Genomic DNA, 1,099,072 nt, shown 5'->3' with positions numbered 1-1,099,072 from the left:
ACTCTCAGGGGGTTAGGGGCCAAAGCCACCCTTATGGAGTTGGGGGGCGCTGGCATCCTCATGGGGTTGGCTTTCACAGCTACCTCACGGTGTCAGGGGTTTCAGGCACACTAATGGGGTTGGGGCGCTGGCACCCTCACGGGTCGGGGGGCTGGCACTCACTCGGGGTTGGGGTCCACAGCCATCCTCAGAGTGGGGCTTTGACTCTCACAGGGTCTGGGGGTTCAGGAACACTATGGGTAGGGAGCACAGGCCCTCTCATCGGGTCCGGGGGCACAGCCATCCTCGTGGGAGGGGGCACAGCCACCCTCACTAGTCGGGGATGCAGACATCCTCACAGGTCGGGGGCACAGCCATCATCGTGGATCGGGGGCCACCCCACCCTCACAAGTCGGGGGCACAGGCACGGGGTCAGGGACGCTGGCACCCCCACAGGTCGGGGGCACAGGCACAGGTTGGGGGGTGCTGGCACCCCCACGGGTCGGGGGCACAGGCACGGGTCGGGGGCACAGGCACGGGGTCAGGGGCGCAGGCACGGGTCGGGGGCGCAGGCACGGTGTCGGGGGCGGAGGCACGGGTTGGGGGGCGCTGGCACCCCCACGGGTCGGGGGCGCGGGCTACTCACCGGCGACCGGAAGGCCCCGCGGCAGCGGCGGCTGGGTCCTGCTGCAGTCCTGGAGGGAAGCGTGGGAGAGGCTGAGCCCGGAGCTGCTCTGAGGGAAGGGGCCGTGGGGCGGGCGGGGCACCGCGACCTGGAGCGCCCGATGGCTCGGCTGGGCGGGCACAGACGCGCTTTCGGGATCAGCGTGGGCCCGAGGAAGGGCTGGGCGTGAGAGGGCAGGGTCTGGAGGACGCGAAAGGAGGCCCTGAGGTGCTTTCTGACTCGACGAGGCCTGGGCACCTCGGGGAGGAGTCAGAAAGGGACTGTGCCTGCTGCAATGTCCCCGCTCTGCGCTCCGCGCCCACCTCCTGAGCCCTGGGGTCCGAGGGCCCCGGTGCGGGGGCGCCTGTGGCGAAAGGGGGTCCAGGGCGCGGGCCGGGGAGCGGCCTCCGGGGTCCGCCGACCAACTAGAATTCCGTGAGGGACGCCATGACAGCGCGCCCAGAAAGCTGCGTGCGCACCCAACGGAAATCCGCCCCGCCCCCAGAGTGGGCGGAGCTGGAGCTGCACGTGCAGCTCCCTTTTTGACGCCTCGGCGGTACTGGCAGAGACCTGACCACGCCCCTCTTTATTCCGTCTTTCTCACTGGCCAATGGGCTTGAAGCGTGGAGACCACGCCCACCCAGCCTCCTCGCTCTGCCCTGACCCGGCCTCTTCTGGCTCAGTCACACAGCTGCGCGGTAGCTGCCGGAAGCAGTTCGCATTGGCTGCCGGGATCGCGGTGATGTGGCCCCCCCTGCCCCCGCCCCCTCCCCGCCCCGCGATGTCGGAGGAAACCCGACAGAGCAAATTGGCTGCGGCCAAGAAAAAGGTAAACCGCTCGGGGTCGCCCCCCGGCCCAGCCCACTGCCCCCTGACGGCCGGCCTGTCGGTGGCCGGGGTCTGGGCCGCTCTGGACAGCACGGGTCGAGCCCCTCGACGCCCCCTGGCTTTGCCCACCCGAGTCTCTCGGCCAGCCCCGCCCCTCAGGCCCAGCCCCCGCCCGCGCTCGTGACCCCCAGGGGGCTTCAGGCCATTGGCTCCCGGGGCCCCTGGGCCCAGCCTCAGACCTGGCCTCCGGCCTCCCGAAGCCGGACCTCCTTGGGGTCCGTGGGCTGCGGTCTCCAGGGACTCGGGACCCGGCCCCGCGCTCCCTCCCCCTGCGCGGAGCGGCGACTCGGGCGTGGGCAGGGCAGAGTGGAATGCAGTGAGGCCAAGTCGCCCTCGGGACTGTCATTACCCCGGCTCGGGCTTTGATCTCCGGGCCACGTCCCTAAGAGGCCTCATCCCCTCTCTGCTTCCTCCCGCAAGGGGACTGGGACTTGGGGACCCCTTCCTAGCTGGGACACTGACCGTGTGAGCTGTGTCCGTTCGCGGGGAGCTGGAGTGTGGGCAGTGTTTCTGGGTGACCGCGGGAAAACTGGATTGGTTTCCCCCAGGTTTCTGCTCTCCAGAGACGTTTTGGGGGTGTGCGGGTTCTCAGGCTCACGTCAAGTTCCCTGGTCCTGGGAGCAGATGCCCCCAGTCAGGCTCTCTGGAGTGACCGCTGCGTGACCGTCTGTGGACCAGATCTTGGGAGGCCAAACTTTATGGCCTGACCCTCCCCCCGAAGGGCGTTTTTGAAGCTGGGGGAGCAGCGTGGCGAGGCCGCCCTGGGGCTTGGGTCGGAACCTGGCTGAGGTCCTAATGGGCCCTGGGCTGGGATCCTGCCTGGTTCTGCCCTCTCTCCTCGGTCTCCAGGGTTCCTCGGGTGACCCTGGAAGTGCTGTGAGGTTCTGATGTGAAAGAGAGGACCAATGTCTTGTTGCCAAACCACACAAGTACAATTGCTGTCGACATGATGTCTAGTCTTCTCCCTCTACCTCTGGTTTTGCCCACGGCAGCTGCTGGCCTGGCAGAACCCCAGACGTGAGCGTTAGAAGCTGATTTTAAATCCATCATTCCCTTCTATGAGAGCATGTTGTCAGGTCCTCAGACATAGACTGATGGTTCCGGCCCCTGCAGGGTAGTGGTGGCATGAAGTCCGTGGTGGACGTGAGCGTGTCTGGGGACACTGTGCAGTGGGAGGTGACCGCGGGGCTTAGGGCATTCCAGAGAATCCACTGCTGCTCCTCCCACAGCTCAGAGAGTATCAGCAGAAGAACAGCCCTGGTGGTCCCGCAGCAGGAAGGAAGAAGAAGAAACTGAAAAATGGCAGCAGCCCTGAGACAGCCCCTGCTGGGGGCTGTCACCCCACCGAGGATGTGAGTGGTGGCCGGCCAGGCCCCGGGGGTGAGGGCTGAGGGGCAGTGGGGTGGGGGTCGGGGATGAAGAGGACGATGGAAGATGGCGGAAGGCAGTGTAGACGCTGGGTAAGAATTCTGGGTTGAGTGCTCCCTTTCCCTCTCTGGGGTGTGACGTAAGGCAAATCGCTGAAGCTCTGGGGCTCTCTTTGCACATCTGTCACGTGGAGTGGGCTGATGTTTGAGTTTTTGCTGTTTTCGTCTTCATCCAGAGCACAGGGTCCTGTAACCACTCCTCGTCGCTGGTGTTTGCTACTTCCTCATCCCTGGCCTCGAGGAAAAGCCAGGCCAGTGAGAGCAGGCCCGGCCATCGGGCTGTCCCTTCGGCAGCCCCAGGCACTGGGCTGAGGCCGTGGCTCTGGGTGACCTGAGAAAAGTCCCATCCTGCCCTGGGCTTCAGCTTGGTTGCATTGGAACAGCGTCTCCTGATTGTGAGCTGTAGCCTCCGTGTTCCAGTGAAGGCTCAGGCGGAAGTCTGGCTTTGCACACGGAGAGTGGGGGGTGTGTCTGGGCAGGGTCTGAGAGCCGTCCTGGTCCACGACGGCACTTCCTGTGACTCTGGGGTCTGGGGACTGTTCCCTCTGTCTGGTAGGCAGCAAGTGGCCAGTGAGAGGATGGGGAGCTGGGGACCGCGGTCTCAGCTGGAGGGACCCCAGAGAGTGGAGCAGGCAGCATGGCTCTCTTCCTGTCGCTGCCCCCTCCGCCTCCTCTCCTCCAGACACCCCAGCTTGCACCCTGGCCACACTGGCCCTGGGATGGTGGCCTCTCGGGGCAGCACTGGCCATGAGCCGCTGTTCCCGCCCTGACTCCGGCCCTGACTTGAGTTTGAGTTTGGACAAGCGCCTCTCCTCACTGGGCTTGAGTTTCCCAAGGAGGTGGAAATGGCGGTTGTCAAAGGTCTCTCTTGGCTCTAAGAATCCAAGATTTCCAGGCTCCCTGGGACGTAAACCTCAGGGAGAAGGGATCTTAGCTGTGCTTTCCACTGCTGTATCCCTGCTGTTAAGAGCAGCCCAGCCCCTGTGCAGCACGTGCTGAGCTGTGGAACGACGCGCGCCTGTACATCCGAACCTAGCGGAAGGCCCGTCTTTTCTCACGTCCATTTCTGGAGCCTCACCTTACTGTCCCCCGAGGAGACTCCCGATTCAGACGAGCTCCATAGCTGTGAGCGCAAACCAGCAAAGACCCTCGTGCTCTTTCCTTGGGAGCGTCGGGACAGGTCCTGGCCCACAGGGCCTGAGAACGGGCCAATCCCGCCCTGGCCCCCTGCCCACCCCCTCTTGCTCTGGGAGTGGAGTCGAGGGGACATCCTAAGTCACCTTCCTCCCTTTGACTCTCCCCACAGAAACAACAGAACCAAGAAACTCTGGATCAAGTGGAAAAAGTAATGTGATTTCTATGTCTGCCCACTGCATGGCTGCTGGTCTGCACCCCCGCCCCGCCCCCCCAGGGCCCTGAGATCTGATCTCATCCCTGGGCCCGTCCAGGACCATGGTGGCATCTGGGGCCGTGTCCCGTGTCATGCCATCTGTGCTGCCCCAGTCAGGGAGATTCTTTTCTCTTCCTACAGGAGAAGAAAGAATGTCAGCAGAAGTTGGCCAAGGAGCAGGGGGCTTTAAGAGAACAACTGCAGGTGAGTGACCCGTGGTGACCCTCGCCTGCCCCAGGAGAGCAGTCCTTCCTCTGGCTCTGAGCCCGTGTTTGGCTTCCTCCTAAAGGTTCACATTCAAACCATTGGGATTCTTGTGTCTGAGAAGGCGGATTTACAGTCGGCCCTGGCTCACACCCAGCAGGCAGCCAGGCAGAAAGCAGGTGGGACTGAGCACCCCCCCCCCCAGCCAGGCACCTAGCAGGCCTCTGGGGGCCTGGGGCTCCATCTCGACCCCTCTGCTTCCAGGAGAGTCTGAGGACCTTGCTAATCGCCTGCAGACGACCCGCCAGCGCGTCGGAGAGCTGGAGCGGACGCTGTCTGCCGTCTCCACGCAGCAGAAGCAGGTGGACAGGGTGAGCCCGGCCACCTGCCCAGCCACTGGCAGCCTGGTTTCCTAGCAGGGAGTGAGTGGACAGGTCCCTTCTGCAGCCCGGAGTGGGCCAGATGCAGTCCGGGCCGTTTCACGCGGCTTTCATTGGTGCCAAAGAACCTGGGACCGAGTTGGGTGGTGAGTGGGGGTGGCTGTGCAGGGAGCACTGGAGACCAAGCGCTGGGAGCAGGGATGGGGTGCCCGGGCTGGGAAGGCGCAGAAGAGCATGCGAGTTAGCATCCGTGAGGGGCCGTGTCGGATGGGAGAGGGGCCCTCAACCCCAGGGAGGGGAACATGGGGCTGGGGGCGTTTCCCCTCTGCTGTGGCGAGGGTAGACTGTGTGAATGCTGCACCGTCCTTCAGCAGGTGACAGAAGCTTAGACACAAACTCGGTTTCCCTCCGAGTCTGCGCCCTCATCCCTGGGGGAAAACGGGCCCAGAGAATGCGACCAGGATGCTCAGGTCTCAGACAAGCGCTGCAGCTCTGCACTGCGTTTTGCTGTTTTGTGTCTCTCTGTTGAAGTGGATTTCTTCTGAGAGGGTTCGTTCTGAGAGGAGGAGCGTGGTGGGGGCAAGAGGCACGGAGTCACCACACAGACCCCGGGAGTTGGGGGAACGCAGGCCTGAGGCAAGCAGCCTGCAGACTCGTGTATTTCAGTTATATATTCAGCTTATATAGCCAAGACAGCCAATCCGGTCAAGGGGCGGTCTATGCCCTAACCAATCACAGCCTGTTGCCAGGCAGGCTGTGTTGCCAGGTGGGTTCCGAAGCCATTCCTGAGTAACTGCTGCTCGCTTGCCAGCGGCCATCTTGGCATGGCCTTCTGATTCCACCGCATTTTCCCCTTTTCGTTGATTTTTGAGCAATGGGAGGCATGAATCTTGGCCATACCATTGTTGACACCGTTTCCATGTGGTCTCTGGATGTGGCTGTGCCTTAGTTGTCCCCCAGGGGATCTTACCTGTCGTTGACTAACCAGCGCTCAAATCGGGAGACCACAGGAGTGCTTGCTCAGATGGGGGTAGGAATGAGGAACAGTGGTAATCAGGACTGGCGTGAGTGCACACAGGCTGTGGGCCGTTCGAGTGGCTGACCAGAGCTGGTGGAGTATAAAACAATAATGGATGTGGCTCTGGGCAGATTCTCAGGGTAGGATGATAGGGCAGGTGCATCTGCTAACAAGGCAGACTCTCAGTCTGGTTCAGCTGGTTCTGGTTGGCTGTCAGTTGCAGGTTTGGTGTTTCTGGCTGGTACCCAAATGGGCTGTCCCGCATTCTCTGGAAAGACACAAGCCTACCCTCCACCCTTGGTTAGCAGAAGCCTTTCCATGGGTGCTGGAATCCAGGGCCTGAATTTTGAGTCCACTTTGAGAGTAACGACAAACATGCGGATGGCATGGGAGCTAGCGGCTGCCCTGAGAGCCTGGGGTGCCTGGGGACTGCCACAAATGTGGGCTCCTCCCTGGGTGCGGATGGGATGACCTCACATGAGTTATCGTCTGGAGGTCCTCTAAGTTCATCTCACGGTGTGTGGGGGGTGGCTGACTAGGCATTGCTACATTGTTTGCTACCTTGTTTGCTACATTGTCATTTTCACTGTCCAGCTCTCTCTCCCTAAGTCATCAACTGTTATCTGTGAGACGGGGACCTGGAGTGTCAGGCTCTGATCACTCCCGGATTCACTGTCTGATTATCTGCATGGGATTCCGAGAGGGGGTATCTTTCCCATGTCTGAGCACTCAAGAGCAGCGTGCCACGCCAACTCTAGCCAAAGGAAAGACACGCACAGCACTGCTGCCATAACAAATTCCTAGCACCTCAGCGGCTGATGGCATTCTGCAGGGGTTCCCTATGTTAGACAAACAGACAGTGGTGTGTCAGATCATACGTATGTCCTGTGCTTAGTGGGGGACATCCTTGATTCGTTAGGTCAAGGCCGTATGCCACACGGTGTCTCCGGAGCGTCACCTCTCTCGAGTGAGGGAAGATGACTTGGTTCCGAATTCTGGGATGATCAGTCTCTGATGTGAATTCACCAGGCGAACCGAAAGTAAAAGGAGGAGCCGAGAAGCAGCGTACGCTTCTGGGCAGTGTGTGCCTAACCTGGCACGAGGACAAGGACAAGGACGGGGCGTAAGAGGGGGTTCTGTGCTCACCCTCACAGAACCAAACAGCACACAAAACACCGAGGGGCCATCTTGCTGAAATCAAGGGGGGGCCTCACCAAGTCCAACATGCTGTCTCTCTCCCAGTCACCTTGGCACGCCCGATGTTGAGGTTGATTTCTTCTGAGAGGATTGGTTCTGAGAGGAGGAGCATGGTGGGGGCAAGAGGCACAGAGTCACCACACAGGTACCACGAGTCAGGTGAAAGCAGGCCTCAGGGAGCAGCCTGCAGACTCGTTTATTTCAGTTGGTGCAACAGCTTATATAGCCGAGGCAGCCAATCCAGTCAAGGGGCGGTCTATGCCCCAACCTATCACAGCCTGATGCCAGGCAGGCTCCGAAGCCATCCAATCACAGCCTGTTGCCAGCAGGCTACGTTGCCAGGTGAGTTTCAAAACCATTCCTGAGTAATTGACGATCACTTGCCAGCGGCCATCTTGGCATAGCCTTCTCATTCCACCACATCTCTCGACAAAGAGGAGGGACAGTCACTGCCTCCTGGGGTAGCCGTGAGAATCAAGCGGGGCTGTGAGCCTGGGCAGTGGAGCACTGGGAAAGGGTTCAGAGTGACGCTGTAGCAGCAGGGCCACAGCAGTGCTGCCCGCTGTCTCTGAGCCTCCGCTAGCCAGCGGGAAGTCAGCTCCTTCCCTTCCTCTTCTGCCCTCACGAGCTCTTAGGAAAAACCAGCGAGGCCCTGGGCTTGGCAGGCCTTGCCGGAGAGCGAGGGTGAGCAAGCGTGGCTGAGGCGTGTGCCTGTGGCCACTGTGACCAGCGCCCCAGCTCCACCATGGACCTGCCCAGTCCTGACGGCGCTTTTCTGTGTTTGCAGCACAACAAGGAGTTGACCCAAGAGCGAGATGCTCTCAAACTGGAGTTATACAAGAACAAGTAAGAAGGGGAAGTGGGGAGGAGTCTGGGGGACTTAGCACAGGTGAAGAGGGGAGGGGTGCCGGGGAGCATGAGGAGCAAGCGGCTGTACAGGTGGGGCGTGTGCACACCAAGCTCTGCTGCCAGCTGTGCCACCGGCTCGTGCGATGGCCTCAGGCAGCTCAGGTCCTCTCTGGCCTGCCCCGTGAGCGAGCTGGTTGTCGGGGCCCCTCCAAGGCCAAGGTTCTTGGGAGGTGCAGCAAGAAGGTGGGTTGGTCACCAGCGTGGTCCTCTCTGTTGGCTCACTGCCCTCGCTGCCACCTCTCACGGCAGCAGAAACAACGAGGACCTGAAGCAGCAGAACTCTGAGCTCCAGGAGAGGCTTCGCGTCCTCGAGACAGAGAAGAAGGCCCTGCAGCTGGGCACGGAGGAGCTGCAGAAGAAGCTGGAGATGTCCGAGCTGCTGCTGCAGCAAGTACGCGCCTGTGCCGGAGCCCAGCCCCAGCCCCAGCCCGCGGGCGCCAGCCCAGGCCTGTCAGGGAGGCCCCGGCCAAGAGCTGGGACTTCTGAACCCTTGTTCTGGTCCTGCCCCAGAAGCCTCCCGGAATGGCTAGAATTCTGCACAGAGCCCCTGCCTGACCTACACAATCAGAATCTCAGAGACACAGCTCTTCAAACATTTGTATTCGAGCGTCTCGGTTTCCACTGGGAAGGCAAAGGCAGGCAGACAGAGATGGAGGGAGATCTTCCATGCACTAGTTCATGTCCCAGATCCTGCAAGAGCCAGGGCGGGGTCAGGCGGAAGCTGGGAGCTTGAAACTCAATCCAGACTCCTGTGTGGGTGTCGGGAGCCCTGGAGGCCGTCCCCTGCTGCTTCCTCAGTTGCACAGTAGCAGGAAGCTGGGTGGGAAGTGCAGTAGCCGTGACTGGAGGCAGGCTGTCTGCTATGGCATGCGGGCATGCCATGTGGCCACCCACACACTGCACCGCACACGCCCCCAAAACCTCGTGTCATCCATGCCTTTGGTAGGCTAGCCTGGGAGCCCCAGCCAACACTTGACCTCTTCAGTGACCCTGAGTCCTGCGTTGGCCCTGAGGGCTTCCAGTTCTCACCTTGTCCTCCCCACTCAGTTCTCTAGCGAGTCTGGCGCCTCTGACGGTAGGCAGCAGCTTCAGCAGGCCATGGAGGAGCGGGCCCAGCTGGAGAAACACGTGCAACAGGTGCGGCTTGGCAGGAGGAGGGGGGCTTGGGAGGAGACTAGAACCCGGGCGGCCAGGAGCAGGTGAGCATCCGCGATGCCTCCTCCAAACTTCTGCGTCCATTCTCGAAGCTGCTGGAGACGCAGACACACCTGCGGATGGACAGGGACCGCTACGCAGAGGGCCTGGAGGAGGAGCGTGCCCTGTGGCAGGAGAAGATGCAGCAGATGTCTGCGCAGGTGGGCAGCCCCGTGGACAGGCCCCTTCGTCTTTCTGGGTGTCTGTAAACGGGCGCAGCACGGGCACCTGCTGTGGCCTGCACCAGAGCTGGTCTGTGTTTGGGTTTGGGGCAGCGTCGTTGCAGAGGGAGGCGGTGGCCCCCGCTCACGGCTCTTTTCCCTGTCTCGGGGCAGCTGTGCACGCTGAGGGAGGAGAAGGAGCACGGCCTGAGTCGGGTGCAGGAGCTGGAGACCACCGTGGCCGAGCTCAAGAGCCAGAGGGGTGAGCAGGGGCGGAGGTGGCCTGGGAGCAGGACGGGGGTCGGGCGCCCGGCGAGGGTGTTGTGGCAGAGGGAAGCAGGGCTGTGCCAGGGGCTGGCGAGTCTCGTCATCTTCTGAGGCTCGGTGACCTCATCCGCAACAGGGGTGGCGCACCCACTGCCCGCCGTGCACGGCCCCTGATGGCTGCTTCCTTCCTCAGCGGAGCCTCCCGCCCCGGAGTCCGCAGCGCCCCCCGCGGGGCCGTCGGCGGCGGAGCAGCAGCTGCAGGCGCAGGCTGAGCAGCTGCAGAAGGAGCTGGAGAGCCTGGCGGGGCAGCTGCAGGCCCAGGTGCAGGACAACGCAGGCCTGAGTCGCCTGAACCAGCAGCAGGAGCAGCGGCTGCTGCAGCTGGAGCGGGAGGCGGAGCTGTGGGGCAGCCAGGCCGAGGAGCGCAAGCAGATCCTGGAGAGCATGCAGAGCGACCGCGTGACCATCAGCCGCGCGCTCCTGCAGAACCGGGAGCTCAAGGAGCAGCTGGCCGAGCTGCAGGATGGCTTCGTGCGACTGGTGCGTTCGGCCTCCCTGGGCAAGGCCTCTGGCACAAAACACTTCCCTCTGGGCCTTCATTCCCACCCCCCACCCCCCGGTCAAAGGGGACGGTGTAGGCCTAGGGAGGCGCCCTGGGAGCCAGGCCCCTGCTCCAGCGTCTGTTGGAGGGGAGGGCTGAGTCTCAGCCCTCCCGGCACTGTGGGAGGTGGCACCTGGTGCTGGGTCCCGATGCAGCCGCTTTGGGTGGCAGCGGATCGCTTCTGTCTGTGCAGAGCAATGACAACATGGAGCTCACCAGCTCGCTGCAGGCCGAGCAGCACGTCAAGAACGAGCTGGCCAAGAAGCTCGGCCAGCTGCAGGAGAGGCTGGGGGAGCTGAAGGAGACGGTAACGCTCACCGCCTGCGAGGGGTGGGCCATGGGCACAGGTCTCTGGGGAGGGGGTCTAGGCCCAGGAGGGGGCCGCTCCAGGCTGGAGCGACAGGTGGCCCCCACTGTCCTGCGGCTCTAAGAGCTGGTAGCCCCGGGCTCCTCCCGGGGCTGGACGTCAATGTCCCAGGGAGAGGCGTGTCACCCAGCTCCGCTGGTCACTGCACAAAGCTGCCCCTTGCTAAGCCTCAGGTTCCTGACCAGGGAACTCAGTGTTTCCCTCTCCAGGTGTTGAGGAGGAGCTGAGGTTGTGCTTGTAAAGGAGTAGGCACGGGCGTGCCCTAGAGGATGCCTTCCCTCTCGCGTTGGCCTCAAGTGAAAGTGATGGGAAGAAGGGGATGAGTGTGAGGCGGGGTGCAGGAGACACGGGGCCGTGCCTCCCCTGCAACCAGCGTCATCGGTAGCAACCCCCGCCTGCCCTCACGCTCCCCCCACCCCCTTGGGTCTCCCCGCAGGTGGAGCTGAAGAGCCAGGAGGCTCAGAGTCTGCAGCAGCAGCGCGACCAGTACCTGGGCCACCTGCAGCAGTACGTGGCCGCCTACCAGCAGCACGCGGCTGCCTACCAGCAGCTGAGCTCCGAGAAGGAGGCGCTGCACAAGCAGATTCTGCTGCAGACGCAGCTCATGGACCGGCTGCAGCACGAGGAGGTGCAGGGCAAGGTGGCGGTCCAGGTGGCTCGCCAGGAGCTGCAGGAGACCCAGGTGAGGGCTGGCGGGCCTGGGCGGGCCCCGGGGGAGGACCTTGCACCTGTGTGCCTTCTCACTCTTCCTGGCCCCCAGGAGCGCCTGGAAGCTGCCGCCCAGCAAAACCAGCAGCTGCAAGCTCAGCTGGGCCTCCTGGGCCTCCCTGGAGAGGGTGAGTGAGGCTCCCACGGGGGAGGACGCAGCTGTGGGGGAGGGGGAGGGGGCTTGGCAGCACAGCGTGGATTGAGAGAGACTCTGAGGACGGCTGAGCCCTCTCCTCTGGGCAGTGGCTGCCCTGGGCCCCCCAGGGAGGGTGGGCGCAGAGGGGAGCCCTGAGCTTTCCTCCCTCCCTCACCGGATCATCTGGGGTCCCTCTGGCTGTGCCCTCAGGAGATGGGGAGGAGGAGGAGGAGGAGGAGGAGGAGGAGGAAACTCCCCAGGCCAAAGTGCCCGTCCCAGAAGACCTGGAGAGCCGAGAGGCCGTGGTAAGCCAGGCTGTGCCCTGTGCCCTCTCCATCCCACCTTTCCCTGCCTCCCTCTGTGGCCCCTCCTTATATCTTGATTCCCCCCTCCCCCACTTTGATTTCTCTTGACCTCACACCTATCCTGGGAGCCAGTGGTGAGATACCATTCCTCCCAGGAACAGCAGGTGCACCTGCACACACGAACTCATTCACCTCTTGCCCGTAGGTGACGTTCTTTACGTCGGCTCTCGCCCGAGCCGAGGAAGAGCGGGCCCGGCTCCGCGGGCAGCTGAGGGAGCAGAAGGCTCGCTGCCGGCGCCTGGCTGTCCTTGCCGTGCCATCGCAGGGGGAGCCCGAGGGGACCTCAGCCGCTGGGACTGGGGGTGACTCTGTGTCTGGGGAGACTCACCAGGCCCTCCAGGGGGCCATGGAGAAGCTGCAGGTGAGGGGTTCTCTCCCGCCACGGGCCAGGAAGGCTGGGGGCTGGGGCCGGTGACCGCCGATTCCTGACCCCGTGGTTGTGGCTCCAGACCCGCTTTCTGGAGGTGATGGCGGAGAAGGCGGAGCTCCGAGAGCGGGTAGAGGAGCTAGAACACCGCTGCATCCAGCTCTCTGGAGAGACGGACACCATCGGTGAGCCGGGAGCGCGGGCCCTGGCAGGGGGAGCTGCATGGGGTCGCGTGGGCCCGCCTCTGAGCGCTGCCCGCCGCCCCGTCTGTGCGCAGGAGAGTACATTGCCCTCTACCAGAACCAGAGGGCAGTGCTGAAGGAGCGGCACCGGGAGAAGGAGGAGTACATCAGCCGGCTGGCCCAGGACAAGGAGGACATGAAGGTGGGGGCCCTGGACCCTCCTGCCGCTTGGGGCGGGGCCCGAGGCCCAGGGCAGGGGCGCTGAGCACCTCTCCTTGCAGATCAAACTCCTGGAGCTGCAGGAGCTGGTGCTGCAGCTTGTGGGCGAGCGCAGCGAGTGGCAGGGCCGAGTCCTGGCTGCCGCCCCGGACCGCGCTGACCATCCCGCTCCTGCGGCCCCAGCCCTGCAGGACGCTGCTGACCCGCAGGCTGGTGAGGAGAGCGCCCTGGGCACGGGGGCAGGCCGGAGCAGAGGCGCGGGCAGCTTGCTCAGAGCCCCCTCTCTTTCCAAGGTCTTGGCGAGGTGAGCCTCGCCGACACCGTGGAGCCTGCGCGAGGAGAGGCTGGGGAGGGCTCGTCCACGCAGAACCCTACCGCGCAGCAGATCATGAAGCTGCTGCGGGAGATCCAGCACCCCCAGGAGCGCCCAGGCCTGGGCACCAACCCCTGCATCCCCTTCTTCTACCGGGCTGACGAGCACGACGAAGTGAAGATCCTGATCGTCTAACCCCAGATGCCCTCAGCCCGGAGAGCCCCGCCCAGTCCTTCCCGCCCCTGCAAGCCACCCCGCCCCCTGCCCCTCCATCCCAGTTCCCTTCCCTCTTAGATAGAACCCCTGAGAGGTTGTGACCAACGTAGGCAGCGTTTGTGTGGCCCCCAGACAGCCCAGACCAGGGGGTGCTCCTCTCCTGGGGCAGTCAGCCAGGCAGTTTTCATTGCCCCTCTTGGGCCTACTGTCGGCCTGGCTAGGGCATACTTATGCCAGGGGCATCATGGGTGAGCATCATCTCTGGGTGGGTGTAACTTCCGGGCCAGGGGCATCCTTGGGTGAGGACATCTAGGCAAGGTGCAGTCTGGGCCAGGGGCATCTGGGTGAGGGTTGTCACTGGACAAGGGTCACTTCCTGGCCAGCGATATCTTCGGGTCATCTCCGGGTGGGGGCATCTGGGTGAGGAGGACATATTTGGGCAAGGGTCATCTTTGGGTGAGGGCATCTTCGATGGGGCATCTCCAGGCCCAGGGAGTTTGGGCAATAGCAAATGGACAAGGGCATGTTCGGGCGGGGGCAGGCTGGGTGAGGTTCCCTTCAGGCCAGGGGGCACCATGGTAGAGGGCATCTGGGTGAGGGTCATCTCTGAGCGGGGGCCTCGCTGGGCAAGGGTCCCTCCCAGGGGCATCATGGGTAAGGGTCACTTCTGGGACAGAGGCATATCGGGCGAGGTCCATTTCAAAAGGGCATCTGGGAGAGGAAAGCATCTGGGTGAGAGTCATTGCCCGGTGGGGGCACTGGCAAGGACATCGCCGAGCAAGGGTCACGCTGGGCAAGGTCATTTTCTGGCAAGGGCTTCTGGGTGAGAGAGGCATCTCTCTGAGGATCATCTCTGGGCAGGGACCCCTGGGCACGTCATCACTGTCAAAGGTCACTTTTTGGCCAGGGGCATCATGGGTAATGGTCACTCTGGGCAGGGGTGTCATGGGTAAGGGTCACTTCTGGGCCAGGGGCATCATGGGGAAGGGTCACTCTGGACAGGGGCATCCTGGGCAAGGGTCACTACCGCGCCAGGGGCATCATGGCAAGGGACATTTCTGGCACACAGGCATCTTTGGGCAAGGTCAATTTCAGGCAAGGGCATCTGGATGAGAATCATTGCTGGGTGGCAGCACCCGGGCAATGGCATCGGTGAGCAAGGGTCACTTCCGAGCCAGGGGCATCATGGGTAAAGGTCATTCTGGTCAGAGGCATCTTCGGACAATTTCAGGCAAGGGCATCTAGGTGAGGGTCATTGCTGGTGGGAGCACCCGGGCAAGGACATCTGGGCGAGGGTCACTTCTAACCAAGGGGACTCCCTTTCTTCGGAGGCACTTTGGGGCAGGGCAGCAGGCAGCATTCTGTCAGGCCCTGCGACCACTGGGGCTAACTGGAGGCCTGATGAGGGGACAAGGCTGCCTCCAGGGGGGCCCCCACCCCGCCCCCATGTACATATTGTACTTGTGTACATTTTGTATATTCTGGGGGTAGGGCCGCCCCCGTATCATAGCTGAGGCTGGAGCTCGCAAATGAGGAGGAGGTCTTAATACTTCTTTGGGGCTGGGAAACTTATTTATTGAGTCTATGGCACAGGAAAGAGGCGGAGACAGGGTTGTGGCACCCTGGTGATGTGGCTCCTGTTACTCTTTTTATCTTGAAATAAACAGATTTAGCCACACCGCTTGGCCCCGTGTGTGGCAGTTTCGTCGCAGGGCCCAGGGTCTGCTGTGCTGCGGGTGGGCACTGCACAGGGCGGCAGGGCCTGGCCGGCAGTGGGCAGCCTGCCGTGCTGTGCCGAGCGTCCGTCCAGTGGGGTGGAGAGGCCTCTTCCAGGCTGGTCTCCTTACACTGCGATGCCAGGGGCACAGCTCTGCCCTGTGGCCCCCAGGCTCTGAGCTCATGTTGGAGGGATGCAGGGAATGCCGCGTGCCAGCGCCCAAGGGTGCCAACTTCCAGCGCTAGCCCCGCCCTACCCTGTCCTTGCCTCCAAGCCCAGGCCTGCAGCCCACAGCCTGCCTCCAGGCTGGGTTTCTGGTCCTGCCCCCTGGTGGTCAGAGCAGGGCTCACAGCATTGAGAACTAAGCAACCTGCAGGCACTTCCCAAGCCGCCCAGGAAAGGAGGGGGCCTTGTCCCACCCCTTGCACAGCACCCTTCCCCGCGCTGCACCCCAAGGGGGAAACCTTGAAACCTCCCCTGCCCCGGAGCACCACAGAGAACACGAGCCGGCACGGGACGCAGTGTTCCCGTCGTGTGGAAACGGGCTTTATTCTCAGCCAAGAGACAGCAGGACTGGTGGAGACGGTCAGGGACCACACAGCTGCCACTACAGCACCCCACGCCGGGCGGGGAGGGGCCAGGGAGCAGGGCTGGCTGTCCGCAGGCTGGGCAGGGCAGGGCGGCTCACAGGAAGTGGCACACGCTGGAGGGGGCAGGGCAGGGCAGGGTGACAGCCATCCCTTGTCACTGAGCCACAGAATCCACAAGGACAGTACGGTGACCAGTTCCCAACATAGAGGCGAGGCTGTGTCAGCCATATATATATATACACGTATATATACGTGTGCGTGTGTGTGTATATATGAGTATTTATAGATATTTATAGAACAGGGCAGGAGCAGGACCGCAGAGGGGCACAAATTTCACCAAGGTCACGCCTGGAGGGGTCAGCTCACCACACCACAGAAAGTCACAGATGAAGGGGAGGCTTTGGGGCTGAGGGGCCACCGTGAAGTCACAGAACAGCTGTCCGGGTGGGCTTGGAAAGGGAGGTCTCCGAGGAAGAGGAGGGATCTGGTTAGAGGTCGAAGGGGGGCCTGGGGCTCTCAGGACGGGACGGACTTGCCTGACCCGATCGGCTGGCAGTGGGAGAGAAAGCAGAGAGAACAGCGGAGAGAGAGGAGGAGACGGGTAAGGCAAGAGCAGCCAGGCCCCCGCCTGGTGGGCAGGGCAGGGGCGGGAAGCAGCGGCAGGTGGGCACCTGGACGAGCTTTCTGGGAAAGGCGATGGACAGGCAGGGGAAGGAAGATGGGGGAGGAGCTGGAGCGGTGACCCGGGCTTCCGGGGAGTCGGGGTGGAGGCTGGGGAGGGCCTCCCCTGCACTCACGCCACCTCTCACACAGCACCCAGCAGCACAGCCCCAGTCCTGACACTGCCTGGCCCTCTCGGGCTTCCCTCCTCCCTGACGGCCCTGCTGTGGGTCCACTGGCCAGGGCCAGCACTAGCCTCGGGAGGCCCCCGTTGGCGGCCAGCAGGCCTGATGGAGAAAGTCAGGAGGAAGAACACTGCTCGAACCAGGAGCGCGGAGCTAAAACAGATGGCTGGAGGGGGCGCTGGAGGCCCCTGTGGGTGCTCAAAAAGCCCAGGCGTGCCCTGAGGCGACCCTGGGGAGGCAGGGCGGGCAGGCAGCCAGATGCCAGTGGCCACAGACTCATAAATCTAAGAGGGGAGCCTCGGCTGGTCGGGGGGCTGCAGGTCGTGTAGGCGAGGCTGGGCCCTTCCTGCTGGGGAAAGCAGAAGAGGGAGAGTCAGAGGCAGGGAGGAGTGGCAGGTGGGGCCCTGGGCCAGCTGTGCAGCCCGGCCGGGGAACTGCGAATAGCTGGCCTGCCCTGGCCACGGGGCTTCGTCTGGGGCTGAGCACCCGCCTTCAGCCAGTAGCAGGAGTGACACCGCCCGGGGGAGCCGAAGGCTGGCGTCCCTGCCTCACCTGGGCTGATGGGTGCAGAGGATTCTCAGGCTTGGAGGTCATCAAGCAACCGGAGGCCTCCCCCCACCAGCCACTGCTAACTGCACACCCAAGGGAGGAGGTGACCCCCAGCCGTCACTCCTGGCCTGTGGTGGGGCTCCCAGGCCGGGGGGCTGGACACCCCGCTGCCCCCTGCCCCCAGCAGCACAGCTCCGATTGGGGCAGGTGTGGCACGCCCAGGAGGAAGCTCATAGGCTGTCCCATGACAACACCCTCCACGTTCCCAGCCCCTACCCCATCCACCACAAGCTTCCTGGGCTCTTGACAGCTCAGAGGCACCCACGCCTGCCAGCCTGGGTGCGGAGCCTGTCCCGAGAACCCCCAGGCCCAGCCACAGAGGCCCTGGGCAGCGGCACTGAGTCCCGAGGCTGGCTGGGAAGGGAGAGGAGAGAGCCAGCTGGCGCCAGGACAGAAACAGGACAGAGGGAGGCCGCAGCTGCAGTGTGGAGAGGGCGGGGCCTGGCCCTGAGGCCCCAGGGCGCCCCCCAGCGTGCGGCTGGTGCAGCAGGGCAGACACAGTCATGCGACAGGCAGCGGCTGCACCTACCGTGGCTGACGCTCCTCAGGGCTCACTGAGAGTGATTCTGAAAGACAGCACGAAATCAACAGGGCAGTTCACACACACGGGGTGGGGCAGGCCTGGGGGGGGACACGCACACGCACACGCCCGGGCGTGCACACACATGCTGTGGGGCTCCTTGGCCCTGCATGCACACGCTAACACACATGCCCACAAACCACACGCGTACCTCTCCCTCCCCCTCCTCCCGGCGCCCAGCACCCTCACTGGTTGCGCGTGCAGCACGGATCTGGGCATGCAGCCACTCGGCACATGAAGCACACGCGTGGGCTGAGTCACGACACAGAAGCTCGCCCGCAGACAAGGCTGTTGCACCAGCTCCCTGCACACTCGTGCCTGGCGTGCTCCGAGGGCCACACCTGCTCCCTGTGGGTCGGGGCTGGCTTTTTAGGGCGCAACTCTCATTTCTCTACCCAAGAGCCCTCCACGGCTCCCTACCGCCTACAGCGTTCAGCCGCGAGTCAAACTCTTCTCAGACTCTGAAGATCCTCCAGCCCCCCCCACCCCAAAGCCCTCGATCGCGTTGTATCGGGACTCTGCGCTGGCCAGCAACTCTCCGCAACGCAGCCCGTGCCACACCTGCCGCTCCCCAGGGCTCCCGCCTGAGCCTCAGCTCAGACTGGTGGAGGGCAGGCTGCCCTGCGTGAGCTCTCCCAGACCGCTCCCTTCCCGCGGGCAGGGCCAGGACTTGCCAAAGGTCTCCGAGGTGGCGGGTCTGGCGTGAGTGAGGTGCCCAGGTGGCAGTGCCCATGGTCCCACCTTGGCATAGGCCTGGCAGTATGAAGCACCGGGGAGAGTGTGCACTCACACTGGTGGTGAGCAAAGAGCCACGTCTGCAGTTACAGCAGCATCGCGACAGGCAGCGTCTCCCGGGGCCCCACCTAGGCATCCCACAGCACCCCTGGGAGACAGGCAGGAGGTCACCACCGGCCAGAAGGAAAACACAGGCGCAAGGCCGAGCGAGCCCATCCCTGCTTCATTGCGGTGGACGAAGGCCAGCCCCACAGCCCCACCCTCCAGCCATCTGAAAACGTCCGTGTTCTGATGTGTTCTTCCTCGGAGAACGCGGCCAGTGGACCCAGGGCCGGCTCCAGAGAGCGTCACGCATCAAGAAAACCAAGCCGAGGGATCCAGAAGAATCCATTTCCCCGGAAACCTCTGGGAATGGGACCGCCGTCACCCACTCCTGCCCCTGCCCCCATCACGTTGGCCCAGGCGCGGGAGGCCCAGAGGCAGGGCAGAGGAGAAAAGCTGTCCGACTGCCCCACGGCCCCCAGGAGCCGCTCCCTGTCCTACCCCATGCCCGGGTGCCACTCACACGCACACAAGCCACACCCGTGTGCACGCCCACACACACATCACACACCCTGCTGGTCACGCAGTCACAGCCTGGCCTCTTCCTGGAGGGCCACACAGCCCCTGGGCAAGTGGGGGCATCAGGCAGCCCTGCCGCAGCTGGAGGAAATCCACACATCCAGAGAGGACCGGGGCTCAGACCTGAAGCAGGCTGCCAGGGCCCGGGAGAGGAGCGGGGAGCGAATGGAGGAGCAGAGGGGAAAGGCAAAGGAGGAGGCGCGCGCGGTGTGGGAGCCAGGAGTGAGAGAAGACGGTAGCCATGCAAGTGCTTGCAAGAAGGGGGCAGGTGGGACGCGCCCCACAGCCCCCTCCCCAGAGAACAGCACCCCCGGGACTCAGCGCCCGCTGGGGAGCAGGCTCCGCCGGCCCTCGGCCCGCACGTCCCGCGGCTTCGGGTCCCAAGGCCCGGAACGGGTGCCTGGGCCAGAGACGGCGGCTCTGGAATCCGGCCCCACCTCCCTCCTGGCCGCGGCCGCCCGGCGGCTTCTACCGGCACTTTCAGCCCCTACTCACCTGGGGACCCCGGGCGGGGCGCGGTTGGGGCGCGAGGGCACCTGGGGGGGAGGCCCGAAAGGGTCAGGGGAAGCCCCCGGCCTGGAGGGCACGGGGGGCGCCCCCCCCAGGGCGGACCCAGCAGGCGGAGGCCCAGGAGCAGGGCCCCGCGATCCGGGCCGGGCTGGCGGCACGGCGGGGGCTCGGCGCTGCGGCGTGGGGCTGGACGTGGGTGACCTGCGGGCGACAAGGAGCGCGGACAGGCAGAGGAGAGATGAGCGGCTCCGCCCCAGCCCGAGCCCCGCCCCCAGCCCGGCGCCGGCCACGCCCATGCACGCAAGCCCCGCCCCGCCCCAGGTGCTCGAGGGAGCTGGAGGGCGCCGAGTTCCCGCAGCCAGCGCTCCCAGGCAAGCCCCGCCCCGCGGCAAAGCCCCGCCCCTGTCTAAGCCCCGCCCCTCGCTCCAGGTGGGAGCCGCCCCGGGGACGCGGGCGCGCCGCTGCCCGGTCCCGGCCCTCCTCCCGCGGGCCTTTGGGGCCGTGGGGGCCGGCCCTGGTACCTGCGTCCGGCCGGTACGCTCTGCACCTGCAGCCAGGAGTCGTCCACCGGCGGGGGCATGGGCGTGCTGACGGTGGTCGTGTTGATGTCGCCGATGATGCCCAGCGCCTCCTTGAGCGCGTGGTACATGCGCAGCATCTCGTCGCGCCGCTGCGCCTGCTCCGCCGACTCCTCCATCAGTGTGTTCTGGTCCCCGCACGAGTACAGGTTGGCCAGCAGCTCCGAGAAGATGAACTCCTTGGTCTGGGGGCGGGCGAGCGCAGGAGAGGGCTGGGGCGCGACGCCGGGCCGCCCTGTCCGCCCCGTCTGGCCCTCCGAGGGCCGGCGCGCTGAGCCGGGAGCCCCGGCGCCGCTGCGCCACCGCCTGCACTCGGGGTCCCCCGCCCCCCGAGGCCGGGAGAAGAAGCGGCTCCCGGGCAAGGTCGGAGATCCGGGAGGAGACGCGGGGGTCCGTCCTGCCGCCGGGACGCGGCCTACTGGGCTCCCTGAGCCTGGGTTCGCGCTCTCCAAGCGCCTGCTTGCTCCAGCTGGCCACGCTCCGAGGGCCACGGCCGTAAACGCGTGGCCGTGGCACCCGGCGCAGCCTCTGGGACACTGGCGGAGAGATGCCTTGGACCCGAGCCTCGGGACTCTGTGCGCACCTGCTGTGTGCATTAACCCTGCACCGCGCTGTCGCGCGTGTCTCACCTCTTTGAAAACGGCTCTCAGGGGCTGGGTCCTTGCTCAGAGTCCCGGGGGAATTCGTGGCCAAAGCAGGACCCAAAGCCACTTTTACTTCTACTTCCCCAGAGGCCTTTTTTTTTTTTTTTTTTTTTTTTTTTTTTTTTTTGCTAAACTACGGGCTGTGGTAGTGCATTTCCAAACACCCGAAAGGCTCGGGTGCTGGCCCCTCCCGGAAAACCCTGAAGCCTGTTTGGAACAACTTGGATGTCCACGTCTGCTTTTCCAGCTTTGAATTTGGTGACTCTAAATCCAGATGAAGGAATTCCGTGAAAATTCAACGTCTGCATTGGATTTGGAGAGCAGTATGGAAAAGAGTATACAAGCTATCTTGTTTTTTTAAAAAATTGATTAAATATTTTAAAATATAGTATTTTTGATATATTGGGTTAAATACTTTTAAAATTAATTACATGTTTAAAATATTGTATTTTTGAAAAAATGATAAAAACAGAATAAGAAAAATAATAAAAAATAGAGCACATTGGTATATTGGGTTTAAAATATATATGAAAACTAATCGGGGCTAGCACCATGGTATAGCGGATAAAGCCGCCGCCTGCAGTGCCAGCATCCCATACAGACACTGGTTCAAGTCCAGGCCACTCCACTTCCCATCCAGCTCTCTGCTATGGTCTGGGAAAGCAGTAGAAGATGGCCCAAGTCCTTAGGCCCCTGCACCCGCGTGGGAGACCCGGAAGAAGCTCCTGGCTCCTGGCTTCGGATTGGCGCAGCTCCGGCTGTTGTGGCCATCTGGGGAGTGAACCAGTGGATGGAAGACCTCTCTCTCTCTCTCTCTCTCTCTCTCTCTCTCTCTGTAACTCTGCCTTTCAAATAAATAAATCTTAAAAAAAGACCTTAATGTTTCTTTTTACTTCTTTAACATGGTCACTAGAAAATGTAAAACTATATTTACGTTCTATTTCTGTTGGACAGCTCTGGTCTGGACAGTGCCTCCTTCCCTGGACTCGGTCCCCTAGGGCTGTGGCCAGGGCCTCCCCCGAGGCTGCCCCGGCTGCCCGCCTCCCTGCCCCACGGCAGCACACGTACATTGTTGATCATGAGGTGCATGATGGTCTTGGGCATGAGATCTCGCACGGTCTTGTTGACAATGGCCATGTAGGAGTCCACCAGGTTCCGGATGGTCTCCACCTGCCGCTCCAGCTGCGGGTCCATGGAGTGCATGAAGCTGTCTGAGCCGTTCTCCTCGGTCTCGCTGGCCTAGGGTCGGGACCGGAAGAGCAGTGCATCAGGGGCCACGCCTGCACAGCCTGGCTCCGGCATCCCCAGGGCCCCGCCCCTCCAAGGGGCAGTTCTGGAGGGTCCCAGGGCCCGGGCCACCCCTGAGGCTCCTGTCACTCTGTCTTGTCTTGGCTCTGACTCTACTGCCTAGAATTTGCCTCAGTTTCCCAAAAGGACATCCCCAAGGTCCGCAGTGTGGTGACCTAGGCCAGGGTTGCTGCCCGCAAGGGCGCGGGGGGCGGGGCGGGGTGTGCACTCACTTTCTCCTTGTCCTGGAAGGTCCTCACCAAAGCCACAGAGGCCGCCAGCAGCGGGCACAGCCCAGACGGACGCACACGGAGAAGAAAAAGGGGAGGGACCGAGTGAGCGCCGGGCACGCACCCCAACTCTAGGGCAACTCCAGACACTGTCGCGGTGAGCGGGGAAAAGAGGCAGTCACAGCACTTGGCACGGGCACCGTAGGAAAGGGGTGCAGGCAGGGAGGGGGGCAGACTTAGTTCTGCTCCTGCCCCTCAGGCCCAGGGCAGGGGCGGAGAGGGTAGAGGACGCCTGCTCCCTCTGAGCCTAGGAGTTGGCATTGCCCCAGGCCCCCCGCCGTGCTGCTCACCCCAACACGCTCAGGGTACACGCCAGCCCGCAGGAAGGAGGCCTTCCAGCTGTCCACCTCCTCCTGGGTCTCGCAGGCCAGTTCCAGCTGCCGGTAGTCCTTATAGACGTTCCTGCGAGAGGGGGCAGGGGTGAGCAGAGGGGAGGGAGGTGAAGCCCGCCTCCTCCTCCTCCTCCTCGGAGGCCCGTTGCATGTATGGACTTTGGGGTCCGCATGCTTGGGGCCCAGCCCTGGCTTTCTCGAAATTTCCCAGCTGTGTGACCCTGGGCGAGTCGTTTCCTCTCTCCAGGCCTCAGTTTCTGCATCTGGATGATGGGTTAATAACAAGTCCTGGGGTCATTGTGGAGATTCAGTAAACTGAGCAGCAAATGCCTAGACAGGGACTGAGCCCTCAAGGAAAGGGACTTCCATAAAAGACCCCCAGCAGCCCCCTCCCCGGCTCTCTGGGATTCCCTCCGTGGCACCTGTATTGAACCCTCATCTCTGGGTACCTTGGGCTGGGAGGGGAGAGGCCAGCACTACAGCCAGCCGAAACCCCAAGAGGAGGGGACCAGTCCAGGTCCGAGCAGGGCTCTTCTTTGTCCCCAGTGCCTGGCAGAGTCTCTCACGGACGGCAGGCACCAGACAAGTGACTGTGGGCAGAGGGGAGGAGGAGGGAGGAAGGTGGAAGGGAGGAGGGAGGAGAGAAGAGGAGGAGGGAGGAGGCGGGAGGAGGGGGGAGGAGTAGGAGGGAGGAGGGGGAGGAGGGAGGAAGGGGAGGAGGAGTAAGCAGGAGGGAGGAGGAGGAAGGAGAAGGGAGGAGGAAGGAGGAGGGAGGAGGCGGGAGGAGGAGTAGGAGGGAGGAGGGGGAGGGGGGAGGAGGAGGAGGAGGAGGGAGGAGAAGTAGGAGGGAGGAGAGAGGAGGAGGAGGCAGGAAGTTGGAAGGGAGGAGGGAGGAGGGGGAGGGGGAGGAGGGGGTGGAACAGGGAGGAGGGAGGAGAGAGGAGGAGGGAGGAGGGAGGAGGGGGAGGAGGAGTAAGCAGGAGGGAGGAGGAGGAAGGAGGAAGGAGAATGGAGGAGGAGTGGTAGGGAGAGGGGAGGAAGGAGGAGGAGAGGGGAGGGAGGAGGAGGGAGGGGGAGGGAGGAGGAGGGAGGAAGAGGGAGGAGGAGGAAGGAGGAGGGAGGAGGAGGAAGGAGAAGGGAGGAGGGGGAGGAGGGGGGAGGAGGAGAGAGGAGGGAGGAGGAGGGAAGGGGAGGGAGGAGGAGGGAGGAGGGGGAGGAGGAGGGAGGGGGAGGGAGGAGGAGGGAGGAGGGGTCTCTGCCCAGGGTCTAGCATGGAGTGGGGACTTAATAAACATCTGTCAAATGAATGGCTTGGTGTGGGACTCGGGCAGGTCCCGCCCCTTGTGCCTCGGGTAGCCCGAGGCTGCTCAGTGGGCGTGGTCTCGTGCTGGCAGGGGCTGGGGCAGGCAGGCACCTCTGCTCCGTGTTAAAGAGGGCGAAGATGTGCTTGCTGGACATGAAGCCCTTCTCCACGTCCCGCAGCTTCAGGTTGTCCACGGACAGCATGTACTTCTTCTCTTTCTCCTGGGGGCACAGGCAGGGGCGTGGTGAGCCTGGCGCCTCGCTCCCTAAACAGCTCCCTGCCGATGGGCCCCCGCCCCGCCCATTGCACAGGTGCTGCCTGACAGAAGCCTGGCCATGGAGTCCCAGGCCGGCTGGGCACTGCTGGCCCCTAGCGGTCCTAAGGCCAGTGCCACCATCCCCGTATGCACGCCAGTACCCACGAGGGGCTGGCAAGGGCTGCCGAGGCCAAGCGTGGCTCCCACATCCCACCCCCAGTGCTGGACACCAGCCAGGCCGGCCCCAGGCAGGGACAGCACAGCAGCCCCCACCCACCCCCCGGCCTGGCCACCTCTGACTTCACTTCCTGGCTGCAGAGACTGGGAAGGGGAGCCACCAGCCGCGGCGGCTTGAAAGGGCTGGCTCAGCCCACTGCCCCCGGCGCCCATGTGTTAGAAATGTGGCCCTGGAGCTGGGTGTGAGTGTGTATGTGTGTGAGGCAGTCCTGAGTACATATCCCGCCCCCACTGTGTGTGTGCTCACGTGTCTGTGCAGGGCACACGTGTGCCTGGGACGTGGCTGACATGACCGTGGGGATGTATGCGCGTTTGGCAATGCACGTGGCAACTGTGAATGCTGGCGTGTTTGCGTGAGCATGCCCATGGGATTTGCACATGGGGACACGCACACACCTGTATACAGTGTGCGCAAGGGGCTGCCTATGTCTGCTTCATCCATGGGTCGTCTGGCAGGAGCTGGGTGTGTCTGTGGACAGGTGTGGGGGTGCCAGGCTCCCAGGCTGATGTGTGTGTATGTGTAGGCTGCTGTGTCCCAGGGGAGGGGCTCAGGGATTTGAGGAGGAGGTCCCCCAGGATGTGGGTCTTGGAGGAGGAAGGGGGTTTCCACTGCCTGTGCCCCACTTGTCCGCCCACCACCATAGGAGTAGGGGGTCTGTGCGGGTGTCAGGGACTAAGCCTCGCCTAGGGTCTCAGGTGGGGGCTGTGTTTAGGGGACCTTGCTCCCCTCCTGCCCACCCCTTCTGCTCCCCCACCCCGAACCCGCCTGGCCCATGCAGCCACATAAAGCGCTCTTTATGCCAGGCGGGTGGCCGGGAGCCCCAGAGGCGGCTGGGGGAGGAGAGGAGGGAGTTACCAGGAACATCTGGAACCGTTCGAGGGAGGCCCCGCCGTCGCCCGCCCCGTGCTCGGGGTTGGACACTAGGTAGGAGCGGCCTCCTCCCCCCAAGCCCTCCCTTCCTGCCGCCGGCCCCCTCCCCAGGCCCCTCCCTCCGGCCCCAGCTCCCGCTCACCCTGCCACGTCAAAGGAGGCAGAAGGGGAGTCGGGAGCAGAGAGGGGACCACGGGCTGGCTGGGCTGGGGCTGAGGCTGGGGCTGGGGGACCTCAGATCTCCAGGGGATGGGGCCGAAGCTCCGTCTGGACGGACAGACACTGCCGCCGGGATGGACCAGAGGATACCTCCACTCCGTCTACCCAGTGTTTAGACTATCTGTTCAGGACTCCCAAATTGTACAGTAGTCTGCACATTGGTTAGGCTGGGCTGGGCTAGACCCTCGGCGCCGCCGCTGGACAGCTGGACCGACCCCTGCCCGCCGTCCCAGAACCGGAGCCGGGAGCCGGGGCAGGGGGCTTGGGGGGCACTGGGTGGGCTGGGAGGAGGCGCAGCATGGTCGTGGGAGAGTGGGGAGGGGAGGGGGCAGCAGAGGAAGACCGAGGAGTTGGGGGGTCAGTGGGGTTGGGGATGTGGGCGGCCGCCTGTCTGCCCAGAGGGGCCTCGCTCACCCCAGAGACCAGATGGCTGGTGACTGGTGGGGGAAGGAGACAGGCTCCCCCAGTCCAGACCACAGATCCTAATGCAAAAACCCACTCGCTCCCAGCATGCCCGCGCCGCGACACTCACAGCTTCCCACCTCACATCCATCCACACACCCATACCCCAGACACACGCGCACACCCCAAGTGCACGCACACATTACCCGGACACACACAAGCCCTCAGCGGAATCCTCCCCTCCCCCACCCACACATCCCTACCAGACACACGCCAGCACAACCCACGCTGTACCCCAAGCGCAGGCACACACACTCTGCCCCCAGACGCATCTAGATGCTTGCACCCCAAACACACTCCCCCATAAAACACGCGTGCGGCACCCACAAGCCACAGGCCGCCCCGCGCTCACACCCAGCACTCGGAGACCTGCGTTCACAGCCACTGAAGCTCAGACACGCACACAAAGCTCACAAAAGACCCTCACACGCAGGCACAAAAACAGGGGAGCCCGCCAAACGCAGGCTCAGCTCACTGACCCCAGCCCGGGCGGGGACATCAGGGAGATTTCTGGGGTGACAGTGCAGGAAGCACCCCCCCACCTTGCACTCCTGTCCCCTCCAGGGGCCCCCGGACCCGAGGAGAGGCCAGCGTTGGGGTAATGAGGTCCAGATGGCTTGGCGCCCCCACCAGTGACGACAGAGGGGCCCGCCCAGGGTGGGGAGGTGGGGCCCCTTCCCGGGGGCAGACACGGAGCAGACAGGGACCAGGGAGGGGGCACGGGGACCAAAATCACAGCCCCCCCGCCCCCGGTCTCACTCCCCTATGGAGAATGCCTCCACTAGTCCCCTCCCCCACTCCCTGGCCAGCTGGAGTTCATTACCACGAGCCCCCCGCCCCCCCTCTCTGGTCACCTCTGGAATCCAGATGTGGAAGCCAAATAGACTCATTCTTAAAGGAGACCAGCAGTGGGGGAGGGCAGTGCGGGGGCTTCTGTGTGCCGCAGTGGGCGAAGGGGGTCTCGTGTGGCAGCCCCAGGAGCACCAGCACTCGGGGCCCTCGGCTTGGAGACACCCAGGGCACTTCCTGGGACTGTGGGGGGTCCAGGGGCCTGGGGTGCAGGGGTTAACTGGGTGTCTGGCAACTGGACTCTTGTGTGTCATGAGCCTGTGGGGGCCACGGAGGAGGCGGCACGCCCTGAATGGGGAAAACAGGAAGGCCGCCGGGCTGGCGGCCTCGGGGAGGGGGGCCCAGCGCCCCTGCCCACCCTCCCCATGGCACTCAGCCCCCAGCCCCTGGACTCGCCTGCTCCCGATCCCGGCTTCTCACTTCCGCTCATGGGTCCCTGCTGGGACTTTTTTTTAAAGCCTTGTCCAGTTCACTCCAAGGCCACGGCAGAGTCTGAGCCTGACACTGCCCCTGGCCAGCCCCCTGCCGGCCAGCGGCTCGGTGCTCACCTCGTCATCCTTGTACCAGGACAGATTCTCGGCGGTCAGCACAAACCAGTACTCCTTGGAGCCTCCCTTCATGATGCCGATATTGTTGATGGTCAGCCAACCCTTGCGGATGACCTGTAGGGTGAGGGGGTGCGAGGTCAGCAGGTGACGGGCAGGCTTCCCCACGGAGGAGGGGGTGGGCCAAGAGAGGCATGCACCAGCCCACCCCTCCCCCAACTCTCAGAGGGAGGGCGGGGGCCAGACCTGCCCTGGTCTGAATCACAAGTGAACAGGGTGGAAGACAGAGGAAGACGCAGCCACAGCTGTCTGAGTGAGGGATGAGCTCCCCGTGGCTGAAAGCGTGCAAGCAGAGTTCGCGTGGCTGACCCGGCAAGCCAACTCCAAGGGGCTTTTTAAGGTCAACGCCCGATCTGTTCTGAGACTTGCTTCTGACCTCAGGGACTTCGCACGGGCTCTGTTGTCTCTGCCTAGAAAGCGCTTCTCGTCCCTTCTTGCCTGGCAAACGCCTACTCGCCCTTCAAGGGTCGGCTCTGATTCGCATTCCCATGCAGCCCTGCCGGGCCCCCGCGAGACATGAATCAGGATGCCCGAAATCGTCTTTGATCGCCCCCTGAAGTCTTGGCCAGCCATGTCTATGCTTCTGGTTGCCTTCTTGCTGCAGCTCCTCTGCTGAACTTGAACTCTCCCGCCCGCCGGTGCAGCCCAGCACCTCGCACAGGGCCCGGCAGGCACCGAGGGATCACTACCTCTTTGTGGCATGAATAAACGAATGTTATGCTAGCACGGATCTGAGAACGTCTGGCCTCAGACCCCCAGAGGCCGGGAGAAGCAGCTGAAGCAGGAACACTCCAGGCCCCTTCTTCCCAGGAAAGCTCAGAGTGACAGCAGAAACAGCAGCGCCCAGGGGGGTCCTGAGCCATCACTGACCAGGGCCTGGGGCTTCTACTCCAGGGCAGGTGCTAGCCCAGGCCGTGGCCGCGGATTGCATGGAGACGCAGCTGTCTCCGCTCTTCCTAGCACTGACTGTGGCTTCTCTCTGAGCAAAGGCCAGGGTGCTGTGGGGCTAGGCTTGCTTGGGGGGGGGGGCTTTGGAGCCACCCTGGAGTTCTCCTTACCCTCCTCAGGGCTCCCTGACAGCCTCACAGAGAACCCACGCCACACAGCCCATCAGCCGCTGAGTCGCGCACAGACCACAGCTGCCTGTGCCGGTGACCAGAGACACAGAGCCTGGTCCCACATGTCTCCCCTAACCTGTCCTGGGCAGGCCAAGGTCCCCTGGCTGTCTTTGCAGTTGACAAATCTCACCACCCTGCTCCGTGCCCTGACTTACAGCTGTTCCCAGCCCCCACCTTGTCTGGGGCTCCCAGGGGTCTTAGCTGTGCTCTGCCTACAAACACAGGACCCCATGGGGCAGGGTCTGCCCTCTGCCTGGGGGCACAGTGTAGGCACCAGGGACTTTGGCCCAACTGACACACAACACCTATTCAACCTGTCACTCTCTTGAGCCCGACTGTGTGTGCCAGGCACTGGGCTTGGGGCTGATAGACTCAGCTCTCCCCTGTGGGGTCTGAGAGGGAAACAGACATTAAGCCAATGATCCCACAAACACCTAGGTTCTTACAAAGCCGCTAGGGCCTCTGGAACCTAAGGAGAGAAGAGCTGAGGCCCTAAGGGTCAAGTGTACAACAGGGGCGGAGCAGGGCTCGCGACGACCAGCGGCACTGCAGACAACTGGAGGAGAGCAGCAGGCCAGGTGAGGAGGGTGTTTCTCTCCACTCATCTCCTCACACACCTGGAGGTGCAGCAGGCTGTCCGCTCCCTAAAAACATGTCTCTCTCATGCCTACCCATCTATCCACCCATCCATCCATCCATCCACCCATCCACCCATCCACCCATCCATCCATCCACCCATCCATCCACCCATCCACTCATCCACTCATCCATCCATCCACCCACCCATCCATCCACCCATCCATCCACCCATCCATCCATCCACCCATCCACCCATCCACTCATCCACTCATCCATCCACCCACCCATCCATCCACCCATCCACTCATCCATCCATCCATCCACCCATCCACCCATCCACTCATCCATCCACCCACCCATCCATCCATCTACCCATCCATCCATCTACCCATCCATCCATCCACCCACCCATCCATCCATCCACCCATCCATCCATCCACCCATCCATCCATCCACCCATCCACCCACCCACCCATCCACCCACCCATCCATCCACCCATCCATCCATCCATCCACCCATCCATCCATCCACCCATCCATCCATCCACCCACCCATCCATCCATCCACCCATCCATCCACCCACCCATCCATCCATCCACTCATCTACCCATCCACCCATCCATCTATCCACCCATCCACTCATCCATCCACCCATCCATCCACCCATCCACTCATCCATCCACCCATCCATCCATCCACCCATCCACCCATCCATCCATCCACCCATCCATCCACCCACCCATCCATCCATCCATCCATCTATCCATCCATCCACCCATCCATCCATCCACTCATCCACCCATCCACCCACCCATCCATCCACGCATCCACCCATCCATCCATCCACCCATCCACCCATCCACTCATCCACCCACCCACCCATCCACTCATCCATCCACCCACCCATCCATCCATCCACCCATCCACCCACCCATCCATCCACCCATCCATCCACCCACCCATCCATCCACCCATCCATCCACCCATCCACCCATCCATCCATCCACCCATCCACTCATCCATCCATCCACCCATCCATCCATCCACTCATCCATCCATCCACCCATCCATCCACCCACCCATCCATCCACCCATCCACTCATCCATCCATCCACCCATCCACCCATCCACTCATCCACCCACCCACCCATCCACTCATCCATCCACCCACCCATCCATCCATCCACCCACCCATCCATCCACCCATCCATCCATCCACCCACCCATCCATCCATCCACCCATCCACTCATCCATCCACCCATCCACCCACCCATCCATCCACGCATCCACTCATCCATCCACCCATCCACCCACCCACCCATCCATCTATCCACCCATCCACTCATCCACTCATCCATCCACCCATCCATCCATCCATCCATCCACCCATTCACTCATCCATCCATCCACTCATCCATCCACCCACCCATCCACTCATCCATCCACCCACCCATCCATCCATCCACCCACCCATCCATCCACCCATCCATCCATCCATCCACCCATCCACCCATCCACTCATCCACTCATCCATCCACCCACCCATCCACCCATCCACTCATCCACTCATCCATCCACCCACCCATCCACCCATCCACTCATCCACTCATCCATCCATCCACTCATCCATCCACCCACCCATCCACTCATCCATCCATCCACCCATCCACCCACCCATCCATCCACCCATCCATCCATCCATCCACCCATCCATCCATCCACCCATCCATCCATCCACCCATCCACTCATCCATCCATCCACTCATCCATCCACCCACCCATCCACTCATCCATCCACCCACCCATCCATCCATCCACCCATCCATCCATCCACTCATCCATCCACCCACCCATCCACTCATCCATCCACCCACCCATCCATCCATCCACCCACCCATCCATCCACCCATCCATCCATCCACCCACCCATCCATCCACCCATCCATCCATCCATCCATCCACCCATCCACTCATCCATCCACCCATCCATCCATCCACCCATCCATCCACCCATCCATCCATCCACCCATCCACCCACCCATCCATCCACCCATCCATCCATCCATCCACCCATCCATCCATCCACCCATCCATCCATCCACCCACCCATCCATCCATCCACCCATCCATCCACCCACCCATCCATCCATCCACTCATCTACCCATCCACCCATCCATCTATCCACCCATCCACTCATCCATCCACCCATCCATCTATCCATCCATCCACCCATCCACTCATCCATCCACCCATCCACCCATCCATCCATCCACCCATCCATCCACCCACCCATCCATCCATCCATCCATCCATCTATCCATCCATCCACCCATCCATCCATCCACTCATCCACCTATCCACCCACCCATCCACCCACCCATCCATCCACGCATCCACCCATCCATCCATCCACCCATCCATCCATCCACCCATCCACCCACCCATCCATCCACCCATCCATCCACCCATCCATCCATCCACTCATCCATCCATCCACCCATCCATCCACCCACCCATCCATCCACCCATCCACTCATCCATCCATCCACCCATCCACCCATCCACTCATCCACCCACCCACCCATCCACTCATCCATCCACCCACCCATCCATCCATCCACCCACCCATCCATCCACCCATCCATCCATCCACCCACCCATCCATCTATCCACCCATCCACTCATCCATCCACCCATCCACCCACCCATCCATCCACGCATCCACTCATCCACCCATCCATCCATCCACCCATTCACCCATCCACCCACCCACCCACCCATCCATCCACCCATCCACCCACCCATCCATCCATCAACCCATCCACTCACCATCCATCCATCCACTCATCCACCCATCCATCCATCCATCCATCTACCCATCTATCATCTATCCACCCATGCATCCACCCATCCACCCATCTACCCACCCACCCATCCATCCATCCACCCACCCATCCATCCATCCACCCATCCATCCACCCACCCATCCACCCATCTATCCATTCACCACTCCATTCACTCAACAGGTTCATCCGACAGACGTTTAGAGAGCACTTCCTCTGTCCCAGGCCTTTTCAGCCTCCCACCCCCACACGGTCTAGCCGGAAGTGGTGCTTGGCTCACGCACACTGACAGGTTCATGGCACGGCGCATGTAGCTAGGCCTTGCTCTGGCCTGACAGCAAGTGTGCAACACCCACGTGCTAGTGTGTACAAGCGGCCAAAGGGTGCCCTCTTGCCCCCTGCAGGTTCCCATTGCCGATGGCCCCCTCCTCCCCCTTGCTACACAAGCCAAAAGCCCCAGTCCTGGTACTCACCAGAATCTCATCCTGCAAAGAGGTAACCATAGCAACCACGAGAAGCATCGGGGAGAGAGGAGAGAGGGTTACTGAGGCACAGTGGGAAGCTTGCGGCTGGCAGCTGACGGGCTCCCTGGCCCCGGTGGGACCCTTCCCCTTGGGGGAGGGGGCTCTCAGAGCCTGGTGTCCGTGCGGCACCCTCCATCCCTCGGGCCGGGGCACTGAGGGCCACTCACCTGGTTCCCTGAAGCCTTCTTCTTGTTCATCTGGTTGCTCCTCTGCTGAGCACTAACGGGAAACGGGGGGGGAGTCTCAGGACCCTCCTCAAAGGCCCAGATCCAACGCCCACCGCAGGGCTAAGCCGGCAGGCCTGGGCTCCAGCGCCCACCCAGGAGGTGCCACCCTCTCTGCCCGGCAGCACTCACTTGGCAAAGCCTATGAAGTCCTCGTGGTTGGTGTTCATGTAAGCCAGCTCGATATCGATGAGGAGCATGACCTTCAAGGATGCCCAGGTCACGGGCAGGCGGGAAAGAAAGCACACGGTTTAAAAACGGTGGACACGCTGGAGAAAAGCACTCGTCCTATGTACAGAAGGTTCGAATCCAAAACATAGACACCAAAGACAAGACCAACAGGAAGCAACATAGCCCAAGGACAAGAAGAGGTAATCCAAGGAAGACATCCATACAGCCAGGAAGGATATGTACACAGCGCTCACGCTCACTGATGGCGTAAGTCGAAACAATGAGATCCCTTAAATGTCTTTTTTTTTTTTTTTTTTGACAGGCAGAGTGGACAGTGAGAGAGAGAGACAGAGAGAAACGTCTTCCTTTGCCGTTGGTTCACCCTCCAATGGCTGCCGCGGCTGGTGCACCACGCTGATCCGATGGCAGGAGCCAGGTACTTCTCCTGGTCTCAATGGGGTGCAGGGCCCAAGCACTTGGGCCATCCTCCACTGCACTCCCTGGCCACAGCAGAGAGCTGGCCTGGAAGAGGGGCAACCAGGACAGAATCCGGCGCCCCGACCGGGACTAGAACCCGGTGTGCCGGCGCCGCAAGGCGGAGGATTAGCCTAGTGAGCTGCGGCGCCGGCTTTAAATGTCTTTTCAATTTGAGAGAGAGACAGACAGACAAAGAACAAGCCCCCTTCTGCTCAGATGGCTGCAATGGCCAGGGCTGGCTCAGCCACAGCTGGGAGCTGGAAAGTCCCAGAGGGGCAGGGACCCAACCCCGTGAACCAACACCTGCTGCCTCCCAAGGTGCACACGGGCAGGACGGGCAGGAGGCTGGAGTGGGTGGGGCTGGGTCTCAAATCCAAGCACTCCACGGGGGATGTGGGCGTGTCTTAACCACTATGGCAGATAGACACCCCAGACGCTTTTATAACCTATGGAACTAGTAATATAAGATAATAATGGAACTAGTAATATAAGATAATGACTAGTAATATAATAATGTAAGATAATCACCTTCCTGCCCAACGCGATATTTAACCCTAAAATGCCCACATTTTCACTGGGAGGCAGCAGTGATGGCTCAAGCAGTCGCGTCTCTGCCACTCACGTGGGGGACCTGGCGTCACTTCCTGGTGCTTGGCTTCGACTTGGCCCGGCATTTGGGGGGTGAACCAGCACCTGGAAGATCTCTCCTTTCGCCTGCCTCTGCCTCTGCCTTCCAAAGGCAGATCAGTCAGAGGCACGTATTCACTTCTAGAATTATGCAGCATCGATAAAACTCATCAGGTGCGCAAAGAGGCGCGCACCAGGGCGTTCAGTGGAGTCCAGTTTGTAATCAGCAAAGGCTGGGGACAAGCCCGTGGCCACCACAAGGTAGGGGCAGTAAGCCCTGCACGGCTGTTGCAAACACCCAGGACCCTGCCCAGGTCTGGCGGGGACGAGCCCTCCGCTCCTTGCAAATTATGAAGCGGGGATTCATGAGTCATGCCGCCCGTGACTCCGGATGCCGACCGCCGGCTCCGAGCTGGCTGCTTCCTGTGAGCCGGGGTCCGCCCTCCCTGAGCCTCCAGTTCCAGAAATGAAACACTTCTCCCTGGCAGGGCTGCTGAAAGCCCAGGGAGGTGAGGCAGCTCACGCGCCGGACACAGCAGATGCTCCGCAGCTGTCAGCACCTACCCCGGTCTTTCGAGAAAAAGGGGAGGGCACGGCAGGATGGTGGCTGCAGAAGACAAAGATGGAATCGCGAGTGTGTGTGTGACGTTGTGGGAGGAACCGGGGTGTGGGACACTTACTTGTGTCCTTTTTTTTTTTTTTTTTTTTTTGACAGGCAGAGTGGACAGTGAGAGAGAGAGAGACAGAGAGAAAGGTCTTCCTTTGCCGTTGGTTCACTCTCCAATGGCCGCCGCGGCCGGCGCGCTGCGGCCGGCGCACCGCGCTGATCCGATGGCAGGAGCCAGGTGCTTCTCCTGGTCTCCCATGGGGTGCAGGGCCCAAGCACCTGGGCCATCCTCCGCTGCACTCCCTGGCCACAGCAGAGAGCTGGCCTGGAAGAGGGGCAACGGGGACAGAATCCGGCGCCCCGACCGGGACTAGAACCCGGTGTGCCGGCGCCGCAAGGTGGAGGATTAGCCTAGTGAGCCGCGGCGCCGGCCTTACTTGTGTCTTAATCACCTCTGCACTGTCTGCACGCTTTACTTAGCATGTATCTTTTTTTTTTTTTTTTTTGACAGAGTTAGACAGTGAGAGAGAGAGAGACAGAGACGAAGGTCTTCCTTTTTCCATTGGTTCATCCCCCAAATGGTCACTATGGCTGACGCGCTGCACCGATCCAAAGCCAGGAGCCAGGTGCTTCCTCCTGGTCTCCCATGCAGGTGCAGGGCCCAAGCACTTGGGCCATCCTCCACTGCCTTCCCGGGCCACAGCAGAGAGCTGGACTGGAAGAGGGGCAACCGGGACAGAATCCGGTGCCCCGACCGGGACTAGAACTCAGGGTGCCAGTGCCGCAGGCGGAGGATTAGCCAAGTGAGCCATGGAGCCGGCCACATGTATCATTTTTGAAATTAAGACGAGATCAAGGAGCCGGCGCTGTGGCACAGTGGGCTAAGCCTGTGCCTGCAGCACCGGCATCCCAGATGGGTGCTGGTTCATGTCTTGGCTGCCTCTTCCAATCCAGCTCTCTGCTATGGCCTGGGAAAGCAGTAGAAGATGGCCCAAGTGCTTGGGACCCTGCACCCGAGCAAGAGACCCGGAAGAGGCTCCTGGCTTTGGATCGGTCCAGCTCCGGCCATTGTGGCCATCTGGGGAGTGAAACAGCGGACGGAAGACCTCTCTATGTCTCTCCCTCTCTCTGTTTGTAACTCTACCTCTCAAAGAAATAAATAATTAAAAAAAAAAAAAAAACAGAAATGTGCGCACACGGAGCCAGTTCCATGGTGGAGAAGGAATGGTGAGGAGAGGGCTGGGAAGGGTGAGCCGGAGGTGGGAGTGTAGAAAAATATTTAAATTTTTGGAAGGTGGCATGACATAAAGATGAAGAGACAGACAGACAGAGATCTTCCATCTTCTACTTCACTCCCCAAATGCTCACAACAGCCAGGGCTGGGCCAGACCAAAGCCAGGAGCCTGGAATGCCACGCAGGTCTCCCGCGTGGGAGGAAGGGACCCACACACTTGGGCCATTGTCTGCTGCCTCCCAGGTGCGTTAGGGTGGACGGGGAGTAGCAGGGACTGAACCAGCACTTGGGTATGGGATGCAGGCACACCTGTGCCCCCGCCAAGCTGGCTGAGATGGGGGACGGATGGAGGGGAAAGTGGACCAGCAGGTGAGCTTCGGCAGGTCATGATCATGGAGCCTGCCCGTCTCTGCTCCCCCCAGGCCACAGGCAGCATTCAGTGACTGCTAGATGGGCTGAATATTTGGTGAATAATGACATAAAGGGAGGGATGGCCACGTGGTGTGAAAGGGGGCTCTGAGAAATGGTAGACCCGGAGAGAAAGAGAGAGAGAGAGAGAGAGAGAGAGAGAGAGAGAGAGAGAGACCCAGAAGCACAGACTGCCGGCAGCTGAGGAAGCCAGGTAAAGACAGGGAGCAGACGACGAGAAACATCACCCAGGCAGGAGTGCCAGGGAGAAACAAGACCAGGTGCACACGGAGCGGAACAGTACCCAGGCAGGAAGACGGACGGGGACTCTGGACACACGGCTGAGGCTTGAAGACGCTATGCGAGGGAAACTCAACCACACACGAAAGGCAAAGGCTGCAGGGCTCCACTAGCAGGAAAAACCCCGAGTCTGACGCGGAGGCAGGGGCCGGGAAGGGGAGCGTGGGGACGCAGTTTACGGGGAGTTCTGTGGGCAGATGGAGGTGATGGTGGCCGGATGGACCCCTCCAATGGCTACACTGCCACGCTGTGTTTTGGTATCTACCACCATAAAAAAGAGATGGGGCCACTGTTGTAGCACAGCCGGTTGAGGCCAGGGCTGCAACATGGACATCCCGTACGGGCACCAGTTCAAGTCCCGGCTGCTTCGATTCCAATCCAGCTCCCTGCTAATGCACCTGGGAAAGCAGCTGAGCATGGCCCAGAGGCTTGGGGCCCTCCCACCCATGCGGGAGACCCAAGTGGAATTTTGGGATCCTGGCTTCAGCCTGGCCCAGCCCTGGCTGTTGTGGCCATTTGGGAAGTAAATAGCAGATGGAAATGGAGCTCTCTCTCCTCTCTCTCTCTTTGTAACTCTGCCTTTCAAATAAATAAATCTTTTTAAAAAGATATGTCTTTAAAAAAAAAAAAAAAAGGCAGAGGCTGGCGCCGCGGCTCACTAGGCTAATCCTCCGCCTTGCGGCACTGGCACACCGGGTTCTAGTCCCGGTTGCCCCTCTTCCAGGCCAGCTCTCTGCTGTGGCCCGGGAGTGCAGTGGAGGATGGCCCAAGTGCTTGGGCCCTGTACCCCATGGGAGACCAGGATAAGTACCCGGCTCCTGCCATTGGATCAGCACGGTGCGCCGGCCGCAGCGCACCGGCCGCGGTGGCCATTGGAGGGTGAACCAACAGCAAAGGAAGACGTTTCTCTCTGTCTCTCTCACTGTCCACTCTGCCTGTCCAAAAAAAAAAAAAAAAAAAAAAAAAAAGGCAGAGAGTTACAGAGAGACAGAGGCAGAGAGAGAGAGGTCTTCCATCTGCTGCTTCATTCCTCAGATGGCCTCAACAGCCAGAGTTGGGCTGATCCGAAACCAGGAGCCAGGAGCTTCTTCCAGGTCTCCCATGTGGGTGCAGGGGCCCAAGGGTTTGGGCCATCTTCCACTGCTTCCCCAGGCCACAGCAGAGAGCTGGATTGAAAGTGGGGCAGCCGGGACTCGAACCAGTGACCATATGGGATGCTGGCACTGCAGGTGATGGCTTTACCCACTACGCCACAGCACTGATCCCAATAAATAAATCTGAGAGAGAGAGAGAAAGCAAGGAGTCAGTCTGAGAAGGGAGACAGAGACTGAGATGGAGGAGCTGGGCCGGCACTGTCAGAGTCAGCTAAGCCTCAGCCCACAGCATCCGGCATTCCTGGTTCCTGTCCCAGCTGCTCCACTTTCGATCCAGCTCCCTGGAAAGCAGAAGATGGCTCAAGTGCTTGGGCCCGCGAGGGAGACCTGGAAGAAGCTCCTGGCTCCTGGCTTCGGATTGGCCCAGCTCTGGCCGTTGCGGCCATTTGGGGAGTGAACCAGCAGGTGGAAGACCTTGCTCTCTGTCTCTATCTCTCTTTGTAACTCTGCGAAGGGAGGGAGGGAGGGAGGGAGGAGAGAGAAAGCAAAGAGATGGGGGAGACCAACAGGGTGGGAAGAGACTGGGGGGGCAGGAGTGGGGGAGGGGGAGGGGACTGGGCCTCACCTGCTCCTTAGTGCGCCCCTCGCGCTCCCGGATGTGGGTGGTCACGATGCGCTCCATCTCCTCCCGCAGCCGCGGGTACTGCTGGAGCTGGGGGCGGCGGGAGGGGAGAGAGCCGCGTACACGGGGGGCAGGGGCAGGGGGCACCCACCCCACCCAAGGCCAGGGCTGCAGGGCGAGGGGTGGGAGGCGCACACAGAATGCCCACAGCACAGGGAGGGGGCCTGGAGTCCCAGGAAGCTGAAGGCACAGAGCAGTGGCTGCCTCTTTCCCCCAGGCACAGGTTCCAAATGGAGTCCAAGGCCCTGTCCAGCTCCCTGGACAAGTCCAGGGCAGTTCCATGGGAACCGGCCTGGTCTGCCTCTTGGCCACAGCCCTCTCGGAACTGGCCTGATAAATGGAGGCTTTTGGGTGAAAGCTAACTTCCTGGGTTGTCACTGCCACTCTTTGCCTCCTGAGGCTTCGAGGGGACAGCCCGATGGGGGGCAAGGCGGGGAACAGCCTCCCAATTCCTGCCCAGGAGGAATCGGGGCGGGGCGGGGCCCGAGGTGCCAGGCGGCCTCCTGGGTGAGTAGATGCTCTTTGTCAGAGCCAGGAGGTGGGGTTGCGGGGGGGGGGGGGCAGCGGTCACAGCAAAGGCCATGCGGGAACCACGGGCGCAGGCATGCGAGGGGCAGGGCATGCGGAGGTGGGGTGCAGCAGCATGAGCAGTACCCCGCGGGGCCTGGCTGGCCCGGCCCTCGGCCCTCTCCGTAGACCCCAGCCAGCTCTGCCTCCCTTGGCATGCCCCCACCTCCACAATATCCCTACCCGACCCCCTCTGGGTAGGAGCTCAGCAGTCTCCACTGCCCTCCCCCCAACTCCTGTTCCTGAAACTGGAGGGGAAAGTTGGCCCAAGTCTATCCTCCTCCAGCCGTGAACGCTGCCCGCGGTCAGCCGGGCTCTGGACAAAGCCCAGAGTGGTTCACTCTAGGCCACCTCCTCCCGCCAGGCTGCCCTGATCACTCAAGAGCCGGGTTAGGGGTCTCCCCCTCCCACCTCCCTCCCCAGCAGCAGGGGCAGGGGTGGTATGTGTTGGGGGGAATGGGGATGAATGAGAATGGTGTGTTTGCCCCCCTTGCCGGGGAGAGCGGTCCTCACGCTCCTGAACGCCCTCCCCGTGGGTGGCGGTGGCGTGTGGGGTACAGACAAAGCTAGGAGGGCTCCTGCTCCCTCTTCCAGTGCCTGGGACAGGCCCCCAGGGGGACCTCCAGGGTGTGAAGACAGCCAGGGGTCGGTGCACTGGAATCGCGGGTGGTGATTCTGGGGGCAAGATGGCGGCCCAGAGGACAGATAGGCGGCTGAAGCAGGAGGAAGAAAGCAGCGCCCCGGACGCCAGCCCCGGAGAGGCAGGTGCCAGAGAAGCCCCGCCAAGGGTGTGACTGATGCGGCTCAGCGAAGGAGGTCTGGGGGAGGGGCCGCCGGCGACCAGCGGCTGGAGGGGCCACGTGGACCCCGGGGAGGACGCCCCACCCCTGGCAGGCAGATTTGGCACTGAGCCTGCACCTCCAGGCTTCCTCTGGGGTGGTCCCAAGTGCTCCTTCCCAGGGCTGGCCTGGGCTGGGGAAGCACGATTGGCCAGAGCGCGCCGGCTGCGCCCGCTAACCGCCTGGCTGTCACTTCTCAAGTTTTCCATGCGTCACGCGAGACAGGGCAGCCTCATCGCCTCGGCTACTCTGCTCCCTTTAGCATCTTCTCCGCTCGGGCTGCCCCTCGGCATTTCCAAGACTTGTTTTTCTTTTCCCCCCCAGTTTTCCAAACGGAACTTTTCCTCTCTCTGCCCATGGCCGAGTGAGGCAGGCAGCCTGGAGCCCTCTGGTGTGGCGGTTGGGGGATGCAGCCCCCGGAGCCACCTGGCCCTGGGTTCAAAGTCAGCCCCTGCCTGCCGAGTCTCCTTAGAAAAGTGACTCGCGCTCTCGGAGCCTCAGCTTCTCCATCCGTCAAATGGGCTAGTAATGGCGCCGCCCCCGTAGGAGTGAGGAGAGCACTGAGCAGCCACCTCCTGCCTGGCACCGAACTCCAGATACAAACAGAGGCCAAGCACCCACTCCCAGCCGGGCAGGAGCGACCGGAGTGGAACACGCGGCGGACCTCTGGCAGGAGGGGCTTCCTGAGCCTAGGAAGCTTGGAGACGGAGAAAGAAAGAGCAAGACGGGCACGTTTTGCCGTACGAAAGACAAAGATGGGCAGGCGCTTTGACACAGCGGGACTTGGGACGCCCACGTTCCATGTCGGAGCGCTGGTTCAAGTCCCAGCTGCCCCGCTTCTGGGCCAGCTCCCTGCTAATAACCCTCCCGGGCAACAGAAGATGGCCCAAGCAGCTGGACTCCTGCCACCCCCGCGGGAGACCCGGACGGAGTTTCTGGCCTCCGCTTTTGGCCTGGTCCAACCCTGGCTGTTGGGGCCACCTGGGGAGTAAACCAGTAGATGGAAGATCTCTCTCTGTCTCGGCCTTTCAAATAAATAAATATTTTTTTTAAAGAAAAACAATCGCTGTTCACTAAACAAATCAAACAGAAGTGCAATTTTCCTCCTTTTAAACCAAAGCTCTCCTTAAAGTTTTTGTTGATCAATTTGCCCACAAAAAACCACACAGACTTGTCGGAAAAGATCTGCACGTGACTCAGATTTCTGCAGTGGGGTGGGAACAGGTGCCTCTGTTCTTTGCCCTCTTTCCAAATGATGGTTAGCAATTTGGGGACTATGACTCTGGAATGTTATCAGTCATATAAATCATGTTTCCCAAACACATTGTTTCTGAAAGCCGTCTTGGGTTTTGTCAGGAGACTGTGGGAGTCCTGAGTGTTAACTACAGCCACGTCTGGCCTTGCAGCGGTCAAGGTCCCACAAAGCCTGTGCGAGGCTCTGCAGGTGACCGATCCCTCTGATGGACATCGGGCGGTCTCCAGAATTTTAGCATTCCCAGCAATGACTGCGTTCTCTTTAGGGTGCAATTCCGCCAAGTGTCTCACAGCTGTTTGATGATTATATCTAGCAGCCAATCTTCTAGGAGTGTATCCTAGGGAAATAACCCTCGAGGAACAGAAAATAAAACACTATCTATACAGATATTGTCAGACTTCAAAAATGTTTAATTTACTTGACAGGCAGAGAGAGAGAAAGAGGGAGAGGGAGAGAGGGGGAGAGAGAGAGGGAGAGGGAGAGAGGGGGAGGGAGGGAGAGAGGGAGAGGGAGAGAGGGAGGAGAGAAGGAGAGAGGGAGAGAGGGAGGAGAGAAGGAGAGAGGGAGAGAGGGAGAGGGAGAGAGGGAGAGAGGAAGAGGGAGAGAGGGAGAGGGAGAGAGGGGGAGGGAGGGAGGGAGAGAGAGAGAGAGGGAGAAAGGGAGAGGGAGAGAGGGAGAGAGAGAGAGAGAGAGAAATTTCCCATCTCTGAACGCCTACAGCAGCCAGGGCTGGGCCAGAGCTGAGCACGGCCCCCAGCCAAGAGCCAGGAACTCAGCCCTCCTGGGCTCCCACATGGGTGGCTGGGACCCGACCACTTGGACCATCGCTGTGCCTCCCGGGATCTGCAGTCACAGGAAGCTGGAGTTGGGAACCAAAGCTGGAACCAAAGCCACCAGGGCTGCCCTAGGAGGGGCTTGGGCACCCTAACCAGCACCTCAGCCACGGGGCTAAACTGGAGAACTGGAGCTACCGAGCGTTCACCAACAGGAAAACGGCTACGCACACCGCGCTGAACCTGCTCTACGGGCTCCCGTGCAGCTACCAGTGCTCACCTGGACTGCAATGGCATCTTACACAACGCACCGTTGGGAGAAAAAAGCAGGGTGGGAACAAATTTGTGGTGTGATTGCCTAAGAGTGCGAACAAGCCAAGGCGCAGAGCAAGAGATGAGGGCCGACAGGCTGCTGACGGCGTTCGGAGGGCAACCTTGCAGAAGTGCCCGAAGCTGGCCCGCCCTATCTAGAAACTGGCTCTGAAGAGGCTCAGGCACGCTCCAGGAACACCTGTGAGGAGGCCACTGTGGCACTGTTCGTGGACGCAAGGGAAAGAAGACAGCCGGACAAGCTGAGTCCATCGGCACCCAGGGACGCCAGGCTGACCGGCACAGGCACAGCGCCCCGCCCCGCCCTGCCCCGCGGAGACTCCACCCGGGCCGGTGGGCTGAGCGCTCTCCTGGACTCTGATCCACCTGGGGAGGGGGCACTGGGATTCTGGCAAAGCGCCCACAAGCAAGTCACTCTCCACTGGAAGGCACTGCCGCAGACGACCTGGCTCAAAATCCTCCATAGGCGACCAACAGAAAAAAGGCAGCCAGAGCTCCCAGACAGCTCAGAGGTGGCTGCCCCGCTGCACCCGTGGACTTCACTGTGCTCTCAGGCAAACTGACTTCGAGGGCCCTGACCCCAGAGCCCTCCCTGAATCTGCAGGCCCCTGCTTTTCCCTCCCGGGACTCAGTTTTGTCATCTGTAAAATGGGCAGACACTAGCCACTTCTTAGGGCTGATGAGGAAGAAGCCAGCGAGCCAGGGCGGGTGCTTGGCACACAGTAGGAGCTCCGGGCACAGCTGTCATCTCCTTAGCATCCCCGTGGCCGCAGTCAGGAATGAAAAAGGGGCCACCGAGGACGCTTTGGGGTAGCAAAGTCCTCCAGCCAGCAGGGGGTCTGGGTCCACGTGGGGGCAGCGAGAGGTGGCCAGGTCCGCTCAGCCACGGCCACCAGGAAGGGCCCCCGGCGGCCGGCCTACCTTCTCGCTACACTTCCTGATGGTGGCCGTGAGCTCACTGACTACCATGTCCACACACTTGATACTGGGCTCTTTGAGCTTCTGCACCTGCTTTTTCACTGTGGCTTCAAAAGCGAGGTCGGGCGTGAAGAGGCCCGTCCTGCACCCAGGCGGGGCGGGGGCAGAGGGGGAGCAGCAGGGGAGGGGGTGGAGGAGGGGAGTGAAAGCCAAGCAGGGCCGGGGAGAAGGCACAGCCATGGGGAAGAGAGAGAGACACCGACACAGAAAACGAGAGAGAACAGAAGGCAACGTGAGTGTGGGCCGGCGCTCCCTGCCGCGCCCGCCCCGGTGCTGCCGGTCCCCCCAGGGCTCCGTGGCTGTGGCCGGGGTCCGAGGCTCCACTGGGCCCTGAGTTCAGACCCTCTCCCCGGTGCTGGCCCACTCTCAGCCACAGCGAGCTGCCTGCTCTCTCCCAGTGCCATCTCCCACAGCTTGGGGTCCCTCCCAAGGAGCTGACCCAGCCCGGACAAGGCCAGGCCCCCGCCCACTCATCCTGTTCTAGTTTCCCAGTGCCCCCTGCATTGGCTTCATCCTGACTCCAAAGCCCAGCACCACTCCCTACGTCCACCGGGGTTACTGCGTCCAGCTGCCCAGGTTGTGCACACTGCACAACTCCAGGGGGCTCCACCTACATGGACCATGGGCAGCACAGCAGCCCGACCTACACCCTGCGGCTCCCGGCTCTGCTCCTGCCCTCTGCTTTCTCCTCAGGGGAAAGGAGTCCCTTGCCTCTCCTCCAAAGGGGTCTGGGAGAACTCAGCCCCAACAGATGGAAAGAGACAGAAGAGGAAAGACAGAGAGAGTAGAGGTGGTGAGAGAGGGGCCGGGGCAACAGTGGGGAGAGCGAGGGAGGCTGGGGGTGACTTGGTGAGCACCGGACCTGGGGTCCCAAGCCCTGGCTTGGACAAACAGCTCTGCCACCTCCTAGCTCACATGGCCTGGGCCGAGCCTCTTGACCTGAGCCTCAGTTTTCCTGCTGCGAAGTGGGCGCCATCCACCCCGCCTCGCGTGAAACTGGGGGGGTTCAGAAGACACAGCAGATGGGGCCAGGGCTCTGTTCCTGGCGGCCGGATGTGGATGGAGGGAAGAGGAGGGTCCTGAGGGAGGGGTGGGGTGGGAGGGGGGAAGGCAGTGGGGAGTCAGGGTGCCTGCTAGTCCTGGGCCCTCTGCTTCCCTCGGGCTGCCCAGAGCGGCACCCAGAAAAGCCCTCTGCTTCCCGTGCCTACACGGAAGACCCCTCCCTGGAGCCCCCAAAGATACCCCACCTCGGAGGGCAGGGAGGGGTCTCGGGGTGCCCCAAATGCCATCCCCCCGTAGCTGGAGGAGCTCCGGGTGGGCTCTCAGCCGCCCCTTGGTCCCCGGGGCCGGGGGCCAGCGGGTGGAGGAGCACTCGGCCCGCCCCCCGCGGAGGGGCCCCGTCCTGGCCCGCGCGGCCTGCCCCCCGCCCCGCTGAGGTCTGTGCATGCTGCCCACGAGGCCGTGGCGGGCTTGGGGAAGGAGCGCCTGGCAGCAGCGCGGGCAAGGCAGAGGCGGCGCCGGCCAGGCCGCCAGTTACCTTCTTGGTGCACTGTCTAACGGTGCTGGTCAGCTCCGAGATAACCATGTCCACACACTTGAGACACGGCTCTCGGGTCTTCTTCACCTGCTTTTTCACAATGGTCTCAAAGGCCATGTCTGGGGTAAACAGCCCCGTTCTGAACGCCCGGAGCGGGAGAAGGGCGCAGTGTCACAGGCCAGCACCGGCCGGGGGTGCCAAGCCAGGGCCCCGCCCCAAACCCAGGCTCCTGCCCGTTGGGTCCCCCCGCCTCCCAGGCCCTCTCCTGGCCTCAGTGTCCCCATCTGTAAAATGGCCGGGAGGATCTAACGAGGAGCTGTCCGTGGCTGCTCCACGGCCCGCTTCCTCTAAGAGCGTTCGGACGAAAGGTTCTACGGCCAGAAAGGATTTGCAAACTGCCCAACTGGGTCCTCCCTGAACACCCGTCCAGGAATGGAGCATTTCAGTTTAAGGCGGAGAGAGAGCTCTTCCTGGGTCTTGGCCCACGTGGTTATCAGCACGCAAACTGCTGAACCTTGGCGTTGAACCCGCCCGAGCGCAGGGCCGGTTCCGTCTCGCTCGCTGCTTGGCACGTGGCAGGTACCTTAGATCTTTCTGCTGAACGGAGTTGGCAAAGGAACGCAGGATAGGCCTGCGTCCCCCTGAAGGGTCTAAGCTTTCAAGGAACCTTCTGCTGCTCCATCTTCCTTCCTTGGAGCTGCCTAGCAGCCAGGAAGAGTGGCCCAGGGCAACTCTGGGTAATGGGAGTTTGGTCTACAGCAGGCGAGAAGCCCCGCCCACCATAAGGTGCCACCCTCCCTCAGTCCCCGGGGGGGAAGGGGCTTCAGGGAGCTGCCTCACCCCGGGGAAGGGGCAGGGCCCAGCCCCAGAGGGTACTTCCCAGGCCACCTGGTCCAGCCTCCTGGCCCTGCTCCTGGCCAGCGAAGGTGACCAGCAGGTTGTAGGGAGTGGAGGACCCAGGCCTCCCACTGCCTCCCCCAGCTGCAGCCTGTCGCAGACTGGGGGCCGGAGCAGCGTTGAGGTGCGAGGAATGGGGGCCCAGGGCTCATGGGTCCTTCCTGAGGGAGGCCCACTGCCTCATTTAGTCTGGCTAGGCTCGGCCCCCACCCGCCCCGGGCCCAGTACATGCCTAATGCCATGGATATTCTTGATGGCGTAACTGATCTCCCTCCGCAGCTCCTTCTCATCGAACTCCATCTGCAAGGAAGGCGGGGCGGAGGCGGGGTCAGGGCCTGCTGCTGCTGCCGGGAGCTCGCGACAGGGCCCAGCCCGCTCCCAGGGCCTCCAGGGGCCGGCAAAGGCACCCACTGGAGGCACCAGAGCTCTCCCGCCCTGGGCTGCCAACCGACCTTGACCAGCTCGAAGGGGAAGCGCTCATGGAAGATTCGGTTGATGCGGGCGCCCCCGGACAGCTCATAGGTGTCAATCTGGTCTCCGGAGCCTTCAATGCGCTTCTCGAAGTCCACCGCAAACTGCTGGACCATCCTAGGGGAGAGGGGGTGGTCTGAGGGGTGCAGCAGCCCCACGGAGGAAGCCCGGGAGGCCCTGGATCGAAGGTGCTGGCAGCTGGGGTGGGGGCAGCTAGGTGACGCCCAGTCGGGGGCGGGGGGCTCACTGCAGCAGGGCCTTGGTCTTGCGCGCTGGGTCATCGGGGCGGAAGTTTTTGTACTCCTCCACCTCCTTCTCGATGGACAGCAGCTGGCTCTGCAGCTTGTTCCGAAGCCCCGGCAGCGTGTCCCGGATGTGGTTGGTCAGTTGCTGGGGGTGGGGGTGGAAAGGTTAAGGCTCACAGGGCTGGGCAGGGACAGAATGCCAGCCAGGCCAGGACTTGGTGAGCCAGAGAGTGACGGAGGACAGCCACGGCCCTGCCCACTGAGGCTGCCGGGGCAGGGCCTCATGCTCAAAGGTGCTCACACAGGTCTATTATTCGAATTAATGAGCATGTAACTCAGTTTTCAATAGAATGGGGCCAGCACTGTGGCTTAGCCATACGGGCGGAGGTTCGAGTCCCAACTGCTCCACCTCCAATCCAGCTCCCTGCTAATGTGTCTGGGAAAGCAGCGGAAGATGGCCCAAGTGCTTGGGCCCCTGCACCCACATGGGGGACACAGAAGAAGCTCCTGGCTCCTGGCTTTGGATCAGCCCAGCTCCGGCTGTTGTGGCCATCTGGGGAGTGAACCAGTGGATGGAAGCTTATTCTCTCTCTCTCTTTCTCTCCCAACTCTGCCTTTCAAGTAAATAAATATATCCTTAAAATTTTTTTTTCAATAGAAGCCAGAACCCTGGGTTTGCACTGAGACTACGTGAGTTTTTGCCGACATCATAGCTTCTGCACATCTGGGATAGGAGTGGCTGGGGGCTGGGCTGCTCCCTTGTGCCTTCAAAGTCTCCCTAAAGTTAACTCTCAAGTTCTGGCTCCGGGCCTTCACAGCAACACCGTGAAACAGGGTCTGGCCACCATCAGCCCCATTTTACAGATGCAGAAAGAGAGGGGCAGAGTGCTGAAATACTCCCCACCAGAAGCAACAAAGCTGGGCTTGGAACCTACGTCTGCGGCACTCCCTGCCGACTCGCACCCACGCACACCTCATCCCCGGTCAGGAGCCCCTGGGAATGCTGGCCGTGGCCCCTCAGCCAGCGCCCCCTCCCCAGTTTCAGAGGGAGCCGACAGCTTTGCCGGAGTATACTCCAGCCCTGGCCCCTGGAACCAAGCCCTCATCAGTGCCACCCTGCAGGAGTTCCAGGGCCAGGGGCTGTGGGCGGGGCGCTCGGCCTTGCGGGAGGAGCGTGCTAACCTAGGCTGATCACCCGCAAAACACACCTGGTGCTGAGCCTGCCCGGCCCCTTTGTGGCCTGGCCGCCTACCTGGTTGAGGACCTTCTGCAGGTAGGGTGTGCCCATGCGGTCAGCCAGGTGGCGGTAGGCCGGGTGGGACAGGAAGAACTTGCGCTCGGCCGCCAAGGCGGCTGTGATGTCCTTCTTGCCGTCAATGTCTTTCTGGCTCCGGTTCACCACCCCGATGTAGCCTGGGGGCAGGCTCAGGGTCAGCAGCCGCCCGCCTTGCGGGGAGGGGGGGCCGGGGCAGGCAGAGGAGCGGCCACTCACCCCTGCGCAGGGGCAGCAGCTTGTTCTCCAGCACGTCACGGGCATCCGTGCCCTCGTCCATTAGGTCCAGCTTGGTGATGACCCCGATGGTGCGCTGGCCTGGGGGGCAGCAAGAGGGCTCTCTGCATCTGCACCCCTCCTCAGAGACCCGACCCTCCCCTTCCCTCCCTGCCCCCCTCATCCCTGGCCGGCTCCACTCCCTGCCTGTCCTCTCTCCCCTCTTTCATTCTCTAGAGTGGCCAAAATGGGTTTTTCTTTAATAAAGATTTATTTATTTGAAAGTTAGTGTTACAGTGAGAGAGGGAGAGACAGAAAGAGGAGAGAAATCTTCTATCTCCCTGGTTCTCTCCACAACGACCAGGGCTGGGCCAGGCTGAAGCCAGGAGCCAGGAGCTTCATCTGAGTCTCCCACGTGGGTGCAGGGGCCAAGAGCTTGGGGCATCCTCTGTTGCTCTCCCAGGCACATCAGCAGGGAGCTGGATCGGAAGTGGAGCAGCCGGGACTTGAACCGGCGCCCATATAGGATGCCAGTGTAGCAGGGAGTGGCTTAGCCCGCTGTGCCAGAGCACTGGCCCCCAAATTGATTTTTAAGGGCATCACACTGACCACACCACTATTGTACTCTGCCCCCTCACCTCTCTCCATCTTGAACTAGGAAGTGGCCACCCCGGGGCTTCGTACCCCAGCTGCTGGTGGGAACCTACCCTGCGGGTCCACTTCCTTGGCGACCTTGAGGGCATCAGAGTTGGCCAGGTCGGAGTTGGCGGGGGACACGGCCAGGATGAGGCAGTTCTCCTTGGTGACGAACTGCATGAGCATGTCCCGGATCTGGAACTCGATGTCCGGAGGCTGGTCCCCCACCGGCACCTTGGTCATTCCGGGCAGGTCCACCAGGGTCAGGTTCAGCACTGGACGGGGAGGCAAAGAGGGCGGGTTCAAGGCGAGGGGCGTGGCCGCGGGACGGAGTTGCCGCACAGGGCCGGGCTTGGAGAGGATCCGCTCAGGCGCGAAGTCGTAGGGGGGCGGGGTTAGGGAGATGGGCGGGTCGACAGAGGCGTGGCCAGCGGTGGGCGGGGCCGTGAAGGGTGGAGCTTGGGGCAGGAGGGCGAGGGGAAGTCGCTGGGGGGCGGAGTCTGCAGCAGGAGTAGGTCTGGATGACAGGGCGCCAGCAAAGGGGCGGGGCCGCCTCACCGTGCGGCGAGTAGACGCGGAGGTTGATGGGCACCGGAGAGATGCCCTTGTTGGTGCCGGTGACCCGGTCGGTCTCGGCCTCGATCTCCAGGCGCACCTCCTCGAAGTCGGTGAATTTCTTCCCCTTGCAGTGCAGGAACTCGGCATATTCTGCACCCCAAAAGCGGGCAGGGGAAGGGGAGCAGGCGTCGTAGCCTGGCTTCCCACCTGGGCCCCTCCCCCACGCCCCCAAACACACCAGCCCACGCCTCCCTTAGTCCAGCTGGGGAATCCAGGCCCAGCAAGGGGCAGCGGCTGCCCAGTCCCTCAGCGACCTCACCCTGGGTGGAGTTGGGCTCCTATGTACCTGTGGTCGCATTGACCAGCTGCAGGACCAAGGGGCGTCGGGTGACGATACCAGATCCTCGGGGCAGGAAGTCCCTGCAAGGAGTTGAGGTGAGTGGAAGGTCAAGGTCTGAGGGGGCTGCCCCTGTCCCCCGAGTGCTTCTCCTGCCGCTGGGAGACCCCAAAGCCTCCCCAAAGTGCTACCCCACCGCATCCTAGCCCAAGGGTGTTGGCCACTAAGGGAGATGGCGGCCCGGAAAGGCCCCCTGGGTCACGGGATTTATGCTGAGAGATGAGACCAGCAACTCCCCAGATGAGTCGCTGACGTCCTGTGCTGGTTTGGGCTAACAGGAAGTCCCTGCCCCAACCCACAAAGTGGCACGCAGCCCTGGAGAAGCTGGGGCAGCGGGTGCCCCACATGGCCAAGTGTCCACCGACAACAGACTGCATCCCGGGAAACAGAGCGGCACCTCCTCCCCTCCCTTCCGCCGAGGGGAGGGGGCAGTGCCTCACTTCCCCTTCCCCGGGCCCCAGCTGGCTTCCCCAGTGCCTGCTGTGGGCCAGCCGTCCTGTGGGCAGTACCCCCCGACACCACACTGGAGCCCCAGCAGGTGGACGCCATGAGCATCCCCACTGCTCAGATTGGAACACGGAGGCTGCAGCACCAGTATCCTGCAGAGCCCACCCTGGACTCAGGTCTGGTCAGCCCTGCAGGGGAAGCTCCCGGCCGCCCGAAGGGCTGTTCGAGGGACTGGACTGAAGGCCACCGTCACGGCCATCCCAGACCAGAAGTCCAGGCCTCAGACATCTGTGCACGCTGACGCCGGCCTCAGCGGCCCTCTGGGCTGACCGTTCTCTGTCTTCACACGGCTTCTCGACTCCCCACCCTCTCCAGCCACCGACCCCAGGCCGGCACAAGCCTGAGGGTGGAGGCCACTCCAGGAACCAGGCAGTGGAGTCGGCAGTCATGGGATCCCCAGGAAAGGGGAAATGAGCCGTAGAGCTGCAAGCGGCCACCTTGTCCGGGGTGGGGGGGCCCGTGGGGGCTGGGGCTGGGGGATACACTCAGGCTTCCTGCCTTCAGCCCGTGGCTGAATCACACTTCCAGGGCTCCCTGCACCCCAGGGTCAGAGGCAGAGGGCCCAGGGTCAACAGACAGGCCCAGGGCTCCTAGGCTCAAAGGCTGCTCTTGGGTCCCTCACCGTGGCCACCTCTGGGGGGAGCAGAGGCTGCTGGGAGGGCGGGCGGGAACTCCTCTCCATTCCTGGGTGCCAGGCAGGTGCTTTTCCTGCCAGGCTCTGAGCTGCAGGAGGGCAGAGCCGGTGTCCTCCCGTCCACCATGCAGGCATCGCGGCGCCCAGCCCAGAGCTCAGCGCCCAAGACCTGCTCAGTAGGTTCCGGACGAACTCCCAGCCCTCAAACGGTGCTCCGCCAGGGGCAGGCGCATTTTACAGCTGAGGGGCGCAGGGAGGCAGAGCCACCACCCAGGTCACACGCACAGCTGGGATTCGAACCCAGTGTCTGTCGGACCCCAGAGGCTGAGAACTTCCCCGCCTGGCTCCGCCGCCCTGCAACGCCATGGAGCCAGACGTGGGTTTTTTATGGAACGCAATTCAATCCGGCCTGTGCCAGGCCCTGTGCTGAGAGCCCTGGGGACGGGCGATGATGAGTCAGAGGCTCCCCACCCAGAGCAGCTCCGAGTGTGCAAGGAGGAACGGACCAATAAACAGATAATGCCACGCAGCGAGGCAGGCGCTAAACAGAGGTGGCCGGGGGCACGGGGAGGGCGGGGACTCGCTGGGGGCGGGACTTCCTGCCTGCATCCCTCCCATCCTTTACTCAGTGACGCCTCCCACGTCTGGGATGGGCGTGGGGGCCTGGGGTCCACTCTTGCCTCACCAGATCCTCACTCAGCAATACAATGGCAACCTCAGTTGCCATAGAAACCGTAGCAGGGGCCGGGAAGGATGGGACTCCCCACCGAGAGCCCCCCACGCAGGGACATGGACCTCCAAGAGAGGCCTCCCCCAGAGCAGATGGGCCCACCCGCCTTGGAGGGCTCTGGGGGGGCCACACAGAGGGTGGGGCAGCCCAGTGCCCAGCCACAGAGGGTGGTGGGCGGTCAGGGGCCAGGGCTAGCCTGCCCCAAGTTGCTGCTTGTCCCGGGCTGCTTAAGCGACAAGCAGCTTATGGCGGCAGAGATTAGAGGGCGGGCCCCTCCTCGGACCAAGATCTCCTGGGGCCATGCGGGGATGGGGGCGTGGGAGGAGGAGCCCCCTCTGCCGGGTCCGGTCCGGCTCTCTGCGCCCTCCACCAGGACTCAGCGGACAGCTGGCTAAGGCACACACCCCACGGGCCAGCCAGGGTCAGTCCAGAACCTGGACTGCAATCGGGACCCCCAAGGGCCTCGCATGTTCCTCTTGAAGTTTAAGGATCCCTGGCTGAGCAGTGAGGAGTTGCTGGCGGGTACAGGCCCTGAGTTCAAATCCCACAGCTGCCCTGCCCCAGCCACAAGGACAAGTCGCTCAGCACCTGGGCCTCAGAGCGCTCTGCTGGCGGCTTTGCACAGAAGAGCTGAGCCCCTGCCCGGCGCACAGGACGCGCTCAGTGGTCAAGGGGGCGCCGAGGAGAGACCCCATCCGCAGCCTCACCCTAAGGAGATTCCAGAATCCCACAGAACCCCCCGCCTCCCTCCCTCCTCTGGCTACTGCAATTGGATCTCAGGACCTTGACCGTGAAATGTCAGATGGGAAGCGAGGAAGAGAGGCCTACGGAAACCGTCTCATTCTCCCGGTGTCATCCAGGGTGTGGGACCAAGGCCCAGAGAGGGCAAGGAGCTGCGGGCGAGGGGTCCGAGAGGGGACTGGGACCCGGGGCCGGCTTCCCAGCCGCACCTGGACAGACAGTGGAAGGACCCATGGGTCCCCCCAGGTCCAGACAGTGAACCCCCAGCTCACGGCCGCGTTCCCGTGCCCAGCACAGGGCTGGCAGCGCTGCGAGGGACGTGTGCGGCTCGTTCTCACCTGGACGCACGGTCCCACCTGTGTGCTCTGTGAAAGGGGCCCCTGGGTGCCCTCCGGGGGTGCGGGGCTGACCCCCCACCCCGTACCTCCTGCCCAGACCTTGGCTAGGCTCAGGGAGCACACAGCAGGCGCCCAGAGAGAGCGTGTTGGGCCCACTGCCTCGGTGGTGTGTGCTGTGCCCAGCGTGGGAGGGCGAGGGTGGCCTGCCAGCACCCCCCACTCACTCTGAGCAGATGGTGGCTTCCCAGGGAGGCCTGGCCTTGCCATCTGCAGAGCACAGGGAAGAGAAATAAACATCTCTCAGGACCCGCCCCCCAGCCGCCCACTCCTGTCTGATTGGCGGGAAGCCACCCCAAAGGCTGCAGAGACCCCTCCTCTAGGACCTGAGACTGCGGTCAGCTCAGGGGTCCTGGGTCCCAGGCCCTGCTCGTGAAAACGAGGCCAGCAGGTCACGTGCTCGGTTTGGCACCGACCCAGAGGTGGCCGTTCTTCCAAGTCTCCTGTGTCTTGAGCCCTGGTGTCAGGCCCCGCACTGACCGTCAGAGCTACCACTAAGGAACTGCATGGCTCCGGACAAATGACCAGACTCTCTCTGAGCCTCAGTCTCCACATCAGTGGAATGGGTTGCACGAGTCAATGCCTAAACAGATGGCAGCCGTTATGACTGGAGCTCAGGATGCTGGGTAGAGCGAGCTAAGGCGGGCAGGACACGGCCAGAGGATGCGGCAGGGAAGGAGCTGGAAGGGGGTCCCCGGGCACAGGCCTGGATAATGCAAGGGGTAGGCCAGGGTTTCCAGCCAAACCTTGCCCCAGGAAGTGGATGGCAGGGGCTGGGCGGGCTGTGAGGTGCAGGGGCCGGGGCGAGGGAGTGGTGGGCCAAGAAACACAGCTGGGAGGAGGGGAGCTGCCCACAGGCGACAGGCCCTCTCTGTTCCCTCTTCCCAGGAGGCCCTGGGCGGGCCCACGGCACAGCTCATGAATTGCAAGCAGAGGTTTGAAGGTTGCAGGGTGGCTCCGGCCTTCCGTGACGTCCTGATGTGCCAAGAGCACGGACCAGGGGCCAGACCTGCTGCCACCACATCTCGGCACTCAGCGCGGCGCCCGCCCAGAGCAGCTCCAGGACAGCCCTGTTCCCAGCCGCAGTGGTCTGAAGCTTGCCCTGCCCATTCCCCCACCTCCAACCGCACGGCACAGAGGCTGAAAAACAAGAGTGGCCCAGGGTCCTGGGGCACGCTGGCCAGGGGGTGGGGCTGGGACCTGGGACTCTCCTCTCTCCACCCCTTCAAGGAGCACCGGGCCCTTTCCTGCCTCCTCGCCCTGCCGTCCGTCTACTCCCACCACCCCCCTTCTTCCTTCCGAGTCTTTAGGTATTCCATATGGACGCTGGTTCGAGTCCCGGCTGCTCCACTTCCGATCCAGCTCCCTGCTAATGTGTCTGGGAAAGCAGTGGAAGACGGCCCAAGTGCTTGGGCCCCGGCACCAGCGTGGGAGACCCAGATGAAGCTCCTGTCTCCTGGCTTCAGCCTGGCTCAGCCCCGGCCGTTGTAGCCGTTTGAGGGGTGAACCAGTGGGCAGATTTCTCTCTCTCTCTCTCCCTCTAACCCTGCCTTTTTTAAAAAAGATTTATTTATTTATTTGAAAGGCAGTGTTACAGAGAGGCAGGGGCAGAGAGAGAGAGAGGTCTTCCATCTGTTGGTTCACTCCCCAGATGGCTGCAATGGCCGGAGCTGTGCCAATCCAAAGCCAAGAGCCAGGAGCTTCTTTCTGGTCTCCCATGCGGGTGCAGGAGCCCAAGCACTTGGGCCATCTTCTACTGCTTTCCCAGGCCACAGCAGAGAGCTGGATGGGAAGTGGAGTGGCCGGGAATCGAACTGGCACCCATATGGGATGCTGGCACTGAGACCAGGGCTTTAACCTGCTGTGCCACAGTGGTGGCCCCATAAATAAATCTTATAAAAACAAACAAAACCAGCAACCTCATCCCAACATCTGGGGACATCCACGGCCCCGTCGTGAGCTTTCTTCTCAGGGTGGGAAACATTCCTAACTTCCGTAGTGGCGCTGGCTGCACAACTCCACGAACAGTCAAAGCCACTGGGGTGGGAACTTACAACGGGAGGATCTCAGGGCCCGTAAATGAGACCTCGGCCAGGCAGCCGCCTTCCCCGCGCCATCCTGCCGGGGGGGGGGGGCGGGGTGTCAGTGTCCCCTTCTAACCCAGGAAGAAACTGAGGCTCGGGGGGGGGAGGCGTTGGGGCACACAGCAGGGTTCGCCGCAGCTGGCCGTGTCTGCAGCCCATATGGGTGCCGGTTCGAGTCCTGGCTGCTCTGTTTCTGATCCAGCTCCCTGCTAATGTCCCCGAGAAAGCAGCAGAAGACCCGCCCACGTACTTGGGACCCCGCCACCCATGTGGGAGACCCAGATGGAGTTCCTGGGTCCTGACTCTGGCCTGGCCCAGGCCTCGCTGTGATGGCCATTTGGGAAGTGAATTAGAAGATGAAAGAGTGAATCCTCTTGATAGACAGATAGATGAGAGATGAGAGATGATAGATAGATAGATATCCCTCTCTCTCTGTAACTCTGCCTTTCAAAGAAAATTAAATAACTCAACCTAAAAAATAAAAAAAGACGCAGCCAGGTGCGCCTGAGCCGCCCTCACACGCACTGGGCTCCGCCCACGCCCGGGAAGCCTCGCTGCCCTCCCACCAGCCGGTTCCTAAGTCGTTCACGATGGAGCGAAGTCTGCGTCCATATCGCTGATCCCCAGCGGCTCCGTCACCTGATGACTCCCCTGCTCTGGGCCTCAGTGTCCCCGTCAATGACGCAAGACCCAAGGCAGCAGCCCCTCGCCCCTAGGGCTGTCGAGGGGGTGCCCTGAGATGCCAGCCGTGGCAGGACCTAGCCGAGGGCGTCCAGTCCCTGAGTGCGCGCCCCGTGCTGGGTGCTTTGTGTGCCCTCAAACTGGGGGCTCAGGGGGAGGTGGGTGTGCATTGCCTGCTGGTTTTGTCTCCCACCCTGGCTAGCGGCCTCCTTCTCTGTGCTAAGACCAGCTGCCCCTCGGCCTGAGGGACCAGAGAGCAGTGTGGGACTCAGGAGAGCTGCAGGTGACAGGGGCTCATCCCGGGAGGAAACACAGGCAGTCTCACATAGTGATCCGCAATGGCAGGAGTGATCTGGGAAGGCTTCCTGGAGGAGGCATTGCCAGGGAAGAAGGAAGACGAGGGTGCAGTGAGCGGAGAGAACAGCACCCAGGAGAGGGAGCGAGGGCACAGCCCCTTCTTTCTGGGAACCCCAAGATGCCTGGTGGACAGGGATGCCTGTCGGGGAGCAGCCCCAGGGGCCCCACTCAGGAGCTGGGCCCAAGAAAGCTTTGAAGCCGAGCTCAGGTGGGGGCTACAGAGAGCTCCAGCTGGGTGGAGAAAGGCCTGGGGGAGGGGAAGGGCCAAGGGCGGAGGCTGCCCCTCCCCGGGGAAGAGCAAGGTGAGAGCTGGACGGGCAGGCAGCAGGGTCCGCGGGCCTGGGACTGAGTGAGTGGAGGACAAAGGGGGTGGGGGTTGACCTGGGCCTCTAACCAGGGCACTGAGGAGCCGCGCTTAGGAGACGGGAGGGGGCGTCTTCCAGCCTGCCTCACTGAGGCTGACTTCTTATCTCTCAGCCAGACTTCAGTTCAGGGAGCGGGCAAGAGTGCAGCAGAGACCCCCGGGGTCGGGGGATGGAGGGGGATAACGGAGGCGTGGGGGGAGGGGAGGCGGATGGACAGTGGAGAGGTCTGGCCAGGAGGCAGGAGACGGCACCAGCTCCTGTTGCGCCTCTGGTTCGAGCGCTGTGTGGTTTCAGGCAGGTTCCCCACCCTCTCTGTGTCATTTCCCTGTCTGAAGGCCTGGGGTGGCAGTCACTTCCAAGAGGACACCAAGCCGTACTGCCGAGACCTGGGAGTTGAGGCGCTGACCCTGCCCTCACACTTTGGGGTTCGTCTGCGTGTCCTCTGGTCCCAGCCCCGCCGTGGGTGTGGGGTTCCCAGGGGCCCAGAGAAGGTGTCCCGTGGGGTCTGTGCACCCCTCCTGGACCACACTCAGGTGCCCACCTGCGGGGTCCCCCGCCTGCCCGCTGACTCCACTGCTGGGGGCCGTGGCTGGAGCGAGGTGGGAGGACCGGGGTGTCCCGGGTGAGCACAGAGGGCCCCTGTGGCACCATCTGGAGTGGGAACGGGGTGGGGGCGCCTGTGCCTGCAACTCCACATCCCCCACTGGCCCCGGGCCAGGCCCCCAGGCTGTGGGGAAGGTGTGCTTGCCCAAGTGGGAGGGGAGCAGGTGGGATCCAGCGACTGATCGATAGTGGGCATACTTAGACTCCCAGCACATGGCCCCGAATCTGCCCTTGCCCCACACCTGACAACACCGTGCCCACGGCTGGCCTCCTCCACCGCGGGCCCCGTGGTGCCGCCCCCCACCCATCCCCCCGCCCGGCGTTACAACGCCCTGACCCCATCAGAGGCCTGGGTAGCTCAGTTCTCCCGGCGCCGGGATCAGATGCCGACCGCCAGGGTCACCTTTCACTCCCATTTCACTCCCAGCTTCTCCAGGCCATCGGGAAGGGCACGGGATGGGCGCCTTCCCATTGGGCCTGCCCCAAGGTGGGTGGTCCCTAGGCAGCCTGTGCGTAGCTCGAGGCAGGTGCACGCTCTGAGCGTGGAGCCGAGAGCAGAGGGTGGCTGGCGGCAGCCGTCTGGGAGACAGGGGTGGCTGTGGCGCCCAGGGAGCCCCACCTCGCGGCCTCCCCAGCCTCTGCCCCTCCAGCCTCTGCCCCTCTCCCAGCCACACCCCCCACTCAGCCTTCCTCTGGGGTCTCGGGCCACTGTGCTCTTCCATCCCTGTGGCTGGGGGAAGATACAGCATTTCACAGAGAGGAGGGGGCCCGACAGAGAGGGGCTCTCAGAGGCCAGAGACCGGCCCTGAGTGCACGCTGGGCTGAGGATGCGGGGGGGAGGGGTCGGGGGCTGGCGGGAGGCGGAGGTGCGAGCAGGCATCAGGGACATCTGAAAACCCTGCCTGAGCTCAGGGCCAAGGTCTGCTCACCAGCCCCCAGCCAACCTGGATGGGGGAGACCGCGCCCCCCGTGCCCAGCCCACACCACCCTGAAGGGCCTGCCCACCTGTGCCCAGCAGGAAGCAACTGGCACTTCTCTCTGCCAGACAAGACCTGGAGTGCCCACGAGGGAACAGCCATTACTGCCCCACTTCACAGACAAGGAAATAGAGGCTGGCCAGGGCTTCGGAAACGCGCCCAAGGCTGCTCAGCTCGGAAGGGGCAGGGTGAGCGTTGGACCCGCAAGTCGGGTTGCCTGAGCCCTCCCTGCCCTGTCACCTCCCACGGGCCCTGCCCTTCCCAGAGGGCAGCATGAGCGAGGCCCGGGGCTGGAGCCTGGAGCCCCTCTTAGGAGGACAAGAAAGGGGCGCTGGGGAGACAGCAGGAGGCCCCTCCGGCCTCGGGTCCCAGGCACCTGTCCGTGCAGGGCAGATGGGAGCGTCTTGAGGTCCACAAGCGCTCCTGCGTCTACACTGGCTCATCTCGAAGGTTTGAATCCCATCTCTACACTGACACCTTCCAAATCGGCGTTTGCAGCCCGCCTGCCCCCTGAGCTCCGGACTGGAACCACTGAACTGCCCCCTGACCGGCCACTCAGCCTCAAGTTCAAAACCAAATCCCGATTTTCCCCAACTCCCCCCCCCCTCCAATCTGTTCCTCCTGTACTTCTCCCAACTCTGTTAAAGACACCAACCCAAGAACTGGGGTCAAAACCCTGGATTCCTCTTTGCGCACCGACCACATCCCCCCACCAATGGGCTTTCCCCCAAGCTACAGGGGTGTCCTGAACCCCGCCACTCTCCCTCTCTCTGGGGCTACAGCCCTGCTGCAGACCCCCCCCCCCCACCGCTGCAGCAGCTCCTCCCAGTCCCCTGCTTTCCAAATCGCACACTTGCCAAGCGCAAGGGAAGAAGCCCAAGACCTCGGAGCCTTGCAGACCCAGCCCTGCCTCCCTCTCTGTCTCATCCCCCCTGCCCCTGGCCCACCAAACCCCAGCCATTAGTGTTCCAAATGCCTCCCTGCCCCAGGTCTGGGAGTCTCCCCCTCCCCACCCCGGGGGTCGTGCTCTTCTCGGATGCCCCTGCTGCCGGAGCGTCCCTGTGCTCCCCCTCCCACCACGTCCTCTGCTTAGCTTTCTGAGTCCCTCCCTGCAGGGTGGAGCCTGTGTCTTTCCCACCGCAGAATCCCCCGGGGCCCAGACTGTGGACCCTCCGCGAGTGCTGGGCAATGTCCGAGTGAACTGGCCTCCGTCTGCCCTTGTGTGCAAGGGGTGCGGTGAAGACGTAGCCCGGAGCCCGACAAGTCCTAGCAGGGTGCTGGACAGCTGCTGGGCCACCTCCGTTGCAAGCTGATGGCGTGTATGGGTGTTGGGGGGTCCTCCTGGGTCCCCGGGAGCCCGGGCTGGCCCGGCACAGCCTGTTTCCTCTGATGCATTTTCCACTTCCTCTCCGTGGGGGGTTGGCTCCGGCAAAGGCCCAGGAGGCAGAGCAGCTGTTACCATGCGCACGGGTCTGGGGACCCAGCCCTCCGTGGAGAGGTCGGAGTCCACGCGGGAGCAGGCAGGGCTGCCTGGGCCCCCCACCCCGGAGCCTGTCTCCCAGGCTCTCCTCCTTCCGCTTCGGGCTGGGCCCGGACCTCCCCCACCCCACCCCACCCCCACACATCCCTTGCAGGGGTCCAGGCCAAGGGCACTGGGGTGCAGAGGGCAGCCCTGGGGCAGAGTCCACCTTGCTCGGGCCCTCAGCAAGCAAACACGCTGCGGTCTGCTGCAGCTGTGAACCCTAAGAGGGCCGGGGCCAGGCTCACGGAGGCGGCCTGTGAACATTCCCCGACCCCCCTCGGAGCCCACAGCCACTCCCCGGAAGGAGTAGGGTCCCCAGGCCCAGCGTGGGGTGGCTCTGCGGCCGTGCAGGGGCAAGACGCAATCCCTGGGCTTTGCAATCTGACAGACGCCGGCCCACCTGGCTGGACAAGGGTCTCCGTGTCCTTGCGTCTGTGGGCCTGGGAAGGGCTCAGCACCCTATGGGGGCACCGGCGGGGGCTCAGGAGACAGGAGCTGGGTCCCCAGGTGCCCCCCCCACACCACCCAGCACACAGAAGGGTCCACCAGTGTTCCCCGGATGACAGACAGGGATAGGGCTTGTACGCTGTCAAAGGGGGTGCATCCCCTCGGGTCCTCGGGTCCTCGCTCTGCTTGCCGGGCCCATCTGGGTCTCTGCTGCTCTGGGGGCCACGTGACCACGAGGGGGCTCTGCAGAGAGACAGGCAGCCTCCCCCTCTGCTGACCAGATGGGCACAAGGCACCCCCGCAGCGGCTTCAACAGCCCCCAGTCCAGTCCTCGGCTCTGCCCCTCTGGGGTTGGCCCTGGGCTTCCCGGGACACTGCAGGGCAGCGCGCAAGCAGCCAATCCGATCCGACTGTCGGTGTTAGAGAGGAGGCTCAGAGAGGGCGAGTGACCCGCCTGAGGTTTCACAGCGGCCCCTGGCTGCCCGCCAGGAAGTCACAAAACTGCGGTCCCTCCGTGGGGAGGGCCCCTGCCTCCCCGTCCCACGGGTCGACACTGCCTTACCCATGAAGGTCATTGGAGGAAGTGACGCGGGGTGGGGGCGGTCAGCGCCAACCCCCAGCCTCCCCAGCCCCCTCCCGCGCCTGGGAGAGCGCCACCCTCTCTCTCTTCTCAAGGGGGAGCCTGGGGGTCACGACCCTGCCTGCCCCCCCCAGCAACCCAGCAGCCTCTGTCCCTGCGGGTGCCGCTCGCCGCCACCTGGCCGGCGGGGCGCCTCGTGGGATCAGAGGCGCGCGGGATTAGGTCTGCAAATGGCTCTCGCTGCTGTCCAGTCATTTCTGCCCCGCGCCGCCTCCTCCCCGCACCGCGCCCCGTCAGCCAGGCCAAGGGGACAGCGACACTGACAGGCGCCCCCCACCCAGAGGCTGGTTTCTCCTGCCTCCACCCGCGTCCGCGTCCTGCAGCCGCGCCTCCCCCCCCCTCCGCCCAAGCCGCGCTGCGCACGGATGGCGGCGGAGCCGCAGAGGTGTGTGTGTGAGGGGAGGCCGCGCCGGTCCTGGGTGCCACGGGCTACGTCCTCCCCCAGGTGCTGGGGGCTGGAGAGGGGGCTCCCCGGCCACGACCCAGGCATTCCCTCGGGGATAAGGGACTGTCCTAGGGTGGGAAGGGCGCACTGCCCGCTCCCAGGGACTCCCAGAGCTGCAGGGAGGCGCTGAGTAATGCGGCCCCCTCGGGACACAGACTGGGGGTGGGGGCAACCCTTCGCGGGGGTCTCGGGATGAGCGCCGCGCTGACGGATGGGGCGGAGGAGGGGGCGTGATTCCGCGGCCGGCAGCCGGACGACGCCTGCAGACCAGCCTCGGGCGCTGCCCGCCCCCAGGGGCTCTGGCGGTGGGGTGAGGGCCTCCTCCCTCTGGCTGGGGTGGGGGCGCGCCCCCGCGGTGCAGCGCCCGCGACTGCGAAGTCGCCGCGCCGTCGGGGCCCCGGGGGGCCCGGGGCGGGGGTCTGCGCTCGGGGGCGCGCCGCTCCTACCTGCCCACGAAATTCTCCAGCACCGAGCTCTTGCCGGCGCTCTGGCCGCCCACCACGGCGATCTGCGGCAGGTCGAGGTCGGCGTTCTGGCCGATGGCGGAGAAGGCGTCCTGCAGCCGGTTGACCAGCGGGATGAGGTCCTCCATACCGCGGTTGCCCATGGCTGCGGCGGGCCCGGCGGGCTGCGATGCGGCCGCCGCTCCCGCTCCCGCTCCGGCTCCGGCTCCGGCTCCGCCGCTGCAGCCGCGCGCCCCGACTGCCTGCGCCGCGGGCCCCCCGCCCCTCGGGGATCAGAGCGGAGCGCCGCGCTCGTCCGCCGCTAGGGGGCGTGCGCGGCGCCGCGGGCGGGCCGCCCTGCGCAGGCGCGGTCCGCGGCATTTTGGGTGTTGTAGTTTTCTCCCTCTGCGGATTTCGGGGCGCCTTAGCTGTGGCTTGCTGGGGTGGGCGGCGGAACATGTTTCTGGACATGGACAGTGTCTCACCCCTAACGACAGGGTCTCTGATACTAGCCGTGGCTGCCTCACTCCATCTTACAGATAGGGAAACTGAGGCACGAGAGGCCTCTGCCTCCTCCAAGGTCACGAGCAACCCCTGACCCCCCGTCCTCGCTGCTCTCCACTCTGGATTCTGACGCCAGTGAAGCTCCCACGTGCCCCTTCCCGCCTTTAGGCCTCAGCTCCCCGCCCCTCCGCCCCACTCCTACAAGAAGAAAGCCCGAGGCTCCTTAGAGAACTCTCAGGAGGAGACTCTGCAGGGGGGTCCGGGCCCGCGGGGGCATTTCCCTGCACGGTGAACAGGGCAGGGGTCCTGCAGGCAGGGCAGAGGCCTGTGAGCTGGTGACCTCATTCATCCTTAGCATGCATTTTTCCAAAAAGATTCATTTTTTCAAAGAGTTAAGAGAGAAGAGACAGTGAGATCTTCCATCCCCTGGTTCACTTCCCAAATGGCTGCAAGGGCCAGGGCTGGGCCAGACCGAAGCCAGGAGCTGGGAGCTTCTTCCACGTGGGTGCAGGGGCCCAAGCACTTGGCCTGTCTTTCGCTGCTCTCCCAGGCACGCTAGCAGGGAGATGGATCAGAAGTGGAGCAGCTGGGACTGGAACCAGGGCCCGTATGGGATGCCGGCGCTGTAGGCAGCAGCAGTGCGGGCCCCTGGCATGCAAGTCGGGAGCTGTGCTGGACCTCAGAGACAGAGCAGTGAGCAAAATGGACAAAGTGCTTATGTGTGGCCGGCAGGCTTTTTCTAGCGGAAAAAGAGGGGCGATGCCCAGACGAGCGAATAAAAATGCCCGGTCAGATGGCGATGGCGTGTGCGAAAGCTGTGCGGGGCGGGGAAGCTGTGTCCAGGGAGGCCCGAGAGCCCCCTGTAACATGGAAGCCACCGGGGAGGGAGTGACCCACGTGGACCATCCAGCCAGGGATTTTCCAGGCAGCAGAGGGAAGGGGCAGCCCCTCTCCCTGGCAGCACCAGGAAGTGGGTTACAAACCTGCCCTGGGCCGCGGATGAGCTGTGTCATCAGCAGGCCCCTCCCTGCGTCTGAGCCTCAGCTGTGTAACCCGGAGAACGGGGATCATGATGGGTGGAGAGGCGTGGCCCGGGCCTGGTGGTCAAGAGCATCAGAGCCACGCGGCTCGTGCCCTGCTGTCGTGCTCTGGGGGCCAGGCAGAGCCTGGGTGAGCGGCACCACTACTGGGGAGGGGTCGGTTCACACACGTCCGCCTGGAGGGGTGCCATCGAGGCCGGCCTTTTATTGGTTCCAATAATTTCCCCCCTAATTACCAAAGGAACCTTATTGTACAAATACGACTCTGTGCAAATATCCGAAAAGTCCTTCTCCCACCTGGAGATAACCGCTATTTATAGAACTCAGGGTTTAGTCTCTGGCTTCTCCCCCAGATATATTTGTTCTGCTCCATTTTGGTTTTTTCCTAAAAAGGGGTCATCCTAGATATCCTTAGCTGCTGGGTCAGCGACGCCCAGCCAGCAGCCGGGGCCCCATATGGAGCTGGACAGAGATATGGGGTCTCGGGCCTCGCCCCAGACCTGCTGGGCATCACAACCTGCCCTTAACAGGACCCAGGAACTCCGCGACACTCCTGCACCCATCAAACTCGGAAAAGCTCTGCTGTGTGAGCGTACCCCCCCCCCGGAAAGCTCTGGAGGGGGCGGGCACCGTGGCACGGCAGGTTGAGCTGCCACTGGGTCGCCGGCTTCCTGTAACAGAGCGCAGGTTTGCATAAAGGCTCCTCCACTTCCGATCCGGCTCTTCGCTATGTACCTGGAGGCAGCCGATGATGGTGGCCAAGGCGCTTGGGCGCCTGCCACCCATGAGGGAGACCGGGTGGAGTTCCTGGCTCCTGGCGTCAGCCTGGCCCAGCCCTGGCTGCTGCTGGCACTTGGGGAGCACTTGGGAACATGCTCTGTGCGTGCCCCCAGCCAGGTTGCCAGGGTTCACTTGCACCATCTCCCACAGCTCAGAAAGGAGATGTTTTATCCACTCCCCTTGACAGATGAGGAAACTGAGGCACAGGGGAGTTTAGGACGTGTCCCAGGTCACAAAGCCTAGTAGCGATGGAGCCACGACGTGGCTGGGGCCAGATGTCACTTGGCGCTCCCACACGTCTGCCCTAAACTCTGCTGGCTCTGGGAAGCTATGCACAGAAAACACCAGCTCTTTCTGATAGTGTTTCTGCTGTGCATACAGCAGGCGCTCAATAAATGCCAGTTGCATGGGCCAGTGGCCTTGTTCTAGAGCTCCTGGGCTGAGCCATTCTACCGCTAAGTCTCCTGGGTCATGGCCTTTCGGGAAGGGTCCATGCCTCACCTCAAGGAAGCCACGGGGCATGGAGAGGTTCCTAAGATGTAGGGCTTGTCCCTGTGCCCTGGGAGGCTGCTTCAGTCTGGGAGGCAGCAGAGGGCATGGCTGCACTTGGCAATGGGGGGGTGCTGAGACCCCAATGCAGTCCTGTCCAGCAGAATGGCCCCTGAGTTTCCCGGGGACCCGCCCTGGGTCACCCGGAAGGAAGGGGCAGCAGCAAAGCTGTGCCCACCCTTTTGTGCCCCACTTCTGTCTTCCGTCTCCCTCACCCATTTATTTATAGGAAAAGGCACAGGTGGGCGACAGACACTGGCGAGGCCATGTGATAAACACAGTCTCAGATTTTTCTCTGCTTCTTTTCTGACTTGGAGCTGTCGCTGAGCCCAGCCTGTTGCCAGGGGTTCTGAGCTGGGGTGTCCGAGGGAGGGGCCCACTTACCAGGGTGCTGTGTGGGTGGGGTTTGCTGGACACGGAGGTCAAGGAGGCGAGAGCTGCTAGGATGAACACTAACTCAAAGACACGGGGAGGAAACTGCATCCTGGAGTCGTCCATCCACTCCCTCAGCGGGCCTTCCATCCGCTGGTTCACTCCCCAGATGGCCGCAGCGGCCGGAGCTGGGCTCATCCGAAGCCAGGAGCCAGGAGCTTCTTCCAGGTCTCCCACGTGGGTTCAGGGGCTCAAGGACTTGGGCCATCCTCTACTACTTTCCCATGTGTACTAACAGAGAGTTGGACCAAGAAGTAGAGCAGCCGGGACTCGAGCCGGCACCCATAAGAGATGCCGGCACTGCAGGCGGGGGCTTTACCCACTATGCCACAGCGCTGGCCCCCTCTACCTCATTCTTAAACTACAGACCTTGGGCAAACATGCCGGCTGTTCTCCAACCTAAACACGGGTGGTCAGGCAGCACCAAGCAAAACCCTGATGGAATTGAGGGGTAGGGGGGTCTAGCAAAAGTCTGTAATTTACCTGGAAAAACAAAAAACGTGATTGGGAATTGGCAAGAAAAAGATGAAAAAGAACAATAACCTCAGGCAGCTGTGTCACCTGCTGCACGGTGGCCAGCCCCAGGATCCGGGTCATGGTAAATGCACCTCAGAGCAGGGCCAAGAAAGAGGCTTCGAGGAGTTCGGACGGCTCAGGCCTCCCTGGGCCTGTCTTTCCTTCCGGGGAAGTCCGTGGGGACACTTGGCCTGCACGAGGCTGGTTAAAAGCAATTAGCCCCAGACAGCGTCCCCGGGTGCTGCCCTTGACTGCCTGGGCTGCTCCTGGGGAGGCGATGCAAGGTCACTCACAAGACAGCAAGCCGCTCACGCTCTCCCGTGATAGAAACAAACCCGCCCACGAGGCCACTGCACGCATGAATTTATTCTCTCCCAAACAGGCACCATAATGTGTATGCAGTTTTGTGCCCAGCCGAGTTCACTCACCTCCTATCGTGAGTGCTTCCGTATCCTTTGAAAACATCGTTTCTGATGGCTTCGTGCCACTCCTAAAGTTAATAATTGTCCAGACAACTATTAGAAATAATGCTTCTTCAGATAACCTAATGGCTTTTTTTTTCTTTTTTAGATTATTTATTTGAGAGACAGAGTTACAGACAGAGAGAGAGAAAGTTCTCCATCTACTGGCTCACCCCCCAAACAGACCCAATGGCCAGAGTTGGGCCAACCCGAAGCCAGGAGCCAGGAGCCCCCCTCCCCAGGCCCCTGATGTGAGTGCAGGGTGCCAGGCACCTGGGCCAAAACCTTGCTGCCCTCACCACCCCAGCCACCAGCAGGGAGCCGGATTGGAAGAGGAGCAGCCAGGACCAAACTGGTGTCCACAAGGGATGCTAGCGCTGCAGGCAGAGGAGGCCCGGCCCACCAAGCCAACTCCCTACTGCCTTTTTTTTTTTTTTTTTTAAGATTTATTTCTTTGAAAGGCAGAGTTACAGAGAGACAAAAGCAGAGAGAGAGAGAGAGAGAGAGAGAGAGAGAGAGTCTTCCATCTGCTGGTTTGCTCCCCAAGTGGCCACAACGGCTGCAGCTGGGCTGATGGGAAGCCAGGATCCAGGATCCTCCTCCAGGTCTCCCACGTGGGTGCAGAGGCCCAAACACTTGGGCCATCTTCCACTGCTTTCCCAGGCCACAGCAGAGAGCTGGATCAGAAGTGGAGCAGCCAGGACTGGAACCGACGCCCATGTGGGATGCCAACACTGCAGGCGGCGGCTTCAGCCACTATACCACAGCGTCGGCCCCCGACTGGCTTTTAATAATTTCATTTCATCATTTTCTTAGGCTGGGTTCCTACGAGGGGGCTTTCAGGTCAAAGGGCAGGACGTGTTGGGGAACCTTGGGAGAGATTTTGCACTCTTCCACAGGGAGAGGAGCCAGCCCAGGAAGCTGGCGCTGGCTTCCCTACCGTCACCAGCACCAGCATTATTTTTAGTGTTTTCACTTTGGCAATTTACTGAGCTTGTTCTGTGCCAGGTGCCAGCGCCGAGCGTTATGTAATGAAATCCTCACTCCCCCCTGGGAGGGGGCACCCACTTAACCGGCTGGGCGCACGCTCGCGGGGGGCCAGGGTCGCCTAGCCAGAAGGCAGGGGAGCCCGGATTCGAGCCCAGACGCGCTCAGCGGGCACCCAGGTCGCGGCGTCAACGTCTCCGACCTGGTGGGCAGCCTGGGCCATCTGGACGCATCCGCGCCTCGCCTGCCTGCGTCCCGGCTCCCACCACAGTTGAGTGTTCTAATCCGGGGGTTTAAAGCTCTCACACCCTTCCCTGGAGCTCCCCAGTCCTGGGGGATAAAGCCCAGGTCCAAAGCCCCCAGCCTCCAGCCTGCCTCCCCACCCGCGGGCGCGGACATCCCTGGGGTCCCGGGCACCTTGCGCGCTCCCGCCGCTCGCGTCCCTTAAGTCTCAGCTCTCGCCTCGGGGGCCAGGCCGACCGAGGCACCTGAGCCGGCGCCAGGGGCCGCGCTGGGCAGGCTCGCGGCTTTAGGGCAGCGCGCATCACGTGACTGCGGGGACCGCTGCCGGACAGTCCCCCGTGGAAGCGCACAGCCCGCGGCGGATCTGCGCTTTAGCGCGCGTCCGCGCAGCGCCCGCCGCTGCTAACACCGACTGCTCGGGGGAGCCCCGCACCCCGCTTAGTGACCAAGAGCTGCCCGGGCGCCGGCTCCCGGGGGCAGGAGGAGGGGGCAGGGCCGTTTTGAATCACTGAACCCACCCCTCCCCGCACCCTCCGGAGCCAAATCAAATGAGAAAACGCACTTTCAAACGGAGCCCTGCACCCCGTTCCAGGGCAAATTCCTGAGCGAGGGTCTGGGGCCCCCCCATTTACATCAACTGCGCAACCCCCTCCCGCCCCAGCCCCGTGCGGGCCTCCACCCATAGAAGCCCCCCGCGATGACTCAGACCCTCCTGGCGACAGAGGGACCTTGGGCTCAGAGCAGCCCGTTCGCGATGCAGAGGGTGCGAGGCGGAGGGTCTGCGCTGCTTTCGGCCCCCTCCCATCCCGGAGCGGCCCCGGTGCGGGGTGATCGGGTGCTCGCCCCGCAGCTCCTCCAGCGCGGTCCGCAGCCCCGGGACCTCCCGTCCTCCAGAGGGCGCTGTCCCGGCCGGACGCCAAGGCCCGGCCGAGTCGCGGGAGCCCGGGTGCCTTCGAGTCCGAGCCCCCGGGCCCGCGCGCGGCCCGCGCTTCCCGTGGGGCGACACGGTCGCCGCAGGGTGCGGGGAGGCTGCGCGGTGTGGGCGCCGGAAGCCGCGCGGGGCGCCGAGGTGCGGGGGTCCGTGGCGGCGGGGGCGGGGCGGGGGCCGGCAGGGTTGTGGGGGGGGGCTTGGATGGGCGCTGCGGCCTTCGCGGCCACGGGACTTGATGGGTGGGGTTGGCTGTGTCTGTAGATGAAGGGGTTAGCGGAGGTGGGGGCGCGGGAGATGCGGTTGGGTGCAGGGACGCTGTCTTCCGGGGTCCGTGGGGGGGAAGGTGGACGCCTGGGGGCGGGTGCTGCTGTTACTGACACGCACGGGCCCGGGGAGGGGCTGCTGGGGGTAGGGCGGTGTGTTGGGGGTGCGGAGGCGGCTCTGTTGGCAGGATTGGGGGGGCCGGCGGCCTGCCCCTGGTAGGACCGCAGGGGCGTGGCGTGGGTCTGGCACCGCCGGACACCCCTCCACCGCAGGCGTGCAGCCGCGCGCGTTGGGTGGGAGGCTGCCCAGGGCAGGGACGCTGGACCGCGCTGCGGGGTGGGGAACCCCGGCCTTACTCCCCTTCCTCCACAGCCGCCATGTTCACCCAGCAGCTCCAACAACAGCAGCTCCAGCAACAGCAGCAGTTGCTGCAAATCCAGCAGCTGCTCCAGCAGTCCCCCCCGCAGGCCCCCTTGCCCCTGGCGGTCAGCCGGTGAGTCCCGTCCGTGGGGGGTGGTCAGCTCCAGCCCACCATGTCTGAGCCCCCATCCCAGCCCTTTCTCCCCAGGGCGTCTCAGTGCGAGTCCTGGTGGTCAGCACCCTGAAGGGTGGGGAGGGGCTTCAGGAAAGAGGGAGGGTCTGTCTGTCCCAGTAACCGTGTCCCGTCCCCTCCCGGCGCGCAGGGGGCTGCCCCAGCAGCAGACACAGCAGCAGCTTCTGAGCGTCCAGGGCACCGGCTCTGCCTCCCTCCTCAACGGGCCTATGCTACAGAGAGCTCTGCTGCTGCAGCAGCTGCAAGGTAGGGCCCCCCAGTAGCCCCCGGCCACCCGCCGTGACCCCGAGAGGGAGCCAGGGTGCGCGGGGTCGCACGGAGGCCTCGCGCAGGTAGAGGCCCCCAAGCTGCTCAGCGGAGAGCAGGGGCGCCCTTGGCGGGCGCTGGGCTGGCTCCTTGGGGGCACTCAGATTCAGACAGGAGAAGGGGGGTCCTGGCACTGGGTCCCACGGCACCGCCTGGCTCTCTGGATGCCGTGCATCGAGGCTGTGACCCTGCCTCGGTTTCCCCACGTGGAGAAGTCAGTTCTTCCTTCCAAGATCTCCCTAAAGGGAGATACTCCCAGAATCCCGTGTTACGAAGGCCCCAGGAGGGATGGCGTGCCCAGGGTCAGGCCAGGCATCAAGTAGGTGCTGATGGGGTGGTCCCCGCTCCTCAGCCCTGCCGGGTCATGGGGTGCAGACGGTCCTGGTCCTGGGCTTCCAGACGACAGGTGCACGGATGGAGAGAGAATGGCAGTATATAGTATAGACGTGTGTTTTCCTCTTTTGCATTCCCTTCGTAGAAGTCACACCCTTCAAAGTGAAAAAAATATTTTAGCAAAGGGGACAGGAAAACCCGAAGTGTCACCTGGAGATCCACTCGCCGGCTGGAGAAAGCCCACGCCACTGTTTTTATACGGGAGGTTTCCTCCCCGGCTTCCCCAGGACGGCTCGGGGAGTGGTACATGGAGGCTGCACCCAGCTTCCGTCTCACAGGATAGAGTGGCATGGCCTCTTCCCAGGCGACTCCAGAGTCCGTGCCAAGGTTGTGGGGTGTTTTTGAAAGGATTTATTCCTGCAATCTTGTTGCCTTTTTTAAAAAAAAAAATATTTATTGAGAGGTAGAGTTACAGACGGAGGGAGAGACAGAGAGAGAGGTCTTCCATGCACTGGTTTATTCCCCAAATGGCCACAACGGCCGGAGCTGGGCCGATCAGGAACCAGGAGCTTCTCCTGGGTCTCCCACGTGGGTGCAGGGGCCCAGGGACTTGGCCATCCTCCACTGCTTTCCCAGGCGCATTGGCAGGGAGCTGAATTGGAAGTGGAGCAGCCAGGACTTGAACCGGTGCCCACAGGGGATGCTGGCATTGCACAAGGCAGCGGCTTAGCCCACTGCACCGCAAAGCAGCCCTGAGGTTTTTAGTTTGTAGGTTTTTTTCTTCACCGTTTACCGGGAGGGCTATGAAGTTACCTGCCTAAGCCTTCTCAGCTGTTTTTTCCTTCCTTTATTTTTTTTCTCGCTGATTTAAATGACATTGAGTGACTGTGATGTTTCTTAGAAGGAGCAGAATGCCGGCGTCGGGGTGGGGGTGGCTGTTTGATGACTCCTGATACATGTTGCCAAATTGCTTTCCTAAAGGACTGGACCAGTTTGCAATGCCACCAGCCACGTATGACAGTGCCTGTCTCACCATGCCCACGGCAACACTGGGTATTATACGCTTTTTAACAAATCTATAAATGTGTCTCGACGCGTAACTTACTGAGTCTGTTGGCAAAGAGTCCCCGTAGCTGCTGTTTGAATTTCCATCCTTGGAGCGCTAGTGCCGTTGAACATTTTCCTTGTTGTATTTCCTTGTTGTATTTCTGTTTGTGACTTGTCCATGTCCTTCGTCCGTTTGGTTTTTTTTTTAGAGCATTTTAGGGGCACAGTGGCTCTCAACACAAACACGTGCACCTGTTTAAGTTCACGAGAACTGAACGCTCACGGCGTGCCAGGCACATCTGCACCTCTCCCTGCACCCCGTACAGTAGCATTAGCCCCACTGCAGATGGGGCACTGTGCAGCTGCCCCGTGCCTCTCCCTTAGCAGCGCGGCGAGAGAGCCGACTGCTGCTCATGCTGCTACACTTCCAGGCTCCAGGCCTCCCCCGAGGCGCGGGGCTCGGTCAGATGCCGTGCCGCAGGAAGAAGGCAAGGAAGTTAGGCGGCCAGCCCTGAGGACGAGGAGGCTGAGGCCTGCGGGACGGAGGGGGTCTGCTCAGGCCCCTTGGAAGGGAGGCAGCTAAAGGGAAGTGAAAGACGGTGGGGAGCTAGCGAGGCAGAGTGGCCCCGGCACGGGGAGCAGCGTGTGCAAAGGCCCAGAGGCAGGATGTCTGAGGGATTGCGCAGGGACCTGTGCCAGGGTGGAGGGGGGCCACGTGTGGGAGAGTGGCAGTTCAGTGGGGTGGGGGCTTGGGGCAGGGCAGGGCCTGCACCGTACAGCTCGGAGCAGGAAGTGGGCCACGGGCAGGAAGTGATTTTAGAATGATGCTTGGGCCGTCCTGTGTGAAGGCCGTGACCAAAACTCGGGCGCGGGGTGACGTGGCTTTGGGAGTTGGTAGGATCCTTATAGACGGAGCGATCAGGGAGACCCCGAGATCTGACCGGGGCACTAGTGGCGCTGTCCCCACAGAGACCCCACCCCCAAACTGCTCCTCCACTTTGTGTCTCGGTTTTGTCAGGGGTGGGCCGGGTGACTGGGGTTGGGCCGGGTGACCACTGTGAGGCTGGAGCCTCAGCCCAGTGCCTGGCTCACTGCAGGCCCGTGAGGAGGGGCGGCTGGTGGGCTAGGGCGTGTCTTCCTACCCGAGGTGCTGGGTCTCTCGCCTTGCTCTGAAGCGTGGCGGGGTGGGGGGCTTGAAGGGGGCGGGATACTCTAGCCGCTGACCAGGGAGCCGAGGGGCCCTTAGACCTCCATCCCCCGTGCCCCAGGTGGGACTGAGCCTTGGGCTCTCATCTCGTCCCTCGGGCCGCCCTTGGGTGGGCACGGTCCCCTTGGGAGTTATCTGTGCTGTGCCCGTGGTGCCCTGGGGCCCTGCCGCTGCCTCCGTGCCTGCCCCCCGGCCTGGGCGTGACCGTCGTCCTGCCCGTTCCTTGCCCACAGGGAACCTGCGTGGGTACAGCCTGGCAGCCCCGAGCCTCTCGCCCCCGCAGCTGGCCACCCCGAACCTGCAGCAGTTCTTTCCTCAGGCCACGCGCCAGTCCCTGCTGGGCCCCCCTCCCGTCGGACTCCCCATGAACCCCCCGCAGCTCGGCCTCTCAGGGCGGACCCCCCAGAAGCAGGCCCGGACCCCTGCCTGCACCACCCCTAGTCGCAAGGTGAGTGGCGACGGGGCCAGAGGGGACGCTGGGTGTCCACCGCGGGGGCGGGCCACACGGCCTCCTTGGGCCTCAGCCCCGAGCACCAGCAGTACTGTTACTTAGTTAACGTTTCTCCGTAAGGCAGCACTGCCCAGGGGAGACCTAGAACGTGCAGCCTTCCAGTCGGGGCTGGTGTGACACGGTCTGCCCGTCTCCCCTCCGGGAGATCCATGGCAGCCCTGGGGTGAGCGAGGCAGCCCCGGAGTCCTGGCCTCCTGACCCGCAGGCTGCCTGCGCTGTGCGGCCAGGGAGCCGGCGAGTGTCTGGGGGTGTGGGGCCCCGGTGTGGTGAGCGGACTGCTGGTCCCCACTCGGCTCCAGTCTCTGGGCTCAGCGGCGGGTGGGGAGGCTGATGGCTGCCCAGGACTGGCCCAGCTGTGTGTGCAGTTAGCAGGCACCTGCAGGGCCTCCGCGGTGCAGAGGGGCATCTGGCCCGGCCCTCCAGAGGCCTGGGGTGCGGAGGGGTGTGGGTGAGACGTGAGTCCAAATAATGCCCCAGCCAATTAATGCCGGCCGGAAAATGCCACAGAAAGGCAGCCGAAGGCCCTCTGGGGACCTAGATAGACTCGGGGGCTTGCTCCCGGGCTGGGGTCAGCAGGACTTCCTGCAAGAAGTGACTGGAAGCTGCGGGTGAAGGCCTGGGGCCGAAGGAGACCAGAGAGGCCGGTGTGGGTGCCCAGAGGGCCAGAGGCTAGCAGAGACACAGGAGGCTGGAGGGGCCGGGTTGTGTGGGGCAGGGGGTGGCAGGTGGGGAGGGTGGCTCCAGGCTTGGGGGAGGGGCATTCGGGTGAAGCCTGAAAGACGAGAGACCCTAGCAGCCCTGCGTTTTACAAGGGTCCCCCAGGCTGCTCCGTGGGGGGGGGGGGGGGCTGTGGAAGTCGGCGCCGCAGGCCTGCGGCCCCCGTCCTGGGTTATTTAACAGGCAGCCTGGTGGGACTCCAAGACCCAGTTCCTGGGGTATTTAAGGTCATCTGCTCGGCAGCCCGGGGCCAGACTGCGTCCCCTGGGGGACGGCATGGCCGTGTCGGGCAAGGGGGCCCGCTGGGGCTGGGCGGCAGGTGGCAAACACGGCGTCTGAGAGGAAGCAGGATTCCTCTTCTCAGACGGTGCCCGGGGAAGACAGGCCAGACCCCCCAGAGGGGTCTGAAGCAGCTGCAGCGCCCCCAGAGGAGGTGCCTGAAGGTGAGGAGGAGGGGCAGGGGTTGGGGCGGGGGGGGGGGGAGGGTCAGCAGGTGGCTTGGGCAGATGTGGGAGGCGGGGATCCCTGCAGGGGGCTGAGCCCAGTTCCACGTCGTGGCGCTCCTCCCTGCTCCACCTGGCGCCTGCGTGCCCGCCTCTGCCTCCGTTCCAGACCAAGATTCGGCCCCCTGCCCAGACACCATCTCTAGGGAGAAGCACGCGCTGCCGCCTGAGCCCGAGCCCGAGCCCGAGCCCGAGCCTTGTGAGCTGTCGGAGCCCCCGGCCAAGAGGTCAAAGAGGTAACTGATGCTGCAGACCCGCCTGGAGCCCCCACGCCCGGTGCCGGCCTCCCGCACAGGCCGGGGCGGGGTGGACCCTCCGTGGGGCAGTGGGAGGGCCTTGGCCTCTGGCTTGGAGGAGAAGCAAACTTACTTCTGCCCCGTTCACTAGAGGGGCTCCCGACCAGACTGGATCTTCCTTTGGACTGACCCGAGTCGGGCTGGGGGTGCAGAAGCGCATTTGGGACCTCAGAGGGTGGGCAGTTTGCGGTGCTAATTGAACCCAGGTTAGCAAGCTGTGGGAGGTGGGAACAGTGCTCCCCAACTTAGTTAGGTGAGACCGAGGCCCAGAAAGCCAGAGTTAAACCAGTTCCCTGGCTTATGAGCGGCAGCACTGGGATTGGAGACTGGGTCTTGGCCTTTCTTGAGAGCCCCTGGCATCTTGATTTTTCTCTCTCCCAGCTCCGAGGAGCCCGCAGAGCCGGCGCCCACAGGACAGCTCAAGGTGAAGGTCCAGCCCCAGGCCCGGACGACAGCACCAAAGCAGACACAGACGCCGGAGCTACTGCCCGAGCCAGTGGAAGCCCGGGTGCAGCCCCGATTCCAGCCACGGGTTCTGCAGGTCCAGGCCCAGGTGCAGCCGCAGACTCAGCCACGGATGCCGCCAGCGGAGCCCCGGGTGCAGCCAAAGCTGCAGAAGCAGGCACAGACACAGACCTCCCCAGAGCACTTGGTGCCGCGGCAGGAGCAGGCGCAGCCCGGGCGGCTGCGGGAGGCAGAGCCCCAGAAGCAGGTGCAGCCGCCAGCACGCCCGCCGCCCCCGAGGCAGGCGGAGCCGCAGCCGCTGAAGCAGGCCCAGACGCAGACGTATCCACAGGTACTCCCCCAAGCACAGCCAGGGCTCCAGCCGCAGGAGCAGCCTGCTGAGCAGTTGCCAGAGCGGACCCAGCCACACGCGTCGTGGCCAGCACCGGAGCAGGCCCCGGTTCCGGTTCACGCCACAGCGCCGGAGACGCCGTCTGATTCGGGAGAAGCTGCGGGAGGTGAGTGGTGCTCCCGGGCAGTCTGGAGCTGGGGCAGTCGCCGGCACCCTCGGTTCCTCCCCGGCGCTGTCCGGCCCTGATTGGCTGCTGCCTGGGACGGAGGGCTGCGTCTGAAACCCGGGTCTGGTGCTGTGTGCAGCAGGGGCTCCAGGGTCCGATCGCGAGCCGGAGGCAGCTCTTGGGCTGGGCTCTCTCTGGGCCCCGGGTGGCGATGGGCTCTGGAGCACATCTGTCCTTGCAGACGAGGGCGAGGCCTTGCCGGAGCCACCGGGCGCCCAGGACGGCGTGGAAGAGAGTGGGGAGGAGCCGGCCCGTGGCCTGGACGTGGGAGAATGTGAACGAAGGGCGCGAGAGATGCTAGGGGTGCGTCGCTGTGTGGATGTAGTTGTGCGAGGGCGTGGGGTGGCCTCTGCTTGCCCTAGGGCCCCGCAGGGTCCCTGCGCGTGGCCCCACCTGTGACACGGACAGCAGCCCGCTAGTGGGAGCACGCAACAGGCCAGCGTGGGTTTGACGGGCTCTTCTGCACGGGCTCGGGCTGCTGTGTCGCCCTGCTACCTTGCTCAACAGGCCCAGAGGGAATCTGGGGGACCAGAGTCCACCCCTGCCTGCCCATCCCTGAACTGGAGCAGAGTGGGCGTCGCGGATGTGCCTGGTGCCGGGACGGGGCCAGCCCGGGAGCCTTTTTGGTCAGCTTTCCAGTCTGCTGTGGGAAGCCGGGGGAGGCTGGATTTCAGAGCCAGCCCTGTGTCTGAATCTAGCGTTGCACCCTGGGCGGCCCCCGCACAGCCCAGTCTCCGTGTCCCATCTGTCGAGACGCTTGGCTGAGCCGGTGCTCGCGGACGCTGGGCACGGAGGCTGGTCGCCTGGGCGGCCACGTGATGGGTGCTCCTGCTCCCCGTGCAGACGTGGGGCGCCGGGGGCTCCCTGAAGGTCACCATCCTGCAAAGCAGCGACAGCAGGGCCTTCAGCACCACGCCCCTCCCACCCGGCCCGCGTCCCGGCGGTGACGCCTCCCGTGTGCCCGCGGCCGCCAGCCCGCCCTCTAAGCCGGGCCTCCAGTTCTTCTGCTACATCTGTAAAGCCAACTGCAGCAGCCAGCAGGTACCGCGAGCCCGGGCAGGGGGCGGGGTGGGGGGCGGGGGCCAGCTTGGGATCTGCCCCCCCACGGCTGCCTCAGTGGCCACCCTGGGCCTGGGAGCTGTGCACCTGCTCAGCTAGGCGGCACCCCACCGGCCAGGAAGGCAGGTCTTCCCGATTCACATCAATCCCACCCGGGACCGTGGGCCCTGGGGGGCGAATTCCGCCCTCTGCCTCAGCTTCCTCTGAGCCCCCGAAGCAGCAGCTAGAGCCCACCTCACTGGGTGGTCCCGGGGACTCGGTAATCACCACCGAAGGCCCAGCCCGGGCGTGCTGGAGTGAGTGTCAGTACCAGCAGGGGTGCGCGCGTGTCATTGCTGCTCCCGCTGCTGCGTTAGGTCTGTTCCCTAGCCTCACCCGAGCAGGGCCCTGGAGGCCTGGAAGTCCCCCCACGGCTCCTCCTCTGAGACGCCCACAGAAGTGGCTGGGGTGCCCTGGCGCCGGGCCTCGTTCCCCCGCCCTGCTCTGCCCCCACAGCGCTGTGTGAGGAGCGGCCTCCCGGCGGTGGGAGCAGCTGCACGCCTCCTCCCACTGCCGGCTCACACCGCGCCCTGTGCCTGGCTCCCCTCACGCAGGAGTTCCAGGACCACATGCTGGGGGCTCAGCACCAGCAGCGGCTCGGGGACATCCAGCACATGAGCCAAGCCTGCCTGCTGTCCCTGCTGCCTGTGCCCCGGGACGTCCTGGAGAGAGACGAGTGAGTCGGGGGGTGGGGCTGTGCTGGGGGCAGGCAGTCTCGGCTCTGCAAGGCCCGCTTCTTCACTCGGGCACTGTGACGGGGGCCTCAGTTTCCCCATCTGTACAAGGGCCCGGCGGCGAGCAGTGCAGGAATTCAGGCAGGAACAGGGTGGCCCAGCTGTACGAGGGAGGGGGCTGTGGCACTGAGCCCTCCTCCCCAGCCCCCAGTGGTGGGGACCAGGGCACCCGGGGCTAGAGATGAGAGCCACCCTGCATCGGCCCTTCGATTTAGTTATCCTTTTTAAAGATTTATTTGAAATGTAGAGTGACAGAGATGGATCTTCCATCCACTGGTTCACTCCCCAGATGGCCACAGTGGCCAAGGTGGGGCCAGGCCAAAGCCAGGAGCCTGGAGCTCCATCCAGGTCTCCCCGATGGGTGGCAGGGGCCCAAGCACTTGGGCCATCTTCTGCTGCCTTCTCGTGCAGTCGCCGGAAGCTGGATGGGAAGTGGAGCAGCCAGGACTCGAACTGGTGCCCTTCTTGTTGTCTTGGGGGCTTCACTCAGAAGCCCCGCCCTGCCCTGGAGCCCATGACCAGAAGGCCTGGCCAGGAAGCAGGAGGAGCTCCCAGGACCCTGTGGGCGGTCACAGGTCTGTGGGGGTGGGGAGGCTCGGAGGGCGCAGCCCTGTCTGACGGTGACAGCTGGCTCCGCCCCAGGTCCCCTGCCTTTTCAGCACGGACCAGAAATCCGGATCCATAGCAGAGCTTCCGGTTGTAAAGTGTTAGCAGCTACTTCTGAGCGGAAGCAAAGCAGAACCCCTGGGGGCCGAGTGGCGCCTCCGCGGGGGCTCCCGGCGTGGGGCTGGCCAGCCTCTGCTTGCATGCCTCCTGTGTCGGGGAGCTCTCCCCCTGCAGGACACGCCCCTGTCTCCGTGAGCGTGGGAGAAAGCAGTGAAGGGAGCAGTGGAGAGACCCCCCTGGGAGTGGTCTGACACTTCCCCAGCGCAGGCTTGGTTGGCTCGGCCGAGGCCTGTCCACTTGGAATAACACTGCAGCGTCAGCGTGAACCACATCCCGGAGACCGACCTTCCCCAGCCATTGCCAGAAACCATGGGTGGGACCAGCCAGGCCCAGGGGGCTCCAGGATCGGGGTCTGGCCTCCTGGAGCCCACAGCCCAGCAGAGGCAGAGGAGGGGTCTGGTCCTCCCAGCCGTTGTGTGAAATGCTACGGGAGTGGGGGGCCTTTGTGGCCCCCAAAGTGGGTCTGGCTTCCTGGGACCAGGACAGGTTCAGGAATGGGGGAGGGGCAAGAAAAGCTTGGAGAGGGAGAGGCGGCGTTTAAACTGAGGGGCAGGTCAGCTCTCACGGCCGAGTAGCCTCAGCCGTGTGCCCCCACCAGCGGCCCCAGGGCCACGCCACTGGCAGGCAGAGGCACCCGTCCGTGCCCAGCGTAGCACAGCGTCCGCAGCAGTGTCACATAACCCTGCGGCCCCCGCGCTGCTCGTTAGTTTCTGTAGAGCAGAAAGGAGCGGCGGTTCTGACCTGTGCAACTCCAGGGGACACACTGTGGCAAAGCCGCCCGCGGTCCCAGCCCCCCGGCGCCTGCAGCAGAAAGGTAGTGTCCGGGAAATGCTGGGTGAGCCCACCGTGGCCAGGGCCGAGGCCTTGTGACCGCCAGGCGGAGGGCCAGTGCTGCTCACGAGGCTCCCCATGGAAGATGAGGGAGGGCCCCCACAGAAAGGCCCCTGAAGCCAGCACCCCACTGCTGCCTCCTGGAGCCCGCACAGCAGGGCCCCGAGACCACCGAGACCTCACCTGGCTCGGCCATCTGGGCGGCCTCCGGCGTGCCCTGCACAGGCCTGGACCTGTTCGGCGGCCAGGTCTCCCCGACTCGCTGTCCTCATTTAGCACGCTGTTGGACTCAAAGGACTAAAACGCACACAGAGAAAGAGCACGGTGGGCGCTGGCCGGGGGCTGGGCTGCTGCTCAGGACGCCGCATGCCTGTCGGACAGCCTGGGTTTGCGTCCCGGCTCCACTTCCGATCCAGCTGCCTGCTCGTGGGCACCCTGGGGGGCAGCAGATGGCTCAAGGACTCAGGTCCCTGCCACCCTCAGGGGAGACCTGCACGGAGCTCCTGGCTCTTGGCTTCAGCCCGGCCCAGCCTGGCTGTTGCAGGCTCTTAGGGAAGGACCCAGCAGGTGGGAGATCCGTCTCTGCCTCTCAAATAAAGAAAAAAATTATAGATAGATAGATAGATAGATAGATAGATAGATAGATAGATAGATTTCAATTCAAGCTCTACCAAAGCGCCTATTGGAAAGGACCCCACAGGAATGCTGCTGGGTGGTGCCGGCTCGGGCCAGACCTGTCGACAGCGCTACCAGACCGAGTGAGGACCGAGGGTCTCAGCCCCAATGCTGGGGACGCCCTGTGGCCGTCGTGCTGTTCTTTCTTTCCTGACTATAAAAGAACTCGTATTCTATCGGATTTTGAAAATATGGGGCCGGCGCTGTGGCATAGCGGGCTAAGCCACCACCTGTGATGCTGCCATCCCATGTGGGTGCCAGTTCGAGTCCCGGCTGCTCCACTTCCAATCCAGCTCCCTGCTAATGGCCTAGGAAAGCAGCAGAGGATGGCCCAAATACCTGGGCCCCTGCACCCATGTGGGAGACCCGGAGGAAGCTCCTGGCTCCTGGCTTCGGCCTGGCCCAGTCTCCGCCTTTGTGGCCATTTGGGGAGTGAACCAGTCAATGGGAGCACACACACTCTTTATCTCTCTCTCTAACTCCGCCTTTCAAGTAAATAAACAAATAAAAAGGAAAGGAAGGAAAATAGATAAGAACACGGAAAATGCATATGCAGTGAAAAGCCGCCCCCACCCCCGCCGGCCGGAGCACAGCTAAGACAGCGTGCCCCCCCCCCCCCCATCCCTGCGGCGCTCACTATCTACAGAAGTAAAAGCCGCAGTCACTGCCGATGTTGGTGACGCTGCAGCGTCAGCACAGGGTCCCTACCGGGGTCCGTCCACGGACGCCAGGGGGTCTGCGTGCCCCACGAAGCGTACGTGAAATTGTACGTGTGCGTATTTTCTAGGAAGTCCTTACTCTCGTGGATTCAGAACACAGCCTTGTATAATTTTGGTTTTCTTTTCTTTTTTTCCCAAGGTTGATTTTTTTTTTTTTTTTTTTTTTTGACAGGCAGAGTGGACAGTGAGAGAGAGAGACAGAGAGAAAGGTCTTCCTTTTGCCGTTGGTTCACCCTCCAATGGCCGCCGTGGCCGGCGCACCGCGCTGATCCGATGGCAGGAGCCAGGAGCCAGGTGCTTTTCCTGGTCTCCCATGGGGTGCAGGGCCCAACCACCTGGGCCATCCTCCACTGCACTCCCTGGCCACAGCAGAGAGCTGGCCTGGAAGAGGAGCAACCGGGACAGAATCCGGCGCCCCAACCGGGACTAGAACCCGGTGTGCCGGCGCCGCTAGGCAGAGGATTAGCCTAGTGAGCCACGGCGCCGGCCCGGTTGATTTGTTTTTGAAAGAGTTACAGAGAGAGGGAGAGACAAGAGATCTCAACCCTGCAAAGCCAGGGCTGGACCAGACTGGAGCCAGGAGCTCCATCCGGGTCTCCCACGTGGCTGCAGGGGCCCAAGCACTTGGGCTGTCTCCCGCTGCTCTCCCAGGCCATTAGCAGGGATCTAACGCCACGACACGGGCCCTCGTGGTTTTGGGTTTTTTGGCAAGCTGCCCCCATGGAGGACACGCTCTGGCTGCGATACGGCTAAGGCTTCGTCTTGACAGTCACAGGTTTTTCATTTTCCTTGGAAGTTTGGCTTGGAAGCTGTGCAGTCGGATGCATTGGTTTTGCCTGGCCTTGTTCTGTGCAGAGAGATCTGTCCCAGCCCAAGATTACATAGGGGTCCGCCCCCGCCCCAAGCATGTGGCTCGGACGGTGACACGTGTCTCCACGAGTCCAGTTAGAATTTATTTTGCAGGTAGGAGGTGAGAGCAAAAGGCTTTTCTTCCCGGAGTGGCTGGCAGGTGGCCCTGACGCCCCCTGTGCCACTCAGGCTGAGCCCTTACCCGAGCCGGGCTCCCGTTCCCCCCGCGGTCTTCACGCCGCAGCTTTGGTCTTGGTGCCGCCGCCTGGCGTCCCGCGGGCGTCTCACTCCCACCCCCACCCCAGAGTGCCCATGGGTGTCCTCGCTCGCGTTCATCAGATCACCCTCACGTCCATTCTGTTAGGGCTGCTGAAAAGACGCGGTTGGGATGGCGGTGCCGCCTGGTGCGTCTGGAGCCGGCTTTGCAGCCGCTCCGCCTCACCTTGCCCTCCCCTCGTCTCTCCTCTCAGGGAGCCTCCGCCCCGGCGCTGGTGCAACACCTGCCAGGTCTACTACGTGGGGGACCTGATCCAGCACCGCAGGACGCAGGACCACAAGGTAGGGGCCGCGGGGCGGAGGCCCGGGTCGACCGGGAGAAGTCGGCGGCAGTCCGTCTGCGCGACGTCTCGCTGTGGCCTCTGGGTGGACCAGTCACGTCCCTTTAGGCTCCAGGGTGCCCAGCTGCCCGCCGGGTGCTCATGGGGGGTCCTTAGGCTGCTGCCCCTCCTCCTGTCTTCTGTGTCTGCCCGGTCTCCACTGCCATCTGCACAGGGAAGTCCTGGGGCCGCACAGGGACGGGACGAGCTGTGTCTGCATGTTTTGGTGCAGGGCTACAGCATCGCCTGACTTTTGGTTTTGTTTTGTTGGTTTTTTTTGTTTGTTTTGTTTTGTATTTGAAAGAGTTACAAAGGTAGAGACAGAGAGGCCTTCCATCCGCTGGTTCACTCCCCAAATGGTCACAATGGCTGGAGCTGAGCCAATCAGGAGCCAGGAGCCCAGGCACATTAGCAGGGAGCTGGATGGGAAGTGGAGCAGCCGGGACTAGAACCGGCGCCCATGAGAGATGCCGACACTGCAGGCCAGGGCTTTAACCCGCTGTGCCACAGCGCTGGCCCCAGACTGCTGCTTAAATGAGCTGGGTGTGCAGGGGGAGGCGAGCTCCAGCTGGGCTCTGCTTGGCTCCGCCTTCCCGCCCACACGGCCTCCCTCCCTCCCCAGATCGCCAAGCAGTCCCTGCGCCCCTTCTGCACGGCTTGCAGCCGCTACTTCAGGACCCCCCGCAAGTTTGTGGAGCATGTCAAGTCCCAGGGCCACAAGGACAAGGCCAAGGAGGTAACCCCGCACCCTCAGAGGACATGGGCCCAGAGAGGTACAGAGCCCTGGCCAAGGCCACACAGCACGCTGGGCAGGAGCACAGCCTGCTCTCAGCAGGTCTGGAGGGACGGGACTCCGGCGCGTGGGGGCAGCGCACGGAGCCCTGGCTGCCTGCAGCTGACCTGAGCTCCTGGCTCCCTCCCCGGGCAGCTGAAGATGCTGGAGAAGGAGGTGGCTGGCCAGGACGAGGACCACTTCATCACAGTGGACGCCGTGGGCTGCTTTGAGGGGGACGAGGACGAGGAGGACGACGACGAGGACGACGAAGAGATTGAGGTCGAGGAGGAACTCTGCAAGCAGGTGCTTGGCGGGAGGGCGTGGGGGGCAGGCTGGCGGCTGGCCAGGCTGCCCGGCAGGGACCCCGCCCCACCTCCCAGGCACGCCCTATTCTGGGGGCTCTGTTACACGTGACCACGTAAACATGCGTCACGATGAAGCGCGCGGAGCCTGGCTGACCTCTGACCTGTGTGAGAGGGAGAGGGCATCCCGGGGAGGGGATGGGATCATTGAGGCACAGAGGTGGGGAGCTCCATGGTGCGCAGAGATGTCAGGACAAGGGGACGGGGTCGGGGACGGCTGCGGCAGCCGGCACTTGGAGCGCTCCCTGTCTGTGCGCCACCAGGTACCAGGCACTGTCCTAGCACAACCTCCTGAAAGTGGGCCCTCCCCGGCCAGAGTGAACTCTGGCTGGGGCCCGCCAGCTCCCCCCAAAGCCCTCTGGGCAAGAGAGCTGACACCCCCGGGCCCGTCCCTGCTCCATGGGGTGGGTGTAAGCCGTAGCAGGTGCGAGGACTCGGCACACACGACGTGCCGGGCACACTCGGCATGGTTTCTGGCCCAGCCGGGAACAGTAGGGCTTTCCAGAGGAGGGCGCTGGTGGGGCAGAGCCCAGAAAGTTCCATGGGCGAGGGCCTTCTGGGAGGCAGGGCCAGCGTGAGCACCTGCTCAGAGAAGGCCACCAGCCTTCTGGAGGTCACGGGGATGGCGGGTCCGGGGGCACGGGTGGGCTCCAGGGCCGTGACCCGAGTCTGCAGATCCAGGACCCCCACTGGCACGTTTCCAGGTGAGATCCAGAGACATCTCCATAGAGGAGTGGAAGGGCTCAGAGACCTACAACCCCAACACGGCCTACGGTAAGACCCCAGCCCTGAGCCCATCCGCGGGAGCTGCAGCCTTCGCCCAGCCTCCACGCGGCCCCCAGGTGGCCCTGTCCTCTTGTCATCGGCTCACACCCAGAGCAGGGGGACGGTCCAGCGGGGCTCCCGAGCAGGTGGGTGGCCTGGCCGGGACGAGGGAGGAGTGTGCAGACCCTGCCGTCCCACAGGCGTGGACTTCCTGGTGCCCGTGATGGGCTACGTGTGCCGCATCTGCCACAAGTTCTACCACAGCAACTCGGGGGCGCAGCTCTCCCACTGCAAATCCCTGGCCCACTTCGAGAACCTGCAGGTGAGCCCGACCTCCTGCCCGCTCTGTGCTCCGGACCGCTGGCTGCCTCCCCCAGGCACACGGGCCGGGCTCTATCCCTTACTCGCGGCATGCAGAGGGTCAGGCTGGTAACTCCTGAGCCCTGGCCCAGAGAGGCTGAGAGCATCCCACGGGGTCACACAGCACATCCATACTGTCCGAGTCGCGGCTGAGGAGGAGGGAGCTGCTGGCCAGGGGCACCAGTGGTTTAGCCCTCACCTGTACCTCCTGTGTCCAGAAATACAAGGCGGCCAAGAACCCCAGCCCCACCAGCCGGCCCGTGAGCCGCCGGTGTGCGATCAATGCTCGCAACGCCTTGACTGCTCTGTTCACCGCTGGCGGCCGCTCACCCATCCAGCCCAGCACGCAGGACACGGCCAAGACCGCCAGCAAGGTGACAGCTCAGCTCCCCAAACCGCCCCCTCGGCGCTCCACCCGCCTCAAATCTTGATAGAGGGCGCGCCCCGTGCCCGGGGGCCAGGTGGGCTAAGGCTGTCTGGGCTCTGCAGACTTTGACGTGGTTGGCGTTCTTACTTGACATCAATAAAGAAGGTAGTTTGGCTATGCGGTCCCCACCAACGCTTCTGTCTGGGTGGACAGGGCAGGGGGTGCCCCACCAGTGGCCAGCCTTTCTGGGCCCAGTGTGGTGGCAGAACCAGGAGGTAGGAACCAGGGACTCTCTCAGCCTCAGTTTCCCTCTTAATAATGCATCAGGCCAGGAGGCACCGTCAAGGAAGGACCTATTTAGTCTTCATGACGACCCCAGGAGACAGGCCTTGTTATCCCCGGGTGACAGGTCAAGACACAGGCCCGGCAGCGTCAGCTGACAGCCGCCAACTGGCTGGGATCCGGCCCTGGGCTGGGGTGCAGACCCCCCGCGCCAGCCTCTTCCCAGCTGCCCCCACGGGACTGACGTGCAGGGGCCTCGGGTTCTGAGTCCGCGGTTCCCGGCGGGGCCGCCTCGCTGGGCTCTCTTACGTTAAAGCACCCTGGGAACCGCTGGCCGGCAGGGGGAGCAGGCCCAAGGTGGGAGGGCAGTGCTGAGGCTGCCGCGGTGTGCAGAGGACGAGGGGGTCACACAGGGAAGCAGCTGCTGGCCAGGGACGCCCCAGGTAGGGAGGAGACCCCACCTCACCTGCACCTCACAGACAGCCAAGAACCCAGCCCCCTCCTCGCCCGTGAGCCCCACCCTGTCCCAGCTGGAGGCCCCTGGGGTCCTCAACCAGGACACAGAGGAGAGCAGCACAGTGGAGTCGGAGACCCTTTTAATGTGGACACTCAGGGCCCGGACAGGCAGGGAGGTGGGTGGTGGCAGGCCCCCACCTGGCCCCCGGAGGGCATGCGGGCAGTGGAGGGAGGCCCAGGCAGGCAGACTCACCAGGGGGCCCGAAGGCCAGCCCTTGACAGGGTGTCAGGCAGGTGACGCGTGCCCGGGCCGCAGCCCGGCCAGGGCCTAGGAGCCGGCCTCCCCCGGCGCCTCCCCGAGCCGCTGCTGGAACTCCAGGCGCACCTGCCGGTTGGACTCCAGCAGCTCGCGCAGGCGGGCGTGCAGGCGGTCGTTCTTCTCCTCCAGGTGGTCCAGCACGGAGTCGATCTGGTCCAGCATGGCGTTGATGGCAGCGTACTCTGGGGGGAGGGAAACGCGCAAGGGTCCTGTGTCTCCAGACGCCCCAGCCAGGCAGTGGGGCCGGGGTGGTCAGAGGGCGGGCCGCCGAGGCAGCCCTGCAGGTGCCAGTCCCCTCTGCACTTCTCCAGCAGCTGCCCGGAGGCCAGAGCCCACGCTGAGCCTGGCAGCCGGGGCCGCCCAGGCAGGTCCTGTCCTCCGGCCCCTCGGGACAGCGCGCCCAGGACCCCGCCGGGCTCTGCACCAGCTCCCCTCCCTGGCCCTGCCCTCCCCGCCTTTCCCCTCCTCTCACCCCTGCCCTCCCTCGGAACCTGCCGCTGCCTCTCCCCGGAGGGCACTGGCTCCTCCGGGGGGCGTCTCACTCGCCCCCGCGCCCCCGGCCCACCGGGCCCCTGTGCTGATCCCCTGGCCCCCTTCCCCCGGCCTGCCTGCTGTCGCTGTGTGCACGCTGGTGTGCGCCCCCACTGGACTATAAAGCTCGGATGTCTCGTACTCCTGGTGCCCTCACTCTCAGCCGCCTCCGCCTCTGGAACCCGCACCTCCACCACGGCCACCCGCGACCTGCCTCTCCCAGCAACACCGCGTCCCTCAGGACTCAAGGTCTGGGCCTGTGCCCACTGCGGGGCCCAGCTCTGAGCCAGCCTGTGACTCAGACACCCGCTGCCAGCTCGGGACCATAGGGGAAGCGGCTGGCACGGCAGGGAGTCGGCTCCGGGGGCGGATGTGCTGCGTCTGGGGAGCAGGCCCCCCTGCCCGAGAGAAGCCCAACGCCCTGCAAGTACGGGGAGGGAAACTGAGGCAGAGAACAGCGCCAGCCCAGGTCCTCTGGCTGCTTGGAGACGGAGCCAGAACTGAGACTGGGGCGTCAGGGCCTGTGGGTTTGAGTCCAGCTCTGCTCCAGGCCAGCGAAGTACCCCACTTTGGGGAGAGGGGGTGCTGCGGGGACCCAAGTCTGTGAAAACTTCCAAGTACCCATCAGGTGGCCGTCATGGTGGATGCGTCCCACTCTGTCCCGGGGACCAGCTGGGCAGAGGGGAGGAGGGGCGGGCTCTGCCTGCCACTCAGGGTCAGGCTTTGGCTGTGCCAAGCCTCTGTATCTGCCCGGGACACCTCCTCCCCGCCGGCCTAAGAATCTGCCAGCATCGGCTCTGGGAGGACCCCTCCCCCAGGCGCCGGGCCACCGATGCAAAGCCGGCCGCAGACCCCGAGTGGGGAAAATGTCTCCGACTGCTGGGGTGGATGCCCACGTCTGTGGCTATACCCAACAAGCGGGACGCCACACGGGCAAGCTGCACCGCGCGTGAGCCGCAGGCCCGGGCCGCCTGCCTGGGCCACGCCCTGCCCTCCGAGTGGGCCGCAGACCTGCATCACCCAGGACCCACCTGGTGCACCCTGCCCGCCGGCTCGTCTCTCAACCCTGACAGCTGCACGCAGTTAATCATGATTGCTGTCCTACCCACGGGGAGACTGAGGCTCGTCTCCGCACCCCAGCCCCCAGCCCCCAGCCCCGCCGTGCTGAGCCAGGCGCTGGGGAGCTGACTCAGCGCGGCGGGGCGCGCCCCCTCAAGCCCGACCCGCCCCTCGCCGGGGTCTCGGGCTCCCCACGGGCTGAAGGATGTGACTGAGGCAAATCCTAAACGGGCGAACGTCCCCAGAGCTGCCTCGGTTTCCCCCTGAAACGGGGCTGGCGTCCCATGGTTCACGGGTGCCGCGGCGCCCGGGGCCCCGCATCCCCGCGCCCAGCCAAGCCCCCACCCCGGCTGCGCCCGGGAGAAGCAAAGGTCGCTGCAGCCCCCCCCCCCCAAGTCACCTGCTTCCCCGAAGCCGTCGTCCTCGCCTTCCGCACCCGCCTCCACCGGCACGCCCAGGTCCCCGTTGGGGCCCGACATCGCGGGCTCGGGCGCCACAAGGGCCACGGGAGGATGGAACGCCGCGACCGTAGCGTCCAAAGCCGGCGCGGGGCGGAAGGCGGAAGCGGTGGATGGAAGCCGGGGCCGGAAGCGCGGAACGCCGCGGCGGAGGGCCCCGCCCCGCAGCCGGAGCTCCGCCTTCGCCCCGCCCCGCAGCCCGCCTCCTGCCGGAGCCACGCCCTGCCTCACAGTAGCCCCGCCCCCTCCCCAGGCCTCTGGGCGGGGCCGTCGGGAGCTGCCCGCCCTGCCCCGGGAGCCGGTAGGGAGCCGGCCCGGCGGAGTCGCAGCAGCCTGGGAACCTCGCTCTGCGGGTCCTGTGGGCGAAACCAGGCCCGCAGCTTCCAACGCCACCTGTGGCTGTGGCAAATTCTTGTTGCCAGGTCACCAGGGTCTGTTTCGGTCCCAGCGGAGAGGCCCCACCTCCCCTCCCGCTACGCTGGTCCTGGGCCTCCCCGGTCTCGTGCGCGCCCCTCAGGGTCACTCCAGTAGGGTCAGCCCTTTTTACGGAGGGCGCCTGAACTGGAGCAGCAGCAGGGTGTTGGGGGGGGGGGGTGAGGCTCCTCCTACCTCTGCCTCTCCAGCTCTCCCGGCACCACCAAGGAGTGCAAGTCTAAAGCAAAGTTGGCCGCTCCCCTCTGGGTGCTGTGTGGCAGGGGGCTACTAGGGCAGTCCATCAGGAAAAGCCTCAGATAAGGGGGTCCAGCGGCCAGCACCCCCCAGGTATGGGTCTGGGGAGGGAAGGCCAGCACCCCCCACCCTAGGAATGGGTCTGGGGAAGGAAGGCCCAGCCAGTCTCCCAGCCAACAGGCGTCCCTCCTGCCTTGGACCCAAGCGAACGTGACGTGCGTGGAGCTGGCACTTTGCCATCGTTTGCTCTAGTGGCTGTAGGAAGCTCACACCTCCGGTTACCTGGGAAGGAGGCACAAAGCTTTGTTTGTGCCCCTAAGAGTTTGATCCTAAAGGGCCCAGTAGTCCCAGGGGGCCATGGGAAGCTGCCTTGCTTGGACCAAGGTAAGAGAGATGGCATCTACTGCCCAAAGAACAGCCCAAGGGCCTGGCATGCCGGGTGCAGCTTCCACCCTTGGCCCAGTGAGTGGGGCTCTGGCAGTGGCCCTGGCTGCCCGTCTGTGGCCACTCGGCGCATGAGCGTGGCCCCATCCCTGCTCCGATCTTAGGCTGCACCGAACTCATCTCTTCCTGGAGTCTGTCCCAGGCTTGTGGAGGTTGGGCAGCCTCTGGTGGGCTCGCCCTCCCCTAGCCGAGGGTCAGTGGGGTCCTGTGTGAGTCTGGGGGGCTCCACCCACTCTGGCCTCTGACTTTGTAGGAGGGAAAGGGGTTCCAGCTCACGATGCCACATCCCATCAGGAGACAAGGTGCACCCCCCCACCGTGGTCTGGGAAGGAGGGATGAGGGATGGTGCCCCCCCCCACCGTGGTCTGGGTAGGAGGGATGGGGGGTGGCATCTGAATGTCCATCCGTGGGGAAGGGACAGCAGGCACTGGCCCAAAGACGCTGGCGGAGGGACAGGGCCCCCCTGCTCGCCCCCTGCCTGCAGTGGCCCCGGTCTGGGGAGGTCGCCGCCTCCTCCGGCCCTGGCTGTGTTTCCCCCACAGCCACAGGGCTCCCGACGAGGTGGAGCTGGCTGCAACTTCTGCCCGCTCTCAGCTCTGGCTGTGCCCCTGCCGTGGGACATGTTGCCAGTGGCCCCGTCAGGGCCACCAGAGGACTAGGCACCCTTCGTAGACGGGCGCAGGGGCAGGGCAGGCTGCCTCCACCCTGGGGACGAGCCCGGGGCTGGGGGCTGGGAGCGGGGAGCGCAGTGTTGTCCGCCTGGGAGGGACTCCGAGCAGTCAGAGGCAGTGTTGTCTGCTGTGGGAGGTGACGGCTGGAGTCCTGGAGCTGCTGTGTGGCCCTGACACCCAGACTGGGGACCATGGGCCCTGGGAGTGAGCTGGCCTGAGCCCCCACTTTGCCCTCCCTCGCCCCGTGGCCCTGAAGTCAAGCAGCACAGGCCGGTGCAGGGGCTAGGAGCATGTGTTTATTTAGGAGACGGATGAGCTCCGGCAGCAGGGCGGGGGAAGGGTCTCCGGCCTCTGTGTCTCTTTGTGCTGGGCTGGTGGGATGGGAGGTGGCACCCCGTGCAGACGCCAAGGCACCTGAGAGAGAGCCGGGGTGAACAGACAGCAGCGACAGTGCCGGCGGGGGACAAGGGGCAAAGGCAGGCCCGAGCCCCTCCAGCCCACCGCGCCCGGCCTCCCAGCGGCGCCCTGCCCAGCCATACTCACTGCTGGCTCAGTCATCAATGCACTGGTCTGGGGGCCGGGGGGGGGGGGGAGAGAAAGTCGGTGAGAAGGGGGGGTGAGGGGCGTGCCAGATTCCCCAGGACCCCTGCACACCCCTGGGCCACCCCGGGCCCACTGGGGGTTCCCTTCAGGGATGCGGCCGCAGAGGGGCTGGGGGACACAGGACAGAGGCCTGCGGAAGGCTGCCCCCTGGTCCCCCCTTTTCCCTGGCAGGGCAGTTTCAGGCCCGGTCCGTCCCCACGTTCCCTCCCTCTCCCCAGCAGCCATTACCGATGGGGGTGGGGAAGACGATGCGGTCGTCGGGGAGGCCCAGAGATTTGGCGAAGCGGGTGAACCTCTCCCTCAGCTCGGGGCTCAGCTCCTTGGTTCTCCCTGTGGCCAAGGTGACCGGCAAGTGGCCGGCGGACACTCCATGAGCGTTGGTGAGCGAGCGAGGCCTCCGACCCCGTCCCCACCGGCCACCCTGCCTCCCCTCCCGGCGAGGGCGTGGGGTGGGGACCCACCGTAGAGGGTGGTCTTGAAGAATTGCTTGTTTCTGGAACCCTTCCTGAAGAACATCATGGCATACTGGCTGTAGTCGGTGGCCACCACGCGCACAATGTAGTTCTTCACCCCAGGGTAACCTGCAGGTGCAGACGCCGCGGTCAGCTCCGCGCTGGCTGGGAGGAAGGGGCTGTGGCCTTGCTCCCCAGCCCGGCAGCACCGGCTTCTCCGCCATGGGACAGTGCGGCCCCCGGGGACTCACTCTTGATGTTGCCCAGGTTATACTGGCCGGGCCGGGACGTGGGGACGAAAGTCCTGATCCAGTGGTCACAGCGCTGGTCCCTATGGGCGGAAGCGGTGGAGGGCGTGAGAGGAGGGTCCAGGCTTGGTCCTGCTGGGCTGGACAGGTGGGGCCAGGACTGCAGCAGGATTTGGGTGATCCCGGTCCAGCCCAACCGGGGACAGCCCCCCTCGCCAGCCAGCTCAGTCGGGCCTGAGGCTCCGCCCCTCCCCCCAGCCTATTCCCGGCTATTCCTGGTCTGTTTGCAGTCTTTCCTCCAGCAACCTTCCCTGCCCTGGGCTGTCTCCCTATGCAAGGCCGGCCCCATGCCCCTCCCCAGTGTTTGTCTCTCCTGGGTGAGTTATGTCCAAGGCCCCAAGCACTCCCTAGCTCTTGGGCCAAGCTTGGCCCCTCTGAGTCTGACCCCATGCCCTGTCCCCTGGGGCTCAGCTCCCCAGACCTGCTCTTCCCTGGGTCTCTTGCTCCACCAAACGCCCCAGCCCCGACCCACCCAGCAGTCAGAAGCACACTGCAGGCGTGGGCTGTCCCAGGCTCCACTCCCTGAGCCCTAGGGTGGCTGCACCGCTGATACCCCCACCGTGACTGCCCAGCCAGGCCCCCATCCCCCAAGCTGCACCCCACCACTGGTCCCCACTGCTACGGGCGGCCCTGCTCAGACCTGCTCCTCACACTTCCGGTGCTGGGCCCTGGGGACCCCGGTGGGTGGCTCGGCTCTGACCTGCTGTGCACAGCCCAGGCCTCCTGGGACAGGCTGGCTCCTTCAAGGCCACCTGCTGGAAGCCCTCAGTGGAGGCTGTGGGTGGGGCCTCAGGCTGGATCCAGTGTCCCACCTCCCACTCCAGGACACCCTGCTGCCTCCAGTGACCGTGTGTGTGTGTGCGTGTGTGTGTGTGTGCAGAAGTGACTGTGGACACGATCTGATGAGTCAGAGACAGAAGGCAGAAGCGGATGCGTTCAGGGCAGAGCTGCGAGTGCTATGGCTTCCCCCAGCCCTGAGGCGTCCGCCGCCTGCCCGTTCCAGCCACCCGAGGGGCGGCTCTCACCTGAGCAAGGTGGAGGTGACGTTGAAGCTGCGATCTTCGTTCAGCTCGTAGGTGGTGCTGTACATCGGCTCCTGGCCTTCTTCCCTCTTCTGGACGGCATTGCCCGCCAGGCCCACGACGTACCACTTGCCCTGGAACTGCGGGGGGCTGCTGGCAGATGGAGCCCACCAATGGCCCGGAGCCCCACCTCCCGCTCTGTCCCCGCTGGCCTCTCTGGACAGCCCAGCCTGGAACCTGGAGCTCCTCTTTTGTTTTAGTTTGTACATTGATGGTCATATGACTTTATTTATTTATTTATTTGACAGGCAGAGTGACATAGAGAGACAGAGGGAGACCTTCCACCTGCTGGTTCACTCCTCAGATGGCCACAATGGCCGGGGCTGGTCCATTCCAAAGCCAGGAGCCTGGAACTCAATCCAGGTCTCCTACATGGGAGGCAGGGGCCCAAGTACTTGAGCCATCATCTGCTGCCTTCCTAGGCATCATCCTATGCCTGCCTGCATAGGCAGGCGCTGGATCAGAAGTGGAGCATCTGGGATTTGAACCAGTGCTGCAATACGAGATGCCGCATTGCAAAGCAGCGGCTTAACTCTGCTTCACAACGTCGGCTCCCTGGAGCTGGGCCCTGGGCTGGGCCGGCAGTGATGAGGTCAGGGTCAGGGTCAGGGTCAGGGTCAGGGTCAGGAGCCCTGGGAGGAGCCCTGGGGGAGGAGGCCGTCCTGAGTCTGGGAAGGTCTGTCGAGGTGACCCTGAGGGTGGGGGTGGGGGGGATGGGGCATGGCCGCCATCGGGGGACCCCAGGGCAAGGCAGCCTGAAGCCCATGTCACCCACAGCTGCCTGTCCTCCCTGTAGCCGCCCCCCGGGCCTCTTACCTGTTCATCCTGGAAGTTCCGCTGCAGGGGAACCCTGCGCAGAGATGGGGCAGGGATCAGTTTTGGGGTGGGGTCCTGGGCCTGGATGTGCAGGGCCCCCAGCAGGGTGAGGCCCAGCCACAGGAGACCAAGAGGCATGGTGCCAGGACAGCTGCAGGGCCCGGTGTGTGGACGAGGAGGAGGCAGTGAGGGCGAGGCCAGCCTGTGCCCTATTTATGGGCCCACCTGGGCACCGGCCCCCCTAAGGTGGGGTGAGCCATCCTTTACCAAATCCAGGAAGGTGAGGCAATTGCCAGCAACCCAGGCTGAAATTCTTGGCAAGATTTCTGCTCCCGGATCCCCTGTGGGGATTGTGCAAGAAAGAGAGGGGGAGGCTCCGTGGGGGGCATTGGAGGGACAGTCCCAGGACTCTGGCGGGGACCAGGGCTCCCTCCGGGCACCATGCATGCCACTGCCCTTGGCCTGCTTGGCCCTGTCTATGGGCCAGTGGTCCCCGGTCCAGGTGAACTCTCATCTCCGGCCCCCAGGGCCCCCTGCTCAGCCCGAGCCGTGGGTACTGGGGTCTGCACGTGGTGAGGCCACCTCCCGGCACCTTCCCAGAGCCAAGCATGCAGCAGGCTGTGAGCTGCTTTCTGCTTCTTATAGAGGCCAAGGAAGTCCAGGCTCTGAGCCCAGATCCTGGCTCCAGGCCCCATTGGCAGGGGTGAAACCAGACATGCCTGCTTCCTGGGGGCTTGGCCTGTCCTGTGGGTTCCAGGCTGGGCAACAGACCACAGGTGTGCCAAGGCCTCCATCCCAGCTCACGGGGGAGGCCGGGTAGGGGCTGGTGTGGGTGGGCTCCACCCTGCCGCTCTGAACGCCAGCTGCTTTGGGTCACAGGAAGTACAAGGACTTAACCGTCGCTGAGACCATCTCCCTGTCTAGCTGCAGCCTTAGGCTGTGGAGCCCAGTGGCCCAAGCCTGGTGATCCCGAACTTTCTGAGACAGCTGATCCTAGCCTCATCCTGGAGGGAAGCCATTTCCTCCCTGGGGGCCTGGCCAGCCTGCTTGGGAGGCAGTGACGGCCCCCAGGTCCTGTGCAGTGTTCGCCAGAAATGGCTCACCCACGAGGGGCCACACGGTCCCCATGCCTGACCCGAGGCTGGACTGTGGGTCTGCTGGCCTCAGATGGGACTGGCACGGCACTCACTGGCTCTGCACACCTGCTGCTTGGGACCCCCAGCCTGGGATCGGGGACGGTGGGCCCTGAGCTGGTGGTTGGGGTCCCAGTCCTGCCCTTCCTGGGTGAAGGAAGGGCAGGGAGTGAAGCTAAGCAAAGCTGCAAGGGCGGGGTGGCCGATGTGGCCACCTGGGTGCCTGCCCCACCTCTGCTGCGGTGTTGGATGTGGGGCAGACTGGTCAATGCAGCCCGTGGAACAGAGGGTGAGGGGTGCAGGTCCATGGTCTGAACCCAGCAGAAGGGCGTGAGAACCCCAGAGCCCACTGCAGGTGATGGCCCAGCTGGGGCTCCTGGGCTGGCGAGCCCCTGCCCAGCCCCCACCGCCAGCAGAAAGCTACTCAGCTGACCGCGAGGCCTGGGTCAACCTAAGTAAGTAACGGAGAGGGCGTCTCCCAAAAGGACCGCAGTACCCGGGGCGCAGGTTGCAGAGGGAACAGGTGGCTGCAGTCAGCCATGTGTGTCCCCCTGGGACGGTGAGGCAAGGGGAAATTTTGAAAGGTGAAATATGGAGGACACATATGCTGTTTTGAAACAACAATCCTTGGCCACAGAACTAATAGCAGGGGCCGGCACCGTTGTGCAGTGGGGTAGAGCCCCTGGCCTACAGCGCCCGCATCCCATATGGGCATTGGTTTGAGTCCCAGCTGCTCCACTTCTGATCCAGCTCTCTGCTGTGGCCTGGGAAAGCAGCAGAAATGGCCCAAGTGCTTGGGCTCCTGCACCCTCCTGGGAGACCCGGAAGAGGCTCCAGGCTCCAGGCTCCTGACTTCGGCCTGATCCAGGCCTGGCTGTCGCAGAGATTTGAGGGGCAAGCCAGCAGATGGAAGATTTCTCTCTCTCTCTCTCTCCTCCTCTCTCTCTCTCTCTCTCTCTGTCACTTGCCTTTCAAATAAATAAAAAATAAATCTAAAAGATGCTTTATTTATTTGAAAGGCAGAGTGAGAGAGAGAAAGAGATCTTGCATCATTGGTTCACTCCCCAAATGGCTGGAATGGCTGGGGCTGGGCCAGGCCAAAACTTGGAGCCAGAAACTCCATCCTGATCTCCCACGTGGGTGCAGGGGCCCAAGGACCTGGGCCATCTTCAGCTGCTTTCCCAGGTACATTAGCAGGGAGCTGGATCGGAAGTGGAGCAGCTGAGACTAGAACCGGTGCCCGTATGGGATGGCAGTATGGCAGGGGGCGGCTTCACCTAGCACAGTGCCAGTTCCCCTCTCTCTGACATAAGGGTCCTGCATCTCTGTGCTGGCTCAGGCCCGTCTCAGACCCACTGGCCCAGTCCCTGTCTCTTTGTCCCCCCCTCTGTTGACACCCGGTGATGAGACGCTCATCTGGCTGTCTTCTGCCTTCTCTCCTGGGCCAGCCCTGGAGGCTGGGGTCGGGGAGAAGGTGTTGAGACCCCCTGTGCGATCCGAGCCTCCGATGTGCCGTATCCCAAGCCATATCCATGGGGGCCCAAGACAGTCACTGTCAAGGCTGGGGAAAAAGCCAGGCTCGGTTGGGGCTAATCTCAGCCCACGAGAGCCCGGCACTGGGCTGGCTGGGGCTGGAGGCAGAGGACTCACTGGGGCTGCCTGCAGCTTTCTGCCCCGGGCGGGGCAGGTCCCTGAGGACGGGCTGGGGATCGGGGAGGTGCAGCCCTCCCCGCCTCAGAGCTCAGCAGGGCCGTGGGGAGGGGTCAGCTCACCACCACCGCCCCTGCCCCTGCCTCCCACAGCCATGACCTATCACTGGGAGAGCTCAGACCTGGACTGGCTCCAAGGGCTCCAGGGTGGACAAGACCCCAAATCCCCTGTGTCTCCCCTACCACTTCCCACAGGGGCCTGTTTCCTGGGTCCGGATCCCTGGCTATGGAGGAGGGGACTCAAGGGTTCACATTGTCCAGGGCTGGGGCCGGTCCTGGGGTCCTGGGCTCCCAGGATGCTCTGCACAGTGCATGGCGTCAGGCGTGGCACGCTGGGCACCTGCCTGTCCCCCTTTGTCCCATGCTGGCTCCTGCAGAACTCCTTCCTGCAGCCTCCCACTCTGTCCCTGGGAGCTCAGGCCACCCTGGGAGCCCTCAACAAGCCACCGGCAGCTTTGGGGCCATGCCCCTCTGGGTCTCCTGAACCCCACTCTGGGTCTGCCTAGCGACAGCGCACGCTTAAGAAACGGCCCACGCCGGGGTTTGCTGTGGTCCGAGCAGGAGGACCCAGCCCTGTCCCTGGCAGGCAGCTCTCCCCAGGGGACATGCAGTGGCCTGGCCCTGACCCCCCCACCTGTGAAGCTGGTGAGATGTTCTCTGGAATCCAGTCTGACCGGACCCCCTGGTCTGGTTTCCAGAATTCTGAGCAGGGCTCAGCCTGCCTGAGCGCCGGGCCTAGCAGGGCCGCTGCTGACCAGGACAGCTCTTCGAAGAGTCCATGGAAAATGCCCCTGATAAAAAACTGTGGGCTTCAGACTTTTTTTTTTGCACCAAAATAAACTTATCTTTTAAAAACTTGTGTATTTTAAAGGCAGAGAGAGAGAGAGAGAGAGTGATCTGCCCTCCACTGGCTCACTTCCTGAATGCCCGCAACGACTGGGACTAGGCCGGGCCAAAGCCAGGGGCCAGGACCTCCAGCCAGGGCTCCCGCCTGGGTGGCTCGCATCCTGTGCTGCCTCCAAAGGTGGACGTTAGCAGGAAGCTGGAATCCGGAGCAGAGCCAGCGACTTGAACCCAGGCCCTCCCCTCTGGGCTGAGGGCCCCCAGTCGCCATCTTAGCCACTGTGCTGAACGCCCACACCGCACCAGCTCTTCTAATTCCATTTCCCCATGCGCTTCTTGAAGCACCCTTGTATTTGAAGGGCTGACCGGCAGGTACTGGGCTGGCTTCCCAGAGCCAGGAGCTGAGCTTGGAGGAGACTATGGGCAAGCCGGGCAAGGAGCCCCCAGCGGCCCAGCCCTGGTCCCCGTGAGGCCCACCTGCAGGGCCTCGGTGCAGGTCCTAGATCCTGACCCCACCTCCCATGGCCTCCCTTGTCTGCCTCTGAGCAGGCTGAGCCTAGGCTGCGGTGCCGCTCGCCCCTTAGGCTCCCTGATCCCAAGCCTCGTGAGGTCATTTAATGCACCTTAGCCAGCATCGTTTCCGGAACTGGGGGAACACCCCCACCTGGCCGACTGGAGTCCACTTTGCCATTATCAGGATTCCCCACGGAGCACGTCGCTGACCAAGCAGAGCCCAGGAGCACTGCGGGCCACCCAGGGCCCGGCCCAGAGCTGAACGCACGCCCCTCAGCCCCAACCTCTGTCTGTAAGACCCCTTACCCCAGCCCCTCGTATAGCCTGGGAATGTGTTGATTTATTTATTTGAAAAGCAGAATTAGAGAGAGAGAGAGAGAGAGAGAGAGAGAGAGAGAGAGCGAGCTTCCATTTGCTGGTTCACTCGCCAAAAAAACAATGGCTGCAACAGCCGGGGCCGGGATCTAGGAACTCCATCCAGGCCATGAGGATGGCAGCGGCCCAAATGCTTGGGCCATCTTCCACTGCTTTCCCAGGTGCCTTAGCAGGGAACTGGATTGGATGTGGCGCACACATTGGATGTGTGGCACCATGAACCCATGCCCATGCGGGTCGTGGCTTCACCCGTTGCACCACCACGCTGCCCAAGTCCGGGATTGAGCCATGGCCGCTCCTCGCTGTGCACCTCTGCTTTCACCACTCCGGGTCAGTGATTGGCTGGCTGCGGGGACCCAGGCTTTGGAGACTGCAACACCCGCAGGTCCGGGCTGGACTCGCCCCCAAGCCCCCAGGGGTCGCCTGGTTGACTCTTCTGTTTCCGGAAGCATCTTTCAACCCCCAGGTCCCATCTCTCAGCCAGGGCTCCCAGGGGACTGCCTGGCCCGGCCTGTGGGAAACTCTGGAAGGCTGCCCCCCCAACGACACCCATGGGATTCCTCCCTCTGTGGAGGCCTCGGGGTCTGGCCTGCAGGGGGGTCAGGCCCCCTGCTGAGATCCGAGCCCAGGACCACCTGCTGGTTCTGGCCCTCAGGTGCCTGGCCCAGGTACGGCCCTTCCATGGATGCTCCTGCCTTGTAATCTGGAGCCTGGACTCCCACGCAGGTGAGAGGGCGGACCATGGCCATGACTCTGAGCAGGCTGGGGTGGAAGCTGGCTCCTGGGCTTCTGTGTCACGGGGCCTCTGCCTGGCATGGCCCTGGCACCAGACAGGGCCTCTGCATCTCCCAGCTCTGCACCCATCCTGCCTCGGCTGCAGCCCTTGACCCCCCAGGAGGCTGGGAGAGGGGCGTGTCTACTCCTGGGTTGTCCCCTTGCCCCTGCTCCCCAGGCGGCTGGCTGGGCGTCTGCTGGCCGCCATGGGAGGTGGCTACTGTGGGAGGACGAGGCCGGCTGCCTCCTCTCTGTGCCCGGAGAGCCCGCCCCGGCCTCAGGCCTAAGGACATCTCAGGGGCGACCCTGGCAGGAAAGAAGGGTCACAGGCAGGTCTGGCGCCAAGCAGAGGGCCTTTTATATGGAGTAGGGGCTGAACTGGGCTGGGGAGGAGGGGGCGGGGGAGTGAGGGGCGGGAGGGAGCAGAGCAGAAGACGCTGGGAATAGGCAGCCACGGAGACATTGGCCTTGGCCTGGCCATTGCCCCGCTGTCGCCCATTCTACAGGGGCCAGGTCGGGGGAAGGGTGAGTCCCTGGGACCTTGGGGTGGGGGAGGTCGGCTCCCACCTGCTTCCCAGGGCTCTGAGCATGCCCCGGGGGTGGGGCCTCTGCTTTGGCGCCAAGGCAGGTGCAGGGCTGGCAGCACCTTTTGCAATCTGGACAGGCCGAGAGTTTCCTAAATCATCAGATTTTCACAACAAATTACCACACTTGTTGGTTTAAAACAATACCTTGTGAAGGCCGGATGTCTGAAATCGGAAACTCGCTGGGCCCACACCAGGGTGCGGCCAGCGCCTCAGCCCCTCTGCCAGCTCCCTGGGCACCCTCGCTCACCCGCCAGGCTCCCCTCTGTGCCTCCAGCTCCCCCTACCGCCTCTTAGCAGGACGCGTGCGTGGGGCGCGGCCAGGGCCCAGCTGGCTAATCCGGGCCGTCTCCCCATCTCCCGATGCGGGGTGCAGGAAGGAGAGCAGCAGACGGGGGAGGAAAAAGGGGTTCCAGCCAAGATCTGCCTCCGGCTGAAAACACAACACGGGCGCCTGCGGAACAGGCTTGGAGGAGCCGCGAGAGCGGCCCCTGTGCCTGCCGCCCGTGGGTCAGCGCTGCGGGCGCTGCTTCGGAGAGGCTTCCGCACCTGTCAGTCTTCGCGTCGGGCTCAGGCTGGGGGCGGGACTTTAGTTCCGCGGTGGAGAGCCCCTGTCCCATCGCCCAGCCTGGGTCTGATTCCCAGCTCCGGCTCCTGACCCCAGCTTCCTGCCGGCGTGGACCCGGAGGCAGCCGTGACGGCGCGCGTGCTTGGGTTCCTGCCACCCACGCAGGGGGCCCTGAGTGGGTTCCCAGCGCCTGGCTTTGGCCCGGCCTAACCCCTGTTGTGGGCACGTGGGGCAGTGCGCCAGCAGGTGGCAGCTCCTCCTCTCTGCCTCTCAAACGGATAAAAACTAAAACAAACCAAAGCTGACCGCACAAAACTTTAACAGGAGGCTTTTAATAAAAGGGAAAGAAAATAGGAATATAAAAGCTAAAATCTGAGCCTTGGAGAAGACAAATAATACAGATAAGAAACGCGAGGGGCAGGCATTGTAGCAGTGGTTAAACCCCTACTGGAGGGGCTGTGTCCTCTATTACAAGGCCAGTTTGAGCCCCACCTGCCCTGCCCTTCTGCTCCCGCCTCCCCCAGGAGAACTAGCGCCTGGAAAAGCAGCAGGTGATGGCCCGGGTGCTCCTGCTCCTGCCTGGCTGGCGCAGGTGTTTTGAGAGTGAGTCGTGCACGGAAGATTCTCGGTGTGTGTGTGTCTCTCCCTCTCTCTCTTTCAAGTAAATAAATCAATCTTAAAAAAAAAAAAAAAAAGGCAGAAAATGTTCTCAAGACAAAAAGATACAAGGCCCCAAAAAGCAATACCAGGAACAAAAAGGAACTTAACACCGGATTCTGTGGGCATGCAAATGAGGAGATGAGGCTGCCAGCAAGGCCTGGGGAATCCCCCAGCAAATCCGAGCCCCAGGGTGGACTGGGGGGGGGGGCTGCGTCCTGTTCTAACCACTGGCAGGGGTGACTCAGCCGCAGCTCCTCTGCCGTGGAGAGAACGCCGGCAGTGCGACGCGTCTTCACGGATCCAGTGTGTGTTCCGGGTCCGTCTTGGATTCGCAGGACTGTGACGTTGGTAGAGTTCCCCCATAGCCCGCACCTGGCTCCCGCGACGAACGTCGTTACAAACCAGCACGGACCGGTCTCGAGTGCCCGCAGCCCACACCGCTCCCATTTCCTGAGCTTTGCCCCCTCTCCGCCCCAGGGTCCCCCCACCCCACGTACGCCACGTCCCGCTGTCATCCACACGGTGGCTTCCCACGCTCCCCTTGGCTTTGACGACTTCGACAGTGGGGGGGGGCTTTTCTGCACTTTTTTCCTAGTGTGTTACGGGTTTGAGGCAGGAAGACGCACCCCCTGCATCCAGCTGCAGAAGGCATGGCTTCCCCTGCTGGTGCTGGCCTGGACCCCCTGGCCAGCACAGCTCCCAGTCTCCACCTGGACGTGGGGCATTTGGCTCCACCTCCGGGGAGCTGTTTGGACTGGCTATTTGCCACCTTACACTGTAATCCAACTTCCGGGAGCTCCCAACATCCCAGCGCCACGGTGGTTTTTGATGAATTTGGCCCCGTTTCAACTTAAATGCCCACGCAGCCACTCCCACAATCAAGGCAGAGAACATATCCAAAAGATCCCTCCCGTTCCTCAGCACCCCCGGGCGCCTGCGGCCCTGCTTTCCGACGACCGATCAGCTCGCATTGCCAGCATACATGGAAACAGACCCCCCACGCGGTGCCCAGGGCGTCTGGTGGGTGCCCTTGACCATGGCCGGTACGGAACTCTGCAGCCAGGGGCACTTCCAGGACACGGGATCAAAAGATGAGTTTCTTTAGTGCAAAAATGTTTGAAGTTATGCATCATTTTTTCATATTACAATTTGCTATGAATTTTTTGAGAGGCAGGAAGAGACAGAGAGAGGGAGCTGCCGTCCACTGGTTCACTCCCCCAAATTCCAGCCCAGGGCTCCAAGCTGGCTCCTCAGTGCTTTGCCCAGCGCTGGCCACAGAAGGGAGGTCAGTGGCTGGAAACCGTTAAGGAGGCCGTGCAGGGACCAGGGCAGCACGAACGCCACACACCACACACCAAGCCCTAGCCAGAACTGAGGGAGGACGTGGCCAGGTATTTCGGCGGCGGGGCTGGTCATCGGACTCCTTCCCAGATGCCGCAAAGCTGGGGTGGGGCCAGGCTGCAGGTCCCAGCCTCCCTGGCCGCCGGCCTCTCCCATTCGTGTTCTCATCTGACGCTCAACCAGCTAAATGCAGCAGAAACCAGGCATTCCATGTCACAGACAAGGACACGGGGGTTCTGGAAGGTTCTTGGAGCTCACAGCTGACGATTCGCCTGCCCTGCCCGCAGTGCTGTGCACGCGTGAGCTGGTCGCTCTGGGCAAGCGGCCACACCGGCAAAAGTAGCCGCGCAGGCAGTCACTCGGCCACCAGCCAGCCCCTGGCCACCCGCGTCCCAAGGGGCCTCGATCTACCTAGGGGCTGACACACGTCACAGGAGGAAACCCCAAAGGGCGAACGTCCCCGGAGCTGCCTCAGTTTCCCCATCTGTAAACGGGGCCGGCTACCACAGTTCACGAATGCGGCGGTGTCGGGGTCCAGGGTGCTCGCCCTGCATCTCCGAGCCGGGGCGCAGCCACAGGAGGGCTCCCCGACTCCTTCCAAGCCCCTACCCCGGCTCCGGGAAAAGCCAAAGTCGCTGCAGCAGTTCCCCCCGGGTCAGCTGCTTCCGTCCTCGCCTTCCGCACGCACCTCCCCGGGGACGTCCAGGCCCCGGCTGGGCCCCGACACTGCGGGCTCGCGCGCGGCGGCGGCCAGGCCGAAGGCTAGCGCGGTGGACCGAGTTCACGGCGAGCGGAGCCAGCTGGAGCCCCGAGCCCCGCCCCCTCCTGTGACCACGCCCCAGCCCCGCCTCAAGTCTCCTCCCACTCTGGGAGCCCCGCCCCCGGCCGCTGGGCGGGGGCCTCCCGGGGCTGCCCGCGGAGAAGCCTGAGCTACAGAGGCTCGGGCGCGCGGCTCGGGCGGGCGAGTCTGACAGAGAGCGAGGCAGCTTGGGACCCCTACTCTACCCCACCCTGCCCCTGGGGGCCTGAGTGTGGACGAACCGATCATTCCGAACGGGCGAAGTCTGAGACACCTGGTTTGCAAGGCCCCCTTGGGGGCTTGGGAAAATTTTGTGGTTCGAGTCACAGTACGAAGCGTAAAGCAGTGCGGGAGGGCAGCCGGCAAGGTCGCGCCCAGCGGCGGCTCTATCTTGGACACTCAGCAGGCTTCAGTTTCTTTCGAGTGGGCGCATGCAGCAAAAATGCGCAACTACGCTTGACAGACGTCCACTTCGCACTCTGCTAGGCGAAGTGGCAGAGCGGGGCCAGCGTTCGGGAATACCCAGCGCTAAGCCAGGCCCCCGCCTAGAACCACACCGTTAGCCTTCTGCAGACATTCCCCCGGGAGCTTCCGCGGCTCCGATGGGTGTTTGAAACCCGGGCGCCGAAGCTCTTCCAGCCCCGAGGGGCCTGCTGGTCCCTACTCGGCGTCACCGTCACCCCGGCAACCTCCGCGGCTCCCGAGACGGCCCCTTTAAGGACGCCTGAGCGCCAGCCTCCTTGGTTTCTCGCGCCCGCCCGAGCCGCCGGCGGAGCGAACATGGCCCTGGCGGCGCGCGCGGCCCGGGCGCTGTGGCCCTGCCGGGGCCCCCCGGCCTGGCGGCTGAATGGCCGCCCGTGGCCACCGCTCCTCGCGGAGGGCCGGGCCGGCTTCGCGGGGGCTTCAGGGCCAGCTGCCGCCGCTCGCAAGAGGAGCTCGCGGCTGCTGGGGGCAGCGGCGCTGGCCCTGGGGGGCGCCCTGGGGCTGTACCACACGGTGCGGTGGCGACTGCGCGCCGGGGACCTCCGCGCCGAGAGCTCGGCCGCGCAGGTGAGGCCGGACGGTGGGTGGGGGGCGCTGCGGCGCGCGCGCGGAGCTCGGGGCTCCCGGGGGCCGCCGCCCCCGCCGCCTGCCCGCGGGTGACCTTGGGTGATGCCCGTGACCCGGCTGCGTGGAGGACCACGTGTCCCAGGCCAGCCTCTGCCCCCGTCCGCAGCCCTGGCTGTCACTCCCGGGGCGGGGCCCAGACAGCCCTCCCCTTGGAGGTTGGAGGGAGACCCCACTCTGGCCAGTGCTGGCCTAGGGGCTCTGCCCCCTCTCCCAGAGGTCCCTGGAGTTGGGGGCGGGGCGGCGGCCCCCTGGGCTGTCAGGACCAGAGACAGAGGAGCAGCGCCCACCCAGCGTGGGACAGAGACCTGCAAAGGCCGCGTTTCCCGCCGTGCGCCGGGCACTGGCTGGGCTGTGCGCGCCCGGAGCCCCCTCCCCAGCCCGCCCGCCCGCACTCTTCCCGCGATCCCCAGGGTCCTCTCACCTGCAGGGTGGGGTGGGGAGGGGGGCCTGGGAGCACAGGCCTCAGCAGCCCCTCCCCCCCCCCAGCTCTCCCTGTCCGGCCGGCTGCAGCTCACCCTGTACCAGTACAAGACCTGTCCCTTCTGCAGCAAAGTCCGGGCCTTCCTGGACTTCCACGCGCTGCCCTACCAGGTGGTCGAGGTGAACCCGGTGCGCAGGGCAGAGATCAAGTTCTCCTCCTACAGGAAGGTGCCCATCCTGGTGGTGCAGGAGGGCGAGAGCTCGGTGAGCCTCGGGGACCCCCGCCCCTACATCCTTGGCCCCGCCTCCCCACCCCCACCCTGCTCCCTGAGTCAGGCCCTGCTCTGTAGCGCTGCAGGCACCCTGTGATCCCTCTCTGGTATACAGGAGGCGCTCAATAAGTGTAGACTCCCTGCCTTCTCGGCCATTACCGAACACCCCAGAGCATAATGTGGGTTCTCAATGAGGGGGCTCGGGTTGGAGGGTGACGTGGGGCTCTGGGCTGGCTTAGCCGTGGGCAGGGAGCAGGCACTGCAGACGGGAAGCGCCCGGCTTGGGACTTGGCACCTGGCGTGTGGCTTCTGGAGCCCGCCCTGCCCCTCTGCACGAACCCAGCGGGGGACCGCCCCCCGCCTGCCCCCGCATTAGCACCCTGGGCGGCCCTGCTCCGGACAGGAGCGCTCAGTGGGCTAGGATCGGGGCAGCATCGTTGGGGGCCCCAGCTACCCCCGCCGTCCCCTCTGAGCCCGGCCTCTTCTCCCAGCAACAGCTCAACGACTCCTCTGTGATCATCAGCGCCCTCCAGACCTACCTGGTGTCGGGGTAAGGGCCCCTGCCCTGTGCCCGCGGGGTGGGGGTGGGCACCGCGTCTCCCCCGGCCCCCCGCTGCCCGGCTGGGGTGACGCGGGCTCTGTCCCCAAGGCAGCCGCTCCAGGAGATCGTCACCTACTACCCGCCCATGAAAGCGCTGAACGCACAGGGCAGGGAGGTGACCGAGTTCTGCAACAAGTACTGGCTCATGCTGGACGAGGAGGAAGCCCGGCGCGTGTACGGGGCCAAGGAGGCCAGGACGTGAGTGGGCCGGCGGGCGGGGCCTCCCAGGCGCGTGGGCAGCAGGGCCCCGCCCCAGCCCACGCTGTCCCCGCCCGCCGCCCGCAGGGAGGAGATGAAGTGGCGGCAGTGGGCGGACGACTGGCTGGTGCACCTCATCTCCCCCAACGTGTACCGCACGCCCGCCGAGGCCCTGGCCTCCTTCGACTACATCGTCCGCGAGGGCAAGTTCGGGGCCGTGGAGGGCGCCATGGCCAAGTACGTGGGAGCAGCCGCCATGTACCTCATCAGCAAGCGACTCAAGAGCAGGTGGTGCCCGCGCGTGCGGGGGGGGGGGCTGCCCCGCCCACCACCCTCGCTGATGCCCCCCCCCCCCGCAGGCACCACCTGCAGGACGACGTGCGCGAGGACCTCTACGCCGCCGCCGACAAGTGGGTGGCAGCCGTGGGCAGGGAGCGGCCCTTCATGGGGGGCCAGAAGCCAAACCTCGCCGACCTGGTGAGCGCGGTGGGGTCCTGCCGTGGGAGGTTTGGGAGGGGCAGATGCCCCAGTCGTCCCCCCGACGCCCCCGCTTGCCGGCGGGAGCAGCTTAAGGCGGCAGCTCTGTCTTGGTCCGCGCGCGCGGTTCGGGGCAAGGCTGGCTGCAGGCCAGTGGTGGGCGCAGGCTCTCCCGGGGTCTTCCTCTCGGGCAGGCCTGGGTCTGGCGCACCACGTGTCCAGCCGGCGGGAGGCCTGGATGGACGGCCTTGGGGTCTCCTCCCTAAATCGCAGGACCTGCTGGGGGTGTGAAGGCGGGCTGCGGCCCCCGTGGGGGCACCTATGCAGACTCCGCCCCCAGGTCCTGGGCGCACTCCCGACCCCAGCTTCCTGCTGGTGCACCCTGGGGGGGCGGTGGGACCACCTCCCCGGCTCCTGCAGCCATGTGGGGGTGGGAACTCTCTCTGCTCCTCAAATATTTAAAAGGAAGAGAGGCGGAGTGGGTGCAAGGCGCCCCCTGGCGACAGTGGCTGAGAGCTGCAGGGGCGGGGCAGGGCGGTCAGGTGACAGCCTTGCCGCCCCTCCCCCCTCCCTCTCCCCTCCCCCGCAGGCGGTGTACGGCGTGCTGCGGGTGATGGAGGGGTTGGAGGCCTTCGAGGACCTCATGCGGCACACACGCATCGGGCCCTGGTACCTGCGGGTGGAGCGGGCCATCGCCGACGCCCCCCACGCGTGCTGACCCGGGGGCCCGGGGATGCCGCCGCAGCCCTCTCTCGGACACGGAATGGTTCTCGGGGGCCCCGGGCTGCGAGGGGCACGGCCCGGCTCGGTTTCCGTTCCCACACCCCCCCCCCCACCTCCAGTCTCAGGGGTCCTGACTCCCCCACCCGGGCCTCTCCTGGGCACTCAGCGGCTGCACCCCCTGGTGGGGACCGGACCAGGGGCGGGGTGCACCGAGGGGCTGGCCAGGCGCCCGGGCCCCTGCCGTCTGCAATAAAGACACGGTTTGCTTGCTGCCCTGCCTGTGGCGCTCCGTGGGGCCGGGGGAGGGGAGGCCGCTGTGTCTGGGATCCGGACAGGCTGGCCGGGTCGCCCCGCGCGGGGCCGTGGGACTCCGGGCTCGGACGCCCCTCTCGCAGCCCGTGTCCTCGTTTGTCACGTGGGCGCCTCGCAGAGCTGAAGGGTCCAGCAGCGGGTGCGCCGCAGGGTGCCAGGGCGGGGCCACTCAGGACCGAGCCCGCCGGGTCCTGGCCCCTGTGGCAGTGGGTGGCTGCCTGGGCGTCACCCCGGCTGGGGTCCTAGGAGGAGCGCCCCCCATGTTTGTCCTGCGACCCGGCCCAGCTGCTCACTTGCCCGGGCCTGCCCCTTCCCTTCTGCCCAGCTCCCTGCTCCGAGGCCCCCGCCCCCAGCCAGGCGCCCCCAGCGGGGCTGCAGGGCCCGGAGAAGCCAGGCAGCCGCCGCATCGCTCGCTGGCCTCGGCAGGCACGGAGCCCACTCCTGGGGCCAGCGGGGGTCAGGGACCCCAGAGCCGCTGCTGTGGCCGCGGTGCCTGGAGTGTCCAGGGGCCTTTGCTCCCAGGACCCAGGCTGGCTGTGGACCCCAGAGACAGGCCTCCCCTGTGCCCACCTCCCCGTCTCTGCCTCCCCCCTCCCCCTCCCCGCCTCCCCCTGCCCTACCTCCCCCGTCCCCACCTCCCCTACCTCCCCCGTCCCCACCTCCCCCCATCCCTGCTTCCCCCTCCCCTACCTCCCCTGTCCCTGCCTCCCCCTGCTCACCTCCCCCTCCCACCCCTCACTTTCCCTCCACTTCCCAGACAGGCTTTCCCTGCCCCTGGCACCTGTGTGGGCCGTGCCTCAGTTTCCTCCCCTGTCTCCGTCCTGGTTCCCGAGAAGCCAGCTCTGACGTGCCCGGCTTGTTCTGGCCATGACCCTGTGGCAAGAGGAGGAACCTGCACCCCAGCCCCACCCCGTGCCCCCGCCCCCTGCTCTCTCCCAGGAGGCCCAGGTGCCGGCTGGGCCTCAGCTTCCTGGTGTCCACCCTCCTCGGCTTCACAGACTGCGGTCACGGCCAGCAGGGGCCAAACACCCAGCCGGGACTCTCCCCGCACTGTTGTGGGCGTCCTGTCCACTGCTGACCCCGTAAATCCAAGGACTGCGCTGGCTGGACCTCTTCCTTCTGAGCCTGGGCCAGAGAATGAATGTAGGGCGCCACCTGGGCCCCATTTCTTCCCGCCCAAAACAGGAGACACCTGCCTTAGTTTCCCCAAGTGTTTCTGAGTCAGGCCACTAGTTCCCCCACAACCACCAGAGGGCGCCAGAGACCGCGAAGCCTTGTAGGTGACGTCAACAGCCTGGTGCTGCCACCTTGTGACCAGTTCTCAGATTGACTGCAGTCTTTGTTAGGGGACCCTATTTGCCCATGTGTAGGGTGGGTTTGGGGTGTAAGGGGCAGAGGAGAGGCACGAAAACATGCCGCTCGAGGGAGAGCCAGGAGACCCCGCCTCCGTCACACTCTGGTCGGCGCATGCGCCCCATGGTCTTGGCGGCAGAGGCCTGAGTTCAGGACCCTGCCACTGCCCACAGGGCACACAGCGTAGGTGAGCTCAGGGACCGGAGAGTGTTTTGCACGGTGGTGCATGGTCCCTGTGTGTAGGGTCTGCCTTCTGTTCCCAGAACACTGGCCCGGGGCCAGCGCTGTGGCGTAGCAGGTAAAGCCGCTGCCTGCAGTGCCGGCATCCCACATGAGTGCCAGTTCGAGTCCCGACTGCTCCACTTGTGATCCAGCTCTCTGCTGTGGTCTGGGGAAGCAGTGGAGGATGGCCCAAGTGTTTGGGCCCCTGCACCTGCATGGGGGACCTGGAGGAAGCACCTGGCTCCTGGCTTTGGATCAGCCCAGCTCCAGCTGTTGCGGCCATCTGGAGAGTGAACCAGCAGAAGGAAGACCTCTCTCTCTCTCTCTCTCTCTCTCTCTCTCTCTCTCTCTGCCTCTCAAATTAATAAATAAATCTTTTACAAAAAGAAAGGAAGCTCAGAGGTTCTAAAAAAAAAAAAAAAAAAAAAGGCCCCACCGTGCCAGTGCGCTCAGGTCTGGGGGGGCGGGAATTCCAGGAAGCAGAGGGGAGGGGAAAGGGAATCCTGAGGTGAGGGCCAGGCCCTCCTCCCTGGGAAGGGGGGACTCGAACCAGCGCCCACATGGGATGGCGGCACTGCAGGCGGCAGCTTAGCCTACTACGCCATAGTGCCGGCGCCAAATTAATTTTTTTTAAATTTTTTGATTATGTAAATAATAAATACTTGTCTATAAATAAAAATTGTAGATAAAACACTGATACAGGGGCTGGTGTCGTGACAGCGGGTTAGGCCTGCACCAGTTCAAGTCCCAGCCACTCCACTTCCAGCTCCCTGCTAATGCTCCTGGGAAGGCAGTGGGAAACAGAACAAGCCCCTGGGCCCCTGCCCCCACGTGGGAGACCAGATGCAGCTCCAGGCTCCCGGCTTCAGCCTGGCCCTGCCCTGGCCACTGCAGCCATCTGGGGAGTGAACCAGCAGGTGGTTCACTCTGTGTCCTCTTCTCTCTGTAACTCTGCCTTTCAAATGAAATCAATCTTATTTAAAAAGCGAAGCTGAAGGCAGCACCACGGTTCACTAGGCTAATCCTCCACCTGTGACGCCGGCACACCGGGTTCTAGTCCTGGTTGGGGTGCCAGTTCTGTCCTGGTTGCCCCTCTTCCAGGCCAGCTCTCTGCTGTGGCCCAGGAGTGCAGTGGAGGATGGCCCAAGTGCTTGGGCCCTGCACCCCATGGGAGACCAAGAGAAGCACCTGGCTCCTGCCTTCAAATCAGCGCGGTGCGCCGGCTGCGGCGGCCATTGGAGGGTGAACCAACGGCAAAGGAAGACCTTTCTGTCTGTCTCTCTCTCTCACTGTCCACTCTGCCTGTCAAAAAAAAAAAAAAAAAAAAAGCAAGCGAAGCTGGTATCAATTATGTTGTTACCACCGGGTCCTCGATGTAGCGTGTACATGTGCACACGCGTGTACACAGTATGTAACATAAAAATTCCCCCCAGCACAGTGCGGCCTGTTCTGTGGCAGCCCTGTTTCGAGCACTTGACATTGAGTCCTCCCAGCCCCCGTGAGGCAGGTGCGAAAGCTGCCGTTTGGCAGACGAGGAAACGGGCACAGGGAGGTAAGGTGACTCGTCTGCCGTGGAGGACGCAGGATTTGAAGCCGGAGCCCTGGGTCAGGGTCCGTGGGCTTCACCACAGGGTCATTCGGCTCTTCTTTCTAGATGTTTTTCTATTTTAAAACTAAAAATTCGGGGTCTGGGGCTGTGGTGTAGCTGGTAGGGCCACCGCCTACAGTACTAGTGCCCCATATGGGTGTCTGTTCGAGCCCCGGCTGCTCCACTTCCGATCCAGCTCCCTGCTAATGCACCTGGGAAGGCAGTGGAGGGCGGCCCAAGTGCTCGGTGCAGGGGAGACCCAGATGCAGCTCCAGGCTCCTGGCCTCGGTCTGGCCCAGCCCTGGCCCCTTGTGGCCATCTGGGGAGTGGACCAGTGGATGGAAGATCTGTCTCTCCCTCTCTGTGACTTTTTCAAATAATCAAATCTTTAAAAATTCCAACCCTAGTGGGGCTGCCTGGCCGAGAACATTTCCAGGCCATTGCATTCCTGATAATCGCAGCTTCCACGGGACACTGCGTCCCACGTTATGGTCGCTCCCTAATCTGCTTTAACCACGTGAGGTGGGGAGGGTTTGATGGGCAGAGCATGTGCTGGGGAACAGTGTACGTGGTGGGGGAACAGAGCGGTGGCCCCGATACACCCAGGCCCGAGGCCCTGGGGCGCATGACTGTCACCCCGGGTGGCAGCGTTGTTCACAGGAAGGTGGTCTGGGTGGACCCTCGGTGCACCTGCAGGTGTGCCTCCCCGAGGGTGGGGAGGAAGAGGCGCTGTGACAGCCAGCGCAGGGTCTGGGGACGCGGCCGCCCGAGGATGGGTGACCCAGGGGCTGGACGCAACCCTTCCAACACTGCCGCCGCGGGTTCAGCCCGGCGAGCCGGCCGTGTGCGTGTGGCCTGCGGGAGACTCACCTTGTGTTGTTTTCAGCCGCGGGGTTTGTGGTCAGTGGTGGCACAGCCTCAGACCAGAGGCAAAGGAGGGAGCTCGGTGTGGTCGGGGAGGAGCGGGGGCTCGGGCCACGGAGGAGCGGGGGCTCGGGCCACGGTGCAGAGGTGGGGGGGCCAGGTGCGGCTACTGCAGTGGCGCCAGCTCCCCGCCGTGGGGCAGACGGTGCCCTCCTGTCTCGGCCTGTGCCCCAGGTCACAGCAAACCACTGGGAAGCCAGGAGCCCCGGGAACTGGGACGGGCCTCAGTTTACCCACCTGCACGATGGGCAGCTGTCCCCAGCCTCTGCCTGCTCTGCCCTACAGCCGACGGCTCGGGGCCCCGCACCCTCCCTGGCCTCCAGGACCTGCCACGCTGGACTGCTCTTGGCTTGTGGGCCCTGCGTGCAGGGAACAAAGTCCCCGGAGCACTGGGCCCAGCGGAGCTGCTCCTCCCCCACCCTTCTACCTCTGAGCCGCTCTGACTGGAGAAAACCGGATTGCAGCAGCTGTGGCCGCCACATGGCCACTTGACATTCACCCTTGGTCTAAACCTGGGCAGGCCTCCTCTCCTCGGAGCTGTAGGGAGAGGGACTGTGCCCGCCGGACTGGGGAGGAGACGAGACAGGAGCCAGGCCTGCCCGCCACTCCCGGGCCCAGGTGCCCCCCGCCAGAGGCGAGGCCGTGAGTGCCTGTCTTTGGGGCACATGTAACCTGGGGAGGGTGCCACTGGCGGGCTGGGGCGTGGTCCCAGAGCAGCCCCTGGGGACCCACCCTGTGCGCACCCCACGTGCGCAGCAGCCCACCCAGGGGCCCCCACCTGCATTCCAGGCCTCATCACCCACAGTGGGCTGAGCAAGGCAGGTCGCTTCCCTTCCTGGAGCCCTGGTTTCCCCATTTGTAAAACGGGCACACCCGTGCTCTCTCCCTGCTCAAGAGCCGGGGCTGGGTCAGGCCAAAGCCAGGGGCCTGGAGCTTCCTCCGTCTCCCACGTCCCCCACGTGGGTGCAGGGGCCCAGGTGCCGCGCTGTCCTCACAGCTGCCTCACAGGCTGCGCGGTAGCAGGAAACCTACGGAAGCCTGGAACCAGGACTGGGACCAGGCGCTGAAGTGTCCGACGCAGGCGTCACTCACGGCGGCCTCACCGCGGCGCCCCACAGCCACTTTTTTTTTTTAATGCAGGTATAATTTCTTTCCCTTTTTTAAAATGTAATTTCACTTTATTTGAAATACTGAGACGGAGATAGATCCTCCATTTGCTGCTGCTTTCCCCAAATGCCTGCAGCAGCCAGGAGCCTGGAACTCCATCCGGTCTCCTACGTGGGTGGCAGGGACCCAGCTCTGGGGCCACCACCTGCTGCTCCCAGGGGAGCCGGACAGCAAGTGCTGGGCTGCCAGGCAGACATCAGCCCTGAGGAGCTGCAGAACGCAGCGGGAGGCTGCGAGGCGGAGTGCAGCAGCCCAGGGAAGCGGGTCCTGCACGTCTGGTAACCTTGTCACCATCTGGTAACCTTGTCACCGCATCAGACGCACCCCCGCGGGTCCTTGCCCGACCCCTCCCCAGTCTGGGGCGAGGGTGAGCGGAGCCGCCCTCGCCCTGAACCCCGAGTTTGGGGGCCTCTTTCGTGGGCGACAAAGGGGTGAACACTCAGGAGCAGAGCTGGTGGGCGACACCCCTGACTGTGCGAGCCTTCTCCGGCCGGCTTCACCTTTGCCCATGCGCCCAGCGCTGTCCTCACCAGACTGTCGCCCGACCCGGTGCCGTGGGCCCGCTGGGTCCTGTTGGAGTTTGCCCCCCCACCCCCCCGCAGCAATGGAGCGCAGCCGCTTCCTCTCACGGGCTGCTACTGCCTCTGGGAAGCGCGGACCCCGTGTCCGATGACCGCGCCCTCGGTTCTGGAGGGGTCACTCGCGCCCGAGTGGAGGGAGGCGGGGTCCGGGCGGCAGGGACAGACCCAGGCGTGTTCTGAAAGCAGGGCCCTCGCCCCAAGCCCCCACCAGAGACCCTGGCTCACGTCCGTCAGCTTCGAAACAACTTTATTAGGCTGTTTGAAACAACTTCCGGCGCTTTCTTAATTTGCGTTTGGAGAACTCCAGTTGTAACTACAAGTATCTGCATACAACAATGATTTCCGCATTGATCTCTGCGTCCTATGTAAGCTTCCTCTCCAGGCCACTCCGGGGACCAGGGAGCCCGCGCTGCACCGGCGGGGCGGGGCCGGCCGCCCCTCCCCCAGCGAGAGGCACCTCCCCGCCTTGAAACTCAGAAGGGGCGAAATAAAGGAAACTGCTGATGCCACCTTCAGCCTCACGGAGGCGGCTCCGCCCGCCCCTGAGCTCCTAAGGCTGGTGGGGGAGCCCGCCCCAGGCCCGCAGGACACCCTCTCCTGGGCCGGCCCCTCCCCTCCCGCCTTGCTTCAGGCCTGGAGGAATGCCTGGACAGCTGGGGGCAGCTGGGGGCAGCGGGCGGCCACTCCAGAGCCCCCAGGTGGTGCCCGGAGGTGCAACCGACCATGAACATAAATATGAATAAAAAACGAACTTGAAAATGACCGGCTATTAAGTCAACAAATCTATAAAAATAGTTAGGACATAACTCTGTTCAAATAAATACAAAATAAATAGGCTCCAAGCAGTGACACGTGGCATCTGTGGAATGTGAGGCTGGTCCCACTGGGGTCCGGGTTGGGGCTGTGCGGAGGCCGGGCGCCCACTTCCGGTCTCGCGGCCCACTTCCGGTCTCCCGTCCGGAAGCACAGGGCTGCTTGCTTGTCCAGCTCGCCTCTCTTTCCCAACAACGCGTCGTCGAGGCCTGCGACACCTCGGCCTTTTCTCCCGGGGCACGGACCCAGGGCAGCCGCCTGCCCTTCGCCCCAGAACAGGGTCCTCGGCTCCCCAGGGCCGCCCGGTGGGGCCGGCGCTTGGGTCTGGGCGAGGCCAGGCAGAGCACACGCAGGACCAGCGTGGGAGAGCTCGGCAGAGGGCGGGCACGAAAGCTAGACCCCATCCTCGGCCCCGCACGGCGAGCGCCGTGGCCGCAGGAGAGCAGCGGGGACCGGGAGGCCGAGGGGTGGGGGCGCGGAGGAGGAGGGGTGGGGAGTGGGCCCGGAGCCCCTCCTCCCCAGCAACCAGCGGAAAGCGGGGAGGCCACGGGGACCGCCGATGCAGAGGCGGCTGCCTCCAAGCTGGCCGGCCTGCAGGCACTGCAGCAAACGCCCTGGCCCCAGGCCCTCGGCCCAGATCCCGCTGACCCCTGGGCCCTGAGCAACGCCCGCGGGGCTTCCCGGAATGGACGCAAGGGCCGGCCGGGGCAGCAGGACAGACCCCAGCGGCCGCCAGCTCCGCCCCCGATTCCACAGCTTGGCTCAGTCGGCGTAGGCGTAGTGTTGGCACATTCACAGAATGGGATGGTCCACGTCCGGGGCAGCGGCCCGGACCGGCGAGTCCGCGGCCCCAGGGCTGTCACCGCGACTGCACGCCCAGGCTGATCTTGAGGTTCTCGTACACCACGTAGCTGATGCTCACGGCCGGGATCACCTTCATGAAGTTGGGGGCCAGCCCCCGGTACAGCCCGAAGGCCCCCTCTGTCCGCAGGATCTGTCTGAAGAGGCTGCTCATGGTCACCTCGGGGGCGCCCTCGATGGAGGCTGCAGGGGAGAGGCCGCCGGTCAGCTGCCTCCCAAGCCCAGCCGGCCTGCGGATGCCCCGGGCCTGGCTCAGGGCTGGCCTTACCTTGCGCCTGCATCCGGGTCCTCACCAGGGCCAGCGGGTAGCTGGCCAGCTGGCCGCAGGTGCTGGACATGGTGCCACAGGCCAGGAGCACAAACACGCCGGGGTCGGCACTGTTCACCGCGTAGCGCTGCAGCCAGGCGTTCTTGAGCGTCTGGAGGGAAGGGGGGAGCTCTGGCGAGACTGGGGGAGGGGGTCACCGGATCCGCACTGGAGCCGTGTCCTCGTCACATGGGCACCGCGAGGCCCCACTGTAACTTGATTTGCTGGCCTGGGCCCTGCCTGCCTTGGGTTTCTGCTGTCACCGGATCAGAGAGGGAGCCGGCGTGGGGCCACGAGAGGCCGCCGCGCCCCTGGCGTGCAGATCCCAAGGACAGGCTGAGCAGAGCCGTGCTGGACTCGCAGTGAACACAGAGTGGGAAGGGGTGCAGCCCCTGGTGCCCCCAGCCCCAGGGTCGGCGGCCCTGCGCGGGCCTGGGCCTCACCTCGTAGACGGCGAGGTCGATGCCGGCGTAGGGGATGATCCCCAGCATGTTGGGGACGTAGCCTTTGTAGAAGGCGGCCACCCCCTCTCTGGCCAGGATCCGCCGGGCGCAGTCCAGCATGCCTGAGTACTGGCCGGTCTTCCGCAAGGCCATCCGGGTCTTCAGAACCTGCAGAGCAGGCCGGCGGGGAGCCTGAGTGCTGCCCCACAAGCGCTGCCCGCCCCCCGGGGACCCCGGGCGCCCCTCACCTCCATCGGGTAGATGCTGCTCTGGGCAATGGCCCCCGCCAGGGAGCCAGCCACGAGTCTCTCGTGGATCCTCAGAGTCTCCTGGTCACTCCCAACGAGACGCTTGATCTAGAACAGAGGCAAACAGACCCGTGGGTCCACCCGCAGACCACGGTCCCTGTGCCTGCCCACCCTTCCAGGGAGGGGGCGGGCACTCTCACTGAGACCCCGTGTCCTCGGCTCACTTCACACTGCCCAGAAACGGGAGGAACTGGTGGCAGACGGAGGTCAGGCCCAGGCCCCCTCGCCTGCTGCCGCCCCTAGGGGGTGAGGCTGGCTCTGGGGTTTCAGAAGCCTTGCGCAGGGGGAGGTCTTGCGCACCTGCCCGCAGGAGACCCTCACCTGCTCGTAGGCCATGAACTTGATGGCCGACTCCGGGGCGATCTTGAGGACGTTGATGCCGTTGCCCCGCCACAGGGCCCTGGTCCCCCCCTCGCGGATCATCTGGGTGAAGCCGCCCACAATGCACATGTTGTTGCTGCGCGAGGCGTGCACCTGAGGGGGAGAGCGAGGTCAGACGGCGCAGGGCTGTGCAGGGAGGGGCCTCTCCCTCCTGGGTATTCTGGAGAGCAGCACCCTGGGATCCAGTGGCACTAATCTGAGAGCTGAGTGTCCATTGTGCGCCAACACCGTGCCGAGCGCCTTTCTAAAGACCGCTGTACCTCAAATGAAGGAGCAACCTGAGCCTCCCGTGATGGACGCCGTCCCAAAGGCGCGCAGGTGGAGTTCCCGGAGCCCGCCCCAGGGCTGCTCCTCGGCTCTGCCACGTTCCTGGGGCCTCTGTGACAACACAGACCACCAGGACCACCACGGACCTGTTCAGGCTTTACCCTCGGAGGTGCTGGGAAGTCTGAGAGTGCACCCCGGGAGGGAGCCCACAGGGCACAGGGCTGGCCAGTCTGCAGACAGACATTGAAGTCCAGAGCACCCTCGTGTGGCTCCATTTCGCAACCGTGCCCCTGACATCATCCTCGCTTATCTGTGCCCTGTGGACGTGGAACTGCATGTCTGGCCAGGGCGAGGGCACTGCTACCCACTGACACCTGGGCCAGGGGCGGGGCTGGACTGGCCTGTGCAGGAAGCACACAGGGGAGGTGGCTCCTGCCACACCTGGTCTCACTGGTTTCACCAGGCCACCTCAGGCCGCTGTAATGTGACACCTGGCCTAAGTGCTCAGGCAGAACTAGATCAGCCACTCGCCAAAGGTCGCTGCTGCCTGAATGCACTGGTACCTTGGAGTGGCTAGAAAGTTCCGGTCAAAGCAGGGCCTGGCTGGGGGTGGGGGGCAAACCACCAAAGAGCCGCCGGCGTAGCTTTCAACCCTGGCTGCACGGTAGTCATCCGGGGCTGGGAATACCTGCTGGAACCCTGACTCCGGGTTCCTTTTCCGCGAGTGACAGCTGACCAGGAAGGGTTGAGCCCAGGGGTTTGTTGAGAAGAATCCAGTATCAAATGTTGCGCGTCCTCCTCGGTGTGTGTGTGTGTGTGTGGCCACACCGCGCACTAGAACGTCCCTACTACTGGGGACACTGGCCTGCGCCCACACCACAGGACGAGTTCAAGTCTTCGTTACTTCTTCAGTACAGGGGTGTTTTGCTGTCTGACACTGGCACGGCGTGGACGCGCCCCTGCCTGGCCCCATCATCCCCTACTGTCTCAGCAGCAGCACCAGCAGTCCATAAAGGAACAGCCGACCCACGATGCAGAACCTCACGGTGCTTAGCAGACGCAAGCCCAGTATGGACTTCCCATCTGCCGTGCAGTGAGACAGAGTCCTTATGAAGGGAAACAGTGTGCTTTTCAATCGGTGACTCAGACCAGAGTTCATGATCTAACCAACAGGAGGGGAGTGCTTTCTCCTAAACAGAACCCCTCACAGAAGACAAAGCCCAGAGGGCCTCTCACCTGCATGAGCACCTTCAGTCTGTCCAGCGGGGCCGTGCAGGTTCTGGACACGGCCCCCGCCCCGCCGCCGGCCACGAGGTGTCTCCACCACATCCCCGTCTGCCGCTCCTCCACCGTGAACTCATCGGGGACTGTCAGGTTCTCACCCACATCAAAGATCTGGGAGGAGGACAGCAGGGACAGAGTCAGGCCTGCACGGGCCGCCCCGGCCCCCGCCCCTCGCCTCCTCGGGGGGCTGTGCACACGGCCAGAATGCTGAGCGGGCCGGGCGTGAGGCCCTGGGGCCCTCCCTCCTGTCACACGGAGGGGCAGGGCTCTTATCCCAGCTTGCGGCCTCGGCAGGCCCAGCACGGAATCTAAGGTGGGCCCAGCGGGGGCAGACTGCTACAGAGCCGCAGGAGGGCCCTCTCCGCAGTGCAGGGAGCTGGGTCAGCGGCAGCTGGCGGCATCCCAGTGGGGGCGACCAGCCCGGCTGGACTGAAGGATCAGCCCCTTCAGGGGTAAAGCCCCCTGAAACCCGATGTCTGACCAGATGGCCAGGCCTTGGCAAACACTGGGGCTGCGCTGCCCAGGGATGCCGACTCCCTGGGCGGTGCCCATGCTGGTCACGGCCAGCTCTGCTCTGAGCCCAGTGCTGCAGGCGAGAGACCGGCCAGGGCTGGCGGGAGGGGCAAGCCAAGTGTGCTGGGGTCTCGGGAGGCAGGGCTGATGCCAATCCCATTTCTGAACAAAGATCACAGCCGGGGGTTCAGAGGGCAGCGCCGGGCCACGGTGAGGACACCAAAAATGGGTGGTGGGGGACAGCTCAGAGCTCTCCATACGTGCTCTCCACAGAGCTGTTTCTTCCCTGCCCCTCCCCACAGCCCTGGGAGGAAGGTTGCCCCGGCCCTGGGAAGACAAGAAGCATCCGGGGAGTGACACTTGTGGTGACCTTGGGGGACAGGCTGCTGGGGGAGGAGGGCGGCTGTGGCGTGGGGAGCGGGCCGGGGGCCGGGCTCACCGTGGAGTGCTTCCAGTACAGGATGATCTCGGGAATGTTCTCCACGGGGTGCAGCAGGTGGTAGTCCCGCCACTCGTTCCAGTCGATGGTCATCGTGCCGTTCTTGTCCATGCTGCAAGAGGGGCCACGGGTGAGGCTGTGCTGCCCGCACCCGCACTCCCCGCCGCGGGCAAGCGCACAGCCAGCCGCTCGGCGCGCCACAGAACCCTGCTCCCGTCGGGCACAGCGGTCAGAGGGGGGACACGGGTACTTACTAGGTGACAGGGCCCCAGAAGTGGCCCGTCCGTATTCTGACAGACAAAGGAGAACGCAGAGGAGAGAGGAGAAACAACACAGATAAGTGCCCGGAGCGGACGCCGCGAGGACAGTGCGAGGACAGTGGCGAGCAGGCGCAGGTGGCTGTGTCCCCATGGCCGTGGCCCCGTGACCGGCCTGCTCGGGGGCCTCAGGGTCTCAGCCAGGAGAGAGGGGGTTCTCAGGCTGCTGGGTGGGGTTTCTTGGCCGCAACGGCCCGCTAGCAAGCGCCCGTCAGCAGCAGTGTTCAAGGCAAGCCCCCAGCCTGGGAGAAGGGAGCCCCTGTGACCCAGCCCCTCCCTCTATTTTCCGGGCTTTTCACTGACTGGAACCCCCTCCCCTCCACACACACAGTGGTCATCTCTCTCCCAGGGGATTTGTGGCTGCACGGGACAGCTTCCCGCAAAGCCCGGCGTGTCCTCGCCCACAGGAAGGCCACGTGCGGGGGTGGCTGGAGGCAGTGGCGGGCGCCCCGGGGCGATCTGAGAGCCCCCCTGGGCCACAGGCCGGCTGGGGAGGCGGAAGCCGGTCGAGCGCTCACCTCCTGAGGATCTTCTCGGCCTGCTGCTCGGATATCTTGACTCCCAGGTCCCGCAGGGACTGCATGATCTCCTGGGCATCGATCCGTCCTGCGGCGACAAGGGCCGTGAGCCGGGGCCGGGCGGGCCGGCCGGGACCGAGGCGAGCCTCACTCACCATCATTCTTTTTGTCCAAGCTCTTAAACACCAGCCTCAGCTTCTTCTCGTGGTCCTGCAGGTAATGGACAAACTCTTCAAAGTCCAGCTGCCCGTCAAGATCCTTGTCGCCAGCTTGTACGATTTTCTAGAAAACAAAAGCAAGGCTCTGTGTTTGCCTCACGCGCCAGCTTCCCACGTCCCTCGTGCCGCTCCTTCTCCTGGACACAACTGTGCTAATCCACGAATGGAGGGGCCCTGGGACCCAAGATCCCTGTGTTCTCCTCCCACGGCAGCCACGGAAGCGAGTCACGTGCCAGAGCCACCACCCAGATCCCGAGCCAGGAGCAGAGGAGGCCCCAGACGAGCCCCTCGGGCAGTGGCCAGTGGCGCGGCCTGGTCTGGGTGCCTCCCAGGGTCAGGTGTGCAGCCCCACTGCGCGCTGTCCCTGGTGCCTGGCCGCAGGCCCATGTTCCTGGCTGAGTGCTAGGGGTGGCCCTGGATTCTGATGCCCTCAGCAGCTGTTCGTTGTGTCCTCAAAGTGGCGCCGGCCCAAGAACACCCTGGTGGCCAGGGTGAAGGTTCAGGGCACAGCCAACCCTGCTGATGCCTGCTTGGTGGAGACCCTGCCAGCCAGGAGCCCTCAGGAAGCTGTAAGAGGGGCAGGACCCAGAGGCACAGCCAGGCCCTGGTCTCCACAGAGCCGGCTGTCCCGACCAGGCCCTGAAAACCAGGACAGCTGTGCCTGGTGGGAGTTCAGTGAGCCCAGGAGGCTTTGAGAGGCTTTGTCCCTCAGTCAGAACTTGGCACCCGCTGTGCTCAGATGCGTGTTGGGTTTGGGACACGCACCTCCTATTCCTCCGCAAGAACTGGGCTCCACCTTAGTAGTGAGCGCCTTGGCTGCGGTGCAGACCCCTAGGAGCGGGGTCCTAGGAAACAGGAGTTCAGAGAGGCTAAGGGCTTGTGCAAGGTCACACAGCCGGGCCTGTCCGCCTGCTGAGCCGCCTCCCGCAGAGCCTGCTCCACCCCGAAGCCTGGCCTTGCGAATACGGGGGACAGACCCGAGTCCAACTCACTGACGCCCAAACTAGGACCGTGAGCATCCAAAGGACAACACCTGCAGCCTTCCGGTGCTCCCTGTGAGCAAGACATCCACTCACACCCACGAGTGTTCCCAGCCAGCGGGCTTTGGAAGCCATGGACCCTAGGCTACCTTGGGCTCTGGGAGAATCACCCCCAGGTTCCTCCTGCAGTCACACCCTGGACCTCAGCAGACTCTGTGACTAGACAGACATCCTGTAACCTGGCAGGCTAATGCATGAGATGTGGCTGGAACCCGGGGCGGATGCTGGGACACACTGGGGTTACGTTAACCTGCCAAGGACATCTGCGTGCGTCCAGGCCTGTCACTGCAGACTTCCAGCAGGAGCAGGACAGAGGCTGCACCCCATTTAGGGCGGGGGGGGACGCTACCCGTGGAGCTCTCTCTCCCCAGGGGCCTTACTGGCTGCCCTGATACAGACAACCCAAGGATGTCACTGCCGCTGACTTCCAATATTCTCCAAACACCTGCTTCCACCTTAAAGCCACTGGGCCTCCTCTCTGTCTCCTTCTGGAGACACACTCCTGACCCCCCAACCCCCACTGCCCCAGTGAGCCCTGGGGGACAAAGATTAACCAGTGACCCCTGCCTCTGTAGCTCAGCTTCCCTCTCTTCAAAAGGTCACACCACCTGTGGCCTCCCGGCTCCACGGGGACACCCTGGGATCTGGACAGGTGACCCTCACCGCCACACCCAGGGACAGCACTGCCAGCTCCGGCATGGTCAGCTCTACCCTGCAGCCCCAGTCCCACCCCAGCAAAAGCGCTCCATTCCAATATCCACCCCACCATGCGCCTCCCCTAGAATCCCCGACACGCTCATGGGGCACGGGAAAGCAGCCATCCCATGACGCTTTGGGTCGGCCACAGCCACAGGATGACGACGGGAGAAACTCCCACATTTCAGACATTCTTTCCTCCCGGCAGGGGGATGGGGCGCAGCTCATCCATTCATTCAACAAACGCGGACTCTCTGCCCCTCCGGACTCCCTGCCCCTCCGTCTCTCCCCTCCGTCTCTCCCCGCCCCCAGACCTGCTTCCACTGGCGGTAGGTGGAGAACTCCTGGGAGGGGATAAAGACGCTGAGCTTGAAGATGGACTTCAGCTCCGTGGGCAGCCCCTTGGATTCGAAGTACTGGAACTCGGTCTGGGCCTCTCCGATGAGCGGCATGTACAGGCACAGGCAGAGCATGCTGGCGGGGGCCCGGGGCCGGGAGTTCAGCTGCTGCGGGGAGCCAAAGTGCCAGCAGCCTCGGGACCCGGGAATGCCGCCTGCCCTGGGAAACTTGCATAAGATATGCCGGGCCCCAGCTGTCATTGGCTGCTCCAGCCCTGCCCTTTTACTTAATAGAACAAAAATCCACCCCCAGTGAGTCCTGCCCGTAGCCAATGAACGGCCCTGCAGGAGCCAGCGGCATCAGGTTGCTCAAGCGCAGGGGTGCAAAGAGCAGGAGTGACGTCATCGGCCTGCTGTCCACTCCCGCAGAGGCAGCGCTCTGCCCTGTGGGTCGTCCGGTGCCCAAACAAACCTTCACCTCTCCAAACAGACAGACTGCCATGCCTGCTTTCATACAAGGTCCCCGAGTGCGTCACACAATACTCTGTTTTTTCCCCTAGATCTTCCCCGACAGAAAGATCGACGGAGGGGAGACTGAACCAATGTCCGCTGAAGGCAGAATCCGAGAACAGGGTCCCTGGCGCCACGGAATGTGGCCCTCCCTGCGGGCCCATGCGTCCCACATCAGGGCTGGCGGCCTGCAGAGCCTAGTCTTCAGGGGTGGGCCCAGCCGGCTCCCACGCCAGAGCACGCTGGCGCCCTCAGGTGCACACATCCAGCACCAGGAACCTCTCACGGGCCTGGCGTGGAGGCAAGGGACTGACCAATGCGGGTGGGAAGACGACGCTGCCGAGAGCCCGTGGTCAAAGCCCAGGCCCGCTGGGCACACTGGAAGCTCAGGGCAGCAGTAGCTTCCTGGCCGGAAAGCTCCTCCACAGGGCAGCTTCTCAGATGTGATCAGTGACAGGCAACGCGGCCCCCGGCCACACGGGCATTTCCCAGATGCGGGGGCTCACGGGTTTTGCTAGCAGATGATGGCCCAGGCGGCCGCACTGTCCGGCCCAGCCTCCCCATGGATTCCCGCTGCAGCGGAAGGGATCATGGCACCAGGTGGGGGTGCGGGATTGGCCTCACTCGGCTGCTCCTACAGGCATTCCACGTCCTAGTGTTCGGCAGGAAGTTAGGTATGAGCTTGTGTGTGTGTGATAAAGGCCTCCGGAGAAGACTCCTACGTCCAGCATCTGCATCTGCATCTCCAAGTCATCCCGATAATGCTGCAGGGGCAGCCCAGTGCTCCTACCCGATAACCTGCCAGGTGGGGGCCCCGCCCCTTCTGCCTGACAAATCTTCCACAGTCTCCCAGGTGCAGCCCAGTGTCAGCATTTCAAACACCCTGCTCCGGATCCCCATTCTCTAGGGGTCCTGCTCACCCTTCCTCTGAACCCAGGATGGCCCAGCTAGGCTTCCTCCTGTCTGATACCTTCAGGGGAAAACTCAGATAGGAGCTTCTTAATATTTACAGCCATAAAACCCTTTGTTTCAGGAGGAGATGTGTAAAGACAAAGACCCATCTCCTTAAAACCCCCAGCCTCAACCGGACTGCGCGCTCAGCCCTCTGCCTCTCTGCTGAGCCGCCCGCCTGGTCTGGCCAGGTGTCATCTCTCCACAACCATGTAACCTCGCCCCCCCCCCCCGCCCCACCCAGTCTCTCAGGTCCTGTCTGGAGAGGTGCCCATCCATTCTTACAGATGTCCCTTCCCTAATAAACCTTGCTATTTTACCTCCCACTACTCTCTGTCTCACGCCTGAATTCTTTCTTGCGTGAAGACAAGAACCCTGCAATTTCTCTGGTAACATTAGTAGACGTGGACTCTCGTGGCCAGGGTGGGTAACAATGGATGCTGGTCACTCGGGGATCAGTGACATTGAAAGGACCCCTCCCTTCATTAGAAAGCTTTTTGTTGGGATGGGTCTGTGGCACAGGGGTGAGCTGCAGCCGGGATGCCAGCTCGGTTACCACAGCGCCTGGTTTGAGTCCTGGCTACTGGGCTTCCGATCTGCTTCCTGCCAAGGCGCACCCTGGGAGGCAGCAGATGATGGCTCAAGTACTTCAGTCCCTGCCGCCCACTGGGCTCCTGGCTTAGGCCCGGCACGGCCCCAGCTGTTGTAGGCATTTGGGGAGTGAACCAGTGGATAGAAGCTCTCTCTCCCTCTCTGCCAACTCTGCCTTTCAGATACACAAATCTCTAACTAACTAGATGGGCTTGCCGAGAGCCCCCGGGGAGGAGCAGAGCAGGCATCACACGGCGGATTCTGAGGAGGAGACTCGTCGGGGAGGGTCGGCAGGCCCTGGACTCTCGGAGAGGGGCCAAGGAGCCTCTGGATTCTCCGGGGACACTGCCGCTCAGGCTGCACGTGCCCCCAAGCCAGAACGCTGCATGCGCTGTTTGAATGCACACCTTATCTTTCCTGCCTGGGTCCCTACAGGCAAGTACAGTCCCTGCACCCCCTGGCCTGAAGGGACCTCTGGTCAGGATCACGGAAGTGCTCCTTGGCAGCTTCCGGATGAGTGAGCTGGCTCAGCCAGCCTCCGAGACCCCAAGGGACTCACACAGGACCCCCTCTTGATGAAGACCTGCTTTTCTGAGCATTTGTAAACAGTGTCTCCAGGGAATGTTATCCAACCGAACAGGATAATGTATTATCATGTTTTAAAAAGACTCACTTACTGGGGCCGGCGTTGTGGCGCAGCGGGTTAACGCTCTGGCCTGAAGCGCCGGCATCCCATGTGGGTGCAGGTTCGAGTCCTGGGTGCTCCAATTCCAATCCAGTTCTCTGCTATGGTCTGGGAAGGGAGCAGAGGATGGTCCAAGTCCTTGGGCCCCTGCATCCGAATGGGAGACCTAGAAGAAGCTCCTGACTCCTGGCTTCGGATTGGTGCAGCTCCAGCTGTTGCGGCAGATTGAGGAGTGAACCATCAGATGAAAGACCTCTCTCTCTCTCTGCCTCTTCTCTCTCTGTGTAACTCTGATTTTCAAATAGATAAATAAATCTTTTATATATAAAAAAAAGACTTATTTATTTGAAAGGCAGAGACAGAGGCAGTGGAGGTGGGGGAGAGGTCTTCCATCCACTGGTTTACTCTCCAAATGGCTGCAATGGCCTGAGCTGGGCTGGTCCAAACCCAGAAACCAGGAGCCAGGAGCTTCCTCCAGGTCTCCCACACAGGTGCAGGGGCCCAAGGACTTGGACCATCTTACACTGCTTTCTCAGACCATAGCAGAGAGCTGGATTGGAAGTGGAGCAGCTGGGACTTGAACCAGTGCCCATAGGGGATGCTGGTGCTGTAGGCAGTGGCTTTACCTGCTATGCCACAGCACTGGCCCCAGGGTAATGTATTATTATTATTTTAATAAGTTTTTACTTATTTTTTGAGGTAGAGAGATAGACCCTTCCTGATGATTCATTTCCAAATGCCTATAAGTGTCAGGGCGAGGCCAGGCCAAAGCCTAGAGCTGGAAACTCACTCAGGCCTCCTGGCTGCTTGAGCCACCCCTGCTGCCTCCCAGGCCCTGTGTTGGCAGGAAGCTGGAGTCAGGAGCCAGCGCTGGGCATGAAACTTGGGAATTCCAACACAGGACAGGCCTCAACTGCCGGCCAAATGCCGGCCCTGCTATTTTTATTTTAAAGGAAGTTATATTCATAGATAAAAGAGCCGAATCTGAAAATGTGTCTTCCTTCATTAAATCATTCATGTTTGCCTCTGGAGCTAAAATAACTCCTGTTGAAGTATCTCATTTTACTGTTGAGTACAGTCATTCCAATAAAAATGGCAAATATCTTGGAACGCCCAAGTTCTTCAGCTTGAGATGCTCAATCTCTAATAAAGACTATTTTCCAATCATTTTGGTAAATATATCTGTCCCCCTGCGTTTTATGATTTATTTACAAAATAATCTGAGACTTAAAACACAATCCAAAATAAAAGTGAAAGCTATGATCTATATTGTAAACAGAAATTATTAAAGTATTATCAAAGAAAGAGCCATTGTTTTCTAGAAAAAGAAGAATGGAATCTTGATCTAACAAAGCACATCACTCTACAGAGAAAACAGTATCGGGGTCAGAGGTCAGGGAAAGTTCTGAAACATTCTACGTGTCCTTGTTGACACATTGTTTGACAATGCTAACGTCAATTCTATTCCAACATTAGTTTAAAAAGGGTTCTAACTTATTTGTATTTTGTGACTGTGACTGAGCCCCACCAGATAAATTAAGCTGGTGTTTGCTAATTTACTAAAACCACCATTGCATTTGGTGTCACAGGTAATTCACAAAGCCATTTTCACACTGGAGTCAGGGATTCTTTCCAAATGAGGCAATCTCTGGGTGCCTGGTTTGTAGCAATTGCTCCCCCAACCCCCTACCCCACCCCCAGGGACCTGCACACTATGGGGCTGTTTGGGCTCTTGGATCGTCCCCTCAATCCGAGCTGAGGGTCATGGGTGCTGGAGCAGTGGGCTGGGCCATTTGCGACACGCACGTCCACACTGGAGAGCCACTCCAAGCCCAGTTGCTCTGCTTCTGACCGAGCTCCCTGCAATGCACCCTGAGAGGCAGCCAGGACGGCTCCAGAGTGTGGGCCCCCGCCACCCACACGAGACCCAGCTCGAATTCTGGGACCGTGGCTTTGACCTGGCTGTTGTGGGCACTGGGGGAGTGAACCAATAGATAAAAATCTCTGTTTCTCACTTTCTGTGCTGTGCCTTTCAAATACATAAAAATAAATAAATAAATAGAAAGATAGATAGATAGATAGACAGACAGACAGACAGACTCTGAGGGGGCCGGCACTGTGGTGTAGTGGGTAAAGCTGCTGGTTGGGAGCTGGTGCTGTGCGTAGTGGGTGAAGCTGCCACCTGCAGTGCTGGCATCCCATATAGGCGCTGGTTCAAGTACCGGCTGCTCCACTTCCAATCCAGCTCTCTGCTATGGCCTGGGAAAGCAGTAGAAGATGGCCCAATGCCTTGTGCCTCTGCACCACATGTGAGACCCACAAGTTCCTGGCTCCTGGCTTCGGATTGGCGCAGCTCTGGCTGTTGCAGCCAACTGGGGAATGGACCAATGGATGGAAGATATCTCTCTCTCTATCTCTCTCTCTCTCTGCCTTTCCTTCTCTCTCTGTGTAACTCTTTCAAATAAATAATTTTTTTTTTTAAAGGTGCTGGCTAAAGTGCTGGCATCTCATATGGGTACCGGTTCCAGTCCTGGCTGCTCCACTTCCGACCCAGTTCCCTGCTAATGTGCCTGGGAAAGCAGTAAAGGACAGCCTAAGTGCTTGGGACTCTGAACCCACAAGGGAGACCCTGACTTCAGCTTGGCCCAGCCCTATCTGTTGCAGCTATTTAGGGAGTGAGCCAGCGGATGGAAGATCTCTATCTCTCCTCCTTGCTTTCTCTGTAACTCTGTCTTTCAAATAAGTAATTTTTTTTTTTGACAGGCAGAGTGGATAGTGAGAGAGAGAGAAAGGTCTTCCTTTTGCTGTTGGTTCACCCTTCATTGGCCGCCGCGGCCGGCGTATCGTGCTGATCTGAAGCCAAGAGCCAGGTGCTTCTCCTGGTCTCCCATGGGGTGCAGGGCCCAAGCACTTGGGCCATCCTCCACTGCACTCCCGGGCCACAGCAGAGAGCTGGCCTGGAAGAGGGGCAACCGGGACAGAATCCGGCGCCCCGACCGGGACTAGAACCTGGTGTGACAGCACCGCAGGTGGAGGATTAGCCTATTGAGCCGCGACGCCAGCCTTCAAATAAATAAATCCTAAAAATAAATAAATAAAATTCTAATAAAAAAAAAGAATCTGAGTGGAGCTAACAGGCCTGGAAAGTTGACCTGATTGCAGCACGGCGGGGCTCCTATTACAACATCCACTTAAATCAGCACCCCAAACTGACACTGCCAGATTTCGGAACACTCCATTCCCGGGGCCAGAACTCCATTTCCAAAGACACCTGTGAGCCGGACTCCGGCAGAGTAAGCAATGCCTCATGCTGGGAGGTGGCAGGTATGTGGGAAAGGTGTAACTTGAACAAGTTTAGCTTCAGCTGAAAACAACACAAAGCCCTGTCTGACCATGGACATGAGCAGCACCTTTAGGAAGAAGCAAAGCTGGGCTCAGGCTGCATTCCTGCCATTTCGCACGGTTCACAGCCCCCGGGCTCCGGGGATGTGCTGCAGGGTGCTGACCACACCAACTCCTGTTCCCCTCTCAGCAGCCTTTTCTGTGACGGCCCCTAGATCCCTCAGAACACGGCGGCATCAGATTTCATCTCCTCTGTAAAGCAAGCAGTTCCTCTCATGACCATCACCTGCCAACTGGCCAAGGCCACCGTGAGCTTTCCTTGTTCTGCCACTCTGCTACATGCCAAAAAACCCCAGGCAGGTGCTTCCTGGGACGGCTGGGATGCCACGGTACCGTGAGTAAGAACGGGGCAGGTATAGCGCCTTTGGGGGTGTAGCATTAGGTCAGGAAGTCTCCCCTCCCTCTGCATGACTCAGGCTAAGCCTGCAGTACTGTGAAAGAGCCTCGCCAGCATCCGGCCGTGCAGGCCCCGCCCACCCTGCAGCTCTCCCACCTCATTCGCTGCTGCAGCCATGGTGTCATTTGATAGTCAGGTTGCCATGACAGCCCAGGGTAGCCCGGTTTCCAATGAAAGCTGCCTGCACTTGGTAATCGCACACACAATGAGCTAAATTCTCTGAGCTTCTAAGAAGACAGCCCCCTGGGATCTGAAAGCTTGCCGGCGGCCAAGGGCACCTCCCACTCCAGGGTAATGGCTGTCCATTCCAACGGCAGATTAGCTGTAGGACGATACAGGGGAAACTGGCCAGGTTCCTAGAATCAAGGTTCACAGGAACCTGAGTCACCAGCAGACATATTTACATGGGGGAGGTGAGAGCAAAACAGAGTAGGGGTTCTGGGACACAGAGAAGCCTGCGAGCCGGGGTGCACTTCTCTGCAGAGCGGAGACGGAGATGGGGCCTCAGACGCCCTCCACCCTCCCAGCCAGCCTGTCCTGCCTGGGGCCATCGGTGCCCAGAGGTGCTTTCTCTCCCGTTTCAGACTGGGCTTGGCCCCACCTCCCGGCAGGGAGCAGAGCCAGAGCCGGCCATGGGGCTCTGCAGTCTGCAGGCCAGGCGCTCAGCTGCTGAGAACATACAGTCCTAGCGAGGCGACCTCGGGCGGGCAGCTGGCAAGCGTGCAGGCTGAGGCTGGGAAATAGGGCAGTTAATTATTAAAGGGTCCCGGGCATCAGGCAAGAGTGTGCCCGGGGAAAGGTCCCCACAGAGCTGCCCATCTCACCCGGCCCAGCCCCTCAACCGGAGAGGCCCACCAGAAGGCCTCGGACTCTCCCAGGACTGCAAAAGTTCCTGTCTAGCAGCAACAGAAAGCGAGTGTTTATTTCTTAAATGCACATTCACATCAGCCAACACCTCTGGGGCATCTGCAATGTGCCGGACTCGAGCACCTCCTTCCCTTTCCCACTGATGCTGACCCTGAGGAAGGAGAAAGGGCTCGGAGGTGAACAAGGCCACTCCCACCGCAGGGGGAGAGACCCAGGCAAATGACAACCTCCGCTCCGCCCCTCAGCACTCAGCGAGTCCCATCAGAAACTGCGGTTCTTCAGGAAAGCAAGACAGCACAGGGCAAAGCCCCAGGCAGACCTGGGCTTAATTTCAGCTCCAGGACTCCTTAATTCCTCACCCCAGGCAAATCATTTGTCCCTCTGCACCTTATTTTCTTGCTCTGTGAAATGGGAGGTCATCACTCACCTTGGCTCCCATGAGGGTCAGAGGTGACAGCCGCACTCAGGGCTGGGGGAGGGTCACCTTCAGGCTGCACCTCCCCTCCCCCACCAGGCACTGTGGTCAACTGTCAAAGCTGCGTCTCCTGCCCCTTGGCTAGTCCTCCCTGCACTGTACAGATAAGCTAAGGCAGGCTTTACTGGCTTGTCCCTTAGTTTCCAATGGCCTTCTGTGACCACACTGACAAACCCCACAGCCAACCCACTGACCAGCCCTCCTGCCCTCAGCAGCCAGCCCCGCAGGGGTGGTCATTAGAGTGGGCGTGTCCGGGGCCCCTTCCCTGCCTAACACTTCTCCAGACCCTCAAAACCACAGCGACTTTTTTTTCCTCTTTGCTAAATCCTCCCCCCCACCCCCACCCCAGTGGCTCTTCTTCAGGAAAACCATGTGGGCCAGCCCCAGGCTGGGAGGGCCTCCCAGGCTGCCCTTACCTTAGGAAACTGCTCTGCAGGTCCGACCACCAGCAAAATGGTGGGTCTCTTTTCCATGGCCTCGGCCCTTCCGTCCTGCTTCCCCAAAAAGCTTGCCATCTGATCTCCCCGGGCAGGAGCCTGGGTGCCTCTGACTTCATGGTCATCCCCCTCCCTGGAGCCTTGGCACCCAGCCCCAGGGAAAAAGCCAGACAGAAAATGCCGCAGCATCTGCAGCATGCCGGCTTCCTCCAGACGCCGCCGCCGGGGACCGCTCACTTGCACGGGATGTGACCGCAATGCCAAGGGTCTCTGGCCACACAGCTGCTGGGAAGAGTGGCCCAGGAGTGCTCAGGCTGGGAGCTGTGCATGCAGGGGCTGCTTCCTGCCTTTTCAGATTTGCTAGCACTGCTGTCGTGCGCAGCCTGAGAAGTAGCTAGTCTACGGGAGTCTCACTGGCTGCTGGCATGGAGGAGAGCAGCTGGAGCTTCTTCAGCCAAAACTCACTTCTGCAGGTGGAGGATGATCAAACGTTTCCTTTCTAAAGAAAGTGGAGAGCCGGCTGCCAGGCAGACCTCTCCGTGAGGCAGAAGCAACTTCAGGCTCCCAATTATTCAGCTGTCCTCGCTCCTCTAGCCCAGGACCCAGCATCCAGTCTGCATTCTCACTGCAGCAGGGCGCAGCCAATCGCCTCTGCCGACACTACCGAGTTCATTATCTCCACCGGCACCGGCTCTCCAATCACAGGCAGTGGACTTCCTGCCTGCAGACGCGAGCTCCAGCCGAGGCACACAGCAGCCCCGGCCCCGGGGAGCTCACCATCCCGCAGGAGCAACTTCCGACTCTCCACCTGGGCCGCCGCGGGCCACCTGCGCTAAACGCGGTCCACGGTCCCTGGCAGCTCCTCTAAGATAGCTCTGACTGCTGCTCCTGTTCTCGCACTCCAGCCCGTGCCTAACAATGCGTGCCGGGCCACAGCGACCTCTCCAAGGTCTCCCTCTAGAAGAGGAGCTGCTAGCGTCGGGAAAAAGCCACAGAGCTCGCTGCCCCTGTCGCCCAGGACCATGCACGGGGTCAGTCTGCAGCCTGAACTCGGGAAATGATTAGGAGTTAAAAGGAACTCATCTTTGGTCATTTTCAAAAAAATTAAACTTATCTTTGGGTCTCCTTTTTTACTGAACTTTTTAAAAGGATTTGTTTATTTGATAGAGAGGCAGAGAGAGAGATTTTTCCACCCACTGGTTCATTCCCCAAATGGCCACAACAGCCACATCTGTTCTCATCCAGGCCAAAGTCAGGAGCCAAGAACTTCACGTGGGTCTCCCACATAAGCGGCAGGGGCCCAAGCACATGGGCCATCACCTGCTGCCTTCCCAGGCACATTAGTAGGGAGCGGATGAGAAGTGCAGCAGCCAGGGCTTGAACTGTTACAAGATTCGGGGTGTTGGTATTTTAAGTGGTAGCTAATCCGTTGCACCACATCGCTGGCCCTGGCTTATTGCTTTTTTTTTTTTTTTTTTTTTGGACAGATAGAGACAGAGAGACAGAGAGAAAGGTCTTCCTTCCATTGGTTCACCCCCTCAAATGGCTGCTACAGCCGGGGCTGCACCAATCCAAAGCCAAGAGCCATGTGCTTCTTCCTGGTCTCCCATGTGGGTGCAGGCACCCAAGCACTTAGGCCATCCTCCACTGCCTTCCCAGGCCACAGCAGAGAGCTGGACTGGAAGAGGCGCAGTCGGGACTAGAACCCAGCGCCCATATGGGATGCCGGCGCTGCAGGCGGAGGATTAACCAAGTGAGCCACGGCGCTAGCCCCTCATTGCTTTCTTACAGCAGAACAACGCAGTGACCATTTATTGTCATCCCATTATTTCAACAGCACAAGCACACAGACACAAAACTTCCGTAAGGAGATTACGAGGACACACACCCCTCAAACCTGCTGCCGGAACAGAAACCAGCGCAGGCTCTCGGAAGAACAACTCAGCCCCCGCTCCGGCATTCCGAAGCACAAACCCTCAGACACGGTGACCGCATCAGGATACATCCTGTAGCTATACCTGCACGTGTGGGAGGCCATACATATGGATGTGTGTGTATAAAATGAGGATGTTTGTGCATCCTTGCTTATGAAAGGACAACTCTGAGAATAGCTTAGTCATTTTTTGTTAAAAATTTTTTTGAGAGGGAGAAAGAAAAAGCGAGTACAAGTGTGCATTCCCGTCCTTGGTTTAGTCCCCAAACGTATGCAACGGCTGGGACCGAGCAGTGGAAGCTGGGGGCTGGGAACTCAACCCAGGTCTTCCGTGTGGGTGGCAGGAAGCTAGAATCAGGCGCCGGGGTGGGTATGGAACCTGGGCACTCTGCTGTGAGGCAGCCGAAAGTCTTACAGGGGCATGGTACACAACTGCAGTGCCCTAAGAAACTGCTCAAAGGAATGAGCATTGTGGCGTACTGGGTTAAGCCACCGCCTGCAATGTCAGCATCCCATATGGGCACCGGTTTGGGTCTCAGCTGCTCCACTTCTCATCCAGCTCCCTGCTAATGCTCCTGGGAAGGCAGAAGATGGCCCAAGTGCCTGGACCCCTGCACCCATGTGGGAGACCCTGAAGATGCTCCTGGCTCTCGGCTCCTGGCTTTGGATTGGCACAGCCCTGGCCCTTGCAGCCATTTGGAGAGTGAACCAGCGGATGGAAGACTCTGTTTCTCTAAATCTGCCTTTCAAATAAATTTTATTTTATTTTATTTTTATTTTTTTGACAGGCAGAGTGGACAGTGAGAGAGAGAGACAGAGAGAAAGGTCTTCCTTTGCCGTTGGTTCACCCTCCAATGGCCGCCGCGGCCGGCGCGCTGCAGCCGGCGCACCGCGCTGATCCGATGGCAGGAGCCAGGAGCCAGGTGCTTTTCCTGGTCTCCCATGGGGTGCAGGGCCCAAGCACCTGGGCCATCCTCCACTGCACTCCCTGGCCACAGCAGAGAGCTGGCCTGGAAGAGGGGCAACCGGGACAGAATCTGGCGCCCCGACCGGGACTAGAACCCGGTGTGCCGGCGCCGCAAGGCGAAGGATTAGCCTAGTGAGCCGCGGCGCCGGCTCAAATAAATTTTAAAAAATGTTAAACAAGCAAAAGAATGAGGCAGCTCTCACTGTTATGGGATGACAGAATAATTTGTTAAATGAAGAAAGCAGTGCGCAGAAAACAGGGCGGCAGCGCCGTTCCCATCTCAGCTGTGCGCATGAACCACCTCTGCCCAAACTGGACAGAGTTTGGGGCACGCAGGGGCCTCGGGGGTTGGATAGGAGCTTGATCCTCACTGAATATCCTCTCAGATCATGGGAAACTAAAGCATGAGCACACATGACCCAGGCACGCGTATATACACAATTATTTAAAAAGCAGGGCCGGCGCCGTGACTCACTTGGTTAATCCTCCGCCTGCGGCGCCTGCATCCCATATGGGCGCCGGGTTCTAGTCCTGGCTGCTCCTTTTCCAGTCCAGCTCTCTGCTGTGGCCCGGGAGGGCAGTGGAGGACGGCCCAAGTGTTTGGGCCCCTGCACCTGCATGGGAGATCAGGAGAAGCACCTGGCTCCTGGCTTCAGATTGGCGCAGTGCCAGCCGTAGTGGCCATTTGGGGAGTGAACCAACGGAAGGGGGACCTTCCTCTCTGTCTCTCTCTCTCACTGTCTAACTCTGTCAAATGAAAAAAAATTAAAAAATAAAAAATAAAAAGCAAACAGAGCTGCTTCCTATTCCCTGTGAGTGTTGTGTCCTGTAGTCTGGCGTGATGAAGGCCTGTGTGCTCTTAGGCGAGTTCTTCCTCCTCTCTTTACCATTTTGGCATTCTTCAGGACGTGAGCCAGCAGTGACTTCAGTGTGTTCTGATTGGTTGGTAGCCAGAATAAGAAAGAGACCCTTTGATAATGACACAGAAGTTAGAATTGGTGACATCCACCTGGGAAACAGCTGTCTCGTCACAAGGACGCTGTCATTCAACTACGAGTTTTCTTACCCTATCATTTACTGTGGAATCAAGAGATTTATATTCCAAGGGAATGATGTTTTCATATTATCTGAAATCAACTACAAACCTAGAGTGGAACCAGCTACACATTCCCAGTAGTTTGCTTTATGAAGAGGCCTCTATTCTCATCTCTGGGAACTTTTGGGTTGAATGGTCATGAAATCAATCTCTTGAGTGACAGCTCTCAAGTAAAAAGAGTGCGACAGTCATCGATTTTCTTCCAAAGTGAGAAACGCGAACCTGACTGTCGCAGTGTGCAGAAGGAACGACTGAATCACTGCATCAGCAATGCCTGTTATGACTTCTCCCTGAAACACAGGAGCAAGTGGCATGTACCTGTCTGGGAGCCAGGTTCAGGAACTCTGTGGTTCTTTTACCATTTAAATACCTTCTGAAATTCGAGACTGAAAATCTACACTGTGGCATTTAAACTTTTCAGTGAATTCATCATAAATGAAGCTATCTTGTATGTGAAATCAAGGTTATAATAAAACCACTGCTATATGAAGATTTGCTCAGGTGCAGTGTGAGTACTTTTATGACAGGTTTCATATGACTGAGCATTTTCAGGATTCGGCTACTAACTTTACACTTCTACCTATTACTCTTAGTAATTAGTGTCCAATACTGAAACATACTCCCCCAACTAAATCTTTCCTCTTTTATAAAGCTGGGAGAAGGGGAGATAATCTATGCTACCTGTATAGTTGCTTTAACAATTGGAAGACTTTCCCATAAGTCAAAAAAAAAAAAAAGCAAACAGAGAAAGCCGAGACAAGGCCCCTAATAGCCGTGCTGAAAGCTGCGCAGCCTGTGGCAGCTGCCCTCTGCTGGATACACCCGACCAGCTTACCCAGAGTCCTGTGTGCCGACTGCAGGGACAGCCTTTGGAGTCAGCTCCAGCTTACTGGCTGTGTGATTCTGGTTAAGTTACATTAGCTGTCTGTGCTTTCCATACCTCTAAGGGCCAAATGTGGATAGTAACAGAACCATGTTTAACAACTAAATGGGATCATACATAAAGCTTTTAGAACAGCACTTGGTAACCATTAGCTGGGACAGACTTAAGAGTGGTTAAGTTGCCACTTAGGAAGCCAGCATCCCTAAGTCGGAGTGCCTTTTTTTTTTTTTTTTTTTTTTACAGATAGAGTTAGACAGTGAGAGAGAGACAGAGACAGAGAGAAAGGTCTCCCGTTGGTTCACCCCCCAAATGGCAGCCACGGCTGGAGCTACACCAATCTGAAGCCAGGAGCCAGGTACTTCTTCCTGGTCTCCCATGCGGGTGCAGGTGCCCAAGCACTTGGGCCATCCTCCACTGCCTTCCCAGGGCCACAGCAGAGAGCTGGTCTGGAAGAGGAGCAACCAGGACTAGAACCCGGAGCCCATATGGGATGCCGGAGCCTCAGGCGGAGGATTAACCAAGTGAGCCACGGTGCTGGCCCCAGAGTGCCTGGTTTGAGTCTTGGCTACTCCATTTCTGATCCAGCTCTCTGCTAATGCACCTGTGAAAGTAGTAGATGATGATCCAAGTGCTTGGGCCCCTGTCACCCATGTGGGAGATGTGGATGGAGTTCTTGGCTCCTGGCTTCAGCCTGGCCCAGACATAGCTATCATGGCCATTTGGGGAGTGAACCAGCAGGTGGACAATCTCTGTCACTTTGCCTTTCTTTTTCTTTTTTTTTTTTTTTAAGATTTATTTATTTATTTGAAAGTCAGAGTTACCCACAGAGAGAAGGAGAGGCAGAGAGAGAGAGAGAGAGAGAGAGAAAGAGGTCTTCCATCCTCTGGTTCATTCCCCAATTGGCCGCAACAGCCGGAGCTGTGCCAATCCGAAGCCAGAAGCTTCTTCCGGGTCTCCCACGTGGGTCCAGGAGCCCAAGGACTTGGCCATCTTCCACTGCTTTCCCAGGCCATAGCAGAGAGCTGGATAGGAAGTAGAGCAGCCGGGACTCAAACCGGCATTTATATGGGATGCCGGCACTGCAGGCAGTGGCTTTACCCACTACACCACAGCCCCAATCCCACTCTGCCTTTCAAAGAAATAAATAGAGTAACAGGGATCAACTCAAGTTCCTGCCTATAACAACTGTAAGTCCAGACTAAATGCAGGAAACAATGTTTTCAAGCCATGGGAAGACGGGCAACAGAACAGCATTTCCTGAACAACATTTAGCAGTGAGGCAAGTCCTACCATTGCCCCTGCTTCCTGCCTGGACTTCCCCGGCCCCGTGGCCGTAGGGCCGAGGGGGAACCCAGGCAGGGCACAGCAGTCTGCCCATGTGGAAGAGGGAGGCTGGGAGGCCAGGGCAGCTAGAGTCTGCAAGAAGCGAGGGCTGCTGCGGGCCGGGCTGGAGACCCTTGGGGCAGAGGAGACCACCACCCACAAGGACCAGCTCAGCGCGAAGCTCGTCATAAAGGGGGCCAGGGACGAAAGCTCAGCCGGTGAGGCGGGCTCGGTGCCATTCTCATCCCACCTGACAGAACAAGCCCCGAGTGGCCGTCTAGTGGGGCTGGGGCTGGGGGCTGGGGGCTGGGGGCAGTGGGCCCCTCAGACACAGGCAGAACGCTCTTCACAAGCAAGCCGTCCGCCGTGGCTGAAAGCCTGTCTCCAGACCGCCTGGCGTCTCCCCTGCCAATAGCTTCTGGTGCTGCATGTGTGACCTTGCGGCTTCCATCACGCCTTCAGGGTGGGTGCAAGCTTTCACCCAGAGCTGGCCGGGGAAGGGGCCGAGCCCCGGGGAGAGTCGGACTGGCTCTCGGAGAGCCCGGCTATCTTGTGCGACCCTTGTGGTTTTAAACCATGCCTTCCAGTTAGCTGCCATCTTCCACCCAGAGCTAGCAGAGGAGGGGGCTGAGCCCCTAAGGAGACACAGTCTCCAGGAGACCCCCGCCGTCTCCTTGAGCCCCAAGCCAATCAACATACATACATGAAACCCCTGTCCGATGGACAACCTCCCCCCCATAGGATGACCCAGTGAGCAACAGTAACGCCTTAAGAGCCCAGGACACTTCCTCAACACCGGCGTCCTGCTGGGGCACTCCGCCGGGGCTCCTCTCAGGCCAGACGCTTTTTCTGTTGCTTGTCAAATAAGTTTCTTTTCTGTCTAATAAGTTTCTGCTGCTTAGCCAGTTGCTTCCCGGCTGTTTATCTCTACACTAAGCTGAGGAAAGGAACCACGAGACGGCTCCTGCAGCTGCCCTCCTCTCTGCAACCATCAAACCATTCCCCAGCAGCTGCACCCCAGAAAAAGTTCAAGAGCATCTACAGAGGGGCTGGCGCTGGAGCCACTCACTGCCTGAGATGCCTGCGTGCCACGTGAGAGCCGAGTCAAGTGCTGGCCGCTCCGCTTCCGATCCAGCTCCCTGCTGATGCGCCTGGGAAGGCAGCAGAGGAGGGCCCAGGTGCTTGGGTCCCTGCACCCACCTGGGGAGATCTGGATGGAGTTCCTGCTCCCGGATTCGGCCCAGCCTGCCCTACACTGTCTTGTCATTTGGGGAGTGAACCAGTAGATGGAACATCTCTCTCTCTCTCCCGCTCTTTGCTTTCTGTTAGTTGAGGCCACTTGGGGCCACTTCTCTTGCTATCATCCAACATTTTAAATCAATTAATAAATCTTAAAAAGAAAAAAAAATGCTCTAATTCAGTACATCACAACCACATTTCTGAAAACCAGTGATAGAGAGGAAATCCTAGAGACAGCCAGGGGAAAAAAGACCCATTCCATACAAAAAACAAAGACTGACAGGGGACTTCCTGCCAGACACTGTCCACCCCCACTCCCAAAGAAAGACCACGTCAACCAGAATTCTCTGCCCAGAAAAAGACTTTGTCAAACACAAAAGCTGAAAGCCTCTGGCATCAGCAGATCAGAGTTGCACCACGAAGGATGTTAGAGGAAGTCCTCAGGCACAGGGAAGGCGGTCCCAGGTAGAAACCTGGATCTGCAGGGAGGAATAGAGCACCAGCACCGGGAATTCTGTGGGTAACACAGAGGACTTAGCTAAGCACTTTCAATGGGGACACCTGCATGTCCCATCAGAGCGCCAGGGTCTGCGTCCCAGCTCCTCTCTCCATTTCCGTCTCCAGCAGTGGGCGTTCCGGGGGGCAGCCGTGACGACACAGGCAGTTTCCGCCCTGCTCCCCCGTGTGGGAGAGCCAAGCTCCTGGCTTTGGCCTGGCCCAGGCCCAGCTGTCCCCCAAGTATTTAGGGAGTGAACCAGTACATGGAAGACCACCGTCTCTGCTGTTCTTTCTTTTTCAAGATTAGTTATTTATTTAAATGGCACAGTTAGAGAAGAAAGGAGGGAGGGCTATCTTCTACAGCTGGCTCCCCCCCCAAATGGACGTGATGCAGGCAGGCAGAGGATAAGCTGACTAGGTGTGAGAGCTGCACGGCCACGCGCTCACCATGCCCTATGTGATCTCATGCCCCTACCAGATCCCACCTATACACCCACCTGCCCGTCAGGCTGTGTAACCACGCCCCTTTGGAAGTAGAGAAAAGACCCCTCCCTTATTGCCCTAGCTGCCTTGTTTCCCACGCCTTCGGGGCACATGGCCTAGTTGAAATCGGACATGACCTCCTAAAATCTACACTGAAATGTGGCCCCTTAAGTTTCCCAGAAGTGCTATCTGGGGTGCCACATGTGCTACCGGAATTTGGGGTGCCATATGATTTCACCACAAGCTTATTACTAAATCCCCAATATTAATAAGCCCAAGAGGGTTCTTGCCTAATATTTAGAGAAGAATTCTAAATACTGGCACAGATAAACGAGGCAGCATGGTATATTTTACGCTTTTATTTAGTGATAAAGATGCATAGGAGAGTGAGTGCTTTATTTAAGAGAGAGAGGTGAACAGGGGTTCATACCGAGCACAGGAACCAGCCACGCGGAAGAGCATCTAGGCCTGTATCTGGGCCAGGAAGCCTAGGGCGCGTGGCCCGAAGGAGGTGCAGGGCTACAGCAAGCCCGCCTCCTGGCAAGAGTCCAGGGAAGGAGAAGGGGCCGGGCCACACCGTGTCCTGGCTTTTAACCCACTTCCAAAGGGGAGTGGTTAATTAACCTGATTGGCTGGTAGGCACCCAGGTGTGGCCAGGTAGGGGGATGAGGACACACAGAGTGTGGTGAAGGTATCAGATAGGGTGTGAAGTCACACAGGGGCATGGTGAAGGCGTGGTCTTACAGCTCACAAATCTAATCAATTTTAGCCTGTATGCCTGCCTAGTTCACAGTGGCCTGCTCCCTGCCTTCTCCGTGGCTCGGTGGCCTGCTCCCTGCCTTCTCCGTGGCCCGGTGGCCTGCCCCCTGCCTTCTCCGTGGCCCGGTGGCCTGCCCCCTGCCTTCACCTCGCTGCTCTCTAAGCTACTTGTGATGCAAACGCTTGCTCCATGCGCCTCCCCTAAATGAAGCCCTCACTCTCCAGCACGTTTCTCTCACTGAATAAAATCTGTAAAGCTTACCACGTTGTCTGGTCTGTTTGAGCCAGTCTTCAGAATGTTCAGTATTCTCTGAATACGGGGCAAGAGCCCACAAGCTTAGTAATACTGAAAAAAAAATTTTTTTTTTTTTTTGACAGGCAGAGTGGACAGTGAGAGAGAGAGAGAGAGAGACAGAGAGAAAGGTCTTCCTTTGCCGTTGGTTCACCCTCCAATGGCCTCCGCGGCTGGCGAGCTGCGGCCGGCGCACCGTGCTGATCCCAAGACAGGAGCCAGGTGTTTCTCCTGGTCTCCCATGGGGTGCAGGGCCCAAGCACCTGGGCCATCCTCCACTGCACTCCCTGGCCACAGCAGAGAGCTGGCCTGGAAGAGGGGCAACTGGGACAGAATCCGGCGCCCCGACCGGGACTAGAACCCAGTGTGCCGGCACCGCAAGGCGGAGGATTAGCCTAGTGAGCCGCGGCGCCGGCCCAATACTGAAAAATTATTAATAAGCAGGACGGAATCAGATGCAATGGCTGGAGCTGGGCCAAGCCGCAGCCAGGAGCCAGGACTCCATCTGGATCTCCCACACGGAACAGGGACTCAGGCACTCAGCCATCACCTGCTAGTTCTTAGGTGCATTAACAGGGAGCTGGGCCGGGAGCAGAGCAGCTGGGACCTGGGATGGGATGGGAGCAGGGGAGTCCCCACAGGCAGTGTAACCTGCTGCTCCACAACGCCCAGTCCTGTTGTGGGTTTGCAGCACCTGCAGAAGTAAGACCTAGGAGAACCATAGCTCAAGGGCAGGGAGAAGTGAAAAATACACTGTTTAGGCTCCATGTAAAGCGGTGTAACATCAGCTGAAGTAGGCTGTGATAAGTTAAAGACATATACTATAATTTCAACAGCAATCAGACTAATAGGGACAACAAGGGACATAAAATGGAATCACAAATAAAACTCACTGGAGGCCGGCACCGCGGCTCACTAGGCTAATTCTCCACCTGCAGCGCCGGCACCCCGGGTTCTAGTTCCAGTTGGGGCGCCGGTTCTGTCCCAGTTGCTCCTCTTCCAGTCCAGCTCTCTGCTGTGGCCCGGGAGGGCAGTGGAGGATGGCCCAAGTGCTTGGGCCCTGCACCCCATGGGAGACCAGGAGAAGCACCTGGCTCCTGGCTTTGGATTGGTGCAGTCGCAACGCTCTGGCCATAGTGGCCACTTGGGGGGGGGGTGAACCAACGGAAAAGGGAGACCTTTCTGTCTGTCTGTCTGTCTGTCTCTCTCTCTCTCTCTCAGTCTAACTCTGCCTGTCCAAAAACAAAACAAAACAAAACAAAACAAAACACCTCACTGGATCCAAAAGAAGGCAAAAAGAGAGGAACAGGGGACAATGAACCCAACAGTAGCTGCTGCGAATGGGCTCAGCAGCCCACTGGGAAGACAGAGGCCTCAGACGATGAGACAGCAACACCCGACCACAGGTCACACGAGGGTCACAGCAGGCTCACCATAACAGGCGAAGGAAGCATTCACCAGTTGACACCAAGCAAAAGAAAACTACAGCGGCTACTGATCAGGAGGAGAGGATCATTTCATCATAAAAATGAGATCAGCTTATCAAGAGGATGGAACCACCCTAAATGTTTCAGGGAGCTCCAAAATGGAGGAAATGCAAACCACGCAAGGAAAAGGAGACAAATCCACAGTTACAGTCGGGTTACAACCAGAGCCACACCATCAAGCACCTTGGCCCACACGTTTGTCAAAAACACTTCTCCAGACCAGGGCAGACCCAGCCCCACGCCCCCCCCCCCCCCCGCCAGGTCCCCGCCCCTTGGTGGTGCCCTGGGCCAGGCGGTTTGAGACAGGGGTCCTCTGTTTTGTTTTGTTATTTTTATTATTAACTCAAACCTGTTGACTTGCACAGTTCCCTTCCTCATCTGGAGGAGCAAGGCCCCGGTGCTGTCTTCACTCCTGGGGACGGGGTGAGGCCCTGGACTCCCCACCCCAGGGCTGCAGGGGTACGGCCAGAATTGGAAACCATGGTGTGCTGGCTCCAGCCAGAGGGCCATTCAGGACCTCTTGAGAACCAAGCCACCCCTCCTAGGCCCCACCTCCCTGGAGCCCCGCCCCCGCTCCTGGGGCTCTCTGCTCCCCTCCCCCCATTCTGGGCAGGGACAGAATAAATGTTTGTACAGATTAAAAAAAAAAAAAAAAAAACACTTCTCCATAAATTGAAAAAGATTCAGCTCATACAAAGTATGTTTTGTGACCACAGCAGAATTAACTTAGAAATCGATTTAAGAATGATACTGGAAAATACCTAAATATTTGGAAACTAAATAACACAAATCTAAACAATTCAAGTCTCAGGGCCCCCACTGTGGCGCAGCAGGTTAACGTCCTGGCCTGAAGCCCTGGCATCCCATATGGGCGCCAGTTTGAGACCCAGCTGCTCCACTTCCGATCCAGCTCTCTGCTATGGCCTGGGAAAGCAGTAGAAGATGGCCCAAGTCTTTGGGCCCCTGCACCCACGTGGGAGACCCAGAGGAAGCTCCTGGCTCCTGGCTTCGGATCAGCCGTCGTGGCCAATCGGAGAGTAGATCAGCAAATGGAAGACCGCTCTCTCTCTCTGCCTCTCCTTCTCTCTCTGGGTAACTCTGACTTTCGAATAAATAAATAAATCTTTAAAAAAATAATTCAAGTCTCCAGGAAGAAATCAAAAGGAGAGAACGAATTTTTATTTTATTATTTTTAAAGACTGCTGCTTTCCCAGGCGCATTAGCAGGGAGCCGGCTCAGAGTGGAGCAGCTGGGACTGGAACCGGTGCCCTGCTCTGAGAAGCTGGCATGGCCAGCAGTGTCTTAACCCTCTGCACCACAACCCCGGCCCCAGTGCCGATGTTTTCCTGTTAAAACGCTTCCTGTATGTGTGATTTCCTCATGGCTGGGAGCACACCTGTGTCTCCTTGTATCACAGCATCACCTGACAGACCGCCCAGCTCTGGGTGACATGTCCGTAAGATGACTCCAGTCACACTTAGCCAAGTCCAGGGACACAGCTGGAAGCCCAGCCCTCCTGGGACCAACAGACTCTGGTTCCGAGGGCAGCCACCTGTGGAAGTGGCCCACTCTGCCAGGAGGAATCCAGAAAACAGACCTGATGGAAGGGACCTCCAGTGGGAAGCACCTCGAGGAACCGCCCAGGAAATAAAGGCCCCGGAGCACCCAGGACAACGGGACAGTCCTGCGGGGGTTCCCCAGCAACACCCCAGCCAGCTCCTGTGGGGACCCCAAGCAACCCAAGCCGCCTCCCACCCATTCAATGCCCCACCACCTATCAGCACTACTGGTAACGTTTAGAGACCCGTCAGAAGACCGTGAACTGAAAATTGAAAAGCGCAGCCAGGTTCCGTCTGACAGAGCACCACACTGGTTTGATCACAAGGACTGGCTCTGCCAAATCGGCACGCAGGGAAGACCCTTTCCACACACCCAGTGAGTCAGATCTGTGAACGGCTGTGACCGTCACCGTGAGCAGAGCAAAGCCCTCACAGGTGCTCAAGGCAGAGACGGGCGAGGGGCCGTGCTCATCGTCTGTCACTTCTCAGTGGGGACAGGAGGCAGCGGCTAGGAGGATCTTTCAGACGCTGTGACGGTGGCACAGCGTAGCAGGTGAACTTCTGTCTCCACCGAGATCAGTCTGAACGCCTGCTCCGGCCCTGGCCTAGGCCGCCCTTCGGGACCTCCAGGGTGAGGCAGGGCGCTGTCTCCTCCGGCCGGCCCCAGCCACTGCGGCACTGAGGGAGACCCAAATGCTGTGGGGAGAAAGCTGAAATCCCCTGACCTACTTTCATTTCGGGAAGTAAACCTAGCTTTGGGCAGAACTTGAAGAAAACCCCTATAGGACAGTGAGAGCCCGACCACAGGGAAAACACTCTGTCCCCGACAGCTGCTTCTTCCTGGTGAAGCCAGGGCTCCTCCAGGCCCCAAGGTCAAGGGAAATGCCTGTAACAAAGACGTCTTTTTCTTGTCTCTACAACAGTGAGCGGTGTACAGCATTAACCCAGATTTCTGAGGCAGGAGTCTAAACTGCTACAATTTCTCTTCATTTTCTGCTCTTAGAGGGACGTGGTTCTCCTTTGGATCAGATCTGTATCAGGTGAACGAGATGCGCTGAGATTGGTACTGAGGTTAGCAAGTAAAAACCCTAGAACATGGGGGACACCACCTGTGGCACAGACATCCCACTTGGGCGCCAGTTCAAGACCGAGCTGCACCACTTCCCATCCAGCTCCCTAATGCGCCTGGGAAAGCAATGGAAGATGGCCCAAGTGCTTGGGCTACTGCACCCACGTGGGAGATCCGGATGAAGCTCCTGGCTTCGGCCTACCCAGCCCTGGCCACTGAGGCCATCTGGGGGTTGAACCAACAAATGGAGGATCTCTCTGACTTTCAAATAAATGAATACACCTTAAAAAAAAAAAAAAAAAAAGACCACACACTGATTTCAGGGTGGTATCAAAAGCAGGTGGCTTGAATCGGTGCAAGCTTCACTCCCCCCAGCTCAGGCTCAGAGTTTTGTGACCCCTGCAAACTCCCCACCCACATGGCTGGTCGGGGTTAACCCCAGGTGAGTAACAAAAACTGGTTTAAACCAACCCAGTTTAATTGCTAGGCCAATCACTCACCCCTAAATTGACCTTTCTCTCTCTTTTAAAAGATTTTATTATTTGAAAGGCAGAATTAGAGAGCCAGCCAGCTTCCATTCATGGGTTCACTCCACAAATGGCCACAAGGGCTGGGCCAAGCGGAAGCCAGGAGCCTGGTCTCCACCCGGGTCTCCCGTGCGGGTGGCAGGCCCTGAGCACTTGAACTGTCTTCCGCTGCTTCCCCAGGCACAACAGTAGGGAGCTGCATCGGAGGTAGAGCAGCCAGGAATTGAACCAGCACCCACACAGGATGTCGGCATTGAAGGTGGCGGCTTAACCCACCGGGCCAGGATGCCAGCCCCTCCCTGGCACTCTTCTATTTGCTACAATCTCTTCTCTTACCTAGAGAAGGAAAGGTAGATCTGGGTAAGCAATTCAGTGGCTAAACATTCTTCTGGATGGCTTGTTCCGCCCGGCCCCACCCTGCCCAGCTGTGTGGTGTCTGCTTCACAGCAGGGGGTAGGGGGTTCACACCTGGCCCTGCTCACTCCCACAGTCTTCACACAACACAGAGCAAGAGCTGGGGAGGGCGAAGCTTGCACTGACTCAGGGGTCCGGAAATCAGCTTCCCAGATCCGCGCCTGCGTTCCAGTGCCGGCTCAACTCCCAGCTGCAGTTCTCTGCTGATGCTCACCCAGGTGATAGTTCAAGTACCTGGGTCCCTGCCAGCCATGTGGGAGCCCTGGATTGAGTTTCTGGCTCCTGGCCGGCCCAGCCTCAGCAGCTGTTGGGGGCAGTGAACCAGCCTCTCTGCCTCTCAAATAAAAATAAATTTAATTTTAAAGCAGCATTAACAACAACAACAAAAAAGATAAGTTTTGGTGAAAAAAAAAAAAAAAAACCCTTGAAGTCCATGCAGTTTTCCATGAAAATTTCTTTGAAGACTCCTTGTACAAGAAATGAATGCAAGAAGAAGAGAAGTTCAGTGTGTCCCGGGTGTGTCACTGTGGGAATCAACTTTCTCCCCTAAAACGACTTTGCAGGGCCCTAGACAAGTCGTCCAGTCTCTCTGACCTGCAAAATGTGGGAACTGAAGTGGACACACCTTGCAAATGCTCCAGTTCCACCCTCCTATGGATTCAAACTCAACCCAAAGACTCTAACCAGAAGCAGCAACAGGGTGTCGGGCATGTGGGATGAGGAAATGGCCACCAAGTTTGGCTAAGGTGGACACTGCTGGTTGGTTTTAACCAACACCACTATTCAACTGTGTCACAACTACAGACAAGGACTTAGCTGAATTTGGGTTTATTCTTGGTGATCTCAGCTACCCCGTCTCCAATTCTTTGCACTGTTATTATTTCAATGGCTTAAAAAAAAGGGGCCGGCCGGCGCCGTGGCTCAATAGGTTAATCCTCCACCTGCGGCGCCAGCACACAGGGTTCTAGTCCCGGTTGGGGCGCCGGATTCTGTCCCAGTTGCCCCTCTTCCAGGCCAGCTCTCTGCTGTGGCCCGGGAGTGCAGTGGAGGATGGCCCAGGTCCTTGGGCCCTGCACCCGCATGGGAGACCAGGAGAAGCACCTGGCTCCTGGCTTTGGATCAGCGCAATACGCCAGCTGCAGCATGCCAGCCGCAGCGGCCAATGAAGGGTGAACCAACGGCAAAAGGAAGACCTTTCTCTCTGTCTCACTGTCCACTCTGCCTGTCAAAAAAAAAAAAAAAAAAAAAAAGAAGAAGAAGAAGTGGGGGAGGAGGCCAGTGCTGTGGTGCAGCAGATTAACGCCCTGGCCTGAAGTGCCGGCATCCCATATGGGCGCGGATTCAAGTCCTGGCTGCTCCTCTTCCGATCCAGCTCTCTGCTATGGCCTGGGAAAGCAATGGAAGATGACCCAAGTCCTTGGGACCCCTGCACCCACATGGGAGACCCAGAAGAAGCTCCTGGCTCCTGGCTTTGGATCTGCGCAGCTCTCACCGTTGCGGCCATCTGGGGAGTGAACCATCTGGGATGGAAGGCCTCTCTAACTCTGCCTGTCAAATAAATAAAATAAATCTTTAAAAACAAAAAGATGTATTTATTTGAAAAAGAGATCATCCATCTGCTGGTTCACTCCCCAAATGGCCACAATGGCAAAGGCTGGGCCAGGCAGAAGTTAGGAGCCTGGAACTCCATCCAGGTCTCCAATGTGGGTTCAGGTACCCAAGTGTTTGGGCCATCTTCCGCTGCTTTCCCAGGTGCATCAGCAGGGAGCTGGATCGGAAGCAGAGCAGCCAGGATTGGAACTGGTACTCCTTTGGGATGCTGGTGCCACAGGTAGGCTTAAACCACTGCACCATGACACCGGCCTCATTTCAATGGTCTGTGAGGGTTCTGGTAGAGCCCACCAGGCTCTAGCGAAGGAGGAAGGGGAGAGGGAGGGCTGGAGAAAAGGCACGGGGCCAGGCCGAAGGGACAACAAGCGAAGCTTTCGGCACCAGCAGGAGCAAGGACAGCCACCGTCGCGTGACTCCACTGCCCCTGCTGGACAGGAGCCAGGACTCACCGCCTCCTCAGTCTGCCTGGAAGACCCAACCAAGGCAGAGCAGGTAAGCGGCCACTCTGGCCTGGTAGTCCTGCATGTGCTTTGCAGGAAGATGCTTCTTTAAGACAACACCTTCTTTCCAGGCCTCTTACGTACCTGTCGCTGCTTCCTGAGCACCATCCGAGCCTTAAAATGCTGAGTCGACTTATGCATGGATATGCCACTGTCATACACTCTGACAATAACTAGGATGATGTTTGGAAAGTACCTGGGGGCGGTGCTGTGGCATAGTGGGTAGAGCCACCGCCTGCGGTGCTGGCATACCACACAGGCGCTGGTTCAAGTCCTGGCTGCCCCACTTCTGATCCAGCTCTCTGCTAGGCCTAGGAAAACAGTGGAGGATGGCCCAAGTCCTTGGACCCTGCACCCACATGGGAGACCCAGAGGAACTCCTGGCTTCAGATCAACACAGCTCCAGCAGCTGCAGCCATCTAGGGAGTGAACCAGCGGATGGAAGACCTCTCTCTGCCTCTGCCTCTCAAATAAATACATAAATCTTAAAAAAAATCTTCCCAGTGTCTACAAGGCCCAGGCTTCCCACAACTGACCTCCGGCTCCCAGACCCCTCTGGCTGGCCACAGGCGGCGCTCACTGGACACTGAGCACCCTTTATTACCACGTCCTCAGACTACATCTCAGTTTTCATCAAAGCAAACTGGGGGCAGTAAGCAGATGCTTCTAACACACTGTGGAAACCTTTTTCAGAGTCCAAGGGGAGAAGCCTCCTGGGGAACTCCCAGGTGTCAGGCCCTGTACTAGGCTCTCTGGGCTCCATCCTCACCACTCAGGGTGGGGATGAGTCATCTGCTCAAGCTCACACAGCTACCAAGCCACAGAAACAACCTTTGAACCAGGTTGCATACCATCCAAGTCACCCCTTAGCATGTATGACCCAGTGGTTTCCAGCGTCACTGTGGGACCATCACCACAGGCAAACTGTGAACACTTCCATCCTCTCAAGAACCCCTACCAGCGCCGGATTCTGTCCCGGCTGCCCCTCTTCCAGGCCAGCTCTCTGCTGTGGCCCGGGAGTGCAGTGGAGGACGGTCCAAGTGCTTGGGCCCTGCACCCGCATGGAGGACCAGGAGGAAGCGCCTGGCTCCTAGTTCTGGATGGACACAGCACTGGCCATAGCGGCCATTTTGAGGGGTGAACCAATGGAAGGAAGACCTTTCTCTTTGTCTGTCTATAACTCTACCTGTCAAAAAAAAAAAAAAAAAAAAAAACTACCCAGGGGCTGGAGCTGTGGCGTAGCGGGTAAAGCCGCTGCCTGCAATGTCAGCATCCCACATGGGTGCTGGCTCGCATCCCAGCTGCTCCACTTCCGATCCAGCTTCCTACTAAAGCTCTTGGGAAAGTAGTGGAAGATGGCCCAAGTGCTTGGACCCCTGCACACATATGGGAGACCCAAAAGAAGCTCCTGGCTTCAGCCTGGCCCATCCCTGGTTGTTGCAGCAATTTGGGGAGCAAACCAGCAGATGGAAAATCTCTTTGTCTCTCCCTCTAACTCTGTCTTTCAAATAAATAAAATAGATCTTCCCCACCCCTACCTAGAAGGATCCACTATCGCATGGTCTTTTTTGGGCAGGACAGTCTGTACTGTTAGTTCCCAGGCCTCAGTAGAGGAAGCTTTAAAATGGGTGGATTGCACATGGTGTGAGGAGTAGCAGCAGAGATTACAGGCAGATAAAACAGCAGGTTTTCGGATACTTAAAGAGCCCCTGATGGGGCTGGTGCTGTGGCGTGGCAGGTAAGGCTGCCGCCTGCAGTGCCAACATTCCATATGGGCTTCAGTTTGGGTCCTGGCTGCTCCGCTTCTGATCTAGCTCTCTGCTGTGGCCTGGGAGGGGAGTGGAGGATGGCCCGGGTCCTGCACCCACAGTGGGGGGGCCCAGAGGAAGCTCCTGGCTTCAGATCAGCCCAGCACCAGCCAATGTGGCAGGTTGGAGGGTGAACCATCAGATGGAGGACCTCTCTCTCTGCCTCTGCCTGTCTGTAACTCTGCCCTTCAAATAAATAAACAAATACATATTAAAAAAAAAAAAAAAAGAGCCCCTGGGTCACTTCTCTGTGTTGACGCTGAAGGTACAAAGTATAGCAGGTACAAGGACAGCGGATTTCAGATCACTGAAAACTAAAGACCCTGCCCCCATTAGGTCCACAAGGCACTGGTCTGGAAGACGGATGCAGAATTGGTGGGAGGCATAATGACTGATAACCGGGGACTCTTCCAAGACTAACCATAAGATTCTGCCAGATTGACAACAGCACAAAAAGAAACAGCAGACGATGAGAAGTCGGGGGCAGGCGGCTGGCACACCACCAGGAGACGCCAGCAGGCCACACTGGAGTGCCTGGGTCAGTTCCCAGCTCCACTCCTTATCCCAGCTTCCTGCTAATGTGTACTCTGGGAGGCTGCGGATGGCTCAATTACATGGATTCCTGCAAATCGTGGGGAGACCTCAATGGAGTTCCCAGCCCCTGGGCATTTGGGAATCAGCCAGCAGATGGGAATTTTGTTCACTGCACCTATATTTAGTCGGATTAGAAAAATATCTGCATCTCTCACTCCCTGTGGTTTCTGGGAGACTTCAACAATGACTGAGCATCAAAGCATATCCGACTGAGGCTCCGGACAGGACGCACCCCAGCACAGCCTCGCTCATGTCGGTACCTGATGCCACCTTCCCAAATTATCGACTCATTAAAAAAAAAAATCTTTGCAGTTGACTTCATGGGCTTATCATGACTTTGAGCCAGGAACCAATTTTGCAATAATGCTCGTATCACACAATCAATCTATGAACTCAATCCAGGTGGCGAGTAGCACTTTTCCTTGCCTACTGGGCCATTACACTATTCTAATGCTGTCTATTTCTTTCTTTGAAAAAGGCTCTTTTTTTTTTTTTTTCTGTAGACCATCTCATCTAAGACTGGCTATTTTGGTAAACACCCTCCCCCATAAATGGTCAAACATTTAAAGGCATACAGTTCAAAAGTACTTTCCACTTAAGCAATACCAGTTTGACATTAGCGATCTCCCATTCAACTATTCCAGCCAACAGGGGTTGCCTCACGTTTATACCCTGCAAGGTCAAGGAGAGACAGGGCAGGCTGGGTTCCCAGTCTTTGATGGGGAAAGCTCTGGACGATCTTCAGACGGAAGACGTTTTGGGGAAAGGTTTGGTTCTAAATGCATCACTTCTTACCTTTCTCGGGCTCACCCAAAGTCTAGGTCTGGCAGTCTTTTTTTAGAAAGATTTAATTTGGGGGCAGGCGCTGTGGCGTAGTGGGTAAAGCCATCGCCTGCAGTGCCAACATTCCATCCCATATGGGCGCCAGTTCAAGTCCTGGCTGCTCTACTTCCAATCCAGCTCTCTGCTGTGGCCTGGGAAAGCAGCAGCAGATGGCCCAAGTCCTTGGGCCCCTGTACTCCCGTGGGAGACCCAGAAGAAGCTCCTGGCTTCTGGCTTCAGATCGGCACAGCTCCGGCCGCTGCAGCAAATTGGGGAGTGAACCAGCGGATGGAAGACCTCTCTCTCTCTCTCTCTCCTTCTCATTCTATGTAACTTTGCCTTTCAAATAAATAAATCTTAAAAAAAATTTATTTGAAAGGCAGAGTTTACAGAGAGAGAAAGAGGGAAACATGGGGAGAGACAAATATTCCATCTGCTGGTTTACTACTAAAATAACTGTAATGGCTGGAGCTGGGCCGATCCAAGGCCAGGAGCCAGGAGCTTATTCCAGGTCTCCCACGTGGGAGGCAGGGGCCCAGGGACTTGGGCCATCTTCTACTGCTTTCCCAGGCCATAGCAGAGAGCTGGATCGGAAGTGGAATAGCTGGGTCTTGAACTGGCGCCCATATGGATGTCAACATCACAGGCGGTGGCGTTACCTGCTATGCTATAATACCTACCAGCCCCTCCTTTTTTTTTTTTTTTTTTTTAAGGCTTTATTTTATATATTTGAAGGACTGAGTTAGAAGAGAAAACCTTCATCTGTTGGTTCACTCCCCAAATGTCTGCAACAGCTGGGGCTTGGCCAGGTTGAAGCCAGGAGCCAGGAACTCCATCCAGGTCTCCCACATTGGGTGGCAGGGGCCCAAGCATCCGGGTCTTCTTCCACTGCTTTCTTAGGCACATTAGCAGGAAACTGGGTTGGAAGGAGGGTATTCGGGACTCGAACCAGCGCTCCCATATGGGGTGCTGCTCTTGCAGGGACGGAACATCCCGGGCGTCCTCTTCATCTTCCTCAGAAACAAGGTAGAATTAACGAGGGTTCCAGTTCCTGCGCTGGAGTGGTCCCCTAGGGAGTCTAACGACCTTGGGGGCTGTTTCGTGTTCCTCCCGTGTGGAATGGGGTAAAGGCATTCTACTGCGCTGCCCACTTCCCAGAGTCATCCCGGGCCCCCACACCCACAGGGGCTCAGCCGGAAGCCACCGTGAGCAGGACGGGACACCTGGAGAGCCGGCTGTTTACACACAGCCCAGCCTGCCTGCTTCCTATAATTGGCTAAACTGTGTTTTCAATTTGTTTTAAGACAAAGAGTTTGCTTGGTCACATGAAAATGCCTTAAATAGGCGATGCTGTAATTACCCGGCTGAGTCTCGAAGCTTGCTCTGCTTTCCTTTCCTCGGCCAACCCTCCCCTTTTGTCCCGGGATTGGTTTCTTCCTCTCTCGCCCTTCACAAAGAAAATCCCCCTGGCTGGCCGCCCGGGGCTTCTCTGCCCACTTCCATCTTAAGTCATTTTATTTCCTCTCTGAGAGTCTCAGCCTCTTCTGAAATCAAGACAGCGAAACTTGCTGGTTCATCTTTAAAGAAAACTTGGCCCCAGGCATTAGAAGAGCCGGAGGTTCCGTGGAGTCACGTGGCCTGGGTTTCCGCCTCTCTCCAGCTGACTCCTGTGGGATCTCAAATGCTTCCCACGGGGCAGGGCACGCGCTTCCAGAGGTGGCTGTGGTTTCTAATTCTTCTCTCACTGCACGTGAGCCATCCTGAACCCAAGGGCCCCCAAGTTCTCCTCTGGCTCCTGCTTTTTCGGGAGGCGGCTAATCCTGAGCTAATTCTACAGGAAGTGGTGCAGGGGGTGTCTTCCAGTTGCCCAGTTACACTAACGAGGCAGATTTTCTCTCCAAAACGTGAAGTTTCCCCCAGGACTAACTGTGCCCTTGAAGGCAATGAACTCACTAAAGTGAATCATCCCTCTCAAAGGTGTGTATCAACCCAACTTGTCCCAAGGCTGAAAGGATTCTAGAAACAGTCCATGCCAAGGCCACACAACTCAAACAAACGGAACGCTTCCTGTCACAGAACTCAGGTCCAGAGTCCAGGGGGCCCCGGGGGGCCAGGCTCCCTGTGCTAAACACAGGCCTCCTTTCAGGACTGGGGAGAGAAAGACTCGCTCTCTCCGCTGCGCTGTAGGCAGATTCACTGCCCCCCAGGATAGACTGGGGGCCATCGATATCACATGTGCCACGAATCAATATCACATGTGCCACGAATCAATATCACATGTGCCACAAATCAACGTCAGATGTGCCACGAATCGCCAGCTCATCGCGACAGCTCATCGCGGAGGCAGAAAGCGTGGTACAAACACGGCCACTCCCGCAGCAGATGGCCTCAGCGTGCTTGGCAGGGCTGTCAGGGGCCAGGTTCACAGGAGCAGCCAGGGCCCGGGCCCACACCTCGCTGGACGTCCCCCACCCACCCAAGTTAGCCATCCCATCCACCCAAGTGACTTACTCATCAGATACAAACCGGAAAACCTGGGGGCTCACAGCAGTACTTTGTGTAATGCTGACTTTAACCTTTTATTCCAAAGCTTGTCTAAACCTCCTAGACTTAACCCAGCGATTCTATACAGCCTTTGGTCTTGCTAGGCTGATAGGAGGCAGGTGACAACCCTCGGATGTTGACTCAAGACAGCCCGGGCTGGAGTTAACCCCTTCGTACCTGCCCCCCAGCAAAGTGGCTGAAGTCGCTGGCGTTCGTGCTCAGCTAGGAGATGGCCAACTGCTGTACGCACGGCGGACCCGGCGAGCTAACAGGCTACCACGGGAAGCGCCTGGCAGTCTGAGACATCCCCGGCGTGGCCAGGGTGTCCACAGACGTCCCCGGCGTGGCCAGGACAGCAGCCAGGGCGTCCACAGACGTCCCCGGCGTGGCCAGGACAGCAGCCAGGGCGTCCACAGACGTCCCCAGAGTGGCCAGGACAGCAGCCAGGGTGTCCACAGACGTCCCCAGCGTGGCCAGGACGCGAGCGATGCGCTCCCCTTTCAGGTGGCCCCCACTTTCTCGTATAGAATTTCCCCTGGGGTTCTTTCCCTCCGTGCACAGTGCAACCCTGCAGGGGATCGCGCGGCGCCTCCAGCAGCAGAGCTGTCAGCCTCAACACCCACGTGCACAGAGCTGCTGAAACCCGGTTCCCCTTTTTCCCAGCTCCCACATGCTTCGCTTCGGAGAGGAACCCGCTGGCGGCCCGCGGGCGGCGGGGGCGCGCCGGGGGAGGTCGGAGCGTGAGGAAGGCACCCTCCTGCGTTTGGGGGAAAGTCTTAGCAGGAAGCAGCTTTTCGGCCACCAGAAAGCCCGGAGGGCGCCCACTGTGTCCGCAGAGCCCAGCCCCCAGAGAGGCCCGGAGGGAAGCCCACTGCCACCAGAGCACGAAGGGGGGGTGTCCACCTGTCAGTCACCGGCCCCCAGCCTGCGAACACTCGGGGTTCCGCCCAGGGCACGGCGCCTTCCGCTCGGACCCGCCCACGCTCCAAGGGGCTGCCCGAGACGCCCGGACTCCAGACCTGCCCCCCGCGGCCAGGACCTGTCACCCAAGCCCCCGGGGCCCCCGCCCCGCCCGCGCGGACGGACCGTGCGCGCCGCCTACCCGGAGCTCGCCCTCGGTGCGGTGCAGTCCGAGACGCCGCAGCCCCACGGCCAGGTCGTTGACACACAGGCCGCCGTCGCGGTTCACGTCGAGCGTCTGGAAGAGGCTCCACAGGCGCAGCCGGTGGTCCGGACCTCCGCAGACGGCGCCGCCGCACGGGTCCCCCACGGAAGCCGGCGACGAGGCGGGCGACGAGGCGGCGGCGGCGGCGTCCGGCGGCGGGGAGGCCACGCAGCGGCACAACACGCTGCTCACCATCGGGCGCGAGGCTGGGGCGCCGGGCGCGGGCGGGGGCGGGGGCGGCGGGCCGGCGGGCGGCGCGGAAGGCACGCCGGTCTCCTCGGACGGCGAGCGCGGGCTCCCAGAAGCCGGCAAGCTGGCGGGAGGGGCCGCTTCCGGGAGCCCCGCCCCGCCGCGCCACGCCTCCCGGGCCACGCCCCCGGGCCGACCTCCGGCCAGTCACAGGCCGGGACGGCGACCGGGACTGGGCGGGCCGCGGGGCGGAGCCTGCCTGAGAACTACCCGGATCGATGGAAAAGGCGGGGCCGTCCCTGCTCAGCCCGGGGCCGATTCAAACTGAGCGAGGCGGGGATTGGCTGAGCCGGCCGGAGAAGCATGCATTCACGCAGCGATAGGCCGAAGTCGTGTGATTGGCAGGCGGAAGGCCTCGTGTCCAATTTCCCTTGAGAGACGCAGTTTAAGGCTGCGGAAGCGTAAGGCTGGTTGGAGCGGTCGTAGCCTTCCGTGGAAAATAGAACTATCAGGAGAGCAATCGTGAACTGCAGATGTGAGGCAGTTTGTGCTTGTGGGTGGAATTAAAAATTAATGAGCGAAGGCACCAAGTATCCTTAGGATACCGGGTTTTGATAATCTAACTCCCTAGACCACCAATAAAATAGCTGAATTTAACGGCGTAATGGTCGTAATACTGATAATTGAACGACAGAACGACTTTCCAATAGAAGTGAATAAAGGCTAGGTGGGCGGAGCGCTCTCGAGCGACAGACATACCCGTAGACCAATGAAAAGGCTAATTCCAGTAAGTAGGCGTACTCTTTAGCTGAGCGACCGACCGAACAAGCCAGTGACCGACGCGATACTTGAGCTTCGCCCAATCGGGGGGGGCGGGTTCTCCTGGAGAAGCACTGGGAGGCGGGAAGAAGGGAAATGGGCGGATCTCCGCACACCCCGGCGGAAGAGGCAGATTCAGGAAGCCATTACGCAGCTGGCTGGCCGCGGCCGGGCGGGTCGAGGCTGGGCCCTACGCATTTTGCGTAGCGAGGGGGGTTACTAAAGTCCTGGTACTTGGCCTTGAGCAAGCCGAGCCTATCCCCTGTGGGGGTGGGTGGGCGAAGGGTGAGGCCGAGGAAGGAGAAAGGGGAATTGAGGCAGGTGAGAGAATTACAATTTTTTTTTTTTTTTAAGAGAGGAAGGTAGTGGCCATGGCCGTGCCAGCCAAGAAGAGGAAGATGAACTTCTCTGAGCGGGAGGTGGAGATCATCGTGGAGGAGCTGGAGCTGAAGAAGCACCTGCTGGTGAACCACTTCAACGCTGGGGTCCCTCTGGCCGCCAAGAGCGCGGCCTGGCACGGCATCCTGAGGAGGGTCAACGCCGTGGCCACCTGCCGGAGGGAGCTGCCTGAGGTCAAGAAGAAGTGGTCAGACCTCAAGACCGAGGTCCGGCGCAAGGTCGCCCAGGTCCGGGCCGCCGTGGAAGGTGGCGAGGCCCCGGGGCCCACTGAGGAGGATGGCGCCGGTGGGCCAGGGACAGGTGGTGCCGGTGGCGGCGGTGGCCCGGCGGTAGCCCCCGTGCTCCTGACCCCCATGCAACAGCGCATCTGCAACCTGCTGGGCGAGGCCACCATCATCAGCCTGCCCAGTGCCACAGAGATCCACCCCGTGGCCCTCGGACCCACGGCCACTGCAGCCGCGGCCACGGTCACCCTGACACAGAGTGAGTGACCTCTCTGCTCAGTTCGGCGTGGATGGGAAGGGCCAGCAAGCGCTGGGGCTGCCTGGGGAAGATGGGCTGCCGAGGGTCAAAGGTCAGAGGGGGCCCCTTCCGGGGGCTCCCCAAGGCAGCAATGATCTTGACCTCTTTGGGACCTCCTCAGCACGTGGAGTGGACTCCCTGGGGGCCGAGTGGCGCTCTCCTGCGTTTGGCCACCATTCATGCTTGTGGCTGAGCTCCACCTGCTGAGCTGTGTGGTCCCTGAAGACAGAGGCCGTGACAGGACGTATGTGTGGGGTGACTAGAGGGCAATCATAGTGCCCCAGGGACACAAAGACAGAGGGGTTCTGTGTTTCCAGGGCGGAGCAGGGAGCCTCCAGACTCCTGGAGCCACCTGCTCATTCATTCACCCATTCCGCGAGCGCTGGCTCTTACGCCGTGTGTGCTGGGAGTGCAAAACACAGGCCGGTTCAGGGCTGGGAGGACGGATGAGGGCGTGAGTGAGCAGGTCCACCAGCACTTGGGAAGGCCTGAAGACTCAGAAGAGGAAGGGGCTTCCTGGCTGGCGGGGCGGGGTGCACAGGTCCCTGTGCACTCAGGCTCCGGCAGCCCAGCTGGGATTCCTGGAAGTTCTGTGCTGTGGCTGACAGCAGATCTACCTCGGGCTGGGGCTTGGAGTTGAGATGAGGGGCTGTGCCCGTGGCTGTGACCTCTGCTGATGTGTGCCGGGCTAGGAACTGCATCAGCCAGTGAGTCCCAGCGGGGCTGGAGGAGCTGGCCGTGTGTGTGAGTGCCATCCCCCTGCAGTGTCACGTACAGAGACCGCGGTCTCGGTCAGGTCCTATTCTGGAACAGGATGGCGATTCCGGTACCCCTCTGACCAGGGTGACCAGAAAGACAGGGAGGTGTTGGCTGGGCACGCTAGCCGATGCTGTTCCATTCTCGCTTGTTTCTGTCTGGTTACGGGGGACATGGACGCCAGGAAGGCAGCCAAGGAGGTAGGACTGGTGCGGCTGCAAACAGCTTGTGCAGGCGCCTGAAGCCCGGCCTCTGATGCCCCCTGCTAGCCAGAAGCGGCCTCACGGCAGGTAAAGAATTCACAGATCCTGGCCCCTAGCGGGTGCCCTGCAACTTTGGGGAGCACCATTACTGGTGTCTTTGCGTCTGCCAAGTCCCCTTGGCGACCAAGGTTAAGATGGCAAACATCGGGCTCTCTATAAGCCAGGGCCTCCTCCCCACCCCTCACGGCTACCTGCATCCCTTCCAGAAAGTGACCTGCCCCTGCCTTGGCTCTTTCTCCCCCTGCAGTCCCCACAGAGACCACCTACCACACGCTGGAGGAGGGCGTGGTGGAGTACTGCACGGCTGAGGCGCCCCCAGCCCTGCCGGCCGAGGCGCCCGTGGAGATGATGGCCCAGCACGCGGACACGCCCGTCAAGCCGCAGGCACTCAAGAGTCGCATCGCCCTCAACTCGGCCAAGCTCATCCAGGAGCAGCGGGTCACCAACCTGCACGTGAAGGAGATCGCCCAGCACCTGGAGCAGCAGAACGACCTGCTGCAGATGATCCGCCGCTCCCAGGAGGTGCAGGCCTGTGCCCAGGAGCGCCAGGCCCAGGCCATGGAGGGCACCCAGGCGGCCCTGAGCGTGCTCATCCAGGTCCTCCGGCCCATGATCAAAGATTTCCGCCGCTACCTGCAGAGTAACACGCCCAGCCCGGCCTCCGCCTCTGAGCCCGGACAGGTGGCCCAGAACGGGCAGCCGGACAGCATCATGCAGTGAGGGCAGGGCTGTGATTGGAGGAAACCTCCGGGGTCTCGTAAGCGGCTTCTGTGATTGGTGGGCCATGTGGACAGCCCTCTCTCTGATGGACACGGAGGGTCTGCGGGTTTTGAGACATGAAGGAGACCAGGAAGAGGAACCTGTTGGGCTCCTGGGACCCCAACTCTCTCGCTCTCACCCCGCTCGATCCGGAAGATGGGATAGCTAAGGGGTCGCGCCCTGTGTGCTGGGGGTGGGACACGCCCCATACCGGGTCTCAGAGAACTGTAGAAGGCAGCCGGCCCTCCCTGCGCCATCTCCCAGCCGGGCCCCACGCTGGGCCGTCCGCTGCAGATGCCAGCCCTTTGAGGGAGCTCTGGCCAGCGGTGCTGCCGGACAGGCGGTAATGGCGTCTTCCCTGGGGAGGGGGCCCGGCTGAGCCTGAGGAGGGCACTGCCCCCAGCTGCTTCTCACTGTGCCTCTGTTCTCAGGGGATTCCTGCTCCTGCGCCCGGGCACGGCCTCCGCAACCCACCCAGCTGCAGGCAGCCCAGCTCGGGCCTGCCGTGCGCCGTGGGGGTGGCCGGGCGGCGCTCTGGTCTTCCGCAGCGTCTCTGGGCAGCCCGCTGGTGGCCTGCCCCTGCAGCTGCCGACTCAGGTCAAGCTTTGGGTGCTGTCCATTGTAGAACAAACCGGGGTGGGCGCTGTTGCCCTGCAGCAGGGGCCTGGGGCAACCTGGTAGTTCCTTCCGGAAGAAGTAGCTTCGAGCTCCTTGTATTTATTCTGAACCCCTCCGGGAAGGCAGCTCTGTGGCCAGCCCCTTTCTCCTGTCCTCTCCTCTGACCACGTTTCCAAAATCGAGCGCCGAACAGCCCAGCTCGGAGTCTCCTCCCTCACTGTGCCATTCAGGACCTCGAGTGCTGGCGAGACGCCCTGTGGCCGAGTGGACCCAACGCCATGAGGGTCCCTGCATGTGGGGGGTGGGAGGGGCGCAGCTGAGCTGGGGGCACGCTGCGGGAGCACTGCGCCCTGTTTGGAAGGACAGCACCCAGAGGGCATCTGCCTGTCTCATCGTCAGGCTCCCCTCGATTACCGGGGCCCCTGCACCTCCCCAGACCCTTCCTCCAGGGGCGGCCTTGTCACAGGCATCTTGGCCACGCGTGACCCACGGTCCAAAGAGAAGGCTGCGGGTCTCAGCTGCGCCTGCGCTGAAAATGCCCTTCTGGGCACAGTGTTGGAACTGTTCCGCTGCACTGCTACACACACTGGGAGGTGGCCCCCACGACAGCCGGGGGGGCACGCGGGCAGCACCAGCTCCGGCGGGGTGGAGGCGGCTCCGGCCCCACGAGGGTGGGCGGCGGAAGGCAAGCAGCAGCCCCCAGAGCTTGGGCATGCTCACTCCGTGCAGCCTGGGGGCCCCAGCAGGAACTTGCTAAGGCTCTGTGGCTTGGTTTGGTTTTTCTCTGGGGTTAGAAATCTGAGCCAGGATTGTGTCTGCTCCACGTGGGTAGAACGAGGAAGCCTGGGTCGCTCACATGGACTCGTTCCTTCCAGGTCACGATTTTAAATTAAAGGGATATCACTTTTCATACACACATCTCCGTGTCTTTTTTTTTTTTTTTTTTTTTTTTAAGATTTATTTATTTGAAAGGCAGTTACAGGGAGAGAAGGAGAAAGAGATCTACCTGCTGGTTTGCTCCCCAAATGACCTCAACAACCAGGACTGGGCCAAGCTGAAGCCAGGAGCCAGCAACCAGGAACTCCACCTGCGTGGCAGGAGCCCAGACACCTGGGCCATCTTCTGCCTCCCCAAGCGCATGAGCAGGAAGCTGGGTCAGAAGTGGAGCAGCTGGGTCTTGAACCAGGGCCCATGTTGGGTGTCCATGTAGCAAGCTGTGGCTTCACCTGCTGCACCACATTGCCGGCCCCCATTTCTTTATCTTTTTATTGTTTATAAACAGAAGAGAGCAGGAGCGGGTAGACTATGGCACACAGGCCAAATGTGGTCCAGCATTTATTCATTTATGTTGACAGGCAGAGTGAACAGTGAGAGAGACAGAGAGAAAGGTCTTCCTTTACCGTTGGTTCACCCTCCAATGGCCGCTGCAGCCGGCGCATCGCGCTGATCCGAAGCCAGGAGCCAGGTGCTTCTCCTGGTCTCCCATGGGGTGCAGGGCCCAAGTACTTGGGCCATCCTCCACTGCACTCCCGGGCCACAGCAGAGAGCTGGCTTGGAAGAGGGCAACCGGGACAGAATCCGGCGCCCCAACCGGGACTAGAACCCCGGGTGCCAGCACCGCGATGGAGGATTAGCCTAGTGAGCCACGGCGCCGGCCCCGGCATTTATTTTTGTGAATAAAGTTTTATTAGAACACAGTCTGGGGGAGAATTACCCAACCCAGGCCTCACTGGAAAGCTGAGACAGACTCCTACATAGACTCAAACGCAGCTGGGAGCCACACCCTGCCCCAGGGAGGACAGGTTCCCATCCGGGGACACACGCGCCTTGGCTCCCAAGGGCTCGGCCTCCCTGGACCCGGGGCCACGCTCCCCAACATCTAGCAGTGGTGACAGGGAGGGGACCGCCCTCCACCCAGCCTGAGCAGGATCTCACTGACTCCTCGCGACAGCCCCAGGACGTCGGTGCACACGGTGTCCTCAGTGTGCGGATGAGGGCACTGAGCATCAGAGAGGTCAGACAAGCTGCCCGAAGCCACACAGCCCCCGCTCCTCCCTCCTGGCCTAGCTCCTCCCTCCTGGCCTAGCTCCTCCCACCTCGTGGCAGGATGTGACAGCACCTAGAGTTGATTTGAGCCTGATCTTGACAAGCTGCTAGGTCACGCGGGGCTCCCAGGCAGCCCCCCTGGGAGCCCCCGGGGCTGTTTTCCTCGGTGCTTGACCAGGAACGTGGTGAGCTCTCCTACTCACCCGGGACTTCAGATGTACCGCTTCCGGGGGAAGTGAGGATCAACCCCCCCGCGCCCCGGTACCTGGATGGTGCTGGTGGGGTGCTGTCACTTAGGTTGTGCCTGAGCGAGTGCACAGAGGAGCACCACACACTGGTAAAATGTGGCGGTCAGAGCGGGCTCATACCCTAAAGAACTCGGCCCAGAAACTCAAAGCAACAGGGTTTATAAATGCAAAAACCGCAGGGAGGGGAGGGGGAGTACATGGTCGCCAGGGTCGGGCTGACCTAAAGCATATGCTAAACTCTCAGTTACAGTCCCGACAACACCTGTTACAGTCTGCACATAGTCAGGGTGCCGCCCACATCCTACGTGGGCACAGACAAATTACAATCTTTTTTATTTTTATTTTTATTTTTTTGACAGGCAGAGTTAGACAGTGAGACAGAGAGAGGTGCTTCTCCTGGTCTCCCATGCGGGTGCAGGGCCTAAGCACTTGGAGCATCCTCCACTGCCCTTCCGGGCCACAGCAGAGAGCTGGCCTGGAAGAGGGGCAACCGGGACAGAATCCGGCGCCCCGACTGGGACTAGAACCTGGTGTGCCAGCGCCGCAGGTGGAGGATTAGCCTAGTGAGCCGAGGCGCCGGCCGACAAATTACAATCTTAACATTAATCCAGGTGCAGCCTATCTGTTCCAAGCCCGAGCGATCACGCCAGGGGATTTCTATGTTTCGCCGAGCAGGATGCAGTGCGCGGTCGTTGTCTTAGGTTAGACTGTAGTTAGTCTCAGGCCGTGGTCTCATGGTGCGGGGTGGGAGTGGGGGTGGTGCTCCTCACTATGGAGTCTTGGGAGCTCTCAAATGGAGTCCCTCTTGTCAGGGTGTCCCTTCAACATCAGGGCGACACTGTGGAATTGTTGTTAAGGTTTATTTATTTATGTACTTGAAAGGTGGCGTGGCTGAGAGATAGTCCATGCCCTGGTTCACGCCACACATGGCTGCAATGACTGGGGCTGGGCCAGGCTGAAGCCAGACACCTGGAACTTCACCCGGGTCTCCCACTTTGGTGCTGCGGGCCTAAGCACTTGGGCCACCTTTCACTGCTTTCCCAGGGGTGTGAGCATGGAGCCGGAAAGAACCGGTGCTCATGTGGGATGCTGGCGTAGCCGACAGCGGCTTAACCAGCTGCGCCGCAGTGCCCAGCCCGCATCTTTCACGTTTTCAACCTTGTTGAAGGAAGCCTTTCACGCAGGTATGCTTGGTAACACTCTTTTATCCGCTGCACTCCAGGTCCCAGAGGTCATGCTGCCCCGTGGAGAGCACCTGGTGCAGGTCACACAGCTTTGACCTTGAGGTCCACCACATCTCCCCACCTCACGGGGCTCAGTGTCGTCAGCCCTAACTCTGGAGGGGGACAGAGTGGTCCCTGCTTGATTGGGGTGGGGGCATCCTGAGGATGTGATGGGAAGGATAACTACCACCACTTAAGAGCACCTACTGCGTGCATACTGCTCTAAGAATTGCATTGTGGGGCCGGCGCTGTGGCGTAGCCGTTAAAGGTGCCACCTGCAGTGCCGGCATCCCATATGGGCGCCAGTTTGAGTCCTGGCTGCTCCTCTTCCAATCCAGCTCTCTGTTGTGGCCTGGGAAAGCAGTAGAAGATGGCCCAAGTGCTAGGGCCCCTGCACCTGTGTGGGCGACCTGGAAGAAGCTCCTGGCTCCTGGCTTTGGATCGGTGCAGCTCCAGCTCTTGCGGCCAACTGGGGAGTGAACCAGCGGATGGAAGACCTCTCTCTTTCTCTTTCTCTGCCTCTGCCTCTCTGTAAAAAAAATTAAAAAAAAAAAAAGAATTGCATTGTGAAGTCATTTCATGAGCTTGTGCGTGTAAAACACTCAGCATGCGCCTGGGACATCACGCGTGCTGAACTCTGGCTGCTGACATCAAGTGACAGTGTCTGATCCTGCGAAGCGGCACTGGAGGCTTTTCTTGACGCCACCACCCGGTCTGAGTCCTATCATAAAAAGATGTGACCCTGGGACTAGAGGGCAGTGGGGACCCAGGGGCAGAGAGCAGGAAGGAGTCCAGGCAGGCTCCGGAAGTGAAGCCAGGCCAGTGCAGGGACAAGGCCGGCACCTGGAGGCCCCGGGCTGCAGGCTGTGTGGGTTCCGCAGCGTGGAGCTGAGCCGCCCGAGAACTTGCAGGCAATCCGGGAGGACAGTAGCCGTGCAGCCTGCAATCAGGGTAAGGACGAGCAGAAAACACCAGCCCCGCCCCCTGCCCCAAGGTGTGGGGTCATCGGTCAGGTGCCTGGCAAAAGGCTGCCGCTCCGTTACAGACTTGGGGGCAAGACTAGGAGTGGAAGAGTACTGCGCCCGGCCTCATCAGGATCCCCCCACCCTGCACCAGGGGGTCCCGGCAGAGGCGCCCGGGGAAGGCACCTGGCTAGGATTTCAGGTGCGCCTAAGAGCTGGCCGTCCTGGATGTTTGGTGGAGGCCTCAGAGGGTGGCGGGAGCAGCTGGCTGCTGGGGGAAGAGGAAGGGGCGAGCCACTCTCTGGGTTACAGGAGGAGAGACCAACTTGGTCTGGATGTGTGCGAAGCAGGAGTCGCTTCTCAAAGGGCCCTGGGGGTCTGGGGGCCGCGCTGGTGGGTGCTGCTATCTGCCGGCTCCAGGACCCAACTTGGCCTCACCTCTCTTCCCTCGCCAATGCCCACGCAGCCTCCAAGCCAGCTCTGATGATGTCACTTCCTCAGTGGGCTGCCCCGCCCCCGCCCCAGCTCCCAGCCCAGGCCACTGAGCCCTGCTGCCTCCCTCCCCTGGACATCTTTCTTGTACCCTCATCCTGCGTGGAGGAGCCTGTTCCACCTGAAGCCCTCACCGGGAGCGCCCTGGCTTGCTCCAGGCTGTGTCCAACTCCGGGAGTGGCACCCCAACGCTCAGCGGCCCAAGCTGGACCCCAGGTGCTGTCCTGGGTCCCTCGTACTCCTCGCCTCTCACCCCCAGGAGTTGAGAGGACAACACCGTGCCTCCACGCTCTGCCCTCCTCCAACCCCGCGTTCCCTCACCCATCCTAGGCTCAGCCAGCCCCGCACCGGCCTCCCTGCCCCCAGAGCCCGAGAAAGGACTCCCGGAGCCAACGTGCCCAGGACCGTCCGTGTTCAGCCTCAGTGACGGCCCTGCGCTGCCAGGACAAAGCCCCAGCTGCTCACCACGACCTGTGGGAGCCCACGCTGCCCCTCCCCTTACTCTGCATTCCAGCCACACCTAAGGGTTGTTTTGTTCTGTTTTTTAAGATTTATTTATTTACTTTGATCTTCCATCTCTTGGTGCTGGTTTGCTCCTCAGATGCGTGCAGAGAGCCGAGAGCCAGGAGCCAGGAGCCTCATCTAAGTCCCACGTGTGGGTGGCAGGGCCATCTTCTGTGCGTTCCAGAGGGAGCTCCAGGCTCCTGGCTTTGGCTTGGCCTAGCCCTGGCCGTTGCAGCCATTTGGGGAGTGAACCAGTGGATGGAAAATCGATTTTTCTTTCTCTCGCTCTCGCTCTTGCTCTCTCTTTTAAAGATGTATTTACTGGGGGCCACTGCCATGGCGCACTAGGTTAATCCTCCTCCTGTGGCACTGGCATCCCATGTGGACGCTGGTTCGAGTCCCAGTTGCTCCTCTTCCAATCCAGCTCTCTGCTGTGGCCTGGGAAAGCAGTAGAAGATGGCCCAAGTGCTTGGGCCCCTGCACCCACATGGGAGACCGGGAAGAAGCTCCTGGCTCCTGGCTTCGGATCAGCGCAGCACCGGCCGTTGTGGCCATTTGGGGATTGAACCAACAGAAAGAAGACGTCTCTCTCTCTCTCTCTCTCTCTCTCTCTCTCTCTCTGTAACTCTGCCTGCCAAATAAATAAATACATCTAAAATCTTTTTTTTTTTTTAAAGATGTATTTATCTATTTGGCAGGCAGAGTTACAGAGAGAGAGAGAGAGAGGGAGAGCAAGAGAAAGAATGCAAGCGATTGATCTTCCATCTGCTGGTTCACTCCCCAAATGGTCTCAATGGCTGGAGCTGGACTGATCTGAAGCCAGGAACCAGGAGCTTCTTCCCAGTCTCCCATGCAAGTACACAGGCCCAAAGACTTGGGCCATCTTCCACTGCTTTCCCAGGCCACAGCAGAGAGCTGGATTGGAAGTGGAGCAGCCAGAACTCGAACCGGCGCCAATATGGGATGGTGGCACTGCAGGCAGTGGCTTTACCCGCTACACCACAGCTCTGCCCCCACCCCCATCTCTCCCTCTCTCTGTGTCACTCTACCTTTCAAATAAATAAAATAAATCTCTAAAATAAATAAATAACTACCTCCCAGCAACATCGCTCTTACTCATAGTCACTGTTTGCGTGGCGCAGCCCCTTGCGAATATTTTACTGCCCCTTTTACTGACGCATTGGCTGAGCTGAAGGCTGGCAGTGTTGCTGTCACATCGTTTGCATTTCCCCCACGGAGAGATGAAGGGACCACAGCCGGGACCCAGCGGATGGCACATCTTTCGTAAGTGGCAGAGCCGGGCGTCCAGGCCGGGTGTGCCTGGCACACAGCCCCACCGTGTGAGTCAGCCTCCCGTGAGGGCTTGATCGTGAATCACTCTTCCGGAGCTGCGGCCTGGACCCTGGGCGTGTGACAGGTGCATGAGCGGCCCCGCCCCACCTGAGTGCTATGACCTTTGGCAAGTCCCGCCTCCTCGGGCTGCTGGGTGTCTGCCTCCCGCAGCCCAGCCTGTGGGGACTCAGGAGAGAACTCAGGGAGCCCTGGATGGAGAGTTTAAGGAGCGAGGCGCTGCATGTGGGTGACAGGAACCCCGGGACCCCACACAGGGCCGGGCCTTGGAGGGTGATGGGTGGGAAGCAGGCAGGGAGGGGCCCATCTGGGGACCTGTCACAGCATAGTTCTCCAAAGTTCTGCTGCTTCTGGGCTCATAAAGTGATTGGCCTGCAGCCTGTGCTCAGATAACCATCCCCTGACTAAGCCCCGTGCCTGCCAGAGGAGGCCACGCAGGCAGAACCTGACTCCAGGCCGTCTTGGTGGGCAGGAATGTGAACCTGTCCTGCCTGTCCCTCTCCACCAAAGACGCCGGAACGCCAGGTTTCGATGTGAACTGTCCTGGATGAAACGTATTGACTACTAAGCTTTTCCAAACTTCCTGTAAGCCAAACCAAAAACGCCCGTGTGCTAGATACAACTCCCTAGAAGTCGGCCGGCGCCGCGGCTCACTAGGCTAATCCTCCGCCTAGCGGCGCCGGCACACCGGGTTCTAGTCCCGGTCGGGGCGCCGGATTCTGTCCCGGTTGCCCCTCTTCCAGGCCAGCCCTCTGCTGTGGCCAGGGAGTGCAGTGGAGGATGGCCCAGGTGCTTGGGCCCTGCACCCCATGGGAGACCAGGAAAAGCACCTGGCTCCTGGCTCCTGCCATTGGATCGGCGCGGTGCGCCGGCCGCAGCGCGCCGGCCGCGGCGGCCATTGGAGGGTGAACCAACGGCAAAGGAAGACCTTTCTCTCTGTCTCTCTCTCTCACTGTCCACTCTGCCTGTCAAAAAAAAAAAAAAAAAAAAAAAAAAAAAAAAAAAAAAAAAAAAAAAAAAAACAACTCCCTAGAAGTCGTGTGTTTTTTTTTTGTTTGTTTGTTTGTTTGTTTGTTTTTTTTTTTTTTTTACTATTTTGCTTATTTGAAAGGCAGAGTTATAGATAGAGAAGGAAAGAGAGATCTGTCTGCTGGTTCACTCCCCATATGGCTCCAACAGCCAGGGCTGGGCCAGGCTGAAACAGGGGTGCAGAATTCCATACGTGTCTTCCACGTGGGTGGTAGGGACCTAAGCACTTGGGCCGTTGTCCCCCCTTTTCCCAGATGCATTAGCAGGGAGCTGGATCGAAAGTGGAGGAGCCAGGACTCGAACCGGTGGTCACATGAAATGCAGACATCTCAGCGTGCTGTGCCACAACACCAGCCCCATCTTTTCTCTTTTTGACTTTCATTTGTTCTTGTTTGGAAGGCAGGGGTGGGGGGAGATAGAGACAGACGGACAGCACTCCCAACTGCTGCAGGTTCGCTTCCCGAATGCCAGCAATGGCCTACCAAGCCCAGCCAGAACCGGGAGCCAGGAGCGCCATCCAGGCGTCAGTCGGGGGAACCACCACTTGAGCCATCACGGCCGCATCTCAGCATCTACATTAGCAGGAAGCCAGGATTGGGAGCCAGAGCGGGGGCTTGAATAGGTCCCAGAGTGTGGGGGCGGCGCCCCATCAGCAGATGAACTGCTCAGCCGAGCTCTGCCCCTGGCCTTCTGCAGTCATCCCTCCCTCCCTCCTCCCCCTGCTCTGGCCCAAGCCACCATCACTGTTTTCTGTCGCTGGAGACTGGCTTGCATTTTCCAGAATTCCATCTCATGAATCACGCAAGGCATGCTTTCTTTGTCTGGCTTTTTGAACTCAGCCTAATGGTTGCTTTCTGTATTTTTTTTCTTTGAAAATTTATTTTATTGGGGCCGGCACTGTGGCGTAGCAGGTAAAGCTGCTGCCTGCTGTGCTGGCATCCGATATGGGTGCGGGTTTGAGTCCCGGCTGCTCCACTTCCGATCCTGTTCTCTCTTTTATGGCCTGGGAAAGCAGTGCAAGATGGTCCAGGTCCTTGGGCCTCTGCACTCACGTGGAAAGACCAGAGGAAGCTCCTGGCTCCTGGCCTCGGATCAGTGTAGCTCCAGCCGTTGCAGCCAACTGGGGAGTGAACCAGCAGATGGAAAACGTCTTTCTCTCTCTCTGCCTCTCCTTCGCTCTCTGTGTAACTCTGCCTTTCAAATAAATAAATAATTTTTTACTTGAAAGGCAGAGTTAGAGAGAGAGAGAGAGAGAGAGAGAGAGAGAGAGAGAGAGAGAATGTTCCACTTGCTGGTTCACTCCCCAAATGGCCTCAATGGCTGGGGTTGGATCAGGCTGAGACCAGGAGCCAGGAGCTTCTTTTGGGTCTCCCACATGGGTGTAGAGGCTCCAGGACATGAGCTATCTTCTGCTGCTTTCCCAGGAGCATTAGTAGGGAGCTGCATCAGAAGTGGAGCAGGGGTCGGCACTGTGGCATAGCGGGTAAAGCCGCAGCCTGCAGTACCGGCATCCCATGTGGGCACCGGTTCAAGACCTGGCTGCTCTACTTCCAATCCAGCTCTCTGCTATGGCTTGCAAAAGCAGTGGAAGATGAGCCAGGCCCTTGGGCCCCTGCACCTGTGTGGGAGACCTGGAAGAAGCTCCTGGTTTCGGATTGGTGCAGCTCTGGCCATTGCAGCCAATTGAGGAGTGAACAAGTGGATAGAAGACCTCTCTCTGTGTCCGCCTCTCCTCTCTCTGTGTAACTCTGACATTCAAATAAGTAAATAAATCTTAAAAAAAAAAAAAAGAAAGTGGAGCAGCTGGGACTTGACCCAGTGCCCGTGTGGGATACCGGTGTCACAGGCGGTGCCCTAACCTGCTATGCCACCCTGGTGCCTCCGGCTGATGGTTCTGAGATGCACCCCAAGTTGTCACGGGGATCCATGGTCGCTCCTTTACTGTTAAATAGGATGTACCATAATTCCTTTATTCAGTCATGTGTTGATGGATATTTTTGCTGTTTCCAATATTTTGCTATCACAAATACACTGCTACGAATCCTTGTGTACAAACTTTAAAATTTTTTTTTTAAATTTTATTTGAGAGGCAGAGAGAGAAAGGGAAAGAGACAGGGAGTGCACATCTGCTGGTTCTCTCCCCAAATGCGCGCAATGACCAGGGCTAGATCAGGTCGAAGCTGGGAGCTGGGAGCTGGGAGCCCAACCCGCATCTCCCATAGAAGGGCAGGCGGCAGGATCCCAGTTACCTAAGCCATTAACAGAGAGCTGGAATCGGGAGTGGAGCCAGGACTCGAACCCGTGTCCCCACTCACACATGGAGGATGTCTGAACTGCTTGGCCAGCTGTGCATGTCACGGGTCCAAGCCTGGGGGGTGGACATGCACTTTCACTCCTCCCGGACAAACACCTGGGCGTGGGAGGGCGGGCTCCTGTGCTTGGTGTGCGCCGAAGTTTTAAAAACCTGCCGGCTGTTTCTAAAACGGTCACAGCACTCACTGTTCCGGTGGCTCCACGTCCCTGCCGACACCGGCTATGCTCGGCTGCTGTCACCATTCAGCAGGTGTGACATGGATCTCATCGTAGATGTTTTTTAAAAAGGTGTATGTCCTTTTTTTTTTTTTTCCCTCCATCTGACTTGAAAGAGAGAGACAGCAATCTCCCATCCGCTGGTTCACTCCCCAGTTGCCCAGAACAGCCAGGGCTGGGCCAGGCCGAAGCCAGGAGCCTGGAAACTCAACCCAGGTCTCCCACAGGTGTGGCAGGGACCCAAGCATGGAGGCATCACCTGCGGCCTCCCAGGGTGCAATACCAGGAAGCCAAGTTGGAAGTGGAGCAGCCAGGATTCGGACCCGGCGCTCTGAAATGGGACGTGAGTGTTCCAAGCACCGACCACCGGGCCCAAGCCCACCCCACGGTGGTTCCGATTGCATTTCCCCAACACCGAGGCCAGGGAGCGTCTTCCCCTGCAGTTATCAGGCCTCTGTCCGTCCCCCTGGTGACATCTCTGCCCTCCTACATCTGCCTCAGGGTTAACCTTCGATCCAGCTCCCTGCTAATGCGCCTGGAAAAGCAGCAGAAGATGGCCCAAGTGCTCGGATCCCTGCACCCACGTGGGAGACCTGGATGGAGCTCCAGGCTCCTGGCTTCAACCTGGCTCAGCCCTGGCCATTGCAGCCATTTGGGGCGTGAACCAGCAGATGAAAAATTCTCTGTCTCTATCTCTCTCTGTAACTCTGCCTTTCAAATAAATAATTTTTAAAATGAAAATTTCCACTGTACCCCATAAATATGTGCAATTGCCATATGCCCTATAGAAGGAGGGGAAATTGTTCAAAAGCCCAATACTCTTTGCTGCTGAGTCATCAAAAGAATCTTTAAACTCGGGCTCTTCTGACTCAGCAAGTCCAGTGTAGGAATTTTTCTGAGCCAATAAACAAGCAGGAGTGGCGAGGGCTCTGTCCCGGATCTGTGGTCGGCGGCGGGGGTTGGGGGGGTGTCAGCCGGCCTGGAACTGACCTGTCCCCTGTGGGGCGGGAGGAGGGCGCAGGCCCCACCTTCTACATTGGATGCAAGGGCTCCACAGTCAGGCCCTAGCAAGCCAGGGCCAGTGCAAACCGGACCCTGGGGCCACAGCTCACAGGGCTCCTGGGGCCCAAGAAGGGACAGGCCTTTGCTCTCCACGCACCAACAGTTTCCCCAGGGCTCAGGGTGAGGGTCCTGTCCGCGGCCTGGCCAGCACGGCTGTAGCCGAAGGTGAAAAAGAGGCGTTGGGTAGAGACTGGGCTGCTGTGCCACCTAGGGCGAGCCCCTCCCCTCCCTGGGCCCCGTGTCCCCTGCTGGACATGGAGGAAGTGGATCCTGCTCTTGGCAGCTCGCCCGTCTGTGTTGCTGTTACGAAGACAGCAGCTCTCTGCCTCCCCGACCCTCCGGCATGGCACGGCCGTGACCGCTAAACCGTTACGTCCGTGGGGCCGTGTGTTGGACTTCTGTGTCCCCAGTGGCGCCATGAGCCCCCTGAGGGCAGGCACGCACCACTCTTGGAGGGACTGTGCCTCCCGCCTCTTGCCTGGGCCTGGCGTAGAGCAGGTGTCCAACACTTCGGTTGAATGAAGTATTTCATTCACATGATTCTCCCTCTCACAGTTTAACTGGTAGAGTTTTGAAATTTTCACTTTACTTGAAAGGCAGATACACACACACACACACACACACACACCTTCCACCTGCTGATTCACTCCCCCAAATGCCCGCAACAGCCAGGGTCCATCCGGGTCTCCCACCTGAGCGGCAGGGCCCGGAACACCTGGGTCGTTCTCTGCTGCCTGCCCAGGATCTGAAGTGGAGTAGCCGGGACTTGAACCGACACTCCAATATGGTATGCAGGAATTGCCAGTGGCAGGGTAACCCACTGTGCCACGGTGCTGGCCCCAAGAGTGGTTTTCTTAAGAGGTTTTCCTCCGGAGGCGGGTTTGATTTGATTCGCTCTGTGCTGTGATTCCGGTCTTGGGGGTTGTGGCGTGGATGCCGGAGAGGCCCGTGGGGAAGGCAGAGCTGCGTAAGCCGGTGCCTTCTCAGCCAGGGGTCCTGGATTCCGGGGCTGGGAGAAGCGGTGTGGCCTGTAGTTCTCAATACGCCCTGTAGGTGGCGCGAGATAACCACAGTGGCGCCCGGCTCCCCGCGTTCCAGGCTGCAGGGTGGGCTGGGGTGAGGCTGGAGCCGGGGTGTGGGGTAGGGCCGCCCTGTGCCTGGTGGGGCGCAGGCTCTTCCTCCACCCCAGGGAGAGCACGCGGCCGGTTCTACCAGCTGGTCCAGCCCAGAGGCGGCTCTGGGTGCGGAGAGAGCTCGGGACCCGGGGTCAGGGGCCCGCCCTACTTGGGTGAGCTCCGCGATCCTGGGCCTGCTTCCCTCTCTGGGCCTCCACCTTCCCCGCCCCACCTGAGCCCTGAGCGGAAAGACTCTCGGGTGAGGGGGTGGTGGCTGAAAGGCCTCACTACCCTGCTGCCTGCCCTCCGGGTCACGGTGTCCTCCCGTCCTGGGTGGAGAGATTAGGTGACTTCCCCAAGACCAGGGTGGCTTCCCCAAGACCAGGCGGGGCTACAGCCAGGCGTGTAAGGGAGAGCTAGTTCCTCGCCCCTTCTCCCCGGAACCTGTGACAGCAGGGGTGGGGTGGGGGTGGGACATGACTGCCCCTGGAGAAATCCTGGCCAGGTGCTCCTTACGGAGGGGACGCCCCTCATCTGCCATCTCCCACGAGGGTGCAGGGGCCCAAGCACTTGGGCCATCTTCCACTGCTTTCCCAGGTGCATTAGCAGGGGGCTGGAGCTGGAGTGGGGCAACTGGGACACGAATTGGCTTTCGTATGGGATGTGGGCGTTGCAGGCAGCGGCTTGACCACTGTACCACCATGCCAGCCTGGCACTGATTTCTTAGAAAAGAGACAAAAAACACAATCCATTTAAGAAAAATATTGATGAAATGGACTCTATCAAAATTTAAGACTTTTCCCTTCAAAACCCATTGTTAAGAAAATTATCAGGCAAGTCAGAAAATATTTGTATTTTGTGTCTCTGACAAAAGGGTTGTTTTCAGAATACACCATAAAACGACTCAATAAGACAAACAGCTCAATTTAAAAGCAGACAAACTATTCCAACAGTTACTTCACCAGAGAAAATACACGTATAAACAGCCGTCAAACACACAGGAAGATACTCACAGGATATGCACAGTCTCAAATGTGGGGATGGGATTGGGTCACTTATTCAATGAAATATCAAATTGTGCATTTAGTGAATCAAACTTTCACGGCTGTTTGAGAGGCGGAGCCAGACAGACAGCTGCCGTCTGTGCCCAGGATGGCCAGGCACTCGGGCTGGTCTCGGATGTGGATGGCAGCTCCCAGGTGCTGAGGCACGGAGCTGGCGCCGGGCGTCAAATGCAGGCCCTCCCGCCTGGGACGTGGGTGTCTGAACCCGCATTTTAGCCACCAGGCCAAATGCCTACCCCGAACTGTACACCCTAAATATTTGTAGCTTCTTGTCTGTTAATTGTATGTCTGAAAAACTAATGAAAAGCAATGATTGGGGTGGGTACTGGGGCTCCCGGAGTTAAACCACTGCTTGGGATGCCCACACCCATATCAGAATGTCTGCGATTAGCCATAGATAATACTTCCATAGAAAATGCTTACAGGGCCGGCGCTGTGGTGAGGAGGGTAAAGCCACCGCCTGCAGTGCCGGCATCCCATATGGGTGCCGGTTCGAGACCTGGTACTCCACTTCTGATCCAGCTCTCTGATGTGGCCTGGGAAAGCAGTAGAAGATGACCCAAGTCTTTAGGCCCCTGCACCCACATGGGAGAGCTGGAAGAAGCTCCTGGCTCCTGCCTTGGATCGGCGCAGCTCTGGCTGTTGCAGCCATCTGGGGAGTGAAACAGCAGATGGAAGACCTCTCTCTCTCTCTCTCTCTCTCTCTCTCTCTGCCCCTGCCTCTCTATAACTCTACCTTTCAAATAAATGAATAAACAGTGCCGGCCCAAACTTCTTTAGCTTTCACAAACGGTTGACAGCAAGCAGTTTTTGTCTTATTTATTTTTGTAATATTTATTTATTTGAAAGGCAGTGTTATAGAAAGAGAGGAGAGACAGAGAGAAAGATGCTCCATCCGCTGGTTCACTCGCCAAATGGCAACAACAGCCGGGGCTGGGCCAGGCCACAGCCGGGAGCCAGGAGCTTCCTCTAGGTTGCCCACATGGGCGGCAGGGACCCAAGCACTTGGGCCATCTTCCGCTGCTTTTCCAGGTGCATTAGCAGAGAGCTGGATTGAAATGGAGCAGCCAGGACTCAAACTGGCGCCCCTATGGGATGCTGGCACTGTGGGCAGTGGCTTAACATGTTATACCACCGCCTGCAGTGCTGGCATCCCACAGGGGCACCAGTTCAAGTCCTGGCTGCCCCACTTCCCATCCAGCTCTCTGCTATGGCCTGGGAAAGCAGTAGAAGACGACCCAAGTCCCTGGGCCCCTGCACCCACGTGGGAGACCTGGAGGAAGCTCCTGGCTCCTGGCTTTGGATCAGCGCAGTTCCGGCCATTGTGGCCATCTGGGGAGTAAACCAGTGGATGGAAGACTTCTCTCTCTCCCTCTCTCTCTCTCTCTGCCTCTCCTTCTCTCTCTGTGTAATTCTAACTTTCAAATAAATAAATAAATCTTTTTAAAAAAGCGAAAGAAGTTGATGGGGGGGGGGTGCTGCGGCACAGTGGGTGGAGCCTCTGCTTGGGACGCCCACATCCCGTATTGCAGTGTCTGATGGGAGTCCCGCCTCTGCCTCCACGTCTCATCCAGCTTCCTGCTACTGTGCCTGGGAGGCAGCAGATGATGCACCCACGTGGGGGAACCAGATGGAGTTCTGGGCTCCTGACTCGGGCTTGGCCCAACCCTGGCTATTGTGGGCATTTGGGGAGTGAACCGGAGGATGGATGATCTCTCTGTCTGACTCACTCTGTTAGAAATTGAACTGCTGGCCGGCGCCGCAGCTCACTAGGCTAATCCTCTGCCTGCGGCGCCGGCACACCAGGTTCTAGTCCTGGTCGGGGCACCAGATTCTGTCCCGGTTGCCCCTCTTCCAGGCCAGCTCTCTGCTGTGGCCAGGGAGTGCAGTGGAGGATGGCCCAGGTGCTTGGGCCCTGCACCCCATGGGAGACCAGGAGAAGCACCTGGCTCCTGGCTTCGGATCAGTGTGCTGCGCCTGCTGCAGCGCACCAGCCGTAGCAGCCATTGGAGGGTGAACCAACGGCAAAGGAAGACCTTTCTCTCTGTCTCTCTCACTATCCACTCTATCAAATAAATAAATAAATAAATACAATTTTAAAAAAAGAAATTGATCTGCTGTGAGACAAGAGTGGTGGAAGCAGGAAGGGGAGGGACAGAAAGGGGTTAGATGAGAACGAGCCAGACCCAGCGGGAGGCGTCAGTTCTCCTGCCCGTAGCAAGGAAGGGTGGCTGTCATCTCGCGCAATTTATGATCTTTTCCAAATAACCGGAAGAGTCCGGAGTGGACAGGGAGGCCGAGGAGATGGCAGGCATGGAGCGAGCCTGGCGGGCCGCAGCAGGGCCCATCAGTGCGTGCAGATGCAACACTGTAAAGAAGAAACATCGTCCCTAATGAGGAGTGTTTTTTTTTTTTATCAGCACTTGGGGTATACAACGCGCACCTAAGGAGGCGAACGCCTCTGAAAGCTGCGTCATTGCTTTTCCGGGGGTGGGGGAGACCAGGAGCTAAGCCTTGGGTGCTGGTCAGTGCCGTGGGGCTCGGGCCGGACATGTGGGTAGGAGATAATGGCTACAGTGGGTGTTTTCAAAGATAGCGAGAGGTGTAGGTGCTGGGACAACACAGCGCGGGCAGCCTAGAGCGGAGGCTGCGGGCGGCAGACAGGGGACCTTGACCTTGGTGCACGCGTTCGCTCGCCCTCCCGGCACTGGCCGCCAGATCTCACCAGTCTAAGGCACCCACATACGCACATTAAAAAAAATCTTTACTTGAAAGGCAGCGAGAAGAAGAAACAGAGACAGAGGACAGAGGTCGCTCACTTCCCGAGAGCCCCTGCTATTGATTCTCATTTTTCTTTATTCTAAAGGCAGGGACACACACACACACACACACACACACACACACACAGCTCTTCCACCTTCTGGTTCGCTCCCCAAATGCGACAGGCTGGACCAGGCTGAAACCACCAGCTGGGAACTCAATCGGGGTGTCCCACGTGGGTGGCAGGGGCCCAAGCACTTGAGCCGTCACCACGCTGTCTCCCAGGATCCACGTGAGCAGGAAGCTGGACCCGGGCACTCTGATGTGGGATTTGGGGTCCCAACCACAGCCTTAACTGCTGGGCCAGACACTCGCCCTGTTTGTGCACATATCGGCGTCTTCAAATCGGGATGTACCTGCCTACAAGCAACGGCTCACCTGCCAATTATAACAGCCGCCGCCTGCAGTGCTGGCATCCCATACGGGCACTGGTTTGAGTCCTGGCTGCTCCTCTTCCGATCCAGCTCTCTGCTGTGGCCTGGGAAAGCAGTGGAAGATGACGCAAGTCCTTGGGCCCCTGTACCCACGTGGGAGACCTGGAAGAAGCTCCTGGTTCCTGGCTTCGGGTCGGCGCAGCTCAGACCATTGCGGCCATCTGGGGAGTGAACCAGCAGATGGAAGCCCCTCCCCCTCTCCCTGCCTCTCCTTCTCTCTCTGTGTAACTCTGACTTTCAAATAAATAAATTGACAGAAAAAAAGCTGGCAAGGCCTTCTGGAGATGGGGTCGTAGGGTCGTTGCGTGCGGCACTGCTGTGATAAACATTCACTGTAGGGAACAGCTGGGCACCAGCTCTCAGCGTGGGTTCTGCGTGTTCCACACAGCCCTGTGTTGTGGCTCAAACCTTTGAGACAGGACGTGGCTCAGAGAGGTTAGGTGATTTCCAGGATGTCATCCAGCCAGTAGGTGATAGGCAAGGGCCGTCTGGAAAGACCACCATCGATGGGTTTGCTCGAAACAGCCCAGGGAGGCCGAGCAGGGGCCAGGACGGACGGGTGTCCCTGTCCTTTGCCTGGACCTGGGCTCCCCCTGCCTGACTGTGGCCCTGACCGGCTGGACAGCACCGAGAGTGGAGACCGCAGCTCCTAAGTGGCCCAGGCAGAGCCCTGGGAGGCTGCGTGGGTGCCACTGTGCCTGGGTGGGTTTGGGTGGGGCGGGGGCTGCGTTTTCTCATGGGGAGGGGATAGAGCCTGTGAAGAGCAGTTGTCACCATTTCCCGGGCGCCATCTGCCAGCCCTGATGGCCTCGCTCTCGGTTCCCGGGAAGCCACACAGCCTGACTCCAGGGCCTGTGGGACAGCCAGGAGCCGCCCTGCCGCAGGGATGCGGGCGCATGCGCGTCTGATGCTGTCAGTCTGCGGCGGCCTGGGCCCCTCGCAGGAAACCCACATCCTGTTTGCAGTCCTGCGTCGGAGATACAAAACTGTGATAAGGGGTGCTCAGGCTGAGCTCTCCTGCTGCCCCCTTCCCTCCCTCGCTCTCTCCGCTCTGACTCAGAGCCCCAGCACCCCCTGCCCAGCACAGCCTAGAGCAGCCCCCTGCTGTCCAGTGGGAGGAGGGGCACGGCCCCGGGGAAGTTCCTCCGCTGGGACCCTGCCAGGCACAGGTGTGCAAAGGGAGCGAGCGGGTGGGCGAGGGTGTTCACGGCAGCGGGGACCCGGATGGGGAAATCTTGGGGGTCCATGTGGAGGTTCCTGTGGCTCCCAGCCCCCAGACACCTGCTGCTCATGGCCCTGGACATCAGAGTTCATCTCAGGGACCAAGGACAGTGCCGCTGCCCGCGTAGTCTGTCACTTCTGGCATTAGGTTATAAGATGGGTGCCGGGGTTAAGCCTCCATTTGGGGGGGTGCTCATCCATACCCGGGTGCCTGGTTTGAGTCCTGGCTCCATTTCCAGTCCGGCTCCCTGCTCATGTGCACCCTGGGAGGCAGCAGGTGATGGCTCAAGTTCCTGGGCCCCTGCCACCCACGTGGGAGACCCGGATGGAGCTCCTGGCTCCTGGCTCCTGGCTCCTGGCTTTGACCTGGCCCAGCCCTGGCTGTTGTGGTCATTTGGGGAGTAAACCAAGAGATGGCTCTATCTATCTTGATATCTTGCTCCTTTCAAATACATAAAATAAATTAATTTTTTAAAAAAGCCTGTGACATCCCCATTGGGCTCTGTCAGTACTCACTCGGGGGAGGCAGCTGCCAGCTCCCTGGCCCGGGGGCGGGGTTACTCAGCCAGGCAGTCCCAGAGCACACCCCCAGCTATGCCACACCCCTGAGCCACACCCCCAGCTGTGCCACTCCAGGATTCCTGGCCCTCAGACACTGCAGCATAACCTATGCTTGTTTTTCGAAGTTGCAAAGTGTTGGGCTCGTTTGTTACTAGGCAATAACTAACTCATACAAGACTCCACTCAGGGAGCAGGCGCTGGCGTTGTGGCGCAGTGGGTTAAGCCACTGTCTGCAGCACCTGCATCCCATATGGGCACCAGTTCAGGCCCTGGCTGCTCCACTTCTGATCCAGCTTCCTGCTAATGTGCGTGGGAAAGCATTAGAAGATGGCCCAACTTCTTGGGCCCCTGCACCCATGTGGGAGACCTGGAAGAAGCCCTAGGATCCTGGCTTCGGATCAGCACAGCTCCAGTCATTGTGGCTGTTTGGGGAGTAAACCATCAGATGGAAGACCTCTCTCTGTCTCTCTGTAACTCTGCCTTTTAAATAAATAAACAAATCTTAAAAAAAAAAAAAAAAAAAAAAAAAGGCCGGCGCCGCGGCTCACTAGGCTAATCCTCCGCCTAGCGGCGCCGGCACACCGGGTTCTAGTCCCGATCGGGGTGCCGGATTCTGTCCCTGTTGCCCCTCTTCCAGGCCAGCCCTCTGCTGTGGCCAGGGAGTGCAGTGGAGGATGGCCCAGGTGCTTGGGCCCTGCACCCCATGGGAGACCAGGAAAAGCACCTGGCTCCTGGCTCCTGCCATCGGATCAGTGCGGTGCGCCGGCTGCAGCGCGCCGGCCGCGGCGGCCATTGGAGGGTGAACCAACGGCAAAGGAAGACCTTTCTCTCTGTCTCTCTCTCTCACTGTCCACTCTGCCTGTCAAAAAAAAAAAAAAAAAAAAAAAGCCCAATCCACAACAGGAAGTGGTGGGCAGGAAGGGCTTGGCTCCACAGAGAGTCCCTGGGGTCCAAGCAGGGGGACGGCTCTGCTGTCTTCCCAGGTGGCCTCCCAGGTGACCCTGGGTGTGGGTAGAGCACCACGTGGGTCATGGTCCACAGGTCAGGTTTGGAAATGACTCCCAGTTGCTGCCACCCCCGTTCTGTTGTTAAGATTGATTAAAGCCGAGTGACACACAGAGAGACGGCTCCTCCATCTGCTGGTTTACTCCCCAAACAGCCATAACGGCTGGGGCTACATCAGTCTGAAGCCAGGAGCCAGGGTCTTTTTAAAGAATTGTTTATTGAGTTTCATTTTATTAGAAAGTCTGAGACATGGCGAAAGTTGGGGGTGAGAAGGAGACAAAGAGATCTTTCACTGTTGGGTTCCCTCCCCAAAAGCCCAAAACAACAGTCAGGGCTGGGCCAGGCTGGAACCAGGAGCCTAGAAATCAATCCAGGTCTTCAGCAGGGGCGATGAGGTCCCAAGTACTTGAGCCGTCACCACTGATTCTCAAGACCACCTTAGCAGGCAGCTGGACTGGCAGGGGAGGAGCCGAGACAGGCACTGGTGTGCGTGGGCCGTGGGCACCCAGGCAGCGCCGTAACCGTGCACCAAGCCCCCCCCCCTTTACTCTTTTTTTTTTTTTTTGGACAGGCAGAGTGAACAGCGAGAGAGAGAGACAGAGAGAAAGATCTTCCTTTGCCGTTGGTTCACCCTCCAATGGCCGCCACGGCTGGCACACTGCGGCTGGCGCACCGCGCTGATCTGATGGCAGGAGCCAGGTACTTCTCCTGGTCTCCCATGGGGTGCATCCTCCACTGCACTCCCGGGCCACAGCAGAGAGCTGGCCTGGAAGAGGGGCAACCGGGACAGAATCCGGCGCCCCGACCGGGACTAGAACCCGGTGTGCCAGCGCCACTAGGTGGAGGATTAGCCTAGTGAGCCGCGGCGCCGCCCCCCCCCCCTTTACTCTTACTGAAATTTTTTTTGGAATGATGTCTGCTTTGCAGGAAAATTGCAGCGGGGATACGGAGGCCTGCACGTCCGTCACCTGTTCCCCGAAGTCCCCATCTCCACGTCCCGGGGGACACTTGCTTCAGTTTGCCTTGTTCGGTTTCGGGCAGCTTCGGTTTGCCTTGCTCTCGGTGGCGCTGCGGCCTCTCCCCGCACCTCACGGCCTGTACGCCCCGGGCCCTCTCCTCGCACCTCACGGCCTGTACGCCCCGGGCCCTCTCCCCGCACCTCACGGCCTGTACGCCCGGGCCCTCTCCTCGCACCTCACGGCCTGTACGCCCCGGGCCCTCTCCCCGCACCTCACGGCCTGTACGCCCGGGCCCTCTCCCCGCACCTCACGGCCTGTACGCCCGGGCCCTCTCCCCGCACCTCACGGCCTGTACGCCCGGGCCCTCTCCTCGCACCTCACGGCCTGTACGCCCGGGCCCTCTCCCCGCTCTGGACCCTCCTGGGGACCTCCCTGGTCGCCTTGATTTCCTGCTGTGAGAGTTTCTCAGGCTTCCCACAGGCTGGAAGGTTTCCCCCAACTCAAGGCCGTGGCGTCATTGTGAGGGTGCTATTTACGTCTGTTACCAAAGGCCCTGCAATTTCTGTTTGCCCTTGATGTCACAGCCGGCTTGGGTCACGGATTCCGGGGAAGAATGCCACGGAGGTGAGTGACGCGCCCTCCTCTGACGTTCCAGCAGAGGCCTGTGACAGCCGTGGGACGTCACGCGTGGTGTGCCCCTTCACCGCTGCGTTAACGTGTCTGTCACGTTTCCCTGCCACAAAGTTACTGCTTTCCTTCTTTCTTTTAAAAAAGATTGATTGATTGATTTCAAAGGCTGAGCTACAGAGACAGAGATTTTTCTATCCACTTCCCAAATGGCCAGAGCTGGGCCAGGCTGAAGCCGGGAGCCCGGAACTCCATCTGGGTCTCCCACATGGGGCAGGGGTCCAAGCACGTGGGCCATGTTCTGCTGCCTTCCCAGGTGCACCAGCAGGGAGCTGGATGGGAAGTGGAGCAGCCAGGATGAGAATCTGCACCCGTATGGGATGCTGATGTCACCGGTGGTGGCTTTACCTGCTACTCCATAGCGCAGGCCCCCAACTTGGTTCCTTCCTTCCTTCCTTCCTTCCTTCCTTCCTTCCTTCCTTCCTTCCTTCCCTCCTTCCCTCCTTCCTTTCAGATTGATTTATTTATTTGAAAGAGTTATAAACAGAGAGAAGAAGAGGCAGAGAGAAAGGTCTTCCATCCGCTGGTTCACTCCCCAGATGGCCACATTGGCCAGAGCTGCACCAATCTGAAGCCAAGAGCCAGGAGCTTCCTCCAGGTCTCCCATGCAGGTGCAGGGGCCCAAGGACTTGGGCCATCCTCCACTGCTTTCTCAGGCCATAGCAGAGAGCTAGACGGGAAGTGGAGCAGCCGGGACTCGAACTGGTGCCCATATGGGATGCTGATACTGAAGGCGGCGGCTTTACCCACTATGCCACAGGCCCCCACCCCAACTTGGTTTCTTAATGAGAGGAAAACACAGAGTATGTGTTTGTATTTGCACAGAGCTATCCCTGGGGGGACACACGAGAAGCCCACAGCACTGGTTTCTCGGGAGACAGTGGAACCTACGTAGGCAGAAAGAGGGCTGCAGCCTCAGGCGAGGGACGGGAGGCGGGTCTTCCCTGTGGCTGGGGAGCAGAAGAGCCGCAGGCAGCCCCAAGTCCCTGGGGACCACGAGGGGCACCCGCTGCTCTCCACAGCACAGCCGCACGCGGCCAGCGTGGCTCTCGTGGTGGGGTTTGTGCTCCCTTTGTGGCCGCGCGGCGTTGTGGTCAAGAATGCAGGGCTCAGAAGCCCAGCTGTGTGTGCCCGGATGCCAGCTCTGAGCCTTCCCAGCCGGGCCACTGCGGGCAAACACACGCAGCTCTCCAAGCCTCAGTCTCTTCTTCTGTGAAGTGGGGACAATGGTATTCCCCTGCCTCACAGGTGGCCGTGGCAATTTGGCGATACACGGGAGGAACTCAGGGCGAGAACTCAAAAATGCAAGGTCACGTCAAGTTCATCCCTATGCAGGGAACAGAATACATAACTGATGTCACCCATGAGGCTCTCTGAGAGATTCCCCCATTTGTAAGGGGTCTCTGTGTAGCTCAAACTGGCGGACCGGTGGGCTCCCAGGGTGCCCATGGCTCCTGCCCAGCCCGGTTCTGTTCACGCACGGACTGACCTTACTGCCCCTCCCCCTCTCCCCACCCCACTCCCTGCCCAGGGCCTGAGGTTGGAGCTGCGCAGGGCAGGGAGTGTCTGTTTGTCCCAGCAGCCCTGGTGCCCAGCCTGTGCGTGGTACAGGCCAATGTTCAGTAAATATTTGGCGAATAAGGGAATGCAAGCAGATACAAATGAATGGAAACCCAGCAGTGACCCCGGTGACGGGGCCGACCCCTCCTGATCAGGGAAGCCTTCCAGGGGGCAGCGTGGCGAGGCTGCGGCTCCTGGAGGTGCTTAAGGCAGAAGGCACAGTGTGTACGAACGTTCAGAGAGCGGTTGGCATGGCGGCCCTCCCGGAAACTGAAAACAGGTTAGTGTGGCGGACTGTGCCTGGAGCAGCAGGGAGACAGGGGTGAGGAGCCGGAGCTGCATCCTCACCGTGCTGGCCACGGGAGCCATTTCTCCTTTTGGGGTCTCAGTGGGCACAGGGCTCTGATGCGGGTGGACACCAGGGTGGGCCGGGGCACGGCATGTGCGGAGGGTTTTGCGCCTCTGAACACGCGCTTAACCTTCAGCCTGGCACTTCCCGTTCTCAGCGCTTGCCCAGAGATAACAGCGTGAGACGGGGGAAGATGTGGCTCCAAGGACGCTGGTCAGAATGTGGCCTTTGAGGCGGAACAGTCAGGAGCAGTCAACACCCAGCGGGAGGGATGGAGGGCGGAGCTGTCCGGTCACGCTGGGAACTTCTCTCCAGGGACACGCAATGGTGCTTGTAGGACACACTTAAAACTCGTGGGCCCTGCGTTATGGTGCAGTAGGACAAGCTGCCACCTGTGACACCAGCTTCCTGTGTGGGTACCAGTTCGATTCCTGGCTCCTCCACTTCTGATCCAGCTCCCTGCCAATGCACCCGGGAAAGCAGTGGAAGATGGCCCAAGTACCTGGGCCCCTGCACCTATGAGGGAGACCCAGATAAAGCTCCTGGTCCTTCCTTGGCTGCTGCGGCCATTTGGGAAGTAAACCAACAGATGCAAGACCTCTCTCTCTGTCTCTGCCTCTCTGTAACTCTGACTTTCAAATAAATAAATAAATCTTGAAAAATAATTTAAAAAGCAGAGCGACAGAAAGGGAGAGACAGAGAGTGGCAACTTTTATCTGCTGGTTCACTGCTCAAATGGCTGCAACAGCTAGGGGCTGGGCCAGGACAAGGCCAGGAATTCCATCTTTCCCAGGCACATTAGCAGGGGGCTGGATCGGCAGTGGAGCAGCCGGGACTCGAACCCGGTGCTTGTATGGGACGCCGGCATCTCAGGCAGAGGCTTGACCCGCTGTGCCGCGGCGCCGGCCCCTGTGTGGCCGCTGTCAGCACACACATGTGTCGTGAGCCACGCCCTGTGTGTGTGAGTCCTGCAGATCAGCCCAGCTCCCTCGTGACAGCACGGTGAAGCAGAAGCCACGGTCCACTTCCCACGCTGGACACTGGGTGGCCTCCTGTTTCCTCCCGGGACAAACAGTGCCTCAGCAAATCCCTCCTCGTGCGACTGTCCTCGCTGGCAAACAGAAGCGCTTGTTTCAGATAAATTCCCAGAAGCGGGGTTGCTGGGTCGGAGGGCAGGCGCTGGGGAAGCCTGCGCCGATTCTGCCGAATCATCCCGCGAGGGGTCGTGCCGATCTCACTGCCGCCCACGGTGGGCTCGGGAGCCGCGCCAGCCAGGGCGAGCGTGAGCCGGGCCGTCACAGAGCGGCTGGGTGGGCTGGCCTGAAGATCCGCAGGGTCTGCCTCCCACCCCCACCTCCCCGTGGCCCCCTCCTGCCCTCCTCGCCGGGTTCCGGTTCCTTCCTCTTTTGTGTGTGCTCAGCACATCCTCTCCTACAAGGCTCGCCTCCTGGACAGGCCGCAGTTCCTCCAGCCTTGACCCCTACTCACCGTGACCCTCTGTTCAGAGAGGCCCAGCCCCAGCCCCTGCCCCTGCCTCCTGCGAAGACAGCGGCTTTGCACAAAGCTCTGACCTCCTCTGGGCCCATTTCTGCCTTTGCAAAAGCGTGGGTGAGAGCGATGGCGACCTTCGGGGTCTGTCCACTCCCTCGGCAGTGGGTTTGTCTGCTTATTTACTCCCTGTTCTTTCGGGGAGCATTTACCCTCCGAGCCGTCAGCCCGCCCAGTCTGATGCAGGGGGCCAAGGCCAATCAGGTCACCACACAGCTTTGTACCTGTGTATTCTTCTACGCTGGGTTGTATCGCCCGGAATCAAGGGCGGTCCGCACACAGGAGCCTGATGTAGCCAGATGACGGGCAGCCAGGTGGCCGTTGAGCAGAGAATGGAGCACTAAGGAAGTGTAGAGCAGGGTGGCTGCGTTCCTCGTGAGTGGGAAGGCTATGCCAAGGCCCTGTGGCAGGAAGGTTGCATTCATTTGTGGCACTAAAAGAAGCTGGGTGCAGGGAGACGAGGAGAGAGGGCTGAGTGAGGCCCAAGGGGTCAGCTTCGTGGGCTCCGGTGGGGACCTTGACCTTTACACCAAGACTACCGAGGGCCTGGTGCTGTGGCGCAGCAGGTTAAAGCTCTGGCCTGCAGCACTGGCGTTGATTCCAGTCCCAGCTGCTCTTCTGATCCAGCTCTCTGCTGTGGCCTGGGAAAGCAGTGGAGGATGGCCCAAGTGCTAGGGCTCCTGCACCCGCATGGGAGACCTGGAGGAAGCTCCTGGCTCCTGGATTCGGATTGGTGCAGCTCCGGCTGTTGTGGCCATCTGGGGAGTGAACCGTCAGATAGAAGACTTTTCTCTCTCTGTCTCTGCCTCCCTCTGTAGCTCTGTCTTTCAAATAAATAAAATAAATAAATCTTGAAAAGAAAAAAAAAAAGGCTACCAGGGAGCCATCCTCAGGACGGTGAGATGCTGAGATGATGAGACCACGTCAACTCCCTGACCTGTGGCTGCAGCCTGGTTACCGCTGCTGTTCTTGTCACCACCTTCTCCATCTTCCTGGTGTCAGATCAGAGTTCCCTACACCTGCAAAAGCCCCGACGAGACTGGGCCATCTCTGTCTCTTCACTGGAAAGGACCCCATAAATAGCCCCCACGTGCTCAGGCAACGGAGTACAAATCCAGGCGAACCACACACCTGGCCCCCAAGGAGTCCAAAAGGCAGCGCTGGGACTTGAACCCAGGGCTCTGACTCGAGGCCCAGGGCTCCCTCACCCACAGCTGCAAGCAGGCTCCCCACCTGCCCAGGCCTGCTCGGGGCCCTCAGAGGTTCCCCACTGCCGGCAGCCTGCCCCGGCACGCCAGGCCCCTGCTCGACTCTCTCTTGCACGGTGAGGCCCCGCGCCTGCACGCCGGACGCCCACAGCAGAGGTGTGCCCCTGCCTCCCTGCTGGCTGCGGCAGCCCCCATGCCCGCCGGCCTCCTGGATTGGTTCCCCTCACTGCTGTGTCAAGTTTCCGTTCACTCACACTTTGCGGGGTGGGAGTCCACCCTGGGCCTCGCTGGACTAAGGTCAAAGTGGCCCCGGGGCTGCCTCCTTCCTGGAGGCCATGGGGGAGAAGCCTTCTCCTGGTCTTCACTTCTTGGCCGTGGCCTTGCCCTGCTTCCTCACACTGCCGTCTCTCCCCACACCCAAGGGTCCTTGGGGCCACATCAGGTCCATCCAGGTAATGCAGGATCCTCTCCCGAGTTTTCAAGTCGCCTGATGAGCGTGCAGATTCTGCCTGCTACTCCGATTCCCCTTTGCGTGTAACCTAGCACGTGCACACACCCCCACCCCCCAATCAGGACACGGACATCTTGGGGGCAAGGTCATTGTTCTGCAGACCACACCCCATCCCCATCAGATCCTGCCGTCTCCAGTGCACCCTGGCCGGGCAGGTGCTCCCTGGCAGATGGCCAGGAGATAGCGTGCGTGGCCCCAAGACACACCTCTGCGGAATGCTTTTGAGTTTCTAAAGGGCTTCCACGTACCCGGTGGGGGGGGGGGCTAGGTTTATTTGTCCTACTCCACATCTGAGAAAACTGGACTTAGAGAGGGCAAGGTGTTAGGCCAAGGTCACAGGGTGAAGAATGGACATGGCCAGGTTCCCCCCACACCCAGGCCTGGGCCCAGCTCCTGCCTGCTTCCCAATCTACAAACGGCCTCACTGCCCCCACCCCCCTCCGCCCCCGCTGGCTCTCAAGGCCGCTCCAAGTGAGCCCTGTGGCCACTTTGCCCTTACTCTGGCGTCTTGCCAGAAGTCAAGGGGTCACACTTGAAAGACTTCCTCAAAGCCCATAAGTCATGGCTCTGGGGGTTCCTGCCTGAACTGCAAGCAGGAACTGTTTCTATTGGCTGCCACAGGGACTGAAAAGGGTTTCTAGGGAAGCTTTGACCAATGCATTTCAAAAGCCTGCGGAATGTGCCACGGGGAGGAAGCAGGGAAATGCGCGGGAGCGCACCTCTGAGGCCCAGCCTCACGCCCCGTGGGGAACAGCGAAACCAAACCCGCCCGGGAGAGCCCCCCAGAGGTCTGCAGTCCACGGCAGGGTGCATCCAGCCTTCCATGGCAGGTTCGACCAACTGCAGCTGGAAACCAGAGGAAAGAGACTGGGGGGCCTGCGCTGTGGCGTAGCGGGTAAAGCCGCTGCCTGCAGTGCCGGCAACCCCTGTGGGCACCGGTTTGAGTCCCGGCTGCTCCGCTTCTGATCCTGCTCCCTGCTAATGCGCCTGGGAAACCAGCAGAGGATGGCCTGCGTGCTCAGGCACCTGCATCCACGTGGGAGACCCGGATGGAGTTCCAGGCTCTTGGCGTTAGCCTGGTCCAGCCCTGAGTGAACCAGCAGGTGGACGATCTCTCTCCGTCTCTCCCCCTCTCTGTGTAACTCTTTCAAATAAATAGATAAACCTTTTTAAGAATTTCAGAAAAAAGATTGTGTCTCTTCTGAGTGTGCAGGCTTTCCTCTGTTGTTCCCCGGACAATACAAAGTAACAAACATTTACACAGTTCACACTGCGTGGGGCAGTGCAAGTGACCTGGAGATGAGGCAGGGTGTAGGGAGGACAGCGGCGGGCCTCTGGAAGTACGACCCCGTTTTACATGAGGACTGCGGCGCCCGCAGATGTAAGTATCCGCAAAGCGTCTCCAAACCCATCCTCTCTGGATACGGAGGTTTGGCTGCACCGTTCAGTCACTAAACATGATCCGATGGATTGCTATCCCCAGATGGTCTTGGATACGCACAGGCAAAGATGCCCAACTCCATCGTGTGAGAGTCAGCCTTCCAGAATGTTCCCTAGAACACCTGAGAGGAGCTGCCCGGGGAGGAAGCAGTGTAGTTTGCCTTGGGGTTTGGAGGTTCACAGTCTAAGATCAGGGGAGGGGGAGCCCGTTTAGATGAGGAGGGTGGTGGCCGCGGAACCGTGCAGAGGCAAGGCCATGTCACGAGGTGAGCCGGGAAGCGGAGAGGGACAGCAGGCACCCTCAGCCCACGTGACCCACACTTCCTCAAGGCCCGTGACCTAACGACCTCTCGAGGCCCACTCCCAGACGCCACCTTCCACCCATCAAGCCCTGGCATGGATCCATTAGCTGTGAACGTAAGCCTTTGGGGGTTAAGTGACGGCAAGGGTGTAGGGAGCCAGCTCCTGTTCGGATCCTAACAACCAGTCACCAGGGAAACGCAAATCAAGGCCCCTTGAGCTATCCCTGCACCCTGTTAGCACAGCTGAAATGGAGACCGCGGCGGCACCGACACCCGCGGGGGAGTGGAGTCACGGGCACCTGCCTGTGCTGGGGGAGGGGAGGGAATGGTAGTAACCACTTCAGAGCACAGTTTGTAGTTTTTTCTTTCTTTCCCTTTTTTTTTTTTTTTTAAGATGTATTCATTTATTTAAAAGGTAGAGTTGCAGAGAGAGAGGGGAGAGAGAGAGAGAGATCTTCTATCCCCTGGTTCACTCCCCAAATGGCCAAAATGACCAGGGCTGGGCCAGGCTGAAGCCAGGAAGTTAAACCAAGTGCATGGGCCCCTGCACTCATGTGGGAGACCCAGAAGAAGCTCCTGGCTCCGGCTTCGGATCAGCTCAGCTCTGGCCATTGTGTCCATTTGGGGAGTGAACCAGCAGACGGAAGATCTGTCTGTCTCTCCCTCTCTGTAACTCTGCCTTTCAAATAAATAAATCTTAAAAACAAAACAAAACAAAACAAAACAAAAAAAAAACAACCAATCAGTACATAACATGGGTGACTCTCAAAATAATTATCCTTAGTGAAAGAAGCCAGAGAAAAATATGAAGGATTCCATGTATATAAAACCCTATTTGTCTAAAATCCTGGGAGATGCAAACTGTTTGTAGTGACACACAGCAGGCCCTGTGCGGTGGGCAGGGCAGGGCAGGAGGGAGTCAGAGGGCGCGCGTGTGCTTGGGGCAATGGTCCCCATCTTGCCTGTGGCGATTGATTCATGGTGTATGCGTGAGAACCCCATACTTTGGGTACAGCTTATGTCACGGCAGTTACCCCTCGTGAAAGCTACGTTTTAGGAAAACTGCCCTCCGGACACATTGCTGAAGTCAGGAAACAAACAAAAAGCAGATTCCAACAGATTTCCTTTCTGGGGGGAGAAAGAATGTGAGTGTGAGTGAGTGTGAGTGTGCGCACACTTGTGTGTTTGCTGCGTGGTGGGATCAGAGGTGAGCCAAGCTTTTTTTTAGGCTCTTGGGCACTTGTGTAAGGCTCTGTAAAACCACCCATCTGCATCTGCATTGACGGTGAATCGAGCCATTTCCATTTGGCAAGAGGAAAACAAAGCAAATGCTTACACTAGGGCCGGCCGCTGACCTCAGGGAAGCTGTCCCCCAGAGGCCTGTCCCCTCCAGCCGGACACAGGAGTTGACACAGACTCCAGGGCTTCCGGTGCCCAGGCTCCAGAGCTCTTCCCAAGGGCAGTGGCCCCAGGGCACCGACGGAGCCGCCTGTGTGCAGATGCTTCCCGGAAGACTGGGGTCAGCCTCGGTCCCTCCGGTAAATCACTGGCCAGCTGGGGCAGGGCTGCAGCATTTCCTCTGCAGAGGGAGGGCCGCGGCAGGGTGGGGAATGCACGCACACACGCGGCTCAGATGAGAGCGGCGGCCCCTCTCACGCTCAGCTTTAAGGAGGTGAGAAAGTTGTTATGCAGAGAAAAGAGGTGACGGTGGAAACCCAGGGCGGGCGGTACAGCCCTGCTGCCCAGGGACAGAAAACCGGCAGGGCCCTGTGAGGTTCTTTGTGCCAAGGACTCTGCTTACCCCCTGCTGCTCTGGGCCCCTGGCTCCCCTGATTGGGTGCTTCATGTGCCAACAATACTGAGTCCAGAGTCCCAGAACAGAATCCGATTGGTGCATCTTGGGTCAGGTGGCACCCAGGCAGCTAACGGGCGGGGTCAAGTACACTAAGCCATCTTCCGGAGAATTCTCAAGGCTTCTCAGAGAAGGCTGGGCTGGGCTCGATGGCTCCCCAAATGCTGTGCACCACACTCTAAATAGCAAATCTGGGGCCAGCGCTGTGGCATGCCGGGTTAAGCCACCACTTTCAATGTCGGCATTCCATATGAGTACTGGTTGGAGTCCCAGCTGCTCTACTTCCGATCGCGCTCCCTGCTAATATGTCTGGGAAAGCAGCGGAAGATGGCCCAAGTGCCTGGACCCCTGCCGCCCACATGGGAGATCAGAATGGAGTTCAGGGCTCCCGGTTTTCTTCTGGCCCAGCCCCGGCTATTGCAGCCATTTGGGGCATAAACTAGCGAATGAAAGCCGTGTGTGTGTGTGTGTGTGTGTGTGTGTGTGTCTGCTCTCACCCCCACCACCGTAACTCTGCCTTTCAAATAAATAAAAAAACTTTGTAAAAAAAAAAAAAATAGAGTCAGGCCTGGTGCTGTGGTTTCCTGGGTAAATGCTGCTGCCTGCGGCGCCAACATCCATATGGGCACCAGTTCAAGTCCCGGCTGCTCCACTTCCGATCTAGCTCTCTGCTGTGGCCTGGGAAAGCAGTAGAGGATGGTCCAAATGCTTCGACCTTGCACCCCAGTGGGAGACCCGGAAGAAGTTCCTGGCTCCTGGCTCCTGGCTTCAGATCGGCCTGACTCTGGCCGCCATGGTGGCCATTTGGGGAGTGAACCAGCATATGAAAGACCTCTCTCTCACTCTGCCTCTCCCTAACTCTGCCCCACCTAACCTGGGAGACCCCCACCTAACCTGGGAGACCCTCACCTAACCTGGGAGACCCCCACCTAACCTGGGAGACCCCCACCTGACCTGGGAGAACCCCACCTGACCTGGGAGAACCCCACCTAACCTGGGAGACCCCCACCTAACCTGGGAGACCCCCACCTGACCTGGGAGAACCCCACCTAACCTGGGAGACCCCCAACTAACCTGGGAGACCCCCACCTGACCTGGGAGAACCCCACCTAACCTGGGAGACCCCCACCTGACCTGGGAGACCCCCACCTGACCGTGAGCAGGCCTGGCACCCACTCCAAGCACCTCACATACATTCAGACTTGTTTTTTTTTTAAAAGATCTATCTATTTATTTAAAAGGCATAGTTAAAGAAAGACAGAGAAAGAGAGAGAGAGAGAGAGAGAGAGAGAGAAAGAGAGAGATTGAGGTCTTCCATCTGCTGGTTCACTCCTCAAATGACCATAATGGCTGGATAATGGCTGGAGCTGGGACGATCTGAAGCCAAGAGCTTCTTCCAGGTCCCTCACATGGGAGCAGGGGCCCAAGCACTTGGGCCATCTTCTGCTACTCTCCCAGGCACGTTAGCGGGGAGCCGGATTGAAAGTGGAGCAGCTGGGACTCGAAGCACATGCATTTACTCTTGTAACCCTCCTACCAATGCTAATCATCAGTTAGGTACCATTATGCCCATTTTACAGATGGGAAAACTAAGGTGCAAAGAGATTGAGTGACTTGCCCTAGTTGACAGAGGCAAGACTCTGACCTAGGTTGTCTGGCCCAGAAGTCATGCTCACGTCCCTGGAGACACCCTGCCTCCTGGGCACTGGCATGCACCTGACGCTGTTCCAGGTACTGGACCAAGACACAGATTGCCCGGCACGGGCCTCAGCTCCTGGGGGAGAAGGGTGCAGAGCGATGGCCACAGGAGGAGCTGGCTGTCTTTAACGTGCTGCACAGTTGGCACCTGGAAGGGGCCATCCTTCCACAGGGGTCAGGGCAGGCTCCCCTGCAAAAACCACATCAAGGTCAAGGTCTTTCGAGGGACAAGGAAGGAGCCAGACGAGGCGCCAGGGGCGGGGTGGGCAGCAGAGAGAGGCCCAGGTGAGAGGCAACAGCGTCAGATCCTGCAAGCTTCGGGCCAAAGGTCACCCAGGCGGCCGTGACAGGCAGGGCAAGGACCTGCTGGCCTGCAGGTGACTGGCTTCTCTCTGGGCTTCTCCCTCGTCCCCGCCAGCGGTCACTGCCCGCAGCTTCCGTGGAGGCGACAGGGGACGTTTGCTCCCCGGCGTCCCGGAAGGGCGTGAAGCGCCTCGCGCCCAGCTCGCAGGAGTCACGATGATTCAGGGAAAATGCTGCCTGCCGGATTCTGGAAGGGAATTCAGCCACCACTGCTCCCGCGTGGAGATGCTAATCAGAGGCCAGAGGCCCCGCAGTCTGTGCCGAGCCGCTCTGGCCTCTGTCCAGGGCCGGCTCGGGTGTTCTTGGCTTTCCTTGATGGGTTATAAGGCAAACACCAGGGACCAGCGCTGCGGGGTAGCGGGTAAAGCCATCACCTGCAGTGCTGGCATCCCATACGGACGCTGGTTTGTGTCCCAGCTGCTCCACTTCTGATCCAGCTCCTGCTAATGTGCCCGGTAAAGCAGTGGAAGACGGCCCGAGTGCTTGGGCCCCTGCCACCTTCCTGGGAGACCAGGACGGAGTTCCCAGCTCCTGGCTTCGGCCTGGATCAGATTTGGCTGTTGTAGCCATCGGGGAGGGAACCAGCAGATGGAAGACCTCTCTGTGTCTCTCCCTCTGTCTGTAACTCTACCTCTCAGATAAATAAATAAATAAATAAAATCTTTTAAAAAAATTCTGGATGACAGCGGCAGGAGGTCACCGCAGAAGGCTGCTCTGGGGGGCCACGTACTGCCCGGCAGGGCTCAGGTCAACCTTCTGAGCCACGACAGCAGCAGCCAGGGCGAAGGGCGAGCACCGGGGAAGCTGCCTCCCTCCCCCTGCGGGAGACACTAAGGTCTTCTTGGCCCTGGCCCAGGGGCTCTCCTGGAAGTTACTCTGAGTCCCTCCCACCGTACACGGGGTGGGGGTGGGGGTGGGGGTGGGGTGGGGACAAGGGTGCTCGCTGCTATTCGGTTTGAGAGTCAAACTCTGCAGACCCCCAATATATACTGGAGGAAAGGGCAGAGTCCAGCGTGGGCGTCTTCACACCGAGGACTGGAGAGAACATTCTGGAAACAAACCAAAGTCTATCATAGTACCTGTTTGCTTGCTTGCATTTAAAACATGAAAAAAAATCAGTTGCATTTCCACACACTAAAAATGAACAATCAGAAAAACATTATGAAAACATTCTGTTTATAATAGCATCAAAAGGAAAAAGAATGGCAGGGTTAAGCCGCCGCGTGGGACACCTGTACTCCTCATCCGAGTGCCAGCTCAAGTCCCTGCTGCTCTGTTTCTGACCCAGCTCACTACCTGTGAAGGGAGCAGACGATGGCCCAGGTACTTGGGTCTCCGCCACTCACAAAGGAGCCCAGGATAGAGTTCCACGCTCTTGGCTTCAACCTGGTCCAGCCCTGGGTACTGCGGCCATTTGGGGAGTGAGCCAGCAGATGAAGACGTCTCTCTTTCTGTCTCTCTGTTACTTTGCTTTTCAGATCTTTTACATCCTCTTTGAAAAGCTGAGGAACTAACAAGTATTGGCAAGGACGTGGAGAAACGGGAATTGTGCACTGTTAGGATGTAACATGATACGGCTGCTCTGAAAGACAGTGCAGTGGCTTCTCGAAAAAATAAAAATAGAATGACGATGACGAGCTGATCCAGTAATTCCACTTCTGGTAAATATCCCGCATGATCGAAGGCAGGGATCAAAGAGGTATTTGTATACGTTCGTTCACAGCTACTCACTGCTGCTGAAATGTGGAAGTAACCCTGTGTATGTCAACGGAGGGATAAAAAAAGTGGGGGCCGGCGCTGTGGCGTAGCGGGTGAGGCTGCCACCTGCAGTGCCGGCATCCCACATGGGCACCGGTTCAAGTCCTGGCTGCCCCACTTCCGATCCAGCTCTCTGCTGTGGCCTGGAAAAGCAGTGGAAGATGGTCCAAGTCCTTGGGCCCCTGCACCCACATGGGAAGACCCAGAGGAAGCTCCTGGCTCCTGGCTTCAGATCAGTGCAGCTCCGGCTTTTGCAGCCATTTGGGGAGTGAACCAGCAGATGGAAGACCTCTCTCTCTCTCTTTCTCTCTCTCCCCCTCTTCCTCTGTAGCTCTGCCTTTCAAATAAATAAAACAATAAATAAATCTTTAGAGAGAGAGAGAATGTCTTGATTGCATGTGGTTCAGGGGCCAGGCACAGAATTCAAATCATCTGGATTTGAAATCAGCTCCAAGGGGCCCCAAGCACGGTGTTGCCTCTCTGAGCCTCAGTTTCCCCATCTGTGAACTGGGACATTCCTCCTGGGATTGTGAGGATTAGAAATGTCCCTGTACAGAGAACCCGAGCTCAGCGCCTGGGCGGACAGGACAGGGAGGGACAGCCGCCGCTGAGCAGCTGGGGTGTGTCTGCAGAGCCCAGCGTAGCAGCCGCAGGCCTGGAAGATGGGGTTCCCAGGGCTCCTGACGCCCACTGCCACGTCCCCAGGGGAAGAGCTGGTGTCAGCAGGGCTCGGCCGTTCACTTTGTTCGCTCATTCAACAACTCCCTCACCGGCCGTTCACTTTGTTCGCTCATTCAACAACTCCCTCACCGGCCTCTGTGACGTGCCAGGCACTGGGTTATGGGCAGATCAAGCTCTCCAGGCCTTCATTCCTCATCTGTGCCATGGGGAAGCCTGGACTTCAGTCTCTGTTGTTGTTTACAGACACAGAAGAGGGCACTGAGAGCTGATTGGAATCCAGAACCAGGGTAGGCCAACTCCACGGCCGGGGGCAGCGCCACGGAGCAGCTGATCCCCCCTCTCCACCTCCACCTCCAGCAAAACCTCGGGACCCTCGCTCACCCTTCTACCCCCAGCACCTACTGTTTTTGTTGTTCTAAGCATTTTGCTCATGCCTCCTCCTTGCTGCTCATAACCACCCCGTGGAATAGGGGGCGTTTCCGTCGTAGTGATCCGGAAACAGAGCACAGAGAGGTTAGCAACTTGTCCCGAGTCACACAGCCTTCCCTCCAGCTCTCTGCAGTGGCCCGGGAGGGCAGTGGAGGACGGCCCAGGTCCTTGGGCCCTGCACCCCATGGGAGACCAGGAGAAGCACCTGGCTCCTGGCTTCGGATCAGCGCGGTGCGCCAGCCGCAGCAGCCACTGGGGGGTGAACCAACGGCAAAGGAAGACCTTTCTCTCTGTCTCTCTCACTGTCCACTCTTGCCTGTCAAAGAAAAAAAAAAGTCACACAGCCAAAAGGTGGCAGGGCCGGGGTTTGAACCCTGGGCAATCTTTGACGGAAGAAGGCAGCAAGGAACAGGGCAGGTGCAGGTGCTGGGTCCTGTGGTCTGAAGTGCAGCATCAGGGACGGGGGCCTTTAGCAAGCACCCACCCCACCCATCCCTTGTGATTCCACAAGGGGCGACTGAGGCCAAACAGGAGATTAAAACCCAGGGCTCGGGGCTGGCACTGTGGCATAGTGGGTAAAGCTGCTGCCTGCAGTGCCAACATCCCATATGGGCACTTGTTCGAGACCCGGCTGCTCCACTTCTGATCCAGCTCTCTGCTATGGTCTGGGAAAGCAGTGGAAGATGGCCCAAGTGAACCAGTGGATGGAAGACCTCTCTGTTTTTCTCTGCCCCTCCTCTCTCTGTGTAACTCTGACTTTCAAATAAATAAATAGATCTTTAAAAACAACAACAACAACAACAAACCCAGGGCTCCCGGCTCCCAGTGCTGTGACCCTGGGTGGGCAGGCGTCTGGGATGTGTGGGAAGACCTCGGCAGTGCTAAGCACCCCACTGTCGCCGTGTGATGGGAGAAAAGGCAGCTCACAAAGCCTAGTGTGGCATTAACAGCCAGCTGGGGATGAGCACTTCCTCTTGGCAGGTAATTCATTAAGCCCTTTATAAACATGATACAACGTATACAACCTTTACAATGTGTACAACATACACTTTATATAATGAGTTATTTGGAGCCTTGTCAAATTCTCAGAAGGATTCCATGAGGCTAATACAGCTACTAAACCCACTTTATGGATGTAAAAACTGAGACCCAGAGACTGGTTCTTGGTCCCAAAGGCTGGGGCTCTCACCCTGGTCAGATCTCCAGCTCTGCTGCTCCCCTCTCCCCACAGCGCCTGTGACTGAATGCCACCACGTGCTTCTCACGTTTGAAAACAGCAGCAGGGGTCGTGTTTGGTGCTAAGCCCCGCTGGAGACACCAGCATTGCCTGGTTCGAGCCCAGGCTCTTCTGCTTTCGATCCGGCTTCCTGCTAATGCGCACAGGGAACAGCAGCAAAGGCCCGAGGACTTGCGTCCCTGCCAGCCACACGGGAGACCCAGCTGGAGCTCTGGGCTCCTGGTCTCAGCCTGGCCCAGCCCTGGCTGTTGTGGGCATCTGGGGAGTGAAACAGCAGGGGGCTGGAAGACCTCTGTCTCTGTGTCTCTCAGGTGAAATGAAAATAAACTAAAAAACAGTAGCTGTTGCTGGTAGTAACAGCAGGAACTTTGAGTAAGAACTGAGGAAACAGGCAGGACTCAGCGAAGGGCTGGGTGTGTGCAGAGCCCTGAGAGGCTGGGCGGAGAGCTGGGAAGACCTCGCAGCAAGCCCAGCCCCGGCCACTGGGTGAAAGGTGGCGGCTCCCGCCGGGTTATGCAAGCTCCTGTCCACCTGCCGACTCCTGGTCTGCAGCGTGCGGCTGGAGTGGCTCTGCAAGATTCGGTCTGGGCTCCAGAGGTCTCCTTTGAGTCAGGCCGCCCAAGAAAGGCCTCAGCCAGCCCTTCCTTCCCCATCTACTGGGGCCAGCCAGGCCCAGCGACCTTCCTAGAAATGGGACTTTTGCTTGAGCTTTGGGAAGTCCCTGTGGCCCCCTCTCGGCTTTGCTTGACCCGGCCCAGAAGGAACGCGAGCAGATTCCAGTTCCTAAGCGGCTCTGCACTGTGCACTTTCCCCTCGGAACTTATGTAACTGTGCGGAGAAGGTGTCATTATCTCCAGCGTGCAGGTCAGGGCACTGAAGGAACACGAGGTTAATCATTGCCTTGGAGTGATAGGGCCAAGGAGTGGCAGGGCTGGGCCTGAACCCAGGTCACCCCTAGGCTGGAGGAAGGCCCTGGAAGCCGTGTGTTCCTGGAGCATTCCGAGACCCACGTGGCAGGTGGAGAAGGGAAAAGTGAGGGCGCTGAATTCCGGAATCTACTGGGAAGGCCAAGGTCGTGCGGGGGCTGGCCTGGAATTATCACATCGTCCTGCTTAACACCATCCAGCTCCCTGCTGCCTGCAGGATAAAGCAGAGTCCGTCTTGTGCGACCGGGCTGCCCACCTCTCTAGCCCTGCCCAGCCATGCCCCCTGCAGATCCTGGGCCCCTGCGTTCTCTCCTGTCATGGGCCTACTCAGACTGTCCTCACCCAGCCGACGTCTAGCCATTCTTCAGGCTTGGGCTTGTGTGCCGCTTCCTCAGGGAAGCCTGCCCTGACCACCCACACCAGGTGAGGCCTTCTTGGTGTGCCCACTGCTCCCAGAAGTCCTGCCTCCACCCTTCCCAGCAGGTGCATCACGGCTTAGGCCACATCTGCAAGCTGCTCACTGCGGCCCCAGGCCCAGGGCAGCTGGTGGGATAGACACCTGTGCATGAAAGACGAATGGATGAAACACTTGGCAGATTTGGGGAGGCTAGGGCGGGAGGCAAACAGGAGGTGCGAGCAAGGAGGCTGCTGGGAGCTGACCAGCAGGTTGGACAGAGATACAAGGGCAGGGCCAGCTTCGACGCCGGGAACACAGGACTTTGCCCTGTCAGCGATTCGCAGTGTCTGCTCTGGGCATGCTGTAGCCAAGGCCTGGGTTAAGAGGGGAAAAGCCATCCACAGGCCTCTGCCCGCAACATGAACGGGTCCACCACACTGTCGCGTTTCAGCCTGGGAATCTGGCCTAACTTTGCAATGCTGGGCCAGCCGTGCTTGGAGCTGGGTTTTCACACACACTGGAGAGTAAAGTCTGCATGACGACCCCAGAAAGTGGGGACTGCCGGGGGCCCTCACTGAACAGACGGGGAAGCTGAAGCTAGAGAGGTGGAGCGACACAAGTCATGCCAGTCTCTGCCAAATGCAACTCTGTATTGCCCCTCACTTAGAGGTGTAGACCGTCTACACATGTGCTGTCCAATATGGTAGTCATTAGCCATGCATGACTGTTTAAAATTAAAAAAAAATTTTTTGACAGGCAGAGTTAGACAGTGAGGGAGAGAAACAGAGAGAAAGGTCTTCCTTCCGTTGGTTCACCCTCCAAATGGCCACTACGGCCGGCGCACTGCGCTGATCCGAAGCCAGGAGCCAGGTGCTTCCTTCTGGTCTCCCATTCGGGGCAGGGCCCAAGCACTTGGGCCATCCTCCACTGCCCTCCTGGGCCACAGCAGAGAGCTGGACTGGATAAGGAGCAGCCAAGCAAGACTAGAACCCGGTGCCCATGCGGGGTGCAGGCGCCGCAGGAGGAGGATTAACCAAGTGAGCCACGGCGCCAGTCCCGACTGCTTGCATTTTTTAAATGAAATGAAATTTCAAGCTCAGTTCCCCATTTGTCCACACGGCTACTATGTTAGATGCCACTCATCACTGCAGAGTTCTTCCAGACAGCCCCTTGGAGACTGCTGAATTCAGCGCTGCTCAGTGAGAGGCAAACAGGGGTCGGGTTCAAAGTTACACAGGGAGTCAGCGGCAGAGATGGAAGCCAAAACCTGGGCTCCCATCTAAAGACAGCTGATTAGGTGGGAGCGATGCTCTGACCCATTTAACCGTGGCTGGCATCCACCGTATGTAATAAGCTATAGCAAATAAATGACAAAAAGATGACCACCCCAGTTAAAAATGGACAAAGGACGTGGTTAGGTGATTTATCGAAGAAATTCAAACCGCCAAAAAATACGAAAAGATGCAATGCAAGTCCTGCAGGGCAGTACTTCTTTACAGATTCTCTTGGTCCAGCAGGGTGGCGGGGACATCAGTGGGTGTAGCCTTTCAGAAGGCAGCTTGTGGTGCCTCCCAACAGCGAATATGCAAATGCTCTGACTCAGTAATCCCCGGCTGGGACCCCGCAGCGGCTGACTCCAGACCTCGTGTTCTGAGCCATGACTACCCCGTGTGAGCAATGGCCAGGCTTGGGTTGGAAAGGGCAGGTCAAGGGGCAGGCCTGTGCACTGGGCAGTGGGAGGCAGACCGCCGTGGGCGGGCTCTTTGGAGCCTTTATCTTCTCGTGGGACGGGCTCAGCCGTTAGCGTGGAGCCTGGCCCATATCGATCTGCCCTCGGTCAGCTGCTTCGGTGGCTCAGCTGCCATTCCTGCTCGCCGAATCACTGGAGGCCAGTCCCTGGTGACTCAGCAGCGCCCGCCCTTGGCAAGCAGGCCTGGGAAGGCGGCTTGGCGGGACACGGCTGTGTGGGGCAGGCTGTGGGGTGTCAGGTGACTGCAAGAGAGGGCCAGCCTCAGTTTCCCCTTTTTTTTTCTCTATTTCTTTCCTGCCCTCCTGGCCCTCTTCCTTTCCTTGCAATGAATGCCAGCTATGCCCCAGGTGTTGTGTGGGGGCCCTCAGGAGACGGGGCAGGAGGCCAGGCCCTCATTTTCTCTGCACACAGATGTTTAATAAATTAGGGGCACACAGCAGGGGGTGGGTGTTGCACCTGCCAGGGGAGGGTGGAGGTGCTTCAGCGAAAGTCAGACGTTTCCAGGGGCTCCAGGTAGGCAGGGATGGGCCTGGGCCCTCTGGACAGCATGGCTGTGGGGGCCTGAATGTTAGTCTAAGAACCTTGGGCTCTACCTGGGGTGACAGAGACGGAAGGAAGGGCTTTGTTTATAATGTCCTCTTATTCACACATTGTTCAGTTACAGGACAAATTCATCCCATTACAAAAACCAAATTGGGGGGTCAGCATTGTGGCTCAGTGGGTTAAGCTGTTACCTGCAATGCTGGCATCCCATATGAGTGCTGGCTCGAGACCTGGCTACTCCACTTCCAATCCAGCTCTCTGCTGTGGCCTGGGAAAGCAGCAGGAGATGGCCCAAGCGCTCGGGCCCCTGCACCCACATGGGAGACCCAGATGGAGCTCCAGGCTCCTGGCTTCAGGATGGCCCATTCCTGGTCATTACAGCCAGGAAGCGAACCAGCAGATAGGCGATCTCTCCCTCTTTCCCCTTCTCTCTGTCACCTTGCCTTTGAATAATCAATTTAAAAAAATCTTTAAAAAAAGCCCACATTAATACCCAAGAATAGTCACTCAGATAAAGTGAGCGTTTCCCTCGAGGCGTCTTGGCAGAGAGAAGCCTCGGGAAGAGGTTGGGGCACATCCTCCCGGGCCGCTGCCATTTCTCCTCCTGTACACCCTGCTATGTGACCGCAGTGGCTGTCTCCAGCCTCCCCCTCAGCAGCGGCACGGCCCCCGCACTGCCGCCTCCCTTCACTGGACAAACACCCACCCCACTGCGCGCCAGGCGCTGTCCTGGTGCCCAGGATGGAGCAGAGAACAAAGCCGTCGCTTGCCCTTAAGGCCTCCCTCTCCCCAGGGCTGTCAGCAGGCCGCTCCCAACACCTTCCTGGAACACACCGGGGGCAGGACCATCTTGTTCCTGTACCTTTGCACACATATGGGTGTTGTTTTTTTTTTTTAAGATTTATTTATTTATTTGAAAGTCAGAGTTATACAGAGAGGAGAGGCAGAGAGAGAGAGATTGATTCCATCTGGTGGTTCACTCCCCAAATGCCCACAACAGCTGGGCAGGGCTAAACTGAAGCCAGGAGCCCGAAGCTCAGTCTACATCTCCCACATGGGTGGCAGGGATCCGAGCACTTTGGCCATCCCCCGGTGTGCATTAGCAGGAAGCTGGAATCAGACGCGGAGCTGGCACTCAGGCCTAGGCACTGACACGCATGTGGCCATCTCACGTGCTGTCTTAGCTGCTGCGTCAAACACCCACCCCAGCTCTCAAGATTTTCTGCACCGAAGTAAACGTCTCTGTCAATCCCATGTCCCATGGACTTCTTGACGTCCCCTGTGACATCCATGCATCCCTCACACTCCTCTGACAACCACGTATGGAGCACTGGGCAGGCCCTGGATGGGACTTGGGAACCCCTTGGGAGGGGTCTGACCCGGGGCAGCTCCTGCTCCCGTGGGAGGCAGAGCTAAGCAGCAGCGTCTCAGGTTTGTCCTGGGACAGGTGAGGGTGAGGATCTCTAACGTGCTCCCACTTTCTCCAGCTGTGATCCCGCCCTGGGGGCTAGAGTCTGTTTTTGCTCTTGTTTTTCGCTAAGATTGATTTATGTATTTGAAAGGCAGAGTGAGAGCGAGAGCGAGAGAGAGAGGGAGATCTTCCATCTGCTAGTTCACTCCCTAGAGTGAACTGCTGGCCACAACAGCCTTGGCCAGGCCAAAGCCAGGAGCTGGAACTCAGTCTGGGTCTCCCACATGGATGGTGAGGGCTCCGGTACTTGGGCCGTCTTCCACCGACTTCCTAAGTGCGTCACCAGGTCGCTGGATAGGAAGTGGAACAGCCGGGACTTGAACCAGCGGCGCTCTGCTCCGCTATGGGGTGGCACTAGTGACGTGGCAAGCGGCGGCTGGCGGCGGCAGTCACGGGGCCTCCCTTCGTTCCCGCATTCCTTCCTCACCCCACATCCAGTGCCTATGCTTGCTTCCCTCCCAGCCTCTTCCCTCTCGTGGCCATCAATCAAATTCAGAACGTGGGGGATAGTCAAAGGCCCGAGGTCCTCCCTGGGTTCTTCAGCTCCGACCACAGCTTTGCGCAACCATGACCTTGGCTCTGCCTGTTCCGCCGGCACCCCCTCTCTGAAAGGCGTCCCCTTCTCCTCTCATTGCTGGGTCCCTGCTCTGAGCCACCAGCGCCTCCTCACCTGTCTGCTGCTGTTGTGGGCCCCTGACAATCAATCCATTGACTGTCACAATGTCACCGCCCTGCTGACAACCTCCAACGGCCTCCCTTTGGGCTTAGAATAAGATCTGAGCTCCTCCCAGGGCCCCGCGCCAATCATTCTCCCTCACCCCCCCTTCTTCTCCAGACCACTGGTCTGAAGTGAAATGTTTGGTATTCGGTTCCTTGTATGCATGGTGGGGCCTCAGGGAGGTAGGCCAGGCCACGCTCTCTCGGGAACCCAGTGCAGGGGTGGGGGTGGCCTGGAGCTCTGGGCTGACCACGCACTCAGAGGCCCACGTCTCGCCGGGCCTGCACCCTTCCCAGGCTCTGCCTCTTGAGGCCCTTGCAACATCTGGAAAGGTTGATATTCTTCCTTCCACCTTACAGGCAAAGCAACGTGGCTCGGAGATGGAAGCGTTTAGGGACTACCCTTTAAGATGCTTTTCCATGCGTGTAAAACTACTCGCGAGGTGTGTGTGACGCAGGTGGTCAAGCACATGTCAGCCAAAGTGCAAACCCAATTCTGTTGGTTCCAGGGCGAGCGGTCCTGGCCGCACCACACTGAGTCCCTTCCCCACTGCCCCGCCACGACTCCTCTGGGTGTCCTGAACCAAGGCCACGGTGCCGGCACTCAGCAGAGCTAGGTTCCTACCACAGGCAGCATCCGGCCACCTGGGAAATGAGGGGAGGGAAACTTCCTGGGTTGCCAGCCCTTAGGCTGCAAGGGAGATAAATACCCCAAGGGAGCTAAGCCTGGCAGCAAGGCCCACCCTACTTCCTGTTGCAGTGCCCTGGGGTTACTCTGGGCCACAGCCCAGGAGCCAGGCAGGCCTGGGGACCTGCTTGGGTGGCTCCCTGCTCCTGGGGCCAGGCAGCCACAGGCCCTTCCCTGCGGAACAGGCCCGGCCGCCGGGATTACTGTGGGGAACTCAGAGAGCGCAGGGCAGCTCAGCCATCTGAGCCTGATCCAAACCCTCTAGACCTCAGCCTCTGCATCTGTACAATGGGGCCCAGGGCGGTGAGTGCTGAGTTGCTATTCTGTTTTCTCCAGTCTGGCGGTGTTTCTAAGGTAGGACAGACAGTGACACAGCTAGGAGGCAGGAGGGCCAGAAGTGGGGGCCCCGGCACCCATCCAGACTCCACTCCCCTCCCCATGTCTGCACCCCTCCCACGCCCAGCCTCATGCTGAGGTCCCGCTGCCTGGACCCTCACTGCAGGCCCCTCGTCCACGTGTTTTCCATTTTCTTCCTCTCCGCGCTACCTGAAGCCAGAACTTTTTTTAGAAAACGGAAAGAAAAAGGACAGGAAGCTAATCTGATCTGGTCCATATGGAGCTCAGGGAGTCGGAGGCCAGATCTGGCCAGATCCAGCCCCTGCGAGCCTTCCAGCCGCTCTCAGATGGCCACCAGGCAGGGGCACAGGCCACGAGGCCTCTGCCCGGCCCAGGGCTCGCATCTTGCGGGGCCCCCTCCGGTCACTTCTGAGCCCTTCCTCGGGACCTCCCGTGAGCGCCCCCCTACCCTTGTGCGTCCCTGTCTGCCTCCCCGCCCTCCTGAGCACCGCGCGGCTGCAGAAGGCAAGCCCGCCAGCTTCCCAGCAGGGCCCAGGGTGGATGGCCCCAAATATCTGGGGACGAGGCACGGGGCGCAAAACGCGGGGGGCCGGCAGGTCTCGGCCCCCCAGCGAGGACTGCCGCAGCTCGGCGAAGCCTTAACAGGCCTTCGGGAACTGCTGGGGGAGACGGAAGTTGGCTCAGTCACAAGGCTGTGCGATGAGCGGCTCCAAGCCACCCCCTCCTCAGTTGAGACCCGGAGTTGGGGGGGGGCAAGGGGCCGGCTTGGGCCTGCGGCCGCCTCTCTGGACATGACTTTTCTGAGGAAGGGGCCTCTCGGGCCTCAGAGTTCAACGCGCTCAGGGCTGGCGGGACCCTGGCTCCCAAGTCCTTTCTCCTCGTCATTGTTTCTTCTTGCCCCGCTCGCGCGCCCCTCGCCGGCCCACCAGCGCCGGCTCCCCGCCCCGCCAGCGCCGGCTCCCCGCCCCGCCAGCGCCGGCTCCCCGCCCCGCGACCTCCCACAGTCTTCCCGTGGCTGCTCCGCCTGCCCCCTCGGCTCCGCCCCGCCCGAGGAGGTGGGCCTGGCCGCGCGGCGCACCAATCCGAGAGCCCCGCACCGCCTCGGCCTCCCGGAGACGGATCCGCCCCTACGCAGCCACCCGCCAATCGCGCTCCGCGGCCGGGCCACCCAATCGCGGGCGGGCTGGGCCGCCGGCGCCCCGCCCCTGCCGCGCTCGGCGGCGGCTCGGCGGGTGGCCGCGCAGGGGCCTGGCCATTCTCCGAGCGGCGCGGCGCGGCGCGGCGCAGCGTCCGGTTCGGGCGGCCGCCTCAGGGGCGCGGGCCGGCGGCGTTGCTGCTCGCGGGGTGCTGGTCTGAGGCGGCGGGCGAGGCAGGCGCCACCGGCCGGGCCGGAGGGCGCTTGGGCTCCGCCGGGGCCCGCAGTGCGGGTCCCAGGACTGAGCAGGAGGCGGCGGCGCCCCCCCCCCCGGTGCCTGCCCACAGGAGGTCCGCAGCCGGACGTTGGCGGCCCGCAGCGTTCCCGACGCGCCTCCCGGAGAGGCCCCCAGAGCTCCCGGCCGCCCCCCGGGGGTGCCCGCAGCCTCCCCCCGCCTCACCTGCGCAGGCCGCGGGGCACCCAGGTGCGGGGGCGTGTGCGCGGAGAGGGCGCCACCCCCGGCCGCCAGCGGGGCGGGGGCGGGGCCGGGGCCGCTGCGGCCTCACCGGTCCTCCCGCTGCCCTCAGTCTCACCGGTCCGTCCGCTGCGCCCGGCCGCGCGGCGTGAGCTCCCCGGGGACCGCGGCTCGGGATGCTGCCCGCCCGCGCGGCCCCTGCCTCGCCGCCCGCCCCGCCTGCCCTCGCCTCCGGGGCCGTGCCCCGCTGTTTACATGCCGGTGAAGCCCCCGGCCGCGCCGAGCCCCGCCGAGCCCCGGCGCCCCGAGGGTGAAGCCAGCCGGCCCGCGAACTGGACTGGTCGCTGCGACCTGGGGCTCCGGACTCGGATCGCCGTCCGCTCGGCCGCCCCCGCCACCGTCTGGGCGGGATCCGGCGCTGGTGTTTTGAGGAGGGGGTGTGGTGTAGGGAAAGGAATCCTGGGGATTTCTGGAGCCCCCCTTTTTTGGCCTTCGGGGCTTCAGACTCAGGGAACTCGCTCATGGCTTTCTTGATGAAGAAGAAGAAATTCAAATTCCAAACCACGTTCACCCTGGAGGAGCTGACGGCGGTGCCTTTCGTGAACGGGGTTCTTTTCTGCAAGGTCCGGCTGCTGGATGGCGGGGACTTCGTCAGCTTGTCGTCCAGGTAGGCGCTGGGGCTGCCTCCCTGCAGGGGGGGGGAGCGCGATCCAGCCCCCTGATAAGCGTGGAAAGCCCCCTCCAACTCCTTGGGGCCAGGAGAGTGGGGGGGATTAGTTGTGTCTGGGGCAGGTTTGCACAAGGCAAGACTGGGCCTGAGCAAGCTGGCAGGGCGCCAGGCACTTGGCTGCAGGTGACCAGCCGGCGGCTGGGGCTGGGGGTTCCTTCAGCCCCCTGTTGGGGGTCTGGCGTGCAGCCCACGGTGGGCTTGCTCACAGAGCTGGGTGGGACTGTGCCTGAGCCGGGAGGGAGGAGTGTTGGGTGCTGCCTCGCAGGCCAGCTGGCCACTTTGGGTGCTCGGGGACTTAGAGCCCAGGCCAGCCACAGGTTCCCCCCACCACACACACATCTGGCAGCTGGGAAAGCCAGGTTCTCGGCACTCCCTGGCCAGGCTGCAGGGAGGTGGCCGTGGGCTGGCCCACCCAGCCCCCTGGGAGCCGCTGTCCTCTTTGGGCTGGAGCTGGACTGCTTTGCATTGCGAAGGCCACTGTCAGCGAGGCTGGAGGCTGCTGTCTCTGTCGGAGGCTTGGCAGGGTTGAGTTTTGTGTTCAGTGCCATCCTGACAGGTCCAGCTGCCCAGTGCACGGCAGAGTGCGGCTGCCCCTCGCTGCCTGGGCCCACCGGGGGTCACAGGGCCCTCCTGGCCTGTCTGGAGGGCACCTGGGGTTGAGTCCCGGCTCTGTTACTCTCTGGTTCTGGGAAGTGGGCCTGGCACAGAGCTGAGAAGTTCAGTAGCCGGAGTGCTGTGTGGGCCCATTGGCTGGAGCTGCCCCAGTGATGTGAGATGGGCGTGCATGTGGCAGGTGGGGGAACTGAGGCCCAGAACGAGGAAGTGGCTTGGCGGGAGACCGTTGTCAACTGAGCCTGGCCCGTTGGATGACTGCGGTGGCTGAACGGGGAAGGAAGGACTGGGCCGCACAGCCTGGCCCAGGTAGGACTGTCCTGTGGGCACCTTTCCCGTGCACCGGCTCTGGTTCTGCTGGGAACAGCTCACAGGGCTGCCCCTTGCAGTGGGGCGGTGTCTGTCCTGCGATGCCTGTGGTCTGTGGCTGCCCACACAGGGACCTGGTTTTCAGCGAAGAGCGGGCCCTGGCTGGGTGACTTTGGATGAGCGCCTCACCTCCCTTAATGGCACGCACCAGCGATGACGGGGCTGGCTCCCTGCTGTGCCAGCTGTATCCTCGAGCGGAGGTGGAGGTGGGAGGCCACGAGATTCTTGGTCCCATCCCCCGGATGTGGACACTGAGGCCTGGAGAGGGAGCCATCTGCCAAGATCCAGACTCAGGATGTGCCTTCAACCAGGCTGTCGTGTCTCCGAGCCTCAGTCGCCTCTTCTGTGAAATGGGGGAAGTCCTGCCCGCCCTGGGGCTGTGAGGAGAAAGGGCAGTGCATAGCCATGTCTGCCCGGCAGCAGCTGCAGCAGAGGGCCCACCCCCCAGCTCCTCCCGGGTCTTGGGGTGGTCAGCAGGGGGCCCGTGTGTGAGCTGGGGGTGAAGACAGAGTCCTGATCCCACCGAGGACTTGATGGCGGAGGTCCTGCCTCCCAGCCCCTGGAGCATTGTCACCTGTCAGTCTTTCCATCGCCCTGAGCTGCCCCCGCCTCTGGGAAAGTCTGGGGAGTTCCGGATCTGGGTTCACTGGGTCTGGATTTCACCTCCATTTTCCTGTCTTCCCTCCTGGCAAGGAGCCTTGGATTCCCGAAACCCGCTGAGGCCGAGTGGGCTGGGGACGGGGAGAAGCTGGCGTGGGCTGCCCGCAGGCTGGGCACCTGCTTGCTGCTGGCAGATGTGGCTGGAGAGCGGAGAGTGGAGCCAGGTCAGAGTGGCTGTGGCTTTGGCTCAGAGGTGGGGATTCCTGGGTTCCCACTCCCACCCTGGTCTGCAGCTAGGGCCTCAGCCCGGGCCCCGTTGTTTGCAAGTTGGGGTAGGGTCTGGGCTGCCTGGACCTGACTAGACCCTGGGCCCAGATCCAGATCGGCAGCATCTCCCCCCACCCTCCCCCCCGCCCAGCCCCAGAGAGCCCTCAGGTGGCCCAGAGGCCTGGCGCTGGCGCATGTAGGCTGTGCCAGAGTGAGCCAGGCCCCAGGCCCCACCCCTGCAGCGCCCGCCCTCCTCACTGGAGTGTTTCCCTGGGTGTTGGGTGCCATGGCAACAGCTGGGTACACAGCTCCACCTGACCCAGTTTGAGCAGGTAGAGCAGGTGGTACGTCGGCTGCTCCTCAGCCTTATCTTTCCGAGGCCTCCCGAGAGACGGTCACCCTCGCGGTCCTGTCCCGAGCACCTGTGCTGTGCGGCAGGCCCCGTGCCGGGTGTTAACAGATGGCATCTCTGTTAATCCTCTCGGCCGCCCAAAGAGGCACTGAGGCCAAGAGGCGAAGATGCACACCGCAGGTCGCCTGGGTGGTGACGGACAACCAGGAAAATTCTGCTTTTATCATGATGGGTTACCGCCCCGTGCGCGTACTGCGTGTGGGAAGTCGAGCCCCTGAGGTGCACTGTCAGCTCCGCCCTGCAGCCTCTCTGGGAGCTGAGGGCGTAGCCTCCGCTTAGAGAAGAGGGCAGATTGGGCCGGTGCCTCTCAGCTGGGTGTAGCACAGCTGTGCTTTGTGGGCAGGTCCGGCTCCAAAGCTCTGTCTGGCCTTGGTGGCAGTGGGTTAGAAGCAGACCATCAGGTGGAGGGGTTGGGGGCCGGGTACAGGCTGGCACAGGGGCACGCTGGGCATTTGCCAAGGTCTCCACCCAGAGGCCTCCCAGGCAGGCGCATGCGAATGGCATCTGGGTCCCGGGAGGGATGCCGAGGTCGCAGCCAAGTCTGCTGAGTGCAGAAACAGCGAGCCAGGCGCAGGCGTCCAGCCCTGAGCCAGCTTGTCCAAGGCGGCCTGCAGGCACGAAGAATCCCAAACATCCCGAGTGGACCCTGCTCCTGCTGGCACCAGTCCTGCGGCCTGCCCTGTGCACGTGGCTGGCCGTGTCTGGGCGGGAAGCACCAGGAGGCGCTGACCCGGCTCACCGTAGGGCCTCACTGAAGGAGAAAGGCGGGAAGCGTCCCCTCGGCCAGTGTGTGGGGAAGCAGGCCTGGGGCAGAGGAGATTTGCCAGGGCCACTTTGTGGGAGGAGCTAACGTGCAGCAGGGCAGACTCTAGACTGGCCCCGAACTCCTGCCCCCTCTGCCTCAGTTCCCCTGTTTGCTCAAAGGAGGCGGGCTGAGCCTTTTTTTTTTTTTTTTTTATGTTAACTTATTTATTTGAAAGGCAGAGTGATGGAGAGGGGGCGGGGGAAAGAGTGAGAGCAAGAGAGTGAGAGAGAGATCTTCCATTCACTGTTTCATTCCCCAGATGGCCGCAACAGCCAGGTCTGGGCCATACCAGAGCCAGGAGCCTAGAACTCCATCTGGGTCTCCGTGAATGGCAGGGGCCCTGGTGTTTGGGCCATCCTACGCTGCTTTCCCAGGAGCATTAGCAGGGAGCTGAATCAGATTGGCACCCTGGTATGGGATGCCCATGTCACAAGTGGCAGCTTGACTCCCTGGGCCACCACCCCGGCCCCAGCTTTGAGCCCGCAGTTGGCTCTCCACGGAGCTGTCATCTGGGCTAGCTGCACAGGTGCTTCCCACCTTCCGGGGGCTCAGCCTGGTGCCGACCCAGATGGGAGGGATGTTTGGGATTCTTTGAGCGTGAAGGAGGCCTGGGCTGGGTCAGCTCTGCAGCTGGAGGCCCTGTGCCCAGGCCTGGTCCCTGGGGAGGCGAGCCTGCTGGGTCTTTGCGTGCACACACTGCGTGCTTGGCCAGCACTCTGCTCCCAGGCCCAGCCCCGCCTCCTTGGGAAAGGCTGTGGAATGCCACTTGCACCCACCGCCCTGCGAAGCCCGCTCGGGGGCCCATCTTGGTGTGGAGCTGCGGGAGGGCACGTGGAGACAGACGATGGTTCCATCCCCTGGGGCTGAGGGGAACAAGGGGTTGTGCAGGTGCACAGGGGCCCCCAAGGTGAGCAGGGCGTCCACTTGGCCTTCCAGAGCAGGGACTCTGGACGCCGAGAATGCCAGGGAGGGAGGGAGGAATCCAGTAGGGCCAGGTCCCTGGTGCACTGCTGTCCAACACGCTGGGCCTGCAGAGGTGAATGGGACCAGGCAGCCTACACCCATGGCCCTCGCAGGCTGGGGCGTCCTGGAAACCTCGAGCCGGGCAGAGCCTGGCAGAGGATGGGGAGGCACTTCCGTGTGGTCGTCCGTCTGCTTTCCTGACGCGTGTTGACTGAGCACCCGCCCAGGCGGGCAGCACTGCCCTGGGACAGGGCGCATCATCACGAGAGGGAGGCTTCCCCAGGGAAGGGAAGTCTGGGAGGCCCGGGGCAGGGGCTTGCCCTGGAAGATTGGGCAGAGCCTTTGGAGTCAAGGCTCCTGGTCCAGGTCAGGGAGGGGTGGAGTCCACGAAGTTTGCCTGATAGGATGGTGGCTCTCGGCTGCAAGGGGCCCTACCCCCGTGCACAGTGAGGAACAGCTGGAGTTGGCTGGGCGAGCAGTGCTGGCCTGGCCTGGCTGGGCAGGGGGAGGCAGAGGCAGGAGAACTGACAGACTGGAGAGAGGGTCTGCAGGCAGAGTGGCAGGTGAAGGCCCGGCCCCTTGCCTGGTGCTTGGAACGTGCCGGAAGATGGACGTGCACGGTGGCCGAATGCAGCCAGGCTTCTGTTGATCCATCCAGTGTTCCAGTAGCTTTTGGTTGCATGAAAATCCACTCTGGGTTTCTCTCACATTGGAAGCTCTGAAGCAGAGTTGTGGGGCAGTGTTTGTCTCTGGGGACTCTGCAGCCACCTCCTGGCGTGTGCCGCCTGCCTGCTCAGGCTCCTCCCAGCCCCGGCACGGCCCTGGTTTCCTGGCATGCTCTTGCCTCCTGCGTGTTACTTGGTCCAGCCTGGTCCCCTGGGCCCCTGTGTGTTGGTTTTCAGTGGGCAGGCACAACAGGTTGAGCCGTCTGTGGCTAGAAGTCCCGCTGGCAGGAGGAGTGGGCAGGGCCAGGCTAGTGGGCCTCAGAGGCCAGCCTGGCAGAGAGACTGTGGCACCAGGCCAGCTGCTGGTGGCCTTGGTGAGGCCTGAAGCTGCCCAGCCTGTGCCTGGCCTTGGGTTTGATCTTGGGTCCTGCCTTTGCTGCCAGCTGGCCACACCATTGGCAGGTGCCACCCTGCTGTGTGCCTGGCAGCCTAGCGGCTGCCCTGACTTGAGTTGATCTGACTCTGTGACGCCAGGGCCGTCCCTTGAGGCCTGTTCCTTGCCTGGAGCTGTGTGCTGGGAGCCACTGTAGCCAGGGCTTCGCAGCAGCTGCCGGCTGCATGCGAGCAGGCCCTGCCTGGGGACCCTGAGCGACACTGAGCCCTGCTGTGCAGTACCAGGGAGTCCTTGCCGTCATTCGGGGGCCCTGCCTGGGTGTTGGGATGGCCGCTGGCCAGTCTGCTCCTGGGCTTGGGAGTCTGGTGACCCACACGATGACCTTGCTGCTGCTCTCCTGCTGCTAGGAACTAGCGGTAAGATCCGCGGCAGCCAGGTTAGGCTCCTCCTCATCTCACCAGGTCCCAGTAGAGAGCCACAGAAAGGGTTAAGCAGGGGAGAAACACCAGATGTGCTTAGAAAGATACCTGGAAGCAACCAGGGGTGGGGGGCGCGGAGGGTGCTCCTTAGTGTGCCTCTCGCCTGGCAAGTGCTTTGGAGTGCAGAGACCCCAGACCTGACCCCAACTCTGCTCGGGGACCTGTCAGCCACCCTTGGCCTGTGGGTCGGTGGGGCCTGGCCGTGGTGTCTCCCCGGGGCTGTGCAGCAGACCCTGGGTCTGGGCTCAGCCTCTTTCTGCACCCAGGACTTGGAAGAGGTCTCGCATGCAGGCTCAGCACTGCCCGGCCCTCTGCCCAGCCCAGATGTCGACAGGAGGCGGCCAGCCCTTGGCCCCAGCTGTCGGCTCATTTCCATGGGGGGAGGAAGCAGCTCCAAGAGGGGACTTTCTGCCCGTTTGGTTGCTGCCTTGCTGCCCCACCACACCCAGGGAGACATTCCATCCGCCGTGCCTCTGCCGCTCGGCGCCTGTGTGTTGGGCAGGGACTTAGCCCCCAGCCTGGGTGCCCCTGCACTGTGCTGTCAGGAGGATGTGGGGAGATGGGTAAGGTAGTGTCTGTTCAGTGGCCAGCTCGGCCCTGGCACACAGTGAACACTGTAGGACACGGTCTGTCCTCCCGTCCCTGGGCTGAGTCAAGGCCGGGGGCCAGATGATGATGTCACTTACCCCTGGGGGCCAGGACGCGGAGTGCTGCCCGGAGGAGGTCCTTCCTTTTCTGGGCTCTCTTTGTCCTCACAGGGAGGGGAGCCGGCGCAGAGCACACCTGGGTCTGAGCTCAGTGCCCAGTGGGGTCAGCCTGCCTGCTTGCCCTATGGGCTGCAGCCTGCCCCGCAGCGGTGTGTGGCTGCTTGCCAGCGAGAACCAAGTGCGGCCGCTGGTTCGGGCTGGGCTGACGGAGGCCTCAAGGAGGGGAGGGCCCTGCCCAGCCAGCTCTGGGACCTGCCGTGGCAGACAGGACAGCTCCCCTCGGAGCGGAGGGTCCCAGCTGCCAGACCACGGGCGGGCTTTGGCTCTCCTGGCCCTTGCCGCGGCCTCTGCCACCCCTCACGGCTCTGGTCTTCGTGCCTCTGCTGCTGCAGTCGCTGCCTCCTCTGCTCCCGCCCCCTCTTTCTCCACCCGCTGAACGCCTGCTCGGCCAGGAGCCCCTCCAGGAAGCCTCCCTGGCCCCTTTCGGCCCTGTCAGCCCTGTGGGCCCTTCCTAGACAGGAGCGGCTGCACTGCATCTTCTGGCTCGGGCCTGGGGCTTCCTGCCGCGAGTTGGTGCTGGTGCTGCCCCGGGCCTGGGACTCTCCTCCCCTGGCTCTGACCCAGTGTGGGTGTGGGTGTGGGACTGTGTGGCGGCCACCGCCAGCTGCGGGGCCCATCGCTCCCCCCGCCCCCGCCCTGTGGCTGAGTTGTCAGCCCGTGTCAGGAGCAGCCCTCGCTTGCACCCTGGACAGCTGGGTGGCCCTGTGGGCTCAGAGACAGCGATTGAGAGGGGTCTGGGGACTGAAGGCGTGGGCCGGGTGGACCCCTCCCAGCAGGGTAGAGGCTGGGGCCTGACTCCGAGCCCTGTGTGCTCTGACAGCTGCTCAGTTCTGTGGCCGTGGGCAAGGAACGTGCCTTCACAGCCTCAGCCTCCTCTTCCATAAAATGGGGCTCCCGCGAGGGGAGGAGGGCGAGTGGCCGAGCCTCGGAGCAGGGAGCTGAGAACACAGAGCGCGAGAGGAGCTGTGCGGCCTGGCGCTCTGCGAGGGCGGAAGTCTGGGTGCTCTTCACACGCCAGGTGCCCTGCCTCCCACTGCTTCCTGTCTGAGCGGCGATGGGGGCAGCACACCTGTGGCTCCTGCTCCGCCCAGGCTCCCCCTCCCCCAGTCACTCTGTGACAGTGTCCTGGGTACTTTCTGTGTGTGGCCTGGGCTGGGCTTCAGGATTCAGTCCCTGCCCCCACAGGGCCCCCTGCTGTGGGGGAGCCACAGGAACCCAGTCAGTGCTGTGGTGACAGCCCGAGTGGTTGGGAAAGGCAGCCACAGCAGAGCGGGGCTGGGGGGTGCAGGGAGGGGCTTGTGTACCCTGAGGGTGGGAGCTGTGGAGAGGTATGGAGCTCGGATCTGTTTCAGTGATGGGCTTGGCTGCTGGCCCCCAGCTGGCAGAGAGAGCAGGTGGCTGCCCGCCTCTGGGGTCACGGATTGGCTCAGAACTGAACTCGACGCGAGCTCTGCCGTGGAGCACCGCCGTGGAGCACCCACGAGCCGCTGGGCTAAGCTGGCTGGGCCACAGCAGGGGGATGCTCTTGGTATCCAGGGAGACGCTTTGGGGAGGGGGCCGCGTGGGGTTGTCCTGTGAGGAAAGGCTGTATCTGCAGGGAGTCAGGGCCTGTGTGCATCCGCCCCGTGGCCGCTGGTGTCGTGGGTGTGTCCTCCCCAGGAGCGTGTGCGCGTGCCGGTCTGTGTGCCGGGAAGAAGCGTGGCGATGGCACCGTCCTGGTGGTGCTGGACGGGGTGACAGTCCTCCCGACAAAGGGCACCTCTCTGGGTGCCTGGGAGCCCAGAAGAGGCCTTGGCTGCTTTCCTGGGACTTTCTGCCAAGGGACCCTGGAGGGGCCTGGCCCCAGGAGCACCACTCTTGTTTTCAGGGCCAAAGCTCCTCTCAGCAGCTGCCCGTCCTCTCTGGCTGGCTGTTTCCCTCCTGCCTCTGTGGCCCGCTGTGGGGCTTGGGAGTGCAGAGGGAGGAAGGCTCCTGAGGCTGGCTGACCGTGATCTCTCTAGCCTTGCTTCCCTCCTCTGTGAAATGGGGTCATGCGCTTCCCCATGGTGCTTGAATGAGATGGGTGTGTGCCTGTCGTAGCCCCTGGTGTGGAGTGGGCTGGCAGTGGTCGCTGTGCGTCCAGGGCGGCGACTGGAGGGACCCAGGGAGGATGAGAGGAAAGAGGTGCGTTCCTCCATTCTCCCGTCCAGCAAATCTCTGTGAGTGGAGCCCGGCCATGGCCCTGACCTGGGACCACGGAAAGAAGCGCAGAGCATGGCTCAGGGAGGGGGGGCGTCTCTACTCAGCTGGCCCTGGCCCTACCCTCTCTCTGGGTGGGCCTTGGGCTCACATGCCCCATTGCAGCTCCAGGAGCAGGCCTCCCTCTGGGGGGTGTGGCAGCTGAAGAGGACTCCCACGGCACAGCTGGGCCTGAGCGAGGCTGTCCATGCCCGTGCTGGACACAGGCAAGACCAAGGCCTGGCCAACTGGAGGTACCCCAGGGTCCTACTCAGGCCCCGCTCATAATAAACACTCAGTGAACTCGTGTGGATTGGCCCAGGGCCGATCCATGAGTCTGCAGAGAATCAGGTGTCCGGGGAGGAGGTGGAGACCAGTGGGTCAGGGCCTTGTGGTCCTGGGAATTTCTGGGCCTTCCTCCTGCGGTTGGAGTCCTGGGAGCTGCTGAAGTCAGCTGGAAAAACGGGTCCGAGGGTGTGCCGTGCTGTGAGGAAAAGTTACCACCATCCAACTCAGAGGTCCGTGATGCTGTGTGGACCAGTAGGAACACAGGGAGATGCAGGCAGTGATGGCGGTGAGCCCCGGCCCCCGGACTCTGCAGAGGGTGAGACCCAGCCACGGCCAGGGGCTGCCGGCAGGGCTGTGAAAGGCACTCACTGAGTCACAGCGCACTCAGTAAGCGCCTGCTGTGTGCCCGGCGCCACCCTTGGGGAACAGCAGTGAGCAGAGCAGCAGCGCCCGCCGTGTCCGAAGAGCCTTGCTCTGTGCTCACCGTGCGTACTGGGGCCCCAGGCCCAGGAGAGGAAGGTGGCTGGGGGCCGGGGGTCCCGAGGGCGGGGCATCCTCATGACTCGAATCCAGCCATTCGTGGCACTGGACCGGGATGGGGATCCTCCTTCCTCCGACCTTCCTCCTTGTGAATCAAACACCACCCGGGCATGAGTCAGCCAGGAGAGGCCCGGACATGCCTGGGCTGTCTGCCAGCCCACCTCCCTGGACGTTCCAACCAGGTTCAAGGCCTGATCCACGGTCCTGGATCCAGGGAGGGGAAAGGGGGCCTAGGCCAGGGACTCTGCGTGCCTGGCCTCCTGCTGGACCACCTGCCTCAGAGCGGAGCGGAACTTCAGGCCCCACCACCTCCCACCCCCAGGTACTTACTTCTGAAGGTCTAGTTCCTGCCCCCCTTTCGCTGTGAGTGCCAGGCTCTGTAGCATCCTGAGAGACAGGGACAGGGCAGTGACTGAATCAGAGTAGCCAGTAGGTAGCAGAGTGTGGCCTTGAACCCCGGTCTGTGCGTGAGCTGCCCTGCTGGGTGCTGCTGGGCGCAGGAAGGGAAGTCCCCTGAGCAGAGTGGGCCCTGCAGCCCTGTGTGTGTTTGCAGTTGTGGGTCCTGAGGGAGGAAGCTGCTAGCACAGCCCAGCCTCACACCCACTGTGTCTTCTTGCTTTGAGTTTCTGTGGCCTCTGGCCTGGCGTAGGGGCCCAGCTTGGGCCTCAGTTTCCTTACCTGTGACGTGGGGGTGATGGTGGGCAGCTCCCAGGGTTGGGCTGTGTATCACAGCGGGTCACGTAGGTGACACTCTTGGCACCTGATGCGTGCATACGTAGCGGATGCTCTGGAGGTGGGAAGCTGACCTTGGGGGTGTCGTGGGAGGGGGTTGCTTGCTGGGGAACGTTTTTCCCACTTCTCCCCCGACCCTGGATTGACCTGACTTGGTCCCTGACACCGGCGAGTTTTGGTGAGTTTGGCCCCACGCTCAAGCCTGGCCTCGAAGCTGCCTCCTCGGTGAGTGGGGACTTGCTGTGAGGTATCAGTCACCAGGGTCACCGGCCCGTGACGCATGAACACCACGATCCCCTGAGAACGCTGTGCCATGCTGGCAGAGTTCCCAGGGATCCTGCCGGGTGGGGCCCGGGAGTGAGACCACCCTCGGCCCCCGTGTGACCTGCGGCACATGTGGGACTCCCTGAGCGACAGTTTCCTGATCTGTGAAGTGGAAACAGGAAGTGAATGTTTTGGGAATCATCAGGCGCGTGGGAGTGTGCCGGGGAAACAGGAGCCGGGCTGGGCTGCCCTGGGTGGCGGGGCCCCTCTGCTCGGGTGCTTGGGTTTGGCCGAGCCAGCGTCCGCTCTCCTGGGCCGTGAGAGCAAGGGGCCCCTCGCTGTCACTGAGGGCCGCTCTCTCGGGGCTGTGCCTGGGAGGAGCCTGAGCTGCCTTCAGACCCGACTGCAGAAGGCAGAGCAGGGCGGCCATACCTGTGTCTGTGAAACTGGGGCGCAGGCGCCGCCCGTTCTGGGGTTTTTGGAAGGTTCTTTCAAGGTTACATGGCTGGTGAGGGCAGGATCCAAACGCAGGTGCATTAACTCCAGAGCTTTACTTCTAGCCCTGCCGCTTCCCCCAGCAAGCCCGAGTGACCGGCTGCCTCCCCACCCTCCCATCTCAGAGTTTCCAAAGCCCTGGCCAGCTGTCCCCTCTGCTTGCTTGGGCACTGGCTGACCCAGTCCCTGGGCCACCCCAGGCTCTCACTGCTGCGGTGGCCCCTTGGAGAGCTCCAGCATCGGTCACCCAGTGGCTTGTCTTCTAGGAACTTCTTGCTGCCTCATCGTGGGAGGAGGGGCGGGCCTGCCACAGCTGGAACGAGCCGCTTCCCCTGCACGCGGCCCTGAACTCCTGGCCGCGCCAGACGCTGCTGGGCTGCCACGTTGGCTCTTCCGCCCCGAGCCCCTGGCTGGGCGCCTTGGCAGGTCCCCGGGGCGGGCCCCTCCCCAGGCGGCTGCACTGTCTTCTCTCCGGGGAAGCACTGGCAGATGTTGTCGATTTAAATTGTTTCCTTATTAGACTCTCACTCTCCGGCCTGGGCTGCGTTCATCAGCCGGGAGCCTCGACTGCATCCCTGTGACTGACCACTCGCTCCTCCAGAGCCTGGCCAAGGCCTGGGAGATCTGGCCCTCCAGGAGCTGGCGTGGCCGGGCAGGGGCAGACTGGACGGCGGGGAGGGCCTTCTGCCACGGAGCCCTCCTGTCCCAGGGTTTGAGTGAGGAACCCTAGAGCACATGGCGTCAGAGCTCGGCCAGCCCTCGGCCAGTGCTTCCTCGGCTGTGACTTCCCAGCCTCCTGCGTCAGAACAACCTGGTTCCTGCCAAGGCCCACACGGCGGTTCTCAACCCGAGACGCTTTGGTGGGATCTGGAGACGAAGTAGGTCACCACCCCGGGGCTGTCCTACCGGCAGGATGAGGCTGCACTTCCCCCGCCCCAGCAGCCCCTCCCCTCCCCTCCACGAGAAACGCCGTGCTTAGTCTGTGGTTCACAAGTGTTTGTTCGTGAGGCTGGCTGCTGCCCGCCAGGCCGGGGGTCCGGGCTGGGCACACTGTGGACGGACAGGTGCTGCTGCGAACGGGACGGTCGCAGGTCACACTGGGGGCTGTACCGTGGCTCCACCCTGGCTGCCTGCCTCCCTAGGACCCAGGGTTCCCTTTCTTTATCTTTCTGCTGGGTGACAGTGCCAGCTGTGCCCATACCTTGGCTCTGGTTCTGGGAGGAGGCCCCATGGGCCTGCAGGTTCCTGGCAGCCTATGGCCAGGAAGTGACTCCCACAGCCCTAACCCCTTGTCACCTGCGTATAAGAGACCCAGGGCTGGGCTCTGGGGTCTGGTGTCTGTACTTACTAGTGGGCAGTGCCGCTGGCCTAGGCCAGGTGCTGGGGGGAAGGAGCGGTGAGCTGACTGTGGAGCCTAGACAGACTCCTGCTGGAAGCGAATTTCGCTGTCCAAGAGGCCAAAGGAAGCACCGTGCATGGCCTTCAAGGCCTCTTTGGTTGCCAGGAGCCTGCTAGGCTGTGTCCTCGACCAGGGTGGCCACTTACCAAGGGTGCTGCCCTGCTGCTCTGGGGCTCTGGGCCCCTGTCTGCTTGTTGAGGAAATGGGCGTGGCCAGGTGCTGGGGCACCTGTGACCGCCCCAGGAGCTGTTCTGACTGCTGAGTAGTGAGATGAGCCCATGCCCAGCAGCAGGCCCTGAGGGAGGACACAGCGCTGGCCCCGTACTGCCCCGTTCTGCCCAGCTCCGGGGAAACCAGGCTGACACAGAGGAGATGCGATCCTGTCCTTGAGGTGTGCTGTGAGCACACCAGGGGTAGGCACATGGCCCTCGGCTTCCCCAGGTGCCTCAGTACCCCGTCCTGGTCAGCTCAGCCCCCCGCAGCTTCTCGGCCTTTCTTGGGGCCCTCTGCTTCCTTCCTTCTGACTCCTCCCCTGGATGGCTCCGCTACCACAACACCCTCCTCCTGCGCTCCTAGCTCTGACATCACTGCCCCCTGCCCACCCCCACTAGGGGGCCCTTCCAGGAGGTTTGCTCGCACTTCCTGTGACCCTGAGCCAGCGCCCAGACCCTGGCTGTATCATGATGGCCTGTCTGGGCCAGGCCAGAGGGTGGCCCCAGCACTGGGCTGGCCTTGCTGGGGTGAGGAGGAGCCCAGCCTAGTTGGGGGGAGTGGCCCGCTGTATTTCAGGGCTGCATGAAAATAGCTGGACTCTCCTTGGTGACAGCCACTGCGGCTGCCGTGGTAGAGGGCCTGCCCTACCTCGCTGGCTTCGCACGTCTAATTGTACATCTTGAAGCTAAAAACGGAACCCAGGCTCTGTAATTACCTGTCCCCAGCCCTGGGGAGCCAGGGGAGCACGCCCTGCAGTCCCAGGCCAGGGAGGAACGGACACGGGCGCACTCTGCCAGCAGCTCCCGTGCCCCACGGTAACCCCGCAGGCGGTGCCTGGGGAGGCCGCGGGCTGGAGCCTTGGCTTAGGGTAGCTTTTCCTGGTCGCCAGCACCTAAGCGCTCTCCTGTTTCTACTTCAATTCTGAGTATAGAGACAACTCCCACCCCCGCATCAGAGCCTCGGCGAGCCTGCCCTCGGCCTCACCCAGGGTGAGAAGCCTCCTGCCGGAACCCGGGGGTCTTGGCCTCCTGGGCACAGACTGTCGCCCCCTCTGGGCTTGAGGGTTCTGCCATCTGGCCCGGGGCCTGGCCTGTTTTCCTAGTGAACACCTTATCCACGGTTTTCTTCAGGGCTGCTCGAGTGTTGTAGATTTTCCACACTCCCCTCTTTCTGGGACGGGTGGCTCCTGGGCCTCTGGTCATCCCCCCCTCCCTGGGGTCTCGTGGTGCTGGGGTGGCCTCTGTGCTCCCCAGGGACTGTTCCCCAGAATGGCCTTCCAGCCTCTCCCCACATTGCCATCCCCAGGACTGGTAGGCCAGTTAATTCTCTTGGCTTGGCCGACTTTAAAAGAAATTAAAAAGCAACTGATACTTGGACCAGGGAGAGAAAAAAGGAGGTAATGTTTCCTCTCCCCACCCACGCGTCTCTGTCCTCCCTCCTCTGTCTCCAGGAGCCCCAGCCACCACGGGCCCTGGCGGGTGGTGACTCGGGCACCTCCCGTGTCCCCTGTGCACCTGCACGCTCGCGGCTGCCACTGTTTTATTTCAGGAGACGCGTGGTCCTGTCGGAGGTCCCCGCCCACGTCTGTCCTGTGGCCTGGGGGGCGGTCTCTGACCCTTCTTTGGGCAGCTGCCCTCGGTGCTGTTGGGCGGCCCCCGTTACACATCGGGGTTGTGCTCGTTTTTGCCCAGGTGTCACCACTCCTTTTGTGGCCACACGCACACGTGGACACCTGTGGCTGCTGGCACCTCCACACGGGCCCTTGTGAGTTTGGGCCAAGACTCCTCTCCAGCCCCCTCCCCCCGCAACTCCCTGCTCCAGCCACACCAGCCCTGTGCCCTCCTTCACCTGTGAGTGCGTGCCCGCCTCAGGGCCTTTGCACGTGCCCCGATGGCTCTTCCCCGGGTGTCCGTGTGGCTCACCCTCCCTCCCCCAGTGTTCTGTTCCCATGTCACCTTTCCATTAAGCTCTTCCCTGGCCGCCCGAGCAGTGCCTACCCCCTTCCCCACTTCCTTCTCGCAGTGCTGGGCCTTTGCCGCCTCTCAGCCGAGTGCAGCCTGCTGTCCGTGTGGTTGACCGCTGCCGTCCAGGGCGCCTTCAGCAGTTCTGGCGTGTGGAGGGGCTGAGTTAAAGGTGTTGAGAGTCAGGTCCCTGGGATGGCCTGGCCAGCTTCCAGCCCGGGGCTCCAGCTGACCGGCCGCCCCCCCTCTTAGGCGCGTCCCTCACCTGGCCCTGGCCCCAGGCCCGTGTTCATCTGCCCTCAGCTCCACCCTCTGCTCGGGACCCAGCTTCCTCTGTGGGAGCGCTGGCTGTGAGGGGAGGCGGTGTGGGCTCAGGGAAGGGGCGGGACAGCCGTGCTGCCGCGGGCGAGCTTGGCAGCGTGTGTGAGCCGTGGTGGCAGCCACCGTGGGAAGTGGCCACTGTGCTGGTATGTATTTGGCCCGGGCTGCTGCTGTGTCCTGTGGGAGCGGTGACACGGAGCAGGTGACAGTTGAGAGCCCTATGGGAACTGGAGTGCAGCCCGTGCCCATCCTCCAGCCCTGCCCTGCTCACTTCCCCAGGGGGAGGGAACCCGCCCGTCACCTGAGCCCGGGAGGGCTCCATGTGGCTGTCTCTGCCCGGCCCGGCCTAGCAGGGCGGACAGGAACCACAAATGGGCCCGGGCTTCCTGGTCGGCCATTCCCACAGCAGCCTCCGAGGGGCGGGAGGAAGCCCCAGCGCACTCTGGGCTTCTGTTCACAGACTCCCGTCCTAATCCCTGGTGTGTCAACACGCCCGGAACACACAGCTTCCTCCTCGGCTCTCCATGGCTGCTGCCGGCTCTGGGAGGGGTGGGGGGAGGGGCTGGGGGTCCACATGGACTCCACAGCCACCCCCAGTTTTCTCCCCTCTCCAGCTTTGCCCCTCTGTCTGCAGCCTCTGTGGTTGCTCGTGGCTTCTGCCTAAGTTGCAGTCCATGGAGACAGTCGAGCCCTCTCAGATCCAGCGTCCGCCCTGAGGCTCCTGAGGCCCGTAGACCCGGCCCCTGCTGCTCACCCGGCCCCTGCCCTCCGCTCTCCCCAGGTGCCTTCTGCTGGTTTTCCATTTGCCGAGTGTGTCTGCCCCCAGGCCCTTCACCTTTTCTGTCCACTCCTCCAGCGTTTTCCTTTTTTTTTTTTTTTAAGATTTATTTATTTATTTGAAAGAGTTACACAGAGGAGAGGCAGAGAGAGAGAGAGAGAGAGAGAGAGAGGTCTTCCATCCGCTGGTTCACTCCCCAAGTGGCCACAGTGGCTGGAGCTGAGCCGATTCAAAGCCAGGAGTCAGGAGCTTCTTCCAGGTCTCTCATGTGAGTGCAGGGGCCCAAGCACTTGGGCCATCCTCCACTGCTTTCCCAGGCCTCAGCAGAGAGCTGGATTGGAAGAGGAGCAGCCGGAACATGAGCCGGCACTCATGGGATGCCGGGGCCACAGGCGGAGGCTTAGCCCACCGCGCGCGGCACAGCGCCTGTCCCATCCGGCCACTCTCGCCCCAGGACTTCTCTCCACGCCTCGCTCAGATGTCAGTGCCTTGACGCCGTCCCGTCCACTCACCTGAAGCAGTGGCTATCGCCTCTTCATCCCTGCCTGGCACTCCCTGCCCTTGCTCTCCATTTTCCTGTGTATCTGTCCTCCACGTAGTTTTGAAGGCAAAAGAGGAGTCGTTTCATTGTGACAGAGGTCACCTTCCAGCCCGCACGGTGTACAGTCCAGGGGGTCGTCAGTCCATCCGCAGAGCGGCCACCATCCCCACAGTCAGTGTTTAGGACCTGTTGTTAGGCCAGAGAGGCGTCCTGTGCCGTTAACCACCCTGCCCGCCCCCGGCAGCCGCCGCCCTCCTCTGCCCTGTGGCTCTGCACGCCCTGGGCGTGTCGTGGAAACACCTGACCTAGCACAGCGCCTCTTGGAGGTTGATCACATGTGGCACCCGTGGCTGCCTGGGCTCTTGTCCGGACACTGCTCCGTGGTGTGGCTGGACCACGTTGTGTTTAGCTGGTCCCCAGCTGGTAGACATCGGGCTGCTTTTCCTTCAGGCTGCTATGGGAACTCGGATGTGTGTGGTGTGAGTTGTGGTGTTCCCCTGAGAGTGGAATTGGTGGGTCACGTGGCAGCTGTGTTTAGTGGTTTCCACACAGACACGGGTAGGTGCCTTGGGCACCCAGCTGGTCCCACGCCCTCCGCGCGGTGCACCTGCCAGGCTCTCCCAGGCCCCAGGACTGTGTGAGTGGAGATACTGGCTGAGAGTTTTGCGTTGAGTCAGACAGTCCTGGCTCCCATCCTGCTTTTTCAGCCCGTAGGAGCGTGATGGGGGTCAGGGGCGGGGGTCTCTCGGCCCCTCTGCCCTCAGCTGTAGAAGAGGCTGCCTTGAGAAGCAAACACGCTGTCATTGGGGAGGTGACCGTGGCTCCCTCCAACCTCAGCCCCAGTCTGGCGGTTAACCCGCACTCCCGGGTCACCCTGGGTTAGAGAAGTCACTTCCCGAGCTGTCCAGTTGGGTGGGATGAGCTGGGGACGAGGCCTCTCACACAGCCCCTCCCTTCCTGAGCTGTTCTGTCAGGCAGGCCGCGGGGGGCCGGGGAGCTGCTGCCCGGGATCCCACCTCCCACAGCTGCTGGGAGAGGATTGCGTAGCCTCTCACACCCACTCCAGGGCACAGCAGGCCTCGTGTTAAAGGGGCTAAAGGGTGCCGAGTTTTCCAGTGTGGTGGTGCTCCGTGCCCAGGTGGGACTTGGGGGAAGCCAGGGCCCCGCTTTGCTGTCTGAGCACCCAGAGCCAGGCTGCCTGGGATCAGCCCTGCGGTGGGCGCAGGCAAGGCTCGCGGCCCCCAGAGCCCTGGGTTCTCCAGCCGGGGTCGGGCTGCTGCGGGAGGCTGCCGTGGGCCCCCAGAGCCCTGGGTTCTCCAGCCGGGGTCGGGCTGCTGCGGGAGGCTGCCGTGGGCCCCCAGAGCCCTGGGTTCTCCAGCCGGGATCGGGCTGCTGCGGGAAGCTGCAGGGTCCATGAGGCAGGCTCTGCTGCTGGCTTTTCTGAAGCTGTAGAACAGCTCGTGGACCATGGGGCCTGGACGCCTGGCCTGCAGGACCCGTGGATGGGCGGGTCCAGCAGTGTCCAGCTACAGGCCTAGGGCACCACCCACGCCTGTCGGGAAAGCACCATGTGCGCGGTGGCTGCTGGAACTGTGATGAAGAACTAGGGTTCGGGCCCAGCCCCGCCGTTGGCTGGCTGCCTGCAGCTGGGGAGTTCGCCTGCCTCAGTCTTTTCATCTGCACAATGGGCTGATAGGAATCAGCCTGGGAGGACTCCCAGGGTCCCCGAGATGAAGGTGGAAGGAAGCACCCGAGGTCACAGCAGAGTTGGGGGAGGGGCAGTGCTGGGCGCAGAGGTTGGGGGCTCCCAGGAGGTGCCGCTGCCCCAGGCCTGCGGTCCTCCCTGACTCCCCCGTGGCTTCCGCTTCTCAGTACCTCTGCTGTGTTTTACAACCACAGAAGCACAGCTCTGTGAGAAAGCAGTCCCTTTACGTCACAGAGTGAGGCGAGAGCCCCTCTTCCCTGGTTCCTGCAGGTGCCGGGCCCCTGCCCTGTCGCTCACCCAGGGGCCCACGCACTGACCACGCCGTGCCCGTCCCCCTCTGGCCTGCAGGGAGGAGGTGCAGGAGAACTGTGTCCGGTGGCGGAAGAGGTTCACCTTCGTGTGTAAGATGAGCGCCAACCCGGCCACAGGCCTGCTGGATCCCTGCGTCTGCCGCGTGTCCGTGCGCAAGGTGAGCGGTGGCGGGTGTGGGTCCTCCCCATGTAGGATGGAGGAAGGCGCTCTGCCCCACTCCGTTCTTAAGACTGTTTGAAGTGCAGAGGACAGAGACAGGCTTCCATCCCTGGTTCACTCCCCAGATGCCCAGAACGGGGCCCGGGGCTCCCACCTGGGTGGCAGGGCCCCGTGTTCCCAGCTGCGTCAGCGGGGCGCTCAGTTGGGAGCAGAGCAGCCGGACTCGAGCTGGTGCCCGCGTGGGACGCCGGCTGCGCCGCAGGGCCGGCTCCTCTGCCCCTGTCTTGTCCTCACCAGCACTCGTATCTGGGAGGACCGGGGACACCCTGAGGTCTCTGGATTCCCTGGTCACCTTGTCGCTTGTGTCTCCCTCCCCGTGCAGGAGCTGAAAGGCGGGAAGGCTTACTCCAAGGTAAGAGGGGCCCTGAGGGGCGGCCCAGGTCAGGCAGGGCAGTAGTTTCTAGAGTGTGTGGCTTCCTCTGCCCCCGCAGGACACAGCCCTGCCTGAGCTGTATCCCTCTCTGGAAGTCTCACAAGGCAGCGTGTGCTTGTCGCCACACAGGCGGGGTCCCCAGGCGCTGCGTTCCGCGCCCTCCTCCGCCAGGCCCCCGTGGGACCCCTCCATCGGCATCGCTTAGGGATTTCCCGTCGTACACACGGAGTGGTGCTTTCGAGCGCCGTAGGAGGCGCGCCTTGTGGTTGCCCTCGTGTGCACGGGCGGGTGGTGACTTCGTAAGATGCGCAGATGCGCGATTCCTGCAGCGGGCTTTTCCCACCTGTCACGTGACGGGCGCCTCTCGTGCAGGCAGATTGCCGTGTGCACATGCTGAGGGCAGCCACGGCCCCCCCTTGCGTGGCTGGTGACAGCGCCGGCTCAGCCAGGCCCACCGTGGGTTTGCACACACACACACAGACGGCTCAGCCCACACTGTCAACCTCTTCCCCGGGTGCTGGCTGTGAGGACGCCCGCCCTGCGGAGGACAGGAAGTGCCTCAGTCTCACCTCCTGCTCCGCTGCTCTGCGGGGACGCCTGGGGCGGTGCTGCCCAGGGTGGCACCCTTCCTAGTGACCCCAGTGGCCCCAGCTCAGGCGCCGGGCTGGGCTACGCCCTCTGCCCCAGGCCATAGAGCTGTCACAGTGGAGAGCGCCCTTCCTGGTGGCTGAGGTAGGGGAAGGCGGCCGAGAGAAGCTGCCAGCAAACAGCCAGGGCCTCCCCGGCTGGCACTGACTAGCACCTAGCACACTTCAGACCCCGCTGCCCCCCACCCCCGCCACTCTGTTCTGCACGAGAGCCCCCGGCACAGGCCCTGCTGGCCCTGGACCCTGAGCAGGAAATCGAGGCCCCGGGAGGTGGCAGGCGTGGCCCGTGTCAGTTCTGGTTCTGCCAGTTAAGTCGGGTCACTTGCCCTGCCTCACCGTGAAGGGGAGGTCCCTCTGTGAGCAGGGGCGGGGCTGGGGTCCGAATCTACTCCCAGGCACCAGGAAGCATCCCGCAGGGCCCAAGCCTGGCACTCCCCACCTCTGCTGTTTCCCCTGTGAGTCTGACCAGCTTGGCTGCGTCCTGGGTTTCCTCCCTGTCCTGGCTCCTCTCCTGGACGCAGTGTCAGCAGCAGCCTGAGTCCCCGACGGCCTGTCCAGATGTCGGCTCCGCCCACCAGATCCTCACTCCCACCTCCTCCAAGGGATGACCCTGGGGTGCCCGCCTGCCCGGCCAAGTGTCCCTTCCCCTCTACTCCCGGAGCCCCCTCCGTGGGGCGTCCCCTCGCCCCTGCCCGCCATCAGGTTCCCACAGGCCTTCCCTCCTCCCCGCCTGCTCCACAGCACGGCCTTGTTTCCTGGGGAACAATGCGTCTGTGTCACAGACAACAATGTCTTTTCATGTCAGGCGTGCTGGCCCCGGTGCACACTGGGACGCGGCACAAAGGCTGCTTTGTGCGGCTCAGGGATGTGAGCTCCTGGCTTTGCCACGTTGCGACCCGGGCCTCTGTCCTTGGGTCCTGGTTATGCAACAGTCAGTCTCAGTCAGGGCTGTGGGCGGGCCCAGGAGCTTTGCCGAGTTAACCCTCTGGGGCACCTGCCAGCCCTGCACCCACGCTGTCCTCCCCCTCCCCCCAGCTGGGCTTCGCAGACTTGAACCTGGCCGAGTTTGCAGGCTCGGGCTCCACGGTGCGCTGCTGCCTCCTGGAGGGCTACGACACCAAGAACACGCGCCAGGACAACTCCATCCTCAAGGTACCCGGGACCTGCTGACCCGGCTGCTGGGGCTGACAGACGGGCTCTCACCTGCACAGGCAGTGAGAGACACTGCAGGTGTGGCCGGGCGCCTGCCTCAGTTTCCCCACCCGTGGTCGGGGTGGACGCCATCATACCGTCCGGGTTTGGCGTGCACTTCCTGCGGGATCACAGAGTGCTGAAGACTTGTCTCACCTCGTGACCCCCAGCAGCCTGAGGGGTGTGGTGTCTTAGTAGCCCCATGAGACACCTGGATCAGGTTCATGGCCTTGGGTCACGAGCAGAGCTGGCACTTACCTCCAAGCCGTTTGACTCGGTGGCCTGGCCTCACGTGACACAGGCCGCCTGGCCCCTGGCAGCAGCAGCAAGTGGAGGAACCTGCCCTCCCAGACCTGGGTGTGCATGGGCGGCTGCCCGCCCTGCTGGCCACGTGCAGGTTTCCGGTGGCGGAGGCAGCCCCCGTGCCCCAGGCAGCGGCCTCTCTGGCCTCTTGGCAGCAGAGGTGTCTGGGTGGCTACAGCCAGAACACCTCACTTCCTCTGTCTGTGTGCCCTTCCCTGGTGGGGAAAACAGGCTATGGAGACAAGACCTCTAAGCAGAAGCAGTGCAGGGCCGCAGGGCCACGGGCCCAGGGCCTCTGTGACCCTCTGCAGAGAGAACTGGAGGCACCAGAAAAGCCCAGGCCGGTGGCACTGAGCCGCAGCACCTGTCCGCCTCCCCGCGCTGGGCCCACGCACCCTTAGCCAGGCCAGACCCCGGGGCCTGTGGGTCAGGGGGTTTCGGAGGCGAGGCCGGCTGCCCTGTGTCCTGCCGCAGGGTCCTGAGCAGTTGCTTCCGCTTCCTTGTTCTCCACGTGGGGCCGGCACTGCTCTGCGGCGGCTGTCCAGGCCAAGAAGCGATGCATAGAAAGCCTCCTACCCCCCCCGCCCCCCCGGCTGCTCCGTTTCCGGTGCAGCTCCCCGGATGGCCTGGGAAGGCAGCAGAAGATGGCCCAAGTGCCTAGGCCCCTGCACCAGTAGGGAGACCCCAGATGGTGTTTCAGGCTCCTGGCTTTGGCCTGGCCCTGGCCCAGCTATTGTGGCTGAACCAGAAGATGGGAGATCTCTATCTATTTATCCCTCTTTCCTTCTTTTTTTTTTTTTTTTTTTGACAGGCAGAGTGGACGGTGAGAGAGAGAGAGACAGAGAGAAAGGTCTTCCTTTGCTGTTGGTTCACCCTCCAATGGCCGCCACGGCCGGCGCGTTGTGGCCGGCGCACCGCGCTGATCCGATGGCAGGAGCCAGGTACTTATCCTGGTCTCCCATGGGGTGCAGGGCCCAAGCACTTGGGCCATCCTCCACTGCACTCCCGGGCCACAGCAGAGAGCTGGCCTGGAAGAGGGGCAACCGGGACAGAATCCGGCGCCCCGACCGGGACTAGAACCCGGTGTGCCGGCGCCGCAAGGCGGAGGATTAGCCTAGTGAGCCGCGGCGCCGGCCCCCTCTTTCCTTCTGTAACTCTGTCTTTCAAATAAACCTTAAAACAAAAGGCAAGGGGCTGGCGCTGTGGCACAGTGGGTTGAAGCCCTGGCCTGAAGTGCCGGCATCCCGTATGGGCACCGGTTCCAGTCCCAGCTGCTCCACTTCCGATCCAGCTCTCTGCTATGGCCTGGGAAAGCAGTAGAAGATGGCCCAAGTCCTTGGGCCCCTGCACCCCCCTAACTTCTTTTATTGAGATTTATTTGAAAGTCAGTTACACAGAGAAGGAGAGGCAGACAGAGGTCTTCCTCTGGTTCACTCCCCAGGTGGCCACAACAGCCGGAGCTGCGCCGATCTGAAGCCAGGAGCCAGGAGCTTCCTCCTGGTCTCCCATGCGAGTGCAGGGGCTCAAGCACTTGGGCCATCCTCCACTGCTTTCCCAGGCCACAGCAGAGAGCTGGATCGAAAGTGGAGCAGCCGGGACTCGAACTGGCACCCATATGGGATGCCGGCACTGCAGGTGGCAGCTTTACCCACTACGCCACAGTGCTGCCCACCCCCCTCTTTTCTTTTTAATGACATATTTATTTGAGAGAGATCTTCTGTCCCCTGGTTCACTCTTCAAATGGCTGCAATAACCAGGGCTAAGCCAGGCTGAACCCAGGAGCTAGAAACTCTGTCTTGGTCTCCCATGTGGATGACATGGTCCCAAGTGCTTGGGCCATCTGCTGCTGCCCTCCTAGGCACATTAGCAGGGAGTTGGAGGGAGGTGGAGCAGCCGGGACTCAAACTGGCACTTCATATGGGGGGCCAGTGTCTCAAGCAGTAGCTTAGTGAGTTGCACCGTGTCGGCCCCTTACAGCCGACTCTTGCTATGCACCTGTTGTGCTGGGCATAGCCAGGAGGCAGGCCTTGGGGTCACTTCCAACCTCCACGGGGGCCCAGGGCGGTCCCTCGGCAGGGGTGGGAAGGTGGCGGGGGCCGTGAGTGGCTGGTGTGGGTGGCGTGGTGGCTGATTCTCTGTCCCCCCCCCAGGTCACCATTGGCATGTTTCTGCTCTCCGGAGACCCCTGCTTCAAGACGTGAGTGCTGCTGGGCTGCAGGAGTGGGGTGGGATACAGGGCCCTCCTTCCTCCGGGCCCTGGGGCTCCCCTGTCGCCATCTGGCCCCGAGGTGGGGACGCCCCAGTCACACCCATGTGTCTTCCGAAGGCCACCGTCCACTGCCAAGTCCATCTCCATCCCGGGCCAGGACTCCTCCCTGCAGCTGACGTGTAAGGGTGGCGGGACCAGCAGTGGTGGCGGCGGCAGCAGCACCAGCTCTCTGACAGGGTCCCGGCCCCACAAGGCCCGACCCACCATCCTTAGCTCAGGTACTGTTCCCCGCCTGCCCACTTCCACTGCTTCGCTGTGCGCAGGGCCTGGGGGAGAGCTCGCTGAGCAGGGGGCGGTGTGGGTTCTGTGTGCACCGGCCGATGCCGTGTGTGCGCTGTGCATGCCGGCTGCAGTGCCGGGCCCCAGGGTCCCAGCACCAACACTGAGGCAGCATCCCTGCCCCCAGGCCCCCCGGGGAGACACAGGTGTTGGTCACAGCACCAGTAAATCGTGTGCCTGTCCACCTGCAGATGTGCAAGGGCTGGGGGAGACAGCCACAAGGGGCAGAGTGTGTCTGGGGCCAGGAAGGCTTCCTGGAGGAGGGGGTGTCTGAAGTGTAGTCCGGCGTGATGTGCCCCCCACCCCCGCCCCACCCCCGGATGTCTGGGAGCTCTCACTTTCCCACTTGCCGTGTGACCTTGACCGGGCTCATGCCTCTCCAGGCCTGAGTTCTCCTCTGAGAGACGGGGTCAGTAGTAGAATCACATGCAGGGCGGCCTTGGGGCTCAGCTAAGTAACGTGTGGGCCTGCACGCGTGGGCACGTATTGCATCGCCGTTAGGAATGCTGTGCAAAGAGGGAGGGAGCCAGGGTCCCAGAGGAGACCTGTGGGCGAGTCAGGCGGTGCCACCGGCAGGGGGAGCCCTGGGCTGCCCTCAGGGTTGGTGGGACCCCCAGGCCGTATGTGGTGCTGGGTGGCGTGAAGCAGGGCCCCCAGAGCTGTGAGCTGTGGCCCACGCGCTGCTCCCCGAGGTGGGCTCAGAGCTGGTCAGCGAGCAGACCGCACGCGGGGCCCTCGTGTGTGCGTGGGGGATGTGGGAGAGCGCAGGCCTCGGCGGCTCAGCCGGTGCCTGCGGTTGCTCGGTGGCTCTGCCCGCTCCGAGCGGCCTGGGGTCTGAGGGGCTCTGACACCCTAAGGCCCAGCTTCCCCAACTCCTGTCTTTGCCGCAGACCCCGGAGGCAAGACCTAGAGCAGACAGCTGGGCGCAGGGCCGCCCTGGAGCAGAGCTGCTTCCCGGCCCAGCACTCTCCAGCTGCAGCGTGGGGGTCCCATGGGGAGACCCGGCCACCCAGCGCAGCTCTCTAGTGGGGGTCCCATGGGGAGACCCGGCCACCCAGCGCAGCTCTCTAGTGGGGGTCCCACGGGGAGACCCGGCCACCCAGCGCAGCTCTCTAGTGGGGGTCCCACAGGGGAGACCCGGCCACCCAGCGCAGCTCTCTAGGGGTCTGGCTCCATGTGCAGAGGCCCTGTGTGGCTGTGGGTAGGCACAGCAGGCTCTGGGACACTCACTTCTGGAGAGGGAGGGTGTGTGCTTTGCTCCTGTGTCCAGGAGCCTGGGGCATGGGTGCTCAGCGGAGCCCTGACTGGGCCCTGCTGCTTCCCGGGGGTGCCAGGAACGTCTGCCTTGGAAGACACAGGCTGGCCGGCGCTGCGGCTCACTAGGCTAATCCTCCGCCTAGCGGCGCCGGCACACCGGGTTCTAGTCCCGGTCGGGGTGCCGGATTCTGTCCCGGTTGCCCCTCTTCCAGGCCAGCCCTCTGCTGTGGCCAGGGAGTACAGTGGAGGATGGCCCAGGTGCTTGGGCCCTGCACCCCATGGGAGACCAGGAAAAGCACCTGGCTCCTGGCTCCTGCCATTGGATCAGCGTGGTGCACTGGCCGCAGCGCACCGGCCACGGCGGCCATTGGAGGGTGAACCAACGGCAAAAGGAAGACCTTTCTCTCTGTCTCTCTCCCTCTCACTGTCCACTCTGCCTGTCAAAAAAAAAAAAAAAAAAAAGGAAGACACAGGCCACTCAGGACAGTCTCCGCCGCCCCCGCCCGACCCCGCTCCTGTTCACTTCGCTCTGGCTGCACCAAGCCGCGCTCCTTCCAGCCTCGGGCTCTTTCCTGTCCTCTCCCTCGGTCTGGAAGGCCCTCTTTCTCCTGGCCTAGCCGGCTGCCTCCCTCCCACGCGTCCCGAAGGCTGGCACGGTGTGGCACTTGCCGGGTGTCCTTCCTCTCCGCTGGCCTGTGGTGGGCGCTGTCACAGCTGCAGGATGGGTGAACGTGGGCCCCGAGGCCCGGGGAGGACAGCGTGAGGGGTGGCGGGGTGGCGGGCGCCACTGAGGAATCCCGCTCCTGCCTGCTGCCTCCCAGGGCTGCCGGAGGAGCCAGAGCAGAACCTGTCCAGCCCCGAGGAGGTGTTCCACTCTGGCCACTCCCGCAACTCCAGCTACGCCAGCCAGCAGTCCCGGATCTCTGGTGAGCAGCCGCCCCCTCCCGCCCCGGGGTCCCCGCGCCCTTGTGCCCCTCCCCCAGGCTGTCCATGACCTTGGCCCCCAGGCTACAGCACGGAGCACTCGCGCTCCTCCAGCCTCTCGGACCTGACGCACCGCCGCAACACGTCCACCAGCAGCAGTGCCTCGGGCGGCCTCGGCATGACCGTGGAGGGCCCCGAGGGCAGCGAGCGGGAGCACCGGCCCTCCGAGAAGCCGCCGCGGCCCCCGCGGCCCCTGCACCTGTCAGACCGCTCGTTCCGGTGAGTCCTGTGCTCCCTGGCCCCGGACCCCTCCCTGGGGCTCTCCGAGCCCTCACCTGGCACCCGGGGCACGGTGGCTGGCATGGGCTGGGCACGGTGCTGCTGCTGCTGAGCGCTGAGTGCCTGGAGCAGCCCGCTGGCCTCACGGTACTGGGGATGCGCCGGGGGCACGCGCCGCGGGCTTGCCGCTCGGACCACCCTCGTCCCGCACGGGCCCGGTCCTGCTCTGACTGTGCTGCCCCTGCCCCTGCCCCTGCCCACCAGGCGGAAGAAGGACTCGGTGGAGAGCCACCCGACCTGGGTGGATGACACGCGCATCGACGCTGACGACATCGTGGAGAAGATCGTGCAGAGCCAGGACTTCACCGACGGCAGCAACGCCGAGGGTGAGTGCTGCCCGGGCCGGCGCCGGGGGCTGGGCTGCCCGGGCCCCCGCTCAGCCCGCGTCCTCCTCTGTCCCCACAGACAGCAACCTCCGGCTGTTCGTGAGCCGGGACGGCTCCACCACGCTGAGTGGCGTCCAGCTGGCCAACAGGTGAGGGGTGCAGGCCGGGGGCGGGGGAAGGCCCTGCAGCCCCCAGCCGGCTCTGAACACCAGCTCTTGTCACCGCAGCCTCGCTGGGGCCAGTCACGTCTCGCTCAGCCTGTTTGCCCGTCTGTCGAGTGGTGTGGGCAACACCCACCTCCCCTGGGAACCCGGGACAAGGGCTTCAGGGCCGGGCATGGCGCTCCAGACTCCTGTGTCAGCTGGGAAAGCGCCTGGCTCTGCACTTGACAGCACCAGGGCTCACCAGCTGCTCATTTGGGCCCTCACTGTCCTTTCCCGGTGGTGGTGCTGGCTCATTGGTGACTGAGCACCGCCTGTGCTCCAGGCACCGGGGCGCGGGCCGGGCACAGCCATCAGCCACACGGTTTCTGCCCGCGGGACTCTCACAGCAGGGGCGTGTTAGGGTCAGGCTTTGGCTGGTATGCTACAGTTTGCAGCCTTCTCAAAAGGTTGGTGCGCAATGTCCCAGCTGCACCTGGCACACCACATCCTTGTCTCACGTGACCTGGGTACAGGGCTGTGCCGAAGGCTTTTCCCGCCTGCCTCTGGGCCGGGTTCAGATCGAAGTCCCAGCATCAGCGCTGGCTGGACAGCCTGGTGTGTTGCTCTGCTGACCCCTGCTGGCCGAGGCTCAAAACTGCAGCCACCAAGTCCTGGCTGGCCCCTTGGGCTGCCTCTGGTGGAGCGGGCAAGAAGAAAGAAGGGTCCCCCTTGGGAGTTTATAAATGCCCCGCCCTAGCTCCTGCTGAGAGTGAGGAGACCAGGGCTCACGACAGGGAAGAAAGCAGTCTGATCAGCCAGATCCGAGCCCCGGTGCCCGCACGCCCAGGGCAGGTGCTGCCGTGGGGGCTGCAGTGTTGGTAGCTCTCTGGCTGTCTGCTGCCCCCTTGGCAGACCTCAGGGGCCCCCACACACTGAACCTCGCCACCTGTGTCGCCCTGGGAAAGCGCGTCGACAGCTCTGAGCTCCTCTGTAAAGTGGCACCAGTGCCAGCTTTACCCGGGGCCTCCTGGGGCCTGGCCTGGGGGCCCAGGGGTCAGCTGACCTGTCCCCCCCACAGGGTCTCCTCCGGGGTCTACGAGCCAGTCGTGATCGAAAGCCATTGAGGAGCAGGTGTCCGGGCCGGAGAGGGGCCCTGGCTCCTGGGGGCTCCAGAGCCGCATCATTCCACGAGGAACCTCCCTGGACCTGCCGCCCGTGCACTCCAGCCCACACCTGCCCGCGCTGAAGTCATTCCATTGCCGCCCGCCCGCGCCGGGACCTCCTGCCCGCCAGGCCCCGGGCACACTGTGAATACGCTCCTGTGAACCACTAGAGGGCAGGACGGTGGGGCCACACTGCACGGGGGACACCGCCCAGGCTGGCTAGCTCCTACACAGTGGGGGTGCCTGTGTCCCCACGCACTCCAGGAGCGCCAGCCTTGGCCACGCCCTGGCAGGGCCTTGCTCCATTGCCCCTTGCCCTGGGGAGGCCAGTCCCCCCCGAGAACCCTGCACCTGTGACCCTCTGGCTGCTCGGCGCTTCTGTGTCCTGGGGGACCCGCTGGCGGCAGCCTCCTGAGAGCCGAGACCTCAGACCCCACCCACACTCTGGACTGAAGCCCCCGCCCCCCCCCGAGTTCCTCCTGCTGCCCTAGCAGCCTGCACTTTGCACGTGCTTGCCCCCAGCACAGCCCCACTTCCTGTCCACGAGACTGGCCGCTGCCTGCCGCGCAGCCGGAGGCCCAGGGTCTGGCAGCCCGGCTGGAACTCGGCGCTGCCCCCCCCCCCCCCCAGCTCAGGCCTCAGCCCCGTGCAGAGGAAGGGCCGAGCATCGTGGTGCCCTCTGCTCAGGGCTGGGTCCTGAGCGGCTGGTTTCCCTGCAGGAAGGTCAGGGGCCTGGCTGCGTGGGGGCAAAGCCCCCCTTCCTCTGCCCTCAGGTCAGCTGGCCCGGGCTGGGCCCGCTGCTGGGGACGTGGCGGTGGGGGCCTGTGACTGGACCGGCCCGGAGCTGGCTTCCTGGCCGAAGAACCCTCTGTCCCCTCTCGGGAAGCATGTGCCACTCGCGGGCAGCCGGGGGACGGGGCAGTCCGGCCCTGCACCCCGCCCCCGCCCCTGGAAAGCCTCAGCGCTCAGCACTTTGCCCCTGGCCCCGTGACTTGCTTGAAGGCGGGCTGTTGCTGCAGCCAGGCCCCGGCAGACGCCCTGCCCCTCTGAGAGTTCACTCATGTTGTAGAAACCCAGCGGGCTGGTGTTCACTTCACCTGTAGCTGTTTTTCTCCCCGTCCGCCCACCCTCCTGTTCTTGGTTTTGAGTTCCCAGTTCCTTTCCTGTTTCCTCTTCCCCCAGGTGAGGGAGGAGCTTCTATCCCCTGCCCACCTGCGGGCTGGGTCCCAGCAGGGCTGGGGCCTGGCCCGGGCTGGAAGGGGTGCTGGCGCGCTCCCCGGGCTGGGAGGGTGCCTCGCCCAGCTCTTCTGCCGGCCGGGAGACTCGGTTCTCGGTCTGGCGCCCCCTGGCCTTGGGACCAGAGCCTGTCTGGGGCTTTTGTTCCTGTTCTTGTTTTAATCACCTAACTCTGGTAGAAACTGAATGTTAGAAGGTGCCTGCCGGGACACGCCGGGCCGTTCGCACTCTGGTCAGGGTGGAGAGGCCCTTCCTGCCCCGAACCTACCTGGCACTTTAGCAGGAAGCTGGCCGCACTGCCCCCGGGCAATGGGGGAGCCCTGCCCTTGCTGGGGTCAGTCCGGTGAGGGGGTTCTGATGCAGAGCCCCGGGCCGCGGCCACAGAGACTCCTGCTGTCAGGAACCCCTGTCCCACCCAGCTGCCCCAGAAGGAGGCAGAGCCTGCACAGCCTCCCACGCCCGGCCCTGGGCTGGGGTCACTGGACTCAGAATTTGGCCACAACCAAATCTATGCTGGGGCCAGAGAGGCCAGGAGCCCTGGCCCCGCCCCCCGGGGAGCCCTGCCCGTAGCTCCTCGTCCCCTCAGGCTCAGTGACCTCCCACCAGGCGCCCGGCTCCTGGACTTCGGATTCTAGAGACAGAGAGAGTATATTAGAGCTATTTTTGGAAAGCAAGTGGTCTATGCAATGTCGGTTTAGAATCTTGGAAGTTTTAACGTTTTTACTAGGAGAGCTACAGGAAAATAAAGGTCTGCGATATTTTTAGGTGTTTTCTTTTCCGTCCAGTCCCCCACAGACTGACCGCCCGGGCGCAGAGCGTCCCTGCTCCTCATCTCTGGGTGCCATCGCGGGGTGCGGGAGGGAGTGCGGATCCCCCTCCTCTCTAACAATGCCGCTGCCACCACGCCCAGCTCCGTGGGCTGTGTTCTGTCCCTGTCCCAGCTTCTAGCGTAGAAGGTAACATTGTACAGGGAAATCAGCCTAAGAAATCAGCCTAGCATCGGGTGTCTCTGTTTTAGGGGAGAAAATATTAAATGTTGCAGTTTTTGTTTTTGCTGTTTTGTTTTGTACCTTGTGACTTCGCCACCTGACAACATTGCAAAGGAAGCCAGCTGTGTGAGGCGACCCTCAGGGGCCGGGGACATGTTGACATGTTAGCTGCAGCTTCGGGGGGGGGGGGCAGCCCCGAGGGTCGTTACCTGCTGGTCTCACACCCGGTGAGCTCGGGAAGCTGTGGCTGGGTGCCCACGGCCAGGCAGCCTCTGAGTGGCCCTGTGGATCCAACAAGAGCGTGGGTTAGGGAGGCCTGAGCTGGGCCCCTAGACGGGGCGGGAAGCTGTGGTGGGGATGGCCGAGCCCCCCCCCCCGGGGGGGGAGCGGGCTGTCAGATGGGGGAAGGAATTGGGCATGGGTGGAGAAGGGGTGCTCGTGACAGCTTTGGGAGGGCGACCCCCAGGTCAGAGGTTGGCTCACAGGCCGCAAGGAGATCAGTGTGGTGGGGGGAGGCAGATCCTGCCAGGCCCAGGCCCTGCCCTGCCTCCCCAGGTGCCCCTGCAGGGAGGCCTGGAGCCCCCAGATGCCCAAGCCTAGCATCCGGGACCTCGTGCGCGTGCGCACACACACAGCCCGCTGGGTCGCAGGCTGCTTGTTAAAGCAAGCCCCACTCAGGGCGCTGGGGGTACAGCAGTGACCATGTTACCAGTGAATGGCAGGGTTCTTCACGCAAGAAAGAATTCAGGTGTGAGGCAGTAGTGGAAAGTAGAAGTAGCAAAGTTTATGAGGGTAGGGACAACCGCAAGAACGGATGGGCACCTCTCCAGACAGGACCTGGGGGAGAGAGCCGTCGCTCGGACAGGGGAAAGAGCGAGGTTACATGGTTGAGTGGAGAGATGACACCTGGCCAGGCAGGTGGGCGACTCAGCATAGAGGCAGAGGGCTGAGCGCGCCGTCCGCTGACTGGTGGAGGCCAGGGTGTTTAAGGAGATGGGCCTTTGTCTTCACACATCTCCCGAAACAAAGGATTTTATGGATGTGAATATTAAAAGCTCCTATCTGAGTTTTCCCTTGAAGGTATCAGACAGGAGGAGGGTTCAGAGGAAGGGTGAGCAGGACCCCCTAGAGAATGGGGATCCGGAGCAGGGTGTTTGAGATGCAGATACTGGGCTGCACCTGGAAGGTTATCAGGCAGAAGGGGCGGGGACCCCCACCTGGCAGGTTATCGGGTAGGAGGGGGCAGGGCAGGATGCGAACACTGGGCTTTGGGATGACTGAGATGCAGATGCGTATGCTGGACATAGACGTCTTCTCTTTAGGCCTTTATGTCACACACACACATAAGCTCATATCTGACTTCCTACCTAACAACCACAGACCCTACACTCCGGGAGGTTGCAGTGGGTGGGCCGTGTAACAACCACAGACCCTACACTCCAGGAGGTCGCAGTGGGTGGGCCGCATGGACGAGTAAATCGGCCAATTAAAGCCCACTGTACAGTGTCCTGGTGGAGACACGGAGGAGGGGACTCGCCCCCAGCTGCGAGGGTGTCCCTAGGGTAGGACACCCCGGTGAGACCAGGTGGGTGAGGAGAAGCGGCGCCAAAGACGAGGGCGCCCCAACTCCCCTTGTCCTTAGAGGGAAGGGCTTCCAAGATTGGGGGGCTGCCCACAGGGACGCCCGGGGCCCAGAGGCAGCCCGTGAGGGAGGCAGGGGACACTGCGACGGCCGCCAGAGACGCCCTTTCCGCCCCATTCTCACCCCCTCCACAACAGACAGCCTGGGGCCTCGCTCACCTCCGAGGCTGTGTGTGATCTAAGCCTTCAGCCTCGACTCCCTTTTCTGAAAAATGCCACTTCCAACCCACCCGCGTCCCGCTCTGGCCTGGGGACCCTGGACTGTTTGGAGATGAGCTTTCGCGGGGGGTTGGGGGGAGGGTAGGTCCAGCAGGGCTGTGGCCTCGGGAGACAGGCGGTCTGGCAATCTGGATTCCCAACTCCGTCCCGTTCCCCAGAGTCAGGGATGAATTCCACCCACTATGCCTTTGGAAAACTACACTTCCCGGCATGCAAAGGGAGGCAGTGGGCTTGGGGGACTACGACTCCCAGCATGCCCCGCGGCCAAAGCCGGGCGAGCCCGGACCCGGAACCGGATGTGCCTTGCTGCTCCGGTGGCGGAGCGCTGGGGCCATGGTGAGACTGGGACCTGGTGCCGGGGAGTGCAGGGCGTCCGGGGGTGCGGTCCCGCGTCTGCTTGGGAGCTGGAGCTCGGGCATTCGGAACGCGTATTGCTCTTCCGACGGCACACGTAGGGCAGGAGACGCCGGGGCCGGGCGCTCGCTCCCAGCTAGGAACTGCCCCGGTCAGACCCGCGGACAGCCGTGGGCTGGGCAGTGCAGCGCGCGAACAGTCCTCCCTTTCCTCCAGGCCACGGGGACAGACCAGGTGGTTGGACTCGGCCTCGTCGCCATTAGCCTGATCGTCTTCACCTACTACACCGCCTGGGTGATTCTCCTGGTAGGTCCGCCTCCCCGCCCTCGGCGTCCGCCATCCTTGGGTCGGGGGCCCGGCGCTGCGCGTGGTGCTGCGTTGTGTCGATGGGAAAGTTGTGGCTCGGAGACACGCGTGGCCTCAGTTTGCTTTTTCTTAATTTTGAGTTTTACTTACGTGAAAAGCAGAGACAGACTGCAGGATTTTGCATCCTCCGGTTCACTCCCCCAAATGGCCGCAGCGGCTGGGGCTGGGCCGGTGTGAAGCCAGGAGCCAGAACTCCATTCGGGTCGCCTGCACCCCAGTTCCTAGGCCGTCATCCGCTGCCGCCCAGGGCGTGCGTTAGCAGGAAGCCGGATGGAGAGCGGAGAGTGACTGCAGCGGGGTGCCAGGGTCCCTAAGCCACGGCGCCACAGCGCCACAGCTTTCTGGTCTTTTGAAGACTTTATTTGTTTGAAAGGCAGAGAGCGAGCGAGAGATCCTCCATCCGCTGGGCGACTCCCCAGATTCTCTCAATAGGCCAGGCTGGGCCAGGTCCGGGCCGTGAACCAGGGACTCCATCTGAGTTGCCCATGTGGGTGGCAGGACCCAGATGCCCGGGCCATCATCTGAGCCTCCCGGCCGCATTAACCAATCAGGAGAGTTGGCGGGCCTGGGACCAGGATGCAGGGGTGGGGTAGCAGCGGCTTGCCCTCGTCCCTCCCGGCCGCTGATACCTGTTAGCTTTGCCCCTGAGGGAAGTCCCGGTCCTTCCAGCTAGCCTGCTGGCCCCTGGGCTTGGGGAGCACCCGTGGGCTTTTTCAGTTTCTCATGGAGATTTGGTGGCTCCTGCTTGGGAGGTGCAGGAGCCCAGCTTGGGAACGTGCCCCCTGCTAGGCTGTGAGTGCCTTAGGGCAGGTCCCCAGCCCCCAGTCTCGGGGCGGCTGGCACCAAGTGCGGGCCCAGCAAAACACCCATCAGACAAGGACGGCCAGGCACCAGAGCGCCGCCGTCAGGAAGCCAAGAAGCACCCCAGTGCTCTGGGCGGGGGAGAGGGGACGGTGTGGGGGCCCGGGGAGCGGTGCTCAGCAGAGCTCTGCCTCGGCGCCAGCCGTTCATCGACAGCCAGCATGTCATCCACAAGTACTTCCTGCCGCGAGCCTATGCCGTCGCCATCCCGCTGGTCGCGGGCCTCCTGCTGCTCCTGTGTGTGGGTGAGTGGTCGCCAGCCCTGCGCGTCTGAGCACGCCTCCACGCGGGACTCCTCCACCCTCAGGACCGCGTGCCGGTGCCGTGGTGCCGGCGGCCCCCTTTCCCTGCCCGCACCCCCGTCATCCCTGCGCTCACGCCTCGGCCCTCCCTCGGCCTCCTGCAAGCCTGCCTCAGAATTCTGGCACCTCTCATCTCTCGTGGCTCCCTGAGGGCTTCCCGGGGGAGGGGGCTGTGTCCTGACGCCAGCACGGGCCGCGGCGTGAATAGGGGCTCCAGAGGGTGGTTAGGATGGTGACTGGGTGGGCAGGTGGCTGACGGGCGAGTGGCCGCTGCACGGGTGGTGCTTTTTGAATGAGCATGCGCGCGTGCGTGTGTGCGTGCGTGGTGGAGGACTGATGGAGACAGCAGGCGGCCTGGAGGGTGGTGGGTGGGTGCCGGCCCTGGGTGTGGGTTGTCCCGCCCTGCAGCCCTGAGCCCTCGTCTTCCTGGCCCTGCCGACTGTGTGTTCCAGGACTGTTCATCACCTACGTGATGCTCAAGAACCAGAGGGCGGCCAAGAAGGCGCAGTGAGGACCCAGTGAGGAGAGGCCCGGGCAGGGCCGAGTGGCCGCCCTGCGCACCTCCCTGTGGGGCGGAGCTGTCCAGCACCCACTCCTGAGCGACAGGACCCAGCCCCGCCCGCCCTGCCGGAAGCCAGCGGCGGGAAGGGACCTGGAACGCGGCCCTGTCCTCCGTCTCGCGGCCTGACAACTGCCGCCCCCCCCCCCCGGGTTCTGCCCGCAGCCTCAATGTCCCCTCCTGTCACACACCAGCGTTGACTTGGCGGTTCTGGGGCAGGCGACCCCTCCGCGACGCAGCCCAGACCCCACGAGGACGTCTGGACTTGGAAAGCCCTGGGGGAGGATGGACGGACCTCTGGGCCACCCCCAGGCCCCCAGCCTCAGCCCCTGGCTGGCCACTGGGAGACTCTAACAATAAACACCGATCAGGCGCCGGGTCTGTGCTGTCCTTGGCCAGGGGAGCTGGCCAGAAGGGCTGGGCTTGGCGTTGGCCCCGGCCTTGGTCTCTGGTCGGGAGACCCTGGTTTGGGCAGTCTGCCTCTCGGCCGCACCTGTACTGGGAATGGATGAGGTTGAACCCCGAGTGCCCACAGCTGAGGAGTCACCCTGGCCAGGAGGGACTGGTCCCTTAGGGGCCCTTAGAAGCCCCAGCCTGTCTCCCATCTCACACCCAGCGTCCCAGTTAGCATGGCCCTGGAAAGCAAGGGCCGCCCCCAGTGTTTGGTTGACAGGGCCAGGCTGGGTGGCGAGCCCCCCGTGCCCGGGCTGCAGCCCTGTCCTTGACACCGTGCTGAGCTGACCCTCCATCACGAAGCCCTGCACGTGGTCCCCCGTCACACGCGAGAGGCTGGCTGCAAACACACTGTCCTGTGCTGCCCTCCAGGGCTAACTCCCCTCCCTGAGGGAACAGCCCCTGCCCTGGACCTCCCAGTGTCGCTGAGCTTGGTCCAGGGGCCCCCGTTAACCCAGCAGTTCCCTCTGGGTGTCTCCACCCCACCCCCCATCCCCCCTTCTCCAAGGGCTGCACTCACTGAGGCCGCTGCAAAACCATTTGTTTGGAGTGGTGGGAGATGGCGACAGCTTCCATCCGCGGGCGTTCGCTCCCCAAGTGGCCGCGACAGCCGGGGCCAGGCCAGGGTGAAGCCGGGAGTCAGGAGCTCTGTCCTGGCCCAAGCACTCGGGCCGCCGTCCTCCGCTGCGTTCCCAGCGCGTGAGCAGGAGCTGGGCCGCACGAGGAGCAGCCGGGACTCAGCCGGCGCCCCCGTGGGATGCCGTGACCACCCACGGCACCATGATGCCAGCCTCAGCCAGTGGCTTTTGAAGAACGCATAGCTGGGCATCGGACACTCAGGATCGCCTAGAACGCCCCTCGGGCTCCCGCCCCTCCTGCCCTCCGAGGCCCTGCGTGCTGGGTCCAGCCGCTTTGGCCGTTCACGAGGCAGAGCCCCCTGCGCACCGTACTCGCACCGCTGCAGCACACACTGCGCAAGCGCCGGCTCCTGCCAGGCCGCGCCTCAGACAGACCGACGTGGGTCCTAGTGGGAGGGGGGAAGTGTAGGGAACAAAACAAAAAGGGAACGGGACGATCCCTGCCAGCGTGAGGGGTGACCAGGGGGAGAGCAGGGGGCGTTGGTTAGCGGCAGGCAGGCAGGAACAAAGCACGTGGAAATCTGGAGGGACGGAATTTTTTAAAAATCTATTTTAAAGGCAGAGTTACAGAGAGGAAGAGGTGGTGAGAGTCTTCCATCCACTGGTTCACTCCCCAAGTGGCCACAACGGCCGGAGCTGAGCCGGTCTGAAGCCAGGAGCTGCTTCTGGGTCTCCCACGTGGGTGCAGGGGCCCAAGGACTTGGGCCATCTTCCACTGCTTTCCCAGGGCACAGCAGAGAGCTGGATCGGAAGTGGAGCAGCCAGGACTCGAACCGGCGTCCACAGGGGATGCCGGCGTGCTGCAGGCGTGGCTTTGCCTGCTACATCACAGCGCCGGCCCCAGAGGAAGGGTTTTCAGCAGAGGGAACCTGGAACGCAAAAGCTAGCAGTGAGAGTTGGTGGCTAGGGAGCAGCAGGGGCCGAGCGACTGGGTGGTGGGTGCGGGGGCAGGGGGCAGGTGCGCCTGGGGCCATGGCGGGGTTGAGGCCTTGTCCCAGCGCCCTGGAAGCCGCTGGAGGCTCATGCATTCGTGACATCATCCGACGTGTGCTGGCAGCTGTGTCCCTCCCTCCCGGTCACCACTAAACCACCGGGGCCTATCACTGCTCCCGGCCCAAAGTGGGTGTTGAAACTAGATGTGCGGAATGAGTGGACGCCCTGACTTCCCCTGCGACCTGGAGGGAGTCGCCTTTCACTGGATCTTGGCTTCGACGGGAATCTGACGCGTGGGTGGGCGGGATAGGATTTAGGATACCCACCTTCCCAGCCGGGCCCAGAGCCCCGAGCGCCCCTCTCGGGCGGGAGGGAACGCAGGGCCGTTGGGGGGGGGGGGGCGGGGACGAGTCTCCCTCCCGGAGACCCCAGCCAGCGCCCGGCGGCCCCGCCCGGACCGCGGTCCGAAGGATGCTGCAGCCGCGGGGGCGGGACCCGCAGGCGCTCGTCGGCGCCCCCCGACGCCGATTGGGCGCAGCCGTGACCGGCGCCGCACGATTGGCCAGTGGCGAGGCAGGGGCGGGGCCTGGATCCTGCAGCCGGGCGGCGGGGGACGCGGCCAAAACCCGGGCAGCTGCTGCGGGGCGATGGCCGCGCCGAGCCCGGGGCCCCGCGAGGTAAGTGCGGACCCACGGGAGAACAGGAGAGGGCAGGGGGCGGGCCTCCCTTCCGCGAGCGGCGCGAACACGCCCCCATCCCAGTCAGGGAGGGGCCCTGGGCCATACGGGGCGCGGGTATGAAGGGGGTGAGCTGGGGGGTAGCCCGCGAGGTCTTCCTCAGTTTCCCCATTGGGAAAATGGACATGATCATGGTGATAGAGGCTCCTTCCGAGGCATGCGGGGAGGCCACTTCTGGGCACGTGGCGAGGCCCACTGGTGACTGGTCAGCTGGCGCTAGACCCGAAGAATGGACTTGGAGCCCAGCCTGGATAATGACCACAGCTAGTGAGCACCTGTCGTTGTTTCAGATCTCTTAGGGATGAGAGGGTGAGGCCTGGAGAGGCTGCATGACTTCCCCCGAGCGCACACGGCTGGCGAGATCTGGCCACGCTCGGGGCGGGCTGGACCACAGCACACATTCCCCACCCACGGGCGCCAGTTACCATCAGGCTGTTTGGGTGCTGCCGGGCTGCCGGGTGCGGTGCCACCCCTCCCGACACCTGCCGAGACGGTGGCAGAGAGTGAGGGGGAGCGGACTCAAAAGTAGCAGAAGTGGGAATTGAACCTGGGTCTTATGCCCTCTGAGATACTGCCACGTGCTCTTTGCTTCCCGTGCCTTCCCCCACCAGGTGCTGACCCCCTCCCCAGAGGCTGGACACAGAACAGCCGCCTTGCGCTCCAGCCGCCGTGGGCTCCTCTGGCGCCTACGGGACAAGCAGGCTCGCCTGGGTCTGTTTGAGATCGGCCCGGGACATGAGCTGCATGGGCTGACATGTATGATGCAGGCAGGGCTGTGGGCTGCCACCCAGGCCGCCATGGACCACCCGCCCACGGTGAATGGCCAGCCTACCTCCCGCACCCCCACATCGACCGCGGGGCCCAGCTGATGGCCTGTCTCGCTGCTCATGGGGAGCAGAGAGGGTCACCACGAGGACGAGGGGAGGGAGGGAGGTCTGGGTGGAAGCCGGATGCCCAGGGTGTCCACAGCTGACCCAGTGTTTGCTGTGGCTGCAGGAGGGCCCTGCCTCTGTCTGGGCTTCAGTGGCCCCGGCGGCACAATGGGTGGAGGGGATAGTGACCTTGGTTTCTGGGCACCCCCACCCCAGCCCTGCCAGGGTGGACGATGAGAAGGGACCCCACCGCCACCCTGCCTGCCTTGCCCATCCTCCCTGAAGCCAGGCGGGGGCCCTGCTGGCTCAGCAGAAAGGGTCACCGTCTGCAAGCTCAGCAGCTGGGCAGGGCTGGGTGAGCATGCGTGCCCTGTGTGCATGTGTGTGTGTGCACAGGGCTGGGTGAGCATGTGTGTCCTGTGTGTGCATGTGTGTGTGTGTGCACAGGGCTGGGTGAGCATGTGTGTCCTGTGTGTGCATGTGTGTGTGTGCACAGGGCTGGGTGAGCATGTGTGTCCTGTGTGTGCATGTGTGTGTGTGTGCACAGGGCTGGGTGAGCATGTGTGTCCTGTGTGCATGTGTGTGTGTGCACAGGGCTGGGTGAGTATGTGTGTCCTGTGTATGCATGTGTGTGTGCACAGGGCTGGGTGAGCATGTGTGTTCTGTGTGTGCACAGGGCTGGGTGAGCATGTGTGTCCTTGTGTGCATGTGTGTGTGTGCACAGGGCTGGGTGAGCATGCATGTTCTCTGTGTGTGTGCACATGGTTGGTTATGTGTGTCCTGTGTGTATGTGTGTGTGCACAGGGCTGGGTGAGCATGTGTGTCCTTGTGTGCATGTGTGTGTGCACAGGGCTGGGTGAGCATGTGTGTCCTGTGTGTGCATGTGTGTGTGCACAGGGCCGGGTGAACATGCATGTCCTGTGTGCATGTGTGCGCGCACAGGGCTGGGTGAACATGTGTGTCCTGTGTGCATGTTTGTGTGCACCGGGCTGGATGAGCATGTGTGTCCTGTGTGTGCATGTGTGTGTGTGCACAGGGCTGGGTGAGCATGTGTGTCCTGTGTGTGCATGTGTGTGTGTGCACAGGGCTGGGTGAGCATGTGTGTCCTGTGTGTGCATGTGTGTGTGTGCACAGGGCTGAGTGAGCATGTGTGCCTGTGTGTGCATGTGTGTGTGCACAGGGCTGGGTGAGCATGTGTGTCCTGTGTGTGCATGTGTGTGTGTGCACAGGGCTGGGTGAGCATGTGTGTCCTGTGTGTGCATGTGTGTGTGTGCACAGGGCTGGGTGAGCATGTGTGTCCTGTGTGTGCATGTGTGTGTGTGCACAGGGCTGGGTGAGCATGCGTGTCCTGTGTGTGCATGTGTGTGTGTGTGCACAGGGCTGGGTGAGCATGCGTGTCCTGTGTGTGCATGTGTGTGTGTGCACAGGGCTGGGTGAGCATGCGTGTCCTGTGTGTGCATGTGTGTGTGTGTGCACAGGGCCGGGTGAGCATGCGTGTCCTGTGTGTGCATGTGTGTGTGTGTGCATAGGGCTGGGTGAGCATGTGTGTCCTGTGTGTGCATGTGTGTGTGTGCACAGGGCCGGGTGAGCATGCGTGTCCTGTGTGCATGTGTGTGTGTGCACAGGGCTGGGTGAGCATGTGTGTCCTGTGTGTGCATGTGTGTGTGTGCACAGGGCTGGGTGAGCATGTGTGTCCTGTGTGTGCATGTGTGTGTGTGCACAGGGCTGGGTGAGCATGTGTGTCCTGTGTGTGCAAGTGTGTGTGCACAGGGCTGGGTGAGCATGCATGTTCTCTGTGTGTGTGCACATGGTTGGTTGAGTATGTGTGTCCTGTGTGTATGTGTGTGTGCACAGGGCTGGGTGAGCATGTGTGTCCTGTGTGCATGTTTGTGTGCACAGGGCTGGGTGAACATGTGTGTCCTGTGTGCATGTTTGTGTGCACCGGGCTGGATGAGCATGTGTGTAAGGGGCCACTGTCCATCCCTCCACTAGTGGCTTCAGCCACCTGGGCCCTCCTTCCCTTGCTGGTGGCCATCAATGCTGTTTCCACCGCCATGATCACCCCTCCCTACTACCCAAAGGTGTCAGCCTAGAGGTCACCTTGCCAGGGAAGCCTCCTCAGAGCCCTCCCAGGCTGTGTCAGACATACCGATGACTTCAGGACTGTCCCTTTGTGCTGGGATGGAACCTGGCCTCACTTGCCCCTTGTGTGTCTGGGAGCCTGGAGACACGTGCCAGGCTTGCACACAGAGCCGGGTACTGGGGACACAGCATCAGACACCCACCCTCCCCAGAGGCCGGCTCCCCAACCCAAGCACCCTCAGGGACAACTTGGGTCCCTGTTTGCTGAAGGAATCCAGTGTGGGGTGGGGTCGGGGCAGGGAGCAAGGTCAAGTGCGAGACAGCTGGAGCCTCTGGGAGGGTAGGGCAGTGGGCTCAGCCTTGCCCTGACCTCCTCCACCCCTCCCTGCAGGGGCTGCCCACCCAGGAGGATTTCTCCGAGGTCCTGACCCAGGTTCACGAGGTAGGCAGTCAGGAGTCCTGTATGGGAGGGGCCTCATCCCCCACCCCCGCCCCCATTGCCTGTGCTCCTGGGAAGGGCGCGGCCTCCGGAGCCGGCTGCGCGCCCCTGGACCCACGGGGCCTTTGGGGCTCTTTTTCAGGGCTTCGAGCTGGGCACTCTGGCGGGCCCCGCCTTCGCCCGGCTGCGCCGCTCGCTCGGCCTGGTGGAGGAGGACTACCAGGCGGCGCTGGGCCCCGGAGGGCCCTACCTGCAGTTCCTCAGCACCTCCAAAAGCAAGGCCAGCTTCTTCCTGTCGTGAGCTAGAGGCAGGGGCGGGGCGGGGATAGGGATGGTGCCCGGGGAGGGGGAGGCCAGAGGGAGTCCGGTGGGGGAGGGGCGAAGGGCAGGAGGCCAGGCCCGGGAGAGAGAGGGCCACGTGCACAGGCGGGGCAGTGACCTCGGCCTCCTGCTCGCAGCCACGACCAGCGCTTCTTCCTGAAGACCCAGCGGCGCCGCGAGGTGCGGGTGCTGCTCGCCCACCTGCCCCGCTACGTCCAGCACCTGCAGCGGCACCCGCACTCGCTGCTCGCTCGCCTCCTGGGTACGCGGGGCCCCGCCCCCAGAGGCGGGGCCTAGAGGGCCGGGCAGGGGATTGCCTAGTCCTGGGGGCGGGGCTGCGTCTAGGGATGGGGTGGAGTCCAATCCCCCCAGGACCCCGGTTGGAGAGGGGCGTGGGGTGGGCCTGGCGGGGCTGGCTTAGGATCCGGTGGATCTGGTGGAGGGGGCGAGGCCCGGAGTTGGCGCCGGGGTGGCCCGGGTTGTGCAGTTTGGGGCCCTCACCTGGCGTCCTCTCCCCTTCCAGGAGTGCACAGTCTGCGGGTGGCCCAGGGCAAAAAGGTGGGTGAGGCCGAGGAGGGGCGGCTGCAGCGGGGACGCGCCGGGCTCCCCTCACCGCGCGCTCCCGTCCCCAGAAATACTTCATCATCATGCAGAACGTCTTCTACCCCGCCGGCCGCATCTCCGAGAGGTGAGTGTCCCCCGGCCCCGGCCCGGGCCCCGAGCGCCCGCGGGGCGGAGGGTCCAGGAGGGGGCCCGCGCTGCGCTGCGCGGATTGCAACCGGCCTCCCCGCTCCCGCAACCCCGCGAGGGTGGGGGTTGCCGCCCCTCCGGTTTACAGACGAGAAACAGGACGGTGAAGGCGAGGGCGCGCGGCGCTCGGGGATCCAGTGCCAGCCTCGCTGACCGCTGACCGGTCGACCGCACGCAGCGCGGTGCCTTCCTCGCTAGCCCCCCACCTCCCGTGGGCTCCCCTCTAGCTCCCTGGCTGGATCGCTGTGTCGGGAGGGCGGCGCCAAGGCGCCCCGGGGCAGGCTGCCCAAGCCCTGAGCGCGAGCCCCTTCCTCGCCGCTCGGCTGGCATCTCTGACGCGGGGCTGCGCAGACCCGGGGTGAGGTCCCCAGGTGGTTAGGCCCCCGGTGAGCCCGGGGCCCGCCTGGCCGCGTTGCCCAGGTGCCTGAGGCCACTAAAGCTGCCCCGTCCGCTCCACCTGCCAGGTATGACGTCAAGGGCTGCCAGGTGAGCCGCTGGGTGGAGCCGGGCCCCGCGGGCAGCGCCGTGGTCCTGGTGCTGAAGGACCTCAACTTTCAGGACAAGACGATGGAGCTGGGTGAGCCCTGCCTGCCCTGCTCCTCTCAGGGCGAGGGGTGCCAAAGTGCCCGGACCCTGCCTCTCCTAAGCCCTTAGGAGCCCAGATTCTGAGGCGGGGCTGCTCTGAGCCCAGCTCCCCGCTCCTGCCCCGCGGCGCTAGCGAAGGGGCACACCTCGGTGCGTGAGGCCGGGACGGTGAAGCCACACGCCCGCCCGAGCACCCCTCCCGCCCTGCTGCTCCCCAGGCCCCCAGCGGAGCTGGCTTCTCCGCCAGATGGAACTGGACACCGCCTTCCTGCGCGAGCTCAACGTGCTGGACTACAGCCTGCTGCTGGCCCTGCAGCGCCTGCGCGAGGACGAGCGGGGCCAGGCCGGCAGCCTCGTCTTCCGCGTGGCCAGGTGAGCCCCACCCCCACCCCGCTCCGGCCAGGGGATGCTCAGAGGTGAGCGCAGCCGCGCAGGAAAAGCCTCGACGGCTGGGAAGTGCCTTAGAAAGAGCCTTAACCCCTCCTCCCCCTGCTCACCCCTCCTCACCCCACCCTTCACCCCCTCCTTACCCCTCACCCCTCCCCATGCTCGCCCCCTCCTCACCCCACCCTTCATCCCCTCCTTCCCCTCACCCCTCCCCCTCCTCACCTCTTGCAGGCTGACCGTGAGCAGGGGTAGGGGTCCTTCTCGGTTTGGAGGCGTGAGGTCAGGCTCAGAGGGGCATGGCAGAATGGCTCCCGGGACTCGTGGGTCCTTGGCTAGCTGCATTTCGGCTCTCCAAGGCCAGCCTCCGGGCCTGAAGAGAATTTCCGGCCCACGGAGGTTCAGAGAGGCACGCTGAGAGATGAAAGCCATGGAGCTGGCGGGCGGTCAGGGAAAGGCGAGACCCCTGCCCCGGGGCGCTCGGGCAGAGTGCAGGGTCACGGCTCCACACACAGCCTGTGGCTGCCCAGACACTGGGGCACCTGCTGGGGTTCAAGGCCCCTGGAGTCCGCCCTCTCAAGCCAGGTCCGTTTCTCTCCGGCCCTTACCCCTAGCCAGGTCGCCCGGCTCCGGGTTTACACAGAGTCGTTGTTATCCTGAAATCCTCCTGCTCGCTGTGCCACCACCCAGCCCCCGAACCTCCCATCACCCAGGCCAACCCTGGCACCACCGTGGGCACCTGCACTCAGCTGGCTCCCGGGTCTCTGGGTTCTGATTGGTCGGCGCCGGGCCGGGATCCACTTCTCATTGGCTTGTGGTGTCCGAGTCGCGAAGAAACCGAAATAAAACCTCTCCCTGACTCCCACACACATGTCAAGGTTAGGGGTCGGGGGCTGGCGCTGTGGCATAGTGGATAAAGCTGCCGCCCGCAGTGCTGGATCCCATATAGGGGCCAGTTCTAGTCCCGGCTGCTCCACTTCCCATCCAGCTCTCAGCTGTGGCCTGGGAAAGCAGTGGAAGATGGCCCACGTCCTTGGGCCCCTGCACCTGCGTAAGAGGCCTGGAAAAAACTCCTGGCTCTTGGCTTCGGATCGACCTATGGCCAATGGAAGACCTCTTTCTCTCTCTCTGCCTCTAACTCTGCCTTTCAAATAAATAAATAAATCTAAAAAAAAAAAAAAGATTAGGGGCTGGCTCCTACCTCTCTGGGGCTGGGCACCCAGCCAGGGGCGTCTTCTGGTTTGGAATACCTTTTGAGGCAAAACTACATGTACCTGCAAACGAGGGTTTAGGATTTTTTTCAAAAAGCTGCAGCCCTGCGACCCTGAGACTTCCAGGGTTGGATAATTCCGTTCAAAAATTTAGCAAAAAAAAAAAACAGAAACTCACCCAAAGTCGTGGCACTTGAGGCAGAGCCAGGTCTGTGTGACCTGAGGGCTCCAGGCCGGCGCTAACCAATAGAAACAGAATTCAAACTAGGTCTATAAATTTTTAAAGATTTTTTTTATTTGAAAGGTAGAGTTAGAGAAAGAGAGAGAGAGAGATTCTGTCTGCTGGTTCACTCCCCAGATGACTGCAACAGCTGGGGCTGGAACCTGGAACTCCATCCGGGTCCCACACGGGGGGGGGGGGCAGGGACCCAAGCACCTGGGCCACCCTCCGCTGCTTTCCCAGGCGCAGGGGAAGTGGAGCAGCCGGGACTCGAACTGGTGCCCATATGGGATGCTGGCGTCAAAGGCGCGGCTAAACCCGCTACATCACAAACCGGCCCTTACATCTGCAATTAAAAACAAAAATTGTGGCTTTATTTGAAATGGTAAAAATGACAATATTTTTAATACAATGTGTTTAGCACATGCGAGATGCGGTCAGTTCCTCCCGGAATCTGCATACGATGAGTGAGGTGACCGTACACTGTTTTTTCGATCTTTCCTGGAACTTAGGTATGCACCTGTCGGCAGGACGTCCCCGCCGGGGCTGGCCGCGTCCTCAGCGTCCCGGTGGCGGTCAGTGCGGCGCTCGGCGTGAGTCACGCCGCCTCCCGCAGCCTCCCGCTCCGCTGTCGTCCCCAGGTCCGTGCAGGGGGCGCAGAGCCCGGAGGCGACGGGAGCCCAGAACCGCAGGCTGCTTCCCGACGGCCCCAATGCCCTGCACATCCTGGACGGCCCGGAGCAACGCTATTTCCTGGGCCTCGTGGACCTGGCCACGGTGTACGGGCTCCGCAAGCGGCTGGAGCACCTGTGGAAGACGCTGCGCTACCCCGGCCGCACCTTCTCCACCGTCAGCCCCGCGCGCTACGCCCGCCGCCTGTGCCAGTGGGTGGAGGCGCACACCGAGTGAGGCGCGCCCGGCTCGCCGGCTGCGCCTCCGCACGCCGCCAGGGGGCGCCGTCGCGCCGCCCCGCGCCCAGGACTCCCCCGCGTTAGCTTATCCAATCCTCAAAAAATGCTCCTGTTCCCTTTAGGCAGACCGTGGCCTGGAGGCTCGGGGACCGAGCGAGATCACTGAGCCGGAAATGCCGGAGCCGGGACTCGACCGTGCCTTTCGGGCTTCGGAGCCGGCGCCCTCAGCCGCGGGCTCCCGCAGTCCTGCCCTGCCCTGGGGGAGGTGGGAGACTGACCACCCCAGCGCAGATGAGGAAGCTGAGGCCCAGAGACCTTAAGGGGCTCCGGCACCGGTAAGTGCAACAGGGTCAGGTCCAAGAGCCCCGGCCCTCTGGTTCCCTGCTCGGGGCTCCTCCAGGGGTGCAGGTGGGAGGAGGCGGGGGCTTCCTGGAGGGGGGTCCCGCTGCTGATCTGCTCTGAGCTCTGCCCTCCGCCCAAGTCACTTTTCCCATCTGTGAAATGGGGGCAGGGCTCAGCAGTCAGACCCCTGGGCCCAGCTTCTTTGCCTCGCGCCCCTCCCCTCCCCGGGAGACTCCCTGGCCCCTGATCCCCCTTTCTCCTCCTCCAGGAAACTCCGGCCAGGCCTCTGAGCCCCAGCGCCCGCCCTCCCCCGCAGCCGCTCTGTGTGAGAGCAAGGTGCTGCATCTCTGTGCCTCAGCCTTGAACCTGTCCCAGAGGAGGGGAAAACCCGAGCTCGTGTGCGGGGGCCTGGGGGCCTGCTGGGCGGCCTGCACAGTCTAGGGCGCTTATGTGACCGATGGCATGGGGTGGGGGGGCGTGGGCTCGGACCTCTCGTCGGAAACCAGAGTCAGCCACGGAACCGGAGTCAGCCACAGGACGTGGGAGCCCCCCCCCCAGCACTGCAGGGGAAGGAAGCCTCGGAGTGGGAGGGGACGGCCTGGGGACAGCCCTCAGCGACAGCGCCACCCCGCTGCCTGTCGGGAGCGGCCACAGCCTGCCACGGGCAGGAAGGGCGGTGACGTGGCAGGGCCGGGGCGTGGGTTCCTGGAATACATTTTTTTTTTAAACGTTGACATCACTCCCGGGTTGGCCCTTCCTCGGGTGATGGTTACTCAACCTGTCCACGCGGCGTCAGCCACAGCAGGAAGCTGAGAGCAGCAGTGGCTTCCACGGCGGGCTGGGGAGACCCCGGGGGAGGGGCGGGCCTCGGGCAGGAACCGGGGTCTGCGGCCTCGTGACCCTGGGGGCTGGAGGCCCGGGGCCGAGTCAGCACCCAGAATCCTGCGCTCACGCACGGGCGTCACGGCCTCTGTCCTCCCGAGGGTCTCTGGCCGTGAGCCTTGGCGGGAGGGGGCAGTGGGGATCCGGGACGCCTGGCTCTCCTGACCTGTTCATTCGGCAGGTGTTTGCACCTCGTGTGTGCCGGGCACGTGCGGGGCCCTGCCTGCCTCCGCACAGGAGCCCACGCTGTAGTGGGCACGGGAACCGTCACACACAGGTGGCCAACACCGTGGAAGACAGAGTCGGGGTGAGACAAGGGGAGGGTGCAGTGGGGGGGGGTTGGCGAGGGCCTTGCCGAGTCGCTCGTGTTTGAGGGACGAGGAGTCGGCCATGTGACCAGAGCAGTTCCGGTAGAGCGGAGAACAAGTGCGAAGGTCCTGAGGCAGGGACGAGGGGTCAGAGGGTGAGAGAGAGAGAGAGAGAGAGAGAGAGAGAGAGGCAGGGGTTCACACTGTGCAGGTTCTTGTAGGCTGAGGTTTTTGTTTTGTTTTGTTTTTGTTCCCAAAACCGAATGGAAGAACTTACCTGGAGCTGCGGGACGCCTGGTCTCAGCTCCGCTGTGGCCTCTGGATCCGCATCTCCCTGGGCGCCCCTGCTCTGTGTGGCCCAGCGAGGAGAGGGTGCTCACCAGCCACTGTGGCCGAGGACTGAGTCCAAGGGAACTGCGCCCCGCGGGGCCCCCAGGGCCGAGTCCTCAAGAAGACTCCACGGACGAGGACACGGGGCCGGCACTGCAGCACGGGCTGAGCCTCCACCCGCGAGGCCGGCATCCCACACGGCACAGGTTCGAGGCCTGGCGGCTCCGCTTCCAATCCAGCTCCCAGCTGATGCACCTGGGAAAGCAGCGCCCCCCACAGGGGAGACCTGGATGGGGTTCCAGGCTGCGGGCTGGAGATTAGGGGAGTGAACCAGCGATGGAAGATCTCTCTCTCTCTCTCTCTCTCCCTGTCTGTCAGTCTGCCTTCAAATAAATAAAAATGAAATCTTAGAATAAAAGAGGACTTGGGGGAGATGGGAGGGGCTCGGCCTTGGGGACCCGGGTGTCCCCGCCTTGTGTGACAGAGGGGCCGTGGAGAGACTGAGCTCAGACTGCTACTCCCTGGGGCCGCCTAGGCTGGGGCGGGGGGCCGGGGACGACAAGGGGGGGCTTGTGCTGAGACCCCCCGCCCAGGGCAGCAGAGCGTACTGGGAGTTGCCGAGGGGGACCTGAACCCCTGCTGTCCTGCCTACACCTGCACCTGAGGGAAGGAGGGTGGTGTTTGCAATGGGAGCCAGGGCAGAGCCCAGCGGTTCCCAGCCAGGATCCTACAGAGGGCGGGGGAGGGCTGGGGATGCTGAGATGAGCTGTCTGGCCACCGCAGCGATTTGGGGTCTTAGAGACGTGTCTGCACCACCTCCCGATGCCTGGTCCCTCTCTCCTTTCTGCCAGCAGCCTGGCCCCTGAAGCACCTGCGTTTGAAAGCCCCAAGGGCCCCCTCCCTCTGAGACACAGCTCCGTCCGGGGTGGGGGGCTGGCTGAACTGGGTTTGGACAACACTCCAGTGGGGGAAGCCTCGGGAGGCCCGAGCAGGTGGTCAGAGCCCGGCTCTGCGCTGGCACCACCCGGGGTCCCTCCCTGGCTGCGCCATGAGCTGCCCCCGCCCCACGAGGACAGGGCTGCCACCCCCCCACCCCCACCCCCCACTGCACGGAGGAGAGAAGCTGAGACCCAGCCGAAGTCCACAGAGACGCGATCGTGATAAAATAGTTACACTGGGGCCCGTGTTGTGGCGCAGTGGCCAAGCTGCTGCCCCGGACGCCGGCCTCCCCTCCAGAGTCCCGCTCAAGCCTGGCCGCTCCGCGCCGGCTCCCTGCTCCCGAGCCCGGCAGGCAGCAGAGGGCTCAGCGCCTGGGCTCCTGCCGCCCACGCGGAGGACCCGCGCGCGGCCTGGGCTCCTGGCTGCTGCTGCGGCATCCGGGAAATGAAAAACGGAAGGAAGATGCCTCGAGTCCCCCACCCCGCCTCTGCCTTTAAAAATTTCTTTTTAAAAATTACATTAAAACAACTTGGGGGCTGGCTGGTGTTTGGCCTAGCAGTCGCTAGGCTCGCGTTCCATATTGGGGGGCCTGGGGAGACAACAACCAGAAAATCACACTTGCTTCTTCCTTACTTGAAATTCCAATTTAACCGGCGACCCTACCTGCCTGGGCCTTGTTTAATTTCCCCACGCGCCCCTCAAGTTTAGAAACGGGGACACCGAAGTTCGGGAGCCCGGGCAGCCGCGGCACCCCTAGGTCTCTGCTCCGCGGTTCCGCCACAGCGCAGGCATCCCAACCGCACCCCGCCTCGGCTTGAAAGGCGGGGGAGGCTGGCGCTCAGGCTCCGCCCCCGGCCCGGCGGCCCCGCCCCCAGCCTGGAGGCCTCCCCGCCAGCCACGCACGTCCCGCCCCCGCCGCGCAGACCCCGCCCCGGGTCGCGCCGGCTGCACTCGTAGGCACCGCCCCCGCGCGGAAGACCCCGCCCCCTCCCCGCAGGCTCCGCCCCACCCTCGGCGGCGCTGGGTAGGCTTCCAGTCTCAGAAAGCCGCGGCCGCAGCGCCGCCTCCGCCTCGGGTCCCTGCTTCCAGCCCGGCCCGCCCGGCCCGCAGGTCATGGAGCTCCGAGCAGCGGATCGGGAGCCTCTGGCGCGCCCCAACCAGCCCGCCCGGTTAGCGCCTGGCCGGGGGAGGGGGCGGCGGAACCAGGAACAGGGGTAGAAATCGCACACCCTGTCCCCCGCAGGCCTCTCGGTGCGCCCCGGGGTGGGAGGCAGAATGGATGGAGTGGAGATCCAGGCGCTGGGCTTTCTCTGCCTCAGAGCCGATGGGTGACCTTGAGCGAGAGGGCGCCGCCTCTCCTTCCCCGTCTGCGCAATGGGGACTGGGTTCCGGGAGGGCTCCCCCAAAGGCGGCCCATTCCGGCTCCTTTAAGGCGAGACGCGCTGTCCGGTGTTTGGAGACCATTCCCTGGGCGCCATCGGCCTGTCCACCCTCCCCTGCCTCGGTTTCCCCCTCTGCCCTTTCCCCTCCCGGATCTGAGTTCCTGGGTCCTTGGCAGGTGCCCAGCTTCCTCCTCCTGCCAGCCGCAGCCCTGGAGACAGCACCCCCCCGACTGCTGAGGCTGGGCGGCAGCATGAAGGCTCAGGTGAGTGGTGGCGCCCTCCGTCCCCGCCTTCGGACCTCACTTGCTCCTCCTGGTGCTGTGCAGCCCTAAGCGAGTTGCATGCCCTCTCTGGTTTCTGTGTCTTGGTCTTCTCTGTTGAGTGGAGATCATGGTGCTACAAGGTCACCCAGGTGACAGCTGCCTGGGCGTGGGGAGTGAGACGAGAGCTTAGCTCAGCTGCTGTTGGGTTTATCCAGGAGACCCCTGGGAGAGGCACCTCGTGTGGTTTGGGGGGAGGGGGTTTGAGCCTTGACTGCCTGCCGAGGTCTCTGGGTGTCTGGTTCTTGTGGGCTTGTGGGCAGCGGCCCAGGTGCCAGGCAGAGGCTAAGACCTCGGGGGCTGACTGCCCTCCCCCACACAGCTGGCCACACAGAAGAGCCCTATTTTTAGAAGCTGATGAGGCTTGTGGGCAGAGAGGGTGGGCCTCCATCAGGATGTGGGGCGGGGTGGGGGTTCCCTCCCCACCTCTGAGTTTTGATAGCGCCAGCTGGCTTTCAGATGGTTCCCGAGGGGCAGGACGGGGAGCCAGCTGGCTTTCAGATGGTTCCCGAGGGGCAGGACGGGGGAGCTGTGCCTGCCGTAGACCCAGGCGTTGGTAACCGGGGCGGCCCGGCACACAGCGGCACAGCCAGGGCCCTGTCACCCCCAGGCGGCCCCTGTTGGTGGGGGCTTTCCCAGCATCCGCCACCCCACGCTGGGCCCCGCCAGCACTTCCTGGTTCGTTGCCTCTGGTGGCAGCTTTTCTTACTGAAGGCATTTTTTCCCCCAAATCGCTGGTTGCACCTGGACAGGTGACCCCGATCCACCAAGCCAGGTAGGGGTGGGGATGCAGGCGGCCGAAGGTCGGGCCACCTGGGGAGTCGCACCCAGGGCTGCGCAGGCCCCGGGGCTCCCGGCTGAGGGCCTCGGCTCTGCAGCCGGCAGTCGGGCCCCATCCTGCTGCCCTTGCTCTGCGGCCTTGAATGCAGCTCAGCCCTGGCTGGTCTCTGTCGACTTGGGGAGAGCAGAGTTGTCTCTGGGCCTGGCGCTGCCGAAGCGAGCCCGGTGCAGCCCCCGGGGGCCCCTCGCTCACTCCCTCCCCGTGGCCGCTGCCTCCCTCCCTCAGGGCCGGCTCCTGCTCGTGGTCCTGTGCTCCGTGGCCTTCTCCGTCTCCTACATCCTCTTGTGCTGCTGGGCCTGCCTGCCGCTCTGCCTGGCCACCTGCCTGGACCACCACCTGCCCACTCGCGCCAGGCCCACGGCGCCGGGGCCCCTGCACTTCAGCGGGTACAGCAGCGTGCCCGATGGGAAGGTAGGTCGCTGGGCGCTGTGTTGGAGGCAGGGCCAGCCAGGATGCCCTCCCACTCAGGGCCAGCCAGGGTGCCCTCCCACTCCAGGGGGCCGGTGAGGCTGGGCTTGTGCCAGGCCAGCCTGGACCTTGAGTTTGGAGCTTGGTCCTTGCACATAGCAGCTGTGTGGCCTCACCAGTCCCTGAGCCCCTGAGTTGTGGGAGGCAGTGGGGTTTGGGATTAAGTGAGTCTTGGTTGGCTGCTCTTGGCTGGATGCCAGGGAAACAAAGGTGCTCCAGGCCACTGGCGGACAGACACATCCTGGCGCTGTGCACCTGCTGTGTGTCTTGTCCGTCCACACACAGTCCCGTCAGCAGGCATGTACCACTTGGGCAGCCTTGTGTTGATGGCTGCTGCGGGCAGGCAGAGGGGGCGGGTAAAAGATATGAGGGAGACAGGGAAGGGGTCTGGGGAGGGGGAGAAGCAGCTGTCTTGCCCCCCCACTGCAGAGCAGTTCAGACCCCTCTCCCTGATTTCAGTGGCTCCTACATTGCGGGCTGCATCTTTTTTTCTTTTTAAGATTTATTTATTTATTTGAGAGGCAGAGTTACAGACAGAGAGAGGGAGAGAGAGAGAGGTCTTCCATCTGCTGCTTCAATCCCCAAATGGCCATAACAGCCAAAGCTGGGCCAATCCTAAGCCAGGAGCCAGGAGCCTCCCCCAGGTCTCCCACATGGGTGCAGGGGCCCGAGCACTTGGGCCATGCTCCGCTCCTTTCCCAGACGCATTAGCAGGGAGCTGGATCAGAAGAGGGGCAGCCAGGTGTGAAGCCGGCGCCCATGTGGTGATGCCGGCACCGCAGGTAGAGGCTTAACCTACTACGCCACAGAAGTGCTGGCCCCTTCTTTTTTTTTTTTTTTAATTAATTTATTTAAAAAGGCAGAGTTACAGAGAGAGGGAGAGGGAGAGAGAGAGAGGTCTTCCATCTGCTGGGTCACTCTCCAAATTATTTCAACGGCCACAGCTGGGCCAGGCTGAAGCCAGGAGCCTGGAGCTTCATCCAGGTTTCCCATGTGGGTGCAGGGGCCCAAGGACTTGTGCCATCTTCTGCTGCTTTCCCAGGTGCATTAGTAGAGAGTTGGACTGGAAGTGGAGCAGCTGGGACTCGAACTGGTGCCCATATGGGATGCTGGGTGTCGCAGGCAGCAGCTTAGCCCACTGAGCCGCAACAGCAGCCCCGTGGCAGGTTTCTTAGTCAGGGAAAGCTGTGCGCAGGGCAGAAGGCTTGCAGTGTATGGTGCGCGCGATGGCGCTCGGGCTGCTGGTCTAAGAGGCGCGCCTGTCCTCAGGAGCCGGGCTCTGGGGAGACAGCGCCTGGGTGTCCTGGACTCTGGGTGTCCGGAGCCTGCCTCCGTGCGGGAGGATGGCCCAGCTCCTGGCTCTTTCAGCCGGCTCACTGGGGACAGCGTGTGCAACAGGTGCTGTGCAAACATTTGATGAAGAAATAAAGGGGGCAGGGGTGGGGGAGGCGAGCGCCCATGCCTGCGAGAACGGCGCGGGGCAGCAGGTGGCGGGTGGCCCGGGACACCGCCCGGAGTCTCTGTTTTCATTAAGAGAAAAGGGAAATCCGTATTTCGAGTGTTGGGGGAGTCAGATTTTATGCATCAGGAAATAATGAAAACGTGTAAAGGCCTTTGGAGAGTCCAAGGACTGGCGATTGTCAGGAGAGGCCCAGGCTGAGGGCGGGCGAGAGTCTAGTGCTTTCTCGCCGGGCACAGAAATTCTCCTGCGAATCCGGGCATCAGCGCCCTATCGCGAGGGAGCTGTGGCTGAGCGACAGCCAGCTGACGTCTTTCTTCCCCAGCCAACCCCTTCACCCGGTCCGTCTCTGGGAGCCCACACAAGTGCAGGGGGGCGCGGGCCCCCCGGGAATGTTCATGGGCACGTCGCTCCATTTGTGCCGCTCCGGGGACAGGGAGCCTGGCGTGGGGCCCGCGCTGCGCCCTCACCTGCGCCGTCACCCCCAGGCGCTTAGAAATCTTTCGTCAGCTTTATTGAGGTGTGATTGACATGTGACAGAACCCACCATTTGTAAGTGCACCCTCCAGTGGCGTGCGACAGGTGTGTGTGGCCTTGGAACCACAGTCAGAGTGACAGAAACGTTTTCTGTCTCCCCAGAGAGTTCTCTCACTTTTACATTTTTAAAAACAGATTTATTTATTTTTTATTTATGGGAAAGACAGAGAGAAAGAGAGGGAGAGACCTTCCATCCATTTACTTACTCCCCAAATGGCCACAACAGCTTGAACTGGGGCTGATGTGAAGCCAGGAGCCGGGAGCTTCATCCGGGTCTCTCATGCTGGTGCAGGGGCTCAGGCACTTGGGCCGTCTTCCACTGCCTCCCCAGGTGCATTAGCAGGGAGCTGGATCGGACTGGAGCAGCCGGGACTCAAGCCAGCGCCCGTATGGGATGCTGGTGCCGCAGGCGGAGGCTTAGCCTACTATACCACAACACTGCCTCCCCGACCCGACTAACTTTTTAAAAATTACTTAACTACTTAGGCAGAGAGAGAGTGCGCTTCCCAAGTGCCTTTGATGGCCAGAGCTGGGCTGGCAAAGCCAGGAGCCAGGAACTCAGTCCTGTCTCCCACATGGGTGGCAGCAGCCCAACGACTTGAGCCATCACCCCCGCTGCCTCCCGGGGTTGGAATTAGCCGGAAGTGAGTCAGGAGCCCCAGCCGGGCGTCTAGCTCCGACTTGCTGATGTGAGATGCAGATAATCTTAATTGCGAGGCCAAATGCCAGCCGGCGGGCAGATTTCAGAAAGTCTTGATAAGAATCACTGAACTCCACATGGGAAGCCCCGTAGGACTGGGGCAGAGAGCTTCCGGCTGCCGAGAACGCCGTATTCCGTCCTCAGCCTTCCTGGCAACGCCCCTGCCCTTCTCCACCTGTGTGTCTCCTCCAGGCGTTTCTCACGCATCCTCAAGCGCGCCTGGTAGCTGCTGTCTTCACCCCCATTTTACAGATGTGAACGTTGAGGCTCGCAGGGGCAAAGTGCCCAGCCTGGGGCCACGCAGCCGGGAAGCGCCAGAGACTCCCAGAGCTGTGGCGGGCACTGGTGCCCCCGCTTCTGCTTCCAGACTGGCACCTGGCAGTGGGGCTCAGGCAGGGGAGGGCCTGGCGGAGGATGGTCCTGAAGAGCGAGTGTGGCCGGCGCCATGGCTCAACAGGCTAATCCTCCACCTTGTGGCGCCGGCACACCAGGTTCTAGTCCCGGTCGGGGCGCCGGATTCTGTCCCGGTTGCCCCTCTTCCAGGCCAGCTCTCTGCTGTGGCCAGGGAGTGCAGTGGAGGATGGCCCAAGTGCTTGGGCCCTGCACCCCATGGGAGACCAGGAGAAGCACCTGGCTCCTGCCATCGGATCAGCGCGGTGCGCCGGCCACAGCGCGCCAGCCATGGCGGCCATTGGAGGGTGAACCAACGGCAAAGGAAGACCTTTCTCTCTCTCTCTCACTGTCTACTCTGCCTGTCCAAAAAAAAAAAAAAGAGCGAGTGTGTGCTTACCAACAGGCATGTCCGTGACTCCCGGTCCGGTCTAAGTGTGTGAGGAGTGTTTCCTCCTACAACCCTGGCAAGGCACCCGAGACATGGAGACCTGGAGTCTCAGACCAGCAACAGGGACGCAAGGGCTGTGATGAAGTCTGGGACTCTGAATGGCACGGTGGTAGCCGTGTGGTTTGTTACCAGTTCCTGCCCAGCCTGCAAAATGGGTTAAGAACAGCCCTCAAGGTGCCAGCGTCGTGGCGGAGCTGGTAAAGCCGCTGCCTGCAGTGCCAGCATTCCATATGGGCGCTGGTTCGAGTCCCAGCTGCTCCACTTTGAATCCAGCTCTCTGCTATGGCCTGGGGAAGCAGTAGAAGATGGCCCAAGTGCTTGGGTCCCTGCACCTGCATGGGAGACCCAGAAGAAGCTCCAGGCTTCTGGTTTCGGATCAGCCCAGCTCTGGCCATTACGGCCATCTAGGGAATGAACCGTGGATGGAAGACCTCTCTCTCTCTGTCTCTCTGCCTCTGCCTCTCTGTAACTCTGCCTTGCAAGTCCTTGAAAAGCCATCAAGGGACAGTCAGTGTGCCCCAGGGCAGCCAGCCACAGGTGGGGGCACCACGCCCACACCTCCCTCCTTTCTCTCCCCACCCCCTGCAGCCACTGGTCCGGGAGCCGTGCCGCAGCTGTGCCGTGGTGTCCAGCTCTGGCCAGATGCTGGGTTCGGGCCTGGGCGCCCAGATTGACGGTGCTGAGTGCGTGCTGCGCATGAACCAGGCGCCCACCGTGGGCTTCGAGGCGGACGTGGGCCGGCGCAGCACGCTGCGGGTGATCTCGCACACGAGCGTGCCACTGCTGCTGCGCAACTACTCGCACTACTTCCAGCAGGCCCGGGACACGCTCTACGTGGTGTGGGGCCAGGGCAAGCACATGGACCGGGCGCTGGGCGGCCGCACCTACCGCACGCTGCTGCAGCTCACCCGGATGTACCCTGGCCTGCAAATGTATACCTTCACGGAGCGCATGATGGCCTACTGCGACCAGATCTTCCAGGACGAGACCGGCAAGAACCGGTGAGCCCGGGGGCGGGCCCTGGGGGTCAGCAGTGCGGGAGGCAGGCCCGGGGCTGCCCCTCGCCGTTCCCAGTCCCCTCAGACGGCAGAAGTAAAGGTCGCGGAGACACTGGCCTCTCCGTGAGCTGGCACGCACTTACGCACTGTGCGTGCAAGATCCCCTCTCAGCCCACACCCCCAGCAGCACTGCTGGCTCCGGCCAGCCCCCACCTCCAGGCGCCTGCTCCTCCCCCACCTCCCCACGTGCCCCCCGTGACCTGCGCTGTCCCTGCAGCCGCCCCCTTGCGGGCCCCCTGCTGCCATCCTTGCCCCCTTGGATTCCGCCCTCAGCCCTCCAGCGGCTTGGCAGCTCGTGGGGAATAAAGTCCGGACCCCCTCTTCTCCGCCCCCGGCCCGCAAGCCCCAGGGATCCAGCCCCTGCCGGCCCCTCTGCCCTCCACTCTCCTTCACTCTCTGGGCCGCAGCCTCGCTGGCCGGCGTCTGGGGTTCCTTGGACATCCACTCTCTCCCGCCTGCCTGGAATATTCCACTCCCATGTCTGGCTGCTTCTCGCCACTCAGCTGGGTGAAATGTCACCTCTTCAGGAAGCCCGCCCTGACCGCGCCATCAGGAGCGCCTCGTGCCCTGCCATTCTTTTTCATATTTCTTGATCTTGTCCCTCTTGGACGTGGTCCTGTTTGTGGCTTTGTCTCCTGGCTGCCCCTCCCCTGGGAAATGTCACTGCCCAGCGCTGGGTCAGGAAGGCGTGCAGTTTGAACGCCAGGTCTGTAGGGTGAGGGGTGGCCCTTAGCTGGCGAGGTGCCCAGTGCAGCAGCCGTGACAGAGCCGAGGCCTTGGCCACCACACGTGTCGGGGAGGGGCCGCCTGACAGTGCCCCTCCCCCACCCCCCACCCCCCGCTCCCCAGGAGGCAGTCCGGCTCGTTTCTCAGCACCGGCTGGTTCACCATGATCCTGGCCCTGGAGCTGTGCGAGGAGATCGTGGTGTATGGCATGGTCAGCGACAGCTACTGCAGGTCAGGCCCGGCCTCGGGGGTGGGGCGGGCAGGGGCCCCCACTCCGGCCTCAAGCCAGAGAGTCCAGCAGCCGCGGGGGCACATGATGGGCGGCCTTGATGCCCCCGCCCCAGTTCTGGTCCTCGGGAGAGCGCTCGGCCTCGGGGACGGTCCCCAGAGGTGTCAGAGGCGGAGCAGCCCGCAAGGCGTCCAGCCCGCACTGTCCAGGCCACTGAGGGGGGCGCTTCCACGAGTTCATGAAAAACGCGGATCTTGGGGGGAAAAAACCAGCCGGATTTAAAACGCTTTCTGCACCCGAAGAAACTAATCTGTCCATCCCGTTTGCTGTGAACTTTCTGGGGTGCCCTTGTGTCTCAATGAGTCATTACAAATGAGTTTTTGATATTTCAGTCCTGGCGTCAGGCTCCCTGTGGGCCTGGCGTTACTTGGTAGCATGGTTCCTGGTGAAGGCCGTTGTACCTTCGAGTTCAGGAACGTGCCCCTGTTCTCACGTTCTCCCCAGCTGGTGGCTTTGGAACTTGCTGGTTGAGCAGGTGGGCAAGACAGCTGGAGCCCACGTGGCCCTGGCCGGACTGCTGGGCTGCATGGTGCCGGCTGGGTGGGCGTGCGGGCTGGCAGCTCTGTTGGGGGCTCAGCGCAGAGGCTTTGAGGTTCGTACCCTTTGACCTCTGTGCTCTCCTGGGAAGGTGGTGGTCCCCGTCCCCACTCACAGACAGGCTCCTGGGGCACGTGCCTGGCCCAGGGCCACCAGACTTGCGGGAGGCGGGACCAGGGCTGGAACCCTGGCCTGCGGGGGCCCCTGTGCCTCCCCTGTCTGTCCCCATTCTCCTGGGTCCCAGCATGGGTCTCCGGAGGCCAGCAGCGCCAGGGGAGGGGTGACCGTGGCAAGAGGTGGGCGCTGGTGCCCCACGCCGGTCCTGTCCCTGTCCCTGCAGGCAGCAGAGCCACCCCTCGGTGCCTTACCACTACTTTGAGAAAGGCCGGCTGGACGAGTGTCAGATGTACCTGGCGCACGAGCGGGCGCCCCGCAGCGCCCACCGCTTCATCACGGAAAAGGCCGTCTTCTCCCGCTGGGCCAAGAAGAGGCCCATCGTGTTCGCCCACCCGTCCTGGAGGACCGAGTAGCCCCCGTCTCCCGGCCGGCGGCTGCTGCGCCTCCGGCTTCCGCACTCCGCCAACGACATTAATTTATGAATGCTGCCACGTGGATTCCTTCCCGCCCCGCCCTGGGGATGCCTGGAGCCATCTCCGGCCTCTGACTTGAGGGGATCGGGAGGGGCCAGTGACCCTGGCTGCACCCCTCTCCTGCAGTCATCCTCATTTCGGGGTTCACACCGCCCCCCCCCGCCAGGTCTCTCAAGTGGCCTTTGCCCTGGGGCCGCCGCCGCCCCCACTCACCAGCATCGGGACCTGGGCCCATCCGGGTCCTTCCTGTCGCGTCCCCTGGCCGCGGATGGTGCCACACTTCTCAGGCCGGGCAGTAAGAGCCCGGGTTCGTTGGGCGAGGCAGCCTCTGGCCTTGTGCCGGGGCCGTCTCAGGAGCGTACGGGTAAACGTGATTTCTGGACACTGTCTCCTGCGTGGTCGTGCGTCTCTCTGGGGGGGGCCTGGCGATGGACTGCGTCCCCGCTCCCCCTACCCCCCCACCCCCGCTCAGGCCTCCTGGAGGCCTAGGACGAAGGCCCTGTCTAAGCTTTCTCTGGGACCCGCGTGCCCAGTGGGAGGTGAGCCAGGGCCAGGGAGGGAGGAACTGGGGTGGGGGTGGGGGTGGGGGCGAGGGCAGGGAGGAAGAAAATTCCTCCACCCCACGCTGCCTCCCAGGGCTGTGGGTCAAATTCCAAAGACTTTGCCAGTTAAATTCCCTGTTAACTCCAGGGCCGCACGCTTTGCGAAGCAGGAAGGCCCAGGGCAGGGGTCTCAGGCGGGGTGGCAGGGGGAGGGGCTTTCCTTCTCTCAGCTGCACTTTCTGCACCTGCGAGACAGGGACCCCTTGTGAGAGGGCGAGTGTTAACCCACCTGCAGAGAGGTGAGGCCAGCGGCAGGGCCGGGATGCAGAGGCCCCAGGGCCCAGGGCTTCGGGCTCTCAGCTGGGGAGGGGCCCTGAAGTTCTAGCTCGGGCAGTCAGGCCTGCTTCATGGGTGTGTCCCTGTGCGTCAGCCCAGACCCTGTGTCTAGCTTAATGTTCTACTGACATCTACCAAGGGGCCTCCTGTTTGTCGTGTCTGGTGCTCTGGGTGACCAGGTGCATACTCCCTCCTGCCACCCCCCCCCCCCCAGGATAGGCTGGAGAACCGAGCGCCTGGCCAACAGCCCCACCTCCCCTCCCCAGGCCTTGCAAGTGTGGGGGGAGGGGAAGCTGGGAGCCAGCTGGCAGCCAGGCCACCGCTGCTGACCTGGACGGTGGCAGGGGTCTCCACAGGGGCTGGGCAGAGATAAGGGTGGGACAGAACCTGGTCAGGGTTGGGGTCCGGGCTGGAGTCAGAGCTGGCTTCCTCCTGGCTCCACTTCCTGCTGCGGGTGGGGGCCCTGCACATTAATGTTCTCTGGGCCTCAGTTTCCCCTTCTGTAAATGGTACTGAAATATCCCTGCCTCTGCGAATTATACGAACTCAGAGATGGTGGCCCGGCCTTGGGGCTTCTGACGCACTTGGCACCTAGTGGGGGGGCCTCATTCAGGCGGCCCTGCCCGGCCCTGGGCCCCTCCAGCTGGCTCCCGGCTCACAGCCTCATGCTGGGAAGTTCCAAGGCCCAGGCTCTGCTGGCCTTCATGGGATTTGGGCTCGGCCTCCACCTGGGAAGTGGCTTCTTCCTCCAAAGGCTGGCCCAGCCCTGGGGCCCAGGACACAGAGGCTCCTGTTTGCTGGCCCTGCCCCTGTGTGGGGCGTTCACTGTTGAATTGGCCCACACAGATCCCGTGTCTTTGTGGGGTGGTGACCTCCCAGGAGTGAGCCAGCAGCCACTTCCTCCAGACGGGAGAAGATGACCCCTGGTGGGTCTGGTGGCTACTTCAGGGTCTGCTGAAAGCTCTGGTGACCATGACCATGGCCATGAAACTGAGGACCCTGCTCCTTTGCCAATGCGGGCCCTGCGGCTGCCAGAAGGTAAGTGGGGGCTGGGACCCTGCGCGCAGGTGCAGGGCGCTCTGAGGGCTCTGCTTCCCTGGCCTCTCTGGCTGGGGGCCCCCCAACTCCGGAGCCCAGGGGGGACACCAGGTAGCTTCAGCCGGAGGGGTCCCCAGGAACCCCTTCCTCAGAAGGGGCCTGGCACTGCAGCCTCATGCACCAGGCCTTAGGGACGGGTGTTGTGGGGTAGCTCCTGGTGGACGCCACATTGCCAACTACACCTCCCGAGAAGGGGAGAGGGAGGCGGGGTGCCCGGCCTGGCCCTGCCCTGGGCTTGAGTGCTTGGGTGTGCTTCCTGTAAACCGAGGCTGGGGCAGCAGGTTGGGGACGTTTGCAAAGGGGCAAGGAGGTGGAGCGGACGGGTCTCGTGGAATCGCCCCCGAGCACCTGTTCCGGGTGGCGTCTCGCAAGGATTCCTGAGGTGCTCCGTGCGGGAGCCACGATCAATGTGCAACGTTCGCTTTTCTCTCCTCCTTGTGGTCAGCACTGCTGGGCTCCTTACTGCTCCCGGGGCCTGGAAACACAGCGGGTAGCAGTGAGCCCAGCCCCGGGCATGGCGGGCCCGCGTGGCCCCTCGCACTTCCAGGGTCTGGGTCACTGGCCTGGGTTAGTGAGAAGGGCTGGGCCCCGGATGTTCCTACCCTGGTGCAGCCGCCGGTTCCCGGAGGGCTGGGGGGCCAGGGTCCCCCCTTCTCTGAAGTCAAGTTCCTCAGGCTTCCCCACCCTCTGGTTGTCTGTTCTGGGGTGGGCCCGCTGGGGTTGGGGCTGGGGCTGAGGAAGGGAATGGAGGTGGAGAGGAGGCCGCCAGCAGAGACCGGAAGCCTGGAGTCTGTCGTTTGCACCGCCTCCTTCCGCGCCTGATAGGCTGTGCTTCCCGGCAGGAGGCTGGGGGGGGGGCAGGGGGTGGTGTGTGTGTGTGCGCTGATTATTTTATCCTTTTTTTTTTTTTTTTTGAAAGATTTATTTGAGAGGCAGAGTTAACAGAGAGAGGAGGAGGGAAGGTGGGAGAGAGAGAGAGCGAGCGAGACCGCTCCTACCTGCTGGTTCACTCCCCAAATGGCTGCAGTGGCCTGGAGCTGGGCCAGGCAGGAGCCAGGAGCTTCTTCCGGGTCTCCCACACGGGTGCAGGGGCCCAAGGACTTGGGCCATCTTCCTCTGCTTTCCCAGGCCATCAGCAGGGAGCTGGATCGGAAGCGGAGCAGCCGGGACTTCAATCTGTGTCCATGTGGGAGGCACAGCTTAGCTCACTGTGCCAGAACTCCGGCCCCCTGGTTACTTTTTGTTTTAATTAAAGACAAAGTGTTATCTACTTACCAAATTAGTACAACATAAACAACCTGGCGTTTATGAAGCAAGAAGTGAGAGTCACATTGGCTCCTCCCCACCCCCTCTCCACCCTGTCTCGCCAGAACCTTCCCTGGACACTTCCAAATGTGCCTTGGTGCTTGCAGGGGGGTCGTGTGCCCTTAACGACATCAGCCAGGAACGCACCGCACCTTCTGCCCGGTGCCACTGCAGCCGGCATGCCTTGTGGAAGTGCACCCTCTGATGTTCGCACAGCAACGAAATGGCTTAGTGACGCACGTCCCAGTCGGTCCCCCTTCTTAAGCTGTGTGCCCTTGTACTGGAAAAAAAAAAAAAAAGGCAAAAAAAAAAATATCAGAGTCTAAACCCCCTTTGTTCTTAGAAACTAGAAACACTTTAAAATGTAATGACGTTGCATGGCCATTATCTTAACATTTGGGGGAAATACAAATCAAAAGCCGAAGAGCAGCCCCAAATTTCATCCTTCCACCTTCAACACTCTGTAGGCAAAAGCTCTCGAGATTCATTTGTCTCATCGAGCTACTCGTGTGCACCTTTCTCTCCTTAAATATTTACCTACTTTATTGGAGAGGTACCAGCGCCCGGAGGGGATGCGGGCGCTGCAGGCAGAGCCTTAGCTTACTGCGCCAAGCGCTGGCCCCAGCACAGGTGTCTTAGCCAGAGTCTTAGGTGCCTGGATCCAATGGCTGCCTCTGCTCGTTTCTCTGTAAACACTGAGATGCACCCCAGACGGCCTGTGCCACGCTTGTTAGTTTTAGAGCGCAGTGCTATCTATGGCCAGGACCTGCGGCCAGACAGTTACTGTAGCGTGCACCGTGCTGCTCCTCCCCCAGGAACTCTGTTTCTGACATTTGCTTTTAAAACTTTAATCACCCTGCTAGGGCAGGGCTCTCTCCTGGCTGCCGTGTGTAAACAGTATCCAGTCGTGCCCTCAGCACCCAAGGGACCTACATCCAGGGATTCAAACACCCGGGGGTCGAAACTACACATGGACAGACTCTTCTTGTCATTATTTCCTAATATAGTACAACTATTTATGTAGCATTTATATTGTATCAGCTATTACAAGTAACCTAGAGCTGCCTTAAACTTTATAGAAAGGTGTGCATAAATTATGTGCAAATGCTGACATTTTAAAAAAAGATTGACTTATTTATTTGAAAGGCAGAGTTACAGAGAGCGAGGGAGAGACAGAATCTTCCATCCGCTGGCTCACTCCCCAGATGACAGCAACGGCCACACCTGGGCCGATCTGAAAGGAGCTAGGAGCTTCTTTCGGGTCTCTCATGTAGGTGTAGGGGCCCAGAGACTTGGGCTATCCTCCACTGCTTTCCCAGGTGCATTAATAGGGAGCTGCATCGGAAGAAGAGCAGCCGGGACCCGAACCAGCACCCATACGAAATGCCGGCAGTGCAGGCAGTAGCTTTACCTGCTACGCCACAGCGCTGGCCCCTACGCTGAGCCATTTTATAGGAGGGCTTGAGCGTCCCTGGATTGGGGAATCTGCAGGGGATCCTGGCACCAATCCCCTGTGGGCGCTGAGGGACGATGGCATTACGTAGTTTTATCAGTCTCCCCACACTGTCTTCATTCCTGGCGGTGCTAAGAGTCACCTGGTACTTGTAGCTCATTCCTTTTTCCCTGTTACATAGTATTCCGTTGTGCAAATGTCCCCTACTGTCAACATGATGGCTCTGCGCGTTGTTTCCGGCTTTGTATTCTTTCTTGCAATGCCACTCTGCTGTGTACCTCAGTGAGAATTTTTCCAGGGTTCGTCTGCACTTAGAAGGCAAATGTTTACCACGTTGGTTTCCAAAGCGACTGTACAAGATGTAGGTGTGTAACCTCCTCCTCCCTGCGTGTCCTTAATATCCTGTGTACCTGTTGCTGCCAGGGCCTGCGGATGACCGTGTCCCTCATTTCAGCACTCACGATGATGAGTTGTGCCTTTGTTCCTTTAACCCGTTGTGTCCTCGCAATGTATACTCAGTTGTTTTTCCCCGTCGCGTCAAATGATGTTATGGATACCCAGGTAATCATAAGAAGTGACTTTTCAAAATACGTATTACTTTCTTTTTATTTGAAAGGCAGACAGACAGAGGCAGACAGAGCCCACAACAGCCAGGGCTGGGCCGGGCCAAAGCCAGGTCTCCCAGGTGAGTGACAGGGACCAGAAATACCTTTACGGCACCTGCTGCCTCCCAGGTGTGCGTTACTGGGAGCAGGGTTGGAAGAGGAGCCGGGTGTGAAACCAGGCACTCTGATACGCGATGTGGGCGTCCCGAGCACTTTACTCTTTTTAAAGATTAATTTTATTTATTTAAAAGGCAGAGTTACAGAGAGGGGAGATATTGTCGGTTCATTGGTTCATTCCCCAAATGGCCCCAACAGCAGAGGCTGGGCCAAGCGGTAGTCTCCCGCGTGGGTACAGGGGTCCAGGCACTGGACCATCGCTGCGCCTTCCCAGGCCATTAGCAGAGAGCTGGATAGGAAGTGGAGCAGCCGGGACTCCACCGGCGCCCCTAGGGGAGGCCGGTGTCCCAGGCGGCGGGCACAAGGCCGACCCCAGGAGGTGACATTTCTAGTCCTGGGGCGCCCTGGGAGTTTCCTTCCCCGTTCTCCCGAGGCAGGGGAGGGGCAGTACAGCGCCAGGGCCGCGCCCCCGCGGGTGCACCCGAGTTGGCTCCCCGGCGCAGGGAGCACAGCGCGCGTGTGCTTCGGGACTTTCCCACCTGGGGTCGCGGTGACAGCCGGGCGACACGGTGGGCCTGGCCCGCACTCCCAGGCTCCCAACGGCTTCTGCTGTTTTCGTGGTCCCCACGGCGGCCCCCGGGCGCCACCGATGAGCTCTCACGGCCTCAGGACCCGGGTCCCTCGCCCCTCGCCCCTCGCCCACCCCCGCGGCGCCGCCCGGAGGCGGAGCCACCTGCGGCCTCCAGGCTCCGCCCGCTTCACAGGCCCGCGCCCGGGCTGCGAACGGCGGCTCTAGGACCCGGCGGCCCGGGGCTGCGGCGGGGCCTGGGCGGCCGGAGGAGCGCGGACCCCGGCTCTCGGCTCCCGGCGCCATGTGAGGGGGCTCGGGGGCCGCGGGGGCCCGGCGCTCCCCGGCGGAGGTGAGCGGGGGCCGCGCGGGCGCGGGGGCGGCTGGCAGGGAGGCGGCTGCGGGTGCCGGGGAGGGGGCATCGCAGGCCGCTAGGCATGGGCATGGATGCGGGGCCCCGGGACCCCGGGACGCACTCCCCACCCTGGGTAACTACGCCCAGAGACCCCGGTCCTCGCGCCCAGGGCTGTCGCGGCTTCGCGGGACCTCGCTCCTGGCCCCTGCCCGGGCGCTGCTCACTTCGGGCCCCCCGGAGTGCTCGAGTTGGGAAGGGGTCGCCGCGAGCGGGCACAGGGGCGAGCCCGTCCCGGCTGGATCCCCGACTCGGTGCTGCCATCCTCTCGCAAGGAGGAGCCCCTCCCCCCTCCCCGAAGCCCCCTCTCCCACGCGGCTGCTGGGGGCGCCGGGGCCCCAGGGGCAGACAGAGGCGGGGCGCGGACCCCAGGGGCTCAGGGCGCAGCCCCCGCGCACGTCCAGCCAGGGACTGTTTGCGCGCCCCGGGGCCAGCGCCCCTGACTGCCGCCTCCCAGCCGGAGCGAGCGGCTTCTCCACGGGCTTGCGCGGCGCGCCGGGCCGGCTGCTGGACACGCACACGGCGGCCTCGGGCCCGCGCCGGCGGAAGACGAGCCCGTGAGGCGCAGCGCCGCGCAGCTCCCTGTAAACACGCTCCCTAGAGCTCTCTGGACCTCCTGCACGGCGCTGCGCCTGCGACGCGGTCTCCTCATCTGTGAAATGGGCCTAGGAGCTGCGCCCGTGCAGGAGGAGTTGGACACGCGTTCCCCGATGTTGGGGGAAGTGGCCGGGTTGGGTCCGGGGAGGAAGCTGGTGGAGGCCAGGCCTTGAACGGCCAGTGAGCAGCCGCCGGACTGATGGCCGCTGATCTCCACGAAGCCCTTCCAGCCTAGCGCCTCCTTGCCACGTCCGCCTGCATCCTTCCAACAACCCCGAGAGTCACTTTCTCTTATTATTCCCACTTCGCAGATGAGGATACTGAGGCTCAGAGAGGTCACATGGCTTGCTCGAGGCCCCCCAGCCAGTAAGTGGTGGAACCGGATTCACACTGGCGCCTGACACGCTGTCCTGACCACCGTGGCCTTCGGAGGGCAGGATTGTGATGGGCTGACCAGGGGGACGGTGGTCCTGGCTGAGGGCTCTGCTTGGGCCAAGGTGGGAAAGCGGGCCCCGGGGGCGTCGGCAGGGAAGGGCAGTAGCTGCAGGAGGCCAGAGAGGCGGCTGCCCCCGGCAGTGTCCCCGGAGGCCGGAGGCGGCGAGGCTGATGGGCAGCCCCCGGACTCTGGCCCACGAGTCCACGAAGGAGCGGCCCCTCCCTTCTGATGAGCCTCAGTTTCCCCATCTGTTGGCGGGGCTGGACCGTGGGCATCGGAGCCTCCCTGGGAAGGGCGGGGGAGAAACCCGAAGCCGGCCGAGGGGCGGGGGCGGAGTTAGCGGTGGGCGGGGCCCTGACAGCCAATCAGGAGCGGGGGTGGGGGCACCGCCTTTGGCCGAGGTTGGGGCTATTCCCGGTGGCTGCGTGGGAGTAAACAGCAGCTAGAGCAGGGGGCGGGGACCCCGGAGCGGGCCCGGCCGGGAAGCCCCCGTACAAGCTCCCTCGCCGACTCCTGGCCGGAAGTAGTCTGGGGACGGTGCTTACGCCCTTTTCACAGGTGGACAGGTTGAGGTCTGGGTCCTGCGGCGGTGGGAGCGCTTGGACAGCGGGGCTCAGGGCTGGGGTGGTGCCGGGCAGGCGGAGCCGGAAGGAAGGCTGCCTAGGGTTTTGCTGACGGCCACTTGGCCCGTGGCGAGCCCGAGCGCTGGCTGAGATTTCCAGGCTGGGACCAGACCTGGCCCTGTGCCGTTAGCCCCCAAGACCTTCCTTGCTAATGGAGTGAGTAATTCCGTGCCGCGCCGGCTCCCGCTGCCTCCGTGACGGGGCATGTGGACTGTGGCATCCGGGAGCTCTGAGCCTGCCGGAGGGTAGGCCAGGGTGCAGGAATGAGGGTGTCCCAGGCACACCCAGGACCTGGGAGGGAAGGGGAGCAGAGGAGGTCAGGGCCCTCCTGGGAGCAGGGCTTCCGATCAGGGCGTGTGTGGGGCTCCTGCCCAGTGGGGCCAGCTCTAGGCCTGCCTGGGTGCTGGCGAGCAGCTGGTGAGGGCAGGCCGATGCCACCACCGGGCTTTGTGACTTTAGGGAGTTCTCGCCCTTTCTGTGTCTGTCTGTCTGCAAAGTGCTTCTGGCCCTGAGCCTTCAAGTTCTGGGTGCAGAGAGCAGGTGGGGAGGGGGGCTGAAGCCTTTGACCAGCCAGACCCAGGGGAAGGTGGCCGGGCCGTAACCCTTTCTGGTGGCTTGCAGGTGTGACCCCACTTCCCTGCCCCCCGGGCCGCCTGTGGGACGCTGGCCCCTACCCCTCAGCAGACGCCGGCGAGAGATGAGTAGCAACAAAGTAAGTCCCCTGGATTTCTCAACCCTCCCCTCCTTTTTAAAGATTGATTGATTGATTTGAAAGGCAGAGTTACAGAGAGAGAAAGAGAGAGAGAGAGAGAGAGAGAGATCTTCCATCCGCTGGTTCACTCCCCAGATGGCTGCAACGGCCGGGGCTGGGCCAGGCTGAAGCCAGGAGCCAGGAGCTTCTTCTGGGTCTCCCACGTGGGTGCAGGGGCCCAAGCACTTGGGCCATCTTCTACTGCTTTCCCAGGCCCCAGCAGAGAGCTGGATCGGAGTGGAGCAGCCGGGACTCTGAATCGGCACCCATATGGGACGCTAGTGTCACGGTGGCTTCCCCGCCGTGCTCAGTGCTGGCCCCAGCCCCGCTTCTTAGTCTCGTTTTCCTCTGACGAGGAGCAGCTGATGTCTGGGAGGCCTGCGTGTGAGCCCTGCTTTGGCCTCTGATCTGCTGAGTGGCTCTGGGCAAGCTCAGGGTCCATCTGACAGGGGCGTCTGTGGTGCAGGACCGGCTGGGGAGGTGGGGGCGGGGCTGGAGGTCAGAGTCAAAGCTGACCAGGGGAGCACCCCCTCATCCATGCATTCGTCCATTCATTCATTCAAGCTGACCCCGCACACCCCTGCCCCGGAGCCGCTGCGGCCTGGGCTGAGCGGGACATTTCGGGGAGGGGAGTAGGCTGGTTGTATTTGTTGGGCTCTAACCCTGGGAGAGAGCCCATGGCAATGTAAACAGGGACGTGCAGTGGCAAGCGTGATGGGCTGCAGGCACGGGGTTGAGACTGAGTTACGCCCTGCCCTTGGAGGCTTCACTTGCAAGGTTCCGCCTTTGTAACGTGTGGAAGCCACAGGCGTGCAGTAGGAATGGTTCTTCAAGTTGTGCAAGTCTGTCTAACAGTAGGTGTGACCGCGCCCTCGCCTGCAGGGTGCCGCGTGCCTAGACTGGGCTGCTTGGTCAGCTCTGGGTCTTCAGTGCCTTTCCCACTTGTGACATGTTCGCCTTCCGACGGTGTCACGGTGTGAGCGGGACTTGGCTCCCCAGACTCGAACGAACGTTTAGCCCCTGAGTCGTGCGTTCACGTTAATGGGTTAATGGCTGGTGGCTTGGGGTAGAGGCTGTCTCCTGTGGCAGTGTCTGAGTGGGGCCTGCAGGAAGGGACGGGATTGGGTGAGGGTGTTGGGTGGAGCCCCAGGATAGAATCCTGGTGGCTTCCTAAAGAGAGGCTGTGTGGAAGGTAGTGGACAGGGTGTGCCCTGTGTGTCTCTCCTTCCAACCCACTGGGGCCTCCCGATCTTGGACCCCAAACCTTCAAATCCGTAGAGGGACTGACACAAGGCTGCACCATCAGTCCAGGGCTTCCGCACGGGAATCACAGGTATAAGGAATACCCCTCACCCCCCCCCCCCACACCCCCTACAGGCCTGACATCCAGGCCTTGGTGCTGCAGGTAGCTGAGTGGTCTGGGGGAGCTGTGATCCTGCAGGGGCCTGTGACCCTCAGCCCCAGGACACTGTAGCAGATGCCTGGGCTGGGGAAGCCATGGCTTTGAAAGGGGCTCCCCCTGGCCAGCCTACCAGAACCCAGACTGAAGCCTTTGCCCCTGCGGTGTCTCTCTGGCGCCCTCTACTGACTAAGCTTAATATGCAACTGGCTGGCAAGGGAAAAGATTTAAAGGGTTGGCTCTGTTTGCACAGAGCAGACGGGGTGAACTTGGAGCTTAGAGGGAACACGGGCGTCTGCTGGCATTTGTGGGCCATTGGATTCAGGACCCCTCCCCACCCGGAGACCCCAGAGTCTTCGGATGCTCAAGTGTCTTATTAGAAACGGCTTAAGGCCGGCGCCGCGGCTCACTAGGCTAATCCTCCGCCTAGCGGCGCCGGCACCCCGGGTTCTAGTCCCGGTCGGGGCGCCGGATTCTGTCCCGGTTGCCCCTCTTCCAGGCCAGCCCTCTGCTGTGGCCAGGGAGTGCAGTGGAGGATGGCCCAAGTGCTTGGGCCCTGCACCCCATGGGAGACCAGGAAAAGCACCTGGCTCCTGGCTCCTGCCATCGGATCAGCGCGGTGCGCCGGCTGCAGCGGCCATTGGAGGGTGAACCAACGGTAAAGGAAGACCTTTCTCTCTGTCTCTCTCTCTCTCACTGTCCACTCTGCCTGTCAAAAAAAAAAAAAAAAAAAAAAAAGAAACGGCTTAGCGTTTGCATGGCGCCTGCTCCTCTGCTCGCCTGTACTTGAAATCGTCTCGGGATTACTTAGAACACCTGAGGCAGTGGAGATGCATGGGCCGCTTGTTACGCTGTGTCGCTTAGGGGACAGTGACAAGGCAAGCCCGTCCGTGCTCAGCACAGACACAGCCGTCGTGGGCTTGGCTGTGTTTTTGATCTGCGGCTGGGTGCATCCCCACAGACGGAGGGCTGCCTCTGCATTGAGGAGACCAGGAGCGTTACTGCTGGGAAAGACCTGCCCGCCCGTCTCCAGGCACCTTGTACCCGCCTCCAGCCCAGCCCAGCAAACCCTCACTGAGATCCTGCCCAGCTCCCTGTCCTGGGATTCGGGGCACAGTGGGGTGCGAGGCTAGCCCAGTACCAGTCCTCAGAGCCGGTGGTCTATTTGGGGGTTGGCAGTTTGAATGCAAGGTGACCAGTGCTGTGAGAAAGGGGGCTCAGGGGGCCGGAGGAGGCCTTCCTGGGGGAGGAAGCGCCTGCACTGGTGTGGAAGGAAGAGTTAGCCGGGTGTGGTCGGCAGCTGGGCGCTCAGCAGCCTCTCCCGTCCGCAGGAGCAGCGGTCAGCAGTGTTCGTGGTCCTCTTTGCCCTCGTCACCATCCTCATCCTCTACAGCTCCAGCAGTGCCAATGAGGTCTTCCATTACGGCTCCCTGCGGGGTCGCAGCCACCGGCCTGTCAACTTCAAAAAGTGGGACATCGCCAATGCCTACATCCCTCTCCTTGGCAACAAGGTAGAGCGGCCCCTGGGGAGCCCCGGGAGCTGCCTGGGGCTGGTGCTCCCTGGGGACAGTCGATCTCTCTGTCCAGCTTCACTGCACCTTCCTGCTCCCGCTGACCCCAGGAGGCAGAGCCCTGGCCCCTTGCTTGCTGTGTGACCTTGCCCAAGTGCCCTGCCCGCTCTGGGCCTCAGGTCTCTCCCAGGTCCCACCCTCCGTGTTCAAATTGGAAACCGGATGCATGTTTCCACTGGTGTCCGTCTCTGCTGGGGAGACCAGGCGGGCTTGGGAGCAGGGCGCTGGGTGCTTAGCAACCCCGCAGCAGGAAGAACGGTGGCTGTGCTTTGCCAGGGCCCGCTGGCCAGGCCTGTGCTCCTCGGACGCATCCCGTGAGGGCAGCTCCGTCATCTCCCTGGGGGAGAGCGGAACCGCGGCCCCAGCTCCAGAGAGGGGAGTCGCTTGTCCAAGGGACCCAGCCCCTGCTGACTGGCAGCTCAGAAGTCATCCCTGGGCCCTGTGGGTGCGCTGGCTGTAGTCCTGGGGGCCGTTCTGTGTATCTGTGTGTCCCCACCCGAGGCTCTGGGCACTGCCGCATTGGGAAGGAGCCCCTTAGAAGTGTTTCCTTGAAGGAGGAATCAGACCGACCGACCCCGGGAGAAAGTGGGACAGCTCGAGTGTGGGGACGGGGAAGGGAGGCGGCCGAGCCTGGTGGACGGGGCACCTGGGACCCAGGAGCTCGGGAAAGTGGGCAAAGTTGTCAGTTGAGACACACGAGCCCTGCTGCTGCATCTTTGATGAAGGGCTCACGGAAGGCTGCCTGGAGGAGGTGCCATTGGTCTTAACCTCGAAGGGTAAAGGGAAATGCCATGGGCAACCATAGACCCCAGAGAGCTTGTGGTTCATTTCCCTCTGGGAGATGGGCTTTCTCCCCGTTTTTTTTTTTTTTTTTTTTTTTTTTTTTTTTTAAGATTTATTTATTTATTTGAAAGGCAGAGTTAGAGAGAGGGAGAGGCAGAGTGAGAGAGGTCTTCCATCCGATGGTTCACACCCCAGATGGCTGCAGTGGCCGGAGCTGGGCTGACCCGAAGCCAGGAGCTGCTTCTGGGTCTCCCACGCAGGTGCAGGGACTCAAGCACTTGGGCCATCTTCTACTGCTTTCCCAGGCCCCAGCAGAGAGCTGGATCAGAAGTGGAGCAGCTGGGACTTGAATCGGTAACCATCTGGGATACCAGCACTGCAGGTGGCAGCCTCACCCACTACACCGCAGCACCAGCCGCCTCCCTCCTTTTTTTTATTTTTTTAAAGATTTTTTAAATTTATTTGAGAGAGTGAGAGAGAGAGAGAGAGAGGTCTTCCATCCACTGGTTCATTCCCTAAATGGCCACAACAGCTGGAGTTGGGCTGATCCGAAGCCAGGAGCTTCTTCCAGGTCTCCCACGTGGATGCAGGGGCCGAAGCACTTGGGCCGTCCTCCACTGCTTTCCCAGGCCATTAGCAGGGGGCTAGATCAGAAGTGGAGCAGCCGGGACTCGAACCGGCGCCCACATGGGATGCCGGTACCGCAGGTGGAGGCTTCACCTACTACGCCACAGCGCCAGCCCCTCTCCCGGTTCCTTCATAACGAGGTGGAGTCTTGTGTGTGGGTGACGAGGAAACGTCACAGTGACCTCTTTGGGGAGTGGGGCTCTGTGGTCACCTGGACTGGGGTTCAGATCTGGGCCCTCCGCCCTTCCGCCGCGCGACCTGTTCTCCAGCAGGTTCTCAGCACCCTGCCCTGTGCTGCTGCTCCTCCCGCCTCGAATTCTCCCAAGCAGCTCCCTCTGCTCCTCCCCCGCACCCCCTCCCTGCAGGTCTGGGCTCAGAGACCCCCCCCCCCCAGCGAAGCCCCGGCTCGCGGTAGCCTTGCCAGCACCAGCCGCTCAGGGGCGCTGTCTGACCCGCAGCCGGGCGCTTCCCCAGGCCAGGAGCAGGGTCTCCGCTCGCTTTCGGTCCCCGGTAGCCGGCCGTTCGCCAGCTGGCTGGAAATAGCTGCTGAGTGTTGAATGACTGGGCTTCACTTTACCCCTCCTTAAAATGGGCGCAGTCATTCTTGGCTCCCCGAGGCCTGGATTCGCAGAGCACAGGACCCAGCCTGCAGCGGCCGTGACCCCCTCGCCTCTCGCCCCCCCCCCCCCCAGACGCTGCCCTCCCGGTGCCACCAGTGCGTGATCGTCACCAGCTCCAGCCACCTGCTGGGCACCAAGCTGGGGCCGGAGATCGAGCGGGCCGAGTGCACCATCCGCATGAACGACGCGCCCACCACGGGCTACGCGGCCGACGTGGGCAACAAGACCACCTTCCGCGTGGTGGCGCACTCCAGCGTGTTCCGCGTGCTGCGCAGGCCCCAGGAGTTCGTGAACCGGACCCCGGAGACCGTGTTCATCTTCTGGGGCCCCCCGAGCAAGATGCAGAAGCCGCAGGGCAGCCTGGTGCGCGTGATCCAGCGGGCGGGCCTGGCCTTCCCCGGCATGGAGGCCTACGCCGTCTCTCCCGGCCGCATGCAGCAGTTCGACGAGCTCTTCCGGGGTGAGACGGGCAAGGACAGGTACCGGCCGCGCGCGCCCACTCCCTGCCGCCCTCGGTCGGACCTCCTGGGGGCGTCCTCGCCGCTTCCGGCTGTGAACGTGGGCCTCTCCAGCTCTGCGGGCCTCTCCTCCCAGCATGCTCTGCGCCCAGCGAAGGGGGCTCCCGGCATGCTCTGCTCACCCCCCAGCCTCTGTCTCGTGCAGCTGCCCCTAGCGTCAGGCCTCGCGAGAGGGCAGGACTCTTCCCAGCATGCCTTGCTCTAAGCGTAGTTGCTCCCAGCATGCGCTGCGCCAACTAATGTCCCCGAAGCAGCTTGGCCGGCGCTGTGCACTGTGAACAAGCCACATCTGTAGGTCGAGTTCTGTGGCAGCCACGGGTACAAAGTGAACAGAGAGAGGCCGGCGCTGCCAACTTAATGTCTTTTCTTTGACTCCGTGTGTCCAGCATATTGCCGCTGGGTTTTGGTCGCTTTGTCCCTAAACACCTAACATTCTTTGGCGCTGCTCTAAAAGGCGGTAACGCACCTGTGCCCCTGGTCATCGCTAGCGCGCAGCTCCCGTGTGCGCCTTGGCGCTGGCTCAGCCCCCGTGTCTGGATTTCGGTAGAGCCTCTGAGGCTTTCTGTGCAGATAGTCATGCGTTAAATAGTCTTCCTTAAAAAAAAAAAAAAAAAAAAAAAAGATTTTGTTTATTTGAAAGGCAGAAACAGAGAGAGAAAGATCTTCTATCTGCCGGTTCACTCCCCAAATGGCTGCAAGGAGCTCCATCTGGGTCTCCCAGGTGGATGGGGGGGGGGGGGAGGGGGCGAAGCACTTGGGGCATCCTCCACTGTTTTCCCAGGTGCATTCCCAGGGAGCTGGGTTGGAAGAGGAGCATCCGGGACTCGAACCGGCGCCCTGAAATGGAGTGCTGGCCTCGCAGGAGGCTGCTTAACCTGCTGTGCCACAGCGCTGCCCAGATATTGCTCTTTATCAGACGTTTTTCTGTAGCAGTGAACAGGATCATGTGGTTTTTCACAGCTCACTAGGCTAATCCTCCGCCTGCGGCGCCAGCGCCCCGGGTTCTAATCCTGGTTGGGGCACCGGTTCTGTCTCGGTTGCTCCTCTTCCAGGCCAGCTCTCTGCTGTGGCCAGGGAGTGCAGTGGAGGATGGCCCAAGTACTTGGGCCCTGCACCCCATGGGAGACCAGGAGAAGTACCTGGCTCCTGGCTTCGGGTCAGCGCGGTGCACCAGCCGCAGCAGCCATTGGAGGGTGAACCAATGGCAAAGGGAAGACCTTTCTCTCTGTCTCTCTGTCTCTCTCACTGTCTAACTCCGCCTGTCAAAAAAAAAAAAAAAAAAAAAAAGAGTATTAATGGGTTCTATTTCTTAAGAATATGATGGGTTGTATTGACTGAATATTGAATCAAAAGTATTTGTGCCTCTGGAGTACCCCCTGGTTGTGGGTGTGGTTCCTCCTGTCTTGCTGGCAGGGCCCTGCCAGTATTTGGCTGAGCCTTTGTGCCGGTGCTGGTCTTGGTAACGGGGTCGCGCCGGCCTCTGAAAATGAACCGGGAAGGTCCCCCCTGTATATTTTCTTTCTTTCCTCCTTCCTCCCTCCCTTCTTTCTTCCCAGGTTTATTTATTTACCTGACAGGCAGTGTCACAGAGAGAGAGAACAGAGAGAGATCATCCATCCACTGGTTCACTCTCCCCAAATGGCAGCAGCGGCTGGGGCTGGGCCAGGCTGAAGCCAGGAGCCAGGAACTCCTTCTGGGTTTCCGCCGTGGGTGCAGGGCCCCAGCACTTGGGCCATCTTCTGCTGCTTTCCCAGGCGCAATAGCAGAGAGCTGGATCAGAAGTGGAGCAGCCGGGACTCAAACCGGGGCCCATATGGGATGCAGGTGCTGCAGGCGGTGGCCTCACCCGCTACGCCACGGCGCTGGCCCCTACTTCTTACATTCTCTAAAGAGACTGGGCAGCTGTTCGGCAGGATTTGCCAGTGAAGCTCTCTGGGCCTCCAGAGTTCTTTTCAGAAGGTTTAAACTCTGAGTAGTGTCGGGCTCTGCGGGCTCTGTTTCTCCTGGGCCGAGCTTCAGTGTCTGTGGGTTTTGGGGTTAGAGCGTTTCGTCTGAGTTGTGAAGTTTATGTGTGGAGTTGTGCATTTAATGTCCAGGCCAAAGCCAGGGGCTTCATCCCGGTCTCCCACATGGGTGCAGGGGCCCAGCACTTGGGCCATTCTCTCCTGCTTTCCCAGGGCATCAGCAGGGAGCTGGATCAGAAGTGGAGCAGCTGGGACTCAAATCCACGCCCATGTGCAATGCCAGTGTGGCAGGTGGCGACTTAACCCGCTACAGCCCCAGCCAAAATGTTTATTTTATTTTTTTAAAAAAGTCAAAATAGCCACCTCCCACCAAGTGTGTGTCGCAGACTCAGTTCAGCGTCTGCTCACTGTGAACTGTCCTCCGTGGCACAGTCAGACGTGGGATCTGAGACACCGCTGAGTGTCTTCCGCACACAGTGGCGAGTGCTCAGCGGCCACACGCAGCCGTGGGCTGGGAGGCAGGTGCCAGCCTCGCCCATGGTGCGGTCACAGCCATACGGCCGGCTCCGTAGGAGTCCACTCTGCAGCCTGCTCCGCTGTCCCTCCCTGCCTGCCCGATCCAACCAGGGCGCAGCATGGCCCGGCCTCTCTCTCCCCAGAGAGGATTCCCCGCTCTCTGCCTGGACAAGCCCTGTGCTGGTGCACAGAGCCCCAGAGCGGGGCTGGGCGGGGCCCCCAGGGTGGGTGGGAAGGGTTCCGGGCGGCGCCCTGGGCGCTCCTCCCTGCCTGCGCCCCCCATCCTGCCCCCTCTCTGCCCCCAGGGAGAAGTCCCATTCGTGGCTGAGCACCGGCTGGTTTACCATGGTGATAGCGGTGGAACTGTGTGACCACGTGCACGTTTACGGCATGGTGCCCCCCGACTACTGCAGGTGAGCCCCGGGCTGGTGCCCCTCCAGGATGGGCCTGGAACCTTGGCTGGGCAGGGGGTTGTGGCCTTGGAGGCCTCTGTATGGATTTCAGACTGCTCTGTGGGGCGCCACCCCCAGCTCCGCCAAGGCTTGTGTGTTTTTTTTTTTTCCTTTTTTTTTTTTTTAAGATTTATTTACTTTTTTTGAAAGGCAGAGTTACAGAGAGGCAGAGGCAGAGAGAGAAAGCGAGGTTTTTCATCCAAGGGTTCACTCCCCAAATGGCCGCAACAGCCAGAGCTGGAGCCAGGAGCTTCTTCTGGGTCTCCCATGCGGGTGCAGGATCCAAGCACTTGGGCCATCCTCCACTGCTTTCCCAGGCCACAGCAGAGAGCTGGATCAGAAGCCGGGACTCAAACCGGCGCCCGTATGGGATGCGGGCACTGCCTATATGGGATGCGGCTTTACCCCCAGAGCTTGTTCATGAGCGATGGGGATTGTGACTGCTTGAGAAACTGACAGCGGTGCTGTCCCGACTCTGAGCGAGTGCCCAGCACGCTTGCATTACTGTCTTTCTTCCTCCTTAAGTCGGCCGTCAGCGTAGGTCCTGCCGTTCTCCCCACTCCCTAGATGAGGAAGACTGGGGGTGTTTCGTGAGTACCCAAGGTCCGCCAACAGGAAGGGGTGGGCCAGGCTCCTAGACCTTGGAGAACGGAGATTTCCCTACATTAGATAATAAACAAGGCGCTAGTCCCACGCGCACCCCTTTACAGATGTGGACCGCGAGGCGGGGCGGGGCGGGTCCCCGCGGCGCCCGCCTGCCCTGCCGACCCGTCTCTCCGCCCCAGCCAGCGGCCCCGCCTGCAGCGCATGCCCTACCACTACTACGAGCCCAAGGGCCCGGACGAGTGCGTCACCTACATCCAGAACGAACACAGCCGCAAGGGCAACCACCACCGCTTCATCACCGAGAAACGGGTCTTCTCGTCCTGGGCGCAGCTCTACGGCATCACCTTCTCCCACCCGGCCTGGGCCTAGGCCACGCCTGCCGGGGCCACGCCCCCGGCCCGCTGCTGGCCAATCCAGGCTCGCTGCAGCGTCTCCCAGCCAATCGGGGCCTCGATGAGGCTGTGGGGGTGTGGCCTCCAGCCAGTCGGGCCCCGGGGGTATCTCTTGGCCAATCAGGGATGTGGGATGTTTGGGTTAATCAGAGGTGTCAGGGTCTGAGCGTAGTCAGGGTTTTGGGGTGCTTCTGAGTCGATCTGAGGCAGACACAGCCTTTCCCATGAGGCCTTGGTTCAGAGCCCCAAGAATGGCCCCCAGGTCTCTTGGTTTGTGGCTGGGACACTGGGGGTCCTGTCCCAGGGAGCAGGGAGTTTTGTGTTGCCCCTTCAAGTGCCAGCATCCGGAGGGGTTGCAGGGGTCAGAGCCCCGGGCTCCCGAGGAGGGAGGAGCCTGTGGGGAGGCCCCAGAGCTCAGAGGCTGCCGTCCAGCTCCTGGCTCCTGTGTCCTGGGCCGTGTTGGATAAGCCCCTTCCCCGGGCAGCTTCTGCGGGCCCGGAGACCCTCCTCCCCCACTGAGTCCCGCCGGGTCCATTTTCCCTGGGACCGGAGCCCCGCCCCCCGAGCCACTGCTGAGCCCCCAGTGGTGGCAGGGGGGACCTGGGGTGCCTCTCACCGCCTCCTTGAGGAATACTTTCAGGAATTTCTGTGTAAACTTCCCAGGCTTGGGGGACTCCACAGGGAGGGGACAAACTTTGAAACAGTCTTCTGGGCCCCTCAGCCCAGCTGCGGAGAACTTGGCTCTTAAAGGGCCAGGCCTCTCTTTTCCACCTGTCGGAGAAGCCTTTGGAGTTGAGACAGGGGGACCCTGACCAACTGGGGTTCCACGGGGTCTCCATGTGAGGCTGACAGGGGCTTCCGAGGATCTCCCTGGCGCCAGGCCTGGGACGGCTCTAGGGAGCCAGGAGCTGTGTCCCTGGCTCCTGGCCCTAATCAGGCACTTTACTGAAGTCGGGGCTCTGTGGGCGGGCGGGTGTGCGCCCTGCTCTGCCAGAGCCTGAAAGGGCGGGGCTGGAAGCGGGTGCACAGGGGTGCTGGGGGCGGCGACTGCCCCATCTTGGTTTTGTAATGATTCGTACGGGAATAAACACGCCTGAGCTCCAGCACTGGGTCCCGTGAGTCTGCAGCCAAGGGCCAAGCAGGACCGGGCGCTGCCCGGGTGGATCGCAGGCTCTCGGGAGGGGAGGGGGAGGAGGAGTGGGGTCCAGGGCCTGGGGGCCTGAAGAGTGGGCAGCGGACACGTCCGGGCAGGCCCCCAGGAGGGCGTGTGGCAGGCTGTGGGCCGGGCAGGGCCTGTGAGTGGGTGGGCTCCGCCGCTGCCTCTGGGCACAGGGCCTGTTTCCTGCAGGCTGGCACCAGGCAGGGGCTGTGCCTCTGAGTTTACAAGCTGTTGAGGCAGATAAGATGCCCTTGGGGACAAGGCCTAACAAAGGGTGACCGTGTCAGACAAGGGCAGGCGGCCGGCTGGGCTCTCCCAGGGCTGCCGCGACCGGGAAGGAGAGCTGTCCGCTGGCACAGGGCCAGCCGCGGTGGCTGCCGGGGGCTGGGGGCAAGAACCACCCTTGGCGTTTGCTGCTCAGTTCCCGGAGTCGGGGAAGTCGGGGAGGGAGGGAGGCTTAGCCGGGAGGAATGAATGGAACAGCAATTCCACTGGGGGACCCAGGAGGCCGCGAGGCCACAGCGGTGACAGGGAGCAGCGAGATGGTGGCAAGGGGCCAGGAGCATCAGCCGCGGAGGGGGAGGGCAGCGGAGCCGGCTGGGAGATGGCCCAGGGCGCAGGGGCCGGCCGGACGTGGCACAGGGGGCAGCTGGGGGTGGAGGGTGCTGGAGGATGGGAATTTCTCCCCCAGGCCTGACGTGGGGGCTGCAGGGCCCTGCGTGGGCAGGGGTGGGTGGCAGGGTGCATGTCCTGCCCCACGAAGGCTGCTGGGGACGTGGGACCAGGCAGAGGTGTCCAAACAGGGCCGTGGCCCCCAGCCCGTGGGCTGTGGAGTAGCTAATGCGGGAAGCGAAGATGTGTTCCAGGCGCGGAATGAGGAGGTCGCAGACGGCCACCGTGGCCGGTTCAGAGTATGTGAGGGGCTCAGAAGGGAAAGCGGCGCCTAGGGGCCCAGGACCCCCGACCCACCAGGGATTAGGGGCTCGGGAGTCAGCAGCCAAACTCCAAAACTGGCAGCGGACCCAAAACAGGACGTCAGAGCCACTTGTTGAGAACTCTGCTGAGGGACAGGTGATGGCTTGCTGGCCTCGTGGGTAGAGCCCAGTGCACTGGGGACTGCTGTGAGCTGGCAGCTAATGCGGTACCGCCTGGGCTTGGGATCCCAGTGTCTCACCGTCCGTGGTGAGGTCACCCCACTGAGGTCTAAAACCTGTAGGAGCTGGGGACCACAGGGGACCTGCAGTCACCCACGCCCCGTTACACCTGTCACGCACTGCAGGGCAGGCTCGTTGGCCTGGGGAGCCTCAGCAGGTGGGGCTTTGGTGGGGGACACTAAGGGCAGGAGGCCTGGGGGGCCTGGACCCCAGCCCCTCACCCCGTCTGCTAGTGGATCAGTGGATGCTGATCCCTCACGGCCAAGGTCAGCCTCCTGGGGCAGTGACCTGGGCTACCATCCAACCCGCTTCCTCCTTGGGCACCTGTGTCTGTGCCCCGCCCCCTGTAACCCGGGAGGCCGAGACCCCCACCTCCGGCACTGCAGACCCACGGGGGGGGGGGCGCCCCTCCTCCCTGCTGCACTTCCGCTGCAGCTGTTTCCTGCGGATGTCCTGATGTCAGCGGAGCCCCCAGCCAGGCCACCCGGGGCAGCCCCTGCCAGCCTCAAAGCCAGCGGCCCCTGCCCCGGGCTTGTTTTCAAGTCTCGGAGTTCTCTCTGTGACCAAAATATTTTTTAATTAAAAAAAAAAAAACAACACATAAACCCTTAGCTTTATTTTTCTATGTGTCTGGTTTTAGGCGCGACGTGAGCTCTAGGAATGGCGTAAGGTAGGAAGCAGGCCCATCGTCCGGCTCGCGGCCTCCGGCAATTTGGGATTGCAGGTCCGCAAGATTTTCACTGCAGAGCAGAAATGCAACAAAGTAAATAAAATAAAACATCTGGGACTAGACTTTGCACACCTGCCACACAAATACAATTCCTGCCCCTCCGCCCCTTTGTCCTTTGTTTAGGTTCTACGTCAGAATAAAATCCCCAAATGTTGGGGCCTGTGCTGTGGTGCAGTGGGTTAAAGCCCTGGCCTGAAGCACCGGCATCCCATATGGGTGCCGGTTCTAGTCCCCGCTGCTCCACTTCCGATCCAGCTCTCTGCTATGGCCTGGGAAAGCAGTAGAAGATGGCACAAGTCCTTGGGCCCCTGCACCCACATGGGAGACCCAGAGGACGCTCCTGGCTCCTGGCTTCAGATTGGCGCAGCTCTGGCCATTGTGGCCATCTGGGGAGTGAACCAGCAGATGGAAGACCTTTCTCTCTGTCTCTACCTTTCTCTGTAACTCTGTCTTTCAAATAAACAAAATAAATGTTAAAAAAAAATAAAATCCCCAAATTTTAATATCCTGACAGTGGTAGATACACAAATGAAATAATTATAGCATGTGCTTCAAACTGTCTTTTTGATCTTAAAGGTTTATTTATTTGAAAGGCAGAGGCAGAGAAAGAGAGAGAAAGAGACAGAGAGAGAGAGAGAGAGAGAGAGAGAGAGAGAGAGAGAGGTCTTCTATCCACTGGTTCACTCCCCAGATGGTTGCAACAGCTGGAGCTTTGCTGATCAGAAGCCAGGAGCCAGGAGCTTCCTCCAGGTCTCCCACGTGGGTGCAGGGGCCCAAGGACTCGGGCCATCTTCTGCTTTCCCAGGCCGCAGCAGAGAGCTGGATCAGAAGCCAGGATTCGAACCAGCGCCTATATGGTATGCCTGCACTGCAGCTGATGGCTGTACCTGCTGCGTCACTGCACCAGCCCCAAACTTGTCTTTTTCATTGACAAGGTTTATGTTGTTTAATTTGGTGAGAAAAGAGAAGCACAGCAAAGTGTTCCAGCTGAGCCTTCGGAGCCGCGGAGCTCTCGGGCCATCACTGGCCCCAGCTCCACCTCCCCCACTGGCCCCGCCCCCAAAGCGCTTCTCCTGTGTCTGTGTCTGGCGACTTCAGAGCCCTCAGAGGAGTGAAATCCACGGTGTCTGCCTGTGACCAACTTGTTCCACTTAGCGTAATGTCCGCAGGGTCCATGGCATGTTCCAATGGTTCTTTTTTCTTTTTAAAGATTTATTTGAAAGGCAGAGTTACAGAGAGGCAGAAGCAGAGAGAGAGAGAGAGAGAGAGAGAGAGAGAGAGAGGTCTTCCATCCACTGGTTCACTCCCCAGTGGCCACAATGGCCAGAGCTGAGCCGATTCAAAGCCAGGAGCCAGGAGCCTCTTCCTGGTCCCCCACATGGGCACACGGACCCAAGCACTTGGGCCATCTTCCACTGCTCTCCCAGGCCACAGCAGAGAGCTGGATCGGAAGTGGAGCAGCCGGGTCTAGAACCGGCGCCCATATGGGATGCCGGCACTGCAGGCGGAGGCTTCACCCGCTAGCCAAAGTGCCGGCCCTTCCAATGGTTTTCTTCATGAAGTGATCAATGCTTGTGAGAAGCGATAGGCTCGCCTCCAAACCAGGGGCCCAGGGTGACAACCGCCTCTCAGTTCCCCACAAGAGGCTGTGGTTTTTTTTTTTTTTAAAGAGTTTTTGTTTGTTCGTTTGTTTGAAAGGCAGAGTTACAGAGCAATGGTGATAATGGCGAAGGCTAGGCTGAAACAGAGCCAGGAGTTTTATCCAGGTCTCCGTTGTGGACGCAGGGGCCCAAGCCCTTGGGCCGTCTTCTGCTGCTTCCGCGGGTGCATTAACAGGGAGCTGGATGGGAAGTGGAGCAGCCGGGGCCCGAACACCAGGATGCTGGTGTTGCAAGCAGTGGCTTAAGCTGTTAAGGCCCCTGACGCTGGGCTCTGACTGTAGGACAGCAGCATTTTAACTTTGCAGAGTTCAGCAAAAATAAAATCAAAGATGGGACTAGACTTCAGACACTTAGCCACACACGTGCACACACACACACACATGTGCGTGTTATTTTTGTGCAGGTGGGATCGGAGCAGTGTGGTGGGGCTCTGCGCCTGTTTTCTCCAAAGCTCTGTCTGTCTGCGGCCTCTTGCCCTCCCCAGCTCCAGGGAACCCCTCTTCTTTTCTCAAGAGGGACCTTGGAGTAGGGTCACCACCCCCTCCCTCCCCCTGGCTTTACCGCTGTCCCATCAGCCCCTGCACCAGAGAATGTTCCTTACTTACACAGTTCTTTGAAACTAGCAGGCCATTTCTCTTTTGTTTTTGTTTTTAAAGATTTATTTATTTGAAAGAGTTACAGAGAGGGAGAGGCAGAGACAGAGAGAGAGAGGGAGAGAGAGGTCTTTCATCTGCTGGTTCACTCCCCAAATGGCCACAACAGCCAGGGCTGGGCCAGACCGAAGCCAGGAGCTTCATCCGGGTCTCCCAGATAGGTGCAGGAGGCTGGGACTTGGGCCATCCTCTGCTGCTTTCCCAGGCACATTAGCAGTGGGCTGGATCAGAAGTGGAGGAGCCGGGACTCGAACCTGTGTCCATATGGGATGCTGGCACTGCAGGCCATGGTCTTAATCTGTTGTACCACAGTACCAGCCCCCCCTTATGTATTTTTTAAAAATATATTTATTGATTTGAAAGGCAGAATGACAGGGAGAGAGAGAAAGAGGTCTTCCATTCCCCGGTTCACACCCAAAATGCCTGCAACAGCCGAGGCTGGGCCAGCCCAAAACCAGGAGCCAGGAGCTCCATCAGGTCTCCCCTGTGGGTGGCAGGGACCCGACCGCTTGGCCACTATCTACTGCCTTCCCAGGCACATTAGCTGGAAACTGAATTGGAAGTGGAGTAACCAGAACTGGAACTGGCACTTGGATATGGGATGCCAGTGTCGCAAGCCATGGCTTAACCCACTGCACCAGGACACCAGCCCCCCGGATAGTCAGTGTCCACACGTGCTTCTAAAAGTGGAGAGAGGGGCCGGCGCTGTGGTGCAGCAGGTTAGCTACCTGGCCTGAAGCGCCGACATCCCATATGGGCGCTGGTTCGAAACCCAGCTGTTCTACTTCTGATCCAGCTCTCTGCTATGGCCTGGGAAAGCAGTAGAGGATGGCCCACGTCCTAAGCCACTTCTTGGGCCCCTGCACCTGCATAGGAGACCCGGAAGAAGCTCCTGGCTCCTGGCTTCGGATCAGCGCAGCTCCGACCATTGCGGCCAATTGGGGAGTGAACCATCGGATGGAAGACCTCTCTCTCTCTCTCTCTCTCTCTCCCTCCCTCCCTCCCTCTCCTCTCTGTGTAACTCTGCCTTTCAAATAAATAAGTAAATCTTTAAAAAAAAAAAGTGGAAGAGAACATTTGAAATTTGGATTCACATCAGCGATTTCCTTTGCCCAAATGTGCTGCCTGCTCACACCCGTCTGCGGCTTTGCGGAGGGGAGGCCTTTCCAACAGCTTCCGCTGCAGAACCTCAGACTCACCGCCCCGCCCTCCCGAAGCCGGTCCCCAGCAGTAGGGACCGTGTGACGTCACTGGTGGCAGAGCTGGGTTGCTCTGAGACGCCGCCACCTGGAGCGGGCTGTAGCCCTGGGTAGTCGTACTTGCTCCAACACATTCCGTGGCCCCCTAGTGCCTGCAACACAAATCCCAAGTCCAACCAGCCCCACCACCTGGGGCTGCTGCCTCCAAGGTTGTTGCCTTGGTCGGGCGCGCGGGTGCTTGAGTTCTGCAGCTGGGCTCCCAGCCCTGCCCTCCACCTGTCTAAGCATCCACTGCTGGGTGCTGGGTGCCGGGTGCCGGGTGCCGGGTGCCGGGTGCTGGGTGCCGGGTGCCGGGTGCTGGGTGCTGGGTGCCGGGTGCTGGGTGCTGGGTGCCAGGCTCCTGAGCAAACACTGGAGAGGCAGGTGGCGCTCCACTGGCCAGCTCAGGCCTCACATTCCTCCTCGCGGGTTTCAGCCCCGCTCAATCTTGTCCCTCACCTGGGTCCCCACAGCTCTCTAAACATCCCATGTCCTAGCACTCCCTCCCATGGGGGCAGGGCTGGGCTCTACAGCCTGCTGCCCAACCCCCAGCTGGAGACGGATGTGTGGGTGGTCTCCCTCGGCCCCACTCTGCACCTGCCCCAGGCCCTGCAGGAGCTTTGTGCAAACAGCCTCAGTTTCCCCAGCTGGCACAGGGCAGCTTGCCAGCCCCCTGGAGTGACGTGGGCACAGTGCCGGGACCGCTGCAGCCAGCTGGGGTGCGCAGCGGGGGTGCCGGTCTTGGCTTCTCTTCGGGCTCGCTCGGCCCGGCCTCCCTCCCTCCTCTCCCTCCCCGCCTCGGGAGCGCTGGCTCCCGGCATGCTGCGCGCTGACAGCCTTATAAATAGTCGCCTTTGCGGGCGCCGGAGGACGGGCACGCACGGCCCTGGCGCCCACCGCAGCCCTCCCCAGGTCAGTGTGCCCCCCACCCGGGGAATGTCTGTGCATGGGGGAGGGGGAGCTCTGCAGGGCGCGGGGCCGCTCACGGCGGTGGGGGGGCGCAGGCGGGGTGTATGTGTGTGCAGCCGGCTTCCCCAGGGTTGTGCGTGGCTGCCCGTGCGATCCGTGGTTGTGACCTGTGTGTGTGCGTGTCGGCGCCTCCCGCTCGGGGCGTTCGCGCCAGTGCTGTGCCTTTGTGGATCTGCGTGTATGTGTTGCAGCCCCCCCTCCCTCCCAGACAGTCCCCCTTTGTCCCTGCCCCCCTCCCTAGGCTCCAGGTCCCTGTCCTTGGCACATCCCTGCTGGGGCCCTGGGAGGGGGGCTGCGGCCTGCTCTCCTGCCCCGGAGAACCCGCGCAGGGGCCAGCCCCGGAGCTCAGAGGGGCTGTCCTGTCGCGTCACTTCAGGAGTCAGGGGCACCCAAAGCCCCTGGATACTTGGCCCCTGCTAGGGCAGGGGGCTCGGTGGGAGTCCGGGGCCAGCACACTCGGCTGGCCACCCCCACTCCAACAGCAGCAGGCCAGGCCAGAGAGGGGACCCTGCCGCCCAAGGTCACACAGATGAGTGATGGGGCATCAGTCGGGTGCCAGCCACCGGGAGAGCTGCTCCCGGGTCAGGAGCTGGGGGATCGGGGCCTTACCCTGTGCACCCGGAACACCACCCAGCCCGCCCCGGGGCCGTGAAAGGCCTGGGTGCTCAGCTTGTAACCCAACTCTGCCTGGACCCCCAGCCTCCGCGAGGCCTCCTTGAAATCCAAGTTATTTTGGACCAAGGAAGCGGCAGGTGCCCGCACAGCAGAGGGGCTTGGGTTACCCGGAGGCGGGGTCAGGCCGCTTCTCAGGGCTTCGCTGGGGCTGGACCTGGCACGGGACACTCCCTCAGCCCCGGCAGCTGCCCAGAGCCTGGAAGGACCCTGCCCTCCTTCAGCGCACTCAGCAGGAAAGCGGCCATAACTCATGCCCCGCGGGCAGGGACCGTCAGCAAAGCTGTCTCAGGCCCCGCCAGGTGCCAGCCCCGGAGCAGCAGAAAACGCAGACCCGAGTCTGACCCCAGCCGGCCCTTGGGCCAGCCTGTCCTCTCCAAGCCTCAGTCCCTCCCCCAGCCCTGTGCTTAGCCCCGGTGCCAGGCCCAGGCAGGTGGGGGACACAGGCCCATCTACAGTAGAGGAACCAATCCAGTGTGGCATGCCCAGTGCTCGAGAAGTTCAGAGAAGGCGCCTGCAAGCGCAGAGTCCAGGGGGCCTTCCTGGAAGAGGTGACAGCTGAGCTGGCAAGTTGGGGAAAGGCACCTGCCAGGTGTGGAGGGGTCAGCACCATGGTGGGTTAGAGGGCTCCACGCAGTCCCTGTGGCAGCTCATGTGGCTGCCAGGGTGACCTCGCCCGGCCCTGCCAGCTCAGTGAAGGGGCCAGGTTTTGTCTTGGGTGTCGGGGGGGCCGCGCGTGGGAGACTGTGGGCAGGTGAGTGACATGGGCCGATGCTCGTCAGAGAAAGTCCCGCAGAGGTGGCAGCCAGGAGAGCCGTGCGGGGTGGGGGGCGACAGTGGCCCAGGCACCTGCTTGGCACCAGGGAGCGGCAGTGAGACAAGGGAGCAGGACTGGCAGAGGTGCTGGGGCAGAGGCTGGACCACGGGGTCAGGCCAGCGGCCGATGTGGGAGAGGAACTGTCCTGCTGACTCGGGCCTTCAACTTGGCCGGCTGTTCGGAGTCCGCGGGTGCATGGGGCTGGGAGGGGGTCTGGGCTCGCTGCGTGGGCGCCAGGGGTCCCTGAGCCAGAGGGTGGTGGTCCCGGGAGGGAGGGCCCGGGGTCAAGGCGAGGGTGGTTGTGACCGTGGCTGGTGGCACCAGGAGTGTGGGTGGGGGATGGGAGTGAGGAAGAGGAAGGCAAAGGCGGCAGAGGGTGGTTCTGAGGAGATGCTGGGGGCCTGGAGGGGTGGGGGAAGGGGCAGGAAGGTGAGGTCCCCCGTCCCCCGGGGCAAGCTGAGCCTGCAGGGGGAGGGAGCCTGGAGTCCTCACTTTGAAAGCCCGTGGGGGGGGGGCTGTGTCCCGCTGAGCGGCTCCTATGGATTCTTCCCCCTCGGGCCCCTGTGTCCCTTAGCGCATCCTGGTCCAGGACCGGGTCCCAGGTGAGGATCCACGTCCCTCCCGTCCGCCTCCCGCCTCCTGGCCGGCAGCCCTCCCCAGCGGCGGCCGTTGTCAAGGCGCTGGGCAGACGCCAGCCCCGCCCCTACTTTCTGGAGCCCCACGGGGAGCAGCCCCCACCATCCCCAGGGGCGCGGGGTGGGGGTTCCTGCTCTCCAGGGACAGGTGATGTAACGGATGCTGGAGGGGAAAGGTGACTTTCCAAGGTCACCCGGCCTCCTGGGCCCCCCCTCTGCCCCCAGCTTACGTGTGTGTTGGGCCTGGCACGTACCAGGCGCCCTGGGTGTGTCTTGGCAGAAGCTGAGTCAGGGGAGGGAGGAGAAACAACCCCCCCACACCTGTGCCCTTGTCTTGCAGAGGCCGACTCGGCTCCTGAGAGCGCGGCAGGATGGAAGGTACGCGGCTCCCCTCCATTCCTGCCCACTGCCCTGGCCTCAGTGTGCCCATCTGTTAAAAGGGTCTGCGCCCCGGGAGACACAAAGAGCCGGGAGAAGGCTTAGGCTGCCAGAGCAGGCCTGTCTGGGAGCTGCCAGCCCCTCCCAGGATGTGCCGGCTCCAAGATTAATTTCAGAGGCCTCCAGGCCTCCCTGTGGCTCCTGCCGCACCCCTCTCCAGGCGGTGCTCACCTAGGTGGTATTTATAGAGCTGAGTCTCACCTCTGGCTTGGGGGGGGGACCTGCGCTGCGGGAGCCCCACCCATGCAGAGTGCCCCTCTCCGGAGTCTGAGACCCGCTCCTGTCCCTCTCCGAGGCCTGGGCCCTCCTGGCTCCTGCGGGCTGGGACCTAGAGGGAGACGTGGGCAGGCAGAGAGCTCAGATGGCCCTTCCGCCCTCCCCCGCGGGCTGCTGGCTGCACCGGCGTCCAGCCCCTGGTGCTGGGCCTCAGCCTGGCGACTCTTCAAGGAGCTCGGCGGGCCTGGCACCACCTGCCGCTCCGCCCTGAACCGCAGCCACCACAGGGCTGCAGCCTCATCCCCAGCCCCAGGCTCCTGCCCTTCAGCCCCCGCCGGCCCCCGCCTCCCTGGGGGCAGGGCCAGAGAAGCAGAGGCCTCAGTTTCCCTTGGTCCAGTGGGGCCGTGGTCTTGCAGAGGGCGGAGCGGAGGTTGCTCGGCTCCCTGTCTGGCCAAGAGCTCCTGGCGCCCACCGCAGCCCTCCTCCCTGGCAACCGTCTCCATGGCAACATATGTTGTGGTTGCCAACGCCACATCAGCGCTGCTGGGGTGGGCGGGCGATGGGCAGGACCGGGCCTGAGAGGGGCAGGGCAGGGGGACCCAGCAGCGTAGGACCATGGGCTGCTGCTCGTCCACTGACCCTCGCAGACGGGCCGACTCGCGGGCCAGAGGTGACCTGATCCTGCCACCCAGCCACCCGCAGGGAGGCGCTCCCGGGGCCCGGGCTTTGCTCCCACCGCTCCCTCTGTCCTCTTTGCTTCCGCTCCCCGCCCTGCTCTCCCTGGGCTGGGGCCGCAGCAGGCCCGGGACCCCAGGGGAGCAGGGGGCTGATGGTCATGCCGGGGGCTGAGCTCTGCTGTCCTTTTCCGTCCCACAGAGAAGCTGAAAAAAGCCAAGATCATCTTCGTGGTGGGTGAGTTGCGGGCAGGCAGCGGGGCGGCGGGGCGGGGGTTGCAGCACTCCGGGCTCCGCCCCTCCCTCACTGGGACCCCCCTCCCCCCGGCAGCCCCTGCCCCTCCTGGGCCCCGAGTCTCGGTTCCTCAATGGGTGGGCGCTTGCAGGCGGGCCTGGCTCCGGCAAGGGCACCCAGTGTGAGAAGATCGTGCACAAGTATGGCTACACCCACCTCTCCACCGGCGACCTCCTGCGCGCCGAGGTCAGCTCGGGCTCGGCCAGGGGCAAGAAGCTGTCGGAGATCATGGAGAAGGGGCAGCTGGTGCCGCTGGTGAGTGGGCCCTGGCCGCGTGGGGGTAGGGGCGAGGGGCCCCGAGGTGCACCTGCCAGCAAAGCCCCCCACACACCAGCCAGGCTCACTGGGCCCTCCCTGGCCATGCGCCCTCCTGTGGCTCCCCACTGCCCTCCTCAGAAAGATCCTTCCAGGAGCTCCCAAGACCCCCGGGGCCCTGTCTGCCCGCCCACTCCCCACGTGTTCTGCCGTCCTGGCCTTGCTGTTCCCAGACACGCCCCCTCCCCCTGCCTGGCCTGCCCTCTGCGCCTCAGCTCTCGGCCTCCCCAGCCCCTCGTTTTATCTCCCGAAGCCCACCTCCACTTCTCTCCTGGACAACCTCGGGAGTTAAGCCCCCGCGTGCTGTCTGTCCCCTCCCCGGTCACGCACTTCCCCAGGGCAGAGGCCTGATTTGTCCCCGCTGGGTCATCCAGCCCAGCACCTGCCCTGGCTCGGGAGGGAGAGGAGGCTTCCTGGAGGGGGAGGCTTGCTGGGGACGCGGGAGGCCCTCCCTCTCCTGCCGCGGGGGGAGGCCCTCCCTCTCCTGCCGCGGGACCAGCACGAGCCGAGGCCGAGAGGACGGGGGAGCGCGGCTCCAGGCCTTCTTCATCAGCTGCTTCCGCAGGAGACGGTGCTAGACATGCTCCGAGACGCCATGGTGGCCAAAGCAGACACGTCCAAAGGCTTCCTCATCGACGGCTACCCGCGGGAGGTGCAGCAGGGAGAGGAATTCGAGCGGCGGGTAAGGGCCAGGCCTCCGGGGGCGGTGGGGCCGGCAGAGGTCAGGGCGGAGGGAGGGAGGCAGGCACTGATGCCCGGGTGGGGAGAGAAACCAGGAGGACTTCCTGGAAGACGTCTCTAGAGGGAAGGGAGGAGCCAGGCTGGGCACCCCCTGAGACCCTGGGCCAGTCCTGTCACCTCTCAGCCTCAGGTTCCTGCAAAACGGGAGAGGTGCGTGGCAGGGAGGGTGCGTCCTAGTGCGGAGCGCGGCAGCCCCCAAACTCGCAGTCAGAGGGGCAGGGAGCAGCGTGGAAGGGCGAGGCCAGCGGGGGAGAGCGGTGTGGGGGCCGGGGGTGGTGGCAGAGGAGCTCAGGCCCAGCTGGAGGCCGCCGATGCAGGGGCTCCGGCCCGAACGCCAGGCCTTGGCTATCTGCGGCTCTGAGCGGCCTCAGAGCAGGTGCCCACCAGGAGCACTGTGCGTGGGGTGGGGGCGCCTCATCCAACCACACGTGTGCACACGCACAGACGCACACGTGCTGCTCTCACACATGGGAACACACGCACTGCACACGTCCACGTGAGCACATGTCCGTGCACACACAAAGTACGTGTGCTCACAGGCACACACGATGCACACATACAAGGGTGATGCACACACACACGTGCACCACAAGGCCTCACAGGCAAACATACTGGTGGTGAATGCCTAAGAGGGGGAGGGCAAAGGAGGGGGGTCAGGGAGTTAACTGGGCACTGCCGAGACAGGGGCGGGACCAGGCTGCCATCCCCCACCCCGCTGTCTGTGGGCCGTCTTTGAGCTTCTGTAGTTCCAAGCCTCAGCCCAAACATTATTTTTTTTTAAAGATTTATTTATTTATTTGAAAGGCAGAGTTACAGAGAAGAGGCAGAGAGAGAGAGAGAGAGAGAGAGAGAGAGAGAGAGGGAGAGAGAGAGAAATGGCCACAATGGCCGGAGCTGGGCTGATCTGAAGCCAGGAGCCAGGAGCTTCCTCCTGGTCTCCCACACGGGTGCAGGGCCCAAGCACTCAGGCCATCCTCCACTGCTCTCCCAGGCCATAGCAGAGAGCTGGACTGGGAGTGGAGTAGCCGGGACTCGAGCTGACGTCCACATGGGATGCCGGCACCGCAGGCGGCTCCTTTACTCTCTGTGCCACAGCGCCGGCCCTCAGATTATTGTTTGACCTCCAAGTGTCTGCGAGGCCTCAAGAAAGTGCCCTGTGCTCAGCCTCAGTTTTCCTCTCTGCAGAATGGGGGTTGCTTGGGCTTCTCTCAGACCCCTGACCCTGAACCCTGTGGTCACCTCCAGGCGGCACTGAGGAGTGTCCTGGCCCAGCCGAGAGATGTCACCTGCAGCCCTCAGGCCCACATCTAGAAAGTGGGGTCAGTGGAATCCCCACCCCAGCACTGCTGAGGGCCCAGGCAGAACCAGGGCCCTGCAGAGGCCCCTGGGCCTTCGGGCAGCTGTGTTCTGAGATCTGGACACCAGGGGGCGCCAGGGCCTCGCTGAAGGAGGCAGGGTGGGCTGCAGGCCCGGGCTGGCGGGCCCAGAAAGAGGGGTGGGTGGCATTGTCCAGCTCTCTTCAGACTAAGTGTCCAGGTGCTGACTGGGAAACTGAGGCCCCACAGTCAGAACCCCAGCCGGGGACCCCTGCCCGGGGCCTTAGCTGCCTTCATAGACCCACTGCGTGCACTCGCATGTGTGTGTGTGTGTGGCCCCTGTGCATGGCCTGGGACCCAGAGGACGCCGAGGCTGTGGGTGCGCGCCCTGGAGAAGCTCGGTGCCTATGATGATGGCAGGTGGTGGCAGCTGGAGGAGCAGGTGGTGGCCCAGCCCTCCCGGCCCATGGTCAACAGACAGCCGGAGCCACCCTCCTTGAAGCTGTCCTTAACCCCGAGTCCTTAACCACCTCGGGGACAGGCGCGAGCGTGAGGGTGGGCTCAGAGAGGGCAAGCGGCCCGGCCTAGGACACACAGCTGGACAGAGGCAAAGGGGAGCTGGGGCGGACCCCGGGGTGCTCTGTGCTGGAGGGCAGTGAGGCAGCACATGCCCGGCCTCGGAGAGGGGCCTGGGCACCAACCCAGGCGGTCTGGAGCGGCTGCAGCGCCCTGAAGGCCGAGCAGAAGCCCTCGTCCGACCCTGAGGCTGTGGCGGCCGTGGTGGCTCTGTCCCGCTCGCTCAGCTGCCTGGCCCCTGACTCTGAGAGCAGACCCAGGGCCTTGTCTCACACAGAGGCCGCGCCCTGCTCCTGGGGACAGGTGGCCAGGCAGGGGCCACTGCGGGCCTTGCTCCTTCGCCCATGCGGTCAGCCCCAATGACGCGCTTCTTCCAGCGACAGTGATGCCGCTGACACCCCCAAACTCAGCAGCCCTCCCCCTGCCCTTTGCCAGGTCTGTGCCCAGCCCCCCAGGTAAACGTCAGATGCTCCAGCCCGCTGGGGACAGGGGCGTTAAATAAATAACTGGGGGGAGGAGTGAGGGGGCTGGGAGGGCCCTGGGGGGGACGGCAGGTGGGCTGGGTCAGGGTGGAGGGACCCAGGCGGGCGCAGGCCTGGCTTGGCGAAGGGGGCTGGCTCCCGCAGGGGAGCAGGGGCTGGTGGCCCCCGCAGGTGGCCCCCGGGGAGGGCATGGGCCTTCTGCGCAGGTCTCCAGGGAGGCCTGGGAGGGGCGGGGCAGGAGCCGGGTCCCTGAGCCGCGCTGGCCCCGCCCGCAGATCGCGCAGCCCACGCTGCTGCTGTACGTGGACGCAGGCCCTGAGACCATGAAGCAGCGGCTCCTGAAGCGCGGAGAGACCAGCGGGCGGGTGGACGACAACGAGGAGACCATCAAGAAGCGGCTGGAGACCTACTACAAGGCCACCGAGCCCGTGATCGCCTTCTACGAGAAGCGGGGCATCGTGCGCAAGGTGCGCCCGCGGGCCCCGCCTCCGCCGGGGTGGGTGGGGGGCGCCGGCCCTCGCCCTGGCAGCCCCGGCCCTCACGGCCCGTCTCCCCGCAGGTCAACGCCGAAGGCTCGGTGGACAACGTCTTCTCTCAGGTCTGCACCCACCTGGACGCGCTGAAGTAGCCACAGCCCCTTCCCAGCTCGGCGCCCCGCCCGCCCCGTCCTGCCTGGAGGTGGCCCTGGCCCCAGCCCAGCGCCTCCGCCCTGCCCGGCGAGCACAGACAGAGGAAGCCACTTTATCCTGTTTTCACAGACAGCCGAGCACTAAAGGAATTGCCAAGGACATTTGGTTTTACTCAGTTTTTTTTTTTTTTTTTTGCTTCCAATCAGAGTTGATTCACCTCGGGTGTGCCCTCCAGGCCGAGGACCCCAGCGCCACACCCCTGTGGCACTGGGGCTTCTCTGCCCACCTCGGCCAGCCCCCTCTCCGGTGGGAGACCCCATGTCAGGCCTGGGGACGGTGGTGACAGCCAGGCTGGAGCCGTGGGCTGGAGTCTCAGCCTGGGCTCCGCGGCACCCCTGCCGTGTGGCTTTGGCCGTGACCCTCATCTCTCTCTGAGCACATGTTCCGTGCCTGACCCTCCCTGGGGCCTGGCTGTGGCAGGCAGTGAGGTCACAGGCAGGGAGACAGGGAGACGGGGGGGGGGGGGACTTCCTGGGCAGCCGGGGTGGCGCTCACCAGCCTCCAACAGTGAAGTGGCCTCCTGTGCCTGTCTAACAAGGGCGTAGTGATTGAGTGGGGGTGGGGAGACCTGCTCAGGGTCACCTCCCTGGGGAGGCGTGGCCTGAAGGCCTCCCCAGTGCTGGCAGCCTGGCCTCTCTGAGCCATTTGCCAAGTCTAAGCCGGGCCCTGTGCGTAGATCCGACCCCCACCCCAGCCCCTGCCTCCGTGTTGGGCTGAGCCGCAGCGTGCAGCCCCCGGAACCCCAGGGAAGAACCCCCTTCCGCGTTCTGTTCTCTCTCCATTTCGTGGCCTCGTCACCGAGAAAGGCTCCGTTTGGTGCTCATGTGTCCTCGGCGCCCACCCTGGCCCTGGACGGGGCTCCCTGCCAAAGCGAGGGTGCCCGCGTGCGTCCCACAGTGGGGGGCCGCTGTGCTCCGCGTGGCCCCTTCCGATGATGGCAAGGGCCCCGTTTCCCAGTTACATTGGTTATTTAAAGTTCCTTTCAAATAAACGTATTTAAGTTATAAAAGGAGAGTCCATTGGGAGAAGCACATGAACTAAGCCGAGGGTGCTGGGGAGAGAGGAAAATGCAGGTGCCATGGCGGGGTGGGGGGGACAGCTGCTCCCCGCCGTGAGCCTGGGCAGCTGGGGGAGCAGGAGCCACAGAGCCCTGGCCACCTCGCAGCCCCCGTGCCGCGCGGGGACACGCACACGCCCCCCACATGCACACTCGTCACGCGTACACGCTGCAACTCCTCACACACTCCTGTCTCAGGTTGTCTGGGGCCAGTGCAAAGCCCAGCACAAGGATGGGGAAGAACTAGAAAGATCCGCCCGCGAGGCGTCCCCTTCTCTCCCTCTGGGTAGGCAAATCTCAGCTGACCCAGATGCTCAGACTGCCCGCCAGGGAATCCTCGCATTCGCTCTAGAAACACCGTAGGGGCGCGTTGTGGTGTGCGCGCCACTGCCTGGGGCGCCTGGCGCGAGCCCTGGCTACTCTGTGTGTCTCATCACGCTTCCTCCTGATGCACACCCCGGGGGCAGCAGGTGACGGCCCCAGGACTTGGGCCCCTGCACCCACGGGGGAGACCTGGATGGAGTTCCAGGCTCCTGGCTGCAGCCTGGCCCCTGCCCCGGCCGTTGCTGGCAGTAGAGGAACTCTGAACATCCCTGTCTCTGCCTCTCAAGTGAAAGGAGTAAGTACGAATTTTGAGCAACCGCAGACACTCCTCTCCTCCCTCTATGCAGCGACACAGGTCCTCTTTGTGGAAAACACAAAACGTCATTGAAAGCCGCAGCAACTCCTGTCCTGGCTGCTAGAAACCTGCTGCTCATCTGGTCTCTGGTGGCCAGCCCGAGGGGACCCCTGTGCTCAACCAAGACCCGCTCTGGGCAGTGGGGCCCACAGAACTCCCGGGGGACCCGTGTGCGGGCGGAGGCTCCTCTAGCTGGAGCTCTGCACAGGGCCTTGTGTGTTTCCGGGGGTCGCTCCAACTGCGTGGAGGGCAGAGGGAAGAGCCCCGCAGAACTGCAGAGGTGGGGAGGACCTGTTGGCTGTAGTGAGGGCAGAGGCCTCCGGCGGGCCGGGGTCCAGGCTAGCGGGGGTACAGCAGCCAAAGACAAGCCTGGTGGTGGCACCGTCCTGCAATGCCAGCCCACGCGTCTGACGTGTCTCCTAGGGACAATGGGAAGTTCAGAAAGTGGTGATTTTTGTTCTTTGAGATTTATTTGATTATTGGAAGGGCAGTGGCAGAGAGAGAGGCAGACAGAGAGAGGATCTTCCATGCGCTGGTTCACTCCCTAAATGGCTGTAACGGCTGGAACTGTGCTGATCCGAAGCCAGGAACCACACACAGGAGCTTCTTCCGGGTCTCCCACGTGGCTTTCTCAGGCCATCAGCAGGGAGCTGGATTGGAAGTGGGGCAGTGGGTTAAAGCCCCGGCCTGCAGCTCCTGTGTAACCGGGGACCGTAGTGGGGTTCTTGGCTTTGTGCAAGAAAGAATTCAGGCATGAGACAGAGCAGTGGTAAGCAAGACGGGAAGGTAAGCAAGACGGGGTCGGGCCCCCGTAGGAACAGATGGCGCCTCTCCAGACAGACCCTGAGAGCGCCCAGGCACTCGGGCCGGGAGAGCGAGGTTGCAGGTTGAATGGGAGAAAGCCCCTGGCCGGCCAGGCGCACGGCTCTGCGGACAGCTGAGCGTGCAGTCTGCAGTCAGACTGCGGCTCCCAGGAACAGGGGCCCAGTGTTTCCCACGGCCTCTCCTTCCCCTCCTCCTCCAGGACGAAGGCAGTCCCTCCCAGGTTTACTACCCAGGGCTGTCAGCCGGGAAGCCCCCTGGGCTGGCCGAGGAGCCTCCCCTGGCCCTGGTCGAGGAAGGCTGGGAAGGTTTTATCGCTCAGTGTTATCCGGCCGGGTGACCCGCATGGTGCTGAGGAGAGAGGAGTGTCCCGGGAGCTTCCCGTGGGGGGAGGGCTGAGCCCACCTGGAAAGTTCTCTGGGCCTGGGCGGGACTTTGCAGTGGAAAGCCTGGGCTGCTCCCAGGTGGGCCGCAGGCGCTGTTCTCCTCAGGCCTCTCTCACACACACAGGCTCGTGTCTAACTTCCCACCCACCGCCGGCATCCACGTGGGTGCCGCCTGGGTCCCGGCTGCTCCACTTCCGATCCAGCTCCCTGCTGATGGCCTGGGAAAGCAGTGGAAGATGCCCAAGTGCTGGGTTCCCTGCACCTGTGTGGGAGACTTAGAAGAAGCTCCTGGCTCCTGGCTTTGGATCAGCCCAGCTCCAGCCGTTGCAGCCATTTGGGGAGTGAAGCAGCGGATGGAAGACCTCTCTCTCTCTCCCTCTCTCTCTCTACCTCTCTCTGTAACTCTGCTTTTCAAATAAATAAATTTTTAAAAAAGTTCATGGAAAAATGGAACTTAAATTTAACGAAGCGGAGCAGTCGGGACTCAAACCAGCGCCCGTATGGGATGCCAATGCCTCGGGCGGCACCTTCACCCCTGTGGGAGACGACGCCGGCCCCACGTGTGACTCTTTAAAGAACACGGACGTTTTCCGACGTCATCACAATGCAGAGTTTCGGTGACGCCGGCTGAACCAACCCACGAAAGCGCTGATTCTCGGTGCGTGTGAATTTTTCCGGTTGTCCCCCAGGTGCGACGCACGGCAGGTTTGTGGAACCCAGGACGCGACCCAGGCCCACCCAGTGCGTCTGGTCGTGACGTGTGCTTGGCTAGAGCAGCACCGTCCTGTCTCGGCACGCTGGCCTGGGGAGGGACCCGATGTCTGGCCGATGTCTTCACCGAAGCTTCCTCGGTGCCCTTGAACCTGCTCCTCGCTCCCTTGCTGGTCTCGGGTACCGGGAGTTAGTTAGCCACTTCACAGGTCCCAGTTCAGTCTTGTGGCAAGAGCACCTGGTAGGTGCCCAGGGCAGGTTTTCCAATCGGATGGGGCGGGGATTAGCCCAGAGTGAAGCCGGGTCCCGACCCCAGCTTCCTGCTAATGCAGACCCTGGGAGGCAGCGGTGATGGCCGGAGCAACTGTGTCCCTGGCTTCAGTCTGGGGGAGACGCTGTCGCGGGCATCTGGGGAGTGAATCAGCAGCTCTCTGCCTCGCTCGCTCCCTCCTACATACGTGAATTTTTAAATAAAATTAAAAAAGAATTTTTACAACAAAAACCAGATAGGAAGGTCAGGTCTGCCACACGTAGGGCTCTACTGGGCCCCTGCGTCTCCTGGGGTCTTGTCCAAAGCTGCTTCTCTGGGCAGATGTGGGGCGGGGCTGATGTCCGGGCTGCTGCTCCAAGAGCCACACTGGGGGTCGCCTGGGGAGACCAGGCCGGTCTGGAGGACCAACAGGGCCCTGGATGGACGGGGAGCCTGGGGCAGACAGGAGGGGCTGGCCGGCGGTCGCACCCACCCCACAGCGCACTGAGCGGTGGGCGTGGCCGGGTCGGAGAAGGTCAAAGCTGTCACACCGTCCTTGGAGTCCTGGGTGTCTGCACCGCTGGGGTCTCTGAGAGGGCGTGCTCCTGGGCAGTCCCTGCAGGGGTGGGTGGTGGCCTCGGATGCTCCCCAGGACTGAGACCCCGTGTCTTGGCCTCACGGGCCCTGAGGGCCGGGGCCGGAGGCGCTGAAGTGGGAGAGGAAGGAAGCGGGGAGCAGAGGAGGCCAAGGCTGTCGCCTCCCAGCCGCGAGAGGGGCCTCGGTAAACAGGAAAGGCTGGCGGCTCCCCAGGCAGGGGCTCCGGAGGGCGGCCGGCAGGGGCCCTGCCGGGTGGGCAGGCGCAGGACTCCCTCACCGGGAAGCAGCCCAGAGAGGTGGTGTGGCCTGCCCCGAGGCACACAGCGGCCGAGGCGCAGGGCCCGACCCTGGCGGGCTTCTGCCCCTCCCCGGGGGTCTCCTGCCTTATGCGGTAGTCGTGGTGGCTGGGTTTCTGGGCGAGTCCCTCCCCCTTTCTCGGGCCCGTTTCCCGTCTGGTGAACTCAGAGCCCTCACAGCTCAGGGGTTCTAGAACTCTGGCCGGGTGGAACCTTTGCCACCTAGGGGGGCCTCACGGTTCTGCGACCTTGGGGAGTGGCCCCTCGGGGAAGTCCAATGGAGACAGCAGGGCCCAGGGTCCCTTCCTCGGGGGACAGAAGGCGACGTTCTTGGAGCAGAGCGGTCATTCTCTCTCTGCAGACACCTGGGCCTGGCAGCCCCCGAAAGCCACTCCCCAGGGCGCTCGGAGCCGTCCCCTGAGAACGTCCCCTGAGGTCTGGGGTCTGGGTCACCCCGAGTGGCCCAGGGCTGAGCCTGCTCAGTGTTCACCCAGCATGCATGGAATGCCTTCCCTGGGCCAGGCACCCTTACAAGATGGCATAGAGGGGCCGGCGCTGTGGCGCAGTGGGTTAACGCCCTGGCCTGAAGTGCCAGCATCCCTTATGGGCGCCGGTTCTAGTCCTGGCTGCTCCTCTTCCGATCTAGCTCTCTGCTGTGGCCTGGGAAAGCAGTAGAAAATGGGCCAGGTCCTTAGGCCCCTGTACCTGTGTGGGAGACCCAGAAGAAGCTCCTGGCTCCTGGCTTCGGATCTGCTCAGCTCCAGCCATTGCGGCCATCTGGGGAATGAACCAGCAGATGGAAGACCTCTCTCTCTCTCTCTCTGCCTTTCTTCTCTCTGTATAACTCTCTGACTTTCAAATAAAATAAATAAAATCTTAAAAAAAAAAAAAAAACAAGATGGCATACAGCCGGCGATAAAGCAATGCCCTTGACCTCATGGGACATTCATCCAGGGAGAGGAAACACAACAAATGAAGGGCACGCAGTGGGCCCCGGGCGATGTGCACTCCAGGGCAGGTGGGAGAGGGGTCATCTCAAACGCCAGGGCCAGGGGCCTCACTGACCATGTGGCGTAGGGCCAGGGGCTCAAAGGACAAGGGAGTGAGTGCTGCGGCTCCCAAGGGGGATAGTGTTCCAGTGAGCAGATACAGCAAGTGCAAAGGCCCTGAGGCGGCCATGCTGGACACAGAAGAGCAAGGGGCCAGTGGCTGGAGTTCACTGAGTTGGACGGAGAAGCCCGGAAGATGAGGCTGAAGAGGGGGTAAAGGGGCCTCCCCGGCCCTGTGAGGGGCTTTGGCTTCTGTTCTGAAAAGAGGGTTATGGGGGGAGGGTGCTGAGCCAACAGGGACGGACTCCAACTCAGCTTGGACAGCGGCCTTGAGAGCGTGGGGGAGGGGCTGGGGCAAGAGCAAAGCCAGGAGAGAGCTCCGGGAGGAGGGGACCGCCATGTTGGGGGGGGCTGTTGCCATGGCTACGGGAAGCAGCTGGGTCTGCAAACCTGGGCATTTGAACGAGAACTCAGCAGGAACCACCCGGGGCTCGGGGACAGCAGCCAAGGTCCCGGGGCTCGGGGGAGGGCGGGAGCACAGCCGTCTGTCCGTCAAGGTCTTCTCAAGGCTTGTGCGACAGGAGGGGTCAAGGTGTGGGATGGAGGCTGAGACAGGAGCAGCCTGTGAAGCCTGGAGCCCAGCTGTGGCCGTGTGAGGGCGGGGGTGGCGCTGAGATGCCCGGGGGCCTGGGGGCCGTTCTGGCTGGAGGTAGAAAGCTGGTGCCCTCAGCCCACAGACGTGATCCGAGGTCACCCATCTGGGCGGGCACAGTGCCACGCACGTGGGCTCGGGCACACCCCTCCCCCGGGGTTCCCTCCCATGGGTCTGAGGTTGGAGGTCCTGGGTCACTTACGCCTCCAGGGCACCGAGAGCTTGCCCGGAGCAGCAAGGATCTCACGTGTATGATTCTGGGACCCAGCGGCGGGCGGTCAATCACGGTGAACTTGACGGCCAGCGGCAGGACCTGTGGGACGGGACGGGCACTAGGGGAGGGCCTTGCGATCGCCGGGGGACGTGTGGGTTCGCAGCATGCATGCAGGGCTGTCAGAGCCCAGCCCTCGCCTGCTGGGCACCAGGGCCTGAGAAAGCCCCGTGTGGGGGTGGAGGTTGACAGAGGCGGGAAGCAGCCCAGGGACCCAGCACAGGGTAAGGGGAGGTTGGGGAACCGGTGGAGGGACAGAGAAGGCGGCCAGAGCAGTAGGATAGCCAGGGTGGAATGCTCTGGAAGCCAAAGGCAAAACTCACACAGGATGTGGTTTATTCTCGGCTCCCCCCAGCCCCGTGGCCACGCGCAGCTGGGCCTCGGTTTCCTTTGCTGTGGAATGGGGACGCAGGCGTCTCGCATGTGCAGTGCCGCGAAGTGGCGCCCAGCACAGGGCCGGGTGGGCGAGCCTGGTCCCTGTCCGGCCCTCTGGACTCTCCTGGGCCAGGAGGCTGCCTGCTCGAGGCCCAGAAGGCAAAAGGCCTCGCCCGGGGCCACCTGGCTCGGGCAGGCCAGCGTCTGGATTCTCTATCAGTGAGAGTCTGGCCCCGCTGTTATCAGCAGCCCCTGGCTCTGGGCCGGTGCTGGAGACACACAGCCGCCTGGGGGGTCCCTGGGGGCCTCCTCGAATTCCTTCGATGGCCAGCGGCCAGTGTAGACGTGCCGCATCCCTTCCTGCATCCCAGGCCTCCCCGGCCAGCCAGGGGAGGAAGAAGCAAATGTGCGTATCTGCTCACTGCCCCGTCCAGGCCAGGGGCAGCCAGCAGCCACGTGTCTGTCTGGCATGGACCAGAGCCCCAGCAGGAAGCGGATGGCTCCGGGGGTCCTGGGGGGCTCTGATGAAGGGGTCTGCTTGCCCAGGGGTGTACAGGGAGCAGGACTGGCACCAGGCATGATCCCCCAGGCCCGGGACCCCCTCGGCCTGCTCGGGGAAGGAGAGGCACCAAGTGCATGGCCAGCCAGGGCTATGACCTCTGCGGATGGAACGCAGGAGACTGCTCACGGGTGCGCTGCGTGCGGGCCGCGACCCGGCAGCGAAGGCGCCAGAGCTGGATCCCTCGCCTGCTCCCTCCCACTCCCGGCACGGCTGGCCCGGTGCTGGGTGCACAAGGGGCCCAGGGAGCTAGCCAGTCCCAGGTCTGTGCCCTGCTGTGAGGCATATGACCCTCGAGCTTCCTGGGGACCCGGCACGAGGCCCAGGGCGCTGTGCCTCAGTTTCTCTGTGCCCAGGACCCGCCCCACTGCCTTCCCTTCCGGGGTAGGTCATGCTTTCAACAAATGCATCCTCCGGGACCCAAGGCCCAGGCCGAACGCTCAGAACCAGCAGCCAGAGGTCATCAGAGACGCTACCTTGTGGGACTGTTGGTCAAGCAGACGGGTGCGGCCCCACCCCGTCTGGGCCTGGGCTGCCTGGGAGCAGAGGGGACTTCCTCTGCCCCCGGGGGTCCTAGGCTCTCCCTCCTCCCTTGCGGGCTCCAGTCTCTCCCATGGTTTTGGCTCAGTTTTTCTCTCCCTGTCGCTTTTCTGTAAGTTCCTCCTAGTGTCCTCCTGAAGTCTCTCCTGCTTTCTAGAGAATCCACTGGGTCTCGTTTATAACCCAGATCAGATCAGGGTGGAGTGCAGGGCATGGAGGGACGTGGGCGGGAGGGGACCTTCGATGTCTTCTATGAGGTTCTTCTTTCTGCTCTCGGGATCCCCACCCCACCCTGGACAGCACCCCCAGGCCCTGGACACCCACAGCCCATTCAGCCAGGCAGGGCGGGGCAGCAGCCGAGCAGGTCCTGGGTCTCCTCTTTCCTGCCGGGAGGCAGGTGCTGAAATATCAGGGAGCCTCGGGCTCTGTAAAATGGGGGGACAACGGCTTGGCCGATAAGGTGAACGCCTAGGGCGGGTCCTGGCGGAGACAGGGCTGGATTAACTGTCCCCGGGTGGGCGGGCCACCGCTAAGCCATCCTCGGCTGCAGAAAAAGGCGCTGGAGCTGCCCCGGGCCGGCGGCGTGGCGCGGGCGCCGCTGGGACAGGACGGGTCTCCCTCGAGCCCACTCCCATGCCCGAGTGGGAGCCCCCGGGCCTCCCCAGGGCTGGGCGAGTGACCCTCCCCGAAGCCCCCACCCAGGGAGCCCCGCCCCGCCCCCTCGCCGGTCAGCTCCTGCAGGGCCTGTTCGGGTCACTGGAGCAGGCCAAGGAGGGCCGCGGGCGCTTGGGGACCAGGTCTCGGACCCGGCTGGAGGCTCCCAGGGCTCCAGCCTTCTCCTCCCTCCCGTCTCCCTCCCGACCCTAGACAGGCACAGCGAGAAGGAACCCGGCTCCATCCCACTGCGGGGTCTGCCACCGCACACCGAGACTTCTCTTAAAGCCGAGCTCGGCCGGCGTCCTGCTCAGGAGCCCTGCACGGCTCCCACCGGCCCTGGGGCAGGGTCCTGGCACGGGGCCGGCTCGAGTCTGTCTCTGCAGGCTTCCTGCTTCTACACGCCCTGCTTGTCCCCAGTCCCCAGGGGCCTGACCCCCTCCTGCCCCCGCGCCAGCTCGGGCTGGTGCGGTGTCCAGCAGGCTGTCCTGGTCACTTCTCTCCCCGTGTCCCCCCCGAACACACACACACATACTGTGCCCTCCCCAGCGGCTGGCTCAGGTCCCTCTTCTAAGCTCCCTTGGGCCTGACCCTAGGCGCCACCTGTGACAAGCACTGTGGGTACACAGCAGGTGCTTACTGTTTGCACAATGAATGTGGGATGGATCTGGGATTGAGAGCAGGCCCCGGGAGCACTGACAGGGACTCCCCGTGTGTCTGGCCGAGGGTCAGCCTGGACCTCTCACAGCTGCCCAGCGAGGCCAGCTCTGCCAGGCCCCACTTGACAGGCAGGTGGCTGGGAGTTGAGGGCCCAGGCCTCCCAGCTCAGGGCAAGCAGAACAGGTTTGAACCCAGGCCCCCTCAGTGGGGGCTGTCTCCGGAGTCTTGTGGATTTTCCACCCAGCGAGGGGCGCAGCCTGAGTGTGTCCCCCGGGCCGAGACCCCGCCCCAGCTGCCTTGCCCGGCCCGGTCCTGGGCCTGTCGTGCTGATGGAAGACATCCTTGTGCCCGAGGAGACCTGCTCGGATCTCAACTCCAACCCCTTCTCGGACCACTTGTCTCACTGCCTCAGTTTTCCTTTTCCGCCTTCTGCATAATGGGAATGCTGAGTTTGTGGGGCTGATGGCGCCCGCAGGGCCCGGCTGGTGGAGAGTTGTTTTACCCCTGCATGCACCCCCACCTGCCAGCCTCGAGGACACAGCCCCGGAGCCTGGGCCCGCCCACCCCCACCTCCCCCCATCCCGGGGCCCCCCACCCAGCGACAAAGCCCGTGGCACTTCCTCTACCCGCCTGGCAGGCGGCCTGGGCCGGCCCCTTCTCTAAGGAAGCGCATTTCCTGCCTCTCTGGGCCGGGCTGGATGAGCCAGAGCTCCCCGCCGCCGCTGCCGCCGGTCATACCTCGGCCTCCCTCTGCATCCACAGGCCGGGACCGCCACGCCGCCACCGCCGCTGTCCCCGGCAGCCCAGCAGCCCTGCCCGCCCCACCACCGGCCAGAGCTGCCGGCCCGGCCCTGCGTCCCTGAGCCCACTTCTCCTGAGCCCTCGGCCGCCACCCCAGAAGGCTGGAGCAGGGACGCCGCCGCTCCGGCCGCCTGCTCCCCTCGGGTCCCCGCGCGAGCCCACGCCGGCCCGGGCGCCCGCCCGCAGCCCTGCCTCTGGACACCGGATAAAGCCCAGCGCGCACAGCTCCCAGCGGACGGCATGGACCGCGGCGCGCTGCCCCCGCTCATGGCCCTGCTGCTGGCCTTCTGCAGCCTTGGCCCCACAAGTAGGTGTCAGGGGACCCAGGGTGGGGACACTCGGCTCCCAGAGCCCAGGACCAGCCCCAGGTGTTCCCCTAAGCTCACCCCGCACGGGCCGAGCTGGGGTCTTGGGCCTTCGCAGGTCGCAGGACTTGGGCACACCAGGCCGATGCACTTACCTCTGCCCTTCCAGTGCGCCCACGCCTTCCCAGGAAGCCCAGGCCCCAGAGTGCTGTGCAGCCCCAGGAGACTTCCCCACCCTCTCTGGGCTAAGTAATGTGTGGGAGGCCAGCACCGTGGCTCACTAGGCTAATCCTCCGCCTTGCAGCGCCGGCACACCGGGTTCTAGTCCCGGTCGGGGCGCCGGATTCTGTCCCGGTTGTCCCTCTTCCAGGCCAGCTCTCTGCTGTGGCCAGGGAGTGCAGTGGAGGATGGCCCAAGTCCTTGGGCCCTGCACCCCATGGGAGACCAGGAGAAGCACCTGGCTCCTGCCATCGGATCAGCAGCGGCCATTGGAGGGTGAACCAACGGCAAAGGAAGACCTTTCTCTTTGTCTCTCTCTCTCTCACTGTCCACTCTGCCTGTCAAAAAAAAAAAAAAAAAAAAAGTAATGTGTGGGAGGTGGACCCGCACGCGGGTGCTCCTCAGTGTGCTCTGTGAGGACGGCCTCCGAGGCTCTGAGCAAGGTGGAGGGAGCGAATTGGCCCCGTAGGGGCGCGCTGGCCCGCAGGGGGTCGGGCCGGGCCGCTTTCCCGTCGGCTTCAGCTCCCCACGCCCTCACCTTCCCTGGGGCCTGTGGAAGAAGCCAGCGTGGCGATGCCCTGGCCCCCGCCCCGTGCCTCCTCCGGCTCCCCAGGAGCACCGTGGATGGGGGTGCGGGCCCAGCTTGGGGTTCCATGAGGCTCCTCAGCCCGGGGGCTTCTCAGAGGTGTCACAGCTGCTTTGGAAGCCAGTCAGAAGAGAGGCCGGGAAGGACCCACCCCCACCCCCCGTCCCACTCGCTGTGGGGCTCCTGGGGCCCCCGGCCAGCCCTGGGGACCCTTGACCCGCCGGGGCATCCAGGACCTCTCTAAGGGGCCTGCAGGGAGGGGCAGGAGGAGGAAGGGTCTGTGGCTGCGAGGCCAGCCCTTCCCACCTCACCCCTGCGCCATCCTGACCGCACCCCCAGGCCCCGGCTCCGAAGCTGTCACCGCCACCTCACTGAGTGCAGGCTGAGGCTCAGCAGCTCAGACAGACCCCAGACCCGCGGCGGCCGGGGCACTGCCTCCCACCCGGGCTCCCAGCCACCCTGCAACATGGCCGCCCTCATCAGCCCCATTTCACAGGCAAGGAAACAGAGGCTGAGTCCCCGGCCTGGGCTCCCAGATGCTCCCACAGGGCCGCTCAGCCTCCCCTCCCCGCTCCCCCTCATCCGGCTCTTGGAGAGCTCACTCCCTTCCTTTGGGTCTGGAAGAAAGAGCCGGGCGGGACCTGGAGTCCGGCCTCACGGGCTGCAAGTCAGCAGTGGGCAGGTCAGTGGGAGCCCGCGGGGCGGGGCTGACCCGCACCTGCGTCTCTCTCCCACCGCCCAGACACCACCCTGCCCAGACACGACCCTCCTGTCTCCCCCTCCCTGGAGTCCTAGTGCGCAGGAGTGGAAGGATGAGGCGACGGATACTGAGTATCTTTTATGTATCAATGTACTTCCTTCAATTGCCGGATCAGCGGTAGCCATGTTAACTCTTGTTTTGAAAATGCTGGGGCGATGTACCTGTGCCATCCTGGGAGCAGGTGGAAGCTGGCCCCAGCCTGCACGGCGGTGATACAGGTTCCAGGGCGTTAGCAACCACGCAGCCCAGGTAGTGGGCAGTGTCAGTGAGCCGCCTTGGAGCAGGATGGGGAACCCAGCTCCCCAGCTCAGGGCTGAGCGGGGAGTGACCCGGGCAGGCTCATTGAGGCTGCTCGGGCGGGTCTTCTGGAAACAGAGCTGGCAGAGGGTCCCAGAGCTGTCCCTTGTGCCTAACTTCTTGTCCCCACAACTCAGCCTTCCGAAGCCAGCCTTGGAGCATGACTTGCCCAAGTACGAAAAGCCGTGTGGCCCGTAAGTGTCTCAAATGCCCCCCAGCAGGGGGCCTTGGAGCCAAATCCTGAAGCCACAGGCAGGTGTCTGGGACACACCGCCAGGTGACACGCCGCGGGGACTCCGGTCCTGTAGCAGCCAAACGCTCAGAACGTACAGTGTGCGTGCAGAACGTTCTGGAAGGCTGTGCATCCCAGGTGCCCATTCTTTGGTTCTTTGGCATGGGGCTCTCTCGAGGGGATTTCGCTTTCTAAGACACACTTTTCTGTGTCAAGCTGGAACTTGTCATTTAAGCCCAAAGCTGAAGGGATTTTGCCAAAGTAACTTAACCTGGTCCTCCAAGCAAGGGGCCCTGTTAGCGGTGGCACCGGAGGCGAGCTGGGGTTTGTACTGGTTTTCATCGGCTTCTTAAGGTCGTTTGGGATCAGCGTTTGGGAGTCTTGTGCCCCAGTTTCCCTGTTGTCATGTGGACCGCATAAGTGTCGCATTGCAGTTCTAGAATATTCTGTACCTTCACTGCGCCATCCTTTGCCCAGCGGATCCTTTACTGTGGGATGTCCAGGTGGCTCCTCGCTTTGTTCTGGTTATAAATATCGCCCCATGCATGTTTTTGGTCCATGCACCTTTTCCGGTATCTGGGATTATTTCATTTGGATGGAGTCCCAGCAGTGGGCGAGCTGGGCCTCGGGGCCCGTGCTTGGTGGCTGGCATGGGAGGGGCAGGGGCATGACAGGGAGCCACTGGCCACCTTTTTTGAGGGAGGGGGACCTCGCTGAAGAGGGGGTGGTGACACAGCACAGGCCTCAAATGCCCTCCTCCTCCAGGCTGTCTTCCAGGGCAGCGTCTCCCTGGCCAGGAGGAAAGAGGCTGGAGCAGCAGCCATGTGAGAGGATGGGTCCCTGGGGATGGTAGGGCCATGACCACCGAGTTCCCCAGCCAGACAGAGGTGACCCTGGGACCACAGGGACAGAGGGACAGAGGCATCTCAGACGACAGCCTGGCCGGATCTGGGAGAGAGGAAAGTAAGTGGCTCTCCTGTGTCCTAGGCCACTGCCCAGCATCCAGCGAGGGGACCGGGGGCCAGGACAGGCGGCAGCTCCAAATCCCACCCCCAGCTCTCCGCTTCCAACCCGGCTTCCCGGCCTGTGCCTCTGACGGCTCACGCGCTACGCACCTGGAGACGGGTCACCATCTAGGCCCCGGCCCTTGGCTCCAGCCCAGGCTTGGGGGTGTCAGCCCTGAGGGCTCCCCCCAGGACGGAGCGGGTGTCACACCTGGGTCTTGTCAGGGGCGCATCCTTAGCCCCTGCTTGTGCCGCACCCCGCGGTTGCCTGCTGCACGTCCCCGTCAGACCCAAGTCTTGCAAAACCCTCTGGGGGCTGCACCCTGTCAGCCCCACCTTACAGAAGAGGACACTGAGGCACAGGCCGGTGGAGGGATTTGCCGACCAGCACAGTTCAGACCTGAGCAGCGGGGCTTGCGCCCTGGGCCCGACCACTGCACAGCTCTGCCACCGAGGTGCTGAGGCCCTGCGGGCAATCGGCCCCTGCCCCTGCCCCCGGAGTGGCCCCCCCCGAGTATGGCCCCCGGGACCCCACCTGCACCCTCTCTCTGCATCCCTGTCAAAGCCTTGCCCTCGACCCAGATGAGACCCCAGGACGCTGGAGCCCTGTGGGACCTGCCCCTCTGCCCCCCACCCCAGGCGGAAGCTGAGACCCAGGGTGATGCAGGGGCCCCACGCAGGCCACCCAGCGAGTTAGAGGGAGGCCTGACAAACCTATCCCACAGATGCATCGAGCCCCGGGCTGAGTGACCAGGACCCAGGGTGCCGGGACTTCTCCTGTCCTGGAGAACCTGTGTCCCCTGGGAGTGCAGACATGTGGCCCGGGCAGAGCAAGTCACATGGGCCTGTGTGGTTCCAGGACACTCAGCACTGATGCGCCTAAGAAAGGAGGCATGCATTCCCATGGGATTTTCTCATCAGGACTTTGAAGGATGAATAGGAGTTGGCTGGGAGGTCAGATGAAGGGTGGCCGTTGGTCTGGGAAAGGCAGGGGCCTGGAGCGTGGTATGTTTGAGGGGGAAGCCCCCTTGTCCCCTGCTGACTCAGCGCACCCACGTGTGGCAGTGGCTGCCAGCTCCTGGGCTAACCTTGTTCATCAAAGCTCAGCATCTCAGAGACTCGACCATCGGCGTACCCACTGTACAGACAGTAACACTGAGGTGTGGAAAGGGAGCTGGGGGCTTTGGCATCCGCCGATTCCTGTGCTGCATGCCAGCACCTGTGGGTCCCAGGCTCGCTCACCAGGAGACACAGCGCGCAGAACGGGTGCTGGGGCCGCGGCTTGGTCATTCATGTTCAAATTTGGGCCTGGCCACCGAGTGGCGGCCCCCCGCTTAGCCTCCCCAGGCCTCTGTCTGGGGGCAGCAGCACCCAGCTCCCCCCACCTCGGGCAGTGAGGACCCGACCTGTGGGTGCGGGCAGACCCCCGCTGTGGTCGGCAGTGACTGCTGTGTCTGCAGGTGGGGAAACTGAGGCACTGGGGGCGGCTGCTCCAGGTCCCCCTCCCAAGAGGCAGAGCTAGGATCTGGCCCAGGCTGTCCGGCCGGCTCCAGGGCCCCTTCCTTGAACGTGGGCTGGCCTCTTGGAAAGTCCCAGGGGATCTGCGTGCTCCCGGGTGGGGAAGGGGAGGAGGGGACGTGGCGGGAGGCGGCTCGGGGCTCTCTCTCAGGAGGCCAGGTCACCCAGGCCCCATGTGGCGCCTCGGCCGCCCCGGGTCCCGGGAGGCCCTGGCCTTCCCCCTGGTGCCAGGGGATTGTTTTCAGCCGGGCCTGGGCCCGCCTTGGGCTCCTGGAGACAGGCCCCGGCGTCACACTCCCTCCTGTCTCCCCATTCTCGTCTGCGGGGTGGGGGTGGCTGGGATCGAAAAGGCCCCAAAATAAATGGACCTCTTATCTGATCTCCCAGCCTGCCTGTTATCTGATCATTACATAATGGCCAGGCCCGTGGCCTCTCCCGCTGGCTGACGGCATGGAGGAGGCGGCCCTGGGCGCCCGGCACTCCGGGAGGAACTGGGGTTCCTGGAAGTCTGGGGAGGGGGCAGGGAAAGTTCAGAGGGGAAGAGGGAGGTGCTGCGTGGGTCTGCAGGCCGGCCCTGGGTCGTGCGGGGAGAGCTGGGTCCCAGGCCCGGGCACTGAGCCCAGTGCTGTGTGACGGGGGCCTGTCCCACCTCTCTGGGCCTCGGTCTCCCCATCTGTACAGTGGGGGCAGGAACTGGGCAACAGCCAAGGAGCCTGTGTTCCCAGCAGGAAGGGAGAGGGCACGGGACGGGGCTGTCAGGTGAGGGAGACCCCGGGACGTCCCTCCCCCAGGACTCTCACCTGCTGGCTGCCCTGCCCCCACCCCGCCCTTGGATAGTCACTTCTTTGACAGTGACTGAAGTCCCTTAAAGAAATGGGATGTCCCACACCGTCCTCCCGGGGGCCTCTGTGGGTTGTGGGGGTCCCCAGCTGTCACTCCACAGAGCAGGAACCGCCGCTCCGAGGGGGGACCTCAGTGACCAAGGCCGCCAAGCACGAGCCCTGGGGGTAGACAGGGGCCGTGCTCAGAACCCGGACTCCATGTGGCCCGGCCCTGTGGAGTGCCCGGGCACGCCCAGGACAGGCCAGCGTGAGGATGAGAAGGCCCGGGCACCCGTGGTGGCCAAGTGCCCCGTCCCATCTTCTTCCGGGGGCGGGGGCGGGGGCGGGGGAGCCGGGCGCGGGCTCGCTGGCCGCCACCTCGGGGCTGGCGTCGGCTGGACGTGTGGCCCGGCCCTCGCGCCCATCTTTGATCTCTAAGAAAACAGGAAGTGAGCGCGACAAGATGGAGACACAAACTTCCAAACAGTCTCCCCTTCTCTGTCCTCCTTCCCGCCCCGGCCCCCTCCGGCACATTCCTTGGGCCGAGGTGTAGGGGCCTCACTTCCTCTTCTTCCTCCGCCGCTCCGGGTGAAATTCCATTCCCTTCCCTCAGGACCCGGCTTCCTGGCCACGCAGGGCGGGCTCCTGGGCCTCCTACGGCCGCCTCCCTCCAACCTGGCCGCCCTCATGGCTCTGCCCGTCCCCCGGGGCCGCGGCCGGGCCACCCTGAGCCCCCGGGGCCCCCACTCCCTCCCCCACATCGGCAGGTGTCACAGGAATTCCAGACCCACAGTACACAGTAGCACAGTGTGCCCGGGGCGATACCTGGGGTGTACATATGCTTTCTACAAACATCCATCTTCTGAAAAACACTGATTTTATTTCAAAGGCAGAGTTACAGAGAGAGGGGGAGAAACAGGGAGAGAGAGGTCTTCCATCCACTGTTTGCTCCCCAGATGGCCACACTGCTCAGGGCTGGGCCAGGCCGAAGCCAGGAGCCTGGGGCTCCATGTGGGTCTCCTGCGTGAGTGCAGGGGCCCAAGGACTTGGGCCATCCTCCACTGCTTTCCCAGGCCGTGGCAGAGAGCTGGATCAGAAATGGAGTGATGGGACTTGACCTGGTGCTTGTATGAGATGCTGGCATCACAGGCCATGGCTTAACCCACTGTGCCACAACGCCAGGCCCCAAAATCTTCCTCTTTTATCTGAAATTCAGGCTTGACTAGGCGTCTTGTCTTTTTTTTTTTTTTTTTTTTTTTTGACAGGCAGAGTGGACAGTGAGAGAGAGACAGAGAGAGAAAGGTCTTCCTTTGCCGTTGGTTCACCCTCCAATGGCTGCCGCGGCTGGCGCACCGCGCTGATCCGAAGGCAGGAGCCAGGTGCTTATCCTGGTCTCCAATGGGGTGCAGGGCCCAAGCACTTGGGCCATCCTCCACTGCACTCCCTGGCCACAGCAGAGAGCTGGCCTGGAAGAGGGACAACTGGGACAGAATCCGGCGCCCCGACTGGGACCAGGACCCGGTGTGCCGGCCCCGCAAGGCGTCTTGTCTTTTATCAGTCAACCTGGCAGCACTCTGACCTTGGATGAAGGATGTTTCCTCTCTGAGCCTCAGTTTCCTCATCTGTGGAATGGATACAATGCCCCCCGCCTTGCAGCAGGGAGCAGCCCTTAGCGGGGGTCACAGGCCTAGGAGCCATCTGGGAGGCGGAGCCGTGGTCGGGACCCTGTTCTTACCCAGCTCTCTCTGCGCCTTCCCCAACAGGCCTGGCAGAGACTGTCCAGTGCGACCTCCAGCCCGTGGACGCCGAGAGAGGCCGGGTGACATACAGCACCAGCCAGGTCTCGGAGGGCTGCGTGGCGGAGGTTGCCAGCGCTAGCCTCGAAGTCCACGTCCTCTTCCTGGAGTTCCCAAACGTGAGTGTCCCCGGTGAGGTGGGGCGGGGGCTCTGGGCGATAGGGGGGTACACCAAGCAGTGTCAGCCCTAGGGCTCCCGTCAAGAGAGAGACTGGGCGTCTCCCTGGGCGTTTTGGGGCAGGGTCTGGGGGCAGAGCAGGTTCTGCAGAGGGTGGCCAGAGCTGAGTCTGGCAGGTGGCTGGTGAAGAGCACCTGTAGCCCCTCCCCCGCCTGCAGCCCCTCCAAGACCCCAGCTCTCCCCAGGAACGCCCGCCCCGGGCCCGCGGTCAGTGTGTTTGACAGGCTGGTCCCTCCTGGTGGTGACTGTGTGCCGGGACCACCTAGGGCTAGGCCCTGCTGTGTGCCGGGGATGCTGCACCTGGGGCGAACGAGGCCTCCCGGGGGCCCACCTGCCAGGCTCTGTCACTCAGCTCTGCAGAGGTGGCCCTGAGAGGCGAGGCCGCTGGCCCGGGGACTCCAGGCCCAGGCTGGGGATCTCACATTCAGGTAGCATCGGGCCTGCCTGGGCCGGAAGCCGCACCTGGCCGAGGCGGCCCTAGGTCCTGAGTGCGATTTCCTGGGGTCCATTAGGGTAAACTTGTGGCCAACCTGCCCTGAAAACAGTTGAGCTGCCCTGTGTTTGTGCTGTGATAAGAAGGCGCCCAGACCACCAGCGTCGGGATCCTGCCCACCGCCGGGGCTGCAGGCCGCGATAACCCCGGGCCACAGATAGCACCAAACGCGGCTCGTGTGGCTTGCGCCGGCTTTGTTGGCTGTTTCACACCGGGCAATGACACGGAACCGCAGACGGGCCGCTGGGAGCTCGTGCTATTCGTCCTGCTGTTCAGGGATGCCCTGCCCATGATCACGCATCCCTGGGCCACGGTCACCCAAAGGCCCCGGGGGGCTTCGCCCGTGGGAGACAGGATGTAGACAGCCAGCTGCGACGCAGGCGACCTGTTGTGTTCTCGGGGCCCCGGGGCAGGGGTACTCCAGCTGCCGCAGCCTGGTCTGGGGCTCCCTGGTGGGAGTACCTGCAGGAAGGAGGCCGCGGAGAGAGCAGGTGCGGACACAGGGGGCAGCTGGGGCCGGGTTGAGCGCGTGGCAGGAGGCGAAGTTCATGTTGGAGCAGGTCTAGCGAGATGCAAGGGGCCCAGAGCCACAGTGAGGAAACCGGCCTTTATCCTGCGGGCAAGGACAGCCGACGGCCGGGCTGGTGGGGCTGTGGCAGGTGCACTGTGGCCAGGCTGGTGGGGCTGTGGCAGGCGCACTGTGGCTGGGCCGGTGGGGCTGTGGCCGAGTGCACCATAACTCGTATCCTATCCCAAGGAGCCTGTGGTTCCGGGCAACAGAATCTCCCAGACAGCCTCCCGTCTCTTCCGGAGACCATCCACAGAGCATGCGACTTTAGCTCCAGGAGCTAAGCTGCAAGGCTGTTTGTTGGTGGAAGGGGCTGGGAACCAGGAGCTCTGGGGTCCAGCCCCAGCTGGGTCACTGGCCGGCACCTCCCCTGGCGCCCGGTGTGCACAGTCGGCTCCTTCTCCCCCGTGTCCTGCACACCCTTTGCTGGGCTCAGGAGCTTCGCTTAAGAATCAGAGTGGCGGGCCAGCACCGCGGCTCACTAGGCTAATCCTCCGCCTGTGGCACCAGCACTCCGGGTTCTGTCCCGGTTGCCCCTCTTCCAGGCCAGCTCTCTGCTGTGGCCAGGGAGTGCAGTGGAGTTTGGCCCAAGTGCTTGGGCCCTGCACCCCATGGGAGACCAGGAGGAAGCACCTGGCTCCTGGCTTTGGATCGGCGCAGCGCACTGGCCGTGGTGGTCATTTGGGGAGTGAACCAACGGAAAAGGAAGACCTTTCTCTCTCTCTCTTTCTCTCTCTCTCTCTAACTCTGTTTCAAAAAAAAAAAAAAAAAAATTCAGAGCGGCAGAGTCTGGCCCTGAACAGTTGGGTGTATGGAGCAGTGTGTAAGGAGGCACAGTGACCCCGGCGCATGAGTTAAGAACGCCAGCTGTGGGGAGGTGTCTGGAGCAGCAGTGTAGACGCTGCCTGGGACACGTGCATCCCATCTTTCTGGTTTCGAGTCCCGGCCTTGGCTCTCAACTCCAGCTTCCTGCTCGTGTGCACCCTGGGAGGCAGCAGGTGATGGATTAAGTGCTTGGGCCCCCGCCACCCACATGAGAGCCCTGGATGGAGTCCCAGGCTCCTGGCTTTGGCTCGGCCCAGCCCTGGCTGATGCGGGCATTAGGGGAATGAACCAGCCAGTGGAAGATCTCTCTCTCTGTCACTCTGCCTTTCAAAGAACAGAAATTAATTAATTTTTTTAAATGAGAACACAGTTTTGGGAGCTCTAGGTGCTCCGATGGGATGGACAGCCACACCGCCTGGGCCACCTCTCTGGGCCTTCACTGCCCAGGGACACCCTGAGCACCCTCAGACAGGCGGGACGCCCAGCTCACAGGGGCAGCGCCAGCCAGGTCCTGCGCCAGGGGCCCACTCCCGGCACCTGCCAGTGTCCCATGGGCCTGAGCTCCATGCCCACCTGCAGAGCCCTCAGCACTCCGGGCGTGTGACTGTGCACACATCTCCACGGCTGCCCACTAGCGGGCACCTCCAAGGGTATTGCTTCCGGACAGGTGGGCAGGGGCCACGAACCCATTTTCAGAGGGGCCGGCCCTCCCGGAGCTGGGCCTCCCCCCAGAAATTCCTGGTCTCCCCGTCCCAGGGTTGGGCCCACAATCCCTCCAGACCCTCCCACTGCAACCACTGAGGAGCCCGTGGGGGCCCTGGGTGGCACCTTCCTCCCCAGACAGCCCCCAACAACGGGGCCCACGGCCCAACAGTCCCCCGCCCCCAGGCCTCTCTGGGTGCCTGCTTTGCACCCTGGAGCGCCCCTTGCAACTCAGGGGGCTGAGGGGTGGGATTGGCAAGGGCGCTCAGGGGCTGTGGGGACCGGAGAGCGAGCACTGAACGTGCAGGGGAGGGTCCCTGGGGGACGGCTCCCGGGCTCTAAGCAAAGAGAGGGGTCACGGGCACTCCAGGCGCCGGGCACTGCACCAGCAAAGGCCAAGAGGCGAGAAAGCTGGGCCAGCAGCTGCCATGGGGTGATGGCCGTTCCAGCAGCCCGCCTGCCCCCTCCGGCCCACGGCCTGGCCCCAGAGCCCTCAGATTCCCGGTGGGCGGGTGGCAGGCGGCAGGCGACGCTTCAGGGAGGAGGTGCGGGGGTGGTCTGCAGACAGGCAAGGGGCCGCTGGGCAGGGTCCCCGAAGGGCAGGCTGGAGCCTGGATTCCGGGAGAGGGCCCAGGGTCACATCCTGACCCGCGGAGACAGGAAACCGGCCTGGTGTCTGCGCAGCTCTGCTGTCTTCGTAACACACTGCGCCAGCCGCTGATTCACCCCGCTCCCGGCAGGCCCGGGGGAGCCGGCACGCCCCACCCGCCCCGCGGCGCTGACTCACGCCTGGCCAGAGCCACACACAAGGCCGCAGAGGCTGGGACCCTGGGCTCCCCCAAACTCCTTTGTAGGGGCTCTGCAGGCCGTGGAGCCCTCAGACGCGCGCGCTCTCCGGCCCTTTTCTGCTTGCACCTGTCCCGCCGGGGTGGAGGGCTTGCAGGGCCTGAGGACCCAGCTGGAACTGCGCTTGCCCCTCCAGACCCTGCGAGGGGGCGGGGGCAGGACCCTGGCTTTCCTTGCCCGGAGTGCCCAGAGCTCCTCCCACGATGCACAGGCTCTTTCCTGTCCCATCCTCTAGGGGGCGCACTGCGGGGCTGCCGCGAGCTCTGGGCTCAGACGGCTGTTGCCGTGGAGGTGGGGTGGGGGAGAGGCAAAGCTTGGGCGTGTGGCCTGGGCTGTCCACGGGGGGACCGGGGAGCTCCCTTGCTGGGCGGTCAGAAGCAGGTGGAGAGACGGGGCCGGCTGGGGCCAGGGGCCTCCGCCTGCATTCTTGTCCCAGGCCCTGCCAGTGTCAGGCGGGCGTGCGTGCGTGTGCCCCCTGCTGGCCGCCCATCCCAGGGCTTGCTGTGTGTGTCTGGTCATTTGGGGATGGGGTTTGTTTTGCTCCCGTCCAAGTTCCTGAGGACAGAGTTGGAGCTGCCCAGTCAGGGGAGTTTGGAGAGCTGGGGAGGTGTGGGCTGACCCCAGCAGCTCCCTGAGCTGGGGGAGTCCCCTGTCTTTCAGGCATCCTAGAAGCCCTCCGTGGCCACAGGGCCGCAGACCAGGTCGCGGTTAGCCAAGGCTGGGGCAGCCGGCAAGCACAACCTCAGGCATCACTGAGCCCGGCTCTCCCGTCACAGGGGAGGGAGCCTGGCCCAGGAGCGCATGCCCTAGGGAGGCCTGGCAGAGCCCCAGCCTACCCCAGCCCCTCTGCCCTGGACCTCAGCCTCCCCCCGTGCATGGGCAGTGGGGGTCGGAGGTAGCGAAAGCCAGGCCACTGCCAGGCACAGTCATCACCCGGTGTCCTCGGGGACCGGTTCCAGGCCACCAGAATCTCCCACGGGTGTTCAGTTCCCTTCCGTGGAAGGGCTCAGTGACGTGCACAAAGCCCACCGGTCTCCTCAGACGCTTCAAGTCAGCCCTGGATGGCTCACTGCACCTGCGCCCACGCCAGTGCCACAGAAATAGCTTTGTGTGTGGTTTAGGAAATTCTGCCTGGGTACAGGGGATATGTCTGGAATGTCCCTGATTCTGTAGACGTGGAACCCTGGACCAGAGAGTGGACTGTGCTTAACTGGACACGGGACAGCCACTTTGTAGGCAGAACTGCACCAAAACCTCAAAAGTTTGCGGAATGGGTCTAGTGTTCAACCCATTTTCCAGACCAGGAAACTGAGGCCCAGAAAGGAGGCGTGACTGAACTGCCCTTGAATTCAGGTCAGCCAGGCTTTACCCACCCCTCCCCTGTTTGGGCCATCTCTGAGTCTGTCTGCCGGGGTGGACAGAGGGGCAGCTGGCTCCCTGAGGGCCACCTCCAGGCGGGCCCAGGGCGGGCGGGCTCCACTCCGGGAAGAATTACTGGAAGCGGCTTTCTATAAGTGAGTACGAGCGCTCGGGGCCTCCCCATCGAAATCCCCGCTGCTCGCCACCGACCGCTGGGCCAACAATGGCATCTGTGGGACACTGGCGTAAAAATAGAAACGGGCTCCCGCCCACCTGCTCAGCCGGGCAGGCCCGGGCTGGGAGGCTCAGGCTGGCTCCCAGAATTCCCAGAATCCCACTGGGCCGCCGGGAGCTAGGGGAGGGGCTGTGGGTGAGTCAGGGCCACGGTCGGTGGAAACCAGGGCCGGTGTTCCTGGTCTCCGCGGGTCTCAGCCAGGCCCGGGGGTTCAGGCCGCTCGGTGACAGCCGAGGAGGGGCCGGGTTCCTGAGCCCCAGAGCAGACGTCCGTCCAGTAGCTGCTGCCTCCGGATGCCCTCACCCCTGGCGTGACCGGGCCCTGACCTCCACTTCCCCTTCTTCACTTCCCTTACGCAGACCCCTCCCACGCCGGCCCGAGCCCTGTTTCCCAGGGGCCGCAGCAGGGCCAGGGCAGGACTGGCTTCCAGCTGCTCTCCCAGCGCCTGCGTGCCCTCGGCCCCCCTGGAGCAGGGAAGCCTGGGTCTCCTCGCCCACTGCAGCCCACGGCGCCTCCTGACCACCGTGCACCAAGCCATGGGGCTGCCTATTTGCCGCGTGTGTCCCATGGTGGGTGGGGACAACAGCTGTGACCTGGGGTGCAGTCTGGGAGGGGGTGGGGCTGGGAGCGAGGACCCAGGCCAGGCAAGCTGTGGGCTCCCGACATGGCCACTCACTCACAGCTCCCTCCGAAGCTTCCCTGAGCCTCTGTGGCTGCATCTGTAGAATGGGACCCCACCTGTGCCCACTCTGCCCAGACAGCACAAGCAACGCACTCAGCACAGGGCGCGGCCTGGGCAGGTGTGAGAAGTGACTTAGGGTCATTGATCTTCAACAGCTTTATGAGATAAAATCCGCCCACTGAAAGTGGATCGAGTGGTTTGGGTATAGACACGGAATTGTGCAACCGTAAGCGATTGCTTGCGCTAACAGTTCCGATGCAGTGAGGGTGCGGCGGCTTTCCCGGCACCACTGACGAACATCTGCGTCGTCTTGGTCAATCTCAGTGACAGTCGCAGTCCTGGGCACGAGGGAGCCGCGACACTTAGATGTACATTTTGCACTTTATCAAAATATGGTATCAAGCCCCACAGTTTGTTTTGGAAGTGCTCAGAATGCATATTTTCTTAAAAGCATTTATGTGTTTGAAAGGCACAGTTACAAAGACAGGGAGAGATAGGGAGCCCTCCCATCCGCTGGTTCACTCCCCAAATGGCCGCAATGGCCAGGGCTGAGCCAGGCTGAAGCCAGGAGCCTGGAGTGCCATCTGGGTCCCCTACATGCGTGCAGGGGCCCGAGGACTTGGGCCGTCTTCCGCTGCCTTCCCAGGAGCATTAGCAGGGAGCTGGATCGGAAGTGGAGCAGCCGGGACTTGAGCCGGCGCCCATATGGATGCCAGCGCTGCTGATGGCAGCGTAACTCACTGCACCACACTGCCCTCCCCTAGGATGCATAGTTTAAAAAATGATGAAACAAAGGAAGGGCTGGCGCTGTGGTGTAGTGGGTAAAGCCGCTACCCACAATCCCAGTGTCCCATGTGGGTGCTGGTTCAAGTCCCAGATGCTCCACTTCCCATCCAGCTCCCTGCTCCTGGGAAAAACACTGGAAAACAGCCTAAGTACCCTTGTACCCCTGTGGGAGACCCGGATGAGGATCCTGGCTCCTGGCTGCAACCTGGATCACCGGCCATTGCGGCCATTTGGGGAGGGAACCAGCAGATGGAAGCTCGCTCTCTCTCTCTCTGTCTCTCCCTCTCTCTGTAGCTTTGACTTTCAAATAAATAAATACATCTTTTTGTAAAAAATGATGAAACAAGCTAGTTTGAAAAGCAGAAGCTACAAACCCATCAGAAATCAGCAATGGAAAATGTGAACATGTTCGAATGTAAATCTGAAGCCGATCGTTCTACTATAAATTAGCATAAAAATGATTAATCATGGCCGGCGCCGCGGCTCACTAGGATAATCCTCCACCTAGCGGCGCCGGCACACCGGGTTCTAGTCCCGGTCGGGGCGCCGGATTCTGTCCCGGTTGCCCCTCTTTCAGGCCAGCTCTCTGCTGTGGCCAGGGAGTGCAGTGGAGGATGGCCCAAGCCCTTGGGCCCTGCACCCCATGGGAGACCAGGATAAGTACCTGGCTCCTGCCATCGGACAGCGCGGTGCGCTGGCCGCAGCGCGCTGGCCGCGCGGCCATTAAAAGGTGAACCAACGGCAAGGGAAGACCTTTCTCTCTGTTTCTCTCTCTCACTGTCTACTCTGCCTGTCAAAAAAAAAAAAAAAGATTAATCATTTAAAAATAACCAACCAGAATGGCAGACCCGGGGACGCTGAAAGCGAAGGGACGCTATTTGCTCCTGTTACATTTTCAAGAGCAGGCACAGGGCTGCTGAGCCGCGGAGATCTCGCTGGGCTGCAGCTCTGGGCCGCAGCGCATCCCTGGCTTTGGCACATCGGCCGCGGGAAGGACAAGGAGGCGGCGAGAAGCTGCAAACTCCCCACCGGCCTCTTGACCAGGCAAGGGCCTCCCCTGGGGGCCTGCAGGAGGCGTGGCCGGCAGCTGGGGCTGTGCTGCGCAGGGCCTTGGGGCCTCTCTCTCCCGCTGAGCTGGGGTTGGGGTGGCGACTGGGGCATGTGGCCTGAGGGGCTCGCTTGCGTCAGTCCCTGGGTTCAGAAAGTCTCTGTGCAGAGCGGAGCAGAGGTCACTCTGCCCTTGGATCTCTGTCTTTTATTTTCTTCTTGGGGCTCAGGTGTAGAAAAGGGTAGCCCGGGGCCAGCGTGGCGGCGCAACAGGCTAACCCCCCGCTTACCCTGTATCCTGTATCCGAGCTCCAGCTGGAGTCCCGGCTGCTCCATTTCTGATCCAGCTCCCTGACCACGCACCTGGGAAAGCGGCGGAGGATGGCCAAGTGCTTAGGTCCCTGTACCTGCGTGGGAGACCCGGGAGAAGCTCCTGGCTCCTGACTTCAGCACGGCGCAGCCCCGGCTGTGGTGGCCATTTGGGGAGTGAACCAATGGATGGAAGACCTCTCCCTCTCCCTCTCTCTGCCTCTCAAATGAATATATGAAAAAGAAAAGAAGATGTGGCAGGGAAGGGCAGTGGTGAGAGCCGAGGTCTACACAGAGCCAAACCCCAGGTCCTTACTTACTTGCTGTGCGACCAAGGGCAAATGACTCCGCCTCTCTGCAAGTCAGGGTCATTGGGAGGAGCAAATGAGCTAAGCGTGCCGCAGTCAGAGCAGCCCGGCTCGCAGGGAGCCGGGGACGGGTGTCGTGGTCGCGGTTAGGAAACTTCCAGAAAAAAGCACAGTGCTGGGGGACGGAAATTCTCCGTGCTGGTGGCACGTCTCCAGACGCCTCCACACGCTTCTACAAAATCGTGGTTTTATGCCCTCAAAAATGCGTGTGCTTGTGTGTTTCAAATAGTGAGGCAAACAGCATTGGTGCACACTGGGAGAGCATGTGTGGGCTGGCTGGCAGCGGAGAAGCCGCCTGGAAGGCTGGGGGTGGGGGGGTGGGGACGACGGGCACGAGTCACACACGGCAGGTGCTCCTGCGAAACGAGAGACCTCGCTTGGCCGGCTGCCGTGTGAAGTTCAGGTTCATTCCGTATTTTCCGCCTCCTTGGCTGTGCTGGGGCTGCCCTCGCAGCGCTCTGAGGACAGGCCCAGCTCTGGGCCCCGGGAGGCAGGGGCAGGGGCCTGGGGCCAGCACCGGCGCGTGGTGGCCCACCCTGTGTGAGTCTGACCCGTCCGCACGCGTGTCTGTCTCCTGTCCCCACCCAAGGAGGTGTCAGAGCTGGAGCTCACTCTCCAAGCACCCACGCAAAACAGCACCCAGCCCCGAGAGGCGCTTCTGGTCCTCGTCACGCGCAAGAGCATCTTCCTGCAGCTCCAGGCGCTGGGGATCCCGCTGCACCTGGCCTACGTGAGTGCGACCTCCGCCCTCCCCACCCCCGGCTGAGCACTGGCCCGGGAGGCCCCTGCTGTCCCCGTGAGCCAGGGCCTCCCACCCAGGGGCCCAGACAGCAGCAGGACCCGGCATGAGAGAATGCAGGCGTGGTCAGGTTGCTGTGCAGTTCTGGCCACCTGTGACCCTCTGTACGGCCTCTGGGTGCCCACCTGTCCGGTGGGACAACTGGGCTCCACGGTGGTCTCCGGAGTAATCCTTTCACTGGCTTTGAAGTTTCCAGACTGGCATTTGGGGACTCAGGTTCAAGTGCGGCGGGCAAGGGCAAGGCAGAAACCTAGTTGCGGCTGGAAGTGCGGTCGGGAGACTGTGTTTTGTTCGTTTTGTTGCATCCACTAATGGACGTGGCCCACGTGGGTGGAAATCCTCATTGTTTAAAGACACGCTCACCAGAGGACGGAGGGGAGGGGCCCCAGATGTGAGCAGCTGTGGTTCGCAGCAGGAGAGCACAGGGCCAGAGGAAGGGTCAGGAGGGGAGTGGGCCTGGCCTGGCATGGGAGGGGCAGACAGATGCAGGAGGGCAGCTCCGGGGGCCAGGCAGAGCCACAGGGGAGGGGAAGAGGAGCGGGGGCAGAGCCGGGCTGGCCGGGGGACAGTTCCGGAGACAGACGGAAGCTGCCGGGTGTGCACAGGGGTGAGGAATCGGGGTGGGGGTTGGGGCAGCAGGGACTGCCCAGGGACAGAGAGATGGACGCGGCCCAGCCAGCAGGGCCAGCTGAGGAGGGAAGGACCCCACGAGGCCCCGCCCACCCAGAAAGGGAAATCCAGGCGTCAAGGAGGGAGAGGCCTTGCCCTGGCTCCTCCAACTCCCGCCTCTACTCCTCCCGGGGAGGAGGGGTCCGGGGGGGGCCCAGGGGCGGGCAGGAGCAGGAACCCAGCCAGCTGGGGGTCGCAGCCGCCGGCTCCAGCCTGGGCCTGGGTCTCACCGCTCTCCTGGAGCTGGGAAAGTCTAGTCTTGGTCCGACCAGAGGTCCGTCTTGTGCCTTTTACATGGTAACGCCCTCTGCCGTCCTTTGCCTCCAGTCACTTGTCGCACATCTGCTTTCCGAGTGGGGACACTGCCCAGGTCATGGGCCTCCCCTGCCCATCTGTAAATCATTCATTCATTCACTCATTCATCCCCCCTCCCTCCCTTCCTCGTGCTAGGTGTCAGGGTGAAGCTGGCAGGTCAGGGCCCCCCAAAATCAGGCAGATGTTTCCCGAAGAGCTGGGCGAGCAGACACTGTCCCCTGCAGGCCCTCAGAGTGCACAGGGAGGCAGGGAGACCTACGAGCAAGGGTGTGGAAGGGCCCACCTTGCGGGGAGGCGGGGCAGTCTACCGGAGTGCTCCCAGTCAGCAGGCTGACGCCCCAAATTGCTCCCTGACCTCCCACATGGGACGGAGGGGGCTCCGAAGCCCTGAGCCTCACTGTGTCTCCCCAGAACCCCAGCCTGGTCATCTTCCACAAACCCCCGGGAGTCAACACCACGGAGACCCCACCCTTCACCACCAAGAGCCAGGCCCTCGACTGGGCCGCCACAAGGGGCCCCATCGCCTCTGCTGCTGAGCTGGAGGACCCCCAAAGCGTCGTCCTCCACCTGGGCCCAGGTCAGCTGGGGCGGCGGGGGCTGGCCCATCCCTGGGGCTGGGAACCGCGGGGGGGCTGGGTCAGCCCAGCCCTGCCCTCCAGCAGGTGCCACTGCTGAGGTCGGGGTGGAAGTGACTCCGCACCCTGTCGCTCCGGGCGTGGGAGACCCTGTAAGAAAGCCTCCAAGTATGGAGCGCAGCGGGCGCGCTCTTGGCTGCTCCGACGCGTGCCCTGCACGTGCCCGATGTTAGCCGGGTGTAGGCAGAGAGGGAGACAGGCCCCGATTCAGCGTGCGGCAGGAAAACCACAGGGGGCGCCGGACGGGGGTAACTTTTGCAGCTCCATCTCACCCGCCTGCGGGCGCGGACGGAGGGGACTGACACGCGCCTGTCTCTGCAGCCCCCGGCTCCCCGACCCGCTGCGTGCTGGAGGCCCCCCAGGACATGGGCCGCACGCTCCAGTGGTGGCCGCGGGCTTCAGCCCCGGTCCGCAGCTGCCGCTTCGAAGACGTGGCCGGCCACAAGGAGGCGCACATCGTACGGGTCCTGCCGGGCCCCAAGGCCAGGTAAGGGCGTCCGCTTCAACCCCGGGTCCCATCGTCCCGCCGCCCCGCGCTGGCCCGGTGGGCACGGCCGCTGCCCCGCACTGACGCAGCCGCCTGTGTCGCCACAGGCCGCGCACGGTGACGGTGCAGGTGGAACTGAGCTGCTGGTCCAGGGACCCCGACGCCGTGCTCATCCTGCAGGGTCCACCCTATGTGTCCTGGCGCATCAACACCAACCACAACATCCAGCTCTGGGTGAGCCCGGCCCCGCCCCGGAGCTGAAGCCCCCAGCGCCATCCCTTCGCCCACCCCCACCCCAGCGCCCCTCGGGGTCCTTCAGACCTCCCTCTCCAGGAAGCCTTCCCTGATCCACTGGGGACCCCCTCACCCAGCCCGAGAGGCCCCGCAGGCCCGCAGCGCCCCTGACTCTGTCTCGGGTTCCTCCCTTGCCTCTCCCTCCTCCCCCAACCCCAGACCACCGGCGAATACTCTCTCAAGATCTTCCCAGACAAGACCATCCCAGGTTTCCCGCTCCCAGACACCATCCAAGGCCTGTTGGGGGAGGCCCGCATGCTCAACGCCAGCGTTGCGTCCTTCGTGGAGGTCCCCCTGGCCAGTGCCATCCTGCTGCAGGCCTCCAGCTGTGGTGAGCACCGGCCACTGCCCGCCCTCCAATCTGTCCATCTCGCTGAGCCTCTTTGGGACCCCCCGGGACGGTAGGGAGCTAAGCACGGAAGAGCTGAGTCCCTGTGCGCAGTGGACGCTCCCTGACTGTCCCCCCCCCCACTGCCCGTCTCTGCTGCCCCGCAGATGGTGGGCCGCAGACCTCACCTGCGCCGGTGCAGACCACCCCGCCAAAGAACAGGTGCAGCCCGGAGCTGCTCATGTCCCTGATCCAGCTGAAGTGCACTGGCGATGTCATGAGCCTGGTCCTCAAGAAAGATCTTGTCCAGGTAAGTGCACGGCTGCCCCGGCACTCCGGCTGGAACCCTGGGCTCCCAGCCCGGGCAGGGTCGCAGCCTCAGGCGGGCACCTCCTGTGGGATGGGTCCGAGGGCGCTGCCTACCGGCTGCTGCTGCTGGCTCTTCGTCTGCGGTCTGACGGCCGGAGCCCTTGGCACAGCGAGCTGCGGCAGGCGGCGGTGCTGAGCTCATGGTGCCCGCACCGGGGAGCCCTGGGGTCGGCCTCCCAACCCGCAGCTTCCTCCACACGGATTCAGCCAAATGGGAACAGAAAAAGCTCAAGGGGACAAAAAAGCAAAATGCAAAAAGTACTTCTGCCCCGGTCATGTTCAGGCTCTTCTCGTGATTGGTCCCTGAACAATACAGTGGGGGCGGGGCGCTACAGACTGCCCCAGGCCCTGGAAGGGACCGGCACCTGTGTCTCTGGGGATCCACTGCGACCCACTGGGATCCACTGCGACGGCCGTGTGATGAAGTGCCGCTTCTCGCACCCAAGGGCGGAGGCTGTGGGCTGCGGTGCGTGTCCTTGGGGGGGCGTTCACTCTGGATTTCCTGTATCCGGGCAGTCCCAATGGACACATTCCTTTGCCTCCTGCTATTCCATTTCAGGTATTTTTATTTATTTATTTATTTTGACAGGCAGAATTAGACAATGAGAGAGAGAGACAGAGAGAAAGGTCTTCCTTCCATTGGTTCACCCCCCAAATGGCCGCCACGGCCGGCACACTGCGCCGATCCGAAGGCAGGAGCCACGAGCTTCCTCCTGGTCTCCCATGCGGGTGCAGGGCCCAAGCACTTGGGCCATCCTCCACTGCACTCCTGGGCCACAGCAGAGAGCTGGCCTGGAAGAGGAGCAACTGGGAAAGAACAGGCGCTCCAACCAGGACTAGAACCCGGTGTGCCGGCGCCGCAGGCGGAGGATTAGCCTAGTGAGCTGCGGTGCCAGCCCCATTTCGGATATTTTTAGAACTTTGGCATCTGTGGCGCGTATCATGTATTAATTAGCGCGGATTATTCCATCACATCGACATGCCACCGTTAACTGTCCCTCCCGTGTCCGGCATGTAGGCTGCTTCCGACTCCGGAATTCCATAGGTATGCAGAACCTGTCCCTGTGTGGGCAGCTTTTCTGTGTGCAGGGACTCCTTTCTTAGGCTGGCTGTGCCGGTTGGCGGGATCGCTGGGGCAGAGAGAGCAGCGACGGCGAGTGAAGTCTCTGTCGATGGAGCTTGGCTTTTTCGCTTGATGCTTTTGATCACAAGGATTTTGATCACAAAGAAAAAAAAATGTGGCCTTTTGTCCATCCTTTCTCCTGATGTGTTGTGCTTCACTAAATTTTGGCTACAATGGTTTTGAACTTTTTTGGGCATTAAAAAAAAAAAACCATCAAGCTAGGGCAGAGGAGGTGCTGTGGGTTAAGCCCCCACTTGGGACGCCAGCATCCGTCTCAGTGCCTGGGATCAAGTCCCGCCTCCGCCTCCCCACCCGGCGTCCTGCGAGGGCACCGGGAGGCAGCACATGATGGCTGAGTGCTTGGGGATCCTGGCCTTGGCCTTGTTCAGCCCAGGCTGCTGCAGGCGTTAGGTGGGTGAACCAGCAGATGCAAGATCTTTCCCTTTGTCTCTGTCACTCTGCCTTTCACATAAGCTTTTTTAATGAGCAAAGAAGCATCTTCCTAAAACTCAGGCCCTCTGGAGGGCCCTCCTCCCCCGTGAGTTCCTCCAGCCTTCCTGGGGCAGACACTGCCAGCCCTCTGTGACGTCAGCTGGGGCGTGCGGCCGCTTCTGGGTAAAGAGGCCTGGGTGAGCCCCAGGTGCCTGCTGGCTGCCTCCCCCTCTTCCTCCTCCTCCTCCTCCCCTGTCCCCTGGTCCAGCAGGTGTCTGGGAGGGCAGGGGCTCCCTCTGCTCCGCTTCTGCATCTCATTGGTGGCACTGCAGCGCCCCCTACGTTCTGTCCAGTCGCTCACAACTTGTTCCCTTGCTGGACAGAAAGGCAAGCTCTTTTCTTTTAAATTTGATGAAGTGTCTGCTACCCTTTCCATCCATACTTTTTTATTTTTTTATTTTTTTTATTTTTTTTTTAAATTTGAGAAGCAGAAGGCAAGAGCACCCATCCCCCGGTTCACTGCCAAATGCCCACAAAGGCCAGGGTGGGCCTGGCTGGGTCATGGCGGAAGCCGGGAGCCAGGAACTCCATCCAGGTCTCCCACACCGGTGGCAGGAATGTAGCAATTGGCTGCGGCCTCCCGGGGCCGGCACTGACAGGAAGCTGGACTCGAGCAGCAGGGGGAGGGACGGCAGGCACCTAGCTATCCATCGGCGGGGCCTAGCGGATCCGTCTGGAGTCTGCCCGTACAGACACGGAAAGCGGTGGAGACCAGATTGCTGGTGGCGCGCTGTGGCTGCGTGTGTTACACACACAGAGAAAACCCAGATCCGCACATCCTCCCAAGAACCGGATCTCTGTGGGAGATCACTCACCGAGAAGGGTCTGGGCCGTCACCCCAGACAAGGGTGCCTCCCACTGGCAGTGCAGAACCGGAACTCCCTGTAGGGCTCTTCCCAGCTGCCCTAGAGCCGCTTGCATTAGCTGGGGAGCTGAGGGCGGCGGCCATCAGGGGCGGCATCCTGGGGGAGTGACTGTGACCCGGGGGGCCCTCAGCAGCCCGCGGCAGTCTACGCTACGACTCTGAGATTCTTTGAGCCTAAGAGTGTGGCTGAGAAACCCTCCAGTCTGATTCTCCCGAAACAGGCTGGCAAATTCTGGCCCACCACTTGTTTTTTTTTTGTTTTGTTTTGTTTTGTTTTGTTTGTTTGTTTTTAATAAAGTTTTATTGGTGCACGGCTGTACCCATTCATTCATAGGCTGTCTATGGCGACTTTCCAGCTGTGACAGTGAAACCGAGTCACCATGACAAAGACCATACGGCTCACTAGGCCTAAAATATTTACATTCTAGCCCTTGAAGGAGAAGTTTGCCAGCCCCAGACCTGACATCGGACTATGCAGGTGGGGTGTGTGTGGCGTGTAGCTGTGAGCGGTGACTGCCTGCCCGCTCAAGCACATGGTTTTGGTTTTAATTTGTGTTTATTTTTAATATAGATTAGAAGAAAGTAAATAGCATTGCCTAGGACAAGGCTTAGAATACAGGCGGGCCGGCGCCACGGCTCAATAGGCTAATCCTCCACCTAGCGGTGCCGCACACTGGGTTCTAGTCCGGTCGGGGCGCCGGATTCTGTCCCGGTTGCCCCTCTTCCAGGCCAGCTCTCTGCTGTGGCCTGGGAGTGCAGTGGAGGATGGCCCAAGTGTTTGGGCCCTGCACCCCATGGGAGACCAGGAGAAGCACCTGGCTCCTGCCTTCGGATCAGCGCGGTGCACCGGCCGCAGCACACTGGCCACGGCGGCCATTGGAGGGTGAACAGCTAAGGAAGACCTTTCTCTCTGTCTGTCTCTCTTACTGTCCACTCTGCCTATCAAAAAAATAAAAATAAAAAATAAATAAAGGAGAGCCGGTTCAAGGAGAGCAGCACGTGTCCCGCCGAGTAGGATGGTGACAAATGCAGGGCGCGCGGGGGAGCTGGGATTCGAGGCCTCTGGGAGCTGAGCTGCGGTGGCCAGGCCTGAGGAGCCGGCGCCCCTCACCGTGCCCGCTTCCTCCCCGCCCAGGCTCTGCAGTGCACCATCCTGAACCTGACCTTCGGGGACCCCCGCTGCCAGGCCGAGGACAGCGAGGACCAGCTGGTCCTGCACAGCCCCTACTCCCGCTGTGGCATGGAGGTGACCGCCAGCATGATCAGCAACGAGGTGAGGCCCGGGCCGCACAGGGGGCTGCCTGCCGAGCCTCCAGGCTGGGGGGGGCAGGGTGTGGCGCTCAGTGGGAACACAAGATGAGGCTCAGTCTCTCCATCCATAAGATGGGCGTATTGGCTGGGCTAGCCTCCAGGGTCCTTTCTGGCTCTGACCAGCTCCTTGGCTCTGTCCCCACAGGTGGTTGTCCATGTCCTGTCGGCCTCGTCACCGCAGAGGGTGAGAAATGTGAGCCCCGTGCTGACCCACCTGGGCCAGGGTCTGCTGCCCGGGCGGGGGGCCCCTTCCTGGCCTGGCGGGGAGCAGACCTCGGGAAGCTCAGGCTCTGTTCCTCGCAAGCCACGTGGCTCTCGCATGCCTCCGTCTCCCGCTCTGTACAATGGGGGCAGCAGTACTGTCGGGGCCCGACCCTCAGACTCTTGGCCAGGGGTTCCGGCACTTCCTGGCTGTGTGGCCGGGGCAAACCACGGGAGCTTTCTGGCCCAGAGTCATCAGGCGTCGACTGTGGCATAAGCAGAGCACCCGCAGGTGCGTCTGAGGTGGCGCAGGGCGCACACCTGCCCTAAATACTCGGGTTTTGCAAAGGTGACCTGGGGCTGAGGCAGCCGCCCTGGGCCTCCGCCCAGCTCCTGCCCGCAGCTGACCGGGGCCCCACCTCCGTCCGCAGAAGACCGTGCACTGCTTCAACGCGGAAGGGCTCGCCGTGCACCTGGGCCTCTACGTGAGCCCGCACTTCAGCCAGGCCTCCAGCACCATTGAGCTGGGACAGCAGGGTTTTGTGCAGGTACTGGCCGTGCCCCACTCCTCCCGGCCTCCCCTCCCCCCTCTGCCCAGGAGAGCAGGAGCCAGCCGGCCCCGGTGCAGGGGGAGGCCGTGCGGTGCTCAGGGCACTGCTGGGAACGGGGCTCTGCACTCCTCACCGCTCCAGGTTTTCCCGATAGGTCCTGGCAGCACAAACTCTTCTCCTGGTTCATTTCAAGGGAGCCGAGGTGGGGGAGGCGAGGGCTCGCCTCCCGCCGTGCCTCACCCCCTTGCCCACCTGCGCAGGTGAGCTCGTCCCCGCCCCTCCCTGAGCTCGTACTCCAGCTGGACAGCTGCCGCCTGGACCTGGGCCCCGAGGCCGAGAACGTGGAGCTGATCCAGGGCCGGGCGCCCAAGGGGAGCTGCGTGAGCCTGCTGGCCCCGAGTCCCGACGGCCACCAGCGCTTCAGCTTCCTCCTCCGCAGCTACATGGTGCCCACGCCCACGGCCGGGACCCTCAGCTGCTCCGTCACTCTGCATCCCAAGAGCTGGTCCCAGGTGAGCGCAGCCTGGCCCAGCCCAGCTTCTGAGTGGGGTTTGCAGGCGTGGCCACCCAGGGCCGGGGGGGGGGGGGCACAAGGGACCAGGTGGCAAGGGGCAGAGCTCCCACACTGCTCCCAGGGCCTCCAGCAGTGCTGGGAAACCATCCCGCTGCAGCCAGAGGGGGTCCGCTGGCGCCCTCCCATGACCCAGCTCCCCCGGGACTGCCCAGGGCTCCCAGCCAGGGAGCTGGGCGGGGGGCTCAGAGCCCAGGCAGCGGGCTGGAAAGGCAGCACCACACCTGTGCTCTGCCCCCCGCCCCCAGGAAATCCACAGGACCGTGTCCACTCGCCTCAGCATCGTCAGCCCCGACCTGTCTGGTGAGTTCCGCACCTGCTCCCCGGGCATCAGTGGCTGGGGTCAGAATGGGGGGCGCTGGACAGCGCGTGGGGTGGGGGCCCGGGCACACAGCATGGGGGAGCCCAGGGACAGCAGCCCTGGGAGGAGGGGCAAGAGAAGCACGCCCCCCCCCCCGCACGCAGCTCCTACCCAGCAGGGGCCATGGCTGCATCAGGACAGAGCCCCTTTGTTCATGGCCACCCCGTGGAATGGGATTCTAGGCCCTGACTCCCTGTCCAGTGCTCCTCTGGGCCCCCCTGGCTATGGTTGCCCTAGCTACGGGGCTGGGCCCTGGCCTGAGGTGCCCTGGGTGGAGGCGGCCCCTTCTGCCCAGCGCCCTCCAGCAGGGTCACCTGCAGTGGGGGCTGTGGCGGGGGCCTCACCTACTGTCCAGAGCAGACCCAGGACCAAGAAATGGGGACCAACAGTCCCATTGCACAGATGGGAAGTCAGAGGCCTGTGGTCACATGTGGGCAGTGGGGAGTCTGGGAAGAACAAGGCCTGGGACAACCCAAGAGCAGAGCTGAGGAGCCCTGGCTGGCTGTGGGGCTGCAGGGCCGCCCGGCCTCTGGCCTCCTCTGTCTCTCGCATCCCACGCGTGCCCCTGAGGGTGCGTCTGGGGGAGCCGCGGGGAGCAGGGCGGGTCCCTTGGGCGGACAGTCAGGGTTCAGCATCAGATGAGGGTGTGAGGCGCCCACTTGCGAAGAGAGGAGACCAAGGGCCAAGCCCTGGGGCCCGGGGCAGCACAGCAGGGCAGGGGCCAGGTGGGTGGTTGGCGCCACTGACCGCAGCCGGCCCCGCCCCTTCCTCAGGCAAAGGCCTCGTCCTGCCCGCCGTGCTGGGCATCACCTTCGGCGCCTTCCTCATCGGGGCCCTGCTCACCGCGGCGCTCTGGTGCATCTACTCGCACACGCGTGAGTATCCCGGGGCCCCCCACTCCCCGGGGGAGCCGCGCGAAGCCTCGGAGGGGGCGGGGAGCCTGGCTGGGGCCCTGACCGCCGCCCCCGCCCCCGCCCCCAGGTCCCCCCGGCAAGCGGGAGCCCGTGGTGGCGGTGGCTGCCCCGGCTTCCTCGGAGAGCAGCAGCACGAACCACAGCATCGGGAGCACGCAGAGCACCCCCTGCTCCACCAGCAGCATGGCCTAGTGCCGGGCCGAACGCGCCCCTCCCCGGGGCTGCCGCCGGTGGGGACGCCCGGCCCACGCCAGAGCCTTCAGACCCCCCGGCTGCAGGCTGCGGCTTCCTGGAACCACGGAGAGAGAGGCCGCTGCCCCGGCTGTCCACGTCGCTGTAGAAACCCAAGGCCCGGCTTCCTGACCCCGGTCCTGCACTGAGCGGGCGGGGCGGGGCGGGAGCTGAGAACTGGAGACACGCCCGGCCCCGCCCACAGGCCCCGCCCCACCCAGCGATTGAAGGAGGGCCCAGCCCAGAGCCTCCTTGGACTGGCACAGCTGTGGTGCAGGAAGCAGAGGCCTCGGGGTGTCCGGCCTGGGAGCCCAGAGCGTGGCAAGAGCAGTGGGAGGGGGAGGGAGGGAGCCCGGCCCTCCCAGTGCCTGCCTGCGCATGGGGACCCCGCCCCGCCCCCGGGGCAGGCAGCAGATGGGGAGGGGCTCAGCTGCTTGCCCTGCACCCAGCCCTGTATATTCAGCCCCAATAAATCAGACCTTGAATCCAGCGTTGGCCGGGAGAAGGGGGAGGGGCCTGGCGGGTGAGGGCGGGGAAAGGCGCGGCAGGGGCTCGGGCAGGGCTGGGATGCAAGCAGCCCTCTCTGTCCCGCTCAGCACAGCCCCGGCTGCGGCAGGCACTGTGTCCGTCCGCGCTCTGGCTCTGGGGTCTGAACACAGGCCTTCCCGGCTCGGGCTTCCAACCCTGGAGCTGCCCCCTTGTGGTTTACTGTGGGCAGGACCGCTGGCTTCTGTAAAATGGGTATAATTCTACCAGAAGTCCACAAAGCAGTGCCTGGTACGTGGCCACCGGAGGGAGGGAGAGACTTGTCCCAGGCCACACAGCCCCCACCCCCTCCACACACAATCCAGCTCCTGTACCACTCCACCCCCAGCCCCTGCTACCTGCTGAGCGGGCCAGAGGTCAAGAGCCGGTGAAAAGCTTTGCCAGTTCTTTATAAAAGTTAAAGGCTTTAATTCACTCAGCTACTCTGGCCCCAGGGAGGACCAGACAGGGCCCCGTCCTTCCCCAGAAGGCACTGGGCGGAGGAAGTCTACCGCCTGGCAGCCAGCAGGACCTGGGCCTGGCCAGGCAGCTCCTGAGTAAGCTGGGCCGAGCCGGGGGACAGGAGGGCTGCCGCGTGGGCGCTTCCCGGCCCGGAAGGGGGCCAAGGGGGGCCTCCCTGCCCCCAGCCTCGCAGCAGTCAAAGGCACCAGGTGTCTGAGTTCGCGGGGAGAACGCAGGGCAGGCGTGGGGGTCCCCACCTCCGACCCCACGGCCTCGGCTACTGCGACAGGGAAGGGTCCAGCAGCTTCAGGACGCCACCCACCAGGTGCAAGCTGCCCGTGACCAGCACGTGGATGGCAGCGGCCTCGCGGAGCAGCCTGGTCTTGCTGCCAGCCACGGGGAAGGGGGGGCGGCCCCCTGGGGGGCTGGGGGGCTGGAAGACAGGGTCCCGGCCTTGGCTAATCCACTGCAAGGCGTGTGAGATGCAGCCGAAGACCAGGGAGGTGCTGCGGCCGGGGCGGGCCGGGGGCGGCGCCAGCAGCAGGGGCTTGGGCCCGGCGGGCTCAGGGCTGGGGGCGCTCCGGCCGCCGTCGTCCAGGCGGCTCCAGTGCTGCTGGTGTTCCAGGCAGCGGTGCAGCACCTGGTCCAGCGTCACCATGAAGTTCTGCTGGTCTGCGAGGGGCAGAGATGGGCAGGTCAGCGCGGGGCAGGCCGGGAGGGAGGCGGCAGGTGCGCCGAGAGCCCCCACCACGCGGCAGGCCCCTGGCGTGCATCATGGGAGCAGCCTCTCCTGGCACCGCCCACGGCCGGCGCTGGGGGGGGCCCAGGCTCAGACAGGTCCTGAGGGCCGGAGCCGCGCAGCCCAGCTCCAGGATGTGGGCCCACTAAGCGCCACTTCCTGCCCTGGGTCACTGTCTTCCTCTGTGAAAGGCACGTCCGTCCCGCTGCAGTCCACCACCAAGCAGGCGTCAAGTATTTCTGAGGACGCTGGTAGAAATGCAGATTCCAGAACTTTCCCCAGACAGTCCGACACGGGGCCGAGGCTCTGTGTCTTTTTAAAAGCATCCACTGGCTCACTACCCTGACACTGGCAGCAGCTGCGTGTCCAGGGCCGGGAGCCAGAACCCAACCCAGGGCCCCCACGTGTGGGGCAGGAACCCAGTGGAGCCATCGCCACTGCCTCCCAGGGTGTGCGCTGGGAAGCAGCGGAGCTGGGACTGGCAGCCAGGCCCCCCGCATGGGATGCAGGCATCCTCACTGCCCGGCTCAGTGGCCGCCCTGTTTTACTTTAACTGACACACAGTATCAAACACGCCACGCGTGTGCAATACACTGTGACACTTCAATCGGGAGCTGTCATTTTTACAACACAAAACATGCCGATGGATGTTGATGTGATGAACCCTCCTCGGGGCCCGAGCCCCGCCAGCCCCAGGGACCACACCTGTCCCCTCTCACCTGCATCGCCGGAGAGCGACCTCTCGGTCAGGTTGGGGCAGAAGACGGCATAGTCAAACTGGCAGGGCTAGAGGCCGAGGGGAGAGATGGGGCGTCAGAGCCCGGCCCTGGCCTCCCGCCCCCGTTCCTGCTGCCTCACCCCCACCCCCGGCCGTTAGCACCTCTTGCACAGACCGGGGAGCAGAGGCTGGGGAGAGGGGACACCTGCTGGGGGCTGGCCAGCCAGCGAGCGGCCTCCACGGCCAGGCGGGGGCTTTGCCTGCACAGCCGGGCGAGGTTCCGGCCAGCAAGTCTCAGCCTCCCGGCCTGTGAAATGGGACGGGACCCCTAGAAGCCCCTTCCAGCCCAGGGTGCCTCCATTTCCCCAAGGACCTGCACCCGCTTTATAGCAGACACCCACGGGCATCCCATTTTACGGACAGGCAAGCTGAGGCCCAGAGAACACGCTGATGCTCAGATGGGCGTACACGGAGTAGAGAGCCTGCACCAGCCACTGCCATGTCGCCCTCCCTTTAAAATCCTGGGCTCGGCTCTAAGCCGGCAGGGGCCCCAGGGCGCTGGCTTAGGGCGATGCTTCCCAAGCCCAGTGCTTCTCCAATCCTCACTATGATCAGGGCAGCGGGCATGGCCCCATTTTACAGCTGGGCAAAGCAAGGCAGCGACAGGGGCGGCACAGCTGCGAGCAGGGCTGCCCAGGCCACCCCAGGCCCCTCACCTGCAGCACCTTCAGCAGGGCCGCTGGGTCCCGGTCCCCGGTGGAGTTGAAGAGCAGCACTCTCACTTCAGGGCCACTGAGTCAGGGCCAGAGAGCGGTCACTCAGCGGCATCTCCCCTTTCCCTTCACCCCCGCCCCTCCCCGCTCAAGGCAAGGCCCCGCCCCCGCCCGGGCCCCGCCCCACCACGCCCCCCGCCGCTGCCCGAGCTCACGTGCTCTGCCTCTCCTGGTGCCGCAGCGCTGCGAGGAACCACCGCACGCAGGCCTGCACGCTGCTGGTGGTGTGCGCACCGTCCAGGTACCAGGTGAGGGGCCCCCGACGCAACACCTGCGTGCGGCCCAGCCACTCCGTGTCCCGAAGCCCTGGCGCGGGGGCAAGGCGGTCCTCGGGCAGCAGCCGCAGCCGGGAAGCCCTCCGAACCTCCTCCCACCCAGTCCTCAACCCTGAGCCCAGAGTCCAGAGCGCCCTCTCCAGGCAGGCCACGCCCCCAGCGCTCACGACAGGACCTGCCCACGAGCCTCTCACAGGCGCCAGCTAGGGACTGGGCTCTCCTGTCCCCTCATCTGCCGGAACCTTCCAGGCAACCTGGGCCTGGGCCGCCCTGGGCCCATCTGCCGGAGGGGTCTCACGGCACCAGCACCTGCTGGGTGCGGAAAGTCTGGGGGAGGCAAGCAGCAGCCGGCAGCCACCATCCCCAGGACCCCGTGGGCGGCTCAGGGTGGTGACAGTGACGGCGGTGTCACTGGCCCCACACCTGACACTGACCCAGCTCTGGGCCGCAGCCTTGGAGATGTCACCCGCACAACGCTCACGGCAGCCCTTGGTGCTGCCACCTCCAGGGCGGGTGGGGAAGCTGAGGCTCAGAGAGACGCGGGGACTCGGGGTCAGCAGGGTGACTGACCCTGAGTCCACCCTGGGCGCCACCTGGGACTGTCCCGCCTCCCAAGCAGGAAAGCACAGGAACCCCCGCGGGCACTCCTGGGCAGGGCAGCCCCACTCACCATGGCGCATGCGGGCTGTGGGCTGGAATGCGGGCGCCAGAGGCAGCTGCCGCATGACGCTGGGCCTGGACGAAGCCGTCAGCTCCCCGACGTCTGCGGGGCGAGCGAGAGCCGGGGTGCTCAGCACCCTCCAGGAAGGCCCCCTCCCCGGCCCCGCCCCCGGCCCGCCCACTCACCCTGGTGGTCTTGCTGCTGCAGCCAGCAGTGGGCCAGCTGCAAGGCCAAGGCGGCATTGGACCGTTGGTGCTCCCCCTCCAGCCCCAGGCTCAGCGGCGGCCCGCCGTCCTCCAAGGCTTCCAGTGGCGGGCACAGGTAGAGAGGACACTGCGGGCAGCCGGGCAGCAGCTGGCAGACGGCCCCTCCCCCATGCCCCCCAGCCCCCAGGAACCCACTTACCCTGCTCCCGGAGCCCAGGTGGCCCAGCTCCCTCACTAATCCACCCACGTACCCTCCGGCCAGCGCGCGCCCTCTTCCAAGCTGACTCACCGAAATCTGCTGGGCTCGATCCCGCAGCACCGCCAGGGGCCCGTCCGGCTGCAGCACAGTGAAGGCCGGGACACCACGCTGCGCAGAGCCAGTGGGGCCTGAGACGGGGCTGCCAGGGGCCCCCCACCTGCCCCTCCGCAGGCCTCACGCTGTCGGGCCCCTGCCGCCACGCCCACTCAGCCTCCTGCCCCTCCCTTTGCAGTGGGGACACGGAAGCTGGGAAGGGGCTCGAACTCGTCCGGGTCCCCAGCAGGGCCGGGGCCAAGACCCCAGGGCCAGGTCCAGGCCCCCCGTGCGCCTCCCCGCGCCCAGCCTGCCAGGTCACCTTGAAGATGCCCCCCTTCTGCCAGGCAATCTTCTCCATCGTGTCCCCCAGAATGCTGGTGTGGTCCACGCCAAGCGAGGAGACGCCGCACACCACCGGCTTCCTGGAGAAGACCACACGGCCGTGTCCCCCTGCCCCGAGCCAGCAGGAGAGGCCTGGGCTCCCGGTGGCCACCTCACCTGATGATGTTGGTGCAGTCGTAGGCCCCGCCGATGCCCACTTCCACCACGGCCAGGTCCACCTGCAGGAGACCAGGGGGCGTGGCAGGGGCGTGGCAGTGCCTGGGGCCCACCCAGGAGCAGAGCGCCCACCTGTGCCTCCCACACAGGCCCAGGGGAGCCGGCACGCACCTTCTCTTGGAGGAACACGTGGAAGGCCATGAGCGTGAGGAAGCGGAAGTAGGCGGGCATGGAGACGTAGCTGCCATCCTGCGGCACAGGAATCCGTCAGGGCCCATGTCCCCACAGCCCCCTCTCCACGCGCCCAGCCAGCCCCGCCCTCTGCTCGCGGCACCTTGGTCTCCTCCAGCCGCTGGTAGAGGCGCCAGAAGTGCTTGGTGAACAGATCGCGGCTGATGGGCTGCCCGTTGATGCGGATCCGCTCGCGCACCTGCACCAGGTGAGGGGAGCTGCCGGGAGACCTGCGGTTGTCAGGACCCCGGCCGAGCCCAGCCTGCAGCCTGAGCCGTCCGACCACGACCCGCCCCTGCTGAACGCCCTCCCGGGACCCCCGGTGCCCTCAGGCGAGTCCCCGCGGTTCCCTACGGACCCCCGAGCCCCGGCCTCTACCTCACCGCGCCCTGTGCCCAGCGGCTCTGGACTTGTCGGGGACCCTCCGCCTTCCGGCACCAGGCCTCGGCACCTGCCTCACCCCTCTTCCCTGGCTCACCTGACTCACTGCACAGGTCTCACCCGAGACAGCCCCTGCACTCCAAAAGGCAGAAGCAAGGCCCCTCGCGCGGGGCTGGTCTGGCACGGTCTCTGTGTCCCCGGGCTGTCCCATCACATGCCCGTCAGCCACTCCACTAACGTCTGCCCACAGTGTCCGTCCGTCCGTCAGCCCTCGACTTCAAGGTCCTCTCCTCTTCCTTCAGACTGCAGCCACAGGCCGCACAGGCCTAGCAGGTGCTGGGGTCCTGATGCGGTCGTGTGTCCCCACGACGCGCCCATCAACGGCAGGCCGCCCACAGGACAGCGGTCCCGCAGGACTGCAAGCCCTGGGAGCGTTACTGCCCTCAGTTTGTTCAGGGCACCCCGTGGTGGCCACGTGATGACGAAACCAGCTAATGACACGCCTCTCAGCACGCGGCCCCACGGCTGGGTGACTCCTGACCACTTTGAATCCGCAAAGTCCGACTCCTGCCCTCCCTCTCTTTATTCCGAACAAACCACTGTTTAGGGAAAGATGTTGGCCTGCGCCACCTTCGCCAGTTGGTCCGACGCGCAGAGGTGGCCCTCAGGACTGGCAAACAGAGAGGCAAAATCGTAGTGGCCCAAGGCCAGCGAGCAAACCCTGAGGAAGCAGCCATCGGGTTCATTCCTTGGTTTAGGGGGTGGCTGGGCTCCCCTCGGCCTGTGAGCCCTGGTGTCTGAGTGCCACCAACAGGAGGCGCTGCCTCCGAGGCCAAACCTTGGCGGAGACCCAGCCTGGGCCATGGGGAGGCCTCCGCCCCCTCACCTTCCGCCTTCACCGGCCAGAGCTCTGCTCCCGCGTGCAGACATCCACGCTGATAAAGACCCCTATGTGAGTTTCCAACTTGCACTTGGGATTGACCTGACTAAAGAGAGCCACTGACTACTCAGTATAGTCGGGCTGCCCTGCTGTGCCCTTCATTATGAAGACGAAACTGCCATGGACAGCCAACACAGGGGTGCCCACTACGTGTGCTGCGTGAACGGACCGTGCCCAGACAGAGCACGTGCGTGCGGCTGACCCCCGGGGTGACCCTGGCCCTGAGGGGCTGGCTGGTCTCCCCTCCCAGTACCTAAAGAAGCCCGTCTTCAGCCCATAGTTTCGGAGGATGCGTTCAGTGAAGGCACAGGTAGAGCCCTAGGAAGAAAAGGCGCGTCGGCACAGGCCCCGCCTCCTCGGCCCTCTCGGCCCCGCCCCCGTGGGTCCTGGCCCTCACCTTCCCCTTGGTCCCGGTGACGTGGATGATGTTCAGGCGGTCGAGGTCCTCCACCTGGACAGACAGGTAAGACCCCACCTGTCACGGGACCTCAGGCCAGGGCGGGGGTGGCCACAGCCCTCCCCAGCTTACCTGCAGGCCGCTCCGTGCCAGGTACAGCTCCATGGCTTCCAGCTGTGTCTGGGGGTCCCCCCGTTGGCGCTTCGCCTGCTCCAGGTAGCTGGCGTTGGTCTGCAGGGTGTTGAGCATGCGCACGGCATCCTGACAACCACAGTTCCCGAGCAAGGGTTAGCGCCCCCTAAGGGTCCGCAGGGACACGGGCGCCCGGCCGGCACCGGCCACGCCAGGGCACCAGGTCTGCTGCACTGGCCGTGTTTGCGCAGCCTACGGGTTAGCAGTGGCAGCAGAGACAGAAGTGGCACCCTGCCAGCTCTGGCAAAGACAGCAGCCTGGGGCCCTTCGCCCCACCCAGGGAGTGCCGCGCAGAGAACACGGAGGGAGCCAGAGGGAGCCGCGCTTCCTGCTCCTTCCAGGGGGAACCCACGGGGCGGGGCCAGGTGCACACCAGGCTGGGGGCTCAGGACTCTGGAATTCCTCACGTTCTCACCCAAACTGCAAAGAGGGGGAGGCTCAAAGGGAGGGTGGGCCTGGGCCACAGCCTCAGGAGGTCCTCACTGGCGCAACACTGGTGTGGGGACACTGGCCCGGGGACACTGGCCCGGGGACACTGGGTCCACACTGGCATGGGGACACTGGCCCGGGGACACTGGCATGGGGACACTGGCGTGGGGACACTGGGTCCGCACTGGCGCGGGGACACTGGGTCCACGCTGGCATGGGGACACTGGCGCGGGGACACTGGGTCCACACTGGTGTGGGGACACTGGCCCGGGGACACTGGCGAGGGGACACTGGCGCGGGGACACTGGTGCGGGGAGTGGCAGTGCCGCTGGCCTGCCTGGGTCAGGTTCTGGCAACTGGCACGGCACCCATACTGATTTTCTGGTTTCCAGATTCGGGGGCCCTCCACTGCCCCCCTAATTCTGACACTTGATCATCAACCTTCTTTTTTAAAAACAGAACCTCCACAGCACCTGGTTTATTGTTTTTTTTTCTTTTTATTTGAAAAGGAGAGAGGGACAGAGACACAGACCGCGCGCGTTCCACCCGCTAATTCACTCCACAAATGGCTGCAACAACCCAGCCCGGGTCCCGGCTGGAGCCAGGAGCCCAGAACTCCACCCGAGCCTGCCACGTGGGTGGCAGGAACCCAAGGACTTGGGCGTCTTCTGCTGCCTCCCGTGGTGAGCTTTCGGCAGGAAGCTGGCACTGCAACGGGGGTCGGGACTCGAACCCAGGCCCTCGGGATGCAGGCGTCCCAAGCAGTCTTAGCCCCCGCCCATCTTCTGAATCCGCGAAACCACCCCAGAGCCACCCGCGTGGGTCGACCGAGCCCAACTTCGGGATCCCTTCCGTCCCGCCTCCCCGGAGGGTCTCCGCGACCACCGGAACTCCGCACCTGCTGACCCCAGGCTCCAACCGCCAAGGGCCCCTTCCCACTGCAACGCGGGGCACCAAGCCTCAGAACCCCCAGCCCCGGCGGCCGAGCTCCACTTCCTGGTCCGCGTCCCGTCTCCACCCCTCCCCTCCCGCGACCCCCGCCCTCGACCCCTGCTCCTCCCACCCCGCGGCTGCAGGGCCCCGGATGCGGCGCGGCTCAGGCCCGGCCCAGATGTCACGTCGCGACCTCCCGCCGGCCCCGCCGGGTACCTGATACTCCATGCCCGGCTCCTGGGGAGCCGGCCGCGCGCTCAACTCCCGCCGCGCTGCGACCTCTGTGGTTGCACCGCGAGCAGAAACCGCTGCGAGAGCCAGGGCGGCGCGCAGGTGTCTCCGCGCCCACGACATAGTCCCGGCGCAGGCCGCGGCACGCTGGGCCCACACGGGAGACGCCCCGCCCCGGCACGCCCCGGCACGCCCCCCTCGGGACGCGCCCCCGCCGCCCACCAATCAGCGCCGCACCAGCCGCTCTCCCGCACCAATAAGACCCCGGCGCCTTGCGCTGGGGGCCATCTTGGTGAGGGCAGACCCCGCGCTGGCCGGCGGCTTCGCCCATGTTGGTGAGGGCTGTGGTCCTAGCGGGCGGCCTCTCTCTCACAGGCGCACGCGCCACTTTGGAAGACTGGGCCGCGCGTCCCAAAATACCCAGGCCCAGTCAGCAGCTCGCAACCCCTGCGCCAGGCTGGAACCAGCTCAGAGCTCCGATAGAATGACAGGGCTTTGCCGATGTCATCGGATCCTGGCTCGGCGGAGCACCAACTTAACGCGAAGACCTCTGCCCTCAGGAACCCGACAGCCAGAACCAGTCACCTACACTCTCGGGTCCCCTGACCGGCCCTGAGCAGCCTGGGACGGCTGCCTGGGGGAGGCGGCATCCGGGCCGAGTCCCGCAGGGTAGGGGAGGCAGGGCGAACAGAGGCGTGTGAGAAGCCGGAGACGCAGGCTCGCGGGGCAGCGGGTTGGCCCACTCTGGGGACCCCCACCCCGCACCCTATGCGGGACTGCGGGTTCGAGTCCCTGCGCTTCTGACCCGGCCAGCTCCCTGGGAGGCAGCAGAGGACGGCCCGAGTACCTGGGTCCTGAGAGACCCTGACGGAGTTCCTGGCTCCTGGCTGCAGCGTGGCTCAGCCCGGGGCTTTGCGGGGATTCGAGGCTAGAACCGTGGATGGCAGATCCTGATTTCTCGCTCTCTCTCGCTCGCTCTGCCTTTTCTTTTTCAAAGAATTGTTGGGGCCGGCGCTGTGGTAGCAGGTAAAGCCGCCGCCTGCAGTGCCGGCATCCCGTGTGGGCGCCACTTCCAGTCCCGGCTGCTCCACTTCCGATCCAGCTCTCTGCTGTGACCTGGGAAAGCAATGGAGGATGCCCAAGTCCTTGGGCCGCTGCCCCTACATGGGAGACCAGGAAGAAGCTCCTGGCTCCTGGCTTCGGATCTGTGCAGCTCCGGCCGTTGCAGCCAATTGGGGAGTGAACCAGGGGATGGGAGACCTCTCTCTCTCTCTCTCTCCTCTCTCTGTGTAACTCTGCCTTTCAAATAAATAAATCTTAAAAAATAAAAGAATTGTTTATTTGAAAGGCAGAGTTACAGAGAGAGAAGGAGAAAAGAAAGGTGCATTCCCAAATGGCCGTAACAGCTGGGTGGAGGTGGACCAGGCCAAAGCCGGGAGCCAGGGACTCCGCCTGGGGCTCCCATGCTCCCACGCGGGTGGCAGGGGCCCATGGACTTGGGCCATCTTCCCTGCTTCCCCAGGGGCATTAGCAGAGAGCTGGGTGGGTAGCGGAGCAGCCGGGACTAGAATCAAGGCTCACACGGGATGCTGGTGGGCGTGGCCGGCAACGGCTTAGCAGCCTGCACCTCTGCGCAGGCGCCAGCTCTGCCTTTCAAATAAGTAACTCTTTCTAAAGCATTGGATGGAAACAGTGGCTATCGCGAGGGGTGCGGTCAGAAGCCCCCTCCTGCCCTTGCTGTGGGGAGGGCTGAGCTGGGGCCCGAGTTGGGGTGGGCTGGGCCCCCACCCCCGCTTGTCTGCGAGCCTTCAGAAGGTTCCCAACTCTGTTGCCTGGGACAGCAGGGCGTGGCAGCGAGGGGAGGGGCCCAGCAGGCGGCAGCCCTGGGGAGACCCCTCCTTCAAAGCCAGGTCGAGCCAGGCCTTGGGACCTGAGGGGCTGGGGGAGCTCCCCGCCCCTCCCAGCTTGCGCCCTGGGGGCAGTTCGTGAGATAATTCGGGGGAGAGGTCCTGTGGGTCTTGGTTGCCTTCTCCTTTCGTGGCTGGGCAAGCAAGGTGACGAGACTCAACGTTTGGCCACGCCCCCAGGGCTCCTCCCGTAATCCTGTCCACAGCCGCTGTCCTGTGAGATTCCGTGAACCTGAATCAGGGCACACCTGGACTTCTACAGGGTCTTGCTGATGCAGTCAGCAATATTCCCTGCACCTTTTTTTTTCTTTGCAAAGCAGAATAATAGAGAGACAGAGAGCTGGAGAGATCTTCCATCCGCTGGTTCACTCCCCCAAATGGCCAAAAGGTCCAGGGCTGGGCCAGGCTTCAGCCAAGAACTCCATCCGGTTCCCCCCGTGGGTGCAGGGGCCCAGCACTCGGGCCATCCTCCACCCCCTCCCCAGGCGCATTAGTAGAAACCTGGATTGGAGCCGGCGCCGTGGCTCAATAGGCTAATCCTCCACCTTGCGGCGCCGGCACACCGGGTTCTAGTCCCGGTTGGGGCGCCGGATTCTGTCCCGGTTGCCCCTCTTCCAGGCCAGCTCTCTGCTATGGCCAGGGAGTGCAGTGGAGGATGGCCCAGGTGCTTGGGCCCTGCACCCCATGGGAGACCAGGAAAAGCACCTGGCTCCTGGCTCCTGCCAGGATCAGCGCGGTGCGCCGGCTGCAGCGGCGGCCATTGGAGGGTGAACCAACGGCAAAAGGAAGACCTTTCTCTCTCTGTCTCTCTCTCTCACTGTCCACTCTGCCTGTCAAAAAAAAAAAAAAAAAAAAAAAAAAAAAAAAAAAAAAAAAAAAAAAAAAAAAAACCTGGATTGGAAGCGGAGCAGTTGGCACTCGAACCGGCACTTCATTATGGGGATGTGAGCATTGCAAGCCACCATCTAACCCAGTGCACCCCAAGCCTGGCCCCTATTTATTTTCGCATCTTTTTAAAGATTTATTTATTTATTTCAAAGACAGATTTACAGAGAGAGAGGTCTTCCATCCGCTGGTTCACTACCCAATTGGCCACAATGGCCAGCGCTGCGCTGATCCAAAGCCAGGAGCCAGGAGCTTCCTCCAGGTCTCCCACATGGGTACAGGGGCCTAAGGATTTGGGCCATCTTCCACTGCTTTCCCAGGTCACAGCAGAGAGCTGGATCGGAAGAGGAGCAGCCAGGACTAGAACCGGCGCCCATATGGGATGCCAGCACTGCAGGCGGTGGCTTTACCCGCTGTGCCACAGCACCAGCCCCTTGTTGTCATCTTAACTCTCTTACTCAAAAGCCAGTTTCTGGCCGCCTGCTGGACATCAGCTTAGCAAACACAAGGGTGCTTCACAAACTTCGTGGAAAATGGAATTAAAAGATACATTTACTTTGGTGTGAAAAAAGCTTAGAATCCCTGTATAGTTTTTCATAATACACATTCCTGTGAGCTTCTGAAAGACCCCTGGTACTCGCTCATGGATTTGCAATTTTTTTGCACGAAAATAGACACTCTTATCCCCACTTCCCATGAGTTTTTGAAGGACCTTCATTCTTCATTCTTTTTTTTTTTTTAAGATTTTTATTTATTTATTTGAGAGGCAGAATTACAGACAGTGAGAGGCAGAGACAGAGAGAAAGCTCTTCCTTCCATTGGCTCACTCCCTAAATGTCTGCTACGGCTAGCACTGCGCTGATCCAAAGCCAGAAGCCAGGTGCTTCCTCCTGGTCTCCCATGGGGTGCAGGGCCCAAGCACCTGGGCCATCCTCCACTGCCTTCCCGGGCCACAGCAGAGAGCTGGACTGGAAGAGGAGCAACCAGGACAGAATCCGGCGCCCACATGGGATACCGGCGCTGCGGGCGGAGGATTAAGCTAGTGCGCCATGGCGCCAGCCCCAGCACTCCCGTTCTTAAGTAGCGCCTCTCAGGACAGACACCGCTTGGCATGCACGGATACAGGTGCTCCTTCAGGCCGGGCGCAGCCGGGCGACACAGGCCCCTGTCATCAGCATCTCCGTTTCCCAGGTGAGCAAGCAGGCACAAAGGAGAAAGCACGCGCTCCAGTCGCAACGCCAAGACTTGAACTCCAGGGGCCAACATTGACGGTGTTTCCATCCCGGCTGCTCCACTTCTAATCCAGGTCCCTGCTAATGCACCTGGGAAAGCAGCAGAGGATGGCCCAAGTCCTTGGGCCCCTGCACCCACGTGGGAGACGGGGAAGAGGCTCCTGGCTCCTGGCTCTGGCCTGGCGCAGCCCTGGCTGTTGCAATCATCTGGGGAGTGAACCAGCGGATGGAAGATCTCTGTCTCTCTTCCCGTCTCGCTCTGTAACTTTTTGAATAAATATATATATTTTTTAAATAAAGCACTTTGCATCTCACAGGTATCACATGCAGCTCTACCCTCTTTAGGGCGAGTGTGTGCTTGTCCTTAGCACCACTGGCGGCCTGGGCCACTCCTCCTAGCAGGGGGGCCAGGCAGGACGCCCTCCCCTCCCCGAGCACTGACGTCCAGGGAGCTCTCCCTGCGCTGTCACGGGCCCTCTGGGACGCGGGGAGCCCACGGTCCTGAGCACCTGCCCTGGTGAGGGAGAGGCCTCCGCCCCAGCTGCAGGGAGAAATGGACGGACGGACTCGGAGGAAGGGAACAGCACAGGAGACGCCAGGCTGCTGGATTGCGGACCGTGACAGGTGCCGGCCCGGCCCTGCTGACTCGGGGGCGTCAGGGACCCCATGCACAAGCACCCGACTGAGGGCGGAGAAGTGGGGCAGAATGGACTCCTCTTCCCCCGCGGTGGAGCTCATCACCCGGGGCTGGCGCTTGGCCTGGCGAAAATGTCTGCACCCCGGGGAGAAGGTTCCCAGTCCCCATTACTCCCGGGGGGGGCCTGCGCTGAACTGCACCCCAGGGTGAGGGTTCCCAGTCCCCGCCACTCCCGGGGGGCCTGTGCTGAACTGCACCCCGGGGTGAGGGTTCCCAGTCCCCATTACTCCTGGGGGGCCTGCGCTGAACTGCACCCCGGGGTGAGGGTTCCCAGTCCCCACCACTCCCGGGGGACCTGCGCTGAACTGCTGGCTCCTGGCCCAGTCGCTGAGCTGTGAACACCTGTGGTGTGCATTTGGGATCCCCACCCCCCCAGCTAAAAAAGGTACTCCTCCTTTTCTCCTTCGTCTTAAAAGTCTAATGACGGGCCGGCGCTGCGGCTCACTAGGCTAATCCTCCGCCTTGCGGCGCTGGCACACCGGGTTCTAGTCCCGGTCGGGGCGCCGGATTCTGTCCCGGTTGCCCCTCTTCCAGGCCAGCCCTCTGCTGTGGCCCGGGAGTGCAGTGGAGGATGGCCCAAGTGCTTGGGCCCTGCACCCCATGGGAGACCAGGAGAAGTACCTGGCTCCTGCCATCGGATCAGTGCGGTGCGCCGGCCGCAGCACACCGGCCACGGCGGCCATTGGAGGGTGAACCAACGGCAAAGGAAGACCTTTCTCTCTGTCTCTCTCTCTCACTGTCCACTCTGCCTGTCAAAAAAAAAAAAAAAAAAAGTCTAATGACGTTGGATGGCTGAAACACCGTGCCGTTCAAAGAGCCGAAGGCATAGCAAGGGGACGACAGAAGCCTCCCTCCCTGGGGGCTCAGGCCGACACTTCGGACCCCACTCCCCAAAGCCCTGGCTACAAGCAGATATGTGTGGGTTCCCCTTTCGTGCGCAGACGCCGGGCAGGTGTGAGGCCCCACTGCGCTTTTCCCTGGGGCCTTTATATCCAGGACCTCACTGCCCAGACACACAGCTGCCCCATTGGCACGTCGGCTTTTGCCCTTTTTGGAGCTGCGTAGTACTCCACAGAGCGAGGCACCACGGCAGGCCCAGCCAGCGTCTGCGGCCAGGTGTCAAGGTTGTTTCCAATGTTTTGCCATCGCGAGTGATGTTGCAATGGGTAGCACCTTGCCTCATCATCTCCCACGCATGACCACGTGCAACACAGAAGTTCCCAGAAGTGCATGTGCTGGGGCAGAGTGGTGAGCACGTGACATCTCGTAACTGCAGCCCCATTGTCCCGGGGAGGGGCCGTTCCCCCTCACATCGCCCTCGCACACACTGAGCGGGGGGAGACCTGCCCGTCGGGTGGATGGGAGGTTACAGTCCCGGGGTCTCCAAGAGGGGCTGCCGCTTCTTCTTACACCTGAAAGGTATTTGCATTTCCTCCGTAGCCCACCTGCCCCTCCCTTATCTATTTAGCTTTTATTGATTTGAAAGGCAGAGAGAGGGAGAGAGATCTTGTGTAGACCGATCCACGCCCCCAAATGCCCACCACAGCGAGGGCAGGGCCAGGCTGAAGCCAGAGGTGGGAAGCTCCATCTGGGTCTCCCACGTGGGTGGCAGGGCCGGCACTGCTGCCTCCCAGGGTGCGCAGGAAACGGGAACTGGGAGCAGAGCCAGGATTTGAACCCGGGGCTCTGATCTGGGAAGTGGGCGATGTGAGCGGGAGCTTAGCCCCTGGGCCAAACGCCCGCACCACTGCTGCTTCGCACCTGCGAATCCACAGGTGTCCGTAGAAGGAGCTAGAGAAAACCACAGAGCAGATGCTCAGACACCTGCATCGCACACCTGAAGAGGGAGCCTTGACCTTGGAGCCACCCGGAAGGAGGCCGGTTCTTGTCCTGGCGGGGAGGGGGTGGCCAGCAAGGGGGCCAACGTCCATCCATGTGGGTCGGATCTGCAGGTGCGTGAGGCGGGGGAGGGGTGCTGAGGCCCATGGGCCACGGAGGGACCCTGCTTTAACCACAGCCTCCCGAGGGGAGAGGATATCATTCATTCACTCCACTCATTCGCTCAGTGCGAAACTCCCTCCGTGGCAGACCCTGGGCTGCACTGGCGACACCGGGGAGCGGATTGCAAGGGGACACAAGGAAAGGAACTCACAGTAGGCATATCTGTAAGCCCTGGCCAGAGACACCCTCCTTGCTGTAGCCGGGTGGGGGGCCCAGAGACGGCCGGGAACAGCATGGGATCACACAGTGGCTCTGCGAAGGCGCGGGGTTGGGCCTACACCCCGACCCCCTGCCCGCCTCTTCGTGCCCCTGGGATTAGCGCATCCATGTGGCCATGCCCCGCCTGCTGCCTGGGACACCCTCCCCCAGGGGCGGCCCCTTTGCTCCCCAACGGGTTGGTTTTTCGTGGACATTCAGAAGTGTGCTGTGGTCAGCCTGCGGTCTCTCAGGAGGGGGGGACACTCATGGCGCGGGGGACAAGGCTGATGTCACCCTCATTTCTCCTCTGCCACCGCCTGCACCTTCTCCCCACCTTCCTCTGGGCAGGGCCCGGGCTGTGCCCCTCCCCCAGGGGGTCTCCTGCTGTCCCGGGCCTGCCATGCTGGCTGCCTTCCAAACGGCCCTGTTGGCCAAGCGGCAGCCCCGGTGGGGCGCGCAGCCTTCGGGATGTCTGCAGGCATGGTGACAGCCACACCCACAGCGCCTGCGCCCTGGGTCTCCCTGAGCCTGCTCCACCCCGGGCTCACTCCCCAAGTGCCCCCAGCAGTCGGGCAGGGCCCGGCCAGGGACTCCATCCGGGTCTCCCACATGGGTGGCTGGGGCCCCAAGCACTTGGGTCATCTTCCGCTGCTTTCCCAGGCACATTAGTATGGAACTGGATCAGAAGTGGAGCAGCCGGGACTCGAACCGGTGCTTACATGGGATGCTGCTGGGGGCGCCTTAGCCCACTGCACCACGACGCCAGCACGAGCTTCACTGGGTCATTTTTTAAAGAAAGTCAGATCTTGCCTCTCTCCTGCTGAAAAGCCTCCGGTGGGTTCCCACTGCACTTGGGATGAAATCCAGCCTCACCATCACCCCCAGCCCCACTGGCCAGGCTCACGCCCACCCTGGCTGAAGTCCACACTCAGCAAGCCCTTTGCCCTGTAGCTGTCCGTGTAACCCTCAGGGTGGCCTCCGGAGTGCCGGGACTGTCCTCAGTGGCACAGGGAGGTCACGCAGCCAGCCAGAGGCTACACAGCCAGTGCACGACACAACCTCGGTGCCTTTGCCCTACTGTTCCCTCTGCGTGGAATGTCCTTTCCCCAAGGGTTCACGTGACCGACTTCCGGTCACGCCAGGACTCTGCTCAAATGTCACGCTGTTGCCACATTTTTCTCAACCATCCGCCCGCGCCCCACTAGAATCTCCAGCCACGTGACTTCATCGCCATTTGAAAAGAAATGCTTTTTAAAGAAGGGTGCTGGGAGCCAGGATGTAAAAAGACCCGGGAGAGGAAACACCGCTGTGGGCGAGGCGGTGTGGACATGGGGCTGTTTCCTTACAGTCATTACAATCCCAAACCCAGGCCGGAAGTTGCTCCCTGACACGGATTGGCTCTGGGCGGAGAGACTGCAGGTGACTTTGACCTCCCCTGTGTTTATTTGTGGTTAGAAACTTTTCCCTCGGGAACCTGCATGTGCCGGACGGTTAACCTAACCGGCTCTGGCTGCACTGGGGGCTCAGGGCTGGGCCTGGCCGGGAGCCGGGCGTGGAGCTGGGCGGGGCGTCTGCTCAACTCAGAGACACTGTGCTACGGATTTTCCAAGGGAAAATGTGGACTTTTTCTTCCCCCTACTTTGTTAGCTGAGTCCCATTTCACAGGCCAGAGCGCTGAGGGCCGGGGAGGAGCCCCCTGGGAAGGGCCCCAGCCAGCCAGCGCAGGCCCACACTGGGTACCGGGATTACTGGGGCTAGGGAGACAGCCCTGGCAGGCCTGGACAGGGACCTCGGCCACTCAGCCCCACCCCTGCCCCACGGGGGAGGTTCTGCTCCAGATCCATTCCCCAGGGAGCCCACGGGAGCCCCAGGCTCTGCACCACCAGGCTCCGCCCCCAGGCGCCTGGCGAGGTGACTAAGGTCATCAGATCCGTGGGGCTCGGGCCTCGCACTGGCTAACGTGGGGGGGGGGCTGTGAAGCACCCACACCCCAGCTCCCCCACGCAGATACCTGTGCCCCGACTCCCCAAATGGCTCACACGTGCCCTTGGGCACGGCACTCAGCCCTCAGGGGTCCTGGTCTCCAAGGTGAGGGGCCTGGCTGACCGCGAAGGGGTCACTCTTCCCCAACCCTGGCAGGGCTTCTGTCTGTCTGTCTGTCTGTCGGGAGGGGATGCTGGCCCACTGGAAGTAAGGGAGTGGCTCTGCTGCTTCCTTATCAGACCAGCCCCCCCCACCACTACTCAGCCCTCCCACCCCCCCACTCCCGCCAGTTCAAGGAGGCCGCAGCTGTCCCACGCCCAGGGCTGCAGCGGCTGAGGGTGTGCTGGGCCCAGGGCAGAAGAGGCCCCGCACCTGAGCTGGCTTCAGAGGCCTCCCAGCCGCCTCATCCCCCACTCCTCTCTCACCTGCCCCTCCAGAATGTGCAATGCAGGGCTGTGAGGCGGGGTCCCCTGAGCCGTCGCAGCTCCAGGGCAAGTCTGTCGGATGGTGCCCCCCCCAAGCGAGGGGTCACAGCTACGCTCACTGCTCCTGAGGGAGCCTACAGGCAGGCAGGGCCCCCACCCCAGGACACCGCCCCCCTACCTGGAAGGAGGCAGTGGGGGCTGAGGGTGGACGTCCGGCCGGGCCCTGCTGCTCCATGGTCGCTGCCACCAGGGCTTCTGCACCACTGGCCCGGAGGTGGCCGGGCACCTGGCACCTGTCATCCCTCGGCCTCCCGGGTGGGGCACCAAGTGACTCCCACGTGTGGGCACCTCTGCCAAGGCGGCCCTGCCAGGCTCGCACAGGGGCCACGTGCCTGGCTAGGCCCAAGAGGGGACGGTCCCGAGCTCTCCCCCACGAGGACGGGACTGGCTGGCGAGCGCCAGGCTGCAGGCAGAAAGGTGGCCCCTGATAGGCCCCTGCCCGCATTCTGGGATGTGCCGGGAGCCCCCAGCCCTCCCGGCAGGTGTCCTGAGTAGGGGCTGGTCAGGACCTCCCCCGCGAGTTAAAGAACGACCAGCGGGGTTAAAGGTGAGCGGAGGCACGTGGTGGGGGGCAGACTGGGGATGGATTTGGTGCCTGCTCCTCTCACGCAGAGCGAGGCGCCGCCCAGCTGAGACCCTGTGTGGGGACGGGACACGGGGCAGGACGCAGGGCCCAGCGAGGCCACAGCTCCCGAGTCCACTGGAGGAAGTGGCTTCGCTTCACCACTTGGGTCAAAAAGCAGGGAGGACACAGAACCCAGCCCAGGGCTGCAGGGGACACGGACTCCTGGCAAAGGGGCGAGGGAAGGCCTCGCCAGAGCCCACGGCCGCTCCCTCCGTGGGCACGGGGCGGGCGCTGCCCAGGTGCTGGGAACTCAGTACCCCTGCCCCGCCCCCCTCCCAGGGCTTTCCTCCCCAGCTTGGGGTGGAGGCAGAAGCAGGACAAGAGCCCACCCAGTCCCAGCGGCTCCCTGGGCGGGACTTCGGGGAGGACGGGGTGGGGGCCGGGGGGTGGGGGGGTGGTGAGCTGGCGGCTCCAGTGTTGAAGGCCTAAGTTGTTTTAAAGTATGGTTTAATTACAGGAGTTAAAAAATGAAGGAAATGCAAGGAAACAGAAGAGCACCAAGGGGACTGGACATGCGTAATTGCACAAAGTCCCCTTGACCCTGTCCCTCCCGTCCCCCGCCACGCCCAGGTCCCTTGGGCGCTGTCCCACGCCAGCAGCCCTCTTGCTGCCCTGGGTGCACCTGGCAGCTCTGCCTAGCACGTGCGCTGTGGGGGTGGGGGTGAGCCACGGAGCTGTCCCCACTGCACCTGGTCTAGAACCCTCTAGAACACACCAGGAACTCAATGTTGGCTCAACGGGGAAGCCACCAACACCATCGGGGAGCAGCCCCGTGCCCGGTCAGCTGTGCCTTCCCTCAGTTACTTCGTTCAAAACCTTCACCAGCCGTGAGGACGCTCAGTGCTGCTGCCATCCGGCTCCCTGCTTACCAGGTTTTTGTCTTTTAAACACTTACATATCTGGAAAGCCCCGCTACAGGGAGAGATCGTCCCTCCATTGGTTCCCTCCCCAGGTGGCTGCAACAGCCAGGCCGGAGCCAGGAGCCAGGACTCCCGCGGCAGGGCCCAGGCACTTGGGCCGTCCTCCGCTGCTTTCCCAGGCGCATTAGCAGGGAGCAGGGTCGAAGCCGAGCAGCTGGGACTTGAACCAGCGCTCGCCATGGGAGGCCAATGCGCAGTGGCAGCTTCACCTGCTGGCCACGCCACCAGCCCCTGCTCGCTGGACGTAAAGCGTCCCCTCCCCCCAGAACCAGCCCTGTGTGGAAAGGGGTGCACAGGTCGGCCTGGGCGGGGCGGATGGGGCGCAGTATCCCAGCCCAGGGACGCCAAGGGCAGTCGGCAGCCCCCAGGTGCTGAGAACAGCACGGGGGTCCGAGCCCCCAGCAGGCGCCAACCCTGCCGACGCCCACAGGCCTCAGACCGGGCGGTCACAATGCTGGTGTCCGCGAGCGTGTCTGGCTGCGCCTCCTGGCAGACCCAAGGGAACAAACACAGAGAATTTTTTTCCGATTTTCCCCGGCCTTTTGTGAATTTGTGGAGTTCGGGTGCCACCCTGACCTGGCTGCAGGCTCACGGCGCCGGGCTGACCGGGCTGTGCTGCCCCACCAGGCCCAGCCTGACCCTGTGCGCCCGCCTGCACGCAGACTCTCCCTCCTCCGTGTCGCCCTGACCCGTTACCCCCAGCCACCTCCCCAGACCCCTGCAGCCCTTCAACCCGCTGGTACTCCCTCCTCCTCGCTCCCCAGGCCCCTCCAGCCGGGGCCCTGGGAGAGGACCTCACGTTACACGTCCGATCGTCACTCCGTGATTAACAGCCTTACAGTGGGCTGGCTGCCCCGGGCTAGGCCACCACCTGCACATCTGGGCTCCCATGGGAGCCCTGGCTTCACTACAGTCCAGCTCCCTGTAACCGCGCCTGGGGACAGCGGCGGCAGCCCCGGTGCTGGGGCCCTGCACCCACAGGGAGGAGCACGGAGTTCTCCTGGCTTTCGCCTGGCCCAGCCCCAGCTGCTGAGGCCGTTTGGGGAGTGACCCAGCAGACAGACCTGCCTCCCCCCCCAATTCTCTCAAATAAACAAACACTTTGAAAGGTCTGAAGTGACGCCGTGCCCGAGTCAGGCTGCAGCGGACTGTGAGGGCAGCAGCTCAGGCCCGCCTGGGTCAACACTGCGCCGCGGCTCCCGGGAGCCCCCGCCTCCGAGAACTCGCGCACAGGACCAGCAGCCCCCCAGCACCCGCTTCTTGGAGAGCATCGCGCCACGTGTACTGAGAGGACGGGAAAGGCCCAGAGCCTCCTGCGGCTGTGTCCGGAACAGCACCAGGACCCCGGGACCCGACAGCTGGGGTCTGGGTGCAGAAAACATACAGCCACCAGGTGGAAAAAAAAAAAAGCCAACTTTTAATTGTAACTAACCAAACTGCACGCAGGAACGTCCCTCAACTCAACCACGCAACCCGATAAAACACTCCTGCTCCCGCCAGCCCCAGGGCTCCCGGGGGGCGCCGGAGCACACTGTCCCAAGGCCAGCCGCTCGTCCCGAGGCGGGGTGAGCGAGGGACCGTCCCCTCCTCCCATCATGCTGGGAGCCCCTCCTCCCAGCCTGTCCCCGCCTCAGGCACGGAGACCCCCGGGCACCGTCCAGAAAGCCAGGGCCGGGGCGGCCACCCCCTGCCCTCCTAGCCGGGCAGCCATGCTTCCCTCCAGTCCAGCCGGCTGGGCATCCCGGCGCCCCGGGCAGGGAATAAATAAAACGCGCACTAGAGAGCCGCGCCGGCCGCGGGCTCCGCAGCGCGAGTCACAGCGGGGGGCGCGGCCTCAGAAGACGCGCTCGAACTCCGTCTGGTTGGTGGTGGTGGGGTTGCGGCTCTGGTTGGTCGCCTGCTGGGTGATCTGGCTGCCCTTCCGGCGCGGGGGCGCCAGGTACTCGAACATGGACGTCAGGTGGGTGGACAGCATGCCCTTGAGGTCCGACGGCATGGGGTCGGACCAGAAGAAGTCGTGGTTGAGGGCGTCGTCGCTGTCGATGCGCTGGGCGGGGTCCAGCACCAGCAGCTTGTCGATGAGGTCCAGCGCGTAGGGGTCGCGCACGTACGCCTTGAGCCTGTCCTTGACCTTCCGCTTCTGGCCCTTCACCAGGTCCAGCTTCTCGAACAGCTCATACTTGTCCACGTTCGGCCACACCTGCGAGGGGCGGGGAGGGAGGCCGTCGGGTGGGCGTGCGGCCTGGCCGCTGGTCAGCACCCAAAGGGATTCCAACAGCAGCTCCACACGGGTGCTCTGGGAGCGCCCCGGGATGGGGACCCGACCCCTTCACGTGGCATCAGAGGCATCGGCCACGAAACAGTTGGTGCCAGAGCCCATGCGGCTCCAAGAGGCAGGCCCCGCCCCTCTGCAGCCTCTCGACCCATCACTCCTCCAAGGCTCCTGTCCGTCAGTCCTCCCAGGCCCCCGTCCGCCAGTCCTCCCAGGCCCCCCGTCCGCCAGTCCTCCAGGCCCCCGTCCGTCATTCCTCCCAGGCCCCCGTCCGTCATTCCTCCCAGGCCCCCGTCCGCCAGTCCTCCCAGGCCCCCTGTCCGTCAGTCCTCCCAGGCCCCCTGTCCGCCAGTCCTCCCAGGCCCCCTGTCCGCCAGTCCTCCCAGGCCCCCTGGCCGTCACTCCTCCCAGGCCCCCGTCCGTCACTCCTCCCGGCGCCCGGCAGCTCGGCCACGCACGCACCTCAGGAGTGATGGAGCCGCAGAGCTGGCTGATGAGCGCGAGCTGGTGCTGCTCTGTGTTCCCCTGCATGATGGGGCTGCGGGTCCACATCTCCGCCATGATGCACCCGGCACCCCACAGGTCGATGGGGGGGCCGTAGTCCCGCTCCCCTGGGAACAAGAGCGCAGCAGGGGGCCCCTTGAGCCGTGGCCCCGGGAGGCTCGGAGCCCCGGGGCAGGTGGTTCAAGAAGCCCAGGCAGGTGCCTGGCCCCTGCCCAGCCTCAGCCTGCTCCAGGGCCTCACCCAGCAGCAGCTCCGGGGGCCGGTACCAGAGCGTCACCACGCGGTTGGTGTAGCGGTTGGGCTGGCTGTTCTTGGCCAGGCTGAAGGCCCGGGCCAGCCCGAAGTCGGCCAGCTTGAGGACCCCGTCCCGGGTGATGAGCACGTTGGCAGCCTTCATGTCCCTGTGCAGGATCTGCAGAGCAGAGCGCTCAGCGGGGGGGCCCCCCCGCGGCCCCCGCCCCGCCCACCTTGTTCCTGTGGATGTAGTAGAGGGCGTTCAGCGGCCCCCCCCGCGGCCCCGCCCCCGCCCACCTTGTTCCTGTGGGTGTAGTAGAGGGCGCTCAGCGGCCCCCCCGCGGCCCCGCCCCCTCCCGCCCCCGCCCCGCCCACCTTGTTCCTGTGGATGTAGTAGAGCCCGTTCAGCGGCCCCCCCCGCGGCCCCGCCCCGCCCCCGCCCCGCCCACCTTGTTCCTGTGGATGTAGTAGAGGGCGCTCAGCGGCCCCGCCCCGCCCCGGCCCCGCCCACCTTGTCCCTGTGGCTGTAGTAGAGGGCGCTCAGCGGCCCCGCCCCGCCCCCTCCCGCCCCCGCCCCGCCCACCTTGTTCCTGTGGATGTAGTAGAGGGCGCTCAGCGGCCCCCCCGGCCCCGCCCCCGGCCCCCCCGCGGCCCCGCCCCTCCCCCGCCCCGCCCACCTTGTTCCTGTGGATGTAGTAGAGGGCGCTCAGCGGCCCCCCCGGCCCCGCCCCCGGCCCCCCCGCGGCCCCGCCCCTCCCCCGCCCCGCCCACCTTGTTCCTGTGGATGTAGTAGAGCCCGTTGAGCAGCATCTGCATCACCCTCTTGATCTCAGACAGCGTGAACTTGACCAAGACGTTGCTGAGCAGCCCCGCGAGGTCGTGCTCGCAGAAGTCGAACACCAGGTAGATGCTGCCCTTGCAGCGGTTATAGGGAGAGGCTGAGGGAGAGAGGGGTCAGGACACCCCCGCCCCCCCGCGCCCGCTCAGGCCGGCCGGCCGAGCAGGCAGGGCCCTGGCCCCCGGCCGCCCGCACCTTTGGTCCGGCAGATCTCGATCAGGTTCACCACGTTCTCGTGCTTCAGCAGCTGCAGGATCTTGATCTCCCGCAGGGCCGTGATGGGGAACTGGGGGAGGGGAGGGGAGGGGGGCCGTGAGCAGGGGGGCCGTGATGGGGAACTGGGGGAGGGGAGGGGAGGGGGGCCGTGAGCAGGGGGGCCGTGATGGGGAACTGGGGGAGGGGAGGGGGGCGTGAGCAGGGGGGCCGTGATGGGGAACTGGGGGAGGGGAGCCGTGAGCAGGGGGGCCGTGATGGGGAACTGGGGGAGGGGAGGGGGGCCGTGAGCAGGGGGGCCGTGATGGGGAACTGGGGGAGGGGAGGGGAGCCGTGAGCAGGGGGGCCGTGATGGGGAACTGGGGGAGGGGAGGGAGGGGAGGGGAGCCGTGAGCAGGGGGGGCCGTGATGGGGAACTGGGGGGGAGGGGAACCATGAGCAGGGGGGGCATGATGGGGAACGGGGGGGGGGGAGCCGTGAGCAGAGGGCCCATGGCAGGGCTGTGATGGGGAACGGGGGGGGAGGAGCGGTGAGCAGGGGGGCCGTGATGGGGAACTGGGGGGACGGGGGCAGGGGGACCGTGAGTGGGGGGTGGGCGCCATGGCTGGAGCACAGGGGTGAGAGCAGCGGGCCCATCTCAGGAGCCGGTCTGAGCCCAGGACCGGGGACAGCCATCGGCGGAAACACCTCACAGTGTCGAGCTGCGAGGCCCGGCGGCGAGCAGGGTGGGGGCTGCCTGGGGGGGCAGCGCTGTCAGCCGCCCGCCCCGCGTCAAAATCCCTTTGAAGAACCACGTGCGCGTTTTCCCTTCCAATTAAACAAGATGGAAACTCAGAGGCTGAAAGGCTTCCGAACGCTCTGCGCGGACGCCAGGGCAGGCGTGAGCTCCCCACCGGCCCAGCCGCCGTTCCAGGAGAGAACCAGGCTGAGCCCGGGCCAGATGCCTCGCAGCATTTCCGAGGCCACCACAAACTCGATCTCAGCCCGGGACTGCCCGGGGACGCACGGAGCCCGGCGCGGGGCAGCGCGCAGCCCGGCCGCCCGGGGACGCACGGAGCCCAGCGCGGGGCAGCCCGGCCGCCAGGCCCGTACTCACCCCCTCCTTCTCGTTCTCCATCAGCACTTTCTTCAGAGCCACCTTCTGGCCAGTCTGGCGGTGCTTGGCCTTAAACACCTCCCTGCAGGCCGACAGGGAGACCCTAGAGCTCACCCGCCGGGTTCCGCAGCGCCCGCCCGCCCCTCCCCCGCGACAGGAGGGGCGGCTCCGGGTGGGGCCGGGGCCCGGGCCGCGCGAGCCGCGCCCCTGCCGCCCGGCACCTGCAGGCTCCCTCCGGGCCCCGGCGTGCACCCCCCGGCCCCTTCTCTCCCCGGAGGCTCGCGGAACATCGCTGCGCTCACAGGCCCCGCTCTGCAGCCCCTCCTAGCGCCCCCCCAACACCGGCCTCAAGCTCCTCCCCGCCCGCCGGCGCCGCGCGGCCTAGCGAGACCAGGGCACAAGCCGAGGAGTCGGCGGCCGCCCGACCTCCTCTGGCCGGGCCCCGGACGTCCCGACGTCGGCCCCGAGGGGTGCAGGCCCAGAGCTCCCGGCCCCTTGGGGCCTAGCCTTACCCAAAGGTGCCTTGGCCGATCTTAGCCAGCTTCTCGTATTTGGTCACTTCATCGCAAAACGGACACTCCACCGAGTCGTACTGCTTTGCCATGGCCGCTTCCAGCGCGCCGCCGCCGCCGCCGCCGCCGCCCCCCGCCGCAGCCGCCGCCGCTCCCGCCCCGGGCCCTGCAGCCGCGCTCCAGGCCCCTCCGCGGCCGCGCCACTTCCGCTTCCACGGCCACTTCCGGCCTCGCGGCGCCGACCCCGCCTCTTCCGCCCGCCGCCCGCCGCCAGGCCCCCTGGGACTTGTAGTTCCCGGGAGGCCAGGGGGAGCCGGAGCTGCAGAGGCGCCGCCGCCGCCGCCGCTGCCCCCGCCGCCGCCGCCGCCCGTGCTGGCGGCTGCCCCGATCGGGGGCGCCGGGAGCCGGGGCGCTGGGGCTGGGGCTCGGGGCGGTGCGTCCCGCTGCATCGGCCCAGGCCGCCGCTGCTGCCGAAGCTGCTGCAGCCGCTCGGGCGCCCGATCCGGGGCCAGCCGCAGTGCCCTGCTCCTCCTCCTCCGACGGCGCCGCCTCCGCCGGGCTGCGCTGGGCGGCGGGCGAGGGGGGGCCGCCCCCGAGCCGCGGCCTGGGGGCTCCCTGGCCGGGGCTCGGGCCCGGGGCTGCCGGGCGAGGGGGCGAGACGCGGAGAGCCGACAAGGAGGCGGCCGGAGAGCCCAGGAGGGGGCGCGTTATGAAGGGGGAGGCGCCCCGGCCTCGCCCTCCCCTCCCCCTCTGCCCGCCCCCTCCCTCCGCCCACCCTCCGCGGCCGCACCTGCCGCCGCCGCCGCCGCCGCCGCCGCCTGCCCGCCCGCCCGCTCGCTGTCGGCCGGCCGCCCTCGGCGCGTCACCGCCCGCGGCCCCTCCTCTGTCTTCGGAGGTGGGGCCCCGCGCTCCACACCTGGCTGCGGGGCGCCCTGCCGCGTGCCTCAGTTTACCCCCACTGCCGGCTGCCGCGCGGGGCCCCCGCCTCCTCGGCTCCGAGCGCTCCCCCAAAGGCGGAGGCAAGAGGCGCCCAGGGAGCGAGAACCACCCCCGCCGCCGCCGCCGCCGCCGCCCCCGGCCCCGGCCGCCCGCCGTTGACATGGCAACCGACAGCCGCCAGGGGGCGCGGCGACACTGGCGGCGGCTTCGAGCCAGGCCCGGTCCTCTGGAGCCTCGCCCCCCACCCCACCCCCGTTCTCCGGGAGGAAGGGTCGAGACCCCGACGAGCTGCGCCGGAGCTGAGGGACCTGGGGTCGGTACTCGCAAAAGCACCTAACGTGTATGTCTGCTCAGGGAGTGCTGGCCATTCCTGCCGAATCCTGAGTGCACGGCGACCCATTTTACAGAGGAGGACGTTGAGGCCCGGGGTGTTAGCCCTTGTCACCAAGTGACAGAGCTGGGGTCCGGACCCATCCTCCTGAACCTGAAGCCTTCTAACCCACGCCACTGCAGGCCTGCTGTCCCGGCACAGGCACCAAGCCCGCCATCCACCTGGCGCCCCTCCTGTCCCCGCCCCTGCCCGCATCCCACCCACTCTCTCTCCCTCTGTCTCCCTCTCCTCTCTCTCTCCCTCTCTCCCTCTCTCTCCCTCCCTCCCTCTCTTCCTCTCTTCCTCTCCCTCCCTCTCTTCCTCTCTCCCTCTCCCTCCCTCTCTCCCTCTCTCCCTCTCCCTCTCTCCCTCTCTCTCCCTCCCTCCCTCTCTCTCTCTCCCTCCCTCCCTCTCTCCCTCTCCCTCTCTCCTTCCCTGTTTCCCTCTCTCCTCCCTCTCTTCTCTCTCTCTCTCTCCTTCTTTCTCTCTCCCTCTCTTTCCCTCTCCTTCTTTCTCTCTCCTCTCTCTCTCTTTCCCTCTCTCCCTCTCCCTATTTCCCTCTCTCCTTCTCCCTCTCTCCTTCTCTCTCTTTCTCTCTCTCTCTCCCCTCAGGCCCCAGGAGCTCTGCCCAACGAGCAGCCCCCAGCAGAACTGGCTTTTGTGCCTCAGCTGCTCCCCTTGTCCCCTCCCCTCCCCCTCTGCCCTCTGCGTGGCTCCTGAGCTCCCCAGGCTGGCCTGCCTGCCTGCCTGCCTGCTGTCTCCCTCCCAGCCAGGATGCGTGCTGCAACTCCACCATCTACCATCTCCTGTTTAAAATCCCGAGTGTGGGGCCAGCGTGTAAAGCTGCCGCCTGGGATGCCAGCATCCCATGTGGTCGCCAGTTCAAGTCCCGGCTGCTCCACTTCTGATCCAGCTCCCTGCTGATGGCCTGGGAAAGCAGTGGGAAGATGGCCCAGGTGCTTGGGCCCCTGCCGTGCACATGGGAGCCAAAAATGAAGCTCTTGGCTCCTGGCTCAGATCCGCCGTACAGCCATGGGGGAGTGAACCGGCAGATGGAAGATCTCTCTCCTTCTCTCTGTAACTCTGACTTTCAAATAAATAAATATAAGTAAATAATTCTTAGAAAAGCCTGAGTGTGACATTCGAGGCTGTGGCCACGCAACTCCCCCTGGTTTCCGGCTCCCCAGGCTTCCGGCTCCCATGGTCCCCCCTCCCTGGCCTCTGTGCTAGGAGCCCTTAGGTTACCCCAAAGCTCCTGCCCCCACCGCGGTGACCCTGGAGTCTGGGGAGGGCCCTGGGCTCCAGGCAGCTGAGCCATGTGGGAGAGTGGTCTGAGCCGGCTCCAGGGGCTCTCACTCAGGCCCTTGAGGTGGTGCCATGTTTACTTTCAGTGCCGAAGGACAAACAGCCGGCCAGGGGGCGCCAGCATTCGAGCCGGGCAGGAGCTTCTCCAAGTCCTGACCCTGCTCACTGGCCTGGAAGCTCCCCCCACCCCGTGACAGGTGGGAGGGGACAGCAGCAGGGAGGGTTCTGGCTTGGCTGGGGTGGCCTCACCCGACACTTGCAGCTGGGGCGCCCAGCGTGTTTCGCACGAGCCCTCCCACGGTCACATCCTGTGGGCAGAGGCCTCAGCTCCAGTTCCGGCGCCGCTGTCACCGCCACCTCCCCATCCCTGGTCTGAACCTTGACATCCGCCAGTCACTTCCCCTTGGGGCCCTCGCGGGGGTGTGGGGAGGGCAGGAGCGGGCAAGAGCCCTTCGTCTCGAGCTGCCCAGGCCTGGGGCCCCAGGTCAGCACGGCTGGCAGAGCCTAGGTCGGGGCAGAAGCAAAGGAACCGATTCTGTGTTGCTGGCTGGAGGGGAGTGCCTCCTGCTTCCTGTGACACCGGCTGCTCCACTTCCGGCCCAGCTCCCTGCTGGTGCACCTGGGAGAGCAGCAGGAGGCCCAGTGCTAGGAACCCCGCCCACCGACGTGGGAGACCCCGATGGATTCCAAGCCCCTGGTTTTAGCCTGGCCCAGCCATGGCTGTCGCAGGCATCTGGGGAGTGAGCCAGTGGGTAGATCCCTCTTTCTCTCTTTCTCCCCTTCTCTCCCCTCCCTCTCTCTCCCTTACAGACAAATAAATCTTTATGTAAAGAGTCAATGGGTGTCGACTGACCGACCGAGCGTGAAGTCTCTGGTTCTGCTGTGGTTGAAGAACTAGGGAACCTGAGGCATGGACTAGAAGGAGCCTGCATTCGACCCTACACCTTAGTTGGATCCTTAAGAGGAACAGAGGAGGGTGGGGCATCTGGAGGGGGCAGGGCTCCCCGACTAGGCGCCGCGAGGGCACTGGCCCGTACCTCGCAGTACTGCGCATGCGTCTGGAGCACCTGTGCCGTGCCTGGCCCCGTGCGAACAGGTGCCCTCCCTCTGAAACCTCTCAGGTGGCTGTGACCCGGCCCAAGTGACAGAAGAGGTTCAGAGCGACGACGTGGCGGCCCAGGGCCACACAGCAGGGGAGCTGTGGAGCAGGGACTCAAAGCCAAGGGCACCAGGTCAAGCCCGAGGAGAGAATTCACGGTGCACCTGCAGTACAGCCCCACACAGCAGGGGCCAGCGGGGTGGGCAAGGCCCCGACCCTGCCCGGGAAACCCGCGGTCTATTTGGGACACACACATGAAGGCAACCGTGAGTGACGCGTGACGCTCCAAGTGGCAACGTCTCCTCTCCCTGCCACAAGGGAGAGGTTGTTCCTCCGTTTACCGCCTGCTCCCACCCACGTAACTTACCATGTGTGGAAATTAGCGGGAGCCAGCAGCACCTTAATGTAGCCAGCCCGCCGGCCACTACAGCCGGGCAGCACAGCCCAGGGCGACAGCGCGGCTGCCCGGCGTCTGCGCCCAGCACCACACATTGCGAGCCAGGAAAGCATCCCAATCCCAGCCTCGCCACGTCTGGGGTCTCCCGAATGTGCGTGGAAGATCCCAGATGGGACCATCACTCCCTGGGGCGAAAGAGGCTGGGAGAGATGACCCGGGCGGGGACCGAACTCAGCTTTGCCTGCCTGGGCCAATGCCTTTGACTGTGAAGAGCCCAGTGCCTGACGGTCCCTCCCTTGCCTTCTGCGAGCCCCCCAGTGTGAGACAAGGGGGTCCCCCAGAGTGATTGAGTGGCAGGCAGTGGCGTGCTGGTGTCTGGGGCCAGGCGAGGCCAAGGCCTGAGGGTGGGGGTGGGGGAAGCCCTCGGGGGTTCAGGCCCACAGACAGAGCCTGGCTGGGCTGGCCTCCAGGCCAGGCGAGGAGGGCCCGCGGTACAGCCACCGGCCAGCAGGTCTCCAGCCGCACGCCCAACGGCCACTTGAGACTGCACAAAGCAGCCTCTGAGCTCAGTGGAGCCACCACACTGAGCCCCATTCATGGAGCCAGGGACGCCAGCAGCTGCCTGGACGCCCCGGGCCAACGGTAGCACCGGCCCTGGTGGTGACGAGGCGCCTCTGCCAGGGCCACGCAGCCTCGGCCCATGCCAGGCGCCTGCCTGCCGGGCGTCCCTGGCCTGGGCTGCTCTGCCGCTCGCCTACACACCTGTCCCTCAGCCACAACAGCCGGGGCTTTCGGGTCCACAGTGTGCTGCTCTCCCTGCAGCCCCAGGAAAGAGAGCCGTCGTCACCCCATTTCACAGGAAAGGAAACGGAGCCGAGAGGCCACATCTCTCAGGCGGGGTGGGGATGGGGGGGAGGCCTGGCCAGGATCCCGCCCTCTGCCCTGCACTAGCAAGGTCCCTCCCCCGCTTCTAACAACAACCAGGAGATGGGAAGGGGAGCCAGTGTGGGAGTTAGGACGCTGGTTGTCTGTCCATCTGACGGCTGGGTTCTTTAGCCTCTGTTTGCCCGTCTGTGAAATGGGGGAGTAGCAGGATTTGAGTCTCATGTCTTTTTAGATTCAGTCGGTGACCTGTGGAAGCTTCCAGCTGCACACCTGGCACACTGTGAGTGCTCGGAGCAAGGGGCTGTGGTTGGGCCCTCCTCTTCCCAGTCCCTGGCCCGGAAACCCTACCCTTTCGTGAGAACCCTGCGCAGGCCCCTGCTGCCGTGGTCTCCTGGCCCTGGGCTGCTCTCCACCCGCCACGAAATTCAGCTGGACTCTTCCCCCAAAGGCATGGGAGTCCGCAGCACCTCAGGCCGCAGGGCTCCGCAAGTCCAGTTCTGGGGGGCGTGGCTTGAGGGCTGAGGAAGGGTGCGCCCCTCGCTCCCTCCCTCATAGCCCCAGCAGCCAGGCATCCGCAGGCAGATGGGATCTGAAGCCCCTGCTCCGGCAGCCTCCCAACCCCAGCAGCTGCTGACACGCCCCCTGCAGGTGTCCTGGATGGCCGGCGGGAGGGCTACACTTGCTCATCCTGTCCCGCCCACCGGGCACACGCCCAAGCAGGGTGATGTGTGACCCAGTCTGTGCCCCAACCCACTGTGGTCCTGGGGAAGCCCCCCTTGTCCGCTGTGCCTCGGGGTCCTCATGTCTGACCCGCGGGCTGGGTGGACCAAATTCTTCCCTGTCGCGTCCAGCTTGTAAAAGGGTAAGCACGCCTTGGCAGGCTCCGGAGTGCTGGGCCCTGGCAGGTGGGCATGCGAGCCCCTGCTCCCAGATAGGAAACTGAGGGACCGGGAGAGGAGCTGCCTAGTCCAAGGTCACACAGTGACAGAGCTGGACTTGGCTTCGGTGCTGCGCTGTCCATCTCCTGGGTCCCCGGCTCTGAACAAACCACCCTGGTGGGTGTTGGACCTTGCAGTGAAACCCCACCTTGTGGTATCTGGCTCCGGCTGCTGAGTCTGGCTTCCCAGCGAACCCTGGGAGGCAGGGTAATAGCTCCAATGACCAGGTCCCTGCCGCCCAGGTGGGGGACCTGGGTTGAGTCCCCGGCTCTCAGCTTCCGTCCCTCGACCAGCGGGGGAGTGACCCAGTGATGGGAGCCCTCCCTCTGTCTGCCTCTCAAATACAGAAATAGATAACCAACTAACTTCAACAGAGGACACTGCCCTGCAGGGGGCCTGTCCCCTCTCCTTCCCAGCCTGTGAGCCAGCCCCCCAACAGCTGCTGGCAGGTCCCCAGGGGCCCCCGGTCCAGTGGGCTCCATTCCCAGAGCCTGTGGTTTGCTCCTCAGCCCTCCCAGGTCCCGCGGGCTTGCGGACTGCACCCTGCCCCTGCTGCCTGCCGAGGCCTGGGGACTGGGGGAGGCCCCAGCCCCCGCCCCCTGTGGCGAGGGTAAGGGAGGGTGGGGCTGGTTTAAAAATACACAGAGGAAGCAAGCGCGAGAGCCCGAGGAAGGGGAAGGGGAGCAGGAGGCTCTTCAGCCTCAGGCCCAGAGCCTCGAGCCGCCGCGCGCTGGCTGGCCGGGCCTTTGCACCGCTCACCAAGATGGCGGAGGGGTCCAAGAAGGCCAGCAGAAAGCTGAGTGAGTGCGGGGACCGGGGCCCCAGCCGTGCCCCTCCGGCCGCCGCCGGCCGCTCTCCACTGCCTCCTGTTCCTCTTTCTCTCCATCCCTGTGTGTCCGGAGGGCTGCCCTCTGCCATTCTGGCCCGGTCTCCTCTCTCTCTCTCTCTCTGGCTGGGTCGGCCTTCATCTCTGCTCTCTCCGTGTCTCTGTCTCTCCCTTCCCGCTTCTGAGCCGCTGAGCCTCCGGCTCTCTCTGCCCCTGAGGCCGGGCGGCTGGAGACCCTCACGCGCTCTGTACCGGCCCCTGCCTGGGAGCACGCGGGATCTCAGGTTGGGAGCCGCTGGGGTTGGGGCTTGGGCACTTGGGCCGTGCCTTGGGGTGCCGTCCCTGTTCCCACCAGCAGTGAGGCGGGCTCCAACCCCTGGGGGAGGGGCCACACCCACCCATGGCCGGTCCCTTCCTGGTCCCGGTGAGCATGGGCTCCCCTGGTTCCTCTGACCTGGGGTGATGTGACAGCTGCATCCAGTGTCTGGCGTGGGGCTCAGTTTCCCTCCCTGTTGCCCCTGCCGTTCCCTGCAGACCAGGGGCGCCGGGGGAGGGTGGAGGCGGGCCTGGTGCTCCCGTGGCACGCTCTCTGCCCCTGCCCCTGCACAGCTGTCCCTGAGAGCAGCATTTTCAGGGGCTAAGACCGGGTCTGGTGGCCAGGGCTGGGAAGAACGCCCCGGAGCACCGACCCAGCAGTCAGGAGCCCCGCGTGCTCACCCGGCTCAGCCTTGGCCTGGCGGAGGTGGGGGGGCCTGGGCCGGTTCCTTCCCTCGCCAGGGCCGGTGGATGCAAGGGGACAGCCCCCCATACAGGGGTGGGGGGCCTGATGCACCCCCATGGAAATGGAGATGGTATCGCCCAGCACTGCTGCCCCTGTCCTCCTCGGAGCTCGGGGCTCAGCTGACAGGAAGGGGAGAACCACAGGCAGCGGGACCCGGGGCCTCCAGAGCGCAGCCCTGGGCGGCCTCCGCCTCCTTTCCAGGCTCTGGGTCTCTGTGCTCGTCTGCAAAAGGGCAGAGTTCAACTGGAGTCACTGAGTTATGGCAGGAGCAGTGTCTCCATCTCCACCAGCCCCGCTATCCGGGACGATATTCCGTGCCAAGCCCCACGCGACACGGTGCACAGTGTCTGTCGGTCCTCCCGCTGCGCCGGGGTAGATGCGTAACCCCTATTTCCCCCGTGTGCAGAACGGGACTCAGAGGGCCCGTGATGTGCTAGGTGTGGAAGAACAGCCCAGGGCCGCCACCTCTGAGAGCGTGGTCGTGACCCCCCGGGCTGTCGGGGAAGCCCCAGCCCTCCTAGGACCCTCCCCGGGTGGGATGGTGGCGCTTTGATTGTCTGCACTGCTGATGACGGGATCATTCCCTCCTTGCCCTGCCCCCACCAGAGTTCTTCAAGTTCAAGGGCCTTGGGAGTCTCTCCAACCTGCCTCGCTCTTTCACTCTGAGACGCTCCGTGGCCCCCATCAGTATCCGGTCCCAGCTGAAGCCCGACACCTTTGAGGCCACGCAGGACGACATGGTGACAGTCCCCAAGAGCCCCCCAGCTTACGCTCGCTCCAGTGACATGTACAGCCACATGGGCACCATGCCTCGGCCCAGCGCCAAGAAGGCTCAGGACCGACAGGCCTCCCGGGAGCCCCAGGAGGGGGGCCCCGAGCCTCACCTCGTACCCCAAGGTGTGCCGGAACCCCTGGGCCCAGAGGCGGCCAAGGAAGTGGCGGGGGCCGATGCCTCCGTGGAGGACACAGCGGCAGTGGACCTCAGTGCTTCCGCAGTGGAGGCGGAGCCTAGCGGAGGCCGTGAGGACCATACGGAGAACACAGAGGAGGAGATGGCTCCCAGGGATGTGCACCCAGAAAGGTAGGTGTGACCAGGGGCAGAGGAGCGCCAGACCTGCGGGGGCTCGAGTCTAAGACCCTCCCCCCTGACACTCAGATCTGGGCTAGAAAGAAAAAGGCCACGCCTTAGCCACGTGCTCACTACAGACCGGGCACTGTTTGGACTCTTCCCTTGTGCAATAAACTCTGAGAAGTTCACCAGCCAGGAGAGACCGCTGCTGCTGTCCCCACTGGACAGGTGCGTCGGCGGCCCCAGCCGGGCTGCACATCTTGCCAATGACAAAGCCCCGGGAAGCGTCCAGCACGGGCCCTCGGGGGTGAGCTGGGCACTGGATCTGTGGCCGGACAGCACCCCCTGCCCCCGGGGGGTCTACAAGACCGCCTGTGCCGTCCCCCAGGTTTCCTGTAGAACAGGCAGCGATGCCGGGGAAACGCTCCCATTAGCAAGCATGTGTGCTGGGCGTCACGGAAAGTGCTAGGGGGTGTCTCCTTAGCCCATCTACGGAGGGGCAGACGGGGACTCCCCAGGGTCACACCCAGCTGGGACCCGAGCAGGAACCTGCCTGCTTCCAACAGCTGCCGGGCTCACCCGCCGCCTGGTCCACCCTCAGAGCCTTTGTCTAAACCACTCCCGTCAGGTGAGCTTGGGAAATCCAGAGGGGAAAAAAAAAAAAAAAAGCAAGCCAGCGTAGCCGAGTCCCCTGGGGCTAAGGTTCTGGCCGCCGTGGGCTGAGCTGTGACGAAGTCCAGATCCCGTTCCCGGGGAGCAGGACCTTGCAAAGCTGCAGACTGGGCCCAGGCCAGACCCCGCCTCCGCCGAGTGCGTGACCTCCCGCGCAAGGCGGCTGCCTCGCTGAGCCTGTTTCTCACCGGGCAGAGGGGACGTGGGGACAGCACCTGCCTGGTGGGGTTGTGGGGAGAGTCCAGGAATCACAGACCCGCAAAGGCTTAGCGCGGGGCCGGACACCCGCTAAACGGGCGGGAATGCCATGCCTGCGACTGTGGCGGCCGCTTTCCCGCCATGCCGGGCTGCCCCCAGCTGCCGCCGCCTCCTCTCCGCGGCCTCGCGGGGGTGTGCGGAGCAGGGCGAGTCTGGAAGGAGGACGCCCCCAGGGCTCCGCGGCACCCACAGGTCTGAGACCGCGCTGGGAGCCTGCCCCTCCCGTCCACGGGACGCGGAGTTCGCGGGGGGCGGGGCGGAGCGAGGAGGAGCGTAGGGGCGTGTCTTTCCCCGTGCCGGGAAGCGGGGCGGGGCGGGGCGGAGGGTGTGCCCGGGGGTGTGGCTCCCCGTCCAGGGCGCTGACACATGCGGAGGGGGCGGAACTAGGGGTGTGCCCGAGGCGGGGCGTGGTCATCCCGCCTGCAGGCTTAGAGGACGGGGCGGGGCTGGGAGAGGGCGGAGGGGCGTGTCGGGGCGTGGCCTGTAGGTTAGGCCCCTCCCCGGAGTCCTGCTTTGCGCTCCGCAGCTGTGAGGCCCAAGAAAGGCGGGAGCCGTGGGGCTGAGGAGGTCGCCAGGCTGCCCGCGGTGACCACCGGGAGCCATGACTGCAGTGGGCCGAAGGTGCCCGGCGCTGGGGCTCCGGGGGTGAGTGACCGAGCTGGGCCCGGGAGAGCCAGCGGGAGCAGGAGAGACCCGGGGGTGGGGGAGCATGGTGTGTATGGGGTGTGGGTTCAGCATCTGCGAGTTTTCTAAGCCAGCTTTCTTGGGGGTGAGCGCCCTGCCCTGTCCCGGAGCAGGCGGGGGTCAGCGCACCCACTCCTCTCGGAGCCACAGGAAACAGGTACCAGTCTTTCCATGTTATAGATGAGCAAAGGAAGGTTTATTGTCCAGCTAGACACAGCGGTGCACGTCAGAATGAGGCTGGGCTCCCCCTTTCTGGCCCATGCCCTCACCTGCTGGCCAGCACGTTCCCCTGGGACAGCCCAGGGCCTCTGAGAAACTTGGTGCTGTCAAGTCTGGGACCCAGCCCGAGCCCACTGCCCCCGTGGGCAGAGGCCCGGTGGTCCTGGCAGTTCCCTGGGCATCAGGCCCGGTCTGGTGGTGACGTCTGAAGTGGACAGGCTCCGTCCCCGCCCTCCCATCATGCGGAGTGTGTAGGATGGGTCCTGAGCAGGGTGAGGGGTCAGCAGACCCCTCCCAGCGCCCGGCATCCACCTGCCCTCCGGGGACTGCTGGGTGCTTCTTCCAGGAGTCCTCAGCCTCTGCCCGGTGCCATGACAGCCCAGAGGGGTCCGGGAGGGTCTCGGGGGAGCCACCCAGCAGGGGGAGAGGGGCCCGCTCCTGGGCTTTCCGAGGGGGTCATCCCAGGGTCTGCAGCTGGGGGAGACGGCGTCCCTCCCCCACCCCCGGGGAGGCAGGGTGCACCTGGAGCTGGAGGAAGGAAGGGGAAGAGGTGAGGCTGCAGGAGCTTCCTGGAGCCCGGTCCCCAGGCTCTGCCGGGATCACGAGGGCGGGAGGAAGGAGGGAGGGGGCCGTCAGCTCCGAGAAGGGGAGCGGCAGCCTGGCCGGCCCCAGCCTCTGCAGGGAGACAGCAGGTCCCAGCGGGCCCCGCACCCTCTCCCCCGGTCGCTGCTACAGAAGAGGGGCCAGGAAGCAGGCCCCCACCCACTGCAGGAACTGCCAGGTGGGTCCTGCCGCGGCCTCGGTGGGCCGGCTCACACCCCTGTGGGCCCTGCCAAGGGGGGTCCCTGGGCTTCGTTTTACCGGTGAGAACAGGGCCCAGAGACGCTGAGAGGGGAGTCTAGACTTGACCCCAGGCCCAGACCACTCCCCGGCCTTGGGTCTTAACCACTGGGCCACATCTCACCTCCTGCTTTTTCTACCACTCTTTCTGTGAGCCGCTGGAGAGAAGGTGATAGCAGCCCATTTCACAGATGAGGACACTGAGGCTGTCGCCATGCTGGAGGTCACGCAGCTGACAGTTCCTCCGCCTTGAAATGTAGGGAGGTGCGCCTGTGCTGCGCCCGGTCCAGGCTCTGAGCAGACAAAGCCCTGTCCTCGTGGGGACTTGGTCTTGGGGAAGGAGGCAGTGGCTGCTGGTGGCGAGGTAAGCGCAGCCGGGACAAAAGTCCCAACAGAGGTGAGGAACGCATCCTCTTGTTCTCTGGGAGAAAGTGCAGCTGGCCACGGGGACAGCGTGTGCAAAGGCCCTGGGGTGGGAGCATCCTTGGCACGTTTGTGGAACAGCAGAGACTGGAGGAGAGGGGGTAAGACCAGAGAGGAAAGGCGCCCAGCTGATGGGGGCCCGGCTTCCACTCCGCGCACAGGAGCCGCAGCTGGCCGTCAGCACGGGGGCCTCTCCTTTGAAGGAGACCGGGACGCTGCCCTGCGTCACTCCAGTGCCTCACCCAGGGGTCCTTTGCCACCACCCATGGACACCGCTTCCCAGGGGGCAAATGGGACTTGGAGAAGGCAGCGCCCTACCCCCTGTGCTGCCCCGGCCCCAGCCCCAGCCCTGGTGCCAGGCACCAGGACAGGCCAGGCCCCCAGCCCGCCCCATTTCCTCCTGGAATGTTGATTCTGCTCCAAGAATTCCCCACTCTCCCCAGAGTCCCACGACCCTCCTGGCCTTGTACAGTGACGTCAGCCGCGGGGCATGTGGTAGCGATTACCCACTGGGGGAGGGGGCGTGGTGGGCTCCGGGCGGCGGGGGCCCAGCTGCCGCTGGCTCTCATTTCCTGTGGAGACTTTCTCACAGTCCCCGAGACCCCCAGACGCCTTGGGCTGTGGGAACGGGGAGGATGGGCCACGCTCCCCCAGCTGGAGCCACCCCCACCCCCCCACCCCCGGGGGACTCTGTGTGCAGGCTGCTGGGGCCGTGTGCAGTAGGGGTGGGGAGCAGAGGGTCAGGAACCAAGGCAGCACAGAGGCCCCTGGGCAAGCCCCTCCCTGCCACCAATCCTCAGTTTCCCCATCTGTAAACTGGGGATAATGATGGCACCGGCTGCACAGGGGTGCTGTGGGGACGGAGAGCGTGGCCTGGGGGCTGCTCCTGCTATAGTGCTGAGACTGCCCAGTGAGGGTCCTCACCCTCTCCTGAGCCCTGGGGTCTTTCCTGGGGCCACTGCTCCCCCTTTCCTCTTCCTGATGTCCACTCTGGGTGGGTCCACGTGTCCTTTTCTTCACCCTCCCCTCCCTGGCTTCCCCCATCTCTGCCCAGGAGTGCCTCCGGGTTCCTGGGGCTGGGGGGAAGAGAGCGGAGAACTTGACATTGATGAGGCCTGTCCGGTCCCGGAGCAGCCTGTGCCTTGCCGTGAGCTCCGAGCTCAGTTCTCAGTCTGCAAAGCAGAGCTTCGAGGTCTCGGCGCGCAGGCAGGGTCCCTCAGGGCCCCCCCTCGCTTTTTGTTCTCCCCCAGCAGGTTGGGGGTCTCAGGTAGCCTCTGGGCTCAGCACCCGGGCAGAACGGCCCCCGCCGAACCCAGACCGGTCATTTCTTGAGCTCCTGCTGCACGGCTCACCCCAGCCCAGAAGACCCGGGCGAGGACGGAGACAGAGACGCAGGGCCGCGATGGCTCAGTGGTGGTCCATCTCACGGGGCAGGGCCAGGGCTAAAGCCAAAAGCGTTGGTGGCCCGGAATCCCGCTGGCCCCGTGGCTGGGGGTTCTGGAGGCACAGGGCTCCCCCCACCGGCCCGGTTTCCCCAGGACCTTTCGGCACACAGGGCCCAAAGCAGGCACCTGCTGCTTGTCTGCCGGAGGAGGCGGGTCAGAGGGCGGGGTGGGAAACTGCTGCGGGTGGGGGCAGGGCAGCCAAGAGCCCCAGGCGGGCGGGGAACCTTGCGCCCCTCCTAGAACCCTCTGGGGGGGACAGTTACAATATGCCCACTGCACAGAGGAGAAGGCTGAGGCAGAGAGGGGGAGCCGGGGGCAGGGGGCACAGAAATCTCGAACCCCAGACCCAGGGGAAGAGATGGGGCTCAGAGGGGGACAGACAGGCCGCCCCGTGACTGCGAGGGAGGCCGGGAGAACAGGACCTGGGCACCCGGCCCGGCCCAGGTGAAGTTCCGAATTAACCGTGCACGGGGGATATAAAGGATAATGGGCTCCAATTAATGCCCATTAATCCAATTAATTAAGATAATGTATGCAATAAGGAGTATCAGTTATCAGAACAAATCAGTTAATACAGGCAGTTAAAGGGGTTGGTTATTTAAATAATTAATGTGGCTGATTCACGGGACTGATTGAGCTCGGCTGTCGCTCTGTATATTGATCGCTTCCCCTGCTTATATCAGAGCGAAAGTCTTTTTGTTGTTGTTGTTGTTTTGTTTGTTTTATTTTTTGACAGGCTGAGTGGACAGTGAGAGAGACAGACAGAGAGAAAGGTCTTCCTTTGCCGTTGGTTCACCCTCCAATGGCCGCCGCGGCCAGCGCACTGCGGCTGCCGCACCGCGCTGATCCGATGGCAGGAGCCAGGTGCTTTTCCTGGTCTCCCATGGGGTGCAGGGCCCAAGCACCTGGGCCATCCTCCACTGCACTCCCTGGCCACAGCAGAGAGCTGGCCTGGAAGAGGGGCAACCGGGACAGAATCCGGTGCCCAGACCGGGACTAGAACCCGGTGTGCCGGCACTGCAAGGTGGAGGATTAGCCTAGTGAGCCAGCGAAAGTCTTTCAAGTCCGCATGAGAAGGAACGCAGTCAATAGGTGATGGGTGGTGCTGAGGTTTTTCACAGGGATTTTCCGGATTGGATCTTCATGACAATGAGGAGAATGTTCTGGAAGTCTCCAAGTAGCTGATCTAGAAGTTGAGTAGGAGTGGCCCTGGCTCTGACAGGGAGAGGACATTCCAGGGAGCAGGGACGTCAGGTGCAAAGGCCCTGAGGTTGGAGCTCAATGCAGGAAGAAGGCCCAAGGGCGAGGGAGGGCGGCAGGGGAGGGGCCGGTAGGTGGCGGCCTGGTCACAGATGGCTGAGCTGGGGAGGGGGGAGGTGGTGACATGCATTTGTTTAACAAAGGGTCACTGGGTGCTGTTGGGTTCCCAGCACTGTTGTAGGAGGAACCAATCCAGGCCCTCACTGGTGCTGTAACGGTGCTGTAGCGAGCGGAGACGCCTGGGCGGCAGACCCTTGGCAGGCCAGATGGTGTGCGCGGAGCAGACCGAGCAGGGAGGGTGGTGGGAGTGCGGGGGGCTCCCGTCTCCAGGCAGGACCTCGCTGAGCTGGGGCCATGTTAGTGATGACCAGAAGGAGGCCAGGGAGGCGACCCAGGGCCGACGTGCAGGAAGCGTGTTCCGCGCAGAGGGAACAGCAGGCGCGGAGCCCCTGAGGCGGTGGCGTTTGGGGAGCACTGGGGGAGTTCGGCTGGGCTGCAGCAGCCCGAGCCAGGGAGCATGGGGCTGGGGACGGGGGCCAAGAGGCAGTGAGGAACCGCGGGGCTGGAGCCCAGGAAACCGTGCTCCTCATTCTGATGCTGGGAGAGGTGCAGCGGGAGGCAGGGAGGCCAGAGGCAAGGTAGGGACGGGCACCGGGTGAGGGCAGACGCAGGGGCCCCAGGAAACCCCGGAGCACTGCGGAGCGCCGAAGCCTGGTACCCTCTTGGCTCCAGCCACCCCGCCCGGCCCCGTCTCTGGTGCCATGCCCCAAGCCTGAAGGGAAGGGACAGGAAGCGGGAGGAAGCTCTGGGTCGTCCGGGTGTCCCGGCCAGTCTGCTCCCAACAGTGGGAGGATTTCCGGGCCTGAATGGCCGGAAGCGCTGGGATGGGTCACCTCACCCGGGAAGGGTGGGGGAGGGCGGGGAGGGGTCCTTAGGGCTCCTCCACCCGCCACCCCCAGCCCTGCCACTGCTGCTAGACAGAGAGATCCCAAAAAGCCTTCGGAAGCCTGTTTTTGCCAATCTACCGCCTGAGGGATTCAGGTTAGAGAGCAGGAAGGACTTCCCAGGAGGGAGGGCAGACAGCAGGGAGCCCCGGAGTTCAGCACGGGCAGGGCCCTCAGACAAGGCCTCCGTGAGGAGCCCGGGCGGCAGCAGCTGAGGCCACAGCACTTGCTTTTCGCTCAGCTTTTTTCCTTTCCTTTCCTTTCCTTTCCTTTCCTTTCCTTTCCTTTCCTTTCCTTTCCTTTCCTTTCCTTTCCTTTCCTTTCCTTTCCTTTCCTTTCCTTTCCTTTCCTTTCCTTTTTGACAGGCAGAGTTAGACAGTGAGAGAGAGAGAGACAGAGTGAAAGGTCTTGCTTCTGTTGGTTCACCCCCAAATGGCCACTGCGGCCGCCAGGAGCCAGGTGCTTCTCCTGGTCTCCCATGGGGTGCAGGGCCCAAGCACTTGGGCCATCCTCCACTGCACTCCCTGGCCACAGCAGAGAGCTGGCCTGGAAGAGGGGCAACCAGGACAGAATCCGGTGCCCCAATCGGGACTAGAACCCAGGGTGCCGGCGCCACAGGTGGAGGATTAGCCTAGTGAGCCGCGGCGCCGGCCAGCTTTTCTTTTCTAATTATTATTTTAAGTGGTTTTAAGTTTATTTGGGGGGGGGGGAGATCTTCCATCTGCTGGTTTATTCCCCAAATGTCCATGACACCCAGGAGCCTGGAGCTCCATCCGGGTTTCTCCTGTGGGAGGCACTTGGGCCATCTTCCGCTGCTTTCCCAGGCGCATTAGCAGGGAACTGGATCAGAAGTGGAGCAGCCGGGACTCGACTCTGTGCCCTGATACCGGATGCCGGTGTCGCAGGTGGCGGCTTTACCCGCTGCCTACACCACCGGCCCCGCGTCCTCTTGTCTTGAACATCTGGCATCATTAACCATGTAAGAACTTCCCATCTTTGAGGACATGCTTCCCGGTGTTCAACCTTCCCTCTCCCATTTCCCAGAAGGGAAGCCTGAGGCCTTTCCTAGCCTAACAGAAGTAACGTTTATTCGCTGTGTGTCCCTTTAACGGTGCTGTGGAGCTCCTACTGTGTGCTGGGCACTTTACCGGGGACTGAGACAGACTCCGCGCACTCTCAGGGAGGCGTCGGAGAACTTCCGGTCGGTAAACAGGTGCAGAGTGGTCCTGGCAGGCAGGGGTGTGGACAGGGGGGTGGTCAGGGAAGGCTTCTTTGAGGAGGTGACTTTAAGTAGGGCTTTGAACAAAGGAGGGGGTGCCCTGTGAAGGCCCGGGGGAAGCACATTCTAGGGCAAGGGAGCCCATGCTCAGACCCCATGGCAGGAGCCAGCCGGCTGGGGCGGAAGGAGGAAGCGGGCAGGGAGGATGGAGGCTTGCGGGGGGCTGCCGGGCACCACCGCGCCACGCAGTGCCTTGTGGGCGGCGGAGCACAGCACCGGGTTCTGCCTGTTCCTCTCTGGCACAGTCCTGGCGCCCTCTTTCCGCTTGGAAGGGCATGGAACGTTCTGCTGTGGGTGCTAACGCGCACTGCCCGGAGGGGAGTGGAGATCTTTGTTCTTGCAGCCACGGGAGCCCCAAGAAGTCTGGGGGTGGCTTGCGCGCCCTGATCTGTGATCTGCAGGTGTCAGCCTGGGGTGCGGGGGGGCCGGAGGGAGCCCCACAGAGAGACGGAGAGACGGGCGGGTGGGCCAGTGGGGTTGAGGGGTCAGGACGCACGCGGGAAGGAGAGCCGCAGTGTGCGAGCCAAAGACAGGAGGCGCCCCCGGCCCGCCCAGGCTGCGGGGAGGGTGGCGCTGACATCACCCGAGCCGGGGGAGCGGGCGTGGGGAGCGGGGGCGTGGGGCGGGGAGGGCCCGCAGGTCCGCCCTGCGTGTGAGTGAGAGGCGGCCGCAGGTTCTGTGGGAAGCAGCTGCGTTTGGGTCTGTGCTGAGGGAATCAGCCCGGGCTGCATCACTGTGGGGCTGGCGTTTAGAGTTTGGGAGTGGCCAGGGAGTGGCCAGCCACCTCCTCCAGGCCACCCTGCAGGCAGAGGGCTCTGCAGTGTCCTGGGCAGCCCCTAGGGGGCCTCTTTGTGCTGGAGAATCAGAGCTGCACAGAAGGGGAGGGGGCCAGGTCGTGACCTGGGGCCCCCAGTGTTCCTGGAGCGGAGGAGGAGGGAGGGAGAGCCCAGAGGTGGTGGCGCCCTGAGCCCGCGAGGCCAGCGTCCCCTAGGGCCCGAGCCCTGGAGACAACGCACTAAGACGGGGCTGTCAGTATCCGAGCTTCCAGACAGGAAACCCAGGCTCCCAGAGGGGACAGGACATGCCCAGGGTTGTCCAGCAGGGGGAGTGGGGGAGCACGGGGAGGGGGGGGCAGCAGACCCAGCAGGTGAGCCCTCCGGGTGGTGGCCCCAGCCGGGTGGGCGGAGATCGGCAGCCAGGAAGCCCCGTGGGGCTGGGGATGCTCACCCTTCTTCTCTCCTTCCAGGGCTGCAGAAGAGCCGGAGGCTGCGGGGGACTACGTGAAGGTAGGAGGGGCTGGGTGGCCGCTGGTCACTGTTCCGGGGAGTCTCAGCAGCTTCCTCCCGCGCCTGCGTCCTTCTGTCCCGACCCCAGACCCCGCCAGGACGAGGCCCCGGCGGCCCATGCAAAGGCTGTGCTGCCCCATCCTGCCGGGCCGCTGAGTAACCCACTGCATGCTCGCTCGTGCTTGTATAGCGGGAACAGGGCGGCGGGGGGGGGGGGGGGGGGACTCAGTTTCTTAGCTCGGAACATAGGCACACTCACTGGGCACTGGCTTTGGAAATGACCGTGAGATCTTGACTTCTTCCTTCGTCGCTGGGTTGGGCAGGCTTTCTTGGGCCCATTTATAGATGGGCAGCTTGAGGCTCAGAGAGGTGTAGGGCTTGCTCATGGCACGCAGCACAGGGTGGAGCTGGGCCAGCACAGCTTGACGCCACACTCTGGCCTCCCGCCCCAAGGGCCAGCGCTGAGCCAGGCCATGCTGAGTACTGAGCAGCCAGCAGAGGGCCAGGGACCCCAGGCCGTGCGTTCAAAGGGCTCCTAGTCCATCCGGGGGCCAAACAGGGGCCGCGCAGTGGCCCGGGCTTGTGCTTTGCAGTCCATCGCAGCCCAGTGTTGCTGCCAGTGACCTTGGCTGTGTGCATCAGGGTTGGCTTCCAGGAAGTGGTGTCTTCCACTCAGGGTGCAATGGATCCAATGAGCCATGCCCTGAAATGGGGGGCCTGAGCCTGGGACAGGGTAGCCTGGCCTGGCCCCTGACCCTGGGGGCGTTGCATCCCCCTGAGATGTTGCTGTGGCAGTCTGGGTAAGTGACTAGGGACGAGACCCTGTGGGGGGCGCTCTGAGGGCTGCCCCCAGCCGTGATGAGAAGACCCATGTGGGGTGCCAGCGCCGCAGGCGGAGGCTGAGCCTACCCCCCTCAGTGTAGAATGCTGGTTTCTGTGTCAGCCTCGGAGGGGGGACGGCTCTGTGATCAGAACTGCACCCCAGCCCCCGGTTCCCACCCTGGGAGAGCCAGCCTCTGGGGCGCCAGGGTGCTCAAACCAGAGAAGCCTTTGATTCTACTGCGGGGATTCTAGAATTCCGGGTTCCATGCAGTCACAGAAAAGAAACCAGCCTCCGAGGCTCAGAGAGGTGGCCCTGGCTGCCTGAGGCCGCACAGCCTGTGTGGGGCTTGGACCCCCGCGCTGCTGGGTGCAGGATCGGCTGTGGCTTCCTTTGTACCCAGCAGCCTTTGGTTCTGGGTCAACCAGTCCAACTGTGCAGACGCGAAGCTTGCAAACACTTAGTGCCTCGGCCCCGTCCGCCCTTTGCAGCTGATTTTAATGGGGCTCCCGGGGAAGGGGGTGGGGGTGGGGGGTGGGGGCAGCGGTAGTTAGGGGAGGGCCACAGCTGAACCCAGGTTTGTCCCTAACCCTGGAGGTTTGTGGCTGCAGGCGCTGCACCCCAAAGAGCCAAGATCCCCACATCCCAGTCCCTGGTTCCTGAGGCCACAAAGGGTCGGGGCCAAGACACAGGGATTTTTCCAGGTTCAGCTGTGACCGAATTCGTAGTCCGCCCGCTCCGGGGCAGCGAACCGTGCAGCTAGCAGGGGAGGCAGGAACCCCTTTCTCGCCGGTCCAGGGTCCCCACCGCATCTCTGCTGCCCACCCCCGCCGTGACGCCGCCCCGCCCCCCCGGCCCCCTCGCAGGTCCTCCGCTCCGCACCCCGGCTCCAAGCAGCCGGAGCGCGCCAGACTGGAGCGCGGGGGGCGAGGGGCTGGGAGCAGGGGGCGGGCGGAGGGAGGAACAATGGCCCCCTCCCCTCCCTGGCCGGCTGGAGGGTGGGGTCTCCCCGCCCCGCCTCCCCGCTCCTCCCCCGACAAGGCGATGAGGTAATCGCGCCGCCGAGAGGCACGCGCAGCCGGTGCCCAGCCCGGTCGGTCCCCGCGCCCCTGCCCCGCCGGCCGCCGCCCCCCGCACCGTCCCGGCTCCGGCCGCCCGGCCCCACCATGACCGAGCGCTGCAGCCTGTGGAGCGCCCTGTCGGCCGCCGCCTGCTGCTTCTACCGCGGCTCCTTCGTGCAGGTGCAGGTGAGGGGGCGGCTCGGTTCCCGCCGGGCGCGCGGGGCTGGGACCCCCGGCCGCTCCGCCCGCAGCCCGGGAGCCCGGGAGCCGGGGAGCCGCAGTCCCGCGGTGCCCTGCAGGCTCCGACCGGGCAGGGGCGGCGGGCTCAGGGAGGGGGCGGGGTCGCCCCAGCCTCACCTCTGGGTGCCCAGCCGCTCCGCGGGGTGAGGGTCCTGCGGCCACTCCCGGGACTCCGGGCTGCGGGGGAAGCAGGTCTGGTCTCGCCTCCTCCGCAGGAGGAAGGTGAACTGGGGCGTGGGGTCCCCGGCGCCCTGCCGGTCCTCCAGCTTGCGCTCCGGCCCCTGCAGCTGACCCGGGCAGTCCGGCTCCCCATTGTACCGGGGGCGCTGGGTTAGGGTCCGCAGGCTGAGTGAGGGGCAGGAAGCCGGCTGTGCAGGTGCCGGGGCTGGGGTCTGAGTGCCCACCTCCTTCCTGCCCTCTGGGTGGGCTCGGGGGCGCCGGGGCGCGGGTCTCCCAGCCCAGCCAGCCGGGCAGTGCGGGACGGTGCCGTGGCGGCGAGAGGGTTAAACGGAAGGGGGTGGAGGGGAGGACCCGGACCCCGCCTCTCTGCGGAGCATCATCTGGGGATGGCTCTGCTAGGAGTTGGGATACGGCAGGCAGCCAGAGGGGCTTTGCTGGGCGCGGGCTGACGGGAAGGGGTTAAGACCCTGACAGGGGTCTCCGCGCTCCTGCCTCCGGAGCCCCCTGGGACACGCCAGGCGCGTCACCTCTGCGCTCCCGGGGGCTCGCACACCCGCTCCGAGCCCGCCTGAATGACGGCCCCGCCGGCGGCAGAGCGCAGCATCCCCGCGCCGGCCAATCAGGCGCGCGCAGGCCGGGAGGCGGTGAGATCATCTCTGGCCAATAGCAGTGCGCGGAGCGCGGGCATGCTGCATTCGCACCCCAGCCCCCCAAACTCCTGGGAGCCGGCGACCCCCGGGTCGAGGGTGTAGGCGGAGGGTTCCCCGCCCTCGGGTGTGTGGGAGGGCCAGGGGGACCCCCAAACTCTCTCTGCCCGTTGGTGAGGGCTGGCAGCTCCCAGTGCCCTTTCACCCGGACCCGGGCCCAGCGAGGGAAGTGACTGGCTCAAGGTCACTCAGAGGCCGCGTCCTGGGGCTGGGGGTCTCAGCACGCGGCTGTCTCCCCCGCTAGCTCCAGCCTCCGAACGGGGACATTCTTGGAGAAAACAGGCGAGTGGGGTCCTATTTCCCTGCACCTGCCTCTCTCCCCTTCTGGGAGTCTGGTGTGATGTGAGGATGGGGCCGTAGGCTGGTGGCCGCGGCGCAGGGTGCCAGGGCCGGAGCCCAGGGACCCCCGTGGAGAAGTGGTATCCAAGAGGGCCAGTCCCGCCGAGCCCCTGGCGGCTCTTGCACACTGGCATTCTCTCGCGTGGGCAGCACGTGTACAGAATTCCCAGCCCCAGCTTCCCCCCACCCCTGCGCACCTGTACAAGCCCCCCACGCCGGCCGTCTCTGCCCACAGCCCCTCGGGCTCCTCTAGGGTCCGATCTTCACGGCCCCACCCAGCTCAGGGAGACAGCCAGCGTCTTCCAGGATCTCGACCTGGCGCCCTCTCTTACCCCTCCACCTTCTACCCCAAGCCTGGTCAGTGGCCATCTAAGCACGCCTTCCCTCACTCCCTGTCCCCACGCCCAGCCCCGCCCCACCTTGCCATCACCTGGAAAACACTAGGCCCCTCCCCAGCAGCAGACGGAACCTGCCCCAACACTTAAGAGCCCTCTGTGCTCTGCGGTGGCCGCTGGGTAAACCCCAGCTCCGGAGACAGCCTCCCACCCCTGCCGCACCTGCCCCGGCCCCCGCAGGGCATCCGCACCCTCTCCTCTGCCAGCGCTCGCCTCTGCCCCAGAGCCTCTTCCCTGCCCACCTGTCCCCTTCCTGCCCTCCGGGAACAGCGCCTTCTCAGAGCGTGATTCCCAAGAGCCTGGCCCCTAACTGGGGCTGGAGGGGCCACTGTTGGCCCTGCCTGTCCCCCACCCCAGGAATGTTCTGCTTGGCCCCAGTGCAGGATCAGAGCGGGAGCGGAGTCAGTTAGATGATGGCGTCGGAGACGCTAGAGCGCTCTGAAACTTGGAAGCCTGGTGGCCTGGGCCGTGTGGATCTGGGTAAATCGAGGCAGCGTGGGAGTGGAGGGGTGCAGAGTGGATGCACAGAGCCAGATCTGAGGTCTGCGGAGGAGGCAAGGGGTAGACCCTGGGGAGAGACCCGCCGGGGAGGGAGCCAGGCCCGTGGCTACCCTGCCGACCAGCTCTGGGATCTGTGTGTGCAGCAGCCGAGGTGGGGCCTGGAGTGGGGGCGGGAAGGGAGGCAGAGATGTGGCTCACTGCGGGCCAGGCCTGTCATTGTCTCCGATTCACTGAGAAAGCAGCTGAGGCCCGGGACTCACTGGCCCAGCCAGGATGGGGCTGGGTCTTGTGGTAGGGGCTCCCTGAAGACCCCTGGGACCAGTCAGCCTCAGGGCGCAGTGACCAGGCAGCGGTTGGGTCCCCTTTGGGCAGGCTGAAGGGGGCGGTCCTGGGCATTACCCCGGGTCGTGGCCTAGAGATCCTTGCTGGGCCACGTTTCCCATCTGGCCAGGATTGCGAGGGGGTGGGGCCTTCGCAGATGTCCCTCTGCGAGACTTCCTTCCCTGAGACCACCGGGAAGTTTCCTCGTCTCTCCAGCCCCGTGGTTTTGTCCGCGCCTTTGCCTGCAGTACCTCCTGCCTGACCTCCCTGGTTACCTGTAGACACTGCCCCTCCCCCATGTCCCTGGTGCATAATAAATGGGCTTTATTGCCACCTCTTCCAGGAAGGTTTCCCAGATCCCCCCAACCCCGGCCACCCAGACTTAATCCCCTCCACCTGCGGGCTGCCCGGCCCACTGCCGCTGTCCAGTACTGTGGTGCTGACCGCAGTCGGCTCCTGATGCTTCCATGCCTTTGCCTCACCTCTTGGCCTATTGGTGAGGACAGGGCTTGGCTGGTGGACCACCACGCTCACCCCGGTGCGGGCACAGGGTCTGGGCTGCCGTGGGCGCTGGTGGGACTGGCTGACATTCCTTTACTCCTGCCGGGTTGGGGACTGTGGGCAGGGACTTTCCGGCCCCTGCACCTTAGCGTTCCCCGCGTCCGGGGATGCAGGGCGCTCCCCTGGGTGGCTGAGGCGGGAGAGGCTCTGGGTGGGCGCCCACTCCGGTGCTGTCCCTACAGTTCTCCAAGGAGAAGTACATCCTGGACTCGTCGCCGGAGAAGTTGCACAAGGAGCTGGAGGAGGAACTCAAGCTCAGCAGCACGGACCTCCGCAGCCACGCCTGGTACCACGGCCGCATCCCCCGAGAGGTGAGTGCCCACGGGGCCAGCCCCGCCCCCCGCCCCCGCCCCCGCCCGCCCGCGGGGACCCTGGCTCCATGCCTTCAGTCTGGGTGGACTGAGGTGGGGTGAGGTCTGGTGCTGCTGTTTCCTGACGTGTGAGTGCGTCTCCGCCCCCTCGGAGCCTCAGTGTGCTCGTCTGTAAAATGGGAGATAGTAACGGTAGCTACCAAAGGCTCCTTGTGGAAGCCGAGTGAAATGTGCAGGCAAGGGCTTACCACGGCGCTGAGACCAGCGTGCTCCAGCAGTGCCGGCCACTGGGGCTGCTGCTGCGGTCTATGAACCAGCCTCCCATGTGTCTGGTCAGCGAGCGTCTGCCCTCGGGCTGCTCAGAGCTATTTATTTATTTATGTGATTTGAAAGGCAAAGTGACAGAGAGAGAGAGAGAGAGATCCCCCACCTGCTAGTTCACTCCCCAAATGGCCACGACCAGGGCTGAGAGCCAGGAGCTTCGCCTGGGCCCCCCATGTATGGCAGAGGTCCAGGCGCTCAGGCCGTCTTCCACTGCCCTCTTGGTGCCGTCAGCAGGGAACCGGATCAGAAGTGGGGCAGCCGGGAGTTGTACGGTGCTCATATGGGGTGCCGGTGTCACGGTGGGGGCTTCGCCCGTGGTGTGCTGAGGGCTGCCCGGTTTTGACAAAGTCGAGGTTCCGGGCTCATACACCCTCCTGTCACCCACGCGATCCATCCTAGCCAAGCCCCAGCTCCTCCAGGCTCTGTGCCGGGCACCGGGATGCAGAGATGGAAGAGGTGGCGGCTCCCCTGGGGGCTGCTGGCACAGGGCAGGGCTGACAGAGCCCAGGGGGAGAAGCGCAAGAATGGAGGTGAGGGGGCACTGAGTGAGGGGCTTTGGGGGGTGGATAGGAGTTTACCAGTGGGCAGGACAGCAAGGGTGTTCCAGGCAGGAAAGGCAGTGCAAAGGCCCAGGGTGGGGTGGGGGCACGGGGGAAGCGAGACTGGGCATTCATAACCACACGACCCTCGGTGCCTCCAGACCCGGGTCTCTGTGACATCTGTCCAGGGTGAGACAGTGCCCCATTCCTGAGCGTCTGTGCCCCAGAGCCAGGGCCTCTGGCTAGGGGGGCCCTCTGCATCTGGGTGGCTGGGTCCCTGCCCCCCAACTTCAGATGTCAGATGTCTCCAGTCGACCGGGTCTGGCCTGCTCATGGCCCTGCCCTGCTCCAGCCTAACCCCGCCCCGCCCCGCCCCGTCCCGCCCCGCAGGTCTCGGAGACCCTGGTGCAGCGAAACGGCGACTTTCTCATCCGGGACTCGCTGACCAGCCTGGGGGACTACGTGCTCACGTGTCGCTGGCGCAACCAGGCCTTGCACTTCAAGATCAACAAGGTGGTGGTGAAGGCGGGCCAGAACTACACCCACATCCAGTACCTGTTCGAGCAGGAGAGCTTCGACCACGTGCCGGCCCTGGTGCGCTACCACGTGGGCAGCCGCAAGGCCGTGTCGGAGCAGAGCGGCGCCATCATCTACTGCCCCGTCAACCGCACCTTCCCGCTGCGCTACCTCGAGGCCAGCTACGGCCTGAGCCAGGCCGGCGGCAAGGCTGCCAGCCCCGCCAGCCCCTCGGGGCCCAAAGGCAGCCACATGAAGCGGCGCAGTGTCACCGTGACTGATGGCCTCACGGCCGACAAGCTCACCCGCGATGCCTGCCCCGCCAGGTCAGCAGGGACCCTGGGCCAGGCCCGTTCTGCCCAGCGGCCAGCAGGGGCGGGGCGGGGGGGGGGCGGTGTCGGCCATGAGAGGGCTGGGGGCGGGGCGGCGGGAGGAGGAGAGGCCTGGCCGCCCTGGCCCAGGGCCAGATGGCTCGCTGGAGCCTCCGCATGCGGGAGGGGCAGGGGGAAGGCCGGGCTGTGTGGACGCCCATAGTCGGCCCCGGGGCGCAGTTCCAGCTCCGGCACCTGCTGGCTGCTCGCGCTTCTTCCTGCCCTTGCCAAAGCGGCTGTCCTGAACCCTGGCAGGGGCCACCCGAGGCCACGCCCCCCCACTGGACAGGCCAAGGCAGGCGGCCGAGTGTGGAGCCCGCTGGCCCCAGGGACGGCATGTCCTCAGAGCAGGCCCCAGGACCCAGGAAAAGCCCCAGCAGCTAGTGGCTCCTGCGCTGAGTGCTGTCCGGGCCCACGCCCCGCTCGGCGGGTGGAGAGGGGCTCAGAGGAGGAAGCATCTCCTTGTGGAGGGGTAGCAGCCAGCCTCCAGCTCAGCTCTGTGGCCCCTCGGGTGGGTCCCGCACGTCTGGCTTCCCCGGCCATTTGCAGAGAGATCGGCTGCCTTACGTCACCAGCACCGGCAGAGGCCCGCGTGGCCCCACCTCCCTGGGCCTGGGCTGGGTGCTGCTGGCCGAGGAAATCATGGATGCTGTGGGCAGCAGCCACTTGGCTGTGGTTTGGAACCCGAGGCGTCCTGAGCAGGGTGTGGGAGCTGCGAGCTGGGGCCCCTCCCCTCCCCACCTCCCAGCTCCTCTGCACAGAGGATTCTCCAAGTTGGAGAAAGATTCCTACGGAAGGGAACAGATGTGCGCGTTGTGGACTGCACAAGGCCTCTGGCCCAGGAGGCAATGGGGGGCCGACTCCGTCCCGCCTCTGCATCTCGGCTGAGGGCTCTGGTGCGGGTGGTGTCTGCTCAGAGAATGGGTGCGGTTGGCTGATCTGCACGGAGGCACCTTTGGGTGGGAGGCGTCTAGCCCACCTGCCCCTTCCTGTTCTCCCCTGCTGGGAGTGGCAGAGACAGAGGAGGCCGAGAGGCCTTGTACTCGCAGGCTGGTCTCAGCTCTGTGCGAGGGGCAGCGAGGAAGCGGGAGAGCGTGGGGGACCCTCTGCAGCCAGGGGGAGCAGGGTGCTGGCCCTGGAGCCAGGGCCTGGCTCCCCACTCTGCCCCGACCTTCTGTGTGACCGGCTCCAGCCCTTCCTCCTCCTGGGGCTTTTGTACCTGTTCCCTGGGAGGGCGCATCCGATGGTCAGGGGGAGGGGGTGGGCGGCCCAGATGGCCGAGTCCCCGCGCCGGGGCCGCCGCTCACGGCTGCCGCTGTCTGTCCACAGCGCGTCTCCGGCCCACCCTCGGGACTCCATCCGCAACTGCGCCCTGAGCATGGACCAGATCCCGGACCTGCACTCGCCCATGTCTCCCATCTCCGAGAGCCCCAGCTCCCCCGCCTACAGCACCGGTAAGGCCGCACTGACGCGCCGGGGGGAGCCTAGCAGCACCGCGATGCCCACGCGTGAGCCACGGACATGGCCTGTTCCTCCAGCCGTGGCTCACGGAGCCCCTACACGGGGGCGGGCAACGTCTCAGCCCCCAGGACAGCCAAGCCCGGCCCTGCCAAGGCCACCGCGGGTGGGACTCAGAGTTCAGTAACCACCGCAGGCTGGCTCCTGAGCTGATCGTCCGTGCGTGGCCTGCGGATGACGTGGTGAATATCCACGTGGCCCTGGGCAGAGAAGGTTCCGGGTGCCAGGCACTTGTGCAGGGGTTCCCAGAGTGTGTTCGGGCATCGGTGAGGCCTGCCAGAGGCCCCGTGTGTTACGGGCTGGGGCCCACGAGCTGCGGAGTGCACTGGGGCGGCTCCTGCCTCACCTGGGGTGGGGGCCTCTGGTGGCTGAGTGTGTCCCCAGTCCCAAGTGGCCGGCTCGGACAGGACTGGCTGGGCTTTGATTTTTTAAAAAAAATATGCTTTGTTCTTTAGAGCAGTTAAAGGTTCCAGCCATGCTGTCCACGTGGCCAGCGAAGCGTCAGGAGCGAGGAGCAGTCCCGAGGTCCCTCTGCCCGGGCTCGGTTGGAGTGTTTCTGTGTGTGTGTGTGTGTGTGTGTGTGTGTGTGTCTGGCCTTCCGGACAGAGTCCCTCCAGCATCCCCCATCGGAGTGCAAGTTCCAGGCCTGGCGCCTCGGCTGCTTTATTTAATTTTTTTTTTTTTTAAGATTTATTGATTGTGAGGGTCTGGCACGGAGGCACAGCAGGTTAAGCCGCGGCCTTTAGTGCCAGCATCCTATATGGGTGCTGATTCGAGTCCTGGCTGCTCTGCCACCGGTCCAGCTCCCTGCTAATGCACCTGGGAAAAGCAGCACAGGGTGGCTCATGTCCCTGGGCCCCTGCACCCATGTGGGAGGCTGGAGGAGGCTCCTGGCTCCTGGCTTCAGCCTGGCACAGCCCTGGCTATTGTGGCCATTTGGGGAGTGAACCAGCGGATGGAAGATCTGTCTGTCTCTCTTTTCTCTCTGTAACTTTGCTTTTCAAATAAAAAAAAAATCAATTTTTTTTGTTAAAGTTTTATTATTTACTTGAAAGTCAGAGTTACACAAAGAAGAAGAGGCAGAGAGAGAGAGACAGAGAGAGGTCTTCCATCCGCTGGTTCACTCCCCAGATGGCTGCAACAGCCAGAGCTGTGCTGATCTGAAGCCAGGAGCCAGGAGCTTCTTCCGGGTCTCCCACATGGGTGCAGGGGCCCAAGGACTTGGACCATCTTCTGCTGCTTTCCCAGGCCCCAGCAGAGAGCTGGATGGGAAGTGGAGCAGCCGGGACTCAAAACAGCGCCCAAATGGGATGCCGGCACTGCAGGCGGCGGCTCCACCCTCTATGCCACAGTGCTGGCCCCATAAATCAATCTTTAAAAATTTTATTTTATTTGAAAAGCAGAGTTGCAGAGAGAGGGGGAAAGAGAGAGAGGGGGAAAAAGAGAGAGAGAGAGCGAGAGCAAGAGCGAGAGAGCGCGCGCTTCCATTCACTGGTTCATTCCCCAGATGGCCGCAAGGGGTCAGCAACTTCCTCTGGGTCTCCCACGTGGGTGCAGGGCCCAAACGCCTGGGCTGTCCTCTGCTGCTTCCCAGGCGCATTAGCAGGGAGCTGGATCGGAAGTGGAGCAGCCAGGACTTGAACCGGCGCCCCTGTGGGATGCCGGCGTCACAGGCGGAGGCTTTACTGGCCATGCCACAGCGCCGGCCCCAATTTCTGTCATCTTAACACCCCCGAGGGGGATGAGAGTCCACACAGGCAGCCCTGGGGGACAGGCGAACCCGGTGCAGGGCACAGCCTGAGCCTGCAGGACGTCACAAGGGCTGCTGGCCCCGGCCTCACCCTGGAGGGAGGACGGCGTCCGTCCCGCCGACGCTGCGGTAACGAGTGCTCTCTCTCTGCCCCTCCGCAGTGACCCGCGTCCACGCCGCCCCCGCAGCCCCCTCTGCCACAGCACTGCCTGCCTCCCCCGTCGCCCGGCGCGCCAGTGAGCCCCAGCTGTGTGCAGGAAGCACCCCAAAGCCCCCCGGGGAGCCGGACAAGGGTCCTCACGCCAGCCCCTCGCACAGCCTCTGCAAGGCCTCGCCGTCGCCGTCGCTCAGCGGCTACAGCGACACGGACTGCGGCCACTACTGCCAGCTCCAGCCTCCGGTCCGAAGCAGCAGGGAGTGGGCGGTGCTAGATGCCTCCAGCCGGCAGGCCAGGAACCACGGGGAGAGGCCAAAGGAACTGTCGGGCCACGGGGCCCCTGAGCGGGAGCGGGAGCGGGAGCGGGGTGAGGCGTTCACTGTGCCCGTCGTGGAAGCCACCTCCTCCTTCAGCCCGGCCACTTTCCAGTCCCTGCTGATGCCCAAGGACAACCGGCCCCTGGAGGTGGGCCTCCTGCGCAAGGTGAAGCAGCTGCTGGCCGAGGTGGACGCCCGGACGCTGGCCCGGCACCTCACCAAGGTGGACTGCCTGGTAGGTGCGGGCGGGGGCTGCGCCTCTGGCCCCTGGCTTGGCCCAGGGGTCGGCGGGAGGAGCCTGTGTCTTAACCACTCTCTCCCTCCGGGCCTCCGTGGTCTCCTCTTAAAAGTGCAAACGCCAAGGGATTCTTGCCTCTGACCAGTGCCGGGTTGGCGCTAGAACCAGGCAGCCCCTGAAACGCAGGGCTCTCGGGGGCCGGATGCCCTTGGGGACCCCAAGAGTCCGAGACTGCGCCTGCGGGTCCAGGGACTGGGCAAGGCCCGGCTCCCCGCCCCCACGCCCCCTAGTGGCCAAGTGAGCAGCAGCCGTGGCTCGTGCAGAGCTGGGCCCTCGGTGTGTCGCGGATGGCGCTTGACCATCTGAGGACCCCAGTTTTCTCTGCGCTCCCCTCGACCTTCAGAGGAGCTGGTTGGTTACACTGGTCCCGGAGCTCGGGAGGCAGGAAAGCTGCAGGGTTAGGCCCAGGGTGAGCCGTGGGCAAGCTCATCTGAGCGTCAGGTACTTTTTACAAACATCGTGACATTGATGCCCCATTTCACAGATGGGGAAACTGAGGCGCCCTCCCGCGCTCCGTGCCACAGGGTTAAGTGGTGGAGCTGTGGCGTCCACACACGCCCCCTGGCCGGCTACACCCTCCAATCAAGCTCGGGTCGGCACCAACAGGAAATTAATCAGCGCTCTGGGCGTCCTTGCAGGTTGCTAGGATACTGGGCGTTACCAAGGAGATGCAGACCCTCATGGGAGTCCGCTGGGGCATGGAGCTGCTCACCCTCCCCCACGGACGGCAGCTTCGACGGGACCTGCTGGAGAGGTGAGGCGCTGGCCGGCCGGGACCCGGGGAGCCCGCGGGAGCCCTCGCCCCTCCGGCCGCGCCCCCACCCCGCTGCCCAGTCACGACCGCGTCATCTACAGCTCGGAGCGACCCTGGCTTCCCAAAGCCTAAGTCCGCGGTCGCATCCTTCGGACCAGTGGGCTCGCTGTCCGTCAGCCTCGGCCCCGCCCATCAGTCCCCCGTTCATTCTTAAAACCTCCACCATCAATCACAAACTCCGCCTGGCGGCCTGGTCCCGCCCCAACCTACACCCACCAATCAGAGGCCATCACCCTGGCCGCGCCTCCAATCCTGGGCCACCCGCGCTCCCCGCCCCGCCCCTTCTCCGCCCACCCCGGCCCCGGCCCCGCCCCCTGACCTGGCACTCCGACAGGTTCCACACCATGTCCATCATGCTGGCCGTGGACATCCTGGGCTGCACGGGCTCGGCCGAGGAGCGGGCAGCGCTGCTGCACAAGACCATCCAGCTGGCGGCCGAGCTGCGGGGGACCATGGGCAACATGTTCAGCTTCGCCGCGGTCATGGGCGCCCTGGACATGGCCCAGGTACCGTGGGGTTCGCCCGGCGAGGCTGGAGGAGCCTGGGGCGCGTGCCTTCGCGATGGCCGCGCACGAACCAGGAGGGGCTGGGGGGCTCCGGGCACCGTGGTGAAAGAGCCAGCGTAGAGCTGAGTTCTCCAAGGCTGGCCAGGCCCGCCCCTGCCCTGGGCCCCCGGCCCCCCTACAGACGGACGAGGGGCGCGAGTTGAGAGAGCGCACGCGCGCCCTGCGTGCTCGGCGCAGTGGCAGGTGTCCAGGCAGCCCCGCGAGGCCGTGGTCTCAGGCGGGGCGGGGTGGCAGGCGCAGCGGGCCGGGAGGGCTGCGGGCTCCAGTGGGGCGACCCCGGCCCTCCTCGCCCAGCACGGCAGGGGTCCGGCCCCGCCCCGTCCGTGGGCACGGCAGGGGCGGCGCGGGGCAGTCCGGCCGCCCCGCTGGCCCCTCACAGCGCGGTCTCCCCAGATTGCCCGGCTGGAGCAGACGTGGGTGACCCTGCGCCAGCGGCACACGGAGGGCGCCATCCTGTACGAGAAGCAGCTCAAGCCCTTCCTCCGCAGCCTTAACGAGGGCAAAGGTACCGCTGCCCACCCCCGCGACCGGGAGGCCCCCGCCCCCCCCGCGACCCAGCGGCCCCCGCCCCTCCCCCGCGACCGGGAGGCCCCCCGCCCCCCCCCCCCCGCGACCTGGAGGCCCCGCCTTCCCCCTCCGCGACCCGGCTGCCCCGCCCCCACCTGACCCTCGCCCCCCCCCTCCCCCGCAGAGGGCCCGCCGCTGAGCAGCACCACCTTCCCGCACGTGCTGCCCCTCATCACCCTGCTGGAGTACGACGCGGCGCCGGCCGAGGGCCCCCAGCCCTGGGGCAGCACGGAGCACGGCGTGGAGGTGGTGCTGGCGCACCTGGAGGCCGCGCGCACCGTGGCGCACCACGGGGGCCTGTACCACACCAACGCCGAGGTCAAGCTGCAGGGTGAGTGCGGGGCCCCGCCGGCCTGCCCCGCCGCCCCTCCCCACGCCCCTCGGGACCCCGCCTCTGCCGCCCCCTCCCCACGCCCTGCGGGCCCCGCCTCTGCCGCCCCCTCCCCACGCCCCGCGGGACCCCGCCTCTGCCTCCCACGCCCCGCGGGATCTGCCTCTGCCGCCCCCTCCCCACGCCCCGCGGGACCCCGCCTCTGCCGCCCCCACACCCCTCGGGACCCACCTCTGCCGCCCCTCCCCACGCCCCTCGGGACCCCGCCTCTGCCGCCCCCTCCCCACGCCCCGCGGGATCTGCCTCTGCCGCCCCCACGCCCCGCGGGCCCCGCCTCTGCCTCCCCCTCCCCACGCCCCGCGGGACCCCGCCTCTGCCGCTCCCACGCCCCGCGGGGGGCCCCATGCCTCACCCCTCTGTCCTGCCCGGTCCCCCTCGCCCCTCTGCCCTCTCTCGCTAGTTCAGGGAGCCGTTGTTAGCGGCAGGGGCCAGGTGAGGGTCAGAGCCCTTGGCTGTCCCTGACCTCCGCCAGCCTTGGTGTTCCCGTCTGTGAAGTGGGCCTCCTGGGCCCAGTTTTCAAGGAGCTGGGTCTGGCCAAGACCTAGAACTCCCTCTGCGCAAGAAGCCTCCCACAGCCCCTCTTTTGGTGCTCACTGCGTTATTTAAGTCATAAAAATTCACCAGAGGAAAACTTGGAAATTACAGCTGAGCAAAAATCAGATTAAACAACCGCCCGGAGCAGGGGCTGGTGCCGTGCGCAGGGGGTGAGGCCCTGCCCAGCGGTGCCCGCACCCAGAGGGGCGTCGCTGGAGCCCGGCGGCTCCACTTCCAGTGCAGCTCCCTCTGTGGCCTGGGAAAGCAGCGGAGGGGGCCCGAGTGCCCGGGCCCCGCACCCACACGGGAGACCCGGACGGAGCTCCAGGCTCCTGGCTTCGGCCCGGCCCAGCCCTGGGCACTGCGGCCATTTGAGGGAACCAGTGGCTGGAAGACCTCTCTCTCTGTCCCTCTGCCTTCAAATAAATCCATAAATCCTAAAAAAAAAATTAACCCATAATAACCCAGCAGTAAACGCTGCAAACATTCTAATGTACATCTTCCCCTTTTCTTTTTTCAGAAAAATACATATTTTTATATTTACTTAAAAATATGTATATATATATAATAGAAAACATTTGGAACTTATATAAAGATACAAAGGAAAACACCTAAGATCTCCCCAAAAGTTAACGTCAATCCTTGAATTTCTTGAAAATTACACGGTGCAGAGGGACAGAGCACCCGCTCATCAGGAATCCCGTGGCGCTCTGGGGGGGGGGGCCCTGCGCGTGGGGGCCGGCGGCCGGCGGTGCCCTGACCCCGCACCCCCTCCCTGCAGGGTTCCAGGCCCGGCCCGAGCTCCTGGAGGTGCTCAGCACCGAGTTCCAGATGCGCCTGCTGTGGGGCAGCCAGGGTGCCAGCAACAGCCAGGCCCGGCGCTACGAGACGTTCGACAAGGTCCTCACTGCGCTGTCCCACAAGCTGGAGCCCGCGGTCCGCTCCAGCGAGCTGTGACCCCGGGGACCTTGCCCTCTGCGGCTGCGGGCGGCACCGGGGGGCAGGGCTCAGAGCACCCCAGGGACACTGTGATCAGCCCAAGAATGTTCTGAGTCCAGCGCCAGGACCCCCCTGCACTTCAGGGTCCTGCGTGGACTCTGGGCACCCCCCCCGCACCCTCCCCGGGTCGCCCTCCGGGAGGAACAGGGACCCCTGCCCCAGCTTCTGCTGCTGCTGCTGCCCCCAGACTCCAGTTTGAGCCAGGGGAGCCCCTCACACCGCCTCCCTCCGCTCCAGGCCTCTCCCCTGCCCTGCTGGCACCGGGTTTACCTGTAAATACGTGTACAGAGCCACGTTCTCTTTCATATAATAAACTTTTATGACTTTCTTCTGTCCATCGGGGCCCAGGGTGGGAGGGAGCCTCTCTGGGTTGGGTGCCCGGCAGAGACTCCGCAGCACCGGGGACGTCGCAGACTGAGCCGGGGGCCAGAGCTACGCCAGTGCTGAAGTCATCGCCTGCCCGGGAGGGACCCACAGGCCCGAGGCGGGGGGAACCCCTAATCTGACCCCTTTCCCCCCTTGAGACCCACACGCCGGCTCCCACAAACCCACCACCAAGGACCCAAGGTGCTGGCCGGGGAAGGCTTTTCCGAGTGCAGGGGGCAGCTGCCGGCCCGGATTGGAGCCGGCTGCAGTGGCCGCCCCAGGGCGCACCCCGGATTGGAGCCGGCTGCAGTGGCCGCCCCAGGGCCCTCTGCACTCCCCAAGGGTGGGAGCAGCTACTCTCCTGCAGACTGAGCTGTGGCCCCGGAGTCTGTGTGTGCCTGGATGGGGATGGGAGGGCAGCGCGGGCCGCAGGACTCCGGGGCTCGCCGGGGGCCGCGGCGGGGTGGGGAGGGGCTGTCCGCAGAGTGGGGTCCCCTGGAGCTGGCCCTTCAGCTCCGGCAAGGCTGGCAGGTTGGGATGGGGCCCGGCGCAGCAGCCGGAGTACTAGCGGGTGATGGCTTCTCCCCTTGAGTGCTCCTCTGAGAGAAGGGGGCCATGAGGGAGCTACGTGTCCGGCACGGCCAGCCAGGTCCCGTACCTCGCGAGGGGTCAGTGATGACCGCTCCGGCCAGTGCCGTAGGGCACTAAGGGCACGCTAAGAGCCACCAGTGCGCGCTCTTTCGTCCTTTACAAGGAAGAAAAACAGCGTGGAGTAAGGTTCCGCACCAGTTCTCCCTACAATTGTCACGTCACCCTCCGAGGGCATCATTCTTTCTGAGCCACCACGACGGCACCTTAGTTACGGTGGCTACGGAAACGCGGATTGGGCGGCTCGCGGGCGCCTCCTAGAGGCCGCTTTCCGGTCCTGCTGCGGAACGACGGGGCGGGCCTTTTGAGGAGGGCGGGAGGGAAGCCGGGAGTTGTAGGCTGCGGGGCGTGGCTTCCTCGGAGCGGTGCACGCCGGGAGTTGTAGTTCGAGGGCGGGGCCAGGGTGGCTCCAGGTGGAGCGCGGGCCTCGCCCGGATGGCGGCTGTGACGCGCGGCCGCCGGCCCTGGGGCTCGCTCCTCGGGCTGCTCGGGCTGGTCTCGGCCGCGGCCGCCTCCTGGGACCTGACTTCGCTGCGCTGCAACTTCGGCGACTTTTGTGAATGCGACTTCCGGCCCGACTTCCCGGGTGAGGAGCCGCGGGAGCCGGGCCGGAGGGCGGGGGAGCGTCGGGAGCCCCGGGCTTGCTCCGGGCTTGCTCCGGGCCGGAACAGCTGTGGACCCAGAGGGCCGAACGGCGGGGAGGGACCCGCGGACTCGAGGGTGGCCGAGGCCGGAAGCCTAAGGGGTCCGGACCTGAGGCAGGGAGCCGAGGCGAGGGCCGGGGTGCCCTTTGGGGTCCAGGAGGGCCGCCGGGGTGGCGGGAGCCGTTGGACAGCAGGGGACGGCAGGGGGCGGGAGGCAGCCCCTCATCTAGGACCCTGGAGAACCGCCTGGCGGCTCCCGCAGCGACTCCCAGGGCTCTGTCCACAGCTGGGACAGACGTCTGAGCCCGGTTCCGGCCGGGACGTCCTGCTTGGGCCGCTGCCTTGTGGGGGCGTGTCCTGAGCGCCGCCTCCGCTTCCGTGGCCCTAGGTCTGGAGTGTGACCTGGCCCAGCACCTGGCAGGCCAGCACCTGGCCAGGGCGCTGGTGGTGAAGACGCTGAAGGCGTTCGTGCGGGACCCGGCGCCGAGCAAGCCGCTGGTGCTCTCGCTGCACGGCTGGACGGGCACCGGCAAGTCCTACCTCAGCTCCCTGCTGGCCCGCTACCTCTTCAAGGGGGGCCTCCGCAGCCCCCGGGTGCACCACTTCTCCCCCATCATCCACTTCCCCCACCCCAGCCTCATGGATCGCTACAAGGTACCCGTCGCCTGCGCCGCCCGGAGCCTGGGACAGAGCTGGCCGAGGTCTCTGATTCGCGGGGGGCGGCAGGGTGGCCGCGAGGGGTCGTGTGGGTGCCCGCGTTGCTGCCGGAGCGCGTGGACCACCGCCGTGGCAAACACGGGCTCTTGCTGCTGCTGCTGGCTCCGCCGCTCTGCACCGCTGACGGTGCGGCTGGGAGCGCTCCCGGGGCAGGGAGGAGCAAGGGCCCCAGGAGGAGCCCTGGACAGGGAGGCGGAGGCCGGCATGGCTGTGTGGCCGCGGGCAGCTGTCTGCCTCTCTCTGGCCCCGTGGCACCGTCTGGAAGGCTCTAGTCCCTGGCAGGGGCAGGCCCGGCTGGGGGGGGACGTCGGGGGCGGAGGGGTACCTGCAGCCGCCCTCCAGCTCCCGTCTCTGCCCCCCAGAAGGACCTTAAGAGCTGGGTCCAGGGCAACCTCACTGCCTGTGGCCGCTCTCTCTTCCTCTTCGACGAGATGGACAAGCTGCCCCCGGGCCTGATGGAGGTCCTGCGCCCTTTCCTGGGCCCCTCCTGGGTCGTGTACGGGACCAACTACCGCAAAGCCATCTTCATCTTCATCAGGTGGGCGTGGCCTTGCTGCGGGCGCCGTGGGGGAGGCACCTGGAGGCCCTGCCAGCCCTGCCCGAGCCCCTCCCGCTCTTGGCCGGTGACAGTCACTCTGGGTGGTTGACCGTGACCTCTCAGGGTGCACCTGGGCCGTTCTGTAGGTCCTGACCCCTTGCGGGTTCCCCCGTGGGGCAGCCAGGGGGACATAGGACAAGCACTCCCGTCCTCTGGTCCCTGCTAAGTCTCCTGGCTGTGTCTTCCCTGAGCTCGCTCCTCCTCCTCTGGACGTTGGCACCGGCATCAGGGCCCCATCGGGCTGCGGGAGGGAGAGTCAGGAACACGAGCTGCCCTGTGACGGGCATTGAGGTGGAGGACAGGGGCCGGGGCTGCAGAGCTGGCCCCGGAGAGGGGTCGGGGCTCCCGCCGGCAGGTGGCTGCGCTCCCGTGCGCCTGGGCCGGGTCTGGCCCCTCACTGCTCCCTGCTCAAGTCACGGCCTGGGTGCCCCACGGTTTCAGCAACACCGGCGGCGAGCAGATCAACCAGGTGGCCCTGGAGGCGTGGCGCAGCCGCCGGGAGCGCGAGGAGATTGGCCTGCAGGAGCTGGAGCCCGTCATCGCCCGCGCCGTGCTGGACAACCCGCACCGTGAGTCGGGCTCGGGCCTGGGCCCGGTGGGCAGGGCTCCCTAGGGTGGCTGGGGTCGCACGCTCCCCCCGCTGCCCTGGGCGCTCCCAGCTCAGGGCAGACTGCTGGAGGGCCGGGGGCCCGGGGGCCTGCACCTGCCATGCCCTGCGCTGGGAACACGGCTCCTCTCCTCTGGCCTCCCTGCAGATGGCTTCTGGCGCTCGGGCATCGTGGAGGAGCGCCTCCTGGACGCGCTGGTGCCCTTCCTCCCGCTGCAGCGGCACCACGTCCGGCACTGCGTGCTCAACGAGCTGGCCCAGCTGGGCCTGGAGCCCAGGGACGAGGTCGTGCAGGCGGTGCTGGACGCCACCCCCTTCTTCCCCGAGGACGAGCAGCTGTTTTCCTCCAACGGCTGCAAGACCGTGGCCTCCCGGCTCGCCTTCTTCCTGTGACCCTGCCTGGCCGGGCCTCCGGGACAGGGGGAGCCGGAACCCGAAGTGAAGGAGCAGAGGAGCGCTGGCCGGGCGGGGCCCGGGGCCCAGAGGGCGCTGGTCACCACAGCCTCGCCGCGCCCGCCGGAGCCTCCTCGTCTGAACTGGAACTCAGGGACCCGCGGGGCGGCTGCGTGCCGCCTGGGCCTGTTCTCGCGCACCCAGGCCAGGGCCCCACGGTGCCCGGAGTGGAGGGACTCGAGCTGCCACCGGGGCCTGGTTCGGGAAGTGTTTAATTTTCTAAGAGAACAAGTGTAATAAACTCAGCCGTGGACCAGAGCGGTGCCCGCGCGGGTTTCTCGTTGCCCTGGGAGGAGGCCCCAGCGCTGGGGGAGCGGGGCCTCCCCGCCTCAGTGAGCCTCGGGGGCGTCACTGGGCCTTTCGGGGAGCAGCGTGACGCCGGGTTCCTGACCGGCCTCGCGTGGGCTGGCGCCCTCGGTGGTCTTGGTGTTGCTGAGGTTGGGGATCAGGTCCCCGATGACCTTGGCCTTGCTAGAACTCGAGCTTGTGCTTGGACTCCAGCTCGCGGCCGCCTCCGTCCTGCTGGGCTGCTGGCCCTGGCCCTGAGTGACCGGGGTCTCGCCGGAGCTCCAGCCGGGGTCTTGGAGAGCCTCCGCCTTGCAGGAACTGCGCATGAGCCCCCGGCCCTGGCCCTCGGCGGGGATGGGTCTCCAGCTCCGGCCGTGGGCAGCCTTGGCCCTTCTGAATCTCCGCCTCGGATGCTGGGTGCTCTCGCCCTGGGCCTGGGCGGCCTCCGTCTTGCTGGCGCTCTCGCCCTGGGCCTGGTCCTGGCCCTGACCCTGGGTGGCCTCCGTCCTGCTGGCGCTCCCGCCCTGGCCCTGGCGCTGGGTGGCCTCGGTCTTCCTGGTGCTCCCGCCCTGGCGCTGGGTGGCCTTGACTTTCCTGGAACTCCCACCGGGGCCCTGGGTGGTCTTGGCTTTGCTGGTGCTCCGGCCCTGGCCCTGGGTGGTCTTGGCTTTGCTGGTGCTCCTGCCCTGGCCCTGGGTGGTCTTAGCTTTGCTGGTGCTCCTGCCCTGGCCCTGGGTGGCCGCGGCGGTGCCGGAGCTCCGGCCCTGGCCGGCCTGGGTTCCTCCGGGGCCGGGGCCGGGGCTGGGGCTCTGGGCCTTCTGGTCCTGGCCCGACTCCGAGGACTGGGTCTTCGGCACTGATGACTCCGCGGAGGCCGCGGCGGTGCTGGAGCTGCTCTGGTACTCCCGGCCGAGTGTGGGCGTCTCCGTCTCCGAGGTGGACGCGGTGCTGACTGGGAAGGGTGTGCCAAGGGCAGCCCTCAGGCCCGCCCCTCCCCGGGCAGCTCCAGGAGGAGGGGGCTTCCTGTCTCTGGCCTCCCAGGCACCTAGGGCCGTGGGGGAGGGGGCCCGGCCCAGGGCCCTGCGCTCCCTGCCCCCCCTTGGTGAACCCCCTCTTTCAGGTCCTTAAGCTCCCCGCTCCACCCCTCAGAATGGGGCTCGCTGCACTTGTGCCCGCTGCTGTGTCCCCCGCCGGGCCTCTGCCTGTCCCCCGGCTGACCGTTCACCTGAGCTGGCTTCAAACTCAGCCCCGGGTGAGGCCAGGCGAGGCCTGGGCCGTGCCCATCACCAGTACAGGTGCAGGCTCGGCCCTGGGCCCCAGTGCCTGTGTCGGGCTGCCGGCACGGCCATCTCCCGGCCAGGTGCCGTCACACCCGTGCGCGGGGCTCTGCCAGAAGCAGCCCTCCATGGGGGTCAGAGCCCCTGGACGTTGGCAGAGATAGGCCGAGGGGAAGAAGAGAGGCCGGCTTGTAAGGGGGGTGGCAGCCTGGAGGGCGCACTGAGGCCCCTGCAGTGAGCGGGCAAACCCCGCCAGGGCCTCCGCCCCGCCCCCGGGAGGCTGCGGCTGCCACTCCAACTCTGTGGCCACTGGAGCCACATTCACAGCCAGGCCGGCGACTCCCTGACCCCTAACCTTGGGGTCACTCAGGCCCAGCCAGAGCCCTGGGGACTCACAGCCCAGGACGGAGCTGGAGGAGGTCTGGCCCACGTAGCTTTCTGACATGGACGGCACCTTGTGGGTGGCGGGCTCGGCTCTCTCCTCCTGTGGCGGCAGACAGGCGGGGCTGTCACAGACCGTGGGAGGCCCTGGGCACAGAGCGCCGCACAGGCACCGGGCCAGGGTCGGGGAGGCACGGGAGAGGCTCAGACGGGGCAAGGGGAGACGGCCCAGTGCTGTGAGGAAGGGGCTGTTCACCGGGCTGCCTGGGAGCCGCAGTGCGTGGGGAGCGGCCAGGGAGGACGGCAGGCTGGTCCTTGTCACCCTCCAGCACGGCTGCAGGCAGAGCCCTGGGCGCGGCTCACAGACAAGCCGCCTGCCCAGGGCCACGCAGGCAGGGAGAGATGCGTTCCCACTGCTGCCACCAGCCGGCCTGAGGGCCTGCGCCCCAGGTAGGACCCCATGACATAGGGGGCCACACAGCTAGCGGTCTTATACCTGTGTGTGTATTCCACCATGAAATGGGGGACAAGGCGCCGGCCTTTCCCATTCCTGGCAAGGGCGCCCTCGCCTGCGTGATGTTCCCTCTGCCGGCATCAAGCCCCGGGCTGCTAAACCGTGGGACGAGCAGGGGGTGGAGGGTCCCACAGCAGTGATCAGGGGCGCGGCGGCGAACCGCGCCAGCCACCGTGGAGCCACAGGAGCCAGAGGCCGGGGCAGGGGCGTCGTTCACAGAACACCAGTGCACGGACTTCAGCGTTTTTTGCACCAAAACCCTCTTACCTTTGGGTCCCATTTCCCATGAACTCTTTAAGGAACGCTACTAGGAGTGCGGCCATTTCTTTGAAGAAAAGGCCAAACTCACACGTGGAGTTGGGGCTTGTGGGGCGGGGGTCCGGACGGGCCTGGGGGCCTCCAGGGAGGAGGGGAGCGCTCCCGGGTCGGGGTGTTTGCTCACTGGGGCCGGGGCCGCAGGTCGGATTTACGTTATAGCCAACATGGTGTTTGTAGAAAAAGATTTCGGAATTAAGGAAAGTCTGAGCCAAGGGGTGAGTGCGGGCAGCTGGCCGTGGGAGGCCTGCGTGGGAGGACCCGGTCTCCAGGCTCTGTCCCCCAGGAGCACCCCTTGGTGGTAACTGCCCGCTCGGCAGAGCCAGGCCCAGACCCCGAGGGCCACTCACTGTCGCCTTCTCCTCCTCGGGGCCCTTGGCCTCTTCCACTGTGCGTGGGGGCTCCACCTTCAGGTCCTCGGGGACGGCCTTCGGCTCTTCGGCGGTTGCCGCCAGAGACCGCTCCCGCATCCAGGAGAGGCTCAAGGCCTGGGCCTTCTGCCGCTCCAGTTCCCGCACCCTGAGCAGCCTGCCGCACACGGCCCCGGGTGCCGGTCAGCCCCGCAGACCTCCCTGCCGCCCTCCGGGAGCGGACGGTGGCCTGGGGACGGCAGCCCCTGCCCGGGGGCTCGCTCTCCCCGGCGGCTCACCCCACGATGCCCTGCAGGCTGCTGGGCTGCTGGCTGCTCTCCACCAGACGCTCCAGCTGCATTTTGGCCAGGTGGCCTATCTGGCTGCCAAGGACGTCCTCCATCGACATGCCCGGGAAGAGGTTGGTCATCATCGGGACCAGCTGTGGGGACAGCACCCGAGCCCATGTCAGCCAGAGCGGGGTGGGGGGTTGGCTGCACGTGGTCCTTCCCAGGGCTGAGGAAGAAACGGCTTGGAAACTGTTTCCATTTTTATTAAAAAAAAAAAAATGTATTTGAGATGGAGAGAGAGAGAGCAAGAGAGAGATTCCCTCCACTGGTTCACTCCCTACACGACCACAACGGCCAGGACTGGGCCAAGACTGAAGCTGGGGCCCAGGAGCCAGAGTAGGAACTGAAGCCAGGGGCCCGAATATAGGAAGCTGTGGTGGAATGAGAAGGCCATGCCAAGATGGCCGCTGGCAAGTAGCATCAGTTACTCAAGAATGGCTTTGAAACCCACCTGGCAACGGAGCCTGCCTGGCAACAGGCTGTGATTGGTTAGGGCATAGACCGCCCCTTGACTGGATTGGCTGCCTCGGCTATATAAGCTGCTGCACCAACTGAAATAAATGAGTCTGCAGGCTGCTCCCCTCTGGCCTGCTTTCACCCGACTCCCGTGGTCTGTGTGGTGACTCCGTGCCTCTTGCCCCCACCATGCTCCTCCTCTCAGAGAGCAATCCACAGCAACATCTGGTGCCCAAGGTGACTGGGAGAGAGACAGCATGTCGGACTTGGCGAGGACCCCCCCACCTTGATTTCGGCAAGAAGGCCCCTCGGTGTTTTGTGTGCTGTTCAGTTCTGTGAGGGTGAGCACAGAACCCCCTCCTATGCCCCGTCCTTGTCCTTGTCCTCGTACTAAGGGCCCCAGGTTAGGCACACACCACCCAGAAGAGTACGCCGCTTCTTGGCTCCTCCTTTTACTTTCGGTTTGCCCGGCGAATTCACATCAGGGACTGATCATCCTGGAATTTGGAACCAAGTCATCTTCCCTCATTGAGAGAGGTGATGCTCCGGAGACACCGTGTGGGAATATGGCCTTGACCTAACGAATCAAGGATGTCTCCCACTAAGCACAGGATATACGTATGATCTGACACATCACTGTCTGTTTGTCTAACATAGGGAAGCCCTGCAGAATGCCATCAGCCGCTGAGGTGCTAGGAATTTGTTACGGCAGCAGTGCTGTGCGTGTCTCCTTTGGCTAGAGTTGGCGTGGCACACTGCTCTTAAGTGCTCAGACATGGGAAAGATACCCCCTCTCGGAATCCCATGCAGATAATCAGAGTGATCAGAGCCTGACACTCCAGGTCCCTGTCTCACAGACAACAGTTGATGACTTAGGGAGAGAGAGCTGGACAGTGAAAATGACAATGTAGCAAACAAGGTAGCAAACAATGTAGCAATGCCTAGTCAGCCACCCCCCACATACCCGTGGGATGAACTTAGAGGACCTCCAGACGATAACTCATGTGAGGTCATCCCATCCGCACCCAGGGAGGATCCCCACATTTGTGGCAGTCCCCAGGCACCCCAGGCTCTCAGGGCAGCTGCTAGCTCCCATGCCATCCGCATGTTTGTCGTTACTCTCAAAGTGGACGCAAAATTCAGGCCCTGGATTCCAGCACCCATGGAAAGGCTTCTGCTAACCAAGGGTCGAGGGTAGGCTTGTGTCTTTCCAGAGAATGCGGGACAGCCCATTTGGGTACCAGCCAGAAACACCAAACCTGCAACTGACAGCCAACCAGAACCAGCTGAACCAGACTGAGAGTCCGCCTTGTTAGCAGATGCACCTGCCCTATCATCCTACCCTGAGAATCTGCCCACAGCCACATCCATTATTGTTTTATACTCCACCAGCTCTGGTCAGCCACTCGAACGGCCCACAGCCTGTGTGCACTCACGCCAGTCCTGATTACCACTGTTCCTCATTCCTACCCCCATCTGAGCAAGCACTCCTGTGGTCTCCCGATTTGAGCGCTGGTTAGTCAACGACGGGTAAGATCCCCTGGGGGACAACTAAGGCACAGCTGTGTACGAAGACCACATGGAAACGGGGTCAACAATGGTATGGCCAAGATTCATGCCTCCCATTGCTCAAAAATAAACGAAAAGGGGGAAATGTGGTGGAATCAGAAGGCCATGCCAAGATGGCCGCTGGCAAGCGAGCGGCAGTTACTCAGGAATGGCTTCAGAACCCACCTGGCAACAGAGCCTACCTAGCAACAGGCTGTGATTGGTTAGGCCATAGACCGCCCCTTGACTGGATTGGCTGTCTTGGCTATATAAGCTGCTACACCAACTGAAATAAACAAGTCTGCAGGCTGCTTGCCTCAGGCCTGCTTTCACCCGACTCCCGTGGTCTGTGTGGTGACTCCGCGCCTCTTGCCCCCACCATGCTCCTCCTCTCAGGAACGAATCCACAGCAACAGGATTCAGGCCAAACACCAGCCACAAATGGTGGTTTTTAGAGGGCTGGACCCTTTGGCCCAGGACAGGGAGGAGACCATGAGACAGGGACTAATCCCCACTGAGTCCAGCCGTGGGCATGCAACCAGGCCAAAGAGAGCCTGAGCCACCCTCCACGGACCTGGGGCCAGGGCACGGCCTCTCGGAGCCTCGCTGTCCTGCTCTGCCACCTGGGGGCCGTGTCCCCTCCTCTGGGGTGGGGACGAGGGCAGCCAGAGCCCGTTCCCTCCAGGGGCAGGGGGTCAGGCAGCCGGGCGCTGCCTCTGGACCCTCCCTCCGGCCAGCAGGGCCCCACCTTTGGCAGCTTGGGGTTGAGGAGCAAGGCGGTGGCGAGGTCCTGGCGGGCCCCGAAGACGTCCTGCAGGAGCTGCCGGCTCTTGGCCCGGTACAGGTAGTACTGGGCCTGCTGCGGGTTGTGCTGGATGGCGGCTGAGAAGTGGTCCTCTGCCTTCTGGAACTGCCTGCAGGACACAGGGGGCCCCAGGCCGCCATGAGGGGCCCACGTGGGCGCCACGGAGGACCTAGGGAGAACCAGGCAGCTCCCCCCTCCAGCTGCACCCTTGACGAAGCAAGTGAGGAGTTTTGTGATCTTGGGGAAGGGGAGGCTTCCTGGGAAGGCCATAAACCCAGGAGCTGTGTGCTATGGTGCAGTGTGGTAAGCCACCACCCACGATGCCCACATCCCACACGGGTGCCACCACCCATGATGCCCGCATCCCACATGGGCGCCGGTTCACTCTTGGCTGCTCCACTTCCAGTCCAGCTCTCTGCTGTGGCCTGGGAAACAGTGGAAGATGGCCCGAGTCCTTGGGCCCCTGCACCCGCGTGGGAGACCCACAGGAAGCTCCTGGCTCCTGGCTTCAGCCTGGCCCAGCCCTGGCCGTTGTAGCCATTTGGGGAGTGAACAAGTGGATGGAAGAGCTCTGTCTCTCTCTGCCCCTGTCTGTCACTTTGCCTTCCAAATAAATAAACATTTAAAGAAAAAACAAAGTGAAAATTCACTATCAAATTCCATGTTTTTGAGTAGTAAAAGCACCGCAATGAAAAGCAACATACAAGGGTATTTTAAGAGATTTTTGGAAAGTTGAATTAAAAGATGAGTTTATATTGGTGCAAAAATTTTTTTTTAAAGATTTATTTATTTGTTTGAAAGGCAGAGTCACAGAGAGGGAGATCTTCCAGCCACTGGTTCACTCCCCAAATGGCTGCATCGGCCAGGGCTGGGCCAGGTAGAAGCCAGGAGCTAGGAGCTTCCTCCAGGTCTCACGGGTGGGGGCAGGAACCCGAGTACTTGGGCCACCCTCCGATGCCTTCCCAAGCATGTTAGCAGGGAGCTGGATCGGAAGTGGAGCAGCCAGGACACAAGCCGGCGCCTGCCGAACCTGCTCTGCCAGAGTGCCTGCCCACGTGCAGGACATTTTTTGAAATGCATATTATCTAATAAGTTAATAATAAAGGAAGTGTTAATGAGCAACAGACAAATGGGCAGAAGAGCTGAGTAGGCCTCGGGCCTGGTACACACACACGGTGCCGGGCCGCACCAGAAACTCCCGCACAGGAAGTAATGGTGAGGGAGCGACTTTTGGCCCGTGAGATTTGCAAAGCTAAAGAATCGCGTTAGTGCCCTGTGCTGGGGGACTTGGCGTTAGTGCCCCGTGCTGGGAGACTTGGAGTTAGTGCCCTGTGCTGGGGGACTTGGCGTTAGTGCCCTGTGCTGGGGGACTTGGCGTTAGTGCCCTGTGCTGGGAGACTTGGCGTTAGTGCCCTGTGCTGGGGGACTTGGCGTTAGTGCTGTGCTGGGAGACTTGGCGTTAGTGCTGTGCTGGGAGACTTGGCGTTAGTGCCCTGTGCTGGGAGACTTGGCGTTAGTGCCCCGTGCTGGGAGACTTGGCGTTAGTGCCCTGTGCTGGGAGACTTGGCGTTAGTGCTGTGCTGGGAGACTTGGCGTTAGTGCTGTGCTGGGAGACTTGGCGTTAGTGCCCTGTGCTGGGGGGACTTGGCGTTAGTGCTGTGCTGGGGGACTTGGCGTTAGTGCTGTGCTGGGAGACTTGGCGTTAGTGCTGTGCTGGGAGACTTGGCGTTAGTGCTGTGCTGGGGGACTTGGTGTTAGTGCCCTGTGCTGGGGGACTTGGTGTTAGTGCCCTGTGCTGGGAGACTTGGCGTTAGTGCCCTGTGCTGGGGGACTTGGCGTTAGTGCTGTGCTGGGAGACTTGGCGTTAGTGCTGTGCTGGGAGACTTGGCGTTAGTGCCCTGTGCTGGGAGACTTGGCGTTAGTGCCCTGTGCTGGGAGACTTGGCGTTAGTGCCCCGTGCTGGGAGACTTGGCGTTAGTGCCCTGTGCTGGGAGACTTGGCGTTAGTGCTGTGCTGGGAGACTTGGCGTTAGTGCTGTGCTGGGAGACTTGGCGTTAGTGCCCTGTGCTGGGGGGACTTGGCGTTAGTGCTGTGCTGGGGGACTTGGCGTTAGTGCTGTGCTGGGAGACTTGGCGTTAGTGCTGTGCTGGGAGACTTGGCGTTAGTGCCCTGTGCTGGGAGACTTGGCGTTAGTGCCCCGTGCTGGGAGACTTGGCGTTAGTGCCCTGTGCTGGGAGACTTGGCGTTAGTGCTGTGCTGGGAGACTTGGCGTTAGTGCTGTGCTGGGAGACTTGGCGTTAGTGCCCCGTGCTGGGAGACTTGGCGTTAGTGCCCCGTGCTGGGAGACTTGGCGTTAGTGCTGTGCTGGGAGACTTGGCGTTAGTGCTGTGCTGGGAGACTTGGCGTTAGTGCCCCGTGCTGGGAGACTTGGCGTTAGTGCCCTGTGCTGGGAGACTTGGCGTTAGTGCTGTGCTGGGAGACTTGGCGTTAATGCTGTGCTGGGAGACTTGGCGTTAGTGCCCCGTGCTGGGAGACTTGGCGTTAGTGCCCCGTGCTGGGAGACTTGGCGTTAGTGCCCCGTGCTGGGAGACTTGGCGTTAGTGCTGTGCTGGGAGACTTGGCGTTAGTGCTGTGCTGGGAGACTTGGCGTTAGTGCTGTGCTGGGAGACTTGGCGTTAGTGCCCTGTGCTGGGAGACTTGGCGTTAGTGCCCCGTGCTGGGAGACTTGGCGTTAGTGCTGTGCTGGGAGACTTGGCGTTAGTGCCCTGTGCTGGGGGACTTGGCGTTAGTGCCCTGTGCTGGGAGACTTGGCGTTAGTGCTGTGCTGGGAGACTTGGCGTTAGTGCTGTGCTGGGAGACTTGGCGTTAGTGCCCTGTGCTGGGGGACTTGGCGTTAGTGCCCCGTGCTGGGAGACTTGGCGTTAGTGCCCTGTGCTGGGAGACTTGGCGTTAGTGCTGTGCTGGGAGACTTGGCGTTAGTGCTGTGCTGGGAGACTTGGCGTTAGTGCCCCGTGCTGGGAGACTTGGTGTTAGTGCCCTGTGCTGGGAGACTTGGCGTTAGTGCCCTGTGCTGGGGGACTTGGCGTTAGTGCCCTGTGCTGGGAGACTTGGCGTTAGTGCCCTGTGCTGGGAGACTTGGCGTTAGTGCCCTGTGCTGGGAGACTTGGCGTTAGTGCTGTGCTGGGAGACTTGGCGTTAGTGCCCCGTGCTGGGAGACTTGGCGTTAGTGCCCCGTGCTGGGAGACTTGGCGTTAGTGCCCCGTGCTGGGAGACTTGGCGTTAGTGCCCTGTGCTGGGGGACTTGGCGTTAGTGCCCTGTGCTGGGGGACTTGGCGTTAGTGCCCTGTGCTGGGAGACTTGGCGTTAGTGCCCTGTGCTGGGAGACTTGGCGTTAGTGCCCTGTGCTGGGAGACTTGGCGTTAGTGCCCTGTGCTGGGAGACTTGGCGTTAGTGCTGTGCTGGGAGACTTGGCGTTAGTGCTGTGCTGGGAGACTTGGCGTTAGTGCCCTGTGCTGGGAGACTTGGCGTTAGTGCCCCGTGCTGGGAGACTTGGCGTTAGTGCTGTGCTGGGAGACTTGGCGTTAGTGCTGTGCTGGGAGACTTGGCGTTAGTGCCCCGTGCTGGGAGACTTGGCGTTAGTGCCCTGTGCTGGGAGACTTGGCGTTAGTGCTGTGCTGGGAGACTTGGCGTTAGTGCCCTGTGCTGGGGGACTTGGCGTTAGTGCTGTGCTGGGAGACTTGGTGTTAGTGCCCTGTGCTGGGAGACTTGGCGTTAGTGCTGTGCTGGGAGACTTGGCGTTAGTGCTGTGCTGGGGGGACTTGGCGTTAGTGCCCTGTGCTGGGGGACTTGGTGTTAGTGCCCTGTGCTGGGGGACTTGGCGTTAGTGCCCTGTGCTGGGGGACTTGGTGTTAGTGCCCTGTGCTGGGAGACTTGGCGTTAGTGCTGTGCTGGGAGACTTGGCGTTAGTGCTGTGCTGGGAGACTTGGTGTTAGTGCCCTGTGCTGGGGGGACTTGGCGTTAGTGCCCTGTGCTGGGGGGACTTGGTGTTAGTGCTCTGTGCTGGGAGACTTGGCGTTAGTGCCCTGTGCTGGGAGACTTGGTGTTAGTGCCCTGTGCTGGGGGGACTTGGCGTTAGTGCCCTGTGCTGGGGGGACTTGGCGTTAGTGCCCTGTGCTGGGGGACTTGGCGTTAGTGCCCTGTGCTGGGAGACTTGGCATTAGTGCCCTGTGCTGGGGGACTTGGCGTTAGTGCCCTGTGCTGGGAGACTTGGCGTTAGTGCCCTGTGCTGGGAGACTTGGCATTAGTGCTGTGCTGGGAGACTTGGCGTTAGTGCCCTGTGCTGGGGGGACTTGGCGTTAGTGCTGTGCTGGGAGACTTGGCGTTAGTGCTGTGCTGGGAGACTTGGCGTTAGTGCCCTGTGCTGGGAGACTTGTTGTTAGTGCCCTGTGCTGGGAGACTTGGCGTTAGTGCCCTGTGCTGGGGGGACTTGGCGTTAGTGCCCTGTGCTGGGGGGACTTGGCGTTAGTGCCCTGTGCTGGGGGACTTGGCGTTAGTGCCGTGTGCTGGGAGACTTGGTGTTAGTGCCCTGTGCTGGGAGACTTGGCGTTAGTGCTGTGCTGGGAGACTTGGTGTTAGTGCCCTGTGCTGGGAGACTTGGTGTTAGTGCCCTGTGCTGGGAGACTTGGCGTTAGTGCCCTGTGCTGGGAGACTTGGTGTTAGTGCCCTGTGCTGGGGGAACTTGGTGTTAGTGCTGTGCTGGGGGGACTTGGCGTTAGTGCCCTGTGCTGGGGGGACTTGGTGTTAGTGCTGTGCTGGGGAGACTTGGTGTTAGTGCCCTGTGCTGGGAGACTTGGCGTTAGTGCTGTGCTGGGAGACTTGGCGTTAGTGCCCTGTGCTGGGGAGACTGGGGGGATCTGGTTTATGTCAGGCCACTGTCTTGGGAGAGCGACGTGGCAGTATCTGTAAAATGCCAAATGCCCACACTCTCAAGCTGAATGATTTAGCTTCCGGTGAGCCAACCTACAACCTGACCATTGTGAACGCACGCGGTCTGCCCTGGGTGCCGCCTGCAATAAACCCTGAAAGCGGCCCAACGCAGAGGACCGTCCAGGGAACTCACAGGAGCCCCGGAAGCCAGGCCGTCGTCCCGGGTGCATACCACGTGGCGCGGCGTGATGGCGCTTTCGTAAAATCATCATAAGCTGTGTTTATCTGCACAGCAAAAAGTCTGGAGGGATCTCTGGCAAACTCAGCGGGGCCGGGGAGCTGGGAGGAGGAGCCCCGCCCTGAGGTATACATCGCGGAACTCCTAGCTTACTAAAAGTAGCACGGTTACCGTAACTATGCCGGGGTGGGGGCGGGGAGGGGAGTGCAGGCGCCGCCGTGAAGACTTGGGAAATAAAACTGGTGTTTAGGAGCCGCAGCTGGGAAAGCAGCCTGGAGACCCCCCGCCCGCCCCGGCCCCGGGGGGGTCCCGCCGGCCCCGCCCCGCGCACCTGCGCCGCTGCAGACCCCGCCCCCGCCCCGGGGGGTCCCGCCGGCCCCGCCCCACGCACCTGCGCCGCTGCAGACCCCGCCCCCCGCCCCGGGGGTCCCGCCGGCCCCGCCCCACGCACCTGCGCCGCTGCAGACCCCGCCCCCCGCCCCGGGGGTCCCGCCGGCCCCGCCCCGCGCACCTGCGCCGCTGCTCGCAGAAGCCCAGCTTCTCCTGCAGCAGCCCCATGCGCATGTTGGCGCCCTCGTCCTCGGGGCTCAGCGCCAGCGCCTGCTGGTAGTCGGCCTCAGCAAAGGTCAGGTTGCCCAGCTGGAAGAAGCAGTCTGGGGACCAGGGGAGGGGGCGGAGTGTGGCCCCCGCCCCGACTTCCACGCCCGCGAGAGTCCCAGCCCGGCCCGCTGCAGCCCGGCTCCCTGTCCTGAGCGCCTCCCGGGCCGCGCGCCCGCCCGCAGCCTGGCGCGCCGCTCACCGCCGCGGTTGATGTAGAGCCCCTTCTCCTGCTGCTCATCCTTGAGGGCCTTGTTGAGCAGTAGCACGCCCTCCTGGTAGGCGCCCTGCATGTAGCAGTGCACCGCGAAGTCGTTGTAGGTCAGCAGCAGCTGGCGCTGCGCCGGCCGCACGACGTCCTGCAGGCTGCTGGGCACCATGTCCAGCGCCTTCAGGAAGTCCTCCACGGCCGCATCGAACTGCCCGAGCCGGCGGTACATGGTGCCCCTGCGGGCGAGGAAGGGGCAGGAGGCCCAAGCACTGCGGCGGCCGGGACGGGGGAAGCCCCACCTCCCGCACTGGGCTGTCCCGGGGGTCTGGCCCTGGCAAGCTGGCATTTCTCAAAAGCGGCTTCTCTCTTCCCCTTTGGAGGCCAGGCCTGAGCCACCCCAGGGTAAGGCCTTCTTCTCACACAGGACACGTTTAACTCCCGGGCCAGAACACCAGGCTCAAGGTTAAGTGACTTCGAGGCAAGTGGCAAGTCCCTGGGGAACCACCTTCCAGCCCGACTCCCGCCCCCTGCGCGGGGGGCCGACCCTCCAGCTCCCAGTGCTCGAAAGGCCTGGGGTTCCAGGAGCCCCAGGTTAGCCGCGAGGCTGGGCTGCTCTTCCAGGACCGGGGACAGAGACCACCTCTGCCATGCCCTGGCCCCAACAGACGCTGGCTGGGCAAACGGAGGCCTGGGGAGGGTCAGGGACTCCCCGCAAGACCACGAGCTGCCCCGGGGCAGGACAGTACCGGAAGAGGAAGAAGCTGGGGTCCAGGGGGTTGTTCTCGATGGCGCAGCTGATGCACAGCAGTGCGTGCTGCAGCTTGCCCTGCACGGCCAGGATCCCGGCGTCCTGGCGGGCCTGCTGGGCCTGCTGCACCATCGTCTTGAGCAGCAGCTTGGCCTGCACGTGCTTCGGGTTCAACAGCAAGGCGCTGTGCAGGTCCCGGTAGCACAGGCTGGGCTGAGGGGGGCAGGGGCAGCTTCAGCGGCGCAGGCCGGCCGGCTGAGCCCCACTGTGCCCAACAGAGGGGACGGAGAGGCGCCGGCCTCCGAGTGGGCAGGCAGGCGTCAGGCCACGCCCCTTCTCTGTCCACTGGTTCTGCCCCCTGTAGGAGGCAGGAGGCCCTGTAGGAAATGCCCACCCTGTGTCTCACGTTGCTTATTTACTTACTTTTTTTTTTTTTTTGACAGGCAGAGTGGACAGTGAGAGAGAGACAGAGAGAAAGGTCTTCCTTTTGCCGTTGGTTTACTCTCCAATGGCCGCTGTGGCCGGCGTGCTGCAGCTGGCGCACCGCGCCTATCCGAAGGCAGGAGCCAGGTGCTTCTCCTGGTCTCCCATGGGGTGCAGGGCCCAAGCACTTGGGCCATCCTCCACTGCACTTCCCGGGCCACAGCAGAGAGCTGGCCTGGAAGAAGGGCAACCGGGACAGAATCCAGAGTCCCGACCGGGACTAGAACCCGGTGTGCTGGCACCGCAGGAAGAGGATTAGCCTAGTGAGCCGCGGCGCCGGCCTTTACTTACTATTTTTAAAAATGTATTTATTCATTTGAAAGGCAGAGTGACAGGGAGAGATATTGTACTTGCTACTTCACTCCCCTAAATGATCACAATAAGCCAGGAGCCAGGAACTCCATCCAGATCTCCCCTGTGGGTGGCAGGGGCCCAAGGACTTGGGCCATCTCCTGCAGGGGCTGGATCGGGAGCAGAGCCGACGGGACTCCAGCCAGCGTTTGATGTGGGAGGCCGGCGTCACCAGCGGCAGCTAAACCCGCTGCCCCCAGGTCCATTCTTGCTGACCTTGGCCAGCCCAGCCTCACTGCTTCCTGCCTCCTTGTAGGACTTGTGCGGCGCTCTCCGTGGGGAAGGAGTGACCTCCTGACTGCAGCCGTCCCGTCCCCGTCCGTCCTGTCCTCCCCCTGCACTCCCCCTTCCACGCCCTGACCCGTCAGCCCGAAAACAACCCTGAGCGAGATGGATTCAGGTCTGAGTGCGAGCAGAGTGCATCCCCAGCAAATGCAGTGGGCGCAGGGCAGCGGGCACAGGGTGGCAGAGCAGCAGTTGCGGGGCGCAGGGCAGCGTGCGCAGGGTGGCAGAGCAGCGGTTGCGGGGTGCAGGGCAGCGGGTGCAGGGGCGCAGGGCAGCGGTTGCAGGGCGCAGGGCAGCGGGCGCAGGGGTGCAGGGCAGCGGGCGCAGGGGCGCAGGGCAGCGGTTGCAGGGCGCAGGGCAGCGGGCGCAGGGGTGCAGGGCAGCGGGCGCAGGGCCGCAGGGCAGCGGGCACAGGGTGGCAGAGCAGCGGTTGCAGGGCGCAGGGCAGCGGGCGCAGGGGCGCAGGGTGGCAGAGCAGCGGTTGCGGGGCGCAGGGCAGCGGGCGCAGGGGTGCAGGGCAGCGGGCGCAGCCGGTGCTGGCAGACCTGGGAGGTTCTGGAAAGGCAGCAGCTGGGGGCGGGGCTCTGGAGGAGCTACCTGGTCTCAAGGACACTGCCCGTGTGACCGTGGACAAGGTCATCCTGGGCTGACTCTTCATTGGATCAACCTCGGAGGGTTTCTGGAGCAGAACTATACACACCTCGGGGAAGGGCGGGCACTGCCTAGTGGACAAGTCACCGGTAAGGCACCCGTGTCCCGCCGTAGCAGCCCTCCTGGGCATGGCCCCCAGCTCCGGCTCCTGACTCCAGCTTCCTGCTGGTGGCCCAAGTGACTGGGTCCCTGCCACCCACGAGTGCCCTAGATTGAGTTCAGGCGCCCGGCTTTGGCCCTGGCCCAGGTTTAGCCAGAATGGGCATTTGGGGAGTGAACCAGAGGGCGGGGGAGCAGTCTCCGACATTCTAAACCAAACATGAGAAGTATGTGGAGCAGGCCTGGCTGGGCCGGCCGCGTGGACAATCACTGTCGGTAATTACTGCTCTTGGGCCTTTGAAGGTGTTGCGCCCTGAATCACCGGCAGGACGCTGGGGGTGTGGCCTGGGTGGGGGGGGGACAAGAGACACCATAGAAGGGCAGCGCCCATCCGCCCACAGAATTGCAGGCTCACAGTCCCAACACCCCAGGACACCCCCAGCAGCCGGAGGGAGGTGACCCCACCTCTTCCCTTCCTGTCCCTTCCTGTCCCCATCCCCCAGGCCAAGCCGGGACACCAGCAGCTGTTCCGGATCCTTCCTGGCACCGCCCTGTGGCGCCTCTGCTCAGGGACCTTTCCTGCGAGGGCTCGGGTGACACGGGTCGCTGACCTGGGGGTTTCCAGGGGGTCCAGCAAAGGCCTGGCTGGCCCTGAATGGGGACCGAGTGAGGACAGGACACCGCCCATGCTGGGGAGCTGAGTGGCCAAGGCTGATCAGGGTCTCTGCCCAGGGAAGACAGACCCCTCCCTGGCCCCCACTGCACCCTGGGGCATGACTGCCGGGCTGGCGGAGAGCCTCGCCTCCTCCCGGGGTCCCAGGCTGCGGGCAGAGCCGGCTCCTGCCCCCTGCCCACTCGACCTTCTGGAAGGAGTTGTAGAGCCTGGCCCGGAGGACGTAGACATCGGCGTTGCTGGTGCCTTGCTGCACCTCCTTGGTGGCGAGGTTCAGGCAGTCATGGTGGCGTTTGAGGGCCAGGAGACAGGCCATGCTGGGGGTGGAGGGCACAGGTGCTCTCTGTGTCCCGGGGAGGAGCAGGAGGGGCCGCTGGGAGGCGGGGCGGCCGGGACTCACCATCGGTACCGGAAGCAGGGCTTCTCGGGCTGGAGCTCGGAGGCCTGGGAGAAGATGTTCAGGGCGTCCAGGAAATCACACTGCTCATACAGGCACTGGCCCTGGGGGGCGAGGACAGTGGCCTCAGCTGCTGACCTCGGCTGTGCCCCTGGGGGACCGGGGCAACACAGGGCCGGAGCCTTTGGATCTGGGAGAGACTAACAGAGAGGCAGAGATACAGGAAGGCAGGAAGAAGTGGTGAGAGGCACAGGGTTGGCGGGAGACAGCAACAGAGAGCCTGGGAGGCGGAGCTAAAAGTTCCCGGCTCTGGGTGCAGGGCCCTGCACTTCTCTCACTGGCACGACCAAGCTGCTCCCTCTGGAACGAGGGAACAGAGGCTCAGAGAGGTGAAGCCACTTTCCCAAGGTCACACAGGAAGTGACAGGGCGGGAACCTGGCCCCCAGCAGACGGATTAAGCACACGGTCTGGGCAACTGTGCTATTTAGTACCACAGCCACTAGCCGCACACTGCTATGGGAGCGTCAATCAATCAAGTTAAGGGGAGGCTGGCACAGGGTAAGACGCCCAGGTCCCTTGTCAGAGCGCCCTGGTTTGCTCCCAGGTCCAGGGCCGATCCTGGGAGGCACCGGTGGTGCCCATGCAGAAGACCTGAATTCCCGGCTCCCATCATCAGCCGAGAGGGTGAACCAGCAATGGGAGCTGTCTGTCTGTCCGTCTGTGTCTCTCACATAAAAACAAGGAAATCAATTAAACTAAAAATTCAGCTGCTCAGTCCTACTTGCCAAAGCTCAAGGGCTCAGGGGTTCCACGCAGCGAGTGGGCGCCGCCGCAGGGAGTTCTACTGGGCCGTGCCATTGGACCTTCCCCACCCCGGCAGTAAGCCAGCTCTGCAGGTGGGGACGGACAGGGACACGGAGCCCTCGTGCGGCCAGTGCTGTGGTGCAGTGGACAGCCGCCCCTGCATGCCTGCATCCCTGAGCGCAGCTCCAGCCCCTGCTAACGCACCCGGGAAAGCAGCGGACGGCTCAAGGGCTCGGGCCCCTGCCCTGCGTGGGAGACCCGGATGGAGCGCCCGGCCCCTGGCTCTGGCCTGGCCCAGCCCCTGCTGCTGTGGCCATTTAGAGAGTGACCCGGGGGGTGGATGCAGATCTTTTTTTTTCTCTGTGTCTAATTCTGCCTTTCAAATAAAGCAATAAATCTTTAAAAAAATATAACGGCCGGTGCCGTGGCTCACTAGGCTAATCCTCCACCTTGCAGCGCCGGCACACCGGGTTCTAGTCCTGGTCGGGGTGCCGGATTCTGTCCCGGTTGCCCCTCTTCCAGGCCAGCTCTCTGCTGTGGCCAGGGAGTGCAGTGGAGGATGGCCCAGGTGCTTGGGCCCTGCACGGGCACGGGAGACCAGGAGAAGCACCTGGCTCCTGGCTTTGGATAGGCGCGGTGCGCCGGCCACGGCGGCCATTGGGGGGTGAACCAACGGCAAAGGAAGACCTTTCTCTCTGTCTCTCTCACTGTCCACTCTGCCTGTCAAAAGTAAAAAAAAAATATATATATATATATCTGAAAAGAGGATCCCCGGGGAAGATGGAGTTGGTTCCGGGAACAAGGAACGGCCCCGGGCTGGAGGGGGAGGCGGCCGTGCCAGGAGAGCGGCCGGAGCCGTGCGGGGCCGGGGAGCTCCGGGCACCTGCAGGTACAGCACGAAGGTGAGCCGCTCCAAGTACACGGCGTTCTCCGGCTGCGCGGAGTAGGCCCTTCGAAGGTTCTGGGCAGCCGACGAGAAGTCGCAGAGCTGGATGTAGGCCTCGGCCCGTAAGGCATAGAAGTCCACCTAGGGCGAGGGGCCCCGTTGCCCTTGGGGCTGGGGGAAGGCTCCCCTGGGGCGCGACACCGGGTACCAGCAGCGACTCGTGGTACCGGCACACTGGCCAGCGCGGGGGGAGTGCGGGCAGCCCCTGCCTGCGTCCACGCAGGCCCCTCACCAGCTCGGAGTCCAGGTGGAGGGCGCGGGAGCAGAACAGCACCGCCAGCTCCCAGTCCTCCTGTTGCAGGCACCTCTGGCCTCGGTAGTAGCTGTTGGGGCGGGGGAAACGCGGGCAGAGGTGCGGAGGGGCCGGCCCGGGCAGACGGCTGGGGTTCAGGGAGGGTGGAGGCGGATGGGGGTAGGCAGAGACCCGGGGAGGGCGGGCTGGGGTCCTTGGGAGACTCCTCTGGGCCAGCAGTCCCGGATGTTCTGGGGGGGCCACGGCGGAGTTCCCCGAGGCCGGGAGACAGCCGGGAGCTGGCTATGGGCTGTGTGGGCGGGACCAGGGTGCAGACAAGGCGGGCACTCACTACTCCCTGACTTTGAAGGGCACTGAGACCCCCGCGACCTTCGGTCTCGTCTCCTTGGACACGTGGAACACCTGGCTGGTCCCGAAGACCCGCTGCACATTCCCCTTGGGGGCCGGGATCACCCACGGCTTCTGGACGGTCTGGGAGGCCGCCTGGAAGATGGCCTGGTAGTGCTCCAGTGCGCTCTAGAGCCAGGGGTCAGCAAGTGGGGCGGGCCTCAGAGACACAGCCCCAGGCACTCTGCATAGTGGGGGGACAGTCCCCACTTCCAGCTCCTCCCCCCGGGCGCTCCCCCCTCTCCCTCCAGTCCTGCCTCTCTCCTCCCGAGGTCAAGGTCAGGGGTCAGAGGCCTTGCCAGCTCCTACTTCCAGCTACTGACACCCAAAGCTCCAATGCTGCCAGCTCAGGCCCCGCCCCCGCATCGCTGGCCCTTAGCTGTCCCGTGGGACCCTCACGCCCAGCAGGTCACTCGAGGCAGCCACTGCCTGCCCCAGGCTTTCCCACCCCAGGGAGGCCGCCTTCCAGACCCCCAGCCACGGCGGCCGGAGCCCTCTATCTCATCAGTCCTCAGGCCTGCCTCAAAGTCTCTCAGGTCTCGCGTCTTCCTTCCCCCAGGCCCCTCATCCGGGCCAGCGCGATCTCTGGACACCATCTCAGCCACGCGTCCCAGGCCGCCGTGGTCCTCACAGAGGCCAGAGCCCGCCCTGAATTGCACTACCGACCCCGCTCCGCCCACACTTCACGCCTTTGCCGCGAACGCAGCCCTGGCCCCTCCGCCTCGGCTCCCCAGCCCCCACCTCGCCGGAGTTGGTCATCGCGCCCCTTCCGGAGGGCTGCGGCCCCGCCCCCGGCGTTGCTAGGCACCGTCTCCAGGACGCTCACAGGCCCCGCCCAGCGTTGCTAGGCACCGCCTCCAGGACGCTCACAGGCCCCGCCCCCAGGGCCCACGGCCCCGCCCCCAGGACCCGCGGACCCTCAGGAAACTTTTATTAGTTAGAGAGGTTGAGGCCTACAGCCGGGAAGGAGCTCGCCGGGCTCCCGCAGCCAGGCGGGGCCACGCGAGGGGAATGACAAGGCTCCCACCTCCCACGGCGAGGGTCAAGCGAGGGCTCCGAGACTGCCTCGGGCAACCCCACAAGCCCCGGCCACGCCGCGCCCCCAAGCGCGCGGGGGCGCCCGACACGGCCCCGCCCCGCCGCTTCCGCCTTTCTGAGGCACGGCGGCCGCGCAGCCTGGCCCTGATTGGGCGTCTCTGGACAGGCGGCGACGCGATTGGCCACAGGCGGAATGACGTCAGGGCCGGGGTCCGGCGTGAATAGGGGCGGCATGGCGCCGCCCGGCCTCTTACGCTCCTGGCTGGGGCAGAGCCGGGCCATGAGCCTGGCCATGAGCCGGTGCGTCTTGGAGCCCCGGCCCCCGGGGAAGCGGTGGCTGGTGAGTAGCGCGGCGATGGAGGGGCTGGCGGGCCCTGGCCCCAGTGCTGCCATTGTTCCCAGGCAATTTCCCCCAATTGCCCGCTCGGTTTTCCTATCTAGAAAGCGGGTCAGATGCTGTCAGGCTCCCCGGTCTCCGGGGCTGTCCGGGCCCTCTCCAGCCCTGGTCTCCGTCTCCCCTCCCCTGCGCGGTCGGCAAGGCCAGCGTCGTGGGCCTCAGTTTCCCCGTGCCGCCCACAGGTGGCTGGCCTGGGCAACCCCGGCCTGCCCGGGACGCGGCACAGCGTGGGCATGGCGGTGCTGGGGCAGCTGGCGCGGCGGCTGGGTGTGGCGGAGAGCTGGGCGCGCGACCCGCGCTGCGCCGCCGACCTCGCCCTGGCGCCGCTCGGGGACGCCCAGCTGGTGCTGCTGCGGCCTCGGCGGCTCATGAACAGCAACGGGCGCAGCGTGGCCCGGGCCGGTGAGTGGCGGGCGCCCGGGGCGGGGGGCCGGGAGGGCCCCGGGTTCTAACGTGCGTTACGTGGGCTTAACTGCGGCCCCCCTGGGCAGATGGGCATTAACGAGGCCACCGTCTTCCCGTGCCAAGCCGAGTTGTTCGGGCTCACCGCCGACGCGGTCTACCTGGTGCACGATGAGCTGGACAAGCCTCTGGGGAAACTGGCCCTCAAGCTGGGCGGCAGTGCCAGGTGAGACCGGGGCTGCCCAGGGTTGGGTAGGGACGCGGGGCGTCCCGGTTCAGGGGGTGGCCCCTGGGAGCCCGGCCGGGGGTGCGGGTGGGGGGCAGCCCGGCAGGGTGGTGACAGGACACTCACCGCCCCCCCATGTCCCGGTACAGGAGGTGGCCCCTGGGAGCCCGGCCTGGGGTGGGGGTGGGGGGCAGCCCAGCAGGGTGGTGACAGGACACTCACTGACCCCGCCATGTCCCGGTACAGGAGGTGGCCCCTGGGAGCCCGGCCTGGGGTGTGGGTGGGGGCAGCCCGGCAGGGTGGTGACAGGACACTCACTGCCCCCACCATGTCCCAGTACAGGAGGTGGCCCCTGGGAGCCCGGCCTGGGGTGTGGGTGGGGGCAGCAGGGCAGGGTAGTGACAGGACACTCACCACCCCCCCCATGTCCCGGTACAGGAGGTGGCCCCTGGGAGCCCGGCCTGGGGTGCGGGTGGGGGGCAGCCCAGCAGGGTGGTGACCGGTCACTCACTGCCCCACCATGTTCCTTGAAGGGGCCATAATGGAGTCCGCTCCTGCATCAGCTGCCTCAACTCCAGTGTGAGTCCCCCCCGCCCCGTGTGCTGTATCGGGAGTGGGGTGGCTGCGTGGGGTCCCCAGTGCGCCTCACCCCCGGCTCCCTGACAGGCCATGCCAAGGCTGCGGGTGGGCATTGGGCGCCCCGCGACCGCCGACGCCGTGCAGGCCCACGTGCTGGGCAGGTTCTCCCCGGCCGAGCAGGAGCTGCTCCCTCTGCTGCTGGACCGGGCCACTGACCTGCTCCTGGACCACATCCGAGAGCGGAGCCAGGGGCCCGCCGTCGGCCCGTGACGCCACAGCCACAGCGGCCGGCCCGGCCCTGCCCTGCCCGGCGCCCACGCCCCAGCCCCGGCCACAGAGCCGCCAGGCCTGCTGTGCTGCCGCTTTTATACAACTTTCCCAGAGACGAACGGGGCCCGAGGTGGCGTCCCAGGCCCGACGTCGGTCCTCTTCGGCAGCCTACTTGGGGTGCAGGAAAACTTCGGGGAGGCTAAACTTCTTGAGCCTTTTTAGGATACTGGCAGTGTGGATCTGCAAGGGTAAAGACGCCTGCTTTAGATTAAAGACGGGGTGGGCACGTGGCCGAGCGGGGAGCACGCTGCTTGGGACGCTCACGTCCCACATCCGAGTGCCTGGGTCCCAGTCCCAGCTCTGCTTCCTGCGCATGCGCCAGCAGGGAGCGCTGCAGGCAATGGCTCCCACTCAGGAGACCCAGGCCAGCCCGGCCCCTGGCTCCAGGATCTGGCCCGGTCCGGCCCGGTCCGGCCCTGGCTGCCTGGGCTCTCTGATGTCTGTCTCTGTGTCTCTCTGCCTTTCAATTCAGTAAGTACCTTTTTAAAAAGCAATTCTTGGGGGCTGGCGCCGTGGCTCACTTGGCTAATCCTCTGCCTGCGGCGCCGGCATCCCATGTGGGCATGGGCCTCTAAGTCCCAGCTGCTCCTCTTCCAGTCCAGCTCTCTGCTGTGGCCCGGGAGTGCAGTGGAGGATGGCCCAAGTGCTTGGGCCCTGCACCCGCATGGGAGACCAGGAGAAGCACCTGGCTCCTGGCTTCGGAACGGGCGGCCATTTTGGGGGGTGAACCAATGGAAAAGGAAGACCTTTCTGTCTCTCTCACTGTCTAACTCTGCCTGTCAAATAAAAAAAAATGTTAAAAAAATAAAAAGTGATTCTTGGTTCACTAGAAGAGACATGGCTGGTTGGAAGGTGACGCGACTCGGTGGAGCCCGGGCCAGCAGGGTCCAGCAGGCCCCTCCAGGGGGCGCAGGGGTTGCCTCAGTCTCCCCCGGCACTGCCACACCTCTCTTCTGCCCACTTCACAGACAGGGCCAGCCCCAGCCCCAGCCTCTAGGCCACACAGCTACCCAGCAGAGCCCCAGCTTGCGCTAGACTGGGTCTGGGCACTCACCTCGGGGCTGCTGTGCGCACGGACTTTGCCCACGCGGGTGACGTAGGAGAGCAGCCTGAGGTCCTGAGGGTTGGGGGGGACGTGGAACCGGCGAGGAACCAGACCCAGGTCCCCCGGCTGGTAGGCCGTGATGCCGGACAGCTGCTGCAGCAGGGCGCGTGCCCTGGGTGGCTGGGTGCCAGGCCGGCTGCGGGGAGACGGGCAGCCGGGGAGTCAGCCGGCCGAGCCGGGTGTGGCCAGAGGTGCGCTGAGGACAGGTCCCCCCCACCCCCAAAGGGGCCGCCCACTCACCTCCCCGGCTGTGCGTCGAGGGGCTGGGCCTCCTGGACAGCCCCCCGCCCACTCACCTCCCCGGCTGCGCGCCGAGGGGCTGGGCCTCCTGGACAGCCCCCCGCCCACTCACCTCCCCGGCTGCGCGCCGAGGGGCTGGGCCTCCTGGACAGCCCCCCGCCCACTCACCTCCCCGGCTGCGCGCCGAGGGGCTGGGCCTCCTGGCGGCGGCAGGCAGGCACCTGGGCCGTGCGGACGGCGGCGGCGCTGAGCAGGGCCAGCAGCTGGCGCAGCATCTCCTTGCGCTGCAGCTGGAACACCACGTCAAAGTCGCTGTCGTCCCCCTCTGCTCGCATCTGCCGGTGGGGCCGGGGGTGGCATCAGGCCCGCGCTGGCCCCGAGACTCACCCACCTCGGGGACACTCCGTCCTCAGTGCCTGTTGGCTGAGAATCCCCTGATCGGGCAGGGTATACCCATTTTCTGTTTTGGAAGACTGAGGCCCAAGGCTTTCCAGAACCTCGAAGGAAGGAACCCAGTGTCTTTGACTTCACAGGGACCTTTGCGGTCCAGAGTCAGAAGACAGATTGGTCAGGAGTCCCTGGGTGGGGGGGCACCTGGGCCTGGCCGCAGCCCCGTCCCCCCGGGGGTCCGATCTCAGCTGCTTCCGTCCCGCCCCCGGCTTCCCGCGTACCTGCAGAATGTCCCGCAGGAAGGCAGTGGCCCGGGCCAGGGTCATCTCCAGCCTGGCCCGCAGCTCCTGCTCCTCGGTCAGCTCCTGCTGTAGCCGCCGCACCTCCCCCTTCTGCCGCTCCAGCTGCAGGTCCAGCTGCTCCTTCTGGGCCCTGGGCCCCGGGTGGGAGGGGTCAGCAGCTGCCAGCACCTAGGCCACGCCCCCCTCGGGTCTTTCCAGCCCCGGAGCGGGGGATGCCGGAGGCTGGCGCCCTCTGCGGGCCGGCGGGCGCACCTCAGTGCCTGGTCGTCCGTCTGCAGCTGCACGAAGTCCTGCTCCAGCTGGTTCAGCAGGAGCCGCAGCCGCCCGGCCTCCGCCGCGTCGCCCTGCTGTCTGCGGCACTTGTCAGTCAGCATGAGGATGATCTACAGGGGCGGGCGGGGGGCCGTGCCGGGCCACGGTGGGCTCTCAGCCAGCTCCGGCCCCCGCTGGCCGCGGGGCTGAGCCCCAAGGCCCCCAGGGGCGGGCTCACCAACCCACAGGGGCTTTGAAGGGGGTGAGGACAACGCTCCCAGGAGGAGGCTCCCGCCCGCACGGCCGCCTCCCGGTGGGCCCCCCCAGGGCTGGGTGCGGTGCGCTCGCAGGGCGCCAGGCGCACCTTCTGGTGGCCCCGGCTGTGCCTGGCCATGATCTCCTGGCTGCCCTGCAGCAGCTGCAGCTGCTGGCACAGCTCGGCCCGGCTGCCGTGGAGCTGGTCGTTCTCGCGCTGGAGCTGCAGGCCCTGCCGGGACACCCTGGCCAGCTGCAAGGTCACGCTGTTGTTCTCCAGGATGGCCCGCTTGGTGGTCGCCCACATCTGCTTGCTGGCTGTCTTGCGGAACTCGCTGGCCACCAGGTTCACGCGCTGGATGATCTCCTTCTGCAGTCTGCGCGGGTTGGGGGCCGGGGCGCGGGCTCAGGCGGCGGCCGGGACGGGTGGGAGACACCTGTGGGCTCGCCGGGGCAGGGAACCTCTCCCCGCAGCCCCGCCAGCCCCTTGCATCACTGTTCAATCAATAGAGTGCTTCCCCCCCACCCCCCACCAAATGGCAAAAGGACCCCCCCCCCCGGGACTCTGCTGGCAGCAGCGTGAGGACTGGGACCGGGCGCTGGTCACGCGCTCCCTCCCCAGGCGGGAGCAGCGGGCTGGGGGCCGGCGGCACCGACCTGTCCTTGTCCAGCACCGACTTCTTCTCCAGTCGGTACATGTAGTCCCTGTACTCGGTCTCCTGCCGCCGCAGCTGGTCCTCCAGCAGCGTGAACCTCTCCGTGAGCTCCTCCTTCTGCAGCCGGAACTCCTCCAGGGCTGCCAGCTTGCCCCCTGCCGACAGCCCCAGGGCGGGAGGCCTGATGAGGGCCCCCCCCCTCGTGGACGCCCCCGGGGTCTCCGTCCCTTCCTCCCGTGGCCCCCCCCGCCAGCTGCCTGCTCCAGGGCGGCTCTGGCACGCTGGGCCTGCCCCTGCCACACCCCTGGGCCCTGTCTGCCCCTGCCGCCTTCAGCTGGAATGGCCTCCGCGTCCCCTCCAAGCTCGCAAGGCCGGGTTCGGGTTCCGCCGCCTCCTGTCTCTCAAAGGGGACAGCAACAGCAGCCACTGAATTTCAGCTCCTTCTCTGGGCCTGACCAGAATCCATTCCGGCTGGGTGACCTTGGGCAAGGCACTTGACCTTCTAAAGGTGCTGTCTCATCTACAAACGGGGGACGGGGTGACGACGCTTCCCGCCTCGCTGGGTTGCGGGGACCATACGTGCGCGACCCAGCCCGAGACACCGTGCCCGTGTTCCACGCGAGAAAAGTGGGGGTGGGCGAGCGGCGCCGGGCCACAGGTGCAGTCGGGGCCCTGCTCACCGAGGGCGATGTTCTCCGACGTGAGCTGGTCCTTGGTCTCCTGGAACTCGTGCCGCACCTGGGCCAGCTGCGCCTCAAAGGCGTCTTTCTCCAGCTCCTTGGCCAGCTGCAGGCTCTGCAGCTGCTCGTTCAGGTCCGTGATCTCGTCCATGCGCTGGCCGAGCGTGCGCTTGAGGAAGGCCACGATCTCCTTCTTGCTGTTGGCCAGCTGCTCCAGCTCCTGGCGGAGCAGCTTGTCCTGCGCGGCCAGCTCGTCCCACTTCCGCTGGTACCTGGGCCAGGACGGGGTAGAGGTCCGGGCGGAGGCCAGAACTTGAACTCAGCGTGACCCTGAGCCGAGGTCTTGGCCACAGGCCCGCCGCCGCCACCGCCAGCTCTGCATCTCTACCCCCCCCCCTCCATGCACCTGTCACCGTCCCCCACCCTTGTCCATTGAGGAAGCCTGGTGCTGCCGGCTCGGACCCCCGTTGGCCCTCTCTTTGGTGACAGCGCGTGACAATGTCCCTCCCCTCCGCGTCTGAGGGCTGGTGAGCAGGCAGCACCCCACAGCTCCTCCTCAACCCGCTCCATCTGCTGCCTCAGTTTGGATTTTAAGAGCATTGCAAGCGACTTCCAGGTTTCCGGAAGAATAACCGAGGCCCTCCTGAAAGTGGTTTTACTTCGCTTATTCAGCCCCCATCTTTGGCATGGCACTAAGGGGGTGTGGACCACGTGGGGCTTTGTGGAGCGAGGAAGCAGCCTGGACTGGGGCTCAGGGGGCCAGGGCTCCCGCCTCAGTACCTCAGCTTCCTGGCGGGGGTGGGGGCGCCGCCTCCTCTGAGCCTCAGTCCCTCCCTCCCCCACCCCGTCCAGGCAGTGGGGATGGCACAGCGCCTCCCTCGGGCTGTTGCTATAAAGGTGGTGAGCATCCGCCCAGGGCCCGCCAGCTGCACACAGAGAACCCAACACCAGCTGCCCCCGCAGCAGGGACCACCTGGGAAGAGCCACTGCCCGCCTGTGGCCTTAAATGCCACTCTCACATGGGGACTGATGGCTCGTAGCTGGGAAACCAGAACAGTGAGAACCACGGGCAAGGGGCGGGTACTGGGTGGAGCCGTCCGCGTCCTCTGTAGGAATGCCTGATTCCAGCTTCCTGCTAACGCAGACCCTGGGAGGCCGTGGTGACGGCTCAGGTTATCGGGGTCCCCACCACCCATGTAGGAGACCCGATGGAGTTCCTGGCTCCCTGGTTTGGCCTGGCCCAGCCCTGGCTGTTGCGGGCATTTGGGGAGTGAACCAGTGGATGAGAGAGCTCTGTGTCTCTGTCCCTCAGCCTTTCAAATACATACATACACGAAGCTTTAGGAAGACGGGCAAGTGGACATATCCCCAGACGCAGGGTTCGAGGCACCCCCGCCCCGTGTCCTCATCACACCGGGTGCCAGCCCGAGGATGGAATGTCCCGGTGCGGGGAGAGAACCAGCCTCATTTCCAGGTGGGGGGACCAAGGGCTCAGCAGCTGGGTGACTCAGAGGGGTGCAGGCAGCAGCCCCTCTCGGGGGGCCAGGAGGACCGTGGAGCCCACCCCTGGCCAGGCGGCTGCCATCCCCGGCCATGCCACCCACTAGACTAGACTGCCCTTCCATAGAGGGCAAGAGTGCGGCTGATCTGGGTGGGACTCAGCGTTGGGGTCGCAGCGCTCCGGGAGCCCAGAAGGGGCCGGGAAATCTGTGCACCTGCCAAATCGCGCGGCTTCCCGCTGTTACCTAAAAGGACACTGGGGCTGGGGTGGGGATGGGTCTGTGCATCCCGCGGGAGACCTGGACACCCGTCCAGGGCCCCGGCCCACCCAGCAGCACTGCGAGCCCGCTGCGCGCCCACCCACCGGGCCAGCCTGTCCTCCAAGTCTCGGATCTGGATGAGGAAGAACTCCCGCGTCTCCTCGGACAGAGGCATCTCCGTGGGCTTGAGGGTCACGGGGAGATCCTTCCTGCCCCCTTTCTTCTTCTTGACCTCGGGCTCCTTGCCCACCCTGCTAGCCTTCTTTTTGGGAGCCATGGCTGATGGCGCCCACTGCTCCAAGGCCCCTTTAACAGGTCAGGTGGTTGCTAAGGAAGTTGGTCCTGTACATAGCAACAGACCAAGGCCATGCGGCTGGGCTTAAAGGGCCCCTGCCCTCTTCCTGGCCGGGCACCTGCGCCCTCGGAAGGCAGACAGCGTGCCTGAGGCCATGGCCCGGGTAGCTGGTGTCAGGTGCTCCTTCAGGGTCCGGGGAAACCCCTGCTTCCCCCAAGAGGAAGTAAGCTGCATGGGGAATACTGGAGAGTGCTGGGGCCTTGGAGACCACCAGCCTGCCCCCTGTGCTGACTAGAAGGGTGTGACTTTCCCACGGCCACCCAGGGCCGGAAGCAGCTGTGCCTGGCTCCAGCCGCTTGCCACCACCTTGTCAACTCTTTTTTGTTTGTAAAAGACCTATTTATTTGAGAAGCAGAGGGGCCAGCACTGTGGTGTAGGGGTTTAAGCAGCTGCCTGCAATGTCAGCATCCCATGTGGGCGCTGGTTCAAGTCCTGGCTGCTCCGCTTCCGACCCACTTCCCTGCTAATGCGCCTGGGAAAGCAGCAAAACATGACCTAGGTGCTTGGGCCCCTGCACCCATGTGGGAGACCCGGAAGAAGCTCCTGGCTCCTGGCTTTGGCTGGTCCAGCCCTGGCCTTTGCTGCTATTTGGGGAGGAGTTGAACCAGCAGATGAGTATCTTTCCACTCTGTCTCTTCTCCTCTCTCTATAATTTTACCATTCAAAGAAACAAATGTAAAAAAACAAATATAAAAAAAATGCACAGTGAGAGAGAGAGATCTTCTGTTTGCTGGTTCACTCCCCAAGGGGCTACAATAGGCAAGGCTGGGACAGGCCGAAGCCAGGGTCCAGGAGCTCCACCTGGGTTTCCCATGTGAGTGGCAGGGCCTTGAGCACTTGGGCCATCTTCTGCTGCCTTCCCAATGCTTCAACAGGGAGCTCGATCAGAAGTAGGCAGCTGGGACTCCAACTGGTGCTCTGGGGTGGGCACCGGCCTTGCATGCGGACGGCGGCTTCACCCGCCCCGCCGCAACGCCGCCCCGTCTTGCCAGTTTCTTGCTGACGCCCCTCCATGGCAAAACCAGCCTTCCTGCTTCTTCCAGAGGGGGCTGGGGCAGGCGGGCAGGTAAGAAGGGGCCTTTCATGGTGGAGGCTCCCAAGCTGGGTTCCTGGGGCACCCTGGTCGGGGGCTGCAGAGGGTCTGCCCATCCAGCAGTGACCAAGGCACACAAAGCCCATTTTGTGTGTTGGCAGCTGTGTGCCCGCAGGCTCTGCCTCCAGCCCTGCCCCTGGGCCGTGGCTGCGTGCCTGCTCCTGTCTCCCACTGAGACCGCGGCCAGGTCCTCTTTGTCCCTCTAGTCCCAGGTCTCGGCAGTTGGCAGGGGATGGCCTGGTTCCACCTGATAGTCTGATGCACAGGTGGGGGAGGCACAGTGGGCCTCAGCAAGTGTGCTGGGCTCAGGCAGGCAGAGCTGGTGAGCAGGAGGACCCTCGGGGTGGGTGGGTGGGAAGCGTGTGTTTGCCATGGGCACTGGGTGGGCCGCAGAGGGGCTTGCTTGCTTAAAAGTGGGCTCCGGGGCCGGCGCCGCAGCTCACTAGGCTAATCCTCCGCCTAGCGGTGCCGGCACACCGGGTTCTAGTCCCGGTTGGGGCGCCGGATTCTGTCCCGGTTGCTCCTCTTCCAGGCCAGCTCTCTGCTGTGGCCAGGGAGTGCAGTGGAGGATGGCCCAGGTGCTTGGGCCCTGCACCCCATGGCAGACCAGGAAAAGCACCTGGCTCCTGGCTCCTGCCATCAGATCAGCGCGGTGCGCCGGCCGCAGCACGCCAGCCGCGGCGGCCATTGGAGGGTGAACCAACGGCAAAAGGAAGACCTTTCTCTCTGTCTCTCTTTCTCACTGTCCACTCTGCCTGTCAAAAAAAAAAAAAAAAAAAAAAAAAAGTGGGCTCCGGCTGGGCCCTGGGCCAGCGTCCTGGACTCTCTGAGCTGTGAAATGGGGAAATCAGCTGCGGATGGAGCCGTACCTTCTTTTTTTTTTTTTATATAAATACTTGATTTATTTATTTGAGAGGTAGAGTTACAGACAGAGAGAGGTCTTCCATCCGCTGGTTCACTCCCCAAATGGCCGCAACGGCTGGAGCTGCGCCGATCCGAAGCCAGGAGCCAGGAGTCTCCTCCGGGCCCCCTACGCGGGTTCAGGGGCCCAAGGACTTGGGCCATCCTCCACTGCTTTCCCAGGCCACAGCAGAGAGCTGATTGGAATAGGAGCAGCTGGGACTAGAACTGGCGCCCACATGGGATGCTGGCGCCGCAGGCCAAGGCTCAGTCCGCTACACCACAGCAGCAGGTGGGCAGTGTGCGAGCTGCAGCTGCTCTGTGCGGTGGGCAGGCTCCGGGATTGCCAGCACGCCTGCACCGCACCTGCGCTGCTCGGTCTCTCCCAGGGTGCCCGTTCCCTGCAGCAGGGACCATCCTGGGAGGGCAGAAACGTGCCCGCAGGAGGCAGCGGCACTGGGATTCTGGCGTGAGCCGCACGTGCAGACCGCGGTGACACGGGGGTGGGGGGCGCCCCATGGGAGGCCTGGCCGGTGCCCAAGTTCCAGGACCTGCAGAGCGCTGCCCCTCCCGGCCTGTGCGTGGTCACTGTGTCCCTGCCTGAGCAGCTCCTCCTTGCAGAAGCCTGGCCAGGCCTAGGGGCTCCTGGGGCCCTCAGCCGCCCCTCTGCCTCCCCACGGAGCCCTTCTGCTTCCTTCTTCCCCGCCCTCATCTCAGGGCGTGGCTCTAATTTTCAGCGCAGCAGGAGACAGCAGCTCTGCCCCCCACCCCCAGCCTGGAGCCCACAGAGTCCTGAGGCCTGACCCTGCAGCTCGGGGATGCTGGTTCTTGAGCTGGAGGCCACACCTCCCCCACCCTGTAATCCTATCAACCCACCTGTCAATCAGACTACGTGACCACTCCCCTTTTCAAAACTCTGAAGCAGTTGGTGAAGGGCTGGGCTGGCCCTCGCCCCTCAGGGACCCAGGAAAAGCTGGGTGTGGACGTGGCTCTCCCCTTCCTGGCCCCCTCTCCCTGCACGAGGCCCTCGTGTTCCTGTGTCGTCGCCTCATCCTGTGATGGGCCTTATCAGGATCCACACCACGCTGTGCCTGCACTTAGAATTCTACTTCCAGTAAAAGGCAAGAGCCTGAGATAGGCCTTGGAGTCTAACCTAGCCCACAACACCGGAGGACAGGGCCAGGCTTACCAACACGGCTGCAGTCACAGGGCAAGAGTGACCAGCTGGGGGCTGGCGCTGTGGCGTAGCGGGTAAAGCCTCCGCCTGCAACGCGGACATCCCATATGGGCACTGGTTCAGGTCCCGGCTGCTCCTCTTCCAATCCAGCCCCCTGCTAATGTGCTCGGGAGAGCAGTGCAAGATGGCGCAAGTGCTTGGGCCCCTGCACCCACGCGGGAGACCTGGAAGAAGCTCCTGGCTTTGTTAGGCAGGAAGTTAGGTATGAGCTTATGTGTGTGTGACAAAGGCCTCCGGAGAAGACTCCTACGTCCAGCATATGCATCTGCATCTCCAAGTCATCCCGATAATGCTTCAGGGGCAGCCCAGTGTTCACATCCTGCCCTGCCCCCTCCTACCCGATAACCTGCCAGGTGGGGGCCCCGCCCCTTCTGCCTGACAAATCTCCCACAATCTCCCAGGTGCAGCCCAGTGTCAGCATTTCAAACACCCTGCTCCAGATCCCCATTCTCTAGGGGGTCCTGCTCACCCTTCCTCTGAACCCAGGATGGCCCAGCTAGGCCTCCTCCTGTCTGATACCTTCAGGGAAAACTCAGATAGGAGCTTCTTAATATTTACAGCCACAAAATCCTTTGTTTGGGAGATGTGTGAAGACAAAGACCCATCTCCTCAAAACCCCCCCCCCCCCCCCCCGGCCTCAACCGGACGGCGTGCTCAGCCCTCTGCCTCTATGCTGAGTCGCCCACCTGCCTGGCCAGGTGTCATCTCTCCACTCAACCATGTAACCTCGCTCCTTCCCCTGTCTGAGCGACAGCTCTCTCTCCCAGGTCCTGTCTGGAGAGGTGACCATCCATTCTTGCGGATGTCCCTACCCTAATAAACTTTGCTACTTTTTACTTTCCACTACTGTCTCACACCTGAATTCTTTCTTGCGTGAAGACAAGAACCCTCCAATTTTCTCCGGTAACAGCTTCAGCCTGGCCCAGCCCTGACCATTGTGGTCATTTGGGGAGTGAACCAGCAGATGGAAGATTCTTCTCTGTCTCTTTCTGTAACTCTCAAATAAACAGTTTTTTTTAAATAAAGAAAAGAAAGAGGGAGCAGCTGTGTTACCGGTGAATGGCAGGGTTCTTGTCTTCGCGCAAGAAAGAATTCAGGCGTGAGACAGAGTAGTGGAAAGTAAAAAGTAGCAAAGTTTATGAGGGTAGGGACATCCCCAAGAACGGATGGGCACCTCTCCAGACAGGACCTGAGGGGGAGGGTTTAAGGGGGGGGGGTTTAAGGAGATGGGTCTTTGTCTTCACACATCTCCCAAACAAAGGGTTTTATGGCTGTAAATACTAAGAAGCTCCTATCTGAGTTTTCCCTGAAGGTATCAGACAGGAGGAAGCCTAGCTGGGCCATCCTGGGTTCAGAGGAAGGGTGAGCAGGACCCCCTAGAGAATGGGGATCCGGAGCAGGGTGTTTGAGATGCTGACACTGGGCTGCACCTGGGAGATTGTGGGAGATTTGTCAGGCAGAAGGGGCGGGGCCCCCACCTGGCAGGTTATCGGGTAGGAGGGGGCAGGGCAGGATGGGAACACTGGGCTGCCCCTGAAACATTGTCAGGATGACTTTAAGATGCAGATGCATATGCTGAACACATGGCCTGTTACACACACATAAGCTCATATCTGACTTCCTACCTACCAGCTAGACCTCCAGGCCAGCCTCCCCGGGGTGGGGGTGGGGAAGGGGAGACTGCAGGTGGGAGAGTCTCCCCAAAGCACCCCATTCTGGGGCCCAGGGACATCCCTGTCGCCCTCTGAGGACTGATTCTGATGGGCCCAGGGCTGTGGGAGGCTGCCAGGCTACCAGCTCAGAGGGCCGGGGGTGGGGGGCAGGGCTGGAAGGGGCGGGGAGGCACCTCGAGTCTGATGAAGGCCAGAGACCCTGTCCTAGGCTAGAGAAGGGTGCCTATCAGTGGGTCAGCACCAGGAGCAGGGTGCAGGCAGGAGCTGGGAGGGGCTGTGCGGGGAACCTGTCGGGAGACCAGGGAGTCCACCCTGGAGCGACAGTCGCGGCTTTTTCTTTTCTATTTTTTTTTTTTTTTAAAGATGTAGTTATTTGAAAGTCAGAGAGAGAGAGGAGGGAGAGACAAGCCCATCTCCTATCTGCTGATTCACTTCCCGAATGGTGGCAATGGCCCAACAGCCAGGGCTGAGCCAGGCCAAAAGCAGGAGCCTGGAACTCCATCCTGGTCTCCTCCGTGGGTGCAGGGGCCCAAGCACTTGGGCCGTCTTCCGCTGCCTTCCCAGGCTCAATGGCCAGGAGGTGGATAGGAAGTGGGGCAGCTGGGTCTACAACCAGTGTCCATATGGGGGTGCCGGAGCTGCTGGTTCACGGGCTGTGGCTTAACCCGCTGGCTTTGTCTATGTGCTAGGTCCTGCCTTCGGGGCTCCACACAGAGGACATCCCTACCCCCACAGAGGCCCCTTAGAGGAGGCACTTGTGTTACTACAACTCTATTAAGAACTCCTGGTCACTCTGGGCAGTCAGGGGTTAAATCCAAGCCCAACTCCAAAGCCCCTCTGTCAATAAATCCTGCAATAAACTGAGGATTGCAGAAGAGGAGGCCATTGTTCTGTGGCCATGGTAACAGGTGCCTACCTGAACCAGTTCCAAACCCCGCTAATGCCTGAATGACTAATCCCTGCTACAGCCCCGCCTTGGAACTCCAACCAATCAGCAACTGTCTCCAGTAACCCCACCTCCACGGCCAGGGGAGCCAATCCCTAACCAGTTGTGCTGGTAGCGGCCCACAAATCCCTGGAGCCCTGGCTTCCTCGGACCTGTGGCTTCCATGCCTAGGGCAGCGTTTCCTGCTGCTTTGCCTTCAGGCTGTTTGTGGGCTAGAGCTGTGCCCGGTCTGCCGGGCTCTGCCGGGCTCTGCCAGCTCGGTGCCGGTTCCACTTGGGTTGGCGGGAGCGTGGTCCTCTGCAGAAGCTCTGGGGCCACCTCCAGGTGACATCCTGGCCTCCAGAGCCACCCTCCTCAGGGAGCGCTCGGGCCCCCACTCACTGAGATGCTGCGACACCGCAGGTTAATCCCGGGGGCGGGGACGGCTCTGGGGGAGCAAACTGGGCCTTGGAGCCCTTCCCTTCTGTCGCCTGTGACGCAAGACTCCGAGGGACCAGGAGGCGAGCTCAGCTCTGAGCAGCCCAGCAGAAGGCTAGGGGACAGCTCTCGCCCTTCCTGGGTCTCTTGTCCCCCTCTTGCCGAGAACTGCCTAGCGGGGGCCGGATGAGAGGGCCTGAGGGGGCAGCTGGGGCATGGGAAGCTGATACTGCTTTACTCGCTATGCCAGACATTTTTAAACATCACCTCTAGGTTACTTATGACACTTCATATGACCCACATAGTTCCGATGCTGTCATGTTTAGGGAACAGTGACAAGGAAAAACGCCTGCACATGTTCGGGACGGGCGCAATCCGGTTTTTTCCAGGACACCAGCACTGTGGCACAGATTTGCCAGCATCCCATGCGGGTACCAGTGTGTGTCCCGGCTGCTCCACCTCCAATCCAGCTCCCTGCTAATGCACTGGGAAAGTGGCAGAGGATGGCCCGAGTATCTGGGCCCCTGCACCCATGTGGGAGACCCAGATGAAGCTCCTGGCTCCTGGCTTTGGCCTGGCTCAGTCCTGGCCATTGTGGCCATCTGGGGGAGTGAACCAGCAGATGGAAGGTCCCCTCCCCCTTGTAACTCTTTCAAATAAATAAATAGGTCTTTAAAAAAATATTTCCTGGGGCTGGCGTTTGTGGCATAGCAGGTAAAGCCACTGCCTGCGGTGCTGGCATCCCATATGGGTGCCAGTTCAAGTCCCAGCTGCTCCTCTTCCAATCCAGCTCTCTGCTATGGCCTGGGAAAGCAGTGGACGATGGCCCACGTCCTTGGGCCCCTGCACCCGTGTGGGAGACCTGGAAGAAGCTCCTGGCTCCTGGCTTAGGATCAGTGTAGCTCCAGCCACTGCAGCCATTTGAGGAGTGAACCAACAGAAGGAAGACCTTTCTGTTTGTAACTCTACCTCTCAAATAAATAAAATCTTAAAAAAAAAAAAAAAAAAAAAAAGGAAGGGGCTTCTGACATAGCTACACCATTCGAAGACATTGTGCTAAGTGACATCGGCCATGAAAAAGACAAATACTGCGGGATTCCCCTTTGGCAAGGTCCCTAAAGAAGTCAGTCACAGGAACAGAAAGTCAAATGAGGGTAGGCACTCGGCACAGAGGTCACGGTGCCACCTGGAGGCCTGCACCCTACACCGCTCACGTCCTGTTGGGAGTCCCGGCTCTGCTCCCAGTTCCGGCCTCCTGCTGATGCACACCTGGGAGGCAGCAGGGGATGGTTCGAGTACTCGGGTTCTTGCCTCCCATGTGCGAGCCCTGGAAGAGTCCTTGGCTGCTGTGTGGGCCTGGCCCAGCCCTGGCTGCCACAGGCACTGGGGCTACGAACCAGCGGACGGCAGCCACCTCTCTCTGTCACAGGAAGGGGCCCGGGGCGACAGTGAGCCAGGTGGGACAGGAAGGACACAGAAAACCTGGGCCAGCGAGACAGAAGCCCCACGGCCTGGAGGGACAGCTGACCCTGGGAAGGAGGAGCAAATGGTACCTCCTTGGCTTCAATGTTAACCCAGTTTAGGGCAGTTCAGAACGTTAAGATTCCGGGAAGCATCTGGCTGGCGAGGCAGCTGCTGCTGCTGCTGCGAGACCGGGTTCCTGGCGCTCCGCTGCATCTCCGAGCCTCAGCTCCGCGCCTCTACGCGGAGGGCCCACCGCAGCCGAGTCGGGAGGGGCCCTGCGTGGGCAGCAAACGCTGACATCACGACCCCCACGGAGCAAGTCTCCCCCCTGACAGAGAGGTGCAAATCCCACTGATGAGCCTCGAGCTGACACCCTCTCAGCTGTGACGGAGGCCAGGATGCGCACGGGGACGAAAAAGTAGAAGCAGCGGTTCCCGCACGTGGGGCCCCCTCCCCGGCGCCAGCGGTTCCAGCACATGGAGCCCCCTCCCCGGCGCCAGCGGTTCCCGCACGTGGGGCCCCCTCCCCGGCGCCAGCGGTTCCCGCACGTGGGGCCCCCTCCCCGGCGCCAGCTGTTACAGCACGTGGGGCCCCCTCCCCAGCGCCAGCGGTTCCCGCACGTGGGGCCCCCACCCCAGCGCCAGCGGTTCCCGCACGTGGGGCCCCCTCCCCGGGAGGTTCCCTGAGCGACCTCACCAGCCTCAAGGTCTGCTCCCAGGCCGCGCCAGCTCACCAGCGCACTGCGAGACTGGAGACGCCAGCCCGCGGCCCTGGCTCGCACCTCGGCTGCTCTGCTTCTGACCAGCTCCCCGCTGTCGTGCCTGGGAAGGCAGCAGATGGCTCCAGCACCTGGACCCCTGCCACCCACGTGGGAGACCTGGACGGAGTCCCTGGCGCCCTCCATCCCTCTTTTGGTCGCTCTGACCAAAGGAGAAAGGGGGAGAGCAGAGAGGACGGACGGACGGAAGTAAGTAAATCCTAACGAAAACAGAGCAGCAGGCCAAGCCCCAGCTGCAGTCTGGAAAGTCACTGCCTCTGCAGGCAGGATGCCTCGGCACTGTCTCGGCACGAGTAGGCAGCCGGGGCGCGCGGTGCCCGAGTCAGAGGGCGGCTGGCTGAGGAACGGGGCGACAGAAGAACCGCAGCTGCAGGCGTCGGGGCCAACAAGTCTCACGGATGGGCCCCAGGTGTGAGCACCGCGGACCTGCTTGGCCCTCGGCGGCTCCCAGCCTTGCAGGCGTGGCGGGCTCCTCGCATGGCGTCTTCCCAACCCCCCCCCAGTCACCCTGGACACCACGCGTGGGTGCTGATTTCTTTATTGAGTAGACGCGAGGGCTTGTACAGAACGGTACAGAGATAATGCAAGTTTGTGCTTCAGTACTTCCAAACACGGAGATCCGGTAATGCCAGGTCAACAAGGCTCAAGACAGACCAGCTTTTCTAAAATATCCTTTTGATAAATTATTTTATATATATAAATAACAGAAAGGAAAGCCAACACGTTCGACGAACAAGGTCCTGAAGCGTGAGCATCGCGTGGTCTGGGGGGCAGGGACGGGCCAGCAGCGACGACGTAAGGAACGAACCGATGCGGGTACCTACAGTGCTGTCCCGAGGAGCAGGGGCTGCAGGGAGCGGGGAGCCGGCGGAGCCCTGAAAACTAACCTGGGGGGAGGGGACACAGCCGGCACCCGGGGCGGGCGGGCGGGGCAGCTGCACTAGCACACACCACGTTTGCAACGACAATCACGAGACACGGAGTGTCCACGGTCCGCGGGGTTAAAGGGCGGCTGGGGGCTGGGCCGGGGACGCTTCTGTGACTTCCACTGCCATTCTACTGCACAGCAGCAGAACGCGGCGAGCTCACGCCGCGGGGCGGAGCTGCCGAGTCCCGCGGACGGCCGTCCTCCCGGCATTCCCTTCTTCAACTTTTGCTTTAGAGCGAAGTTTTGTACAGCTACGATTTTATACAGGGAATAAAATGATCGTTTTGTCTACAAGCACGAGGACACGCGACCGAGTACTCGGGGTACCTGAAACTGAGGACGCTCGACACAGCTGCCTGCTGAGCCGGTGCAGGGGCTGGGCAAGCCCAGTGGCCACCCTCAGGCCCAGCAAAGGGCCCTGTCGACAGCCTCAGCACCTGCCTCGCGCGCCTCCACGCCCGACTCTCCGTCCCTACCCAGGCTGACGCCACTCGGGGAAGGGGCGAGTGCGGTGACGCCAGGGAAGGGAGGGGGCTGGTCCGCACATTATGCCCAAGCGTTTCTCCCAGGGAGACCGAGATCTCTGGTGCAAGTCTGCTTTTTGCTTCTCTGGGCACCAGGACTTGGACTGCAGTGAGACTTCCCTCGTGCACACCTTGTGCACACGGGCCAGCAGGGGGCAGTGACAGGTTGTGGGCGACGGGATGCCAGCTGACACCCAGCCTGGCTGCCCGTGGAACCCTCAGCCCCACCCATAGCAGTGCCACTGGGGGCATAGCTGCCAGCGAAAGCGAAGAGGTCAGTGCCACCTCGGATGTTGCGAGGTGTCCCCAGAGGGCCACTTCCCAGCTGACCTGGATGAGAGCAGGCACCAGGGCCGGGGGAGGAACTGGAGTGCAGGCCGCAGACGAGTCCTCAGCAGGAACAGCCCGGTGGTTCTAACCACAACGCGAACAGCCCACACCAGTCTGTAAAACACCAAGCTGCTACCTTTCCAGACTCAAGCAATCTGCACGCGCCAAGCCGGGTTATGTACAAGGTCACGGCGTCACAGACCACGGGGAGGGGCCGTCCACTCATCCCGGCAGCCCGCGGACTTCTGCAGCGCGTCGCTGTCCTTTTAGGGTACATATAGAAGATACTCTTTAAAAAACACAATGCATGATTTTCTTTTGTTTCAAACAGAAGAGGGCATCATTAAACACAAGAACGCAGCGGCAACAGGGCCGGCCAGGGCGTGCAGAGCAGGGAGGCAACGGACAGGGGGTCAGCAGAGTAACGGAGGAGGTGGGCGCGGGCCGCGGAGCACTGTGGGAGGGTCCTGTGGAGGAGGGCGGCTGAGCTCTTAACTGCTCACTTCTTCATCTGTTTTGTTGAGCTTCTTCAGGGTGTCCAGCAGCTTCTGTGGGGTGAGGATGTGCGTGGATCCTGGGAGGGGCAGAGGGGAGTGAGCCGCCGCTCCCCGCCCCCGCCGCTCTCCACTCCCGCATCTGCACCAGGCCCCCTCCCCCACCCTGCCTGGGGCCCAGTGAAGCAAGGAGGGGGCTGGGGCTGGGAGGTCTGGGGCCCTCTGACGCTAGCCCTGGGAGACACATGGGGATTGTGGACAAACACCACACGTCCCCGGCTCAGGCAGGCCCCGGGGTGTACCAGGGAAGCAGCTGCCTCTCCACCAGGGCCCAGCGCCAGCTGCCAGGTGACGGGGTGGCTGCTTTCCCAGTTCTCTCTTGAACTCAAGGTAAAGCCAGGGAGAGAAATTCCAAAAAAGGTGGTGGGGGCGGGGAAGGTGGAGCAGCGAGCCGAGCCGGGTGGTGGGTGACTGAGTGCCTCAGGGAGGAAGTTAACCGGCAAAGCTCCTGGGGAATCCACTGAGCTCTGGGTGCTGCCCCGCGGGGGGACCTCAGGTGTGAGAGGGGAAGGGTGGGGACCTGAGGCCTTACCTTGCAGAGACCGCACATTGTAAGAGATTAGAAATGCTTGCAAAAATTCAAGCTAATGGAATTAGATATACTTCTACGGCAAAAAATTAAAAAAAAAATAGAAAACAAAAAGAAATGACGGTGTTTTTCCTAGGAAGAGAGGTCTAACAAGTGCAGTAAATAAAGATGCATGGATCGTGTGGTCTGGACATGGACGTCAACAGAACAGAAGAGGCGCGGTGGCGGGAGCATGAGGCCTGCACGCATGCAGCAGTGGGTTTCAAAGAAAGATCCTGGTGGAGAGAACTGAACAAAAGAGACCCGCACTTGAAAATGTGCCTCCCTGGAGCCCTGGGCAAGGAAAGGGCCTTCACGGGCTGGGGAGCAGCAACCCCTGGATGCCAGATTTCCCCTCCACGGGCAGGCAACAGAAGGCTGTGCCCGGCTTACTGGGCCCGATCCCAATACCAAGCCCCCATGCCTTTGCCCACCATCTGCTCAGCTGAGCCGGGACTGCGGGGCCTGCACGCCTTCTGGTCAGTCCAGACCAGCAGAAAGCTTGCAATACCCTCTCCAGTGTGAGGGGGGTCTTCCAGCACGCGTTCTCTCCAGTTTAAGCCCCAACCCTCACTCTCTGCTCCGAGAGGAGCCAGTCCGCGGCCAGCTCTTAGATGCTGAGCGCGAGCCCTGGGCACACATCCCGCCCGACCACAGTGCTCCCTGGCGGACTGGTTCCCTGGAGACCTGGCTCCTTAGGCAGCGGTGACGCGGCTTTGGGGAGTGTGTCCCTGGGCATTTTTGTTGTACTTCTTTTCCCTGAAGCACACTCACTTCTGTGGCCAGACCAACCTTCCTTCTGGCCCTAAAGCAGGTCCAGGCCTGCCGCACACGCGAGGGAAAGGACAGCAACACTGCCAGTGCGCCCCACACTCTGGAGAGCCCCACAGCCAGAGGGCTGTGAGTCTCAACCCGATGTGCCGGTGTGGGGACACCGGGAGGTGTCCACGGCACGCCGCTCAGCCCCGCTGTCCTGGCTACAGGCAGGAAGCAGCCCCGGCTGCTCAGCTCTCCAACTCTGCGTGGAGTCCCAGGAAACAGGAGGCGGACTGGATCTCAAGCAAAACTCCGGAGGGCTCTGGTCAGCAGCCGGCCCTGCCTCCCTCACAGGCAGATTCAGGATTCAGAGGAGGCTACAAAGAGGTCAGGGAGGCCGGCGCTGTGGCGCAGCAGGTAAAGCTGCTGCCTGCAGTGCCGGCATCCCACATGGGCGTTGGTTCGAGTCCCGGGTGCTCCACTTCCGATCTAGCTCTCTGCTATGGCCCAAATCCTTAGGCCCCTGCACCCACATCGGAGACTTGGAAGAAGCTCCTGGCTCCTGGTTTCAGATCAGCACAGCTCCGGCCGTTATGGCCATTTGGGGGATGAAGCAGTGGGTGGAAGACACCCCGGCCCTGCAGCCTCCCCTCCTCTCTCTGTGTAACCCTTTCAAATCCTCTGACTCAGCAACAGGCGCATCCCTGGCCTCCAATCACCCAGGCTCTTGAAGGGACAGACCAGTCAGAATTAACCCAAATGCTGGAGGCCTTTCACGCGTACTGCACTACGTGGGTCCAACTTCTCACCATGAACCTTGGGACCTGGACGGGCTGAGCCTATGGTCCACATTTTGCAAACGTTCTTATGTTGAACCCACAGGTGGCTGACCACGGCAGCCTTCCAGAAAGAGCAGGCGATGTGTTCTATGCTCCGAGGGTCCCTGGTATTCCACAAAACTAGAAGACTATGAAACATGGGGCCTATCCAAATGGCCACGTGTTTTCAAAGCTGCACAGCCTCTGCCAGGGCACAGTCCTTCCTTCTGCACTGCCGGAATCTGCGAGAGTTCTAAAGACCAGCTGGACCAGCACCCCGGAATCTGGCCTACTGCTCAGACACCGCGCACGGGCGACAGCAGCCCAGGCAGCCGCGGAATGAAGGCCAGAGTGTGAGGGCGGAGTGCTCAGGGCAGGCTGGAGACAGGCAGGCCCAGAGCTGGGTCCCTGTTCTGGGCACCTCCTGGGGAATGTGCTAGTGACACCCGCACAGTCAGCTCTGGATTCGGATTCAAGTCTGAGTGCCGCTGAGAACTGACCCTACTCTGGAATAAAACAGACAAAAACTCTCACAAACTGTGCATTAATAAACAGGCCTCGTCCAGCCTCTCAGTTCCCCATTTGCTTCCGGCAGCCTCTGGGACATTCCCAGTCAGATCTCCCTTCTTAGCAGACTTGGAGGGAAGCTTGGCAGGGCCTGCTCACCACACCGTTCACCTCGGCCCAGGCGCGTGGGGGCCGGAGGACAGGGTGGGCCCTGTCACTGCACGGTGGCTGTGGGGACTCATTCACGCTGGGCAGGAAGACTCCTCTCCTGCGGCATGTTTAGGAGGCAGCTCAGGCTCTCTGCCCTGCCTGGGACTCTGGTCACTGAAAGGGCCACGCGAGGCTGTCACGTGCTCCCTGACCTCCCTGGCGCGAGGGCTCTGCTGCTAACTGAATTCTAAAATCCAACACCCCCATTTTATCTCAGGAGCCAAGAACACACAGTTGCCTCCATCCGTGCTCTCTCGTTCCGCTGGCCGCTGAGCCCTTCTCTCTCTGATCAGAAACGAAGCTCAGCAGAGACTTCTGGTGAGGCTGTTCCATGAGCACCGGCCAGAGCAGGGCCTCTCGGGGTTTGGTCTGTGATTCTTTCAGACCTCCTAAGTGATCTGCTGTTATCTGTCCTTCTCAAAGTCTTAAACTACAACAGTACCTAAAAAAGTGCATGGGAAATGCAATGACAAGAGATTTACGCTGGCACAAAAGCTGTTCAGTCTACGCACACAGGGCTTTTCAAAGCATTCGTGTAGAGGGGCCGTGGCTGCAGTGCGGTGGGTTAAGCCTCTGCTTCACGCTGCATTCCGCGCCAGAGCGCTAGTTCAAGTTCCTGCTGATGTGCCTGTGAAGGCCACGGAAGATGGCCCAGTACTTGGGTCCCTGCTCTCCGTGGAGGAGACCGAGGGGGAGCTCCTGGCTCCCGGCTTTGGCCTGACCCTCCCTCGACTGAGCCAGCAGATGGGAGATACTTTTCTCTCTTGGTCTCTGTCATTCTGTGATTCAAATAAATAATTAAATCTTTTCAGGAATTCATGGAAAATGTGTATTATGAAAATGCTGCGTGTGGACTTCAACAACTTTTTGTGCCCTGACTCTTAGGGCTGCCATCACTGCACAGCGGGCCGAGCTGCCTGTGACGCCAGCACCCCTCACTGAAGCGCTGGTTTGAGTCCCGGCTGCTCTGCTTCTGAGCCAGCTCCCTGCTGATGTGCCTGGAAGGCAGTGGACGAGGACCCGAGTGCTTGGGTCCCCGAAACCCGTGTGGGAGCCCCAGATGGAGTTCCTGGCACCTAGCTTTGGCCTGGCCCAGCCCCAGCTGTTGCAGCCATCTAGAAAATGAATCAGCAAATGCAAGATCTCTGTCTCTGTCCCCCCCACCTATTTTTTTTTTTAAGAAAAAAAAAAAAAAAAAGAATAAACTCACTTTTAAACTCCATTTTGCACAAACATTTTGAAGTCCCCTTGCACCTGGCAGCAAAGGCCGTCTACCACCCTGACAGGTGCACAAGGACCCCGATGCCTGCGACTGCCAACAGACCAAGATGCTTTTAAGGAATGCTTGTCTATTTTTTGAAAGATTTACTTATTTGAAAGGCAGAGTGACGGAGAAAGAGAAACAGAGACACACACAGAGAAAGACTGATCTTCCATCTGCTGGATTACTCCCCAGATGGCCTTAAGAACTAGGGCTGGCCCGGCCACAGCCAGGAGCCTGGAACTCCATCCAGGTCTTGCACTTCGGTGTGGGACCATCTTTCACTGCATTCTCAGGTGCATTGGCAGGGAGCTGGATTGGAAGTGGAGCAGCCGGGACTCAAGCCAGCACCCATGTGGGCTGCCCACCTGTTGGCCTCGCCTTCTACAGGGAGCTGAGGCCTGGGTGTGTAGAGCCAGCCCCTATCCTGTCTCACCACGCCCTGGAGCATGCCTCCACTGCCGAGAGTGAACAGAGCAGGAGATAAACAGGGTAGCCTGGTGTTGCAGAGTGCGGATGGAGCACTACCCTCCTTATATAAGCAAGCGAGCTTCCCACGGCCACTGCCCTGGGGTTCATCAGAGTGAGAGTGCTAGCACTGCACGGTCTGAGGCGCAATGGGAATCACTGTCTGAGCTCCAAGGAGCCCCGGGACCCCGCGATTCAGGGTCTTGTCAGCTATGGCCCAGAGCCGGGCCCCGCGGTCACACAGGTGCTCACAGAGGGGCAAGGCTGAAGTCCGGGTCTCTCCACACTGCTTACAGGAGACGCGTGCTCCGTGATTCACTGGGCCACGTGTGTGCGCAGGAAGACGGGGCACTTGTAGGCCCATCGTCCACAGTGCACTCCCAGTCTGGCACACAAAGTGGCCTCATCCCAGCCGCAGACGGACTCAGGCTGTGAGGGGTGCTTCGGCAGCACCAGCCGCTCACACACCTCTCGGGAGGTCCCCGGACACAGGAGGGATGGAAAAGGAGAGGCAGGAAGAGGAGGATTCTCAAGGACAGTACGGAGTCCACCAGACAGACAGCAGGGCTGGCTGACACGCTCGGTGGGGAGCCACACAGGGGTATGCGCAGGTTTGTCCTGGGCCTTCTGGCCTCGCCAAGAGGGAGAGGGCTGTGCCAGCCACGGAAGAACTGCAATGAGGGCCGTGACTGGAAGAGCAGAGCCCTGCTGGCTGTGTCTTCTGCACGGAGGCACGAGGAGGCGCCTTCCCTCTGAGACGGCAGCTCCCCAGTCCCCGGTGCTCTGTGACCCAGTCAACCCCTCGGGGTTCGTCCCTCAGAAAGTTCCAGCACCAGGAAAAGGTGCTCACACCTCCGACCCCCCCGCTCTTCCTGTCAACCCCCCAGGATCAGGGTCCAAGGGCACCTCCCCTGAAGCCTGCCTCCTTGCATGTGGCCTTCCCCGGACTGTCTGCTGGCCTCACTCTGAAGCTCCTGCACCACACCACAGCCAGGATGCCCCACATACTCTGTGGGTGCCCACAAATGCACCCTGAGCCAGCAGGTGTGGGCACCGTGCCCCAAGCACCCCTCAACTCGCAGCTCCCTCTCTGAGTGGCGTGTAGCCCAAGGCAGGAGCCTGGCGGGTTTAGGGCAGGGTTATGAAGGCAGCCTTGGACACATTTTCAATCGGTGTTAAGAACTGCAAGCATTTTCTTGTTAAAAGAAAATCAAATAAATCATAAACTCAAAAGGGAAAAAGAAAGAAAAAGAGTGACGGAATAATCAAAGAAAACCCTTCGGAGTGGAAGAGTTTCTTTTCTGTAATAAGCTGCTTTTACTTTGTTTCTTTGGCTCTCACTCCATTGTTGGAGCCTGATCCTCAAAAGATACCCTAGAGGACTCCCTGAAGTCGGGGTGTCTCAGGTCCATGAGAAATTTGGTGGGAGTAAGAATGTGAGTAGAACCTGCGGGAGAACAGAGGCCAGCTGACTGCTTGAACACAGGTGCGTTACAGGAGCATGCCAACTTAGGTCTATAGGGCGTGCAGCCGATGGGGCACGAGGAAGCAAAGGCACACGCTCTCACGCACACGCACACACGTGCGCACACGCACACAGGCAGCAAGGCGGCTGGCATGCATGAAGCAGGTGAGGCCACACGGCGGGCATCAGCTGTCTGCGCGAGGCCCCTCCGTGAACCTGCCGGGCCCCTTTCTATCCCAGGTCTCCACCTCCCGACGGGCAGCCTCGAATCAGGCCCCCAGGGAAGAGGAAGGTTTACGCCCGGAGGCCGGCTGCGCCAGCCTCTGTCCAGGGAAGCTGCGTTTGAGCTCAGAGGGCCTCTGCACGTTCATGCAGCGCAGATGCAGGCCAGGGACAAAGAGCTTTGCCACTGGGGCCCATCAACACAAAGGCAAAGGCGGTACAGGGAGGGCTGGCGACCAGACAAGGGCAGCTGAGGGAGCGTGGGGGAGGTGTGTGGTCTCCCAGCGGACCCCGGGACTGAGAAGGCAGCTGGCAGCCCCAGGGCCAGCTTGGTGAACCCTGGCGCGGCGATATGGACTGGCCCACAGAGCTCGCCCACTCGGACGGCGACTTGACTCCTCTGGATGAGAGGTATAAAACTGACCTGTCATAGAGATAGTAACTGAGCCAGGAGCTATGACTGGTAGTGGGCTTTTGGAGCAGGGTGTCAGAGAGGCCTCCCCGGCAGGGGTAGCTCATATATAAATGGCTGAGGAGCCTATCTGTCCTTAGGCCCTGGGCAGGGTGCAGCTCACACCCCTTTCCAAATGCAGCCTAAGAACCCTGGCCTCACACCTTACACAGTGTGAGTGTGTTCCCCGAGGGCAGAGCCCCGGGCCCTGAGAGCCTCCTGCCAAGCAGTGTCAAAAGGGCCCAGGGGAAGATGGGACAAAGGGGCAGGCATCCGGAGAAGGCAGGCCTCTCAGCTCTCGTCTTCTCCTACAGCCCTGAGGCAGAAGCGAGGGAACCTCCTGCTGCGCTAACCGGCTCCCATCAGTGGCTTCCCCTCTTCTGGAGAACCAATGGGAAACACCAGCAAGGGTGGCGCGTTGGGGGAACCCTTAACAGAGTCCAGCAGTGAGGCTGACGGCGTTCTGGCATTAGCCACCCACACACCATCCGTCCATCTCGGATGACAAGAGGACGGGAGCAATGATTTCCCATCATCCACTGGGCCTCTCCTAGGCCTGAGGCCCCAGGCCAGGAAACTGGCAAATCTGATCCAGGCCTGGTCCAGGCTCTTAGTGGACAACTCCATTTTTTTCAGTGAAGAAATGGTGGCCCGGACAGGCCGAGTCACCTGCTCACGGTGGCCCCACCTGGCAACAGCAGAGCATACATTTGAGCCAGAGTCTGTTGGACTCTATCACCAGGCCCCGCCCACCTCATGACGCTGCCTCCCAGCCAGAGATGAGAGACACCCTTCTCACCGCACGCCTTTGCGGGAGTACGTGTTGCCGGGGCGGTGGGGAGCTGACCGACTGCGACACTGAAGCGTGGAATGCAGTGAAGTGCGGGGAGGCGGCTCCTTCCTCTGGAAGTGCGGCCCTACTCACCTATCAGCACCTCCCACTTCCCGCTGGCTTGGGTCACCTCGTAAGCACAGCGCATCTCGTTCAGGCTCACGCCCCCAAGGATGAAAATAATGAGGCGGGGGCCACTGCGGTACTCCCCAGGGGCCTTATTCTTGTGCCAATGTCCATAGCGGGCACTGGAGAGGGAGAGGGAAAGGTGGAGGGGGAAGGGGAGAAAGAGAGGGAGGGGGAGAGAGGGAAGGGGAGAGAGGGAGGGAGAGAGAGAGGGAGAGGGAGAGATGGAGGGGGAAAGGGAGAGAGAGAGGGAGGGGGAGAGAGGGAGGGGGAGAGATGGAGGGAGAGATATAGAAAGGGAGAGGGAGAGATGGAGGGGGAAAGGGAGAGACAGAGGGAGGGGGAGAGATGGAGGGAGAGAGGGAGAGGGAGAGGGAGAGATGGAGGGGGAAAGGGAGAGAGAGAGGAAGGGAGGGCGGGAGGGGGAGAGATGGAGGAGGAAGGGGAGGGAGGGAGAGAGAGAGAGAGAGGTTAGTTACGTTTGTCCACATCACACACCCCTCCACACCCGGTGGTTTGACCACACGCTCACCGGCACACCCGTGCCGAGAACACGCCAGCATTTAGTGAGCGTGGGCTGAATTAAGCTGCGAGCCCATTTTTAAGCAGTTGGGCTACTGGCAGAGTCGCTGTGAGCGCCTGTGCCGTGACCTCGTCGCCCTCTCGGAAACACGCGGGCAGCAGCCAGCCTCGCTCGGCTCTAACACATCACGAGGTTCGCTCAGGCGTCCACTCCAGGCCATGTGTGTCTCTGAACTTGTCTGGGACACTGCTGGCAGCGGGCAGTGGGGACAAAACCTGAGGTCTGCACAGATGTGCACTGCGTGAGAGCCTCGTGTGGGCGGGGCCTCCCCACACCGCATTCCGAGAGACAGTCCTTGCTCACTGAGTCTCATGGGCGGAAGGGACAGAGGCTGCTCCGAGCTGTGCCACGATGAAGCAGAGTTCAGAGCCCTGGGGCTGAGCCCAGAGGAGGTCATGGAGCCCCGCGCAGGCAGCAAGGGTAAAAGCCTCCGGCGGAGCCAGGGGTGACGGCTCTGCAGGGGTGGAGCAGTGAGAGCAGGTTCCTTCCAGGTGAGGAAAATGGCAAAGTACAACAAAGGGAGGGGCCAGCGCTGTGGTGCAGTGGGTTAAAGCCCCAGCCTGCGGTGCAGCCACTCCATGTGGGTGCGTGGGTGCCGGTTCAAGTCCCAGCTGCTCCACTTCTGATTCAGCTCCCTGCTAATATGTCTGGGAAAGCAGCGAAGGACGGCCCAAGTCCTTGGGCCCCTGCACCCATGTGGGAGACCTGGAAGAAGCGCCTGGCTTCTGGCTTTGGATTGGCTCAGCTCCAGCAGTTGTAGCCGTTTGGGGAGTGAACCAGCAGATGGAAGATCTTTCTATCTCTACCTCTCTCTGTAACTCTCAAATAAGTAAAATAATCTTTATAAAACAAAGGGAGCCAGTCTCCTCCGGGCACTGAAATGCTCTGCCCTCCTTCCTGATGTATGCCAGCCTCAGTCACCTTCCAAATCTGGAGGGCCCAGGGGACTGTCCAGGCCCACACGGAGCCTCTCCCAGTCTGCTTCCTTGCGAAGCCATCTGTCTCCCGCTGTGGGCGCTCAGCCTGGCTGTGGCACTACTTGGCAACAAACACTCTGCCACCACCAGAGGCGATGCTAACACCACAGATGCTGGCTCAGGCCTCTGGCCCAGGCAAAGGCCAGAGCAAAGACAGGAAGAGGAGGAGTAGAGACGGGACGGGTGGGGAGGGCATGAAAAGACGGACAGAGGTGCACGGCCCAAGGATGTCAGCCCTGGGAGCTGTGCAGGGACCTGCGCCTGCGCTGCCCTCTGCAGCTCATGTGTCCACCCGCCTGGTCTCAGAAGCCACCATGGACACACATTTTGCTTATCCACTCATCAGTGGATGGGTGACGGGGCTATTCCCAAACTTGGGCTATTATGAATGCAGCTGCTGTGGACCGCTGATGTTAAACAGAGTGACTAGGGAAGGTCAGAGAAGCAGCGTTGACTAAAGACCTCAGGAGGTGAGAGGCAGGCCGCCACGTGGATGTATCTGGCGACATCATTCCAGGCTGTGAAAAGCCAGTGCAAAGGCCTGAGGCAGAGCAGGTGAAGAGGAACGAGGCCCGAGCAAAGCAGAGGGAGAAGGGCTGTGTGCAGTGGGAAGAACGCGGACTGCACTGACTGATGAGAAAGGGGGGAGGGCTCTCGGGGGTCCCAGCGCCCCACGGCAGAGCCACCACGGAGCTGACATCCAACCCGACACGGCTGTCCCTGCTGCCCCCGCCGCTGGGGATTCCACCTACCTGACAGCAGTGGTGCTGAAGGAGGCAGAGGAGCGAGTGGAGATGTAAGGGTAGTGCTTGGTGTCAAGTTTGTCCTCGATTGTATCCTAGAAAGAAGAGACAGAGGCTGTGTCCGCTGTCTGTCTGAAAGAGGCTGACGGGAACCAACGCAAGAGAACAAGTCAGTTAGCAAAAGGCGAGGCCTGGTTTGCAACAGAGCTCCTCCGTCGGCTCCCGCTGCTGGGCCTGGCGCGGTGCTCCGGCACGCCCTGTCCCTGGCTGTCACACTACCCAAGTTTGTACAGTGTGCTCTTTAGGTTGACAACGTTTCTCCTGCTTCTTTTCTGTCACCCAGGTGAGTCTCAAGGGCTGCAGCAGTCCCTAAATCCCGGCGTCTGCACTGGCGAAGGGGCCGGGCACAGGCAGCGCTCTCCCGCCCCAGTGCCTCGCCCCCCCCTTCCAAGGGCCTAATTATCTGGTGGGTGGGTTCCAGCTACCCACCTCCGCTGCCTGCAGACCCACAGTCCTTCTAACAGCTATCTCTCTTTAGAGGGTGGGGAGGACGGGGAGGAAAAGGTGGCAGAGAACAAAAGAGGGAATGAGACAGAGGGGCTGGTCCTATCTGTGGCACCAAGCAAAAATAAAATGCATTATTTTCTAGTTGTTTCATGTCTACCCATCCTTTAGGTCTACAGGTTTTAAAAATAGGAAGCTGAGTCACCCTATATATGTAAAATTATTTATTTTACTGTGCAATTCGGTGGGAGCACCTGGGCTGCTGCACACCAGCTAAGGGACTGTGGGCCAGTCCCGCCATCCTCTGCACTCAGTTCTGCCCGCCTGTCTGCAGGCAGCTTGGGCAGATCTCTGAGCCTAATCCCAAAGCTCTCGCAGTACAGGATTCTAGGCCAAATCTCTTCCCTCTGCAAGGAGGCGCTCTGTGATGTCCACCCTGACACAGACTTACAGCCAACAAACATGGCTCTCTGGCTACACACAAGGCTGTGTGTCAGAGGACAGGGCAGTCAAGGGGACAGGGTCACTGCATGAACAGACAACTGCAGACGCCGAGCCCCCCCCCCCCCCCCACGAGCTCAGACGAGCCTCCACACGGTACTGGGTGTGAGACAGGTGGGGCAGAGTACGGGAACACTGAGACCAGATGGGGACTGCGAAGAAAAGTGGAACTCAGGAGGCAAAGAACAGTGAGAACATTCCAGGCAAGGCCATGGCTTGAGCAGAAGAGCAGGAGTCTGCTTTGCTGGTGTGTGGCTGGCTTGGGAGGGGACCTGTGGGGGAAGGCAGGTGCAAGCCACAGTCACACTCCAGAGGCCTTGCCATGCCCAGCCGGGACGTGCTGTGTGGCGTCACCACAGCCCTTGGTGAAATCCTCAAGGGGAGAACCTGCAGGTGTCATTGCCACCTGAGGGCAGGTGAATTGGGGTGCACCTGGGCACCCAGGGAGGAGCCATGGCCTGGCTCCCTCCCCCACCAACTGACCTCCATGATGTCTTTAATAATCGGGGTCCATCGTGAGAGCTGGTAGGTCTGCTCACTGATGCGCTCCTTCCGCTCGGGCTTGCTCCTGCGGCGCAATGTGGACTGAAAGGAAACACACACACACAGTTAGACGCTGCGTCAGGGCCTCCTGGGCCATGCTGACCCCTGCCGCCTCTGGGAACTCTCCCAAGGACCCCTGCGATGTCAGCCCTGGAAAACACGAGCTAAGGGGGTGGCTGCCTCTGAACAGCCCCGAATGTCCTGGGTTTAGGAACCTGGAGCAAACTTGATTCTTAATGAAAAACGACAAATGTGGGTCAAATAGTAACAAGAGTTCCCTTTCCAAAAAAATGAAAAAAAATCTGAGGAGTTAAAAAAAGCAGTTTGCTGTTTATTATAGGGGAAAATACTACTTTAGGGGCGACTTATTCCTCGATTTCATTTCAACTGCACAGGCTGCACTGAATCACTGCTGTTATCAGCTGGATCCCTCTGGAGGACAAGGCTCTAAGTCAAATTCCTGCCAGTTAGGGGCCTACGGTTGGTGGCAAAGGAAGGAGCTTCTGTCTTCACCGTCCCACAGGGAGTCTGTGGTTAGCTCACTGTGGACAGGAGCACACAGGTCGCGGCAGAGGGTTCTCGAAGGGCCCTGGAGGCTCGGCCCTGCCCAGCCTCCCCCAGAGCACATCGTGTGGTCTGGCCCCCCAGACAACCTGCCTGACTGGGTCCTGGACAGCTCCATGCAGAAAGCTCAGGGGTGGCAAACCCACCTGCCTCGACCTGTTCCCAACTGGACCAGGACTGTGTGCATCCACGTGCCTCTCTCTGATTTCACCTGTCCTCTCTCAGTGCTGGGTGCTGTGTGCTGGTCAGTGAGGGCAGGAGTAGCAGGACATGCAGCACCCCTCCCGGCCCTCCCACCCACACAGCCAGCCCTCACGTCAGTGACAATGGGCACGCCCAGGTGCGCCATGTTGGTGATGATCTCGCTGTCGTCCGGGGGGATCTGGGCGTGCTGGATCAGCTTGTTGAGGTTCTCCTCAGTGATACCTGTGAGCACGAGACACTGCCACCAGACCCCACCCCACATCACAGCTCCTGTGCAAGCGGGTGGCCACCTCCCCCATCCTCGCACTCAGTGGACTCATCGTTCACCCGTCAACCTGCCTTGAGGCAAGGAGGAAGCAAGGGCTCCAGTTCTGCTCAGGCCACTCTGTCCTGTGATGACCATTAGCAACTGCCTCCTGCAGCTGCAAGTTCACCTGTGCCCCACTGCTCACCAGCCCTGCCCACCCCGCCCTGTGTCAGTTTAGGTCGCACAAGAGCACCTCACTACCATCTTTTACACGGTGGGTGCTCCTGGACAACGGATGGGTAGACCTCAGTGCTTTAAATGCAGAAACTACAAACGTGCTATAAGTTAGGGTAGGTTACGCCTCCGTGTCAGAGTGCCCGGGATGCAGCCCTAGGTGGAGACTCCACTTCCAATCCAGCTTCCCGCTAATGCACCCGGGAGCAGCAGGTGATGGCCCAAGTACTTGGGTCCCTGCCACCATGTGGGAGACCCAGCTGGAGTTCCTGGCTGCTGGCCCAGCCCTGGCGCCTTCTGTGCTCACCCCATTCGCAGACTCGACAGTCCGCCCCCGAGAGGTCCTGCATTTCCCAGAACAGGAGGAGCCCCTGGGATCTCCATTCTCCTCCCCTTGCACACCTCTCAGACGACTCCCCGCCCTCTCCCCTCTCCCGCCATTCCTACCATTCTTCAAGAAGATGTACAGGAGGATGATGCGGATTTTGTCGTAAGTGCTGACGTTTGCGTCCAGCAGAATGGGGACGATGGCTCTCATGGGGTCCTTGATCTTCTCCCCCTCGGCATCTGTGCCCATGGCCAGGTCCTGTAGGAAACACCCCTGTTGGCCCTATTTCTGGTGACAGTGGCTCTTAGAAAATTCATGATCCATAAACATCTGGAATTGAGGCCAGCACTGTGGCACAGTAGGTTAATCCTCCGCCTGTGGCACCGGCATCCCGTATGGGTACCAGTTCTAGTCCCGGCTGCTCCTCTTCTCTGCTATGGCCTGGGAAAGCCGTAGCAGATGGCACAAGTGCTTGGGCCCCTGCATCTGCATGGGAGACCAGGAAGAAGCTCCCGGCTCCTGGCTTCAGATCAGCGCAGCTCCAGCCGATATGGCCATTTGGGGAGTGAACAAATGGAAGGAAGACCTTTCTGTCTGTCTCTCTCACTGTCTGTAACTCTACCTCTCAAATAAATAAATAAAATCTTAAAAAAAAAAAAAGAGTCTGGGATTTTTGCTTGGCCGAGAGGGTAGTAACAGGTGCTGCTCTCTAGGCACATGGCAGTCGGCAGGAGTGCTTGCGGCTCCACTTCCTACTGCAACAGTGGGCACAGGTGAAAGCCCAGGCTGCCATTTTCCAACCAGAAACCAGACACCTGCCATCCTGCTCCCTGCAGGTGAGGGTCAGTGTGCCTGTGCCAGCTCCTCAGGGAGACTCTGGCTTGTAGTCCCCTGGGGGTACAAGGCTGTGCTCAAGGGTCAGGGCTTAAAAGCACACACTTCACGTGGCTAGATTCTTTTCACTCTGCTTTCCTTGGCATGAACAGCCTTGATATTTTGAGTCCTAAGTACTCCATGGTTTTAGTCTGATTTTCATCTATTTGACAAGGGGGGAGGGGGGAAAGGCTCCTAAACTTGTAAATAAGAATTCCAGGAGATGGAGGAGGAAATGAAGGAGACTGAAAGGAGCACAACCGCCCGGCCCTACTTCACGCCTCAGGCCAGACGTGGGTCCGAGTGGGCAGCAGGCTGGTCCAGCAAACCAGGAACCCTTCATTCTTGTGCCCAGGGACCCATGGCTACAACCAGGATCCTCTGCAGGTCCTACGAGTTGGCTGGGGAAGCCTATTGCTCACAAGGCCCCAGGAGCACACACTTTATGAGCTCAAGTTCACGGCCTTTCCTGGGTCTAGGGGAAGCTGACATTTCCCATGGGCCCTTTCGCCTCTTGGTCCTACACCAGCCTGGACAGCACAGATTCTGACAGCAGTTCCAGCACAGCTTTGAGCGCGCCCAAGGAATGTCAGGCTTCTGGAGTCTGATCTCCACCTGCATCCCTACTCACTCAGGTGCCCTTTCGCTCAGAGAGGACATGCTCGCCAGGATCGTCTGTAACCAACCGAGGTTAGCAGGGCTCCTTCCCTGGCAACACAGCAACACAGAGCAGGGCCTGCAAACCTACACGGAGGCTGCCCACGAAGCCAGAGCTTCAGTCTTAGCTTCACACTGAAAACGGAGTTTTCTCCTGTGAGAAAACCACAAGCCCGAGAACAGGGTTTTCCTGTGAAAAGGGACTCTGCTGAGGCTTCGGGAGCTTGGACGCCCTCTCCCCCCTCAGAAGCTGGCCCGTGCTTTAGCATGCTGTCATACTAAAAGGATGGAGGGCCAGGATGAGGGATTCCACACAACACCCTGAAAAACGTGCCAGCAATGTGCAAAAGCAGATGAGGAAAACAAAGGAGAGACCAACAGGCACCTCAAACACATTAGGGACAGGGACAGAGCTCCAATCCCAAACCCCCAACTTCCGGTGCTAAGTGTGAAGGAGGCCTAGGGAGCGTGTCCGACCCCTGGGCACTATCCCCTCCTGGCCCAAGTCTGTACAGCTGCTCTGGCCACAGCAGGAGGAGAATATTCGGCACATAGAATTCAGCCAGCCCTCTGGGTGTAAGCTTCAGAACTCCCCACATCCCTCTCTGGGCGCACCTGGGAAATCAGACTTTGGGAAAACTCAGCCCGTGCAGCATTCACACCAGCCTAGTCCCCACCACCCCGAGCGGCACTGCACAGGCTCCAGAGGGTTGAGATCACGTGGTACAGCAGGCTCTCCTGTCTCTATTTCCTGTGACTCTGCAGGGCAGTCAAGGTCAGGTGTCCGAATATGACTGGGGGAAGGGGTGGTAGGTGTTGTGGCACAGTGTGTTAAGGCAACACTTGCAACGCCCACATTCCCTCCTAGAGTTCCAGTTTGTAACCCCAGCACCCCCACTTCCCATCCAGCATCCTGCCAATCTGCGTCCCGGGAGGTAGCACGTGATGGTGCAAGTGCTTGGGCCCCTCCCTCCCACGTGGGAGGCCCGGAGGAGCTTCAGCCTGACCCAGCCATGGCTGTGGCAGGCACCTGGGGAGTGAACCAGCAGGTGCAAGGTGTCTCTCTCTCTCTCTCTCTCTCTCTCTCTCTGTTGCTCTGCCTTTTAAGTAGATGAGAATCAGTAGGTAAATTAACATTAAAACGAATGTGACTGGGTTACCAGGCACAGCAGAATTGCCACAGCAAAAGGAGAAGGTGAGGGGTGGGCACTGTGGCGCAGTGGGTTAAAGCCCTGCCTGCAGTGCCGGCATCCCATAAGGGCACCAATTCAAGTCCCGGCTGCTCTTCTTCTAGTCCAGCTCTCTGTTATGGCCTGGAAAAGCAGTGGAAGTCGGCCCAAGTCCCTGGGTCCCTGCACCCATGTGAGAGACCCGGAAGAAGCTCCTGGCTCCTGGCTTCAGATCGGCCCAGCTCCGGCCATGCAGACATTTGGGGAGTTAACCAGCAGATGGAAGATCTCTCTTTCTCTCTGCTTCTCTCCCTCTGCAACACTGCCTTTCAAATAATAAAATAAATCTTAAAAAAAAAAAAAGAAGGCGGCGGCGGAAGTCCTACCTGCTCCACTCGGCAGAGTTTATCTACGGTGCCTTGGTAGTGCTTCATGCAGTCCTCAGCAAGGTGCAGGTGGGTTGAATACTAGGGAAAAGTGCAACAGAGGTGGCTGTCAAGGAATTCCTCACGGATTCATGCAGCATCTACTGAGCACCTACTGCATACAGAACACTGTACTAGTGCTGAGAAGTGTCTGGGCTCGGGAAGGAGATTAAACATGTCAAAGCAGGCACACGCGCACCCCAAGGGAGAAAACGTTCCATCTCAGGAGAAGGCCAAACCACATTCTGAAAGAATGGAGAGGAAGGAGAAGTCCTTTTAGGGGCGGCTGGGTGGGGAACTCTGTGTGGGAGCGGGACCCAGTGACTTGTCTCTCACAAAGCTGTGGGGGAAGGGAAGGCGCGTGGTGCCCAAGGTGGGGACATGAACGGCGTGGTGACCTCCTGCCCCTCCCCAGCTCACTCGCTCTGAGGAAGCCATGGCCATGCCATGAGGACACTCCAGCAGCCCTGCAGAGGGGCCTCCCACCAACAGCGGGGAACAGCAGAATGAGTGACAGGAAAAGAGAAAGTGACGGGAAAACTGACGGCCTGTCCACACGCTCATTCTTTCTTCCTAATGAAGTTCAGGGGACCACAGATCCGGGTCGACGGCGCGGCTGCGGCAGTGGGGCCGGCAGTGCCCGTCGCTGTCACTCATGACGCGCCACACCTTGCTGAGCTCCTTCTGGTACTGCGGCATCTTCTTCAGCATCTGGGACAGGTCCCGCATGGTGGTCTGCAAGGCAAACGGAAGGCCCTGACAGGCGTCGCACGGCGGCAGGCCCAGCGCCGAGCACCAGCCGGCACCGCCCGTGCCGCGTGCACGCTCTGCCAGTCGACCTGAGTCTGGTAAGCACAAGGTCGCGTGTGTTTAGATTTCCAGGCCTCGGTCTCAGAGAGTCACGGTGTAAACGCATGATCTTCAGGTGGGGCACTGACTCGGGGGGTCTGGCAGTCACGCTTTATTCTAGGCTCACTGGACCAGGGAGTTACTGAGAACGAGGTTCTTGTCAAGAAGAAAGCATTTTCCTCTACACTCCGCCTCTCTGCACACCTGGCTCAGGCAGTCACGGTGCTGCGCTTCATCCCATCATAGCAGAGAAGGTGCAGCCGTGCAGACGGCAGGAAGCCAAGAGGGCTACAGAAGGCCGCACTCCGTATCCTGACAGGCGGGTCTGTGGGTCTCACACACGCACACACACACACACACACACACACACCAAGCATTGCTGGATGCAGGGCGCACACACACACACACACACACCCTATTCTGTTGTCTCGGCCCGGGCCTGGCCCCCTTCCTAATTAGGTGCCTCTGCTTTGTGTACCCACCCCACCCGATGAGCCTCTGAAATAGCGGGAACCCAGCCTATGGGAATGGCTACTCTGCCTGGCTTCTGTGCTACACGTTAAGCTCCACGGAGGGGCACCTGTTTGGCCCAGCAGTGGGCACCCACGTCCCACACTGGAGGGACTGGGTTCAGTCTGCTGCCAGCTCCTAAGTCCAGCTTCCTGTGAATGCAGACCTGGAAGGCAGCAAGTAATGGCTCAAGCAGCCGTCTTCCTGCCATCCTCGTGGGGGACCCAGCTCGAGTCCCTGCCTCCTGGTTCTGGCCTCAGTCAAGCCCTGGCCTGCGTGGCCTTGAACCAGCAACTGTGATCTCTCATGGTTCTTCTGGCTTAAAAAAATGAGTCAAAACAGTAACCGTCAGAGAAACAAAAAATTCTATAAAGTAAGTTGGGAGCTCCGCATCAGAGTCTTCAATGTAAAAGCAAGACAAAATGGCGTTAACTGAAGAGAGGACTATGACCTGAGACTCACTAGCTGTGTGGCAAGGAGGCACGTGCCCTGTCCCAGGTGTAGACAGGGCGCTGAACACCGGCGTGACTCACCTTCTCTCCAGTGTTCATCCTCTTGCTGGAGGAGAAGTCTTTCAGAGACCGGGTGACCTCCCTGCAAGACGAAGGAGGCAGCTAAGTTTCACAGCGACCCCGAGGGCCCTCAGGGGCTGGAGCCGCGCACTCCTCTTCCTCTGGGAGTGCGTGGCCACTTCTCCTGCCGGGAAGGGACGCTTTTAGAGTGATTTCCTAGGCGAGGTGAGACATCATTTTGGAACATTCTCAGCTGGGGGTCTCCAGAATGGGGTGTACTGGCGGCTCCATGAGCAGAGAGGAGAAAATGTGAGGACCTCTCTATGCTGATTTCACCTCATCCTTTTCAAATTAATCTTGAAAAATAAACACCTCTGTTGTAAAATCCACATGCTAATACAAGGCAGGTGTTTAACTCACAACAAATGTTATTGCTGGAAGTGTGGGTTCATGCATCTTAAGGCTGAGCAGTCAGAGTCTGGAGACCACTCCTCCACACTGCCCAGGGCAGCACCACTCACTCAGACGTCCTTAACTTCCCAAGGACAGGGCAGCTCCTGTAGCAGATTGTGTCTTTCGGAATCGGCAGGCCTGCTAGAACCAGTTCTTAGAAACATTCTGAGGGGCTGGCGCTGTGGCTCACTAGGTTAATCCTCCGCCTGCGGTGCCAGCATCCCATATGGGTGCTGGGTTCTAGTCCCGGTTGCCCCTCTTCCAGGCCAGCTCTCTGCTGTGGCCCGGGGGTGCAGTGGAGGATGGCCCAAGTGCTTGGGCCCTGCACCCCATGGGAGACCAGGAGAAGCACCTGGCTCCTGGCTTTGAATTGGAGCAGCTCCGGCTGTAGTGGCCATTTTGGGGGTGAACCAATGGAAGGAAGACCTTTCTCTCTGTCTGTCTCTCACTGTCTATAATTCTGTCAAATTTTAAAAAAATTAAAAAAAAAAAGAAACATTCTGAAACATTTTCAGGGCAAGGTGCCTGACATCAGCTCTTGCTCAGAACCTGCAGGTGAGCCGAAAGGGAGACTGCGGCGACAGTGTACACAGTGGTTCTAGCTCTTTCGGGGATGAACTGCTTATTATTATCATTGTGATTACAGAACGCTTTGGTTGTTGATTTTAAATTTATATGAGACAGAGAGCTCCTATCCATTGGTTCCTCCCCAAATGCCTGCATCAGCCAGGACTGGGCCAGGCCAAAGGTTCAAAACTCAACCCAGGTTTCCCATTTGAGTGGCAGAAACCCAATTACTTCAGCCATCACCACTCCCTCCGGGATATGCAAGCAGGAAGCTGGAGCCAGGAAGGCAGCTGGGAATCAAACCCGGGCACTCTGCTACGAGACGCAGGTGTGTCACCCAGCATCTGGTTGCTAGGCCAAATGCCTGGCCCCAGAATGACCAACATTCAAATGTTTAATGTTTATAAAGCATTTTTCTGAGAGGGGTATGAATTCTTTCCAAGAATCTTAAAAGCAACCCTTATACCAAATGGACTTTCTGACTCCATGAAATCAGGGTAGCTCAGTGAACAGAGAATTTACCATCCTTGGTTAGCATCCTGCTGACTTCGCCAAGGCAGTGGACTCCCCACTGGTGAGCTCTTTCCCTTGCCTGGGTGGTGTCCCCCGTGTCCGTGGGGAGAAAGCCCGCCTGGGGAGCGGGGGGCTCTTACTGGGACACCTTGGCGATGTGCCTTCCCCTGCCCGGTGGTGTCCCCCGTGTCCGTGGGGAGAAAGCCCGCCTGGGGAGCGGGGGGCTCTTACTGGGACACCTTGGCGATGTGCCTTCCCCTGCCCGGGTGTGTCCCCCGTGTCCGTGGGGAGAAAGCCCGCCTGGGGGAGCGGGGCCTCTTACTGGGACACCTCGGCGATGTGCCTTCCCCTGCCCGGGTGGTGTCCCCCGTGTCCGTGGGGAGAAAGCCCGCCTGGGGAGCGGGGGCCTCTTACTGGGACACCTGGGCGATGTGCCTTCCCCTGCCCGGGTGGTGTCCCCCGTGTCCGGGGGGAGAAAGCCCGCCTGGGGAGCGGGGGCCTCTTACTGGACACCTGGGTGATGTGCCTTCCCCTGCCCGGGTGGTGTCCCCCGTGTCCGGGGGGAGAAAGCCCGCCTGGGGAGCGGGGCCTCTTACTGGGACACCTTGGTGATGTGCCTTCCCCTGCCTGGGTGGTGTCCCCCGTGTCCGGGGGGAGAAAGCCCGCCTGGGGAGCGGGGGCTCTTACTGGGACACCTCGGCGATGTGTTTGTGGCGCAGTGCGATCCACAGGTCGTCGTCCTCATCCAGGAGCACCTCCTTCACCCGCGCCTCTCCGATGCCGCTCGTCTCGTACCTGGGGAGGGAAGACTCGGCTGAGTGCTGTCCCCACAGTGCCATCACTGCTGGGCTGACACAGCCGCTCAGGCTGAGCGCTGTCCCCACAGTGCCATCACTGCTGGGCTGACACAGCCGCTCCCAGTGGTCACATGAGTGACTTGCTCAGGTCGGCTGCACGGCACACACGCAGCTGTAACTCCTCGGGCTCTGTTTTAAAATATGTAGGGCTGGCTGACAGGAGCTCTACCCGGTTTGGGGCATGGAGTCAGGTCGCACGTGGGTTTAGAGTTAACGGGAAAGTCAAAGCTCAGATCTGTCACACTCTGCGGAAGGACTTGGATCCCAACCCCCCCAAGCGTGTGGGGCCTAAACAGCTCGAGGCAGATGCACGCAGCAGGCCCTCCGCTCACTGTTACAGGCGACGTCAAGAACAGCTGGAGGAAGCAGGGTTCCAGGTACCGCAGGGAGAGAAGAGCAGACATTCATGCATAGGTTTAGAAGCTTCATTCTGAAACCACTCTATCTTCAGGATTCATGTTATAAAAGAAATGCATGAGGGGACCTGCGTTGTGGCACAGTGGGTTAAGCTGCCACTTGCAACGCTGGCAGCCCTTCTCAGAGCACTGGCTCAAGTTCCAACTATTCTGCTTCCCATCCTGCTTCCTGCTAATGCACCTGAGAAGGCAGTGGATGGGCCCTGCTATCGATGTGGGAGACCAGGATGGCGTTCCCGGCTCTCGGCCCAGAGACGGCTGTTGTGGATATCTGGGGAGTGAACCAGCAGGTGGAAGATCTCTCTGTCTTCCAAATAAATATTTTTTAAAAATGGCATGAAGGTGATGCTTTCATACACAGAAAAATCAGTTTTTAGAAGCTGTGTTTCTCAAGACTGTTACCAAAAAAGTGCTTGTTTTAAATTGTACTTATGAGAGAGAGAGAGAGAGAGAGAGAGAGAGAGAGAGAATCTCCCATCTCCTGGTTCATTCTCCAAATGTGTGCAACAAGTGGGATTGGGCCAGGGTCAAAGCCAGGGGTCAGTAACTCAATCTGGGTCTCCCGTGTGACTATGAGAGATAAAACTACTTGGGCCACCACCACTGCCTCCCAGGGCCTGCATTAGCAGGAAGCTGGCGTCAGGAGCTGGAGTTGGGAATTTAACACATCAGGTATTGTGATGTCGGAAGAGGTGTCTTAACTGCTAGGCCAAATGCTTGTTCCAAAAGAAATGTTTTTAATGAAGAAAATAGCTCCACTATACAGAAAGTTCAGGAAGAAACTCTTGTTAATCAACTTTATATATCATGATCTATAATTAGTAAGTTTCAAGTCTGTTTACGTGTGTTAAAATATTGCACTGTACTCTACATAAACTGGTGTTATTAATCAACTCTGAACAGGCACACACAGAGCAGACTACTGCGAGTTGTGACAACAGCTCTGAAGTTCCCGTCCTCCTGTAACTGGGACATGCCTGGAGATGCCACGTGAGCTGGGAAGCAGAGTTCACGGGAACATGTGTACGACAAATGTCCTTCTAGAAGTGGCTGAGTTTGCCTGCAGGGCCACGGTCCCTTCGAGCCTGTGGCCTTGTACTCACTTGTACACGTCATTCTCAATAGGCAGCAGGTCGTAACTCATAGCCTGGAAGGTCAGCTCGTGAAGCACAGGCGAGCTGGGGTCAAAGCCGCGGTCCAGGATCAGGAGCTGGGAGCGCGCCTTGTCCGGGCCCTGGTAGGAAACAGGCACTCGGATTCTCAACCCAGCAGAGGCCCTCTTATAAAAGGGGCAGCAATAAATGAACTCTGGATCTACGAGATAGCACTGAGGCTAACAGCAGGAAATCCCATGTGAGGCTCCAATGCTTCCATTTCATGAGGAGGGTCTCTGGCAGCAGGTCTGAAACTGGCTGGGGTTGAAGTGAGTTCACGTGGGAATGCACCCCCTGTGTCCAGCTACAGGGTGACCAAGCGCCCAGCATGCCTGACCGAGGACTTCGAGCTTTAAGTCCGAGGCAGTGATGGCATGTAGTGGTGGCTACATGAATGTATGCACAGAACTTTACACACAGAGTACACATAAAACCGATAAAGTCGGAGTAAGGGCTGGAGGTTGTAGCAAGGTCGGCTTTCTGGTTTTGCATGGCAGCACTGAAGATTTCCCAGGATACGCTCAGTGCTGAAACAGGGAAAGCTCTACCAAACAGAAACAAGTCGGCCACCCTGGGTCTGCTGAGCGCACCTGCTGCCCTGCCCAAGGGCTTCGGGCATTTCACCAGAGGCCGCTACGAGGAAAAGCAGCACTCAGCATGCTGGCCTGGGGCTGTCACATGAACAGCGTCACCAGTCCTGGCCCAGACTTACCTCCCCCATTGTTGGGTCATCAGCTTTGTAGGCATCGAGCTTGTCCTGGATTAGCTGAGCCAGCAAGGCATTGTCCTTGTACTCCCTGACAAAGAAGGAGCAACAGAGGTGAACGTGCTGAGCACCTGAACGACCCAGGACACCGTGGGGAGAGTAGGAGACGTGTGTGTCATCCACGTTACTTTTTTTTACAACAAAAATATATTCATAGATCACATGTCTAACGAAAAAGGGAAAATAAAGTGTTTGGCTACATGCCTGAAACAGAAATGATTTTCTTTTTCCTTTTTTTAAAATTACTTAATCAGAAAAAGAAGTGACCCTGCCAAGCAGGTGCAGACAACCAGGGTCCCCCAGAGGACTCCAGCACTCATCCTTCCCCAGCGTCAGCCTGTCTGCGCCCGGCCCTGTGACTCTCATGTCCTTCCATCCAGATTCCCGTGGGGTTTATCTCACGGGTGAGTGGCATTTCGGCTAATAAAGCCGGAAGGACAGAAGTGAGACCCTTGGAACCCTTCCCCCGGGCCGAGTCTGACAGCACCTCTGGGCTCTGCCAGCTGTGCAGAACTGTGGCCGCCTCCTGCCTCCCAACATCAGCACCACAGCAGCTCTGTCCCGGCATCAGCTCCTGGGCCACAACCTGGGCCTCATCTCTGAACTCCCACCGGCTTCTGCCAGGGGTCCAGGGACACCTCGTTTCACTGCGCTCTGCTTTACGGCAGTCCCTGCACACTGTGTGTTTCACAACCTGAAGGTCCGCGGCATCGGCTGTCCTCACTTCATGCCGCGTTTGCTGTTCTCTAGTTCAGAGATGTACACTGCTGTCTGTGTTCTGGACACAGTGCTGGTGCACACGGCACAGGCTACAGTACAGCGTAAGCACAGCTTCTATGTGACTCGCTTCACTGTGACCTCTGCTTTGCCACGGTGGCCTGGAATGGAACCCGCTACGTCTCCAGCGTGCCCACGCCAACACACTGGGAGGCCAGGCTCTGGGCAGCAACAAGGACATGTTTTCCAAAGGCCGGAAGTTCCAGCAGACAGAGGGCAGTGAGGATGGTGGGCGCCGCCGAGCTCACTTCCTGCCCACCCGCTCTGTTCACGGTTCCTGAGATGCACGCAGTCTACCTGTGCACTCTCAGCTTCTGCTTTCCCTGCCCCCCTGTCCCTGCCCCTCTTGCAGTGGCCCCTGCTTAGCCTCCACACTGCTGGCTTCCCCCCTCCCCCCGCCTCAGCTCACACGCGCACTCCCTCATCCCAGTGCCCCAGAGGTTACCCAGTGGTAACCACAGTGGACAAAATCCCAAACCTCACCTCTGAGGCCTCCAGAAGCGCTTCTGTCTCTCCCCATGACGGCCCTACAAATACACTGTGCTAGAGACTGACCCTTGCACCTGCCCTTGGTTTTCCCAACTCTAAGCACTCGCTCACTCCAACTGCAGGAGCTGACTGTCCACGCACTCCACCTCCCACCTCACAGGGCTGCTGAAATCTGAACCTGCCCTTCAAGACCCAGCTCCAACGTGACTGCCACCCTGAAGCTGTCCCAGAACCTCCGCCTGCCCAGGAGCCCCAGCACTTGGCCTGTCCTGTCCGGCAGCAGCACTGTATTCCAGATGCCAGTACCGTACACACACTTCTGGGCTATCCACAGCTTAGTGCCTCCTGCCCCCGGCCAGGAGCTGCCTCAGGCAGGGCTGTGTCATCAGCTTTAAGTCCCCCAGCACCCAGCACACAGCAAGTAACGGACGAGTGAGTGCCTAACCGTGAGGACGGTGCCCTTGGAGGAATTACTCTGTTTTCCTCCTTACTCTGCTACACCTCTGCAACGAAGGACTTCGCTCCTAAAGGCTAGAAAGACAGGGAAACCTGGGCTGCAGTTACACAGGGAATCATTTTAGTTTTCTAATAACTGAATATATTTATCGTTCATGCTCTTGTCTATATATACTCTATTTCACAAAAGCAATATTTATAAGATAACGAAACTCCTGGAAGAGAATTTTCAGTGAGAGACCCTCAAGCCGGGACCCTCGGGGACAGCCCCTCCTGATGGGCTCCGGGACAGCCCCTCCTGATGGGCTCCGGGACAGCCCCTCATGCAGGTGCCGTCTGAGGCAGGCTGCTGCGCTGCTTACCCCCGATACCGCACAGCCGGGTACTCCTTCAGGGTGGCGCACAGCGTGGCAATCTGCTCTGCCAGGCGCTCCAGGATGGGGTTTTTCATCTGAGCCTTGTGGGGACTGTAGAAGCTTTGGAAGGAGTCGGCAGAGTCCAAGGAGTACACCTGAGGAGGAGGAGAAGCACGGCGTGTGCGCGCAGAGCGGTGAAGCTGCAGCGAGCCCAGAGCGAGTGTTCCTTTATTCTACAAACGCGTGCCGCGCGCCTACTACAGCCGGCACTGCGCTAAATAGCTGGGCACTATTAGTGACCAAACACCCCGTCCCTGAGGAGTTTGCAAACTAGAAGGGGAAGGCAGACAGTTGACACAATGAAGAGGGCTCACGGAGCCAGCGTAGTGGCAAGTGGGTAACGGTGCCACCTACAACAGTGCTCTCTCCCTGGAGCACCAGTTCAGCTGTCTGCTCCTCTTCTGATCCAGCTCCCTGTTAATGGACTAGGAAAAGCAGCCAAAGATGGCCCAAGGGTTTGGGCCCCTGCACCAATGCGGGAGACCAGATGAAGTTCCTGTTTCCTGGCTTCAGCCTGACCCAGCCCTGGCCGCTGCAGTCATCTGAGGAGTGAACAACAGATGGGAGATCTCTCTCTGGCTCTGTGTAACTCTTTCAAATAAATAAATCTTTTTTTTTTTAATTTTTAATTTTTTAATTTTTTGACAGGCAGAGTGGACACAGTGAGAGAGAGACAGAGAGAAAGGTCTTCCTTTGCCATTGGTTCACCCCCCAAATGGCTGCACCGTGCTGATCGGTAGCCAGGAGCCAGGTGCTTCTCCTGGTCTCCCATGTGGTGCAGGGCCCAAGCACTTGGGCCATCCTCCACTGCACTCCCGGGCCACAGCAGAGAGCTAGCCTGGAAGAGGGGCAACCGGGACAGAATCCGGCACCCCGACCGGGACTAGAACCCGGTGTGCTGGCGCCACTAGGCGGAGGATTAGCCTAGTGAGCTGCGGCGCCGGCTAAATAAATAAGTCTTAAAAAAAAAAAAAAAAGGGTGTCTTGCATGCTACTGAGAATCAGTGAACACGTGAGAAAGTCACGGAGCAGGGGAAGGAAATGCGGCAGGGCTGGGAGGAGGGTCCTGTGGCTCGCGGAGGCGGAGATGTCTGCGCAAGGGCTGGGAAAAGGCGGGCGTCCATCACCAGCAGGGGACTTCCAGCGAGGGAACTGCGTGAGGCTAGGGTATCTGAGGGACAAGGACGAGGCCAGGAGGACAGCAGGGTAGTGTAACACCACATGGGCCATTATAAGTTCAGGGATCAGCTGGAAACTGCTTCATGACTGTGGGCAACGAAGGAGCGTTTACAGACTGAATAACATCTCACCCACAGTAGCACGTTCCAAGTTTTCTTCTTCTTCTTTTTTTTAGGAGGATTCTCAAAGCATAAAATTCCCTCTTAAACTACTGAGTCTAGGGGCCAGCACTGTGGTACAGTGGGTTAAGCCACCATTGCAGCACTGGCATCCCATATGGGCACTGATTCGAGTCCTGGCTGCTCTATTTCCCACCCAGCTCTCTGCTGATGTGCCAGGGAAAGCAGTGGAGGATGCCCGAGTGCCTGGGCCTCTGCACCTCCGTGGGAGACCTGGAAGAAGCTCCTGGCTCCTGGCTTTGGCTTGGCCTAGCCCTAGTAGCTGCGGCCATTTGGGGAGTGAACCAGCAGATGGAAGATCTCTCTCTCGCTCTCTTCCTCTGTAATTCTGACATATATAAATAAATAAATCCTTAAAAAGAAAAAAAGATTGGGGCTGGTGCTGTGGCAGCGCCGGCATCCCAAATGGACAGTGGTTCTAGTCCCTGCTGCTCCACTTCCCATCAAGCTCTCTGCTGTGGCCTAGGAAAGCAGCAGAGGACAGCCCAAGTGTTTGGGTCCCTGCACCCACGTGGGAGAGCCAGGAGAAGCTCTTGGCTCCTAGTTTGGGACAGACCCAGCTTTAGCTGTCGCAGCCGTTTGGGGAGTGAACCAGGTGGATGGAAGACCTCTCAGTTTCTGTCTCTACCTCTCTCTCTCTGTAACTTGGCCTTTTCAATAAAATAAATAAATCTTAGGAAAAAAAAAAAAACTCTGCTGAGTCTCCCAGCCACCACTATTCTCTCCAAGTCCTCATGTACGTAAACTACCTTGGTCTTCTAATTGACTTGAGCTTTCTTTTTTTTTTTTTTTTTTTTTTCTTTTTTTTGACAGGCAGAGTGGACAGTGAGAGAGAGAGACAGAGAGAGAAAGGTCTTCCTTTGCCGTTGGTTCACCCTCCAATGGCCGCCGCTGCAGCCGGCGCACCGCGCTGATCCGGTGGCAGGAGCCAGGAGCCAGGTGCTTTTCCTGGTCTCCCATGGGGTGCAGGGCCCAAGCACCTGGGCCATCCTCCACTGCACGCCCTGGCCACAGCAGAGAGCTGGCCTGGAAGAGGGGCAACCGGGACAGAATCCGGCGCCCCAACCGGGACTAGAGCCCGGTGTGCCGGCGCCGCAAGGTGGAGGATTAGCCTATTGAGCCACGGCGCCGGCTGACTTGAGCTTTCTAAAAGAGTTTATTAGCTTTTTAATATTTGGAAACGTAATCTGGTTGAATACACTAAGCATATTTTTATTCAGTCCAAGTGGTGATGGACTCACACAGAAGGAAAAAGCATGCCTGCCCTCAAGCAGGAAACGGGCTTCAGGCTGCTGTGTGCTCACCGAGCCTCCCTAATCAGAACAGGGCACTGCCTGGTCTACAAGCCGCGCCACAAAAACCCAGCGTGCCCCGGTCAGCCTTTATCTCCGCAAAACGCAGGACATCCCGTTGTGTTTGCTGGAAGACGTTGGAACACGTCTGGAGTGCTGGGATAAATTCCGCATGTTCTCCCGCAATCTGCTTCGCCTTTCCTGGCTAACAGCTTTGGTTTTTCCCCAGGGCAGAGGTTTGGAGCTGTGGCCCTTGGCACCTGAAGGGTTAACGGCTGATGACGAAGGCCACCATCTGTTCCCTGGCACGTGACAGGCTGAGGTTATCTCCACAGAAACACAGGCTCTCGGCAGCAGATGGGGCGCTCTGATCCCTTCCCTCCTCTCCTCCCATGCTCTTTCTGGACTGGCTCCTGTTGGGTTATTCGGGGAGTCGGCCACAGGTGTGAACGTGGGAGCAGGGAGGGGATGTGTGAAGAAAGGCACAGAGTGGGAAACAGCCGAGAGTAAGACAGGGCACCGGGCAGACCCCCCGGGACACTGACGAGACAGCGATCACGACAGGGTCCACCCCGGCGTTCCTGAGACAACTCGCAGCTCGGCCTCACCTGGGACTCGTACGGGAGGAACGCGATGTTGATTTCCGTCAGAGTTTTGATGACTTTGGCTGCTCGCGACTTCACCAGCTCATTAAAAAGGGCATCTGGACAAGCTGCAAGGACAACAAGACGTCGGCTCCCTGCCTCTGCCGCTCCGCCCAGCAGCCGCACGTGTCCAGCGGATTCCTGATATGCTCATGTTTTTAAGACAAATAGTTTACCCCATCCTAAGATACTCCATACCTAAAGGGTATGAAACGAATTCAAAACCTCCCGTAAGGCCCTCAACATGTCATGGAGAAGAAAAGGGCGACAGGCTGAGATACCAAAGAAAAAAACAGAAAAGATTACGAGGGGATAAGGAAAAGCCTTTAACATAAACACCGCAAGAGATGAGGGCTGGGTGAGTTCTTGTTGGTTTTCTCACCAGCTCTGCTCATCTGCTTCTCCCCTAGGATCAGTGCACACAACCCCACAAAATAAAATAAATTCCAGGGCAGCGTCTAAGGTTTTAATACAAAAACCACGGACAGGAGTATCTTTGCAGCTGAGCAATGACGGCCACACGCCACAGAGCACCGTGACTTCTGACGGAACACCAGTAGCTTCAGGAGAGTCCTCCCCAGCACTCAGCCCTCGGTCCCAGAGGTGCTTGCTGGGCCATCTCTCCCCAGGAAGGGCTGCACGCGTGTCTACTAGGTTTGCATTTAAGTGCACTTACTCTTGTCTGGTACACGACTTCTCGAGAGAGAGTGAAGGATGGGACAAGCATGGCACGAGCCACCTCTCCCCACCGCCCTGCCTGGGTGTGGGTCAGCCGACCTGGCCCAGCGGCCGGGCAGCACACGCTGTACTCACAGTCGGTGAAGAACACGTGCGCCGCCCGGTACTTGGCAGTCGGTGGGTCCTTGAAGTCACTGATGAGAGAGTGGACGGACTGCAGACAGGGAGAAGAGGGAAGCTGAGTCCAGTTCCAGAGGCCGCGGGCCCTGCATCTGAACTGGGGTAAGCCCTGGCCGCCTTCCAGCCACCGCACAGGGAGGAGCTCTCACACACGCGTTCCGCCACAGCCTGGTCCTCAGGACTCTACACGAGGGGACTGCCTCAGAGTTCCCATGAACAAGAGCTTCCGCAGCTCCGTCCAGAGTGCCGGCGTCAGCAGCCCTCTGGAGCCACTGAGACAGGTCCCTGAGACCCACAGAAAAGGAAGTTGGTCATAAACCCTCCAGGAGATTCATTTCCTAGGTGAGTCTGGACACTGACAAGACAAACCCGAGGGCCTCGAGGGCCTCGGGTACCGGAGTCTGGAGGAGGGTCGCTAATGCAGTGAAGTGGATCTCCCACCTGGAGAGGCAGCCGGGGCCACAGACGCCAGCTCTGGCTTTCTGCACAGCTGCTGCACGTCATAAAGCTTAATGCACTCTCCACCTCTCCCTGTACAAACGCCCCACCTGTGGGGTGCAAGCTTGCAGAGTGCTACGTGAGTGCTTAACCCAGAAACGGCAGGCAGTGCGCCACGGAGACGCCACGTCGGCACACTGAACCCGAGTGCCAGCTCTGCCCGTGGGGAGGGTTACCTTCTCGGACGGAGTGATGAGGTACACGGCCTCCAGGCTGGGGAGGGGCTCCCTGCGCTTGTTGATATCTTCCACAACTAGACAATAAAACAGTCCACCGTGAATAAGGAAACACGCTGGCAATCACACAACCCGGCACAACACAGACAGGCTACCTGGAGACCAGCATGGATAAAGATCCACAGTCAGGGAGAAGAGTCACCGCCCTTACAGTTCCTACTTCAGCAGTGCGTCCACCGTCTCGCTGTGCTCAAGGTGTCAGAAAGCCTGCCGTCGGGTCACACTGAGTGTTCCTGCCCAGTTTGGCCTAAGTAAATCCCTTCTCCAGCGTGAGACAACAGGGAAAATGCTACTTCATTCTGCCAGGAATGGCTCTCACCTTTCCTAAAAACCCCACTTCCCTCAGAATTTCCATGCTGAGTTTCCTTATTAAAATGGGAGGATTTTGTCATTTTCCTTTGAGTATCACATGAAAACATCCCAAACACACCCTCTGTATACAGCGCTCTTCTCAACAGCTCCGAGATGAAATCATACTTTGTTAAGGAAACCGTGGACTTCTGGTTTCCTTCAGGGTTATACCAGCTGCTCGGCTGGAAAGAGCAGCTTTTGAGACAAAGTTCAACTTACTGGTCCGCCAACAACCCTGGAATTATAACACACACTCCAAAGAGTGAATAAAAGATAAACGTAGAAAGAACTCTATTGCACACGTCTGTGTAAGCACACCCCAGCTGAGAAAGAGACCCGGCCAGGACCGCGGCCGTGTGCTGCCACAACTGCCTTCCCTCCAAGGAGACCCACCTTCCTGCCCGGAGCGGCGAGCACCGCTCCGGGGTTCCCACCTGCGTCTGAATTCCAGCATTCTGTAGAGCCTTCCGGGCTTCGACCCTGTCGTGGGGAAGCGGGCTCTAAGTGCCCCTTTGGCTCAGCACTGTGTCAATCAGATCTATGCTGCTGTTGAGAGCTGGGTTCGTCCACTTTGCCATTCTGCACTCTGCTGTAACTACACCACGGCTGGTTTCACTATTTTTCCCTGACACTTGGGTTACTGCCCATCTGGGGCTCCCAGGAACACCCTGGGAGCGCTCCTGCACACGCCTCCTGCATGCACACGCCGGAGCTCAGATCTGCTGGCTCACTGGACACGCCAATTGTTTTTCAAGGTAGTTGTACCAACGGACATTCTGTCACATAGGCGCTTTCTCCATCCTCATCGGCACTTGGCATTCCCAGAGTTTCAGTGTTCTAAATCTGTCAAGTTAAAACAGTAAGTGGTCTCTCTCTCTGGTTTGAATGGCATTTTCCTGACCACTAATGAGGGTGGGCATTTTCACGTACTTATTGGCTGTTTAGATTTCCTCCTTTGTCAAGTGCCTGTTCAGGTCCTTTTTCTGTTGGGTGGTCTGCCCATTTTTCTTGATTTAATCCTGCTTTAGGCATTTCTCTACAGATATTTAATGAGCACCTAGCACTAGACTTGTGTTAGGGATCCAGCTCTCTCAGGAGCTCAATACTATACAGGCAGAAGACTAATAAGGAAAGAGTAGAGCGCTCCAGAGAGAAGGCGCAAACAACGAAGCACAGAGAACGCCGCACTCACTGGTTATGCCCTCTGTCATGATGTCCGTCATCTTGCAGCAGGAGGACAGCATCCTCATACTCAGCTGATCCACCACCAACACCTGGAAGGAAAGAGCAGTCCAGGGCACGGGGCACAACCGTGAGCGCTCCTCGTCGGCTACGTGCCAACTTCAGACCTCCAGAAACAGAATGCTGGAGAAGAAGTGTTTCCTACGGACCGGAAGTCAGCTGAAATACATATCTGCTTTTACCGCTGCATCTACACCCAACCTTCTAGGACTCAGAGGTCCCTCTCACTGACTCAGTTTTATAAACTTGGGGCCAGCGCTGCGGAATAGCTTGTAAAGTTGCTGCCTGCAGCACCAGCATCCCATATGGGCACCGGTTCTAGTCCCGGCTGCTCCACTTGCGATCCCACTCTCTGCTATGGCCTGGGAAAGTAGTGGAAGATGGTCCAAGTCCTTGGGCCCCTGCACCCACATGGGAGACCCAGAAGCTCCTGGCTCCTGGCTTTACAGGCCCAGCTCTAGCCATTTTGGCCATTTGGGGAGTGAACTGGCAGATGGAAGACCTCTCTCTCTCTCTCTCTGCCTCTCTCTACTTTAACTCTGCCTTTCAAATAATAAATAAATACATCTTTAAAAATATTAGTTTTTATTTTTCATGAAAACATAGGTACCCACAGAAAATGCAACCATGGCACCAACACTCAGAGAGATTCACATCAGTGAGTATTTTTTCAGAGCATAAACCTACTGTCAAAGGGAGAGGGGGGTCAGTGCTGTGGGGTAGCAGGTTAAGCCACTGCCTGAGATGCCAGTATCCCATAAGAATGCTGGTTCGCATCCTAGTTGCTCCACTTCTGATCCAGCTCCGTGCTAATATGCCTGAGAAAGCAATGAAGGATAGCCCAAGGGCTTGGGTCTCTGTACCTTTGTGGGAGACATGGAAGCAGCTTCTGGCTCCTGGCTTCAGTCTGGTCCAGCCCCAGCCACTGTGGCCATTGGAAAGTGAACCAGCGGAAGGAAGACTTCTCTCTCTCTCTGCCTCTGCCTATGCTCTCTCTCTAACTCTGCCTTTCAAATAAATAAATAAATCTTACCTAATGAATTTTTAAAAAAGGAGAATGAGCACCAGTGTCCACACACATGGATGGCCTGTGAGGGCTTCGTGCAGCTTCATCAGCACACACATCACCCGGGACCATCATAACCTTGGTTCATGTTGGCAGAGCTAGAACCTTCCAGAACTGGCCTACAAGTCTCACATGTGCAATGCTTTAGCTAGCCTTTCCTATCTCCATCCAGCACTCAGTAGAGGGAGGAAGACAGCAGTTAAACAAGGCCACTTCTCCTTCTTTAATGAACGAGATAAGCGATAGGGAAGCAACGGGCGCTGGACGCACTGTGCAGTGGGTGTGCACCAGAAAGCTCTCTGCTGCAGTACAAGAGCCAGTTGGTTCTCATTCTGAATGCCAGCTACCGCGACATCAGTTTAAAATTTGCACGTCCACAAATCTGTCACTGCTGGGAAGCGCATGAGAGGAAGATACGCAGCGAGCTCCTGCCAGAGGGGCAGGTGTTGGCACTGCAGCTTAGACGCCGTATCCCACATCAGAGTACCTGAGCTGGAGAGCACAGTTCCAGCTCTGCTCCTGCCGTCAGCTTCCTGGAGCAGCCCCTGAGAGGCAGCAGGTTCCTGCCACTCACACGGGAGACCCAGACTGAATTCCAGGCTCCTGGCTTTGGCCCTGCCCGGGCTCAGCCGTGGTAGGCCCTTGGGGAGTGAAACTGCAAACAGAAGACATCTGTCTGCCTCTCAGCCTCTCAAAATACTAAGAAAAAAGAAAAGGGAACTGATATTGTAGTGCAGTGGGTTAACTGCCATTTGCAAGGGCAGCATCCCATACTGGAGTGCCGGTTCAAACCCCAGCTACTCCACTTTGACTCAGCTTCCTGCTGGTGCACTTGGGAAGGCAACAGAAGACGCTCGAGTACCTGGGCCCCTGCCACCCATGAAGGAGCTCCTGGCTCCTGGCTTGAGCCTGGCCCAGAGCCGGATGCTGCAGCCATTTGCGGAGTGAACCAGAGGGTGGAATATGCCTTTCTCTTTCTCTCCCTCTCCCCCACACTCCCATCACTCTACATTTCAAATAATTCAATCTGAGAGAGAGAAAGGAAAGGAAAAGGGAAAGAGAGCTCGTACCAGAGGCCCCCCTTCTGGGTGGTAGGGATACCAACGCTGGCCGAAACGCAATCTTACAAGGCCAGGAGTGAAGCTTCCCAATGCTCCTGTGTGGATTAGCTATGGTTCCCAGGCACAAGGAACTCGAAAACATATGGGCTCCTGACTGCAGGGAAATCTGAGAGCAGAAGTGGCTGGTATAGTCCCTTCAGCAACACGTGAGGAAGCCCCAGTGAAACTGCTCGCTCTCCTGCCTAGACAACCAGCGACCTGCAAAGTGCTGAATTCACGCCCAGGAGACCGTGTGTCCCCGGGCCACCATCAGTCCGACTGCCTCCCTCCTAAATGAGTACACAGCTAACTTGCTTGTAAGTTGCTGCCACAGTTCTCAGCAGATGGGGGCAGGCAGATGACAGGGTTTCTCACACTGCTGCACAGGCCCCAGGAAGGTACTCCACGCCACAAAGAAGGGTCTCTGTCTTCTCTCACAGCGAGCAGAACAGTTACTTCTACCCGCTTTACTAATGGGTGCCAGGTAAGTGCTGGTTGAAGTCACTCTGCCTGACCAGTGAACTTTAAGATAAGCTTTTGGTCAAGAGAATTCTTAACCAAGATCATTTAAATGAGAGGCAGAGCAGAGTAACTTTCTCCAGTCCAGGAGCTTTTTACACTCTCTGGACACAGCGAAGCCCTCAACCCTGCCTGACGCCTCTCCTCCAGCTCTGCTTCCGTCTGTGTCCCGACAAACACTCACCTTTAGGGTCACTCCCCACTGGTTATCCTTGGCCACTCACCTTCCACTCCCCCTTCTTCTTCACCTTCTTGATCACATCATGCATGATCTCTAAAAAAGAGAAAGGAGGAAGAGAGGAAGGAGGGAGGGAGGGAGGGAAAGGGAGGGAGGGAGGGAGGGAGAGGGAGGGAAGGAGGAAGGAGAGGGAGGAAGACGGGACAGGAAGGGAGGGAGAGAGGGAGGGAGGGAGAGGGAGGGAAGGAGGGGGAGAGTGGGAGGGGGAAGGGAGGGAGAGGGAGGGAAGGAGGAGGGAGGAAGGAAGACGGGAAGGGGAGGGAGAGGAAGACAGGTGAGTTCAGTGTTTCAATGGCTTCCATACTTGTCTATTAGACCAGGCCACTTCCCCTATACTTTATTTCAACCAATCTGTTGACTGAGCCACAGTCAACTCACCATAAAATAGTTCTCTTCACATTTTGTTTCAAATATTTATTATTTGAAAGGCAGAGAGAGAGAGAGAGAAAGAGAGAATCTTCTATCGGCTGGTTCACTTCCTAATTGTCTGCAACGGCCAGAGCTGGGTTGATCTGAAGCCAGGAGCCAGGAGCTTCTTCTAGGTTTCCTACACGGTTGTAGGGGCCCAAGGACTTGGGCCATCTTCTGCTGCTATCCCAAGCACATTGGCAGGGAGCTGGATCAGAAGTGGAGCAACCAGGACTCAAACTGGCGTACATACTGGATACCAGCACTGCAGGCAGTGGTTTTACCCACTATGCTACAGCTCTAGCCCCTGTTCCCATTTCTGTAGTTCAGTGGTTCTCAAATATTTTAGTCTCAGGACTTATTCATACTTCAAAAATTAATACACAAAAGAGTACGCATTCATGAGGGTAAATATCTATGAACATTCACCATACCACAAATTAAATGGAGACATCAAATTAATGAAATTCATTTAAAATAAAAATAAGCCCACTGTATGTTAACATCAGCGGTATTTTAATGGAAAATACCCATATTTTCCCCAATAGAGAATTTAGGGGAAAGAGTGGCACCGTCCCCCAAGTCTGCAATATGAAGTCTGACTTCAGAGAAGCCAGCGGGGCTCTCCGATCTGCCTTTGCAGCTCTGCCGGGAATCACGGCCGCTGGAAAAGCCCGCACGAGAGCATGGCCGTGAAAACGGCAAGTGGCACCTAGCGTGAAGCTAGTTCTGACCTTACGGACCCCCAGGAGGTCTCGGGTGTGAGAGCCGCAGGTGTCAGGTCAGTGGAAGGCTGTGACACGGTCTCAGGCTGGTCCCCGGCAGCCACGCTGGGTGTGAGGAGCACCTGGGCGCACCTGTGGAAGGCTCCCTCCCTTCCCCAGATCTCCACTCGGGCAGCCCCAGTTCATAACCACAGCCGCACACAAGCACACACCCAACCAGCCACGGAGGCTTCCTAGGGAATACCCCACCTGCCACTCTAAACCAGCAAAACACAAACCGGGAGTGGCCCACGGCCGGAGTGGCCATCGGCAAGAAGTTCCATCTTTCTCCAGGGCATGAAGCCTCCTCGCTCTGCCTTTGCCCGTCTGCAGTGATCTTCAGTGTCTTGTGTGTCACACATGTTCTGGGAGTGAGCGCTGTGTGCAGCCAGTCAAACCACCGCTTGGGAAACTCCTATCCCACATCAGGTTGGAGCCTGGTTACTCCACTGCTGACCCAGCCCCCTGCCAATGCATGCTGGGAGGCACAGAAGATGGCTCAAGTGCTTGGGCCCCTGCCACCCACACTGAAGACCTAGATGGAGTTCTGGTTTTGGCCTGGCGCAGCCCCAGCTGGTGTAGGCATTTGGGAAGAGAACCAGTGGATGGACGATCGATCTTTCTCGATTTCTCTCTCTCCCTTTCAAGCAGATAAAAATAAACATTTTTAAAAGGTGTTCTGAAGTTTTTGAGAACTTTTTCCTTCATTATTAAAAAAATACAGTCACTGCAGTAAGCTTGGAAAACACAAAGTATAAACAAAAAAATACCATGTATTACTTGTATACTTAAAAACAATCAAAAAGAAAAAATCATCTGTAATCCTGCCAGCTTTAAATGCATAATTTAGCTCATTTCTTACTAACTTTTCCACATACTTTTATGTTATTAATAACAGGCTGCAAATGTGATTTTATATCATGCTTTTTTTCATTTAAAATATTCGTTTCCTCATGTTAACCCAAAGTGCTTCCTGTGATTTTAAATGCCTTTGTAATGGTCCACAGTTTGGTCAACCATATTCCTGACATTCATTTAAATTACTTCCTCCCTTAGAGTGTGGTGAAACATTGGAAACAAATATATCCATCAACAAGACAAAGGTTAAGTAAATTAAGTTACCTTTATACAATGGGATACTACGCATCCATTAGAAATAAGGCAGGGGGCCGGTGTTCGGCCTAGCTGTTAAGATACTCCTGTCCCACTCAAGTCCTGGCTCCAGTTCCTGATTCCAGCTTCCTGCTAACACATCTGGGGAGGCAGCAGTGACGGTTCAAGTACTAGGGTCCCTGCCCCCCCACGTGAGAAACCTGGATTGAGTTCCTGGCTTGAAGCTTCAGCCCGTGCCCTGTCCTGGCTGTCACAAGGCATTTTGGGAGTGAACCAGCAGATGGGAGCTCCCTCTTTTTCTCAAATAAATAAAATTTTTCAAAAAAGAAAGAATGCAATGGAAAATACGTATTCATGTATTTACTGTCTCATTCAAAATAAGCGTCTGTTGAGTGGCCACGGTTCACTGGTCACTGTACTGCCCACTGGGGATGACCAACGTCAGATCTGCTCAGCTCCCACAGGGCTGACACTCCAGGGAGGGAAGCAGCCTCTGAACAAGAGGAGCAACTGCAGCTTCTCCTAGGGGCAGAAATAAATAAGGTGTGGACAGCCCCTCAAACAGGAAGCCAGCCAAGGGCAGGAGTAGGAGGAGGAACAAGCCTAAAGGTGCACAATGGAGTAAGAAAAAAGAACGTGACATTGTTGGAACTGAGGATAGCCTGAGCTGAGGTGAGAGGCAGGGTCCTTGAGGTTAGGGTCCTTGATGAGGAGCATGGCATTATCGGAAGGGCACTGGAAAGCCAAGGAAGGTAGGGAGGGAATCAGCTGTGCTGTAGTCTTGAGATGGAGGGGGCAGGCACAGAAAGGCAGGGAGGAGGTCCCGAGGCGTCGGCAACAGGCCACGCGTGACTGGGGGGGCAGGGAGGGAAGGTGAGAAGTGGATGGATTTGATAAAGCTGCAGGAGGGAGAGCCACCAGGGCTGACTGATGACCTGGAGAGGGGCACGGGGTGGACAGAAAAGAAGCACGGATAACTCCTAGCCATTTAGGTTAAGCAAACACACTGATACAGAGATATTCTGAGGGAGAACTGAGAATATCAGCTCTATTTTTGGTTATTTTAAGATTGTGATGGGAAAAGACATCCAGGGGTGATTATGGAGCTGGTAGATGGAGGAACTGCAGAGCTTGGAAGAATGCCCTCAGCTGGTGTTAAAGACTGGGGCATCGCCGGCACCGTGGCTCAATAGGCTAATCCTCCGCCTTGCGGCGCCAGCACACCGGGTTCTAGTCCTGGTCGGGGCGCCGGATTCTGTCCCGGTTGCCCCTCTTCCAGGCCAGCTCTCTGCTGTGGCCCAGGAAGGTAGTGGAGGATGGCCCAAGTGCTTGGGCCCTGCACCCCACTGGAGACCAGGAGAAGCACCTGGCTCCTGGCTTCGGATCAGCGCAGTGCGCCGGCCGCGGCGGCCATTGGAGGGTGAACCAATGCCAAAGGAAGACCTTTCTCTCTGTCTCTCTCTCTCTCTCACTGTCCGCTCTGCCTGTCAAACAACAACAACCCTGGGGCATTATCAGCAAGTGGAGGTAGAAGGTAAGTTTGGAGAAAACCCGTGACTCCACCGGGATCAGCACAACGAGGACGGCACACGGTCTTCACTGACCCTGACACCTGTTTCCGTGAAACTCCACAGGTGACGCCAAAGTAACATGGGAGAGAAGGAGAAGGCCGCTGACCACACCAGCTCCTTCAAGAAGTTCTGTTCAGGGGACAGCGCTGTGGCGTAGTGGGCTAGCCCTCCACCTGTGGTGCCCGAATCCCGTACGCCTGCCGGTTCTAGTTCCGGCTGCTCCTCTACCGATCCAGCTCTCTGCTATGGCTTGACCTCTGCACTCTCGTGGGAGACCAGAGGAAGCTCCAGGCTCCTACCTATAACTCTGCCTCTCAAATACATAAATAAATAATTTTTTTAAAAGAAGTTTTGCTTAAAAAGGAAGCAGAGGAAAAGCATTAAACTAACAGAGTAGACAGAGATGTGAAAGCAAGTTTTTTTTCCAAAGATTGATTTATTTATTCAAGAGACAGAGTTACAGAGAGAGAGACAGAGATAGAGACAGAGACAGAGACAGAGAGAGTCTTCCATCCACTGATTCACTTCCCAAATGGCCACAAAGCCGGAGCTGGGCCAATCCAAAACCAGGAACTAGGAGCTTCTTCTGGGTCTCCTACATGAGGTGCAGGGCCCAAGCACTTGGGCCATCCTCCACTGCCTTCCCAGGCCAACAGCAGAGAGCTGGCCTGGAAGTGAAGCAGTCAGGACATGAACCACTGCCCATATGGGATACCGGCACTACAGGCAGAGGCTTAGCCTAGCGCACCACAGTGCTGACCCGGGACTGTTTGTTTTTTAGATATGAGAGTCAGTGTTTACTGTGGCACCAGTAATAAACCGGAGAGAAGGGCAGACCTGGAGTGAGAACACATCACTGGGAGGCTGAGGCCCTCAGGGAGGAGGAAGGGGTGGGCCCTGAGACACAGAAGTCACCGGGAGCTAGGCTCGAGGCAGAGAGCCCTTGGCGCTGGTGGGAAGAGGCCAGAATTGAAGATGGGCTTGCACGTGGCCTTGGAGATGTGGTGGCAGTGGGGAAGGGCTCCCCTATGGGAAATAAAGTAATTATGGGGAGGGGGCTTATGGGAAATAAAGTAATTATGGGGAGGGGTGAAGGACGGCGTTACTTGTTCCCGGAGGCTGCAGCGTGCCTTCATCACGATGCTCGGGCACCTCTGGGCAGTACTGAGGGGTGCTCTGAGGCTGATGCAGACTTAAGTGAAACCAGGCGGCACAACTGTGTGCCTTCCCCAGCAATGTCCAGCTGTCCAGCTACAGGGAACAACTGGTTTGGTTTTCACAGGTGAGTACAGTACAGGGAGAAACTGGTAGAAATATATGGCTGGCAGGGAAAGAACACATTACAACAATTTTTAAAAAGCAGATATGAAGAGAAAAGCTTACCCAAAAATGTCATTTGTGTGCTGTAAAGTCATGATAAATCTTGTTTTTTAAATATCTACTTTATTTGAAAGGCAGAGTTACAGAGATCTTCCATCTGCTGGTTTACCCCTCAATGGCCTCAACAGCTGCAGCTGGGCCAGACCAAAGCTAGGAGCCAGGAGTTTCTTTCCAGTCTCCCACATAGGTATGGGGCCCCAAGCACTTGGGCCATTTTCCACTACTGTCCCAAGTGCATTAGCAGGGAGCTGTTCAGAAGTGGAGCAGCATGGCCTGGGAAAACAGTGGAAGACGGCCCAAGTGCACCCACTCAGGAGATCCAGAAGAAGCTCCGGATTTTGGGTTTCGGATCAGCACAGCTCTGGCAGTGTGGCCATTTGGGGAGTGAACCAGCGGATGGAAGACCTTCCTCCCTCTCTCTCTCTCTCTCTCTCTCTGCCTCTCTAATAAATAAATAAATCTTACCAAAAAAAAAAAAAAAAAAAAAGTGAAGCAGCAAGGAATTGAACCGACGCCCACAGGGGCTTAACCTGCTATGCCAGGCACCAGCCCCCATGGACAACCGTTAGCTGTCCGTGTGTGCCTTCCAGTGTTGCCCAAGCTTTCTGGACGGGAAGAATGCTGTGTGTGTGTGTCAGTGAATATCTCTGTGTCCAGTGCTCTTCTTTGCACAGATATTCTGTCAGGAAAGCTCTCTAGGTACGGAATGAATGGATAAAGAGCATAAATGTCCGGGCTCCTGGTCAATTCTGCAGCATTATCTTCCAAAAGCATAATTCATACCATCATCAGTGCTGTGGGACTCTCCAAATTAACACAATAACTATAAAATCAGTTATATTTATTTATTTTTGCTACTATGATAGTATAAAGTGGTATTTCACTGTCTTTATTTAAATTTATATTACTGACAATGAATATGTTTTTTGCCAGTAAAAATTAATTTAAACTCACTGAAAAAAAATTTCGCTTGTGACCATTTGCTGGGGGAAGGCAGACACAGGAAGTAAATCAGACCAAGTGCCTCAGCGTTAAAAGACGCAACAAATGACTGCTGCCCCACGCTTCCTACCAAGTTACTTCCTTCCCGCACCTCGGAAGGCATGTATTTGTCCTGGGTATCGTTAACAGCCAATTCTATCCCTGCCCTACATTTTTAATCCAATACCGAAAAGGAAACACGGATTAGAGCCCATTTTAGCATTAAGAATCAAGTGGCTTGGGCTACCTCCTCACAAGTAATCCCTGGCGATCACTCCTCCTCTCCTTCCTAAACCTCCTTCATTCAGTGGGGAGAAGCCAGGGGGCCAGTGCAGCCGCTGCTGCCCAGAGGTCTGGCCACGACCGAACTGAGTGCATCCACGGCTGCTCCGCCTCCCACCTGTCCACCCAGCGCTGCTCAAAAGGCCAGAGCCTGCTTTGACCTCTCCCTGACACCAGGGATCTCACTCTGGTGGGTCTGCTTCCCTCATGGCCAAGTGGGCAAGAAAGTGGGTCCTCTCTCAACCAGACGCTCTAGGACCTGGGTGCCTCTAGAACTCAGAAAATTCCTCTCAGTCCTGAGATAAACAGCAGGTTGTCTAAGATTATCTGGCCCTCTTCAGCTGTACCCAACCCTCTAACTGGAACCCCAAAACACAGGACAGAGGGAGTGCCTGAGGGACACCCAGGCACGTAGCGCCCCATCCCCATGAAGCCCTCATGGCCTGAGGTCCTAGGACTGCCCCCTTCAGTGACCTGGGCCAGACTCCGAGCCCAAGGCATGTCAAAGCACTGGGAGTGGCATGATTAGCAGAAAGAAGCTGGGGAAAAACACAGCCAAAGCCCTCCAACCACGGGCAACGCCCACAGTCCGCACTCTGTAGTCCCACCCATAACAGAGGCACCAGGAGATGCTTGCCCAGGCGGGAGGGAATAAGGCAGTGCAACCCAAGGCCACAGCCTCCCTCCTCTTTCACCAGCCTAAGTCCAGGGAATCTCCAGAGCTGCTCTCACTCAGGAGTGGAAGTCCTTCCAAAAGGCACCCTCCTGACCCCAGTGGTGTGGGGCACAACGCTGGCTACTCAGGCCGTGGTTACTCCATCGCACACCATTAAGAAAAAATGTCCAGGGAAGTGCTGAAGGTGACAGATCAGGGTTAAAATCCAGGTTCAGGTATGCTCTGGCTGTGTGAGTTTGCCCAAGTTTAAAGCATGTTAAGCTTTAGTCTTCTCATCTGCAAAGTTAGAATTATAATTCTTTTTAAAGATTTATTTATTTACTTGAAAGTCAGAGTTACACACACACACACACACACAGAGAGAGAGAGAGAGAGAGAGAGAGAGAGAGGTCTTCCATCCACTGGTTCACTCCCCAGTTAGCCGCAATGGCCGGAGCTGAGCCGATCCGAAGCCAGGAGTTCTTTTGGGTCTCCCACGCAGGTGCAGGGGCCCAAGGACGTGGGCCATCTTTCACTGTTTTCCCAGGCCACAGCAGAGAGCTGGATTGGAAGTGGAGCAGCCAGATCTCAAACCATCGCCCATATGGGATTTTGGTGCTACAGGCAGCGGCTTTACCCGTTACACCATGGCGCCAGCCCAGAATTATAATTCTTTAATGGCCTGCTGTGGTGATTAATGATTAAAAAATGTCAGTATAGGCCAGCGCCGCGGCTCACGTGGCTAACCCTCTGCCTGCAGTGCTGGCACCCCAGGTTCTAGTCCCGGCTGGGGCGCCGGATTCTGTATTGGTTGCTCCTCTTCCAGTCCAGCTCCCTGCTGGTGGTCTGGGAAAAGCAGAGGAATATGGCTAAAGTGCTTTGGCCCCTACTGCCTACATGGGAAGCCTGGATGAAGTTCCTGGCTCCTGACTTTGGCTGGGCCCAGCCCTGGCAGTTGTGGCCATTTGGGAAGTGAGCCAGCAGATGGATAATCTCTCTCTCTCGCCCTCTGTCTCTCCCTCTCTCTCTGTAATTCTTTTAAATAAGCAAATAAATCTTGTAAAAAAATAAAATAATCACTAAAATACCCATATAGCAAACTATATGACTATTTCACCAAAATCATCCAATCTTCTCAGAACTGCAATGAACACATGAACACATTTTGGAATAATGGTGCTATTGCACCAATGTACATCCATCATGAATGCAAATAAAAAATCGAACACAAGGAGGTAGGCCTTTGATGCACTGGTTAAGGCACCACAGGAAACCTGTATCCCACATACAAGTGCCTGGATTTGAGTCCCAGCTCCATTCCAAGTTCTGAAGTGGCTCTGTGTCACAGTTCCCTACCTGTAAGATGGGATGGGAACGGCACATGTGCCTCCTCAGGCTACTGTGAGGACTAAGGAAGTTAGTATGTGTAGAACACATAGCTCAGCACTCACAGAGTGCCTCACTGCTGTTGGCTGTCACCATCCCATTATCATCAACTTAAAATGGGATTCTGGCCGGCGCCATGGCTCAATAGGCTAATCCTCCGCGTGCGGCACCGGCACACCGGGTTCTAGTCCCGGTCGGGGTGCCGGATTCTGTTCTGGTTGCTCCTCTTCCAGGCCAGCTCTCTGCTGTGGCCAGGGAGTGCAGTGGAGGATGGCCCAGGTGCTTGGGCCCTGCACCCCATGGGAGATCAGGAGAAGCACCTGGCTCCTGGCTTCAGATCAGCACAGTGCACCGGCTGCAGTGTGCCGGCCGCAGCGGCCATTGAGGGGTGAACCAACAGCAAAAGGAAGACCTTTCTCTCTGTCTCTCTCACTGTCCACTCTGCCTGTCAAAAAATAAAAATAAATAAATAAATAAATAAAATGGGATTCTGACTCTCTTAATAAGGAAGGGCCCACTGGTCTCCAGCCGCTTTCTTACAGCTCCCCTATGGAGTTTGAAATATCTCCTGTTTTCCAATTTGCTTCTCTACATGGATTTTTTTCATGCACTCAATATTTATTGAATATCTGCTATGTGCCAGACACTCTTCTGGACATTAGAAAGGCTAAGATGGACAAGCTAAACAAAACACCTGTTCTTAAAGTGTTCCCATTCTGGTACAGAGGGGAGAAACAGGGAGTAGACACAAAGAAACAACAAGATCACTCAGAGAATGATCACTGCTCAAACAGAAACTACAAAGTTTAATGAGCTAGACTGTGCTGGGGGTTGGCAGACGGTCCTCTCTCAGGAGGTAACAAGGAGAAACCACCCCTGAAGGTCTGGGGGAAGATCTGCCGGCACAGAAGAGCAGGTGCACCATTTCCAAGTCGGGGCAGTCCAGGGACAGAGCGCCAAGTCCAGCGGGACCTAACGTGCTCCAGGGAGGGAGGGGATTCAGGTGTACCTATCCTATCGATTAATGGGTAACCTTGTGATGAGGCAACTTACGCTCCCGTGATTAGTACTCTGTTAGTCCCAAGACTGGTGTAGTCCTTGCTGAACACTAAGCTACTCCACTTCAAACATGACAACCCCTCCCTGCAGCACCCTCACTCCACCTTTCTGCCAGCTGGCAACTGTCTGCAGAACGAAGGAGCCCTGGGGTGGGGCAGCTAAGCCCTGCCCCTGGAGTGAGACGAGCAGATCCGTTCAAGGTGCTGAGGAAGGGGACTTCACCCATGAGTCCAAACCACCCCCAGCCCAGGCCCAGGATTCCGGACCCCCAGCCCAAAGACCACTGCTTGGAGAACAGTCTGAGAGGCCCTTTCTCAGGGACTGTTGGAGAAGACAGACCTCTTCACCCCTGACACAGGTGAGCACTGACTCTCCTGGTCAGTTCAAGTGGAAAGTTCTTCCCTTAACTGCCCCAGCAAATGCAGGGAGTGTGGTGTCAAGTGTAGATACAGATACACTCTGAGAAGAAGCATGTGCCATCTTAGAATCTCTATTTGCTAATAACAAATATCTGACTGAAACATGACAACCTTTGCCAAACATATTTTTAAAGGAAATATTAGCCGGCGCCGTGGCTCAATAGGCTAATCCTCAACCTTGCGGCGCCGGCACACCGGGTTCTAGTCCCGGTCAGGGCGCCGGATTCTGTCCCGGTTGCCCCTCTTCCAGGCCAGCTCTCTGCTATGGCCAGGGAGTGCAGTGGAGGATGGCCCAGGTGCTTGGGCCCTGCACCCCATGGGAGACCAGGAAAAGCACCTGGATCCTGGCTCCTGCCATCGGATCAGCGCGGTGTGCCGGCTGCAGCGGCGGCCATTGGAGGGTGAACCAACGGCAAAGGAAGACCTTTCTCTCTCTGTCTCTCTCTCTCACTGTCCACTCTGCCTGTCAAAAAAAAAAAAAAAAAAAAACAAAAAACAAAACCAAGTTTAAAAAAAAAAAAAAAAAGGAAATATTAATGGCGCAGCGGGTTAAAGCCCCGGCCTGCAAGCACCAGAATCCCATATGGGCACCAGTTCTAGTCCCGGCTGCTCCTCTTCCGATCCAGCTCTCTGCTGTGGCCTGGGAAGCAGCAGAAGATGGCCCAAGTCCTTGGGCCCCTGCACCTGCGTGGGAGACCCAGAAGAAGCTCCTGGCTCCTGATCAGTTTATCTCTAGCTGGTGTGGTCATCTGCGGAGTGAATCAGCAGATGGAAGACCTCTCTGTCTCTTTTTGCTTCTGCCTCTCTGTAACTCTGCCTTTCAAATAAATAAATACATCTTTAAAAAAGAAAAAGAAAAAACTTCAATCAATAATTCAGTCTCATGAAAAATATTGTCCACAACAAAAGTAATATCTAATACTTAATGAAAATTTACTACATGGGACATAATCCTTTAGTAAGTCTTTTTTTTTAAATCTTTCTTTTTTAAAGAGATTTATTTGCTTATTTGAAAGGTAGAATTACAGAGAGAGAGGAAGATAAAGAGAGAGATCTTCTGTCTGCTGGTTCACTCCCTAAATGGCCACAATGGCTGGGGCTGAGACAGGCTGAAGCCAGAAGCCAGGAGCTTCTTCCGGGTCTCCCACATGGGTGCAAGGGCTCAAGTACTTGGGCCATCTTCCACTGCTTTCCCAGGTGCATTAGCAGGGAGCTGGATCTGAAGTGGAGCAGCCAGGAGTCTAACTGGCCACCATATGGGATGCTGGCATCACAGCCAGGGGCTTAATCTGCTGTGCCACAACACCAGCTCCAGTGAGTCTTACTTATAGCATCTCATTTAACGCACACAGCAACCCTCAGAGGTTAAGTATTTATAGTCACCTCCAATTTACAAAAGCTAGAAAACTGAGGCCCACAGAAGTGAGGCATCTAGCAGTTATATAATAAAATATACATAACCACATGAAGCTTACGCAGCATAAACTAGAAGTATAAATCAATTCTTTACCTCTACAGATTTAGTCTAGTTGGAGAAGTAAGATACCATACCCAAAGCTTGATGAGATTAAAATGTTGTCAGAACTCCCACATCCCATGGCGAGGGCGTAAAGTGGCAGTTCCCCAAGTGACTAAAGAGGAGTGACCACAGGCCCCAGCAATCCCATGAAAGCCTGGATTCTAGGGAGTACATCCAGAGGAATGCAAGCTCCCATTCCCATGAAAGCCCGGATGGGAATGTTCTCACCAGCACTATTTGTAAATAACCAAAGCAGAAACAACAAATGTCCATCATCTGATGCCTGGATAAACAAACACGGCATATCTACACAGCAATATCAGTCACGGAAAGGAATAAGGCATGGATGCATGTTACAGCATGCATGAACATGTATGCTAAGTCAAAGAAGTCCAGCACACAGGACCACATGTTGTCCTGAACAGGCAAATCCAGAGATGGAAAGCAGCCCATTAGCCGCCGAGGACAGAGTGAAGTGGGGGTGACATCTGAGGAATATGGAGGCTCTTTCTGGGTTAATGACAGTGTTCTTTTTTGTTTTGTTTTGTTTTGTTTTGTTTGTTTGTTTGTTTGACAGGCAGAGTGGACAGTGAGAGAGAGACAGAGAGAAAGGTCTTCCTTTGCCATTGGTTCACCCTCCAATGGCCGCCGCGGCTGGCGCGCTGCAGCCGGTGCACCGCACTGATCCGATGGCAGGAGCCAGGTGCTTCTCCTGGTCTCCCATGGGGTGCAGGGCCCAAGCACTTGGGCCATCCTCCACTGCACTCCCGGGCCACAGCAGAGAGCTGGCCTGGAAGAGGGGCAACCGGGACAGAATCCGGCGCCCCGACCGGGACTAGAACCCGGTGTGCCGGCGCCGCAGGCGGAGGATTAGCCTAGTGAGCTGCGGCGCCGGCTAATGACAGTGTTCTAAAATTGACTGTGATGACATACGCACCATTCCATGAACATGCAGTCACTGAATTGTATACACCTTTAAAAAAATATTTTATTTATTAATTTATTTGAGAGGCAGAGTTACAGAGAGAGAGAGACCTTCCATCTGCTGGTCCACTCCCCACATGGCCTCAACAGCTGGAGTTGGACCAATCTGAAGCCAGGAGCCAGGAGCTTCTTCCAGGTCTCCCATGTGGGCACAGGGGCTCAAGCACTTGGGCCATCTTCCACTGCCCTCCCAGACCATTAGCAGGAAGTTGGATCAGAAGTGGAGCAGCTGGGACATGAACTGGCACTCATATGGGATGCCGGTGACACAGGCGGAGGCTTAATCTAATACTGCACAGCACTGGCTCCTGGATTGTATATAATGGGTGAGTGATATGGTATGTCAACTGTATCTCTATAAAGCTGTTTTTAAAAACTCATTAGGGGCTGGTGCCGCGGCTCACTTGGCTAATTCTCTGCCTGCGGCGCCGGCACCCCGGGTTCTAGTCCCGGTCGGGGCGCTGGATTCTGTCCCGGTTGCCCCTCTTCCAGGCCAGCTCTCTGCTGTGGCCCGGGAGTGCAGTGGAGGATGGCCCAAGTGCTTGGGCCCTGCACCGGCATGGGAGACCAGGAGGAAGCAACTGGCTCCTGGCTTTGGATCGATGCAGCGTGCCAGCCGCAGTGCACTGGCTGTGGCGGCCATTTGGGGGGTGAACCAACGGCAAAAGGAAGACCTTTCTCTCTGTCTCTCACTGTCTAACTCTGCCTGTAAAAACAAAACAAAACAAAACAAAACAAAAAAAACAAAACCTCACTAGGGAATTTTAGATGAAAACTTCAAACTCAAACAAGTTCCTTTCACTGTTTGTTAAAAACAAAAAACAAAGAACCACCACCACCAAGAGAGACAATGACACACAGAAATCAAACTCAAAAAACCAGTGCAGGAGCAGGCAGGCAGCCCAGCAGTCCTGACTTCACGTCCCACATCAGGGTTCCTGCTCCAGCTCCCGACTCCAGCCTCCTGCTCATGCAGACCCCGAGAAGCAGCGGGGTGGCTCGAGCGCCGGGTCTCTGCCATGCACATGGGAAACCTGGACTGCGCTTCCAGCTTCCAGCTGCAGCCCTGAGCACTGTGGGCATTTGGGAAGTGAACCAGCAGGTGGGAGCACGCTCTTTCTCTCTATGCCTCTCAAATAAACAACAAAAAATTAATGCAATATAGAACTATTCCATAGTGTCTCACCTGAAGACAGGTAGTCTGGCTTACTCCTATAAAAACTATAATTAAATTAGTATCACTTACTGTAATTTTATACCTAAATTACACTTTGCAGAAGAGAAAAGGCCAAGAGATACCACAAATTGTTATCCACGGGGCGAGGAAAGGGTACCACCCCCTCTGACCGATGCCTGGCAGCTGTTGAATCCAGTAATAATCTGAGGATGGCTCTACTCAGGGTTTGAGTTTTGGGTGGTGGGAGTGGGACAAAAGGGTAAGGCTGATGGGTTGGAGCTGTCACAGCTTTGGAGGTGGGTTAACAACGGCTTGAGTACGTTGCCCCAGTAAGCATAAGCAGAGAAGGCCCAGCCTCAGGACATCCACACCCTGGGCCGCTGCCAGCACCTGAGAGGTGTGCATGACGGGAAACACCTGACACCTGAGAAACCAAATCCTAACCTCGGGGTCACGAAGGTGACTTCTCTCTTTCTTTTCAAGGAGATGCTTTTTTTTTTTTTTTTTTTTTTTTTTGAGTCTTATTTTCCCATTTCATAAGGTTTATTTTTTATTTTTTTGACAGGCAGAGTGGACAGTGAGAGAGAGAGAGACAGAGAGAAAGGTCTTCCTTTGCCGTTGGTTCACCCTCCAATGGCTGCTGCGGCCGGCGCACCGCGCTGATCCGATGGCAGGAGCCAGGTACTTCTCCTGGTCTCCCATGGGGTGCAGGGCCCAAGGACCCGGGCCATCCTCCACTGCACTCCCGGGCCACAGCAGAGAGCTGGACTGGAAGAGGAGCAACCGGAACAGAATCTGGCACCCTGACCAGGACTAGAACCTGGTGTGCCGGCGCCGTTAGGCGGAGGATTAGCCTAGTGAGCCACGGTGCCGGCCTTCATAAGGTTTAGAGTGCAAAAAAAAAAAATCTCTAAGCAAAGCCTCACAGACCTTGGGACCCCAGTTACCAGGAAGGACCTCTCAAAGTGGGCACAGTGGAGAGCAGCACCACGATTCCTAGCGTACTTGAGAGGCAACAGTCACCTCAGCTCCGCCCGAGGCTGCCTAGAACACAAGTTCCTGGGTTAGAAAGAGCCGTGGCGGCCGGCGCTGTGGCCGTGGCGCTGTGGAGTTGAGGGGTAAAGCCGCTGCCTCCAGTGCCAGCATCCCATACGGGCACTGGTCCTGGTCCCGGCTGCTCCTCTTCCGATCCGGCTCTCTACTATGGCCTGGGAAAGTGGTGGAGGATGGCCCAGGACCTTGGGCCCCTGCACCCAGGCTCCTGGCTCCGGATCGGCGCAGCTCCGGCCGTTGCGGCCAATTGGGGAGCGAAGCAGTGGGTGGAGGACTTCACTCTCTGCCTCTCCTTCTCTCTCTGTGTAACTCTGATTTTCAAATAAATAAATAAATCTTTTAAAAAAAGAGCTGTGAAGTTACAAAATACATAAAAACAGAAAATTCGATCATATATGTAAACCAAAACCATCTACATCTTCTTAAAATCAATAGCTTATGGTGGTCAATACTGCTGTGCCAATACTTGAACTAAAACATCAGAGACACACAAAATCGGTGACACGCCCCTCCGGGGAGGAACGCATGCTGCTACCTCATGGGCGCAGCTGAACAGGACATCCTTAAGAGAAAGGGCTGCAGGACGAGGGCCGTAACTTTGATACGAGACCGTGGAGCCAGCACACAGTACTCAGCCGCTTCTCCCCTTCGCTAAGGAGACCCGAGACAGGAGGCTGTGCCCACACAGCACCGGCGCGGCAGGCCTCATCTGTGAACGGCCATCTGCGCTGCCGACCTGTGTGTGTCCTGCAAATGCTCTGCTCCCTCCGGAACACACGCTGATGACTGCAGTAATCCCTCCTGGAGCTGCGGAGCCCAGAACCGGAATCTGTCTTGGCAGGAACCCAAGACGTGGCCAGCATCTTACACTGGCAGACGCAGCACCTAATGGCTCCAAATCACACCTCTTCTCCTGAAAGGCAGCTTCCCTGAGGACTAAAGGATTAGGGGAAATGCACTTTGAAGAGAGGGGAAGAGAATGGAGTATTTCACACAATCCAAGAAACCGAGAGTCGGCAGGGACAGAAGACGACCCAGTCTAGTGGTTCTCATCAGTGAGTGAATTTCCTTCCCCAGGAGACAGTCAGCATGGTCTGGAGACTTTTTCTTTCGTATTTATATATGTATTTATCTGAAAGCCAGAGCAACACAGAGAGAAGCAGAGTCAGAGAGAGGGAGGTCTTCATTCTGCTGGTTCACTACCACCCAGATGGCCACAAAAGCCAGGGTTGGGCAAGGATGAAGTCAAGAGCCAGGAACCGCATCCAGGTCTCCCACATGGATCTCGGGGCACAAGCACCTGCTGTTTTCCCAGGCCCAGTAACAGGAAGCTGGGTTGGAAGCAGAACAGCCGAGACTTGAACATGCACTCTGAGACGCCAGGGTTGCCAACAGCAGTTTAACCTGCTGCACCACAACACCAGCCCCTGCAGTTTTGACAGCCAAGGCTTGGCACTGGGGGCGCTTCGGCATCTAACGGGTACAGGCCAGGGGTGCTGCTGAACATCTGACAACGCACAGGTTCATCTGTCCCAGATGTCAAGAGCATCAAAGCTGAGAAACCCTGATCTTGCCCATTTTACAAAGAAACTGAAGCCAAGGGAGATGAGGTGACTCGGCCGGGGCAGTGGCAGGAATCGTCTCAGGTGCAAGCCCGAGACTCTCCCCAGCCCACCAGCTAAGATGTAACTTGCTTTAGGCTTACAGATCAGAGGTATTAAAAAGACCCAGTCCTACACAGCAGAGGAGGCCACAGTTCAAGCCCTGTGGGGAACTTCCAACACAACCACGCCACAGACGTCAAACGCACGAGACAGAAAAGCCTCAGGGAGGCTTCCAGAGGCAGGAAATGTCCCCTCCCCCACCTCACAAAGGTCCAGTTCCAGGAGAGCCGCTTCCTTCCCCAGATCCTCCTGGCCGGTCTCAGTAAGAAACCAGGAAACATCCTCCTTCCTGGGTCGGGCCCAGCGTCAAGCACAGGAAGAAGGTGGAGCTCCAGAAGAGGCGCAGCACTGAAAACCAAACGAAAATGGCTGCGCACACTCACTCGCACTCACCACGCAGGCTGCCGGCGCTGCCCTCGGCACACTCACAGACACTCTGCTTCTTACGTCAAAACTGCCCTCATGGTTCGCAATACTATTCGTTTGTTTATTTCCTTAGCCCGGCGAGCTGGCTCCCCACCTCCCCACCTCATTCTGCCATTTCACATAACCTCACGGCCGAGCTCCCTTCCTGACTTCTCGGTGTGGTGGCGCAGACCGTGTTCTCTGCACCAGTCTTCCTCCACAGTAAGATCCTGGCCTGAGCCTTCGCTACGTCTCTGTCATTTTCCTCATCAAAGTTTTCACAGGCTCCTCATGTAGACATTTCCATCTACACTGTCTAGAGCAGGGCCAGTCCGTTCCGGCCATCCAGCGGTAGCAGAGTGTGCAGGCGGTGCTGAGCTCCCGCCACACCTGGGTGTCATCTGGACATTCTGCTCAGACACTGCGGAAGGCGGTGTACCGGCCTTTGCCACCTGCCCTCAGCTGGCGGATGGGTGAGAAATGGCTGTGAGGTTTTCCTTTGCACACTGTGTAATTCAGTTTCAAATTCTAGACCAAAGACTCCTTGGTTGAGGATGTATACTGGGGTCTGGGGTCTGGGTCTGGGGTCTGGGGTCGGGGTCTGGGGTCCGGGGTCTGGGGCAGGCATGAAGAAGGCAGTCAGAAGTAGCCTTAGGTTTCTGATAATGCCTTGTCTCAAAGTGAGCAGATGACCCAGTTCGGTTTGAAATTCCTGGATCTGGGGTGTCCCAAACATCTGCTTTTTTTAAAAAAAAATTATTTTATTTATTTGAAAGACAGAGAGGTCTTCCATCCACTGGTTCAATCCCCAAATGGCCACAATGGCCAGAGCTAGGCCAATCCAAAGTCAGGAGCCAGGAGCTTCTTCAGGGTTTCCCATGTGGGTCGCAGGGGCCCAAAGACTTGGGCCATCTTCTACTGCTTTCCCAGGCACATTAGCAGGGCGCTGGATTGGAAGTGGAGCAGTCGGGACACGAACTGGCACCCATATGGGATGCCGGTGCTGCAGGACAGGGCTTTAACCCACCACGCAACAGCAATGGCTCCCAAACATCTGCTTTTAACTTGCTTAGCCAGGCTTTGTTCACTGCCCAGACCACCCCACTGTCCTCTCAGCAAGAATGAACGGGGGTGGGAAGAGCTTGGCACTTGGCTGTGTCAGGAATGAGGGTGTAGTGGTCCCCACCTCCGGCGAGCGGCCACTCCCCTCCTTCCTTCCTGGAATGCAAGTCTAACTTTACATTCCGAGTCTGTGCTCTTATTCTCGACAAATGACTGATTTGGGTCCACGAATGCTGAGCCCAAAGGGAGGGGAAGTGGAACCCTCATCCAGCACCGGGAACAGTGGACATCAGCCAAATACACACAGCAGAGTCCTCCAAGTTCCAGGAACTGGCTGTGCCACGCACCTCCGGGACTTGGAGGAACGAGCAGTGGCATGAGCACGCGGTGGTGTCTGAGAAGTCGCAGGGCTTCTGAGAAGCGGTTAGGTCTAGGCCCTGGGGCCCGTGCGGCAGCACAGCAGGTAAAGCCACTGCTGCAATGCCAGCATCCCATTTGGGCACCAGTCCATGTCCCAGCTGCTCCACTTCCAATCCAGCTCCCTGCTAATGTGCCTGGGAAAGCAGTAGGCGATGGCGCAAGTGTTTGGATCCTTGCCAGCCACATGGGAGACCTGGATGAAGCTCCTGGCTTGGGCTTGGCCCAGTGCTGATCACTGCAGCCATCTGGGGAGTGAACAGTGGATAGAGGGTAAATCTCTCTGTCTTGCTTTCTAACTCTTTCAAATAAATAAAATAAATCTTTTTTAAAAAGCATTAGACCCTTCCTGGGGGCCCAACATGGTCCAACTGTCCATCCCACAACCTGGCAGAACACTGAGTTTCCCCCGGTCCACATGGCCCCAGCACAGAGCCACCTTTCCCACCCCATTACCCACTCAGTCCCAGAATCCTGGCAGCCAGACCATTATCTCCCAGGCAAGACACAGAAAGAAACTGGTCTGGAAAACCAGAACTCAGGAAGAAAAATCTAAAGATATTGACACTGGGGTCCCCAAGAAATAGCCCACCCAGGCCAGGTCCACCCACAGGGTGAAATCCCTCAGCTGTTACGCCTCCCAGTCTTAGTCACAAGCAGACAATCGCAGTTTGCCAAACATCTAGGGAAGTTCCTACATTGTAAACAGAGACTAACTCTGTCTCTCCCTCTCACCGTCTGTAATCTACCTCTCAGATAAATAAAATCTTAAAAAAAAAAAAAAAAAGACATGGAAGAAGCTGAGACTATGCAGAGATTTAAAAATGTTTTTTCAAAAAGATTAAGTCATAAAAGACACTACTGTCCACAAAACAAAAATTGAGGGCTATAAGAAAGAAAATTAAAAAGGGTCATAGGTGGAACAAGCACTTGGCCTCGTGGTGAAGATGCTGAGAGGCCCACCCCCCACTGCGGAGTACCTACGTTCAGCTGCCAGCTCCAGCTCCTCATTCTACCTTTTTGCCAGTGCACAACCTGGGAGGCAGCAGGTGATGGCCCAAGTGCCTGGGTGCCTTCCATCTACATGGGAGACCTGAGCAGAGGCCCCAGGGTCCAGCTCTGGCTCCGTGTAGTCCTGGCTACTTGGGGATTGAACCAGCGCATGCAAGCTCTTCTCTGTCCCTCAGATTTAAAAAAGAGAGCAAGCGTACCAGCGAGCAGCTATTGGGAATTTTTAAAAAACAGGACAGCATGGGGCCGGTGCTGTGGCACAATGGCATCCCATATGGGCGCTGGTTCGAGACCCGGCTGCTCCACTGCCGATCCAGCTCTCTGCTGTAGCCTGGGAAAGCAGTAGAAGCTGCCCCAAGTGCTTGGGCCCCTGCAGGCCCCTGCACCCATGTGGGAGACCCGGAGGAAGCTCCTGGCTTCAGATTGGCGCAGCTCCAGCCACTGTGGCCAACTGGGGAGTGAACCATTGGATGGAAGACTTCTCTCTCTCTCTTTCTCTCTCTGCCTCTCCTCTCTCTGTGTAGCTCTGACTTTCAAACAAACAAACAAACAAAACAGGACAGCAGAATTGTAAAACTAAATAGAGGCTTAGGAGACAAAGCTGAGGAAGTCTTTAAAAACACAGCAAAAAGCCAAGCAGAGGAGGGGGTGGCTAACCTAGCTCTGACAATGCCTGCATCCATATCCGAGCACCCAGGTTCCACGCTCAGCTCTGCTTCCTGACTCCAGCTTCCCACCGATGCACTCTGAAAGGCAGCTGCTGATGGCTCAAGTAACGGGGTCCTTGTCCCCCCACAGGAGACCTGGACTGAGTTCCTGGCTCCTAGCTTCATCCAGACCAGCCCTGGCTGTTGTGGCATTTGAAGAGTGAACCAGTATTATAAGAGTGCTTCCTTTCTGTCTCTCTCTGTTTCTCAAATAATAATTTTTTTAAAGCCAAAGAGACAGATAACTGAAAACAAAATTAGAGGCCCAGTCCCTGCGGTCCCACATCTAAATAACAGGAATTCCATAAAGAGAAAACTGGGTAGGGATCACTCCTGCTGTCTCGTGAGAAGGCAATCACCCCAACACAGGGTAAACTCGGCAGCTGGCCACACGACTCCCTCATCTTAGAACTCCAAAGCTGGCCTGGCACTGTGGTGCAGGTGAGGTCGCTGCTTGCATGCAACACCAGCATCTCCTGTCCCATACCTCCCCACCTTTCAAATAAATACATCTTTCTAAAAAAATCACAAACAGAATGAGTCTGTACACTGATTAATTCTGCTTATTTTTAAAGATTTATTTATTTATTTATTTGAAAAGCAGAGCACTGGAGAGAAAAAGAGACAGAAAGACAGAGAAATGTCCATGTATTGGTTCACTTCCCAGATGCCCACAGTCAGGGCTGGGCCTGGCCTAAACCAGGAGCCAGGAACTCCATCCTGGTCTCCCACATGGGTGGCAAAGCCCCAAGCAGTTGGACAATCATCTGCTGCCTTCCCAGGTGCACTTAGCAGGAAGCTGGATTGGAAACAGAGCAGCTAGACCTTGAACTAGTATTTGGGCAAGGGCTGCCAGTGTCACAGGTGACAGCTTAACCTGCAGCGCCACAATGCTGGCCCCACACTGAGTAGTTTTTAAGGGGTTTGCTCGGTCTGTCCTTTAAAGCCCATGTGAAATAAACAGGGTGTGGACAGAGACTCTTGCCTAGTTCCAATGTGTTATTTTCCTTAAGTCCCTAACAACTGGTACCAATGGCACCCACGGGTCCAGAGCCCAAGGACAGGGCTTCTCTGTGTGCTCTCCGGGCTCTCCAGGAGAGAGCAGCCCAACAAGGGCCCGGCCTGCCCTGCCACTCCCGGGTGCCTGGCCTGCCTCTGAGCACCTGCCCTAGGATGTACCGCTCACAGGCATCTGCAACAGCATCCTCCCCACAACCTGTTTCTTTGTTTTTTGTTTTTATCTCTCAGCCAGGCGCACAACCAATCTGACCGGCTGTGCACACTGGAAAACCAGGACTCTTTCCCAGCCCCATCTGCTCTGCATACTTCCCGTCCTGCACAACCTGACCCTGTCATATCCTACAGCCCCGCCTCCCTACCCACTTCTCTATCCTGCTCAGGTCACCATCCTCACCACTGACATCCCGCAGCCTTGTAACTCACTGCCTCCCACCCAGCAGCCAGAGAGCTTCCCAAACTGACTTCTGTGTCTCTCCCTGACTTAAAACCTGCACTGGCTTCCCAAGGCTCTTAGAGTAAAGAAAAAGGTCTCAACAAGGCTAAGAATGCTGTAGCATCTCTCCAGCCAGAGCGAACCTTTCTCATTCTCTTGACAACCTCAGACACTCCGCTCTGCCTGGCTTACTCTCCCCCAGGCCCCACCAACACCATCCTTCTGCCTGGCTGATCTCTCCTCATCTTCAGGGTCTCCCTCATCCCCAGGCCTTGCTGGGGCTCCCCAAGGGCCCCAATATCGCCCATGTGGCCTCTGTCAGGGTACATCCCCCACTGTGTGACCATTAGCTGTCTGGAGGCCCCAAGGAGGCCCAGGTCCACTATCCATCATTCTCAATCTGTGCACACAGTGGCTGAAGGAATTAAACACACCTGCTCCCAGAGCCCCCCACCCGCACCCCCGGCACCACCTCGTCCTGGAGCCCTCTGAAGTCTCGGAGGCCCCCGGGAGTCACCAGGGAGTGACTGCAGGAGGCTCTCATTCAAATGGGTCTTCACAGTCAGGATCCAGCGATTTGCTTTAAAAATTTACTTGTCTGTCTTGACTCATCTGTCTAAATGCTTTTCTTCCCACGAATAAAACGGGCTTTTGCTAGTGTGATAAACACTTAACATCTATTCCTGTCCTACAGGGCCAGGCCTTAAGAAAAGTGATTAGTAGGTACTGAAAGGGAAAGTAGGCGAGGATAAGAGAGAGAGAGGGAGGAAGACTGGACTCTGATCGCCAGAGCAGCAGTCACCTGCGCTGTCTGTGGCTCCTCCCTCGAAGCCCGGGATGTCAGGGTCAGATCAGAGCTGGGCAGAAGCAGGCTGCCCTGCTGTAACCAAGGCAGAGCTCCCCAGGCTGCGGCAGAGTGGGCGGCGGTGGCAGCGGCTGCTGCCCTGCACCCCCGCCCCGCAGTTGGTTCCGCACTTCAGCGACCCTGAGCAGGCGGACCGACATCTGTGACTCCATCCACAAACAATCAGCCACTGATACTGGCTCTCTGTTGTTTTCCAAGCAACTTTTCCTGTATTATTTAATGTGGATACTGTGAAGTCAGAATTAACTTCCCAATTTATTTTTTTTTTTAAGATTTATTTATTTGAGAGGCAGAGTTACAGAGAGAGGGAGAGACAGAGACAAGGTCTTCCATCCCCTGGTTCACTCCCCAGATGGCCACAACAGCCGGAGCCAGGCCGATCCAAAGCCAGGAGCCAGGAGCTTCTTCTGGGTCTCCCGAGAGGGTACAGGGGCCCAAGCACTTGGGCCAACTTCCACTGCTTTCCCAGGCCATAGCAGAGAGCAGGATTGGAAGGGGAGCAGCCAAGACTTGAACCAGCACCCATATGGGATGCTGGCACCTCAAGCAGAGGCTTAAACCATGACGCCACAGCACTGGCCCCAGAATTCCCAATTTAATAACACATCCCGGTAATCAGTCATGAAGAGTTACAACTGAAACGGTTAGATGGGTGTTCTACAAGATTTGACCAAAATTGCGCTTAGTTGAAAATTCATATGCTTAGGCCGGCGCCGCGGCTCACTAGGCTAATCCTCCGCCTAGCGGCGCCGGCACACCGGGTTCTAGTCCCGGTCGGGGCGCCGGATTCTGTCCCGGTTGCCCCTCTTCCAGGCCAGCCCTCTGCTGTGGCCAGGGAGTGCAGTGGAGGATGGCCCAGGTGCTTGGGCCCTGCACCCCATGGGAGACCAGGAAAAGCACCTGGCTCCTGGCTCCTGCCATCGGATCAGCGCGGTGCGCCGGCCACAGCGCGCCGGCCGTGGCGGCCATTGGAGGGTGAACCAACGGCAAAGGAAGACCTTTCTCTCTCTCTCTCTCTCTCACTGTCCACTCTGCCTGTCCAAAAAAAAAAAAAAAAAAAAAAAAAAAATTCATATGCTTAGTTTCTTTCACTAGAAAACAAAAATAGGGGCCAGTGTGGCATAGCACAAAAAGCAGTGGAAGATGGCACAAGTGCTTGGGCCCCTACAACCCATGCGGGAGACCTGGAAGAAGCTCCTGGCTTTAGCCTGGTTCAGTCCTGGCCATTGCAGCCAACTGAGAAGTGAACCAGCAGATAGAGGATCTCTCTGTCTCTCCCTCTCTCTCTGTAACTCCGACTTTCAAATAGATAAATGAATCTTTAAAAAAGAGGGAAAAAAAGGAAAGAAAGAAGGAAGGAAAGAAGAGAGGAAGGGAAGGAGGGAGAGAGAGAAACAAAAATAACTGGGGCTGGCATTGTGGCTTAACGCTGCCGCCTGCAGGGGCCAGCGTTGTGGCAACAGTGGGTAAAGCCACAGCCTGTGGCACCAGCATCCCATATGGGTGCCAGTTAAGAGTCCCAGCTGCTCCACTTCCGTTCCAGCTCCCTGCTAATGTGCCTGGAACAGCAGAAGATGGCCCCTGCAGCAGATGTAGGAGACCTGGAAGAGGCTCTGGGTTCTTAGCTTTGGTACAGCCCAGCCTGGCCATTGCAGCCATCTGGGTAGTGAACCAGTGGATGGAAGACCTAATGCTGCCTTTCAAATGAATAAATCTTTTTTTTTTTTTTGATAAAAAAAGAAAACTTTGTACTTTCCAAGTGAATTCAGATGCTCTAACAAGATGGATTCAATATTTATGGGTCTACCAGATGGAGTTCTTGGCTCCTAACTTCAACCTGGTCCAGCCCTTAGCATCTGCTGTGGTCATTTGGGAAGTGACAGCGGATGGAAGATGTTGATGTTTCTCGCAATCTGGAACTGCCTTTTAAGTAAATAAGTAAACAAACCTTTTAAAAGTATACTTATGGGTCTACAAAGTATATCAATTTGTTTCAGCTTCAAATCTAAATCTCAACATTATTCCTCTGCTTGGAATGAAACTGTAACGTTAAATGGCTGTTAAGGAGAAGGGCTGGATGCCAGGCCCTGTTCTAGGCACTTCACTTAGTCTGAGTCACTTCACCCTCCAAACAATCCCACAAGTTACTCTCGTTAGCCTTATTTTACACTGAGAAACTGAGGCCCGTAGAGTTTAGGATAATTCCTCAAGGTTACATGGATAAGTTGCCCTATTGATTTCAATGATTAATATTCAAATAGTGCTCAACACATGCTAAATACGCTAAGTGCTTTGTGTATGTTAACTTGTTTAACGTCACAATACACCTGTAAAAAAGGATACCAAAACAAATTTTTTTAAAAGAAATTTAGGGGCCAGTGCTGTGGCGAAGCAGGTTAAAGCCCTGGCCTGAAATGCCGGAATTCCATATGGGCACCAGTTCTAGTTCCAGCTGCTCCTCTTCCAATCCAGCTCTCTGCTATACATACCCTGGGAAAGCAGTAGAAGATGGCCCAAGTGCTTGGGCCCCTGCACCCACGTGGGAGACCTGGAAGAAGCTCCTGGCTCCTGGCTTTGGCTTGGCCCAGCACTGTGTACATGCAATTTAACTCTCCACAAACTGTTTGCTATTCACCATGTGTGACAAACTGTTCGAGGCACTATGGGAAATGTCAAGGAACAAGACACAGTCCCTGCCTTCAAGGAGCTTATGATTTAACAAGGAAGAAAAATTTACAACAAATAACTATAACCTAGTGCACAATGCTATCATGATAAAGAACTGAATGGTATCAAAGAGTTGACGGAGAAATTCCTACTCCAGATAAGAGAGGAAATTCTATTGGGAAAAATAGTGTTGAAGAATGGGTCGGTTCCAAGGACAAGCAAGTTGTTTGAGAATCCTTTAAAAAGCGAGGTCCAAAAATATGGTATTTTTAGTAAGTTGGGAATGAGGACACAAGGAGACCCTCAACAACAGCTTAAATTTTTAAACTTTAAATTAAGTCTAAAAGGAACACAAAATCATTATTATTTCAAGAAAACATTTTTGAGCCGGCGCCATGGCTCAATAGGCTAATCCTCCACCTTGCGGCGCCGGCACACCGGGTTCTAGTCCCGGTCGGGGCGCCGGATTCTGTCCCGGTTGCCCCTCTTCCAGGCCAGCTCTCTGCTATGGCCAGGGAGTGCAGTGGAGGATGGCCCAGGTGCTTGGGCCCTGCACTCCATGGGAGACCAGGAAAAGCACCTGGATCCTGGCTCCTGCCATCGGATCAGCGCGGTGCGCCGGCTGCAGCGGCGGCCATTGGAGGGTGAACCAACGGCAAAAGGAAGACCTTTCTCTCTCTGTCTCTCTCTCTCACTGTCCACTCTGCCTGTCAAAAAATTAAAAAAATAAAAAAATAAAAAAATAAAAAAAAGAAAACATTTTTATCAAAAGCTTACAGAAAGCACAAGATTTAAGTGCATGATTCTTTGGAGTTTTCCACTTTTATGTTTAAAAAACAGAGCAAAAATAACTTCATATGAAAATGATATGTGGATTAAAAATATAAATAACCTGATTTTAAAATGGGCAGAGGATCCAACTAGACATTTTTCCAGAGAAGATAAACAGTGAAAAGATTCTCAACTTCATTAATCATCAGGAAAATACAAATCAAAACCACAATGAGACACCACTTTACACTCACTAGACGACTATAATCAAGAAGACAGGTAATAACAAGTGTAGTGAGTTGGGAAACTAGAACCCTCATACACCAGTAGTGGAAAGGTAAAGTGGTATAGCTGCTTGGGCAGCTCCTCAAAAAGTTAAATACAGTATACTGTATAGCAATCCCTCACAGGTATTTACGCAACAGAACTGAAAATACGTGTTTTTAAATATAACACTTAATGCAACCTAGTCCATCAATCCATGAACATGGTATACCTCTCATTCTATTTATGCCTTCTTTGATATCTTTCATCAGGGCAGTGCAGTTTTCAATAAACAGATCTGGAACACAATAATATCAAATTCTAATCATTCATAGTTAGTATATGGAAATAGTAAATTTTTGTAAACTGACCTTATATCCTGAGACTTCGCTAAACTTTGTGCAGTTCTCTTTATCTTTGTTTTTGTTTTTTTTTTTTAAGATTGACTGGCTTATTTGAAAGGTAGAGTTACAGAGAGAAAGGGAGACAGGGAGAGAAAGAGATCTATCCTCTGGTTTACTCCCCAAATGGCCTCAACAGCCACAGCTGAAGCCAGGAGCCTGAAGCTCCATCCTGATCTCCCATGTTGTTGGCAGGGACCCAAGCACTTGGGTCATCTGCTGCTGCCTTCCCAGGTACATTAGCAAGAACTGGATCAGAAGTGGAACAGGGGCCAGCATTGTGGTGTAGAAGGCTAATCCTCCGCCTGCAGTGTCAGTATCCCATATGAGCACTGATTGGGGTCCTGGCTGCTCCACTTCCAATCCAGCTCCCTGCTAATGTGCCTGAGAAAGCAGCAGAGGACAGGCCAAGTCCTTGAGCCCCCACACCCAAGTGGGAGACCGAGAAGAAGCTCCTGGCTTCAGCCTAGCCCAGCCCCGACCATTGTGGTCATTTAGGGAGTGAAACAATGGATGTAAGATTTCTCTCTCTCTCCTCTCTATCTCTGCCTCTCAAATAAATGAATCTTTTTTTAAAGTTAACTGAATGAGTAACTGTAAAGTAGGAGAATCAGGGGAGTAGGCTTTGGAAGTATACTCTGTGGCGTCACTTACATTAGATGTGTGACATAGGCAGTTCACTGGTTCACTGCTGGTTCACTCCCCAATTGGCCGCAGGGGCCCAAGGACTTGGGCCATCTTCTACTGCTTTCCCAGGCCATAGCAGAGAGCTGGATCAGAAGTGGAGCAGCCAGGACTCGAACCGGTGCCCATATGGGACGCCAGAGCTGCAGGTGGCAGCTTTACCAGCTATGCCACAGCGCCGGTCCCATCAAATAAATAACTCTTTAAAAAAGAAGTGGAGCAGCCAGGACTCAAATCAGTACCTATATGGGATGCCAGCATCATAGGAGGCAGCATAACCAACTGTGGTACAATGCCAGCCCCTCTTTATCTTCTTCACAAATAAGAATTGATCCCTTATTTGTGCTACAAATTATGAAATTTACATTGTCATACAGAAACTAAAATATTACAAATAAATATGTGGGGCCAGCACTGCGGTGTAGCAGGTGAAGCTACCACCTGCAGTGCTGGCATCCCGTATGGGCAGATTTGAGTCCTGGCTTCCAGGACTTCTGATCCAGCTCTCTGCTGTGGCCTGGGAAAGCAAGAGAAGATTCCCCAAATCCCTGGGCCCCTGCACCCATGTAGGAGACCCAGAGGGAGCTCCTGGCTCCTGGCTTCGGATCGGCCCAGCTCCAGCTGTTGTGGCCATTTGGGGATTGAACCACAGATGGAAAATCTCTCTGCCTCTCTGCCTTTCAAAAAAAAAAAAAAATCTAAAACTACAAAACTTTTAGAAGAAAATTTAGGGAAAAATCTTTGGAGACTTGGGTTACACAAAGATTTCTCAGATAGGAACATAATCTATAAAAGAAAAATTGGATAAATTGTATTAGATCAAAATGAAGACTCTCCATTCTTCAAAATACATTATTAAAAGAATGAAAAGACTGGGGCTGGTGCTGTGGCTTAGCTGGTAAAGCTGCCACCTGTTGTGCTGGCATTCCCATATAGGCACCAGTCCAAGACCCAGCTGCTCCACTTCCCATCCCACTGCCTGTTGGTGCGCCTGGGAAAGTACAGAAGATGGCCCAAGTGCTTGGGCCCCTGCACCTACGTGGGAGAACTGGAAGAAGCTCCTGGCCTCAAGACTTTTTTTTCTAAAGATATTTTTATTTATTTGAAAGGTAGAGTGACAGAGAGAAGAGACAGAGAGGAATCTTCCATCCACTGGTTCACCCGCCAAATGGCTGCAACATCCAAGTCTGGGCCAGGCTGAAGCTGGGAACCAGGAGCTCCATCAGGCTCCCCGACACAGTGCACGAAAACGTGCTTGGGCCCCACCCACTGCCTTCCCAGGTGCATTAGCAGGAATCTGGATCAGAAGTGAATCAGCTAGGTCAAACCAGCACTCCTATATGGGATGCCAGTGCCGTGTGGTGGCTTAACCCACTGCCACACGTTGGTCCCTTCCACAAGTTTTTTGAAGTACCTTTGTATATGGATACAAGAAAACAGTGGAGGGGAAAAAATGGAATTCTTTCTCTTATAACCTCTTTCCAAGCTAGAGAGCAGAAAACCACATTTTTACAAGAGTCAAAATTTAACAAATGAGTAGAAATGGATACAAAAGTTGGAGTCTGATTATAAATCTATGTTCTTCAATTTGAGTTCTTACATTTTCCAATTCATTTGCACTTCAAGAACTTTATCCAAAACTCCACTTTCTCCCCCAAAACTCGTGCCCCACAGTTCAGAGTTGGTCTATCCCTTCCCCAAATCCTGACAGTTCTACTGCCCCTCTTAGTAGATCTCTTCCTAACAATGTTTACTGAATTTACTATGTTCTGAGAACCATGCATCCCCTCATTTGACGCCCATAAGCCCCCACAAGTGCTGTTCTTACCCATTTTGTAGTTGAAACTGAGGCACAAGGACATTCCATTATCTGCCTACGTCACACATCTAATGTAAGTGACGCCAGAGAGTAGACTTCCAAAGCCCACTCCCCCGATTCTCCTACCTTACAGCCACTCATTCAGTTAACTCAGATGTGGATTCAGCACCGAAGACACATCCACGAAAAAGACAGCAGCGGCCTCCTCCCTGCAGCTGGGCACGCCGGAGCGTGTGGGGAAGTGACGGAAGACAGCCCCGCACGGTCTGCTTCTCACGGCAGCAGAAGAGCGGCCCCATGTTGTTCTTCTCTGAATACCCCCTACTTCCTAGCAGGCTCTCGGCAAACGTTTGTGGAGTGACTGGCTGAAGCTAACTCAGGTCCTCCCTCTTTGTGGTACCTGCAGGCCACTCAGTGACGATCAACTCAGAGGGCCAGGGCTGTGGCTAAGTAGGTGAACCCCTCACCGGCACCCCACACGGGCACCTGCTAGAGTTCCGACTGCTCCACTTCTGATCCAGCTCTCTGCTGTGCCCTGGGAAAGCAGTGGAAGATGGCCCAAGTGCTTGGGCCCCTGCACCCACATGGAAGACCAGGAAGAAGCTCCTGGCTTTGGACCGACATTGCAGCCATTTGGGGCATGAACCAGTAGATGGAACACCTTTTTCTCTCTCTCTCTCCCTCTTTTTCTCTGTAACACTGCCTCTCAAAGAAATAAATAAATCTTAAAAAAAAAAAAAAAAAAAAAAAACAAAACAAAAAAAAAAACTGAGAAGGAACAAGAGGCCCAGAACACTTCTCTTGTTCTTCTTCATATCCTTTTTTAAAAAATTATTTTTATTTATTTTAAAGAATTACAGGGTGGGGGGTGTCCTCCATCTGCTGGTTCACTCCCCAAATGGCCACAACAACTGGAGCTGCACTGATCCAAGACCAGGAGCCAGGAGCTTCTCCCAGGCCTCCCACGCAGGTGCAGGGACCCAAGGATGTGGGCCATCCTCCATGCTTTCCCAGGCCATAGCAGAGAGATGGATTGGAAGTGGAGCAGCCGGGACTAGAACTGGCACCCACATGGGATGCTGGCAGTGCAGGCTGGGGCTTTAACCCGCTGAGTCAGCACTGGCCCCTCTTCACATCCTTGATGACATTCATTTAACACTCAACTGCCCTCCATGAGTCAGCCAGGTCTTGTCACCAGGACGTCTGATAAAGATCCCACTCCAGGGCTGGCACTGTGGCACAGCAGGCAAAGCCATCACCTGTGGCGCCAGGTTCCTGCCAGGCTGCTCCACCTCTGATCCAGCTCCCTGCTGATGCGGCTGGGAAAGCAGCAGAAGATGCCCAAGTCCCTGGGCCCCTGCCAGCCACGGGGGAGACCTGGAAGACGCTCCTGACACCTGGCTTCAGCCTGGCCCAGCCCCTACTGCTGTGGCCATCTGGGGAGTGACCCAGAGGATGGAAGGTATCTCTCTCCTTCTCTCTCACTCTGACTTTCAAATAAATACATAAGTATTTTAAAAAGAGAGCCTGCTCTGTTCAAAGTAACTGCCAATGGCTGAAGCAATAATACAAGTACAAAAAATGTTAACTGCTATGAAGAAAATAAACACTTTCATTTCCATTTTTAATGAAAAAACATGATAGACAGTAGCTATGGGGTATTAATTTATATTGGAAAGACCAGGCTGTGACTGTGACATTCAAACTGGTTTGTAGCAGTTAAAAAAAATCCTTATTTTACTTTGTTACTGAAATAAAATTCTGTTCACACATTGGCCCATTTTCTATAGACTGGTTTGGTTTTATTTTTGTACACAGTGGCTTTGCTTTATTTTAGCAAAAAAAAAAAAATTTGGCCATATGGCATATTGATTTTTTTTAAACCATTTTGCTTGCTTCTAAAAAGGGGGGGAGGGGGAGGACTGAGGAGCCACCTGCATAGACCAGGTCCCGGCAGAAAGAATACAAACCCTTGACTTCTGGAACGCTAGGGGATTCTACCTTCAACCTGTAGTATCCAGATACAACATGCGGGAGAATGAAACGTGTCACATCCCCCATTTCATAGACTGTAAAAGGTTTCGGAAGGAAACGGTATAAACAGAATAATGAAAGTTATTTTTTACTACAGTTGCAAGGAAATGGACACTATGTTTTAAATTAAGCACCACTGGTTTTAGCGAGTCTTTGACCCACGGGCAAATGCGCGTGTTGCACCAGACCCCTGTGCACCCTCGCGCCTTAAACACGGTGGCAAGCACAAGGTGCAGGCGTCAGAACCTTGCTGCGTGCGTGGGCACTGCAGGTGTACACCGGGCACTTAAAAAAAAAAACGTTCAAATTAATTTTTGAAAATTGTGCATCTGGGGTCCCGTTTCTAAAAGAATTTGCTTCTGATCTACTCAGTCGGGTACGGCTATGCAAGGATATGCCTCAGCAGGGGGCAGCTCCCACGTCTCGCTACAAAGAACCGGGGGCCCAGCGATGATGCTCACAAAAGAACACCACACAGCCAAACGCATTCCCAAAAAAGCGAAATGCACATTTCCACCATGTTTATTCTTTCTCCTTTCTTATCCTCTCCTACAGAGAAAAGCCCAGACCTGGCAAAAGCCACCGCACGCTTCCCGTGATGCAGGCAGAGCCAGAAGGCTGGTTCTTCTGCACTACCCCCCATCCCAGGCACTGAGACGCCCCTTCCCCACAGCACCCCCCCACCCGTTCACGCAGACCCGTAAACAACCGTCTCCCCCCGCGCCCCAAACGCGCGCCGACCGCACACTGCGGACTGCGGCGCCCGCAGGCCCGCCCCGCCCGCTCGCCCGCCGCCCCCGCCAGCTCCCGGGGTTCGCGACCCCACGAAGACCCCGCCTCCGGGGCCGCGGCGGGGGCGGGGGCGGGGGCGGCCGGCGGCCCCCGCCCCGCACGCCCGGGGCCTGGGAACGGTTGTGCAGGGGAGGCGCCCAGGTGGGGCTCGGCGGCGGGGCCCCGCTCGTCACGACTCGGCCGGCGGGCGCGGGGGCGCGGGGCGGGGGGCTGCCGCGGGGGGAAGGGCGCACGGGCCGGCGGCGGTGACGCGGGGGGATGGCGGGCCGGTGCCGCTGAGGGGAGACGGGAGGTGAAGACTGGGGGCAGGCAGGAAGCGGGCCCCGGACGCCCGGGAGGGCGGCGCCGGGATGACGGGACCCCGCCGGCCGGCCGGGCGGGGCGAGGGGCCAGCCGCGGAGACCCCGCGCCGCGGGCAGCACCGCGACCCGCTCCACTTACTCTCTCCGACCACCGCTTTGAGGCCAATGGGGGCCATGGCGCCGCGCGAGCCTCCGGGCTCCGACCGTCCTCTCGCGTCGCCCGCGGACACCGCCGCCCTCCCGGGTCTGCGCGCTCGCCTGGCTGCAGCCCGCCGCCCCGCAGCCGCGCTCGGGACCGACTGACGCGCGGACGCGGCGCGGGGGCGCGGGGGCGCGGCGCGGGCCAGAGCGAGGCTGCGGAGCCGCCGGCGCGCGCGGGGAGGCGGGGCCTCGCGCCGGCCGGAGGCATCACCCGCGCCCCTCCGCCAATCGCAGTGCGGCCCGGGCGCTCGGCCCCGCCCCCCGGGATGCGGCGGCCGCGCCCTCCCTCCCCCCCCCCCCCCCGACCCCTCGCGTCGCGCGCGACCAGCAGCCGCGCGCACCCGGGGCGCAGGGTCCTAAAGTCCCCTGCGCCGCCTCCGCACTGGAGTGCCTGGCCACCAGCGTCTTCCTGGAAGCCCTCCGAGTCTTTCTGGGAGCCCTTCGTTAATCCGAGGCTAGATCTCGTTTTAGTAGCTCCCATCCGCAACCACCACGTAACCACGCCACCTGTCTCGGGTACCTCTGCCCGCAGAACCACCGTTCCCTGACCTCTTATTGGGTGTCAGGCTCCTTGCCCAGCGCCCTGCGGGCGTCATCTACTTAAGTGCTCACAGTAACTGGGCATCGTTTTCCATCTCCATTTTCAGATTAAAAAAAAAAAAAATGAGGCTCAGAGATACCGCTAAAGCAGCCGACTTGCTGTCAGGCTGGGGACCTGGCATTCCTTAGCCCTACTGTGTGTAAGTCGCCGTCCTGGGCGCTGGAGCTACAGCCAGGCACGAGACACGCTCCAGCCCCAGCCTTGGGACGCCCAGGATGCCCGGTCTGATGGACACGTACTGCGAGATGGACCCTGGGCTCCCTCTCCGGCCACGTTTACAAAGGGACCCCAGGGCAGCTTTCACTGGACTTTCTTTGTTGCTGGGAGATGCGGCTTTTGAAACAGAGGACAGGGCTTGCTTCTGGCTTCGGAGGAAAACGAGTTGAGCCGATCAAAAATCAGAAAAGATAGGAGAGCTGGTGGTAAAAATCCGTGAATATGCATTAAGTATCTGGAACAGCTTTGTGAGCGAGGTCCTTCTCTATATTATTAAGAAATATGGTAACCCGGGGCTGACCCTGTGGTGTAGTGGGTAAAGCCTTCGCCAGTGACTCCAGCATCCCATGTGGGCGCTGGTTTGAGTCCCGGCTGCTCCTCTTGCGATCCAGCTCTCTGCTAAGGCCTGGGAAAGCAGTAGAAGATGGCCCAAGTGCTTGGGCCCCTGCACCCATGTGGGAGACCCAGAAGAGGCTCCTGGCTCCTGGCTTTGGATTGGCCCAGCTCCAGCCAGCCAGCCATCTGGGGAGGGAACCAGCAGGTAGAAGCCTTTTCTCTTTGTCTCTACCTCTCTCTGTACCTCTCAAATAAATAAATAAAATCTTTTTAAAAAGAAATATAGTAATCAGAGAGGATAAATGTTTTGTTAGTATGTGACAAAGGAAAGACTCGATTCTAGAATCTGAATTCTGAACCACTGTTTTATACTGAACAAGAAAAGAAGCTGAGGTCTTTTCCAAGGTTGTGAATGAAGCAAATGGTGTCTGAGCCTGGATGAGGGGCCATGCTTCCTGCTTCGGCCACCAGCCCCAGGCAAGCAGACTTGATCATCTTCCCACCCCACCGCAGCCTCCGAAGATAGAACCCTCATATGGCCTCCCAGCAAGAGACAGAACCCTCATATGGCCTCCCAGCGAGAGAAAGTGTTACTGTCTCATCTCAAACGGCTCTCCTCCCTTGGATTGGGGACGTGTTGGTCCCCCTGGGAGCCCCTGGGGAAGGGTGAGATAGTTGCAGATGTGGAAAATCCAGGCACACTTGTGGTGGTGCAGGCTGTATGGCACGTGCACCTGCCATGAAAATCCAAATTAGCAGCTAGGGGGTGCTGGGGATGGCCGGAGACTCCTCACAAGGGCTACTGGGTGCTGCCCAGGCCCGGGGCCATGTGCTCTGGGTGACACAGAGACAACTCCTGCCCTCAAGGGGCTGAGGGGAGCCAGGAAGTCACCCACAGCATTGAGTCTCCATTCTGAGGAATGCGTCAGGGCTGTGAGAGGACTAGCAGGGCATGTGGCTGGGATGCAGTGGCCAGGGTGCAGCCAGAGGCCACTGGGAAAATGCCCTTAGCAGATATGCAGGATGTGAAATACCCAGCAACAGAAAGGAGTTTTGCTTTTCCAGGAACAGAATGTGATGGGGCGGGAAGGGAAGAGTGGAAGGGGTAAGGTGGAGGGAGAGTCCCCTCCCTGGGGGGAGCCCACTTTGGGGCTCTGGTATTCCTGGGTGGCCTTGAATCTGTGCCCAGCGACCTACTCAAAGGTCACAGGAAAAAAAAATGTGGGAGTGCCTTATTTTCTACAGGAAGGACAGAAAAGAAGAAGAAGAAGAAGAAGAAGCCCACTATCTTTCCTGGGGATGTGTACCTGAGATGTTTACAGGGATGGCAAAAATCAGAACAGATGTTACTTTAAATAGGGTGGCGGGGAGAGCAAGTGGGGAGACAGACTGTGAACTCACCCCAGACCGAACCGCCAGCACTGCACGGTTGGCATCGCTCTGCGTGTGGAATCTGGGGGCTGCTTAGAGACCTCTGGATATAGTTGAGACTTGGTTTCCCCATGTGGGAAAGAGGGACATTAAAACTTGCAGGCCTCTCTCACAGGGTGGTGACGGCTGGGGACTCACACAGCACTACCCCTGTTCTGTAATTCGTGTTTACCATGGATTTGTTAGGTGCAAGCACTGTGCACAGAGCTCTCGGGAATTTGTGCTAGATTCTCACTGCAGCCCAGAGAGGCTGGTGCTGCTGTCATCCCGGTGGGGGAGGGGGGACGTGCGCAGGGAGGCCAAGTCATCTGCCCAAGGTCACGTGGCTCTCAGCGCAGTCCCAGGACTCCGGAGGACTTATTGATGTCCAGAGGAGACTGTCCAGGGCGCAGCCCCAATGCCCTGACCTCAGAACCGGTTTGGCTGTGTGAACAATTTGTTGCAGCTTGTCAGCAACGAGAACTTGAACCCCTCAGGGGTCTGGACCCAGGCGGGTCCCCAGCCCCTAGCCCCAGCTCAGCCTGCGGGCGATCCGGGGCTGCGGCCACCGGATGCGCCAGGCTGGTCTCCGGTTGCCGCCGGCCGGCGCGCAGGTGCGCCTACAGTTGCGCCTGCGCGGCCTGCAGCCTCTGCAGAGCCCAGTGCGGATCAGCAGCTGGGGTGGGAACGGTCCTGTGATTTACGCACGCGTCACGTGACGGCGAGGAGCCGGCCGAGTGGGAAGACTGATGCGGAGAGGAGCCAGGAGAGGCTGGGTTGCGGGGGAGGGCAGACTGAGAGGGAGTGGCGTGGAGACAGTGGCGCCCAGAACGAGGAGACAGCGCAGCCAGAAGCAGCGTGGAGCGGACCGGAGACAGAGCCGCTGCCTCCACCGGACCCAGTGCGCCGTCCAGGTGGACCCGCAGCCTCGGGCCCGCACGCACCTGGGGCGGCGCCGCCTCGGGCGGGTCCCGCCTCCTCGTGCTTTTCAGCCGCATCCTGGGCTGCATTTCCCTACACTCACAGCCGCCCCCTCCTCCCGGCTGCTGGGCCGGCGGATCGTGCTATATTCTTAGGAGCAGTAGCTGAAGAATTCAAGACGACAGCGACGTTTTACCCGCCCCTGGCCCCTGATAAGGACCCGGTGAATATTACCTGTTGAAACCATTGTTGAAAACGACACATCGTGAGACTGAATTAAGTCAGCGCTGCGTACATCAATGAGCGTGAATCGGGCGAGTTCTGCCTGCGCCCTGCCTTTTTTTGCTGCGAGATGCACTGGCAGAGAACGAAAAAATGATTGTCTCCACTGCTGTCAGTCTTGCTCTACCAAACACATGCTCCCCCTCTCGAGTTCACGGCTTTGGGGGCTTCAGTCCAGAATACAATATCAAAAGGCATTTTTTGTAAAGATTTGTCTATTCATTTGGAAGGCAGAGCTACAGACAGAGGGAGAGAGATCTTCCATCCACTGGCTCACTCCTCAAATGGCTGCAACAGCTGGAGCTGGGCCAGACAGGAGCCAGGAGCTTCTTCCGGGTCTCCCACATGGGTAGCAGGGGCTCAAGGACTTGGGCCACCTTCTGTTGCTTTCCCAGGCACATTAACAGGGACCTGGATCAGAAGTGGAGCAGCCGGGACTCAAACCAGGGCTCATATGGGATGCCGGCACCGCAGGCGGCTGCTTAACCTTCTAAGCCACAGTGCCGGATCCGGTTTGTCATTGTTGTTGTTTTTAATGTTAATAACACCATTCTGGCCCAAAGAATGCTGCCACCAGTCTACCCGTATGCCAACTCTGGGAGACTAGAGGAATCCCTCCCAAAGGACAAGAAAGGGGTGCTCCCAGGGAGGCGCTGACACTCCCTACTCACATACGCCCCCTAGTGGGCAGAGCTTTGGACAAGGTGGGGATGCCTTGTCCCAAGGTAAGCCCCTCGACCTTACCCCTCCATGTTGAGAGCCCCAAGAGGGGTCCCTCTGCTCAGCCTCGGGCTGAGGCAGCAGCACATAGAGGCAGGCCCATCACTCTGCGTGGACTCAGAAGCCCTGTAGTGGGAGTCTCAGAGCAGCTGATGTAGGCAGCTCCATTTGCCCGGACTGTGTGTGCCCCACTGTGCTGGGACAAGCCCAGAAACAAGGAGGAACCCCCAAAATGCCAGATGTTAGAAGTCCCAGTGACCTCAGCCAGTGGGGAACTTAAAGCTGGTTTAATGCAATTAAAAATAGAGTGGGTGCACGGCCTCCCAGCTAAGAAGCCTGCAAACAACACCAGAGTGCTTGGGTTCAAGTCCCAGTTCCACTCCCAATTCCAGCTTCTTGCTGGGTGCACCCCTGGGAGGAATTGGGTTCCCATGACCCATGTGGGAGGCCTGAATTGAGTTCCTGACCCACTGACTTTGCCTTGGCTCAGCCCTGGGTGTTATAGGCATTTGGGGAGTGAACAAGTAGATGGAAGATTCTCTTTCTCTGTCTTTCAAAGAAATGAGAGAGAGAGAGAGAGAGAGAGAGAGAGAGAGAGAGAACTGAGCTTGAAGACTGAGAAGAGATGAAGTCAAATCCAATCAAAGCCTTGATAGACTCCTCACGGTTCCCATACTGTGTGCCAAGGCACCCTGGGTGGGTGGAATGTTTTAATTTTTGGAGGGAAATAGAATACTCATCCTCTGTTGGACACTAAAACTAGCAGCTGGAAGCAGTCCACAGCTGCCACTTTATGCTCTGCTATACTCCTTGCTATGGCATCATATCGCTGTAAGACAGTTTTTGGCAACTTATTTGATAAGTAGCAAATAATTCATGAAAATCAATGTGGAACAGGAACTCAGAGCTTCCACCTTTGGTGTGATATCTGGGTTTAAGAAGATGCAGGGGCCGGCACTGTGGCCTAGTGGGTGAAGCCGCCACCTGCAGGGCTGGCATCAAGTCCCGGCTGCTCCACTTCCGGTCCAGCTCTCTGCTATGGCCTGGGAAAGCAGTAGAAGATGGCCCACTCGTGTGGGAGACCAGGAAGAAGCTCCTGACTCCTGGCTTCAGATCGGCTCAGCTCTGGCCATGGCGGCCATTTGGGGAGTGAACCAGCGGATGGAAAATTCTCTTTCTCCCCCTCTTTGTGTCTATAATTCTGCCTCTCAAATACATAAACATTTGTCTTTAAAATAAAATCTTTAAAAAGAAAAGAAAAACAAGCAAGGCCAGACCCAGAACACAGGACCCCAGACTCCCTGGAAACACCGTGGACCCTGCCCTGTGGCAGGAAGGGGGTGGGAGGACCAGAGAGGGGCGGGAGGAGGCAGGGGGCTGAGAGACAGCCTATGTTTAATGTTGGGTGGATGGGGGAGGGGCTTTCCCAGGCTGCCGGGAGCTTTTTGGGGTCTGCTTCCCAGGGCCCTGGGGAGCGGGGAAGCGTTGCTAAGTAATTATCTTCCTCTGCAGTGAGGCCTCTTGGAAGAGATGACTGCCTGGCTACCCACCCTCCCAGCCAGAAGCCGAGCCCCGGCGTCTCCCGGCTTGGGGAGGCCTGCAGCTCCGACAGTTAGCGGGAGGGGGCGCTACTTAGGAATGAGAACACAGGAGCACTACGTCGCACGCTGCTTGCCCCTACTTGGGGTCGGCTTCCTGGTAAGGCACCAGGAGGGCAGCAGGTGACAGCCCAAGTCCTTGGGACCCTGCCGTCCAGGACCCACATGGAGCTCCTGGCTCTTGGCTTCTGCCTGTCCTGACCCTGGCTGTGAACCTGGAGTGAACCAGGGGCTGGAAGGCCTCTCTCTCTCTCTCTCTCTCTCTCTCTCTCTCTCTCTCTCTCTCTCTCAAATACAAATTAAAAAAAGTCGGTGCCAGGACTCAGAAGCAGCTATACTTCCCAGCCCACCTCTGCTGAGAACTCTCTGGTTTCTACTTCTTCCTCCTCTGTCCCCACAGGTCCCACAGCTTCCCCAGGGGTAGGTGGGAGCAGGTGTGGGTGGGGGTTGGGGGAGTAAGGGCATGGATTCCAGGTGAGACAAACCCAAGTGGGAACTCCTGCCCAGCCACTTCCTATGAGACCCAGGCAAAGCCCTGCATTCATTTTTCTTAAAGATTTTTTTTTTTTGACAGGCAGAGTGGACAGTGAGAGAGAGAGGCAGAGAGAAAGGTCTTCCTTTGCCGTTGGTTCACCCTCCAATGGCCGCCGCGGCTGGCGCGCTGCGGCCGGTGCACCGCGCTGATCCGGTGGCAGGAGCCAGGAGCCAGGTGCTTTTCCTGGTCTCCCATGGGGTGCAGGGCCCAAGCACCTGGGCCATCCTCCACTGCACTCCCGGGCCACAGCAGAGAGCTGACCTGGAAGAGGGGCAACCGGGACAGAATCCAGCGCCCCGACCGGGACTAGAACCCGGTGTGCCGGCGCCGCTAGGCGGAGGATTAGCCTAGTGAGCCGCGGCGCCGGCCAAGATTTGTTTTTCTATTTGAAAGGCAGAGTTAGAGAGAGAGAGCGAGAGCGAGAGAGAGAGAGAAAGCTTCCATCCCCTGGTTTACTCTCCAAATGGCCATAACAGCTGGGACTCCGACTAGTGCGCTGACACGGGATGCTGGCGTCACAGGTGGCGCCTTAACCTGCTGTGCCACAGCGCCAGCTCCATGGCCCTGCTTGTTGGAGGCCCTACTGGGCGCTGCTTCCCTTTGGACCTGTTTCCTCATTGCCCAGAGGCCCTGGCTCTTTGTCCAGAGAGGGAAGAAGCAGGCAGACTGCCTCCCTGCCACCACCAGCACTCTTGCCCACTCTTGCTGGAGGAACCCCAGGTGGCCACCCTGGGTGGGCAGTGGAGGCAGGCAATGGCCTGCACCTGGGGGGCAGCCCCCTGTGAGAGCCCACATGGATCTCCCTCCCCTCCTCCTATGCGCTGACCTCTTAGCTCCCCATCCCTCCCTCTCTCTCTCCCTTCCAGGCCGTGACACATGCCCGCCGTGAACCCTGGCCGCGCAGAGGAGCTGTGTGAGCAGATGTTTAATGCACGAAATGACAAGAGCAGTTATTTTGTTGGCTGGGCCCCAGCAGTCTGAAGACATCTGTTTGCGACATCCCACCCCGGGGCCTAAAAATACCGGCGTGGGACACCCACATCCCATGCTGCAGCGCTGGAGTTAGAGTCCCGCAGCTTCCTGCTGATGCGCACCCTGGGAGGCACCAGGTGATGGCGCAAGTCCCCGGGTCCCTGCCACCCACATGGGAGATGTGGATTGAGTTCCTGGCTCCTGCCTTCAGCCTGGCGCACCCGTGGCTATTGTGAGCTCCTTACAGACAAGGGAACTGGGGCTCGGGTTGGGAAGGGACCCACCCAAGATCCCAGAGCTGCAGCCAGATGGTTAAGGAATTCCACAGAGGAGGAAAGCGAAGCCCAGCGGGCGACCGCTGAAACCAGGCTGAGCCCGGCACCTGCAGGTGGCGGCGAGAGGAGCCGGAACTGAGTCAGAGCAGGGCAGGGACTCAGCAATCCCCTTTGCCTCGGGCTCCCGTGTGATCATTTTGTTTATCATGGCATTTTTGCATTCTTTTTTTTTTTTTTTTTTTTTTTTTTTTTTTTTTTTGACAGGCAGAGTGGATAGTGTGAGAGAGAGAGACAGAGAAAAAGGTCTTCTTTTGCCGTTGGTTCACCCTCCAATGGCTTGCCGCAGCCGGCGCACTGTGGCCGGCGCACCGCGCTGATCCGAAGCCAGGAGCCAGGTGCTTCCTCCTGGTCTCCCATGGGGTGCAGGGCCCAAGCACTTGGGCCATCCTCCACTGCACTCCCTGGCCACAGCAGAGAGCTGGCCTGGAAGAGGGGCGACCGGGACTAGAACCCGGTGTGCCGGTGCCGCAAGGCGGAGGATTAGCCTATTGAGCCATGGCGCCGGCCCATTTTTATTTTTAAAGCTATCACATTAGACAATTATTTTTCTCAATTACTGAGGGTTTGGACACCCCTTAAATGCTGTTGCCCCAGTGAAGGCGTTGCGGCACAGCAGCCACTTGGGGAGTGAACCAGCAGGTGGAGGATCTCTCTCTTCCTTTAATAACCTTGCCATATTGACACTTGGGCCTGGTAATCCCTATTGTGGGGGACGGTTTTCCGTGGAGAGGGACATCTAGGAGCATTCCTGGCCTCTGTGCGCTTAGATGCCAGTAGTGATGGCTCAGACGCTGGCATGTGTCCCCTGGAGGGCCAACCTGCCCCAGGCTGAGAGCCACTGCTGTCCCCACAAAAGCAAAGCTGGGCTGTGGGTATGTTCTCGTAGAGGCAGGACAAGTCCCCGCAGCGCTTTCTCTTCCCCTGGAGCCCAGTCTGCAGGGTACTACAAAGGGCCCCATGGGGCCAGTTAATACAGTACGAACACAAATGGTGAAGTAGGTACAACATTCACTCCACGTACGTTGATGACCACACTGCAGTTACACTATAGTTATCTAGAAGAATATCCTTGTGCTTGGGAAATACACACAGAAGCTTAGGGATTAAGACCCAGGTTGCTCCTCTTCCAGTCCAGCTCTCTGCTGTGGCCTGGGAAGGCAGTGGAGGATGACCCAAGTGCTTGGGCCCTGCACCCCATGGGAGACCAGGAGAAGCACCTGGCTCCTGGCTTCAGATCGGTGCAGCGCGCTGGCCGCAACACACTGGCCGTAGCGGCCACTGTGGGGGGTTAACCAACAGAAAAAGGAAGACCTTTCTCTCTCTCACTGTCTAACTCTGCCTGTCAAAAAAAAAAAAAAAATCCAAGATATACAAAGTATATATGCAAATGATTCAGAAACAAGCCTAGGGCCAGCACTGTGGCATAGTGGTTGCCGGTTCGAGTCCCAGCTGCTCCACTTCTGATCCAGTTCCCTGCTAAGGCACCTGGGAAAGCAGTGGAGGAAGGCCAGAGTCCTTGGGCCCCTGCGCCCACATGCAAGATCTGGAAGAAGCTCCTGGCTCCTGGCTTTGGATAGGTCCAGCTCCAGCTATTGTGGCCATCTGGGGAGTGAACCAGTGGATGGAAGATCAATCTCTCTCTCCCCCCTTCTTCCCTCCTCTCTCTGCCTTTCAAATAAACAAAATAAATCTTAAAAAAGAAAAAGTCGTATATAAGTATATGTATTTATATTAATTTTTTTTTGACAGGCAGAGTGGACAGTGAGAGCAAGAGACAGAGAGAAAGGTCTTCCTTTGCTGTTGGTTCACCCTCCAATGGCCGCCGTGGCCGGCGCGCTGCGGCCGGCACACCGCGCCGATCCGAAGGCAGGAGCCAGGTGCTTCTCCTGGTCTCCCATGGGGTGCAGGGCCCAAGGACCTGGGCCATCCTCCACTGCACTCCCTGACCACAGCAGAGAGCTGGCCTGGAAGAGGGGCAACCGGGACAGAATCCGGCGCCCCGACCGGGACTAGAACCCGGTGTGCCGGCGCCGCTAGGCAGAGGATTAGCCTATTGAGCTGTGGAGCCGGCCACTATATTAATGGGTTATTCACATGAACATGTATGTGTGTATTTATAGAATTCTGTGTTCTGTTTGCGTATATGTATGTTTTTACAGTGTGTTTTTGTGTACATTTGATAGATAGCATTTTTATGGCTTAATGTAATGGTTTCCTGAGTGAAAGGTATACAGATGTGCTCTGCATTCTTGCAACCTTTCTGTGAATATGACATGATTTCCAAATAAAGCATTTGAAAAACCACTCTACTTTCATACATGTGGTTTGTCGGCAAATTGGTGCAAACACCTTGGAAAACTATTCAGCATTATGGACTAAAGCCGAACACTTGCCTGGGCCATGACCCGGCCGTGCCACCTCTGCATGTACCCCCGAGAGGAATGACCGGAAAGCTCACAGAGTTTATTCCTCGTATCCACAGGCTGGGAACAACACACGTGCTCCTCAGCCGGGACAATGCACGCATGGCAGCCCCCTGAGTCAGTGTGCAAATGTACACATCACAGGTGAGTCCTGGGGACCTCACGCTGAGTGCAGGAAATGAGACACAAAGGGGGCCTACTCCATGATGGCTATGTTTATTTAAAGTTTGCTTTTTAAAAAAGATTTATTTATTTATTTATTTGAAAGGCAGAGTTACAGAGAGAGAGAGCGCTTCCATTCGCTGGTTCACTCCCCAGATGACCACAACAGCTGGAGCTGGGCCACTCTGAAGTATCTTCCTGGTCTCCCATGTGGGTGCAGGAGCCCAAGCACTTGGGCCATCTTCTAGTGCTTTCCCAGGCCACAGCAGAGATGCTGGATCGGAAGTGGAGCAGCCGGGACTTGAACCAGCACCTGTATGGGATGCTGGCAGTGCAGGCAGCGGCTTTATCTACTCCGCTAAAGTGTTGGCCCCTATTTGAAGTTATAAAAACGGCCCTAGGGGCTATCAGAGTGCCTGGGGTTGAGTTCTACCTCTGTTTCTTCCCACACAACTTCCTGGTAGGCAGCAGGTGATGGCCCAAGTACTTGAGTCCCTGCCACCACATGGGAGACCCAGATGGAGTTCTAGGCTCCTGGCTTGGGCCTGATCCAGTCCTGACGATTGCAGGCATCTTGGGAGAGGGGGCCAGTGGATAGAAGACTTCTCTCTCTCTCTCTCTCTCTCTCTCTCACCCCAACTCTGCCTTTCACATACATACATACATACACACATACATACATTCATACATACACACATACATGCATACACACATACATGCATGCATACATAAAAAATAACAGCAGGCCACACTGGTGGGTGGTGACAGGGAGCAGAAGACAGGTCCCCTTTGGAGGAAGAGGGGCTGTGCTGGGTTTCTGGGGCTGGGAACGCTGTGGACCAGGCTCTGGGTGGATGTCAGGTGGGTGGTTATGGTCACAGAAATGCATCAAGTTCTGTGCTGGAGATTTGTACGGTGCACGGCGTATAACCTCTACGTAACACGCTGAAGACCTCACTGACATTTCTGTGTGGAAACAGGCAGATGCCAGGCCGTGGCCGGAGGCCACGGCCGTGATTCCGGGAGGATCCGCCGGGGGGCGCCACACACGGAGAGCGGACAGAGGCAGTGCACACAGAATTCTCCAAACGAGGAAAGAGGCGGCTCAAGAGTGAGCCCACATTGCACGGGGGGTTGGGGGGGGGGTGCAGGTATCTGAGATGGGGGTGGGGTCTGAGGGAGAAGCCAGGCCCCTGGACCCCTGCCCTGTGCCCCATTTCACCCTGCAGGAGTCCGGATTCAGTTCACAGCTGCATCCCAGCCACCACCAGGGGGCGATGTGTTCCTTTGTGACCAATAAGGTAGCCTGCATCTGAGGGGCAGGTGGGGGACTGTCCCCCAGGGAGTCCAGAGAACAGCTCCTCTGGGGTCCCCACCGGCCAGCAGGTCACTGTGCTTCTCACGGAGCACTCTTACAGGAGGCGACAGGATGAAAACGAAACCCTAGCATCTGAGTGTTGCGACTGTCGCCCATCCCAGTCCCGTCTTAGGCTCGGGATGGGACCACGATCGTACAGTGGGCCCCGTGCACCTCGCCTGCCTCCACTCACCCCTTCCCGCCCCAGGGAAGAGACAAGACTACCCGAGAAGGCGCTATACCATTCCTGGTCGTCTGACACTCCTTTCGTCCTGGGTGGGCTGCCTGCTCTCAGGGGTCGCTTCCTCCCGGGCCTTTCCCCCACCCCAGGCCAGGCCTGATGGTGGCTGGCACGCCTCCTCCTCTCCCAGGATGCCCTCGGGCCGCCTGCCACACCCTCCCAGTTTGGGGCTCCCAGGGCCCTTGTCTCAGCCCTCCATCTCGGCACCTGCCCTCCTGATGTCATCGTCTAGTGCAGACCTGCCTGCTCCTCCAACCAGGCTCTGATCACGTGAGAGCTGCCCTGGCCCGTGCTGCCGCTTCCTGGCCTCTGCACAGGCACCAGGATGTGTGTGTGTGTGTGTGTGTGTGTGTGTGGAGGGGGTGGATTCGTGGCTCCATTTCACAAAACCTGAGGGCCCACCCAAGGTGTTTGAGGAACCCTGAGGGCCACCAGATCCCCTGGGTGGGCGGAGGGGAACCTTCACATCTCTGGAACTCTTCAAAGTTATGGGAAGATATCTGATAGGGAGGTGGGGGGGGTGACTTGAAGGTAAAAGGCGTTATCTTAAAGTTCCCAGAACAGGAAATACTGGGTGAGACCAGGCTCCAGACGGCTTGTCCTTGGGCCTTTGCACTCTCCTTGCTGGAGCTCAGATTCCTGGCTTCTGCTTGGCCTTGCCAGTGGCTGGGGGAGCAGTGAAGATTCCACATGTCCACTCCCCTGCGTGTCCAGTGGGCTGCCTTTTGTCCTGCCAGTGGGGCATCGAGCTTCGGCGCGAGGTAGACCCAGGTCGGAACCTCACCACTCTGGCCTTTCCTTTCCCCATGTGTGAAATGAAGCCTGCAGGGAACTGTCCAGGGGCCTGGCCCCCTGGGTGAGTGGGAGGGGCCAGCTGTTCCATCCTCATCACTGCATTGACAAGGTTACAGTCAGTGCGATCTCTGGCCAGCATCACTGGGCACAGAGGGGTCTCGGCCCTGGTTTTGGGAGAGTGGGGTGGGGGGTTTTGCCCCTGGGCAGGATCAGCCCCCTCTCTGCGCCCCCCAGCCCCGCCCCTCACTCGGGGCTCCCTGCTGCACAGGTGTGTCTGCCAGGGCAGGTGTCAGGGGCTGGACCCAGCTCCTGCTGCTCTTGCCAACCCAGCTGGAGCCTGGCGTGAGACCGTTGTCCCTGTCCATCGTCACTGGCTTTCCTAATACTCATGGCGACACCGTCCAGGGCAGGGCAGCCCAGTCTTTGCTGGCTGCCTGCTGCTGTGTCCCTGGCAAGTCTGTCACACACAGTAAAGCCCAGATCGGGGCTCGCCCTGCCCCGTCTTCCTCTCTGGCCTTCTCTCTGCTCCTCCCCCATGCAACGGCTTCTGCCCACCAGCCCGCGTCCTCCAGGAGGGCAGGCACCGATGCTTGGGCCCTCTGGCCAGAACGTAGTTTTGGGCTCCAGGAATAGCCCTGATCTCTTGAGAAGACGTGAGGACGGGCATCCGAAAGACCTCAGGGAGACAGGAGGAGGAGGGCTGGGCTGGGCGGAGGTGGCTCTGCCCCGGGAGCTGGGCTCAGCCTCACCACAAACTTTAGTCACGGGAGGGCTGGGCAGGTCCTGGAAGGCTCTGAGTCACCAGCTGGTGAGGGGCAGCTGCGGCCCAGCAGGAAACCAAATCTGACATGGAAGAGGTGGGCGGGGCCGCTGGGGCCTGAAACCCCGGGAGCTGGCCCTGGAGGAAGTGGGCCTCCCTGTCCAGCCCTGGCTCAGCAGCCCTGGCTCCCCAGGCTAGGGGCCAAGACCCAGGCCCGGCGCGGCTCCCTGCTCTGGGGGCCTCGGCCTCTGCAGGGCTTGCGGGAACCGCTGACCCTAACCTTGCAGCAAAAGCCTCAACTGGAAGTCCAGACTTGCTCTGGTCCTTTCAAATAAAATGGAAATGAATACATAAAAACGCAAATTCAACAAGGGGCCTGCGTTTGGCCTAGCAGTTAAGACACCATGAAGGGGTGGGCACTGGGGTGCAGCGGGTTAATGCCCTGGCCCGAGGCGCCGGCATCCCTCCCATATGGGCGCTGGTTCTAGTCCTGGCTGCTCCTCTTCTGATCTGGCTCTCTGCTATGGCCTGGGAAAGCAGCGGAAGATGGCCCAAGTCCTTGGGCCCCTGCCCCCACGTGGGAGACCTGGAAGAAGCTCCTGGCTCCTGGCTTCAGATCGACGCAGCTCCGGCCATTGTGGCCAATTGGGGAATGAACCAGCAGATGGAAGACCTCTCTCTTTCTCTGCCTCTCCCCTCTCTGTGTAACTCTTTCTTTTTTTATTTTTTTTTATTTTTTTTTTTATTTTTGACAGGCAGAGTGGACAGTGAGAGAGAGAGACAGAGAGAGAAAGGTCTTCCTTTGCCGTTGGTTCACCCTCCAATGGTCGCCGCTGCAGCCGGCGCACCGCGCTGATCCGATGGCAGGAGCCAGGATCCAGGTGCTTTTCCTGGTCTCCCATGGGGTGCAGGGCCCAAGCACCTGGGCCATCCTCCACTGCACTCCCTGGCCATAGCAGAGAGGTGGCCTGGAAGAGGGGCAACCGGGACAGAATCCGGCGCCCCGACCGGGACTAGAACCCGGTGTGCCGGCGCCGCAAGGTGGAGGATTAGCCTATTGAGCCACGGCGCCGGCCCTAACTCTTTCAAATAAATAAATAAATCTTAAAAAATAAAAGTTAAGATTCCTGTTACCTTTAAAAAAAAGACACCCGTGGAGAAGTCTGCGTCCCGTATTCAGTCGCTGGGTTTGTCCTGGCTCCGCTCCTGCCTCCAGCTTCCTGCTGATGCACACCTGGGAGGCAGCAGGGATGGCTCAAGGACTGGGTTCCTGCCACTCGGGGTCTCCGGACCTGGACGACTGAGCTCCTGGTTCCCGACTTCTGCCCCCGTTGGGGGCTGATACAGGCATTTGGGGAGTGAGCCAACTGATGGGAGCTCTGTCCTTCTCTCTCTCTCTCAGAATAAAAACGTGCATTTAAAAAAGGGCTCAGCCTAGCAATCTCCCTACTAAAGCTGTACCCTCGTTGGCGCTGGCCTGGTGCAGACGGTGAGGCGTTGGGTCCTGGCCTCTCTGTTCCCCATCCGGCTTCCCGCGGATGCACCTGGCAAGGAAGCAGAAGGCGGCCCGAGTACTTGGGTCTGTGCCACCCCTGTGGAAGACTAGGACGGAGTTTCTCGCTCCCGGCGTCGGCCTGACCCCAGACGCGGCTGCTGCAGCCACCTGGGGAATCAACCAGTAGAGGGACTTCTTCTCATCTCGCTCCCTCTCACTGTCGCTTTGCCTTTTTAAATAAATCTTAATAAAGTCATTTGAAGCATGCTGACTGGAGGCAGGGTATGGCCGAGCTGGCCTGCTATGGGGGGCCAGACAGGGAAGGCACTCTGGTGTGGGTAACTCTAGCTGACGCCTGAGGATGTTGGGCATGGGGGTGCAAGACAGAGCGGGAGGATTAGGATTTTGTATGCCCCTAGATTGTACGGCGTGTGGCTGGGTGGGGATGTGAAAGTCCAGTCTGCGCAGAGGGGGGTGAAGGGAAGAGGGGGCAGAGGCTGGCGGGAGCCCCAAATGCCATGCTTAGGGGTCTGACTGTGTCTGAAGACAGTGGGAGCCACAGAAGGTTAGAGGCAGCGGGAGGACATGGTGCCGTCTCTGGTTTGGAATAATCCATGTGGCAGGGAGGCCAGGAAGGGGCCTGACAGTTGCCCAGGATGGGCGTCACGGGGCTCCAGCAGAGGAGCCGGGAGGAGGTGACGGCTCGGCCACTGGAGGAGCAAGGAGAGAGCTGAGGAGGCAGAGGCCAAGCGACAGATGGGACAGGCTGGGCACTGTGCTTCCTCCCAGCCCAACAGTTAATACAGAGGGGAGGTCCGGGCCCGGTGCCAGGGTCCCTTCTGTGCAAGGGGCCATGCCAACAGGGTAAACAGAGTTGGACACCCGATACCCCTTAGAAACAAAATCCTGATTCATTCACACTCCCGCTGTTTACTGGCCCTGTTTGTTTTTTTTCCTCCTGGTCTATTTCAGGTCCGACAGGTTTGTGGGGAGCTGAGGCTCCCAGCCAGCTGGGAGGGAGCTGGACCACACGGCACCGCGGGGCGAGGCAGGGCCCCTCCTCCTTCCTGCAGGGCGAGGAAGGGATCTTGGCCTAGGCCCTGCTGAACCTTCAGGGGCAAATCCCTTCCCGTCTCTGGGCCTTGGTCCAAGGCCTGGCTGCAGCCCTCGGCGGGCGCCGTGCCTCTCCCAGGCAGCTACCCTTCTTCACCTTTGAGTCCCTGGTTCCAGATGTGCCGAGGGTGGAGGCCGCTGGGCAGAAGCCACTTCCTGACCAAGGACTGATGACTCAGGGGCTGTAGGTGGCATCCCTGTTCAGGAGGGGCAGGCCCGGCAGGTGAGCCTGGTGAACCGATAGGGCCCCGCCTCCCCTCCTCCCCAACCCTGCTGTGGGCCTGCAAGGGGGCCTGAGAGCCTGGTGGGTGGGGACCCCAGAGAAGCAGCAGAGACTCCCTCCAAATCCTTTGCCTTGCCCAGCTGGCCTATTCTTGCTGTAGAAAGAATTCTTACAAATTAATAAGAAAAAAAAAACAACACATTCCAATAACCAAGCAGGCAGAGGGTGTGAATTAAAAGAAAACCACAAAGGACCCATAAATATGTGAAAAGCACGCATCACAGTGGCCTCGAGCAGGGCGAGCGCTCCCCACGTCCTCGGCCCAGAAACCCTCCCCTGTCTGCCTGGAACCCTTCGTGGCGCTGATGGCTGTGCTTGGTTTTCTTTGCTAAAAATAAGACAAGCAAAAAACCCTTCACTCCCCTCCCACCCAAAGACCATAGCTGGCCTGATTTATTAGCACGTAGTAGAGAGCTGAGAACTTTTAAATAACTTTACAGTCTTCCCAGAAAAAAAGTCATAAATGTCAGTCCTGGACACGCAATTTACCAACCCACCAGGAAGTCAGCCCCAGCGCTGTGGCCTGGGGCCGCACCGACTCATCTCCCTCGCCTGACACGCCCTATCCTAGAGCCTCAGTATGGGTTCCTGTGTGCAGCCAATGCAATGTATATTATGTAAATTTTTATTTATTTGGAAGGCAAAGAGATGGGGAGGGGAAAGAGACAGATAGGCAGACGGACAGTGAAATCTTCCAACCACTGGTTCACGCCCCAAATGCCTGCAACAGCCAGGCTGAATCAGGCCAGAGCCAAGAGCCTGGGACTCCATTCAGGTCTCTCTCTTGTGGGTGACAGGGACCCAAGCCCTTGAGCCATCACTTGCCACCTTTCAGGGTGAGCATTAGCAAGAAGGTAGAGCTAGAAGCAGAACCAGGACTTGAACCCAGGCTCTCCGATATGGGATGTGCACATTCCAACTGATGGATTCACTGCTATACCAACCTGTCCTAGAATATCATTCTAAAAATCCTTGCAGCAATTTAGTCAAGTGTAACATAGACATGGCCGGGGCTGGCGCTGTGGCGTAGCGGGTAAAGCTGCTGCCTGCAGTGCCGGCATCCCATATGGGTGCAGTTTGAGTCCCAGCTGCTCCACTTCTGATCCAGCTCTCTGCTGTGGCCTGGGAAAGCAGTAGAAGATGGCCCAAGTGCTTGGGCCCCTGCACCTGCGTGGGAGACCCAGAAGAAACTCCTGGCTCTGGATCAGTACAGCTCTGGCCGTTGTACCCTCTGGGGAGTGAACCAGCAGATGGAAGACCTCTCTCTCTCTCTCTCTCTTTCCCCCCGCCTCTGCCCATTCTGGGTGCCCTGTGAAAGCTTCCTGCTCTTCAAAGCCAGCCCTGTGCCCGCTGTGCCCACACCCAGGAATGCTGCTCTCCAGGATCTGCTGTCAGAAGCTTTGCCTCTACTCCCGCCTCAAGAGGGTCCCCTATACTCCTGGGGCAGGGACCGCGACGCAGAGTGGAGGGACAGGTTCATTTATCGAGAGGACCACCCTGTGCCTGCGATCTCATCTAATCCTCCCAGCAATGCCTGCTGCCCTCGTCTGACCGAGGAGGACACTGAGTTCAAAGAGGCACGGCCACTTGTCCAGGGCCCTCGAGGGCAGGCAGCGTGGACTTCCTGGCCTGTCCACCCCTGGTGTCTTGTGGCTCCTAGACAGGTGTCAATCATGTGAGTGGTAAGGGAGTGAGTGCCTGCATCGCTAACTGGTGCCAGAGCTCCCTCCCCTGGTGCTGGCAGGCCTGAAGCATAGGTGGTCTGTGCTGGCCAGTGCCAGGATCACCACTTTCTGCCTCAGGTCACGGTGAGAGCCAAGAACCGTCCCAGAGCGGGGTGGGGTGCGCAGAGAAGTGGTGAGGTCCCACTCACCCCGAGTAACCAAGGGGCTGCTGTTGGGGTGCAGGAGAGGAGATGTGGGCCTCAGCACCCCTGCAAAGCTTCTGCCACCCCAACTCACGTCCAGGGGTCTGGCATGTCGGCTGTTAACCTGACTCCCATGCCAGCCTGGAAAACACTTCTCCTCTGCTCCTGTGACCCGGCCGTGCCCAGCCCTACAGGCCAGGACCCAAAGTCCACGCCTGCTCCAGATGGTGTCTCCTAAACTGTAAAGTGCCACTACTATCTGCTCTGACTCCCTGAACTGCCCATTCGCCGGGTCTGCTTGGCAACTGGGGTCCTGCACCTTTGGACCCGAGCCCTCCTCATTCTCCCCCACACCCCCCCCCCCCGCCGCCGCCCCGTCCTTCCTTCCCACCCCCCACCCCCGTAACTATTGTGCAAGACAGGCCGGCACACCTGGGCAGGTAGGATCAAGGCCAAGGATTTCCTGAGCGCGGGCGGCAGCGGGTAGGCGGGGGCAGGGCGCAGGGCGCGGAGAGAGCGGGAGGAGCCGGGCGCGGATTCCTGCGCGACGGCCTGTCCCCCACGTCCTCCGAAGCAGGGAGTCTCTCGTCTGGTGCAGGGAGGGGTGACACCCAGGCTAGCTCTCCCCGGGGCACCCCCGGGTCTCTCGGATACCCCCACCAGCTCCATCTCGTGCTGGGCTCGGGCCGGACGCGGGGCTCTGCGCCCGTCTCTCCCGACTCCCTCTCTGGGACCTTCCCTTTGTCTGCGACTCCCGGGCGGTCCCCGCGTCCCGGGCCCTGCGCCCCGCCCGCGCGCGGCCAGGAGGGGGCGGTGCCCGGGCCGGGGGCGGGGCCTGGTGGGGCGGGGCGGGGCGGGGCGCTGGGTCTGGGCCCGAGCCGGAGCGGAGGCCGCAGCCGGGGCGGCGGGAGCGGCGGGAGCGGGGTGGCCGGGCTCCATGGCGCCAGCGGTGTCCGCCTGAGAGCGCGCAGCGGCGAACGGCCAGAGCGGGCCGCGGCTCTTCCTCGCCATGGGGGACGTGCTGTCCACGCACCTGGACGACGCCCGGCGCCAGCACATCGCAGGTGAGCGACGCGGGGTTCGGCCGCGAGCCCCGGGCCACGCCCCCACCGCGGCCCGCCGAGCTCGCCGCCGGGGCGGGGGTCTCGACCGAGGCCTGGGGCGGCACGGGAGCTGGTGGGGACCGGGTCCCGCGTCCGACCTTGTTCTCTCCGAATCTGAGCGCCACTTCCCGCCCGCGTCGGAGCCTCTCCTTCCCCCTCTTGAGGGAACTCGTTCCCCCTTGCCCTCAGAACCCGGCCCCGGAGGACATCCCCCCAACCCACTACCCCAGGTCCAGCTGTGGCAGGGGTCGTCGCCTGCCCCCCCCCCAACTCCGGATGTCCGGCCCAGGCTCATTCCAAGCCCACCCTCTGTCCTCTTTGGAGTCCTGCACAGCCAGCGCGTCCTGACCATCCCCCCAGCTGTCTCGGTCCCTAACTTGCCCTGGCCCAGTACACGTGGCTGAGGCTTCCAGGGGCTGGGCCTGTTAGGAAAGTCGGGGTGCACTGGAGAGGGTGGGGCCCCTGCCCTGGCCCAGACACAGGAGGGTGCTCCTTCAGACAGTCCTGCCCAGCCCAGGTTTCTCAGAGGGGCAGCTGTCGCCAAGGCTCCTGGGCAAGGCTCCTGGACTCCTTCCCTGTCCCACCCCCCTCACTGCCCCAGTGCCTTGGGGAGGCGAGGTGGGATCTCAGACTGCCTGGAAGCAGCTCTGGCTGACCCCTCCCGGCTGCCCGTGGAGCCCTGGCATTTGTTTCCCAGATGTGTGATCTCGGACAAGTCTCTTAACGTGCCGGCGCCTTGGTTTTCTGTTCCCTGAAATGGGATCAGCGATGTCTTCCCTATGAGTGGGTCGGGGGACGACTTCAGTGAGCTCATTCCTGGCGCTTGCTCAGCACGGGGCCTGGCGCAGAAGGAGAACTGATCCATGGGGTGCTGGGCAGTGGGGGTTTGGGCACGGCCCGTGGAGACCGGAGGCAGTTCCTGTTGGTAGCACTTGCCTCTCCCTGTCCAGTGGGCCCTGGCCTGCGTGTCTGCCCTCACTGATTCCGTGTCCCTGGGGCATGTTCTCCACGCTCTCTTGAGATTAGGGACCCTTGAGAGCAGGGACCAGGTGTTCCTTCACCCCCTGTCCCTGGGTCCCAGGCCTGCTGGGCTCAGAGAAGGTGCTGGTGTGACCGCAGTCCTGGGCCTTTGGTTCCTCTTTGCTCCCGGCCTGGGGCTGGGCCCAGGGCTGGGGATCTGGCAGAAACGGGTCCGCCCCTGGGTAGCCTCTCACCAGTTGGGGGTTAAGTCCTGGAAAGCCTCCTTGGAGGACAAGGCCTGGTCTCTGGGAGGAGGAAGGGCCGGGGCGGAGTCTTCCTGTCCCCTCCCTGTTGGTGGCAAACTCCTGGGGCTCCATAACAGTCCCTCCATTCACAGCCTGCTGTCTGGGGCCCCTCACCCGGCCCGGGTGGGGTGTGACGGCCCGGGTGGGGTGTGGCGGCCCGGGTGGGGTGTGGCGGCCTTCTGTGGGGTTTTTCCTCCCCAGCCCGCCTTCTGGGCTGAGAACTGCCAGCCCTGTCCCCGTGGCCGTCTCTCAGGGGCGGGCACTGAGCCCGCACAAGGTGGAGTGTGAACTGGGAGAGCGGACTGGCCCTGTGGACGGGGCTGAGTGGGAGGGGGTGCCCCGGAACCTGCTGGCTCTGCTGGAAGCACTTCGGGGCTATTAATAACCCTCTTGGGATGCCACACATTCCAGGTGCAGGCTCACCTGAGGGGCTCCTGCCACGAAGAGGTGGGAGCGCCCTCCCTGTCTCCAGGAAGTGAACTTTGGAGATCTGGGTCGGAGGGGAATGGGGCGGGCGTGCCTCTGCCACCCCCAGCCACCCGTGCACCCTCTCGCCCCGCCCAGGGAGCACTGGGCGCCTTCAGAGGAGACAATCAGAAGACCAGAGCCCTCCATACCTGGAGCCTGGTTCTCCACCTGGGAGACGCCAGCCTTGGGAACCTCCCTTCCCACGGTGCCGGAGCTCCCAGGCCTGTTTGGGTTCTGCGGCTTGGCCCGCATTTGTGCCCGCCGCGAGCAGGTGAGCAGGTGGATGCCAGCCTGCAAGTCCTGGCAGAGGTCAGGCGCGCTCCTGCCCATGGTGCTGTTTTGCTGCCACGGCACCTTTCATCCCCGGGTTTCGGAGCCCCTGGCAAGCAGGGGCTTGTTCCCGCACCAGCAGCCCCACGGAGCTGGTGGCGAGCTGATTACCTACTAGGTACCTGCGGGGGCCTTCGTGGAGGAAGGCGCCATGGCCCTGGCGGCCCAGAGGCCTGCATATCCTCAGACTGGCGAGACAGGCAGGGGTGCGGTTTCCCTAGCTGCGAACCAAAGCATGGGTGCCCTGGATGGCTCTGCGGGCCTGGGGATCCCGAATTTCCCTATTGAACCCCCCCTCCCCACACCAGGTCCAGACACAGCCTGCTGGCAAGGTGACCTTGGGCCCTATCTTAACCCAGGTTTTCTTATCTGTAAAATGGGAATAATAACAGTGGCTCTCTGCTAGGCACTGTGGGGGAGGATTTGATGAGATAAGGCGGGTAGGAAGCTCAGCCCAGCAGCTGGCCAGGGACTGCCTCACAGACAGGTGCTGTGGGTACCGGGGCTGTCCTTAACCTTCTGGTGGGGGCTCCAAGTGGGCAAGGAGATCCACCCATGTTTGGGGTCCGGAGGAGACCGCTGTAGCTGTGGTTTGGGCCCTGTTTCTCTGGGGGTGGTCTGGGGCCAGGGCGCAGCCTTTTTTTTTTTTTTTTTTTTTTTAAGATTTGTTTATTTGTTTGAGTTACATATAAAGAGGAAGAGAGAGAGAGAGAGAGAGAGAGAGAGAGAGAGAGATCCTCCATGTGCTGGTTCACTCTCCAAATGGCTGCAACGGCCGGAGCTGGGCCAGGCTGAAGCCAGGAGTTGGAAGCTTCACCCACATTGGTGCAGGGACGCAGGCACATTAGTGGGGAGCTGAATCGGAAGCCGAGAAGCCCGGTCTCAAACCTGGATGTCGGCGTGCAGATGGCGGCTTTACCGGCTACGCCACGGCGCCAGCCCCCAGAGTGCAGCCTTGAATCCTCCCGTGTTTCCTGAAGCCTTGGTCCCTGTGTTCCTTCCGTCTTGGTGATGGATGAGGGCTGTTGAGGGGGTCTGGAGGGTGGGTAGTGGTAGGACTCGGGCAGGTGGCTGGGAGGAGAAAGTGGAAGTGCCTGGGCCCCCAGGTGGGTTCTGAGCGTTACTGGGTTAGCTGCACGTGGCCTGAGCCACAGAAACCAGGATGTAATAGGTGAGGGATGCGGGGTGCTGTGGCCCCGGCAGGAAGCTTGGCTCTGGCTGGGGTGGGGTGGGGATCCCCCTTCTGTCTCTAGAAAGCTTGGGGCGCCTCGATCCTTGCCGGCCTTGTTAGCTGAGAGTGCTGGGAGGGAGTGGGCCAGTCCCTGCCCTCCTCTGCCCCTCCCTGAGGCGGGGCTCACCTTTCCCTCTGGCTTGTTGTTGTTGTTTTAAGTAGCAGCTTTGTTGAGACAAACCTCATCTACGCAAAACCCACCCACTGCAAGGGTGCACCTCAGTAGTTTTCAGGGTATTTACGGTCTCATGCTGGTGCTACCACCCTTGGCAGTAACCCCTGTGTCCCCCATGTCATCCCATGTCCTCCCATGTCCAGGCAGCTGCCACCACCTGTGCCTAATTGCAGGAGTAGTGCACTCCCCGGAAGAAATCACTCAGCTTTGGGGTGTCACCGTTTCCATACACACCTCTCTGTGTCTATACTAATATCGCTTTGTTTATTTATTTATGATTTATTTATTTTATTTGGAAGGCAGAGAGAGAGAGAGAGAGGTCTTCCATCTGCTGGTTCACTCCCAAGATGGCCGCAACAGTCGGAGCTGCGCCGATCTGAAGCCAGGAGCCAGGAGCTTCTTCTGGGTCTCCCACATGGGTGCAGGGACCCAAGGACTTGGGCCATCTTCTACTGCTCTTCCCAGGCCACAGCAGGGAGCTGGATCAGAAGTGGAAGTCGAGCCGGGACTCGAACCAGCGCCCACGTGGGATGCTGGCACTGTAGGCGGTGGCTTTACCTGCTACACCACAGCGCCGGCCCCTCGCTTTGTTTATAATAAGAGGCCCTGTTCCACATTCTATGGCTTGATGTTTTTTGCTGGGCAGTTCTTCCCAGGGCAGGACTCAGTCCACCTCATTCCTTTGTGGATTCCTTTCTGTGCCTGGGGCCGTGTGTTTACCCAGTCCCCTGTTAGTGGACAGTTGCGTTGTGTCCAGGGTTTTGCCAGCATTCTCTGTGCTGTGTGAGCTTCCTCAGGCTGACGTGCCGCTCTGAGAGTGGCCTCGCAAGAGAACCTTGGGAGTGTTCTGCTATGTTGGACGGTAGCCTTTGAAAGGCGGTGGCCGGTGACGCTCGCGGTACTGAGAGTACCAAGAGGCGTCTCGGTGTTGGTGGGATCACCCTGTCTGACAATCGAGTATGAGAAAAGGGGCTGGCCCTGTGGTGTAGTGGGCTAAGCCTCCACTTGGCAGTGCTGGCATCCCATATGGGCGCCGGTTCGAGTCCCCGCTGCTCCACTTCCCGTCCAGCTCTCTGCTATGGCCTGGGAAGGCAGTGGAAGATGGCCCAAGTGCTTGGGCCTCTGCACCCATGTGGGAGACCCGGAAGAAGCTCCTGACCCCTGGTTTAGGATTGGCCCAGCTCTGGGCGTTGCGGCCCTTTGGGGAGTGAACCAACAGATACAAGATTTTTCCCTCTGTCTCTCCTTCCCTCTCTGCCTATAATTCTACCTCTCAAGTAAATAAAAATAAATCCTAAAAAGAGAGAGAGAGAGAGAGAGAGAAAGAGAGAGAAAGTTTACTTACTGGGCAAAACAAGGATTACCTTCTCCTGAGCTGAGTTTAATGATCTACCTCTGCATACTTGGGGAGTGAATGTGGGTGCCATCCCTCCACCCCAAGGCATGACTTCCCGATCCAGAGACACCAGGGTGGCCGGAAGCAGTCCCCGGGCCTCCTGGGCAGCTGCCCCCTGCCGAGGCCTGGGTCAGCCCCTGGGGGTGCAGTGGCCAGGGACCGCGCTGTCTCCTGTGTCGGGTCTTACATAACGTGCTTTTGTTGGCTCTGACCCTGCCCTGCCCTCCATCCAGCCTCCTCTGGGCCCTTCCAGTCTGTTCCTCTTCCACCGCGGTGCCCTGAGCGCCGGCCTCACCCCCTCCGAGCTGCCCCGGCCTCCTCGGAGGGGCCTCCCGCCTCACCCCGCAGTCCTTCCCACACACGCTGCCAAAAAGAGACCTTTCTAAACCCAAACTGGGCCAGGCCCGCCCTCCCTGCCGCCCGAGGAATGAAGTTGCAAGACAAGAACAGGCGTCAGTCATCCGCCCCGTCCCGCGCGGGCCGCTTGCTCCTTTAGTGCTGCTTCCCCTGTGGGTTTATGTGGGGCCTGGCTGCCACCGTGACTCAGGCGTGTGTCTTGCCTGTTTCATAAACGCTCGGTAATAAACGTCTCTCCCAGGTCCTGCACACTGCCCTGGAGGTGCTCCCGGGGCCGCGCTCAGCTCCCGAGCCTCTGCCCTCACGCTGGACGTGGATCCTTTCATAGACACTGGGTTCCTGGTCAGCTTCCCTGCGGAAGCCAGACTCAGCCCTGCTCCCCTCCCCCTCCCCCCGGTGCCCCTTCCCCCACAGCCTCCACCCATCTGGGCACACAGAGGCTGGGAGTCCCTGAGCCCTGGAGCATCCGTCCAGCGTCCTGGGAAGATGCCCGGATGTCCACGGCCCCGGGTGCCTCCCCAGCCTGCAGCCCGCAGGGGCAGATACCCTTCGGGTGTGGGAGTGGTGGCTGCTGGAGGAGGGCGAGGCAGTCTCGGGCTGTGAGCTTGGTCATCATTTAGCTGAGCGCTTACTATGCGCCGGCCTTGCCTTCGCTGTGTTCTGGCCTCAGGGGCAGACCGTGGGGAAACAAGGCCTTAGCTATTCAAACCGTGCTCTGTTGTGACTGCATAGTTCCCGGTGGCCAGACTGGGCAGGGGGCGAGGTGGAAAAGGCCCAGGAAGAGAGGCGGGGGTGGGGAGGCAGGGAGAGGTGGGGGGGGGGGAGGAGCCGAGTGGGAACAGAGCAGCGTGTGTCAGAGGCTGCCCCTAGGTTGCACAAATAGATCCCACCCCGCATTACTCAGTCTGGGGCGCACAGTCTCTCTTTGACTGGTCCTGCCTCCACCGGCCGCCCCCTCCTCCTCCGCAGGCCGGGCTCTGACTCACTTCGCCCTGGGTCTCCCAAGGCATCCTCCTGCGGTTGCAGAAATTCCTGAGCTGCTTTTTCCTTCCCCTGCCCCAGGAAGAAGGCTCTAGGGCTGGGCAGAGTTTTAAGGGAAGGAGCGGGGCAGATGCCTCAGCTTAGGGCTTCCAGGGTGGAGCCAACGGGCCCTCTCCCGGCGAAATGTTAGGGCCTGAGTCACTGAGAACGCACAGGTCTCAGAACCGGAGGGACAGGAAGTGCTTGCCCTGGAGGGCTCCGGTTCTGCCGCCTGGGATCCGGTTCTGCCCCCTGGGCTCCGTCCTTTTTTGGAGCTGGGCTTCCTGTGGCCCAGAGAGGTGAAGGGAGCCACCCGGTGACACAGTGGATGGCAGGTTGGCAGAAGCAGGGAGCCCAGGGGCTTCTGGGCTCTGCCGCCAGGTGGCCTGGTGTTTCGGGCTAGCCGGTCACCTTCTCTGAGCCGGGGGCCCCTCTGGGGTGAGGAGGACAGTTCTGCTCCTCAGGGCACCCAGTTCGGTGCAGCACGGGACTGCTGGGGCTGCGGATGCAGTGAGGGACAGCCGCTGTGGTCGTCACTTTCCTGGGTAGACTTTGCACCCAGGGACATGCGCCAGGTCTGTCCCGTGGCCCCTGCAGCCCACCCAGCACCTGCCGTGTGCCCGGGAAGCTGGCATGCCTCTGTCTGAGGGGCACCAGCCGCGGCCCTGGGCATCTGGAGCGGCGGGATGGGCGTGTGGCTGCACGGCCGTCAGTCGGTCCTCGCATCTTCTGTCGCTTGGCAGACTTGAGGCTCCAGCCTGGTCCTCCCCCTCTGTGGCCTCCAGACTGCCTGCTCTTGGAGATTCTCTGCCTCTGAAAATCCCTCCCTAGGGCTCTCGCGCCGCCTTCGCAGGCAGGGCTGGGTGGGCAGCTGTGCAGACCCGGAGCTCCGTGCCTCTGACGCCCGCCAAGCAGGTGACAAGCTCTGGCCCCAAATGCACTTTGTCGTTCTATTCTTCGTTCAACCAACAAGTGCCCGTGTGTGCCAGGCACGGTGCTGGGCTCCAGAACACGCTGATGCCCAGACTCCTGTGGGGGCTGTCTCTCTGCAGGGCGAGGAGTGTCCCCCAAGGGAAGACCTTGAGAAGGTGCCGGGGGAGGCCGACTGAGTAGGGGAGGGTGGGCCATTGGATAGAGGGATGGGGGCGCGGATACAGCCTGGGGGCTGGTCTTGGCGCGGAGGGGGCCTCTGGGGAGGTTTTGGAGGCATTTGCAGGCAGAAATGGCCCAGAGTCGGGGGTGGCCAGCTGTGCGTGAGGGCAGATGGGGGGAGGTGAGCCCGGTGGTGCGAGGCCGGGCCTGGACCAGCAAGGCGGAGGGGGCACAGCGGGGGACGTGTGCATGGGGGACAGGGACAGCCCTCAGTGACCGCAGGTGGGGCTGAGGTCCTCTGATGTCTGTCACCCGTGGCCCAGCAGGTTTATGAGGGCTGCCCCTCCAGCCAGGGGTCCTGCAGTGATGGGAGACTCCGCCCCTTCCCCGCCATGGGCGGAGCAGGAGAGGGCTGGGACCCCAGGACCTGGTCTGAGCTCCTGTCTCCATCTGGCAGATGCCGGTCCTTCTCTGGGCCCCAGGCCCCTCATCTGTAGAGTGGGCAGAAGAGAAGTGGGCAGGTGCAGGGAGGAAACAGGGAGATGATGCTGCCAGGGCGCTTGGCCTTGCAGGGAGCGTGGGCTCGTGGGATCCTGGGCTGTGACCGCCATGTGCAGACCTCGGCAGGACCTGGGCGAGGGAGCCCCTGTACTCACGGTATCAGAAGTGCAGGGCGGGGTCCAGGGTGCTGAGTGCAGGGCCCCGGCATGCCCCTCCCCTCGCCTGGCCACAGTTCCAGAACTAGACTTGTGAGCCTGAGCCTTGATGGATTGCTGTGTGACTCGGGACCGACGCTGTGCCTCTCTCTGCTCCTGCTTTCCCACCCACTGAAGCTGCCGCCCCGCCTCCCATGGGGTCCGGCTGGCTTTGTGAAGCTTGCGTCTTCCAGGATCCAGACAGTCACCCCCGAGCAGGGGGCTCCCCCCACTGCCTGTGTCCCACCTGCCGCTGATGCAGCCACCTGCCGGGAGCCATGGTGGGTGCAGGCTGGAAGCCCGCGCCCCGGGGCCGGTGCCAGGTGGCCTTTGGCAAGTCCTTCCTCTTCTCTGTGCCTTGTCCTTACTCTGTCCATCTGTGCTATGGGCATGAGGACGGTCTCCAGGGCTCTTCCTGCTCTGATCTCTTGGGAGCCGGTGGGCCTTGGGCTGCCTGGAGGACCCTCGACATGGGGCAGTCACACTGTTGAGGGCAGTGCGGGGCACTGGGGCGGAGGCAGAGACGCGAGCCCTGATCTCACGGAGCTTGTGCCAGCCCAGAAGGTTCCATCAGGCTGGCCGCGCTGTGGTTCTGGTTGCAAAGACAATGGATCTTTATGTTTGCGTGTTGGTTTTAGACACCCGCCAGCCCTACTCAGGAGGCCTTGGCTGTGGCTCTGGGGGAGTCACTCTCCTTTGCAGAGTGCGGGCTGTCGGGAGCAGACGGGGTCCCTGGCTCGGAGGCTGTGTGGATGCCGGGAGGAGCAGGCCAGTTTCCGCCGGCCGAGGTGCTGGGCAGGGGCAGTGGCGTTTGAGCTGAGATCCCCAGGGAGCTGGCTGTCATTGCGCCCCGGCCTGTCAGGGACAGAAGGCGCGATCCAGACATCCTGAGGGGGTGAGTGACAATTGACTTCTGTTTTGCTCCTTCTTGGTGCTTTTCTTGTTTAATTTTCTTTTAAAAAATGTGATTTACTTGAAAGGCAGAGTGACAGAGGGAGGGGGAGACAGAGATCTGTCTGCTGTTTCCCTCCCTGGACGGCTGTAACGGCCGGGACAGTGCTTGCTGGGAGGTGAGGGGGAAAAGGGCACAGCTGAAGCTTTGGGGAGACCAGGCCTTGCTGGGCTGTGGGGCCGGGGCTGCCTTGGGCTTGCTCACGGTCCCCTCGGGCTGACAGAGCCCCAGCCTTGAGTTAGGGCAGCGGCTACTCAGGGGCAGAGCCTGTCCCTCCTAGCCAAGAAGGCCTCTTGGAAGTCAGCTAAGCCGTCCTGCGCCCATTGCGTTTCTGGGTAAACTGAGGCCCAGGAGGAGGAAAGGACACACCCCAGGGCCTCGCAGCACAGGAATCCGTGGCCCCGCCCTCTCTGACTCCTTGCCCCTCAGCGTGGACGGCCCCAGACAGCCCAGACATGGTTAGGGAGGGGGTAATTGGGCTGGGCAGGGCCGAGAGGTTATAATTTGGAAAACTGAGTAAACAAACAAGTCCTGGGTGAGAGAAGCAGGCCCTGTGCACGCGCAGACACTGAGCTGCTGTGTCCCGCTGCGCCACACCCTCCCCAGGCCCCCTCCCGAATTTAAGGCTGCCAGGAAAAGGGGAGGGGGTGGAGAGCGCCCCCAGGCTCAGCTCGCCCTGTGACTTTGGGCGAGGGCTGTCTCCCCTCTCTGCAGGCGGGGGCGACCGTTCTTGGCCGGGAGCGGGGCGTCTCCCTGCGCACAGGGCTGCCTCTCGGCGACCCAGACCCGGACCCGGACCGGGACCCGGCGTCTGTGCAGGCCGGGCGGGAGCAGCTTCCCTGGTTTTCTGCTCCGACTGTGGCTCCGTCTGAGAGCAGCAGCTCAGGTCTGCTCTGGCGGGGCCTGCTGGGCCCGGAGACCCCCATGCCCTTGTGTGGGGGGGTCCCACAGACTTCTCTATCCTCCCCTCCTCCCGCAGTCTCCTGTGTGACTCCTGGGTCCAGCTCTGTGGGCCGTAGGTGGTCTAGCCTCAGACCTGTGCGGCCTGGGGGGACTCCCGTCTCCACTCTGGGGCCCAGTTCCCCCCTGCTTCAGTGGTGGGGCTGGCGGAGGGCCTCCTTCAGACCCCCCAGGAGCTGTGCCCTCGAGGTCACGTCCCAGACCCTAAAGGCCCTGCAGAGCCAGGCCGGCGGGGGGAGCACCTTCCCTGGGCCCCGCCTCCGCAGCCTGGCTCCCGGCACCCCTTCTACGCGGTTCTCATGCCTTTATTTCTTGCCCCCAATTTATTTTCATTGTATTTGAAAGGCCTGGAGACAGAACTTCCGTCTTCTGGTTCATTCCCCAGATGCCAACAATCGCTGGGGTGGCGCCAAGCCGAAGCCAGAGCCTGGGATTCAGTCCAGATCTCCCATGTGGATGGGAGGGAGCCAAGTACTTGGGTCTGCCTCTTAGGGAGCTCATTAGCAGGAAGCTGGATCGGAAGCAGAGCCAGGATTCGAACCCGGGGCTCTCAGGTTGCAACGCCAGCATCTGAAGCGGCGTGTTCACTGCTGTGCCAAACGCCTGTGCCGTGGCCCTCACCTGTGCCGTGACCACCCAGTTGCTCATCTACCATGGGCTCCCTTGGCCTGGCGGCCGGTGTGGCCTTGAGAACAGCCTGACCTCGCCGGCCAGGGCTTAGCCATGGACGGCTGCTGTGGCTCCTTCTGCCGGTCTCTGGCTGCACAGAGAGCGACAGGAGCGCTCCGTTGGGTGCAAGGATCATGGCATCGTGTGTGTAGAGGGGAACAAAGGCACACTCATCAATAATCAATACCGTATCAGTGATCAGTAGTATAATACTTAGCAAGTGTTGGCGCGAGTGAGCTGGCTATCGGGTGAACGGCTCGAAGCCATGGGGTGGCTCTCTCTCTGCGTGGGGGCCGGCAGGTGCAGGGTGTGGGGAGCAGGTGGATGACAGGGCCGGGGGGCAGATTCACGCAGGCGCTGGGGGCCTGGGGCGCTGGTGGCCGAGAGGTGTGGGCCCGGGTGCCTGAGCGGCACATGCCTGCCCTGCCGGCTTCCTGCCTGTATTCCTCCCGCGTGACTCACTGCTTTCCAGGCCTTTGTTTTCGTCCTTGAGCCCTGAGGGTGAGGCCGGGAGAGGTCAGGCTCAGGGCCTCTCTCTTGGACAGGCGACCCTCCCCCCAGCTGGGTTCCTGGCCCTTCTGCAGCCCCTGTGTGACAGCAAGGGGTGGGACCCTGGGCCCTGTGCCAGGTCAGGTGCAATTGATGAGCACCTACTGTGTGTTTGACACTACGCTGGCCGCTGAGGGCTCAGCCAAACCAGGCTCGCCCCGCCCCGCCCTGCAGGGCCCCTTGCCCGGCAGAGACTCCTGGGATAAGTAGTTCCCAGCCAGTCGTTAATGGAGCAATGGTTTGAGCCCAAACTGCTGTGAAGAAGTGACGCGTCCCCAGTCCTCCCAGCAGGGCCTGGGCCAGAGGAGACACGAGTTCCCGTGGCCCAGCGTCTGCTACGTGGATGCGAGGGTGGACTCGGGGCTGGACAAGCCCCTTCCGCCCTCGGTGCTCCATTCTGTGTCACTCGTCTTGGAAGGGTGCTGGGTCAGGCGTGGGTGGGCCATCTTCTGGGTCTGAAATATTTATTCATTCATTTATTTATTTGAGAGGCAGAGACAGAGAGAGGGCCCTTCTACGGATTGGCTCCCCAAGTGCCTGGGACAGCCGGGACCAGGCTGGACTGGAGCTGGAACTGGGGACTGAATCTGAGTCCCCCAGGTGCGTGGCAGGAACCCAGTTTCTTGAGCCAACACCGTGCCTCCCAGGGTGCATCAGCAGGAAGCTGGAGTCAGGTGCAGATGCAGGAATGAGCCCAAGAACTCCAGTGTGGGGCCGGCGCCGCGGCTCAATAGGCTAATCCTCCGCCTGCAGCGCTGACACCCCGGGTTCTAGTCCCAGTCGGGGCGCTGGATTCTGTCCCAGTTGCTCCTCTTCCAGGCCAGCTCTCTGCTGTGGCCAGGGAGTGCAGTGGAGGATGGCCCAAGTGCTTGGGCCCTGCACCCCATGGGAGACCAGGATAAGTACCTGGCTCCTGCCTTCGGATCGGTGCGGTGTGCTGGCTGCAGCGCGCTGGCTGCAGCGGCCATTGGAGGGTGAACCAACGGCAAAGGAAGACCTTTCTCCCTGTCTCTTGCTCTCACTGTCCACTCTGCCTGTCAAAAAAATAAATTAAAAAAAAAAAAAGAACTCCAGTGTGGGACATAGGCGTCAGCTGCTAGGCGCAGCACCCAGCCCTCGTCGTCTGTAGGTGAGCGTTGGGACTGCGTAACCACAGGACAGGACGGGGTTGGTGGCCCTGAAGACTGCTCTTTGTGCATCCCCAGGCAGAAATAGGGGTGCAGAAGCGCTGTGACAGCCAAAAAGGACCCAAGTGCTGGATGAGATCTGTGCCGGGCTTTATCCCTGGAACCTATACTGGCATAATTACCATTCATCTTGGGTTCCAGCGGGACAGAAAGCAATGTATTAATAGGCATGGTTCGGGGCCTGCACTGTGGCATAGCAGGTAAGGCTGCCGCCTGCAGTGCCGCCATCCCTTATGGGCACTGGTTCGAGTCACGGCTGCTCCACTTCCAATCCAGCTCTCTGCTATGGCCTGGGAAAGCAGTGGAAGATGGCCCAAGTGCTTGGGCCCCTGCACTCATGTGGGAGACCTGGAAGAAGCTCCTGGCTCCTGGCTTCGGATCAGCACAGCTCCAGCCATTGCAGCCAATTGGGGAGTGAACAAGCAGATGGAAGACCTCTCTCTCTCTCTCTGCCTCTCCTTCTCTCTCCGTGTAACTCTGACTTTCAAACAAATAAGTAAATCATAAAAAAAAATTAGGCATGTTCAATGGGACAACATTTAGCCATTTAAAGTGAGCTTGTAACTTTTATGTCTAAAGGTGTATGTAGGCAAAGAAAAAATATGGAAGCAGATTCAACAAAGTTTAGATAGAGATTTTCTTGGGGTGGCGGGCTAGTGGTTACTCAAAGTTTTTCTTTGTCTTTTTTTTTTTTTTAATTTTAAAGATTTATTTGTTAACTTGAAAGAGTTACAGAGAGAGAGAGAGAGAGAGAGAGAGAGATCTTCTATCCACTGGTTCACTCCCCAAGTGGCTGCAGTAGCCAGGCAAAGCCAGGAGCCTGGAACTCCATCTGGGTCTTCCTGGGGTGCAGGGGCCCAAGCAGTTGGGCCATCCTCAGCTGCTTTCTCAGGCGCATTAGTAGGGAGCTGGACCAGAAGTGGAGCAGCCGGGACTCCCAACAAGCGCGCTCATGGGATGCTGGCGTCGCAGGCGGTGGCCTAACCTGCTGCACCACAATGCTGACCCCGCACCACCCCCGTTTGATGAGAGCCCCGAGGGGGTGGCAAGCAAGGCCAGGCTCTGAGAGAGGGCAGGGAAGATTCTGGAAGGGGGAACTTTGAACCAGGTTTTGAAGGACAGGATGGCTTTGGGCAAGTGGAGGGAGTGGCCTGGCACAGTTACCTGTCGGGGGTTGATTTTGGGGGGGTGGGCTGCACCCCGTTGAGTCCCAGATTGAGGAATTAGGGCTGAGAGTCCTTCCCCCACCCCGGCTGGCTGCCGTAAGAACAGAATTTCAGTCCCCACTGCTGTGGGGAAGGACAGCAGCAAACATTCACTGGGCCTCCACGGCCTGGCTGCTGGGGCACCATGACCATGGGCCGGTAGGACCCTGGGGGTTCCAGGCAGTGGTGGCACTTAATCCCACGAATACAGAGGCCCTGTCCACACTGGGGCTGCAGGCTGGGTGTGGGTGGGGCATGGGCGGCGAGGCGTGGGTGGGTGGGTTCCCAGCCCACCAGGAGAGGCTGTGACGCTTTCTGTGTCCCTGTCACTGTTCACCCAGAATGTGGCTCCATTCCGCCCTGGTGTCCAGTGCTGGGAGCGTCCCTTCCGCCTGACTTCACTGTGACCTCAGCTCTCTATTTGCCCATCTGTAGAGTGGGGATATGGGTGCGAGTGTCTCCGGCTGTGAGGGCTGCCACACCTGGTGCCGGTGCCAGCCCACGGCCAGCGGGGTCCCTGCGGGATGGTGTTAGATCAGATGGCCTGGCCGTGAGCGCTGCCCTTCCTCTCAGGTGCGCTGTGGCTCCTACCTGCCAGCATCCACTACAGGCCCCATAGCCAGAGGTGTGACCTTTCAACTTTGACCTTCCCTCTCTGTCATTCTGTATAAGCAATACCTAGACATCAGAGAAAAGTCAGGAAATATAGGTAAGTAATAGAAGAGAAACGGAGACGCCCAGTGATCCTTCCACTCAGAAATAATGGCTTTTGAGTATTTTCCGGATGCACTGTTCTGTGGCCTGGGGCCCCTGCCCGCACGTGGCCGCCCGGCAGCTGGCTGACGGCTCCGGAGTACTCCATGATGCTCCACTATTCTGTATTTCAATTGTCTGATTTTTTTTTCATGGTGTCAGCATGCTATGTGGGACAGCTTTAGTCGTGTCCGTGGGATTCACCCACTGTCATTGGAGACCCTGCTCCGTGTCAGGCCTTGGCGGGGCCTGGGGGTGCCAGCCGGGGTGGTAGCCATGATCCTGACATTCCCAAAGTGCGACACCAGCAGAGGCGGGGGCTAGGGGTGTGCTTGGGGGCCCAGGGAGCAGCGCTGACCCAGACTGGGAGGGCCATGGAAGGCCCAATAGAGGGGCGGCCTCCAGGGTGGGACCGAAGGCGGAAGGAGGAGGAGAGGGTTGTGGGCAGAGGGCAGCTGTGTGCGGAGAGCAGGGACTGGGGGAAGTAGAATTCCCAGAAGTCAGTGCTGCGGTTCTGGTGGGGGTGACAGCACCCCCCTCCCCACCCCCGCTGTGCATGCAATGCCTGGTCCTGCTTCAAAGTCCACCACTTCTGTCCCTTTGTGGTGCAGGTGTCACTGGCCTCCCTCCTCCTAGCAGGGAAACAGGTAGAGCCTTGCACCTGCTGGGGGAGAGGCCGCAGAGCCAGGCCGGCCAGCCCCACAGCCTGGAGCGGGAGGGGCAGGCTGGAAGGAGGCCGGCTCAGCTCCGATTTCCCAGGCTCCTGCAGGGCCGGATCATCTGACAGGAGCCAAGCAGGAAGATCCTGAGGACCCGAGCTTAGTGATGCCCTTGGTGGGGGTGGCTTTGCTGCCCCTTGGGCTGGCCTGGCCTGGGATCGGAGAGCCCCTCTTCCTGGTGTCCCTGGAGGGCCTGTCCCCACGCTGGGGTTAGCCTGCCTGTCTGGGAGAGCCCCCTGTGTTTGAGGACACCCCGGGGACTGAATGTTGGAGCTCTGGTGTGCCAGGTGCTGGGGATAGGTCACCAGCAAGATGGACAGGGCCCCTGCCCTCAGCGGGGAAATGGACGCTGACCAGTGAATTTTTTTTTTAAAGATTTGTTTATTTGAAAGTCAAAGTTACAGACGGAGAGGGAGATATGCAGAGAGAGAGATCCGCCATCTGCTGGTCCACTCTCTGAATGGCCACAACAGCCGGGCTGCTCCAGGTCGGGGCCAGGAGCTTCATCCGGGTCACCCTCATGGGTGCAGGAGCCCAAGCACTTGGGGCATCTTCCACTGACTTCCTGGGCACATTAGCAGGGAGCTGGAGTGCAAGTAGAGCAGCAGGGACCTGAACTGGCGCCCACATGGGATGTTGCTTTACCCTCTGTGCCACAGTGCCAGCTCCTAAGCAATGAATTATTACAGCAAAGTCTTGGTGGCTAACGGGGTTTGACCTGAGCAGAGGGACGGTGATGGCGGGGACAGTGCCTTTTGGTGCCCGAGGCTGATGGGTGGTGCTCAGGATGCGTTGATCCAGGCTCCCCTGGGCCTGCCGATGTATTGGGAAGAGACGCTGGGAGGGAGCCAGGACCCTGACTGTCCAGCACTGTGGTGTCCAGCCTCTTCCCTGGACAGACAGGAGGGCAGACAGCCAGCAGGGTGAGAGGCTTATCCCAGGTCTCCAGCTGCCGTCGGTACCTGGACTCAGGGCCCAGTGCTCATAAAACTATGCATCACCAGCGCATTTCACTGGGGCAAGAGTGAGCCCATCCCCCCCGTCCCTCAGGGACCCCGCGCAGGGGAGCAGACACAGAGCAGAGTGGCCCATGGGTGGGGGTCGGCACAGGTGGGGGTCATGCAGGTGCCTGGAGCAGGGACCTGAGCAGATTCCTTCCCCACCTCCCTTCTGGCCCCCTCTGGAGCCCCAGGAGACCTGCGGCCAAGGGCGGGGCCCGAGCCCACCACGGGCCAGCTGCTGCGGGCCGGCCCGGGGCAGTCTTGCTGTTTGAATAAACTTTCCATTTTCTGTCTGTGTGACCATCTCCGTGCCAGGGTCCCTGGCGCTGTGGCCTGGAATTGGGTTTCCTTCTGGCCCAGCTGCAGACACATGAGGGCATTTTCATATTGGCTCATCTTCCTCCCTGCTCTTCTCTCTCTCCCTCCTCCACCCTGCAAGCTGCAGGCGGGAGCACATGTCCTGTGTCCTGTGCCCGGTGGTGGGGGGGGAGCGGGGAGGGGAGCATAGCGGGGTGGGGGAGGGAGTGGGGAGGGAGGAGTCTGGGGTCCTGGGGCAGCTGGGGAAGAAAGGACACTGACCCCGCAGGGAACTTGGCTCCTGGAGGCTTGCTGCCTGCATCTGGCCCTTTGGTGCTGGGCCACAGGGACCGGTGGGCCTTGGTTACTCGCTCTTAGCACTGGCATTTACTGGGCTCTTGCCCAGGGTCCTGCCGGTGCCAAGCTTCTCACACATTTGGTCTCCTTAACAGCTCCCTGAGGCGGGCACTATTATGCCCATTTTATGGTTAGAACAGCCGAGGCTTGGGAGGTCATGGCCAGTGGCAGAGCTGGGTCTGCCTTGTCCCAGAGTTTGTGTTTTTCCTACCAGGCGCCCTCCATGGCCTCCTCGCCAACTGGACCCCCAGCCTCTGCTCGCACCCCTCCTGTGCTGGGGGAGCTCCCTACCTCCTGGGGTCACCTGTCCTATACTGAGCATTGAGACCGTCCAGTGCCCCCGCTGGCGTCTGTCCACTTTCTGTGAGTCTCTGGGAGCAGACTCCGGTCTGGCCAGGGCGTGTCTGTGCCAGGGCATCCCTGCCATCCGTTTTCCCAGGGAGAGGAGCTACTGCCTGCCTCCCTTGGCACCCCTGCCCAGCGCTCCGCCCTGACCCCACACAGCAAGCCAGAAACTTGGGGCTAACGCCCTCAGTCTGAAACAGAATAAGACAAGAAAACAAGAGGAGCGCGGTACAAGATACCAGGACAGCCAGGCACAAGGATCCCTGCCCACGTGGCGCTGGGGGGCAGGGCGGGGCTGGTGCAGCTCCCCCCATCCTGTTGGTCCCCGTGGCCTAGGGGAATCGGAGGCTCGCCCACCGCCTCCTAGGAGTTGGTGACAGAGCAGAGCCAGGACTCAGGGCCCTAGGTGTCCCCAGCGGGTGCTGTCTCTGGGGATGGTGGGCCCGCGTCTCCGTGAGCAGCGCAGTGGCCGAGGGAGGCGAGGAGGGCTGCAGCCAGGGCTGGGGTCTGCGAGGCCGGGTGCTGTGGTTGGTTTGTGCCTTTGCTTTCACAGATCTCCCTCGATGTTTCTTGCTCCACTTTGCTTTCTGATTAATTGACCTCTGAGGGAAAGAGGGGAAGGGGGCTCAGAAGACGAGACCCCAAGCGTGCCCCCCCCGACTGCTGCCGCTCCAGGTGCTCTGTCCGTCCCTGGTCCGTGGCCTGAGATGTGCAGGGAACGGCCATTGGCACTTGCGACAGATCTTGCTGTGCACCTGCCCGCCCTGCCTGGGCCACCATCTCTAACGGGCAGATGGCATCCCATCAACTTGTCATTGTTGTCCTTGGTAACGGAGCCTGTGGGCGTGGCTGCTCACACTGGAGTGCCTGGTTCAAGTCCTGGTTTTCCTGCTTCCTGCCAGTGCACACCCTGTGAGGCAGCAGGTGATGGCTCAAGCATGTGGGAGATCTGGTTGGGTTCCTGGCTCTCAGCTTCCATCTGGCCCAGCCCTGGCTTTTGTGGGCATCTGGGGAGTGAACCAGCGGCTGGAACATTTCTCTCTGTTTCAAATACAATGAAAACAAAACAAAACAAAACAAAAACGAGTGCATACTCGGTACCCTCGAGCCAGCAAGGGATAGAGTTAGAATTTGAACTGAGCTGTGATCCCTTAACCTGCACCTGTTAACCTTAACCTTAACCTGCTGTTCCGCAGGAGTGCGTGGGCAGTGTTGGGGAGAACCGCGGAACGCTGTCTTGCGTCAGTGCATCTCGGCTGGCGTCTCCTGGGCCTTCTGCTTGGCACACGCCCCCTTCACCTGGCCCCTGCCCGCTTCACCCGGCCCCTGCCTGTTAGTTACATGGTCCTCTTGGTGGTGGGGCCGGCTTTGTCTGGCTCTCTGCTGCGGAGCACACAGGGTCCTGTGGTTGTTGAATGAGGGCAACAGTAAACTCTTCTGGCTCCAAGAAGCCTTGGAGAGCCTCACCTGACCGTGGCTCTGCTGCTGGCCACCGTTAGGGTCTGGGCTGGCCATGGAGCAGATGAGGATAGTGGGCCCTACCCTCTACCCCTCACCCCCCCACCCCCCACCCCTGCCTCTTGGCAGCACTGCCCTGGCTAAGGCGAGGGGCTGGCTCTCTGGCTGATCATGGAAGCAAGAGGAAGATCTCGCCCAGCAAGTTCTGCCTGGTGTTTCAAGGTGCAGCTGCAGCCTGGACACGGAGAGGAGAGCGAGCGGCTCGCTCTCAGTCCAGGCCCGCGGGGGGCTTCTGCTGATCTGTGTGGGCCCCCAGTCCAGGCTCAGTGCACCAGCCTTGGGCAGAGATGGACGTGATGGGGAGCACGGGCGGACCTGACAGGTGGCCAGGTCCTCAGCTGTAACACTGGGCGGTCAGACACCAGTGGGGCCCTGAGCGGGACGAGAAAGGAAGGGAGGCCGGCAGGTGGCTGAGGCAGTCGGCAGGGATGGGGGCCAGGTATGAGGGGGTGGGGGTGGTGCTTGCACGGTCTCGGCTGGGCCTCCGCATCCCCACGTTCAATGATCCTGGATTGAAAATATTTGAAAACAAAAACTTGCATCCGTACCGAGCATCTGTAGCCTTTTCCCGTTGTCAGAGCAGCTGGCCTTGTGTTGGGGTTGAGACGCGATCCAGAGAGCGCAGCAGGTGCACGGGAGGACGCGTGCAGGTCGTGTGCAAATTCTGTGCCGTTTTCTTCGTGAGGGCCTCCAGCATCTGCAGAGTTGGGGATTTTGGTATCGGAGGGAATGCTGCCGCCTTGGCCGGGAAGACACCATTATCCCCAGGGCAGAGAGGAAAAAGTCCCGGCTCGGAGCGGGGAGGCTGCGGGACAGGGCGCTGGCCGGAGCAGAGCGGGGTGCTTGGCCCTCCCCGCTCCTCCAGGCTGCCTTTGACCCCTACTGGCTCTGATGATCTTGGGTGTGGCCTAGTCCGTGGCTGGGGACGGTGCAGGACATTGGCCTGGAAACGTGGCTCACACGTGTGGCAGGCGTGGCACAGCCCCTGTGGCAGGCCCGGGGTGGGTGGGGGAGGCCCGTCCTGCCCGGAGTGAGAACTGCTGGAGATCCCGGGCTTGCGGGCGTCTGTGCTCCCCAGTGCAGGGTGCTGGCTGAGCTGCAGGGCCGGAGGGCTTTGGTTTCCCTCTGTTTGTGTCAAGATGGGCATCAGGTGTAAAGGCGTGGGCTTGGGTGGGTGGGTTCCCCTGGGCCTTCCTCCTCTCCCCACCCCCAGACCTGTTGTTCCCGAGCCCTGGTTAAATATTTGCTCATGAGAAGCATTTTAAAGGCAGCTGTGCGAACCCTGGCCGGCTCCTCCCCGGCCTTCTTGGTGAGGACACCCTGCCAGTACAGGCGGGCGCTGCTCTGTTGCCTTCCAGGCCCCAGCAGCCTTCAGGGCAGCCCTGTGGGCGGCTGAGGCTGGAGGACCTCACCCTGGAGTGGCTCAGTTTGCACCTGCTTCCCCAGCACCCAACCCGGGCCAGGCAGGAGCTGGGAGCAGCGGACCCCGCAGAGAACAGGGGGTGGTGTGCAGAGCCAGGGTGGGAGGAGGCTGGAATTGCAGCTTGGAGGTGCCCGGGGGGCGGGGGCAGGCTGGGGTTGTGGGGCTGGGGTCTGCAGGAGGTGGTGTGTTCCAGAGGAGGGGGGGAGGCAGGAGCTGCCTGAGGAGGGGTGGGCAGAGGGAGAGCACTCACAGACCCAGGGCCTCCTGCTCTGGGTGCGCACGTCCCCCGGCCTCTTTCTCTGCACGTTGGGCCGCTCACAGAGGCCGGGGCTCTGGGCAGCCCCAGTTTCCCCGTCTGTCCACGGGAGAGCTCGGACGTGACCTCCCAGGCCCTGTGGCCCGCTCTCAGCACTAGACACGCAGGGCAGGAGTCCCGCCAGCGCCCGGAGTTAAAGTCACAGCTGAGTGCCTGTGTCCGTTTCCCTGGCCCTGGGCCCTTGTGAGCTACGAGCGCCACCATCCCCTGAGCCCTCCCCCAGCCACCGCGTGAGCTGGGGCCGCTGTGACGTCACACCCATCGCACGGTGAGGAAACAGGCCCAGAAAGGCCATTCCGAGCTCAGGATTTGTTTCTTGCTTCAGACTTGACCCTGGAACCCACAGGCGCCTGTGGGAAGCCCACCCTCTTCTCCCAAGGCCCGAGGTGTGCTGGGTGTCGGGATACAGTGACCCGAGGGGCTGCCAGGCAAGGCGGGAAGGTCCTGGTTCTGGGCAGGGACGGGAACATCCTCGGGGTTCGTTCTCTGGTGTGACTCTTCCCTGTGTGACCCTGGGCAGGTCACTCAGCCTCTCTGAGCAGTGTCCCAGGAGAGGATTAAGGGAAGCGAGGTTGCTAATGATTGATTGTTCAGGCGTATCAGAGCCAGAGGGGCAGCTCTGTCACCTGCTCCAGCTCCGCTGCAAGGACTATTACAACCATGCAAACTGGCTGAGGAGGTGAGGCGTGAGCACAGCCTTGAAGCCTGGCTGAGATTTTGAATGGCGGAAGTGAGGGGGAGGGTGTCCCAGGGTGTCCCCCACCCCCACCCCGGGCAGAGGGCGGAGCACAGGTGACAGCCAGCACACAGGGCAATGCCTGATGTAGGCAGGAAGTGGCCGGGGAAGTGGGGTGAGACCCTGGGTCTCCGAGTCGGTTTGGTGCCACCTGTCGGAGGCTGCTGTGTGCCAGGCCCCGCGGTGGAGCCCTGGAATCCACCGAGATTGTTCCAAAGTGTTCCCCGTGATAACTCAGACGCTTGTGCAGCCCTGGGCGCCCAGAGTCAGCCAGCCTGGGTTCAAATCCCAGCTTGGATTCCAGCTGTCCGACACCTGGGTGACCTTGGACGAGCCCTTGACTCCTCTGCCTCTGGGGTCAGGCTCGGTGTCAAACGGTAGAGCTGCGCCACACGTAGCCCGTGCATGAGCCCGCTGCCCGCCCGGCTGTCCTTGGCCGAACCCTGGGAATGACAGTCCCCTCCCAGCCCAGCACACAGGGGCACACACCTGTCAGGTGGCTGCCGAGCTGGCCCTGGCCTCCTGCCCGTGGTTGTTTGTGGGAAGAGGTTTTCCTCTTTAATAACTGACCTCAGACAAGGTGTGACCAGCAGAGCCCCTTCAGGGCCCTGGGGCCGGCAGGGAGGGCAGCCCTGCACCTGCCACCTCCCCAGGGAGGCAGGACAGTGTGTGCACACCCCCCGCCCCGGGCCCGGGCCCAGCTAAGAGCCCGGTGCGGGCACCAGCCTCCCTGTCTGGAGTTTGGAATGGCAGGGCGCTCGGTGACGCTTTGCTGCTCGGAGGGGCGGAGGCCCTAGCCCAAGATCGCTGCCTCGGGCCTGGGGCTCTGGGCTTCCTTCGCCTGTGTCCTGCGTGCCAGGCCCTGTCCCATGTCGAGGGGGTCCTGCCTAGGGGGTCAGACAAGGAACAGGGAGTTCGTGGGGGCTTCCCCCCAGCCTAGGGACAGCACAGTGGGAGCCGAGGAGTGAGCCCAGCAGAGGAGGGAGGAGGGTCCGGCCCTGGGAGCGGCCTGGGGGACCCCGCAGCATCGTGGGGGCAGGTGGAGCTCAGCCTCTGTCCCAAGGCGTGGGAGCTGTGGGAGGTCTGGGGCAGCAGGGAGGTTCGGGCGACTCCCCCTCTGGTTCCTGTGCCTGGGACGCGTCCGAGCCAGCAGGAATTCAGAGGCTGTGGCAGGTGTCAGAGCCCCACGGGCCGTGGCCGGCGGTGGAGGCCGTGCTGAGCTCCCCTGGCCTCAGACTGGCCCCTGGTCAGCCGGAAGCCCCCTCACCCCGATAGTCTTGTGCTGGGGTCCAGGGTGTGGCCAGCGCGGGAACTGGACTCGCCTGGCTCCTCTTGGCCCCCAAGTGGGGTCCAGGGAGGTGCGGTTGCCACGCAGGAGTGCAGAGTGCGGCCCTTCCTCCAGGGCCACTCGCGTGGCAGCCGGGCCGGCCCCTTGGCCCCTTGCCCTCTCCGCCGCTGCCCTGAACTGCCTGGGGCAGGGGCGGGGCACTGTCCTATCTTCCCAGCACTCCCGCGCTCCGAGGGTCCCCTGTCCTGCTGCCTGGTGGAGCCTGTCATTACCCCTCCCCTCGGCCTCGTCCCTGATTACAGGGCCTGAGCAGGAGCCTCTCTCTCGGAGACCACACACAGGCCCCGTCCCCAAGGTGGACATGAGATGGACTCGCCCAAACTCCAGCTCCCTGGGAGTCCGTACGGACTCCGTGTCCGTTCACAAGCTGTGCATCCCCAGGGAAGTCACTTGACGTCTCTGGGCCTCCGTGTCAGTCTCTGTTAAGTGCGGGCAGGGCACGGAATGCAGGTGTAGTCAGGTGTGCCGGGCTGGGTAAGGAAGAGGCTGAGCAGGCAGGCCCGGGTGTGGCGCTGGGGGCCTGGCTGCCCACCCAGCCCTGTTGGGGTATGCCGTGTGACCCTGGGAGAGTGTCGTCACCCCTCTGGACCCTGCGTTCTCCCTGTGTGCCAAGTGGACGTTGGAGATGGTGGTGCCTGTGCCGTGGCACAGGGGCACTGAGGCCATGGCCTCCTCCTGGGCCCTCAGTGGCCTCCCCCCAGCCCCGCCTGCCTCCCCACCTGGACCTGCTCCCTGTGCTCTGGGAACCGGGCGGGCGGGTTTGGAGCCCGCCCCACCCCACAGAGCGCTGCCACCTGCCTGGTTTCAGTCTGCAAACCTCTCAGGCCTGAAACTCTGAAACTGGGCCGGGCCTGTGGGCAAGGTGTGGTGCCGGAGCCCACTGGGGGGACCGGACGGGCCAGGGCCGGCTCTGGCATGGGGCCCTGGGCTCGGGCCAGGCTGGGGTGGGACCGGGCGGGGCCCTGTGGTTGATGCAGGGCCGCGTGTGATCGGGGCCGGGATTCCGTTGTAAATGGGCAGTGGGGATTTGGGCGCAGGCTCTCGGGCCCTGGGCTGGGGCCCATCCCTGACTCCGCCACTCCTCCGTGGGTGGGCAGGGACCTGGGTTCCCTGGGGCTGCGGATTTGGGGGATGGATTCGGGTAGGGTGCGGGGCGTGGGTGCCGGGCGTGGGCACCGCGCGGCTGGGTCCTCAGCTCCGCATTCAAGGCTCCCCAGAATATTCCTTCCCCTGAGCGTCACCCCTGCCCTCGGTTTCCCCATCTGCAGAATGGGCCCAGTACCCATCCCCCAAATCCCCAAAGAGCCAGGGGACCTCAGGACACCCTGGGCCCCCCCAGCTCTCACACAGCCCCCCATATCTGCACAGGAAGCAGCGTGACCCGTAAACTGTCAGTTTGGAACATCAGAGATTAGCGCTCTTCCGGCAGCCCAGGCTGCTGTCCACGCTGGTCCTGGGGTGGCCGGGCTGGGGGTGGCTTGGCCCCGCCCACTTCCTAGGGGGCCCAACTCCCGAGAGCCTCTCCCTCGCAGGGTGTGGCGCTGTGCTCTCGGGCTGTGGAGCTCCCGTAACCCGACTCGTGCTGGCTCATGAGGTCCCACAGCTGGAAGACGGCAGGGCTGAGGCTTGAACCCAGAGCCTGGGTGTTGGGTGGAGACAGTGCCAGTCCCCGCCAGTGGCAGCCCAGGCCAGAGCTAAGTCACCGGCAGCTCAGAGGAGGCGCGGAGCCCTGTCATTACCCCCAGGTCAGCTACTGATGAGATTTTAAGTAAGCTCAGCTGACGGGGCCCCACCCGCCCATTTTAGAGGTAGGGAAGTTGAGGCCTAAGTGAGGGTGAAGGTTCTCTGCCTGCCAGCTCTGGCCAGATGGCAGCGAGTGGAAGCTGGAGACCCCAGACTTCAGCCCCTCACCCCCGTGTGACCTTGGGAAAGTCATGTGGCTTTCCTGAGCCTCAGTGTCTTCATCTGGGAAATGGGGCAGTAAAACCTGCTCTGCCTGTCTTGGGACTGGACAGGGACCAAGCGAGGGGGCAAGAGGGTAGGGCCCCTTGGGTGAAGAGGCCACACGGGCTGGGGTCTGGGGCAGGCATTAATGAGGGGGGGCCTCCTCTCTCCGCTTCCAGGCTGTGTCTCTGGTGCGTCACCAGGTCTCCCTGGGCCTCAGATGTCTCCTCTGCAGGTCAGAGGCCGCAACACCTGTTGGGCCGCACGGGCTGTTGCACACACGGCTGTCTCCGTCTCGGTGGAGGCAGAGTTGAGCCTCGAGTCCCAGGGCGGGGCTTCCTTGTTTCGGCGGCCTCACTGCGAGGCTGGACTTTTGGCTCCAAAGGAAGCCCTGTGCTGGGGCGGGGGGCCGTCCTGGCCTCACGTCTGTCCGTCCGGGCTGCAGCATGCCACGCCCGTGCAGATGCCACGTGCAGGCAGCGGCCTGGGGTGGCCAGTGGCTCCCCGCAGTGACAGAGCCCAGCGGCGGCTGGACACGGAGGGGCACCTGCTCCCTCCTGGGCTCATACGTGAGTCAGGACACACACACAGGCTGTCTGTCACACGTGTGTGCATGCGCACATGCACGCCCCACCCCCGTGGCCCTGCTTCCCCAACCCCCTCCCCACTTGCCTGCTCCATGTTTCGCCCCTGTGGGCACACCCTTTGTGTGTCTCAGTCTGTTAGAGACTTGGCTGTCATTGTCGGTTATGATTCTTCTGTGGTTCTTGTCCCAGTTCCTTAGGGGGGAAAAAACTTTATTTTTTTTTCAAGCTATAACAGTTACACCTGCTCATGAAAATCTCACCACTGTTAGACGCTGAGTGCTGCTGTGGGTCACCCAGCACTTCCAGAGGCCTTGGGCTTCCCCAGGCTCCCCGCGCCCCGCTCAGCGCTGGGATGGGTTCTGTGAGCCCGTGCTGTGGACGAGGGGCTTGGGGCTCCCGGGGCGGCTGGCAGGACTGGCCTCCTCTGCAGCTGGACTCCACTCCCACCTGTGCGCCTCGGCGCCCAGAGGCCTGGCCTAGATGCGGGGGCTGAGTCAGGCGGAGAGGCAGGGTGCATGAGAAGGTGGTCTGGGCCGGCGCCCATCCTCAGACCGCCCCCACCCCCAGCATTTCTGCAATGGTATTGGGGTCTCCTGGGACCTGGGCCCAGGCAGAATGGCCAGGAGGGAAGAAGTGGGGCAGAGCAGCACAGGACGCGCCCTGGGCACCCTCCCGGGCAGAGGCCCACCCTCAGCAGGTGCATCCATAAGGCCTGTCTCCGCTCCCCTCCCCTGCTCTCCCCGGGAGGCCTTCCCCAGGGCTGCGCTGGGGGACCCTGGCCTGGCTCCTGCCTTGTGAGTCCTCTGTCCAGGCTGAGCTCCGGCTGAAACTGCACCCCGAGTCCTCGTGTCCGTGTTTCCGGGGTTCTCATCTGTATCCTGTGGCGGTTCCCCCCCAGCTGACTTAGGAAAGCCCTTGGCCGTGTGCTTGGGACCCTCTCTGCCCTGAAGCCCTCTCTCAGTAGTGATCTGCTGAGTGGACAGTGCGCCTCCCCCACGGCCCCGCCCCTCCTGGCCCCGCCCCTCCATGGGGTGCACAAAGGGAGCCTCCCGGCCTGGCCCTATCCTGCGGGTTGCAGCCCTCATGAGTTCACTGCACAAAGCCGGGTGCCGAGGGCCGCGCTCCGGGCCGCGCTCCGTCTGCTCCTGGAATTTCAGGCTGCTGAGGGTTTGTCTGTAAGTGGTCCAGCCCCTCCCAGCCGGCTAGCAGGGCCTGCCTATGATTGCGGTTGTGAAACGGGCCGTGGCTGTGGCTGTTCTGGGTGCAGGGCGTGCCGGGCGTTTCGTTTCCGCCCAGCCCCTCTCCTGTCTCCATTGGCGACGTCGCCCCCGGCCCCCAGCGCTCCTCTCCGGACTCTGGCCCCGGGATGACCTGAGTAACCTGGGCACACCCACCATGAGACCTGTAGTGGCTCATCCCCACGTCCTGCTCCTGGCCTGGCCTCCCCACCCCCAGGGCCTCTCAGCAGCAGAGACCGGGCGCAGGGACCCCAGGCTCAGTCCTGATTGTCACGTGCTAAGGGCTTCTGTGGCCCCGCCCCACCCTGGCCTCGGAGCCCCTGGGTGGGATGTGGGATGTGTCTGGGGCTTCTCTGGCCGGCCTCACCCTTCCTGGCCCCCTTCCCCGTCCGGCCCTGGGGTTCTGGGCCCAGCTCCTCTTTGCTTGGACTCGATGTCGCAGTTGTGCTGAGAGCAGGCTGTGGGCGGGCGGCTCTGAGTTCAAGTCCTTACGCTGGGGCTGGATGCAGAGTCCAGCTCTGCTGGAGGCTGGGGGCCCAAGCCCGCCCGTCCTGCCAGCTTCGTCAGCTGCTCAGGGCTGACAGCCGGGGGGCTGGGAGCCCTGGGCCTATTGAGGGCCTCACCCCGAAAATGGGACAGCAGTGGCGCTGGCCCCCACGGTTTCCTGCAGACTCTCAGGGGACCAGCACTCCGTAGGCGGGAGCTGTGACCCTGACCGTGGGCCTGGTCAGCGCTGTCCGTGGGCCTGGTCTCCCCTCCCCCTCCCCTGCCTCATCATTTTTCAACCCCCCCCCCCCCTTCTGAGAAAGTGCTGGTTGTTTGTGGTTTTTAAAAACCAAGCATTCAAGCAAATTCCTCATTTGTTTTCCCTCCCCTCCCCCAACCAGAATCTGGACCTCCTCCTGGGGGGAGGGGCACACAGGCGGAGCCAGGGGCTGCAGGGGTGGGTGGGCTGAGCAGCTGTCTCCAGAGGGTGCCTCCTCAGCCCCGTCTCGCTGAGGAGGGTGCAGGGGTAAGGGGCACGTTGCTCTCAGCCTCCTCCCTGGCTGCCTCCTCCTGGCTGAGCCCCAGGACTGCATCCAGTGCCACCACCCACTGTGGCTTTGTGCCGATGAGGGAGCCGGAGCCTCTGTGGGTCTCAGGGCCAGGGTGGCACAGGCCTGGCCTCACAGAGCTGTGGAGGGGGTGACGGGAACCACTGTCCTGCCTGGGAGCCCTTGGTGCCCGGGCACTGAGCGCGGGCGGGGCGGGTCCTGTCAGCCCCTTCTAGGAGGAAGGCCCAGGTCTGGGGGACTTGGGATCCCAGACTGATGGCAGCGGCAGTGGAGGGGGTCCGTCCCTCAGGAACCCGCTCCCCTCCCCAGGCCTGATTCTTCATCTGCAGATGGAGCTGCTTGGGAGCACAGACACCCCCGGGGGCTCCGGGGCTCACTCTCCCCGCCCAGAAACGGCCCTAGCACAAGAGTGGAGCCAAGACACAGAGCGTCCACCGCCGGGTCCCTCCCCAAACGTCAGCGGCCCTGGGCTGGGGGCCGAAGCCCTGAGTCCAGACCTCCGCCCAGGTCCCCCATGTGGGTGGTAGGAACAGAGTCCCCGAGTCCCCGCTGCCACTGCCCACCAGGGTCCCTCCCCACTGCCCACCAGGGTCCCTCCCCACTGCCCACCAGGGTCCCTCCCCACTGCTGCCGCCCAGCAGGGTCCCTGTTAGCAGGAAGCTGGAGGCAGGGCCTGGAGCTGGGCATCGGACCAGGTCTTCCGCTGTGGGTTGCAGGTGTCTCAACCGCAGGGCAAACACTCGGCTCTAGATGAGTTCAGTTAGAGCGTTGTGTGTGTGTGTGTGTGTGTGTGTGTCTGTTTAATTGGGGTTATGGAAGGATCATGATTGTAAGGTAATTCAAATGCCATAAAAGAAAATAAAGCAGAAAGCCAAGTCGGCTCTGTACTCCGTCCCCGCACCTGGCCGGGGACCTCCCCGCACAGCCTGGCACCGCCTTCCACGCCTTTCCTCTGTCCAGGCCGCCACTCTCCCTGGTCTCCCTGGGCCCTGACTGTTCTCCCGTGGCCCTGCCGCGCCCCTTCTTTGCCTCTCAGGCCCCGGCTCTTCCCCGGGAGCCTGGCTCTGCGTCTGACCGCGCTTCCCAGCCGTGCGGTCAGAGGCTCCCTGGTGTTGCCCGGTGCCACAGCCTGGCTTCCGTGCGCCTTTGCGGCCTCTCGCTGGTCTGTGGGGTTTTGGGTTTTCTTGGTCTGCGGCCGTGGCCCACGCTCCCGTCTGGTCCGGGGGGTCGCCCTTTCCCGAGACCTGCGCGGGAGCTGCAGGCCGGCCGCCGAGCCAACCGTGCCCCCTGCACCCGTCCCTGGGGTCTCCGGATCCGTGCCGACCTCACCGTCTGCGTGTTCTTCCCTTGCAGAGAAAACCGGGAAGGTCCTGAACGAGTTCCTCCGCTTCTACGAGGACCAGTATGGCGTCGCGCTCTTCAACAGCATGCGCCACGAGATCGAGGGCACGGGCTCCCCGCAGGCGCAGCTGCTGTGGCGCAAGGTGAGCGGCCGGGGGGGGGGGGCGGCTTCCTGTGGCCCCAGCCTCAGCGCTCTGGGCCTGGAAGCTGCCTGGCTCCAGCCTGGGGACGGTGCGAGTGGCTCGGGTGTGGGGCTGGGGAGGGAGCCGTGCAGAGCGGGGAGCAGCTGCGCCCCCCAGCTGGCAGCCGAGGCCCTGGGTCTGAGCACTGGGCGGGGTAGGGCAGGGGCCCAGGTCGGCCCCACATGTCCTGGCTGGGGTCGTTCCCTCTCAGTGCCTCTCTGTCCCCCCGGGTGACCAGGAGAGAAGGCCTGGCCCTGCGGGGCTGAGCTCTGGCCCTGGCTGCCGTCTGCACCCACCGTCCCCTCTGGGGAGTCTGAGCGGCTGGGCTGGTCGTCCTGGAAGCGGGGTGCTAGCCGGGTGAGGGGTGACCCCAGTGCTGGCGTTTCTGTGGTGGGCGGGCTGCGAAGGCCCTTGCTCTCCTGCCGCCCTCTCCCGGCCGGTCCTGTTGGCTTTCTCCACACTGCCCTGGTCATCCGGGGCACGGGCTGTGAGTGGTGGGGCTGTGCTGGGCTGCAGCCCTCCCTCCGTGCCCCTCCCCCATGTCCAGCCTGTGGTCCTGTGGGCTGAGCTCGGGGGCCTGGGTTCAGATGCTCCTGGGAGCTGGGAGCCCCAGCCCTGGTTCCACCTCAAGGCTCAGTCTCCCCATCCGACAGTGGCACCCCCTTCTGAGCTGTGGGAGAGAGGAAGTGGGGCGTGGACAGGGCGAGCAGACGGATGGCCAAGGGGGCTGGGGTCCTGACTTGCCGGGTACCCTCAGGTGAGGGTGTTCCCTGCTGAGCCTCAGTTTCTCTGTCTGTCCAATGGGCGTTCAGTGAGAAACACCACAGTGGGCTGGAGAGGGCAGAGCAGTTTCCTGGGGGGGGGGGGGGCAGTTTGTGCGGCTGGAAGGCTCTGGGAGGGGATGGAGTGCGAGCGGCAGGGGAGGCCCCGGCTACGGGTTTGGGTTCCTTTCTTTTTAAAAAAGATTTATTTATTTATTTGAAAGAGTTACACCATGAGAAGAACAGAAAGCGAGAGATCTCTTCCATCCCCTGGTTCACTCCCCAAATGGCCGCAACAGCCAGGGCTGGGCCAGGCTGAAGCCAGGAGCCAGGAGCTCCATCTGGGTCTCCCACATGGGTGCTGGGGCCCGGGCCCTCCTCCGCTACCCTCCCAGGCACGTTAGCAGGGAGCTGGATTGGAAGTGAAGCAGCCGAACTCGAACCCACGCCCCTGTAGGACTGGGTTCCTTTCAAAGCCATCCCCCTCCCCAAAACCAGCTGTGCCTCTTTGCCCGAGGCCCAGGGAGCAGCGTCCACACAGCTCACTTCCAGGCTGGCTTGCAGGATGCCCTGTCCGGTGCCGCATCCCCTGTGGTGGGAGAGCCCGGTGCAGGCTGGAAGGAGCGTGGGACTTTCCGTGGAGTCTCTGCTGACGGCTCAGCCGCTGCACCGGGCCGGGTGCTGGGACCGCCCAGGCGGGCAGTGACCGGCTGTCTCGCCATGAGGGTGGCAGGGTAAACGCAGACAGTGGCAGCCTGACCTGGTCTCGGTGGCCCAGGAGGGCCTCCTGGAGGAAGTGCCACCTCGGCCCAGGACCTGATGGCTACTTACTGGGAACAGGGAACGGCGAGCGCAAAAGCCCGGGGTTTTGGTTTGCCTGGGACCAGAGTCTGAGTCCAGCCAGAGGCCCGTTCTGCTGCCCCCCAGGCAGCCGGGTGGAGGGGAGGCTGGGGCAGTGCTGGCGCCGCCCACAGCACCACACTCCCCCTTTGCCTCTTCCCATGGTGTCACGGCAACCTGGGGACTGCGGGGTGGCAGGGGCAAGGGTGTCCGGCAGGTGTGTGGGAGGAGAGGGGGCCCTGGCCCTGCCGGGTGAATCGGGAGAAGCTGCTGTCGGGGCAGAGGGAAACGCCACGTGCAGCCCGGGACCCGCCTGGCCCTGGGCGTCTTCTCCGCCTGCCCGGCCCTGGGTGTCTTCTTGATGTGGGGCCCGCCTGGCCCTGGGCATCTTCTCCATGCGGGGCCCGCCTGGCCCTGGGCGTCTTCTCCGTGTGGGCCCGCCTGGCCCTGGGCCTCTTCTCGATGTGGGGCCCGCCCTGTGTACTCACAGGGCTGTGAACTTCTGCAAAGGAGCACCAGGGGTCAGGTCCCCCGGCCCCTGAATGTGGGGACTTTTGGTCCCATTACCACTCGGAAAGCCGACCTTCATGACATTGTCCTGACAATATCAACCCAATAGGAATAACTTCACCATCATCGTAACAGCAGCTATATTCTTTTTTTTTTTTTTTTAGATTTATTTATTTATTTGAAAGGCAGAGTTACAGAGAGGCAGAGGCAGAGAGAGAGAGAGAGAGGGAGAGAGGGAGGGAGGGAGAGAGAGAGGTCTTCCATCCACTGGTTCACTCTCCAGATGGCCGCAACGGCCGGAGCTGCGCCGATCCGAAGCCAGGAGCCAGGAGCTTCTTCCAGGTCTCCCACGTGGGTGCAGGGGCCCAAGGACTTGGGCCATCTTCTACTGCTTTCCCAGGCCATAGCAGGGAGCTGGATCGGAAGTGGAGCAGCCGGGACTCGAACCGGCGCCCACATGGGATGCCAGTGCTGCAGATGGTGGCTTTACCCAGCGCCGGCCCAAACAGCAGCTATTTTCATGAGAGCGATCACAGGGATCATTGGATAATACGAGTAATTTAATAATAATAGAAATAGAAATGATGGGAACAATGAAATGGTCATTGTCCATACTGGACGTTGTGGGGTTGGCCCCAGCCACTCTGCTCTGGGGCACGCGCACCGGGGGCACTGAGGCACAGCCGGGAGAAGCTGTTAGACCAGGCCCCAGGGTCTCCTTGCTGACGGCAGAGTCTGGGATTCTTGCGGGGTGGGTATTTGGCACAGTGATTAAGTTGTCGCCTGGACCACCTGTGTCCCAGTGGAGGGCCTGGGTTCGAGTCCTGCTAATGCACACCCTGGGGGGCAGCGGGTGGTGTTCAGTTCCTTGGGTCCCTGGCTCCGGGCTTTGGTCTTGGCCCAGCCCTACCTGTGGCAGGCGTTTGGGGGAGAGAACTGGTAGATGGAAGATCTGTCTCCTTGCCTGTCAAATAAATAAAGGAATAAAATTTAAAATATCTTCCCCGGGCAGCTAGGTTCCATCCCACTTCCTGCAGGCCTTCCAATCCAAATACAGCTCTGCCATTTGAAAGTCCTAAAAATAAAACCCAAACTTGGGATGGGGGGCAGCCTGGGTGGTGGCGGGGACGCGGCCTGAGCCTGGCTGCCTGGGCCGGGGGCTTCTGCTCGGCCTCCTGCAGGGCCGTCCCTGTCGCTGGGGCCCTGGGGCTTCGGCCGAGGTCTCACTAGGGCGCACAGAGAGCTCTGCCTTCTCTTTCTAGAAAGACGCGCAGGGAGAGCTGGATTTAGAGGTCTAAATTTAGACCACAGCGTGCAAAGCGTCTGGGGGGACCTTTTTTTCCTGTAAATATTTTTATCCTTGGTAGGAAGCCGGCTGGGGTCCATTGTTTCGGCACAATGGGCTCTCCTTTTCCGAGGGCTTTGTGTTTCCCGCTGCAGAGGAGCTGGGGGCAGGGCGGGGCGGCCTGGAAGGGCAAGGACACCGGACGAGCTTGGGCCCCGTGCGAGAATGGCCTCTGGTGCAGCGTGGCCAAGGCACCGTGTTCCCCGCAGAGCAGGTGCAACGTGCCCAGGGAGCGAGGTGCTCAGGCCTCCGAGGCCCTTCCCTGCCTACCGCGGGAGGCGCGCACGCTGCACTGGGCTCCCGCTCTCCCTTCCAGAAGCCTCCCTGTGTGCTTCTCCATCAGGAAGCACCGTGGCTGCTGCCACCTGGGGAGGGGTGGTCACAAAGACTCTTGCCAGTGGCCCTGGTGGCTCCTGGGTGATGTGGCTGACGGCCTCCAGGTGGCCCCATTTTACAGAGGAGGAAACTGAGGCTCACAGAAAGCCAATACAGGCCCAAGCCCCACCGCCAGCGTGAGGAAGGCTGAAGCCCACACGGCCACCAGCCTGCCTGGATGCAGGTCCAGTGTCAGAGGCGCCTACCCCGCCCCCGTCCATGGGGGACTCTGGAGCTGCGTATTAAAGCTTCCATTGCTCTGAGGGGAGACTGAGGCCCAGGGCCGGGGAGAGCCCCGTCTGGGCCCTGAGGCCTTGGCGGCTCTGCATGGTGGCAGCGGTGGGCAGATGGGCCAGCTGCCCCTTCCCGGGACGGGTCCCCAGGGGACCCTGGTCTGGCTGGGTCCTAAATCGGTTCTGGCCTGGGTCCACCTGCTGGCCTCACCACTGCCCTGCCCGGACCCTGGATGAGCTCTTTTCCCGGAGCCTCGCTCTTCCCATCCGTTGAATGGGTGAGACGCAGGCCTGCCTCCGAGGCTCTCCGCTCGGGAGATGGCATCCCCTCACGGCCGCGGCTCCCTGCCCGCAGGTGCCGCTGGAGGAGCGCGTCATCTTCTCGGGGAACCTCTTCCAGTACCAGGAGGACAGCAAGAAGTGGCGGAACCGCTACAGCCTCGTGCCGCACAACTACGGGCTGGTGCTGTACGAGAACAAAGTGGTGAGCCGACCCCGCCCCCACGTCGGCCCCGCCCCCGACGCTCCCGCCCCGCCCCGCCTTCCAAGGAACTGTCAGTCAGGGACAGCTTTGCGCTGCACAGTGACACCTGGTGGCAGGGAGCGGCATGGCAGCCCTGCTGTATGGGCTATCCCAGCGCTGCCTCCCCACCACCCACCCCCAGCTGGCTCTGGGAAAGCTGTGTCCAGGGGATAACTCAGCCCCTGGCAGGGTGGTGGACAGGCCCAGGTGATGGGCAGAGGGCCTGGGCTCTGGAGGCAGATACCCCGGTTCACGTCCTGCGCCTGCTCCCTGCCAGCTGGGTGGACTTGTGGCCAGGGTGCCCCTTGGGGTGAGAGCCGGCCGTGGAGAGAATGGGCCACACGCCCAGCACAGGGCCCGCTCCTGGCGCTCAACGCTTCCTGGGCTTCCCCGGCTTTGTGCTCACACTGAAGCATGGGAGGTTTAGGAGCCTTGTCGTCATCACCCCACCGATGGCGCCCATAGCCAGGGCACTGAGCCGCTCCTTCCTCCCCATGGGATAACACCATTGGGCACGGGGCCTGGGCACATCTCTGTCACCCCTCCTCAGGCCTATGAGCGGCAGGTGCCACCCCGAGCCATCATCAACAGTGCTGGCTACAAGATCCTCACCTCCGTGGACCAGTACCTGGAGCTTGTGGGGAACTCCTTACCAGGTAAAGGCCCACTGGCCCCCGGCCAGGACGTCCTGCCTGGGCCTCAGGGGTTGGCCAGGGAGGGGGTGGCCCTGAGCCCGCTGCTCAAAGGAGCCCTTCGAGGAGGGGCCTCCGGGCCCGGGAGTGGGGCTTTGCCTGAGAACATGCCGTGCGTGGGCTGCACAGTGGGATCCTCGCCCACGTCCTGCAGCTCCTGACCTCACGGTGCACCGCTCTCCGCCCTCCCACCGCCCTGAGCCCTTGAGGGCCTCCCACTGGGGAGGAGGGGCCGGTGACTGCCCCCCGTTACTCCAGATGGCTCCTGTCCTCCACCCCCGGCCGAGGCTCCCTGGAAGCCTCCTGGGAATAGTGTCGCCACACAGGTGACTCCTAGGATGCAGGGGCAGGGGGTGGGCCCGCCTGGGGGCAGGGTGTGTCCCCAGCTGTGTCTTGAGAGCCAGGTCCTGCCCCCTGCCCACCTGCTGGCGGCAGGAACTCCTGGGTCCCAGCCCCAAAGCGGGCTGTGTGCTGGGTCTACACACCCGTCGCTTCTCCCACGACCTCAGGGAGCTGTGTCGACCCCAAGAGGTGCCGTGTGCACCGGGCCAGCAGGGCCGACCCGAAGCCAGCGTGCCGAGAGCTGTTATTGTTGGATTATGAACCACAGGGCGGGTCACAGCCCAGGACAGCAGGGTCTCATGGGAGCTCAGATATCCACACCCACAAAGCAGAAAGAAAAACTCCTTTTTATGTATCGTGTCCCCTGCCCCACGTGCCTTTCTCCCCATGTGGGCCTCCGCAGCCGAGATTGGAAGGGGAAAACCAGAGGCAGTGCTGGCCTTTGAACCCAGGGCTGGCACCTGCCTGGCCGTGCCCGGCACTCGGAGTGCAGAGCCTCGTTCCACAGGAAGGTGGACGCGAGTGTGTCCCCAGATGCCGGATTCTGAGGCTCCTTCAGCCAGGCTGTGGGGGCGCAGCCGGTCGCCCCAGGACAGCCTGCCTGCCCTGGGCCTGAGCCTGGCCCTCGGCTGAGCTGGGGACCCGTTCCCTGGGAGGGCCGTGCTCAGTGGCTCCATCTCCACAGGGGTCGCGTCAAAGTCGGGCAGCGCCCCCATCCTGAAGTGCCCCACTCAGTTCCCGCTCATCCTCTGGCACCCCTACGCCCGGCACTACTACTTCTGCATGATGACGGAAGCCGAGCAGGACAAGTGGCAGGCGGTGCTGCAGGACTGCGTCCGGCACTGCAACAATGGTGAGTGCCGGCAGGTGCAGGGGCGGGAGGGGCAGTGCCTGCTCCTGCGCGCAGCCTGACACCTGGTGGCTGAATGAGGCATGGCAGTCCTGCTCTACGAGCTGTTCTAGGTTCCTCTCCGGGGTTTCTGAGAGATCTTCCTTCATGAACACTCTTGTTTTTAAAAATGTTTATTTATTTAAGGACAGGGAGCTTCCATTGTTTCTCCTCAAACACCTGCAACAGCCAGGGCTGAGCCAGGCCAAAGCCAGAAGCCAGGAGCTCCATCCGGGTCTCCCACGTGGGTGCAGGGGCCCAGGTACCTGAGCCATCACTCGTTGCCCCCGAGGCTGTGCGAAAGGAGGAAGAAGGATTCGGAGCGGAGCCGGGTCTCAAACCAAGGCACTCCAACATGGGCCGCAGGCGTCTCTCTGTTTTGCTTTGAAGATTTGTTCCTTTGAAAGGCAGAGTTACAGAGAGAGGGAGGGATAGAGTGACCGAGAGGGAGGTCTTCCACCTGCTGCTTCACTCCCCGAATGGTCGCAACGGCCGGGGCTGGGCCAGGCGGACGGCAGGAGCCAGGAGCCTGTTCTGGATCTCCCGTGTGGGTGCGGGGGCCCAAGGACTTGGCTTTCCCAAGTGCGTTAGCAGCAGCTGGGAGTGGAGCAGCCAGGACTTGAGCTGGCACCCACATGGGATGCTGGCTGCGCTGCGGCCCCGCAGCGCTGGCCCAGGGTGCAGCTGTCTTACCGGCGCCTTCACCGCCAGGCCAAATGCCCGCCCTGACAAAAACATTTTGTGTTGCTCAGGAAAGAGCAGAGAATCACTCACAGAGCCGTGTGCTGGTTGAGAATGTGGACCTGAATCAGAAACAAATCGCAGTCGTAGTTCTGCCGCCTTCTGTCCACGCGACCTCGGGTGACCGACGTAGCTTTTTTTTTTAAAGATTTATTTATTTATTTGGCCGGCGCCGCGGCTCACTAGGCTAATCCTCCGCCTAGCGGCGCCGGCACACCGGGTTCTAGTCCCGGTTGGGGTGCCGGATTCTGTCCCGGTTGCCCCTCTTCCAGGCCAGCTCTCTGCTGTGGCCAGGGAGTGCAGTGGAGGATGGCCCAGGTGCTTGGGCCCTGCACCCCATGGGAGACCAGGAAAAGCACCTGGCTCCTGGCTCCTGCCATCGGATCAGTGCGGTGTGCTGGCCGCAGCGCGCCGGCCGCGGCGGCCATTGGAGGGTGAACCAACGGCAAAGGAAGACCTTTCTCTCTGTCTTTCTCTCTCACTGTCCACTCTGCCTGTCCAAAAAAAAAAAAAAAAAAAAAAAGATTTATTTATTTATTTGAAAGAGTTACACACACACAGAGAAGGAGAGGCAGAGAGTGAGAGAGGGAGGGAGGGAGGGAGGAAGGAGAGAAAGAGAGAAGGAGAGAGGGAGAGAGATGAGGGGAAGGGAGAGAGAGAAAGGCTGGCGCTGTGGCGTAGCAAGTAAAGCTGCCGCCTGCTGTGGCCTGGGAAAGCAGTAGAAGATGGCCCATGTCCTTGGGCCCCTGCGCCCATGTGAGAGACCTGGAGGAAGCTCCTGGCTCCTGGCTTTGGATCAGCACAGCTCCAGCCATTGCGGTCAATTAGGGAGTGAACCATCTCTCTCTTTAAAGATTTATTTGTTTATTTGACAGTCAGAGTTACACAGAGAGAGAAGGAGAGACAGAGAGAGAGAGAGAGGTCTTCCATCTGATGGTTCACTCCCTAATTGACCGCAATGGCTGGAGCTGTGCCAATCCAAAGCCAGGAGGACGGGGAGGACCCAGCCGTGGGCACCAAGTATGCAGCAGGGAGCAAGACAGGTTCCCTGCCCCTGTGCAGCCCGAGGTGTGGAGGGGGAGAAGGGGGAGATGAAGGAGGCCCCAGGGGACAGGGGTCACAGCTGGGAGCCTTGCAGTGTGCAGGTTGGGGGAGCTCAGTCATGGTGGCAGAGGGAGGACCTGGGAGCCCCAGAGGCTGAGGAGCTGTGAGGCCCTGGGTTGGGGGGGACCTGTGGGGGGCTCTGGGGCCAGGTCTGGGGGGGCCTCACGGGGCTCTAAGGCTTGGGGCTGTCTCCCGAGGAGACCCTGGGGGGCCTTTCTGCCCCTGGGGAAGGAAAACCCTGCCCAGGACCCAGGCCATCCGGCCCTGGGTAGGAGAGGGCGTGCCCCCCCGCCCCCACCCTGGGGCTCAGCTGCCTCCTTCGGGCTCAGCTCGCCCTGCCCGCCCTGTCCCGCCTCTGCCCTTCTGTAAATGCCTGGCCGGAAGCACCAGGTCTGCACCTGGGCTGGTCCCAGCCCTGCTGCCCACCAAGGGGCTACCTGGTCCCGGGTCCCCAGGGACCGTGCCGGGGCTGCCTGGCCCTGCCTTCCCAGGTTCCCAGGGCTGTGACAGAGCGGGTCGGCAGGGTGGGTGACCCTAGCCAGGTGGGCACACACAGGGTGGGCGTGTGTCCCAGGCACAGTGACCCAGCCCGCCCGCAGTGGTGGGGAGCCTGGCACCCAGCGGCCCCAGGCTAGAGGCTGCGTGCTGTGGCCAGGAGGCCTCACCCCGGGCGGGGTGGGCGGGGCTGGATTCAGTGGGGGCCTCTCCTCCACCCCCCAGGGCCTGTGAGAAAGTTCCCTGCTGTCTCCGTCTTGCCTGGAATTTGTGGAGCCTGGAACTGCTCACTCCAGGGGCTGCCAGGAAGTGGGGGGTGGGTGGGGAAGGAGGCCAGGCTGGGCGGACGCCAGCTCTTGGCCCTGCCCCCCCACATCCTGCGTTCCCAGAGCAGCTGGGGGTGGCCCTGCCCGGCCAGCCGAGTTCCGTCATGGGCGGGGGCACAGGGGTCAGGGCTCGTCCTGTCTGCCCAGGGCCCCCTCAGCGCCTGCAGGTCTGGCTGGCGGGGGCGAGCGGGTCCCCGGCTGCGTGTGCCTGGGCGGTGCTGTGGCTTTGCTGGGGCTGGGGACAGCGTCCCCCTCCCCTGAGGGGCAGGGGAGCCATGTCGTGGGTCCCAGCCCGGGGTCTCCAGAGCTGGTGGCGATGAGGCCTTTCCTCCCTGTGTCCCCCCGCGGCCGCCCCTCCTTCCTGATGCTGCTGACGCAGTCCCGATGGACTTGGGGCGCAGTAGCCCTGCCCGGGCCCCCCAGCCTGACTCATCCAAGACCCTTGGCCCGAATGCTGGGGGCTGGGCCTCAGCGTGGGTTCAGGGAGGGGGCACAGTAGCACCCGGGCTCATGGGGACCGCTCAGAGAGGCCCTCCAACAGGTCAGACTCAGCGGCTGGGCATTCAGATAGAGGGGGTCCCCAGGGTCCGAGGCTGCCTCCCCCTGCCAGCCCCGCGCTGCTCACCTGAGCCACTGTGTGCAGGGGATGTAGGAGCCCGCCACGCCCTCCGGGGAGCGTGGAGTGTGTGGGGTCCTCGCCCCTCCCCGTCACTCCTGCCTGCTCACGTCCCCCTCCCCAGCCCAGATGAGCGCTGGACCTCAGTTTCCCCCGCGTCGAGATCCCCTCTGGCTCTGGGAGGCCGTGATTCCTGCGGCTGGCCAGGCTCGGAGAGGGACTTTTTCTCTGCGGGTGACTCAGCGCGTAGTCATGGCCGTGGGCGCTGGGGTTTGTGATGTGCGGGCGGCCGGTTCCCCTTCCTCAGGCGCTGGGGACATTGTGGTCAGAGGCACGCGGCCAGGGGAGCCGGCCGCCGCCTGGCTCGGTGGCGTTTAACCACGTTCTTCCCCCAGCTGGGTGTTGCAACTTCCTGCTGCCTGCCTGCCTGCCCAGCCCAGCAGCGGGGGTGGCGGTGGGTGGGGGTCCACACCTTGGGCATCGACCCAGCCCCGGCTCACCGGCATCGAGCCAGCAGCACCACCAGCAGCAGGGACAGGAAATGGTGATTTCCCGTTGTCAGGCACTCACCTGGGCCCACAGCCCCAGCCGCGGCCCCGCCCCCTCCCTCGGATTTCAGGGGCCGCAGCCCCTCCCCACAAGGTGGCCTTGCAGCTGCCCGTGTCCGAGGGAGGCCGGGTCAGGGTCGTTGCTCCCATTTCCCAGAGCAAGAGACTGAGGCCCTTGTTGCTCAGTGAACGAGGCTCGGCACACGCTGGCTCGTGGGACCAGCAGCAAATTGCCTATTTTGGTCAATAAAGCAGAGCCAGGCTCCTGGCTTACAGATGCCCCGTGTGCTGGGGTCGTGCGGCCGGCGGAAGGGGACTGGAACGAGGGTCCTGCTTGGACCCTCCTGCCCTGTGGCCCTCGGCCCGCGGCCTGACCTTGGAGCTGTTGGTTTCTTTACCTCTGCAGTGGCCGCGCCTGGGGCTCGGGTGCTGGGTGGATGTGAGGAGGAGGGGGGAGGCGCAGGGGGTCCCCTCCCGCGACCGCTACTGCTCCAGGGAGCTAGGGTCACAGCGGTGGCCCCGCCGTGCAGGCTGGGGTGGGGGGGTCTGCTGCTGGCCTCGTCACCCCTCCCTGTCCTGCACAGGCATCCCGGAGGACTCCAAGGTGGAGGGCCCCGCGTTCACGGACGCCATCCGCATGTACCGCCAGTCGAAGGAGCTGTACGGCACGTGGGAGATGCTGTGCGGGAATGAGGTGCAGGTGAGGCCAGGAGGGCTGCTGGGGAGGCTCAGAGGTCACCCTGGGGCCCGGGGGCGGGGCTGGCCCTAGGCACGGGGCTCTGGGCGCTGCCGGAAGGGGAGGACGGGCTCAGGACAAGCAGGGGCCACTGCGGCACAGCCACTGGGTCTCAGGTGTTGAGCACCTGCCCCAGGCCGGGTGCCAGGTGCAGCTGTGAACGGGAGACCCTGCCTTGGCCCAGCAGGGGGAGCAGGCAGTCAGTAATCCCACACTGCCGGCTGTGTGTGTGCGCTGCCTCCCAGCCGGGGGTGGGTGGGAGCACCTGCAAAGGCCCTGGGGTGGGGGCCCCCGTGAGTCTCACCACTGCCCCCCCCCCCAGTCTGAGGGCCCAGCAGGACAGCCAGGCAGGCACGTCTGGGGCCTGGGGAGCCGATGCTCCGGAGAGCGGGCCGTGGGTTGCACGGGGGCCAAGGCCAGGGGACGCGGGGTTTGTGCGGCCGGGCCCACCACGCCAGCCAGGTGGATGCCCCAGCTGCTGCCCTGGCTTGTGCCCCCGGCCCTAGATCCTGAGCAACCTGGTGCTGGAGGAGCTGGGCCCCGAGCTGAAGGCAGAGCTGGCCCCGCGGCTGAAGGGGAAACCCCAAGAGCGGCAGCGGCAGTGGATCCAGGTGGGCGTGGCCGGGCCGGGAGGGGGTGGGGCCTGCCGCTGGCCCAGTGCCCTCGGCCTCGGCCTTGGCCCTGACGCCTCCGCTCTGCCCGCAGATCTCGGACGCTGTGTACCGCATGGTGTATGAGCAGGCCAAGGCGAGCTTCGAGGCCGTGCTGTCCAAGCTGCAGCAGGCCCGGCCGGCCATGGAGGCCGTCATCCGCACGGACATGGACCAGGTCATCACCTCCAAGGAGCACCTGGCCAGCAAGATCCGAGGTAGGCCCGGGGCCAGCTCTCTGTGCCCTGATCTGTGACAGTCTCGCGGTGGTGACTTGGCTGGCTGCATTGACAAAAGTCAGACTCCGAGCTGAGCCGTAGTCCCTGCGGCCGGGTGAGCTGTTTTGCCAAAGCTGGCGTTTCTGTAAACCCAGCTCCTGCAGGCCCGGCTCACTGCCTTCTAATCCCCTCTGCCCCCAGCTGTCCCCGGGACACAGCCGCGCTCGGCTGTGCCCCCAGCTGTGTCCCCGGGAGCAGGATGGGCCACCCAGAGTGCAACAAACAGCATTAGTGGGCAAGGGTGAGGGTGGACATCGAAACAGCCCCGGGACCAAAATGTCCGGGAGGTGGCCCCACCCACGGGCCCCCTGTCACTCCGGGTTGTGTGGGGGCGCCGGCTCCATGTCTACAGAACCCGAGGCTGGCTTAGTTGGCAGTTTTGGTTTTTTCAAGAATGCACAGCGGGCCTGGAGCCCCCGGGGCGGCGGGCAGCGGGGCGGCGGGCGGCGCTGACCCTCGCGGCTGCCCGGCGCAGCCTTCATCCTCCCCAAGGCAGAGGTGTGCGTGCGGAACCACGTGCAGCCCTACATCCCGTCCATTCTGGAGGCGCTCATGGTGCCCACCAGCCAGGGCTTCACCGAGGTGCGCGACGTCTTCTTCAAGGAGGTCACGGACATGAACCTGAACGTCATCAACGAGGGGGGCATCGACAAGCTGGGCGAGGTGAGGCCTCGGCCACGCCCCCTCCTGTGCGCAGGCCCGAGGGGAGGGGGGAGGGAGCGAGCCTTCCGTCTCGCACCCAGCGCCGGCAGCCTGTCTCGGGTGGGTGTCCTTGCACGCTCCCTGTGCCGCGGTGTCCTGGAGCCCACGTAGCTGTGAGCAGCAGGCAGAATGTACCCCGCGGCTCAGCCTGCTCCGCGCTCCATGTCTGGGGTGAACTGGAAAGATCATGACGAGCAGTTCCAGACAGGGCCAGCGCCTTGCCCAAGGCCACCCAGCACCCAGGAGGGGCCAGGAACCTCGTGCTGCCGAGGCTGGACCACATGCTCCGCCGCCCGGTCCTCCTCCTCCTCCCTGTCCGCCGACTTCCAGGCGGTCTTCGCCGGTAGCCCCAGTGGCAGCCCCAGGGCACAGGCGAGGGGCGGTGTTCAGGGCTCCGGCTCGGCCCCACGCACACCCTCTCCCCGCAGTACATGGAGAAGCTGTCGCAGCTGGCCTACCACCCCCTGAAGATGCAGAGCTGCTACGAGAAGATGGAGCCGCTGCGGCTGGACGGGCTGCAGCAGCGTTTCGACGTGTCCAGCACGGCCGTGTTCAAGCAGCGAGCCCAGATCCACATGCGCGAGGTGGGCCCCAGGCTGCCGCCGCCAACGCCCCCTCCCCGGCCTGAGCCGGGCCCCTCCCTCTGCTGGGACACTGGGGCCTCTGCTCTGCAGGCTTTGGCTTGGAGCTGTGTGTGCGCCCCCAGCCCCCTCCTGTGCTCCTGTTCCCTGGGGGCAGGGGTCGCCCAGCGCTCAGCTCTGTGCCAGGCACACGCTGGGGACTCAGGGAGCGTGTGCCGCGGCGCACGTAAGCCCAGGAGCATGTAGACCGCCCCCCATGGCACCGTGGCAGGCTTGGGGGTGGGGTGCGGGCTGAGGGGAGGGGCCGGGGTCGCTCGGGCGGCTTCACCCCCACCCGTGATGTGCCCACAGCAAATGGACAACGCCGTGTACACCTTCGAGACCCTGCTGCACCAGGAGCTGGGCAAGGGGCCCACGAGGGAGGAGCTGTGCAAGTCGATCCAGCGCATCCTGGAGCGGGTGCTGAAGGTGAGCAGCCGCCCCCGCCCCGGTGCCCCCCGCGCCCCGGCCAGGCCGCCTCGGAGCTGACCCCCGCCCCGCCCCCTCCTGCAGAAATACGACTATGACAGCAGCTCGGTGCGCAAGAAGTTTTTCCGCGAGGCCCTGCTGCAGATCGCCATCCCCTTCCTGCTGAAGAAGCTGGCGCCCACCTGCAAGTCGGTGAGCGCGCCCCGCCCACCAGCCCCAGCCCCGCCCCGCAGCACCCACCCCCGCCCCGCCCCGCGGCCCTGACCGCCAGCCTCTGCGCCCCGCCCACCAGCCCCAGCCCCGCCCCGCAGCGGCTCTGCCCGCCCCCGCCCCGCGGCCCTGACCCCGCCTCTGTGCCCCGCCCACCAGCCCCCGCCCCGCCCCGCAGCGCCCGCCCCCGCCCCGCGGCCCTGACCGCCAGCCTCTGCGCCCCGCCCACCAGCCCCAGCCCCGCCCCGCCCCGCAGCGCCTGCCTCCGCCCCCGCCCTACGGCCCTGACCACCAGCCTCTGCGCCCCGCCCGCCAGCCCCAGCCCCGCCCCGCGGCCCTGACCGCCAGCCTCTGCGCCCCGCCCACCAGCCCCAGCCCCGCCCCGCAGCGCCCGCCCCCGCCCCCGCCCCCGCCCCGCGGCCCTGACCCCCGCCTCTGTGGCCCTCCCCGCCCGCCCGCAGGAGCTGCCGCGGTTCCAGGAGCTGATCTTCGAGGATTTCGCCAGGTTCATCCTGGTGGAGAACACGTACGAGGAGGTGGTGCTGCAGACGGTCATGAAAGACATCTTGCAGGGTGAGCGCCGGCCGGCCGGGCTTTCTGGGGGGGAACGGCCAGGGGGCTCAGGCCCGAGGCTGGCGGGGACCGCTGTCACCGGGCGTGCGGCCCCAGGAGGGTGGAGGGTCCTTGGCTTTGCGACCACGGTGGTCGCCGCCTTAAGGGGACAGCGCTGCCACGTGCAGCGGGGTGGGCGGGCAAGCACCCTGACCCCTGCCCCATGGCCCCCCAGCTGTGAAGGAGGCGGCCGTGCAGCGCAAGCACAACCTGTACCGGGACAGCATCGTCCTGCACAACAGTGACCCCAACCTGCACCTGCTGGCTGAGGGCGCGCCCATCGACTGGGGCCAAGAGTACGGCGATGGTGGCGACAGCAGCCCCGGGGGCGGCGACAGCAGCCCCGGCACCGCCGAAGCAAGCAGCCTCTCGGAAAAGCGACGGCGTGCCAAGCAGGTGGTCTCCGTGGTCCAGGACGAGGAGGGGGGGCTGCCCTTCCAGGCCGGCTCCGAGCCACAGTCTCCGGACAGTGTCACCGAGCTCCGCGGCCTGCTGGCCCGGGATCTGCAGGCTGAGAGTCCCCCGCTGCTCGGCCCCCTGCTCAATGGGGCCCCCGCCCAGGAGAGCCCCCAACCCGAGGCGGCCCCTGAGGCCTCCTCCCCGCCTCCCTCGCCGCCCGACCAGCTCCCGCCTGGGAAGGCCGTGGACTGTGAGCCCCCCAAGCCCAGTGACCAGGAGACAGGCGAGCAGGTGGCCAGCCCTGGCGGCCGCGCCCCCATCCACACCACCACAGAGGACAGCGCCGGGGTGCAGACTGAGTTCTAGGCCCAGCGGACCCGAGCTTCCGTTGGACAGGGCAATGGGGCGCCCCCTCCAAGACACTGGCAGCTCTGGGAAGGGGGAGCCCCAAGCTGTGCCTTATGGGTGCAGGGGGGGCCAGGGCGGCCCCCCGAGTCCCTCTCCTGGGCGCAGCCCCACTTCTTCGCCCTGTTTGCGCTTCTTTGGGATGATCTCAGATGCAGGGTCTGGTTTTGGGGTTTTCCTCCTTGTGCTGGGGGCTGGACACAGCCTAGGTGGGACTGGGGACCCGTCTTCCTGTTCCCCAGGGCCTCCCTTCCCCTCACGGGCCTCGCCATCCTTCTTGGAGGGGGCACATCCAGGCACCGGGCACTGCGCCTGGTCCCCGGGAGGAGGCGGGGCCGGTGCACAGAGCTGCTCCCACTGGGCCCAGGGTCAGGCTCGCGGTGGGCCGCGGCCTGGCTTCCCCTGCCCCGGGGAGCTTGCAGGCTGGAGCCAGGCTGGGGACGCCAGGGGCAGGGCTGGGTTTCGGGGGGCCTCACAGAGGGGGTGCAGCATGGGCCCGAGCTGGGCCGAAGAGGGCCCCGAACGTGCTGGTGGGTGCAGTGGAGGTGTGCTGAGCGCAAGTGAGGTGAGGCAGAAAGGGCAGCTGAGTCGGAGCGAGGCGCCCCCCGTCTCCCTCCCGTGCCCCCAGCCCAGCCTGGCTCCGCCCCACGGCGCGGGACCCCCTCTGCTCCTGTCCGTTCCGGGCCTCCGTGCATGCATTGCGCTGAGGAGGCCGCGTGAAGCAGGAGTGTTGGAGCAGACGCCCTGCCTGACGGGAGCCAGTGGGCTCCTGAGGGGGTCCGTGGCGCCCAGGATGCCGTGAGGACTTGGGTCAGGCCGTGCCCGGCCTCTGCGCCACTGAGTCGCTGGGCCCCCCAGCTTGAGAGCTGTGCCCTGCCCAGCCCTCTCCCCTGTTACTTCAAGGGGCAGAAAGAGCAGCTGCCGCCTCCTCCCAGCCCCAGGGGGTCCCCTCCCGCGCCCTGCACCCCCAGATGGTGGCGGGTGCTCAGGAACCGGGTCCCCCCAGCCCCACCGTGTCACTAACTTCCCCGAGGACACTGCTGTGCGATGCCCCCTCCAGTGCCCTGGGGGTCGTAGGTCGTCCTCCCCCATATTGTATTGGAAATACTATGCAAACCGTTGTAGCTTCTACTAATCAATAAATGCTTTATTTAAAGCCGCAGCTTGGTGTGGTGCCAGGGGTGTGGGCCTGGGTGACTGGGGCCTCAGGTGGTCCCATTTCACAGAGAAGGCAGCTGAGGCCCACTTGGAGCTCACGGGTGACCAGCTGTCTGGTGGCTTCTCAGCTCGCCCTGTGCAGTGTTGCACGTTAGTGCTGGGCGGCAGGAGGCCAGCTGGGGCCCTGGGGCACCCATCACTCACGCCACGACGGCCAGGCCTGCCTTTCTTTCAAATTTTGATGAGGTCATCCATCATTGGTTCACTGGGTCAGGCTGAAGCCGGGGTCTCTCACGTGGGCAGCAGGCGCCCAGCACTCGGGCCACCTTCCCTTGCTCTTTCCAGGCTGTTAGCAGCGGCCGGGACAGGAACCGCCCACCTGGAGGCCGGTGCTGCAGGCCATGGCTTTACCGCTCCGCCACAGCGCGGGCCCGGCCGTGCCTGCTCTCCCGACACGCCTGCGTGCATGCTCCGCTGTGGACTCCCGGCTGGGGGCCACGCGCCTGACCTGGGACCTGGAGTCCCCGGTGCTGCCCTCAGCATTTCCCAGGAGGGGTCCCGGCAGAGGTGAGGGAGCCGGCCGGGTGCCCCACCCGCAGGTCAGAATGCGGCCCACAGGGACGGGGCTGGCTGAGCCCAGAGGGCGTGGGGTGGGGGTGAGCAGAGGTCCCCGAGGGGAAGCCGAGGGCTGGGGGAAGTGGGACCCACGCCGCTGGGGGTGTCCGCGGTGCCTCGGGCAGCGCCGCCCGACTGATGGTCCCTGGGAAGCAGCGAACTCCCTGCCACCCCCAGACCTGTGCCCCCTCGTGGTTGCTGCACCTGGGGCGAGCCCTCAGCGCCCCCTGGTGGCCACCAGCGTAAGTCCCCACACCTACTGAATAGATAGGGAAACTGAGGCCCGAAGACTGGCCAGGGTTACTGTGGGAGCCACCTGCCAGAAACAGTGTTAACAAGCATGCGCCTCCGCGGTGAGTGCAGTGTGCATGGCCCCTGGAATCGTGCAGTGCACAACCTGTACAACTGCCTGAGTTCTGGAGTCGGGGTGCTTCTGGGCCTCTGCCCCTGCTGCAAAGCCTCAGCTTCCTGGTCTGGGATCGCAGGTGGAATGCCCAGCCCACGTGCACCCACCGGTGGGTAGCAGGCTGCCGCCCCTGCTCGGAGCCCCCCTCCCTGGGGCCTGGTCTCCACCACTAAGGACGGATGTGGGGGCACTCTTGCATTTGGCAAAGGCTCTCCCCCGGCTTTCGCCAGCGGTGTGGCCTGTGCCGGGCCCCTCCCCGGACCCTGCGCGCCCCCACCCCCAGGCTCCCCAGAGGCCCCAGGGCTGACTGGGGGGGGGGCAGGCGGAGGTGGGTTTGCTGACGTTCCTGCTTTGGCTGCGCGCGGTGAGGAGGTGCAGAGCGCCAGGCAGCAGCTGAGACGAGGCTGGGGCGGAGGCCTGGACAGTCACCCGAGGCTGGGGCGGAGGCCTGGACAGTCACCCGCAGCCCATCTCCCAGTGCCGGGGCGGCACAGCGGCCCCCCACCAGCACGGCCCCGCCCCTCGTCCACACTACCCCCGACCCAGAAGCGCTGGGAGATGGAGGCGGGGCCTCCGGGCGGCCGCTCAGCTGCTGTGGTAGATGCGCAGGCGCTGGGCGATCTGCTGCCGGCACAGCGGGCAGGTGCGCAGGGGCTGGCAGCACTGCTGGCAGCAGCACACGTGGCCACAGTTGAGGAAGACGACCTGGGCCTGCGGGGAGGGCGCGGGCCGTGGGCTCGTGCAGGAACCCATGCCCGCACCACCGGAAACCCCCCAGCCTGCTCCGGGTCTGCTGGCTCGTTCTCTCGGACTGTGAAAACGCACAAACTCCCAGCCCGAGCTAGGAAAGAGGACCGCGTGCATTCTGCGCATGTCCCCCCCCCCCAACTCCTTGCCCACCCCCGCCTGGCCCCGACGCCCCCGCCCTCGGTGCGGCCCTGCTTATCCAAAGTCCAGCCCCCGCCGGGAGGCACCGGGGTGGTCGTGGGTCATTTTTATTTCCTGTATTATTATTATTATTATTATTATTATTTGCTTTTCTGAAATTTTCAAAAGTTCCCATGAACACAAGATACTTATGCACCTAGAGAAGAATGTTCAGAAATCACCCCCACGCTTGGAGAGGCGGAGGGCGGGCCCCAGCGCTCACACTCACCTCCCGTTCCAGGCACACGACGCATTCCGAGGTCTGCACCTCCAGCTCTGCGGGGGGAGCCGACGGCCTCACCAACTCCGGAGGTTCTGGGGGGGCTGTGGGGGGTCCCAGGGCCTCACCCTCGGGTGGCTTCAGCTCTGTGGGGACCAGAGAGACAGGCCCCAATCGTTAGGGACCCCCTGGCCGCGCGCGGCTCCAAGTGAGCGAGCTGGGGGGGCGGGGCGGGGCGGGGCGGGGCCCTGCCCTCAGCGCTGGGAGGGGCTCTCCTTTCTACAAGCCCTCTTAGTTCTCTTCACAGAGCCTCGCTCGCGTCTGTAACATGGGAGTGAGCGGGGCCTCTCCCTGCTCTGCCTCCTGAGGCAGGCAGGATGGGAGCGGCACCTTTTAATGAGGGACTTTTAAAAATTTTCATTTATTTATTTTCTCTTTACTTAAACTACAGAGAGAGAGAGAGAGAGAGGGAGAGAGAGAGAGAGGGAGAGGGAGAGAGAGAGGGAGAGGGGGAGAGAGAGAGGGAGAGAGGGAGAGAGAGGGAGAGAGGGAGGGAGAGAGGGGGAGAGAGGGAGAGAGAGAGGGAGAGAGAGGGAGAGAGAGAGAGAGAGAGGGAGAGAGAGGGAGAGGGAGAGAGAGAGGGAGAGAGAGAGAGAGAGAGGGAGAGAGAGGGAGAGAGAGAGGGGGAGAGAGGGGGAGAGAGAGAGAGAGAGAGAGAGAATCTGCTTCCACCCACTGGTCCCTCCCCGGATGTCTGCAGCAGCCGGGGCTGGGACAAGCCAGAGCCAGGAGCCTAGAACCAGTCTGGATCTGCTACATGGGCGGCAGGGACCCAGTCCTTGGGCCGTCACTGCTGCCCCAGGAGGTGCACCAGCAGGGAGCTGGGTGGGACCGGTCTCAGCCCAGGTGGCATCCTCTGCCCGCTGTGGGCCTTAGGAAAGCCGTGCTGACCTCCCTTGGCCTTCGTCTCCCTCTCAGGGGGCGGGAGAAGGGTCCACGTCGCAGGCCGCTGTGAGGCGCTCGGCAGATGCTCGGTGCCCACCGTGTGTGTGGGACCCGGGAGCCCCCGACTCCTGCCCTGCCCTCGGCCGTCAGTCCTGCGGCCATCGCTCCACAACCCACCATGGCATCCCCACAGCCGCACGCGGGCCTGCCCAGGCGCGGCGCTGGCCTGCAGGGGGCACTGGGCCAGGGCAGCTCCCTGCCTGTCTTCAAGGACCCGGCACACGTGGCTCCAGCTATCAGCCAGTGTCAGCAGGTGCTTCAGGGAGGGGAGGGGCCGGGGGGGCCGGGAGGCCCCTCCTCTGCTACTGAGGCTTCCCCGCGCCTGCATTTCCGTGGCCTGCTTTCCCCATTTCTTTTTTTTTTTTTTCTTTTTTTTTTTTTTTACAGGCAGAGTAGATAGTGAGAGAGAGAGACAGAGAGAAAGGTCTTCCTTTTTGCCGTTGGTTCACCCTTCAATGGCCGCCACGGCCGGCGCACTGCGCTGATCCGAAGCCAGGAGCCAGGTACTTATCCTGGTCTCCCATGGGGTGCAGGGCCCAAGCACTTGGGCCATCCTCCACTGCACTCCCTGGCCACAGCAGAGAGCTGGCCTGGAAGAGGAGCAACCAGGACAGAACCCGGCTCTCATGTGGGATGCCAGCGCCGCAGGCGGAGGATTAACCAAGTAAGCCATAGTGCCAGCCCCTTAAGTTACTTTAAAAGAATGATAGTAAATAAACTGGGCTCCCGATCCTTTGGGAGGGGATTTTAAGGACCCAGCTCCTAGGACTCGCCCTGGCCCAGGGCCCCCACAGACAGCTGGGCCCTGCTGGAGGCCCCGGCTCACTACCTGGCTGCGTCCTGGCCACGTCCAGCAGTTCCTGGACTCTGCGTAGGATCTCGTGCTGCAGGCCAGCTTCCGAGACGCCCACCTGTGGCAGAACAAGGCGGGGCAAGCTGTGGCCTGGCTGGGCCAGGAGACGCAGCCGGGAGCCACCACGTTGAGGGCCTCTTGCTCCCAGCTTCCGGCACCTTCGGGCCCCCGGGTCAGCCTTAGGTGGTCGGCATGTGGGCCAGACCACCCCCAGGGACCTACGTCACCCTGCAGCTTGAAGAATCGTCTTGGTAGGGGGGCTGTCTGGCCCACAGGAGGGTGGGTGGGGGCAGGGGGCAGGTGTTCCCCATCCAGGGGCACGGTGGCCCTGGGCAGGCTGAACCGCAAACCACGTGAAAGGCAAGTCAGCCCCGCCCGCTGAGCGCCCCCAGGCCTGCAGCTCCCACCTTGGCCAGGTCCCCGGGACGCATCCGGCTCAGCACGTCCAGCGAGAGGCGGTGGTGGGCGAAGAGGGGCAGGTAGTGCTCGGCCGACAGCTCCACCAGGAGGGCCACCAGCTGGCGCTCCATGCCCTCCTCCTGCAGACAGAGCCACGGGAAAGGCCACGGAGCCACGAGCGGGGAGAATGAAGAGAGCCCACAGTTTACGAGACCCGGAGGCTCTGAGCGCCCCCTACGCGACCTACAAGGCGGGGCGTGTTGCTGAGACTTCCCCCAAAAGCACACGTGGAAGTGCCCAGGGGGCCGTAGGCAGCCCCCGGCTCCACGTGCAGAGGAAGCCGCTTGAGCAGCGGCCAAGGGGACGTCCCAGAACCCAGGCGTCGCCCCACGCTAAGCAGCGGGACACCAGGCGTCGCCCCACGCTAAGCAGCGGGACGCGGTCTGCAGGCGATGAGGCAGAGCTGCAGGCACGCGCCTGGGGAGCCGTCCGCCTCTGCTGGGAGGGAGCAGCGGGTCCCGAGTGGTGTGCACGGCACAGCGCACGCTCGGTAAAAACTGAACAGGTGCGTGTGTGTGTGTGTGTGTGTGTGAGAGAGAGAGAAAGAGAGAGAATCCCGCCCATCCTGTCCTCAAACACCCTCCGAGGACAGCGGCCCCACCCACCCGTGCACGGTCCCGTCCCACGTAGGCCCACGGGTGCTTGCCCGTACGTAGTGACCAGTGCCTGGTCTCCCCTCACGAGAACGACCATGCCTGGCTCTTGTTTCTGTCCCCTGGGGGCTGGGGCACCCTGGTGGGATCTCACTGGGCAGGCTGGGGGCAGGGCATGGCCAGGGACTGGAGGCGCCTCTGAGAGGCGGCCCTGTGGCTCCCCGGCCGGTGGGCAGCCCCATCTGTACCTGCAGCCTCAGGGACAGGGGCTTCTGGTTCAGCAGGCGTTGGTACTGAATGAGCCAGTAGTTCTCCTGCTTGGCCTCGCTTTTGGCCTCTAACTCCGTCTGCCAAGAATGAAGCAGAAGTCACTTAGCACAAACCGTCACCACGATGACGACCATGCTGAGTGCCGCTCCTCGGAACAGGTGCACGCGCTTGGGATTTGCGGGCAACTTGCCCACCCACTCGGCTCAAGTGCAGACCAGCAAGCAGTGTCCCACCCCTCGATGGGAAGTAGCTGCCCTGCCCAGCCACGCACGCCAGGCCAGGGGAGATGCTGAGCCCGGAGGTCTCGCCCCCTCTGGGAGGGGCGCCCGCCTCTGCTTGGAGCTGAGGACTGACCGCCTTCCAGGTGCCCGGCCAGGGGCCCAGAGGCGCCGAGGAGAGCACCGGGCTGTCGCTGACTCCTGGGGCCGTCGCTTTGATTCTCAGGCCCTCGGGATGTCTTGCTGCTCAGCCTCAGAGGTCAGCCCCGCAGGTGGCCACACTGTCCACCTGAGCCACAGCCCTGCACGCCTGCACGTCCTGCCAGGCGCCATCCTGAGCCAGGCCCTGCTCCAGGGGCCACGATGGAGCACGGAGCAGGGGCCGGCTACGGCCACAGCCGGGCCACAGCCGCTGGCCTCCTCCGGGCTCCAGGTGCCAGTCTGTGCTATGCACGTACACCCGCCGGCCGCGTAACCCCCACAATTCTGTGAAGTTCCGTGCCACCTCTCAGCTGACGAAACGGAGGCTCAGGGTGAGGGGGAACTCGCCCAGGTCTGCCTCTCTTGCCCCTGGCCCCCCGGCTGTGGGCAACTCTCTTCCAGCAGCCAGGGCCCTCCCTGGCCCCGCTGGGGTGGGGAGTCCAGTCATGCCAGACCCACTGAGAGCAAGAGCAGGTGGCCGTGGTGCCTGGCTGTGGGCGCACCGTGCCCGGCGTGCAGGAGGTGGCAGTCAGCACCCCAGGGACGGGCGGCTCACACGGGGGCTCGGATGGGGCTGGGAGGAGGCGGATCTCGCTCTTCTCCTGGCCTGGCAGGGAGCTCAGAAGTCGCCGAGCGCAATGACTCCGCCTCCTCAGCACTGGCTGGTGAGCCTGGGCCCTGTCCCCGCTGCTCCGGGCTGCTGGGTCTGGGGGCGCCCGTGGCGAGGCTCTGCGCCCTGCCCTGTACCAGAGTCGGTGCACCTGGGTTTAGGGGACAGTTGAGCCACTCCCGCGCAAACTTATCCATCACAGACACGCATGACTGTCCTCAGATGCTGAACAGAGCCATTCTGAGAGCCTGCGTCTAAAGCCCCAGGAGTTAGGAGGCAGGCGTCCCGAGAGCTGGACACGCCTACCCTCGCTAGGAACCGCAGTGCACAGCGGGGGGATGGCTCTCCTTGCACACCCTGTGTGTCCTCTCGGCAGACCCGTCCCGCGGCTGCTGCACGGCGGCTGTGTTGGGGAAGCCGGCGCCCGCGTGCTGGCCGGCCCGCGCACCTACCACCTACCAGGAGTTCCCGGAGCTCTTGCTCGCGCTGCGCCTTCTCTTTGAGCAGCTGCTGGAGCAGGTTGCTGAGGGCCCAGCGCTGCTCCGAGACCATCTCCTGCAACGCAAGGCCACACCGGGGCCCAGTGAGCTCGCGGAGGCCCCAGGAGTCCCCACCGGGGTGGGAGGGAGGGGCCCAGACGCGCCCGGGACCTCCCTACTCCGTCCGCAGCTGGTGGCTCCGTTCCAGGCTCTGCCCCGTACCTCTAGGCTGAGCCGGAGGACGAAGCCCAGGGACCCGCTGCCCCGGCATCCCCACGCCCTCCCCCAAGCCTGCATCTCCCTTCCCTGTGGGGGTCGGGGACACCATGGGACTCTAGTGAGGATGACAATGGAGTGGTGACACATGTCAAACAAAAGAAATGACAAGCTTTGGTCTCGCTGACCACGCAGCACGCGGGCAGAAGTGGATGGAGGGGGGCTGGTGTGGAACCCCACACCCGGAGGCACACGTGCTCCTGGTGGCGCCCCTCTTCCTGTCCCAAACTCACAGAGCCCTGCAGACGGGAGCCCCGCCCACTCTACTGGGCACCCCGAGCATGGTGGTCGCAGCCTCCGAGAGTAACCCCGCCCCCCCAAGACTACCTCAAGGCTCCCAAGGGGTCTTTGCTAGCTCACCCTTCTCTGAGGGCCTGATGACACACAGGTTGGGCCTAGGGGAGGTAGTGGCAGTGGCCTGCCCACAGCCACACGGCACGCCAGTGCGGGGGGCGGCGAGTGAGCAGCACCCAGACCCCGGCACCTGTACGGCCCGAGAAGCCCGAGTGACAATGCGAGGCTTCTCCGTGGAGTACAGACACCGGGACAGACAGACGGGGGCTCTGCTCGGAAGCCTGGCACAGACCCAGGTCCCCACACACATGAACCCTGTGTGCCTCTGGGGGGCCCGAGGCCCAAGGAGGGAAAGGGTTTCCCTTCCTCCCCCAGCCGCCATGGTCACACAGTGAGGCTGAGTGGGGAGCAAGGCCAGGCCCCAGAGCAGTGCGCCCCGGTTTCGGTGGGCAGGACACCCGGCCGAAGCTCAGACATAGCTCCCTGTGGGGCACGGCCCTCTCCTCCGGCTCCTTCCCCCAGGGACATCGGTCCAGGCAGCTCGGCAGCCCCGCTCACAGAGACCGGCAGCCCTGGCCATGAACCCTGCTTCCTCTGAGCCGCCTGCCTGGCCGTGGGCTGACCCAGCCTCCAGCCTCTGTCTGCCTATGCCTTCTGGTGGGGCTGGGGGCCGCCCTGGGTGGGTGAGCAGCGGAGGGGGCGGGGGTGGCAGGCCGGGAGCCCTACGTACCTGCAGTGTCTCTGTGTCCAGGGATTTCCTCTTTAACTCCAGCTGTGTCAGCTGCAATAACTCAGTCTCTATTAACTTAATCTAAACAGAAGATGAGACAGGGCAGGGTTTTACTCACATCAACCGTGGTTCCGTTTGGTGTCCTGCTCTCGGGAGGCCACGTGGGGTCTAAGGTGCCTTTCTGGGGGCGCGGGCAGGGGGCTGGCCTCTGGGACATGGGAGGCAAAGGCTTTGGCTCCCCCAGGGGCTTGGAGAACAGCTGGTACCTCCCACTGGGGCCGGGGATGTGGCTGTCTTGGCCGACACCGCTGACCAAGGCCCAGGGTGGGATGGCCCAAGGTTCAGGGATGAGGAAGGGGCCTTCCTTCCCGACCCAGGCCAAGGAGAGAGCAGCCACAGAACCATCACGGAAGCTTCTGGCTGGGCCCAGGGCAGGCGCAGGGCTGGGGAGGCTTGGCGGCTGATGTCTACGGAGCATCGCGTGCGTGCCGGGCCTGCACTGTGCACTCTGTGTGCATCGCTCCCCCTGGCTGCTGGGAGGCATCGGCGCTTCTATCTGCCCTCTGGACAAGGACCCTGAGGCTGGGAGACGTTCAGTAACTTGCCCAAGAACTCGGGGCACTGAGAGCCCTCTCTCTCTGGGATGTCCCAGCTCCGAGTATGAGCAGCAGCTGGCCTGCCGGTCACCAGCGCCCACCACGCAGCCTCAGGTGTGTCGGGGGGCTTTGGGAGGTCAGGCCCCGCAGCCAGGGACTTCTCTGTCCTGTGCCCTCGTCTGTCCCTAAGTCCCTACGACCCCACTACCCTGGTCAGAGGAATGAGCTTCATGTCCAGCAACGTGGGATTGAAATTAAAAGAGGGAAATAAAAAAGGTAAGTCGGTTCTGTTAAAAAAAAAAAAAGAAAAGAAAAGAAAAGAGAAAAAAGAACAGAAAGAGAAAAGAAACCATGGGAAATGTGAAATTCAAGTGTGCTGAGAACAATGCGATGAGCGCTGCCCCCCGAAGCCCGAAAGCCCCCGTCAGCCCCGGCCCCCAGCCCCGCCGAGGGAGGCCGCCCGCAGCAGCGGAGCCCCCCAGGCTGGCTCGGGCTCAGCCCTCGTGTCTGGCGTCAGGGCAGTGGGACCCGTGGCAGCTGCCCCTCAGCCACCTGAGCTACTGGGACAGCGGGGCCTGAGCCCGCCGTGTCCCCCAGCAAGGGGTCCCTCTGGGGACCCGGTCAGGAACACTGCCTCCCCAGCCCCGCACATGGCGGAAGTGGCGAGAACAGGCCATGCGTGCTCTGGCCAGGCCCTGGGATCGGGGCACCTACGGGGCTGCTCCAGCCCCGCTCCCGACAGCCCCTGCTGGGGTCCGGGAGGAGTGCAGACCTCTTGCCGAGCCAGCTGGCCAGGGGCCAGGTCCGACCTTGGGTGCCAGCCACGGCCTGGTAAGTCTCCCTGCTTGCCTCTGAAGGCGGAGACGCAGACGCTGGGGGCCCGGCCCCGGCACCCACCTGGTTCCGGATCTGCCGATGCATCAGGTCCTTCTTCACCTGGAGTGCCTCGAAGGCCGCCTTCTGCATGGCGCTCTGCAAAGCAGACGTGGACGCAGCCTCAGCGCCGGCGCGCACCTGCCTTGCCCGGCGCCCGCCCGGGCCAGAACCAAAGCCGTGTGCAAAGGAGCTGGGTGCATGAGTCTCTGTTTCTCAGAGAAGGACAGACGTTACTCTTCTTGGCTGAGTTTCATTTATGAGAAACAGCAGGGCAGGGAGGGAGGGACAGAGAGAGGAAGAGAGGGCTCCCAGTTGCTGGTCCAACCCTGAACGCCTGCAACAGGCGAAGCCAGGCGCTGGCACTCAGTCCGGCTCTCCCACGCGGGAGGCAGGGACCAGCCACTGCAGCCATCGCCGCTGCCTCCCAGCTCTGCATTCGCAGGAAGCTGGGGGCAGTCAGAGGCAGGAACGGAACCCAGGCGCTGACGCACGCAGGCTCGGCCAGCAGGCCGAGTGCCCTCCACCCTTGTTAGATTTGAAGTCCACACTCACCCAGGCTTGCCAGGTGGCTGCTGCGCTCGACGCCCCTGCTGCGTTACGCCCTGAATGGCCGGCACAGACAATGGCCTGGCTGCCTGCGCTGCCCCGTTTCACAGCGGGGAAATCGAGGCCCAGAGATGCGAACAGGCTGGCACTGACATGTGCACCAAGTCCCCAGCTCCAGAGCCTCCTCGAGGCAGACCCCTTAACCTCCTGCCCCCGAGCCCTCTCCACAGAGCCCCCTACAGCCCGAGTCCCACCACGGAGCCCACTACAGCCCAAGTCCCTCCACGGAGCCCCCTACAGCCCGAGTCCCCACCACGGAGCCCACTACAGCCCGAGTCCCCACCACGGAGCCCCCTACAGCCCGAGTCCCCACCACAGAGCCCCCTACAGCCCGAGTCCCCACCACGGAGCCCCCTACAGCCCAAGTCCCTCCACGGAGCCCCCTACAGCCCGAGTCCCTCCACGGAGCCCCCTACAGCCCGAGTCCCTCCACGGAGCCCCCTACAGCCCGAGTCCCTCCACGGAGCCCCCTACAGCCCGAGTCCCTCCACGGAGCCCCCTACAGAGCAGGGGCTTCTCCAGATGCGGCCCAGAGCCTCTCCCTGCTGAGGCTGACGGTCTGCCTTTCTCTGCAGTCTCTGGGCCCTTGGGTCCTTCCTGCTGTCCAGGGCAGGGCTCCCGTGAGCCCGGTGCGTCCACCCGGGCTCCTAAGCAGCGCTCTGGGCAGCACCCTCCTGCCCGGGGCCAGGCTCACCTCCTGCAGGATCTGGCTGATGGCCTTGTTCTGATCCATCTGCTGCCACGACAGGACCTGCTGGAACCGCTCGTCCATCTCGGCCATGCTGCCAGAAACACGGCGCAGGCCTCACTCCGGGCACTGCCGGGGTACCTGCCACGCGTCAGGCACCTTGGAGGAGGGCAAGGTCACTGGTCACCCAGTCAATGACCTCTGGAGCGGCTGCTGGGGGCTGGCCCAGGGCTGGGTGCAGAAGGGAGTTTGTCTGAACCCACAGCCCCGGAGGCAGGTGACAGAGCCGGGAGCTGGAGTCCCTGGAGTCCACTGGAGTCCCCTGCACAACGCCCCCTGAGACCGCTGCCTGGCGCTGCCCAGCCAACCTCCCAGGGGAGCGCCCTGCTGTGAGAGAGGTCCTGGTGGGACTCTCGCCCCAGGGCAAGGCCCACCTTTGATCCCCAAACCTGCAACCTTCCGTCCGTCCACGCCTGGGTATGGACTTGGCTTTGAACTTGCTTGCCTCCTGTAATAGCTGTGATTTACCATCTCTGAAGCAGCAGCCTCATCAAACCCTTCAGCAACTCTGGGAGATGCTGGGGTTCCCTCCGTCCCCAGGGAGGAGGGCACCTGGCCCAAGGCATCAGTTAGCAGGTGCATGTGGGGACCTGAATCCGGGCCTGCCTGATGCCAGTGCCCGCTCTCCTGAGCATGATGCGATACACCAGGAAATGAGGGAGAAAGTCCTCACACCGGCAGGGATGGGGCCAGGAGGGCGGCGGCTGTGCCGGGCCTGACACGGGAGGGGGGACACAGGAGCAGCCAGGGCTGGGCCCGAGCGTGGTGAGCCCCACGCAGCCCCAGCAGGAAAGCAGCTCCACACACCCCACGCCCAGCCTTGCAGATCCCCGGTGACTGGCTGGGGCACCAGGGTCAAGTGCACACCCCTCCCACCATGCGGCTCCTTTCCGGGCTCTGCTGCCTGCCAGCTGTGCCCCACTGCGTGTGTCACGTGGTCTCCCAGAACCTGGGTTCTGCGGGCTAACAGGACTGGGCGTGGGGGTGCCGTGAGTCAGCCCACACCCCACACTGGAGCGCTGGTGCAGGTCCCAGCTGCTCTGCTTCCAACACAGCTTCCTGCCAATGCAGCTGGGAGGCAGCAGAGCACGGCCCCAGTCCTTGGGCCCCTGCACCCACGCGGGAGACCCCCAGGGAGTTCTTGGCTCCTGCTCTGGCTTGGCCTTGCCCTGGCTGTCACGGGTATTTGGGGACTGAACCAGCGGATGGAAGATCTGTCTCCCCGCCCCTCCCCCTCCCTCTGGGACAGTCTTCCTAAAAGCTGAGCTAACAACAAGACGGCCTTCCTAGAGTTAACGAGTCAGCGCAGCAAGTCCTTAGCCTCGTGCCCGGCGAGACACGGGGTGCCTGCTGTCACTTCATCGTCGTCTGACTCGGGGTCACGGGGCGGACAGAACCGGGGGCCGTCACCGCCGCCCCGGCAGCACGGCTCGGCTCCCCCGGCTCCGGCACCCGGGGCTCCTCCTGCTTACCTTACCTGGAACAGGCCTGCCGCACCAGGTTCTGCCTCTGGGACTCGTAGGCCATCTGGATGAGCCGATTCCTACAGCTCTCGGTCAGCATGTGCTGCATGGCGGCTGCGGAGACACGGGCAGGGGGCTGAGAGGGGCGGCCGCTCCCGGGCAGCGGGGGTCGCAGGGCTCCCACCGCCGCTGAGGACGCGCCTGGAGGCTTTGCCCGCCTGCCTGGGAGTCACCTTAGTAAGTCTTTTTTTCTTTTAACTATAAAAGTACTCAGGGGCTGGCGTTGTGGCACAGCGAGTTAAGCCGCCATGTGCGTCGCTGGCATCCCATACGGGCGCTGGTTAAGTCCTGGCTGCTCCACTTCTGATCCAGCTCCCTGCTGATGGCCCAAGTGCTTGGGCCCCTGAACCCACATGGGGGACCTGGAAGGAGCTCCAGGCTCCTGGCTTCAGCCTGGCCCAGCCCTGGCCATTGTGGCCTTTTGGGGGATAAACCAGCAGATGGAGGACCTCTCTCTGTGTAACTCTGTCTTTCAAACAAATCTTTAAAACAAAACAAAACAAAACAAAACAAAAACAAAAAGTAACCTAAACCTGAAAAGCTGACTAACTAAGACTCTGAACAGTGGGCCGGCGCTGTGGTGCAGTGGGTAAAGCCGCCGCCTGCCGTGCCGGCATCCCACATGGGCGCTGGTTCGAGTTCTGGCTGCTCTACATCCCTTCCAGCCCCCTGCTAATGCACCCGAGAAAGCAGCAGCAGATGGCCCAAGTCCCTGGTCCCTGACCCACGTGGGAGACCTGGAGGAAGCCCCTGGCTCCTGGCCTGGCCCTGCTCTGGCCATTGACAACAGCCATTTGGGGAGTGGATCAGCGGATGGAAGATCTCTCTCCCCTCCTCTCTCTCTCTCTCTCTCTCTCTCCCTCTGCCTCTTCCTCTCTGTAGCTCTGCTTTTCAAATAAATACATAAATAAATCTGAAGAAAAAAAATAAAAAACACCAAAGAGCACACACACAGAATCTTCTATAAGCTTCTCTCTCAGGAGTATGATCACATTTTTATAAAAATTCTTCCAAGTTTATGCCTACTTATGCACTTTTTTAACAATTAAAAAATGTTGAGGGGGGGGTCCTACCACAAAGAACCCTGGGCTGAACATCTCGGGGCACACACGTGTCCCGGTGTCCCCCGAGCCTCTAAATACGTACAGCCAGTCCCTCAAGTCAATGACTGGACAAGATAAAGGACCGAAAGCCAGGACGTGAGCAGACGCCTGAGCCCGCGGCCGCTCCCGGTTGCCGCCGTCCGCTGTCCCCCGGAGCCCGCTCTTCCCCACCCGCCACTCACAGGCAATCTCCCGGCGCCGCAAGTTCTCGCTTTCCTCCTGGGTGATGGACATCAGCCGTTCCATTCTTATTCTAGAAAAAACCCACCATGCGTTCAGCAGGTGTGTGTGGTGCTTCTACAGGGGACCCATGATACAAACACCGCCTCCAGGAAGCCCCTGCTGATGTGTTAACTCAGATGCGGCATCGCCCACACCCACTGGGGCCGGTACCCTCCGACCCTGTAGGCAGACTGTCTTGCATAAAAAGATGAACAGTCCCCTTGCTTCCAGCTCCTGACTCCAGCACGGGAGGCAGCAGCTGATGGCTCAAGTAGTCAGGTCCCTGCTAGCCACACGGGAGACTTGGCTCTCGGTTTCTGCCCCAGCAGGGGCTGTTGCGGGCACTGGGGGAGCGAACCAGTGGGTGGGAGCTCCCTCTGTCTCTGCCTCTCAAAAAAAAAATCATAACACAAAGATAAATACTCCCTTAGAAAAATGGGCAAAGGATGCAAATAGCCATTGCCTAAATACAGGCGACCAAGGAGCACACGGGAGGATGCGCCATGGCGCTGCTGCCCCGAGAGGAAACTCTGCCCCCCACCACAGGTTGGCGGGGGCTAACCAGCACCTGCTGGTGGAGGGGGGCGGAGCTGGCAGGCGCTGTGGGACCAGCTTCACTGCCCGACGTGCGACCTCAGGACCCCAGGGCAGCAGGAGCTGCGTACTTGGTCTCTCAGGGAAGCGAGCCAGGTGCGTTGATCCTTCTACTTGTCACCTTTTCTTTTTATATTCTTTCCCTAAAATTTTTTATTTACTTGAAAGGCAGAGAGAGAGAGAGAGCTTCCATCGGCTGGTTCATTCCCCAAATGCCTGTAACTCCCAGGGCCGGGCTGGGCCAAAGCTGGGAGCCAAGAACCCAACCCAGGTCCCCAGTGGAACCCAGCTACTTGGGCCACCACGGCTGCCCCCCCGCCCCCCGCCGGGTCTGCATCCCAGGGAGCTGGAGTCGGGCCCCAGAGCTGGGCGCTGAGCCCAGGTGCTCTGACGTCGGTCAAACGCCTGCCTGCCCTCACCCTTTGCTACCATTATTAAGGCACAAGTGGTACGCCTTAATGCGGCCAACTGGAAAACAGGAAACCCAGGGAAACAAGATGGCCGCCTACGTAACTCCCACCTCTCCGGAGCGTTCGGGGTTGCCCTGGGGGTGGGTCCCTGTGCTTTCCACACACGCGTGAGCACTCTGTCTGAGGAAACACGGACGGCGTGTTCTGCTTCAGATGCAACCTCTAGGCTGGGCTGTGGGGCAGCAGCCTAAGCTGCCACTTGCAAAGCCGGTATCCTATTCCCGAGTGCCGGTGCCAGCCCTGGCTGTTTTTTTTTTTTTTTTTTTTTCCGGGCGCCAGGACCAGCGATCAGCAGCTGCCCCAATATCAAAAAACGAGGCTTCCAAAATCTGTTGACGTGGATTCCACACGAAGAGCGAACAGAGCCGCCCTACGTGCGCCACTCACGACAGAAGCCCTTTTTCTTTTTCTTTAAAGATTTATTTATTATTATTTATTTGAAAGGCAGTTACAGAGAGGCAGAGGCAGAGAGAGAGAGAGAGAGAGAAAGAGAGGTCTTCTATCCGCTGGTTCACTCCCCAGATAGTCGCAACATCTGGAGCTGGGCTGATCCGAAGCCAGGAGCCCAGAGCCTCCTCTGGGTCTTCCATGTGGGTGCAGGAGTCCAAGGACTTGGGCCATCTTCTACCGCGTTCCCAGGCCATAGCAGAGAGCTGGATCAGAAGTGGAGCAGCCGGGACTTGAACCGGCGCCCATATGGGATGCCAGCACTGCAGGTGGCATGTTTACCCGCTACACCACAGCCCTGGCCTCTGCTCTGCTTCTGATCCAACTCCCTGCTAATGAGCCCAAGAGGGCATCAGGTGATTTCCCAAGTGCCTGGGCCCCTGCCATGCATATGCTAGACGCAGACGGAGTTCCAGGCTCCTGGCTTCGGCCTGACGCAGCCCTGGCCATCGACACCATTTGGGGAGTGAATCAGTGGATGGAAGGTAGGTCTCTCTCTCTCTCCCTCCTTCTCTATTACTCTGCCTTTCAAATGAATAAATCAATATATATTTTTAATGATCTGCTTTTCCCAGGCCATTGGCTGGGAACTGGATCCAAAGTGGGGCAGCCGGGCCATACACCAGCGCCCAATGGGATGCCAGTGTGGCCTGTGGCAGCTTTGCCCACTGTGTCACAATGCCAGCCCTGAATAAATGAATCTGAGAAGAGAAGAGAAGCCCACCACTTTCCACCTAGCACACCCTGTGCGTCCCTCGATGAGGGGGTTCTTTAATGGTCTTCACCGGGACACTGATGGCTCCAGGTTATCCCCTCACATGGAATTTATGTAACCAAAGGTTTTTTTTCCCCAGAAATATGTTTTTTTTTTTTTTGCACTTTTTATACTAATAGCATAGGTGGACATCGTACACGGCCTGCCTACATCTCTGAGTTTCTCTCAGGAGCACACGTCGTGTCTGAAGCAGCCGGCAGGCAGGGCACCCTTTCAGGAAATACCCTCTAAAACTCTCTTCTGGCTTCCGGGAAGCCCTCGGCCGCCCCGCCCCGCCCCTCCCCGCCCCGCCCCGCAGCTGCAGGCCTGGAGGGCGCTCACCTTTCATTTTCCAGCGTCTTCAGAATCTCCGAACTTTTCTTTTGCCTGCGAAGGAAACCAAAGCCGGGCCCTGCTGTCACCGGCGGCCCCGTCAGCGGCTGCACCGGTAGCGCCGTCACCGGCAGCACCATCACCAGTGGCCCCATCACCGGCAGCGCTGCCCTGCTGCGGGGCTGAGGGCCTGGGCCGGGGCGTCTGGACCCCACCACCAGGAACTCTGGGTCCTCGGGCCAGTTCCTCAAACCGTTCCAGGCCCCAGGTCCCTCCCCTGTGACGCGGGAGTGACAGACACAAAGCCACACAACCCTGTACAGGCTAAGTGGGCAAACGCGACCGAGCGCTGGGCCCACGCAGCTTCCCTGGGCTCCCTCAGGCCTCTGTCAAGGGACACAGGGGACAGGAAAGGGGCAGCCGGCGGCAGCGGGGGTGGGGCTAAAGCCTGTTTCTGGAATCTTCCTGCTGCAGACCCCTCCCCGGACTCTCTCGGCTCCTCTCGCTCTCGCTCTCACTCTCTGTCTCTCTGGCTCACCAAGCCCTGCTCGCTGCTGTCCCAGCCCCAGCCTCGGCTGGGACTTGTAGGGGCCAATCTCACTCCAGGGGGAGTGGCCGGCCTCAGCTGCAGCGGGGCGCCGTCTCCACCTGCCAGGCCACCCACCTCGGGGTCGGGGGTGGGGTGGGGACCGGACCCCGCGGCGCTGCGCTGGGTGCGAGGGGATGCAGCCAGAGTGGATTCTGAGGAGGGCAAGCTGGGCAGGGGCAGAGACCGGGGGAGAGGCGGGCCCAGCCCAGGCTCCCCCGAGGGCAGTTCCGGCCCGGGAGCCGGACCTCTGGTTCTCCTGGAGAAGTTTCTGGATCCGGCTGGAGATGTCCTGCTCAGTCTGCTTCAGCTGCTCCTGCAGCCGCTGGCGCTCTGTGTCCAGGTGGCGCTGGCGCTCGCTCAGGCCCTGCTCCAGCCGAGACTGCTCCTGTGGCCGGGAGGGGTGGAGGCCTGAGCCTTTGGGGACCCCGCAGACGCCGTGGGCCCTGGGGGCACCGACTGGGGACGGGAGAGGAGTTTCCGTGGTTTCTGGGCCGGCTCCACCCCCGCCAGGCCTGCACGGCAGGAGGCTGGGCCGCGGACAGGACAGGGACGGAGGGAGCGCCGGCCCCGGCCTGGCCGCCCCGCGGGCCTCACGGACCTGCCTGACCGTCTGCAGGACCTCCTCCTTCTCACTGCTGTGCTGCTGCAGCAGCTGGGCGTGCTCTCGCTGCCCGAGCTCCAGGCGCCGCTCAAACTCCAGCTTCTCCAGCGTCTTCTGCTCCTGCGGGAAGGACAGCCCGGTGACGGGGGACCCGGGGGCAGGGGGACGCAGCCCGGTGACGGGGGACCCGGGGGCAGGGGGACGCAGCCCGGTGACGGGGGACCCGGGGGCAGGGGGACGCAGCCCGGTGACGGGGACCCGGGAGCAGGGGGATGCAGCCCGGTGACGGGGGACCCGGGAGCAGGGGGACGCAGCCCGGTGACGGGGACTCGGGGGCAGGGGGATGCAGCCCGGTGATGGGGGACTTGGGGGCAGGGGGACGCAGCCCAGTGACGGGGGACCCAGGGGCAGGGGGACGCAGCCCGGTGACGGGGACCCGGAGCAGGGGGACGCAGCCCAGTGACGGGGACCCGGGGGCAGGGGGACGCAGCCCGGTGACGGGGACCCGGGGGCAGGGGGACGCAGCCCGGTGACGGGGGACCCGGGGGCAGGGGGACGCAGCCCGGTGACGGGGGACTCAGGGGCAGGGGGACGCAGCCTGGTGACGGGGACTCGGGGGCAGGGGGACGCAGCCCGGTGACGGGGAGCCGGGGGCAGGGGGACGCAGCCCGGTGACGGGGACCCGGGGGCAGGGGGACGCAGCCCGGTGACGGGGACTCGGGGGCAGGGGGATGCAGCCCGGTGATGGGGGACTTGGGGGCAGGGGGACGCAGCCCGGTGACAGGGACCCGGGGGCAGGGACGCAGCCCGGTGACAGTGGACATGGGAGCAGGGGGACACAGCCCGGTGACGGGGGACCCGGGGGCAGGGGGACGCAGCCCGGTGACGGGGGACCCGGGGGCAGGGGGACGCAGCCTGGTGACGGGGACTCGGGAGCAGGGGGGACACAGCCCGGTGACGGGGGACTCAGGGGCAGGGGGACGCAGCCTGGTGACGGGGACTCGGGGGCAGGGGGACGCAGCCCGGTGACGGGGACCCGGGGGCAGGGGGACGCAGCCCGGTGACGGGGGACCCGGGGGCAGGGGGACACAGCCCGGTGACGGGGGACTCGGGGGCAGGGGGACGCAGCCCGGTGACGGGGACTCGGGGGCAGGGGGACGCAGCCTGGTGACGGGGACTCGGGAGCAGGGGGGACACAGCCCGGTGACGGGGGACCCGGGGGCAGGGGGACGCAGCCTGGTGACGGGGACTCGGGGGCAGGGGGACGCAGCCCGGTGACGGGGGACCCGGGGGCTGGGGGACGCAGCCTGGTGATGGGGGTCCTGGGAGCAGGGGGACGCAGCCTGGTGACAGTGGACATGGGAGCAGGGGGACGCAGCCTGGTGACGGGGATCCTGGGAGCGGGGACGCAGCCCGTTGACGGGGGACTCGGGGGCAGGGGGACACAGCCTGGTGATGGTGGACATGGGAGCAGGGGGACGCAGCCCTCGACGCCCCCGGCCCGGCTCTAATGAAACGAGCTGTCCACGGCCCAGGATGGCGGCTCGGCGTGGGGGCTGGGCTCGACCTCCGGGAGGCTCAGTCTCCTCAATGGGGAGGTAGGAAAATGTGGCCTTGAGCTCTGACTCGGAGCCGGGAAGACGCCTTCTCAGACAGCTCGTGAGCCGGGGTCTCTGAGCACAGTGCGAGGCGGGGGGTTCCTTACCTTCCGTTTCTCGTAGTCCGAGAACCTGTTCTGTGGGGAGAGACGGCGGTCAGCAGCGGTGCTCACGGCACCGAGTCACAGGGCACCGGAGCAGGGCTGGGTGTCCATAAATGGTGGCTCCGGGGGACACCGCGTGGGAGCCACTGGTGCTGCCGTGGCTGGGCACTGGGGGAAGCGGCGCCGCAGGGCAGTCCTGGGGACAGAGCGCTCACCAGGCCCGGGGCCGCCAAAACAAGACCGGGAAAGCGGACGTGTGATTCCCCAGCGCCCGCATCGCAGGACAAACGCTGCGGACGGCTCAAACGCCTGCCACAGCTGAGCGCGTCGCTACGGCGGGGGGAGCGTGAACCACAGCTACTGCCTTTGCCGGGTGGAACTCTGTTCCACTTGTGAAAGGCACGGCGGGGAAGCGCTCCCCCAGCACAGGGTCGCAGGATCTGCCTCGCGGGACGGCGCTTCAGGGCAGGAGCGGGAGGGAGGGGTGCGGACGGCGTTCCCAGGGGACATCGGCACAGGCACCGCACCCACCACCGTACCTGCCACTCTACCTCCTCCCTCGACCATCTGTCCGCCGGCCCATCGGGGCTGTCCCGGGAGGGCTCGGCTCCGTCTTGCTCCAGAACCGGCAGCAGGTACTGGGAAGGGGGATAGTATTCCAGTCCCGACTCTGCAAGGGAGGAGCACAGGCGGACCGGCAGTGGGGACGCGGCCCAGGCCCCCGCAGCTCCGTCCCCACGGCCCTGGCCCTCCTCCTGCCTCCCTGGCGGCCCACCCTGCCTGGCCCAGTCCACGGCTCTCTTCCTGGTCCTGAGCCCTGGGCCTGGAGTGTGCTGAGTGCCCGGCAACGGTCAGCTGAGTGACCAAGTGCATGGAAGGACGAGTGAGGAGGAGGGCGCGGGAAAGCCCGCCGCCGGCAGAGAGGCCCGCAGCCCGAGCCCAGCTTCCTCGTGGCTCCCCGCACCGGCAGGGCCTCAGCGCCCCGCCTTCCTTCTCCGGCCTGCCGTGTTCCCGGGGGTTCACACCATTCCCCTTCTCTACCGGCCTGCTTGCCTTCTGCGGACATTTAACCACACCGCGGCAGGAAGTGCCTACGGTTTATTCTGAGTGAAGAGAGCAGGGCGCAGAATCAGGTACTCTACTCTATTATTTTTTCCTGTTCAACACATCTTTTATGTTCTTTTTAAAAATTTTATTCCAGAGGCAGAGAGAGCCAGCCAGCGAGACAGAGCTCTTCATCTGCTGGTTCACCCCCAGATGCCAGCAGCCGCTGGGGCAGGCCCGAGCTGGGAGCCAGACACGCCATCCAGGTCTCCCCAGAACCAAACTACCTCAGCCATCAGGGCTGCTTCCCAGGCTTTGTGTTAGCAGGAGCCAGGAGCCAGGGGCCAGGGGCCAGGGCCAGGGCCTAGGCCCTCCAAGGAGGAATGCAGGAGTCTTAATTAGTCCTGACCACCAGGCCAATCCCCTGGCCCAAACAGTATCCCGGGGGAGGAGAAGCTGTGGCTTAAATATAAACATTTGTATTTATTTACATTCATTTTATTGAAAGGCGGAGGGGCAGAGCTACACCCCTGCCGACAGAGATCACCCATCCACGGTTACCCCGCAAATGCCCACAACAGCCAGGGCTGGGCCAAGCTGGAGCCAGGAGCCCGGGACTCAGCCTGGCTCCCCCACTCACACCTGTGGCAGGGAGCCAGGCTGCCGAGCCGTCGCCTGCTCCCTCCAGGGCATGCGTGAGCAGAGAAGCTGGGCTGCGAAGCCGGCACTGATGTGGGATGCAGGTGTCCCAGTGGGCAACTTAACCTCTCTGCCAGACGCCCGCCCCAGAGGCGGTCACTGAAGTCCTGCTCACCAGCGCTCCGTGATTAGTGCTGCCTGTCTCCTGACGAGCAGGTGAGGCGCCTTTTACCCACGGGACCTCCAACTGAGCCCGGCCGACCCCTGCTGTGCAATGGCGTCCCCACCCCGACCCCACCACCAGATGAGCGTGAGGCTTGGCTCTGTCCCCCGAGCCCCGCAGGTGACAGGAAGCCCTCTCTGAGAGCGCCCTGCTCCCCCAGCCCTGGCTGCAGGGACGCAGCCCCTTCTGCCGGCCCAGTCCAGGCCCCCGGCGTCTCCCCACCAGCATCCTCACTGGCTTCGCGCTCCGGTCCCTTCTCCTCAGTGCAGCCGGAATGATCGTGAAGAGCTAACCTGGCGCCCTCCCTCTCCGCCTGGCCCCGGCCCCCCGCCCGGGCACGCTCTCCACCGCTCTCTGTCCTGGGCTGGGACCCGCAGCCACACCGGCTCTCTCTGCGTCCCGCCAGGGGCTGTGCCGCCCCTCGAGGCCCCTCCGCCGAGGACACCGTCTCTCCTGTGCAGCCCTAACCGTCCCGCAGGTGCCAGCCTGGTTTCTGACAACCCAGACGCCCTGACCACAGTCTGGAGCTGAGCTTCCTCTGTCATCACGTCTTATGCCTGTTTCCCGGGGACTCCGAGCTCCGAGCAGGCAGGCGCTGTGGCCAGGGGGGTCTCTGCTGCCCTTGGTGGCTGCGGGAGGCGGGAGGGCTGGCTTTACCTCTGCAGAGGAACTGCTGCACGGCCGCGGTGCCGGCGCCACACACGTCCTGGGGCGGGTAGACCATGGACGCGGCGTCGAGGCTCAGCGTCTGCAAACACAAGGGGACCCTTCCTCACCGCTCAGAACAACCGGAAGCCACCTGAGTCACCTCTAGTCTGTGGGCTTCCTGTCTGTCCCTGCTTAGCAGGTGGGCACCGAGAGCAGACGGCCACGCTGTCTGGTTATGTACTGCTGCGTGCCCACACTGACCACGGCAGCCAGCTCACGTTTTTGGATTTAAATTCATGAGTGAGGGACTGAGAGGAATGACAGACTGCATAGAGACTATGAGTCCATCTGGCTAAAAAGCATACCAATAAACACACTCACATTGGATAGTGCGGGGAATATTTGCAGGAACATCTCAAACTCAAAGTGCTTTCCTCTAAAGAGGAGATTCTGGGGCACTATCTACATGGAATTTGGTCTTAATATTTGAATTTTTAAAGCAATAGCATGACTTTTTAAGTTAAGAAATGCAAATGTTTGCAGGAGCACACATGCACACGCTCACGGGTGTGCGCAGCCGAGGAGGCGGGGCCTGGGTCCCCCCCCCCACGAAGCTGTCCCTACCCACAGCCCCAACTGTTTTAAGCTGATCTCCCCTCCTACTGACTGACCACTCCCTTCCCCAGCCCTCTGCTCCCATCGGTGCCCGCAGGAGTGACCGGAGGCCTTTGTGGGAACACATTAGCTTTCATACCTGGGACGCAGACAAGGCCGGGGAGGGGGCTCAGGGGAATCCCGAGGGGGAGGCCAGGCTCTGGCTGCACAGGAAGGCTGTCTCAGGCCCCGCCCAGCCCTGGGCAGCACAGCCTGCACACTGCAGGCATCGTGTGGCCATGCACTGCACAGGCAGGTGTGGGGGACCCTGCTCTGACTGCCTGGGGCTGGGGACCCCAGGGCAGAAAACGCCATCCTGGGAAGCTAGTGGAAAGCAGGTTGCCCCCTCCCACATTATCAGTCACCACATAAGGGGGGGGGGTTAAGAGCTCCAGGCTACATTGTCCAGCGTGGCGGCTGCAAGCCACGCGTGACCACGAAGTTCACACTTCAGTGAATCAAAATGAAATCCAATGTATCCTCGGCTCCTTGTCGCACTGGCCACGTTTCAAACACTCAGGGGTGGTAGGTGGCCAGCGGTGGCCGCGCTGGCCGCTCAGGTCACAGGAGATCTGCGTTAGTGGGGGGAGCAGCTACTGGACACAGCCCCTGGCTTCAGACCCGTGTCCCCTTGCCCAGCTGTGCGACCATCAGCAGGTACTGCAGATCCCTCGAGGTTAACAGGCGTGGCCCGACACAGGGGGCTGTGTGACGGGCGCCGTGCTAACACGGGAGCCTGACCTTGCACGTAGCAGGGCCACTGCTGCCTCTCATCCTAAAAGCTTTGCCCAAGGCGCCACCAAGAAGTTCTGCGTTCTGGGACAGCTTAAGGACTAGCTGCTAGACCCACGCGGCTACACGTTGAGTCAGCAGATTTGAGAGATCCTTGGAGGCACCTGTCACCTCTCACGTGCTCAGTGGCCACACGTGGCTGGTGGCCACCAATTCAGACAGCAGGGTCCGGATGCTTCCAGTCTCTCAGGGGTCTCTGTGACCAGGGCAGGCCCTCGGGAAAGTGGGAGGGAGGTGGGCCAACCAGAGAGGCGCCCCGCCCCGCCCCGGCCCAGCGCCAGCGGCTCCAGCGGCTCCCTGCTCACCTCCAGGGTCCGGACGTGAGCCAGCATCTGCGGCAGCCTCTGCACGTCGTTCTCGCTGACGTCCAGCGTGCGCAGGCTCCGCAGCTCGCCCAGGCTGTCTGGAAGCTCCTTCAGCCTGTTGTCTGGAGAGAGCCCCGGCACAGCTCAGCACGGGGCGCCGGCAGCAGCTGCTTGCTGACACCTGCCAGGTGGTGGGTGTGCGAGTGTGGCTTGTGCGAGCGTGTGACAGTGTGTGCAAGCACGTGCATGTGTGTGCCAGGGTGTGGAAGTGTGTGCCTGTGTATAAGCATGTATATGTGTGGAAGTGTGTGCCTGTGTGTAAGCGTGTGCCGGTGTGCGCAAGCACGTGCATGTGTGTAAGCATGTGCATGTGTGTGCCAGTGTGTGCAAGTGTGTGCCTATGTGTATGTGTGAGTGTGTGTGGGGAGCAACTGGGAGCAACTCGGACTAGACTAAGTTACTGGAATTAAGACTTATTCTATGCATCTGCTCTCCCACAATATGGCGCTGGGAGAGGAGGAAACAGCTTCTACCCAGCTGCCTCTCACCAACTTGACAAGCTGCAGGACCTGCTCCTGATTGGAGGAGAGCAGCGTACTCGGCGTGTGGGTAGCAGAGTTGGGATTGGCGGAAGAGGACTATAAAGGAGGAGAGAGACAACATGCACGGGGAACATCTATCTGAAGGAACACCCGTGCAGCCCCCGAGAGAGCCGGCCGGCGGTGTGCCGCTCCCCCGCGGAAGTGGGGAAAGTGGCAGGGGGAACCGCCCTTCCACGGAGGTGGAAGGGACGGTAGCCAACCCGGGAAGAACCAGCAGCAAACCCGGGGAGGGCCGAGCAGACAAAAGAACAGCGCAGGGTCCTGTGTCGTTCCTCCACGAAGAGGGGGAGCAACAAGTGTGTGCATCTGTATGTGTAAGCATGTGCCTGTGCGTGCAAGTGTGTGCCTGTGTATAAGCATGTATATGTGTGTGCAAGCACGTGCACGTGTGTGCCAGGGTGTGGAAGTGTGTGCCTGTGTGTAAGTGTGTGCCTGTGTGTGTAAGCATGTGCATGCCTGTGTGTGGAAGTGTGTAGGTGTGCGTGTAAGCATGTGCCTGTGTGTGGAAGGGTGTAGGTGTGCATGTAAGTGTGTAGGTGTGCGTGTAAGCGTGTGCCTGTGTGTATGTGTGGGTGCGTGCATCTGTGTATGTGTAAGCATGTGCCTGTGTGTGCAAGTGTGTGCCAGTGTGTGCAAGTGTGTAGGTGTGTATAAGCATGTATATGTGTGTAAGCACGTGCATGTGTGTGCCAGGGTGTGGAAGTGTGTAGGTGTGCGTGTAAGCGTGTGCCTGTGTGTATGTGTAAGAATGTGCCTGTGTGTGGAAGTGTGCACCTGTGTAAGCATGTGCCTGTGTGTATGTGTGCGTGTGCCTGTGTGTGGAAGTGTGCACCTGTGTAGCGTGTGGATGTGTGTATGGGTAAGCAGGTGCCTGTGTGTGCATGCACGCCTGTCTCCGGCCCTCGAGGCACACACCAGGCCCTGGAACAGGACGCTGGGGTTTGGGTTCAAAGCCCTGGCTCACGTCCCCACTCCAGCCTCCAAGCTGAGCGGCTTTCCCTCTGGGCAGCAGCACTAGGACAGCCCTGTTCGGCCTGGCGGAACCCAGGGGGTTCCCCGAGACGCTGCGTGCAGCCAGGGCTGATGGAAGCGGATTGCTTCCTGGCACCACTGGCTCCATCGCTCCTCCTCCGCTAGTTGGGTAGACGGAGGCCTTCTGTGCGGCGAGCGCTCAGGGCAGTGACAAGAGGTGAGTGCCGGGGCGGCGGGGAGAGGCACGGAGACCACGGCAGGATCCTGGCCCCCACTCGCTCGCTCGCCGCGTGGTCTCGGGGTCTCGGGCAAGTCACGGCCCCGAGACTCACGTCCTCCTCTGCCCTCACAGGTGCCCAAGGTGGCTCCTCCAGCTCCGCCCACTCTCCCCGCCGCTCACTATGAAAGCCGAGTGAACCCTGCTGTCAAGGCCGCCTGCCCTCCCCCACCCCCAGGAGTCACCGTGGAGGTGGATGGCTGGGGGGGGCAGCCCCTCTACAGCAACCCCCTGTGCTCCGCGGCTCCCGGGGGAACACCCTCTGCATCCCGCCTGCGACAGCCTGAGCCCACCAAGGCTTCCCGTTCCCTCACCTTTCACGTTGAGGGTCTGGAGCTGGACCAGGTTCCCAATGGAACGCGGGAGATGTGTCAACTGGTTCTTTTCCACGTTCAATACCTAAGAAAGAGGCGCAAATGACGAGCAACAGCGCCCACGCCGGCCCCGCACGCCGGCCCTCGGCCCAGTATCACCCGGGTGCTTCGCGCCCGAGCCTTTACCGCCTGCTGCCAGCTCTGCGAGGAAGGCACAGGTTGTTATGATCCCACATGAGAGATGAGAAAACCGAGGCTGGGCTCAGCGCGGTGACGTCCTGTGCCCAGGAGACCAAGGCCGAGACTTTGAACACAGTTCCCGCTGAGGTTCCACCGTGGCTCTGGCCACACAACGCCCAGTTACCGGGGCGGGCACTTGGCCTGGCTGAGACACCTGTGGCCTACACGGGAGCTCCTGGGCTCAGGTGGCGGCTCCGCCCCCACTCCAGCTTCCTGCTATGTGCACCTTGCTAATCAGCTCACGTGCTGGGGTCTCTGCCTCAAACATGGGGATGTGAAATCAGGTCCTGGATCCCGACACTGCGGGCATTTAGGGAGCGAACCAGTGGACGGGAGCTCTGTCTCTCAAATCCATGATTTTTTAAAAGATTTATTAGGACTTGGGCCATCTTCAACTGCTTTCCCAGGCCACAGCAGAGAGCTGGGTCAGAAGTGGAGCAGCTGGGGCCAGCGCTGTGGTGCAGTGGGTTAATGCCCTGACCTGAAGAGCCAGCATCCCGTATGGGCGCCGGTTCTAGTCCTGGCTGCTCCTCTTCCGATCCAACAAGATGGTCCAAGTCCTTGGGCCCCTGCACACATGCAGGAGACCTAGAAGAAGCTCCTGGCTTTGGGTCAGTGCATCTACAGCCGTTGTGGCCATTTGGGGAGTGAACCAGCGGATGGAAGATCTCTCTGTCTCTACCTCTCTCTGTAACTCTTTCAAATAAATAAAATTAATCTTGGGCCAGCACCGCGGCTCAATAGGCTAATACTCTGCCTGCGGCGCCGGCACACCGGGTTCTAGTCCCAGTCGGGGCGCCGGACTCTGTCCCAGTTGCTCCTCTTCCAGTCCAGCTCTCTGATCTGGCCTGGGAGTGCAGTGGAGGATGGCCCAGGTGCTTGGGCCCTGCACCCGCATGGGAGACCAGGAGAAGCACCTGGCTCCAGGCTTCGGATCAGCGTGGTACACCAGCTGCAGTGCGCTGGCCCCAGTGGCCATTGGAGGGTGAACCAACGGAAAAAGGAAGACCTTTCTTTCTGTCTCTCTCTCTCTCACTGTCCACTCTGCCTGTCAAAAAAAAAAAAATACATTTTAAAAAGGGTAAAAAAATTAATCTTAAAAAAAAAAAAAGAAGTGGAGCAGCTGGAACTCAAACTGGTGCCCAATGGGATGCTGGCACTGCAGGTAGCAGCTTTACCTACTGCCCCACAGTGACAGCCCCCAAATAAATAATTTTTAAAAAGATGTACATTTTCTCCCAGACTCTTTCCAAAAAGAGAGAGAGAGAGAGAGAAGAAAGCCCACTCACCGCCCTACAGTCAGGGAAGGAGCAGCAGAGGGCCCAGCACACCCAGCGGCCGGCGTGACGCAGTGCGCAGCCAGGCGCGGTCCCGTGTCGGGGCGAGGAGCCTGGGCAGCCTGGTGTGTGCTCTGCCCGGTGTGTGGCACTGGGACGGAACGCAGGCTCCCTGGGTTCCGAAGGCTGTGCTCCCCCAGGATGCGGCATCGCGCGGTGAGTGAGGCCAACAGCACAAACACTCAGCAGCCATTAAACACGGATGTGATGGAAAAGCCAAGAGGCCATGAGAGGGGAGTGGCAGATGAACGTCTGATGAGCCAGGGACGCTGACGAGTTACTGTCAGGCGTGCGGAAGTTCAGAATGGTGAATGCAGCCATTCCGTACAGACAGACAGATTTCCTGGGGCTGGTGCTGTGGTGCAGTGGGTAAAGCTGCCGCCTGCAGTGCCGGCATCCCATATGGACGCTGGTTTGAGTCCTGGCTGCTCTACTTCCAATCCAGCTCTCTGCTATGGTCTGGGAAAGCAGTAGAAGATGGCCCAAGTCCTTGGGCCCCTGCACCCGCGTGGGAGACCTGGAAGAGGCTCCTGGCTCCTGGCTTTGCATCGGTGCAGCTCCAGCCATTGCGGCCATCTGGGGAGTGAACCAATGGATAGAAGACCTTTCTCTCTCTCTCTCTGCCTCTCTGTAACTCTGCCTTTCAAATAAATAAATAAATCTTAAAAAAAAAACAAAAAAAACAAAAAAAAAAAACAAACCCGGCCGGCACTGAGGCTCACTAGGCTAATCCTCTGCCTGCGGCGCCGGCACCCTGGGTTCTAGTCCTGGTCGGGGCGCCGGATTCTGTCCCGGTTGCTCCTCTTCCAGGCCAGCTCTCTGCTGTGGCCAGGGTGTGCAGTGGAGGATGGCCCAAGTGCTTGGGCCCTGCACCCCATGGGAGACCAGGAGGGGGCACCTGGCTCCTGCCTTCGGATCAGCGCAGTGCGCAGGCCGTAGCGGCCATTTGGGGAGTGAACCAATGGAAGGAAGACCTTTCTCTCTGTCTCTCTCTCTGTGTCTAACTCTGCCTGTCAAAAAAAAAAAAAAAAAGCCCAAATAGACATATTTCCAAAGATTCCGCGGTGGGATATCCCCTGGAGCTTGGGGTGGGGGTCATGACATGGTCCCACCATGTGTGAGCTCGGTCCACTGCAGTCCTCTCTCTGCCCTCCACTTTCTCTTCTGTAAAATGGGCACGGGAGGGTCACCAGATAGCTCCTTGGCCTTCTCCACGTGCCACGCAGGGTGTGGGATGATGGTGCTGCCCTCAGAGACCACACATCGCAGGCGACAGTCACTGAGCCGGAACCCAGAGACAGGGAGGGCTGGGGAGGATTCCTGGGGCCATCTGGGCTAGATGTGGGGGAGCCCTGTGGCCAGCCGGGGAGAGCCCCTGACACTGCAGGGGCGCCCTGGCTGGGAGGACGCAGAGGGCAGCAGGCTGTAGGGGCCGCCTGCAGCCGGTGCAGCGGGCAGAGCCGCACAGAAGGCTGCAAAGACAGGCGGCCCCTCTGTGGGCTCCTGGGCCCAGGAAGAGAATGGGGTCCCGTGAAGCCACCCTGTCCTCCCAAGAATGGGGCGACCAGCACCTGCTGCACAGGACAGAAAACGCAAGGGACGGGCCCAGCGCGGGGCTGGCACAGAGCCGGCATGCACGGGTGTACGGGCCGATTCTGCCCGGAGTGTGGCTGTCACCATCTTCCAAAGGCAGGGTCGCTGGGTGCTTGCTTTCAGCTCAAAAATCACATGACAAAGATACGACGGACAGACGCCCCGGGCCCACACTGCGACAGCCAGGGCAGGGCGGGGGGTGCTGGGCGCTGCAGGTTCGGCCACTCCGCGTGCCTGGTGCACGTCCCATCTACTCTGCTTCCCATCCAGCTCCCCGCTAAGGCACCTGGGAAAGCAGAGCAGATGACCCAAGAGCAGAGACCCCGCCAAGTTCCAGGCTCCCGGCTCAGCCTGGCCCAGCCGCAGCTGTTGCCGGCGGGACGGCAGATCTCTCTCTGTGTCTCTCCCTCTGTCACTCTGCCTTCAAGATACATAAATAAACAAGTCTTAAAGAAACCAGACAGACGAGGTGGGGGTGGGGTGGAGCTGGCGAAGGAGGGCGCCTTCGCGGGCCAGAGCACAGCAGAGGTCGCCCTGTGCCCTGGGCCTCACCTGGAGGGCGGTGAGCTGCCCCACGTCCTCAGGAAGGCCGGCCAGCTGATTTGCGTGCAGATCCAGCACCTGCGGAGGAAGGCACCGCCTCAGTGGGCTGCCCGCGCCCCTGCTGCGGGGGCCCAGGGCACCCGGCTCTCCCCTCCCACTCGGCGGGCTCCTTCCCACCTCGCTCTCTTTTTTTCAATCTATTATGCGATTCCTTCATTTTATTATCGAATAGTTCCTCTTGTTGGAACGTGAAAAGTGCGCCATAAAATAGCATGCGCAGAGAACAACGCGGCGCGGCGTCCACGCAGGCTTGCAGAGGGAAGTCCACCGACGCTCCAGGGAAACAGTGCCTGTCCTTGTTCCTCGGGCTGGCGCTGTGGTGCAGCGGGTGAAGCTGCCGCCTGCAGGGCCAGCATCCCATACTGGCGCTGGTTCGAGTCCCGGCTGCTCCACTTCCTATCCAACCCTCTGCTATGGCCTGGGGAGGCAGTGGCACAGTTCTGGCTGTTTGCGCCCATCTGGGGAGTGAACCAGTGGGTGGAAGACCTCTCTCTCTCTCTCTCTCTCTCTCTCTCTCCGCCTTTCCTTCTCTCTCTGTGTAACTCTTTCAATTAAATACATAAATCTTTCAAAAATAAAAAAATCACTTCCGATCCAGCTCCCTGCTAAGGCAGCGGAGGACAGCTCATGTGCTTGGGCCCTGCCCCCACACTGGAGACCTGGAGGGAGCTCCAGGCTTCAGCCTGGCCCACCCCAGCTGTTGCGGCCTTTGGGAAGCGAACCAGTGGATGGGAGACCTCTCTCCCTCTCTCTCTCTCTCTGTCTCTCTCTCTCTCCCTCTCTCTCTCTCTGTCTCTCCCTGTCTCTCTGTCTCTGTCTCCTCCTCTCTCTGTAGCTCTGCCTTTCAAATAAATGAAAAATAAAATCTTTAAAAAAAGGAAAGTGGCCGGGGCCGCGGCTCACTAGGCTAATGCTCCACCTGTGGCGCCGGCACACTGGGTTCTAGTTCCAGTCGGGGCGCCGGATTCTGTCCCGGTTGCCCCTCTTCCAGGCCAGCTCTCTGCTGTGGCCAGGGAGTGCAGTGGAGGATGGCCCAGGTGCTTGGGCCCTGCACCCCATGGGAGACCAGGAGAAGCACCTGGCTCCTGGCTTCGGATCAGTGCGATGCGCCGGCTGCAGTGTGCTGGCCACAGTGGCCATTTGGGGGTGAACCAACGACAAAAGGAAGACCTTTCTCTCTGTCTCTCTCTCTCACTGTCCACTCTGCCTGTCAAAAAATAAATAAATAAAAATAAATTAAAAAAAATAAAAAAAGGACAGCATCTTCTTCCTTTTCCTTGGCTTACCTGTATTTGCTATTTTTTCTTTTTCTTTTTCTTTTTTTTTAATCTTTATTTATTTATTTGAAAGGCAGAGCTACAGAGAGGCAGAGGCAGAGGCAGAGGCAGAGAGAGACAGAGAGAGAGGTCTTCCATCCGCTGGTTCACTCCCCAAACGGCTGCAATGACTGGAGCTGAGCTGATCCGAAGCCAGGAGCTTCTTCCAGGTCTCTCACGTGGGTGCACTTGGGCCATCTTCCTCTGCTTTCCCAGGCCACAGCAGAGAGCCGGATTGGAAGTGGAGAAGCCGGGACTCGAACCGGCGCCCGTATGGGATGCCAGCCCTGCAGGCAGAGGTTTAGCCCACTGCGCCACAGTGCCCATCCCCTGCTATTTTTTCCTAACAACAAAAATGAACACAAAAGGCACAGGAGACACAGGTAGAACCATGTGCTCACAAATGTGTGATGCACACATATATGAAACATACATGTAACATGGGTACATGCGATCCAGCTCTCTGCTGTGGCCTGGGAAAGCAGTGGAGGATGGACTTGGGCCCCTGCACCCATGTGGGAGGCCCGGAGGAGGCTCCTGGCTCCTGGCTTCGGATCAGCTCAGCCCCGGCCATTGTGGCCAACTGGGGAGTGAACCGTCAGATGGAAGACTTCTCCATCTCTCTCTCTCTCTCCTCTCTCTTTGTAACTCTAACTTCCAAATAAATAAATAAATCTTTTAAAAAAAGAAACATGGGTACACGTAAGTGTAAACATATTTTTCAACGTTCTTCTTCCCAACCACAAACACAGCACACGTGGGAGCAGAGATGAGCCCTAACGGCCCCGGCCCCACCCCCACCCCCACCCCCACCCCCACCCCCACCGCGAGGCGGCCAGGAAGAGCGGCGGATGCCTAAGCGCCCAGGCTTCTCCCAGGCTCCTGTCCACGCAGAGCGATCCTGCACCCGTGACTCTGTCCCAGCCCCCGCCTGGAGGACCCTGCCGTCGGGGGGAGGGGCCGTCCCAGGGCACCAGTTTCACATTGGCCACAAGACGCCGGACGCCCCTGCCTCCCTCCTTTGGGAACCACGTGCCCGGAGCTTGGGGGGGGGGGGGCGTGCGAGCTCCCGGCGGGCAGGGCCGTGGCCAGTTGTCCTCGCCATCCCACACCGTGCCGATGCAGCCCCAGGCTGGCGCCAGGGAGCAGGGGAGCCCGGCCGCCCCGACCCTGGTACCTTGATGGTGGCGAGGCTCAGGAGGCTGCAGGACTTGGGAAGCAGAGAGGTGAGGTGGTTGGTGTGGACGATCAGCACCTGGTGGCGGAGGCGTGGCCCTTAGGCTGCAGGCGCGGGAGGGCGGGCAGGGCGCGAGGCAGCTCCACGCAGGCCTGGGATGTCCCTGCCTGCCCAGGCACTCCCGAGGGGACGCCACCCAGAACCAGTCCTGGAATTTCAGGGGCGCGAGGGGAGGGAGGGGCCCCCAGTAGCTGCCCTGGTCTCAACCTTCCCCTGCGAATAAGGAAGCAGCTGCCATGATGGTTCAACAAGCCAAGGGCGGCGGAGTGCTGGGCTGGCCGGGGCCTGGTGCCCACGCCCCTGGGAGGCCTCCAGTGCGGTGGTGCTGCCACGGAGAGGGCGCTTGTGGTTCTGGGGGCGTGGGGCCTTCCCACCTGTCTGCACCCAGACGTCTCACTAGGGCACTCTTGCCCATGGCATCCCCAGCTGGAAGAACCACTCAGCCCCCGCCTTGGCCCCCCAGACCCAGCGTGTGCTCACGCCGGCAGCCCCGCCAGGGCTGACAGGCGCTCACTCTGCGGCAGGCGTCCCACTCCACCCGTCCGCCTCCCTGCTGCTCACTTAATCCTCCCAGCACCTGGGACAGAGCACGCTGGGCGCTCAGGCCACAGAAGCAGCAGCTGGGCTAGGAGGCTTCAAGGTCCTGAAGCCAGGGAGGGGCGGAGCCAGGATGTGACCCAGGGCCGGCTCTCCCGTGACCTCCCAAACCTGGGGGGAAGGGAGGTGTCTGTGCGGCAGGGCAGCTCCCATAAGCCCCACGTGGTTTCCAAGGAGCGGAGGAGCAGTACACCACTCTCTGGAAAGAAGTCCCTGCTCCTGCGCTGTGGCCCGCGGGCTAAGCACCCCCGCCCCGCCCCCCGCCCCGCCCCGCCTGTGGTGTCTGCATCCCTTATGTGTGGGCGCCGGTTCTAGTCCCGGCTGCTCCACTTCCGATCCAGCTCTCTGCTGTGCCCTGGGAAAGCAATAGAAGATGGCCCAAGTCCTTGGGACCCTGCACCCACGTGGGAGACCCGGAAGAAGCTCCTGGCTCCTGGCTTCAGATCAGCCCAGCTCCCGCCATTGCGGCCAATTGGGGAGTGAACCAGTGGATGGAAGACCTCTCTCTCTCTCTCTCTCTCTCTCTCTCTCTCTCTCTCTCTCTCTCTCTGCTTCTCTGTAACTCCGCCTTTCAAATACGTAAATAAATCTTTAAAAGAAGGAATCCCTGCTCACCTTCTTCTGGAGAACTTTGCAGGTTGCAAAGGCCCCGAACGGAATCTAAGTGAGATAAGGAAGGGTAAGCGCCTCCCTCCGCGGTGGCCTCCCTCCCGCGGGGGGCTTCCCGGGCGGGGCGGGCCGGGGCGTGCGCTGGCCGGGCTGGCGGGGGTGTGGCCAGGCCTGCTGCACTCAGCTAGCAGAGGGACCCTGTCCCCGCCCCCGCCTCCTCAGGCCCCAGGGGCAGCTGTGCATCCCTGCTCTGCCAGCCCCGAGGGAAACGGCGGGCCTTGGAGACCCAGCTGAAAACAGAAGATGGCGTGAGCTCTTTCAGACCCGGAGGTCTAAGGCTGCGTCTCCTTCCGGGAGCCCCTCCCTCCCCTGAGACCCTTGCCGGAGACCCGGGGTCCGAGAGAGCAGGGCCGTTCCCATGCACGGCCCAGACGCGCCCTCACTTTACCTCCGAGAGCTCGCATTTCGAGATGTCCAGGATGTCATCCGCCCCAGCTTCCTTCGCCTAAGGGTACCGAGATGAAAAAATCCTTGGGGAGTGAACAGGCCGCCCAAAAGCAAGGAGCGGCAAGGGGCGCCCTGAGCGGATTCTCGCGTGTTCTCCAGGAAGTCCGGCGATCCCACCGGGAGGTGCGCCCGGCGGCCAGGGCTGGGCTGGGGAGGCAGAGGGGAGGGAGCGCGCAGCTGAGCCGGGCTGGGGCCGGGGCACCCGGGTCCCTCACCAGGCACATCTGGTACTCCAGGCGCTTGCGAGCCTCCTCGCTGGGTTTCCGCTTCCGGAAGAAGAGCGGCATCGTCCCCTTTCCCCGGAGCGGATCTTCAGGGCGCTGGGGCACAGGAGAGAAGCTGGGGCCTGCGGAGTTTGTCCCCAGCGTCTAGGACAGGTGGACAGGTGGCCCCAGCCTACGGTACCGCCTGTCTCATCCACCAGTTCCCTGAGCCCACGCTGCAGGTGCCCAGGACTCAGACAGTGGCCGGCTGGGGCGGAAGGGGCACGCGGCAAGCCATGTGATCCGGGTGTGGGCCCACGTTCGCCAGGGACCCACTGTGGGACCCCGGCCGGGCCTCCACACTTCCTCAGGATTCTCCCGGAGGACCCTAACAGACTGGGGTCACTTCCGGCTCCTCCAAGCTAGAACGGCAGAACCAGACTGGAGCCAGCCATGACTCTGGGGGGCTCAACTACGTCACAGCCAGAGGGATCTCGGAGTTGAATCAACATTCAGGGGCGACCCTTAGGCGCCTGGCCGCCCTCACAGTCATCACTCCATGGGACCCTCACCAGGGCCCTGCTGATGGTGGAGAAACACGCTCAGCAGGTTCTGGGATGTGGGTCTGCAGCCTGGAACCCTGGGCTTCCACGACCTGATGCTCAGGGGTTTGCCACCTGCTTGGCGCTGGGGTCCTGGACCAGGAGTTGGTGCCCACTGCCCGCAGGGGCCCTGCCCAGTACCTGCAAATATCCGTGCCGGGGGCAGCCACCCGCCAGGAAGCAAGCACCAGGCTGGTAGGGATCCAGGCTCGGCCAGCCACCTGCTGTGTCACCGTGGCTCACGGCTTCCTCACCTGCGGAGCCTGAGCGATAATGTCACCGACACCGGCTTCCCAGTGAGTTCACACACCTGAGGCCCCCACACGGCCGCTACCTGCACACAGCGAACGCTCCACGGCCACAAAGCGCCGCCCGTCCCGCACACACGGAGCCAGGGCCGAGGGCTAGGGGAGCAGACGCGGCTGGGGAAGCGGCGGAGGCCAGAGGTCTCCGCCCACAGGGGTGCGGGCTGCCAGCCGCAGGGGTGGCCCGCCCAGGCCCTCCGGTCAAACCCACCAGTCTGCCGGCACCGGGCAGGGTCTGCCGCAGCCTGCCCGCCCCGCTCCCCATCTCCTCCCAGCTCAGCCCCGACGCCGCTCCCTCATCTGCTGGCGTCCAGCCCGGGGGCGAGGGCCACACCCATCCTCCCCTCGGCTGCGGTCACCGGGCCGGGTGGGTGGACAGGCGGGTCACCCCCGGGCTTAGCAGTGGCTGCGGCTCCTCCGGGGCAGGAGCTGGGACCGAAACCCAAAAGCTCCAAAAGTCCTGCAGAGCAGGAGTGACAAGTCCGGGACGCCGGGCTCGCACGAGCAAGAGTTGCACCTGGCTTAGGTCTGCTGAGCGGACCCACACACCACGAAGGGGTTAGGAGGAGTCCCGGGTCCCGGGACGGGGGCGCGGACCGCCCAGGGGAGGGGCAGGTCTCTGGATTTCGGTGACAGGGACCCCGGGGTGACCCTCACGATACGAGAGCACAGCAAACAGCGAGGCCCGGGATCTCGGGAGCAGCCTGTCGTCTCTGCCTCCCCGTTGGCGAACTGCCCCGAACCCCGCTTCCGAATCCTTTACCCCGGCTCACCGCGATGCCCCCGGCTCTCCAGCAGTCAGCCGCAGGAGCCTGCCCACAAGAAACATGGCGGCAAGGGCGTCGCCAGGCGGAGCCAGGATTTTTTAGGCGGAGCCAGGAGCTCTCGCGAGAGCCGCATTTTCCTGCTTATATCCGGTGCGGTCGGCGGGACTTCCGGCCTTTCGGTATTCGGCTCGGAGGAGGCCAAGGTGCAACTCTCTTCGGTCGTCCCGAATCCGGGTTCATCCGACACCAGGCGCCTCCACCATGCCACCCAAGTTCGATCCCAACGAGATCAAAGTCGGTGCGTGCTCTCGCTGCGAGCGGGGCTGCGGGGTGCAGGCTGCCCGCGCCCCGCCGCGCTCCTTTCCCGTGCGCGAAGCTGCGCGTCCCGGGCCTCGGCTTTCCCACGTGTAGATGGGGAGGGAGGAGCGGACGACCCTGGCGGCTTTGCAGCCCGCACGCCTTAGGGTAAGGCTTGTCTTCGGGGGTCTCTGCGCCCCTCGTGTGGGTTCCGGGCGGCCTCCGCTGCGGCGCCCGAGCGAGGAGCGTGTGTCCGGCCTTGATCCCCGGGAGCTCCTGGTGCTGTGTCGGGGAGAGGCGACGGCCGGGTGGGCAGCCCGGAGAGGCGCGGCCCCTCCACTGAGGCCCCGGCTTTCCTCCCCCTCCCCCCAGTATACCTGCGGTGCACCGGCGGCGAGGTCGGCGCCACGTCTGCCCTGGCCCCCAAGATCGGCCCCCTGGGCCTGGTGAGTACTTGGTGCGCGGCCGGAGCCGAGCGGCGGACCCGCAGTGGGCAGCGCGTGGCGGGCTCGCGGGGGCCGTGGCCGGCTCCACTCTGTACCGCGTTCATGCCGTGGGGCACCCGAGCGTCGCTCCTGCCACTAGGGGCCATCTTGCCGTGGCCAGCTGGGGCCCAGCCTCCGCAAACGGGTTCGGGCTGCGCGCGTGCCGCCTCGGTGCAGGGGCCCTTCGAGGCGTGGCCGCACCGGAGCCTGGTGCTACCTGGGGTATGGGGCGCAGGTGCAGCTGCCCTGGCGCTGGCGGAGGGAGGTGGCGGTACTGCGCAGGTTTGGGGGCTGCGGCCCAGCTCGGGCACAGGCTGATTACCCGCCCATATCTCTACAGTCTCCCAAAAAGGTTGGCGATGACATTGCCAAGGCCACCGGCGACTGGAAGGGGCTGCGGATCACAGTGAAACTGACCATCCAGAACCGGCAGGCCCAGGTATTTCCGCCTGTGTTGTCGGCCCCCAGGCTGGGCTGGGCTGGGCATGCTCTGGGAGCCCACGTGGGTGGCCGCGTCGCCACGCTCACCGGCGTGGGGTCCAGTGGGGTCGGGCTCTTTCACACAAGACTCTGTCCTGCAGATCGAGGTGGTGCCTTCGGCCTCGGCCCTCATCATCAAAGCCCTCAAGGAACCGCCCCGGGACCGGAAGAAGCAGAAGAACAGTGAGTGCCTTGTGTAGGGGTCTGTGACCAGCGGCGGCTCTGGGTGTCCCCTGTGTGACAGTGTGGGAGGTGACGGGTTAGCTAGTGTGGGGCAGGTCCTGCTTCCCGTGCGTGCGGGGGGTGGAGGGTGAGTCCTCTGGACGCCTAACTGGCCCCAGCCCGGCTTCCGGCGGAGGCTCGGTTGTGTCCCAGCCACCCGCCACTGCGCCTGCCCATGCTGCTGGCTGGCGCAATCCAGTGGTGAGCTGAGAGGAAGCCCCGGCTTAGGAAACAGGGTTGTCCTCCACGTGGATGACTCTGTGCCGAAAGCACGGGAACAGCCTGCCACGGCTGGCGGGGCCTTGTGAGGTTTCACAGGCGGCCGCCTCTGACCGAGCTTCCCCTGGTCCTTCCTGCAGTCAAACACAGCGGCAACATCACCTTCGATGAGATCGTCAACATTGCCCGGCAGATGCGCCACCGGTCCCTCGCCAGAGAACTCTCCGGTAAGCGCAGGGCGTGGAGCCGGCTCCCGGGTCCGCCCCGGGGTGATCCAGGACTTGGGGCGTGTTCTGCAGAAATGCGTGGTGCTGAGTGGGGTATTTAACCTGGGCGCAGGGGGAGTGTGGAGACCTTGTGTAAGGGCTTTGTAACCAGGTGGGATTCCAGACTCCAAGGGGAGTGGGGAGTCCCGAGAGAGGACCAAGCCTTCCCTGAAGCCACTGCTCTCTCAGGGACCATTAAGGAGATCCTGGGGACCGCCCAGTCTGTGGGCTGCAACGTGGACGGCCGCCACCCTCACGACATCATCGACGACATCAACAGTGGTGCCGTGGAGTGCCCGGCTGTAAGTGCCTGCGGGTGACACGGGGTGGGGGGATGGCCAGTGGTACTCCGTGTAAAAGTGGGGTGGGGTACAGCTGATGTATTGCCAGGCTGGAGTGGCTGGTGGTCTCAGACCCGCTTTCTTCCTCACAGAGCTAAGAAGCACAGAGGAATCTTGGAATAAAGGATCATCTGACAAGTGGCTTTCTGCTGTGGCGTCTTCTTGGGGGAACTGGCTCCCTTACTGGGCGGGAGCGGGCCAAGTGCAGAACCTAATTAGCAACTCCTGTGGGCCCTCAAAGAAAGCCTTGACTCTGTGGATGTCTCCACCCACCTCCGATTGATGGGTGGCTGGGGCCCAGGACCCACCACTGCTGTGCAGCCAAGCTTCAGAGCCGTGCCTAGGCGACCTCTGCTGCCTGCCCCAGCTCTGCTTTTCCCGCACTGTGTGAAAGGGGCTCCTGGTCCTAAGTGGGATTGGAGACGATTTCCCCTAAGAATTTGTTCCCCACACTGACCCCTAATCTGCTCCTGTCGGTCTGAAGTTACCCCTGGATGGAGGTACTGAGCTCCAGCAGCAGGTGGAGGTGCGGCAATGTGGAAGGCACATGGTTGAGGGCCCAGCTGGCTTAGAGAAGGCCAGCGATGGGGGCTGTGGTCCAGGCCTGGCTGCCCAGGAGCCAGGAAGGAGAACACACATCTGTAGGGGCTCAGGCAGGGTGAGGCTGTGCAGTTGGGTGCCAGGATGGGTGGCACGGTGGGGGAGGGGGGCATGGAACCTGAAAGGGGATGAAGGCTTGTGTTAGAAGAGGGAGAAACAGGTTGGAGACTGGAGTGGTTGAAGCACACACAATGCCTGGCCTAGGCCTTCACATTGGTTAGGTCACTGCCACAGAGGTCTGTGTAAATCCGAGAATCCAGAGGACTGGCTTGGACGCTGCTGAGACCCCTGCTCTCTGGCCCTTACTGAGGGGTGTGCCCACAGTGTGGCACAGCAGGTAAAGCTGCCACCAGCATCACACGGGCACTGGCCGTGTCCCGGCTGTTCCAGTTCGAATCCAGCTCCCTGCTAATGCACCTGGGAAAGCAGTGCAAGATGGAACAAGCCCTGGCCCCTGCTACTCACATGGGAGACCTGGAAGAAGTGGAGTGACCAGTGCATGGAAGACCTTTCTCCACCTCTGCCTTTAAAAATAAGGAAGTAAATTATCTTTTAAAAAAGACAAATTGGCTTTATTAGAAGTGCTTGCAGGGCTCAGCCTTGTGGGCACCCCAGCTGGGGGGTGAGGCAGCAGGTGGGGCGCTGTGCAGTTACTGTCTGGTGTGGAGTCTCTGGTGTCGGACAGACACCGAGCTGCAGCAGAAGGCCCTGCCACACTCACTGCAGTGGTAGGGCTTCAGGCCCGTGTGGATTCTCTGGTTCAGGAAAATGTCACATTTTGTGATGTGAACACTGTTACTTGTGTGTGCTGGAATTTTTAGGGAATCTTGATTTGTAAGTCATTTATGCTGCAGAAAAGTTGCTTTAAGAATAAATAGTGGGGCTGGCACCATGGCATTGTGGACTAAGCCCCCACCTGTGGCACTGGCGTCTCGTATGCATGCCAGTTCTAGTCCTGGCTGCCCATGCCAGGAGCCCGGCCCAGAGGGAAGCCTACTGGGGAAGCTGGGGTGTGCCAGCCACGGAGGGACTGACCCAGGGCTACCTCCCGGCTCCTGGAAATCAGATAAGGTAGAGGGGCTGCTCCAGGGGAAGCCAACGGAACAGCTGTCTGCCAGCCTGCCAGCCGGGCACCGGGGATCAGCACGCTCCCAGGGTGCACTGATTACCAGCCAGCCCACCCGGGAGCCAGCAGGCGCCGTGTCCAAGAACAGACTAGGCGGGAGCAGTGGTTCTCCAGGTGGGACCTGCAGCCTGGCAGCCCCGTGGATCTTGTTGGAAAAGCAAAGCTGGGGTCCTACCTGCACCTGAGGAGCAAGTGGGGGCGGGGGTGGGGGTCAGCAGTCTCTGATCTGGTGGTGCTTCCAGGTGATCCTGATGCACACTGGAGTTTGAGAACCGCTGGCTTTGTGGGGAGAATAAGCGCCACGGGCAGCTCTGACTTCCACAGGCTCCTTCCAGGCCCCCTGCCCCTGCCCCTTTTGCTGAGCCACACGGGCCAGTAGTGGTTACAGCACTCACAGACGCCCTCCCCAGGCCTTTGCATCTACAGGGGCTGGAGCTGCTTCTCACCCGTGCTGCGTCAGCCTGGGTCAGCCTGGGGAGGCACCTGAGGGCCCCGGGCAGGTGGCTGCTCGCTCTTGGCACTTTGCCCTTCTGAGCAAATCCCACTGACTTGCTTTTTATTGCCTCTGTCTAGGGTAAGCTGCCTTAGAGCAGGCACTGTCTTTCCTGGCACTGCCCTGTCACCACTGCAGAACAGGGCCTGGCACTCACTGGTACTCCAGGACCGAATGAGTGAGTGACTGAGTGATGTTCCTTGAGACAGGCACAGGGTCTCCTGGGCTCTTGTTGAGGGCTCCGAATGCCTGTTCCAATCCTTTCTCCACCCCACCACCCTCCAAACCCGAGCTTGGCATTTTGTCTGCTGCACGGCCAGGAAGGCACAGCCGCTGGCCTCAGCCTGGCTCAGCGCTGGCCTCAGTTCTGACGGGCGGCCTCCGAGGTAAGAAATCTACCGCTGTGTCCCCGTTCCTCCACCTGCATATCTTGGATGACATTTGTCATTTTAAAAAAGATTTGAAAGAGTTAAGAGAGACAGGGATCTTTCATCCGCTGGTTCCCTCCCAAGGTGGCCACAATGGCTGGGGCTGGGCCAGCTGAAGCCCGGAGCCAGGAGCTTCATCCAGGTCTCCCACGGGGTAGCAAAGGCTCACACACTTGGGCCATCCTCTGCTGCTTTCCCAGGTGCATTAGCAGGGAGCTGGATTGGAAGTGGAGCAGCCGGGACTTGAACTGGTGACCGTATAGGATGCTGGCACTGCAGGCGGCAGCTTTACCTCTATGCCACAATGCCGGCCCCGTCAGCCATTCCCTGGCCATTGGCTGGGAAGCCAACAGCGGTTGCTATGGCAACAGTTGGCCTGGGTTTTCCTGTTGACCAGAGTCTAACCAATGGTCAGCGTCACTGCAGTCTCAGCTGTGTCCCAGCTCAGTCCACACAGGACACCAGGAAGAGGGGCGCAAGCTGTGGGGAGACTTCCCGGAGCCTGTGGTCCCCTCCCCTGGGGCGTCCCTCGCCTGTTTGTGCCTTCTGCCGCGACGCAAAGAAGCCTCGTGTGGTCCTCTCCGGTCATTTCACCTGGTGCCAGAGGAGGTGCCCCTCCCCCCACCCTGGGGCCAGGACTCAGCTGCGGCAGGGGTCGGCGGGCCAGACCCCACGCAGGCCCTCCCCTCGCCAGGGAAGGATGGCCCCCGTCCCCAGGGACCTTCGCGGCCAGCTGTGGGTTGTTTCGATGACGGGTTGGGAAATGGGCGTGGGGCATTTCTGCACTCCTGGGAGTGTGGTCTGTGAGGGGCGGGAGGAAGAGCGGGACCGGCCTGGGAGCGATGGAAGCAGCAGCTCAGCTCTCCCTCGCTTGGCCAGCGGCAGCTCACCTGGTAGGGACGGAGCGTCACACCTCGGCTAGCACCATTCGGCCCAGGGCCCAGCCGGTGCGAACCCCCTACCGGCCACTAGGCGGCGGCAGCTTCCCGGCCTCGGTCCTGCGGTCCGTCCGGGCGCACAGCTGGTGCGATTCCGCCCGCGGCCGCTGGGGGCGTCAGCAGCCAGGGTCTCACGGGAAAGCAGGGGAAGACGGTCCAGGTTCTGGGCCCTTGGCACCCATGTGGGAGACCCGGATGGAGTTCCTGGCTTCGACCTGGCCCAGCCCCTGCTGTTGCAGCTACTTGGGGAGAGGCTGTTGCACCCATAAAGGGGAGTAAACCAGCAGGAGGAAAATTTTCTCTCCCTTTCTGTTGCTCTGCCTTTGAAATAAATATATTAAAAAAATTTTTAAAAAAGATTTGAGGGCTAGTCATCCCAAAACTGAGGCCAAGGAAGGGGCTAGGCACAGCCTCCACGTGGCGAGGGTGAGCGTGGCTGACCAGGACGGAATAAACACATAGGACGTGCTGGGCACAGCCAGGGGGCCTGGGTTATGGAGGGCATGGGGCACGCCCTTCTCAAACTGGCTCACACAGGGAGGGCATCACCTGATTTTTGGAGTCAAATTTTTATTTGGCAAACAAAGGTCCTTTCTGATAGTGCGACTGGATGCACCCAGGCGCAGCCAGCCTCCGGCAGCATCCCCAGCCGCCCCCGCCCCCGCCGTGTGCCGTAGGAGACAGCGAGCAGGGGCTGACCACACGCCCGGGAAGCTCCTCCCAGCTGTTCCCAAGTCTGCAGGGCGGCAGGGACTGTACCTGGAAGCCCAGTGGCTGGGGCGCCAGCGGCGGGACAGGAAGCAGGGGTCCCGGAGGCCAAGGCTCCCAGGGGCTGTGGGCCTGGATCCTGGCCCAGGCCCAGCCCAGCTCCAGACTGGCGCCATCCTGCTCTCGAAGGGGCAGCCGCTCACCGAGAGGGGCTGTCACCGCCCTTCAAAGTGGGCTGTGATCTGCTCCAGGGTCTTCCCCTTGGTTTCAGGGACGCAGAACAAAGTGAAAAGGACGCCGAAGATGCAGAAGGCAGAGGCGAGCCAGAACGCGCCGTAGGGCCGGAGGGCCTCCTGCGGCGAGAGCAAAGGCCACTGCGGACGCGCAGGGCGGGGGGCCCCTTGGGGTCCGGACAGCACCCCCCTGGCCACGCCCACTGTGTCTGCATCCTGCATCCAGTGGCCCAGGGAGTAGAGGACAGCCTGGCACAGTTGGCTGCCTGGCCAGCACTGTCCAAGATGGCCATGCTCTGAGACCGGAGCAAACAGGCTCAGAGCAATGGGGTGATTTCCCCACAGCCGAAGAACAGCTGGAGTGACGGCCGGGCCCTTGCTCCAAACCAGGCCCACAAGCCTGTCCTCGGTACTCGGCACCGACCAGCGCTCTGGGCCCATTCCCAGGGGCTTCCCTCTTCAAGCTGAGATGGGCCCCTGGGGACACTGGGGCCCACTGCACGGGGGGAGGAGTGAGCAGTGCCCTCGGTCAAGGCCAGAACCAAAGGCCACTCCTTCTCAGTCCATCCTCCTGTGGGACCCAGCGGCCCTTCCTCCCGGCCTTCTGGGCACTGCCCACCCCTGGACCACTGCTCGCTCCTTCATCACCTCCTTGGCTTCTTCCCCCTGCGGCTGACTCTCCCCTTGCAGCCCCAGCCGGCGAGTCCACCCAGGCTCCCTGTCTGAGCAGGTCCCAGGCTCCCACGGACTCCAGGCCAGCCTGCTGTCCATACCTCTCACCGCCACCACTGTCCTCCCAGCCCTTGCCACAAAGGGGACCCTGTCCACCTCGGTCCCTGGTGCCTCGGGCAGGCCTGGGCATGGCCCATGCCGGGAGCCCTGGGGGGAGGGAGGGACTGAACGGGAGCCCGGATGATCTGCTCACAGCCAGCACTGTTAGCTGGGAATCCCGCATCTGGGGTGGCTCAGCCACGGCAAAGCAGAGGTGTTGACCCGAACCACGGGTCCCATCAGCCTCCATTTCCAGCCAAGGAAGTGGCACGGCGGGTCGGAGCCCAGGCCTGCCCGCTGCTCCCCTGTGCACCCGTGCAGGTGACACTTGTTAACGGCAGGCCAGCCATGCTGTCCTTCTGCCAGGACAGGCTGCAGGCCACAGCCTGGGTTCCTCACCAGCTCCGGCCCTCCTGTCTCCGTCTCAGCCCCAACCAAGATGGCCGCCGGCGGCACACAAGGCCGCTGACCCGGCGTCTCCGGAGGAAGGCAATTCCCCGGAGCCCCTGTGCACTCACCATGACGCTGCTGAACTCCTTGGTCACCAGGAAGGCCATGAGCCAGTTGGTGAGGACGCAGACGCCCGTAGCCACACCCTTGACGTGCAGGGGGAAGATCTCCGACATGAGGAGCCAGGGGATGGGCCCCCAGCCCACCGCAAAGCCTGCGGGGCAAGACAGGCGCCCGGTCAGAGCTGCGCAGGCTGCGGTCGGGCTCCGTAAGGTACAGAGGTGAGGCCCTGGGAGCCGCAGGCGGCCCTCCTCACCAGCGATGAAGAGGCACATGCTGCCCACGGCCAACCAGGCCAGCCCCACGCTGGGGTCGATGGGCTCTGTGGAGACGGGCGCCAGGAGGTCCACGTGGGAGGAGTTGCCGGGGCCCCCCTGGGCCAGCTTGAAGTAGGCACCGAAGGCACTGGTGCTGAACACCATGATCACGCCTGCAGGCAGAGGGTGGTGGGGAAACGGCCAGGTGGGGGACACAGCTGCAGGGCAAGCCTGGCTTCCTGAGAGCCACTGGCATGGCTATCTGACGCCTGGCCCTCGGAGCCCTATCTGGCTGCACCCACCCTGCCCCGCCCCGCCCCAGACCTCAGCCAGCTCCAACAAGTCCCCAGACTCAAGGCAGCAGGAGTGGCAGCAGCTCGGGGCCGTTCACCCCACCCACCAGCAAGTCTCGCAGCAGAAGCTGTGGGTGCCGGTGCACCAAGGGCCTCCGGTGGCCGGCCCGCGAGCCTCACGGTGGCCCTGGGGGAGGCCGGGCACTCTCGCCATTTTACAGTGGGCGCTGAGGCTCAGGGTTGAAGGCCCTCGGCCCGAGGACTGCAGCCCTTGGTCACTGCACCTCCCCGGTGTCCAGTTTCCCCACGGCTGGGCCATGGGGAGGCCTCCTGGGAGGCTGGTGGCGGCAGGGACAGGCGTGAGACAGCTCACTGCTGGCACAGGCCTGGTGTGGAGCGGCGCCTGTGATGCGCTCAGTCCACATTTGTCCTCGCGTGTGCTCAGCCACGATGGCCTGAGGGGCCTGGCCGGGGCACCCCTGTGCGCAGGGCTGAGCCCTCGCCCTCGGGCCTCACCTGACAAGGTCAGGAGCAGCCTCCGCCCAGCTCTGTCCATGATGAGGGCCGCCAAAGCTGTGAACAGCACCTGGATGAGACCCACGACGACCGAGGCCAGGCTGCTGTCCTGGGGGGCGCAGGCCGGGGCTGGTCAGCAGGGGCTGGGCCACCAGGCCCTGGGCTTGCACAGGAAGGCCCAGCCGTGTGGCACCTGCAGGAGGCAGGCCCGGCAGGGGCCCTTTACCTTGAACTTGGCCTCCTCGAAAATGGTCTCTGCGTAGAACATGACGGCGTTGACGCCGGACAGCTGCTGGAAGGCCATCAGTGAGACGCCGATGACAAAGGGCTTGTAGATGCCGGGGCGCCTCAGCAGGGCCAGCTGGAAGCCCTGCTCCAGGGGGACGCTGTCAGCGCTCTGCCCTCTCCCAAGGGCGCCTCTGACCCACGGTGCCAAGGCTTAGGGGGCTCAGCTTCTTGTCCCCGCCCCACCTGTGTCCTCAGGCACAGACGGGGGTGTCCCTGCTCCCCTCCTGTAAGGTGAGCAGGTCCTGACCCCCACGGCTCTTCCCAACTGGCTGGGTGGGGGAGCCACCGAGGGGTTCTCTAAACCCCAGTGCCACCACCTGGGCCCCCTGGCCTGGGGAACCCCCCACTGTACAGATGGAGACACGAAGGCTCCAATGCGGGGTTCAAACCAGGTCTGACTCTAACCCAGACTCTTCACCACGACACCTGTCCTGTCTCACGCACACGCACACGCACACACACAGAGCACAGCACACGCACACACACGCACACACACACACAGCACACCCAAACCACAGCACACACCCACACACAGCACACACCCACACACGCACACCCACACCACAGCACACACACACACAAAGTCCAGGTCATGGAAGCCTGTCCAGGCCTCGGCCCCTGTCCTGTCTCACACACACACACACACACAGAGAACATACACACACAGCACACACACACGCACACCCACACCACAGCACACACACACACAAAGTCCAGGTCATGGAAGCCTGTCCAGGCCTTGGCCCCTGTCCTGTCACACACACACACACGCACATGGAAGTCTGTCCAGGCCTCGGCCCCTGTCCTGTCACACACACACACACACGCACATGGAAGCCTGTCCAGGCCTCGTCTTTCTCTGCTGGGACAGAAGCATCAGGGCTCCTCTCTGGGTGACTCCGAGACCCAGGCCAGGGGGGCTCCAGCCTCACTGAGGGTGGGAGTGGGTGCCCCTCAGGGAACAGCCTGTGCTGGCCTCCCCCAGCCTCTCACCTGGCGCTCAGCCGCGATGGGGGGCTCTTCCCAGCCCTGCTCGGAGCCCCACAGGAACCGCAGGGCGGCCATGGCCTCCTGGCGCCTGTGCTGAGCCAGCAGGAAGCGCGGGGTCTCAGGCACGCAGCTCATGAGCAGCAGCATGAGGGTGGGGGGCACGCAGCCCAGCACAGCCAGCCAGCGCCACTCCAGCACCCAGCCTGGGGAGGGGGCGAGCGGAGGGCAGAGCTGGGGACCTCGCTGCCTCCGCCGGCGACCTCCGCGTGGGCATCATCGCCCTCCGTCCCCTGGTTCACCCCCCACACCCCCACAGCAGCCAGGCTGGGCCAGGCTGGAGCTGGGAGCCGAGAGCTCCACCTGAGGCTCCCACGAGGGCGGCGGGGAGCCAGCGCCTGAGCCCGCGAGCCATCCTCTGCCGCCTCCCAGGGTGAACGCGCGGGAGCTGGGCCGGACGTGGAGCTGGGACTCAGTGCTACCCACTGCGGCCAGCCCTCACCACGACCACGGACGCCGGGGCGGACACGAGTGGGGGCACAGCGGGCCGCGTGCGTGTGATGACGGTCCACCAGACTGTCCCGGAGTCGGGAAGCTCCTGTCGTCCAGTGATGTCGCCATTGTGACACCACGGCACAACGAGCGCCAACACATCCGTGTCTGCCTGAGCAGTGAGGCGTGCAGAAATCATAGCGCAGCCACAAGGCCAGCCACTGGCCGGTGCTGTCCCACGGGAGGCAAATGTATCACCGGCAGGTCACTCTGTCGGCTTAGCAGAGGTGAGCCACGCCAGTGGACCAACACTCAGAAACGGGTTGGCCACGTCGGTGCAGTGGGTTCAGCCGCTGCCTGCGACGCCGGCATCTCATACCAGCGCGCCGGTCTGAGTCCTGGCTGCTCTGCTTCCCACACGGCTTCCTGCCTGTGTGCCTGGGAGAGCAGTGCAAGACGGCCAATGATTCAGCCCCTGCACCGCGAGGGAGCCCTGGGTTGAGCTCCGGCTCCCTGGCTTCAGCCTGGACCAACCCCGGCTGCTGGGGCTGTGTGAGCCAGCGGACAGAAGATCTCTCGTGTCTAATTCTGCCTTTCACATAAATAGATCTTTAAAAAATCAACTCAGGCTGGCACCGCGGCTCACTAGGCTCATCTTCCGCCTGCGGCGTCGGCACCCTGGGTTCTAGTCCCAGTTGGGGCGCCGGGTACTAGTCCCGGTTGCTTCTCTTCCAGGCCAGCTCTCAGCTGTGGCCTGGGAGTGCAGTGGAGGATGGCCCAAGTGCTTGGGCCCTGCACCCGCATGGGAGACCAGGATAAGTACCTGGCTCCTGGCTTTGGATCAGTGTAGCGCCAGCTATGGCAGCCACTTGGGGGGTGAACCAATGGAAGGGAGACATTTCTGTCTCTCTCTCTCACTAACTCTGCCTGTTCAAAAAAAAAAAAAAAAAAAATCAGCTCAAGAGGTTGGCACTGTGGTAGAGCAGGTTAAGCCAGCACCTGTAGTGCTGACCTCCCACATGGGCGCTGGCTCGAGTCCCGGTTGCTCTGCTTCCGATCCAGCTCCCTGCTGATGCACCTGGGCAAGCAGCAGAAGACGGTCCTGGTGCTTGGGCCCTGCACTCATGTGGGAGACCCAGAAGCAGCACCAGGCCATGGCTTCAGGCTGGCCCAGCCTTGGCCATTGTGGCCATTTGGGGAGTGAACCAGTGGATGTTAGACCTCTCTCTCTCTCCCTCTCCTCTAACACTGCCTTTCAAATTAAAACAAAACAAAACAAAACAAAACACCATACAGGTCTCTACAAAGGTCTGCTCAGAAACGTCTCAGCGCAAAGAGAAGCAGCCGGGCAGACCGGAGTGCGCTAGGGGTGCTGTCCACCACGCAGCGGGCTCTGCCTACCGCAAGGCTCCCGCAGCCGCCAGGCCACTGGCAGGATTCTGACTGCACCAAGATGGTAGGGGGTAAAAATCAAGGCCCTCCGGCCCGAATGCCACCCACTCTGAAGACCAGAGGGCGCACGCCGTGGGCGGCCGTGGGCAGACAGGCCTGAGCCCCCCGACCCCGGCCCCCGGCCTCCCCCCGCTGCCAGGCACCTTTCATGTGCCGCTCAACGTGACCCTCAACAGTGGTGGAGGCTCCCAGGGGTGGTGTGACCTGGCCAAGGTCGAGCCTAGGGGCAGAGCTGTTCACGAATCCGTGGCCCACCCCTCCCCGAGGCGCCTGGCTCTGCCCCTGCGGTCCCTGGACACAGCCAGCCCAGGAATCTGCAGGTTTGTGGCTGCACAGTAGGGTACTGGCCTGAGCGGTTAGCCCTCCCTCCCCCCCCCAGAGCGGGGCCTGGGAAGTTGAGGCCAGCACCCAGGGCTGAGTCACAGGCCCCAGGGACGCGGCCCGGAGCCGGGCAGCTCGGGCGCTGGCCGTGGGACCGCAGCCAAGTCCCCGGCTTCCATGAAGCTCCGTGTCTGCATCTGTGGAATGGCCATGAACGGTCAAGAGAGACAGCGAAAGCTCTACCTGCCAGGTAGGCCAGGAGGATGCCTGTGACGACCATCAGCTGCACACAGGAGCCGAGCAGCCCGCGGACGGCCGGGTAGGCAACCTCGGAGATGTAGACCTGCCGGCGAGCGCGGGACACTTCACCTGGCGCCCAGCTGCCGCCGTTCAGAGGCGAGCGGAGGCTGGGCTCGGGCCACCGGTGGGCCACCCCTTCCCTCGGGGTGCCTCCCATCCGCCTCACCCCCGTGTGCTGGGTCAGGAGAAGCTGGGCATTTTATGTTTCCGCCTCTTCCTGGGCACAGACACAGCTGCCCTGGTCATGGGTAAACGGTGTAGAGGCGTGGGCAAGGCCCTGCTGACCCCTGAGCCCAAGGTCGGGGCAGCGGCAGCCAGGGGAGTGACTGGGGGGCCACTGGTCACCCAGCAGTCCCTCGCCAGGGCCCCGAATCCTCACACACCTCATTCTACAGGGGGTGGGGGCTGCGGGCCAAGGCCCAGCGTGCCCTGCCCAGGGAAGCCCCAGAGCTGCCCCGGATTCCGGCGCGGGCGGGCGGGCTCCGTCTGCGAGCCCGAGGTGGTAACAGCGGCTTCTTCCCAGGACCCAGGTGAGGGCTGGGAGCTGAGGCGCCTACCGCAGGCTGCCCCGCACCAGGAGACCCAGGCCTGCAAGCCGCCCCCGGGTTTGTCTAGCTCCATCCCCCCGGTCTCAGGCCGGGAAGCAGGGGCCACTCACCGGGGCCACGAGCGAGGCCACTCCGCAAGCCAGGCCGGTGAGCAGGCGGCCGCCGAGCAGCACCCACACGTCCCGGGCCGCGGTGATGACGGCGAAGCCCACCACAAAGGGCACCGCGGAGAGCAGCAGGCTCAGCTTGCGCCCCGCGCGGTCCACCAGGCCCCCGCCGAGCACGCCCCCGGCCGCGGCGCCCAGGGTCACGATGGCCTGCGGGAGGGGCGGCGGGCTCAGCGGCGGGCGCGGGGCTCGCCCCAGCCCTGGCGGCCGCAGGGGGAAGGGCTGCGGGGGTCCCGGCTCGTCCGAGGGGGTCTCACCCCGAACCAGGAGGCCTCATTGTCGTCCAGGCGCGGGGCGGGGGGCGCTGCGCGCCGCAGGCTCGGGATGGCCGGGGAGCTGTAGCCGAGGGCGAAGCCGAAGCTGAGCGGGCCCAGGGCGGCGGCGAAGGCGGCGAGGAAGACGCGGCGGCTGCGGGGAGTACTGCGGGGACAGGGCTGAGGTGAGCGGCGCCCCCGGGCCAGGCCACGCCCCGGGCCGACACCCCTGACGCGCACCTGCCGCCCGGCGGCCCCAGGAGCGGCTGGGTCTCCCGGTCCTCAGGCGTCATCTTGGCGGCCAACGCTTGCCGGCGGACTCTGACGCCGGAACCGCCACGGTCCCGCGAGTGCAGCCTCACCCGCCTCTCCCCGCGGAGCCGGCCAAGGAGCGGGAGGCGGTGCCGGGGCGGGATCGGAACCGCCGCGCGTGCAGAAACAGCCAATGAGAACCTAAGGCGGGGTTAGCGTCTCCGCTAGGACTCGCCCACCAAGTCAAAGCAGGCCAATGGAAGCACAGAGCTGGTCGAGGACCACGCCCCTAGGACACAGCTGCCCAATGCAGAGGCAGGACGGAGTTTGTGTCCCGCCCAGAGTCAGCCGTCCAATTAGGGTGCGGTGCGAGCTCGGAGGCGGGGCCAGAAAGCTGCTGCCTCCTAACTGAACCGGCCAATGAGTGGAGGGCAGGGTTAGGCACCGCCTCTCAATCTAGCTTCAACCAATGAGCGTAGGAGTGGGGCGGAGGCGGAGCACGTGCGTCAGCGCCCGCGATTTCCTCTCCCCACGCCGGCGTCCAGGCCGAAGTTCCCGCGCGGCGTTAACAGCTGCCGGAGAGCGTGATCGGAGGCTCGGCCGACCCCCGAGGGCCTCGGGGCGGAAAGTCTCCAAGCCAACGCTCTCTCCCGTCGGACCCTGAGACCGGCCGGGGGCTGCCGGGGGCGGAGGCGGAGGCGGAGCCCCGCGCCTCCCGGGTCGCTGGCGGCTAGGCGGCCGTCCGCGTCGCGCGCGGTGTGACCGTGCCCGGCTCCCTGACAGCCCCCTCGCTTCGCAGGGAACCCCAGCCCTCCAGCCTCCTGCCGCCAGCGGACTGCGTGCCCCAGCCTTTCCACGGGTGCACCTGTCGCCTCTGGCCATGTGCGCCCAGTTCACACCGCACACTCCGGGTGCGGGCGAGCGCGGGGGACGGAGAGGCCTCCAGTCCCCACCTCCACGATAATCGCGGGGTGCAAAGTCCGAGTCCTCGCCGCCACCCCACGAAGCCCCGTTCTGCGCAGGTGAGTGCGGGGCTCCGAGGTGAGCTGCGCGTGAAGACCACCGCCCGTGCGGGGGGCTGTCGGGGGTCGCTGCTTGACCCGCAGCCGTTTCGCCGTCCTGACCACAAGCCCGCGCAGCAGGGAGCGCAGGCAGCTCTGAGCCATGGGCCCCACGTCGCTTGCTTTGCTCCGCCCGCCCGTGCGGGTTTCGCCGCGTGGCCGTGGGAACAGCTCCCTTCCGGTCTGCGTTCTGGCCACGCGCGCTGCTCGGACCCGCGACTCCTGTCCCACGCCGGCGGCTGCAGTGCTGCTGGTTTGGCAGGAGGGCTCCTGGCTGAGAGGCAGGGTAGGGGACAGAGGCGACCCCAAGGACTAGGGCCGCGGGCGCTCGGGGGAGGATCGCTGCGCCCGGGGTTCCTGCGGGAATCGGTGAACCTGATCCAGGGAGGCGGCGTGGCTGCTGCCTGCTGGGGGACCCCCGCGCCCTTCCCCTGCAGGGGCGGCGCGGGGAGAGAGAATCTGCCGGGGGGGGGGGGGAGGCCCTGCCCAGAGACCCCCAGGACCCTCAGAGCCACTTTCAGGGCCCCAGGAGCCGCCGTTTTCGTGGCGGGTGGTGGGTGGGCAGTTTCCCCGGGGAGAGACCTAAGCGGGAGGCAGCTGGTTGAGGATAAAGGCCAAGACCGTCTCCCTGTACCCTGGACCTTGTCCTTGCTCCGGCCCCTGGCTGGGGCGGACTCTTGTGTTTCACGTGTGCTCGGGCCAGCCCACACCTGTTCTAGGAGGTAAGTTTTTATTGTTTCAGAGTAACAATAAAAACAGGCAGAATCTCTGGAGACTTCTGACAGGTTCCTGTTCCTTATTTTCTACAGACACAGAGAGGGGGAGGAGCTTCCAGGACCTGGCCAGGGCCAACCGAAACAGCCAGGGGGCGCGGGGAGGGAGGAGACTTATTAATCATAGCACAGTCCAAAAGCAGTGCTCCTTATGAAGGAAACAGATCAGGTGACAGAAAGCAAAGCTGTAAGGAAAAAGTAACTTCCACTGCGGACATAAAAGAGAAGAGAAGGTTGCGGAAGTAAGAATGCACGTTTTTGATTTATTCAAAGTGTCGATCTAAAACCTCAGTGAAATCTACGCCTTTTTATTACAAGGGGACTGATGGCTGTTGCGGGGAGGCACCCCGGCCGGCCCAGGGTGCGGGTTTGGTCCGAGGGGTCGCCCTGGGCCGGGAGCCGCGTTCTGCCGAGACTCAGTGTCGGAAAACTTCCACAGGACAGCCGAAGCTGGCCCACGGCCGGGGGCCGCCTCACTTCAAGTCGATGGCCTCTTCGTCCGAGGAGGCTGTGAGCGGGCAGGGGCTGCCGCCGCACGCCGTGCCGCCCTCCCCGTCCGCCGCAGGCTCCTGGCCGTGCCCCTCGGCTGTGGCTTCGCACGTGGGAGCACTTTCCAAGGAGTCTGATGTGATCCTGGGAGGGAGAAGTCCGTCAAAGGACCCACGAGAACATCTGGCCTGTTGTGCCGTTCTGGGCGGCACGGCCCCGCCCCTCGCCGGTCACGGGCATGAATCCCACCCTGCCCTGCCTCCCAGCCCTGTGGCAGGGGCCTGTTGGGGCGGCTCGAGGCCTGGTGCGGGACCCCTGGGTTTAGGAGGCATCATCTGCTTTCCAGATGGCAAACCTGCACAATGTCACTTGGCCTAAAACCCTCCCAGGGCCGCCCCAGACGGAGCACGAGGCTGGGGCTCCTGACCTGGCCCCGCTGACCCCTCCGCCTCCCAGGCCACCCCCACTTTCCCCGCCTCTTCAGGACTCTCTTGGTTGCTGCATAACTCATCTGACCAAAACCAGTTTCCTCTTCCCAGGGAGGTCATGTGTTCAAAACTGTCCATCAGCTTGCAAAGCCTGCCTTGGCCCAGTCGTCATTTGAGACGTTGTTTTACTTATTTGAAAGGCGGAGGGAGGGGCAGGGAGAAGGGAGGGAGCGAGTGAGCAAGTGGGTTCCATCTGCTGGTCACTCTGCAAATGCCCTCAAAGGCCAGGACTGGGCCAGGCTGAAGGCAGTAGCCAGGAACTCCCTCTGGGTCTGCTAGGTGGGTGGCAGGGACGTGAGTACTTGGGCCGCTATCTGCTGCCTCCCAGGACGCGTTAACAGGAAGCTGGATGGACTTGGAGGCGGGACTTGATCCTGGGGAACTTTGACATAGGATTCGGACATCACAGGAAGAGACCCAGCCCGCTGCACCACAACCCCACGCCTCTGCCCATTCTGGAGTTCACCCTGTCCCCAGCTCTCCGTGTCCACGTGCGTCCACTTTTCCTGCCGCTCCCTGGCTGGCCAGGCCTTGCCCGCCCAGGGCCCTTTCCCGCAGCGCACCTGCTGGGGCTGCTTCCCGGCTCCTGATTCACTCCGAGCCCAGCTCTGCCACAGCCGGGAAGACCCCTCCCCGAGCCCTGACACTTAGCTTCCTTGTAGCACCCGTCACTCGGAAGCCACTTAGTTTGCTTATTTGGATACAGGCTTATCCAATTTCCACGGTACAACATTGAGTCTGCGCAGGCAGGGGCCTGGCCATGTGGATGGGTGAGAGGTGCTGCCCCTCCCCCAGGTTCATGGTCACCTGACTCAGGAGAGGGGCTGAGCCTCCCCCCCACCCGCTGCTCAAGCCCCTCCCTGCCCTATGTGGGGTGGACGGCAGACACCCCCCCCCCCCGCTGCAGGTCATCGTTGGCCTTCTGCACCGGCCTGGGACCCGCCCCCTCCTCGTGCCCATGCCAAGCTCTGTGCCACGAGCTCCAAGAATGTGTGTTGTGTTGAGTGGATGAATGGTCTTGGAGAGCAGCCCTGCCCCCCCCCCCCCCCCCCCGCCATGACGTCGCTTGAAGGGGAAAGAGTTCTCAGGGACAGAGCTGAGTCAGCATTCGGGGAAGGCAGGGCCTGTTTCTGTCGAGTGTGGATTCCCTGCCCTCTTCCTACAGCTTTGTCTTTAAAAGCCTCTGCCAGTCTAGGCTGGCATTGTGGCACAGCGTGGTGAGCCGCTGCCTGTGATGCCGGCATCCCATTTCAGGCCCGAGCTGCTCCACTTCCGGTCCAGCTCCCTGCTAGTGTGCCTCTGAGGGCAGTGGAGGATGGCTCAAGTGTTTGAGCCCTGGCGCCCATGTGGGAGACCCGGATGGAGTTACTTGCTCCTGGCTTTGAACTGGCCCAGCCCTGCCATTGTCCTCATTTGGGGGTTGAAACAGCGGGTGGAAGACCCTCTGTCTCTCCTTCTTTGTTAGTATTTCTGTCTTGTGTTGTCCAGGCCCTTCTCTGGCACACGGCCTGGGGGTGTCAGAAGAACCAGGTGCTGCCCCCGTGCCAGGGCTGGCCGAAGGGCTTCCAGGGGGTGCTGCGGCTCCCGGGGCCCCCGCGTCTTTACCTGTCACTGCTAGTCGACCTCACGGTCCCTGGCTTAGGGGCTCCTTGGCTCTCCTCTAGCCGCTTCCTGGCTTTTGATTTAGCCCTTGGCGTCCCTTCCGACCTGGGTCCACCTTCATCCGAGAGGCCTGGAGTACAGGGCAGAACTGGAGGTCAGGGAGGAGCTCGCTGCCCCGGAGCCGCCACAGACAACGTGCCGCCCCCTCTGTTGATCGGTACCGGTGAGCGACCGGGCTGCATCAGGAAGGAGCCACGTAATCGGTTCCTTGTTGATGGCAGGCTTTGTTTTTCTGATTATAAAGCACAGATGCGCGGTAAAAGGTACACGCAGAAGAGCAATGCGGGAGCTCAAGGCTGCACCCCCGCCGCCAGCGACCGGGCCTCCCCCAGCCCAGAGATTGCTGTGGAGAAGCACGGTCGGCAGATGAAGCTCTCGGAGGGAAGAGGAGTTAGAACGACGATGCGTGGAGGAGGGCGGGGAGGCAGCACCTGTGTCACCACGTGGCCCATCAGGGAACATCGCCGGGGGGGTGAGGGGCAGGGATGCGCTGGACCAGCGCTCTCTTGTGTCACACAGAGCCCCGCGCAAGTTTTCAAACCAGTTCTAACTGGTTGAACGTGTCACTTGGCACCCCTCCTCCTCTGGTTTCCACAAAGTGTTGTGCCCCCCTCGCCTTCCCTCTGCTCTGAGAGGCCGCCTGAGGGCCCGGGGCACAGGTGACCCCGCGGGGGCCACGCTGCACAGTGTGAGCTGAGGGCCGCGGGCACTTGTCCCTCCAGACACGTCTGGGCAGTTATAAATACGGATGAGGGCCTCTTCCTTCAAGAGACTCTCACACCGTTTCCCCATGGATGTGGCTCGGGCCGCTTCCCACACCAACAGGTGCAGCTCGGCCCCGTCGCAGGCGGGGGAGGGGCACACGGTTCTGTCACTCAGAAGCCCCCATGTAACTCCTCGACTCGGGGATGAGAAAACGCGGCTGGCAGACAGCGGGAGACATTACCCAGCAGCTCCCTGCGCGTCCTGCTGGCTATTTCTTTGATCTCCATGCGAGACAGGGACAGGGAGTGAGTGACAGGAATGGCCGCGATGCCGACGCCGATGGAGGTGGGCGGGGTGATGACCTTGGAGACCAAGGGTGACTTCAGAGGTCGCTCGATGCTCCTGCCCACGAGGTTCCTAAGTGGAATCTTGTACAGATTTTTGGACTGGATTTCACCTGCAAGGTGACCAGGGAAGACCAGAGGCTGAGGTTCGTACGGTCAGTGAGAGGCTCCCTCCTCGTCCCGCGGTGTCGTTAGCCGGGACAGACTGCTCGCCAGTGCCCAGCTCCGGCTGCAGAGTGAGCCTGGCAGCTCTGTGGTGCCTCGGGCTTGGCTTTCACGTGGGCATCAGATGCGCTCACGCCTGCTGCTTCTGCCTGGGGGCAGAACCAGACAAGGCAGCACCTGAAGGCCGAGCCGACCAGGGCGCCTGCCGTGCTAAGGAGCCAGGAGGAACGCCGGCATCCCAGCGATGCCGCAGCCGCAGCAGAGGCCCCTGGGGTCCGGGACAAAGCCGGATGGGCGCAAAGACTGGACCAGGACCACAGGCTGCTCGCTGTGAAAACCCACTGCCGGCACAGCCCTGCCGGGGAGTGACTGCTGACGCAGATCTGAGCTCCCTCTCTTCAGTCTAAGGTTTCTTTTCCACGACCAATTTTTTTTAAAATCACATCGATGGGACTGCGAGCTGCCTTTTTTTTTTTTTTTTTTTTGACAGGCAGAGTGGACAGTGAGAGAGAGAGACAGAGAGAAAGGTCTTCCTTTTGCCATTGGTTCACCCTCCAATGGTCACCCTCCAACGGCCGCTGTGGCCGGTGCACCACGCTGATCCAATGGCAGGAGCCAGGTGGTTCTCCTGGTCTCCCATGGGGTGCAGGGCCCAAGCACCTGGGCCATCCTCCACTGCACTCCCTGGCCACAGCAGAGAGCTGGCCTGGAAGAGGGGCAGCCGGGACAGAATCCGGCGCCCCGACCGGGACTAGAACCCGGTGTGCCGGCGCTGCAAGGCGGAGGATTAGCCTAGTGAGCCGCGGCGCTGGCGAGCTTTTTCTTTTGAATGGCTTGAGTACTGACTGCTTTAGGCAATCCCATGTAGATACTTTCGTGTGCAGGAGAGAAATCAGAGTGGATTCAAAGCGTGTATTTTAATATCAGGAAATACCGGACTTACCTTCCCCCAGGGAAGAAGGAAATGCTGGCGCGTCTCGGCCCGGGGGGGTCAGGGGGGAGCCTTGGGCACTGGCCCCCTTGGAGCTGCCTCCGGATGAGACCTTGTTCCCGGCCGCGGCTGCTGTGAAGTAGATGTCCGACTGGACAGAGAGGGCGCGTTAGGGGCAGCCCGCGGTTCCAGCGCCGCCCCCACGGGCCCTCCCGCCATTGCCGCACTGCCCCGGGCCCTGCCCCGTGGCCGGGGAGACTTCCTGAGCATCCACTCGGTCACCGCTTCCCCCGTCCACTCGTCACCCCACGGTGGAACACGGCGTCCCACCGCGTGCAGAGACCACACGCGGGCACTTCCTTCTCGTTCCTCAGGCGCCCCGAGTGTCAGGACCGGAGGGATCTCGGGATTCTTCAGGCCCGTTCTGCAGGTGGGGGGATCACTCCTCCCAGCACCTGACCCGGCAGAGCCGCGCAGACCCGCGGGTGCTGGACGTGACTCAGGAGAGCCAGGTTTCAGCACACTTTCAAGCTGGCTCGTTAGGCCCAGCCATTGGCCAAAATTAAATCACGTGAATTATATATATATAAAATATATTATTTGACAGTTGGAGTTAGACAGTGAGAAAGAGAGAGACAGAGAGAAAGGTCTTCCTTCTGTTGGTTCACTCCCAAATGGCCACCATGGCCGGCGCCGTGGCTCACTTGGTTAATACTCTCCCTGCAGTGCTGGCATCCCATATGGGCACCGGATTCTAGTCCCAGTTGCTCCTCTTCCAGTCCAGCTCTCTGCTGTGGCCTGGGAAGGCAGTGGAGGATGGCCCAAGTGCTTGGGCCCTTGTACCCGCGTGGGAGACCAGGAGGAAGCACCCAGCTCCTGGCTTCAGATCTCCGGCCATGGCAGCCATTTGGGGGGTGAACCAACGGAAGGAAGACCTTACTCTCTGTCTGTCTCTCTCACTGTCTATAACTGTCAAAAACAAAACAAAACAAAACAAACTTCAATTAAAAAAACCCAAAGGCACTAAATATCCAAATTCAACATTCCTGGCTACTTGATCACATTTACTACTGTGCACGCCCTTGGGTGACTGCTGTCAACGGGGTGTGCATGGTGGGGGTGCCAGGCCCCAGCAGCTGTGTGTGGTGGGGGTGCCAGGCTCTGTCAGCTGTGGCGCCCTCTCGCCACGCACACCGGAAACCTGAAACCAATCCGGGCGGGACTGCTGACACCACTGGCCTTGGCCCGTGCTACAGGTCAGAGCTGATGGAGGAAATGCTAACAACGGACATGGCGCTTAACTCTGTTGTGTCTCTGGTTGCCACTGAAGGAGACCCTGGCTTAGTGACCATGCCGTGGATGAGGTGGGGAGTAGTTTAACGGCCGATGATAGCCCCGTGGCAAAGGCGGACACCTGAGCAGCCACCCGCCCCCAAATGGGGTGGACACCAGGATGGAGGAAGCGCCACGGGGATGTGGCCGGGCCAGGCGCTGTGTTCTGTGCCAGCGACAGGAGCCGCCCTGCAGGTCATCCGGGGTCCTGCATCCTCGATTTTGCTCATGGATCCGTCCATGAGCCACACGCCACGGGATCCACACTCAAACCAAGGACAGGAAGGGGCAAGGCTGGCTGTCTCAGGGTGAGTGCTCCCCAGCCCCACCCGCACCCTGTGATTCCGTCCACAAAATCAGGGAGTGTTCCGAAGCCCGCAGAGGCCACACAGGCGCCCAGGAGCTCAGCCCGACTCCTGTCTGCCCGTCCCACGCTGGCGTCGGCACCCAGCAGCACTGCTGCCGTCAGCCTCGCTTCTGTGCCCCCTGAAGTCTCCCGGGGCTTGGGGCTCCCCGTGCCACTCACCCTGGAGGCCACCAGCTGCAGCTGGGGGACGACGGCCGTGTGGACCAGGTTCCCGTTCACCACCAGGCGGATCTCCATGGAGTCGGTGGTGAAGGCCAGGAGGTACGGGAAAGCACAGACTGCGAGGAAAGGGGTGTCGGTGCCCAGCCTGTGGCCTGCGGCTGTGACCACCAAGGACTGGCCTGGATCGGCCACAGTCACCCGCCCCTTTTGGTCCCATTCCTTGGCTACTCTTCCTTCTCCGTGCGTGGAGGCCTTCATTGTTAAGGCTGTCTTAGCTCCACCTCCCTTGGTCACCAAACTTCTGCTTCTGGGCTGGGGCTGAAGCCTGAAGCCAGGTCTCCCAGGGGAGAGGCAGGAGCCAGTGACTTGAGCCATCCCAGGGGCTACGTGCAGGAAGCTGCAGCCAGGGCCCGGTACCCATCCCAGGTACTTCCCTACAGGGTGCAGACGTCTGAACTGCTAGGCCGAGTGCTGCCCACCACTGACGTGGGCCTCTGACCAGAGTGACCGTGAGGAGAGCAGTGCTAACTGGAATGTCCTCGGCCCTGGCTCTCAGAACCCACGCCCCGTTGCGGCTCAGCCAGAAACCCACTCAGGTCCTGAAGCTGTGGCGGGGAGCAAAGGACCCGTCTCGGTGGCCGTGGCCCTGGACGCTCTGTGCTTCTCCCTCAAGTCAGTGCTTGGAGGTGGGAGGGCTTCAGAAAAGGGCAGCCGTGGGGGCTGCGGGCGAGCCCAGCGCTGACGGTGGTGCTGGTCACCCGCTCTCTAGTGCTCCGGCCCCAGGCGCACTCAGAGAGCGGGCCTTCCCCAGACGGAGACGAGCAGACAAACGTGAGAGAACACTCTGCGTGCCAGCCACACTCACGGCCAGCGAGCTGTCCACGCGGGACCGAACGGCTCAGATGGATGGATGAAGGGGGCAGGGTCAGATGAAGGATTTTCTCACCAATCGCGTAAGGAGCTTGGTTCCAACAGAACTGGAAATCGGACGCGGAGGGTTGAACCAAGAAGGAGCCGCCGTTAAACGGGCAGACCTTTTTGTAGATGCAGCTGTCTGCAATGAAAACAAGAGCGACTCATGTTAGAGACGGCACTGGGATCCCTGTCGTTAGAGACGAGACGGGTGACAGAACAGCACCGTGTGTGTCTGCTCTTCATGGGTGGGTGGCCCACGAGGCCCTGTGAGCCGGGAGAATGTCCCCAGCACAGGCAGGAACTAGGGAGCACTTACTGTGTGCCAGGTACCAAGCTTGAGACACACTGCCCTGGTTAACCTGGGCAACTTTACAAGGTGCCAGCCCTCTCACCCTCCTCTGACGGATGGGACAGTCGCGGCTCGGAGAGGTGAACTGGACTGATCAGAGTCTCAAGTGCTAGGGGCGGAGGTGGGATTTGAACTCAGGTTGGCTCGGCAGGTCTCGCCTCTGCGGTGCTGGCTCACACACGTGGGAGGGGCCTCCAGCCCTTGGGTGCAGGATGGCCTTCTCCACCGGGGGTCACCCCTGAGCCTCGCTCAGAACAAGGGTGGTGGAAGCCACAGGCCTGTATCCCTTTGGTGGATGTGCACCGGCCCCTGACGAGGGCCAGGTTAACTGAAGCAGCCCATTCCTGCCTAGAAAGTCCACGAGGTCCAGATCCTCTGAGAGAGAGGTCCATATAGAAACGAAGGCCCCTCTTTTATTGTCGAAATCCACTGCATTTCAGCTACGTTTATTTTAAAGTTGTTCCTCTCCATCAATTTTTGAGCTATTTTATAGACCATAAAATTCATTCATTTAGAAGGTACAATTCAGCAAATTTTATTTTGAGAGTCGCACAATATCTCCACAATGTGCTAGGACATTTCTGTCACTGTAAAAGGAAGCCTCGTGCCCATCACAGTCACTCCCCTTTGCTACTCCAGCCCTAGACAACCACTCAGCTTCGTCTTTGCCTTTCCACCCAGCAAGTCTTTATCAAGCACCTACTGTGTGCCAGGTGTAATGAGAGAAGTTAAGGCTCTGGCTGGAATCACATCAGTTTGTTTCACCTGGAGACATTCCATATACACGGCATCAGACAATGTGTGTCTGGCTTCTCGCGCTGAACAAAATGTTTCTGAGGTCTGTCCAAGTGTCAGTGCACGGTTCCTTTTCATGGCCAAGTAATATTCCACTGTGTGGATGGAGCATGTTCCTGTGTGTCTTGCATTGTCACCACGTGTCTCTGGAAGGCACACATTTGTCTTTCTCATCATTCAGAGAACATTTACCGGGTGTTGACCCGTGCAGGGCACGTGGTGAGTTACACGGCGTCCTGTTCTCCACCTGGCTGTGGGCAGGAAGACAGAAGTGCAGGAGGCAGGCGGGCCGAGGGAGCCCAGGGAAGGATCATGCTCGGGCAGCCTGCGTCCAGTGCTGGGGGCTGGTAGGAGTGATCCGGGCAGGAAAGAAACAGACTTTGTTTCCAGGTAAAGAGACAACGTGGGCCGGTGCTGGTGCACAGCGGGTTAAGCTGCCGCCTGCAATGCCGGCATCTCAGAGTGGAGCCGGCTGCTCCACTCCCAATCCAGCTTCCTACGAATGCGCCTGGGAAAGCAGCGGAAGGTGGCCCGAGGGCTTGAGCCCCTGCACACGCGTGGGAGACCGGATGGAGTTCCGGGCTCCTAGTCCCTAGCTTTGGCGTTGCCCAGCCCCATCTGGGGAGTGAACCAGAGGATAAAAGATTGGTTTCTCTTTTCTCTCTCTGTAACTCTGACTTTCAAATAAACAAATAAACCTTAAAAAAAAAAAAAAAAGCACACAACATGGGCTTTTGGTGTTTGGATAAGGAGTGGTAGGAGTTGAGGCCACCCAGCAGGGAGGCAGAGGCAGCCCTAGCAGAGGGGGTCCCAGCAGGAGAAGAAAATGGTTGGGTTAGAGTTTGAGGGAAACACTCCTAGCAACAGTGCAGGGCGAGGAGCGATGGGTCACTCAGAGCCAGAGTGCGACCAGGTTGCGTGTTCTGTTCATTGACCCAGGTGAGCAGTCCAGACGCAGCAGACAAGTTCCAGAGGGACGGGCATTTCTGAGCCATCTGAGCTCATGGGGTGGGGTGTGCAGATGGCTGGGGGTGGGGGCGAGGGGAGGAGTTCAGGGGCTAGGGTGACCTGGGAGGAGGTGCAGGCTGGAGGGCAGCTCCTGAGCTCAGTTTGGCCAGGTGCAGTCTGGGGAGCGGCCAGGCTCCAGGAGTGGGCTGCACGGTGGGCAGTGGGGCACACTGGGTGGGGTTGGGTGAGGTCTGGATCAGACAGGGCCTTGTGAGTCCTCAGCGGCACTCAGGGGTCAAGGTGTTTTCCGCCTCTGCCAGAGGGAAGAGCCGAGGGGCCCTGGGGGTGGGGCGGGGGGTCAGGAGCGGTCTCTGGAATGCCCTGCCCCCTCTGGGCTCAGGGGCTCCTCGGCTGTGACCACGATGCCTCATAACAGTTACCCCAGTTACTGTTACTACCGTAAAACTGCTGACCCACCAGCGTGAGTCGTCAACACTGTCAGCTACACACCTTGCTTCCTGAGCCAGCCGTGGGCCCCGCTGCCTGCGGCTGCTGCCGCCAGCCTGTGACTGCCCCCTCCCAGGGCTCAGGGACTCACTCCAGCCACGCTCCCTCCCCCTGCCCCGCCGGCTCTCCCTGTCTGTCCTCCCTGCTTGTCTCTCTTATCCTGGTCCCCTGTGACCTCTGCAGTGAGCTCCCCCTGCTGCGCAGACCCCTGCCCCCATGGAGGTTTCCTGGCGCCCTCGCCTCACCACGTTCAAGGGGCCATCTCGGATCTGTCTCTCGAGGGCGGCTAAGGCACCCTGGGCGAAGCTGAATCCCTGCCTGGCACCCCACACTCTGCCTTTCTGTCGGCTCTTCCTGTCTCCCGTGTCTATGCTGGGGAGTCCCACGTGGGTACCTCCAGCCAGCCGTCTCCCCAGAGCGGCCTCGGCATCTGCAGCGACAGCGAGGGCGGGGGGCGCCCAAGCTGGGTTCCTGATCTGCCCCCGGGCGTGCTCTCCCCCTGCTTCCCTGTCTTGGGAAAAGGAATCCATCATTCTCCCAGCTGCCCTTGCGCCAAGCTGCAGGCTTCCTTCTCCCCCTCCTCCTCTCACTTCCTGCCGTATCTGGACCGTCGGCAAGTCCTCTCGGTTCTTTTTAAGCCTAAGACTACCTAGTAAGGAAGTGAAAACAGGGAAGCCGACACACACAGAGCTGGCGGAGCAAGGCAGGTGCCTGCTGCCAAGACGCGGCGCTGCGGGAAGTGCATTTGGGGAGCAAGTGCAGGATCCTGTTCTTACGTTCAAAACAGACCTGGGGCAGGCGTTTAGCCCAGCAGTTCAAATGCCCGCATCCCCCATGGGAGGGCCTGGGTGGGGGTCCAGCCCCTGCTCCTGCTCCAGCTTCTTATGTGATAATGCAGACCCCGGGAACCAGCGGTACGGTTCAGGTGCTTGGGTTCCTGCCACCCGTACGGGAGACCTGGGCTGATTTGGCCCTGGGCATTGTGGGCATTGGGGAGTGAACCAGTGGACGGGAGCTCTCTTAAAAGAAAAAATTGAAATAAATATCAGCTCTGACCCTCCTCTGCGCCTCTGCTGCTGCTGCTGTGGCCTGTGCCACTGTCCTCTCTCATCAGGTGGGTGCAGTCACCTCCTGACTGGTCTCCCTCTCTGGCCCCCACCACGCAGCAACCAGAGTGATCCTTTTAATCCTAGGTCAGACTGTGCCGCCCCTTTTCTCTCTCTCTCTCTTTTTTTTTTTTTTTTGACAGGCAGAGTGGACAGTGAGAGAGAGAGACAGAGAGAAAGGTCTTCCTTTGCCGTTGGTTCACCCTCCAATGGCCGCCGCGGCCGGGGCGCTGTGGCCGGCGCACTGCGCTGATCCGATGGCAGGAGCCAGGAGCCAGGTGCTTCTCCTGGTCTCCCATGGGGTGCAGGGACCAAGCACTTGGGCCATCCTCCACTGCACTCCCTGGCCACAGCAGAGAGCTGGCCTGGAAGAGGGGCAACCGGGACAGAATCCGGCGCCCCAACCGGGACTAGAACCCGGTGTGCCGGCGCCGCTAGGCAGAGGATTAGCCTAGTGAGCCGCGGCGCTGGCTGCCGCCCCTTTTCTCTAACTCCTCCGTGTGCTCACCAGAATAAAACATCACCAAAGGACCCTGTCTCCCGAGCCCTCCCCAGACCCGGTCTTCTTTGCCGGTCTCTCCTGCACTGGGCCCTCACTCACGGCTGTAGCCGCCCCGATCATCCGGGGTCATCTGGGCCGAGCCAGGATGTCCCTCCAGGTCTTTTGCACCTGCTGCGGTGTCTGCCTGGAGAACGCGCCCTGCTGACACCACGGCTCTTCAGAGAGCTCACGGGAAATGGAATTGAAAGGATGAGTTTACTCTGGCAGAAAAAATTTTTCATAGAACATGGAAGATGCATGTTATGAAAAAACTAGAACATGGAAGATGCATGTTATGAAAAAACTATGCGTGGGTTCTGACGTTGTTCTTTTTTTTTTTTTTGACAGAGTGGACAGTGAGAGAGAGAGAGACATAGAGAAAGGTCTTCCTTGGCCGTTGGTTCACCCTCCAATGGCCGCCACGGCTGGTGTGCTGCGGCCGGCGCACCGCGCTGATCCAAAGCCAGGAGCCAGGTGCTTCTCCTGGTCTCCCATGGGGTGCAGGGCCCAAGCACTTGGGCCATCCTCCACTGCACTCCCTGGCCACAGCAGAGAGCTGGCCTGGAAGAGGGGCAACCGGGACAGAATCCGGCACCCCGACTGGGACTAGAACCCGGTGTGCCGGCGCCGCAAGGCGGAGGATTAGCCTAGTGAGCCGCGGCGCCGGCCTCTGACATTGTTCTTACACCCAGCGAACTCATCCTTTTATTCTCCTTTCTGTGAGCCCCTTGCCACTCCTGCGAGTTTTCCCGTCTAACATCCTGACTCCCTTCAGCCTTTCCCCAGCTCGCCACTCCCCTACATGGTGACCTGCACTCCCTGCCCCTGCCCGGCCCCCACCCCTCCCCTGCTTCATGTCCCCTTAGCATGGCCCACTTAACACACTAGATATTGTGCTTGCTTGTTCTGTTAATTGTCTGTCTGTCCCCCTCTAAGTGTCAGCTGCCATGCCAGCATCCCGTGTGGGCGCTGGTTTCTGTCCTGGCTGCTCCACTTCTGATCTGGCTCCTTGATAAAGGCCTGGGAAAGCAGCGGAAGACAGCTCCAGTGTTTGGGCCCCTGCACCCACGTGGGAGACCTGGCTGAAGCTCCTGGCTCCTGGCTTTGGCCTGGCTCAGCCCCAGCCACTATGGCCAACTGGGGAGTAAACAGCAGATGAAGATATCTGTGTGTGTGTATGTGTGTGTGTGTGTGTGTGTGTTGGGGGGGAAGAAGGGGAGGAGGAGGAGGAAGAGGGAGGGAGGGAGGGAGGGAGAGAGAGAGAGAGAGAGGGAGAGAGAGAGAGATTTCCTATTTGCTGGTTCACTCTCCAGTTGGCTACAATGGCCGGGGCTGGTCCAGGCCAAAGTCAGGAGCCAAGAGCTTCTTCTGTGTCTCCCACGTGGGTAGAGGGGACCTAGGACTTGGGCCATCTTCTGCTGCTTTTCCAGCCTATTAGCAAGGAGCTGGATTGGAAGTAGAACAGCCAGGACACCAACAAGTGCCCACATGGGACACTGGTATTGCAGGTGGTGGGTTTCCCTGCTCTGCCACAACACTGGTCTCAATAACTAAATTAAAGGGGGGCATCACCTCCCTGAAGGCAGGGGTTTGTACACACTTCGCTCACTGCACCCCAAGCAGGCAGGCGCTCAGATAAATGCCGAGTGGGTGAGTGGAGGCCTCTTCCTTTGTGTCCTGTCCCTTACACTCATCTCTCCCCCACCCACCCCCAGCACCCATAGGGTGGTAGGGGGGAGAGCAGACGGCTGGTGGGTTGAGCCCATGGTGTCCAGGGTGCCTGGAGGGTGAGATGTAGCCTCCATGTGTTGGAGGGGAGTGCCGCTCAGCTTAGAGACAGGCCATGAGGGTGTGGATGAGTCATTGCCAAAAGGTGACCGGGCAGCCCTGCAGACACCCCCGCTGCCGCACTTCCTAACTGGTAAGCCCCAGGGACTCCAAGGTGCGCCATCACTGGGGGTCCCTGGGCCCGCCGCGGGGGCTGAGTCGGCCTGCACAAATCTACAGAAGTGAGCGATGCACAGGTGGTGGCCCCCGAGCTGTGCAGCTCCTTGGCCCGCAGTGTGTGTGCCCGTGCCTGCTTCCCCTTAAACCCTGAACTCACCGTAATCCCTGGTACTGCCTTTCTCTCCTCTGTCTCTGGCTCACCTGGCACAGAGAAGCTCCTGTGCTGTGGTCTGAATGTGGCCCCTCAAGTCTACATGCTGCAAACGTGACGCCCAGTGCCACCATGTTGGGGGTGGGGCCACGAGGCCGGGCTGCTCTGGGAATGCCCTCCGTCGTTGTCAGGACTCATCACCAGATGGCGGTACCTTGACCGTGGCCGTCCCAGCTTGCAGAACCATGAGAAATGCATGCCTGCCCTTCGTAGAGTACCCAGAGCCAGGCGTTCTGTGGTAGCAGCCGAAGCGGACCCAGCCGACCTCCGCGTGGCTGCCGAGGGCGGGCCGAGGGGAGCTTCCAGTCGTCATCCAGTCGGTGCAGAACGAGGGGGCCTGCGCTCGCTCTCAGGTTCAGACACGCTTCTCTGAAGAAGCGACCCGTCCTGTGTGCGGAGGAGCTGACGAGGCTGCGCCGCGAGGAGGGAGGGCGAGACCGGGCCGTGCCAGGCACCGGGCGATGGGCTCCTGTTCCGTGCTCTCACGTGTGAGAGGCAGGGCGGCTGGAAGAGAAGCCTCGCTGAGGTTAGACTTGGCCGCATGGAGAACGGGCGGGTTTTTCCAGCCGGATGCAGGGAGGAGTCGGCATGATTTGGGGAAGACGGCGGTGGCTCTGGGAAGACCCGGGAAGCCCAGGGCCTCGACTCAGGAGGGAGGGAAAGACGTGAGGTGAATTTCTGAGGCAGTGGTCCCACGTGACAAGAGCAGAATCTGAAGCCAGGGCCCATGGTGGTGCCAGGGCCCAGGGGGCTCCCCAGGACGGGTGCCAGGCCAGGTTCCCTGGCACGGCAGTGGGGTTGTAGAGCGGTCGGTCCCACAATTTTTCACCAGTGTTTTTAATAAGGTAAGAAGATCATTCTTTAATGACTCGTTGTTCTGAAGAGGGTTTAGGGAGGTCCATGGATAAAATATCCCCCAAGAGTGATTTATTGTGGAGTAGTTTCACTCTTTGTAACTGCCTTCTCTTCACTTATTCCCCCAAGTCTGGAATTTCAAAAGCGATGTTTATCAAACAGATTTATCTATTGATAATTCGCTTTCCTGTACTTACTAGTCAGAGACTAATTAATCAAAATATCTGAGCCATGTGCTATAACCAGCAACACCACTCGAAACTGATACAATCATAGGCTGAAATAGGCTTTATGCTTTAATTAGACTGTGCAACCTTATCCAGGAAAATATCTTAATTCTTTTACCCTTAAAAAAAAGTCCCTTTTTCTGAAGTATAATACTTGTTTTTTAAATGCTGAAAATCCTTAAAGACACTATCTTCCATACCTTTGGTTTGCTCCAAACCCACCCTGCCACCCAGCTCAGACTAACCGTACTAAGGCCAGATACACCAGGCTGAGGCTGATTTCATTAACACCCGAGAGGCAGCAAAAAGTAGAATACAAGTTGAGCATCCCTAATGCGAAAACCTAAAATCCAAAATGCCTAAAACTGGAAACTTTCTGAGCGCCGAGGTGATGCCCAAGTGCAAAACTCTGCACTTGACCGTGTGGGATGGGCGCAGTCAAAGCACAGCCGCTCTAAAAACGCGGCATGGAGTCACCTTCAGGCCACGGGGAGGTGTTTATGAGACAAAAAAGAATTTCAACATTAGACCTCAGTCCCATCCGCAAGATACTTCACAATGCATAATCAAATATCCCAAAATACAAAAAGAAATGGAACACACCTCCGGCTCCAAGCCGGGGCACTCGCGCTGTAGTAAGTGGTTAAACTCTGGGGCCCTGGAGTCCAGAGAGCCCCAGGCGAGAACCCCGCCCCCTGCTGTGCAGCAGGTGCAGGCTGGGAAAGGCAGTTCAGCTGTCTGAGCCTCTGCTCTTTATCTCTAAGTTGGGAGTAATAGCAGGGCCGGCTGGGGACTGCCCGTCAAGAGAAGTAGAGGAGACAACGACCGTCACTCGCTGAGCAAAGCACACGGCACACAGTAAGGGCCCCCTAACAGGAAGCCAATGGGATCACCCCCGCACCCTGGAGACAGCGCCACCCACGGCTTGGGTGCCGGGTCACCCGGAGGTCGGTAGGGGTGCCCCCTGAAGTGCAGCCTGGGGAGAAGCCCCTCTGCAAGAGCGGGGAGAAGCAGGTGCGTGACTCACAGTTGTGGCACAGCAGCAGGCCAGCCTCTCCATCTTCGTACACATCAATAGCTGCGACAAAGTTCACCTGCAATGATAACGGGCAGTGGTGGTGGGCCGGCAGGACACGGACACTGGGGGCGCTGGCCCTCCAGAACCCAGGGGCGGCGGGGCCACACGCACCCCCCAGCATCCACACAGCCACCCGCAGGGCCACGGTGGCCATGCACAGCAGGCACTGGCTCGCTGCCTCTCCACGCCTCCAAGCTCTGCTTCTGGCCGTGCTACACTCGTCCTAACACGCAGCAGGTTTGAGAGGAGGGCACGCCAGCCCCGGCACTCTTGCTGCTGCTTGAGGTTTGAGACGCCAGCCGTCTGAGTCTCCTGCTCCCTTCACTTCCTCTCCTCCAGCCTGGCCTCCCAGCCCAGCGCCGAGTCCCCTCTTCCCACTGAAGGCCTCTGGCCAATGCTCATCCCCACCCCCCAGTCCTCTGTGGCCTGCGATGTGTGCCCCAGCCATGCGCTGCGACACAGACACCACTATGGTAAGGTTGTACCCCTCGAAGAAAAGTCAGAAAGCAATCAAGGAATAATGGGGCAAGTGCCAGGACCAAGAGTTGGGGGCCTATAGCCGAAGTGGGAGGCAGTGAGGACCAAGGCCACAGTCCCAACTGGGGCCGGACAGGCTTGGGGGTCAAGGCCCACACGACTGCCCGTTCTTGACAGCGCCTCCCGTCCCAGGGTTCTCTGCAGGCGTGCACTGCTCTCTGAGGTTCGTTCATCTGTCTGCTTCCCACAGCGCCCCTCCCTGCAGGGCCATCAGGCCCAGGGGGGCAGAGGCCTGTCTGTGCCCCTTCCCTGCTGTCTCAGCTTCCGGCTGGCCAGCACACAGTGGCTGCAGGGTGGCCACTCATTGGATGAATGACCAAACCCAGGAAACCCCAGCTCTGTCGCTCCACGGGTGTGTGCGTGGTGGCCAGCTGCTCCACCCCTCAGAACCCCAGGTTTTGCATTTGTAAAATGGGGGCTCCCAGGTGTCGGGGTCAGCAAGTGTGAGCTGGCATCATCATTCATATCGGACAGTGGCACAGCGGGGTGTACTGCACACACGGACAGTCCTGGAGTCCCCTGGGGACTGGGCCCCATCACTGTCACTTAGAACCACTTTCTCCTCGGGGGTCCCTGTGCTGGGCTGAAGGCTTTGCACTGGGCAGGCGTGTGTGCCCTGCTGGACTGGGTGCTGCTCCATGGGAGGGGCCGCGTGCCTCCAGCCTTGTAGCTGGAACCCCCACCATGCTCTGTGTCGCAGCTGTGAGGCAGCGCCATGCTGGGTCCAAGGGCAAGGTCTCTGCGTCACTCAGCCTGGGTCCAGGTCCTGCCCCTGCCCCTGTCTGTGTGGTCTGGGGTAAATGATTCCTCCCTCTGGGCCTCAGTTTACTTTTCTGCAAACACAGCCCACAGGGGCTGTGACTGTTGTAACCATGGGAGGGGTGACCAGGCAGCCTTTAGTTCAGAGGTGGGAACTTGGGTCCAGCGAATCAGCTGAGCCCCAGGCCCGGTCACCAGCTGTGCAGGTCCTTCCGGAGGGGAGCCTGGTTCGGGAACGAGGCCGGTGCCGGCTGCTTGAGCGGGGTCCACGGGTGCAGTGAGCCCCCTGCGACTCTCAGTGCTGCCTGGTGCCCCCTACACGTTTCCTCTCTGCAGCTAGGGCTGTCCTAGGACCTGACACGGGCCTGAACCCTGAAAAGGGAGTCAAAGGGTCTTGGGGGAGACGAGAGGGGGAGTGGGGGCCGTGCGCACAGCCCCAGAGCTGGCCGGCAGGGAGCCCCGGGATCCCCAGGCCGCGTCCGTGCCCTCTCTCTGCCTCCACTGCTCGGGTCCACGCGGCAGGAGGCTCCAGGCGCTGGGCTGCTCGTGTTCCGAGGGTACTAGCAGACGCCTGGCGCGTCACCTCTTCCTTTCTCCAGGGGCACCGTCCCTGGTCAGACAGGGAACTCCTGGCCCAGGTGAGGGACCACAGCGCTGACGTACGGAGGGGCCGAGCTCACGGATCCTCAGAGCCAGGTCTGGGGAGGGGCTTCTTGTGTTCCTTTTTTTTTATTTTTATTTTTTTGACAGGCAGAGTGGACAGTGAGAGAGAGAGACAGAGAGAAAGGTCTTCCTTCCATTGGTTCACCCTCCAATGGCTGCCGCGGCCGGCGCACCGCACTGATCCGAAGGCAGGAGCCAGGTGCTTCTCCTGGTCTCCCATGGGGTGCAGGGCCCAAGCACTTGGGCTATCCTCCACTGCACTCCCGGGCCACAGCAGAGAGCTGGCCTGGAAGAGGGGCCACCGGGACAGAATCCGGCGCCCTAACTGGGACTAGAACCTGGTGTGCTGGCGCCGAAAGGCGGAGGATTAGCCTAGTGAGCCGTGGTGCTGGCCCTCGTGTTCCTTTATTCCTTAAAAACATTTCTTTTCTCTCAGAGAAAAGCTTTGTGTCGTTTTTAAAGCAGCACCCTGAAGACAGAAGATTCTACACTTGTTCCTCGTAGCCATCAGGAAAGTGAGTCACAGCAAAGAAAGCTGTCTTTACCCCCGTTTCCCTGGGATGTTATGAGATGTAAGAAAAAATACCCTGAGGTGCGCTAAGGAATCATCAGGATAGTAAATAGAATCAGAGCCGCGGCAGAGACATCCACCAAGGCGGTTTTCGTCTGCCCTGATGACTGGTAAACTGCAAAGTTCTCAGCCACTTAAGCAAGACTCGTTTCGAACCCAAACACGTCAAGAAGTGTCTCTGAACAAGGTTTGCCCTCTTCCACGAGGACGTCTAATTGCCAGGAAAGGACGGATTAAACAAACACCACCAGGCCACGACTTCTCTGTCGTTTTCTGGCTTGCGAAGCAAGCGTGGGCGAGCACTTTTAAAGGACAAACCGGGCGCTTCCCCCTTGAAGTCCAGGTGGAGTGGTTACAGGTCCAGGGAGAAGCCCGGGCAGCTGGCCTGTGGCTGCCGGCAGTGGAGGGGTGGTCCCCTCAGCCAGGAATTAGGATCGATTCGTCCTGCTGGGTCTAGGTTAGCATCACTCAGGGATCTTAAAAGACTGGTTTTCTATGTAGTTTGCATCCCAAAACTCTGCTTGACCGGACCTGGTGTGGGGGTAAGAGCGCTGATCTTGGCAAAGCTCTCCAGGTGGTTATGGGCAGGGTTGGGAGGCAGCAAAGGAGTAGCCAGGGGTTCACGGACAGGCGCATCAGGATCACCTGGGGCTCACTCAACCATTCCCAAGCCCATCCCAGCCCAGGGAGCTCTCTGTGGGAGCAGCTTGGAAGCTTCTCAGATGACTTCCACTACAGCCAAGTTTGGACACCAGCGGCAGAAAAGAGAAATGACAGAGTCCTCTGAGATCAGTAACAGCTAAGGACAAGAGGGCTCCTAATTACATCTAGATTCTCCTAGTTCTAGTTTTTCTGTTTTTTTTTTTTTTTTTTTTTTTTAAGATTTTATTTATTTGAGAGGCAGAGATACAGAGAGAGAAGGAGAGAAGGAAAGAGGGAGGCAGAGAGGAAAAGAGAGGAAGGGGGGGGGGAGAAGGAATGAGAACTTCCATCTACTGGTTCACTCCCCAAATGGCCACAATGGTCGGAGCTGAGACAATCGAAGCCAGGAGCCAGGAGCTTCTTCTGGGTCTCCCATGTGGGGCAGGGGCCCAAGCGCTTGGCCATCTTCCAGTGCTTTCCCAGGCCACAACACAGAGCTGGATTGGAAGAGGAGCAGCTGGGACACGAACCAGCGCCCATGTGGGATGCTGGCGCTATAGGCAGAGGCTTAGCTTACTACGCCGCAACGCCAAATCTGGTCTAGTTTTTCTATTTTTTGGGCTGGCATTGTGGTGTGGCAGGTTAAGTCACCACTTGGGAGGCTGGCATCCCACATTGGAAGGCCAGTTAGAATCCCAGCTGCTCCACTGCCAATCTAGCTCCCTGCTCATGTGCCTGGGAGAGCGGTGGAAGATGGCCCAAGTACTTGGGTCCCTGCACCCACGTGGGAGACCCACATGAAGTTCCTAGTTCCTGGCTTCAGCTTGGCCCAGACCTAGCTGCTGTGGCCTTAGGGGAAACCAGTGAATGGAAGATCTCTCTCTGTCACTCTGCCTTTCAAATCAATCAATCTAAAAATATAATTTTTCTGTTTCTTAAAACTTCATCTAAGTAGGTATTATGTTTTCTTAAAATAATGATTAGCTAGGTGCTAATACAAGTTGTAAAGCATAACTGGAAAGAATTTGTGGTCTCTGATTTGTTGGACGGAGCTAGGGGTTTAGAAGCCCCGAGGAGGAACCACGGGCGCAGTGACTCCTGCACTCTGTGGTGTCTTTAGTACCCAGGCCAGGATGCTGGTTTGCACTGCACAACTGCGGTGCGCACCTGGAGAGGCTCGGTGTTGCCAGGCCTTGCCCCGCCTCACAATGGTAACCATCGGCTGATGTCAGCGCCGAAGCCGTCTCCGGCGACAGACGGGTCCCCAGGGCTCAGGGTGGGGGCAGCTTCCAGCGCCCTCCAGGTTCAGACCCCACACAGCACTGCTTAGAGCATCGCTGTGGCTCCGGCGGCCCTGCATTTTGTCCCGTGTTCTGCACACAGCTCAGCTGAGGGTGTAGACCTCAGGCAGTACTGGGGGGACGAGTGTGAAGTCACATAAAGAAATCCCACCAAGGCGCACTCCCAGTCCCGAGCCCGCCCGGCCCCGCCCCCGCTCACCCTGGTGGCCTCCACGTGGTGCAGCCTAAAGGCCTCTCCGGTGCTCTCGTTCACCACATCGAATTGGTGTCGGTAAGCCACACAGATGAGGTTGTCACTCTCGTCCGTCGGCCCGTCCACGAGGGTCATCACCACGGGGGAGTCGGACAGACAGATTTCCTGGGTGGGTAACGAGGAGGGAGGCGCCAGGGGTTAGGACACAAGCAGCCACCTTCCCGGCAGTGCCGAGGTCTGGATGTGCTAGAGGGTGGCCCGGGCCCCACGCGGTGAAGTCTGATCCCCATTATGAGGTGTTGAGACGAGGGTGTTTGGAGGCGGGGCCAAACTAGCCTTCTCTTCTTGACAAAGTAGCCGGCCCCCGGTGTTTTGTTACAGCCCCGAAAAGCTGATGAAGGCACTGGCCCAGTGCACTTGTTACCACACACAGATGGATGCACAGGGTCTGAGCCAGGAGCTCCTGTTACATACGTGTGCGTGCCGTGTGCAGATGCTCACTGGTGGTCTTAGACGGCCCAACACCCGACCAGAGCCAGGCTGTAACTTGTTTCAGCTGTCAGGCTGCTCTACCCCCTGGTGCATGACAGTAACAGACGTGCACAGGTGAGACTCCGAGGCCTCACCTCCAGGCAGAAGACAAGTCTCAGTTGGACTGAAGCAGCGCTGTGCCTCAGGGCCAATGCCTGCCCTATTTCACTCCCTGCTGTACCGAGATTTAAAAAAGAGTAAGCACTCCAGCCTCTCACAAGGCTGCACCCTCAGTCTAACAGGAAATCCCAGCGCCCCGGGCACGCAGGGCAGCTTCGCCCCAGCTTCCTCCCACCACTCAGCTCCCTGGCCTGGACCCTGCACCGGCCTCTTAGAGGTCTCCTGAGCCCACTCTTGGCCTCCAGGCTCTCCTCTACCCAGGAGCCAGAAACATCTTGCAAACACACGGTGCTTCTCTGCCTCACGCCTTCCGATGGCTTCCCACCTCATTGTCAAGGCCAAGGTCCTTTTCGGTGGCCTGCGGGGCTTCAGAGAATCTGGTCCCAGTTCCCCGACCTGCCTGCCTTTCCTTCTGCCCCCCCGCCCCCTGCCCGCCCCAGCAGCTCCAACAGGCCCGAGGGCCCCTGGCTGGCTGTGCCTCCTGCCTGGGCACCCTGCCCCACGCATCCTCCCCACTGCCTTCTTGGGAGACAGACCCCACCTCCCGCGCTCCATTACCCTCCGTCCCTTCTCAGTGTTTACTCCCGCCTACCACCATGGATTTATTTCTTCTTTCTGTTATCCTTCAACTAGGTCTCCACGAGGAGACGCCTGGCCTTGTTCACTGCCGTGTCTGTACTGCCTAGAGCAGCACCCACAAGGTGCTCCCTGGAGGAATGAGTTTTCTAAAGGAAATCGATTTATTTGAGAGACAGAGACAGACAGACAGACACACACACAGAGCGAGAGCGAGAGAGAGCGCGCTCATCTGCTGGTTTACTTCCCAAATGCCCACAGTGGCCAGCCTGGGCTGGGTCCAAGCTGGGAGCCAGGGACTCAACCCTGGCCTCCCATGTGTGTGACAGGGACCCAGCTACTTGAGCTATCACCTGTTGCTTCTCAGGGCCTGCATTAACAGGAAGCTGGAGCTGGAGCCAGGTGTTAAATCCAGGCCCTGCGATAGGCACCGTCAGCATCTTAGCTGGCTAGGCCACGTGCCTGCCCCAGGAATGAACTTCCGCCTTAGTCCTCTGGGGGAAGGCAGGGCATGGAGGCCAGCGGTCCCTGGCTGGTTACTGAACAAGGGGACAACCCCAGGGAATGACAAGGCTGGGTGGAAGAGCCTCTGCCTCAGGACAGAGTGGCCAGGAGAGAAGTGCTTTGAAGAGGAAACCGACCCTGATGTACTGGAATTCTTCGACGGGTGACTCGGACACGGGGGACAAGGGCGAGATGCCAGGGGCCGCGCTCGGCTTGCTCTGTTTCCTCGTGATCAGAAGCAGCTTGTTGCGGATGGCGACCACGATCCTCAGCTCCCTGCTGTGGTGGGTGTTGATGGCATACAGGTGGCAGCCTGGAAGAGAAGGCGTGGCACTGAGCACGTGCAGGGCAGCTGGGGAGCCCTGGGCCGGGGGACGCTGGCGACGAGGCGTCGCGCAACGCAGGGACCAAGAATGTCTCTGACACCAGGGAAACAGGGGACTTGAGGCTGGGCTGCAGGAACGCTAGAGAGTCACAGCGCCTGTGGCCTGGAGTGTGTGGTCTTGGCTCCCTACCGTTATCCGACAGGGATTCGAGCGAGGGGTGAGCAGGGGCCTGACCAGTCTAAAAATGTCTCCACTCACCCACCTGCTAACGGAGCTGAGCTCGCCTACGCAACCTGTGACGCAAGGCCTACACTTCCCTGCAGTCCCCAGCTGGCTTCTCTAAGTTTTCAATTATCTTATGGTCCCGGGGACACCAGCTTGTGATGCTTCTGAGTAACAAACCAAGCCGGTAAGAGCAAATTCCTACTTGTTTTAATTTTCAGCGAAACCTGGACAATTCGAGAGAGAGAAAAAAAAATCAGGTGGACAGAAGCCACGAAGCCGCCAGTCACCTTTTGTCTTCTCCAGCTTGTTTTCTCTGCAGTCGGACCTGCCCTTCCCGGCCTGCTTGGCCTGGAGGCCCTTCTGCAAGGCACTTAGCCTGAAGACAAAGAGGCGGGCATCCTTCCCTGGGGACACACAGAAGCAGGGAAAGCAGGGATGAGCTGGAGCAGCCAAATGACCTGGAGGAATTCCAAGGGCAGCCGGTGCAGGACAGCTAGGATGAGAGGTGTTCCGGAACTTGGGACCTCTGCGACTGTGGATGCACCCCCCCCAAAACAAACAAACAAACAAACAGGCCACCCGGGGACCCTGACTGCTGGGCATCAGGACAAGAAACTGCAGGCAACAATGGCCTGTGCAGACCCCGGAGACCCCTGGCGCCGGCCAGAGCGGGCGCGCGCTCTCCTGCCTCCCAGAGCACCCACCCGGAAGGGGAAGCCACCTTTGTCTGCTCGGAGAACCAGGAGGTCCAGCGTCTCCAGCACGTGCACCTGCTTCACGGGCAGCGATCGGTCGAACACGGGCACTGGGGGGAGGTCATCTGGAAGAGGAGACCCGGTTACCATCGCCGCAGCCCCGCCCGCGCTGCCGGAATGCGGGGAAGGAGCCAGGCCCGGGTCTACACAGTGAGCTCAAGCACACGCCCCTCTCGGCTCAGGGAGAAATGCTGACGCGAGGGGGCTTCGAAACATTCAGGGAGAATGGAATCGAGTTTATTTTGGTGCCAGAAGAAAAAATTGAAATCCCCCATATTTGCCTCCCAGTGGAATCCCGAGCTCTGTATAGGGACAAAGCAGCCAGGGCACAGAAATTGTATTCTTCTCAATGTACCTTAAAGGCAAAGTAACTGGGAGCTCTCATTCCCAGACGCAGTGAGGGGGCACCAAAGGACTGAGCACCAAGTTAAAAAGCAGGAAATGCGGATAGCGGTCTCTTCAGTACTTGCTTATTTGTATGTGATGTTTGGAATCGTCTCATCTCCTTAGGTCATGGTGCAAGAGAGCAAAGCTACAGCTGCCTTTTGTATTACATACTCTAGATTCTGACATGCCCTGAGTTTGCCTGCAAGTGTTCAGTATTTCTCCGTATGGGAATATGAAATCCTTTTTAGGCAAAAATAAAGGGGGCAAAATTAATTGTACTGTGGCACAAATAGCAGGAAGGAACCAATTTAAGGGGCAAATTTCAGGCGAATGGATGGTTAAAGGCACTGAAGTTGTACACAGGACTTGTTTTCACGGTTACTCACTGGGGTCTTAAGTTGTAAAAATTCCTTGCCCTAGGGGTTCCCGCGACGCAGGAGGCTGCAAGAACGAGACGGGCTGTGCTGTGCAGCAGGTTCTGCTCGGGATGCAGAAGTGGGGCAAGGCAGGGCGGCCACGGCCCGTGTAGGCCTGGCCCAGGAGAACTGGCCACCCTGCTCTGTAGCTGCTGCCCTTAGCTTTAAGCTGCTCTGCTCTGGGTTTGGGTTTATTTAACGGTAGCTCAGGTGCAAGGGCCCCGATGACATCACCTCCTGCAGAAATCTAAGTGGGATTGGGAGTGTAACCCTCCCTGTGTGGTGCCCAAGAGGGGGCAGAGCCCTTGGTGTCTGTCTCCTTGCGGCGGGGTGGGGGGCTGTCTGTTGCTCCGAAAGGCCTGGGAGGCCCTGGATAAGCTGGCATTAGACGTGGGGCTGTCTCCAATTTCTCTTAATTACTGGGGCAAACGTGAATCTGGTGATGACTCGTCAACCACTTTCCTTCCTCTTCTACTGCAGGCTGTCACAAACAAGGAACCGATTCTCACCGTCTTTGCACTTCTACCGGGGCGGCCTTAATTGTCCAAACACAGGATGATTGCTCCAACGCCCGTGGCCGCCTTTGGCCGAGTTACTGCGATCGCTCCGTTTTGAGGGAGGAGAGCAGACAACACGCCGGCCGCAATGCGGAGCGTCTCTCGTGTTAATTAAAGACGTCCCAGCGACCCTGTGAGGTGGGAACTGCTAGCATTCCCATTTAGCCAAGGAGGAACACGAGGCTTGGGGCTGTTGATAACTTGTCTGAGGTCACACCTGGAGCACGCGGCGTACAAGCCTGTGCGGGGACCCAGCTGTGCTCCGGGCCAATGTGGTGGCATCAGAGCCGCACTGCATCGTGGGTTGATGGGGTGACCACAGCAGCAGCAAAGAGTTAGTGAATGCCCGGGGCCCTTCACGCCAGAAACAGAGGGACCCTGGGTGGCTGCCAAGCAGGCGTCCATCAGTGCTGCCTCTCGGGTGGCGCACAGGTGTGTACACAGCCCAGGAAGGCAGAGGAGGCCAGGACAAGTGCCACTTGGATTCCAAGGCTGTTTTGTTACTTTTTCTCCTTCTTGTAATCTCCTAAAGTGGAAACAATCTTTTAGAGCTGGCTTTTCTAGAATTAAAATACATGGTGATGGCACAGTGAGCTGGTATTCTGCCTCCGTTCAAAGTAGATTTGGCTACATTTGGAGTGCAAAAGGATCTTGATTTGTAAGAACGCACTTGGAAGGAGCAGCCTCTCAAGGAAGGGCGAAGTCTAATGAAATTAAGCAGCGGCTAATGGGATGGAGGGGAGCCGGCCTGCGATGAAACCAGGGTGGGTCTACTCCCGGCAGCAATTCATAACGTAATTAAGTGGGAATATGAAAAAGGTACACAAACAAAGAAGAGCATTGTGGCTTAAGAGCACAAAAAGAAGCACAAAGAAAGCCTTAAGGACTCATCTCCTTCTCAGTGAAAGCAAACAGGGAAGCACTGTTGTATAATCAGGACACGAAACCAATGACCTGCAGCACAGCCTACCCGGGGGTGGGTGTGCACAGTGCTTCCTGTGCCGAACCTTCCGAGGGAAAGAATTTCCCGGAAAATCACAAGACTCCTGGAGTCTGACAGTTTCGTTACATTACGGATCCATAAAGATGGAAATTTCAGAGAAGAACGTGGTAACACTGATTTGGATTTCAATGTACACAAGGAGCGATGCACTCAGAATTTTGTCTGTTTTCAGGCAAATTACCCGCGGCCCCCAGGAAGCTGTCCCTTCGCCCAGAAGGCAGACAGGGAGGGCCTTAAATTCTTTTAAAGCATACATCTTTTCATACGTATTTGGCCAGGGCCGTATTTTTGGAAATCTGTCTCTAAACACTGGTAGAGCTTAACTTAATTTTTATAGAAGGTGGTAGGTTAGTGGGAGGAGCACTGGACTTGGAATCACACTGGGCTCCGGTTCCAGCCGCACCAGGAACCAGCTCTGTGACGCTGAGTGAGTCACGTCAGTTCTTCTGGCCCAGGCTGCTGCATCTCCAAAGTTAAAACCTCTAAGGTTTGTTTCTTTTTCAAAATAAATTGTTTTTGGTTGCACTCTTGGCAAAAATCTAAGGTTTTTGTTAACTTTTAGCAAGTTCGTAGGGACAAAGTGAAGTCGCTTACTAAGTGACCACTCTGTGCCGATACAGCTTTGAGCACCTCACGTGGGCCGCGCTGCCCCTGCACCCCTCCTTATGGTCACAAGCCTCATCCCTCTTGTAATTCATCATTTTTCATTATTATAAACTATTTGCAGCTACTCAAAAAAAAATCGCCCTTACGTTAGAGAAATCCAAGGCAAAGATCACAGAGTTTCTAATTGTTTTGTAGTTTTTAAATTAAATATTTAAATTCTAGATTTATGAATTTTGAGTTATTTGCCTTTTCTTGAGTTAGTTGCAGATTTCATTCGGTTATGGGCGCATAGTTAAGACATGTATCATAAAGACAGGGTTGGCAGGAAATCCACAAGGGAGCACGGCTCGCCTCCCCGGGCCCACCACCCACGGCACCTGCGCAGCGCCTGGCCCAGCAGGTGCTGAGAGGAGGCGCTGAGCCAGGCTCTGGGGGAGGCAGCGCGGCTTGTGTAGGGGGTGGGGCAACGCTGCAGGTCCAGGCCCTGGTGTCACTCTCACAGTGCTGGCTTTGGGATTTCCTCGCGACATCACTGTGGTCGCAGGGACCGGGCAGCTGCCTCTGTGAAGCCTGAGGGCATGCCCTCTGGAGTCGCTGTCCCTCGGGCTTCCTCCGAAGCTGCAGGACAGGACCCGTACCAACGTTTAGCTCTTCTGTCACCGACTGGGAGTCTGGGATAATGCAAAGGGATGTCCTGCTAGGTAGGGACCACTCCATCCTTGGATCTGCGTCCTGCCCCAACCCGCACTCGCCAAGGGCAGGTCCTGCGACGGGGAGCTGACTGCCTCCCCAGGCAGGCCGACCCGTGGGGCTGGCAGGGAGCCTGGCGCTGGAGGCCTTGAGACCTGTCTCCCTGTCAGAATCTCTTTGTTTCTACAACCATCAGAAATGGGTTATCTAAGATTCTTCTTGTTTGTTTTAGACACCAGGTGCTTCTCGGATCAGATATATGTATTCTTTAAAGGCATCAAGGTGAGCATGTCCCCGAGAGAGTGGCTCTAAATAATGTGTCCTTGTTGATTTAAGGCAAAATGCTGGGACCATGTCAAGTACTGGCCAGAAACGAGACTGCTGCAGGTCTTTGGGTAGCTGTCGACTCATCAGATTTGGGGAGGAAATGCGCCTGCGTGGCTCACCCTCCAGCAAACGTGGTTCAGAAAATATTCCTTCTGCTTGCACTGAAAACAAGGGGTTGATGTGGTTAGGAAATGACACTGCTGACCTCACACTTCCAGCATAGAGGCAGTCGGTTGGCAGTCACCCGTCTTAGCAAGACTAGAGGTTACACACATAAAGACATTCGTAGAGGCAGCTACTCACTAACCATCCACTAGCAAGACGCCAGCATCAGTGGAAACCAGCAAGGCCTGGCCCCAGGGATCTGCACACACGGCTTCGTGGGGGAAATGACTGCAGAAACACTGGGGCTCCCAAGGCTGTGAGGCGACACAAGCATGGCAAAGTAAGTGCACCTTAGAAAACGCACGCACGGCCGCCCGTCGGGGGGGAACGCACACTTCCACGCCTGAAACAGTAACACAGACACGCAGCGGGAGTCCAGCACGCCAGACCCGCGGGCTCCCGGGTGGACTCCGGAAGAGACGTCTCCTTTCCGATGCACGTGCAACAGGAAGAGAGTGAGCGCCCACGTTTCGGGCACCCAGCCACGTCTCTGCATTACAGAAACGTTCCTCAAAGGCTGCTGGAGCCCTAGTGACGTTTTCTAGGGGGATGTTTCTCTTTAACACTCGAGTGGGGGTTGGGCCGAATGGTGCCCGTTTCTTTAGAGCATTCGCATCAGTTCAATATGAGAGGAAGTCCCACATTCTGCTATAAAAAAAGTCAGATTCCTGTGTTGCTGATTCAGCAAAATTATTAAACCATACACAGTGCAAGATGTTGATAATGTCTTCATAGGAAAATGCCTGTTGACCCACATAAAGCTAAGAACTCTTAAAGAAAATCTCTTAAAAAATACAAAATCCTTAAGAAATAAAAAAATCTGTGTGTAGGACAATGGCAGATGCTGCCGAGGTAACGCCTGCTGTCCCTCCACAGGACACACACCTTCCTCGAGTCAGGGTGAAGAGTGGGTGCTCCCCCGTGTGGCTCCGGGCTGCATGTGGGTGTGGAGTGGGCAGGGTGGCTTACTGGGTCTCAGTCACACCAGCGCTGTGGACATTTTCAACACTCAGTAAGTCCCCGCCAAACCAAATGGATTGGCCTCGAAGGACAAGGGACATTTTTGCAGAGTCCCGGGGACAGGTTGAAGTCTTCCACCTTCACTTACATGCCCAGTCAGGCACAAGGGCCTGGTTAAGTCCCACTCGGGACTGGGGAGGAGCCGGTGTGTCTGCAAGCACCTGGCCAGCGTGGCCTCAATCAGAGAGAAGGGCTCCCAGGACCACCTTCGAGAGTGTCGCCGGGGCGGAGGGTAAATGCCACGTGTATCACCCCCATCCTAGACAAGCAAAGCAAGCCCCCCCTTTAGGAAACCCACGCGCCCCCAGAGGGAACATTCCAGCTGCCTAGACAGGGCCTGCACTGGTGAGCAAAAGGCACCGGCCGTGTGGACATACTGTATAAGCTAGAAAGGGACGACACAGGTGCAGGCCACTGGCCGGAACAGCTTCTCCCCAAGACCTCTGTCGATTTTAGACTCGTAGCAGGAGGACATGAAAAGCAAAGCCAACACGAGTGCCATTCGGGAGACACACAGACGCCAGCACCTCAGGTGACACCAGGACCAGAGGACCCACGCTCAGAGCAACCATGCAGAGAGCTTCTTTGCTCAGAAGATGCGAGGGTCCTGGAGGACCCACAGAGGGGTAAGGGGGTCTCTGAAACTCTAGGAGCTGCACTCACTGTGCCATTTGCACATTTCCCTGGATTGGTGTGTGCGGTATCTGCTGATCTCACAGATTCGCAGAGGTGCTGATGGAGGTGGTGAGGCGGGAAGGGCTGGCGACACCCTCAGCGCCCCTGCTCTGAGGACTGGTGCTGTGTGCTCGGCCCCAGGCCCCTTCCACGGCGTGCAGGGCTTGGTCCAGATCCTGCAGGGCCAGGAAGTGGCCCGCAGGCTTCCTGTCTAAGCGCAAGACCTCACAGGCTCCTGGAAGAACACGCTCACGGTGCGCGGGACGACGCGTGCTGGGAGGCTGACGAAGCCCAGTTCCTGGGAACAGCATGCGGAACTCCGGCCTCTGCGGAGGCAATGGCACAGCCGACTCTGGGGTCCTCTAGAGCAGTGCCACGCCCCCGGACAGCTGTGAGCTGACCCCAGTAGTGAGAGCCGCTCTTTGCAAATAAGGTACAATTCCACAGACTTCTGTTTTCCATCCATGCCTAAGAACTTCTACCGAGAGTGCTACTGAACCTTACTGGGCTTCTGTATTTAGCAAACGCTTAGAAACACTGCAAATTCTTAGGCACACGAACAAGCAGACAGCAACTTCTGCAAACTTCGCCACCAGTCCTACATGGTTTGTGGTTTTTAGGGTCAGTTGTACTTTGAGCTCATCATTTCCTTGAGACTAGATTTTAAAACACGAAGGCTCAAGTCGTCTATACTTTTATCACTGAGGTACATGTATTCATCTGTCTTGTTCTTACAACACACACTTCTCTAGTGATGTGTCTGTGGATCTGTCCCATTGATGTAACCTTTACATATTCTGAAAGTAGGTTTTATGAGATCACGTGTACAGTAAGTTCATGTTGATGTTTATTTATTTTTCTTTTCTAATCTTGATTATCACTGAGTTTTGTTTTGTTTTCCTATGAGAAGTGGGAACAGGCTGGCTGCGTGAATGGTAGGTTCAGCAGTGGTTTGGCCCTGTGGTCCATTAGCATCACCTGGGAACTTGTTAGAACTGCACCCTCCCGGCCCTGCCCGGATCAGCAGCTCTGGGTTACTAAACCCACACAAACGCGGGGAGACTCTGCCCCAGAACCCGCCTGTCTGAAGTACGTCCACGGTCAGCAGCGCGGGAGCCACATGCAAGCTGGTGGGAGTCTGAGTCAGACTCCCGGCTCGGAACGTGCATGGGGCCAGGCTGCCCGGGGGCTGGAGCACATGCGAAGCTGGGGAGGCAGCGTGGAGACCTGCCCGGCTGCCCGGGCCCGGCCACTCAGGCCGCCAGCAGCGTGTGCATGCGGTGGACACGGAGCCCTGCGGAGGCTGTGGTAGGTGAGCTCTCCCCTCCCTGCCCAAACCTTCTCCCAAGAGTCCAGGAACCTTGCTGAGGATGAAGGACACTCACAGGTCAACCTGAAGGGTTCATCAACTCACCTCCTTTTTGCAGATCCCCGAAGCTGCCAAGCTGGAGGGGGCGTCTCCTCGCACCGTGGACTTCAGTTTTAGTGCCTTACAGAACAGACAGGCCTGTTAAAGGTCAGTCCCGGGCAGGAAGGGAACCGCAGGATCGACCGTTGGGATGTGGAAGCAACATGTAACAGAACAGGGGCAGTTTCAGGCTAACGTTCTGGGTTCCTCCAACATTGCAGATGAGGGACCCAGGTGGCTGGATAAGGTGAAGCCCTGGCAACACCACTGTAGCCCCACGTGCCCCACACAGGTGCTGCCATTTCAGCTGGTCGCTGGATCACAGCCGTGAGCTCCCAACCATGGAGACGGAGCAAAATACACCTCCAGGTCTCTCCACAAACTCAGCATCTTTGGCAGGAGAGTCCCTGTGTTTGCAACCAAGGACCAAGATGGCAGAGCCCTGCAGCAATGCACCTGTTCGGGAAGAGTGGACTTCGTCTCTAAGCTTGCCCCATCACGTGCCCTTCCTTCCTCTACCTGCCTGCTGATCCTTATCTGTGAGGTGTGGGCGGGGGGAGGCCTTGGCGCTCCTGGAGCTGAGAAACACCAGTGTCAGAGCAAAGGGAGGCCATTTTCCTCCCGAGCCTGGAGTCAGGGTGCGGCTGGGAGCCGCCTCAGTGGGATGACTTTCTCCAGGTTCCAGGGGGAGCATTCAGGTCTTCCGTGACGGACACTGCCACTCCGAGCCTCCTCCTGCTGGGGAGGGGATCAGGGCGCAGCTCCCAGATTGGCTCCCTGCTTTTCAGACCCTTCCTGGGAGGCAGGCAAGTGGTCCCTGCTCCCTGGACAAGAGGGAGAGCAGGGCGGGCCCTGGACCACCTGCTGCAGGCAGCGGCAGTCCCACCTCCGCAGGTGCCGTTTGTTCTCAGCGGTCCTGAGAGAGCACGGAGCTTTCACAGCAGAGCCAGACGTCAGGCCTTTGGACGGGACTGGCCGCCGTGAGTCTCACGCAGAGGTTTCCGGGTCAGACCCACCTGCCCTATTCTGACGAACTCTGCCTGGCGGGCCTCCTCTTTCTTCCGTGCTGACTTGGGCGATTCTGGTAAAACATCACTAAAGGATCGTCTGTTGAGCATGTTCTAGAACAGAAAAATGAGTTAGGAATTCCACAGATCTCCAAAAAATTCCCCGGCTCTCTCCACAGTCCCCAGTTTTGCCTGTCCACCAACTCCATGACATCGGTAATGCTGGGTAGGATTACCAGGCACGGTCCAGGGACTGCTGACTGACACTCGTGCCTGCCCCCGCACTTGACTCCTGAAGGCCCTGGCTTCAGGAGCAGCAAGTCCCCCCCACACACACCCCATGTCCCTCCCTGCAGGGACAGGGGTGGACACCAGCCTGTGTGGCCACAGTTCCATCCCCAGCAAGGACCAAGACGATGCCTGGGCTTTTCTAACCAGGACCTGTCACTAGGACTTGCGGGCTCACCTCGGAGCCCACGTGGAGGAGAGAAGGCGGAGGACCCGGGGTTACCTTATGCAAATCCGGCATCAAATCCTGGTATAAAGATCGAATCAACATATCCAGTGTACGCCGGCGTTTCTGGGCGAAGGTGGGGGTTTCCAAAGTGGCTTTTTCACCATTAATTACTAAACAAACAAGTTGAAATGACAAACATTAATAGCTACTGAAGAACACCGTCCACCTTCTTAATACTGGTGTTACCTTTTTCACAGAATAAGACGTAAAAATCCCTCAAATGTCTCTGTGCAGGTCCACAGGTGCAACCCCCCCCCCCCCCCCCCCCGGTCTGGTGGCTCTGCAAGCTCCCTGAACAAAGGGCCCACCCAGTGGCCCGCCCACCCATTCCACCCAGCCACCACTCAGCCATGGGGCCCAATCACCTGGAAGCCGTTCAATGGGAGTGGATATATATTTGCTGCATTTTGTTAAGAGAAAATAGCTGTCTCAGTGGAGCAGTGGGATTCTGGGCCTACTGGACGTTTCTTGTGGAAGGGAGCCGGGGTCTCAGTGGCCTCTTGGCATTAGGAGCCGGTCGAGCGGCACGGGCAGTTCCACGTGGGGGCCCGGCCAGGGAGTGCACCAGAGGCTGGGAGCCCAGGCTAAGGCAGCTGCCATTGTGGCTCACTCCGCTGCCAGCTGTGTGTGTTTAAGCAGATTGTTCAATGCCGTTGGTGCCTCGGTTTTCTACCTTGTAAAGTGGGTATAACCGTATTTCCTCCCAGGGTTACTGTAGCTTAAACAAGATGATGCAAGCAGCACCGTGTTAAGCACACTGAACGAAATCAACAGCAACTATTGATCTCCTCACACAGAGGGCCAGAGACGGCCAGTGGTCCCAGACTGGGAGGCAGAACCTCGTGGGGCCAGGCACTCCGCGGACAGGATCTGTGTGCCAGGGGCAGGCTGGGTTTGTGTGTGGCAAGACTCCTCTTGAGGAACGTAGACCATGCATGTCTCTCACTTGTCTTCACATTTTTGTTTGTTTGAAAGGCAGAGACACAGAGACAGACAGACAGACGTCCATACACTCAGAGATGCACAGAGACAAGGCTATTTTTATTCTATGACTGGGAAATTTTTGTGTAAGGATTTCTTTTTTTTTCCCTTAATACCTTAGAAAAATCTATTTAAAATGACTTGTTTGGGGGCTGGCGCTGTGGTGTAGTGGATTAAGCTAATGCCTGCAGCACCGGCATCCCACATGGGCGCTGGTTCAAGTCCTGGCTGCTCCACTTCTGATCCAGCTCCCTGCTAATGTGCCTGGGAAAGCAGTGGAAGATGGCCCAAGTCCTTGGGCCCTGGCATCCATGTGGGAGACCTGGAAGAAGCTCTTGGCTCCTTGCCTCTGCCTGGCCCAGTTCTGGCCATTGAGAGTTCTGGCCATTGAGGCCATTTGGGGAGTGAGACAGCTGATGGAAGACCTCACTCTCTATGCGTCCCCCCCCCCATAACTCTGCCTCTCAAATAAAGAAAATCAGTCTTTGAAAATAAATAAATAAGGCCGGCGCCATGGCTCACTAGGCTAATCCTCCGCTTTGTGGTGCCGGCACACCGGGTTCTAGTCCCAGTCGGGGCACCAGATTCTGTCCCGGTTGCCCCTCTTCCTGGCCAGCTCTCTGCTGTGGCCAGGGAGTGCAGTGGAGGATGGCCCAAGTGCTTGGGCCCTGCACCCCATGGGAGACCAGGAGAAGCACCTGGCTCCTGCCTTCGGATCAGCGCGGTGCGCTGGCCGCAGTGTGCCAGCCGCGGCGGCCTTTGGAGGGTGAACCAACGGTAAAAAAAGGAAGACCCTTCTCTCTGTCTCTTTCTCTCACTGTCCACTCTGCCTGTAAATAAATAAATAAATAAATAAAATGTCTCGTTTGGTCTGAGTAAAGGAAAAGGTCAAGATTTTTACTGAAATGCAGTTTCCTGTTATCTCGGAGTTGTCTACCTTCCTCCCTCCTACTAAACCCACGTGGGAGCTCAAAGAACTCTGACCCCACGGCTCCCAGCCCCGCTCTCCAGGCAGCAAGCCCCCGCCCTCCTGGCCCAGCACTGCCATGCGGCCTCTCTGCTTCTCCAGCTCCCGCAGTGCCCTTCTGCTCTATCTCCCTTTCACATCTTCAGCATGAGATGGGCGGAGCCCCACATCTCCACGTCACGGGCGTCCCAGGGTGCTGAAGACCCTTCCTCATTGGCTGGCTCCACGTATATGGACAGCCTCCGTGTGTAGCCGGGGTGGTCGTGGGGTCGCTGAGGGCTCCGTGACTCCACGGTGAAGGGCCTACAGCGCCTTTGCTACAGGTACCCTACAGAGAGTGCCCACCTCATGAGCCCCAGCTTCCAGGACCTTTTGGCTCCCGGCTGCCAAACCTCCCCTCTGTTGCTGAGCCCGCCTCAGGTCGGTTCCCTCTCTGCTTGCTGGACTTGACCCGCGTGGACTCCACAGTTTTAAGACTCAGACAGATTTCACACAGAATTTCAGGTTTCTGTCTTGCTTTGAAAACTCAGACTGTCTGGCAACACCGGGTCACACCCCTGAAAGGCCGCCCAGCTCCCAGCCACCCTTCCTAACCCCTGCTTGGCCCACCTCACCCACTCACCCTTCCTGCCCCTCTAGGCCTCTGAGCTTGGGTTCTTAGTTCTAGCAATGGGTGGAACGAGTGTGGACGGGAAGGGAAGCGACAACGTCATCTCCTTTTCGAGTGGCCGGTAGTGTCTGCTGCGCCGTTACCCACAGACCCCGGTATTGGTTAAAGTGTTGGAAGTTAACTCTGGTGGCCCAGCTGGGACTCAGAGCAGCACCTGCCACGGTGCCCTTCATGTCTGCACTGTCCAAAGAAAGGTTTGGAAGGAAGGGTGGCTGTCCAGTGGCTTGGCTGAGACTGCCAGGCTGTGGTGACGGGGATTCAGCGACACCCATCCCTCTGATTGTCAGCTGCCGGGGTGGCCACACACGGGCCCTCTGTGCACCGCTGAGGGGTTCGTGTGCAGGGCTGCACAGGACATGCTGGGAGCCAAGAAGACAATGGAGGAACCACACGTTGTCTGCATGTTTCTTGGCCTGGAGAACTGAGTGGGAGAAGACTGGAAGCTGGGAGCCCCTGTCCGTGAAGGGCTCTGTGTAACTGTGGGCTCAGTCAGGGCGACCCTGGGGCCAGGGGACCCAGACAGACTCAGAGGACAGGAGCACTTCTGAATGCTCCAAGCTGCATGATGACAGTGACAGGACCAGCAAAGACTGTGTGTATGTGTGTGTGCGTGTGTGTGTGTGCATGTGTGTGTGTGTGCTGTGGGGAGGGGGCGCCCGGCAGGAGACGGGAGGCAGCCAGCAAAGCATCTGAGGGCCCAGTGTGCCTGGCCGAGGCCAGAAAGGCCTGACTGGCACTGGCACAGGGGCCGGCAAGAGGGACGTCCACGCAGAGGCCACAGCGAGCAATCTCCAGTACTTGAATCTGATCACCAAGGGCACAGCTGCACCTTAGCCCTCCCAGAGATAGCCACAAGCAATATCCTGGGGTGTGTGTGTGTGTGTGTGTGTGTGTGTGGCCGGGCTCAGACCGGGATCTGGGCACGATCAGTGGAGCCCAGATGTCTGTCAACAGCTAGCGACGCGGGGGAGTCAGGGCCCACCCACCACATTCACATCCTGCCTGTCTGCTCTCTCACACACTCCTCTCTGTCCCTACAGACAGATCCTTCACCACGCTTCCCCCACCCACGTCCTTCTCTGACAAAGACGCGGATCCACGCAGAAACACACAGGGTCTCTGGAACGGCTGTGTCTGAACACGGGGTACAGCGTCACTTCGAGGCCCCACGGCACTGCTGAGTGGGCAGTGTGGATAAACTGCAGGGCAGCTGGGCAGATGTGGGTGCAGACGGGGAAACCTACTCAGCACCCATGAAGACTAAACGTGTGGTGTAGGGAGTGCTTGAGCAAGGACGTCTCCTTGTCCAGCATCCTGGGGTGATCTGCCAAAACGCATTCTCACATAAAACAAGCAACAAAAGCATTTTAAAATGGAAACTTACATTTCACTAGCAAAAAGTCCCTGAATTCCTGGTGGTCTGTAAACACCGGTGGGGATGGCAAGGGTGGGCCGAAGAGTGGGACACTTTCTTCTGAGAATATTTTCAGCCTACGTGGAGAACATTCTAGAATCAGTGGTTTTTCTTCGAAGGTCACCAATACCTGGTGCACCACAGCAGGAATTGACACCACTCTCAGCCCTCCTCTCCATCTTGGCCAAAGCTCTGTAAGTCAGTGCAACCCACAGGCCGTGGGCAAGGCCAGGGACCCGGGGGATAACAGCCATGGCCACTTCTGAGCACCCGCTGCGTACCGGGCAGTGTGCTGGGCATTTGAGGGAACAGCAGTGACTGATTCTCAGCAAACCTGCTCGGGCGGTGCCACTGCCTTCGCCCTGCTTGAGGCCGAAGGCCCCGAGGAGATGAGCGCTTTCACAGAGTCTCAGAGTTACTCCCGGCTCCAACCCAAACCTGTCTGCCTCAAAGTGCGTGCTCTTTTCACAATATCCTGATTCTTCTCCCAGATTAACTTTTGAGGATGGAAGGATGAACGGGCAAGGATGCAGCCCGGGAGAGAGGCTACTCCTGCCAAGAGTCAACAAGTCACATTTGTTCCCATCACTACGTACCGACGCATACTGGGTCTACCGTACAGAGCAGCACTGCAGGGAGCAAAGCCTTGCTGAAGAATCGGTCACTTAGAAGAGGGCATCCATTTTGAATTGATCAAGAAACACGTACATCAAGAGTCCCACAACACTCATGCCAAATTCACAAGTAAACACGAGAGTCAGGACAGGCCACGGAGGTGAAGCCATCACCTACCTGTAGTTGTCGTTTTGTTGGTCATACCTCACTAAGGCAAAGATATCTGTGGGGATGGTTAAGGAATCTGATGCTTGCGGCCGACAGTCCGCGCTCCGAAAACCCCCGCGCGGATTCTTCTTGGCCTCGCCGTCATGGTGAGGGCCGCTGCGGCTCAGGTTGGGACAGAACTGTGATTTGCATGTAAGAGACAGCCCAGGGAAGACACGTGGAGAGCACAGTGACTAAGCCTAGTGGACCCCACCCGTCGGGAAACGTCTCACACGCTGTCCTGCTTCAGAAGGCCTGGCTCTGGCTCCTGACGCCCGGTTCCTGCTAACAAAGGCCCTGGGAGGCGGCAGTGATGGCACAAGTAACTGGGTTCCGCCACCCCGGAGGGAGACCTGGATTCAGTTCCTGCATCCCAGCTTCGGCTTGGGCCAGTCCTGGCCACTGCTGGCATCTGGAGAATTCTTTCTCTCTCTCTCTCTCTCCTCCCCTCTCTCTCCCTCCACTCCCTTCCACTCCTTTGCCTCTCAAACAAGTAAAAAATAATTTAAAAAAAGAAGAGCAAAATAAATAAACATTAAATTAGGCATCCAAAGAGGCAAAAAGAGCAGTCCCCTTGCCTGGGAATACACACAAGCTCCCAACGTGAGATCAGTCATCTACTTCATCTCACGCATTTGAAAAGGAAGACAACACCAACAATGCCACTGGGCAGCTCCCTTCACCCTCTCCTGTCTGTGGGAGGTGAAACAGAACAGAGCAGAGCACAGCAAGCCACAGGGGCTGGTGGCAGCTGCTGAGCCGAGCCCATGTTGCTGTGTCAGGGTGCGCGCTCGGTCCGAAACAGCACAGCCATGCCCACCCAGCTTCTTCCTCCCCCCATAGCCTGCCCTCCGCTCCCCTCAGCTGGGGCTGTAAAGCCCCAGGTCCCCAGTGTTTCTGTTCTGAAGCCGGGGGAGTGGATCTGCGTGAACTGTCTGCTTATCCCTGTCCAGAAACAAACGTGCCAAGCCCCAAATCTAGAACTTGTAGCTAAGGGAAATTCTGCTAAACAACACTTGCCCCTCGGTCTCTTGTAAAGTCCCTGGCTTCTCTCTTGCTCCGCACTTGGAAGCTTTCCGCTCTACAAGAAGAACCACTCCAGAGGGGGCACCAGCAGTCCTGAATCCCAGCGAACAGGGGACAACGCGGCAGTAAGCAGGAAATGAGAACAGGAGAAAATAACCACCAAGATGCAGGTGCGTATGCTTCTTTCTTACCCTTGTGGAAAAAAACCTGCAATGTTCAACTTTTCCACACTTGCTCACTCTATTGTTGGGTTATAAGGGACAAATAAAAAAATATGGAGCAAAATTTCGTGCAGATGCCATGAGCCACAGTGGTCCTGCCTCCAGACATTTTTACTGGGCCTTTAGGGAACTGGAGTAGGAAGACGGGCATCTATTCTAAAAATGCCCCAGCTGTCTTTTACTTAAGAGGGACAACTGTATGGCCACTACACCTTTGGGTTTTACTGGCATGGCCTGTGGCCTCGCTCTTGGGCTGGCCAAGCTCAGGACCTGGCTGAGCTGAGCTCAGACGCTACAGGGAACTCCAGGCCCACCACTGGAATTTGCTGGAAATATAAGCTGACTAGGGATTAGCAAAGCAAATAAAAATACCAATTACATCACTTCTCAGATTCCAAGAGATGGTGATACCGTAGCTACTGCCAGGGCTTAGTGCCAACAAGGAAGAAACAGTTCGGCTTTTTATCTTAACTTGCCACATTCTCATTCCTAAAGCAGGTTTCTTGGAGGAGTCACCACCTGCAATCCCTTTAACTCACTTATTCCCTCATTTCATGGGCTACTGAGGACACGGAATCTATTTCAGAAGTCAAGAATTCTCTGAGGGGGGAGCGTTTGGCCTAAGAGTTGAGAGCCTGCTGGAGATGCCTGTGCCCACATCGGACGGAGTGCATGGGTTTGATGCCCGCCTCCTGATTCCAGTGTCTGGGTAACGCACACCCTGGGAGGCAGCAAGTACGCCTCGGGTACTTGGGTCCCTGCCACCCAGGTGGGAGACCAGGATGGAGCACTGGGCTTCTGGCTGTTACCTGGCCTAGCTCTAGCCGCTGTGGACTTCGGGAGAGTGAACCAGTGGATGGAGCATGTCTGTCTGTCTCATTCTCTCTCTTTCTGCTTTACAAATAAAATAAATAAATAAATAATCAGTGAGACGTAATCCATCCACAAGTCCAGCGGGAGGAGACGGGGAGAGGGAAAAAGGCAGTGCTTAGGAAAAATTCTGAAACGGTGGGTCTCAGCCTTGAGCCACGCAAAACAGGTGAACTAGAACATTCGCTTTGAGGGTCCTTTCAAGTGCCGTGAGGCTGCACAGCCGGCGCGCTCTGGGGGCCCGGGATGCGTGTAAAGTGGGAGCGGATCATGGAAGGCTTGAAGGCAGGAGACGTCTCCTCTCCCTCCTGGAACACGATGGTCACGATGTCGTTGCCGATGTGGCGCTTCCTCTCCACCTGTGACGGCACAAACAGCGCGGCTGAGGAGGTCATGGAGACAGAGCTAGCTGGGACAACGCGACAGCCGCGGCAGCGATCAGGTGGCCCTGAGCTAGCCCCGTGCTCACATCCCCCTCCTGTTTCCAGCCGCGTCCGCTGGTCTCCTGGCCGTCTCCTCCCTGGCATTTGCTCGTGTGCCCTCCTAGTCCCACCCCTGCCAGGGTTCTCGCTCTGCCTTCTTCACTCAGTATCCTTGGCTTGGCATTCAAGGTCCCCAACCAGAGGCAGGTGTCAGCACTTCTGACCCGTGGGCCTCCAACAATACAGGCGGCTTCCGACGTAGGATGGCTCCACTTAGGATTTTTTGAGTTTACGATGACACGAAATAGTACCACTCTGCTTTTCGTGTTCAGCACAGTATTCAATGTATTAGCTATTCCACACTTGCTCCTAAGACAGCTTGTGTGTTAGAAGGCTCTGCTCTGAGCATGTTTAAGGTGGGCGGGCTGAGCTAGGGTGCTCCACAGTTAGGTGCAGTGAAATCATTTTTTACTTAGCAATATTCTCCGCTTACACTGCGTTTATCAGGATATAACCCAACACAAGGGGAGGAGCATCTGTAGTTTACAAATACCTTAGCAGGTTCTGAGCACAGACTTGGGGGGGACAATGGCCCTCCCTAATCTGACCTCAGCTGATCTTTCTAAAATGATTTCTTAGACCTGTGGTCAGCAAACTTTTTTTCAGTAAAGGGCCAGACGGTCAGTACTGTCAGCTCTGTGGACCACGGGTCTCTCTGCAACTCCGCAGACCACACACACACACACACACACACACACATATGGGGCTACAGCTGGGTTCTAGCAATGTGTTCTTTCCCAACACGGGCAGGCTGAATCTGGCCCATGGGCCATCATCTGCCAAGCCCCGCCCTACGCCTTGATCTGTTCATTCAAACAGATTCACCCTCCCTCTGGATCCCGGTGTGCTCTCAGCTCTGGGTCCGTGCTGGGATAAAGACGGTCGCACTTTCTCTGTCACTTGTCTCACGGAGAGGTTCCAATGCTTTCAGCTCAATTCAGTTAAAAAAGTCCTTAGTTTTGGCGATGCCCTCTGGGGTACGAAAGACGTCCGCCCCCTCCCTGCACGTGGCCAGCTGGATACTGTGGCAATGAACAAACTATAGCCAGCATGACCCTGCTCTGGCACTGAGCCTGGCCTTTACAAGGTCTGGTGGCTCCTGACGTCTTCTCCCTGGAACACGCGTTTTTGGGCGCCCTGAGGCAAGCGTTCAAAGATGGCCTTTCTGCTGGAGAGACAGCACGAGGAGACCACTGGGACACAACGCCATGCCACGCCACATCATGCCACATCACACCACGGGGAGGAGAGGCCCTGGGGCTCCACAGAGGGGGTCTCCAACCCCCCTCAGCCTCTGGGTAACTCCAGCTTAGCAGCCAGCTGTAACTAACTGATGAGACACCCTAAGTGAGACCAACAAAAACCTGCCAGTTAGGCCCAGTCAGCATGCAGACCTACGAGAAATCAAAAAATGGCCCTTCTAGTTGGTGAGTTTTCCAGTGGCTTGTTAGGCAGTGGCAGATAAGTGAAACACGGCCCCTTTTGCTTCGTCCCTCAGTCCTGGGTACCCCAAACCTGCCTGTCTGTCCAAGGGTGGACAGAGGCTTCTCCAGGAAGCCTTCCTTGTCTCTGTTTTCAAAGCACTTCTGATGCCACTCCTATGGGGCTGACAGCCTGTTTTGCATAGTCATGGTTTTCATCCCATAATCTGTACTCTATGCGCCTGGAGAACAAGACCCCTGACTGCTGAATAATGAGTATTATTCCAACTTTACCCATGAGAAAACTAAGGCTTCGAGAGGTTCTAGTAATTTTAATTCAATCCAATTAAAAAAGTGATTATTTTGGGCAGTGATTTCTTGGTTATGACACTAAAACTGCAGGCGACAAAACAGATAAATAGGACTACATCGAAACTGTAAACAGCCCTGCATCAGAGGACACTATGAACAGCGAGAAAAGGCACTCCCACAGAATGGGGAAGATGTTTGCAAATCATGTATTTGATAAGGGATGGGTGTCCAGGATATATAAAGCACTCCGCTGACTGAGCAACAAAGAACTGAATCATGAAGGACTTGAAAAGCAGCTCTCCAAAGACACACAACTGGATACCAAGCGCATGCAAAGATGCTCAACGTCACTAACTGTGAGAGCAACGCGAACCGAACCGAAACATCACTGCATTCCCCTAGGATGGCTGCTGTCCGGAAACCAGACGGTAACAAGCACTGGTGAGGATAAGGAGCAAACGGGGCCCTTGGGAGCCGCTGGTGCGGGAACGTGAAACAGAGCAGCCACTGTTGAAATGGTATGGTGGGGGCCGAGGCTGTGGTGCGGCGGGTTAACGCCCTGGCCTGAAGAGCCTGCACCCCATATGGGCGCCGGTTCGAGTCCCAGCTGCTCCTCTTCCGATCCAGCTCTCTGCTATGGCCTGGGAAAGCAGTAGAAGATGGCCCAAGTCCTTGGGCCCCTGCACCCACGTGGGAGACCTGGAAGAAGCTCCTGGCCCCTGGCTTTGGATTGGCGCAGCTCTGGCCATTGTGGCCATCTGGGGAGTGAACCAGTAGATGGAAGACCTCTGTCTCTCTCTGCCTCTCCTCTCTCTGTGTAACTCTTTCAAATAAATAAATAAATCTTAAAAAAAAGGAAAAGAAAATGGTATGGTGGTCCATCAAAAAATTAAATATAGATTTACCACGTGATCTGGCAGTTCTATAGGTGTATACTCCAGCATTCAAAGCAGGGACTCAAATAGATCTTTGTATTCCAATGTTCATAGCAGCGTTATTCACAAAAGCCAAAAGGTGGGCACGACCCAGTGTCCACTGCCAGGGGAGTAGATGCAGAGCGTGGAAGACTGCACTGAGTCCTGCCCAGCCTTGAGAAGGAAGGGAACACGGACACATGCTACGCCTGCCCGAGCCTGGAGGATGCTACGCTGCATGACGAGGAGAAGCACTGTACCATTCCACCTGCACCAGGTGCCTCATGGGTCAAGTTCCTCCAGACACAAAGAATGGTGCTGCCGGGGGTTGGGGGAGGGGGAAACGGGAAGCTATGGCTTAATGGGGTTTTAGAACATGAAAAATTTCTGGAGATGGATGGTGATGACAGTTGTGCAACAATGTGAATGCATTTAGTGCCACTGAACCGCACATTAAATATGGTTGAAATGACAGACACATTAGGCATAGTTTACTGCATAAAATAGTTATTGCTTCACCAACTGGCAGATGGATAAACAACATGTGGTAATTATTTAGCAATTAAAAGGACTAAAGAGGGAGTAGGCGTTCGGCCCAGCACTTAAGACGCCTGCATCCCACACTGGAGTGCCTGGGTTGGATGCCGGGGTCCACACCTGACTCCAGCTTCCTGCTAATGCAGACCCTGGAAGCCAGTGTTGCTGGCATAAGGAATTGGGCTCCTGCCACCCATGTGGGAGACCCTGAATGAGTCCTGGCCCTTGGCTTTGGCCCTAATCCAGCCCCAGCCATTGCAGGCAGTGGGGCATGAGCAAGTGGGTAGCAGCTCTGTCTCTCTCTCTGACTCTGAAATAAATAAATAACATTTTAGAAAAGGGATAAAACACTGATATAAGCTATCACATGACGACCACTGAAAATATGCTAAGTGCAACAAGCCAGTTACCAAAGACTGCATATTGGTTGATTTCATTTACACAAAAATGTCCAAGACAGGCTCACCTGTGGAGACAGAAAGTGGATTCGGAGCTGTGAGCGGAAGTGATGGCTAAGGGAAGCAGGCTCTCTTCAGGGGAAGGGAAATGTGCAAAAACTGACTCGAGACTGTCAGGGTCTCACTATGCTTGGAATAAAATGTGCTTTCGGCTACGTTTGTTTTCCTGAGGCCTCTTTTGTAGAAAGTTTGCATATCTGGTTACGTGGAAACCCCTCAGAACAAGCACTCATGACGTTAGGCAGACAGCTTCCGCCCTGGCCAGTGACTGCTTTCCCCTGGCGGCACCCACACTGCAGAGGCAGAACACCATCGCTAGATCAAGCCTCGTGCAACCGCAGGCCCCCAGGAAAACAAATACACACACGCCTGGGCGAGCCCCTCTGGGTCGTGGCTACTTAAGGCACAGCCCTTACGCTGTGAAGTAAAACTCTGCCAATAAACTGGTGCTGACCAATCGTGGCTCTCCCGAATACCCTGGCCCACCAAACACCTGTCAGTGAGGTAGTGTTGGGGGAGGCAGGTGTTCGGCGTAGCCGTTAAGATGCCACTTGGGATGCCCGTGATCTTTATCTGAGTGTCTGGGTTTGAGTCTTGGCTCCACTTCTGATTCCATCTTCCTGCTAACGCACAGCTGGGGAGACAGCTGGTGACGGCTAAAATACTTGGTCCCTGCCACCCATGTGGGAGACCTGGATCGAGTTCTGGGCTCCTGGCCTCAGACTGGCCTAGCTGGCCCTCTCTAGCTGTTGTGGGCATTTGGGTAGATGGGAGATTTCCCTCTGTCTCTTTCAAATAAACAGATACAAATAAAAAATGGTTAGAAAAATTTAATTAAAAGAATGAAATTGACTGTGGTGATAGCTGAATAGCACTGTGAATATACTAAAATGTATTTCAAGGGAGTCACACATATACTTGAAGAAGGTGAATTGTATAGTATGTGAGTTATACCTCGAAAAGCTTTCATTTATTACAAATTTTAAAATTTATTTATTTTCATTTTATTGATGGGGGGAGAGAGAGAGAGAAAGAGGGAGGGAGATTGATTCTGCCATTAACCCTGAGTGAGGTGGAAGCCACAGGGGTTTGAAAAGTGTCCTGATTTGTGTTTTTTTTTTTTTTTTTTTTTTTTTTTTTTTTTGACAGGCAGAGTGGATAGTGAGAGAGAGAGACAGAGAGAAAGGTCTTCCTTTTGCCGTTGGTTCACCCTCCAATGGCCACCGCGGCCGGCACGCTGCGGCCGGCGCATCGCGCTGATCCGAAGCCAGGAGCCAGGTGCTTCTCCTGGTCTCCCATGGGGTGCAGGGCCCAAGCACTTGGGCCATCCTCCACTGCACTCCCGGGCCACAGCAGAGAGCTGGCCTGGAAGAGGGGCAACTGGGACAGAATCCGGCGCCCCGACCGGGACTAGAACCCGGTGTGCCGGCGCCGCAGGTGAGGATTAGCCTAGTGAGCTGCGGCTCTGGCCCTGATTTGCATTTTAAAGGCTCCTCTGGCTCAGGATTGAGAAACAGGCTGTCTGGGGACACAGGAAAAGCAGGAGGCCAGATCCGAACAGAAATAATCCCTTCACCATGTGACGGTGGCTTAGGGCCGGGTGTAAAAGTGGTCTGGTTTCAGATGTTTTTGGAAGGTAGAGCAACAGGATTTCCTGACAACTGGACATCGGATAAGACAAGAGAATGATTCCAAGGTCATCTTGCACTGGAAGCAGGAAAGGCAGAACAGGTATCCCCTAAGATAAGGATGGCACAGGAGGAGGCGGTGGGACCTCACGGGATGTTAGGAAGAAGCGGAGTTCCAAACAGGTGGACGCCGAGGGGGCGCCCCCGCCTTCATTGTGGCGATGGAGAGTGGGGCAGAGGGAATGCAGGACCCACAGCCGCCCTGTGAGGGGCCAGTACTGTGGCATAGTGCTCAGGTTGCTGCTTGCAACCCCAGCACCCCCTAAGTGCCAGTCCTAGGTGCTCGCTTCTGATTCCTGCACCTCTGGCTGCTCTGTGTCTTCCCCTCGTCCCGGGACAAGAATCGCACACGCTCAGAAAGAAGCCTTCGCGCCCTGCCGCTTGCCCTCTGTGGGCTCCTGTTTCCTGAACGACTGTCCACTCACATGACTGCCAGTTGTCCACACAGACGCCTTCAATGTGTGAACACGGGGCAAGGAGCCCCGAAAAGCGAGCAGACCCTCCAGCCCCTTGGGAGCCAGCAGCATTGTGTAATGCTGCAGTGTCTTCTCCCGACACGGCCGATCCCTGGGGTGGGCGGCTCGGGCACATGGAGGGGTCACTGAGAGAGGCAGTGTAAGTGAGATGTAAGGCAATGTCTCTCAGCAGGCCGCTAAGCTTTGCATACGACTGACCACGTCCCCAGATGGCTCATGGCCTGGAAGCTTGGCGCCCAGGGAGGCAATTCTAACAGGTGGTGAACCACGTAAGAGGGCAGCCTCGTGGGTGATGGCCAGGTCTAGACGACAGTTCGCTGCAAGACCCTGCGAGCTGTTAAAAGCGAGCCTGGCACAGGGGTCCCCTGCTTCTTGTCCTGCCTGTGAGCTCTTCCAGACACACACACACACACACACACACACACACTCCTGCCCTAGGGCTACCGTCCACCATAAGACTCTCACTGGAGCTCAGTAGATGCTCCTGAGCCTCACAACCACTAGCTAAATAAACCTCTTCTCTTTATGAGTAGCTGACCCGATATCTTGTTACGGCCACACGACATGGACAAGTATGACTTTCTAAAATTACATCGACACGTGCAAATCATATACACACGCATACACAAACACGCATGCACGCCATTACCATGGACCCTTTATTTCTTTAAGGTGTAGTACCGGTGGGAACAGTTCTTCCCAAGGCTTGTCAAGGGCACCCCTAAAGTAGCAGCTGTGGTTCAGCTCGTGTGTTAACATGTGTGGTCTCTAATTCTGTGATGCCAGACCAGTGCTCTCTCTACATTCGGGTCACTCTCTGATGGTACGTGTGCTCTCAGAGAGCCTGTGTTCCACATACCTGCTGTTTGTTCTCTTTGGAATACGGCAACATGGTGGAAGCATGGAACATGATCTCGTGCCCTTGGTACACCGTATACACCGAATGTATGCCTGTGGTGTCATCTGGAAAATACAAATTTGCATTTAGTGGATATGAGAATTCTGCGGCCGGAAGGACACAGCTGTTATATGCAGACAAGGGGGTACAGTGCACAGTCAGAACATTCGCAAAGACCAGTCTAGACTGTCCTTCCCAATGGGAGCCAGGGAGGGTCACCCCAGCGTCCACTTCCCACTCGGCGGCAGGCTCCTCCAAGCTCCCTGCTCCCTGCTCCACGCCTGGCAGGTCATGATGCCGTGCCTCGCCGCGGTGCACGCACAGCACAGAATTCACACGCGGGGAAGCACCAACAATCGTGGTGCCCATGAGACAACGAGAAGCACTGGTTCTGGCAGCACTGTGTCGTGATTACGCGCCTGGGCCTTGAGGTTAGGACCTGGATTCAAGTTCTCATCAGCTGTGTCACTTTTGACAAGTGGCCTCAATTTGAAAATGGGGAGACAAATAGTATTGAACTCCTAGGGAAGATGGGAAGGCGCAAGAAGAGTCTTTGTGAAATGCTCACCAGCACGCTTGCACCACGAGAGAGAGGCTGAGTGCTGGCCACGGATGACGCACTGTAGGCAGTAAAGACTCCACCACGTGCACAGAGCGGGGGTCTGACATCCGGGGACAAATCTTTCATCTCTGCGCCTGTCAGTTAAGGCACCCCCGGTGTACTGTACTGCTCAGCCCCTCTCTATACAGATCTGTACGGCCTGATGCCAGGGTGGGCTGGAGGGGAGGCTGAGGGTGCTTGGATGGACGCCGTCACACACAGGCCAGATGCACCTTCCACTGCCTGCTTGATCTTCCTCCAGGACTGACTGTGAAAGTCAAACGAGCTGACCGAGGGAGAAGCGCTGGGAGAAGCTGGACACACCGCCCAGCTGCAAGGTTGCGAAAGCAATTCCCGAGCCTGTGATCACCTGTGTCCCCTCTGCAGACCCCGTCCCCCAGATGCCTCCTCTCAGGCAGCTGGCGCCACCACCACCAGCAGAAATCCTTACCTCCTCACCCCAGTCTCCGCGGCCTTTGAATGAGTTCCCTCTGTAGCCTCCGCCAAGGTGCCAGCCCCTGGCCTGCCCAGCAGCCGGCCTCTCCCGGCCATCCCCCTTGCACGTTCAAATCCGACCTCGCCACTTTAAACCCCTCAAAGACACTCGATTCGATTTCTAACAGAATCTGAAACTCTCGATGTGGCCTCAAAGTCCCTGCAGGGCCACCCCACCCTCTGCAGTCTGGCAGCACCACTCGGCCCTCCAGCCGTGAAGGCCTTCTTTCAGGTTCCAGAACACACCACGCTGTCTCCTGCCTCCGGGGCTCCACAGATGTTCTCAGCACGTGGAACCCTCTTCCCTCCAGACACTCGAATCTCATCGCTCCCACTCATCACTCCCACTCATCGCTCCGGAGGAGAAGCCTACCCTAATCCCCAGCTTGGGCAGAATGCCTGGAAGGCGCCCTGTACTTTTTCTTTTTAGTTCTTGCAAGTGCCTGACACTAAACCGCTTGGTCTTTAGCTGTTCAATGCCCGTGTTGCCCCCACGACAGGCTCCTAGAGAACCAGGGGTCCATGTTGCTTTTCCCACTGCTGTGTCCCCCGGGCTCTGCCCTGTCCCAGCACACAGAGAGGTCTCAACGGCAAGCCACCCAATGTCAGGGGCACGTTCTGAGAAAGGCACCGTTAGAGGAGACTTGTGTCATTGTGCAAAGCTCCCGGAGCCACGCACGGAGCCGGCTGCGACATCACCAGGCGTATAATCTTACGGGACCACCATCATATCTGGGGGCCGGCACTGACGGGAACCTCACTACGTGGTACACGACTGCATTTCTGGGCAGACCTTAACTCCTGCCGCCACCGAGGGGCTGCGAGGGCTGATCTGGTCTTGCAAAGCCCAGCGGAGGCACCAAATGTGCATCAAGACCCCATTGTACTGGGTGTGGCGCTCGATGCTCCTCCAGGCGTAGCTGGTCTCTCTCCCTCCTTCTTGGGGCAGAAGTTCAAACAGAACTAACAAAAGTCACACAGATCAGGGGAACAGGCGAAGAGGCAAGCTTACTTTTGGTGTCCAGACCGCCGCGGTAGCCTGTCCAGCCCTTTAGTGTGATTGTGTCACCCAGGAGATTTAAAAACTTTTGAAAAGCTTCACTTCCGATTTCTGCAGATTGAAGCACAGTGTGAAGAACGTGTGGGTATCAGCGCGCTCTCAAGCACGCCCTGGACTCACGCCAACGTGTGCATGCCAACGGCGTGGAGAAACCGCGTTTCCTTCCTTCTGGGGCCGGGAGGAAGGTTCACGATCCCCGAGACTCCAAGGGAAGGAAAACCACAGAACCAGATGATCCGACCACTGCCAGACGCGGATCACAGGGATCCAGGATTGTGGCAAATGAAAACATCGTTACTGCTTCCATTCATAGCAAGCAGGCATTTACCAGGGAAGGGCACATCATCTCATAATTCTCTCAACCACTCAAACTACAGAAAAACCTCCCGCTGCTCAGAGACTGCGTGGGAACGAATCATTCTGATCCTTGGGCTTTCCCACTGGGGCCGTCCCACCAGCGCCCAGAGCAGCGGCTGGTGCAGGTCAGGTGACCGACAAGTGTGGTTTTGCTTTCCGTGGTTCCAGGGACCCAAGGTCAGCCACGTTTTGGAAATATTAAGTGGAAAATTCCAGAAATAGTTCCAAAGTTTAAACACTTTTTACTACAGATACGGTTAAGGTTGTTCTGATTTATGATGCTGTTGCTGTCAGTCTCTTACTATGGCAGTTTAGAAATTCAGCTTTGCCACAGGTGTGTGGGTAGGAAAAGACACAGTGTACAGAGAGCTTGCCGGGGGCCGGAACGGATCCCCAGGGGACAAGGGAGGACTCCTCTGTTTGCTAAAGGGACGACCCCTGGCGACAGCTGCCCTCTGAGCTTCTGTGCAAGTGTGCCTGTGCAGTCGGGACTCCCGCTGGCTGCCACGTGCGGCGAGCGGGGCAGGGTTTCTGCTAGCGGAAAGGGGAGATCACTCACCATTGCTGAACATTTCATCGTCAGTGAGCTGCCCGTCTCTGGCAAAAAGAACCCCAAACTTGAAATTCACAGAGCCCTTACAGTGAGACAACAAAAGGTAAGAAAGTTGATTTTGTCCTCGGAGCACAAACAGCAGTGAGAGGTGACGCGAGTTACGCGGGGTGGCAGCAGCCCCCAGAGGGATTCCTCCTCCTTCCTGGCCACCCTAACTTTGACCGACATTAGCAACAGTCTTTCCTTCATTTCTATAGCTCATGGATGCGACTGTGTGCTTTTATGTGAGCTACTGGTGGCATCTGTTGGATGCCAGGTCCACTCTGGGGCAAACTGGGCTGGAAAGAGTCGCAGGAACCCACAGCGCCCGCACCGTCTTCTGTCACGGCCAGCAGCAGGCCATGCCCAGTCAGCAGAGGAGGAGGGCTCATTGTCATTCCAGGCTGAACGCGACAGCCTGAGGCCGACAGCTCGGGGACTCTTTTAGAAACAGAAATGGAAACCGTAAGCGTTTTACACTCTAAGCTCATTTTCCCCAGTTCCTGAAGATACTTAATCTAAAGAAGTCGCGAAGCAGATGTGCAGGGCAGGGGTGGGGGTGCTGAGGGCGGCAGCAGCAAGCCAAGCACTCGCTAGCTGGGTCCGACTTTACATACGGAATTAAAACCCAATCCCATGGCTGTGATAAACACCGAACAAATCGCAGCTTCCGCAGGGAAGGGAGGAATGGGGTCAGTGAGCGGGAAACAGGGTCTCACTTGTATTTTTGTTTTTCCTTTTCCTTAAGCTGGGCAACGTATTTATAGATCTTCATTACATTATTCTCCATACTCCTCTGTACGTTGCAATATTTCATAACAACAACAACAAGAAATCTGATGTTGGGGGCCGGCGTTGTGGCACACAGAGCAAGGCCACTGTTTGCAATGCTGGCATCCAATATGAGCACCGGTTCATGCCCTGGCTGCTCCACTTCCGACCCAGCTCTGTTAGTGGCCTGGGATAAGCAGTGGAGGACGGTCCAAGTGTTTGGGCCCCTGCCACCCACGTGGGAGACCTGGATGAAGATCCTGGCTCCTGGCTTTGGTCTGTCCCAGCCCTGGCCATTGCTGCCATCTAGGGAGTGAATCAATGGATGGAAAATCTGTCTCTTCCTTTCTCTCTCTCCCTCTCTCTCTATATATATATATTTAAAACTCTGCCTTTCTGGCCGGCACTACAGCTCAATAGGCTAATCCTCTGCCTGCGGCACCGTCATACTGGGTTCTAGTCCTGGTTGGGGTGCTGGATCCTGCCCCAGTTGCTCCTCTTCCAGTCCAGCTCTCTGCTGTGGCCCGGGAGTGCAGTGGAGGATGGCCCAAGTGCTTGGTCCCTGCACCCGCATGGGAGACCAGGAGAAGCACCTGGCTCCTGGCTTCGGAGCAGTGCGGTACGCCGGCTGCAGCGCGCCAGCCGCAGCGGCCATTGGAGGGTGAACCAATGGTAAAGGAAGACCTTTCTCTCTGTCTCTCTCACTATCCACTCTACCTGTCAAAACAACAACAACAACAACAACAAACAAAACAAAACAAAACAAAACTCTGCCTTTCAAATCAATAAATAAATCTTTTTAAAAAATACGGTGTTGGAAGAGAGGTGGCCTCTCTGCATGGCTGTTGGCCCATCACTGGACTGAGGAATTCAGAGTGGTCAGTCGAGGGCCGACAGGGAACACAGGTGTTTAAAGCACTGGTCAGACTTGGGAGGTTAAGGCACAATGCCTAGATTCAGGACAGCTGGACCTGGAGGAATTAAGAATCTGAAACTCCACGAGTCTGAAACTTGGCTTTTTCTAAACATCTTTCAGCCCACAGCACACCCAAGGGACAGTCATGGTCGCTTTCACACGGTTAGGCTGGGGGAGGGCACTTCCAGCTGATCTCTGCCCGAGAGCTTTTTCCAGCTCCTTGTCTCAGGTAGGCCTTGGCGCCACTGTCAATTTCCACAGAGCCCTTTCCTGATCTCTGGGTATAAGGCCACACTTCCCACAATCCTCTCCTTCACAGCACTGCTTATTCTTCTCGGTGTACTACTCACACCCCGTAGTTCTTTTACTTAAGGATTTAATTAATTTATTTGACAGGCAGAGTAACAGAGACAGAAAGAGATCTTCCATTCACTGGTTCACTCCCCAAGTGGCTGCAATGGCTGGGGCTGGGTCAGGCTGAAGCCAGGAGCCTGGAACTCCAAGGGTGTCAGGGGTCCTAGTACTTGGGCCATCTCCACTGTCTTCCCAGGAGCACTAGGAGGGAGATGGATCAGAAGCAGAGCAGCTAGGACTTGAACTGATCAGGAATGCCAGCATTGTAGGTGGTGGCTTAATCTACTGCGCCACAATGTCGGGCTCTGTAATTCCTTTATTGAACTTGAATCTATATTTTTCAAAATTTTATTTCCTTATTTTCATCTTGTTTGAAAGGCAGAGAGACAAAGATCTTCTATTTGTTGGTTCACTTCCCAAATGCCTGCAACAGCCAGGGCTAGACCAGACTGAAGCCAGGAGCCAGGCTTCAGTTCTTGTTCTTCAAGAACCAGGTCTCTCAGATGGGCAGCAGGGGCCCGTGCACTTGGACTATCGGCTGCAGCCTCCCAGGATGCACTGACAGGAAGCTGGATTGGAAGCGGAGTAGCTGGGACTCGAACCGGCACTCCACTACGGGACATCAGTGTCTCAAGCAGCAATTTAACCCCCTGCGCTCCAAGGCCCATCCTGGAGACCAGGTTTCTACATATGGATTTTCTGACCACAGCAGTCCACTTCACTCTTTCGTGGCTTCGAGACATTTCACAATTTATTCATTTCCTTTGTTCAACCAACATTTCCTCTGTGCCCTCTGTGTGCACTGCTGCAGGACCTGAGGCTAAGCAGTGAACACAGAACAGGAAGGCCCTGCTCCTGGTGGTCGGATTCTTGTGGAGGGACAGACACTATACAAATGAATAAAAATACCAGGATTAAGAAGAAAAGCAAAACAGAGGAATGGGGGCCGAGGGTGAGGCAGGGGAAGGCCTCTGTGAGCAGAGGTCTCGGAGGCGGAGCGCACACGTGCCGCGAGGAGCCCTGCGGGCAGATGCCCTGGCGGCGGGAGTGACAGGCTCCTTCCGAGCGGGCAGAGGGATGAGGACGGCAGTTCAGTCAGCCTGCGGCATACGACCGGCGAGGCCCTGGCACACAGACCACGCAGGCCCTGGCGCGCAGGGGGAGGATTCAGTGCCTCACGTTTCTTTAAAAAAAGATTTGTTCACTTATTTGAAAGGCACAGTGACAGAGAGAAAGATCTTTCTTTGGATGGTTCATTCCCCAGATGGCCTCAACAGCCAGGCTGAAGCCAGGAGCCAGGAACCCCATCCAGGTCTCCCATGTGGATGCAGGCCCCAATTACTTGCGCCCTCATCTACTGCCTTCCCAGGCAATTCAGCAGGAGCTGGACGGGAAACGGAGTAGCTGGGACCCAAAGCTGCTCTCTGAAATGGGATGTCGCTGCTCGAGCAGCGGCTTAAACACTGCACACAATGCCCGCCCCAGGATGGAAAGTCACTGGAGCTCGGAGCAGAGGGAGGACCTGATGTCGTAAAAGGACTGCTTGGTGCTGAGTGGAAAACAGGCAAGGGGCCGAGGCCGGGAGAGGGAGCAGCAGCAGGAGACTGCGCGGCCCAGGACAGCGGTGAGGGGGCAGCGTCATCGTGCTGAGAGGCAGCACGGGGAAGAGTCTGGAGTAGGGATGATCTAGGAAGAGGTGCCAGTGGGATGTGAGGTGCATTAGGCATGGCCCGTGGGAGGAAGAGAGGCCTGAACACTGGGACAGCTGACGCTGGCCTCACTGGGAGGCCGCACCGATTCACCCGGTGGCTTACTGATAACCTGTTGGATATCTGCCTCTATTAGGCAACTATTTCGAATGGAAACGTGACTATGACGTTTTACGTACGGAGAGCCTGCTCCGAGGCACAGACGCCTGGCTTTAACTGGATGAGAACGGAGACCTCATTACCCGGGTCACAAAGGTAACATCCGAATGTTTTGGAGCAGATGTAAGTAGTTCGATTGTTCTTCTATCTTTACAGCTGGCTGCATAAAAAAGCCCTGAGCTATGTCTTGCAAATGTCCTGTCGGTAGTGTTGCGGTGGGGACTATGACGCACACCGTGCAAATCCACGCGGAGGTTCCCCTGACAGACGGGGCTGCACACGTGGTGACGGGAGAGGCTCATGTACACCCACGGAGGCAGAGCGCAGCAGAAGCAAATGTCTCCATCAAATCACTCACCTCTTGCTCTTCAAGAACCAGCAAGTCCTGTCAAATAAAGTTGGAAAAGTTACGTCCGTGCTTAACAGAGAGAAATTTGTGCACAGCCAAGCTTCAGTTTACCCACATTGCTTAACTTGAAAGTAATGAAAGTTGGTTATGGGAACTTTCTTTTGGGGGAAAAAAAAGACCAACAAAAAGAAGCAGAAGCCAAGACTCTTTGTACTTTCCCCGTCACCCGCCTGCCACTAACTCGGTTCCTGCAGGCGGCTCTTTCCTAAGAGCCCCAGGGAGCGGTGTGCAGAAATAATCCTGACTTTGACCTTCTGCCCTGTCACGTCCTTAACTGCGTTTGGGAACAAGTCCTTTAGCCCGCGTGGGTCTCTGTTTCCTTATCCGTGGCCCAAGGTCTGACTTGACTGCTGCGAAGGTTACTGTGTGTGGAAGGCCTGGTGGGTAACAGATTTAGTCAACTACCACGTACGCTCCCTCTCACCCTCAGTCACCCCCTACATGCACCTGTAAATTCATTTACATCGAGTCTCCTCCTGGTTGATCAGATGACGCGGAGGAGTGGAGGGGAGAGGGCGGGCTGCAGGGACCCACACGCTCCCTCTTCCCAAGGCTCTCCGTGTCTCCCGGAGGCCTGGGGAACCTGAAGAACCGTGCGAGGTGCCCACACCTCCACTTTACTTAACAGAAAGCCTCCGAAGCAGAACTCGGCCATCTTTATTCCATTTGAATTCTGAGAAAAAGGGAGCCAGCTTTCACAGGAGGGCATCTTCCTATTTGCAGGTCACAGGCGTTTCCTCAGAAAACGCCCTGTTCCCCGGCTCTGGATTTTCTCAGGGCTCTGGCCTGCACCGCAGGGGAGGCAGCGTCTGGGTCGGGGTCACGTGGCAGGAAGCACACGCACTGAATCTCGTGTCCAGCTCTAAGACCCGGGCCAGCTCCTTCCACGCTCACTGCAGTGAGTGAGAAGGAAACGCTCGCACCTGTCACTTCCTGGCAGCCACGAGCCCAGCGGGTGCCAGCGCTGGGAGGTGTTGTCAGCCCCGGCCCTCGTTTAGAGGCTGCTCCGCAGCCCACCAGGCCAAAGAAGCCCGAGCCCGGCAGCAGGAGTCCTGGCTGAGCTCCTGGGCCCGCATCCAGCCCCTCAGCTCCAGGCCAGGAGGATGTCACGCTCGCCGTAGGCCACCTTCCCTTTTTGTGTTCAGAAGGGACACTCCTGGACCGCCAGGGTCCCACTGAACACAATTCGGGCTTTTAAATATTCTTGTCCCCGAACCTCTGAGCAGGACCTACGTCCTTTTATTTTTTCGCATTGCCCAGTTGACAATTTTAGCCCAGAAGGCACCATTTCGGCCAGTAACGTGTTTCTCAACAGTCTCATTGGCACTGTTTTTGATGGGAATTTTTTTTTTCTTCAGAAATATGGGACTGGGGAGAGAGTGATATTCCACACACTTAAAAAAGAATCTAGAAATGCTTTAAAAATTCAAGTTTAGCTCTATGGATTTTTATAAAATATCTGATCGTTTAGGAAAGTTACACCATACCACCGCTGTCTGGAAACAAAGCCGATGGAGAGAAACAGAAAGGAACATGAAGACCCCCCCCTTGGGTTTGACCCCCCATGTTTCTCTGTCCATTTAAAGCAAGCACAACCATGCATTGCTTCTAGAAAGATTTTGGTCAAGAAAAATGGTACTGTGGTGCAACAGCCAGACGCATTCTTAAACAGCACCAAGCGCTCTCCTCTTGATGATAAAGTTGGTTTATGCTGTTTACTCTTTGGATCCTGTGGTTTTAGGAATTCTCTCCCCTGCACTACAGGCTGCTGCTCAAGGCTTCCTGAGGGAAATCTACAGACACTTGACGGCAGCTGCAATACTGCAGCCACAGAGGTGCACACATGTGCACACGCAATGCTCACACACACACACACACACACAGAGGAGGAGGAGAGAGCTCATGTATGGTTCCTTGTCAAGGGAAAAAGTCAAAACACAAATGCAGGGAAAGCCTGAAAGTACCTTTTGGGTGCAGAAAACAGACTCAGAGTGATGACGTAAGTAGGGAGAAGGTTGCTGAATCTTGTTTTCTTGTCCTATTCATTTATTTATTATTTATAAGACAGAATTACAGAGAAAGAGGTGGGGAGAGAGAGAGGTCTGGGCCGATGCTGTGGTGTGGCAGGTAAAGCCGCCATCTGCAGTGCCTGCAGTGCGGGCATTCCATATGGGCTCTGGTTCAAGTCCCAGCTGCTCCATTTCCCATCCAGCTCTCTGCTATGGCCTGGGAAAGCAGTGGAAGATGGCCCAAGTCCTTGGGCCCCTGTACCCACGTGGAAGACTCAGAAGAAGCTCCTGGCTTCAGATCGGTACAGCTCTGGCCATTGTGGCCAACTGGGGAGTGAACCAGTAGATGAAAGACCTCTCTCTCTGCCTCTCCTTTCTTTTTTCTTTTAAAGATATATTTTATTTATTTGAAAGACAGAGTTACAGAGAGAGGTAGAGACAGAGAAAGAGGTCTTCCATCCTCTGGTTCACTCCCAAATTGGCTGCAATGGTGGGAGCTGCGCTGATCTGAAGCCAGGGGCCAGGAGCTTCTTCTGGGTCTCCCATGTGGGTGCAGGGACTCAAGGACTTAGGCCACCTTCTACTGCTATTCCAGGCCATAGCAGAGAGCTGGATCGGAAGAGGAGCAGCTGGGACTAGAACCAGCACCCATATGGGATGCTGGCACTCAGGCCAGGGTGTTAACACGCTGTGCCACAGCGCTGGCCCCTCTGCCTCTCCTTTCTCTCTCTGCTCCTCCTTCTCTCTCTCTGTAACTCTGACTTTCAAATAAATAAATAAATCTTTTGACAGAGAGAGGGAGGTCTTCCATCTACTAGCTTCTCCCGAAATGCTCACTACAGCCAGGGCTGGGCCACGCTGAAACCAGGAGTCTGGAACTGGGTGTGGCTTTCGCATGTGAGTGGCAGGGAGTCACACACTGGAGCCATCACTTGTTGCCTCCCAGGGTATGCAGGAAGCTGGGAGCAGAGTCAGGATTTGAACCCAGGCACCCCAACATGGGATGCCAGTGTCTCGAATGGCAGCTGAACCGCTGCACTGCATGTCTGCCTCTTGTCTTTTTATGTTGTGGAGAAGAGAAAGCAGACAGGGACCAAGCCGAGCTCTGCTGAGAGCATGGCTCGGAGGCACGAGACAGGAGGAAGCACTGCAGAGCTGGCTGGGGGGGTTTGGGGGCCGTGTCTGGAGAGCAGCTTGGTCACACCCAGACTTGAAGCAGCAAAGGATTAGGAATGATAATCTGTGTGAATGAGATGAGAAAGGCATGCTGGTACTGCCATATTTATAACTCCAATTTGTTTTAAAGTTTGCTTTACAGAATCACTTTTGAGCATAGTGTGGTCTGAAGGTGCTTAAGGTTTAACTGGACACACGCAGTTTTAAGCTTGAGTTCCTCTGGGCTCGGGACACGGTGGGAGGACTGTTTCAAAAAGCACATGGAAACAGAAGGCTTGGGGAGTCACCGCCTCCTAAGCTGATAGGCAACACCCTCATTCGGAAAGCCTGCCGCGCCTTAAAGGTACCTAAACCGAGATTCCTCGCGCTCCGCCCACCCTCCGTGTTCCCTGGGACGCAGCCTTTCGCACACAGCCCCCTGCGAAAGACCCCAGGGGCTCCTGCTGCCTCCAGGACAGAATCCCAGCTGCCTCACTGCTGCTGCCCTGCACACTGGGCCCAGCTCCCTGAACCGCGTTTGTGACCTGCGACTGGCGCCCCTCCAGGCATGGCTAAAACTGGAGGTACCCAGGGAAGCTTTCGAGGCCAGACTGATTACAACTGCAAGACAGGAGTGTGGTTGACATTCTTCGGATGAACTGTTATCTAGGGTATGAATCAAAACTCTTTGTTTTTCTCCCAAGACAGACTGCTCTTCCTTAACAGCATTAAGTCCCAAGAACACAGGGCTGATTGCCACAGGTTCCTTATTCTTGGGGGCAGCCAGCCCAGTGTTCGGCATGAGTGGGAGCTCAGGGACCGTGCTTCGTATTTTCCCAAGTTTGGAAAATCTCACTCCCATTCTACACATTTCTGCAGCACTCAGGAAAAAGACTGGCTTTATGCCAGTGAGATCTTTCCGGTACACGCTCCGTCTCTCGGCTCACGGATCGAGGACCACATGGAGCTGGAAACGCAGATTCCCAGGCCCCACTGCAGATGCAGAGAGGCAGAACCTCAGGCGCGAGCTTCCCTGCCCCGGACAGCGCGTGTAAAACTGCGCAAGCGCCCTGGCTCCGTACCCTAGACTCAGAGCCCCCGACGCTCGCAGTTCTCGCCTAACACGGGGATGGATTCCCTGCAATCACGAAGCATGAAATTTCCCGTTACCTTTTGTATCTCAGGATGAAAAATCTCCCTGGGGCCTTTCTCAAATTTGTCCAGATTCATGGCACTGAAACAGAACGGACAGAGTGAGCTGCAGTGGGAGGGAAGCGACACAACGTGGAAGCAGCCCCAGCTGTCCACAGAAGCCAAGCGACAGTGCCTAGGAAGTCGCAGCTGCACTCCTGGAGGGCCCGGCACACGGGAGAACAAACCCCCAAGTGAGTGACGCACGAATGCGTGTGGAGGCCGCGGGCGGCACGCGTGTTCACCCGTGTCACGAGAGAGGCAGGGAGGGAGAAGCAGCATCTGTTCCAGGCCACCTCGATTTGTCTTCCAGACTGATTTTTATTTAACAGGAAAACGATGAAATTCAATTCTCTGCCGTTTCTGCCTTCCTCTGGCAATTCCTCTGCCACTCAGGGCAAAAGGTCGCCTTAAACAAGACATTTTGGCACCGGGTCCTCTGCACAAGCAACATTATTTCCTAAAGTTCTTCTAGAGGTAAAACAAGGAAGCCAAACTAGACACCTCTAAGGCCCCTTCAGCTGGATTCCAATGTCCATCAGAGAAAGGCAACGGCCAGCCGCAGGAACTAACCTTCACAGAGCCCCCGCCATGAGCCAGGCCCCCCCGGCCATGAGCCAGGTCCCCCCTACCATGAGCCAGGCTGCCCCCTGCCACATGCCAGGCCCCCGGCACAAGCCAGGCCTTCCCACACCACGCACCACATGCCCCTCGCCACGAGCCAGGCCTCCCCTTGCCACAGCCAGGCCTCCCGCCACAAGCCAGGCCCTCCCCCGCCATGCACCAGGCCCCCCACCACGAGCCAGGTCCCCCCGCCACGAGCCAGGCCTCCCCCTGCCACAAGCCAGGCCCCAACACGAGCCAGGCCTCCACCCGCCACACACCAGGCCTCCCTCCACCACACACCAGGCCTCCCCCCACCACACACCAGGCCCCTGCCACAAGCCAGGCCCCAACACGAGCCAGGCCTCCACCCGCCACACACCAGGCCTCCCTCCACCACACACCAGGCCTCCCCCCACCACACACCAGGCCCCTGACACAAGCCAGGCCCCCCGCCACGAGTCAGGCCTCCCCCTGCCACACACCAGGCCTCCCCCCGCCACGAGCCAGGCTCCCCTCCATGAGCCAGGCCCCCCGCCATGAGCCAGGACCCACCATGAGCCAGGCCCCCTGCCACGAGCCAGGCCCCCGCCATGTGCTCTTCATGGACTATCTCATTTGGCCCCTAAGAGGCAAGTACCACTTATGCCCAATTTAAGGATGAGGAAATTGAGGCTGTGATGTTAAATGAGTCCAGGTTTATCTGTCTCCATAGTATTTCTATTTTAATTTCTTCTTCAGTTTTTAAGTTCATGCTCATTACAAGATAGTCTTCCTTTTACTGTAGAAAATGTAGAAATCTTCATTTTTCCACATCTTTAAAATTTGCTTTGGCTGTGAATGGTAGCTGGGAAAGCAAATCCTGCTGTATCACATATCTCATCTTTTTTTTTTTTTTTTTAGCATTTTTGCAATTTTTTAATGTGTCTCATCTTTAAACATAAAGAAGAAAGAGGCTGGAGTAACTTCTTTTTAGGGCAAAAAAGAGTCACAGAAATCCAAGCTAGCACAGTTGAAAATACTGTCTCAGAGAAAGTTAAAATACAAAGCCCCGAGAAACAGTAGCATGTTTCTGTGCTCAAAAAAATTAGACACCTCTTTGCCCAGGCTTGATTAACTCAGCTGCAGCCAGCACAGGAGGAAAGACAGGAGGAGATCTGCGACCTGGAGATCAAATGAAGCTTGGAAATGGGGTTGGAGCCCCTGCTTCTGAATCGCGGTGCCATTTAGCCAGCCAGGAGCAACTCTGGACCGAGTCAAGTCCCTCCCCTCCGAGGAGTGCGAGTGATGCTGTGTGTGACCTGGGGACACACAAGCACACTCCTGCCACCACCCAGCTGCACTGGAGCGGACAGGAAACTGCCGGGCCCTGGCATGAGCCCTTCCCCGCCAGGATTCGGCGTTAGTGGTTAACAGCCCGAACTCTGGGGCCCATGGACCTGAGCTGGAATCCCAGCTGTGAGAGCCTCGTCGAATCCTTCACCTCTCCGATGCGCCCACACCTGCTGCATGGAATGCGGGTGGTAAGGAGCCATGTTCAAGGTTTACTGAGAGAACGCTCCCAGTGACTGTGACCCCACGTCTTAGCTGGTGACAAAGCAAGACAGGATGTGAGTGGTGGCGTCCCCGGGAGAGGTTAGGGGGGACGGTGGGACGTGAGCAGGGGGCGGCCGATGTTCTCCTCAGCCCACCTCCTGTTTGGTGGAGAATGAGCACATTCTTCCTAGAGAAGCCTTTGCTGACGTCTGGGTTTCTATTTCAAAGTAGAAAGAAACACGAAAGAAAAAATATTTCTTGATTTCCTCTATAAAACCAAAGTATCTGAGTGAATGCAGCAAAAATCCAGCAGGTGACTGTTGTCCTCAGCAGTGAGCTGGGGCAGCACCAGTCCTTGCCTTGTGGGGGCGCCGCGGGGGCGCCAGGCGCACACAGTCACGGCACGAATGGGGGAGCTGCCATCAGAACGGCCAAACGAAACAGTGTGCAGAGGCCTGCGACGTGTGGTGTGGGGCTCTGACCCCTCAGTACTCACCTTAAGATGGACTTCACAGACAGAGTTTTTGTGGGACTGTAGGGAAGGCATATTTTCTGGGTACCCTGGAAAAGCGGAAGCACCACATCAGTGAGGGAGCTGGCAACTTCCGTCTGTCAGAGGACCTCAGGTGAGAGGAAGGCCTGTCTAGTCTTCCTCCTTCCTCTCTGAGAGGCATGTACCGGAATAAACACGCATAACACTGGGAAAAATCTGACAGCATCTTCCGCTGTCGCCCTCTCCCCAGCATCTACGGATCCGAGCCTGACTCTCCACCATCCGGGACTTCATCGTCCGAGTGACTGTGGGGAGCAGACGTTCCATCAAAACCAGGTCTCTGAGCTGAGAAATCAGGTAAGCCTCAGAGACCCTAAGGAAACAGTCTCCGCACGCTCAACGGGACCCAGATGTAGTGTTTCCAAGTCAGAGACTTTGAATTACGTGCCACCTGAATCTAGACAGGTTTTCTTTTCTTTTCTTTTTTTTTTTCTGACAGGCAGAGTGGACCGTGAGAGAGAGAGACAGAGAGAAAGGTCTTCCTTTGCCGTTGGTTCACCCTCCAATGGCCGCCGTGGCCGGCGTACCGCTGATCCGATGGCAGGAGTCAGGTACTTATCCTGGTCTCCCATGGGGTGCAGGGCCCAAGCACTTGGGCCATCCTCCACTGCACTCCCTGGCCACAGCAGAGAGCTGGCCTGGAAGAGGGGCAACCGGGACAGAATCCAGCGGCCCAACCGGGACTAGAACTCGGAGTGCCGGCGCCGCAAGGCGGAGGATTAGCCTAGTGAGCCGCGGCGCTGGCTTAGACAGGTTTTCATAATGTGTGCCTTTCTATATATTGTTTTTTTTTTAATTTTTTAAATTTATTTTACTTGAAAGTCAGAGTTACACACAGACAGAAGGAGAGGCAGAGAGAGAGAGAGAGAAGTCTTCCACCTGCTGGTTCACTCCCCAGATGGCCACACGGCCGGAGCTGCGCCAATCTGAAGCCAGGAGCCAGGAGCTTCTTCCAGGTCTCCCACGTGGGTGCAGTGGCCCAAGGACTTGGGCCACCTTCCACTGCTTTCCCAGGCTACAGCAGAGAGCTGGATCGGAAGTGGAGCAGCCAGGTCTTGAACTGGCGCCCATATGGGATGGTGGTACTTCAGGCCAGGGCGTTAGCCCGCTGCACCACAGCACTGGCCCAATATATATTGCTTTAATTTAAGGCGGATTTCCTCCTCGCTCCAGGAGTACCGCTGTGTCTAACTCCAGGAAGCACCCAGAGAACGCGCACTGACTGAGAAGGGAATGACACAGTCCCACGTTCAAGACACCCAGGGCAGGCGCCGGCTGTTCTCCTTCTAACTGTCTAAACAGGAGAGGACACCGATTCACAATCCACCAAGGATTTATACTACAGTTAGCAAAAGGGAGTTTCACATGGCACACAGTTAAAGCTCTCTTCCTAACAATCATAGAGTTGGCATCACAAATAGCTAAGGAAGGGTCTGGGCACCTCTTGCAGGAAACTGCAAACAAGAAGGTAGGACTTTTGGGAGTGTTGTGGCCTAGCAGGTAAAGTAGGTAAAGCAAAGCTGCCACCTGCAAGCACTGGCATCCCACAGGGGCGCTGGTTCAAGTCCTGGCTGCTCCACTGCTGGTCCGGCTCCCTGCTAATAGGCCTGGGAGAGCAGCAGAGGATGGCCCAAGTACTTGGGCCCCTGCCACCATGTGGAAGACCCCAAACAAGCTCCTGGCTCCTGGCTTCCATCTAGGGAATGAAACAGAAGATAAAGGTCTCCCTCTCTGTTTTTCCCTCTCTCTCTCTCTCTGTTTCTACCTCTTTCTCTGTAACTCTCACTTTCAAGTGAATATATAGAAATCTTAAAAAAAAAAAAAAAAAAAAAAGTAGAACTTTTCTCTTGTTTTGGGGACATAGCTGCCAAAGCCCTGGACAGTGGCCTGGGAGAGTTCTTCAACCTTCTCAAGCCCACAGTCCCTTTCCTTTCCCTTCTTTCTCTTTGTTTTTAAAGATTTATTTATTTGAAAGGCAGAGTTACAGAGACCCTCCATCTGCTGGCTCACTCATCAACTTCATTTGCAGCTCCCTTGGGCCATCCTCTGCTGCTTTCCCAGGCACATTAGCAGGGAGCTGGACAGGAAGTGCAGCAGCCGGGATTCCAACCACCGCCCATATGGGATGCTGGCGCTCTGGGCAGCCACTGAGCCCACTGTGCCACAACATTGGCCTCCCAATCTCTTTTCGGGAACAGGACTTTCTGTCTCCACCCTGAGGCCTCACTTTGCCCACTGCAGGCAGGCAGGGAGCAGGCTCTCCGCAGCCAAGCACGGAGCCTGTGCTAGAAGCCAGCCTTCTGCAGGCACCCAGGCTGAGTTTCTTCTTTTGTAACCTGTGTGGAGATTTTAACATTTTTCTCAGTATGGAGGACTACTCGGATAGGAATGCGTGTTAGCAAATTCCACAGATGCCAGCCATGAGACCCGAGTTCTGCCTGTGGCCCTGCTCTTCAGTGGCCACTGCCCACCTCCCACACGCTCACCGGCTCGAGCAAGAGCGTGTGGAGCGGGAGACAACACCACCTTCCTCCGTGGCCTCTGGGGCTATGGAACCTGGAGACAGAGGATTTGCGTTTTCTTCACTGCAAACTGGTCAAGGCCTTTCTCTCCATCTCCAGCGCCTCGTAGCTTTCCAGAGTCAGCATTCAAGTCAGAGGGTTTGTTTTCCAGCGGGGCCATCAAACGAGGGGGTCAAGCGCGTGCACGGGCAGGACACGGCAGCGCTGACCTCCCTTCGCCTGGCTTAGGTAGCAGGTGAGTGTGCGTGCAGGTGTGTGTGTGTGCAGGTGAGTGTGTGTGCAGGTGAGTGTGTGTGTGCAGGTGTGTGTGCGTGCAGGTGTGTGCGTGCAGGTGAGTGTGCGTGCAGGTGAGTGTGTGTGCAGGTGAGTGTGCGTGCAGGTGAGTGTGTGTGCAGGTGTGTGTGCGTGCAGGTGAGTGTGCGTGTGTGCAGGTGTGTGTGTGCAGGTGAGTGTGTGTGCATGCAGGTGTGTGTGTGCAGGTGTGTGTGCGTGCAGGTGTGTGCGTGCAGGTGTGTGTGCGTGCGGGTGAGTGTGCGTGCAGGTGAGTGTGCGTGCAGGTGTGTGTGTGTGCAGGTGTGTGTGCGTGCAGGCGTGTGTGTGCAGGTGAGTGTGTGTGCATGCAGGTGTGTGTGTGCAGGTGTGTGTGCGTGCAGGTGAGTGTGCAGGTGTGTGTGTAGGTGAGTGAGTGTGCATGCAGGTGAGTGTGTGCAGGTGAGTGTGCAGGTGTGTGTGTGTGCAGGTGAGTGTGCATGCAGGTGTGTGCGTGCAGGTGAGTGTGCGTGCAGGTGTGTGTGCGTGCGGGTGTGTATGCGTGCAGGTGTGTGTGCGTGCAGGTGAGTGTGTGCATGCAGGTGAGTGTGCGTGCAGGTGTGTGTGTGCAGGTGTGTGTGCATGCAGGTGTGTGCACAGCCCTGGGTCTTGGGGGGGGGCTGTGAATGATCTCTTTGTCACCGGATTCTTTTTCACTTGCTGTATTTTCTGGATGGAATTTTTCCAAAAGCATGAATCCTTTTTTTTAAAGTCTTTTCTTCGTGTTTGGAAGAAACCCAGTGGGGATGTGCAGGGCCGTGTAAAGCTGCGTGATGCACTGCTGTACTGCTGCATTTTTCTGACTGTTATAACCGGACAGAACGGGAGCTCACGGTAGGGGAGAGAGGGCCGAGGCCCTCGGGTGTCCCACAGCCTCCAGCACCCGTCTTGGGGCAGGGGGCCTCAGTAAGGACTCTGAGGCCAGTGTTCTGCTTTGCTTTCTCAGTTCCCCACACCTATTCAGCTCTTCGTCTTGTATCTGGGAACAAACACTTCCCCCGCTCCAGACATGTAACTGAGGGTCTAGGTAAGAGGCTTTGCATGAAGGAGGGGCCCGGCCCTGCTGCCTTCACAGTGGGCCTGGGGTGAAATCCCACCCCCTGGCATCTCTAATGGCAGCCAGGAGTGACGGCAGAGAGCACTCCGTGTCTGTCCGCCCTGTCCTCCCTTCTGCCTGGAACACGTCCCGCTGCCGTCCCTTCCTCTGGTCTCTCTAGATGACACCCCCTCAGGAAGCGCTCCCATCTCCTGTGCCATCCCCAGCTTTGTCCTCAGAGTGCAGACCACACTTTATAATGAGATAAAGGCGATCTCTTTGCAAATGGAAACAAAGGGCTATTACCCCTGCACCTGCCTCACTCTCTCTGGCCCAGTCTCGGGTAAGGAGGTGAGGTGACTTACTTCCTGGAGGGGGAAGATATGACGTTGAGAAAATCCATTCTCAAAAGGCAGAAGCCTACCCTTTCCTGCTCCTGTGGAAGGAGAAGGAAGGAAGATGGCAGGGAGGCCAAGGGCTTAGGGGCCAGGACCTCGATTCCGGTGCCTTGAAGGGAGGCGGGAGATGCTGCAAGTTATGACCGGGAGGCCCTGAGGCCGCGTCCCAGGCATGGCCTTTCCCGGGAACCTTAGGGCTGTGCGGCACCTGCTTCTTTGCACAGGCTGATGGTGAGGGGCAGTGACTCAATAGCTGCAAGTGCTGATGACCAGGCAGAGTCCAGACTTTGGCCTGAGGCAAAGGTCCTGCCTCCTCCCATCCGATCCGTGGCTTGCAGGTGGGAGGCAGAGCTTCTGAGAGGTCCAGAGAATAGTGGAGACCTGGGATCAGGCTGGAGTGACTCCCCAAGCAGCCAATGGCTGTTCCCTGGGCGTCACGGGCGGGTGCTTCCCATGACCCACAAGAATCAGAATGACTCAGTGGTCACTGGTCAGATCAGCCACAACACACAAGAAAGCAGGAAGCGGGGGGGGGGGGGGGCTGTGGCTCCAAGGTCCTCTTCTGCCACCCCGAGGCCCCGTCAAACCTCTCCCCCTGTCCTCAACCATCAAGTTGAAGCAAAGAAATGGGAAAGACTGATTCTTTGTCCCCCGAGAGAGAATTCTGAACCCAGAGAGGCAGGAATACTGTAACCAACAGACATTAAACAAATACATTGCTTTAAAAAGTAGGCCAGAAAACAGCGTGCCTGGTGCAGGAGATAAGAGGCTTTGGAAGAAGGCACTGTCACTTCCCACTAGGGGAGTAATGAGAAGACCATGATGCGTGCACTCCGGAGAAAGGCACACACAGTTCCCCACCACCATCTCCCTAAGCTGTCATGTGAACTTGGCTTGCAGTAGAGTTGTGCTGAACGTGGGACTGACCCCCAGAGACAGGCTTTGGAAGGCGGCAGTGCCAAAATTTCCCTGCAGGAAATAATTTCATGAGTAGGACTTTACATCAGATGGATTTTTTTTTTTTTACCCTTAAAGTTGCTTCAGGGTGGCCGGCGCCGCGGCTCAATAGGCTAATCCTCCGCCTAGCGGCGCCGGCACACCGGGTTCTAGTCCAGGTCGGGGCGCCGGATTCTGTCCCGGTTGCCCCTCTTCCAGGCCAGCTCTCTGCTGTGCTTGGGCCCTGCACCCCATGGGAGACCAGGAGAAGCACCTGGCTCCTGCCTTCGGATCAGCGCAGTGTGCCGGCCTCTGCCCACCGGCCGCGGCGGCCATTGGAGGGTGAGCCAATGGAAAAAGGAAGACCCTCTCTCTGTCTCTCTCTCTCACTGTCCACTCTGCCTGTCAAAAAAAAAAAAAAAGTTGCTTTAGGAAACAAAAATTTCTGAGGCATACCATGGAAGCTTTTAGGCACAGAGGTTTAGCTGGACTTTGGTGTCATTGAGTAATTAGTTCAATAGATATTTATCAAGCTCCCACCATGTGCCAGGCACTGCAGCAGTGGTAGGGACACTGAGCACAAGCAGGCATGCTCCTGACTCTCAGGAGCTCAGAGTCTGGGAGAGGCTTTGCACACAGAGCTGGTGTTACACAGTGGCGGGGGCTCAGCCCCTCAGGCCTAGGTTTTCCCGGTCTTTGTCTTGGCCGCGTCATTTGATCTCCCTGACGGCAAGAGCGTCCATGGAGATAATGCATTTGCAGGACTTAGGGTAGTTCTTGGCATGTAGAAAGTGCTCAACAAATGTTAAATGTTATTGTTATTACATTGGCCACAGTGGCCGGAGCTGCGCCGATCAGGAGCCAGGAGCTTCCTCCGGGTCTCCCACATGGGTGCAGGGGCCCAAGGATTTGGGCCATCTTCTGCTGTTTCTCCAAGCCGTATCAGAGAGCTGGATCATAAGTGGAGCAGCCAGGACTTGAACCGGCACTCATATGGGATGCCAGCACTGCAGGCGGCAGCTTTACCCGCTATGCCACAGCGCTGGCCCCTATTTTAAGTCATTATAAAAAGTTCCTAATCACAGTTCACTGTGTAGTGCTCCTTGGAAATTCGGGTTTTTTTTTTGAAGTTACACAAAAATGAGGGTGTATATGTAAGTACACACATGTGTATATTTGTAAATATATCTCATAAAAATCAAATTATTCCATCTTTAAATTTCTACATTATTTCTTTTCTAGATATAGTTACATATAGTTACATTGGAATTTTTTTGGTACACCATGGAGCAGAGATCAAAACCAGCATGCACTTATTTAAATACTGATGTCAACAATTATCCCCAGAAAGTCACCAACTAGCAGGATCAGCAGTTTCTGAGCAGGATTTGTTTACTGCTTTTAAATCGTACACTGTCTTCACCAATTCAAGAGTAAAATGTGGGGGCCAGTGCTGTGGTGTAGTGGGTAAAGCCGCCGCCTGCAGTGCAGGCATTCCATATGGGTGCCGGTTCGAGACCCGGCTGCTCCACTTCCGATCCACTCTCTGCTATGGCCTGGGAAAGCAGTAGGGGATGGCCCAAGTCCTTGGGCCCCGGAACCCACGTGGGAGACTGGGAAGAAGCTCCTGGCTTCTGGCTTTGGGTCGGCTCAGCTCTTGCCATTGCAGCCATTTGGGGAGTGAACCAGTGGATGGAGGACCTCACTCTCTCTCTCTCTTTCTCTCTCTCTCTCTCTGCCTCTCTGTAGCTCTGTCTTTCAAATAAATAAATAAATCTTTAAAAAATGAGTCAAATGTGTTGTGCTTTAGGCAGTTTAAGATCTGACGATTTGGGATACTGGGCAAAAGTGGCTTTATCAAACAAGATCTCACTTAATGGAATAGCTTTACCCCTCCTCACCCTTTGTGCTATGGCCCAGGGCTTTCCCCCTCATTTTTTTAAAAAATTTTTTTTATTTTTGACAGGCAGAGTGGACAGTGAGAGAGAGAGACAGAGAGAAAGGTCTTCCTTTTGCCGTTGGTTCACCCTCCAATGGCCGCTGTGGCCGGCGCATCGCGCTGATCTGATGGCAGGAGCCAGGTGCTTCTCCTGGTCTCCCATGGGGTGCAGGGCCCAAGCACTTGGGCCATCCTCCACTGCACTCCCTGGCCACAGCAGAGAGCTGGCCTGGAAGAGGAGCAACCGGGACAGAATCCCGCACCCCGACCGGGACTAGAACCTGGTGTGCCGGCGCCGCAAGGTGGAGGATTAGCCTAGTGAGCCAGGGCGCCGGCCGGGCTTTCCCCTCATTACAAAGACGAAAATGCAGGCTCAGAGGACACAGGCAGCCTCCTCAGATTCACGTAACAGGAGTCTGTCATTGGCTCTGACTTGCTTGCCCCAAACCCTCAGTTCTTTCCAGTGCGCTGCACTGTCTCGGAAAACTCTCCCGTAAAAGAAATACCAGGAGAAGAGAAAAATGAGGAAAGTGAGAAAGATCCAATGTCAAGAATTCCTAGAAAAAGAATGCAGAACACAGGAGAAAAAGGAAGACATAGCGTAAGGAAGCCGTCCCGGGCTGCAGACAGACCTGCGTCTTTGAGTTGAAAGAGCAGCTTTCGGCTCCCCGCTCTCCCGTAAGAGCTCAGAGCCCGCAAGCCGGGCGCCGTTGTCACGTCGAGTCCTGAACTGTTTTTCTGCCCAGAAAGACTGACGAAAGGGGCTAAACCTCAACCACAGCTGAGGCGGTGGCTGATGGAGTGGCTCCCGAGACAGGGCCACGTGGGTGGTCCCCACGTGGTGTGACGGCGTCCCTGCACTAGGTTTGCTTCTTGTGGGTGGACATGAGCCTGCTCATCATCACCTCAGCCTGGGAGACCACGGAGGTGCGCGCACTGAGACCCTCCGTGACTACAGCGCTGTCTTCCCGGCGGCCAGGAGGGAGGCAGTGGCTGCGTCTGGTTAGCGGCACGCAGGGGAGAAGCTGCTGCAAGCTCAGGGCGCGTAGCTCCCATCTCTGGACGGTGGAATCCTGGAGCAGCCAAACTCAAAGGGCCGCCGGAAAAAGGCTTCCCTGAGCCACTCGGGCCGCCCTGCGAATTCACCTCTGGATTGGCGATGGAGGTTAGGTACTCACCGTTTTCCTCCAAAGAATTGCCCGGTACTGAGGGACTCGCTGATTGTTCTGGTCGGAGAGGGTCACAGACAAGAAGAAGGGGCTCTTCTCTGCGTCGTTCCCGATGTAGTTCTGATGGACTGGAAAAGAAAGAGGCTTGGAACAGCGAGCACGTGGCACGGTCTCCCAGGCACGGGCTGCAGCGGATGCCGCAGGAGGTGTCCGGCCCTCCCCAAGCCCAGCTCAGGACAGAACCTGATCCCCCTCTGCTGATCATGCACTCCCCCGTCAGAGACTGCCGACATCTGGTCCCTTGCCGGACAGTTAAACAAGACGGGAAAGCTGCCGGGGGCTTCTGGAAGGGCCTTCTCACACCTAAAGCTACTCTGCTTCCTCCGGCTGCGGTGGTGGCTGCAAGTGACCCCGGGACGGCTGTATCCAGCTTGGGACCTAGAGGAGGGTCAGCCTGAGGGCCAAGGGTGCCACACCAAGGCTGGGGAGGCAGAAAGAGGGCATCACGGAGCCTCTGAACCCACCAACCCTGAGCCTGCTCCCTCTGGGTTTCTTGTTCCGCCCCTTACTGCCTAAGCCAGTGTGAGGCGGGCTTCCTGCTACTTGTAACTTGCGGTACTGTTTTTCTGTCGTCTTAACTGCTCTGGGCACAATGCTTGTCTGTATCTGGGAAGATGACAGCATTCCTGCTGGTTTCTTTCTTTATAAATGCTTCTACATTTCCCACCCACCTGAATAAATTCTGCCTGATCAAATCGATATGAACTTAGAATAATGTAGAAGTTTTTTAAAAAATATTTATTTAAAAGGCAAGAGAAGTGTGCACACATACACACCCATGAGAGAGAGAGAGAGGGAGGGAGAGAGAGAGAGAGAGAGAGAGAGAGAGAGAGAGAATCTCCCAGGCACTGGTTTCCTGCAAAAGGGAGGCTGGGCTAGACCAAAGCCAGAAGCCAGGAACTCACTCCAGGTCTCCCACCTGGATGGCAGCCACCCAACCAGCTGAGTCATCACCACGCTAACAGGAAGCCGGAGTGGGAGCAGCGCGGGTCACTGAACCCAGGTGCTCCGGTACGGCGACCGTCCACGCGGCATCTTAGCTGCCACGCCAAGCGCCTGCCCCAGGATCAGGTTTTTTGAAAGATATCATTTAGGTTAGCGCTCTCCTTTCATGCTCCATCGTCACATCCGCTGCAAACGAATGCATTGGCCTGACACGCAGTTTCTCTACCTCATTTTTACCCTCCATTCCTAACGTCTTCTGTCATTAACCACACTCCCACCTTCCGCCTTGCCGTGTATTTCCACGTGAGCGGTTCCCTTTAAATGTGCACAGCTGTTCATGGTTGACCTTGTGCTTTGTGCCAGGTGCCAGGCTTAGTTTCACTCCTGCACATCAGATTGAAACTTCTGCTCAGACCTACTGGGTAGCTACTAGCAATGCCCTCACTTCACACATGGGAAACTCACACCCGGAGAACTGGAGAGGAACTAGAGTGAGGCCCAATGATCAGTAACGGCGGAAGCAGGAAGAAAGCCGCACTATGGGCTCCACGAGGGCAGGCGTTCCGACCTCCTTTACCTGCACCCCCACTGCTCTGCATGTCGCCTGGTGATAACAAACACGCGTCACTGGTGAATGGACGATGCCGGAGTCTAGCGCCTCGCTCAGGACACCAGCTCTGTCTCTCACGCCCTGGAACTGAGTCACAAAACCCACAGCAGGCAGGCTGCTTGCCTTGCTAAGTGTAAAGGTGTTTCTCCCAACCCCCTGAAAATTTTATTTATTTCACAAATCACTCATTATCTACTAATCTCTTCTACTTTCCCAGGGACTCCCCCGCCAAAAAAAAAAAAAAAAAAGTAAAAAAAAACACAAAAAACAAAAAACAAAACAAAAAAACCCCAAAACCAAAAACCCAGCCCACCCAACCAAAACAAGAAAAGTCTTGGGCCACGACTCTGACTTCAACCGCTGAATTTACAGAGCTGACTGTGGACGCTGAGTGAAATGCCCTGATGCTGTCCCTCCACGGGTGGGTTCCACTTATCCAGGGCACCAGGAATTACGCCCACACCCATTCTCATTTTGAATATCCTTTCTTCCCGGTCACCACAGTGGCATCATTACCTTGTCCTAAAAAATACTTGAAATACCATCTGGTGTGGTATTCTGGGTTCTCCAAGTGCACGTCCGTTCTTCGCCAAGTGCCTGGCAGTGCCGTCGCATTCTGTAACGGTACAGAGTTGTGCCGTAAGAGGCTTATCCAGAAAGTGAACCAGACTCTGGCCAAGAACCAGAGGATAAAGAGCCAGAAACAATCACCATTAACAGCGTCTACCCAACAGCCATGACCACTCGCTGTCATCTGAGAAGACACAGCCTGAATTCACACCCCGCAAGCATTCAAGCATTTCCCACACCGGCCGTAGGAGAAAGAACCCAGGCATCAGCGAGCTTGGCTCTTCATGACAAGGATCAGGTCCCATTCAAGTTTTCACGTGTCTTGGAGTTGGCGCCCCCTAGAGGTACCTCTTTTATGTGCTCTCTTTTCTAGGCCTAGAATACATCTTGGCGGCATCTTACTTCTGGGCTTCCCAGAATTTGAATAAAAGTGTCATAAAAATCACCCAACCAATGTGAAAAATATGGACGAACATAAATTACTGGAACCTTTTATCCAAAGAAATCGTCATTCATGCTCTGGTATGGCTTCTTTTCTAATTTTTCCCTATGCATACACCTTTGTATCTTTGTTACCAAAACGGAATCTTACTGCACACACAGTTTCACGGATCACTTTCCCACTTAGTATTTTTCCATAGCAATAAATTTGCTTCTTCAATACTAACCTTAAATTAATTAACTGATTTTTTAAAAATTTATTTGAAAGACAGAGACACACAGTGACAGACAGGGAGCCCTTCCATCTGCGGGCTCACTCCCGAAATACCTGCAAAATCCAGGGCTGTGCCAGGAAGAGCCAGGGCCTAGACTCCCTCTGGGTCTCCCATGTGAGTGGCAGGGGCCTAGACTCACTCTGGGTCTCCCATGTGAGTGGCAGGGGCCTAGACTCCCTCTGGGTCTCCCATGTGAGTGGCAGGCCCAAGTACTTGGCCACTCATCTCAGGGTGTGCCTCAGCAGAAGCTGTAGTCAGAGGAGGAGGTGGGCCTCAAACCCATGCACTCTGACACGGGGTGCTGGAGTCCCAAGTGGCGTCTTAACTGTTGCACCAAATGTCTACTTCTGTAATACTAATGTTAGTGGCTCTACATTATTTTCTTATACGGACATAATTACTGGACAATTGGAATGCTTCTAATATTTTATTATTGTAAATGAAGTTGTGACCAACATCTTCTAATTCTGTGTTTGCATACTTATAGTCTAATTATTTGTTGTTTTAAAAATATATTTATTTAGAGATTCAGAGAAAGAAGAGAAAGGGGAAGGAAAGAGGAAGAAAGGAGGGAAGATGGGCGGGCGCCGCGGCTCACTAGGCTAATCCTCCGCCTAGCGGCGCCGGCACACCAGGTTCTAGTCCCGGTTGGGGCGCCGGATTCTGTCCCGGTTGCCCCTCTTCCAGGCCAGCCCTCTGCTGTGGCCCGGGAGTGCAGTGGAGGATGGCCCAGGTGCTTGGGCCCTGCACCCCACGGGAGACCAGGAAAAGCATCTGGCTCCTGGCTCCTGCCATTGGATCAGCGCGGTGCGCCGGCCGCAGCACGCCAGCTGTGGTGGCCATTGGAGGGTGAACCCCTTTCTCTCTGTCTCTCTCTCTCACTGTCCACTCTGCCTGTCAAAAAAAAAAAAAAAAAAAAAAAAAAAGGAGGAGAGAGAGAGAGAGAGAGAGAGAGAGAGAGATCCCTTTTGCAGGCTCACTCCCCAAGTGCTTGTCACAGCTCCCAACTAGGGCTGAAGCCGGAGCCTGTAGCCTGTAGCCTGTAATTCAACCCAGGTTGCCCGTTAGATGGCACCCAACTGAGCCGTCACTGCCGCCTCTCAGGGTTTGCATAGCAAGAAGCTGGAGTCAGGAGCTGGGAACAGAACCCAGGGACACTAATATAGGATGCAGGCAGCTTAACTGCTGGACTAAATGCCCACCCCCGATTGTTTCTTTTTTTTTTCTTTCTTTTTTTTTTTTGACAGACAGAATGGGTAGTGAGAGAGAGAGACAGAGAGAAAGGTCTTCCTTTTGCCGTTGGTTCACCCTCCAATGGCCGCCATGGCTGGCGCGCTGCGGCCGGTGCACCGTGCTGATCCGAAGGCAGGAGCCAGGTGCTTCTCCTGGTCTCCCATGGGGTGCAGGGCCCAAGCACTTGGGTCATCCTCCACTTCACTCCCTGGCCACAGCAGAGAGCTGGCCTGGAAGAGGGGCAACCGGGACAGAATCCGGTGCCCCGACCGGAACTAGAACCCGGTGTGCCGGCGCTGCAAGGCGGAGGATTAGCCTATTGAGCCACAGCGCCAGCCTGGAATATTTTATTCATATTTTTATTGGTCATTTACAATTCTTTTTTGGCTTACCTGTTGGAGTCCTTTGCTAGTTGTTCAATTATTCTTTTTTCTTCACAAATTACTTATGAAGCAGACTGCAAATAATTTATCCTAAATAAATTCTTACTTCTAAATGTGGTTAATGGTATTTTGGGCCACACAGATATTTTAAAATGTGTATGTAAGCAAATTTCTTGAATTTTTCCCTTTTATGGTTTCTATCTTTAGTACCATTATATTAAAAGCCTTTTCATACCAGTATTAACCAGACTATCGACCTCTTTTTCTAGATGGTTTATGACTCAACTTTTATATTCCACTCTCAAGGCTATCCAACACTTCCTTTGAAGTGTGCCATGAGATGAGGATCAAGGATCTCCAAACAGCTTCTCTGTTAATCCAGTACTAATTAAACATTATCTTCTCCTACCTCTGTGACATCTGACTTCATTGCAAACGTCCGACTCTCCCACGGCCTGGGAGGAGACTGCTGGATGGATGTCGGATTCTCTGAGAGATTGGGTGCCACTGTGTTCAGGTGCTGCTGGCATCTGCCCTGTGCCAAGTGCGCAAGACAGACGACCGGAACACACTTTTGGATTGTGATAGACGTCTCGCGACTTATCAAGGTATTCGTGGTCAGCTTCCTTATTGTGTTGAGGAAGTTTTCTCTCATCGTGACTTTACAAAGAGGCTTTTCCCAGGAAGAATACTGAAGGTTGTTGAATGATTTTTTTTTTTTTTTGGGTGTGGAGTGGGGGGGGGACTACTGAGAGACTAGGTAAAGCGGGGTTGGGGGGACTGTAGAAACGTACAGAACTATAGGAACAGCTCTTCTGACGATGACGGGCTCTTAGCTGTCTGGAATGCACCCTACCACTGCATCATGGCATGGTATTTTTTTAAAGTTTTATTTTGTTTACTTGAAAGGCAGAGTTATGGGGAAGGGGGAGGGGAGAGAGAGGGGGAGAGAGAGAGATAGTCCATCCACAGTTTCACTCCCGAAATGGCTGCAATGGCCAAGACTGGGCCAGGCCGAAGGCAGGAGTCTGGAATTCCATCCGGGTCTCCCATGTGAGTGCAGGGGCCCAAGCTCTTGGGCCATCTTGTGCTGCTTTCCCAGGTGCATTAGTAGAGAGCTGGATTGGAAGTGGAGCAGCTGGGATCTGAACCAGTGCGCCTGTGGAATGCCAGCATTGCAGGCAGTGGCTCAGCCCTCTGCGCCACAGTCCTGGCCCTAGTATCCTTTTAATCGCTGCTGGATTTTAAAAATGATTTCTCTGTGCCCTTTGCTAGTGAGATGGACGGACAGGCTTCTCTGCACGTGTTTCTGGGTCACGTCACTTTATGAAGTGAACCAGGGTGGTTTCCGTGTTTGTCGTTGTTCTGCTAAGAGCGCTGAACGCCAAAGCACCAGGCTCAGCTCTGTCCACGCGTTTCCTGCAGAACCACCCCGCCAGCTCGATGAGACAGATTCTATTTTAGCCCTTTTCTTTCGGACGAGGAAAGTGAAGCTTAGAGACTAACAATTCGCCTGAGACCACAAGCTGGGGAGCTGGGGAGCCGGGACAGAAGCCAGTTCCATTTCCAGAGGGGTTTTCTCTTTCCTTTTTATATCTGAACCATCACATCATCTTCTGTCTCCTTTTTTATGTCCTGCCTTTTCAACCTCTCCAGGAGTAAAAACATAGCTTAAAGTTTCTTCTTATTTTGGTGTTTTTACCAGTTTTTCTTCAAATCTTAAACACTAATATTGCTACATACGTGTAAGTTTTTATTTAGAAATAATTTTAAATTTATGAGCACATAAAAGCTGCAAAAGACGCTGGCACTGTGCTGCAATGAGTTAAGCCACCGTCTGCAACGCTGACATCTCATAAGGGCACAGTTCGAGTCCCGGCTGCTCCACTTCCGGTCCAGCTCCCTGCTAATGCAGGGCAAAGGCAGCAGAAGATGGCCCAAGTGCTTGGGCCCCTGCACCCACGTGGGAGACCCAGAGAAGGCTCCTGGCTCCTGGCTTTGGATCGGCCCAGCTCCAGCTGTTGCAGCCAACTGGGGAGTGAACCAGAGAATGGAAGATATCTCTCTCTCTCTCTCTCTCTCTCCCTCCCTCCCTCTCTCTAACTCTGCCTTTCAAATAAATAAATAAAAAATTTTAACAAGTCTACAGTTAACTGAAGAAAAGCTGCAATAAGAACAGTGCAGGGGGCTGGTGCTGTGGTACAGTAGGCTAAGCCTCCACCCGCGATGCTGGCATCCTATAGGGGCGCCGGTTCAAGTTCCGGCTGCTCTTCTTCTGATCTAGCTCCCTGCTAATGGCCCGGGAAAGCAGACGAGGATAGCCCAAGTGCTTGGGCCCCTGTACCTGCATGGGAGACCCAGGAGAAGCTCCTGGCTCCTGGTCATATCAGCCCAGCTCTGGCTGTTGTGGCCACTTGGGGAGTGAACCAGCAGATGGAAGACCTCTGTCTGTCTCTCCCTCTCTCTGTAACTCTGTATCCCAAATAAATAATGAATCTTAAGGAACTAGAACAGCGCAGGGAGCATCTGTATATCCTTTACCAGATTCACCTGCTATTACTGTTTTACCCCCTGGCTTATTTGCTTGTTCATTCCCTTCCTACACACATGCACACACACACACACACAGAGAATCTTTCTGAGCCATTTAATACTCAGATGCATAAATAATAAGCCTTCCTCCCTAAATACTTTAACATGTATCCCCCAAGAATATGAACGTTTTATTGCATGAGCACAATGCCCACACAGTTTTATCAATTTTTAACGACTTTGCGTAGACCATTTCCATGGGATCCCAGAGTTGTCAGCTGACTCCGCAGTGCTGTTGGAAGAGTCTCCCTCTTCAGAACAGACTGCGTGGCCCGTGTCTGCACAGCCCCTTCACCTGGGACATGTCACAGATTCCTTGTCTTTCATGGCACAGACACTTCTGAGGGTGCAGCACCCCCCCTTCTGCACTTGGGGTTTCTGACATCTCCCCGTGATTAGATTCAGAGTGGCCCGCTTGGTCAGGAGGTCGGCACGGGGACGGCTTGTCCTCAGCTTATTCGAGATCCCCACCTGCTCCACTAGGGATGGTGACTTTTATCACGTGTCCCAGGTGTTGCCTCTGAGCTGGGACTCCAGAGGAGCAAATACCAGGATTTTGTCCCTTACAGGATTTCTGCGTGATCCGTTATCAACAGTCATTCATTTGATAACCATGAGCCCCCAGCAGTACTCCTGGTCCAGGACACCAGGCAGTTCTGGCTTGACCCTGAGGTCCATCAGCCAGTCTCAGGCACCAGCTGGCCACACATGGGCAGAGTCCACCCAGGAAGCTGGACTTTGCATCAGACTCCATGGTTGTTGCTGCTATAGTTCCAAGGCACTGGGTCTTAGAAAGCTTCCACAGAGCCTGCAGGGGAAGCTCTTATGTTACCAGCACATGGAAGTCCCTGGCCTCCAAGACTTGCAAAGCACAGACAGGCGGGCAGAGCCAGACCCTTGCTCAGTGCTTCTCAAATTTGTTGAAACACACAGTCCTGGACCCATGGCAGAGCTCCTCCCCAGGACCTCCGGCGGTGGGATCTCGAATCTGTACTTTCTTTAAAGATGTATTTATTTATTTGAAAGTCAGAGTTCCAGAGAGAGGAAGAGGGGGAGAGAGGGAAAGACGGGAGAGAGAGAGAGAGAATATGAAAGAGAAAGAGAGATGGAGAAAGAGAGACCTTCCATCTCCTGGTTCACTCCCCAGGTGGCCAGAATGGCCAGCACTATCCAGGCTGAAGCCAGGAGTCAGGAGCTTCATCCAAGTCTCCCATGTGGGTGCAGGGCCTACACACTTGGGCCATCCTCTGCTGCTTTTCCCAGGCCACCAGCAGGAGCTGGACTGGAAGTGGAGCAGCCATGACAAGAATCTGTGCCCAGGTGAGATGCCGGTGTCACAGGCGGCAGCTTTACACGCTATGCCGCAACGGACTCCCAGACTCTGCATTTTAACAAGCATCCAGCTGCTTCTGAGGGCCACTGGACTTCCAGAACCAGTGCTCTTGACCAAGGTATTAACAGAATCGGGAGCAGAAGAAGGGATCAGCAATGTGGATGGGCACAAATGTCTTTTTCTCTCTGGCTAAAGTTCAGTATTTCATTCCACGATGAATACACGTGAAAAACCACAGTAAAACAAGTAGTCCTGGTAACCATGCCACACCCCCATACATACAAAGAAGAAAAAGAAGAGAAAGATCACAGACATTTTCAAAACTTGTCCAGTGACTGGCGACATCTCCAGATAGTTCATGTTCTCCACTCAGAATTATATGGAGCTGTGAGACTCGCTACTGGGCTGGTTATTTAATGTATTAAATTAAGCATATATATATTACTACATTATGAATTAGGCTTAGAAGTCATTTTGATAACTCTATTTTTTTTTTAAAAAACAGGCAGAGTAAGACAGTGAGAGAGAGAGACAGAGAGAAAAGTCTTCCTTCCATTGGTTCACCCCCCAAATGGCTGCTACGGCCGGCGCGCTGCGCTGATTCGAAGCCAGGAGCCAAGAGCTTCCTTCCGGTCTCCCATGCAGGTGCAGGGCCCAAGCACTTGGGCCATCCTCCACTGCCTTCCCGGGCCACAGCAGAGAGCTGGACTGGAAGAGGGGCAACCGGGACAGAATCCGGCGCCCCAACCGGGACTAGAACCCGGTGTGCCGGCACCGCAAGGCGGAGGATTAGCCTAGTGAGCCGCGGCGCTGGCCTGGGTTGGTCTTTTGTCACACACAGCCCTCCTTTCTGTTGGGTCACATCCTGGGACACCGCAGATGCACACGTTCAGCTTTCGTAGACACGGACAGTTTCCTGAAGAGGCTGCCTACTAGCAACACAGATGAGAATTCTAGCTGGCCCACAACCTCTGACAAAACTCAGCATTTCAGTCCTTTTTATTTCACTGTTCTGGAGTGAGTATATCGGTACCTAATCATGCTTTAATTTGCAATAAAGCCTGGCTGCTTTAAGTATGACCTGCTTTACAAAGGACTTCAGAGCCATTTAAACAGCAACTGCATCTATGACAATTTAGGGTGATAATGAAACGGGGACATGTTGCGCATTTGACATCAACAGGAAAACTAGGAGGATATATTCTGATGGGTCCGTTTCCCAGATAACTGAAGTTTATCATTGCAAGCACCCACACTTATTTCACGCCCTTTTAAATCAACATTGGCCAGAAGGTATGCTGGGGGTGGGTGATGGACTTGAACTGTCCACGTGCTGCGGACATGCACGCTGCCCTTGTCCACACGTGTGGTGAGTGCTGAGACGGAGAACTCCTGAAGCATTTGTGCATCAAATTCCAAAGCCCACTAAAGCTTCCGGCTGCCTCCATTGCTTTTTAAAAACTTATTTATTTATTCATTTGTTGTGGGGGCAGACAGAGACAGAGAAAGGGACAGAGAGTTTCCATTTGCTGGTCCACTCCCCAAATACCTACAATGGCTGGAACTGGGCAGGGTGGAAGCTGGGAAGTGGGACTCTAATCCCAGCCTGGAACTCAGTCCAGGTATCTATCACATGTGGGTGGCAGGAAGGTGAAATCAGGAGTTGGAGCCAGGTATTGAACCCGGGTTCTCCAACATGGGATGCGGGCATCTTAACCGCTAGGCTACACCTAGCTTGTAGGTGGCCTGCTCCTACTTCATTTGTACCTGTAGGCTATGAAGGAGGAAGGCTGAGTCAGGCTGGGGTATTCTGAGGAGAATTTTAGCTAGGAATGCACGTATAACATCCTGATTTTACTTGAATGTTCTCAAATATTTGACAAGAGGGAAGCCACGCAATGCGGACGCTCAGACTACAGACGAGCGCACAGGTTTAGGTGCTGCCCCTGGCTTCACTGAGTGTCTCAGAGTGAGTTCAGTAAGGAGGGATGTGTTTAATTGATTTCACGTTGGTTTCCAGGTTACACTGCTGAGATAAAGCAGGCAGCAGGAAAGATAGATTAAACAAATAAACCACAAAGCTTTGGATTACAAATGTAAACACAAATATAAGCTGGTTGTAAAAAAGTGAAGCCACTCAAAAAAATTAAAGTATCTTTCTCTCCCATCGTCCATGCCCCAGTCCGCTTCTTCCCCCTGTAATAGTCATGCTACTGGATCCATTTGGCTAGTGTCAGATCTTTTATATGCGTCAGCAAAGATGTGCTTACTTTATACATATACACACATACCACACATTAACATACATATAGATTCTCTCTCTGTTTATATATGCATGTGTATACACACACATAATGTTTTCATAAATGGGATAGTCATGTTGGTATTACATTGACACTTGTTTTTTTCCGCTAAAGAAAACACCTTGTGACTACTTTGGGTCAGTACCTATAGATTCACTTTGTTCTTAACGACTACATAGATTCTTTTTTGAAAAGTTAAACACTTCTTTGAGTGCAGATGTTGTAGAGTAGCATGCAGTGCCCAGCGGAGAACCTCCAACTTCTTCCCTCATTTCCCTCTCTAAGCAGAAGGGATTTCTATTAAGTTCTCTGTCTCTGCAAATTTTCCTGCATACTAACAAACAGGGACGACATTACACAAATCCTTGTGGCACTTGCTTTTGTGTCTCACACTGGCCCTGAAATATTTCTCTGTGGTGGTACATACACCTCTGCCTCATCCGTTCTAGAAGTTACTACACATTTCACATTTTGATGTACCCTAGAGGAGTAATATCATTCCTCACTCTTAGAAACTGAGGCTGTTTCTTGTTTCGCCTTTTTTCCCCCCTATTTTTACTCATGCTATGATGTACGTCCTAGTAATAGAACTGCTGGCCAAATGCTACACACATTTTTAATTACCGCTAATTGCTCTCCCAAAAGATTATTCTATCTTACACACCCCCCAGCAATGTATGAGAGAATTCTCCCCATGCTGAAGTAGACAGATTTGCAAAATCTGGAAGCTTGTCCCCTCTGTGCCACCACCTACTAATTGATACATGCAAGTGAATTGGAAGGGAGAGCCTTGGGGATCCACCTGGGGGTTACACTTATTCTAATTAATAATCTGGATGAGCACACAGATGGCAAGACAACCACATCTGAAGCTTAATATAAAGCCGCTCAGTGGGTTAGCTAAGGGGACAGGTGACAGAATCAAGATGTCACCAACAACTCTTGACAACGAGCAATTATGGGACACACTAATGAGATCAAAGTTACCGTGCACAATGCACAATGCACAACGCTACACTTAGGTACAAAACACAAATCGCTCAAGCACAGGACGGGGACGGCCAGGCGCTGCACAGCAGGCTTCGTCAGCCTTTTCGTCCATCAGGAAACTGAGGCTCGGAGACTCTGAGCGGGAGCTGCTGGGGCTGTCTGATTCTAAAATGTTCTCTGCGACACCTTCCTGCTGCCTCACAGCTGGACGCCTACACACATGGAAACGTCTAGAGTGGTGGGAGGTGGCATACTGTGGGCTCATCGTCAGCGTCAGGATTCACAGAAAGAGGTGGAGGGTCTACAGTAAGGAAGAGGAAGGGCCTGCCCTGACCTGCCCTGCAGCTGTGTGCAGCCACCAGAGCCACGTGTTCTACTGGAGACCTCTGTGTATCCAGGGGACAGCACTGAGGGCGGAGATGGTGGAACCGAGTCCTTGACTCGGGAGGAAACCGATGATGTCTTCAAGAGCCTGAAGGCCTGTCATGCTGAAGAGTGCTGAGCCTTGGCCCACAGGCTATGGAGGACGGAAGTAGCAACTCCAAATGGAATACAGAGGCAGCCTACTGTTCAATAAGAAGTTTCTAGCAATGAGGCGAAGGAATGAACTGCCTGAGAGATCTGGTATGAGGGGAAATATTTACTTGATCTTTGTCCCTGGTTCTTGGCGTACAGTGCCCCAAACCCTAGGGGTATCCTGGGTGACAACGGTGATAGGAATGTCTTTGTTCTGAGGTGGTGACTCTTGGGAGAACCCCTAGGTAGCTTCAGGATGAGGGTGGGCTCCCAAAAAGATGAAGCCTTGGGTAGAATCTTCTGGAGTTTTCAGCCCTACCCTCAACCTCAAGAGAAAGGGGAGGGGCTGGAGACTGAGTCAATTCTCAATGGCCAGCGATGTAATTAATCATGCCTACCTGGTGAAATCTCCGGAAACCCCTAAACCAGAAGGCTCTCCCAGGTTGGTGAGCAGGTTGAGTTGTGGGGAAGTTGAAGCTGGCATGTCCCGAGAAGGTTTGGAAGCTCCGTGCCATCCCAACCCCATGCCTTGCCCTATGCATCTCTTCCATTTGGCCGTTCCTGAGTTGTGTCCTTTAGAGTAAACCATTAACAGTAAGTAAACCATTTCTCTGAGTTCTGCGAGTCATTTTAGCAAGTTGGGGGACCTCAGGAAGAGGGCTGTGGGAATCTGATTTTGTACCCAGTCAGACAGGAATCTGGCTCCTTCTGAAGTGAGGACAGTCTTGTGGGACCAAGTCCTTAAACCTCGGCAGTGTGCCGCTAACTCCAGATAGTTGGTGTTGAAACCAAGTGGAACTACAGGACAATCAGTTGGGTCAGAACTGGTTGGTGTCAGCAAGGAAGAAAACTGATCAAAAAGTAGCAAGTTTCCCACGACCAGAGAGATGTTTGGGCAGGGAGAGATCCACTGACCCTGGGTAAAGTTGCTGAGTGGGTCTATGTGTTGGACAGAGAATGGCCTAACGAACCCTGGGCCGGCAAGGCAGGCTCCATGCTAACAGAGCTGACTGGTAACCTGTGTACCAGCCCATGACCAAGTGTACGGGAATGGAGAGAAGGCATTAGCAAGTTCTATAGCCAAGTGATCTCACTGCGTCATTGGAATACACACTCAGCGGTTCATCTCGTTCAAGAGTCCAGTCCCAACTGGGGGTTACCGAATTCCCTGCTGAGTGGCCTAAGGTGGTGCTGTACACTAGTCAGGCAGGGTGGGTCACAGGGAGTTCTTCAACAGGCTGGAAATCTAGGCAGGGCCTTCACCACAGATAGGCCGAGGAGCACTGCTTGGAGGCTTGGCCTTCCTGCCACATCCCTGGGAAAGCCTTGTCTGACCACCTTATCTGAAGGTGGCCTCTTCCGGTTACACTCCGCACGATGGTACGCTGTTTCTCTACAGTACTCGCCCACACGTGCAACCTTCCCATGTATTTGGGTTACGACTGACCACTCTCCCTTCCAGTTCCTAAGCCCACAAGGGCAGGGACCTCAGCGCTCTCATTCACCCCTGTACCCAGTGGCACCGAGCAATGACCCTATGAGTGCACACTGAATGAATGGTTCCTCACATTACATGAAAGACACTCCTGATACAACTTATGCTTTTTTTTTGTAGCAATGATGCACTATAGTATTCAGACTCATTCTTCCTCTGAAAAGCACTCTAAGTACCAGGAAAATATTAAAATCATCTCCTTAGAAGTTTTGGAGCACTTAGCAGAGAGTAAGGACTTCACAACCCAAACTGAGAGGCAGAGACCCCAAAGAGGTAAGTGCAACCCAGAAGCCACCCCACCCCCCTTGTTTTTGGCTTGAGGGTATTTGTCAACCCTAGCAAAAACTGAACGAGGGTTGTGCTGACCTCATGGGGCCAGGGGGCAAAGAATCCAATCCCTAGCCCCAGTGAAGGAGGCCAGCAGGAGACTACCCCATGGTATGCTGGGATCCCAAAGGGCCACCTGCTCAAGGAAGAGTGAACTGAAGAAAACACCTCCACCACCAAGACGGCAGGGAAGGCTCTGTGTGGCCGCGGAGCCGCCTGGGGAGGGTCTCTGCGGGGCGGTGCCCACAGGTCAGCGCCAGCCTGTATTCCCTGGGTTAGTGTAAAAGGCTTCAAGTTGGGAATTCACTTTACAGGGGTCTCGTGTTAGCAAACATAAAGCCTTCCTTCCAAAGGGCAACTCATCTTAGGCCTCATATTGTTCCTAAAAACTAATTTCCAAGAACAACAGACAGCACACCATCAGGCAGCAAAAGACAGGAAGAAACACATTACACCACAAGCAGACGCCAGGAGGAAAGAAATCAAACAGAAAACCTCATACATTAGGAATATCAGTCACAGAGGAACTATAATAAAGGTTTAAGAAGACAAAAAGCAAAGTTTGGAAGAGTAAACTGTGAGAAGTGACTGTGCAACCTTGGATTAAGGCAATGGTGTTTTCAGTCATGAAGGCACAAGCAACAACAACAACAACAAATACAGACCAACCGGCCATCCTCAAATTTAAAAATTTCAGTGCCTCAAAGGACACAGTCAAGAGAGTGAAAAGACAATCCAAGGAACAGGAGAAAACTTTTGCAAATTAAATATACGATGAGACTAAATAAAGAACGTTTATAATTCAACAATAAAAAGACAACCAAATCATGAAACTGCTATGCAATTTGTTCATGGTTTGAACAGTCGTAGGCCACTAGACTGAGTTAAGGACGGTAACTCATCCAGAGGAAGCCTCTGTTCTCCCCCTCTCGGCATCAGGTGCTCGCATGACCCTTTACTGGGTTGAGCGGTAACACTGGCCAGAAGCTTGAAACTGAAGACCACCGACATCAGACACAGCCGGGGGGCTCCAGCCGAGCACTCCTTCTCAGCAGCTCTGTGGAACCCAAATCTATAAAAATATTTGGCCCGTGACATCCTATTTCCTGGGAGAAATCTGAAACAGGACGGTGTTTTGAACACAGCAGACCATGGCAATCTGTGCAGCCAATGATTCCACCAAATGGCTCCCAACATGGCAAGTGAAGAGCTTGGGGCCACACGGCTGGGTGCTGCAGAGCCAGGGTGGAACCCCAGCCGTCTGACTCCAGAGCCGGAGCACAGGACACTTGAGGACCTGCCCCAGTGTTCGGCAGGACAAGGTGACAGCCAGGGGACCTCTGCTTGATGACTGCAGTGTCTGCTGCGTCTGGTTCCACAGGCAGGCTCTGTTTGCACCTTTCCTGTGTGTGTTTCCTCCAGGTGTGCGTGTGTGTTTCCTCCAGGGGTGTGTGTGTGTGTGTGTGTTTCCTCCAGGTGTGTGTGTGTGTGTGTGTGTTTCCTCCAGGTGTGTGTGTGTGTGTTTCCTCCAGGTAGGGTGTGTGTATGTAGGTTCTCCAGGTGTGTGTGTGTTTCCTCCAGGTGTGTGTGTGTGTATGTGTTTGTGTGTACTTCCCCCAGGTGCTGGCCCTGGGAGGGGCCAGAGCTGTGTTTCTGTAGGGTGAGGTGTGTGTGTGTGTGTGTGTGCTTTCTCCAGGTGTATGCGTGTGTGTGTATGTGTGTGTGTACTTCCTCCAGGCATTGGCCCTGTGAGGGACCAGAGCTGTGTTTCTGTAGGGTGAGGGGTGTGTGTGTGTGTGTGTTTCCTCCAGGTGTGTGTGTGTGTGTTTCCTCCAGGTGTGTGTGTGTGTGCTTTCTCCAGGTGTGTGTGTGTGTATGTGTGTGTGTATTTCCTCCAGGCACTGGCCCTGGGAGGGGCCAGAGCTGTGTTTCTGTAGGGTGAGGGGTGTGTGTGTGTGTGTGTGTGTGTACTTCCCCCAGGCGCTGGCCCTGGGAGGGGCCAGAGCTGTGTTTCTGTAGGGTGAGATGTGTGTGTGTGTTTCCTCCAGGTGTGTGTGTGTGTATGTGTGTGTGTGTACTTCCTCCAGGCGCTGGCCCTGGGAGGGGCCAGAGCTGTGTTTCTGAAGGGTGAGGACAGCCCGGTGCTGCTTGTTTACTTCAGACTGGGCTCAAGTTCTGCTGCAGGAGGTCGTCAGGCACAGCTGTCTCTGGGGCTCTGGTACTTGGCTTCTCAAAGCAGCTTGACAGGGAAACACAAATCCTGGGCTCCTGCTCCTGGCCTGGCTCCTGGGCCACAGGTGGGGCCTGGTGTGGTGATGACTGCCTCATTTCAGGAGCTGGGCCACTCAGGGAGGGCTGGTTCCACGCTGCAGGAGCCAGCTTCCCTGGGTGTTCCTTCTGCCTGGGCCAGCTGCCATGGTTCTGGAAGAGTGGGCACGCGTTCAGGGCCCAGCCCAAGACGGGACACAGCAACGTGAGGGCATCGTGTCTGGGTGAGTGGGTGCTGAGCTAAGGCCTAAGGTGAAGGTGAGCAATGAGCTCCCAAATGCTGGGGCCTCCCAGTGCCACCCAGGGCCCTGTCCCAAGAACCTGCCCTAGGCGGCGGTCCGGGGGCAGCGCCGGCGATATGCAGTGATGACAACAGCAACAGCCAGAACCGTTAGCGCTCACACCTGCTGATGCTACAGGCCGCTCACTCCCGGCCAGGCACCGCACCAAGAGCTTTACCAGCTCGGCTCACGGGATCCTGCCAGTGACCCAGCACAGTTTCTACTGTTCAGTGGGTGAGAGGGAGGTGCAGACAGCTGGGGGTGCTCGGGCACGGGGCAAGCTACCTTCCCAAAGAGCAGCACGGGAAGGAAACCTGGGGAGCTCATGGTGTACCCTGAGCTTTTGGGGGCAGACCCCAAGAGACAGGGAAGACAGTGACAGTTCTAAAGAGGACAGAGGATGGAAAAGCAAGGTGAGCCCCTGCGGCCTGCAGCAAGGAAGACTTGGAGGGCCCAGAGAGAGGGCGGGGGGCCAGGAGGTGTAGACAGCGAGGGCCTCTTCCCTGTGTTTTCTCTGGAGGAAGGTGGCATTTTTCAGTCGCAGTAACTTTCTTGCCTCGCCCTCCTGGGCCTGGTGCTGCTCGTAGGGGGGCCATTCACAAAGGACACTGAGGTTCTCTCTGCTCCATCGCTGGCAGAACAGCTTGGGGTCCACCTCGAGAGGGTGTGTGTCCCCCTGTACAGCATCCTCCGGGCCACAGTCACGGCCTTTCCCCTTTCCCGCCGGCTTCCAGCACAGTGCCGGGAGGCTCCGTTCACCCCCTCCAGAGCGCCGCTGGGGCACGAGGCTCCCCGACTGCTCACGGCTGCGTCACACGTGCTCACACTCTCACAGGCACAGGGCAGGTGTCCTTACCTCATCTGAGGAGCCGTTCTCCACCCGGAATCTCCCGGCCCTCTGGATGGCTCCATCGGCGTCACTGGAAATGAGCTGGAAGAAGAAAGCATTCAGTGAGGCAGCAGGGCCACCAGGAGCCACGCTCCCTCTGCCTGGATGCAGCCATCCACAAGGAAGCGACCAAACATCTGACAACATGAGCTAGAGGGCCCAGCCTACAAGCTAACAAGCCTTTTATCTATTTACTTATTTTTTAAAAGTTTATTTATTCACTGGTTCAGTCCCCAAATGCCCACAACATCTGCAACTGGGCCAGGCCAAAGCCAGAAGCCAGGAACTCCATCCTGGTCTCCCATGTGGGTGGCAGGGACCCAAGCACTTGGGCCACCATCCACCGCCTTCCCAGGTGCGTTAGCAGGAAGCTGGATTGGAAGCTGAGGCAGCATGGCGAGCGGCTTAACAACGTGGGCCCCGCTAACAGGCCGTTTAGAGCTCAGGCCCCCGAGCTGGGCTCCATAGTCTATGGGTGCCCGAGAGGAAGGAGCACCTAATCTTTAAGAGTGGAAACGGGAGCATCAGATCTAAACTGAACACATTCTCATACTAGAAATCACGAAAGCAATGCTTTCCAGAAAGGGGATCTTCATATTGCATCGCATGCGGGCAGGCGGCGGCTCACAGATGGCAGTGCTGAGAGCCAAGTCCCCAGTCCAGCTGCCTTCACGGGATGGCCCAAAGAACAATCAGTGGCTGGCATGAACTCAAGGCTCTCCCGACATCAGAGAAAGCCTGCGTGCTTCATCTGGTTTTAAATAGTTTCCCAAAGGCCAATTAGTCCTTGCAAGGGGAGCTCTGGCAATGCGAGGCTTGCAAACAGACGGCCTTCCAGGGCTCGTGCTAGGAGGAGAGACGTGGAAAGGAAACCGGGGCTTGGCACCACCGGTCCTGAAGTTCCCGACTCAACTTCTACCGCCTTCTCCCCTTCTCGATTTCTTGGTAGCAACTTGGGAAAATGACATCTTTCTTTCTTAACGTTTGAATCCACCCACAATTTGTAGATCTGCCAACGGTTTCCACATCCTGGATTCACTAAAGCACCTTGCCCCGGGGCCGCTTCTCACGGCTCTAGCTTAAGGCTCACAGTGAGACAGAGACACAAGTTCTCAGGGAAGGTTGTTATCTCAGACTGTCGCTGGTGTGTAAGAGATACGCGGGTGTGGAAATACATGGACGGGTTTCAGGAAAATAACGTCCACAGATTTTCCCAAGGAAAATCATTTTTAAAAGATTCGTGATTTTTTTTCCCCATGGCAAGTGTGATAGCAGTATCTGGGATTTATGGGGTGCTTCTGTGTGCCGTGTACTCCTCTGCCTCTAACAGGCAGTGTCTCGTTGAATTCTCATAAGAACAACACAAGGCGGGCACTGTTAGCTTCCTCACGTATGAAGGAGCAAACCGCAGCGGGGAAACGTGAAGTCAGCAGCCAAGGTCACGTGAATGGCTAGCGTGGGGGAGGACCGTGATGATGCGGGCCAAAGCAACCCGACTCCAGACGTCCATCACCCCCTCTAGCCACCACCCTACCCGACCGTCCTCTGGGGAATGTTGGCAATAAGGTCCAGTTTTCACACCTAACCTTTAACCTGAAAAATGCTTTCTCAAAAGACTTGCGTCTGTGTTTAGCTACTGATGACGTAAGAGCACCCCAATGCCCGTAATCCAAGGATGGCCCACAGAGGCTGTGCAGTACACAATTTCCCTTTGTCCACAGAGGGCCCTGGCCTTCGCCCTCGGCTCCTGGGAGGGGATCTCCACGCCCTGGGGGATGCCCTGTGTGAGCACCTGTTTACTTAGGACCTGGGAACCCTGCTGCACAATACACATGATTTATGGTGGGGGCTTCGGGTCACCTGGAGTCAGCTCTAGCTCTGGAGGCTGAGGTCAGCCCCGTGGATGGCCAACCATGTCCACGTGACCACGCCCTCCTAAAAACTGTACAGCACGACTCAGGTGCGCTCTGGTTCTCAACACACACGTCATTGCCAGGAGGCATCAGGTGCTGCCCGTGACCCTACCAGGAGAGGACCACCAGAAGCTCCGTATTTGGATCTTCTGGGCTCTGTCCCACAAGTCTCTGCCTTTGGCTGATTCTAACCTGTGCCTTTTCCCTGCAATAAACCATAAATGAGATCAAGAGCTTTTGGAGGGTTCTGTGAGTCTTTCTAGAACACTGTGGAGCCTGAGGGTGACCCAAGGACCCCTGAACTCTGCAGGTGATGTGAATATGAGGGTGAGCCTGTGGACCATGCTCTAACTTCACGGAGGTCAATTCTGAAGTGTAAGGCAAATGTAGGTCTCCTGGGGTCACTGCCGTTTACACAGAGGAAGCAGAGAGGACTCAGTGTCTGTCTTCTCTGTGGGCTCCTACCTGCTGTCTGACAGACGAGCGGTAAATGGGCTGCTAGCTGAGGGTTACTGGTATAGGCTGTCTCAAGGGCTTTAGGAGAAGCATCTGGACTTGGCAAGAAAAGAGTACTGCGACCAATTACTAACGTCTGGTACAGGTACATAAAGAGAGAGGGGGCCACATACACCTCTCACGTGCCACCCTTTACTAGAGGTTGGTAGACAGAGTCCTAAGACCAAGCCTCATCTAGGACCCAATGAGAAGAGCTCACAGTGATTCACTCACTCATTCATTGATACAAAAAACATAAAGAGGAGATTGCACTGTGGCATCCCATATGGGCGCCGGTTCGAGTCCTGGCTGCTCCACTTCTGATCCAACTCTCTGCTATGGCCTAGGAAAGCAGTGGAAGATGGCCCAAGTCCTTGGGCCCCTGCACCTGCATGGGAGACCTGGAAGAAGCTCCTGGCTCCTGGCTTCAGATCAGCCCAGCTGTGGACGTTGCAGCCATATGGAGAGTGAACTAGCAGATGGAAGACCTCTCTCTCTCTCTCTCTCTCTCTCTCTCTCTCTGTCTTCTGCCTCTCTGTAACTCTGCTTTTCAAATAAATAAATAAATCTTTAAAAATAAAACATGAAGATCTGCCACCTGCCGCTATATGCCAAGCACTGCCAGGCACGGGCAGTCATACTTTTTTCGGGGTGGCAGGTGAGGGGCCACTTGAGACTTTGCACACAGCACTGGCCGTCGAGTGGTTTTGGTGAACTGCAAAACTGTTCCCCCTCAGGTCCCCATGTCTTCCCATCAGAGGGCACGCACACCTGGGACTCCCTGGCTTGGAAGGCACTCCCTCCCACCTTCCCCACATCCCCACTGCTCCGAGATTCCGTCCCTGACCTCACGGCCTGGGCAAACGATTCCGCCTTAGGGTTCCAGAGTACTCACAGGTGTGACTTCCTTTCTTGGAGTGAGTCCCGGATTCCTGCTTCTCTCTCTAGGCACCCTCCTGACTCCCCAGTAAGCTCTATGAAGGCAGAGACTACGTTTTTATGTTCCTCACCACTGCCTCCCCAGAGTGGACTTGGTATGGACTTTCATTAAGTATTTATAAACAAGAACTATGTCAACAGATGAAGGCCAAATTCCTACACAAATGACCACAGGGATCTAACCATGGGGAAAGACCCGTGCCAGCCCTGGAAACACAGAAAGTTCATCGCTTATGCAAGAAATGTCGGAGAAATTCTGCCAGATCTATCACAAGGAGGGACCAAAGGGAAGGGCAGGCCAAATAGCCGAAGTAACCAGGTGCCAAGGCATGGCAACGTGAATCGTGACTTAAGCCTCACGGATTCTAACTAATGCCCCGACCTCACACACCAGGGCCTGCCTGAGGTTGGCGGCGGTGGAAGGGCAGTGGCTGGGAAGGAGATCCTCTGCCCTCCCCTGCCCTCCAGCTGACTCCAGCGGCCGTGGTGGCTGGCGCCTGGCACACTGGCTGATGTGAAGAAGACGGTGACCCTGTGAACCCAGGGGTGAACACGCAAACAGCACAGAAAAACATTTTCCAACACAGCTAAGACTCAGCTGACTCCACCAGTTCTCTTTCTGTCATTCTGTCCACAGCTCTGACCCAGCCAATTAAAACCAGAGAAGAGGCCGGCACTGTGGTGTAGCGCGTTAAGCCACACTGCCTGCAGCACCAGCATCCCATATGGGCCAGGAACAAGCTCCTGGCTCCTGGCTTCGGATCGGCGCAGCTCCGGCTGTTGCGGCCATCTAGGGAGTGAACCAGCAGATGGGAGACCTCTCTGGCTCTACCTCTTTCTGTAACTCTTTCAAATAAATAAAATAAAATCTTAAAAATAAAATAAACTGACACTCTTCCTTTGTGGGAAGGTTTGGTTCAGGAATGACAGGGTCTGTAGCAGAACCCATCTAAATGTGCAATACTGCCCAACTCAGAAGCCCTCTCCCCAATTCGTCCTACGTGGTGCAGAGTTCCAGGTGCCACCAAAACCGACTCGCACCATTCTCCAGGGTAATCCCGCCTCCAAGGCAGCCATGTGACACACTTCTCTCTGCCTACAAGGGGGCCAGAGTCCTGGGGGGCATTTATGGGACCCGAGCCTGTAGAAGGGTGGTGCTTTTCTCCTCTCCCCTCCCCACTGGCCAGAACACTGATAACCAGAGGCCATGAAATGTCACACTGAAGACCGTGGGCCCGTCCTGTGCTTGAACGGGGTGAGTGCAGAGCTGCCATCCACTTAGAATGCCTGGCTAGATGTGCATTTGTGCACTAATCCAACCCATAAAGGAGAACACAGGAAAACCACTGATCCTGGGTGTTAGTAAAATGATGTGGCACCATCTAACCCCAGACGCCATCACAGGCCCTGGCCCCTGTCGCCATGTTGCATGGTAGGCTTTGGCCCTAGACCTCATGCTCCAACCACTGGTGCCAAGTTTCACCTCCACCCTAATGGGATTGGATACTCCTACTTCCCTGCCTGCCCCCAGCAAAGTTCTAAAAGGAAGTGTTCCTGAACACCTGGCTCTCTTTCTCTGCGGCTCCTGATCTCTCTACCAGTCTGTTTCTGTCTCTGCCTCTGTCTCTCTGGATCTCTCTCTTACATTCTCCTTCTCTCTCTCTTTTTATTTATTTATTTTTTGACAGGCAGAGTTAGTGAGAGAGAGAGACAGAGACAGAGAGAAAGGTCTTCCTTCTGTTGGTTCACCCCCCAAATGGCTGCAATGGCCGGAGCTGCGCTGATCCAAAGCCAGAAGCCAGGTGCTTCTCCTGGTCTCCCATGCGGGTGCAGGGCCCAGGCACCTGGGCCATCCTCCACTGCACTCCCGGGCCACAGCAGAGAGCTGGACTGGAAGAGGGGCAACCAGGACAGAACCGGCGCCCCGACTGGGACTAGAACCCGGGGTGCCGGCGCTGCAGGCGGAGGATTAGCCTAGTGAGCCGCGGTGCCGGCCATCCTTCTCTCTCTTTTTCCTTCTTTGCCCCTCCCCTCCGGTCTGTCAGGCTTCCCCAGTGAACCCTTTCCCTAACTCTGGTGTTCGGTGTGTTTTGTGGCGGCCTTACATTAGGTTCTTAGTTTAACCTGTGGAACCTGACATGGAGCACCAGAGCAAACGTTCTACGGAACAGACCTACCACAAAAGCACAAGGAAATCTTAGAAAACCTCAAATGATGGTAACGACTTGGGAGCAAAATGGATCTACAAAAACAGAACAACTGTGATCAGCTCTCAGAATTCTGAAGTCCGGTGGCCACAGTGAACCAAAAACCAGATACCGAGAAGAAAATCCCCCCAGAGAGTAAACGGGAATTTCAGTTTGAGATAGACACAGGAAGTTGGTTAGCGACATCTCAGAGAACACAGCTGGGAGACAGTGCAGAGAAGGATGGATGGCGACGTTGCGAAGGAGGCCTTCGGGCACAGCACCCAGGGATAACAAATTATCCCGCCCTCTGTGTTAAGGCAGCTGGGTATACATTAGCTTATGTGCGTAAGAGGGGCCACAGAAAATGAGAGTTTTTAAAGAAAACAAATTTATGTGCCAGGAATGAGGAAACAAGCCCTGGAAGCAGGGCCCACCCAGCTTCCTGTCTGTCGTCCCCCGCCCAAGGAGCCTTCGATTCACTGAACCAGGGAAGTGACGTTCTAATCTCTGGACTGAGCGAGCCGTTTGCTCCGCCAGTAGATGAGAACCCTGATGGCCAGCGTTGTCCGGAGGGGTTTGCACAGGGGAGTTCCACATCTGAAACCCCTCCACCCACACTTCTGCAGAAGAGGCAGTGGGATGCAGAAACAGGGACCTACACTCATGTCCATAAAACCCCAGTCTGAGTGCAGACTGGGTCCTCAGTGCTTCACTGAGAGGCCAGCCTGGTCCATCAGGTGCAGGAATGGCTGTCTCTTCCCTTTTTCCAATGAACTATGATAAAATAGGCTCTGCTCGTTCCTTGGCTGCACGTTTCGTCATCAATGGAACGAGTCCGGGTGCTGGAATCGGCGGTGACACGGGGAGCCAGGGGAGAGCGCCGCCTGTTGAAGGTGGCTGGGCCTTCAACAAGGGGACGAAAGCAGAGAGCACGGCCGGCCGGCTGAGGCCCTCGAGCCCCAGGGCCAGCGAAGCTGCAGGCGCTGGGCGGGTGTCCTCTCCCCCAGGAAGAAGCGTCCATAAAAGAGGCCTTTACAAATGCAGCCCTGCCTACCCTGGAGCCGGTGGTCGCTGGTCATCAGCTGCCTTAGAATCTGCTGGGTGCAGCCCTGCACTTCTGAGGGGTGGAGCTGGGGGAGGGGAGCTTGGACGCCTCCCGGAGGCAGACAGAGAGCTCCGATGGGTGGGCTACAGTCCATACGAAAGGAGGAGACCTGGTGACCGGGAGCAGACAAAATCAGCCAGCTGCAAATGACATGCTAAATACTATCCAGCAATCACACAAAAGAAAGCAACATAAAAAATAATTCCTGGTAAGTTGGAATGAAAACAAAATGATGAGTGAATGATAAAATCAGAATTTAGGAGAAAAAGTTTTCAAGGAAAAAAAAAGTTGTTTTTTTTTTAGGAATAAATAGAATCAGTAAGCCCTCAAATATAATTATAAACATTTAGATAATGAGTAATAATTGCAAAACAAAAACTATTATAAATAGGATTTATAAAATTATAATTACAATGGAAAATTTAGTATGTTTCTCTCCTAATAGATAAAAGTAAAAACTAGTAAATATTTATAGAAGAATTAAAAATAAAATGGATAAGCAGCCGGCGCCGCGGCTCACTAGGCTAATCCTCCGCCTGCGGCGCCGGCACACCATGTTCTAGTCCCAGTTGGGGTGTTGGTTCTGTCCCAGTTGCTCCTCTTCCAGTCCAGCTCTCTGCTGTGGCCCAGGAAGGCAGTGGAGGATGGCCCAGGTCCTTGGGCCCTGCACCCGCATGGGAGACCAGGAGGAAGCACCTGGCTCCTGGCTTCGGATCAGCGCAGCATGCCGGCCGCAATGATATGACCGTAGTGGCCACTTGGAGGGGTGAACCAACGGAAAAAGGAAGACCTTTCTCTCTGTCTGTCTCTCTCACTGTCCACTCTGTCAAAAAAAAAAAAAAATGTATAAGCACAATTTAATAAACATAATACATTTATTAAGGTACACAGAATTTGTACCTTTTAAAACTGTCCACTCAACTTTAAAACGCTGACTTAATTTTGAAAGAAAGATTGAAAAGCACTATAGAATTCCTTCACATAAAAAATTCTATAAAACTACAGAAAAAAAACAAGAGAAAAAATTATAGATCACATTTAGCCTAATATAATTGAGTGAAAAACTGTGTTCAAAACATAAAAAACAGAAATTAAAAAATATACATCTGAAAAAACTCTAGGATTAAACAGAAATGGCAAAATTGGACACTCTTCCAGAGTAAACCATGTGCTGCCACAGACGCTGTGTGCACAGGGAAACTCGTGTTCTTAAATGCTTTCATTATTACACAAGAAATGATAAAAACAATGAAATAAACAAAAACCTCTAGAAAATACAAAGAAGAACAATGAAAGGGAAAAAACACCAGAAATGCAGAGAAAATAAAACAAGATCAGAACAGAAATTACAGAATGAGGACAGCAGTAAGGATAAACCTGCCGAGGGTCTCAGGCAAGCCTGACCTGGAAAAGCAAAGAACAGAGACAGACACAGAGCGCTACGAAAGGAAATGTAGCCGCTGACGAAGATTTTAGGGAGAGTAAGAGAACACCGTATGGAACTACTCAAGTACCAGCAACTTTAACGAAGAGAGAGAGAGAGAGAGAGAGAGAGAGAGAGATTTGTCCATCTGTCGGTTCACTTCCCAAATGCCTGTAACAGCAGGGTTGGCCAGGCTGAAGTCTGGAGCCAGGAACTCCATCCATGTCTCCCACAGGGTGGCAGGGGCCCAGGCACCTGGACCATCCTTTGCTGACTTTCCAGGCACATTAGCGGGGATCGGGTTGGACGCAGCGGAGCCAGGACTCGAACCAGCACTCCGATATGAGATGCTGTTTGCAAGAGGTGGCTCAGCCCACCGCACCAGCCACGCTGGCTTCCCACAGTGAAAATTATTTTAAGAAAATAAAGGGATGTGAATATGCCAGTAAGTATTTGCAAAACCGAAGACGCCATCAGAACACTGCGCAATGGCATTCCTGGCCCAGGGGGTCTTCCAGGAGGGGAAGGGTCCCGTCTCCCAGAGCAGCAACTCACTCACAGGAAGCCGGGCTGAGTTTCCTCAGAGAAGAACTAGCAAATCATCTACGTTTAGTTTGGTGGAGAAGCTCGGAGAAAGGAGTTAATGTATGTTCAACTTCAGTGATGCTAAGAAAAGAGGACAACATCTGTATTTCTTCTTCTTCTTCTTTTTTTTTTTTTTAAGATTTATTTATTTATTTGAAAGGCAGAGTTACAGAGAAACAGAGGCAGAGAGAAGTCTTCCATCTGCTGGTTCACTCCCCGAATGGCCGCTACAGCTGTAGCTAGGCCTATCTTTTTTTTTTTTTTTTTTTTTTTCACAGGCAGAGTGGACAGTGAGAGAGAGAGACAGAGAGAAAGGTCTTCCTTTGCCGTTGGTTCACCCTCCAATGGCCACCGCGGCCGGCGCACCGCACTGATCCGATGGCAGGAGACAGGAGCCAGGCGCTTTTCCTGGTTTCCCATGGGGTGCAGGGCCCAAGCACCTGGGCCATCCTCCACCGCACTCCCTGGCCACAGCAGAGAGCTGGCCTGGAAGAGGGGCAACCGGGACAGAATCCGGCGCCCCGACCGGGACTAGAACCCGGTGTGCCGGCGCCGCTAGTCGGAGGATTAGCCTAGTGAGCCGCGGCGCCGGCTGTAGCTAGGCCTATCTGAACCCAGGAGCCTGGAGCTCCTTTGGGGTCCCCCATGTGGGTGCAGGGGCCCAAGTACTTGGGCCAGCTCCCACTGCTTTCCCAGGTGCATTAGCAGGGAGCTGGATCAGAAGTGGAGCAGCTGGGACTGGAACCGGCGCCCATATGGGATGCCGGTGCTGCAGTCAGAGGTTGAACCCACTAGGCCACAGCACTGGCCCCCAACATATGTCTTTGATTCACTGAATCTGGCCTCACACCTCTGACCGGGTCACACACCAATGGGTCAGAGCTCAGGGAAGACAGTGTCAGGGCCGAGAAGGCAGATGCCAGTACGTGATCGCTGGCCAGGAGCCGCCAGGCCCGGGGAGGGACTCCCCTGGGCGCTCAGGCACTGTCCGATGCTGTGGCCACAAGTTCTGTTTAAGTTTAAGGTAAAATTAGTTTAAAATGGTCCTGCTCCTCAGTTACACATCTGCACCCTAAGCGCTGCCGTGGCCTGTGGCCTCCCCAGTGGACAGAGCGGGTGTGAGCACTTCTGTAAACGCAGGAAGTTCTACTGCGCCGGACGTCCCCGGGGCTCTGGGCGCCAGGCTCAGCTCGGCTTCCCTTCCTGTGAAACATGAGAAGTGGGGGAACCCGTGGGACTCAACTCGAGCCCAGGCTCTGGTCCAGTGTCAGCCAAACTGTGTCCGATTCACTTAAGGCCAAACAGGGTTCAGTGCACCGCATTTTTTTTTTTTTTTTTCAGGAAAAAGGTACTATCTAAGCAATAATATCCATGTGCAGGATTTAACAAATTAATTTAACAGAAAATCAAAGCCAGGATGTGTGAAATGTTATTCATTAGCTACTGTAAATAAGAATATTATCATTTTTATATTATAGGTGAGTAAATGAGAATCTTGGAGGCTGGCGCTTAGCAAAGACAGGCTAATCTTCTGCCTGTGGTGCAGGCATCCCTTGTGGGTGCTGGTTCCAGTCCCAGCTGTTCCTCTTCCGATCCAGCTCTCTGCTGTGGCCTGGGAAAGCAGTGGAAGATGGTCCAAGTCCTTGGGCCCTGCACCCGCGTGGGAGACCAGGAACAAGCTCCTGGCTCCTGGCTTCAGATCAGCTCAGCTCCGGACATGGTGGCCATCTGGGGAGGGAACCAGCAGACAGAAGACCTTCCTGTTTCTCCCTCTCTCTGTCTGTAACTCTACCTCTCAAACAAACAAATAAAATTTTTAAAGAAATGAGAATCTTTCTTACATTCATAGAAATATGGAATTTTTTGAAAAGGAAAAGCTCTCCCCTCTACTTGGCTGCCTTGTTTCATTGGCCTGGAACCAGTTTCTGCCGTAAATCGTGAAATGCTTGTATATTTTTATGAGGCACAGGGTAACATCTCAACATGCGTGTACAGCAGGGACGCCGTCTAAGCAGGCAGTTCACATTTAGGTTTCCTTCCTGGGTCTCTGTGCTTGGAGTCTCTGGGACCTGTGCCCTAAGCAGGCACCGTGTGCTTGGCATTCAGGCACACAAACCGAAGGCACAATAGATTTACTCACAAAACCAGCTCCAGAAGGTCATGTGAAGTGCATCTTTAAAAATCACATTTCACATGGCCCTCTGGATCGCCTTCCTTTAAAAGGAGAGGTTATGGGGGCTGGTGCTGTGGCACAGTGGGTTAATCCTCCGTTTGTGGTGCCAGCATCCCAAATAGGCACTGGTTCTAGTCCCGGCTGTTGCTCTTCCAATCCAGCTCTCTGCTGTGGCCTGGGAAAGCAGCAGAAGATGGCCCAAGTCCTTGGGCCCCTGCACCCACGAGGAGACCAGGAACAAGCTCCTGGCTCCTGGCTTCAGATCGGCACTGTGGGGAGTAACTGGGAGCAACTTGGACTAGACTAAGTTACTGGAATTAAGACGTATTCTATGCATCTGCTCTCCCACAATATGGCGCTGAGAAGGGAGGAAACAGCTTCTACACAGCTGCCTCCAGTTCAACCAATAAACAGCAGGACCTGCTCCTGATTGGAGGAGAGCAGCGTACTCGGCGTGTGGGTAGCAGAGTTGGGATTGGTGGAAGAGGACTATAAAGGAGGAGAGAGACAACATGCACCAGGAACATCTATCTGAAGGAACACCTGAGCAGCCCCCGAGAGAGCCGGCCGGCGGTGTGCCGCTCCCCCGCGGAAGTGGGGAAAGTGGCAGGGGGAACCGCCCTTCCACGGAGGTGGAAGGGTCGGTAGCCAACCTGGGAAGAACCAGCAGCAAACCCGGGGAGGGCCGAGCAGACAAAAGAACAGCGCAGGGTCCTGTGTCGTTCCTCCACGAAGAGGGGGAGCGACAGGCACAGCTCCGACGATTGCGGCCACTGGGGAGTGAACTGACAGAAGGAAGACCTTTCTCTTTGTCTCTCCCTCTCACTGTCTGTAACTCTACCTCTCAAATAAATAAATAAAAACTCTTTAAAAAATAAAGGAGAGGTTATGAGTGGGTCCCACTGACCAGGTTCCAATCTCAGTGCCACACTTATTGGCTCTGTGGTCTTGGGAACATCATTTATTTTTTTTCTTCTTCCAATTTTAGTCTCTTTATATACAAAATGGGAACAATGACTACATTCACTTCTCAGGTCAGGAGGAGGATTCAACAAGGCAAAATATGTAATGAGACCAGAACAGTGTCTGGACATAAATTAGTGCCTAATAGATGTTCTAACACCACAATATACATTATTAACATATGATAATGATTAATATAAATGCTCCGATTAGTTCTAAACCACTAAGTAATGGATTAGTGATTAAACCACTTTTATACTGACTTTAATGTGGATTAGTGATTAAACCTCTTTACCGGCACATTTAAATTCTTGGAAGCTCTGCTTAAACATCTGTCCACCCAACAAATGTTACTGAAATCTATTTTTCAGGGTGTGTACTAACTGCTGGACTTATAAAGATAAACGCAACAGGAGCCCAGCCCTAGAGGAATGCAGCTCCTGCAGGGAGAGACGTGTTCACAACAACAGATAAGTCGCAGCGCGAGCTGGTCCAAAGGCCGTCGTAACAGAGCAAGAACGGGCGCCCGGGAGGTCAGAGGCCGCACAGGGACTCCGCCTGGGGGAGCTGCGGAAGGGTGCACTGCTATAATGCGATTTATTCTGAGCTGTAATGTAATTTATTGTGGGACAGGACTGATGATTTCCAACATAAGCAGGTTTTTTTTTTTTTTTTAACTGCAAATACTGGTCAAGAAAGCAGATCCTGTATACGCAAATCTCCTTCTCTCTCTCTCTCTCTCTCTCTCTCTCTCTCACACACACACACACACACACACACCTGATTTAGCAAATACTATTCTAAAGGGAAGAAAGTTCAAATGGCTGCAACAGGAAGAGGGAGGGAGGCAGAAACCCAGGCAGAGTGAGCCATCCTTCACTGGTGTGTGTGGCTCTGGGCCCTGTCTCTGGTCTCTCTCACTTTACTCCACTGCCTGCCGGTAGGGAGAGGCAGGGGACGGGGTTCAGGGAGGGGCTCTACGGCAGAGGCTGGCAGCCAGAGTGCTGACAACACCATGGCGCACGAAGGAACACCCAGCTGCTTCTAAGGCTCTCTGCCGAGCAGGCTACGTGTTGGCTGAAGGAGAGCCACCGAGGCCCTGGATCTGGGCTCAGACTTCCCTTTCTTGTCTAAGATTTATTTATTTGAAAGGCAGAGTGACAGATGGGAGTGGGACAGAGGGGCATGGAGAAAGCTATCTTCCAGGAGAGATATCATCCGTCCACTGGTTCACCCCCTAAATGGCTGCAGCAGCTAGGCCCAATGCCAGCCCAGAACCCCACCAGAGTCCCACACGGGCAGCAGGGGCCCAAGTACTTGCGCCACCACCTGCTGCCTTCTCAGGTACAACAGCAGGGAGGTGGACTGGAAGCAGAGAAGCTGAGACTCAGACCGATGCTCTGATACGGGATGCCAGTGTCACAAGCTGTGGCTTAACCCACTGTGCTGCAACCCCAGTCCCCGGGCTTCTGTTTCTTAAAGATGTATTTATTTATTTTAAAGTCAGAGTTACAGAGAGAGGGGAACACACACACACACACACACACACACAGATCATCCATCTGCTGACTCAATCCCCAGATGGACACAATGACCAAGGCCAAAGCCAGAAGCCACAAGGTTCATCTGGGTCTCCCACACGGGCGGCCGGGGCCCAAGCACTGGGGCCATCTTCTGCTGCCTTTCCCAGGCCATTAACAGGGAGCCCTATCCGAGGTGGAGCAGCCGGGACTCCATGGCCCCCGTATGGGATGCTGACGTGGCAGGCAGCAGCTTTACCCGCGACGCCACAATGCCAGCCCCTCCAGACCTTTCTGATCATCACTCCTGACCACCGTCCCCAGCAAGCCCAACATCCATCAGGATGATTTATCTGATGGCCTGCGCGCATGTCCTCCGTCTTTCCAAGTCTCATGACCAAGCTTCACAGCTCTGCCGTCCACTCCTAAGGCTCCAACAACACCCTCCCATCCACGCTGCCACCGCTCTGTCACCACTGCACCCAGTGAATAACCGACCCCGCTCTTCTGGGTCATGTTGTAACGGGGGGGTCCCTGGCTAATCAAGTCAACACTGCACGCCCCAGCACACACACCCTGCTCATTGCCAACTTCTCCTCATGCTCACAGAGTCAAGAGCCAACACTCAGTCACTCCTACTAACGGAACGCTCATGCTCCCTCTGCTGTGTCCACAGAGACAAGTTTGCACATGACCAGGCCTGCAACCCCTCACTCATGCTACTCGACAAAGGCTAGATCGTCACACCAGCCCCCAGGCCTTAGGTCTATTCCTGCCTCACTTCTCATCACATCTTGCACCTGTCCATCAGGGACACCCTTTCTCCTGACACCTGCTGCGCTGGGAATGGGGGGCGGGGCGGAGGAGGGCTGTCATGTGACCCTCCCACTCAGAGTGCATCTGTCAGGGCTTCCCAGCTAACGTAGCGTCTTGACGCGCAACTGCCCGGTAAATGCCCGAGAAGAGCTGCCACGAGCAGATGACCATCCGGAGTCTGCAGGAAGACGGACTGCCCAGGGACGTGTCTGGTGACGGGCCTGTGGCCTGTGGCAGTTACAGAAGGCTGCAAGACACTTCATTCTCTGTCCACTCACTCCCACATCTCGGCCGAGAGGCACCGGGTGCAGATGGAGAGCAACAGAGCACTGGCAATCTTGCTGTGCTGCAACTGGAGTGGCCCCGCAATGGGACCACCCCACCCACGCCAGCACCTCCTCTTCGCTCCCAGGAAACACCGGGGGAGGAGACAGGTGCCAGCTCAGAAAACACGGTCCTCACACGGAGTAGCACAGCGCAGGGGCAGGCACCCTGGGAAGCACAGGTTTCCCGACGTGCCAGGCGCTGGCCACACCAAAGGGCTGGGAGAAGACTTAACCTCGTCGTGATCTCCATCCTGCTCTTTGATCCAGACAGCCGGCGTTTCCTCACGTCTATGTGAAGAGCCAAACAAACGTCACTCCACGTGGCTCTTCCAGGCCCCGACACTCCCCGCTCAAGTTCTGGAGCCACCGGTGCACAGCATCAGGCAGCCTGGCTCAGGAGAGCATCGCGGCCGAGCACCAGTGGCCGCGGGATGCCCAACGCCAGCCACCCAGCCGGTCCCCGAAGGACAGAGAGCTGCTGTCCACCTACACACTCTGAACGCGGGCAAGTGCAAGGCGTGAGGAACAACTGGCTTTTGTGTGAAGATTTCATAAGAAAGGAAGAAAAAAACCAACATGGGAGCCATAAAAAATGCGATACACAACCCCACCCCCCCACCAAATGAGAAAGGAAGCATGTCGATAACCAGTCTCCACTGCAAAGCAAGATGAAATTTTAGATGCGCAGCTGCTGTGCTCGGGGAGATGGGAGACAAGATCTCTCTGCGATGGCATAAAAGCCGCGCGTGTGCTGAGAGAAAAGAGCAAACAATGCAAAAATGCGGGATTAAAACCCTCACTGGAGGGGGAAGACGAAACGTGAATTTTAGCAAAACCGAAATAGTAGCATCTTCATAATTTTAAATGCTGACGTTAGGATGAAAAGAAACAAGATAAAATGAGAATAAGAAAGAAAAGTCAGTCAGGAGGACAGAGAAGAAAGGTCTTTGCCATTTTTGGGGGGTCATGAACAGCAATCAAAGATAAAGCAGAAGAAAATATTCATCCCTGACTAAAGACCTGGCTAAGAATTACATAGAACACAATGTTTTAGGTAAAAGAACCATAAGAGAAATGTGCAGAGATTACAGGAAACATTTTTCATTTTTTTAAAGTTTAAAAAAATGTTTAAAATATTTATTCATTTATTTTGAAGTCAGAAATTTAGAGAAAGGGAAAGGAGAACAGAGAGAGAGAGAGAGAGAGATCTGCCAGTTCACTCCTCAAGAGGCTGCAATGGCCATCGCTGGGCCAGGCTGAAACCAAGAGCCAGGAGCCTCATCAAGGTCTCCCATGTGGGTAGCAAGGGCCCACGCACATGGGCCAGTTTCCACTGCTTTTCCCTGGCCATTAACAAGGCGCCAAATTGCAAGTGGAGCAGCCAGGACTCGAATCAGTGCCCTGTGGGAGGCCAGCATCGCAGGTGGCAGCTCACCTGCCGTACCACAACTCTGGCCACAGGAAATATTTTTTTTAAAAAAACAAACAAACAAAAAACAAAACAAAACAAAAAAACAACAAGAAAAATTCAGGCTGGAGAGGTTACCTAGGAAGAAAATAAACTCCAGAGGCAAGAAGAGAACTGTGCTGGATTGAAAAGTGTTCCCCTAAATTCAGGACAACTTGGAACCTCAGAATATGACCTTATTTACAAATGAGGTCTTTGCAGATGAAGCCCCGATGGGGTTCAGGTGCACCCTGAATCCAATGACTGGTGTCTTTACAGAGAAAAAGAGAGCAGATTCAGAGACACGGGAGCTGGCAGGGTGATGATGGGGGCAGAGGTGGCAGCAGGACACCGACACATAGCAGGTCAGAAGTTGTAAAGTTCTAAGAGAAAAAAAAGTGCCAACTCAGAAGTTTTAAAACCAGCCAAGTGGTTCTTGGGGAGGCTGTAACCCAGAAACATTCTCAGATGGCGCATGACAAGGAAAAGCCGCCACCACGGACTGTCTAAAACACCCGCCAGGCCTCCAGGACAGCACCACCTACTACTGCTCCGGAGGCCGTGGCCAGGACACGTAGACACGAAGAACAGATAAGAGGTTCGCCGATGCGGGCAACGTGGCTTGTGCAGCAGCATCTATGCCTTCAAGATTTCACTTTAGGACCAGCATTGTGGTGCACTGGGACAGGCCACCACCTGCGACTCCGGGATCCCACACGACACTTTAGGACCAGCATTGTGGTGCACTGGGACAGGCCACCACCTGCGACTCCGGAATCCCACATGAGCACCAGTTCAAGTCCCAGCTGCTCCACTGCCCATCTCACTCCCTGCTAATGCGTCTGGACAAGCAGCAGGGGATGGCCTAAGTGCTGGGTTCCTAGCACCTGTGTGGGAGACCTGGATGGAGTTCTGGGCTCCTTGCTTCAGCCTGGCCCTGTCGGGCCATTGTGGCCATTTGAGGAGTGAACCAGAGGATGGAACAGCTCACTCTGTGTTTCTCCTCTCTCTGTGACTCTGCCTTTCAAATCAATCAATCAATATATATGTTTAAAAGAGTGGATATAGGGGGCCAGAGCTGTAGTGTAGCTGGTAAAGTCACTGCCTGCAGTGCCGGCATCCCATATGGACGCTGGTTCAAGTCCCAGTTGCTGCAACTTCCCATCCAGCTCCCCGCTAATGCGCCTGGGGAAGCAGCAGAAGATGGCCCAAGGGCTTTGGCCCCTGCCACCCATGTGAGAGACCTTGAGGAAGCTCCAGGCTCCTGGCTTCGGATCGGCCCAGCTCCAGTCATTTCAGCTATTTGGAGAGTAAACCAGCAGATGGAAGACCTCTCTCTCTGCCTCTGACTCTCTCTCTCTCTCGCTCTGTCTTTCAAATAAATAAATAAAACCTTAAAAAGAAAAAAAGAGTGGATTTAAAAAGTGGATTTATTGACCTTCTAGTATGTACTGTTTGGGGAAAAATAATTTTTAAAAAAGATTACACTTTAAGTAAAGAAGCACAATAAAATCTATGCATAAAACCATTTTATATATGAATTTTTTTTGACAGGCAGAGTTAGTGAGAGAGAGAGACAGAGAGAAAGGTTTTCCTTCCGTTGGTTCAACTCCCAGATGGCTGCTACAGCCAGCGCGCTGCGCGGATCTGAAGCCAGGAGCTTTTCCTGGTCTCCCATGCGGGTGCAGGGCCCAAGCACTTGGGCCATCCTCCACTGCCTTCCCGGGCCACAGCAGAGAGCTGGATTGGAAGAGGAGCAACCGGGACAGAACTGGCGCCCCAACTGGGACTAGAACCCGTTGTGCCGGCGCCACAGGCGGAGGATTAGCCTAGTGAGCCGCAGCGCCGCCTCTATATAAGAATTTAATTACTAAAGGGACATATACTAAATCTGAATAGTGATTATCTATAGGTGATAGGACTACAGATGAATTTAATTTTCCTCTTTGTGGTTTTCAGTACATTTCAAATTTCCCATGAGTATATGTTCCTTTCATAATCATAAAAGTTTATTAAAAAGTATATTGGCATGCACCAACAACACACACCTACAAAGACTGAGATGTAATATAAAAAATCTAAGGAGGCCGGCACCGCGCCTCACTAGGCTAATCCTTTGCCTGCGGTGCCGGCACCCCGGGTTCTAGTTCCGGTTGGGGCGCCGGATTCTGTCCCCGTTGCCCCTCTTCCAGTGCAGCTCTCTGCTGTGGCCAGGGAAGGCAGTGGAGGATGGCCCAGGTGCTTGGGCCTGCACCTGCATGGGAGACCAGGAGGAGGCGCCTGGCTCCAGGCTTTGGATCAGCGCAGTGCCGGCCGTGGCGGCCATTTGGGGGGCTGAACCAACAGAAGGAAGACCTTTCTCTCTCTCTCTCTCATTGTCTAACTCTGCCTGTCCAAAAAAAAAAAAAAAAAAAAAAAAGAAAGAAAGAAATCTAAGGAAACGTTTATCAGACACTAGATTTTTAGCAAAATTGATCTTCTAACTAATACGTGGACATCCGGCAGTGAGCTAACTGCCACTGGGGGTACAACAGAGACAGAACCATGACCTCGTCTGCTAGGAAAGGTGAGAAACGTTCGCAGACAACTGCAGTGTAAATATGACAGTGCTGCCGGGAGAAGGGTGCAGTACCGGAGGCTTCTAAAGAGTGCAAGACGCCCAGGGAAGGCCGCTCGGAGGAGCAGGGGCTTGGCAGAGGCCATCTCAGGGCGCATCCTCGACGGACAGGACGGCCTGAGCCCCCGAGGCCCGGGCGTGGGGGTAAAGGCCTGTCTGTAGGATCGTGGGTCGCGTGCAGCAGGGCTGGAGAGCCTGGCGGGCCAAGCTAAACAGCGCCCAGATGTGGAAGGGGTTCCTGTTCTTACTGCTCTGCCCGTGTGAGAGCAGAAAGGTGGACGTTATGGAAGACCCTCTTCGTGGCAGCGAGGGACTGCAGCTCCCAGGCTCGGGTTAATTACAGCTGAGAATATGGGCACATCAGATGCAATCTTGTCAAGAACTTGCTGGGTGGAATCTGAGAAGTCAGGGAGAGCCAGAGAAAGTGCCAGAATGACACAAGTGTCACACAAAAAAGGAGCACCCAGAAGCAAACATCCCTGCCACCTTCTTGTTCCCATCTCAGCAGACCAAACAAGAACACAGAAGGAATTATGTCTCTCACAGTGGACGCTTGTAGAAAGTGCACACCCCCAGCCCACGCCAGACGGACCAAACTGAAACGTGGGTCCCTCCCTTCCTTCTTCCTTTCTTTCTTTCTCTTTCTCTCTCTTTCTTTCTTTCTTTCTTTCTTTCTTTCTTTCTTTCTTTCTTTCTTTCTTTCTTTCTCTTTCTTTCTTTCTCTTTCTTTCTTTCTTTCTTTCTTTCTTTCTTTCTTTCTTTCTTTCTAAGATTTATTTATTTGAAAGACAGAGTCACACAGAGAGAGAAGGAGAGGCAGAGAGAATGAGAGAGAGAGAGAGAGAGAGAATGAGAGAGAGAGAGGTCTTCCATCTGCTGGTTCACTCCCCAGTCGGCTGCAATGGCCGGAGCTGCGCAAATCTGAAGCCAGGAGCCAGGAGTTTCCTCCAGGTCTCCCACGTGAGAGTTTCTGAACTCTGCCTTTCAAATAAATAAATAAATAAATAAATCTTTTTTTTTTTTTAAAGTCAGAGTTACACAGAGAGAGGAGAGAGAGAGAGAGAGAGAGAGAGAGAGGTCTTCCATCCAATGGTTCACTCCCCAACTGGCTGCAATGGACAGAGCTGCGCCGATCCAAAGTCTGGAGCCGGGAGATTCTTCCAGGTCTCCCATGTGGGTGCAGGGGCCCACGGACTTGGGCATCTTCTACTGCTTTCCCAGGCCACAGCAGAGAGCTGGACCGGAAGAGGAGCAGCCGGGACTAGAACCAGCACCCATATGGGATGCCGGCACTTCAGGCCATGGTGTTAACCCGCTGTGCCACAACACTGGCCCCTAAATAAATAAGTCTTAAAAAAAAAAAAAAAAACAAACTATTGTGGCTCAGTGTAACAGTGAGGGCATGAAAACTTTGAGCCTTTTTGTGTCAATTATAGCAGGTTATGCTGGACTTTTCTTGTATAACTTTCCTTAAATTCATCTGGTGGGAAAAAAGGGGGGTGGGTGGAAGCAAATCTTAGACATTTAGAAAGGGAGCAAAAAACCTGCACAAACCCTGGAACAGAGGTGAGACCAAGAAAGCAGGCACCTTCCCAGAGACTGGAGAGGCTGGAAGACGGGGGTCTCACCTGGGGGCATTGAGAAAGACTCTGATGAGCTCTCGGGTGCTCCCACAGCCCCAGGGAGCCCCGTCCCTGCCGCCACCCAGGGGCAGCCAGTCAGTTAGAAGGGCTGGGTCTTCTTCTGAAGGCCCGGAGAGCTCGGGAAGTGCGGAGCCCACCGGGGAAAGGCTGGAGAGAAGACAGAATTCCTTGCCACCTTGAGCAGCTCTGAAGGAAGGAAGAGAACGGCTTCCACCCTGCGTGTTCGTGGCGCTGTCCACCCTGCGGTTTGACGGAGGACCTGCACGCATGCAGGAGGACGCACGCGGAGGTTCCTAGGCAGCAACTTTCAGAAAATGCGTTCTCTTCCCAGAGTGCACCTACAGGCACACAGCATGACGTAGGCTGATCACACCACTGAGCCTGGCCTCACCGGTCCACGAGGAAAGGTGGACACAGGGCAGAGAGCAAAGACTTTCATCCATGGGTACCGAGACAGCTGTGTGTCTGTCCAGACTCACACGGCGGTTTCCCCTCCTGAGCACACAGGAAGCCACCCCTAAGGCAGAAAGACATTCTACTCCATCTCCTGTGCTGAACAATGGCCACTCGGTGAGCACTGTGTTCACCTACCTCCAGCCGAAGACGAACTGTTCCGCGCTCATCAAACTTTGACAGTGGTTGTGCGGGAGAGCAGGGTACCACATCCCAGCAGATGAAGGCCGCTGGGGTCCAAGAACAAAGACTCAGGATAGAGGCCAGAGATTGTGAGTGAAGCCCCGAGGCGGAATGACTGGGCGGTGCGGGAAGTGGAGACTTGTGTGGAGGGAGGGGGCGTCTGCAGCCCTGGTTTGGAGAGCAAGTCTGCGCCAAATATCATGGAGGTGGCTCTTCCCGATGTTGATTTTGCCTGGGAAAATTTGGAGGACTTATCTGAATTTGATACAGGATGTGTGTAGCCAGGGGTTTGGTACAGCTTTGTGTCCCAGCTAACCGTGTCATTAGCCAGAGAGCAGAGCTCAGAACCATGGCCAAGAGGTGGGGTCAGGTGATGCGGATTCTACCCTTGCCCAGCTAGTCCTGGGAAAACAGATCAGAAAAACACACCACCTCTGAAAGCAGGGAGAGCAGGTGATAGCAGTCAAAACCGTTCTGCGAACCAGGCGGCTGTCCTTGGGGGACGGGAGGGCTGTGCTGCAGAAATACTTCCTTGTTTACGCTCTACCTTACTGTTGTTAAACAGGATAAAATTAGATGCAGAGCACACTCAGCACAAGGGAAAATCGGGATGGGGCAACCAACTGCAACAGTGAGTTAAAAGTCCTTTAAAAGGCTGTTGCTGGAGGCGGACCCTGGGTGGAACTCTGAGCTCCTAGGAGCCAGTGCAAAGAGGAAGGGACCCCTTTGTTTACAGGATTTCTACTGCTTAGAAAGCTCCTGACAAGTCATCTTCTCTGGTCCCGAGAACAAAGTTTCTCATGGGTCCTCCGAAAGGAGATGCCGTGTGACGGACTGAGACAGACCCCCAGCGGCAGCCGGCACGGGACACACCACCAAGCCCATCTGGCCGTGTCACACTGTGCCCATCACAGCAGGGCACGGGCACGAGGCCAAGGCACGAGTCTTACCAGGGCCAGGAAACGCAGGCCAGGTGCATGCAGCTGTCTCATGGCCGGGCTTGGTTCAGGAGTTAAACTTAAAGCACGGACATCTCTTTGGATAACTTGAAAACTCGTCTTAAAACCAAGCGTTTGTTACGATTTGGACAAAAAATAGTTTGCAACTATATGTTTGGGTTAAAACCTAAAGCAGAGTTACCCTCTGCTACTGGCTGAAGGCAGTGTATTTGCTGGTTCAAATTTCCTTTGAAAATGCTCCCTAAGAATGTGGACTCACAGACAGACCCGGGCTTCCACGTCCCCTCTGCCATCTGTGAGGCCTCCCTGAGGTCATCAGTTACACAGGGATCTACTCAATACCCTGAAGGTCCTCCGAGCCTTCAGTGTGCGGCGTGATCGAAAGCACCTTCCTCATGTGCTCAGCGTCTGTAAGGTCTGGTGCACCGTTAGTGTCTCATCAACGTGAAAACTAATTGCACCAACAAAATAATCATGAAAGACGTCTGGTTCCACTCTAATGCACCCTAAATCACTGGAAGAGCAAGATCTCCAAGTTCTGCCCCCCAGAGAATGGCTGTGATAATTTCAGCCTGGAGAAGTTTCCAAGTCAGCATCACCAATCACCCTCCAAGGCGGCACAATCATTAAAAAAAAAAAAAAAAAAAAAAAAAAAATTCACCTGCAGTTGTAAACCTGGTTATCTTCAGTTGATGCCACAAAATGAATGGCGTGTGCAAGGCACCCAGGTGAACTGGCACGGGAGACTCAGGCACAGGGCCGGTGCAGTGTTGGGGGACCTTGCCCAGGCTGTAGGTGTTTCAGTTGTAGGTGTTGACGTGTTGATGTTTTCACATCCCCGAGGGAAACTTGATGGTCCCTTCACCAATTTCCCAATTTTCTAAGACCACATAGAATATAATTCCTCCCCTAAACTGTCCACGAAAACAAAAAGTTCTGAGTGGAGAACAACGCTGCCCTGCGTTAGGGATGCTGGGCAGGCAGCTAAGTCATTCGCTAACAGAGGACCATCTTCCTGCACACGGCATCATTCACACTCGTGCTGGAGCAAAAACACAAATTACCACACATCAGCCTTGGAGAGTCCTCGAACAGTCACAAACTCAAATGTTAAAATCTGCGAACTGTCCATAAGATGGCACCGCCAGATACCCTCCGAGGCCACCTGTAGTCTACACCCACGAAACCGCGCCATCCTCATGGGAAAGTGTGTATACATTCCTTTCCCGTAAAGTAAGAGAGCATCCATGCAGCTCATCCAAATGCAGTCTGAGTCAATAAGAGATGAGGAATGGACAGTAAACTCCCCTGTCTTATCCTGACTTGAAATGAGCTGCAGATGGCGGCTTCCCAGAGGCACGAGGAGGGGGTTGTGTGAGAACCCACAGCTGCCCTAGGCAGGGGAGAGGTCTCTCTCATGTATCATTTTACGCACATCACTTTCCTGTTCATGCAGTCCAGGGCCTAAGAAGTTCAATAAAAGCTACAGTCTTATGCTTCTCCTGACAGATTTCGATACAAAGTGATGAAGAATGGTTGATGGCGTAATAGCTGTGCTTTGCTTAGAATGCTGCCGCGGGAGACCGGATGTGCAATTCATCAGGAAGAAAAACGCACACGTTTTAGGTGGAACGCACGGCAAACTCGGGAGCCTGGCAAACTCGGGAGCCTGGCGATCTCCGGAGCTGCGGGTCAGCAGGCATGGCCTCTCCTTTCCCTCGTCTGCGTCGTGCTAGGCTGCTCTCCTAATTTCTGCTTGTGCATGGTACCAGGATGCTGTGGCCCCCATTTTTAGGGAGCTTATTATCTCTATCCCTATTCATGGGATGAAAGAGTGCCGGGGGTAGACACTTAGCCGAACAGTTAAGGTACCTGCGTTCCAATTCCTGGCTCTGGCTTCTGGAGGCAGTGGTGATGGCTCAAACATGTGGGCTCCTGTCACCCGCGCATGAGAGCTGGATTGAGCTCCTGGATCCCAGCCCCAGACTCCCCCATTGCCTCCCCCCGCCCCCACCGCAGGGAGTGAGCCAGTGGATGACGGCTCTGTCTCTGTCTCATTCTTTCTTTCTGTAACTCTCTCAATCTGTGTCTTCAAGTAAGTAGACAGTCATCTACTAACTCTCCGAGGCAATATTAGAGACACATCCTGAGGCCTCAGACAGCTCATGCCCTTCTTTGAACCTGATACTTGTGGGGCTGGCATAGCGGGTAAAGCTGCTGCCTGAGACACTGGCGTCCCACATGGGCAATGGTTTGAGTCCTTGGTTGTCCCACTTCTGATCCGGCTCCCTGCTATGGCCTGGGAAGGCAGCAGAGGATGGCCCGGGTGCTTGGACCCCTGCACCCATGTGGGATGACGCTCCTGGCTTCAGATCTGCCCGGCTCTGTTGGGGCTGCTGGGGCCATTTTGGGGGTGAACCAGCAAATGGAAGATATCTCTCTCTCTCTCTCTCTCTTTCTCTCTCTCTCTCCATTCCTCCACCCCCAACCCTGTATCTCTATAACTCTACCTTTCAAATAAATAAATTCAATAAATAAATTCAAATAAATAAATAAATATTTCAAAATAAATAAATATTTGGAAAAAGAAAGAAAAGAAAAGAAACTGATACTTGTCTACAACCCCTTCAGGGAGAATCTGTCCTGTCCACGAACTCCTAAGGGTAAGTGTAGGACACGTTTATACCACGTGACCAGGCCCTACCCTAAGCTCTACTCTTTGAACCAGAGACAGATACCTGAACCCAGAGAAACCAATCCATATTATTCTACTCGGAATTTGAAATTAAGGCCCAAGAACAAAGAGGCGGTGGTGGCAGTGGAGTTGTAACCCATGTAAATCTGGGGGATTCGGGCTTGGAAATCAATTGTGCAGTAACAAACATTTATGAGAATTTATGACGTGCCAGCTTCTAGAACACAACAATGGACAAGACAGACCATGAGATGAGAGGGTACTAAGTAAGTAAGCAGACAGAGGGAATGACACCTACTGTGAGAGGCACTGTTGGAAAATCAGCAGGTGCTGAGCTTAGGGAACAGCAGGTGCACTGGGTGGCCGAGGAGGCCTCTCTGAGTAGGCGGTGGTTAGGCTGAGACTGGCCTTGAGAAGCACTGGGCAAGCCTGGTTCAGTGAGGAGGACTAGTCCGTGCACAAGTCCTGGGGCAGGGATCGAGAAGTCGGACGCACGGTGAGTGGGTGGCACAAGAGGAGGAGAGGAGCAAGGCGGAGCAGGGAGCAGGACGGCTCTCTAAGGACGGATAAGTAGTCTGGCCTGGAAGTGCAGTGGGCAGCCAACAGGGGTTTTAACAAAGAAAAGACGTTGTGTTGCCAACATTTTAAAACGTCACTTTGTCATAAGGACAGACATATAGACCAACGAGGTAGAAGAGAAAGCTCAGAAATCAACCCTTTTGTTCACAGTCAACTGGGTTTTGACAAGATCACTCGGTGAGGAGAAGCCAGGTTTTCACCAGTGGTGCTGGGAAAGCTGGATGACCACATGCAGGAGGATGAGCTGGACTCTCATCCACCACCACGTGGCAGAATAATCCTACGGGGCCAAAGACAGATGTGGAAGCTAAAATGATAAAACCTCTTAGAAGCAAACACAGGGGGAAATCGCCAGGACATTGGATTTGGCAGTGAGTTCTTGGCTGTAACACCAAAGACATAGGCGACACAAGAAAAATTGATAAAATGGACTTCAAAAATAAAAATATTTGTGCATCAAATAATGTTATCAACAGAGCAAAAGACAACCTACAGAATGGAAAAAATATATTTCCAAGTCATATGTCTGATAAGGGATCAGTATCTAGAATATATAAAGAACTTCCACATCTCAATAATAAAAAAGCTAACAACTTGATTCAAAAGTGAGTCAAGGACTTGAATGGCTATTCCCTCAAAGAAGAACATGTAAGTGGTAAACAGGTACTTCAAAAGATGCTCAGGGGCTGGTGCTGTGGCGTAGTGGGTGAAGTCGCTGTCTGCGATTTGCTGATATCTCACACGGGTGCTGATTTGAGTCCCGGCTGCTCCACTTCCAGTCCAGCTCCCTGCTAATGCACCCTGCTAATGGCCCAAGAGTTTGGGCCCCTGCATCCACGTGGGAGACCCAAAAGAAGCTCCTGGCTCCTGGCTTTGGCCCGGCTCAGCCTTGGCCACTGAGGCCATCTGGGGAATGGACTAGTGGCTATAAGATCCTCTCTCTCTGTCTCTCCCTGTTTCTCTGTAACTGACTTTCAAAATAAATAAATAAATCTTTTAAAAAAGAGAGATGGTCAGCATCACTAATTATTAGGGGATATAAATCAAAACCACAACGAGACGCCATTCCATACCCATCAGAACGGCTATTACTGAGAAGACAGGTAAACCCGGTGTTGGCAAGAACGTGGAGAAGCTGGGATGCCTGAGCATTACTGGGGGAAATGTAAAGTGGCGCACTCAGTGCAGAGCCACGTCTGGCAGCTTCTCAAGAAGTTGAAAACCGAGTTAGCGCGCCACCCAGCAGTTCCACTCCTGGTTAATACACCTGGAATTGAGAGCAAGAACGGAGAAGCCTGTGTACACCACTGTTCAGAACCACATGAATCACAAGAGCTAAATGGTCAAAACCATCCAAGCGTGCACCCACGGTGGAGACAGGAAGACTGCATAAGGAAAATGGGATCCAGGCGTCCAACGGAGTCGTAGTCAGCGCTCAAGAGGACTGGGCTTCTGGGGCCTGCTCTAACACGGATGCGCCTTGGAAGCATTATGCTAAATGAACGAAACCGGACACAGAGGGCGGATGCCGCATGAGGTTTCTGGAGCAGGCCGATGCAGAGCCAGGAAGCAGGGTGGAAGTTACCGGGGCTGAGGAGAGCTCATGTTTAACGGGGAGAGTTTGTGTTTGGGGTCATGGAAAATTGTTCTGAAAGTAGACGGTGGTGCTGGCTGCGTGACACAGTGGACATATGCAATGCCCCTGAACTCTACACTTAACAGTGGTTAAAATGGTGAATTTTATGTTGTATTTGTTTCATTACCAAAAAGAAAACTGGAAACCACCACGCTGGCTACTGAGGGACATGGCCTGGAGCTGGGTGGCTGTGCTGTCGGGGAAGCTTGGCCTGTGAAGCCGAGAGCGGCTCCAACAGACGAGAGGCACAAAATCACGCAGACCAGAGAGAAACAGAGCAGAGGCTCCCGGTGGCCCAGCTGCTCCTGGCTTTCACCTCCCAGACTCATCCACTCCTGTCACTGAATTACTTCACACAGGCGCTGCTCCTTAAGGAAACAAGGCCCGTTCAGGCAGGGAGCACAGCTGACATCCGGCTCCCACGGGGCCCGGGACTTGGGGCTCCAGGCAACTGATCTCCAAAGCCAGGCCCCTGCTGCAGGAAAGCAGAGAACCGGTTTTGTTTCTTCCCTTCCTCTCGGGGCCTAGCACAGTGCCTGGCACCTGTACGCCTTCAATACATATTTGTTGAATGAAGACTAAGAACTCTTTCACGCATTGTCTGTCTGTAGGGACCTGGGCTTCCAGGTTCTTACCCCTCAGATCCACATCCGCTTTGAAACCCAGGGAACTAAGCCCCTGGGTCTGCCCATATTACTAGGTTGCGTGGTTGAGCTTCGTCCTTTACAAGGACTTAACTCGGTCAAGGTCAGGAGAAGTTCTCACGCATTTCGGTTTTGTACGTGTGTAATCCTGGCTACCCTTCTACAAAGCTGGTGTTGCAGGAAGCCCAATCTGTACTGGGTTCCCAACGATTTTCATCACACCGCTTCCTCTGAACACAGAACACCTAAGACAGTTGTTAATTCAATAATGTAGTTGGGCTCGTCATACCAGTGGGTTCCACATCTATGGATTCAACCAACCGCAGGAAGGAAATATTTGGGAAAAAATTGCATGGGTACTGAATGTGCACAAACTTTTTCCTTGGCATTGTTCCCTAAACAATACACGTGTATTGTTATAACATATATGTATTTAACATGCATATGTAATGTGATAAAACATAGTATTTACATTGTGTTCAGTATTATCCATCACCTAGAACTGAGTTAAAGTACATGGGAAGACAGGCACGGGTTGCAGGCAAATACTACACCATTTTAGATAAGGGATTTGGGCACCCAGGGATTTTAGTATACATGGGGTGGGGGTGGGGGATCCTGGACCCAACCCCCCTGTGGACGGGGGTTTGTTTGTCAGAAGTGAGAGAAAGCATCATCTTCCTGTAAGACACTGGGGTCGGATCTCCAACAGCTCCTGAGATAGCAAACACGGAGCTCATTTCTTTCCTCGACCACCAAGCCATCGTGTGCACGTCACTTAGAAGTAACCTAGCTTCACAAAGGGAGAAAACGTCACACAGACAACTGCTGGTCGCCATGCTGGGCTATCAGAGCTGATTAGAGAAGTGACTCTGTAGACTACCCAGGAAAGACACTGACAGACACAGTCACATGAAAGAAGAGGGATGCAAAATTAAATGCATCTTTCACCCTTGTGAAAACGAGGCTTGTGGCTACAAACACTGACGGGTACCAAATGCAGATGAAAACAGGTGCCGCGAGGTGAGACTGTACACGGAATTTTGAAAAGTGGTTACATTTTGCTTTGTAGTATTTTTAAAAGTCAACAATAAACATGAGCACGCACAGTCGGCTCAGGAGGAAAAACCTGAGTAAGGGGGTGCAGAACTTCCGGTGGCCGTGCTGTCCCGTCGGTGCGGGGTAACTGGCGGCCTGTCTGGGATTCCCCCAGGACCAGCGACATCAGCATCGACCTGGCAAGCTGTTAGACACTGCGGGTTGACCCCAGACCTATGGAGTTTGAAACTCTCGGGCCGGGGCCCTGCAGTCTGTGGTTTAAGAACCCTCCTGGGTGATTCTGTTGCCTGCTCCGGTGGGAGACCCACTGGTTTCGACGACCGTTCTGATCCACTGTGATTCCCACGCGTCTGCAAGGACTCCACCTCTCCTACCCCTGTTGCCTCCTCAGACACCATGCTCCCTGCACACGGGTGCGCCGTGTTGCTCGCTGCAAAGTTCTCACCTGATGGACAGGGTTCTACTTCTGTGACCAGATTTTACCTCCACTACACAGCCAGTTAACAGCTGATGTGCTAAATCTGCTCATTTAATATTTGTAACAATATAACATAGCTACTATTACTACCCCCATTTTATAGATGAGAAAACTGAGGCCAAATGAAGTCCAGGGTCGTACAACAGGTAAGTGAGGACACCTGGAGGGCTCTGGGGTGCAAGTCCCCCAGCACCGCTGTGGGAGAGAAGTGACGTGACTGGACTGGACTGCGGGGTGGCAGTGGGGCAGCGCTGTGATGGCAGCCCTGTCGGACCCTGTAACTGCTGTGTGGCCCGACCTCCTGGCCGCTGCCTTTGCAACGCGTCACTGCCAACATCTCGCCACTTGCCCACCTGCACCCTCACTTCCCTGAGACCCCGGGCTAGGCTGGGTGCTCCCTCCACCTGGCAGTGCTCTGTCTGTGTCTCCCACGGCCTTTGCCACTTCCCACTCGGAGTCATGGTTGTGCACCTGCTCCTAGGTGAGGCGGGGTCCCAGGCGGTAACTGACACACAGCTGGCGAGAGCTGGGTCTTTGATGTGACTAAATTCATCCTTCAGATGGGTTCTGTATCTCCCCTGCCCAGCTAGGAGATAGTAAGCTCCTTAAGAACAAGGGCCAAATCTTGTTCTTTTATGTCCTCAGGAAAGCTTAGCCCTGCGCCGGGTAGACAGTCGCGTCTGTAATATACGCTTGAATTCAAGCAGAATGCTACTGGCATGCAACTCTGCTGCAATTTTTCTACTACTTAAAATCTGCATGAAGGCAACTTACAGGAATGGGGGATGACTAGGTACCACACTAACGGATATACACAACTCGGTTTTTAAATTAATAGAAATCACAGCTTAACACTTTTAATAGTTAAATAACAAGCAATAGAATTTTATGAGTACATTTTCCTGAAAATTAGTTTAGATTTCCATGCAACTGGGGAAAAAAAAAATCACAGTTTTATCTTCTAAGCAACTGAGACTATGACAGGCTTGCTTTCCTTACTCCTCTTTTATAAAGAAAACATACTATTAAAAATAAAGACAGACCACGCTAGGCAAATGCGGATATTTTCATTCCAAATATCTGTCATCTATTACAGTCATTTCTGTAGACCAACCAACGTTCTTTCACCAGGAGAAGAAAAAAGATCTTGTAAATATTCTACCTCCTAACACTTAAGCACAAAGCAAAGGTACATGGAACCAGAACAGGCATCGAGTAGGTAACATTCAAACCTGGAAAACCAGATTTGTAAACTTCTAGGAACAAGATCATATAAAAACTAAGAGCTGCCTTTCTTAATACATAATTATTTTATTTAATTATGTACATTAACAGAAAAATACCAAGGCACAAAATATTTTTTAACAAAGTGGAAGGCACAGGATTAAAAGTACGTAATCATAAAAACAAATGGACAAAGACGACCAAGCGATCAAATCAACACAAGCCTTAATGGTTATTTATTCCGATCCGCTCCTTCTACTGTACCCACACGGTCTCACGGTAAACAGACAACAAAGGCCTGACGAGCTTGGCGATCGTCTCTAACTCAAAATCAATGCACTAGCACTGAACAGACAGCGTCCACTTACCAGCTCCACAGATCCATAATGCTTCCTACTGAAATCCCCACGTCTACAGCCTAGGTCTTCCGAGACAGAGCTGGAACAAAAATGCTTCATCAGTATCACACATAGCGATCGGGCCACAGAGCTTCCGCAAAAATCCACTACCATTTGCAAAAAGGGCTGCCAGGGAACAGGCTCCCAGTGCCCGGCTCCTCACTGCAGGGGAGCCTGCTCGCCACAGCCAGGAGGGCCCCAGCAGCCATTGCACAGCCTGGCTTTCATGGAGCCCTCAGCAAAGAGAAAAACGCCCGAGTCATCCCTGGAAGTAGAGGCGATGATTGAATTAAACATTCAGTCATTTGGAATCGATTGCAATGTCCGAGGCTATTGGTGTTTCATAATTTCATTTCTGCGTAACCAGGGGGCTTGGAAGCCCTGCAGGAAACTGGGGGCCAGGGACGGAGCTGCTGAACCAGATCTTACAACTGTCTTTCCTTCAAGCCAGCCTCTTTGCCCCAAATATGCAACACAAAAATAACCAGCATTATTTAAGGCTGTATTTTAAGCAGGAGAAAAAAAAACTTCAAAATCCCAGTAGGTCCCACTCTGCCCTGCCCCCCTGCCCCTTGTTAAGATGTTTATGTGGCTATATGAAAAAAAAAAAAAAAAGACCAGGACTAACAGAAAATCTCAATTCCTAACCCCAAGGATATTTAGCGTTTACACAGCAGCAGTCAATGCCTACCCCCCACCAACGCACACACCGAAGGCTTAAAGCAGGCGGGCAAACCACATGCACTGTTGAGGAGCGATTAGAACAAGGGCGAAATTGTTGCTGCATTTGCATCGTGAGTGCACAGTTAAACACTCAAAAGGCACGGCTCTTCCTGACTGATTAGCATATTTAGGACCCCAGGCAGTACTCAAGGAACCGGCAGAGATCCGTAAAACACAAATAGTCATATTAAGTTTGGTTCTAATATGTCATGCAAATAACGCTAACAAAACACAGAAAATTACAGGTTTAATGTATTCAAAATATTCGGGATCTAACATGCAAAGAGAGAGGTGCACCGAGTACCTTTTCATCCTTCCTTACAAGGTAGGCTACATTTTCTAAATCAGAGAGCGGCTGAGATGTTTAGCAGCCACAGGCCTGACTCTCTGCCAGGACACTGTCTGATAGGCTCCAAGGAAGACAGCACGAGAGAAATGAGATTAGAGAGTCTAATGCTATTCTGCCTCCACCATTTCACCGAGATGGCCGAATTAATCTTATCTGAGAAATTTAACCTTTTGTAGTCCTCACTGCCTTCACTGAAAATGCACAATGAATCAGCTGTGGCAGGGGGCCCGGCTACCTTCCTGCCTCCAGTGACCTCATTTTCTACTTAAAAAAAAAATCACCTAAAGAGAGTAAGAAACGTCCCTCCACGGCGTGTTCCAGCCTGGGTTAAATGCGTGCTCTGTGCCCACCTTCTGAGTGCCTGGAGAACACTGTCACTGCCCTACACGCACATCAGTTCCAGGGTCCTTCCCGGCAGCCCGGGGTTACCCAGAGAGAGGAGTGTCCACACCAGGGACAGAGGGCCGGCACACACGGAAGCCCAGCGGCTGCTGCCTGAATGCTGTGTGTGCCGGGATGGCAGCCCACCGCTGCAGACGCAGCCAAGCCCACCATGCAATCGGCCACGGCGGCGGCGGCGGCGGCTTCTAACATGACTGGCTGGGAGCATGAAAGGAGCAGGATGTGGGGCTCTGGGCGGTGCCTCGGCTGCCCTCAGCACCACCCAGGCGAGTAAGTCTAAGACACTGGGCCAGCTCCCTAACAAACAACAAAAGATGACACCCCTACACCCTGGAGCAATCACCTCCCTTGGAGGCCTCAGAGAAGGAAAGAGTGCCCTACGGAACCAGGGCGGCCACAGGCAACCGGCTGCTCTCTGCCGCCCTCCGCCTCCTCCTGAGTTCCTTTCAGGCGCCACACCGCAGGCAGTGCGGCTGCTCACGGTGCGAACCGCGCTGGACTGTATGGGCTTTGTCTCTCCAGACACTGGAGCACGAACAGCAGCCATGCTAAAAAGTCCTTCCAACCCCCGCTCCCGGCTCCCCCACGCAGGGAGCACAAAGCTTGGGAACAGAGGGGATCACCCAGAGCTCTGAGAGGACCTGAGTCCTCCTCCCAGTCCCCAGGTCTGGTCACGGCCTGGCGTAGAGAATGCTCGCTATGCTAATGAAGGTATTTGCGCTTCTCTGAATCTGATTAGCAAATGCCTGACAGCTCCCCTGTGAGCGCGGAGGCAGCCTGCCTGTCGTCATCCTCCCAGATGAGCAACTGGCCGTTAGTCCCCGTGCTCACGGCCCTGGTCCAGGAGGCGGACTCTCCAGGCCAGGCCCGCACCTGGTCTTCCTTCCTGGGCTTGCCCCTGGACTGCACTCCCAAGGCCCCTCACAGTACATGAAAGCACGGGACTGGGCTCTGGCCAGCCGATCCAGGCAGAATCAAGAGCACCACTTCCAGGCAGCCCTCGGGAAGGCACTCCCGGCTGGGCGGGAAGACGACTAGGATGTAAGGAGGGCAGGGCTTCAAAATGGGAGAAACTTGGCTCTCTGAAGGAACACGCAGAAGGCCACAGCTTTACCAGAACTTCTGTCTTGTATGGTCAAGAAATAAACGTTTAGTTGCATAATCCAGGTGGCTTGGGGTTTACCTGTCAGTGCCTCTGTGTTCCCCAAACTCATACAAGGCGGGATCTCGCAGTGGGGTGCCACCATGGCAACAATCTCAAGGCCACGGCACAGCCTTAGTGGACAGGCACCAACCAGGAAAGAAACTGACTTCAAAGGCTGGAGAGATGGGGTCTCTATGACGTGGCAGCCGAATGCATGGTAACACTGACACCGCCGTAACTCAGAAGGCGGATCGTGTGCCTCCTGAGCCGACGGCTCCAGGGGAGGTATCTAGAGAGAAGCGCAGTGAAGCGGCATGCTGGCTCCTGCTGGCCGACCTCGGCAAGGTTTCTCACAAGGCAGAGGTGAGCCTGGGAGAGCGCTGGATGGCTTTCAAGGAAAGAAAAACAGGGAAGAGCGAGATGCCAGAGACCAGTGGGCTTGCAAAATCCATGTTTCTGGACCCCAAGTCCTAAGAGTTCTAACCAGTGAGATCTGGGTGAAAGTGATGGGTGCCTCTTCCAGACCCAGCTCAGAACATACCTCGTGAATGATCAACCCTGGGTCTCCTTCCTTCCTCCCTCATCCACTGGCTGAATGGAGAGGACCCTGAACACCCAGGGGGACGACCCCACACGCAAAGGAGCCTTACTCTGAAATGCCACACAGGAGATTCCATAAGGAATGCCCTCAGTGAGGCTGTGCCAGGAATGAGAAGCAGTCTTCCTCGTTTTAGATCTATGAGGGCCAGCGCCGCAGCTCACTAGGCTAATCCTCCGCCTGTGGCGTTGGCACCCCAGGTTCTAGTCCCGGTTGGGGCACCGGATTCAGTCCCCGTTGCTCCTCTTCCAGTCCAGCTCTCTGCTGTGGCCCAGGAAGGCGGTGGAGGATGGCCCAAGTCCTTGGGCCCTGCACCCCATGGGAGACCAGGAGAGGCGCCTGGCTCCTGGCTTCGGATCAGCGCAGCGCACTGGCCATAGCAGCCATTTGGGGGGTGAACCAATGGAAGGAAGACCTTTCTCTCTGTCTCTCTGTCTCTCTCTCACTGTCTAACTCTGCCTGTCAAAAAAAAAAAAAAAAAAAGAAATAAAGAAAAAGAAAATATCACTATGAATCAGGGTTTATCTACTACAATAGGTCATTTCGTTTTAACCGATACAACTCTCCAGAGGTAACAGAAGAAGTATAGAATAATTTCCACAGAAGGAGGCTGTCAGGGGCTGGTGGGCCAGAGTGACTCTATCAGAGGTTAGCAGACTGGGCTGGGCTTGGTTTTTATCTGAGAGGGAGGCGGGGGGGGGGGGGGGAAGAGGGAGGGAGAGAGAGGGAGAGGGAGAGAGAGAGAGGGAGGCAGAAAGAGGGAGAGGGGGAGAGGGAGAGAGAGGGAGAGAGAGACATGTTCCCATGTGTGGGTTGACTTCCCAGATGCTGCAATGACAAACTGGGCTGGGCCAAAGGCAGCAGCTGGGAACGCAATCAGGTTTCCTACGTGGGCAGCAGGAACCCAATCACTTGAGCCATCAACGCTGCCTCCCAGGTCTGCGTTAGCAGGAACCAGAACCAAGAATCAAACTCAGGCATTCTGATAGGGGACCCGGGCGTCTCAACTGCTGGGTCAAATGCTTGCTTCTGCCCTTCCCCCCCCCCCCCCCCGGCCTGTTTTTCTTGAAAACAAAGTTTTACTGGAACACAGCCATGTCGACTGGTTTCAGACTATCTAAGGCTGTTTGTGTTACAACACAGAGCCGAGAAGTCCGTATGACTCCCAAAGCCCAATCTGTCTGCTCTCTGGCCCTGTCCAGAGGGGCCAAGCCCTGCACTACAGCCCAGGTGCCCCTGCTGCTGGCTTTGGGTCTACCCGGACCCTGTGACTAGCACGGCAGTGAAGACACTCCAGAGCGGGGTTTCCCAGACTACGCTCCCTTGGACTAGACCCCTCAGGAGCTTCGTGGAAGCACAGACGCCCACGCTATTCCTCATTTGGCACTTCCGTGATTCCAACAACGGTGCGGGGTGGGGGCCAGGGAAAGAGGGTTCTGAGCCGGAGGGGCACAGAAATGACGGCTTTTCCAGGTGACTCAGAACGGCCACGCTGCGCACCGTTCCAGGAGGAGGGGCAAGCCTGGTGCTCCCCCAGGGGGAGGGGGCAATGTAGGCCTTGAGTGGCAGCTTCAGCCATAGACGGGGGGCCATGGCCTCCTGGGCACTAGGTCTCTTATGTATAAAACGTGGTTGACAACACCCGTCGCCTAACGGGGTTATAAAGAACAAGCAAGCAGAAGCAGAGCGAGTTCTCAGCCCAGCCGGTCAGTGCGTGAGACCGGTCATGACTGGTCTTCCTAAACTGATGGATTCCCCTTCGCAGGTCTCCTGAGACCCGGGAAGGGGCGATCAGCATAAATGACTGCTCGCTTTCTGAGGAGTTTAAGATAAAACCGCTTCTCCCCCAGCCAGGCCGAGCTGCAGCCTGCCCAGGGCACGGCTGAGGGCAGCAGCTCAGCACCACGCCTCCTCCACGCTGAGTGCTCGCTTAGCAGGGTGACCTCACCGAGCACAGACGTGGGACCCACTGTTGTCACGGCAGGGGAGGGGACGTGAACCCTGGCGAGAGCACGGCGTCAGGACAAGGCAGGCGCAACCGAGACCCAGGGCGCTTCCAGCTCCCGCGTGCAGTGCGGTCCAGGCTCTGAATAGAAACCTTCTGTGTTGGCAAACTGATGTGTGAGGACGCTGGATCCGCTCGGCAAGCGTGAACAGAGCCGAGGAGCTCCGCGCTACACCTCTACATATGGCCTGGGATGGCAGCAAAGATCCCAGCTCCACACAGAGACGGGACAGGCGGCCTCGATCTCTGTCAGCCTCCTGGAAAGCGGAGGATCTCTTCCAGAGTCCAGCGCTGCTGCAACTGGATAGGGCAAAAGAGGTAGGCAGGCCACCTCGGGAGTGGGGGTGGGGAGGCACGCCTCCTTACGTGGGTCCCCACTCGCGTTTTGTGACCCACCCTCGGGGCTGGTCAGACCCCACCATCCACCCCTTAATGGCCTTGGCCTCCAGCCCTCTGGAAGGGTTAAAGCCAACGGCGAGAAAGGGGACTGTCCGCGGACAAGGAGGGTTTGTGTGAAGCAACCAGCAGTCGAATGTCAGGACTCCAGGGCAAGGCGTCAGCCCCCCGACAAGCTGGCAGTAAGAGACAGATGGGAGGGATCCCCCTTTTGAGGACAGAGAAGCTGAAAAACATGCCAGGTACAGATTTAGGCTTGGAGGGAGCCCAGGGCCTCCTAACAACAGGAAGTAGAACAGCTTATTGCAAAAGGGGACCAGCTGTCTGCTTCTGAAGTCAAGTGACATGGGAAGGCAGAGAGGCGATCACATGCTAACGCCTACCGGGAGAACGGGGGGGTGGGGGGGCTGTCCCCTGCTGAAGGCACAGGACCCCAGGAAGCAGCAAAGACACAGGACCACTTCTTAGGACAAGGGGCCCGGGAGTCCGAGCCCCTTGATGACTGCCCCTTGTTGGGAGCCGTTCTGGGGCTCCCTGTGCCCGCACCCTGGGTTTACCACCCCTTAGCAAGACCCACCTCTCACACAGTGGGCAGACAGTCCTAGATCGGGCCTTCAGCCGCATCACACGCTACCCCTGCGGCCTCGGACGCGCTACCCTTTTCTGAGCCCACGTCCCCATTGGTAACACGGGGTTGAAAATACGCCTTTCTCCACAGGGAGACAAAAAGCAATCGTAAGGTGCTCAGCGTGTTGTGGGGCACACGGCAGTCACTAACTCAGTGCCAGTGACCCTGTCAGGGACTTGGTCTACCTTGAACATCCAGCGCCCCCATGTGTCTTTCAGAGCACCCGGTGTAGGAATGTCCCTCAACAGATATTTGCTGAACAAACGCCTACCTCGGCTCTCCTTTGCCACACCGGGACAGAGCGGGCTCCGTCCTGTCACCTTCTCCTCTCCATCCAGCCCCCACTGGCACACATCCTCTGACACGCCTTCGGCATATCTGATGCTGTTTTCACCACTGTCTGGTCATATTTCTCATTCTAACCCTCTTTTCTCTAACATTCTGGAATGCATCGGTCCTATGGTATTCAGATGTCCTCTACGTTTCTGACACAGACATGTGCCCCTGGAGTAAGTCTGGTTCTCTGGGATTCACAATGTCTTAGGATGAGTCACCGCAAGGCTCCCTGCACTAGTGCTCTCTGCCGGGACCTTGAAAACCGTTATCTCCAAAATGAAAAATGGCAACCGGCAAAACGAGGGAGAGGAGGCGAAGGAACCAGGCCGCTCGCTCGCACCCTGCAGGTGAGGACGCACCACGCAAGCCAAGCCTTCGTGGAGAACAGTTTGGTAGTTCCTCAGAGAACGAAACACCTTTATCCCAGAGAAGTGAGAACGTGTTCACAAACACCTGTAAAAACGCCCACGGAAGCTTCATTCACAACAGGCAAGAACTGGAAACAATCCAGACGTTCTTCAAGGGACAAACTGTTAAACAAACTGACATACCCACACCACGGAATACTACTCAGCAGTGAAAAGGAACCACCTGGGTGAGTCTCCGGAGAACTATCCTGCGTGGAAAAAGCCAATCCCGAGAGTTACCTACCGTAGGATTCCATTTATATGGCGATACTGAAATGACATATGACAGCAGGAGGAGGGGCCACCTGAGGGACCCAGAGGGGATGGGACCGTTCTGTGTTCTCTGGGGTGACAGATGCAGGAGCCTCCACGTGACCCATGTGTGCAATCCTGGGAAATCTAAACACGACCAGTGGAGGGTACAAATGTCAGTTTCCTGGCTGTGATATTGTAGGGGGAACTTGGTGATGGGCTCTCTCTGTTATTTCTTCTAACTGCACAGGAGTCTGAAATTGTCTCAAGATACAAAGTTTAACTAAAACAAAATCTGAGTCAAAATTCTTTCACTTATTCAACACTCAGTTACCAAGCACCTAAGAGGACCAGGAACCATGCCGGGTGCCGACCCTGGGATGCTTGGACCCTGCTGTCCCAGAGTCTGTGGTGCAGTAGGAAAGAAAAACAGGATCTCATAGGAATAACAGCACTGTGCACGCAAAGCACACCTGCATGTAGCAAGCCTGGTAAATCACAAACAGTCCCTTTGCATCCTTTTTTAAGTGACTTCTGCAGCCTTTGGTGCAGGGGCCCACAGCAGGAGCCTGGTGGGGGGAGGGGGTCTGTCACACTCTTCTGAGCTCCAGACCCTCCACCCAGAAACCTGGGAAATGCGCCCCAGATGACGACCCCTGTGAAGCCCGTGTCTGCCTGCCTGCTCCCTCCCTTCCCCACTCTGCACTGACCTTGGCTTCTCCTCTCGTGTGAGGCCAAGGCTTGTGGGTTTTCTAGCCCACAGTATAATTTGGTTTGGGAAACACTGATCCACGTGGGATCTATAAATGTATGAGCAGAAAGTGTCAGACAGAAACCGAAAGTAAGGGGAAAGTCAGCAGCCGCCATATGCACCACCTGCAGGCACACCTGCTTCTGTGGGGAACCCCTCCCAAGGCCGTCTCCTCAGGGGCTCGAAGTCTCCAGGTTCACGAGATCTGCCACCCACTGCACCCAGACCTGGAAGCTGCAAGTGCTTCTCTGTGGTCCCTAGATGGTCAGAATCCAAGACTCCGAGCCCCGCTGCTCAGTGTATTCCCTGGGCCTGCGCGGGGGAGAAACACAGGGTCTCAGGCCCAGCCCGTCACTGCAGCCATCTGGGGAGTGAACCAGCAGATGCAAGACCTCTCTCTCTCTCGCTCTCTCTCTCTGTAACTCTGCCTTTGAAATATACATATAAATCTTTACAAAAAATAAATGCATACATACAGGGCCTCAGGCCCCACTCCAGACCTAATGGAACAGAACCAGCATGTTACAAGATCTCCCGGGGATGCATATACATGTTGAAATTGAGAAACACTTATTCTAGATCTAGCTATATATCAGAATCATCTGGATTTTTTTCCTCTTCTAGTTTGTTGCACCATGAAATATTTCAAAACACAGAACAGTAAATAACTACATGATAGACACTAGAGATACACTGAAGGGGCCGGCGCTGTGGAGTAGCAGGTAAAGCCGCCGCCTACGATGCCAGCATCTCATATGAGCGCCGGTATAAGACCAGGCTGCTCCACTTCTGAACCAGCTCTCTACTGTGGTCTGGGAAAGCAGTGGAAGATGACCCAAGTACTTGGGCCCCTGCACCTATGTGGTAGACTCAGAAGAATATCCGGTTTTCTGGCTTCAGCCTGGCCCAGCCCTGGCTGTAGCAGCACAAATCGAGGGCCAGCCTTGTGGCATAGTAGGTTAAGCCTCTGCACTGGCATCCCACATGGGTGCCGGTTCGAGTCCTGGCTGTTCTTCTTCCCATCCAACTCTCTGCTGTGGCCCAGGAAAGCAGTAGAAGATGGCCCAAGTGCTTGGGTCCCTGCATCCCTGTGGAAGACGCGGAAGCTCCTGGCTCCTGATCAGCCCAACCCTGGCCGTTGCAGCCATTTGTGGAGAGAACCAGTGGGTGAAAGATCTCTCTGTCTCTCCTCTCTGCCTGTAACACTGCCTCTTAAATAAACAAATCTTTTTTAATGTAATAAGTCATTTATTTGTAAATCAATAAATAACTTAAAAATTTAGACAATCAAGACTACATTGATAGGCTGGTGCCGCGGCTCAATAGGCTAATCCTCTGCCTGCGGTGGGGTCACCGGATTCTGTCCCGGTTGCCCCTCTTCCAGTCCAGCTCTCTGCTGTGGCCCGGGAGGGCAGTGGAGGATGGCCTAAGTCCTTGGGCCCTGCACCCGCATGGGAGACCAGGAGAAGTACCTGGCTCCTGGCTTTGGATCAGCGCAGTGTGCCAGCCGCAGCGGCCATTGCGGGGTGAGCCAACAGAAAAGGAAGACCTTTGTCTCTCTTGGTGTCCACTCTGCCTGTCCAAAAAAAAAAAAAAAAAGACTACATTGGTAATCCAGGAGCAGCAGAATGACTCCATGTGCAGAGCTGAATGTTATGTGAACAGCAACTGCTGCACAGGAGTATCCTAACACACACCATCGATCATCTCATCAAATAAACAAATCTGAAAAAACAAAACTTACACAAATGACAACTGCACCGGGCACATCTTCCTGCAAGTGGCTGTGTACGAACATTCTGCTTCTGGGATCTGTGACGCAGCAGCTCTGCCGCTCACGTACACCGCTGCACAATGTCCCGCGTTCCCCGACTGTCAGATATTTATTGCTCCCGATTGCTGTACTAAACATTCTTTTAGAGTCTCTTTCCAGACGAGTGCAATCATATCCCTGGATTGTAACCCAGCAGTGGAACTGTAGGGTGATAAAGCACGTATCATTTTTTTCTACCTAGTGACAACTCTGCTGCCCAAAGTAAGTACACGAATTTGCTCTCCCCTGAGCAGTTTACGTACGAGTTCTGTTTGGGGCTGCCAGACACTAGTTTTGGTCAGTCGGAAGGATATGAAGTGGTGCCTCATGGAGAATGTTTTTTTTGTTTTGTTTTGTTTTTTTTTTTTGTTTGTTTGTTTGTTTGTTTTGTTTTTTGACAGGCAGAGTGGACAGTGAGAGAGAGAGAGACAGAGAGAAAAGTCTTCCTTTTTTTGCCGTTGGTTCACCCTCCAATGGCCGCTGCGGCCAGCGCACTGGGGCCGGCACACCGCGCTGATCCGATGGCAGGAGCTAGGTACTTATCCTGGTCTCCCATGGGGTGCAGGGCCCAAGCACCTGGGCCATCCTCCACTGCCTTCCCGGGCCACAGCAGAGAACTGGCCTGGAAGAGGGGCAACTGGGACAGAATCCGGCGCCCCGACCGGGACTAGAACCCGGTGTGCCGGCGCTGCAAGGCGGAGGATTAGCCTAGTGAGCCGCGGCGCCGGCGGGAGAACGGTTTTAATCTGCTCTCCCCTGATAGCTGAACAGCCTAAACATCCTACTGTGCTTATCAACCGCCTGGGCTACCTTTTCATGACTTCCCTGTTCCAAGTCCCTTGCCTACCCCCTTTTTGTGTGTGTGTTGTTGGTCTTTTTCTAAGTGATCTGTAGGATATACATATTCTGAATATCAACTCCACCCCACCCCCTTTTAAGGTCAAGGAGCCAGGAGCTTCTTCCAGGTCTCCCACATGGGTGCAGGGGCCCAAGCACTTGGGCCATCTTCTACTGCTTTCCCAGGCCATAGCAGAGAGCTGGATTGGAAAAGGAGCAGCTGGGACTAGAACTGGTGCCCATAAAGGATGCTGGTGCCGCAGGCGGAGGCTTAACTTACTACGTCACAGTGCTGGTCCCCAATCCAACCCTTTTATGGCTAATAAATTGAAGATTCCTTCTTCCAGACTGTGGTTTTTTTTTTTTTTTTATTTGCTTATAGGACCTCTGATCATGTGGAAGTTTATAAACTCTTCATAGACATTCTCACACTTCCTTTATGGCCTTGTTTCTCTGACTCAAGAAATGCTTCACCACCATGATGTCATAAAGTCTCTATTGTTCCCTGCAAGTTTTCAAGTTTGCTTTTACAATATTCTTAATTTAAATATGTAAATGGCCACTTTCCACCCCAGACCTCCTCAATCAGAATCCTCAGGAGAGGGATCGAAGCATCTGATTTTGTAACTGAATGCATTCCTTCTGTGGTTCTGTGACAGCCAGACCAAGACACACAGCAGACCCAATTCTCACCCATGGGTGCTAATGGCAGGCAGCTCCTCCACAAAATCCCACAAAACACCTCATCTCCGTCACCCTCACCGCGTGGGTAGAGACTTTGACAGACTTCCAGGCCCAGAGACCAGACGTCCATCAGCGTCCAGGCCAGCATGTGCGACTGTGCCCTCTCCCTGTATCTGACAAACAGTGCTCAAGTGCCTGCTTACCCCTCTCATAAGAAACACTGCGTCCCGAGGTTCTCCTTCTTCCTGTCACACAGTTCTTTTCTCTATTCAGCTGAAATCTATCACAGCCGAACCTCCACCAGCTGGTCCCACGTCCACACCCTTCCATTTCCTGACATCACATCCTCACTCACGCCCCCGTGCACCTGTCAAGTCTGGCACCCCCGCCCCTCCCCGGGAGCCCTCCAGCCAGGCTGCCTCTCTTCCTTCCCAACCAACTTGCTGAGCTGCTTCTCACGTTGGGACCTGGAATGCTCCCTCCAAAGCCCTCCTCTTTCTTCTTCTGGACCCCTTCCCTCCAGACTAGGAATTACAGAGCGTACTGGATCAACATCTGCCTCCCCACTAGAACAGGAGCCTCAAAATGGCAGGCTCCCTGTTGCTTCTGGTCAAGGCTGAAGCCTTACACGTAACACAACACCTGGCATGGAGTTAGTCTTCGCAGGATTTTGTTGAACAAGGGAGGGATGGACGGATGGACAGTTAGATGAGAGAAAACAAGCCAGTTAACCCTTTGGGGTCAAATAAGACAAATTAAGGTCACTTCTACAGGAAGGTCCTTCAAATGTCCAAGGAAAGCCATCATGTCCCTTAGGTTTTTCGTCTTTACAGGAAGCTGGGTAACCCAGGAGGGTGGATCCGCTATACTCGGCAGGTGCCTACAGCGGGACAGCGCAAATATGCAGACCACTTCGTAACTTACTCTGGGATCGGGAGAGACGATCCTTATGACCGACCACAATCCCACTGATGGCTGAACTGAGCTGCCTGATTTAGCATATTTATGACATTTTTAAAAAAGATTTACTTATTGGAGAGGCAGAGATACACACACACAGAGGGTGAGACACAGAGAGATCTTCCATTCACTAGTTCACTCCCAGATAGTCGCACCAGGCAGAGCTGGAGCAATCCAAAACCAGGAGCCAGGAGTTTCTTTGGGGTTTCCCATGGGGGTGCAAGGGCCCAAGCACTTGGGTCATCCTCCATTGCTTCCCAGGTCAGCAGGCAGCTGTATCAGAAGTGGAGTGGACAGGACTCAAACTTGTGCCCACATGGGATGATGGCTCCTGTGGTGCAGGGGCTCACCCGACGACACCACAGCGCTGGCCCCGTGACATTGGCTTTTAGCCAGCCATCAAAATACTGCAGGTAACTGCCTCACATTAATCTCAGAAAGTTCATTTCATAGGTTAATACAATGCCAGTAATATGAATGAGCAAAGAAAACGCTTTGGGAACCATCACAATGGACAAATGGTGGCTCGGCTCACTGGCTGTCAGTTCATCATGAAGCTGACGTCTATGTCTCGTGACTGGCATCTCTGAACAAACAGTAAATACGGTGAGGTGGCGCTGACTGACACCGTAACAGTAAAAGTCAAGCTCTCAAAACTCAGCCAACTGTTCTACTTAAGCTAAAGAGCGTTTTACGGCATTTAAAGGAGAACTCAAACAAAAAAAAAATCTTAAAAGTTATGCAAAGAAAATAATAGAATCCTGAACTTAAACTGAAATAAATTAGCATCCAATGAGTAGAGACGATACACACCCAGAGATGTTTCCACATAGTCACTCAACCTTGTCCAACCCATCATGAACTCAGTCTCCGACCTGGCGACAAACCTCCCCTTCTGGGCCTCAATTCACGCAGCTGTATAGAGGGGCCGGATCAACGAGTTAATCCCACAAGTGCTGATAAATAGGACGACAGGCATATGAAGCACTTATCTGGCGTACAGTTTGAGTACAATGAAAATTTGAAGAAACAGAGGCTGGCACCCTGGCCTCCCTCAGGGAGCAGCACACCTGACAACACAACACAGAGGATAAAACTAGGGGAACACCAGAGCCTACGCAGAATTTGCCACAGCCTAAAATGTCCTCGCTGCAGAAGCACAGTTACCAGGTAGGAGACACTTTTGTTTAAATCTTACGCTCCGTTCTTGATGCCTGCAAATTAAACTGCCAAGAGACAGATGAGCAAGCAAAAAGGCAAATAAATTCTATGCTTGATTTTACTAGCGTGAGGGGTCCACAGACAAGAAATGAAAACTCACAGGAGCAGTTAGACTTGGGGGCTTCTCCGCGACTTTAACAGAGGGCAGAGGACTGTGGATAAGGCACTGGACAAAGGAGAGGGGTTCTGGGCTTCCAAGGGCGGTACTCTGTAGGAAGCAAAATGTGGGCACGAATGGCAGAGCGGGCCGCTCAGCAAGGTAGCTGGTGCAGATTCACGCGGCGCCCTCAGCAGTCCGTCCCTCCCCGTTGGTGCAGGAGAGGAGCGGGGACACCTTCCCAAAGCGGGAGCTCTGCCCTGCCTTTACTCGACGTGGGGAGAAATGAGGGCTTTCTCTCCCTTTGCTCAACCCCCTCTGCTCACATCGATGCTTATGCCAAAGTGGCCTAGTTTGGGGTGGCGTATGTTGACGCCTCTCACGGCCGATACCAATTTGTGGAAAACGAATGTCTGCGGAATGGATGAGAACTTTGCCTTAGGTAACCCAGGAGAGGGGGACGTCACCCTGTAGATGATCTCAGGGTCTCATTCTAGGTCCACTCTGCTATCTGCGCTGCTCCCCCCAGGCACATTCAGGCCGTGGGGAAGGAAAGCAGCTTCCTGTGGGCTTTTAAGGTCCAACTGCAGTCCTGGAAGATTTTCTGAAATGTTCACTTCACCAAGCTCTTCTGATTCGGAGATAGGTTCCAAGGAAAATGAAATGGTGATGGGGCCGGTGCTGTGGTGTAGCGGGTGGGGCCGCTGCCTGCAGTGCCGGCATCCCATATGGGCGCTGGTTTGAGACCCAGCTGCTCCACTTCTGATCCAGCTCTCTGCTATGGTCTGGGAAAGCAGTGGAAGATGCCCCTAGTCCTTGGGCCCCTGCACCCGTGTGGGAAACCTGGAAGAAGCTCCTGGCTCCTGGCCTCAGATCGGCGCAGCTCCAGCTGTTGCGGCCAATTGGAGAGTGAACCAGTGGATGGAAGACCTCTCTCTCTCTCTCTCTCTGCCTCTCCTTCTCTCCCTGTGTAACTCTGACTTTCAAATAAATAAAATAAATCTTAAAAAAAAAGAAAGAAAATGAAACGGTGAAACCAACCAAGGGTGACCCAAGGAGGTGAGGTGAGGGAAGGCGGGAAGTTCTTCAAAAGAAGCCAAATACCGCACACGGCACCCATACTGGAATACAGGCTGCAGTGCAGTGAAGCTAAGATCACTGATTACTATAGGATATGACAAGAAAGTGACCAGTCTGTCTCCAAGGCAGCGATGGGATTGATATAAATGAGTGCTGGCTAAGGTGAATTTAGGGCAGGGTGGCCTACACGATGGCCTCTGTCTCTTGAAAATACTGATTAAAAAAAAGAAAAACTACCTAATTCCTATTTATAGTGTGTCCTTCCCATGTTCTGTCCTGTTCTTTGAGATGAGGTGAGCATCAAAAATGGGTTGCTGGTCCTTCAGGAATACAAAATGTGAAAGACCTGAAGACTTGAATAGTCAAAGGAATACAATTCTTAGCAACGGCATAACCTCCTGGAGGACAACGCCTGCTGTTAGCAGCTATTTCTGTGGTGGAGGCTGAGCTCAACGGTGAGCCGAGCATCAGAAAGGGGCCAGGGGGTCTTTACAGAGACGCAGAAGCCACGGGGCAGCAGCCCGGAGTCCTGCCGCGTGCCTGCAGGCTGCATCTTTGACCCCACAGCACCTGGACTGGTGGAGATGGACCTCCCCTCCCGGCAGTCCAGGCTGCCACCCTTCCCGGGGACCTCACCTCTCCTGAGTCCTCACGTATTACCTCTGTCCGGACGACCCCCGAGCCAAACCTCCAACTCTCTCTCCCCCACTGTAAGCTCAGACTGACAGCTGCCAGACTTAGTTCCAGGGACACCGTAGCAGTCCCCCAAACATGAGGTGCCCCAGAGCAGGCTCACGCCCACTTCTCGCATTCCTGTCCCGGCCAGCAGAACTGCCACCCTCTTCCCACACGAGTTCAGAGCCACCACTCATGTCTCCTCTCCCCTCCACCGTCTCCTCGGTCATGTGGCCCTGCACAGGGTTGCTTTTGAAAACTGTACGGCTGTGTCTGTACAGCCAGATTTCACTCTGAAGAGACAACGCACTCTCTTGGTTCGAAACTGAAGAGCACAGCAGGCCGTGAGGGGAGCTTCCTCACCTCCTGGGCCCGGCTGCCTGCACATACCAGAGATGCTGCAGGCATTTATAGAGCAAGAGCTGCATATACTCCACTTTCCGCTGTGTTTCCCCAAATGGCAGCACACTACCCAGAATCAATACCAAAAACATGGGGCCGGCACTGTGGCATAGCGGGCTAAGCCTCCACCCGTGGTGCCGGCATCCATATGGGAGCCAGGTCCTGTCTCGGCTGTTCCTCTTCCGATCCAGCTCTGTGCTTATGGCCTGGGGAAGCAGTGGAAGATGGCTCAAGTGCTTGGGCCCCTGCACCCATGTGGGAGATCCAGAAGAAGCTCCTGGCTCCTGGCTTCGGATCGGTCCAGCTCTGGCTGTTGCGGCCACTTCTGGAGTAGACCAGCAGATATAAGACCTTTCTCTCTGTCTCTCCTTCTCTCTGTCTATAACTCTACCTCTCAAATAAATAATTTTTTTTTGACAGGCAGAGTGGACAGTGAGAGAGAGAGACAGAGAGAAAGGTCTTCCTTTGCCGTTGGTTCACCCTCCAATGGCCGCCGCGGCCGGCGCGCTGCGGCCGGCGCACCGCGCTGATCCGATGGCAGGAGCCAGGAGCCAGGTGTTTTTCCTGGTCTCCCATGGGGTGCAGGGCCCAAGCACCTGGACCATCCTCCACTGCACTCCCGGGCCACAGCAGAGGGCTGGCCTGGAAGAGGGGCAACTGGGACAGAATCCGGTGCCCCAACCGGGACTAGAACCCGGTGTGCCGGCGCCGCTAGAATAAATTTTTTTGACAGGCAGAGTGGATAGTGAGAGAGAGAGACAGAGAGAAAGGTCTTCCTTTGCCGTTGGTTCACCCTCCAATGCCCACTGTGGCTGGTGCACTGTGGCCAGCGCACCGCGCTGATCCGATAGCAGGAGCCAGGTGCTTCTCCTGGTCTCCCATGGGGTGCAAGGCCCAAGTACCTGGGCCATCCTCCACTGCACTCCCGGGCCACAGCAGAGAGCTGGCCTGGAAGAGGGGCAACCGGGACAGAATCCGGCGCTCCGACCGGGACTAGAACCCCGGGGTGCGGGTGCCGCAGGTGGAGGATTAGCCTAGTGAGCCGCAGTGCCGGCCTTAGGGCCTTAAATAAATATTTTTTAAAAATAACAGAAACATGTGTATTCTTTCTTATGGTTACATATTATTCCATAATATTTTATTTAATCAATCCCCTAGTAAAATGGTTCTTAATCTTTCCCTGTTACACTGCATTGATAACCGGTACATGTCATTTTGCATGTGGGAATATCTGCAGAATTCCATGTCTTCCTTTCTTGCTCCGATGTCCTCTGGGCTTAGACCACCACTGCTCCAGAAGCGATACCTGGGATGCATGCTTGAATTCTCCTAAATGACACCCCCCAAAAATACTTAGTGAGCACTTTCTGCTTGCCAGGTACCCTGTAAGACAGGGAAGAAGGCGGGCACTGGTGTAGTAGTTGAGATGCTGCGTAGGGGCCCATGCTGTGGCGTAGCAGGTTTAGCCCTGGCCTGCAGTGCTGGCATCCCATATGGGCACCAGTTCAAGTCTTGGCTGCTCCACTTCCCATCCAGCTCCCTGCTAATGTGCCTGGGAAAGCAGCAGAGGATGGCCCAAGTCCCTGGGCCTCTGCCACCCATGTGGGAGACCTGGAAGAAGCTCCTGGCTTCAGCCTGTCCCAGCCTTGATCATTGCAGCCATTTGAAGAGTGAACACATGGATGGTAGATCAATTGATCTCTCTCTCTCTCTCTGCCTATCAAATAAACATTTTTTTTTTAAAGACACTGCTTAGGATATCTGCATCCCACACTGGAGAGCTTGGTTCAAATACCAGCTACTCTCTTTCCAATCCAGCTTCCTGCTAATGTGTGCCCTGGGAGGGAGCAGGTGATGGCTCAAATACCTGAGTCCCTGTTACTCAGGAGGGAGACCCGGATTGGGCTCTTGGCTCTTGGTTTCAGCCTGCCCAGAATTAGGGGAGTGAACCAACAGATGGAAGATCTCTAGCTCTCTACCTTCCAAATAAAATGAAAATAAACTTTTAAAAATTTGTTAAGAACAGGGAAGAACACGGGAATAATCCGAGAGCAGGCAGGCCGACCCCACAAGTCCTCACCTGGCTCAGGGCTGCTGGAGCACTGGGAGCTTATCAACAGATCAACCCCTCTCTCTGTGTGTTTGGGATCAGTTGAGAATTAGTGACAGGAATCAGGCGAATGCAGATCAGAACATGGAAGTCCTTACCGTCAGGGTTTCATTGGCAAACGAGACTGACTTCTGTAGCCAAAGAGGCTTCCTACTCCTTCCCCGAGTTCAGACCTCGGGACAGCCCTCTAGGAGGAGAGCCGGGTCTGTAGAGGGCCAGACACTGCCTGGGGTTGCCGGGGGAACTGCTGTCTCACGACTGCCAGGCCCGGCAGGGGACAGGGACAGATGCATGTGCACACCCGCCTCTCGAAGACTCAGGTGTGTTTTCCCATACGGAAACAGGAGGCGAGACAATGTACAAGCCCTTTTGGCAACCACACCCCCAGAGTGTAACTTCTTAAAAGCTCTCCAAAGGACCTGAACGTGAGGCCACTGGATTAAACTCTCAGAGATATACCACCCCCATACGGGTGCATCATTGTTTCGTTGTTAAAAAAAAAAAAGATTTATTTATGTGTTTGAAAGACAGAATTAGAGAGAGAGAGAGAGAGAGAGGTCTTCCATCGCTGGTTCACTCCTCAAATGGCCGCAATAGCTGGAGCTGGGCAGATCTGAAGCCAAGAGCTTCTTTTGGGTCTCCCTTGGGCCATCTTCTACTGCTTTCCCAGGCACATCAGCAGGGAGCTGGATCGGAAGTGGAGCAGCCTGGACTTGAACCTGCACCCATATGGGATGTTGGCGCCACAGGCACAGCTTAAGCTGCTATGCCACAGCGCTGACCTGTTTCATTATTTTCCTTGATGTAGAATGCTCTCCATTTCCAATCTAATTCACCTGAGAGAGCATGTCAGCTGCTGCATGATGGGGGGGGGGGGGTTACCTGCATAACTTCAGTGACTCTCATTAGGTCTGTGATTCCCACTCACAGAAAGCTCTGCCCATCTGAGACGACACAGAACCAGTGTCACCGGGGGCTTTCTGGGGGTTACAGCACCCCATCGTCTTCACCTGAATCACGCAGGTCTCCCGAGGGTTTCTGGCTCTATTTGAAAAGCTGCTGGCCTTCCCGCTGCGGAAAGGGGGAAGGGGCGAGTTAGCCACCCAACCTCCTTCTCCAAGGATAGGAAGGTTTCCTCACGGAAACAGAACAGTGGGGGAACAGAGCTCACCGGAAACCTGGAGGCTCACTGTGCAGCAGTGTGTTCTAAGACAGTGTCCTGTCACTCAGGGGCCAACTAGGTCTTTCAAAGCGTTTGAAAGCATACACTTGCCTGGTGTTTGTATGACGCCTGGGGGACAAGCTCTTTAAAACACATGCCCATTTCCCTCAAAAGACAGGAAGGTACACTACTGCTAATTCAGCTTGGTGGAAGAAATTTAGCCGGAAACAGACTTTGAAAGAAATCTAACTTTACTGAGGGACGTTGTAATTAACCCAGAGGAAGGGCGGATAGCAGGGAATAATTTGCCGATAATTCTGTGAGACTAAAATCTCTGCCGACTATTTTCTCTCCCCTTGTGGCTGACCTCCTGGGCCTGAACGACCGCCTTCCTGACACCTTCCTTTGCCTTCTCCAGTTGTGCTGGGCTGATGCCCGATGGAGGAACTGTCCCCTGTCCCTGACGTGTGGTCCATAGGCCCGGAGCAAAGCCACGTGCTGGCTGCATCACAAAGCCTCGCATCTGCCTTGGCCTCCCTCTCCCATGCCAGCTGTGACCTCAAAGGTGTCCCACGGCTTCTACCGCTCCAGGGCGACCGCCAGCGCTTTTTGATCTTCAAACTTTCTGTTGTGCTCAGCACCTTAAGCCAGGTTCCCGGGTCCCACCCACAGGCATCCTAATAGGTCCCACACTACTGTCTTTGAAAAGACTTCCTGAGCTATTTTTGTGACTAGCTACGGACTGTGCCTCACCAGCTTCCGTGACCCAGTTCACCAGCCCCTGACCGTTCCTTTTGGTCCACTCACAAGGACAGACAGAAGGACCCGCTCCTCCCCTGGGAGCAGCCTCCCCCAGGTCCAGGCTGGGCAGCTGGGGGCCTCTCCCTCTCAAGTTGCAGGGCTGTGAGGACAGACCCCAGGCTGCGGGAGGTCTCACGGCCTGCTGCATGGTGAAACGCACAAGCGGTAGGAGCCAAGAAGGCCCCGCGGTAGAGAGCTGGGCTGAGACAGGGCCTGGGGGCGGCGGCAGGGTGGGAGAAAGCCTGCGACCTGGTGGCATTCGCGGCTTCGCATCTGGTCATCCCTAAGCCGGAGCCTCCCTTTCTGTAGTCTGGTCACACGAACCCATGCACTCTCCTTTTTGGCCTCAGCCGATCTGAGCTGGGTTTCTGTCACTTACAACCAACAAGCCCCACCACAGTCCACCTGGTAACTGGCCTCCTGGCCTCTTCACTGAACACAGCTGTGAAATGCACTTCTCTAAGGGAGAACTCAAACCATTACTTGCCTGTCTTGAAAACCATTCAGAGCCCCCCACCCCCGACACACCCAGGACCCAGTATAACATCTTCCACAGTCTGTCCCCCAGATTGACCCTTCCTTCCTTCCTTCCTTCCTTCCTTCCTTCCTCCCTTCCTTCCTTCCTTCCTTCCTTCCTTCCTTCCTTCCTTCCTTCCTTCCTTCCTTCCACAGGCAGAGTGGACAGTGAGAGAGAGAGACAGAGAGAAAGGTCTTCCTTTTCCGTTGGTTCACCCCCCAATGGCTGTGCTGATCCGAAGGCAGGAGCCAGATGCTTCTCTTGGTCTCCCATGGGGTGCAGGGCCCAAGCACCTGGGCCATCCTCCACTGCACTCCCTGGCCACAGCAGAGAGCTGGCCTGGAAGAGGGGCAACCGGGAAAGAATCCGGTGCCCCAACCGGGACTAGAACCCGGTGTGCTGGCGCCGCAGGTGGAGGATTAGCCTAGTGAGCTGCGGTGCCAGCCTAGACCTTTCATCACCCCCCACAAAAAAGGCAAACAACGGCCCGGTGCATAGTGGGTAAAAACTGCCACCTGTGACTCCAGCATCTCATATGGACATTAGTTCAAGACCCGGCTGCCCCACTTCTGATCCAGTTTCCTGCTACTGTGCCTGGGAGAGCAGCGGAAGATGGCCCAAGTGCTTGGGCCCCTGCACTCTACATGGGAGAGCCGGAAGAAGCTCCCAGGCTCCTGGCTTTGGTCTGGCCCAGCCCTGGCCATCACAGCCATTTGGGGAGTGAACCAATGGATGGAAGATCTCTCTTTGTGTCTCACTCCCTTTCTGTAATGCTGTCTTTCAAATAAATAAGTAAATCTTTAAAAATAAATCTACCCAAGAAAAAGAAAAGTAGGAAGGTCCTACTCCTTTTTCAGGGCCCATTTTACACTACTCAAGACTTCCCTAAGTACTCTCTACCCCTGGATATGCAGCCATGTCCCTTTTCAGACCTGACGGCATTTATCTCATGACCTTTGTCTTCGTCTATCGGGGGTTTTGTGCTCTGGTCTCAGGGCCCTCTTGTTAACATCAGCTGCCCCAGTCAAAACTCCCATGCCCTCTTCCTTACCCCACAACCACATGTTCACCAGGGCTGCTCTGATGTCTCGCTAAAGTCCTCCAATCAGCCGCATTGTGCCTGCCACCCCCCCAGAACCCTGAATATCTCCCAAGGTAACGTCTCTCACTCGAGTAGGACTCCAGGCCACCAGCCATATCCTACTGCAACCATCTGCCCACTGACACCGGTTACCTTCCCCACACGCAAATCTGATCACCCATATCCCGGCCTAGAGCCAGCATCAACGGCCCCCACTGCCCAGTGGCTCAGCTGCTCTCTGCCCTCCCAGGCTCGCTGCCCACTACTCCCCAAGAAGCACCGCTAAGCCACTGTGCTCAAGGTTCCCACACCACCACCACCACCACCATCACCACCACCCACCCCTCCCGCAAGAGTGCCTTGCTGCTGCTGCTGCTCTCTGCACATCCAGTCGCCTCTGTCCGGGAAGGCCTCTCCCACCTCTGCCGGGGACGGCCCCCACATTTCGAGTCCGTTGTCCCCTGAGAAATCTGGGGCTGCCCCGACTTGATCTGGAAGGAGACACCCTCAGCGCCTGGCAGAAGGCCCCGTACAGCACACAGGAGCCCGACAGAGCTTACTGGAGACCAGACGCCTCTCCTGCCAGGAGCAGGGCTTTGCATTACTGTGGCACCCAACACGGGCCCAGTTCGGGGCTGGCCAACCTCCTTGGTGTCTAGCACTGGACTATTTTCTTTTCATGACAATACCAAACACCCTGTGGACACAGACATTCCATAAGCGCTTTTCTCCTGATGACACACCAGACACGGCATGGTCGAGGTGGGCACTGGAGTTAGACAGATGTAGGTTCAAACCCCTGCCCTGTCACTTATAAGCTGCGTGTCCTGGCCACGTCTCCCAGTCTTTCGAGGCCTCAGCTTCCTTATCATAAGGCGCAGCTAACAGCGGCCCCTCACTGGGTTTCTGGGAAGACTGAATGAGAAGGCACATTTAAGATGTTTGGGCAAGTGTCGGTGACTGAGAAATACTTGTTGAATGAATGCGTTGCCCACAAAATGGCAGTGGTTCTTAAAGACACATCTTTTCTGGTCCATTTTCCAGAGAATCCGACATCTGGCTCCTGCAGGAATCAAGTTTCAAACCTGGCCCCGACCCTGGAGTCCACTCCGAGGCCTGACTCCACCCAAGGCCACTTGGCGAGCCTGGCGGGCGAGGGACACACCTTAGGAACTGGACCGGTTCTCGGATGGGTCCCAGCCAGCCAACAGCCACCGGCACCCTCGCACCCCTAAACCCTCCCTGCGTTCCGTTTTCACCGCCGCACTGCCGCCCCTACGGCTGCCAATTACCAGGTCCCGGTCCCACCCCTAAGCGGATCCACCAATAACAACTGGAAGCCGACCGGCCGGGTTGCTGCCACTGTGCCTCATAGGCTCTCCAGCAGTCCGGCCCGCCCCCTTGACACGTCACCGCCTGGTGCACTGTGGGACTTGTAGTCTACAAAGGAGGCTGCGGGTCAGGTAGGCGGTGATGGCCTCCCGCCCAGCTCCCGCGCCAGGGGCCTCGGGTTATCGCCAGCCCCCTGGACGCACAATGCCTCTTCTAACGAGGAATTAGGGGAGAAGGAAGCTCGGCCCTCTCCCACCCCTCGCCTTTGACAGCTGATGCTGGGACCCCCTCTCTCCCCCTATAGCATGCTGGGGCCACCAACGATGTTGACCACGGATTTCCAAAAAATTCCGCACCAAAATAAGCCTCTCTTTTAACTACATTTTTGTCATGAACTTTTTGAAGTACCCTCGTAGAAGGCATTCCATAAATGTTGATTGCATCCAGGCCACACAGTTCACAGCTTGTAATTTCTTGGTGTTAATTTGTGGCTGGCTATCCCCTAAGCTGTAAGACTCCTGGAGACAGGATCTGAATTTATTTTTTGCTGCCAGATGAATAAGATATCATTAAGAACACAATGCCATCTCCTCCCCTGCACCCCAATAGGAGCATGTACGCTCCCTGAGCGCTAAGGGCCTTCCAGGTGCCGGGACATGAGCGCAAACCGGAACGACGCTTCTCTTACTTACTTACAGGTTGACCTGGGACTCTAGTTCAGGGTCTTTCGCTGGCCACGTCTGAAGGGGCTGGATGCCGAAGGAGAGAGATGACTTTGCTTTCCAGAGAAGGGTTTGGGCCATCTGACTCCCACAGGACCCCTTGGTCAGCGGATCCATCAGTGGGCCTGGAGGCTGAGGTGCTGTACTGAAGCAGAAGGAGTTGGGACAGGCACTGAGAAACACAGAAGAATGGCGGGCCAGTCGCCGGCCTGGCGCCGGCACTCCTACCCCAAGACCAGCCCCGTTCACAAGCTAGAGGAGTGAGAAGCCAAGGCCCTCCCTCCTCCAGGAGCACCACTGGGGCTGCACCACGACCTCGCTGCACAAAGCAGTGCAGCGTGCCCTGAACCACACAGATCCTGCCCCTCCCTCGGCAGTGAGGTAAGCCATCCACGTGGCCAAGTCAGTGGGGCCTAAGGATGGGGAGCAAGTTTCAAACAATTGCAGACTGATTTAGAACAAGGAAATACTGACCTGGCAGGGGAAGCTAAGTCCACAAGGTTCCCAGAGAATAGCAAGTGTGGGACTTCATGACCATGACCCCTGGGCAGCTCAGGAGTGCTGGGTTTACCTCCTAATGTCCAATTTAAAAAAAAAAGCCATACAAAGAGGCTAGTCTGGCAAATAACACCGGAGACACAAAGGACCCCAACCTGTGTTGAGGAGTAGTGGCGTGTAGCCTTACACTGTGAATGCCTGAGGGATTGCCATGTGGACTGCTCGTGGAAGTAAACAAACGGAGAAATGCATCCCTGGAGTGTGCCTGCTGCCTTCTCTGAGGATGCAGGGAAGCAGGTCGGAGAGGGAGTTCTGAGGCCGTGGGGCTGCTGCGTGGGCAGGGAGGCACCCAGGCCCCTGCCGGAATGGTTTTCCAAGCCAGTTAGCAGCATCTCTTCCCACCTCGACCTCGAACCACAGATAAGCCAACCAAGTGCGACTGCTTGGCAGTGGGAAAGCCAAAATAAAAAGCAATCTCAGAGAACACTTCGGTCCGGAGGGACTCTTTGTAACGTCTTCTTCAGAGGACTGTGACGGGGTAAAAGGCGAAAGGTCCAGTGGTTCTTCGGGACAGTGCTGTCCACAAGGAGGGAGCCCGCGGGGCTGGAGGCAAGAGAAGTGACTTCCCACTGATGGGCATCTGGTGCCAGATAGGCACTGCCCACTTCCAGGCTGCTATGCAGTGCCATCAGGCCCAAGGCTGCAGGCACGTTAAAAAGACAACCAAAGTCACTCTTGTGACCTCTGCCCCACCTGACCGCCACCTGTTTCCCATGAGGCATCTCTCCTGCCAGGTCCCCCTGGCATTCCTCCTTTCTAAGCGGTGACTCAGCTCCCCGCCTTGGTCATTCCGGGGCCCGAGAGGCTACCCGCCGAACACCTGACCAGGAATGATCATGCCCTAGGCTGGCTTCAAGCCACTTACTTGACAGCCAGTGCACACACACCAAAGGTGCGAGCCTTCCCCTCAGGACAGAGGACAAGGGACCAAGGTCCTGGGATGTGTTCAGCTGTTTATTCAAAGGCACCTGGTGTCAAGAGAGCTTATGGCTGCCTTAGCCATAAAGCAACAACAAAAATAGTGAGGCGGGGATTCAGGATGCGAGACACAGTCTCTTCTGAGGCCACCTCGATTTCTTTTAACTACCAAGATGATACTTGTATGCAAAAGATGTATTAAGAGGGTGCTCCCAAAAGAAACTGGTAAGAGTGGAGGAAGCAGTGCAGGGAAGGCAAGAGGCTGAGTAAGGCTTCTGTTTCAAGAGAATCTCTGAGAAGGGGCAGCCTCAAGTGGTCTGGAGCCACGCAGCCCAGCTTGGGGGCCACTGACCACGGGTGAGCTACGGGCAAGAGAATGTGAGCAGTCGAAGTGGGGTGTGCGAGTGTTACATACACGCTGGCTTTTGAACATGTGGTACAAACAGGGAAGAATGTGAAACAGTGCATCAGTTTTTACACTGATTACATACTGAATGACAATAAAGTAAATTATTCAAATTTTAATATAGCTAGTAGAAAATATAAAATTACAAACGTAACTTGCCTCTTAGAAGGGTACTTCAAAAACTTCATGCAAAGTGGAATTAAAAGATAAATTCAGGGGCAGGCGCTGTGGTACAGCAGGTTAAACCGCTGCTTGGGACCCCAAGCCCCATATAGCAGTGCTGGTTTGAGCTCTGGCTCAATCCAGCTTCTGGCTAACCTGCTGGGGAAGTCAGCGATGACGGTGCACGTGCCTGGGGGACCCAGACGGAGTTCCTGGCTGCTCTTGCAGGCGTGCGGGGGAGTAAACCAGTGAACAGAAGATTCTCTCCCTCCCTCACTCCACCTTCCACATGAACAAACAAATCTCTTTTTAAAAAACTAAAGATAAATTGGGGGGAAGGCATTCGGCGTGGTGGTTAGGACACCTCCTGGGACAACCGCATCACACACTGAGTGTCTGGGTCCAGTTCCAGCTCTGCTCTTGACCCCAGCTTCCTGCAGTGCGCACCCTGGGGGGCAGCAGGTGATGGCTCAAGTACTTGGGTCCCTGACATACACAGGAGACTGGAAACATTTGTCTGTCTCCGTCTCTCTCTCTCCATCTTTCAAGAAAAATTTTTTTTAAAAAAAGAATACAACGCCGGCGCCGTGGCTCAATAGGCTAATCCTCCACCTTGCGGCGCCGGCACACCGGGTTCTAGTCCCGGTTGGGGCGCCGGATTCTGTCCCGGTTGCCCCTCTTCCAGGCCAGCTCTCTGCTGTGGCCAGGGAGTGCAGTGGAGGATGGCCCAGGTGCTTGGGCCCTGCACCCCATGGGAGACCAGGAAAAGCACCTGGATCCTGGCTCCTGCCATCGGATCAGCGCGGTGCGCCGGCTGCAGCGGCAGCCATTGGAGGGTGAACCAACGGCAAAGGAAGACCTTTCTCTCTCTGTCTCTCTCTCTGTCCACTCTGCCTGTCAAAAAAAAAAAAAAAAAAAAGAATACATTTATTTTGGTGCAAAAAAGTTTACATCCATGCATACAAAGAATCTTCAAAAAGTTCATGGAAAATGCATGTTATGAAAAACCTGCATGGATTTCAAAAATTTTTCCACCAAAATAAACTTATCTTTTTTTTTTAATTTTTTTTTTTTGACAGGCAGAGTGGACAGTGAGAGAGAGAGACAGAGAGAAAGGTCTTCCTTTTTGCCGTTGGTTCACCCTCCAATGGCCGCTGCGGCCGGCACGCTGCAGCTGGCGCACCGCGCTGATCCGAAGCCAGGAGCCAGGTGCTTCTCCTGGTCTCCCATGGGGTGCAGGGCCCAAGCACTTGGGCCATCCTCCACTGCACTCCCGGGCCACAGCAGAGAGCTGGCCTGGAAGAGGGGCAACCGGGACAGAATCTGGTGCCCCGACCGGGACTAGAACCCGGTGTGCCGGCGCCGCAAGGCAGAGGATTAGCCTAGTGAGCCGTGGCGCCGGCCTAAACTTATCTTTTAATTCCATTTTTCTACAAACCTCCTGAATCCCCCTTGTGTTCTGGACAGCACTGCTCAAAGTAATGACGCCTCGGAACCGGCTCCACCTTCCTGCAGCCTCAGTTGTTGGCTGAGGGCCGTGGGTGGGGGCCGGGGCGAGGAGGGCCCCTGCGGATCCGGAGCTTTCTGGATCCACGGGCAAAGCAGCTCCAGGGGTGCAAGGGGAGTGCACCTAAGAGCTCCTGGTGCGGATGCCGGGGTGCACCGAAGCAGGGTCGGTGGGGAAACGCACAGAAATGGAGAAGGGAGCCCAGCGGCTCCAAGGGGACTTCCCCCACCCCACTCCCCTTCCTTGCCACTTCAGTTTGGTCTCTACCACTCCTTTCCCTACACATCTGCAAATCTTACAGTGACAGGATGCTTCGACTATCCAGTGTCCTGTGACTCGCTTTTAGACCTCAGTCCTAGGTCTTGGACGTCATTCTACATCAGTAAATACAGATGCATACCTAACAGGGATACTACAGAGGGGCCAGCGTGGTGGCACAGGTTAAGCTACTGCCTGTGACGTCAGCATCCCATATGGGCGCTGGTGCAAGTCCTGGCTGCTCCACTTCTGATCCAGCTCCCTGGTAATGTGCCCGAGAAGGCACCAGAAGATGGCCCAGGTACTTAGGCTCCTGCCATCCACGTGGGAGACCTGGATGGAGTTCCAAGCTACTGGCTCTGGCGTGGACCACCTGCAGCCATTGTGGTCATTTGGAGAATGAACTAGCAGGTGGAAGATTTCTCTTTCTCTGTAACTCTGACTCTCAAATAACTAAGTCTTAAAAAAAAAAAAAAGGAATATTGTAGAGATCACCTTATTTGCTTGCATTATTTTTAATTTAAATACTGATATTACTTGTCTTAGAATATTATTCTAGCTTTTTTTTAAAGAAAGATTTATGTTTATTTACTTGAAACAGAATTACAGAGAGAGGGAGAGACAGAGAGAAAGGTCGTCCATCCACTGATTCACTCCCCAGATGGCCAGAGCTAAGCTGATCCAAAGCCAGGAGCCAGGAGCTTCATCTGGGTCTCCCACACAGGTGCAGAGGCCCGAGGACTTGGGCCATCCTCTGCTGCTTCCCCCGGTGCATTAGCAGGCAGCTGGATCAGAAGAGGAGCAGCTGGGACTTGAACCAGTGCCCATATGCGATGTCAGCACCACATGCCAGGGCTTTAACCAGCTGTGTCACAGCACCGGCCCCTATTTCTGACCTTTTAAACTTTATGGTTTTGTTTTTAAAATTTTAAATGCTAGCTTTTTAAAGCCTTTCTCACCTTTTATTTTAAATCATAACTAGACTTGGAATTTTTTCACTTTTTTCTAATCCTTTAACTTCTAATCCTTTAACTTCTGCTCAGATTTTGTCTCATCACTAATTGTAATCTGCTCACTTATTTTTATCTTTTCTGGTCTTAAATGTATCATTAAAGATGTGTGCTCCCCATAACCTTCTGACGTATTTTATCTTCACTGCCTCCCTGTTCAGAAGCAGTTGACAGTTGAAGCGCTTCCTGGAAAGACGGCAGTGTAAATGTTCATTTGCATAACTCCTTGGAACTCAGGGAAATAAGCAAAAAATAGCCCAGTTATACAGAAGACTTAGAGACAAAGGAATGGCCAAACCCCCTGCCGTACCTCTGGCGACCTGGGTGCTTACAATCAAGTGTAGACAGCCCAAGACACCTCTGAGTGTCGGCAGATCTTACATCATGTGAGCGAGGGCAATGTCCACAGGGCTGATCGTGCCCACCGTGGAGGGAGGAGGACGGGCCAGGGCAGGTTTCTTCCCCTTCTCCATGCCCCAGGTTTCTACTAAGGGAGGTGGCTCTGTGAAGAGGCTGCAGGATCAGCCTGTCTTAGGAGATCCTTGACCCTCTTGACAGATACTAAGCCAAGGTTCACATGAAGCTGCCCAGAGAAGGCCCAAAGGCACTGTCTGGGAAAATACCCCCCCAGACCCTCTGTGGAGCCGGCGTGCCTTGAAGTTGGGGAGAAGTGGAAATCGGGGGACACCTTGCCCGGGGTCTGATCAGCGCACGGAGAGGAAGCACAGGTCGCGGGAAGCAGGAGACACTGAGGGTGTGGGAACTGCTGCCTCTGGACCTCCACCCCTCCAGGCCAGACGTTAGCCCGGGTTCCGAAGGAGAGGATCCCAACACCGCTCAGAGGGAGGAGAGCGGGGGTGAATCCCCGTCCCTTTGTTAACGTGAGCAGATGCAGCCCCAGACGGCGCTGCTCCCATTTAAAGATGAATACTTGGGACTAACAAGCACAGGACCTGGGAAAAGCGACAGCCAGGGCAGGTGATGAGCACACAGATCAGAAGATTCTAAAAGGTTCAGACAAAAAAAAAAAAAAAAAAAATCAAAGACAATGGCTTTGTTGTCTCACAAAAATGAGAACAGGGGCCGGTGCTGTGGCATAGCAGGTTAAGCTTCTGCCCGCAGTGCCGCATCCCATATGGGCACTGGTTCGAGTCCCAGCTGCTCCACTTTCCATTCAGCTCCCTGCTGATGGCCTGGGAGGGCAGTGGAAGATGGCTCAAGTGCTCGGGCCCCTGCACCCAAGTGGAAGACCCAGAGGAAGCTCCTGGCTCCTGGCTTTGTATTGGCCTGGCTCCGGCCACTGCAGCCATTTGGGGAGTGAACCGGCAGATAGAAGACCTCTCTGTCTCTCCCTCCCTCTCTGTCTGTTAAATAAATAAATTAAAAAAAAAAAAAAGAAAGAAAATGAGAACAAGGCCTCTCTCAAACAAAAGATCAAGTAGTACAATAGACAGACTTCACATGACTCTGAGATTAAAAACCCCAAAATGTGGCACGAAAAAGGTCAATTCAGCGTTTAGCGGTTTTCTGGGCGAGCAGACCTGGAGGACAGGAGATGAGGGAGTCCTTGCACCGGTCTCCTGTGGTGAGCATTTTTGTATGCATGGGGTTGCTGTATTTATTTATCTATTTATTTTTAGTATTTATTCATTTGCAAGGCAGAGTGACACAGTGGGAGGGGGGAGGGTCCTCCATCCACTGGTTCATTCTCAAATATCCACCACAACGAGGTCTTAGCCGGGCTAATGCCAGGAACCAGAAACTCCTTCCACTGCCTGCCCAGCACACTAGCAGGGAGCTGGGTCAGGAGAGAAGGTGCTGGACTCAGCAGGTGCTCTGACACGGACTGTGGCCTGCGGCAGCACAACACCCTGCTCCGTGTGGGTTCCTATTAGACTGGGGTCAGCCCCAAGAACACGCAGTTTGTAATTCTCTCCTCCCCCATTGTAACCCCCAAGCCTTTCGTGCGCCTGGAGTCTCAGTATGGTGAGTCTGAAGCGATGGCGGGAAGGAGAAACGTGGCCCACTTCACAGCCAGCCTCTGCCGGTGACCACAGAGCAGCCACGGCCGCCCAGTGGGAGCTTGCCGGGGAGTTCCAGACAGGGCCCAGGAGCCCCAGCAGCCCACAGCCAGGCCCGGGGAGGCCCAGTGACGCAGGGGAAGAGACCACGGCAGGATCTAACCGTGGCAAACAAGGGAGGTCTCCCACGCTTCTAAGGAGATCCCTGAATCAGCCAAACAGCGTAAAAGGCAGCAAGCTCTGTTCCGGCTCCTTCAGGTCGTCAGGCATCGCACCGCACGGATCACTGAACTTCAGCCGGCTTCCACGAGCAGCACGGAGGGCGGCAGGGTGCCGCACCTGCTCACCAGCACTCGCAATCCTGGACATTCCTGTTCCAGTTGTTTGCTGGGAACCACCTTGGCCCAAGCGTAAAATCCTCACTCCTGCCTGTCTTCAAACCAAGCGGCCTGAGCTGACTCAGCTGCCAAGAGGGAGGAGGCCCCCGCAGAGCGGACGGTGGGAGACACAGCGAGCTGCAGCTGCATGAATCAGGAGTGGACACCGCAAACCCCCGCTTCCTCTCAGCCCCTCCCCCCCAGGGACTGCTTATCCTGTGCCGCCTTTCTCTGCCGACGCCAGCCCAGCTCCCATCTGCTTACGGGATGTAGCCCATCTCCACGTTGGCTCCGTGGGAGAGAGCAGCCTGCTCCGTTCCTTTCACACAGAGATGTCCCACAACTCTTCGCTGAATGAGTGAGTGACGATGTGATCGCACAAAACAGAAAAGTATGTACTTGGAACAGCGAAAAATTGTGTCAGTTTGTTTTGCCTTTTTTTTTTTTTTAAGACTATTTGAAAGTTGGACAGAGAGAGAGAGAGAGAGAGAGAGATCTTCCATATGCTGGTTCATTCTCCAGGTGGCCAAACGGCCAGGTCTGGGCCAGGCCGAAGCCAGGAGCTTCATATGGGTCTCCCACATGGGTGGCAGGGTCCCCAGCACTTGGGCCGTCTTCCACCGCTTTCCAGGGAGAGCAGCTGAGATACAGACCGGCGCCTACAAGGGACGCCAGGGATGCAGTGGCAGCTTTACCCGCTACGCCACAATGCTGGCCCGTTTGGTCTTTCTCGGAGGTCATGGGTAGCTTCAGCCAGAGGGATGTAAATCCTGTCCATTACTTTACCCGTCTGCACCAGGGAGCTGCTTTGTGAGGACGGGGCAGGGGCACTGAGTAGAGGGGTCAGTCCAGGCTGGACGCACGGAGCTAATACAAGGAAGCACCCGATGGCTGTCAGCGCACGCAGACACGGTTCTCTCTGGTGCCATCAATGTCCTCGCACCCACTTGTGCTGAAGCTATGGATCGCTGACAGTCATGGTTGGGAAGTCCACTTCAACCACCCCTGCGAGGCGGGCGTGCCCATTTCCACCTCCTCGCCCAATAAAGAGGCTCCCAAGAGCGGCGCGCCAGCTTGTGCCCGGTGCTGCCGGTGCCCAGCGTGTCTGTGTTTTGCTCTGACTGAAGACAGACACTGTGGCACACGATGGTTTGCACACAGATGATCTGCTCCACACCACTTCAATCCGCTTTGGTGTGCACAAGTCAGAAAGCTGAAGCCTGAGTGTCCCCTGCTGCGCTGTGGTGAGCTCTGGACAGGATGTGGAGCCCACAGAGCAGGCGCACCCACGGGAGACTCCCCTCTGGAGTGAGCCAGGCCGAGCGGGAGAAGGCACACGGCGTCGCCCGGCTCTTGCAGCTCCCACCGGCTGCTGTGGTTCTGGGCTGGCAGCTTCCTGCGGCAGTAGGGCAGGTTCTGGGATCAGGGCGGAGCCAGCAGAGCTGCTGTACAGTGAGGGCCGGCGGCCTCCCGCCGGACGAACGTCGCCTCGGGGAAGGCAGTTCCCCTTTCCCGAGCAGGGCAGAGCGGACCGGTTCCGGTTCCTGGGGTCTCCAGCCAGTCTGCTTCCCAGCCCTCCCAGCGACTCACTCAGTTCCCCGGATCAGTAGGCGAGCGCACGCCACAGCTGGCGGGTGGAGGTCTCTCCTAGTGGCCGTCGGTGGGACTGCGTCTGACGGTGTGCGTGCCTCTTGCACAGCTCAGCGCAGGGCACACGTGTCTTCTGGTAAAGCCTCCAGTGGGGAAACCATTGTGTGCACAGTCGTCTCTACGTTCTGCGACGCCCAGTGGACGCCTGCATCGAGGGCCGGACTGAACTCTGTTTTCCTACACACACACACCTGCGACAGCTCCCGCCTTTCAGTTGAAGAAGACACCTGGCAGCTTCCCGACGGCCGTCAGCACCAGTCTGGTACTTCAGGGCCATTATTAGGAGGAGGAAGGTGACTTGGACACGGGCTCTGTGCCACCACAGCAACAGGTGGGAGCTGAGACAGCAGCTGAGGGACTAACGGGCGGGTGGCAACGTAGCACGGGGAAGCGGGACAAAGGAGCACTCACACCCCGGGCAGGACGTCGTGGGACCTCGTCACAGCGCCCAGAATAGTGCACGACCTCAGGTGTATGGACTGGCTATTCCTGGAATTCTCCGTTTACCATTTTCAGCCTGTAGCTGAGAGCAGGTAACTTAAACTGTGGAAAGGGAGGGCTATTTTTATTATTTTATTATTATTTTTATTAGAACAGGTAGGAAGGCTGCCTTTGTAGTACAGAAGAGCTTGCCCAGAGCACGAAGCGAGTCTGCTCACCTCAAAGAGGTTGTGACGGGCGACCGCGAGCACACACAGCTGCGGACACTTCTGAGCCACGCCCAGTAGACCGGGGGATGCCTGCCCGGCTAGCGCGGCTGCGGGCTTGCTTCACACTGCTGTGAATCTTTGCAAGTATCCCGCTAAACACTGTTATAGCCGAAGAGTGGCGGACACATGAAAGAGCTGCAAGATACTAGTTAGCTTCTAGGTGCTTTACCATATCCAGGAACAAAAACATGACTGCATCCTAAAGGGAGCCAGCCTAGCACGGGGTGGCTCTGACGGCGGGATGCACTTCCACAAACAGTCCCATCTGTGTTGCTGTCTCCCAGCCCGGGGCCATACACGGAGTGCGCCTAAATCCTACCATACCCTCTGTGAATTCTCCTTTCATCAGTAAAACTGCCTTACTCCCTGCTAAGGAAAATTTCTCCCTTTACTGATCATTTCTATCACATATAAACATATTTCTAAATCAAAAGCAAAACCAAACAAAAATCAGTTCTTCAACCCATGCATACAAAGAGAGGACCACATTCGTTGCTTCTGACTCACGTTCGTCGTCTCTTGAATCCATCCAGGGAATTTTTTTTTCTTCTTAAAGATTTATTTATTTGAAAGTCAGAGTTATACAGAGAGAGAAGGAGGTTGAGAGAGAGAGAGAGAGGTCTTCCATCCACTGGTTCACTCCCAGTTGGCCACAATGGCCGGAGCTATGCCAATCCAAGGCCAGGAGCCAGGAGCTTCTTCCGGGTCTCCCACGCAGGTGCAGGGGCCCAAGGACTTGGGCCATCTTCCACTGCTTCCCCAGGCCATAGCAGAGAGCTGGATGGGAAGTGGAGCAGCCGGGACTAGAACCGACGCCCATATGGGATGCCGGCACTGCAGGTGGCGGCTTTAACCCGCTGCGCCACAGCACCAGCCCCATCCAGGGAGTTTTTCATCCTTGCTGTTCTCAGTCTCGTCAGAGGCTACGGGTGACCCCCATGACCCCCATGACGCTGACTCCAGTGGTCAGCTCTTAGTTCTTTGAACAGCCAGCAAATCACTGACAAGACAAATCATTCCCTGGTTTTTTGTTTTTTGGTAAAAAAATGATTTATACTAATCTTATTTCCCCAAAATAAAAAAAAAAAAACTTCACTCATGTATCCATAACACAATGGCTTCAGATATAAGTCTCAACATTTAAATTTAAAATAATTTGTGGGAAAATGAAGCTTTAAAAAGTTTGTTTTGGGGGCTGGTGCTGTGATATAGCTGGTAAGGCCGCCGCCTGCAGTGCTGGCATCCCACATGGGCGCCAGTTCTAGTCTCGGCTCTTCCACTTCCCATCCAGCTCTCTGCTATGGCCTGGGGAAGCAGTGGGAGACGGCCCAAGTGCTTGGGTCCCTGCACCCAGAAGAAGCTCCTGGCTCCTGGTTTCAGATTGGCTCAGCTCTGGCTGTTGCCATCTGGGGAGTAAACTGGCATATGGAAGACCTCTCTCTCTCTCTCTTTCTCTCCCTCTCTACCTCTCTGTAACTTTCAAATAAATAAATAAATCTTACCAAAAAAGTCTGTTTTGGTGCAAAAAATTTTTTTAAAGATGTGCTTATAGGGCCAGCATTGTGTCATAGCAGGTTAACCTGCTGCCTGCAATGCCAGCATCCCACATTGCCTTCCCATCCAGCTCCCTGCTAATGGCCTGGGAAAGCAGTGGCAGATGGCCCAAGTGCTCAGGCCCCTGCACCCACATGGGAGGCCTGGATGAAGCTCCTGGCAGCCACCGATTACATGTGGCTAGTGAGTACCTAAGATGTGGCTAGTCCGAATTGAATGTGCTGTCAGTGGAAAGCACGCAACAGTACTGCAGAGACCAGTGTTGTGGCGCAGAAGGTTAAACCACTACTCGGGATATCAGCATCACATACTGCAGTGCCGGGTTGAGTCCCAGCTGCTCCACTTCTAATCCAGCTCCCTGCTAATGTACCTGGGAAAGCAAGGAAGGCGGCCTGAGTGCTTGGTTCCCTGCCACCCATGTGGGAGACCCAGATGGAGTTCCAGGCTCCCGACTTTGTCCTGGTCCAGCCCTGGCCATTGTGGCCATCTGGGGAGTGAACCACTGGATGGAAGATCTCTCCTTCTCTGTATCTCCCTCACTGTCTGTAATTCTGCCTTTCAAATCAATAACTAAACTTAAGAAAAACATATACGTATATATAGATCCAGTCTCCGGCATTCTGTTACAGTGGCCTGAAAGGACTAAGACAACAAGTGACCTCCAGGGGGCGCCTTTCTGGGTAAATCTTTTTGGGCGGCTGCACCTCACTGCTAAGCCGTTTGCTTACTGTCCTCCGGAGCCGACCAGAGGTGTGGCTCCTGTTTTCCCACACTCTGCATCTCGACGCTGCTTTAGAATTTTCTTTATCTCCAGGAAAACCAGCAGTGAGTCTCAGTGCAGAGGCCAAAGCTCTTAGAATTTCCCTACAGTGCTGTTTGTCAGACTCTTCAGATCTTCTACTCTGGACACCAGACAACCAAACATAATTTCTCATGTTAACCTTCTAAAGCAAAACTAATTTGACCATTGTCTTCCTCCAAGAAAGGAAGCTGGTTTGCATTAATTTAAAATCTTAGTGGATAATAAGAGTTGTTTTTTTCCCTGCTCTTAGGAGAACAGACATAATATGAAAATTAATTTTCTTCTGTTGGCCCTGGGAGCCCATTATGTCAGCCCAATACAAGACAGCTTTTCATAGTCTTTCCCAGGAAGACTGCTGTTTCTCCAAAAGGAAACTGACAGTAGCAGATTTATTTGTGATTAAATACTTAAGGGCTTGACACAAACAGAGAGAATAAAGACATTATATAGAGGAACAAACGCAATCAAAACAGTGCCCGTTCAAATACGTGCTTACAAAACTACCGGGAAAAAAAAATGAAAGTAACCTGGAAAACAATGACAGAAACACCAGCACCTGAGAGCCAGCAGGAGCAGAAGGAAGCGAGAAGGCAGCCGAGTGCGTGCGGGGAACTGCTCTTTTCTGGACCCCTCCCGGCCTGGGAAGCCACACTCGGGGACGGGCAAGCATTTGTTCTCCCAGGCGTGGGTTCTGTGCATCACTAACGAGGAAGCCGCGTGCACGGAGCAGTATTTGGGAAAGTCGAAAATATGGTTTCCATTTGTATTTCAGAGTCTCTGTCTGTGGTAGGGCTCTGCACCCACACGGGCTAAACTTAGTAACCGTAATTTAACTGCGGAACTGAACTGAGGTGCCCTTTCACAACCAGGACCGGAACACGGACCCCCCCCCCCCCCCCAGGTTCCGGAGTTCTGGCTGCTGCCTGGCCATCCACATTCTGGAGAAGCCCCCAGATGAACCGGTGCAGTACGCGCTCCTCCTCCTGGTGACAACGGTGCAATTTTTCTTCACCACCTCTTGGTTTCCGCGAATGGAAGTGATTTAACCCCTCAGTTCTAGGCTGAATCCAGGACCAGGCCCAGTCAACTGGTTCAAGAAATGATCAAAGAATCCCAGAAAACCGAAGACTGTCTGTCCTGGGGCAGGCTCCAGAATTCTCGAGAAAAAAAGTCCCATTTCCATCTGGGCTTGGACACGGGTAGAAAGTGGGCCTGGGGTGGTTGATCCTTTGCCTCCATGAGGACAGGCCTTGAGAATAAAGCCAGCAGGGGGATGAAGCCGACCCAGGATGTTATTTAAGCTCCTAACGCTGGATCTACCGACGCATCGCACAACGGCATGAACCCACAAGCGTCCTCTCTCATGCACAGCTGTTGTGAATATTGTTCAAAAACTTTCAATTACTGGTAAGGCTTAGACACCAACCAGAAAAGACGCTGGGGAGTAGGCAGATAGCCTAGCTAAGAGGCCCATGTCCCACGGTGGGAGTGTCCGCTTAAGCTCAATTAATGACCCGAGCTCTGGCTCCTGACTTCCCACCAGTGCAGACCCTGGGAGGCAGCAGCTATGACTCAAGTAATTGGGTACCTGCAACCCAGTGTGGGGGACCTAGATTGAGTGCCCGGCTGCCAGCACTGTAGGCCCTGGGGAGTGAGCCGGGGAATGGCAGCGCTCTCTCTCTCTCTTTCTCTCTCAAGTTAAAAAAAAAAAAAGAAATTCATGTGAAAATTAAATTAAAAAATAATGGACAGTTCCATTAACTTAAAAAAAAACAACTTTACAAAGATGCTGATGTAGCTGAGGGAGAGCCGTCCGAGGGAGATGACCGCTGGGCGGCCGGGAGTTGGAACGAGCTGACCGCCAAGGCTGCACCCCACAGTCTAGGCCATCACCTTCCCTCTGTGGTCAGAAGCGGGGGCATTGGCACAGCTGGTGGCTGTGAAGGTGGAATCGTGAGTGGTGGGTGGGGGGACAACCTCACTCCTGGGGAAAGAGCACAGGCTCACCCTACGGAGCAGTGGGCCCCCCACCTCGGATACCACCAGGAGAAGCGGGGCGGGCAGCCACAACGGTTGCCCACAGAAGATTCCTGCTTTATCCCAGACCATTGGTTTTCCAAGCACATCCTCAGGCCGGCAGTACTGGCACTAACGGAGAGCTCGTCAGAAATACAAATTCACAGAACCCAACCTGGCCTTGGGAATCGGAACCTGGGGGTCGGGACTAGGAAACAGGTTTTTTTATTATTATTTTTTTTTATTTATTTATTTATTTGACAGGCTGAGTTAGACAGAGAGAGAGAGAGAGAGACAGAGAGAAAGGTCTTCCTTCCATTGGTTCACCCTCCAAATGGCCACTACGGCCGGCGTTGCGCCGATCCAAAGCCAGGAGCCAGGCGCTTCCTCCTGGTCTCCCACGTGGGTGCAGGGCCCGAGCACGTGGGCCGCCCTCCACTGCCTTAGGAAAGTTTTCAGAAGCCCTCCTGCCACGGATGCGGAGTCTCTGTAGCAGACTGAAAAGCACTGGGTCTCAGCCGAGGTTTCCCGAGCCCCGCCCCAGGGCCGATGGAGTAGAGCTGAGGTCAGGCCGGAGAACGGGCAGTTCCCAGGGAATGCTGACGCCACCAGCCCGGGAACTACCCTTTGAGAACCACGGTGGAGAAGGACGGGGGACGCTGGACGAGCCAGTCAATTCTGAGAGTTTTCTGATCTTCAGGTGTGCCGCCCACACGTAATCCCGCTGATCTGTAACCCCGCTGAAGTTGCGCTTCGAGTGTGACTCGGCCTCCATGAAGGGCTGAGCCAGACCGGCACAGCTCGGGAATCAGACCGTTAGAATAGCGCCGGTCCATTCGTTGTGGTTCTTGATCGCCACAAAGGGACAAAAGGCAGCAAGTGCATTTCTTAAACTATCACGCACCTGCCTAGCAGCTTCTCTCCTGTAAAGTGGGCTGTTTCTGGACATCTCACCTGCAGACATCCCTCGAAAGTTGTTTTTTTTTTTTTTTTTTTTTCTCCAGCCAGTCCTAATCAGTGTCCTGTGTCACCTGCTATGCTTTGAACAGGATTTGGCTTCCAAACTCATACATTCAAAAATTAATGGTACTAAGAGGTGGCTTAGACCGACTGTGGGGTGTAGGGCGGTGGGCCTAGTGGGAGATCCTTAGTTACTCGGGGCGTGCCCTGCGAAGGTGCTTCTCGCGAGAGGACTGGTTCTGAAGGCCCCACGCGCTCTGCTTCCTGGCTGCCCACCTGACCCTTCCTTGGCCCATTCCCCATGCTCCACCACGGCCACCCTTACCCGAGGCCAAACCAATAGGGCCGCCCAATCTTGACCTTAAACCTCCAAAACTGCGGGCCAAATAAACCGCTTCTCTTGATAAAGTTAGCTGTGGCGGGGGTTTCGCTGTTAATGACATAAAAGCGAGTACAAAAAAGCTAATACGGTACCTGCTGTCCATCCCCTCACCCCTTCTCTTCCTAAATCCGCAGCTCAAACCCTAACGAGGGGACGAGGAAGCTGCTCGGCGAGGCCAGTTTCATCAGGTAAGGGGAGGGAAAGGTCAGACTTTCAGATAAACGTCGCTCGTTTCTGTTCGTCCCGGTTCCTGGTCAGCAATGCTTTTAAGTCAGGCAATGGTTTCGGCCCTGCGCGTAAATGACTGCATTCAGCCGTGAGGCGGGCGGGGCATTTTACAGAGCCGCTACCAAGGCCACTCGTCCCGCTTCTACACATGGTGGAAAGTGAGGAGCTGGACACTGGAACCCAGGTCCACCTCACGCCGGGGCCCTTGCTCCTCAACACCGTTTGACGTGCCTCCCGCAAAACCAGGCCGGACACGCCCAGAGAAGTGGCCACGCGGGCCAGGTGCCGCCGACTGCCTCCTAGCGGGGCCTGTGCCTGGAGCCCGGCCACGCCTTGCCCCTGCACACTCACTCCCTTGCTGTGTCTGCACACCAGGCACCAGAGCCGGCTCGGGACACCTAGCCAAGAGAGTTGCCAAAGTGAAAAGAATGCCTCGTCTCCCCGATGCCAACAAGATGACTGCATAAACACGACTCAGGCAGACTGTCAAAGCACTCATGGATACGACAGGGAATGAGGGCGAACTTCGGATAAGGGAGGCTAACCTGACAACAGGTCCACAACCGAGGCAGCCCCCCACCCCCCGCCCGTGGCTCCCTGGACTTTCTGGGTCAGTGGGCCCAGAGCAGGGCAGCAACACCTGTGTGGTTAAGCGAGCCCACAGCTGATTCTGATGCAATGCTTTTTTTTTTTTTAAGGAACAAAAATAATGGGACAGTTTGTAGGGAACATTGATCTGCTTTAAGCTCAGTAATTCTCTTCCTACTTAAGTATAAACAGAAGGAAGAAATCAGTAAATCTGACGAAATTCAGAAATAACCCTCACCACATTAAAACACCACTAGGGAGGGCCATGTGGCACAGGGCTCTAACAGCTGCGACCACACCTGCACCTCACACCACAGAGCTGGTGTCGGTTCCTGCTGCTCGGCTTCCCACCCAGCTTCCTGCTAGCGTATCCTGAGAGGTGGCAGATGATGGCCCAAGGACTTGCCTCCCTGTCAATCAAGTGGGAGACCTGGATGGAGCTCCTGGCTCCTGGCTTCAGCCTGGCTCAGCCCTCACTGTTTCAGGGATTTGAAAATTTTTATGTGGCAAAACAAACTCATAAGCTGGCGCCACGGCTCACTAGGCTAATCCTCCGCCTTGCGGCGCTGGCACACCGGGTTGTAGTCCCGGTCGGGGCGCCGGATTCTGTCCCGGTTGCCCCTCTTCCAGGCCAGCCCTCTGCTGTGGCCCGGGAGTGCAGTGGAGGATGGCCCAGGTGCTTGGGCCCTGCACCCCATGGGAGACCAGGAGAAGCACCTGGCTCCTGCCATCGGATCAGCGCAGTGTGCCAGCCGCATTGCGCCGGCCGCGGCGGCCATTGGAGGGTGAACCAACGGCAAAGGAAGACCTTTCTCTCTGTCTCTCTCTCTCACTGTCCACTCTGCCTGTCAAAAAGAAAGAAAAAAACCTCATAGTTGTAATTCCATTTTCCACCTACTTTTTGAAGTTCCATAATATTCTTTTTTATTTTTTTTTATTTTTTTTTTAAGATTTACCTATTTGAAAGGCAAAGTGACAGAGAGGAAGAGACAGAATGAGAGGACAGAGAGAGACTCTGCCATCCACTGGCTGTCTCCCTGAGTGCCCAAAAGAGCCAGACCTGGGACACAGCCAGAAGCCCGGAGCTCAGTCAGGCTTCCCACCGACGTGGCGAGGACCCAAGGACACCCTCCCAGGGTGTGCACCAGCGGGGAGCTGGACTCGGAAGACGAGCCGCGACTGGAGCCCAGGCGCTCCAATATGGCGTGCTGGCGTCGCAGGCAGCGGCGTAAGCACCGTGCCTAGTGCCAGCTCCCACAGCCTTTTCAGATCATGCATTTTCCACATATGATGGAAAGGTTTTGCACCAAAATAAATCGATCCTTTTAATCCCGTTTTTCCATGAACATTTTGAAACACCTTTTCTTATGTACAGAACTGGAAAAAGTCTTCGCTACATATTTAACCAAAAGGAAAAAAAATAAAAATCCCTTCATTAATAAAAAAAAACTGCTTTAAGTCCATAAGGAAAAGATAAACATTCCAAAAGAAAAATAGACAAAGTCCATGTATATGTATTTCACAAGTACATATTATGAGTACACGGGAGAAAATATTTCACCTCACTACTAAACAAAGACACTCGAATTAAAACAAGACACCGCTTCGGCAGTTATTTATAGGTCAGGATGCCGCCCGTCCCGGCAGCTGAGGAAGAGGTGGCACACCGGGCCCCGAGGCTCTGAGACGGCCTGGTGAGCAACCCGACGTCCTGCTCCGAAGCCTTTCAAAGCCCCCGCTCGGATTCAAAGACCCCTGTCCCCATCCCGCTCTGGAATCGCCTCACGGGAATGATGGCCTCTCCACACACAGGCTAGGGGACCCGGCCCCGGCTCACGCATCCTTAAGAAAGGAAAACTGGACTGAGCCGCAGGTCCGGTCAGAGCGCGGGCTGACTTCTCATGAGACAGACACGCGCGGCAGCGGAGGCGGGTTTTCTGAAGAAATGCTGAGAGGTGTGGGCAGATCCTTACCCAGAGGAAGCGAAAATGTCACCGCAAACACACCTGGACCCTCACACGGGAAGTACTGCCCAAACCTGGTGGGACTACGGGTAAATACAAATCTAATTATCTGTATATTTCTGTCGATATATCCAATTTCCTCTTATTAAGACAAATTCTTGCCGGTGCTGCGGCTCACTAGGCTAATCCTCCGCCTTGCGGTGCCGGCACACCGGGTTCTAGCCCCGGTTGGGGCGCCGGATTCTGTCCCGGTTGCCCCTCTTCCAGGCCAGCTCTCTGCTGTGGCCAGGGAGTGCAGTGGAGGATGGCCCAGGTGCTTGGGCCCTGCACCCCATGGGAGACCAGGAGAAGCACCTGGCTCCTGCCACCGGATCAGCGCGGTGCGCCGGCCACAGCGTGCCGGCCGCAGCGGCCATTGGAGGGTGAACCAACAGCAAAAGGAAGACCTTTCTCTCTGTCTCTCTCTCTCACTGTCCACTCTGCCTGTCAAAAAATAAAAAAATACAAAAAAAGACAAATTCTTTTTTATAATCAAGAAACACAATCAAGATTATCTTAAGGTTTATGCGCTGATGTCAGGGGGGTGTCAAAGAGAGAACAAAAAGCCCTCCCTGGAGTCATGGAGTCACAAAGACAAAGGGGGGTGGTGCTGGTGGGATAATTCAGAGAAAGAAACATGTTCCAAATCATCCCTGTCCAATGTGAAAAACGTCCACCATTTATTTAATTATAGCCAAGTGCAACGAAAAACTCAGTTCCTTCTTCGAGGCAGCCATGCTGCAGGTGCCCAGCTGCCCTCGGTGCTAACGCCAACCCTGCGAGACGGCGAGGAGGGCAGGGCAGGGCTTCCGTCACCGGGAGGTCCGCGGGGCAGCGCAGCGCTGGCCAGGCCTCAGGGACCCCGCGCTGCCCCGTCCCCCCAGTCTCAGCCCTGCGTGCCCCGTTCCCAGGCTTCGTGCTCCAGCAAGAACACGGGAGCCCCGTGAGAACGGGACCGCATCTGTTCCCCCAGGCTGGTGGGGTGGGCACATCCTCTGGGCAGCTGGCCACAGTGGTACCTGGCCTCACAGGCACTGGCTGCTGAGAGCCAACCAAGTCAGCCTGCAGTTCAGGGAAGCCTTCCTGGAGGAGGAGGGGGAGGCACTATCCAAACAGCAGAGAATGAGGAGAGAAAAGATCCCAGTGCAGGCACAGCAGGGCAGGAGGGAGGGGCCGGGCCAGGCCGCAGGCACTTCTGGGGACACTGTGAGGGTCCCCGTCCTCCCATCACAATGCTGGGGCACCAAGGGAGGGCGGGGCAGGGTTGGGGGCAGACAGAGGGGACAGAGAGGGCCCTGGACTCCAGGTTAAGGGTTCTGGTTGTGCGGCTTCTCCCTCCACAACAGCCCGCCTCCCAGCCTCGGTGGGGCAGAGCCCCACGCCCTCTCCCCACGCCCTCTCCCCGGGCCCCACAGCCGCGCTGGGCAGGGGAGAAGCCCTCAGGGTGCCCGCAGCAGAGGGCGCGGTCCAAGCTTCAGCCAGGCGAGCGGCCGGGTTTAAGAACAGAGGTGGGAGTCTTGCCGGGGGCATGGGGGTGAGGGGTGGCTGGAATCACCCAGAAGAGGAGGAGGGGGCTGAACAAACGGCAGGGCCGACGGGAGCGACGTCGGAGCCCGAGAACGCGCTCCAAGTTCCCGAAACGCCTGGGAGGCAGGAGCCCCGAGCCGCCGCACGGTGGGCGCCTGGGCTGGGGGCGCCCCGAGGTCACGGGGGTGGGGGGCGCCCAAGCTCCGGCGGAGGGAGGCGTCCGCGCGGGCCGGGGGCCCTGGGCTTCCGCAAATGCGAAGGCCGGGCGCCAGGCTGGGCGGGGCCGTGCAGGCAGCAGGTGCGCGGGCACCCGGGGCGCGAGGGTGGGTGGCCGAGGGGCAGGGGCCTCCGGGACAAGGAAGACCTCACTTGAATGAGGGGGCTATTTCTCGACCTTGTCCTTGACATTTACGGGACGTTCTCCCCCGCGAACACCTGCCGAGGCCCGCGGGGCGCCAGGACAGCCACCGCACCGGCGTCCGTCGGGGGCCGCGGCCCGGCCCTCACACCCTGCCCTTCCCGCTGCGCGGCCCCGGGGCCCCCTCAGACAACCCCCGGCCGCTCGGCCCCGGCTCCTCGCTGGAGCCCGAGTCTCCGCCGACCCCCTCCCACACCGCAGCCTCCCGTGCTCGGCCCCCTCACACCGCCACCCCCACACACACGTGGCTTCCGCCCCTCCCGGCTGCACCCCTCCCGGGCCGCGATACCTGGGGCTCTCGAAGCTGCACCCCCTGCGCCGCAGCGCCGCCCTCTTCTGCCGCAGGAGCGCCGCGGCCGCCCCGCCGGGCTCCGGCTCCATCGCCCCGGGCGGGGGCCTCGGGCTCGGGCGCACTCGGGTGGGCTCGGGCCTCAGCGGGCTCGGCCGGCCGCTCGGCTCGCGCGCCGCAGCCCACGCCCCGCCCCGCGCCCCTCCGCCGGCCCAGGCCCCGCCCCCGCCCGGCCCCGCCGCGGGCTCCGGCCCCTCGGGCTGCAGCCCAGCCGGCCCCTCGCCCCACAGCCAGGCCCAGGTCCTGACCCGCCCCGCCCCACCCGAGCTCCAGGCCTGTCGGCCCCTCGCTCCAGCCGGACCTGGGCCGAACTACAGCCCCACGGACCCCCAGCTCCTCAGCCGGGCCCCGCCCCAAACTCCAGCTCAGTCAGCCTTTAGTCGGGGACCAGGCCCCGCCCCAGTCCCGCCCTACCCCGCCCTGAGATTCGGTCCGATCGACCCCTCGCCCCTCAGCCGGGCCTAGGCCCCGCCCTGGCCCCGCCTGCTCCGAGCGGACCAGGCCCCGCCCCGAATCCAGCCCGGCCCACCCCGCACCCCTCTGACGGGACCAGCCCCGCCCCGGGCCCGCCCCTAGCTTCCGCTCCCTCGGCCCTACGCCTGTTAGCCAGGCTCTGGCCCCGCCCCGGCCCCGCCCCGAATCCAGCCCTGCCCGCCCCGCGCCCCTCTGCCAGGGCCAGCTCCGCCCCAGGCCCGCCCCTAGCTTCCGTTCCCTCGACCCCACGCCTGTTAGCCAGGCTCTGGCCCCGCCCCGGCCCCGCCCCGAGCTCCAGCCGCACTTCGGGTTTCTCTGGCCGGCTCGCCACACCCCTGGAGAACCCACAGGCCTCGTACACCCCACCCAACTGTCCGCCCACGGCTCTGGTCCTCTGGCTTCTCGCCCTTCAACACGGACCCAGGCCCGCCCATCTGCTACTGAGCTCCCGCGCGGCGCCCCCTCCTCACTCCAGCCCTCCTGGCCCCATCTATCATAGCCCCGCCCCATGTTAGGGCCGCTCTTCCCGGAGTCCCGCCTACAGGCACGACCCCGTCCCTTCCTCTCCCGGGTGCCCCAGTCAGCGGTCATCCCCGCTCGTGTCCCAGGCCGGTCAGGGCTCCACCACAGCTCCGCCGCGGCGGGTAGGACTGCCCCGCCCACAGCGCCAGAGGCTCCGCCCACCGGGCCGCGCCCTCCCCCACTCCGCTCACCCCTGGGTCCTCCTGGCTGCAGGCGTCCGACATTGGCTCGGGGTCGCTCCATCCACCTAGGGGAGGTACCGCTGTGTCCTGCGCGCAGCGAGGCTGAGGGGCTGGCGCTTTGCAGGCTGCACCAGCCGCGAGTTCAAGTACTGACTGGTCACTATCCAACTTTGGGACCACCCCAGGTCACCCCCCCACTCCCCGCAACCACCACCACCATCCTCACTCCCAAAGTCAGATGCATCGTCTCAGAGCCCTCAAACTGCACTGCGGCTAAGGATAAAGCTGGGGGGTCGCCTTGCCATCTGAATCCCAAGGAGATGGGCTAGGGCTCCCTCTGCAAGCCGGGCTTGGTCACACACACACCGAGGGAAGCGTGGCCGCGAAGGCGGGCCTGGAACGGGGTGGTGGTGTAGGGCCCATGAATGTGCTCCGAGAACGGGCCACTGGCGCTTTGGAGCCTGAGGCCAGCAGGGCTCGGGGACCCCACGGTCAGCCCGGGTCACCCGCTTCCCAGGGCACCCGTCCCCCAGGGACGTCCAGGTGCTTTCTGTCCAGGCCTGGCCTGCTCTGCTGCTGCAGGTGCAAAGTGGAGGTGCCGGTGCGAGAGAAGGAATGGGGTGCTGGACGAGGAGCCTGGGGGGCCAGGGGAGAGAGACGTGAGACGCCAGCTCCCCTCTCCGCGCAGCCCCTGCCCTCAGGTGTGCGTGGGACAGGCCCAGGCAGGCTGGCGGGGGCTTCCAGGAAGCCCTCCCCGCCTTCTGTTTCTTTCCGGCCTGGACTCTGCCACTCCCGCGCCTGCTGCTCCCCATTCTCCCTGCCTCTTCCGCCCTGCAGGCTCTCAGGGGAATCTCCCAACGGCCCCGGCCCCGTGGCTTCCCCAGGTCCTCACCCCAGCCCTGTGCCCAGGCGCTGTCCCCGCCCTGTCCGAGGACACCGCTCCTCTGTGTTTCTTTCATCCTGGTCGCCTCCCGGCTGAGCTCCGGGCGTCCCATGCCTCCTCCACGCTGGCGTCTGGCGCAGCAACTGTTTGCTAAGGAACGCGTGTGAGTTTAATAAACTGAGCGACAGTCATTGGAAAACACATTTAATTTCCAAGTAAACAAAGATGTTTGTACATGAAAGTCTTTCATTAGTGAAACAATTATTATCAGAGTAACGAGCTGAAAAATACAGCAACTTGGTACAAGACTGAGGTAACAAAATACTTCACACCAAGAACCTAGAGAACACCACAGAGGGCTGCCGCCCGGCGTGGCTGACTGCGGCGCGGAGGTTCACAGGGACAAAGTGCACACACAGCTGCATGCGGGGGGCTGCCCGGGGCAGAGTGCAACAGAGCCCACGGGGAAGGAACGGAAATGCAGAGACTCGTAAGCAACGGAAAGCTACGCTCCGCGCCACATTTTGAATGCTAAGTGGAAAACCATGCATTTTGGCACGAAGATTTACTGAAGATTATACCATACTAATAACTTAAGTACTATTGTTTCGTTACCGAAGGGTCACAGTCGTTCAGAGATGGGGCGCGCTGCGAGCAGGACTTCGGCGCTGCCCGAGGGGGCCACAGCCTCGTGCGGCCCACGCCCTGAGGCGGTCTCCAGTCCAGGCTACAAGCTCCCAACGCCCAAGGGAACGCGGCTCTTGCCCATACTGTACTTGTATTTAACACTGACTTTTTTTTTAAGCCTACGACATAAACACTGTGAACATTCTGACCCAACTCTCCTTGCACGGATGGACTCGCTCTGCTCCCGGCTGCTCGGAGCCAAGCGGCCCCTGGGCCAGCGCCTCGCCTGGCCCTCACTGCCGCTGCCTTGTGCATCCAGAGGCCGGTCAGTCTGTCAAACCCTTCTGAAGCCTTTCCAGGGAAATCTGCTCGAGACTGTACCCCGTGCCCGGAGAGAGCAGGGGCTGGGTGGGGGGACTGCCTTGTTCAGGCCCATGAGGGCGGGGCTGGGTCTGTCCTGGCACACAGGAAGCACTGGCAGGGGTGTGAGTGAATGAACTGTGCAGATGGCCTCTTATTTCTAAGGGACTCTTACAGGGGTTTCTGTTTCTTGCCTTTTTAAACATGAAATCACTCAACATGTCAGTCGGCTGGAGGGCTAAAAAGTCACTTCTGGTGTCACCAAAAGGAAGCCCTCGTTTTGGCAACGTCCACCTGGTGGCTGCCGGCACCTGCAGCGCGGGCACAGAGCTGGGCCCCACGCGAAGACTATAGCGGACCTGGCTGTGCGAACGGCCTCCTGTTTTCATGGACCACCTGTGAGATACACATCTCCTGGGCTTGGGAGGTGGGAGGCCATGATCAAAGACATATTGGCCATCTCGGTGAGAAAGAGGAAAATCAAAACTATCAATTCAGCTGGCGAGGGAGAGCAGGTCTCCCCTAGACAAAGTCCCCCAAGTGTCACCCCTTCACGTCGCACAGTCCGACGGGGCGCCCAGTGTGCTGCCGGCCAGGGAGGAGGGGCCTGCACGCTCACCGGGCAAGTTAAGGGCGGGATTTCTGCTGCCCTCCCCGCAAATCCATCCTCCGCAGAGTAGCTCAGCTGCCTTGAGTTACAAAATGCATTCCACTGAGGGCCAACAAAGGACTTCCAGGGAGCGGCGGGTGTCTTCCTGGGACAGAGCCACCAGCTGCCTATTCCACAGGCCATAGATACTTCTCTATATCTTTCATTTTGGGGGTGCCATGATCCATTGCTTAAAAACAAACCACCTGCACCCTATTCCACAGAACGCCTCCAGTGGTTTCGCCAGCGTTTGTGCGTGGTGGCCAGCCAAGGAGCCACACACAGAGGAGCTTTCTTCCAGGCTGAGTCCACCTCCAGATCTCCCCCGCGCCCCGGCTCACAGGCCTCCGCGTCCGCAGCGCGAGGACCAGCAGCACGGCGCTCGCGTGCTTGGCCCCAGCTCCCAGGCAGAGCCGAGCATCACCCGGCTCCGTCCCAGGCACTCTTCTGCTGTAGTGGAGGCTCCCACGTGGCGCTACGAGGCTCTGAGCCAACAACGTCTAACCAGATTCTCCAAGAGTCCAAGCTAAGAACGTCTCTGGGAGGGGATGAGGGATCGGTCCCAACTCGTGAAGAGACTGAACACTGAATTGTGGTTGTGCCGTTTCAGATTAGCTCAGAACAAAGTGCTCATGACAAAGAAGAACGACCAGAAGACAGTCTGACTTAAGGGAGCCCAAGATTCCGGGGTTTGGGGACTGCCATTTGTGTGTGCCCCACAGGGCAGTGGGAAGAGTGGAGAAACTCAAGGAAAACAAGTAGCCGATGTTCTGATCCGAACTTAAGACAGAATCAGATTCAAGGTAGGGTAGGTATGAACGCTGCGTGGTTCCGGGCAGAGGTGTCTGGAGCGGCTGGTGTTGTCACGCAGATCCCCACGGCCCATCTGAACTCACTGGTAGAGCTGGGTGCACGCGTCCAGGCCCCGGCTAGGGGTGGCTGTGCACAGCACCTGTGGCCAAGGTTTGGTGCGTCCACTTTGCCATCTGGATGGACGTCCCTAGTCTTTGCTTGAACAGGGGGCTGGTTTCCGAGCACAGCCAGGCTCAGCTGCAGAAGGCGATCCTGACGACAACTCCTTTCCTAACCGGATCGCTCCAGTCTGTCACCATGTGAGCCCAATCCAGTGGCGGGTCCTATTCCCGGTTCCTGGCATAGATGCTGATGGCGTGCGTCTCACCCAGGAGCTCTGAAGGGTGGTTTGATGCCTGGAAGATGTGAACTTGGAAATCACCATAGCAATGGGGACCAGAAACTCGGTCTCTTTCAGAAAACTGCTTTGGGGTTTCCTTCTCCCAGTTAGGATATCCGAGCGAGAAACAGACAGACAGACAGACAGAGGGGAGGAAGGAAAAGGAAGATGAGGGGGTGGGGAGGAAGAGGAGGGAGAGAGAAGCTATGATGACAGAGGAACTTATTATTTTGAATAAAAATGTATTTGTGCAAAATAAAAGGTGAGCGGTCAAGGCTGACATTTGTGGGAAGAGCTCCTAACTGGACGCAGACGCTGGACGGTTCACTCCCTGGCTTGGCTCTCCGGTCACATGGCCATCACCAATGGTGCCCTTGGACTTGGATGATGGAGGACTTGCTGGTGACTGCATCTGGGGGCAAGACTGGAGGAGCTTAAGGCCTCAGTGTCACTCAGCTCCCCGGCGTGATGATCAGGAGTCCCGGCGGGGTCCTGTCCTGGCAGTGCAGGCAAATGGGGGAGATGAGGGCAGCGGAAGCCTCGCCCTGCGGGGCCAGGTTGGTGCCACGTGGCTTCTGTGCACCCCAACTCTGTGAGCTCCGTGGCCTCCAGGCTGCTTCCAGGGAGAAAAATGTCGCAACCTCCCATCTGGGCGTGGTGGGGCAGGGAGAGGAGAGAAGGGCTCCAGGCCCTGCCAAGAGGGGGCACAGGAGCAAGCGAGCTGGCCAGCGGCCCAGTCCACAGTCCTGGGCCAGGTCCTGTCTCAGAAGGGCTGACAGCGACAAGGCCTGGAAGGGCCCCAGGGGCCCAGGGAGCAGGCCTTCCAGATGAATAGCACCCATAGGGACAGAAAACAAGACACGAGTTAAGGCATTGTTTGTTTACAGTAAAAGAACGCAAGGGACCCTTAACACAGGAGGAACCTGGGCTCGCTCTCGGCATTCATGGAGGACAGGGTTAAAGCGGGCCTCAAAGCGAACGAAGTGTGTGATGTCACCAGTCTCGTGCCAAAATGCATGTTTCTCCGAGTTCACACCTGCTCGTGCACGTTGTACAAAATCTGTACAGAATCTGCGGCGGCGCCGTGGGCGAGCAACGCCGTGTGTCGTTGGGTTGTGACAAGCCTGCGGCACAGCCTGTCCCTGCTCCCTGGCCCCGCTCGCCGCCACGCGCTGCTGCTGGCCGCTGTCCACTCTGCGTGCGGCGGGAAGCACGGAGAACCCAACGCGGGCCGACTGCGCTCCAGCGGCAGAAGCAGCTGGTGGACGGACGAAGACCCAGAGTCAGAGAGCGCAGGGCGGAGAGTCTGGGGTCCAGCACCGGCCCCCGCGGGGTGGCGCCGCGGAATGAGCGTCATGAGAGTCGCTGGGGGCTGACAGGTGGATCCTGCACTGGGGGAGCCCTCGGGCGCTGTGAGGCCGGCGCAGGCCGTGCCCCCGAGTCTGGCTGTGGGGGGCCCAGCGCCCTGGCCCCAGCCTGTGCCCAGGACTGCTCTTCACCACCAGGCCCGGGCTGGGCTCCCAGAAGCCTTTGCAGTCACGCCAAGTCCTGCAGAGACTCATTCAAACGACATAAGGTTTGCAGGTACCTAGAAGAGAAAGCTCAGCCTCTTGTCAAAGTTCCTACCTCTTAGAAAGGGCCAAGGGGCGTTCTTTAGGAGAAGGGGCAGGTCGGGGGAGCGGGCACAGTGCTAACGACAGCCAGCAGGTGTTCAGTGACCATCCTGTGCCGGGCACTGCTCTGAACTCCTCAAATGTGCCACGACCTCGAGTCCTCCCATCGACCCCGCTGGGCAGGTGCCGGGAGCACACCCATTATGAAGATGAGCAAACTGAGGCTTAGAGAGGCTACGTGTCACAGTAAGTAAGCCCAGGCCCTCAGCCACTGTCCCGTGACCAAAACAAGCCTGTGCCTGGGGTGGGGAGGAGACGAACCCTGCAGGAATGGGGCCAAGGCCCCCGGGGGTCAAACCAGCGCACTCAGAGAGAGGGGTGTGGTCGGGAGACGGGAAGTCGGCACGAGGAAGCACAGGAGGAGGAGAAGAAAGCTTGGGAATACTGGGAACCCCAAGACCTCCCCACTGCTGGGCCCCAGGACCGGAACGTGGGAAGATCCCAGCCCTGAGGTCAGAGTGGTTCCGCGTCTGGCCCAGCGGCCCTCAGCCTCCCAGCCCCGGGACGCCTACCCCAGCACTGTGGTGGGTTCCAGATATGAACAGGATTTCATGCAAATAAACCCAACCAGGTGTTCACTTGCTCAGAATGATAAACTGGAAAAAAAAAAAGTGTGTCCTTGTGCGCAGGAGACTTGTCAGAACGGCCACGGCAGTGCTGCCGGCAGGAGAAAAGGCAAGACGGCGAGGGTCACTCGCATGAGCAGCTCCCAGCGGGCTGGGCGGCTCCAGGCGCCACAGGGACTGACTGATGGCCCGAGGTGGGCCCCCTGGGTGGCGGTGGGCTGGGCGGAGCGACAAGGCAAGGCCTTAGCTTCTGCCCTGTGGTAGCAGAAGAATGGGTTTGAAAACTCAGTACAAATAAGCGGATGACAGCGCCGTGGGTGCAGAGAGATGTCGGGAATGCATGGGAGGAGACTCCAGGTCACTGAAGAAATGTACGGCTCTGGTTCTATTTATGAAAAAATAATTGTAAAAATGCACCAAGACGACGCAGGGAGGAATCCAGTGTGTTCTCTGAGATGGTGAGCGGTGAACGCATCGGGGGTGAGGACAGAAGTAGGAGGAGGCCTGTCGAGGAGGGAGGGGGGGTGTTCCAGGGCCCCGGGGATGACTGTGTTTAGACGGGGAGCTAGGTACGCGCGTGCTCACTGCTGTGTTTACATCTTACACGGAGGACATAAACACGGCTGAAGTGGACTCAGTGTTGGCTAAGCTCAGCGTTGAGAAACGCAGTGCTGGGATTCCCCGTGTGAGCAGGTGTCTCCCCGGCACCTGCCGTACCCTCCTTGCGCCCCTGTAACTGGCTTGGATGACCCTCGGCTATCCGATTCTTAGGGTATTGCCAACGTTTTCTTACCTACGTATAGCCCAGAGTGGGAACACTTGGTGGAAACTAAATTAGAAATAAAAAGGGGAAAATGAAAAATATTTCCTCCCCAGGTCTGAAGATTGGACAAAAAGACTTTAAAGTTGCAAGACCTTGCTGTGGCACTGTGCATCTGCCAGTACCTGAAATTCCATCCTCTGTCCTTCCAACCAAAACCACCCCTCCCGGTGGGTTCGCCCCGCCCCCTCTGCCCCCACCTGCTGTAGAGCGGCTGCTGGCTGCTGCCCTAGACAGGGACAAGGGGTTCTTGCTCAGGGCCCCCCTGGCTATTCCTGCCAGGTGTAAGGCTGCCGGCACAGACAGGGCAGAGACCAAGCCTTGCTCCGTCCCCACCCCTCACCCTGCCTCTCCTTCCTCCTGCAGCCAGGTGGCCACCTGGGAGCTGTCAGGGCCACCTGTGAGGCACCTGCACGTGGCTTCAGTGTGCTGTGTTCTTAGTGGTGCTCACGGCTCACGAGGGCCCCAGGCACAGCAGTGGGAGCAGGCGGAGGGGCTGCCCTCTTGGAGGACAGGGAGCTGAGGTGCAGCCCCTGGGTCCTTCTGACCCACCTGGGGACAGCTGGCGGCCAGAACCCCTGGTCTTCCCTCCCAGGGACAGAACGCCACCTTGGCTTAACCTGCAATGGTATGAGAGCAGTCTGGCAATGACAGGCTTGGGGTGGCTGTGTGTCGGTTTCCAAATGTGATATGCACAGACCTCCACAAGGTTGTGAAGTGGAATTCTGGTGCAAAACGTTTTTAAACCCACGCACAGCTCTTTCCATGAACGTTCCGGAGGCGTCTCGCGGGTCCTGGACACAGCGGGGACCCGGCTTTCGCAGTGCTGGCCCCCTGGCTCCGCTACCTCTACCTGGTGCTCCTTTCAGGCCACCACACGCCCACCTCCCACCAGGGGTCACACGACAGGGGTCTCCTGAAGGTGGCGCAGGTGCCGGGGCCTGTGTCGAGGACAGCACTGCAGGGGACATTCTTGGGCGTATGTTTTGGAGGTCAGGAGTGAGCACATCCCCGAGGCAAATTCCTAGCAGTCAGGGAAGTGTCATGGCAGGTGCCGGCTCCCCCCCCCCCCCCATATGGGTGCCAGTCAGGGAAGTGTCGTGGCACCACAACTGAAGCTGCCACCTGCGGCGCCGGCACCCGCCCCCCCATATGGGTGCCAGTTTGTGTTCTGGCTGCTCTACTTCTGATCCAGCTCCTTGCTAATGGCCTGAGAAAGTCACGGAGGATGGCCCACATGAGAGACCCACTGGCTACCCACATGGGAGACCCAGATGAAACTCCTGGCTCCTGGCTTCAGCCTGGCCCAGCCCCAGCCGTTGTAGCCAATTGGGGAGTGAACCAGCAGATGGAAGATCAATATCTCTCCCTCTCTCTCTCTCTCTTTATCTCTCTCTCTCTCTCCCCATAACTTTGACTTTCAAAGAAACAAATGAATCTTTAAAAAGAATTCCTAGCAGTCACCAGGGTGAGTCACAGGTTCACCCTTGGACTGGTCCTGTCCTGCGGTGTTAGTTTGTTGGGGACTATAATCTATAATCTATAATCTCCACCAGCTTCTCACGCATGTCTTCATCACATCACAGATGCGACTCTGACCTGGGCGCGGACCCTGGGGCCTGCCCCTAGAGCCCTCCCCCTGCTGTCCACAGGCATTGCTTTGAGGGGCCAAGCAGTCTGTGCTGTCCCTGTCCTCCTGGACCCAAACACCTGGTGTGAGCTCGCCTGTGCTGAGGTCCCCTGGCCTTGGAGCTGCTGCCCACCCTTCCTCCGGAAGCTGTCACCATCTAGCGCGCGCCCGCTGCTCACTCCCCAGACAGGCCGAGGGGAGGGGTCCAGCGACCCCAGCTCCCTCCCATCACTGTGCATGTTTCTGCTGCCCACGGGGTCCTGCCTGCCCACCTCAAGGCGGGAGCTGGGAGCAGCCTCTTCTCTCCAGGCCTTTTGCTCATCTGTAGTGGGCTGGGACGGGGGAAGTAGAGGCAGCAGAGCTCGTGGCTTAAGTTCAGGATCCCAGCCCCACCGCTCCCTAACGGAGGGGACTGGGTCGAGTGCCTGCTGCTTGCTGAGCCTTGGGAGCCTCAGAGTGAAACGGACACAGCGAGAGGACCTACCTCCGAGGGGCGTGGGGAGGATTCGGCCGATTCCTGCATGTGACGCATTTCGCACAACGCCTGGCGAGGAGAGGGTGGGCGTGGTGGGGGAGCAGCCAGGCCAGAGCCAGGCCCGGCAGCCAGAGGGGGCGCGCAGCAACGCAGATGCCCCGGGGCGCCACACAGCGGGAAGCGCTGGCCCCTTCTCGGCAGCCCTGCCTGGCTCCTGGTTGGCCCGCAGGTGGGTTCGCTGCTGTGCCTCTTCCCGAGGGTTGGGGACAGGGAGGCCCCTTGTCACTGTGCAGTGTCCCCCAAGAGCAGCAGCTGAATAGATGCTGGGGCCCGACCCCTGGGCCACCTGACTGTGCTCCCAGTGGGTGTTTGGTGGCATTTCCTTCAGTGGGGAAGACACGGGCACTGGACTGGAAGCTGCGATGTGGAGCAGGGCTTGGTTCTGAGTGGAGAAAGGATCCCTCGTCTAAGATGGGGATTCCAAGGCGGGGGTGTGCTGGGAGCAGAGCTAATGGGCTCGCAGGGGAGCCGGAGCCTTGTTCCCCGAGGCCCCCCAGTCTCAGGGCGAGGGCGGCCGTTTCTGCGGACAGGCGGGGCCTGGGGCCTTTACCTGAGGCCTGTTGCTTTTACACGCGTCGTCCAGGTGCTTGTGCCACAGTATTGCATGGAATCGGGAGCCAGTCTGGAACTTGTAAACATTGCCTGGGGGGCAGAGAAACCACTGGTTACCGAGAGGGGTACCTGGCAGGTCGGCCTGTGCCTGTGACGGGAGGGAAACAGGGGACTAAACCTAGGGAGCTCAGCCGCAGCCCCCTCCCCCGCGCCGCCTCCTGGGAACGGGCTCAGAGCCATGCTTCGGGCCCCGGTGCCTCTGGCTATCTGGTGGAGCCCGGCCGTTACACATGCGTAATGTAAAGTGCACAGCACATCTGCAGTCCTGTGGAACCAAGGGGTGACGCACTGCACGCAGGCTGCTGTGTTCACGCACTGACTGTGAGGACCAAGGGCAGCCCTGGCGCTGTGCTGTGCTTTCACAGAGCATAAATGGGGTTTCAACGCATCGGCGACATGGGTGACTTCCCTGGGACACTGCTACATTTTGGTTTGGGGTTTACACTCACAGTGGATGGGTTCAGAGGTCACTGAGCGTTAACTAAGACGTGACTTCTTCCCTGCTCCGGCTCTCGGGCCCCTTGGATTCTACTCACTGACCCTGGCCACCCCTGCGTCACCTTCCCTCTGCGTGGGGACAATGCCTTCCTCCGGCATTCCAAGGTCCCTTGGCTGGCACCGCTGTGCACTGAGCACCGCCTAGGGGCTTGCTATGAATGCAAGGGTCTGGGTCTCCGTCCCAGATCTGCCGACTCCAGGTCTGAACTGCAGCAAGACCCCGGGGTTGTGTACGCACGGGACCCTAAGCTCAGATCCTAAGCTCAGTATTCCTGCTGGGGGGCTTTCCAGGCCGCAGTCAGAACCTAGGACCTGGGCAGCCTGGGAGCTTTGCCACGCCCCTCTTCCCCAGCAAGGTTGTGGGGGGAGGGTGGGACCAGAGACACTGGGAGACAGCAGGGAAGGTCAAGTTAGAGCTTCTGGTAGACACAGGTTTCCGCCCTGGGTTGTCTGTGGACTTGTACAGCCTCCTGGCACAGGCATGCTGAGGTGGGGGATGGGGGTCCCTGAAGTCTCCCAAGAGCCACAGTGCTTCTAGCCACCATGTGGCCCGCCCTGTGCAGCTTCACGTTATTTACTGAGAGACCCTGAAGTTACTGCTCCAGCGGTGATGGGTCCCGGCAGCCACAGGTAAGGCCCACAGCCCCACATCCCGCACACGGCCGCCATGCCCTAAGCAGTGTCCTGGACAGCGAGGGGCCGGGTGAGCAGCGGCACCCGGAGCGCTGCACGGCTGCAGAACGCACTCTCGGCGGGCACGGAGGCGGGAGCGAGGGGAGGGCGGCTCGCTCCGCTGCCCACCTTTGTCAGGGTTGTTCAGCTGGAAGACGTCCGGGTGCGCGGGGTCGTCGGGCAGCTGCGCCATCCAGCCCACGATGGACACCTTCTTGCCGGGCGTGGATTTGTACTGGAGGAAAGTGACAGAGGCGGAGGCCCAGGCCTGAGGCCGTCCCTTCACAGGGAGGCTGATCTGGGCCGAGCCAGGCTCCTTCCCACCCCCACCCCCACCCCCGCAGGCCGCCCAGCTCCCTCCTCTGCTAGCCCGAGCCCCACCCGGGAGTCCTCACATGACACTTACGTGTTTCCGGTCTGTGCCCCGCAAGGACTTGGCTCCGTAGTACAGCAGGGTGGATCCTGAGAGAATGACCCAGTACCTGGTCCACGAGGACAGCTACAGAGGAAGGCGAGGCACAGTGACCACAGCCCCCGGCTGCCTGATTACCCGCCTTGCAGCCCTGCCGATGCCGGCGCAGGCCTCAGGCTCCCCAGCCCTCCGCCATCTGCCGGCAATACCAACTCCAGTCAGGGCCAGGAGGCAGGCAGGCTTCTCCTGCCCCCACTTCCTCACTCCCTAAGTCCTCCTTTCTGAAGGCAGGGCCAGGACACCCCTCCTACTTGTTTAGGTGACCTGGGCCTCAGAGGGCCCTAGGAAAGGCACGTTAGCACCCACACATGCTACCCTGCGGCCCAGAGGGAGCCCCCACGTGTCCTCTGGGGTGGGGGGGGCACTATTCTGTCCTGATTTCTGGATGTAGCAATGGAGGCTCTTCCCACTCGGGGCACGGCCAGGGCTGGCCCCAGGCCCCTTGCTGCTGCCTCTGCTGCAGGTGCGCCTGCACTCACCGCGGGCTTCCGGCCCTCCTTGAGCAGGGTTTTCCTTCTCAGAGGTCCCTCTATGGTGGGCACGGCCGTCGAGCTCCCCAGGGTGCAGATGCAGGGACCTGTGGGGCTGAGGGAGACGCAGTCAGGTGTGGCCTTGGAACTCCCCAGGGTTCCCAGGGGCCCCGTCGCTAAGGCCATGCTGTTGCTGCAGGCAGAGCCCCACCAGGGCTGGGGCGAGGCCAGGGGGCAGGGGTCAAGGCCACCGGAGAGCACAACGGTCTGCTGGCAGCTGAGTGCTTCCGTCCCTGTCTTCCTGAGGGCTGCGAAGCTCCAGGCTTAGGCACCAAGTGCCCCACAGCCCTGCCCCTGGCAGCCCCCTACCCAATCCTGACACCTCCGCCGTGGCTTCCTCCTGGCCATGTCCAGGGCTCACACCTGCAGGTTTCCTCTGCACCTGGGAACAGCAGGCCTTGCAGCCTCAGCTCTGGCAGTGGGGACGAGGCAGAGGGACGGGCGGACTGGGAGGAGGGAGGAGGGACGGAGCCAAGGCCACCATGGCCAGCTCCTCCTCCAGCTCTTCCTCCCACCCTTTCCCTTGGGGATCAGGCGCCACCTACAGGCAAGGATATCCAAGTGCACGGCCCGCCCAGCCCTCTCCCATGCCCAGATCTGCATCTGCTGCCGGGGCTGGAGGCACCTCAGCCATCGCGCCTTCTCCCCACGCCTGCCCACAGCTCGAGCACCAACATTGGGGTTTCTTCTTTCTTCCCTGCCCTCACAGCCTAAGCAATCCCAAGACGTACTGAGTCTGCCTCTACTTTTCCACCTTAGGCCCCTGGATCTTCGGACGGCTGCTCAGTGCTGTCCTGCGTCCACTCTTGCCTTCTTCCTGAGCCCTCTCCACACTGTGGCCAAGATCAAGGTCATGCCACCACCTGCTCCTCCCCACCCAATGGCTCCTCCCTGCTTTTTAAGGTATGGGTTCCAGCCTCATTTTGGGCCCCCTCCCCTCTCATTCCTTACAACACTGGTGACCCTTCCCCCGCCCTTGGAATCACCTTCACTTCCTGCCTCGTGGCCCCTGGGCTGTCCCTTTGGCTGGGGACATTTCCCCTACTTGGGACTTCCCGTTATTTGGCCAGTTCCTTCCACTCTTCCGGTCTTTGCCCACATCGCCTCTCTGGGGTGTCGCTCATAGACGCAGCCTTTATCTACATGCCTGGCACCCAGCAAGCACCCAGACAAATAAATGAGTACCTGTAGACGCAGCTCCGGGTCCTGGGAGAATTCCGAACCGGAACCCGCCAGTTAGGCCCCAGCGTGGCATAGAGACGTCCCCTGCTTCAGAGGAAAAGCGCTGAATTTTAGCAAGAGCCCGGGAAGACCAGACACTCCCCAAGGCGCCTGGATGGCCATTAGCTCAGGAAAGCCTGTGGTCACCCTCCCCGATCCCTGCCCCAGGCCCCCGCGTCCCTGCAAGTTCATCTCGGGCACGGCTGGAGCTGCCTGCTCAGTGCACGCGACACTCCTCAGAGCCCGCGTGCCGTCTCCACCTCCACGCTCTTTTTCTCATTAACTTGTATTGAGTGCTCCCTCCCTTCCCCCTCCCCCCAGTGTGAGGCTGAGATGTTTCACAGGAGTCGGTGGCCGGCCCGTAAGGCCATGGAAAAGCAGACACAGAGTTGCAGACGACCTCGCACACCGGGCCGGGCGTAGGTGCAGCATCACCAGGACACAGCTGAATTCCGCACGCCACGTCCTCAGCGGACAGGCTCCTTGGCCACCGCCCAGCAAACCCCGCGCTGCTCCAGGAGCTCCCCGCGGGCTGCCCAGCTGGCCTTTCTCTCGCCTGTCCTCCCCAGCGTGGGTCTTCCCAGGAGGACGTGCAGCTTCCCGCTCCACTGCTTTCGGGGAAGGCGGCACCCTTTCCCGTCTTAGAAGCCTCCCTTCCTGGGGTGGGTGCGTGGTGCGGGGCTTGAGCCACTTCTTCACTCACGTCCTGTATCGGAGGGCCTGGCTTCAGGTCCCGGCTCTGCTCCTGACTCCAGCTTCCAGCTAATGCAGACCCCGGGAGGCAGCGGTAATGGCTCGAGGACTGCACTCCTTGCCATCCATGTGGGAGACCTGGACTGAATTCCCGGCTCCTGGCTTTGGCCTGGCCCAGCCCTGGCCATTGCAGGCATTTGGGAAGTGAACCAGTGGATGGAAGACCTCTCCCTTCCTCACTCTTTCTCTGTCTCGTCCTACAAACGAGTGAATGAAAACTCACTTTCTGCACGAACACGAGGCTCCGCCTCTCAAGCCCCCTGCAGCACGTCTACCCCTCAGCTGTCTGCTGGCCAGAAGGTGAAGAAACCCCTTTTGTTGAGTCAGACAAGGTCTGCACCTCCTTTCCGAACAATCCGTGTTCTTCGCAGCGAGTCCTGCGCTGCCGCTCGTTGCCCATCACCAGCCACGTGTGGGGACATCCACACGCACAGCAGGTGCACTGCATACCCCTGAGCCCAGGGCCTCCATCCTCCACCCAGAAAAGAACCGTTCTTGTCTGGCACTGAGGGCCCAGTCTCCAGGGGCCCAAATTCAGGAGTGGAGGGAGTGCACTGGCCCTCCAGGGTGGCTGCCCCAGGACCCTCCCCCTCTGCCCACCATGTGCTCAACCCCCCAACTCCTCTAATGTTACAGGTCCTCATGACGGTCATGGGCTGACACCCCCTTCTCCCCCCCACCCCGGTGAGCTAGGACACAGATGAGACGCCCTGGTATGCTCAACTCCCAGCCCATGGGCCAGGCCGGACAACCTCCACCGCCTCCACCCTCTCCTCCCCTAAGAAAGGGGCTGGGCTGTGTGAGCGAGTTCCACGCTCTACAGGAAGCCAGGAGCCGCGGTGATTCAGATCCAGGGGAAGCACCCGCAGATGCCAGGACTCTCCCCTACGATGGAAGCACCTGCCAGAGCCAGGCCAGAGCCCCGCGCCGAGCACAAGAGGTCACAGCCCCGCGCCGAGCACTGCCAGGGCTGACAGTGAGCTTCTCTGTGTGACGTCTTCATGGCGCCGTCTCTTCCCCTCTTCTCCTGAGCCCAGAGCAGTGCGTGAGCATGGGGACTGTGTGCAGGCACCTGTGGTTCCTCAGTCGGGCCTGTGGCCAGTGCCACCACCTTCTTTCCATCCTTCTCCCCGTGCTGCGTGGTGAGGAGACGTGCGGCAGAACCGGCATTTATCCACAGACAGCCCGAAACCAGCGACTTCTAAGCAGTCTGGCCTTGTAGACAGCCTCTCCTCATGTCCTCCCGGGCTGGAGGACTGACGGGGAGTGCAGGGCGCTGGGGGTCGCAGGCAGACCCAGGGGCCACTGCGTAGTTCATGCTCACGGTGCCTGCTTGCTGACCAGAGCTTTGCTTAGGACCATGTCCCCCGTCCCCCACTAGAGGAAGCCAGGATTTGAGCCTAGGTCTGTCCAGCTCCATAGCCTGGGTGGAGGGAGAGGCAGAGGGGTTGACGCGGCACGGTCTGCCACTAGGACTGGGACTGGGACCATGTCTGGAGGCGCCCACCCCAGGGTCACCCCCGGCCTTCCGCAGGTCTCCCTGGGCTTGCTCAGTGTCTGTTATGCTGCGTGGCTACTCGATGCTGTGGCCCTGGGCTCTCCTGGGGTGGCGTGCTTCCACATTCCCTGGCAGCTTTGGCTGCCTGGCACTTAGGGCAGCACCCTCTCGACCACTGCTTACCATGAGCCAGCAAGTGCTCCTGCCACGAGCCCCAGCCCCGGGGAGGGGCAGTTATCTTGCCCTGTTTTCTAGGACACTGAGGCTCGGGGAGGCAAAGCCACTTGTCCCAGCTGTCATTAGGGATGGAGATGTAAGTTCCCCCCAGCGGGACGCGCACTTCCCCACGTGGGCCAAGGGCCTGAGCCACTGTGGCTGCTCCAGGCTGACGAGGCCAGAGTCACGGTGACCTTCCCCAGGCCAAGCCTTCAGGGGAAGAGAGTTAGGGGGCTAGTGACCAGCCACGTGAGCCCCATGGTGCCAGAGGAGGGCGTGATGGGCTGGGGGGCTCCAGCGGGTCCAGGTAATCTGGCCACTTCCTGCTTTGACAAGACTCGGGAGCTGAAAGCTTGGGGCCAGCAAACACCAAAGGAATGAGTAGTGGCAGCAGGTGAACCCCAGAAGTCACACAACTTCTCGGACTGCCATGGGGGCTCCCCCAGACCAGCTCCCTTTCCCACTGTCACTCTGGCAACACGTGGCTGAACACAATGTGTCCCAGGAAGGCCATGGGACACGAGACTATCATCTCCTTTCAGGTGCAGCTCACTGGGGAAGACAAAGCTGGCAACCAGGTCTGTACCCAGGGTGTGCAGGATGACGACGACGATGATGATGGCGATGAAGGTGGTGGTGACGGTGACAGTGGTGGTGACGGTGACGGGTGGCAGGCACAGTACTCAGCAGTATTCATTCATTATCTCACTTCATCACACCACTCGGTGAGGTTGGTGCTGTTAGGATCCCCCTGAGGCTTGGAGGGGTGGAGCCACTTGCCCAAGGTCACGCCATCAGGAGCAGGAAGGGTAGGGGGTGCTGTTGAGGCGCAGGCAACCGGGGTAGAGTAGGCCAACAGCACCACGGGCATTCAGACCAGCCCAAGTGAGTCTGAAAGGCACCGCCCCCCGCCATCATATTCTAGGGTGCAGATCTCCTGGGGGTTAAAGGTCACAAGGCTCTGAGTCCCCGTTGCTAGTCTAGGGGGCTGGGGAATGGAGGGCAGTCTCGGATAATAGCCACGCTGAAGCCTCGGTCATCTTGTTCCTAGCAGAGGGAGGGCTCCCCACCCGCACCCTTGCTCAAGCGCAGAGAGGCCCTGGTCGGAGTGCACCCGTGGAAGTGGCCAGGTGATGCTGCTCATCCACCTGCACCTGCAAACCCCTGATGGGAAGCAGTCCCATGAAGCTTTGTCTGGCCTTGGCTACTTCCTGTTGACTCACCCTCATCTGCAGGCAGGAAGCTGCCACCCTGAACTGTGCTGGCCCTGGGAGGCCCCTGGCCCCAGGCAGTGCTCTGGGAGGCCCTTGACTCCCTGCGAGCCGCACCCCTCCCTGGCCCAGCTGTAGCCTGGACAGCGTGCCTGATTCACGCGGCAGGTCCCTGGGAGCCACACTTGTACGCCAGGCCTCCATCCTTCTGAACAACACACAATCCAGCCAAGTTCACCAGATTTTCTCTTCTGGCAGAACTGGACAGGAGCGGCTTCAGGTCAGGCCTCGGGGCCAGGGTCAGCCTGGGAGCTGCAGCACGGACCGCTCTGCATGCTGACAAGTGTGGAGTCTGGCCTGCAGCGAGCGGGGAGGACAGACACAGGCGTGGCAGAGCCCTGCCCACCTCCAAGGCACTGACTCTGGAGCAGGTGAGGCCCGAGGCAGGGGTGCTGCGGGCAGAGGCTTCTTGGTTCCCTGAGCAGCGGCAGCAGTGGACCGGCAGGGCCAAGCCCTGTCTGCAGGGCCAAGGACAGAGGCAAGCACCAGGCTGTGGGACCCAGGGCCCAGGGATCTTCACTCCTTCGGAGAGTCTGCTGGAGGGGCCTCACTCGCCAGGGATCGAGGCAAGAGATTGTGTTTTGTGCATGGGGAGGGGCATGGGGAGGGTGGGCATAAACAGAAGCTTGGCAAATTGTTTCACACGGCCACCACCCCCAGGGGCTGGGCAGAGCCCCAGATTCAGGTACAGGACAGCAGGAGAGGCTCCAAGTGTCTGCGGCAGCCTCCCCGGGGACCCTCCCCACCCTTCACTGCCACCCCAAAGGCCAGCGTGGGCTCCGAGACCGCCTTCAGTCCTGTCCGTCTGTCCCGTCATGGCTGTACCGGAACCCCTGGGTGGCTTTCCTGCCAGTGGGAGGTCCCCATGGGGGGAAAGTCATCGACACCCGAGCGGCCACGTGTATCCTCTCTACAGAGCTGCGCACTGGGCTCAGGGAGGCTGAGGCCGTGCGGTCCCGACTGTGGCGGGAGACACACGGGGACTTGCGAGGTCGGCACACATCCGGGCCCCTCTCTCCAAGAGACCCCAGACACTGCCGGGCCCCACTCCCATTCCACACGACTCAAGGCTCCTGGGGCCTCCACTTGGTCCCCGCGGGCTGCTTGTCGGAGCCTCCCGCTGCACCCTGCAGGCCGCCTGTTGGAGCTTCCTGCTGCACCCTGAGTGTGAGCTTTGCCACCCCTGATGCGCCCACCTATTTCCTCCACAGCCCCGAGAGCGCTGCGCCGCCAGTGCGCCATCTTCCCTCCCCTCCCCTCTCCCACTGAAGGGGCTTCCTCTGCCGCTTAGTCCCCCCCCCCCCACACACACTATGGGCTGTCTCTCTTGCGTGACAAGACCCTCAGCAGAGCCTGGCGACTCTGAGGCCTTGGGGAGGCGGTGGCCACGTGCTCTGTGACACATACGTCATTTCTGGCTGTGTTCCTTTCAAAAAAGCGGAATATTTGTTTTCTGGGTAGAACAGCAACACTTGCCCAAGGTGGGAAATTTGGAGACTACAGGAGACGAAGGAAAGAAGTTCCTTCAGCAACCCCAGGGCTGGGTGATGGTCAGGAGGACGAAGCTCCCACACACGCAGGCGCTGGCCTCTCAAGCGTCCGTCCCGCCCTAGAAACAAACAGCCTGCGCCTCTCTGGGAAGATCCTGATCAGCCAGCGCCTCTCCCTGCAGCTGCTGCTGCAAACGCCCCCTCCTCTCACTTCTCAGGAGCAGGGGGCTCTAGGGCCTGCCTGGGAGCCCTGCCCCGCCCCGCCCCGCCGGCCCCTGCCACTCCCCGGCCTTGGGCCACTCCCCGCCCCCTTTGTCCCCATAGCTCTGGGGCGTCAGGTGGATCACAGGGAAGAGTGGGCCCACTCCCTGGGCCCAGACCACTGCGCTGTCCACACTCTGGGCCCTGAGGACAGGAGAGGGTCTTCAGGGCCACCCAGGAGCAGAGAAACGACCCCCACACGACTCCCTGGGTCTGCCCGCTCCTCCCCAGCCCTGCAGGCCTGTGGCCTTGCTGGAGCTGACGTGGAGGAGGGGACAGGTGGAGCAAGGACAGGGTTAGTGCTGCACCCCCCACCCCCACCCGACCCTCCCCACAGAGCAGTGCAGGGGCCCATGGGCTCAGGGACACCGTGCAGGAGCTCTTGAAGGCCGGCCACTTGGAGGACACAGTGGACACATGTGGCCTGAGCTCTGGCTGCCACCGAGGGCTGCCTTCGGCCACCAGGCTGAGCAGCCCAGGTGCGAAAACTCAGGGGAGGCAAACTCCACAGATGGGGCCAAAGAAGCCCACCGAGGCTGGACGATGCCCCCTCCTGCCTGCCTGTTCACAGGGGCATGAATGGTGACCCAGAGGTGGCCCTGAGCCAGCAGACAGGCACGTGCTGCGGGGCCACTGGCCGGGTGGCCCTGCCTTTGCTCGTGGTATCTGCCTCCATTTCTCTTCCGGGCCTGAACTAAGCTTGTTACAAGGAATGGGTCTCTGGGGAAGGTCAAAGGTCATGACCCCCCCCAGCTTTGGCACTGTCAGGCAAGGTGCTGCTCCCCCCCCCCCCAGGCTCTTCCCCTCTCAAGTGGGCCCCGCCTCCTCTGTCCCTGGCTCTGGTTCCTGTGCCCGCAGGTGTTAGTGCAGGGTACGCAGCACCTGAGGGAGCAGCGGGCGGTCTCCGGGCAGGGGGCTGCACTGGCTGACATCCAGGCTTCTGGGGGAGGGGGCAGGACTATTTCCCCTGGGGGAGATGCACGGCTGCGTGCTGGGTGGTGCGGTGGCAGCGGGAGAAGGGAGCGACGCCGAGGGAGGAGTTTCGGGCTGCGAGAGCCGAGCCCTCCCTCCCGCTCTCCCAGGGATCTGTGCGTCCCGCCTGCTGACAGCACGGTCTCTCTAGGGAGGACAAGTAGAGGCCAGAGTGGAATGGAAATGGGGGCTGGTGGTCAAGCCACGGGAGCTGGGGCTATGGCTCGATGGGAGAGGACCCCCTTGAAGCAGGGGGTCTCCTGATCCCCCCAGCAAGGAGCAGGTGGCCCTGAAGGCTGCTGGAGAGGCCAGGGGCAGGGCTGGCCATCAGCCTCTGCTCCGAGGGGCTCCCACCCAACTAAGTGCTCGCTGTGGACAGAAAGAGGGTGACCTAGCTGCAGCCACAGGCCGAGGCACCACGCCCTGCACAGTAGCTCTGCCCTGAGGCACGGGGCCTTGGCATGGCTGTCTCTGCTACACCCGGAGCAGCCAGTGCACTCTCCGGCCGGACACAGCTGCTTCCTAAACAGCTACCGGATGAATGGGTGAGTGAGTGAATGAACGATGGACAAGTGAAGAATGAGCGCATGAACGGACAGGTCCAGCTCTGGTTGCTCTTCCCATCTCAGCCTGTGCCTGCCTTTCCCGTCTGATGTCCTCGCTGGCCTGTGTCAGGGCAGATGCTGGCCTGCCTGTCGCCCTCTCCCCAGGAGACGCCTGGCTGGGGCTCAGAGCTCTCCTCCCTGGGCTGGGGTGGCTCCCTGGCTGGGGCTGCCTAAGCTCCCCTAAGGGGAATGGAGCCAGCGGCCTCCGGGAGTCTGGAGGCCCGGGTGTCCAGGGGGAAGGAGCCTCTGAGGTGCGTCCATGGCCTCGGGCCGCCACGCCAGCCCTCCATGTGCGTGAATGGTGAGCATGAACAGCTGTATGCGGGAGAGTGTCAGCATGTGAGCATGCTTGCGTGGGCGTGTACGTTGTGACAGTGTGTGTGTGAGAGTGAGCCAATGTGTGTCTGTGCACACAAGCATCTGTGTGGGATGTGTGTGCAAGAGTGAGAGCGTGTAGTGTGTCTGCACACGTTAGTGTGTGACTATGTGTGCAGCTCTTGGATGCTGGAGGAGGGGCAGACCCGCCTCTTGTGTCACTTGGCCTCCCCTCAGCCCTGAGTCTCCAGGTGGTCCCTTTACCCATGGTGGTGCCACGCTGTGGGAGCGCCCGTTCACGGTGTCTCCTATCTCCCAGAAGCCCTGGCACTGGCCCAGAAAAGCACTGTTTGTGGAGCCCTTGAAGTGGGGGAGCCCCTTTGCCCAGTGTGGTGTAGGGCAACGCTGGCCACCTCCTGGTATCCCTTGGGGGTGGTGGTAAAAGTGCCTCAGGCTGTGTAGGTGCAACCCCCGCAGGGCCCAGCAGGCGGAGCCATGTGCTCACTTCAAGTCTAGTCGGTTCCCAGGCTTCCAGTTTCCAGACCCCAGCCCGTAGCCAACCTGCTCCCAGGACTCCTGCCGCAGCCCCCGGGGCCAGCGCCCAGAGCGGAGGTGCCACGAGGCCGCTCGGAGCATGGGGGCTCACACCCCCAGGCCACCCCGCTCCTCTGCCCGCCAGGCTGACGGAGGAGCCACAGAGCAACAGTCCCTGCGCGGGGCCTGTCCTCAGCTCCCTGGGGCCCTGCCACCACCCGAGAGGGAGGCCGTGCTGAGGCCACACTCACCTTTCCAGCCCTGTGGACACCTCTTCACTAAACTCTGAGCTCTCACTACTGCCTGGAAAAGGAACACAGACCATGAGCAAGGCGGCCTCGCGGTGGGGCCCAGGCCTCCAAGAATGAAGCTGCTGCGAGGGACAGTGTCCTGGCCGGACAGTGCTTCCCGCTGCCTGCCCACTGCCGGCTCCAGCCTCAAGCCTCCAGCTGGGCCTCACCCCACGAGCACCTCAGGGCCTGACACATGCTGGCCACGGGGAGGACCCCGCAGACCCCTGGCCCTGCAGCTCCTTCCCTCTGCCTGCCCCCAGCTTCTCTGGGGCTCTAAGACCTCTGCAAGCAGGGGCTTTCTCCTGTCACTCAAGCACCCGCACCCATGGCCTCTGGGCTCTGTCTGGAACCATGGAGGCTCCAAGGTTCAGGGCTCTGTGTGGGCAAGAGCAGCAAGGCCGGGCAGGGAGAAAGGAAGGTGCCTTCGGGCTAAGGGGGTGGCCTGGGCTGGCACCAAACAGGCAGGTGCACACAGCCCACACGAGGCCTTCAGCCGTGAACTGAGAAGCACTAGAGCTCCCCGTCCGAGGGGTTGGGGCCCCGATGGCCCTGTGATCTCCCTCCCGCGTGGACACTGGCCAGCAGAGCCTCGGACTCAGTGTTGTGCCTCAGGAAGAGAAGGCCTGGGCCCAGGCGAGCTCACAGCTGCCCGGTTGTGAAGCGGCTGCTCCGCCGTCCAGCCAGGAGCCGTGGACCGGCACTTCCTGAGCACGTCCTGCAGTAGCCCAGTCCCATCGGACACCAGGAAAGAGGGTTCCACGGCCAAGGCCTGGAGGACCCAGAGACCCTGGAGGGCTCCCAGTGCCCATACGCCTGTCAAACTTGTATATCCCAGCCCCTTCCCACCACGCCAGGCCCAGAACCCTCCTTCCAAGGCTCCCTGAGAACCTCGCCCGGGGAAGCACTGTCCTAAGCTGCTGTGCACCCAGATGGGGGTCCACACAGGGCGGCCTCCGCTGAGGACGGAAGGCGGACAGGGAACTCGCTGTTACAGACCTCCGGGGGTGAGGCCCACGGCCTCTGGGACCGGCCCAGCTGCACGGGAATGTGAGATGTAAGATTCCTGCCTGGTTGCCTTTCCCTACCCCCACTGCTTCCCACGTGCACTGCGGCCCTCACCAGGTCAAGTCCCCAGCTTGGCAACGGCCTAACCCGTGGCTATAGCCAGCGGGGGTCTCTGATAGGGGAGCAGACAGACACACAGCACGCAGACTGCAGAAGCTCTGATGGCCACAATGACAGGGTGGTCCCCCCTGCTCTCAGTTGTCCTGGGCACTGCAGGGGGACGGCTCTGTGACTAGAGCCCAGCGCTGGCCTCCACCCTCACCTCAGCCTCTCCCTGCGGCACCAGGGGCCCTGCCTGGCGTCCGTTCTGGCAGGTGCTCAGTGCTGCAGGCTCTCGGAAAGCCGCCTTCCCCTCCCTGCTCTGGTAAGGACACACGGGGAACCCAGCAGCCCACCGGGCTGCCGCCTGAGCAGGTGCTGGAGCTCACGGCTCCCCCAGGGACAGAAGTGCCACTGGGGCAGCAGCCGGGTCTCGAGCACAGGTCCTGCCGCTTCTTCCACTTCTCTGCTGTACTAGGGGCTACCAACAGGCTGGGGACATCCCTAGGGAGCCCCCAAGGCTGGGAAGGGGGCCTCTTCTGCAGGGGGCGAGGGGCCACAGGGTTCCTCAGAGCGACAGTGCCACCACGTGCGGCAGTGACACAGAGACAGACACGGAGCACACGCCGGACCTGTGGCCCCCGCCTGTGGTGTGCAGGCTGGAGACGCTTACCTAGGGAGAGTCCATTGGTGACGGCGGTGGAGGAGGTGAGGGTGAGGCCCCTGCGGGGGCTGCGGGACTCTAGGACGCTGTCGTCCAGCAGGTGCCTGGCCTTCTCCGACGGGAACGTCGCGCTCTTACTCTCAACTACACTCAACTGACACATCATACTGGAAAACGGAAAGGAAGAGCGGGCGCGTCTGCCCCGGGTTTCTGGGCCCAAGGCGGCGCAGCTGCGCGGGGCGGCCCCGGGCTCTGCCCCTCTGGCGGCGCGACATTGGGCAAGTCACATCCTCTGTCCGAGCCCCAGTTCCTCCCTCCGCCGAGCCCTGCCTGTCTCCCTGGGCGATGAGGTGGCTCCAGGGAGCACGTGGGTGATGAGGCCATGGGTTTGGAGTCACACACACACCTGGTCCAGACCCTGGTACCAGCTTCCTCGCCGCTGCAAGGGTCTCCACCTTGCGGCCTCTCCTCAAGTCCCTCTTAAATGTGTGTGATGAGCGCACCTGCCTCCGAGGCCTGCGGGGGGGACAGATCTGCCCACCCCCACCCAGGGCCCACCTGGGCTGCTTCTGCCTCAGCAGGGAGAGGAAGGGAGGGAGAGAAGGAGCAGGGCAGGAAGGAGATGGGGAGGAGGGAGGGACGGGGCCACTTGCTTAGGGGCCTGTGCCCAGTGCCCCGGGAGCACCAGGGTGGCCGAGGACCCAGCTGGGAGCCCCGTGCAGACAGTGAGCCAGCAGGTTCTCTCTCTGCAGGCAGACACCGGGAGACACGTCACACTGCCCCAGGTGACAAGTCACTGATGCCCACAGGACACTGGGTTTCATCCCAAGTGAGTCACTCACTGAGCTTGGGCCAATTTTCTAGAGTCCGACCATTGCCTCCCTGCCCTCTTCCTATAAGAGCAGCTGAGCTGAGATGCCAAACTGTGCTGCCACAGTGCCCCTCGCCTCCCCCCCAGGCCCCACCAGCCTCAGGAGCATGCCCTAGGCAGGGGCACCAAGAATTCCCGTCGACGGCTCCCTAGTGGGGTCGGGGGACCCCAGCCTAAACTGCAGCCCAGATGAAGCCCCGGGGGGCCGCTCATCACCCACTTGTTGCCCAGGCTGTGGCTCTTCCTGTGTCTGGGGACTGGAGGTGTGGGGAGGCTGCCGGCCACGGATGCGTCAGGACAGGTGGGCCTCCTGCTGAATCTAGCCGAACTGGAGCCTGCTGAGGGGCCTGCAAACAGAGCAGAGAGAGACCATGGGGTCCAGGTGGGGGTGGGGGGCTGTGGAGGCCCAGAGGACAAGGGTCTTGGGGTTTGAGATAAGGCACCAGGCTGGCTGCCATGGATGAGCCAAGAACTGAGCCTGGTATCTTTCTCTCCCAATACAATTGACTTTTTTTTTTTTTTTTGACAGGCAGAGTGGACAGTGAGAGAGAGAGACAGAGAGAAAGGTCTTCCTTTGCCGTTGGTTCACCCTCCAATGGCCGCCGCGGCCGGTGCGCTATGGCCAGCGCACCGCGCTGATCCGATGGCAGGAGCCAGGAGCCAGGTGCTTCTCCTGCTCTCCCATGGGGTGCAGGGCCCAAGTACTTGGGCCATCCTCCACTGCACTCCCGGGCCACAGCAGAGAGCTGGCCTGGAAGAGGGGCAACCGGGACAGAATCCGGCGCCCCAACCGGGACTAGATCTCGGGGTGCTGGCGCCGCTAGGTGTAGGATTAGCCTAGTGAGCCACGGCGCCGGCCACAATTGACTCTTAAGGCTAACAACCAACTGTCAGGCTGGCCGGGCCCTGCTCTGCACGGTGCCCGCTGGCTGAGCAGCCCCAGTGGCTAGTACAGAGCAGTATGGCACAGTCACCCGTCCTTCCCCGGTGAGTGGCCAAATGGGGACCCCCAAGTGCTCCTTCTGCCTTCGAGCCCATGCCCCGGCCTGAACACATCCACCTGCTGCCCCAGCTGCTCACTTAGCACCCAGGGCCCAGCTGTGGACCTGCTGGGCAAGGATGTGGCTGGACACATCCTGAGCCTAGGCCTGCCCCTGACTGCTTGGACATCCTTGGACAGGCCTCAATTTCCTCATCTGAGAAGTAGGGATAATTCAACACACCTTGCAGGAGGGTGGGAGGAGCTGACGAGGCATCCACACTTTTTTCATGGTCCCGGTCATTGCCATACCCTGCCCGGCCCACCCCTTGGGGTTGACAGCAGGTCATCAGAGCTGGGATTTGGGGCCACAGATTCCCTGAGCACAGGACGTGGAGACCAAGGCCTTCTCGCTGGCCATGTCCTCGGCTCCCTCCGGAGGGATGTGGCTGTGGCTGACGTGTCCTTCCTCAGTTTCGGTGGCTTGGGAAGGCAGGTGTTTCAAGGAGGGCCCAGGTGCTAGTCTCACCCCGGCTTTCTGGTCAGACACCAGGACGGGATCCAGGGCTTCCAGAGACAGCAGCCGGGCGGGTCACCCCGAGCTCCAGGCCCTCCACCTCAAGACCCCGTGGAACCACAAGGGGCGCAAGGCCAATGGCTTGGGCCGCCCTCCTTTTGGAGTCTACGAGGATGCCCACACCCCCAGCAGGGACACTGCGCACGTCTGGCCTCCTCGGCGTTCAGAGATCACCAGGCGCGGCGCTGCACCACCTCGTCTGGCTCCTGCTGCTGGCCCTGTTCTCACTTGGCCCCTGCTGTCTTTCCTGCAGCCCCGCCTCCGGCCCTGCCCATGCACTTGGTTCTGCCTCCAACCCCTGGTAGAAGTAGTGGCCACTTTTCTCTCTGCTCCCCTTTAGCCGCAACTCCTAGACCACGCTTCGCCTCCGTGAGAAAGCTGCCGCATTGTTAGGCTTGCTGTCGCTCACATCTGCCCACGCAGTGGGCACACGCACCTCCCCGCCAGGCCTGGGAGCAGGGTCCCCTGTCCAGGGCTGACCTCTCCTCTCTGGTCCCAGCATCACCTTGCCCTTCTCTGTCTTGCAGCTGAGAGACAAGCCCCAGCCTTTTTTTTTTTTTTTTTTTTTTTTTTTTTTTTTTTTTGACAGGCAGAGTTAGACAGTGAGAGAGAGAGAGATGGAGAGAAAGGTCTTCCTTCCATTGGTTCACTCCCCAAATGGCCGCTACGGCCGGCGCACTGCGCAGATCCAAAGCCAGGAGCCAGGTGCTTCCTCCTGGTCTCCTATGCGGGTGCAGGGCCCAAGCACTTGGGCCATCCTCCACTGCCTTCCCAGGCCATAGCAGAGAGCTGTGGAAGAGGAGCAACCGGGACAGAATCCAGTGCCCCGACCGGGACTAGAACCTGGTGTGCCGGCGCTGCAGGTGGAGGATTAGCCTAGTGAACCGCGGTGCTGGCCGCCCTAGCCTTTTGCCCTGTGCCCCCAGGTCCCCCCCTAGGCTGTCAGGCTTCCCCTACAGGAGGCCTGCTCCTCCACCTGCCGCTCCGCCCCTGCACACAGGATGGCGTCTCCAGCCCGACTTCTGTGCCAGGGCCGTTCCAGCCGCCTCCTTTCTGCCAAACTGAGGAGGGCTCCTCGGCCTTCTCCCCAGAGCCCTTGGTGCCTGGAGCTCCCCTGTGCTTCCTGGGGCGGGGGCCGTGACACCACGCTCCCCTGCTCCTCCCCCAACCGCGCCTGTGGCTGTTACCGCTCCTCCATGGGCCCCACACCCTGGAGTCCTCTGCACAGGCCTCCGTCTTTGGCTCCAGTTGTGATCTGATCAGACCCACTGCCCACCCCTAGGTCTCTACTGCGGTCCCCTGTACGCATTCGCACCCAGCTGTTTCGGCGTAAGCCCTCCATCCCGCCATCCCGACACCCCACGTTCAGTGCTGCCAGGGCTGCATCTGGTGCCTCCTTCGGGGTTTCAGCATTGGCTGGAGCCACCACTGGCCTCTCACTCGCTCACGCAGCGTGGGGTCACCCTGTGCTCCGCCCAGCTCTGAGTGGCCTTTCTGCACTTGCCACACCATCACTAAGGCCCCCGATTTTGGACCCCTCCCTGTCTACCTCTGTTGTCACTGACTGGGGTCCCACACTTAACTCTCCCTGCCTCACCTGACACTCTCAGTCCAATACCTCAACCCCATTCAGCTCCATCAGAGTCTGAAAGATGACAAACGGACCCTGTTGTCTCCTTGCTGGAAACGCCCATGACACGTTGTACCAGGTCCTGTCGGACCCCGTCCTTTAAGCTGATATTTTGAAACGCTGATGGGAGAGGAAAGAGGAAGAGCAGCCAGGACAGTTCTCGAGGACAGTGTAGGACTCGCCCTTCAGGCGTCAGCAGCAAGAGGACGCAGCTGTCACGTGAACGGCTTCCCCCGGGCTCCACGTGGAAAACAGACTTCCAAACAGCCACGTTCGAGTCCCGGCTGCCCTGCTTCTGGTCCAGCTGCCTGCTATGCCTGGGGAAGCAGCACAGGATGGCCCCAGTGCTCGGGCCGCTGCACCCGCGTGGGAGACCTGGATGGAGTCCCAGGCTCCTGGCTTCGGCCTGCCTCAGCCCTGGCTGTTGCAGACATGCAGGGAGTGAATCAGTGGATGGCAGACCTCTGTCTCTCCCTCTCAGTTTGTAACTCTGCCTTTCGAATAAATAAATAAAACGACAGCAAAATAAATGCTGAGGGAGGAGTATGAGAGGAGGTGTCTGGCATCCATACAACCACCAATGGCTCAGTAGTCCACGCAGCAAGCTTCCAACACCAGTAAGGAGATCAGCCACGCAGGGGGAACAGGCAACGGACCCAGAAGGGGCATTCACAGAAGAGCAAGTCCACGTGGCCAGCGGCCACCAGGAAAGGCGCTCAACCCCACAGTGCCGGGAGGACAAACCAGAGTGAACGTGAGATGTGGTTCTACTCAAACATAGGGCTAAAAAACAAAACACAAAAAATACCGCAAATTAGCCTGAGAGTCCCTCGTGCTGGCAAGGACGTGGAGGGACAGGAAGTCCAGTCTGGGGCCCAGCTGGGAGCAGCACACTTGGAAAGCAGTTGGTGGCACTGAACATGTCTTCTTGATGTGGTGGCTCCAGTTCTAGCACCTGCCCGAGGGACGTTCGTGTGCCATCAAAGGGTGCCCAGCGTAGCACCGGGCAGCAAGGCTGAAAGGGAGAGGCTACCTCCCTGGTCCTCAGACAGCTGTGGTCTACTTGAGTCAACAAATTCTACAGGGCTGGGGGCAGGGAGGACGGAATGGCAGAGGAGAGAGAGGTGGGGAGGGCAAGAAGGAGTGACTGGATGCACACGGGTATCAATACGGGTAGACCATAGAAACGTGCTCAGGGCCAGCATGGAGGCGCAGTGGCTAAGCTGCCACCTGCGGTGCCGGCATCCCATGTCAGAGCACCAGTTTGAGTCCCGGCTGCTCTGCTTCCTACCCAGTTCCCTGCTAATGGCTTGGGAAAACAGTAGAAGATGGTTCAAGTGCTTGGGCCCCTGCCACCCATGTGGGAGACCAGGATGAAGCTCTGGGCTCCTGACTTCAGCCTGGCCCAGTGTCAGCCATTGCTGCCATTTGTGGATTGAATCAGTGGATGAGAGATCTCTCTCTCTCTAACTCTGCCTTTCAAATAAATAAAATACATCTCCAAAAAATAAATAAATTAAAACGTGTGCTCCGTGGAAAGAGCAGGCTGCCAGAGACAGTTGATGGCATAATGCCACATATGCCAAATTTTTAGAAGCACACAAAACAGCAGTGGTATGTTTATACATAAGAATACAAGAAGAATAAGCCATCATGATATTGGGACAGTGGGGAACCGCAGGGAAGAAAAGGGAGGAGGCAGGATGGGGGTGAACAGGTTTTCCCCATGCATATACGAAGCAAACACGGCACAAATGCTAACTTCTGTTAAATAGGGATGGTGGGCACCTGGGTATCAGATATTTCATTCTTTAAAATGAGAATACTTTAAAAATACTGGACACCTGCCCTGTACTGGATATTCTGCTAGGCGCTGTGCCGGAATCTTCCATCTGCCAACCCACCTCTGTCTTCCACCCCTGGGCCTCGGACAGGGGGCTGCTCTGTGGGTTGGGGGCCGGTGGCAGGGTGGCCATTGCTGCCTCCCTGTGGGCCGCCCCCGAGAGGCATCGTCTGACTCCCGCTGGCCTTGGCATGGCTTCTGATCCCACTATTTCTAAGCCTGGGGTGCTGCACTGTCCCGCAGGGCTCCCCTCTACCCTGTCCACATCTTTGCAAACTGTCCCGCTGTGAAAGCCACCTGGTCCCGCCTCTACCCTGCAGCCCCTTCACGTCTGGCCCTCCGGCGTTCTGGGACATCTGCAGACGCTCAGGGAGGTAAAACCACTAGGGCGTGGGGCTCACTGTCACGTAACAGGTTCAAGGCCAGGCCCTGTGAAGCCACGCATGGTCACCTGGGACCAGCGACCTGACACCTCCTCCAGGAAGCACCACCTCTCTCACTGACGGAAGTTCCAGGGCAGCCCATGCCAGTGCAATGCGGCCTTGCCCCTGGCCTGGCGGGTGGGTCCCTTCCCCTGACTTTTGGACCTGAGCCTAGGACGCACTGGAGGACAACCTTTTTCATGAATGAGAAATAAAACCTACACAGCACCGATGGGTGAGTTTCTCCGCCTGCGGGGAAGAAAGCTGTTCACGGACTGAAAGTGGCTCCCAGGGTAAAGCTAACAAGGGAGAGGGAAGCCAGTCCTGTTCCTGCCGGCCCGCGCTGGCTTGGCTCTTCAGCCTCCCTGGCTCCTCCACCGGTGTCTGTCGCTAATGCTGCAAAGCTCAGGGGCCCTAAAGAGACCCCTCCACCCACACTGCCCCCAGCCAGCTGCCTGGAGACCTGGCCTGCAGGCAGGAGAGGGGAGGCCATCCGAGGCCCCAGTTCCTGCCTTCAGATGGTGTCTCTAGGACAGGGTCTGGCAGGACCTCCTGAGCCCAGAGGGGGTCCACGCATGGGGCTGAAATGCACCTGTGTTTTCCCAGCAGGGGCGTGCAGTGGGGGGGGGGGGCAAGCTGCTATCAGCGGCTGCGAGGCGCTAATCCTAACCAGAGACGGGATCAGACCCATCTGGAGAGTGTTAGGAGCAGGTTCCCAGGGCTCGTGTGGGGCCAGGTGTTCTGCAAACGCTCTCAGGCTGATCCTGATGTGTGGCCCCTGCCCCTACTCCAGGACCTCTGCTCCAAACGCTGAGACCCAGCAGGCTGTGCCCGGGGGAAACGCCTCCGGCAGTGCTCCAGAGAGCACAAGCAAGCACGAAAAGCATCCTGCTCTGTTTGGGTTTCGCACATGTGGCTGAGCAGCAGCTCCGGGGAGGGTGGAACGGCCTTGTTTATCAACGGCCCGGCTGAGGGAGCACGCTCTTGATGCCTGAGTCACTCGGGCCCCCACCCTGGTTCTCCAAGTGTTTGCTGAAGGTCAGATTGCATCGCTCCTCCCCGTGTGGTCTGCAGTGGAACCCAGGGGCCCTGGCGCTGGAGCAAGGGCAAGGACCACGGTCACAGGGAGCCACCGGGCTTCCTGCCTGTGCTGGGCACTGGAGACGGGAACGCTTAGTAGTCCCCTCCCCACCCCCTACTTTCCAGACCAGCGAGCAGGGCTGGTAGATGTCACCCACGCTGGGGGCGGGACCTGACCGCGGGGGTGCAGCGCTCACGTGGCAGGGCAGCGGCCCCAGCGTCCAAGGTCGGCTGCTGGTCAGGGAGCACCTCCTCCAGGAAGCTGTAACGGGTGAGACCCAATCGCTTCTCTCCAGGAAGGGAGGTGAAAGGGACTAACACCCATTATGCACCAACTGTGTACCTGGCTTCGATGCGGCCGGTACTTCCACCACCGCCATTTCAGAGCGAGGCTTGCAGGCACTCACGCTCACATGGGGGCTGCATTTGCCCCCTTCACCAGCCGCATGGGGGGGAGGGGGGTGGTGCTGGACGCTCCTGGGTGCTCCTGGAAAGTTCCTGGGGCCCCATCCTGCTCACCCCTGCGCGACTCCTCTCCCCACCTGTCTCATGCGGTGCCTGCACCTAGATCTCTCCCAAACCCTCTGGACTTGTCTTCCATTCAACTCTCAATTCTCCCCCACCCTCCGAGACCAGTCCCAGATCCACGCCCCCCAACTTCCTGCTTTGGCCGACCTTGGGCGGCATGCCTGGCACTGGGCGCCCCTGAACCCAGAGGGAAGGGTGAGGGCAGCGGAAGAGCCCGTGACCTCCCTGGGCCCAGCCTCAAGGCTGCTGCTGCTCTGGCTGCCCCGTCTCAGCACTCCCACCCACCCTGGCCCCCCGCCCCGCATTGTTGACCAACAGCCTGGGTCTGACGCAAGGCAGAAGAATTTCCATTCAGCTGGGACCCAGAAGGGGGGCCTCTGTGCTCATCCTCTGCTACCGACAGGGCTCAGGTTCCTGCCCCGCCAAGCCCGGGGTGGCCACCATGTGACGGCGCCGGGGACATGTGCCGCTGGGGCCCTTTTATGAGCTGGGTGGCTGCAAGTTTGTCAGCCTACATCCCCAGGCAGGGCAGGGGTGGGCGTGATGATAATGAGCTGGGCTCTGGCCTTGCTTAGCACAGTGTGGTCCCCGCTGCCCAGCCCGATATGGCTCGGACGGCTGGAAAAACTGACCGGGTGGCTTGCCTATCTCAGAGGAGTGCTCTGTTTTTCCTCCGCATAATTTTTCCATGAATAATCTTTAAAGCTTTTTAAGTGGCTGTTTCTTTAGCAGTTTTATTGGAACATATGAGAACTGACAGTCTCCACGGGGGAACTCTAGTTGTCACGTTGAAAAAAAGAAAAAAAAGTCTGGTTCTCATTCCATTTGTCTCAGGAAGCCGACACGCTGCCCAACAGACCACTCACTGTTGGGAAGAGAAGAGGGGAACAGGGCCCTGGTAAGGACAGCGTGGGTGGCTGGGGCAAGGCTGCCGGGAGTTGAGGCCAAAGGACTCAGGACCCAGAGGGCGACAGGCCTGGGCTTCCTTCAAGGCTGAGCGGCCCCGGGGCAAATCACCGTGCACCTCTGAGCACCAGGTCTGCATCTGCAAGGCAGGAACAGGGACCCTGACCTTGCAGCCTCCCTGTGGGAGTAAACCAGACAGCGCCCCTGCCTCTTGCTGCAGCCGACGTTCACGGCGCCCCAGCCTTGGGCCTGCCCCGGGCCGGGTGCTGGGGACACGTCACCGGATGTTCTGCCTACAGTCAAGCAGGGGAGGCAGGCAAGTGACAGGAAACTCACCCCAGGAGGAACACCTGCTGCGAGCCCAGAGGATAACAACATAAACGTGGTGATGGTGATGGCAGCAGCTACACCCTCACAGTGTAACCATAGCAACAACCCGGATGTCGGCCAACACCACCAGCCATGACTGCTTTGTCTACATGGCCTGGGCTGAGCCTTGCACTGCTGTGACGATGGGGAAGCGGAGGTCAGACGGGCTCAGGAACCTGCCCAAGCGAGCGAGACGGGGCTGAAGACAGCACCCTGATGACCTGCGGAAGGATCAGAGCGGACTTCTGAGAGGTCCGACGTGCAGGCTGGTGGGGGAGGCACGAGGAACACCATGTGCGAAGGCTTGGAGGCGACGGGGGCGGGGCCCTGAGGGAGACTTTTAAGGAATCTTAGGAGTGATGTGTTCAGACCTGCACCCTGGCAAGACTGCTCTGGCTGGAGAGCTGCTGGATGTGGCCAAGACTTGAAGCCGTGGGCTGGGCTGGAGAGATGGGAAGAGGGACATCCGGGGTGAGTGAGGCAGGGGCGTGGAGGGAGTGGATCTGGGACAAGACCCCCCACAAACAAGCACACACTACAGTGGGTGGTGCTTGAACTCAGGGAGCAGGACTTGGGGGTTGATGGGACGCCACGGGGCAGCTGGGCGTGGCGCTGAGCCGCCCAGGAGGAGGAACAGAGGCTGGGCTGCAGCCTCCGTGCCTGCCCAGGCCAGCACTGCCCTAAATCCGTCTGGCTGCCCTGCCACTGCTCGGGGGCTGGGGGATGCCGACCAAGTCTCATACATCAGGAATTAATGGAAGACAGCTGTGCTGGAGGGGAAGTTACTCCACTGGAGTCACAAGACTTGGGGTTCCAGTCCAGCCTCTGTCACAGGCCGGGCGGGAAGCTCACGGCTCGTGTTCCTCCCGCTGAGCCCACTTCTGCTCCCTGGAGGAGGAGAGGGACACTGCAACCTCTGGAGCCCTCACTGGCCCTGAGCCTCCTGGGTACAGGGCCGACTTCTGCCCCACGGAGGAGCTCCGGGTCCCGAGCTTCCTGGCCGCCTGTGCTGAGAGCCCTGTCCGCGGGTTGCGGGCTCGGGCCCTCTCTGGGGCTCCCATGCACAGAGAGCCTGTTTGTCTTGAAACCCTGTTCTGGCCATGTTTCCTGGCCGAGCCTGGGAGCCAGTCACTTGCACATTCACACGCATTCTCTCTTTCTCATACACACAGCTCTCACGGGTCCTCACCGTGAGCCAAGATCCATCTCGAATGTCACTCACAAGGCCCGGCTCATTGCTCTCTGAAAACTGGCATCCAATCCCCCTCCGACCATGGGGGGCTCAGACACGTTCTCGTGCCGTCCGAGCCCAGGTTCCCAGGGCCCAGAACAAAGGAGCCGGGCCACTGCAGGGCGGCTGAGTTGGACAGGAGTGGGTCTGATTCTTGGCTTCTCTGCTTGACCCTGATGGGACAGGTCACTGAGACAGCAGACTTCAAGAACCAGGCAGGTGTGAAGCCCCAGAGTGAATGGGCGAGAGCCCGCTTCCCAGCCCCGAGCTCACAGGGCCCTGGAGAGGCTGCCAGAGAGAGGAGCGCGTGCAGAGAGGGGTCCCTCCCCTCGCTCAAGGGCTGTTCTCTTTCTCTGTGCAAGTACGGTATGTGTGTGTGTGTGGGGGGGGGTGCACAGATCACTTGGGGGGACGTGAAATACGTCTCCAGCAGTTGACAGTCCTGGCTCAAGCCTGCAGACGCCAATGTGGTGGCGGCCAGAGCGGTGGCCGCAGGAGCGTTAGCTGCGCTCACCAGTCCATCGGGCTGAGGACCGGCATGGCCTCCCATGGGCCAAAGCCAGGCGTCGGGCAGCGGGGACCTGACTTGGAGGAGCCATGGGATGGAAGCAGGTGTCCTGGAGTGCATTTGCATTTGTCAGCGTTCAGGGACCTGTGGAATCCCTGAACCCCCTGTGGTATCGTGCCCAGCAGAGGAAGAATCAATGTTATCAACAGCCATGTAGAGGCCCCGTGCCCTGAGACAGCAGCACCCACAGCTACGACTGTGTCCCGGCCCCGGCCTGGGCTGCAGTAAGCATGGAGAGACTGTGGGACACACAAGAGCCGGGCCCCTGCTCCTTCTGCGGCCCCAGCTGGGCAGATGTGAGGGGATTTAATGCCAGATGCGGTGAAGGGTTCTGATTCTTATGCGGGGCCTGCTTTCTGAGGCCAGGCGGGGACTCAAAGACAGGACAGCCACAGTCACCATCAGGACCGGGCACTCCCCTGCATGGCACTAATCTACAGGCAACAGAGCCCAAGTGCTTGGGGGCCTCCCTTGCACCTGCCAGTCTGGGAGCTGGCCACAGACCAGCCCCTGTTCAGACCCTGGCCCCACAAGCCGCTCTGCCGCTTCCTCCATGCGTGAGGCTGCGGGAACATCTGGCACCTTCACTCACAGGACACAGAGAGGATCGGCCCAGGGCAGGGAGCCTGGCTACACGGGCAGTGCCAAGAAAGGTGCCCAGTGCAGGTCAGCCACGGCGAGGACTGGGATGCCGGGATGCAACTCTTTCTTGAGTCTGCATCGCTCCTGTCAGACAGCCTGGGCGGTGGGTCCCGAGCAGCAGGAGGGTCCCCGTCCCCAGAGAGGCCACAGCGACTACTCTGACCCACGAGTGTGGCAGCAGCGAGGCCTCGGGCTCTGGAGGCCGCCCCCAGCTTCTGCCTTGGCCTCCGGGGAACACCCGCTCTCGGGGAAAGGCAGCTGCCAAGCAGGAGGCCGATGCCGCCACCACGCGACGAAGCCTGGGCCGCAGGAACGTGTTCGGCCCCCGCTGCAGCCTCAGCCATGCCGGCAGCCAGCACCAGGCCCGTGCGTGAAGACGCCTCCAGATCATTCCGGCCCCAGCACTGTCCGTCTTCCTAACTTACAAAAGAAGGTTGTGATTTCGTGCCCCTAGGTTCTGGGGTGGCTGGTGCCCTGGAGCAGCCGCCTGTCACGGTCCCGGGCTGGGCAGCACCACAGCCTGCCTGGGGGTGGGGTGGGGGGAGCAGGAGCCAATGCCCCTTCAGGGCACAGTTCCAAGGGGCCCTGCCCCGCCTCAGGGAATGGGTGAAGCATTGCTATGCCTGTTGCACCAAGAAGAAAACCGAAGGAGCCAGCACGAACGCACGCCACGGCCACAGCTCAGCCTCTGCTGCACTGGCGCAGCTGCCCAGGAATCTTTGGAGAGAGCCTGGGAAGCCGCGCGGAGCCCAGTCTGCAGCGTCTACCCTGTTCCAAGGCACACACACACGCGTTCCTTGCCCTTTCTGGGGTCAACGTTCTGTATGATTTTTCTCTCCAGGAAAATATTAGTTCACTTTCAGAAACTAAACATGATGCGTGGGGGGTGGCTGGGGTAGGGGGAGAGATTCACCACGTGGCATGCCCAGGAGTGTTTTCTGCACAGACCTGGAGCGTGAGAAGGCCTCTCCACCTCCTTTCTCGAAGTCTCTCTGTTGGTGTGGAACTGCCCGCCTGGCCAGGCCCTAGGGCAGAAAGTGGGGAGCAGCTCCATGTGGGGTGCCGGGGCCATCCCAGAGGTCCAGGGCACGGCCCTGCTGTGACACTAATCCAGGCCTCAGAGCAACCCCAGATGGCGGTCAATGTCCATTCCAGGGTCATGGCTTCCCAGGCCCCGAAGGACAGCATCTGGCTAGGGGAGGGCCGGGGCACCCCTGCGGCCACCTGTGGCTCTACGTGCTGGTCCTCGCCCCCTGAGACTTTCGCCTCCTGTCTCGCCCAGACGTGAGCTCTGGGAAGCCCGGTCTTGCCTGATTCTCACCAGGCACCTGGCACACAGCACACGCCTGGCCCATGCCGGCCCTTGGCACGTGAGCCTTGAATGAACAAATGAGCGTATCTCGGAGCCTTTCCTTGGCAGTTAGGGGGCTGTCTGGCTGCTGGACAGGGCCCTGAGCTGCAGCCTGAACCCCCCTCCTGGGAACTGAGGGGGGCTGCGTTCCTCCCATTCCTGGGACTGCAAGAGGCACATTCCTGTCGCTGAGTCTGGTCGGGCTCCTGCCACGCGGCTTGGTCTAAACTGCCAGACCTGGGCAGGCTTCCCTGGAGCGGGCCTTTGGTCCTGCCTGCCATGGGACACCCCCTGGCTGCTCCCGGCCCGCGGTGGCACCTGCCTCTGCTGTCTGGGGCTCCAGGTGGGAGCCGGGGCCGCTGAGTGCGTCTGAAGCCTTGGGCCCTCCCCGGGCCTCTGGGGGGCTGATGAAAAAGCTGAGCAGCCTGCTCCCAGGGCCGGGGCCAGGGCCCGGGGAAGCCGATGGAAAACACTCCTGCGAGTTGGGCTCCTGCGCCCGTCAAAGTGCCGGCGTCAGCACTTCTCCTGACGGCCGTGCCGAGTCAGCAGCCGGCAGCTCTGGAGCTGCCTCCCAGAACCACGAACCCACAGGGCTGAGCAAGGAGCCCAGGGCCGGGGCTGCGGGGTGTGGGCGACGGCCATGGTTCTCACCCAGGGCCGCCACGTGCTGGGCTGCAGAAATTCCAGACCAGGCCTTGGGGACTTGCAGCCTCAGGGAGGACAGACACGGGGCTCATGGGCACACGGCTATCTGCCAACCACAGACAGGTGGGCCATGGCAGGCCAGACAGTAAATATTTTGGGTACAAGGGGTCTGGCCCTGGCCCCATCACCCAACCCTGCCCCTGCCACGTGAAAGCAGCAGCCACGGACAATGCATCAGTGGACGGCTATGGCCTTGTCCCCTACAGAGATGGTGTGGGTGGGACTGGGCCCACAGCTTGCTAGCCCCCGGGGTGACAGGGCCCAGCCTGGTGCAGCGCTGGGGTGAGGGTAGGGCAAAGGCTTCCCTGAGGCAAGATTAGCTCCTTACCCCCCTGACCACAGCGCCCACCCTGCGACCCCACTCGGCGACTCGGCCATGGCTGGGGTTGGGGATGCTTTTCCTCCCCGTGTCCTTCAGCCTAGGGGTGCTGGGGCCTCGCCACACTTTACAGCTCTGCCCACTGAAGTCTTTTCACGTGAACTGGCTGGGGTCTTCTGTCTCCTCCCAGGACTCTGAGCTGCAGTTTAGGTGACTTGCGGGTGACTGGTCTCCCGTGCCAATTAACACCAGCGTCAGGTGGAGGAGGTGGGGCGGGGGCAGGGACAGAGCACCTGGCTGCACCTGGAGCAGGCCGGCCTGGGACTGGCTCCCATCACGGCAGGGTCACAGGAGGCCAGCACAGCAGGGCCTCCTTCCCACCAGGGCTCCAGGGAGGCTCTCGGATTTTCGGGGCCTGGCTCCTGGTCGTCAGGCCTCTGGCTTCCTTCCTAACCCTAGCAGAGGGAGCTGGGGCTGGGGGCAGTGGCTGGGGCAGGGGGAGGCCCTGGTCTCTCCCTCAGGAAGGAGGAGGCAGGGCACAAGTGGTGCAGTGAAGGGACTGCCAGGGTCAGACAGCTGCCCGGAAGGCAGGAGGCAGCCTTTGCCGCCATCTGCCCAGGGAGAAAGGGGTCTGCAGGCTTGCTGAGCGGCAGGTGCCAGGAAGAGCCAGGTAGGCAGGTGAGGACCCTGGGCTGGAAGCAGGACTGAGGGGCCAAGGAGGAAGGGGCTCTCTGAGACACGGCCACGATGCTGCACCCACAGGATCCCCTCGTGCTTTGGACCAAAGGTCCACCTGGTGCCACAGCCAGGTCCTCCATCCACCCCCTCACCCCCAAACCCAGCAGTGACAGACATTCAATAAGCAACAAGTCAGGCCCACACTGGTGAGCACCCTACAGAAGCAAGGGCAGACATGGGGACACGAAGGGAACAGGGCTCAGGGCCTGAGCAAGGGGCCTGGGGTAGAAACTGCACAGGGGGCTTGCTACTCTTGGCAGAGTCCAGCCCGTAGATGGAGAAAGCTGCACCCTGTCCTGCCCAATGCCAAAGGCGACAACAGTCCCTCTGCCACGGCTGCAGCCTGTCTCTCTCTGCTCATTGGCTCCAGCATGCAAGGAGAGAGCAGGGGCCTTGGACCAGGGTGGAAATGGAGTTCAGTGGCAGGAGGGACACTGAGAGCAGCTGGGGGGGTAGGAAGTGTGGCCCTGGGACTTCCTGGCACATGGAAAAGGCCAGAGACATGGCTTGTCCTGTTGAGGCACATGAGCCAGGTAAGGCCGTTGTGGTTCATGGTGGTGGTGGTGGCGGTGGGGTCTCAGAGAGCAAAACACTGCTCTCATTCTGCTCCCAAATTCTGGCACTGTTGGGGCCAGTGCTGTGGCGCAGCAGATTATAGCCCCGGCCTGCAGTGCCGGCATCCCATATGGGCGCCAATTTGAGTCCTGGCTGCTCCACTTCTGATCCAGCTCTCTGTTATGGCCTGGGAAAGCAGTAGAAGACAGCCCAAGTGCTTGGGCCCCTGCACCCACGTAGGAGACCCGGAAGCTCCTGGCTCCTGGCTCTGCACATTGCGGTCATCTGGAGAGTGAACCAGCGAATGAAAGAGCTCTCTCTCTCTCTCTCTCTCTCTCTCTAATTCTTTCAAATAAATAAAATAATCTTTAAAAAAAACCTGGCACTGTTTCCTGAACAAATAAATACATGGGGTCTTCAAAAAGTTCACAGGAAATGCAAGTTATGGGAAAAAAAAAAAAAAAAAACTATGCAGGGATTCCAAAACTCCTTAGCACAAAATAAGCTCATCTTTTAATTTCACTTCCCAGGAACTTTGTGAAGCCCCTGGTGGTCCTGAGGGCCAGTCTCGCTCGGCTTTCTTTCTGCGCCTTCAGTGATCACGGTGAATTCTGAGGCTGCTTCCTGTCCCCTCCCTGGCGGGGGACTGTGCACCTGAGGGGACAATGCTGACTGCGGCGAGAGTGTTCTAGAACATGCACAGAGAAGGTGGCGGCCAGAGCACAGACATGCCCTTGGGTCACCTTGCTGGCGGTCATGTGTCCCGCAGGGAAAGCAGTGGATCCAATGTAACAGTGGAAACTCCGGGACCGTGAAGCTCATGGCGGGGCCTTGTCTTGTGCTATGGGCAACAGCATCTGCTCTACCCAGTTACCAGAGGACCCGGGGGGCTGGGGACAGGGCCTGCCTCCCACGCGGGGGCCGTGAGGACATCGGGAGGCAGGGCAGGGGCCACGACACTGCCCCGCGTGTGCTCTCCCAGTCCGGGCACCAGGGAGGAGAAAGTGGCTTGAGTAGGCACACAGGCTGGGGGTGTGGCAACACCAGGCAGACAGCAGGGGCTCACCGCGCATCACATGCTACCCGGGTGCCTTGTGAATGGCACATAGTTCCGGGCATTTCAGCTCTCCTGAGTGAGATAAGGACACGGAGGCGCAGAGGGGTGACGCCACTTGTCCAGGACTGCAGTGGCCTAGAACCCGGGCAGCACACCCAGAGCTGAAACCAGGAGGGACAGCGCTGCCAGACCCCACCCTGGGCAGCAGCACGGTTAGAGTACGAGGGAAAGGCACCCGTCCAGACAGCAAGGCGGCAGCGGCCAGCCCCCAGAGCAGCTCCCCGTGGCGGCAGAGTGCCATGCGGGCACACACCTCCCAGGTGTCACAGCCACCTTACAGGTGACTACTTCAGGTCGAGCACCCCTACACCCAAAACCCCAAATGCTCCAGAACCTGCAACGTTTTGGGGGCCGACATGATGTCACAAGTGCAAAGTTCCATGCCCGCCTGACCTCATGGCTGAAATACTAACGACTACCTTCCAGCTACGTGTGTAGGATGGACGGGAAACATGAGTGAACTGCCTGTTTAGACTCGGACCCCATCCCTAAGATATCACATGATATATATGCAAGTATTCCAAAATCCCCCCAAAATTCAAACTCCAAAACACTTGCGGTCCCAGCAACGTGGGTACGGATGCTCAGCCTGTAGTGTGTTACCTGCGTTCCATGGCCAAGGCCACCGCAGACCACACAGCTGGGGATGAGCCGAGCTGGGTGTCCTGAGCGTGTTAATCAGCCGGAGGCTCAGGGAAGATGAACCACCTGTGCCCGGGGCACCAAAGACTCCAGGCATCCCAGGTACTCACCAGGGCACAGAAAACCCAGCCTGGGCAGCAGCCCCGATGGGAAAGGCCCAGCTGCCCAGGAGAGAGGGCCCTGGGGTTTCCTCTGACCTTGCCTCTCTTGGCCTCCGTTCCAGGCTCCAGCAGAAGGCCCACACAGCAGTGGCGCCCCCACCCACCACACACAGAGGGGCACCCTGATCAGGACCCTGGACAGGCTAGGGTGGTGTGGGCAGGCATGGCCGGGTCTGAAATGGTGCCAACTCAATCGCACATGCAGGCCGCGTGGTCAGGGCCTACCCGGGCAGCCTCATTCCGGGGCGTCGCGGGTTTGGCCAGCTCAGAGCAGCTGCCGTACCTGCAAGATCTTCCTTGGAAGAAACGAGTCTCGGAGAGCTGCTTCCTGGTTCGATTCTGAGCGACAGTCTGAAAAAAAAAAATATATATATATTTTCACAAGATCAGAGGGGCTGTGGTTTGTCACAGGGGGACCACAGGTGGGGGGTGGAGGGGGGGAGACTGAGCAGCTGAGAATGGCGACATTAGCACAGAGCCCAGGAAGGCCCCGCCCTCCGAGGTCACCAGGGGACCAGGGAAGACTGAGCGAGAAGGGTGACTGAGCACCGCATTGTATACCTGTAGGGGGAGCGAGGCTGTCGCCTTCCCAGATCCGCAGGGGCCAGGGCAGGGCATCCAACTCAGGACCGTGTGACCCTGAGCCAGGGCCTTCAATCATCGCCCTGCCCTTCCACTCGGCCCATGTCCCAGGGAGGCACGCAGCGTACTCCCGGGACTGGCACCTCAATATTTTGTCTTAAGCACAGATTAGGAATTCCTGGGTGAAAATGACAGCATAAACTGGATGCCAGACTCTCTGCCTCCCGACAAAACCAACCAACCATTATGAAAGCTCACGAGTTCAAGAATGCACCAGCTGCGCCCAGGATAAGGGAAGGGGCACAATCTATGGCCGCAAGCTTCAAAACTTGTGGCCAAGGCAAGAAAAAGAAAAATCTGGAGTTGGATCAAGACTCGGCAACCGGCATGGCATCCACTCTGTGGATGCGGGCAGGGAACGCAGGGAACGAGTGGAGGGTACATGTGTGGCGGACTTGGATGGACATGAGGAGTCCCCGGGGCAACAGCTGAGATCTGGGGTGCCCCTTTCTGGGGTGGACGACAGCCCTAGCAAGGTGCAGGACACTCTGACCTAGCGCTTTGCAGGAGCCCACCCGGATGAGGGGAAACCAGCTCCTCTCAGTGCAAGATGCGAAGAAACAAGCGGTCCAGCAACGGCAGACCTGCTTTTTACGAGAGGGAAAGAGAAAGGGAGGGAGCGCGGGCCCCGGCCACACCCAGGAGGCAGCCGCAGGAGCCGGGGAACCTCCCCGCCTCCCCAAGAGCTTTGAGCAGGGGAGCAGCCTGTTACAAATGTGGGTTGAACAAGGCAAAGCCTGCAAAGTGAGAGAGGACCACGCAGGGGTAAGATGAAGGGCAGACTGAAGACCCAAGGGAGCAAACCAAGGCCTGAGAGATGCCCAAGGCAGAAAGGATCGCCCAGGGACTGCGGAGATCAGCGTGGAGGGGACCGCTGCCAGAGAGGGGCTGACGGACACGGAGGGTGGACAGCACCCACGCGTGGGCTCCCGGAGAGGGAAGCCAAGAAATGGCGCGGAAGAAGTCGCCCAAGACGCAAAGCAGAGGAATTCCTCTGAAATGGAGACGGCCCGGCGTGGCCCAGGGAAGACTGGCACAGAACTGGCTGTGGCCGGTGCTCCACGCCAAACTTCAGGGAATGGCTTACCCGCCCGGCAGACAACACAAGCCCCTTACAAGGGGGAAACGTCAGACCGGCTGCGGCTTCTGCACACTGCACCCGTGCCAGGAGGCAGCAGAGCGAAGGTCAACTGTCCGCGGGCGCGGGGGTGGTGGTGGGGGAGAGGGGCCAGCCCCGCCAGGCCAGGCCCAGGCAGATGCAGATGGCCTCACAGGAGAACAGGCAGCACAGGGCCCACTGGGCCAGGGCACCCCCCTCCGATGTCCCAGGGACGGAGACAGCTTGGGGAAACAGCAGGTGGGCAGAACTGACCTCTGCTCAGAAAGGTTAAGTTAGTAACTTGGGACCACCTCGGGGTGCAATTCACAGACTGAATTGAGGGGGCAGTGGAGGTGGCGGAGTGGACAGCGCTAACGGTCTCATCTTTCACGGCCCGGGTCCCTGATGCAATGGAGCCAGGCTCTCGGAGTTTCTCCTGACCTCTTTTATTAATCTTAGAAGGCTCTTTCAGGAAACAGTGTATCTTGTGGTAAAGAAATGTTTATTTATAGAGCAGCAATCCCTTGCATTTTTATTTCAGTTCCTTTTTCTGGCTAAATTGAAATAAAATAAAAGGTAATACTTTTAATTAAACATAGGAAGTGTAGTATGAGCCAATGTTACTACATCCTATACTGGCATCCACAATCAATCCTATCCATCCATCCTATACACATTTCCACACGTAGAGAAGCATCCAAATGTGTGTTCTCGGAATGCTAATGGTCATGTTTCCAGGTGGTGGGAATTTGGATATTTTTTTCTTAAATAGAAACACAAAGCACTGGCGGGGGATTCCCGGCAGAACCTCTCACAGCAGGTGGGGATGGGGAGTAACTGAGTCACTGTGTCCTTTGCAGGGCAGGGCCAGGGTGCAGGTGTGAGCCAGGTGGTGGGGTGTGTACCTCGGGCAGGACCACAGGCCCTGCCCATCACCTGTCACTCACAGGCTCTGCCCGCTTCCTGCCACTTAGAGCTAGGACCTTCCAGGGAAAGAGGGGACCCCTTGATGGGCTGGGGCCAGGGGTGAGAATCCCGCAGGCCACTTGACCCCAACTGAAACCCCGGTCTGACTGTTGTTCAGCACTGAGCGCCAAGTGGAAGGACTAACTGCACAATCTGCAGCTTGTCCAGGGATGGCCTCACAGCCACAGTAATTATGGGCCATTTTCTCCTTAAAGGATATTAGCGTTAGTGAAACACTGCTGTCTCTTTCATCGCAACCCTGGCCCACGGATGGGAAGTTTGATCCCAGGAATCTAAGTGGGAATAATTTCTGGTGCCAGGGCACTCTTTTCAGGAACAGCGAGTACTTTGTCAACACAGTGAGCTCAGCTTCGGGCAGAGGGAGCCTGAGTGGCGACCTCTGGCCTCCGCCTGCTGCTGTCCGTGTCAGGGAACAGTTCTGCACCGTATTTCATGTTGACAGATCACTTCACAACAACAGCTGAAGACATTATGGCTGTGCTACCACAGACCATCAGAGCCACCTGAAGGCTGTGGGAACAAAACAGTCGTCTAGCCCCAACCCGAGACACGGGAGTGCTCAGGGTGGCTCAGGCGGCTGAGCCAAGCCAGGGCTGTGACCCGCTCCCGTGGTGCTGGTCGGGCAGGGCTACTGGGACGGCCCCTGGGACCCTTCCCGGTGAGCGGGTCACGGGCCACCTGGCGGCGTCACTAGTGGCCACGGTTCTCAGGCTGATCAAATCTGCAGACACAAAACTGGAAGAGACGGGGGAAAAATGACTGGATAGGAAGATTCAAAGAAATCACGCTATGCTGGAAGCAGATGGGAAGGCAAGACTTTAAAGGAATACAGGTCAAGGGGATGCTTAGGCAGCGAATAATCAGTTACAAGATGGCCGACACTCGCCTTGACATCAAGCTGCGTGAAACAGTACTGAGGCCCTCAGTGGACCTCAAACTCAAAATGGGCTGAGAGGGTGTGCACCCAACAGGACAGATGGAGTCGACATGAAAGGCCCTCCTTCTGGGCAGGCGCTGTGGTGTAGCAGGTTAGGCCTCTGCCTGCAATGCCCGCATCCCATGTGGGCACCAGTTCGTGTCCCGGCTGCTCCACTTCTGATCTGGCTCCCTGCTGGTGGCCTGGCAAAAGCAGCAGCAGATGGCCCAAGTACTTGGGCTCCTGCCACCCACTTGGGAGACCTGGATGAGGCTCCGAGCTCCCGGCTCTGACCTGGCCCAGTGCTGGCCATTGTGGTCATCTGAGGAGTGAACCAGGGATGGAAAGCTCTCTCTCTGTCTCTGTCCCTCCCTCTCTATAGCTTTGACTTTCAAATCAATAAGTCTTTTTTATAAAATGTCCTCCTTCTCCCTTGGAAACAAAGCAATGCAGGATAAACTCCCAGGTCCCACAAATGGAGAAGGAAGTAAACACTAGCAGATGAGTGGAGTACGAGGTCAAGGGCCCGTGGGCGTCTGCATGAGAGCTGGCTCTACCCGGTAGGGACTGCACGGGCGTGGCGCTGGCCAGAACCAGACAGAGTCCTGTAGAGAGGTGAGAGGTCACAGGGATGGTCCCGCCATGAAACGGGCTCTGGGAGGACCCTGCCCAGCTGGAGATCCAGCAGAAAACTACCCCTCCCCCCGCGCCGTGGGAGGGGAGCCACTGGGGGGAACCAGGGCTGAAAGCCTGCTCCAGACTCAGCTGTGGAGGCCAAATTCTCGTCTCCAGGCTGCGTGGGAAAGCCACGCCCACTGAGAAACAAACACGGCACCTTCCTCAGACCGTGGGGTTGGGGGTGCATGTGAGGGGCTGTTCAGACAGCACCCCTGGGGGGTTGTCCGTGCGTGTACGGGTGCTGCTGCACGTGAACCCCAAAAGCCCTGTGGGTGGCTGCTCACTGGGACCCACAAAGGCCAGGCTACCTGCAGGGACCTGAGCGCCAAGGGCAGCGGCAGGCTGGGGGACTTGACGGACGCAGGAGTGGGTGGGCTTACTTGTAGTTGTCATCCTCCACAAACTTCTGGAGCTCCTCGATGTAGCGTACGGACTTCAGGTACTTCTGCACGTGGGGCAGGGTCGTGAGGTGATCTGCAACAGGCAGACAGAGCCAGAGGGTTCAGTCTCTCCCCACCTCCAGGCCCCAGACTGCAAGTGTGGGGGCCTCTGATCGCAGGTGCCCCTTGGGGACTCAGACTCACTCGTTCTTCAATGGTTGCTGCTGCTTCCTGGGGCCAGGTCCTGCGCAGGGCACTGGACACAGAGGGGTCATCAGGCTGGGCTCCGCCCCCAAGTAACACCCCTCCCACCCACCCATGGCTACACCGGACCCCACACTGAGGCCATCATGACTCTCTGGCCGGGAAGAAGCCAAGCCTCCATGCAGAGCCCAGGGGCTGAGGAAAGATGGCTCCCTGGCCTCCAGGACAGGTGGCCCCGGCCAGGTGTCCAGCGGGGTTACTGGGCACGTGATCCACACCTGCCCACCCCCTGTGTGACATGAATCAACGGACAAACTGGAGGCTGCCGTCCTTGATGCCAGCATCCCATGTCAGAGCGCCAGTTTGAGTTCCAGCTGCTCCACTTCTGATCCAGCTCCCTGCTTATGTGCCTGAGAATGAGGTGTCTGATGCCCCAAGTACTTGGTCCCCTGCCACCTGTGCGGGAGGCCAGGATGGAGTTCCCGGCTCCTGGCTTTGGCTGGGCCCACTCTTGCCTGTTGCGGGCATTGAGGGAGTAAACCAGTGGACGGAAAATATCTCTTTCTCTGTCTCTACTCTCTGTGTCACTCTGCCTTTCGAATAAATAAATAAATTTTTTAAAAAAGAATAAACAGATCCAGCCAGCCAGCTGTACAGCTTGACCCAGATCCTGGCCCACGACTGGAGCCGCTGAGAAGAGAGGCCCTGATGCTCAAGAACCTGCTGTGCGCCAGATGACCCACGGGGGCCGTCTGCTCTCACCCCAGACCCGCCTCCTGGGGAAGAAGAGTCCCCATTGCCCGGAGGAACAGGCAGCTCGCAAAGCCGCGTGGCTGGGAGGCAGCCCCAAGCCCCGGGAGGCTCCGCCACGTCCACGTGCCATCGGGGAGGCTGATGCCAGCTTTCTCCGCAGACCCTCAGGGTCACGCACTTCTGAGATGACCTCCGGCGGCACAGGGCAAGGCAGGGTGACAGGAGTACAGGTGACTGGAGGCAGAGGAGAGGCTGGAGAGCTGGGGGCACCGGGTGGCTCCAGAGCCCCTGAGGGTGAGGTTCTGAATGTGGCATTTTGTCTCTCCGAAGCCCCACCGTGTGATCCCCTGGGGTGAGGAACAAGAGGGGCTCCGCGGGCGATGGTGACGGGCGACAGGGAGCGTTTGCTGAGCTCTGGTGAAAGGGGGCCTGGGCGGGAGCTGTGTGCATCGCGGCCCCGCGTTCACACACGGGAGAACCTGCTCCTCGAGAGGCAGAGCTGGGATCTGAGCTCTAGTCTGCCCGGCCCCAAGCCCCGGTCTGGGACTGCTTGGCTGGTGTCCGCGTTTCTGTGAGTGGAGAGAGCCTGGGGTAGGGGAGGCCTGCACAGGGCACGCAGGCCAGGGTCGGAGGAGAGCAGAGCTCGGACGTGGCCAGCCCCTCCCCAGGAGCAGGGCCCTCCCCGAGGCCTTCCCAGGTGGAGGCCGCTGGCTCCCTCCCGGCCCAGGTTCCACAAGAGAGCAGCATCCCCCTGTGCCCCTTCCTGCTTGCTCCCTCTTGGGAACGGCCTGCTCCCCAGGCACCAACTCCTACAGCTCCATTACCCATGGCCCTCTTCATGCCACCTCCTCCTGGCTGGCCGCCTGGTCATTCACGGAGGACTCGAGCACCTGGCTCACAAGGCCACCGTTCTCGTGGGTGAAGCCGCTGCCCCCGCGAGGGCCCTCAGGGCCTGGACCTCAGACCCCACCATCGCAGTCCCGCTGCGTCTGGCCGAGCTGCCAGCCCACCACCAATGCCCCCCCTTGCCTTCCAGGCCACAGCTTGATGGAATCGCCCAGCTGCCCCGGCAGAAGCGATGGCACCCCGGGCCGGACTGGCCCACGAACCCCACATCTGTGTGTTCCTGTCTCCCCGCATCTGCCAGCCCACCAGGAGAACGCTGCGGCCACGGCAGACGGCCCCCGAATCTGCCTGGGAACTGCCCGCTAAGCTGCTCCTGAACGAGCGACTCAGCGGCCGGACAGACCTGGGCTGGGCAACGTGTGGGACCTGAGACAGGGACTAAGCTGTCCTCGGCCTCAGTTTCCCCTCCCGTAAGACAGCAACAGTAACACCTAGTCTGCAGAGTCTCTGGAGGCCAAACCCATGTGTAATGGATCCAGCACATGTCTGCTGCCCAAGAAAGGAACATGGAGCGCTTTGTGGGGCCTTCCCGGTTTCCAGAACTTTCTCGTCCGTAAGGTGCGGCCCAACCCAAAGTTCACTGCTGTAAGATTCCACAGTTCCAGCGACCAAGGGCACTGACCGTAGCTGCAGGAAACTTGCAAATCGGCAATTATCCGGAGAATATTGTTCATCTGGTTGGATCTCTGCTCGTTTTCCATGATGCTGCCTGAGGCAGGGTATGCGGAATCAATGTAGATTAAATCCAGGAGATAGATCCCTAAAATTAAAGGAGATTTTTAATGACGGTAGGAGCTCACCATTAATCAGAGTCTCTGTCGGAAGGCATGAACAGGGCCGCATGGAAAACTTTAACTCCAGACCTGACTGCTCATTTTTCATGCAGTCGGCTCATCTGTGAATCAGACATCTGAGCAGCAACCAAACCCAGTGCTGGCAGATCCTGCGCTTTCGCTCACACGCTCTCCAGCGGCACGCCTCTCACCTGCGCCCCGAACGGAAAGTTACAGGACGTGCGGGGTGGGTACCTGGTGTTTCTTACCCACCGATGGGGTTTCATAGGTCTAAGGTGCTGTCTGTCTACTTGTCCATCTGTCCGCACACAAACTCACACTCACACAGGCATACGCACAAAAATCATAAATTAACAAGAGACAAAAGAGGAAATGAAAAAGTGTAAACTCTCAGTAGAAAAAATTAAGGTTATCCAGAGAATTCTCTTGAGGGTGATTAACAGGAAATTAAGGTGTGTGTGATATGAAACCAGGGCTATGACAGGCCAGGGATGAGCTGGGGGGATTTCAGGACGAGCTGCCTGGCTGTGCAGCCCGGGCCACTCCACAGCTCACAGCTGCCTGGTTGGCTGCAGCGCTGCGCCTCGGACTAGCTGGAGATGTGGACGCACAGCGGATGGCAGGTCCTCCAGCAGCCCTCTGTGAGCACTGCCCTGTACCCAGCACTGGTGCAGGAAGGCAGGGGGAGCGATGCAAATCAAAACTCAAGGCAGAAAACACTGAGCAAGGCAAAGAGAAGTGGCTGATCTGGAAAAGCACCACGCAGGGCCAGCGTTGTAGCACAAAGGATTAGGCCACTGCTCGTTACACCAGCATCCCGTATGGGAGTGCTGGTTGGAGACCAGGCTGCTCTACATCTGATTCAGCTCGCTGCTAATGTGCCTGGAAAGCAGCGGATGACCCAAGTCCTTGGGCACTGTCATCTGCCACCCACGTGGGAGACCTGGAAGAAGCTCCTGGCTCCTGGCTTCGGACTGGCTCAGCTCCAGCCATTGTGGCCATCTGGGGAGTGAACCAATGGATGGATGTTTCCTCTCTCTCTCTCTCTCCCCTCTCCCCACTCTCGTCTTCCCTCTCTCTTCTCCCTTTCTCTCTCCCTCTCTATAACTCTACCTTTCAAATAAATAAATAATCTTTAAAATAAATCTGTTTGAAGACAATGACAAAGAAGAATGTTACACATCAAAACTTACGGGTTCTGGCTAAAGTGGTAATCAGAGGAAAATTTATAGCCTCAAGAAAGTTTACCATTAAACAACTAAGAATGATTACAAGTCTAGGAATTAATCGGGGGCCGGATAGAAAAGTTATGGGGGTTTCGCATGGGCGGATGCACGCTGTGCTGTTACACAGCCATCACCTCCTGACCCTCCCAAGAGCCCATTTTATAAAGGAGAGGATGTGTAACTCGCCCAAGGTCACACAGCTGCTAAATGACGGGGATGGGAGTTGAACTCAAGTCTGCCTCGTCCAGAGTGTGCGCTTCCTGCCATCACAGTGGGCCACCAGTGCTGGATACCATGAGTCACTCGTCTGCTTTTAAAATAGCTGCACAACGTTACGGGAAACCGTTGAATCGCTGAAACACATGCTAGCACTTCTCATAGGGGCCATGTCTGCTTCCCCTCTTTCTGGCTGCACCGTGTTTCCAACATTTTTAGAATTGGAAATGATTTCCCTTGTATGGAAACTTCAAGTACGGTAGATTTGAATACACAGATTTATTCTTTCTCTTGACCTTGATTTTCCTCTCCTCTCTTAAAAAAAAAAAAAAAGTAACTCAGTTACCTCCCTGAAGAGTCAACAATGTCAATCCTGAAAATCCCATTACTGTTTCAACCACAGCAAAAATCACCCTCCTGGGCTGAGCAGGGCGCGCAGGATGTGGGCAGGGACCCAGACGCACATGGCGGGGCAGGGAAAGGAGAGGGAGAACACTGCTGTCTCCTGGGAACCCAGTGCCACGCAGGCGCTCCCCGCTCCTCGTCTTCCCAAGGCCAGGAAGGTGGAGGGGAAAAATGGAAGTTCAGGGAGGTCAGAGGCCCGCCTGCGGCCTCACAGCAAGTGTGCTGGGATGCGCACCGTGTCTCTGGCTGCAGAGCTGTGCGCCCGCCCCCTGGGCGTCAGATACACACAGGCGGCTGCCTTTTCTCAAGGAACACCGCCAACATGGAGGGCTCACCCTGTGCTGCCTGCCAGGATGGGGCTGGCCCCTGGAGAAGGGGTCTGGTTAGGCCCCTGCAAACACAGAGGCCGGCGTGGGGGCAGGGGAGCACCTGCCTTGGAGGGGGCTGGCACGCCACTTCCACAGGGCACCCTGGGGCCACGGGGGCTCACTGCCTCCCCCGAGAGGAAAAGCTACTGTCAGTCTGATGGCAACTCCCCCACCCAACCCCCAAAGCACTCAGATTCCAGCACGGATTACTCCCTAGGACCTAGAGTAGGTGCCAGGGCCACCGTAGGCTGGGGATGGGGCGGGGGGTCCAGACTTTCCCAAAGCAGAGAGCTGGGGAGCCCCGAGCCTCGGTCACATGCCCAAACAAGCTCCGCATAAACTCTAGGAAAACTGCAGGGGGGTGGGCAGCAGACCCCTTGCAGGTAACACTGCACGTGTCCCAGCGTTGGATCAGTCCGTAACAGGAGAGGGTGCCGAGCCCACACTGCAGTCCCGCTGGTACTGTGCCAGGAACCGTGCCCAAGGTAGTCAGCACCACCACACCGTCGTCAGCCACGGTCTGTACCTGCGCGTGTGAAGTCGCACTCCCCGTCACGCGTACACCCCTGAGAGCAGGAGGCGTGTCCTCCACGGGCCTCAGGGGCTGCCTGGCGCACTTTAGCTGAAAGGAGGAATCTACACCAGCCTCACGGAGCCACATAAACAAGGGTACTTCCAGAAGGGCACAGGAAATGTTTATCACGAGAAATCCAGGCACGGATTTCAAAACTGTTTGGTACCCCGAAGAAATGTATCCTTTAATTGCACTTTCCATGAGGCTTTTGAAATATCTTCCAATTATAACCCTCATTTTGTAGCCGGAGAGCCAGCAGGAGTCTGGTGGGGACAACAGCAGCTGCTGTGTACCGAGCATCTGCCGCGACCCAGGCCCTCGGGCCCCCGAGCACAACACGGCCGCAGGGCAGGTTTGAGCCGCAAGTTATACAGGTGGAGGAGGTCGCACTGATTGCTTGAGACAAGCCAGCTGGGAAGTGGCCGGGGCAGGATTCCAACCCAAGTCCAGCGTCAGTCCTTCAACTCCAGCTGGGTCCTCTGGAGCTGGCAGCCGGCAAGCGCTCATGGGGACGTAGCTGAACCCGTGGGTGCCCAGCTGTGGCTCTCCCAGGCTCATTTCTCCTCTGGAGGCAACACGTCCCAGGACGGCTCATGACCAGCCTGGCTACTCCCGCCCCCATGACATCTACGGCCTGCTGCGTGCTCCCCTTCCCCCTCCGCCCCAATCCGCAGGGCGTATCTGACCCAGGTCCCATTGTCAGAGGCCCACCCAGGCCTGGGGGCCCTGCCAGCTCTGCCTCATGACAGGCAGCTGTGGTGTGGGGCTTGGAGCCAGGAGACTTGGAACCCTGGCTCTGCCACGTACCAGCTGGGTGGCCTCAGACAGGCCTCGGCACCTCCCGGGCCTCAGTTTCCTTGAGTGTGCATGATGACACTGGCTCAAAGAAGTCTGCCAATCCATGGTCTGGGCCACCAAAGTGGTCAAGAGACAGAGCTGCCCAGAGTCTGGAGCCCTTAAAGGCCCCTTGGAGCAGTGGCGGAATGTCCACAGGAGGATGTGTCCAGCTGTGTTTGCCATCACCAGGGCCGGCGCCCAGATGCTGACCACACGGAGGCCATCCCCTGGCTGGACCAGTGCCGGGAGCGGCCATCTGCACCGGGACATCCAGATGGACATCTCAGCTGCTACTCCTAATCTGAGCTACTGCAGTAGATGACACTCGTGTCATCGGCTTTGCGAAGACAGGTGGGTGAGTCTGCACCCTGCTCCTGGCTGCCTTGGGGCAGAGCGATGCCAGGGACCGGGCTAGACTGGGAGTGCAGCCGTGTCAGGGGACACGGCTGGGGCAGTCCCGGCCGCCGTGCACCGCAGGGACAGTGGGCACTGCTTGTGTCACGGCACCTTCATGGTGAGCCTCCGCAGCAGGTGCTCTGCCTCCCCGCGCCTCGTGGACGAGGAAAAGGGACTTGGCTGAGGTCACGCTGCATGTGGGTGGGGCTATGAGGACATGGATTCAGGCCCCGTGACTTCAGAGATCTGGGGCACACGGTAGTGCTAGGGGCTGGGAGGCCCTGTCTGGCACAGGGACGAGAGTCCCAGCTGCAGAGCTGGGAGTGTGAAAACCTCTGCTGTGGCCTAAGCCCCACCCCCAACCCCAACCCCGTCCCGGGACCCTCCTGCCAGCTGGGCTCACCCACAAACTGGCCCTCCTTGGAGACGCACAGCTCCCCGGACCACACTCCTGCTCCGCCCCCTCCTCCGTGCCCCACACAGGGCTTGGCGACACTGCTGCGGCTGCCACAGAAGTGCCAGCCTGACCACTGTGGTGGACAGAGACCCCGGGGGCCGGGACCCAGCAGCCCTTGGCTCGCTCTGCTGCAGCAGCCCCCTGCGGCCTCTACATGGGGGGCTGGGGGCCAACTCTGCTTCCCATAGTGAGTGCAAGCTCCCAAGCAGAGATGTCCCCCAGATGCCCTGGCCCCGGGCCGGCAGTGCCGGGCTGACAAAGGAGGGGTCTTCCTGAATAGACCCCTTCTCTGGGGCCAAGGGACAGCCCTGCTCTGTGGCACGGAGCCGGCGGGAGCTCAAGCCCACGGCTGGCCCTGGGCTTCCCGCAAGCCCAGGACTCACTGCGGCCTTGTTCTCCCATCGCCACCCTCGTCTCACTTCCAGCCCCTGTCTGGTTTTGGTTTTTCTCACACAGCTATCTTTTTAATAAGGAAAATTCTGCTGTGTTGAGGGGAAAAAAACCCTCCACAGCAGAAAAATATGCCACATTTCCATTGAGGCTTTCCGCTCGCTCCCTCTTTCTTTTTCAGAGTTGGAGATGAAAGACTTTCCCCCGACTTCTCCTCTGCCCTGCACGGATCCCTTCCAGTGTGGGAGGGGAGGGGCGCTGGCACCCAGAACGGTGCTTGTGTGGTTTGATCACATAAACCGTGCTGATAGGTCCCAAATGAAATAACAGAGCGGCTGCTGGTTAGGGTGTGTGTGTGTGTGTGTGTGTGAGAGAGAGAGAGAGGGAGAGAGGGAGAGAGGGACAGAGGGAGGGAGAGAGAGGGGGGGAGGGAGAGAGAGAGGGTGAGGGAGAGAGAGAGGGAGATGAAGAGAAAGGGAGTGAACAGGAGAGGCAGCGTGGGGGGAGACAGGGAGAAAACAACTCCATTCACGTGGGGTGAGATTTCAGCCGGGGGCTCCAGCTCCCTGGGAAGATGGAGAAGATGCTGAATATTAATTGGCGCCTGCTAATTAGTGTCAATCATGCAAAACAGGGCCTTCAGGAGAAATCCTCACTTGAAAGAATATTCCCAGCCGGCCTTCTGCTGGCAGCCTGCTCACTACCATATGGCCCCAAGTCTACAGAAAGGGGGCGGGCAGGCTGGGGCAGTCACATGTTGGTGGTCAGGGGCCACGCTGCTGGGGCGAGCACGTGGCCTCGTCTATGCCTCGGTCCTGTGGCTCATGAATCACAGAAGCACGTGGGCAAAGCCCTGCAGCCTGGACAGAAGCCGGGGAGTCCGGGGCAGCTGACTCTCCTCCTGTGTCAGGCCCCCTGTGCTGAGCCCTGGGCGTTAGCTGGCCCCAGTGCAGGTGTGAAGAGGTAGCCTACTGTTTGCAAACGGCCCTCAGAGAGCGCAGGATGGTGCAGCCGGGTTGGGGCTGGGAGTAGCAGTAAGGAAGAGCGTGAGGACGCGGCGGGCATCGGTGACCCGTGACCGGGCCGCTGGGCTTGGCTGTGATGGTCACCGCGCCAAGTGTGTGACAGGTCCCATCTCATCAAGTCCTGGCAACAGGGAAGGAACCAGCACTTTGGTCGGCCCGACCTCCACTCCCCATTCTTCCTGACTGCTCTCCGGGGAAGCCGTACCTCCCACGCTCAGAGAGCCCTGCGGTTTCCCACTCCCTCCCTTGTCCCGGGGGTAAAAGTGAATTTAAAAAAAATTCTGAGACAAAGAAGAGAATGAAATTCAAATCGCAAACCAGCCACATATGATGCTGGCAGAGCCACAGAACTCAGAACTCCATGGCCTCAAGTGCTTGTATTAACAATTAAGAACAATCAACAAAGTGGTGAACTGAGTATTCACGACACAAAGGTAGAAAAAGAGTAAAAGACAGGAAAGAATAATAAAACATATCAATTCAGAAAAAATTTAAAAATCAAGGGTCTGGCAGAGCATAAATAAAACTGAAAGTTGGTTCTTTGAAAAAGTACAGGAAAGATAATCCTTTGGCTTGTATATATGACCCAGGAGGAAAAAAAAAAAAGAAACCAGATGTACAGTGTTAGGGAGAGAGCAGGAACCTGAGTCCAAACACTGTGGAGATGTTACAGTGGCAGTGAGTGTGACTTTTATGACAACATATGTGAAGACCGACACGCTAACAGGCAAATCCATCTTCTCAAAGTCCTATCAAGAAGAGGCACAAAGTTAACCAATGAAGAGAACAAAGCTAAGATTGGGGACGACACTATAATTAAAAAGGACCGATCTAGAAGTCGTTACAGAATGAGGCCTCAAAACTTTTAAAGGAACACTGAATGTTACTGAAACTGTTTCAGGGCACAGAGGAAAATCGGGGATGTTTGTTGCAAGGATAGGAGAGCAAGACCAAGAGGAGACAGAACACAGACTCCAGCCAGAACAGGTGTATTTACCAAATAAACCCGAGAGGGGCTCACTCCCGGTGAACACAGCAGAGAGAGTGCCCTCTCGCACAAACTAGTGGCTTCTATAGCACAAAGTAGCTGGGAGGGCTTTGGGGGGTCTGGCTGAGGCGAGTTTGAGCTGCTGGGGAGAGCTTGGGCGAGTGGCTGAGCCTTCCAGATAGTGCTGTGCCTTGGGAGGGTTTGGGTTGAGGCTGCACTCTTCAGGTAGTGGGGAGAACTGGGTCTAATGGCTGGACTCTTAACACCGTGGCTCGGCCAGCGCTGGAGCCAAGGCAGGGCTGAGCCCACTGGAGGAAGATGCAGGGAGCTGGGGGCCTGGTCCATCATTTACTTCAGCATCAGACAGGGCAGAAAACAGAGAACAAGATAATTAGTAAAGGGGCTGAGATCCCAAATAAAAGGTTTTTTTCCTAAAAATTTATTTATTATTTGAAAAGCAGGGTTACAGAGGGGGAGAGGGAGAGAAAGAGAGAGATCCTCCAGCCCCTGGTTCACTCCCCAAATGGCCACAATGGCTGGAGCCTTGTCGATCTAAAAGCAGGAGCCAGGAGCTTCTTCCCGGCCTCCCACATGGGTGCAGAGGCCCAAGGACCTGGGCCATCCTCTGCTGCCCTCCCAGGCCATTAGCAGAGAGCTGAGTTGGAAGCGGAGCAGCCAGAATCCAAACTAGCACCCACACAGGATGCTGGCAGTACAGGTGGTGGCCTTACCTGCTATGCCACAGCACCGACCCTCAATAAGCTTAACTTTCTTAAAAATATTATTCGGGGGGCCGGTGCTGTGGCACAGTAAGTTAATCTTCTGCCAGCAGCACCAGCATCCCATATGGGCACTGGTTCTAGTCCCGGCTGCTCCTCTTCTGATCCAGCTCTCTGCTGTGGCCTGGGAAATCTGCAGAAGATGGCCCAAGTGCTTGGGCCCCTGCACCCACACAGGAGACCCAGAAGAAGCTCCTGGCTCCTGGCTTCGGATCGGCTCAGCTCTGGCCGTTGCGGCCATTTGGGGAGTGAACCAGCGGATGGAAGACCTTTCTCTCTGTCCACCTCTCACTATTTGTAACTCTACCTCTCAAATAAATAAATAAAATCAAAAAGAAAAGTTATTTGGGGCTGGTGTTGTAGAGAAGCGGGTTAAGCCTCCGTCCGAAACACTGGCATCCCATACCAAATAAAATATTATCACATAAAAACACATAGCTACTTGAAAATATATTAGCAAATTGGCAGTATATTGAAAGAGTAATAAAATCAATAGGTTTATCACAGGAGGGCGGTCATGTGGTCATATATTTTAACAAATGATCTCAGGAGATTCCACAATGTCATGTATAACTTTAATATCCATTCCTGATAAGGCACTGAAGTAAAAAGACTCCCTTAATGTAACAGAAGATGCACACCAGACAGTGTTCTGAATATTGAAACCCTGTTGAATAGGAAAAATTAAGAATACATGCCGTACTGCTCTTTTAACACTGTTGCAGATGCACAAGCCAATGTCATAGGACAAGACAAAGAAATGTCGAATAAAGATGCATTAACACGGCCATTATTTGCAGGTGACAGGGTTAGTTATAGTATTGGTTATGTAATTAGACAATCTAGGTTACTCCAATGAAAAACTATTAGAACTAATAGAGTTAACTTCATAGTAAAATTCATAAGTCAATGCCGTTCATCTGTACCAGAAATCATCAACTAGAAAAGGAAATGGAAGAAAAAGACCTCATGGACAGTAACAGAAAAAAAACTATAAAAATCTTGGAAGTAAATGCATAAAGAAGTATGTAAGATCTATATGAACAAACTTCTCTGATATAAAAAGTGACATTCACTGAATCTGCACATATCCTGGGCTTATTAATCCTGCCTTGAAGAATCCATTTTACTGAAATGAGGTATGATTCAAGAGCCTAGCTCTGTATCTGAGTTGTCAAAATGCAAATGTAACACTGGCAATTAAAATAAAAGCGAATAAAGTAAAAGTATCCTAAGGATATCAAAGAAGATACAAGTAAGTGGGGAAATAAACAAAATTCCTGGACAGGAAGACACAACATTCAGAGTTAAGGATTCAGTTATTCATTAATTAACATATATAGTAGACGTGATTCCAGACTTCACCCGCAACAAAAACGGAAACTTCATTTTTTAAAGATTTATTTATTTATTTGAAAGTCAGAGTTAGAGAGGGAGAGACACAGAGAGAAAGACCTTCCATCCACAAGTTCAGTCCTCAGATGGCCGCAACAGCCAAGGCTGGGCTGGGCTGAAGCCTGGAGCCAGGAACTTCATGAGGGTCTCCCACATGGGTGGCAGCGGCCCAAGGACTTGGGCCATCTTCCCCTGCTTTTCCCAGGCCACTAGCAGGAAGCTGGTTTGGAAGTGAAGCAGCCAGGACATGAAATGGCACCCATAATGGGGTGCCGGTGTCACAGGCTCTACCACAAAGCCAGCCCGCCCAAAAGTGGAACATTTGAAAAAACATGACCAAGAGGGCCGTCAAAGTGGCTCATTAGGTTAATCCTCCGCCTGCGGTACCAGCATCCCATAGGGGTGCCAGATTCTGTCCCGGCTGCTCCTCTTCCAGTCCAGCTCTCTGCTGTGGCCTGGAAAGGCAGTGGAGGATGGCCCAAGTGCTTGGGCCCTGCACCCGCATGGAAGACCAGGAAGAAGCGCCTGGCTCCTGGCTTCGGATTGGCGCAGCGTGCTGGCCGTAGCAGCCATTTGGGGGGGGTGAACCAATGGAAGGAAGACCTGTGGGGAGCAACCCGGACTGGACTGAGTTACTGGAATTAAGACTTATTCTATGCATCTGCTCTCCCACAATATGGCGCTGGGAGAGGAGAAAACAGCTTCTGCACAGCTGCCTCCAGTTCAACCAATAAACTGTAGGACCTGCTCCTGATTGGAGAGCAGCGTACTCGGCGTGTGGGCAGCCAAGTTGGGATTGGCGGAGGAGGACTATAAAAGAGGAGAGAGACGACATGCACCAGGAACATCTAAGAGGAACACCTGTGCAGCCCCCGAGAGAGCCGGCCAGCGGTGTGCCGCTCCCCCGCGGAAGTGGGGAATGTGGCAGGGGGAACCGCCCTTCCACGGAGGTGGAAGGGTCGGTAGCCAACCCGGGAAGAACCAGCAGCAAACCCGGGGAGGGCCGAGCAGACGAAAGAACAGCGCAGGGTCCTGTGTCGTTCCTCCACGAAGAGGGGGAGCGACAAGACCTTTCTCTCTGTCTCTCTCTCTCTCACTGTCTAACTTCATCTGTCAAATAAAATAAATAAATAAATAAATGATCAAGAGGGCTTGTCTGAACTCATGCATAAATTTTGTCTAAGTCCAAAATTGATTCCAAAGTGCACCTGAAGGGTGTTCTGTGAAAACAGGATTTTTTTTTGTGAAGAAGAATGAAGACAGAGGCCTGTTATAAAATGTGCTGTGTTGATAAGGCCATTAGCACCGTCATACTGCTATGGAATCCGCAGGCAGGGACAGTGGGGGACCCCTGCACCCTGTATCGGGGTACCTGGGTTTGAGTCCCAGCTCTGCTTCCAGTTCCAGCTTCCCGATAACGCACACTCCGGCAGGCAGCGGCAGTGGCAGTGGCTCAGGCCCTAGGACCCTGACACCCATGTGGGAGACCCAGCTGGAGTCCCTGCTCTCGGCTTCAGCCTGGCTCTGCCTCAGCTACTGTGGGTATTTGGGGAGTGGACTAGCGTATGGAAGATTTCTCTCTCTCAAATGAAATGAAAACAAATAATAAATTTTTAATCAAGAAAAAAAAAATCAGCTACATCAACCAGTGGCACAGAGTAGGGAGGCCAGCAATTGATACAAATGGACACAGAGACGCGGTGCAGGAGGAGGGGCAGTGCCGGTGAGTAGGGGAAGGAGGGATCCTTCAACACTGGCACAGAGACAAACGAGTGTCCACTTAGGAAAGAACAAAGCGGGATCTCTATTCACTACTTAGAGTAGAATAAACTCCCGATGAATGACAAATGGAAATCTAAGCCGAGATCTGGAATAAAATACACCGAAACCCTGGGGTGCACAAAGACTTAAGTGTGACATAAAATCCAAAACCCATAAAAAAAAAAAAGAAAACTGACATATGGGGCTACATTTACAAAACACAGAGGCATGGTTCCTTTAAGAAATTTGAGGAAAATGGAAGGGAAAGCTAAGTTTATTTTGGTGCAAAAAATTTTTTTGAAGTGTGTGCACATTAGGGGTCTTCAGAAAGCTCATGAAAAATACATGTTAAAAACAATGCATGGGGCCGGCGCTGTGGCTCACTTGGTTAACCTCCGCATGCGGTGCTGGCACCCCGGGTTCTAGTCCTGGTTGGGGCGCCGGATTCTGTCCCGGTTGCTCCTCTTTCAGTCCAGCTCTCTGCTGTGGCCCGGGAGTGCAGTGGAGGATGGCCCAAGTGCTTGGGCCCTGCACCCACATGGGAGACCAGGAAGAAGTACCTGGCTCCTGGCTTCGGATCGGCATAGTTCCGGCCTAGTTCGGCCATTTGGAGGGTGAACCAATGGAAGGAAGACCTTTCTCTCTCTCTCTCTCATTGTCTAACTCTATCTGTCAAATAATAAAAAAAAAAACTATGCATGAATTTGAAAATTTTTTGCAGCTGAACAGACTTAGCTTTTTTGTTTTGTTTTGTTTTGTTTTGACAGGCAGAGTAGACAGTGAGAGAGAGAGAGACAGAGAGAAAGGTCTTCCTTTGCCGTTGGTTCACCCTCCAATGGCCGCCGCAGCACGGCCGGCGCACCGCACTGATCCGATGGCAGGAGCCAGGTACTTATCCTGGTCTCCCATGGGGTGCAAGGCCCAAGCACTTGGGCCATCCTCCACTGCACTCCCTGGCCACAGTAGAGAGCTGGCCTGGAAGAGGGGCAACCGGGACAGAATCCAGCGCCCCGACCGGGACTAGAACCCGGTGTGCCGGCGCCGCAAGGTGGATTAGCCTAGTGAGCCACAGCGCCGGCCCCAGACTTAGTTTTTAATCCTACTTTTTTGAAGTATCCTCAAAACTTCCACATAATCAATGAGAACATCACACCCAGAGCTGAGAGGCAGATACCAGAGTGGGCTTTGCGATCTGTGGGGTGGTCCCGCAGTCCCGGGAAACGTCACGGCACGGGAGCTCTCCGTAGCCAGCCTCACTGGGAATCAGGGAAGAGCATGAGATTTGTCCTTTGGTGGGCTCCCCCCCCCCCAATTTAGATGGAAAACGGTAACAGGGAGTGACAACCCCTGGTGCTGGCGAGCGTGTGTGGAGACGCCACTCTTTCACAAGGCTACTGTGGTAAAGTTGACAGGAACTTTCGGCAGAGTTTGGCAGTATCCGTTGAAAATTCCGAATGCGTGCTTCCTAGGACTCAACTATTCCACTTCTAGAAATTTATTCTACAGCAAGACTACCAGCAGAAGGGCGAATACTGACGGGATAGTCGCCGCAGTGTCTCTTGTCATTTCTGTTTATGAAGCGTTACAGGACTTAGATGAATCGTTTTACATCCAAGCCGTGGAATAGCATGCAACTGTTAAAATGATATATTTCTGAGAACATGGCTGAAAAATCCACGATGTTTTTAAATGAAAAGAAGTCAGACATGCGTAATCAACATGCAGACGCGCACACAGAGGATAATACACGGCAGTCTATCAGCACAGCCTTCCTTGAGTATGGAGCTTTCAGGTTATTTTCCCCTTAATAGAACTTCACTTGATCCAGTCTGTAGCTATGACTAATATTTTTAGAAATAAAAAAAGCAAAACCCAACTTCCTTCCTTCCTTCCTCCCCCGTGCCCCTTTCTTTCTACTAAAGAAGCAAACACTTTTTTGGCAGGGAGGAGGGAGTAGCAGTTTCAGCAAATGATTTTCCAGGCGTCCTCGGCTCCTGGTCGAAGTCTTAGTGTTCAGGTGTAGGCTGAACGGCCACAGACCTGTGCTGACCGCCTCCGGACTCCGTCCCAAGGCCTTTACTCTCTCCCCACCCAGGCGTCTGCACTCTGGGATCTTCCTCGAACCCCACTGGACCGTGCCCCATCCCCATTAAAGTGACCCGATGACTCTGTACCCCCAACAGGCGACAGGGCAGCTGGGCAGGCACGCATGGCCCTCTGGGCTCCTGCCCACAGCCCCTGCCACCTCGCCGTCCTCCCTGCACGCCCGGCAGCCTGTGGCCGCTGAGTCTCACAAGCAGTGCTTCCCCCTGCACCACTGCACCTCCCGGCTGTAGGCCAGCTCCTCCTGGGCTCTCACGGTGCACTGCTGTCCTCCCTTTCCAGCACGGCGCACGCAAGCCTGGAGGACAAGGGCTGTGTCTTGCCCGCTTCTGCGTGCTCAAGGGCCCAGAAGCTGTCTGGGGCAGGACTGGCTCTGACCTTGAATCTTTATTTGCACAGAATCTTTGCACACAATCTTTATTTGGGCCTTTGAGATTCTACCATGCAGTGGCAGAGCGGCCCCGGCCACCAGGTCCCCACTCTCAGCCGCGTTCATTCTCTCCTAAAAGCAAAGCAATACTGCAGCACTGCCGACTTGAGCAAATTATCCTCAGATGCCAATGACGTAGACCTCAAAAACATCACAGGCGCATGAGGCAGAAACGGGCGAATTGTGTTTCTGGTGTCTCCAAACCAAATACCCGGATTTCTCTGAGTGCCGTCACCGGCCTCCAGAGCGGCTCGCGTCACCGAGAGGAAATGCAAGATGATTCCCCCAGCGAGAGCCGCGGAAACCTGCCTCTACACTGGGTAGGACTGAGGCTGCCCACATGCCAAGCAAAACACTGCCGGGCTTGTCTTTCCAGCCCTGGCTCGGAGATGCGCTACCGTGCACGGAGAGGCTCCCCGCGCGTCCCAGGCCACCAGGAGCCTGGCCAGAGAGTGAGCTCACGGTCGGCCGCCGGAGTCGCCAAAGTCTTTCTCGCTTCCGAGAACGCGCTGCTCTCCGGTCTGTGACCCCAAAGGCACCAAAACAATGGACGCGCAGGCAGCAAAGCTGTGGGCTTCGCCCGTGACTCAGTGGACGCTAATGAGACGCAGGCTCTGAGCCTCGGTCGCCAAACCCAACGTTCTCTAGGGGGAACAAGCTGCAGGTTTTTGGAGGGCGAGCCGGATCCAGACTGATTTTCACTCTTGTAGACAGCTCTTCCCTGATTTTGCTGATGTGCCAGACCAAAGGGCCCCTTGGGCTCCTATGGAAGGCAGGCAGGCATCCGACGACTTCTTTGAGGTTTCGGGCTTGGGTGCTGCATCTCTCCCTGCTTTTCTCAGCCAAGACAAAGGACGCGACGCCCCCCCCCTTGCCCCCCCCCGTCCTCCCAGCGGTGGGAGGGAAGCTGCTCTCCACCTGTTCCACAGTGAGGCCGGCTCTGTGGGCTCCACCCTCCTCTAGAACACACTATGGACACAAGGCACTTAGCCCAGCCGCATCCAGCTGGCCCAAGAACCAGTCCTGCCTTCTCAGCCCTACTCCACAGTCGGCCTGCGCTGCCCCCCACCATGCCTGGAGGCCGATCTCACCCGGGCCCACCAGCGGGGCCTGCTGGAGGTAGCCAGTGCTGCTGCAGGTCTGGGCTTGCGTGGGCTGGGCGGGGATGGGCTGGGTGGACTGGGCCATGCCTGGCTGGGATCATGCTTCAGGCCGGACATCCATCCATTCCTCGGTTCCTTGTGTCACCTCTCCCTTGCCTGCCTAGACCCAACTCCCTTGGGCAATGATGTGACAAACTGGACCCCTGGACCCTGGGCTCCTCCCGGAGGACGCACCCTTGCTCCTTCCCAGATTCCCCAGTATCCACCTTACTCTGCCTTGGCTCCCTCTCCTCCTCAGAGCTCACTGCTGTGCCTGCAGGCCTTGGAGCCGACACCACCCTCAGGAGGTCACCTGTGGCCACAGCATCGGGGGACACGGTGGGGCAGGAGAGCAGCCCGTGGATCACTTAGAAGAGAAGAGGAGCCGGGGGAAGGCGGGTCACTAAGGGAGAGGAAGCCACTGTGGGGAACCAGGCACTCAGCGATGCCCACCGTCATGGCAAAGGGCTGTGTGTGCTGCCCGTGCTCCAGACGCAGGGGTGCAGGAGAACCAGACAGGCAGGGGTTCCGACCTCCCGAGGCACACAGCCTGGCACAGGAGCAGCGTGGACACAGACATCAGCTGCACAAACAACCAAGGGCATGCAACTGCTAAAAGCAAAGCAAAACTGCAGCGCTGCCGATTTGTGCGAATTATCCTCAGATGCCAACGATGTAGACCTCAAAGACACCACAGGTGCGAGAGGCAGAAACGGCGGGATCGCGTTTCTGGTGTCTGTGGAGTTCACGCGTCTGCTCTCCGCTGCCCCAGCCCGTCCTCGCCCCTAGGATCCCAGCCCAGGAACTCCGCGGATTCCGGGACCCACCCTCGTCTACGCCACGTGTGATACTCAGGGCTCAGGATGCACCCTGGGGGCGACACAAGGACTCGAGGCCTGTGTGTGGCAATCCTGGCATTGCCACTTGTTTATGCAGCCGGACCTGGCAACGGGTTGCTCCCCTCGGGCCTTGGGCGCCTCATCTGGGAAGAGAGACGGTTCCTGTAATTTTCCCACTGGGCTGTGGTGAGGACATGGACGGGGCTGGCACGGCATTTGGACAAAGTGGGTGCCCGAGTTACTTGAAGAAAGAAAATTCCAGACTTTTGGAGGGGAAGGGGGCACAGGTCAGCTTTGGGACACCTTCCAGGGGAGACCAGACAGCTCCCCACCAGCCAGCCGTCCCATCACGAAAATTCTTGTAGGTAGGGAACAACAACAACAAAAAAGATGAAAATCTTCTAAGACCTGCTGACAGCCTTATTACTAGAACACAGGGAGGAAGTTATATTCTATAGGGCCGAAATGGAGCAAGTTGGGACTTGGTCTTGAAGCAGAGACGATTTGTACCCCCAGGGCCTGTCCCCCAGACTCAGAGACATAAGGCTAGAAAAACTAGACAACTTGGGCCTGGGACTAGCACCCTGTCCACGGAGCTGCTCCGGGATTCTGGAACGCTGCCACCCACCCGGTGTGTTCCACCCCCTCGCATCCGTTTGCACACTGCTGCTCCCGGGAAAGAACCCAGGAGCCCAGATGCCTGCTTGTGGGTGAACCCCAAGCCGAACTGACTTCACCCCAGGCGAGGACATGTCAGGAGGAAAGAGAATGCAGCAAGGGGCGCAGGAGAACACGCTGCCCATCACGGGGCCTGGGCTGCAGGAGGAAGGGCCCACCTCCCACAGTGTGTCCCAGGGGCTGGAAGAAGCCCCACCCCCACCCCAGACTCTGTTCCTTGTGAACACATCACAAGGTGACAAGGGAGAGAAACGCCACAGCAGACACTGCAGGAGGATGAGGTGGAGAGAGAGATGCGTGAGACAGGAAAAGAATAAATGGGAACTAAAAACGCAACAAGAATTTAAGGACTAACCTTGGAGGCCACAGGAGTCCTGTGGATACCTTGGAAACCTGGATCACGGATGCTGTGGGGAGCCAGCTTGGCAAGCTCTACCCCAACGCCAAGGAAGAAAGCAAGGCAAGAAAGCATGGAAGGGGCTGGCAGGGGCCTGAGCTGGGGGCTGACCCAGGGGAGGGAGCTTTCCCAAGGTGGGGGGTCAGACTCCAGAAAGAGAACCACACCCTAGACGCACCCTGGCGCAACATTAGAGCTTCAGAAAAAAAAATCTTCCAAAAATCCAGATAAAATACAAAAGGCAAAAGATGATAAAAGTGACCCTTGGCCCTCCTCCTTTGCCCGGCTCCCACTGAACCCCAGCACCCACCCGGCCCGCGTGATGCGGTGGTAACCGGCGGCCTGCCGGGTGCTGCCCAAGGTCGGGGGGCGGAGGCAGGGGCGCTTCTCACAGGCGGGATGGACATCTGGTGACCTGTCGGCTACTTTGACTTTTTTAAGAAGAAAAATATTTTCCCCTGGTAATTACGGTACTTAAGCATGAAGACCCAAAGAGATGACGTTCGATGCTGGACGCCGTAAAACCTGGTCAGTGCCCACGTGGTCAGCGGCTGCCCTGCAGCAGGAGGGGTCAACTTCTGAATTCACCACCAGCAGATCACGCCCACCGCAGCCTCGCTCCCTCGCCAGATTCCGCGAGCCTGGGGACCCCTTCTGCAGAGGCCGCCAGAGCGCTCGCTTTCTGACCCAGCAGATTGGGCGGCCTGTGTCCCATCTGGACCACTGACGCCCGTGAGCTCTGCGGCCAAGCTGCCCCTGGAGATCCCACCGCCACAGCCCAGGGAGGGGTGTTCCTGACGAGTTCCCTTTGTGATGGGGGGAGGTGCTTTGTGCCAACTCTCTGAGGGTGAGCACATCCAACACAAAAAGTGGGAGACTACGTGGGCATGGAAACATGGGCTCATGCCACTCTCCACTGGTCACATCCAGAGAGAAGGGCAGGCAGCCCGGCGACACCGGCGAGAAGGCCCATTTGAGGGATTGTCGCTCCCCCTCTTCGTGGAGGAACGACACAGGACCCTGCGCTGTTCTTTCGTCTGCTCGGCCCTCCCCGGGTTTGCTGCTGGTTCTTCCCGGGTTGGCTACCGTCCCTTCCACCTCCGTGGAAGAGCGGTTCCCCCTGGCCGCATTCCCCACTTCCGCAGGGGAGCGGCACACCGCCGGCCGGCTCTCTCGGGGGCTGCACAGGTGTTCCCCTTAGATGTTCCCCTTAGATGTTCCTGGTGCATGCCGTCTCTCTCCTCCTTTATAGTCCTCCTCCGCCAATCCTAACTCGGCTGCCCACACGCCGAGCACGCCGCTCTCCTCCAATCAGGAGCAAGTCCTACAGTTTATTGGTTGAACTGGAGGCAGCTGGGTAGAAGCTGTTTTCTCCTCTCCCAGCGCCATACTGTAGGAGAGCAGATGCATAGAATAAGTCTTAATTCGAGTAACAGTCTAGTCCGAGCTGCTCCCCACAAGGGATGAAAACCCCCTCTCAGCCTGGGGCAACGGTGCAGGCGGAATGGCCTCTGCCCAGCTGTGGGCACTGCTCCTCCCCCTGGGTTAGGGCTCCCCGACAGCAATCGGAGCCCTGGGGAGCAGGAATGCATAAACTGGGACCCTGGGGAGAGGCGGGGGCCCAGCGAGGCTCCCAAGTTGAGCGACCAGAGTGCGGAGAGACAGGCAAGTGCGTGCCAGCAACAGTGACCACGGGCCCTGCACTCTGGGCCCAGACCTGCACCTGCACGAGCTCACGGAGCCCTCCTTTTACAGGCAAGGAAAGAGCGGCTCAGAGAGGCCACACAGTGAGGGCGCGGCAGAGCTCAGATTGCACCCAGCCCAGGTCTGGCTCTGGAGCCCGCAGCACCGCCGTCCTGGTCCTATCTGACCGCACATGCACGTGCAGAGTCGGCCCCGCGGCGGTGGGTGCTCTCACTGGAGGAAGCTGCTGGTGCTGCAGACCTGAGGCCCAGGGCCGGCTGGAGCAAGGTGCGGACCTGGCTGCCCGAGGGCCGGACGGACGGAGCTGCTTCCAGTCCCCAGGAAGACAGCTGCCCCTTTGAGGCCAGGGCTATGACTCCGCCTCTCAGAATTGCCTGAGGGTAACAGAGGGCAGGGGTTACCCTGGGGCCCCTGGAGGCCACCCAGCCATGGCTAGGAGATAGAAAGAGCTGGGTTGTAGCCTTGAGCCTTGCTGTTCCAGCCACTGGCCTTGGGAAAGCCTCCGTTTCCACGCCTGATGAAGGTGATGGGGTGGGTGTTCCTGGGAGCCCTGTAGGTGGGTGAGTGGGGGCCCCACCCCAGACCTCAGAGCACATCTGAGAGGGGTCTCAGCTCTGACCCCGGGACACCTGAGACACCAGGCTGCCCAGTCCCAGGGCGGACAACCAGGAGGCCTGCCATGTTCAACAGCAGCAGCGGCTGGGGGGTCAAGCAGTCCCGGGGAGGGGGGCAGTCCAGGCAGAGTGGGGGCTCTGCAGGCAGCTGGCTGGGGGAAGGGCCAGTTCTGCTCGGACTCGTTCTCGGTGGCCTTCAGACGGTTCCCTGGCCCTGTGATCCTCTGTAAGCAGGGACAGGCAGTGATACTGCTCCCGCCTACCGAGGCAAGGTCAGGGTGAAGCGAGGTGCGGATGGGCCTAGCACACGGTGACTGCTCAGTAACAGGAGATGGAGATGACACCAGTGACAAGGGTCTTCTGAGTCACAAAGGTCCAGGGGCTACTTCCACTCCTCCCCGCCGTCCCCTCCCCACTCCATCCCTTCCCTCCCCAGCCCACACCCCAGCCACCTCCTGCTTCATCCACGGCAAGGGCTGAAGAAGCGTGAGGCAACCTTGGGAGCGCGTGCTCCCCACGCTGGCCTGCTCTCTCAGCCGCCGGCACAGTCAGAGCTGAAACGAGCTCTCATTTGGGGTAGGGGTATCCCAGCAGCCAGCAATGCCCTCAGCTCCCAGGGCAGCACATACAGGTGGGGACGTGGGTTTGAGCGCTCACTCCACGGGGACCCTAGGTAAGCAACCTCACCCTTCTGAGCCTCGGCTCCTGCCTGCTCCCACCTCATACGTCCATTCCAAGCGTCCAGCAGCGGTGCCGGGCACGAGGCAGGTCTGTTCATCCACTCCTTTGCCACACGGTCGGGGGCAGCTGCCCCAGCTGAGCTCGGTGCTGGGCTCTCAGGATGCAGCCACCAAGTGTCCCCTGCCTGTCCTCAAGGGCCTGGTGCTGACCAAGCCCAGCTCCTTCCTCTCTCCCAGGGAGACCCCGCACCCAGCAGGGAGCTGGCTCCTCTGGGGGTGTGCAGGGTGGGTCCACAGCCAGGAGGGTGCACCTGGGTGGGAGAGGCAGCCTGGGAGTTCCGCTGTCTCCTAGGCAACTGTAACCTCTCGCGCTCTCTCCCTTTCAAATGTGCTTTATTTCTCAGACAAATCCTTTCCTATCGCTAGTGACACTGCGCCCCGTTTGAGTGAGGGGACTCCAGGCTTTGTGCCAGTGATCAGTTATGCAGTTGTAAGGGACTTGAGGGTGTCAGCACGGTGCTCCTTTTTCGTGGCTGTAGAGCAGGCATGACTCAGCACTGCACTCCTTTTTCACGGCTGTAGAGCAGGCATGACTCAGCGCGGCACTCCTTTTTCACGGCTGTAGAGCAGGCATGACTTGTCGCTCCCCCTCTTCATGGAGGAACGACACAGGACCCTGCGCTGTTCTTTCGTCTGCTCGGCCCTCCCCGGGTTTGCTGCTGGTTCTTCCCGGGTTGGCTACCGTCCCTTCCACCTCCGTGGAAGGGCGGTTCCCCCTGCCACATTCCCCACTTCCGCGGGGGAGCGGCACACCGCCGGCCGGCTCTCTCGGGGGCTGCACAGGTGTTCCCCTTAGATGTTCCTCTTAGATGTTCCTGGTGCATGCCGTCTCTCTCCTCCTTTATAGTCCTCTTCCACCAATCCCAACTCTGCTACCCACACGCCGAGTACGCTGCTCTCCTCCAATCAGGAGCAGGTCCCACAGTTTATTGGTTGAACTGGAGGCAGCTGTGTAGAAGCTGTTTCCCTTCTCAGCACCATATTGTGGGAAAGCAGATGCATAGAATAAGTCTTAATTCCAGTAACTTAGTCCAGTCCGGGTTGCTCCCCACAATGACTCAGCACTGCGCTCCTTTTTCCTGGCTGCGCAGTACTCCCTTGTGTGCACGTGCACATCTTTTGGTCAGCTGATGGACACTGAGTGACTGTGGGAAGTGCTGCTATGAACACTGGTTCTAGTCCACATCAAGTAGAACTTCTAAGTCAAAAGACTCTTTCTACCTTTTTGTGTGTGTGTGTGAAATCATGAAGCTGACGTGCTAATCCCATGAAGAGAAATAGCCATCAAAGTAAGACGAGCTTTCTACAGTGTCACCTAAAATCATGAGGACAGAGTGCAGGGCCATGGTCTGAGGAACTCAGATTCCTGTGTGACTGTCCCTGAAGGCTCCAGCGGGGGCAGGGTCCAGGGGATGCTGATGGGGTGGGGGTGGGGGGCAGAGAAGCAGCTGGACTGTTGGGCTGAGGGTGGGCTTTCAGCCCATGCAGTCACAGGGACCAGGGACAGAGGGGAGAAGGGGGCGGCACGGAAGGGAGGAGGCTGAGGGTCTGGGCCTCAGACCCCAAGGAGTTGGCTCAGGGCCGAGGCCCCAGCACAGGCAGGGGTGGGGCTGGGCCTCGCACACCCCTCACCGCTGCGCCTCGCACACCCCTCACCGCTCCTGGGGCCAACTCCACAGGTGAGCGGAGGAGCCTGCTGCTGACCCTCCCTGCGGGGAGCCTGCCCTGCGGGAAACTTCTGTTTAACTCTGGGACCCCTGGAAAGAAGAGGGGCGGGACCCCTTTCACGTCCGGCTTGTTAGGCTCCACGAGCCAGCGTTAACTCCGATGCCTTCTGGGCCTCGGAGGAGACACAAACATTCCCGGGAGCACAGAGTGTGCTTTCATTACCGGGACCACCTTGGCCAAGGAAGAGGTGTCACCGGATCTATTTTTAGTTTCAGCATCTTTCAGCTGTCTCCTGAAAATCGGCCGGGGCAGTTTCCACACACAGGAGGGAGAAGCCCAGCCCCAACACTCACTCATTCATCTGGGCGGCGGGGGGGGGGGTGGGGGTGGGGGTGGGGGGGGGTGGACAGCACGCAGACCGCAGCGCGGCGACAGGGAGAAAAGGCACGTGGTCTCCCCACGTGGAGAAACATCCGTGAACAATCAAGAGCCACCGTGTAAAACCATTACATCATTACATGTAAAATCAACCCAACGCGCAGAGCCTGTGTGGCTGCGGCGAAGCTGGACAGCACAGCCCAGTGCGGCTCTTGGGAAAAACATCAGGAATTCCAAAGCGAGGACAACACTGGCTCCTCCGGGCAGTCTCACTCCCAGGAACTCACCCAGAGGGAGTAATTCTAAACAAAAGGAAAATAACATACACACAAAGGTATTTATTGCCAGGGAATCTACCATGGTTGGAGGCAAAACAAAACAGGAGCTGGAAGCATTCTGATGTCAAACAACAGCGAAACAGCTAAGAACATGTAAATAGACTAAGAGGCAAAAATCCGGGGGATGGGAAGTACCGGAGTGGGATCGCCAGTGCTTTTAACAATTGTAGCAGCACAGTTACACATCCGCTTGTGTATTTTACAAAGTTAATTAAGACACAACTGTCTCCTGGATTGGCATTCACTGTCCGGGTGGAAGCGCAGCTCCTACCGGAGTGCCCCCATCTATTTGCAGACACACACGTGGATGATGTAAACATAAACAGCCCACAAGCTCCCAACAACAGCGTTTCTTGCCCTAACACTGTGAATGATGAGCCCCTTCTCGGTTACTGAACAGACTGACCGCATGCGCTCTGGGCCCGCACCGGGCAAGAGGCCCGTGGTGTGCAGTGACCGCTGGGGTCTTACTGTCACGAGCCCCTCGCTGTGCAGGGGGTCACAGACCGGCGAGCCCCACATGAGACACTAGGGAATCTCGCCCTGCTCCACCACCAGGCCCCAGTCTCCTGCTCCACCACCCAGCCCACCACCAGCCCAGGATCTCTTTCACCCACACGGCTGGGTGGGACCCCCAAGCCTGGCGTTGTGGTCTGACCCGTGGCACGGACACTCGCAGTGCCGTGTGGCCCTCACCCAGGAGCACACGGTGTAGTGGACCAGCACCCCCACCCCATTTCCTGGATACCCAGAAAATTTTGTGCCACCATGTAGGCACAAAATGCTGGACAGGAGCACCCACTGCACTGCCCTTGCCTGCCTGTCACCCGAATGCCTTCCAGTGCCTGGGAGGAGGCAGGAGGATGGGCCAGAGGCCCATGTTCCCCGAGGTGCTGTACCGGAAGCAGTGAGCATTCTCAACGCCACGCCCCTGTGTATCCGCACAGCTGTGTGAGGCTGGGGCTGAGAACGCGCACCCCCGGGCTAGCCAGTTCATATCCATGGACACTTCCACCTCAGAGGAAGTGGAGCTAACACCTAACTACTAACGACTAACATCTCAGGTTGAAATCTATATTCAAAACATTTTAAATAAATACTTTTTTTAAGACATGGCAGCAAAAAGCTGCCAATTGCTCGTAGGTGGGGAAAAATACTTTTATTCTGAGACGATGCCCTGCGTGTGTCACTGGTGTACTGGCCTTCCTCCAGGAGATGTGGATCGTCGCTTCTCCTTTACTTGCCATTAAAAACAAAAACACAATCACAGCTGGCAGCTGCGCGAGAACCTCCGAAGTTTCTCGCTGAAGTTGCACTTGCCCATGGCCCACTGGCCTGAGATCACACGCGGCCCCGGGCAGCGGTCAGGCTGCTGGCCTGCCCGGAGCGTGCCAGGGCTGGAACCCCGCGGTGGCTGCTGGGCAAGGGGGGAGAGGCGCTGGGGGCGGTGCTTTGTATAGCAGGAGCTTCCAAGGCTGAACACTTGAAGGCTGACTAAGTAGGGATCACGGCTTGGCACAGAACTCTGCAGTTTGAGTTTACTTCTTCCCTCTTTTGTTCCTGTCGGGCTCTGACATGGGAACCCCAGTCGCAGCAGCACCCCAGGCCCTGCCACCGCCGGCCAGGCCCGTCCCCACCTCAACCCTAGGACACGGCACAGGTTGCTGGTGCCGCAGCAGGAAGCGTCCACCACCCAAAGATGGCCATCCCCCCGGACCCCTAGGTTCAGCCTCCTCGGCGGGGGCCTCGGCCCACTCTGTACTCTGCTCCTTAGACCCTCTCCACTCCCACTGGTGGCCAGCTCCCCCCGACCGACAGCTGCCCCCCACCCCAGCCTTCTGACCCTGCAGACCCCTTGCCTCCCAAGTGAACCACCTTGGCTCCCTGCCCTTGCCCCCCTCCCATTGATCTGCCCCCCTGCAAAGCCTGCCTGCCCACCCTTCGCACAACCGCACCCCTCTCCTCCAGCACTGCCCCCTCGCTGGCCCCATGCTTGTCTGCACTGATCATTAATGTTTCTATATACTCTGTCGTAACTGTTAAGGTTTAACAGATTCTCTCTGTCTGTTTAGAAGCATAAGAAAAATGGCTGCCTACAGTCCAACACTGTGAAACAAGCATTCTAGGGGTTGAGGCTGGGACTGAGGCGTGTCCGCACATACACACACACGTATGCACACGCATGCACACAGGCACACACACTCTGCGAGTAGGTGCTGTGGGCTGCACCGTCCTGGAGGTAGGCGGTCCCAGGCTGCACCCGTCTGAGGACGTACAAGGGTTCCTCCCCCAGTAGACGCCAAGGCACCATGTGAAGGGCCGGAGGCCCCCAGAGGCCTTTTGAGAAGCCCAAGGAGGTGGACAAGGCTGTCGGCCAGCGCTGAGCCCCGCCTGGGTCGTTCTTTGCCACAGATAATCACAGCTATCGCGTCAAGCCGGTGCCCGAATGGCTCTGGGTGTGGGAATAGACAGCCGTGGCCCGCGCATCTGACTCCATCAGCCAGGGACTGAGCTGTCCCACTGCCTTCCGCGGTACTCAGGCCGGGAGCAGAAGTGGGAAACGGAGAAGTGGGCAGAGAGGAGGCGGCGACAGGCGAGGCAGAGCCCTCCCCCGTCCTCCAACAGGCTCACTGTGGTGAGAACGGCGACCACAGGAATGAGACAGAAACGCCAACCCGTGTCAGGGCTCACTGTGCGAAAATCAGCGTGACAACAACACCCGTGCCACGTCCACGCCCCCCAGGTGGGCACAGTCCTCTCGGAGGACACGGGTGGCCAGCGATGGTGGTTCCTCTGCTTTGCACACGTATTAGAGAAACTCCAGCACCCCAAACCCTTGAGGTCACAGAGATGAACAAAACAGATTTAAAGAGGAAAACTGAGCAAAAAGGTGCAGAGAACCCGGGCCGGCGGTCACAGTGCCTGGCCCCTGCCCCCCTGGGGGTCCCTCCCAGCAGCTGTTCCGCTTGCTGGGCTGCACACCCCAGGCGGCACCCCGCCTGTGTGACCCAGGTCCCTGGGGGGGAAGGTCCCACTCTTCCTCACCTTTGTCCTTGTCCTGCTGAGTCACCCATCCCTGCTCCCATGGCGCAGGGTCACATGGCCCGGGGCAGAGTCCCCGTGTGCTGGGACACGCCAGGGCCATTTGGCACTCTCTCCTGACACGCGTCTGTGGCCGGCGCTGTCCATCTGGACATCTACAGCAGCGGTGTAGCCGGGCACTTGGTGGGCTGGGCTCGAGCACCGAGCAAGGGACCCCCTTCCTGAGAAAGGGGAGACTGGGTGGTGGCCTGGCACAGGGGAGTTGGCCTCAGCCCTGACGGTCAGACCTCATCAGAGTGACCGCGAGCGGCAGGTCTGGGGATTTCTTCCAGCCACGGGCGGGGCCAGCAGTCTCCTGGGGACGGGGACACGAGGTGGCTTGTCGACTCCTGCCCGGCCAGGCGTGCCCTGTGTCAACACAGGCCAAGGCCTCCTCTGAGGCAGGACAGGCCCAGACAGCCCACTGCTGGCCCTGAGGTCTGGCCTTGTCTCTCGGGCAGGATCGTCTTCCATCCCTTGTAAGGACAGCACTGAGAAGCCGGACCCAGCGCCGGCAGCAAACCACAGGGAGAGACAGAGGGCTCCCTGTGGGCCTGGGCAAACCCTAAACCAGGACCAGAACGAGAACATGCCAAGTTCAGACTCCGTCTGGGCCAGTGCCAGGGCTCCCTACCCACTGGCACCAGGCAGCGCGGCACAGCCATGACCACCTTGAGCTGAGCTCCTGCCGGACGCCACACTGGGCTTGGCCTGCACAACCGAGCTCCGTGGAGTCTGCACACAGCCCTCTGAGGCTGCGACTTCCCAGACGTGGGCACTGAGATGCTGGGATGCCCTAGGTCACACGGCCAGCAGGCAGGGGCACATGGACTCTGTCCTCAGAGGCTGACAGATGGCACCATGAAGGGCTCCCTGCTGGCGTCACGTGTGTGGCGAGTTGGGAGCCTGCCTGGCGCCTACTCCTGCCCCCAGGTGACCCTGCTCCCGGGAAGGGTTGTGTTCCGCCTCATGCCCTGCAATTATGTGTGTTCAAGCTGTCCTCGGGGCTCCTGGCTCCCCTGGCGGGGACGCCTCATTCTCCATGGGGGCCCGATGAGGGCACTGAGCAGGATCCGGGGTCCTGGCTTCTGTCTCGGCTCTGGCCCCACTGGAAGTGCAATCGTGGCCAGGTGGCTGCCCACCCCTGCAGCTGGGTTTCCTCCTAGGTAAACTGGGGGGCAGAGGGGAAGGGGGCGAACTTGGAACTTCCAGCTCTGATGCCCAAGAATGTGTGGTCCATACAGTAGAAATGCAGACTCAGGCAGTCTCCCAGCTGCCCCTGTGCCTGGGCAAGGCCTCGCATTCTTCAAGGTCCAACGGCCAGCGCCTGGCATCTGCACCACCCCTCACCTCTGCCCGGCTGCTTCCTCAGCACCTGGCCCACCGCTGGCCTCTGGGCCACACCTGCTGTGCTCACGGTCACCTCCCCAGGGTCCAGCCCAGGAGCTGGCCTGACAAGGGCTCTCGGCAGAGGTTTCTTAGCTGGAACCAAGCGGGAAAGTCAGAATCCTTGTGGTTGTGGGTGACAGAAACTCATCCGGAAGCAGCCTCACGAGGACGGACTGCAAGAATAGGAGGAGAATCCTAGAATCACAGAGCAGAGACTGCGAGACAAAATCCAGGTGGCCTCCGGGCAGCCCAGGAACTGGGGCCGGGGCCTCTCTAGCTGGACTCCTTGCTCTCCCCACCCCGTACAGCCACGGGCTGGCAGTGTGTTTCCCCACAGCCCTGTAACCCTTCTCCCCGGCTTCCAAGGGCCTGCCGTGGGCCAGTGGGGTGGGGTGGGCAGGACGAGCAGTGATTGGCCCAGACAGGTCTGCTGGGCATGGCCATGATTGAACCAGGTGGGTCAGGGGCCCTTCTGCATGGCCGTGGTGGGAGAAGAGGGCTGGGCAAGCAAAGCAGCTGTCCTCTGGGGCAGCCTGACTGGACCCTTCTCTCACCCAGAGATAGCCCAAGCTTTCTGCCCAACTCAGCTGCTATTAATTACAAGGTAGTTCAAGGTACAACCCCTCCCAAGCTGCGGTAGAAATCCCTCCCTCCCAGGACCACCGCGTCCGTGCCTGCTTCTTCCCTGCCAGGAGGAACACAAGGAGGACGGGCGCCGGTGCCGGTGGGAACCAGCCCAGGCCACAGCCAAGCACTCTGTCAGCCAGGGCAGGAAAAAGCCTGGATGTAGAGGCAGACCTGAGCCCCAGCCGTGACCCTGGGATGAAGGCATCTCCCCAGCGGCTGTACCAGCTGCTATGCATCACTGGCAGCAGATGCTGGAGGCGCTGGCGTGGTGGGGCTCACAGGTGAGGCTAGCTGTGGGGGGCTGGGCCAAGCTCCATACCCTATGCCCCCTCTGACAAGCCTCCCCCAGTCCCACAGTCGGGGACAATGCGGCTCGCAGAGACTGAAGAGCTCCCCGACAGCCCCCCATGTTTGAATTCGGCCCGCAGCTGTGTGCGCAAAGTGTGAGAGAGTGCAAGGGAAGCCTGCGGAAGCTGGGAGGAGGCAGGCGCTCAGAAACCAAAGCCTTGCTCACCGGGTCCCTGGCTCCTGCTTTCGCCTTTGCCACTCCCCTGCCTCACCAACTCGCCCACACAGCCTTGGCCTCCCTGGCTGGCACAGGCGGCGGGCTTATCGCATTTGGATGCCCCTCTGGCCAGCAGCCGGCTGGAGCTCAGGGCGTTCCTGCACCTCTCCCACGCCCTGAGCGCAGGCTCCTGGGCACCCCTGGGCAGGTGAGGTCACGCAGGTGACCGAGGTCATCCCTCATGTCCTGAGCAGTCCACATCCACCAAGCTACACACGCGAAATGTTTCACTCCCCCCACACCCACTCCCCCTGCACTGGGGTCACCCCCTTTCCCAGTTTTGGGCAGCAGGTCCCTGAGCAAACCTCTGGCCAGAGTCCATAGCTTCGCCGTCACTTTCCGTTATTAGAACCGCCTAATTTCCAGATTTCCGATTTGGTTTTGTTTATTTGAAAACTTGACTTGAACTTAGTTCAATGTTCTTCTCTGCTCTGCTTTCTTCCTGTTCCTGTTGACCCCCAGCTATCTGTGGGAGCTGTGAGGAGGTGAGAGGGAGGGTCCTGCTCCTCTCCAAGTCCTCCTTTGTCTTATCTAACCCCATCACACTCTGGCAGACCCTGGCTGAGGCCCCTCTCTCAAGCGAGATCTGCTCACACAAGGGTTGCCTGTGAGTGATGGGGAGGGCCCCCAGTCTCATCTGGTTCCCTCCAATGCAGCTGGCCAGCTGGTGGCGATCTGGCTCTCCAGGGCCCGCATTTCCAGCTTTGTCCTGACCCCTCCGTTGCCGAAGGGCAGCCACGTCTCTGTCCCCCGCTGCATGGGGCAAAGGTCCCTCACCCCTTGTCTGGGTGGGTGTCCCACTGCCTGGTGCAGGGCAGCCAGTGTAGCTGCAGCCCCCGCCCCTCTAGCAGCCTCTATGCCCCTTCACACCCAGCCACAGTAACTTCTGGGATGGTTCTCGCCATCCAGCAAGGGCCACAGAGAACTGGAACGGGAGGATGGAGCCCACCTCATTCCAAACGTCCTTGTCCTCTCAAATCTTGGACTCTGCAGGCTCCCTCCTTCAAAAGTATCTGCACCAGACTACCCCAGCAAGTCACTCCTCCTCCTCCTCCTCCTCCTCTCCAGAGAGGGAAGGGGACCGAAAGGACTTGGCCCCCTATTCTCAGCCCTAGGGGGCTCCCTCATGAGCCCTGAAGTAGTGGAGGCCAAGGCGCCCTGTGGGAGATGCGCCTGTTTCATTTCAGTACCACACCTGCTACAAGCCCAAGGACCCTCTCTCCTGCACAGCACCCATCTTGGGGATGGAGAGGGAGCCCGGCACAGGGCTGGGCAGTAACTACCACTTGGTTTTGTTGTGACCAGCATGATGTAATACTCTCATGTTCAGCACAGCTGGCTACAGGCTTTTCACAAGAAAGGGTCAGGACAATTATTTGACCTTGACATAAGGAGCGTGTTCCACCAAGATGGTATATATTGTAACGGTAAAGAAATGAAGATCTAGGGGCCAGCACCATGGCGTAGTGGGTTAAGCTGCCACCTGTGGCACCAGTATCCCATATGGGCGCTGGTTCGAATCCAGGCTGCTCCACTTCCGATCGATCCAGCTCCCTGCGAATGCACCTGGGAAAGCAGCAGAGGATGGCCCAAGTGCTTGGGCCCCTGCTCCCACGTGGGAGACCTGGAAGAAGCTCCTGGCTCCTGGCTCCTGGCTTTAGCCTGGCCCAGCTCTGGCTGTTGTGATCATTTGGGAAGTGAACCAGTGGATAAAAGACTTCTCTCTCTCTGCCTCTGCCTCTCTGTAACTCTGACTTTCAAATAAATAAATAAATAAGAAAGAAAGAGAGAGAGAGAGGGAGGGAGGGAGGGAGGGAGGGAGGACGATCCGAGTGCGATGTGGAAACAGGACCAGGCTCTGAGGTCCTGGGCCAGACTTCTGACTTTTCCGGTGCTCGGCTTCCTCATCTGTATGATGGAGTTGAGAAGGAAGAGCCACGGGCAGGGGGGAGGGAGGCGAGGAAGGGCTGCACACCGTCTCTGACACAGCATAACCAGCAGCCTCGTGGGGCACACAGCTGCTGTTGCTACTGACAGGTGTCCCCAGACCCTGGGGCCAAGCAAAGGTAAGGAAAGGGCTCCTGGGGAGGGGGACGGGGGTCCAGGCTGCAGCTCACTGTGCTCTGGGCTGCTTCCAGCCTGCAGAAGAGCCTAGCACGGCGCCAGGCACCTGGCAGACCCTGCACGTGGCTTCTTGTTGAATGAGTGGTGCTCTTTTAGCGCCAGGATTCTACTTATCTTCTGCTTATTAGTACAGTGTTCTGAATCCAGATTTAAGTTGCAGTTAGTCCAGCAACCACAAGAGACCGCGGGTCTTAAAAAAAAAAAGAAAGAAAGAAACAGCAAGGAAGAGAGACCCCACCATGGGTGGGGGGTGGGCGGCCCGCCCAGCCCCGGCGGGCGGGCAGGCAGGAGCCGGCAGCTGTCTCCTGGCGCCTATTGGCGCTGGACGGCGGCCGTGAATGCTTGCTTTCTTAAGTGAAGCTCCTCCGTGTGCTGAATCACAGCATTCACGGGGGGCGTGGAACAAGAGATATCAGAGGCTACCAGGTCCCAGCTCTGCCGCGCAGGGGGCAGGGGAGGGGACCCGGCTGGGTCCAGGCTCAAGCAGGAAGGGGGCTTGGAACCAGCTCTGTCGTCCCTCTGAGCCCTGCAGCGGGTGCTGGGCGCCCCAGATGACACTCTGACCACAACCTCAGTGGGGGAGAGACCGGGCCCAAAATAGGCTGAGCGTCTGGGGCGTCAGCTGGGACTTGCCCCTTCCAGCAAGTCACTGCTAAAGCATTCTGTTTACCAAACGCTTCTGCACACATGGAAACCAGGACGCTCGAGGGGGTGGGGGGTCCCCTCAGGGTGGATTTCGAGGTGCTGGGAGCCTCTCTGATAGTGCCAAGGCCCGGGGCTGCCCAGGGAGGGCCTGGCACAGGAAGGAAGGTGAGGGCAGGCAGGGACAGGCGGGTGGCAGGGCAGGAGCTCATCCCTCCTGGGTCCACCGCACCCAACACAGCCCCAGCCCGGCAGCTAGAAGAAAGGGGGTGACGTTTGCGGGCAAAGTTGGCTCTGCAGAGGGGGAGACGTCACCCCTGAGTCACCTCCTGAGCTCGGGACGGCAATCAGAGGCAGCTGGGTCTGTACCACACAGCTGAAGGCTGAGGGCACCCACGTGTGGCCAGGCAGGACCCCCGCAGCACAGCTGACCCTGCCTGCCTGGGTGTCGAGCTCTTCCTGTGCCCAGCTCCTCCTGGGGTCAAGCTACTCTCCCCACAGGCCCCTCTGTGGATGGGAGGGAAACAGAGTCAGTGCACACCGTGCGCCGGCCACACGGTTAGGGACCTGGCCCACGGCTGTCTTCTGTGGTCACCAGGTCTCTGTGAGGTGAAAGCGCTTTTAAGTCCCGCTTCATAGAGGAGGACGCTGAAGCGTAGAGAGGCAGCCTGAGTCTGAGCACAGGCCGGGACGTGAGCCCACACTCTGCACTGGCCACAGGACACCGAAGGCAAATACAGGACTCATGCGCCCGCACTGCCACTGGGCCACCAGGCCCTTATCCACCCAACAGCACCGTGCATGTGCGTCAGGCCCTGTGCCGGGCACCAGGGACCCACACACCATACTGTGACCTGGGGGCGGGGTGGTGGTGGTGGTGGTTTTTTGTTGTTGCTTTTAGACAATTTACAGATGTAATTTCTGCAAAAGAATGCATCGCCCTTCTTACACACCTATCTCCTGTCCTGTAATGTGTAAGCAGTCGGAAATCCAGGGCGCGTCGGTGACATTGGTGGAGAGGACCCTGGTGCCCAGCTGAGAAGTGCCCACTTCCACAGGGTCAGCCACACAAGGACAGAGGATGAATCCCAGCTCCCAGGGACAGGCTGGGAAAAGCCGAATGGCACTTCCTGTGCTGGATACTGGAGCGGCACGTGCTGCAGCTCCCACACGGTGGGCCTCACGTGGCCCTGAGTGCAACGTCCTGGGCACGCCAGACCGATTGAACGAGAAGCTGTGGGCGGGGCCCGGCCAACGGCGCTCCAGTGAGCCCGGGTAGTGTCTGAAGCCCTGAATCTGGGTGCCACTGACCTGGGACGGGCTGCAGCCATGAACACAAGGGACCCGATGCTGGGTCAGGCACGCAACACCTCAGCGAACCTTCACACTCACTCGGCACGAACAGCATCATCCTGGATGGAGAGCTGGAGTCCAGCAAGCCCAGAGCCAAATCCTGGCCTCACGCCTACTGGCTGAATGGATGCCGCCTCCCCAGCCTCTCTCAGCCAGAGCAGCCTCATCAGTTAGGACGGAGGACAGTGATAACACCTTGCTGCTTTTCTTTTTCTTTCTTAAAGATTTACTTATTTATTTATTCAAAAGGCAGAGTTACAGAGACACAGAGAGAGGGAGAGACAGAGACAGAGTGATCTTACATCCACTGGTTTGCTCCCCAAATGGCCACAATGGCTGGAGCTGGGCCGATCCAAAGCCAGGAACCAGGAGCTTCTTCCAGATCTCCCACGTGGGTGCAGGGGCCCAATCACGTGGGCCATTCTCCACTGCTTTCCCAGGATCACTAGCAGGAAGCTGGATCGGAAGTGGGGCAGCCAGGACTGGAACTGGCGCCCATATGGGATGCTGGCAGTGCAGGCGGCGGCTCCACCCGCTGTGCCACAGCACCGGTTCACCCTTGCCGCTTTGAGGATTCAGCGAACTAACTAACCCCTACAGACGGCCTCCCTCCGCGCCGGGCACACAGTGAGCACAACAGGGAACAGCAGTGATCTTGCGGCCTCGAGGCCTCGCAGGGCCCACAGTGGACGCAATGATGTGCAGACACTGAGCGTCAGGGGCGTCCCTCATGGGGGAGCCTTTCACGCCGGGTCGCTGCCCGGCCGCTCTCACTCTCCGACAGCTTTGTCAGATTTCTGGGACCCCCGCGGGTGAGAAGCAACCAATCAGGAGAGGGGCAAAGGGCTGGGAAGGGAAGGTGTTGGCTGCTGGAGAGGGAAAAGCTGGGAAAAACAGCAGTAGACACAGCTGCCTGGGCTTTGCGGGCCATCAGCCGTGCCCTCCCGCAGACAGCCTGCAGTCCACTCCGTGTGCTCGGGACAAGAGTCGCCAAGGTGCACAGAGGCCAGGGTGCCCGTGCGTGCAGAAGCTTAGTAAGGACCGCCACACAGCTTCACGACATCGCACGCTTACAGAGACAACCTTGCAGCTTGTCAGTCAATGCTCTGCGATGCCGTGGTCCCCGGCGCCTGGAGAGTTGAGGTCTCTCCATCCCAGAAGTGGATTCTCACCAGGTTGAGGGAAGGCCCCAGGGTGCCATCAGGCACCCAGGTCCAACACAGGCCTCCTGTGTCACCCTGGACAGGGCAGTTAACTCGAGCCTCAGCTTCCGCATCTGCAGATGGGGAGATAACAAAGGCCTGCCCCACAGGCTGCTGGGAGGAGCAGTGAGTGCCTGGGAAATGGTACAAACGGTTTTTGGGGGTGTGTGGGTGGGCACTGCCATTCTGCAGCCCACTTCCCACCCGGTGAAAAGCTGCAGGCAAGCGGAAGGGCTGGCTGCGGATGAGGGTGGGGTAAGGCTGAGTGGTGGGGGTGCAGGGACGGTGACAGGCATGCAAACCAGGAGGGAAAGCCAGGTTCCAGCGTCACGGCACAGTGGGGTCAGCCGCAGTCTGCGACACCAGCATCCCACGTGAGCAGTTTCCAGTCCCAGCTACTCCACTTCCAAGCCAGCTCCCTGCTAATACAGCTGGGGAGGCAGCGGACGATGGCCTACGTGCTTGGGACCCTGCCACCCACTTGGGAGACCTGTGTGGAGTTCCTGGCTTCAGCCTGACCCCACCCCAACTGGTAAGGCCATCTGGGGAGTGGAAGATCTCTCTCTGCCTTTCAAATAAATAATTAAATCTTCCCCGCTCTCGCCTGGGGCAGGGGGAGAAGGTATTTTCGAGACAAAGCACAGGCACCACAAATAAAAGTCGTGAAGTTGCCAAAAAAAAAAAAAATTAAATCTTATAAAATAAAAGTTTGGCCGGCGCCGCGGCTCACTTGGTTAATCCTCTGCCTGCGGTGCTGGCACCCCGGGTTCTAGTCCTGGTCGGGGCGCCGGAATTCTGTCCTGGTTGCTCCTCTTCCAGGCCAGCTCTCTGCTGTGGCCGGGAGTGCAGTGGAGGATGGCCCAGGTGCTTGGGCCCTGCACCCCATGGGAGACCAGGAGAAGCACCTGGCTCCTGGCTTTGGATCGGTGCAGCACACCAGCCGCAGCACACCGGCCATAGCAGCCATTTTGGGGGGTGAACCAACGGAAAGGAAGACCTTTCTCTGTCTCTCTCTCACTGTCTAACTCTGACTGTAAAAAAAAAAAAAAAAAAAAGTTGTTGGTGGGGGGGAACCAAAGAGAAGGGTTCTAGAGCGATACAAAGTGACTGATGACCTCCACTCGACCTCAGATTGTGGGGCTCTAAATTACTAAGGAGAGAGTGCCAACGGCATTCAGTGAGCAGTCACTGTGTCCCAGACACGGCCCTAGAGTGCACCTCCCACCTCCACCTCGACAGACTCACTACTCCTCCCAGCCACCCCGGGCAGGGGATAACACCATCTCCAGCTTTCAATCTCACAGTGGTGGAGGTGGAAGACGGCCATGACCCTGGAGGGAGGTGCTGGCGATGCCCCTGCCCTCTCTCTCCCCTCTCATTTCCCGCAGATGCCTGCAGTGGCAAGGCAAGGGCAACCACGGGGGCACAGGGGGCCGGGGTGCAGCTGGGCGGCACACGGGGCGGATCCGGCACAGAGGGTGAGCCTGATGCTGCCCTCCAGGGGCTCAGGGCCTCAGAGCTAGGACGTGGCGAGCACCACCCAGAGAAGGGGCAGGGAGGGCCCTGGGGTGGTCTGGAGGCTGGCGGGGCTGAGGCAAGCCTCCTGCACCCACTGCTTTTATGCCCTGCTGCCTCTATGTGGGTGCTCCCTAGGCCCCCAATCCCAGCCCTGTGACCCCGCCCAGTCTCATTCCTGGGAAGCTCCCAGTTATCAGTCTTTTGCCAGAAGCCTCATTATCTGCTTAGCTGCCTCCCAGGTCCCAGGAAAGATAAACAGGGCGGCACTGCTGGGCCGGCAGGTATCTGCAGAGGGGGGCTGGGCTCCCTCCCCACTGACCACAGTGCTGTCCTCAGCTCCTTGTCTCCTGACTGGGACAAAGGTCCCATGTTCCAGAAGCAACAGTACTAAAAAGAAAACAAACAAACAAACAAAACCCAGTATGCTGGGCAACAGCTTTGGGGAATGTCTGTGAAGTTTTTGTTATGCAGAAACAAGGAGAACTGGCAGGCAGCAGTCAAAGCTCTGGTCTTTGCAGCTCCACAGTCCCCCCTTGGGGCCAGGCCCCCAGCATCAGCCACAGCAGGAGCCAGATAGCAAGAGGCCAGAGCAGAGTGCCTTAAAATACTGCAAGAAGATCCAGGGAAAGCCAGCTGAAGAGTGGCTGCAAACAGCTCTGGGCAAACGGCCCTTGTGCTCAAATGGGGATTAATAAACATGAGGGTGCTTCGAAATGTCATGGAAGGGGCTGGTGCCTTAGCAGGTTAATCCTCTGCCTGCAGTGCCGGCATCCCATAGGGGCACCGGTTCTAGTCCCGGCTGCTCCTCTTCCCATCCAGCTCTCTGCTATGGCCTGGGAAAGCAGTGGAAGATGGCCCAAGTGCTTGGGCCCCTGCACCCGCGTGGGAGACTGGGAGGAAGCACCTGGCTCCTGGCTTTGGATTGACGCAGCTCCGGCCGTTGCAGCCATTTGGGGAGTGAACCAATGGACGGAAGACCTTTCTCTCTGTCTCTTCCTCTTATTCTCTGTAACTCTACCTCTCAAATAAACAAATAAAATCTTTAAAAAAAAAAGTCATGGAAAATAATGGAATTAAAAGCAATTTACTTTTATGCAAAAAAGTTTAAATCCAACAATATTTTCACAGAATGAATTTTCCAAGCATGAAATTTCAATTTTTTTTAAAGATGTATTTGAAAGGGTTACAGAGGGAGAAGGAGAGACAGAGAGAGAGGTCTTTCATCCACTGGTTCACTCCCCAGATGGGTGCCACAGGTGGGACTGGGCCAGGTGAAAGCCAGGAGCCCGGTCCTTCATTCAGGTCTCCCATGTGAGTTCAGGGCCACCTGCTTTTCCCAGGCACATTAGCTGGGATCCGGATCGGAAGTGGGATGCCAGTGTCTCAGTCAGTGGCTTTACCTGCTACGTAACAATGCCAGCCCCTCAAAAAAAATTTTTTTTGCACCAAAATAGGCTGTCTTTTAATCCCATTTCCATCACAGACTTGTGGACACGCCCTAATGTTTGCTGACTGAGTAACAGATGTGTCTGGCTGGTAGCTGATGTCCATACTGGAGGAGGCGTGCTGTCTGGACTCTGTCTTCAGAGGGGATGACACAGGACATTCACAAGGGTCTTTCGCAGCGGCCTTGCCACCGAGCACACACCCTGTCTCAACTTCCGGATCGGCTTGTCTGGCTACTGTTTCACAGACACAGAGTCCCCCAGGGGCTTCCTGTGGTCCCCGGTGTCCTTTGCAACACTGGACAGCACTACAGCCTTCGAACCTCCCACAGACACGAGTCTCCTACCTTCTCCTTGCCAGAGCCAAGAACACTCTCCCCCCACCCGCCCCAGGTCTGGCACGGGCCGCGGGTCACAGGACCGCGCTGCACGCCTCCAGGAGAGGAGGGGACCTGCTGGCACGCTCTTAGCCGGGAGCAGCTGTTTGTTACATCTGGGTGGACAGAGGCGCCTGGCAGCTCCGCGGGCTTCCTGACGCTGACCGGACACTCCCGCAGGCCCTTCCAGGGTCAGCTGACCGGGAGAGGAAGGCCTTTTGCCTTTTTGTCTCTCAGCCATGGGCCAACCTTGCTGCAGCTGAGACTTACACGGCCACACTCCCGCAAACCCCACCAGTCACCGGCCGTAAAGGGCGCCACGGTCCGGGGAGGCGAAGGCTTACCCAGAAACCCTGCCATCCCATCGCCTGCACAACGCCTCCTGATGCCAGAGATCTGACAACAAGGAAAGGGTGCTAGAACAGAAGAAATGCAATCCGTTTTCAGGACAAAACCCACGGCTAAAAGCCTAGTCCCACTAACTTCCCAGCTAGGTGGACTGGGGGGAAGGAAGTTCACACGCTAAGCTCCAGCCTCCTCGCAAGTAGAACAGGACAGGGACAGCCCCCCCCCCCCCGCCCCCTCCTGGGCTCTGGGAGGAGAGAACGGAATGACAGCCATCAGACGCTGAGCTCAACGCCCGGCATACCACAGCGGCTGTATCCAGTGCTCCAGCAAGGCTCGTGAGGACGGCACAGCCTCAGCTCCCAGTGCCCGGCCGGCCACACTGCGATGAGCCCCAGGGGCTGGCATCTCACTGACAATGCCCACGGGAGAGTGGATCCTGCATTAAGAACTACGCTGATGGCAGCCACAGCTACAGCAGCAGACAGGAGCAGCAGGGAGGGTAGACAGGTTCCACTGGGAAGTGGGAAGTCCCAGTTCCTGACACAGAGGAGTGGATCGGACAGCACTGGCTCTCCGGTCAACAACAGCGATGAACTCAGAATACTGCAGGGGAAGAAACCTGCTGACAGCACTGGAGAACAGCAGGGAAACCGGCGGAGACGGGGTCCTTGGAAGCAGGGAAGCACACAAGGGCGCTTCCGGTTCAAGGTAAAACGCAGGAAAACAGAACAGAAACAGAAGGCGGCAGAGACCCGCTCGGCGGAGCCCGGGACGGGGCTGGACTTCCAGGGTGGATGTGAAGGGGATGGGGCGTGTCGGAAAGGAGAGAGCAGAAGGGGAAGTCCCAGCATCACGGCGCCCGTGCCCTGCGGGTCCTCAGCTAACCCTGGCATTGCAGAGGTGTCGGAGGAGGCGCGAAAGCCGGGAGGAAGACAGCTCAGCGGTCGCCCAGAAGATGGAGTTTGGAGTTCAAGTCCTTCCAAGCTAAAGCAGCTTAGTAAACACTTCAGGCTTTGGATTTAACTCCAGAAAGCCAGTGCCTTGCAAGTTAAGCCGATGACCATGGGGTACGCCCTGCAACCATGGACAAAACCAAACGAAAACCACCTAATGAAGTCTAGAAGCCAAGTCGTCTAACTGGCTGCCTGCTGGGAAGAACCCAGCCTTCACCAGAGGAAGACAGTGAAATAGTCTCCTCACCAGCAGTGTCCCCGACCCAGGGAGAAGTTACAGAACACAGGTGGAGAAGCAGAAACATGGGACTCATAGTCAAGAGGAAAAAACTCAATAAAATCAGACCCACTGATGACCCGGATGGTGGAATTAGCAGACAAGGATTTAAAAATGCTTGATATGGGGCAGGTGTTGTGGTAGAGCAGGTTAAGCCGCCACCTGTGACGCTGGCATCCCATATGGGCACCGGTTCATGTCCCGGCTGCTCCACTTCCATTCTAGCTCCCTGCTAATGACCTGGGAAAAGCAGCAATGGTAGTCCAAGTCCTTGGGCCCCTGCCATCCATGTAGGAGACCAGGAAGAAGCTCCTGGCTTCAGCCTGCCCACCCATGGCTGTTGCAGTCATCTGGGGAGTGAACCAGTGCTTGGAAGATTTCTCTCTCTCTCTCTCTCTGTCTCCCTCGCTCTCTATGACTCTGACTTTCAAATAAATAAATCTTTTAAAAAATGGTTATTACAAATACAAGGAGTCTTCAACAAGTTCATGAAATATGAAAAAAACTGCATAAATTAAAAAAAATCTTGTACCAATGTAGACTTAGCTTTTAATTAAAATTTTCCTGAACTTTCTGAGGTACTCTCATAAGCACAGGACATTCAGGAAATGAAGGACAGGATGAATGAATGAATGAATGAATAGGGAATCCCAGACGAGAAACCAGAACTGCAAGAAATAAATCAAGTGGAAATCCTAGAACCAAGAAACACAGTAGCTGACTTGAAAAATTAACAACCAAGTAAATGCTGTAGAAGAAAGGATTAATAGAGAGACATTTAATAGAAATGACCCGGCGGGCACCGCAGCTCAATAGGCTAATCCTCCGCCTTGCGGCGCTGGCACACCAGGTTCTAGTCCCGGTCGGGGCGCTGGATTCCGTCCCGGTTGCCCCTCTTCCAGGCCAGCTCTCTGCTGTGGCCAGGGAGTGCAGTGGAGGATGGCCCAAGTGCTTGGGCCCTGCACCCCATGGGAGACCAGGAGAAGCACCTGGCTCCTGCCATCGGATCAGCGCGGTGCGCCGGCCGCGGCGGCCATTGGAGGGTGAACCAACTGCAAAAGGAAGACCTTTCTCTCTGTCTCTCTCTCTCACTGTCTACAACTCTACCTGTCAAATAAATAAGTAAAAAATAAATAAATAAATAAATAAATAAATAAAAGAGCACAGGAAACAAAAGCAAGAACAGACCAATGGTATTTCATCAACTAAAAAGCTTCCCCATAGCAAAGGGAACAATCAAAATAGACCAGACACAAGCTACAGAACGGCAGGAAGAAAATATCTGTGAGCTGCAGCTCAACTGACAAGGGGTAACAATCAGAATCTATAAGGAACTCAAACAACTAAGCAAAAAACCAAGTGATCTTTTTAAAATGGGCAGTAGGGCAGTAGGGACTGGCATTGTGATCTTGGGACACCCACATCCCACACTGGACTGCTGGTTTGAATCTCAGATGCTCTGCTTCTGATACAGCTTCTTCCTAACGCACCCTGGAAGGCAGCACATCCTGCCATCCACATGGGAGCCCAGATGGAGTTCCAACTCCTGGCTTCAGTCTGGCCCAGCCATGGCTGTTGTGGACATTTGAGGAGGAAGACAGCTGATGGAAGATATCTATCTATCTCCCCCACCCCACCCACCCCGAGTCCTGTTGTTCTGCCTTTTAAATAAATAAATGAAGTCTTTAAAAAAAAAATAGGCAGTGTATTTGGGGTCAACACTGTGGCCTAGTAGGCTAAGCCTCCATCTGCGACCCTGGCAACCCATCTGTGGGCAGGTTCATGTCCTGGCTGCTCCTCTTTAGACCCAGCTCTCTGCTGATAGTCTGGGAAAGCAGTGGAGGATGGCCCAAGTGCTTGGACCCCTGCACATCCATGGAGGACCCAGGAGAAACTCCTGGCTCCTGGCTGTAGATTGGCCCAGCTCTGGCCACTGCAGCCATTTGGGGAGTGAACCAGTGGATGGAAGACCTTTCTCTATGTGTCTCCCTCTCTCTGATGATAAACATTTGAGAAGATGAATATGATTATACTGACTTGAACAGAATACAGTGTATACGTGGATCAGAACACTCCACGGTACCCCACAGATACATGGAATTTTTACATCAGTTAAAAATAATAATTTTAAAAAATTTTAAAAGAAGCCAAAAGAAAAAATTATCGATTATGTATACAGGAACAATGATAAGAAAGGCAGTTGACTTTTTATCAGACACCATGCTGGTCAGAAGACAATAGACAGACGTTTACAAAGTACCAGGAGGGGGTTAAAAGTCAATTTGAGATGTGAGGTTTTAAATGATGGCGACTGGAGGTTGCAACATCAGCAGTGTCAGCCCCTCCTGGCACATCCCTCCGGGATACGTGACACGTACCCCCACTACAGGTACACATGCATGCACACGCACTCAGCATCTCAGTACAACATCCCAACATTTCCAACAGAAAAACAAAGCCGTGTCAGGGAGGTGATGAGACATGAAAACACATGTGACCACGTACACCCACTGTGGCACGTGTGTCGTACATGAAGAGCCCTTGCATCCCGCCATCACTGACCATCACGCATCTTTTATTGTGATAAGAACCGTAAGAAGGGTGTGGAAGGGAAAAAAAAAACCATCAGGAGGAAAACAAAGACTCCTGTGTCCTCACCCGCCACCCGGCAAGTAAGCTGCTCCTCAGGAGTCAGGATCCGAGACCCGGGAGTCAGGTGCAGGCTGATGGAGACGCTCCGGGGAGAGAGGGGAGGCGTCGGAACAGCACCCGTCTCCCACAAGTGCTGGGTGCTGCACAGCACGTGTTGTGCCAAGGGCTCCAGGGCGCCGTCTCGCTCGACCCTCACACTAACCCTGAGCGGTGACTGTACCACTGCTCTTTACAAGCAAGGGAGCAAAACGCCCAAGCGCCTTCGGCAGGGAAGCTTCCCAAGGTTAGCAGCAGGGTTGGGATTTGCACCTGGGTCTGAGACTCCCGGCTCCTCACCCTCCCCAGCCACTCACAAATTCACTCCTCACACAGAGAGGGGGCTCCATGAGGCCCCCACACGACGCCCCTGTCCTCAGAATGCTCAGGGCCCAGCGAGGGAGGCAGTAAGAGTCGTGATGGCCAACACTGACCGAGCCACATGCTAGCCAGCGTGTTGCACACTTAGTGGGTCACATCTTGGTGAATCTTCACATCACTCCTATGAGGTGCATCCTGGCATTACCCCCGTCTGGTGAGAAAAGTGAGCCCCGGTGCCACTGTGTGGCAGAACCAGAATCTGATGGCAGGACGCAGACTCCCCAGCCAGGTATGCGACTGCCTCGGGCTGCCGAGGGGCACAGACGGGCGGGGCAAGGCCACGCTGCTGCTCCTTCCCCACGGCCTTTGCATTCTGAAGACAAATTTGTTTTAGGAACCAAGGGACCTGGGCTGCACCTGCTCCCAGAGGATGGGACAGTCCTGGGATTGTCCACGGCCCCCATCCTCTCTCACCAGCTCCTGGCTCACATCACTCCAGTCTCACTCAACAATGGACGTGGCTTGTTACAGATGACAGTGAGTCCACACTGTCCTGCTCCAGCCGTTTAGGGGCTCCCTACCCAGCTCTCTAACCAGGCCTCATCCTCTCTCTGGGCTACTCTAAGCAGCACCCAACAGCGGCCCTTGCCTTGGCACCTTCCCGTTCCTACCACTAGGCAGCAAGTTCCTCCCCTTGTTTAGTAGCCAAAAGCACCCGTCCGATTATACTCGCGAGCTCTGCAGGTCAGGAATCTGGATACGCAGCGGTGGGATGGCTCCTCTGCTCCCCCAGGCCTGGGCCCCCACAGGAAGACGCTGCAGCTGAGAGCCCCGCAGAAGCTGGGTGGGGTGGGGGTGGAGAGGCAGGAGCCGATGGCCTGGGCTGGAATCACCCAGACCAGAGGCATCTTTCCTCCCACGTCTGGGGGTCTGTGTCGGCCATCAGCCGGGGCCTCCTCCACACACGGCCCCTGCATAGCAACGTCTCAGGTTCCAGCTTGGGGCCCCCGGAATAGAGTGCCCCAGCAAACGTGGCAGCAGCCATCGGCCTCGGGAGCCAGGTCGTGCTGCTCCCACCGCCCTCTGCACGTCGCTGACTCTCCCAGACTCAAGGGAGGGGGGCAGACCGGGAGAAGTCGCTGGGGCCATCTTTGAAGAAGCCACCTGCCGCGGGGTCTTCACACACTCTTCTCGGCCAGACCGCACTCTCTGCACCTGCTAATTCCTCCCCTCCTCAGGCGCCAGCTCCAACACAGCTTCATCAGCGAGCATGGCCTGACTGCCCAGCCCAGCTCAGGCAGCTCCACTGGCCAGATCCTCCCCTGACCACCAGCTCTCGGAGGACAGGACCTCAGCTTCTGAGCTGGCCACAAGCAGGTTCCCAACAGACATCCACATGGGCATATACATACACACACACACACGCACACACACACACACAGAGGAGAGACACGACACATAGTCAGCTCCACCCCTTATGCTTCCACTGCTCTCCAGGCCCCAGACTTCCACGACCCCACTGGAACCCTCATCCTGAGAGCTGCGCTGATCCAAAGCCAGGAGCTCCTTCCAGGTCTCCCCTGTGGGGGCAGGGACCCAAGGACTTGGGCCATCTTCCACTGCTTTCCTAGACCTTAAACAGAGAGCTGGATCAGAAGTGGAGCAGCTGGGACTCGAACCACAGCCCATATGGGATGCTGGCACTGCAGGTGGTAGCTTAGCCTGCTGCGCCACAATGCCAACCCCAAATGCCCACCTTCTAAGATGGGCTGGCCCCAACAGAGAAAATCAAAGCATATGAATAGGGGGCTCAAGAAGAAACGTTCACCCTCCACAAACAGGAGGGGAAGCGCTGGTGGGGCTGTCTGCCCAGGGACCAGACCCTGACACACTGTGCCCAAGGTGCAGACGCCTACCCAAGTTCCTCCCTGCACCCAAGCATCATCACTGTCCACACTCGAACTTTTTGTTAAAAGGATCCTTAACAGTGTGCCCTATGCTGTTGACCAAGCACGGGGGTAGCCCGACGTCCTAGGGCTCCTCCCCTGTGTGTGCTTAGCATCCCTGCAGGGCGGGGCAGCACGCTGGGTCCCCTCCTCTGACCAGCCCGGCAGGGCCCTTGATGCTGAGGGACTCTTGCTGTGTGGGTCCGGCCCCCTTTCCTACTCTGACTCTGGGAAACCCCAGACCCCCACCTCCATGGCAGGCTCCCCACTGAGGACTCTGGTAGGACCCAGCATACCCTCCTGGGAGGGCCAACGGGATCACACAGCAGAGGCTCCCCAGCACAGCGTCCTGGCTGAATCTGGCTGCAGCCCTAGGGCCGAGCACTAGTGTTAGTTAGCTCCTGTTCTGCTGTCTGCACGGGGTGCCCAGAGACGCAGTGACTCAGTCAAGGCCTCTCGGCTGGGGCGTGGGGAGTGGCAGGGCTGTTCTCAGTGGCATGTCCCCTTGTCCTAAGCCAGCGCCTCCTGCTAGCTCTCACAACAGGGAACCCGCCGGCTTCCCCGTTGACAACCTCCAGGGTTCGAGATGACAGGGAGGCCTCTGAGAAGGGCAGCCGACAAGGACACACTGTGGGAACGGAGCCGCCCCTGAGCTGGGTCTCCGTGGGGCAGTGCCCGGGGAGGGGTCGACCCCAGGGGAGAGCCAGCTCCCTGTGGCTCGCAGCTGCTGCACAGCTGGAGCGGATCTAATGCCATTACCGGAGTCAAAGGGGAAGCCCTGTGCCTCCGCACAGTGCCGGGAGCTGCCTGGGCTTTGGGGAGTGGAGTCGGCCAGGCCGCCCGTGCCAAGGAAGGAGGGGGCCGCCGAAGCCGCCAAGGCGGGCGGGTGGGAGGGGCCGGGCCAGCTGGGCTGAGCTCCTGTGACATCACCGGGCGGCCCGCCTCTGTCTGGGGCCGAGGGGAGGCCCGGAGCCTTTCTGGGGCCTGGGGGATCCTCTTGCACTGGTGGGTGGGGAGAAGCGCCCGCAGCCAACCAGGGCCGGGCTGTGATCACAGTTTCCTCTGGCGGCATGGAAAGGCCCCACAAAGGAGCTGGGAGTTCAAGTGAGGCTGCAGCAGGCGGCCCGAGGATGGACCCCGAGCCCGGACTGCAGAGCGCGCACTGAGGCGGCCGCCGGTCCCGTCCCGTGGGCAGCGAACGCAGGCTGGGAGCAGACTCCTCGGGCCCGGGCGGAGCCTGGGGGAGGCCAGTGAGGCAAGGCTGCTCTCGGCCATCAGCCTGCACCGCAGGACCCCATGGACAGGCTGCCCTGCTGACAGCCACGGGGGAGCATGTGAGGAGCTGCCCCTGGGAGCCACGCAGGAGGGACGAGGTAAGGGCTCGGCTCCGTGGCAGCCAGGGCCGGGGGCCGGGAGGCAGCAGCTGCCCTGCGGCGGGGTCCAGGACCCTGACTCCCCCTGGCTGGGGGTGTGTGCAGCTGGCTCCCCGAAGGGCTCACTCCCCGCTCTCCTTCGGAGCCACGCACGGCATCTGCCGGGGCAGGGCTGTGGATGCTTGGGCATGGGCTGTGATTCTGAGGACTCGACTGTAAGCCTGCAGACAAAGAGCCTTTAGGGTGAGGGCAGGCGGCTCCCGGGCCCGGCTCGGCAGCGGGGTGTGTGCTGTGCGTGTGTGGAGGTGTGTGTGTGACGGGCAGGGACTGGCTCAGGAGGCAGAGGTCGGGAAGTCATCTCTAGGCTTTGGGCTCCTGTGCGCCCCGGAGGGACCAGTGCACCACACGGGTGCCAATGCAGGAGCGATCGCTGTCCGGAGGCGGCTGGGGCTCCTGCCCGGAAAGCGCCCTGAAGCCGGCAGCCTCTGTTCACAGCCCTCCAGCTGGGGGAACAGGAGCCGGGCATCCCTTGCCGGATGGGACGTGTCGCCTGGAGGTATCTGCCACTCTGACTGGGGCAAGGTGCTGCCTGGATGTTCCCTCTGTGCCCAAGGACGCGTGCACCCAGCCCTCCTGCCCACTGGACGCGGCTGAGAAGCAGGGGCGGGCAGGAGGGCGGCAGGAGCTGCACACAGCAGTCCCTTGAAAGCACTCCGCGTTAGATAACATTTCCCGGCAGAAGCCTTGCCTGACCGTTCCCTCTCCCTCCGAGATGTGTGTCACGGGTCAGCTGCTGCCTCCGCTGTGGGATTAGGAGAGCTCCCAGAGGCCAGTTCGGTGACTTAGAAAGGGACCTCCTGCCCGGGGCTTGGGGGAGAGTTGAGAACGCCACTTCTGAAGCGGGCCAATGGAGGCAGAGCAGGGCAGTGCTCTCGGGCTGGCCGCGAGTCCTGGCCCTTGTAGTTGCTTAGCCAAGCAGCTCTGGCAGGACACAGGCTTCCCAAAGCTCGGTTCCCTTATCTGCGAGTTGGGCTAACAACAGTGCCCGTGTTTCAGCCGCAGCTAACGGCAGAGTTCTCACCCGCGGCTGGTAACACGAGTACTGTTCTTCATCCCCATTTGACAGGTGAAGAAACTGAGGGAGAAGTGAAGAGATGTGCCCAAGGCTAGGCGGCTAGCGAGTGCCCTGGGGTGGTGAGCCTGGTGTGCGGCTCTAGGGCCACTGGGAGAGCCAGGCTCCGTGCTTTCCGAGAGCAGTGTGAGCACGCGATCGCAAGCCTGCACATGGTGCCCGGTGCGCGGCAAACCCTAGGAAGCGTCAGTCACTGATGATCACAACCATAACCATCGGGAAGGCACAGAGGGAAGAGCAGAGGCCCAAATTCTTTTCCCTATTCATCCTGCCAGAGTTTTCAGGAAACCCCACAAGGCAGAGCCAATGCTGCGGCTGCCATCAGCAGCCACACTCGGGGGCCTTCCAGAAGCCTGGAGCGGTACTTTCTGAGGTCTGGGTCTGGGGCCACCTGCAGCATGTGTGCGTCCTACAAGGCCACACTAAGGAAAAGTGCAGACACCCCCAGCAAGGGCAGCTGGCGCCCTGCCGCCCTGGGGCACTACTATCCTGCCAGGAAAGCAGAGGAGGGAGCAGGGGAAGTGGAGCTGCCTCGGGGCGGCAGGGGGTCCGCACCAGTTCCCCTGCAGCTCCGGAGCTGCAGAGTGGAGAGGGCGGGGCAGCCATCACCAGCTCTGGCCACTGTGATGGCCAGTCTGCTTCGTCTTGGCCCGGGACAACAGCTTCTGTCCCACGGTCCCCAGAGGGCTTCCACGGCTCCAAGAAGTGCTGTGCAAGCTCTGTCAAATGTTTGCTTCTCCAGCACATGGCCGCTGGCGCTGCCGAAGCCGCAGGCCTCCCGGCTCCAGCCTGGAGCCCCCGTGCCTCACTGGCCTCTCCGGGCAGCTTGGCCCGGGCAGAGGCTCTGGCTGACTTCGTGGGCCTGGCTGACAGAAACAGAGCTGCTTCTTACGCAATGGGGCAGTCCTGTGGATCAGATGCGAGAGTTTGAGGCTCTTGGCCCCGAGGGCGCTGCCCGGCATCCCCGCCCACACTCTCCATCCTTCGGGGGTTCCTAGGAGGGAGAGGCTGGTTTTAACGCCCCATTTTACAGATGGGCAAACCAAGGCTCAGAGGTCACACAGGAAGTGGTGATGTGGGACTCACACCCAGGTCTGTCTGTCTCTAAAGCACATGCCTTCCTCAGTCCACTGCCTGGTTCAAGGTGCTTGACTTCTTTTATCCTGACTGCCAGTTGGTCCCAGAGCCCCAGCAGCTACATTCACCCACTGCTGCTCCCCAGTCCAAAACCCGCTTGCCGACCCAACCCGAATGTACCACTTGCTCCCCGTGGAGGCCCACCCTTGACACAGAACAGGCATCGCTGCCACCTCTCCCACAGAGGCACCTCAGCACAGTCATGTCAGCCCCGTGCCTGGGATACTGCCTCCCCACATCAGCACCACGGACGCTGGCACTCGCCGGCAGGGGCAGGACCTCGGCAAACACGTGTCTCTGTGTCTGAGAAACCACGGACGGCTTGGAGAGCTCCACGGGGCTGGGACTCTGAGCTCAGAGCTTCCCTGGCTGCGTGAGGCCTGAGAAACACCAGGGAGGTCGCAACCGGGGGCTCCAGGAGAACACACTGGGGAGGCTGCAGCCCCGCGCGGGAAGGCACCCCGGGCACGGGGCCTTTCTGGGTCGCAGCCATTTAGCCTGGAATGGTCTCTGCTGACAGCAGGTATCGGGGAACGGTCGGTGCATAACCACACAAACTCACAGCGGTGTGAGAGCTGGGAGGCCTTTAGGGCGCAGCGCCTCTGCTGGAAAGCAAGCATTCCGACTCTGACTGTTCACTAGAGCCCAGCCCATCCTGGATGGCTGCGGGGCGGAAATCTCAAGCGTCAGGGGACAGAGCACCTTTTCTGTGAGCCTCCCTGAAGCCCCCAGCAGCCTGGAGCCTGCACGACAGGTGCTGCCAGAACTCGGCTCTGGGACGGGAGCCTCGCGCCCGGCGTGGGGGCTGGAGGTTACCGTGCCCCGAGCATGCACGCAGCACTCTGAGTCATTCTCAGTGCCGGGTGGGGGAACCAGGCCCTCACAATTGAGCCATTGTGCCAGGCCCGTTCTCTGGGGAACTCAGCCTGTCCCAGGGCCAGCAGCCCCAGGGCCCCAGCCCCCTGCCCTGCTGCCTGACTCTCCAGAGAGGCAGGCCCAAGACCACCGCAGCAAAGCCCTGTTCTGGGCCTTGAGTGAGGCCTGATGGCCTGCCTGGCTCCTGGAATGGATTCTGCCCGCGATGGTCCCACACCAACCTCCACAAGGGCAGACTGTGGGTCAGCCACTGCTGGGCGCCTACCGCCTCGGCAGCTCTGCGACTGCGGCACGTAACTCCATGCCCTTCCTCTGTCTGCTCCTCTGTGAAATGGGGGAAATCATAGCCCTGGCCACGCAGAGTTGCTGGGATTGATGTGTCTCAGTGCTCAAGGGCTCAGCCCACCCCACAGGCCACACGGTCCTGGGGCCCAGGGGAGCAGCTCCAGGCAAGGCCTGCATACAGGTGGTGCTGCCTACTCGGCTCCCCCCCCACCCCGACTTCTCCCTCTTGCCTGAGGCTCCCCAAACTCCAGGACCCCAGAGCACTCCAGGTCGAGCCGGAAGTGCAGCAGCCAACTCAGGAGCTGGACTCCGAGATGGCTTCTGCAGACGCCTCCCGGCCGCCTCTCTGCTGGCCACAGCTCCTGGCACGGAGGGCTCCGAGCGCAGACTTCGGGGGAATCTCAAAATGGCTCTCAGATCCTGCCCCATCAAAAATAACAGCCGTAGCCTTGTCCCCCTGGCAAAGACAAGCAGCTCCCCACTGCCTGACCACGTCCCCTCCTGTCCTGTGAGCTCACAGCGCGACCACAGACCGCCTCCTTCATCAACTCAGCCTCTTCTGGAGCCAGCGACTTATCCGTGGCAGAAGCACAAGGGTCCAGGCGTCAGGCAGATCCAGACCCCAACACCACTCCTCCGGGCATCTCTGCCTGACCCGAGACTCTCAGCCTCCCTCGGTCCCGCCTGGCTCCCCACCACCCATGAAGGGTAGACCCAGGTGGAGGCGTACGCAGCGGCTGGCCGGCTGGGTGACGGAGCGTTGCACGACGGAACTGGCTGCAGCCCCCCTGGGTGGGGTGATGCACAGGACCCTAGCAGGAAGCAGACGGCAGCTGGCGATCTGGACGTCCCCTCCTTGGCATGCAGGCTGCTGGGGAAATCACCCAGGACAAACGAGGAACGGCCCCTTCCCCAGGTTTTCTACTGGGAGGGTGCCACTGCCCGTCCTGGACGCCCACTCACACGCATGATCGGGGGCTCTAATACCCAACAAGACTCACCCTTGTGCTGACCCGGAAGCCACCTCCACTTACTCGGTCAACAAGCTCCTTTTGCTCATCTCGGCTGGAGAGATCTGAACCCCAGTCCCGATACTGACCCCAGGTGACCTCAGGGACTGGACCTCAGTCTCCCCGAAGGCCGAAGGCAGACCACACCTTTCTCCCACTTAAGGGGACCACAGAATCTTTTGCCCATCCAGGACACTTCCGAGAGGGAGGGACGGACGCTGTTAACAATGGCACGAGACCCCAGGCCTCCACCAGGGCCACGGGGACGTGAGATTCTCTATTTACAGGGTTGTAAGAACGCACAACAAACAAATGACAGCTGGTAGTGCTGTGCCCCAGCTAGGACCTCTGTGGACTTTCCTCCTGGGCTAGGCCCCCTCGCCCGGCCCCTCACACACTGGTCTGGGTCCACTCCACCAGCGAGCTGTGCCTTCCAACTAGCTTTCCCGGGAACGACAGCCGGCCAGCACCAAAGATTCCCCTCGTCCCCATGTTGGTCTCACGATCTCCGCTCCTGCTCTGATCTCGACGGACTCCAGCACAGCCCAGGATTCCAGCTTCCCCGCTTCTCCGCTTTCGGATGTCAGGGCCAGCTGGGCCCACGCCTTCCCTGCCTTGGCGACAAGGGCTTCTCGGGTTGGACTCATCCCCCGCCTTTGTCCATGCTCACAGACCAAGGAAGCAGCGTGTGCGTGAGCGTGTGCATGCGCGTGTGTGTGCGCGTGTGGTGGGGGGAGCATTCCTGTCCTTTGTGCATACTTCGGGGAGGACCACAACCTGGACAGAGGAAGGAACAGCTCAGAGAGCCACAATAAACCCAGAGGCGTCCCTGGAGTCTGCAGCCCCAGGACCCTGTCCTCCTGATGCCCAGAGTGTCAGGGTCCTGTCTCTGGGATCTCCCGGCACTTTGGTTTCTCTGCGTTCATAGCGTGGTATTTGGGGGGGTTCTCCTGCCAGCTCTGCCACTTCGTGGGCAGATGACTCAGTCTTCAGACCACAGAGCTTTCCCCACCTGTAAAAGGGACCAATGCGAGCCCCGACGTCAGGCCTGAGGGCGGCGGGGTGGGGGAGGGATCAGTACTGCTCTAGTACAAACATCCCGACTGCAAAGACCAGGGGTGTGAGCTGTGTCCCCTGGAGTGGCACAGCATGTACGGGGGCCACCAGGTGTGCAGGCCCCGAGGTAACAGGGCTCCCTGCTGGGGCCGCGGGCAGAACTACTAGAGAGGGCGGCCGTGCAATGCCGGGGCAGCAGCGATGACCACTGGCTGGGACGATTTTTATCACCCCAATGTCTCTCGGCCCTACCCTTCTCCAGGGAGAACTCAGCAGTGTACCCCAGGCCAGCAGCGTCAGCCACAGGGCGGGACACAGCCCCGTTTTATGAAGACGACATTTCTTCCCACAGAGCGCCGCGGTGGTGAGAGGGATGTGGACGCGCGGTGTGTGGCCCTGCTGCGCCCGGCCAAGTGGGGACACTCGGAAGCAGCCCACCGGAGGCTGGGTGGGACCCAAACCTAGGGAAGCCACCTCCCTGTGAGCAGGGCTGTCACGTGGCCTGGTCACACAGCCTCCCTTGTGGGGAGGGAAAACCCTAGCATAATGGAAACTCCTCACGATACAATGTGGAAAAGCAATTTCAAGAGTCGTTTTTATTTTAATTTGGGAGCCAAGGAAAACAGTTGGATGTTGCTTTTCTTTGTTGGTCACAGGAAGGGGCTGCAGATCGTCACTTTGAGGGGAGCGGAGTTCTTCTCCAGGCCAAGATGGCTGGAATGTAGTGTGTGTGTGTGTGGGGGGGGGGGGTCTCTTGGGATGCAATTAGTTGAATAAATATCAAGAGAGCAAAAGTAAACAAACTCATTACTGCCCATTAAGAACTGCCAAATTGGCAAAAAAATGGCGGTGTGTATGGGGGGGTGGTGTGTGTTTGGAATCCTTAAGGAAAATAAATGATTCCGAGGCCAAGTGCGGCATGAAGAGCGCAGCCGTCGGTGTGAGGCTGGCCCAGGTTCTAGACTGGTAGTGCCGGCTCTGACCCGCCTGTGTTCCTGGGCAAGTCGCTCTGCCTGTCAGGGTGGCAGGTTCTCCACTGACCGCTGATTACCTGGGACAACGGTGTCGGGCACCCAGCACGGGGCCCCGGGTCTCCCCTTCCTTCCTGGGGCCCAGTTGGCTCCCAGTGGGGCCCAGAATCCAGCAATTTCAAGCCTGGCCCCAGTCCTATCAATGTGACCTCAAGTCAGCTACCTGACACCACTTGGGGCTTCCAATTCCTCACCCTCACAATGGGCACGATACCAAGCCCAAGCTCTGATCTGGAACCATCTGGCCCGACACGGTGAACACAGAGGGCCCCAGGACCCGCAGCCCTGTGTGGGCGGGAACTTCCAAGAGTGCTAGATCTTTCGTCTGCCCCTCTCAAGACCTCAAGGGTCATGATCATGCAGTCATGTCTCCAGCTTCCCTACCCTGTGCTGGCCCTGGGCAAGACATGAGGAAGGCCAGGCCAGCTGGGGCCCGGTCTGCCCAGTGGACGGCTTCCAGGCTGGGGGTAGGACTAGCTGGCCTCCTGCCAGAGCCCTGCTCTGTGAGGAGGGTCCAGTGGGGATAACAAGGATGTGGATGACAGTGAGGACCTGAGGAGGCAGTGAAGTGCAGGTGCCTTCTGGCCCGCCACTGGGCGCCCTGCACTGTAGGCTTGTGCGGCCACTGCTTCCTTGCTCCCGGGATAGTGTCAACCCCATGCTGTCCTGATCTCTGGTCTCTGAAGTGCTTCCACGCTGCCTACCCAGTGTGCAAGGGGGAGCAGTCGCCTCATTTCCGCAAAAGAGGCTCAGACTTCGAGACCTCAAGTCCAAGGGCAGGAGCTTCACCTAGAAGTTGTGGGTGCCCGCACTTGGGAAGCAACAGAACTTTGGAAACAAAACTTTTCCTGGAGACGGGCTGCCTCCAGGGCCTCTGGCAGTCTCCTGGCCAGGATGGGGGATGGCACCTCTGCCCCCGGCACAGGGAGGGGTTTGTCCCCAGCTGCCACAGGTGAGCAGCCTGCAGAAGGTGCCCAGTAGGCCCGCCCCCCCCCCCCCCCGAGGGTGGCTCCTCCCCATTGTTCTCAGGCGGGTGTGGCCAGGGATGGGTCAAAGGGCTCTTGGAAACCAGGCAAACACTTCCAAACTCGGCCGGTTTCCACTGACGTCACTGCAGCCCCACCTCCTGGCAGAAGCTCTCGCACACCTTTGTGTGGCTGGAGAGGCGTGCGCTGTCCATTGGGACCCTGCGTGGACTTCGTAGTTCTAGAGGAAAACAGCTGGGCCTGGCCCTGGGAGCATTCGGTCTGCGCTTGCCGGAGAGGCTCCCAAGGGGTCCAGGGTGGACAGAACTCTTAGGTCCTGCGTGCCGGTTGTTATTCCCCCCGAGATGAAGGTGTGAAAGCAGAAATGGTGACGCTAAGGCTTTTTAACTACTTAAAACCAGAGTAAGCACACTCCTGTGTCGGCATAAGAGCCGGAAGGTTAGCATCCACAGGACCGGGGCTGAGTCTCGGCCCTGCCACCCTCCCCTCTGTGATCCTGGGCCAGTCAGAGCCTCTCAGCCTGTTTCCCCATCTGTACAATGCAAATCCCAACAGCATCTCCCTCAGAGGGACACTGTGAGAACCCCGGAGAGAGGGAAACATCTGCAAAATGGTCAGCACAGGGGTGGGCACAGAGTGGACGTTACTAGCAAATATCCCACCTCGGGCAGCCCCAGCACCGCCGCCTCCAGGGAACTGCGGGCCGGGCTCTCGGCCTTCCGTCAGCAAGAGTTCGCTGGGCTCCAGGCATGCCAGGCTACAAGCTGGGCGCTGCAACTGGAGCAGTGGCCACGCAGACGCCCCCACGCTCATGAGCTCACACTGGCGGGGTGCAGTGAGGGACAGCGCATTCCGGAGCTTAAACGAGCACGGCGGATCTGACTGAGAAGGAGCCCCTCCACAGACTCAGGAGAGGGGAGGGTCGGGAGATGGGCCAGGGAAGCGGCAGGGGCCGTATCAGGGAGGGCCTGAGAGACCACCGGCTTCTCTCCCCAAGACCTGCGGCCAGTGGGGAGTTTGAGCAGAAGACTGACCCAATTTGGCTTTTTAAAAAGGAGCATTTTGGGGCTGGCGCTGTGGCCTAGTAGGCTAAGCCTCTGCCTGCGGTGCCAGCATCCCATATGGGTGCTGGTTCGTGTCCCAGCTGCTCCTCTTCTGATCCAGCTCTCTGCTGATGGCCTGGGAAAGCAGTGGAAGATGGCCCCAGTCTCACATGGGAGACCTGGAAGAAGCTCCTGGCTCCTGGCCTCAGATCGGCACAGCTCCAGCCACTGCAGCCATTAGGGGAGTGAACCAGCAGATGGAAGACTCTCTCTGTCTTTCCCTCTCTCTGTAATTCTACCTCTAAGATAAATAGATAAATTAGAACCACTTCAGGACAGACTGTAGGGAGAGCAGGCAGGGGTCAGGAGAGCAGGCGGTGGGGAAGGCCTGCTGCTCTGGGGTCCTGCTGCTCTGCAGGGAGGCAGAGCTCTGGGGCCACTTCCAGGACGGCGTCTCGGGACTTGGTGCTGAGTTGGGCGTGTGGCAGGAAAGAAACAGAGCTGAGGCTTTCAGGTTTTCGGCCTGAGCAACCAGAACTGCCTCCTGTGAACACGGTTAAGGCCGGGTGGGCAGGCGGAGATGCAGGCGTGCGGCAGCCAGGGCTGGTGGCTCAGTGAGTGTGATGTGCCCAGTGGGCGTGGCCCGGGGCTGTGGGCGTGGCCGCGTGTGGTCCTGGGAGAGTGCGGGCTACAGAGCTGCACATGAGTGCAAGCCTAGGTGGGATGCTGGAGGCGGAGGGGAGTCTGAGGACGGAGGGAGGAAGACGGCTGAGGGGCGGCCTGAGCGGCGGGAGGGCACGGGGCCCTCTGGAAAGGAATTCTAGAAAGGAGCCATCACCACGCCCCCAGGGCCGACAGGCGGAGTGTGGATGAGAACCAAAAGCTGGCCATGCCCCCTGGGAGACGGAGGCCAGCAGTGACCTTGCCTCACAGGGCACTGAGAGGGGAAGGGGCAGCAAGGCCTGCTGGGGGTGGGCTCGAGAGACAACAGCAGGAGGAGCTTTCTGGAAACGGGGGTTGTGGCCTGCTCTTTGGAGGGGAGTAGAGACATGGGACAGTAGCGGGAGAGGGGACAGGAGGTCTGGAAAGGGTCTTCTTTGAAGTGAACAGCATTACAGCTCGTCTGTAGGGGACACATGATGTGATGATGGGGGAGTGGACGGGGAGGGCTGCTGGGGCCTGGCGTGGCCTGCCTGACTCCTACTCATCCCTCCGGGGTCAGCCCAGAGGTCACTTTCTCAGGGACGCGTCCCTGAGCCCTCCATTAGGTCAGTGCCCTGTTGTACCCAGTCACACGCGTGCTATCTCCGTGTCACGGCACTTGGGGACTGGGGAATGAGGTGGGGGCCCCGTGAGGGCAGGAGATGGCTCTGCACGGCCTGCAGCCGGGCCCCCGCATACCACACACTGCCGGTGCAGGCCTCCGGTGCAGGGATGAGCGGCCCACGAGAAGAACCGGCCGGACCCGGGGACACGTGTCTGTGCCTGCCCCCGTCTGGTGTAATCACAGAGCAGTGAGCAGTCCGTGCCGTCGCCGCTGTTGCACATTTTTGGCTCTGGAGGAGCTCAGTTGTTTGTTCCTGTTTGGGGCTCTGTCGCTCGGCTAACACAGACCAGAGCCACGTGACCGGACACAGCCTCCTACTGACACTGTCCACTACAAACTGGGCGCATCCCACACTGCGCCTAGCCCCTCACTCCTTTAACAAACGTTCTCCCAAAGCCTTGCCCAGCGCGACATTCCGGGGACACAGGCTGCACCGGCACACGACCTGCCCCCACGGAGCCGACAGTGGAGTAGAGATCAAACTCTAGTGGGACACGTGTCACGGCGAGGGCAGGGGCTTGGGAGGAAAGCCAGACCACCCTCCCTCGCCCTCCCCTGCCTAGTTTCAAGCCGCCCGGACGTGGCTCTCAGGCTCTGGGCACTGCAGCTGTCTCAGGGAGTGGCAGGGCCATGGCCTCCGGCCTTCGGATGCCCTGGGCCCATCCCCTGCATTTCCCATTCCCACCGGGCCTGCCATGTCCTGTCACTTCCGGAACAGCTGTCCTCCTCTGAAGCTATGCTTTTGGGACGCGGTGCCCGACGGGAAGGCCGGGATTGTGACGGCGCGGGTCACGGGCCGTGCTGGGCCCGCCGCTGATCCTCTCCTCTGTGTACTTTCAGGCTTTCTTCAGACTCCAATCACAAAGCGTAAGGGAGCGCCATTTTGCGAAGACCATGAAGCCGCTGAGCGCGACGTGCTGGTGGCTGGGGCTGCTGGCCGCCCTGGGAGCCGCCGCTGACCCCGAGGACGGCTTTGAGGGCACAGAGGAGGGCTCGCCCCGAGAGTTCATTTACCTGAACAGGTACAAGCGGGCGGGCGAGTCCTCGGACAAGTGCACCTACACCTTCATCGTGCCCCAGCAGCGGGTCACGGGCGCCATCTGCGTCAACTCCAAGGAGCCCGAGGTGCTGCTGGAGAACCGGGTGCACAAGCAGGAGCTGGAGCTTCTCAACAGCGAGCTGCTGAAGCAGAAGCGGCAGATCGAGACGCTGCAGCAGCTGGTGGAGGTGGACGGCGGCATCGTGAGCGAGGTGAAGCTGCTGCGCAAGGAGAGCCGCAACATGAACTCGCGCGTCACGCAGCTCTACATGCAGCTGCTGCACGAGATCATCCGCAAGCGCGACAACGCGCTGGAGCTCTCGCAGCTGGAGAACCGCATCCTCAACCAGACGGCCGACATGCTGCAGCTGGCCAGCAAGTACAAGGACCTGGAGCACAAGTACCAGCACCTGGCCACGCTGGCCCACAACCAGTCCGAGACCATCGCGCAGCTGGAGGAGCACTGCCAGCGGGCGCCCGCCGCCAGGCCAGTGCCCCAGCCGCCGCCCGCCGCCCCGCCGCGCGCCTACCAGCCGCCCACCTACAACCGCATCATCAACCAGATCTCCACCAACGAGATCCAGAGCGACCAGAACTTGAAGGTGCTGCCGCCCCCTCTGCCCACCATGCCCGTCCTTACCAGCCTCCCCTCCTCCACAGACAAGCCGTCGGGTAAGTCCCCTGGCCCTGGGGTCCCGGGCCACGCAAAGGGCCTCAGAGCCAGGCGCCCGGGTCCCCTTGGCTGTGATCGCACGTGGGGGGAAAGCCGCGGCCGGCTGAAGCTGGGCCAGGGACTTGCGTAATCCCTTGGGCTGAGCCGCAGGGGCTGGCGTGCATGGGGGGCATGGGCGGGGGGGCAGGGCGGGGGAGGGACCACATTCCTTAGATGGATGCCCAAAGGTAGAACCAGGAAACAGGGAGTCTCGGAGGAGGGCAAAGGTTCTCTGGCGCCTGCAGGCTTCCCGGCTTTGCACAAAACGCTCTGTCAGCAGCCAGGGAGCCCCTGCTGCCAGCTCAGGTGCCGGCCGCGCCTCTGCAAAGGAAGGTGTTGTCCCGTGAAAAGTCTGAGACACAGCACGGGGGCAGTGGGGGCGGGGGGGAGACTCTGCGGCCACGCGTTTCCTGGGGTCCCTGCTGCCTGGAATTTTCCATGATGCTTCTATAGACTCCTAGGTGCACACTTCACCTTGAAATGCGCGGTTCTCAGAGCACCGCCGCGGGGAGGGCACAGCTGGAAGTGTGACCACAACAGGGCCCCCGCCACCTTCACGTATGTTACACAGTCGACCCTGCAGCTCCCTGGGGACGGGTTAAGTGCCCGGCTCCCCGGCTGCACTGGAACTCAGGCCTCTGCACTTTAACTCTGGGGCTGGCTCCTCTGCACTGGGGGACTCCGGGAGTCCTCACTCCCGGGGGAGCAGACAGAGAGCCCCCCCGCCCCCAGGACACACCAGCCTCCCAAGCAGGATGCCACACAAGAACAATGTTTTCCAACTCTGCAAAAACCAAACTCGTGCCTGCTCCACATCAAAGCTTCTGGTGCCGCCATGTTGTATAAGCCAAGAGAGATCTTTCTCCTGAAAATGTCCTGTTTACACTCGTTTCAACACTTTTTAACAGAAGCCATCAGTACTCCAGAAAGGGGCTGACCCTGCGTGCCGGAGGGTGCTAGTGCCAAGTGGGCGGTGCCGTGCACTGGCAGAGATGGTGAGAGGCAGGGTGGGGCATCCACACAGTACCTCTGTGGGAGGCACTGGGCCGGAGGCCAGGGGCAGGGGTGAGAGCAGGTGCTTCGGAATGGAGGGGCCTGGATTCCGGTCCTGGCCCCTCCTCAGGCAAGTTGTTTTTCCCCTGTGGACCTCAGTTTCGTCCTTGGGAGCCTCAGGCAGGCTGTCCCCAGCCGCCATTGCTATGGAGTGAAATCCCGCAAAGAAGTGCGTTCGGCACACAGCGCTGAGCCACGTAAAGCTTCGGGTCCCCTTTGATCTTGGTCTCTTCATCGTAAAACAAGGAGAGCGAGATAAACAAACAATCCCTGTCTTAGCTCATGTGTGGACATGTCTGCCTCAGGTCAGAGGCTCCCAAAAAAAAAGGGCAGGACGCCTTACTATGTCCTGGCGGACGACCCAGGGGCCAAAGCGTACCCGTGGACACCACAAGCAGCTCAGCTGAATGCGATCATAATCCTGAATGAGTCAGGCCGGCCTCGGTGGTTACCCAACATCTCTTGCCTAAGCATCTCTGGCTTCTAACACAATGACTGTGGGACATTCCTGGGCTTGAACGAGGCTGGCAGATACATGGTGTATGCATGAAGACCCGAGTTTGCACCTGGGCTTCCCCTCTTGTCGGCTGTTGGCTCAGGGCAAAGTTATTTAACTCCTTCACGCCTCGATTTTCTACTCTGTAAAATGGGGGCAAGAGTCATGAACTTGCAGAGTTATGTTGTGGAAACTCAGCACAGTGAAGCACGGAGGGCTCTTCCCCGGGGGGCCGTCAGCATCGGCCCAGCCCTTACTTTGTGAAGGTCACAGCACTAGGCCTGGGCTGGAGGTGGCAGGCTGGAGAAGGCACCCGGGACCGGCCAGCACCTCGCATTCCTGAGCCTTGAAATCAGCACACAGCAGATCTGAGCAAGGAACTCCCTGGGGAGCAGCATCCGTCAGGGCCAGAGTTTGTAAAACTGTGAGAATTAACAAAGCAGCTGCAGCCAGCGGTGAGGAACACCGGGCTGTGAGGCCACCGTGGCAAACTCTAGGCGTGTGATGGGTGCCCCACAAAGGGACATGCGAGGGGCGCCGGGACCCCAAGGCGGTACGGCTGAGTCTGCATGCTGGGAGGGGAAGGGCTGGCCGGGCCGGGGCTGTGTCTTGCGTCTTAGAGGATCTGTTGGAGCTTGGCAGGTTGGGAAGCAGGTAACCAAGTCGAGGGGTCCGTCCCAAGACCCAGAAGCACGGCCCCACTCTCGGCCCCTCAAACCGTCCCAGCCCCGCGCTGCTTCACGTCACAATCCAGGGTGGGCTGCCCGACCCGGGGATCCTGCACAGCACGCGGGGCAGCAGGGCGCGGGTCCGTCACAGAGGTGACCCGCGTTCTGACTGCCTTTTTAGTATCAAAGCAAAGCCTCCCCAGGGGCCGGGACCTGACCCCTGGGGCCTGGGAGGAGGGTGGCTGGGGGAGGGGGAGCAAGCAGCAGACAGTCTCTGCACAGCAGCGGCCCAGCCACTCAGCAGAGAGCTCTTATCAGGACTGTTTGAGACCTCCAGGCCGGTCCTGGTCCAGGAAGACAAACCCCTCTCTGTGCCCTCCCCCAACACAGCCTCCGCCAGAAACACCTTTGTACCCCAGCCTTGGCAGCCCCTAAGTCCGGCATTCAGCAGCCTCGGAGCCTGGCTCTTTTCCTCATTGTCTGGGCAGCTCAGCCTGCAGCATGCCCTCCCCCAGGGGACCCCAGGAGCCACGGCTGCTTATCTGAGGCTACATTCTTGGAACCGCTGTTCCCAGCCCCAGTGAGGCAGCCGTTGGCTGGCCCTAGGCCAGGTGCGCCTGCCCAGAGCACAAGATGAGAGACCCGGGCAGCTCCTGGCTTCTCACCTGGGCTTTGTCCTGGCGCTCTCGGGGCTGTTCTGGTAGGGATGTGATAAAGCCGGGGGCCCTCTCTCCCCATGGGTCCTGCTGGCTGTCAGAGAGAAAGGCCAGCACGGGCACCTGGACTCTGGGAGGCCCGGACCACTGTTTCTCAGCTCACACACACACCAGCCTCCTGCCACAGCGCCTGTCCGAGGGGCTGACAACGGAGGACACGCAGCTGCCCCAGCGCGGCCTTGTCGGAAACAAGTCTCTGGAGAACAACAGGAGTGGATGCTTCTGGCTATTTTTCCCCTGAGAAAGAGAACTCCACCAGCTCAGTTTGTTCCCCAAGGGATGAAGAAAGAGCCATAAAACCAGAAACATCAGAACTGCTAGGGCCTCCTGGCTCCCCCAGGACAGCCTTCCCGTCACGGAGCCTGTGGGGACAGGGCCAGGATCAGCCCCTGCACCTGTGACTGCCAGGACCCAGTGACACAGAGAGGTCAGGCAGAGCTGCCAAGAATACACAGCTACGAAGCGGTTCAAGCCCGAGTCCCTCTTAACTGCTCTGGGATGCCCCGCCATGGCACGGAGAGGCTGGGGGGGAACCGGTGTGAAAACCACCAGGAACGCTTGGCGCAGCCCCAGTAGCCAGGACACCCAACCCTCTGTGGCCAGCGCCTGGTACCAGGCTGGGGGCAGCTCCTCAGAATGGGGCAACAGAGCAGGGAGGGGTGGCGCTGGAGTGCTCACGGCTCCAGTGACACAAACACTGTTGCCGTGAGCTCTCCCCCACTCCCCCAAATGCTGCCACCTCCCCCAGGCCCTGCTGGAGCCACCCCAACTCTGCCCGGGAAACTATAACAGGTCTCCCAACTCCCAGGAAAGCAGACGCAAGCTGCAGACAAGCTTCACTTAGTCCTCAGCCAACCCGAACCGGGGCTGCTGCCACTCGGCAGCCGGAGGGCCTGGCACCTTTCCATGTTAGCTGTAACCACGGGGAAGTCAGCAGAGACGCTTCCTGGGGCCACCGTGGGCAGCAACCCCATCGCCTCACTGCCACCTGAATGCAGTTCAACCCCACGGCACCCGAGCCTCGGCAGCCAGCATCCTCACCACGGCTCTCGGGCCGCAGGCAGGGAGACCTGGAGAGTGAGGACAAGCCTCTTCCGGGGTGGGTGCTGCCTTGTGTTTGCTCTCAGCCTCGAAGGCAGGAAACGCCGACGTCAGACGTGGCTCCCCCCACAGCACTGTGTTTTATAATCGAGAACGAAACGCCCGACACTGTGGATTCCACCCTCTGAGGAGGTCGGGCAAGCATCGGTGCGGATGAACAAGGGTGCGGCAGCCCCAGCAGGGCCCGGCAGGTGTGCGAGTACAGGGAGGAGGGAGGAGACCGGGCCTTCCCTGTCCAAGGGAGAGCTTGCCAGGTTCCCGCCTCCGGAGCGGGCGCAGCTTCCATGGAAGACCGTTCCCCACCCCCACCCCCCAAAAAGTTCTGCTAAACAAAAACAAGATTCCCAGATTCCTGACACATTACGTAATCCAGTGATATTTCAAAGGGCATTCTTTCGCTAGCTTCTTCCCAAACAAAGGCCACTTAGGGAAGATGGCCAGGCTGGAAGATGGTTTCCGCCTGGAACTCAGTCCCGGAGGGGGCCGCCTTCCTCCTCTGCTTTCTCTTCCTCCTGCACCAGCCCTCGGGGGAGCGGATCACAAAGAGCCTTTTGAGAGAGCTGGAATGCCCCAGGCGTGAGGCCGACGGCGCTCCATGAGGACGCCCAGCCGAGCGCTCAGGGCACACGCAGCCATGGGAGGTGACTGCCACTTGTCACTGCTGAGACCCGCGGCCTGGAAATCCCAACAGTAGCGCTCGGCAGACGACAGTGATGCAAGAAGACCCTGGAGATCGGGTACCTGCGCCAGCCCTCCAGTCCCACGGAGGGACGGCTAGGGAAGAGTCCATCTGTGTGGCAGATGGCATCAGAGCCCCGGGATGCCGCCGAAAGCAAGACAAAGCGGAACTGAGCTAGTGTTGCCCTGCTGAGTGTGGAAGAGCAAGCGGCTGGGACTGCTGGGCCCGGTGCTGAGCTCAGCGTGGCGACAGTCACGGCGCGTGCCTCTCGGGGTCTGTGTCCACGGTGGTGAAGGAGCGGGCAGCCAGGCTGCTGACATGAACACCGGAGACGGTCTCTGAGAGGCCCCCGCCATCACCCTCGCTCAGCCTCCGCTCTCCCTGGGAAGCATCTGGACCAAGGGCATATGGAAGAGGAGCTCACCCTGCGGGGCAAGACGAGTCAAGGGCCCCCCACCCCCCCGTGAACTCATCAGAGCCGCGGGGGGCTTGGGGAACCACCCACCTCCATGTCCTACGACCTCCTCACCCAGGGAGCCCGGCGAGCCGCTCATCTCTGTGCACAGGGAGCCCCTTCCAGTCTGACGCCTCGTCTTTTTGAACCCGCTTTCGAGCCCCTAGTTGTCCTCCTGCCCAACTGCCCTGATGAAAACCCAGACACAGGCCCATGCTTCTCAGTCTCCTTCAAAAACCAACACCGCGACATCTGTTGGTTCTGTGGCCAAAATGGGTGGGAACAGGACCCCTCTGAGCCCTCCGTGGCCCTCAGATCTCTTAACTCCAGGCGAATTTGGACGGCACTGAACGGGCTGAGACACACTCCCCTCACACGTCTAATATAATTTTTACTGTAAGAGCTTCAAAAGGATATTTTGACAATTTTGCTCTTGAAATTATTTGGCTAAGAGTAACTCAATTACTTTATGGCTGGCTCTGATTTCTCCGCAAACATCAGGCGTGTTCAGGAATTCTTGGGAAGTGAGAAAAATCTAACCTACAAGTTGCTTTCAAAAGCAGTAGTGTTTTTTATGGAGACTAAATCTAACAATTAGCGAACCTGACAAAATGTAACACTTGGCAGAAACTTAATTATGTACTAATAAATTGCAATTTTACAGTTTTCCTTTCATATTTTAGAGCCAATAAGTTTTTTATTATAAGGCCTCAAACATGTTCATAAAGTCCCGAAAAGCTCACTAGCCCCGGGCACCGTGCCTGTCGGCTGAGGACTAAAGTGGCCGGGAGAGCAGGCGTGTCCCTTGGGATCCCTTCCCTGGGACAGTCAGAAGTGAGATCCCCGCTGTCCGCCCAGGGCTGGGCAGGAGATGGGGACACCTCAAAGGACATGCACGCACTTCCTGCGTCCAGGTTACTGTGCTGCCAGGAGGGGACTGACACGGAACGCACTGGCCCTAACCACAGCACTATTCCACCCAGCCTTCCGGAGGGTGTCACTGCTCCTGGCTGCCGCTGGCCCCCGTCTGTCCTCCTGCCCCACAGGACGCCCGGTGAGGCCCGACTCGCGGCTGAGCAGCCCACGTGCCCTGCCGCTCAGAAACGTTCATTCCGGTGGGAAACTCCAGATCCGATCTCAACAACAACTCAGTTCTCTTGCCGGAAAAATCATGCCGTCTCAGGGAGAGCCGCAGAGAACTTCTGGAGACACGTCACTGGTGGGAATAACCACAAACAGCACACAGCCCTCACGCCAAAGCACAACAAGACGTCACGGAAGCCTCCCCCAGGGCCGGCACAGGGACTCGAATGTTCTCAGGAACAGGTCCCAGGGCCCCGTGTGGCCGAAGGGGGCGGGTCCTCAGCCTGTGACACTGCCGACCGACACGGGACAGATCCTGCTACTCTTCCTGCACCCTGGGCCCAGCCTCCTGCCCACACAGGCCCGCTTCTTGGCTCTGGCTGCGAGGGGAGCCATCCGCAGAGCCACTGCACGAGGGCTCGCTGCACGGGAAGCTGGCGCGGTCTGTGGGCCTGGGCGGGTGAGTGAGGCAGACCCAAGAGAGGAGACCGTGCCTGGGCAGGTCAGGCCCTACAGAAAGGCCTTGCCTCACACGGCTGCTGGGTAGTGGGCACCCTGTGTGCCATGTGTGCTTAATGCTTGTGTCAGGAACCCGAGAAAGGAGGATGGAGGCAGGGAGGGGACTTGGCCCCCAAACGTGACCACCGCCAACACTCACCTGGGGTCTGAGGGCGAACCTCCGTTCCCACTGGCCGTCATCCCTCCTCCCTGGCCTCCAGGCTCCAGACCCCGTGGGCTTTCCACACTCTTGCTGCCTTTCTGAGGAGCCACACCCCCTCAGCAGTCACGGCAGCTGCACTTCTTTTCACGTGGAACAGTCTGGCTGCAGCTCGCCGCGGTCTAAATGCGGTCTTTGTAGAGGTGACACTGGGGCACTCACCACCTCTGAGCCGAGGCGCAGGGGAGTCAGAGCTGCCGGGAGCTCCGGGCAGGGCAGCCCCGTGAGCAGGGAGCGCGGCCGCACGGCGCTGGGCATCTGCACAGCTTCAAGGGGACAGGGTTAGGGTTAGGGTTGGGGTTGGGGTTGGGGTTGGGGTTGGGGTTGGGGTTCCTACCGCACGTGGAAAATTCGGTTTTGTTAACAAAACGATTTCCACTCCTCATTTCAATATATCCGTGTGGCCATCTCCACTGATATTCTGCCTTAAAACATGGCCATGGGAAACATCGATTAGTAAATAATCTTACACTTATTCTTGGAAGTTAGAAAGCACACAGCAACATAGATGTGTGTGTGCGAGAGTGTGGGTGCACGTGTAGGAGTATGTGAGTGTGAGTCAGTGTACGGGAGACGCGCAGCCCAGCGAGGGGTCCTTCCCTGTTTTACAAAAGAAACCAAGGCTCCTCCCTCAAAGTCACCCCAAGCCTTGAGCCGAGAGCTCCAGCCCCCAAGTGTGGGTCCCTTTCTGCAGCCCCACACCTCGCCTTCCTCCACCGCGCCTCCCTGGCCTCCTCGAGGGTGTTACGTCCGCGATGTGGCCGTAGATTGGTCTCTGCCTTTCTCACGTTACGCACGCAGGTTTCGCGGGGCTGCTCCCGTACAAGCGTTCCAGCTCTGTCACTGTGCCCTGCGTGCCTCCCCGTGCAGATTTCTCGCTGCTCCTGGGTAACCACACCACCATCAGCACTACAGTGGTCGGAAGATGGGCAAAGGACACCCAAGAGGCTCTCAGAAGCTAGAACACTTGGCAAAAGACCTGCACATTTTTGCCTGGCCACTGGCAAAGATAAGAAACGCAGTCCTCGGGTGCCGAGCTCAGCAGGCCTGGGCCGCTCCCTGCAAGTTCACTCTGGTTTCGAAAAGGAGGAAGGCTTGAGAGTGTGGCCCTGGACGGCACCTGCCAGCATGTACTCGTGCTGCCCCACGCTCTGAGGGCCACTCCCAGCATCCCAGCTCCGGCCCCTTCACCTGTGAAGTGGGGTGACTACTGCCTGCCTCACAGGAGGGTCAGAGAATCAGGTGTGGAAAGAGGCGGGCAGGGCTTGGAACAGCACCCGGCACTCGGGAAGAGCTCCGGGTACCCAACTGTTACTAATGACTCCTTCCGTCAGGACTCTCTTACAGCTGGGGGGTCCACAGCCTGGAGTTGGGGTCCATGTACCTTCTGAAACCATACGCAATCTGTGAGTTTTGCTGACTGGCAGATCTGGAGCTTTCCCCAAACTCTGAAAAGATCCCAAAACATTTATAAACACTAATGCCAGGGGCAGAGCTAAAACCGTTGGAGGCACCCACCAGGGTAGCTTGGTGCTGGAAGCCTTGGGACCCAGCTTCTCGTCCCAGGCACCTCTCCAGGGACGGCCTCCGCCATCTGACCAGTCCTCAGGAGGCCGGGTGGCCCGGCAGCAAGCAGCTGGCTGCTGCTGCGGTGGGCGTTGTTTTGCCACATCTTCTGTCACCTCCCACGTGCTGCCGGCTGGGTGAGGAGCTGGGAGGCCTCCCACGCCCACGGTGCTCTCTGCTCCAGCTGTCGGGGACAAACTCCCGTTCTCTGCCTGGTCCCGGGGGCTCGGGGCGGACACCAGCGAAACCGCTTTCTCCTTCCTGAACACGCTTGCTGCAGGTCCGGCTGGCAGAGGGAGGGACAAGGCAGGCAAGGGCACAGGCACGGAAGGAACGGAGGAGGGGCTGTTTGTGCCACACACGCTGCCCGGGGCGGGGCCTGGTGTCCTGGGTGTCCCCCAGGCTCTGTAGGGGACATGGTGAAGGAGGAGCCCCCGGATAACTGCTGGCACTCAAAGCTCTCTTCTCGGTGCCACGTGGGTGCTGGGGACTGAGAGATGAGCGAGGCGGTGCCTGAATTCCCAGGGCCAGGGGCTCGCACCCAGCTCCAGGCCACAGGAAAGGCCTACGTTTTTGGCCATGGCGATTTTACTTATTTACTGGGAATGGCCGTCCTGAAGCGAGCGGAGACCTTGGTGACTGAGTGCACCTCCTTGCTGATGTGACTGACATCAGAACACGGGCAGCTGCTGCGAATGGCTCTGTGGGAAGGGGCCTGAGGACCACCCCTCCCCACCCCTGTGACACCCATTCCTTCTGCCTGGCCTCGGTGGAGTGAGAGGTCCCAGGACCCTCTGGCCACAGTTTCAGAAGAGAGCCCTGGGTTGGTGTGTGTCCTAGACATCAAATTCAAGTTCACGGTCCTGCTTACAGAAGGGTGCGCTCAGAATGTGGGCTCTGCACGTGTGCCCCTCTGTGAGCTTCCTTTGGGAAATACAGAGGCTGGGCTGGAAGGGAGCCTGGTCCCCCGGAGCCAGCTGCAGACCAGCGTGCAATTCCCAGAAACATCTGGAACTGCGGCTGTGTCGCTCCCCGTCTTCGTGGAGGAACGACACAGGACCCTGCGCTGTTCTTTTGTCTGCTCGGCCCTTCCCGGGTTTGCTGCTGGTTCTTCCCGGGTTGGCTACTATCCCTTCCACCTCCGTGGAAGGGCGGTGCCCCCTGCCACTTTCCCCACTTCCGCGGGGGAGCGGCACACCGCCGGCCGGCTCTCTCGGGGGCTGCACAGGTGTTCCTTCAGATAGATGTTCCTGGTGCATGTTGTCTCTCTCCTCCTTTATAGTCCTCTTCCACCAATCCCAACTCTGCTACCCACACGCCGAGTACGCTGCTCTCCTCCAATCAGGAGCAGGATCAGCTCCTGCAGGTCATCACTCAAGTTGGCGAGAGGCAGCTGCGTAGAAACTGTTACTCCCTTCTCAGCACCATATTGTGGGAGAGCAGATGCATAGAATAAGTCTTAATTCCAGTAACTTAGTCTAGTCCGAGTTGCTCCCAGTTGCTCCCCACAGGCTGCATGGCCTGGGAACCGTGATGTGGTTCATGTATGAAAACTGCAGCCACTGTCATGGCGCGTGGTCACTGGCGAGACACACACGGGGTCAGAACGGAGGTGTGCAGTCTTGTGGGCGGTGCGGAGCACGGCGGGCTGCCCATGGCGCGATCCCTGCGTGACCGGCAGGCACACACGTAACCAACTCCAAAGGCAGTCGCCCAGGGACTTCCGTGCAGATGACCTCAGAAAGCCTGCTGGGCCTGAATGAGGTGACCACATTCCCCCTTCCACAAGGGAAGGAAGGCGGGGCAGAGTGCGCTTGCGATCCACGCACTCCGGCTCTCAGCCCTGGGCTCTTGCGTCACGGCACCTTATTTCTCACGTCTGGGAAACCAAAACTGAAGGTCCAGGAGCCGGGCGGGGCGGGGCCCGGGGACGTGACGTGCACATCTTTGTCCCCAGGCCCCTGGAGAGACTGCCTGCAGGCCCTGGAGGACGGCCACGACACCAGCTCCATCTACCTGGTGAAGCCTGAGAATACCAACCGCCTCATGCAGGTGTGGTGTGACCAGAGGCATGACCCCGGGGGCTGGACGGTCATCCAGAGGCGCCTGGACGGCTCAGTGAACTTCTTCAGGAACTGGGAGACGTACAAGGTGAGAGCTGCGGGCCCACCCCGGGAGGGCTGAGCGTGGAGGAGATGCCACTCAGAGGGGGGTGCACGCAGACCCGGTCAGGGCGGGACGGTCCCCTCCCTGCCGGCCGCTGGCAACCGCTGGGAGGCCAACAACCCAGTGGCACAGGTGGGGAGCACCTCATCCCCAGCTGGGATTCCCAGGGGGGAAGACCTGTCTCTGAAGCCCAGACGTGGCAAGTCCCGAGCTCCCAGGCCCAGGAGAACCCCCACAGGGCCCGTGTAGGCCCACCCTCTGGGCCCCCCAGTTCCGGGGAGCTGGAATGCTCTCCCTTGGAGGAAGAAAGGCTGCCAGGGCTCCGTCAGCCCCCAGCTCCCCCCTCGAGACAGGAGGGTGCTCTGGGGACAGCAAACGCAGCTCCCGGCTCCTGCGGCACCACACACTTCACGCCACATCACCCGAGAGGGAGCCGCTGCCACAGCCTGCAGCCACCCTCACACAGGCCGTCGGGCCCCTTCCTGGGTCTCCTCCTGCCCCGCTGCCCCCAGCCCGGGCTTCTGCTTCCTCTCCTCCTCAACACGGCCTCCTCACTCTCCCCTCGGTTTTGTTAGAGGCCGGGCAGCATAACGGGTAAGGCTGGTTCCCCGGTTCACACCCTGGCTCACCTCAGGCGCTCGTGGCTGGAGACCGCTCTGGGCCTCAGGTCACCCGCTCTCCCTGTCTTTGCTCTGAGAGTCAGCCCGAGGGTTGACAAAACAGCCCGTGGAAAGTCCTAACAGCCACACAGGCCCCAGAAGCACCTGCTCGATTCCAGCTACTGTCATGGCTGATGGATGAAGCCACGCTCAAGACCTTGGTGGCCACCACTCAGCACATGAGTCCCAAAACAACAACAATCCCAAACCCATGGGGAGCCAGGTGGGTGTGACCATCTGTGCAAGCTCACACCTGTCCGGTGCACTAAAATGCACCTGTGACCCCCATGTGCTGCCCACGCCCAGAGGCGGTAAAGGACCTATCCAAGGAGCGCTGGCCAGAGCCTGTGTGCCAGGCTCTCCGTTTGCCATTCCCCATCCACTCCCATGGTATCTCCCAGGTAACAGCAAGGAGCAGAGGCTCCCACAATGCCTGGCTCAGAGCTGGCGCCCGTTCCCATTTTTCTGGATGAGGCACACAGTTAAGGCTGAGAAGGGGAAAGCGAGTCCTGATGTTACAGAGCCATCCTGAGGGCCGGCCTCTCGCTCTGCCCAGCTCCCGGGTCCCTCTGTCCTGGCCCAGGGTTCCGCAGGCGCCGCAGGCTCCACACTAACGCTCCCCGGGGTTTTCTCCAGCAAGGGTTCGGGAACATCGACGGCGAGTACTGGCTGGGCCTGGAGAACATCTACTGGCTCACCAACCAAGGCAACTACAAGCTGCTGGTGACCATGGAGGACTGGTCCGGCCGCAAGGTCTTCGCGGAGTACGCCAGCTTCCGCCTGGAGCCCGAGAGTGAGTTTTACAAGCTGCGGCTGGGGCGCTACCATGGCAACGCGGGTGACTCCTTCACCTGGCACAATGGCAAGCAGTTCACCACCCTGGACAGAGACCACGACGTCTACACAGGTAGGAACCGTGGATGCAAACCCAGGGGTGGGGTGGGGAGAAGAGGCTGACCCAGCCCAGGGGCCCTGACTCCAGCGGTTGAGGACAGGAAGACCACGAGCTGCCCGACCTGCTCCCACCCTGACGGCGCCTTCCACAAAGCTGAGCCAGGAGAGGGAGAGGTGTACAAATCGCGTGCACACAGACGTGCGTTGAGTGTGCCTCGCTGACTCTGCCTGAGGCAGCCAGTGTCCCCCTGGGTCGTCCCACGCTGACCCGGGGGCCCCATCACGTGTCCTGGGCGAGCTGCCGGCTCTCCCTGTGCCTTGGTTTCCACACCTGCAGGCCGGGAGAACGCAGCCCACGAGCTCTGCCCGGAGCTCAGCAGGGGCTCAGGGCAGGTGGGCGCCCTTCACGGGACGATCATGCGGCCGTAAGGAGTGGTGAAGAGGGAGCCAGCAGAGCTCACATGCCTCAAACTAGGTCTTACTAAGAAGTCTCCGTGGAAAACAAGGGAAGAGACTGACACTGTGAGTGCACAGCCAGGCTCTTAGATTCCCCACTGCTGACGCCTCCTGAGGCCCCACACCCACGTCTGCTGAGGGATGGGGACCTGGGCGGCAAGGCCTGCCCCCCTGCCCTCCTGCCAAGACCCCATGCTGGGTCTGGTCCCTAGGGTGCCCGGCCTCTCCTGTCAAGCCTCCCTCTTAGTCCCAGTCTGAGGGCGCCCTCCCCTCGAGGAGCCACCTCGGCTCTAGGTGAACCTTGATACCTACACGCTGGAGAGGGCTCCCTCCAGGACCCCTTGGCAGCCACAGTCCAGCGGGCAGTTCTCCCCACGTCAGGGGACAGGTGGGACACGACCCACTCGCCCTCACACCACGGACACTGGACTGGCCCCGCTGGAGAGAGCCCGGAGGAGGAGCGGGGGCCCCTGGGCCAGGCCACGAGGCTGCCGGGACAGCAGGGCAGGACGAGCCTGGGTGCCTGTCAGAGCCTGGCCCACGCAGCTGCTGTGTGCTTCTTGAGGGCGTTGTGGGGAGCAGGGAGAGGAGCAGGCCTGACTGGGGAGCTCCTCCTCCCAGGGCTGCAGAGCAGGCACGCAGGGGCCTCCAGGAGCAAGCGGGAGGCGGGTGGGTGAACCGAGGGCCTGCGGCCTCAAGTCACGGCCCAGGAGGAGCCCCGGAGAGGCTCTGAGAAAACTTGGGGTGCTCGGAGCTGGGGGGTCTCCTCCAACTTCCTGCCTAGACTGCCTGCGGCCTCCTCACCTCCTCCCACAGCCTTGGCTGCTGGGGACCACCCGCCCTTCCAGCCCCTCCAACTCACAAACCTGATGGGGCAGCCCTCCCCTGAGGACAGGTCCCCTCCCTGGCCCAGTCGCCCCACCCCCGACCAGGTGGACAGGGACTCGCTTGGCCCCCCGCCTGAGGGGTGCGATGTCCCACACTCCTGGCGCCCCATGCCCACCACACTGCCCACTGTTGGTGTGAACGGCCAGTCACCAGCATGACACAATAATGCCAAGAGTTCTATTTTGTTTATGAAAAATGTATTTATTCAAAAGGCAGAGTTTGAGAAAGAGAGAGAAACAGATAGACAGGTCTTCCATCTGCTGGTTCACTCCTCAAATGGCTGCAATGGCCAGAGCTGGGCCAGGCCAAAGCCAGGAGCCTGGAGCTTCTTCTGGATCTCGCACGTGGGTACAGAGACCCAAGCTCTTGGGCCATCTTCTACTGCTTTCCCAAGCACATCAGCAGGGAATTGGCTTGGAAGTGGAGCAGCGGGGACTCAAACTGGCACCCATATGGGATGCCAGCACCGCAGGTGGAGGCTTAGCCTGCTACGCCCCAACGCCGGCCCCAATACTGAGAATTTTACAGAAATGTCTTTCTTTTGTGAAATGATATAATACAGGCTAGGGAGGAACAGGAAAGCAGTTCATCTTTGTATATAAAGACACTTGATCTGACAGCTTTAACTGTCAGAAATTGCTAAAGAGGCTCAGAGTTAAGCTACTGCCTATGACACTGGCATTTCATACGGGCATTGGTTTGGGTCCCTGCTGCTCTGCTTCCAGTCTAGCTCCCTACTAATACACCTGGGAAGGTGGCAAATGATGGCCCAACCGCTTGGGCCCCTACCACTCATGTGGGAGACCCAGTTAGAGTTCCTGACTCCTGGCTTCAGCCTGGCCCAGCCCTGGCTGATATGGTCATTTGGAAAGTGAACCAGCAGATGGAAGATTCTCTCTCTCTCTCTCTCTTACTCTACCTTTCAAATAAATTTTTTTCAAATTAAGATTACTGTGGAAAACTCCTTTATTCTCCCCTGTCTACCTCAGTCATTCCTGTTCTTTGCAGAACCTGTGGTTTGAGGTCCTCCCCAGTGCACCAGTCCTGGGCAAAGGACTAAATGTAGGCCCTCCTTAACACTGATGAGCTTAGCCAGCGCCGCGGCTCACTAGGCTAATCCTCCGCCTGTGGCGCCAGCACCCAGGGGTTCTAGTCCCGGTTGGGGCACTGGATTCTGTCCCAGTTGCTCCTCTTCCAGTCCAGCTCTCTGCTGTGGCCTGGGAAGGCAGTGGAGGACGGCCCAAGTGCTTGGGCCCTGCACCAGCATGGGAGACTGGGAGGGGGCACCTGGCTCCTGGCTTCAGATCGGCGCAGCGCGCCAGCTGTGGCAGCCATTTGGGGGGTGAGCCAATGGAAATGGAAGACCTTTCTCTCTGTCTTTCTCTCTCTCTCACTGTCTAACTCTGCCTGTCCAAACACACACACACACACACACACACACACACAACTGATGTGCTCAACGCTCACAGCTGTCTGCTTCCCCACCACGGAGGAGAACTCGGTGCCTGGGAGGGGAGCAGGTGCTGGTCTGAGCTCACACAGCTGGCGAGGTCCAGAAGCAGCCTCCAGGCAGCTCTGAGCAGGTCTAAAGCCGTCCACCTCCCAAGCATTCTTGCCCCAGGTGCCTCCCAGAGATGGTCCTGCTGCAGACCCCAGGCAAATCGTGGCCATGGGTCAAACCACCTCCTCACTCGCTCTCACTTGCAGGGAACTGTGCCCACTACCAGAAGGGAGGCTGGTGGTACAACGCCTGCGCCCACTCCAACCTCAATGGGGTCTGGTACCGCGGGGGCCACTACCGGAGCCGCTACCAGGACGGGGTCTACTGGGCCGAGTTCCGAGGAGGCTCCTACTCGCTCAAGAAGGTGGTGATGATGATCCGGCCCAACCCCAACACCTTCCACTAGGCCAGCTCCCTCCTGACCGCCCGGCTGCGCTGGCCCCCGCCGGCTCATCTCGGGGCAGGCAGGACTGGGACGCTGGATTCTGGTTTCCGAAGTCACTGTGGCAGATGATGGAACTGAACTGGTAGAGTGGTCCCTGTCCCTCCTAGTCTCCTGCACACCACACAGCCCTCGCGTGCCCAGGACAGGACAGGACGGCAGGCAGCTCTTTCTCTCAACACACTGAGCCCCTACAGGAAGAACACAGAGCAAGACGCCGTCCTCACATGCGCGTGGATGAGCCACCTGGTGCACTTACGCGTGGACCACGAACACGCACCGGGACAGGCAGCCCTCGTGCTCCACCCAGTCGCTCGCGCATTACCAACCGCTTTGCTCGTAGGAAAAGAAAACCCAGCGCGTCCTTCAGGATGGGTTATGCGGGTCCAAGGGCAGACCACGGGCTGCGGAGCCCCAGCTCAAACAATTACTGCTGGCAACTGTGTGCCTGGATTCTTCCAGAGGTGCACACAAGGCTGGGGTCTCACGCGGAGGCCCCCGGCCTGCCAAACTTCCGAATCTCCCTCCCTCTCCTTTCTCCTGCTTCTTCCCACTCTCCGGACTCCCGCCAGGCCCCCACCGGCCCCGTGCATCGGTTCAGCACCATTCACTCAGGACTCCGTGCGTCAGCCCCGGGCCACTCGCTACAGTGCCAGGCACCTCCTCTGCCCGCCCCGTGCACTCTGTCTTCTGCACAGAACTTTCTTTCAGGCAAGACCCCCCTCGCCTCTGAGTAGGAGACAGTCTGGGCTCAGGTTTCTGGTCAGGAAAGGGAAGGCCAAGCCAAAAGCTCCCAGGCCACACGCATCATGTATCTGCAGTTTTGTATCTTCCATTCGTACTCTAGCCTACGTGTCATTGTAACCTCCACACAAGTAGTGACCCACCTTGCCAGGAGACAGTCAGCTGAAGAGCAGGCATCGTCAGCTCGACGGGGCCCCCAATGGTACAGACCGGCGGTCCCGTGTTCTCGGGCCGACTACGCCTCCCTGGGGAACAGGGTCCCCCGGAAGTGAGAACTGACTCAGCGGGGCCGCAGGGCCCCCTGCTGCTGCCCTGCACCGTGGTGGCTTTCTGTGTCCTGCCAGCCGCAAGCGTCAGACTCAGTGCCAACGGGACTGTTGCCAAGCCCGGAGCAAGAGATGAGGCCAGCAGGGAGGCCCTCCCGGCCAGGCGTGCAAGATGTGGGACTGGTGGGACTGTCCACGTCTGGGTGCACGCCTATTACCTCAGTGTTTCTCACAAAGTGTACCATGTAGCATGTTCTGTGTAAATAAAACGGAGGGTTGGTTTTTTTTTTTTAATATATTCCCAGATTATCCTTGTAATGACACAAATTTGCAATAAAAGCCATCGGTGCGATCTGGAGGTATGGCCATGTGCATTATTGTGCCCGAATGCACGTGACACCCACACCCCTGCCTGTGGTTCCCTCCTGCGCCCTCGGGTGCCCCGCGCAGCTCCCCGGTCGCCCTGGAAGCACCTCAGAGGCAGAGCAGGTGACATCTACCAGGCCGCTTCCGGTTCACAGGTTCACTGCTCAGGTCAAAGGGCGTCCCCGTCACCTCTCCACTCCTTCAGCCACTGCAACAGGCTCCCAGCCGGGGACGCCATCGCTCTCGTTCCAAACCAGGCCCTGCACGGCCAGCAGAACCATCTCCTTGTAAAATAAACCTGTGGCTTGGGAGGGCCACCGATTCCAGGAAAGACTAAGGGATACTACTTTCTAAAATCCAAATCTGGGCACACCTTTGGCAAGGAAGGTAGGAAGCCGCACCCATCCCACATCAGGGCTCCCGGACTCGAGTCCTGGATCTGCCTCTGCTCATGTGCACCATAGGAGGCAGCAGATGCGGGCGCCAGCATTGGGTCCCTTCCACCCGCAGGCGAGACCTGGAGTAAGTTCCCGGCCCAACCCTGGCTCTTGTGGGCATCTGGAGAGTGGATCAGAGGATGAGAGTTCTCTCTCTTTCTCTTCTCTGTCTTTCTGCTTTTAAAATAAATAAATCATTTTTAAACCTAAGTTTTCGGGGCTGGCGCTGTGGCGCAGCAGGTTAAAGCCCTGGCCTGAAGCGCTGGCATGCCATATGGGCACTGGTTCTAGTCCCAGCTGCTCCTCTTCCGATCCAGCTCTCCACTATGGCCTGGGAAAGATGGCCCAAGTCCTTGGGCCCCTGCACCCACATGGGAAACCTGGAAGAAGCTCCTGGCTCCTGGCTTTGGATCGGTGTAGCTCCAGCCATTGTGGCCATCTGGGGAGTGAACCAGGGGATGGAAGACCTCTCTGTCTGTCTCTACCTCTCTCTGTAATTCTTTCAACTAAATAAAATAAATCTTTAAAAAAAAAACCTAAATTTTCTGCCTTCCAAAAGACAAAACAAAACAAAATGTGACCACGATTGAAAGGCAAATATCAAACAAGAGAAAAAATAGTGGCCACACATATAGCAGATGCAAGGCGAATATTCAGGTGTGTCCCAAGACTCGTAACTTTGTGTCCAAACACCATGACAGAAAACCTAGCAAAGTGCATGAACACCTGAGAAGTCACAAATGGCCAATAAATAAATAACAGAGGACACCAAGCTCAGTAATAACCAGAGAGGTGCAGAGAAAGGATCAACCATCACCTCTCAGACTGGCAAAGACGAAAGAAAAAAAACACGCCAACCTCCGCGTTGACCAGGGAATGCGGACAAGGGGTGTGCACTTGCTACGCACCGTGGATGGAGGCATGAATTGAAACCCAGTGGTTCCCAAGGGTGACGGGCAGTGTGTACGTCACAACTCCACACACACTTACACCCCTGCTCCCAGCACTCCCCACAGACAGCGCTGACGGCCAGAGGCTGCGCCCGTGGGCGGCCGGCACTCCTGAAGCCCGCCGCGTGCTCAGAAGGAGACTTCCGTCCGTCTTGGCTTCTGTGTCGCCGTCACGGCAGGCAGATGCTTCAGATCCCGAGTGGCAGCTGGTCCAGCAGGTGACGGGCGCCGGGCACCACGTCTCCCCAGTGGTGGGGGTCATGATGAAATGTGGGTGCTCTTTGACGAAAATGCCTGCAGCTTGGCCCAGACTCCCACCACACCAGCTCACACGTCTGGAGGGCCAAGGAAAGCAAGGCGTGACCTTGCTGTCACTACCCGAAGGCAGCCCTCGGGGAAGCCACGCTGGACCATGCTGGCATCCAGATGGAAGCGGGAACAGCAGTGACTTCTCCCAATCCCCACCTGGCTCATCGGGGGAGGGGGCCTACTCTCCCTGGAGTACAATGGGAGGAGGGATGTCACCGCAATGGGGTGGAAGAAGCCAGGGCGGGGCGGGAGACCATGCAGAAGTGCCCTGTGCCCACCAGCAAACACAGCCAGCATCCGTGGGCCAGGCTACTCCTCTCTGCCACCACCTTTAAGGCCCACAGTCCCCAGAGTCCTGCTATGTCTAAGTTCTCCGTGGTGGGTACATTTGTAGACCCAGAGGAAGCCAACACAGCCTGACATTCTTCTGCCCCAGCCAAACCCCTGTGCCACAGCAGGGGCCAACCCCTCGGTCACTGGCAGTGGGGGAGGGGCACCCACCTGCTGGCCTTCTGTGGGGGCAGGGCAGAAACACAGATCTCTAAGCAAGTGACCATGGGCTTCTCGACAGACTCTGGATACAGGGCCAACAGTTCCCCCACTGGGGTCCTTATTAGCCGCCTGCCGTGCTGCAGAACGGCTTGGGGTGTGCCCATGGACTCTTGGCCCAACACATACACACACACACACACACACACACACACACACACACTCTTGCTATCTTGAACAAGACTGAAAAAGAAAACTCCAAAACATCGGTAACGGGAGTCACCACACTCAGAATCCACAGAACACTTTGGGAGTCCAGGGATCTCTTGTGATCCCCCAAGCCTGTCCCATCAGTTTCTCACAGTTTTGTCAAGAGAGACCCCGACAACGAAACAGAAAAGGGGCAGATTCAAGCGCAACACGGTGTGAAAACCCACTCTTTCTGACTCAGTTTCATCGGAGACCCCAAAGGCTAAAGGACAAAATACCAGTGTCCAAGTGTCCCACATTCCAGAGTAAGACGCAAGCTTTCCCTGCAGAAGGGACAACCCCGGTGGCTTCTGCGGTGTGGCTGGTGCCACCCGAAGCCCGTGGAAGCCATGCAAAGACCCGGTGGGGGGGAGACAGTGTGCACAGGCCCCACAGGGAGGGAGGGCAGCCCCCTCACCCCAAATCAAACGCAAGGACCCTCAGAGGGCCATTCCCAGAGCCGGGCCGGGTCGGGGCAGACATGGGAACCACTTCCAGCTCAGGCTGCAGGGCTCAAGGCCTGAGGCAGAGAAGTGCCTGGCTGGGGGCTGGGGGCTGGGGTCGGAGCAGGACACACAGGACTTGAGGATGGCAGAGCAGAGTGCTCAGCAGGCCTGCAGCACTGCCACCAGGAACGGAATCAGAGGGCCTTGAGGGGACCTGAAGCAGCAGCGGGTGCCTCATGCACCCAGCACAGCTGCAGGCACCCACTCTGGGATCCCTTTCAACCAGCGACAGGAGCTGGGCCATTGCCCCTCTCTGCTCATTCTCCATCCCAACCCCAGAACCAGAAAGCTCGGGAGGCAGGGGCACGGACTGGCCCCTGTACCCCAGGGCCAGTGGCTCAGGCGTGTAGGCTCGCCGTCACTCCCCAGGACTGTCTCGAACGGAGGGCTGGGCTTTGTCGGGCCTCGCTCCGGGAAGGCCAGGGCCCTACGGCGTCCTCAGCTCCAGCTGGGAAAAGAGCAAGTCCGCAGAGTGGCTGGAAGGACACCGGGGGAAAACGAAGGTTGGTTTCTGCTTACACCTGACTGCGTCCAGCTCACTGAGTAAGCTGGTTACATAAGGACACGAGGGCTCTCCCCGAGGCCACGGGCAGGGACACAGCTGGGCCTCAGCAGGGCCAGGAATCAGAAACTGCCTGGCCAGGCTTCAAGAAGCCAGGCAGTGCCGCCTCGGCTCCTCTCCCTCCTGGCACGGCAGCATCTCTCGCTCGGTTTCTCACAGTGCCACCTGTCCTAGGGTGCCACCACCAGTGCTTCTGAGCTCCCACGGCCTCATGGCCCGGGTCCAGCACCCACTCCCAGCTCACTTCTGGATGGAGGGTCCAGCTGGCCCCAATCCTCGGGGCTCTGGCCTCAGAGCAGAGCTGGGCAGAAGGAATGCTGCTGCTGGGGTGTGCGGCTGTGGAGAGGCAGGGAGGTTCCTGGGTTCCCAGAGGAGGGGGTTGGGGGCCCTGTAGCCCAGGGGTACCTGGACCAGCTGCTGTCAGTCCCTCTCCTCCTTGGCAACCGTATTTTGCCAGCTAGATGGACTCTACTCCATCAGTCCTCTCCCCTACTGGCCCCAGCCCCACTACACAAAGCACATCGACCCTCCTGGGCCCAGCAGGGTCACTAACACGGATGCCTGGCCCTGCCCAGCCTGGTAGGGCTGGCTCTCCCTGCCCCCACTGGGCTCGCTGGGTTTCTCAACAGACTCTAGAAACAGGGCCAACGGAGACCTCCCACTGGGGTCCTTCTTAACCATCTGCTGTGCTACAGAACAGCCTGGGTGTGCCCATGGACTCAGGGAGACCCCTTGTGTCCAAGCGTAACGTGTATCTCTCCAGAGCCTGCAACAACCCCACGAGATGGGTCCCTTAATCACCCTCTTTTTGCCATAACAGAAAACAGAGGCTCAGAGCCATGAGGACGCCCAGGACTGGACCTCTAGTTGCTCCAGCTCCTGTGAGCACAGAGCTCCACGCCTAGGGCGGAAGTGAGACCGCTGAGGCTGCGGCAACACCTCTGAGATCCGCGGTGGGGTGGGGACGGGAGGTGGCCAGCTGGTCTCCCGTGCAGGTCCCTAGGTGCCCAGAAGCCAGCTTGTGGCCACTCGCGCAATTTGTCTCAGGGCAGCGGGCACTGAAGAGCCTAGGAAGTGATGCAGAGTTCTTCTCAGCGTCTTGGGCCCCCCAGTCTTTGCCAGGGCAAAAGGTGCTGGGCCCTGCCTCTCTCTTCTCTTCCCACTGTGGGATAAGCAAGTCACTGGTCCTATAGCCCATGGGCTCAGCAGCACCACCCTGTGGTACCAAGAGGGTCCCACTTGTGGCTGCCCTGGTTGTCACCTTGTGAACCAGTCCTGCAGTTCTGCCTGGGCCACACCTGTTCCTGTTGCCAGGTAACTGGGCCTGGATTGTGGCTCATCTCCCACCTCCATGTCTGCAGGCCTGGGGCTTCCCTGTGCTCGCTCAGGCCCACAGTCAGGTCTCCACCAGCCTCAGGATTCTATGCCTGGTGGACACAGGGCCTTGGTACCAACTGTCCCTGAGATGTGTAGCATCCCTGTCTCTCCTGGTCTGGGGCTCCCTGGGCCAGCTCAGTCCACACATGGGAACCCAGAGGGAGAATCCCCCCATGGGCACATTCTTTCCAAAGCACTTCCACAGGGGCACCCTCAGGCTGGGTGGCCACCTGCGGTCTCAGGCTCTGCTCGATACAGTCATGATAAATGTGGCCCTGTGGGCTGGGCAAGGGGTTCTCCCTCCTCCACGCTACCGCTAAGGGACACCTCACAGCAAGAGGAGCGGGCTCCCTGAACACGAGTGGATGGGTCACGGGCATCCTGACCCCCAGCAGAGCCTGGAAGGGCAGCTCCTGGGAGACTAGAAGTCCCCTATGAGGAGGGAAGAGCAGCAGGCGGCCTCCTCAAAGCCCAGAACGCTGACCAGGCCCCACGCAAGCGTGCCAGGCGTGGAGCTGGGTCGGCCTGCTGTGCACGGGGACCCACGAGCCCGGCAGGCAGCCTTCGCTCTCTGACCAGTGCAGTGCGGGGCTGTGCTGCGCTAGGGACACAGGGACTCAGGATGGACAGCAGAGGCAGAGCAGGGGGCGGCTGAGTGCGGCCAGAGGCCTGACCAGAGCCCAGAAGAACTGAGAGGGCGCAGAGTGTGCATCACGCATGTGGCAGCTTTCACTCAGCGTATCAAAAACTGTTTGCCAGGATGGGCGGGCTTCCGGCCTGGCGGCTGAAGCCCCCAGTGGACGCGCATAGCCCACGTCCATACGGTAGCACCGGGCTGAGTGCGAGCTCTGGCTCCAGATTAGCAGCCTCCTGCTAGCACACACCTGGCAGGCAGCAGGTGATGGCTCCAGTAACTGGGTCTCTGCCACCCACCTGGGAGACCTGGACTGCGCTCCAGGCTCCTGGCCTTGGCCTCAAGGCCGCCCCAGCCACTGTTGGGCATCTGGGGAGTGCTCTGTTTCGCGTTTTCAGCGGCTGCTCCTGCCCAGCACTGCTGAGAGCAGCAAGGGCAGCAGGCTCGGCCTCTGCCAACCGCAGCCTCTCGGGCGCTCCGGCAGCAGCTGCCATGCGGTTGCAAACAAGCCGGCACTTCCCACGCTCCACGCTCCACGCTCCACGCTCCAGAAAGCTGAGTGAATACACAGGCAGAAGGACGGTCCCCACGGCACCGTCCAACAGCCTCGTGTTTCTCAGCGGCCATGGCTGGCCGGCGGCAGGTGTCCAGGAGCCACAGGGGAGGCTGAGGGGCTGCTGCATTTGTGGCCGCCACGGAACAACACCCCCAGTGCCTTCCGTGGAAAAAAACATGAGGTGCAAAACCACGTGTGTCCCGTGTGGGTTAAAAAAGATTCCTCCCTTCCTCCCTCTTTCTCTCCCTCCCTCCCACTCTCCATCCCTCTCTCTCTCTCTCTCTCTCTCTCACACACACACACACACGCACGCACACACAGGTGTGTCTGTCTTAGCAGTGACCAGATGTCTGCCAAGACGCCGACATCAGCTGCCGACAGCGGCGGCCTCTGGCAAGCAGCGGAAGAGCGAGATTTTCACTTTGACTTTATAGACTTCTTTTTAGTGGGAATGATTTTTACGGCAAGCAGTGTGTTGCTTTTCTAATTTTTAAAAGTTTGTAGAAGAACGAATGGGCGCTGAATGCCACTTCCGGGCACAGCTTTTCCAGGTGGCCACACGGAACGCCAGGCAGGTATTCCCAGGCCTCCGAGGGCCTGCTCACGCTGCTGCCCTGCGCCCTGCCGTCCCGGCCCTCGTGTGGGGTCATCCCGAGCCTCGCACACACTGCAGTCCAGAGCTGTGCACAAGGGCCAGGGACCCTCAGCCTTTCTGGGGTGCCCTTCCAGGCCCATGATGCGTCCCCAGGCCCCCTCCTCCCTTACAGAGCTACACACATTCATCTCCTCGAGGCATCAGATACCCCTCTAGCCCAAAGGGTCCCCTTGAATGCGCTTTCACAGGGGCCCAGTACTTCCTGCTGCCCTAGAGGCCAATGGCACAGCCTTCAGTGTAGGTTTTTCAGTAGAGATGTCCCCAATTCAGAATAGGCAGCAAAGGGTTCAATGTGGGCGTTGATAACCATCGTGCACCACACTGGTTACCCACGGCCACAGAGCGGTCTGCCCCAAAGGCAGCCGTTCACAGAACAAGCACTCATCAGCTGGCTGCGTCTGTGGACCAGGAACGGGGCACGTCTTAGCCGATGCCTCTTCCCACACAGCAGCCGTCTCACCCGAAGGCTCAAATTTTAGGCAGGATCTGCTCCTAAACGTCCTCCCGTGGCCTCAATCTCAGCTGTGATGGCTTCTCCAGAGGGGGCCACACACGCAACACGGCAGCAGGAGTGATCCAAGAGAGAGGAGGAGCAGCAGAGACCCAGTGTGGGGGGCACAGCCCTCCTAGCATCTAGGCTCGGAAGCGATACCCCATTATTTCCTTCATACGCTGTCAGAAGCAAATCCTGTGTTCTGTCTATGCTTCCAGGGGGCAGACTCAGACAAGGACATACACACTAGGGGACGGGGACCTCGGGGGCCGTCTGGAGGCCACCTGCAGCAGGAAATGGAGCAGGCCCTCAGGCCTCCTCTGACACAGTGCCAGGAGGCATCCCTACGTTCCAGGTGGGCCCTGAGGATGGAGAAACTCACCCTTCCTCCACGCCTCGCCCCTGTCTTCCCCAGGGCCGGCCCAGGCAGGAGGGGGCAGTCAGAGTGTGCCAGGGGAAGAGGAGGGTCCCCTCAGTCCACTCTGTCCTCACCCAGCGCCAGCCCGCATCTGCAGGACCTCCCACCAGGATGTCTCCCTCCAGAGCCCCTGGGTCCCAGGGGAGGAGGAGCTAGGAGAGCGTGGGGCACATTCTGCCATCGCCATCAGTAGCCGGGGCTCTGGCGTCAGACCTGGCTCTGAGAGCTGGTCTCGCCGCTTGCTAGTACATGACCCGAAACGTGACTGTCTGTGCAGGCTGTAGCTACTAAGACGACAATCGCACCTCCCTCGGAGGGAGGACTGGACGAGATGCTGCACGTGAGGAGCGCGGGGCAGCGCCTGCCGCAGAGAACACACACAGGACATGGTCATCACTGCTGTCAGTTCCTTGCTAGAAACCCAGAGGCCAAAGGAAGTCAGAGAGGAACAGACTGGTGAGTGCCGATGCCAGAGACAAAAGCACGCTTCCTCTTGCACAAAACGCGGGCTCTGCAGGCTCAGAGAAGGGCCGACCGCAGGTCCTCGCTGTGCTCCAGAAGGGGCGGTGGGACGAGGCGGCACAGTCCCTTCGCACTTCTCCACGGCTCTCGCCATGGAGACAGAGAAGGGAAGTGGAGGTGCCTGGCGCTGGGAGCAGGAGCTGAACTTGGAGTGCGTCTGGCATGTGATGCTGGTCAAGTAGTAAGTCAAATGAGGGCCCTTCTTCTATTCATAAAACGTAGATTTTAATAGCATCCACTGGCCTTCTGTAAGGACTGAGCAGGACTATGAAATCCCAGGGAAATGTGAATTTCAAGGCAAGAAACTCTGAAGTCCCCCTAAGTGGAGGCCATCCCTTCCTGTCTGGGAGGCACCTGGAACTCAGGTGGCAGCCTGCCCTGCAGACATCGGGCAAGGCCTTGGCCCTGGACGGGCCACTACCTGCACTGCATTCTGCTGGCTGAGACACACGCTGCAGCCTGGGGCTCGACAGCTTTTCCTCGCTTACTGGGCTCCAGAGAGAATTACAGGTCTTAGGGAGGGAGCTTGATCAAAGGTTCTCTCCAGCTGGGGTGGGAGGGCAGCAGGCTGGACCCTGTAGCTCGAGGCCATCAGAGCAGACAGGAAAAAGGGCCAGGCCATGACCCCCGGGGCAGGTGCCAGAGAACACAGGCCATGACCCCCGGGGCAGGTGCCGGAGAACACAGGCCATGACCCCCGGGGCAGGTGCACTGACATCCCCTCATCCATGCCCAAGCCTTGTGCCCCAGGGAGGAGGCAGGAGCCTGGCTCCACACAGGGACAGCTGGAGGGTATGGCTGGCAATGGCAGGAGACGGCCAGAGGGAGGGATCAGTGGCTCAGCGCCAGGCAGCCGGCTGAGGCACCATGCAACCAGGATGGAGATGTGGAACAAATGAGTGTTCCCTGGGGATCCCTGGAAACACGTGGGGTGGGAACTGCAAGAGAAGAAGCTGGATGTCCCGCACGTGGCATGCGGTCTTTTCAGTAGAGCTTGTAAGGAAAGGATTATCCTACATGCTGGCCGATCTAAGACCAGCCAGATGGCTGACCTGGGAGCCACTGGATGTTGGTCTTGGAGTGGGGGTGGCGAGGTCCCCTGGGAAGCCACAGCCCTGTGACATCTGTCAGCTCAGCCTGTTCCTTGCTGCCCCTCAGTTCTGCTGTAGCTCAAGCGCACAAACGGATTCCCAAAGTCAGAAGCACAGGGAAACGCCGTGTGTCCCCGTCAGGGACAAGGGAGCTGTCTGCTGATGGCGGTGTCGGCCATCTCCAAGACGCTGCTCTAAAGTGAGCTATTTTTAAAGGCTTTCCCTCCTCCGCCGGCAACTCCTGGACAACGTGACTCATCTCGGGCTTCTCCAGAATCCCCCAAGTGGCCTTCTCTCCTCCAGCCTGACCTGTGCTACTCCCTGTGCTGCAGCCAAGGGGAGCGAGTTAAACGCAATCCAATCCGGCCATGCCCTCGCCTACAACCCCTCACTGGCTGGCTGTGGCTCCAGTGCCCCGTCCCCACCATCCTGACCCTCCTGTCTTTGCTGTCCTGACCCTCCTGTCCCCACCACTGACTCTCCTGTCCTTGCTGTCCTGACCCTCCTGTCCCCACCATCCTGACCCTCCTGTCTTTGCTGTCCTGATCCTCCTGTCTCCACCACTGACCCTCCTGTCCTCGCTGTCCTGACCCTCCTGTCCCCACCTGACCCTCCTGTCCCCACCTGACCCTCCTGTCCCCACCATGCTGACCCTCCTGTCCCTGCCTGACCCTCCTGTCCCCGCCGTCCTGGCCCTCCTGTCCCCACCATGCTGACCCTCCTGTCCCTGCCTGACCCTCCTGTCCTCGCTGTCCTGACCCTCCTGTCCCCACCATCCTGACCCTCCTGTCTTTGCTGTCCTGACCCTCCTGTCCCCGCTGCCCTGACCCTCCTGTCTCCACCATCCTGACCCTTCTGTCCCCACCGCTGCTTCTCACAACTCCCTCCTCATCTGCTCCACGCTGCAGCCAGCGCTTCCAACAGACCTGCCCTTCCCCACTCCAGGGCTCTTGCAAAGCTGTCGGTCCTGTCTGGGATGCTCGCGTCCCTGCCTCTTGGTGCAGCTGGGTCATCCCTCGGGACTCCGCTTCTCTCCAGAAAACCCTTCCTGGTGAGCGACCACTGTCTGTGCTCCTCTGCCTGTCCCTTCCCAACGCTCAGCCACTTTTAGTTTCTCGTTCACTGCCAGGGATCGGCCCCGGCCTGTGGGCTTCTGAGGGCAGGGGGCCCACAGCCCTGCCCACTGACCGCTCTGTAACCAACAGCGGGAGCATGCAGCCCAGGCAGGGCCTGGTGCACAGCGGCCTGGGCCTCACAGCCGGGGCCCCCTCACCTCTCTGTGCTGGGGGGCCCTGCAGCAACACAGCAAACTCTTCTTTTCAACCAAGAGCCACTTCTTCGTGCAAGTCCCGACAGTCCTGGTTGTTTCATCCTCGGAAACAACTTGGCTTTATCTTGAACCTCACAATTTTTATGTTAAAACGAGGCTGACTTTCAAAACACTGAACGAGAGGGCCAGCTTGTTTGGGGGAGCGGCTTCGGTTCCGGAAATCTGCTTCCTGCCGTGAGGCCGACGGAGTCCCTGGGAGGGTCTGGCGGGTCCCTTGCCACGCAGAACCATCACAGCACCTCGCTGTGTGGCGCTGGGAGGGACCACAGCTTTCCACGCTGCTGAGAGCGCCTTCAGAACCCGCTCTAAAGCGTTTAAGACCCACCACCGGCCTGATCTTAGTTAGTTATTTCCTGGAGGGAGTCCTAAGTCCTGAAAGTAAAGCAGCCCCTAAGTCAGGGTCGGTGTGCAGAGTGAGAGGCGCGCTGGGCCGCCCTGCCGCTGTGATTCACCCAGCCTGGGCCACCGTGGGAGCTGCTCTCAGGTCAGACAACCAACCTGACCCTCCCCACAGCACCTTCACACGCTTCAAAGTAAACTGGAGGGAACTTTGTGACTCAAAGAGCCTGATTTGTTTCTAAATGTAATCAGTTTTTTCCCCTTCTGTGTTTTTTAAATTATGTTTCACCAGGAACTCAGGACACCGAAGTGCAGCCAACTGGCTCTAAAATCTCCGCTAAAACGAGCTGGAACACGCACCCATGGGGTCAGTAACCGCGGCCAGCACTACAGGAGAGCTCCTGGCGTGCAGGAAAGATGAGCACACACACACACACATACACGCATGCACACGTGCACGTATGTGCACAAGCACACACGCACAAAGCCTGTGTGTGAGAGGTCCACGGACCCAGGTGGCAAAGATCCTCCCATGTTACAACAATGAAAACCCCATCAGTGGTGCAGCAGGGTTCAGGGTGGGGGCGGGGCAAAGCCCCCGGAAGTCGCAGGACTGACCTGAAGCTACTCCCACACACCAACCCCTCCCAGCCCTAGGGTGAACAGACCTGCCGGGAGGGCTTTGCCAAGGAAAGACAAATGGCTTCAGACATCTTTTCCTATACTGCACCCTCCAGGAATTATGTAACTATTCCTCCTTCGATGAACAAAGTTGCCCCGGGGATTGGCTGGGTTCTCAAGAGGAATCCAGTATTGAAACCACAACCTGGATTTGGGCAGTGTCCGTGTACGGCAGACAGATGTGCAAGGGAGCCCACACCAGCCCGAGACAGGTGTCTCCTTTCAGTCTCCTCTATGCAAAGCGTGGAGCCCCCATGGCAACCAGAGAACCAAGCATACAGGGAGTCTGCCTCTGACCCTGTCCCTGACCCTGTCAGGGTCACAGTGGGGCAACAGGGGCAGCGTAGTCCCGCTGGCTGGAGGACAGGGAGATGCGTGCCAGGCGGAAGGGACAGGGGGATGGCAGTTACCTGGGCTTGCTCAGAGCCAGAAGCAGGGGAGCACTGCCAGTAAGAGGCCGGAGAGAGGAGGTTGTCAAGGACAAGGCAGGGGCCCCTGGAAGCCCCAGGCAGTGTGTAACGGAGAACATCACAAGAAAGAGTGGTGGCCACTCATGCAATTCCTAAGGCCTGATGGAGGCCACCCAAAAGTCCCAAACAGCAGAGGACACGCAGGTGGCGGACAGCGAGGAGGGGTGGGAACCGAATGACCTGGACAGCAGAGGAGGTAAGTCAGCAGAGGGCTGACAGCCAGACCATCTGGGCCCAGGCCTGGCTCTGCCACCGTCCAGCCCCTGCCACCGTCCAGCCCCGTGACCCTGGGGAACCTCTCAGTGCCGGCTATTCAGTGAGACAACACAGTCAAGCAGCCAGTGCCCTGCACCTGCCGTGATCCCTGTGCTCAGAGAAGGGAGGCCATCCTGAGCACACCTCGGGTGAGCGCACCGGGGCCCCTCTGCTGGGGGACTGCAGGAGGCGGCCCTCACCCTAGTGCCCACGATGCCCTCGGGGGACCTGAGACGGGGATGTGCCAGGCGCCAGGTAGAAAGTCGCTTCAGCTTACGGCAAGCCGGGGAAGGGAACAAGGAAAAGCATAAAGAGAGGAAGTGTGGGATGGCAACCAATCTGAGAGAAGGAACAAACGCCAGAGTCACGCACCCCTACTAAAGGCAAGGTCTCTCCCACTGGGTCCAACTAAAGGATCTTCGCAAGGATCTCGCCTACAACAAAGCAACTTAAAATATTAAAGTCTAAAACACAGTCAGTCTGGCACAGCAGTTGCTTAGGATGCCCGCATGCCACATCCGAGTGCCTGGGTTTGAGTCCTAGCTCCTCTGCTTCTGATCCAGCTTCCTGCTAACGTGCACCCTGGGAGGCAGCAGATAGGTCGGGGCTCAAGCACCTACACGGGGCGCTCATACTGACTCTTGGGCCGCCGGCTTTGGTCTGGCCCAGCTCTGGATTTTGTGGGCATTTGTAAGTGAACTCCTGGATGGAAGATCTCTCTCTCTGTTTCTGTGTGTCTCTTTGCCTTGCAAATAAAATAAAAATAAACAAATAATGAATAAAATACTGTCAAAGATTTATTTTAAAAGCGCAAGTGAAAAATAAAATAGGTATCACACAATTAACAACATACCAAAAGAGGAAAAGCAAACAACAAATGGAACTAATACAGTCTTGCCTGGAACAGGGCTGGTGCTGTGGCACAGCAGGTTAAGCCACTGCCTGCATCCCTACATCTCATGTGAGTCCCAGATGCTGTTCTGATCCAGCTCCCTGCTAATGTGCCTGGGAAAGCAGCAGAAGGTGGTCCACGTCCTGTCCCTGTCACCCACATGGGAGTCATGGACAGAGTTCCAGGCTCCTGGTCTAGCTCCCACTGTTGGGGCCACTTGGGGAGTGAACTAGTGGATGGAAGATCTCTCTCTCTCTCTCTCTCTCTCTCTCTCTCTCTCTCTCTCTCTCTCTCTCTCTCCCCCTCTGCCTCTGCCTTGCCCTCTGTCTCTATAACTCTGCCTTTCAATTAAATAAGTAGGTCTTTTTTTAAGAAAATAATATAGATGCAGAAATTTAAAAAACAAATTTTTTTGCATGACACTTCATAGTGAACCCACAACTGCTACGAATGTCTAAATGCTGAACACGTTCAGGCAGAAACCATCGGAAATGCAAGAAGAATCTAACATGTATTTTTCTCCTTGATGAGAGCAAGTCCCCACCAAATAACAATTTGAACACTACATGCAATTATAAGAGTAATTTGAAGAAGTAGTACCTTTTCTTCAGCACCCATGAAACATTTACAAAAACTGATCTTGTATTACACCACAAGACAATCTCGAACATTTTCAGAAACTAAGAGAGTATATACGTCACGTTCTGAACCAGTTTAGAAAAAATTTAAAATGAGTATTTTTTTAGAACCCAAGCCATTCATGGCAGTGTTGTGTATCAGAGCCAAAAAAAGGGAAACAAATGCCCAGCAGATGAATGAATAAACAAAATGCAGTGTGTCTACACGATGGGATATTTGGCAACAAGCAGGAATGACGTCGTGTTCACCATCCAACACAGGTGAACACTGAACACATGATGCCAGGAGAAAGACAGCACAGTACACGACCCCATTTACGTGAAAGTTCTAGAATATGCCAACCTATGGAGGCACAGAGTAGATTAGTGGTTGCCTGGGGCTGAGGGCAGGACACTGGGGGGGCTTCGCTACAGGGAAATGGAACGACCACTAATGGGTGTGGGTGTGGCTGGGGTGATGAGAATTGTGGTGATGGTTATACATCTTTACTCACCAAATCATAAACTTCAAGCAGATTGTATATTAATTGTATCTCATAAGGCAGTTTGAAAAAAGAACATCGTAAGCCCCTGAAAATCACAGAACTGCTACCTTAAATAACACCTGGTTAAAAGAAAAAGTAAAACTATAATTATGAGACTTAAAGAGCATCACCATGAACACTGTGCATCGAAACATGTAGGACGCAACAGAGGGGGCAGCTGGAGGAAATTCCGTAGCCTTGAAGTCAGAAGATTGGCACATACGAAAATGAACCAATAATTACACTCGCATGGCTTAGATACACAATGCAAGGGAAGCCGGAGAGATCAATTATAAAAGACAAAAGTGAGAATTCCAGATTTCATCACATTTAAGATGTCATCTACTATAAAATGTGCCATTTTTTAATGTGTCACTAAGAAAAATTGCTGCCAATTAAACAATGTCACAACACTTTACATCATTGGAAAAATACACCCCAATTTCACAGGTGCTAAAAGAGACACAGAGCACACACCCCAGGTTAACGAAACTCAGTAAATCAAAAAGCAGAAAGACTGTGTGACTGTAAGTCCCAAATCTAAGTCTTGGGGAAGACCAATAGACAAACCTCTGGCAAGGCAATTTTAAAAAGAGAGAGAGAGAGAAACAAACTTTAAGAGTATAACCATATACATAAAGAGAGAGGTTCAAGTCTGTAAGAGAATACTATACAACACAGTCTGATTTGAAAAGCTGAATGAGGAGAGTGGTTGGTCATGCTCACCCCTTCCTAACAGTGGGGCAGGCATGGGCCTGGCGGTCAGGTGCTGGTTAAGACGCCCACAACACCCAGCTGCAGCTCCTGCTGATGCAGACCTTGGGAATCAGCGGTGACGGCTCAAACAGCTGGGTCCCTGCCGCCCACACGGGAGACCTGTACTGAGTTCTTGGTTTCCTACCTCAGCCCGGCCCAGGCCCAGCCATTGCAGGCTTCTGGGAACCAGCAGGTAGAGGAGCAACCTCCCCTCCCCCTCTCCTCCCCTCCCCTCTCTCCCTCCTTCTTCCTCTCCCTCTCTCTCCCTCCCTCCCTCTCTCTCTCTGCCTATCTCTCTGTCTCCCTTGATCTCTCAATAAATAAATGAAAATATCCTTAAAACTTGGATCAAATGGACAATTTTCTACTAAAAAACAAATTTTCCAAGTTGACTTTAAAAGAATTAGAAAATCTAAGGCCAGTGTAAGAGATTTTAACAGCAGTCAAAGAAGTCTCTCCAGGGGCAGGCGCTGTGGTGCAGCAGGTTAACGCCCTGGCCTGAAGCGCCGGCATTCCATGTGGGCGCTGGTTTGAGACCCGGCTGCTCTACTTCCCATCCAGCTCTCTGCTGTGGCCTGGGAAAGCAGTGGAAGATGGCCCAAGTCCTAGGGCCCCTGCACCCGCGTGGGAGGCCTGGAAGAAGCTCCTGGCTCCTAGATTCAGATCGGCATAGCTCCTGCCAATTGGGGAGTGAACCATCGGATGGAAGACCTCTCTCTCTCTCTCTCTCTCTCTGCCTCTCCTCTCTCTGTGTAACTTTGACTTCCAAATAAATACATACATCTTTAAAAAAAAAAAAGAATCTCCAAAAAAAAAGTTTCAGATTCTTGTAAGTATCAGGTCACATCTATAAAATCTTAGCTACCCTTCTGATTAAAATTGCTTTAGATCATAAAAAGATTTTAAAAAAGGTATTTTTACCTGAAATTATAACCCTGAAATCTAAACTATAACATTTTTACCCATCAAGTTGGCCAAGATTAAAAAAAGGAAAAAATGCATGAAAACATAGTATTTTTACATATGGGGGAAAAAGCAATTTCACCCATGTCTGATGAAAGTGTAAGGTAACACATCCTCTCTGGAGAGCACTGTGGAAATATACATAAAAAGGCATACATTTTTGCATAAGTTTTGATCTAGTTATCCTATTTCTAGGAATTTATCAGGAGGTGATACCCTAAGTCCCTGTAGAAGAGGATGTTCATGGCAACATTTTCATAGCAAAACCACAGACATGACGTAAGTGGCCAACAGCGGAGCACAGATTCAAGTCTGACAAATCCACTCGATGGGACTGAGTCACGGCAGAGAAACGCAGACAGCAGCATTAAGCGCTCGGACGGCGGAGGCCTGTCTCCTAGCTACATGCTCTACGCTGCGAAGTATCTTCAGGGGCAATCGCAAACGACAGCAACTTCTCCTCTTCCTAATGCTTACAGCAAACACGCTAGCCAGAGAAATCAACAGTCGTGACTACAGCTCTGTCCATGCAGATCTTGGGAAATATACTAGTAATGTCCAGAGAACCAGAACACAGCATGCAGGGCTGAGTCTCCCCAGCTCAGGAGACCGTGGGGGGACCAGTCTTGTTAGCGTCACTGTGACCCATCTGGGCTGCAGCCCGGGGGGCCTGGGGAGGCAGAACACCCCTTGCTTCCCAACCCCACCAAAGTTCACACCCCAGGGAAGTATCCACAGCCTGTCTCAATCCAAGGAACCAGCCGATCACTTATCCACGACCCTCGCTGCTTCTTGGAACTTATTCAGCCAGAAATTGTAAAAATATCTTATTTTTAAAGCCCTGAACAGTTTTCCTAAAATAATAATAATAATAATAATAATAAAAGCCAATCCAGACGCCTACCTAGATAGGGAATGCTGGGCACCATCTTCAGGCTTCGGATGTATTCCCGAGTCCGTTTGTAGTTATCTTCTTTGGACATCAGGTAGTCCAGTTTCTCAAAGGTGGTCTTGTCTTTTCTATTCAAAAGCTGGAATGAGGGAAAAAAAATGCACACAGGGTATGAGAGAGAGAAGGAAAAAGAAGACGATGCTGAAGAGAGAGGACAGCAGTGGAGGGAGACAGCAGGAAGCATCCGGAACGGCGTGACCATGGTGTACCAAATCCTGAGCACAACTAAAGCTTTTAAAAGGCTGCTTTGTGCCCAGACAGAAGGTTCTAGAGCCGCCACAGACCCTCGCACTTGCAAGACCCTCCTAGACCACCTGGTCTGCTCTTCACAATGCCTACCTCTGTGGGCACAGAATCCAAACACCAAGCACTCAGAAAGGAACGAAATCGCTCAAGCTCGCTCTAGAGAGTTAGGTCACAGCCACACAGGTCTCCCTCCCACAGGCCACAGCTACGCTCTCCCACATCTCCGTGGCAGAAGGCCCCAGGTGCTTCGACACAACTCCCATGTCCCTGCTGTGCACACAGCCAGGCCATGGCTCCTAACTGGCCGTCTCCTCCAGCTTCCCCAGGGTCTCCCTATGTCACAGGTGTAGCAAATCAAAACCAAGACGTGATGCTAAGGACCCACGCTGTGGCTGTGCTGCACGTCCAGTGCCAGCAAACAGCGACAAGGCTCCTTAGACAACGGCTTTGGGAAAGGAGTGTAAGCCGGGGAGGCCTTGGCACTGCATGGGCTGATGCTGGGAACGCCGCCCCCGCTCCAGGTCTAGCTCTGAAGAAAGACTGGAGATGGGGTCGTGGTTCCGAGACAGCCCCAGTGCGTGAGCAGCGATGGCTCCAGGACTCGAACGAGGCGAGGCAGAGGATGAGCCAGCTGAAAGGAGGCTCTCAGTTACGAAGAACCTGGAGGGCTTACCCTCCAGTTTTTCCTACTGAAAACCTCAGAACACATCGGGGTGGGGATGCTACACAGATGCTGGGGATGGCAGCTGCTTGGCTGTTAACGGACAGGAAGTAACGCCTTCTTCCACCTGCTGCTGAACGTGTAACTTGTCTGCTCTTTACGAGGCCCCCTGACGAGCACGGAGCCAGGACTACTGCCTCCACTTCAGGTTCACCGTGACAAGGATTTAGGGACTTGTCTGAACATCCTGGGGGCGAGAGAGACAGACTGCACAGCAATGCAGTACTGAGAAAACAGAAACCAGGAACCCACATGCTGAAGGAATTTTGGCCAAGGAAAGCTACCAGGGAGAGGCAGCCCCTGGCATGGAAAGAAGCAAGTGCAAGACAGGTGCATAGATCTGATTTCATCATCATTTTAAAAAAATCATCTATTATTTTTCACTTTATGTTTCTGTGTGGGAGCAAACTGTTGAAATACTTACTTAAGGTATACTAAGCTGATCTTCTGAATATTAAGATAATCGAAAATGAATCTTGATGTGAATGGAAGGGGAGAGGGAGTGGGAAAGGGGAGGGTTGTTGGTGGGAGGGACGGTATGGGGGGGGAAGCCATTGTAACCCATGAGTCGTACTTTGGAAATTTATATTCATTAAATAAAAGACAGGTGCAGTGCAGAGCCAGGACACCCCCCCCCCCCTGCCCCGGAGAGTCAGGCCGGCCCCGCCCCTCACTCCTGCCGAGGGTCATTTTCTTTTGTTAACACAACCTGGACCCTCAGGGCTTCTCTGGCAATCACGCACACCAGCCCCGCAGCACCCCTCACACACGTCCTGTGGCTGAGCCACACCAGCCCCTAGCACACGTGCCATGGGTTCTCTGGTCCCCAACATGTTCCGCCCAGCTTGGCAAGGAACGGCAGGGCCAGCACCTCAGGGGTGGCCAGCCGTGTCCCCAGCCCCCAGGCGCACATGTGAAGGGCTGCATCTGGTTCATTTATCTCCTGCTCCACTCTGTGCCTGCAGAGGAGGCTGAGGTCGGCATCTGAGTCCTCGAGATGGAAACAAGTCAAGCGTGTGTTTCCCATGATGCATTTGACAGCGGCCTGAGGATGTGCTGGAGCAGAGTGAAGGAATGCACCAGGCACGGGAAGCCAACCCAGGAGCAGCAAAGGGAAGCCTGGATGATGGCAAGTAGCAGGCTTTAAGAACAAGTGGTGCAGGGCCAGCGTGTTGCACAGCGGGTTAAGCTGCTGTCTGCGACGCCGGCAACACATGTGGATGCCAATTTGAGCCCCGGCTGCTCCACTTCTGATACAGCCCCCTGCTAACGCACCTGGAAAAGCAGTGGAAGACGGCTAAAGTGGTTTGGACCCTGCACCCATGTGGGAGACCCAGATGAAGCTCCTGGCTCCTGGCTTCAGGCTGGTCCAGCCCCAGCCACTGCAGCCATTTGGGGAGTGAACCAGCGGATGGAAAATCTCTCTCTCTCTGTAACTCTACCTTTCAGACAGAATTTTTAAAAAAGAACAACTGGTCTACACTGGATCAGCTCTAGAAGAGATGTCACCCCAGAAAACCAGATATGATGGCCTATGGGGTGAAGTGGGGGGGTCAGATATATTTATTATCTGTAACAAAAAAAAATCAAACAAGGGGTGGGCATTTGGCGTGACAGTTAACACACTTCTTAGAATCCTTGCCTCCCATATCAGAGTTCCAAGTCTGAGTCCAGCTCTGCTTCCAATTCCAGCTTCCTGCCAAGGCGCACCCCGGGGGGCAGCAGGTGCTGGCTCAAATAGTTGGGTCCCCGCCACCCATGTGGAAGACCCAGATTGAGTTCCTGGCTCCTGGCTTTGTCCTGGCCCAGCCAGGCTGGACATCTGTGGGTAGCTGGGGAGTGAACCTTGAGATAGAAGATCTCTGTCTCAGGTCTCTGCCTGTTTTGTCTTTCAAATAAAATGAAAAAGAAAAAATTTTTAAAAATGAAGTTGTAGAAAAAGCATATTGACGGGGCCAGCACCGCAGCTCACTAGGCTAATCCTCCATCTAGCGGTGCCGGCACACCGGGTTCTAGTCCCGGTCAGGGCGCCGGATTCTGTCCCGGTTGCCCCTCTTCCAGGCCAGCTCTCTGCTGTGGCCAGGGAGTGCAGTGGAGGATGGCCCAAGTACTTGGGCCCTGCACCCCATGGGAGACCAGGAGAAGCACCTGGCTCCTGGCTTCAGATCAGCGCGGTGCACCGGCCGCAGCGGCCATTGGAGGGTGAACCTTTCTCTCTCTCTCTCTCTCACTGTCCACTCTGCCTGTCAAAAAAATTTAAAAAATTTAAAAAAGCATATTGACAGGAACGTGGCAGAAGCTCCCAGAAGAAATCACTGAGGGCTGGGAGGGGCGGGCTCCAGGGGCTGGGCGGGCATGGAGAGCACAGGCGGGACGCTTGTTCCATGAAGGCTTCCCGGGGCTTCACGATTTTCAAAACTCATGTGCATGTATTACACCGATAAAAATTCTTTTAAGATCTAATTTATTTAAATATAGGGTTTGTTTACTCAGAAAGTAACAGCATTTACTTACACATGTTTTAAACTTTTATTGCAAGTAGAACCACAAGCTGCAAACCTCATACAAACTGAAGGTCCTTTAGATTTTAGGGTTTATGGGAAGCCTCAGGGGAAAAAAAAAAAAGCAGAGCTACATATAAGAAAATAAATTAGTTGCTTACCTGGAACCAAACAGATACTAAAAACCATTCACGCTCAGGGAAGAGGTAAGGAAGTAAGACGAAGGAAAAGTTCACCAAGTCCAAGTGACAGCTCTCCTGCCAAAGTGCGGCCTGAGATTCCCTTCCACCGTTCAGTCAGCCCTCAGTGTCTGAGGGGGCTGCGTGCGGGAACCCCTGGGGTACCCGAATCCACAGGCACTCCATCCCGTGCGTACAAGGACGTAGCATCTGTACAGAACCACGCGTACCCTCCTGCATACCTGAATCACCTCTAGATCACCTGCACCACCTAACACAATGTAAACACTACAATAGCTGCTTATACCACGCTGCTTAGGGAATAAATGGCAAGAAACGAAGTCGGTACTTGCTTGGCTCAGAGGCATCTTAAAAGAGTATTTTCAGTCCACGACTGGAACTTGTGGGCACGGCACCCACAGATGGGGGAGTTGGGGGGCTGACTGCATTCATTACGACCGTAACTGACCCTGGCTGCATCTGTGTCTCACACAGTGGCAAGCGGCTGAACTCCCCAGGACAGCGGCCAGGGAGTTCACTATGCCCTGCACCTGACCTGTCTCCTGGCATGGAACAAACACTGCCAAAAAACTTGTGGCACTAAAAAAAAAGTGTAAGAATAACGCTGATAACTCTAAAAAAATCAAATTCTTTGGAAATATTTTAATAGTCCAATAATTCTGGGGTCAAAGCGGTAATAAAGGCTAAGAATGTGGACTATTTGCAAATCACAAAACAACTGGAACATGGTATGGTAAACTGTGCAATAAGGCAAAACTTCATGGTTTTAAACTTGGTTATAATAAAGCAGGTAAGAACTAACATAAATGACCTAAGCATTCCGCTCAAGAAGCTACAGGGTGGGCGTTTGGCTCAGCAGCTGACACCTCAGCCACACCGGGGAGCCTGGGTTCAATACCTGGCTCCGGCTCCTGATTCCAACTCCTCATGCAGACCCCGGGAGGCAGCAGTGACAGCTCACGTAACGGGGTTCCAGCTGCCCACAGGGGGTCTGGGATAGCTCACCTAACGGGGTTCCAGCCGCCCACGGCGGGTCTGGGATAGCTCACGTAACGGGGTTCCAGCCGCCCACGGGGGTCTGGGCTCAGCTCCTGGTTCCCAGTTTAACCTGGCCCAGTCCCAGCTGTTGAAGGCATCTGGGGGGCTCTCTGTCTCTGTCTCTTAAATAAATAAATAAGCTGAGAAAACAGGGGAAACAGATTAACAGATAAAATTACAAACTGATGCTGGAAAATAAAATAAAGCTAAATATCAAATCTATAGAAACGATAACTAAACCTAGAGCTCATGTTTATAAAATACCAGTAAGCCATTAGATGAAATCTCTATGAAAGAAAGGAATAAAGCAAAACCACCCAAGATTGGGGACAGGCACGGGGCCAGGTGTCGGCTCCAGGGATGAACAGGACTCATCAACAGACAGTCGGAAGCAGGAAGAGCACGTGCAGAGCAGGGCCTGCCGGAGGGGGCTGGAAAGTGCCCTCCGGAGTGGACAGCCTCGCGTGACCACCATAATATCATAACCCCACCCCTCCACACACACCCGCCCCCGTGCACGGCGCCCGGAGCCGACTGATGACCGTGCCATCACCAACTCCTCCGTGTCCACCCCAGGTCAAGTTCAAATCTGGGAGAGGTCTCCACGGGGGGCTTCCTTCCAGTTCTCTCTACGGGGATGCTGGAACCTTGTTCCTGTGATATGTGGAAAGATTTTTTCAACAGTCTGTTGCTACAAATCAGTGAAAACTGGCTCAAAATTCTGTTTCAATGCCAGTGTCTCCTGTTGGTATGGAAAGAATTTTTAGTGCAGTGGACAACAATCTATGGACCAATGGATTCAGCAGACTAAGTACAGAATTGGTAAGGAGTGAGATTTGGGCAATTTTTAAAAGTAATTCTTTTACCTCTTTGGATACAAAATACCAGTTTTTTTTTTTTTTTTAATTTTTTTTGACAGGCAGAGTGGACAGTGAGAGAGAGAGACAGAGAGAAAGGTCTTCCTTTTGCCGTTGGTTCACCCTCCAATGGCCGCCGCGCTGCGGCTGGCGCACCGCGCTGATCTGATGGCAGGAGCCAGGAGCCAGGAGCCAGGTGCTTTTCCTGGTCTCCCATGGGGTGCAGGGCCCAAGCTCCTGGGCCATCCTCCACTGCACTCCCTGGCCACAGCAGAGAGCTGGCCTGGAAGAGGGGCAGCCGGGACAGAATCCGGCGCCCTGACCGGGACTAGAACCCGGTGTGCCGGCGCCGCTAGGCGGAGGATTAGCCTACTGAGCCGCGGCGCCGGCCACAAAATACCAGTTTCTTAAAAATTTTTAAAAAATCACTCAAAAGCCACATTTCTAATGTAAAATATTAGATTTGATGCAGTCCATGGCATGAAACAAACACACGGAGAAACCGTGACTTTGAAATGTAGTGGTGTCCCGGCCAGCCGGCCCTGCTTCTACAGACAGAAATCAAGCTGGAGAAAACGTAGCGATGCAAGTAACTCCTGTCTCCAGGAAGGTAAGCTGTGGCTCAGGGAACACGGCTGACCACCACCCCAGAAATACTACTTTGCATACATTTTAAAATTATTTTAACTTTTTTTTTTTATTTTTTGACAGGCAGAGTGGACAGTGAGAGAGAGAGACAGAGAGAAAGGTCTTCCTTTGCCGTTGGTTCACCCTCCAATGGCCGCCGTGGCCGGTGCGCTGCGGCCGGCGCACCACGCTAATCCGATGGCAGGAGCCAGGAGCCAGGTGCTTTTCCTGGTCTCCCATGGGGTGCAGGGCCCAAGCTCCTGGGCCATCCTCCACTGCACTCCCTGGCCACAGCAGAGAGCTGGCCTGGAAGAGGGGCAGCCGGGACAGAATCCGGCGCCCCAACCGGGACTAGAACCCGGTGTGCCAGCGCCGCTAGGCGGAGGATTAGCCTAACCCGACTATAACCATGTGGAACACTGGGTTCTCTTTTAACATAGCTGTGATATCTCTATTGGCTTTCTCATTAATTAGTGAGTTACATAAAACCTTTGCCAAGTGCTTATTTTGCATCGCTAGCATCGTGATTTTACCTTTTGCAAAAAATAATGTATCTCTTAACAGTTACCTACCCACATACCCACATTCACTGATCATATGTATACATACAAACAGAACATAATCTTGTAGGACAATTTTCGCCACATATTTCCAATAGTTTTGTTAACTGTTTTTAAACCCCACCCATGGCAACTGTGGGAGAGAGCCCCACGCCGTCTCAAGGGTGCAGGTGGAGGTTGGCCCCATTTGGGACCCAGCGAACCTCTTGGGGGTGGGGCTGGGGGGAGGGGGGGCGGAGCCAGGCACCACAGGTGCGGCCCATTTGTGCAACCTGGTTGAGCCACACACGGGTCAGAAACACTTGAGGAAGGCGCTGCGCAGGATCTGATGGCACAGAAGTGGCTGCAGGGGAGCCGGCGGCCAGATGGGACAGCAGCAATGGCCTGGGAGGCTCAGGATCCGCACCTGACTACAATGGGGAGGGCGCACACTCGCCTCTGGCCGCCTGGCTCTGATCTGGCCGTGCAAGCGCAGGGTCACAGGATGGCCATTTTGACTGCTTTTTCTGTTTTTCCCCACACTTCAGCTCCACTTGCAAACGGGGTGCCCATCGCGAGTTGCAAGGCATGAACAGTGAATATTAATCAAAGGGGAAAGAATGAGCTGATTGTGGCCGTGTTTTAACAGGAAATTCCTCTGGCCAACCCTGGAGTCTCCCGCGCACGTGACTCACTGGTGGCGGCCACGGCTGAAAGGCTGTGGCATGTTTTCCTGGGTCAGGAGTAGGTGTGAAGTAGGCAGGGAGTCCTCTGGCATTTGTTGCCATGGCCAAAATGCCGCTATTTAAATCCTTGGCACGCAGAATTATGAACTTCCAACTGCCGCGCCCCCAGGTGAAAGTGCCCTCCCACCAGGAAACACCAGCCTCTCTCTCAGGGAGCTCAGCATCCCCCCCACCCCCCCGCACTAAAAGGCATCAGTGAAAGGCAGGGGTAGGAACCCAGATGACGGCTAAGAATCTGCCAACAAAATTATCATCTATCATAAAACGGGAGGCAGCAAAATAAATACTCCAGCTAACAGGGAGGAGGGGCCCCAGAGTGGATACCTTAGTGCACCCCACTTTGGGGGAGCAGTGGGCACACAGCCCCAGACAGAGCAAGACGGAGGGGGCTGGGGAAGGGAGGTGGCCCAAAGCCACCTGTACCAGGCCACGTGTCATGAGGACCCCCCAGTAGTGGTGGGAGGGGGACTGGAAACAAAGAGCCCAGGTCACTGCAGAGCCTGTCTCACAGGGACAGTGGCCCTGCCGGCCCATTCTAGAACGGTCGGCAAGAGGCGAGGATGACAGCAGCAGCAGCAGCTGACACGCCCCCGGCGCCCAGCTCACACCTCACTCCTCACGGTAAGAGGACTGGTCTTCAGTCTCCAGACCCCTCGTCTCCTGGCCTGGGGTCCCCACGGCCACACGGGTGACTTCCCACCAGTGATCCGTAAGGCGTTCCCAGGATGGACTGAGGTTTTCTGACAGGGACACCTGACAGCTCTCTGATTTCTACAGGAAGCTGAATTCCAGCCCCTACCTGCCCTGAGTGTGGGGCTGGGACCTGGACAATCCTCCCGCGCAGGTGCCAAAACCCTGGCCCCACGCAGCGGGTAAAGCCGCTGCCTGCTGTGCTGGCATCCCTTATGGACGCCGGTTCTATTCCCAGCTGAGCCTCTTCCGATCCAGCTCTCTGCTGGCCTGGGAAAGCAGAAGAAGATGGCCCAAGTCCTTGGGCCCCTGCCCCTGTGTGGGAGACCCGGAAAAGCTCCTGGCTCCTGGCTTCGGATCGGCGCAGCTCCGGCCATTGCGGCCAATTGGGGAGTGAACCAGCGGATGGAAGACCCCTGCTCCTTCTCTCTCTCTGCCTCTCCTCTCTCTGTGTAACTCTTTCAAATAAATAAATAAATCTTAAAAAAAAAAAAAAAAAAAAAGATAGCATCCAGCACTGCCCTCCTGGAGACTGAGTGCAGCATCAGCCCTGCCGAGCACAGGGCTTGGCGGAGCTGCGGCTGGAACAGGCCTGAGGCTCTGGGGCGAGGTCAGGGCTGCCACCCCAGAGTGAGCCACCGCGGAAGCACGGAGGTGACAATGAGATCCTAGGGAGATGGGGTGGGCACCTGGGCAGAACACCTGTGTCCACCGCGACACAGGGGCTGGGGGAGGTAGCTGTGAGGACGGCAAGAGAGTTAAGGCAGAGAGAGAGAGACTTCAAGACAGGGGCGATGAGCGGCGTCCAAAGCTGTGGTGGCGTCGGCAGCAGCAGCCCCAGTGGGGCTCCTGGGACCACTGAGGAAGAGGTGCCGCCTCCCGTCTCCTGAGCCAGGGCTCGCGGGAGCCTGAAACACACAGCCCGGGCCCATCCCTGCCGTCTCAGCACCACTGAGGGGGGTAGGGAGCAGAGCTGCTCCCAGACGAGGGGCTCCGAGCTCAGCCCTGCGTGAGGCCACATGTGTGCTCTGAACAGAGCTCACAGACCCCGTGCCCCAGATGTCGGGGAGGAGGAGCCTGCTTCCGGGTCACCTCCTGAGGCCAGGCTTCAGCCCCACCAACAGCCTCAGCGTCCGCTTTGCTGCTGCAAATGAGTCCAACTCCCTGGACCAACTCCACAGGAAATGGCGAATCACTCTGGGAATGTGCACAGAGCAGGCAGAGCACGCGTGTGGGCTCACATGGGGGCACACATCTACATGTGTGTGGTGCATGTAGAGTATGACTGTGCGACTGCAAGGAGTGACTCACCCACACTCCAGGAAATCTCCACGCCCCACCCCCACCCCCCCGGCCCTGTGACTCGTGAATACGTGAGGCTCCCCTTAGGATCAGGGCAAAGCGCTCACGAGCTTCCCAATGCTAGGGGTCACCCTTCCTCCCTCCTCTCCCCGGCCCCCCCTCGCCACACACACGGCAGCCCTAAGGATGCAGCCCCTATCAGCTCACTGTCCGTGTCTCCGGCACCCTGACCTGAGCTAACACGGCCTCACCCCGCACACTGCCCAACCTCCAAACTACGTTCTTGTAGAAACTTCGGTGCCCCTCCCACTGTGCATTCCACATGGTGGCAGCAGTAACTGGAAACACTGCACCAAAAGGCTACCGTACACCAGACCCAGTCTGACCCCCCATTTAAAGCCCCTCAGGGCACACAGTATACCATCTAACTCCTAAGGAGGGCACCTGACACAGGCGTGAAGGCGCAGCTTGGCTCTCTGCTACGGCCTGGGGAAGCAGCGGAGGATGGTCCAAGTCCTTGGGCCCGGCACCCGCATGGGAGACCTGGAAGAAGCGCCTGGCTCCTGGCTTCGGATCAGCTCAGCTCTGGCCATTGCAGCCATTTGGGGAGTGAACCAGTGAATGGAAGACCGCTCTCTCTGTGTCTCTACCTCTCTCCATAACAATGCCTTCTAAATAAATAAAATAGATCTTTTAAAAAATAAAATAAAGACACAGCTTGGCATGTTCACATCCATGTCCCAGTGCCCAGTTCAAGTTCCAGCTCCACTTCCAATCCAGCTTCCTGCTGTGTGCACCTTGGGAGGCAACAGGCGATACTCAAGTACTTGGGTCCATGTCACCCGTGCGGAAGACCTGGATGGTGTTCTGGGCTCCTGGCTTTGGCCTGGCCCTGCCCTCACTGTTGCAGGCATTTCAAGAATGAACCAGCAGATGGAAGATCTCTGATTCTCTGTCTCTCTCTCTCTCTACCTTTCAGTCAAGTTAAAATTAAAACAAAAATTTTTTTATTGAAAAAGAAAGGATCTACCTCCTGTCCCTGGCTGTGAGTGTGACACACCAATCTCTCCAGCCCACTGAGCTCCAGCCACAGCCATCTGTGGATTCCTCACTGGCACCACACTTAGGCGCCGGCTGCAGGTCCTAGCACCACCATCTCCCCGGCCTGGAAGGCTTGTCCCCTCATCCTGGCATGGCTGGCTGCTCCTCGTCTTTCAGGCCTTGACTTCAAGGGTGTCATCTGAGAGAGGCCTCCCCAGAGGGCCACAGGCCGGAGCAGACAGCAGGCCTCTCTACCCCATCCTCCCAGCCAGGCTCTGTGAGGCTTCTATTCCTGTCCCAGGGCTCCCTGTTCATTATTTCAGGTGTTCAACCAGCATTCACTGACGGCTTCTTGCTGGCCAGACTGGCCCCTGTGTATTCTCCCTGAGTGACGGGCCTGTCTCCTCTGAACAAGAGACCCCAAGGGCGTGGCCCTGGCATGGAGGAGGCCCTAGGTAGATACCTGATCTGCAGAGGAAGTAAGAGCTGCGTGGCGGTGTGCACTCAGGAGGACACGACTAACTGATAGGACTTCCTGCTTGGGTTTCTCGGCTTGAAGGGGCCAACGTCCCACAGCGGCCCCAGGGCTGGGATTAATCATTCTGTCTGCAATCTTCTGGGCCAGCCCTGACTCTACTCCTGCTTGTGTACACAGCAAGCATTACTGGGGAGCCTACTGTATACAGGCCCGTGCCTGATCTATGTCCTATGCAACTCACCCAGATGCCAGCATTCAGAGGTCAGGCACGGACAGGCTAATGGGCTGCCCTACCCAGCCAATAACCAACTGTCCCTCCCTGGAAGTCCTCCAAGGTCCAGCCAAGTGGCAGATCTGCTCTCATACGTATGACCTCCTGCTGCCCAGGTTTCCCAGTGCAACCTCCAACCCCCGGGACAGATCCCAGAGAGCCAGCCCCTAGGGCCTGTGTGCCAGCCTTACTTCTCCAGTCCCACTTCCCAACTCCACCCCTGGGTCCCCTGATTAACAGGCCGTCCGTCACACTGGCCAGACAGTGGGGCCGTGGGAGCTGGCAAGGCCAGGCTGTATCACTGCCTTCAGGGTCTTGGGAAGGTCACTGGTACCACCTCTCAGAAAACTCAGCTTCTTCCTCTGCAAAAGGAAGGTGGTAAAAGCACTGATTTTGGGGGCTGTCAGGTCAGTCCCTCCTGTGCCTCCAGCTGCCTCTACCCGGTGAGCCCATGAGGTTGCAGCAGTCCCAGCTCGAGTGACAAGTGAAAGGAAAGGAAGTGGCTCTTTTAGGGCGACGTTTCGATGGCTACGCTCATTGCCGGAAATCAACAGCGAAAGAAGGAAGCTGATCAGCACAACGAATTCCAACAACACACATACACTGGGCTGGGCCCCGAGAAAAGTCAGTCATCGGCATGAGGGAGGGCAGTCAGCAGAGGGAGGCAGAGCTGCAGACAGAACTGCAGGGCAGACGGTGCTCCGCCTGCAGACAGGTGCGCCAGGAACACACAAGGCTGGCACCCACCTGCTGGATAAAGGGTGAAGATGATGAGCTTGGCCCTATTCACGACCCAACACTTGGCGCCAACCACTGCCCTTAGTGGGGGGGCTCTGATCTCAGAGGAGGACAGGCAGGCTCCCCAAGAACAGCACCCCCACTCGTGCCCTTGGCAACCTCATGTGGAAACCCACATGGAGGTGTCACCTCCTCCCTCCCAGACACCTGGTTTGCAGTTGCCATTCCTATTTCCTGTCCACCTTCTGTGCTGGACAGTGGCCACCGGTAACCAGGGAAACAGCTCTGGTCCCAGCCCTTAGGAGACACTGGGGAGGTATCTGACAGGGTTGTGTTACTGCTCAGAGCCCCTGTTCTCTGGCTATGCAATCTCAGCTCCCCTGCAAATCCCTGGTTCTCTCCAGTTAAATGCTCATGGAGGTGAAAGAGCCGGCAGCCAGCCAGCCCCAGGGGAGTGGAGGAGCAGAGGTGGGGGTGGCTGGGATGAGCTGAGGAGCAAGTGGCCCGCAGGCATCCCGGCCGCACCTCTCCCAGATCACTGGCTATACATTCCCTCCCCAACAGGCCCTGCTCTGACCTCCCTTTCTGCTGTACGCCAGCTGCCACGCGCCAGGCCAAGAGCAGCCAAAGGGGAGGCCCGAGAGCCTGCAGAGGCACTGAGAATCCACTGAGCTCACCTTCACGGGCCTTTTCTCTGAGGAGAAAGCAGAATAAGCCCAAATTTAAAAAGAGGGAAAAGAAACTCCTCTCTTGTTCTGAGTGACAGGTGTTCTCCTTTCCCAGTTGGTGGGGCATGGACGCTGGAGCCGGACGCTGAGGCTGGAACCTCGTCCTGCGCCTGCCTGGGGGCCCTGTGCCAATCATTCCACATGTGTGCCTGTAAAGGAGACCAAGGTCGGCCCCTGCCTCAGTGGGGAGCTACCAGGACAAAATGGGTTGACAGATGTGACGTGTTTAGAGCTGGCCTGTTCCCTTGTTTCATTCGGGCAGACGCATAAGGAAGAAGAGTTGACTCACAAGGCCTGGAAGGGGGCTGGGTGAAGGAGCTCAGGCCTTGGATCGGGTCCGGAGTGGCTGTTCCCTTCCAGGCTTCCGAGGCCCCATCAACAGCAGTGAAGACTCGGCCAGCCTGAGCCACACTTACGAAGCCAAACACAGCCGCGCTGGGTATCGCTCGGACCTGGCGCTGCCCCACCGTCCCGCCAGTAGACAGCATCCTCCGGAGAACAGTCAGTGGCTTCACTGTTGGGCCCTGCCCTGTCCCCAAGTGGATCACATGGCAGCAGGACCCTCGGCCAACCCCCTCCGGGATGACTCACCCCCTCGGCCCTCACTGACCTCTTCAGGGGTCCCTGAGGGTCCCCACGTTGCTGCCTGCAAGGTCTGCGCTTCCCGGCAAGATTAAGTCCCAGCCCCCAGGTGCTCCCACAGCTCTCAGCTCTCCCACCCACGGCTGCGGCACCTCAGGGATGGCAAACTCACTTCAAAAAGCCTCCCTGCTTAGCCAGAGCTGGAATCCCAGGGCTGACGGCAATGCCGGAGGCCCGAGGCTTCCAGATGTGCCTGACCTCCGCAGCCACAGCCCAGGACATAAACGCAGGCGCAGGCCACGCTGGCGGGCAGCGGGCCCTGCTGCCTGTCAGACTCCCTTCCCTGCTGGGCGGTGGCCCCGAGGGACCCCCAACAACGCAAGCGCTAGCCTGGGCACTGCAGGCTGACAGAGCTCGCTCCGCTCCCCTAGGGCAAGGTCGGTGGAGCTGCAGACTGAAGACACAAGGCTCATCTCCGACCACCTCCGACAACACAGCCCCTAAGCGTTTTAATGGCCCCTGGAGCAGCCCCGTGGCAAACAGAGCCCGGACCCTCAGACCAGCAGGAAGGAGCTGCGGGCCGCTGTTCCCGTCAGCCCCAGGACTCATAAACAGCTCTTGGAAGCCTGGGGCCGTGCGGCTGTGAGCAACCCTGGGCCCGGCCAGGAGGCGGATGCTACTGAGCGATGGAAACAGCAATTACTTCCCTTGTGTCGGGCGCTGTGCCAAGCTCAGGAGGATAAGGAGGTCTGAGATATTTTTAAAGTATTTTTACAGGAGAAAAACTTTCCTACAGACTCAATTATATAACGATCAGGCTCCACCTCAGAGCCGAAATTACCCATGGCCTCAGGAAAAAAAAAATCATTTTTCCCAACACGAGGGTCACAGGTTTCTGCAGAGAAACCCTTAGCTGCGGGGCCAGTGACCGGGCAGCTGCAAACCAGGAGCCCAGACCTTCCGAGGGCAGTGTGCGACTGGCCAAGCAGGGGCCAGGACTCGGGCTGCTGAGCTGGCCGCCAGCCACGACCTGGCAGGTCCAGGAAGACAGACTCAAGGGGCTCCTGACCCCAGCCACGCTGGCGCCCTCACTTCCCCCTCCCAGTGCAATGGGGCTGTCGGTGCCGACGGAATGAGGATACCCAGAGATGTTCCATTCGCTCCCAGGCTTTCGGCTGTTGGCAAAGTGTAGAAGGTCGGAGAAAGCCTGGGGCCTGGGAACTCCCCCAGCGCAGCGACGGCCAGAACCAGAGTCAGACTCAGGAGGATGCACTTACAGCCCAGGTCTTGGTCAGCCTGAAGATGGGCGCGCTCTGCAACGCTGACACCACAGACATGAGAGAATGAAGGTTGTTGAGTTCTAGAAGTTTCTGGGGGAGGAAAAAAAGATATGGAACAGATTATTGTCCTGCTATAAACAACAGAACAAAAACACGCTCAAGTGTTACCAAATGTTGTCATATTTATGAAATTCAATTACACTTAAAAATATCCTGTGTAGGAAATGCAGCGCCAGGCAGCCCCAGACACCAGCTGCTCGTTCTCTGAAACTGTCAAAGGTGAGCCTGCACCTCAGACATGTGCAGCACGTCGCAGGCTGACAGGCCTGGCTGGGGGACAGGAACACGGCTCGGGCTGAGATTTGAGAACACCCTCCATGTTCTTTTTTTAGGTGAATCTGGTCACCGTTCCAGCGGGCGCCTGCGCCAGTAGCAGCCGCGTGGGCCCTCCGAGATCGCCTTAGCACCGCACGCGGGAGCCAAGGGGGTGTGGGCAAGCTCCCTCATCCCTGCAGCCGGGAAGGCAATGCCCCCGCGTCCCAAGGCGCAACCACCCACACCCCTCTGAACCAGACCCCAATCAGTGAGGACAGCTGGGTCCCATTCAGCCTCGGGCTTGTTCCCCACTGTGGCGGGCAGAAGAGAGCGAGTGTGGGAGAACGGAACTGCTCTGCGCCTGGACTGACATGGAGGGAAGCCTGCTAACAGGACTAGGGGCGTGTTCCTCATTGCTGGGAGCTGGAGATGTCTGGGTTGGCAAGCACCTCTGTGGAACCGAGCCCTGATCCCGACCCTCGCTGCCCGCTCCTGAACCTCACAGCTGACACGAGGAAGGCAAGGACGGCCCCTGTGCTACGCGCCATCGCGTGGGTCCGCTGCCCGCGCCAGCGCCTGGCCAGCACCGTGGGGGTCTCAGCCTGTCTGCAGGACTCTCCTCTCCCTCAGATGCTGCCTCCTCTACCGTGGCCTCCTCGCCACGCCCCCAGACCCAAGAGGGCTGCAGTCCGGCTCTGTGTCCGTCCCCGTGTGGCCTGAATGCGGATGGACCTACTTTTCTCTCGCCTCTCTTGTAAACCCCAGATCTCGTGTTCCCCGAGAGCAGGGACGGTGCTTTCTCCACCCTTGTGCCCCTGCGCAGTGCTGGGCTTGCTGGAACCCCAGCCCACTTTATCTCGTGGCCCAGCCCAGAACAGTTGGATAACAACTGGTATCCTTAGGCCAGTACTGGTGCCAACATTTCAGAGCGGGACGCTTCTTTTCTACCAAGGACCATTTGGATATTCACAACATCATTTGCAGGCCATACAAATCATCAATTTAAACATTAGCCTGCCCATAGATTTGCTGAATTTCAAGTCCCACCTGTGACTGCTTTGGCAGGGCCAGACCAAATGATTTCACTGGCATTATACTGCCCAGGGGCCAGATGTGCCCAAGACGTAAACTTGGCCACTGCCCCTTGCACAGGGACAGACCGACGCACCTGCCCCCCCCCCCCCCGTGAGAGGCAGCAGAGCAGGGCCCAAAGGCACAGAAACCTAACTCAGATGCCTGTGCTGCCGAGCAGCTGTGGGGCACCAAGCAAGAACTTCACCTCGCTGCACCGCGCCTTGCCCCTCTGCAGAGGGATGACGACGATGGGGAGGTGAGCCCTGGGTGTGACGGCGGCAGTGAAGCCTCTCTGCCAGCCTGGCTCACAGGGGCCAGGACGGGTGGGCAGGCAGCGAGCCAGGTGAGCAGAGCTGCTGCCCAGGGCCTGGCAGGCCCGGCTGATGGGAGAGGGTGCAGGGAGGAGCTGCCTGGACAGGGGGGTGGTCCAAGAAGGCCCTAGGATGGCAGGAGGAGGGGGCTTGGTGGCGCCTAGTGAGAGGCAAGGACAGAACCTATCAGGCTAGGGGGCGAGAGGCTGGGGGTTGGGGGAGGCAGGAACATCTAGCCCAGGCCTTAAACTCAGGATGGCCCAGGTGGGCGGGCTCTATAGGGTGCACAACTCTATAGGGTGCACTTGCACCCTACAGAAAATCCATCAACGTCCACCCAAGCTAAACCTAAAATAAGAGAAGGAATGCGTTCCCAGGGCAGCTGCTGACCACTGATGAGGAGAATGCTGACCCGGTGAGGGGTACGGTAGGGGGCAGCCAGGTGGGTCCTATAGCTGGCTGTGGAGGTCAGGTCATGGCCCCGCTTGAGCCGGCTCTGCAGGCCCAGAGCAAAGCGACCATGAAAACACTAAGGAGACATACATTTGAGACAAAAATAAATAAATAAATAAGGGGAAAGTAGAAAAAATAACAAAACAGCTTACCTTGGCTATTTTCACAAAATGGCTCAGGATTTCTGCCCTTATTTTTAAAGTCTGTGCTGTTAGAATTTCTCGTACAACCCAAAAACTGACCTGTGGATTCAAATACACACACATACACACACACACAAACACACCAGAGAAGCTGTTAGATGCTGTAGCGCCTGTGGCACCCTCGCCCACCGCCTGTGGGGCTTCCAAGAGGTCAGGGAGGCAGCTGGGGGCACAGCCCAGTGTGGCATGAGGTTGACAGCCCCCCACAGCACGCGACCCCGCACCGGGCCCTGTGCTCCTGGCAGCCCCCTCCAACACCCCCCGTGCTGCTGAGAGAAGCAGGTGCTGACATCACCACCCAGAGCAGCACGGCTCAGAGGGACCTCAGTTGTGGGGAGACAGTGAATGATGGATGGACAGACGGACGGATGGCCAGACATGGGGGTGTGCCTGCTGGCAGGACCACCCGTGAGGTCCACAGCGCCAGTCACGCCCAAGACAGGAAGGAGTCTGACTGATCACTTAAGTGACGCAATGCATCTTTCAAAGTCCCAAGGAGCAGTACAGGTCAAGGAACTGGGTCATCTGGAGATAGCAGGTGCCACAAGGGGCTGCCGGCTCAGGTTCAAGGCTTGGTCATGTTCCACCTCTGAAGCCCTGGGCCGCGGCTGGGAGCCAGAGAGTCGTGCACCTGTGAAGGACGGGACCGGGCCAGGACGGGACGTGAAGCCGTCGGCCAGTTCCCTGCTTTCACTCCAGTGCAACGCTGACAGCACAGCAGGGAAGGGCGGAGAGCCCGGCCAAGGGCAGAAGGAAGGACGGTGCCTGCAGCCCCGAAGCTTTCCAAAGAAAAAAAGTAGTCAGGGATGCACCAGGGCTAAGGAGCCAGCCCACTGCTGCAGCGAAATGGACTCATTCCATGTCTCGGAGGGACAGGAAGGGGAAGCCCAGGGCGAGCGCCTCGCTTTCTGTACCAGCAGGCGCACTATACAAGTGTTGTCTCGGCACAACCATCTGTGATTTTCTCCAGGGCACCATCGGGTTTCCATCATTGTTTCCACGGAAGTGCCTATGAGGAAGCTCAGGCTGAAACGACAGCTGGCTAGCTGGGGAAGAAGCTGCTCTGGAGACAAATGGGGTGCCCCGGAAACACCATATTTCAAGGCAGCCTCATCTTTAGGCCACATCTTCCCCCGGATGGGAGATTCCTGCGTGGCGCTGGAACACGGCAGAGCTGACTCTGGGTCAGTAGCATCCAGTGTGTGGGACAGCTCTGAAGCCACGGCATGGTTCAATGGAGCCCTGCAAACCTACCACAACTTGCCTGGTGTGGGGGTGACAAGGCGAGAGGGGGAGTCCCCCAGAAGTCCCTGCAATCTAGCCACAGAAGGAGCTCCCAGAAGAGAACTGGAACATGGGGTGCCGATGCCAGAGAAGGCTCTGAGAGGGAGGTGAGCCTTGGAAGATGGGAGGACTTGCAGCAGGTGAGGCAGGAGCGCGGCAGGCCTGCGTTTACCAGGACCACGGCAGCTGTGTGGGCCGGCAGGACAGGTGCTGCGCTTCTGGGGGTGAGGATGACAAGGAAGGAAGAAGCTGCAGAGGGCGGGGACCAGGCTGGGGCAGGGGGAGAGGCTAGGACGCCATCCTACAGGGGTAGCCTCGGAGGCGTCCGAGCAGATGGAGGGCTGGGTGGACGCTGGTTACAAAGCTGACGTGACAGCCTCGGTGACCAACGCCGAGCCCTGGGCATGCAGCAAAGGGGCAGGTCAGACGGAGAAAGCACCATTTTAAATAGTTTTTAGTTCTCCAACTACAAGATGTCACACACGTTTACTGCAGAAAATGAGGGAAACAGGCAAGCATAGAAGACCAAAAACCCATGTCCACACAGGCCACCAGGAGAGGCACCCTTCTCGTGGATTCTGTCTTTGTCAACTGCCGGGACACATTAATCACCTGTCACAAGGACTTCTGTAAGTGCACGAATGTTCTACAGCCCGTTTTCGCAGCTGGGGATGCGTTGGTACCTCCTTCACCCTGGCTGCCAGGCGACTTACCTTTGATAGGCTGCTGTGAACAAACAATGCCCTGGCGTGGTGAGTATCTTTGTGCATATGTCTTTGCACACTTTTCACTGGCCCCCCAAGAGCAGATTTCTGTTATGGTGGGGTGAATGAAAGTGAACTTTGCTTCAAAAGTGTACACCAAAACATGGCCTTCGACAGGTGCCTGCTAGCTCACCCATAGGTGTAAGCAGATCCATGTTCCCACACACAGGCCCTAACCAGTCATCGCTTTTTTTTTTTTTTTTACTAATCCAGTGGACAAAAATGCTTTCTAACTGTTTCTACTTTGTACTCTTTCATGACTATGAGGGTTAACCTGTGAGTGTGTGTGAGTGTGTGTGTGTTTCTCAGTTAACCTTACTGTTCCAAACACTGACAAGATTTGCCTTGTGAGTCGCCGCACGGTCCTTCACCCATCTTCCTACTGGGACGTCTTTTCTCTTACTGTTGCTGGTTGATAAAAGCTCTCTGTAGGGGCAGGCATTAAGGTGCAGAGGACAAGGACCCTTGCTTGGGACACACACATTCCATGAGTGCCAGCTGAGCCCCAGCTACCCCAACTTCTGATCCAGCTCCCTGCCAACGTCCTGGAAGCGCAGAGGATGACGACCCAAGCACGTGGGCCCCAGCCACCCATGTGGGAGACCTGGATGGAGTGCCACGCTCCCATCCTGGTTTTGCTATTATTTGGGGAGTGAATCAGAGGATGGAAGATCTCTCTCTCTCTTTTCCTTTCAAATAGATAAATAATTGTTAAAGAGCTGTTTGCGGGGCCGGCACTGTGGCGTAGTGGGTTAAGCTGCTGCCTACAGTTCCAGCATCCCATATGGGTACCAGTTTGAGACCCAGATGCTCCATTTCCAATCCAGCTCTCTGCTATGGCTTGGGAAAGCAGTAGAAGATGGCCCAAGTCCTTGGGCCCCTGCAGCCGCATAAGAGACCTGGAAGAAGCTCCTGGCTTCAGATCGGCACAGCTCTGGCTGTTGCAGCCAACTGGGGAGTGAACCAGCGGATGGAAGACCTCTCTCTCTCTCTCTCTCTCTCTCTCTCTCTCTGCCTCTCCTTCTCTCTGTAACTATGCCTTTCAAATAAATAAATATTTTTTTAAAAAAAGCTGTTCGTGTATTATTAAAAAAGATTTATTTATTTATTCGAAAGGCAGAGCTACAGAGAGTCTAAAATCCATGTCTAGGTTTGTTTTTCCTCATGCACACACACACGCGATTATGTTTTCATTGTTCCAGGACCACTTGCTGAAAATGGCATCCTTTTGTCCACAGAATGGCTTCACGCCGTTATCAAAGATCAGTGGACTGTACCTGTGTGGGTCCCCTCTGTCCCACTGGCCCAGGTGTCCACTCTTTTACCTCTGTCATGCTGTCAATGGATGGTAGCTTGACAGAAAGTCCTGAAATCAGGTAGACTGAGTTTTCCAGCTGTGTTCTTCTTTTTCAGCATCGTTGGTTAAGCTAGATCTTTAGTCTTCCCACACAAATTTGACAATTATTTCTTTGGCATTTACAAAACAGCGTTCTAGGAGGTTGGCTGGGATTACGCTGAATCTACAGATCAAGTTGGGAAGAAGTGACACCTTAACAATATTGTGTCTTCCAACCCATCAAGATGGACTCTGTCCATTTGTTTAGATCTACTTGGATATCCTCCATCAGTGTTTTGTAGATGTACCTATTTTGTTAGGTGTATTCATAAGTATGTCTTATTTTGTGGTACTATTGTAAATGGCGCTATTGTTAAATATCAAATCCCAGCTCTTTGTTGCTGGTATATAGGAAAGCAATTGGCTTTTGTGTATTGACCTTGGGTCCTGCAAAATTATACTCACTCACTAGTCCAGGGTTTTTCTTCATAGATTTCCTATACATCATGTCATCTGTGGATAAAGATGATTGCATTTATCCTTTCCAATGTGTACCTCTTTTACTTTTCTGCAGTAGCCAGGACTGCTTATCCTACCTTTTCCTAGACTTTAGTTCTTTCGCATTTCCCTCTCCCCTCACCCGTAGCTTCTCCTGGTCTACTGGACGCGACTACTCAGAATCTCAATGTCCCCAAGGCTCTGGGCCCTTGAAAGAAGAGGGAACATTCAACCTCCTCCCAGGAGTCCTCCTCCCGTGTTCTCAGCTCCTCCCTGGAGCCACTGTTGCAGGAACCCTAACGCCTGCTCTCACCCCCACAGGAACCCTAACACCTGCTCCCTCCCCCGCAGGAACCCTAACACCTGCTCTCACCCCTGCAGGAACCCTAACACCTGCTCCCACCCCTGCAGGAACCCTAACACCCGCTCCCTCCCCTGCAGGAACCCTAACACCTGCTCTCACCCCCACAGGAACCCTAACACCTGCTCCCATCCCCGCAGGAACCCTAACACCTACTCCCTCCCCTGCAGGAACCCTAACACCTGCTCTCACCCCTGCAGGAACCCTAACACCTGCTCCCTCCCCCGCAGGAACCCTAACACCTGCTCCCTCCCCCACAGGAACCCTAACACCTGCTCCCTCCCCTGCAGGAACCCTAACACCTGCTCCCTCCCCTGCAGGAACCCTAACACCTGCTCCCTCCCCTGCAAGAACCCTAACACCTGCTCCCTCCCCTGTAGGAACCCTAACACCTGCTCCCTCCCCCGCAGGAACCCTAACACCTGCTCTCACCCCCGCAGGAACCCTAACACCTGCTCCCACCCCTGCAGGAACCCTAACACCTGCTCCCTCCCCTGCAGGAACCCTAACACCTGCTCCCTCCCCCGCAGGAACCCTAACACCTGCTCCCTCCCCCACAGGAACCCTAACACCTGCTCTCACCCCTGCAAGAACCCTAACACCTGCTCCCTCCCCCGCAGGAACCCTAACACCTGCTCCCTCCCCCACAGGAACCCTAACACCTGCTCCCACCCCTGCAAGAACCGTAACACCTGCTCCCTCCCCTGCAGGAACCCTAACACCCGCTCTCACCCCTGCAAGAACCCTAACACCTGCTCCCTCCCCCGCAGGAACCCTAACACCTGCTCCCTCCCCTGCAGGAACCCTAACACCTGCTCCCACCCCCGCAGGAACCCTAACACCTGCTCTCACCCCTGCAGGAACCCTAACACCTGCTCCCACCCCCGCAGGAACCCTAACACCTGCTCTCACCCCTGCAGGAACCCTAACACCCACTCCCACCCCTGCAGGAACCCTAACACCTGCTCCCTCCCCCGCAGGAACCCTAACACCTGCTCCCTCCCCCACAGGAACCCTAACACCTGCTCCCACCCCTGCAAGAACCGTAACACCTGCTCCCACCCCCGCAGGAACCCTAACACCTGCTCCCACCCCTGCAGGAACCCTAACACCTGCTCCCTCCCCTGCAGGAACCCTAACACCTGCTCCCTCCCCCGCAGGAACCCTAACACCTGCTCCCTCCCCCACAGGAACCCTAACACCTGCTCCCACCCCTGCAAGAACCGTAACACCTGCTCCCTCCCCTGCAGGAACCCTAACACCCGCTCTCACCCCTGCAAGAACCCTAACACCTGCTCCCTCCCCCGCAGGAACCCTAACACCTGCTCCCTCCCCTGCAGGAACCCTAACACCTGCTCCCACCCCCGCAGGAACCCTAAAACCTGCTCTCACCCCTGCAAGAACCCTAACACCTGCTCCCTCCCCCGCCGGAACCCTAACACCTGCTCCCACCCCTACAGGAACCCTAACACCTGCTCCCTCCCCTGCAGGAACCCTAACACCTGCTCCCACCCCCGCAGGAACCCTAACACCTGCTCCCTCCCCTGCAGGAACCCTAACACCTGCTCTCACCCCTGCAAGAACCCTAACACCTGCTCCCACCCCTACAGGAACCCTAACACCTGCTCCCTCCCCTGCAGGAACCCTAACACCTGCTCCCACCCCCGCAGGAACCCTAACACCTGCTCCCACCCCCGCAGGAACCCTAACACCTGCTCCCTCCCCTGCAGGAACCCTAACACCCACTCTCACCCCTGCAAGAACCCTAACACCTGCTCCCACCCCTACAGGAACCCTAACACCTGCTCCCTCCCCTGCAGGAACCCTAACACCTGCTCCCACCCCCGCAGGAACCCTAACACCTGCTCCCACCCCCGCAGGAACCCTAACACCTGCTCCCTCCCCTGCAGGAACCCTAACACCTGCTCTCACCCCTGCAGGAACCTACCACCTGCTCCCACCCCTGCAGGAACCCTAACACCTGCTCTCACCCCTGCAGGAACCCACCACCTGCTCCCTCCCCTGCCTCACACTTCTTCCCTCAACCTGCAACTCTCCAGGAAACGGCTCCCTTGCTGCTGGGTTCAGAGCACTCCTCTCTGGCCTGCCTCAGCTGACCCCCTCTGCAGATTCCCCTCCTTTGTCCCACCCTCCCCAGGTACCTCCGGGCCCCCAGCCCACGACCCTCCTCTACCTCCAGTCTTCTCCCAGCCCTCAGATGTCAGCAACCCTCAGGTTCTCTCTGGTGCCACCATTCCTCCCAATTCCCTCTTCATTTTTCCCAAAATTTCCACACCTTCAGGACAGCCGCACTTCAGCTGGAGCCCTTCTCTCAGCCCAGGGCTCCCACTCCTCGACACCACTTTTTAAGCTAATGTGAGTGAATTATTTACTACACGTCAAGCACTAGGCTAAACCCTTAACATCCACAGTTCTCATTTAATCTCCGGACACCACTGGACGTGATCCTTCCTGTTTCGTAAGAGAGGAAGAGGAGGCTCAGCCAGGCCAACAGCCAACCCCAGATCTACAGCTACTAAGCTACAGGGCCACGACTCCAAGCAGGTCTGCTTGATTCCGTGAGACTGCAGCAGCTGCACAGACTCCAGGGTGCCGTGAGCCTCTAAAATTAAAGGCAGACTTAGGTACCCTGCATTCCTCCGGGGGAAGTTCATATGTGACGCTGTCAAGATTCTCAAAAGAACCCATGCCCCATGAAAGACTGAGAACTTGTGTACCGTGCCATGAACAGGCCCGGCACACCAGGACTTGCCATGCCCGTCTATCTTAGCCTCTAGGTGAGCAAATCCCAAGGGGCTCAGACCCCATGGAGAGTCAGGGAGTCCCTAGCAGAGACGAGGACACTGGCCACTGGGTTTCTGGTTTGGCTACAAGGAGCCTTGAGCTTCCCGGCAACCTCTTTCCAATCAGCCGATCCTCACATTTTACTCCCCAACCAAAACATGTGGGTAAGAACTCCGCGCCAGACCCCACTGAAGGCCTGGGGTGGGCCATCTCACTGCCCCCTCGTGACACCGTGCACGCGGCATGAGCCTGTGGTGTGCCACCTCACTGCCCCCTCGTGACACCGTGCACGCGGCATGAGCCCTGTGGTGGGCCACCTCACTGCCCCCTCGTGACACCGTGCACGAGGCATGAACCCTGGGGTGGGCCACCTCACTGCCCCCTCGTGACACCGTGCACGAGCCATGAGTCCAGGGTGGGCCACCTCTCTGCCCCCTCGTGACACTGTGCACGGGGCATGAGCCTGTGGTGTGCCACCTCACTGCCCCCTCGTGACACCGTGCACGAGGCATGAGCCCTGTGGTGGGCCACCTCACTGCCCCCTCGTGACACCGTGCACGAGGCATGAGCCCTGGGGTGGGCCACCTCATTGTCTCCTCGTGACACCGTGCACGAGCCATGAGGCCTGTGGTGGGCCACCTCACTGCCCCCTCGTGACACCGTGCACGAGCCATGAGGCCTGTGGTGGGCCACCTCACTGCCCCCTCGTGACACCGTGCACGGGGCATGAGCCCTGTGGTGGGCCACCTCACTGCCCCCTCGTGACACCATGCACGAGCCATGAGGCATGATGCTGCTGCTCTCGGCTACAAACCTGGAGACTGAAGCTCCAAGACAGGTGACGCCCTCCCCTTTCTCAGGGGTCTGACAAGGGGGTCTCGCTCTCACCCACCACGGAATGTCTGCAGGAAAGCAGCCCCAGGGGCCTATCAGGCTGGCCTCTGGCCATTCTCTGTCCACGGCTCCCAGGGGGACGCACAGGAGCCGCTGGCTCTGAATGGCTGATGGGCAGCAGAGAGACCGCAGCCCAGAGCGCTCCCTTTGGAGACACGCGTCTGCACTTCCGGCTCATCTCACCACTTGGTCTGAGCCGGACACGATGCGACTGTTCGCAGAACAAGCCGCAAGCTCTTCGCCAAGCTGACCTGGCATCCGAGTGCACAGCCGATTGCATCAGGGCCCCCTGGGGCTGGTCAGAGGTGGGGCCGAGCTGGTTCCCGGTCACATAGTTCTGTGGGTGAAACTACGCGTCCCCTGATAGTTTGTGCACATCTGCTTTTTTTAAAAAGCCTAACCTCAGTTGAAAAGAAAAAGATTTTCAACAGGAAGGGGGGAAAAGCAGCAAAAGGCCTTGGAACTTCACTTTTCCAAACCAACAGTGTGTAGCCCCTAGCCCCGAGGCCCCGAGGCCCGGAGGCCCTTCTAGACCCCCACATCTCTCATCACACAACGCCACACTGGTCTGCAGTCCCCAGGCGGGGGCCTCGTTGTGCTGGGTGGCAGGCCGAGGCTGGAGAGGCCCACAGAGGCCTGCGAGAGTTGAGCAACAGTGATGCAAGGGACCAGGCATTTCCGAGAGGGCAGGCCCAGCTGTGGGGGAGCCCCAGCGGGGACGCAGGCCTGGTCACCCGGGAGCCAGTCACGTGCATTATGCAACCTCCAGGCTAATGTCCTCGTGTGGAACCACAGAAGTGAGAGAGGGGAGGAGAAACCGGCAGCACCACGTGGCACCTGGTGGATGCCCAGGGAGCTGGGCAGGGTGCCTCCTATGGAAGAAATCAGGAGCCCCTCCCCCACCCCCAAGCAGGTCCAAGTCTCCAGTCACTATCGTTCATGTCAACAGGACAAGGATCCTCCAGCCTGGAGCATCAGGGGGCCAGTGACCAAACCTTCAGGATTCAAAGAAGCTGATCCAAGAAGCACAGAGTCTGTTTCAACAGTGATTCCAATCGGGATGCAAAATACATCGGGGGCGTCTAAGCAGGAGGTGGGCGTGGGCTGGGGAAGACTGAAGCCATTCACTCACTGCACGTGGCTCACCCCTGACACAGGGTGAGCGGAGGTGCTGAGTGGGGGACACAGTGGCGCGTGAGACAGGCACTCGTGCAGCTCCTGGACTGGCAAGGGAGGCAGGGACCACATGGCGAGGAAGCGAGGATGTATGAGCTGCGTGTGGCACGGAGACCTCCCCCAGGCAGGGGCTCCCGGGGAGGCCCCCCGAGGACATTCGGGCTGAGATCTGATTGGGAGCTGAGCGGGGAGGAAGAATCCTGGGCTGAGAAGACAGAATGTGCAGGGGCCTGGGAGAGAATCGGTGCCGGCGGCCAAAGAACGAAGGCCGAGACAGCGGAGCTGGAGTGGGAGCAGAAGCACAGGATGTGGGTGGCCCAGACCCACCACGCGGGCTTCACCGAGCGCAGACCCGCCACGCGGGCTTCACCGAGCACAGACCCGCCACGCGGGCTTCACAGAGCACCTGGCTACGCCCACGGAAGAGGAAGCTCCTCCAGCAACACAAACACAGAAAAGCACACCCGATCCACCCGCTTGGTGAAACAAGGAGATGGAGGTGGCGCACCCCAGAAGCGAGGTTTGGGCCCGGGACCACACGCCTCGGAGTGGACCGCGACAGGGCTCCCACCAGGACAGGGGACAACAGACTGCTAGTCCCACCGACACAGGCAAGGGGTGTTGCTTACCTGGTTAAACCTCCGGGTAAAGGCCACGACATTGGGGGCGAGGCTATGTTTCTCCTTCTTACTCCATCCACAGCTGGCCAGTTCCTAGGAAGCACAGACTCCATTTCAACAGCGATTCCAATCAGGATGCAGAATACGCCGGGGGCATCTGAGTGGCAGGTGGGCATGGGCTGGGGAAGGACTGAGGCCTTGGCCCTTCCCAGTCCAACCAGGCAGGAGAGGAGTCTGCTCCTGCTCTCCAGAGGAAAGGGGGTGTGAAGGTGCAGGTGCGCCCTGGACCAAGGGTGGGGAAAACGTGGAAACTCCTGACCGCGGGCTGAGTCACATTTCCCAGATGTCTCTGCCGAAATATTCTTAGTCCCCACAATGCCACTCTGCCAGCCTCTCTGGGCCCGGAAGTCCTTGCTCACAGGCAGGCTGTCCGAGGGCCATGAGTGCCTGAACCAGCGCGACTCATCCCCTTCGGATGTGACTCCAGAGCGTGGGGCTAACCTCCATGAAACCTAGCTCACGACCACACGACCTCCTCCCTTCCTGGAGTCCAAGCCCTCTGCAACCACAGGCGCCTGGAGTCATCTTGCATTCCTGCCTGACTCCAGGAATCAGGACGCCCCTCTCTCATATGCCCGAAAGGCAGCAGAAGGCAAGGTTCCTTTAACACCCTGTTCCTGAGCCCGCCCCTCCTCCAGCAAGTTTAGCATCATGGTCTGAAGAGTCACATGACCTAAACTGTACCTGTCAGGGAAGCTGGCTCCCGCCCCAGGGACGCAAGCTGCAGAAACAGGAGCAGCCCAGTGGATTACACGGGATGCATGAATGCGCCGAGAAAAAGCCGTGCTCAGAGGCCCAGCTCCTTGGCCAGGGACAGGAGAATGCAGGAGAGGCAGTAGATTCCAGACTCCTCTCCCCCAGAGGGAGAAGACCTCCTTTCATCTCTCACCAGGCTTTCTTTGTGACACACCTGACACTTCTCTAAGATCTTTAGCGAGAGTCAGCTGCCAGGGATCCAACAGGCAGGGGGCGCGAGGGGTGGGTGACGGGTGTAGTAAGTATGGACGATGACAAGAACTGTTGGCTGGGCAGTGAAGTCTGAAGTGCCGGGCTGTCCAGTGCATCTCAGGACCCAGTGTGGGACCCAGTGTGAGACCCAGACGGAGGGCAAAGGGCAGCCCTGGCTCCAGGGTCAAACGAGCTGGACGTGGGTGCGCATGCCGGAGCTCACCAATGCAGCTGCTCTCCCTGGCGGCCTGCTCGTGCCCAGGCCATCGCCGACTTCGTGGCTGACCCTGCCAGGGCTCACGGCCTGTGACTCTGGTGCCACACAGCAGTAACGGCTGTGCTATTTACTGACGCGACCACTGCACAGCGGGCACTGGACGAGGCTCTGTGCGTCACCTCCTGGAACTCTCGGCACCCCGTCCTCCTGCATGGATATCGTGGTTCCACTGCTTCCCCCAAAGGCACTCAAACTCCTAGAGATGCAGTATTTACCTGTTTCGTATGATCCTCCTCGTTCTGAAAATGCCGATTTGTTTCATCTCAAACACATATTTGGCGGCTCCGATTTGCTAAGCACCCCTCCCCCAAACAGACCCTTGGGTCTTTCTGGAAGTTTGGATATTGCCCCTCTAATGTCTGTCTGTGAGGGCAAAGGCCTCTCACCCTGTGGGTCCCCATGCCAGGCCTGGAAAACCATGACTGTAATCAAACAGGAAACCCACTTCATGAAGCAGTCATTGAGGAGTGAGGCATGAGTGTGGCCCAGTCTGTGTTTCTCCTGAGACGTTTAACAGGCAGCAGGGCCATTAGCGGTGTGTCTGGGGTGTCAGCGCCACACCTCAGTGGCTCAGGAAAGCCCTCTTCAGGGACGGCGAGGTGGGGAGAACCCCACAGGTTCGCAGCCTGGCTCAGACCGTGGCTGCCCATGGTGGGCTGCAGGAGCTTATCTTCTCGGAACTCCCACTTCCCACTGAGAGTGGGTCTGATAGTCGGGGAAGCGGGCAGAGCGCCCAGCGTGGCAGGTGGGTGATGAAGGCCATCAAAGACAGTGCATGCGGCCTCTCTTTTCCCACACCTAGCTGCCATCTTGAATCATCAACAGAACCGATGACTGCTTCTCGTCCACCTCGCTGATGTCATGCGGGCAGGAATGAAAGCTGGTCATACTTAAAACATCTGCCCTGGGTTTATTTGATTTGAACACTTCTAAGACTCTGACTCAAAAACTTCAAGGTGTAGTTGTCGGGTTCTGACAACTCCCTAGGGGAGCTCCTGCGATGGAAAACACGTCACAGTTAAAATTAAGAGCTCAGCGGAGTGAAATATTATGTTTGCGAGGTGCCTTGATTAAACCGAGGGAGCAAAGGACTTGGCACCAAAAGCGCTCGCTTTGAATCCCCGCCCCTGTCACGGCTTGCTGACAAGTCCCAGGCCAGTTCCCTCTCTGGGCTCCATCACCGAGGACAGGAGGCCGGGAGGCCGCGGCAGCAGGCGGGGGGGCAGGTGCCTGGCAGCACCGGCTGAATGGGTGCAGTAGGAGCGTCCCTCGGGGCTGCAGCCGCCCACACTCCGCACAGAAAGGATTCTCGCGATGCCAGGAGAAACAAGCCCGTCCTCTCTGCAGGAACCGAGCTCTGGGCCCAGCCTCTTGGCGCTGTTCCGCTTCTGTGTTTGGCCTTACAGGATTACAAGAGATTCCATCTGTGTGGAGTGGGTTTGGAAAATGTGAAGTAATAGAACAAAACTCTTCCAGTCACTAATGCCTGCAAAAGGTCCACACTACAGAACGGATCTGACTGCAATTAAGTTAAAATGGACCAGAGAAGGGAGACCGGGCTTTGGGCTGAGACCCACGCAGCCCGGTGGCTCTGTTCCCTGGGTGAGCCTGTGAGCTTCCCTAGGGAGCCGGGGCCCTGTCTTGCCCAGGCCAGCCTTGGCCCTGAGTTCCGGGCTGAGGTCCTGGACGTGCAGAGAGATCGGAGCCTGCACAGTCCTCTGCCGGCCTCTTCGCCTCTCCCTGTCACGTGGACGTTCCCGGGCTTGCCGGGGAAAACAGAAGCCGTGAGAAGAACACTTCCTGCCACCACACTGATGAATCTCCCGCATCCTGTGCCTCCCCTCCGGCTTTAATGGAAGGCAGACCCTCCTGCCTCCAGGGCCCGCCTGCCCCGGGGCCCCTTCCCACGCCTCAGCCTCTGCTCCAGAGCCTCTTCTGACCCCACATCTCCAGAGTCTTCCTCTCCCAGTAACGACGGTGACCACTGACGCCTTGATCAAACACCGCGCACGCCCGTCTCCGCCGGCTGCACGCGCCACTTCTCCTCCAAGGTGAAGCTCAAGAGCTCACCTCCCTCTCCCCGACCTTCCCTGCCCCGAAGCCGCTCTTTCCTCTGCCCACCACTTCCCGACGAGGAAGCCAGCAGCCCGGGGCCGCCCACCCGCACCTAGGCTGAGTCTGTGCCTCTGTCCCGGCCTCTGCACGCTGCGTCCTGGCTGCCTGCCCACCTCCCAGGCCCTCGCTCTTGGTCTCACTGTTCAGCTGTTCTTTGCTTTTCCGGCACATCCTCCCAACCCCCACCAAAATCTGCCCAGGGTCATCTTCTACATCCGTATTTCTCCCGGGCCGTGGTTCCACCCACGTACCTACATCCAGCCTGTGTTTCTGTCCTAAGCTGCAGGCCAGGGGTCCAGCTACCCCCTGACCACACCTTCCTTGGCATCCCACAGGCACCTTGCAATCAGCAGGCCCAGAACCAAAAGAAGGCCTGAGCGGCAGATGACTTAGACAAACAGCTTGTGATTCATTGGGACGCTCACTCTGACAGAGGAGAACGTTTATTACAAACACACTGTCAATGGGAAAAACATTCCCTAACTGGCACAAAACCAAGTTGGTCTTATACCCCACCGGCACGCATACCGTGGTGACTGCAAAAGTCAACACTGGCTGCAGCTCACCGGAAGCTTCTTGGGGCCAGGAGGCTGCCCCACCGGCTGCCGGCTCCGTGCTCAGGGGCCTCAGAAACGCCCGACCCTGACTGCGCCTGGGCTCAATGAGGTCAGCCCTGGAAAACGAAACCTGGGCAGTGGTGACACGCCCTCCCGGAAGACCCCCACGGCGGCCAGGCCGTCGGAAGCTGGCGCCAACGCACAGTCCTTTCCACACGTGTGATTAATTCTGACCGCTGTGTGCTCCAAATCACGTTCCTCTAACCGTCCACGTGGAAAACACAGCACTGCACAGAGGAGCCACTGAGTCAGATCCTGGGGCTGCCACCAGGCGGGCAGTGGCCAGCGCCGCCACGTCCCCAGCACGTTCTACAGCAGCCTCTTGCTGGTCCTCCCTCCACATCCTCCCGCTGCTCCCCACATCCTCCCGCTGCTCCCCTGGGAGGAGGAAATGGCCGCTGGGTTCACACTGGAGCCAGCTGCAGAAGAACTGGTGGCCAAGGCAGGACGAGGGGGATGGGGTGGGCTCTCACTGAGGCATTCCAGGGCCTAGACTGACGACAGGGTTACCAACAGGCAGATCATACAGAGACTGTATGCTTCCAGTCCTTGTTGTCCGCAAGGAGTCATCATCACTAGGGTGCCCGACACCCACACCCTCCTGTTGTGCGGGGGTGGGGTTTGTGTCAGAGTCCCTATGGGAACCTCCCCTCCTGGGCCTGGCACGGGGCTGGCTCTGGTATCAGAGTGAGCTGCGGGGCCAGTGCTGTGGCGTAGTGGGTAAAGTTACCACCTGCAGTGCAAGCATATGTGGGTGCCGGTTCACATCCTGGCTGCTCCACTTCCGATCCAGCTCTCTGCTATGCCTGGGAAATCAACAGAAGATGGCCCAAGTCCTTGGGCTCTGCACACACGTGGGAGACCTGGAAGAAGCTCCTGGCTCCTCACTTTGGATCAGCCCAGCTCTGGCCATTGCAGCCATTTGGGGAGTGAACCAGTTGATGTTAGACCTCTCCTCCCTTCCTCCCTCCCTCCCTCCCTCCCTCCCTCCCTCTCTGCCTCTCTCTGCCTCTCTATAACTCTGCCTTTCAAATAAATAAATATATCTTTAAAAAAAGAAAAGGTGAGCTGAGGGCACAGAGTTTCATAAAGAGAGGCCATGGAGTGAGACAGCGGGGAGGTCAGACACTTGCCGACCCCCGCCGTCCCAGGGCCCACTCTCCAGCTGCGCAAGCCTGGCCACGCCACTTAACCCAGCACCTGACCTTCCTCATCCAGAGAGCGGCCTCAGTAATAAAACCTCCTGTTATTAGCTGTGGATTGAATGGGAGATCTTTCTGTCTCTGTTTCCTCCCCTCCCCTCCTCTCCCCTCCCCTCCTCTCCTCTCCTCCCCTCTCCTCTCCTCCTCTCCCTCTCTCTTGCCCCTGTCCCCGCTTCAAAAAAAAATTTTTTTTAATTTCAAGCTTTATTTCTCTATTTAAAAGGCAGAATGACAGAGAAATAGAGAGAGATCAGGGCCAGCACTGTGGTGCAGTGGGTTAACACCCTGGCCTGAAGCGCCGGTGTCCCATGTGGTCTCAGGTTCTAGTCCCGGCTGCTCCACTTCCGATCCAGCTCTCTGCTGTGGGAAAGCAGTGGAAGATGGCCCAAGTGCTTGGGCCTCTGCACCCTCATTGGATGCCAGGAAGAAGCTCCTGGCTCCTGGCTTCAGATCAGCACAGCTCGGGCCGTTGCAGCTAATTGGGGAGTGAACCAGCAGATGGAAGGCTTCTCTCTCTCTCTGCCTCTCCTCTCCCTGTGTAACTCTGACTTTCAAATAAATAAATAAATCTTTAAGAGAGAGAGAGGTATCTTCCATCTGCAGGCAGGACTTGAACCAGTGTCCATATGGGATGCTGGCACCGCAGGCGGCGGCTTTATCCATTATGCCACATTGCCACCCTACCAATAAAAATTTTGAAAAAGAAGAAGTTAAGGACAAAAAGTTAATGGTGGGAGAGAAAAGGCAACTACAAACTCCAGGAATAACTAAAGCTGAGGGATTTCTGTTTGTATACATGTATGTGCACTATATAAATGTAAGTAAATTCAGATAGTATATACTTAACATACACTTAAATATTACCTATTTTTTTTAAAAAAATATTTACTTTTGTTTATTTGAAGGGCAGTGACAGAGAGAGAGGTAGAGAGACAGAGAGACATCTTCCATTTATTGGTTCATTCCCCAAATGGCCATGATGGGTAGGGCTCAGCTGGGCCAGGCTAAAGCAAGGAGCTGGGAACATCACTCAGACCTCCCATGTAGATGGCAGAGGCCCAAGTACTCGGACCATCTGCTGCTGCTTTCCCAGACCACTAGCAAGGAGCTGGATTAGAAGCGAAGCAGCCAGGACTCGAATGGGTGCTGTGATGTGGGATGCTGGCGTTGCAGGCTGAAGCTTAGCCTGCTGAGCCACAGCATTGGGCCCCATCTATTTTTTTTTTTTTTTGAAAGATTATTTTATTTATTTGAAAAACAGAGTTACAGAGAGGCAGAAACAGAGAGAGGGCTTCCATCTGCTGGTTCACTCCCCAGATGGCCGCAATGGCCAGAGCTGCGCCAATCCGAAGCCAGGAGCCAGGAGCTTCTTCTGGGTCTCCCACGTGGGTGCAGGGGCCCAAGAGCATGGGCCATCTCCTACTGCTTTCCCAGGCCACAGCAGAGAGCTGGATCGGAAGAGGAGCAGCTGGGACTCAAACCAGTCCACATATGGGATGCCAGCACTGTAGGCCAGGGCTTTAACTCACTGCGCCACAGCGCCAGCGCCATGGGCCCCATCCATTTTAACATTTGTATATAACTATAAATGTCTCACACATGTAAATTTTATCTATTTTAATATCTGTATATGCTTGCATATATATATATATATATATATATATATATATATGATATCATGCAATTGATAGGCTGAAAGGAAGGAGAACCTACAGTCCTTGACCTGACCTTTGGAATGGTTGAGGGTCAGTAGAGGATAGAATCCATCCCACACTAAGTCACGCACCAAGGGGACAACAGATACACCTGCACACGTGTGGCCTGCACTCGGGAAGTCACGCACCACAGCAATAACTGATGGGCCTTGCCCACACGTGGCCTGCACTAAGCCACGTACCACAACAACAATGGATGGATCTACCCTCATGTGGCCTGCACTAAGCCACGTACCACAACAGCAATGGATGGATCTACCCTCATGTGGCCTGCACTAAGCCACGTACCACAACAGCAATGGATGGATCTACCCTCACGTGGCCTGCACTAAGTCACGTACCACAACAGCAATGGATGGATCTGCAAACATGTGGCCTGCACTAAGCCACGTACCACAACAGCAATGGATGGATCAGCACTCATGTGGCCTGCACCAAGCCACGTACCCCAGCAAGAACGGATGCTGCCTGGTGCTTTTCCGCTTTCAAGGCCACCTGAGGAAGACTGTGGCAGCCCTGGTCTCCCCACGGAACATGCGAACGTTCCGGGCTTCAGTCTGTTCACGTGGAAGGCGCAGGAGGTGCGACGTGGAGCAGGGGAGGAAAAGCATAGTAAGCAAATAGCTGAGAGACGCTGGACGGAGCTGATGAAGCAAGAAGCAGAGGTTTCAGGGCACCAAGGAAAACTCCAAAGAAAACACAGTGGCGTTTACCTTCAGGGAGGCGACTGGGGTAAGGGATCAAGGTTTCCCTTCATAAGCTCTTCCACGCTGATTATCATGGACAGGAGGACTTTGAGAAAGATTTAGTAAATGACATATTACACATTGTAAACCCTCCAAAATTAAATTTTAACAGTTGAGTACACACTCCAAAATACACCCAGGTTTTATAAAGTCATAACCTGCTTACTAATAACAGGCAGTTTTCCCAGGGCCACAAGCGCTCGCTACCTCTCGACAGACTGGAAATCGGGACCTGCTGGGCTTAGAGACCCACGTGCCCCAGGGAGAGACTGGGAGGCCAGAAGCAGGCACATGTGACTCCCGGGGAGCCACAGAGGACAGGGCAGCAGGAGGGCCCCTGCCATGAGCTGCCCTAAGTGCTTTGTGGAACAAAACAGCGGCAGTGAAACAAGGAAGGAGAGGAGGGAAGGGAGGCGAGGGAAGAAGGACGGAGGACAGGAAGGACAGGAGGAGGCAGAGGGGTGACGGGAAGGAGCGAGAGCCGGATTAAGGGCGCCCGGGAGCCGGGGCTGTGCTGGGGCAGCTCCGAGGCGAGGCGGCTCGGACAAGGCCCTGAGCTCGGGCTCTGCTCAGTGGGGACAAGTGCACTTCCCTGCTGTTTCCCAAGGCCTGGGCCCTAAAAGGTATCTCCTAGATTCAGCTTCTGAGTGGCAGCCGCTGGGCTGTGGTAGCTTTGGGTCTTTCTTGGTTGATGATGATGATGGAAGAAGGGGGCGAGAGGAGAGAGGACACAAGAAGAGGAGGAAGAGACGAGGGAGGAACAACGGAATTGGTGGCTCATGAAGCACGGCCACGTCCGTGACCTACCAAAGTGAGAGCGCGTGTTAGGGAACAGCAGTGAACGAGCAAACACGCGCCTGCACTTTCGCAGCTTCATTCTACAGGAGGGAACTCAGAGAAAAAAGCCTGGGACGGGTCAGATTATGATAAATCCTCCGGAAAAATACTAATCAGGATGAAGGGAGGGACGGTCAGAGGGGCTGATCCGGAGGCCTGGATGGCACCCGGCGTGCAGTGGAGACACGGATGAGCCAGGAGCTCACTCTGCAGGGGTCTGGCGAGTGGGGTGCCCAGCAGAGGAGGAACACAGGCAAACCCACGCCAGGACCATCATGGCATCTCTGAGGACCGCAAGGTGGAGCACACGCTGGAGATGACTGAGTCTGGGGACAGCGGGAGGAGGGGTGCAGGGACAGACGGGGTGGAGGCTGCAGCCCCACAGGCAGAGATGGCATTTCCCTTTTGGCTCCTTTTTTGGAGGGGAGCAGGATGGGGAGGCAAGCAGGAGTGAGCAGAGGCAGCGCCCCAACTCCCCACCCCCAAGCTGGGCAGGTTTCTCAAGCGAGGAGAGAGTGGCAGAGTGGGCCAACCCCACAAGCCCTGCCGTGAGGTTCTGTGGGATCTCCCGTGACAGCCAGCCCCTGAGTGATGTGAAATAAACACCTGTCAGTGCCTGCGTGTGGACAAGGGGGGTAAGAACAGAAGGCCTCACTCGGGCCTCAGGACCCCTGGCCACGCAAACCACAGGGATAAGAAGTGAGCCCTGAGGACAAAGGCCTTCCGGGGAAGAGGTGTGTAGGGGGAGCCCGGGCAAGGCTCCACTCTCCTCTGCTCGGGCACAGGCGTTTATGTAGGATAACAGCTCGGCACAGCCATGGCTGCTTCAGCTTGGAGAACATGTACCGGGGCTGGGGTCATGAATATGATGCAAATTTCCCAAAACATCCCCCTCCAGCCCTAGCGCTGTGTGGCTCCACACAATTAGAACCAGCTGTCAACATAGGGCAGTGGCCAAGGGCAGCTCTAAGGACAGTCTCCCTGGCTCCAGGACAGAGGCCCGATCAACAGAGCAGAGAGCAGCCCCCAGCAGTTCATCCCCACTCTTGCCTTGGAGACTTCTCCCTTCCCTTTGTCCATATTCTGGGCAGTGTTTTTTTTCCAAATGCAGCATTGAGATGCTCCCTTTTTAACAAGATACACTTCAAGGGCCAGCACTGTGATGCCACGCCAGCATGCCATACGAGCACCAGCCAGTTCAAGTCCCAGCTGCTCCACTTCTGATCCAGCTCCCTGCTAATACGCTTGGGAAAGCAGCAGAAGATGGCCCAAGTGCTGGGTCCCCTGCACCCACATGGGAGACCTGGGTGGAGTTCCAGACTCCTGGCACAGCCCCAGCCATTGCAGCTATCTAGGGAGTGAGTCAGTCAATGGAAGCTCATTCTCTCTCTCTCCCCACTCGCCCCATCTGTAACTCTGCATTTCAAATCATACAATAAATCTCTTTTAAAAAAAAACAGGTAAGACCTTGCTTGCTTAGTGACCTGGCACCTATTCATTATAGAAACCTGGACAATACACAGTTGGACAATGCATTTTGGTCTGTAGTAACAGTAACAGTAGCACAGTGCCCACACAACAGAGGCTGCCGCCGCCCCATCCTGCGGAGGGAGAAACAAAAGCTTATTGAGAGGTAATGTACAGTCCCCAGACATAACCAACGTGAGAGCCAGGATGACGCGGAGGCCTGTGGGTCTCCAGAGCCAGGACCCTCCTCACAGAGTACCTCCAGCTCCAGGCTGGGGAGGCTCCCACACTCACACGCACAGGACACCCACCCGTCTGAGTGTGCCCACACTGTCCCCAGGGAGTCCACACCGTGCCTGTGGTTTCATCATGGCCTTTGACCCTGGTAAACTACAATCACTTTCTCACCTGTGCCCTGCCCTGCCTCTCAGAACACCTGGACACACACACACACCGCCACCTGGGGACAGCCCCCAAGCGTCCTCGAGTTAGATCCAGCCCTGGACACACACACGCCGCCGCCTGGGGACAGCCCCCAGGCGTCCTCGAGTTAGATCCAGCCCTGGACACACACACGCCGCCGCCTGGGGACAGCCCCCAGGTGTCCTCGAGTTAGATCCAGGAGGCAATGGTAGCTGGCTCCTCAGTTCACTGCTCTGGTTTTCTACAACATCGGGCTCACTTTCCGCCGTGATTTAAGCCTGGCTCAGCACCCTGCAGTCTCCATCCTGATCCTCCCCCATCGTGAGCTCGGCCTGAGCACGCTGGGAAGCACGACAGGGAATTTCTGCGAGCACCCGCTTCACAGAAGACGCACCCTCCGACCCCGCGTCCACACCGCCTTCTCCATGTGACCATCCGGACCCTTCCTGCTCCATGAGCTTGTGAGACACTGGGGAAGGTAGCCCTCAGGCTGCACGGACACAAGACTTTCCCAGGAACTCGGATCTCCTGTGCTAAATTACTTTTCCCAGGACACCACCACGAGGGGAAGGATTCCCAAGGCACACGGGTTTGTCTCAGAAATACAAGTTGTCAGCTAATGTCAGTGCGCAAAGAAGCACATCAATGATTCAGAGGAGAAAAAAAGTGGCATGACCTCCACAAAGGAGACTGAAATGGTAACATTCACCTGAGATTTTTAGTAGGAAAAAAAAGAAGAACTTGGAAGCTTGGCAACACCCGTGTCAAACCAACAGCCACAATGCACTACTAAGAGAGGAGCACAGGCTTCGAGTCAAAGCTAGAATCAGCAGGTGGGGTGGCCTTTCTGAAGCAGGTTCCTCATCAGAACCAGAGGCAGGTGCACTCCTTACACACACTGGCCTCCGGGCACCGGCCTTCATTCTCTCACAAAGCTCGAGCCGAGGGGGCCCCGAGCTCCTTTCCCACAGAGATACGATGCAAGGCACACGCTTTAGCTGTCCTAATAGCCACACTAATAAAAAGAAGTAAGCAACAGGTAAAATTAAACTTAACGTTTTATTTAACTCAACAAATCCAAAATCTATCTTTTCAGGCTACGGCCTGACTTCCCCACGGGTGACTGCAGCGGGGACGTCGGGACGTCTCCACGTCTCCATCTGTCAGGATGACGGTCTGGGCCGGCACTGCAGCCTGGAGCCTTATCCTCATCCCACTAACTTGCTTTTTGATGACAAGCAGTCTGAACTCGCCACACAGAGCAGGACTCCTGCACACAATATCACACGTCTCTAGTTTCTTCTGATTTATTTATTTGAAAGGCAGAGTTACAGAGACAGAAAAGGAGAGACAGAGAGAGGTCTTCCATCCACTGGTTCACTCTCTCAAAGAGCCACAACGGCCAGGACTGAGCCAGGCCAAAGCCAGGAGCCAGGAACTAAGAGCTTCATCCAGGTCTCCCACATGGATAGCCGAGGCCCAAACACTTGGACCATTCTTCACTGCTTTCCCAGGACATTAGCAGGGAGCTGAACTGGAAGTGGAGCAGCCGGGACTTGAACCGGTGCTCACATGGGATGCAGAATCACAGGCGGCAGCTTGACCTGCTGGGCCACAACAATGCCACTCTTCTGACAAACCCAGCACGGGCTGCATGGCGGAACACCCGCAGACGCGCATGCTGCCTACGGCTGGCGATAGGCCAATGGCTCTTGCAGAAATGTCATTTCCTTTCCTGAAAGGCTGAGAGGAAACACCAGCCCCCCGGACGCCCGATCCACACAGGGAGCCTTAGGGAGAAGTGTGCAGAGGCCTTTCGGTCAGCAGACACCGCCTTCCGCAGCTTCTGAGGCAGGGAGTGAGACCGTGGCTTTGTTGTCAACCTGGGGCCTGGCCCACTTTTCCCACCTTCTCAGCTCTTCAACTCTGTGCCCAGCACCCGCACCGGTCACAGCAGCTACTCAGGGACAAGGCAGGGCCCCGGTGATGCTCCCTACCAAGTGCACAGGGCAAGTGCGGACTGTGGTGAGAGGGGAAGAAGGTGGGCGTGCCAGGCAGACAGCAGCAGCACGTGGGCCCGGGAGCAGCTTCAAGGACCCGATAGGAGGCCAAGGTGGGCGAAGCCACGAAGCCCCGGGAGGGTTGGAAGGGAGGACAGCCAGCCCTCACCTGGTTGCAAATCCAGCTTAGAGACTTGGTGCTGAGCCCAGGGCACAGGGAACCACAGGAGATTCTGATGGGCACGGAGATGTGCAGGGAGACATTAAAACCGTGGGTGGGTGGGCATCGGGGTAGAGAGGCCTGCTGGGCAGGGGGCACAGAGAGGGATCAGGGCTGGGATGGACCAGAGGCAGAGCACATGGGAGAGGAGTCCCTGGGAGGATGCCCCGGTGTGGCTGTGGAACCTCCAGACATCCCTGCCTGTTCAGCCTCCCAATCAGAAGCACAGCTCTCAGGAGCCACTGCTCCCTCTCCCTGCTGGTACCCTCGGGGAAGCTGAGGGCACCGGGCACGGCACTGTGGCCTGCAGAGGGCCCACCCTGCGCTCCAGTCTCACTTTCCACAGAGCCCTTCCCCGTTCCGTTGCTCCGGCCAAGCTCATCTGCTCCCTGGTCCCGTGTGTGGCCACTTTCTTCCCAGTGGCCTCACACGTACTGACGAGAAAGCCCTCAGCCTAACCTCTTCACTGTGGTCCTTGTGATCACTGAGCTAAATCTCTTACCTTTCCCATGAGACCAGGGACGACTCATTCACCCTTGGGCCCCCCGAGACAGCAGGCAGGGAGCCCCTGGCCAGTGTGCACAGCACAGCACGGGCCCAGAGCCCCCATCCCAGCCAGGCCCTGGGAATGCCCGGGGAAGATCACATGGAGGACTTCTCCTCTGATTACTTCACACGCGTGACCGCACTCAGAGGCCTCGGGCCGCTGGCCCTGGCCCATTGGCCTCCCCCAGGCCCACTCGGGCTTCAAGCTCCCACAGCCTCACAGGCGCCTTGCAGGGTCACCTGGGGTCTGAAACACACCCCGGGAGGCTCAGGCAGGGGCCTCAGCTCGGGCCCGAGGGCTCCAGCTCCAACGGGAAATGGGCGAGGACCGAGCACAAGGAAGGAAGGGTCTGGCGCGACACTTTGAGGGGCTTTCCTTCCCCCCACCGGGTTTCCCCACAATGTAGAAGGGAAAACTAAAACACTAAAACCCGACGAGCGATCGCAACTATTTCATGAGTTGGCTTTATCCAAGAAGCTCATATTTTCCACCGAAGGAAAAGTCAGGCTGAATCTTATGATTCAAACTTTCAATACCTACCCTCGGGAGACAGAAACAATCTCCAGCCGTAAATTAAAAACTCTGCTTTCAACTCACTTCCCAGAGAGTCGGGGCTTCGCGGGCCCCACACCCCGTGGTGGGCCCTGCCTGCTTGCCCGCCCGTCTAGTCGGAGGGCAAACAACACGGGCTCTTTGTAACGACAGGCAAACACGGGCGACTTCGGGGCGCGTCTGGGGCTTGCGTTTGTGGATCATGAAGCCATCTGGCTTCTCCCCGCCCCTGCTGACTGCCAGGGAGGCAACCCCAAGTATTTACAGGCCCGCTGGCGGGGGGAGGCCAGGCGCCGGCAGCGACCGCCTGCTACCCTTCCCTTTGCATACAAACTCATGTCCTCACTCTGACACTCAGCCTAGATCCCAGCATGCAAAATCCTATTAAAAAGTATTTATTTATTAAACATCTTTGGGTAGGAGGGAGAGTCAGCCTAGCTGTCTCGATTGAAAACAGGCATGCGAGCCGGCGCCGTGGCTCAATAGGCTAATCCTCCACCTTGCGGCGCCGGCACACCGGGTTCTAGTCCCGGTTGGGGCGCCGGATTCTGTCCCGGTTGCCCCTCTTCCAGGCCAGCTCTCTGCTATGGCCAGGGAGTGCAGAGGAGGATGGCCCAGGTGCTTGGGTCCTGCACCCCATGGGAGACCAGGAAAAGCACCTGGCTCCTGGCTCCTGCCAGGATCAGCGCGGTGCGCCGGCTGCAGCGGCGGCCATTGGAGGGTGAACCAACGGCAAAGGAAGACCTTTCTCTCTCTGTCTCTCTCTCACTGTCCACTCTGCCTGTCAAAAAAAAAAAAAAAAAAAAAAAAAAAAAAAAAAAAAGAAAACAGGCATGCACTAGTGGGAAGCTATCAAAATGGCTTTTTAAATACCAGCCAGATATAAACGAAGGATTTACACGGCACATTTTCTAGTTGGATATGTAATCTGTCTAACGCATCCCACCGAATTCTGAGAGTCCACAGGGAAGGCCTTTCCACTCAAAATGGGCTCGTGGTCTGGGATACACACACATCCCGGCCACCAGGGCCAACCCCTCATTGCCAGCCAAGCAGAGCCCTGTCCGGGCCACACCACCATGGCCACCTAGGAGGAAGGGACTGTGGTGGCTCTGGGCCTCCTTCCACCCCTGAGGAGGTCTAGGGGAGCCTCCCCGGAACCCAGATGGCCCAGACCAGCCCCTGGCTGTCTGGGACCCCCCCCCCCCAGAGGCCGCCTGCAACCACAAGGAGTCAGCACACCAGTGCCCACAGGCGGAGGCAGAAGAACGCAACGGGAGCTCCCACATAAGGACGTCTTTCTTAAGTCCCAAGAGCTGGGTAAAGCTCACTTCCTCAGAGCCAAGTGCCCGTGCATGTGACCCAGGCCACGGGCAACCAAGGCACCCGTGGCTGCAGGAGCCGGCACTCGCTCAGGTCCTGCCACCACCTCCTTAGCCATGCTCAGAAACCTGCATAACACAAGCACGTGGCACTGACTAGAGGAGACAGGGCTCTCAGAGCCGGAGGGCCCCAAGAGGCAAGTGACACGAGGACACTGGTTCTCCACTCCTGGTCAGTGCGGGGCACCTGGCCAGCTCTTGACCGTCCCCTCTTCCCTGGGCACTGCACCTCCCCCTCACCCATCACAGGACTGAGATCTGGGCCGTCATTTTGAATGACATGCACCTGACCCCCACCGGATGGTGAAGGAATCTCGAATCAATATGGAGAGAGTAAAAAATGGGACTCTAGGGTGGTGCCCTGCACCCTGTCTGTGGACCAAGGAGTCAGAGGAAGCAGGAGAAGAGGGGTGAGGGAGGCGAGGGATGAGGGACTGGAGTCTGGCCCAGTGTCCAGGCCCTGACGCCAGCCTCTCCTCACCTCTGGCTTCCACGAGACATCCCCTAGGCTGACAGCAAATTCCCATCTTGGCCAAGCTGGCCTGAGCCCCTCCTGCTTGCTAAAACAACACAACCTGCCTCACCCGGTCCCCTGCTAACCTGACCTCCTGTCCCCAGAGAAGGAACGGAGGAGGGGAAGCGAGGTCCTGGGAAGCTCTGCTCCTAGGGAACCATGACACAAACAGGAATCCAGGGACCTCCTTGGAGGAGCCAGCAGCCAGCAGCCAGGGACCAGGGACCACACTGCTGGTGCACGGCGCTGCCTGCTTGCCCCCCTCCAGGAGAGTCAGCCAACTCGGGGCTGCGGGCTCCATCTTCCAGGGACGCAGGCAGGGCAGAGGACAAAACAGAGCCCAGCCCACAGGAAAACACGGGGCACGCTTCCTCCAGGGTGTGAAGCGGACAGTGGCAGCTGTCACGAGGGGGAAAGCTGGCCTGGACTCCTACGCTCAGGGACTCACAGCGTGAAGCCACTTGCCCAGGGCCACACGGCAGCGAGCAGCAACGCCCACGTGTGAACCTGGGCGGTCTGTTCCCGCAACCCCTTCAGATTTCACCTGCCGACTTGTCTTTCCTAGGACATGGACCAAACGAACGCCAAGAAAGGCAACTGTGACCATGAACAGTAACAACCGGACTCCTCCCCTCAGAAAGGGGGGCTCCGTACCCACATAACTGTCAGTGGGGGTGGTCCTGTTGGATGGAGGTGCTCTGTCCCACTGAGTGCCCTGGGCTGAGGCTGCACACTGAGCAGTGAGCACAGGCAGAGCTGAACTGCACACAGGGAAGGGAAGTGCCTGGTCCCCAAGCCATCAGAACAAAGGACAAGAGGGGACAAAGAGCTGGCAGGGGCCAGGATCATGCAAGGGGCCCATGGTGATGGGCAGAGGTGAGGGTTCTAGAAACAGCGAAGTTTACAGTGCCTACTGGGAATGCCAGTGTGACTGCCATGTGCCCCTTTCAGCGACACCTACGTGGTTCCATAACACTCTGTGTGGCAGATTCTGCAGGAGGAACCTGCAGAGACACATCCAGCTCGCTGTGTTACCGTGGAAAACAGCCTCTGTGCCGGTGCTGTGGTGCAGCAAGTAAAGCCGCCACCTGCAGCACCAGGGGTGCCAGTTCGAGTCCCGGCTGCTCCACTCCCAATCCAGCTCCCTGCTAATCACCTGGGAAAGCAGTGGGAGACGGCCTCAGTGCTTAGGCCCCTGCACCCAACAGAAGACTCAGAGGAAGCTCCTGGCTCCCGCCTGCAGTCTGGCCCAGGCCCTGCTGCTGCAGCCATTTGCAAAGTCAACCAACGGATGGAAGCGCGTGCTTTCTCTCTCTCTCTCTCTCTCTCTCTCTCTCTTACTCTCACTCTCTCTGTCCTCTCTCTACTTCTCTTTCCTGTAACTCAAAGAAAGAAAGAAAGAGGGGCCGGCGCTGTGGTGTAGCGGGTAAAGCTGCCGCCTGAAGTTCCGGCATCCCGTATGGGCACCGGTTCGAGATCCGGCTGCTCCACTTCCAATCCAGCTCCCTGCTATGTCCTGGGGAAGCACTGGAGGATGGTCCAAGTCCTTGGGCCCCTGCACCCGTGTGGGAGACCCGGAAGAAGCTCCTGGCTTCAGATTGGCACAGCTCCGGCCACATTGCGGCCATCTGGGGAGTGAACCAGCGGATGGAAGACCTCTCTCTCTCTCTCTCACTCTCTGTGTAACTCTGACTTTCAAATAAATAAATAAATAAATCTTAAGGAAAAAAAAAAAAGAAAGAAAAGGAAAGGGCCTCTGTGGCAGAAGGGAGGATGCCTCCAGGAGCTTGCTCAGACCTAGAGAGCAGGCCGGCCTTCCCCGATCCACAGGACCAGGATTCAGGATTCAAGCCCCGCCTACGCACAGCTCAGAGCCACCTGGGCAGTGACGATGACGGCAACAAAGAGGGAGGAAGAAGAGGAAGAGAAGGACACGCACAGCAGCCATCCACTGAGCACTGATTATGCTCATTAGCACACAAATCCCCTCAGTGCCCCAACCCTGCAGGTCCTAGGATCACCACGACCTGACAGGGCAGCTAACAAGACTTGGAGCTTGTTACGTGAGCTGCCCAGATGTCACTGTTTGTGCGGAGCAGAATCTTACACCCAGCTCTGCTATACCCTGGTTCACGCACACTGTGACGCAGGAAGCCACCAGGTAAGCACTTGGGCAGAGGGGCTGCACCAAGCTGCCAACTGAAGCAATGTTACCTTCTATCAACCAGCAGGAAGTGAAGGGGGTGGGGCTTAAAGCAAAGAGTCTTTTTAGAAAAAATATTTATTTTCATTTTATTTGAAAGGCAGAGAGACGGAGACAGACAAAAGAGATCTTGCATGTGCTGGTTCGCTCCCCAGATGCCCGCCAGGGCTGAGCCGTGCTGAAGCCAGGAGCCAGGAATGCACTCAGGTCTCCCACGTGGGTGGCAGGGACCCAAGTACTTGAGCCATCACCTGCCGCCTCCCAGGCTGCCCACAAGCCGGAAGCTGGATCGGAAGCACAGCAGCCAGGACTCAAAGCAGGCACGCGGATGCTGGCCGCCTCAGCAGCGACCCAAGCGCTGTGTCAAACACCTACCCCAGGAAATGAACTGTTTCGAAAAAGGAAGTTTTCCAGGACGGCGCCGCGGCTCACAAGGCTAATCCTCCGCCTGCGGCGCCGGCACACCGGGTTCTAGTCCCAGTTGGGGCACCGGATTCTTTCCCGGTTGCCCCTCTTCCAGGCCAGCTCTCTGCTGTGGCCCGGGAGTGCAGTGGAGGATGGCCCAAGTGCTTGGGCCCTGCACCCCATGGGAGACCAGGAGAAGCACCTGGCTCCTGGCTTCGGATCAGCGCAGTGCGCCGGCCTCAGCGGCCACTGGAGGGTGAACCAACGGTAAAGGAAGACCTTTCTCTCTGTCTCTCTCTCTCTCTCATTGTCCACTCTGCCTGTCAAAAAAAAATTTTAAAAAAGGAAGTTTTCCAGATAAACGAGGCTTACGCTTTAAGCACAGTCCCTTTTTATTCACTGAGTGGATGAAGATTTACTGAACAAACACTGTGTGCCCAGCGCCACGCCGAGCACTGAGGGGACAAAGCCACACTTGATGTGGTCCCTGGCTTTGGTCCCGGGACCCTTTGGGAACAACGGAAGCTACAGGCTCTCCCCCAGTAAAAGATGACTAACAGGGCTGGGTGAGGTTCCAAGCATGATGTATGTCAGATTATACGTAAATGAGAAACATTTTTAATTTTCTCCTCCCTCCCTCTCTCTTGTGTACAAAAATTAATACCAGCTTCCTGAAGAAAAACAAAACAAACCCAAATTGTGCCCAAAAGATTGCAATACAGACTACAGCCTGGGACCTGCCGTGGCCTAGCCTGGGGAAGGCAGTTTCCACTGTGGAGGGAGCAGGCGGCGGGGGCTCCACGCCAATCAGGCCTACGACCGCGCGCGGCCTGACTACCTCTCTTGGCCTCAGTCTCCTCATGTGAAAACCAAGACGACAGAACTGCCCAACTTGCGTGAAGGTTGCGGGGATTCTGTGAGTTGACTGGTGTAAGGTGGTTAGAGTGATGCCCGCCGGCGTGCAGTCCAACACACACGGCTGTGATGACGGCTACTGTGCACGGAGCTGGGAGGAAGACACGCTCCTGACACACGACACCTGACGGGCAGTCAACCAACCTTCTTGAGAAGCCGGAAGACAGCAGTGGGCCCCAAACCCCCGCTGCTGATGCCCACTGACAAGGCCAGCAAGTGCCGGACACTGACGCAGAGCAGGTGCTCCGGAGGCCAGGAGTCATGGCCCCCTCTGGTGAAGCACTCCCTCTGCTCCTGGCAATGTGACCAACCACACTGCGGCACAGGGGGTAAAGCCACCGCCTGCAATGCCAGCATCCCATATGGGTACCAGTTCAATTCCCAGCTGCTCTGCTTCTGATTCAGCTCCCTGTTAATGTGCCTGGGAAAGCAGCGGAAGATGGCCCAAGTACCTGGGCCCCTGCCACCCACGTGGGAGACCTGGACGGAGTTCCCAACTCCTGGCTTCAGCCTGGCTCGGCCCTGGTCTTTACAGTCGTCTGGGGAGTGAACCAGGGGACTGAAAATGGATGTCTCTCTCTGTCTGCCTTTAGAATAAATAAATAAATAAATCTTTTAAAAATAAATTAATTAATTAAAAGAGCATGCGCCCCGGGGCTTCTAGCTGCAGCAGTGCCCCATCATCCTCTTTCCTCAGGTCAAGGTCGTCTTCCCCGGGGGTCTGTCCTATGGATGGTCAAGCAGATGACATAAGCTTCCTCTCCCTGTTTTCATTCAACATTTCCAGACTGCAGCTAGGATTGGTCAAGCTAGGACGTGTCCTTGGGTCTGTGCCGCCGGAGACGCGGCCCAGCCACACCCCTCCCGCAGCAGGACGAGGCCGCAGACCGGGCCCCCAGTCTCCTCTTCCACGGGGCAGCGTGGCCAGAAATGCCCCTTTTCCAGCAAAGTCTGTAACGGGGAATTAAAAAGTCTACCTCATGCCCATAGCCAAAAACAGCCGGTAAGTAAGCCAAGTCATGAATGAATTCCTCTTTCTCTGTTGTGTGGGTTTTTCTTTCCTTTCAAAGGGGGGAAAAAAAAGTGGCGCTCCAGTCTGAGGTCCAAAGCAAGTACTCCAGGCCTGGTGCCCCCGAGCGCCGGCGAGCTCCTGTGTAGTTGGAGCTGCCCCGTGTTCTGCTCCATTTCATAACAAAACCTCCTGAGGAGGCCCTGCTCGAGGCCTGGCTCTGAGGAAGCCGCGGGCTCTCAGAGCAGGCGCCCAGGCCTGCCGCTGTCTCTGACGTCCCCGGCGCTGGCACGGAGAGCCCGGCCACAGTGGCACGTGGGCCTTCTTGCCTCAGCGAAGCTGCAGAGCCAGATGTGTTGCCAGACACAGCAGATGTTTCATCCGTGCACAGGGAGCCTTGACATTCCTCCCGGGCAGACTGGGCTTGGCAAGGAAACCCTCAGCCATTTCTTTGAAGGCTTTGAGATTTCCCAAAGAGGTGTGCGAGAGAGGAATTCTTACACGTCGATCGTGCGTAGGCAGCAGGCACCAACCCGGGCCAGGATCCGGGACCACCACGAGCGGTTTGTGTAGTTTGCTTCGAGGAAAAGGGGCACAGCTGCCGAGTCTGCCCACCACCTGCCTCAAGTCATCAGAAGGGAGGTGAGCCGTTCTGGAAATGCCGTCGTTTGACCCAGGAAGTGCTTTGATCCCCTTCCTCTGAGTCACACCCAGCTCAGCCTTGGCAAGTTGTCTCCTGGCAGAGTGACATCTGCGTGGCGGGGCAGCAAGCAGCTCTGAAGGGTGTCCCCGCGCTGGTGGGCGTGAGCCCCAGGCCAACCCTTCCTCTCAAGCGTGAGGTCCCCCTTCCCTGGTGAATCTCCGGGAGCGGGTGATCTTGCCCCTGGAGGAGTCACTGAACCAGTGACAAGAATCCTACGACTGCAGCCTAATTGTCTGTTAAGCACGTAGAACCGGAGGTGACGTAAGTCTCACTGTGCCATTCCCACTTGACATTTTCAGACTTAAGCTGGAATCAACGTAAACGCAAACAGATGTGCAAAACCCTACAGTAAGGCAGGCACGCTTTCATCAGTCCTTTTCAAGGAAAAGTCTGCTAGACACTAAGGGGAGACATCGTGGCAGTGTGGCGACAACTGGCACTGCCCAGGCAGCGTGGGACAGCAGCTCAGGCCACCTCATGCCCTTTCGGAGTAGAATACCTTCATGGCATTGGAAGAAAAACAGGTCTTTTACAAAGAGGACACTCCTCAAAATAAAGAGAGGAATTTTGATTCTGTCTATGACAAAGGAACTGGTATTAGAGACTGAATTTTTAATTGAGTATTTTTATTTTATTTTATTGAATATTATAGAGATTGAATAAAGTAACTACTACAACAACAAAACTGCAGCTATTTAGAGATGGCAAAGAGTGCCCGCAGCAGCCAGGACAAAGAGGGGAATCTCGCGGGGCTGAGCTCTCTGCTCCCTGCTGCTTCATCCACTGACCACACACAGTGCAGGCCAAGGTGCATGACAACCAGAATTCCACACGCTGCTCACGGGAGTGCAGCTGCTACGGCCACTTCTGAAAACAGTTTGGAAGTATCCATGTGTACGGAGCTGAACACATACACACCTCCTAACCCAGCAATTCCATTCCTTGATATCACTCCCAAGAGAAAGGAGTGCTTATTTCTAGAAAAAAGCCATGTTGAACGAGGTGTGCGGTGGCATTATTCCTAACAGCCCCCAAACTGGGAACCGCCATGAAACCCATCGACACCCACAAGGAGAAACAGAAGTATGCTGACTCACACAATGAATGCAATTCTAGACACAGATGGAAAGGACAGAATCTCCACTGTGCACAAAAACATGGTCAACCTCAAGCACGTGATGTTAAGTGGAAGAAGCCTCACAAAAAGTATATATACTTTATGATTCAATTTATATAAAGTTCAAAAATGGACAAAACTACCTAGGGTGACAGAAGTCAGAACAGTGATTACACCTGGGAGACAGCTGGTGACTGGGGAGGGCGGGACAGGCATGAAACAGGCCTTGAGGGTGTTGAGATGTTGGTATCTTGACCTGGGGGATGGCTACACAGTTCACTTTGTAAAAATGCACGGAGTGATACTCTTAAGATTTATGCACTTTTTTATATACTTAGATGTATTTATTTGCAAAGCAGAGTTACAGAGAGAGAGTGAGAAAGGTAGAGACGCAGAACTATCTTACATCTGCTGGTCTACTCCCGCTATGGCTGCAGCAGCCAGAGCTAGGCTGATCCAAAGCCAAGAGCCAGGAGTTTCCTCCGGATCTCCCACTGTGTACAGGGGCCCAAGCACTTGGGCCATCCTCCGCTGCTTTCCCAGGCACATTAGCAGGAAATTGGATCAGAAGTTGAACAGCCAGGACTCGAACTGGCAGCCATATGGGATGCCAGCACTGCAGAAGGCAGCTTAACCCACTGCACCACAGCACCAGTCCCTATACGCATTTTTTAAACAGGCTTAATTCACTCTATTTTTCTTGTGTGAAAACCTATGTTGTAGCCACAGCTGGAGCCTGGGTCCTCTGCACAGACACTCTGGTGTGAATCTTCGTAAGAAGGTCATGATAGGGAGACGTGGCGGACACAGTCTCTTTCCAGAGGTCAGGGGTCAGATATCTGCAGGTCTTGGAGATAGCACCGAAGGTGGCCTTGGCAAAGTGGCTCGGGTGGCACCAACACAGAGAGCCACAGCATCTGGTCACCTCGCGTGGCGTGGCATGGTGTTTGCTGGTCCTGCTCTCCAGTAGCCTCTCCACACGGGCACGATGGAGAGCTTGGCAAGGATGATGGCCCCTCGGATGGCGGTGGCTACCTCCCTGGAGCACTTCACTCCCAGGCCGACAGGACAATGGTAGTCCCCGATGACAACAAGCACCTTGAACCTGGTCTGCTGGCCAGCCTGCATCTGCTTTCTGCGCTGACATAATCTTCAAAACGTCATCCTTGAGAGACACCCCCAGGCAAAAGGCAATGATCTCGGACTCCTTGATGGGCAGGGAGAAGAAACAGAGCCCCTCCAGGGACTTGATCTTCAGGTCCTTAACCAGGCGGCCCAGCTTGGTGACAGGGAGCCAAACCTTGTACTCACCCCTGCCTCTGTGAGCCCCATGGCGTTGGCCCTGGCCCTGACCCCAGCCTCACCCAAGGTCCCAGATGCTGTCTCCCGTCCCACAGCCCCAGGGCCTCCGGGACCTCCTGCTGCACCGACATCACCCACCATGTGGTGTTCTCTGGGAGAAGCTACTACATGCATTTTTAAAAGTCTCTTTAGGGGCAGGCATTGGTCTAGTGGTTAAGACACCAGTTAGAACACCCAAGTTCCATACTGAAGTGCCCAGGTTCAATTCCCAGTTCTGGCTCCTGATCCCAGATTTCTGCTAATGCAGACAGAGAGGACATGAACCTGAGAGACAGAGACATCATCAGAGACAGAGATGGAATCCTCATCTGCTGGTTCATTCCCCAAATGTCCACAGCAGCCCTGGGAGAAGGGAGTTCAAACCAGGTCTTCCACATGGGTCACAGGAACCCAGTTACTTGAGTTATCACTGCATTAGCAGGAAGCCGAAGTCAGGAGCCAGAGCCAGGTACCAAACCCGTGTACTCCAATACAGACAAAATGATAGAGTTCCCATCTGCTGATCCACTCCCTAAATGCCTGCAACAGCTAGGGCTGAGTCAGGAAAAGCTGGGAGCCCAGGAACCCAATCCAGGTCCACATGTGCGTGGCAGGGACCCAAGTATTCGAGCCATCCCATGATGCCTCCCAGGGCGCACACCAGCAGGAAGCTGGAACTCAACCTGCATCACATGGGCTGACGACACGGAAGGGGGCATCTCAATCAGCATCCTGATCCCGAGGCCAAACTCCTGCCCCTGAAGTGGGATATTATCCCTTGCAAGTAGACTATGAAATATGCAAAGGATAATTCATAAAGTTCATGGAGACAGAAGTTCATTTTATTTTGGTACCACAAATTTTTAAAATCCACATGTAGTTTTTCTTACTACATGCTTTTACTGTGAACTTTTTGAGTGCTCCCTGTAAGCATGAATTCCAAAAATTTTGCACCAAAAAAACTTCACTTTTATATGACCTCTTTGAGGTACCCTTGTATACTATAAGCTCTAAGCCAACCACTAAAAGAAAAAACATTATAGCCAGTAAGCTAATAAAGGAGATAAAGTGGACTCGTGAAAAAATGATCAATTAATTAAAAAGAAGTCAGAAAGAAAATAAAAAAGGAGAAAAGGATAGATTGACCAATCATATTAAATATAAATAGTCTACACACTCAATTCAGAGTCAGAGATTGTCAGATTGGATAAAAAGAAAGATTCAATTGTATGCTGCCTACAAAACAACCGCTTCAAATACAAAGATACAAATAGGTTGAAGGTAAAAGGATGAAAGATATACTGTGCTAGCACTCATCAAGAGAAGAGCGGCCCTAATTATCTAACAAAGTGGATTTCAGAGCGAAGACCACCAGGGGTGAAAGCAGTGACTTCTCAGTGCTGGATGGAGAAGGAGGGAACAATTCTAGACGCCTACGCACCAGCAGCTAAACTTCAGAATGCGTGCGGCAAATACGGGTAGAACTGAGGGAGAAGTCAACAATCTCCAGGTATACTGGGAAACGTCAACACTCCTCTCTCAACAGAACGAATACATAGAAACGCAGACATAGATTACTTCAACAACACTGCTAATCAACTAAAATCACTTGCCCTCAACTACATTTACACAACAAACCTCACAAAGAACAGCAGAATACAGATTTTTCACATAGAATGTTTATCAAGATTGACTGCATTCTCCATAAACCTCAATAAGTTTATGGTAACTCAAATAATACAAAGCTTTGTTTTTTTAACCACAATGAAATTCAAAATCAGTCACAGCATGATACTTCGGAAATCCTTGAAATTTTTTATTTATTTGAAAATCAGAGTTCTGGCAAGTGGGAGAGACAAAGAAAAATCTTCCATCCACTGGTTCATTCCCTAGATGGCTGCAACAGCCAGGGCTGGGCCAGGCCAAAGCCAGGAGCCAGGAGCTTCATTCTGATCTCCCACATGGGTGGCAGGGGCCCAAACACTTAGGCTATCTTCCACTGCTTTTCCCATGCACTTCAGCAGGGAGCTGGACAAGAAGTGGAGCAGCCGGGACACAGACCGGTGCCCATACGGGACACCAGTGCCTTAGGTGGCAGCTTCACCTGCTCCGCCACAACACCAGGCCTCTCCCCACCTTTTTTTGTAAAAAGATTTATTCATTTACTTGAAAGTCAGAGTTACAGGGGGGGGAGGGGCAGAGAGAGAGAAAAAAAAATCCTCAAATATTTAGAAAATAAATAATATAGCTCTAAATAATTCATATGCCAAAAATAAATAAAAAGGAAAATTAGCTCAAAATACCCAATTGTGTGGGACACTTAAGAACACCTGCACTGGAAACGAAGAGGCCACCAAACCACTGACCTCCTCCTCCACTGTAAGACTCCAGAAAGGAAGAGCTCATCAAAGCCAGTGTCAGCAGGAGAAAGGAAATAATTTTCTTAAAGTTTATTTTCTTTATTTGAAAAGCAGAGTGACAGAGAGAGGTAGCAACACACAGAGAGAGAGAGAGAGAGAGAGAGAGAGAGAGAGAGGTCTTCCATTCACTGGTTCACTCCCCGAACGGCTGCAACAGCCAGAGCTGAGCTGATCTGAAGCCAGGAGCCAGGAGCTTCTTCCAGGTCTCCCACACAGGTGCAGCGGCCCAAGGATTTGGGCCACCCTCTGCTGCTTCCCAGGCACATTAGCAGGGAGCTGGATTGGAAGTGGAGCAGTCAAGACTGCTGGTGCTCATATGGAATGCCGGCACTGCAGGCAGGGGCTTTAACCTGATTTTTTAAATATGAGTAGGAAGCAGTGGATTTAAAAACAGAAAGGCCATAGAAAATAACAAAACTAAAAGCTTCACCAGACTTCAGGAAAAAGAGATGCAAAGACGTAAAATATCCAGGATGAGAGGGGACATCATTACAGATCTTACAGAGACGAAAAGGATTATAAGGGAATATTATAAACAACATCATGGGAATAAATTTAACAACTCAGGTAAAATGGACAAACTCACTGTAAAATATAACCAGATCTTGATAAAAAACAGATCATCTGAATAGCTCCGTATCTGTTAGGGAGACTGGGTTCACAGTTAAAATCCTCTCCACAACAATGCAGCAGGCACGCCAGAGGAGCTGAAAATTTACCACACTGAGGTCTGCACAGGAAACTTACAGAAGCTTCAATGGCAACTGCCAAAACCTGGGGCCACCAGGCGGTCCCTCGGTAGGTGAATGGATAAGCCACGGCACATCCAAGCAACAGAACGTTATCAGAACCAGAAAGAACTGAGTATCAAGCCATGAAGATATGGGTGAAAATCTAAGCGCATGTTACCATGTGAAGGAAGCCATGTGAAAACATGACGTTGGGTGAAAATCTAAGCGCATGTTACCATGTGAAGGAAGCCATGTGAAAACATGACGTCCACGCGTGATTCCAGTTACACGACGTCTTGGAAAAGGTGAAGCTATAAAGAGTGAAAAGCAGACTGGTGGTTCCGGGGGGCGCGGGGCGGGGAGGGGGACTGCAGCCCAGGGGGTTCAAGACAGCAGGCCTGTTCTGAGTGACGCTGTAATGGTCTACGCCTGTGACTAGCATGTGTCACAACAACCAACAGTGAACTGAACAGAAACCATGCACTTCCGGTGATGACGCGGGTTCATCAGTTACTAACCAATGTTAACCATCTGGTGGAGGATGCTGGTGTGGAAGAGCCCGGATGTCTGCGGGGACGGAGCAGTGGAAGGGAGAGCAATTAGAGGAATTCTTGCTACTTTCTGTTCCATTTTGCTGTGAATCTAAAACTGTTCTTAAAAATAAAGTCTCCCGAAAAGAAAAAAAGAAAACTTTCCACAAAGAAAACTCCATGTAGATGATTCTACTGGTGAAAAATCTACCAAATATGTAAGAAAGAAACCACACTAATTCTACACAAACTCGTCTGGAAAATTGAAAAGGAAAGAATATTTCCCAACTCATTTTGTGAGGTCAGCATTGCACTGACAGCAAAACCAGACAAGACACTACAGGAAAAGAAATATGCAAGCCAGTGTTCCTTCTGAGGGACGCCAGTACAAAATCCTCATCAGAACTTTAGCAAATCAAATCTAACAATACGCAGACAGGATTGCCCATCGTGACCAAGTGGGGTTTACCACAGCGACACAAGGTCAATTTCAAACTCTAAAAATCAATCAATGTACTTCTCCATAGGAATAGACTAAAAAACAAAAAGTTGTATGATTACCTCAATAGATACAGAAACACACTTGATGGAACTCCTGTCCATCCAAGATAAAAGCCTCAGCAAATTAGGAATACAAGGACAGGTTCTCAACCGGAAGGCATCTATGAAAAGCCTACAGCTAACTCCTCGGTGCCGAAGAATCGCACTTCCTCTGCGATCAGGAATAGGCCAGGAATACCTGTTTTCATGCTACTTCTACTCAACATTGTGCGAGAGGTTCTATCCAATGCAATATGGCATGAAAAAGAAAGGAAAGCATCTGGTCCAGGGGCCGGGATTGTGGCCTGGAGGGGTTAAGCTGTGGCCTGTGACACCAGCATCCCATCTCAGCACCTTCGAGTCCAGCGCTCCACTTTCATGCAGCTGCTAAGTGCCTGGGAAAGCAGCAGTGAGGGCTCGAACACCCGGGCCCCTGCCGCCCACGGGAGACCAGGATGGAGTTCCAGGCTCCTGGCTTCGGCCTGGCCCAGCCCCAGCAGTTGCGGCCATTTGGGGAGTGAACCAGCAGCTGGAAGTTTACCTCTCTCTGTCTCTCCCCTTCGCCATAACTCTGCTTTTCAAATGAATAAATAAATCTTTACTTTTAAAGAAAAGCATTAAGTTCAGCAAGAAAGACATGAGGCTGTCATTACAGACAGAGGAATCATTGCATGGGAAATCCCGCACCATCTCGAGAAAAGCCACAACTAGTAAGTGAATTTGGTCAAGTTGCAGGATATAAACACAATTTATAATAATCAATTGTATTTTTATAAACTAGTAATCCGCAGTTGAGATTGGATTGAAAACACAATATTTACAACAGCAGAGAATGGCAAAACACAATAAAAGATGTGTGAGACTTACACACTGAGAACTATGTGACTAGGGCCAGCATTGTGGCACAGCAGGCTAAGCCACCACCTGCATATCAGAGAGCTGGTCAGAGTTCCGGCTGTTCCAGTTCCAATCCAGCTCCCTGCTAATGTTCCTGGGAAGACAACAGATGACAGTCCAAGTGTCTGTCACCCACATGGGAGACCTGGATGGAGCTCTTGGCTCCTGGCTTCTGGCTTCAGTCTGGCCAAGACCTGGCTTTTGGAGGTATTTGGGAGTGAACCAGCAGGTGGAAGATCTGTTTGTGTGTTCATGTGTGTGTGTGTGCATGTGTGTGTATGTCATTCTCCCTTTCTTTCTCTCACCCTGCCTTTCAAATAAATAAACCTTAAAAAAAAAAAAGATGTAACTTTGCTGAAATAAATTAGAAAAGATTTAAAAGTATGGAGAGATACTGTGTATTCACGAGTTCAAAATACAGACATGTGTAGCGTGTTCCTGGTTTGGGAGAGTCAGTATCATTAAGGTAGTGATTCTCCCCCAATTGAAATACAGAATCAATGTAATCACAATCAAAGCTTCAGCAGGATTGAGAGAGAGAGCTTTACAAGCTGATTCTCAAATACACAAAGACAAGCAGGGGACTAAAAAAGCCAAAATTCTGAACTAGACGACCAAACTTGAAGGGCACGCACTACGTGGTCTCAGGGGCGTGGGGAGGACGGCAGTGCCAGGCGCGTGGGGAGACCTCGGGTGGTGGGTGTGTAGCCGTCATTTCACAGATTTACATGTAAATCAGAACTCATCAAACTGTCTGCTGTAATATGCATCATTTTTATACGCCACAATAAAGCTGAAAACAGGGGCAGGGATCTGGTGTGGCCGTTGGGTTACCACTGGGAGGCCCACATCCCCCAGAGTGCCTGGTTTAGGTCCCCACTTCTCCACTCCAATCCAGCTTCCTGCTACGGCAGCTGGGAGGCAGCTTGGGCCCCTTCCACCCTTGAGCAAACACAGATGGAGCTCCTGGCTCCTGGTTTCAGACCGGCCCAGCCCTGGCTGCTGTGGGCATTTGGACAGTGAACCAACAAATGGAAGCTTGCCCTCTCTCCCTCTCTCCCTCCCTCTCCCTCTCTCTGCCTTTCAAATAAATGAAAACAAAATAAATAAATGAAGCTGAAAATACCTTACTCAGACCTCATGCCCAGCTTTTTGAGTAGTCAGGCCGTCGTCTCCGGTTCTGCAGACACAGAGACTGAAACGGAGAGGTTAAGTGCCTGGGGCACTGCTCATGCTTGGGGAGGGAGACAGCAGGGACGAAGAGGTCCTGCCTTGCAGAGCTTTGCTTACAGTGGCCCGGGGTCCTTCTGAGCTCGACTCATTCGCCCTGCCTACTGATTCTGCGCCACGAGGCCCTCTGCCTCTGCAGAGCCATCAGGACCCGAGGAGAGGGGCATCGTTTCCGTCGTACAGACTGGGAAAGGGAGCCACAGGGAGGCGGAGGCACAGCCAGAGAGTGGTGAGCCAGGTGCACATGCAGACCTTCCTGCTTGCAAAGCCACCACCCGCTCCCTCCATTAAACTGCCTGCAACCACACAGGGGCTCCCACAACCGGAGCCCAGGCAAACCCTCCTTCTCCTGCAGACAAAATCAGAGCCAGGCACCCAGTCCCCGTGGGCGAAAACAGCTGTTCACCAAAGGTTCTGTTTTGTGTTATTAACTCATTTAAGAGGAAATCTGGCCTCTAGCCAGCACTAACGTCATATCCACACACGAGGAGGGAGAAAAACGAGTCCTGAAGTGTTGGCTTCTTTGGATGCAGCGTGCTGCTGGCCTGCGTCTGCTGCCAGCCCGGACTCCTGTCCCCGCGCGCCCTCGCCACCCTCCAGGCAGGTCCTGGGGCCCAGGGAGGGGCTCCAATCTCCACCCTACCCCCATGATGAGCAGAGGTGGAGGGAAGCCCTTTTCTACTTTGTTTCCACTGTAACAATCACTAGGAAATGAAACACAAATAACAAAGTGAACTGGGGGCAGTCACAGATGAGAGAGACAGCTGCTCAGGCTTCCGGTGCAAGCCCTAAGCTGGGAGCCATCACCTCTGTGCCCTGGCCCTAGCCAAAGGGCGCCTGCACTGCCCCCTACCGCCCAGTGGCAAGAGGACCCAAGGGGACACAGTTACAGCCACTGCCGCACCCTAAAGTCACTTGGCAAGCAACAAAGAACGCCAGGCCCGTGCTGGGTCCCAGCATGACCGCTGTGTTTCCAGAGTTTATCATCTAAGAGGGAGGCAGACTTTGGACAAGTAACCATCCAGGCTCTACAAAGTCATCACCTTTCATGCAAGTCAAGACGCACTGCCTGGAAGAAATCAGAGGCTGCGTGAGGGTGGGCGAGGGGCAGCCGCCCTCCCCCTGAGCCCTCTCTGCTCTCTACCTGCCGAGGGAAAGATCCAGGATACGGACACAAGGCAGTAGCGGGGTAGAGCCATAGGAGGCCGGGGTCTGCTGCTGAGCCTGGCGGGCCACGTGGAGGAGGCAGGGGCATGCAAAGCCATGAGGGCTCTGGGCAGGGCAGGGACATCCATGTTTCCAAAGAGGACGCTGTGGGTGGTGGGCACACGAGGAAGGCTGCAGCCATCATTCAGAGCAGCAGGGGAGGTGCAGCGAAGGGAGAGGGCCGAGGAAACCGCCCGGCGCGTGACCTGAGCCGGGGTCTTAATGATGTCAGCGAAACCCATCTCCTCCTCACAAATGCACGCCTGCCCGCTGGCCACCGCTTCCTGCCTCCCTCCCGGGGCCCAGCGCTGCGATTCCAAGGAGCAGCAGAGACACACAGGGTCTGTCCCGCGTCCAGCACTGACCTCGGCTTTCTGGAATGCCTGCTTCCTAAAAGCAGCTACAGCGTCCAGACAAGAGGCCAGAGGGTCAGCTCCCCGAATCATGGCTGTGCTTCCTCAACTGCAACGCGTGCCACAGCTCAGAGACCGTGCTCCTGCAGGCCCCTCTCCTGAGGCCAGGAAGGGCCCCACACAGGCTGGCCCAGTCCCACGCCCAGGGCTCAAGCAACAGCCTGACACAGGGCAGGATGAAATCAAGGGAGGGGGGGTGTAATGCCCAATTTGTCCAAACCATTCCTCCTACGCTATTCCTCTCTCCAGTCTAACCAGGTCTATCCCCCAGCAGATCCCTCCCCACTCTTACCAGGTCTGACCCTCAGCAGATCCCTCCCCACTCTAACCAGGTCTGTCCCCAAGCAGCTCCCTCTCCCCTCTAACCAGGTCTGACCCCAAGCAGGTCCCTCCCCACTCTTACCAGGTCTGTCCCCCCCCCAGCAGGTCCCTCCCCACTCTAACCAGGTCTGGCCCCCCAGCAGGTCCCTCACACTCTTACCAGGTCTGTCCCCTCAGCAGGTCCCTCCCCACTCTAACCAGGTCTGTCCCCCCAGCAGGTCCCTCTCCCCTCTAACCAGGTCTGACCCCAAGCAGGTCCCTCCCCACTCTTACCAGGTCTGTCCCCCCCCCATCAGGTCCTTCCCCACTCTAACCAGGTCTGGCCCCCCAGCAGGTCCCTCACACTCTTACCAGGTCTGTCCCCTCAGCAGGTCCCTCCCCCCTCTAACCAGGTCTGTCCCCCCCCAGCAGGTCCCTCCCCACTCTAACCAGGTCTGACCCCAAGCAGGTCCCTCCCCACTCTCACCAGGTCTGGCCCCCCAGCAGATCCCTCCCCACTCTTACCAGGTCTGACCCAAAGCAGGTCCCTCCCCCCTCTAACCAGGTCTATCCCCCAGCAGGTCCCTCCCCACTCTAACCAGGTCTGTCCCCCCCCCAGCAGGTCCCTCCCCACTCTAACCAGGTCTGGCCCCCCAGCAGGTCCCTCCCTACTCTTACCAGGTCTGTCCCCCGAGCAGGTCCCTCCCCACTCTAACCAGGTCGGCCCCCCCAGCAGGTCCCTCCCCACTCTAACCAGGTCTGACCCCCCCAGCAGGTCCCTCCCCACTCTAACCAGGTCTGACCCCCCCAAGCAGGTCCCCTCCACAGACAGCAAGAAGCAGACACGAGGACCACTGCCAGCCCAGGCCACCCCTGGCCTGCCTGGCTTCAACAATGAGGGCGCAGCCTGTGTCTCAAGGCCAGGGCCAGGTGCTGGTGACAACAGTGCTAACTGCACGAGGCTCAAGTCTAGACTGGGGGGGGGGGGGCACCTTTTCTCTGCCAGTGGCCATTTGTATATTTATAAACAAAACTGTCAACTTAAACATTAGCATGCTGTAGACACATTGAATTTTGAGTCCCACCTGCCGTTGCCTTGGCAGGGCCGGACAGAAAAACTCTGAGGGCCCTGACACGGCTGGCCGGATGTTCCCCGCCCCTGGCCTGGACCCACAGTTTCTCTCCTGGGAAGCCTGAACCGTCCCTGACCCCTCCGCACCCCGCCACGCCGCTGCCTGCTCCCTGCTCCAAGCCTCTCTGGCCTTCTGCTCTCCCCCCGCCTGCCACCGCTTCTCCCATCATCTCCAGGGACTTTCCTCACCCAGGATCCTCCTGTGCCTCAGCCCGAGCTCCCAAAGGCACAGCCCCCACCCTCCAGGAAGGGTCACCAGGGTCACTCCACCGGGAAGGCCCAGCGCTCAGAAATCCTTCTCTCCCGCGCTCCGTCCTACCTGACCTCAGCCCCACCACCCACGTCTGTGCTTTGTCCTCCTCTTGCCTTTCGGTCCTTCAGCCCTTCTGGAGTTTTCCAGGAGTCTGTAGTCCCCCCGGCCTCCCTTCCCACCACGGAACGGGGCCGAAGCCTCCTTGGCCTCCAGGGTCAGGCTCCTCCTATCCCTAGGCCATGTTCCCTGTCTCCTCCACAGGCACACAGCCCACTCCTCTCCCTCCGCCCACCCAGCTTGCTGCTTCTTGGCGGGGCCCTCGTAGCATCCTCACTGACCATCTGACCTCAGCTCTTCCCCTGCCTGCCTCGCCCCTCCTCACCAGCCTCTCCACCTCCAGGTGCTTCTGTCCCAGGTAGATGAACGGCCAAACACTGGCCTAACACTAACCTGCCCTTGTCACACCCCTTTTAAAAGTCACTCAGCGAGGCAGGCATCTGACCAACAGGACACCTGCCACCCATATCTGAGTGGCTACGTTCAAGTTCCCTGTTCACTCCCTACTCCAACCTCCTGCTAATGCACACCCTGGGAGGCGGCAGAGATGGCCCAAGCACTTCAGCCCCTGCCATTCAGGGGGAAACCCAGACTGTGTTCCAGGCTCCTGGCTTTGGCCTGGCCCGGTCCTGGCTGCTGCAGGCACTTGGGAAAGGAACCAGCAAACGGGCGACCTCTATCTGTCTGTCTCTCTTTCTCTCTGCCTCTCAAATAATCAAACCCCTCAGCGAACGCCCAAAGCTAGAAAGGTAATTACGCTCAAATGCCTCAGCCTGCACCACTAAGCTTCCCTCCCCTGCCCAACCCGGGTCTCCACCCAGCTCCCGTGACGTGTCCCTGGAGGGCGCCAGGCACCTCCACACTCAGTTCACGGGGCTGGGCCTCTGGCTCTCTGGTCCCCATGCCTTCAAGCGCCTCCTCTGCTGCTGACCTCACCTCCGGTCCTTCTATTTCCGGGAGAGACCCAGATACACTTCCCAGCGATCACAAACCCTCACCGCACTCCACACACCAGGAGCGCCCAGACCTTTCTCCTGTGATGTTCTCGACCACCCTGCTCTCCCAGCTCCCTTACGCAAACACGCCTTCCCCGGACACACTCCCTGGCCCCTCCCCCTCCCCCCCCCTCCTCCTCCCCCTCTCCCTCTCCTTGATGCCCCTGTGGCCAGCTATGTCTCTTCTGCTCTGTGTTCACAGACTGCCTCACTCTCAGTGGGCTGCTCCAAGGTCCCCTTGGCTGCCAGGGAGTCTGGCGGTGGGGACAGGACAACAATGGTGCGGGTGGCAGGAAGACTGGAAAAAACACAGGCACTTGGAGAGCTTCCCACCTCCATGAATTTGGTACCCACTGCGGTTCACTTCCATCACGTCCAGGCCCACTGGACACCCATGCCCTGGCCTCTGTGACTCGGCGCACCACCACTGCAGAGGGCAGGGGACCAACGCCCTGACCTCAGGAAGCCGCAGCACATGCCCCTGTCCCCGGCTGTGAGACCCTGGAAGAGCAGAACCCAGAGAAAAGCCGCTCTCCCTGCTTCTCCCCAGAAGCCAGGCCCCACCACGGCACTAAATTGTGTTAAACACACTGTCCATAGGGTATTCCTTCTGCCTGACATCCCCTTCCCAACTCCCACCTCCTCCCCAAATCACCAGTAAGATTTGGTCCCTTTCGACTTTCAAGACCCAGGGCCCTGGGCCCAGCACCAAGGCAGAGCCGGTCTCCCACTCACAGTGCAGACCCTCTGGGCTCTGCGTGCAACTCCTGACCAGACCTCGGCCTCCCTGATGTCCAAGGGCAGACCCTCTGGGCTCTGCGTGCAACTCCTGGTCCAGACCTCGGCCTCCCTGATGTCCAAGGGCAGACCCTCTGGGCTCTGCGTGCAACTCCTGGTCCAGACCTCGGCCTCCCTGATGTCCAAGGGCCAGGATGCAAACCCAGGCCTGAAGGACCGAAGCACACGCTTGTCAGCACTGTGCCTCTCACGCAGCCTCCGCGGGCGCACGGGCTCCTGCGAGGCGTCACTGAAGGTTCTCCTGAGCACGGGCCACCCTGGTGATGCACAGAGCCTGTTCCAACCATGCAGGTAAAAACCAACGGCCCCAAGTGACCGGGAGCCCACTGCTCTAGGCTCTCACCTGCTCATCCTAAGGAAAACACAATGATCCCAACACACACACACACACACACACACTATATCCCCCTCCGTATCCGTATCCGTATCCGTATCCCTATCCCTATCCCTATCCCTATCCCTATCCCTATCCCTATCTCTATCTCTAAAGTCCCAGGAGAGGAAACTTGTCCAGCGTCGCTGAGCTTGGAAGCGTGAGGCAGGGACTCATTCCCCATGGCACCGGCTCAGAGCATGTGGCCCTCCAGATGCCGTGCGGGCTTAGTGACCACAGCTTGGCTCTGACGGGGCCTCCCCCTTGATGCTGCTCCCTGTTGAAAATGAGACAATAGCAGCTCTGACATGTAGACCGGCCTCTGAGACACTGTGGGGCCTGTAATTCCACAGGCTGGGAACTGGGCACGGTGACAGGCAGATTTGGTTGGGGACGCTGGTGGGGACAAACCACCACCCTGGAAACAGCCTCTTGGAGGCTGGGCCCCTCAGAGCAACTCAACCACAATGCAGCCCCGCCTGGAGCCCGGCAGCCAGGACCCGCCCGGGCCCTGCAGCCCAAACCTCCCAGGGGCAAGAGGGCCGGTCGGAGATCAGGGCTTCCAAGTCCAACACAGCTGTGAGCTACCCGGCTGCAAAGCTACACCTGTGCTGCCTTGGCAACTCTGGCAAAGTCGGTCACTTGTCGGTGAGCAGGGCAGCTATAGTTCCATATTCAGAACTTCCATTTTCCTCCCTCTTTGCCAATCCTTAAGTCATCGTCTGCCTGGCTTCCTCCAAGCCCTGGGAGAACGCGGTTATGCCCCACCCACCCCCCGCCCCTTGCAGAAATGGGCAGAAGTCACGAGAAGCCACAGCTCCCGGCTCAGGGATCAGCAGCATTTGGAAATGTGCATCTTCAAACAGCTCGGCTCACAAGCAGAACCCTGGCACTGGGGGAGGTGGTTACACCGCAGAACAGGCACCCTGGTGATAACACTCCTTGCGCTGTTCTGGCCTGGGGAAAGGAGCCCACGCAGCCAGATAATGCTGTGCTACGGTGCTCCCTGCCCCAGGCTCAGCCGTTCTCCACTCCCCCAGCAAATGCCCCGGGATGACTGGGTCCAGGTACTGGGGTCACAGCAGGGCCTCTCAGCACCCCGACCACCAAGCCAAGTGAGCAGGACCCTCCTTATTTGCCCTGGTGTTTCCAATACCCCTAGCGGGGAGTCAGGAAGAAGACACACTGGGCTCTCAGTGGCAGGAGCGAGAGGAGACAAGAAGAAAAGAAACTAACAACTTGGGACCGGCATCATGGCACAATGGGTTAAGCCGCAGCCTACGATGCCAGCGCCTCGTGTGAGTGCAGGTTTGAATCCCAGCTGTTCCACTTCTAATCCAGCTCTCTGCTAATGTGCCTGGGAAAGCAGCAGAAGATGGCCCAAGTCCTTGAGCCCCTGCACCCATGGGGGAGACCCAGATGAAGCTCCTTGGCTTCGGCCTGGCCCAGCCCCATCTGTTGTGGCCATCTGGGGAATGAATCAGTGGGTGGAAGATCTCCCTCCCTCCTCTCTCTCTCTCTGTTCCTCTGCCTTTCAAATAAATAAATCAATCTTTAAAAAAAAACTAACCTAACAACAAACAAGAACTGCAAAGAAAGATCTGACTTTAGCCCTCTGCTGGCTAGTGATGACACTGATATTACTTTTAAAGTATTTTTTAATGTATCTGTGATGAAATAACAAAGAAAAATATTCTGTAACATTAGGAAGCAAAACTGTCCCTGTACAATGAAATAGATAAAAATCAAGGAGTTAATTGGGGCCGGCACTGTGGCTCAGTGGGTTAACGCCCTGGCCTGAAGTGCCGGCATCCCATGTGGGTGCCGGTTCTAGTCCCGGCTGCTCCTCTTCCGATCCAGGTCTCTGCTGCGGCCAGCAGTGGAGGATGGCCCAAGTCCTTGGGCCCCTGCACCCACGTGGGAGACCCGGAAGAAGCTCCTAGCTCCTGGCTGCGGATTGGCGCAGCTCCGGCCGTTGCGGCCAGTTGGGGAGTGAACCATCAGATGGAAGACCTCTCTCTCTCTGCCTCTCCTCTGTGTAACTCTGACTTTCAAATAAATAAATATAAAAAAAAAAAAGGCGTTAAGCAACAACCTGACAACACTGGATCTGACTGCATGAAGCAGTCCAGTGTTAGCGGGGTCTCCGCCAAGATCAGGCGGTGCAGCAAACCTCAGAGCTCAGATGCCGAGGACGGCAGTGTCTCACAGCTCCGAGGCCTCGCTGCTGCTGTGGGGTCACGTGGGCTTGGCGGGGTGAGTCTGCCGTCCAGGCTTTGGGTCAGCTCAGGTCATCTGCAGCGCCCTTGGTTGGGGGCGGAGGCGAACAAGTGCTGTGCAAAGTGGAGATTTCCAGGAGCCTGGGGAGGCCTGTGCTGCCTCCTGTGCCTGGCTCAGCACCTACACGCTCACTCTTACCCACGTTCTTCTGGCAAAGCCAAGTCACAGGGCCCAGCCCAACATCAACAGGTGGGGAAGTGCCTACCTCCGGACCTGGAGGGGGGACGAGGCGGGAGAGAACCACGGAGGAGTAACACCCACTACCCTCACACTCAGGACGCTTTCTGTTTCAAAGACAACTATTTCCTATCTCCGTCCACCAAAGCTAACAGCAAAACAGGGGATTCGAGCTGGCCTCCCCCAGACTGTGGTCTACAAACACCAGGTTCCACTGAAACAAACACGCATCCCTGAAGGAGGGCCTGATTCCAGACCTGCAGCAGGGAATGTACAGCATGACCCTGTGCATGAAAGCAAGGGAGCTATTAAAAAAAAAAAATACCTAATGGGATCACGTTAAGAAGGTGCAGGAGCCACAATGAAAGGGCTCCTCTGGGTAAAAGAGGACGATTTAGGGGCTGCGCCGTGGCGCAGTGGGTTAATGCCATGGCCTGAGGCACACATCCCATATGGGTGCCAGTTCTAGTCCCGGCTGCTCCTCTTCTGATCCAGTTCTCTGCTGTGGCCTGGGAAAGCAGTAGAAGATGGCCCAAGTGCTTGGGCCTCTGCACCCACATGGGAGACCCAGAAGAAGCTTCTCACTCCTGGCTTCGGATCGGCGCAGCTCCGGCCGTTGCGGCCATCTGGGGAGTGAACCAGCGGATGGAAGACCTCTCTCTCTCTGTGTCTCTACCTCTCTCTGTAACTCTTTCAAATAAATCTTTAAAAAAAGAAAAAAGGACAATTTAATGCATCGATAGAAATGGTGACTACAACTGATTGAGGCACACAGGATCTATAAAATCTGTGCGTAGGGCCGGCCCTGTGGCGCAGCAGGTTAAGCCGCAGCCTGCAACACCGGCTTCCCCGTGTAGGAGCACCAGCTTCAGTCCCAGGTGCTGATTCCAACGCTGCTCCTTGCTAACGTGCCTGGGAAAGCAGCGGAACATGGCACAAGCACTCGGGCCCCTGCCAACCACACAGGTGACCCAGATGGAGTTCCTGGCTTCCTCCTGGCCCAGCCTGATTGTGGCCACTCAAGGAGTGAACCAGCAGATGGAAGATCATGTGTTCATTACAACTGAAAAGAAAAGTGAGAGAGGCACTATTCACCAAAACCAAAAACAACACTAAAGTCACGGGAAAGGTAAGTTCGGGAGTGGGGAGGGACAGGCATTTTGGTGCAGTGGGTTCAGCAGTGGGGCAAGCTGCCACTTGGAACACCGGAGTATCGAACTCCTGATTCAAAACTGGTTGCTGCGAAGTTTTACCAGGTTCCAGGCCTGTGCTGAGCGCTCCACTTGTCTCCTCTCACTTAATTCCCCAAGAACCCTCCTGGGGGAGGAACTCTTACCAACCCCCTTCTATGGGTGGAGAAACTGGAACCCTGAGAGACAAAGTCACTTATCCAAGGCCACACAGCTGGGACTGGCAGAGCCATGAATACTAAAGTTCCAGAGTCAGACCAGCTGAATTTGCACTTGACCTGAGTGCCGTGGTAGCACCTCCAAGAGGTCTCCTGTGCCTGCCACTCCCCCGTCTAGCCCCGTGTGGGCTCCTCCTCACTGAATGCGGCTGACCTTTGAGATGACCGGGTCACTGTGGGGCTGGCAGGGTGTGACTGCGAAGGCCTGACCATGAGTCACTGCAGCTCTGTGTCTCTCCCCTGGTCACACATGAGGGGAAGTCAGTCGCCCTGCACAAGGATGGTCACACAGCCTTCTGGAAAGTTCCACGTGACAGGGGACAGTGGCCCCTGCCAATGGCCAGTCCTGACATGCCAGGCACTGTGCGTGGACCCCTTGGAAACATGTCTCCCAGCCCCAGCCGAGCCTTCACAGGACCCAGGCCCAACTGCTGTCTTGGCTGCAACTCCCTGAGGCTCTGAGCCAGGACCACCGGGCCCCGTCACCCTAGAAGCTGGCTGCGGAGAGCCGCTAACTTGGGGATCACTCATTACTGGCAGTGCAGGAGTAAAAGGGTAACCAGGGAGCAACGAACAGTTCTCAACACATCTGAGCTTCCGTCACATATAAAACAGAGTGCCGTAGCTGGTAAAGCCACCACCTGCAGTGCCAGCATCCCATATGGGTGCTGGTTCGAGTTCCGGCTGCTCCACTTCTGATCCAGCTCTCTGCTATGGCCTGGGAAAGCAGTGGAAGATGGCCCAGGTCCTTGGGCCCCTGCACCCATGTGGGAGACCTGGAGAAATCTCCTGGCTCCTGGCTTCGGATCAATGCAGCTCCAGCCGTTGTGGTCATTTGGGGAATTAACCAGCAGATGGAAGACATCTCTCTCTCTCTCTCTCTGCCTCTCCTTCTTTGTGTACCTCTGACTTTCAACTAAATAAATAAATCTTTAAAAAAATAAAATAAAACAAAGATAACAACAGCAGTGCCTCTTAAGGGTGTCATCAGGATCAAAGGAGAGACATCTAAGTGCCTGGCCTAGTGCCTGCACACAACAATGGGGAAGTGAGATCAGCCCAGACCCCCCAAGCAGTCCCAAGTCCACATCAGCGCCCACCCATTTCCAAACTTGTGCTCAGGCCATGAGCCCTTCGAATCCAGAGCTGAGGTCTGCAGGGCTGGCAGACCAACCAAGGACACAGGCAAGGGTCCACGCGGGCAAGGGCAGTGCCCGCTACTCCGCCACTGGGAGCTGTCTTCCTGGCAGCACCAAGACTCAAAGACCCCCCCGAGGGGGGGCTTTAGAAGCCTTCAAGGCCAAATCTCCAGCACCAGTGCACCCCCGACACACCCTCTCTGCACGCTGATCCCACGATCCGGAGCATTTGTCCAGCGCCATCTCCAAGTCTCCCCGTAACGCCTCACGGCCACTCCTGGCCTTCCAGGTCCCCACAGCAGGAGTCAGTCCCTGCAGGGCCTCCCTTTTTGACCTCAGTACCCCAAGCTCCCCATTAACAGGCAGAGTTGGCAAACTGCATGTTGGCAGCTTCCTAGGGGGCAGACAGACAAAGCACAGACCTGGAGCAGATTGGGAAAAAGACCAACTGGGAGAAGCTGCCATCCAGGGAAACCCCCAAAGTCCAAATCTCCATATCTAAATCCAGCCACAGCAGCACCCCAACTGGGAAGGATCTTAAAGGCCTCGGAAGGGCTTATGAAGTTTATTTCCCCTGGTGTGACAGCTACAGGGCAGTGCAGGAGGTGGGGACCACGTCTCTACAAGGTCAGTACCCCCTGACCTTGAAACAGTGGTTGAGCACTTGGGCTCTGGGCTCAGACTCGGTTCAAGTCCTGGCTATGTGATCTATGGCCAATATTGTTCCGATTATGTGGAACCACTTGAGAGCAACCTTAGTCACCAGCCAAGGACACGTGTTCACGGAACGAGTACATCACAGAGCAAAGCGCCATCATTACTCTTAGAACCATCAGCTCTGTGCACCACTAGGGAGCTGTCCAAAAACTGACGCCTCAGCCCCCTCGACCACAATCTCTCGGCCCAGACATCTGTAGGTTTTCACAGATACTCCTCAGCTATTCAGATGCACAAACAGGGTTGACAGGCACCGGTGCACACGTCTCATGAACTGGGGAGCCCGGCCCCTCACATGCTCTCGGGCACTGGCCACCAGGCAAGTCCCGCCTACATCAAAGGTCCAGTCACGCATTATCCGTGCCCTCCAGCGCTGGGGTGGGCCAGCCACAACATGGCAGGCACCCCCCAAGAGGAGAACTTCCAGTGTTTGGCCTGCCAACAGTAACAAGAGTGAAGAGGCTGGGGCATCCTTTTCATCTGGATTTGACAAGGAGGGACAAGCTCTTCCATGTCCAGCTAACACTACGGATCTGAGACGTTCAAGCAGCTGGCCTCGAGTCCTGCCTCGGCACCAGGATCACCTGGTAAACCCGGAGCAAACAGGGCTGGTTGGGTTCCAGAGACTCTGATTCTGTGGTCTAGGGTGGGGCCTGGACACCTGCGTGTGTCAAAGGCTGCCCAGGTGACATTGAGGAACAGCCACGACTGTACCTTACAAAACGCCTCCACTCCAGCACTTGTCCGTTTGTCACAGCTTGAAGCACAGTATGTCCTGATGAAGTCCCTGCCGAGCCGTGCGCCCTGGGAGGCAGCGTGGCCCACCGGGCTGTGCCTCTTCAGAGGAGGAACCCCCCACCCCCTGAGCCTCCCTCCCCCATGAGTCTGGGGAGTGGCGCCAGCCTCCTGGGCACACAGGGGCTCCGGGCTCGTGCAGGCTGGGTTGCCTTCCCTGACATTCAGGATGGAGAACAAAGCCCAGAATTCACACGCGCTCCAATCAGAGAACAGCGTGAGGGCAGCCTGGGCTGGGAACCAAGGCAGCCACGCACAACCACACCCCCGAGAGGCAGCAGACTGCTGTTGTCGATGAGAAAGCATGAACCACGGCACGACACAACACAACGGAGGGCGATGACGGGATGGCGCCCAATTCAACGCAGTGAACTCAATTCTGCTCCCCAGACCCCAGGAACACAATACACGACACAAATCTCTGCCGTGTCTTCCCGTAAATGCTGAGTGCAGCGCAGGGCAGGCCTCCTCCGGGTTCGCTCGGGAGGCCTGGAGATCCTGGCCCTGTTTGATCCAGGTCTGCCAGCCCTCTTGATGTCTACATGGTCACCAGGTTGCAACAGATGCTTTCTGGCATCGTCTCCCCAAAGCACATCCCTGCCCCCCTCTTGTCTGGGACAGCACCTCGCCCACGAGCCTGGGTCCCCAGTTCCGCTTGATGCATACTCTCAGCCAGTTCTGGACGCACGAGGAGCTGGGCTGGACTGGGCGTGGGACAGTGGCTTCAATGGGGGTCATATAAAGTGGGCCCTATGGGGAGGCCAGGCTGGGCCACATCTGAGGACAGGAAGGCAGGCAGGAGGGAAGGCAAAGGCCAGAAGCAGGGTGCCCACATCCCGGGCGGCTGCCAGGCTGCCAAACCCCGTGCCCATGGAGTCTGCAGAGAGGCCCTGCGCTGCCCTCTCGGCCCCTGCGACGTGGATTTCTGCCACTTGCTAACAGAGACAGAAACCGGGGCAAAATGACTAACGCTCAATGTCTGCCGCCAAACACTTCCAGGAATTTTCTTCTTAAACACAAAAATTAACTTTTTCCTTTTATTGAATATGCCACCTCTCAAATGCACATATGCTTTTCATGTAAATATGTATGCTTTTGGCTGTGGCAACTGGTTTCAAAACCAGAAACAAGGCTGCCACCCGATCTCGCGAATCTGCAAAACGACAGCTCTCCGGAAAGCGATCCTGCACGGGCCCTTCCGCGCAGGGGGAGGGATCAGTGTGCCCAGGCCTGAGTCTCCAGCATGGAGGCCCCTGGGCCCCAGCTGCTCTGCCCTGCCGTGTGGCCAGACAGGCAGCGTTCCTGCAGCACCTGAAAGCCTGGCTCAAGGGGGCAGGGGGAGGTTAGACAGGTAACACGCGGCTATCGCGGATTCAGGAGAGAAACCGAGTCCCTGTCTGCCGGTCACGGCCGCAGTAGCCGAGCGTGAAGGACGCAGTACAGACCTCCGGCTGGATGGCTTTAAACACGGGGATGTCCATCAGCGTGATCTGGCTCTGCAACAGAAGGGAGGCGGCATTAGACACGCGAGCGTGGACGGGGTCCGCACAGAGAAACACACACTCACGGGAGGTTACACTCGCCCCTGCCACAACATTCGAGGTGCCCAAGAGCGGGCACCACGGGGTCAGTTTCTAAAACGCCCCTCCCATCCCTCCTGTCCTCGTAAGTCTTGATCCACACCCTTCCTCCTCGAACGTGGGGTGCTCTCGACTCCAGAGCTGCCGACAGCTGCTTGGAGGGTGAGGCTGGGAATAAGAAGAATGTTTAAATTTTGGACATTTTATATGTTTAGTCCTTTATACCAGCTTTAAAAGTTGCAGGGGAATATTAAACACTAGAATGCTAAACAGAGACACTATCTACTACCCTAAATTTAAATATCTTTTAAAACTGTGGTTTCTAGAAATTACACTTTTCTTCTGAAGCTTCTGCCTCCCCTAAATTATACGGCAGAGCACTGTGAGAGGCATCCACGGGCCATTCTGACCTCCGACTGTTTACTCCCCCAGCCCACGAGGGGATCCAGAAGCTGAGAGCAAGCACTTGAGGCTTTGACAGCAGTGTGACATGGCCTTGGCCTTGCGTTTTCTTAAAGTACAGATTGGAAACCAAAGGGGGGAAAAAGGTTCTTCCTGCAGCCAGCTGAAGAGACACTAAAGTCACCTGTGGAGAAAACGCCCCCCCAACCCGGTGACCACGAGGGAAGACACACTAAGCTCACTTCCCAGAGCCCATCCACCCCAGATGTCAGCCCACAGAAGCTATGGGACAGGCCAGGGTGGCAGCAGGGAGCCTGGGAGCCTGTAAGGGCAAGAGGACAGCCGTCCACTGAACGCACAGTCAACCGTGACAACCTGATGTGGTGCAGTGAACGGCAGGGGCTGTGAGTGTGTCTGGACACTGTCACGCCACAACAATGTTCTCTTTGATGCGACTTACCCTTCCCCAGTCTCAGTGCCGCATCAAGAGAAGGGTGACAATAACCCGATCTTAGAAATTCTCAGTAAAAATTCAAGACAAGAGGTGGAGAACGCCTGACGCCTGACAGAGGCTTGGTAACTATGCAGATGTCTGTGTGTCTGTGTGTCCGTGTGTGCCTGTGTCTATGTGTCTGTGTGTCCCTGTCTGTGTCTATGTATGCATGTGCATCTGTGTGTCTGTGTGTCCATGTGTGTCTATGTATGCATGTGCATCTGTGTGTCTGTGTGTCCATGTGTGTGTCTGTGTCTATGCATGTGCATCTGTGTGTCTGTATGTCCGTGTGTGTCTGTGTCTATGTATGCATGTGCATCTGTGTGTCTGTGTGTCCGTGTCTATGTATGCATGTGCATCTGTGTGTCTGTGTGTGTCTGTGTCTATGTATGCATGTGCATCTGTGTGTCCGTGTGTGTCTGTGTCTATGTATGCATGTGCATCTGTGTGTCCGTGTGTGTCTGTGTCTATGTATGCATGTGCATCTGTGTGTCTGTGTGTCCGTGTGTGTCTATGTATGCATGTGCATCTGTGTGTCTGTGTGTCCATGTGTGTCTATGTATGCATGTGCATCTGTGTGTCTGTGTGTCCATGTGTGTCTGTGTCTATGCATGTGCATCTGTGTGTCTGTGTGTCCGTGTGTGTCTGTGTCTATGTATGCATGTGCATCTGTGTGTCTGTGTGTCCGTGTGTGTCTGTGTCTATGCATGTGCATCTGTGTGTCTGTGTGTCCGTGTGTGTCTATGTATGCATGTGCATCTGTGTGTCTGTGTGTCCATGTGTGTGTCTGTGTCTATGCATGTGCATCTGTGTGTCTGTGTGTCCGTGTGTGTCTGTGTCTATGTATGCATGTGCATCTGTGTGTCTGTGTGTCCGTGTCTATGTATGCATGTGCATCTGTGTGTCCGTGTGTGTCTGTGTCTATGTATGCATGTGCATCTGTGTGTCTGTGTGTCCATGTGTGTGTCTATGTATGCATGTGCATCTGTGTGTCTGTGTGTCCATGTGTGTGTCTGTGTCTATGCATGTGCATCTGTGTGTCTGTGTGTCCGTGTGTGTCTGTGTCTATGTATGCATGTGCATCTGTGTGTCTGTGTGTCCATGTGTGTCTGTGTCTATGTATGCATGTGCATCTGTGTGTCTGTGTGTCCGTGTGTGTCTATGTATGCATGTGCATCTGTGTGTCTGTGTGTCCATGTGTGTGTCTGTGTCTATGCATGTGCATCTGTGTGTCTGTGTGTCCGTGTGTGTCTGTGTCTATGTATGCATGTGCATCTGTGTGTCTGTGTGTCCATGTGTGTCTGTGTCTATGTATGTGCATCTGTGTGTCTGTGTGTCCGTGTGTGTCTGTGTCTATGTATGTATGTGCATCTGTGTGTCTGTGTGTCCGTGTGTGTCTGTGTCTATGTATGCATGTGCATCTGTGTGTCTGTGTGTCCATGTGTGTGTGTGTCTATGTATGTGCATCTGTTTGTGTCCGTGTGTGTGTGTCTATGTATGCATGTGCATCTGTGTGTCTGTGTGTCCGTGTGTGCCTGTGTCTATGTATGCAGATGTCTGTGTGTCTGTGTGTCCGTGTGTGTCTGTGTCCATGTATGTGCGTCTCTGTGTCTGTGTGTCCGTGTGTGTCTGTGTCTATGTATGCAGATGTCTGTGTGTCTGTGTGTCCATGTGTGTCTGTGTCTATGCATGTGCATCTGTGTGTCTGTGTGTCCGTGTGTGTCTGTGTCTATGTATGTGCGTCTGTGTGTCTGTGGTGCGACCAAAGGGCAGTCCCGTGGATGGCACGTGTACAGGTGGGTGAAGCTCCGGCCGCTGACCCGCACACGAGCTAGGACGTAAGGGACCATGGCTTCAGCTGAATCCAGGAACTCAAGCTGCCGCTGCCCTAGAGGAGACTAGAGGAGGCTGTTACACCGAGCCAGCAAAGCCCTCCTGTCAGGAATGCACTGGAGAACAGCGACAATTCACATGTGCATCACCTGTAACCTCAGCCAGGGCTTAGACGCAGAGCAGCGGTCGGCTCGTGGTAAATTCAAGGGCTACAGAGAACAGTCCAGCATCCGCTCAGCAGAGAGGAAGGGCGAGGTGAGCAGGTGGCTTCGAGGGACAGCCTCTTGTGCACTTTCTCAGGGCCCGGCACCCCTCACTGCACAGGGGACAGACGCCGCCACTGCTGGAGTGAGGGAGCCCGTGCGGGGAATTCGAGCTTTCCCACCTCTGGGTCAAGGGGGCACCTGACATGGGCAGGACGTGGATCTGCCCTCATCACCTGGGCGTCCAGAGGCCAGGACACCCTCAAGTCCCAAAGGCCTGTGAATGCCCGGTTCTCCACCCGGGGCAGTGCACACAGATGAGCGTTTCTTCCGCCAGGCCCATCGGGACTGCTAGCCAAGTGCCCCTCGTACTGGGTTACTTCTGTCAGGCCGGGGAACGGGAAGGCCTTGTGAAAACAGGAGATCTGAGTGCTGAGGGCCTGGGGAGTCCCTCCTGCAGCTCCAGTTACCTCCCTATCCGGAAGAAGGGCAGGATGTGTGCCGTGTCATCTAGGGAGAGAACCAAGCGGCTGCTCACGTGAAAATGAGAAAACTTCCTTCCCACCCTGCCATCGGCTCCGGGGTTTGCTACCGAAGTTGCAAGTGATTTATTAAAACTGGGCCCTTACATTTTGTAGGTTTTGGCTGGTCCAACTTTCAAATATTCCCTAAGTCGGAAAATGTGTCCCGGTGTCTTATTCAAAACAAACAACAGAGGTCATTAGCCTTGAAACAGGCCGGCCCTGACACAGTGAAGGTTCTCAGAAGACTCTCTCCCACTCCTAGCCTCACAACTCCGGCCAAGAAAAGGTAGAACGTGTGGAGCGAGGCTCCAGGGACGCAAGATACTCAGGCAGAAATCCTCAGACTGAGTCACACCCTGAGCAACCCCTCCCAGGTTGGACAGGTCATGCCACACTCCACAGCCAGCTCTGGGGACCACTCGGCAACAATGCCCCTGGCTTCAGCTGTGTTAAAGCCTTGGCAGAAATGAGACTGCAAGTTCCATGTTTGTCCCCAGGAAGCAGACTCACCCAGCAGTGGGGCCCAACAAGTCTCCAACGGCATGGGAAATACGGCCTCAGATCAGATGCCCAGTTAGGCTGGTCTGAGTCCTCGCTCCTTGCCCTCCTAGGCTGGGGATCCCCATGACCCCAGCTTTTGGTGATCACACATTACACCTCATTTTCTGTAGGGATGAACCCTACAGACTGGAGAGACCTATGGGAGGAGCACCTCACAGTGTAGCCCTGAAGTGCTGTGTGGACACACAGGAACCTCTTGGTTGGCCAAAAAGAAAACGACATGTTTTCTGCAGGCGCTGAACACAGTATTTCCCCTTAGCAACAAAATCCTCCCTGCACAGCCACAGACTCCACACGGGCAAGCCAGTGCTGTGTGCGCCAACAGATGCCTTGAAGTGTGTACCTCGATCACTCCTGCAGGCATGACCAGGACTCATGGGGCAAAAAGCAACCAGCTCCAAAGAGCTACTCCTAAGACAAACTCCCGAGCCATGGGGAAGCACTGGGCTGGCCACGTACAGCATCACAGGCAGAATCTTAGCAACAAGAAGTCACCACCGTCAGCCGTCACCCCCTGGGGACCTGTAACTGCACTCTTGGGACGCATTCTACCAATAACTCGTTGAAAAGTGTAACTGTTTGTTTTTTAAAAACATCAAACCTATTTTTTAAAAAAAGTTGCAAAAGTAGTACAATGGACTCTCCTGAGCCTTTACCAAGCCCCAGTGGCAACGTGTCAGCCCGTGTTGGCTGCTATCACCATGCACGTAATTACACACGTGCATTTTTTTCTGGGCCAATGAGAGTAAAATATAGATTTCACACTTCCTCATCTGAAATACCTCAGGATGTATCAAGAACAAGATCATTCTCTCACACAGTGATAAATGTATGGCATGCAGCAGTATGGTCTATACACAATCTACGTTCAAAAGTTGCTAATTATCCCAATACTGTCTTTTCAGGAAATGTTTCTGAATCCTGGCTCATGTGTTTGGACATGACCCCCTTAAGAGCACAACGCGCATTTTACTGACACAGTGGTCCTGACAAAGGCAGAGAGTGTAAGGAGACTGTACACACAGCTCTACAGGCTCAAACGCAGACACGGGGACAGACATGGACACAGACGTTCACTGCATCGCTGTCTGCAGTACCAAAAATCTGGAGACAACCTAAAAGGCCATCAAGGGGGAATTGCTGAAAAAAGTTATGGCACGTCCAGACACCGGGATGTTACGCAGCTATTAGAAATGGTGAATGCCATCCACACACGGAGCTAGAAGGAGGTCATGACCGGCAGAGGGTCAGGACAGTTCCTGCACCTGGGGAGAAGCTCTGAGGTGACCTGTATGGCACCCCCTGGGGAGAGCAGAGGAGGACCTCTGCAACGGCTCCCCCGTGACTGTAACATGACGCACGGCGACAGAAAGCCGCAGAGAGCACACTCAGTTTGCAGCCCCCACCAGGGCAAGAAAGAGCTGCCCCAGCTGCTGGCTGAGTGCACAGACAAGCCACAGATGCCGAGAGCTGGTCTCAAGAAGAAAGGCACGTGACCCCCATGTGAGGTGTCCAGGCACAGACACACGTGACCCCATCATGTGAGGTGTCCAGACACAGACACACACACGTGACCCCCCAGGTGAGGTGTCCAGGCACAGACACACATGACCCCATCATGTGAGGTGTCCAGACACAGACACACACACGTGACCCCATGTGAGATGTCCAGGCACAGACACACGTGGCCCCCATGTGAGGTGTCAAGACACAGACACACACATGTGACCCCCATGTGAGGTGTCCAGGCACAGAAACATGTGACCCCCCCACATGAGGTGTCCAGGCACAGACACATGTGACCCCACCCATGTGAGGTGTCAGACACACGTGACCCCATGTGAGGTGTCCAGGCACAGACACACACATTTGACCCCCATGTGAGGTGTCCAGGCACAGACACACATGACCCCCCATGTGAAGTGTCCAGGCAGACACATGTGACCCTCCCACATGAGGTGTCCAGGCACAAACACATGTGACCCCATGTGAGGTGTCCAGGCACAGACACACGTGACCCCATGTGAGGTGTCCAGGCACAGACACATGTGACCCCATGTGAGGTGTCCAGGCACAGACACATGTGACCCCACCCATGTGAGGTGTCAAGACACAGACACACACATGTGACCCCCATGTGAGGTGTCCAGGCACAGAAACATGTGACCCCCCCACATGAGGTGTCCAGGCAGACACATGTGACCCCATGTGAGGTTTCCAGGCACAGACACACACATGTGACCCTCATGTGAGGTGTCCAGGCACAGACACACACATGTGACCCCATGTGAGGTTTCCAGGCACAGACACACACATGTGACCCTCATGTGAGGTGTCCAGACAGGTAAAATGCACAAAGATAAAAAGGAGCAGGGTAGGGGCTGGGAAGAGGGTGTGGGGATTGTGTAACGGACAGAGTTTCAGTTTAGCAAAAAAACATGACTGATCTAACACTTAAAAATGGTAATATGGAAGATTTTATGTTCTGTATCTTCTGTAATTAAACAATAAAAGACAGGTCTAGCAGTTAAGACCCTCATACCCTATATCAGCACACCTGGTTCAAGTCCCAGTTCTATTCCTGACGCCAGCTTCCTGCTAATGGACACCTGGGAGGCAGCAGGTGATGGCTCAAGTAATTGGGTCCCTGCCACCCACATGGAAGACCTGGATTAGGTTCCCAACTCCCAGCTTTGGCCTGGTCCAACCCTGGCCTTTGTGAGCCTTTGGGGAGTGAATCAGGAGGTGGAATTTGTGTGTATGTGTATGTATGTGTGTTTGTGTATGTGTATGTGTGTGTGTCTACTTCTCAAATAAATAAAAATTTTAAAAACAAAACACGGCTGGCATTAGGGCTAAGCCACCACTTGCAACACCAGTACCCCACATCAAAGTGCAGGTCCTATCCCAGCTACTCTGCTTCTAATCCAGCTTCCTGTTAATGTGCCTGGGAAGGCAGCAGTGATGGTCAAGTGCTCGGGTCCCTGCCATCCATGTGGGAGACCAGCATGCAGTTCCTGGCTCCTGACTTTGGCCTGGTCCAGACCTGGCTGCTGCAGCCACTGGGGAGTAACTAATAGATAGACATGTTCTCGCTCGCTCTCTCTCTGCCTTTCAAATAAATAATTAAAAATATATATATGGGGATGGCATTGTGGTTTAGTGGGTAAAGCCATCACCTGCGATGCCAACATCCCATATGGGTGCCAGTTCATGTCCTGCCACTCCATTTCTGATCCAGCTTCCTGCTAATGTGCCTGGGAAAGCAGTGGAGGAAGGTCCAAGTGCTTGGGCCCCTGCACCCACATGGGAGACCTTGAAGAAGCTCCTGGTTCCTGGCTCCTGGCTTTGGCCTGACCCCACCCTGGCCATTGCAGCCATTTAGGGACCAGGAAGCAGTTCCTGGCTCCTGACTTTGGCCTGGTCCAGACCTGGTTGCTGTGGCCATTGGGGAGTAACCAATAGATAGAAATGTTCTCTCTCTCTCTCTCTCACTGCCTCTCCTCTCTCTGTGTAACTCTTTCAAATAAACAAATAAATCTTAAAAAAAAAAAAAAAAAAAAGAATCCAGGCCGTCTGGCCACACGGTTCCCCACACTCATGCAGCTCTGCCCTGAGCACTTCCTGTAGTCAGCAGCCGGACAGAGAGGCTCTGGCCAGACTAGAGGTGGTGCAGGTGTCTCATGAGGGGGCACACAAGGCCTCCCATCGATGAGGCTGGCGACCACGGATGCTCACTGCTCAGATCTGTTCAGTACAGTGCTAGCATCTCCTTTCCGTGTGTCAGCTCAGCTAATTCAGGAAAAGACGCTCTCCTCCATCTACCTGGTTTACCCAGGGGTAGGCCAAAAAGCGGCAGGTGGGACACACGCTTCCTTCCTCGCACTGTCCAGTTGCGGGTGACCCACTGTCAGATGGGTTTCAGTCCGCTGTAATTACTGTCCTTCTGAAGCTCGAAGTGTCCGGTCTGTTCCACCTGGCGCCGGTCCCGCTGCCGCTGACGGCTTCCTCACAGGACTGGGAAATCAGACCAGGCTCGGGGGGAGTGCTTCCTGTCCCAACTTCCTTCCTCCCGGAGAGACGGCACTTCAGGACCACAGTCTGGAATTCACACCGGTATTTCCAGCTCAAATTCAGGGCGCCTTTCACCCCACTTACTTCCTTACCCTCTTCTGTACCCTCTCTGCATCTCCTTCTATATCTTTTTTCTTTTAAGCTTCATTTATTTATTCGAAAGTCAGAGTTACACAGAGAGAGAAGGAGAGGCACAGAGAAAGAGAGAGAGAGAGAGAGAGAGAGAGAGAGAGAAAGAGGTCTTCCATCCGCTGGTTCACTCCCCCCAGTTGGCCACAACAGCCGGAGCTGAGCCGATCCGAAGCCAGGAGTCAAGAGTTTCTTCCAGGTCTCCCATGCGGGTGCAGGGGCGCAAGGACTTGGGCCATCTTCTACTGCTTTCCCAGGCCACAGCAGAGAGCTGGATCAGAAGTGGAGTAGCCGGGACTCGAACCGGGCCCATATGGGATGCTGGCACTGCAGGCGGCAGCTTTACCCACTACGCCACAGCGCTGGCCCCCTTTCTTCTAGATCAAAAATCCAGGCTCTGGTACCCCAAGAACGCTAGGTTATCATCTCCCATCATTACTTAACATGTCCCACACCACACATGCCGGTCTCAGGATAAAATTGTGCTACCTGAGGTTACAGGTTACAGATGGGCAAGGTTACTCTTGCCCATCCTTTTGAAACAGGGCACAGTTCTGACTACATCAATTCTCACATAAACCACACCTCTCCGTGCCACCCTCACTCAGCCCATCACACCAGCGGCTGCAGCTTCATCGGTCTGCCCGTTCCTAAGTCTGGTCATTTTCACTGTCCTCAGGAGGCGCTCAGGGCAGTAACACCCTCTGGGGTCCTGCAGGTCCCTGACAGCGTGTCTGTGTCCTTTCTCTTTAGAGTCAGTTTCCCTGCGTGGCAAATCCTTAGTCCGCATCTTTTTCTTTCCTTGATCTAATTTATGATGTTATTCCATTTCCCTTGGCAAAACAAACCAAAAAAAAAAAAAAAAGTGTCAAATCTTCTCTGTCCAAAAGATTGCCAGTAATCTACTTTGCTTTTCTTTTAAGTCATTCACCATTTTTGCCTAGGATTGCAACAGATTTTTTTCTTTTTTTTTTTTTTTTTTTTTTTTTTTTTTTTTTTTTTTTTTTTTTTTGACAGGCAGAGTGGACAGTGAGAGAGAGAGACAGAGAGAAAGGTCTTCCTTTTGCCGTTGCTTCACCCTCCAATGGCCGCCGCGGCCGGCGCACCGCGCTGATCCGATGGCAAGAGCCAGGAGCCAGGTGCTTCTCCTGGTCTCCCATGGGGTGCAGGGCCCAAGCACCTGGGCCATCCTCCACTGCACTCCCTGGCCACAGCAGAGAGCTGGCCTGGAAGAGGCGCAACCGGGACAGAATCCGGAGCCCCGACTGGGACTAGAACCCGGTGTGCCGGCGCCGCTAGGCGGAGGATTAGCCTAGTGAGCCGCGGCGCCGGCCTTCTTCTTTTCTTTTAAAATCCACTGGTTTACCAAGAACACACATGGGCTGACAACCTTAGCTTCATCATGTACATTCTCAAGATGTAGTTTGAAAGATTTTATTTCATGACCATTTTCTTAGTTTTGATCAAGTCCCTTGTTTTCTTATCCCCCCTTTCAGATTCTTATTATCTGTGTATTGAATCTTCTGCGTCTATCGTAACTATCTGTCACTTTTTCCCCAAAATCTTATTATCGCTTCATTTATTTTATTTTTATTTGAAAGAAAGAGGAGAGAACCAGGGAGAGATTACCCATCTGCTGATTCATTCCCCAAATGCCCACAATAGCTGGGGCTGGGCCAGGCCAAAGCCAAGAGTCCAGACCTCAATCCAGGTCTCCCACATGGGTGGAAGGCACCCCAGTTACTTGAGCCACCACCTGCTGCCTCCCTGGGTGTGCATTTAGCAGGAAGCTGGAACTGGAAGATCTGGGACTTGAACCCAAGCACCCCAATATGAGATGCAGGTATCCCAAGCATCACCGTGGCTGCTGCACCCAACATCCCACCCTGCACTGTTACTTTGATATGAAAAGTTTCCTCCCTTAAGGCATTTTGTCATGTCAACTTGTTCCTGGGTTCCTTCTAGATCAGTCCCCATTTCCAGAAGAATTTTTCTTGCACTTTCTGTTACCTCATTAGGAGACTTTTCTGCTACCAGCAGATGCTGCTCATGTCTCACAGCACGGTCTGAAGGTCTCCTTGTTCATTTAAAACCGGACAGCACAGTCTTTATCGGTTTGGGGCATGACTTTCTGCCACGCTTTCATTGTCTATTAAGGATGATCTCCCCTTTCCTTAGACTAACTTACAGTGGGATCTGGGGCGCTAATCTCCTCTCGCCTACTCTTACATAAAGTTAACTTCCCAAGCCTTCGTCAGAGGGAGCGTGGCGCAGCCTTCTCTAGCCCTACACTGACTCCACGCAGCGGTCAAGACACCGAGCGGCTGCTGAGAGTTCGCGCGCGCGTGCACACACACAGTCTCTTTCCTCTGCCTTTCTCTTAGGTCTGGGGTCTTGTCCTAGAAGGGAGCCCTGGCTGGTTGATTTCAAGGGATCACAGCAACCACACGCCCAGCACAGCATCTGCGAACACAGTAGCCTATCTTTTGCCCACGCTCTCCCGGTTTCTGCTGCTGGTCCCACACTGAGCCCCTGGTCTTTGCTGTGGAACCTGTGGACCCGTGCTGGGTCCTCCTGCGCTCACGTCCATCAAACACCCCAGTGCTCATTCTGCTCCCCCTGTGGATGCTGACGCCCTGGCGGTCCTGTGGGAGGCGCTGGTGAGTCCTCAGACACCTGTACTTTGGGGCAGGTGAGGATAACCTGTCCCCTAGCTTTTTTTTTTTTTTTTTTAAGATTTTATTTCTTTGAAAAACAGTTACAGTATAGAGAGAAGTAGAGACAGAGAGGTCTTCCACCCGCTGGTTCACTTCCCAAATGGCCACAATGGCCGGAGCTGAGCTGATCCAAAGCCAGGATCCAGGAGCTTCTTCTGGGTCTCCCACGTGGGTACAGGGGCCCAAGGACTTGGGCCATCCTCCACTGCTTTCCCAGGCACATTAGCAGGGAGCTGGATCACAAGTGAAGCAGCTGGGACTCGAACCAGTGCCCATATGGGATGCTGGTGCTGAAGGCCAGGGCTTTAATCCACTGTACCACAGTGCCCACCCCAACCTCGTTTGTTTTTTAGGGTTTATTGATCCATTTGAAAGGCAGAGTTAGAGACAAGAGGCACAGAGAGACACAGAAAGATCTTCCATCTGCTTGTTTACTCCTCAAATGGCCACAACAGCCAGGCTTGGGCCAGGACAAAACCAGGAGCCAGGAGCTTCACCCCGGGTCTCCCATGTGGCGGCAGGGGCCCAATCACTTGAGCCATTTTCTATCGCTTTCCCAAGCACATTAGCAGGAAACTGGATCAGAAGTACACCAGGCAGGACTCGAATCGGTGCCCATGTGGGATGCCAGCACTGCAGGTGGTAGCTTAACCCACTGCACCACCACAACGGCCCCGTCATCCAGTTTCACCATAAACGTTGTTCATGGGTTTCAGGGTTTGCTCTCTGGTTGTTGTAAATGTGGGGGAATTCAGAGAGAATGAAATCCTGTCTTCCCAGAATCTCAGAAATGGTTTTTAATGGACATTCACATCTAGGTTTTCTCCTTTCTCCTATTATCAGACAGGAAACCAAAATGCCAGGGGTCTGGTTCAGTTTCAACACCTGACAACCCCAGCGCGTCCCCAGAGACCAGAGACTGCTCGGGGCCTACTTTCACAGGAAAGGCTCTGGTGGGCCCAAAGCTAGCATTCACCACTGTTCCCTGCGGCCTCCCTCGCCTCAGAAAACCCGTCTGGGCCAGGCCAAGGGATGCCCTAGGCTTGAGACGAGACCACCAGGCCCAGCGTGTCACCCAGGGGTCCTGTGGATGATGTGGCCCGAGTCTCTGACATCCTCCGTGGCAAACAGCTGGGGAGGGATTCTGAAGGTTTGTCGATGCTTCGTTTCTTTCCTGAAGCACAACTGCTGAGAACACGAGTGAACACACACAAACAGAACACCGGCGTCAGAGCTGGCCTGCAGGCTCCCGGCGCCGCCCACAGCAGAGGTGTCTGGTGGGCTTTGTGGCTGGGGGCACAGAGGCTGGCCCTGCGCTGCTCAGTCCAGTGGCTGCGAGCCACAGGGGGCCACTGAGCCTCTGAAGCGTGGCCAGCAGTACATGCAGAAAACACACATTGGATTTTGAAGACTCAGTTTGAAAAGGATGAAGAGGAAGTACCCAATACTTGTCTGTGGCTTCCATGTTGAAATGGCACGATTTTGGACATTACGGACTTGAAATGCACTATGAAAAGGAATTCCACCTCTTCCATTTTTTAAAACACGGCTCCTGGAAAGGTTAACACTGCCCGCGCGGCTCGGACTGCATTTCCATTGGGTAGCGCTGGTCCAGCGTGTCGGGCAGCTGTGCCGCTTGACGCCTCTGTGAAGCGGACCTTCTTCTCTCGTGGCTGACTTGCTCATCAGCTGGTGAGAAGAAGGCACGCACCTGCTCGAGTGGTGAAAGTCCATCAGACATGACATTCAGCACCCAGGAGGCGCTGGGTGATGACAGCTGCTCTTCTCCCCGCCTCCCCGCATCAGGGGGACAATCAGAAGAGGCATTCACACCTGCTCCTGCTAATACCTGGCCAGAGGAGCCACGGGAGAAAGCTCTTGGGTCCTTGTTTCTTACTAGGACATCCGGAGCTAATGACACGCCTTATTTAACTGCAAGGATTCAATTCTTTTAGACCACGTGGAGTTGCTGAGCACATACTAGGAGCCAGGCATATTCTGGGCACTGGGAGAAAGCGATCAACAAATCAGATAAAGTTCCTACTATCTTAGGGAGCTTATGCTCCAGTGCAGGAAATGCATAATAAAAAGTTAGTACTGGGCAGCAGGTGTTAAGTTGTTGCTTGGAATGCCTGCATCCCATATCAGAGTGCCTGGTTCAAGTCCTGACGATTCCACACTTCCAATCCAGCTTCCTGCTAATGCACGTGGGAGGCAGAGGAAGATGGCCCAAGTGCCTGGGTTCCTGACACCTGTGAGGGAGACCTGGCTGGAGTTCTGGCCTCCTGGCTTCAGCCTGGCCCAGCCCCAGCTATTGCAGGTATTTGGGGAGTGAACCAGCAGATGGAAGACACCTCTCTCTCTGTCTCTGTCTCTGTCTTTCTCTCTTCCTCTGTGTGTGTGTGTGTGTGTGTGTGTGTGTCTTCCTCTGTCACTCTGCCTTTCAGATAATTAACTCTTTAAAACTTAACATTAAAATAGCTTTCCTTGGCTGGCGCCTTGACTCACTAGGCTAATCCTCCGCCTGTGGCACCGGCACACCGGGTTCTAGTCCCGGTCGGGGCGCCGGATTCTGTCCCGGTTGCCCCTCTTCTAGGCCAGCTCTCTGCTGTGGCCCGGGAGTGCAGTGGAGGATGGCCCAGGTCCTTGGGCCCTGCACCCCACGGGAGACCAGGAGAAGCACCTGGCTCCTGCCTTCGGATCAGCGCGGTGCGCCAGCCGCAGCAGCCATTGGGGGGTGAAAAAAGGAAGACCTTTTCTCTGTCTCTCTCTCTCATTGTCCACTCTGCCTGTCAAAAAAAAAAAAAAATAGCTTTCCTCTCCGCAAGCTGTGCTATAATCTCTCCCTTACAACTAACTCCCATCCCGTGTGCACCTTCCCAGGTAGTGACTTGCAGCACTCCATTCCACGGCGCCCAGTGCTCCCTCGAGGACACACCACACCTTACCCAGCACTCCCTGTTACAGAGGCACGTGGGGTGCTGCCGGCGTGAACAGAAGCTCAGCCAGAACTCCCTCTGGCGCCCTGTGGAGGCGCCGGCCACCCCGATGGGTTCCGCGTCACTTACGGCAAACTCCTCGGGGGTCACTTTCAGCACGTCGAAGACAACGGCGTCGTAGCTCTTGCTGGCATAGTCGCAGCTCTGGCCCTCCAGGGAGTCTGAGCTGCTGCCCTGTGGAGCAGGGAGATGAGCCTGTCTGAGTCGTCTGGCCTGGAGCCCCTGTCCCCCCCGCCTCTGAATTCAGGATGCCAGAGTGGCAGAACTGGACAGTACAAGAAACTTCTAGAGTTTGGTGCTCTGCTCTATTCCAGGCACTGTTATGGTTCCCATTGTACAGATGGGCAATGCTACTTCTCGATGGTATTACAGTTACCAAACTGAAAGCCAGAATGCGACAGATTCGCATTTTCTCTCTGTCTGACCCCAAAACACACCTTCCGACACTACACGCTAACTGCTGCTAACGGCCAGCGGGAGCAGGGGTGCGGGGTGCAGTGATGGGCGGATGGGGGGAGATAAAGCTCCCAGCCAGGCGTCCTGAGGGAACAGGCCCTGACATCACAGCAGGCCTGCGCAGAGAATCTGTTCCGTTTGCTCTTTCCCGCATTACCTCGGTTCACCTTTCTCTCCCTACTTGAAGTCACTGCTGGAAACTTGCCAGGCAAAACGTAAAACTGGCTCTCGAGGCTCATTGCACATATGGGCTCCTGAGAATTCACAGCCCGCAGCTGATGAGCTGAGACGTAACCGCCTGGCTTTGGAGGCTGCCGCGAGAGTTCTATTTAGTAACGTCGCGACGGTAGGAACACTCAGCCCTGCGTGTGAAGAAAGGGGCTCTCATAAAGAAGGCCAGCTAGAACTCCCCCAGACACAGCTGACCTCATGAAACTCAACACTGTGTGGATCCCAGAATGCTGGACACACCTTCCCTTTCATTTTGTGTAATTTCATCAAACCCCACTTTGGGGAATCGGTTGAGCTTACCACCCAAAAATTGTGCCCGGTTCATAAATGGTTTTATTCGTTTCAACTCACGAAGAAGGATTTTGTGGTTTCCATGAACCTCAACGGCTTGGACTGCGATTTAGAGAATATGCTTCTATTAATTCCTTTTTAGTTCACTCTTTCCAAAACGGCTATATCTGGAAAAACCTTGCAATCTTACTGGAAACTGGTGTGTTTTTAGGCCAGTGAGGGAAACCAACAGTCAACAACCAAAAAGACGAGGCTGCAGAGTCGGGCAGGAACGTAAACCTGCGTCACTCAAAGGCACCACGCAGGGGTCAGCCCTAAGATGGTGGCAGCAAATGGCACGGATGGCGAAGCGACTTCTGAAGTCACATCTGACCTCAGCAAACAACCCGCCCATCTGTAAAATGGGGGCACCAAAACCTGCTCCCTACACAGTGATGTGAAACGAAGCTTGGCACCTCCCTCCCTGGGAGATGCTGGGTCAAGGAGCTGGGTGGGCTCAGGCACCACCACAGAGGAGACCCTGTGTCAGGGTCAACGCCTGTATTGTGACAAACACCACCCCTGGCTGATTCCAGGATGGGCTGAGCAGCGGTAACCGCGGCATCCGCCCGTCCACACCCACCCCCCGGGCTCATGGGACGAACACCACTGATTTTCCGCAAGGCAGTGGAAGGCTGGGTAGGAGCACGAGAGCCACAGAGGCCTGGCTCCGAAGCCCCACCCACCTGGCTGGCTGTGGGACTCAAAGCCCGTCATTCCCCGCCCTGAGCTTTCCTTTTCTCATCCAGAAACAGATGAACGGGGGTACGGGCCCGGCAGGGTCACCAGGAGGAATGAAGCCAGAGGATGCCTGAGGAACACGTGTGAGGAGCACCAGGGACCCAGCGAGCACCCAGTTTTGGCTGTGGAGGGGTACGGACGCGCCATGCAGCCACCAAAATGCACTGAGTACACACACACACACACACACACACACGCTCACTCTAGTATTCCTGAGCACTTACCACGTGCCGGCTATACATGATGTACACACAGCTTGTATGTGTGTGTGCACACAGATGAGGATACTTCTAGAAGTGGGGGGGGTAGAATTAAAGGCTAAGCTTATTTTGGTACAAAAAGTTTTGGATACCCATGATAGGAGGGAGAAACATCTATGGAGGAGCAGGCTTTGGCCTAGCAGTTAAGACGCCGGTTAGGATGCCTGCGTCGCACACTGGAGTGCTGGGTTCAAGCCCAGCTCCTGACGCAGACCCTGGGAGACAGCAGGTGGTGGCTGCAGCAGCTGGGCTCCTGCCACTCACGCGGGAGGTCTGCATGAGTTCTCTCCTGGCTTCAGCCCCTCAGCTGTTGCAGGCACTTAGGAAATGAACCAGCAGATGGGACAATGCTCTCACTCTCTCACTCGCTGGCTCTTGTGTTCTGTCTCTGCCTCTCAAATACATTTTTTTTTAAAAAAGTTCATGGAGAATGCATATTATGCAAAAACTACGCACACATTTGTAAAGATTTATTTTACTTTATTTATTTGAAAGACAAGAGTTACAGAGAGTGGTAGAAACACAGAGAGAGAGAGGTCTTCCATCTGCTGGTTCACTCCCCAAATGACCGCAACTGAGTCGATCCAAAGCCAGGACCCAGGAGCTTCTCCCAGTCTCCCATGCGGGTGCAGGCCCCAAGGACTTGGGCCATCTTCTACGGCTTTCCCAGGTGCATTAGCAGGAGCTGGATAGGAAGTGGAACAGCTGGGACTTGAACCAGCGCCCATATGGGATGCTGGTGCAGCAGGCCAGGGCTTTAACCTGCTGCACCATAGTGCTGGCCCCTATGCATGCATTTTGAAAAAATTTTTGTAGCAAAATAAACTTAGCTTTTAACTGTATGTTCCTTGAACTTTCTGAAGTACCCTCATGTGTATCTACACATAGATACACATTCAGAGAAGGAAGAGGTAAAAACCACTCCCTGGGATTCCAGGCTTTCTAACTCCTGTGTACCCCACTCCAAAACGGAGCCTGCCACCCACCTATACCCCACACACACACACGTACACACACACACTCACACACACATTCACACCCACACCCACACACACAACCACATACTCACACACACACACACACACACACGGGCTCTGCTGCATCAGAGCTGCCTCAACACATTCCTAGGGACGAGGAGGAGGAGAAAGCAGAGGGGAGGGGGTATGGACGGTGCTGCTGGGAGTCCAGCCACCGTAACCCTCTGTGGGACCCCCTGGGGGATGCAGTAAAAAGTTACCCACAAGTCTGACTTCAGGACACAAGATCAAAACCGAGCATGTCTCTGGAAAGCTGTGTAAGGAATGAACTTGTTCCTGTGACCTTCTGGTGGCTATACCTAGGATCATTTTCAAAAGCCCTGCTTGATGGCGAGGGCCGGTGACCTCTGAAACTGGAGGGTGCCTCACCTGGGCGCCAGAGGAGCCAGGCCTGGCCCATTTGCCATGGCAGCACCTGGGGCCACGACAGCACCCACTGCCCCTGTTGCATTACAGGGCTCAGAAGGCAAACTCCACAAGGGGCCTGAGCCCAGGCCACACCCAGACCCCCAGCCCTCCCAGCCGTTTCCTGCTGCGCACGGGAAGTAAGAACACAGGGCCAGCGGCAGTGGCTCCGGTCTGACTTCACCCTGGGATGTGTGACTCATTAATCAGCAGCAGTGGCTTTTCCTGGGAAACAGCCAGCCCCGCTGCCACCAAAATGGACTGTGGTGCTGGCGATGACGGCCCTGGATGGGGACCTGCCTCCCTTTGAGAACAGCTTCAGAAAAACACACCACTCCTCAGAGCTGCCTGCCTCCCAGGGGCCCCGGGGGCATTCTGGAGGCCTGCGGCCCTGCAGCTGCCCATGGTGAGGCTGGGGCCTGGTTAGCAGGGAGGGAGCCCCTACCCGCAGTCCCGATGCCCGCAGCCTGGGTACCTGTGGAGTGGCAGAGGTGACCAACACGCTAGCCATCAGACCATTCCTCTTGTACATAGTCTCCGGGCCGCAGGGAGCGTCAGGGCAGCCTCTGCCGGTGACATAACCCGTCTGGAGCCGTCCTGCAAAGCAAAGGCGTCCGTGAGAATCAGGCTCCCTGGGGAGCAGAGGACACCTCGAAGACAGGTGGTCCCCAGGTGGCTTCTGGCTAACACTGCCCACAGGCAGTGTCTTGGGCTGGTGCAGAGTTTGAGTATTTTTCAAGTTAATTACCAACATTTAAAAACTGGAAGATTTCACAAAGAACTCTGGATTCCTGCCGCTTCTGTCAATACTGGGCCCAGACTCTTGTGTGACGGCTGTCAGCTGGGCTCAGCGGCGGCGCCCCTTGTACAAGAGTATGTGCCCTGGGTCCCCACCGGGCCTGCGCAACCTTAGCACCTGCCAGACTCTGTGGGCCTGGAGTCTGTGGTCTTTGTTTTTTTTTATTATTATTATTTTACTTTTTTAAACTTTTATTTAATAAATATAAATTTCGAAAGTACAACTTTTGGATTATAGCAGCTTTTCCCCTCATAACCTCCCTCCCACCCGCAACCATCCCATCTCCCACTCCCTCTCCCATCCTATTCTTCATCAAGATTCATTTTCAATTATCTTTATATACAGAAGATCAACTTGGTATATACTAAGTAAAGATTTCAACAGTTTGTACCCACACAGACACACAAAGTATAAAGTACTGTTGAGTAGTAGTTTTACTGTTAATTCACATAGTACAACACATTAGGGGCAGAGATCCTACATGGGGAGCAGGTGCACAGTGACTCCCATTGTTGATTTAACAATTGACACTGTTATTTATGACGTCAGTAATCACCCGAGGCTCTGACGAGCTGCCCAGGCTATGGAAGCCTCTTGAGTTCACAAACTCCGAAGCGGTCTTTGTTCTAAGGCAAAGGCACGGTGAGGAAGACAAATGACTCTGCCGCGTTCCACCGGGCACCGTAACATTCAGCGCGACCTGGCTAACAGCACAGTACGGCCATGTGCCGAGCATACGACAGCCACGCGCACGATCCTGAGACGGGGCCTGGTGTCGCCCCAGAGTGCAAGTGCGGGACTGAGACCTGGACAGGAGGTAACTCGCGCCCTGGTGCCCGTCGTGCCCTGCCACTGCTGCGGCACCACTCAGCACCTGCTCAAACATCACTTCTGGTGGTCAGTGTGCCCAGCTGACCCACACCCACATGCACACCTCCAGCCTGCTTCCATCACATCGCAGGACAGACAATGGCAGCAGCCAGGAGCTTCCCGGGGAGGCCCAGGTGGGGAGCAGGGAGGGAGGAGAAGACAGACCCCAGTTGGAAGCCAACTGTGACTGCCCAAGGGGTGAGGGGTCCCCTGGGCGAAGGCTGCAGCAGTGACGTCAGACAGAAGGAGCTGGACTGAGAGACAGAAAGGACAGATTCCACGGAGATGAGCTGGGGGGCCTACTTGAGGGGGAGGGCCTGCCGGGGGGGAGACGGCCTCTGGAGCGATGCACGTTCTTCCCTAGGGAGGGAACAGATTGCAGGAAGCAGCGATGCGTTGACTTGGGTCATGTGACATCCATGGTGTCTGTGAGAAGCCCACACTGAAGATGCAGGATCGAGCCCCACGGTCACCGGGAGGGAGGTGTCGGCCTTAGCAGGCTCCTGGGTCCGGGGCCCCGCCACGCAGCAAGCAGACGGAGCCCAGCTCCAGAAGTTGGGTGGAGACCTCCCTGGCTCTTCCTCCCCTCACCCCACAGCTGCCATGCTCAGCCCGTCCTCGCGCCATCTGCCCAGAAACAACATTTGGGGTCCCCTGGGGGGTCTCATGTGGACATGAGCCGACATCGCTGAGTTACAGGTTAACTCAGGTGTGACGACAGGGTGGCGGTCACACAAGACAAGGCCCTTGTCCTTCAGTGGGCGTGCGGCAGGGTCTAGAGGCGGGCCAAGTCTGCAGCTGGCTCCCCAGTGCGCCAGCAAAGCATGCGTGAGATGAAGCCAGTATGCAAAGTGCTAGTAACTGCCCGGTCCAGACAGCAGGGCACACGGCAGCTCCTACACTCCCTCTGCAGCTCTTCTGAATGCTTGACGATTTTCATAGTAAGAGGAGGGAAAAGAATGGTCAAGTACTTGGAGCTGGACTGGCCAAAGTCCTTCTCCATGGAGGACGCCCGCTTCTCCATCACTTTGGTCCTAGAAGTCACATTCTCATTCCCTTGGGATCCCCGCCCCGCCCCGCCCCATCCACGGCCAGCCCAGGTTTAAAGCAGCCGTATGAAAGACTCTAACGGACATGGTACAAAAGAAGATACAGCGATGGCCAACAAGGGGGACGCAAACCAAACCCAAGCCTGCTCAGCCCGGCCCCGACCACAGGCCTTGCTCCCCACTCAGCCGACAACCGCAAATCCTCGTGTCCCACAGTGAGATGCCACGTCCCACCCACCAGGACGGCCCCAACTTTAAACAAACACAACAGGCCAGGCCACGTGCTGGCAAGCGTGCAGGGGAACGGAGCCCTCGCCCACTGCTGGTGGGAAAGCCAAGAGCATAACTGCTTCGGAAAACAGTCCGGCGGTTTCTTAAAAAGTGAAACATAAGCTTACCACATAACCCAGCAAGCCTACTACGAGGTATCTACAAAGGAAAAAAAAAAAATAGAAAGCATCTGTCCGCACGAAGACACGCGCATGCTGATAGCAGCGTCAGTCCTAGCCGGACCACTGGAAACAAGCCAATCGTCCATCGAGAATGGGCGCATCCACAGGACCAGGTCCCGCTCAGCAGCAGACAGAAACCTGAGAGGCAGGCTGCGTGAGAGACGTCAGATGCGGAAGAAGGCACTGTGTGATTCCATTTTTAGAAATGTCCAGAATAGGCAACTTTACTGCGGTGGGCCGGGGGGGGGGGGGGGGGCGGGGAGCAGGACTGACTGCACGTGGACGAAGCGGGGTTTTTAATGTGATGGAAACGTTCTAAAACCGGAGCATGCCGGCAGTGACACGGCCCCAAAAACGCAGAGTACACCCTAGGGCTTGCACGGTTTGAACCCAAAGCTGCACCCTCAGCTGTGCTTCGTGACAATGACCTGAGCTCCCTGGCCAGCGCCCTGGCCAGCGCCCTCTGGAATGACCAAGTAAGTATTACAGTACTGAGCATATGGTAGAGGCGTGGGAGGACGCTCAGGGGCTGTGCGTAGCAGACTCGGGAGAAAGGGCAGGGGATCGGCGCAGTGGTCAAGGTCCCCCGGGACACCCGCATCCCATACCAGAGGGCCCGGGTTTCACTCCCAGGCTCCCGATTCCAGCTTCCTGCTGACGTGCACCCTGGGAGGCAGCAGTGACGGTTCAAGTAGTTGGGTCCCTTCCACCCACGTGGGGGACCTGGCTGGAGTTCCTGGCTGCTGGCTTTGGCCTGGTCCAGCTCCAGCTGGTATGGGCATTTGGGGACTACACCACTGTCTGCCTTTCAAGTAAAATGAAAATAAATTAATCGGAGCCGGCGCCGTGGCTCAATAGGCTAATCCTCCACCTTGCGGCGCCGGCACACCGGGTTCTAGTCCCGGTTGGGGCGCCGGATTCTGTCCCGGTTGCCCCTCTTCCAGGCCAGCTCTCTGCTATGGCCAGGGAGTGCAGTGGAGGATGGCCCAGGTGCTTGGGCCCTGCACCCCATGGGAGACCAGGAAAAAGCACTTGGCTCCTGGCTCCTGCCAGGATCAGCGCGGTGCGCCGGCTGCAGCGGCGGCCATTGGAGGGTGAACCAACGGCAAAGGAAGACCTTTCTCTCTCTGTCTCTCTCTCTCACTGTCCACTCCGCCTGTCAAAAAAAAAAAAAAAAAAAAAAAAAAAAAAAAGAAAATAAATTAATCAACTGAGAAGAAATCCAACTTGAGGAAGCTCCAGTATGGAAGAGACAGGCCAGAGAGGAGAGGCCCCAGTGCTGGAGCAAACGAAAGGCTTCTGGGAACTGGGGAGGCTGGGACCCTCCAACCAAAACCCATGAAAAACCCAGAGGCTTCAAAATGGGACGCTGAATACTGAGACCAGAAGCAAACCCAACTCGGGAGCTGAAGGGCAGCGTGAGGCCGGGCACGCAGCTGGGGCTCTCAGAGCAGGACAACAGCCAGGGGCCCGGCCCCACTCAGCCACACTCTTCCGAGCCACAACAGCGCAGCCTGATGGCACAGGGCCTGTACAGGCAGCAGAGACACACGACAGGCCTGACAGACTGTCCACAGGAGGCCATGCGACGGCTGGCTGGACCCTGGCTCCAGAGGTCCAGGCAGAGGTGGGCTTTGCTCCTCTCGGGGTATGCCTGGGACTCTGTGGGTCTCCCCAAGGGAAGCAAAGATGTGAAGCCCAATTTCCCAGCCTTGCCCAAACCGAAAGTCTTGCTCTGCCCACCACGTGGTGACTGTATTCTCCCACCACGGCAGCCAAAGTTCGGGGGTCCTCTTCTGCACCTGGCCACCAGCTCACTCCTTGCCTCCTGCCAGAAGGAAGCCCCCAACCCCAGCTCCCCAGCCCCATCCGGTGACCCGCACAGGGGCTCTCTCTCCACACACCAAGGCCAGCGAGGGCTGATGCAGGCACGGCACTGGCAAAGACACAGCTCGTGTCCTCTTCACCGCAGCCCCATGGGGTAGAGAGCGTGTGGATTTCTAGAAACTGGCTCAGGAAGGCAATGGGATTCACTGTTGGAGAGTGGCAAACCCCAGTCAGTCAACACCAGGGCCTAGGCTCCGGTGTCTCTGGTGCCACCCGCTGCAAGAGCCCAGGCATGGACTGGGTGAGGACGCCCTGTCCAGCCAGGCCAGGTTGTCAGTCACCACAAGTGTGAACCTTGTTCTCCAAGCTTCCACTCATGGACCCCTATCCTTTGTTCCTGAAACAATTCAAATCACATCTAAATGTCCACGAAAGAACAGGCTCCCGCTCTGTGGAACCAGGAGCTCCCACTGCTGGAAGGGGGCTCCCAGGCTCCCTCCATCCAAGGCTCCCCCTGCAGGAGGCTGCACCTGCAGGCACCCTCACATGGCCCCCGCCCACCTAGAGACCAGCTCGGCAGCTGCAGTGACCCACGATGCTTCCTACAGACAGCCGGGCTGGGAAGACGGGGCGCTTGTCTCCGCTCTGACTCCTGCCTGTCTCACCACTCACAGAAACGGCATAATTACCAGCAGCGGCTCTCAGACAAATGATACTGCACACGCTGCGAAGTAACAGCGCCAGGCAGAACGGACAGTCTGCCCGGCGGAGCCCAGCCCATCTGACCCCAGTCCCCGAGACTGGGCTGAGCCCCAGCTCCTCTTCCGGGAGGTCGGTCTGGCCCTGGCTACCCGACCCTGAAGGCCGCCTGCACCAGGGTGGACCCCAGTCTCTGCTGGACCACCAAACTGAGGTGCTCAGGAGCTGAGACTGGCCGCGTGAGAGGAGCGTCCTCAGAGGCCTCAAGCAAGGCCGGCTCCTGTGGAACAAGCTCACGTCACGCCGCCAGAAACTGGACCCTGAAAACCCAAGGGGCTCACTGGCAAGGGAGAGGAGACACAGTTCATTCCGCCAGCAGCTCCTGACTGCTCTGTGCCCTGCACCCTGGTGACCACCTGGCGGAGCCTGTGCCTTCTCACGCAAGTGAGGAGCTCGTAACAGATGAGCACACAGGAAACCAATCATTAAATACAGTTGCTGAATTATCAAAACCCTACAATGCAGTAATAGATGTATGCTGGAATATAAGGGAATTATATTTTATTGTTGCATTAAGTACCAGGAGCTCCAACTGCTGCGATTTCCAGGTGGTTAAGAGCGCAGGTGCTCTGACATGCTCACAGCTGTTAAGTGACCGAAAGATGCTGGGCCTCCCACTGGTCGTGCTCACTGAGGACGTCAATAAAGGGAAGAAATCCTGGTTTTCAGGTGGAAGTCAGTGAACACAAAAATGTCCTTTTCCCATGTGAATCCATGGATGCCCAGGTCAAGAACCCTGTACCCACCCTGGGGACACTGAGTGGGCAGGCGCACAGGGCCCTGTTCCCACAGACCTCACACTCTAGGACAGAGCAGGACGTGGCATCAGAGAGCGACCTCGGGAAAGAAGCGGCCATAGGAGCTGGTGGGGGCAGGGGAGTTCCCTGCAGAGGGACAGCAGATGCCAGGGCCCTGAGATGAACAGGAGCTCACCAGGTTCATGATGGAGGCCGAGGGCCATGGCAGAGTTTAGTCAGCCAGAAGTGGCAGGAAGTGGTCAGAAGCAGTGCACAGACAGGCTGGGGCCAGAGCAGGAAGGGCCTCGCGGGCCACAGGGATTCTGTGGGGGCACCAGGAACCCAGGTCCACCTGCGAGTGCTGAGCCAGGATGTAATGCGACCCGCACGGTTTGCAGAGCACTTTGGGCCTGGGCGCAGCACTGTATTCAAGACCAAAGTGGAGGGCTGGCGCCGCGGCTCACTAGGCTAATCCTCCGCCTTGCGGCGCCAGCACACCGGGTTCTAGTCCCGGTCAGAGCGCCGGATTCTGTCCCGGTTGCCCCTCTTCCAGGCCAGCTCTCTGCTGTGGCCAGGGAGTGCAGTGGAGGATGGCCCAAGTGCTTGGGCCCTGCACCCCATGGGAGACCAGGAGAAGCACCTGGCTCCTGCCATCAGATCAGCGTGGTGCGCCAGCCGCAGCGTGCCGGCCACAGCGGCCATTGCGGGGTGAACCAACGGCAAAGGAAGACCTTTCTCTCTGTCTCTCTCTCTCTCACTGTCCACTCTGCCTGTCAAAAAAAAAAAAAAAAAGACCAAAGTGGAAAGAGAACAGCCAGCCTGGCGGTCAGGGGTGGGCTGCTGGCGAGGGGAGATGGGGGGGAGGGGGTTGGGGTGTTCTGGAGGCTGGCGAAGGCCGGCTGCTGGGTGCACTCGGGCAGAGGGAAGGAGAGGGACGTGGCATCTACACCCGTGGCCGCACCCCGGGGCAGATGGTGGCCTGCCAGGGGCTGCTCAGCAGCTCACCCACCCACTCATTCCACACCACCCCTGCGCCAGCTGGTAGACCAGCCCAGGGGCTCAGAGCTGAGGACCGCCCAGGTCCTGCTCTGCTGGTGGCCCAGCCCTGGGTGACCAAGAGCTCAATGCCGCCTCATCATCCTGGACCCTGCCCTTGTGCCGAGCTCTGACTACAGGATTCATGTGCATTTAAAATTTTTTTTGTTTACAGATGAGGAGCCTGAGGCTCAGTGGGGTCACTGAACTGTAACAGGGACGCAGCTGTATATACGTCCCCTAAAAGGCAGGGAGGCTGGGGTAACAGAGTGGCACCAGCTTTCCGAGTCTGGGCAAATGAGTCTTACACCAAAAATCCAGCCATCCCTTCCCCCTCACCCTCCTGCCGCCTCTCTCAGGACTCCCTCTCTCCCTCCCTCTCTCTCTTTCTCTCTCTCTCTCTGCTAATGTCTCCCTGGAAAACCAAATGCTGCAGGAGCCCCGCGGTTCTCATGACGTAACCCGCGGAGAACGTGGCAGCTGTATCAGAACCGCAGAGCAATCCCACGTCTCCGCCTGTTGCCTACCACAGGGTCTGGTCCAGACCCCGGGCGCGCGGCTGACGAGGGCCAGGAAAACCCCCTGTGCAACTCTGGCTTCCTCCCAGACGCCGGAACCCTCCTTCCGGGTTTCAGGCTCGGGAACCCAAGAGAAGGACCTGGGCCCGGCCGGGGCAGACCATGCTGAACAGGCAGAATGATTGCTGTTTCCTACGCCCGCAGAGGTGGTTTCAAAGAAAACACACACATCCCAGCAAGCTCAATTACAGGACAGTGATTTCTTCCAAATGTTTCAGGCAAGTCTGAAAACAGAGCCTAAGCCCAGTCTACAAGCCCGCAACCCAGAGCAAGACCAAGCCGCCGCCCGCGCCTCCTCCCTGGGTCAGGCACAGGGGCCGTAACAAAGGCAAGTGGGGAGGACACCAAGGGCCCCTCCACCACTGGCTGGGGCCACTCCCAGAGTGCTAAGGACACGTGCACAGGCATGCACACTCTCTCTGAACCACAGCCACGGCACGCTGGATTTTGTATTCCTAAAAGGTTGCCCACCAGGGCAGCCACCGTGCTGGGACCGAACCACCTGCCAGCTGTTCAAGAAAGCCCCCCTTGTGGGACAGCAGTGCTGCTCTCCGCACTTCCCCAGGACCCTCTCCAAACTCATTCAGCCTCTCCTGGCACACAGCGGAGTCTGGCTACTTTCAAAGACAGGTCCTGGCCACGTCGGCATGTGTCAGACCTGAAACGCCACCCCTGCTCCTGCGTTCCTGGCTCCTTTCAAACCGCCCCCCAGACGTCAGCCGCCACCTCTGGCCGCCGCCCTGAGGCAGAGACGTGGGGCTGGGGAGCCACAGCTGTGTACAAAAGGCTGCAGCAGGATAGCTGCTGCGCTGGGAAGGATGGCTGGGGGCAGTCGGGGCTGAGTGCAGGCACCGAGATGGGGTACGGCCTGCGAGGCTGAGCAAGCACCCGCAGCAGAGACAGGGGAGCAGCTCTTTGGGGGAGGGGATCGTGGCAATCCATGCTCCCACGGCAGGTGTCCCCTGCACCCCCATCCCAGGCCTGGGGAGACACCCACGCAGCTCCGGACACGAACAGCAGGCCTGGGGATGCCTAACCTTTGCAAGGATGAGGACTTCAGATTTTTTAAAATCAAAGTAATGCATGTGCGTGGTAGAATTACACAGACTGAACAAAGAGGTGTGCAATAAAAAAGGGCATGCTCCCCTCCCACAGTCCCTGTCCCTGTCCCCAAGGCCACAGCACAGCACCTGAATGTACACTCCCACAGCACAGACGCGTGGACACACAGCCAGCCAGCCACGTAAATACACATGCACGGGCCTTTTACACACACCCCATTCTAACAGTGAACAAAATGGCACACTTCCCTGACACCTGCGGATCAGGGGAGAACCTTGACAACAGAGTCATTACCAATTTGCCAATGCTTTCAAGTGAACTTGGGGTAGAACCTCCTCACAGAATTCAGATCTACCAAAACGGCGGATGCTACCTCGGCACCCCCTCTTCTGCCCACAGACGCACCTGGCACACACCTCGACTGGGGAGGACTGACAGTAATGCTCAGATCCATGCAGCCACAGAGCCATCTCCACGGCTACAGGCGGAGCCAGGCACCCCTCCTGCCATGCCAACACTCACCCATCACTCACTCTGTGCCCGACCAAGGGCCTGACCCAGCCGACCGGCACAGGGAGTCCTGGGTGACGGAGCAGGTGTGGTTAGTACAGTGCCAGACACAGCTCCTGCTCCTGCTGACCCCCCCACACACACACAGCCACCTACACCCCCGCCCATGGCCATGCTCTCCGGCACTGAGACCACAGGAAGTCAGCACAGAGGCGAGGCAGTGCGGTGAATGTGAGCGAGGAACAGGTATTTCTCCTAAGGCCAGGAAGGGCCCTCTGGGGGCAGGAGAGGTTTGTGTTGCACCCCCTCCAGGGGCTGGAGACCCCCCACGCCCCATAGGAAGCCGGCACCACTCCCTTCCCGAGTAGGGCAGCCGCTCACCTGTACCCACAGGCTAGTGGATCCCAACGTCCCCTCCTGGACCAGGGCTGCAGGGGCAAACCTGAGGATAAGCCTGGGGATACTCGGGGCGGGGTGGGGGGGCGCTTAAAGGGAACTTCAGGAAGAAGGGGTGAAACGGAGAGAAAGGAGACGATGGTCTACAGCATCTCCCAGATGCCCACAAAAGCCCCATGGAGCCCTTCCTTTCTGGAAGCCTGGACAGTGCAATCTCTCCTCTGTGTACTGCGGATGGCACCTGCGGGGTCAGGACCACAGCGACCCCTCCACACACTCTGCCCCAGGGGGAACAGCCTCGCCCCATCACCCCCTGAATCTGAATAAGGGCTTTGGCACATGGCAGGCAGCAGGATGTCACTGTCTGGGCCCTGGTCCACCACAGGACAAATGGAGCCCACCCCTGTCCCCTCCCCATGACGTACCACTACCAGAACCGTCAAGCAGTGCCCTGATGCCCCCTCACCCCCGCGGCTGACTCCTGACACATGGTGAGCCCTCCCCTGTCCCCCAACGGCTGATACTGAAAAGCATGCGTTTCCACTCCAGCCGTCCCCTCCCAGAGGGAGGCCATGAGCTGTGCCTGCTGCAGCATCAGCCACACTCCACGGCAGGAGGAGCCCAGCCACGCGCCCAGCGCAGCTGAGCCATTCAGGACGAGTGCCAAGGCCAGGTCTAAGGCTCTGAGGGCAGCAACGCCCAGGCACACCGCCAGGGGAAGCCCGATGTGCAAAGACACAGATGTTCCCGACTCCTGGTGCCAACCGCGGCGGGGGGAGGGGGGGGCAGCTCATGGAAACTTGTGCTGCAGTTTGCTGGGGACTTGGGGGCTCCTAAGCTTGTCCTCAGTCTTAGCACGAGGAGGTGGCAGAGGACAAAATGTTGAAAAAGCATGAGGAAGTGGACGCCCATCAAAGTGCCTCCGAGAAGAGGGAGGCAGTCCTGGGGGCCGCCTGCTGGGGCAGGGGAACCTCATTTCAACCAGGGGCAACGCCACCTCTAACTCTACCTAGACAGGTCTCTGGGGCACTGCAGACTCACAGAGGCCAGACAGATCTCATCCAGCGAAGCTCTCATTTGACACCTCCCCCCCACCCCGGCACAGATGGGGAGGTGAGCGGGATGCATGGGCCCAACAGGGGGCTCAGGGTCCTGGGCTGGGACACAGAGAGGACACTGGGGAGGGGCGCTGTCCTTCGGCCAACATCCCACTCCATTCATTCTCCGACACGCCAGTGAAAACTGCCCTGCGGCTCTCCCGTCAGCCTGAGAGAGTTCCAAAGTAAGACGTTCGGAACCGTTTCTAAAAGGAGTCTACACTCACATCCCATCCAATCACGCAGCACACCCCTTGCACGCACACATGCACACGCACACACTCACGCCACCAGGCCTGAAACAGGGGCTCCGCCGGCACCTGTGCAGAGGCAGGACCAGAGGGCAGCGGCTCTGGGTCCTGGCTCCACCATTTCAGAGCCATTACGCGTGGGTCCCAGGCACCGGGGTGGACATGTCCTAGGGATCTCAGCTCCCCACCGACCCAACTACTGGCCAGTTGGTAACAGTGCAGGCCATTGACAGGGCCATATTCCTTAGGGGCATCACCGAGAGCCAGTCACACACCATGCGGGGCCCTGCCCCTGGCCATGTGAGCGTAGGTGGTAAACCGGGGCCCTGCTTGGGCTCAGCCCTCTCCTACTTACTCCCCAACACGCCCCTGAGTGTGTGCCCGCCCGGCCTGCCTGTTCCCGCACACTGCTGCAGGCCCAGGGGCTGGATCAAGTTTAGGAGAGCAGGAGGCCCCCTAGGGCTGTGAACCCGCTTTGGCTGGAGAGCAGGCAGGGGCCCAGCTCCTAGGAGGGGACTTGGGTTCTCCCTGCTGCTGCCCTCTCTGATCAGGTCCCTGAGAAAGCCCGGGTCAGGCGCAGCCCATCATTCCGTGAGGAACAGCCTGACGCTTCCCGCTGAAAAGGGAGGGAAGTTGGTACAGAGAGCAGGGGGGCCGGCAGGGCCCACCGGAGAAGGGGGCGCCGAGGCCGGCGCGGTAGGAGAGGAGGCAGCCCCACGAAGCTGCACGTCCAACTCTGCAGACAGGTTCCGGCCTCGGGATGAGGACATGGAGCCGCCCCCTCTGCTGTGGCCCCTGCACATCTCGTGGAAATAACAAACAAGGAGCAGAAAGAACCCGTCCCAGCACTGAGTCAGGGAAGGGGTCACAGCGAACCAGGAACTGCGGCCACCCGCCAGGTCAGCTGCTCCCCCGCACAAGCAACCCCGGACAGAGAAAGGTGCAGGCTCGCGAGCCCCAGGAGAAACACCTGGAAGCAAACTTCAAAAGAGATGCACAGAAATAGAAAACCACTTTACTCCGGGGCAGAAAGGATCTAAACCAAAGCAGCAGACGCCCCCACCCCCTGAACAAGGACGGAGCTGCCGTCCCTCAGTTCTCCCCAGCGAGTCCAGGAACGAAACGCAAGTGCACTCCAGAGCCTAAGGCCGCTCATCTTAGAACTCGGCAAGCTGATTCAAAACTCCTTCTGGGAAAATAATTGAAAAGGCTAAGAAGTCTTGGAAAACAAAAAGTGTAAGGAGGGTCTTGCCCCAGCAGGCACAGCCCAGAGCAGGCGGCCACGGGCAGCACGGCTCCCTCGGGGAGCGCGGCATTTCCTTACGGCCCCACCGGCCCCGGGGTGCAGTGGGAAAGCGGATCATCGCGGCTGATGACTCAGAATTTCAAAAGGGGGAGGAGAGAGAATTTCTAATGCTCCCAACACAAAGGACTGAGAAGTATCTGCACTGATCGGACCCTGACATGTTACACACGTGTACTGACGGTCACACTGAGCCTCATTCCCATGCACGAGCGCCGTGTGTCACTTAGAAACAAATCTAGAAAATCATCCGCAAGAACAAGATCATGCGTAAGAACAAGCAGTTGGTAGATTAAAGACTTCCAACACTTGAGCACTGAGAGGAGTCACAGAGCAGCATCTGTTACACTCCAGGTGACGGAGCCACTCCAGGGCAACACGCAGATGGCAGAGGGCCACTGGCAGATGCATCTGTGTTGAAAATTAACACAGCCAGGCCGGCGCCGCAGCTCACTAGGCTAATCCTCCGCCTTGCGGCGCCGGCACACCGGGTTCTAGTCCCAGTTGGGGTGCCGGATTCTGTCCCAGTTGCCCCTCTTCCAGGCCAGCTCTCTGCTATGGCCCAGGAAGGCAGTGGAGGATGGCCCAAGTGCTTGGGCCCCTGCACCCGCATGGGAGACCAGGAGGAGGCGCCTGGCTCCTGCCTTCGGATCGGTGCAGCGCCGGCTGTGGCAGCCATTAGGGGAGTGAACCAACGGAAGGAAGACCTTTCTCTGTCTCTCTCTCACTGTCTATAACTCTCTGTCTCTCTCTCACACTGTCTCCGCTTGTAAAAAGAAAGGGGAGGGGAGGGGAGGGGAGGGGAGGGGAGGGGAGAGGAGAGAAGAGGAGAGGAGAGGAGAGGAGAGGAGAGGAAAGGAAAGGAAAGGAAAAGAAAAAGAAAGAGAATTAACACAGCCAGGTACAGGCGTCTGATCTCGCGGGTAAGACACCAGGCGGGACACCTGGATCCCACTAAGAGCGCCTGGGGTCAAGCCCCAACTCTGCGCCCAATGCCAGCTTCCTACTAATGTGCACCCTGGGCAGCAGCAGGTGATGATCCAAGTACTTGGGTCCCTGCCACCCACATGGGAGACCCGGATGGAGCTCCTGGCTCCTGGCTGTTGCAAGCATTTGGGGAGTAAACCAGTGGATGGAAGATCTCTGTCTCCCAAATTAAAAAAAGGAAACTTAATTAAAAGTTCAGGATTGGGTGTTGGGGCACAGCAGGTTACGTTACTGCTTGAGATTCCTGGATCCCATACTGGAGTGCTGGTTTGAGTCCTGGCTACTCCGTTTCTGGTCCAGCTTCCTGCTAAAGCACCCCAGGCGGCAGCAGGGGATGACTCAAGTACCTGGGAGACCCGGATGGAGTTCCTGGCTCCTGGCTTTGACCTGGCCCAGTGCTGGCTGTTGTGGGCATTTGGGGAGGGAACCAGGAGACAGACGATTTCACTCTCATTCTCCTCACACCCCCAGCTTTCAAGTAGATGAAAATAACCATTAAAAGGGGGGGGGGGCAGCATTACGGCCCAGCGGGTAAAGCTGCCACCTGTGACACTGGCACCCCATATGGGCGCTGGTTCAAGTCCCAGCGTCTCCACTTCTGACCCAGCTCCCTGCTGAAGGCCTGGGAAAGCAGCACAGAATGGTCCAAGTGCTTGGCCCCTGCACCCACGCGCGAGACCCAGGAGCTCCTGGCTTCAGATGTCCTAGCTCCGGCCACAGCGGTCATCTGGGGAGTGAACCAGCCAATGGAAGACCTCGCTCTCTGTAACTCTGCCTTTCAAGAAAATAAAAATAAAATCTAAACAAAACCCCGTCCATTCTGCTCGGGAGCAGGCCAGCGTGGACACACCAGGAAGGGTGTGTGTGGTGTCTCAGGACGGGTGATGAACTCAGGTACCCGACAGCCAAGAATTCCGGTGCGAGCGATGCGCCCACGGGGGAGGGGCGGCCCTGGGAAGGGCCTCAGCCTGGGGCGGGGAGGGGGCTCGCGGGCCGTGAGGGGGAGTCTCGGGGCGGCCTTGTGGGTCCGGGAGGGCCGCAGTCCACACCTGTCAGAGGGGGCGGCTCGGGGTGGCCTTGTGGGACCATGAGGGCCGCGGTCCACACCTGTCAGAGGGGCCGTGGTCCACACCCGAGAGAGGGGGCGTCTGGGGCAGCGCCTTGCAGGGCCATGAGGGCCGAGGTCCACACCTGTCAGAGGGGCCGGCTCGGGCGGCCTGGCGGGGCCGCAGCCGTGGGAGGGGGCGGCCTGGGGCGGGGCTGCCGAGAGGACACCGCACGAGGGCCGCGGCCCGGACCAGAGCAGCGTCGACGGCGACGCCAACTTCCCGAAGGCGGGAAGCCGCGTCCGCGTGTGTGTCCAAGGGGACGAGCGAGGCCGACCTTCGTGCGGCCCCCAGCGAGTGTCCCCCGTGTCTCCTGCGTGTCCCGCGCCGCCCGGGTGCTCGGGAGCACTGAGGAAAACCGCGGTCCACGGAGCGCCGCGCGGACAGCGGACAAGGCACGGGCGGGCTGCGTGGTGCCGGCGCAGGAGGAACCGGCGGCCCTCACGGGAAGCTGACACGGGGCACGCCTTCAAATACCCACACACACGTGTCAACGCGCACACGGAACCACCGTCACCACCACCTCCTCTCAAAATTATTTGAAGTCGGAGTTACAGAAAGGGAGAGAGAGAGAGAGGTCTTCCATCCGCTAGTCCACTCCTCAAATGGCTGCAAAGGCCGGCGCTGGGCCAGGCCGAAGCCAGGACCCAGGAGCTTCTCCCCGGCTTCCCACGCGGGGGCAGGGGCCCACGCACTGTGGTCATCCTCTGCTGCTTCCCCAGCCCCTTAGCAGGGAGCTGGATCGGAAATGGAGCAGCCAGGACTCAAACCGGTGTCCACACGGGATGCTGGCTTTGCCACAACGCCGGCCCCACCACTTCCTCTTAAAAGTGTCATTGGGTGGCGCTTCCCGACATCGTCTGACTGAACGGGAAACGTGTATGAGCAACACAACACAACACTGCGGGGAAACGGAAAATGAACTTCGCAGACGAGCGCGGCTCACAGCCCGCGTTAGAAACAGCCGGGAGGCTGCGGGCCATGCCTGGTGCTGCGGCGCCCCCTGGTGGCCACTCACCTAACTGATCAGCCGCATACGCAGCCCTAACAAGGCAGCAAGGGGCCAGGTCCTGCGCAGGTGCACAGGGCCGGGGGGCGCCCCGGGGTACACCCAGCCTACTTCTCTTACTGCGGGGAAAACAAACACTGGCTCTTCTCCCTGAAACTCTCCTGTCCTCCACTCCTGGCTCCTTCCGACTCTCCCAGTCTCATTCGGAATGTCACTCCCCATGATGCCCTGACTGTATGTTCTCCAGGTTAAGGGCCGGCAGACCTCTCCCAGCACCTGTCACCTGTGTCGTACATGAACTGTGTGTCGTCTTCCTCACTGGACTGTCACAGCTGTGGTCACATGAAGGACATCCGGGAAGAGGGCCCCACAGGCAGCACCAGCAGCCCGCCCGGGGCTGGCACGGCTCACAAGCCCTGCCCTGAGCTAGCTCTCTGCTCACTTCCCACTCCCGACGCTGAGCCCACTGTGGGGCCAGAGCCTCCCTCCTGACCAGGCAGGACTGGTAGTTAAGTTTAGGTTCAAGAAGGCTTTCCAATAGTGGGAGGGCGCTGGATGTTAACACAGTCGAGGGCCCAAATCATCTTGCAAACGGAAATCTCAAGTCCCCTGAACAGTGACACTGACAAACACAATCTCAAAGAAACAAATGACACAAAGGAGGGCAGACTTACTTCCCTGGGAGGCTCCCTCACTTTTCATTATTTTTAAGTTATTACTTTATGGGAGTTTTTGTTACAAAAGTGACACAACCTTGCCGCTACAGCCAAAGCTTCCGGGTGTGCACATCCAGCCAGCGGGCTCCTTCCCCAGCTCAGGCCGCGACGGGCAGCAGCCAGGTGTGCCCCAGGTCTTTCTGCCCAGCAGCACAGATACACGAGGCCAAGGGGGCTCAGAGCAGAGATCAGGGCCAGGCCCCGCTGGTCTCAGTGGGGACACTGCAGGTGTCACAGGACAGGGACAGACAGGAACTCCGGCTGCTGTACCACTTAAACCTCAGTTTGGGGTAGGGCTTTGTGGCACTGCAGGCTAAGCCACAGCTCGGGACACCCACAGCCCATATCGGAGCGCAGGTTTGACTCCCGGCTGTTCCACTTCAGACCCAGCTCCGTTCCGATACACCTGGGAAAGCAGCAGGTGATGATGGCTCAAGTACTTCGGTTCTGGTCCCCAGGAGCTCTGGGCTCCAGGATTCGGCCTGGCCCAGCTAAAGCTGTTGTGACCATATGTGGAGTGAACCAGAAAATGACAGATCTATGTCTATCTATATCTCTCATCACCACACACACACTCTGCCTTTCAAATAAAATAAATTAAAAAAAAAAAAAAAAAGTCTGAGTGTGATCTTGTATAAAGCACTGAACTGGCCAGCAGGCGGCTCGGTGGAGCTGCTTGGGTGGGGAGCGGAGTGGACACGAGTTCAGATTTCAGAGCCCTGGTCCCATCCCAGGCCCAGCATCCGTCAGCAGAGGGGCCGCAGCAGGTTAGTCAGCCGCTCTGGGCCTCAGCTCTCAGCTGGAAAAGGGATCTGGCGCCTTCCTCGCAAGGTGGCTGTGACATGGAATGAACAGGAAGCAGTCAGCCAGCCGGCACAGCATGTCACCCCCACCAGGGCCACCTGCACGAGCACCGGCCAGGGACAAGAGCCGACACACGCAGCCTGCCTTCCCCCTTCACAAACAGCACCGCTCCCCTCCAGGCACCGCAGGGCACGTGGCTGGTAAGTGCCCCCTTCCTGCCTCTGGCACACAGCAGGGCACACAGCTCCCGGCAGCTCCTGTGGGCGCCACAGAGGCCGCTGGGCACGCTGGTTCAGTATCTGTTACGTTTTCAGGTCACTGGCCCAGAGTGGAACAACTCCCACTACCCCAGCAGAGCAAAGGAGCACCACACAGCCCATGCACCTGCTAACAGCTCCGCCCACTGTCCCAATCTGCGTTCTGCTAGTGATCTTCTATGAAGGCCAAGTTCCCGTCTTTCTTCTTTACTATTTTTAGGTAAGCGACCTCCAACCCCCTTACGGTTCGGTCAGCTAAGCTCTACCCAATGTGATGGAAAGGTTAATGCTGCGTGAGGTTTTTAACGAGTGTCTCAAAGGCAAAAACCACACCCTTCCTCCCCTGCTTCCTCCTTCCGGATTCTGGAATGTAGATGTACTGACCGGAGCTCACGCAACCATCTAGGGCCGGGAGGCAATCAGCTGAATGAGCACCAAGACCTAGGGAGCTCGGGTCCACTTTGTCTGACTCCACCACACCAACCCTAGACTGCCAGCCGCTTTACTTTTCCACGTGATGATGTAACAGCTGGTACGCTGAGGCTCTTGTCAGCCAAGGGTGTTCTATCACACTGCAGGGAAATCTGGTCCTAATACAGCTGCCAACTGCAAACAACCGAAGCTGAGCCCGTTCCTCCCTGTGACGCGGTCACCGGCTCCGCTCGCCCCACACTCGGGGCTCCACGCCTGGGCCACTCGTTTCCCCGCCTCTCCCTTCCCGCCGCCGTGGGCTCTGCAGACGGCAGACGTGACCGAGGATCTCAGCGGCAGCCGGTCACCTTGGCTCCCTGTCCAGTAGCTCTGCCTTGTGAAAAACTGCACAGCACGGCCAGTACCAAAGTCCCACTGAGACCAGAGCACACGCACTGACCAGCACACTCCGCACGGCCTCCTGCTCGCTTCCCGCCCTGCCTCAGCAGCTCTGCCTTGCAGGAGGTCCCCACCTCGTCGCACTCAGCCCGGAAGCCCTGTGTCCTCACAGTCTGCAGGGACACCTGAGGGACACCTGGCTGGGTGCGCAGAGGACTCTGGTCCCTCTTGGGCAAACGTCTCGCTTTCTCCCTCCCCACTGCATACAGGAAGCCCAACAAGAACTTAATTCTCTCACCTTTGCAAAAAAAAAAAAAAAAAAATTCTTTCTCTCCTTCTTCTTGGAGTGTGGGAATGTTAAAAGAAAATGTGCAGAGGCTGGTGCTATGGCACAGCGTGTAAAGCCGCCGCCTGCAGTGCCAGCATCCCATATGGGCACCGGTTCGAGTCCTGGCTGCTCCATGAACCAGCTCTCTGCTGTGGCCTGGGAGGGCAGTAGAAGACGGCCCAAGGCCTTGGGCTCCTGCACCGGTGGGAGATTCAGAAGAAGCTCCTGGCTCCTGACTTCGGATCGGCTCAGCTCCAGCCATCGCGGGCCTTCTGGGGAGTGAACCAGCAGATGGAAGACCTCTCTCCCTCTCCCTCTCTGTCACTCTGCCTTTCAAATAAATAAAAATATTAAAAAAAAAAAAAAGTGGGGCCGCCACTGTGGTGTAGGTTAAACTGCCTCCTGCAGTGCTGGCATCCCATATGGGTGCTGGCTTGAGACCCGGCTGCTCCACTTCCCATCCAGCTCCCTGCTGTGGCCTGGGGAAGCAGTAGAAGATGGCTCAAGTCTTCGGGCCCCTGCATGTGCATGAAAGACCCGGAAGAAGCTCCTGGTTCCTGGCTTCAGATCAGCACAGCTCCGGCCGCTGCGGCCAATTGGGGAGTGAACCAGCAGATGGAAGCCCCCCCTCCCGCCTCTCTTTCTCTCTCTGTGTAACTCTGACTTTCAAATAAATAAATAAATCTTTTAAAAAAAGTTAGAAAGAAAAGAAAATGCGCAAGTGCCTGTCCCGGCGTGAGCTGCCTGGGCCGTGCACTGTGAAGAGCCAGTGAGGCGCCCCCACCTCCCCCCGCCCCCACCCTGGCCTTCCTGTGGGGTCTCCTGCTGCCCCACACCAGGTCCCCTGGATAAGGCCTCTGAGTGTCTCACATTTTCCCTCGTGGTTCCCACCCCATCCCTGCTCGGAGCCGGAGCTTCGCCTCTGACCTTCCTAACTGCTCACTGCAGCTCCTCCGCCGATTCCACACTCCAAGCCCTGCAGCTTCCACGGCATCCCTGGAGGGCTCTCGTGCGCTCTCCACCCGTCCTGCCCCGGGGCAGCCAGGGCCGCAGGTGCAAGGCGAGCCCCCCCCCCCCCCCCCCCCCCGTGGCCAGGCCCCTTTACCCGCCTGTCGCTCGCCTGTGCCTGCCGGTGCGCGCAGCTGTCTGACCTCCGGAGGCCCTGGGACTTGGCAGCCTCTCCTCAGGTGGGCCCGGGGGCAGAGCTGGCCGCCACCATCTTCCTGCTGAGCAGTGGGGAGTGGACCTCTGCCCACTGCTCCCTCAGGTGACAGCAGGCGACAAGGGAAGGTGGCCTGGGACTGGCAGGGTGGAACAGCCCCTCCCGGCAGAGCAGCCAGAGAGCAGCTGCAGCTCCTCTCGGGAATCGGACGTGAAGCCAAAGCCAGACCCACCCCTGCTGCGCACCCTGCAGGGAGCACGCATCCCTGGCTCTCCGTCTGCCTTGGCCTCTGCTTTAAGCGGACAGTTGTTCCCAGATTCCTTGCCTGGGAGCCAGTCCCACTGTCAGGCAGTGTAGGGGCGGTTTCCCCGGTTACCTGATGATGGGTGACAGAGGGTGACGTCACCAGAAGATTCTGAAAAGTACTACAACATTTCCACTCCGAACGCCGGCTGCGCCTGTCCCAGCAGACCCTCTCTGACCCCTCCCCTCTTGTTATCTCAACACCTGAAGGCCATGGCCGCCAAGGAGCTGGATTCACAGAGTACCAACTGTGTGTAAGGCACTGAGCAAGACACAGCCCCTGCCTCCAAAGAGCTTACAGTCTTGTTAAGGCAACAGTGCAGCAGGTAGCAGGTGGACTGACACAAGGCAGAGCGAGGCCAAGGCCACAGAGGAAAATCAAACAAGTGCCACCAGGGTTTAGATGGGGGCGAGGAACGTCCGGCTGGCAGAGCCATATGAGGCCCAGGAGACTACGTGGTCCGGCCCTGCCATGGCAACCGAGGAGAACTCAAAATTCAGTGAGTCCACAGCAGGCTAACTTTTAAGTTGATACTCTGATATGGACCGCAAGCGACGTCATAAATACCCAGATGCCCTCGGCAGCCAAAAGGAACCGAAAGGTTCCCCATCCCTGCTACAGGAAGGAGACCCCCCACTCCCCGTAAGCTGGGATGGGCAGGCCCCCAGGGCACAGGCAGGCTGGCTGGGGTGGGGAGAGGTGCTGACGGTGGGTCTCGGGCCCATCGAGACAATGACCCCTTCTCACCCATCATCACATCCTTGACCCGTCCTCCCACCGCCAGGAGAGGCTCACACAGTGACAATCACAGGCCTGGACCAGGACGGCTCACAGCAGGAGGCAGGGACCTGGAGGGTCAGGAGACAGGAAGGGAGTGGCCCCGGCAATCACAGCCGCGGATGCCCACGGCTGCAGAAGGGTGAGAGCCCGACAGGCAAGCAACAAGAGGTCTGCACAGGAGAGCGGGACACCCCGAGCTTGATCCGGTGAAGAACCCTTGATGCACCCCAACCTGTGCTCACTCAGGGTGCCTCACATCCCCAAAACCACCCTGCAGCCGCTCAGCCCCGTCAGGTTCCAGCTCCCCTGTACCCAGCAGGCACCTGGGGTACCTGCACGGCATGGCTTCCTGCCTGCTCCCGAGAGCACACACCGCCACCACCAGGACTCACCATCCCCACATGTTCTTTGCAAACAGCAGCCACTAGAAAAGCAGGCGGAACAACACGACTGACATCTGTGTGTGACGAAGCGGGGTAAGCTGCCTCTTGCAAGCCTGGCCTCCCATGTGGAAGTGCTGGTCTGAGTCCCAGCTCCTCTGCTTCTGATCCAGCTCCCTGCTAATGCACCTGTGAGGCAGTGGACCACGGCCCAAGCGCGTGAGTCCCTGCCACCCATGCACAAGACCTGGACGCGGTTCCCGGCTCCTGGCTGTGGTAGACCTTTGGGGATTGATATGGCAGACTGAAGATCTCTTTCTCTGTGTGTCTCTCCCCCTCTCTCTGTCACTCTGCCTTTCAAACAAATACATTTTTAAAGAGCAAAGACGACCTGCTCTGCAAAGCTCAGCCAGGTCAGACGAGTCTCCCTGCTACCAGGCCTGACTTCCCCGTCCTGGGAAACACCAAATGCTGGTCACACAATCAACACCTGGACCACCAGGAGCCTATCGGTTAGCAAAGCCTTTCTGAAAGTCACAGGAACTGACCCTCTTCCCAGGATGCTTTGGGGAAGGCTGGTCCAGGGAACCAACACAGCTCCAGGAGAAACGTCCTGAGGCACCGCCGGGGAAGAAGGGGGCTCGGGGTGGCCGGACACTGCCCCTCTCTCCTCACCCCTACCCGCGCACACTCAGGTGGGCAGGCTCCCAGCGTCCATCACCTCAGCTCCCCCTGGGCCCTCCGTGAGCCTGCCCCTCCCTTCCCCCCTCTGGGGAAGCAGCCTCTGCCTCACGCCTGGGCTGGGGCTGCCCGGGGCAGGGGCCCGAGCCCTGTGGGCAGCTGGCCCCTTCTGCACACTGTCTCTCCCATGCGCTGGGCCCTCCCCTCGGCCAGGAACACCTGTAAGTCGCCCCATCTCGGCCCAGCTGTGACCCACAAACTCCAGGCTGCCCTGCTGTTAGGCACTGCTGACTCCCTCACCACCCAGCCACACTTCCCGTGGCCATCAGGGACTCCACGGCCTCGTCACATTGGCTCAGTGGCCAGGGCTCTCCTACCTCCCAGCAACCTTGAACGCAACTTGCCAGCCCCTCCCTCTGGAAACAGCGCTGCGCCCTGGCAGGGGCCTGGTCATCCTTTCTCTCCTCCCAGTCCCGGGGCTCCTGAGCCTCCCCTGGGCCCTTCCCCCTGGGCCCCTGGAACCTGACAGAAGGTTCTCTCATACACACGTTTCCTTGTAAACTAAATGTAAACCCTAATGTAGGGACCAGTGCTGTGGCACAGTGGGTTAATCCTCCGCCTGCGGCACTGGCATCCCATATGGGCACCAGTTCTAGTCCTGGCTGCTCCTCTTCCAGTCCAGCTCTCTGCTATGGCCTGGGAAAGCAGTGGAAGATGGTCCAAGTGCTTGGGCCCCTGCATCCATGTGGGAGACCTGGAAGAAGCTCCTGGCTTCTGGCTTTTGGCTTCAGATCAGTGCAACTCCAGCCGTTGCAGCCATCTGGGGAGTAAACCAACAGAAGGAAGACCTTTTTGTCTCTCCCTCTTACTGTCTATAACTCTACCTCTCAAATAAATAAATAAATAAAATTATCTTTTAAAAAAACCTAATGTTTCAACATGCATATACACTGTAACACAAATATGAATATTCAAGACCTATAGATGAAATTATTTTATTCATCAATAATAAATACAAAAATCTTTCAGCCTCATTAACATTTTAGTGACAATACTGAGATGGATGATGCCTCTTAGTGCTTTCAACACATTTTCCGTGGAAGTGTGGCGTGAGTGAAGTGCACGCGACACTGAGTCACAGCACAAGGCAGCTGTGCGCACACCAGGTGGGCCATCACCGGCAGCCCCTGGCCGCCGCCCTGTGCCCCCTCCAGCGCCCTGCCTCCCTGGCTGCACTGCGTGGTCCTGCCGGTTCTCACGCTTGACCCAAGCGTCCTTGCGCAGCCCCGAGCCTTCTGGGTCTGAATGGACACTGTTCCTCGAGTCCGTGCGGGTGTTTTCACCGGACTGTGCTCGGGAACTCTCAGCACCTCCAGTTCCCACCGTGGGGTGACCACGCGCACCTGTCCAGTCTGCTGACGGACACCAGGCCCGTTCTCTAGCACGGGCCACTGCCGATGGCGCTGTCGTGAGCATCGCGCGCACTGCTTCACGCCCGTCTCGGAGCTGCACTGGCACCACGGAGCACAGCCGCACGCGGATGATGCTAACAGCGCTCCGCGGAGGCTGAGCCAATGCACACTCCCGCCAGCTGGGAGGGAAGTTCTGGGTGCTCCACCACCTCCCCAACACCTAGTAACGTCTTCATTTCAGCCATCCTGACAGGCAAGATACCACGGAGCCGGCGCTGCGACCCCCTTCAAAGACAAGGAAGCAGGACCCAGAGGGGCTGGAGCAGGCAGTGGGTCTTCTGACCACGGCTCTTGTCTGCTTGGACCAAAAACACTGCTCCCGACACAGGCACCAACCAGGGGAGGGACACAGAAACACCAACAGAAAGGACACGCCTGTGTCCTGTGCCAATCCCACTCGTCAAGCCCGACAGGAAAGAAAGGACAGACAACTCTCCATCAGCCCAGCTCTGAGACAGACACGTGGAGGCGAGACTGCACGCTCAGACCTCACGGATTAACAGCGGGATGAGGGCTGCTTCTGCTTTTGCTCCCTTTATTTTCTTATTTTCTCTACAGGTATCATTTAGCAATGAGAAAGGGCTGTTTACCAAAACTGAGACGTCATTTACATAACAGAAAATTCGCCCTTCTTCACCATAGCGCTTGACGGGTTTCGGCACGATCGCAAAACTGTGCGACCATCACCACCAATCCCAGAACAGCTCCACCACCCCAGAAACAAACCTGAACCCAGCCCTCAGCAGTCTCTCCCGGATCCCCCGCCCTGGCCCTCGCAGCCCCTAATCTGCTTTTTGTCTCCATGGATTTGCCTCTTCCGGATTTTTTGCACAAGTGGAATCGTGCGCTGTGTGGCCTTTGCTGTCCGGCATCTTTCGTTTTACAGGGGGAGGGGAACGCCGGGCCCACAGGCCGTATGAGGTCCACAAAGCCATTTGGTCTGGCCCCGACATGGCAACCACAGACAGGATTCGAAATTCACTAAGTCTACAGCAGGCTAATGTTTACGCTGATCGTTTTGTACGGCTTGCAGATGATGCCATAAATATCCAAAAGGGCCACCCACCCTGCTTCTGGATCACCCGTGTTACAGCATGAATCAGGACTTAACTGCACGGCTCAACACTCTACTGCACACAGACCACATTTTGTCTACCATTCATCATGGAAAGATACTTGGATTGTTTCCATTTTTTAAAAAAGATTTATTCATTTACTTTAAAGGCAGTTAGAGAGAAAAGGAGAGACAGAGAGATCAATCTTCACTCTCCAAATGGCCACAATGGCTAGGGCTGGGCCAGACTGAGGCCAGGAACCAGGAGCCTCTTCCGGGTCTCCCATGTGGGTGCAGGGGTCCAAGCACTTGGGCCATCTTCCTCTGCTTTCCCAGATGCATTATCAGGGAGCAGCCAGGAATCACGCCAGCATCCATATGGGACGCCGGCACTGCAGGCCACTGCTTCAACTGTTGTGCCACAGCGCTGGTCTCGTTTCCATTTTCTAAAAGTTTTATTTATTTATTTATTTATTTATTTATTTGAGTGATTGAAGAGACCAACAGAGCTCCCATCTACTGGTTCACTCCCCACATGTCCACAATGGCCTGGCTCAGGCCACAGAGGAGCTAGGGACTCAAGCCAGACCTTCCACGTGGGTGGCAGGAACCCAGTCCCTTCCCCACCACCTGCTGCTTCCCAGGGTGCGCTCAGGAGCAGAGCCAGGGCTCCGACACAAGCACTCCTGTGGGATGTGGGCATCCGGCTGCCGTCTGACCCTGGCCAAGGTGCCTGCCCTCCCCGTTTCTGAACACTGTGACACACGCCGCTATGAACATGCATGTGCATGTTTCTGTGCAGACTCACATCTTCAGTTCTCGGGGCACGTCCCCAGGAACAGAGCGGCGCGGAAACAGGGCAACCTGATGCTAGACTTTCCGAGGAACTGTCAACCGTCTTCCCAAACAGGCACGCCACCTTACAGTCCCACGAGCATCGTGGGCAACGCGCCACCCTGCAGGAAGAAGGCACCAAGCCAACCCCTCCAGGGCAGTTTCAAAGATGGGGCCCAGAGAACGGACCACAGAAGCGGCTCCAGGGAGAGGACGCTCGTGCATGGCATGTGTCAGCCAGGAGACTCAGGCCACGCCCCTGGAGGGCGCGGAAGGCTTTCACCTCCTCCCCGCGCACATTCAGCAGGTCCCAGCACCGTGTTCACCTGTACCAGCTCTCACCTGAGCCACAGTTCCGTTCCTCTTTTCACTCCCATGTCTCAATGTCATGTCAGCTCTCACATCTCTAGGTGCTTCACTTGTGCACTACTTTATAATCATAATCACAACTGTTTTCTTTTTTAATTTATTTATTTGAAAGGCAGAGTGACAGAGAGAAGAAGGAAAGACAGAGAGAGTGAGATCTTCCACGTGCCGGTTCATTCGCCGAATGGCCTCAGTGGCCAGGACTCCACCCAGTCTCCCACGTGGTGGCTGAGGCCCAGGTGTTTGGGCCACCTTCAGCTGCCTTCCCAGGCACATCTGCAGGGGGCTGGATCAGAGGTAAAGCAGCAGGAATGGAACCAGCATGCAGATACGGGGTGTCAGGGTTGCAGGTGGCAGCTTAACCTGTTGTGTCATTAGCACCGCCACCATCACAATCACTCAGAAACCACTTTACACTTGAACAGCTGATGACCCGTGCCTACCTTATCACAGCCTGTCTTGTTCATTCATGGATCTTACATTTTCTTCATCTCTCTGGACCAAGCTCCTTCAAGTTCCTTCCCTAGGAACAGTGTGTGGGTGGAGCCGAAAATACACAGTGTGCAGTGTGTGTCCTTGTGTGACAGAAGCGAACTTCTGCCCCTGTCAAGTGGGAACCACACTAAGCTGGGTATAAGATTCTTGGGTCCCTCCCTTTTCTCCAAACCCTCGATGGGTGTGCTGCTGCCCGGCCCCCGGAGCTGACAGTGTAGACGGCTGCATTCCTTCTGTGACTAGAAGCTTCCTGCTGCCTGGATGCTCCTAGGATCTTCTCTTGACACATTGAAAACCTTCTCCTGGACACTTAGATCTTGAATTAACCTTCACTGGCTTTGCCTGGTCTGTGAGAAGCCCTTGTAATCTGCACAGGCAAATCCTCTGTTCCTCTTGCCGTGCCCCCAGCTGCAACCTCCAGGGCCCACATGCTGGACCGGTCTTGTCCATCGCCAGGGCCTCAGCACCCACACCGGTCAGCCAGTCCATCCTCCTCCTGACCCCTGGACCTTCCACATGGCTCAATTTTTTTTTTTAATTTTAAAAATGTATTTATTTGAGAGACAGAGAGAGAGAATAAAAAAGAAAGTGTTTCTACCTGTTCACTCCCCACATGCCCACAACAGCCAGGATTGGGCCAGGCTGAAGAGCCAGGAGCTGGGAATGCAATCCAGGCCTCCCATGCGGGTGACGGGAACCCAGCAGCTCAGCTGTCACCTCTGGGTGACACCTCCCAGGGTCTGCACCAGCAGGGAGCTGCTGGCAGGGAGCCAGCGGCAGGCATGGAATGCAGGCACTCCATCGTGAGCTGTGGGCATCTCAACCACTGAGCCACGGGGCCCAACGCCCACCCCCACCCTGGCTCGCTGTGAACGCGCGCAGGACACGCTCTGCCTTCTAGCGCCAAATCCATGAGCTCCTTTTGGGTCCCCGTCTGCTGTCTTAGCCCGTCCTTCTCGGCATCTGCAAATTTTGAGAGCACAAAGCTGATGATACGAGATCCACTTTGCTTTTTCCAAAAGCTCTTCCTCCATTGCTCGAGCCTTCTTCCTCCTCCTCTTCCTCAATGTGCTGAGTGGTGTCAGCGCACCCTCTCTGGTGTCAGCTCTTCCAACTGTTCCTTTTCAGATGAGGACAGACGCGTCCTGGCCTGACACACATCCCAGAACAGTGCCGGGGTGTCCCTCTGGTCTCCTCTGCTGTCTCCGTGGATTCCAGGCTTCCTGGCCGGGGCCGGGGGCTGAGGTCCAGCACCAAGCCCGCCACTCATCACCTGCGACTTCCCGCGAGCAAACGTGCCGTCTCAGTTTCCTCTTCCATAAACCAGGGAAGCTGAGTTCATCCTTAGACATCCTGTGCTCGCCTTTTTACGTTGACTTGATGCATCATGTGGATTTCAAGTTCCATTCGCACGGAGCCAGTTGGCAAGGAATTTGCTGAGTGCACATATAAACAAGTTAATACCCCACTTCCTTAGAGAGACTCGCTGCACTGCGCTTCCAAGTAGGCCAATCACAAACGTGAGACTCAAGAAGCAAGCTGCACCTGAGGACACGCAGGAAGAGCGGGAGTGTGCATGATTTACCCGGAGCTGGCGGAGTCCGCGCCCCAGGGACGTGCACGAGACAGCAGGCGGGAGCTGGCGGAGTCCGCGCCCCAGGGACGTGCACGAGACGGCAGGCGCTACACCCAGGCAGCTGCGAGGGCTCCTTCAGTCGTCCGAACACTGAAACCAGGCAGAGAAGCCGCTGACTGCCCACGCCGTGGCAGGCCTCAGGACCACAGCCCACGGCGTTACCATGACGACACGGCCCAGGTGCCTCCTGCGTCACCTCACTGATTCCTGACAGCCTCCTCTTGGGGGACCCAGTCCCCCCCTGGCCCCAGCGCTCCCACGCATCTCACTGGCTATGCCAAGAGCACAAGAGGGGGCGCCCTGGACCCCAGCCACATCTCAGTGTCTGCAGCCCCGGGGCAGGACGTCCTGCCTGCCTCAGGCGCAGGAGCTGGTCTGCTTGCTGCTTGCTATGAAGCCCGGGTCCCCCAGCTCAGGGTCCCACAGCCATGACACAGCAGGGCCCACAGTATCAACCCCCTGGGAGGTGCGGGTGGGGGCACAGACATGCACGCTGTTACAGGCTGAACAGGACTGCCCCCCAAACTCATGCAGGCATTTAAACCCCAGAGTCTTCTAATGGATCAGCACTAACGGATTAAGGGGGGACCCCTGACCTGGCAAGGGCCTCCGGGAGGTAGACCTGGGGAAGGGAGGTCTCAGGTCACTGGGGTGCGCTCACAGAAGGCGGTGCTCACGAGGGCTTGGCTGCCTAAGCCGGGCACGCTCCCAGCCCCTCTCCGGGTCCCGGCTCGTCACGTGACCCCCTCTGCACGTGTGTTCCACATCACACGCCCAACACTACTGTGCGATCTCAGGCTGTGAACTCCAACCTGGAAGCCAAAGCAAAGCTGCTTCCTGCCTAAGAAGGAACACCCCTCGGGTATCTCAGGTAAGTGACAAGAAGCGGATTCCCGGGCCGGCACCGTGGCTCACTAGGCTAATCCTCCGCCTAGCGGCGCCGGCACACCGGGTTCTAGTCCCAGTCGGGGCGCCGGATTCTGTCCCGGTTGCCCCTCTTCCAGGCCAGCCCTCTGCTGTGGCCAGGGAGTGCAGTGGAGGATGGCCCAGGTGCTTGGGCCCTGCACCCCATGGGGAGACCAGGAAAAGCACCTGGCTCCTGGCTCCTGCCATCGGATCAGCGCGGTGCGCCGGCCGCAGCGCGCCGGCCGCGGCGGCCATTGGAGGGTGAACCAACGGCAAAAGGAAGACCTTCCTCTCTGTCTCTCTCTCTCTCTCACTATCCACTCTGCCTGTCAAAAAAAAAAAAAAAAAAAAAAAAGAAGCAGATTCCCGCACACGCGGAAGCTGTGGCCACGAGCGGAGCCCCGGCTCGCTCAGGAGTTAAACTCTCAGAGAAACCTAAAGCAGAAAGTTCTCCCTCCCAGGATCTGCTGGCCTGTGCCCCCACCCCGAGAACCCAATATAAAGTGTAGTTTACACCCTCCCATTCTTAAAAAAGTACTTATTTCAGAGAGAGAGAAAGAACTCACTTCTCACATGCCCAGAATGGCCGGGACTGGGCTGCAGCTGAAGCTGGGAGCCAGGAACTTAGTCCAGGTCTCCCACGTGGGGGCGGGAACCCAATGACCTGGGCCATCACCACTCCTCCAGGGTCCACATCAGCAGGAAGCTGGAGTCAGGAGCCAGAGCCAGGCATCAAACCCGGGCCCCCAGCATGGGATGCGGGTGTCCTAACCACTAGGACAAACACCCCCACCCCCCACCCAACTGTTTTCTGTTCTTTAACCCAAACCCATTCGGAATCTGCTGCGGTATCCAGCGACGCTTACCAGTTATCTTCAGCGTGGATATCCCATTACCCCAATGACATAAAAACAACCGGCCAGGCCCCTGCAGCTGCAAGGTCTGACGTCTCCTGGACGAAGCTCCCAAGCCAGTCGGCAGCTCCGTCTCTTCTGTTCTATTCACGTCTTTCTGCTTCTACCCAAGCACCAGTTAGGATCAATTAGTGCTTCATAGGGACTTCGAGGGCTCAGCCCTCAGAGTCCACGTAACACTGGGCGAAATCGCAACTACTCCCAGGCCACACCCACCACATGAGGCCCCCAGTGCCATCCCCTTCCTCGTCAGCAACAGAACTCCCGGTTTGTAGGTGGATACAGGGCTACCCTGAACACGGCCATCTTCCCCAGCTCCCCTTACTGCTGGGTGCGGCCCTAAGACCGACTTCAGCCCAGTGAGATGTAAGAGGCGTCGTGCGGAATCTCTAGAAAGCAGTCCTCAAGGGTCGGGAACAGGTGGAGAGGCTGGGCGCGCTTGGGAGGGACCTGGTGTCCCTGAGCACAGCAGGCTCCACCCACGCTCTGAGCTGATCGCCCCGACTTCTCACACAGGACAAACGTCTGCCTTCTTCCCGCCTTTGCTCACTCAAGCCCAACCTGCAGAAGGGGCTCTCCCAGGGGGACAGTGGTAAAAGGCAGCACAGCCGCCATCTCACACGCCCTCCACAAACCTTCCAGCACCGGCTTACACACAGCAGGCGGCTCAAACACGCGCTGGGCTGAACAGGAATCTATCGAAGGAAGGCGGTTTCACTGTTTTTCAAAAGAAAAATAATCTTAATTTTCACTGACTTATTTTTCTAGACAAACATCGTGTTTCACAAGTTTTGTGGAGCATCTCGCTGGAATGGCAGGCGTTAGGTCCTCCCTGCGTTTGCAGATAACAGCATCGTCAGCAGGGACCGACTGGCTGGTTGCCTCGTCCTGTCCACTCAACACACATGCACAAGGCTGGTCACGAAAACGGAACTCTGGAGAGAAACAACAAGCACTGGGTAAATAACCCCAAAGCCACTCTGCTCGGCACCTGCTAAATCCGCCGGCAGGTAGGAGAGGGCGTCCCAGCACCACTCAAGTTGGGTGAACGCCACTCTGTCCCCCACCTCTCACCACAGCCAAGGAGACCCCTTCTCAGCCCATCACCCACGTCACGGAACTCTGACTCCCCACAGCAATTCCCTAAGTGGGCGTCGTCATCACACCCACTGGAAATGACAGCAGAGACCCCAGGCGGCCCCACAACTCCCCCAGGACCTCACGGCCAACCAGCGGCGGTGAGTGCTCTGGCCAAGGTGGGATTTGAACCCAGCTCCATCTCGACCCTGTCCCAGACTGTGTCTGTGCGCCCTGCTCCACAGGAGCTGAGCAACACTGTACCTCCCGGCCTGGCGCACACAGCCCCATCGCCCCACCTCCACTGTCTCCATCTCCCCGCCTCTGCCGGTCTCTTTGCCCAAGCATGTGGGTCTCGCAGCTCAGCCAATGCGAATCTCTCTTCTTCCTTCCTGTCCTCCACGCCAAGGAGGCCAGCTCTGCCACTGCCCTGGGTCCCCTCGAGTCCCCTCACTCCTCAGCTGTGGCTTTCAGCACCAGGGTCAGTGGCGACTGGGTCTCGGCCCCTGTCCTGCCCTCTGGCCTTTGTGCACGGGGTGAAAGGGTCAACCCTCCCTGTCTCTGGGTTCTGCATCCAGGCACTCAACCGCTCATGGATCCAAGACAGCCGGGAACCCTGCTGCGCTGGACACGTGCGGGCGGTTTCTCGTCCTTGGTCCCTGACCGATACAGCACATCAACTACTGGACTAGGTGTTCCGTCACGCAGATACTGTAAAGGACACGGGAGAAGGTGCGAGGGCTACTGCAAACACTACGCCATTTCACCCAAGGGGCTGGCGTGTCCACAGCAGACCCTGGAACCCGCACCCCACAGCCGCGCCGCCAGGTAGGCCCTGGAACAGTCTCCTAGCGGCCCTCACACATCAAAGCTCCTTCCTCACTGGCTTCCATAAGCCCATCTGTCAGGCACTGAGACTCAGCGGGGCACAGACTTCCACTCTCACCAATGAGGGGCCCCTGCTGCCCCCACCAGTGGCCTGGGCAGATCTCACTACTCTAACCCTGAGACCCCAGCCCTGAGTTCCGGAAATTCCACAGGAGGCTTCTCTCTGCCGCTCACGGGCAGGACGGCAGGGACCACGCGTGCAATCACTGGGGTGGCTCACACCAAGGCGACTGTGATGCCCCAACGCATGAGGACGACTGCCCCGGCTCAGGCCCCTCTAGATGCAGACCCGCAGGCCACCCACCAAAGGGAGAGCCCCACCGAGCTGTCCCACAGACCCCCAAACTCGAACAGCCAGCACAAACCCCACCACCTTCCTCGCCCCAACCCCCTCATGCTCCACACCCTGGAGCCTGGTCCCCGCCATCCCACGTCACCCAAACAAGAGATCCTGGCCTCTCCCACCACGCCACACACCAATCGTCACGGAGAAAGACCACCTCACCACTTTGGAACCTGCCTTCTCCGTCTCCCCCATGGCCACGTGCCGGAGCCACCCTGTCACATCTGGACTCCCACCCAGTCCGCTCCCCCAGGTGATGCTGTTGGTCTCCTCTCCTAACTCTTGAGCAAGTCCCCACAGATCACAGGGCAACACCCGAACTCCTAAGCAGCACCGCAAGCCCCTGCGAGCTGACCCCAAAGCTCCCTGCTAAGCTCATCTCCCGCCAACCCCTCCTCGGACCCCCACCACCAACCCAGCCCCCCAGTGCCGCACCTGCTCCCCTTCTCGGAGACACGAGAGGCTCACTCTTGCTCCCGCACCTCTGTCCGGTCTCTCTCCCTGCCTGCAGCCGTCTCCTCCTGGGAAACAGGAAGGTGTGCAGCCTGACCCGGCGAGCCTCGGCAGCCGAGTGAGCACCGTTTCCACGCCGGACACCCGTGAGCGCAGGGCCATGGCTGGCTCCCTCCTGTGTGTGAGCCCCATTTATCTTCTCCCATCTGTCACATCTGTGAGCTCCTGAGGGCAGGGACTAGTGTCAAGCACAGTTACACGCTTGGTAAACTTTTACTTACTGCTTAAAACCACTAATGAGATCAAGGTGTTCGTTCCACCCGCTGAGAAGCAAAGCAAGCCGCCGATCTTGCAAGCAGTAAAAACAAGGCCCGCCGTAACCTCGGAAACAGCAACAGGCCTTCTGGTGACAGCTGGGAGTCCTGACAAAGAAGAGCCGGCGACTGCACTGTGTCAGGGATCCGCACAGGGTGCAGGGGAGGAACGCCGGCGGGCGCAGACACCTCCCGGAATGTTCTGAGTTCACCGCGCACGTGGCTGCCACCCCCTCCAGACTGACACCCACCCATCCTTCGGGGCCCAGCCTGAAGGCTCCTTCCTCCGGAGCTGGTCTGAGCCTCCCAGCAGGTGAACCCATTCCACTTACGGTCTCTTCCCACTCTGTGGCCATGACTGTTTCTGCCCTGATATAACTTGGCCGCCAGACCAGAGGATAAAAGACAGCGAGGACCAGACTGGTCCTCTTGCGCCTCCGTGGCTGCCATCAGCACAGTACTGCCGTTCAGTGGGCGGACAGATGGACGGACAAACTAGCAGGCATGAAGGTCTAGCCGAACAGGTGAGGACAAGGAAGAAGGCTACCTTCAACTGTTGGAACAATCCTATCATGTCATCGGGCTTTACTCTGAGCCAAGCCTCACAATCTTAGATTTTTTTTTTTAGATTTATTTATTTATTTGAAAGTCAGAGTTATACAGAGAAAAAAAAGAGAGGCAGGGAGAGAGAGAGAGAGAGAGGTCTTCCATCCACTGGTTCACTCCCCAATTGGCTGCAACGGCTGGAGCTGCGCCAATCTGAAGCCAGGAGCCAAGAGCTTCTTCCCGGGTCTCCCACACAGGGGCCCAAGGACTTGGGCCATCTTCTACTGCTTTCCCAGGCCATAGCAGAGTGCTGGATCAGAAGTGGAACAGCCAGGTCTCGAACCAGCGCCCATATGCGATGCCGGCACTGCAGGCAGCAGCTTCACCCACTACGCCACAGAGCCAACCTCAATCTTAGATCTTAAACTGGGGCTGGGAGCTGGCACTGTGGCATAGTAGGCTATGCCTCTGCCTGTGGTGCTGGCATCCTATATGAGTACCTGTTAAAGTCCCGGGTGCTCCTCTAATCTGGCCCTCTGCAAATGCACCTGGGAAAGCAGTGGAAGATGGTCCAAAGGCTTGGGTCCCTGCACCCACATGGAAGACCTGGAAGAAGCTCCTGGCTTTGGATTGGCTCAGTTCCAGCCATTGCAGCCATCTGGGGAGTGAACCAGTGGATGGAAGACCTCTCTCTGTCTCTCCCTCTCTTTGTCTGTAATTCTCTCAAACAAATAAATAAATCTTTAAAAGAAAAAAAAAAAAGAGCAGCATGGTGGGCTGTCCTACTGAGGAGAGGACGCACACACACTGGGGATGTCCCACATACTTGGAAGCAGGCTTCTCCAAGCCAGCTGACACCTCTGGCACGCTGGCTCCTGCGCACGGATCTTTCTACAGCACCTGGCTGCTGGTCTCTGCCACACAAGTACTTCCTCCCAGCTACACGGATAAGCCTGGGCTCCGCGAGTCTCTCTCCGCCTGTAAGAAGCCCCCTAAGACTGTGATGGTGCCAACAGGTCGTGAGACGCGCTTTTTGTATGCAGACGCCAACCCCGGGCTAGGTGCCAGAGCTGTCGCCCAAGGAGGGTCTGCTCCCCGTTGCCATGCCGTCGCATTATAGGTCCCACGGAAGATCTCAAGGCGGAGGCTCGCACCCGAGGTCAATGCTTCACTACGGACGTGACTCAGCCCCAGTACTCAGCCTGCAGGGGGCTGCTGGACCGCACGTGCAGAGGGGTGTGCTCAAGCCCATGGGCTCTGCCGGGTGGGCAGTCAGGACACCTGGGCGTGAACCCCTGGCAGCAGCTGGGCTCTCAGCTGAAGTGGGGCGGGCAGACTCTCAGCGCAGACCATGAGCACAGAGCCCGCAGGTGCTCACCGCAAAGGCGCCTGCAGCAGAGAGAACAGAACTGAAGCATCTTCTGGAAACAGCGAACAACGCAGCCCATCAGCCAGCGAGCAACTCCCCTCCTATCAACAAGCTCCCCAAAAAGAACCCAAGCGTAATCCTGGTTACCAGCCAATCAGAACACGCGCCGATAATCACTACACTGCAGTCACTGGCGAGAAAGACCAGGACTCGCTGGAGACTCCCTAAGCCCATCGCTCCAAACCGAACTCAACTCCTCAAATCCAGTTATACCTAAAAGCCAAGAGCAACCACTGCAAGTACCTGTGTCCAGTGAAGCCCTGCTTCCTTATCTCACTTGTGTCTAGTGGAACCCGCACCTTGCTGTGGTCTGGGTGTGGCCTGAAGCCCTCACAGAGGCTGGATGGCCCTCAGCTCCTCCCAGGCTCCTCCTGGACAACTCGTGTGACCCTTCTGGGCTTCTATTTCCCGCTTTGCACACCCAAACCTGCCCACGGGCCCTGCAGAACCAGTGTGAGGCAGAAGCAACGCGTGTGAAGAAACCGCTGAGCCCTGTAAAGTGTTGAAGGGACCTCAGACCCAACCACCTCTCACTTCATGGATTCAAGTTGGTCGTGTGTTCATTCAACAAACACTCAGGCCACACCTACTACATGCCAGCTGCCACGTGAGACACTGAGCACATGCTGGAGCGACACACACGCAGCCCTGGGGTCGGCACTGAGCACAGTGGGCTAAACCTCTGCGTGGTACACCCACACCCCTTGTCCAGAGCGGGCTAACCCTCTGCTTGGTACACCCACACCCCTTGTCCAGAGCAGCAGGGATCAAGCCCCACCTCTGCTTCTGATCCAGCTTCCAGCTGATGTGCCTGGGAGGCAGTGAAAGAGGAACCAAGTACCTGGGTACCTGCCACCCAGGTGGGAGACCCAGGCTTTAGCCTGGCCCAGCCCCACTTAATCCAGGCATTTAGGGAGTGAACCAGTGGAAGGAAGATCTCTTTCTCTGCCTCTCCCTCTCCCTCTTGAATTAGTAAATAAGCTTTAAAGAAAACAACCAGTCAAAAAAAAAAAAAAAAAAAAAAGAAAAGAAAAAACAAAAGGCCGGCACCACGGCTCACTAGGCTAATCCTCCATCTGTGGCGCCTGCACCCAGGGTTCTAGTCCCAGTTGGGGCGCCGGATTCTGTCCCAGTTGCCCCTCTTCCAGGCCAGCTCTCTGCTGTGGCCCGGGAGTGCAGTGGAGGATGGCCCAGGTCCTTGGGCTCTGCACCCATGGGAGACCAGGAGGAAGTACCCGGCTCCTGGCTTCAGATCAGCGCAGCATGCCAGCCGTAGCGTCCATTAGGAGAGTGAACCAACAGAAGGAAGACCTTTCTCTCTGTCTCTCTCTCACTGTCACTCTGCCTGTCAAAAAATAAAAATAAAAAATAAAAACAAAGAAAAGAAAAGAAAACAACCAACCACAAAGTCCACGATCTGCTGGAACTGATGACTCGCCATCAGCACACCCAACAGCTGAGCCCAAGAGCCTGTCCTTGCACCTCGCAGGCCATGTTACCTTCCTAAAAGAAGTCAGAACACTAAAGGGTTAAAAGCCAAGGGGACAACCTACTCAGATCATTCAGGCTGCCCGGGCTAGGTCCTGAGTAAGGTGGGAAGAACAAAGGCATACTTTAAAACTATCTATTTATTTATTATTTTTTGAAAGGCAGAGCAATGGAGAAAACGGGAGACACAGAGAGGGAGAGGGAGGGAGAGGGGGAGGAGGAGAGGGAGAGGGAGAGGGAGAGACAGAGATCTTCCATCTGCTGGTTTACTCCCCAAATGGCTGCAACAGCCAGGAGCCAGGAGCTCCATCCGGGTCTTCCACAAGGGCGGCAGGGGCCCACGTGCTTGGGCCATCTTCTGTTGCGTTCCCAGGCACTTTAGCAGGGAGCTGGATGGGAGGCGGAGCAGCCAGGACTGGAGCCGGCACTCCAAAACTGGAAGTTGGCACTGCAGGCAAGGGACTTAACTGCACCGCAAGGCCAGCCCCTAAACACATTCCCCGGAACTACAGAGTGGGGGAGCCACGAGGAAGTCACGAGGGGTCACACAGTATCACCACCTGCCAGGCAGGGCAGGCAGGGCCGTGGGAGCCGGTATCCTGAAGGCGCTGCAGCACCAGAGATTAGAGGAAAACACAGCTCCAGACGGGACACAAGACAGGAAGTGTCTTAACACAGTCAGAGTCACCGATTCCACATTACACACTTTACTGCCCACAATGAGCCACAGCAAACTCTCCTGGATTTATTGACTTGTTTTCCTTAAATACTTAATTATTCAGCAATACGCAAAGCACAGGCTTCCTCTGCCCTACTTACCAGACTTATGCAACAGTGGGGAGCACTACTGCACCCAATAAACAGAGAGAAAGACACGCGTTCTTCCTCCTTTCTTCTCAAATGATCTTCAGAGAAATCTATGAGCATCAAGTCCAAACACTAAAATGGTCTTCTGACTTCTGAAGCCATTGTCTGATCCTTAAAACAAAACCTGACTACAGAAATACCTAAAACCTAAGGAAGGAAAGTACCATGTTGCATAATGTTCATATTAAAGACCTAAGCTTTGGGGACCACGCTGTGGTTCAGGTTAAGCCACCACCTACAGCACCAGCAGCCCACGTGGGTGCCAGTTTGAGACCTGGCTGCTCCACTCCTGATCCAGCTCCCTGCTAATGCACTTGGGAAAGAAGCCAAGGATGCCCCAAGTCCTTGGGCCCTGGCACCCACATGGGAGACCCAAGAGAAGCTCCTGGCTCCTGGCTGAGGTCTGGCCCAGCCCTGGCCAACTGCAGTTATTTGGGGAGTGAACCAACAGATGGAAGACTGATCCCTTTCTCTCTCTCTCCTTCTCTCTCTGTAACTCGCCTTTCAAATAAATAAAAATCTTTAAAAAAAAAAAAAAACAAAAACGATCCATGGTTTACATGGAATCACAGGTCAATGAAATATGAAGAACTTAGTAAGCCAGCCCCCAGTTTCTGGACGGGCCTGACACAGGTACTCCCCAGGTTGACCCCCACCTCCCACCAGTAACCCACTGTCTTTCATCCAAGCTTGCATGCACCCTCCAAGTCAGGTGCAGTCCCGCCAGCCGCCCCATCCCCAAGCACACCTGAGGCTTTGTTTTTTTTAAGATTTATTTGAAAGTCAGAGTTACACAGAGAGAGAAGGAGACGCAGAGAGAGAGAGAGGTCTTCCATCTGTTGGTTCACTCCCCAATTGGCCGCAATGGCTAGAGCTGCGCCAATCTGAAGCCAAGAGCTTCTTCTGGGTCTCCCACGCAGGTGCAGGGGTCCAAGGACTTGGGCCATCTTCCACTGCTTTCCCAGGCTGTGGCAGAGAGCTGGATCAGAAGCCAGGACTCAACCAGTGCCTATAGGGGATGCCAGCACTGCAGATGGTGGCTTTACCCGCTGTGCCACAATGCCGGCCCTGTACACCTGAGTTTTAACACATTCCTCATGCAGTAACTCACATAATCTCCACGGGCAATAAACCCTTACCCCCTCCCCACAAAGAACGGCATCCGAAAACCTCTGCGACCCTGGGCAGAGAGGGCACTGTCCCAGCTCACATCCCCCCGGTGCTCGCCCTCTGCTGGGCCCTGTCCTGCCTCCGTGAGGTTCCTGCAGAGGGCAAGTGCTACCACACCTCTGCAGGCAATGGACGACAGCGGTGTGGGCACTGGCAGAGGCCACACAGCTGGGGACAAAGACAGCACCATCCTCCTCCCGACTCCAGGGTCTATGTTTAAACACGACCCTGTCCGCCTCTCCAGTACTCAGGATAAAGAAACCTCCCGCCAACGACACAGCACACTCGGTGTCTATGCGCTGAGCCTTCCTGGCCTCTGCGCTCCACAGGTAAGGGCAGGCGAGACAGGCCCGACAGGCCCGACCGTGCCTCCCCTTGGGGAAAAGCCACGGAAGAACTGACCGGGGCAGGTGCTCAAAGAGAACAATGCTCACAACGGTGTGGGCTGACCTCCACCTGGGAGAAGAACCAGGGCAAACTGGGGGGAAAGGACCCGGGTGGACAAACCCACAGGCTCGGAGGGACACCCCAAGGACGCCCTGAGCACTCTGTGACTTCAGAGCCAGTTTCTCAGTTGCCCCAACCCCCACCCCCCCCAACGAGCCCCACCGCCACTTCCCCAGGACCAGGGAAAACAGCGCCACCCTTAGTTACCACAGTGAGCCCTGGGCGAGCACTGGTTCCAGCTGGGGACCATGCTGCACACCCACTGCCTCCTCCACAGCCCCCACTAGGCAACACTGCTATCCCGTGTTACACAGAAGCTGAGGCTGAGAGCCGGGGTGACACCTGCCCCGGGTCACGCAGGCTGTGTGTGCCAGCGCTGGGACCTGAGCCCACGTCGCCTTGGCCACTTCACTCCAGGTCTGGTCACCTTCCGTCTGCAGGCGACAACACCAACAGCGAGCTCCCGAGGTTGAGCCCCACACAGAAGCCACACAAGGCTGGACAGTGAATGTCCACATCCAGGCAGGGGAGCGTCCTCCTGGCTCAGAGGGGCCGGCGCTGCGGCGTAGCAGGTAAAGCTGCTGCCTGAAGTGCCAGCATCCCATGTGGGCACCAGTTTGAGACCTGGCTGCTCCACTTCTGATCCAGCTTTGTGCTGTGGCCTGGGAAAGCAATGAAAGATGGCCCAAGTCCTCGGGCCCCTGCACCTGCGTGGGAGACCCAGAAGAAGCTCCTGGCTCCTGGCTTCGGACCGGCTCAGCTCCAGCCATTGTGGCCATTTGGGGAGTGAATCGGCAGATGGAAGACCTCTCTGTCTCTCTCTGTGTCCCTCTATATATCTCTCCCTCTATGTCTCTCTCTCTAGCTGTCTTTCAAATAAGTAAATAAATCTTTAAAAAAAAAAAAAGAAAAGAAAAGAAAGTGAGCTCAGAGGCCAGTGTTGGGGAGCAGCAGACTGAGTGGCTGCCTGCAACACCAGCATCCGCAGGCGCCCCGGCTGCTCCACTTCCGATCCAGCTCCCTGCTATGTCCTGGAAAGCAGAGGAGGATGGCCCAAGTGCTTGGGCCCCTGCACCTGCGTGGGAGACCCGGATGGAGTTCTGGGTTCCTGGCTTCAGGCTGAATCAGCCCTGGCTGTTGCAGTCACTGGGGAATGAACCAGCAGACAGAAGAAATATCTATCAATCAATCAATCAGCCCATCTATCCCTCCCTCTCCCTGGCTTCCCCCTCTCCCTCTCTCACTCTGCCTTTTAAATACACAATAAATAAAAAAAAAAGGAAAGTCTGCTAGGGCACACCCCGTACAGAAGCCGACCCAAGCAGCTCTCTCGGGCTCTGGTCAAAGTCTACAACCTGCCTTCTGGGCTCCTGCGGCCAGCCCCCAGGAGAGGCAGCCCAGCTTCGGAGGGCAGGCGGGTGGGCTCCGGCAAGCCCGAGCAGCAGTGTACAGCCTTTCTTCCACTTCCCCATCTCCACCTGCGGCACCTGCTGCACCCTCCTTCTCTCCGCCCCTGAGAACTCTGTAAGAGTGTCAGCAGCCACACCCAAAGCCTACAGCCAGCATGTGGCCCGGCACGCGCCTGCCCCCAGGTCAGCACTCACACGTCCAGGCCTGGATGACTCGGCTGAGCAGGCGCCCATCACGCTGCTCACCAAGCACCCACCCTGGGCGCAGCCCTTGGAGACCCAGCAGCAAAGCAACCGGGAGGAGACAGGCACAGAGCCACACAGGCTCTGACCAAGGTGTGTGGGAGGACGGAGTAGGCTAGCACACAGGAGGGGAGAGGTGAACGGAGGAGCCACGCCCAGATGACCAGGGAGCAGCCTGGGTCCCTGCCCTGTGACCCCACACATTGGTCACTGGTCTGTAACCAGGGCTTGTGTGCGGCAGGTGCGCCTCGCCAAGGCGGGCACTTCAGGCATCTCCCTGGCTCACGGGCAGCTGCCCAGCCGGCGTCTGCCCACAGAGCATCCGTCTTGGACGACTGGTAACCCGGCAAGCAGCTCACCCTCCCAGACCTCTCTGGTCCAACTTGCTCTCTGCACTCCACACAGAATCCCAGGAAGCAGATCCTATTATCATCATCCGGTTTATAGATAAGGAAGCTGAGAGGCACAGAGATTAGGGAATTGCCCCAGGCCACACAGCCGGAGAGTGACAGAGCCGGACTCTGAATCACAGGCCAAAGGAAGAGTGGCTCTCAAGTGCACGTCCCTTTTCCTTTCTCTTTCGGTTCCCCACCGCGCACTCTGATGCACGGGTTGCCCTTTAACCTACTGTTCAGTGGGACGGAAGCCAATTCTTTCCTAGACAAGGAGGGCTGTCTCTCTGCGGTACCAAGAACAATGACTGCTAACCAGCACCGAGTAAACAGCATGGGGGAGCAGGAACACACTGGGCTACCATATCGGGGAGAAACGCTGATTAATATTAAGGAGGGACTGTATGTACCAATCGGAACATTTGCCAACACCGAAGTGATTTCCAGAACAGACGGAGTGAACAGACAGAGGAGCAGAGTACCTATAGAAAGCTTATTCTTTGCGTGGGAGAAAGAACATGCAATTAACAAAAAACTGGGCACCGGTGGTTGCCTCCAGGGAGAAGGACCAGGCACTGGCAGCTTGAGGCAAGAAAGACACTTAGTTTACAACTTATCCTCCACTTGCTTTAAAAAAAAAAAAAAAAACTGTGATTTTTCTTAACTTCATAAAACAATGAAACAACAACACTATGTGGGGAAGTCGATTATTGCCCAGCCTTCCCCAAGTGCTTACATACGTACGGCAGCAACCATGAACCAGACCAGCCGAACTTAGCGCACACGGTGACACAGGGCTGTTTCGGGTGGCGGTTCACTAACTGTGGTAATGTCCTAACACCACTCTTGCGCACGCGACATCCTGCTGTAACTTCCTGCTTCAAGTCCCGCCTCTGGCCCTTAAGCAAGTGCTGAATGAGACCCACTATGCGCCGGAGGAGGTGCCGGACAGACACCGGAGGGAGGGTTATACGGGAAGTTTCCTCTCCCCTGCCTTTCGGGGAAGCACCAGGACCAGCGGATCTGGTGGGCATGGCTGGAGCCAGAGGGGCCCCGAGAGCACGCAGCCCTGCCCCCTGAGGCCCGTTCCAGGTGCTGCCCTCCCTGTGGGCTCCCGGCTGACAGTGGGCAAGTGGGGCGGGGTAGCAAGCAGTCAGGAGCCTTCACAGACCTTGTTTTGTTTGTTCTCCATAATCACCGCACGGGCTGGACGGGCACCCCTGCCTCCTAAGCGAGGAAACCAAACACTTGAGCGCTGAGGGACTGGTGCTGCGGGACCCCGCGGGGGCAGGGGGCATGAGGCACCCAGGGCCGGCCGGCCTGACTCCCAGGTCAACCCCAGGAGCTCTACCCTCCACACCAGAGACTGGAGAGCCTCACGTGCAGTAGCTCCCCATTAATTAACATCTTTCTCTCTCTCTCCCCTGGACGCTGTCACCCCAACAACAGCCCAACCAGAAAGCCACGGCCCGGGTGCTCCAGCACATCCTGGCCCTTGTCCGCAGCCAGGTTGTGGCCGCAGGGCATGACGGTCAGCCAGAGGGCAGCGGACTCTGTGAGCGACTTACAGAGCTCCTGCCGCAACACAGGACGCCGCACACAGGGTGCCGCTGAAAACTGGTGGCTGCCACACAGGTACAAGCCCCAGAGTCGTCACCCGCACGACACCCTGGGTCACCAACGCACCGGCCACCGGCAGTGAGGGAGGCCAGCACAGCAGCACTGGATCCCCGGAAGTCCGGTAGCTTCTCCCGTCCTGGGCAACGCAGCAGAGATGCCTCCGTGCACCCCCTCTGCTGGGCGGGCAAGGCAGAGAGCAGGCACCACAGCTCAGACGGCGAACGGGGACGCTACTCCAGATGGCCACTCCGGGGAGCCCCGATACCTCACCTCCTTCCCTGGCCCTGTAAGAATCCAGAGGAGAGCTGGCCTGCCCTGTACTTTGGCGGCTCCCTTCTGGAATGCAGTAAAATCGGGGTTCCCACCTGGCAGGGGGAGGGGGAATCCCCCCAGGCTCAAGTCCACACCTCAGAGCTGAGCCCTCACTGGGGCTGGGGTCTAAAGGGCGGCACACAACACAACTCTGCCTTGCACCAGCCCTGGCTCCGAGGCCGCCCAGGGAGAAGCAGTCAAGATCCACGCACGGCTGAGTCTCTCCGGCTCCCCGCCAGACTCTCTCCCCGACGCCAACCTGAGAGCCCCCTCCTCTCAGACTCCCAGTCCCGAGGAGGCCCAAGCTGACCCACCCATGCATTTACTGGGGCTGCACTGTCCCACCTCTCCCAACAAGGCCCCCGGGAGGCACCCAGGGCAGGGGGCCAGGACCCTCGGTTCAGAAGCGCAGGCGCCCCGCCCCCGGGGTATCACAGGGTCCAGGCTTCTGCCCCCTCGGTCCTGCTCCCCCCCACCAGGCTACCATCTCCGGCTCTCGGAGACAGGCACCGTGCACATTTGCACCAGCATCTGGTCCCAGGAGCCGACAAACCAGGCCCCTTCCACGCCGCACACGCACATTCTTCGACAGCCCCCCAGCCTGGGGAAGCCCCTTCGTCAAACACGGGAAGCCCCTCTGAGGGCTGAAAACCCGCGCGCCCCACTTAAGGCACGGCGCGCACCGAGGAAGCAGCCGGCCTAGAGCGAAGCGAGTCCGGCTCCAAAGAGGCTCGGGCAGGCCTCGACCCTCCACCCGCGGAACCCGGGATGTCCCCAGAACCCGCAGAGAGCCCGAAGCCCTTGCTCCCACCCAAGACCCCCTGAGAGACAAGCAGGCCACCTTCCAGCCTCCGGAGACCACCCCCCTGCTCCAGCTCCTCACCTGTGGCCTCGCTTCCGGACCTGCCACCACTCGGGCCCCGCCCCCCGCCCCGGCAGGTCTCCTCGCCCCTCCCCTTGCACCTGTGTTTTCCCCAGGCCGGGGGCTCGCCCGCCGCTCCGGCCCCGCCCCCTGCACCTGCAGCCCCTCGGCCCCGCCCAACTGCCTCCTTCCGCCCCGCCCCCCGCACCTGCGCCCTTTCCCGCCCCACCCCCACACCCGCTGTCCTTCACGCCCCCCGGGACCAGCACGTTCAAGGCCACCAGCCCCGCCGCCGCAGCCACGACGCCGACCCCGGCCCCGCCCCTCGCCCCTCCCCCGGCCCCAGCGGCCCCCGCCGGGCCCCGCCCCCCGCACCTGCAGCTCCCTCCGGCCCGGCCCTCAGGGCCCCGCCCCGCCGGCCGCTCTTCTCACCGCCGCTCCTGCCGCCGCAGTCCCGGCCGGTCACCTTGACGCGGGCCGCAGTGGCTGCCGCCGCCTCCTCATGGCCCTGGGAGCGGCCCAGCGGCAGCAGCGCCTTAGCTTGGAGGCCGGAGCCGGGCCAAGCCGGGCCGGGGCCGGGCCAGGCGCAGCGGGAGCGCGGGCCGACGCGGGAGCCGAGCGGGTGCCCAGCCGCAGTAGGAACCGTCCGCTCCCAGGCCTGAGCGGCGGATCGCACAGCCAATGGGCACGCGGCGCCCGGCCAGCTCCCCAACCAGCTCGGGGCAGGGGCGGAGACACGCAAATCGGCCGGCGGGGCGCCCTGTGCGCAGCCGCGGCCGCGCGGTCCCGGGGCCCCGGCCCTGCGCTCGCCCGCGGTGGCGGTCTGCGCTTGCAGGGATGCTCGGCGGCCCGCGCGCCCGGCCCCTTCCGAGGAGAGCGGAGCATCGCATCCTACACGCCCTCCCAGGCCGCGCCCGACCTGCCCCTTGCAGTCCGTACCGAGGATCTGTCGTTTTCCACAAAAACCTTTAGTGCCCACTCCTGACAGCTCGGAGATAGGCCCAGAGCGTGAGAGGCCGGAGAAACCGCGGGGATCCTCGGGTCCAGTGCATTCGTGCCACACCTGGGCGAAGCGACTTGCCCAAGGCCGCTGCGTGTGGAGCAGGGAATGAGCCTGGACCCTGTGCCCGGGCTTCCGTCACTTACCCCTGCAGAGATGAACAGTTGCAAGGACAGCCCGGCCTGCGGAACCCTGGAGCTGCGACCCTCGGCCATTGTGGCCCCCACAGAGAAGAGGTGCGAGATGCCCTCCCCACTCGCAGAAACCTGGTCCAGTTCTCAAAGTCATCTCGCGGGAACATCAGCGGATGGTTGCTGTGCTCTTCCCAAAGCTTATGGGAGGAAAAACAGAAAAATGTCTAGGTCTTAGGGGGACCCCTGGGCGGAAATTTCGGCTCTTTTGTATTGAGAAAGCCTTGACCCTCGAAGAAGGGACTTCATTGTCTTAAAGAGAACATGAGAGTCGGGGTGGCGTTGTGGCACAGGGGTTAAAGCCCTGGCCTGCAGTGCTGGCATCCCATATGGGCACCAGGTTCAAGTTCTGGCTGCTCGACTTCCGATCCAGTTCTACTTTGGCCTGGGAAAGCAGTAGAAGATGGCCCAAGTCCTTGGGCCCCTGCACCCACGTGGGAGACCCAGAAGAAGCTCCAGCTTCTCTGGTATCTCTGTAACTCTTTCAAATAAATAAAATAAACATGAAAAAGAGAGAACACGAGAGTGTGTAATGCAGTGATCTGCTCAGAGCCACTGGACTCAGAAATGCACAGCGTGGTCTCTGTCTCTGTAACTCTGCCTTTCATATAAGTAAACATGTTTAAGAGGGGCGGCGCTGTAGCCTAGTGGGTAAAGCTGCCACCTGCAGCGCTGGCATCCCACATGGGTGCCAGTTCAAGTCCCAGCTGCTCCACTTTCGATCCAGTTCCCTGCTAATGCAGCTGGGAAAGCAGCAGAAGATGGTCCAAGTGTCTGGGCCCCTGCACCCACTTGGAAGAAGCTCCTGGCTCCTGGCTTCAGATTGGGCCAGCTCGGGCTCTTGCTGCCATTTGGGGAGTGAACCAGTGGGTGGAAGCTCTCTTTGTGTGTGTGTCTGTCTGTCTGTCTGTCTCTTTCTCTCTCTCCTCCCTCTCCCTCTCCCTCTCTCTGTAGCTCTTTCAAATAAATAAATCTCTTTTAAAAAATGCACAGGGTGGGAATTGAGTATAAAAGATGAAAAGAAAGACTGCCTGAGCCCGAATCTGGTCCTGCCACCAGCAAGCTGTGTGTCCATGAGCAGGTTACCTAACATCTCTGAGCCTAGGTTTATTATAGTGAAAACAGCAGCCTCCTCAGGCCGATAGAAGAATGAAAGGGGCTGACACATGGCAGAGGGCCTGGCACTAGCCGTAAGTAAACATCCACTGCTATTGCGTTTACAGGCAAGCACAGAAGGCGTTCAGCACAATACATAAATAATAGCATAATAAATAGCAGCTATTATGTTTACTATCCTCGTGTGTGGTTTCTAAGGTTTCTTCAGTGAACAGATTCTTTTGTGACATATCAAAAGTAACAGTAGAGCCAGCGCTGTGGCTCACTAGGCTAATCTTCCGCCTGCAGCGCTGGCACTCCAGGTTCTAGTCCTGGTCGGGGTGCTGGATTCTGTCCCGGTTGCTCCTCTTCCAGTCCAGCTCACTGCTGTGGCCCAGGAAGGCAGTGGAGGATGGCCCAAGTGCTTGGGCCCTGCACCCATGGGAGACCAGGAGAAGCACCTGGCTCCTGGCTTCAGATCGGTGCAGCGCGCCAGCCGTAGTGGCCATTTGGGGGGTGAACCAACGGCAAAAGGAAGACCTTTCTCTCTCTCTCTCTCTCTCTCTCTCTCTCTCACCATCTAACTCTGCCTGTCAAAAAAAAAAAAAAAAAAAGAGAGTAACAGTAAACACTGAGAAAGGGATCTGGACACTTCTCCAAAGAAGATACTGCCAACAAGCACGTGAAGGGCTGCTCAGTACCGTTAGGCAGCAGGGAAATGCAAATCAAAACCCCAGAAGCCACCACTTCACATCCGTTAGGATGACCATAACCTGGAAGATGGACAATAGCTCGTGTTGAGGAGGTGGAGAGGAGGGAGCCTCACACTTCTGGTGGGAACCTACAGTGGGGCAGCTGCCTCAGAAAACCATGGGCCCAGTCCTTAAAAGTTTTGCCACAGAGGAACCACGCGACTCAACAATCCAAGTCCACCCAAGAAACATGAAAGCACACATCCGTAGGAAAACTCGCACACGAGTGTTGAGATGAGCACTGCTCACAACATCCAGAAAGTGCTGGTCGGCTGATAACACGTAACGTGCTCACGCAAGGAAGATGGAAAGACAGGAAGTGCCTGCCGACGCAAGGCACAACGTGTATGGGACTTGAAAACGCTCCGTTGGCCGGCGCCACGGCTCACTAGGCTAATCCTCCGCCTGCGGCGCCGGCACCCCGGGGTTCTAGTCCCGGTTGGAGTGCTGGATTCTGTCCAGCTCTCTGCTGTGGCCCGGGAAGGCAGTGGAGGATGGCCCAGGTGCTTGGGCCCCTGCACCCGCGTGGGAGACCAGGAGGAAGCACCTGGCTCCTGGCTTCGGATCGGCACAGCACACCGGCTGTAGCAGACATTTGGGGGGTGAACCAACGGAAAGAAGACCTTTCTCTCTCTCTCTCTTTCTCTCTCTCTCTCTCTCTCTCATTGTCTCATTCTGCCTGAAAAAAAAAAAAAAAAACGCTCAGTGAAAGCAGCCAGAAACCGCCACAGGGGGGCGATCCATAGAGACAGTAGATCACTGGTTGTTTCGGGCTGGGGGTTGGGAGGTGAGTGGGGTCATAGCTCAGTGGTCAGGAGTTTCTCTGGGGATCATGGGATGTTCTAGAATTGGTTTGGTGATGGTTGTGCAACTCAGAGCGTGCTCTGGAGTGGGTGAATCCCACGGCACACGAACTGTAACTCAATAAAGGTATTTTTAGGTTATTATAAAGTGTGACTGATCATGTCACGCCTGTGCTTAAACATGAAGAACAGACCTCGGCTGTGTCTGCTGGAGGTCGGGGACCCAGGGCCCCGGTGCTGTGTGCTGGTGGAGCACTCTAGCTAAAGCGCTTGCGTCACTCTCAAGGAGGGGAAGGAACCTTGGAGTCACGGCGGCGGGGGGGGCGGGGGAGAGGAGAAGTCAGCAGGGGGCCAGCCCCGACCCACCCCCCCTCACGGAGACTTGCACTTCATGAAAAGCCAAACTCCGGCACGTTCCGGGGTTGTTTCATTGGAGCTGTGGATGAACAAGGAAGCCGTGGTGGGCAGACTACAGGGTGGCCTCACAGTCCCCACCTCCTGATGGCCCTGGCTTGCTTTGTCACCTCCGATGATGACCCAGGACTCAGCTGTTCCTTAAGGAATCCATCAAGGTCATGCTGAGGTCATGCTACCCACGGGCTGCACCCACTGAGCGCCATGGCGGAGACACGAAGGCAGGCCTGCCCTCGGGGGACAATGACGCTCCGATGATGGTCATCTTCGGTTCAAGGATGGCCCAGCAGCCTTGCTAAACCCTCCGTAACCCGCACGGCGGGATGAGATGGATCCACAGTGTCCTCCCCGTGAGGTCAGACTTGATCCTCAGCCTGATGGCTCACTCAGCCTTCCCAGCTCCCTGCTCACTGCCCCGAGGAAAATCCTTGCACATCTAATCCTGTCTTGGCAGCTGAGGGAAGAGGATGAGTGTAGTTCTGGGAGAACCAAAGGAAATGAGAAGCTGGACGGAAGTGCTTCTGCCAGTGTGGTCCACCTGCTGGTGGCACAGGGAGGAACAGCAAGCGAGCCGGAGAGAAGCTCCGTGTCCCCACCGCTTGCCTTTCATTCTCCCTCCAGGACTCGCGCTGGCAAATGCTAACAGACGTCTGCCTAAGGAGGCGCAGTGTTCAGAGTCCCACCAGCGCCACAGAAAAGGTCAGGAAAGTGGACTTTGTGATTCAAAGTCAATGGCTTAATAAACACACAGCGCAGCCTCGGGCTACCTTGCACTCACTGCTCCAAGCGTATCTGGATGCCCACATCACAACAATTTGTGTCTCCACCTAACAAGATGCAACTGTTTTTTTGTTGTTGTTGTTCTTTTTGTTTTTTTTTTGTTTTGTTTTGTTTTGTTTTGTTTTTGACAGGCAGAGTGGACAGTGAGAGAGAGACGGAGAGAAAGGTCTTCCTTTGCTGTTGGTTCACCCCCCACAATGGCCGCTACGGCCGAGGCACTGCGCTGATCCGAAGCCAGGAGCCAGGTGCTTCTCCTGGTCTCCCATGGGGTGCAGGGCCCAAGCACCTGGGTCATCCTCCACTGCCCTCCCGGGCCACAGCAGAGAGCTGGCCTGGAAGAGGAGCAACCGGGACAGAATCCGGCACCCCAACCGGAACTAGAACCTGGGGTGCCGGCGCCGCAGGTGGAGGATCAACCAAGTGAGCCGCGGCGCCGGCCAAGATGCAACTGTTTTGATGATAACGAAGACACCTCCATCCTCCCCTCAAAAGGAAAGAAAGAATTCCAACTGTCATAGTGACCATCTCTGGGCAAAAGTCATGGTATTGGCCAGTGCCGCAGCTCACTAGGCTAATCCTCTGCCTGCGGCGCCGGCACACCGGGTTCTAGGCCCGGTCGGGGCGCCGGATTCTGTCCCGGTTGCCCCTCTTCCAGGCCAGCTCTCTGCTGTGGCCCAGGAAGGCAGTGGAGGATGGCCCAAGTCCTTGGGCCCTGCACCCCATGGGAGACCAGGAGAAGCACCTGGCTCCTGCCTTCAGATCAGCGCGATGCGCCGGCCACAGTGCACCGGCCGCGGCGGCCACTGGAGGGTGAACCAACGGTAAAAGGAAGACCTTTCTCTCTGTCTCTCTCTCTCACTGTCCACTCTGCCTGTCAAAAAAAAAAAAAAAAAGTCATGGTATTTAATATTTAACATGTTGGACAATAATAATTACTCCTCATAGACAGCTACAGTCAAGCGGAATATTCCGTAATCTAAAGAATTCATTGTAGGGGCTGGTGTTGTGGTGCCACAGGTTAAGCCACTGCCTGCAATGCCAGCATCCTATGAGTGGTGGTTTATGTCCCAGCTGCTCCACTTCAGATCCAGCTCCCTGCTAACGGGCCTGGGAAAGCAGTGGAAGATGGCCCAAGTGCTTGGGCCCCTGCTAACCGCAAGGAAAACCTGGATGAAGCTCCTGGCTCCTGGCTTCAGCCTGACTCAGCCCTTGCAGTGTGGCTATTTGGGGAGTGAAGTAGTGGATAGAAGACCTCTCTCTCTCTCTCTCTCTCTTTCCCTCTCTCTCCCTCTCCCTCTCTCTCCCTCTCTCTCCCTCTCTCTCTCCCTCTCTCTCCCTCTCCCTCTCTCTCTCTCTCCCTCTCTCTCTCCCTCTCTCTCTCTCCCTCTCTCTCTCCCTCCCTCTCTCTCCCTCTCTCTCTCCTCTCTCTCTCTCTCTCTCTCTCTCCCTCTCTCTCTCTCTCTCTCCCTTTCTCTCTGTAGCTCACCTTTCAAATAAGTAATCTTTTTTAATCCATTGTAAAGTTAATCACCCACTTCAATATTCTTTTCTTAAATATTTGTTTATTTATTTGAAAGGCAGAGTGACACACACAGAGAAAGAAGAAAAGAAATCGTATTTACTGATTCACTCCTCAAATGGCAACAATGGCTGGGGCTAGGCCAGGCCAAAGCCAGGAGCTGGGAACTCCATCCAGGTCTCCCACAACCCACGTCGATTCTTACCACTAAAAATAAGTTTGGAGACTGAGAACCAACACAACTATCTTCCCATTCTATGAGCATTCATAGAAGTCTATCCAAATATCTCTTTCCAAAGTCCTCTTGTGACCATCTTCTACTCCTTGTCTTCCTAAATCCTCGACATCCTGGGGCCGGCGCCGTGGCTCACTTGGTTAATCCTCTGCCTGTGGCACCGGCACCTCATACAGGCGCCGGGTTCTAGTCCTGGTTGCTCCTCTTCCAGTCTAGCTGGCCCGGGAGTGCAGTGGAGGATGGCCCAGGTGCTTGGGCCCCTGCACCTGCATGGGAGACCAGGAGAAGCACCTAGCTCCTGGTTTTGGCCATTTGGGGGGTGAACCAACAGAAGGAAGACCTTTCTCTCTCTCTCTCTCTCTCTCTCTCTCTCTCTCTCACTGTATAACTCTGCCTAAATCCCCGACATCCAACCAAACCATTAACCATTGCCTGTATATCCACCTTTATCTGCCTTCCGGCCATCTCTTAGTCCATATAAAAAGCAATCCCAAATATTTGTCCCACTGGGAGGATTTCTGATACACTCCTCAGTTGGCTGCAATGGCTAAAGCTGTGCCTATTTGAAGCCAGGAGCCAGAAGCTTCCTCCTGGTCTCCCATGTGGGTGCAGGGGCCCAAGGACTTGGACCATCTTCCACTGCTTTCCCAGTCCATAGCAGAGGGTTGGATCAGAAGTGGAGCAGCCGGGACTCGAACCAGCATCCAGATGGGATGCCGGCACTGCAGGCAGTGTCTTTACCCGCTACACCACAGTGCCAGCCCTGTTCTGGACATTGTTAATCCCCATCTTTTCTCTACCATTTGCATTGTTTGCCGCTGCCCATATCCCAACCTCATGGCTTGGTGGATCAGATAGTGCTCATCTCATGATAAACAGTGGGGTCCCCGGTCACTCAGTATTCCAGAATTTGATGTTCAGTTTAACAACGGATGAGAAGCAAGACATGAACTGGCTCTCAACAGGAGAAGCGGATCTGCCGAGGACAGCGTGGGTTTGCAGAGGCCGCAGGGTAATGCTGCTGCCGCCCTCCCAGAGGCTCTGCAGCTCTGCCTCACTCCCTGCAGGTCACGAGGCACCTGCACTGCACTCTGGAGCCCTCACTCCTTCCTCATGCACTAGGCCCCCGGCAGAGCAGCCCACTCCAGCGTACCACATGTCTCCCCCAAATCCCAGAAAGGCTCACCCATCACTGTGCCTCTTTTTGAAAAAAGAGAAAAAAACCACATTTATTTGACAGGCAGAATGAAAGAGAGAGAGAGAGAGAGAGAGAGAGAGAGAGAGAAAGAAAGAGAGGAGAGGAGAGGAGAGAGAGGAGAGGGGAAGGGAGGGGAGGGGAGAGGAGAAGGGAGAGGAGAGAAGGGGAGAGGGGAGGGGAGAGGAGAGCACAGGGGAGGGGAGGGGAGCAGGAGGGGTAGTTTATGTGCCCATTCACTCCCCCAAAAGGCTGGAGCTGGTCCAGGCTGATCCCAAGAGTCTAGAACTCCAACAGTCTCCCACGTAGGTGGTGGGTGGCAGGGGCCCAAGCACGTGGGCTGTCATCCACTGCCTTCCCAGGTGCACTAGCAGAGAGCTGTATCCAAAGTGGAGAAGCTGGGATTCGAACTGGCACTCCAATATGGAATGCCAGCGTCACAGGCAGCGGCTTAATTCTCTGTGCCGCAAAGCTGCCCACATTGTGTCTCTTTTTAATGAGCAGTAAAAGGTGAACGCTTCCTGTTTCACATCGGAGGGAAGAACCCAACGTTCCCCCAGACTACAAAGACCCTCAGGAACTTCAGTACGGTGGGGGGCTCCTGAATCTTGGGGGGCTTTGTTTACCACTTTCTAGCACCATGTGTCTTTCCTTTTTTAAAAAAAAATTGGCCAGTGCCAAGGCTCAATACGCTAATCCTCCACCTGTGGCGCAGGCACCCCGGGTTCTAGCCCCAGTTGGGGCGCCGGATTCTGTCCCGGTTGCCCCTCTTGCAGTCCAGCTCTCTGCTGTGGCCCGGGAGTGCAGTGGAGGATGGCCCAGGTGCTTGGGCCCTGCACCCCTTGGGAGACCAGGAGAAGTACCTGGCTCCTGCCTTCGGATCAGCGTGGTACGCTGGCCGCAGTGCACTGGCCGCAGCGGCCACTGTGGGGTGAACCAACGGCAAAAGGAAGACCTTTCTCTCTGTCTCTCTCTCTCTCACTGTCCACTCTGCCTGTCAAAAAAAAATTAATTTATTTAATTGAAAGGCAGAGTTAGAGAAAGGGAGAGGGAAAGACAGAGAGAATATCTTCCAGCCACTGGCTCACTCCCCAGACAGCTGCAATGGCCACCACTGGGGCAGGCGAAGCAGGAGCCAGGAGCTTCATCTGGGTCTCCCGAGCTGGGGGCAGGGACCCAAGCACTTGGGCTACCTTCTACTGCTTACCCAGGTGCATTAGCAGAGAGCTGGATCAGAAGTGGAGCAGCCACAGCTGGGATTCGAACCGGTGCCCATATGGGATGCCGGATCTGCAGGTGGCAGCACACTCCGTTACGCCACACAGTGCCGGCTCTAACCGTATCTAAGACATCTCGGGCACTTGCTGCTCCCTGCTCCCCATCCAGCTGTAGGGGAATGGCTCCTCCGGGGCGCCCTGGCCACAGGGGCCACGCAGCAAAAGCAGGGACAGCAGCTTATGAGAGTCTTGGAGGAGGCCTTGCAGTCTCCTGGAATGCAAGGAGATTGCCTCGCTGTCTCCCCGCACCCTCCCGGTTTCGGATGGGGTCTGCGTGTTCCGTCCAAGCCCAACCCCTCAGAACAGCTACGGATCTGACCTGCAAATTGCCCGTCTGCCACAGTCAGCCCTGAGCCTGCGGCACCCACTGCAGCCGCTCGCCTCTTTAGTTTCCGCGACGTCCTTTCTGGTGTGTGACACAGGGACCACGGGCAGCTGACACACTTAGCTACTCTTTCCTCCGCCGTCTCAATAATAAACAGAATCTAAAAAGGGCTCATTTTCGCCGGTGCCGTGGCTCACTAGGCTAATCCTCCGCCTTGCGGTGCCAGCACACCGGGTTCTAGTCCCGATCGGGGCACCGGATTCTGTCCCGGTTGCCCCTCTTCCAGGCCAGCTCTCTGCTGTGGCCCGGGAGTGCAGTGGAGGATGGCCCAAGTGCTTGGGCCCTGCACCCCATGGGAGACCAGGAGAAGCACCTGGCTCCTGCCTTCGGATAGGCGCGGTGCGCCGGCTGCAGCGCGCTGGCCACGGGGCCATTGGAGGGTGAACCAAAGGCAAAAGGAAGACCTTTCTCTCTGACTCTCTCTCTCACTGTCTACTCTGCCTGTTAAAAAAAAAAAAAAAAAGGCTCATTTTCACTCTCATCTCAGCAGTCCAGCCTTGGCCTTGGCCTTGCCTTATCTCGTAGGCTCGGCACCCACACCCGTGATCTCTCTGTGGGAGCCCAGAGGCGAGGACAGAAAGGGGCCCGGCTGACCGCGACAGGTTCACGCACATTACTACCTGTGGCCCTGCCAGGTGCCCGCGGCTGTGCTGAGACCCTCCAGTCGATTCCCCGTCTGGAATCGCACTGATCACCCTGCAGAGTACCCAGAGACAACATTTGTCTGCTTCCGTGGTTCCCGGCACGCGGCTCCTAAAACTCCCTCCTGTTTCCTGAGTGAGCAGGGTGAAGACAGATCCCTCACTTCCTTGGCCACACCCGAGGAGACACTCACCAGGGACAAGGAGGCAAGCGAGGGAGCCGCCCCTCCCCGCCCCACCTGGACGGACGGACGGACGGACGGACGGACTTACTCAGTCTCAGCAAAGTCCAGCTTCCTCTTCTGTGGAAGGAAGAGAACAGGTGCACCTACCGCCAGAACTCCTCTGAGGAGCCCAGGAAACAGCGCGGGGAACGTGCGTGGTGACCGTGAAATGTGGTTCGTAACCAGCAGTCATTGCTGGCACCACCGGCAGCGTGTCACAGGTTAGCAGTGCCCGCTTCTCGTTGAAACGCAACAGGGTGGCGTCCTGATGCTCCCTGTCGCTCTTCTGTTCCCATGCAGTGACGGCTGCAGGCTCGCGGTCCCCGGCTTCCGGGTGGACAAGGCTGAAGGCTGGCCCCAGACCCCGGGGGTAGGGCAGAGTCCCCTGGAAAGTCTACACTGCGGACCTTCCCTTGATGAAAAATCTCCCTCATACGGCAGGGCGCTCTGCGAGTCTTGTTCCAGCTTTGACGTTTCTGATAGACTCTTCACAAGGGTTCACTGAGTTCTACTGCCTCCCCCCTACCCCGGCCACAGGGTAAAACCCCAAATTCTTAGCTTGAAATAAAATACCCCCCAACATTTGGCTCCAGCCACCCTGCCCATCCTCAGGCTTTACTTGGGAACTTTTTGAAGGGACTCACCTGGGGCTGGGATGGGCCCTGCCAAGCCAGGAGCCTGGAACTCCATTCGGGTTCCCGGGCAGGTGGTGGAGACAGAAGTACCTGCTGCTTCCCAGGGTGCATACAGGCAAGAAGCACAAGAAGCAGAATGGGAAGAGTAGCGGGGACTCAAACCAGGCACCCCGATATGGGGTATGAGCGTCCCAGCGATGACTTAACTGTGCTGAACGCCTGCCCTTGGGTTGATTTTTTTTTTTTTTTTTTTTTTGACAGGCAGAGTGGACAACGAGAGAGAGAGACAGAGAGAAAGGTCTTCCTTTGCCATTGATTCACCCTCCAATGGCCTTGGCGGCCAGCGCGCTACAGCCAGCGCACCGCGCTGATCCGATGGCAGGAGCCAGGTACTTATCCTGGTCTCCCATGGGGTGCAGGGCCCAAGCACTCCCAGGCCACAGCAGAGAGCTGGCCTGGAAGAGGGGCAACCGGGACAGAATCCAGTGCCCCGACCGGGACTAGAACCCGGAGTGCCGGCACTGCAAGGCGGAGGATTAGCCTAGTGAGCCGCGGCGCCGGCCGGGTTGAATTCTTAATAGTAGCCTTCTTGGGGCTGGCGCTGTGGCGTAGTGGGTGAAGCCACTGCCTGCAGTGCCAGTATCCCATGTGGGCTCCAATTCAAGTCCCAGCTGCTCCACTTTCAATCCAGCTCTCTGCTATGGCCTGGGAAAGCAGTAGAAGATGGTCCAGGTCCTTGGGCCCGTGCACCCGCATAGGAGACCTGGAAGAAGCTCCTGGCTCCTGGCTTTGGATCAGTGCAGCTCGGGCCATTGCGGCCATCTGGGGAGTGAACCAGCAGATGGAAGACCTCTTTCTCTCTGATCTCTCTCTCTCTCTCTGCTTCTGCCTCTCTGTAACTCTTTCAAGTAAACAAATAAAATCTTAAAAAAAAAAAAAAAGTGGTACCCCTCTTTCAAGAGGAATATGCATTTAAAATTCTGAAACATGATGTCAGCTACTTTCCAGAAACTTCTATCAGCAAAACTTCTATCAGCCTCTATTTCCAGCAGCAGGGTAGGAAGGCTCCATGTGCCCCTTCCTCATCACAGCTGGGTTCAATCAATGAATAGGTAGAAAAATGGCCTTTCATTATCACTTTGATTTCTAGTGAAGTTGAAAGTCTTTTCCTATGTATTAGCCTTGAGTGTTTCTTCTGTGGATTGCTTCTTTCTTTCCCCCTTTTTAAAATTGAAATAACAGGGGCCGGTGCTGTGGCACAGCAGGTTAACGCCCTGGTCTGAAGCACCAGCATTCCAAATGGGCAGCGGTTCCAGTCCCAGCTGCTCCATTTCTGATCCAGTTGCCTGCTAATGTGTCTGGGAAGACAGTAGATGATGGCCCAAGTCCTTGGGCCCTTGCTCCGCGTGGGAGACCCAGAAGAAGCTCCTGGCTCCTGGCTTCGGATCAGTGCAGCTCCAGCCGTTGCAGCTAATTGGGGAGTGAACCATCGGGTGGAAGACCTTTCTCTCTCTCTCTCTCTCTCTCTCTCTCTCTGCCTCTCCTCTCTCTGTGTAACTCTGACTTGCAAATAAGTAAATAAATCTTTAAAAAATTGAAATAATTGTCTTTTATTATTTTATTTATTTACAATTTTTAAAGATTTATTTTATTTATTTGAAAGCTAGAGTTGTAGAGAGAGAGGGGGAAAGACAGAGAGGAGAGAGATTTACCATCTGTTGATTCACTCCCCACATGGCTGCAACAGCCAGGAGCCAGAAGCTTCTTCCAGGTCTCCCATGTGATTGCAGGGGTCCAAGGACTTGGGCCGTCGTCTACTGCCTTCCCAGGCCACAGCAGAGAGCTGGATCAGAAGTGGAGCAGCCGGGACTCGAACCGGCGCCCATATGGGGCGCCAGTGTTGCAGGAGGTGGCTTTGCCTGTCATACCACAATGCCGGCCTCTTTTATTAATTTTAACTGTTCTTTCTCTTATGTTGCAAAATTGTTTTTTTCCTAAACTTGTAGTTTTCACTTTAAAAAGTTTATTTTTATCTACTTGAAAGGAAGAATGGCAGAGAGAGAGAGAGAGAGAGAGAGAGATCTTTCATCTGCTGGTTCACTCCCCAGCTACCTGCAACAGCCAAGACCGGGTCAGGCCAAAGCCAAGAACCTGCAACTGCATCAGGGTTCTCCCATGGGGGCTGCAGGGGCCCGAGCCATCATCTGCAGCCTCCCAGATCGCGTTAGCAGGAAGCTGGAACTGGAAGCAGAGAAGCCGGGACTCAGGCCAGCACTGCGACACGGGACACGGGCAGGCCAGGTGCTGGCTTGATGTGCACCACAGCACCCGGGGGAGGGGGGGAGGGGAGACCCCCAGTTTTCAGTTTCCAGGTTTCGCTCTGTTTGGCGTTTATTACAGTTTACATTGTATATGGTCAAATCGATGCCCACCTTAGGGTTTCTTCTTTGGGGCTTAACCCTTACAAATCCCTCTCCAAGGCAACTCCATGCCTTTCTTCCTCCTTTTGAACTAGCTTGCTGATGGTCCCATCTTCCTGCAGTTAACTCCGCAATCCACCTGCCCCCTCTCCCTCTGGCTGGGCTCTAACAGCCCTAGGGGCCATTTAGGAGGGGAGCTTTACTTTGGCTCACTGCTGGGAGGTTCACAGCCCAGGCCCCGGGGGCCCCTCGGATCTGGTGTCTGCCGGAGGCCACCAGAGGCTCCATCAAGGGAGAGAAGATGGACCTCACCCAGCCCACTCAACCCGCCCTCCGGCGAGAACTCCATTCCGAGGGCAAGACCCCGTGAGCCAAAGACCTCACACCAGGCTGTAGTTAGATCCGAGACGCCCCTGTCAACCCATCTACAGTTAACAGGAGGCTGTGGAAGTCTCGTCTGCGTGCACACGGGGAACCAAATCCTGTTCAGACTGTAACAGCCTCCTCCCTCAGCCTAGGTCCCTCCTCCCTCCAGCAGGATATAGGTCCTCCAGGGACCACACAGCTCATCCCAGGCCATCCGAGTGCTAAGGCAGAGTTTCCACCCACAGCAGGCGCCCACAAGCTCCAGTGCAGGTCTGCTCTTCAGGGTCTGACAGTGGCCATGGTGGTGGCCGGGCTTGTCCTGGACACGGAACACCCTGGTCCTGGACCTCCAGCCTGCCCAGAGTTCTCAGGGGCAGCAGGCCCTGTCTCCAGCCATCAGGAGGGAATCCGTGTGCCTTTTCTACCCACACAGCACCCCCAGGATGGGGGCTAGATCACCCACCTCCTTCCACCCGGGCTGGACCACTGTATCCAGAGAAGGTACAGAACCAGCCGGCCACAGGAGACCCCTGGGGGCCTGCCGCAGGGACCGGGGGCAGTGTGGTGGGGGAAGAGCAGATCCCTTCGGGGAGGCAGGCTGGTTCAGGCAGCGGCCACACGACCGGAGACTGGCTCGCCAAAGCAGCACTCCTCCAAGTCAGGGGTTCCCCTCCTGGGTTCCAACAAAACTGTCCTGTCCTGGCTAAAGCCGAGACAGAGGGGGGGAGCCTCCCCGTGCCTGGACTCCAGAGAAATGACGGGAGCCCAGGGAGAGTCTGGCCAGCAGGGGACAGGGAGGTCGCCACTCAGCGCTGAAGACTGTGCAGCCTGGAGCAAGCACAGAGCCCAGGGTGCGGCTCCAGGGCGGACGACTGGGGTCCCGGGGTAAGGCAGGCCTTTCTGGCACAGAGTGGTTCAACGGCAGAGTCCCCAGGGAGGCGGCCAGCGTCCACGGCAGAGGCAGAGAATTATTACTGAGGACGACTGCGGGGTCCCAGCACTGGCAGGCGGGCTGAGGCCCCCTTCACTGTTGGAGAGCAAGGGCCCTGCCCTCCTGCCTCCAGCACTCTGGGGGAGGACAGAACGCAAAGTGACAGCTAGAACGCCCCCCACCCCCCACCCCCATACACACACTGCAGCTGAACGGTCTGGGGGCAAACCCTAGCCCGGGACCCATCAGAGCACCCAGGCTGAGCCCTCGAGGTTAGAACTGCCCTGGGTGCGGGGCCCAGCGGCCTCTTCCACGGGGTGTCTGTGTCATAACCTGCTGTTAATGGGAGCATACCTCAAAGTCTGGGAAAAAGAATTAAAAGTTGACTTTGGTGCAAAGCAGTTGTGAAACCCAGGCACAGTTTTTTCTCATAATATGCATTTCCCATAGACTTTCTGAGGACCCCTCAAGTGCTGCATGAATTTTTTGTTTTTTGGCACCAAAATAAACACGTGGGGCCAGGTACTGTGGTACAGCGAGCTCAGGTGACACTTGGGACACTCGCATCCTGGACCAGACAACCTGGGATCAAGTCTCTGCTTCCACTCCAGCGTCCTGCAGCCGTGGTCCCCGCCGCCCAGGTGGAGTCCCTCGGCTCCTGGCTTTAGCTGGGCCCAGCCCAGGCCACGGTGGACATCTGAGGAGTGAGCCAGCGGTTGGAACGTTCCTCTGCTGCTTTGCCTTTCGAAAGAACGGTCTTTCATTTCCATTTCCCTGAAACGTGTTCAAGTCTCCTCGTAGGCACACAATCTCCTGCACTCGGCGCCAGGCAGCAAGCCTGACCACACAGCTCCCGCCAAGCTGGGCCCAGCAGTCTGTCCGGGACGGCTCCACACCCTCCCAATGTGTTTAACAGGTTTCCTTGTGGAGGCCTCCTCTTGCCATTTCTTTCACGTCCTGAAGGTGCAAGCCCTACCTATTTGCTGGCAGAAAGGATGAGCGTTTGTTTTCTTAATGATTTATTTATCTGAAAGGCAGAGCCACAGAGAGGGGGAGACAGAGAGGTCTCCCATCCACTGGTTCACTCCCCAAATGACAGCCAGGGCTGGGCCAGGCTGAAGCCAGGAGTCAGGAGCTTCTACTGGGTCTCCCATCCACGCGGGTACAGGGGCCCAAGCACTTGGGCCATCCTCGGCCGCTTTTCCAGGCACACTAGCAGGGAGCTGGATCGGAAGCGGAGGAGCCGCAGCGTCTATGGGATGCAGGCATCCAATGCTGCAGTTTTACCCGCTATGCGCAATGCTGACCGCAGCGGGTTTTTTTTTTTTTTTTTTTTTTTTTTTTAAGGTGCTTGAAGACGCCATCATCTACCTACGTGGCTCCTTAAGACATTTTATCTAGGCTCAAATCATTAAAGAATGACAGCTTGCTCCAGGGCTTTTGTGTGTCTAACGCACATTTCGACACGACAGACACAATGCACGGTGCAGCTACACAGAAAACTGCAGTTTTCAGGGGGGGGGGGGATCAATCTTTTAGAAATTGCTTTTAGATCTTCAATAAATTTGTTTTTTTAAAAAAAAGTGTGCAAGCAATTTTCCAGTCTTCCGGAATAAGTAAACCTATTGTAAGTCACCACCTGACATCGCATCTGTGCCCCGAGGGTCACACTGGGACTAAGGGAGGTGAGTGCCTCACTCAAGGTCATGGTCAGGCAGAGCAGGGCTGGAGGCAGAGCTCCAGGGCACGCGGAATGCCCTGTGTCCACCATCCCGTTCCTCAGGAAGCCGCAGGTCCCCAGCTAGCAAGTGAAGCTGCCTCCTGCACAGCCCGCCTGGCCACGAGGGAGCCCCGGTGAGCAGCAGAGAACTCGTTGCCAGCAGCCATGGCCCCACAGGAGCCAAGTGGAATCCTCGCCTGCATCCCTGCTCGAACCTCCGGGAGAGAGGCGTTTGCTCATTCATTCAACAAACACTTGCTGGCCACCTTCCGTGGTGTGCCAGGGTCTGTCCAAAGGACACACAGTGATGGAGGGTTAGGACCCCTGATGCAGGAAACACTGTCTGGGTAACCCCACTATCAAATATCCAAGCAGAAACAAGGGCTCCGTCAACTGAACCCAGAGGGCTGTCGTGGGGAACAGGGGCTCCCGAGCTGGAGCCAGGGGGAGCACGGAGGGGGCAGAGGAGCGAGCCGGCGGCAGCGCCGGGCAGGGCCCATTCCTGCGGGCAGGCGGGGAGAGGGCTCATCAGCGACCCGCACCGGGGAGGCCTGGGGGCAAGACCTGGGCCCCTGGACGATCCACCCTTGGCCACACAAGACAAAGGTCAGAAACACCCTGCTGCTGTCTCCTCTCTCAGCACGGCTGCGGCACAAGAGCTTCTTGGGAAACCGTGATCTCTCAAAAGCAGTGGTCACACGGCAGGGGAAGCTCGAGGCCACGGGGGCGGGTACAGAGTGAGGCCACAGCCCGTTTGCTCCAGCAGCACTTTATTTACAAACAGCAATTTCCATTGACTTTGTTTATACCATAAAAAAGCCATTTACAAGCAAGAAACGAGAATTCAGAACAAAATGAAGCAGCACTGAAAGTCATGTCACAAATCTAAAACAAAATGAATACAAGAGTAAAATATCATTTGAATAAATAGTCTCAAATCCATGCTATAAAATAACCCTTAATGGCAAGTTACTAGTTGGTACAGCATCCGCTTAGCTAGCTTCATTTACTTCACATGGCGATGAAGTGTGGCGTTGTGAGGTTACCAGTTTATATTGCAAGATAATGACACTGTGTTAAGTCATTCAAATTGCTCAGCCATTTATAATGGGAAACACTTTGAGCCCTACTAGTGAAGTGGTGAGAGATGGTTTTCACACTTGGAAAACGGTCATCCTCAAACCGACCAGGTTAAGTGCACCCCCTCCTGTCGACAGGGCGGCAGGTGCAGGCTGAATTCGCAGCATCCTAGTCGGGAGGGCCAGCAAGAGGGCTGGGGACGGGGTCTGCTCTGGGGGCGCCACGCGGGGCCGACTCCGGGCTCCACGGAGAGCTGCAACGGTGCTGGCTGCGCCAGCCCCTGGGAGAACCTGAGCCAACAGGTTCTCTTCTGAGCCGAGTGGTCAGGCACTGGGCAGAAACGGGTGGCTGGGGTGGGGGGACGCTCTGGCACTTACAGAGACGCACGTGACGCGTGACAACCATTACAAATTCCGAACAATGTGAATGACTTTCCTGAACTTTCTAGTTCAGCTGCACTGAGTAATATGAAATCTATGACTTATGTACTAGATAGTTTCATATAAAGAATTTACATAATTCCCCAATACTTTCATATATAAAATTTAATAAATAACCCTGACCAGTCTAGAAGCACCATTCAAGGGGCATGCGCCCTTGGAAAATAGTTCAGGTGTTGCATATTTGAGTCCCTTTCAGTGGAGGCTTCACAGGAAACCATTAGAGAATTCAACAATAAGGACAACGACGAAAATCACAGTAACTAACAGAAAGAGTTGTTCAAATAAAATACGGCAATCTCTTAAAGTAAAGCTCATTCACATATGTGACTTCTCCCCTAGCCCCTCTTTTGTGTTCCTGCAAATTCTTCCCACAGCCTAGGCTGCAAAAACAAAAACAAAAACAAAACCACACACAGAAATAGGCAGGCCTATGGTCTGGGCTGGGGGAGAACAAATAGTTGGCTGTAACTGCTATTATTAGAAAAGACATCTACCCATGCTCTGGGAAGTTTAAAAATATCAATTCAGTTCTACAGTATATTCTGCTTAACAGCGAACCGACAGTGTCCTTTCTGCTGTTTAAAAAGAAAAAGAAAAAACACAACATAACTGCCAAAGCAGAGCCAACCGGCTGGGAGCGTCCCACGGCCCGAGACGTTAGCTTGTCTGCACATCCTGTATGTACGAACATAATTCCTAAGTGTATTTACAGTTTCAGTAGAAATTCGAGGGGAGAGAACGGATTAGAATGAGAAGAACTGTTTAAAAGCACGACCATTAGTAAAAGTATAAAATCCTCTGTTTTCACAGTTTGCAATACGGGGGGGGGGGGGGCGGGGGCTGAACGCGGACAGAGGGACACCGTCGCTGTCTTCACATTGTCTACTACTGAAAAGGTCGCTCAGGAAGACACTGTTAGGAACAGGCCTGCGGGAACTCAGGAGAGTCTACTGGGAAAGATTTCTTCACATGTCAGTTTATCTTGGCTGGAAGCTACATCAGTTACAGATGAAACACCTCGCCTGAAACTGCACAGAAGGGACTCTGCTGTCTAAGAGGGCAGCTCTGAGGAGTGACACAGCGAGCCGCGCAGGGAGCTGCGGGGAGGGGCCGCGGCTGTCCTTCGGTCACGGCCGCCCTCCTGCACGTGCCCACGCGGCGAGGCACCCGCCCAACCTGAGCGGAGCGACTGGCCGGCCGCGCACGGGGAGGCCCGCGCCGCCTCCCTTGAAGCCTGCGGAACTTTACAGTACTGGGTTATGGCTTGAAGATTCATTCTTAACACTGCTAGCAGTGGGAGGGAAGTGTTAGCAACGTGAACGGGAGCGCGTGGGACTTGTCGAACGTGCAATCGAGATTATTAGAGACGTGATCAATCTGCTGCCCCTAACAGTCCCACTACAATGTCTGAACCTGAACTGTACAATCAAAGCAATGTATATTTTTGTCAAAGACAATTTTGGATAAGTCACTCTTTGGTAAACTCAAACCAGTTAAACAAATTTACAAATACAAAGAACTCCGTGTAACTAAGGTGAGACGGACACAATGACACGAGCTGGGACGCCGGAGGTGCTCGCCCGAGTGTTCACCCCTCCCGACTGTCTGCCGCTGCAGGAAGCTCCGGAGACTTCTCAGAGGCCCCAAGCCCGAGCTGAGTGAAAAGGAGGTTCCTTCCCTGAGCTTGACCTCTCCTGTCCTCAGATTGGGCATTTCTCATCACAGACTTAACGGGTATCACAACACAAATTTTTTGCATTTAATTTTAAAAAGAGAAGAGAGAAAAGAAAATCAAAACCCAGCTTATTCGCATAAGGGAAAAAAAAAACAAAAATCACAAACATTACCTGAAACCCAGAACACATGTAAGTGGGTAAACACTCGGGGCCCAGCCTCCCCTCGAGGCACGTGGCTTTGTCAGGAGTGAACAAGTGCTTCAAGGAGACGCCAGGCCCCTACTTAGGCAGTTAGACAGGAAAAGGCATACTACATACCCGAGTCGGCCGTGTGATGGGCACGGAGTTAACACTGATGTGTAGCACAGCGCTGCACGCGAGCACGCAGCCTCTGAGCTACGGAGGTGCTGCCGCCCCCGCGCTGGCTCGTGGAGGGGCCTGAATGACTTCTTATTTTTTACTAAAAAAAAAAAAAAAAAAAGAAAGAAAAGAAAAGGAAAAAGAAACCCAACCTAAAATCCCACCATTCTTGGTATTTTAAGAACCAAAAAAACCACGAAAACCCAGCAAACATCTGTTTCTGTGTTCCTGAACTCCTGTGCCCCGAGGCTACTCCCCCACTGCTGTTCCTCCTGTAGGTGGGTGCTGGGGCCTGCGGGTCGCGGCCGGCTGTGGGGCCCAGGGCCCGGGTGCTCGGGTGGACGCCAGAGCGCTGACATCTTCCACGGTCACTCTCTGGCAGAGCACACGGTACCCGAGCAGGCCTGTCCCAGACCTGAAGATCCCTCACACGGGGCCTGGGAGGTTTTATACAGTAACGTGTTTGCCAGCTCTTGCTTTTGAGGTCTCTTTGCAAACTATGAATTCAAGAGAGGAAAACAATTATAACTCATTATTAACATTAGATTTCACATTTTCTACAGCTATACTGACCTAAAAGATACTGAACATAAAAATAGCACCACGTGACCACGCAGATCTGGTGACACACTGAGTATCTAAGAGGGTTTTTTACTGTTGGTTTCTGGAAGCAGGAAACACTGAGAGTGGCAGGGCCGCCGAGGCTCTCGTGAGCACACACGATGCTGGGACACATATATTGCTTGCGATTCCCATAGAGTATAGTTTTACAAAAAGTACAAATTCCAAGTTCTGCAGTTTCCCTGGGAACTGCGTGTAGAAAAAGTTGCTGTGCACCTGAACTGGCTGTTTGAAAAGAGAAAGGGAAAAAAAAAAAAGAACAAAAACAAGAAACCACAACACTGCTCGGAGAATTCTCCCTTTCCTTTAGCGCGAGTCCTAACTCGTGGTAGAGAGCGATTCGGCTTAGTTACCTGGTATGTATGTTTCTACAGTACGGAATGAAGGTAGATTTGTAGGCCAGTAAAAACCTTGACAACCACTGCTGCTTTGGGGTTGGCTGATAGAACACTACACTAGGTAAAAAGTCAGCACCACAGGTCGTCCAGCCTCCCAGCTGGACGACTAACAGGAATTCCAAATGGTTTCCAACTACGTTGAAGGAATCTTATGGCATTTGGTTTGGTTTGTGTGTCTGTTCTGAAGCAGAGCTACGGACACTGTGATTTGCTTTGCTTGCTTTCGGACACAAGGATGGATGAGCTATGAGAACCTACTGACATTCGTTCGTAAGGGAAGTGATGGGGCCAAACCCTAGCATTTTAGGTAGGGAGGAGACAGAGTTAAAGCTCTGTTCACACTGTATTAAATTATATATTCCTCTTACATTCACCTCAACCAGAATAAACCCAAATTTGAGAATGTATATATACTATATATAATAATCATTTTATTATATATATATATAAATTGTCTAACTACCCCCAAAAGTAATTTTAAATTAGAAAAAGGTTACCCATTTGTACCAGCTGACGGCATCCGAGTCTCTCTCCGTGGAAATGCCTGGTGCCAGCGCACGGGAGAGAGAGTCTGCCTCTTGGCACGGGATGTAGGCTCAACCAGTTGGCATAGCTCAATCACTGGCAGAGTTGGGATTACGAGTTCAGCCAAAGAGGAATACTGTCAGCCTGTGTTTTCCCTGGATACGTTGCCCTTCATGCTTGGAGCTCCTTGGGGGAGGGAGAGCTGGGGAAAGGATAAACACAATGAAGTGTGCCATCCAGAAACTTCAGAAAAACCGCCAAGAGACCGAGAGATTTCCAGATGGTTGGGAAAAGCAAAGATGACAACAAAGCAAATCACAAATATGCACTGATTAATGTGCTTTGCCTGGTGCCCTTCCCCCCGCTCACTCGGGAACCTCAGACACCGTGTGAATCGCCATCCGGGAGTCGAGGGCCAGCTCGGGGGCCGCCGCGTCGTTTTCTAGTTTCTGCTCCATGTACACATCTGTTCTCTCGGGGGACTCCAGGCGACTCCTGACTTCGGCGACACCCGGGTGGTTTTTCCGCAGGTGCTGGTTGAGGGTACCTTGGAATGGAAAGCACTTCCCACAGATCTCACAGCGGAACGGTTTGTCGTCAGTGTGGCCCCGGATGTGGTACTCCAGCTGGTCTTTCCGCGTGTACTTCTTGCCGCAGAACTTGCACACGAACGGGGTGATGCCCATGTGCAGTCGCATGTGCCTGTCGAGGCTTCCCTTCTGGTTGAAGGACTTCCCGCAGTAGATGCAGATCAGCCTCTCGTTGTACGGGTACCAGTGGCCTCTGGTGCTCCTCTCCCGGGGACTGCTCTCGTAGCCGGGGTTGTTCAGCATGGCCTCGCTGTCAGAGCCCTGCACCATGCCCTGCAGGTCACTGTGCAGGTGGACGGACAAAGCTCGCTTCTGCCGGGCACGCCCTCCCCGGAAACAGCTCAGCATGGACCTGGACGGGCTGGAATTACTCAAACCTCCGAAAGCTTCAGACACACTGGCTGCCTGGGAGGCCGCTTGGGAATAGGAATAGGCGTGCTGGAGCACAGAGCCATAGGAGCCCACGTTCACGGCCACCACTTGCTCCCCGTCGACCATCTCCGTGTGGTACCCATCGTCGCCCAGGGAGGAGCTGTCGGAACAGCTGGGCCGGTCGGACTTCTCCATCTTCACCTTCACCTCGGCGATCTGGGTCTCCCTCACCAGCAGGTCCCCTTGCTCGGGGTCCCCCTCGATCTGAATCTCGTACTCGGACACGCTCCCGCTGCTCCCGCGGTCCGAGTGGCCCTCCTCCTGCATGCGGCTGCGCAAGGCCTTGCCGGGCGTCGTCTCCACCCGCAGGTCAGTGCTGGCGGCGGGCTGCCGGGCCTGGGGGCAGTAGGGCGGGGAGATCTCCACCGGGTTGGCGAAGAAGCTGGCGTCCTTCACTCCGTTCCGACTCTCGGGATTCTCCTCGGCACCGACCGTGACGGAGTCCACGTCGCCCACGCTGATCTTGGAATGGATGCTCTCTAGGATCTGCGTGCACTTGTCGATGACACACTGCATCTGGAGAAAGCTGGCGGCAGTCAGAAAACTGACCACATCCTTCAGCTGCAAGGACATTCTTCCAGTGTAACAAAAGGAGAGCAACTGTTCAAACACATTGGGGTTTTTAATCACCGATATCGACAAGCCACTCATGGTGCTTAATGCGGAATGGTCCCGGAAGTAGGGGGAGCTGGCAGCAAGGACTGCTTTGTGGGCTCGGAACGGCTGACCCTGAATGTGGACGATGATGTCACACAGCTTCCCTTGGAGGCGGAGTTCGTTTAGCTGGCTCAGAACGGTGCTGCTGTACTCGGGCACGTCAAACTGAATGAAACTGCTGCTGTCCATGTCTACCGACACGGAGCGCGATCTGTGGAGAGAGAGAGGTTCCGTAACTCACCGAGGACTCCTGCTGAGCACGCGTGCACACACAAGCGTCCCACAGCGCCCAGCGCCCAGCTCCCGCCCCTCCCGAGGTCTCTGCCTGTCAGTCTCTGAGTGAGAAATCCGTACCCTTTTAGGAGAAGTATTTACCTGTTTCACCTACTTTTGAGGATTTCAGGTACCTTAAAAAATTACTAGACTCGTCTAGAGAAATACCCTGCCTCATCTGTGTGTCTCTAATTGACACTGCTGTCCAGCCAAGCACGCACGCCCTGGCTCCACCTGCAGCAGTGTCTGGGTCCCCATTTCCCCTTCAGCTCCGTCCGCTCTCTGGGCTGACGGTCCCACCCAGCAGAATCATGAGGGGGCTTCAAAAAGCCCATGAGAAATGGAACTAAGAGGTAAGTTTGAGGGGTCTTCAAAAAAGCTTATAGAAAGCGTATGTTATAAAACAACTGTGCACGGGGTTCAGATGTTTTGGTGCCAAAATAAATGTACCTTTTAATTCCATTCCCCACAGACTTTCTGAAGTACTCTCGTATTTTTCAACAAGAGGAGTAAGAAGAGTGATGACAGCATAGAGTGAGTGGGTCCTCTGTACATACAGTCGTGCTGAAAATGAACCATAATGAAGGAGATGGGAGAGGGAGTGGGAAGTGGGATGGGAGAGGGAGTGGGAAGTGGGATGGGAGAGGGAGTGGGAAGTGGGATGGGAGAAAGAACCACTATATTCCTAAAGTTGTATCTATGTAAAAAAGCATTCGTTAAGTAAAAATTAAAAAAAAAAAAAAAAAAAGTGAGAAGAGCGACGGACGCATCGAGTGTCTCACTCCGCAGTGCTGAGCCCGGCCTCCCTGTGACAGGGTCTGCTTCCCCTGCCTGCAAGTGCAGCCCAGGCTCCCTCCTCACCAGGACACATAAAGCCACATGGTGTCTCAGTTTCTAGAACCCTGAGACAGACAGGGATCTGTTTAACTCAGCAGCCTGCAGACGCACTGAACTGAAGAGCGCTTCCCTCAAGGCGCACAGAACTGGCGCTCCCTCGAGCACGCTCTGCCCAGCAGGGCCTGGGACGATGGGCAAGGCCAGCCACCACCTCTATTCTTACTTAACGCTGTTCTAGAACCACCAGAACCGTCTTCCTAAGTGCTAAATCGGAGAAAAGCAAAACAGAATAGAACTACTTGGCAACACTCACAGAGAATCTGCAGGAAGAAGGGCTCAGGAGTAAAGTTCACTCACACCTTAACTTTCTTGAGGACACATCCCCCAAAAAGAGATGGGCAGAAACAGGACACCACAAACACTGCCAACCGCTAACTGTAGAGTCGACAGTGGGTGTTCAGGTATCTACTGTCAACTTTCCTCACATTCTTATGATATTTAAAAGCCGTCATGGTTGCCAGCGCCGTGGCGCAATAGGCTAATCCTCCGCCTTGCGGCGCCGGCACACCGGGTTCTAGTCCTGGCCGGGGCGCCGGATTCTGTCCCGGTTGCCCCTCTTCCAGGCCAGCTCTCTGCTGTGGCCAGGGTGTGCAGTGGAGGTTGGCCCAAGTGCTTGGGCCCTGCACCCCATGGGAGACCAGGAGAAGCACCTGGCTCCTGGCTTCAGATCAGCGCGATGCGCCGGCAGCAGCGCGCCGGCCGCGGCGGCCATTGGAGGGTAAACCAACAGCAAAAAAGGAAGACCTTTTTCTCTGTCTCTCTCACTGTCCACTCTGCCTGGCCCCCCCCCCCTCAAAAAAAACCATCATGCTGAAATTGTTAGGGGATTTGGTTTGGAACACAATAAAAACTGCAAACTGCAACCGGGTAAGTCCATGTCTTAAAACTATTTTTTTTATTCTACCGTGGGTGGCCCAACTATTTGAGCCATTCCCAGGGTTCTCATTAGCAAGAAACTGGATCTGAAACAGAGGCGGAAGAACCCCATTCCACCACTCAGTAGGGGGGTGTCCCAACCCCCAGGCAAACGCCCACCCCCAGGTTTTTTATCATTAAATGACAAATATTAAAAATAAGTGAAATGGTTGACATCAATTTAAAATGTGCATGCAATGATGTATTTTTGGGATAACACAAATTGGCAGAACTGAACAAAAAACAAACAGAAGCGCCAAGGCCCAAAGGACTGTTCACACCGCTCTAGCCGCACGCAGAGACACTCAGCACAACCCTGACACCAGAAGACGACACACGGCTGCTGCTTCTAAGCCACCAAACACAACCGATTAGAGTAAGAATATATTCTGACCAAGAATAAGGAGGGCTACGTCAGAAGTATACAAATGTAATCTGTAATATCAACTAAGTCAAAGGAGAAAAACTCTGATTACCAAGTCAACACTACACCAAAAACGCGTTTAACACACTGCAGCGTCTTAAGGGAAAAAAAGGACTCAGTAAGTTAGAAACAGGACAATATGCTCTTAGTATAATAGAAAGTATCTACTGCAAACCAAGGCAGCAGCACCTTTAGAAAGGAAACATTAGGGGCCAGTGTCGTGGCGCAGCAGGCTAAGCCACCACCTGCAACCCAGCATCCCGTGAGTGTCAGTTTGAGTCCCGGCTGCTCTATTTCCAGTCCAGCCCCCTTTTAATGCACCTGGGAAAGCAGCAGAAGATGGCCCAAGTGCTTGGCCCCTGCCGCCCACATGGGAGATCCAGATTATGCTCCTGACTGGCTTGGCCCAGCTCCAGCCACTGCAGTCATCTGGGAAGCGAACTAGCAGATGGAAGATCCCGATATCTATTTATCTAATCTCTTTCATATATATATATATATATGTATATGTATGTGTGTTTATATATATATATATAAACACACAAATGGCTGCCTTTTAAAGAAATAAATTTATTTTTTAAAAATAAATAAATAAAAAAAAAGGAAATATGCCTGCATTTCCCTAAATGTATTTAGCACAAAACAAACCCATGAGCTAGCTCCCAACATCCTTATCTCTCAGGGATTAAAAAACACATCAGCGTAACATCCCACCTGAAAGTCCTGCAGACAGGGATTCTGTTTAACTCAGCAGTCTGCAAACTCACGGGACTGAGGCACTTTTCTCAAGGTGCACATATTAACATTCCTAAGAATGAGTGCTCCCTGGAGCACACTCTGGTAAGCACTTCAGAGAAGACATGCCCATCAGGGCTTGGGGACAGACAAGGTCGCCTGCCATCACTATTCTTACCAGTGTTTTGGAGCTTCCAGCCAAAAGCAACAAGGAAAAATGAAGGCATGCAGCCATTATAAAGAGGAGATAAAATTACTATTACATGCAGATAGAACTATTTACATAGAAAACACGAGAGACTCACTTGAAAACCATATTAGCATTATGATCTAATTAAGAAAAGGGTTTCAAAAATAGTTGTACAAGAAAAAAGCAATAAGATAATGACAAGCTGCAGCCAACAACCCAGGACAGGGATAAACAGAAAACAGTCTCTACTTTGATGAGGGTAAAACCAGGTATAAATGCAGAGAGAGAACGCAACCGGCAGGAAGAGTAACTGCCGTAAAAACACTCACTTTCCCCCTAAAATTAATTTATAATGAGGCCCAATAGAATATTTTCTTTGAAATTTGACAAGATGATTTTACAATTCATTTAGAATATTGCTGCCCAACAGCCACGTGTATAATAGTGTTTTCCAGTACTTGTTTTTTAGAAGTAAAAACAAAGAAACCGCACTTGTCATTTAATCCAGTGTAGGTGAGACTTCAAAACTGCAGCACGCAACTAGTATTAGGGCGTTTACACTTCCCACACCAGGCATCTGAGAGCCGGTGAGCATCTACACGCAGCACGTCCCCATCTGGACTGACCGTGCTTCAAGTGCGCACTGGGCACATGTGGCCAGTAGGCACCAAACGGGACAGCGCAGACCTAGAAGGATGCATCCTAAAGAAATTTTGGAAAAATAAAAATACCGCCAAATGCACAGATGTCAATCTGTGTTCTCAGACTGTGATGCCCAGGTGGGTACCAGCGTCTCCTCTGGCTGTCGGCTGGGGGAGTGGTCAGAGGAGGATCAGCAGGGCCGGGGGCGGGAAGGACAAGGCACAAGGGAAGGAAACGAGGCACCAGGCCTAACAGCTCAGAGAGGGATCCCAGGCTTCTGCAAACAGACAGGAAGCTCTCCGTGACACTTCCTCTGGGCAGTGACCATGAGGTTCAAAGGCTCCTCCCCAACAACACTCTGTAAAACGCTGAGACTGGCGCGCAGGGAGTTTACTCCCCATCTCAGTCCCAGGCCCTGCCAGGCTGAAGGGAGCAAAGACATCCATCAGTCACGCCCACTGGCCCTGGGACAGAGAAGGTCAGAGCCTCTGGAGGCATCCAGTTCCGATCCAGCCCTGCACACCCCTCCCACAGTCTCCCCATGGGATGCAGTGGAGTCACACACACAGGGCGACTCACGGCTAATTCTGTCTTCATGATACACGCATGCATATGACAGAACTTCAAATCCTAGCACAGAAAAAGATCAAACTGCAATCTCCCAGCCTCAGCCCCCTTTCCAGTCACTGGTAGGAGTTTTGGGTATTACCCGAGGGAAAACTTTAAACATATCAACATACACTGTTGAAGAAGCGCCTCTCTCTGTGTGTAACTCTTTCAAATAAATAAATAAAAAAAATAAAAGAATTGGAGAGACGGGGTGTGGGTGGGGGGGAGATCCTGAATCCCAGTTCATTCCCCAAATGGCCACAATGGCTGGGGCTGGGCCAGGCTGAAGCCAGGAGCCAGGAGCTTCATCGGGGCCTCTCCCGTGGGTGACAGGGGTCCAAGGACTTAGGCCATCCTCTGCTGCTTCCCCAGGCCATTAGCAGAGAGCTGGATCAAACACTGAGCATCTGGGACTCAAATCAGTGCCCATTTGGGAGGCCAGCGCTGCAGACAGGGGCTTGACCTGCTACCGTACAGCGCCAGCCTCCCAAGTCTCATTCCCCACTTCACAGCACTCCAGAAACGGTGCTGTCACCATGTACTTAACCAGTTCCCCGTTGATACCCCAAACAGGCCATGCCACATTCACCTGAGGTTTTCTGTTGTGAAGAAATGTGCAGTTGGCCGCTACAGGGGACCCTCATGGTTAGCTTCTCACTTTAACCGGCAACATCAAAGCACCCTCTGAGCAGTGGCAGCAACAAGCCCCCCCCCCCCGCCCCGCACGGGGTGCAGCCTGCTCCCCAACAACCGCCAATGACGGGTGTTGAGCCTTTTCACTTTTGCTCAACTCACAGGTAGAAAACCTCCTCAGGGGCCGGCACTGTGGTGCAGCAGGTTAACGCCCTGGCCTGAAGCGCCAGCATCCCATATGGGCGCCGGTTCGGACCCAGCTGCTCCACTTCCCATCCAGCTCTCTGCTGTGGCCTGGGAAGGCAGTAGAAGATGGCCCAAGTGCTTAGGCCCCTGTACCCGCATGAGAGACCTGGAAGAAGCTCCCGGCTCCTGGCTTTGAATCAACACAGCTCCGGCCATCGTGGAGTTCACTCCCATTTGGTGACTGAACCAGTGGATGGAAGAGCTCTCGCTCGCGCTCTCTCTCTCTCTCTGTGTAACTCTGACTTTCAAAGTCAAAAAAAAAAGTTTTGTTTTGTTTTGTTTTTAAATCTCCTCACTGTTCTGAGGTGCATTTGTTTATTTCTAAGTGACGCCGACATCTTTTCTGGTGTTGCATGGCAATCCGTCTGAGCTCGCCTTTCAACTGCCTACCCACATCTTTGTCCATATTTGTCTTTTTTATTGAATTGTCAGAGCTCTTTGCAAATTAAGGAAATTAGCCTTTTGTCATATGTGCTACAAGTATTAGATTTAATTGCAATCACTAACTGCCATGGTGACTGGGGATTTAAATCATTTCTCCTGCATTGATAGGAAATATTCATTCAGTGTCAGTCTCCTGCATACACAAAACCAAAGGGAATCCAAAGACAGCAGGAGTCCCAGCCGTGCAGTTTCATGCAGGCTTAATGCAGAGTCCTCCACCCAGAGAGGTGGGGGGGCGGGACTCACTGTTTATAACGCAGAGCAGTGATTTATACTAGTTTTTCCTTTAGATTAAGTTTGCAGCTGCTTCAGAAAACAATGAATTTGATTATTTCACTCACTAAAAACATCAGAATCAATAATATTTAATTCAGCAGATTAATCAATGTCTTTCCATTACATTAGGCAAAAAACATGCCCAAACAAGACACTGACACTGTTAGATTTAATTACAAATAAGCTGGAACTTTTTCTTCAGTATCATTAATACTCATTCTTTTTTCTTAAGATTTATTTACTTATTTGAAAGGCAGAATTACAGAGACAAAGAGAGACCTTCCATCTTCTGGTTTATTCCTCAAGTGGCTACAACAGCCAGGGTGGGGCCAGGCTGAAACCAGGAGGTTCGTCTGGGTCTCCCATGTGGGTGCAGGGCCCAAGCACTTGGGCCACCTTCCGCTGCTTTCCCAGCTGCATTCAAAGGGGGCTGGATCAGAAGTGGAGCAGCCAGGACTTGAACCGGCGCCCACGTGGGCTGCCTGCAGCAGAGGCAGAGGCTGTGCCACAGCATCGGTGCCCGTTAGCACTTACTCTGACAGCGTTTACTGTGTTTCTGTACTTGTACTGCTTTCAAGGGCGCCCGTAGGGAGGACGTGGCCGAGCTGCTCTGTGGGAAGGAGCCGACTGGCAGCGCCTCCACTTCAGGGCCTCGGAATTCCGCTCCCCCGACCTGGGCAGACTCTCCTCCTGCTCCGACTCCTGAATTCCACCTTCTTACAAAGAGAATCGTTTCACATCAGGGAAGCAGCTCTGGCCTCACACAGCCTCTGCCGGGGCCACAGGAGGCCACCGCAGTCCCAAGGGCGGGCTCTGGGAAGGACCACCCAGCCATGGGTGGTCTGAATTCTACTTCCTGTGCGTCCAGCACCCCCACACCAACCTCAGCCTCAGCCCTGCCCTGGGGAAGCTCCTCCCCTGGCGGCAGGTTCAGTAACCACGTTCACTAGGGCTTACTACACGCTGTTTCATTAAGTGCTCCAAGCTTCCCCCACGAGGAAGGCACTAGGACCACACTGCAGACCAGCAAGTTTCCCAGGTCTGTCCTGAGGTCACCGTCTAGGCCACTATCCTTGACAGGAGGCTACAACCCTGCCCCAAGAAGGGCACTGGGCCGGGACAGGCGTCCTCCCGGTGCTCAGACAGAGAAAGGCAGCATTTTCATAATATCCACCAAAAGTACACTCGCACATTCCATGGCCACAGTTTCAGTCCTGGAATCTACAGCACCCTCTTCGAGCTCCGGCTCTCCCTCCTTTCTAGATCAAAACCACACGGGGAGGAGGGCGTGGGCAGCGCACTGTGCCTCCCGCAGTCACGGCTCCCCCCTTCCTCCCCAGAGCCCCTCACCGGGCTCACCTTGCCTGCTTTAAATGAAAGGCGGTCTCCACAGCTCAAGCCTCCCTCACCCAGACCCACAGCGGCTGGGCTCAAGGAACTGGCCCTGGTGTCTGAAGGCGAAAAGTCCCAGAGAGCAAGCACTGCCAAGAAGACACAGGGTTCAGCCCAAGTTCAACCAAATTCATAGCAGCACTGAGACTGGTGTTCAAAGAGCAAGAGTGAGCCGTGAGGGGCTGTCTGGGGCGCCCACGCGGGAGTGAGCCGCGAGGGGCTGTCTGGGGCGCCCACGCGGGAGTGAGCCGCGAGGGGCTGTCTGGGGCGCCCACGCGGGAGTGAGCCGCGAGGGGCTGTCTGGGGCGCCCACGCGGGAGTGAGCCGCGAGGGGCTGTCTGGGGCGCCCACGCGGGAGTGAGCCGCGAGGGGCTGTCTGGGGCGCCCACGCGGCTCCACCGCCAACTCTGGAAGCAGGGGAGGACAGCAGGCAGGGCAGCCAAGCCAACAAGGTGAGCACAGAAAGAAAATGCACACAGGCCACGGGGCTGGGGCCACCACAGAGGGGCACTGTGGGCACAGGCCACGCGGACGGCGCTACTCGCCTTCAGGTACCATGCAAGCCAGCCTGGGACACCCTCCACGGACCCTAAGAAAAAGGTGGGGGGCAGGGTTCTAGAAATAAGCACGCACACCTGCTCTGCTAGGAGACCTGAGGGCTGCTACAGGACCACAGGACAAGGGGCTCGGGAAGTCAAGCTGCCTGAAACCTTTTTAAAAACTTCAGAAGGTATCGCCCTACCACGCCTCAGGACAGCAGGCAGCTCCGAAATCAGCAAACAAGGAAGTCGGGGCGGGTGTCTGCATGGGCAGTTACTGTCCCTGGCTGGACACACACTCGCCCCACATCAGAGTGCTGGTTTAACTCCGACTTCCTGCAAACGTGGACCCCAGGGGACAGAGGTGACGGCTCAGCTCGAGTGACTAGGTTCCCGCCACTCCTGAGGGAGACCTGGATTGGGGTCCCGGAGAGTGAACCAATGGATGGGAGCTCGGTCTGTTTCTGCTTCCTGGCCTCTTAAATAAACCAATAAATAAACATCAACATCAAAAAGAACAACAAGGAAATAATATTCTCAACCAAGGTTCCAAAACTCCTGAGAATAATTTACCTGACGGAGGTCGAGGTCAAGGACAAAAACCGAAACAAAACAAAGGCCACTTAGCAAAGACAGGAAGCAGCCCAGCTTCCAGACCCCACGCGCCAGCCCCGGTCTCCTCACCAAGTGTGAGCAAAAGGAAGCTGCGAGGCGGCGACTGCTCTTTCCCACCACAGGGTCACAGCAGACCGAACACCTGACCACGCAGCTCTCCAAGGCGCCGCACACATCACCAAGGAGTAATGGAACTGAAAAACAGCAGGACCCTTACTTTTCATTGAATGCCATTATATTCTCCCCCCAACCCCCACCCCTCAGGGGAGAGCGCAAACGTGTCCCCCACTACCACAAATCACGCAGCTGAGTTCTCCACGTTTGGGGAAACCGCAGGGGTCGGCACATCCGGGGTGCAATGGATGAGCCTCGCCCTGGGAAGACCACCTTCCTGATCCTGGGATCCCCCCTGCCAGGTCAGTATGTCTCTAGGTTCTTTTGCCAGTGTCTTCAGATCGGATTGTTACTAAAACATGGGCGCATTTACTTCCTCCAAAAGCAAAAAAAAAAAAAGTATCGAGGAAAAGCACATGCCTGTTTGATAAAAGGCTACTTTCAAAATTCCTTAATTTAAGAATCAAACTGATGGGCTGACACTGGGGCTGGTGTTGCTGGTTAAGCCACTACTTCCAACACCCACGTCCCGTATCAGTGCTAGTTTGAATCCTGGCTACTATGCTTCCAATCCAGTTTCCTGCTAATGTGCCTGGGAAGGAAGCAGAGGATGGGCCACGTGTTTGGGCCCCTGTCACCTATATGGGAGACCCAGATGGAGTTCCTGGCTACTGGCTTTGGCCTGGCCCAACCCTGGCCATGTGGCCATCTGGGAAGTGCACCTGAAGATGGCCGATCTCTGTGTTGCTCTGCCTTTCAAATAAATAAAATTATTTTTTTTAAAAAAGAAAAAGTGCCACTTTTTTTTTTTACCCAGCAGCTTTGCAGGTACTCTAGGAGCTGGCAAGTACAATCCTGAGAGACAATTTGGTAATGTCTATCAGAATGTGAAAGGTATTTACACGTTAGTCCACAAGCACTAGCAATCAAACCTACGAATGAGAGACTTTCAAACATTCATGGTTTCAAAATTTCGCATCAAAATAAACTTTAATGAAATACTACATAGGTGCTAAAAACAACAGATCACGGCTGGCGTTATGGCACAGCAGGTTAAGCCTCAGCCTGTGATGCTGGCATCCTATATGGGCACCGGTTCAAGACCCAGCTGCTCCACTTCCAATCCTGCTCCCTGCTAATGCACCTGGGAAGGCAGCAGAAGATGGCCCAAGTGCTTGGGCTCCTGCACCCGCTCAGAGACTCGGAAGAAGCTCCCGGCTGCTGCCTTCCACCTGGCTTAGTGTCGGCCGTTGTGGCCATTTGGAGAGTGAACCAGCAGATGGAAGATCTCTTTTTCTCTCCTCTCTCTCTGTATCTCTGCCTTTCAAATAAATAAATAAATCTAAAAAAATCTATTTGGCTGCCTGGATACAGGAGCTGTGTATGATCTGCTTCATGCACATTTATTAAAAGAACCACTCCGGGCCGTTGCCGCGGCTCACTAGGTTAATCCTCCGCCTGTGGCGCTGGCTCCCCGGGTTCTAGTCCCGGTTGGGACGCCGGATTCTGTCCCAGTTGCCCCTCTTGCAGTCCAGCTCTCTGCTGTGGCCCAGGAAGGCAGTGGAGGATGGCCCAAGTGCTTGGTCCCTGCACCCGCATGGGAGACCAGGAGAAGTACCTGACTCCTGGCTTCGGATCGGCATAGCGTGCCGGCCATGGTAGCCATTTGGGGGGTGAACCAATGGAAGGAAGACCTTTGTCTCTCTCTCTCTCTCTCTCACTGTCTAACTCTGCCTGTCAAAAAAAGAAAAAAAAAAAAAGAACCACTCGGCAGTGCTGCTTCCGTTGGGGGGATCCCATGACACTGGCACGGAGGACTTTGGGGAAGAGGGACTCGGGACTGGGACAGGAAAGAGAAACAGACTAAACAGACTTCAATGCCTACCTTCTGAATGTTAAAGCACAAAACTGCATTATTCTCACTTGAAGTTCTTTTTAAGATATGTAGGTTTTTAACCTAAAAATATAGTTTTTTAAACTACAGAAGCAGAGGAGAAAAATGGGCTATAAGTGGATAATTATTATATCAAGCAGACAAAGAGGCAGAAACAAAGAAGCATGAGGAGCAATCCCTTAGGTTTAGGAACTAACACGTGAACAATGGCAAGGCTGACTGCCTTAGCCCAAAAAGATTTTAAAAACTCAAAACAAAGGGAAACTTCACAGCGGAACCTATTCTGGGGCAGGGCCTTCCACTGCGCGGGACAGACAGGGCACTGCAGGCAAAGGAAACGCACAGCACAGCACAGCCCGGCCAGGGCCTCGGGACAGCAGCGTGGGAAAGGGCCGCCGCGGGTGGACACGAACACTCGGGACCACAGAAAGGAACGGACGCAACAGGAAGCCAGGCCTGGGCGATGACACCGTCAGCCCGGCCAGAGCAAGCGGGGAGGCGGGAAACATGGGGTCCAGCTTCCTAGAGATACCGATTTGGGAGTGACCAAAATTCGTGCTGACTGAGGATGGCTGTGGTGAGCTGAGGCTCCCGGGGGGAGAAAACAGTGCACAGAACAGAAAAGGCCTGGCTGTGGGCACAGTCCTCGGCTGGGCCATCGCCCCCCGGGCCTGCTGTGAGGAAACAAGGGCGAAATCTCACAGGCCGGAGAGGGGGGTCCTGCACGTGCTCTGGGCTGAGGCCCTCCAGTGCCGCTACGGCGAAGCAGCCGAGCCTGGAACGCTTACGGAGAGGCTACCAGGAGCCTCCCTGGTGGTGCCACGTGTCGGATGGCACCAGAGTGGCAGTGACTGCAAGACCGTGAGTAGCACGTGTGCAGAAGCCCAAACGTGGGGGTGGCCTCCCTGTGTCACAAGTGGGCCTTGCAGTAACCAATCCGGTCCCACAACACTGCGCCCACGCCCAGGATCTGGGCAGCACCCGGGGCCAGGCATGGCAGGGGGCCCCACCAGTTCTCAGTGTCGTCACACAGGGAACAGAGCCTCCGTGGGAGTTTTGGTGGGACAAACCCTACTCAAACCACACATGGGAAAAAACACCAACACCACATGGGCCTAGAAATCCCCTCTGCAACATTCTGGAGTGAAGCCCTGGAACCGGTTCCCGATACGACCGCCAGGACAAAGTAAAGTATGCGGACGGAGCCCGCGGAGCCTCGCTGGCTTTGAGCGCGGAGCCTCGCCGGCTAAGCAGGGAGCTCTCTGAGGGCAGGGGGGGCCCACAGGGTGTCCAGAACACTGAGCTCCCGGAACACTTCAGCAGACCCAGCCTGAACCAAACTGCCGACCCGCACCCACGGACTGCCAGCGACCCACACCCACGGACTGCCAGCGACCCGCACCCACGGACTGCCAGCGACCCACACCCACGGACTGCCAGCGACCCACACCCTCGGCCCTCCCCTCTTCCTGCTGAAGACCCCAGAGACGGGGGAGGGTCTCTGGCAGCAGGCAAAATCCAGCAAGGTGGCTTATTCCTCCCTAACCTAGAAACACTCTAATCTGCTCTACAAGATGCCACACTCCCTTTAAAAATACCCAGTTAACACTTCCAAGAAAGGAAAGTTAGGTTACAAATTTGGAAGCTGCTTCAGGCACCAGGAGGTACCCATTATTCTCAGTCAAGATGCTCGTGATTCCAAACGCAGACCTGCACCTGCTGGCTTCAGTCACTTGTTGACACCTGAGACCAGCTCGGACCAGGCTCTCTCCCACAGTGAGGATCGGAAGATCCTAATTTCCATTCTCATAAAAAGTCATCAAGAAGACCACAGATTGGAGCACTGGAGACGAAAGCATGTAACAGCAGTGACAACCACACAAAAATAACTTTTCTAGATATTTCTGCCCGGGTCTAGATCAAAACTAAAACGGAGCTGTCATGAGCGCCACTCTGATCCTGCCGAAGGCAGCAGCCGCATGGCACCAGGGCTGCGCGCACCATACTGGTGCTACTGAAACCCAGCGCAAGAAAAAAAATAAATAAAACAGCATTCTGTGATGGATATTCATGAAGCACTCATCCTAATTTAAAAGAAAACAAGTTTAGAGCTCTTACTGCATTAATGCATGTGAGCCTGAGAGAACATTTTTATCCGAACTGTTACATTCCCCACCAGGCGCTGACGCTCCAGGTCTGCTCAGATGCTCTCATTGGGAGGGTGTGACTTGGCTTTCAGTCAACACAGAACATCAGAAGCTGAGCTTTCCAAGCAGGAGTGGGATGGCCTCCTTAACTTTACTAGCAGCGGTGGGGACAGCAGTCAGTGCCTCCCACCGGGTACGGTATGCTGAGCAGGCTCCGTACCTGCCCACTGGGTCGTCAGCAGGCCCATTCTACAGATGAGCAAACTAGCACGCACACCAAGACTCCGCGGCCCACCGCTGGCTGGGCCAGGACTTGAACCTCGGTCTACGTGTTCTCCTGTAAGACTCTAACAGCCAGACCGGTGAGACGCAGGGGTCTTGTGTGCGCTGGATTCTCCCCGTTCGAGTGGAGACAGAATTCTCACTTCATGGTGCCCTGCTCCGCAATAAAAGTCAGCCTGGCCTCAATGTGTGGTACCTGGAATTGTCGGCAGCCCTTTCTCTGCAAAATGTTCGTTCTTTTTATTTCTGTCAGCGAAGCAGGCAAAAGGATATTTCAAATTCTAACCATGAATTGGAGGGGCCTGGTTTCGGGCAAAAGGGCAGTGTTTCTTGCAGCAAAGAACACAACATGAAAATACTAAGGAGCAGCATCTCATCGCTGACTGCTGGCACTTCAGGGGCGCGGGACCTGGAGCACACGTTACGGCCACCTGTTGCGACAGAAAGATCAGAGAAGCTCACCTTGGATTGTATTCCTCCATGAGGTTCGCCATGCCACCAACATCAACCAGAAAAGAACCATGAGAAATCTAATTGTGCTCGTGGATGATCTCCACTAAGCTAAATTCAGCAGTCTGTCAGCTACAAAACATCAAATGGACACAATTAAGAAGTCTGAAAACATGGTGTGGACTTCCAGGTGACCTGCAAACTAAGGGGAATAGTCAGAGGACAGCGCTGGGGACTCCTCACAAGTGCGTGACTGGGAGGCAGAGGCGGCACGGACATGGGAAACCCACCACCCAGTACAGACATGGGAAACCCACCACCCAGTACAGACATGGGAAACCCACCACCCAGTGGCCCCGCACGCCCAGGAGCCTCGCCCTCCCCCCGGCCGGGAGAATGGATACTCCAAGCAGTTCCTCGCTGCTGCAAATTCTGCTACCTCCTTCCCGAGCTGTTTTCACTCCACAACTCACGAAGTCTGTGCAGCGACGGTCCCCCACAGCTCAGGGACAGGAGGAGGACGGCTCAGGTTCCGCTGGCGGGAAACCCTGCAACCCAGGACCAGCTGGTTCCAAAGCCTCTGGGCCAGGAACTAACACCACTTTCTTTTCCCACGATCACGAGTAAACATTTTATTGCTTCTAAGATTCCTTTTGTGATTTCTGCACACTGCAAGCGAAAGCTAAAACGCCACCTTCAACGGCAGCAGTAAACATCAGTTGGAGAGAAAGCGGAGAACAGCGTCTCCTCTGAAAACAGAGAGCATCTGAGTGAGATCTAGCAGAGTTCGGCTCCGGTACCAGACGCCATCAGGGCTCTGAGAGAGTACTAGGCGCAGCGCTCCCGCAAGCACCCCACCAGCTCAGCTAACCCAGAGCACGGGCAGGCTCCCAGCCGCAGAGCCCGGGCGCGGGGGTCAGGGAACCGCCCCTGGAGGAAGCTTCAGCCCGGCCTGGAGGAAGTGAAATCGGAGAATTTTCAGAGAAAAGGAGGGCAGTGCACCGGAAGGGGGGCGACAGGAGCGGGGCCCAGGGGGCAGCCGTGGAGAGGCAGAGCCGGGTCCAGGTGGGCAGGGTGGGGCCAAACTGAGGAAAACCTTGGAAAGACCGGGTGGGCCAGGCCGGAAGCACAAGGCCGGCAAGGACACCTCCAGGGGCGACGTAGGCTGCTGCCTGCAGCCATCCCACTTGGGCACCACTGCGTCCTGGCTGCTCCACTTCCGCCCCAGCCAGTCCCTTCCCTAGGAAGGCAGCTGGGCCCGGGCCACCCACGTGGGAGACATGGATGGGATTCCTGGCTCCTGCTGCCAGGCCCGGCCACGTGGGGAGTGAACCAGAGGATGGACGACCTCTTTCTCTACCTCCCTCTCTCTTTCTCACTCTGTAGCTCTGCCTTTCAAATAAACAAGCAAAAACAAACAAAATCCCCTCCACACACAGCCCCAAACAAGCCCCAAAGAGCCAGCAGTCAGCTCTGAACAGCGGTGACCCATTTCCCATCGCCTGTCACTCACCAATGCCTTTAGGACACTCCCAACTTGGGCCTAGCGGTCAAGTTCTTCCAGGAACTAGCTCCAACCAATCCTTCCTCCCTCTCCCCCCGGACAGAACCCCTCTCTGCCAGGAGCCTGGTCCAGTCACTGGCTCCCCTGGCTCCCCTGGCCTGGGTCTTCTTTTCCTAGCTGAGTCCTGCTCATCCTTTAACACCCGGCTCAAATCCCGCCCCCTCACTAAGCCCTCCCTGACCACGCAGCCAACTGTGACCTCCATCTCTCCTTCTTAGTTCTAGGCACACAGCCTGGTCTCACCACAAGCACCTCTGCACGCAGGTGATGTTTCTGTCCCCAGCCTGGAACGGCTGGGAGACGGGTGCCCTCCACCACTTTCCCCGACCCCGCGCAACCAGCACCCTGCCAGGCAAGTCGCAAGCAAGCCCTCAACTGCTTTTTGACTTCCTATAGTAAGTTTGGCGCTAGCATAAAGGGTGGGGGAGGGGGCACCTCTGGAGGCAGAGAGCAGCTAGGAAGCTGTTGCAATCGTCCAGATGTGAGGCACAGAGGGCCTGGGCTGCGGCACAAAGAGAAGACGGGCAAACATAAACACCAACAACCAAAGCCTTGCGCGCAAAAAACTTGGGAGGAACCTGATCCACGGTCACCACTGCGAGAGACAAAAGCAAGGCTCAAATGATGATGAGGGGAGGCTCACCGACCCTGCGCGCAACCATCTCAAAGCCTGTCCGAAACAAAGTGCATCAAGTGGCTAAAAAAAAGTCCACCACGTACGCAAAAAGTCTTGGGCGAAAACTGCCCGGCGTCATGAACCAGAGGCTCGCTCCGAGTGGCGGAGCTCTTCTAAGCCCTCAACGGGGAAACTGAGGCCCGGCGTGGAAGCCGAAGACTCCCCGGCTAGTGCCGCCCGGACGCACGGCCGCGCAGCCGGAGAGGGCACCGCGCCCGGTCCCAGGCCAGCCCCAGCCCAGCCCTCCGTCATGGCAGGACCGGCCGCGCGCGAGTGACCATGGAGACGCCCGGGGCCAAGCACGGCGCGCCGCGGCCGCCTGTTTACCTGGAGAAAGCCGGCGGCGTGAGGCAGCGGCTCCTCGCCAGCCCCCGCGGGGCCGACCCCCGGCCGGGCCCAGCTCTCCGGGGGACCCAGCCATCCGGCCCCCTCCGTACAAAGGGGAGCGCCCGGAAGCTGGGGAGCCCGAGACGCCCGGGGCGGAGACTGGAGAGCCGGGGGCAGCTGCCTGAGCGCGACCCCCGGCCCGGCCGGCAGCGTCTGCACTCCGGGAGCAGGGAGCCGTGGGCCCCTCGGGGGCGCGCGCCTGGCCCGAGCAGGTGCCCGGAGCCCCCGGACCCCGCCCGGCCTCGGCGGCCGCCCGCCCAGCCCGCCCACCCGCCGGCCCGCCGGACTGACCAGGCGCGGAGGCGCCCGCCTCGCCGCGCCCAGGGGGAGCCGGACAGCGGCCCCGCGGGCTGCCCCCGGCCCCACCAGCTCCGCCCGCGCGTCGCCCGCCGCCCGCCGCCCCCGGCCGGCGCCCCTCACCTGCCCAGCGCGCCGCGCTCACATCGCCCGCCCGCGGCGCCCCCTCCGCCGCCGCCGGCGCCAGGCCCGTCCCCGCCGCTCCGGCAGCCGCCCCAGCCCGCGCCCCCCGCCCCCGGAAGCGCTTCCCGGCCCCGCCCCCTCGGCGCCCGCGCTTCCGGGCAGGAGCGGACCGGGCTGGCGGCGCCGGGGGTCGGGCCTCTGGCCGAGGTCCCTGTTCTGGAATCCCGCCCGGTGGTCGTCCTGGACCCTCGCTGCGAGCCAGTGGGCGGGCCCCCGGCCTCGACCCGGGAGTCCTGACCCCGGGAGTGGCAGCGGCCTTCCGCCCGCTTCTCCTCGGCGCCCCCTGCCGGCCGGAGAGGGCTCCGCAGCGGGGCGCGCCCCTGGCCCCCGAGGCGGAACCGCTGGGATCCGGGGCCCCTGGACCCGCGCCGCACCCCGGGACCCGCGCCGCGCCCGGCCCAGCCCGCCGCTGCCTCGACCCTCCTCGCAGCCCTGAAGCCGCTGGCTTCTCACCGGCGAGGCTCGGAAGGCAGTGGGGCGCAGTGGTTACGAGCAGGGACCTGGGGGGGCTGTGGTCTCTGGGGCAGGTTTTCCGCCCCTCCAAACAGCAGTAAAATCTCCCAAGTCGGGGTGAACACCAGCCCCAGAGCAGGCCTCAAAAAGTGTGCATGACCGAGACGGTTGGAGACGCCGTACCTGCGCCGCTGGGGTGGCAAGAGGGGCCTCACCCAGCGTTTTCCTGTTGGCTTCGGAGGGCTTGAACGCCCTTTGAAGGGCTTCCTTTTCGGTGGACTCCTGGGGGTGGTGGCAAGGGTTTGTTTTCTCCCTTGGCAGTAAAAACAAACTAGCAGTCATAGGAAGGTGGGGCTTCCCCCACCCCTGCAAGCAGGAAGTCTCTCCCCAGGGTCTTCCATGGTCCCAGCTGTCCTTTGCCAGACTGCGAAGGAGGCAGGACCCCCCTTAACACCTAGCCCTGGGGAGGTGCCCTCTTCATCTGGAGGGAACCGAGGCCCAGAGAGGGTCGGTGACTTACCTGAAACCTCACAGCTAGCAAACGGCCGCAGACGAGGACCCCGGAACCACCTAGAACTGCAGGGCTGGGCAGACAGCCGCACTAGCCGTGTGGACCCAAGACCCAGGGACCCCCCAGGCTCATCCGCAGCCCGGAGTTCCTGTTTCCCTGCAAGCCAGACTCGGGCCTCGTCCCTCTAAGCTGATTTTTGCTGAATTGGTTGGGGGCTTTTGGGGTGGACGTTGTGGTACCAGGGATTAGGCTACCAAGGGGCCCCCTGTATCCCACATCAGAGTGCCCGGTTTGAGTTCTGGCCACTCTGCTTCTGACCCAGGTCCCTGCTAATGCGCCTGGGAGGCCGTGAAAGATGGCCCACGTCCTTGGGCTGCTGCCGCCCATGTGGGAGACATGGATGGAGTCCCTGGCTTGGATTTGTTGTAAACCCAGCTCCTGGCTGGTGCAGGCATTTGGGGGAGTGAGCCCGCTGATGGGTGCTCGCTCTCTATCTCTCGCTCTCGCTCTCGCTCTCACTCGCTCTCTCTCTGCCCTTCAGACAAGGGGGGGTCCTATTGGCTATGACCCAGTACTGCCCACATGTTGTATTCATTTTCCCACCACTGTTTTTCCAGACCCCCACGTTTTTGGTGGTTGTTTACTTGATTGTCATAGTCTCTGCAATTTTACTTAGAAAATTGTCACTTCCTCACAGTTGGGGTGCATATGTGTTTCTGTTTGCCCTTAATCTTTGCAGTTGTAAATGACTTAACCTCTTAGCCTGCTGGAAATCCAGAAGAGCCTTGGGGGAGGGGTGGCTCTCAGTCCCTTTCCCCCAGCAGTAAGGATGGAATGATGAGATTTGCATTGCACAGGAAGTCAAGGCTTACCCTGGAATCCATAGTCCTGGAGGGGCTCTGTCCTAAAGGGGCCCAGCATTTCTGAGGGTGACAGTGATGGCGCCGGGTCAGCTCTGGTGCCTTGGTGGCTGTGGTCTGCTGAAGCCACGTGCCCCCGCCTGCTGGCCATGTCCCGTGTTAGCCGATAGCATGCCGGGCGCTGGGCACACAGGAGCCCACGGTAAATAACTTCTTTTCTCTTCTCCCTTTGCCTTGCACCAATGGCTGAGCCCCCCTCTCATACCCTGGACTCCCGAGCTCCCAGAGAGTCAAGATGGCCGGGTTATCCTGGCTCCCACCAGGAGACCCTGTCTGCCAGAATCAAGCTGCTCCACTTGGCTCTGGCTCAACCTGCAATCCGCAGAGTTTGGCAATCCGTGTCGTCTGTGTTGGTACCTGTCGGAGTTGCTACAGCACACGTGTGACTCATGAATCTCCTTAAACATGACATTAATTACCTGGGGTTTCCTCACTCTCCCCCTCACCACCTGAATACTAATGGGCCAGCTGGAGGAGCCTGTCTCTAGACAGTCCCAAGAGAACCACTGGCTTCTAGAACATTCTAGGGGGTCAGGGTTCCTCCTAGGAGGCCGCCTCTGCAGGGAGACTTTGTCCACAAAGCCAGAGACCTCTCCCTTAGACCCTGCAGGCACCCACCGCAGTGTAATGAAGTGAGCAGTCTGGAAGTTGAGGGTGGAAGATGTTCCCCCCAGAAGTTCCCCTTAGCTACGGCAGAAGCGCCTGCCTGCCCACTGCTTGGGGGCTTCCAGTCTTATCGCGAGAATAGCAAGGGACCAGTGACCTCACCCTCCTGAGCGCCCAGTTTATTGTCAAACAAAGTAGGTTTCTCACCCCCATGGTGGCTCCTTTGTTTTATCTTGCGCAAGCCAGACAGGGTGAAGGATTGCAAATCAGCTCTTTTAGTGGGCTTTGGCCCTGTAACCGAAGCTCTATCTGATTGTCGGGTTGTTGTTGTTTTTCAAAATTGTGCTTGCAAACCCCTGCACCTCTGGTTTTTCCTCCCTTGGAAGCTCTGCTCCCTGCTGCTCTGGCTGGGGGTCTCGGATTCTAATGAGTCTCGCTTTTAAATCTCTCTGCTTGGGGCCGGCGCTGTGGCATAGCGGGTGAAGCCGCTGCCTGCAGTGCCCGCATCCCATATGGGTGCCGGTTCAAGACCCGGCTGCTCCACTTCTGACCCAGCTCTGTTGTGGCCTGGGAAAGCAGTGGAGGATGGCCCAAGTCCTTGGGGAGACCGGGAAGAAGTTCCTGGCTCCTGGTTTCATTCAGTTTGGCCATTTAGGGAGTGATCCAGCAGATGGAAGATCTTTCTCTGCCTCTAAAATAAATACTTAAACAAACAAAAAAAGCCAGAAACCTCCTGCCACAGCAGTGGGGAGTGGGGCTCTGAGAGGAAGACCTGAGAGACTTGTCGAGCAGAACAACAGGTAACAGTCAGAGGGTGGGGACAAACCCCACGGGAAGGCCAGAGCTGTAATCAATCCTGAAAGGTGGGATAGGTAACTTCTTTCTTTCTTTTAAGATTTATTTATTTATTTGAAAGTCGGAGTTATGAAGAGAGAGAAGGAGAGGCAGAGAGAGAGAGAGGTCTTCCATCCGATGGTTCACTCCCCAATTAGCCCCAACAGTCGGAGCTGCGCCGATCGGAAGCCAGGATCAGGAGCCCCTTCCAGGTCTCCCACGTGGGTGCAGGGAACCAAGGACGTGGGCCATCTTCTACTGCTTTCCCAGGCCATAGCAGGGAGTGGGGTGGGAAGTGGAGCACCCGGGTCTTGAATGGGCATCGGGGCTTCAGCCAGGGCGTTAACCCGCTGCACCACAGCCCCGGCCGGCCACAGGTAACCTCTAGAAACCCCGAAAGTGCAGCACTTTTGCTTTGGGGCAGAATCAAACATCTTGTCCACTCTTCTTCCCCTTTTCTTATTCCAACAGAGACCCGACCTGACTCCTGTTAGTTCATCTACCTCCTCATAGCTTAATCTTTTCTCACTTTTTCTTTTTTCTAAGGTTTTATTTATTTGAGAGGAAGAGTTACAGAGAGAAAGGTCTTCCATCCGCTGGTTCACTCCCAGATGGCAGCAACGGCTGGAGCTGAGCCAGTCTGAAGCCAGCCAGGTGCTTCTTCCAGGTTTCCCACCCGGGGGCAAGGGCCCAAGCATTTGAGCCATCTCCTGCTGTCTTCCTAGGCTCATTAGCAGGGAGTTGGACTGGAAGTGGGGCAGTCAGGACTCATACTGCTCCCTACATGGGATGGCAGCATCGTAGATGACAGCTTAACCCAGGAGCCACAGCGCCAACCCCCCTGAGTCTCAGTGAAGGACACGCGGTTGCTCCCATGTCCACGATCCTGGAATCGGGAGACATCTTAGAGCCGCGTGTGCGTTTAAACCAGCTGTGATTCCTGCCCCGAGCACGGTCATTCCATCTAGAGCGTCCTCACCCTCGGAGGCGTTCTGAGAAGCCACATCTTGAGGTGGACTGCGGTCACCCACACGGGGACGCGGCCTGGTGGTGACTTGGTGCTCCGCCCACTGGGCACATCCTGGATCTCAGGGAAGTGAGCAAGCCGCCCGTGAAGCGCACCTGCTTGGCCACATGTGTTTCCTGGAAAGCCAACAACTGGCCGTCAGCCACAGGGCCAGCAGCACCGCTCACCTTCGCTCAGACGTCCGAGGGCTCTGCAGGATGATTTTGATGGCCGAGGGTTTTTAAAAAGATACTCTGGGAGATGGAGTCCGTCCTAAGTAAATGTCCCCAGAGCACATGGTCCCCTTGAACTCAGATTTGACTTCGGAGCTTTGTTCAGAGCTAAGAGCTATTTGAAAATAAAAGTCCTGGCTGGTGCCGCAGCTCACTAGGCTAATCCTCCAGCTGCAGCACCGGCACCCCAGGTTCTAGTCCCAGTCGGGGCTCCAGTTCTTTCCCAGTTGCTCCTCTTCCAGTCCAGCTCTCTGCTATGGCCCAGGAAGGCAGTGGAGGATGGCCCAAGTGCTCGGGCCCTGCACCTGCATGGGAGACCAGGAGGAAGCGCCTGGCTCCTGGCTTCAGATCGGCGCAGCATGCCAGCCGCAGCGGCCATTGGGGGGTGAACCAATGAAAAAGGAAGACCTTTCTCTCTGTCTCTCACTAATTCTGCCTGTCAATAAATAAATAAATAAAAATAAAAGTCCTGGCATCTGATTGCTTAAAAGTCTCACTAAAGATTGGGGGGGGGGGCGGCGCCGCGGCTCACTAGGCTAATCCTCCACCTTGCGGCGCCGGCACACCGGGTTCTAGTCCCGGTCGGGGCGCCGGATTCTGTCCCGGTTGCCCCTCTTCCAGGCCAGCTCTCTGCTGTGGCCAAGGAAGTGCAGTGGAGGATGGCCCAAGTGCTTGGGCCCTGCACCCCATGGGAGACCAGGAGAAGCACCTGGCTCCTGCCATCGGATCAGCGCGGTGCGCCAGCCACAGTGTGCCGGCCGCGGTGGCCATTGGAGGGTGAATCAATGGCAAAGGAAGACCTTTCTCTCTGTCTCTCTCTCTCACTGTCCACTCTGCCTGTCAAAATTAATTAATTAATTAATTAATTAAAAAAAAGATTATGGGGGGAAGGGATTTGCCCCAAGCATTTTAGAGGGGGAGGGAGGAAGTGTCCATCTTTGCTTTTTTTTCTCTTCCTCTCAACTGTAACTTGGCCAGGGCCTCACTGCCACAAAACAGAACTTTGCGTCGTCTGCCTTCCTTGTGGCTGAGCTGATCAGGGCGCTCAGCACCCGCCCAGGACCCTGCTTCCTGCCCCAGGGAAGAGGTGAGGGCACCCAGCTTCGAGCAGGCCCAGCCGCACTGCAGACCCGCCGGGACACTCGCTGAACCGCTCCCACCCGGCGAACATCTCCGAGGGGGCAGGGTGCGGAAGTGGACGGGGGAAACCGGGGGACTTCCGTGCTGCCGCGTTTTCATGGGAAAGAGCGGTGTGAACTAACAGAGTGTGTAACATGGGAGACGGGGAGAGGGCACGGGAAGCCAGGGACGAAGTAGCTCCCGGGGAACGGTGTTTCAGGACTCCCCTGAATTCCTACCTTGTTTCCTTTCTGTGTGCACTCAGAGGCCGCTCACGGGTGCAGGTGAGCAGGGCTGGGGCCACCTGCCTTCCTGACTGTGCCCCTGCCCACTGCTCTTCCCCTGGGGTCTGAGTCCCGCCTACCTGCCCCGCGCCAGACAGTCCCCTTCCGTCCCCTGGCCTCAGCTCCGAGGTCCTGCTCCAGCACCTGGCTGGGTTTGCTTTCAGATTCGGGGTCTCCGCCTTTCCTGGGCACCTGACTTATTTCACCACTTTCCCAAGACTGGGGTACATGTGGTTTAAAAAAAAAAAAAAAAACACAAGGCCCTGGGCAAGTTAATAGCTCTCAGGACCTCAGTTTTCTCCTCTATGAAATGGGGCATAGTAACAGCACCTACTCTCAGCACTTCTTAGGAGAATCCTATGGAGGCGAAGTGGTTTGCAGAGCCCTGTGCTTTGCAGGGGTGAATCAAGAGGAGCTGTTGGCGTCCGAGGGGCTGAGTGATTGGCAGCACAGGGCGGGAGTATGCCCGGACTCGGTCCCCCTGCCCTCCTCCCACCCTGCTCCTGACACGCTGTGGCTCTCCGCTCCCCTTTCATCTCAGAGCTTAGCTGGGTGGAATCTTCGCCTCTGGCCACTCAGTGAGAAACTCCTTCAACTGATCTGCCCCCACCTGCCCTAGGACCGCACCACCTAGGGGCGGGGGAGGGGATGCCTTCTAGTCCAGGTTTGCTGGTCCCATGTGATTTTCTTTCTTTCTTTCTTTCTTTCTTTCTTTCTTTCTTTCTTTCTTTCTAGGCAGAGTGGACAGTGAGGGAGAGAGATAGAGAGAAAGGTCTTCCTTCTGTTGGTTCACCCCTCAAGTGGCCACTACAGCCGGAGCAATCCAAAGCCAGGAGCCAGGTGCTTCTCCTGGTCTCCCATGGGGTGCAGGGCCCAAGCACTTGGGCCATCCTCCGCTGCACTCTCGGGCCACAGCAGAGAGCTAGACTGAAAGAGGAGCAATCGGGACTAGAACCCAGAGCCCATATGGGATGCTGGCACTGCAGGTGGAGGATTAACCAAGTGAGCCACAGTGCCCGCCCTGAGATGAGGTCTTGAGCGAAGGCATTTGGCACTGGAGTGAAGACGCCATTTGGACAAGTGCGTCCTGGGTCGGAGCGTCTCGGTTGGAATCCCAGCTCTGTGTTTCCATTCCAGCTTCCTGCGAATGCTCACCCTGGGAGGCAGTGGTGATGGGACAAGAAGCTGGGTCCTCGCCACCCACATGGGAACCTGGCTATGCCTGGCCTAGCTCTGGCTTTTGCAGGCATTTGGAGAGTAAACCTTAGATGGAAGATTCCTCTCTCTCTCTCTCTGCTTGCCTTTCTAAGTAAATAGGTAAAACAGATGAGGTCTTACTTTCCCAGCTGAGCCTTCCCAATCCTGTGCAGCTCCCCCGGGGGGCAGCCACCGCACTGAGCCCGGAAGTCTGCTGGCTGTCAGGCACCAGCGCTTCATCACGGGCACCCTGTCGCTCCCTGCCGTTCTTAGAAACTAGCAGCACTTCCTGTTGTCGGGGCCTCCTGGGACTGTTTCGTTTCCCACTGTCGTCCCAAGCGCCTGGCACCAAAGAGAGTGCAAGGCAAGCACTCAATAAAGGTTTCTTTTCTTTCTTTAAAATTAAAGATTTAATTAATTAATTTGAAAGGCAGAATTATGGGGGGGGGGGTAGAGGTAAATAGAGAGAGAGAAAGAATCTTCCATCTGCTGGTTCACTCCCCAAACAGGCGCAACTGCTAGGCCTGGGCCAGGCTAAAACCGGGAGCATGGGGCTCCGTTCCAGTTTTCTGCACACTTTCCAAGCACTTGGGCCGTCTTCCGCTGCTTTCCCAGGCGCATTAGCAGGGATCCGGATCGGAAGTGGAGCAGTCGGGTCTTGAAAGTCTACTTGTGTGGGATGCAGTCCATTGCAAGTGGCAGCTTCACCCTCTGTGCCATAATGCGCCCCCACCCCCCCATAAAGTTTTTTTTTAAGATTTATTTATTTATTTGAAAGTTAGAGTTACAGAGAAAGAGAGAGAGAGACATCTATCCACTGGTTCACTCCTCAGGTGGCCACAATGGTCTGACCTGGGCCTATCCAAACCCAGGAGTTAGGAGCTTCTTCCAGGCCTCCCACTTGGGTGCAGGGACCCAAGCACTTGGGCCACCCTCTGCTGCCCTCCCAGGCCATTAGCAGGGAGCTGGATTGGAAGTGGAGCAGCAGGGACTCAAACCAGCGCCCATATGGGATGCTGGCATCACAGGCAGCGGCTTAACCTGCTAGGGCATGATGCTGGCCCCTCAGTAAAGGTTTTAAGACAAGTAACAAAGGGCTGGCTCTGGGGAGGGCGAGGTGGCTCTGCACCAAGGCACACAGACCGGGAGCACCCTCGAGGGAGGACAGGGTTCCCAACTCCTGCTAGGGGCAGACCACATTCCTGTGCCAGCGTCCCCGGTCCTCTCTCCAGCTCCTCCTACTGCATGCCTGCCTCTCCACAGAGCTCAAGAGTGGCCGAGCCTACTCCTCAGAGGCGATCCACAGCAACAGGCCAGGAGCCGAGGGCTGTGTGCGCTGGCCTCGTCCCCTCTCTCAGTGGGCCAGTCCATGGCCACCTGCAACCGCCCCGCCCCCATCAGCAATCTTGTACCAACAGTGTGCTCCAGAACCCCGCCCACGGGGCAGCCGCTCCTTTCAGCAAATGCAAGGGAGAGCTGCTTTGAGGTTCGTCCCCAGTTCAGCCCCTGAGCGCCTTCCCAGCGGAACTTCCTCCGCTGAGGCACCTCCTTGATGGCCAGAGCACACTCCAGGGACAGCCTGGCCGAGCTGTCTCCGTCAGGAGACCCAGGAACTCGAAGAAAGGACTGGAGGTGAACGTGCAAGCGAGGCCCACTCTTTGTTCCGCAGGGACCAAGCCCTGTAGCCGCCCTGGCACCGCACCTCCCTGCTAGTGTCGCGTTTCCGGGGTGAGACTGGGGACAGCTCTCCACTCCTTGCAGGAATGGCTGCCTGCACAGGACGGCACCCCCATGATGCCTGGGGACCACTCCGTGTAAAGGAACAAGCGAGGGGCCTGGGTGTATGGACTCCAGTTCCAGTCCCAGCCGCTCCATTTCTGATCCAGCTCCCTGCTGAGAAAGCAGCTGACCGTGGTCCAAGTGCTTCAGGCCCCTGCCACCCATGGGGGAGACCCGGAGGGAGTTCCAGGCTCTTGGTTCCAGCCTGGCCCAGCCTTGGCCATTGTGGCCACCTTGGAAGTGAACCAGCAGATGGAAGGTCTCTGTTTCTCCTTCTCTGTAAGTCTTTCAAATAAATTAATTAATTTCAAAAAGGGAATTAAAAGCGAGTTGGTGGGGGGGGACTACAGTCACACACATCCCGGATGAGGATCAGACACAGCATGGAGTGAGAGACGTCAGATGCCGAAGAGCACTGGCTGTGTGATCCCGCGCAGAACTGAGTTGGGTGAAACTGATCTGCGGAAGCCGAGTCAGGACGGGTGTCCCTGGGCAGAGGAACAGGGGTGGGTTTTGAGCGTCACGTTTTAGGATCCAGGCACAGAGGACACGGGTATGTGCATTTGGTAGAAATTCAATCAAGTGTCCATTAGGATGTGTGCTGTTTATGCTTGATCATACTTCAGTTACCAAAAAAAAAAAAAAAAAAAAAAAAAAAAAAAAATCGTGCGTGGCCAGCAGGAAACCCTGAGGCCTAGGAGTGAATCCGCAGCGATAGCACCAGCTTGTGTGTGAGTTTCTGTGACTCAGAGAGCAAGGGAAAGAACAGTGCGCCCGTGTCCACAGGGGTCATTAAAGTGCACCAAGAGAAAGGTCTGTGGATTAAGCTACCCCCTGCAACACTGGCAAACCATATGGGTTCTGGTTTGAGTCCCTGCTGCTCCACTTCCGATGCAGCTTGCTACTAGTGCGCCTGGGAAAGCAGCAGAGGATGGCTCCAGTCCTTGGGCCTCTGCACCCACGTGGGAGACCCAGAAGAAGCTCCTGGCTCCTGGTTTTGACCTGGTCCAGCCCCCAGCTCTTTTGGCCATTTGGGGAGTGATCAGCAGAAGGAAAATCTCATTCTCTTCCTTCTCCGTAACTCTGCCTTTCAAATAATTAAGGCAAATCTTTAAAAGAGAGAGAGAGAAAAGGTGTCTTTCCCAGTGAACAAGAGGCAGCACTCTGGTCCAGGGTCTCTCCCTGGTCCCTGTCTGTACACGTTCCCCGTCATCACCCCGACGGAGGCCAGGGGTCAGGAGCAGCTAGAGAGAGCACCTGGTGCCGAGAAAACCTTTCAGAGCGCGGAACGATTTCGCCTGCAGCAAAGGGTCCCATCTGGGGAGGGCTCCCAACCTCAGATTCCAAGGCTGCAGAATTCCCCCAAGTGCCACTCTGATCACAGGACAAGCTGCCTCGCAGGCAACTGCGGAGAGCAGACCTGACTTTCATCCTGCCCAAGGCAGGGGGCGGGGGGCGTCTTTGGGGTTCAGACTTGTAAGACTCCGCCAAGTTTACTCAAAGAACAAGGAAGAGACGCTTGTCATTTTTCTGAGTTAAAACACACACACACACACACACACACACACCAAGGCAGTCTGAATTCCCATGGGCTCCACCTGCAGAGAGGGTGCAGAGGCTGGGAGGGGCACAGGCAGCTCAGCTACAGGGAGGGAGGAGTGACTGCTGGACACCTTGGCCAGTGCTCTGTTCCCGGCCCCAGGCTCTGCACGCCAGCTGTGACAGTCACTGGTCAGTACATGTCAGGTCCCAGGAGGGGAGAAACCGGCAGGGCACAAAGCCCATAGTCCACACTTGGTCGTGTCTGAAGCATTTTCTGGCTTGGAGGTGGCTGGTTACGAAAAATCTGGATTGGCTGGGTGACTGCCAGGAATGCTCCAGGTGTGTCCACCTGAACCTGACGTACCTGGTGCAGGGGCGCGTGCTTCGGTCTCTCCGAAGGCTGTCACCCCGCTGCTGTCACGCCCACGCCCGCCTCAACACCCACGGAGGCTGTTCTGACTTCAAATTAACAAAAATGCACTGGGTGCCAGGCTCTGTGGTGTAAGGAACTCAGGAGTAAGTGGGTCCTTTTTTTTTTTTAATTTATTTTTATTTTTTATTTTTTTGACAGGCAGAGTGGACAGTGAGAGAGAGACAGAGAGAAATGTCTTCCTTTGCCGTTGGTTCACCCTCCAATGGCCGCCGCGGCCGGTGCGCTGCGGCTGGCGCACCGCACTGATCCGATGGCAGGAGCCAGGTGCTTCTCCTGGTCTCCCATGGGGTGCAGGGCCCAAGCACTTGGGCCATCCTCCACTGCACTCCCGGGCCACAGCAGAGAGCTGGCCTGGAAGAGGGGCAACCGGGACAGAATCCAGCGCCCCGACCGGGACTAGAACCCGGTGTGCTGGCGCCGCAAGGTGGAGGATTAGCCTAGTGAGCCGCGGCGCCGGCCAAAGTAAGTGGGTCCTTAAACATCTTGCACGCCGCCTCAGCTCCACGGGGGCTCTAGGGGACGCCAGCTGACCCTGGGCCGACTGTATCTTCCAGGAGTGCCCTCAGAGACCGCCGGGACCAACTGGCAGGAGGAGAGGACACAGTGGGTGCCCCAAGCAGAGGGCACAGCCTTGGTGAGGCTGGGGGCTCAGGGCAGTTGACAAGGGGGCCTGGCTGGAGCGCTCAGCAGGTGGGCTGCAGACACAGGGTGGGAAGAAGCCGGACAGGAAGTCCACGCTACAGCCTGCAGAGTCCGGGCCTGCTTTAGCAGGAATCGGGGATGCCTGATAACATGAGGGAAAACTGAGGCAGATGGGAGTGGGCAGGGTGTGGTGGAGAGGGGAGCACAGGCTGGCGCAAGAATACAGGTGAGGGCCAGTGAGCCCGGGGTGGCGACAGTCGTCTTCCAAGGCTGATGAGTCGGATGTCAGAGTGGAGGGTGGATTTTTTATTTGTTTGTTTATTTTTTAAGATTTATTTATTTACTTGAAAGGCAGAGAGAGAGAGAGAGAGAAAACAGCCAGGGGGCTGGGGCAGACCCAACCCAGGGGCCTGTTACTCCATCAGTGTCTCCCATTTGGGTGGCAGGGACCCACGTTTTTGGGCCATCACCTGCCACCTCCCAGGTGCATCGGCAGAAAGCAGGATCAAATGCAGAGTAGCGAAGACTCAAACCAGCACTGACACATGACGTGGGCACCCCAAGGGGCAGCTTTACCCACTGCGCCGCAACGCCCACCCATGATTCTTTAAGATTTATTTATCTGAAAAGCAGAGAGAGAGACAGAGCTCTTCCATCCCCTGGTTCACTCCCCAAATGGCCGCAACAGCCAGGGCTGGGCAAGCTGAAGCCAGGAGCTCCACCCGGGTCTCTTGTGTGGGTGGCAGGGGCCCGAGCGCGGGGCCATCCTGTGCTGCCTTCCCAGGCGCTGCAGCAGGGACTCTGATTCCGTACTGGATGCCCTGTAGCAAGTGGCAGTTTAACCTGCAGCACCAGGGCGCTGACCCTGGATGGGATTCTCACACTCCCGCCTACCCACCCTCCCCCCACCCCACTTACCTTCCTGGAGAGAAGAGGGTGGCGGTGCTGTTCCTGATTTTGAATTCTATTAAAGGAATTGCTAATGGGGTTTGGCAGGCAGGAACTGGAGGGTGTGTGACAGTGCCAGAGGCAAAAACCCCAGAAGGAGCCTCTGGGATCCGTGATTCTTACTCTGAGACGGCTCTGCCTCGGTGAACAGCAGCCCTCGGTGGGCGGGCGGTGAGGAGTCCCCCTTGTCCCCCTGTCATCATTGACTTTCAACCTGACCTACCTGGGCAGCACCCCCCTCCAGGCATCTGTCCCACACCCAGCAAGCTGACTATGAGACACTCGGGCCACACAGGGAACGTAGCACAGACCCACATCCTGAGTCCTGTCATCAGGTAGCCTGGGGTTTGTGGTCTCTCATGACCTTGGGCAGCCCCCTGGGGTTAACTGCTCTGTGCCTCAGTTTCCCCCTAAACTTTCTAGTGGGGTTGAAAGCTGAGGATCTGATTGGATGCCCCAAAGCAGCGCAGAGCCGGAGGGAGGCAAAGGCTCAGCAGAGCCTGTCACCTGTCCCCCTGCCCCAGGAGCAGCTGCCCACCCTCACCCACGGTCCACGCCTCCCTTCACACTCTGAGTTCAAGTGTTTTCTTTCAGCAGCAGGAAGAAAGAGATAAACAGAGGTCCCATCCACCCACAAATGCCGGCAATGACCAGCGCAGCGCCAGGCTGAAGCCAGGAGTCCAGAGCTGCATCCGGGTCTCCCACAGGGGTGGCAGGGACTCACGTATTGAGCCATCACCTGCTGCCTCCCAGGGTCTGCGCGGGCAGGAAGCTGGAGTCAGGAGCCTGGGCCAGGAATCAAACCCAGGTTCTCCGGTGTGGGTGTGGGCATCTTAACCACGAAGGCTGCGGGCCTGCCGGCTCTGTAGCTCTGCTGATACACCAGAAGCCTTTTCTTAAGATAACTCCCGTCACCCTCTTCTGCCCAACCACAATAAACAGGCGGCACAGCTGAGACCCTGCCCAGATACCTCCACGTGGGTTAGGAGAGGGGACCCATAGTGATCTCAGAATTCTCAGCTCACAGGCCATTGCAGTGACGCTCAGGTGACACTCAGTGGGAGAGCACTGGGTCACTCTGCCCCTGCTTCCCAAGAAGGAGCTTTGAAGCAGAAAGTTCACGGACATAACTGGGGAATAAAGACTCAGCAGTCAATCTGCATTAAAAAAAAAAAAAAAAAAGATTTAAGGGCCTGAGCTGTGGCATAGCAGGTGAGGTCACTGCCTGCAGTGCCAGCATCCTACGTGGGCGCCAGTTAAGAGTCCCGGCTGCTCCACTTCCAATCCAGCTCTCTGCTGTGGCCTGGGAAAGCAGCAGAAGATGGCCCAAGTCCCTGGGCCCCTGCACCTGCGTGGGAGACCTGGAGGAAGCTCCTGGCTTCGGGTCGGCGCAGCTCCAGCAGTTGCGGCCATCTGGGGAGTGAACCAGCAGTTGGAAAACCTCTGGCTCTGCCTGCCTCTCCTCCGTGTAACTCTTTCAAATAAATAATTCTTTTTCAAAAAAAATTCAGCAGCATTTCGTTGGCTAGGGGTCAGGATTGTGCTGGGACACACACAATCTGTGTGTGGCTGTGATTGTGCCACTCAGACACAACTGAGCCATGGCCTGTTCCTTAGGAGCCCGCTGGCGGGCGGGGGCACAGGGGTGTATGTGTGTGTGTGTGTGCACGTGCGCCATGTGGGAGGTGAACAAAAGGTGGCAGAGCCAAAACCAACACAGGGCAAGTGCCACAGCAGAGCTAAGTTCAAGATGAAATGGGATCCCTAAGAACGGTGTGAGTAAACCCGGAATCGCTGGGGGAGGGGTCCCGGACACCACTTTTGCAGAGCCTGAATGACCGGAAAGGAACTTTCCAGGGGCTGGCGTTGTGGCACAGCGGGTTAGGCTGCTGCCTGCAGCACCAGCATCTCATATCCGAGTGCTGGTTCAAGTCCCAGCTGCTCCGCTTTCAATCCAGCTCCCGGCTAATGTGCCTGGGGAAGCAGCCTACGGTGGCTCAAGTCCTTGAGTCCCTGCCACGGATGGAGGAGACCAGAATGGAGTTCCCGGCTCCTGGCTTAGTGAACCAGCAGATGGAAGATCTTCCTTCCTCTCTCTCTTCCCCTCTCTCTCTCTCTCTCTCTCTCTCTCTCACAGCTTTTTAAATAAGAAATATTTTAAAAAGAAGGAAAGGCACTTCCTGGCAGACAAGAACCAAGTTCAGCGACTCAAGGGACACCCAGGGCATCCCCCTCACATCCAGCCCAGGTCTGCTCCCCCATGTCAGAAGCTGGGCTCGGCAGCCTGCAGGTGCAGAGGCCAAGGATGCAAATCTCCCCAGGACACCGATGTCCCTGCTGCAGGAGGCAGCGCCGAGAGAAAGACGTGGGACCGACGTCTTCCTAGTGCGGAGAGAAACGATGTTTTACTTCGTGGCATTCTGTACGGGGGAGCAAACGCTTACCCCTTTCTACATGCATTTCAAGGTTATTTTGCTGTAATTTTAAAAATAAAACTTAATTCCTATTCATCCTCTTCTTTGTATTTAAACACAGAGAGACAGATTTGCATCTGTTTACTCTTCAAATGCCCGCAGAAACCAGGACCAGGACCTCAGTCGAGGTCTCCCATGTCTTTGGCAGGGACCCAAGCACCTGAGCCGCGTGCTGCTGCCTCCCAGGGAGCTGCATCAGAAGCGGAGCTGGACTTGAACCCAGGCTCTGGAAGGGATGTGTGTCCCCCAAGGGACAGTTTCTAGCTAAGCCAGATCCCGCAGGCCAGACCCAGCAGCTGCCCATCATGAGCGATGGGACCCTTTTCAGAAAACCCCAATAACTGAGATTTTATCACAGCATTGCTGACCCCAAATTACGACAGGCGCAGCTCGAGAGGCAGCCCTGGGCTTCCATTTATAAAGGTTAGCTGCTACGTTACGTGGGTTAGCACACTCAGGGGAGTGACTGGTATCTCATTAAGTTATAAATACATTTAATTGCTTTAGTACCGGTTTCTTAGTTTGGAATCAGAGGAAGGAAAACACCAGGACTCATAATCACTCGAGTGCGGCTGAGAAGCCACCGCTCTCCATAACCGGTCTTTACCTACAGCACCGCCTAAGAGCCTACTTCCCAGGCCCACACACTGCCCCTGTGACAGCTGGCCTCTGCTCCTGGTGCACCAGGCCGCGTGCCAAGCTCCACTCCTTATCTGTGTGGAAGAAGGGAAAAGTCGCACAAAGATTTAAAAATCAAATTGGTTTCGTTTCAGACTAGTCAAACCAGTTCAGAAGACGCCAGGGGACTGGCTTCTCAGGCCAGGGAGAAAGGCCCCTTGTGTCCCATTCCTTCGCTGAACTTGAAATGCAGGGCGCTTTCTTACAGAGCGCAAGGACCCCGAGCCCTGCCCCTCACTTGACCCACATTGAGAAGGAACCCAGGATCTGAATCCTAACTGCAGGTTAAGTTCAGGCTGACCGCTCCTCCGACTGTGGGCGGATCCCGGCTCCTCCCGGCGCCCAGCAGACCCTGAGGGATGAGGAGGCGTGATTGGGA

The 1,099,072-nt window shown here is 59.3% G+C and overlaps 31 protein-coding genes, 6 long non-coding RNA genes and 3 other non-coding genes across 146 annotated transcripts in view; 18 read left to right on the top strand and 22 right to left on the bottom strand.

Annotated features, from left to right (window-relative positions):
• The window catches only part of LOC127488585 (uncharacterized), a 4,191-nt gene extending 3,052 nt beyond the window's left edge, over positions 1–1,139 (bottom strand). For both annotated transcript variants that reach the window (XR_011382346.1, XR_011382342.1), the window contains exons 1-2: positions 967–1,139; positions 626–674 (exon numbers count right to left, since the gene is read on the bottom strand). This is a non-coding gene — a long non-coding RNA (uncharacterized lncRNA). The remainder of the gene's footprint in view (positions 1–625; positions 675–966) is intronic.
• A 170-nt stretch (positions 1,140–1,309) lies between these two features.
• On the top strand, positions 1,310–13,242 carry GOLGA2 (golgin A2). Of its 2 annotated transcripts, XM_070057338.1 has the most exons (21): positions 1,310–1,472; positions 2,761–2,883; positions 4,265–4,303; positions 4,490–4,552; positions 4,638–4,731; positions 4,817–4,923; positions 7,935–7,993; positions 8,306–8,447; positions 9,104–9,193; positions 9,304–9,411; positions 9,586–9,673; positions 9,872–10,218; positions 10,473–10,586; positions 11,083–11,328; positions 11,407–11,482; positions 11,701–11,795; positions 12,001–12,216; positions 12,305–12,407; positions 12,500–12,606; positions 12,686–12,836; positions 12,917–13,242. In XM_070057338.1, exons 1-21 carry the CDS (start codon positions 1,386–1,388, stop codon positions 13,129–13,131), a joined length of 2,670 nt encoding a protein of 889 aa, XP_069913439.1. In that variant the 5' UTR covers positions 1,310–1,385; the 3' UTR covers positions 13,132–13,242. The 2 variants fall into 2 exon arrangements, with proteins under 2 accessions (XP_069913439.1, XP_069913443.1); XM_070057342.1 differs by lacking the exon at positions 4,265–4,303.
• A 2,146-nt stretch (positions 13,243–15,388) lies between these two features.
• On the bottom strand, positions 15,389–61,001 carry DNM1 (dynamin 1). Of its 7 annotated transcripts, XM_070057486.1 has the most exons (23): positions 60,730–61,001; positions 49,105–49,178; positions 48,759–48,908; positions 48,272–48,475; positions 47,568–47,666; positions 47,328–47,488; positions 46,078–46,220; positions 45,812–45,947; positions 45,592–45,659; positions 42,869–43,007; positions 38,127–38,213; positions 32,716–32,786; positions 32,527–32,578; positions 32,309–32,320; positions 27,236–27,349; positions 23,905–24,014; positions 22,449–22,560; positions 22,102–22,113; positions 21,650–21,820; positions 19,881–20,122; positions 19,345–19,560; positions 17,443–17,479; positions 15,389–16,008 (listed from the first exon to the last, which is right to left on the bottom strand). In XM_070057486.1, the coding sequence occupies exons 1-22, from the start codon at positions 60,888–60,890 to the stop codon at positions 17,458–17,460; spliced, it is 2,556 nt and encodes an 851-aa protein (XP_069913587.1). In that variant the 5' UTR covers positions 60,891–61,001; the 3' UTR covers positions 15,389–16,008; positions 17,443–17,457. The 7 variants fall into 7 exon arrangements, with proteins under 7 accessions (XP_069913587.1, XP_069913579.1, XP_069913584.1 ...); XM_070057478.1 differs by lacking the exons at positions 17,443–17,479; positions 42,869–43,007 and adding an exon at positions 44,463–44,601; XM_070057483.1 differs by lacking the exon at positions 17,443–17,479.
• Positions 61,002–65,099: 4,098 nt separating this feature from the next.
• On the bottom strand, positions 65,100–66,576 carry LOC138845331 (uncharacterized). Its single transcript, XR_011382348.1, has 2 exons — positions 66,413–66,576; positions 65,100–65,685 (listed from the first exon to the last, which is right to left on the bottom strand). It is a non-coding gene; the product is annotated as an uncharacterized lncRNA (long non-coding RNA).
• A 572-nt stretch (positions 66,577–67,148) lies between these two features.
• CIZ1 (CDKN1A interacting zinc finger protein 1) lies at positions 67,149–82,962 on the top strand. Of its 7 annotated transcripts, none has more exons than XM_070057375.1 (17): positions 67,149–67,307; positions 67,806–67,926; positions 68,117–68,232; positions 69,607–69,678; positions 71,113–71,327; positions 72,457–72,550; positions 72,720–72,846; positions 73,288–73,868; positions 74,110–74,231; positions 74,772–74,969; positions 75,581–75,702; positions 80,031–80,118; positions 80,779–80,892; positions 81,085–81,234; positions 81,998–82,067; positions 82,259–82,380; positions 82,637–82,962. In XM_070057375.1, the coding sequence occupies exons 2-17, from the start codon at positions 67,811–67,813 to the stop codon at positions 82,847–82,849; spliced, it is 2,520 nt and encodes an 839-aa protein (XP_069913476.1). In that variant the 5' UTR covers positions 67,149–67,307; positions 67,806–67,810; the 3' UTR covers positions 82,850–82,962. The 7 variants fall into 7 exon arrangements, with proteins under 7 accessions (XP_069913476.1, XP_069913474.1, XP_069913472.1 ...); XM_070057373.1 differs by having other exon boundaries at positions 67,158–67,315; XM_070057371.1 differs by having other exon boundaries at positions 67,173–67,307; positions 72,472–72,550; positions 72,744–72,846.
• Positions 82,963–83,646: 684 nt separating this feature from the next.
• Positions 83,647–86,073, bottom strand: BBLN (bublin coiled coil protein). The gene is made up of 2 exons (XM_051838498.2): positions 85,833–86,073; positions 83,647–84,024 (listed from the first exon to the last, which is right to left on the bottom strand). Exons 1-2 carry the CDS (start codon positions 85,909–85,911, stop codon positions 83,852–83,854), a joined length of 252 nt encoding a protein of 83 aa, XP_051694458.1. The 5' UTR covers positions 85,912–86,073; the 3' UTR covers positions 83,647–83,851.
• Positions 86,074–87,948: 1,875 nt separating this feature from the next.
• Positions 87,949–91,171, bottom strand: LCN2 (lipocalin 2). Its single transcript, XM_002722973.5, has 7 exons — positions 90,936–91,171; positions 90,063–90,199; positions 88,981–89,060; positions 88,739–88,858; positions 88,506–88,607; positions 88,218–88,244; positions 87,949–88,088 (listed from the first exon to the last, which is right to left on the bottom strand). Exons 1-6 carry the CDS (start codon positions 91,071–91,073, stop codon positions 88,225–88,227), a joined length of 597 nt encoding a protein of 198 aa, XP_002723019.1. The 5' UTR covers positions 91,074–91,171; the 3' UTR covers positions 87,949–88,088; positions 88,218–88,224.
• Positions 91,172–100,985: 9,814 nt separating this feature from the next.
• Positions 100,986–104,306, top strand: PTGES2 (prostaglandin E synthase 2). 2 transcript variants are annotated; one of them, XM_051838496.2, is made up of 7 exons: positions 100,986–101,284; positions 101,831–102,028; positions 102,528–102,586; positions 102,686–102,835; positions 102,923–103,123; positions 103,195–103,312; positions 103,902–104,306. In XM_051838496.2, the coding sequence occupies exons 1-7, from the start codon at positions 101,015–101,017 to the stop codon at positions 104,028–104,030; spliced, it is 1,125 nt and encodes a 374-aa protein (XP_051694456.2). In that variant the 5' UTR covers positions 100,986–101,014; the 3' UTR covers positions 104,031–104,306. The 2 variants fall into 2 exon arrangements, with proteins under 2 accessions (XP_051694456.2, XP_069913521.1); XM_070057420.1 differs by having other exon boundaries at positions 100,993–101,284; positions 102,690–102,835.
• A 6,106-nt stretch (positions 104,307–110,412) lies between these two features.
• Positions 110,413–151,058, bottom strand: SLC25A25 (solute carrier family 25 member 25). 6 transcript variants are annotated; one of them, XM_017338975.3, is made up of 11 exons: positions 150,751–151,058; positions 116,789–116,915; positions 116,634–116,721; positions 116,053–116,088; positions 115,799–115,910; positions 114,799–114,957; positions 113,236–113,388; positions 112,855–112,962; positions 112,607–112,774; positions 112,125–112,275; positions 110,413–112,039 (listed from the first exon to the last, which is right to left on the bottom strand). In XM_017338975.3, exons 1-11 carry the CDS (start codon positions 151,006–151,008, stop codon positions 111,855–111,857), a joined length of 1,545 nt encoding a protein of 514 aa, XP_017194464.2. In that variant the 5' UTR covers positions 151,009–151,058; the 3' UTR covers positions 110,413–111,854. The 6 variants fall into 6 exon arrangements, with proteins under 6 accessions (XP_017194464.2, XP_051694461.1, XP_051694459.1 ...); XM_051838501.2 differs by lacking the exon at positions 150,751–151,058 and adding an exon at positions 127,220–127,838; XM_051838499.2 differs by lacking the exon at positions 150,751–151,058 and adding an exon at positions 118,902–119,201.
• A 713-nt stretch (positions 151,059–151,771) lies between these two features.
• On the top strand, positions 151,772–156,055 carry NAIF1 (nuclear apoptosis inducing factor 1). Of its 2 annotated transcripts, none has more exons than XM_051838504.2 (3): positions 151,772–151,789; positions 152,176–152,703; positions 154,009–156,055. In XM_051838504.2, the coding sequence occupies exons 2-3, from the start codon at positions 152,193–152,195 to the stop codon at positions 154,479–154,481; spliced, it is 984 nt and encodes a 327-aa protein (XP_051694464.1). In that variant the 5' UTR covers positions 151,772–151,789; positions 152,176–152,192; the 3' UTR covers positions 154,482–156,055. The 2 variants fall into 2 exon arrangements, with proteins under 2 accessions (XP_051694464.1, XP_051694463.1); XM_051838503.2 differs by lacking the exon at positions 151,772–151,789 and adding an exon at positions 151,931–152,051.
• A 43,466-nt stretch (positions 156,056–199,521) lies between these two features.
• On the top strand, positions 199,522–230,392 carry EEIG1 (estrogen-induced osteoclastogenesis regulator 1). Its single transcript, XM_070057209.1, has 11 exons — positions 199,522–200,511; positions 218,710–218,830; positions 219,215–219,244; positions 220,948–221,064; positions 223,557–223,603; positions 223,733–223,893; positions 226,033–226,137; positions 226,219–226,414; positions 226,679–226,800; positions 226,880–226,949; positions 228,022–230,392. The coding sequence occupies exons 1-11, from the start codon at positions 200,366–200,368 to the stop codon at positions 228,065–228,067; spliced, it is 1,161 nt and encodes a 386-aa protein (XP_069913310.1). The 5' UTR covers positions 199,522–200,365; the 3' UTR covers positions 228,068–230,392.
• On the bottom strand, positions 216,202–216,905 carry LOC138845313 (uncharacterized). Its single transcript, XR_011382298.1, has 2 exons — positions 216,628–216,905; positions 216,202–216,446 (listed from the first exon to the last, which is right to left on the bottom strand). It is a non-coding gene; the product is annotated as an uncharacterized lncRNA (long non-coding RNA).
• Positions 230,393–232,386: 1,994 nt separating the features above from the next.
• On the top strand, positions 232,387–235,008 carry DPM2 (dolichyl-phosphate mannosyltransferase subunit 2, regulatory). Its single transcript, XM_051831063.2, has 4 exons — positions 232,387–232,527; positions 232,762–232,851; positions 233,915–234,017; positions 234,527–235,008. Exons 1-4 carry the CDS (start codon positions 232,402–232,404, stop codon positions 234,583–234,585), a joined length of 378 nt encoding a protein of 125 aa, XP_051687023.2. The 5' UTR covers positions 232,387–232,401; the 3' UTR covers positions 234,586–235,008.
• A 2,062-nt stretch (positions 235,009–237,070) lies between these two features.
• On the top strand, positions 237,071–247,449 carry PIP5KL1 (phosphatidylinositol-4-phosphate 5-kinase like 1). 5 transcript variants are annotated; one of them, XM_051838463.2, is made up of 13 exons: positions 237,079–237,334; positions 238,006–238,209; positions 240,740–240,790; positions 240,930–241,084; positions 241,246–241,370; positions 241,632–241,666; positions 241,741–241,796; positions 242,323–242,435; positions 242,662–242,815; positions 244,900–245,504; positions 245,780–245,847; positions 246,575–246,700; positions 246,972–247,449. In XM_051838463.2, the coding sequence occupies exons 1-10, from the start codon at positions 237,305–237,307 to the stop codon at positions 245,165–245,167; spliced, it is 1,191 nt and encodes a 396-aa protein (XP_051694423.1). In that variant the 5' UTR covers positions 237,079–237,304; the 3' UTR covers positions 245,168–245,504; positions 245,780–245,847; positions 246,575–246,700; positions 246,972–247,449. The 5 variants fall into 5 exon arrangements, with proteins under 5 accessions (XP_008249243.2, XP_069913307.1, XP_051694423.1 ...); XM_008251021.4 differs by having other exon boundaries at positions 237,071–237,334; positions 245,780–246,700; XM_051838464.2 differs by lacking the exon at positions 246,575–246,700.
• On the bottom strand, positions 246,970–248,818 carry LOC138845312 (uncharacterized). The gene is made up of 2 exons (XR_011382297.1): positions 248,634–248,818; positions 246,970–247,414 (listed from the first exon to the last, which is right to left on the bottom strand). It is a non-coding gene; the product is annotated as an uncharacterized lncRNA (long non-coding RNA).
• A 159-nt stretch (positions 248,819–248,977) lies between these two features.
• Positions 248,978–258,105, top strand: ST6GALNAC4 (ST6 N-acetylgalactosaminide alpha-2,6-sialyltransferase 4). Its single transcript, XM_002722983.5, has 6 exons — positions 248,978–249,139; positions 249,529–249,615; positions 250,739–250,924; positions 255,107–255,519; positions 256,426–256,533; positions 257,469–258,105. Exons 2-6 carry the CDS (start codon positions 249,604–249,606, stop codon positions 257,656–257,658), a joined length of 909 nt encoding a protein of 302 aa, XP_002723029.1. The 5' UTR covers positions 248,978–249,139; positions 249,529–249,603; the 3' UTR covers positions 257,659–258,105.
• Positions 258,106–258,460: 355 nt separating this feature from the next.
• ST6GALNAC6 (ST6 N-acetylgalactosaminide alpha-2,6-sialyltransferase 6) lies at positions 258,461–277,112 on the top strand. 24 transcript variants are annotated; one of them, XM_051838467.2, is made up of 7 exons: positions 263,936–264,094; positions 265,063–265,117; positions 266,432–266,522; positions 269,292–269,471; positions 271,634–272,040; positions 274,865–274,972; positions 275,801–277,112. In XM_051838467.2, the coding sequence occupies exons 2-7, from the start codon at positions 265,092–265,094 to the stop codon at positions 276,072–276,074; spliced, it is 1,086 nt and encodes a 361-aa protein (XP_051694427.1). In that variant the 5' UTR covers positions 263,936–264,094; positions 265,063–265,091; the 3' UTR covers positions 276,075–277,112. The 24 variants fall into 24 exon arrangements, with proteins under 24 accessions (XP_069913377.1, XP_069913384.1, XP_017194459.2 ...); XM_051838469.2 differs by having other exon boundaries at positions 263,937–264,094; positions 275,797–277,112; XM_070057231.1 differs by lacking the exons at positions 263,936–264,094; positions 265,063–265,117 and adding an exon at positions 258,974–259,634.
• A 6,280-nt stretch (positions 277,113–283,392) lies between these two features.
• Positions 283,393–291,540, top strand: AK1 (adenylate kinase 1). Of its 4 annotated transcripts, none has more exons than XM_002722978.5 (7): positions 283,393–283,516; positions 286,038–286,075; positions 287,228–287,263; positions 287,412–287,575; positions 288,201–288,317; positions 291,026–291,217; positions 291,310–291,540. In XM_002722978.5, the coding sequence occupies exons 2-7, from the start codon at positions 286,069–286,071 to the stop codon at positions 291,376–291,378; spliced, it is 585 nt and encodes a 194-aa protein (XP_002723024.1). In that variant the 5' UTR covers positions 283,393–283,516; positions 286,038–286,068; the 3' UTR covers positions 291,379–291,540. The 4 variants fall into 4 exon arrangements, with proteins under 4 accessions (XP_002723024.1, XP_069913280.1, XP_069913286.1 ...); XM_070057179.1 differs by lacking the exon at positions 283,393–283,516 and adding an exon at positions 284,460–284,837; XM_070057185.1 differs by lacking the exon at positions 283,393–283,516 and adding an exon at positions 284,477–284,811.
• A 2,086-nt stretch (positions 291,541–293,626) lies between these two features.
• Positions 293,627–298,795, bottom strand: LOC138845298 (uncharacterized). Of its 2 annotated transcripts, none has more exons than XR_011382250.1 (3): positions 298,533–298,738; positions 298,141–298,251; positions 293,627–293,825 (listed from the first exon to the last, which is right to left on the bottom strand). It is a non-coding gene; the product is annotated as an uncharacterized lncRNA (long non-coding RNA). The 2 variants fall into 2 exon arrangements; XR_011382251.1 differs by lacking the exon at positions 293,627–293,825 and adding an exon at positions 294,820–295,544 and having other exon boundaries at positions 298,533–298,795.
• Positions 298,796–301,683: 2,888 nt separating this feature from the next.
• ENG (endoglin) lies at positions 301,684–328,739 on the top strand. The gene is made up of 15 exons (XM_070057159.1): positions 301,684–302,105; positions 309,304–309,455; positions 318,324–318,464; positions 319,929–320,094; positions 320,474–320,639; positions 320,747–320,873; positions 321,093–321,264; positions 321,429–321,571; positions 325,246–325,383; positions 325,567–325,605; positions 326,054–326,170; positions 326,434–326,685; positions 326,993–327,047; positions 327,879–327,980; positions 328,087–328,739. Exons 1-15 carry the CDS (start codon positions 302,039–302,041, stop codon positions 328,209–328,211), a joined length of 1,962 nt encoding a protein of 653 aa, XP_069913260.1. The 5' UTR covers positions 301,684–302,038; the 3' UTR covers positions 328,212–328,739.
• A 429-nt stretch (positions 328,740–329,168) lies between these two features.
• FPGS (folylpolyglutamate synthase) lies at positions 329,169–346,991 on the bottom strand. Of its 2 annotated transcripts, none has more exons than XM_070057164.1 (15): positions 346,643–346,991; positions 335,484–335,612; positions 335,352–335,405; positions 335,208–335,272; positions 333,737–333,851; positions 333,574–333,651; positions 333,403–333,464; positions 333,224–333,326; positions 332,899–332,976; positions 332,589–332,736; positions 332,413–332,505; positions 331,623–331,773; positions 331,411–331,486; positions 330,696–330,762; positions 329,169–329,909 (listed from the first exon to the last, which is right to left on the bottom strand). In XM_070057164.1, exons 1-15 carry the CDS (start codon positions 346,967–346,969, stop codon positions 329,515–329,517), a joined length of 1,941 nt encoding a protein of 646 aa, XP_069913265.1. In that variant the 5' UTR covers positions 346,970–346,991; the 3' UTR covers positions 329,169–329,514. The 2 variants fall into 2 exon arrangements, with proteins under 2 accessions (XP_069913265.1, XP_051694501.2); XM_051838541.2 differs by lacking the exon at positions 346,643–346,991 and adding an exon at positions 337,122–337,314.
• Positions 346,992–349,463: 2,472 nt separating this feature from the next.
• CDK9 (cyclin dependent kinase 9) lies at positions 349,464–354,471 on the bottom strand. Its single transcript, XM_070057141.1, has 7 exons — positions 353,739–354,471; positions 353,227–353,308; positions 352,113–352,203; positions 351,851–352,017; positions 351,086–351,257; positions 350,804–350,952; positions 349,464–350,269 (listed from the first exon to the last, which is right to left on the bottom strand). The coding sequence occupies exons 1-7, from the start codon at positions 354,185–354,187 to the stop codon at positions 349,904–349,906; spliced, it is 1,476 nt and encodes a 491-aa protein (XP_069913242.1). The 5' UTR covers positions 354,188–354,471; the 3' UTR covers positions 349,464–349,903.
• A 5,844-nt stretch (positions 354,472–360,315) lies between these two features.
• SH2D3C (SH2 domain containing 3C) lies at positions 360,316–387,082 on the top strand. 6 transcript variants are annotated; one of them, XM_051835448.2, is made up of 12 exons: positions 360,316–360,471; positions 361,885–362,359; positions 371,618–371,657; positions 376,965–377,093; positions 378,347–378,798; positions 380,173–380,297; positions 382,273–382,820; positions 383,522–383,637; positions 384,032–384,203; positions 384,657–384,768; positions 384,955–385,161; positions 386,537–387,082. In XM_051835448.2, the coding sequence occupies exons 1-12, from the start codon at positions 360,435–360,437 to the stop codon at positions 386,710–386,712; spliced, it is 2,589 nt and encodes an 862-aa protein (XP_051691408.1). In that variant the 5' UTR covers positions 360,316–360,434; the 3' UTR covers positions 386,713–387,082. The 6 variants fall into 6 exon arrangements, with proteins under 6 accessions (XP_051691408.1, XP_051691488.1, XP_051691451.1 ...); XM_051835491.2 differs by lacking the exons at positions 360,316–360,471; positions 361,885–362,359 and adding exons at positions 363,843–363,922; positions 369,917–370,071; XM_051835528.2 differs by lacking the exons at positions 360,316–360,471; positions 361,885–362,359 and adding an exon at positions 363,782–363,922.
• A 1,054-nt stretch (positions 387,083–388,136) lies between these two features.
• On the top strand, positions 388,137–391,045 carry TOR2A (torsin family 2 member A). 4 transcript variants are annotated; one of them, XM_070057155.1, is made up of 5 exons: positions 388,137–388,354; positions 388,801–389,066; positions 389,492–389,667; positions 390,169–390,300; positions 390,483–391,045. In XM_070057155.1, exons 1-5 carry the CDS (start codon positions 388,204–388,206, stop codon positions 391,000–391,002), a joined length of 1,245 nt encoding a protein of 414 aa, XP_069913256.1. In that variant the 5' UTR covers positions 388,137–388,203; the 3' UTR covers positions 391,003–391,045. The 4 variants fall into 4 exon arrangements, with proteins under 4 accessions (XP_069913256.1, XP_051691774.1, XP_051691735.1 ...); XM_051835814.2 differs by having other exon boundaries at positions 388,139–388,354; positions 389,495–389,667; positions 390,169–390,296; XM_051835775.2 differs by having other exon boundaries at positions 388,147–388,354; positions 390,169–390,296.
• Positions 390,982–409,951, bottom strand: TTC16 (tetratricopeptide repeat domain 16). 3 transcript variants are annotated; one of them, XM_051835250.2, is made up of 14 exons: positions 409,863–409,951; positions 409,066–409,250; positions 408,714–408,804; positions 408,419–408,562; positions 406,734–406,834; positions 406,521–406,650; positions 403,790–404,004; positions 403,035–403,279; positions 402,747–402,888; positions 397,015–397,180; positions 394,212–394,354; positions 393,913–394,090; positions 392,749–392,836; positions 390,982–392,027 (listed from the first exon to the last, which is right to left on the bottom strand). In XM_051835250.2, the coding sequence occupies exons 1-14, from the start codon at positions 409,878–409,880 to the stop codon at positions 391,117–391,119; spliced, it is 2,757 nt and encodes a 918-aa protein (XP_051691210.2). In that variant the 5' UTR covers positions 409,881–409,951; the 3' UTR covers positions 390,982–391,116. The 3 variants fall into 3 exon arrangements, with proteins under 3 accessions (XP_051691210.2, XP_051691170.2, XP_051691270.2); XM_051835210.2 differs by lacking the exon at positions 409,863–409,951 and adding an exon at positions 409,643–409,856; XM_051835310.2 differs by lacking the exons at positions 408,419–408,562; positions 409,863–409,951 and adding an exon at positions 409,643–409,856.
• Positions 409,952–410,077: 126 nt separating this feature from the next.
• PTRH1 (peptidyl-tRNA hydrolase 1 homolog) lies at positions 410,078–412,904 on the top strand. The gene is made up of 5 exons (XM_002720469.5): positions 410,078–410,499; positions 410,739–410,958; positions 411,085–411,184; positions 411,718–411,763; positions 411,851–412,904. Exons 1-5 carry the CDS (start codon positions 410,353–410,355, stop codon positions 412,031–412,033), a joined length of 696 nt encoding a protein of 231 aa, XP_002720515.2. The 5' UTR covers positions 410,078–410,352; the 3' UTR covers positions 412,034–412,904.
• On the bottom strand, positions 412,113–426,312 carry CFAP157 (cilia and flagella associated protein 157). 3 transcript variants are annotated; one of them, XM_070057131.1, is made up of 9 exons: positions 425,908–426,312; positions 415,974–416,245; positions 415,295–415,448; positions 414,747–415,014; positions 414,383–414,513; positions 414,110–414,260; positions 413,607–413,773; positions 413,148–413,334; positions 412,113–412,273 (listed from the first exon to the last, which is right to left on the bottom strand). In XM_070057131.1, exons 2-9 carry the CDS (start codon positions 416,122–416,124, stop codon positions 412,202–412,204), a joined length of 1,281 nt encoding a protein of 426 aa, XP_069913232.1. In that variant the 5' UTR covers positions 416,125–416,245; positions 425,908–426,312; the 3' UTR covers positions 412,113–412,201. The 3 variants fall into 3 exon arrangements, with proteins under 3 accessions (XP_069913232.1, XP_069913229.1, XP_069913237.1); XM_070057128.1 differs by lacking the exon at positions 425,908–426,312 and adding an exon at positions 417,838–418,073; XM_070057136.1 differs by lacking the exons at positions 412,113–412,273; positions 413,148–413,334; positions 425,908–426,312 and adding an exon at positions 417,838–418,081 and having other exon boundaries at positions 413,613–413,861.
• An 806-nt stretch (positions 426,313–427,118) lies between these two features.
• STXBP1 (syntaxin binding protein 1) lies at positions 427,119–495,716 on the bottom strand. 3 transcript variants are annotated; one of them, XM_070057122.1, is made up of 20 exons: positions 495,514–495,716; positions 463,292–463,341; positions 460,333–460,414; positions 458,730–458,806; positions 458,011–458,089; positions 457,162–457,265; positions 453,850–453,998; positions 451,712–451,796; positions 450,949–451,079; positions 449,260–449,367; positions 447,061–447,121; positions 445,838–445,903; positions 445,130–445,210; positions 442,164–442,302; positions 441,348–441,457; positions 440,408–440,509; positions 438,929–439,014; positions 436,584–436,738; positions 434,842–434,967; positions 427,119–428,952 (listed from the first exon to the last, which is right to left on the bottom strand). In XM_070057122.1, exons 1-19 carry the CDS (start codon positions 495,548–495,550, stop codon positions 434,858–434,860), a joined length of 1,812 nt encoding a protein of 603 aa, XP_069913223.1. In that variant the 5' UTR covers positions 495,551–495,716; the 3' UTR covers positions 427,119–428,952; positions 434,842–434,857. The 3 variants fall into 3 exon arrangements, with proteins under 3 accessions (XP_069913223.1, XP_069913228.1, XP_069913226.1); XM_070057127.1 differs by lacking the exon at positions 495,514–495,716 and adding an exon at positions 479,922–480,008; XM_070057125.1 differs by lacking the exon at positions 434,842–434,967 and having other exon boundaries at positions 495,514–495,714.
• A 19,154-nt stretch (positions 495,717–514,870) lies between these two features.
• NIBAN2 (niban apoptosis regulator 2) lies at positions 514,871–560,354 on the top strand. The gene is made up of 14 exons (XM_051854992.2): positions 514,871–515,061; positions 543,642–543,772; positions 548,231–548,359; positions 548,949–549,054; positions 550,118–550,285; positions 554,736–554,851; positions 555,394–555,498; positions 555,593–555,755; positions 556,291–556,478; positions 556,946–557,101; positions 557,450–557,566; positions 557,651–557,758; positions 558,238–558,349; positions 558,564–560,354. Exons 1-14 carry the CDS (start codon positions 515,007–515,009, stop codon positions 559,151–559,153), a joined length of 2,244 nt encoding a protein of 747 aa, XP_051710952.2. The 5' UTR covers positions 514,871–515,006; the 3' UTR covers positions 559,154–560,354.
• LRSAM1 (leucine rich repeat and sterile alpha motif containing 1) lies at positions 560,312–596,160 on the bottom strand. Of its 8 annotated transcripts, none has more exons than XM_070057056.1 (27): positions 596,063–596,159; positions 595,126–595,238; positions 594,395–594,525; positions 594,121–594,177; positions 593,679–593,723; positions 592,407–592,484; positions 589,863–589,931; positions 586,141–586,225; positions 583,976–584,097; positions 582,234–582,324; positions 580,210–580,340; positions 579,674–579,703; positions 577,966–578,088; positions 577,613–577,752; positions 576,788–576,832; positions 574,141–574,211; positions 572,810–572,909; positions 571,279–571,366; positions 570,000–570,074; positions 568,507–568,587; positions 567,187–567,282; positions 565,677–565,775; positions 564,784–564,915; positions 564,353–564,434; positions 562,528–562,664; positions 561,820–562,082; positions 560,312–561,788 (listed from the first exon to the last, which is right to left on the bottom strand). In XM_070057056.1, the coding sequence occupies exons 3-26, from the start codon at positions 594,464–594,466 to the stop codon at positions 561,957–561,959; spliced, it is 2,175 nt and encodes a 724-aa protein (XP_069913157.1). In that variant the 5' UTR covers positions 594,467–594,525; positions 595,126–595,238; positions 596,063–596,159; the 3' UTR covers positions 560,312–561,788; positions 561,820–561,956. The 8 variants fall into 8 exon arrangements, with proteins under 8 accessions (XP_069913157.1, XP_069913141.1, XP_069913148.1 ...); XM_070057040.1 differs by having other exon boundaries at positions 594,395–594,499; XM_070057047.1 differs by having other exon boundaries at positions 594,395–594,499; positions 595,126–595,247; positions 596,063–596,124.
• On the bottom strand, positions 575,513–575,647 carry LOC127485254 (U11 spliceosomal RNA). The gene has a single exon (XR_007912385.2). It is a non-coding gene; the product is annotated as a U11 spliceosomal RNA (small nuclear RNA).
• A 13-nt stretch (positions 596,161–596,173) lies between the features above and the next one.
• Positions 596,174–598,509, top strand: RPL12 (ribosomal protein L12). Its single transcript, XM_002720478.5, has 7 exons — positions 596,174–596,354; positions 596,726–596,799; positions 597,179–597,277; positions 597,420–597,501; positions 597,900–597,986; positions 598,215–598,327; positions 598,459–598,509. Exons 1-7 carry the CDS (start codon positions 596,318–596,320, stop codon positions 598,462–598,464), a joined length of 498 nt encoding a protein of 165 aa, XP_002720524.1. The 5' UTR covers positions 596,174–596,317; the 3' UTR covers positions 598,465–598,509.
• LOC127485163 (small nucleolar RNA SNORA65) lies at positions 597,697–597,823 on the top strand. Its single transcript, XR_007912333.1, has one exon. It is a non-coding gene; the product is annotated as a small nucleolar RNA SNORA65 (small nucleolar RNA).
• Positions 598,510–602,501: 3,992 nt separating the features above from the next.
• On the bottom strand, positions 602,502–610,456 carry SLC2A8 (solute carrier family 2 member 8). 3 transcript variants are annotated; one of them, XM_008273285.4, is made up of 10 exons: positions 610,289–610,455; positions 610,052–610,214; positions 609,738–609,944; positions 609,023–609,122; positions 606,521–606,720; positions 605,466–605,609; positions 605,240–605,348; positions 604,430–604,603; positions 604,182–604,327; positions 602,502–603,033 (listed from the first exon to the last, which is right to left on the bottom strand). In XM_008273285.4, the coding sequence occupies exons 1-10, from the start codon at positions 610,339–610,341 to the stop codon at positions 602,875–602,877; spliced, it is 1,455 nt and encodes a 484-aa protein (XP_008271507.3). In that variant the 5' UTR covers positions 610,342–610,455; the 3' UTR covers positions 602,502–602,874. The 3 variants fall into 3 exon arrangements, with proteins under 3 accessions (XP_008271507.3, XP_002720541.3, XP_051711101.2); XM_002720495.5 differs by having other exon boundaries at positions 602,502–603,012; positions 610,289–610,453; XM_051855141.2 differs by lacking the exon at positions 604,182–604,327 and having other exon boundaries at positions 602,502–603,012; positions 610,289–610,456.
• A 1,921-nt stretch (positions 610,457–612,377) lies between these two features.
• GARNL3 (GTPase activating Rap/RanGAP domain like 3) lies at positions 612,378–773,661 on the bottom strand. Of its 8 annotated transcripts, XM_051854945.2 has the most exons (30): positions 773,478–773,661; positions 753,108–753,278; positions 729,619–729,688; positions 699,154–699,228; positions 683,807–683,906; positions 681,685–681,803; positions 673,310–673,374; positions 670,654–670,717; positions 666,269–666,295; positions 661,969–662,044; positions 661,005–661,103; positions 658,858–658,961; positions 651,961–652,069; positions 649,564–649,609; positions 648,742–648,848; positions 644,734–644,849; positions 644,232–644,336; positions 643,222–643,296; positions 640,255–640,366; positions 635,928–636,026; positions 635,494–635,610; positions 634,793–634,968; positions 632,931–633,089; positions 628,208–628,274; positions 619,726–619,833; positions 618,777–618,895; positions 616,931–617,069; positions 615,720–615,935; positions 614,717–614,843; positions 612,378–612,767 (listed from the first exon to the last, which is right to left on the bottom strand). In XM_051854945.2, exons 1-30 carry the CDS (start codon positions 773,567–773,569, stop codon positions 612,608–612,610), a joined length of 3,219 nt encoding a protein of 1,072 aa, XP_051710905.2. In that variant the 5' UTR covers positions 773,570–773,661; the 3' UTR covers positions 612,378–612,607. The 8 variants fall into 8 exon arrangements, with proteins under 8 accessions (XP_051710905.2, XP_051710911.2, XP_051710920.2 ...); XM_051854951.2 differs by lacking the exon at positions 753,108–753,278; XM_051854960.2 differs by lacking the exons at positions 753,108–753,278; positions 773,478–773,661 and adding an exon at positions 730,676–730,901.
• LOC138845275 (uncharacterized) lies at positions 739,834–753,095 on the bottom strand. Its single transcript, XR_011382196.1, has 2 exons — positions 752,245–753,095; positions 739,834–746,737 (listed from the first exon to the last, which is right to left on the bottom strand). It is a non-coding gene; the product is annotated as an uncharacterized lncRNA (long non-coding RNA).
• A 2,125-nt stretch (positions 773,662–775,786) lies between the features above and the next one.
• On the bottom strand, positions 775,787–1,043,515 carry RALGPS1 (Ral GEF with PH domain and SH3 binding motif 1). Of its 20 annotated transcripts, XM_008273291.4 has the most exons (22): positions 1,042,867–1,042,883; positions 1,029,621–1,029,920; positions 999,735–999,856; positions 995,869–995,973; positions 981,730–981,780; positions 938,588–938,671; positions 928,790–928,879; positions 926,482–926,574; positions 911,852–911,978; positions 822,053–822,190; positions 819,568–819,661; positions 815,149–815,216; positions 798,723–798,849; positions 797,641–797,798; positions 795,822–795,873; positions 787,620–787,703; positions 786,384–786,489; positions 785,839–785,931; positions 785,562–785,667; positions 784,201–784,292; positions 783,600–783,659; positions 775,787–780,014 (listed from the first exon to the last, which is right to left on the bottom strand). In XM_008273291.4, the coding sequence occupies exons 3-22, from the start codon at positions 999,789–999,791 to the stop codon at positions 779,985–779,987; spliced, it is 1,815 nt and encodes a 604-aa protein (XP_008271513.2). In that variant the 5' UTR covers positions 999,792–999,856; positions 1,029,621–1,029,920; positions 1,042,867–1,042,883; the 3' UTR covers positions 775,787–779,984. The 20 variants fall into 20 exon arrangements, 19 of the variants coding, with proteins under 19 accessions (XP_008271513.2, XP_051710994.1, XP_051710996.1 ...); XM_051855034.2 differs by lacking the exons at positions 1,029,621–1,029,920; positions 1,042,867–1,042,883 and adding an exon at positions 1,043,221–1,043,515; XM_051855036.2 differs by lacking the exons at positions 1,029,621–1,029,920; positions 1,042,867–1,042,883 and adding an exon at positions 1,043,278–1,043,515.
• On the top strand, positions 865,893–894,843 carry ANGPTL2 (angiopoietin like 2). Its single transcript, XM_051855122.2, has 5 exons — positions 865,893–866,301; positions 877,025–877,895; positions 888,427–888,620; positions 889,931–890,201; positions 893,240–894,843. Exons 2-5 carry the CDS (start codon positions 877,079–877,081, stop codon positions 893,437–893,439), a joined length of 1,482 nt encoding a protein of 493 aa, XP_051711082.1. The 5' UTR covers positions 865,893–866,301; positions 877,025–877,078; the 3' UTR covers positions 893,440–894,843.
• A 16,666-nt stretch (positions 1,043,516–1,060,181) lies between the features above and the next one.
• ZBTB34 (zinc finger and BTB domain containing 34) lies at positions 1,060,182–1,083,100 on the bottom strand. Of its 5 annotated transcripts, XM_051855084.2 has the most exons (3): positions 1,082,975–1,083,077; positions 1,079,940–1,080,059; positions 1,060,182–1,066,421 (listed from the first exon to the last, which is right to left on the bottom strand). In XM_051855084.2, exons 2-3 carry the CDS (start codon positions 1,079,969–1,079,971, stop codon positions 1,064,897–1,064,899), a joined length of 1,557 nt encoding a protein of 518 aa, XP_051711044.1. In that variant the 5' UTR covers positions 1,079,972–1,080,059; positions 1,082,975–1,083,077; the 3' UTR covers positions 1,060,182–1,064,896. The 5 variants fall into 5 exon arrangements, with proteins under 5 accessions (XP_051711044.1, XP_051711073.1, XP_051711064.1 ...); XM_051855113.2 differs by lacking the exon at positions 1,079,940–1,080,059 and having other exon boundaries at positions 1,082,975–1,083,100; XM_051855104.2 differs by lacking the exons at positions 1,079,940–1,080,059; positions 1,082,975–1,083,077 and adding an exon at positions 1,082,495–1,082,773.
• Positions 1,075,302–1,075,464, bottom strand: LOC127485336 (U1 spliceosomal RNA). Its single transcript, XR_007912439.1, has one exon. It is a non-coding gene; the product is annotated as a U1 spliceosomal RNA (small nuclear RNA).
• Positions 1,083,101–1,099,072: the final 15,972 nt, after the last annotated feature.

The sequence above is a fragment of the Oryctolagus cuniculus genome, chromosome 1 (assembly GCF_964237555.1).
Source record: "Oryctolagus cuniculus chromosome 1, mOryCun1.1, whole genome shotgun sequence".
NCBI classification, from domain to species: domain Eukaryota; kingdom Metazoa; phylum Chordata; class Mammalia; order Lagomorpha; family Leporidae; genus Oryctolagus; species Oryctolagus cuniculus.
Note: the sequence above shows the minus strand (reverse complement) of the source record. Positions and strands in the feature narration are given on the sequence as shown.

Excerpts from the sequence above, each read along its gene's own strand:
- GOLGA2 (XM_070057338.1), top strand. The coding sequence starts at position 1,386 with ATGTGGCCCCCCCTGCCCCCGCCCCCTCCCCGCCCCGCGATGTCGGAG. Across the intron at positions 1,473-2,760 it reads TGGCTGCGGCCAAGAAAAAG|CTCAGAGAGTATCAGCAGAA; the intron begins GTAAACCGCTCG and ends CTCCTCCCACAG. Across the intron at positions 4,553-4,637 it reads CTTTAAGAGAACAACTGCAG|GTTCACATTCAAACCATTGG; the intron begins GTGAGTGACCCG and ends TTCCTCCTAAAG.
- DNM1 (XM_070057470.1), bottom strand. The coding sequence starts at position 60,890 with ATGGGCAACCGCGGTATGGAGGACCTCATCCCGCTGGTCAACCGGCTG. Across the intron at positions 38,214-44,462 it reads TTAGACAGTGCACCAAGAAG|CTCCAGCAGTACCCGCGGCT; the intron begins GTAACTGGCGGC and ends CGCCGCCCCCAG. Across the intron at positions 32,787-38,126 it reads AGGGGCGCACTAAGGAGCAG|GTCATGCTCCTCATCGATAT; the intron begins GTGAGGCCCAGT and ends GCATCCTTGAAG.
- CIZ1 (XM_070057375.1), top strand. The coding sequence starts at position 67,811 with ATGTTCACCCAGCAGCTCCAACAACAGCAGCTCCAGCAACAGCAGCAG. Across the intron at positions 71,328-72,456 it reads GCACCACCCCTAGTCGCAAG|GATTCCTCTTCTCAGACGGT; the intron begins GTGAGTGGCGAC and ends GAGAGGAAGCAG. Across the intron at positions 80,119-80,778 it reads GCAGGACGCAGGACCACAAG|ATCGCCAAGCAGTCCCTGCG; the intron begins GTAGGGGCCGCG and ends CTCCCTCCCCAG.
- BBLN (XM_051838498.2), bottom strand. The coding sequence starts at position 85,911 with ATGTCGGGCCCCAACGGGGACCTGGGCGTGCCGGTGGAGGCGGGTGCG. Across the intron at positions 84,025-85,832 it reads CGACGGCTTCGGGGAAGCAG|AGTACGCTGCCATCAACGCC; the intron begins GTGACTTGGGGG and ends CCCTCCCCCCAG.
- LCN2 (XM_002722973.5), bottom strand. The coding sequence starts at position 91,073 with ATGCCTCTTGGTCTCCTGTGGCTGGGCCTCACCCTGCTGGGGGCCCTG. Across the intron at positions 90,200-90,935 it reads GGAACTTCCAGGATGAACAG|TTCCAGGGCAAGTGGTACGT; the intron begins GTAAGAGGCCCG and ends AGCCCCCCGCAG. Across the intron at positions 88,608-88,738 it reads CTTCAAGACCACCCTCTACG|GGAGAACCAAGGAGCTGAGC; the intron begins GTGGGTCCCCAC and ends CCTTGGCCACAG.
- PTGES2 (XM_051838496.2), top strand. The coding sequence starts at position 101,015 with ATGGCCCTGGCGGCGCGCGCGGCCCGGGCGCTGTGGCCCTGCCGGGGC. Across the intron at positions 101,285-101,830 it reads CCGAGAGCTCGGCCGCGCAG|CTCTCCCTGTCCGGCCGGCT; the intron begins GTGAGGCCGGAC and ends CCCCCCCCCCAG. Across the intron at positions 103,313-103,901 it reads AGCCAAACCTCGCCGACCTG|GCGGTGTACGGCGTGCTGCG; the intron begins GTGAGCGCGGTG and ends CCTCCCCCGCAG.
- SLC25A25 (XM_051838499.2), bottom strand. The coding sequence starts at position 119,186 with ATGACAGCTGGGGCCCGGCATATCTTATGCAAGTTTCCCAGGGCAGGC. Across the intron at positions 116,089-116,633 it reads GCCGAGAAGATCCTCAGGAG|AATACGGACGGGCCACTTCT; the intron begins GTGAGCGCTCGA and ends TTTGTCTGTCAG. Across the intron at positions 112,775-112,854 it reads GCAGCATCTACCCGATGGAG|GTTCTGAAGACCCGGATGGC; the intron begins GTGAGGGGCGCC and ends CCTGCTCTGCAG.
- NAIF1 (XM_051838504.2), top strand. The coding sequence starts at position 152,193 with ATGGCCGTGCCAGCCAAGAAGAGGAAGATGAACTTCTCTGAGCGGGAG. Across the intron at positions 152,704-154,008 it reads CACGGTCACCCTGACACAGA|TCCCCACAGAGACCACCTAC; the intron begins GTGAGTGACCTC and ends CTCCCCCTGCAG.
- EEIG1 (XM_070057209.1), top strand. The coding sequence starts at position 200,366 with ATGGCTTTCTTGATGAAGAAGAAGAAATTCAAATTCCAAACCACGTTC. Across the intron at positions 200,512-218,709 it reads TTCGTCAGCTTGTCGTCCAG|GGAGGAGGTGCAGGAGAACT; the intron begins GTAGGCGCTGGG and ends TCTGGCCTGCAG. Across the intron at positions 219,245-220,947 it reads GCGGGAAGGCTTACTCCAAG|CTGGGCTTCGCAGACTTGAA; the intron begins GTAAGAGGGGCC and ends CCCTCCCCCCAG.
- DPM2 (XM_051831063.2), top strand. The coding sequence starts at position 232,402 with ATGCAAAGGGAGGCAGTGGGCTTGGGGGACTACGACTCCCAGCATGCC. Across the intron at positions 232,528-232,761 it reads GGCGGAGCGCTGGGGCCATG|GCCACGGGGACAGACCAGGT; the intron begins GTGAGACTGGGA and ends CCTTTCCTCCAG. Across the intron at positions 234,018-234,526 it reads CCTGCTGCTCCTGTGTGTGG|GACTGTTCATCACCTACGTG; the intron begins GTGAGTGGTCGC and ends TGTGTGTTCCAG.
- PIP5KL1 (XM_008251021.4), top strand. The coding sequence starts at position 237,305 with ATGGCCGCGCCGAGCCCGGGGCCCCGCGAG. Across the intron at positions 241,667-241,740 it reads GGGTGGCCCAGGGCAAAAAG|AAATACTTCATCATCATGCA; the intron begins GTGGGTGAGGCC and ends TCCCGTCCCCAG. Across the intron at positions 242,816-244,899 it reads CTCGTCTTCCGCGTGGCCAG|GTCCGTGCAGGGGGCGCAGA; the intron begins GTGAGCCCCACC and ends TGTCGTCCCCAG.
- ST6GALNAC4 (XM_002722983.5), top strand. Across the intron at positions 255,520-256,425 it reads GACGAGACCGGCAAGAACCG|GAGGCAGTCCGGCTCGTTTC; the intron begins GTGAGCCCGGGG and ends CCCGCTCCCCAG. Across the intron at positions 256,534-257,468 it reads GTCAGCGACAGCTACTGCAG|GCAGCAGAGCCACCCCTCGG; the intron begins GTCAGGCCCGGC and ends CTGTCCCTGCAG.
- ST6GALNAC6 (XM_051838467.2), top strand. The coding sequence starts at position 265,092 with ATGGCTTGCTCGAGGCCCCCCAGCCA. Across the intron at positions 265,118-266,431 it reads TGCTCGAGGCCCCCCAGCCA|GTGTGACCCCACTTCCCTGC; the intron begins GTAAGTGGTGGA and ends GGTGGCTTGCAG. Across the intron at positions 272,041-274,864 it reads GGTGAGACGGGCAAGGACAG|GGAGAAGTCCCATTCGTGGC; the intron begins GTACCGGCCGCG and ends CTCTGCCCCCAG.
- AK1 (XM_008251027.4), top strand. The coding sequence starts at position 286,967 with ATGGGCTGCTGCTCGTCCACTGACCCTCGCAGACGGGCCGACTCGCGG. Across the intron at positions 287,264-287,411 it reads CAAGATCATCTTCGTGGTGG|GCGGGCCTGGCTCCGGCAAG; the intron begins GTGAGTTGCGGG and ends GGGCGCTTGCAG. Across the intron at positions 291,218-291,309 it reads AGCGGGGCATCGTGCGCAAG|GTCAACGCCGAAGGCTCGGT; the intron begins GTGCGCCCGCGG and ends GTCTCCCCGCAG.
- ENG (XM_070057159.1), top strand. The coding sequence starts at position 302,039 with ATGGACCGCGGCGCGCTGCCCCCGCTCATGGCCCTGCTGCTGGCCTTC. Across the intron at positions 320,640-320,746 it reads CTGCCGGGCCCCAAGGCCAG|GCCGCGCACGGTGACGGTGC; the intron begins GTAAGGGCGTCC and ends GTGTCGCCACAG. Across the intron at positions 325,384-325,566 it reads CCAGCATGATCAGCAACGAG|GTGGTTGTCCATGTCCTGTC; the intron begins GTGAGGCCCGGG and ends CTGTCCCCACAG.
- FPGS (XM_070057164.1), bottom strand. The coding sequence starts at position 346,969 with ATGCGGGCAGGGGCCTATCAGGGGCCACCTTTCTGCCTGCAGCCTGGC. Across the intron at positions 333,327-333,402 it reads GACTGCACCAACATCATCAG|GAAGCCGGTGGTGTGCGGCG; the intron begins GTGAGGTGGCCA and ends GGTCTTCTCCAG. Across the intron at positions 332,737-332,898 it reads ATCGAGCCCAGCAGATTTCG|TGTCCTCTCTACCTGTGCCC; the intron begins GTGAGTCAGCTT and ends GGCTGCCCGCAG.
- CDK9 (XM_070057141.1), bottom strand. The coding sequence starts at position 354,187 with ATGCAGCGGGACGCACCGCCCCGAGCCCCAGCCCCAGCGCCCCGGCTC. Across the intron at positions 352,204-353,226 it reads TGGAGAACGAGAAGGAGGGG|TTCCCCATCACGGCCCTGCG; the intron begins GTGAGTACGGGC and ends CCCCTCCCCCAG. Across the intron at positions 352,018-352,112 it reads CGAGATCTGCCGGACCAAAG|CCTCTCCCTATAACCGCTGC; the intron begins GTGCGGGCGGCC and ends TCTCTCCCTCAG.
- SH2D3C (XM_051835448.2), top strand. The coding sequence starts at position 360,435 with ATGGCGGAGGGGTCCAAGAAGGCCAGCAGAAAGCTGA. Across the intron at positions 377,094-378,346 it reads ACGGCCGCATCCCCCGAGAG|GTCTCGGAGACCCTGGTGCA; the intron begins GTGAGTGCCCAC and ends CCCGCCCCGCAG. Across the intron at positions 384,769-384,954 it reads CAGCCTTAACGAGGGCAAAG|AGGGCCCGCCGCTGAGCAGC; the intron begins GTACCGCTGCCC and ends CCTCCCCCGCAG.
- TOR2A (XM_070057155.1), top strand. The coding sequence starts at position 388,204 with ATGGCGGCTGTGACGCGCGGCCGCCGGCCCTGGGGCTCGCTCCTCGGG. Across the intron at positions 389,067-389,491 it reads GCCTCATGGATCGCTACAAG|AAGGACCTTAAGAGCTGGGT; the intron begins GTACCCGTCGCC and ends TCTGCCCCCCAG. Across the intron at positions 390,301-390,482 it reads CTGGACAACCCGCACCGTGA|ATGGCTTCTGGCGCTCGGGC; the intron begins GTCGGGCTCGGG and ends GCCTCCCTGCAG.
- TTC16 (XM_051835210.2), bottom strand. The coding sequence starts at position 409,717 with ATGGTGTCCAGAGATCGCGCTGGCCCGGATGAGGGGCCTGGGGGAAGG. Across the intron at positions 409,251-409,642 it reads GAGACCTGAGAGACTTTGAG|AGCGCACTGGAGCACTACCA; the intron begins GCAGGCCTGAGG and ends CCCTGGCTCTAG. Across the intron at positions 394,091-394,211 it reads AGCCTGCAGGGCATCGTGGG|GCTGCTCAGGGTGCGGGAAC; the intron begins GTGAGCCGCCGG and ends CGTGTGCGGCAG.
- PTRH1 (XM_002720469.5), top strand. The coding sequence starts at position 410,353 with ATGACGTCAGGGCCGGGGTCCGGCGTGAATAGGGGCGGCATGGCGCCG. Across the intron at positions 410,959-411,084 it reads GCGCAGCGTGGCCCGGGCCG|CCGAGTTGTTCGGGCTCACC; the intron begins GTGAGTGGCGGG and ends TCCCGTGCCAAG. Across the intron at positions 411,764-411,850 it reads TCAGCTGCCTCAACTCCAGT|GCCATGCCAAGGCTGCGGGT; the intron begins GTGAGTCCCCCC and ends GCTCCCTGACAG.
- CFAP157 (XM_070057128.1), bottom strand. The coding sequence starts at position 418,010 with ATGGCTCCCAAAAAGAAGGCTAGCAGGGTGGGCAAGGAGCCCGAGGTC. Across the intron at positions 414,261-414,382 it reads ACGGACGACCAGGCACTGAG|GGCCCAGAAGGAGCAGCTGG; the intron begins GTGCGCCCGCCG and ends CCCGGGGCCCAG. Across the intron at positions 413,774-414,109 it reads TCCTGCGGGACATTCTGCAG|ATGCGAGCAGAGGGGGACGA; the intron begins GTACGCGGGAAG and ends CCCCACCGGCAG.
- STXBP1 (XM_070057122.1), bottom strand. The coding sequence starts at position 495,550 with ATGGCCCCCATTGGCCTCAAAGCGGTGGTCGGAGAGA. Across the intron at positions 453,999-457,161 it reads TCCTCCCGTACGAGTCCCAG|GTGTACTCCTTGGACTCTGC; the intron begins GTGAGGCCGAGC and ends CCTCCTCCTCAG. Across the intron at positions 449,368-450,948 it reads ATTGAGAATGACGTGTACAA|GTACGAGACGAGCGGCATCG; the intron begins GTGAGTACAAGG and ends TTCCCTCCCCAG.
- NIBAN2 (XM_051854992.2), top strand. The coding sequence starts at position 515,007 with ATGGGGGACGTGCTGTCCACGCACCTGGACGACGCCCGGCGCCAGCAC. Across the intron at positions 515,062-543,641 it reads CCGGCGCCAGCACATCGCAG|AGAAAACCGGGAAGGTCCTG; the intron begins GTGAGCGACGCG and ends CTTCCCTTGCAG. Across the intron at positions 557,102-557,449 it reads CCCAGATCCACATGCGCGAG|CAAATGGACAACGCCGTGTA; the intron begins GTGGGCCCCAGG and ends ATGTGCCCACAG.
- LRSAM1 (XM_070057056.1), bottom strand. The coding sequence starts at position 594,466 with ATGCCGCTCTTCTTCCGGAAGCGGAAACCCAGCGAGGAGGCTCGCAAG. Across the intron at positions 594,178-594,394 it reads TGGAGTACCAGATGTGCCTG|GCGAAGGAAGCTGGGGCGGA; the intron begins GTGAGGGACCCG and ends CGGTACCCTTAG. Across the intron at positions 571,367-572,809 it reads GTGCGGCAGGCCTGTTCCAG|CATGGCCGAGATGGACGAGC; the intron begins GTAAGGTAAGCA and ends TGTTTCTGGCAG.
- RPL12 (XM_002720478.5), top strand. The coding sequence starts at position 596,318 with ATGCCACCCAAGTTCGATCCCAACGAGATCAAAGTCG. Across the intron at positions 596,355-596,725 it reads TCCCAACGAGATCAAAGTCG|TATACCTGCGGTGCACCGGC; the intron begins GTGCGTGCTCTC and ends CCCTCCCCCCAG. Across the intron at positions 597,987-598,214 it reads CCTCGCCAGAGAACTCTCCG|GGACCATTAAGGAGATCCTG; the intron begins GTAAGCGCAGGG and ends CTGCTCTCTCAG.
- SLC2A8 (XM_008273285.4), bottom strand. The coding sequence starts at position 610,341 with ATGACGCCTGAGGACCGGGAGACCCAGCCGCTCCTGGGGCCGCCGGGC. Across the intron at positions 609,945-610,051 it reads ATGAGGCCTCCTGGTTCGGG|GCCATCGTGACCCTGGGCGC; the intron begins GTGAGACCCCCT and ends CCCCTCCCGCAG. Across the intron at positions 605,349-605,465 it reads TCGAGGAGGCCAAGTTCAAG|GACAGCAGCCTGGCCTCGGT; the intron begins GTAAAGGGCCCC and ends TGCGCCCCCCAG.
- GARNL3 (XM_051854945.2), bottom strand. The coding sequence starts at position 773,569 with ATGGAGCCGGAGCCCGGCGGGGCGGCCGCGGCGCTCCTGCGGCAGAAG. Across the intron at positions 729,689-753,107 it reads CTAGAGTCCCAGGTCAACCT|CTCTGTCTCGGAAGACCTAG; the intron begins GTAAGTAAGTAA and ends TTTTTGTTCCAG. Across the intron at positions 633,090-634,792 it reads AAGAATTCCAGTACATCAGG|GAAATCTGTCTGTCCGACTC; the intron begins GTCGGTTTCCTC and ends TTACCCACCCAG.
- ANGPTL2 (XM_051855122.2), top strand. The coding sequence starts at position 877,079 with ATGAAGCCGCTGAGCGCGACGTGCTGGTGGCTGGGGCTGCTGGCCGCC. Across the intron at positions 888,621-889,930 it reads GGAACTGGGAGACGTACAAG|CAAGGGTTCGGGAACATCGA; the intron begins GTGAGAGCTGCG and ends GGTTTTCTCCAG. Across the intron at positions 890,202-893,239 it reads AGACCACGACGTCTACACAG|GGAACTGTGCCCACTACCAG; the intron begins GTAGGAACCGTG and ends TCTCACTTGCAG.
- RALGPS1 (XM_051855034.2), bottom strand. The coding sequence starts at position 999,791 with ATGTACAAGAGGAATGGTCTGATGGCTAGCGTGTTGGTCACCTCTGCC. Across the intron at positions 995,974-999,734 it reads TCACCTCTGCCACTCCACAG|GGCAGCAGCTCAGACTCCCT; the intron begins GTACCCAGGCTG and ends CCTGCTCCACAG. Across the intron at positions 928,880-938,587 it reads TTACCCGGAGGTTTAACCAG|GTCAGTTTTTGGGTTGTACG; the intron begins GTAAGCAACACC and ends TTGAATCCACAG.
- ZBTB34 (XM_051855084.2), bottom strand. The coding sequence starts at position 1,079,971 with ATGGCGAACCTCATGGAGGAATACAATCCAAG. Across the intron at positions 1,066,422-1,079,939 it reads ATGGAGGAATACAATCCAAG|ATCGCGCTCCGTGTCGGTAG; the intron begins GTGAGCTTCTCT and ends CTCTCTCCACAG.